The following is a 990,424-nucleotide window of genomic DNA, read 5'->3' on the forward strand; positions in this document are numbered from 1 at the left end:
TTTACCATACCAAAAAAATGAGGGGTTTTTCCCTTTTGATCTGATTTTTTTGTGTGTACAGTATGATAAATGTGGAAATACATGTAAAAGAATTGCATGTGTTTAAGTTATATTGGATTACTTACTGTCTGGTGGGGAAGGGAGGGGAAATTTTTGGAACACAAGGTTTTGCAAGGCTGAGTGTTGAAAATTATTTTTGCATGTATTTGGGGGGAAAAGCTATTATTATGAAAAGTAAATATAAAAATGAAATTAACAGGTGGAAAAAATGAGGCTAGATCCCTTCCTTTCCTCCCTCCCTTTTTTCCTCCCCTGCTTCCTTCCTCCCTCCCTCTCTTCCTCTTTCTTCCTTTGCTTTCCCCCTCCCTCCCTCCCTCCTTCCATTCCTTCCTTCCTTTTTCTCCAGGCTGGAAGTGCCTCCATTTCCCTGATGACTTAGTACATTCAATTAGCTTTAGCCCTACTGCAACCCAGAACTTCTTGATCAGAATTAAGCCTTCATCTTTCACACCACACCTTAAAGGGCTTCCTCACTCTTTTTCAAGCTCCCCTTTAAGTGTTATTTTCGCCTATTAAATGTTAACCTGCTTGAGGGCAAGGACAGTCCTAATTTGTCCTTATATCTCCAATGTTTAGCGTAATGCTTGTCATCGTTTCTCTTTCCCTAGAAATTCTCTCTTTCCTTGTTTCTGTCTCTCTGACTGAGTCTGTCTACCTCTGCTCTCTGTGTCTGTGTGTCTGTCTATCTGTCTCTGCCTATCTTTGACTATCTCTATCTGTCTCTATGTCTGTCTCTCTCTCTCTGTGTGTCTCTGTCTCTATTTCTATATCTCTGTCTCTCTCCTCTGTCTCTATCTCTATCTGTTTTTCTCTGTCTCTATTTCTGAATCTCTGTCTCTATCTCTGTCTGTCTCTGTGTCCCTATCTCTCTATGTCTCTGTCTCTCTCTCTCTGTTGCTTCCCCCCCCCCCCCATCTGTCCCCATCCTCCCTCCTCTTCGCCTCACCCCAATCTCTTCCCCTCTCCTCCTCTTTCCTGTTGTCTTCCTGCCACTGAAGCCAGTGTGATCTTGGAGCTTTGGGCAGCCCTTGGGGGCACTTTTGAGCAGGGCTCATCTGCGGGAACCAAACTGCTAATGAAAGGAAGTATTCTGGAAATGATCCCATCTCTCCTTTTCTCAGTTACTCTGCTTCCTTCAGGACTCAGTTCAAATCTCATCTTGTTAAGGAAGTTTTTCCTGCCCTCCCATGAAGCTGCCTGCCTGTCCATCCGTGTGTCCATCTGTCTGTCCACCCATCCATCCACTCATCCACCATCTATCCATCCACCCATTTACCCACCCATCTATCCACCCATCCACCATTTATCCATCCATCCATCTACCCATCCATCCATCCACCCATCCATCTACCCATCCACCCATCTACCCATCCATCCATCCCATTTACCCATCCATCTATACATCCACCCACTCATCTATCCAAGTATCCCTTCATGTCTGTCTTATCTTTTCATGTCTTACCTGACCGCCTTGTTCATCCACCTATTTTATCTATCTCTGTCTCTGCCTGTCACCTCCCTGAGTGAAGGACTTTTTGGTTTTTTAAACCTTTCTCTGCAGCCTCAGCTTTTAGCCTAGTGTCTGACACAGAAAAATTCTAATCAATGTTTTTTGATTAAAAATAAAATTGATCACACCACATTCGTCCACTAGATGGCGGCCGGAAACCACAGGTAGCTTGGAAACCCCAGGCCAGTTTAGAAAATCGGGGCCCAAAGACGATGAAGAACAATGGACTCACATCCTGCCTTCAGTTTTGCAAACCGCTCTCTCTAAAATCAAGTCCTGATTTGTGGCATTTTGCTGATTTCTGTTTGTATGAGCTTATATGAGTCAGCTCCAGCTTATTACTGCATTTATTAAGCACCTTTGGTGTGCACCGTGCCTGATACTGGAAGTATCATAGGAGCTATTATATTATATTAAATTACATATTCTATAAAAAAAGAAGGATGCGAAGAAGCTGGCCTAGTCCAGGTCAGGATCTGTATCTCCATCAGCGCCTCAGAGCACAGGGGCCGGCCCCGCCGGTCACTACTTGCTCCTTTCTAGGTCCTCACTGACCAGACGGAGCTGAGGGGGTGAGTCGGGTGCCACTGGGCTCCCTTTCTCAGCCCTTCCCTCCCACCTGCCCCTGGAGTCTGACCAGCTGTGTCTGGGTAGCACCGAGCTCACTCTGTTACAGCTTAGGGACGTGGGATGGCCCTTCTGACCCGACTATCTCAGGGAACCGAGGACAGGAACCATTGGTGGTACGCATAGGCTAAACTTCCGAGTTCTAACCTCCCAGCAATCCCCGTTTAGGAAAGGGCCTCGCACTCGGAGATTTGGTCCAGGGCCTTACGGGATGGCCGAGCCCAGGTCTCTACAGCTTGGAGGTCAGTTCTGTCAAGTGCAGAGAGTAAGGGCCTGGCTGTCGGATGGGCCTGCGGAGGGAGCTTGGGGGAGAGCAGACCCTCCTTGGAACTTTCCCCAAGCCTTAGAGAGGGAAGGAGAGCACCTGTAGCCTCACTCCAAAGTACCTGCAGAGGCCGGAGACCTGCCTCTTCGCCTTCCCTTTGCTGCCATTTCCTCCGGGGGCTTCTTAAATCCTAGGTGGGGCTGGGAATGGGCCCCCCTTCTCCTTCTCAGTCTGTTCTGTGTGTGAGTGAGGTCCCGGGGTGATCTGTGGCTCAGCCCCTGCTCAGGACTGAGGGGCAGTGCTTAAACCTCACTAATCCCAGAGGAAGGGTCTCTTTTTAGCCCTCCTGCTCCCCCCATTACTCACAAAGACATCACCTGAGGAGGGAGAATCCACTAATAATTCGTGGGGAAAAGAAAGGCTTCCCACAGGAGGCGGCGCATGAGCTGAGCCGTGGAGGAAACTGGGGATTGTCAGAACCCCGAACAAGGAGGGCCCGACGCTGGGAGGGTGACACGCTATACAAAGGCAAGGTGATGGGAAATAGACGGGAGTTGAGGGGACTTGTTTTCCCTGGCCACCTCTGGGCCCCTGTTTAGGGACAGTTCTGGGGGACAACCCCATCACCCCACCCCCGGCCTTTTCTCCCATTCTCCCTCCCAGGTGCCAACGAGCTGAGCCTCCTGGGAGGTTGCATTGAGTTAATGCGGGGCCCCCACCAGGTAACAGGCTTTCATTTGAATAGAATTTTTTCAAAGATAACGATTAATCCAAAGAAGCAACAAACGAGGGAGATTTCAGAGCGGCTGTTGGAAGGAGGGAGCCTTCAATCAACACAAATCGCCATGTCTAGGAAAGAGCCTTGATTAATACCCTTTGCAGGGGTATACTGAGACATGTTTAACAACTGGCTCCCCAGAGGGAAAACATATAGGGACAAACTTTTATATTGAATCTCTATCGCTGACATTTCTCCTTCACTTAAGCCTAAAAATCAACAAAACCATAAATCCAGCCCTGATCAGCCAATTCCCCAGGTGCAAACGCTCACAATGAAAAGTTGGCTGTGATTACACTGGCTCCGGCCCACCCCTGCCCTGGGTGGTTCGGACCTTGACCTAGAAGGATATTGCAGCAAGGGAAAGAACCCAGAACTTGGAGTCTGTCCGCTTACTCCTGAGGGGACCTTAGCTACTTTATCCCCCAGCCCCATTTTCCCAACTGAAATCCATGATCCTTGCGTTATCCTTCAGGATTATAGGGAAGAGATTGTGCATGCTCTGGTGTTCTGTAAGTGTGTGGGATTATTAGTTCTTAGGCTCAGCCCAGCCCAGATAAGGGCTCACCCCTAGTGGGGTTCCTGGCCCCGGCATCGGGGGCTCACCAGCCCAGGGCAACCAGGAGGTTTCATGGAACGCTCAGCAGAGGGACCGGCTGCTTCTCCAACAGGTGTGGACCCCAGCCATGTGCTTTCCCTTTTCTATCCCATCCCCTAGAACTGTGTGCATGTGTGTGCATGTGTGCACAGGCTAAAAATTCCCGCTCCTGACGCAGCCCAGCTTCTGCTTTAGACTCGCTTGGTTCCTGAGTTGAACCCTGCTCCTCTTCTTTCCCCATGGGGAGATTTCCTCTGACCCCATGGATTTCCTCATTACAGCATTCAGTGCCCCTTTGGCCAACAGGGCAGTCCGGTATGTACCCTTCAGTCCTGCAAAGGAGGATTTCCCAAGAGAGGCCGTCCATTGTTTACTCTGTTTGCCAGAACTTGTTTGGGAGAAGTGGACGTCTTGTCTTCACTAGAAACACTCGCTTCCTCCAACCTAAGGAATGGCCTTGTCACGGGCAGGACTACAGTGTACTATTGCACTGGACTGCTAAAATAATAATAATAATAATAATAATAAACCACTGTCTTGGGTGGGGAGGTAAGGAAGAAAAAAATTGGAACACAAAATCTTAAAGAAATGAATGTTGAAAACTGTTTTTGGAAAAATAAAATACTACTGAGAAAAACATAACAGGCTACATAAATAAGCTAAATTTTACAAAGTCCTCACTTCATAACAACCACAGCAAGGAGGTTCTAAATTTGGGGAGAATAAAATACTGCTGAAAAAAATGTAACAGGTTATATAAATAAGCTCAATTTTACAAAGTTCTTAACTCACAACAACTTACAGCAAGAAGGTTCTAGTTCGGGGGAGTAAAATACTACTGAGAAAAAAATGTAACAGGTTATATAAATAAGCTAAATTTTATAAAATTCCTACCTCACAACAACCACAGTGGGAGGTTCTAGAGTGTGTATTCTAATGCACTCTAGATTGAGATTGTGTGTTCTAATGCACTCCAGACTGAGGCCTCCCAACTCTGAAGCAGGCTCTCTGGCTCCCACATCACCTGCCCCATTCCATGTAGCTGGGGAGGCAAGGAGTCTGGGAGAGAAGGGTGGAGGGAGATAGAATGGCACCCAGGTTCTCAAGGACTTTGCTATGGACCACTAGGCTGTGCAGGGTCGCTCCCTCATCCCTTCAGGGCCTCAGTTCCTTCATCTGTAAAGTAAAGGGATTAGACTAGATGTTCACTCAAGTCTGTTCGGTTGTGAAATTCTGTGATTTTTGTATAACGGATGGGGAAAGAGAAAGAGCTCACGAATGATAACGGCCAGAGCCAAAGAGTTGCTCATTCTAAGTCTGGACAGGGCTGATTTATTTTTGTATGAGGATCTACCTTCCTATAGCATTTATCTGTTGGGATTAGTTCACCCTCTGAGACTATTCAGTCTAGTTCCCCTACAACCGACATCTCAAGAGATAGTTAAAGACAGCCACAACTCCCTCCCCAAGGCTGCCCAGGGTAAACACACCCAATTTTTTTCAAAGCTCCTCAGAGAGACGAGTTTTCCTGACTACTTGGCCCTGCTTCCTTAACACACACTCCAACAACCACTGGGCCCTGTATCCTAGGGGAAGACTCTCTGGGGTAAGTATTTAGCAAAAAATATAAAGAACATTTCTAATCCCTTATGATAATAAATCAGTTACTGCAATAAAGAACATGGATTTGAATTATTTGAAGTTGAAATTAAACATAAATTGAAAACATTGGTGCTTAAAAAGAATAAAATAAGAGGGCCTGCCCACCATTCTCCAAGCAAGTCCCACAAGGGAGGGAAAGGGAAGGTGTAAAGTGCTTTTGTCAGACTTCACTGGACATTGCAGTTGAAAAAGGACATTGCTAAGCTGGCAAGTGTCCAAAGGGAAGCGACCAAATTAGTGGATGTCCTTGAGCCTGGGTCATGAGGGATGCTTAGCCTGAAGAAGAGATATTCTACTGGTGGGGGGGGAAAGGAATGGGAATATAAATATGCTTGGCACACAGTAGGTGCTTAATAAATGCTTATTGTCTTCAAGTATTTGAAGGGCTGTCATGTGGGAGAGGGGTTGGTCTGGTTCAGCTTAGTCCAAGGTGCCAGGATTGGGAGCAACAACAGGAAGGTGAGGACATACAAAAGAAGTTTGTTTCATGGAAAAAATTTCCTAACATTTAGCGTCAGCCCCAGGGGGAATACGTGGCCATTGAGGCTGGATGTCCCCAGATGCCATCTGGGATTCCCCAAGTCATGAGCTTTTGGCCAACTTCCTGTAACCTTGGTTTTCTTGCTTTAAAAAAAAAGGAGACTGAACAAAGCCTGGGATGGGCACCTGTGGCTCGGGGGGAGGCTGGAGGGTCTCATGGCGGGGGTGTCTCTGCACTGACTCCTCTCGTTTACAAGCAGAGGGGCCTCCAGAGTGAAAGTGGTCAAGGAGAGGGATGAGTGACGCTCAGAAGGACCTCACAACACCAACAGCCTCCTTAGAATTAAAATCAAGACAATCCTCAGGTGTCTCCTCAGACTGGGAAACTGTCAAATATGAGAAAAGACTGGAACAGAAGTGGGAGCAAAAACCACAAACAAAACTAAATATGGCATCATCATAACACGCAGCCTTAGACCTGGAGAAACAGTTCAGGAAACTCACCTCCTGCCTTCTCTGAGAGGTGGGGACCGCAGCTTTGGAGCGGGGGCTATGCCAATGAACAGACAATGTGCTCTTTGGTTTTGTTGGACTTTTTCCTTCTTTTTTCTGTTACAAGGAGGGCCTAGTGGGATGGTGGATAAAAAATATATGTTTGGAAATCAATATGATATAAAAACAAAAGATTTCAATAACATGTTTTAAAATAACAATTGTCACCTTTAATTAAAAAAAAAAAAAAAGCATTGTGGGGAAAGCCTGAGTGGGCTTCAGAGAGCTTCTAGGTCAGTCTCTTTCTTTTAAAGGAGAGGGACTGATAATCCAGGAAGGCTTCTGGACCTGCTCATGATTACCCAGGTGACAAGAGACCCACCTACTATGTGCTCCCTGGCCCTCAGATTGGAGGTTTGGGGCTTTGGTCCATACCTTGCTCTTCTGAGGAAATGAATAATTAAAGGATGAAAAAAAAATCCTCATGTGGTCCAGTAAGTCAGCTCTCAGCATCATTCTACAATCAGTGGGGAAGAATAAGCAAAAATAACACCCCCCAGGGGGCAGCTGGGCTGCACAGTGGATGGAGCATCAGCCATGAAGTCAGAAAGCCTGAGTTCAAATCTGGCCTCAGACACTTAACACTTTCTGGCTGTGTGACCAGGGGCAAGTCACTTAGCCCCAATTGCCTCAGCAAAAACAAACAAATGAATGAATGAATGGATGGATGGATGGATGGATGAATCAATTAATTAATGGAAATATGATATAAAAACAAAAAAAAAACAACACTCTCCCCTTACCCTGTTCTCTTTGTGCTAGGTCCTGCTGTTACAAATAGAATAAATGAATTAAGCACTTACTGTGTGCCAGGCACTGTGTTAGGAGCCAGGGGGATATACAAAGACACGAATGAAACAGTCACAACCCTAAAGGAGCTCTCACCGTCATTCTATGATACCGGGTTCAGTGCAGATTCACGTTGTGGTCAAAAGTTATCCAAGGGGGAAGGCGGTTCTGGAATTGCTACAACTATCAGGAAGAACTGGACTCTCCTTTCTTAGCTGAACCTTGATGGAGGGTGAAGAAAAATTTGTGTGTGAGAGAGAGACAGAGACACAGAGAGAGAGAAACAGAGAGACACAGAGAGACAGAGAGAGACAGAGAGACAGAGACAGAGAGAGAGAGAGAGACAGAGCTAGAGACACACAGAAAGAAACAGAGACAGAGAGAGACAAGGAAGAGAGAGAGACAGAGAGAGACAGAGAGAGACAGAGACAGAGAGAGAGACAGAGAGACAGAGCTAGAGACACACAGAAAGAAACAGAGACAGAGAGAGACAAGGAAGAGAGAGAGACAGAGAGAGACAGAGAGAGAGACAGAGAGACAGAGAGAGAGACAGAGAGACAGAGAGAGACAGAGAGAGAGAGAGGAGAAAGAGAGAGACAGACAGAGAGACGGACAGAGACAGAAAGAGAGACAGAAACTGAGAGAGACAGAGACACAGAGAGAGGGAGGGAGGGAGCGGGAGAGAGAGAGGATGTAAGGACATGCTTAAGCCTGGAGGAAGGAAGCTGTTGGCAAAACAAAGGGTGACTTTGGCGTCTAAACAAACCGAGAAGAAACGTATTCCAGGCACGTCCCGGCTTGCTCAGAGACCAGCCCTCAGCCTCTCTGACTCTATCGGGGGCCACAGGCACGGAGCATCTCTGTCTCTGTCTGTCTGTCTGTCTCTCTCTCTCACACACACACACACACACACACACACACACACACACACGGCCCTCTATATCACCTCGCCCACAAGTGGGTAGTGACCTGCCTGAGGCCCAGGGTCTCTGATCCCCAACCACTGGGTCACCCAGCCTCTTCAGAATGATCTTGGCTGATCCTCAAGGCATTTTCCAAGTGCAGTGGAAAGAGCCTTGGGTTCAAATCCTGGCTCTGGGACCCAGAGGTCAAGTCACTCCCCATTCGCCCCAGGTCCTTTCTAGCCCTCGCCCCAACCTGTTCTGCGACAGCCCAGACTTGGGAGCCAGGGACGCAGCTGGAGCCCAGTCCGGGGCCTTTTGCCTCCTGGCTCTGTGGCTTTGGGAAGCCAACACAGCCTCTCTGAGCCTGATTACCTCCTCTCTAACCGTGGCCGGGAGTATTTGTGATGCGGCCCTCGCGGTGATTGGCCAATGGTGGGGCTAACACAAACCACCGACGATGTTCACACGGAAAGTGGGGGGAGGCAAAGGGGGGAACTTTCCAGGTGGCCAAGATCAACGGGACAGGCTCCCCGACTACTACACACAAGACCCTGGAGCACGTCTGGGCTGAGGAGGGGGAGTCTGAAGTCCGGCTCTGGTTCCATTACTGACGTGAGCACGGGGAAGCTGCTTGCCCTTTCTGAGCCTCAGTTTCCTTATCTGTAAAAGGAGACCACTTCTTGTTCCGGCATCCCACTTAATGGCACCGTTACTTCCCCAAGAGAAGACAGGAAAGAAGAACCAAGAAGGGGCAGAGTGTCCAGGCCCAAAGCCTGAAACGCCCCTTCGGAGATCCACGGAGACGCTCTCCCTGAGGACCACGTGCAGTGGCCCAGTGGACACAGCTGAGAGCGCTGGAGCTTTGGGACCCGCTAGGCCGTGCGTTATATCCCTGTGCACCGGAGCCGCACCGGGACTGTTAATACTGTTTTCTGATTTCCAACAAACCCTGCGCTAGGAGTAAAATGTGGCGATTAATGGTAGGTTCTGAATTTAATGAAAAGTGTCCTTAAAAGTCCAGAAAGCCCCTCAAAAAGCTCCAAAGAGACCTGCCTTTTTCTCAACCCCAGCTATGATCATGTCCTGATTCACTGGGATTTCCTGAGACCGAAATATTCTTTGCACAATAGTAAACAAGTATAATACTAACACCGAAGAGCTGGTTTCTGGGAAAATAACAACATTAATTCTTTCACTTTTTACAACCGGTTTTAAAGTTGCCAGAAAATTAAGAACGAGCATCTTACACGACCGATAGTATAGTTATCAAAATTTTCTTCCCCACTGAAAGGATTATTGCTGGGCAAAAATACAATTTTTATTCATTAGTGCTTGTGATAAACTTGCAGTTATATTATATGATTTTTTTTTTGCCAGATGCGCAATGAAAGGCTTATAGAAAGAGCAGAAATACCACATAAATGCACGTCAAATTTTGTTAAATTTCTTGGTACAAAATGTCTAAACCAACTGAAAAATGGGTACTTTGTATAGGATTTTCTAGGTACACTAATGCTGCCTTCCATAGAAACAGATGCTCAACAAACACGCCATTTGCGGACAACCCAAGGGGAAGGGATGCTGTATAAAAGAGGCTATTTAGTTTGTTCCAAACCAACAGTACCTAAGAAAGTATCATATTTCTAGATCTGTATTTCAACTTAATTTTATTTGATTGAAACAATAAAAAATTTGACATTTAAAAAAAAAAATAAGACAGTCACACTGGCTGACCTCTAAAAATCTTTCCACATCTGTTTCTATGACCTAAATCCTGGGTCTGCCAGGATTAGGAGAATCAGCCATATGGAACTGGACTCCCTGATGGCTCCAGGTCTTTTTCCTTTCAACTCAATCAGTTCTACATTTATTAAGGAACATGTCAGATTCTGGGGAAACAATGGCAGAGGGGGATCCAGCAGCTGTCCTCAAGGGGTTTATGTTCTGCCTCAGAGACAGAATATGCATATGTATATTTAATAAAATATAATAATATATTATATATAATAAAATAAAGAGTATATATACGTATATATAATAAAAGATATACATGAAAACCCTTAAAGCCAGGCTATTTGGGAAGAGAGTCTAAAATATATGTATATATATTCTACATATGTATATAGAATAAAATATAATAATATATGTATATATAATAAAATAAAGAGTATATATATGTATATATTATAAGAGATATACATGAAAACCTTTAAGAGCCAGGATATTTGGGAAGAGAGTCTAAAATATATGTATATATATATTCTACATACAGATATAGAATAAAATATAATAATATATGTATATATAATAAAATAAAGAGTATATATATATTATATATAATAAAAGATATACATGAAAACCTTTAAGAGCCAGGGTATTTGGGAAGAGAGTCTAAAATATATGTATATATATTCTACATATGTATATAGAATAAAATATAATAAAATAAAGAATATGTATATATAATAAAATATATACGCGAGAACCCTTAAGAGCCAGGGTATTTGGGAATAGAGTCTAAAATATATGTATAAATATTCTACATATGTATATAGAATAAAATATAATAAAATAAAGTATCTATATGTACATGTATATATAATAAGAGAACCCTTAAGAGCTGGGGTATTTGGGGAAGAGAGTCTAGAAGCTCTGCAGGGAGCGTTGAGGAATACACAGGAGCATAGTTACCCTAGATCAGAGCGCCTTGGTGTGCAATTCTGCATTTGTGTAGCACTGTGTTCTGCTTGTTTCACAGCTGGTTTTCCCAGATTAATACATTCATTCTTACCCTGAGCAGATATTTATCACTCCCTTATTTGCACAAGGTACTAAAGCTTCACCATGTTCCTAATTACCCAGCACTGCGCTAGCTTCCTAGCAGATGGCCAATGAGTGCTTACTAGTCAAAGAATGCATCCACATGGTCATTAAAAAAAAAAAAAAAAACTCATTTGACAAATGTGCTTTGAGTTCTGGATTCCAATCCTGACCTCCCCAAAAAGCTTGATTCAGAAATGATAACTGCTAACTTTTACATGGTACTTGAGGATCTCGAACATTTTACACATATTGTCTTTTGATCGACCCTTATAACACTGTGAAGTGGGGGCTAAATTAGTTCTCTTTGTCAGGTGAGGAAACAGAAGCAGAGAGTGGTTAAGTCAGAGAGCCTTGTGTTCAAATTCAGACTTAAATATTTACTCTGTTTTAATTTCCTCATCTGTAAAATGGGGACAATAATAGCATCTATTATTGTGGTATTTATTTATTTATTATTGGGAGATAATTATTATTACCTCCCAATATTGTGGTGGAGATTGAATGAAATCATATTTGTAAAATGTTTTGAAAACCTTCAAGTGAATATAAGCATTAAATCTATGAAGGATTATGATTATTGCCATTGCTATTTTTCTGCCTCCATTTCCAGCTCTCTACCTCCAAGGAAAGGATGTTTCCATTATCTTTGCTCTCTCTTTGCCTGTTGAAACCCTACCCAGGGCTCAGAGACAAATCAGATGTGCCTTTTGGAAGGATCCCAGATGCCCAGTGGGTGACAAGGCCCCAACCTACCCCAAGCCTTTTATAGACCCCTTTTTGTTCCTCTTAAGGTATTGTCCTGTTATTATCTGTGTGGCCACAAGACCCTCCATAGAGCGTAAGCTGAAAGAGGGGCAGGAATCCTGGCTTGGCTCAGCTTTGTATCTCCCCCACAGGGCTGACTAGTGGGGGGCTCTGGATCAGAACACGCTGAGGAAATGTTCCTGGCTGCTATTGGAGGGTCCTTGATCTCAGGTGGAGAAGGCAGCGACTCTCCGGAGGCACTCCTTGTCCTCCTCATGCGTGCTTGGGTAATAATCACAAGGGCACCTCCTGGGCTTTCGTAAAATCTGCTTGGAGTGCAGCTGGGTGGGGAGGTGCCCAGGCTCACAGCGGACAAAGAGAGGTCAAAGAGGAAAATCGGGGTGGTGGGGCCAGCAGTCCTAGTTCAAGGTCTCTGCTGGTAGACCCGACAATGGGAGCCCTCCGAGCCCAGGGAGGAGCCAACTCCCCCACGAGACCCAAAGGGGCTGACTTACCAGCCCAGAACTCAGTCCAGTTTAAGACATACTTGCTAGTTCATTGATAGGCATCTTATATCTGGGTGGCCCAGTGTACAGAGTGCCAGAGACAGGGAACACTCAACTTCTTGAGTCCAAATCTGATCTCAGATACTTACCAGCTTGGGCCAGTCACTTCACTCAGTTTGCCTTAGTTTCCCTATCTGTAAAATGAGCTAGAGAAGGAAATGGCAAACCATCCCAGCATCTTTGCCAAGAAAAACCCCAATGGATCAGGAAAAGTCAAACACAAAAAACAACATCTTATATCAATTTAGTTTAGTTTAGATTTTTTTTTTGTTGAGGCAATCAGGGTTAAGTGATCTACCCAGCTAGGAAATATTAAGTGTCTGAAGCCAGTTTTGAACTCAGGCCCTGTGCTCTATCCACTGTGCCATTTAGCTGCCCCTTCATTATTCACATGTTGTCTTCCCCAATAGAATGTAAGCTTCTTTTGGGCAGGGTCCATTTCTAATAGCTGGCATAGTAGGTCCTTAATAATGCTTGTTCATTCATTCATTGATATTTTTTCAATTTCTCATTATAATGAACATAAACTTTTTTTCAATTTCTGATTATAATGAGAAACTTGAAGAATGAAAAGTTGGGAAACTCAAACAGTGGGAGGGAGGCGGTTCATTCCCACAGGCGTGGACAACTGTGGGGTCTGCACTGAAACATGGCCACAGCCTGGCCCTGGCAAATCAACAACTGCAGCAAAAACCGCTGATGTTGTGGGGGATGTCAGAAGTCTGGCTCTGCATTTGTTGATGCTGAAAGGGAAAGGACCTCAGAGCCCATGATCAACAATTCAACAAAGTTTATCATACCTTAATAACATCTAGTCATCATGGTATGGGATTAGATTATATCCCTTCTATCAAAAGGTCTCTTAGGTCCCTTCTAGTTCTTGACCTTTGATCCCATGATGCTCAATAATTACTCATCCTAGACATTGAGATCTAAAAGGAAAAATCAAAATGTCCCTGTTCTTGAGGAACTTACATGCTAATGGAACTCTTCTAGAATTCTGCTCACAACCTGAAAGCTTCAATATTTCCTACAGCATCCACGATGGAGAAGTTATCTACCTTCTTCTGCTGAATACTTCCAATGATGGAACCTTGAGACCAAGATTCCGTTCTGTGTTGGCTGCCATTTTGCTCTTTCGGCTTAAAATGAGCAGAAAGATCTTTTTCAAATGAATGACCATCTAGCCATTTAAGCAGGATTTATAAAGTTGATTTAAAAAACAAACAAAACACTCAAAGGTAGGATTTTAAGCAGGCTATTAGGGAACTTGATCCAACATTGTTTCCCCTTGATCTTTTTTTGGATATTAACTCTATTATCTATGTTTTAACTATTCCTCTCAATTTCCTATTTGCTATAAGTTTGGGAAGTGTGCCTTGCCATCTGTGGTTTTATGCCAGTCATGATTACGAATAGGGACTGAAACTATGATTTTAATGGGTTAGGAACCTCCCTCTACCAATGTCTGTTGGTACCTTCTCTGCAATTTATAGACACAGTTACTCAAAAAAAGGAAGTGACTTGCCTGGGGTCACACAGCGGTACATAAGCCATCACTCCCTACTTCTCAAAGCAACTCATTCTATTGTGGGAAAGCTTAAAATTTGGAAGAACACAGCAGATCTTTCATTTTTGTTGCATTTGAATCAATTTGTTGAATGGAATCGATTTATTCAGCAACTCACCAAAGTTATTTCTTAATTTTCAATCCCAAGGACCAGAAAAACCAGTCCGGAAGCCTGGCGGACCAGTTTACCTTTGCCTGTCCCCAGATTGCCTGGAGAGGAATACCTTTTCAAGTGAAGTCATGATCATTGTGTCGCTGCCAGGCTCGCCAATGGGATCACCACGTGTGTCCCACGTCAGGCTATCGGGGTCTCACCCTCGCCCCAGACAGCAGACATACCCACGCAGACACATGCACGCATCTGAATCTCTTAAAATCTTAAATTTCTTAAAATCTGAGTTTTTAAATCTGAGTCTCTTAAAAATCTTAAGTTTCTTAAAATCTGAGTTTCCAAGAACAGAGAGACTTTCTTTGACCCCGAATGCTTGTCTTGGTTATGAGCTGATGGTGTTTTAGCTTTTAGAACTGACCGAGGCGCCTTTTAGCCACCAGCTGGGAAGTCAAGCCAGCAAGCATTTATTAAGTGTTTACTATGTACCAAATGTTACACTAAGTCCTGGGGAAAGCAGCAGGGATGAAGCTTGTTAGCCCCCAACTCTGAACGTAATAAATGGGAAGGAGAGGAGATGTTGGTGTCCAAAACCCAAAAAAGAATAAAAAAAACATCCTGTTAGAAAGGACCGTAGATTGTACACAGTGACAGCAAGATTATGGGATGATTAATTCTGACAAAATAGAGAGGTGATTCAGACCAGTCTCAATGATCTTATGATGAAGAGAGCCATCTGCACCCAGAGAGGACTATGGGAACTGAGTGTGGATCACAACATAGTATTTTCACCTTTTTGTTGTTTGCTTGCTTTTTTATTCTTTCTCATTTTTTTCCTTTTTGATCTGATTTTTTTTTGTGCAGCAAGAGAATTGTATAAATATATATAGAAGAATTAATATATGTAACCTATATTGAATTACTTTCCATCTACAGCAAGTAGGGGAAAGAGAGGGAGAAAAACATTTGGAACACAAGGTTTTGCAAGGGTAAAGGCTGAAAATTGTCTATGTATGTATTTTGAAAATAAAAAAAAAACTTTAATTAAAAAAGGGACCTTACAGATCATTTTATTTTTTTTTAATTTTTAAAGTAGCCATTTTTAAATGTCTACTTTATTAATTAAAATTTAATTTAAAAATTAACTATTTTTTTCTCTCCCACATTCCCCCCATACACACACACACACACACACACACACACACACACACACACACACACACACACTGGGGAAAAAAAAAAGGAGAAAAAGCCAATACTTATAACAGCCATCCATGACCAATCAGAACAAACCGCCAGGCTGGCCAGTTGGCCCTGGGGGTCTCCTTCTGCCTCTTCCATCCGTCATCACCTCTCCGGATGGAGAGAGCACCCTTTAGCCCTGGTTCACTCCATTAATGTTAGGACAGCAGCATGATTCATGCCAGAGCCTTCATTTCACAGTGAAAGCAGCAGAACAGAGAAGAGATGGGAATGAGTCTCTGGGAAGTCACAGAACATAAATTTGAATCCAAGTTGGCAATGGGCATTTATTAAATGCCTACTGTGGGCCTGGCATTGGTCTAAACACTGAGGATAAAGAAAACTTCTTTTAAGCACTTATTATGCTCCAGGCAGTGGGATCAGAAAGCAGAAATGAGACATTCTCTGACCTCGGAGAGTTTACATTCTCCTGGAGAGCTGAAAAGATCCAGATTGAAAACTACGACCTATATTATTTTTAAAGCATACAATTAAGTAATTATAATGGAAAACTTGGCTTGCTGAGTGCATTAGATGGGCACCTAAGTGGTGCAATGGACAGAGCACTGGGCCTGGAGGAAACACAGACCCTAGCTGTGTGATCCAGCAAACACTTCATTTCTGCCCACCCCAATATTCTCATCTGTAAAATGGGCTTAATAACCTTCCAGGGGGTCAAATGATATTATATTTGTATGACACTTAGCCCCCTTGTTGGGCTTATAGTCAGTGCTTAATAAATGTTTTTTCTACAGAAGGGGAAAGACTGTTAGCTGTTGGAGCATTTAGGGCAGGCTCCCAGGAAGCTTTTGGCTTTGGTTTTAAAGGCTGGGTGGAAAATTAATAGTTCTAGAAAGGGGAAAAGGAGGAAAACGGAGGTGGGCAACCATAGGTGCATTCAGGGTCAGAAAGAAGTCCAGTGGGACTGAGCACGGAGGGTGCGGATGGAGGGGAAGGCTTTGGATCATAAACAAGCTTGAATATGGGGATCCAAATAAGAAAGCCCCGATGATGTGCCAGGCACTGAGGGGACACAAAGACCTTCCCCCCAGAAGACCGCTGTTCTATTGGATGTCAGATCAAAGACTTATCTTCAGCTGAGAAACCACCAGGACTCATCCTTTGCCCCCAGATCCTCCCTTCTTCTTCCCTCGGCCATTTCCACCATCCTCCCAGGCGCCCGAGTCCTGAACGTGAGTCATCCTTGTCTCCCCACATTCAACCCCCACAGTCAACCTTTGCCAGATCCTGTCATTTCTCATTTCACAACCGTCTACGTCCTCTCCTTGGCTCTCGGAACATCCCCAGCACAGCCCCCAGGACCTTCTACTCATCTTCTTGGCTTGGATCCTCCCGCCCCAGCCTATCTCTACTCCGCTTCCTCAAAGGGTCCCACACAGGCAGCCCCGGGAGATTCTAGAGTATTTACAGGATCAGATACAAAATCCCCTGTTTGGGATGTAAAGCCCTCCACAGCCTGGGTGGTCCTCCAGGCTTCCCCTTTCCTCCACACCCACTTTGGATGCAACAGCTCTTCTCCCAAGCTGCAGCATCTCCCGTCTCCAGGCATTGGCTATTCTGTCTACTGAGAATGCTCTGACTCCAACTGAGTCCCTTGAGTGCAGTGACAGTATTTTGCCTCTTTTTTGAGTCCCCGGGACTTAGTTCGGAGCCTGCAAAGACTAAATATTTGTTAGTCGATCAAATGATTGACTCTTAGAATATCTAGCTTCACTGTTGGTGCAGTTCACTCCGATTCAACCATCCTGTAGAATAATTTGGAATTATGGCCAAAGGACTATAAAGACATTCAAACTTAGATCTGGCAACATCCTTACTAGGTCTGTATCCCAAAAGAGATTAAAAAAAACATAGGAAAAGGACCTATATGTAAAAATATATATTTATGGCAATACTTTTCTGGAGGCAGGGAGTCGAAAATTGGGAGGATGCTCATCAACTGGGGAATAGCTGAACAAATTGTGCTAAACTATTGTGCTGGAAGAAATGATGAGCAGGATGCCCTTGGAAAAGCCTGAAAAGACTTCCATGTAAAGAGAAATGTAGTGTGGACAAAATAATAGTAATATTGTAAGATCGGTGGTGAACGACTTGGCTCTTCTCAGCAATACAATAATCCAAGACAACTCTGAAAACCTTATGATAAAAAAGCTCTCCATTCTGGAGAAAGAAGTAATTGTGTTTGAATATGGATTGAATCATACTTTTACTTCATTTTTTCTTGAGGATTTTTTTTTTGGTCTAAAGAACTACTGGTATTGTATATGGACTGAAGCGTACTTTTTATTTCCTTCATTTTTCTTGAGGGTTTTTTTTTTGGTCTATGTTTTCTTTCACAACATGACTGTTATGGAAATGTTTTGCACGACTCCACTTGTGTAATCTATATCAAATTGCTTGCCTTCTCAATGAGAGGTGTGGAGAGAGAGGAAAGGAAAAAACCTGGAACTTGGAGTTTTAAAAACAAACACTTAAAATTGTTTTTACGTGTAACTGAGGAAAAATAAAATAGTAAATATAAAAAAGAATACCTAGCTTTCTTAAGACTCAGCTCAAGATTCACCCTCTGTGGGATGCTTTTTATGGAGCCTGGTACTGATCTTTCCCTGGCGAAAGTATGTGCTTTATTTTAAATGCATGGATTTGTGCTTATGTTGAATCCCTCATAAGAAGGTAAATTCTTAGGAGGCAGGGTTTTTTTTTTCCCTCCTTTTTCTTTGATCCTTGGCCTTTAACATATTGCCTCACACACTGGATGAAAATAATAGAACTGTGACTTGTGCTGTGTACATTGAGGTGAACTTCAGTAATTATCACCAGAAAAAAAAAAGCAGTAAAAAGTAGCTTCAAATAAATATTTACAAAGGAATTCATTCAGAGCTGGGGGAAAGACAGAACCGATGGAATATAGTGGCCCAAGAACTCATGTAGGCTGTTGTCCTTCCTTCTCAAAGAGACCCATGATAATAAGGAGGTGACGCCATGACCTGCAAGTGAATTGGACTTAAGTGAGGGAGGGCTGGGCAAGGTCACGGGCCTCACTCCTCCAGAGATATCTGGGTCAGTGGCCAAATCTGGATCAGGATGACTGGAGATGGCCTGGATGCAATGGGAGAACTTGCCCTTTTTAAGCTAAGGTCTCCAACAGGTCTCAGTTTGACTGAAACGATGCCCATTCACTAATTAGGACTAGGTAAGAAATGAGGCAAAAAATGGACTCTTTTACATATTAAAAAAAAAGCAATAAAACAAAACGAAAAATAATAATAATAAAAAAATAAATCAGTCTATAAGGGGAAGACCCTCTGTGTTTCTACCATTTATATTCACTCTGAATCCAAACCATGATCAACTAACTAGGGTTTGGTCTGGGATCTATTGTCGGCCAATCAGCAGAGCTGGAGTGATTTGGGTTTAAGGCCTGGTCCTTAAGAAAGAAATCTAACCTATGAACTCTACAACATCTTGGGAAATTTCAGAGATAAAAATTTGCATTTCTTTGGGCATTGCACCCACAGGTGCAATAGATAGGATACAGTAAGTGAGATACCCTGTGGGGGCTGAGAGAAAGGAAAGGAATGGAGAGGAGGGGGAGGATCACAGAGATAAAGAGGAGGTCAAATTATCTCTACAGCCAGAGACAGGTTTTCCATTTAGATAGAGAAAGCTCAGTATGTCAGTTTAACTTTACTTCCATATAAATAGGATTATCATTGTTTTTATTTCTTCTCTTAAAAACAACGGGGTAGAGTAGATTGAACAACAAAATTGGAGGTAGTTAATATTAATTATTATTGTTATTAATTTATTAATTCCTTGAATCATTGTAGGTAGGGGGTTGTATAAAAACCAGATAGCAAAGCCTTGGAATTGTATGTAAAGTGCTTTGTAAGTTGTAAATATTAATGAATGCTAGTTATTATTATCTTGAGACTGCTTATTATTTTATCATTATATTGATAATATCATAATATCAATATAATATATCTATATAATATGTAACATATTATATTATCATTATTTTGTTATTTTATTTTAATAAAATTATTTTTATTTTTATTATCTCTGCTTATTAACTATTGGGAAGGAACAGATTGGGAGCTAGAGAAAATCAGTCACTTGTGGATGATATGATCAAAGGATCTTAGATTTAGGGTGGGAAAGGATATTATTCTGCCCTATGGAGAGGCCCAGAGGGGAGGTCGGCACCAGAGGTGCTCTCCCTCCAAGATCCATGCTCATCCCCGGAGCCTCCAGCCCTGTGATGGGATCATGGCTCTGGATCGGGAAGGGCTTCGGGTCATCTGATCCAATCTCCTCACTCCTGGGACAGAGGAAAAGGAGGCTCAGAGTGTTCATTGGTCATTGATTGTAGACCCAATCCTGAGGGACCTCAGAGAGCATCAAGTCGGGTTAGGGTCGGACTCTATCAAGTCCTGGTGCTGGGCCCGGCCCGTAGGTACCTAGACCCACATGCCAGGCCGAAGCCTTTTACCTTTAACTGAGACCCAGACAGAATTCGCTCTTCCCCCCCGCCAACTTCTCCATTCTGCCATTTCTACTTTCCTCCCCGTGACACCCAAGTCCTGAAGGTGATTCATCCGTGTCTCCTCCCCCACACTCAACCCACACAGTTGATCCTTTGCCAGATCTGCTCTTTTCTAACTCCAAAGCCTGGAGTTAGAATGCTGGTTATTATTATTAACCTTCCCTTCACTTTACAAAGGAGAAAACAAGGGCCAGGAAGGCAAGTGAATGGCCTCAAGACATTCAGCATGAATGAATCGAGCCCAAACACTTGCCAAGCACTGTGCTCTGGCAGGTACTTCCTCTGTGTTTATTAAGCACCTACTATGTGCCCAGAACTATATACTCAAAGGTGACCTGGTCATAAAACAACCAAACAAAAATGAACCAATGTTCTTTTCTGCCAAAGGGGCAATAATTAGATCTCCTAGCGTTTGTTAACTTTTTTTGATTCTCACCAAAATCCATTTTGCATCTATCTCCTTACCCCCCCAGTGTAAGCTCCTTGAAAGAAAGGAATAATTCTTATTTATAGACTCCCTCGGAGTCTAGCACAAATTCTCGCACATAGTAGGCAGTTTATTGTGTTTATTGCCTGAATATATGAATGAAAAAAGAATAAAGCATCCCCTGTTCTTATGGCGTATTGGGATGGAGGCTTCAGGCTGTGAGTTTAAGGTGTTGCTTTCCCACTTAATCAGAAGGGAAGGACCTTCCTGATCCCGATCCAGTGGCTCCCCTTATTTGAGGGTTCACTCCCCAGTAAAGTGCCTCACTGACATTACAGTCCCATGTGGCTTTAGGATCCTGTGTAACGCCCGCAGAGCCCTTCCTGAGACACGAACACAACCCTCACACTCACAGCTGGCTGCCTTCCAAGCCAAGGGGCAGGAATCCGGACCCCGGCACTCCATGAAACCCTCCATTATCCCAAGAACGAGGCGTGCTGCAGCCCGAGACGTGACAGCTCAAGGGAGAGCCCCACCTCATCTCCTGCTGCAGGTACAGCCCGCTCGGTACAGGAAGTCTCGGGGGAGGTGGCTGCCTTTGCCCGGGGGCAGCCCCCCTCGGCAGGCCAGAGCTGACAGACAGGCCCTAGGAGTGGTTTATTGAACATACCAAGAGACAGGGCTGGAAGCCTGAGAGAGCAGGAAGGACCCAGGAACAGGGCACACAGTTCCCCTCAGTCCGAGTTAAAGCATGAATCTTCCCACAAGCCCAGTGAGGAGAGAGGGGGGTTGTAGGAAAAATCTTACAAATGCTGCTCTAGCAGAAGGCACCATTTTTTGGTTCTAAGTGGCTACGGGGTGACTCTGTTACATGGAGCGGGGCACTCTGGGAGAAGTTAACCTGCCTTTTTGTCATTCCCCAAACCAGGGTCAGAAGACAAAACTTGAGAATTTTAAAGGGTCTCCTACGTGAATGAGCATAACTCCCCACCCTGACACGCCAGACAAATGGTTGTCCAGTCTGCTTGATTTGGGCACCAGGGAAAGAATCAATGAGGGCAGACTGGCTTCTGCCAAGTCTCCGGGGAAATGAGCTAATTAACGTGGGCAGGACAGCAGCACGACTTCTGCCAACTCCATTTAGCAGCAAAATAGCAAAATAGTCTGGAGTTGGGGAGAGGATAAGGGGATTCTGGACTAGAACAGTCACAGACTATCCTCTGGTCCCATGGTCTCCCTCTCTGCTTGCCTGGTTTCTCCCAAACTTCCATGTAGGCTCAGGTAGTGTCTCCATCACTTTTTATTTATAGGACAATTCTTACTTATAGACTCCCTTGGGGTCTAGCATAAATTCTTACACATAGTAGGCAGTTTATCATGTTTATTGCCTGAATATATGAATGAAAAATGAATAAAGCATCCCTGTTCTTCTGGCATATTAGAATAAAAAATGAAGATGGATTCCCCTCTCAGCTCTCTTGAGAATATAAGTAAGCTCCTTAGGGGAAGAAGCTGTCTTCATGTCTGCTTGTATCTCTATTCCTAGCGCCTGGCACACAGTAAGCACTTAATAAATGCTTACTGATCCGATTTGACTTGATAGAATCACAAAATTGCATTTGGAAGGGACCTCAAGGTCCATGCAAAAATGGAATTCCTCCTCTGAGGAATGAAAATGGACTTGGCCAGGGTCATGGAGCTGACATCAAGCTCTGTCTGGAAAGACACCTACCTACCTGCCTGTGGAATAAGAATAAAAAACAAATACAAGGTAGCCTTGGAAGGTCAAACAGAACAATTCTAATGCTGCTTTGTTTGAAGCTCATTAATCTAGACTGGGATGGACTTCAGAAGCCATCTAGCTTTACGTGCTCATTTTACAGAGAGAGAAACTGAGACTCAGAGGCTTAAGTGACATGCCCTTGGCCACAGCTAGGGAGTCCTGGAGATGGAATTCTACTCAGGTTTATAGCAACAGCAAGTCCCTTTCACTTATTTATTATCCTCTCACAAACAGCTGATGCTCCCTTTCTAGATCTGTGCTCCAGTCAGCAGGCTGCTTGAAAATGAGGGATGAGTTTGTTTGGGTCTTTGTGCCAGGGGCAAGGGACAGGCTGGATTGTTCTCTCATGTGTCCTGACCCTTTCCCCAGCCTCCCCCGGAGAGGCTGAAGAGTCAGCTTCTGCTGTCACAAGTCGAGAAGAACAAGGTGTATTTGACAGAAAGATTTCCTTTCTCATTGCACTTCAGAACATCCTGACCTCCCAGAAGAACCAGTCAGTGATGTGAAGCTAAAACAAGCCTTATTTGGTCCCGGTGATTCCAGCCCACGCTCCAATCCCACGATATTTTCTGACCGGTACAGAAGGAAACACAGCATTTAGAACATCGATAATGACTGAATCATAGAATCTCAGAATTGGAATCAATCAATCCCCAAACATTTATGAAGTGGTTATTATATACCAAGGATTTAACGCTGGGGAGACAGAGACAGAAGGAAATAATCTCTCCTTCAAATAGCTCCATTCTGAAGGGGGAAACAACAAGAGAGAAAGAGACAGAGATGGAGGGGACAAAGGAGGGAGGGAAAGAGGGAGAAAGGGAAGGAGAGAGAGAGAAAGAAAGAGAGAAAGTGAGAGAGAGAAAGAGAGAGGGGGGGAATGGATAGATGATGGATGGATGAATGGATGGATAGACAGTCAGATGGAGATATGCATATAGATAGATGGATGAATTATTGATAAGTGACAGATAATAGAAAGATGATAGATGATCATTTGATGGATAAATGGCATGATAAAGTAGAGATATAGATGTATGATTGATAGAGTGATGATAGATGATAGAACATTTATTGTGTATTTACCATGTGTCAGGCACTGGACTATAATTACACTCAATATAATTTTTGTATAATATATAATACAGATACACATATGTATCTGTGGGAGGGATATATGTAATATATATATATACACAATATAAAAATAAATTGATTATATACAAAGACATACAAAGCAATTAAGTACAAGGTGGCTGGGAGAGGAGGACGCTAGCATTCTTAAGAAAGGCTTCAAGAGAAAGATGCTGCTTGAGCTGCATCTCGGAGGCAGACAAGACTATGGGGCAGAAGGAAGAAGTTACTTCAGGAGTGGTGGGGAGGGGATGGCCAAAGACAAGGCCCAGAGATGGAATAAAGACTGTGTGCAGCAGAGAGAGGCTGGTTTGATTGTATTGGAGCATGTGTGTGGGGGGGTGAATATTCCTAGAGGCTTGAAAGGTAGACAGAGGCTGGCTTGTGAAGGATTTAAAAGCTAGACAGAAAAGCTTATTTGTGGTTTTAGAAGCATTCGGGAACTCCCAGAATTCACTGAATAGGGGAGTCTTATGATCAGATCTACTCTCAAGGAAAATCACTTTGCAATATTGTGTAGGCTGGACTAGAGTAAGGAGAAAAATGGAAGCAGTGAGACTAATTAAAAATCTGTTGCAATAATTTCCATGAGTGCTGATGGGAGCCTGATTTAAGGTGGCAGCTGTGGATGCACATAAGGGATCATATGTAAGAAATGTGGTAAAGGGAGAAATGGTAAGATTTGGCACCCAAAGGGATATGTGGGGTGAAAGATCATGGGAGTACAGGATAATGCCTAGAAAGACTGGAGGAATGGTGGGGTCTCTCATGGTAGGAGGGAAGTATGAAGGGGAAGAATGATGAGTTTGTTTTGGGATATATTCACTTTAAGAATCTCTGGAACATCCATTCTGACATATCCAACAGACAATTGGTGAGAGGAGACTAAAACCAAAGGGGAGAGATTGGCTGGATCTCTGTATCTGGGAGTGTCTGCATGCATCACAGGAGCTAATGAGGTTATTGAGAGTATAGAGAAAAAAAGGAAAGAGGAGGTCAGAACTGGGGGGGAACACCTGCAGCTATGGGGATCGATATGAATAATGAGTTAACAGAAGAATCCAGGAAGGATGAATCAGACAGGAAGAAGATCCAGGAGGGAGAAGTCTCAAAAAACCCCAGAGAGGAGCTCATCCAAGAAGAAATTCTGAGCAATGATGTCAAATACAGCAGGGAGGTCTTGAAGGATTAAGTCGAAGATCGAAGGAAAGACCATTAGATTTGGAAATGAAAACTCTTTGGTCACTTTCAAGGGTGTTTCTGTTGAAGGATGAGGTCAGAAGCCAGATGGAGTGGGCACAAGGGCTCAAAGTGGAGGCAATGAAGGGAGCTTTCTTTTTCGGGGCGTTTGGCTGAGGAGACGTAACAAACAATGGCTTGAGAGGATGGTAGGCTATAGCAAAAGTTATATATTATATAGGTAGGAAAAGATTCTAAGTGTGGGAGGAGGATTGATTGTGGTTACAATCTACAGGAGAGTATGGGATTAAGTGTGCTAAGGAGATCTAAGATTTCATTGTCAGATATTGGAGAAGAGAATGGAAAAAGTTGTCAAGATCTGAGATTTGAGATAAGAAGAAGAAAGACTCCTGGTGAATGATCTCAGTTCTCAGGAAAGTAAAATCCTCAGCTAAGAGTGAGGTGGAGGAATAATCTTGGGGCCTTGAGGAGGGAAGAAAGGTTTGGAATCGTTCTTGTGGTGAGAAAGCAAATCATTTAGGGAGGAATAAAAGGATTGTTTTAGCCAATCAGGCCAGCCCCTACCTGAACAACAATCTCCCTTCCAATGTATCCAATGGGCAGCCATCCAGACTTGTCTTAAAGATCACTAGGGAACCATTTGAGGACTGCCAGAAAACCACAGTGCAGTCAACACAGAATTTCATAGTTAAGAAATTTCTCTTCACATCCCAGATAAATCTGCCTCTTTTCATTTTGCACAATTTTAGTTGCAGAAGCAACATGGCAGAGTGAATAGCTGAGCTTGGAGTCAGGAAAACTTGAGTTTAAAAACTATCTTAGGCACTTTCCCTCTCACAGCCTCAGTTTCCTCCTCTGTAAAATCTCCCTTACAATAATAGCACCTACCTCCCTGGATCAAATGATTGATTAATATATTATTTCATTTGTTTTATAATACTTAAAATCTGCATAACAGTTAATCATTAATGTTGTTGTTATTGTTCTTGCTATGGCACCGCCCTCTGGGGGCAAACAGAACAGATCCAATCCCTCTTCCATATGATAATCCCTAGAATCCTTGATAAATTTTCACCTTTTCTGGAGACTAAACTTGCCCAGTTCTTTAGAACAGCCTCCAATTCTACTTTTTTCTGAGTACTCTCTCAGTAGTCTTCCTAAAATGAGGAAGCTGGGAATGAACACCAGCTGCATCCATCATGGCACCCAGCAGACCCACCCCTTTCCTAGGCCCAGACACTCTGCCTCTGTGAAAGTAGAGTGATAACAGTTTAAGATTTAAGACTTCTAATTAACGTGGCCATCAGAGGAACTGATGGTGGAACAGAGCCAAAGGCAATTGAAAACGATACAATACAACAGTATCTGATAAACCTGAAGATCTCTGCTCCTGAGATAAGGTCTCATTATTCAGCAGAAATGCTAGGATAATTGTAAATTAGTCAACAGAAATTACATCACAGGCTATGGATTTTGAGCTGGACAAGATGGTAGCCGCCATACTCCATGATTTTACAGATGTGGACAAAGATTTAGATTGATATCTCATACAATAAGCTCCAAATGGTTGCATGACCTTCATTTTAAAGGTCACATCATAAACAAAGGAGTTAGGAAGGTGATATCTTTCACAACTATGGATGGAGAGGGGAAGGGAATGAACGGTTATATAGCACCTATTGTGTGGCAGTCACCATGCTAAGCACGTTACAAATATCTTATTGATCCTCCCAACAACCCTGCAAGAGTTTATTACCAGACAAAAGATAAGAGAGCATCATGGGAAATAAAATGTTTGAATGACCAAAAATTAAAATCTTTTAAAAACAAAAACAATGCAGTTAAAATTAGATGGAGAAAACTGTTAATGGAGAAGAAAATCTTTGCCACGAATTTTTCTAAGAAAAGTGTGATATCCAAGATATGGGGTATCCCAAAAGTGTTAGTGCCATTTAAAACAATTTGAGTTTCCACTAAGAGCTTCCCTGTATTAGGAAACTGACCCAAATATAAGAGAACAAAAACCATTCTCCACCTGATATATGGTCAAAGAATATCAATTAGCAGTTATTATCAGGAAATCGAAATCATGTACCACATAAAAGAAACGTGCCTCGTTCCTTTTATGTCTATATTTGTTCATTTGTTTCTAAGTTCGCTCAAGTGCCTCCTTCTACATGAGACCCTCCAATCACTGCTTTCTTGCTTCTGTCCTAATTAATTACCTTGTGTGTCTGTGTGTGAGTATGTACACACAAACATATGTGTATGTCTATACACACTTATAAATATAGATCTGGATAGAGAGAGATACCTCTGCCAGTAGATAAAGAGATCTAGATCTAGACTCTATGTATCCTTCTATATTCGTCTCTTCTGTTGGAAGACTTGTATCCTCAACCCTCAGGACATTGGCTGGCAAGGAGTGATAAATTGGTTGGGAAAGCCCAACCCCTGAATCTTTCACCTGGCCCCTCATCTAAGAGAGAGACACACAGGGAGAACCAGTTAGAGCTTCAGGAGGACACCTGTTACTTATAGGCAACGAGACAGCTCAGCTTCTTTCATCTTCTGGAGGTTGAGAAGGGAAGGAAAATAATAACATTTCCTCAGGGAACTCAGCTGAGATCAGCAGCTGCTTCTGGGAGGGAGTCTTCACCCCATTTGGGTTTACTCTCTTGCCTCAGCTAGAAAGAAGAAGGGGAAGGAGGTCCCCACTGTCCCTTACATCACACCGCTGTTCCACTTTGCTGATACTCCTGATGAAGCAGCTGTCGGACAGAAATGGGTCACTTGGGGGGTGGGGGGGAGCTGAGCCAAGAACCAGATCCCAGGGACTGAAAGGGAATCACCAACACCAGCGGGTTTCTGGGGAAACTAGGGGGAGGATTGGGGTGGAAGCAGAACTGAAGTTGATGCTTCATGAGGAAATTGGAGGTGGATTTAGACAGGGAGATGACCTGAATTCAAAAGCTGACATCTCAGCATTAGTCTACTAAAAACACAAGTGACTGAAAATATTAATAATAATGATAAGGGATAGGGACAACTAACTGACATTTGTATGGTCATATACAATGACCAATATCATATATATTCATATAACTATATACTTTATAGCAAATCTTTAGATAGAGCTTACTCATGCCAGGTGTTATGCTAAGTAAGCCATAATTATTAATTATTCTGATTCTCACAGCGACCTTGGTAGGTATAGGCTATTTTAATCCACATTTTATAGTCAAGGAAACTGAGGCAGATAGAAAAGACACACAGCTATGAAATGTATGAGGCCAGAGTTGAATAGCTACTCAGCTGTATACACACAGAGCTTTAGAAACTCTGTAGTGTTTTATACATATAAATGTGGGCAATTAGGGGAGTCCCCCAATGGACTGGCCTGGAGCCATACACCTCCTCATTTGATTCTCACAATATCCACTAGGTAAGTGCTGCATATATTATTGTTCCCATTTTACAGATGAGAAAGTGAGATTGAGAGAGCTTCCGTGGCTTGTCAGTGGTCAGCCAATGTGCAAAGGTTTATTTTTTTTATTTAATAGTATTCTATTTTTCTAAATACATGAAAAGAAATAAATACAAGATAATTTTCTAAGAAAAAATGCTAATACCTAGAATGAGAAAGGGAGGACAGGGAAGAGAGACACATGGAGATAGACATAGAAAGAGACAGAGATGAAGACAGAGACAAATAGAGACAGAAAAACAGAGAGTGACACACACAGAGGAAGATATACAGAGACAGAGACTCACAGAGACAAAAAGAGAAAGTCTGAGAGACATATGGAGGCAGACATAGAAACAGAGATGAAGACAAATAGAGAAAGAGAAAGAAAAACAGGAAGCCACACATACAGAGGGAGACACACACAGAGACAGAGATAGAGAGAGATAGACTCTCAGACAAAGAGAAAGTCAGGGAGACACAGAGAAAACAAGAGACGATAGAGACACACACATGGAGAAAGACACCCACACAGACACACATAGTCCCCCCCTCCAACACAGAGAGCCAGAAAATGAATGCGTATTCTTCAGTCTTTTGACAAGCAACCACTGGCAGCCTTGCCCTTCCAAGGACCCCTGGAAATGGCCTGGTTTTATGTCAAATCAGAGTAAATGTGGAATTGAATTGAATCTCTGCCTTCACATGCTCTCGCTGAAGTCAAACTGGACTCCTAACTACTCCCTTGACACGCTTTCTCATATTTGTACAGGTAGGCTCCACATGGTCTGTGTTCCTTTACATTCACTTTTCTCTTCCATCAAGACTCTGTTCAGGGACCTCCTCCTTCATGCAGCCTTTCCTGGACCCCTAGATCAAAGTGTTCTCTTCCTCTTAAAATTGCCCCAGAGCATTTTATCTGGATCTCTCATTTTTCCCCACTGAGCCCTATCTTTATTATACTGACTCATCTATTTCATTTTCCATCTCTCTACACCCTCAGCAGAATATGGGCTGCTGGAGAGCAGGGAGTGCCCCCAGGAAATTGTTTGACAGATCTAGAAAAAATAATAACAAAGTTCATCTGGGAGAACAAAATGTCAAGAATTTTAAGGGAATATTGAAAAAAAAATACCATTGAAGGTGGCCTAGCTGTGCCAGACCGAACACTGTATTATAAAGCTGTGGTCATCAAAACCATTTGGTGCTGGCTAAGAAATGGCTGGTCCATCAGAGGAATAGGTTAAGTTCACAAGAAAAAAAAGTCATTGGCTACAGTAATCTAGCTTTGACAAACCCAAAGACCCCAGTTTTGGGGATAAGAGTTCACTATTTTACAAATCCCCTGCAGCCCCTCCTGGGGATTTCACCCCTGCAGCCCCTCCTGGGGATTTCACCCCTGCAGCCCCTCCTGGGGATTTCACTCCTGCATCCACTCTTGTGGATTTCACCCCTGCAGACTCTCTAAAAATGCCCCTTTCTCTTTTGACATTGCCATCCTTCTGATGAAAATGCTCACGGCTGGACTACAGTAATAGCCCGATGGTGGGTCGGCCTGCCTCTAGACTCTCCCTGCTCCAGTCCATCCTCCATTCCACCAAAGTGATTTTCTTAAAGCCTGAGGCTAATCAGCTCTTTATTTAACCAACTCTAAGGGTTCCCCATTGTGTCTAGGATCAAATATAAAATCCTCTATTTGGCATTCAAAGCTTTTGGCCCCTTCCTAACTTTTCAGCCTTATTATACCTTAGACTCCTCTACCTTCTCTTCAATCCAACAATACTGGCTTCTTTGCTGTTCTTCACACAGAAGACACCTGACTTTCTGGAACCAGCATTTTCATTGGCTGTCCCCATGTTGGGAATGTTCTCCCTTCTCATCTCTTCTATCTCTTGACTTTCCTTTCTTCACATTTCAATTAAATCCTACCCCCCCCCAAAAGCTTCCCTCATTCTTCTTACTGCTAATGTCTTTCTTTTGTTAATGATCTCTAATTTACATGTATCTGGACACACACAGAGTTTGTCTATAACTATAGCTATTTGAATGTTGTCTCTTATTTAGACTGTGAGCTCTTTGAGAGTGGGGACTGGCACGTAGTAGGTGCTTGATAAATATTTGAGGGCTGACTGACAGTCTCTATACCTTGGCATGGATCATCCATAATTCCCAGAATGCTGTGGTTTATTTCAGGACTCATTTCCATAGTGGGCTAATATAAGAGTATGGTTGAAATAATAAAACATAGCCTTTAAAAACCTTTACTTGGTACAACTGTCCTCAAGCTATCATCCATAACCTCTCCTCCCTTCTCTCAGCCAAACTCTACTTTTTGCCTCAACAATTAACAGCCTCCTTAATTTCTCTGTCTCTCATCTGTTCATTCTGCAACCTGTCCTCTACAGAAATGCCAAATAAGTGTTTTGAAAACACATACTAGGCTCTCATTCCTTTAGAAAGAAGCTTCCTCAGTGCCCAAAGGGCCATGAAACAAACTGTGCATCCCCTTTATCCCAGCAGTGTCTCTACTGGGCCTGTGTCCCAGAGAGATCATAAAAGAAGAGAAAGGGCCCCATGCGCAAAAATGTTTGTGGCAATTCTTTTTGTAGTGGCTGGAAACTGAGTGGAAGCCCATCAGCTGGGGAATGGCTGAATAAATTGTGGTATATGAGTGTTATGGAATAGTATTGTTTGGAAGAAACGACCAGCAGGATGAATACAGAGAGGCCTGGAGAGACTTACAGGAACTGATGCTGAGGGAAATGAGCAGAACCAGAAGATCATTGTACACGGTAACAACAAGATTATACAATAATCAATTCTGATGGACGTGGCTCTTTTCAACAATGAGGTGATTCAAGTCAATTCCAATGGTCTTGTGATGAAGAGAGTCATTTGCACCCAGAGAGAAGGCTGTGGGAACTGACTGTGGATCACATCATAGTATTTTCACTATTTTGTTGTTGTTTGCTTGCTTTTTGTTTTCTCTCATTTTTTCCCTTTTCATCTGATTTTTCTTGTGCAGCATGACATTTGTAGAAATATGTATAGAAGTACTTCATGTATTTAACATATATTGGATTACTTACCACGTAGGGGAGGAAGTGGGAGGGAGGGAAAAAATTCGGAACACAATGTTTAGCAGAGGTGAATGTAATGTTGAAAATTATCCATGCATATATTTTGAAAATAAAAAAGCTTTAATTAAAAATAAAAAATAAAGCAAATTTGTGTCTTAAAAAAGGAAAGAAGCTACTTCAGCTGTTTATTATCTGTAAGAAATATCTACATTCCTCTTTTTGAATTTTAAGTCCTTCTGAATCTGACTCTAAACGCTTTCCAGACAGATTTTTCATCACTCCCCTCATACACTCTAAATTTTAATCAAACTAATCTGTTTACTGTTTCTTATAACTATTCTCTCATCTTCCACATCTGTAGCTTGGCAAGGACTGTTCCCCTCATTCCTGGAATGTACTCCCTGTTTCCTAAGTGCTACCTCTTAGAATTCCTACTTTTCTTTATCATTCAGCTCATCAGGAGCTTTCTACATGAATACAGCCAGTTGCTTACTCCTCCCTTCTGCTATAATTTTGATGTTCAGTCATTTCAATTGTGTCCCATTCTTTGTGACCCTATTTGGGACTTTCTTGGCAAAGATAGTGAAAGGGTTTTGCCACTTGCTTCTCCAGATCATTTTATATAGGAAACTGAGGCAAGCAGAATTAAGTGACTTGCCCAGGATAACACAGCTAATATGTTTCTGAGGCCAGATTTCAACTCAGCTCTTTCTTTCCTCCCTCCACTGCATCACCTAGCGGCCTCATAATTATGCTTTATTTATTTTCTTTCTTTTTTTAAAGGAAACTTTATATATCCATGTTGTGACTCTCTTTTAAAATCATTAATTATTTTTAATATCTTTTTTTTAATTGAGTTCCAATTTCTCTTTTCTCTATTTGTCTCTCTCTCTCTCTCTCCCTGTCCCCTTTCTCTGATTATTGAAAAGGCAAGCAATAGGATACCCGTCATTATGCATGTGAAGTCATTCAAATTTCCGTATTAATCATGTTGGGAAAAATATAAAAAAGTAATCTGAGGTCTACAGACCACTAAGAAGTCCACTAAGACCTTGAATAGGGAGAGGGGAAAAATCCATTTTGTATGATATTTGCCAATATCTGAGGTGTAAATGCTCACACTGAAAATTTAACAATTGCCGGCTATAGGGGTTGGTTCCAGTACATGCCCAAATGGGCAGACTGGCCCAGGATTTCCAGGTGAAGCTCGTACTGTCTTCCAACAAGCCTGAGGAATCCCTTTGCATTGGAATTGGTTCAAGCCATAGGCCTCTTAACAGGAGGTTACATTGGGTTAATCACGGGGGCTGATCTTGTTCCTTCTTCCTTGGAAGTCAGTGAGACATGTTTTCTACTTGAACAATGTGATAGGACACATTCAGCCCTAGGCCATGAATAGCACTTGCCTCCATTTTCCTGGGAATTCTGGCTGCCCTCAGAGCCAACTGGCTCACTGGAAGCCTTTATTATAGATGGGCCATCATAATCATTGCTTCCTACACTCTCCCCCAGAGGAGGGCTGTTGGTTTGACCTAATGTCATCTTGTCCTCTGGACTCTCCTTCCTGGAAGAGAAGGCTCTGAATTCTTTCCATACATTTGCCTTTAGAAGAATCTCAGGTTCAGGGTTCCATTCCTTGACCCTGAATCTATTCCCTACATCCAAGTTTATTTCCTTTTTTGATTTTTTTTTAAAATTTTACTATTATAGCTTTTTATTTACAAAACCTATGCATTATTTTTCAACAATTACCCCATCAAAGCCTTCTGTTCCAACTTTTCCCCTCCTTATCCCCATCCCCTTCCCACATGTCAGGTAGTCCAATACATGTTAAATATGTTAAAGTATATATTAAATCCAAGATATACACACACACACACTTACACAGTTATTTTACTGCACAAGAAAAATCGGATGTAGAAAGAAAGAAAAAACCTGAGAAGGGAAACAAAAATGCAAGCAAACAATAACAGAAAGAGTAGAAATGCTATGTTGAGGTCCACACTCTGTACCATGGTTCTCTCTCCAGGTGTAGCCGATTCTCTTCTTTACTGGACAATTGGAACTGGTTTGGATCCTCTCATTGTTGAGGAGAGCCACATCCATCAGGATTGATCATGCTTGCTGTTGCCGTGTACAATGATCTTCTGGTTCTGCTCATTTCACTCAGCATCAGTTCATGTAAATGTCTCCAGGTCTTTCTGAAATCATCCTGCTGGTCGTTTCTTACAGAACAATGATATTCCATACCCAACTTTATTTCCAAAGGACAAAGTGAACCCGACTTCTGCTAAATTGAGGTTACAAAAGGTGGGTAGCCAGATGGTTCTGGACTTGAGGGTCAGGAGGACCTGATTTCAAATCCTGCCTCAAACACTTACCAGTCATCTTTAAACAAGTCGGATGTGTCATCCCCCTTTTCCTCCCATTCCCATTCAATAAATGTCAATGGCTCCATATTACCTTCAGAATCAATATAAAATCTACTGGTTGTCATTAAAAACCCTTATTAACTCGGTCCCTTCCTGACCTTTCCAGGCCTTTCACACTTTCCCTGCCCTTCCTCCTCTGCACACAAACACTATACCACAATACCAGCCTCCTTCCTGTTCATCACACAAGCCCCATCTGTAGATGCTGGCCACTTTCCCTGCTCTTTCCCATTTCCTGGAAGATTCTCATCTCCTGTTCCCGACTTCCCTGGCTTCCTTCAAGATACACACAGACACATACTCACACACTCACACACACACACTTCTCCTGCACAAATATTTATGCAGTACTCATTTACACCCAATGAATCCTGGGATCCCTTCCTGCTGGGAGCCTGGGAAGCCGACCTTGAAACTCATTCAATGGTAAAGGAACCTAATGAACATTGGCTTGGAACCTGAAGCTGGTGTAACTGTGCTCCCTTGCAGAGAGAAATTAACCCTTTTCCTCCCGAGCCTGGTGAAGGAGTGGGGTGCTTCCAGACCAATTGGCTTGCTGGCTGTAAGAGCAGACTATCTTTAAGACAGCATGCATTGTGACCCGGAATCTGGTGTTGAAGGTCAGAGAATCCCCAAAGCTCGGAGTGGGAAGGAGCCTGAGAGACCTCATCTTGTCCAATTCAGATGTGGGCAGAAATCTCCCTCCCACATCCTACCCAGATGATCATCCAAGCTTTGTCTGATGCCTTCCATTGATGAGGAGCTCATTACTTTTCATGGCAACCTATTCTAGTTGTGGATAAAGGCAGATAGAATGCAATGAGTCTTTAAGATGGGGGTTAGTCCTGTCTCTCAGCATCACTCTGGGTAAGGAGGAAAGGAGACAAACCATAGCATTTAGCTCAATCCCCACAATGTAAGTATAAGGATGAAGGATAACTTTTATTTTGGACGAATGTTCTCTGGCCCACTCCCTAATGAAGAGGATTCTGGAGCTTCCATTTAGGGCTCAACAGAAGACTCATGACCTCTAGGTGAAGCTCTTAATGTAGAAGGGGTCAAAGGAGACCCAAAGCATATGTGCCTATTATCATATACCCATTATCTATTGTGATTATTTAAGAAGAGTGAGCTGGAGTTCAGAGAGGTTCTGGGATTTACCTGAGATCACAGCATCAGGAAGCGGGAGAGAGCAGGAGCAGATGAGGAGCTCTTCCCGATGGATCCCAACTCGAACCCTCTTCCTACAGAAAGAATACAAATTTAAAAAGAAAACTCTTGAAATGTGGGAGGGAGCCGGCAGTGAGCATGTCCCTTCTCAGGTGCGAGCAATGATGGTTATAACTATCAGGTGGTGTTTTAGTAACCACTGGGTTTCTGGGTCTTGAACATTATTCTGCCTTTTTCTCTGCAATGGCAGAGAGTTTGGCTTGTTAGCCATAATAAGATTCATCTTCCTGAGTTTAAATTATCAGATACTTATCAGCTGGGTGACCCTGAAAGTCACTTAACCCTCATTGCCTCAGTTTCCTCATTTGTAAAATGGGAATAAAAAGAAAGAAATACCAATTCAATCTAGGATTGCCAAAAAAACTTCCAAGTGGGTCATGAGCAACAGAGCTGTCAGCTGGAGCTTTCTCTTCTCCCCTCCTCACTTCTCATCTCCCAACCCCTTGACATTTTCCTTTACCAACTCCTACTTTAACTCTATGCACTATGCACCCTGATCCTGTCCTTTCTTCTCCATAAGACTGGCCCATTAACACCCCCTTCTCTCACTTATAGTCAGTCTCTTCCTATTCTCTAGTTCATTTTCTGTCGCCTACAGACACACTCAAGTGCCCCTTATCCAAAAGTAAACAAACAGCAGCAGCAGCAGCAACAACAACCACCAAAAAACAAAACAAAACAAAAAACCCTTTCAAGATCCTGTCGTCTTCCTTATCACCTGCTATATCCCCTTCCTTTCTCAGCCAAATTTCTTTTAGAAAGTCATGTATCTATTGTCCTTTCCCCTGGTTTTGTTTGAGAACTTGAAATCTGGTTCCTGATTTTGTTCTTAATCAAAACTTCCTTCTCCAAAGTGACCAATAAAGTGACCAATCACCATATCCAACGGATGGCTTCTTCCCATGCTTCTCCTTCATCTCTGCTGCATATGGCACTACAGGACTCTGCTCTCTCCTGCTTCTCCTTCTACTTGTCTGTTTTTTTTTCTCAATTTCTTTTCTGGATCCATCCCCCATGTCACACAGATAAACAGTAGATATGGCCCAAGGCTCTGTCCTCAATTCTCTTCTCTTTTCCCTCTCTATTTCCTCCCTCCCTCCTACCTTTCTTCTCCTCCTCTTCCTTCTGCTCCTCCTCCTCTTTCTTCTGTCTGTCTCTGTCTCTGTGTGTGTCTCTGTCTCTCTCTGTCTCTGTATGTGTCTATGTCTCTATTTCTGTTTCTGTCTGTCTGTCGGTCTGTCTCTGTGTGTCACTCTCTGTGTCTCTTTCTCTTTCCCCACTCTCTCTGTGACTCTGCCTTTCTCTGTCCCTCTCTCACTGTCGCTCTCTAGTCTATCTCTGTTTCTCTCTATCTCTTTCTCTTGCTCCCTCTGTGTTTTTCTCTGTCTCTGTCTCTTTGTTCGTCTATCTGTCTCTCTGTCTCTCTCCCCTTCCTCTTTCCTCCTCCTATGCCTCACCACCCCCCCCTTCATCTATTCTCATGGATTCACACAGAAGTTCTCAGAGAGATCTATCTAGTCCAAGACTGTAATGCCAAAGGTCACTTTTAATGGGGTGACCAGTTCCTCCATTGGTCCTCTTTCTTATTCTGCCTTAAGGTTATGACCGTCCCCTCTTAATGGTTGAGATAAAGGTGTTATAGACATTCCTTAATGTCATTAGAATATCAGTAACCTCCATCTATGAGGCTCTCCCCACCTAGGTCTCTGCATTATGTCAATGTTCTTGTTATTCCATAAAAGGCTTGCTGTCCCCATACTCAGGGCTAGACTCTTTGAGATGATAGTCTCGTCTAGCCCTGGGATCAACATGGATGCATTGGTCCCAATATTTCTCTCCATTTAATAAACTATTGAATTGGTCTCTAATCTCTGTCCTGCTCAGTTTCTTTTGGCATTATAAGACTTTCCTCCATCCTCTATTATTTGTTGAACATTTCAAGCTTTATATCCCAATAGCCATCTCGAACGCCACATATCTATAAAAAAACTCATTATCTCCCACACTCCCCTCCCTTATCTCTTTTGAGGAAGCCATCATTCTTTGGTCACTCAGATTCATAGCCTTGATGCCATCCTTAAGTCCTCCCAGCCACCCATTCTCCTAGTGAATCAATCGCCACCTCTTGTCATTTCTGGCCCACAGCCTTTGCCTCCTCTCAGTTCAGGCTCTCCTTGCCCGTGGCTTCCCCTCCATCCGTGACCTCCTTATTTGGTTCCCATCCTAAGCCTCTCTACTTCCATTTGTCCACAGAGCAGCCCGAGTGATCTTCCTAAAGTCTAGGCCTGATCTTCTACTCTTCGAATGCAGCAGCAAACTCCAGCACCTCCTTATTACTTCCAATAAATAATTATTTCTTATTTATTACTTATGTTTCAAAAGTAACAAATCTCTCTGGCATTTACATATTTCCATAGCTTGTTCTTTCCTTCTGTGGTGGGCTTGAGGGTCTGGGGTTCATACAGTCAGTTACTCTGCCCCATTGGCTCTAGATCTCTTTCGCAGAATACATCTTGATTTAGTCACTCAGTCAGAAGGATAAAGAAGGCTGGGGCATCTCTGTTGAGTTACTAAGCCAGAGGCATGGGGGCTAGGTGCTTTGATTGGAGTTTGAGCAACTTGGAGCTTGACCTACATAAATCTGGTCTTAGTGGTGAAGCCCCCAGCTAAGCCCCTGAAGATTAATGTGGGGAGAAGAACACATCTCAGCCCCTTCACTCCTTCTCATTGACCAGAGGAGATTCTGGACATTGGAGGGTCAAGAGTTGAACTTAGTCATCCAGCATCTGTACCGGGAACCAAAACTAGACCCACTGAGGCAAGGCAGCTCCAAGACTCAGGAAGGAGACCAATGGGAAAGATCCCACAATCCTAAGGAGAACATCGTCAGCTCCCCACAAAGGGCTCAAAGAAGCTGGATTCTGTATGTCCTTGTGTGACATTGTATCATCAGCTTTTGGGAGATTGAGGGAATAATAAAAAGTTATACAATCACTCCCCCAAAGTTGGTGATACATAGTCACACAAAGATATATATAAAGTACCCCTCTCTTAAAGGTAGATAAATGGGACTGACTCATTGATCTCGGCTATTAGGCATTGGGAGAAGTGCACTGATGGGGGCTCGTGAGTTCTAAAGTACCAAAAAGGCATCTACTACCCCCAGCCCTTGGGGCTTAGCCACTAGGACACTGAGGGTCAAGTCCCCGGTGGGGCACCTGAGAGCAGCTTCCCAGCCTTCGTAATCTGTTTATTTCTCTCCTTTATTCCCCAGGCCAGCCACACAGGTCCTTCCAGGACCCTGCCATGACTCAGTGCACTGGACACAAGGTCCTTGAGGTCAGGGACCCTCTTTGATGTTTCTTTGAACCTCCAGTACTTAACGCAGGACCTGGAAGTTAATGGACTTTGATCAGTTGATTGGCTGATTGGCCTTTCTCTCGTGGTGTGTGACTTAATTTCCAACCAGAATAGGGCCCAGGCCTGCCAAGCTGCTCGGGAGCCAGTTGACTTTGGCAGCTTCTGCCGGTGAGCTCAGGAAGATGGTTCTGGCTGAGTTCTTGCTCCCAGAGGTCAGGGTGGGGGGGAGGGAGACTTGAACCACCAAACAGCAACAACAACCACCAACAATCAACAACCAGAAAAAGGCTTAGCCTTAAGTTTACCTTTTAGTAACTTCTGGAAAGTAAGAGAACAGCTGCCAGACCGGAGCTTTGGTGTGAGGTAACTTGTTGATGGAAAGCCTCTGGAAGACTTGAAACTCCAGGAAATTCCACCCACCTGAGAGTCCACCTGGGTCTTCTAGGGTTCAACACTCCAGCTGGGATCCGGACTCAAAGCTCAAGTCCAGAACCCCAGGGGGAGGAGGGAAGGGGAGCTGGGATCTGGACTCAAAGCTGGAGGTTACCAAGAAGTCCAGAACCCCAGGGGAAGGAGCAAGGTGTGGGGGTACTCTGAGTGATGGGGGAGAGAAAGAGGGAAAGAGCTTGAAGAGGAAGGGAGAGACCTCAAGGAAGAGGAGGGAGGGAAGGAAGAGAGCAGACAGACAGATAGATACAGAGAGGAAGAGACAGAGAGGGAAAGAGTAAGGCAAGACCAAGAGACGCAGAGAGAGATCAGGAAGGTCAGAGACAGACGGAGGCTGCTAGCTTCTCTGAGTGGGAAAGACAAAGTACACAAGTCCTTTTATTAGTCCATCCTAGTGAAACACCCCTTTCTAAAAAGCTCTAAAAAGTAGCTACATTTGACTGACTAGTTGATACCAATTAGTAAACATTGGGAGAAGCACCTGGGGGGGGGCTCATGAATTCTAAAGTACCCAAAAGACAGCCACTGGCTCTTCATGGTGCTTGGCTGGGACAATGGACTTGGGATTCAAATCCTACCTTAGATACTTACTAAGGGTGTCACCTCAGAGAACTCACTTAAGCCTCCACTTTCCCTCCTGTAAAATGGACATGATCATATGTACCTCTCAGAATTGAAGACAAAATGAGGCGATGTGTGTGAAATGCTTTGCAAACCATCAAGTCCTACATAGATGAGAATCAGGGTGGTTGTTACCAGAAGCAGAGAAGTGACATAATGGGCGGGATGCTGGGTCTGGAGTGGGAAAGACCTGAATTCTGGTCCTGCCATGTGGCTGGCTCCATTTGTGGAACATTGGCTTAATAAGCAGGATCTAAGATCCAGGTTATGATTGGATTCTGCTGGCCCCAGGGAGATCCCCTTTATCACCTCTTTACCTTTACCTCTCAGGGAAAGTGGGAGGCTCACAGCTGCTCTCCCCAGTGTCAGGGCCCCAAAGTCCACCAGGATCTTTCTAGCATCAGCTAGGATGATGACCTCTGCTTTGACCTGTTACAACAGTCCTGAGTTCCAGTCTTGGTTCTAGCACTAGCTCCCCATGAGACTCCAGGCAAATCTCCTCCTCCCACCTTTTCTTTTGTATTTTTAGGATTTTTTTTTCCAATTCCATGTAAAGATAGTTTTTTTTGCACATTTATAAAAATTTTCCCCAACACATGCAAAGATAGTTTTCAATATTCACCTCTGCAAAACTTTCTGTTCCAAATTTTCCCTCCTCTCCCCCATCCCTAGATAGCAAGCAATCCGATATAGATTAAAGATGCAATTCTTGTAAACATATTTCCAGATTTGTTAAGCTGCACAAGAAAAACCAGATCAAAAGGGAAAAAACACAGGAAAGAAAAAACTAACGAGCAAACAACAAAAATGGTGGAAATGCTAGGCTCTGACTCACATTCAGTCTCCAAATGAAGGCTCTCTCCAAAGCTACAGAAGTGCCTTAAATCACCTCATCGTTGAAAGGAGCCATGCCTATCAGAATTGATCATCGTGTAATGTTTCTGGTACAATGTTCTGTTCATCCTGCTCATTTCACTCAGTATCAGTTCACGAAAGTCTTTTCTGAAGATCAGTCCTGACACATCCTTTAATTTTTCTGTCTCTGTATACAAGAATGAAATGGGCCCAAACCGAGCATTTCTAACTACTTTTCTAGGGCATCCAGTGGTGCATTAACTGGAGTACTGGGCCATGGAGTCCGGAAGATCTTCCCCCAAATATTTACTAGTATGATGTTGGGCAAATCACTCAATCTATTCGCCTCATCTGAAAATGAGCTGGAGGAGGAAGTGGCAAAGCATCTCTGCCAAGAAAACCCCAAATGGGGCCACAAAGAGTGGCCCCATCTAGATCTGTCTGCCATGAGTAAGACAAAGGGAGGCTAAAATCGAAACTACAGATGTACTGCCCATTATTTGACCCTAAATACAGCCCATTAGAATGGGGGTTTCTCCAGGGAAGGGGCTGTTTTTATCTTTAGCATTTAACACAGGGTCTGGCACAAAGTTGTCACTTCATATATACTTGTAGCCTTGACTTAATTTGAACTCTAGTTTCCAGGCTGAACTCCTGATGCTTCACAAGAGTGAAGGTGGGCTCACTCCATCCCTAGTCCGCCTCTCACATTGGAAGTACCCTCCACCCTCCATGACTGGCTGGCTTCTCTCAGAACTTCCATTTCAGGAGACAGGGCTGGCCATGGTTCCATTCCTCACCTGGCTGCCTCACCATTACCTTTTTGGTTCCCTTTTATGTGTTGTCCTCACCCACTAGAATATAAGCTCCTTAGGGACGGGATTTATTTTTGGTTTTGCTTCTAACTGGCACATAGAAAATGTTTAATAAATAGTTGCTTGTTTACTTGTAAGTACTTCTCAAGTATTTAGGCTTTGGGAAACACACTAAATTTAAAGAATCCATAGTCCTGCCCTCATGGAGTTGATAATTCAGGAAGACCTGGAAATCATCAGATCTGGATTCATTAAAGAGCTACAAAAGGAAATATGATATAGGATTTGGAGGAGGCCATGACTAATGTGAGGAATCATAAAAGGCTTCTGGGAATAGATGAGATTTTAACTGGAATAGATAGTGTTTGACTTGAAAGGATGGGTGGGATCTCTTACGCTCCAGAACCAATACATTGCCTCACCCCTTCTTTTTGTGGAATGGGAAAATATTGGAAGGAGGAATTCATTCATTCATCTATTCATCCATTCTTTGAACAACCACTTATAAATCTCCCTTATATGTATCATGGACTGGGCAAGGCCTTAAGGGCCATCATTGGGAATCCAGTTTTATTTCTTCTTCTGATATTTTTATTGGTCATTTCCCAAATCCCGAGACCTTGCAAAGGTTGACTTTCCCAGGCTTTCTGAAAAGCCACATCCCTGATAGCCAGGTTTGCTTAATGTTTCTTGGCAGTTCTGGGATTCTTCTTCTGAGGCTTCCCGGATCAGAAAACCTTAAACCTGGCATCCATTTTAATTTCATTTCCCTCAGGTGTCTTGGCAATGAATAAAATAAATAAAATTACTTTTGCAAAGCCACAGCCCAGCTCCTGATGGTCTATTTCTGAGCAAGACTTTCCAAGAGCAGGTTTCCGGGCAAGAGATGTAAGGAGAGGTCAGAAGGATGTAGGTGGACTGGTTTGTATCAGCCCAGTTATCTTTTGCTCACTTATTCAGAGAGCTCTTAGTAAGCACTCACTGGTTGCCCAAATTGTATTAATTGGTTGAGTGTGGGTGGAGCACAGGTAGAACAATAAATAGCAAGTATTAATTTATCCTTTATTAAGTTCTTCCTATATGCTAGGAACTAGGAATATAGAAACAAAACAGCTTCTGCCCTCGAGGAGCTTAAAAATCTATTGGAGGGCTGGGAAATAATGTTCACTGTATCCAGAAAACTTTATATTCAAAGTAATTTTCAGTCCACTAGCCAATGGGGAGAGGACCAAAATGTTAGAACTGAACAGCATCTTTGAGATAATCTAACTCAAACGCATTTTGCAGTTAAGGAAATGGAAATCTAAAGGAATATGGCTTGCCCATATTGGGTCATATAGCTTTTAAGTAACAGACCTGGAATTTGAACACAGATCTTTGGGCTCCAATTCCAGAACTCATTCCATGTCGCCCCACTGCAGGGCACAAATACATAAGGAGAGAGCAAACTTGCTCACCTTTGAGAACATGACCGAATTTCCTTTTTCTGGTTTTTCTTGGAAGTAAAAGTCCATCTTCCTAAAATCAACATTCTACTCATGATGTTTTGTGTCTAGGGCAACTTGCTACAGCTGAAAATAATAATAATGATCATAATTATTAATCATGTGTCAGGCACTGTGCTAAGCACTTTTGACTAGCAGGAATAAGAAATGTCGTCAGTAAGAGGGATGTTGGGAAGAGAGGACATCTGTGGTGAGGGGGAAGGGATGGACCAGGGGATAAGGGGCTAGCCCATGGACAGTGCCCACATCCTTGACAACATTAGGAGGAAGTCAGGAAGGCCACCAGAACATAAGCTGAGCCCCGTGTTGTTGAATTCTTGGGATGAGGCACGTCCACTTGAGGATTTCACACGTGCTCTATTTATCTCACAGTGCTGTGTAAGAGAACTTAAAGTCACTATAAACAGACACCAACTATTATTATGTGTATGAGAGTATCTTAATTGAATCTAAAAATACTCAACTAGAATCTGGGGCAATTATTTTAGGCCATTCTTCCCAGAAACTAAGCTGCATTCTCTCATCCTTGGTTTTCTACAGGGACCCTGGGAAAAGCTGGAAGAGACTTTGGGAAGGATGAAATGAGGCTCTTTCTGTTTTTAAGAAAACTGAATGTGATGAGGAGGCACATGGGTGACTGTAGAGAACTTTGGCTTCTAGCTAACAGATAGAGACCTGACTCTGGTACTTTTGAAAAAAGAGATGAGAGACAAGGAGAGGAAAAGAGAGAGAGACAGAGAGACAAAGAGACAGATACAGAGAAATAGCAGCAACTCAGAAGAATAAAATTTAAGCAAACCAGTAAGTCATGCAAGGGGATACGAAAAAAGATTGTCATTTGGCCCAATGCCAGACAAGGAAGGATTTGGTCTAACTAATACCTTAATAGTTGTCCTCCAGCACATACCTAACAAATGGTGATCTGGTCTTTCTTAAAGACCTCCAGTGAGGGGATACCATCTCTCAAAGCAGTCTGGCCCATTTTACTTAGATTTACTCTAATTTGTAGGAAGTGTTTCTTTTATTGACAAATCTAACTCTGCCTCTTTGTAAAAGCACTCTTAGTTCCTACTTTATAGGAGTCTCGAAATAAATATGCATATTTTAATTCAGTTTTATTTTCAGCTTTAAATTCTCTCCTCCCAATCCATTGAGGAAGCAAGAAAAACAAAGCCTGTTACAGACAGGTCCCTCAGTCTGCATTACTTCTCTATGTGGCCAGTTTTACTATAAATTTTCTGGAATTATGATTGTTCATTCTGTTGATCAGAGTTTCCAAATCTTTCCAATATTGTTGCCACTGTAAAAAGTGTCTCTTGGTCTTTGGTCTTTGTGCCACTTGAAACAAGATGTTTTTTTCTGAAATCATTTCCTTGATCATTTCTACAGCAAAATAGCATTGCATCCTATCCATATATCATGGCTTCTTCAGCCATTCTCCAACTAACAGGCATCCTTTTTGGTTTCAAGGGGTAACTAGAAGGCACAGTGGATAGAGCACTGGAGGGGAATCAGGAAGATTCATCTGAGTTCAAAGCCAACTTCAGACTCTTATCAGCTGTATGAGCCTGGGCAAGTCATTGGGACCTGTATGTTTCAGTTCCTCATCTGTAAAATGATCTGGAGTAACAAAGAAACATGGCAAACCACTTCTGTATCTTTGCCAAGAAAATCCCAAATGGGGTCACAAAGAGTCGGCTATGACTGACGATGACCAAACAACAATTTCAGTTTCAAATTTATTGTCACCATAAAAAAAAAAAAACCTTCTATAAATGTTTTTGTATTGAGTGTTCTTTTTCTCCTTAATTTTTTTTTTGACAATACTACGTAGTAGCAGTTTAGGAATTGATGGGTGAAAGTGTATGCTCAGTTTAAAAACTTTTGGGGCATAGCTCCAAATCAATCTCCAGAATGACTAGACCACTTCACAGTTCCACTAAAAGTATAGTCCGTTCCCACAGATCTTCCAGTATTTGCCAACTTTGCACATGTGATAGGGGCAGGATCATTCCTTAAAACTGTTTTCATTTCTTTTTCTCTTGAGAGTTAGAGTATTTTTTCATATGGCTATTGATAGTTGTGACTTCTTCCTCTGAAACTGTCTTTTTGTAGTCATTGACTATTTATAAGTTTGACAAAGAAATTGAATTAGTTCTCCCTATGTTTTAGAAATGAAGTTTTTCTCAAAGAAATTTGTTGCAAATATTTCCCTGTCTAATTTCGTGCTTCTCATCTAATATTCTTTCCATTGGTTTTGTTTGTGCAGAAACTTTTTTAATTTTATGTAATCAAAATTGTTCATTTTATCTCCTGTGAATCTATCTTGTCAATGAAAATTCTCTATCTATAGATATGACAGATAATTTGCCTTGTGCTCCTCTACTTTATTTATGATGTCAATCTTTATGTCTAGATCACATACACATTTGGAGCTTGTCTTAATATCTGGTATAGACATTAACCAATACAGTTTTTGCCATATTGTTTTCTAGTTTTCTCAAAAGTTTTTGTTGAAAAATGAGTTATTGCCTCAATATGAGGATCTTTGGGTTTATCAAATACTAGTCTCATATATTTCTATACGCTACATACCTGATCTGTTTTCTGATTAACGTCTCTACTTTTAGCCCAACACCAAATTATTTTGAAGATTATGGCTTTATAGTATAGTTTGAAATTTGGTATCATTTCTTCCTTTGCACTTTTCCCCATTAATTCCTTTGCTGTTCTTTACCTTTTGTTCCTATAGATGACTTGATATTCATTTAATGATTAAGACTAGCATTTGAGGCAAAGAATCTCCTTTTTCACCTAGTCAACTCCTCCTTCCTCCCAGAAATCTAAATAAATAAATAATTAAATCTGAGAGAAGAAGACCCTCAGGGTTTCTGATGAAAGCAGAAAGAATTGCTATTTACATTCAGCCTCAATCAGACCCCAGACAATGACCAAATGGAGCTTGGCCTAGGACCTATTGGCGGCCAATTAGAATCAGACTGGTTTTGGTTTCAGGCTCGATCGTTAAGAAAGAAATATCACCAGTAAATCCCAAGATATTTTGGAGGGTTTAGATCTGCAAAAGAGAAAAAAAAATGCTTTTAAGAGCATCTATGGATAAGGGTGTGACACCTTATGTGGACAGAGGGAGGAAAGAAAGGAAGGAGGATAAGAGGGAAAGAAGGAAAGAGGGGAAGAGGATTTAATAGGAATGAATGTTGTATTTTGTCAATGTTCTTTTTTTTTGTCCTGCATCAATTGTTATAATTATGTGATTTTTGTTTTTAAAATGGTTGATCATGTTTATAATTTTCTTAATGCTGAAATGAGCCTACATTCCTAGTATAAATCCTGTCTGGTGATGATGTTATAGCTTTGCAACATGTAGTCTCCTTTCTAACATTTTATTTAAAATGTTTGCATCAACATTCATTAAGAATTGGTCTCTAGCTTTTGTTTTTTGTTTTGATTCTTATTAGTTTAAGTATGAAGACCATGTAAAAGGGATTTAGTAGGCTTCTTTTTCCAATGGGGGAACAAAAACAATTTAGTATTAGAAGTAATTCTTTAAATGTTTGGTAGGATTCACTTGTAAATCTATCTGGTCCTGTGTTTTTTTGTTTTTTGGGGAGTTCATTTATGGTCTGTGTATTTTGTTTTTCTGAAAGAGAGTTATTTAAACATGATATTTTCATTTAATCTGAGAAATTTATATTTTTGTAAATATTTATCCGTTTTATTTAGATTGCCAGTACTATTGCATATAGTTACATGAAAAAGCTCCTAATAAACTTTTTATTTCTTCATTTATGAATTTGCCTTTTTCCCTTTTGATACTGGAAATCTGGTTTTCTTCTTTCTTTTAAAAATCAGATTAACTAATAGTTTATCAACTTCATATATTTAAAACATAGCTCTTTGTTTTATTTTTTTCCATTTTGATTTCCAGAATTTAAAATTTGATAATTATTATTATTCTACTTTTTAAAAGCTGTATTCTCAATTTTTTGATTTGTGCTTCCTCCCTTTTATTGATGAAAATGTTTAGAGGTACATATTTTCTCTTTCATTCCCCAAATTTTATACGCTGCTTCATTGTTAACAGTATTTTTAGTGTAACTGCTGATTATCTTTGGCCCACCTTTTCTGAGAGATTGACTCACTTGGTTTCCATTAATTTTTAATCTTTGTTTTGAAGATCATTTACTGAATGTAATTTGTTTTGCATTATGATCGATGAGAGATACATTTGATATTTCTGCTTTTCTGAATTTTTGTATGGTTTTCATGCCCTAAAACATTGTCAATTTTTGTTACTGTGTCATACAGCTGAGAACTGGGTGTATTCCTTTCTATTCCCACTCAATATTCTCCAGAGATATCTAAGTGGTACAGTGGCTTGAATGCTAGACCTGGAGCCAGGAAGATCTGAATTCAATATGACTTTAGATACTTCCTATGTAAAACTCTGGGTAAGTCAAGTAACCTCTGTTTGCCTGGGGTTCTTCAACTGCAAATGGAGACAATAGCAGCACCTACCTCACAGGATTATTGTGAGGATCAGATGAGATAATATTTGTATAATGTTTAGCATAATGTCAGGCATAAAGTAGGTGCTATATAAATATCTCTTCCTCTCTTCTTCTCTCCTCTCAGAAGTCTATTATATCTAACTTTTATAAAGTTCTATTCAGATCCTTCATTTATTATTTTTTTCTTTTGTGGTTAAATTTATCTAGGGTAAATTGAACACCCCACAATTAGTTTTACTGTCTATGATTCCCGACCATTCATTTACCTTTTCCCCTGAAAGTATAGATGCCGTGCCATTTGGCACATAAATGTTTATTTTTTATATTAATTGATTATCTAGGGTACTTTTCCACAAAATATAGCTTCCCAGTTTCTCTTTTAATTAGGTATATTTTTGCTCTTACTTTGTCTGAGATCATGATTTCCACTCTTGGCTTTTTTACTTCAGCTAAAGCATAGTTGTTTCTGCATTAGTGCCTTTAAATCCACATGTCATTCTGTTTCAAATGTGTTTTCTGTAAATAGTATATTATTAGATTCAGGTTTCTAATCAAATTTGCTATTCTCATTCATTTAAAAGGTGAGTTCATACCATTCACATTCACACTTATAATAGTTCATTGTGCATTTCTTTCTATCATATTTTCTAATATTTCTCCTTCTCTTTGCTTCCCATCTCCTCTTTGACCTGGGAATTAGCAACACAGTATGTAGCCCAGTTGAGAATTCCTCCAAGTTGTATTAGTTTGTATCAGTATCAGTTAATGAGAATGCCAAAAAAGTGTCTTTGGAGAAAGTCCAAGGATGGGAAATGAGGGAACCTTTCAGTGAGAGGAAAAGATCAACAAATCCTGCCCATCTCCTCACAGCATCAGAGTGCTAGAGATACAGTGGGTCTTTCAAAATATCTGTGGCCAATGTCCTTCTTTTTCAGATGAGCTGGCAACGATTCCTTGTGTTTCTTCTTAAGTGATTGAGGCCTTATTGGCCTTCGGATTCTATTTCTGGCATATTGTTCATCTGGCAACAAACAAACATTTATTAAGTGCCTTTGGTGTGCCAGGCACTATGCTAAATGTTTATAAATATCATCTTATTTGATCCTCACAACAACCCTGGAAGGGAGATGCTACTATTTCCCCTATTAATTGATTATAACTCATGACTTATGGTGCCTTTCCACAAAATGTAGCTTCCCAGGTTCTCTTAATTAGGTCTGTTTTTGCTCTTGCTTTGAGATCCTGATTTCCCCCCATCTCATGGTAAGACAAACCAAGGCATGCAGATGTGATGCAGGGTCACACAGGGACTACTAAATATCTGAATTAGGATTGGAATAGCACTAGCTAGCTACCTAAATGTGAAAATATACTCATCATTAGCATAGTACCTCATCCATCCCTCAAACCTGGGTCCTTGATGGTCATGGGACTGGATTTCTCTCACAATATGTTCTGCTTACTTAGATAACAAGCTCTCTTTGTCTCTCTGCATCTGTCTCTGCCTTTTTCTGTCTGTCTCTCTGTCTGTTTCTCTGTCTTTCTGTCTCTGTCTCTCTGTCTGTCTCTCTATCTCTTTTTTCTCTGTCTGTCTCTCTATCTCTTTTTTCTCTGTCTGTCTTTCTGTTTCTCTTTCTGTCTCTCTCTGTCTCTATCTGCCTGCCTGTCTCTGTCTATTTCTCTCTTTCTATCCCTGTCTGTCTTTCTTTCCCTGTCTCTCTTTCTATCCCTGTCTCTCTGTTTCTCTTTCTGTATTTCTCTGTCTCTGTCTGTCTCTCTGTTTCTCTTTCTGTCTTTCTCTGTCTCTGTCTGTCACATTGTTTCTGTTTGTCTCTCTCTGTCTGTCTGTCTCTCTGCTTTTTCTAGGAACCTTTCAAGAACTAGGGAAAGAAGCAATACAGTATGGGGCCTGTAAGGAGCCGCTGCCCAATGTTCTCTGGATTGTTTGGGAATTTTAAGGATTCAATTGAAACACAAATGGCCCGAAATCAAGAAGGTGTGTGATGTTTGGGCAATGGTTTGGAAGAAGGAAATATGTTAGAAGAGAGAGAACAGAATCCAATGATCTGGTTTGACCAGACAGTCTTAGAATGTAGCTTATTGACTGAGTGATCTTGAGTCAGTCCACTTGCCTCTGAACCTGATTCTTCTTATCTGTAAAATGAGGGGGTCAGACTGGATGGATGTCCCAGCTCCCCTTCCAGCCCTGAGATAAGGAGATTCTGAGACAAGAAAAGGCATGGGCACACGTTGCTCCCGACACATCCTTCTTCCCACTGGGCTTAGTTGCTTTCCATCCTTGGGTTTCCTCCAGGGTTTTTACATTCTCAGCCTCTTACTATTCCCACTTGCTCCTTCCCTTGTGGGATGGAGTGGGAGTATAGGGGGAATTTACTAATGCAAGCTGACAGAGTTGGAAAACTTTCAACGTGATCACATCGAATGTGGCTGGCTTCTAGTATCAATGGTGGTTAAAGTTCTGATTAGAACCACGTACACTCTTTCATGAGATTCAATTAGTCAGAGCTGTAACTAGGGCTGGGTAACCAGAGCTTTGTCTTTGGGAGCTACCAATCAGGGGTACGCTTCCTCTCCCTGCCAGGTTTCTGACCTGCAATCCCTATCTCCCCCCCACCCCCTCCCCGGTCTCTTGCTGGTTGCACATGACCGCACCCAACCAGGAGACACCGTGTTCTGGGTCTGATTTGCTGCAGACGCCAGAACTCCAAGTCATGGCTCAGGCTCTCCTTTCCAAAGAGCCCTTTCCTGTCCACTTCTCCTAGGCCCGAGCCATGAAAGTAAAGCATATAAACAGCAGCTGCTCCCAAGCTCCTGCTATGACCTCATGTTTGTTCAGCCTAGAGAGTGTTGGCGGGAGGCTGCAGAGCAGCTGACAACATGTTTCCAAACGTTTCCTATGGATCTCTCTCTCTCTCTGCATAGCTCCACACTGTGAGGTTCCATGGGAAGAAGCCTGGTCCGGGGCAGACCAGGACTCTTGGCCAGTCCATTACGAACTAGTTTGCAGTATTTTGGACAAGTAATCTCACCCCTCAGTCTCCTTACCAGAAAAGCTCAGATCCTCCAAGGATCATGGAGATCTAGATCATGAAGTCAAGGCAATGTACTAAACCCACCATGTGCTGGGTTCTGGTAAGTGCTGGAGGTAGATAGGAAGGCAAAAAGAAGCTCTCAGACACCAATGTGTGAACAAAGCACAGGGAAGATAAACCAGAGAGGGAAGCAGCGAGATTAAAGAGGGGTGGAAAGGAAGGTCTGCTCCACAGTGGTGGAAGAGGCTGAGGGGAGAAAGTGAGGGATGGAATTAAGGGACTGGACATCGAGTGGAAAAAGGAAGTGAGAAGGTAGCTGTCAGCCTGGCAAGACAGTGCTGGGAAAGGGAAAGCTCGGTCAGGACCGAGGTCAGGACCGAATAACCTTAATTCTGAGACTCATCTTTCTGGAGGTAATCATGGATCCATCCAGCTGAGGGGATCACCAGGTGAAAGAGCACTGAGGGAGAAGAGAAGCCCTAGAAAGGCCTGTGAAATCATGGATTTCAATGCCTCATTTTATAAAAAGGGAAACCGATTCCCTGAGAAGAAAAGCTAGTGAGTGTCTAAGGCCCAATTCAAACCCAGTTCTTCCTAACTCTTGATTTTAGTCTCCAAATTACTACCCCACCTTGTCTCTCTCAAAACAATCTGGGAGGACATTTCCATGAGTCTGCCAAGCAAGATGATAGTGTCATAGATTTAATGGTAGGAGGGACCTATTAGTAGCCATCAAATAATCCGACCTCTTCATTTTACAGATCAGTAAACTGAGGCAGAAAAAGATGAAATATATCACTTGTGGTCACATGACTGTTAAGTCTTCCTGACCCAAGCCCATTACTCCATCCCCTGCACCACTCTACCTGTCAGGGTATTATGAATCAGCCATATCTCGTGTTCATCCATCTATGGCTAGTGAGAAGCTCCTCCACATGGAATTCTCAGCTTTGGAGATTCCTGGACCCAAGAAGTCTGGCCCAGACTATTCTGAGCGGCTCCATGTCACTCCCACACAAAACGAATATCCAGGTTTATTCTGAGGCTCTGTTGGTCTCATTTCGTTTACCCCTATAGTCTCTAGTGTTTTTATAGGGATGGGTGTTGGATTTTATCAAATGCTTTTTCTGCATCTATTGAGATGATCATATGATGTTTGTTAATTTGGTTATTGATCTAGTCAATTATGCTAATAGTTTTTCTAATATAGAACCAGCCCTGCCTCCCTGGTATAAATCCTACTTGATCATAGTGTATTATTCTGGGTGGATTTTCTGTAATCTCTTTGCTAATATCTTATTTAAGATTTTTGCATCAATATTCATTAGGGAAATTGGTCTGTAATTTTCTTTCTCTGTTTTCACCCTACCTGGTTTAGGTATCAGCACCATATCTGTGTCATAATGCTGGTCCCATTCCACTGTTGTATATGTATCCATGACCTTCCTCATTAGAATGGAACTTCCCTGAGGGCAGAAACTTTCAACAGCTGAGCTTAATGGTTTTGTCCCAAGTGAATGAGGGTGGGCAACATTTCATTTCTGCCTTGATATCCCCAGAGTCTGACATGGGACCTGGCTCACAGCAGACACTTAATAAACTTGTGTTAAATCGCATTGACCTATTCCAGGTCACATGGGTGGTAAATGGGAGACTGGGGAACTGAACCTAGAGTCTCTGACTCTATCCATCACTGCTGGTGCTACAGCCGGCTCTGCCTTGTTTTGCCCCTTCCTTTCAGAATCTCTTTCCTGCCCACCCAGAAACAGGACATCCTGGAACCTGTTTTCTTTCCCTTAAGAAGTCTTGATTTTTGTCATTCCTCTGAGGTCGTGGTGACCTGAAGCCACCATATGGGAGTGTGGAGGAGGCTTCTCACTCCCTCTCTGTCTTTCTCTGTGTTTCTCTCAGTCTCTGTGTCTCTTTCCCTTTTCTTTCTCTCCTTTTCTCTATTCCTCTCCTTTTCTTTCCTCTATCTCCTTCTCTATTTCTTTCCATCTCCCTCTTTCTCTCCTTTTCTTTCTTCCTCTTTCTCCTTATCCATTTCACTTCATCTCCTTCTTTCTATCTTTCCTTTTCTTTGTCTCTCCTTTTCTCCATTGCTCTCTTTTTCCTCTATCTCCTCCATTTCTTTCCATCTCACTCTTTCTCTCCTTTTTCTTCCTCTTTCTTCTTATCCATTTCATCTCCCTCTGTCTTTCCTTTTCTTTCTCTCTCTCTTCTCCGTCTCTTTTCACCTATTTCTTTCTCTCTTCTTCCTGTTTTTCTGCTCTTCTCCTGTCTCTTATTCTTCCTCTCTCTTCCCTCTTTCTCATCCATCTCTCCTCCCCAATTCATTCCATCTTTATCCTTTCCAAAGGGCTTGCTGATCCTTTGTTCCCTACTCTGGACTTCGGCCCCTACCCATTGCCTCCCAGAGCTCCTCACTGATAGAGAGCTTGCCTCTGGCTTCACGTTATCAGTAGGACAGTGGCAGGTGACCCTGACCTTGGGGATTTATTGGAATGTCTCAGCCTCCCAGCTGAGCCTTCCTTACTGCAGTGCTGAGAGTGTGGGGGGGAAGAGAAACTGCAGGATGCTCTCGCTGTATCCCAGAGCTACCGAAGGCATCCCCACTGACTGGGGGCTTTCCTTGGTCCCTCCTGCCATGCTTCTGATCTTGTCACAAAGTTACTTTGGGTCTGATCTGTGCCCCTTGTTTTTGTATACCTGATCTTCCTCATTAGAATGGAACTTCCTTAAGGGTAGAAACTTTTTCACTTCTTTCTCATGCAGCTCCTGGCACATAGTAGGCACTTAATAAATGGGTAATGAATGAATGAATCCTTAGCACTTAGCACAGTCATGGGCAGTAGCTGACACTTAACCCTTGCCGATCCATTAATTGATAATGGATTAGGAAACTGTCCAGCCTCACATAGCCAAATAAGTGTTTGAGGTGGGATTCTAACTCCCATCAGACACACTCTAGGTCTATAGCTCTCCCCTCTCCCATTTTCCTTCCCTCTCTCCTATTTTTCCTTCCTTCTCTCCTATTTTTCCTTCCTTTGTCTTGTTCTGATGATTTCGTTTTGCATCAGTTCTTATAAGTCAGGAAATTTTTGAGTTCAAACCACGGACTGGATGGCCCTGAACAAATCATTTAGGCTCTCTGGGACTCAATTTCTTCCCCTGTAATATGGGGGGCAGGAAACTTGATGACCACAATGGTCCCTTTCAGCTCCAAATCTATAATCCTTTTATGCAACAGATTGTTTTTTCTTCAGATAAAGGTTGAACCACATGGTTCTTCCTGCTCTGAGAATCTGTATCCTAAGATCCCATATCAGATTTTGCATTCCACCTTTCTTGCCATTTTTCTTGCCATCCACCCTCTTCCTCCCTTAGACTTGAGGGTCTTAACACATATCAGGTTTGGAACCACAGTCCTGGGGCTCTTCTATCCTGACAGATAAGTCCACCAGCACCAACCCACGGCCCACTACCTCTAGTGGACTCTTGAATCCAAGTGATATTTCTTAACCCAGCCACACCCGCCATTAATCCAGCCAACATGTAAGTACTCCCCTCCCATAATCCCTTTCCTCTCTCTGGTTCTGGGAACAGGAGCCCAATCAACAGGACAACAGTTCTAAGGGGGGAAATACTCCTTGTTGTAGCCAAGTCCTTCATTTTCAGAGGATGGATGACATCACCAGGGAAGGTCTGGACTCACCTGCCTGTGATTTGAATGAAGCAGGACAGACCTGTGCAGTCGTCAGCATTACTTTCTCCTCCAGTCATCAGAGTCTGGTGGCAGGACAAAGCCAAGGTGACTGGCAATGGCCCAGAATGCCGTGGGTGACCTTGACCTTTCTAGTCTTAATTTGTCTGAGGCAACACCCATTCAAATGACTAAGGGTTAGGTAAGAATTGAGACCAGACAAGGAACTGGGAACTGGGCGGATTCCCATCAGCTGGGGACTGACTGAATAAGTGAGGATATAGGAATGCTATGGGATGTTATTGTTCTATGAGAAATGACCTGCAGCATGATTTAATAAAGGCCTTGAGATCCTGCAAAAACTGATGCTAAGTGGAGTGAATAGAACCAGGAGATCATCATACACAGCGACAACAAGATTATACGATGATCAGTTCTGATGGACGTGGCTCTTGTCAACAGTGAGATGATTCAGGCCAGTTCCAGTGGTTTTGTGATGAAGAGAGCCATCTGCACCCAGAGGGAGGACCGTGGGAACTGAGGGTGGATCACAACATCGCATTTGTACCTTTTTTGTTGTTGTTGTTTGCTTGCTTTATGTTTTAATTCACATTTTTCCCTTTTTGATCTGATTTTTCTTGTGCAGCATGATCATTGTGGAAATATGTATAGAAGAATTGTACATGTTTAACATATATTGGATTACTTGCTGTCTAGGGGAGGGGGTGGGGGGAAGGATGGGAGAACAATTTGGAGCACAAAGTTTTGCAAGAAGGAATATTGAAAACTATCTTTGCATGGATTTTGAAAATAAAAACTACTATCAAAAAAAAAAAGAAAGAAAGAAAGAAAGAAAGGATTGAGGCCAGAAATGGCCAAGTTCAATAAAAAAAAAAATATCATCAGTCTGGGAGGGGAAGATGATGCTCAGAGTTTCTGCTTCCCTACTTTTACCACTACTATCTTATTTTTCTCACCTTTAGAGTGTAAACCTTTGAGGCTAGAGATTGCCACTTGCTTTTGTGTTTGTATCCCATTAGAATGTGAGAGGCGGGGACCTTTTTTTGCCTTTATACACCCAGGACTTAGCATAATTGATGCATGCACATAGTAGGTACTTTAATAAATGCTTTTTGATTAGAAGGTACTTTCTTGGAGGCACCAATATACTAAACAATTTGCTTAATAAAAATTTTTTCTTGTCAGCCATGAAAGTCTAGAAATTTTCATGGTGTAGTGGAGAGCACTTTCTGTCAAAAGACCTTCTGTAAGTCCTTGTTTTCAGAGAAGGAAACTAAGGCCCATAAAGGTTGAATCACTTGCCCTTGGCTTTAATTCCTGTTTCCATTGCACAGCCTCCTCCATGACCTAGCTATATGACCTTTGGCTCATTATTTCAATCATTTATGATTGTATGACCTGACTTGGAGTTGTTATGAAGATTTTAAAAATTAGCTTTATCTATAATTATATATGTGTACTATCTACGTATATACATATATATATGGTTTTAAAGTAATTTCGTGTTATATTTCATCTATCATACAATGCACTCTATATTCACTTTAAGTGTATAGCAATGTATTATATATTGTAACAATCCGCTATACATTACATGTTAATATATTCTACTATATTATATGTGTGTATGTGTATGTGTGCATATTAATATAAATATATAAACATATAATTCATATGCATTTAATATATATTATATATATTCCATATAAATATCTTCATATACACACACACACACACACACACACACACACACACACCACATACACTTCTAAGTCCTTACTGCAGCTTTAAAGCATTAAAGCTTAAAACAGCACTAGGACTTTTGGGATATCTTGGATTCTATTTTCTACATACTATCTAATGCTGTATCTACATAACAAGGCAAGTCTTTACAAATCTTATCTCATCGAACATGGCGGCCATCAACCTTTGTTTAAAGACCTCCAAAGGGGAGGGAACCAACTCTTTCCAAAGGGGAACAGTTTAACTTGGGGAATGCTCGAATTATTAGTCACATTCTCCAGTTGACTTCCACCCATCATCCCTAGCTCTGTGCTCTGGGCCAAGGAGCAGCAGTTTGGTCCCTTTTCTAAGGGCTGGATTGCCTCATCTGTCGGCTCGCTCTGAGAATGAAAATTTGGAGGCTTTTGTGTCCTGGGTGGTCCGGTGAAAGCTAAAGATCCCTTCTTAGAATAATGGCTTTCTGCCCACTAAATTTCAGCGAGAGGCTAGTTATAGTGAAAATTCACATTTTGCCCTCAAATTCATAAATTCCCCAGAAATTTATCTTCATCTCCAGCGGAGGAAGCTCGGTCTTAAGAGGGAGGTGAGCGTAAGAATCTCTTTGTCTTCGTGCTCCGCTGCCAAGAGCGGCACCCGGTACGCGACAGTTGCTGAGTAAGGGCATGTTAGAGATGGACTGGATTTTCCCTCTTCCCCCTCCATAACTGTCCCCCCAAAAAATCAGTGTTCCAGGCCTATTGGGTCATGCTTTCATTTATTTACTTCATATAAAAATCTCTCGAGAATGCATCTGAACACAATATATAATAATAATTATAATAATACCATAACATACATTGTGAGAAACTTTGGAAAACAATAAAACGTCCACCTGGAACAACGCAGTGCGGGACAGACACACAGACCCCCGGACCGTGCACGGGTGGGCAGGTACGTCCAGCCATCGGGTCCCGGGACTGGCCGCGGGCTCGCGGGCAGAGACAGGCCCGGGCGGGATGGACGCGCCTCCCGCGGCTCATCCGGAGAAGCTTCACATTAGCCCAATCAGGGCATCCGTTCACATTCTGCTATCGAAATTCACATTGCAGCGAAGCAGCTGGTTTGGGCGTCTCCTCCCGCGGGCCCCGACGCGGCTTCCTCGAGCATCTCAGTAGTTTGGATGGTGTCGGGGGACCAGCCTGTGTGGACGTACGTAGTGTTGCTTTGGGGACGGAAGCCGCGGTGTAGGTTAGTGGGTGACACGAATCGGCACGGGGTGACGCACCCCGTGCCCCCGATCTCAAGCTCCGACGCGAGGGCCGGAGCTCCATTCTGGCACCAGTGTTTGAAAGGGGTTTGGCCGTCAGCTGGGACTGACCCCACATGGAGGAAATCTCTCTTGAAGAAGTCAGCGGGGGCGGGAGGGAGGGGGCCGGGGGTCCGTAGGTCTCTCTTGAGCTATGTTCAGGTTCTCCAGAATGCCATAGAAAAGGTGACAAAGGTGCAGCTCTTAGGTAGAGCTTTCTACACAAATTTCATGAACCCCGCCATTGGCGGGCAATGTTAAGTTATATAAATTAATAACTTACAAAACATTACACTATATACATTAAGTAATAAATACACTGTTATAAACAGTAATGAGGGTGTTAGAGCCCAGGACAGTGCGAGAGAAAGATGGCGAGGCGAACTAACCATGGACGAGAAGGAGCAGGGGGGAGAATGGAAGGGAGAGCGTGCAGCTTTTGCGGGCAAGGGGCCACGGCCAACGGGGCCTTCTCACGCCAAATGGAGCCCGGACCTCCGCGGTCCTGCAGGAGAACAAGGAGCCCTTCCCCACCCACCCGACTCCCAGCTTGTGAAGTTTATTCTGTGGGCAAGCTCAGTGGAAGGCAAGCAGGCAAGCAGAAAGCAGGGGTGCCCGGGGACGGGGACGGGGCAGGGGCAAGAGGAGGTGGGGAAGAACAATATCCTTCCTCTCTCGTTTGTCAAAGAAACGACAAGAAGGTGAAAGATATTGCCTGTGCAAGAAGGAAGCTGGGTTTTCCTTTTCAGAAAGACTCGAAAAAGTGTACAGAAATCCTCAAAACACTTGGTTCTGCACAGAAGTTGCTACTAAACTCTAGGTATTCAACAGGCATTTCAAAGACGTGAAAACGTTGTACAAAAAAGGCACACGGGTCTGCAGACAGGACAGGGGCAGGGTCACAAAGCGCTCTTGGTCAGTCAGGCCTGGCCCGCTAACGGGACAGGTTTCCGAAGTCGAGTGCAGGAAAAACAAAAAGTTCTCTGAGCGTCGTCGCGGGTGTCCCGGACCGCCGGCGGCAGTCCCGGCCCCTTCCCGAGAGGACCAGAGTTTCCGCTTCCCGAGACGCCAACCCAAGCCATCTCACGAGGTTCCCGAGCAGCCAGCCATTCCCTCACGCTCTTCCCTCTGGCTCCAATCTCAAGGAACTCGCCGCAAAGGTCATTTGGCCTTCGTCGGAAGAAGGCCTCGGACCCGGAGCCCAGGCTGGCCCTCCCGGACCGCCGGCATGCTCATGAAGGACTGAACGTTCGTCTCGCCCCAGCGAGAGCGCCGGCTGCGGGCATTATGTGTCCACGGGGGACGCGTCCCCCGCCTCCGTCTCCGCGTCCGCCTCCTCCGGAGACGCCCGGTGCTCGGGGTCGATCACACACAGAGTCTTTGTGCTCCCGAAGTAGCCGCCGCTCTCCCCTTCCTTGTCGGGAGCCTCCGAGTCCTCCTCTTCCAAGGTCAGTTCGAACTGGAACTTCTCCATCAGCCCCTGGCAGTCTCTGTTCTGCTCCTCGAGGGGCGGCGAGGGGCTCTGTGGGATCATGCTCTGGTACCAGTTCCGGTTGTCTTCCAAGGTGTCCAGGATGTCCTGGGCGTCGGGCTGCACCAGGTCGGCCCAGGTCTCCCACAGCGGGTGGACGATGTAGTCGATGAAGCCCACCTGGGGGGAGAAAAGGTTGCACGTTTGTTCTGGTGGGGAAGCAACCTTATTCCTTCTCTAACGCTATAAGGGGACTCCCAGCTGATGCGCATGTATTGAGTACCACTGTGGTCCAATCACTGGGCCAGCCTCGGGAGCCACAAAGACAAGGATGAAATGGCCCTTTCAAGGAAAGGTCAGTAATTCCAAGGAGGGCAGGGGGAGTCTGAAAATCAGAAAGGACCCCATGGAGGAGGAGACACTGGGGCTGAGCCTGAAGGCAGCTAGGAGAGGGCATCCCGGGAAGGGGGTGCAGCCCACAAGCTGGCCAGATCTGGGTTTTAGGAATCATCAACCTGGGCTCTCCTCTCTGGCTGAGAAAACTCCACATTGGATCATGGTGGGTCAGACAGGACTGAGGACAGCCTAAGTCCTTCTTCAGGAAGCCCCCAGCACTATCACTTTTGGGGATGGTAGTATGAGGGATAATGAGCCTGAGGGAGGGAAGCTTGAGGGGGGAGTCAGGTCTGGGGAACAGAGCCGGAGCACAAGGATAGGCAGCCTGGAACAAGGCAGTTCATCCCTAACTTGACAGAATTAGTAAGTGGATTCCAATCCACGCTCTCTGATTCTATCTCCTTCCATCATGCTGTGTTCCGCAAGTCTACATGAATCCATCCCCAAGCCAGGCCATCCTGGCACTACCTACCAGGGATTTTCTGACCCACTGGGGAGGTCCCAGAATCCTCCCGACTTTCTCGGATTCTGTGGCCTTTGCCTCGGGCTTGGCAAGAACACATCCAGCCACAACGCAAACAAATCTTGCCCCTGTGGACACGTGTGTCATTGTTTTGGCTTTATGAGCACACACGCATTTCCACCGGGGGAAAGAAGGGAAGACGCCAAACAATGCGGCGGTTCCTTTTGTGGGGCTCCCGCGGAGAAACGCGCGGCTGCAGCCCGGGCGCTCGCATCCTCCCTGGGCCAGCCGCGGCCCGGACCTGACCCTGGTGCTGTCTGACAAACAGGAAGCTCGGGGAGAGAGAAAGAATAGGCCGGGGAAAGGAGGGAGGGAATGGAATTCCCCTGTAACGGGGCTGGGGAGAGGAGGGGCCGGGGACGTTCTCCTGTGAGACAACATTTCCACCGGGGCTGTGGGGGAGGCCCGGCTCTCAGGCACTTCTGGCCAACTGTCGACACATTCGGGTCAGTCTGACTCAAGGTTTTCCAGGGAATAAGAGCAGGGCCGTAGGGGACCCCCTGGCACGAGAAGTGACCGGCTGGCCCCTGGAGAGCCCGCCCACGGTGCCGGCTGCCTGGGCTGTCCCATTTTCAGTGGTTAAGGAAGGCTGATGGTAGATAAGTCACCCAGGCCCAGCCCGCTTCCTTCTCCCTTTCTCCTCTCCCACACACTTGCCTCTGACATTACTTTTGGGGGATACGCTTAAAGAACTTTAAAAATGACATCTGTGGGGGGTTTTCCAGGATCCCAAATGATTTCAAGAAAAGCTAGAGAACTCTCCAGAGTCACTCCTCTTTATTTTTCTGCCTGGGTCCTGTTTAACTTGGGGGCAGCCAGATAGAACTCTGGCCTTGGAATCAGAAAGCGTTCCCTTCATGAGTCCAGATCTGACCCCAGACACTTACTAGCTGTGTGACCGTGGGGAAATCACCCTGTCTGCCTCAGTTTCCTCATCTGTAAAATTAGCTGGAGAAGGAAATGGCCAACTACTCTAGTAACTGCTGAGAAAACTTCAAATTGGATCAGGGAGGGACGGACGGGACTGAAAACAGCTTAAGACCTTCTTCAGGAAGGCCCCAGAACTATCACTTTCGGGGATGGAGATATAAGGGATAATGAGCCTGAGGAAGGGGAGCTTGTGTGGGGGGAGTCGGGTTTTGGGAATAGCGCTGGATCTGCAGTCCCTGCTAACAAATACAAGTGTCTGCCCAAGAGACCCAGCCACAGATCCAGCCCTGACTAGAGGAATGACTCTGGGAAGCCAATTTAACCATGTTGCCTTCTTGATCCATCAAATAGGGATTAACAGTCCTTGCTAATTAATAATCCTTACATAGGACTGTTTTGAGAATGTGTAAAACATCCTAAAACACAAACCCATTATCCCGACACATGATACTATTTTTCATAATGGGATTTCAATTCTTCATTACTTATATCTTCCTTTTTTTGAGGGAAGGGTCTAAATCTATGATTTTTTTCATCCTTGTTAAGTTTCAGTGTGGAAATTTTGTTCACCAATACAGATCAGCAACATCCTCTGTCATTGAGGGTGACACCTAGTTCTCTGGTTGGGTGGGGGAAGCTGGAGGATGGGAAGAGTTCTAATAACTGGCCCCTGGACACTGAGCCACATGTGTCAGGGACGGGATATGAAGGATGACCTTCCTCATTTCAATATCCTCCTTCCATATCCTGTGCCTTCTGCCCGTCCACAGTCCAGTATTTTAAAGATCTTTTCTTTCACTGGAGTAGACCCTCTTCTAGCCAGTGGAGATCGTAATTCTTCCATCACTGAGGAGATGAGAGGGTTTTTGAGCATCAAGGGAGTTATAAACAGCCTTGCTCATCACCTATGCATGTATATGGGCACATATGTGTCATATATGTGAAATATACACATATACATGTATCACCATAAATATAAAGGTATAACTATAGATCACTTATAATTTCCATACGTTAATTGACTTAAAAATGCCATGAGGTCATAGTTGCTTATGTTAGATACAGTTATAGTATATAGCATAGTAGTCCGAAATCTTAGAGCAGATTTTAATTTGGGGCTAGCCAAATGTTTCCCAAAGTGGACAGAAATCAACACCAGAGAAATCCAGTCACTTTTTCCAATGCAGATGTTCACTAACTCTTGGACGTATTCCCCCAAAGGGCCAGCTGGCTCTGACCATTTGTCATCTTGCAAAAATTCTGCTGTGTTCTCAGCTGGCCCAAGGGCTTCTGACTGGCTTCGTGGCTGCCCCTGGCATAGGAATGTTTGACCCGTGGCAAGTGGTCATCAGCATGTGTCTAGATGCTGAGGCTGCTGGGAAATGTTGGTCTGCTCACAAAAGGCAGAAAGTGAGATTGGTTCTGCAGAGGACCAAGCATCTGAGCCTGGAATGAGAATTCCAGAGCTATTCTGGGCAGGGAGAGGATTGGATTCTGTGGGTGAGGGAGGCATAAAAAATAAACTGAAGGAAAAGAAGCTCAAGGTGAGGAGACAGACAGTTAGGTGAGGTAGTTGAGAGAGTGCTGAACTTTGAGGCAGGAAGTCTGGATAATCATGAATTTAGCCCTACAGTGCCTCAGTTTCCTCATCTGTAAAAGGAAGGTATTGTGCTGATAACCTATATGGTCCCTTTTAGTTCTAAATCTATAATTCTATGAGTAAAGAAAATGGCAAAAGACACAGCCAGGAGAAGCTTAAAACTACAATCGGTTGAACCAAATGGAATTTTAAGATGACAAACAGCAAGGGGATTCATGGAACCTGACTTGGATGATTTCCTTTGGCCCGTTAAAAGAATAAGGGAAATGGAGACGTCCAGTGAGTCATCATCATGATGGAAAAGAGAAGGTAAGTGACTTCTATAGGAATTATTGTTTAGAAAAGGGAAAGGGAAGGAACGATCAAAAGGTCTCAAGCTCCAAGGAAAACTATTAAAACTCACAAAAAAAATCTTATCGAGCCCCTGTCAGTACCTGGGATTTTTCCACCGAGGCCGTGTGTTTGTCACACATGGGGCTGATCTCCATCCCCCTCTCTCGCTCCTTGTCTCCCTGTTGGAAGAATTCCTCCATGATGCGATCTGTCCATTGCCGGTATAATTCCAAAGACTTGGTGGGGTTGCTCAGGTCGGCACAATGTACCATGTTGCGGAGGACCTAAAGCGATCAAATTCAGAAAAAACCTTCAATATAAAAGAACTATCTCGTTCTGCTCTCCCCGGGCTCCCGCTGGAGCACTCGTTCTGCTTACAGACCCCAAGAATATTTGGGCTGTGGGATGACTGAGGGATGTTTCCACCAGACATGGCTCAGGCTCTCCGGCTGCTGGTTAAGGCCAAAGCTTGGTTTGGGGTCCCAGAGAAATAGGTGCTGGAATCTTAGAGGATGTGAGCCCCTTCTTTCTTAGGAACAGGTACACTCTTAAGGGCAGATGTCGATCCTTCCCCCCACCCTCTACAGAATGAAAAAGCCGCTCACCTTTGGGGTGACCCAAACAGACTCAACAAATGTCAAAGGATTTATATTTACCAGAGCTTTCTGTGACTGGCAGACACTCATGGGCTATGGGTACAAGGTTTTACTATATGTTTTAATATATATATAAATATATTATATACATATAACATAAATAAGCATATTATATATATATATATATAATATATTTATATAAAGGAGGAGGCTCTTTGAAATAGAAGAAATAGAGCTAATACCAATTATAGGTTTACTTGGATGTTACTAAAACAGGGATCTCAAGATGAATCCTTCTACTGATAAAAGGTGATTTCTTAGCTGCCTAAAAGTTGAAGTTTTAGGTCCAGAGTCACCAAGTTATGATGTTTCAGAAGCAGGACTTGAATCCAGCTCTTTCTGGTGAAAAGGTCAACTTTCTATCCCTCTTGTATATATAAAAGTGCAACCTGTGTGTCCTGTTAGTACTTCTTATTCCAATCTCTCCTCTTCTTCCTTCTATCCCTTCTCTGATTCTTCCTGCCTGTGTGACCACTGGAAAGGGTCCGTGGGTTTCCTCAGTGAAAGGAGGGGTACAGGTGCTTCCACTTCCGAAATCCCATGTCCCTCCCCAAGTGGGTTTTTCGGTGCCATATCATCCAGAAGCATTTAGCCCAGATCGTACCTGGATCCGATCCGTGTAGTTGTCCAGAAGGAGGACGCCAGAGCTGGTCACTTTTTTAGTTTCCACCATCGTTTTCAGGTCTGCCAAAAGGCCCATGTGCTTGGACATATCCGTTGCCAAAACCTGCGGCCCAAAAGGGAGAAGTAAACGTCTAGGTGGACCCAACTGGCGCTCCCCCAGCCCCCAGACCTTCCTGCTCCCAAGGGCAGCAGAGCAGGTGGCCAAGGCGAGGAGTCCTCACCATGTCGATCACCATCTTCCTGAGGGTCTGGCGCTGCTTCTTGGTCAGGTTCTGGAAAATGTCACAGTGCTCTTCCTGGAGCAGCTTGAAACCCACAGCCAGGTGGTGGTTTTCCAAAACAGACTCATCGTTATACATCAGAGCGAGCTCGGAATCTAGGAGGAATGAAGGGAAAAAGTGATTTCCCATTAAAAAAAAGTACAAAAGCAATAATCTACAATAAAAGTGTAAAGTCTTCTCCTTCGTAAGTAATAATCCCAGAATCCCAGAATTTGAGAAGGAGACGGGACCTTAGCAATAGTCCAGTTTAACCCATGATCACCAATGAGAGGCCATTCCTTCAGGCCACAAAAAATATCAATATTTCCTCCAGCTTGTCCACCATTATTTGGGCACTAGGGACACTTGGATCTTTCAGCTCTAAATCCAAGATACAATGAGCCATGAAAAGATATAATGGAGTGTTTGAAAGTCTGACCTGCAAAGCACTTCATATGCGTTATTTCATTTGCCCTTTCGAACTACTTTGGGAGGTAGGACATGTTGTCCTTCTTTCTTATGGAAATGGAAACAGGCTGAGAAATAGTATAAATAATTTATCCAGGGTCAAATGGTAGTAAATGTCTGAGGTAGAATCTGAACTCAGATCTTTCTATCTCACTCATTTGATTCATTAATTCAATTAGCATCTAGAAAAGTCTTCTCCCTTCTGATTATCTTCAAATGCTATAATCCTACCATCTACTTACATTCGACTATTAATTTCTTAAGAAACTCTTTGTATAGTAGTGCTTAGAACACAGTAGGTGATTAATATGTGCTTGTTGACTGAATGAATGATTGTCCCTGAGAGTTTACAAAGCAATTTAGCCACAACAGCATTATTAGCTTCATGGTCAAAGAGGTCAAGCGATTTCTCCAACACTACAGAATTCCTAAAATAAACTCCCTGGAAGTCAGGGGCTGTTTCTTTTATATCCACCATGCTTAGCGCACAGTAGGTGCTGAACTGAATAGCGTGTCACGTGGCTGGCTGAGCAGACGCCCAATGTGGGAAAAAAACTGTTTTCTCTGGTAAATTAGCCACAGGGCCCATTGGAGGATTGCAGCTTGTTCTAACCAGCCCCAACAGGTAGCGTCCAAAGGTAGGTTCCCACGCAGAGGTAGGGCCTTACAAGAACCAAAGACCTGAACTCTCTCTTGATTGCAACTAGGGATATGAAACATGGAAGGGATGAAATAATGTCTCCATTAAACTATAATCAGCACGATGCTAATCGTCTCCACTGTCAGATAATTACTTTTTTTCTTCTTTTCTTTTTTTCCTTATTTGTTTGTTTGTTTATTTGTTTTCAGATAATTGCTTTTCTTGAGAAACCCAATCTAAAGTTGAGTCTCTAACAAAAGACACACGAAAGTCACAGAGTGGACATAGTGAAGACTGGAGCCTTATTGCCATATTAAAGATGAGAAACTATTGCCCATAGGAGTCAGAACTAAGGACCCGCAGTGGGGAAGCCCTGGGAGACATTTATCACCTGTATAGTCCTGGGCAATCTCTCATCTGAACTTCAATTGTTTAAAGGTTTTTTCCTAGCTCTAAATCTACCATTTAACACAGACAGAAAAACAAGGGAAAAGACAACCAGAATGTTGGGCTGGGCTACAGAATCAGCAACTGGAAGGGCATACCAAGGTCACTGCAGTCATTTCCCTTGCTTCAGACCTTCCCACATCATTGATACAGAATCTCTGTGATTCTTAGTAATGACTTTTATCAGCAACTGATTCTTTTGCTTTACTGGAAGTTCAGGAATTTTTTTCAGCTCTCAAACACTGTCTAGTCCCCGGGAGAGATAAACAAGCCTGAGTCAGAAAATCTCTTTGTAAGAGCTCGGCACACTCCTGCAGACTATTATCAAATTAATCCTCAGTCTTCCCTTCTCCCATCCTGAATCATCATGTTTCCTTTCTTTTTTCCTCCTTAGTCTTATTTTCCACCTGAACCTGCTCCAAGCTCACCCTTCAGCTTGTAAAACTATAGAGTCAGAGCTGCACGCAACATCCAGGGAAGAGCTTGACCGGTGCCCAGTTCAATGGAAGAATTACCTCATTATTTATACTTGTCTCTATCTCAAATGAAAACAATAGACTGGGGAAAATGCTATTAGTCATGGAGTCGCCTCGAATCACAGTCCAAGAAGTGAACTCACTTGTGTTGATGAGGAACTGATTGGAGACCCCCGGATGGTCAACATCATGGATCGCGGCGGCAAAGATGGCAGCCAGGATTTCCAAATCCGTGAAGACAGCCTAGGGAGCAAAAGAAAGAAGGTTTCATCCCAGAACTCTTTGGCCCAATAAGGGAAAAAAACATAGAAAGCTTGTTTTAATTAGAGAGGCAGCGTGATCCAATGGAAAAGTCTCGGACCTAACATCAGGACAAAGCTGGATTTTAAACCCCAATGCTGAAATCGACTCTGGGTCATCACAAACAAAGCACAGAATTCCAGAAATTCGAGGCGGGAAAATTTCCTCATCCATCCAGTTCAGCTTGTACTCATACAGGGATTCCCTTTGGCAGCTGGACAAGAGGTCCTCCCTAATCTGCTTGGGATTATAGATCTGGGGCTGGAAGAGATCTTATCCATTCTACTCCCATTTTACAGATGAGGCAATTATGGGCTAAGTGGCAGGAAAACGGATCTGGAAGTTCAGTTCTACAGATGAAAAAACAAGAGAGCTAGGGTTCTTTGTCCAAGCGGTGCACAGTAAATGGTAGAAAAATGGTGGGAAAAAGCTTTGAGCTCAGACTCTCTGCCTGTTCTAGAGAGATATCTAGAACCTCTTAGGGGCAGCCTGTTTACTTAACTGAGCCTCAGTTATTCTTCTCCCTTGTTGTTCTGTCCATTTTAAATCACAGATTTAGAGTTAGGAAAAAAACCTCCAAACAATTGAAGTTCAGCTGAATGATTGCCCAGGACCAGACAGGGGATAAATGTCTCCCAGGGCTTCCCTACTGTGATCTGACTCACACCCCAAAGTGCCTCAGTTTCTCCATTTGGAAAATGAAGAGAATAGATAATTCTGCCTCACGGAATTATCATGGGGAGATTGTATACATGTCAGGATAATTTATTCATCCTTAGAGAGGGAATGGCTTTTTTTAAACAAGAAGCCTGAACAAAAACCATCCCTCTCAACCCAAAGTACCTCAAGTGTCCATTAGCAGAAGGCGCTTTCAATCCCTGACCCAAGAGGGCCTGAAGCCAAAGTGTTTCCCCACTCCGGCCTACAGGCTGGGGCTTGGCAGCTATTGCCACACTGCCGGGATGATTTATGTATATATGGCGTGTGGCTGGTGCGGTACGTGCTCCGACAGGCCCACAAGCAAAGCAGGACACTGCAAGGGGCGCACCGGGCCCTCTGAGAGTTTCTGGTGGGGAAGGGGGGCCAGATTCTAGTCCCAATGGAGAGGAAACCTTTTTTTCTGTGTTAAAGCTCAGAGCGTGTCCCACAGAGGCGCTCATTCCTTCACTCGCTCATTCCATATTAATTGGATACTGAGGGTAAAACCTAAGGTTCCTAAGAAGGCAGCCCTGGGAGTCCTTCCAGGATTCTGAGGCTTCTCAGAGCAACTGAGTCACTGAGAAGAGATAGGGAAATGGAGATTTCTTTCAAGACGCTGAAACTCCACGATTGTTAGATCTCAGAATCTGGGGGCTTCTAAGGGGGCATTGCACCTCTTCCTATGAAGCTCCACTGCTCTCCCCTTTCTCCAACTTCTTCCTTCTCTCATTATTAGCCCTTTATTGTTCTTTAATGGTTTTGCAGACACCGGATCTCTCTTTTCAGCTAGAATGTCAGTGCCTTACCATCAGGAACACAGATAGACAGGTGCTGTCTCACCCACCAAGCTAATTTATTTAACCTCATGGTGGGCAGGCTGAATAATAGAGTCCACCAGGGTGAGAACATGAAGAGACTTCAGGGACCATTTGATCTGATTTCATCCTTCTAGAGATTGGGAAACTGAGGTTTGGAGGGAGATTTTTGTTCTAAATACAGGTAGAATTGGGGCTAGAGTCCAGGTCTTTGAATGCACCTTTAAGGGGACAGAAGTTTCCTGAGCTTTGTGGAGTGATAGATCTGAGAATCAGCACAGAAAGTCAAGAACATGTTTTCAAATCCTGACTCTGTAGTTCTTTGGAATATCCTTGTAACTGCTCTGAGCCTTAGTTTTCTCATTGGCAAAATGGCCATTACAGTTCTTTCCACACTAAATTGTGTCAGTTTCCAATCAAAATCTCTCTATATCTCACGTGTGATTCATTAAATAACATTTATTTTGCGAGAAGAGAAACTGAAGTATGACCTATGACCATTGTACAGGGCTCCATTATTTTAAAAATAACCTAGTTAAAGGTGATACCTTAGGAACTGATTAAAGGTATGATTGCTAATAAGCTTCTAGCATTGCCAGATTGAGGAACCCATGGGCAACCTACTTAAATTCTGCAGAGCCTCTTTCTAAGGGAGAGGGAAAAGCACAAGGAACTCACATCTAAGGCCGGGGTGGAAAGAAGAACATGGGTTGACTGGGCCACGTCGGCAGCATGGAGGCTGTTATGATAAGCCACATCGGAATGGTAATGATCTTCTAGAGTCATCATGTAGGTTACAAAGGTGTCAGAAGAGATCTTGAACGTCTTTAGAAGGTCTCTTTCCTGTTCAAGAAAATGATAAAAACACAAGTAAGGGGATGATGGTGAATGCTCACCTACAAATAGAGTAGGCGACTGGAAAAGTTACTGGGATGGGGGGAAAATAAAAAAGCCATGCAATGGAGTCTCCTCCAGCCCCCTGTTTATTCACCTGGAATATGGCATACATGATACACGTCAAGGGCCTGTTGTGAGAATATCCAGCTACCTTGAAGATGTTGAGACCCCATTTATTCAGGTCTTCCAGCTCCTAAAATCAATGATAAAGCCATTAATGAGATTTTTTTTTTCATTAAACAACAACAGCAACAAAAAACTGTTCCTTGAAAAGTAACCGTGAAATGTCAGTGTCAGCAATGAAATTTCCTTACTTCAAATCTTATTTTCACACGGTTTTGTGAGTCCTTCCCTCTAAGGAAATCAGTGTCTATTCAGTTTTATTTACTTGACCTCCCATGACTTTAGCTTTCCTCTATTTCTGTTTTCCCCACTCCAACTCTCCATCAGTTTCTTTGACCCTATTCATTTTAGTTGGTTGCACGAGTAGGGATTATGAAAGGTGGATTTGAACCCATGTCCTTTGACTTAAGAGCCTGTTACTATAGGACTGTAGCAGCAGTGTTAGAAATAGCTTGGGGAGGTTCCCCTGACATTTGAGGAGAGCAGCTAAAAGCAGCAAAGATGGATCCACCGGCCGTCAGGATATGAAGTCAACCTCGATCCCTCATCTTCAGAGGGTGACATACACATTGTGACATACAATGACTATGTCTTGCAAATTAGAGTCACTGGGTCTGATGGGAAGAACTGGGAGAAATATTCGGTTCTGAGGTCTGAGCTTCAGAATGTTACCCAGGACACGCCTGATTCAGTAAGGTTTCATTTTGGAGACTAGAATGTTAGCATCAGAAAGCATGATGGGAGACAACCAGTTCAACAGATAATTCTGACCAGCAATCAGAAGTCCTGGGTTCAAATCCTAGTTTTGTTCTTAACTATTATGGGACTTTGAGAAGGTTATTATCATCCCCACCCTTTCCCCTTACCTTTCAGGAAGAGGACTGAATTAAAGGACTAAAGTTCCTTACAGGTCTAAATGCTATGAATCCTTCCATTTGGAATATGAGCAAATGGAGGCCCAGAAGAATGAATTAGGTCATGTAGTTTTTAAGTAGGAGAAAATGAGCTCACTTTTCTTAGTTTGGGGGAAGACGGTGTTGGTTTCACCCCTACTCCAGGTCATTAGACAAAGTTTAGCTAACTACAGGTGATTATGCTAGATTAATTTAAGTTAAGGTTCAATTAATAAAACATATTTTTCTCCTTTTCAATCCCACCCCTCCAAGGAAAAAAATAGACACTTTATAACAAATATTCATAGTCAAGCAAATAAAATTCCCACATTGGCTCTGATTTGTAAAAAGTCTCTCCCTTTACTCCAGATGGCTCCCTAAGATGAACTTCCATTCATATCTAGAACTTACATTCATATATAGAGTATTCACTCATATCTAGAGCTTCCATTTACACCTAGAGCTTGTATTCATATCTAGAGCTTGCATGAACATCTAGAAGTTTCATTCATATCTAGAACTTGCATTCACAGCTAGAGCTTCCATTCACATTTAGAGCTTCCATTCACATCTAGAGCTTGCATTAATATCTAGAAGTTCCATTCACATCTAGATCCTGCTTGCCTTCATATCTAGAGCTTGCATTCATATCTGCATTCATATCTAGAGTTTGCATTCACAGCTAGACTTTCCATCCATAGCTAGAGATTCCATTCACATCTAGAGCTTACATTCACAGCTGGAGCTTACATTCATATCTAGAGCTTTCATTCATATCATCTCAAGCTTCCATTCACATCTAGAGCTTATCTAGACTCTGCAAAGCACAGACAGCCCGACGCCCCGGCTCGCACGTACTTTTGCCAGGTGATCTTCCTTCTCCGTCTTGACCCCGAAGCGCGAGATGCTGGTATTGTTCAGACTGGAGCTGTGCATCAGCTTTTTCACCCCACTGATCTGGGTCATGACCTGCTGCTCTTTCTTCTTCTTCTCCCGGTCTTTCTGAGTGGGAGATGGGATCTCCACCTCATTCTGCTTGTCTGCAAAGGAGAGAAGGGGAGGCACATTCTCAGCCCACCATTGGTGCAGGGCAGGGCAGAAGAAAGCCTAGTCCTGTGCTATTTCCACGCTGGGCAAAGCGAGGAGAGAACACTCCTCGCACAGTGGGAACAAGTGGAGACTTTGGAAAAGTAAAAAATGGCCTTTGGGCCATAAGGAAGGGCTTGCTCACTATGTACAGCAGGTGTTTCTAAAGAGATTCCACTGCATGGAACTGGGTTTTAAGTGGAGAATTGTTTTTAATGTCCATTAAAAATGGACAACTTGCATATTAGGAGAATGAGGAAAGGTATAAAATCCACCGCAAGTCCTCCATGGATGAAATTAAGATAAAGGAAAATAGGAGAAGGCAAATCTTTCCAAAAGAACCCAACAAGCATGGATTAAAGAAATAGATGAATAACATGGACCATCTGTGTGACTTCGTACCAGTCACTTAACCAATCTGGAGTTCACTTTCCTCACCTGTCAGATAGGCTGAATGGACTGGATGAGCTCTAAGAACCTCATAGAATTGCTTACTATCTCTCATGACCTTGGACAAGTAATTTTACTTTTCTTAGCGTTGGCTTCCTCATCATAAAATGAGCCATCTAGAAGAAGTGATATAGTCTCATCTACCCCTTTCAACTTTGGCATTCATTGACTTTACAAGTTTTTTTGGTCTTTATTTTTTGTGGCTTGGTAATGGTAGGTTAGGAAACACAACTGGTTAATTATAGGATTCCATCACTTCAATAATATATATATCTTTACATATAATAATTATATATTACACATAAAACAGTATTACATATAAGAATATACATATATTGAATGTAACAATATATACAACACAATAGTATATGACATCTAGTAATGCATTACATGTAATATAAATAACCAATGTTGTAAGACACATTTGTGTATGCATGTTATACACACACATATACATCCAAGGTTGTATTCTATAGAACACCATCCTCGGTATGATTCAAAATCATTAAAATATACAATGTGCATATTGTTTATCTGATAAAATAAAAGCCATATGAGAGCAGGTATGATTTGGTTTGTTCTCAGAAGCCCTAATACCTAGCACAGTATCTGAGGCATGACAGGTACTTAATACATGCTCACTCTCTAATTCAATTAATATGGGGGTCCCTAAATCCAATCCAAGTATACATTTTGAAGTCAGATCTAAAGCTCCTCAGAACCTTAGAAATGATCAACTTTAATCCCCTTAGGAAGGACAAAAGAACTGTGACTAAGTGAAGTTTTCCAGATCTTATATATGAATGTGTCCCCTCAGCAAGAGCCCAGAACTTAGGTCCCATCTTTCAAATCCAGTCCTTTCTCCATTTTAGCAATTGGTTTTTTGTTTTCCCTTTTCCCTTTACTGCATAAAAAAAATGATGGCTGCACTAATCTGGGGGTGGGTGGGTAGTGGTAGGGGGGACTATCGCTTCTGTGTTTCACGAGCATCATTTTTCATGAGCTGGTTAGAGCATCTTAGGCCATCCTGTGCTTGTGTAGATATGTGTGTCTCCAGGGGAACCTCGGCACCGGCAGCTTCTTCCTGGGCTTAATTAAAGATTCCTACAATTGCGGGTAATTGAGCTGCTCTACCGCTGTGCCTGGAACATCACAATAAAGGAGAGAGCCATTCTTCAGTGGCCAGGGCGCCAATTTGACACTAATGGGTGTTTCTCTTGTGTGGTCAATGGGACAACTGATGGGTTTCCCTATTCTGAATTTCCTCCCATCAGCGGGGGACGTGTGTGTGTGTGTGTGTGTGTGTGCGTGTGTGTGTGTGTGTGCAAAGCTCAAATCAAATAAAATAGAAAAGCCTGACTCAGGGGGATGAACGAGGGCTGGACTGACAATACCCCTTCTGACCCTGGCTTTGGGACCCTCGGTGAGTCCATGGCTTTGTCTGAGCTCAGGACTAGATCAAAAGTTCTGAGTCTGGATGGCCGACAGCCCGGCAAAGCCAACGGAGCCCTTGTCAAAATCATGCTTTTAAATTCACAAAACAAAATCTATAGCATCACAGAGGAAACTGATTCCACTGAAATGCGATTATCACAATGTCCTGTCTCGACTCCCAGCTATGAACCCCCAGACTATGGGCTCTGTACCCTGTTATCTCATTTGAAGAGTGAACCCAGCAGTAGAATCTTCATTGCTGGGGTGGGAATGAGCAGAAAGGCTCCCTTTCGCAAGCAGCTCTGAGTCAGATTAAAAACTAACCAACCAAGAGAAAACTGGCTCCCAATGAAGCCCTGAAGGCCTCTCACTACGAAGCCCACTCGTTCAGCCCAGTCTCTGGGGTTATTTTCCCACCGACAGCCTTTGGAATCTTTGGCTGAACTGAAGTGATCCCCTAACACTGATCACACCAAGCGATGGGCCATGACCCGGGTCCTGCCCTCGGGGACCCAGCTATCTACCGGGAGAAGGACAAGGTGCGCTGGAACACCTGGTTATTCCCAGAACGAGCCTCTCTCTAACAGGGCAGACCTGGAGGAACACGTTAGCCACAGCGGTTCCATGGGAGCCTCACCACCACCCACGGGAGAGCTAACGTGATTACAGCAACAATAGCTGCATTACATAGCACTTCTTGCTTGGGAGATGTTTTCTCATTTGCACTTGGGTCGCTAGTGGAGTGGCAGCTGGTGTCATAACAGCTCTATTTACACAGCCCTAGGAGGTTTGCACAACACACATTCACACACTCACACACACACTCACTCACTCACTCACTCATACACCTACTCACACATTCATACATACTTACATATACTCACACACACACTCACATATACTCATACACACACACACTTACATACACTCATGCACACACTTTCACACACACATGCACACACACATATACACACTCACACTTACATACACTCACGCACACTCACACACATGCATACACACACATTCTCTCTCTCTCTCTCTCTCTCACACACACACACACACACACACACACACACACACATACACGTGCTCCCATGGGCGTGTGTCGGGCAGGGATGGGGAGCATCTGTGTGTGTGTCACAGGCCAGGCTTGGGGCCAGCCCTCAGCCTTGGCAAGATGGGGACACACTGCCCGGGCACCTGTTATCCTCTGAGATCTCTCCTGAGCAAGCTAAAGAGGGTTAGGGACTGGACATGGTGACCACATTGTCACTGGCCCCCTGACTAAGAGGGTTCTGGGAGGGAGAGAGAAGGCTAATGGAATTCATGAAAAGGATGGAGGGCTGAAAGTTGTGGAAAGGAAAGGGTGCTTAGGTGGAGGACGCCTTCCTTCAAAGGTCAGAGCAGGGGTGGGGGAGAGGATCTGGGGACAGAAGGACAAGGCCCCCTTCCTTTTCCTTTGTTCTCAGACAAAGCCCTCTGGGATTTCTGACCGAGAGCCTGAGAAGCAACCAAGCTGCATCTTCCAAAATCCTCTGGAAAAAGCATTTGTCAATCTGCCCCGTCCCCCTCTGCTGCAGGGCAATGCCCGCCTGGACCCGAGCAGCAGGAGTGGTTGCAGATGGATTCTCTGGGAGCTGAGGAAGCGTGACCTTTCCTATTGATGGAGAAACTGGGATCTTCCTCCCTCTCTCCTGTCACTCTCCTTTTCCTTCCCTCCCTCCTTCCCTCCCTCCCTCCCTCTCTCTTTCTCCCTCTGTCTCTCTCTCTCTCTGTCTGTCTCTGTGTCTCTCTCTTTCTCTCCTTCTCTCTCCCTCTCCCTCCCCCTTTTTTCCTCCCCCATTCTCTCTTCTCCCCATAGTTCCCTGAGGTATAGAGGAAAATGCCCATTGCCTTAACACAGGGCTGCTGTGCCAAGCCCAGGGAGGCGCTGATGCAGGTCTGCGAGCGTGAGGGCCCACTGGCACGTGGAGTGGCTGAGGGAGACACGAGCCAGCAGAAATCTGCCTGTGAGAGCCCAGCCAAGCCCTTTGGGGGACACACCCGAGGATGTAACTGAAGGCCTAAGAAACTTGGCCCCAAAGTGGCCTCTTGACAGATTCACGCTCTCCACAACTTGTGTGCCTCATGGGCACCCAAATCATGGCCCAGGGACCGGTGGGGGTCACATGGAAGATCTTGGGTGGGGGTCGCAGGAAAGACCTTGGGTGGGAGTCACCCGGAAGATCTTGGGTGAGGGTCACAGGGAAGGCCTTGGATGGGGGTCACAGGGAAGCCTTTGGGTCCAGCTCCTGCTCCTGGGCAATCCCACCCGGGGGGGGGGGGAGGGTTAGCTCCTGACACATGCTCTCAGCAGCGAGAGGAGCCAGCTGAGAGGCAGCAGCGGCCGGGCAGTGATGCTGACTGGCCCCATTGATTGATGCTGTTCCTATCTCCTCTCCCTCCCACTCGCCCCCAACTGCAAGTTCTTTTGTTGGAATATTTCTCTGCATTGGAGGTGGAGGAAACTCAGAAAACTTGGAATTTAGGGGGAAATCCAGCTGGCCACGGAGTCACTGGAGTCCCCGGCTACTTCCCATGCCAGCCTTCTAAAAAGGAAAGTCCTTTCCAAAACCGAGTTCCTGAGAGCATCTTAGGGCGGATGAATGAGCCCAGGAGATCCCTAGGATGTGGTTAATTGGGCTTTTTTGCTTTGGGGGAGAGCAGAGAGGGGCCGGACTCCTTCAGCACCAAGGACGAGGAAAGGGGAACCACAAGAAGCAGGGAAGGAGGCCAGCTGCAATTGCAAATGACTCCCCAACAAATGGACTTGCCTGGTCCTTAGGACAAAGCTGATAGAACTGCCCCCTCCCTTCTTCCTTGAACATTCAGGATACTAACGTGACATCATCCCTCCAGCTTTTCCCTTTCAGACTGATTTCACCTGGTGGGCGGGGGCATACAAAGGAGAGTACCAGCCCTGACCCCTCCCTCCCAGGCATGGCCCCAGGGACCAATGTCTTATTGTTAAGGGGGGAAAAAAGTGATTTTTTTTTATTTTAAAGACTTGAAAGTTCACAGCAAATAGCTTACCTAGGAAAGTGTTTGAAATATATTCGGACACCTGGTTCCCAGACCGGCTCATCTCCGAGAGGTGGGTCAGCTCCCGATTCAACATTCTCTTGAACTGTTCAGAAAAGAAAGAAAAAGCAATGAGAAACGATCTCCAGGGCAATTGTGGCTAACTTTCCCACTGGAGAGACAGCTTGGGGAACTTGGAACAGAGCACAGATTTCACCCGGCTTCATTTCCCTACAATACAAAATACCCTTTAATCAGCTGCTATCCCAATGCCATTTTCCTAGAAGCTCGGGTTCCTTTTATTCTCATTAATATCTCAATCCGTTTTACACAATGAAAAAAAAAAAAAGATTTTCTTTTTCCACGTTGGGGAGAGTTTGGCTAAGAACACACAGGATATTGCTTTCTCTTGGTAGGTTTTTGTTTTAAACAATTAGCTGCAATGCATATTTGAGGTCAATGAGCCACCTAGCCAAAGGAAATGTGCACCAAGTTGGAGAAAAGAAATAAGCCGCCGCTTTTCAAAAGCCAGAAACCCGGAGCCCAGCCAGGAAAGTAAGAGGTCAGCGGCAGTCTCAGAGTCCGCCGGTGCTCGGTCCCAGTTCTCGGCTAACAGTCCCTGAGCTTTCTTCCCCTAAAACGCGCGGCTAGAAATCGGCCCCCTCGCCCTCTCCCAGCGCTTCCAAAGGATCTTTAAGGGGAAGGACCCACCTTGATGTAACCCCAAGACACGGACAATAAATAGTTTGCCTCGGGCATTTTGGAAAGCTCCGCGCAGCGCGACCGGCGACAATTCCTGGCACAGAACACCCGGTGCCCGGAGATGGCAACTCGGCAGGACGCGGGGAACCCCGGCGGAACCGGAGCACGGCGGGTCTCCTAGAGCCGGGAGATCCCCCGATCGGAGGCAGCCTCGGCTCCCGAACAAAGCCCCGCGCCGCGGTCCATCTCTGGCGAGGAGCGGGATCGCCCCGCGCTTCTCCGGCAGCGAGGATAATGGGATCGGGGCTCGCCGGAGAGAGCCTGCCCCAGTGGATCTGGCCGCCTGCCCGCAGCGCCTGGGATTAGAGATGGTCCGGTGCCGCTGGGCTCCCGAGGCTTTCCAGTCCGCCTTCGTGCTGCTCAGCAGAGAGAGGCAGGGGAGGAGGGAGGCTGCTTTTCCGCGGGGGTTGCCAACCTGGGAAACACGGCCATCTTTCTAAAAAGCCGTGAGAAAGATGGAGGGAGCCCTCGAGATACTTAAGGAATCCTGAAGTGGGCACCCTCCCCCAACTTCACTAGGTGTGCGTTAACCCTTTCCCCGACGGCGCAAAGAAGCCGGCGGGAGCGCCCCGCAGACAAAGGCGCAGCTTCTTCCAGGCCCCCCGCCGGCCCGATCGCTCCCTTTGGGGAGGATTTTCTGGCTCCCTCTCTGGGAGGATTTTCTGGCTCCTTTGGGGGCTGATTTTCTGGCTCCCTCCGGGGCGGATTTGCTCGCTTTCCAATGGTCACGGCCGTAAATCTTTCCTGGGGGAGTGCTCCCAAGATCAGCGTTATTTCAAACAAACCGGCCCGAGCACCGGGGCAAAATCCCCCGCCTGCGTTTCCTGTCTGCCCAAACTGGCAGCTCTGACCCAGAGACAAAAAGAAAGAAAGGGAGCGGCTGGGGGAGGGGGGCTCTCCGGCCCGATTCCCTTTTTGCAAGCCCCGCATGTGCAGATGTCATTAACTCAGCCGTGGTTAATGGGCAGCGCAGGGAGGCTACGGATGGATTAGCCCCTTTCAAGGTCCCCAGGCCTGGGGGCGGGAGGAAGCCCTCGGTGGCCATGGACTGCCGGCTGTCAATCAGAGTGAGGAGCCACCTGTGATGGGGAACCATGCTAGGTTGGGAGCATTTTAGCTTTGTGTCTTAAGGACCCAGGGAAGAACTGAAGAGAATCGGGGCCACATTCTGTCTCCCACGCACCCCTTCCTTCTTGCCCCCCTTATTCTGGACAATTCACCTCCCTACTTTTAATCTAATCTCCTCTCTCCCTCTATGTAGCCAAGCGTAGCTAAACCCGGCCTCCTGGTTAGGGAGGGAAAGGCTCTGGCAGCAGAGTCAGTGGCCACTGACCATCTCCAAGGCTGACCCATTTCTTCTCCTCTGCATCCTGGGCCAGCAGTGACCCTAACTACAGATACCAGGCCGGGCCCCATCACCGGCTCCGGTCCTTTTAGGTGAAGGCAGGAAACAGGTCTCTCTGTCAGCTGGACCCCGGCCCCAAAGGGCCCCAGGCCCCTAAAGTCTCACTTCTCTTTTGCTTAACAGCTAGACATTAGGCAAATATGGAGTTTCACAAGACATGCAAGATAAGACATAAGCTCTCTTCCAAATAAATGAAATATGAGTTAATGGAGCCACATTTGTGCCCCTCTTCCTGGGAGCTCCCATAGCGGTTTTTAAGACCGGACACCTAGCAATGATGGAAGTACAATAGGGGTGGGGGTCATTTGGTTATCTCTCCATTTGGGGGGCTTGGAGTTCTGGGGACATCTTGATTAATGTTGAGGTTTAAAACTAAAAGGGACCGTCAGCTAGCCTGGCGCTCTCCTGTTACAGATGAAAGACCACAGAAGTTCACTCCAACTCCAGCTCCGAGGCCTTCTCTGCCAGGCCAGCTTCTCTGGGAGGTCATAGGAAGGCCTCGAGAACAGACAAACTTTCTTTTGAAGTGACTCCAGCTCTGGGGAAGATGGGTGATGTAAGTAGTCCACATGACCGAGGCATAGCCAGAGGTGTCGGGGGTCATGGGGGAGGCCCCCGTCGGAAAACTCCAGAATTAAGGGCCGGGAAAGGTTGTGGCCACCTCTCCCCCATCTGGAGTCATGTGTTTCTCAGCTGATACAGGATAAGCTTGGGCATTTAAAAGGCCTTGTCAGAACAGATCAAGTGAGAGAGCGGGAGAACTGGGAGGCTTGGGGGTGGTGGAGGAGGCTGCCGCCATGCTGTCTGCCTCCCACCACCACCTGAAGAATGGTCCTTGAACATCAGTCATGATCCAGTCAGACCTGGAAGATCAACCTTTCATTTCTAGAAAAGGAAACATTGGCAGAGACAGGAGGATCTGAGCCCCATTATCAAACAGCATCCCAAGAAGGCTCTTGCCATTAATTATATATCCTTTTTAGAGTCTGTGATCCAATTGGGGAGGCTGTTCTAGACTTGTGGCTGCTTTGGAGGGAAGACGATAAGCACAGGTGAAGAACCCTTGTCCTCTCTCATTCTCTGGTGAAATGAAACTGTGTCTCTCGCTGCCTCTTTTCTCGCCAGGAAAACCAAAGAAGGATGGGCCCCTCCAGAGATCTCTGCTAGGTTTGCAGGCTTCTGAGATTTAGCATCCACCTCAACCAGACCTCACAATAAGCCCCTACCAATGTTTTTTCCTTCACTAGGCCAACCAGAGGACCTATTAGTTCAAAGCAAAAAAGCTTTTAATCTGGCATCGGAGCCAAATAGCTACTTTCTCACCAACCTCCACCCCGATTGTGGGGAAGGCACTGGTAGGAAACAAGAATGGACACACAAAGGGAGAGAAACAGACAAAAAAAGAGCCTTCTCTTTCTCCTCTCCCAGATTCCCCCACAAGCTCATCATCCAGGCCAGAGGGGCATCACCAGGAAATATAATCTGGCTAAAGCATCTTAGAAGCAACTGGTCCTTCAGTGAAGTTGGGAGCAGCTGTTGCCCCTCCACCTAGTGTGAGAAAGAGACCCAGGCCTCTAAATGTTGCTTAGCAACAAATGTCTGCTTCCTTTTCAAAAACCCATGTTGCATTTGTGGGGACGGCATCGCTGAACTGGGTGAGACCATCATTATTCTCCTCAGAAAGCATTTATGAGATCCCCACTTGCTCGGGAACCGGGGCAAGGTTCCAAGGTGCCCTCGAGGAGCAGCCCAGGGTGTCATGAGTCTAATTACTTCAATTAGCTGCAGTGTATATGATAAGACACTGTCGGGGAGCTTAAGGCTAGGGAGATGGCTTGGTGGATGTGGCCTAGTTAGGATTTCAACCTCGAGCTGCTCGATGGAATTCGAGCTAATGAAATTATTATTTTCCCTCCAATGGAACTCAGGAGCCCCATTCACCAGTCCCGGCTCAGCTGCTGGTCAGCCACAAATGAGGGGCCTGAAATAAATCAGTATCTAAAGATATAAATATTCATAGCACTTTACAACACCATGAGATCTGTCAAAGTCACAAAACTACTAAGTTTCTTTGTGTCTTTCTGCCTCAACCTGACACTTTTATTCGCCGCCCCACTTTGTTGCCTAAATCCCCCTGGATTTTAAGATAAAGCTACTGAGCGCTCCATTTTTTAAAAACTAGAGTCCCAAGTAGAAAAGGTCCTGAACTCAGAATCAAGAGAGACCAAGATTCAAATTCTGGCTCTGACACTTGGCTGCTTACCCCTTGTCTCTAGGTACATTTAAAAAGCACCTACTATGTGCTAGGTGTTGTGCTAAGTGCTTATTGCAGTTATCTCACTTGATCCTCCCAAGAGCCCTGAGAAGCAAGTTCTATTATTATCCCCACTTTATGGTTGAAGAAACTGAGACAAAGAGAGGAACAAGGGACTTCCCTAGAAGTTATTACTAAGAGAAAAAAAATTTAAAGTCCCCCCATTACTGAGAAATAACTACAATGACTGAAACTGGGAATGTTGGCAGAGGATGGCTCAGTGAAGAAACATATATTTCAGAGAGCCTCGTACCTGTCTTTGCTCCTTCCCATCCACCTTGGATAGCCTGGGCAATACCAAGAAATTCCCCCCACTTTAAATTGCAAGGATGATTTCTCCTTTTCCCCTGCCCCATTGGGAGAACTGCTTTCACCATCATATTATATTTATGCAATTGGAGGTTTCTTTTATGTTTTCTGCTTTTCCTTTCCTTTGGGAGAAATCTAGTAGAATGCTGCTCTGAACCAAAAGGTCCCCATCGGGGGCCACTCTCAACACAAGCAAACACACGTTTCTAATAACGTTCGGGAAAAGGATGTCTGGCTAAGATGCTGCAGGTGGAGGTTTGAGCGGTCGCCATTGGTCCCAACTGTCCTACCCTTGGGTCCTCCTCCAAGACCTCTCTGGCATGAAGGTGACCTTGATTCCCAAGGGAGAGACCAGCAGTGCGCCAAATCTGGAAGGTTCTGCCATGCTGCAAAGGTTTCAAATATGGTACCCGGGATCACAGTCTGTCTCACATCAGACGATCAGTTAGACATGTTGCCAGCTGGGCCATTGAAGCACAATCATTTTCAGCCACAGAAACTCCCAAGGGCCATATATTAAGATGTATCAGGCCACATTCACATCGACAACATCATGGGTCCTCCCTTTGATGTATGGAAATATTGACCTGAATTGAGCTTTTCTTTTAAAATACAAAAAGAACTGCAAATTTAAAAAGATTCACAACTAATCTTTGCCCAAGGAGATTTTCTGAAATCCATCTCCATGAGGGCAACTACAATTCATGTTTGTTCCTTGACTTTCTTTAGTAGCTGCTTTAAAAAAAATACTACCAACAGCCGCAATGTAATCTTGAAACCAACATTCCCCAGAGGAAATGTGTTTTATGACTCCAATTTTTCTTGATTTCAGAGGCTGCTACAGAGAGATACTGTTTCTGTCTCTGCTATTTTACCAGTTGTCTGCATTTCCTGTGGGCTACGTGCACAGATCGATGGACGTTGGTACATAGTAATCCCTGTAATGAATTCTTAGCCAAATGAAGCAGACAGGAGGGAGCAGCTGGATTATTGCCGAGGTTCCTTCCAGCTTGACGTTCTGTGTTCTAACATTTTCTGTCAAGGGCCTGCTTTCTAAGTTGCCTTCTAGCACCAACATTTGGGGTTCCAAGGAGCCTTTTTACTCTAGGGTTTGAGGCCATTTTCCTGGTCTAATGTTTCATACTGTCAGGTCTCTCCCAGTTCTAAAATGTGTTCTAAGGCCCTTTCCAATTCCAGCATTTTGAATTCTAAAATTCCATGTTTGAAGGCCCTTTCCAGCTCTGGCATTCTGTATTCTAACTTTCTATGTTCTAAGGCTCCTTCTGATTCTAGAGTTCTATAGTCTGACATTTCATGTTCTAAGACCCTTTCCAATTTCAGCATTCTGAATTCTAACATTCTGTGTTCTAAGGCCCTTTTAGCTCTGATGTTCTGAAGTGGTGAAGAGCACTTGGGTTCATTAGGGAAAGATGAAAGGCTCCATTAGGGCACCAGATTAACTTCCCCCTTCAATTTAAAGCAATTAAAGAAAAATCCCAACCCTTCAAGCAGGGGTCCTCAAACTTTTAAAATAGGGAGCCAGTTCACTGTCCCTCAGACCGTTGGAGGGCCAGACTATAGTAAAAACAAAACCTTGGTTTTGTGGGCCTTTAAATAAAGAAATTTCATAGCCCTGAGTGAGGGGGATAAAATCCTCAGCTGCTGCATCTGGCCCATGGGCCGTAGTTTGAGTAAATTTAAAGAGTAAATTTCACAAAGAGAGACAGAGCATCACTAAAGTGAGCTGGTGGAGTCTGCAGATCAGCCTGCTTGCCACTTTATAGCCTTCTGCCTGGAGGGGGGGGAACCTCAGTTTCCACACCTGTTAAATGGGGGGATTGGTCCAGAGGACCCTGAAGCCGCCTTGCAACACCCATTTTCCATGAATGGAATGTGCCTCGGCCTCCCCAACATCCTGCCCTTCTGAATGGCGTTTTTACTAACAAAGTACAAAATAAGATTCGGGTTCATGTCCTCCGTCAGGGCCCAGTGACACTGGCAGAGGCTCTCGCCCCAGGTGGCCAAGCAGGAAGAACCTGCACAATGGGCCGCCTGCCTCCAAGCGGGACCAATCCCTCGATCCTTCCTGCTCCACACAGGCTGGGCTAACTAACTGCAGCTCTGGGGTCCTGGTGGAGTCAGACTGGGCTCCAGAGGCCTGGGTCCAAGCTCCATGGCGGCACCTTCTCATTCTGTGACTATGGGGGAGGAAGTTCTTCACTTTGGGTCTCTAGTTTTCAAGTGAGCAGTTTATACTGGTTAACTTGAAGGTTCGTTCCAGCTCTAAAACTAGGACCCTGAGAGAAGCTAAATATTACTAAGATGAAACAAATGTCATTAACCCCCACTGCTGCTCTGGGGACAAGTATACAGCTGACACATAATGTGTGCTTAATAAAGCACTAACCTTTATAAATCACTTAAGGTTTGCAAAGAGCTTTATAAATCTTATCTCAAATGATAACCTTGTAAGGTGGAGACCATTATTTTTCCCCATTTTGCAGATGAGAAAACAGTAAACAAGATGTGAGAAAAGCCTAAGTGCAGCTGCTGATCCCCCCGAGACTGCATTTGCTCATCCCTTAAACTGCTCCCTCGATGCTTTGCAGAGACAAGAAGCTCTTCGGTGGGAGGGAAAGAAAACCAAGCCATCGGCAAATTCCCTGATGTTGCATCCATTATATAATGGAAGAGCCGGGGCTCTGAGGGCCTTGACATCCTCTGACAAACCATTTCAATGTATGGATTGAACTGAATTAGGCCGGGAGGACAATGACGTTAAACGCTGGTTGTCTGAGTGATGGGAAACTTAGCCAAACGGTTTTCTCCCATTAAAATGCGGTTCCACCTTCAAAGGAAAGGCATGTGGAGGAGAATTACAAGCAGACTTAGTCCCTCCTGGTTCCTCCAGGCTTCCAGTCCTGGATAAGTCAGGTGAAACCCAGAGAGAGAAGGTCACACATAAGTGGCCACAGATGTCGGCTCCAGTCAAGAAGACTTGACCCCAGGTCTCCAGGCTTCAAGTCAGTGCCTTTTCCACTTCATGGCATTTCGCCTTCATCACTACTCCTCCATGTAAGTGTGTTTTACAGGAAGGAGAGTCACAGAGAGTAAACGGTGAGCTGATCCACCAACCAGGCCTTCGGGTCACACTTTCTGCTTTGCTACCATGTACACATGGGGCCTGTTTTTGGTGGTTTTGAATATAGTCTGAGACACACCTGCCCCTTGGCACATGACTCCTCCCCAGGAGAGCTAATAAAGAGGCAGAATTTGAATTCAGATCATTCTGATTCCAAGACCAGTATTCAATATCAGCGGTTTTAATCTCAGAACCCCTTTCCACTCTTCAAATTCCCTCTCAGACACCCACCCAACACACACACTCTCTCTCTCTCTCTCTCTCTCTCTCTCTCTCTCTCTCTCTCTCTCTTTCTCTGTTTCTCTCTCTCTGACTCTGTATATCTAGCATTTGATACAGTCTGTCACAAAGAACAAGTGCATAATAAATATATAAGAGCTTTTATTTATGTGCTTTAGATCTATCAATATTATTGCTCTATTAGAAAACATCTTATTAAGAAGAAAACAGTTTTAACCTCACAATTGCCCTAAAAGCATCTCAAAGGCCCCAGGGAGCCTCAGCCCACACCTGGAGAACCCTTCCCTACAGCAAGCCTCCTGTATTCAAGTTTGATCACAACAAGGTCCCTGCTTAGGAGAATCACACAACCTAGAGTCCGTTCCCTTTGAGTCTGCATTTGTGTTGAGGTGGAGGACAGAGTGGTCTTTCCCACACCGCCTTACTCCGTAGAGCCAGCCTAATGACTCCCCCAGTTCCTGCAGCCTCTCCTTGCACCGATGACACATGGCCTGTGAAGTACATGACACATGAAGGACTCACAAGAAGCTTGGACGAGCTGGTTTGACGTTTCCTGACGAAGGAACAGAAACCTGAATTGCCAGGATCCGGGCCAATTGGATGCGAGTCAAAGGCAATTCTAATCCTCGATTTCAAAAGAGGAATGTAGAAAGCTGAAGAGGAATCTTGTGGCTACTCACTGTCCTTCCCCAAAGCTTTCCCCTCCTTGAGTTCCTTTATTTCCCCCACAATTCCCCTCTTCCTATGTGCACACACATCCCAGCTCCCCTAGCTTCAAGGTTCAATTAAAATCCCACCTCCTATGGGAAGCCTATGGTTTACCTTGTATATGGTTTTCTTTGATTATATTTATTTGCATGTTGTTGCCACCAGTTTCCTCCCCCCCAAGTTGCCTGTTATAAAACTAGAATGTGACACAATTCTGCTTTTAGTGAACAAGGAAATGGTTGACAAAGGGAAGGAGAAAGAATATCAGCCATGTGTTTAGAGGATCCCATGCCTTTGACACTCATTCCCTGTGTGATCTTGGGAAGCTTATTTAACCTCTCTTGACCTCAGTTTTTTCATTTGTCAAAACAAAAGTTGATGATTCCATGAACTACAATATGAGGGAGAGTTGGGCAAGTTCAGAAAACTCTGGCCAAAGTATTATAAGAATCAGAAAGCAGAGAGATCACTTTTGTCAGTCACAGTTCAAGGAAATTACCTGGAGAAGATGAATGGGTCAAGCTTGACTTAGATCTTTGATGGGAAGACAAGGGATTCAAGAAATTGATGTGAGTTGAAAGAGCTGATGACTCCAACTCAAATATGGGGGGGCTGCGGGGGGAAGAGGGATAGAGATTAGACAGGAGAAATGGAGAATGGAAATCTGGAAAGAGAGGGAGAAGATTCTAATTTTAAAGTGATGTCATAATGGAGGGTGGAACCAGATTTTACAGAACCTTAAATGCCAGGAAGAAAAGTTTAAGTGGGGAGCAATCTAAGGTTTTTCAATGGACAACTGGTGGGTAGAACATAGTATTAGAAAGAATACTAGCCAAGTGGTGGGAGAGAAGGGATGTCGGAGAAGAGAGGGGATAAACTGTGGGATGGATGACCAGGAGGAGGCTGTTATAATAATCTGGGCATAAATAGATGAGAATTGGTGTTAGACTGGACACAGTGGGGAAATAAAGAATGGGATAGATGGGTAAGGTATTGTTTAGAGAGAATTACCAAGATTTGTCTTTCCTTTCTGTCTCTTCTCTCTCTCTTTCTCTATTTCTTTCTCTGTTTCTCTCTCTCTCTCTGACTCTATATATCTAGCTTTTGGCACAATCTGTCACAAAGAACAAGTGCATAATAAATGCTTGTCATTTGGTTGGTTAATCTGGGTAGAAAAATCTGTCGGGCAATTTGAGATGTGGGACCGAAGTTCTAGGGAGAGATTGCAGCTACTTATAATCAAGTAGAATCATTTACCTAGAAGTGATCACGGAAGCTGTGGGAGAATATAAGACATACAAGGGAGAGATTTGGGAAAGAGAAGGTTAAGAGGACTTAGGATGCAGCCACAATTAGGGGCAGATGGAGAAAAATAAGCCAATTAAGAAATTCAAGGCAGAAAGGTTACAGTGGTGAGAGAACCATGAGATCCAATGGCTTGGATGCCAAAGGAAGGGAGTCTTCCAAGAAGGAGGCAATGGCCATCAGTATCCAACTCTGTAGACAAATCAGGAGGGATAAGGAATCAGTGTTGGTGGAGAAGGTTCCATGGTGGGAGTTCCCCAGTCTGACAAAATCACAGACTCTGTGTCCTTGCAAATGACTCACTAGCCCAACTCAATCAAGTCTTCCTTTTTTTTTTTTTTTTCCAAGAACTGGAGCAATAATGACAAGTCCCTCTTCCCCATCCCATTCCTAGAGTATAGTTTTACATGGAAGTTAATCTGTTTGCCTCTCTAAATTAGCTGGGAGTCAATGGAGCTCTAGGGGGAAAATCGGAGCATTAGCCAGAAATGAAAAATAGACAGAACAATGGTAAAACAATTAGGCAGCTCTGCCACAGACACAACTGCAGTGGAAAGTGACCACAGTGCAGACACAACATGAGCAGATCGAATAAACTCCCAGCACAGCTCCCAGCAATCCCAGCCAATCCCCAAAGGGCTCGGTTCCGGTCTCCTTAGGAAACAGAGTTTTCCAGAGAAAGGTAAACCACACACCCAAGCGCCAAACTAAATAAAAGCCCCTGTTTCCCAACAGCAACGTACAGAGCCAGCGATGGAGAGAAGAGCATTTGCTCTTCTGAGCACTCTCCATTCTTTGCCCTGGACTGGTTCAGGAACCATGTTTCAGTCCCAGAAAGGTCTCTGGAGTGATGAAGGGAGAGGGAATCATGGGAAGAGGCAAGTTTTACTCTAAAACCCAATAAAGTGAGGCAAAGGCCCCCCCAAAAGGAACCCTGGCAATGGGCCATAACCATGGTGGAGAGTTCTGTGGGAGAACCAACATGGAGGTACATGGCCCTTCCCTACCTTGGGTACTAAGACAAACCGTGGAGACTGTATAGCTTATGTGTGATCAGATGACCCACTTTGGGGACTGTTGACTCTATGGATCCAAGTGCAAGTTACTTTGGTGATGCTGAATTTGAAAAGAAAACTGGTCTATGCTGGGGAAAAAAGTGGGGGGGAGATAGAAAGGAAGATAGGAAAGAAGACAAGGAGAAAGAAAGAGAAAAAAAGAAAAGGAGGGGGGAAAAGAGGGAAGGTCAACAGCCTTTCATCATCATGCTCAGTCATTCTCTCACCCTTGCTGCCAACTACTACATGTAGCCTCAGTTTTCCTATATATGAGATGGGGATAATATTTATACTACATTTCTAAAGATTGTGCTGGAATCCAGTGTAATTATTTTTATAAAGTATTTCATGTATATAAGTTATTATTAACTCAATGGTTACTTTTGTAAAGTATTATATGTATGTGAATTATCTCAATGGTTACTTTTGTAAAGTATTCCATGTATATGAGTTATTATTATCTCAATGGTTACTTTGTAAAGTATTATATGTAGGTGAGTTATTATTATCTCTATGGATACTTTCACCTCCAAAATGCTAAGAATCAATGACCATTTAGCAGAAATCTCTTAAAAAAATAAACAGAATCAAATCCCTGCTGTCCTCTTTGTCTTTACACATCAGGGAAGACATCCTAGCCGCTCTCGGGAAGCGCCTCTGTGCATCACTAAGTTTCTTGGGAAGCAGGTATCGGGGAAAGCTCTGATGGGTCTTCCTTAGGAAAGTGCCCAAGTCTGCAAAGAGCAAGCCTAGACGGATGCATGGGACGCATGACACAGGGTCCAGCAGGGGTGCGAAATGCGGCACGGTCCAAATGCGTTCCAGCTTTCCCAGCTGAAGGAAAAGCAGCGAGCTGGGTCAGCCAACCAAAACACCGGCCTGCCCCGGAAAACCTAGCTGGGAGCAGATCGTCCTGATGTAGTGGCCAGGGAGAGCCAACCAGCCGGTGGTGGGAGCTGCGGGCCGACTGAGCACCCCCTGAAATGGGTCAAAAGATCGGGGAGGGGGTTGTACCATGGGGCATCAGACCCACCCCGAGGATTAGAATTCATGCCTTAAGTGAGATGGGAGAGGCCCCTGGGCTTTCAAGTCACAAGCTGGTCTCTCAGCCTGGCACGTACTGGCCGTGGAACACTGACTGTCCCTTTGGGAGCTGTGGATTCCAATCTGGTGACAGGATGATGGGGACAATGCTGGTCCCCCTTTGTGTCACTGGATTCCCTTAGGCTGTCATGGGGGGCTCGTAGTAGGCATCTCATGAATTCTTGGTAAAGGACTGATTAATGTACATGACATCAGGAGACTTAAAGAAAGAAGAATGATGGTTCTGGCCCATCACTGATTACTCTATATCAGGATCACATGACATGAAATCCTTGAAAACACCTGAAATCCCATTTTTAAGCCTTATGTTGAGCTAAAAAAAAAAAAAAAAAAAAAGACCAAGAAAACCACTGAGGTCGGCAATGCAAGTCTTGATCAAGATTGGGGGAAATCTGTTGGAAATCACCATGAGAAAAGAAGGTAATTAACCATCAAAGCAACTGAAAACAACTGGATCCTTCCTAAAATCTAACATATTTCTCTCTCTCTCTCTCTCTCTCTCTCTCTCTCTCTCTCTCTCTCTCGGTGTGTCTCTGTCTGTCTTTCTTTCTGTCTCTGTCTCTCTCTCAAAAGTTCCTTCCCTAAAGTCTCACTTCTCTTTTGCTTAACAGGTAGGTGTTAGGCAAATGTGGAGTTTGTGGAGTTATGTGGAGACATCCAAGACTAGCCTTCTGTCCTTGAGAATGCTTAATCTTAGACAGACATAAACACTCTTCCAAATAAATGGAGTCACTGAGAAGACAGAGGGGAGAGGAGGATACCCAGATGGCCAACAGCATAGCCGTATGAGGCTGATGGGAATTTAAGAGGGAAAGAGGGAGACCTGGGTACACCAGCAAGTGATCTATCAAAGCTAAGGATGGACCAATGGGAGATCCAACAGAACCAAGGGTGGAACAGTGGGAGATCCATCAGAGCCAAGGGTGGACCAATGGGAGATCCAACAGAGCCGAGGGTGGAACAGTGGGGGATCCATCAGAGCTGGAGCATTGCCACCAACTCAGAGTCATGCAGATAGGCAACTGAATGGAGGGAAAGTGGGGGAGGGACAGTCTTTGCCCATTCTCAGAAGACAATAAAACACTTGCTGACTTTCTCAAGCCAATCTGTTCTTCCTCAATCCCAGCCTGGAAGGAGTTTTGACAAATGGGAAAACTAAATGAACAGAATGATCATGGAGTCAGAGCTCCCGATCTGGACAAATAACTGGACGCGCTTCCAGAGGCATCCAGTCTAGCCTCCTCACTTTAGAGCTGAAATCACTTTGGCCCAGGAGAGCCCATTGCATGGATGTGCAATCTAATCCAGTCCTGCTGTGCAACTCAGACATTTTACAGATGAGGAAACTGAGACCCAGGAGTGATCCATCAGTCCAGGCCACTGGTGCAAATCTCTAGAGCCCCCTGGGCCCCCTTGCCACCAGCTCTATTTGTTTAGCCACAGCATGTCTCCTCTTCAGGGACGTTGCAAGTCTGGGCAAAGAGAAGGCGAGGTGTTCCCTGAAGGGAGGAAGGGCATTTCCCACTCAATCTTAAGCCTTCCAGAAGCTGAGCAGGGTGGGAGTCAGGGAGGGGCTCACTGGCCTTGGAGAAGCCCCTCCATCTAAGTCTGGGTCCTTCTCTGGGAAAATAACAGGGGTGCTCCGGCCGATCTCCCGGTGGCCGCTGTGGGAAAAGGACTTGGATTTGCTGGCAGGGGCCTGCATTCACACCATGGATTTCCCACTTGTTCCTTGTTTGCCATAGGACGAGATGGACCTGGCGAGGTCCCAGATTCCTCATTTCTACCAGGACAGAGGGAAGCCCAGCTGAGCTCTGGACTCCGTACCCCAGACCTGTCGCAGTCCTGGGCACTCTCGGGGCTGGCCCCGGTGCTGAATAAAGCAATCCCCTCGAATTTCCATTTGACAGATGAGAGCAACAAGGCAGAAAGACAGAACGGGTCCCACCATCGGGAAGTGACCCAGCCAGATCATGCCCAGGGTCCTCTGCTTTCAGATTCTGTTTACTTCAAGGTGAAAAAGCTACACACGGTGACAGTCTCTCTCCCTCCCCCACCTTGTCTCTCTCTGTGTGTCTCTGTCTCTACCTCTCTTTGTTTCTGTCTCTCCCTCCCTCCCTCCCTTCCTGTCTCTCTGTGTGTCTCTGATTCTGTGTATGTCTCTCTGTCTCTCTGTGTCTCTGTCTCTCTCATCTCCTCCCCCCCTGAAATACCAGACAGCATCCCCTCTGGAGAATCAGACTGAATCCCAGCAGACTCCAAGGCTCAGAACAGCTCCAGCCACAGGCAGCTACAGCATCCTTGGCCTCCCCTTCCCAGCTCTGTGCAGGGCGGAGGGTGGGGGGTGGCCGTCACCTGCAGCCAGAGGAGCCCTAATGCCTGAGGTTCTGAATGAGTGTCACCCCCCTTCTGAATAACTGGCAGAGAAGGCCTGAGAGGGCGGCCCCGGGCAGGGAGGGCCTCCTCTCCTCAGCTTCTCCCCAGCCCTATGTTCCAAAGCTCTCTGACTTGTCTCAGGGCTAGTCTTAAAGTTACAAATGACGTCCTGGCAGAAGCGAGCTCTCCGGTCATGCTCTTTCAAAGCAAAACACACCGAAGCTTCGCCAGGAACAAACATCATTGCGCTGGACGGCCCCTTTGCAGGAAGGCCCCTTCCTCACACAGTGGCTGTTTGAGAGCCAGTCAAACACAGGAAGTGGCAGGAAGATGACCTGGAGACAACGAGCCCGGCGTCGGCCAGGGGAAGCATCGCTTACAGGGGGGCACGATGGGGGGTGGCCCGGGAGGGCTGCGTGCCGGGAGGCACAGGGGCGGCTGGCCGGCTGCCCGCCCTCCTGCGTGCTGGATGCCCAGGAGTCCTCGGCCTTGCTCCAGAGTGGGGAGCCTTCTCGCCACGGAAAGATGCCCTTTCCCATGGCGACGAGACCTGCCTTCCCTGTCCGCTTCCCAGTGACAAAACATAACACCCAGTCACGCAAGGGCAGCTTTGCCACCGCCCCCAGGGGTCCGACTTCCTGAGTGTTTCCCCCCAGACAAGCAGCCAGACCCATCTCACCCATCGAAGGACAATCGTCCGGTGGATTTTTCCAGGCCAAAGGCAGAGCTGCCCTTCAAAGGGCATATTTCTCAGATGTGGAGGATGTAAAAGCAGAGATTTGCAACTATTGGGGTAACCGCAGCGTGGTCACCCCCGCCAAGCTGTGCACATGGATATCGGGGATGGAGCGCCCAACAGCTCGCAATTACAAGAAGCTTTAAGACCGGCAAAACACCTGCTAGACACATGTGTATATATGCATTTATGTGTGTGTGTGTGTGTGTATATATATATACACATTTATGTATACACACATGTATACACATATACACGCACAGTTGTATATATGCACATTGCATGTTTATGTACACACATGTACACATTTATGTACATACACACGTACATATTTAGGTATATATAATAGCTCACAATTACAAGAAGCTTTAAGAATAGCAAAACACTTGCTAGACACATGTATATATATATATATGCATTTATATGTGTGTATGCACATACACATTTATGTATATACACATATACACACATACATATATACATTTGTGTATATGCACATGTTCATGTTTATGTACACATTTATGTATATATAACAGCTCACAATTGCAAGAAGCTTTAAGAATGGCAAAACACCTGCTAGACACACGTGTATATATACATTTATGTACATACACATATACACATTTATGCATATACACATTAATGGATATACTCATATATCTAAATAAGTAGGCAGGCAGGAACATTTGCATGTATATAGATACACACAGACATATATTTACACACATATCTGCCTAGATGCATCTACGTACAACATGCATATACATGCATAAATATATAATGCATATATGTCCATAAATGTCCTTTGGCCTCTGCACACCCAGCTTCTCATCAGTTCCTCGCAACAGGAGGCTTTTATTGATGCAGGAAACTCCCTCCACCAAAGCCGATGGCTGATTCATTCATTTGTAGCCGGGAGTCCCAGAGAATAATTGGTAATGGAATGATCTGTTCAGGGTCACACAGACAGGATGGGGAACTCTGGTCTTCTGGACTCATTACTCCATGAGTCTTTCTGCGTTCACAGATGGACAAAAGATGTATTAAAGGAAAATGACTTGCCTAGAATCCCAGACCTGCTAAGTGTCCTGGGTAGATTTGCCCCGACTTTTCTGCCCCAAGCCCGGCCCTCCCATCATCTGCCTCTTGGACTTTTTCCAAAGCAAATTGGGAAGAAGCCTCGCAGCAAAGGGCGACTGACTCCCTCACTGTTCAGTTAGTTCAATTTGGCCAGGACCGACGGCCCATTTGTGTCGCCCACTTCCCAGGAAGCTCGGTTTTGGTATAATTAGGGTGACGGATTAAAACCTTTGTTTTTGATTAGGGATAACTCGCTAAATCTTGACCGACAGAACTGTTGGACGAGATGGCCGAAGCAGACCAGATCACAAGCCATGTGCTAGTCATTATTCGCATTAAGTTATCAAGGCAAGCCTTCTCTGGTTAATGTGCCCGTTAAACCAGAATGACTCAGGGAAATTACCGCCAACTTTCCTCGTAGAATGAGCCCTGACTTTGTATCACAGAGCAGGGTGCAGATCTTGCCTCTGTCACTTAGTATTTCTGTGATCGTAGGAAAGTCTCCTGCCTGGGCTGCAATTTTCTCATCTGCCAAATGAAGGGGACAGACCAGCTCCCCCCCAAGCTCCCCTGCATTCCTAAGATCACTCCCAGGCTCCTTCTGTATTAAGTCTATGATTCCCAGTAAACTAGGAACCGGGGAAAGAGGGACTTTAATTCTTCCCATTTTACAGATAAAGAGGCACAGGATCACAGAGTTTGGGTCTTCCACTGGACAACTGCTCAAAGGTTCCAATGTAATACATAGAATTATATCATAAACTTCCCTAAAAGCCGAGCAATCTGAGATGTGGACACTGTTGTAGATGGAACCCTTTTTGTGTGCATACATGGAAATGCTCTTTTGAGGGCTTAAGTTCAGAATAATTGTTTTGGAAAGATCTGTCTTGAGGGAGTGAGGAAGTTGCAGGGGGGGCTGAATTTGGGGGAACGGTCCGTCCCCACACCTGCTACCTACTCAATGCCTTTGAAAATGCTCAGGGAGGGATGTCTCCTTGGACCCAGCTTCTTCAACGTGGGTCTTGATTCCCTGTGGATCTTGTAACTGAAGGAGAGGTTAGGAAATTTTGATTTCTTCTCAGTCAGTGTTTGATTGATGTGGCTCTTTTATAAACCCATATACCTGGGTTTATAATGTCTTGGTTGAAAAGGGATCATGAGTGGGAAAAGCCTGAGAAACTCTGGCCTAGGAGACCCTCAAGGTACCCAGCCTCCAATGTTTTCACCAGGAAAATCCAGGGAGGCGACCTGGGCTTCTCCAAAAAGGCCAGGAAAGGGGAAACCCACTTTCCTGGGGGAGTGTATCTGTGGAGCTTCTCCCTGAGCCCATTGCTGTCGCAACCTCGTACTTTCCTGACTCAGTCGGTCAGGAAGGAGACAGGAAACCATGGCTCCCCTCCCGGCCGTGGGGCCATTCCCCCGATCGGCCACCTCTGACGTGGGGGAGCTCTGTGACACAAGGCCGGGCACTGGGCCCTGGCGAGGCTCAGGAAGACGGGCCCCTGCTGGGAGGCTGCTGACAGGGATTCATGCCAGCGGGGCGGCTTGCCTTCTTCCTTTTCCTAGGGCTCTCTTTCCGTTCCCCTTTTCTAGTGGGGAGCTTAGACATCCTGTTTTGAAAACAGCGATGCTGTGGCCCACGAGGCTCCAATGGGCTGACTTGGCTTGGAGGCCTAGCCGGTTCCTCTGCTCAGAAGGAGACAGGCCATTGAAAGCTAGAAATCAGTAAGCACCATGACGCCTCCACGGCCCTTGAGCAGTTGGCTCGGGCTCTCCCGACATCCTTTTGCACCTTGAAAGACAATGCCATCGCGTCAGAAAAGGAGCAGAATATATTCCGGCTATTTAATGTCTTCATCTCTATAATTCGGGGAGGGGCGGCCACCTCAGCTGCAAAAGCCATCAGCGGCCCTTCCTCTGAGATCATGCTCAGAGCCGTTTGGTCGGTGGCCAGATCCCGGTCTCGGCGACGGCCACGGGGAGAGAGGTGCCACAAAACCCAGGATTTTGGCAGCTCTGCCCCTGGGCAGTCACTGAAGGGCACTTCCCATTGAAGGGAAGAGGAGGGTGGAGATGACATCTCCTCTTCCTTCTACAAGAGCCTGGATATGGAGTCAACCATCTCGGACTCTAACTTTCATTAGCTGTGTGGCCCTGGGATAGTCACTTACATTGAGCCTCAGTTTCCTCATCTGTAATGTGGACACAGTGGTACTTGCTTGGAGTTGTTGTGAGCAAATGGAAACATTATTATCGCCATCAGGTTGGTGATGTGTATTATATCACCATATAAACCATATACACCATATAAACACCATATGCAAACTATATACTATATATGATAAACACCATAACCGCCACCTCCACTATGGGAACGCCACATAGGTCATGGACAACCATGGGGAGAATTCCCAGCAGCCCCTCGGGGGGGAATTTGCCAGTGTATAAAACACTGTCTGGGCTATAGACCTGGAGGGCGGCGCCAATGGCAGCTGCTAGTGACTGACTGTGAACTCCATGAAATGATCATAATTATAACTTTAGTCACCGGTCGGGCATTTTTTTTCAGTTGTGTCCAACTCCTCATTACCTGTTTCTTGGCACAAATACTGGAGGGCTTTGCCGTTCCCTTCTCCGGTTCATTTTAAGGTTGAGGAAACTGAGGCAAGCGGGATCCCATAGCTAGTAAGGGTCAGAAGCCAGATTTGAACTGAGGAAGAGGAGTCTTTCTGACGCCAGGGCTGACCCTGGGCACCTTGACGCCACCTCGCTGCCTCATCATCCTCATCATCATCCCTGACGTCACCATCACAAGGACAATAATAATTAGCATTCAGATAGCATCTTAAGGTCTGCAAATATCCCATAGCTCCACCGCTCTGGCGTTCTTATTCCCAGAGTAACTAAGCATGGCTGATGACAGGAAACAAATATAATCAATTCCCAGGACAGTCAGTGGGCACATGTACACCTGCCACGGAGAAGGGACTAAATCTAGCAGCAAGCATTTATATAACACTACAGTAAGGTCTGAGAAGAACTTTTCGTGTCATTTCCCATAATTCTTACAACCACCTTATAAGGTAGGTAGGTACTAGGAGCCCCATTTTACTGATGAGAAAATTGAAGCAGAAAGAGGTTCAGGTACTTTCCTGGACACACACACACACACACACACACACACACACACGGCTAAAAAGTTTCAGAGGCAAGATCTGAACTCAGCTCTTCCTGACTCTGAGCGTGACACTTTACTCCCATTGCTTGACCCAATTGTCCCAAGTTCTCTCCTTTCCCCACTTCCAGAAAAACAAAACAAAACAAACCTAATCCTTTGATACTTACTACCTAAGTGACTCTAGGCTATTCACTTGACCTCCCTGGGCCTCAGTTTCCCTTTCTGTAACAAGAGAGAATTGTACTAGATGGCCTCTCGGGTTCCTTCTAACTCTAGACCTATAATATAACATTCAGTGTATAATACAAAGAAAGGCCACTGTGTCATCCGTGCGGTTACTGCCAGACTTGGAGGGGATCCCGGTGTCCTCCTCGTCTGGCTGGTGAGTGGATGAGGGGCCCCTCTCCAGAATCCTCGACCCACTGACTTTTCTTGTCCCCTTCTCGCCCATTCTCTCCCAGGCCACTCCATTCACTTTGGAGTCATCATATGTGTGAGGGAAGTGTTTTTGCCCGATTCGTTCATGGTTTTTTATGACACCAAATCATTCTTTATTCAGCCATTTGGGATTCTTCTTCTAAACTTTGAAGCTTTTCTAGAAATTTTAACAATCCTTTGGCTAATTTAGACTTTGAAAAAAAAATCCAGTGGCGGAAATCACTGGGTCGTTCCTGCCCTCCACCTGGAGATTAGAATTGAAATTCCAGGTTTGGAAGCAGAAGGAACATTAGCGGTTCTCTCTCTAGTCTAAACCCCTCATTTCACAGAAGGGAACTGAAGTGACTGGCCCAGGATCACACTACCAGACCACATCTGAGACAGCATTAGAACTCAGATTTTCCTGCCCGGAGTCCAGCGCTCTAACCCTCTGCCAAGCTGCTGGGCCATTTCAGTGGACTGTGGCTTCCATGGACCCTTCTTGGCTGGGCCCAGGAGAGTCTCCTGCCCTAAGATCTGTCGGCCAGCCTGAAGCATTAAGCTTTTCTTGAGCGCTGGAGCGCTAGTTAACTTTCATTGTTTCCTGCACAGCTGTTATTGCAGAAGATCGGAAACTGGACACAATGCAGGAGCCAGGATCAGGGACTCCCTGTGGCAGCAGCAGCATGAGTCGTGAGGCAGGAGAGTAATCCATCTTCTATCTACTTATCCACCCACCCACCCATCCATCCATCCACCTACCCACCCACCCATCCATCCATCCACCTACCCACCCACCCATCCATCCATCCATCCATCCACTCACCCATCCATTCACCCACCTATCACCACACATATCCATCCATCCACCCATTCATCCATCCATCCAAAAAACAAAACAAAACAACCAGTGGAAATCCTAGTTAGTGTCCGGATATCTGTGTAGGGTTTGCAGTAAGAGGACCTGGAAATGAGCTTTGCATGCAAGGCAGCAAGACCCAAAGAACGTCCATGGCTTTGAGAGTCAAGCTGAGTGTTTAGGAAAGTCCCTGCCCCTCTCTGAGGTTCCACTTTCTCAAAGTCAGCTCCAGTTGGTCACCAAGGTCCCTTTCGATTCTAACAGCAGTCTGCAAAATGCTAGAAGGTCCAAACTACTTGCTGCACCAATAGGGAAACTGAGGCCCAAAGCAGAGTGAATGCAGTTCCCGTTGTGCAAGACTCCTCCCCTTTCCCACACACACACGGCAGGAGCGTTCTCCTTCTGGCTTTCAGCCCCCAAGCACCATGACTTGCCCAGAGGAAGCTCTGCCTCCAGCACTGGGACCCCACAGGCGTGTGAGCGGATGACTGTCTGTGAAAGTCCCTCATTTACAAAGAAGTCTCATTTCAGGCCTGAGGGAGCCCTGACTTTTATCTTTAAATACAAGACTGACAGACGAAACCGAAGGGCTGAAGTACAAAGCAGGGTTAGGAGTCTGGGGACCTGGTTACTCCTTAGTCACTGCACCTCCTTGGGGGGCTCTCAACCCGTTTTTTGGTCTATAAAATGGGGGCCGTTGTGGGGGTCAGGGACGGCGAAAATCCAACGTGCTCAAGTACAACTCAAATGCGAACTTCTACATTATCACAAGCTTCCCTTCCACCAGAAAAGCCAGAGTCAGAATCACTTACAGGAACTTGCTAATGCAAAGCCTTCTCCCCCGACCAGTTCTTAGAAACCCTCCTACCGCAACATCCCCACAAACTACTCCCACTTGAATACCTCCGGGCATGGGAAACTCACCACCTTTAGAGACAGCTCATCCCGGTCGAGTAAACAAACCGGCTTCCAAAGACCACGCACGGCTCCCTCCCCTCGCGGCAGCGGACCCCCAACAACGCCCAGACCACCTGCGTGGTATCTGCCCCCCGAGGAGCCCGGGATCTCCCGGAAGGTGCGCTAGGGAGGGGAGCCGCACACGGAGCAAGCCGGGAGAATCCGTTGCAGGTGCGGATAGAACCCATCTGGTGCCCCCGGGAGATGCCCCGGAGAGTAAACTTCCGGGCCGGGGGGCCTGGGCGTGGAAAGATCGCACCGTGGGGGGCAAGGAGGACCTCCAAACGCCCCCCCTTCCGCCCGCCCAGGTATGGAAGTTAGCCTTCCCCAGAGCAGAGACAACTAAAGTTGGAAATCCTGGCTACATAAATTAGCAGGGCAAGCCTGGGTGTTAATTAAACAAATGATATAATGACCCCCCTAATTAAAGCCCTACCAGGGAGAAGTTTTCTTTGGGGATTTACAACCCACAAGTCCTTTGTTGGCAGGAAACTTTCGTCTCAAAGCCTCCCCCCGCGGCGCTGTCCCCCTTTATTCCCCCTTTATTCCCGGCAGGCGCAGCTGGACTTTTAAAAACAAGCCCCACAAATTTGGGGAAACTCTGGCCAGGGAAGCGCCCGCTTCCCCTTCTCCCGGCTCGCACCCCTCCCGTTCCGGGAGTCAGGCAACGTTAATCCCTCCCTAACTGCCTGCTCCCCAGGCGGGGGCTTCCGAGGCTCGGCTGCAGAGCAGAATCCGCGCCCTTCTAAAGTGACAGAGGAGGAGACTGAGGCGGACGGGAGCAGGGAGGCGGACGGGAGCAGGGAGGCGGGGAGGCCGCTGCCGGAGTGCCCAGGAAAAGCCCGGCGGGCGTGAGCTGTCACCGCGTCCCTTGCCCTCGGCCAGCCGGACCGGGGTTTCTCTAAGGGTCCCCGGGCCCCAGGGGGAGAGAGCGCAAAGCGCGCTGCCTCCTGGGCCGCTCCGGGGGAGCGGCGGCGGCCGCGGCGCCGAGGCTGGGGGGCAGCTCCGGGAGGCGCGGAGGGGCGCGCTGCGCGGGGCGCCCGGCCGCTTACCTTGTTGGAGGCCATCTCGCTGACCGAGCGGTACGTCTGGATGGTCTCCAGCTGGTCCAAGCACCAGTCGAGCTCCTCCAGGGTCTCCATGGCCAACTTCTGGCAGGACTCGTCTGCGAACAAGCACACGGACATGTAGTTAGGCGTCTGCAGGCTGGCCATGGCCGCGGGGCTGAGGCTCGGGCTGCTGGAGGGCCCGCAGCGCTCCTTCATCATGAGGCCGGCCTCCGTCTGGCGCTCCGCGCGCGGGGGAAGGACTAAAGGCCCCGGGGGCTGCGCCCCGGACGCTCCTCGGCCAATGCGGGCGCGGCGCCCGCCCCCTGGCCGGCCCGGGGATGCCGCCGAGCCGGCGGCCAGGCGCTCCCGGGGAGGAGGGGGCGGGCAGGAGGCGGGCACCGCCGCCTCATCTGCATAGCCTTGCGGAGGCCCGGGGAGCACTGGCGAGGCCCCGCTGCCTCCCCGCCCCTTCCTCCCCCGACCTTTCTCCGAGCCCTCCTGAGTCAGCAGCCCGGGGCGCGCTGATGTCACTTGGGAGAGGGCCGGGGGCTGACAAGTGAGAAGTGAGCCGCCGCGAGCCGCCACGCGCTCCAAAGGGAGCCCAGCGGCCGAGGGCTGTGGAGGCCCGGCCTCCCCGGCCCCCTCCCTGCCTCCAAGCCCTGACTCCTTCTGACAAGGAGGGCCGAGTCTCGGGTCCTCCCTCCCCGCTTCCCTGAGAACGCCGGCTAACTGAGGGGCCCCGCGCCGAGCCTTCGGCGGGGGGCCGCCGGGAAGCAGCGGGGCCCGGGGCTGGCCCGTGGAGCGTGGGGGGTCCCGGGGCGCTCATCCTCCCGAACAAAGAGGGAGCCGGAGTCTCCCCTTCCGAGGGGGCCCGGGGCCGGGGAAAGCGCGAACTGGATTCTCACCCGGGGATCTGGGAAGGCCCCGGCCCCGACTTGGCTCCGGGCGCTCTCCCGGCCCCGGGCCTTGCACAGCTGCCTTTAAAGGGCATCTCCGGGGACGTTTCCCAACCGGCTGCCGCACAACAAGGGGGCTTTTGTGCGGGACCGGGCCCTCGGGGTGCAATGAAAGAAAGCAACAACAGCTTGCAACTGTCCATATTTACGACCCCCCTCCCTTGCCGGGGAAATCACTTGGAGGGATGCTTCCTGGTTTTCCAGAGTAATCCTGATCAGTTCTGCCAGATCCCGGGCCTGGTGGAAACGGAATTCTCCATTCAATCCACTGTGCAACAAACACTTATTAAGTACCTACTGTGTGCGGGCTAGTATGCTAGGACGGAAGGGGACAGAGACAAAATTCTAAGTTCCTGCTCTCCTCTGCGGGAGAAAGCAGCCATAGGCTCTGCGTGCTGGTCAACAAACATTTATAAAGTACCTACTGTGTGCGGGCTAGTGTGCTAGGACGGAAGGGGACAGGGACAAAATTCTAAGTTCCTGCTCTCCTCTGCGGGAGAAAGCAGCCATAGGCTCTGCGTGCTGGTCAACAAACATTTATAAAGTACCTCCTGGGTGCAGGCTAGTGTGCTAGGACGGAAGGGGACAGGGACAAAATTCTAAGTTCCTGCTCTTCTCTCCAGGAGAAAGCAACGCATAGGCTGCGCTAGCTGATCAACAAACATTTATAAAGTACCTCCTGTGTGCAGGCTAGTGTGCTAGGACGGAAGGGGACAGGGACAAAATTCTAAGTTCTGCTCTCCTCTGCAGGAGAAAGCAGCCATAGGCTCTGCGTGCTGGTCAACAAACATTTATAAAGTACCTCCTGTGTGCAGGCTAGTGTGCTAGGACGGAAGGGGACAGGGACAAAATTCTAAGTTTCTGCTCTCCTCTGCAGGAGAAAGCAGCCATAGGCTCTGCGTGCTGGTCAACAAACATTTATAAAGTACCTCCTGTGTGCGGGCTAGTGTGCTAGGACGGAAGGGGACAGGGACAAAATTCTAAGTTCCTGCTCTCCTCTGCAGGAGAAAGCAACAGGGACAAAATTCTAAGTTCCTGCTCTCCTCTGCAGGAGAAAGCAGCATAGGCTCTGCGTGCTGGTCAACAAACATTTATAAAGTACCTCCTGTGTGCGGGCTAGTGTGCTAGGACGGAAGGGGACAGGGACAAAATTCTAAGTTCCTGCTCTTCTCTCCAGGAGAAAGCAACGCCTAGGCTGCGCTAGCTGATCAACAAACATTTATAAAGTACCTACTGTGTGCAGGCTAATGTGCTAGAGCAGAAGGGGACAGAGACAAAATTCTAAGTTCCTGCTCTCTTCTCCAGGAGAAAGCAAAGCATAGGCTCCACGTGCAAGTGTAAAAAGCACACAGGCAGACCAAAAGAGGCCGGAACATCTGGTTAGGTAACATTCTCTCTTTGCATTGCTCCGGCGTGTACCCAGATCCCCCCGTCAGAAAACGTGGCCGACTGAGCCAGGTTCTTGTAAAATTCCAATTATTAATCCAGAAGGAGTGGTTCAACTCATAATCCCCTTCCCCCACGACAGAACATTAATCTTTCTTCTCAGGATCCCAATAGATCTTCTGGCAATAAGCCTGATGGGCTAAGCAGGAGAAAGGTAAAAGCCAGTCCCTGCTCTCCAAAAGCTCACAAGCCAGTGGGGGCAGACAGCCTCCATGCACTGATGGGAGAGAGACAGGATGAATGGGGACCACTGGCTCTTGCCATTTGGGGGCATCTTGGCTGATGTGCAGAGCAGGAAGTCTGCTTAAGGTGAATTTCTGGGAGCCTCCATGACCCTGAATAGATTTTCTAGCTCCAGTTCTTTGTCCTACTATGTTCTATAAGCATTTGCTTTCAAATTCTAAAATTTATGAGTGTGTTCATTCAGTCATTCAACAAACGTTTATAAAGCACTGCAGAGTGTCATGCTAGATGATAAGAGGAAATTCAGCTTAGAGAAGACATGGAGCATTTATAATTGAACTGTCCCTTTCAGGGGGGTATGGGAGAGTGGCTGGGGAGCCAGACTTTGAGCCAGGAAGGCTTGAGTTCCAATTAGCTTCACACACTCAGTGTGTAACTGAGGCTCAGTTTCCTCATCTCTAAAGTAGAATAAGAACACTCCTGGTTCCCCTCCAGGGTAGCTGAGAGGATCAAGTGAGATGAAGAATGTAAAATGCTTTAAAAACCTCAAAGTCCTCTCTAAATGACAGCTTTTATTAGTAAATCAACAAGTGTGGGAGGCAACATAATACAGGGGAAAGAAATGCTCTGAAACTAGAGGACCTGGGTTCAAATCCCAGTTCTTACTCCCCATATTGTTTGATCAAGTGACGTCTCTCTGGGCCTCGGTTTCCCAATCTGTAAAGTGAGATGGTTGGACTAAATGAGAAGCCCCCAGGAAGCGATGACATAGAGACTTTGACGTGCTCATGGGAGCAGAGGGTCTTTCTAGAAGTGAAACATCCAGGAAATCTTCCTGAAGGGGAGGACTGAGATAAGGCAGCCAACGTTCCCACGAGTGGGTGAGACAGCGCGGGTTTGCCAATGAGTCTGCATCTCTTCGATGACATTTACCACATGTGGAACCTTGAGCAAGTCTCCTATCCTTCGTGGGCCACAATTTCCTCATTTATAAAAAGCTGAAGGAATGGGAGGAAGGGGAGGGCAGAAGGGGAAGGGAAGGAGAGGTTGGGCAAGCTGTTCTCTGCTATCTGCCCCAGCTCTGATGCCATATCCAGGTAGAGGCCAGAGACACTTCTTTCTAGGAAGTACCGAGGCATGGGGAGGCCAGACAGAGAAAGGCAGAAGCAGCTATGACCGTCTGTCTGGAGAGTGGGCTGCGTGAAGGCGAAATGCTCTTCGGGAAATGGCCAAAATTAGTCTGATGAAAAGAAGGGCAATTACCTGCATAGACCAGAGTAGAGATGCTCCGAGGTCCCTTCCAGCTCTAAAGCTTAGGAATTGCTGCGTTATTAAAACAAGAGGGACAGGGCAGCCTATTGGAGAAATGGGTTCAAGCCCTGCCTCTGATTTATATGAGCTCGTGACTCAGTTTGCAGTGGGATCCGAGATTTAAAGCTGTGAGAGACCTTAAGCACAGTAGAGTCTGTTCTTTTCATTCTACAGAAGAGGAAACTCAGGCCAGAAAGAAAATTTGGCCAAGATGACTTGGCCAACATCACACATTATAAGTCACAGACCTGAGTTTTGAATAGCAGCCATAGAATCATAGATTTAACACTGGGAGACATCCCAGAGACCATTTAGTTAGTACAGTTTAGGAGTCTGAGGCCCTGAGAACCTTAATATTTTCCCTCAACTCCCAGAGACACCACATGGGGCGCATGGGAGAAAATGTCCTTTCCCCCCCCCCCCCTTCTCCCCAGGGCTGTCCATCTCAAGGCTGGCTCGGTACTCCCTTCTATCTGTCCTCTCCCCAAAAAAGGTAAAATGAGGGTTCCTTACCCACAATCCTGCCTGAAGGAGGCCTGGGGGAAATAAACTTGACAACCATAAAGCAGATCTGAATGAAATTGTAAAACGTCCAGAAAGGGGTGGGGGCACAAACTAAGAGCAAACTTGAGGAAAAAGACTATGTTCTGGATGGGTCATTTGGGGCGCTCCCAACAGGAAGAGACTGGAGAGATCAGAGAGATCATCCATCCAGCCCTCTAATTGTACACTAGGAGGTAAATGGAACCCAGAGACCTTAGGGATTTATCTCGGCTCCCACAGCAAGCCGGCACCGGAGTCCAGGTTGTTCATGCTCCTGTTAGTTATCCTCTAACAGTTTCAAGTCGAGAAGCATTTATTAAGCACCTACTGTGTGCAGGCACTGCGCTAAAGGCTGAAGTGTAGAGCTGGAAATCATGTTAATAACCTGATGAGTATGGCATTCAAAGCCCCCAGGAAGAAAAAAAAAAGTCCCCCCCTCCTCAATTTTTGGTTGAATTGACAGTAATCCCTTGGCCGCCGCCACCAGTTTCAGAGAATAGGTAGTTTTGTTTACCCCGAACAAGAGCAAACTTCAGTATAAACAGGAGTTCAAATTCGGTTTCCTGTATGTCATACTTCGCAAACCACCCAAACCGCAGGAGGTGACTTCCTCTGCCTGACTCGCAGGGCCGGGGGAGGCCGGGCGATGCTCCCGGAGGCGGCCCAGCGGGACTGGCACATACCTTCCTCCCTCCTTCCTCCTGGCTTCTCCCGGGCCGCCTCAGCCGGATCTCTCCTGACTCTAGTCTGCCAGAAACCTCCCCGGCTTGTGTCCGGGCCCCCCGCTGCCTCCCCCCGGGAGTGAGGGAGGCTGAGGGAAAGGGGTGAGCAGCCTCCCTCGGTGTGGGCGCCTCCCGGCTCTCAGCGCAGCGCCCGCCGCCCGCTCTCAGCGCAGCCCGAGCCCCCGGCGGGCCCCCGCCCCAGCCTTTTAAAGAAGTGATATGCAAAGCGAGTGAAAGGTGATCTGTCAGATTTCTCCTCCTGGAGACTCGGGTTTCCTCCTGAGCCCAAGGAAGAAGCGCCGCAATTACGCGGCAGAGGCGCTTTGGCAGAAGCTGCCACCCGCCCGGACCCCCCAGCCCGGCTCCGACCCAGAATAGCCGGCGGCGGGCCCTCCAGCTGCCCAAAGGCGCCGCCCGCCTCCCGGCATCCTCCCGGCCTGCGCCCGCTCTGCGCCCGGCCGGTGAAGTTGGCAAGGGCAGAGCACGACTCCGGCGGCTGTAGAGGCCCCGGCGCCGGTCTGGGCAGGGAAGGAGGCTGGGTTTGGCCCTGGGGGCCCTGGGGTCCTCCCAGCGAGAAGCTGGAACTGAGGCTCGAGAGAGCTCGGGAATTAGGAGGGACTCTAGAGGTTCTCGGGTCAGAGGCTCAGAGAAGAAGGGGCCCAGCGGACCGGCCTCCATGAGAAGCCTTGAAGAGACAGACTTTAGGGGTTACAGCTGCTGGACGCTGTGCTAAAAGTGGGGACACGGATAGAAGCAAATACTACAGGCCCTGCCTCAAGAGCCCACAGTGTGATGAGGGACCCTGCAGAGAAAGGGCAGCTGGGAAATGGGACTGTGCTAGATTAGGGAGGCAGGGAGACAAGGAAACCTAAGGGAGAGTAGAGAAAAGCTCCAGGGAGAAATGGAGTGAGATCCTGGGGAGGAGTCACCAGTCTGGAGAGAAGGTGCTCCAGGGGAGAAATGCAGGGAGTGGGAAGGAGGGAGAGAGCGAGGGGAGGAGAGAGGGAAAGAGAGAAAGGCAGAGAAAGAGACAAAGAGAGAACAGGAGAGAGACAGAGACAAAGAAAGAGAGAGAACAGGAGAGACAGACAGATGCAGAGAGACAGAGACAGAGACAAAGAGAGAGAACAGGAGAGATAGACAGATGCAGAGAGACAGAGACAAAGAGAGAAAGAGAACACAAGAGACAGACATGCAGAGAGAAAGAGACAAAGAAAGAGAGAACAAGAGAGAGAGACAGATGTAGAGAGAGAGACAAAGGAGAACAGAAGAGACAGACAGATGCAGAGAAACAGAGACAGCGAGACAGATACATACACATAGACATACAGAGAAAGAGACAGAGGCCACTGTGTGTTGCTCCTCCTCCTTCTCTCCTTCTCCCTCTCCTGGGCCGGGCCTCTGGGCACTAACACGGGGAAATCCTGACTGCAGAATGCAGAAAAGAGTACAAGACCTTGGCTGAGAGCAGGCATGGGGACTCCAAGGGCATCTAGTCCATCCTTCTCATTTGGCAGAGAGGGAAACTGAGTCCCAGAGGGTGGGGGAGTCATCCCAAGCTCACACACCAGTAGTGAGTGGCCGAGTCAGGATTCGAACCCAGGTCCTCTGTCTAGCTATCCGTGGCCCCAGAAGGAGCACTGACTTGCCTGGAGGCACAGACACAGTGGCCTGGAGCCCCGTGTGCAGCCTAGGTCAGTGGCCTTGCTGTAGCCCAACCTTTGGGCTCCATAACCTGGGCCTTCTCCCTTCTTTCCCTTCATGGTCTCCCAGAACTTAAACACTGGAATAGAGCTTAGAGATCATCACAGGACAATGTTCTCATCGCCAATGAGGAAACGCCGGGCTCAGAGGAGAAATGAGCAGTCCAAAGTCACCGAGCTGGTGAATCTAGACCAAGAATCTAGACTAAGAAGCTTCCTTAGGAGAGGCAGTGGAGTACAGTGGTGGGAGCTCATAGCCTGCTTTTGCCATCTGCTAACAGGGATCTTGGATTAATCCTTCACCCCCTGGGCCTCAGTGCCCCGATCTGAAGAGAGAATTGTGGTCTTTCCTGAGCCTCAGTATCCTCTGTAGAATTAGAGGCTTAGTTAGACTGCATGATCTCTGAGGTTCCCCTCACTCCAGGCTTCAAACTACAAACACACAAACTGCTGACTGCTCTGACCACTGGACCACAACTCCCTCCAGATCCCCTTTTCTCATCCTTGAACGTCCTGCCTCACCCTCGGCAAATCTGACAAACTCATTTATATTAAAGGACTAATAGAGGATGAGCAGTCCAGGCAATCAATAAACATTTATGAAGTACCTACTATGTGCAGAGCACATTGCTAAATACCGCAATAAGAGCACACGGGCTCTTAGGCAGGATCTGCTATTTATTATCACCTCTTTCATCTTGTCAAATCACTTTACTTTTCTGGGTCTCAGTTTCCTTCTCTGTAAACTGAGGGGATTGGATTAGATGAACTCCAGGGTCTGCTTCAGGTCGTAAACTAGGATATTAAAAGTGGGAGGGTCCAAAGGATAGAGTTGAGCCCAAAGGAACAAAAGAGGGAAGAGGATGAGAGTGGGTGGCTAAGACCCTGAGGGTTAAGAGCCTTTAGAAGGGGAAGGAAGAGGAGGAGAGCAGCAGATGTTCCACAGAATCAGTTATTTCCTCCCGGTGGGCAGCCCCGGATGGAGTTCCCCACTATCCCCCAGGGTACTTCTCCCACAGCTGCTCCCACATCCTATACCTTGCTGTGTGTCTCTCAGACTCCTCTGAGTCGAGTCATTCTATTCCCATCACCTTCGATCATTCTTTTAAATGGGGAGAAAGACATATGAAGGATAAATGAGATAAGATGAAACCAGCAGGCATATATTAAGCACCTACTATGTGCCGAGCACTGTGCACTGGGAATACAAAGAAAGACAAAGACAGCAGTCTACCTCCTAGTAGGCCAAGTGAGACAATATGCAAACAATTGTTTCCAAACAAGATCAGCACTGGCTAAATAGGGAATGATTTCTTGAAGGAAGACTCCAGCATCCAAGAGATGGTTTATTGGAAAAGATGGGAAAAGTCAAGGCTGAGACTTGAGGAAAGCCCAGGGAAGTTAGAAACCAGATAAGATAATGTGGCTGCACTTGGAGCCAGGAAGATCCGAATTCAGACCCTGTCCCTGTCCCTGACTAGCTGTGTGACTCTGGAGAAGTCATCTGGTTCTCTGACCTGTAAAGCAGGAATAACAAGCCTACCTACTTCGCCACAGGGTGGTTGAGAAGATCTAGTAGATAACCACTGCAAAGAGCCTGGCAAACTTTAAAATGGGAAAATGTCGTTGTTGTTCTCCTTAACCTCCGGGGAGGGGGAATCCCCCACCTCCTAAGGTAGCTCCTGCACCTTTGGACAGCTCCCCAAGGACCGAGGACAGCCCCTTTTGGCCTCAATCCTTACCCCAAGAGGAACAGAGGAGAGATTGCTTCTCCCTTCTCGAACTTCTGGAGACTGGTTTGCTCTACTCTTCAAAGCAGGAAGAGAGGAGGGCTAAATAATTATAATTAATCCAATAATAATACCTGGTGTGCAGAGGACTTTTTTTTTTCCTCCAAAAAGCTCAATGCACTAGTCATTATGGCTTACAACACAGGCAGGGCATAGCTATAATTATCTCCATTTGACTTGGGGCACCAGTTAAACAATCAGAGGCTGAGATTTGATTCAAAGTCGTCTCTAGACTTTACCCTGGTGGGTGAAAACCACTGTGCAACTTTTCCATTTTCTTTGCACAGATCCTAGCTTTGCCGAAGTGGGCTTTGCATTATATTCTTGGGAAATTTTGAAATCCAAATTGTGTAAGTTATAGCTGTTGTTTCCTGATTTCCCTCTTCTCTGATCCATCCAGCCTGGCCTGAGTAATGACTCAGGCCCTCCCCCACCATAACAACAACAATTTAAAAAAACAGGGAAGGAGAGGATGTAGATCACAGATTCTGAGCTAAAAGGGAGCTTAGATCAAATCCAGCTACTTCACCTTGCAGAAGAGGAAACCAAGACAGAGAGATGTGAAAAGGATGACTCAAATAAGTGAGAGAGCCAGCATTTGAACTCGGGTCTTCCATATCCTGTGCTGTAGGACAGAAAGAATTATAAAAAAGAGGGACGAGAGCAATTGGAAACATCCAGGACAATGAGTCAGTGATCCCCGGGTAAAATTGTGTCCCATTTAATCTGTAAAATAATCACTGAAACTATGTCCCCTTTGATTTTAAAAGAAGAAAGATTTGGGATCTCCCAGACTCCAGAGACTCTGGGAGAAGGTATATTTTCCAGACAAACTTTTTTCCTAAGACAAGCTGCATCGCTCAGTAGGAAATCTTTGGTAAATCACCCCCTATTGATCTTTTGGATAGCCGGATCCCCATTCAGGAAACTTTAAATTCTGAAAAAGCCTTCAAAGTGATGTTCATTCAATTGGGAGATCCTGGTCTGATAATCAGCTCAAACTGCCCAAGATCTGCTCATAAAATTGGTTTCTGTTAACTCATTCTTTGCAAATTTCTTTATTAAGAGATTTGCCCCCTAAGAGAGAGCTTCTTAGAGAAAAAATTAAACTTCCTTTTTGCCACAGACTTTGGGGTTCACAAATTCTTTAGCAGAGAGGATCTCTTCTCCTTCCCACATGGCATCAATCCATGGTTACAAAAACACAGGCAGAGGTTCACAAGCAGAGTTCTAGTCAGCCCTGGACAGGACTTCAAAGATGGTGTGGTAGTGAAAATGATGGACTAAGACATGATCAGTTTTTGTAAAGGTGCAGTGTACAGGTGAGAAATATGAGTTACATCCTGTCAATGGACAGGACTCTATTGTGCTGCAAGAAATGAGGAAATAGATGATTTCAAAAGGACTGCTATGAACTGATTCGGAGGGAAGAGAGCAGAACTAGAAGAACAATTTATGCAATGACAGCAATACTGGAAAGGCAGCACCCTGGAAAGATTTTAAGGAACTTTGATAAATACAATGACCACACCTGATTCCTGAGGACCAATGAAATGATCTCTACTTCAGAGAGGTGATCTATCTATCTATCTATCTTTCCATCTATTTATCTATCCATCCAATCATCTGGCTATCTCTCTTTTCATCTATCCATCAGTATTTCTATCCATCCATCCATCTTTTACAAGAGACATTTCATAGAGTGGAATAATCTGTAAATGGTAATATAAAAATAAAATGCATCGATTAAACTTTTTTCAAAAGTTACTCAATAATTAGGTTTTGCATATCTACTATGTGCCAGGCAGGGTTCTAAGCAATGGAGTTACAAGGAGAAGCACAAATTCACCCTTCTCTGGAGGAACTCACAATTTAATGTACACAATTCTGTACAAACTAGTTACAGAGTAAATTGGAAATAAAGAGGTTTTGAAATAGTAGGTTCTAAATTCAAGTCAATATTTGTCATGTTGTGCAGGAAAAATCAGACCAAAAAGGGAAAAAAAAAAACACGAGAAAGGACAGGTAAACAAACAAACAAAGGATAAAAATACTATGCTCAGATTCACATGCAGTTTTCATAATTCTCTCTCTGGATGCAGATGCTATTTTCCATGCTGAATTACTGGAATTGTCATGGATCACTGTATTGCTGAGAAGAGCTAAGTTTCTCAGAGCTGATTATCACATAATCTTGCTGTTACTGTGGACAATGTTCTCATGATTCTTCTCACTTCATTCAACGTTAGCTCATGTTAGTCTTTCCAGGCTTTTCTGAACTCAGCCTGCTCATCCTGTCTTATAGAACAATAATATTCTATTATATTCATGTACCATTTCTCATTCAGTCATCCCCCTACTGATGAGTATCCCCTCAATTTCCAACAATTGCCACTACAAAAAGAGCTGCTACAATTCTGATGGATGTGGCTCTTCTCAACAATGAGATGATTCAGGCCAGTTCCAATGGTCTTGAGACTAAGAGAACGATCTGCATCCAGAGAGAGCACAGTGGGAAGTGAATGTGGACCACAACATAGTATTTTCACTCTTTCTGTTGTTGTTTGCTTGCATTTTGTTTTGTTTCTCATTATTTTCCCCTTTTTGATCTGATTTTTCTTGTGCGGCATATTTGTGGAAATATGTATAGAAGAATTGCACATGAATAATATATATTAAATCACTTGCCATCTAGGGAGGAGGGGAAGGGAGGGAAAATTAGAACACAAGATTGTATAAGGGTGAATGTTAAAAATTATCCATATATAGATATTGAAAATAATAATTAAAAAAAGAAATATTTTGTCAAAAGAAAAAGAAAGAGCTGCTATAGACATTTTTGCACATGCGGGTTCTTTTTACTTTTTTATGATCTCTTTGGGATACAGACCCAGTAGTAACACTGTTGGGTCAAAGGGCATGCAGTTTTATAGGCCTTTGGGCATAGTTCCAAATTGCTCTCCAGAATGGTTGCTTCATTTCACAACTCCCCCAACAATGTATTAGTGTCCCACTTTTTCCTACACCCCCTTCAACATTTATCATTATCTATTCCTGTCTTCTTAGCCAATCTGAGGGGTGTGAAGGCCTACCTCAGAATTGTCTTAATTTGCATCAGAAAGGATTTTAAAAAGCAAAAGAGAGAAAAGAAAAACTGGAAAAAAGAGCAAACAAATGAGAATTATGCAAGAGATTATTTTAAAAGAGTAACTACTTGGTAAATAAAACAGAAATTTAGTAAAGAGATATACACAAATTTATCAGACAATTCCTTAAAAATAGAAAAATCAAAATAGACAGATGCATTGTACAGGTGAGAAATATGAGTGGACAGCACACTATTGTGCTGTAAGAAATGAGGAAATAGATGATTTCAAAAGAACTGCTATGAACTGATGCACCTTTACTTCACTGAGGAAAATAATTCCTTAAAAATGAGAATTGGGTAATTGGAGGCTAACAACTCCACGAGACATCAAGAAACAATAAAATAAAAGCAAAAGAAGAAAATGTGAAATTTTTCACCAGACAATCTACTGAAAACAGATGGTAATAATGTAAGAATTATTGGACTATTTGAAAGCCATGATGAAAAAGAAAAAGAATTTGTCCCTTCTCTTTAATAAATTATCAAGGAAAACTGCCCTATTTTAGAACCAGAGGGCAAAATAGAAACTCAAAGAATCCACCAATATTACCACCTGAAAGAGATATCAAAATGAAAACTCACAGGAATATTATAGACAAGTTCTGGAACTTTAAGGCCAAAGAGAGAATACTGTAAGCAGCCAGAAAGGAAAAATTCAAACAGTATGAAGTCACAGGATTACACAGGATTTATCAGTTTCTACATTAAAAGATCAGAGGGTTTGGGATATGATATTAAGGAAGGTGAAGGAGCTAGAATTACAACCAAGAATTGGTTGCCCATCAAAACTGAATATAATCCTTCGGGGAGAGAATGGATATTTAATAAAACAAAGTGGATTAATTAAATTAAAAATTAAAATTAAAGTGGATTTCAAAATGGATATATGACCTAGATATAAAGAGAAACAATACAAGCAAATTAGAAGAACTTGGAACATATTACTTGTCAGACACATGGATAAGCAAACAATTTATGAATAGACCAAAGAAAGCAAAGTTAGATATAAAATGGATAATTTCAATTACATGAAGTTAAAATGTTTTTGTGCAAATAAAACAAATATAGCCAAGATTAGAAGGAAAGCAGATAATTGGGCTCAAATTATAAAAAACAGTTTATCAGATAAAGGTCCCATTTAAATAGATATAAAGAACTTTGTTGAATCTATAAGAATATAAATCATTCCCTATTGGAGAAATAGTTAAAGGAAATGAACAGGCAACGAAGAAATCAAACAATTTATATTTACATAAAGTTTTCTAAATCATTATTGGTTAGAAATTGCAAATTAAAACAATCTGAGATTTTATTTTACATTCATCAGATTGGCTAAAATGAAAGAAAGGGAAAATGATGAATGCTGGAGAGGATGTGGAAAAAATGGGATACTAATTCATTGTTGGGAGAATGGTGAACTGCTCCAACCATTCTGGAGAACATTCTGAATTATGCTCAAAGAGTTACAAAACTGCAGACACCCTTTGGCCCAGCAGTACTAGATCTATCTCAAAGATAATTAGGGGAAAAAAAAAAGAACCTACATGTTCTAACTTATTTAGAGTAGCTCTCAAAGCAAAGAAGTGGAAAGATGGCCATCAATTGGAGAATGACTGAACAAGTCAGGGTATTTGATTGTGATGGAATGCTACTGGGATAAGAGAAATGATGAGCTCAATGGTTTTAGAAAAACACAGAAGGACTTAGTCAAAATAGCAAAGAGCCAGAGGAACAGAACCAAGAGAACGTTGTATGCAGTAATAATGATGTAGTTTTAAGATCAACTTTGAGCAAATGGGTTATTTTATTATAAATGGCCACATAAGGCATATTAAGAGAGATGGTAACTGAGAAAAGGCTGAAAAATAGAAGTGTGTATAGGCTAAGTATATATATAATATATATGTATATATATAATATATATATATGTGTGTGTGTGTATGTATATATATATATATATATATATATATATATATATATATATATATGGGTTGATGGACAAGAGGCTTGCCGAGATGATGTCAGAGCTGGGACTCAATCAGACCTGCTGATTCCAAGACTTTCCGTGACACAATGCTGCTGCTCCTTGCATTATTATTCCCATTTTATAGATGAGCCACAGAGATAATAAGTCTCAAAGGCAGACCTTGAGTCTCTTCCCACTGGGTCTCAGGGACTCCAGCACTCAGGCAATACCCTGAGCCAGATGAGAAAGATGAGGTACAGACACTGACGAGAACTTCCCAGATAATGTTGCTTCAGGGGAGTCGGACGGGGATGTGCAGTTAGTTAGCCGGGGATTCAGTCACTGATGGCCAGCCCCAGAGACCAGAGCTCCGCATTGACTAGACCAGGCCTCTGTTCTCCGCCAGGAGGATACGTTTTTATCCTTGATTTGGATCCCCAGAAGTGAGGGACAAAATGAGGGACAAAGAGCAACATGGATTTCGTGTCAGGCCTCAGGGTTCCAATCCTGCTTCTCCCACTTCCTACTCGCCAGACATCGGGGAAGTCACTGAGATCCCTGGTCTCACTTTGGCCCAAATGAGTGGTTTAGGTTCAATGACTCAAGGGGCTCCTGCTCCTCTAAGTCTAGGATTGTCTCGTCTCTGGGGCAGGGGCGCACCCATAATCCCTTGTGCCATTTTCAATGAGCACCTTATTTCCTTTCTCATAACCTGTACAATAAACCTACCTAGAATAAATCCCATGAAACTTGGGGAGCTTTTATTTCAGATTCTCAGATTTTCCATGAGCAAACCCGTTTTAAATCCTCTGGCCTTTGGGGCAGGATGATATAATCTTCTCACTCCTCAACTGCAAATGGCAAGAATCACCACTGGGTTGGTTCACAGAGGAAAAATGTTAATGCCTTCGAGGGAAATCAGAGCAGAAAGTAGGCCACTTGGTACCTCTCATTGCATATAAGTTCTCTCAGTGACTGCAGATAATGAGGATCCACTGGATCCTCTCTCGCTTTCCCCATGGCCATCAGACAGCCTGTGACCTGCTCCCCTGTACCCCCATCCCCAAGCTTTCTCCTGGTTTGAGGTCCCCCCTCCCAGGGGCCTCCCAGCGCACAACCTGCGAACCCGGGCATTCTTCTGGAGGAAAGGCTGCTCTCAAGTGGGAGGCCCTGAATTCTGGCGACTGTGTGTGAGCTTGAGCAAGTCGGTGCCTCATAGAATGAGGGGGTTACACCGATGGCCCACTCTGAAGTCAGGGGCTGTGTTGGAGGGAACCAATGGAGTCTTCTCACAAGCGATGAAAGCTTCAGAGTGTAGGGAGATCCCAAAGGCATCCCCAAAGGTCTGGGGGTCCCAGACTGGTAGCCAGAGTCCGGCCCTCTCATTTTACAGATGGAGAAACTGAAACCTGGAGTTTTGGCCAAGATCACAAAGGACGCTTGCATCCAGTCCTCAATGCCGGGCTCAGCTCCATGGATCCCTGGGCAGAACATATTCGATTCAATTGAACATTTCTTACTTCCTGGAGGTCAAGATGGGGAAACCCCCAGCTGTGAGCTCCCCATCTCCAGCACTAGGGTAAAGCTCTCTGGGAGAAAAAGAGAGGGGGACATAGACCAAGTCACACAGAATGACCAGATGTGGAAAGGATGGACACGTAGCTATGGCAAGAGGAGATGCAACAACAAAATCCTAGGGCAATCCCTGTCTGTAAAGGTAATGGAAATGGAAATGCAAATTTTATTTACATGCTACTGGATTGGAGCAATTTTGTCACATGTAGAAGGATAAATTGAACACACTGTTATATGAGGGGGAGGACTCAGAGAATTATGGTGATAGGAAAAATGTTTAACCCTCAGTGCCTCGGTTTCCCCATCTGTAAAATGGAAATAAGAACCTCCTATCTGTCAGGCCTCTTGAAGCCACGGAAACACTGCAGAAGTGGGAGCTTTGTCTGGGGAAGAACCCAGCCTCTCTCCCCCTCCTTTCTCCTCTTTACCCTTGGAGCCTCGCTGCAAGCACTCACTTCCACTCTCTCCCTCTATTCCAGCCCACTTCTTCTAGCGGAATAATGCGGTGCCTGTTCCAATGTGATTAAGGATTTCAGTGTTCAGTTTAAACTAATATTTACCAGGGGAGCCCTGCCAACATAAATGTGCAGAGAAGCAAAAAAATATGGGCTTGGAGCAGCCTCCCCGCCTCCCCCTCCCACCACCCCCAGCACAACTGCCCAGGAGCACACTGAGGATGTTGTGTGCGCATCCCTGCCAGCTCCAGGACATCCCCCAGTCGTTGCACTGGGAGCTGCAGCGGGGCCTTCACAGCAGCAAACACAGAGTCTGTGCTTTAATAGGGTCACTGTTGCTTGGGATTCCTCCATCCCCCTCTCAGTGCCCATGGGGGGTGAAATGCAGCTTGGGATGAGTCTCAGACTCTTTACCAGCATCATCTCCATCGTTATCATCTTCATCTTCCTCATCAAATGTTTTACAACATCTGGGTAGACATCTCTCTGGTTTGGGACGTTAGAATTAGAGTCCTGGAGTTTAAATATGGCTTCTGTCGGAGAGTCCACCTGTGACGTGGCTGAAATCTCTGGGCGTCAATTCTTCCACGAAGAAGAGGGGAAGTGGCTGGGAGGTTCCTCCCAGCTGGTGATCCTACACCTCAGTGTCCCCTAAAGTGGGACAGCCCAGCCAAGCGGGCTCCAGGGAGAGGTCTCAAATGGTTGTACTCAGGATCAGAAGAGATTTCCTCCCACAAATCCAGCATGAAAAACAGAGAGGGCCCTGAAAGGGGTGTGGCAGGGATGGTGAGGTCTGAGCTGAGCATAGGGGGCTGCTGGGAAGAATGACCCAGAATGCTGGGGCTGAGGCGTCCACTGGAACATCCAGGGGCTCAGCTCCCTTATCTCCCACTTGTCCTTGAATGGGGCCATTCATGGACTGGACCAAGGCGAGATTAGGTGAGTCAAGATAGTAAGAGAGAAAAAGATCAGCTAAGAGTCCTAAGAGCTCTAGGTTTCAGATATGAGCCCAATGTTGCTGATCCCAGCCAAGAGCAAAGCCTATGGCCAGAGAGATCCAGCAAACAAACAAAAGAAAGCAAGCCCCTCCTTTTCTGTCCTGTGGCTTTTAAATTCCAGGAACCTGCTGGGAAGGTTGGGGCCAAGAACTGCAAAGCAGTGGAAAAGATGAGTACAGGGGAGTACTGCTGGGGAGCAGGGCGGGTCATATGGAGCATGGGGAGCAAGGCCATGCTAGGACGGCCTAAGCCCCCAACTAGGTTTGAATTTGCTTTTTTTTTTTGGAGAGGACAGAGGGACGTGGACACACTCCATTATCCACGTGAGGTTTCCACAGCTGTGGGCTCAGTGCTGAATGGATTCTCAGAAACCACGGTCTAAAGCCCAGGTGACAGGCAGACCAGAAAATCTAATTAGAGAGAGAGAGAGAGATGAAATAGGAGCCAGAAACACTTACCCTCAAGGGATAATCTGGATAAGGGAGGGAGGAATAAAGAAAAGATGAATGAGGAAAAGAAGGAAAGAAGGAAGGAAGGAAGGAAGGAAATATAAAGAAAGAAAAAAGAAAGAAGGAAAGAGAGAGAAAGAAAGAAAGAGAAAGAAAAAAGAGGGAGGGAGAAAAAAAGGAAGAAAAAAGGAAAGATGGAAGGAAGGAAAGAAGAAAGGAAGGAAAGAGAAAGAAGGCAAGAAATAAAGAAAGAAAAAGAAAGAAAGGAAGGAATAAAGAAGGAAGGAAGAAAAAAAGACAAAAGAAGGAAGAAAGAAAAAAGTTACAATTTTGTAGGGAGAGTAACCTTATGGGCTTAAAAGATTTGTAAAACATCTTCAAATATGGTAAAAGGAAAATCCCAATGATTTTAGAATCTGAGAGTTTGTGTTCAAAGAGTATCCCTATATTTGGTGACCGTGGTCACATCCTTGGTGCATCCCTGCTCTGGACTTAGTATCCTCCCCTTTCGGAGCTGCCACCTGTGAGTAGGTGGGCTAATTGCTTCACCTTTCTGACAAAGCCCTCCTTTAGAAAATTATGAAATTCAACTAGGCAATTACTAAAATCCCTCTTGCCTTGGAATTCTAAGATCCTATGAATGCAGGAGGTCAGCAGAAAGAGGGATCACTTGGCAGGGAGAGCTGCCCAGAAGAAATAGGACCTTGGCAGATCTTTGAACGAGAAGTAGGATTTGGGAAGGGGAGAGATGAGAAGGAAGAGCAGAGCAGGTTGGGGGAACTGCCTGGGCCAGCACATGGAGTCAGAGGACCTGAATGTGAATCCTGTCTCAGCCCAGTAACTCCCTTTCCAGTCTTGGGCAGGACATTGCTCAGTGTGCCATAGTGGGGGTTTCTCCTGGGCTTGGGTTGGACTCCCTTGCCCCCGAAGTTCCTTCCAGTTCTCAGATTCTAGAATTCTGCTCTGTTCTCCCCAGGGCTGAACCAGCAACAATGACAGGGTCTATTAGATGCAAATTTAGGTTGGAAGGCTGGGAAAGTTTCCTAACAATGAAGTGGAAGAGGATGCTTTGACAGGGGCTCGCCTTCCCTTCATTGGGAGTTTGCTTGGGGTTTTACAGAAGGAATTCTGTTTTAGGTGTAGACCTCCACTGATCCTTTGATCAAAGACTTTGGGGATAGAAGGCTCCTTAGAGGCCGGTCGGCCTTCACGTCCAAGTGTCTCTTTTTACAGAGAAGACCCAGAGAGGTTATGATTTTCCTAAGGTCACACGACTGAGTGTGACTCCAAAGCCTGTGCCCTCTACACAGGCTAAGCTGCCTCTTTGATATAAGGTCCCTTTTTCAAATCCGATAAGAGAGCTCCCGGCCTGAAGTCAGGAAGACTTGAGTTCAAGTGCAGCCTTAGAAGCTGCGTGACTCTGGGAGTGGGCCAGTGACTTAACCTCTGACTTCCTCAGTTTTTCCATTTGTAAAATGGGAATCACCATCTGTCTGGCTTTTCAGGGTTATTGTGAAGATCAAATGAGATCATCTTTGTACAGGGCTTAACAAAGTCTCCACCCCTCTCCCCATTTTCAAATTCTGACTTGAAAAACATACCTTCCATTGAGCCACAAAACCTAAAACAAATGGAGTTCAGTGAGGAGACAAAGCTGACTGAAACAGAGTGTAATGAAGGGGCGTGGGGGAGCAACATTATAGAGGCCCTCAAAAGACAGACCAAAGGAGCCCTTGTGGGCCCCCAAGTCCGGCACTTCTTGGGGGAGACACATCTGGCTGGAGAGCAAGGGATGGGTTTAAGAGAAAGACCGAGCAGCTGGAAGATTTTGGCAGCAATCCCGCCATGAGGTGCTGAGGGCTCCCATTAGGGTGGAGGCCATGGGAACGGCCTGAGAAACCTATTGAAAGAGGGAATGTTAGAACTTGGTGACAGATTGGATCCAGGAGATTTGGGAGAAGGAAGAGTCTCAGATCCCTCTATATTTCAAGCCTGGGAAACTGGAGGAATGGACAATGCTGTTGACAGGAATGGGTTAAATGGTGGGGGATATATTTGGTGGATAAAATAATTAATGGTGACATCCTCCTGCTTGAGAAGCTTCCTTAGCTCCTCATGGTTTCTGAGACAGAAGAGGATCTTTTTTGCTTGGTTGTCAAACCCTCCCATAATCTGATTCCATCCTAAAATGGTTCCACGCAACGTCCTTTCAAACTTCACTCCAGCCCAAGTGGACTCTGTAGTCCCCATCAGGGCAGGCCATCTCTGCTGGCTATCCTTGTATAGTTCCTCTTAGAAGGCTTTCCTTTTTCCTTTCTGTTCTCAGAACCCCAGGATTCTTATCAAAGCTTATCTCAAGCATCATCTTGTGCACTTTGGCCATCTTCCCCTTGTCTGTTCAGGACTGGTCCCTGCCCAGGCTCCCAAACTGACTTTGAATTCACATCTTAGCTTTTTTTTTTTTTTTTTTTTTAAATTTATTTCTCTGTATACATGATTTTCCTCAGTGGTAGAATGCAAGCTCTTGGAAAGTAGTTTCTTTTTCATGCTTGTCTTCATATGGTTCTGGTTAAAGAAATCAAAACCATTTCTAGTCCAGAAAAAATGCTCTAAGTCACTATTGATTAGAGAAATGCAAATTAAGACAATTCTGAGGTACCACCTCACATCTCTCAGATTGGCTAAGATGACAAGAAAAGATCCAATGTTGGAGGGGTTGTGGGAAGACCAGAATGCTAATACATTGTTGATGGAGTTGTGAACTAATCCAACTATTCTGGAGAGCCCAAAGGGCTATCAAACTGTACACTTTTTGATCCAGCAGTGTCTCTATTGGGCTTATATCGCAAAGAAATCTTAAAGGAGGGAAAGGGACCCACATGTGCAGAAATGTTCGTGGTGGTCCTTTTTGTGGGCGTTAAGGAAATGGAAACTGAGGGGATGCTCATCAGTTGGGGAATGGCTGGGTAAGTTATGGTACATAAATGTTATAGAATATTATTGCTCTGTAAGAAACGATGAGCAGGACGACTTCAGAGAGGCCTGGAGAGACTGACATGAACTAATGCTGAGGGAAGTGAGCAGAACCAGGAGATCATGGTACACGGCAACAGCAAGATTATGCGATGATCAATTCTGATGGATGTGGCTCTTTTCAACAATGAAGTGATTTGAGCCAATTCCAATAGACTTGTGATGGAGAGAAACATCTGCATGGAAACGGGACTGTGGGGGCTGACTGCACATCACAACATAGCATTTTCACCTATTTTTGTTTGTTGTTTCTTTGTTTTTTCTTTCTCATTTTTTCCTTTTGACCTGATTTTTCTTGTGCAGCACGATAAATGTGGAAATACGTTTAGAATTGCCTATGTTTAATATGTGTTGGATTATATTTGGAACACAAGGTTATGCAAGGGTGAATGTTGAAAACTATTTTTTAATATATGTTTTCAAAAATAAAAAGCTATTATAAAAATTAAAAAGAAAAAAACTATAGATCTGATCTATGATTAATAAAATGAAAAAAATAAATTAACAAAACAAAATTGTTTTGGAACAAACAAATGAATTTAATTCTTGATTTGGAAGAAGAAAAGAAGCAAGGCTGAACGAAGGCTTCCTGGCTCCAAGGCTGTCCCTCTCTTACACTGCTCATAAAAGGCCCCGGTCTCTCACTGCATCCAGGGCCATCTCATTCTGATCATATCTGGTCATTGAGCCCCAGAAGGCTCTGGAGGGGAAAGTGAGGTTGGTGACTTGGCCCAGCCCTCCCTCACTTAAATGCTAGCTATCACTATTAGTAGGGCAGCTAGTTGGTGAAGTGCACAGAGTCCTGAGCCTGGTGTCAGGAAGATTCATCTCCCGAGTTCAAGTCTGGCTGCAGACATTTACTGTGTGATCCTAGGCAAGTCACATCACCCTGTTTGTCTCTGTTTTCTCATTTGTAAAATGAGCTGGGAAGGGAAATGGCAAACCACTCCAGTATCTCTGCCAAGAAAACCCACAGAGAGTTGGATATGACGGAACAACCATCATCATTATCATCATTCATATGTAGGCATGAGTATAAATATATATGTGAGTATATGGATGAATCCTTTCCCTCTATCTTTCATTATCTTTCCATTTATCACCTATCTATGTATCCATCCAATCATCCATCCATCTATCTACCTAGCTGTCTGTCTATCCATCTATCTAAATATCCATCCATCCATCTCTAGCTATCCATTCATCCAATCATCCATCATCTATCTATCTGTCTGTCTGTCTGTCTACCTAATCTATTCATTATCCACCTATCCTTATCCATCCATCCATCTATCTACCTATCAATTCACCCATCTATCTATCATCTGTCTATCCATTCATCAGCCATGAATCTTTCCAGCTATCTAATCATTCAGCCTTCTATTTATCATCTATCTAAATATCCATCCATCTATCTATCTGTCTGTCTGTCTGTCTGTCTATATCATCTATCTATCCACCAGTCTGTCTGTCTATCTATCTATGTATATATCCATCCATCCATCCATCCATCTATCTATCTGCTTGAGAGATGACCCCGGGGAAGGCACCAGTACTGGCAAAGACCTCCTCTCAAAGGTGCGATTTGAGCTGCGTTCCCAAGAAGACTGGGAGGCTGCAGGACAAGGAGAGAGAGCTTCTGACAGACTTTATGGAGCAAAACTGCTCCAGTTTCACTTGGGATTCCTTATCCATTTCAAACTGCTTCAGGCCTGGAATCTGGCCCAACAGCTGACACCCCGGAGAGGTAACATGGCACAACAGGGAAGCTCTGGGCTTGGGTTCGTATTCTGGCCCTGGTCCTTATTAGCTGTAGTGACTGTGAGGACAGTGATGGTAACTTGCTCTCCAGAGAACCTTCCTCGGGACCCCACAAAGCTTCCTGTGGGACTCCAGAGTCACAAATGAGCCTCAGTTTCCCTATCTGTAAAGAGAGGGGTACGGTTAGGATTCCTTGGGCTCTCCGTGGCGGAGCCTTTTCCAGCTCTCTGAAGGATCCTCCAACACTCCCCCCCCAATGCGGAGCTGGCTGCCGAGGGAGGCAGTGGGCTCCTTCTCTCTGGTGGTCTTTTCCCTGATGGTCTCTGCGCAGACCCAGGCACTTGTTTCATGATGTAAGGAGATTCTCGACCAGGGAGAGGTTGGGAGAGATGGTCTCCGAGTGTTAACCTTTGTGCTTCCTTAACAAACTAACACACACCCTTTGTTTGCTCCATTGCTCCAAGCATGGGTCTCTGCATACAGGAGGCGGTCCATAATTGCTGACTGCATGGTGGATTTCACAAAGGATGCTGAGAGAACAGGTGCTCGTGTCCCTTTTCCCACAGCTCCTGCCTTGTGCGCTTCTGAGTCAATGTGCAGGATGTGGCGGTAGGAGCCTGGGAAAGGCTGGACTCGCTGCAAGCCGAGCTGCCGCACCCCCGCCCGACTGGCCCAGCTGGCTTTGCACCGGGCGCCTCCCAGACGAACACCCTTTATCTCAGTGCCCGGTGGTCACGGTGACTGGCAGGGCATCCGCCCTTGGCAATCGGCAAGACAATGTGCAGACAGGTCTGGAGGAGAAAAGCCCCTGCCATCGCCAGGAAGCTTCCACCCCACCCTGGGGGTCACGGCATCCCTAAGTCTGAGGGGCAGCAGAGAGAAGCCGGGTTCAAATCCTATCTCAACTGCTCTGTCTGCACCCTTGCCCAAGACTCTCCTTGCTGGACATCCGTTCCCTCATTGGCAAAGATGAGGGGGCACAAGCACATGTCCTCTCCTGACAGCTCTTGGGGGCTTCCTCTGGAAGCTCACGTTACCCTTGGACTGCACATGCTGAAAGTCTCCTCCCCAGGCTCTTCCTCTGATGGGCCGACTCCTCCCAGATCTGCCATTTTCCAAGATGGCAGCCAAGCATGTCAGCAAGACCCTCCAAGCTGTCCCTTGACCCTCTGGACTCTCTCTTCAGAGTCTCCATCTCCTCCCTCCTTCCCCCACCTTTCTCCCTCCTTCTAGATATTGTTTTCCTCACAGTAAGTGTTTAATAAATGCTTGTTGACTTGAATTCTTATATGTAAAATGAGATGGACCCAACAACCTTGTGAGGTTCCGTCCAGCTCAAAATCCAGGAACCTTAAACCCTGGACTCAGCAAGTGAAGGTGTAGGTCATTAATTCTCCAGAAATCCTCAGCCCCTCACCAAGGTGCTCATTGTGTGGCGTTGTGCATCCCGGTCCTCAGCATTGTAGGCTTAAGTCTCCTCTAGACTTAAAGTTCCCAGAGGACAGGAATAGAAAATCATTTGCTGTTCCTCACCAGCCCCTCTCCAGGGCCTGGCTCAAAGCCCAGCCCACAGTAGGTGCCTTAATGTTTACTGCCCTGTACTATTCTGCATACAAATGGTGCAAGGGTTGGATCCTGCTTCTGAGAGGGGATGGACCGAAAGCTTCTGGGGCAAGGGGGCCATCTGCTATAGCTTGTTACTGGGTAGAATTATTCATTATATTTTATAGGCCGACAAAGCAGCTGCTTTTGCAATCCAATCACAGTGATGGGTTTTAAGCTCACGGGGACGGCTCCTGGAGCAGATGGGACGATATATAATACTTTCTCCTGCTGCCATCGGGCTCTGATTTCTCCCACTTGTTTTGTTCTCCATAGTTTGGAAGTTCTAAGTATTCAGCATGATGATGACATTTGTGTCAAGTGTCATTTTTATGGATCGTCGTCATGTTGAGGTGATTACGGCCCGTAGTCTTATCTTCGGCCACTCTCAAGCAGTCAGTCGGTCAGTCAATGAGCATTTGTTGAATGCTTACTTTATGTCAGGCACTCTCCTAAGCCTGGGGATTCATGGGAAAAGCAAACACAGATTCTACCCTCCAAGAGCTTACCTTCTAATAGTGGAGGCCATTATAAATAAATAGATAAAATAGATAAAAATATATAAATTTTAAAATATTTATATACATAAATAAATATAAATATATAAATAAATAGATATGGGCAATATACATATATATATATATATATATATATATATATATATATATATATAGAGAGAGAGAGAGAGAGAGAGAGAGAGAGAGAGAGAGTAGCTAGGTAGTACAAAATATAGAGAGCTGGACCTGGAGTCAGGAGGACCTTTTTTTAATTTTTAATTTTAATTTAAGTAATTTAAATTAAGTAATTTAATTTCAAATTACTTACTAGCTTCATGACCCTAGGCAAGTCATTTAATTCTGTCTCATCTTTAAAATGAGCTGGAGAAGGAAATGGCCAATCCCTTTAGTATCTTTGCCAAGAAAGCCCCAAATGGAGTCTTGGAGAGTTGGACCCAACTGAAATGACTGGACAACAGCCATATCCATACAGGGTCGATGCAAGGTAATCTCAAAGGAGAAGGCACTAGCAGCCAGGGAAAGGCTCCTGGCAGAAGGCAGCACTTGGGCTGAGATCCGTCCAAACTCGGGGATTTAACGAGGTTTGGGTTGAACGAGGACGTTCCGGGCCTTAGTCTTAGGTTTGAGGAACAGCGTGTAGGCCGGTGTGGCCGGTCACAGGACGCATGGGGGGGGGGGGGGGGGGGGGGGGGGGGCGGGGGGGGGGGGGGGGGCGGGAGGAGGAGGAGCCAAGTGGAAGTGAGTTGCATTCATAATAATACCGGTTCCAATGTCATTATTATCGTTGTTAGTGCACCAAGAAAAATCTGTGAATAGCAAAGAGCACCTACAAGGGAACCAGCAGCAGAGAGCTCTCAAAAGAAACTTTCTTCTCATCTGGGAGGTTTCCAAATCTCACCGTAAGCCGGCACTTGGATCCCTAAATAGCTAAGTACCGAGAAGGACCGACAGACAGGAATTGGAGTCTCTGGGGCAGCATCTGGGAAAACGGGTTGCTCCATTTTAGAAAGCCCCTGTCCCGACCATCCTGTCCACACTCTCAGACACTTAGGGACATGTCATCCTGTGTCCTAAGCTGCATCGGGTCAAATTATTTATATTTGGATGATCATATGGCCCTCTCAGGACCTTCCCAGAGAGATATTACCGGATACCAGCTGGCGTTCCTTTAAACCTTTTTCCAGACCTCTCCCCAAATGCTAAGAATAGCCCATTAACACCACAAGGCCCAAACGATTTTGGATAATACTCTTTTCCTTGAAAAGAAACATGCGTAGTTCATAGATGAAATTTTATTTCATTAAAAAACAAGAAATAACAATATCCTCAGTTAATAAAATAAGTAATTTTAAAATATTATTGCTTCTTAAATACTAGAGTCACAAACACATAGGTTTATTTAAGGTTTGTAAGGCAGATTACTTGTATTATTTCATTCACAACCACCCTGTGAAGTAGATCGCACAGGTAGTTGTCCACTGTTCCCATTTTAGAAATGAGAATAATGAGGGGCCTGTGTTCCTATAGCCTCAGTTCAAACCACAACTTTAATATTTACCACTTGTGTAAATTGGGACATAACATTCAATCTCTGTCTGACTCGGTTTTCTCATCTGTAAAATAAAGTAATTTGATTTTAGAGAGCCCTTGAAGTTCTTTCTAGCTCTAAATCTATAATCCAACACAATTTACAGAGTAAATTCAAGTAAACTCAAGTAAAATCAAGTCAGCAAGCATTTATTCAGCTCCTATGTGTGCTGGGCATAGGACTAAGCATTGGCTGTAAAATGAAAGTATTTCCAGCATTGTCTATCTCAGAGCCTTTCTAAATGTCCAAGATGACGTCTGCAAAGAACTTGGTAAATTCCCAGGTATTTATGTCGCTTTTGTTTTATCGGACGCATCGGGTTATGACAGGACCAGGTCTCAGAAGACTTGAGAAGGCTAAAGAAGGAGGAGTATTATGATGATCTTTATGGAGAGATCAATCTGACAATGGTGTCCAGGATGGATTTTGGAGCAGGATGCTTAAAAGGGACAGAAGGACCTGGAGGCTAGCAAGGCTGCTGTAAAGAACTCTGAGTTTACTTAATAAGGGCTTGACCTAGAGTGGGGGGGGGAGAAATAGAAAGAAATGGGCATGAGACCCTTTCAAGAATTGGGGCAGGAACTAGACAGCTCTGGGTTTCCATACCGGGTGACCGGGATGATAATGGGGCCCCTGGGAGAAATCAGGAAGGCAGAGAAAGGGGGGGGGGGGGGGGGGGGGGGGGGGGGGGGGGGGGGGGGGGGGGTCTGGCTGGGGAGCAGGTTTAAGTCAGCTTGACGGACAGGGACCTTGACCTTGAGGGGGAAGCCTTCTGTTCCAGGGAACATTTTAGCAGCAGCTTAGATGGAAGACTAAGGTGAAGAAACCTGGGGAGAGACCAATCAATCGATAAAGTGCCTATTGTGTGTCAGGTGTCCCCCCAAAGATGCTCCTTGGGTAACTGGGTGAGAAGTTCCCCGGGTGAGCCCATTCTGCTAGCTGGGTCTCTGGCCCACTCTCTACAGTGACTATTCCAGATATTCTCTTCTCACTTCCAGTCTCTCTTGCCTCATAATCTGCCATACTTTATAGAGAAATCACATTTTGCTGAGGGCTTTCTGATAATCCCCTCCTTTAGTCTTCCACTCTGCCCCTTCTCACCGAGATCTGGCCATATCTCTTCCCAAAGGCAGGCTGTGGCCATTTCATCACTTCCTCTCACTCCCTTATAAACTCTTAACCATCTGGCTTCCAGTTTTCTCCTTCAGCTGACCTTGCTCTCCCTCAGGGAGCTCTGAAGGCCCAATGGATCCCTCATCTCCAACCTGCAATCTTCCTGCACTCTTTTGTCAATGATCCTTTCCTTCCAGGTAACCTTTTCTTTCTGTTCTCCCCTGGCTCTCCTTCTACCTTCCTGATCACTCCTTCATCTCTTTCTCTGGGTCAGAATTCACATCTTTGTCTGTGATGCTAGAAGTACCCCAGGCTCTGACCCAGACCCAGCTTATTTCTCTCTATATTCTTTCAGTCCTGGCCATTTAGCTCACTCCATTGGGTTTAATTGATATCTTTATGCAGATAATATTGATTTTTTCATATTTATTTTATCTCTAATTTATGGAATAGAACAAGCATTTCCAAAACATAGTCTAATAACAAAATATGATGCACACAAAACTGCAAGGTACAATTTGCTATTCCTTCTAAATAAAAATAAGGTTTTCATGTTCGTTTCCTTTTTCATTTTTTCTTTCCTCATCCCCTGCCTTAGAGATGGCTACCACTAGAAAAAATAGAGATATGTCCACAAAATTATTCTATACAAATTTCTATTTATCAGTTTTTTCTCTGAATACAGACAATATCTTTCTTCATATGTGATCCATGGGTAGAGTTTGGCTGTCCATGAATTTGGATGGAAAACAATGACTTCCCCCTACCCCCTAATATCCAACTGAAATTTAGCCTTTCCTGCAATTATGAATACAGGCAGCAGCCATTTTCCTGAGAAGAGGTCCCCAGACTCCAGCAGATGGCCCGAGGGAATTTATGAGAGAAAAGAGATGAAGAACTCTGGATCTTCCTATTCTATTGGGCCGACTCACATAAAGGAGGGGGTCTGGAGTGCTTCAATTATCGCCCACTCCAGTCAGGGCTCCTCTGGAGTGTCTGGATTCTGAGTCTGAAGGCCACATTGCCTTCCAGAAGCACAAGAAATGGCAAGGCTGCATCCAGCTGAAGCTGTCCAGAGTTGTGAGATGATTGGTGAATGTGTCCTAAGAGGGTCAATTAAAAAGAACTGGGAAGATTTGCCAGGAGAACACCTGATTGAGGAGGAACATAAGATGGTCCCCGAGTATCTGAGGGCCTGTCATGTAGCTTGATTCCGGGGCAGGAAACAGAATCAAAGAGAAGCAGATTTGGGCCTTTTATGGAATTATAAAGCAGAAGCAGTCTGCCCAGTGGGTTTCTAGTTGGTGTCTTTAAGCAGAGGTTGAAAGAGTCTTTTTGGGGACCCTGAGGACATTCTCTTTCAGGTGTGGGGTAAATGAGCACCCCAAAGTCCTTTGTGTGTCTTGGATTCCATGATCCATCTGGTACTTCCAAGAATGTATCTCCTGAGTTTCAAAGGGCCTTTTAATATATTAAATTGAGGGAAGGTGTTAAAAATAACCTGATGTAACCAAGTCCGGGGTCCTTCCCAGCAGAGGCTATTTGGAAGCTGGAGGTTTGGGAGGGAGAATAGTAGCAGATAGAGAAACTCAATGAAATGCTTTCCTGCATCTCTAAAAATAGCCTTCCCCTTCTGCCCCATGTCCACCATGGACTGACACGGCTGCAGACAGGGTGACCTCTGTCTCACAGGGACAGTCCACCCTACAAACCCAGGCTTCATCCTGGGGAGGCCCCTGACTGGGGCAAAATATCGTGATGCTCTCTCTGGGCTGGGAGTCTGGAACATGGGAGGGTGTGGCCATTGGCAAGCTAGAGGAAAAACTGGCTCCATGGGAGTGGGAGCAGATGGATACCGCAGTGATTGTCCATGTCCACGTGGAAGAGTGGAGAGGGGATCCTCGGTGGGGCAGAAGGATCGGGGTGCTAGGGACTGGCCCCCCTTATTTGTAGAGGGCTAGCGGCCGCCATAGCTCCGGGGATGTGTTCTGATTATTGTAGCATCTGCTGGAGAGTTGAAGGTGTTGCTGAATACCTGCTGGTGCACCCGGATCAGCTTGGGCTGGGCAGCTGGGGACTGGAGCATGGAGGTCTGCTGGGGGAGCCTGGTTAGGCTCCCTGGCTGTGCTTTTTAAATCAAATTGCATTGATAGGTTTTGTTTCTGGGTCACCTACATCTCTCCCTACAAAATCCTCCCTTCTAATAACAAAGCAAGAAGAGAAAGAAAAAACCCTCAAGCAAACTAAACCGACAAGCCTAAAGTTGTATGCAGTGGATCACATCCATGGGCCCCCACCTTGGCAAGAGGACGCGACTGTGTCCTGAGAGAGACTGGGTCTGGAAGAACACACATGTTAATGCTCCATTTTGAAGATCAGGAAAGTGGGAGTCGAATTAGCTGGGAGGCTCTTTCCAAAGGCACAGGCAGAACGTGCCGGGGCCAGGACTTACACCCTCTGACATCAAGTGATGGCTGAGACTTAAACATCATTTATTGTGTCCGAATTAAAGTGTGGGTGGATGCCCGGGTGCTTGAGGAGGGACATCTTCCTGAGTCACAGAGTCTTAAATTTGTATCCAGAGAGGATGCTGGAGACCTTCCACAGAGGGGTTCTCAACCTGGAGTCTACACACTTTTCAAAAATATTTTCATAATTGTACTTCAGTGCGATCGGCTTCCTCTGTAATCCAAGGCATTTTGTTCCATTCATCTCCAAACATTATTCTGAGAAGGGTCTCTTAGGCTTTTATTAAACATCCAAAGGACTCCATGACCTCAAGTGGCTAAGAAAGCCCAGACACTAGCAACCCTCCTTCCGGGATGAAGGGGATGGGGTTAGACCAGTCTCCAGGGTCAGGAAGGACTCTCTCCAGCTGCCTCTAAATAAGGGCTGGGGCTTGGGATTGGAATCCAGTTTCTTGGTCTCAAAACCTAATACTCTCCACCACAACATGTCACTTTTTATCCTTTCATCTCTTTTTGCTTTGTGGATTATACAGGGCCAGATATTAATTAATCATCCATTGGCTTCCTTCCACTACCCAACCTTGGTTACCTCCCTTCGTTGCCGGATGTTGATGGGTAAAAAGACTGATGAATATCAGCCTAATCAAATTGGTTACAGAATTAGGACAGATAATCTGCTATACCAAATTATTTAATGTACAATCATTATTATTACATATGATCGTATTTAGTGTATTATTGTCGACAAAGCAGGTTTTAGATTTCCTAGGTCTTTGATTTTTCCTTGGCTGATGGTCGGTTCCATTAGCCGATAACTGGGAACCGAATTATCAGTTAAAAATATCAGTGTGGTCATTTGCAATCCAATTCTTGTCTTATTCAACTCTGAGATCCTGGAGATCCGAGCCCTTGCTATCTCTATCTTTATACACTGAATATTTAATGCAACGTCTTGCATAAAGTAGGTGCTTAATCAGTATTTATTATTACTGTACAATTCTCATGATGCAATTTATTGATGATTATTGAAGATAAGATGGGATGTAGTGGGGGAGGGGGGAGTATTGTATCTGGATCCAGAACATTTGGATTGGAATCCACCTGGAACCATCAGTTACAATGTCTTGGGTGGGTTCCATTATCATTTTTCCCCCTTTATTAAAACTTTTTTTTTTTAACATATGCATGGACAATTATTCAACATTAGCCCTCACAAAACCTTGTGTTCCAATTTCCCCCTTCCCCCACCTCCTCCCCTAGATGGCAGGTAATCCAAATCATGTTACACATGGTAGAAATATGTTAAATCCAATAGACGCAAACATATTTATACACCATTTTCTTTCTGATAGGAACTTTCTCCTGCAAAATGAGCGATCTGGGCTCCTACCAAAATGCATTCTGAGAAGGCTTTTTTTTTTTTTTTTTTTTTTTTTTTTTGCCAGGTGCCTGCCTGCTCCAGTTCCTCTCCGTTTCTAGGCTGACAATAAATGGGTCACCCAATTCTTGGTGATCCGGGGGGCTGATGTGGGTCTCAGGGTTCACGGATTTGCGTAGATGATGACATTGGCGGGGTGCACGATAAATCCAGCTTTATACAGAACATCTTGCAGAGCTCTGCAAAGCCAGTCAACATTTTGCTGCAGTGTTGCACTCGTTTGGGTGCAGCCCTGCTGCAGTGTTCACAAGGGAGGAAAAAAAAACTGTCCTTATAATTCATCTGGGCGTGACATCAAATCTGTCACTTATGAAAGTGGATCAATTATGTTCACACGGTTCAGAGGTTATGGGATGCGTTCTCGACCTAGTTCTAGGCATATTTGAAATGAACTTGAAAAGTCGAATCTCAGGGCTATTATTCACATTCTAAGGGTAGAAGGACTTTGGAACTTATTTTATTTCTCCTAGAGGTTTCATCCTCCACTGAAGCCATCCTTGAAAGCCTCCTCGTGGCCCTGTGGAGTTGAAGGCAGCTTCTCAAAGACGGGAACAGCCTCAGAGCTGAAAAGCTCTGGCCAGTTTTACTAAGCTGGAAAGATTTTAAACATAAGCTTTAAGATGGGTGGGGTGTTGGCCACCAAGAGACTAGGGAAATTCAGAGAAGCTCATCACCAGTCAGTTCATGCATGATGAATTTTTTCTCAGCCATAATGACTAGAAGTCATTCTACCGGGTCATGAGCTGGGAGCACCCGTGTCAGAGAAATCTCAGCTCGCTGAGACCTCAGACCTTTAATGGGAAAGCAGAATGGTGTTTTAGTAGCTTTTTCAGGATGCATTTCTATAGTGCTTTACAATTCTCAAAGAGCTTTCGTCATTCAATAAAAAATAAATATGAGGATGATGATTGTGATAATCATGATGTCAGAGGCTTGCTGTCACCTCCAGGTACCTGTACTAGCTGGGACCCATAACTAGGAGACACTCCCTGCTCTCCTCTGCCTCACAGAATTCTTCTTATCCTTCTGGACAACTCGAGCTTTACATTCTACAGTAAACCTCCTTTGACCTCAGTTTCTAGTGCCCTTCCTCACTAATGACCTTGCATCTATGCATTTATTCCATACAGACTCGTGTCAATGTCTACATCTATATTTCTATTTACATCCATGTCCACTCCTACATTTATTTATACCCAGACCTATCCCGATCCCTTCATCTCTCTCTCTCTCTACCATCTCTGGGTCTATCTCTACATCTAGTTTTTATCTTAATTGATCTTTTCTCAATCTCCTCCTGGACCATTGTTTTGTCATGGCAGAGGCTCAATGAGACCATGAGCTACGTCGTTCAGAATAACCCAAGAAGGACAGGTTTTGACAAAAGTCTGAGAGTCTCTGACAAAAAGGGATCCACTGGAGGAGGAAATGGCAAACAACTCCTGTGCGTTTGCAAGAAAACCCCCTGGACAGAATGAAGAGATGACGGCAGAAGATGAGCCCCTTGGGTCGGACAGCTCCAACATGTTGTGAGGGAAGAACAGAGAACAACTCCAAGGGGCTCCAGGACTAATGAAGCAGCTGGACTAAAGCCTAAAGGAAATTCTGCTGCAGATGCCTCTGGGGATGAAAGGAAAGTCTGATGCTGTAAAGATCAATATTGCAAAGGAACCTGGGATATCAGATTAAGAACCAAGGTAAACTAAGTGCGGTCAAACAGGAGAGAGATTTCACATTGACGTCTTGGCTGTCAGTGAATACACATGGATGGGAACGGGTGAATTTAATTTGGGAGATCATGACATATGCCCTTAGAAGAAATGGAACAGCCATCAGAGTCAATAAAAAGGTGTAAAAGTAAATATTGGGTATGATCTCAAAAATGATAGAATGATTTCTATTCAAACTTAAGGCAAACTATTCAAGTTACCAAACATGAGCTCATTTCACATGGCAGCAAGCTTATGTGTATGTATAAGATTCTGCAAGCCAGTTTTCAACAACTCTGTGCACTGGGAATTATCACAAGAGCAGGCTGGTACAAAGAAGAGCAGAAGCTACAGACTATTTGCCAACATTTGGGGTATTATGGAGAAAGCAAGTGAAATCCAGAAAAAGAAACAAACAACAACCTACTTCTGCTTCATTGACGCCATTGACTGTGTGGATCACAGCAAAATGTGGCGAATCCTCAGAGATGGGAGTACCAGATCATCTTCCTTGCCTCCTGAGGAACCTGTTCCTCCTTAATGACCGTGCTTTACAGCCAAAATCACTCAGCTCTCATTGACTGGCCAATGGGAGGTCCCAGGCCAAGCTCCAATTGTCCATTGCTTGAGCCTTGATTCTTTCAGAGTGAATATAAATAGTCATGGTCTTCTTCAAAAACAAAGGACAAACAGCAACAACAATAATTTAGGTCAAGAAGCAACAATTAGAATTTAAATAGGAAAAAAACAAATTGGTTTAAGATCGGGAGAGGGGCACGGTGAGGGTATCTATCATTACATTTTTATTTAATCTGTATGCAGAATACACCATGTGACATTCCAGGCTACATGAATCAAAGCCCAGATTAAGTGGCCAGAAGAAACAGCAGCGATCTCAGCTATGCAGACAATATCACATTGATGGCAAAGAGTGAAGGAGTATTAAGAAGTCTCTTGATGAGGGTGAGAGAGGAGAGTGTAAAGCTGGATTGAAGCTTAACATCAAAAAATTAAGATCATGGCAATTGGTCCCGTCACTTCCTGGCAAGGAGAGAGAGAAGAAATGCAAGTAGCATCAGATGTTGTGTTCCTGGGCTCAAAGATCACCGCAGATGATGATGGCAGCCATGAAATTAAAAGACTTTTGCTCCTTAGAAGAAAAGTTCTTGCAGATCTGAGCAGCATACTAAAAATCAGAGACATCACCTTGCTGACAAAGGTTCATAGTGGTAAAGTTGTGGTTTTTCCCTTAGTGTTGCATGGCTATGACAGTAAAGCTGGACACTGCTGAACTGAGGCTTTCGAATTGTCTTGCTGAAAGAAGACTTTTAAGAATCCCTTGGACAGCAAGGAGACCAAATCAGTAAATACTTAAAGAAATTAATCCAGCCCATTCATTGGAAGGTCAAATACTGAAGCTGAAGCGACTTTGGCCATAATGAGAAGATGAGACTCATTGGAAAGACTGATTTTGGGAGAAATTGAAGGCAAAAGGAAAAGGGGATGGCAGAGGATGAGATGGAGAGAGAATGTCATGGAAGCAACAAACATGAGCTTGGACAGATGTCTGGAGATAGTTGAGAATAAAAGGGCTTGGTGTGATATGGAGCATGGGATCACATAGTAGATATTACTGAATGATTCCTCTTAAAATGACTGAACAGCATCAAAATGCTCCTTGAGAATAGGAATTGTTTATTTTTTGCATTTGGGTTGCTAGTACTTAGCACAATATTTGGCACAGAATAAATGCATGGTAATTGATTGATATTTATAATAAACTAGCATACAACAGTCACCATGCTACAAATAAGAGAGCAAAAATTGTGCTTGAGAATTCACCGACTGCATTGGGGTTGGGGGCATGATAGCAGAAAGAATTGCTACCCAACAATTATCTGGACAATATTAATCCATAAAAATTTATGAAAAAAATTTTAAATAGATACTGTGAGAATCAAACTTGGTCTCCAACTAGATGGAATGAGAAGTTCTCAAAACATAGAGTGTCAATAGAAAAAGCCAAAACTACGTAAGAACAGGGAACTACATGATATTGAGCAAGTTTCTTTATGATTATGAGTCTGAGTTTCCTCATAGGTACAGTGGATGGAGCATACAACTCTGTATCTGTATGTCCTCAGTCAAATTTCTGCTCAGATACTTACTATTTTAGTAGCCCTAAGCCAGTCACTTAATCTCTTTATTCCTCAGTTTCCTCATTTGTAAAATATGAATAATAGTAGCAAATTACCTCATAGGATTGTTGTAAGGCTCAAATAAATTAAAATATATGAAGTACTTTGCAAACATTAGAGTGTTATGTAAATGCCGTCATCATCTTACCATCATCATCATCATCATCATCATCATCACTATCACTATGCTCATCAGTAACTTGGAGGGAATTATGAAGTAGTAGAGCATAGTGAGAACACATCATCCTTGTCATCCTTTCTACGCCGGGATGGTACCAAGAAGCTTTAAGCTCATCTGCCAGAGATAAATGATTTGTTCCAGAGTGTTTTTATCTGAATCCCATCAAACAAAAAAATAAGAAAAAATGGAATCAAAATAATATTTAAAATTTTATCGTATTTCCCATTATTCCCTTTTTCTTGCTCTGTGATCTGGCCAAACTGGCTTCCCTCCCCGAGACTGTTTTGTCTGTAGCTGTATATATATGCCTTTATTTAGATTCTATCCCATCTATAAAAGGTAAGCTTCTAGTTTTACTTTTTTTGCATCTCATAGAGTGCTGCCACATTTTAAGTTTTTACAAAATGAGTGTTGAATTGTGCGTTCAAAAAATTGTTAATAGACAACATCTTTGAGCCTCACAACAACCCTAAAAGGTACCATTATATCTAGCAATATTTATGGCTTTTAGATGAGGAAATTAAGGTTCAGACAGGGAAGATGACTTGACTAAGGTTGAATAGCTAGTAAGTGTCTGTGGAGGATTCAAAGTCAGGTCTTCCTGACTTCAAACCAGCATTTTGACAACCAAGCAACATTGTATTGTACTTTCAGTTAACAAATGAAGAAAGTCAAATATTCTAGATCAGGAAATCCAGCATTTTATGTTTTATAATCAGTCCCTGGATCCTTCCTCTCAATGCTTTTCCATGTGAAACACAAGATTTTGCAAGAGTAAATATTGAAATACTATATGATGATCAATTCTGATAGACGTGGCTCTCTTCAACAATGAGATGAACCAAATCAATTCCAATAGAACAGTAATGAACTGAACCAGCTACACCCAGCGAAAGAACTCCAAGAGACGACTGTGAACCACTACGTAGAATTCCCAATCCCTCTATTTTTGTCCGCCTGCATTTTTGATTTCCTTCACAGGCTAATTGTACACTATTTCAAAGTCTGATTCTTTTTGTACAGCAAAATAACTGTATGGATATGTGTACATATATTGGATTTAAGTTATACTTTAACATATTTTACATGTATTGGTCAATCTGCCATCTGGGGGAGGGAGTGGGGGAAAGGAGGGGAAAAATTGAAAAAAAAGGTTTGGCAATTGTTAATGCTGAAAAATTACCCATGCATATATCTTGTAAATAAAAAGCTATAATAATAAAAAAAAGACTGAATATACTTGATTACTAAGTCAGCGAATGTTAAAAAAAAAACAAAAAAGAGTAAATGTTGAAAATTATCTATGTATGTGTTTTGAAAATGAAAAGTTTTTTTAAAAGGAAAAAAGAGACTAAACTTTAAAATGTGTGTTGCTTTTCTTCAGAGCCAATTTAGAATCCATCTATATGTTTAGGCACATCAATATGCTGTCCATTCCTTCTCCATCTTGAACTTAAAGATTTTTTAATCTAAAAATGACTTATTTCTATTCTATTCAGTCTCAGATTTGATCCAATGTTCAATTAGTCAACCAATATGTGTTTATTAAATACCTATTATGTAGAACATAAAGACAAAGAATGAAATGAACACTGCTCCCATTGAACTCATGTTATAATGGAGGAATTAAGTTTTCAAAGAGATGTACAGCATAAATAAGGAGGTTTTATATACAGCTGTTAAACACAAGATCATTTGGAAGGGCAGGTACTAGCAGTTGGGGGACCAGGAAAGACTTCATGTAGAAAATTAAGCCTGGGATGCATCTTAAAGGAAGAAGAAAGCTCTCAAGCGCAGGGTAGGAGGGAAGCATTCCAGGCAGTGGAGGTGGCCAGTGCAAAGAGCTTCTTTTAGATCGTAACTGTCAGAAAGGCTCTTAGCTCTTCCTCCACTGATTCACCAGATTATGCAATGTTGAATGGTCTGGTGGTTATGATTCCTGAAGTAGTGGGATGGGGAGGGGGTTGTCTTGTCAGAGATTTTCAGGCTTTAAGGAAATGGAAAGATCACAGATTTGGACCCAGAGGACCTGGTTCTAATACTGTCTCTGCAAGTCATTGAACCCTCTCTTTTCCTCATCTATTAGAATGAAGACTTCAGAGGTTCCTTCTTATTCTACATCTGGGATTCTATCACAGGTGGCCACTTTAGGGAAATGGCACATATATATACATACACACATTATATACTATAACATACATACACACATTATATGCTATAGCATATATATATGCTATATACACAAACATTATATACTATAACATATACATATACATGTTATATACTATAGCATATATATACACTATATACACAAGCATTATATACTATAACATATATACACACATTATATAGTATAGCATATATATATGCTATATACACAAACATTATATACTATAACATATATATACATGTTATATACTATAGCATATATATACACTATATACACAAACATTATATACTATAACATATACATATACATGTTATATACTATAGCATATATATATACACTATATACACAAGCATTATATACTATAACATACATACACATGTTATATACTGTAGCATATATAGATATATATATCTATATATATATATATATCTATATATGCTACAGTATATACTATAGCATACACACACACACTATATACTATAGCCTCCAAGGTTGGTTTTATAGCTGAGGCTTGTGATACTTTGTATAACTAGGTGATTTTTAAAAAACCACCTGTCAGACCAAATGATATGTGAGGGAATATTTTAGCAAGGTAACATTTCTAGTGCTCTTCACATTCCCTAGACTTGACTTGAAGTTTAGCCTTGAATGGGGGAATTCTGCAGGAGTAAGTCTACTATAAATCTGACTCTTGACAAGTTAAATGGGAAGATTCTATATTTGGATCACATTGGAAGGTTTAATTAAAAATTTTTCCTTCCAGGAGTCATTTAATAATATTAAGCTTATCTTGTAATTTCTGATTCAGGGTTTTTTTAAAATATGGATTCTTCAAATGTGTTCCAGATGAATAGGATACATTCTGGTCAAGAATAGCATAATATCTAATATCTAGATGGTACCAAGGGTGATGGCTTTCATAGGATCATAGAATTAGAAGAGGAAGGAATTGTATATACATATATATATATATATATATATACACATATATATATATATATATATATGTATATATCCTCTCTCTCTCTCTATATATATATATATCCTCTAGACATCTTCTTACAGCTGAGGAAACTGAAGCCATGTGAAGCTAAGTAACTTGGCCAAAGTTACACAGGCAGACCTAGGATTAGATGCTAGACCCTCTATTTCCTCTACACTATGGTGTCAATCTAGCACATATTATTTTTAATCTTTAAAAGTTTTAATAATATTTTTAAAATTTTAATTTTAATAATAGTTTTTTATTTTCAAAATGCATGCAAAAATTGTTTTGACATTCACCCTTAGACAGCAAGTAATCCAATATACGTGAAATATGTAGCATATAATTTTAAAAGCCAACACAGTCTGAAGAAAAATTGGGCCACACAGAAGACCCCAGGTGACTGCAATGGAACTCTAAGCATTATTTAAGCCAATCTGGTAGATGAGGGCTGTTGGAGGCCACACTGGACCACTGCCACCATTGCAGCAGGGATGATTATAGTGTTTCAGTTTCCCCCTTGACATCATGTAGATTACCATCTCTACCACTGGGTGCATCCCTGAAGGCATTCATCATGCTGTAGAATTCATGCAAAGGATAGATAACTTGGGGAAAAATAGGGTTGATTACACAGAAAGAGGAAGGAAAACAGAAGTATAGAGGGGGCAGCAAGAAAACTCAAGAAAAGAGACCCCTTGCAGCACTCCTTTATGGGAGGGAGTGGACAAGATGCCCACAGGATGCGGTTGTAGGTGGACTGCAATCTACGCTACTGAAGAGAATATCCCCACAGACCCATTTTGCTATATTGGTTGAATTTCTGCCAACTGCTTGGTACCGTGTAGTACGTCAAAGAAATTTGGCACAGTCCTTCCTTCAGGGAGCTTATCATCTCATTGGAAAACAGTGATAGTATTAAGTACTTAATTGTCCCTTTATAGAGGGACTGGAGTGATTTCTCTGCTTTCAATTCTAGTTGGCTCTTTTTCCTCATTTCTTGCACTTCCTTTCTTTGCTTAGCTCCAGAAGGCAGTTGTATGTAATAGGTCTAAAATTGTGGGATTCAGTATGAAAAAACCCCACAAAACTTCCTAACAATTAGAGCTGGTACAGTGGTTCTGAAGAGCGGACTACCCCACTAGACTAGAAAAATTCTGAAATCCCTCAAAATCCTGAGATTCTACGGTTCTGAAACCTCAATTGGCAAAATGCTAAAACCAATGGATTTGATTCTAAATGGAGGTCAGATAACTCTCTGTGGCAAGGGAGACTCAGAGGAATAGCCTCAATGGAATAGCATCAGTCAGAGTATTCTGGGTGTCTGCCCTAATTCAGGAAGCCACAGATAAGCCCGAATGTGGTGAGTTAGATGGAGAGGGTGAGGTGAGGAGCCATCCACACAGAGATTCACTAGGAGTATTTCACTTAAAAAAGAGAAGCCTCGATGGATAAATGAATGGCTGTCTTCCATTATTTGAAGCTTTGTCCAGGAGAAGTATGATTATTGCCCTGCAAGATCCCAGAGGAAGAATTAAGGGCAGTGGGTGGAAATTTCAGAGAGACAGAGTCCAGCTTGATGCTAAGAAGTTGAGTCATCAAAAATTTTGGGGAAAGGGATGACAAGTCTGGGGACAAGTTTGGGGAAAGTCTCCTAGCACTGGAGACTTACCAGTAAAGGGTGGATGACCTCGTCTTTAAATTTGTTGGGATTGTTGGGTAGTGTGCGTTTAGTTTTTGTTTTTTAAAGCTTTTTATTTTCAAAACATATACATGGATAGTTTTTCCACTATTGACCTTTGCATAGACTTGTGTTCCAAATTTTCCCCTTCTTTCCCCACCCCCTCTCCTACATGGCAAACAATTCAATATATGTTATACATGTTAAAATATATGCTAAATCCAATATGTGTAAATATACAATTCTCTTGTAGCACAAGAAAAATCAGATCAAAAAGAAAAGAAAATGAGTAAGAAAACAAAATACAAGCGAACAACAACAACAAAAAGCATGTTATGTTGTGATCCACATTCAGCTGGTAGGGTGAGTTTAGACAGAAATATGCTACATTTCTTCCAAATCTGGAACCCAAATTAGTTTCTATGTTATTTACACATTCTAAGAGAGTAATATGAGACCCATGGTGGATCATACAGAGAGCAGACCTTGGGCCAGAAAGAACTGGGTTCAAGTGCCATCTCTGCCATAAACCACACGGGCAAGGGCTATAACTTCTTGCTGCCCCAAGCCATTTGAGAATATCGTAAGCTTTAGCAAAGTTGCTGGTTTATGTGGAGACTTTTCCAAATGGACAAAATCACAATTTCCACCCTTATCCCTAATGAAGTAGTGTAATGAATGATTATACTGAAGAAATAGACAAGAAAAGAAGCATCTCCCCTTCCTCATCTCTACCTGTTAAAACAGGGGTGGGGAAACTTTTTTTCTGCCAAGGCCATCTGGATATTCATAACACCATTTGTGGGCCATACAAAATTATCAACTTAAAATCCAGCCTGTTACATTTAGTCAAGCATTTAATCAACTCACCTTTAATGGGATGTGAACTGCAGTTACCTAAGCGGGGCCAGACTCAATGATTTTGTGGATCTTATATGACCCACTGGCTGGACATTCCCCACCCCTCTGTTAAAAACTGGACCAGCCTAAACAGTATTCTTCCATGCAGCCTTCTTGGATTATACAAAGACAGAACAACTCATGGTTTTGAAGACTCATTTTAGCTTGTTGGTAATACCTTTAAATAATACATTATTGTCCAACATTTATTCCAATTCAATTAGTATTGATCAAGAATTTGCTATATATGACCTAAGATGACATGAAAGGATAATGATAAATTTTGACGGAGATGTGGGGAAGCTGGGACACTAATACATTATTGATGGAGTTGTGAAATGATCCGACCATTCTGGAGAGCACTTTGGAACTATGCTCAAAGGGCTGTCAAACTCTGCATCCCTTTGATCCAAAAGTGTCATTACTGGATCACTATGACTTCCCAAAAAGGTCATAAAAGAGGAAAAAATCATAAAAGTGCAAAAATGTTTGTAGTAGCTCTTTTGGTGCTGGCAAGGAACTGGAAACTGAGTGGATGCCCATCAATCAGGAAATGACTGAATAAGTGATGGTGTGTGAACGTAATGGAATATGATCTGTAAGAAATGATGAGCGGGCTGATTTCAGAAAAGCCTGGAAAGACTTATGTGAACTGATGCTGAGTGAAACAGGATAAGGAGAACATTGTACACAGCAACAATGAGATTATGTCATGATCAGCTGTGATGGACTTGGCTCTTCTTCACAATGCAATGATTCAAGGCAATTCACATAGATTTGGGATGGAAAATGCCATCCATATCCAGAGAGAGAATTATGGAGACTGAGTGTGGATTAAAGTACAGTATTTTCATCTCTTTGTTTGGTTTTTTCTTTCTCACTTTTTTTCCCCTTTTGGTCTGATTTTTACCGACATGACAAATGTGGAAATAGGTTTAAAAGAATTGCACTTATTTAACCTATATCAGATTACTTGCTATTTTGGGGAGTGGGGAGATAAAAGAGGGAGGGAGCAAAATTTAGAACACCAAGTCTTACAAAAATGAATGTTGAAAACTATCTTTAAATGTATTTGGAAAATAAAATACTATTGAAAATTAAGGAAAAAAACCAACAACTTGTTACATGCTTGGAATTGTGCTGGGGACCCAGAGACAAAAATGATACGTTCTTGCTTACTCTCAAGGAGCTTCCATTCTATAGAGCTACTGTACATTTTGTCCTTTCCTATTAAACTATGAGCTTCTTGAGGGCAGGTGATAGGTTCATCTTATCTTTGTATCTCTCTTGTCTGGCTAGCACAGCACTTTGCACACAGTATATGATTCCCCCTCCTTCCGGGGGACAAAGCACTCTCATTTTTGTCTTTGTATTTCCTATACTTAACACAATATTTAACATTCAGAAGGTGTTTAATAAATGCTTGTTGCTGGCAGACTCATAAAAGATAGCACAATTGAGGGAAAACACCATTTGGTGAAAAGAGCTCTTTTTATATAATCAGATGGGGTCCAGACATCAGCTTGGCTTCCACTTGGGAGATGGAGCTGTTTTATTCTCTATGGCCCCAGTTTCCTCATCTATAAAACAAAGGTTTTATATGGCAGCTGTGGTCCCTGCCAGCCATGTGATCCCCAGCAAAGTTAGAAAGTTAAGATAAGAATATTCTCCTAGATCATTGGAGATGGCAAGAATAAGATTATACAATGATCAATTCTGATGGACATGGCTCTCTCAACAATGAGATGATTCAGAGCAGTTCCCATGATCTTTTGATGAAGAGAGCCATCTGCACCCAGAGAGAGGACTGTGGGAACTGAGTGGGGATGACAACATAGCATTCTCACGCTTTTTGTTGTTGTTTGCTCGCATTTTATTTTCTTTCTCATTTTCTTTCCTTTTTGATTAGACTTTTCTTATGCAGCAAGAGAACTGTATAAATATGTATGCATATATTGGATCTAACACATATTTTACCATGTTTAACATATATTGGATTACTTGCCATCTAGGTGAGGGAGTGGAAGGAAAAGGGTGGACCTGGAATACAAGGTTTTGCAAGAGTTGATGTTGAAAAATTATTCATGAATATGTTTTGGAAATAAAAAGCTTTAACAAAAAATTTCAGTTCAAAAAAGGAATATTCTCCTAAGGATACTCTTTGGACTCGGGCACTGGGTCTGCTGGAGATGAGTGACTACCGTCTGCTTACTCAGTGTAGCTGGGGGAAAATGTGCCTCCTTTGTTCTTGGACACAAATGCCATACGTGGCAATGTCCGCAAGCAGTGACTTCTTGCAAGATGACGGGGTACTTTTAAGCTCATAACCATTCCTTTGTTACAGGGCAAAACAACATGTCATTTATAAGTACTGAAAACGAGAAAGGCTGAAGATGAAAACACTCATACAAATAACTATTCATGAAATGGGAAAGAGGGGAGGGGATTAAGTAAGAAATCATTTCTTACACAAGTCTTTCAGTGAGGGAGAGGCTGAATCAATCCTAGGAACACAAAGAGATTTAGCAACTAGTCTGCAGTCTCTACATCAGCATCCTGTCTACTCTTCTGCCAGTCATTCTGGGGAACTCCACTCTAATCTAAATCAAATAACCTCATTGCATTTCGATGCACTAAACAACACAAATCTTTTTCCTGAGGAAACCAACTCCACTTTACTTTTCTCACTCTGAAGTTCAGACAGACAGGATATTTATTATTTCCCACTGACTGCTTCTGGATCATCCTCCTAAAATCATTTCCCAACAATATTCCTGACTTCAACTTTTTTTTCCAAGTCAACAAACATTATTAATCATGGACTATGTGCTTTACACTGAGCCACAAAAAAAGGCCAAAACAGCCCCAGCTTTTAAAGAGTTCAGGGACAAATGGGGACATGAAGACCATGAGGAATATATAAAAAGAATAAATTGATGACAGTTTTGGAGAAAAGATATTATCATGAGGGAAGTTTGTGAAAAGCTTCTTTAGAAGGTAGGATTTTCAAGGAAGCAGGGAAGCTAGGAGGTGGGGAGAAGGTGGGAGAAGATTCTAGGATGGGGAATATGGATAAACAACAGATACAGCAACTTGTTAGGCAATAGCAAAGAAGTCCATGGTCACAATGTCACTGGTTCACATTGAGGAGAATAAAATAAGAAAATTGGAAGTGGAGGAAGGTACAGGTTTTGAAGAGCTTTGAACATTAAACAGTACGTTGTATTTGAACCTAGAGGTAATAGGGAGTGAGTGGATTTTATTGAGTAGATATAATTAGATCTATATTTTAGGAAGCTCTTGACAATAGAGTGGGGAATTGGTAGGAGAGGATGAGGGCTTGCTCCATAGTGGGATCAGTGTCAGGGCGAAAATCTAATGCAATCAAAAGATCAATAGACTAGCCAATGATTGCACCTACGTGGATGAGAAAGTGAGGAGTGAAGGATGACACCGACTTTTGAGTTTGGGTGACTGACAAGATGGATGGAGTGAAGTTTCAGGGTTCAGAATCTTGAGAGAAACAGAATGGCTGGTGAGTTCATGTTCGAAGTGGGGCCATGTTGGTGAGCCTCCAAAGTGGAGGCAGAGGTCAGGCAGTCCAGTCATGAGGGATGAGGTCCAGTGAGATCAGACTGTTTAGTCATCAATGTGGATATTGATGTGAGGATGATGGAAGGAGAGGAGAGAAAAGGGAGACCAAGCCAAGCACTAAAGTCATATCTGGGTGGAGAACAGTGGAAGAGTGCCCTAAAAGATGGCAGAGGCAGGGAGAATCAAGGAGGATGGAATCAAGACTGGAAGGATCTATAGAAAACATCAATGACAGCCCCTCATTTTACAGGTGAGGAAATTGAGGTCCACAGAATGGAAGCCATTGGTTTGGGACATAAACCCCATAAGTGACTGGATTGGAATTTGAACTTGTCTTCTGGACACCAAATCTAGCACTCTGGAGACTCAGCAGATTTTTGTAGGATTATGTCTTTAAGAAATACGACTGATTGAGAATCACAGGGATGACAAGATCCTATGTGCCTATGAATTTTTTGTTTCCAGATATTTACTTGGCAAGTCAAAATGAAGCCTTATAGTGTCTCTACAGAGAAAAAATATTCCATACATATAGGCTAAAAGTATACAAAATTCTGTGCTAGAAGATTCGTTGCTGATTAAATAGCCTTGATATCCTATTCTCCAATTGTGGGAATACTATGTTCTATGGAATCTCATCCCACTTCTCTAACCATTATACTTCTGTTTTTTGAACTGGTTATTCTTCCTTAACTCATTTTTCTGGTAAGGATTTATCATTGTTAGACTGAGTCAATTAAAAAGCAGTCATATACACAGTACGATCTTGTATTGTCCACAAAACTCTGTCAATTAAATAATCTTTAGGCTCTTGTCTGTTGTAAAAGAATCCCATTTCTTTACCACCAGGATTTTCCCAGTGATGTTTCACGGATTGAGGATAGACGTGAGAAAAATAGAGGGCAGATGTTGTTTCAATTTTCAAAAAAGGGAAGGGGTGGGGCAGTCCAGAGACTATAGATTAATGAGTTTGAGATCATTTCCCAGCAAAATGCTGGAATATATTATTAAAGGGTTTGAACATTTCAAAGGGAAAATAGTGATTGCTGAAAGCTAGCATGGCTTAGTCAGGGTAGACTAACCCCATTTCCTTTTCTGATGGAACAAGGAGGTCAGAAGGATTCTGCCAATGAAGTTTGGCAGATTTGGGGAAGAGGATCTGACAAATCAATCATCCTGTCCTTTTCTATAAGATGGAAGCAAATGACCAGAAGACAGTAAGACTGGCTGACTGAGTAATTGGACCCAGAGAGCATTCATTAACAGGTCCGGGTTAACCAGGACTGAGGTCTCTATTGAAGGGCCCTGGAGATCTGGGCCACGTGAATAATGACAGGAATCAAGTCTTGATGGCAAGTTTAGTGCAGCTGCGGATGAAATGAAGCTGTGAAGAAACATGTTGAATGATGGTGTCAGCGTTAAAAAAGATCTTGACAGGTTGGAAAAGGGAGCCACATATAAATAGACACAGATTAATAAGGAAAAATACAAAGTTCACCACCTGGCATCAAGTAATTGAGCCCAAAATAATAGACTGGAAAACACAACAATTTGGGTGAAAAAAGATCTGGGGGTTTCAGTGTGCTGCAAGCTCAACGTGTCCACAACATAACGTGGTGATCAACAAAATCTAATGTACTCTCGGGCAACATCCTGAATGAGGGAGATCATAGTTGCCAGGTTGCCTTGGTCAGATCATAACCAGCAGATGGTATTGAGTTGTGGGTTCCACGGTCAGTTGGAGGGTCGTTGCTAAGGTGGAGGGATTCAGAGGGAGCAGTGAAAGGGACTGAGACTCCTTGAGTCCATGTTCCCAGGAAGCACAGCTGAATAACTGAGGATTATTAGCTAACAGTATGGAAGACTAGGAGGGAGCAGGATTCAGATGTTTGAAAGCTCTCATGTGGCTGAGAGTTAGACTCTTTCTACTTGACTAGAGATGGCAGAGCTGGCAACAACCCAAGTGGAGTGTAGAGGTATTGATTTCCTTGAGGTTTGTGTTCCCATTGTAGTGTAGGTAGAATTCTGGTCTGGATACTTAATTTTGTGGAATTGAATGGAATGAGTAAAAAAGAGTCCATTTTAGATCATAGAACTCAAAGAGAACTGGCTGGCAATCAAAGCTATCCTCAAGTGAACCAGATTGCTTCAGAAGCCATTGGGTTGTCCCTCACCGGCGCTCTCCAGTAGAGACCACTAAGGTAGAGTCACAGGGAGATACTTGTCCAGGCACAGGACAGATGAGATGACCCAGAGCTCGCTTGCTGTCTGGTTTTGTGTATTGGTTATTAGAAAAAGTGATCAGAAATGCTTCCTAACCCTTCCTGGGCTGGCTTGGGAGGTTGGAGCATCTCCACTGGATGTCCTTAGATCAAGGCTGCAGGACCAAATTTGGGCATTCGGTGGAAGAAAATAACAATAATAAAATGGGACAAATATATATTGTCAAGAAAAATCAGTCCCTTATGGGCCGCAGCTAAAAATGAGTGTCTCATTCTTCATATTTAACAACAGCACTTTCTTAATTTGGGTCTAGCCCAAACGTCTGCAATATGGCAGTCTACCAGGAAGGAGAAGGGAATGAACATTTATGGAGTGCCTACTGTGTACCAGGCTCTTTTGCAATCATTAAGTCATCTGCTCCTGACAGCAAGCATACAAGATAGGTATTATTATTATCCCCATTTTTCTCTGTGAAGACCGTGTATTTTTAAAATCAGCAGGAGTCCAGAGTTCAGGTTAGGGGAAAATCGTCAGTCTTTATTCTCAGTGAAGAAGGATCGGAGGTGGAAGAGAATCAGCGATAGCAATGTGTGCAGCTGAGTCAGGAAGCTAGCTCGACCAGCAGCCACACAACCAGCAGCCAGGAGAATGGACCCAAGCCCAATCTCTCCCAGCTTCTCTTCCTGTTCCTCTCTCTGCCTCCACCCATCAAAATCGTCATTTCCTGTACAACACATCAGGACTTGCACAGAGAGTGGGCAGGGACCATTCTTTATCCAATCATGTATATTAATAGAGTATAGTCCAATTACTATTTAGCCTCATGTACTTGCAAGGGACCTCAGTGCATCAACTCAAGCCTCAGCCCATTACATTTCTCTTGCATAAACTGAGACAAATAGATATGAAGTAACTCCCACAGTTGATGTATGAGGCTGGATTGGACCTCAGGGCCAGTGCTTTGTGACATCAGCTGCCTCAGGAAACTATCTCATCCAAATTGCACATATTCCTCCAATATCTAGCTTTCCTAGCCTTTAGGGAAGATGAGAAAAACTGAGCTTCTCATTTTGGCAAATGCTATTTCCATTTTAAGGCAGGGAATCGAAAATTATCTATGAAAAAATAAAACCAAACCAAGAGTTCCAGATGGCTCCAAAGGAAGTTTGCAAGGTGGTTAAAACGAGTTCCCTGACGGGGCTGTGTTTTCCACCCAATGAATCACTCAGGTACCCACCAAGACATGTGAGTCACCAAGGAGCCCGGTGCAGCCCGCTCCCTTCCCACCCTCCACCTCCTTTTAGACAGAAAGGGCTTTTCCTTAAAAATTCCTTCTCACATTTCTCCCTCACTTTCTCCTCCTCCTGCCAAACTCTCTGAAACAGTTTCTTTCACCTTTCTAGGCCACACCCCTTTTCTTTCACCCTTCCACTTGCCAGCCCGGATTTGTGGGAAAAGGAAAAGTGTGGAAATCCCCTCAAGGAGGCAAATATGCAAAGCGTGACTTTTCTGAGCTAGCTTAAGGTCCAATGAGTCCACTGGGCTTTCTCTCCCGCCTTGGCTGGCAGAGCAGCTTAAGGGTGCAGAGACAAGAATGGGTGCCAGGCAGAAGGCTGTGGTGGATGAGCAGCCTGAAGGAAACAGGGTGAATGTAAATCCATTTCAAGCAGAAGTAGTTCAGAGGAGCTGGGTCCCACTGGTCAGATAAGGCTGCAGAGAGAGACCACTTGACCCAGGAGAGAGAGAGAATCTTAAGGGATGGAGCAAATCTGGTTCCATGTGCTAAAGACTTAATGAGTCTAAGTTTTCTCCCAAACTGCAGTCTTAGAATGTTATCTTGTTTATGACTTTCACTGGAATAACAAGTGGCTGCATGGAAAGGAAACTGAGGACCGGTTTGATGGTCAAGAAGCCCGTGGTTAAATCCTCCCTCTGACTCTGGTTTGTGATTCTGGGAGAGCTACTTACTCTCCAAGGTGAATCTCTAAGGGTGTAAGTTGTAGAGAAGGTGCCAACTTGCACCAGCAGGGAGAATTTCTTTCCTTGGGAGCTCCCAATATGAGCGAAATTACAGATCCCACTTCCTATCTCTATGTCAGCTTTTTTCTTCTGGTGGGACATGAACTTCTTCAAGACATGCTTTTAGAAACATTTTTTTAAAAATCATTTTTATTTTTTAGTTCCCAATGTCTACCACAGGGCCTGATACATACTGGGTGATTGATAAATTCTTAATCAATTGATGGAAAGGATAGGTCTCATCCTAAGCGTGCAAAATATGCAGACTGTGCTTAAGAGTTTAGGACTAGCAGTGCAACTAATGGCTGATCCCAGCTTCCTTTTAATCCATTTGCCTCTAACCCATTGGGGAACGGTGAACCAGAATAATGGCCTTACCAAGATAGGAAGTCTCATTGGTCCATTCATACAGACAAAACCATTGGTTAAGTCCATTATACAAATTATGGAGGCCAATAAGGGAGACAACAGCCGCCATGTAGACATAACCATTGGTTGGGTCTATGCTTACAGACATACATAAATCATGGAGGCCATAGATGGACAGATAGCTAGCTATAGCTATAGATATAAATATAGATAGCCAGATAGATGAATTTTGATGACCAATAAGACCATGAAGAGAGACAACAACCATGTAGATATAACATAAATCATAGAGGTCATAGATAGATAGATAGATAGATGTAAATATAGATAGCTAGATAGATGAATTATGATGACCAATAAGACCATTAAGGGAGACAGCAGTCATGTAGACATAACAACTGGTTAAGTCTATGCTTATACACATACATAAACATGAAGGTCACATACACAGATAAATTATAAGGACCAATAAGACCAAGGGAGATAGAAGTCATCTGGTCCAACTCATCCATGAAGCATCCTAAGCCATGACATGTAGTCCTTCAAATCCTAGCTCTTCCACTTACAACCTATAAATGACAATGAGATCATCTCTCACGGCTCTAGTTTCATAATGTGTGAGATGAATTGATCATACTGGATGACCATTAAATTCTCATTTAGCTCTAAGTTTATCACCCCCAAATGTGTTTTTTAAATCTTCCAACAAAATGACCTGCCCGGGAAGAAGCAGATTTCCCTACATTGGAGATCTTGAAGCAAAAACTAGAGAAGACATTTTTTAAAAAAACATACATGATGACAGTTCTATTACCCTTCCAGGTTGGTAAAGTAATGCATGTTTATTACCTCATCTGATTCCCCCCAACACCCAAGGTAGGTATACTGATTCCTAATTTATAGTTAAGTAACGGGTTAAATAATGATGATGATGATGATAGTTAATATATATATATATGTATATGGAAGGGGGTAAGAAAGAGAGAGAGTTATTCTTATTTTTCAGAGGAGCAAACTGAGGCAGAGGTTAAGCGACTTGCTCAGATAGTAAATTATCTAAGGTGGGATTTGGACTTGTTTTTCTAAGTTCCACAAGGTTTCCTAAGTTCTGACTCCAAGCCCTGTGCTCTACCCATTAGGTCACCTAGCTGCCTTCAGCTATATAGGATTGGAAGGGGATATTTCTTCAGGCTAATGGCTTCTGAGCCTTCTCTGAACTTGGACTAGCACAACTCTAGTATCCTGCACAGAGAAAGGAAAACAGATTTCAGTTTTGTTTCTTAGACAAATGAGTTTTAAGGTAAGAAAGATTCCCAGAAGCTTTTGATGTACGTGTTGACAAGGGCTCAATGGGTCCCTCTATAAAGCATTATTATTTCAGTGACCCAAGCAGAACAAATCTACTCTATAATAAACCCAATTCAGGATGACACAAGATCAGGCCAGTGGCTTTTGGCTTTGGGGCCCTGATTGTGACACAAGATGATTCAAGTTTGCTCATGTGTACCAGAAAGCTTGGCAAAATGACCTTTGAAAAATCTTTGAGCTGGGTCAGCCCTGGAGGGAGGAGCCCCAAGGAACTGGGAACAAAGCAGCTTTGTTTTCTTGCCACCCGAAAAAACAGGGTTTGGGCAAGTGACAGGCCCTCACGTGTAGCATCCCTCTGCTGCCGGCCTTGCTGCTCTTGGCACTTGGATGCTAGACTGTGGAGATGGCCCAGCTCCAGTGCTCAGAATTGACTGGGAAATGATAATTCCTGAAAGCCTCAAAGCAGAAGCCTCCCTCATCGCCTGCTCTCCCCAGAGGCCTTCACCGGGGGTTCCACAATCCCAGGTGACCCCTCATCTATTCTCTCGGGGGTATTCTCTGTAAGCTCTTATTCCCTAGAATTATTTTGAAAGAGGGTTGAATGCATGGGTGATATGGACATATCAGAGGGTCCAAACTGAAGTTAATCCAGCCTGTAAGTTAACTAGGGGTCCACAGACCCTAAAAGGGTTCAGATTTCAGGGGACTGAACTTGGGAAGGGGAAAATTAACTACTTTTTGCTAGTTTAATGGGATTTTTTTTGGAATCCTGTATTTAAGTTTCTGTATTTTGAAACATGATTCTGAGAATAGGCCTTTCAGCTTCCACACACTGACTACCAAAAAGGTAAACAATCCCTGATTTAGTCTATAATGGTCAGCTTGCATAGGAAAGTGAGGGCCAGTGAGCCCCCGGTCACCCAGGTGGAACACGGCACTGGGTGGTAGCTGCTGGGAGAGAGAGAAGAGCAGCCTCTGGGTTCTTGTTCACAAGGGGCTGACAGTGACACCTCCAACATGGGCAGGAAGCTCTCTGCGGGCAGGGACCGTGTTTTACTCATGTCTCTACCTCCCCTTAGGACAAAGTCCCAAATTTAGATAATGCTCAGTAAAGACAGGATGAATAGGAGAGGAGGAAAGGGGGAAAGGTTTCGAATTTGCATTCTGTGACTGATTATCCATGAGATCGGGGCAGGGTATTTCCCTTTCTGGACATCAGTTTTCACCTGTAAAATGAGCATAGGCCAGAAGATCTATAAAATCCCAATGCAACTCTAAAACCCATGGTCTTATGAGGGAAGGAAGAGAATGGGGAAGAAAGGAGAAAAGGAGAAAAAGAGAGGAAGAAAAGAAGGGAGAAGGGGAAGGGAGGAGGAAAGAAGAATAAGGTGGAAGGAAAGAAGAAGGGAGAGGAGGAAGAAAGGAAGAGAGAGAGGGAAGAAGGAAGGAGATAGAAAAGTGACTGACATTTACATAATGTTTTGAAATTTTCAAAATGCTTTGCATACATGTTCTTTGTGCTTCACAACAACCCTGACTTATGCTTGACATGATTATTCCCATTTTACAAAGGAGAAAGCTGAGTTTCAAAATGGGAAATTACTTGTCTAATGTTCATAGAGCTAAATGTCTGTGATAGCATTTAACCCCCAGTCTTTCTGAGGCCAGATCCAAGGCTCCATCCACTATACTGCCACTGAAGGGGGTCAGAATTCTATGGAATAAAGATTAAACTCCAGTGCTGTTGCCTGATCTCGGAGGTGGGATGGGGCCAGTGCAGATCGTGTCACTTGGAGAGGCAAACTTCCAGAAAGGGGAGATCCTGCTGGGGAGTCCCTCTGTCCTCCCTCCCTGTCCTGTCAGAGGAGCAATCTCCTTCAGTTCTGGCTGCTATGGAGGATACTGAGAAGGGGAGGACCACTCACAGAGCGAAGGGCTTTGCAGTCCCCGTTATTCAAGGACGTGAGGACCTTTGGCCCAGAAAAGACCCAGGGAAGATGCAATAACCGGGTTCAGCATTTGAAGGATTGTCATGGAAAAAGGGAACGACTGTCTGATCCCTGTTATGAGCCAGAACTTGAAACAAGGTGATAGATGACTCAATGGAATTGATACAAACAATGCTTAAGTTAACACCTTTGAGAGTTCACACATTAGCTCACACGTTTGGGAGATTTCAGGGTTCAGGATGAGATATCCAAATTCACACCTCCCATAATCCCACTCTCCGAGGAGGAGTCAATCTTTGAGTTTACACCTCTAAAAGAGCATAAAAAGAGCTTCCGTCAGTCAGTCAGTCCAGAAGATTGCCAGGAGTCGGAGTTGAGCTAGAGGCAGAAGCTGGAAAAGCAAAAAGACAAGCTGCAAGAGCTCTTGGAACCAAGGAGGGAGAGAGGCCTCTAAGAAAACTAACCGGGCTATTTTGAAAGAGACAATAAAAGGCGGTACTTTAATCCCTGGCTGCATTTGGGGTGATTATTAATTTGAACTGAAACTAAGGCTGCCTCCAGAAACCTCCCCAAGAAACCTGCTCCTGGAGAACCATTATATATTACACAAAAGAAGAACACCACAGATCCCAGAACCAAAACCCAGATCAGATGGTGGAAGCTTCAAAGAGGGAAGTTTGGACTTGATTTCCAGAAGCCAAGCTGACCAAGCCTTGTTAGAGGGAATGGGGTGTCTAAGAGAGCCAGGTCCTCCCTTCTCCGATGTCTTGAGGGAGGTCGATGACCACTTATTATGGGGTGACATGTGAGAGTGGGGATTCCTCTGAGATGGCTTGATCCAAAGAGCCGCCCAGAACCCTTCTGCTTTCGGGATTCTCGACCTCCGCATGAACCGAGAGGTCCCAAAGGAGGACAGAAAGGGACTCTTCTCCAAGAGTACCTTTCCCATGGAGCTTTCCGAAGTGTTTCACAGCGAGGCTTAGTCAGCCCCTTGCCAAACCTACCCCCCCCCCCCCCCCCCCCCCCCCCGAGCCGGCCTGTGCCTCCCTGAGGGGAGCCGAGCTAACCCCGCCCTTTGCCTCGCTCACCCAGACTAATCGGTGAGTCACTGCCAAAGCCGGGCCGACGGCAGCCCCGGCCTAACCTGATCGGCGACAGTCCCAGGCCGGTTTAGCCAACTGCAGGACCCGGCGGGACAGTAGGACCCAATAGATGGCAGTCCTGGCGGAACCCGATCGACGGCAGCCCCCGGTGGACTGCAGCACCTGCAGGAAGGATGCTCTGGTGGAGAGCCTCCGGCCCTTCCTAGCGGGCAGCCCTGGCGCTCTGGAGGGATGGGGCGCCAGTGCCCACTTCGCTGGCTGGTGACACGTCGGCCCTGGAGGGCCAGGCAGAGATCCGCTGTCGGGGGGTGTGAGAGAGGATTTTATGGGCGTTCCCCTCGGCTTCCGCCGCTTGAAGGCCGAAGGCTCACTAGCTACGTCACGGAGCCGGCGGGTGGCCCCAAGCTTTGGGGGGAGTCTGGGGGAGAAGAGGCAGCGAAGGAGAATCCTAAGGACTTTGCCAAGCGGGGTCGTTGCTCCGTCTCTCCTCTCTGACTTCCCACGCTGGAAGTGCCGGCAAACAGGAGCGGGGGCAGCTGACGTCGCAGCTAGCTTTGCGACTGATCTTGCACGCGGCAAGGGAGCGGGTCCCTCCGTGGCCGTCCGGGGCAACGCCACCAGTGACTTTTTTGCGAGACCCGAGGGCCTCCTTTCTCTAAGGTTTCTGGCCTGGCTTCCAGAGCCTCTCAGGTTCTGGGGCACGCAGGGACGTGCCGAGAGGGCGGTTGACTGTACCTGGCCTAGCCCCGCGTGGGAGAAAGCAGGAACACCCCTGGGATCCATGTGGACCCCACATCATCGGAGCATCGTTCCGCAGGAGGGCCCAAGTCGGCCCGGAAATCCGAGGTTGCTCCCGAAACCATGTTCCAAGCGGCCCCCACCCCTCGGGGGCGGGAGGACCAGGACTCAGACCCGTTCCTCTTTCCTTTTAGCCCTAGGACACCAAGCAGGTCCTTTCACTTTTCTGTGAACTGCTTTCCTCCTCAAGCAATACAAACAAATACTTCTAAGCACCTACTATGAGCTGGGCACCATCCCAGTAATAATCATCATAATAATTTCATCATTCTCATGTCATTTATGTAGTAGCTTACATAAGGTAGCTCTTTAATCACAATAACTCTATGCTTTTGTTATTATCATCCCCATTTTACAGATGAGGAAAGTGAAGGCCAGGGAAGTTATGGGACTTTTTGTAGAGCTACATCAGCAGGATGTGTCTGAGATAAGATTTGAGTCTGGAACACTCCAGCACTGTCTCCCCAAGATACCTCTGGGGGTTACCCAGGCTCTTCTGGGCTTCAGAGCTGGTATACTAGGTCCTACGCACTAGCTGGAAGAACATGGGCCAAGCATTTCAGCTCTCTGGATGTCGGCGGATGGCCAATCAGGCCCCGGCCTGGCTTGGGAAGGGGCCCTTTGTACCACGGACCCCAGAGATGCCAAGCGCCATCCTGTCCTTCACATCGGTGGTGAGCTGGAGGCTCCGAATTCAATCCCATTCCACAGACACTTAGGAGAGAGTGATAGGGAGAAGAGCACTGAATATGGGGAAAAGAAGATCCGGGTCTGAATCCTGCCTCTCATAATAGTCATCTGGCTTTAATTCCTGCCTCGGGGCTTAAGGGCTGAATGATCCTGGGAGAAACCACAAATTCTCAGGGATCTAATCTCCTCATGTCCCAAAGGAGGGGGGAGGAACCCAAGGCTTCCATGGCCCTGTCTAGCTCCGAATCTGTGCTCCCATCCAATAACCTCAGTCTCCATATTTGTAAGATGTGGGAAATGACTCAGAGGAGCTCTGAGGTTCCTTCTCGTATTATTTGCTATTTATCTCTCTGCTGGAGAGCTCCTTTCTAAAGCACACGGTGAAGGATGCCATGGCTCCTAACCCCAGCAACGATAGGATTTTCTCTTCTTGAACAACAGAAATACCCCATCATCATCTTGCTTTTCCTTGCCTGTGGCTTTCTCATAAAGATGAAGCGAAAGACATGGAGCTATCTGACCTCCAGGGCAGGGTAATATGGCTCCATTTCTGCAAAAGTAATTAGAGAATCATGGGAAGGAAGTGACCTTCTCCCAAGCGACTTTCTTAATCCTCGTCTTTATTGCTGCTCTCGGTGTTCTTTATCTCATTAGCAGTGACCAAATGACTTCATCATTTATGAACTCTGTATCACTAGAAGCAGTTCAGGGTGGAAGGAGGTGGGATGGATTGGGAAGCCTACATTTAAAGCTTCTCTGCCACTTATTAGCCAGGTGACCTTGACAGCAATCTCAGAGTCTCCGTTTCCTCAATGGCCAAATGAGGGCACTGAGCTAGGTGGTCTGCGGACCTTTTGCTGGGGATTGTGGGAACACAACAGCCTGTGGGTGACTTCTGCTCATCTGCACTCATTTATCTTATGTGTTCATATGAGATATGAAGGTAAAGCCCAGATGACGAGTGAGCTGGTTTCCTGACTCATCCCTTCCACTCTGAATGCGAGTTCTCAAATTAATATAGTGAGCAAAGATGACATGATTGAGAAGCGTGTGTCATGGACCCCTTCGTGAAACCCAGGGACTCCTACTCAGAAGCAGGCACAAAATAATTGTCAAAGGCTCCAGTCCTGGGGAAATGCCAGTATCAGAATATGAAAAACAACCAGCTCCCAAGTCCCTGGTGAAGATCCCCGTTGGTAATTAACGAGCCCGACTTCATCATTTTACTCGGAAGAAATAGGAACAGAAAATTAGATTAGACTATAAGCTTCTTAGCTGGCTTTTGCCTCTTTTTGCATGTCTAAAACCCAGCACTCTGCCTGGCACCCGGCAGAGGGGTAAGAAATGCTAAGTGACTGACGGACAGAAGGGCAGGGCTGAAAGTCGGGGCCCTTCCCGGGAGGATAACAGACTCTAGCTCACTGGCCGGATGTCGGGCTGAAATGAAACACCCATGCCCTTACGGGCTTTCCAGCGTTCTGTTTTATAATTTGGCTCTTATGATGTAGATGATGATGAAGAAGATGAAGATGGCTATGATGATGATGATGATGGTAATGAAGATAATGATAGTGATGATAATGATGAAGAAGATGCCATGATGATATCATGATGACGATGACAGTGACGAAGATGATGAAAGTGATGATGATGACAAAGACAGGGATGAGGATGATCTCTGATTTTACACACCAGCCTATTTTCACACAAAATCGTGGTTCAATTAAGTAGGCATTTAAGATCATAAGATCATAAGTATAATGTAGAAAGGGACCTTAGATATCTTCCAATCCAAATCCTTTATTTAGGAGACAATGATGAGAAGTGAGGAAGAAAACTGGCCAAGTTGGCACAGGGCAGTAAGCCGCTGGCCTGGGACTGGAACAGTTTCCTGCTCCCAGAAGGAGTAGCCTTTCCCCATGTCTGCCCTGCCTCTTAAGGAATTATTTAACCACTTCTCTGGGCCAGGCTCTGAGCTGGGTGCAGGGGAGACAAAAGCAGCAGCTCTTGAGGTAAAGTAGCTTCAGTTCTATCAGTCACTGTAGGGCGGGTACTGAGGGGTGTTAAGATATAGGCTGTGTATGTTGTGGCTCTGAAGCATCCCTTCACTGAAGGGAGAGAGAAGAGATGGATCTCGTTACCATGAGTGTGCCAGTGCCCTGCTTTTTCCCCTCTTCTATTCTCAGAACTTTGCAGAGAATTTGACAGAGAGAAAGCACGTTATAAATAAAAAGGGAAAAGGTGACTCCTTCAGTCTCTGCTGGGGTCTGAGCAGATGCTGCTTGCTAATTCCCCTTATTACTCACAGAAGCCTTGTGGCCTGTGCACCTGAGGCTTGGTCAATCATCCTCTCCCCATTCCCCAAGAGGATCCCAGGAAAAGGACAGAATATTTTGCCCTTATGCCATGAGTTAAAATAAAAGGTGCCAAGTGGAAATCCCCAAGAGGCAAATTTGGGTTGGATGCCAGAAGATCACAATTGCTTCCAAGTGCAATGGATTTCCTTGGCAGGGAATGGCTCCCTTCCCTGTTAGTCTTTCAGTGCAGCTGTGCGACCCCTAGTCAGGGCTATTGGAGAAAGGATTATTGATTAGGTCCAGGTCTGGTCACTCTCCTATTCATTCAGACATTGATTCTATGCTGCCTAATAGTAATGACGACACCTTGTATTGATGATTGCCAAGCTCTTTACAGAGATCGTCTCATGTGATCCTCACAACAACCCTGGGAGGTAACTGATATTTTCATTAGGCAGCTGGGTGACCAGTGGATAGCATGCTTGATTTGGAGTCTTGAAGACCTAAATTCAAGCTAGTAGTTATATGACTTTGGGCAAGTCAATTCACTTCAGTTTGCCTTAATTTCCTCAACTTTAAAATGGGGATATTAACAGCACTTACCTTGTGGGATTTTTGTGAAGACCAAAATGATGTAATATTTGTAAAAAGTACTTAGTACAGCCTGGCACATAGTAGGCACTATATAAATGTTTATTCTCTTCCCTTTTTTTTCCTTTTTGCAGATGAAATAATGGAAGCAGACAGAGGTGAAATAATTTGCTCAGAGGAGAAGGCTACCGAGTGTCCAAGGCAGCCTGTTTTATTTATGGATAATTTTAATTGCTGGGAAGCTTTTCTTGATATCTAAGTAAATTGGTCATTTTACCCTTTCCCCTATTACTCTTGATCTGCCCTTTGAAACCAACAGAAAAATCTGTCCCCTCTTCCATGTAGCTGCCCTTCAAAGACTAGAAGATATTGGTCACATCTTTTCTCCCCCAAATGAAATCTCCCCAATCCCTTCCATTGGTCTTCAAATGTCATACACTTAGGGCCTTTCCTTCTCCATCCTATTGGCCAGTTGAGCAGAGCCCAGTTGGACCCTCCTAGAGCTAGACACGATCACCCTTAATGCATCCCATGTTGTGTTGACTGTCTTAGTCATTACTGTTTGCTTTAACTCCCTTTTTTTAGAATAGGATAGTCATTACTCCAACATCTCAAGGTTATTGTGAAGATCACATGAAACAGTTGTAAGGTGCTTAGTCCAGTGCCTGGCACAGAATAAGCTGTATAAATGTTATTCTTACCAAGTCATACTGTTGATTCACATTGGACTTTTAATCCTCCACAATTCACTCAAATATTTTTTTTCAAATGAATTTCTTTGTCCATATCTGCTATATATAGAAAATATCACAGGAGTCATAAAGCTAGAACATTACATACTATCCAATCTAATTTTTCACTCTATGGCTGAGAAAAAAGAGGCACAAATGAGGAAAGATGAGAAAATAGCAGATTCACTTCTAATAGCTCAGGTAGCTTCTGGACAGCATCCAGAAAATGATCAGCGTGTTCAACACTGCAGAATGGTTCCCTGGATAAACTGAGATCAGAAGTAAGCTAAGTGAAAAAGCTATGAAAAAGTCTTCAGTGGTATCATGACCAGCCACGTCAATTCTCCTGATGACAACTCTCAACTCGAAATGCTAAAGTTAGCTTTCTGAAAACAAAAACAAAACCAACTAAATAACAAATACTCAAACCAAAAACCAACCAGCATCAGTTGTCTTTAAAAAAGCAAACTTTGCTCTCCCTCTCTTCCTCCCTCCTTCCCCATTCCTCCCTTCCTCCCTTCCTATTACATCCTCCCCTCTTTTTCCTTCTCTTCCTTCTCTTCCTTCCTTCCTTCTTTCCTTCTTTCCTTCTTTCCTTCTTTCCTTCTTTCCTTCTTTCCTTCTTTCCTTCTTTCCTTCCTTCCTTCCTTCCTTCCTTCCTTCCTTCCTTCCTTCCTTCCTTCCTTCCTTCCTTCCTTCCTTCCTTCTTCTTTTTGCTTTCCCTTTCCCATTTACCTTGAACCTAGATAAAGCACATTTTATTCAGTGAGAATTACTCAAATAAGACATAGGCCAGGTCTCACAGTTTAGGAGATTGCATTCGGTGGCACCAATTCCCAGTTGTTGATAGCTTTGGAGCAATAAATGATCTGAACAGCTGTTCTGCCTAAATCCGGAGATTACCTGTGGTAGAGAAACAATAGGGCTCTGATCCAGCAAACACTCTCCCATTCACCCATTTCATGTTGTACAGTGTCCAACTTGCTTAGTAAACCTATCTGGATATTTAATCTTTGCTTTTCCTTAAAGGAATGACCATTTTAGGGCAGCTTTTAAGATGTTCCCACTCCGATTTGTTGGCGATCTCTACCATGGACTTGCAGGATTTCCTTTGAGCAATACTAATGATATAACTGACATCTACACGGTGCTTTTCAGATTTGCAAAATATTTTACTTTGAGAAGGGTGTAGATACATAAATGCTTGTTTGTTATTTATCTCCTGTGGTCCTTAAAAGAATCTATGGAGGTAAGAAATGCAGGAACTTTTATTTCCATTTGACACAAAAAGAAACAAGTCTCAGAAAGTGATGTGGCTGCTTAAGGCCAGACAGCTATTAAGTATCTGAGGCAGGATTTAAAGTCGGGTCTTTTTAACGCTAAGCCCAGGACCCACTGCCTCCCAAAATTGTACAGATTCTGTAGAACAGCTGTATCTTGCTTTTTCACTTCGGGGATGATAGAGTTATATTAAAAAGGTCTCCTCTCCCTAGACTGATGGAGCTGACTTTTTGATAACTTTGTGGTGGGTCAAGCTACTAGGAAATAGTCTACTTGATGGATCTGAGACTTGTCCAAGGTTATGATCATGAAGCTTATATCACTTTTTCATATTAAATGAGGAGGTTTCCAGTGGAGGGTCCCAGGAACATATGCTTGGTTTGGTGCTATTTACCCTTTTAATTATTTCCTTAGGGAATAAGACAGATATCATGCTTATCAGATTTGAAGATGACAATACTCTGAGGGGGATACCTAATGCAGGCGAGAGAATCAGGATAACAAAGAGATCTGATCAGGCTAGAATGTTGGGTTGACCACATTAAAATGGAATTTAATCGATTCAAATGTAAATTTTTAGTTTGGGAATCAAAACATCAACTTACCAAGTGCAAGATGAGGGAAGCATGGCAAGCCAGAGGTCAGTCTGAAAAAGATCTGGGAGTTTGCATGAGCTTCAAATTCAGTGGGGAAAATGGAAAGTGCATCATAATAGTCTCAAAAGTGAACGGAATCTCTGGCAGTATTTAGAAAGGTAAATCCAGAAATAGAGAACATCCCATCAGCCCAAGTGAGAGCATCCCTAGAATAATGTTGTTCTGATGACCCCTTTTTAGGAAGAACCATAAGGTGGAGAGAATCTAAAGATAATCAGAATAGGGATACCACATCAAGATCAGTTGAAGGTCCTGGGTCTCAAGAACAAAAAATTTAGTGGTGGAGGGATTAAAGGGTATTATAGCTGTTTTTTTAATATTCAGAGGGCTGCCATTTGGAACATGGATTGGATTTGTTCTATATGACTCCAGAGGACAGCACCAAGAACAATGTCTGCTGACCCATGACAGCTCTCCCAAAATGGATGGTCCTTCTTGGGTCTTCAAGTAGAGATTGGGTGATGTCTGTTTAGGGAAGGAATAGAGATTGGCACTTAGTAGGAATGCAGGTAAGTGCTGCTCCTCCCTCTCCCAAGAAAACGCCATAGGGAGACTCATCAAATGTTTCCTATGTTCAGAGCCCTGCACCGGGTTCTAGGATACACACAATTTTGGAAGATGTGATCTACATCCTCATAAAGCTCCTCATCTAGTGGGGGGATAAGACACCAATACAGATGTCCACAATGCCCAATACTAAGTGATAAATGATTGTATTAGGGAATGACTACAACACTGTTGTTTGAGACCGGAGGGGGGAGGTCCTAGAAACCAGAGGGATCAAGTGAGAACCTGAGGGATGTACTCCTCCTCCTCTTCTTCCCTTTCCCCTTCCCTCCTCTCCTCCTCCCCCTTTCTTTTACTTAGTCTCCCCCTCCTCCTTCTCTTCCTCCAGGGGAAAAAAAACAACTATGGAATCTTTTCCTGTCATCGGCTCTGACCCTCTGCTATTTGTCCCCCTGCTTCTGTTTCTAAGTGTTCTCTTTTCCTTTTCTACTTGAGCTTGAAAGCTTGAGCTTGAAAGAGACCTCTTTCCTCTTTTACACTGTAGAGTTTTTTGTTTGTTGATGAATCCTTAGTAAATACTCCATCAAAGCTTTTTTTCCCCTTCTTTCCTCCCTACCTCCCTCCATTTCTTCCTTCTTTTCTTCCTTCCTTCCTTCATCCCTCTGTCCCTCCCTCTCTCTTTTTATTCCTTTCTTCCTTCCTCCATTCCTTCCTTCCTTCCTCCCTCCCTTCCTTCATCCTTCCCCCTCCCTTTCTCCTTCCTTTCTTCTTTCCTTCCATTATTGTTTCCTTCTTCCCTTCTTTTTTCTCCACTGCCTCTCTCCCTTGTTCTCTCTTTCTCATTTTATCTGTTTTTTCTTTCTTTCCCTTTCTCATTTTCTCTTTTCCTCTGTGCCTTACTCCTCATTTCCTTGCTGTTTCTGTTTTTTCCTTCATTTTGTCTCTCCCTCTCTTTTTTGTCATTCTCTCTTTCCCAAATCTATTCCTGTCTACTTTGGGGGGCTAGGTTCTAGATAATTTATTTCACCAAAATTTTTTCAGTTTTGTGGATGAGGAAACTAAATCCTAAAGAGGCAGAATCACGTATCTAAAACTATGGAGCTGGAAATGAGCACCTTCAGAACTAGAGCCCTACCATCCTGACTCCTTGTTCTGAGACCTCTTCATTGGATGAGAAGATTTTATTTTAGCCACTGTTACCAGGCAAGTAGTTTGGCGATACAGCATCAGAACTCAGGAGAGAGATCAGAGGTGAAGGTCTGCCCAGAAATACTATTTGACTATATTGACTATATCACCAGGTACAAAGTCTGGAGAGAGAAAAGAGGATCCAGCACAGAGCTGTTGAGGAAACTTCCAAGGAGGCAAGAGAGGGAGGCTGATCAGGTGAAGGCTACTGAGAAAGGATGGTCAGCCAAGGCAGGAAGCAGCCCCACAGAATTAAAGGGACATTTGGGGATAGTGTGACCAGCAGGATCTCAGAGAGGTTCCAGAGGAGGTGGAAGCCAGCAAAGTTTTCTGAGGCTTCATTGAAGTATGGGGTGATCTTTAATCCTTCAAAGTTAGATTAGATTGAAGTTCTAACTAATGTGTAAAGGGCATACATATGTGTCTATTGTTTGGAACCAGTTCAGCTGTGGAACTCTTGAAGACCCTGCACTAAAGCACAGCGGGATCCTGAGCTGCCCAGGGGGCCAGAAACTTTACACATACGAAATATCAGATTATTGAAGTGTAAGTAAATTGGTCATAACCCAAGCAGAGCAAACTTATTCAAGCTCGGGCTTTCCAAGGGCAGCCTGGGGCTTGGCTGGCTTCCTATTTTTATGACACACCCCAGTTTCATGACGGGCCCTTGTCTAGTTCCTTCTGATACCGAAGGCAGGACGAGTATCATTGAAGGCAGCCAGAAATGTTCCAAAGATAAACCCTTGTTCATCCCCTCCCTTCTCCTCTTTCTGCCTCTCCCTTCTCAAGCCTGTCCTTGTCCCATTGAGGATAGGAGCTTTGACTCAGAGTTAGAAAGGACCCTAAAGGTCATCAAGGACAATTTTCCCTCCCTCTCAGTACTTTTTTTTTAATGAATGAGAAACATGTGCCATAGGAAGTCACCATGACATCTGGGATCATATTTATAAAAAGTAATAGGGTTGGAACCTTTGACTCTGGATATTGGGAAATAATAACAGTAGGAGGAGGAAGAAGAAGAAGAAAGAAGAAGAAGAAGAAGAAGAGTGAAAATGAAAAAAAAGAAGAAAAGGAAAGGAGAAAAAAGAGAAGAAAAAGAAAAGAAGAAAAGAAAAAGAAGAAATAGAAAAAAAAGAAATAATAGGAAGAAGAAGAAGCATTTATATAGCACCTATATAGGATGTGCAGGTACCATCCTAAGCATTTTGCAAATACTATCACATTTTGATCCTGACAACTATCCTAGAAGATAGATATTATCACCCTCATTTTACAGTCGAGGACTCTGAGGCAGACAAGGATTAAGTGACTGCTCAGGGTCACACAGCTAGCATCTGAGGATTTGAATTCAGGTGTCCTAGAGTAGACTCTAGTGGAGATAGTGCTAACAGTTACAGGTGGATGGAGTACCTCTATACGGAAGGTGGTTAGATCAGTGAAATTCCAAGTCTCTATCCTCAGGGCAACAGACTGTACTAGCTGCTGAGGATATAAAGATAAAGCATAAAAGCTTCTCTCTACCACCCCCTAATCTCTCTTTCTCCCAGCCCCCTGGATCACAGTCCCCTTGTCTTTTTTTTTTTTTCTATTTCGAGTTTTGGAGAAGAGGTTGTCCTAGGGTACATTTCAAGTACCTTTCTGGCTCTTGATTTTATGAACAGGGGTCAGAATCAGTTCAAGATCAGGATTTTGGCAGCAAAAAAGAACAGGGTAGAGCAGTGATAGGAGAGGCTCAGGTATCACAGTGCAGCCCACCAAATAAATGTCTGTTCTAACTTTTGAAGGTGGAATCTGGATTCAACCACTTACTCCTCAGATACTCATGACTAAGACACTCAAAATCAATAAATACATATTAATTAAGTACATTCTAAAAGACAGTCTTTTCTATTTTTTAAAAAAAACAAATTTTTAATTATTAAGCCTTTGCTAAGTTCCTAAAGTAACTTCTTCAGGTCCTTCTCCTGATCCACCTATGGCTGGATTCCCAGACCTTCTACTATCTTGCTTTCTATCTTCTAGATATATTTCAGATTCTTTCTAAAATGTGGGGTCTAGAATGGCTTAACCAGGCAGAGGGGGATGGGACTGTCACGTCCTCTATTTAAGCTACTACATTTCTCTTGTTGTTTGTCCTTTGTTTTCAAAGAGGTCCATGACATCAGGGAGTGACACCATGACATGCAAGTGACTTGGATTTAAGTGAGGGAGGCCTGGGCAAGGTCACCTGGCTCACTTTCCTCTCCAGAATCATCTGGGTCCAGTGGCCAGATATGGATCAGAATGGCTGGAGACGGCCCTGGATGCACATTCCTATGAACACATTCATAAAACACCCTTTTCACCTAAATGAGATCCTCATGGGAGTTTTCTGAGAAGTCTTGGAGAAGCAGGACTCCTGCTTCTAGAAGCATCAAATATTTAACGTACATCTATCATGTACAGAATACTATGTTCTACAGTTGGGCAAAGTATGTCTTGCAGACAGTAAGTGGTTGATTAATGATTGTTGAATAAATTAAAAAACACACGTGGCATTTGTTTAGTATTTCATATTTTCCCATGTGCTTTATCTCCTTTGATCTTTGAAACAAACCAGAGAACCAGTTAGAACAGATATCATCCCTTCATTTATGGAGCAGGAAGCTTCACAAAGGGAGTTCACTGATTTGCTTAAAGGAGGAGAATTATACTAGAGCCTAGGTCTGGTGATTCCTAGAGACGGGCCCCAGTTTGGCCCAACTCTGTTCAACATTTCTCTCTATTTACATCAATGATTTGGACAAAGGCAAAGATGGCAAAGTTTCAAATAACTCAAGACTCAGAGGGTCACTGAACACGGTGGGGGATCTCTCCAGCATCCAAAAGTCTCAGCACACTGGAGTGACATTATGAAAAGAATAAGACAGAAATTAACAGAGGTAACTATAAGTGGAAAGTCTTTCTTTTGGGTTCAAAAAAGAAAAAAAGAAATTATACAAGTATAAGATGAGGAAGGGTTATGTAAAAACACACATATAAATGCATACATAAACACATATGTAGACATTCTATAATATAGCCATTACATGTGTGCACATATATGTATGTATGTGTGTGTGTGAAGGTTTTAAAGGACCGCACTTTTAGTAAGGGACAGCAGGGTGGATCGTGGCCAAAAATTGAAGATGGTCTCGGTTGTGTGGAGAGGCAGAGCATCCAGCAAGGGAGATAATAACCCTGTTGTGTTGGTCTCTGTGCTGGTCGCTGCATCTTGAGCATCTTGTCCTGAATCTTAGGAAGGATGCTGACCCTCTGTGACCCAGTAACACTGGTCCCTTGCTCAGGACCCCCCATCTTTTGACTTCAGACATTTTTTCCTGCTGTCCTTCATATCTGAAGTGCTCCCTCTCCCCACTTCTGCCTCCTGATTTCTCCGACTTCCTTCAAGACTCAGAGAATGTTATGCTTTTTACAAGACTCCTTCTCCATTCCTTCATTTTGGTGTCTTCTCTCTGAGATGGCTCTTAATTGTTCCTTTCTCCATCTTTTTTGTCTTTCTCATGAAAATAAGGTGTTTTTGTTTTTGTTTGTTTGCTTGTTTCAATAGCTGGCACATAATTGGATTGAATCTAGAGAGAGGAACAGGATGGCAGCAGGAACTGAAATAATCTGTTGGAAAACTAACCCTATTGGGCAGAAAGGTCGATGTGGGAGGGCGATGACAGGTTGAGGAGTTGAGGGTGGTGGAGGTTTGGAAAGGTCATTATATAGAAGGAAGACTACATTTGCTTCTGCTTGATCCCAAGGGGCCACATTTGGAGCAAAGTGGGGAGGCAAATCTCAGCTTTTTTTTTCAGGATGATGAAACTGGGCTGAGAGAATGACAAGATTTCTCTGCAGCCTCACATCTAGAAAGGGGCAGGGCTGAGATCTAATAGCAATCACATGTTTTCCGAAGTTTTTCCTCCCAGAAGAAATGGACTTTTTTTCAGTGAGGAATTTCCCAAAGGATCCGGGGGAATGTGATGGGGGAATTCCCCATCTGGTTAAACTTTGCACAGATCTCAAAAGGGCTTAGATTCAGCAATGAAAGAGAATTTGAGATCATCTAGAACTGCCTCCTCCACACACTCGTGCCATTTTACGTACAAGAAACTGAGGTCCCAAGAGGCTGAGCAGTTTCCCTAAATGAAGGCCTGGAGATTTGCCCAGTATGGCCTTAGAGTGTCAGAAGCCTGATTTGAACCCAGTGGGGTTGGAATCCAAACTGGGACCTGTGACCAAGGCCAAGTTCAACTGATCCAAGCTCTCTGTTTTTATAGAATAACCACTAGATAAAGAATTTATTAGCATAAACTCTATGCTCAGGAGTTCACGTCCTTATCCCAAAAGATAACCACCCAACGGTCAAGTGTCAGAGCTGGGATTTGAACTCGGGTCCTGTGACTTTACATCATGATTCTTTCCACCCAACTATTCTACTCCTGAAGTTTCTTTTCACTGAGATATTAGGAGAATTTATAGTCAGTTGGGAAGACAAAATCTAAATTCATATCCCAGTGACCAAAAATGACTTTTTCCCCCTTGGAGGCAATTAGGATTAAAATGCCTTTTTAAGGGTATTTTTGCAAAGCGATCAAAAGCTTTAATCTAAGATTGGAGATTGTCCCAAACAACGGAGTCCACCAGACCAAGTTTGGTCCTCTGTGGAAAAATCCCTGAAGGATGTGGTTTTTTGAGTCATGTTGCGAAGGACGTGAGGGACGTGATTGGCTTTGGTCACTGAGATGAGAATAGAGGCACCAGGGCATGGGGGTGGGAGCAGGACACAGAAAATAAGGGACTAAAACAGTTTACCTTGGCTTGAAGAAATAATGGGAAGGCAAGTTAGTGAGAAGAGAGAATCTTTGTGTTCATAGAGAAGGAGAAAGAAACCCACACTTGGGGGGAGAAAAGTGGCTATTCAGAGAGTCAAAAGAGCTCATTGTCTGGGGAGGGCAGGTACACATACATCTGCGAGGAAAAAATAAATCCCTATTACAAAGAAATCTCCAAAGACCGCTAAACCATAGAAATAGTGCATGAGCCCGCTCCTGGGGCTTTGTGCAGGGAGGGCTTGGGATGTGAGCCAGGCTGTACAGGCCACCTAGACCCCTGCTCCCAGGGGCTCCAGAGACTGCCTAAGAAAGTGGTCATAGTGTAAAATGACCTGTTAGAAGGCTATTGAAATCCTTAGCTCTCTGAGCTTCTGCCTAGAGGGAAGGTAGGGGAGCCCAGTGAGAAGAACCTTAGTTCTGTTTCTAAGAGCATCCTAGTTTTTGGAGCTGCCATAGTAGCTGATCTTGAGCTGACACTTTCCAGATTACAAAATATTTGCTAAATAATCGTGACTTCTCAAATAAGCTCGAGCCCGGTTCTTTGGGAATCCTTCTCTCTGTTTTAGAGATGAGGAGAATGTGGGACTCTAAGGGATATTTCTAGAGATGCTCCTGCTTCACGCTGGAGGGAGGATTCAACTCCAAGGCTCTCCAGACCCCAAGTCCGAGTAGCTCCATTAAATCGCTTGGTCTTGCTAGATGGGAAGGCTACAGACTCCAAAGTGGACGCCAGCATGTTAGCACTGAGCCCACGGAATGATTCCACTTTCTCAAGCCCAGCTCCCTATGGGGAGGTGGAGGCCAGAGTTTACAGCACAATCTTTCTACCCTAAAATGCTGTGATTCTGAGAGGGCCTTCTCCCTGTCCTTACCCCTATTTATAAATGTATGGGCAGCAGGGTGGTGAGGTGGACAGAACACCTGGCCTGGAGTCAAGAAGACTCATCTCTGACTTCAAACCCAACTTCAGACCCATACCAGCTGTGAGATCCTGGCCAAGTCACCTCATTCCGTTTGCCTCAGTTTCCTCATCTGTACAATGAGCCCTAGAAGAAAATGGTCAACCCCTCCCCTATCTCTGCCAAAAAAACAAAACAAAACCCAAATGGGTCATGGAGTCAGATACAACTGAAAACAATTGAACAACAATAATCTGCCCCCATGACATCTTCCTCCAGTAGAATGTAAGCTTCTTGAGGGAAGGAGCTCTTTGACTTATTGTAGTGATAATAACAATAGTTCACATTGATATAGCACTTTCACATTTACAAGGTCGGGTTGCTAAAGTAATGTCTCTGTGAAGGAAGTACCATCTCTCCCTCCCCATTTTACTGGGGATATCGAGGCTCACAGAGTCCCACTGACTTTCTATGATTCTTAAGAGCCGTATATAGCCAAAGTGGGATCTGAATCAAAGTTTTATTAATACTCCAAGTCCACAGATTGATTTATTATGTGCCTGGGAATAAGGACTGTCCTGTGCATTTGATTTTATTGGTGTAGAGAATTCTTAGGTGAAGAAATTCCCTCTATCAATGCAGAACAATAGTGACTTTTTCTTTTCCTTCCTCTGTTCCTTCCTCCTTCCCTCCTTCCCTCTCTCCCTTCCTTCCTTCCTTCCTTCCTTCCTTCCTTCCTTCCTTCCTTCCTTCCTTCCTTCCTTCTTTCCTTCCTTCCTTCCTTCCCTCTCTCCCTTCCTTCCTTCCTTCCTTCCTTCCTTCCTTCCTTTCCTCTTTTCTTCCTTCCTCTTCATTGTATAATATTTAATATACAGAAAATTTTTTTTTCTCTCTTGCTAGGAAAAAGAGGAAAAAATGTTTCAGATATATTGGATTACTTGCTGTCTAAGGGACAGAGTGAGGGAAAGGGAGAAAAAAATTTGGAACAAAAGGTTTTGCATTGGTGACTATTGAAAACTATATATTTTGAAAAACAAAACAAAACAAAACAAACAAACAAACAAACAAACAAAAAAAAAAAAAACAAGGGAAAAGAAGCAAAGACAAACATAACACAGTGAAAAGGGGTCAGACTCCTGGGTTCAGTTCTTGGCTTTCCATTGCTATCTGTATGACTTTGGATAATCTACTTTAAAAGCTCTTTGTGCCTTAGTTTCTTTATCAGGAAAATGAAGAGGGTGAACTAGATAGTTTCAAAGTCTCTTTAAAAATTCTACTGTAATTTTATGATCTAAGTGTATAAATAAAACATGTGTATATATACAATGTACGTATCTCTATATAATGTACATACAGATATTTGCACATACAGGTAGATAGATAGGTAATTAAAAACTGTTTAGTTAATGTTCTTGGGTTATTATCTCTTCTTGGGCGCCATCTTGAAGAAAGCAGCTGTGGTGAAGATGTGATGGATGGATCATCCAGGGCCTTGGGCTCCCCTTGGCTCTGCCACTAAATACCTGTATAACTTTGAGAAAGGCACTGCCTTTTGTGCACTCTCAGTTTTCCTCCTCTCTAAAATGTAGGGGTAGCCCTCTTGGGATTCAAGCCCTAAGTTCTCCCAGAATTCTTCCTCTGTGGGGCTGTGATGTTAGAATTTGTGTTCACAGTCCTCCCCAAGGATCCCTCCTTGATCACCAAAGGAGCCTTTGATTGGGTTTTTAGAGATTGTTTGACCATCAGGCCAACAGGATTGTGGACTGAAGGTCAGCACAGTTGGTGAATATTAAGCAGCTTGCTCTCCTGGGCTAAACACAAGAAACCTCAGTGTCCATACGCAGGGTGTAGAGAACAATTATTTTCAGTCTTTCTTTTCTAATTCCTTCTATTCCACTTGTGGAAATATAAATTTTGAAAGAATTTCATTTGTTAGATCAGTTGAATACAGTTTAAATAATTTCCTATGGAAATAATGAATAATAATAATTATTATTATTATTATCATCAACAGGCAAACTAGTATAAGGGCTAGAGAATAAAGCTTAGAATTGGAAAGACTTGGGTTCCAGCTGCCCCAGACACATACTATCCTGTTTGAGTGATCTTGAGCAACTCCATTCATGTCTCAGTGCCTCCAGATGACTTGTAAAGCAGGAGATGTAAACTAGGGGAGAATATTTTTTCACTGGAAGTTCCTGTCCAAAACAGCAACAGGAAAACCCTTGCATTAATAGAGGACTTTGCATTTTGTAAAGGGTTTCATGCAAATTATCTCCATTTCTCTGTAAGTAATTTTATGAAGTATGTCATTATGATGCTTATTTTACAAGATGAGGAAACTGAGGCAGCACAGAGGAAGTGACTTGCTCACAGTCATTTCTAAGTGTCTGAGGCTGGATATGAACCCATATTCAAGAGTCCAGATTCAGTGTTCTAACTATTGTATACAAAGGAAAACACTGGATATGTTATTTTGTAAAGTGTTGGATGACTATAAATGGGTGCTTGTGGGGAAAATCATTCCCAAGTTTTCTAATAAGAATTGTTCCAGAGTTGCTTTGGGAGGTAGTGAGCTTTCCCTTAATAAAGGTACTCAAACGAATTCTGGAGGAGCCCTTGCCCTGCCTTTTGTGGAAGGACTTCCTGTTTAGATAATGGTTGGTCATGATGGCTGCTGGGATGGCTCCTTGGCCACTGAACCCCAGAGATGGGATTTGGGAATCGGGGAATCAGGACGCTCTGGACTCCAGAACCAGGACTGTCTGTGAGTGGGGAGAACCAGGGTCACAGAGGCTAGGCCGGTGCTTGGGAAGACAAAGGGCCTGGATTGAGGAAAAGGGGAATGGGGGAGCCTACGGGTTAAATAAACACTGCAAGTCTCCTCAAGAAGTGTCTTACATAATCCGGGGATGGGAAGTCCCGGGAGCTCAGGTGCGCTGTGCAGCCTCCCTCCGGCTCTGGGGCTGCTCCCGCTCTCAGGTGGATTACCCAGAAGCAGCTGCTGCTGCACCCGGCTGGCATCCCCCTGAGAGCTGCAGGACCGGGCTTGTGCCCGGCAGGTGCTGGCGGAGGGAGCCCAGGACCGGAGGGGGGGAAGTGTGTTTGAGGGAGTGGGGGGACATGGCCAAGGCGGGACAGGTGGTCCAGGGTTGAGGGCGTGGACCCTTTTTCCTCCCTCCTGCCAAGAGGAGAAAGAAGGTCTCAGCTAGAGGCTGGGCTGGGCAGAAAGGGCAATCAAGGGATTCTGAATGCTTAGGAGGAGCCCCAGAAGCCATTTATGTTACCCCTGAAACCCCAGACCGAGGGTGAAAGGAGCACAGATTCAGAAGCCGAAAGACGCTTGCTCGTGAATGGTTTCATGTTACCGAGGAGGCCGAGGGGGGCTACGCGGGATGCTAAGATATGGGGCTCAGTGACAGGATCTGAACCCTGGCCTCTGCCTCCAAGCGAGGGCTTTCTTTCCCTGGTAGTACCCTGGCTGTCTCCTGGCCTCTGCTCAAAGCACCTCTGAGGATGTTCCTTTCCAGGGATACACCTGGGGACCCCAGTTTGGGGTGTCAAAGCCGGGGGCTGCCCTTTGGCTCCCTAATCAGAGATGTTTATGCATGGTCACTTAGGCCATATGGTGCTGGTGATGAATCAGTCTGTCAGCAGTATTAAGAAAGAGGGAGGTAAGACCGGAGGAAGGAAAGAAGGGAGGGGAGGAGGAAAGAAGAGAGGGAGAAAGAAAAGAGGAAAGAGAAGGAGGAAGAAAGGAAAGGAAAGAAGAGAGGGAGGAAAAATAGAAGAAAGAAGGACAGAAAGAAGAGAGGAAGAAAAGAGGAAAGAGAAGGAAGCAAGGAAGGAAGGGAAGGAGGAAAAGAGGGAAGAGGGGAGGAAGGACAAAAGGAAGGAAGACCAGAGAGAGAAATAAAAGAAGGAAGGGAACGAGGAAGGAAAGAAGAAAGGGAGGAAGAATAGAAGAAAGAAGGAAGGAAGGAAAGAAGGACAGAAGGAAGAGAGGGAGGAAGAAAAGAGGAAAGGAAAGAAGGAAGAAAGGGAGGGGGGGAAAGAGAAAGAAAAGAGGGAAAGTAAGAAAAAAGGAAGAAGAGAGGGAAGGAGGGAGGAAGAAAAGAGGGAAGGAAGGCAAGGAGGAAGGAAGAAATGAAGAAAAGAAGGAAGAAAGGGAAGAAAGGGAGGCGGGATGGGTTGGCCGGATGGTTTTTCTGGTTTCCCCCCTCAGGGCTGCAACGAGATCTGAAGGCTGGCTTTACATTATGAAAAAAAAAAAAGCGAAAGGGAGGAGGAGCCCTGGAGTCTGGGGGCAGGGGCCGGGGGCCTGGCCGACAGCGAATTTAAAGGGATTTCCTTGGTTGGATATTGAAATTTGGAGCGGGTTTGGCTGTTTCTGGCGGGTTGCGGAGTTTGGAAACCAGATGGATTGGGGGATGGATTTGGGCCGTTTTGCTGTGGGAGAAGGGGAGGGGAGGGGGGGGGGCGGGGGATGGGGGATGGGGATGGGGGATGGGGGGATGGGGAGGGGGATGGGGAGGGGAATGGAGGATGGGGATGGGGTGGGGGGTGGGGGATGGGAGGGGGGATGGGGATGGGGATGGGAGGATGGAGGATGGGGATGGGGGGGATGGGGGGAGGGAGGGATGGAGGAGGGGGTGGGGGGGTGGGAGGATGGAGGATGGGGTGGGGGGGGAGGATGGAAGATGGGGTGGGGGTGGGAGGATGGGGTGGGGGGTGGGAGGATGGAAGATGGGGTGGGGTGGGAGGATGGGATGGGGGGGGGTTCTCTCCCGAGGGACCGGGGGCCCCGAGTTTAGTGATTTCGGGCCCCAGGCTTCCTTTTGGCAGCGGCCGAGGGGGCATTTAGTGGGGGCGCTCTGGGAGCCGAAGCCTCAGTTCTAAGGCGACCCTGCGCTGAGGTTGGACCCGCAGGAAATAACTGCGGAGAACCCGAGGGCGCCCGGGCCGGAGAGCCGGGGGATCCGCGCCCGAAACCCGGGGGGTCACCATCTGGTCCGGCCTCTCATTCACGGGCGGGAAGCTGAGTCCCCGCGGGGACCCCGGCCCTCCCGGGGCCCCGCCCCTCGTCTCCTGTGGCCCCCATTCAGAATCCCGCAGCCCCTCAAGTCCCGGCCCAGCCTCTCATTCACAGACCTTGGCCCAGGCGGCCAGAAGCGCAATAGAAGGAGAAAAAAAACAAAAACAAAACCCCCAACTGGGCTTGAGTAGCAGCCCGAGGTCTCGCATCTTGTCACCAAGGGAGGGCCTGGTGCCCCAAGCCCAGCGCTCCGGCCACGGGTGGCCACGGGCGTCAGGGGAAGGCCATTGTCTCAGGGGCCGCCGGGCGCTTCTGCCAAGATCTCCTGGCAAGCAGACATCAGTGCTGACGTTAACGGGCCCTTATAGGTTTGCAAAAAGGAACAACGTGCGTTTCTTTTCACTAGCAATAGAACCACTTTTCCAGCGATGAGTTCTTACCGCCCCTACTTACAAATGGGGAAACTGAGGTTCAGAGGAAAGAAGTGACTTTCCTGAAGTCTCATCATGGGGCTGTCGGAAGAAGGGAAGGGAATGAGCAGTTATAAGGCACCTACTATGTGCTGGGCACTGTGCTATATGCTTTCATAATCTCATTTGAGCCCTAAAACCATCCTTTGAGTTTTATTTTACAATTCAAGAAATTGAGGCAAACAGGTAAAAGGCCTTGCCCAGGGTCGCCGGGCCAGTGAGTGTCTGAACTCAGCTCTGCCTGACATGAGGCCCAGACTGATCCAAACCCAGGCCCGTCCGCCGCCCCTGATGACCCTGCCCAGAAGGCTGAGGAAAGAGGCTTTCCATCTCTGACTATGGCTGTGGCGCAGCCGGGCCTTTCTCAGTAACAGAAAATTTCATTTCTGTTTGTCCACGTGTGTTGAAATCTGGCTTCAAAACTCTTGCTCAATTGGAGAAAGAAGAGAGGGTTCCTTTTTTCCTTCTGTTTGTTTGTCAGGCCGCACTTCCAGTCACATGAGGTGGCCCAGCTGGGGGCCCCCAAGGAGGTTCCCACAGTCCATGAGCAAGAGGTCTCATCCCCTTCCCCAGGGACCGGCCCCACGTCAAAGGCTTTTTGTTCATCCCCTGCTCCTCCGCTCGACAGAACTCAGTTACTCAATCTGCCGATTTACTCGATGTTTTAAACAGATCTAGCTCCCTTGGCACACCCATGTAAAAAAAAAATCCCAAACGTGGGGCATTTATTTAACTGTCATGTAAAGGCTTGTGAGAAATCCATTCCAAATGAGCAGAGACATGGAGACAGGCTGAGAACACAGCCCCGGCCAAGGGAAATTCTGTTCTTTCTCAGCCGATAAAGAAATCGGGCTTTTCTCAGAATGCCCTGTGAGACAATGGAATCCCTCAGGAGTTCAGAGAATCCCTCTGCTCTGCCCCTTCTGTGCCAAGGTGTCGTCATCGCTAACGGAAAACCCACCGTGGAGCTGTCATCAACAACCACGCGTTTCTGGGTACCAACGGGCCCCGCCGGGCAACTGGAAACGGAGACTTCCGGGAAGCAGCAGAACAGGGACTCCGAGGGCTGCCAAGGCCCGCACCTGCTTCGGGCCTATATTTGTCTCTTGGGGGGATAATGGGAACCAAAGGAGAGCCGTGAGCTTCTATATTTGTCTCTCAGAAGTGCTGCAGCTACCTGAATGACTCATCCCTCTGGGTGACCTCTCTGCCTATCCCAGAACGGATCTCACCTGCGCTTGTGACAAAAAGACAAGGTCAGCATGGAGCAGGAGAGAGTGTCTGGGGTGCCAAGGGGGGGGGTGGCAGGTGGGCTTCCTACCTGCTCCCCGACACCCAGCACCGGCTCATTAGCCACAAAGTTCTCCCAGGCAGCTGAGCCACCGAATCACCTCCAGGGATGGGGAGGGACAACTCCTCCAAACCCAAATTACAAGTGACCCAAAGAACGAGAGAAATATACGGGGAGGAAATTAAGCAGGCCGGGACATTTTATTGACATTAAAATATTTTTGTGCCTTTTTTTAGTCTTTTCCCCAAATTGGACCCACTCAAATCTCTACATCCCTTGCAACAAAGAAAAGTATCCGACAAAGTGACTGATTCTTGTGACATTCTGTCCACACTGGTCCCTAGCTCTTTACCGATGGGGACAACATATGTTCTATCGTCTGTTTTCTGGATCTAAAACTTGATATCACCATGACTTTTCCCTCTTTTGTCTTTTACTCTTGTTTTCTCTTACACTAGTGTCTAGGACAGATTGTACTAGGGACAGAGGCAGAAAGGTGGTTGTTAGTTCACATCAGTTCAAATCCTGTCCCGGAGATTCACTAGCTATAAGTCACTTAGCTAGTGTCTTCTTTGGTTTCCTTATCCGCAAAATGGGATAGCAATGGGATAGTCTTATCTTCCAGGGTTGTTATTGGATAATATTTCTAAGGCTCACTGCAAATCTTAATAGAAATGCTTCTGGCTGTTAGTAGCTCATGCATATATTCACATGTCAACGGAAGAGACCTCAGGTCATTTTATCCAAATTTTTTATGCTACAAGGGAGGAACCTTAAGATCTGAGCCACAGAATGACTTGCCTTTTCAAGTCTAGAGCTCTGCTCACTATATTATACCTCTCTCTGTGCTTTCTGCACTCTACCATCTCTCACACATTTTCCCATTTTCCCCTGATCTTTGAATCCCTCATATTTCTTTCTTTCCTTCTCCCTTTTTTCTTTCTCCTCTCTTTCTTTCTTTCTTTCTCTTTCCTTCTCCCTTCTTTTTCTTTCCTTCCTTTCTTCCTTCCTTCCTTCCTTTCTTTCTCCCTTCCTTCCTTTCTTTTTCTTTCTTTTTCTCCCTTCCTCCCTCCCTTCCTTTCTTCTTTCCTTCCTTCCTTTTTTCCTTTCTCTCTCTTTTTTCTCTTTCATCCATCCTTTTGTTTTTTCTTTCTTTTTTCCTTTCTCCCTTCCCTGGAATAAAACAAACGTTTTCTTAATATAATGTAATAAAAAGATGATTATGCATGAAACCGCAAATCTAGTGTGTACAACTTGATATACCTTTTAAATATATGCTAGAATTATCATGTAAATTCTGTTTTTTTTCCTTTTTTTCTCCCCTCCTCCCATCCTTTTTTTTTCTTCAAGTAACATTAATTGGCCACAGTGGATTTAACCGTTCCCTGCAGAAGCATTTCCACAGAATGACTTGCACATAAGAAATTCCATCATTATTCTACAGGAAATGGTGAACACATTACTCTACCTCTTGCAAACTGATAAAACCAAATGCTCATTCCCTTAGTCCTTCATGCCTACTGCTTCCTCCCCCTCTTTCTCCTTCCTTTCCTCCAGCTCAAGACTCGGGTCCGTTACCTCCTCAGTCAATTTGTCTTTCCAAACCAAGAGCAGGGGGGGTCTGTGGGATCTTGTGTCAGAGCAGGCCCTCTTGGGGCCCAGAGAACAACACAGATGCATCTGGATGACTTCAGCGGGGTTCAATATCATATCACCAGCCTCTCATTACCTGTACTCTGTAGCTTAGAGTCTAGAGACCAAATTTCAGCCACCAGAAGCAGCTAAGAGGCCAGTGGAATTACTTTAATTTCGGGCCAATTTCTGTAAGATTCTGTTAAAGAGATGGTTTGGACAGACTGTCGGGAAAGGGGTTTCACATTTAGCTCAAAAGACGAGAGCCTTAAGCTTCAGGTAAATCGGTACTTTTCTAAACACATTCTTGGGGACCCTTGGGTAAAAGTACCCTACATGCCACAAACAGAAAGCCAGAAAACCCAGCGGGGTCCCCAAAGCATCCTGCTGACTATGTGGAGCTTCCCTTGTATACTCTTTTGCCCAAAAGACCCACAAGAAGGTTTCAGGTCAATCCACTTTCATGTTCATTGGTTGGTTGGTTGTTGTCCTTTGTGCTCAAAAAAACAAAACAAAACAAAACAAAAACAAACAAAAATGAACATTGCTATAGGACTTCTGAGTAAAGTACATTTAAATTACTCAACATCTATATCATGCACTGTCTTGGCTCATAATAGCCGGGCGTGGGGAAAAGAGTGATCTCAAGCTGCCCCAGGATACTATCCTTGCCTCCATCAATCATTAGTGATCACAAAGAGCCAGTATGGGTTCACCAAGCACAGGCCATGTCTCGCGATGCTCATCTGCTTCTTTTGAGGGAGAAAACTAGACTAGTATCAATGGAATATCGCCAAGATGGTCTACCCAGATTTTGGCAAAGCTCTTGGTCAAAGTGACTTTGCTTATTCTTACTGTCAAGCCTTGCCAAGGAACCTTGCTAAGGTTCCTTCTCACTTTCAGTTTCTGTGAGAGCTGCACTTGTCAGGTGGTTGAGAGGTTTTAGTTGTAACTGGAATTAGACAAAAGGCTGAATGGGCTTTGATAGATTGATAGAAATTCAGAGACAGGGTCCTAGGAGGTACACCTAACATCATCAATGATGTAGACAAGGGCAAAGATGGCAGGCTTCTCAGATATATGGATGGCACAATGTTGGGAGGAATATCTAAAACATTGGACATTAGAATCAGGATCTGAAAAAAAATCTCAAAAGATTACATACAATAAGGAGACAAATCTGTAAATGTGAAATATAATGAAAATAAATGCAAAAATCATAAACCTGGGGTAAAAATTCAAAGTCACAAGTAAAAGATAGGAAGAAAATAGCCAACTAACCATCCCCATGGAAGAGATCTCAGGGATTTTAGAGGATGGACGTTTAAGGTGAATCACTAGTAAGATACGGAAGTCAAAGAAACCAATTTGACTATAGAGGACACTAACTGAGACGAAATGCCCAGAAGGAGGTAGGATTCTTATCTGCACTGGTCAGACTATAATTTGGGACCATGTTTCCTCATTTATATACTTCTAAATTCACCCAACAAATCAAGTTAAAAAGTCCAGCCGGTGACCAGTATGATAAAAGGAGTGGAAACCAGGCCCCTCAAAGGAAGGGGATATATTATCTTGAAGATGAGAAGATGGAGGGAGGACATCACAGCTTTCTTCATGTCTCTGAAAGGCTGTCATGGAAAACAGGGATTAACTTTCTTCTGCTTGCCTTCCTCTCCCACCAGGGAAAAACTGGGAACAATGCCTGATAGTTGTACAGGGGTAGATTGAAGTTCAATGACAGGAAATCCTTCCCAATGATAAAAGCTAGGCTATTGTAGGGTCTTAAATGAAGACTCAATTAAGAATCATGGAGGCAGCTTCTGATTAAAGACAGATTGAGGAACACCTTCCTGAAACTGAGATTCCAAAGTTTTGTGAATGATCATTTTGGTGAATGATCATTCACCAGTGACGAGAAAGATAACACAATTCTTCCTGCACTGACATGAGGTATCACTTTGTCATCAGGTGTTTTCCTTGCAATCTCCACAAGATCCCCAGAATCCAACGCTTGCTCTCCATCCAGTACCAGCACTAGTTCCGAGCCTTCTCTAGATCAGTGCCATAGTCTCCATGTGGAGTTCCTGCCCAAGTCTCTCCCCACTCAGCTACCTTTCACCCTGCTGCCAATGGATCTTTGTAAACTGTAGGTCAGAGCGAGTCACCCCTACTCAGGAAACTTCCTGTTATTTCTAGGATCAGACATAAAATCCTCTGGTTGGCATTTGAAACTCTCTATAACCATCTCCTCCTTACATTTTCAGTCTTTTCTCCAAACTCTACAGTCCAGCCACAGAGACCTCCTTAATACTCCCCCTATATCCCTTCTCATTGCCAAGGCAAGCCCTTCTATTTGTACAAGTGACCCTGTCCCTCCCTGGCTTCTCCAGTACGTTGTGCTCTCTGTCATCACTCCCCTCTCACTCACCCTACCTCTCTCTGTCTCTGGCTGCTTCCCTGCTGCCCGTGTCTCCCCATCTTCAAAAACCCTTCCACCTTCTGCCCAATGAGGCTGCACTCCTGCCATCTCCCATGTTCTCTTCTTAATCGTACAGTCTAGCTTCTGAACTAGTGTTCCACCAAAACCATTCTTTCTAACATTACCAGGGAGCTCTTAGCCACCAAATCCACTGCCCTGTCCTTCTTTCCTTAGGTTTTCTGGCTTCTAGCCCTCTCTGGGCCACGTGTCTCCCTCTGCTTTTTGATACTTCCTTTTCTCCCCAGGTTTCGGAACATTGTTCTCTCCTTGATTTCCTCGTCTTCATTGGACTGCTCTTTGTCTGTCTCCTTGCTGCATCTTCATTCAAGGTAGGCTGGTGGGCCAGTGAAAGTCCACTACAGCTCTGTCCTGGACCCTCTTTTTTCCCTCTTTGTACTGCCTCCCCTCCCATGCCTTCCATTATTACCTCCATGCTGATGATTCTCAGACCCCCCTCATCTAGCCCTAAGCTTTCTGCTGATCTCCAGCTTCACATCTGTAGGATCTTTGAATCTGGATGCTTTGCAGACATTTTAAACTCAACGTGCTGAAGACAGAATTCATTATCTTTCACCCCCAATTCCCCATATTCTTACTAAATTCCCTATTGGCATTTGGAGCTCCCAGTGTCCCAGTCCATCAGACTCACCACCAAGGCGTCATCCTTGACTCCTCCCTCTCTCTTTCTGCCCTGGTAACCTGCCGATATCTATAGATTTTACCTTTGTAACGTCTGTTGTATATACCCCCTTCTCTCTTCTGGCACTGCCATCCCCCTAGGCAGGATCCTCATCACCTCACACCTGCCCAATTGAAAAAAAAATTGCTAGTTGTACTCCTTTCATGTATCTTCCCACTCCAGATAAGCCTCCAGAGTGATTCTCTTAAAGCATAAGTCCAACTGTATCCCTCTTCTACTCAATAAACTCCAGTAGCTCCCTATTGCTTTTAGGATCAAACACAAAATCTTCAATTTCATTTTCAAAGTCCTTCATCCCTTCCCAGCTGTCTTAAACCTAGATCCCCACTATTTTCTCTTCAATCACTTAATTACTTTGATCTCCTGGCAGTTTCTCAAACCAATCTCAAGGGATTTTCCCTGACTGTCCCTGGAAGTCTCTCCTTCCTCATCTCTGTCTCCTGACTTCCTTCAAGTCCCAGCCAGAATCTCACCCTTCAGAAGTCTTCACCCTTAAAGCTAGTGCCCTCAGTGTGTTGATTGTTTCAAAGTTATCCTGTATATTATTCCCCCTCCAAGCCATTCTGACCTTGAGTTTAACAGGTTCTCTAATTTTTTTTTTTTTGGGGGGGGGGTACAAAGTCATTTGCATGTTTCCTCCCTAACAGACTGTTAGCTACTTGGGAGCAGTGACTGGATTTGCTTTTAGCTATATGCTAGACACTTATTCCGGGCATTCAGTAAAAGCTTAATAAATGTTTATTGGCTGGGAGTCCCCGATCTACATGTCTCCTAATCACATCTTCCTTTTTTTTCTTTCTCAGCCCCATCAATCCCTGCAGTTTTGGGCAAGGTTAGTCTGATTTTCTTCCTGTAACTCATCCATGTTTCAGAATCATTCCCCTCTCCTGCTTCTACTCCCAGCTCTCTAACTGTCCATTCTTTGTTCCCTCCCAGACTCCTCATTCTCTTCCCAACCTCTTCATGTGGGTTTTTCCTGAGGTTATGTCATCGTCCTCCCTCCCCCTTTTCCTCTCTCTCTTCTCTCTTTCCTTTGATGATCTCATTCACTCCCATGACTTCAACTACCACCTACAGGCGGATGATTCCCCAGCTCCCTATCTCTCCATCTCTAGTCCTAATCTCTTTTCTGAATTCAGGATGTGAATCGCCAGGTCTTATAGGATCTCTCTAGTCAGTTATTTCACAGCAGCATTGTATTTAGAATTATACAGAAACTTAGAGCTCATTTAGTTCAAAATTGAGCTTCCAAGATGGAAATTACTTGGACAAAGTCCTATGATAGAGAGAAATGGGTAGCACCTGATTTGGAACATATGGTTTTAGACTTTGGGGAGGTCAGTTCATCTTTGCTTCCTCTGGAAGCTGAGGGGTTTGGAGCAGGTCACCCCCAAGCTCCCTTCCCACCTCAATCTCTGCCTGCCAGCGGAGCCACTTCTTCCCGATTTCCCAAACCAAGTTCAGTATGACTTCAATGAGAATCAGAGCCAGGTCCTGTGACTCTAAATAAACCCAGTGCCCTCTCCTCTGCTCCATGTTAATGATCAATGGAAAGGGCAAACATATTGATGGAGCCCTCATTGCTGACAATTAACTTTTCAAATAAATCATGGATAAAGGATCCAGAAGAAAGAGTTGGAGGCTCTAAGTTAGAGTTCATGGATTCAAATCCCATCTACATCTCATTTACTAACTGTGTGAAAACGTAGCCTCACTTAGTCTCTCTGTGGCTCAGTTTCCTAAATTGTAAAGTGAGAGATTTAAACTAAAAGGTCTCCAAGATCTCTTCCAGGCTTATATCTATGATCTTTGCTTCATTGATGGATTAAATACTTCTTTCAGGAGGCTTTTCCTCCTCTTGGTTTGTATTTTATATATTGATCAATTGATTGTGTCCTTCAGTTGTATCTTCATGATCAAATTAATGAATCAACTGTCCTGATTTCTGCATTTCTTCCTGTCATGTTTCCTGTATGAAGGAAGTATTTCAGAATCCCAAGGAACTCATTTCAGGGACAGGGAATGAACTTCAAAAAGAAATTAAGGTCTTTCAGGAGGGATACTTAATGCACCAAAAATCCCTTCAAGAAAAGCCTAATCTGTGATTTAAACCACAACCTAATTCACAATCCCTAAAAGGATGCTCCGAAGCCATCCGAAACACTCTTGCATCCTCCTTCAAAGTTTGTATTTCCATGCTTCTTTGTCATAGGCCGATAGATATTAAAAAGACAGGAAAAATCTGCCTGGTGCATATAAGCTGATAATAAGAACAAAACACAGGATGTATTTCTCCTCCTTCCTCTTCTGCCTGTGGTTAAACGTGAAGGAGATTCTGAAACCTATAATTACGTAATAATTGGTATAGCCACAAAAAGGCCAGTTCCTTTTAAAAAATTTTCTTTCTAAACCACCTAATTGGTATTATAGCTGCTTTACCACCCTGCCTTCCAGACACCACCACTAGGCTCGCCAGCTGCCAAGTTGCGTTCACTGTGCCAAGAATCGTAGAAACTTTTTTTTTTCCAAAGGGAGCGTTGGCTCCGAGATGGGTTGTTTATAGCCATACATTTCATATTTCTCCCGCCTGCGTGTCAGGATTAATGACAAAACCATGAAAAAATAGTTGAGATCGTCTAATTGACGTCAGAAACACCTTGATGAATCCAATGGACCAAAATCAGAGCACCGTCTCCTTGCCCCGCCAACATCATACCTTGCCAGTGGTTTCCATATGCTTTTCTTTGATCTTTCAGGCTATAGCATTGCTTATTTAAAAAAAAAAACACTCTATAGAGATTCTCTGGATGGAGCCTCTGAAGAAAATAATACTTCAAACACCCCCAGGCTTTTGAAGTGTTTAGATAAAGAACTTTTCAGTTCCTTTGATTTCAGATGGCTCTAGAGGTAATCACTTTTCTTTCCTCTCTTTCTCCCCTTCCCTTCCCCCTTCCTTTATCCCCCCTTTTTCTGATTCTTCTTTTTCTCCCCTTTCTTTCTTTCTTTTCCCCATCAATCTCTCTTTTTCTCCTCTCTCCTTTCCCTCCCTTTGTCTTATTCCCTCTTTTTCTCTCTTCCCTTTGTCTTCCCATCTTCTCATATTTCACACACACACACACACACACACACACACACACACACATTTTTTGAGCTATTACAAGTGGGGCAACACTTTGCCTTCACTAACAGTCCCTTGAGGGCAGGATCTGTTTCTTCCCATCCCCATTTTGTACGCTTCTTCAACTACAAATTCATCTCTGATCTCTCTGATGTAGCCATTCCCTCCAGTGTAGGCAACTCAACCTATCCATTGGGTCCCTTCCTTGCTCATGTGGTCTTCTCCTAAGTTCTCCAGAGGGGCTTTGCTGAAAGCACACGGGGCCTTCCTCAAAGATTTCTGGATGCTCAGAGGTTCTTAATAAAAGAAGGTTATTTCTTGATTGCTTTGAAAAGCCCCCAAACTCTTGACTAAAGTAGTGACCAGCCATGATTCTTGGGGACGGATGGTGAAGCCCATTGCTTACCTCTTGACATAGAGGATTCAAGACAGATTTACAATAAAGAATGGGACAAATAATTTTGGACTATGTCAGTGTGGGAATCTTTGCATGAACATTCATATTTGTTGCAAGGTTTTTTTTTTTCCTTTTTTCTTTTCAATGATAAGAGAAGGTTGGTAAAATACTGCTAATTAAAACAAATTAAATGTGATTTTAAAAACACGGTCTGTTTATCCATTGCCTTTGCTCTTGCCACATATCTTGGCCACTTTCCTTTTTGAGCAGTTATTTTTTGATGGCCTTCTTTATGGGTAATGGGGTATAGCCTCCTCATGCCCACATAAGCTTCTCTATTGTTCCTCTCATTACCCTTCCTGCCTTTTCCAGCATATTTTCTCACCGTTACGACTAACACTCTCTCCTGGGGGACATAGTCAAGCTTGTGGTTTAGGAATTTTTAAAATTAATTTTGTTATTTATTAATTTTTAACATTTTGCCTCCCTGGGTTCCAAGTGCTTTGCAGATCTTAAAACAAGCACTATATAAATGATATTATTATTGTTGTTGTTGTTAAGCTTTCTTGAGTGTTGCTTTCCAAATCTATATGATGAACAGGGTAGACTTCATGGACCCTAGGTCCCTCCTTGCTCCTAATCTATGAGCCTGTAATCTCTCCTCTTTCCTCTCAAATTAATGAGTGACAGTTTTGGAATTTGGGCCCCAAACCTGCCATTCAACAAAAGACACCAAAGAATCCAACAAATCAATTCCCAGTGACTGGCATAGTAAGCTGCAGTTCTGTTTTAATGCTTTAATAGCTCTCTAGTCTTCCAATAGTATCACTCACTATCCATTCATCATTTAGCACCTTCTATAAGCTGAGTACTGTGTTAGGTATTGGACATGCAATGATAAAAGGGAAAGTGACCCCTGTTCCCCAAGAGCTCATATTCAACTGGTTCCCTTTTACTCTAAGAAAACACTTGATGCTGGATCTTGAGCAACTGACAAAGAAGAAGAGGGCAGGTGTTTGCAAGACACTTTTGCAGAACAAATTGGACCCTCTCCAGGAGAAATGCTCTATTATCCAGAGAGAGAGACTTTGGCTTCACACCTGGAGAAGAGGGAGAATTGGGTGGTAGCTGAGAGCTCCTGGGTTGGATCCAGGCAGAAGAGAATTAACAGGAATGGTAACGCCTCAGGTGACCCCACAGGGCAGGTGAAGAGCAGTGGAACCAGGCTTTTGATGTGAGCTCTATGAGAGTTCACTTGGGCCCAGTGAGCTGAGGTCAGGATCCAGGTTGAATACAGCTGGGGCTCACCCCCTTGTTCTTGGAATTCGAATCATTGCAAATCCATCAGTTTTTGACAGGTCAGCACATGTGGGTTGGCAAAGTCTCCCGCAACAACTTGGACTTGATTTTACAAAGGGAAAAAATAAAGAGCAAATACCTCCTACCTTTGGAACCAAACCACAGGAAGCAACTCTCTGGGTGACAAATTCAGGTTTCAGACAAAAATGTTGCACTTACACAGATTCTGAACAAAGGGAACACATTATAAAACTGTCCACCAAGTCTGGGCAGTACATCCTACCTTGGAGATTAACTCTGGAGACAGGAGGCTGGGTAGCAGCTGGAGACCTCCTGTGGGAGGTGAGACAGACAGAGAGAGAGAGAGAGAGAGAGAGAGAGAGAGAGGATGGAGAGACAGAGAAAGAGAGAGAGAAAGAGTGAGAGAGATGGAAAGAGGGAGGGAGAGAGAGAGAGAGAGAGAGAGAGAGAGAGAGAGAGAGAGAGAGAGAGAAGAGAAAAATTAATTAATTTGCAGTCATACAGGTAACATAGCTTAAAAGGGGGCCAAGGGGCTTCTGAGAAGGCTTATTTAGCTGACTCTCTTGTAATCATTAATGTGATTTTATGTGCACAAATGGACACAATGGGAGTATTGGGAGCCAAACTCTTGTAATAGGCAAAGGACTTCTGCAATTTTCTCACTATTTCTTTGCCCTGGAATTTCCCTATATACTACTTGAGGAACCTCAGACTTTCCAGGAAGGAAGTCATTTACTCTGGCTCCCCAGCCAGCCTTGTTCCTGGCTTCTCCCTCACCCCTTGTTTTTTTGTTCTTTTGCTGCTCCAAGGAGGGGCCTCAGGAGATTTCCAAGCTTACTCAGGAATTGTTATGTTGGATTAAATCTCTACTGTTATATCTTCTGGTAAGATCTTAGACTGTCAGGTTTGCACTTTGGTATAACTTATCTAAATCACAAAGCAATGGCATGGCCCAAATACAGGATTTAGAGTCAGGGGGTCCTGGATTTATATGCTACTTCCACCTGATCTTGAGCATGTTGCTTAATGAGTCTCAGTTTCTTTTTCTGTAAAGGATTTTTTAAAAATTAAGAATCTGGTTTCTGAGGTCCCCAGATCTAAATCTTTCAGATAACTTGATTTCTTTGGGCTCCAGCTTCCTCATCTATAAAAACGATGGGTTTAGATAAGATGACCTTTGAGATCTCTTCCAATTCTGAGTGTAAATAATTTGCTTGATTGTCTGGGCCTCAGTTGCCTCCTTTGGGAGATGGTTGTATTACCAGGTCTCTTCGAATCCCTTTTCGTGCTACATTTGTGTCCCTTTGACCCGTTTCGAGGTTTGCAAAGCACTTCCTTCAAAACAAATTTGTGGGTGGAAGACAAATGCAAGGATTCTCCTGTTTGAGACCCATTTTTCAAATGAGCAAATAGTCCTAGGTCCCAGGAAGGGGCAGGGACTGACCAGAATCACTCCTGAATCTCCTTCCAGACTGAAATTCAAACCTTAGACAAACAGCTTCAAACTTTCAAATTCCATGTGGAATAAGTCATTTAGCCCTATCACATAGCCTAGGAAAATTATTCTTGAAGTAAAGGAGACTTTTATTGGGTCATATAGCTAATTAGTGTCAGATCTGGGACCCCTAGCTTTCACTCCTTCCCACAGTGATATTAATCATCATTATTGCATTTGTCAAATAATCAAAGCATATTTGAATTAAAAGTTAGAAAGCTGCAAATAGCCTGGGTTTGCATCACCGAGTCCTGAGAAAGGCTACTTAAAAGGCAGGCCATTCAGTCTGAACCCTCAGTATGTTTCATACTGTGATGGTCAGATTTTCTGACTCCTAGTCTTAGTTTTAATCATCATCAGTGTTAGCAGTCCTAAGAGTAACATTTTTTAATATGTGATTTTATTAGCACAGGGGGCTTCCATTTAGGAAATTTCACTGATATAAATCAGCTTCTATGCTGCAACTTACAGTGTTAGAGAATTATCAAGGAATTGGGGGAAGGAAGTGACTTGCCCAGGATCACACAGTTGGGATGGGTCTGAATTAGGATTTAAATGTAGAGCCTCGAGAATAGGCTATAATAGCGTTTCTTTAAGCGAGATTAGCTTAAAGAAAAAGTAGAAATCACTGAAAAGAAGCCTCAATAAAAATTAAAAACTCATGAATTTGAATCTTGGTTCTACCTTTTATTAGTCCTGTGGAATGGTGGGAAAGTGTTATATGGTATCCTTGTTGCTCAGTTTCCTCAGCTGTAAAATGGTGCTAAATACTCTCTCAACCTGGCTTCCAAGGCTGTTGAACACAGGTAATAAATTGTTCTGCAAACATGAGCTATTTTTACTATCTGAAGCATTATGAAATGGATTTTGTTAGTGTTTTGGGGGGACTGGAAGTATCTCCTTTCATTATGATTATAAGGATAGTTTGACTTTTGCTATTCCAATTTTACAAATGAAGAAACTATAGCCTGGAAGTATTCAGCCAATATCACGAAGCATAATAAATGACTCAGAGCTGGGTCAAAATAATGCAAAAAGCATTGCAAATAATCCCAAGTCATTGAGTGCAGAGATCAAGCCCTGAATGCCAAGACTTGGAGATGTTCCATGTTTGCAAAAAGGATATTCCTTATGGGGTTCTCAATAAACGTACATCTCCTTAAAAACAAGCTCGATTCTTGTAGGAGCTGCATTGTCTCTTGTGGACCCCAAGGAACTGGCTTTTTACTTTATGAATTGGGAATGAGTGGACAATGGGACTCTTGTGGCCCGCCCCGGTCAGTGTAGTTTGTTTGCCCAAGGTGTTCAACTTCTGGACAGGAAGTCATTTACATATGGCCATTGGGGGGAAGTGACAGATGTTAGTGAGATGATGAAGCTGAGGAGGATGACGTCAATGACAGCAGGATCAGGAAAAAATAATTTTTCCCAATCCACAAGGGACTACTGGAAAGAGGGCTAGACTTGGAGTCAGAAAATAAAGACTTAGACTCTAGTAATTGCAATGGCTTTAGCATTGGAGGACTTCCTCTACTTGTTATTCCTTTTGGACAAATGGAATTATCTGACTTTGGGGAAGTCCCTGAACCTACCTGCATCAGTTTACCCATCTGTAAAATGAGAATGTTGGGTTCTAAGATCCCTTCCAGCTTTTAAATCTCCAAGACCAGCTTTGTTAATCATTAGGCTCATGAAAAAATGAGTAAGGTGGGAAAAGGTGTTGGCTCTGACATCAGAAGAGTGGGGTCCAAATCCTGCCTCATGTGTACAACTGTGGATGAGTAATTCATTGTCTTAGGCTCAATTTCCTCAATTATAAAATGGGGATTATTTTTCATTTTTGTTGTGAGAATTTTGTCAACTTTAAAAGCATTCCAGAGATGGAGCTGTGATTTCAGCAGTATGGGAGCTGGCTTTTAGTGTGGGAAGTCTTCCCAGTCACAGAACATCCCCATTCTGCAGCTTTTCATCTTGGGTTAGTGATCTGGAGGCCCAGAAGGTCCAATGATTTGTTAGTACCCAGCTGTTATGTGTCAGAAATGAGACTTGAATCCATGTCCTCCTTACCCAGAGGGCAACCTTATATCCTTCCCCTCATGTTAATGATAGTGATAGTGAATACGAATATCAATATAATCAGGAAAGAATATAGACTTGGTTTCAAGGTTATTTAGAGCCACTTTCAAATCAGGCTCCCATATCTACTAATTTTATGACCATTTGCTAAGGTTTTGAGGGACTGTATTTATCTTTTCTAGATTTACTTTCCCCATCCACAAAATGGGAATTGCAATATTTGTAGAATCTCATGGAGATAATGTGGGGCTCAAGTAAGGTAAACTAAGTATAGAAAGAACTTTCAGTGTCATAGAAATACAGGTTATTATTTTATCATCGATAACAATAATCATCATTGTAACTTACTTATTGATGTTGCTTTAAGGTTTATAGACATTTTTTCTTCAAATTACAAATGCTTGGTCATGGCCTGATTTATGTTATTTATTTACCATAAGACCAAAGTTGGAAGGGGCCTGGGGAACTGCCTTGTCTAATCTCATTTTGCAGATAAGTAGTGAAATAAGGAGTGGCAGTTAGCCAATCACAGGTAGACTATAGAAGAATGCACTTTTATTTAAATCCTAGCTTTGCCACTTATTTGTTGTGTGACTTTGGGTAAGTTGTTCGATTTCCTTGGGTCTCAATTTCGGTCTTAATTTTTTTTTCTGGGGGGTGGAGTGGTTTAATTGACCTCCATGATTTTTTCCAGCTTTGAATCTATGATCCATCAACTTAAGAGCATTCTTCCCCCCAGAAGGGTTAAGTCCCTTTAGATTAAAAGCATCTGAACACAAATGTATTAAATTATTTTGCACCATTCTGCCCCCCTTTTCCATGCCATAAATGATGGTGAGGCAGAGGTCAGAGCACATGATGTTCCCTTTCCAGCCCTTTCTTCCATTTTTTAGGCATCTTCTCAATTACAATGAGGCAATCACCCTCCTGGGCTCCAGGGTGGAATGAAGCTGGGGGAGGGGCAATAATTGACCTGGAAAGGCAGCCAGGGATGCCCACCATATTTTAGAGCCTCCTCTCCTTCCTTCTCTTCCACTGTTCTCAGGATCTTTAAAAAATGTATTTGAACTTGAAACCCAAAAGAAAAAAAAAGGCTGCTCAAGACTTGCATCTGGACATATTTTACTGGAAAGGAACCAAAAACGAACATGGGGATTTTCACTGTCTGGGTGGTAAAATTCAGGATAACACAGAGCTGATTTCCTACAATGTGAACCATTGGTACAATGGGAGGAAAGGGAGGTTAATTTGTGCTTTTCTTAAGAAGCCTGTGGTTCCCTGGGATTTGTTCTTTTTTCCAATAAAATCTCCATTTGACCCATTTCATGGAATTCGATTCAATCCGACTAAGAAAGCATTTATTATGCACCTAGCTGCCTGTGAGATGAAAGGTCAGTTAGAAAGGGGCAGCTAGGATATGTCCCAGGGTATAAAGCACGGGGCCTGGAGTCTGGGAGACTCATATTTCTTTTTATTTTTTTTAACTCTTTATATAATTTCTTCTTCTTTTTTTTTACACTATTATTTAATAATGGTGGCTGTTTCCAATGGTAAGCCCTACGGATATTTCTTATTCTGATAGACTGTAGGAATCCTGGGGGTTGTGACCATTCTCCTGCTGTCTGTGTATCTGTAGCAGCCATCACAGAGTTTAATAAATGCTTGAGACGACAGTGGGAAGGGCATTGACTTGGAGGAACTGGATTCAAATCCCCCTGTTGATGTTCAACTTTCTGGGATCCCACTTGGGATTTTCTTGGCAAAAATGCTGGACTGATGGGCCCTTTCCTTCTCCAACTTATTTTACAGAGGAGCAAACAAGGGTAAGCGACTCTCTCAGGTCTCACCACCAGTGAGTGTCTGAGGCTGCATCTGACCAGCGTTGCTTCTGCCTTCGACACCTCCACCAGCCTCAGTTCCCTCCCTTGGAAAATTGGCTTTGGTGCCATGGGTTCCAATCTGAACTAGGATAAAGGTTGCCATCTTGTGGCTCAGCTGTGAAAGACACGTCCACTTGTACCAGCAAATCTTCAGAAATCCTCTGAAAACTGTGGGTTTGGACGTGGAAGAATCACAGATGCTCCTTAGTCAAATTCTTTATTTTCCAATGGGGGAAACTGAGGCCCAGAGAAATGATGTGAGTTACTGCAGACTACACAGAAAATAAATAAGAAAGTTCAAACTCAGCTAAAGGGCTTCCATTAAGCCCTTCCTGGTAAACACTTTACAAATATTATCTCAGCTGATAATAGAACCACAGCTTAAGAAGTGACCTTAAATGCATTTAATCCACTTTAAAGATGAGGAAGCTGAGACCCAGACAGGTGAAGGACCCTAGGATGGAGGAGCCATGAAGGACCCAGTCAGGATTCACACCCATGTCCTTTGCCTCCAAGGCTTATTTTTTTTTCATGGAAGACCCTGTCTAAATCCCCAAAATCGATGAGACTCACTTGTTGGCTGCTCCATGCAGATTGGTCAGGAGGGTGAAGTTATTCCTCACACTTCGCAAGCTGGCGAGGACCTGGAAAGGACATTAGTGTAAAGGGTCAGGAATTTTAAAATGGCAACACGGCAGTGGGAGGGATCCGGGGCATGCAGGAAAAGAGGAAGGATCAAGTCTCAAACTCACCTGTGCAAAAGGTGTTACGATCAGGTCGTCACCATGTCTAGTGGGAAAGAAGAGAGAAAAGATGGTGTTAAAACTGATGGGGAACTCTAACATTCATGGTAATGAACACACCATCCTCTGTGTGGTACAGGGGAACAGCTGGGTTGTAACTAAGACTGGGCAACTAGGGTTGTATCTCAGGGTAAAAAAAATTGGAGGCTACCCCATGGTCTGCCTCCTTTCTTCCCTAGCTTTGCAGCAGTGTCCAATCCTTCAGCTGAGCAGAAACTTTGTGGATTATTTGGAGGAGCATCAGGACCTTGCCAGATAAACTCCTCATCTTCTGTCCTGGGTACCAAAATGTTTAATTTTTGCTCTGGAGAATATAAATGATACCAATATTCCAGGCTCTTAAAAATGGTGGACCTATAAAAACCATGGATCTCAGCCTCTGAGAAATAGAAATCGCCTTGGACTGGCAATGGTTAGTTGAGTTCTCTCTCAAGAAACCCACCAGACTCACATGAAGTAACTGACTTGTCCTATTATTCAATACAACTGATGGATTTTGATGGCAGGAGTCTCCTCTTTCTCTTGGCTGCTCTCTCTTTCTCTTTCCTTCCCCTTTTCTCTCTCCTCTCCCTCTCTGTCTCTCTCTGTCTTTTACTTATTCTCTCTACTTTTCCTTCTTTCCCTCTTCTGTCGCTGTCTGTTTGTCTCTGACATTCGGGACACGGCCCTGGAAAAAAAGGCCTCACTGTCCGGAGAAAACTGGGAGTTTCCTGGCTTTTGTTGAATGGCAGCCTTAAGGCTGCTGAAACACCACTGGCTGTCTGGGAATCCCATTACTTTTGTTTTTAATGTGACTTTTTACAAAGTGTTCGGTGGAAGTCTGCCCGCTGCCTCAAGCCTTTTAGACAAAAACTCAGAATGGGTTTCTGCAAATATGGCGTTAGGAAGAGCCAAATATAGACTCCTATGCTTTTTGAAGTGTTTTTCTTAATTGGTGTACATTTGGCTAAGCCGCCTCGAGTCCCTATTCAGCAAAACTTTCTCTTGGGTGTTTAGAAATCATGGCTGAATGAGCATTAGGAACAGGCTCCTATTTGTACCCCAGATGCCTCTCTGGAAATCCTGAAGGTAAACTCTGAGGGCATCCCCCTTTACTCCTTCTTTCCCTTTGCATTTCCAACAATTTATTCTCCCAGTCTCCTTCTGAAGTAAGCTTTTCTTTCATTTTTTTTTTTGTCTAGGATTTTTCTTTTTTTCTATTGTATAGGACGGGACTCTCTTCTGATGGCCTTCACACTAAGGGGAGGATGGAGTCATTCAATCCTCTGGCATTTACTAAGCATCCTTAGGAGCTACAACCTAAATGAAACAGACCCTGCCCTCAAGAAGTTTACAACCAGTTGCAGGGACATATGGAAAGTGACACAAAATAAAAACAAGGTGACCCTAAGGAGGTTGATATAGTTGTTGTTGTTATCCCATTTGGGTTTTTTCTCTTCTTTTGTTTTCTTTTTTTTCTTTCTTTCTTTTTTGTGGCAAATTTGGCTCATTTTCCAAATGAAGAAACTGAGGCTGAATTAAGTGACTTGCCCAGAGTCACACAGCTAGTATGTCTAGTGTTGGAGACATGGCTTCGAGTCCATGAAGTTGAGTCTCTCTGTCTCCAGGTCTGATGCTCTATCTATTGTGACACTCCCTAGCTTCCCGCCATGAAGAGGAGGTACTAGCAAATGGGGAGGAGGAAGCAGGGAGGGCTTCATGTAGAAGAGCATGTTTAAGGAGCATTCACAGAGATGAAGCTGAATCAAAAGCACTGGTGCAAAGACATGGCGGCAGCAAGAAGGAATCCTTGGAAAATAAGTGTGTGAAGGAAGTCCAGAGTCATGCAGAATATTTCCAACATGGAAGGACTGGTGGCGTTGGAACTGGGTTCCATTTCTGGCGATGATTCTCATGTCTTTGGGGGCAAGTTGGTTCAAATTAATTCTCAGTTTATTCATCTGAGAGGGAAAAGTTGATTGTTATAGGATTTGAGTTCAAATCCCAACAATAACACTTCCTACCTTTGTGATCTTGGGTAAATTATTATTATTATTTTTATAATAATAGTTTTTATTTTTCAAAATATATTGAGCAAATTATTTTTTTTATAATAATAGTTTTTATTTTTCAAAATATATTGAGCAAATTATTATTATTTTTTATAATAATAGTTTTTTACTTTTCAAAATACATTGAGCAAGTCATTATTAAGCTTCTTGGGTCTCAATAGATTTCATCAGAAAAAGATGGAAGTGAATAGAGCTAAATATAAAGCTCGAGTTCAGAAAATCAACTTAAGTACAAGAGAGAGGAGGCAGGCCTGGGTGGTAGTTAACTTGTAAAAGATCTGGGGATTTTAGTGGACTTCTGTCCTTCAGGAGTCAACAACATGAAATGGGGGCTTCAAAAGCTCAAGGGTCTTAATAGGCTTCCAGACAAGCATTTTGCCCAGGACTGAGGAGCTGATGGTCCACATGTACTGGAGGCTTTACCTTTAGTCCCATGTTTTGGGAAATCCTGTGTATGAAGCCAGAGAATGGGCAGAGGAAGGCAACCAGGGCAGTCTGGACATCTCCCTGAATGGGAGAAATTGGGGCTATTTATCTTGGAGAAGAGAAAACCCCCCAAAGAAAGGTCTTCATCTTTAAGGATTCGAACACCTATGATTTCTACATGGGCTTAGAGTTGTTCTGCTTGATAGGGAGGGCGGAAGGAGGAGAAATGAGGGCAGCTGCAAAAAGAGAGATTTTCAGTTAATGGAAGGGAAAGTTCCCCCTCAATCAGCTTTGTCTGCAGCAATGCAAGGTCTGGCACCGGCTGCCTCCAAGGAGCCTTCGGAGAAGGCTTCAGGGAGAGGCTCAACGGTCATTTGCCCCAGTACCTTATAGAGGATATTTCTGTTCAGCTGCAGGTTGGGTCTATCTTTGAAACTTGCCTTTCATCTTTGTATCTAGTTCTGTTAAAATGATATCAATTATTCTTGATTTCCATCAATCAACCAATAAACATTTATTAAGCACCTACCCTATACATTTCTGGCACATATCATTTGGTGAAGTCCGTATGGTTGCTGTTACTATGCGTCTCTCAAGGCCAATTGGGGCTTGGACACAAGCTCAGAAATGGGGACACGGTCCCCTTGAACAGCTTGAGCACTGATCACTATTTACAGATCAATTCTCAGGAGATCTGAGAACATTACAGAGAGCTAGCTCCCTATTCTCTCTCTGCTAAGGGGTTGTTCTTTGTGATCCCATTTGGGGTTCTATTGGCAAAGATAATGGAGGGTGCCCCATTTCCTTCTCTAGCCCATGTTACAGATAAAGCAACCGAGGCAAACAGGATTAGGTCACTTGCCCAGAGTCACACAGTGAGGAAGAGTCTGAGGCCGGATTTGAACTCGGGAGATGGATCTTGCTGACTCCATGGCCAATACTCTAGGCACTATGGCTTCCTCTGGCTGTCTCTGCTAAAGGGAGCTTAGTCTACTTTGATGAACACATCCGGATTTTTTAGGGTGAGCTCCAAGCAGTCGTTGCGAGATGCAGTGAATAAAGTTGCAGATCCGAAATCGGGAAGCTCTGTGTTCAAATCCCACCTCAGACATTCACTACCTGTGTAGACCCTGGACAGGAAAGCTATTCAACCTCTCCCTGCCTCAGTTTCCTCCTGCACCTCTCTCTCAGATTTGTTGTGAGGACCCATTGGGTATTCGTAAAGCACTCTGAAAACCTTAAAGCCCAGTATAAATACTATCATTACTGCTCCTTTCCAGTCACTGAGAATTTATTTTGTATATTCTATATTTATTATCTGTGAATATGTTACCTCCCCCACTAGAATGGAAGCTCCCTGAAGGTGGAATCGCTTCATTTTTATATTCCTAATCCTTACGTCCAGTACAACCTCCGACACATAGTAGGCAGCTAATAATTGCTTGTTCGTAACGGATCCCCTCAAGTAATGGATCTCAAAGCCATTTAAAAACCGAAAAGTGCTTTATTAAAGAATTATCTTTATAAGTTTCACTCTGAAGGCAAATATAACTATTTCTTACCCATTAAATATAAAATTAAATGTAAAATGTATTATGCATTAACTATAAAAATATCAAGTTTAATCAGTTTGTTTTAAAATGACCCATGTTGGGTCAATTCTCTTGCACTTCTGAAGCGGCTGGAACATGGCTGGACACCTGCCAGCACGGCGCACAAGTGCCATCTGGTGCCCCAACCAACGCGGACTACTCCTCCCTCCTCTGGGTCTTCGAAAAGGCTGTTTGCTTCCCATGGACGAAATTCACTTCTTTGCTTATTCCGTCTCCTGGATGACTTAGTTTTTTTTTTTTTAAAGATTACTCAGATGCTGCTTCCTACAGTTCCTGATCTCTCTGGTCGCTAGTGTTCTCCTTTCTCAAATGACTATTTTTATTTCTCTGTATGTCTTCCATCCTATACTAGAATACAGATTCCTCAAGGGCCAGAATCTTCTTCTTGTCTTTACATCTATACATTCTTGTATACAGTGGGTACTTAATAAATGCTCACGGAGTCATTTAATTGAATTGGACTATGAGTCCTATCTCTTGGCTGTCATATCTCTTGGCTAAAAGATGGGTCAAAATGAAATCTTTGTTAAGCTTTCATTTCTCACTTATCCTTTTTTCTCTTCTCCTCTTCTCAGATGCTCAGAAAACTGTCTGGCTCCAAGATAGCCAAGAACTGTTCATAGGAACATCGATTTTAGCACAGAGATCAATGAGACCGATCCTGTCATTTTAGGTGGGAGGCACAAAGAGGCCCCCGGAGGGTAAGGGGAGGAGCTCTCTGGCTCCTCTGTAAGGTGGTCCCTTCAGCCCTGGAGCTGCTGCAATCAATCCAAGTCTCTGCTTCCAGGGATGGGAGAAGAAGAATAGATCCTTCCTCTTGAGTGTTTTTCAGATGGACAGAGGGTTAGCAGAAACAGGACCCAGAAGATTCCTGGGATGGGCTACACGAATGAGGCAACATGGAAAAGCAGCTAGCCAAGTGGGAGAAAGCAAGCAGGAAGAGCCGGGTTCAAGTCTCACCTTTGACACTTAACTAGCTCTGTGTTCTTTGGGCAAGTTACTTCTTTGGGGATTCCAGTTTTTTCATCTGTAAAATGGGACTCCCTTCTCCATAGGATCATCATGGCACTCAAATGAGTTGATGCTGATCATGTGCTTTGATCATTTTCAAGAGGTCCGGACAAATGCCAGTTTCTGACTCAATTGGATTCAACTGGAAATGTGGACTTTGGTCTTTGAAAGGCCATTCGTGTCCAAGGGACACAGAGGTTGACAACTTTTTCCAGCTGTATTTAAATCCAATTCATGCATAAATGAAAACATCCCTCTGTGATATCACTGGTCCTTTTTGAAAATGAAGGATGAACAACAACAAAAACATGGAACAGCTCTTGCCTTCGAGGAACTTATATTCCATTGGAAGGAAGCCACATGTTATGATGTGGTGGGATAAATGTTGGATTTGGAGTCAGGAAAAACTGGGATCAAAGCTTGCTTCGGCTATTCAGCTGTGTACGAAGCTGGAATGGAAATCACCATGTGCCTCAGTTTCCTCATCTGGAAGGCAGGTATACTGCATAGAATGGTGAATTCCATAGAATGGCAAATTAAAGTTCACATTCAGCCTTGGACACTAGGGAAAGTCCTTTAGTCACTTTTAAAATTGGTTCTTGGATGTTTAACAGGGGGATGGGAATAGCCCTTATCTCGCAGGGTTTTTGTGAAAGAAAAGGCTTTACAGACTTGGGAGTGCTGAACAAATTCTATCTGTGATTATTGTCATGATCTGTAAATGAGGTCAGACGTTAGTATTTAATGTCCATTCCAGCTCTAAGCCTATGCACAGAACTATGTGCAAAAAAGATTCAAAATAGGTACAAAGTAAAAATAAAAAAAAGATAGCAGGGTTTATAGAAGGCTTTCCTCATCCTGCATCTCAATGGAGTGGCAGTGGGACAGATCACAATCCCTGGAGTTCAAATCTGGCCTCAGACACTTTACAGTCCTAGCTGTGTGATCCTAGGCAAGTCACTTAACCCCAAGTGCTTTGCCAAAAAAGGCAGTGGAGGCAAAGTTTATTATCCCCATCACTCAGAGGAGGAAAAGAAGTCTTTCCTCTCTGGTCATACAGATACCATTGGACACAGAAGGGATTCGAACCCAGATCTTCTGACTATTAAACATTATTTCTTGCATTTGTCTCTGAGATCCATTAAGATATGTGGGATCTACAGCAGGCACAAAGGATTTCTTCACTGAACAAATAAATGAAGGAATCAATAAATGCACTTGGGTCTGGGGTCTAGACTAGCGATACAGGCAGCTGATTCATTCTATTGTCTGTCCTTGTCAAGGTGCGAAGAACTGGCAAGGAATGGGAGAGGAAGGAAGGGATGTGCAGCAGGAGATGATGCTGGAAGTGGAGGAGGCTGCCAGCACGGACTCCTTGGGACTGCTGGGAAAGCCTCCTTTCTTTCTCTTGGGCAATAAGTGGAGTTAACCAGGTAAGAAATCAAATGTGCTTTCAGATGTGGCCAGAGCCTTTTTTGTTTATATCTATCTATATATCTATCTATATTTATTTATTTCCAGAAAGGATTCTCCTGGAGCTGGAAGCCCCTACAAATAGTAATTCAAGCTTATAAACACAGGACATGGGTTGAGGTAGTCAGGGAAATAGTGAGATTGGATGGAGAAGCAGGTGTGTGTGTGTGTGTGTGTGTGTGTGTGTGTGTAGTATTTCAGGATGTCATATGCTGAGGTGATAAATTGTTCACAGGGAGAGATGTCCCATAAATAGCCAGGAATCTGGGATTGTAACCCAGGATGGGAAAACCACATGGAGGAGTTGTTGGCAAAGGAGAAGCCATGTGAGTCAATGATATTGTCAAGGGAGACAGAACAGACTTGGACAGTCGTTCATAATAATTCGGGGAAACTAAGGTATCCCTGTTGAGGACTCCTACGGAAACCTTTGGTGACATCTCTCCAAACAGGAAGAGATCTTTGAGGTCATCCAAAGTCCAACCACTGGGGATAGGATTGTAGATTTAGTCAGAAAAAAAGACCACGAAACCCAGTCCCTTTATTTTACAGATGAGGCACAGAACGGTTAAGTCACACAACTAGCAAATGTTTGGATCAGTATTTGAACCCAGGTCCTCGTGGGTTCCAGCTTCAGTGCCCTTTGTTTAGAGACCCACAAGCCAACGGGAACAAAGAAGATATGTCTTGACCAAGGTCATGTCTGAAATGGCAGAACTAGGCTTTGGAACCAATGTTCTTTACCCGATAACTCTTTGCCTTTTCCTTTGGCTTTCCTATCCATTTTGTGAATCCTTTCTAGGAACCAAAGAAGATCCAGTAGAATTTTTTCCTCCTTGGGATTATAGTTGCCACTGATGTTTTAAAACCAAGCAGCCAAGAACCTTATGTGCCCAGAAAGCTTTTAACTTATGGACAACAGTATTCAACATTATTTGGATTCTGAAATTTGATAAACAAGAAACACGACCCAGTGTTCTTTAAATGAAAATCAGAGACCCCTGATTCAGAAAAGGCAAATGGGAACCCTTGACTCTGGCTAATTAATAGAACTCTTCATGTGGAGTTTCATCAAGTGAGTCTCTTAACAAATGGCCATGATTGGGTGATTCAAAAGAAAGAGCCAGTTCTGTTTCCCTTGGCCTGCTCTCCCTGCTCCAGATCCGCAATGATGGTTTGCCAGAAGGAAAACCCAGGTCCTTGACTAGCTAGCTGCTCTCCCCTCTTGCCAGGGCTCCCAATAAAGCAGAAAACCCAAATGGGATTTAAGAGAAATTAGAAGTATCTTAAGACCCCTGTTGTCTAAACAGTTCTGGGAATAAACCAGAAAGTACTCAGTAGTCTAATTCCTAATAGACTTGAGCTACCCACACTCTGAGTTCGCCATATTGTTAATGCCTTTGACAACACCTGGCTAGTGTTTCTAATGCTCAGCGATGTTCCTGAGGGCTTGACAATATTCACAGCCTTTCCCTCTATTCATTTTCATGCTCTGTGGGTCCCAGGTGAAAAGGGAAAGATGAGTTGTTCAGGGTTTTGTCTGTATCTGTTTTGTTTTAAACAGTGTCAATAAATGGGGTAGGTGTGAGACTGGAAACCAGACGGCTTCTACTTACTGTTCGCTTGGAAGGGAAGAATTTCTAGACATAGCCTTTGGTGAGAGATCATAGTCGCTGTCTGACCGGTAGAGGAAGGACTCCCGACGCTGGCTGTGCCCCGGGAAGGTGGTGTGCAGCACAAGCCCCGAGGAAGAGCCGGCCTGGGGGTCCAGGGGGCTCCGGCCGGGGGACGGGCCATTTTCCACATCGAAGCTGGAAGAGAAAACAGAGAGGTTTGGGTTGGGGTTGGGGAGATGTCGCTGTCATCAATGAGACATCTGCAGGCTGGTACCATGTCCTGAGCTCCCCTGATCACCAGGCTTGCAGACCATCCTCACAGCCTTAGAGTGGGAAGTGGGTGGCTGGGTCCGACAGACGTGGTTCTCAGTTATTAAACCAGTTAACAGACTGACAAGCCAACATTAAGTAGTGGCTGTTTGTGGAGCGCTGGCTGGACAAAGAAAGACAAAAATGCTGGCCTGCCCTCAGGGGGCTTACATTCTAATGGGCAATAAAGTATGACTCTAGAAGAGATTTCCAACGTCGGGGAAACTGAGAGAGACTCCTGCAGCTGAGTCTGGAAGAAGGGAGAGGGGAAAAGGGGGGAACATCCCAGATATACGAAAGCACAGCACCCCGAGATGCAGTGTCATGAGTGAGGAATAGTACATTGGTCAGTTACGAAACAATTACAAAGCACCTACTAAGTGCTAAGGGTCACAAGGAAGTCCCTGCCCTCAAGAAGTTCCCAATCAAATATGAGAGAAAACAAGAAATCAAATATGGATCAATAAACTACCTAGACTTAAGAGAAGCTGGGAAAGGCTTCCAACAAAGGAAGGATGAGAGCTTGATGAGTCCTTACCTCTCTCAGTTCTAATGCTTTCCCCTTTTGAATTTTTCCTACTTTGATAACTTGCTTGGTATATATTTCTTTGCATTCTGTCTCTTCCATTAGATTATAAACTCCCTAAGGACAGGGACTGCCTTTTGCCTCTGTGGTAACCCTAGCACTTAGCACAACGTTTGGCACATAATTGGTGCTTAATAAATGTTTATTAGATTTCATTGAATTGATCCTGAGGCCAGGAGGGTTATTGCAAATAATCCAGACAAGTAGTACTGAAGAATGAATCTCAGGTAGTGGCTGGGTGAGGGGAGAGTGAGGGGCTTATAACAGGGAGAATAGTGAGGGGTGGTAAGTAGGAGAAGTAGGATTTGAACCTAGTTCCTCTGACTCAAGTACAGTGCTCTTCCTATTGTTCTCTCATGGACTGGCCTAAGATAAACTATATTTTTGTCTCAACCTGAGATCCTCCTTTTAACTGAGACAGAATCAGAGCAAAACGTATGAGGAAGGCAAAGAAAAATTATCCTAGGCTATGACACTGAACTTAGAACAAGACCAAACGCCCTCTTTACCAAATGGGTTGATCACAGTACAGCATTTCTTGAGAGAAGAGTAGCTGGGAGCTAAGCATTTGATTACCCAGAAGCACCTAAGAGTTTCCAGCTGATGAATCTCACAGTCTAATTAACCACAGACTAGGAATATTTTCAGATGTTTATGGACCAACTCCTGCTACCCAGAAAACACTCACTGACTGAAAAGATGAGGAGCCAGCCAGAGGTAGAGTGGTATAATGTATGCAAATGTATCCACAAAGAGATCTCATTAAACTCACATAGACCCACTTAACTCCGGAGTGGAGGCTCAATTTACCAGAGTTCACTGAAGGGAGAGAAGATCGGGTGGGAATGGGGAAGGACAGACCCCTTTTAGATTAGATGGGAGATGTTTCTAGAGAACAGACATGGAGAAGTTCCAAAGTGACCTTTATCCCAGGACCCTTCTGAGAATTCTGATCCAACTGGTCCCTGGCCGTTCCCCTTCTGATTTCCCTGTATTGTTGTAGTGACGATTCTCACTTAGCAGCATCCTCAGGTTATTGCTAACCTGATGCTCCAGAATTCACCTAAGCCCACTTGCTCCCCGTGCCCCAAGGTGGATGGAAGTAGCTGTGAAGGTCTGAAGAAGGGGGTACTTAGAGAGTAGGATGGGGATGCTTGTTCAAGAACCACTCTGCAAATCATTGAAAATAACCTGGTGAGTGAAAGGAAGATTCAGCCAATTTTGCTTGACCCCAGAGGACCGACCTAAGAACAATCCGTGGTTTGTAGAAAGAGATGGGTTTTGAGCCAGATACAGAAGAACCTCAGAACTATTTGAGTTTCTCCTGAGTGAATGGGCTTCCTTATGGGAGAGTCAGTTTCTTTCTTTGTTTACTGTATTTCTCAAAGTTTTATGAATGGGGAAATAGATCCTGAAAGAGCAGCAAGGAGTCAGAATGGGGTGTGGGAAGAGGTGGAAAGAAAGACAAAATATTCATAGAACAGGAAAGTCGGGCAATCGTCATTGTTTGCTCTCAATATTACCTTGGGGAAACCCCAAGTCTCAGGTAATGTAAACCTGAAGCATGAACGGCTCAGCTGCTTCCTGAAAAAATTTTCCCATTCTGGCTCCTTGCAGCTCTTTCAGGATCTATTTCCCCATTCTATGGGAGCTATCTGGTCACAGAACTTCTTTTGTTTCATAAAACTTTGAGAAATACAGTAAACAAAGAATGAAATCTCCTTGAAAGTACATGCTTAAATAGCAATGCATATTTTAATCATTGTTAATATAGTTTCACATGAATATATCTAATTTCTCAGCTGTACCTTGCCCAGGAAGATGTTTTTTTCCCACAATGTCCTAGTAGACTCCAATGAAATCCTTCCTTCTGCCTTTGCGATCCTTCAGTTACCCGATTTTTCTGGGAAGCCCCCTTTTCTTTTCTTTTCTTTTTTAATTTTTGTATTTTAAAAAATTTCACATTTTTCAAATTTCAAATAATCAAATTTGTATTTTTTAAAATTTTGAATTTCAAATTTCAAATCATCAAAACACTTTTATATAAAGTTTTGAGTTCCAAATTCTATTTCTTCCTCCCCTTCCTCCTTCCTGAGATGAAAGCAATCAAAACATAGTGTAACAATATATATGTTCAATTATGTAACACATTTACGTATTATTTATTTTGTACAGAAGACCCAAAAGAAAAAATGAAAGAAAGTGAACAATAACATGGTTCAATCTGTATTCAAATAATACAGTTCTTTCTCTGGAGGCAGATATCATTGTACTATTAAGTCATTATAGTTCTTCACTGAACAATATTGCTATTACTGTGTCCGATGTTCTCTTGGTTCTATTCGTTTTACCATGCATCAGTTCATATAAGTCTTACTAAGTATTTCTGAAATCATCCTGCTTGTTCTTTCTTACAGTACGATAATATTCCATGACAATCATATACCACAGACATCCCCCTTTCAAAGACATGTCCAGGATAACTATGTTTATGCTCATTCCTCTCCAGGCTCCATTCCTGAGCCTTTCTTTACCAATATCCAACATGGAAACCTTCTCCTCCTGCTACCCCCACCCACCTTTCACCTTCTTTAATGTGTTCCTTTCCATTACTATGTAAGATCCTATAGTTAGAATGGAAGCACCTCTTTTTTGCTTCTACTTGTATCTCTGGGATTAGCAGAGTGAGAACCCCCAGTAAGCTTGACTTGACTCCACTAGTTGAAACTTTCACCGTGGAGCGGCAGAACTCAGGGTTATTATGCCTTTCTCGACAGACTGTGGTGAGAAACCACTGGGAGCTAGTCCATCAACTAGGTGAAAGTCTAAGAAAGATGATTCCCCCATTCCATAAAGCCTCTTAGATCCTAGGAAAGGACAGATAGACTCTGGTGGGTGGACCAGAGTAGAAGAGTAAAGATGATGATGAATGAGATACAGTTGCTTGGCTGAAGAATTGCAAGCTGAGCCTAAAAAGGTAGACAAAGGACTGATACACAAAGTAGATTGTGAGGAGAGAGCAGGGGAAGATCAAAATGTCTTGAGAAATTTGAGAGAAAAGTGACTAACTCTAGACATTTGAGGTTTGAGGTTGGAAAGGACTAGTTCTAAGATCCCTTTCAGCTCTAACATTCTATGTTCTAGATGCCTCAAGGTTCCCCCTCACCGAGGGTCTTCAGATCCAATCAAGTTGGTTACTTGTTGGGATTATGGAGGGGGATTTTCATTCAAAGTCTCATGTTTTCTTACAACTCTGAGATTCTGAATTTTCTTTTTGGAAAGCAGGGATTGGTGAAGTCTTGGTATTTGTGTTCTCAGTCTCTAACAGAATGTCTGATATACCACAGGCAATTAATAAGTGCTTCTTGATTGACTCTGTAAATAACAACAATAGCTAACATGTATACATAGTACTTAGAAATTGGCAGAAATTTTATATATATTATAAAGCGAGCAGGATTGGGACTTAGGGGCTCTAGGCTAGAAACAGATTCTGCCTTCTATTCTCCTGGACAAGCCAGCTAATCGTTTTAGGACTCAGTTTCCTTGCCTGTAAAATGAAGGAGTCAAGTTAGATCACCTCTGAGATTTTTTTCCTAGTTCTAAAGTGATAGTGAGATGGAGGGTAGTAGGGAGTGAAGGAAGGAAGGAAAGAAAGAAAAAAGAAAAAGAGGGAGGGGGAAGGAGAAAGAGGGAGGGAAAGAAAGAGGGAGGGAGGGGAAGTGAGGGAGGAGGGAGAGAGGAAGGAAGGAAGGAAGGAAGGAAAGAAGAAAGGAAAGAAGGAGGGATAGATGGATGGAAGGAGGGAGGAGAAAGAAAGGGGAAGATTTCAGATACTTTCTGGGCTGCCATGGACCTCTGGAGCCACTTGCCCTGGCACATGCCTCTACAATCTGACAGGTTGTCATCTTCCTTTTACTTGAAGGCCACCAGGGAGGGGATACTCATTCCCAAGCATACTGTAATCTAGGAGGTCTCTGTCACTTCCTCACCTCAATAAACTCCAGTGGGTCTCTATCATCTTTAGTATCAGAGACAAACTTCTATGATCTGGAGATCAGGTGACCTTGGCTGAGTCAGTGAAGATCTCTGAAATGCAGTTTCCTTTTTTGTAGAAAGGACTAAATGACCTAGAGGTCATAAATCCCTTCTACATATAAGTGGATGATCCTGTGTATATGAGCTTAGGTGATTATTTGTTTGTTTTTATCTATTTTTGGTTGGGGTGGGGAGATAGAGTGGTGTTTTTTAAAGCAGCAGGCAGTGTTTTACCCAGCATGATCCAGTTAGCAAGGATCAAGGACATATTAAAGGACATATGCCATGCTATAATGCTTCCTCTGTCCTTTGGTCCCCAGCCACTGTCACCTTACACTACTCCTAGCTGCTACCTAAATTTTGATAACTAGTGAAAGAGGTTCGTCACAGAAGAGCAATGGTGGGAGTTAGGGTTAAGTTCAGTTCAGTTCAACCACAGTTTATAAAATGTAATAAAGCCACTTCAGTGACTTAGATCAACTTAGACAAGACAATGATGAAATCTTAGAGAATCCTTTCCTTTCCTTTCCTCCCTCCCTTCCTCCCCTTTTCCTCCTCTCTTCCTCCCTTCCTCCCCTTTTCCTCCTCTCTTCCTTCCTTCCTTCTCTCTTTCTTTCTTTCTTTCTTTCTTTCTTTCTTTCTTTCTTTCTTTCTTTCTTTCTTTCTTTCTTTCTTTCTTTCTTTCTTTCTTTCTTTCTTTTTCTCTTCCTTCCTTCCTTCCTTCCTTCCTTCCTTCCTTCCTTCCTTCCTTCCTTCCTTCCTTCCTTCCTTTTCCTCTCCCTCTCTCTCTCTCTCTCTCTCTCTCTCTCTTTCTATTGAAGGCAGCAAACCAGCAGATGGCAGAAGACAGCTACATCTTACTCAACACTGGAAGGAAAAATGCTAAGAGAGAATCCATAGAGCAGGAACAGGACTCAGACAAAAACAGGATTTAAAAAATCATATTAAAAAGCTTGAGGGAAGTCAAAGCAGAAAGAGAGTAAAAGAAAAAGCCCGAGGTGTTGATGAGACCTTTAATTAAGGTGAGAGAACAATGATAGAGCTGATCACGAAGTCTCTCGGCTTCTGGTCTTTCATCATTATTCCTTCCAAATCCCCATACTGTGCCCGGGCTGTATAAACTGCACTTCTTACCACAAAGACAGAGCCCCAAAGTCACCAGAACCAATTCATTCTATGATTTGAAGAGGCTCCTTTTCACTAGGGACATTCTCCAGGGGAGCTGGTTGCTGATAACATTCAGGTAGATTCCAGCAAATTTTCTGTTCCAGACAGAGCTGGGGAAGATGGAAAGTTAAGATTCATCTCACGATGGTCTCATTGTTCCCAATGGATTTTCTATCGCCCAGAATTGGGGCTTTTTGCAGATGATTATGCAAGTCCACCCAAAAAACAAGCAGCTTGAGAAGAAATATGACCAGCTTGGAAAGACAAAGGCATTGAAATGAGCGGACAGGTGCCGAATTACGTCAATGAATAAGACTAGGATTGCTGTTAACATGTGGCAGAATGGGGAGAGAACTGTACTCTAAATCAGCAAATTCTGGGTTCTAATCCTGTACTTGCTCCCTGTGGTGATCCTGTGTAAGTCATGTAATCTTTCTCAAGCTGACCTTCCTCATCATTAATGTGACTACTAGTACCCAGCTCAGGTGCTATTGTGAGAACCAAATTAAATATTATCTGTAAGGGACAAACTTTAAAAGTGCCATATATAAGTGAGCTGTCATTAGTCCTTGTCTCTAGACCCCCAGTACCCATTCAATTTGCAAATTGAAAATTCCACTCCCCTTGAGCTCTAGTGTCTGAGAACACAAGTGCCCTCGAATAAGGGATGTTGTCTTCTTGAGGAAGATACTTCATGGGAGTCTCAGTCTTGGACCTCAAGGGCTAAATCTCTTAATTAACAATCATTAAGCCTTAATGATTGTTGAATATTCCTTCAGCTAAGGAATTGGGTTGGTTGAACCACTTGGCCTGGATTGTGAGGGCAAAATTTTGACAAGAGGTTTTATGTGCTATTTGGAATCCATTTTCAGGCTGTATTCTCTGGAGAGAGGAAACGGTTTGAAGACAAAACAGCCCAACAAAGCAACCTCTAACCATCCCCCCACCAAAAGCACCAGATTGTGAAAATGAGATTGAGAGGCTGGGGGCCAATTTTCTGGAAATTCAGTTTCAGCTGCCTGAGACTATATTTTAGAGTGAGCCTTTAATAGCTTCAAATTGTGTTTGTGTTTTAAGACTTTAATGAGATAGGAAAATGGTCCCACATTTAAACATTACTGTTTCCTCATAATAAGGGCATTATTTCCAACAAGGTGAAAAAATGTTCAACCCATGAGTTTCCTGTAGGGGAGAGGGGGATGTTTTCAGAAACTAGACCACCATTTGAGGCAAGCTTATAGCCTTGGGCCAACTGAAACTTCATAAAATAAGTCGGCAGGAACTGGGGGAAGTCATTTCCTCTATAAAGTACTCCTACCTACTCTTCCAAGGCCTCCGAGTCCTGTAAGGATCCAAGTTAGGATTTTAAGAATAACAAGACGAGAGACAGCTTATGCCCACTTGTTGGTTAGAGAGCCAGTCTTGGGGATCAGGAAGACTTGGTTCAAGTCTTGTGAGGATGGAGGATCTTCACTTCTCATCGATCCAATCAGCAAAGCCCATAAGCCATAATTGAGCCACTGAGTTGTACCAGTGGAAGTACTTTTCACACTGGGAACTCCCCATACCATAAAAATCATCAGTAGTGATATGTATATGTACATTATGTATATATGTATATGTACATTATGTATATATGTATATGTACATTATGTATATATACAGATAAATAGAGAGACAGATAGATAGACAAATGGATGGAAGGTTACATAGATGGATGGATGGATATAGATTAGACAGACAGACAGATGGATAGACTTCTTTCATTGATAGTCATTTGTATTAATGATCCATCAGTCCAACCTCTCCTTGAATTTTTCCCACAGTTCTACCAAAGTAGACTCCAGTGACTTTGTTTCGCCTGCCTTAGTACATTGATATCTGCTTCCCACTTCCACCTCCATACCTGGAATACAATATTTCTTGTTACACAAATAAGTCCACTAGCCCTCCCATATGGAAAGTTTCTGTAATTTGGAATGGATTGATTGTACCCTTCCTTACATCCCAAATGCTAACAATTCTTCCCATTTGTTGAGAGAATAATCCAGAACAAAGGAGATGCAATCAGCCTAGGAGGAAGAGAACTGGAAGTGATTTTTTAAAAGAGAGAATCTCTGGCAGAATTTACTTCCTGCCTCTGACACTACATATGTGACTTTGGAGAAGTCATATAAACTCTCTGGGTCTCAATTTCCTTATTTGTCAAATGAGCTGAAGCCTTCTGAGGTTCTTTCCAGCTCTGGTTCTATGATCCTAAATTAAAGTCCTGTTTGTACTGGGATTGGAGGAAATCAGCACTGGAAGGTAACCTGGTTTTCCCTGTGGTTCACTGGAAATCCTTCATGTTGGCTGCTGGACCAAGTGTATTTCGAGCTATAGGGGTGGAGGTAGAGAAAGGAGGCAGAAGATGAAATAATTCCATGTGGCTCATTGCACAAAGCTTGTTCTTAGAGCAGGATGGGTTGGGTTGAACCTTTCCAGAATCCATTGCAAGTGTTTCTACTGGGTTTATATCCCAATGAGATCTTAAAGGAGGGAAAGGGACCCACATGTGCAAAAATGTTTGTGGCAAGAAACTGGAAACTGAGTGGATGCCCATAAGCTGGAGAATGGTTGAATAAGTGATGGGATATGAATGCGATGGAATATTATTGTTCTAAAAGAAACGACCAGCAGGATGATTTCAGAGAGGCCTGGGGAGACCTACATGAACTGATGCTGAGTGAAATGAGCAGAACCCGCAAATCATTGCACAAGGCAACAAGAATATACAATGATCAGCTCTGTTGGACGTGGCTTTTTTCAACAGTGAGATGATTCAGGCCAGTTCCAATTGTTCAATGATGAAGAGAGCCATCCACACCCAGAGAGAGGACTGTGGGAACTGAGTGAGGATCATAACATAGCAATGTCACTATTTTTGTGGTTGTTTGCTTGCATTTTACTTTTTTCTCATTTTTCTTCCAGTTTGATCTGATTTTTCTTGTGCAGCAAGGTAATTGTATAAATATGTATGCATATATTAGATTTAACATATTTTACCATGTTTAACATATATTGGGCTATCTGCCATGTAGGGGAGAGGTGGGGTAAGGGGAGAAAATTAGAACATGAGGTTTTGCAAGGGTTAATGTTAAAGAATTATCCATGCATGTTTTTTCCATGCATATGATTTGAAAATAAAAAATCTTTTTTAAAAAAAGACTCTATTGCAAAGAACAATTTTTTTTTACAAGGGAGTTCCCAATGGTTCCAATGAATGAGAAAACAAATTCATGGGGAACACTTTTTTTTTTTTTTTTTTTGATTTAACTTTACTTCATTTTATTTTTTATTTTTTATTTTTTTATTTAATAGCCTTTTATTTACAGGATATATACATGGGTTACTTTACAGCATTAACAATTGCCAAACCTCTTGTTCCAATTTTTCACCTCTTACCCCCCCCACCCCCTCCCCTAGATGGCAGGATGACCAGTAGATGTTAAATATATTAAAATATAAATTAGATACACAATAAGTATACCTGACCAAAACGTTATTTTGCTGTACAAAAAGAATCAGACTCTGAAATATTGTACAATTAGCTTGTGAAGGAAATCAAAAATGCAGGTGGGCATAAATATAGGGATTGGGAATTCAATGTAATGGTTTTTAGTCATCTCCCAGAGTTCTTTTTCTGGGTATAGCTAGTTCAGTTCATTACTGCTCCATTAGAAATGATTTGGTTGATCTCGTTGCTGAGGATGGCCTGGTCCATCAGAACTGGTCATCATATAGTATTGTTGTTGAAGTATATAATGATCTCCTGGTCCTGCTCATTTCACTCAGCATCAGTTCGTGTAAGTCTCTCCAGGCCTTTCTGAAATCATCCTGTTGGTCATTTCTTACAGAACAGTAATATTCCATAATTTTCATATACCACAATTTATTCAGCCATTCTCCAACTGATGGACATCCATTCAGTTTCCAGTTTCTAGCCACTACAAAAAGGGCTGCCACAAACATTCGTGCACATACAGGTCCCTTTCCCTTCTTTATAATCTCTTTGGGATATAATCCCAGTAGTAACACTGCTGGATCAAAGGGTATGCCCAGTTTGATAACTTTTTGAGCATAGCTCCAAACTACTCTCCAAAATGGTTGGATTCGTTCACAACTCCACCAACAATGCATCAATGTTCATGGGGAACACTTAAAGAGAAGGGGGCCCTCAAAAATAAAGCACAAAGCACTCCTGGGGCAAAAATCTTAATGATCAAAGGATTTCTTCTAGAGAAAGTCTATCCCTCAGGGATTCATAGTCGATTTCTTAGTCCCTTTCATTGATACTTCATTAACTTGAATTTAATGTTAAAAGAGGAAGAAAAATCTTAGAGATGAAAGGATGCTCAGAGATTTTCTAATTCCCCACCATTTTATACAAAAAAAAATTCCCTTGTCAGTACAGGGGATAAGGGTCAGATTTGAGATTTCATGGATAAGGAACCTACCAAGGGTGGAAACTCCCTCTGCTGTTACAGGCCAACATCTTCTTTTTGATCTTTTATTCTTAGGGCACTGTACAGAAGTGCCTTGCTCAGGTTCACACAGCCAGCACATGCCAGAAGTGAGACTTGAACTCAGGTCTCTTGGCTTCAAGGCCAGGTCTCTGTTATATCACCCTGGAAATAGAATCCCTAACCAAAAGCTCGCTGCATTTATGATACTGAACACTTAGAAATGCATGGCTATCAGAGCCTGTGGATGGTTCCCTCTGGGTGTCCTCCCCCTTGGACCTCATCACCATGGTCTGCCATTCTAAGCATGCTGGGATGTGAGTTCGGATAACTGTGTCCACGGGTCCCTTCTGTCACTGATGCTGTGACACACTCTCCTCAGTGTTTGCTCCAGATCTCTTCCTCCTTCCTTAAGCACGCAAACTCCTTTAACCCTAGAGGCCTTTGCCTCTATTGGGAAAATCAAGGAGGTCCATGGTGATGGAAGAATAGAGCAGCAGAAGGGAACTGAGGCCCAAGACTTGGATGCAAACCTGGGCTCTGACGTCTGCTACCTGTATCACCTTGGACAGAGGAGTGAAGTTTACGGGGTCTCTATCCCCCCAAGTCTGGAATGCTCTTCCTCACCTCTGTCTGTTTTTCTGATTTCTTTTAATTTTATTAAATTGAAATAATAAAATTAAAAAAAACTATTCATTTTATTCTGCAGGTGAAAAATAAAATAATCATTTCCATAATGTAGTCGAATAGAAGGGAAAAAAGATGCTTCCTTCAAGGTACAGAGCAAATGCCCTCTCTTTCAGGCTCCCCCCAGGTGCTAACACCTCCCTGCCTTTCCTGCTCCTTTCCTTGGGATAGACCTTGGGGGTAGCTAGCTCTTTGTTGTTGTGTTCTCTGTTAGGGTGGGATGCTCCTCGGGGACAGGAATTGGTTCTGTTTTGTTTTTGTGTCTCCGGCATTTAGCACAGTGCCAGGCACATAGCAAATGCTTAACATAGGCTTGTTGACCGACTGACTGATTGTAAGTGAGGAGGGCCTTTCGAACGCTAGATTTAGGGTCACACAATCTCATTTAGGCTCCACCATCCCCTTTGCAACAGATACTTTGGTTATTTTTAACTGCATCTTACAGAAGGAGCTAGAGGAGTTTAAACCATTTGCCAGGGTCACAGAGCTTATGATATATATATATATATATATATATATATATTCAGTCACTCAATAAGCACCAAGACCTTAGTTCAAATTTGGCCTCAGACACTTCCTAACTGTGATCCTGGGCAAGTCACTTAACCCATTTGCCTCAGTTTTCTCATCTGTCAAATGAGCTGGAGAAGGGGGTAGCAAATCAGTCCAGAGTCTCTGCCAAGAAAATCCCAAATGGGGTCATGAAGAGTTGGACATGACTGAGCAACAAACACACATTAGTATTGCAATCCAGCTCTATCCGCCTGTCTTGTCTAGTCCATATGCTTCCTACTCCATCCAGGAGTTTGAATGGCTGCTGGCTATCTTTCAGCACCATGTTCTAAATGGAGAGCACCAATGAGCATTGATGAAATAATGATGGACCTCCTGTATCCCTCCTTACCTCCTTCTTGCCCTCCCTTCTTTTCCTTCCTTCCTTCCTTCCTTCCTTCCTTCCTTCCTTCCTTCCTTCCTTCCTTCCTTCCTTCCTCTCTCCCTTCCTTCCTTCTTCTCTCCCTCCCTCTCTCCCCTCCCTTCCGTCCCTCCCTCTTTCCCTCCCAGCCTTCCTCCCTCCCTTCCTCCCTCTCTCCCTCTCTTCCTTCCTTCCTTCCTTCCTTCCTTCCTCTCTCCCTCCCTCCTTCCTCTCTCCCTTTTCCCCTCTTTCTCTGACTTTGAATCTCTTTTTGTCTCCGTCTGTCTCTCCGTCTTTCTCAGTCTCTCTATCTCTCTTTTCTTCTCTTTTATTCCTCCTTCTCTTTCTCTCCTCCTCCTTTCCTTCTCTCCTTCTCTTCTCTCTCTCTCTCTCTCTCTCTCTCTCTCCACTGAGGGATGGGATATGCTAATTTGAGGTCTGTCTCCTTAGCCTTCTCTGCGGCCCGCATCCAGGCCGAAGGCCCCCCCCCCCCCTCCCCCCGCCCCATGGGCTTGAGTGCATCTCTCTCGAAATAGACGAGTGTGCAATTCTATTAGGAATCCACCAGCGCCTGGCGGCTCTGCCGCGCTCATGCTTATTTTTAGCAGCCCAAGTACGCAATCAAAGCCCCAAGGATGCCTTCCGAGCCACATCTTGGCCTCCTCGACAAAAGCAGTTCTGCTTTCCATCATCATGTCTTGGGCCGGGGGAGTAAGTGGGAGCCGGGGCTGGCGGGGAAGGGGAGAGGCCACGGCTTCACCCACTAAAGGAGGGCTGCTCGAAAGGCTTCCCTTCACCTGGAGACTCCTTTAAAAAGGGGCAAATGGTACCCCCCCAGCCAGTCAGTGAACATTAATAGAGCACCTGCTGTATGTTGGGCACTGTGCTAAGAGCCGGAGAAAGAAAAGGAGGCAGAGATGTTCCCTGCCCTCAGAGAACTTATGGCCCAATAGGAGAGACAACAAGCAGAGAAATGTGTTCTAATGAGCTACCTATGGGATACAGTGAAATAATCACCAGAAGGGAGGAAGGCACTGGAGGGAAGAGGGATGGGGGAGGCTTCCTGGAGAAGATGGAGCTTTAGTTGGGACTGAAGGGAAGCTGAGGAGCTCAGTGATCGGAGCAGAGGAAGGAGGATCTTTCAGACATGAGGGGCCTTGAGAAAATTTGGGCCGGCTGGAGGATCAAAGCCGAGGCTTCAGCATTTGGCGGGAAAGGTATGGGGAGGATGGGGCAGCTGATCAGGGGCTTTGAATATCAAACTGACAATTTGGTATTTGGTCCTGGAAGGGGCTAAAGGTGGGAGTGAATGATCCGAGCCTGGGGATCCTTTGGGAAAATGGAAGATGACCTGAAGGGGAGAGAGACTGAGAGGCAGCAGGTGGGTGGGCAGGTCAGGTGGAGTGAGAGGCCTTACCAGCGGTTATTGTAAATGGGGGCAAGTGGTGCAGTGGATAGAGAGCCAGCCCTGAAGTCAGGAGGACCTGAGTTCAAATCACTTAACCCCAGGCAAGTCACTTAACCCAATTGCCTAAAAAAAAAAAAAAAAAAAAGAAAGAAGAAGAAGAAGAAGAAGAAGAAGAAGAGAATAAGAAGAAGAAGAAGAAGAAGAAGAAGAAGAAGAAGAAGAAGAAGAAGAAAAGAAGAAGAAGAAGAAGAAGAAGAAGAAGAAGAAGAAGAAGAAGAGTGTTGGAGAGATGTTGTAAAGGTGAAAAGGAGGTCTTGACCATACATTGGATGGGGTCCATGATGACCCCTGAATTGTCAGCCTGAGGGACTGGAATGATAAATAGAGGAGAGAGGAAGGTGGAGGCTTAGGGAAAAGATACTAAGTTCCATTTTGGACCGTTTCACGTGTCTGAAAGGCAGAGGGAAATCTGAAATTGAAGATTGGTAGAGACATCTCAGTGGGATTGGAAGATTAGAGAATTATGGACATAGAGATGTCAACTAAATACATAGGAGCTGAGACGATTACCGAGTGCAGTAGGATGGAGAGAGAAAAGAAGCAGACCCGGGAGAGCGAAGAGAAAAACAGAATCTTGAGAGGCACCTGTGCTTACAAGGCACGATCTGGAGGAGGGTCCAGCCAGTCAGAGAGATAGAAGAAACAGCAGAGAGAGAGAGGGCCATCCCAAACCCCTCAAGGAGAAGCAAGTAGCAAGGCTGGGAAAGTGACCCACAGTGACAAAGGCTGCAGAATGACCAAAGAGGATGAGGATGGAGAGAAGGTCCTTCATCATCTTTTCTTCAAGAATGGGTCAGAAAGACACAACTTCAGAGTTCCCAGAGACTAATGAGGTCTCACTTTTTAGCCAGAAAACTTAAAATCTGCCTTTGCCTCATACATTTAGATGACAAGGTTTCTCCACCATGTTCGTGTTCTGGATCTCTTTGGGAAGTCTAGTGAAGACCAGGAGTCTCTTTTCAAAATCAAGTTCCTAATCACATAAAATAAATGTTGTAGGATTACAAAAAAAAGAGTTCTATTGAAATGTAGCTATAGAGTTTTTAAAGATCAATGGTTCCAGATTAAGAATTTAGAGGAACCTCAGAAGCATCCCATTCAATTCGACTCACTTTACAGATGAGAAAACCAAGGACCCACAAATTGAAATGACTTGGTTTAAGATCACATTGCTAGGGTTCAAATCCAGAACTCTGAACCTGGAGTCAGGAAGCTGAGTTCAAACTTTGCCTCTCACTTTACTAGCTGTGTGATCTGGACAGGACACATGACCTTGTTTTCCTCATTTGTAAAACAGGAATAATGATGGCACTTATCACCTAGGATTGTTGTGACGACTGAATGAGAGACTATTTATAAAGTGCTCAGCACAGTGTCTGGCACATAGTAAGTACTTCATAAATGCTTGTTCCCTTCTTATTCTATGGCTTTCTCCTTCAAACTCATTTCAGATAGGATGAAATCAAGAAACAAAAAGTGGTTATTAAAGTTAGCAAATAGTTGTATCTAGTGCTTGGATCAAGGGATGCAGCCAGTAAACACAGGTGCTGAACACCCACATAGACTAGAGAGAAAACCGGTGGTCCTTGCTTGCAAGAAGCTCCCAGCACACTCTCTTTCCACCACACACACAACCACGGCTATTGACTATGTTCCAATTTTGAGTATAATGTTGGGGCCAGATTTCTGGAGGACCTCAAGATCAGCCCCAATCCTTGGTCTTAGTGGAGAAGAGACGAAGGCAGGGAGAGGCACCATGAGGCTGGGCAAAGATGGAATGTCTCTCTTCCAGTCCTTTTCAGCCCTTATATACCTTAATGCAATTACATCATTACAGCATACTGAGCATGTGTGAACTAGAGAACCATGACATCACCACGCTAAGCACTAAGTATATATGGGAACTGGAGAACCATGATATCATCATGCTAAGTACTGAGTATATATGGGAACTGGAGAACCATTGTCTCATCATTTCCACTGAGTTAACACCTTGTTGCAAGTAGACTTCTCCAGAGTTCTGGCCCTCTACATTTGAGAGCTAAAGAATGCAAATATCCACTGTACCCATTATACAGATGGGCGGCTACGTGGCGGCACAGTTGGCCTTGGAACTGGAAACCTTCAGCTTTCTGAGCTCAAATCTGGCCTCAGACACTTATGAGCTGTGTGATCCTGGACAAGTCACTTGTTTTTTTCAATGTCTTCATTTGTAAAAATGAGCCAGAGAAGGAAATAACAAACTGTTCTAGTATCTTTGCCAAGAAAATCCCAAATGGGATCACACAGCATCAGACACAAGTTAGAATGACCAGCAACAACAAAAGATGATACAGATAAAGAAATAAATGTTCAGAATCTAACCATTTTGTAGAGTAGTTTGGAACTATGCTCAAAAAGTTATCAAACTGTGCATACCCTTTGATCCAGCAGTGTTACTATTGGGCTAATATCCCAAAGAGATTATAAAGAAGGGAAAGGGACCTGTATGTGCACGAATGTTTGTGGCAGCCCTTTTTGTAGTGGCTAAAAACTGGAAACTGAATGGATGTCCATCAGTTGGAGAATGGCTGAATAAATTGTGATATATGACTATTATGGAATATTACTGTTCTGTAAGAAATGACCAACAGGATGATTTCAGAAAGGCCTGGAGAGACTTACACGAACTGATGCTGAGTGAAATGAGCAGAACCAAGAGATCCTTATATACTTCAACAACAATACTAGATGATGACCAGTTCTGATGGACCTGGCCATCCTCAGCAACGAGATCAACCAAATCATTTCCAATGGAGCAGTAATGAACTGAACCAGCTACACCCAGAGAAAGAACTCTGGGAGATGACTAAAAACCATTACATTGAATTCCCAATCCCTATATTTATGCACACCTGCATTTTGGATTTCCTTCACAAGCTAATTGTACAATATTTCAAAGTCCAATTCTTTTTGTACAGCAAAATAACGTTTTGGTCAGGTATACTTATTGTGTATCTAATTTATATTTTAATGTATTTAACATCTACTGGTCATCCTGCCATCTAGGGGAGGGGGTGGGGGGGGTAAGAGGTGAAAAATTGGAACAAGAGGTTTGGCAATTGTTAATGCTGTAAAGTTACCCATGTATATATCCTGTAAATAAAAAGCTATTAAATAAAAAAAAAAAAAGAAATAAATGTTCAGAGGAACAAGGTGGCCTTCCCGAGGTGATCCAAGTGAAACAGAAAAGCATTTAAGAGCACTTATCATGCTTTCATTTCATTTATTTATTTATTTATTTTTACAATTCTAACTACTAAAGATACAAATGCAGCAACATAATTCCTGCCCTCAGAAGGCTTCTAGTCTACTTGGGAGAACAGGAGACAACATTTGCCAACATGCCAGCAGACCCTTTAAGCTCTTCTTTGTAACAAAGAAGAACCAAGTCAAGGTAATACCCCACAATGTACGGGACGTTCTGTTCTGCTTCTTTACTCACAGGACAGAGGGGCACTTTATATTCTGTTCTGCTGGTTCATGACCCCAATATTTATTGAATCTCTCTTTATATTCTGAATTCTTCATGCTACTAAAAATTCAGAGGTATCTACTTTGAGCTCTCCTCTCTAAGCACTTTCTGCCTCTGCATTGCTGCCCCTGACCCTGTTACCCTTTGTCTCAATCCCAGAACAAAGCCAAATCTTGCAGGTGTCAAAGGACCTCCCCAACACATCTCTAATTATGTACCCTACGGCCGAGCCACGTTTTCTCCCTCATTACCCTTTTCTCTTCATTAGCTCCGAAATCTCCTCTCTGGATTCATGCCCTTCTACTCTCCCAGGTGCCAGTTCACCCCAAGAGTCCTTTCCTTCCCTTTTCAAGGTATGAAAAAGGGAGCATCAAGTCCCCAGAACACATCCAGTCCATGGTTTCCATCCTTCTTCATAAACTCTCTCTTCACCCATAGAAGTATTCATCAGTGAAACTCCTTTCCAACTCAAAGCAAGGCCTACTTCTTTCCTTCCCTTTTCCATCCTTCCCCTCATCCATTTCCCTGGAGGCTCTTTATATTCTGTTCCAATGAACCAAGAATACACAAGATATATTCAGCCTTCAAGAGATTATGTGGCCCTTTCCTTCCTTTGCCTGAATCATTCCCTGATTCCCTCTCCAAATATGAGCATATTTATGGAGAAATTATGCGACTGTTCCTTAGAATTTCTTTTTCAATGACTCCCCCCCAACTTTCATCATGTTAATATTCCCTGCATAAACATGAATTTCCTCTTTAATACTCAATGATTCTAACTCCCAAGTCAATTACCCAGTTGGACCAAAAATATCTGTACCAATAATCAAGATGGCTCAGGGCTCCTCATTAAGTGTTTCTGACTCAGAACAGTCTCTGAGCTTCTCCTGGACAGGGTGCCTGACATCTTCTGCTTCAAAATGCTCTTCCCTTGTAAATCACCCTCAGAGTATCTCATAATTCTCCTTGAGGTGCCCACACCTGCTCACTGGATTTTATGAATTTCATCAGTCATGGCCTTCAACGCTTTCTGGTGGTCTGCTCATAGACAGAAGAGGATGTCTGTGACCCAGGAATATAGGCCCCACTGAGCTGACCCCACGTCCTCTGCTCCCCCCCACCCAGGTCTTGGGAGCTATTACCACTCCCAGATGAAATCCAGGCAGTGGAGCATCCTACTGAGCTTGTGTATTAAGAATTTCACTTCCTGTGTAGGAGGTTGGGTTTGGCGTCGCTCCATGTGGTTCAAGCACCAAAAGCTTCTTGTGACCCATGAATAAGAAACTCAAATTGTTACCTCTTGTATCGGGCCCAGATTTTGATACGTAGCTCCATGAAGAGCCCACTGAGCTGGTCCATGGGCACATGTGGAGACTATACTAGACAATGAGCTGGCTCCAGAACTGAACAAGAGGAAGGAAGACTGGGCAGCCTTTAGAAAGGGGGCCAATAACTTCAATCTTCTCTCTGAAACCAAAGTCCCTAATATTCTTCTTGTGGTGGTGGATGGGTACAAACTACAAAATGATACAAAATCCAGGGAATCAGAAATCCACGTGACTCAAAGGTTGGCAACAAAGGACCTGTAGCTTCCCGGTGATGAATTATGAAGAAATTGTACAAAACTCTCCATGAGATGTAGAAAATGAGGTGGGCTGGTCTTGTGGCAAGAGATCCGACCGTGTCAGAAGAAGAGGAGAGATGCTGCTTAGTGCTGCTGCTGTAACTGAGACCACTGTCTCAAGGTGATGAATGGGATGGGATGGGTTCATGTTCAGAGAGCTTCCAGGTATGAAAATTCCCTCTACTGATATAAGCTGCCATTTTTCTTCAACTTATAGGCTTGGAGAACTTAGATTTCTGAGAGGTAAGGGACTTGTCCAGGGTCACCCAACCTGCAGAAGTCTTTTGTTTCTACACCAGCTCTCTATCTACCTTCATCACTAACGATGATAGAGATGACAATCACATAATTGCCAAGTATTGAGCTAAATAAGTACTTTATAAATATAATCTGATTTAATTTTAATAACATCTACTGGGAGGGAAGTACTATCGTTATTATCATCCCCATTTTACAGATAAGAAAACTGAGGCAGACAGAGGTGAAGGGACCTGTCCAGCAAGACCCTGTCTTTTACCCATTGCATCATTTAGCTGCCAGAGGAGGGAACCAAGTCTCAAAGTCTCACCCAGCCAGGAAGTGTCTCTAATTAACAAGGTCCCGACCTGTCCTGTCCACCCAATATTTTGACTAGAAAAGGCCAAGAGTCACTGGCCGGACCAAACGGGGGGGATTGCTCTGTGTGCCTTATGGCACCCCTCCCCCAAGCTCTGCTCTGCAAGCCTCATCAATTCTAATGCAGAGAAGCTGCCCACCTCCACAGAGCTTTCAGTTCCAATTTAAAGATACCTTTCTCTAATTCTCAATTTCCCATCAGCCCCCAGCAAATACAGATCTATGCCATTAGGAAAGCGCATCCAGCTGAGTGCAGCCGTCCGAAGCAGACTTAATAGAAGGCTGGATTAGCAACAAGGGGGGCCGTGGCTGCAGTCGGCCCCCCCTCCTCGTTTCCCATGCTCACTCATCGCCTCCGCTCCTATGATCAAGGGCTTCCTTGCAGGGCAAAAACGAGCTCGGAGAATCGATAGGAACATTGGGTGTCCCTCAGTGGAAAGTTCTGTTCTGGAGACGATGGACTTCAAGGAACTGGGGGAGCTGAGCTGGACGTCATTTAGTCCAAGCCTGCCAGGCTCCAGAGGAGCAAACAGGCCAGCCCGGCCTTGCCCATGGGGACACCGGCTGTAAATAAAAGAGCTCCTGGGGCCTCTCAGTCCAAAAGTTCTCCTGTTCTTCTGGTGCCTCGAAAACGAACCTAATCCCGCCCAGAGCAACGGCCCGTCAGCTACACGAGGTGCTGGGCAAACCTCCCAGATGCCACGGGGCAGTGGGAGAGGGCCAGGAGTCAGGGATGAACGGGTGAATGAGTGAAAAAGCAGTTCCTGAGTGCCCGCCCCGTGCCCGGCACTGTGCTGGCCAACCCAGACCCAGACACAAAAAGGAAACAGCAGGATGGAGCTACTCTGTGGACTAGAATTTAGGAAATATAGCATTTGGCTAAACATAAAGGCAACAGACAATCCCTGCTTGCTGAGAGCGAACCTTGTGATTCTAAGAGCCTATAGTTGGATAGGACCCCGGGAAGCATCCACCTACACTCTCTTTCCCCCCGTCCCATACACCATTTTACATGTGAGGAAATGGAGAATTTAGGAAGTAGAGTGACTCAGCCAGGACCACTCAGTGGGTAAGAAGTAGAATTTGTATCTGAACACAGGTCCTCTGCTCAAAGATCAGGGTTCTCTGGATTGGTCACAAGCATTTGGCTTCCAGCAGAAACTTGAGAAGAGACCAAGTGGAAGGCCAAGATTGCGTCTTCCCTTAGCCCCACATTGGGGTAGAATGAAAGCCCAGTAGATGGAGCTCCCACAGACCCAAAGCGGGAACCCACCTCACAGGTGACCTAGTCCTACCAGCTCATTTCACAGAGGAGGAAACTGAGGCACAAGGTGTGTGACTTGTCTCAGGTCACAGGGTGGCAGAAATGAGATGTGAATCCAGGTCTTTCGACTCCAGATCTCATGGTCTTTCCACCGTATTGCTAAGCCTAGAACCTCATTTTCTGCCATTCCGCCCTCCCCCCAAGACCTTTATTTTTTATTCTACTTTGGAAACTTCCTTGTCGTGTTATTTTTAGATTTCAAGCCCAGTTACAGATGAGACCCTGCAGGAAGGAGATTTTTCTGGGAGCTGATTTGGCCAAAACCACTTTAGACCAAAGGCAACTTCTCAAGGACAAGCACTTAATGTTCTTTTTTTTGTTTTCTCTTAGTTGAGCACAATGTCTGGTGCATAGTACGGGCTCGCTAAACAAACCCGTTAGAAACCCTCCATTTGCCATCAAGGTGATCCCGCATGTAGCAAAGCAATGTGAGATTCTCAAACTTGATTCTGGCAGATGGCAAGCTATAGCACGGCCTAGAGAGCGAAAAGGCTTCTGACTGCAAACTTGCAGACAGACTAGAGGCTACTGTGGAAGGACCAGCTTGCAAGGGTGTGGAGGCTGAGCTGAGGAGCCTCCATCCCAGACTGAGTTAGGGGTGGAAGAAACCTTGGAGAACATCCAGCCCAGCCTCCTTATTTTATAGGAGGGATAAAGGAAGGAAGGAAGGAAGGAAGGAAGGAAGGAAGGAAGGAAGGAAAGAAGAAAATAAGCATTTATTAGGTGCTAATTATGTGCCAAATACCATGGTAAATGCTGGGGATACAAATATGAAAAAGAAGTAAGAAACTTGGGATAAAAAGGAAGAGAAAAAGAGAGAGGGAAGAAGAGAGGGAGGAAAGAAGGAAGGAAGAAAAGAAGGAAGGTAGGGATGGAGGGAGGAAGGAAGGAAGAAAAGAAGGGAAGGAGAAAGGAGAGAGGGGGAATGAAGGAAAGAAAAGAAGGACAGAGGGAGAGGGGAAGAAGGGAGGGAGGAAGAAAGGAAAAAAGGGAGGGAGGGAGGGAGGAAGGAAGGAAAGAAAAAAGAAAGAAAGAAAGAAAAAGAAAAGGAAAGAGAGAGAATGAAAAGAGGAGAGAAGAAAGATACTTGCTCTCAAGGTTAATACACATAAGGGAAAGGTGTAGGTATCAGGGATGGGGCTGGGAGGGAAATGAAGGCAAGAGATCCTGGATCCTCCTACAAAATAGGTTTGTTTAGGCTGCTAGAAGAATCCACAAATAGAAGAAGTGGAGGGTCACTGGTGGGAAGAAATACTCTAGGTGAGAAGCCCTCAAGACTTCTAAGCTGTTACAGGGCCAGGAGACCGGGGCTATCAAGGGAAACTCTAGGAGAAGCCACCAGTGGAGAAGGCATTTGAAGGAAGGAAAATCAGCTCCAGGTCCTGGAGGAGAGGGGAGTAACAACCTTCATGGCCTCGGTCTCCCCACTACCCTGTCTGTGCCACAATGGCTCATGCCGTTGCATACTCCATCCCTATCTCCTGGGACTTGTGAGAGGATGCATTTTTGCAAACACAAATCTGACCCATTATTACCATGGTCCCTGAATAGATGGGGGGGAGCGAGTGAGCCGGGCACACAGACACCCTGGCTCCTGCCCAGCTCACCATAGCATTCTGACCCTCTTGAGATCTGAGCATACCCAGATCGTGCCAGAAGAAGAAAGCTTTTCCATCTATGGGCATTCAAAAGTAAATACAAAAATAGACAACCACTCGGAGCAGCTTTTAAATCACTCATGGTTATTCACTCCCAACACTCCCAAACCTCTCTCCAAATTAATTACGGACCAACTTCTCCTTGCTCTAATTCGATCTGGAACTTCGGCTGGCTCCACTTACTGGATGCCAGTGGATGGAACGAGGCGCCCGTTTAAATATAAAAGTGCATAGAGACAAGCACGCCTATAGAAATATTTATAACTCTCACAAAGATCATGCATGTCCCAGTTATATTAGCAAGGGCCAATGAATCAATCCACAAGCCTTTAGTAAGCACCTACTAAGTGCCAAACACTGAACTAGGCAATCGATTCAATAAGCATTTATCCAATGCTTATTAGGTGCTAAGTGCTGTGCTAAGTGTTATGGATACAAAGACAAAAAAGCAGGGGGGGCACCATCTTGCTCTCTGTGTTTGTGATTGTATCTTTCTGTTTGGGACAAGGCTGGGATCCCATTTACAAAGGATGCTCCCACAAGGAAACCCTTTCTCCAGTGCAAATAATGTAATGTAAAGCCTTGGTTTCTTGGAGCACTGAAAAGATCAGAGACTTCCAGAGTCAGAGAAGGACTTAAATGTGGGTCTTCTGGGCTTGGCGTCCACCTCCCTATCCACTGTGCTATCTTGCCTCTCACAGAGTACAAAAGGGTATTCTGGCATTGTTATTCACCCTTCGCTTTCACAGAAGACCCATGACTTCACAGGTAAATGTTGTTACTTATGTGTGAATTGGATTTAAATGAGGCAGACTTGTGCAAAGATGTTTGCCTTCTTCCATCCAGAGTCACCCCAATTCAGGGGCAAGACAAAGATTAGCCTGACTGGTGATGGCTCAGGATGCCACAGCTGACCCTGGCCCCCTGGATAGCTGACCAAGCTCTAAGCATGCCATGGTGCCAGTTTTATCCCCTTCATGGCCATTGGAACAAGCTATTGTCTTCTGCCCATTCTACCATGGGGAAGTCTTCACGTGCTTGTTACAGCTGGGAGCCCCCTTCACAACTCGCTGATTTAAATCTGGTTTTGCTTGTATGCTGAAATGGGGACTAGCCCCTAGTCTGAGGGGTCCCAAATCCTTTGAAGGGTCGCTCATCCACTGTTGGATTCTACTTGACCATCAATCTTCACTTGTAGTTCCAAGAAGCTGCACCATGTGTTGTAGCATGTGTGGTGGGTATACAGGTAGGTTGGCAGATGGAGACCTACCTAAGTAGTTGATGTAATACAAGCAATCTTGGTGGATAACCCTGACAAGTTGGATTGGGTGGGGGGAGTCCAAGAAAGGTCTTGCAGAGTCAGACACTGAAAAGAACCTAGGAATTCTAAGAGGGCCTTCCACGTAGGGTGGCAAGTCCGGGCAAAAACTTAGGGCTGGGAAATTTAGTCACATAGGAGGAAGAGTGAGCAGGTCAGTTTGGCTGGACTTGAAGTGTATGAAGGGGAAGAGTATATGGTCAGCCTGAAAAGACAGGCTGGAGCTTCAGTCAGCAAAGTTTAAAATGCCCAACAGTGGACATTGTCTTTGATAGTAGAGGGAGTTCACTGAGCAGGGAACTGACCACCATGTTTGTGCATTAGGACCTCAATGGAGAATAGATTGGAGAAGCAGATCAGGAAGCAAGACATTATGGAAGAAGGAATGAAAATAGTCCAAAGGGAAAATCCTTGGAAATCTGAACTAGATGGAGAAAGAGAAGCGTTGGGATAAGATTCCATGGAGGAGGAAGTGCTGATGGGACTTTATGGCTTGAGGGGGGAAGTGAGCAGGATGGTTAAGGTCCATATCACGGTTACTTGGATGAATATGATTGGGAGTACAGTAGTTAGATGGAACACTTTCTAATAAATGTAGTGTGGCTTCATAACAAAGATCTGGGTTCAAGACTTGCCTCTATCACATACTGGATAAGTATGTGAGTCTGGATAAACTTCTTGAACCCATTGGCTTTCTAAGTAGTTCTCAAAGATTCTAAGTTGCAGAGAAGGTGGCAAACTGCAGTCATAGGAAAAGATTCCTCACCTGGGAGTTCCTATAAAGATAAATCACAGGACAACAATAGGGAAGACAGGTTTTAGGGAAAACCAATGAATTTTTTTTGGATGTGTTGTGTTTGAGATACCCAGGGAACAGCCACGTTGAAATTTCCTGTAGGTAGTTGGTGATGATGGAAATTGAGAGAGAAAGGTTAGTTATGAAGATCTGGAAGTCATTTGTATAGAAGTAATGGTTAAAGTCATGGAAACTGATAAAATTGTTGGGTTGGAAGAAAGAGAAGGGGGAGGGAAAGAAAGGAGGAAGAGAGGGAGCGAGAAAAGGAGAGAGAAGGAAAGGAAGAGAGAAAGAGAGAGAGAAGGAGGAGGGAGGGAGAGAACGAGGGGAGGAGGAGAGAGTGGAGAGAGGGGGAAACAGACAGACCAATTAGAAGACAAAGAGGTAGACAGAAAAACACACAGGGAGATAGAAGAAGAAAGCAATGATAATTAAAAAAAAGGAAGTAGTTGGAGGAGGAGAAAGAAGAAGAAGAAGAGAAGGAAGAGGAAGAAAAAGGAAAAGAAGAGGAAGATGAAAAAGAAGGAAGAGAAGAAAGAGAAGGAGGAAAAAAAGGAGTAGGATATGGTGATGGCTCAGGTTAGAGCTGTGAGATATCTGAAAAGGGCATTTCTTGGATGAAGATCTAACAAAAGACACTGATGAGTGGTGGTCAGACAAGTAGGAGGAGAGCCAGGAGTGAACAGTGTCATTAAAACTCCAGAGAAGAGAGAAGATCCTGTAGAAAAGGAAGGACAACAGCATCAAATAAATGCTGTACAGAAGGAGGTCAACGTGTTTTGGCCATTAAAAGAGCAGTAGTAACTTCAGAGAGAGCAGTTGCCAAAATGATCCGAATTGTCCAATTTGATTCCCGGCTCTGCCCTTCGGCGGCTGAATCTCTGTTTTAAGTACTGGGATGAGATGACTCAGAAAGGCAGGCTTGTTGCCAAACTGGCTTTCATTATCTAATGACAGCATAGTTTCATTAAATTAAATATATGACAGTTTTTTTTAATGCCGACCCATTTCTAGGAGCTGGCTTGAAGATACTGTATATCTAGAGAAACAGTATGAATTCAGAATTTTAACAGGTCTTTCAAAATGGGAGAGAAGTGAAGACTTTCATAATAAGCATTTATTAATGTAGAATACCGTGCATATGTTCAATCTAGAATCAGTGAGGTAATGACGAGGATGAGGATGATGATTAGGGAGGTAGGGTAGCACATTGGATAGCGAGCTGACTTCACAGCAGAGACCTGGGTTCAGGTAATGGTTCTGCCATTACTTGATGATGGAAGTCTCTATCTAAGATGTAGACGAGGTGCACCCTGTTTTAGTAGAAGGGATTTACTTACATGGGAGTTACTATACAAATGAAATCTCAGCTCCAGTGCTTCTCCCCATCCTGTGAAATGTCAACTACTTTGCTAAGCACTGGGGGTATAAAGACAAATGTTAAATGCCATTTGGACTTTCCTTTCTATTTTATTTGTGTAAGCATACATTCAATATAACAAATACACACATATGTCATGGGGCCTGTGGCCATGTCTAGGTTTCATGTCAAGGGCTTTTGGAACCGAGCTGGATTGCCTAGCAGTGAAGAGTCTGCATCCCCTAGTATCTGGGTGGGAGTAGTCTCCTTTGATTGGCTACCTAACAGAGTAGCCCATGTCCTTAAAACTAGGGAGATAGTCCCTTTCCTGGCTCACATTCTCAGCAGGTACAGATCCCGCTGCATCCACAGCATAATAGAAAGGAATAAGCATTTGATGATTTCTTCGGTATGGATGCTTAAACTGGAAACTTCACAATCAGCTGTCTCAGGAGACAGTCAGAGCCGGCTCTCGCACACCACGGCTTATGAGGGCCTAACTTGCTCATTAGGAAGTGCTTCCCACCAATCAACCTTTAGAAAGAGGCTTTTTCCTAAGGTAGTTTAGTTGACATAATAGGCACAAACATTCTCCCTGAAAAAGTCTATGCTATAGTCTCACACAAATAAATAAAGATTTTTGGGAAAGGAGACTTCAGCTTAATGTAATTCAATTAATCTTTTCCTCAGTTTCCTTATATTTAAATAATGGTGATTTAGAGGCAAGGGCTCTCTAAAAAGGGGGAAGAATGAATCATGATTATTATTTAAAAAATACTTCATGCTATTCTGCAACTTTAGCCTCCTTTCTTGTGTCCTTCTAAACATCATCTCAATAATTCTAGGGCTTGGGTTCTCTGTTAAAATGGAGGTGACTTATGAGGAAGCAGAGAATAATAGCTGACAAACCACTGGATTTGCAGTCAAGGTTCAGGTCTTGACTCAAATATGTGCTAGCTGAGTGATTCTGGACAAGTCATTTAACCCCTTTGTCCCTCGGTTTGCTTTCCTCTGAAATGAGGGGCTTGGGCTGGATGGCCTCAAAGGTTCCTTCCAGTTCTTGTTCTGTAATGTCATAATTACACAATGTCAGATAACCTTTGCTGTCCATCCTAGCTGTAATTCCTGTTTGATTGCACATACAGTTATCTGTACAGGATGAAATGTCTCTGATTAGTTTATACATATCTTGGTCAGTCTATAAGCAGCCTATTAAGTGCTTCATATTTCTTTATTATTATTTATTAAGTGCTGTGCTAAATGCCGGGGACAGGGAAAGGCAGCTGAAGTAAGGAGGAAGATCTATTCTATGCCAGGAATTGTGCAAATGCTTTACAGGTTTTACCTCATTTCGTCTTGGGGAATTGGTGCTATAATTACCCCCAATTTACAGCTGAGGCAGGTAGAGGGTAAAAGGGATTGCTAAGGGTTAAACAGCTAGAATCAGAGGCTGGATTGTAATTCTGTCTTCCTGACTCCAGACTCAGCAACCTGTCCACTGCATCACGTAACTGAAGCAAAAAAGGATGATCCACAGAAATTGTTTGATTTCAACAATAATTTGGTGCCCTGTGCACTATCATGGAAGGTAATGGGAGAAAGATGTGAAAAGACTGAATAAGAGAAAGTCAAAGAATTGCAAAGTCAGTGTGAGCATCTTGAGCATCCCTGGTTGCGTCTTTCCCTAGGGATAATCCATGCCCTAACCATTTCACAGCCCTGCTGGGAAAATCCACTGAAGTAACGGATGGAAATTAGCTTGGCTTTAAGACCTGATTCCAGTGTCCATTAATTCTTAAACATAAATAGATGTCAGAATTTTGAAATTAGGGACTCAAAATCTCAAAGTGGCAAAGGTTCTGTCAGCCTCCATTTGCTCCGAGCCATACGTCTACATGGACCACTTCTTCCCGATGTCTCCCTAGCCTCTACCTGAAGACCCCCAGTGAGTGCTGCCCCTTTACCTCAAGACAGCCAATTCCACTTTAGATCCACTCCTGGTTCTTTTCTCTGGGACCAAGCAGAGACCAGGTGATACTTAGACCATGTGGCAATTCTTCCTTCAAATACCTGCAGATTCTACGGTGTACTTTTTTAAGGCTAAATATCCCTAAGTGCTTCAATCAATCTATAAGGTATAAGCAGTATCTTTGTGGCTGCTTTCTGCTCAATACTCCACAGTTTATCAGTATTGTCCTAAAACATAACATCTACTCCATCCAGAATGAAGCATAGTGTTCAGATCAAGAAAGAGTCCTATGAAGCTATTGCTCTCCTCTCTATGGACACCAAAGCTCTCTTAATGCAGCCTCTGAGTATGGGAATTTCATTTACAGCTCTAATATATTGTTTCTCTATAAAGTCTAAAATGTATTTAGCTCAATGAAAATTTCTAGATCTTTTTTCAGATATATCATTGTCTTGCCTGACTTCTACCTGTGAATCATTGCTTTACTTAACCATTTTATTTATTTTTATTTAAATTTCCTGTCTTCAATGCTTAGTTCACTGTAAATTCAATGCCTTGTTCCATATGTACCTGTCCTGTTTTCAGAGGCAGCCTCAAACTTCCTGAGGTTGGGGACCAATTTTTCACTCCTATAGTACTTAGTATGGTACTGGTCATTTAGTAGATGTTTGATATATTAAGATAGACACATAATTTATGAATTTATTAAATGTTCCCTTGGATGAAATTATCAGACAGCAGCCCCACTACTCATTCTCTCTCTCTTTCTCTGTCCCTCTGTATTTGTTGCTATCTCTCTTTCTCCCTTTTTCATTCTCTTCTCTCTGTCTCACCCTCTGTTTGTGCTTCTCTCTCTCTCTGTTTCTCTGTCTCTCTCTCTGTTTCTCTCTCTCTCTCTGTCTCTCTCTTTCTCTCTCTCTGTCTTTGTCTTTATGTCTCCCTCTTCTTAACTACCCAACTATTACCTATTTATCCAACAACAACATCAAGAACAGCATGACAATAGCTAGCATCTATATAGTGCTTTAAGGTTTAGAAATCACTTTATAAGTATCATCTCATTTTATTCTAACAAGAGCAATGTAGTATTAATAACCCTGTTTTACAAAAGAGGAAATGGAGGCTGAGAGAAATTAAGAGCCCAAGGTTACAGAACTAGCAAATGCCTGAAAGAAGATTTGAACACTGTCCAATCCATCATGTCATCTCTCAATCATGGTACACAGAGATCTCAAAATAGATTAATGATAGCAGAGATCAGATGAAATGAAACCTGACTGACACACTAATTTGAGGAAAGACCTGTTATTTTTAGTATGAAGCCTTGGATGTAGGTTTTTTTTCCTCAAAAGAAATGCAATTTTTATTACTTTCAAGCTGGAAAGAGTACCACCCAGCAGTTCAAGATCCAACACCATCATTTATTATCTGTGACTAGAGACAAATCACATAACCCCTCAGGACATCAGTTTCCTCATCTGTGAAATGAAAATGATAATATTTGCCCTACGTACCACACAGAGTGATTTTCTTATTACTTCTGCCATTAAGTATAGAGAATGAGCTTGGTTCACATATTTGCTAAGGAGATGTCCTAATTGACCTGCCTTAATGAATAAATTGATGAGACTCCCTCTTCAAGATCACTCAGAAGGGAATCACTTGGAATCGATAAACTGCTTATCTCTTATGGGATATAGTTAAAATAGATTTAAAAGTCTTTCAAAATAGGTTTCTCCCCCTATAGCTACCTCCTTCCACTCTTGTTTAAACTTGTAATTTCCTTTCCTATCTCTATTAATTGATAGATAACAAAGATATTCTAGTCTAAGTTTGAATTTGTGGAATATGAGGTCTGAATAGCTCTGCTTGACTTACTGCATTCAGTCCTCCCTTGATCAAGGGGAAGTTGGCTTGTAGGTGGGCAAGAGGAAGAGAAAGGGCTATAGGTACAAGTGGGTTTATCTACTCATTTGTTTCATTTTGACAAGGAGAAAGAACAAAAAATGGAGTTCAAAAACGAGTTCAGATCTATCTTCTGGGAGTTATTGCTTCTGTGGTCTTGAACTAGCAACCCAATGTCCCTCGGCTTTAGTTTCGCCTTCTGAAAAATGAAGGGGTTAGATTAGTTGGCCCTTGAGGTGCTCCCAGCTTTTCCAGGTGATCATCCATCATGGGCAAGTCCTAAACTTCCAGGGCTCTGGGAGATGCTCTAAGATTCTTACATTGAAGAGAAGATCCCAATATATATAGGAAGAAGGAGTTTATGGTTCAAGAGTTATCTTTAAGGTGCATTCACTGTGTGAACACAGTCAACTCCTTGTTTCCCTCTGAGTCTTAGAGTAAAATCTGAATAAGTATATTTTTATCACCTGTCACATAACGGTGGAGTGGGAGATAATGGTTTGTGAATTCTGAAGTATCATAAATCTGAGCTATGAATGTTCCTAATGCAAATAAAATATGTAAAGTACTTTATCAACCTTAACATGTGGTGTTGTGGTGGTTGTTGAGGCTGCTGCTGCTTCTGCTGCTGTTATATTTCAAGAGAGAATGTGCTATCTCAGGAGCTGGTTGTTTTCCCTTATTGTTGATCGTAAAGAAAAGGTCTCGATTGTCATGGAGATCCCTTTGAAATAGAAAATTCTGATTCTCCTTAGTGCCCTTCTGTGCTAAAATGGAAGGAGCATATCAGGCACAAGAGCATCCCAGGCCACTTAATGGCCTCTTTCCACATCTATTCCCCTTAATTACCTCTCATTTCAAAGATTTTTATGCTATAAAACATCACCAGATGGAATTTTAAGAAATAACACAACATCTGAGCATTTCTTTGATTTTTTTTTTCTTCCTAAATAGGGCCATCTAAGAAAATGCCTGGCATTTTGTAGAATTATGGGTTTTTGGAGAAAAAGATCAACTTTTTTTTCCCCTAAAAATACTGGAAGCTCAATAGACGTACTGATAGATATTTTCACTTAGAAAAATACAAAGTTTCCCAGGCCATCTCCCTGACACATTGGCCGTTCAACAGGGAATCATAGGATTTGAGGAAGAAGGAACCTAGAAGCCATCTCTGAATCTGAAAAGAATCTCCCACTGCTTCGTGTTTCACAAGGATCATCCGGCCTTTGTTTGGAGACTTCTGGCGAGAGGCAGAGCACTACCTCCTGAGATAACTTGTTTCACTTGAACTGGCTGCAATTATTAGGACCACCTGGGAGCTCCCTTCCAGCTCTATGAGCCTATGAAGTTTTTCCTTGACATGAAACTTGAATCTGTCATTTCTCAACTTCTGTGATTCTTTGAGCAGTGGGCAGAAAATGTAAAGAGATAAATTTGGATTTTGAGGAAAAAAGCTAAACAAAGAAAACTTCTTAATGGTGAGGACCATGAGTCTAGAAGTGAAGGAGACATCCGAGTCAATATGATCCATTTTAGAGGTGAGGAACAGACCCACAGAGGATTTGTGGCTTGCCTAAGGTCACATATGTAAGTACTACAGACATGATTTGAATTCAGGTCTTCTAGAGTAATTTACAAAACACATATCCATGTTATGTGGTATAATGAAGATAGTTCTGGACTTTTTGATCCTGGCCAAGTCACTTTACCACTGCCTGCCTCAGTTTCCTCATTTATAAAATGGTGATTAGAATAGCACTTACCTCACCAGAATTGTTGTGAGAATCAAATGAGAAAATGCTTATATGGAGCTCTGCAAACCATAAAGTGCTACAGAAATTTTTATTACTATTATACTACTACCATTTCTTCTCCTCCTCCTCATCTTCATCCTTTCCCTTCTCTTATTCCTTATCTACCTCTTTCTCCTCATCCTCATTTTCATTCTCTTCTTCCTCCTCCTCTTCCTCTTCCAGATCCTCCTGATTCTCCTCCTCCTCCTCTTATCACCAGACTAACAGCTCATACACAAAGGTTTGATTGTTCTTCTCTTCTCAGAATTTTCCCTGGCTCCCAATTGGTAATTGAAAACAAATCAAAGTTCTCTGTCTTCCAGACACGTTCCTCCATTGCCAGGGTTTTGAGTCTTTAGCCAGATTGGAGGATGCTCTGGGGCCTGAACACATCCTACATTTTCTCCTCATCCTTGCTTTTGCCCAAGCTGTGGACCCAGCAGCAAATGGCCCCAAATCCAAGGAAAGACAAGCTGATGAACCTAACAAGATGAGCAACCCAGAGAACGGGGCTGGGACGGTGTAACCAAAGGCATGGATGCGAGAACATATGCCCAAGTCACTCTGTAGCTCCTTTCCAGTTAGACTGAGCAGCCCTTATGGAGCACATCACTAAGCTGTACTCTAACATCTGGAAAGCTCCCCTATCCACTGGAAAAACTGAGCACGGTGAGCATGAACACACTGACTCGGACCTTTCTGCTTGTTGCTCCTCCACAGGCCAAAGGATTCCAGGAACATTTGGTAATTACAAACCAATCAGGAAATCCATCCAGGAGGAATAATTATATAATTTCTGGCCAGATGCACTAGCTCCAGGAGGAGGTGCTTGAGAAGAGTGGATGGGGAGGGGCTGGCTGCCGGGAGATTCACCGCTGTGCCGGGGACCACAACCCAGAGCAGGACTGGTGCTCCCAAGAACAAATGAAGCAGTTTGGGCTTCTGAGTGCCTGGAAGGAGGGCTCCGTTTCTGAGTCCCACTGGGAGTGTGATTGACAATAAAGAGATTAAATCGAGGTTTAAAACGTCGTGAATGGCAGTTTCTCCCCATTTTGCCACAAATTGTTAAATCTCCCTGGTGGAGAAATCACCCTGCGGTGACCTGTGCCTTTATAAATATTAATGGCAGCAAAATGTCACCTGTGTTGAATATTCAGGTTTTGGATTGAAATTCTGGAGAATGGGAGGGCGAATGACACAGGGTACCAATTAAATTTTCTTAATCAAGCTACTAAGTTATTATAATCAACCTCAAGGTTGTAACAACCTCATTACACATCTTGAAATCCCTTTTCTCCACCTTTGCTCACAGACCTTTGCTGTGGCTGAAATCCCTGCTTTCCTCACCTCTAGCGAGAGCAGTGGAAAGAAATGGGCTCTTGAGTCAGAGAATCATAACTTACAGCTGGAAGGGGTGGTAGAGGTCACCAATCCAGTGTCCCATTTAGGGTATCCCAATGGCCTCCTTCCTGAGGCAGGAGGTCATGGCCTTCAGCACATAGTCATTATATATCAGAAACAGCATTTGAACCCGTGTTCCTGATCCCAAGTCCAGGACTTTTATCATCACACCGTGATGCCCTACTACTCTTAAGATCTCGATTAAGCTGCTTAATCTCACTTTGTCTCAGTTTTCTCCTTCGTAAAATGAAATTGGACTAGATGGACTCTGAGACCCGTTCTCCTCCCCAATATGACCTTCTCCCCATCCGTGAAAATCAGAAAGCACCTTCTCCATAAACTTGTTCTTGATCCATCCCCATCCTCCAGGCAAGAATCATCTTATTCCTTAGCTTCATATATTGTTTTGCATTTCCTTCACCTGGCTCATACCATCTTCCTTTGCTAGAGGGTAAGTTCTACGGTGGCAGGATCTGTGCCTTATTTAATTTCAGATCTCTCTCAGAGCCGACCATCATGCTTTGAATATAGTACAACCTTGATAAAAATTGATAAATTGAATTTAGATGAATGCTTGGATGGAAGAGGCTGGTGCCATGACCCAACACAGAAGCTTCCTTCTGACATTACAATTGTGAGTTAGAGGTTCTAATCTATTGGTTCTGCTTCCATCTTGTGGCTGACAAATACTTAACTTGCACAGCCTTTTTGGAATGAGGATATGGGCTTTTGTCTCAGGATCTGGATCCTACCTCCAGTGGGATGCTCTTCCATTCTGCCTTGTTCTTGCCCAAACTGAATTTGTCCTAAGTACACATAGGCTAGCTATAATTTTGTTTCTTTCTCCTTCACTAAAGTCTTTTGATTCAGTTACCACTTGGGGAGGCAAGACCTCCCCAAACCTGAACCAGCTCAGGACTACTCTTCTAAATTATAACCCAAATTTCTGTACTTTCCTCTGTAACTCTAAAATCATTCACCAAATTCCCTTTAACCCTAAAAATGTTTGTCATACTGTTTCCATCTTGTGGAAATTATCCTTTCATTCCTTCTGCATCAAAGAACCCCTGACTCACAGGAAGCTTCTTTCCTCATCCTTCTCAACACACCGGTATGGGAGAATGAGAATTTTAGATGATTGGACCATGGAGGTGGCAGTTGGGACTGGATGATTTCCAATCATTGGAAAATTTCCTCTTTGATCATATTCTCTCTTTCCATCTTTTCCACTGACTCCTTGTTCCTAAAACTTAACACTCATGTCAGCTTCCAGTTGCTCTATCATGCTTGTTTTTCCAGGGCCCCTTTCTTAGTCTATTCCCACCACCCTTCTTTTATGATCTTGACCCTAAAGGTTGACTCTTTAATAAATAATATCTCACACCCCAAGTCTCTTGCTCCTCTGATTCTAATATTGCTTAACTTGATGTCTTTATCCTCATGATGGACCTTCTTTATTCCTAGTTATAAAGCCACTGAACAATCCTGGAAGCAGTAATGCTATTCTGCCAACTGGTTCAGCTATAGTTCACGTTACCTAATTTCAACAATTTTTTTTAACATTTATATTTTATTTTTTAATCAAATCAAGTTTCTCTGCCTCTAACTCCTAACCCTTATCGAGAAAGCAAAGGAAACAACATTTGTGGCACAAATCTTTCTAGTCAAATGAAACAAATTCCTGCCTTGCCCATGTTCTCAAACCATCAAAGGTTTCTTCTAGTTTCTGAGTCTCTCACCTCTCTATCAAGTGCTGGATAGCACATGTCATCACAAGTACTTTGGAATTATGGGAAGTCATTGATTTCATTGATCAGAATTCCTAAGATCTTTAAAATAGTTTATCTTTACAAGATGGCTGTCAAAGTACAACATTCTCCTGGTTCTGCTCATTCATCCTGCATCATTTCATGTCAGTCTTCCTAAGTTTCTCTGCATCCATCTTCCTTATCTTTTTAAAACAGAGCAACACAACTCCATCACATTTACACAATAATATGTTCAGCCATTTTCAGATCGATGGGTATCCTTAATACTCTCATTCTTTGCCACCACAAAAGAGTTGCCCCTGTTTGCTCATTTGGTAATACTTCTCTAAAATATTTTTTTATGAGAAAAGTACCTTTACTCTTTAATTCAATATAAATGAGTAATAAATAATATCTTAACTTTTCCTAATATGCTTAAAGAATAGAACTTTCCCAACATCATATTTGCAAGTAGTGGCTACTATACACACTCCTGCAGGTTCTAATATACTATAGAATACTGCTTTGGAAAATTAAAGTCTTCTAACTCAAGAATTTACAAGATTAAAAAAAAATCCACATTGGCAAGAGCTCTTTAGTCTGAATACCATTGTTAATGCACATGAATTTCTTACATCCTTTGCCAAGAATTGCTATCTAAAACCAGATCTATGCCAAAAGATCTCAACAATGGAAAGCTTACAATAGATTGGAGCAGGGAGAGCAAAACCCACAGATAAGAGCAGTAAACCTCCATGGAAATAGAATAGGGGTTATGGGATTCCAGGTGTCAGAAGACTGAATGATGTAGTGCAGAAAACCTTGCACTTGGAAAGAGAAATCCTGGACTCAAGTCTTCACCATGACAACTAGTACTTGCATGAATTTGAGCAAGTCATAACTTCTCTCAGTTTCATTTTCTTTGACTATAAAGGGGAATTATGTCCCCAAATTCCACTCTGGTTAATCTAACTTAAAAATGTTATATGGCTTTTTTCCTTTTCCAGATGAAAACGACCCTTCCATTAAGTTAAAGAATTGATCAGTACAATATATAAACTAGATGTGAACGGTTCTCAGACACCCAAAGATATTTAACTATGACTAAGAAGCAAATTGTAATAAGACATTATATAAAATAAGTGACAAAATATATTGAAGTTCATTAAAGAATTAGATATACCTCTGGGTTTGTGTATATCAGAAGAGGAGATAGCTTAACAAATGCTTTCAAAGTAAAGTTCTAGCAGTCTTTGAGAAGGCAGACCCTTTTGAGTCTCTCAAAGAAGTAAGCACAGAGGACGTGTCATACTCATTTTCCCAACCCCTCATGCCTGAATCATTAGAAAGACTGGGTCAGTAACAAATAATGTGACTATCCAGGAGTTGTGAAAGAATGGGGTAACAGTGGTAAAAAGGCAGCTCCAAGATTCTATAAGATTCTCAATTCTTAGAACAGAGAAGAGACATTTACATTTATGGGAAGCTCTCTGGCCTTTAGAAACAGAGAAAAGTAGTTCCATAAAAATCAATTGCTATGAATTGTTCATTTACCATATGTGCTCTTCAAGTTTAAGTTTCTTTCCCCCACATCCTCTTTGTATTTGTAGGAGAATGTGTACCAGGATTTGGGGGAATGTTTTGTAACCATCTGAAATTATATTGCCTTAAGAAACAGTCCTAAATAAAGCTAAATCCATCTGGCTGGATAACTGATAGTCAATAAGAAACACACTGATGGGGGCTTATGCGTCAGCATATAGTACTAAAAAATAAACAAGTAACAAAGGTTATCACTAAAATCTCGAAGGGAAGAGTAATCTTTTGCACTCTGGGGAACTCCCTGCTTGTACAAATGGGGGTAAGAAGTGCTACCCCTAAGAAGGAAAAGGCTGAGTATTTATGGACTTTAGCACTAATCCTATGTGTAGACATTGTGCTAGATGCTTCAGAGATTTACCAGAAAAATGGAAGCAGTCCCTGCCTAAAAGAGTTTCTGTTTCAATGGGGGATTTGGCAAGGTATATATGAAAGGAACCTCGTGAACGATCAGGTGTAAACCTTCCTTTTACACTTAAGGAAACTGAGATGCAGAGTTATGAAATGACAGAAGTCAGGAAGTGTCCAAGGTTCCCAAATAGTAAACTGTAGACCCTGGAAACAAAGTCAGGTCCTCTGAGCACATACACGATGTATTTTTTAATGCCTCACTATGTTCTCCTAAACATCAGGATCTTATTTCCTATTCTCTTTTCTTAATTGTAATCGATCCTCTGTAGGGATCAGGCAAGGAAAATTTCCTACATTTGTAAATGGAGGAGATTAGGCTAAAATAGCATTTCTGGTTGCTTCCAGCTCTTTGTCTGAAATCCGATGATGTCTTTGTTGCAGAAAGTGGAAAAGTTGGGTTTTGACTGTTATTCACTTGGGAAAGGTGAGTTATAGATGGCCAGGTTCTAGATTTTCATGGAATCTAAAGACAGCTTCATAAATATCAGAGGCCATCACTCTCTAGGAGGCAGAGGATGCAGGAGGGAGGTTCGACCCAAAGGGGAAAGGCTGCAGGGAGAATGAGAATGCTGAGACCTCGCCTTCTGACTCTTCATTCTCAGAGAAAACCAGAGAATCTTTGGCAATGAAATTTCCCTGCTCTCTGCAGAGCTGTCTTAGAGGGATCTCAGAGGGCTGAGGGACAGGCCATTCAAAGGAATGATTGAGGGGATAAACAGCTCAACAAACATAAGTTTCCAGAGCCAAATGAGGAAGGGAAAAAAAAAAAGATCAGTTTTTTCCATTCTGGCCCTGAGCTAATAGGAAAAGACCTCTCCCATCTATCTTTCTTGACATTCCCTCAGCCACCAGCTAGCTCAGCCCTCATTACTGGCAGCCTGGATTACGTCAATGGCCTCTTAATGAGCTCCCCCCATCTCCGGGGGCCTCCCCGCTGCAATTCATTCTAGGATCCTGCTGTCAGGTCCTCTCCTCCAGTGGATGCCCTTCACCCTCTCAGCCTTGCCAAACCCACCTATCCTTCAGTGTCAAAGTCAAATTCTGCCCCCATCAGAGCCTAAACTACAAAAATCTCAGGGTTTGAGAATCGGAAGGAACTTCTGGATTTATCTGATCCAACCCAACGTGATGCTCATTTGTGTGTATCTGGCAGGTTATGTTCTGACCTAGTTTGAGGACTTGCTTCCGGGGAGAGGGAAACCACTCCACCTTTGGTAGAGCCTTTGGGGGCAGCCTTTGTTCAGAAGTGTTTTCTCACAACCAGCCTAAAGTGATTTCTTTGCAACTTTCACACTTTGTTTCTATCTCTGCCCTCTGGGGCCAACCAGAAAAACACTCTCTTCTAACTAGAGGCAGTTTTGTGATGCAATAGATAGAGCACTGGAAGGCCTGAACTCAAATATGACACTAGATACTTCCTAACTGTGTGATCTTAGGCAAGTCACTTCACAAATGTTTGCCTCAGTTTCCCCTTCTGTAAAATGGAAATGATAACAGGATTATTACAAAGATCAAATGAGACAATATTTGTAAAGTGCTTAGTGTAGCAGTCACTCGATGCTTATTTCCTTTCCCACGCGAAAGTTCCTTCTATTTGAAGATAGCTATTATGCTCCCCCCATTCCTTTTCTTCTTAAGGGTACACATGTCCAGTTCCTTCTCTTGGTCCTCATATATCATGGCCTTATGGTCCCGCGACATTTGGATTACATCCTCTGGAGACAGTCTCCAGCTTAGCAACACCCTTGGGGGCTTAGTCTTGATTATAAGAGTGCCGGTCACTCTAACAAGGGCACCTCCCCAATCCTGGCAGCCATGGCCCCACAAAAGCAGTCGACGATTGCGTCAACCATATTTAACATGTATAGGACTGCTTGCCATCTGGGGGAGGGGGTGGACGGAGGGAGGGGAAAAGTAGGAACAGAAGGGAGTGCAAGGGATAATGTAAAAAATTACCCAGGCATGGGCTCTGTCAATAAAAAATTGTTACTATTTTTAAAAAAGAAGATTGCATCAACGATGATATCTGGGCACATATCTCCCTCCCCAACATGCATGTCAGCTGCTGGACAGCAGAAATGCTGGACTCCATTGAGTACTATAGAAATCTATGACACAACTTCTGGGGAAACTATAGGATTGAGTGCTTTAGAGCTAGAAAGAAGGTCATGTGACTGAGTTCCTCATTTTATTGCTGGGGAAACTGAGGACCAGTGTGTTTAAAAGACTGACAGTTACAAAGTTAGTGATGAACAAGGTTAAGGTTTGAATCTTGGTCCTCTGACTCTAGATGGAATGTTCTTGCCATGATAAGATGGTGAGAATCTCAATTTTGAATTCTTCAGACATACATGAGATGGTCACATAAAGTGAGAGGAAGTGAGAGAGAGAGAAGAGAAGAGAAGAGAAAAGAAAAGAGGAGAGAAGAGAAGAAAGAAGAAGAGAGAAGAAAAGAAAGGAGAGGAGAGGAGGGAAGGAGGGGGGAGAAGAAAGGGGGAAGAAGGAAGAAAAAGAGGAATGGGAGAAAGAAAGGAAGGAAAGAAGAAAAGAATATGGGTGAGAGGAAGGAAAAATGAGAAGGAAATAAAGAAAAAAAGGAAGAAAAAAGGTAGACTTACTTAACAATGATTAAGCAGAGGTAAATTGTCTTATTATTTTTTTTATAATATGAATACTTCATTCCATTCCCTTTTTATTAAAGTACATATGCATCCCATTCAGGTTGCATTTGTTAGATTTGAGGGGATCACTTTGTACTGTGTTAAAAGAATAACACTCCTTTGAACCTATTGAAGTTTGTGGGACTTTGAGTAGTTCGTTTGCATATAAAAAAGTTGCTGGAAAGTTGCCAAGACAATGAATTTAGGCCCAGGGTAGAAATTGCTTCTGTATATTTTTCCTACTGGTCATTTGTTAATACAAATACCAATAGGAAAGACTTTAAACTTTAAACTCTGAGAAGCCCTAAACTCCAGAATAGTTTGATTATTGGGTAATATTCATTGTCTGGTTATAGCCTGCACAGAAAAAGATTTAGGAAAAATTCTAGAAAGTCATCACAAGTCATGGGGTCCAGAATTGTACCAGAAGGACCTGTAAAAAGAAGGAAATATAAAGAATTAGTTCCCTCCCCAACCTCCTGCCCAGGAGATAGGTCTCAGAATTGAATCCCAAGGGAGCAGATTTGGGAGGCTTTTTTCCAGTTACAGGATGAGATTCTGTGTTCTTGCTTTTTGAAAGAATCCTTGCTGAAATTTGAAGCTGAGCTTAAGCTAAAGCTGGAGGTGGGGCAGGCTGGAGAGCCTAATGAGGAGGATTTGAATGCAGGCACGAGTCAAATCACAGCAGAAGCCCAGCTTGTCAGAAGGCTCTCCCAGACGTGAGAAACTGCAAGTGAAAGGGGCAGCCAAAGCAGAGGCAGACAAAGGGGTAACAAGGAACGAGATCAGACTCTAAGAGCAGGGCTCTGGGCTCAGGAGGAGGCTGCTCTGCTGAAACCACCCTCCCAGTCTGTAGGTACAAGGTCTTATTCCTGAATCTGCTTTCTCCCTTTGGGCTCCCTCTTAGAACTCTGAAGCCTTTCCCTGAAAAGTCTGTTAAGTTTTCTTTGCTTTACATTTTATGGCATTTGCTAATTAGAGTGAAAGGGGGGCATCTTTTATTCTGAAGTTTTTTGCCAATATGCCGTCTTCTGTCTGGGGGCTTAGAGCTAAAAATAGAGATAATTGGAGATTCCTCTTTTATAGCTTCTTATAATAAAGAAAGTGTCTATACAAAGAAGCCCACCTAAGCAATGAATTAGCAGAAGCAGCTGTAGAGATAGTATTAGAAATGGTAGTAGTAGTAATAGTCATAGTAGTAATATTAGTAGTAGTAGTAGTAGTAGTAGTAGTAGAAATAAAGGTAGTAGTAATAGTATTAGAAATGGTAGTAATAGTAATAATAGTAGTAGTAGCAGCAGTAATAGAAATAGTATTACAAATGGTAGCAGTAGTAGTAGCAGCAGCAGTAGTAAAAGTAATAGTAGGATTAACAGCAGCAGAAACAGTAGTAGAAATAGTAGTAGTAGTAGTAGTAGTAGCAGCAGCAGCAGCAGCAGCAATAGCAGTAGTAGAAATAGTATTATAAATAGTAGTTGTAGTAGTAGTGGTAGTAGTAGCAGCAGCAGCTAACATTTATTTAGTGTCTATTTTATTCCAGGCACTGGACTAAATACTTAACAGATATCTCACTTGATAGTAACAACAGCTCCGGGAGATAGGTGCTATTATAATTCCCATTTTACAGATAAGGAAACTGAGGCAGAGGGAGATTAAATAACTTGCCTAATGTCACAAAGCTTAATAAGTGTCTGAGGTCAAATTTGAACTCAGGTCTTTCTGCCTCTATGCCCACTGTTCCACCTATTGTATCTACTATAGCACAGGGTAAATACAAATGGCTAAATAATCTTGCTCCTCCCATCCCACTGCATCCCATCACTGCTACATAATATCTTGCTTGTATTGATCTGTGGTTACCAGGGATAGTTTGTAAAGCACTTTACAATTTCTCCTTGAGCCATAGAGCAGACCTTTATAGGGTCATGGTAGGATAATCTCCGCTCTATTGCCTTTGTTACTCCCCTTCTTCCCTCTGAGGAGCAGGGAAATGTACTTGCTTTCAAACTCAGGACCTCTCACTCTCCATCTATATGATCTTGGGTAAGTCACTTTACTTCATTTGTAAAAATAAAGGTATTGGATAGATGATCTCCAGTGACCTGACAAGTTGATGGTCTCAAGTCAAATCCCACATCAGTTTAGGTGCGTGTAAATCACACAACAAAATACTACAGAAACCTTTGAACCAATGACCACCTTTGTGCCTGGGATTCTGGGCTTTGGTTTGTTGTTGTTTGTCCTTTATGGGAAGAGGACCCTGACATCCGGGGAGTTTGGATTCAAAGGAAGAGACATTTCTGCTCTCAAATCCCTGATCCAAAGGGATCCTATGATTTGCAGGCTCCTGTTAGGAGGCACCAAGCTTTGCCTTCCTCTCATGGCTTCTTCCAAGATTTATCACAAATTTCATCTTCTGCAAGAAGTTTTTTTCCCCAGACTCCTCTCTGCCTATGCCTCTGCTTCTGAGACCTTGTGTATCATTATTTGCAGACTGTCTCCTCCATCAGAATCTGAGCTCCTGAAAGGAAGGGACCACATTTTGTTTTATTTCGGTTTTGCTTGTTTGTTTTTGTTTTGATTTTCTTTGTAGCTCCAGGCTTAATACAGTGCCTGGCAAATAGCAGGCACTTAATAAATGCTTTTTGACTGACTGGGCTTTGAATACCAGGCAGAGGAATTTCTTTGATCCAGAACTTAGCTAGGAGCCACTAAATAACAGCAAAGATTAACATGAAATTATACCATGTTGATGCTCTACTGATACAAACTTATTTGCTGCATGGGAAGAGTTGAATGATTTCTTACCTCTGAGAAGTTGAAGCAGCCAAGCAAGAAGTGGATCCAAAAAAGCTTTTTGCAAAGAAAGCACTTAAAGTTGGGGCAGTAAAGCTGACTGACCTGACTCACCAAGCCCTTTCCTGTGGCTAATGTGAGAGCTCAGCAGGACTCACTTTGTCATAAATTCATAGAAATAACAGTAAAAGTCCAAAAGAAATTGAAAGCAGAGCTCCAGATTTTGAGAGCTGGGAAGAGAATGGGAAGAGAAAGGAAGGGGAGGAAGAGAGGAGAAGGGAGAAAGGCAAAGAGGCTGTGAACTTGGGCATTTAGTCGGTCAATAAACATTTATCAAGCAGCTACTTTATGTCAGGCACTGCGGTAAATGGTGTGGATACAAAAAGAAGCAAAAGATAGTTCCTTCTCTCACTTAAATTAGTTTAAGTGGGGAGGGGTGGGGGAAGGAAGGAGACAACATCTAAACAATTGTGTACAAATAAACGGTATGCAAGACAAAATGGAGTAATCCACAGGGAAGGTGCTGGAATTAAAAGACTTTCTGAAGACTGTGTAATTTTAGTTGGGATTTGGAGGAATCCAGGGAAGCCAGGAGGCTGAGATGAGTAAGGAGGGACTTCCAGGCATGGGGGACAATCAGAGAAAATACCCAGAGCCCAGGGAAGGAGGGTCTTATTTGTGAAACAGTGAGAAGGCCAGTGTCATTTTTTAGAAGAATATGTGTCAGCAAGCAAGGTGTAAGAAGATTGGAAAGGGAGGAGGGCACTAAATTATAATGGGCTTTGAACACCAATTAAAGCCTTTTGTACTTGCTCCTGAAGGTGATAAGGAGTTGAGTAGGGGATGACATGATCATACTCCCTCTTCAACAAAATCACCTTTTGAGATTTATAACAGGAATGTAGGGCTGGTTCAATATCAAGAAAATTATTACCATAACCAGCCATATCGATAAGAAAACCAACAGAAATCATATGATAATCTCAACAGATGCAGAAAAAGTTTGTGACAAAATATAGCACCCATTCCTAGTAGAAAACACTAGAGAGCATAAGGATAAAAGGAGCTTTCCTTAAAATAATAAGCAGTATCTATCTAAAACCCACAGCAAGCATTATTTGTAATGGAGAAAAGCTGGTCGTATTCCCAATAAAATCAGAATGGCCATTATCACCATTAATCATGCAACATTGTGCTAGAAATATTGGCTTTAGCAATAAGAAAAGAAAAAGAAATGAAAAGAATTAGAATCAGCATTGAGGAAATAAAACTATCACTCTTTGCAGATGATATGATAATATATTTAGAGAATCCCAGAAAATCATCCAAAAACCTACTGGAAACAATTCACAGCTTTAGCAAAGTTGTAGGATATAAAATAAACCCACAGAAATCATCAGCATGTCTATATATTACTGACAAAGAGCATCAGCAAGAAATAAAAAGAAAAATTCCACTTAAAATTAGTGTCGACAAAATAAAATACTTGGGGATCTATCTGCAAAACAAACCGAAGAACTATATGAACACAATTACAAAACACTTCTCAAACAAATAAAGTTAGATCTAAACAACTGAGAAAATATCAATTGTTAATGGCTAAACTGAGCTAATATAATAAAAATGACAATTCTGCCTAAATTGGTCTACTTGTTCTGTGCCGTACCAATCAAGCTGCCAAAACATGATTTTGTAGAACTAGAAAAAAAAAATAAAATTCATCTGGAAGAACAAATAATCAAAAATATCAAGAGAATCATGGAAAAACCCCACAAAGGATGGTGGCTTAGCAGTACCAAATCTAAAACTATATTATAAAGTAGCAGTTATCAAAACCATTTGGAAATAGACTGGTGGATTAATGGATTAGATTAGATACACATGATACAATAATCAATGTCTACAGCAATCTAGTATTTGATAAACTCCCAAACTCCAGCTGCTGTAATGAGAACTCTCTCTTTGACAAAATTTCTCAGGAAAACTAGAAAATAATATGTCAGAAACTCCTTATAGACTCACATCTCATATCCCATACAAAAATAAGGTCACAATGGATACACACTTGGGCATAAAGGCTGATACCATAAACAAATTAGGAGAACAAGGGATCATTTCCCTATCAGATTTTTGGAGAAAGAGGGAATTTATGACCAAAGAAAAACTAGAGAATATTATGAAAGATAAAACGGACAACTTTGATTACATTGAATTAAAATGTTTTTGCACAAACAAAACCCAACAGAAACAAAATTCAAAGGAAGTACGCAGCTGGGAAAAAAAATCTTCATAGCCAGTATTTCTGACAACTGAATTGAACTGAACAATATTTGAGATACAGGCTAACATGAATATTTTAAGTGACTTGACCAATGTGATATGATTAGTGATTGGCAAAGGCAAGATTTGAACTTGGCTTATATCTTTAAAACCCGGTATCCCTTTCCCTAAGCTACTAATTAGCACCTCTGGAGTTTGGGAGCCCTCATTCTAACACATGGGGCTTAATTTTCATTGAAAAAATTGTCTGTGTCCTTTGCTGCCTCCCTCCTCCCACACTGTGTGTGTGTGTGTGTGTGTGTGTGTGTGTGCATTGATCAGGTTAGAGAGTGGACCTATTATGTCACTGTACAGGGATCTCCCAGGTGAGGAAATTCCCTCTCCCAAAGCAGGGAGCTTCTCTTTACCTTATAGTCTTAGAGAATTGTTGGCTCCACATCATCCCTGTGTGTGGTGCTAGTTAGATTAAAATGAAATTGGGATATATCTAACAAAATAAATTTTAAAATATAGTAATATAAATAATCTATTTTAAAAACTAAGTCAGTAAGGAGATCAAGGACAGTTACCTGCTATAGAGTGCCCAGCCTGAAGGCAGGCAGTTCAAATCTAGCCGAGTCCAAATCTAGCTGTATGATCCTAAGCAACCACTTCACTTTATTTGCCTCAGTTTCCTCATCTGTAAAATGATCTGGAGAAGGAAACCATTCCAGTATCTTTGCCAAGACCCAGATGGGATCAAGAAGTTGAGAATGACTGAAATGACTGACCACAAGAAGCCTAATGTATGATTTAGTGACCCCTCTTTCAAGTTAAGTTTCATACTATTCTTCTAGACCACTAGGATCCAAGTGACTTATGCAGATCACACAGCCTTTATCAGGGGAAAAAGTCTTAAACCTGCTCTTTTGGCTCCAAGGCTAGCTCTTTCCCCCTTCTGCTGTGCTCTTTCGTATGCATTTCATGAAGAATAATGGTAATGGGTCCCCTGTGGGGTTCTAGCTCTATTTTATGGCTGCCTACCTGGCTTCTCCTGAGCCCTGGCTCTGCTTAAAAATGTGGCCCTGGGGAGTCTAGCTGTACACCTCCCACTCCCCAGTGGTGTTTTCATGGTAAATGGCCAGCTTCCAGTCACTGGGCTTTAGACTGCATTTCTCCCCCTCTTCCTCCTGCTTTTCTTCCTGCTTCTAATGAGACACACGGCTTCTCCAAATGCCAATTTCCCAGTAGAGATGTGGAGTAGATGTGGCCAAGGATTATTGGCAGCTCCCGGGGAGTTCCTGTATCTTACAGCGGAGCATTGAAAACAATGTGTTTATTAAGTGTCTTTATTGCCAAGATTGTAATGGACTCTCTGCTGAACAGTAAATATGGTCCCTTTTAAATTGAGAAATCTGGTAGAAAAAAGCGGAGACATCTATCTTTTAAAAGAATAAACAAGAAATTGAAGAAGTAGAATCCCAAATTTCTCAAGCACTGGCAGGGAAATAATGAGGGATAAAGGTAAGAGGCAAACCCATATCCCACAATTCACTTGTGCAGACCATTTTTCACACACATATAATACTCACTCATACCATGTACACACATAAACACACATTCATTTACACATACATATACTTACACACTTATACACTAATAGTCACGCACAATATATATATACACTCATGCACACACTCTACCTCTTTTGCCTTGGTACTGACTATCTATCCACAACTAGCATATTCTCCATCATCTCGTCACCTTTGGGGGTTCCCTGGATTCCTCCAAAATTTTATTTCAATTTCACTATTCTCTCTTTCCTCAGTTACTCATACCTTCCTCTCTAAGGCTAACCCTTCTCTAGTCCATATCTTATTTATGCATATTGTCTCTGCCATTAAAATATGATCTCCTGGAGGAAAGCACTAAATTTCCTTTGTTTAAAAAACTGAATTTGTTGTTTGTTTGTTTGTTTGTTTTTGACATTTCTGGCTCTTAGTTCAATGCCTAGAATATATTACCATTTAATGAATAGTAATGGTTCCATGGATTGAGAATTGGATCTAGAGTTGGAAAAAACTGCCTTTGAATCTTGCCTCATGCTACTTACTAATTATGGGACTCTGAGCAAGTTGTTTAAAGTTTTGTCTTCCCCGGTTTCCTCATCTATAAAAAAAATAAAAATGGGGAAAATAAGAGCACCTCCCTTCCAAGGTCATTATGAGGATAAAATGAGATCATATTTGTAAATTACATTAGAAATTGTTTAAAAATTATATGAAGGTTAGTTATTATTATTAAATGTTCATTAAAAGATGAGATCTCCTGGTAGGAAGGACTACCGAGTTGGTAGAAGTTGAGGGAGAGCTCCTGTAGGTTGTGGCTCCCAGGGGAGAAAGGTTTCTCTGTAGAGCTTCCAGTTGTTGGTATTATTCTTGTTACCTTTGCTAACAGCTAATCTCAGTTGTTTCTAGGATGTAAGAGTGGGAGAAATTGAGATCAATGTTCCAGAATTTAGCCCAGATTCTCTGGATCGTAACTAAATTCCTTTCCACTTTGCAGAAACAAAGTATGATCTTGAAAAAGTCATTTCAATTCTCTGATAGTGTTTTCTCATCTCTAAAATGAGGGAAGTGGAAGCTGTGGTCTCTGAGGTTCCTCCCACGTTTAAATATTGATCTTTTTTCTCTCTCTAGTCCCATGCAAAGCACAAAGACTTGTACATAATAAGTGCTCAATATATGCTGGTTGAATGAATTCCAAAGGACAGTGGTTTCCTAGTCCCCATTAGGGCCCATTAGGCTGTTTGCTTTCTCATAGCCCCACATCTCAGATCTATCTTGGTACTGACCTAAGCAGTCCTATTGTCCTTGATGACATCTGTGGAAAGATGCAGGAGAGAAGGGAGAGAAACCCTTTTGGAAAGAATTAAGGTCAACAAGCATTTATTAAGCACCGTGCCAACTTCTGAGGATGTTGAGAAAAGAAAAAAGCCCTGACCATGCTGTCAAGGGGTTCAGATTTCAGCCGGGGGGGCTACATGCAAGAAACTCTGGACATAGCTCTGAGATAGATCAAGATTAAATAGGGGGTAAACTTGGAGCAAAGGGGTGGGCAACCTACGGGAGAGGGACCTGGGATTCTTCAGGCAAGGGGACCATTTGCAGGACTGTTGAGGAAGGAAGCTCTGATGAGACGAGGGTTTGACTAGATGGACACAGTGCTTGATAAATGCTCATTATTCATACCATAATAAGGTGTTTATTTAGTGCTCATTTGTTCATATCTTAATAAGGTGTTTATTAAAATAGTGCTGATTTGCTCATTCACATCTTAATATAGTGTTTATTAAGTGCTCATTCATTTATTCACATTTTAATAAGGTGTTTATTAAATGCTCATTCATTCATACCATAATAAGGTGTTTATTTAGTGCTCATTTGTTCATATTTTAATAAGATATTTTTTAAGTGCTCATTGATTCATTCATATTTTAAGGTATTTATTAAGTAATTATTCATTCATATCTTAATAAAGTATTTATTAAATGCACATTCATTCATTCACATCTTAATAAGGTATTTATTAAGTGCTTAGTCATTCTTTCATATCTCAATGTGTTTAGTGATTATTTGTTCATACCTTAATAAAGTGTTTATTGAATTCTCATTCATTCATACCTTAATAAAGTGTTTATTAAATGTTCATTCATTCATTCCATAATAAGGTGTTTATTTAGTGCTTATTTGTTCATATTTTAATAAGATATTTTTAAGTGCTCATTTATTCATTCATATCTTAAGGTATTTATTAAGTGCTCATTCATTCATAACATAATAAGATATTTAATGCGTATTCATTCACCTCTTAATAAGGTGTTTATTAAGTCCTTATTCATTCATTCATATCTTAAGGTATTTATTAAGTGCTCATTCATTCATATTTTAATAAAGTATATATTAAATGCTGACTCATTCATTTATATCTTAATATGGTGTTTATTAAGTGCTCATTCATTCATTCCCAAAGTGAAATCCTGTATGTTTCTAGTCTACTTTGGAATGACTATATGTTAGACATTTTTCCTGGCATCCAGGTTTATCTACAAATGAAGAACTGCATTCAATCAAGTCAGCAAGCATTTATTAAGCACCTACTATATGTCAGGCAGTTAGGTGTCAGGAAGATTCCCCTCCCTGAAATGACTTGCCCAGGTCACACAGCTAGTGTCTAAGCCTGAATCTCTTAGGCTTAACACAAGCTGTGTGACCTTGGACAAATTACTTCACTCTGTTTACCTCAGTTTCCTCATCTGTAAAAAATCTGTTGGAGAAGGAACTTCTTTAGTACCTTTGCTAAGAAAACCCCCAGTGGGGTCATGAAGAATTGGACATGACTGAACAACAATTGAACAACTGCAATCGATGTCATCCTGACTATGGAGTCAGCTGGGTGGTGCAGTGGGTAGAATGCTGCATCTGGGAGTCAGGAGGCCCTAATTTCAAACTCTGTCTTAGACATTCACTAGCTATGTGGTTCTGGGTGAGTCAAAGGATTAAAATCCTCCAGTCTCAGTACAATGGGGGTGATAACTATAACATGCTTTCTTTATGATGTAAGGCTCCTCCTCTCATTTTCTACCAAGTCTTTCTTTAGTCCCCATGAAGGCAACTTGCCTTTCTATTAAGATTAGCTCCAAATGACCCTGAATAAATTTTATTTGTTCCTCACTGTGTACATTGTTTCCTCATCAGTCCCTTGAGGGCAGGAAAGAGGTTTTTGCCCTTTGGTTCATTTTCAGGACTTAGGGCAGTAGCTGGCTCAAAGTCATTGCTTCATCAATGATTGTTGACCAAATGCTCACTTGACTTGAGCATTACTGTGCTTGATCAAATAATATTTTTATATCTATTTATCTATCTATCTATTTATCTGTCATCTATCTGCCTATCTCAATCTATCATCTATCTGCCTCTATCTGCCTCTATCTATCTATCTTCTATCCATCTCTTTGAAGACCTTATAAAGCTATATAAATGCTTAGTAATATCAATATCTATATTATGATTCTCTTATGATATTGGACCTTTCAAACCTAGGGAACACAACTTGAGGCAGAGATGGGTAAATTGGAGACAGTTTAGCAAGACAAAGGAAAATGACTAAAAGATTAGAAAGGAAGGTTTATGATTAAAGGAGAAAGGAATTTATTCTTGAGGAAAGAACCCTGGGAGGCAACTTGATGACAGCCTTCATGTGCACTAGGATATAAGGGTTGTTTTGCAGAGGACATGGCCCAGCTGTTTTCCATCTTAACTGAGTAGCTGACGTTGGGCTATGTGGTCTCCCTGCAGCTAGAGTCGTAAAGGTGAGATATGAGGAAACATTTCCTGAAAGAAATTACTGGAGCTAAAATATGCCGTAGAGAGTTTGATGATGTTTCCTCACCGGCAAATTCAGAATGTGCATCTAGATCATGTCTAAAGAGTTCAAACTTTTATGATCCAAGATCCTGACTTCTTACTGAAAAATAGACACGATTTATAATTTCCCACTTTATGGTTCAGTGGGGCTCCAGAGAGGCAGTGTTGTAGAGTGGATATAGTCAGGGAGAACTGGGTTCAAGTTTGACCCGGGTACATACTAGCTCTATGACCACAGGCAAGTAATTGAACCTTTCTCTCTCTCTCTAAGTCATAATCAACAATCCAAGATTTAGCTGCTAAATTACAGACAGCTTAAGATCTGGCCGAGGGAGTCCCCGCAGTGATGAGATCAGAGATCCTTGAAGTAAATGTTTTAGGATAGGGATTAAGGGATGTGGTCAAGTTGAATAAGGGAACAAACTGTGTAGAGGAAGTGGTGGCTGTTCCCTCAAGTTGATGCACAGGGAGAAACCTAAGATGTCATGGGGGAGGGGGAATTCCACAAGTGGGGCAAACACTCAGAGCAGCAAGGTCAGCCTATCCCAGGCAAGGCGTCTGGGAGGAATCCAAGGCAGTCTATACACATCAGGTCTAGGCAAGTAGTTTATTCTTTATACTCATGATTTAAAGTAATTCCAATAGACTTGGGATGGAAAATACCATTCACATTCAGAAAGAGAAGGATGGAGATTAAATGTGGATCAAAGCAGACTCTTTTTTTGATTTGTTTGTTTGTTTCCTTTCTCATTATTTTTCCCCCTTTGATCTGATTTTTCTTGCACAACATAACAAATGTGGAAATAAGTTTAAAAGGATTGCACATATTTAACCTAAAAAGTCTTCTAACCTCAGCTTCCTATGTATAAAATGGCAGAGAGAAGGTATAATACATAATCTCTAAAATTCATTTGAACTCTAAATTAGGGATTTAGATTGAATCTGTTCTTGGTCCAGCAAGCTATAGGTCATTAGCTAAATCTTTTCATAGTCTCTGGTACCATCATTTCATGGACAGGTTGTCCATCCTCCCTTGCTTTTGCTCTACCCCAGACTATGATAGAAGCAGTATCACCTGGGGCTTTGCCATAGAAGCTGAGCTAGTTTCACCTAGCACTCTCTCCTACTGAAGCTAGGTTGTTTTTTCCTTAAAAGGTATTTATTAAAACTAACCTTGAGATTCAGTTGGCCCAAGAGGCTCTATCCATGACTTAGTTTCCTGGTTGTCCAATAATAAAAGACACCAGTCCATGAGGAATCAGTCCCCCAAGTTTGGTGAGTACCCCACTGCGGTGCTAATTACTTTACTTGGCTGACCACTCTCCTTTTTGTGTGAATACATCTAAATCTAAATAATTTATAACATCTATATGCATATCCATATCTACATCCATATTTATATTTATACCAATATAATTTATAGTATCTATATCACATCCATATCTATGTCTATATCTATATAATTTATATCTATATCCACATTGTTATTTGGTTGTTTGGTCATTTCAATTGTGTCTGAGCCCCAAATAGGGGCACAGATACTGGAGTGGTTTTCCATTTCCTTCTCCAGCTCACTTTACAGATGAGGAAACCAAGGCAAATGGTGTGAAGTGATTTGCTCCAGATCACATGGCTACTAAGTGTCTGAGGCTAGATTTGAACTCAGGCTTTCCTGACTCCAGTTTTGGCACTCTACACATTACACATCTACCTGCCCTCCTCTATCCATATCTATGTCTATATCTGTTTTCATACCATGTATCTATCACTTTGTCTATCTTGTCAGGGATTCATTGATGCTGCTGACTAGTCGATCCAATCCAATCAGACAAATGAAAATTCATTAAATTTCTACATGATCCAGAACACTGTTATGTACCAACTCTGTTACCAGCACATACAATAATAACAGTCATGTTTATTTGGCATTTTAGGGTTTCTAAAGCACCCCCTTTTTTTTTTACGTTTTCTCATTCGATTCTACAACTTGATTCCAGTCATGTAGTTATTACCATTATCCCATTTTACAGAAGAAAAAGTTGAAATTTGTATTGTTCAATTTTCAACATGAACATGTATATCTAAGAAACTGGCTTATACGGCAGAACTTGACTTTTTGTTTGGTGATTGCCTAGCCTTAAGAAAGTGTAATGGTACAGATTAAACTTAAACTGTGTGTGCATTTTCTTTTTTCTGGAGAGCTCAGTTGTTGAAGAGTTACCAATACTCATTGTATTATTCCTAAAGGTGGCTTAGGTCAGCAGGAGGGCAACAGAGGGCTCTAGGGCTGAAGGCATCCCCAGGCTGCAGACTGATAAGAATAATTGGCTTCCCAGAACTTAAAGTCCCCAGAACTTTGGTGAAACTACTTTATTCAAGGGTATCAGTCACTTTCTAATTCACTCATTCATTGGAGTGAATTTATATAGAGTATTTCAAGCTTTTCAAAGTGCTTTACACTCATTATCTCATTTGAGTCTTATCCTTGCCCTGGCCTAGATAGATAATTGGACTAGATCTGGTGACCTTGAACACCAAATTAAAGACTCTGACGTTTCCAGTAGGCAATAGAGATTCACAAGAGGGAAGAATGACACAATCAGAACTATGGATAAAGCTAAATGGGGCAAAGTTGCTGGTTATAAAATAAACCCACATAAGTCATCAGCATTCTTATATATCACTAACAAAATCCAACAGTCAGAGTTACAAAGAGAAATTCCATTTAAAGTAAATACTAATAGTATAAAATATTTAGGAATCTATCTGCCAAGGGAAAATCAGAAACTTTATGAGCAAAATTACAGACCACTTTTCACACAAATTAAGTCTGATCTAACCAATTGGAAAAATATTAAATGCTCTTGGATAGAGATGACAAATATAATAAAGATGACAATATTACCTAAACTAATCTATTTATTTAGCCTATACCAATCAGACTCCCAAAAACTATTTTAATGACCTAGAAAAAATAACAACAAAGTTCATATGGAAAAACAAAAGGTCAAAATTTCAAGGAATTAATGAAAAAAATCAAATGATGGTGGCTTAGCTGTACCAGATCTAAAATTATATTATAGAGCAGCAGTTACCAAAACTATTTGGTATTGGCTAAGGAATAGATTAGTTGATCAGTGGAATAGATTAGGTTCAAGGGATAAAACAGTCAACAAACATAGCAACCTAGTCTTTGATAAACCCAAAGATCCCAGCTTTTGGGATAAGAACTTACTGTTTGATAAAATTGCTGGGAAAATTGGAAACTAATATGGCAGAAACTAGGCATTGATCCATACTTACGCATACACCAAGATAAGGTCAAAATGGGTTCATGACCTAGGCATAAAGAATGAAATTATTAATAAATTAGAGGAACACAGGATAGTTTACCTCTCAGACCTGTGGAAGGGAAGGTCTTTATGACCAAAGCAGAACTAGAGATCATTACTGATCACAAAATAGAAAATTTCGATTATACCAAACTGAAAAGTTTTGTACAAACAAAACTAATGCAAACAAGATTAGAAGGAAGCAATAAACTGGGAAAATATTTTTACAGCAAAGGTTCTGATAAAGGCCTCATTTCCAAAATATATAGAAATTAACTCTAATTTATAAAAAATCAAGCCATTCTCAATTGAAAAATGGTCAAAGGATATGAACAGACAATTCTCAGATGAAGAAATTGAAACTATTTCTAGTCATATGAAAAGATGCTCCAAGTCATTATTAATCAGAGAAATGCAAATTAAGACAACTCTAAGATACCACTACACACCTGTCAGATTGGCTAAGATGACAGGAAAAAATAATGATGATTGTTGGAGGGATGCGGAAAACTGGGACATTGATGCATTGTTGGTGGAGTTGTGAACAGATCCAACCATTTTGGAGAAGTAGTTTGGAACTATGCTCAAAAGTTATCAAAAGTTATACCCTTTGATCCAGCAGTGTTACTACTGGGATTATATCCCAAAGAGATTATAAAGAAGGAAAGGGACCTGTATGTGCACGAATGTTTGTGGCAGCCCTTTTGTAGTGGATAAAACTGGAAACTGAATGGGTGTCCATCAGTTGGAGAATGGTTTAATAAATTGTGGTATATGAAAATTATGGAATATTACTGTTCTGTAAGAAATGACCAACAGGATGATTTCAGAAAGGCCTGGAGAGACTTACAGAACTGATGCTGAGTGAAATAGAGCAGGACCAGGAGATCATTATAACTTCAACAACAATACTAGATGATGACCAGTTCTGATGGATCAGGCCATCCTCACAACAGAGATCAACCAAATCATTTCTAATGGAGCAGTAATGAACTGAACTAGCTATGCCCAGAAAAAGAACTCTGGGAGATGACTAAAACCATTACATTGAATTCCCAATCCTATATTTATGCACACCTGCATTTTGATTTCCTTCACAAGCTAATTGTACAATATTTCAGAGTCTGATTCTTTTCTACAGCAAAATAACGTTTTGGTCGGGTATACTTATTGTGTATCTAATTTATATTTTAATATATTTAACATCTACTGGTCATCCTGCCATCTAGGGGAGGGGGTGGGGGGGGTAAGAGGTGAAAAATTGGAACAAGAGGTTTGGCAGTTGTTAATGCTGTAAAATTACCCATGTATATATCATGTAAATAAAAGGCTATTAAAAAAAAAGAAATGTAAATTAGCCTGATCTTGGCAGTGTGCATTTTAGAAAAATGGAGAAAATTTTACTTTTTTACACAAATTCTTAAGTACGGGTGAATAAAATATGTCGTGTTGCCAAAAAAAAAAAAAAAAAGCTAAATGGGGCTGGGGTGGAAGAATGAGTTAAAATGGGGGAGAAGGAACAAATAGGGAATCCAACTAGAAACTGCTTCAATTATCAAGAAATAAGGATCTGTGCTAAAAAGGCGACCTCTTTGAGAACAAAGGACAAACAACAACATTCTTCCAAGATGGCAGCAAGAACAGAGAAGAAGGGCCATTTCTGAGAGCTATTTAAGTCTCACTGAGTCATGCTACAAAGTGATGTCCTCATGAGAGCTATTGGGAAGAGATGGCCTATGCATTAAGACCATCAGTTTGTAGGGGAGAAAACTGGGGCTCAGGGAATGATCAAAGACTCAACTGAACTCCTTCTGCCCATGCTGGGTGGTCTCTCCCAGTCTCCCCACCTTCAATTGACTTTACTCACACCATATGTATCTGGTACCCACAATTGTCTGTATATTGTCTCATCCTTCATAATATGAGTTACTTGAGGTCAGGGCTGTGTTTTTGGCTTTCCCTGTACCCCTAGCTTTTAGCTTAACATAAATGTCTGGCACATTGTACCCTCTTAATAAATGTTTGCTGAATCATTGATCAGACTGTTAGCTCCTTGAGGGGAGAACTAGTTTTGCTTTATTTGCCTTTTTGCTTTCCCTTTCTCTTCCTTCCTTCCTTTCTTCCTTCCTTCCTTCCTTCCTTTCCCCCTTTCTTCCTCCCTCCTTCTCTCCCTCCCTCCCTTCCTCCTTCTTTCTCCTTCCTTCCTTCCTTCCTTCCTCCCTCCCTCCCTCTCTTCCTTCCTTCCTTCCTTCCTTCCTTCCTTCCTTCCTTCCTTCCTTCCTTCCTTCCTTCCTTTCTCCCTTCTTTTCCCTTCCTCCTACAAACTTGCATACCTGAAGAAACACCCTCAAGGGTTGAGAAATCTTTGGAGGTCCCTTCTCACTCTAAATTTAGTGGATTCTATACCTGTACTTCATGTACAAGTTTTTTTGGAAGACCCTCAATTAGGGGAAGCCTTCGCTTCCCAGGTCAGCACATTTTAGCTTTGGTTCCCTCAGCTTCCTCTCACTGATTTCAGTCCTGCTCTCTGAGGTCAAACAGAACAGTTCTCCTCTCTTTCATACAACAGCTCTTTAAATTTGCAATAAAATGAGGAGCTCAACATCGCTTTTTCTCCAGTCTAACTATTCATACTCCCTAATCTATCATCTCAAGGTCTTTGGCCAGCCTTTTGCACATGCTTTCCAGCTTATTGATCCCCCCATCCCACCCCAACATGGTCTGTAGAACTGAACAGGACATGCCAGACATCCTGTGCCCAGCATTGAGTCCACTGGGATTATTATGTCCTGGACATTCTGTCTTTCTTAACACAGTTGAAGATTGAATTAGCTTTTGCAACTGTCATATCATACTTGCCTCAGATTGAGCTCATAGTACACTGATACCCTCAGGCAATTTTGTTGAGCAAACTGTCATCTAGCCATATGTCCCTCTTATATGTGAATTTGGGGAGGGACAGAAAGAAGCCCAGCTGGGCTAGACCCCAAGTGTGTTATGTGGATGACTAAAGCCTGGAATAAGGGCTTTGGATCTCTCAGAAGGCAACACAAGCCTGGGGCCAGCCCAGGAAAGAACCAGAGGTTGTCTCTCATCTGGCTGAATGGCCCAAGGCAGCTGTTCATTTTGCAGAGGAGGAAACTGAGGGTTGGAGATTGAGGCAGACTCCTGGCCTAATAAAAGATGAGAAGCAATGTTCAAAGGAGATCCTTCTGGTTCTAAGCTCCCAGTCCAGCACTAAGCCAGGTTGCTCTCACTTACAGTCTGGCAAAGCTCAGTAAGGTCAGATTAGATACTCAGCTGTCTTCTTGAGTAAGAAACCTGCCTTCTGGCTCCCTGAGCCTCTGGAGGAGTGGTCCATTGCTGAGCTGGGGCCAGCTGCTCTCCTCTTTCGTGTTCCTCATTTTGTAGGTGACCAAAGTCCACTCTTGCCGATGGGTTCTCTCTTGCCTGAGAGAATCTGAATCCCTCGGTCCCCAGATCCACAAACTAAACCCAAGCCCTTCTGGCCACGGTCTCCTTCACAGGCAGGCAGATAATTATTCTCCGGTATATTAATATGAGTCATTCGTAAAAGTGACCCCTTAGAAGAGAGAAGAATCTTTAAATCATTCACGGCTGGTGATTATGCAGACGTCAAGGGAAGGAGCCAATAAAGCCATCCCTTTGTTGGGAAGTTCCTTAATTATACCTCACATGGACCCTCAGTATTGTTTTCATTAACTTTCAATCCTGCATCTTACCCAACTTTCATAGAGGAGATTAATCTCCATGACACTGCAAATGGAGATCATACTGGGCAACAAAATGGAAATCTCTGACATGGTGAGAAGACTCCCAGAATTCCAGGCTGTCAAAATCTAAGAGATGGAAGGGAGCCCACGGGTGCCAGAGTCCCAGCCAGACCTGAAAGGCTCTTGTGCTCCGCCAGCCCCTGGATGGGATAGGATAGGATCACTATATCCTACATGGAGTGAAGACTGCCAAGGGCAGGGAACTGCCCCCCTCTCCAGAGAGCCCCCTCCACCTCGGGAGTTTCTGTGATAATGGCTTTCTCAAAACCAAGTCAAAAATGACTTCTTTGCACTTTCCCCTCATGGTCCTTGTCCCTTTCCTCTGGAGTTAACCAGAACAAGACTATCCATCTCCCAAGCAATGGACCTTGAGATACTGGAAGACAGCTTTTCTTACAACTGAACACGCCCGGTTCTTTTCAGGGACCCTTCAGAGTCTTCCCTTTGGTCCTTCTTCTCTGAATGCTCTCCAGGTCATCAGCGTCCAGTGTGGAGGGCTGAATCATTGCCTCTTTCTCCCCCCACCCGTATTTTATTCTAGCCAGCCAGGGCTATGCTCAGCTATCTCATAATGATGACAATGACCAATCATATAATACTTTAGAGATTAAAAAAAACCCTTTTGGCTATATTACCTCACTGATCCACATGACAATCCTGAGAGATAAGTACCATAATTTTTTTCATTTTACACATGAGGCTAACATAAGTTAAGTGACCTGACCAGGATCACATGACTAGTGAGGATCTGAGGTTGGATTTGAACTCAGGTCTTCTTCACTCCAAGTATAGGACTGTTTCTCATCCATCATTTTTCTGTCTCTCTTCTCCTGCTTCTTTTTTTCACCCATAGTCCTCTCTATACCCAGAATGCCCTTTTTTCAAGCTTTAACAGCCAACTAAACGATTCAGTGGAGAGTGCTTGGAAATGTTCAGGAAGACAAGCTCAAATTCAGTCTCAGACACTTATTAACTAGATGATCGTGGATAAGTCATTTACCCTCTATTTGCTTTAGTTCCTTCTTCTGCAAAATGGGGGCAATGATAGCATGCCCCTCTCAGGTAGTTGTGGGTATCAAATGGGAAAATATTTGGGAAGTACTTAGTACAGAGCCTGGATGTGCATGTTAGCTATAATTACTTATCATTATGATTCTTCTTGTTAAATTGTTGAGTTCCTATACATCCTTCTCCAAGCCCATCTCAAAAGCAAACTCTTCCAGGAATTCTTCCCTCATCCTCCTTTTCCTACCCTTCCCCATTGGGAATTGGGAAAACAATTGGCTTTGCGTCTTTCTAATGTATTTAAAATTAAGCAGTATTGTTCATCACAGTTATCTCTTCATCTGGGATCCTATGATTTCAAGTCATATAAACCTCCAGAAAAAGCATCCAATCAAGTACCTTTAAGGCTGTGCGTGATATTTAATGTATGAGCCTGATAAAGTGTCTCATTTCTGCCAATGACTTTGGAACTTGTCTTCCCACTTCTGCACGGTCCTCACCTGAAATCATTAAAGATAAGCCACCCGGAAAGCCTGCCACAGTCCATGGGAAAGGCTCGTTTGTGGGGAGGGGTGGGTGCCTCTGGGTAGTATAAATGGATCCAGCTCAGTAAGATCCCAACAGAAAAGGCGCTGCCAGAGAAGAGGGAGGATCCCAGGGGACCTGGTGTTGGGAGCCGGCTGGCTCAGATGCCCTTCTCTCCCTCCGACAGACCTTCCTGTTTGACAAACGCAATGGATGCAGGTTATTGTACCTGAGGAAGCCCTCCCATGGGGGCTGAGCATGTCACCATCCATCTGCCTTTCCCAGTGGCTCTCCCAGCAGTCCCCAGGCTTTGTCTGCCTTTTGTTTGGTTTTTCCCATGCCTCTTGGCATTTAGATACAATTATTTAAAATGAGAAGATGAGAAAACATCTGTCCATTATTCGACAGAGGAAATAACCAGCTCCTCTCGCAGTGAATTGAGGAGGGGGAGGGCGGAGGGAACGAGAGATTTTTGTGCTTCTCTGTTTCATTTGTGGGCAAGTTTACTAGACACACTGGACTGGTTTGAAAGCTCCCAATGACGTCAATTGGGCCTCAGAATGAGAGCTCAGTGAGACATCTGCATTGCACCGGGTCCACTGAGGTTTTATTCCTTTCTCTTGGGGTGACATCCGAGACAGATATTATCAATCAAGCTCTCTCCTGGCTCGGCACCAAATCAAAGGCACTTTATCATTCCCAGTGGCAAGAACAGCAAGGAGAGAGGGGCTGCTCAGCCCTTTTACTCCAGCATTGTCTTGGCAACAATGGATAAAGCTATTAAAGTGTGGATCAAATGGTGGATTGTTTTAGCAACGCTTTGTTGGATTATGTAGCTGAGCATTTTCATTTTTAAAGTATTAAGGATTATGCTTAATTGGAAACTACCCAATAAATTTACAAATGTACCTTTGTTAAAAAGCTTATCGAAGCAAAATACGTTAATTTTAAAAATAATATCCTTTGTCTTTTCCTCACCTCTCATGCAGTTCTTCTGGCCCTATAATATTAGTTTAAGGAAATCCTAGTATGGGGACTCCTTTCATCAGACATGCTTGCAGGATGATAGATTTAGAGCCAGATTTAGTCCAAACTATTCATTTTAAATAATAACAATAATTTTGTAGGTGTTGTTTAGTTGTTTTTCAACTCTCACACAGTTGTTCCTATAATATTGCTTTAAGAAAATCCTAGGAGGGAGACTCTTTTCATCAGACCTGCTTGTAGGATGGCAGATTGAGAGCCAGATTTAGTCCAAACTGTTCATTTTAAATAATAATAATAATTTGTAGGTATTGTTTAATTGTTTTTCAATCATGTCTGATTCTTCATGATCTCTTTTGAGGTTTTCTTAGAAAAGATAATTTGCACTTTCCTTCTCCATTGTGTCCCCATTTTACAAACAAGGAACTGAGGCAAATAGGGATTAAGTGACTTACCCAGGGTCAAACACCTAGTAAGTGTCTGAATCTGGACTTGAACTCAGATCTTCCTGACTCCAGACCCCATACTGCCTAACTGCCCACTAACGTGACCCAAGACAGGTCATTAAATGTCTCAGTGTTCTGGCGATTCTCTTAAGACTCAAGTTGCATTAGTAGGAGGAGTTTCCTCTACTGGGAGCACCATGTAGGAGTGAAACCACAGATTCTTTCCAGCAGAGAAGGAAGCCCCTCCCCGTGCTATTTTATTTCTGTAGGTGAACAGGTAAATAGAGAACCTGCCAATGAAAAGCTGGGGAAGGGGAGGCAGTGGAGAAGAACCGAGGAATAAAGGTAGCAGAATATAAACTCCGGGGGGGGGGGGGCAGGATTTAGTTCATAACCCCCTAACCTTCTCATTAAACAGAAGCCTAATTGATGCTTGCGGTGGATGGATACATTGATTGATGAGGAGCATCTGACATTCTCCAAATCATGGAAACAGAGCCCTACCCAAAGGGATGATCTGGTCTAAGAGGGCTGAAGCACTGGTCTCTTTAATCTGTACAACAGACAACTTGGCCAGAAGCAGGGAACATGGGAAACAATTAAGTTCAGACAGTAGGTCCCTACTGAGTGTTCCGTGTTACCAACAAAAGCTCTAGTTAAGTTCCTCACGTCAGGTTTTCCATAATATATATTCTGCTGTTTATTAACTGTCTCTGAGAACGTAGAAGCTTTTTATCCAGAAGATGACGTCCAGCTGTTCCTTGTTTCCAAGAAGAGAAAAAGAAAGGAGGATGCTTAATGCTTAAATGACAGCAGAAAGGACTACGGTTAGATACAACGAGGAACTTCCTGCCAACCAATTATGTTTACTAGGAGTATGGAGCCTACAGAGTGTAATATACTAAGTTGTATATATACATTTACTATGTATATTAATATATATAAATATTTTTAATGTACTTAGTTGCTCCTAAATGACTTTCTATCCATTTTTCCATTTTCATGATCTATAGAAAACAAAATAAAATAGAAATTCCCTCCACTCTGCCCTGTCCGTTCCTATCATCGACCGAGGCACACATAATAAAATGCAGCTCTGTAGAGGGAACATTTTGCAGAACAGTTAGTGAGAGACAATGCCGAGCGGGTCACTGGTGCATGGGAAATACACTGTGCAAGGGCTGACCTTCTCGGAGGTTAATATTCATGATGTGAATGAGTCCAAGTGTCCAAAGACACTTCATCTCCCTTGTGTTCAACAGGATGTGGCCCATGTTGGCTGAGTCTTAGGGCCCTGTCTCTGTTCTCTTGCCTCTAGGTCAGAGAAGGAGGGAGAGAGAAGCAGGTTCTGGAGGGTAACAAAGCAGGGACTGGCTGCTAGAATCACAGAATCACGAAAGAATTACAGTTCCCTCGTCAGACCCGGGCCTTCCCCTTTTGCTCCACTTGAAAGAGTCATCCAGCGGCTGCTTGAAGATGAGGGGCAACCATTTACCTCGTGAGGCAAATCGTTCCATTGGGAAACAGCTCTGATTGTTAGTGAGCTGTTCCAAATGTAGACTGACCGTGTATACGACTGACAGCCTGCTTGCCAATCACATAAAATTTACACTAAACCACTTGTCTTAAACCAACCCCCTGCCTTCGCGTTTCATTTTCTGGTTCACAACACTGCACAAAACAAATAGCACACAGACTCTTTCCATCTCAGAGGACATCGGAAATGGAAGCTTCACCTAAAACATTGAAAATGGGAGCTTTACTTTCCCTCCAAGTCCTGAAGTAGCCTTCCAGCTGGCGTCCCCACACCCAACTTTGCCTTGTTCCAATCTAGACCTGCCGACTTCTGAGATGGGTGTTTTTATGGAGGAGGTGACCAGTCAGGTCCTCTCAAACCAAATTTGCACTTAGATCATACTGCTAAACAATGCCTTTTCATCAAGCTTGTGTTATACGAATTATTTTTAATATGCATCTTTATAAAAATGGGAAAATAAATGTCTTTATTGGCCACCGAAAGGAAAACCATTCTCTCTAGTCATTAAATCATCTACAATTACACAAATTGACCACTGGTCTCCCTTAGAATTCAATAACTTCACTTAATTTTAACTTTCTTGGCCAGATTGTTTTACAATTGATGCAATCTGAGAAAAGAAATGAAAAATGGAGATTCTGCCAAACTGCTCACAATGAGCTTTTCAAGAAACAGAGAAAAGGAAACATCTATCCATTTTCTCTTTCTTTTCTTAAGAAATGCCTGGAATCAAAGAAAATCATTCAAAGTGAAATAATTTCAGGCAATTACACAGGTCCAGAGTTGGGAGCAACCTCAGCGCCCGTTAGTGCTCACTTTCTCCTCAGTTCCTAAACAAAGACCTGTCTACAATGTCTGTAATGTCCTCCCTTTCTCCTCCACTTTACAGAATCCCTGGCTGCCATCAAGGGTCAATACATGCTCCAACTTCTTTGTCAGCCGATATATATATATATATATATATATATATATATATATATATACATATATATATATTTAGTAAGCACAATGTATGTGCCATACACTGTGCCAAGCCCTCAAGATGCAAAGAATGGTAAAAGATGGTCCCTGCTCTCAAGAAGCTTACAGTCTAATGGGACCTGCCAACCTGCAAATAACTAGGAACAAACAAAATTCAGATGGGATCAAATGGGGTCATGTCCAGAAGGAAGGCTCTGGGAGTAAGGTTCTGTCCAAGGTGATCCCCTAGAGTGAAGGCTCTCCTCTGCCTCAATTTACCACGAGTAAATGTTGATCTCTGTGGACTCTATGGTCAGAGGATGCGGTTTCAAATTCCATCTCTGAAGCATATGCAACCTGTGGGGCCATGGGGAAGTGTCTTAACCTTGGTTCCCTCCTCTATAAAACCAGGAGACTGGACTGGATAGCCCCTGAGCTCCTTTTCAATTCTAGATCCTCACTATCATCATGTTTTGTTATGCCCCTGCACTGCTCTCTCCCTCAGTGCTCTGCCCCCAGAGCTCTCCCCTACCTCTCCCTTTAGTGTTCTCCCCCATCTCTCTGCCCCCCCTGCACTCTGTCTCTCAACACTGTACCCCAGCATTCTCTCCTTGCTTCTGGTACAGAGTAAGTGCTTAATAAATGCTTGCTATTATTGATGATGTTTAAGGTGTGCATTTTTTTCATCTTGTCTTTGTAGCCTCAGGACCTAGCACTTTGTATTGAAAGAAAGAGAAAGAGAGAGAGAGAGAGAGAGAGAGAGAGAGAGAGAGAGAGAGAGAGAGAGGAAGGAGGAAGGAAGGAAGGAAGGAAGGAAGGAAGGGAAAAAGGAAGGAAGGAAGGAAGGAAGGAAGGAAGGAAGGAAGGAAGGAAAGGAAAGCATTTAATAAATATGGATTGCATTGGGATTTCCCAAATGTCAGCCCAACTTTACTTGAAGACCTAAAGTGATGGGGAACCTACTACTTTCCAGAGCAGAATATTGTATTTTGGAGAAGTTGTAATGGTTAGGAGATCCTCACTGAATCATAGGATCATACATTTCATATTAAAGGCATCCCAGAGGCCACCTAACTCAACCCTTCTATTGTAGAGATGCAAAAATGAAGGTGAAAGGAAACTGATGATTTGCTGATGAAGATTTTACAAAGAGAAAGTGATAGAACCAGCATTTGATGCCAGGTCTCATCATTCCAGCCAGGTCCAGCATCGGTCTGGACCAGAGGGGTTCTTCTGGGTCATGTTGATGATTTCTATGGCTAGAATAGAAGAGGGTGGGTTGCTCTAGGAGACACCAGTTCAGCTCGTCTCCCAGGCAGCTCTGACACCAGAACCAGGAAGACCCGACTTTCAGCCCCATGGGTTTCCCTTGTCTCCTATTCCTCAGACAGATAGGTAACATTTCCATTCATTTTTTTATATCCCTTAACATCATCGCTGTATTCACTGGGGAGGGAGCCTAAAGACAAGGAAATCTTAGTTCTTCTGTGGGAAAGTTAAGAGACTAATCCATACAATGGATCCTTTGTTTTGTTAGGAAGCCATTTTTAATCATAGGAAAATATTTGATTTTCCATTGCAAAATACTTCCTCTGAACTCTCCCCTGACTCTTCCCTGCTGCTTGTCTACAGGGGAATCATGAGATCCCATTTAGAAGGCATCCTACGTGTCTGTGAAGTGTCTTGATGGGGAAGTAACCCTGGGAGAAGCCCAATGGAAGGAACCTTTGATAGGGTCCCGCCCTCATGCCACGGGAGCCTGGGAATGTACTCTTCTGGCCCATCTGTGGCTCTGTGCTGCCTCCTACATCACTGCCAGTGTCAGGGTTGAAGGATGGCCCCAGGCTGGCAGGGATCCATCCATCAAGAAGCATATCTTGGGTACCTTCTCCATGCCAGACACTGCCGGGCAAGACAAGATGAATCCATCCTTGTTCCCAAGAAGCTACCGAGAGACAGGTGGTCTAGCCTCCTTAGAACCATGTGACAAAGACACAGGGCAAGTGTCCAGCCAAGGACACGTTGCAGCCCATCAGCCCACTCATTTGTTTCCAACAGAGCTGACACTAGTTAATTTGGTGCCCGGGGCAAGGAGTACAAGAGGTATCTGGGAAGGCAGGACCCCATGGATACTCACATTGGGATCACATGGGAACGTGGACATCAAGTTCAGGGCTTCTTAGCCTGGCCTTGGGGAACTTGGTTTGAACAAGAGTTTGATAACAGTTATTTCCATAAAGGGGCTTCCCTCTGAATCCTGGGTATTTTATGTTTTGCATTTAAAAACAAGATTCTGAACCAGAGCTTCACCAGGCTTACTGCCAATAGGGTCCAAACTCCAAAGAGCTGGTCCCACTCTTCCAACTCACACTTGAGGAAACTGAGCCCGAGAGAGAGAAAGTCACTGGGCTGAGGTCATGTAGCTGGGAAAGGAAAGATGGCATCTGAACAACTGGTCTAGGATACCAAGTTCAGGGCTCTTTCTAAGGTAATTCCAGGTGAGATGAGAAGGACTCTGGGACATGAGAACCCTGAGGAGGGAAGAGACTCCAGGCTACTGCCCAGGAGTGGGGTAGAGCCCTCAAGAGATCCCATGGGGATCTCGCATCCAAGTGGGGCCAGGCCAGAGGGAGACCCACAGCCGCGAGGTGTGCAGGGTAGGGAGGGAGCAAGTCTGGGAGCTTCCCCTGGGGAATAATTCTTCTTGCCAGCTAGGTGCTGAGCCCTGTGATCTTGGCGCTGCTGAAGTCCTCAGGGCTGACCCGCCTCTCTCAGGCTGAATGTCCTGGTGCAAAATCCCAGCTTCCCTGTCCTAATTCGGGCTAGGCGCTCCCGAGTTTTCCATGGACCTTGGGCTGAATCTAAACAGGAAAGAAAACTTTCCCCAGATCATACTGGAGCTTGTATAACTGCTTGGATGGCCCCTGACTGGGAAAATTCCTGTCCAGTGAACCTATCTAAGACTTTTGGGGATGGGGGGGATGCTGGTGGGGAGGGTGGGGGGAGAGCTCTGGGGGACAGAGCACTGAGGCAGAGAGCAGTGCGGGGAAAGTGCTGGGGTACAGAGTGCTGGGAGGCAGAATGTTGGGGGGGCAGAGAGATGGGGGAGAATGCTGGGGGGAGAGATAGAGGGAGAGCTCTGGAGCTCAGAGCACTGGGGGTCAGAATGCTGGGGTACAGTGTTGGGAGACAGAGTGCAGGGGGGCAGAGAGATGGGGGAGAACACTGAAGGGAGAGGTAGGGGAGAGCTCTGGGGGCAGAGCACTGAGGGAGAGAGCAGTGTGGGGAAAGTGCTGGGGTACAGAGTACTGGGAAGCAGAATGTTGGGGGGCAGAGACATGGGGGAGAACACTGGGGGGAGAGACAGAGGGAGAGCTCTGGGGCACAGAGCACTGAGGGAGAGAGCAGGAAGAAGCAGAGCATGGTGGGCAGAGATGGGGGAGATGCTGGTAGGGAGGGTGGGGGAGAGCTCTGGGGGACAGAGCACTGAGGGAGAGAGCAGCGGGGGCCAGGGGGGGGGGAACAGAGTGCTGGACCCAAGTTAGAAAGCTCTGACTTCCAATCTAGCTCCAAATACTTACTAGCAGCATGACCCAGGGCAATTCCTTTGAATGTACCTCAATTTCTCAACTGTAAAATGGGGATAATAATAGCCACTACCTACCCAGAGTATTAGAAGATTCAAATGAGATGATAATTGCAAAGTGCTTACTTAGCTCAGTGCCAGCACATAGGAGGTGCTTAATAACTATTTATTCCTTCCCCTTTCCCCTCCACCCAGCTTCTTTTCTGCATTGAAGAGATTCACTTCGGATGACGGCATTGTTGCTTAGGGGCTGCTTTTATTTGCTTTGAGACAATGCCAGAAATCTTTGATGTCTCCCTAGTGTCTCTGGGATCAAATACAAATCCTCGGAGCAGCTTTGGAGCCCTCTGCACTCAGGCTCCAGGCTGCTTTCCCAGACATATGTCAAATCCCTCTCCTCCGGACACTCCATTTCCATTCTATTGCACTGCTCCTGCACAAGGTCCAGCTTGTCTCCTCTGCCTCAGAGGATTCCAGCTTTCCTGAGAGTCCTCCTACCTCTTAGGTGGGGCCTTTCCTGATCCGCCCACCCCAGCTGTTAGTTCTTTCCCTCTTAATTTAACAATAAAAATATTAATTTCTATTTGCCTGGCATGGGATCATGTAGTTTTTTGTTTTTTGTTTGTTTGTTTTTAAGCAACAAAGTTGACCATAAACACCATCATTGACACACACAAAAGCCCTGTATTCAGGTTGGAATGTACTTATAAATATTATCAATTTATCCTCTTAACAACTTTGGGGTATAGTACTGCCTTTATCCCCATTTTACAGATGAACAATTAAGGCTGATAAGTCACTTGCTCAAACTCCTACAATTAGTAAGTGCCTGAAGCAGGATTGGAATTCAGGTCCTTACTCAGGTCAGCACTCTTGGCAGTCCACCTCTGGGTTCAGAAGCTCTAGCCTCCATTGCTCAGTGACCTTGACAGGCTGTGGTAACCAGAACTTTTCCAGACACATGTCAAATGATGATCAAGGAGGAGATAGGACCCAAAGACATAGACCAGATCTCTGTTCCCTACGTGACCTAACTGAGGGCTGCACCTGTGTCTACACGGGCTCTTTAACTATGTCAGCTCTTGACCTTTGGCCAATAATTTAAAAAATATTATTAAAAAAGGAATATATTTTTACTCTAGACTGTCTCAAAGACGGATGTTCTCTGGGAAGGTTCTGCCATATAAGGATGGAAAAAGAAGCTCTGGGCTAGAGCATTTGATTTCTCAGCTTTCCTAGTTCTTTTCATGAATATCTACTAGATTCTGAGATTGGAAGCTAAAAGGGATCTTGAAGGCTGCCTGGCTTAACTCTCTGATTTTACAAATAAAGGAATTGAGATCCAGTGATATGACATGAATTACTCACTATCACACTGAGTTGGAATTCAAAGGCAGGAAACATGCTTCCAATTTTTGCTCTGATAAGATGAGCTAATTGTAGACTCTTATATTTAGTGCTGGAAGGGACCTCTGAGGTGATTGAGTCCAATCCCCTTGTTTTACAGAGGAGGAATCTGAATGTTATGGTGAGTAAAGTCCTTAGCACAGAGCCTGGAACACAGTGTGTGCTCTCGAAATGGTAATTATCATTATCATCTTCTTCTTCATCATCGTTATCATCAGTATCATCATCATCATCTTCCTCATCAGTATTAATACTATTTTCATCATCATCATTTTCTTCCTCCTCATCTTCATCATCATCATCATCATTTTCCTCATCTTTTTCTTCATCAGCATCATCATCTTCTTCATCATCAGCATCATCATTTTCATCATCTTCTTCTTCATCATCAGCATCATCATTTTCATCATCATCTTCTTCTTCATTAGCATCAGTACCATTTCCATCATCATTTTCCTCCTCCTCCTCATCTTCATCAACATCAGTATCATCTTCATCGTTACCATCATCATCTTCCTGATCTTCATCAACAGAATCATTATTTTGATCATCATCTTCATCAGCATCATCATCATTTTCATCTTCTTCATCAGCATCATCACAGGCATTATGTGACAGAACCGAGAAGAGAAATTCTGTCCATTAATTACAAATCATTTGCTTTATTTTTTTTAACTGTCTCCCACTGCCTCGACTGCTAGAATGAAATACAGTCATCAGATTAAGATAACTATGATCCCAGCGACTCTGTGAGAAAAATAAAAAGGAACAAGAAAGGTCCCTCTGAATAAATAGTCTAAAAGGAGTAAACATTTTAACCAGATCAAGAACTTACTCAGAAGAGACAATGTTTTCTTTGGCTGTCTCAGTCCCAACAGTAGGATAAAAGTGTTTATCCACATCAAGGTTACTAATTGACTTTCTGAGTCTAAATAACAAGACTCCCTTCTCCCCCACCTTCTCCAATGTGCTTCTGGGTGGGTATCATCTGCTTTTGGAAAATGAAGCCCCACTGAATGACCCTGAAAACATACCATGAAGTAGAACAGGCTGGAAAGCCACTAATACTCGGGTTCTTCTCCAGATCAAAAGAGAGGCCAAAATGATTGGGAAAGCGCAGTCCGCATGACTGACATTATGGCTTACCCTAAGACGACATTCACCAAATGTTGACATCCTTGAGTTAGAGGAGCATTTTTTTTAAGCCTTGAAACCAAACAGGCAGCTTAACCACCAGTAGGAAGCTTTAATTCCATACTTCTAAAGGAACAAGCCCCAAGGACAAATTATGATTACTGCATTTCCTTTGTACATTGACGTCTGACTTAATGTGTAAATTAAGGGCTGAACTGGCTGAAATGGTACCACTTTGTGCAAAGTGCTATTCACATTGTTTGCAGGAAAACCAATTCAGTAAGCGCATAGCTCAGAAGCAAACTTTTAATTAGTTGACACAAACCAACTCTAGAGATCCGCTAATTTCATGGCCAGATTATCTTTAAAAATGTTGAATTCGATCTGATAAAACCATTTGGCTAAGTTTAGGGAACAAGATGGAGTTTTACTTAAGACATTTCTTTTCTGCAATTTCTCAATTATCAGGAGAAAATTAAATTATTGTGTTTCTCTAAGTACAAAGTATTATCAGCTGAGTAAACTTGTACGGTGGCTTTGGAAGCATCACGGCTATTTAATATTGCCCAGGTGACTAAGAGGATGGACAGACCCCACTCCCTAATTGGCTAACCAGCTTTCTTGAGACACGACATCCATGATGATATTGAGAGAAATGGTTAGAATTTCTAGCTCAGCATCCCCGAAGTACTCTGAACTTTGCTCCAAAGCAGCGTGCAGCTGGAGGACCTCTGGCTTTTGGTGACTCAGCCTGACAATGAGACAGCAGTGAATCTCTGATTCACAGGGTCATCTCTGGGATAAAGGGACACCTCCTCAGCTATCAGTTCTGAGGGGGATTGGCGGTCTTCTGCGGAGCTGAGAGGGTGCTAGAAACACCATCTCTCTGTCATTGGATGTGAAGAAGGACCAAGAATCATGACTTCTTCTTGGTCTCTTCTGGACTTTCAAGGACATTGCCTTTAATCTTCTCACACAGAAGCATCTTTTCTTGAAGACTTCCCTTCATTCTGCTGCCTTCAGAATCTTGTGATTTCATCAGCATGGAGAATTCTTGGTGTGAAATCTCCTATCCATGCCCAGCAACCATTCAGCTGGAATTTATAGCATTAGCAAGTTCCCCAGGGGGCCATGTACACCCAAGTAGTAAATGTCAAAGGCTTCTCTGGGATTTAGGAAGTCTGATTTCAAGGCAGGCTCTCTCTCCATGACATTATGTTTTCTGCCTTTGTTGTCATATTGATGTAAATACACTTAGTAGCTGTGTGATCCTGGGCAAGTCATTTAAACTCCTTCCATCTCAGTTTTCTCCTCTCTAAAATGGATATAATGACTATAACTACCTTATAGAGTTCTTGTGAGTGTGAAAGTTTATACATCATGTAAAAGCATAAGTAAAGGTTAACTATTATTATCATACAGTTACCTTGCAATCCTTTAGAAGCCCAAGAAAACTGTTAATGAACTGATTATTTGATCAAATAAATGAAGCTCTGATTCTCTTTTCTTAAAATGCAAAATTGTGAAGACCGTGTATTTTAAAATCAGCCGGAGTCAGGAATTCAGGTTAGGGGAAAATCGTCAGTCTTTATTCTCAGTGAAGAAAGATCGGAGGTGGAAGAGAATCGGAGATAGCAATGTGTGTAGCTGAGTCAAGAAGCTAGCTAGACCAGCAGCCACACGACCAGCAGCTAGGAGTATGGAACCCAGGCCAATTCTCTCCCAGCTTCTCTTCCTGTCTCTCTGTGCCTCCACCCACCAAAATCGTCATTTCCTATACAACACATCAGGACTTGCACAGAGAGTGGGCAGGGACCATTCTTTATCCAATCATGTATATTAATAGAGTATAGTCCAATTACTATTTAGACTCACGTACTTGGGACCTCAGTGCATCAACTCAAACCTCAGCCCATTACACAAAATATATGGTCTTTTAACTGAGGGAGCCAGCAGGCATTTAATATACATGATCTGCTCCATGGTTAAAGATGGGACATGGGTTAATATGTAAAACAAAGAATAACAACAACAATAATAATGGCAAGCATTTCTATAGTGTTTACTATGTGCCAGGTACTATGCTAAGGACTTTACAATTATTGTCTTATTTAATCTTCAAAACAACCCTGGGAAGGAGGGCCTATTTTTATCCCCATTTTATCCCCATTTTTATCCCCCATTCCCCATAGGAATTATACCCATTCCTTGGTAAGGAAACCGAGGCAGACTTGTTCAGGGACACACAGTTAGTTACTCAGTGTCCGAGGCCAAATTTAAATTCAGGCCTTTTTGCCTCTAGGATCAGTATTCTATCCATCTCATTAGTACTTTTATTCTTCTGTCATCTATAAACTTTTTTTTTTTTAAACTAGGGTCTCCAATCTTCAATAATTATTAGTGCTTATAAGTAGATGATTTAATATTCGCTTCTTCACAAGTCTGACATAATGCATTTCAGAAACCTTCCCATGAAGAAGCAAGGCTCAGGCAAAACATCCCCGTCTTAACACTGCTACTCAAATTTGAGGGATTTACCGAAGCTAGAGAAAGTCGATCCTTTCTGCGGGAAATTCAGACGACTCATTAATGAATGGCCCGATTGTTCTTTGCCCATTTGAACAGTAACCCTGCCCAGTCTGGATGGCTGACATCTCAATCCCGTGGGCTTCCCCTGGTTTTCTGAATGTCCACTTCAAAGACCATACCAATTTCCACTTACAATTACAGATAATTGGCATAGGGACTGGGGCAGCAAATGATATGGATAATAATGATAACAGTCTTAGGGCTTGCAAAGCTCTTTGCATATATTATCTCTAGGCTTCTTTGTAGTAACCAGGAGGGGCAATAATAAAGAACTTTAGAATGGTAATAGGGAATAGAGGATCATAGGGTCACAAATTTAGAGCTTGAAAGGACCTACGGGATCATTCTCCTTGTGCAGATGTGGATCAGGGATGGGAAATCAGTTGCCAAAAGTCATCATGTAGAAATAGCCCATCATCTGATATTCAAAGGCAGATATTCCAGCCCCAAACCCAGGCCTTTCTACTGAATGAAAGTGCTTGACCAGTACTTTTCCCAAAATATAGATTCCCCACAGAATTTCAGGCACACTCCTTTTGCGTAAGGAAGGTCCATCTCCATGGGGTAGGAATTACAGATCTGGAGCCAGAAGAAAGCCTAGGACAACCCTGTCATTTAATAATTTAGAAAACTGAGGCTAAGTGTGGGGAAGCAACTTAGCCAATTTCCCACAAGTTGTGCCTGAGCAGCAGCATGTTCACCATGAGTTTCCTCCTGATGGGATTCCCTGGTATCTACAGCTTAAGTTAATCAATGGCAAAATCCCACTCTTTGCAATTATGCACCGTATTTTGATGTCTGGAGTTGGCCATGTAAGAGCAGCAATGGTCCCGTGGGCCATCTTGCAAAAGACAGATAAATGCAAATGATTTCTTGGGGATTCTTTATTCTAAAGCTCATTTTTGTCTAAGAGAGAATATAAACACATTTCCTAAAATCTATGGTATCTTTTTGCCCCGAGGAGGATTCTAACTAGCTTTCAGAGAGGGGACAAGATGGCGAATTCTGAAGGTCAGTTACCTGGGTCCCAAAGCCCCTTGTTGCTTTCAGCTCCAGACTACACATTATATTCTCCTCTTCCGAAACATCCTTTTCACAACACATTTTCTCTTAGGAATGAACTTGCTTCTTTATTTGAAAATATCACTAACGTGGCTCAAAGGAAAATATAATGGATTTGGCGCTGACATTTACTACTTATATGACCAATTTTGCTCTCTGAGCCTCAGTTTACCCTTGAAGATCCCATTCGGTCTTTCATCTATCATTTTATATGTCCTAGACCACTCTTGATACTCCTCTGAGAGAAATCTAGAATCAGCAAAAATCCTTCGGTAGCAGCTAAGAAGAGAAAGGTCAATACTAGCCTCTGGCCCACAACTATTGTAGAAAGAAAGGGTTATAAAGTGGTGGGAAGTTTGATAGCTTCCCTGACTTCTAAAATCAACTTAATAAGAAAAGAAACGAGGAACGTTGCTCTTTCTTTCACATAGGAAAGATTTCCTTCCCCCTCATAAGATTGTTGTGATTTGAAACTAAAAAGCCATGTTAAAAGAAAAACCCCAAAGGCTTTTTCAGGCAAAAGCTTTAAAAAGCCCTTCATGAATTTTAGCTTTGGTTAAAATGTGACAAATAGCCAGGGTCCTCTTAAGGCCCATGTCTTAGAAGGCAGGAGCAGCTTTGGCTCAGGTGAGCCCATTCTTCTCTACATAAAGAACACCTGTCTTTCCCCAGCCTTAGCCAAAAATCAGGAAGATGCTTTCTTTATGTTTCCAAATATAAGTAATATTATCGTTTTGATTAGTAGGAGAGGTAAAGTAGGGGATGGAAAACTCATCATAGAGATAAAACCCCTGACTCTCAGTCCCATCTCTGAGAAGTACTAAGTAAATCAGATCTAGAAGCAAACATGTCATCTAGAAGGCTCTCCAAGGTTGTTGTTGAAGAGAAAATGCTAACCTACATTGGTGGAGCAATTTCTTCCACTTGGGAGTTGCCTACCCTAACTAAACTCCAGTCCCTGTTCTATTACTGTCCCCATTCTAGAGGTAGTACAGACAGGAAGCACTCCTGGAAACAAGAAATGTGGATTTAAGTGACAGCTGCTACCTGGAATCACATAAATTTAAGACAAGTCCAATTTTTTCATCTGCAAAATGGGCCAATAATACCTGTCCTGTCTATCTTGTAACATTTTGGACATCAGATTCATTCATTCATCCAACAGATGCTTATTAAATGTTTACAGTTTGCTAAACATATGGAATACACTGACAACAAGGAAACAACCCCTGCCCTCTGGGAGTTCACATTTTACTTGCCAGCAACATCTAACTTGCATTTAAGGTCCCTTCTGACTCAAAATCTATGATCCTACTTGGGTCCATAAGCAAATTCTCTGTCTCTCTAGTATGTGGGTCCATACATATATACACACATACATATATATATATATATATATATATGTATATATATGCACACACATATATTTTATGTATATTCAAAATAAACATATATGGAAATATTTTAAGTAAACAAACTTTCCTGGCACCAGAAACTGGAGAGAGAACAAGAAAACTCCCTTTAGAAGGTTATAATTAAACCAAACTCAGAGGAAAGCTAGGGATTAAACCAAATACTTTGGAAATTATAAAGTACCATAGACATTTCATGTACTGTTATCAGTCTTCCCCAGAAGCTGTTCTTGAGGATCTCCCTGTGTGTGATTATTTGCCTTCTGCTTCATAAAAGCCACCTGGCTCCCTCCTCTTTGAAGGCTTCCCTAGCACTGATTGTCCTCCCAGCCACAAACATGGAACCCTTTTTTTCTGAAGATTGCCGAAGCACATGGAAGCCCCACTAATGGGAGGCCCATGCTAAAAGCCCTCTTTTGGGTAGGATTCTGTGTTTAGATAGGTGTATGATTTCGGATCTGGCAGGTTGCAGGACTTGGGGGTCAGAAGAATTCAGGGACCATTGCAATCAATGTAAACAGGTGCCATGATTTGGGGAATCATTCTAAAAATCCATCTACTATCACTGCTTGAATTTGCATTATTTTAGAATTCAGGGACCATTGCAATCAAAATGTTAACAGGTGCCATGATTTGGGGAATCATTCCAAAAAAATCCATCTTCTATCACTGCTTAAATTTGCCGTTATCTTACCCCTGATGTTCAGCAGCCCCATTCATCAGAAGTGGGGACCCTTCAGAATAAGCAGAAATTATATTGATGATACAACACGTTTTCCCAGGTACTTGAGAAGCCCCAGGACAAAGATTCTCTTTGGAGAGAGCCCTCAAGAAATGGAGCAGACAGGGTATATATTTGGCAGCGGTGTGAGGTCACCAGAAGCATTGGCCCCTAACTTCATATGGAGACTCTTGAATCTTGACAATTGTTCACTGAATTCGCCTCTCCGGGGTTGGACTAAATGGCCCCCAAGGATCTTCCCTACTCCTAAATCTCTGATTCTGGGTCCCTACATTTTTCAAATGTAGAAATCCTCTGGAAAAACCTTCCTCTGGGAAACTTTATTGGAAACAGGAGAGAAAGAGAAAAGTATCTATTGACCACTTAGATTGCTAGACAAACAGCAGCAGAGGAACTGTTCTTCCCTAGATTGTAAACCTCAAAGGAAAAGTGAGATCCCTCTTGATACAAAGTTTGAAACTAAGTTGCTATAGGTTCTGGGACAGAAAGGAAATGAGCAGAGATGACTTGAAAGCAAAGCTCGATTACAATTGTTTCCTTTCCCATCACTCCCTTTTATTCCTTACTTAAAAAAAACAAAACAAAATTAAAACCCAAACCAAACGTTCTTCTGGAGGCATTGGGCTCTGACTAATTTACTTGCCAGTAGGCCTCCCAGAAAAGGAAAGCCCTGAAAGCCACTGAAGCAAAGTGTTCCCGGGGAAATAGCCTGGAATTTGAAGACTGAAGTTGAAGTCCCGTCTCTGATCTTTCTACCTGGATGACTGAAAGGCCTTTGCCTTTCCTCAGATTCAGCTCCGCATCATTCACTCAAAATGATGGGATTGCTCTAGATCTCCCAGGCTCCCACTGTGCTCATCCGGGACTCATCCCCCAAAGGAGAATTGGCCGAAGTTCCCGGGCCCATCCCCGGACACCTACCAGATCCAAGAGTGCCGCCGAGGAGGGAAACCGTGGACGTGTAACATCTCCAGGCTGGGAGCCACAGGACCAGAGGCTCTCTCCCCCCAGCTCCCGGCCGGCCCTCGCGCCCTTTCCGGCTGGTGGGCGGTCATTGCCTGGCACCTCGCTTAAATGTGTCTTTCTGATCAGACGCTGCTCCCCGTTGCCGGCTGGATGTCATCTCCCAGGGGACTTTGGGGGCCATTGCAGTCAGGATGGAAAGAGGCGCCAGCAACCGGCCAGAGTTCTTCCAATGGCAAAGCAGAAGTGCTCCGGCCGGTGGGGAAGGCTTGCTACCTTGCTATCCTTGGGGAGGATTTCTTTTACTTTCACTTCAGAGCATCCCCAGGCCCAGACAGCCCTCTGCTAAAGGCAGGACTCTGTTCTCCACACACATGGATTTCAACAAATCAGCCTAGTGATTTTCCCCGCCGATCCCCCCAAAGTCCACACCGTTCATCTTAAAGCGATTAAGCCCTCTCCTTCTCCCACTCCCTTTTTTGTGGCATTCGGAGCCCCGGAGTCTCCTGTTTGACTGGCTCTGCATTGTTCGGTTCATTCAGGGGCCGATGAAAGAGCACCTAACCCAAGGGATTAGATTTCCTGAATGACATATGTTAGACCACAACAAAGAGGGAAGAAACCCTGGATGGATTAGAAGGGCCTTTTCATCACAGGAGATTACAGAGCAAAGAAAACGGCTCGGTTTCCAAAGGGAACAGCAGTTGGGCTAGAGGCTGAATTATCCCCTCCCAAGCTCCCATGCCCAGGACCCTCGTGCCTCTCGGCAGCTGGCGCTGGGAGCTGGGCGTGCAGCTCTTGCTTTCCTGGGCCAAAGGCTACAAGCTGAAGGAAAGGGGAAATCCTTCCCTCTACTTTTAGGATGAGTTTTAGCTATCTTAAGCCATCAAGGAACCTTGGAAAAGTGCTCTCTCTCTCTATTTCTCTCTCTCTCTCTCTCTCTCTCTCTCTCAATTTGGGTTAAGGGACTTGCCCAGAGTCCCACAACTAGGAAGTGTTAAGTGTCTGAAACCAGATTTGAACTCATGTCCTCCTGACTTCAGGGTAAATGCTCTATCCACTGCACCACCCCAAGAACTGTCCTCATTGCTTTTAACAAAATTAATGAGACTCAGATTTGTAAGAAGAAAAACAAGTGATCCCACAGTTCAGGCCTTTCCTACTTCTCTCTGGTCAGTTTTAAGTCCACAGACTGGGGCACTCCCTTGTCTTCCTTCTGATTTCAGGACATCCCATTTCGGGCTGGAAAGAACTGTGGGAATCCTCATCTGAGGGCTTTTAAAAACATGTCCTTGGCCCAGCTGGCCAGCAGTCTGGGGAAGCCTGTGGATGCCTTCTCTGAATCATGTTTTTAAATGCAGAAAATAAAATATTCAGAATTATGAAGAAAACAAATACTATTGAAATAAAATTACATATATACATAATTGCATTATATATCTGGGTATATATTATATATGTACATACATATAATATACAGATAATTTATAGTATATATATACATAAACACATACAGAATATATATTATTTATATAATATATACATATATACACACATGCATGTACATATATACACATGTATACACATACACATATGTATAGTTCATGGACTTCTGGCTAAGAACTCCCTAAGTCTAGTCTTCCTTCGCCCAGTTAACAGATGAAAAACCTGAAGACTGAAGAGCTTGACTTGGCCCCAGTTATACAAATGAATCACTGCCCAAGTTCAGACCCAGCGTCAGCCTTTTTGTTCCTTGCAGCACGGTCTCATGGATGGAGAATGTGCTTAGCGTGAGGGAGACCTGGATTTCATTTCTGATCCCGAGTCTTTCTTACTACTGTGTAATTCTAGGCAAGCCAGTTAATCTCTCGAAGACTTAGTTTCCTTATGTGCAAAATGGGGATAATGATAGCCTATTTCACAGAGTGCAGGGAGAGCGAGGTGAGATTATGTAAAAGCACTTTGTTGAGTGGAAAACATGATATCAGTGGGAGCTAATATGATGACGTCACCATGAAAACGATGCTCAAAAGTAGCCCCAGGCCCCAGGAGAGTCATGAGAGAGCAGGAACCCTGGACATGTGTGCCTTGGATGAGTCTGGGTTTACTTTTTTTTATATTCTGTGGCTACTTAACCATGGGCATGCTGTTTCTCCTAATATTATATAAATTCTTTGCCGTCTCTGCCGTGTTCAGATTTAATACCCAGCAGTAAAAACTGTCCAAAACATAGAAAGTGATAAGCCTTGAGCTGCTAAATAAGCTCTGACCTTTCTTTGACAGAGGTTTTCATGAGAATGTAGATCTATACAAAGAGAGTGATATGTTGTAGATGGAAAGATAGCCTCTGAATTAGGAAGGCCTGGGTTCCAGATCTGCTTCTGAGACATACTGCTTGTGGGGCCCTGAGCAAATCACTTAATTTCTGAATGCCCTTGGCAAAGTTCTAAAATATAATTGCAAACAGCTGGGCATTTGCTTTGCTACACTGAATTTCCTTCTAGGGAATTCCCCAAACCAATGAAACTGCTCCTCTTCAAGCTTGAAAAAAATAAAATAAAATGGATAACTCGTATAAATGGCCTTAGGTGGGGAGAACCTGATGAATAGTCCTTGCTGGAAAATTCTTAGGTCATCTTTCTTTAGTGCTGACAGACAATAAACTGAGATGGGTGACTGAGAGTGAGAGATAGTTATCAGTAAATGGTAGAATTAATCCAACTTTACCATATAATTAATGTTTTTTTAATGGCTCATTTGAGTACTAATGTGTATTAGTGGGAGGAGGGAGGAAAAGATATTCACTATCTTTGCCATCTATGTCCAAAATTTGGCAACAAATGGTCAGATGAGATGGTCACTCAGAATTACAACTCAAGTTTTTATTCAGAAGATGAGAAAGTGACATGATCTATATTTTTATTCTTTCTGAAAACATCTGGTCTTAAAAAGAGTAATAACAGGTAGCATTTATGTAGTTCCTGTCATGTGTTGGACACTGCGCTAGGCACTTTACAAATATTTGATTTTTTCTTAGAGAATCAACTAACAAATTAGTTGAAATAATTAAGAATTTTAACAAAGTTGCAGATAAAAAACAAATCCATAAAATTCATCAGTACTTCTATGTATAACCAGTAAAGCCCAGGAGTAAGAGATAAAAAGAGAAATTTCATTTAAAATAACTATCGATAATATAAAGTATTTGGGGGATTACCTGCCAAGGAAAAGTCAGGAACTATATGAACACAACTGGAAAACACTTTCTACATGAAAAAAGTCAGATTTAATCAATTGGAAAAAATATCAAATGCTTCTACGTAGGCTGAGCAAATATAATAAAAATGACAATACTACTTAAATTAATCTACTTATTCAGTGCCATACTATCAAACTCCCAAGAAATTATTTGACAGATCTAGAAAAAATAATAACAACGTTCATCTGGAAGAACAAAGGTTAAGAATTTCAAGTGAATTAATGGAAAAAAATGCCAATGGAAGTGGCCTAGCTGTACCAGACCTAAAATTATATTACAAAGCAATGCTCATCAAAACCATTTGATACTGGCTAAGAAATAGAGCAGTTAATCAATGGAATAGATTAGGTTCACAGGACAAAAGAGTCAATGACTATAGTAATCTAATGTTTGAAAAATCTCGAAACCCCACCTTGTGGTATAAAAACTCACTATTTGACAAAAACTGCTGGGAAAATTGGAAAATAGTATGGCAGAAACTAGGCAGAAATCACATGTAACACTGGGTTCATGATTTAGACATAAAGAGTGATATTATAAGCAAATTAGAAGAACAAAGGATAGTATACATCTCAGATCTGTGGAGAAGGAATTTGTGGTCAAAGAAGAGCTGGAATTCATTATTGAATAAAAAATAAATAATTTTGATTATATTAAGTTAGAAAGTTTTTGTACAAACAGAACAAATGCAGACAAGATTAGAAGGGAAGCAATAAACTGGGAAAATGTTTTTACATCCAAAGGTCCTGATAAAGGCCTCATTTCTAAAATATATAGAGAATTGACTGAAATTTAGAAGGATTCAAGCCATTCTCCAAATTGATAAATGGTCAAAGGATATGAACAATATTCAGATTAAGAAATTAAAACCATTTCTACTCACATGAAAAGATGTTCTAAATCACTATTGATCAGAGAAATGCAAATTAAGACACTCTGAGATACCACTTCACATCTCTCAGATTGGCTAACATGACAGGAAAAGATAATGACAAATGTTGGAAGGGATTTGGGAAAAGTGGGACACTGATACATTGTTGGTGGAGGTGTGAAACCATTCTGGAGAGCAGTTTGAAACTACGCTCAAAAAGTTATCAAACTGTGCATACCCTTTGACCCAACAATGTTTCGACTGAGCCTATATCCCCAAGAAATCTTAAAGGAGGGAAAGGGATCTGTATGTGCAAAAATGTTCATGGCAGCCCTCTTTGTAGTGGCAAGAAACTGGAAACTGAGTGGATGCCCATCAGTTGGGGAATGGCTGAATAAGTGATGCTATATGAATGTAATTATTATTGTAAGATATTATTGTTCTGTAAGAAAGGATCAACAGGATGATTTCAGAGAGGCTTGGAGAGATCTACATGAACTGATGCTAAATGAAATGAGCAGAACCAGGAGATCATTGTGCATGGCAACAGAAAGATTATATGATGATCAATTCTGATGCACGTGGCTCTTTTCAAAAAGAGGATCCAGACCAGTTCCAATGATCTTATGATGAAGAAAGCTATCTGCCTCGAGAGAAAGGACTATGGGCACTGAGTATGGATCACAACAGAGAACTCTCACTCTTTTTGTTGTTGTTTCCTTGTATTTTCTTTTCTTTTTCATTTTCTTTTCTTTTTGATTGGACTTTTCTTGTGCAGCAAGATAATTGTATAAATATGTATGCATATATTGAATTGAACATATATTTTTACCATGTTTAACATATATTGGATTACTTGCCATCTAGGGGAGGGTATGTTTGAAGGGTGGGAAAATTGGAACAGAAGGTTTTGCAAGGGTTCATGGTGAAAAACTATCCATGCATATGATTTGACATGCATATAATTTAACAAGCTTTTATATATTAAAAAAACAAACAAAACAAAACATAAAATAATGACTCAGATGAGTGCTAACATGTGTATTAGTGGGTGGAAGGGAAAAAAAAAGATATTGACTATTTTTGCCATCTATGTCCAGGATTTGGCAACAAATCTTCAGAAGAGATGGTCACTCATAATTACAACTCACAAGTTTTTATTCAGAAAATGAGAAAGTGACACAATCTATATTTTCATTCTTTCAGAAAACATCTGGTCTTAATAATAATAGAAATAGCTAGCATTTATATAGTTCCTGTCATGTGCTGGATACTGTGCTAGGCATTTTACAAATATTTTATTCTTTCCTAGAGAATCAACTGAAAAACTAATTTAAAACTTTAGCAAGATTGCAGATATAAAACAAACCCATAAATTTCATCACTATTTCTATGTATAATGAATAAAGGCTAGGAGTAAGAGATAAAAAGAGAAATTTCATTTAAAATAACTGTAGACAATATAAAAATACTCGGGAATCTTCCTGCCAAGATAAACCCTGGAACTATATGAACACAATTAAAAAACACTCCACACAAATAAAATCAGATCTAAACAACTGAAAAAATTAACTCCTTATGGATAGATTGAACTAATATACTAAAAATTTTATAAGACTTTGTGTTTTAATTTTTTCTCTCTTCCTCTCTTCCACCTTCTCCAAAACAGAAAGCAAAATAATATAGGTTAAACATGTACAATCATACTAAACACATTTCCATATTTGTCATGTTTTGCAAGAAAAATCTATGCTTTGATCCCTATTTAATGTCCATAGTTCTCTCTCTTAATACAAATGGAATGTTCCTTGTCAAGTCTATTGAAATTGTCTTGATTCATTGCATTGCTGAGATCCAAGTTCATCACAGTTGATTATTACATAATCTTGCTACTACTGTGTACGATGTTTTCCTGGTTCTGCTCACTTCAGTCAACATCAGTTCATTCCAGGCCTTTTTGAAACCATCCTGCCAATCGTTTTTTGTAGAACATTAATATTCCATTACATTCAGGTATCATAACTTATTGAGCCATTCCCCAACTGATGGGCAGCCATTCGATTTCCATTTCCTTGCCACAACAAAAAGAACTGCTGTAAACACTCTTGCACATTCTTTCTTTTATGATATTTTTGGGATACAGACCCAATAGTGACTCTGCTAGATCAAAAGGTATATACAGTAGTCTTATAGTCCTTTGAGCATAGCTCCAAAGTGCTCTCTAGAATGGGTAAATGGGTTCACAACTCCACCAACAATGCATCGGTGTCCCAGGTTTCCCAGTCTTCTTCAATATTTAAAAAATGATAATTTTAACTAAATTTATTTCCTTTTTCCAGTGCTAAACCAATAAAAGTTCCAAAAAGTTATTTTATAGAGCTACATAAAGGTAATAACAATAATAACAAATATCCATTTGTAATAAGAAAATTCATCTGGAAGAGCAAAAGATCAAGAATATCAAGAGAATCAATGAAAAAATATGAAGAAAGGCAGACTAGATGTACCAGTTTTCAAACTATATTATAAAATAGTAAACATCAAAATTTTTATTGATTAAGCACTCAAGTCTTCCCGATTCTTAGCCACTGCACCACCCAGATGCCTCCTCTTATTGACTGATATTCAGGTTAGTCCATCAATAATGACAAACCCCTTCATAATTAGTTCTCACTATGGGCAAAACACAGAACTAACCTAGATATAGGGATGATAAAGCTAGCCTTAAACTGATAGTTGGAGAGATGAGCTCCTTTTACAAGTGACTCATTATTAAAATATAACATCCTAAGCATGGAAGGCCTTCAGTTCTCAAAATGTCTTGGGATGAGAAAGCTTTGCTGATGGGAAGAGATTCTTGGGACTATTTTTTTCCGAGGTCTCAGCATCAGCCTATGCTGTGGGCCTATTACCAGGTGGGGACTATGATGGAAAATTTGCTTAAAACCAGTGGAGATGAGAGGGCATACAGATGGTGGCAAGCACATGGCGGGGGGGGAGGGAAGAAAACTTTAGGGCCAGCATGGTCACAGCATTCCAGAATCCTGTCAGATTATGTCAGACTCATCAGATGATCTAATATCTTCATCCAAAATCAATGGCCATTTTCTAGTCTGCTGCCCTGCTTGGAAAGACTCCTTGACACGGAGGAAATCATATTGTCAAAAGTTTCCACTGGGATTTTGAATGGCAAAGTGACTAATACTCTCCCACTATGCTGGGGTGGCAGAAGGACTAAAATTTCACTTAGTTATAGTCCAGCTGGAGGCTTAGGAGATGGTATCCCTTTGTCTAGAGGTGCAGAGAAGGTTTTATTAAATGGAAACATATTTTTATAGTGCTTTACAAACTTTAATGTGCTAAATAAAGGCTATTATTCACTGCTACCATTCTTCTTTGATATTTCTATTTTTCATGTCTTAACTATTTGATTTGTGTTTCTTATATGGTTTTCTATTAACATTAAGAGAGAGAAATAGAGTCGTATACATAGGAAGGTTTGAATTGGTGGCTACAATCATTAGTAAGATGCATTTAAATATCAGGGTGGGGTTTAGCAGTAAGTAAAGTGACAGCTGGGATGGGGGCTCAAAATGTGACTACTGCAGGACACACTGAGCCTGGGAGTTGCAATGGATCCAAAACCACACCAGTGAAACCGGAGCACTATAAAGATATGAGGAGAGAAATTATTTCTAGGCCTGTAGATGAGAAAAATGTTAAGGAAAGGTTTTGAAGGGAGTGAAAAAAACTAATGGAAGAAATAAAACAGCTTTTAAAAGCAAATTTAGAACCCAAACTAGTAACAGAGAAAGGAGAGAAAAGTCCAGATAATGGGCTTAAGAAAGCTCTTTTAAAATGTTCCAACATCTGGTGATAAGAAAATCATTCAGAAAGAAAATTAATATTATTTGCCTGGGCTTTTTCTTCATTGAAAGGTACCTGCACCTAGAGGCTGTTTTTCCAAGTGGCCATGTGACACTGAATCTTCAATAGATCAAAAACTCCTGTCCCAAGAAAGTGGCGCTATTGTGAGATGTGAAAACATCCAGGCACTTCCAAGTTCCCCAGATGACAGAAAAGGAAAGCAAAAAGAGGTAATTAAAGAACAGGGGGAAATAAAATGAAGTGAAGTTTGAGGAGAAAGGTTAAGCCATCAAGTTCTGACCTATGGAAGGGCTCTATCTTCAGGTAGAAATGTTTGAAAAAAGAAATCTGATTTATCATCATCCATGAAAATATTTAATCTGGTTTAGTTTCAGATATGGAAGAACTAAGCTGGGAAATTTGGGAGAACTTTAGGAACTTTGTAACTTTTATTCTTTCTTTCTTCCTTCCTCCCCCTCTCCTCTTCCCCTTCTTCTTCTTCTTTCTTCTATCTCTCTCTCTCATATCAATCTTTTATTCTCTCTTTCCCATCTCTCTCCCCCCATTTCTCTCTCTGTGCATCCCTCTCTCTGTCTCTCTGCCTCTCTGTCTCTCTGTCTCCATCTCTCTCTCCGCCTCCCTCTCCCTCCCCCAGTGTTATTTTTAAAAAGTTTAATTGATAAGTTTTGTTTTTAGATTATTCCCACCTTGATAGATATCTTTCATAACAAAACAAAGTTGGAAAAGTAATAATACAATGACCTTATTAGAAAGTCTGCAATATTCCACATTTCTAGCATCTTTCTCAACCTTTCTATTCAAAATCTTAGAAATCCATTGTCTTTCCTATTCCACCTCACTGGGAAAACAGAAAGAAGAGGAAAAAAACTTATATTAAAGATACATAGAATTTCCCCCTTGTGTTTTTATTCTTTCCCTGGCTGAGATTATGTTGGGACAATTATGAGGATGAGAAGGGAAGCTCAAATTCCCCCCTACTTGACCCGATGGTGACTGTTTAAAGCCAATTCTCTACATGGGCAAACCTGAATCTTGATCTCAGAACCCTTGCTGCTTTTTCTGCCTTCTATTCCTTTGCCTGATATTCATTTGCTTGAATGGTGATCCTGAGATTATTACAGCCTTGCAGGGGATCTTGTGGGTGTGAGAAGCCTAGGGGTCTTGGGCCCTTGGCTGGAGCTGAATGGCCCAACAATGAGTCCTGTATCCGTCTGGATTACACTGCCAGGGTGAGAATATGGACTCCTGGCTTGGCTTGCCATAGAAACAGATAACTTGAGAGGAATTTTTAATAATATATTGCCAAAATGTTCATTATTGGTTTTAAGTCTTCCCATCTCAGTGCCAGAGCAAATGATATTAGTCATAAGTTATTGTAATCTATTTCCAATTACTCTTAATGCATACTCAAGAGCTTTTTTGTATAGCATCAATTTTAAATGGGGAAAATAAATAGCTTTAATATGTGATTCATTCTACACATTAAAACCTTTCTACCTGCTCCTTTTGGGGGAGACCATAGGTATGAGCCCACATCTCCCTTATCAATATTTTTTTCCTGGCTCTCCAGAGGATAAAAGTCTACTTCCATATATGTACTCACGTTCCTTAATGATGGGAGTTCTTTGATTTCTACCTTGGTATTATTCCCAGTATTTAGCAGAGGATAGAACACTCAGGGGGCAAGGCATAAATGTTTATTGATTGACCAATACCCTTCCTGCCATCAATAGCACTCTTCTGCCTCTTAAAATCCTCTCGAATTAGATCCAGAGCTGAAAAGGGACCTTAGATGCTGTTTAATTCAACTACTTCATTTTGCAAATGGGGGAACTGAGGCTCAGTAGAGTGAAGCAATTTGTCAAAGATCATGAAGGTAGTAAAAAGCGAAGCTAGGATTCAAAACCAGATCCTTGAACTCCAAAGACAGTTTGTCTGGCACTGATACAGAGAGGCAGGGTGCCATGGTAGATAGAGTCCCAGGCCTGCATAATGGTAAGAATAATAACCACACCTAGCTTGAAGATTTACTGTGAGGAACAAAGGAAATAATATTTGTAAAAAACTTAGCACAGTATGAGCACATAGTAGGTACTAAACAAATGTTCCCCCCCATCTGCCATACTATCCTACCTTTTAGGAAAACACACAGACATAGATACATCCATATGAACACATGTATATGTATACATATATATATATATAATATATATAAACTTTATATTAATTTATATATGACCAAAAAAGAGGCATGGGAGAGGAGAAATAGAAATAAGTAAAATCATTTTAAAAAATCCATCACTTGTCCAGAAATCTGACAGCCCAAAGCACTCTGAAAATAGCAGACTTTGGGCTGAATGTAGAATAAAACAAATCCCTGGAATCTCCAAAGTTTTCCCAAAATGACCAAGGGGAAGTTATTCTCTTCTCATGCCATCTGGCCACATCAAAATGCAAACTGGACATTTGGGAGTATAGGATATAGCACTGACCAGGATTAAATTAGCCATCAACAAGCATGGAAAAAGCTAAAGAATGATTCAGGTTCCCTTTAGAAATAAAGTCTTCAAAGTAGTGATAATAAAATTAAAAAATGAAATAAAAATGATGAAATAATGATAAAAATGATTAAAATAATTCACCAACCTAAACAGCTGCCAAGTCTGGAGAAAGAAAGTTCAGGACACTGCTTCAATCTCCATGTTTCTATCTCTAAGAAGATAATTGCTTAGCATTCAGTTCTATCACGGATTGAAGGCATTATAGAGAGCAACAATAACATAGGCAATTGATGGAATAGTGGATAGACCCATTGGACATGGAGTCTGAGATGGATGAGCTGTGCAACTTTCATTTACTTACCTGCCCCGTGTCTCAGTTTCCTCATTGGTAAAATGGGGCATAGTACTTGCCTCCCAAGTTGTGAGGGTCGAATGAGAGAGCACACATACAAAGCACTCTGCGAAACATGAAGATCTATATTTATGCCTCTCTAAGATTTACAAAATGCTTTTGACTCATTTGAACCCCATGAGCCCCCAGCATTATTATTCCCACTTTATTGATGAGATGAAGGCAGAGGTCATGCAAAAATTATGTGCTGGAGAAGGGATTTGGAGTCAGGTGTTTCTGGTTCTAAGCCCAGAGCTCCAAACCCTGATTCATGAAGCCTCTAATTGTTTTGTGCTTGGGGGTAGTTGGGGGTAGTTGTTCAGATTTCCACATCTCTGTGTTCTTGAGGGTGATAACCTTACTGCATCTTCTTTGCCTTTTAAAAAAGAAAATTGTGCAAACCCAGATGTGGGACCCAATTTACATCACCAACAAAATCACTTGTAGCAATAACTGTGGCTAAAATAATTGGTTTCCATGATTTGGCAGGTGTGGATGTGAAGGGGGGCAGAATGAGACAAGGGAGAGTGTCCCATTTATTTATTTATTTATTTTACTTAGCTACTCTTTTATTTATTCGCTCACCCATCCATTCGTTCATTCAGTTATTTATTTTTGAACATTTCTTGTGTTGATTTACATTCAGTTTCCATAGTTCTTTTTCTGGATGGCATTTTCTGTCTAAAGTCTGTTGGAATTGCTTTGGATCACTGAACCGCTGAGTTTTTTTTTTTAATAATTTGGCTGGGAAACAAAGAATCATACCTTTAGTTTCCAAAAGCAGATTGTTTCTCTGCATTATTTAATTCCTTCCTGGTAGAATAAATGAGTATTCTCATTTATTCCCTCTTTCTGGGTACAAATCTGAAAAGAGCTATATTTCTTAGATGCATGCCAGGGGAGGCAGCTGGGACAGTGGATCTGAGTTAGAAAGACCTAGAATAAAGCTTTGCTTTGGACAGTTCTCATACTGTGATCATAGGCAATTTCCTTAATTTCTGTGAACCTCAGTTTCCTCATCAGTCATTCACTAAATAGTTATTTAGTACCTACTATGCGCCTGACACTGTGTTAAGCTCTGGGAATACAGAAAGAAGCAAAGGACAGTCCCTACTTTCAAAGAAAACAAACAAACTGATATGTATTAACAAGCTATATAGAAGATAAATAGGAAATAATTAAAAGAAGGAAGGCAAACACTGAAGTTAAGAGAGGCTGGGGAAGACTTCCTGTAGAAGGTGGGATTTGAGTTGAGGCTTAAAGGATGTCAGGGAGGTCAGCTGGAAGAGCTGAGAAGTCCTTAATTTACTTGATTCTGTCTGTAACTTAAAAAAAAACGATATAATTACCCTTTTTTGCAAAAATTTACAAAGCTGACAGAAGGCAAGCCTTAGCTGGATGGATGTGTCCTGAATAAGCACTAACTACGAATTAATAAATTTGTACCCCAAAGATGCTCTTGATATGCCATAGATGCACTCAATGGTCTTGGCACTCCAAGGACTCTGCGCTCCCTTCCAGCTTGGAGCTCTTATGATTCTGTGATAGTTATTGGCTCAGGCTTCATTTTGAGCCTTTTGAATGACATCATCAAAATCTTATCTTGATTCCATCAAGTATTTACCCTCATCCTTTATAAAGGAGCCTTTGTTAAGTTAAATATAGCTGTTGATTTTGGAAGGGGATCAATTTTTTATGGACCAATGAACTTACCCTTATAAAGTTCTTTCACATTCTTTCCCTGTTGGATACGTGATTAAATAGTACACAAATGGTACTTTTCAATTTAATTTGATTGAATATATATTTATTCACAGAATCTCAAAATTATAAGAGGCTTTGGAGGTCATTTATTTAATATCCTGCTCCTTTAAAAATATTTTTAGTAATACTCTCCCATATAAGACATGCACAATATTTATTTATCCCCTCAATAACAATGCTGATAGAACTATTATTATTCAATAGAATGCATAATTATTGAGGTTATGGATTATTTCAATTTTTTGTATCCCTGCTCCTTGGGACAAAGAAAATGCCTAATGGAAAAGCTTATTGAATTGTTATCTATATTTTGTGAATGAATACACTCTTTATTAGGGATGTTAAATGATTTTCCCATGGTAGCTTGTGAGGTGGGATTCGAATTCATGTTTCTCCTGATCCTGAATCTTGCCCGATCATCTCATTTCCACAAGACCCTTCTTCATCCTCCAAATTGATAGTGTCCTAACCCACAACTGCTTTATATTTATGTCCATCTAAATGAATGTTGCATGGCTGGTGTGAACAGGTGGTAACTCATCACCTACAAAGAACTCCAAACATTATTGGAACAAAGCCCACCATCCAAGAATTGCAGGAAAAGAGAAAAGGGGCTGGTCACACACCGAGAGGGAGGATTTGCAGAGGGATAGCTAAAGTGCTCCACTGGAGTGCTCTTGAAATTGAGAGAAAGTGAGGAAGGCCTCCAACAAGGTGGCTAAAGTCCCTATGATGAGCTTATTGGCAAAAGTAGCAGGATGGGCAGGAGTGTGAATGTTATGATTTTTGTCATTTGAGGGACTCTGAAATCAATGAGAGCCCAGATCCATTTGAGTATTATACACACATACATACACGTACATAATATATATATATACACATATACAATGTGTATAATATATACACACATATGTGTGTTCATATATGTATACATATATATATATATATATATATATATATACATACACGTATTTATCTCCCTCAGAACCTAAGCTCCTTATGAGCATCAATAATTTCTTTCTTTGTGTTTGTATCAATAATACTAATAACAACAATATTTACATTATACTTAAATGTTTTCAAAATGTTTTATAAATTTGATCTGTTTGTCTTACCACCAATCCTGGGAAGCAAGTATTATGATTTTCTTCATTTTATGGATGAGGAAAGTGAGGCAGATAAATTTTAAGTGATCTTCCCAAGGTTACAAAACTAATTTCATATCTGAGAATGGATTTGATTTTAGGTCTTCTTGCTTATGCACAGCACATAGTAGGTACTTACTAAATGATTGAAATTTGTTGATCGATTACTTGTTAACATGGAATTTAATTGATTGCATTAAGGAGATATTAACTGCTTTAATATTACAGAGAAGAGACCAACATTCTCATAATGATAATAATAAGAAAAAAAAATGACTGTACAACAGGTCTAGCCCTTACAAGGTGGCCAGAAAAAGCAATATAAGGACAATCTCAAGGTCTTTCTAAGGGACTTTAGAATTGACTGTATGACTTGGGAAGATACTGGCACAGGACTGCCCAGCATGGCATGCCCTCATCAGAGAAGCTGCTGTGCTCTATGAGCAATTAGTCCAAAAGAAATGTGAGATGTGCACAATTAGAGAGTCTACCCCAGATGTTCATGGGGACTATTTGTGTCTGATCTGTGGCAGAGCCTTCCAAGCTCAGCCTGACCAGCCACTGTCGCTCACGCTGTATCTCCATTCTAACATAGTGATGTCATTTTGGTTTTCTTGGAATACAAAGGACAACAACCAGCCAACCAATCAGCCAAGTAGTAAGAAATGAGTTATTTGTAGCCTGGCATTAGGCAATATGACAATAAGCTCCATGGCTGTCTTTCTGGGATGAGTCAAGGTCCAGCCAGAGGCAAGAGGAGAGCTAGACTGACCTGTTCTCCCATAATCCCACTAAATATTTTTTTAAAAAGGGGAAATAAAATTGGAAGGGTGGGCGAGGGAAAAACCTGACTATCTTTACTCACAAAGACATGACGCAGAAAATGAATGAATACAAGATTAAGACGGGAAAGACTAATTCACTGGAAAAATTCCAAATAAGAGTAATGTAATTAAACATATGGCCTCTGCTGTCCATACAAGAATGCACAACATTTGGGTAATGAACAAGCGAATTGGAGATCAGAAGGCAGAGATCACATCGGTACACCACACTTGGTGGGATGACTGGTGCCTGGAATATGGTGGCAGAAAGGCCTAACAAATTCACAAGAATGGATTAGGTAAAAGGGGTGGTGGATTTGTGATATAAGAAAGTAGTCTCTTGTAGAGATATTCCTGAACTGAAATGTCTATAGATGAGAATCAATAAAGGGAGAAATAACAAAGATATTGGAGTGGGATTAGGTTAGCTACCTCCCAGCTAAATGGAAGCAGTAGATCATGAGGAATCATGGGAAACAGATCAAAAATTTCACAGGATTCCATGATATGATTGTGATGGGGGATTTCAACTCTCTAAAGATAAGACTATTGACTTAGAATTAGACGATCACTCAGAGGCCATCAAGTCCCATGCCTTCATTTTATAGATGAGGAAAATGAAAGCTGGAAAGATTTCATGACTTGCCAAAATATAAACAAATCAGCAGCAGATCAGCAGCCAATGTAGGATTTGAACTAAGGTCTTATGATTCCAAAGGCAGGGGTCTTTCCATTACACTGCACTAATCCAAGAAAATAGCAAATGTGTTCTTGTCTGGTCTTGATAATGATATTTCTCTTTTAATAGAAGAAGGGACATGATATTTTGGGGCTAGCCAAAAAGGTTGAAGCAGCCATGAAAGGAGGACCACCATAATATTTATCTTTGGACAGGAATTGATTTTGCTTTTCTTTATATTTCCAAGGATTAGTATAGTGTTTGGTATAAAATGAACATTTAAATACTCTTTGATTGTTTGTGGCAGCCCTCTTTGTAGTGGCTAGAAACTGGAAACTGAATGGATGTCCATCAGTTGGAGAATGGCTGAATAAATTGTGGTATATGAAAATTATGGAATATTACTGTTCTGTAAGAAATGACCAACAGGATGATTTCAGAAAGGCCTGGAGAGACTTACACGAACTGATGCTGAGTGAAATGAGCAGGACCAGGAGATCATTATATACTTCAACAACAATACTAGATGATGACCAGTTCTGATGGATCAGGCCATCCTCAGCAACGAGATCAACCAAATCATTTCTAATGGAGCAGTAATGAACTGAACTAGCTATGCCCAGAAAAAGAACTCTGGGAGATGACTAAAAACCATTACATTGAATTCCCAATCCCTATATTTATGCACACCTGCATTTTTGATTTCCTTCACAAGCTAATTGTACAATAATTCAGAGTCTGATTCTTTTTGTACAGCAAAATAATGTTTTGGTCATGTATACTTATTGTGTATCTAAGTTATATTTTAATATATTTAACATCTACTGGTCATCCTGCCATCTAGGGGAGGGGGGGGGGGGGGTAAGAGGTGAAAAATTGGGAACAAGAGGTTTGGCAATTGTTAATGCTGTAAAGTTACCCATGTATATATCCTGTAAATAAAAGGCTATTAAATTAAAAAAAAAGGAAAAAAAATAAATACTCTTTGATTGACTGAACACTTAATTTTAGAGGCCATGAAATTTAAAGTGGAGAAAATTTGTTCTGAATTTGGAGAGTGGATTTCAGGGCATTCAAGGATGGGCAGAAAGATCATTTCCATGCTGTAGCTCAAGATTAGGAAGGGAAATTGGCTCCAGAGATGAGATACCAAGTACACTTAAATTACTTGTCCAAGGTCAAGTAGACGGTAAGTGGTTGTACAAAAATTTAGATACAAGTCCTAGATCTTAAAAAACCCATCCATTCTCTTCTGTACTCCAATGATTCTCCTCTGTTAAAGTAAGTGGGGATTTTTAACTTGAAGAAGAGAAAACTAGGGATGGGGCAGAAAATGAGACATCTCAAGCATATGAAGAGTCATTAGATGGATAAAAAGTTCAATGGTCTTGCTGGGCCCTTGAAAAGAGAACCAGGAAAATGGATCAAAGGGGAAAATAGGGAAAGTTAGATTTTATATCAAGAAAAATCTCCCAGTGTTTAGAACTTCTTGACAGGGAAATGCGATCCCTTATAGAGGTCTTCAAGTGGAGACTGGCTGACCTAGTAGAAGAATATCTGTTTTGAATAAAAGTAGGAATGGTTGGCTACTAAGACCCTTTCAACTCCAAGATTCCTGACCTTAGATGATGATATTGATCATAATGAGCAGGAGGAAGAAGAGGAGAAGGGGGATGAAGATGAGGGCTAGCATTTATATAGTATCTGGTATGTTCCAGGTACTGTGCTAAGTACTTTATAAATATTATCTCTATTCGATCCTCACAACAAACAGGACAAGTAAGTACATTATTACCCCAACTTTACTGAAAAGGAAACTGAGGCAAACCGAGTATAAATGGCTTGACCACGGTCACACAACCAAGAGATTTCTGAGTCTTATTTGAATGTACACTTGAACCTGTGATTCCCTGGTAAGTAATTCTTGGTGTGGAATATTTCCCCAACGACACAGATCATTATCTTATCTGTAACTTGGGAAAATAGGATGCTAAATGAAGAGCTATGAGACACCTTGAAGGTCACTGATGCTTCAATATATTCTCAGAGCAGGATTTTTAACCTGGAGTCCATGAATTTAAACAAACAAAATGCAATTCTGACTATTGTCATTATAATTGGTTTCCTTCATAATCCTATGATTTTATTTTATTGATTTAAGATATTCCTTTGACAGCAGGACCAAGAGACTTCCTTAAGGGCACATGATACAAAGAAGGCTAAGACTCATTGCCTTAGAGGTTTCTCCAGAAAACAAGGGATAACTCAGGCTCACAATCCAATATATAAAAACCCAGGACTTTCTAACTTTATGGCTGACACTCTCTCAGATGCTAGGTCATTGTACACAAATTGAACACATTTATTAATAATAAATCAATAAACCAATAAAATAATTGGCCCAAATGGCAGCAATCACAGAACTTCAAGAACAGTAACACTTAATAATAGCAACGATCCCTCTTCCACATGAAATATAGCCCCATTATGGCTTCAAGGACTAAGGGAGGTTCCAAGAAAAGGTCTGCATTTCCCCTAAATACCCCTCTCAGGGCTTGTCTATCAAAAGGCATAGTAATATACCCTGCTGCTCCTTTATCTAAACATTTCCTGTAACCAGAAGTTTGCCTCAACCAGGAAGAAGGCAGGAGTTAACAAGAAACAGACAGAAATGTAAATGAAGGCAGGGAGCCAAATCTCTGCCTAATTATAAGGAATTTTCTTAACTGAGCAATTGTGGTGATATTCCTCATTTTTGGTTTACTAGGGCTCCCTAAGCAGTAGATAAGGGGATTATGGGCATCTCAGAGACCATTATATGTGTCTACTAAGTATCTAATAAAATGAGTTAATTATGTAGCAGGTTGTGCAACAAAGAAGATCCCTGAATCTGGATTCAGAAGACTAGGAATTGACTAAGTTCTGTTTGCAGGTCATTAAATTTTCTGAACCTCAGTTTCCTCACTTTGTAAATTTGAGATGTGAATATTTTCCCTCTCTATACTATAAAGCTGCTGTAGTGATTTGAACGCCCTAAAATGACCCCTAGATATGAGTTGTTAAATACTGTGATCTGCAAATGACAGGAAATTTTGCTATTTTTTTTTGTTGGAAATTTTGCTATTTTTAATCCCCTTCCAGAAAGGATTGGTTATTGTCCATTGTTCTTAAAGAGACAAAATGACATCACTATCTTGGGGTCTGGGTCCGACTGCGGCTGATCAGACCAATATGAGCTCAGAGTGCCCTGCCCAAGTCGGGTACTAATAGACTGGGTGGTTCTTTGGAGTAGAAATGGTTCTAAATCTGCACACCTCGAGTGTGTTTCAAGCTCATGCAGTCCTGCTTTGTTCAGAGAGCAGAATACAATCTTTGATGAGGGTCCCGTGCTGGCCAGTCCTGTGCCAGTGTCTCCCAAGTCTCATAACTGATTTCCAAAGCTCTTCAGAGGGACCTCGAGAGTATCCCTGTATCGCTTCTTTGGCTAGACAGAGGAGGAGACTGAAATAGAGTTTGGATATTATTTTATTACATCGGCAATATATTTAGAGCTAGGTAAAGGATTAGATGTTCACTCGGTCCAACATTAATCAATATATGTCATATAGATAAGGAGATAATAATAACTCATAGGGATAAAGTGCTTTAAGATCGTGTAAATCATTTTATTTTCATTTTTTCATATCTCAGACCCATGACTTAAAGCCAGTCAGTGCCAGTGCCAAAAGGGTCTTGCCAGGATGGCCTCTCACCCTGGTGATTTTTCCAACCCATGGCCACTTTTTTCTATTACTTAATTCATCACTTCTGTCCAAGAAAGTGTCCAGGCCAGTCACATTCACTTCTTCATTCCTCTGAACATAATCTGAACTCTCCAAAATTCCCAACTTCCCCAACTGCTTTTTTTGGCTTCCTTTGATGTGTTATTTTACCTATTAGAATGGAAACTGTTTGAGGACAAGAACTATCTTTCTTCTTTGCTTGTACTACTCAATCCAAGTTTAGTAGAGTATCTGGCACATAGTTGGTACTTAATAAATGCTCTCTTAATTTGGCTTGAGTCTTGATGAGTCTAGTTCAAGGGGTCAAATTCAAATAGAAACAGGACAGGAAACCATAATAAGTAAGATCCTCCATATTGACTAAGAAAGTCACATATATGTATTTGGTTCTTTTAATTAATATTAATATATCAACACATAAAAATGTTAATCTGACATGGACTGTATTTGAGAATGTTTTCAAGCCATGTATTTGATACCTTCTAGTCTAGCAATTCTTCTCACTTTCATTACACTCAAGAATCTCACACTGCCATTCTTTCAGGAAACTGGGTAAACTGAGGCACAAGTCATCTGCCCATTCATAATGAAGAGATGATTAGATCTCACGCTCATTTATAGATATTTTCATGACTAGTTCTTTATCCAGAAATCAGTTTCTGTGAACAGCAGAGTTATTTTGAAAACAGGTGTTCTTGTAAATGAGTTCTATTGTGTTCGCTCCTAATGCTGCTTCCTGCCTTTAAAAATCCCTTTGCAGGGGGTTGGCAATCTCGCAATAAACTCCAATTTCTCGTATGGTTTTCTTTATCAGAAAATATTTGCATACCGAATCCTTGGCAAAAGATGGAAAGACAGCTAATCTTGGAAGGTGCCAATCAAAGTTGGCAAGTGGGACTCAAGACATTATAGCAGTGTGATTTGATGAGTAAGAGGCCCACGAGGAATGGGAGGGTACTGAACTAGGAGAAGGAAAACCTGGGAACTGATCCAAACACTGTGGAAAGCAATCTTGAATTATGCCCAGAGTTATTAAAATGTCCATGTCCAAATGACTCATCAATATTACCACAAGGTCTATTTTCAAAGAAAATCTGGGGGAAAAAAAGAGAAAAGAACCTATATGTTCTATAATATATATATATATATATATATATTTTTTTTTTTTTTTTTTTGCTGAAGCAATTGGGATTAAGTGACTTGCCCAGGGTCACACATCTAGGAAGTGTTAGGATCTGAGGTCACATTTGAACTCAGATCCTCCTGACTTCAGGGCTGGTGCTCTACCCATTGTGCCACCTAGCTGCCCTGTTCTGAAATTTTTCTAGCAACTTTCTCTATGGTAGCAAAGAACTGGAAATTGAAGGGATGCCCATTATTTGGGAAACAGCTGAACAAAGTGTGAGATATGATTGTGATAGATACTACTATGTCGTAAGAAATAATGAATTCAATGATCTTAGAAAAACAAGGAAAGACTTGCAGGAAACAATGAAGAATGAAATGAGTGGAACCAAGAGAATGTTTTTATATAGTAACCACAATAGTGTTTGAAGAACGATTTTGAACAAATAAGTCATTTTGACTACTATAAATAAACAAATTAACTATAAAGGATGTAGGAAGGAAGATGCTATCTCCATCCAGAGGGAAAAAAAACTGATAAATAGAAATATGTATAGAATAATTTTACATATATGTATGTATATACATGTGTGTATATGTACAGACACATATACATGTATATCTACACATATATGTATATGTATATATAATGTGTATATACATATATCTGTATAATGTTATACATATTGGTTCATAATGGCAACTATCTCTAGAGAAGGGGGAGAGAAGAAAAAATATGCATAACTTTATTATATATTTAAAAGGAAGAGCAAATTGTATACAATAAATTTGTTGTGTTGTGCACAATCTTTTAAAAATTATGTTGTAAAAATGCTTTTTTGGTTCCATAAATTAAAAATAAAATACATTAACAAAACTAAAAAAAGACAGAATAGTTTTTGTGGAGTCTAAGAGATATTATTTAACTTTGCTAGGCTTTTAATCTCTCACAAGGAAGATGAGGGATATGGGCTATATGACCTCCTAGGTTCATTCTAGTTTCAAATGCCCAACAGAAAAACCATGTATGTTTTCCTAGAAGCAATAGGGAGCTATTGTAACTTCTTGAGTGGAAGGAATGCTTAGTTGGATAAATGCCTTTGATTTGACAACAAGAATGGAAGAGAGGAAAGAGCACTAGTTCTGGATTCCGAGGACCTGGATTCATTTCCATCTGTAATGCTTACTGCTGCGACAATGAGCAAACTATCTTCATTATCTGGTAGGAGTTTATTCATTTATACAACTTATAATTGAACTCTACGGTGTTTGCAGACTAATGCCATTTCTTGCCTTTAAAATTCCCCTTCCAAGGAATTTATGACTAAAGAAGAACTAGAGATCATTACTGATCACAAAATAGAAAATTTCGACTATACCAAACTGAAAAGTTTTTGTACAAACAAAACTAATGCAGACAAGATTAGAAGGGAAGCAATAAACTGGGAAAATATTTTTACAGTCAAAGGTTCTGATAAAGGCCTCATTTCCAAAATATATAGAGAATTAACTCTAATTTATAAAAAAATCAAGCCATTCTCCAATTGAAAAATGGTCAAAGGATATGAACAGATGAAGAATTCTCAGATGAAGAAATTGAAACTATTTCTAGTCATATGAAAAGATGCTCCAAGTCATTATTAATCAGAGAAATGCAAATTAAGAAAACTCTAAGATACCACTACACACCTGTCAGATTGGCTAAGATGACAGGAAAAAATAATGATGATTGTTGGAGGGGATGCGGGAAAACTGGGACATTGATGCATTGTTGGTGGAGTTGTGAACGAATCCAACCATTTTGGAGAGTAGTTTGGAACTATGCTCAAAAAGTTATCAAACTGTGCATACCCTTTGATCCAGCAGTGTTACTACTGGGATTATATCCCAAAGAGATTATAAAGAAGGGAAAGGGACCTGTATGTGCACGAATGTTTGTGGCAGCCCTTTTTGTAGTGGCTAGAAACTGGAAACTGAATGGATGTCCATCAGTTGGAGAATGGCTGAATAAATTGTGGTATATGAATATTATGGAATATTATTGTTCTGTAAGAAATGACCAACAGGATGATTTCAGAAAGGCCTGGAGAGACTTACACGAACTGATGCTGAGTGAAATGAGCAGGACCAGGAGATCATTATATACTTCAACAACAATACTATATGATGACCAGTTCTGATGGATCTGGCCATCCTCAGCAATGAGATCAACCAAATCAGTTCCAATAGAGCAGTAATGAACTGAACCAGCTACGCCCAGAGAAAGAACTCTGGGAGATGACTAAGAACCATTTACACTGAATTCCCAATCCCTATATTTTTGCCCGCCTGCATTTTTTATTTCCTTCACAAGCTAATTGTACACTATTTCAGAGTCTAATTCTTTTTGTACAGCAAAATAGCGGTTTGGTCATGTAAAAATAAAATAAAGTAAAATAAAATTCCCCTTCTAGGGGGTTGTAATCTTTCAAAGAACAGGTTAAACAATATGATTTTTGTCCTTCCCAGCTTAGGACATCAAATCTTTTTGCTTCTTGAACTACAAGGGGCATGTGATAAAGACAAGGTCTCTAAAAGACCTTTAGAACATGGGCAATATACTTATTAATGTGAAGATAAAAATAATCTTATTATATACAGAAAGGAGGTATATTTGATTTATTAATTAATTATATTTTCTTATATTAATTAATATCTCATGTGGGGGTAGCTGAGGGGTGCCACAGTGAGCGCTGAGCCTGGAGACAGGAAAACTCATCTGCCTGAATTCCAGTCTGACCTCAGACACTTACTAGTGATGTGATCCTGGGCAAGTCACCTAATCCTCTTTGCCTCAATTTCCTAATCTGTAAAATAAGTTGGAGAAGGAAATGGCAAACTACTCCAGTATCTTTGCCAAGAAAACCCTAAATGGGGTGATAAACAGATACAATTGAAAAAAATGATTGAACATCAACATCTCATGTTAGAAGATATTTTTATTTGTTTTCCTTTTGTATTTTTTTATTATATTCATTGTCCCAATGGGAATTTTTTGCTCATTTTTTCTTCAGTTCTTGATGGAACATTACTTTCCTACATTTCAATTGTATTTTATGTTGTCTGCTACAAGGACACTTCATTCTTCACATTAGATTCCTCAGGATTTGCTGCTTTCTGTGATAATTGTTTCTTTTTGTTTAAGGGATGGGGGTGATCATATTTTAAGATCTTATTCAAAGCCAGGATGATGGAGTAGAGAGCATACTGGGTAAAGTCAGGAGAGAGCTGGTTTTGAATCTTGCCTGCCACTTTCTAACTGTGTGACTTTGAATAAGTCATTAACTGAATTTCCACCTTAGAAAACTAGGATGCTAATTCTTATAGGTCTCAGGTACCAAAGATGTCGGTCTACAAGGCACTTCAGAAGCCATCTTGTCCACCCTGTTTATTTTACAGAATCAAACAAACTTAAGTCCAGTAGAGATGTGAAGAGTCCCCCAAGATCACTCAGTTGGTATGAGAAACAGATTTGAAATCAGATCATCTGACTGTAGAGGGAGTTTTGTTCCCTCCTTGCACTATAGAGCAAATGAAAGATAGGATATATAGGAAGAGATTTTTAAACCTTAAAATATTATACCGGGTCTCTCATAAGTTTCAATTCAAATTTAAGATTTAATAATTTAGTTTACTAGCTTAAACATGCACTAAGACTTCTGGGACACCCTTTATATCACCTTTTATTACAGCAGATCTTTTCCAAAGTAGATGCAAGAAATGGAGCTGATCCTGGCTCTTTAATGTCAGTACTTTCCTTCTGTGATTATCTCCCATTGATCCTTTATGTATTATTTATGCACAGTTGTCTCCACCACTAGACCATACGTTCTCTAATGGCTGGGATAACCTTTTTTTTCCCCCTGTACACAGTGAGTGTTTCATACTGTTTCTGTCACATAATAAATGCTTGTTGCTTTGACTTGACTTGGCTGTCCCTTGGAGACATAAAGTATGTGATATTGTGTCTCCTTTTCTCTCTCTACTTATTTTTTTGCTCAGAAGAAAATTGTTTAAAACGATCATGAAAGAATAATTGTGGAAATATGTACAGAAGAATTGCATATGTTTAATATATATTGGATTACTTGTCATCTAGGTGAAGGGTGGAAGAAAAAACATTTGGAACACAAGGTTTTGCCTGGGTGAATGTCAAAAACGATCTATGCACACATTTTGAAAATAAAAAGCTTTAAAAAAATCTTATAGGACTCTTCCCAGTGTTCTCTGTTCCTAGTCCCACTCCTCCAATACCTAAAATTTACTCTGTACATTGAATATTTTAATTTTAAATTAAATTTTAGAATTTAAATTTAAAAAATGATGATGAAGGGCAGATTGTAAGGGAAAAAGTGGTTTCTGGAGGGGAAAATAGTAACAGCAGTAGTAATACTGATATGAGTAATAGAAATATAGTAATACTACTCATGAGCAGTGAGGTGGTACCATAGAGTTTAGAATGCTGAGACTGGAGTTCAAATCCAGCTTCAGACATTTACTAGCTGTGTGAACCTGGACAAGTCACTTAACCCTGCTTGCCTCAGTTTCCTCATCCGTCAGATGACCTGAAAAATAAAATGGCAATTTTACAGGACTTTTGCCCCCAAATGGAGTTCCAAAGAGGCTGAAATATCTGAAAAATGACTGAACAAAATCTGCCTCTTATGCTGGGAGCCGAAAGCTACATATAATTGATTCTTCCTTCAGTTGGTTAGACTTTGGGAGCATAAGAGAAACCTGAATGTGTGATGAAAAGGCTCTATAGAAGGAGCCTAAGAGATGTTGGGCTGCCCCAGGAACCATTGGGAAAAAACCCCTCCTTTTTCAGATGAGGAACCTGAGACCAAGAGAGTTGAGATCACCACGCTCAGGGATCACACGGGTAGTGAGAATCAGAGGTTGGATTTGAACACAGTCTCTCTGACTCCTGATTCAATACTCTTTTTATTGCCCTACCTGCTCTCCTTCCAAATCCTTTCCTTAAAGATGAGAAAATAGAAGCAGTAAGGAAGGGAGGTTCAAGGAAGCTTACATGGATAAGAAGGAAGACACATGTAGCTATTCCTTGAACAACTTTTTTAAAAGCTTATTAAACAGTCGAAGTTAAAAAATAAATTTACCCCGTGACTCATGCCTACTCTCTTCCATCCAAAACTCCTCCGTAGTGCCGACTACGTCGGTCGCTTAGTAAGGCACAGCTATGTGTCAGAGTTCTAGAATTATGCTCCATTTCCATGGGAGCTGCATGATTCTGGCAAGGAGAGAAACTGCTCCTTTAGTGCTAGATTGTTCATTTAGACGGCTTCCTGGAGTCCGAGTGCACCATTTTGGTTGGTCCTGTGTCACCATAGAGTTGTCGTTTCTAGTCATGAACGTCCGTGACTGAATATAGAAAATGCAAAGAAAAAGCGACAAAACCATGAGGAAACTTTTGGCAAATCACCAGGAAAATTCCCTCCTTTCTCTGGATATTCATTTTGGGGTTGCTGAGTCCTTTCAGTCCTGTCCAACTCTCTGTGACCCCATTTGGAGTTTTCTTGGCAAAGATACTGGAGCGATTTACCATTTTCTTCTCCAGATTATTTGACAGATGAGGAAACTGAGACAAGCAGGGTCAGGTGATTTACCCAGGATCACACAACTCGTAAATGGTGGAGGCCAGATTTGATATTTGGTTATCCTTATTCCACTGCAGCTCCACCTAGCTGTCCTGGACATTCATTTTGTCAATAGTTATTATGTAGTGTTGGGTGTTCCATGAAAGATTGACCTTGGAAGCAGGAAGAGTTGAGTTTAAGTTCCTCATCTGCCACATAATAGCTGTGGATCCTCAATGCTCCATTCAGATTTCTAAGGCTGCTCAACATTGATAGAGGGAATTTTCCCACCTGAAGTTCCCTATGTAATACAACAATGAGTCTGAAACTTTCCCCGCCTCCCCTTTCCCCACCAACACACTCCAGATCAAGTATGTCAGACAAGATGACAATATAAAGAATAATTAATTAGCATTTATTAAGTGCCTCCTATGTACTAGATACTAAAGAAATTAGATACACAAGTCCTAGTCTCTGCCTTCAAGAAGCTCACAATCTCGATCTTCCAAAGTGATTCCACAAACGTTGTCTTATTTAACATGCCTTTTAATTAATTAATTGCATCAGAAGCTCTTAGGGAGCAGGTTTGTTTTCGTTTTCATTTTTCCTTCTAACCCCAAGGTTGGTTGAGTGTCTGGCACGTGGTAAATGCTGAATGTGTATCTGCTGATTGATTATCTCTATTTATAAAATGAGAAAGCTGGGGCTCAGAAGGACCCTGCAGGAGACTGGAGGGGAGATCTGGGTTTTCATCTCAGTTGTTGCCAAGCCTAGTGGGGGGTGATCCTAATGGCTGGCCTCAGAGCCGTGTGGAGGGTCCAACATGGAGGGCTGACTAAATTGGGCCCTGAGCTCTGAAAGGTCTCCTACTGTGGAATGACTCAAGAGGAGGAGGAAAAGAGAAGGAGACAGGTTTATTACAATAGAATATAATTAGAATATATAATTCACATCAGCATGTAACATCCTACCTCCCCTTCCTACACACACACACACACACACACACACACACACTCACACACACCTCCTTCTAGATTTCCAAGGCAACATAGGCAGTCCTTTCCTGCCATCCACATCTTCATCATCTCCCACTGTCTTGAATCCTCTCCATAACCAGTCAGCTAATAAGCATTTATTAAGCACCTAGATAACACGTGTCAATATAGAGTTTGAAGGAAGAGTGGGTCCCTCAGCTAGCGTCTTCCACCCCAAAATGCTCCCCAGAGACAGCATCGCCTTCACCATCCCCTTTATCGAGCTGTCCCATCCCTGGAGATTCTCAGCACAGGATTTCCTATGAATTAGCTGTGCTATTGCTGACTGTTTCCGCATCTACTGTTCCTTGTCTCCAATAAAGCCGGTTAAACTAGTTGGGTGATCTTAGGTTTTCCTTGGTTCTGTTTTTGAATTATTTCTCTGAGAAAGTCTTAGGTGTGAGGTAGAAAGATGGGGGGTAGCATTCAGCTCAAATGCAGCCCAGTGAATTCTATCTGATCATGGAGGTCATTACTGGGAGACTGGTTTGATAAAAATATCCTGGCTGTCTCGAAGCGCTGGATTTCAAAGGAAATTTCTAAGGGAATTGGGAAAAAAGCAAGAGAGACGACTTCAAATCATCACCTTCAGGCCTTCCACTGCCTTTACATCTCCCTCGAAATTCATTTCCATGATCCCCAGAATACACAGGCCTGTGGGCCACGTGGGAGCAAAAACTAATAAAAACAACTGATGGTCTCTTAAGAAAAGAGAAGCAATGGGTGAGTCATCTCACGACCCTGTTCCTCTCCTTAAACAGGATGATAAGCAAAGCTAGAGAAAAATCACCCTTGCCTGCTCAGCCCCTGGCGGATAGAACAAGAGTCAGAGAACCTGTTTCCATGTCTCTCCTCTGTTGGTCACCCCTGCTTGTGTTACCTTGGGCCTTGAATTCTTCTGGGCTTCATCCAAAAGCAGCTGGATGAGGTCTGAGGTCCCTTCTAACTCTAGGTCTACAAAATAACTTAGCCCTCCTTGAACCTCAGTTTTCTCATCTGTAAAATGAGAGGGCTGGACTAGCTGGCTTCTGGAGGTTCCTTCCAAGTCAAACTAACCATATCTACTCCTAAATATCCAATTTCTCTTATGATTTCAGGACAACTTTCCTTGTAACAACCCAGTAAGATATTTCTTATGTTCATTTTACAAACCAAGGAAACTGAGGCTCGTTTTAGGTGAAATACCTAAAGTAATACAATTAATCAATCCCAGAGCTGGGGATAACCCAAGTCTTTTCCCCCAGGTAGGTAGCTTTCCAAAGTGTGTCCTGTTTTGGTCAGACTCCATATTAGTTTTTTTTTTTTTTTTAACGGGCTGTCTTTTAGGAAGGACTTTGGTAAACTGAGAGCAGCAAAGTAGCACAGAGTGGATGGGGAGCCAAGGCTGAAGTCACAAAGACTCACTTTCGTGAGTTAAATCTGACCTCAGACACTTTCTAGTTGTCTGACTGTGAGTAAGTCACTTCATCCAGTTTCCTCAACTGTAAAATGAGCTAGAGAAAGAGATGGCAAAGCAGTCTAGCTTCTCTGCCAAGAAAACCCCAAGTCACAAAGGGTTGGACATGGGTAAACTCAAGGATGTCAGAAAGAAGCAAGTAGAATGATGAAAGCCTTCAGTCTGGAGTAAGGAGGCCAGAGGAGGTAGTAGGAGTTAGCCTGTCTAGAACATAGAGGCTTTAGGGGAGGGAACCATGATTGCCGTGTGCAGATATTGAAAAGGCCCAGAGAGGAGAAGTGGGAGGATGGGGGAAAATTGCAAAAAAAGCAAATTCAGGCTCCAAGTTAGAAGGCGTTTCTTAGCAATGAGAGATGACCAGGAGGACAATGGGCTGCCTCCCGAGTGAGCAGCTCCCCGGCTGCAGATCTCTGACGGGACAACCTGGATTCCTGATCAGATGGAGACCCAATCTGGGGTCTCACCCAACTCAAAGCTTTTATAAATAAACAAACAAACAAATAAATAAAGATTTTATAAAAGGCTATAAAGCTTTTATAATCATGACATCAGGGAGGTGATTCCATGACGCGAGTGAATTGGATTCAAGGGAGGGAGGTTGGGCAGGGTCACCTGGCTCACTCTCCCCTCCAGAGCCATGTGGTCCAGTAACCAGCTACAGATCAGGACGACTGGAAATGGCCCTGGATGCAATGGGAGTCCTTGGTCTCTTTTAAGCTAAGGCCTTTAGCAGGTCTCAGTCTGACTGAGGTAAATGCCCATTCAGTGATTAAGGGAAGAATAAGAACGAGAGCAGCAAACATTCACGTTGGGCCCTGAGGTTCACATAAATGTTTTGCGACTCTCCTCTCATTTGCTCTTCATAATAACCCCCAGAGGTTTTATATTTTATATATTTTACAAAAGGGAAGATTGTCTATTCCCAGATTTGAACAAACTAGAACTATGGTCAGAAACGCCAGGATGAAGAAACTCTGCTCTCCACCCCCCAGTCCTGAAGTCCCCACCATTGCCCGAGGACGCCTGAGATTTATAGTCTCACTTGGAGAGTGACCTTGGGCCCTGAAATGTTAAGGGAGTCGTCCAGTTCGGGTGGCTCAGCCAAAATATGTTGGGACTTGAACAGGATCCTCCCTGTCTCCGAGTTTAGCTCTCTACCCACTAAGTCACTATCTCTTAGTTTTATTGGCAGAAAAAAAAATTAGTTTCAGATCAAAACAAACATTACTAGCTGTCTTCTTCTGTGGGCAGCTATTCTTATCTGGCTCTATTTCTCTCACACTAATTAGATAATCTTATTAAGGACAAAAATGTCCCCAAATAGTTTCTCTAATGGCCCAGACACAAAGAATGACAGAAATTGGAGGGCTTCAGGGGTCAGAAATTCCCTTATCTGGGAACTTGGGAAAAATAAAAAGAACTTTTCTCAACAGGAAGTAATGAGATGTGGGGGAAAGTTCAAGCACATGCACAATTTCCATTCCCCAGCAGTCAATACAAAAAACATTTATTAAACACCTACTGTATACAGGGCATAAATCAATGACAATTCTACTGGCCTTTGATTCAGAATCCTTGGGAACTAGAAAAGTCCCTGGGTTTGGAGTCAGTGGCCCTGGGTTTTAAACAGCATCCTTCCTGAGTAACATCGAGCAAGGTCCTCTTTGTATATCAGTCTATTAATCTGCAAAAAAATTAGGCTCAAGGCCTACAAGTTTCTTTCTGGCTTGAAATCTGTGATCCCATGATCAGCTCACAATTAGACTACTCAGCATTTATATAGCACCTTAAACTGTACAAAGCTCTTTGCAAATATTGTCCCATTTGATTCTCACAGCAACGCTGGGAGACAGGCAATATGATTATCCCCATTTTATAGATGAGGAAAATAAGGCTGGATGGGATTATGTGACTTGCCCAGGATCAAACAGCAAGTAAATATCTGAGACTCATTTGAACTCAGGTCTTCCTGACTCCAGACTTAAAGATCTCTCCATTGCAGTGCCATCTAGCTGCCTTATGATCCAATAACTAAACAATTCAGAAGAAATTCTGTACTGAATATTTTTAATTGATGTACTAAGAAACAAAACTAAATGTTCCTTTTAGCTCTAATATTTAAAAATTCTATGATAAGCCATAATGTAGCTAGAGACCTGGGATTAAATACAGTCTGACATCTACCAGCTGTATAACTACTAGCAAGTCACTCTTTGCTCCTCAACTTCCTCATCTTTACAATGGGTATAATAATAATTGTCCTAGGTACTTCACAAGATTGAGGTGATAAAGGAGTAATAGAAATGAGTTGCTTTTATTTTCTATATGTTATTATGAGGCCTTTTTATCAGCACATCAAAGAAACATTTGTTTTCTGGGAACATTTAGTGAGTCCCTGGAATATCTGACCGAGCCTCTGGTTCTTCTTTCTTACATAGGAAGAACTAGTTTTCCATGTGCTTTAATGGACTATAAACTTAAATCATTCTGGTCCTGCCTTCTTAGAAACCAGATCTACCTAAAGGTATTAATTTAATTTTTTTTCAGAGTTAAGTTGGGAGTGACCACAAACCCTCTACATACTGAGGAAAAAAGAGAGGTGACTCATTTTTCTGTGTCAGATTGCACAGGCCATGTTCCATTCCCATAGTCCTCCACCTTTCTACAGAGATGAAGTTTGTCTAATCAACTATTTTTTGTATCGTTCCAATTTTAGTCTCTGTGTTGCTGAAGAGCTCGTAATCGACTGTTTTCTAGGACTCTCAAGAACTGTCATATTTTTACCTCAACTTTGCTGGAAAAAAGAGGAAAAGACTTAAGTGGTATACCCTGTGAATCATGGGAAAAGCTATCCCCAGTGGAAGTTCCTTCCTGGGTCCATCTCCTTTCTTGTAATTGCTTTTCCAATATGGATATTCATGTCCCTGTGATCTGAGTCATAGGTGCACATTTCCAAAAGGCTCATTGCTAATCTCACCGAATATTGAGTCAGTTTGGATCTTGCCTGTCTTGGTAGCAAGATGAGACTGCAAATAAACTTCTTCCTCTTCTGCCCCATCCCTGCCCACCCACAGGATTTGCTGAGTTTTGTCCCCATAACACTTTCCATCCCTCACAGAGTCACCAGCTTATTTTGGACCCCACCTCCTCTTATCCCAAGCACTTTACTAACCTCCTCACTGCTTCTCCTGCCCCCCAGGAGGCATCTGAGCCAGATTTGAACAAACGAGAACTATCCAGTATTAAATCCATCCTTCCTGCAGGTATCAAAGTCATATTTATGAAGAACAGACTCGATCTTATTATGGGCTTTGTGATGCACACTGGAAGGAGGGGACCTCAGATCCCACCCAGGCCAGCCCCTCTCCCTTTGCAGGTGAGGAATCTGAGTGTCAGAAACCTCAAATGACAGCTAATGAGTACATAAGGCAGGATTTGAACTCAAGGCTGTCTGACCCTTAATCCAGCACTTTGTCCACTGCATCAGGCTGCCTGGAGCCCAAATATTGTTTAGACAAAACCGAGTTATTTACCTGCTGGGCAAGAAGAAATCAGATCCTCTTCTCCTGGAGCAGTGAATTTAACGACGAATAAGGAAATAACATGATTCCTTTGTTGGGTTTATGTGTGTGCATGTCTCTCGCTGTGTTTTAAATTTCAGCAAAGATTACATTATACATGGAGTAGGGGGAAGGGGGCTTGGGAAAAACCAGGCATGGAAAGCCAATACATTTTCTTGTAGAAAAGACTCCAAGGAGAGCATCCGATGACACTGTATCTCTCTAGAGCTTGCTTCTGGAATTTTTTAAAACAGAAAACATTTTCTGCAATGGAAATTGAGCACATTTGTTTCCCTGGAAACAGACCCTTTCACTTCCATTGCAGAGATTTTTAAGCAAAGAAAATTTGGTAATTAGGCCCAAGGTCTACCTATTTTAAGCAGGCAAAATGTTCCAAATCAGCCATTTTATTAGAAGTAAAATCCAATAAAATCCTACTTATCTCAACCACCACCAGTCAAACAAATAAACCTTTGTGTGAATTTATATTAGAGATGCCGGCATTCCCCATGTGCTGACACAATTGCCTGAGCCCTTCCACTGAGCATCCTCGAAAATCCCCATTAACCACAGCCAGCTAACTACCTGGGGGGGGGGGGGGGGGGGGAGGGACCTCCCTTCTCAGTTAATATGGAAAAAGTGGAAGGTGATAAACCTTTGGCTAGGTGACATTCACCATCCTGTCCTAATGAAGTGGCCGGGCCCCTGATGGCAGCATTCTCCATGCTAATAATACCCTGGGCTGCTGAAAATGAGAAAGGACATACAAATATTAGTGGTACGGGTGTGTGTGTGTGTGTGTGTGTGTGTGTGTGTGTTTGTGTGTGTGTGTGTGTGTGTGTGTGTGGTATGTAAGAGAGACAGAGACAGAGAAAAAGGAAAAAAAAGCAGAGGGAGAGAGAAAGTTAGGGAAGAGAAAGGAAGGGGGTAGAGACAGAGACAGACAGAAACAGATTAATAGAGAGAGAGAAATAAGGAGAAAAGAAGGAGGAATGGTGGGATGAAGGGAGGAAAGGAGAGAAACATAGAGAGAGAGCAATAGAGAAAGACAGAGAGAGACACATACAGAGACAAAGATAAAGATAGACAGAATGAAGACAGAGAGGAAAAAAGGAAAAAAGGGAGAGAGAGAGAGAAACAGAGAGAAAGTTAGGGAGGAGAGGAAGGGGGAGAGGCAGCCAGAGACAGACAGAAAAACAGATTGATACAGAGAGAAAAATAAGGAGAAAAGGAGGGATGGTGGGATGAAGGGAGTGAAGGAGAGATAGAGACAGAGAAAGAGGGAGACAGAGACAGAGACATACATACGGAGATAGAGATAAAGCTAGAGAGAGATGGAGATAGGGAGAGGAAAAAGGAAAAAAAAGGAAGAGAAAGAGAGAAACACAGAGATAGTCAGGGAGGAGAGAGGAAGGGGGGAAGACAGACAGAGACAGAGAGAAATAAGGAGAACAGAAGGAGGGATAATGGGATGAAGGGAGGGAAGAAGAGATACACACACATACATACAGAAAGAGAGAGACAAAGAAAGACAGAGAGAAAGAGAGACAGAGACAGACAGAGGCAGAGACAAAGATAAAGACAGAGACAGAGTGAGAGAGAGACAGAGACAGAGAGAAAGAGAGCTAGTTTTGGAGTGAGACAATATGGGTTTGATTTTATGTATGTGCTAACTAACTTTCTGACTAGGATGTAAGATGCTTATGAGCAGGGACTGTGTTTGTTTTTTCTTTATATTTTCATCATTTAATCTAGCCTTAACTATAGAGTAAATGGTCAGTAAATAGTAGTTGGCTGACGGATGATTGTTAGTTATGTCTATTATAATTTTTATGTGATTGAGGGCAAATCCTTCACTTGTTTTGGAGCTCAGTTTTTGTTTTGTTTTTTTTTATCTGTAAATAGAAGGGATTGGATTCACTGATTTTAGAAGTCCATCCTAGCTCTAAATGTGTGGTTTTGCATTCCTATGGCTTTAGACAAACCTGCTGACCTCTCTGGCTCTCAGAGAGGTTAGGGCTGCCTGAGAGGGGCTCCAAGAACAGCGTCTCTAACTGTGTCCAGTGTCTTGGTTCAGCCCCTCTGTCTATGTCCAAGTTAATGAGTCACGAGACTGTAATCTCTAGATGATCTTCCCCATATGTATGAGACTTGAGGAAAAGAGCAAAGTAGCCCATAGGTGAAATGACAATGCTTAGTACAGGACCTGGCCATAGTAGGTGCTTAATAAATGTTTATTTGATTGATGGATTGAAGGAGATAGAATACCCTTGGCTGAAACTTTGAAGAGTGCCCATTGAAGCGAGAGGGCTCTGTGTTTCCATCCATCACTCAATGGTGATGAACTGCCCGCCTGAAGTCAGTCAACAAAGCCTAGTTGATGAGCAGCTAAGATGGAGAGCAGCAGGAGGGCAAAATAGAGCAAGGACTGGAAAAGCAGTGAAAAGCCTTCCTGAATCAGGGAAATTCTCTCTTCTGCTATTTAAAGATCCCTCCCCAGTGGCCAGCACACAGACTCTGCAATCAGGGTCTGGGATGAAGTTTTTCACCTCTGATCTTTACGATGTGACGCTGATTGACCTCTCGAGGTCTCAATTTCCTCACTTGGGGAAAAAAGGGGATGTACCAGATAACTGTCGAGGGATGTTCCAGCTCTAGATGCACAGTTCTAAGTTAGGGAATTCCAATCAGTTATAACCATTGGCTGCCAATTCTCACTTTGCACCCTATATTATTCAACAAAAATTTATTAAACACAGTATGTGCAAAGGTACTATACTGGGAGCTGGGGTATACGAAGATAAAAAGATATATACATATATATATATATATATATATATATATATATACATATACACACATATACACACATATATACATATATATAAAGATAAAAATATATCTAGTTCTACCCCCCAAAAAAAAGGCTTACATTTCATTGGAGTAGCCATTGGTGTTTATATAATATTTCAAGGTTTGCAAATGTTTTTATAAATATAGTTTCATTTGGGCCAGATAATTGCCCTTCCAGAGAAATACTATCGGTATTATTGTCCCTATTTCATGAGTGAGGGAACTGAGGCTCCTTGAGATTCAGTATTTTGCCCAATCTATTATTAAGTACCTAAGGAGAGATCTGAACTCTGGTCTTCCTGTCTTCATGTCATGATGTAAAATACAGTGATCTGCCTGCAGGGTGCTGAACTTAATTTATCCACTGTCGCAGGCTGAGTAATATGTCTCCAGATTCTGGTATCTTTGCATCTCAGTGGAGAAGAGATCTCAGCAAAGTCAGTGCTCTTGGGGGAAGAGGCTTTAACAAGGAGGAATCTGCCCTAATTGGGTAGGACATGATGTCTCAATACGAGCCAAGAGGGAATGGCAGAGCCTGAAAACACTCACTTTTCCCCATTTTTGCTTTGACTTTCTGAGCTGGAGACAAACTTTAGAAGTCCAGAGCTGCCCTCTTAATCCTATCTGAGTCCCACATGAGTTTCCATCAGGAAACACAAAGGAAGTAGAGGCTTTCTGTTCCTTAGAAGGGGCAGGCAAAGGGATGATAAGGGCTTAAGGGAAATGATGCAGCAGGACAATCTCTCCCAGAAGCATTTCATCATTACTTTTATCTGTCCTGGCTTCATTTTCACTGTGAGCTGATTGGAGAATAGTTAAATGGCCTATGCCCTTCTGTCTGAAGTAAGGCTTAGGTGGGGAGAGTAGGATGGAAATGTCACCAGGCTGGCTGTTTGATCAATAGGTCAGTCTTGGGCTTCGAAAAGGGCTAGTCTTTCTCTGTGAAGTTCTGCTTTGGAGATAGGGAAACCATAAAATGAATGAGATCCAAATCTGCAGGAAGAGAGGTGTAGGGTATAGGAAAAGATGGTTATTATCCTGCTGTGGTCTTCTCTGGCCAGACCCATATGGAGTATCGAATCCTCCAATTCAGGTATCAATTTGAAGTGTAAGTTGGACAACATTCAAAAAAGGTGATCAAGATATATTGTAGAGGATTTTTTCTCTATATCACAGGAAATTAGTCGAAGGGACTGGGAATGTTAATTCTTGAGAAGAAAAGACTCAGGGAAACATGGTCATTGTGGAAGACAGATATTCTAACAAGTAAAGCTATTTATAATTGAAATAGTATTCTAGAAAGCAAATTGGAATCATGCTAAGAAAGTGACTAGAATTTCATGTCTTTTGACCCAGATATGACATTATTGGGCACACCCTGAGAATGTCAGTGATTAAAACATAAAGGTCACATATATACCAAAATATACCAGGCATTCATCCAAATTATGTAGGAAGAATGTCAGGAAAGGCTCATCCACTGACTTCTGAAGCAGTCCAATATATTTCTGAACAATTTCAGTTGTTAAGATTTTTTTTCCCCAGAAATCAGCCTAAATTTTCCTGTTTGTAACTTCTTTCCATTTCTCCCAGTGCCATCATGTGGAATTGATATGGATAAATAAAAAGAAGAAATGAATGAAAAGAATAAATTTAAGCCATTTCCCGCATAACAGCATTTCACATATGGAAAGATGGCTAGCAGTCCCATTCATGTCACCCCCCCCATCTTCTCTTCTCTAATGATTCTTACTTCCTTCAATGGATTTTTAAATGGCAAGAAACCCAAGTTTCCTCACCATCTTGGGTTGCTTTCTTCTGGGGTGTTTCTAAATCACTCATGTCTTTTTCTAAACTAAAACCCAGGTGGGCTATATCCACAGCATTCCCCAGACCTACTAGCTTACTAGTGAGCTAAAATCCTTATTCCAAGTACGAATGATCCCTATTAAATGCCTCTCTAGAGCAAAACTATACAAATACTTGTGGGGAGAAAGCTTTGAAACTGCATGAAAATGAAATCTAAAATGATCCCATTAGTCTTGGTACCCCATATGGTTTAGGGGTACAGTAGACTCAACAGCTGACAGAATATGAGTTTCTTCTTTCTTCCAGAAGACTGCTTAAAAGGCTTAACCAAGATAATCAATTCATCTATCAAAAAGCATCTTCCTGTGTGCTGGGCGTTGGGGATACAACATATATGAGACAGTTCCTGTTCGCTTTGTAATCTTATAAAAAAAGAAAGCAAAACAAAACAAATCCAAACAAATTAAAAATCGAACAAAAAAAAAGCCTCTGTAAAAGTCCTTATCTTGTTTTGTTTCCATCCCCCAATGACTAGCATAATGTTCTATATACAGAAAGCATTTAATGAAAATAAATACTATTGCATTTTAAGGTGTCTGAGGTCAAGGATATTGGTCAATCAGCCTGTTTCCTTCACTTAATTGTAAGAATCAACTCCTACGTAGTTCTCTTCAACAAAAAGATGATTCAGACTAGTTTCAAATGTTTACTGATGAATAGAGCCATCTACACCCAGAGAGAGGACTGTGGGAACTGAATTTAGTTCACAACATAGAATTTTCACTCTTTTTGTTGTTGTTTGCTTGCATTTTGTTTTCTTACTCATTTTGCCCTGCTTTGATTTGCTTTTTCTTGTGTGGCAAGATAATTGTGGAAAGATGTATGCATATATTGGATTTAACATATATTTCTGCCATGTTTAACATTTATTGCCATCTAGGGAAGGGGTAGTAGGAGAAGGCGAGGAATTGGAACACAATGTTTTGTAAGGGCTAATGTTATATAATTGTCCATGCATATGTTTTTAAAAAATAAAAAGCTTTAATAAAGGAAAAATACTCCTAATAGGATAGTGCTTACTAACAACATGTTCGTTAAATAAATAGATAAGAAATGACCTAATTATGTGGAAAGGAGACTTTTGTAAATTTAGCTTGAAGCAATTCGACTTGATAAATATCTAATTGGCTACTCTATATAGGGAGGTATAGAAGGCGCTGGGGAAACAAAGACAAAAAAAAATTAGTCTTTGTCCTTAAAATACCTAGATTGGGAATTCTTAGTCAATGGATTTGTTTGTTTGTTTGTTTGTTTGTTTAATAAATAATTGGCTTCCTTTGTAAGCCAATGTATTTTATGTGTTTTAAAAAACATTCTTCAGAGGAGTCCATTGGCTTTGCTAGCCTACTGAAGGACACAAAAAGATGAAGAATACCTGGCTTAGACTATTCTGGTGGACAACAGAGAGAAATGGTCATATAAGATACACATCCATACATATATATATATATATATATATATATATATATATGTATTACATATTATATATGTATATATATATATATATATGATATATGTGAATATATAAACTAAGCAAAATGCATTTTGGAGATGGTGGGGAGCAATAATTAAAAAAAAAATCAGGAAGAATATTTTGTAGGAGTTACTTGAACTGAGCCGTGGAGGAACTTTGAAGTTCCAATCTCAACAATTTCAGAACTCAGTTTCCTCAACTGTAAAGTGAGCTGGAGAAGGAAATGGAAATGAAAAACCACTGCAATATCTTTGTCAAGAAAACTCCAAATGGGGTCACAGAGAGTCAGATATGACCAAAAATGACTGAATAACAACAACTAATGTGAGACAGTTCTCTGAACAAGGGGACTGTGCAACAAGAGGACTGAAGTGGATCCAAGTAACATTGAGGTGGGCTTGCTTGTGACTGTTATTACAAGATTCATGCTATTGATTTATCCATGCTCAGTTCTCTTGCCCCTCAATTCTTAGATTATGGCACAGAACAGGTGAGAAGTTTCAAGTTGGATGGAGGTAAGAGGGTGAGAGCTAGAAGTAAATCAGATAAAAGCAGGAAGTGATGGCGAACCCAGCAAGAAAAAACTACACAAAGCCTAACTAGAAAACAAAAGAAACCAAATCTCATGACAAACATATGTCAAGCTCTTGAGTGCAAGGGGGAAACAGAAAATAGTTCTAGAGATTTCTAATACTTTCAATCAATAAATAAAGATTTATTAAGTGCCTACTATGTGCTAGACACTGCGCTTAGTGCTAGGAACACAAAAAGAAGTGAAAGATAGCCCCTGCCCTCAAGGAGCATGAGATCTAAGAGGTGAAAACAACATGAAAACAGGTACATACAAAACAATCCATAGAAAATAATTAACGGAGAAAAGGCACTGGAATTAAAATAATATCTGACATAATACTGTCATATATGATGCTCATATCAAAGATCAAGAAATGTTAATTAGCAACCTAAATAAAGATGTATTAAGTCAAGGACATATGAAGTAAGGTTCAGGACCAAGAAATGAAAACTGTCTCAGAGGTGGAGGCTACTCAGAAGTGCACTGTTTACAAGACTAAGTTGTGCCATGTTGAGGAAGAGAACCCCAAAGCAATAGATGGAATGGCTACCAAATACAGTTCTCAAAAATGAAGCTGACCTTTTAAATTTTCCTAGCTTTTATGGACATATTTTGCTTTGACCTCCCTTCACATCTGAACATATTTCATCCCTTCCCCATCCAGAGAGCCATCTCTTGTAACAATGGGAGAAGGAGAAGGAGAAGGAGGAGGAGGAGGAGAAGGAAAAGGAGGGAGAGGAGGAGGAGGAAGAAGAGAAGAAGAAGAAGAAGAAGAGAAGAAGAGATGAAGAAGGAAGAGGAAGAGGAGGAAGAAGAGAAGGAGGAAGAGGAGAAGAAACCAAACCAACACAACAATATATGAAAAGAACTGAAATGTTCCACATTCATGGTCTCCTACCTGAAAAAAAGAAAAAAGCACATTTTCTCCTCTTTACTTTGGGTCAATCTTGGGGAATCAATTCTGTTTTAAAAGCAAAGGAATGAGAGATTCCCTCTTGCTGTGGAAGGAAGTTTGTTTTTTGACTTTGTATCCCCAGGACTCGGCAAAGCACTGTTGTCCGATAAGTATTTGAGCTTGTTGAATTTTATTGAAGTCAGATTCATTTCAGATTCAGCTGTTTAAATGTAGTCAGAGCATCGATTGGTTACAACAAAGGTCAATATTGATTTGAGGGAAAAGAATACAGATGAGGAGACAAGGCAGGTGATTACCAGGGATCCTTGCCTTCATCCATTCTATCCAGGAGCCGGGAGGATGGCACAGTGGGCACAGCATGGCAGCCAGAATCAGAAAGACTTGAATTCAGGTATGACCTCAGACATTTACTAGCTGGAATCACCTGGACAAGTCACTTAACCTCTGTTTCCTCGACTGTAACATGGGGATACTAACAGCACTTACTTAGCAGGTTTGTTGTATGGATCAATTTTGATAGTGCTTGTAAAATACTTTGCACAGTGCTTGGTACAGAGTAGGTGCTATATAAATGCTCACCTCCCCTTCTAATCTCTTCTCTTTGCTCTAAAGATCACCAGCCCAGGTCAGATCCGATGACTTGTCTGTGGCGTCTTATGCCTGCCCTCTCGGAACATCCTTGCCAAATTTGTATTACTAAAGCAAAGGACTGAGCATGTTACTTCTCCTAGTTGGGAAGCTACAGTGGTTCCCTGGGAAAAAACAAAACCATCATCTCTTTTGGTTGTTTAAGCTCTTCCCAATCTCTCTCTAGCCCATGGACCTTTCCAGGCCCACGACCCATTATTCTCCCTCTTGCACCGTCTAGTCCAGCCTCCATATGCAGGATAATCACTCCCCTGCATCAGTGCCTACTGCCTGAAATGTGCTCACCACCACCTTATAAAATCCTAAACCTCCTTCCAAACTCAATTCAAGTCCTTCCTGTAAGAAACCTGATCTATCTAAGCATCACTTCTCACCTAACTTCTCACCTGGAAGGAACTTCCTCTTCACATATTCAGCATTTTATGCAGCTGTTGTCCCCTGTATGGTACCATCTCTCCAGAACATAAATGTCTCGATGATGGGGGCCCATCTTTACTTGTATCACTCTATCTTCCTGTGCCACGTGGGACCCAGCACATAATAGGGGCTTAAACTGCTTGTTGCAAGACTAAATGAATGAACTAGAAAAAAAGTTGTTAACGCAGAAAAGGGGGGAAATAGACAAAGGAAAAGTAATGACTGGTGCTTTTTCTCTGTTTCTTAAAGAAACAGCTGAACCCCAAAAGACTTCATGTCAATTCACAGACAATTATCAAGAAAGCATCAGCAGAGAATCAATAATTCAATCAATCAATATTTATTAACCAGTTATTATGTGCCAGACATTGCATTAAATGCTCAGGATGGAAAGAGACAAAGGATGATCCCTTTCTTCAAGGAGCTTACACTGGCACATATTATTTTACAAGGACTTTTGATAGGAGTGAAGATGGTTAAATCTTTTAAAATTAAAAATTGCCTTCCTTAAAGAAAGAAGCCTCCTATTTCTTTAATCCTCACTTAGCTATCACAGCTCATTCCCTGACCATGCTGAATACATGATGTAGTATTAAACTATTTCTTCATTTAGCCCAGTGATAGGCAAACAGAAAGCCCTCAGCGAATGCTTCAAAAATTTGCCATCTCTCAATCATCATTTATTAAGTGCTTACTGTGTGCAAGCATAGGCTACAGACGCCAAAAACAAAAACAATAGGTACTGCTCTCAAGGAGCTTCCATGTCTCAGAGAAATAGTATCAGGAATAATTGGGTTCCCATTTTGCCTCTCATCATACTCCCCTCACAGGGTTGTGGTGAGAGGGGCTGCCAGTCACTCCACCACTATGGAGACTGAAAATCATTTGTCCTGGGGAGCAAAACTTCTCTCCAGCTCCTTTCTCATTTTCTCAACACCTCAGGAAGTGGTTTATCTTTGAAAGTGAGCCAGGAGAAACAAGGAAAATGAGAGGATTCCGCTTCAATGCCAGCCAAACGAGCAGGGTCACTCCCAGCCAACGACGATTTACTCAAATGCTTTAGTTTAGGGAATCGTTCTGGTCTGGAAAGTTGTAAGAACTTAAACAACAGCACTGAGCCTCTGCCAGTCAGAGGACTCTGACAAAAGGATGCAGTTTTAAATGAGCCCCTCTCTGCTCCCTAACCCAGAGCCCCTTCTGCACAACATTTGCACACTGACCCACTTAGAGTAGTAATGCAAATGATTTACAGGGTTTAGCCCACTGGCTTGCTTGAGAGACAAAGTAAATATTTCCACAAAGTAAAGTTTTAAGAAACAGATCAGTCACACACAGTATGGGGAGGAAGGGAAGGAAAAGGGACAAAGGAAGTGAAGATTCCTCACTTTAGTAGTCTTCCAGATGGTTTTCTCAAAGCAGGGTCTGCCACTCACCTCTCTGGCCTCCAGGGTCCAGTCCTGGACCCCACTTGTACGTCAATGGGAATTGCCCCCTGCAACCTCCTTTCACAAAGCTTCTCACAGAGGTTGAAGGTGGGTTGCTGGCAAGGTTTCCCTTCCCTGTTGTTCTTTCACATCTTTCTTACAGATATAAAGGTGGGGAGGGACCAGGCTGTCAAAATCAAGCTCCCTATTACTTAAGATTAAAGCAAAACTGGCCAAGACATGCCCAAGATAGAAATCAATGGGTTTTCCTCTCCAGGGAATTTTTCATGGAAAAAGCCAAAAAATCACTTTACTTACTAGCTGTTTGACTCTAGGCAAGTGACTTAACCTCCATGAGCCTTGATTTCCCCATTTGTAAAGTTACATTACTAAGAGCTGCAAACTGTATCTTCAAAGTTCAATTGAAAGGAGAATTTTCTCCCACTTAGAATCAACCAGTCAACCAAGAAGCATTTATTAAATACCCACTGTGAGCCAGATACTGTGCTAGGTGAGAAGATAACAAATACAATGAATGTAGCAGTTCCTGAGCTCTATTATAATAAATGCATTTAGAACAAATACAAAATATTGCAAGACAGTTTAGTAGGTCGGAGCAGGAAAAAGCTTCCTATGTAGCATCATCCTAGAATTGTGTCTTGATGGAAGGGAAGCTTTTCACGAAGCAATTATGTGACGTGGAAGATTATTGGATTTGGAACCAAGACTCCAGTTTGAAGATTGCTTTAGATATCTATTAGCTGTGTGACCTTTACCTCTGTCTGCCTCAACTTCCTTATACAAATGGGAAGATAATAGTATCTTCTTCATTGTACACGGCAGCAATAAGCTATACGATGATCAGTTCTATGGATGTGGCTCTCTTCAACAATGAGATGATTCAGACCAGTTCCAATTGTTCAGTGATAAAGAGAATCAGCTACACCCAGAAAGAGAACTATGGGAAATGAGTGTGAACTATGACATAGCATTCTCATGCTTTCTATTATTGTTTGTTTACATTTTTTCTTTTGCAGGTTTTTTTTCCCCTCTTGATCCAATTTTTCTTGTGCAGCTAGATAACTGTATAAATATGTTGAAAAATTACCCATGCATATGTTTTGTAAATAAAAAGCTTTAATAAAATTAAAAAAAAATAATAATAGTATCTACTTCTCTGGGTTGTAAAGATCAAGTGAGATCATAATTGCACAGTTCTTTGAACAGTTACTGACACCTAGAAAGTTCTCTATGAATATTAAGTAGTATTATTGTAAAGGAGATGCAGTGGGTAGAGCACAGGGTCTAGAATCAGCAATTCATCTTCCTATGTTCAAATCTGGCCTCAGGCCCTCACTAGCTATGCAACCCTGGGCAAATCCCTTCACCCTGTTTGCCTTAGTTCCTCATTTGTAAAATGAGTTGCAGAAGAAAATGTCAAAACACATTTTTTTGGTAAAGATACTGATCTTTACCAAAAACTGGGATCATGACAAGTTGGACATGATAGAAAAACAACTGAACAACATTCTTATTATTTAACTTCTCTCAGCCTCAGTTTCCTTATCTGTAAAATGAGGATAATAATAGAGTTGTTATAATGATCAAATGAGATAATATATGTAAAGCTCTAAAGTAAACCTTAAAGTGATATAGAAATGCTAGAAATCATGTTTTTTTTCTTCTTATTATTATTATTATTAGGTAGAGATAAGGAAGGAGGAGATTCTAGGAATTCATAGAGGACATAAAGAAAATGAAACAGGTCCAGAGCACATGCTAGAATCCCCATGTAAGCCTTATATCAAGAGAACAGGACTGATCCCCACAGAAAGCTGCAGGGGGGGACGGACTCAGGCTGGAATCCCTTCTGAAGGACACCCCGTCCTCTGGATGTCCCATGCATGGTGACAGCTGTCAATGACGTGAGCACATTGGACTGCTGTGGAGCAGATTATGGTGGGAGGGGAGAGCTTCCCCTCAGAACGTGGGCAAGGACAAGTTCATTCTGGATCAGCGCCACACAGATCCTCCTTGTCCTGTGTCCATACTTGCCGAAGTTATTGGCACGGGAACGAATCTGTCACGCCCCTTTCTCATCTGGTTAGAATCACTGTCAAGCTCCAACATCCAAGGCTTCCTCTGTTCCAAGTGAATGTGCTCGACAGTGTGTGGAAAAACACTGACCTTTCCAAACCCAAAGCTTGATGGGTCAGGGTTCCCCCAAAATGGATGCAAATGTAAAGTAACAACAGTCTAACCCTGAACAGGTACCTTCAAGGTCAACTTTGGCCCAAATCATGCCATCTCATGCCCTCATTTCTCAGTCCCAGCTATGCAATGGCAATATACAGAAAATATATGACTGTGCCATCTTTCCTCTAACTAAATCCTTTCCCTACCAATCTGGAGGAGAAGGTTTAGGTATAAGGATGGTAGGAAGAAGAAATATCATTGGGTTTAGGGTCCGAGGGTCTGGATTTGAATCTCCACTCTACCTCCTACAATTAATATGAAATTGGGTGGGTCATGCCACCACACTGGGCCTCCATTCTAAAGCTGTAAGATGAAAGAACAGGTTTAGATCATCTTTCCATGCTTACGCAGTTAACACTATCAACAAGAAGTATTAATGAGCAATTAATGGTCAGATATAGATGTTAGTCCCAAGGATACAAAGCCGTGTCCCTGCATCCATGGTGCTTAATAATGATACACCTGATAATGGCTCTCCTTTACATATGGCTTAAAGGGTTATGGCGCCCTTGTAAAGGTTAGCCCATTTGCTCCACCCAACAGCCTTAAGAGGTAGGTGCTATTATGATCCCCATTTTACAGATAAAGAAAGGGAGACCGAAAATGTACAAACAACTTGTCTCAGTCACAGATCTCAGAGAGTATCTGAGGCCAGATTCAAATTCAGAACTTCCTGCTTCTGACCCCAGCACTCCAGTTATTTTCCCACCCAGCCAAGGGGTGATAATAGTTGGATTAGCTAAGAGCTGACATTGAGATGCTGCTTTGAGGATTAAGAGGGCTTTACCACATTTAATCCTCCCAACAACCTGATGCTCCCCATCCAACTGATGGTTAAGTTTTATTTTTACCTTCATAATGCCTTTCCTCTGGATCCCCTCTTCCCCACACTCAGAGCAACTTCCTTATGCCAGACTCTTACCAGTTCTCCCTTGGGTGTTTCCAACAGGCTTCTAATTGGTCTTCTCACTTTTAGTTTCCCCGGCCCATCAATCTTCCACTTAAATGCCCATCTTCCCCTAAGATACAAGTGATCACATCCTTTTTTTTGCACAATCAACTCCAGGGTTTCCTGGTGACTTTGTGCAGAGTCTCTGTTTAGCATTTAAAGCTTTTAATAGCCTGGCTCCTTTTCATCTTCTGAGTATTCTTATCTCTCTTGTTTTTCACACACACACACACACACACACACACACACACACACACTGTCACATACATATTCTCTCTCTCTCTCTCTCTCTCCCTCTCTTCTTCCCTCCCTCCCTCCCTCTTTGTCTCTGTCTCTCTCTCTCTCACACACACACATACATATACACACCCACTCTCACATACATTCTCTCTCTCCTTCCTTCCCTCTCTCTCTCTCTCTCTCTCTGTCTTTCTCTGTGTCTCTCTCTCTTTCTCTCTCTCTCTCTCTCTCTCTCTCTCTCTCTCTCTCTCACACACACACACACACACACACACACACACACAGGCCTGCTGGCCAGTTCTTACATATAACACACTGTTCTCACTCATTATTGCCTTCAAGCCTCCCCTCAACCTGACTTTCTGTGGGAGGCCTTTCCTGAGGATGCTCCCCACAGTCCCTGCCTTTTGACATTATCTTCCATCTGAATGTACCTCTGGCACTAGGGGAGGCCTTTGGACTCTCTCAGACTAACATCTTTAAATGCATAAAATAAAAACACATACAACTACAAAGGAAACTAAAAATCAAAATATTTTAAGTCAAATTCCTGAATCTCAAGTTAAGAATTTGCTGTTCTTATGAGGAAACTTGAACTGAGTGTGTGTGTGTGTGTGTGTGTGTGTGTGTGTGTGTGTGTGTGGATGCACACAATCGGTGCAGAGAACTTTCAGAAAATGGATCACCTCTACATGTGCAGATTCAGGACTCCTCTGGAGAGGTGCCACGGGGGAATTGGGAGCTTAAGTACCTTACCATGCTTCTATAGCCCCAATGTGTCAAAAATGATTTCAGTCCCAGCCTTAAGGACTCCCAAGTCAGCTCTCTATCCACAGTGCTCTGTTGCTTCTGAGATAGGAATGGTTTACAAAGTTAAAGAGGACCTTTATGACTTTTGTTTAGTCTTTTTTTTAGTCATGTCTCACTCTCTGACTCCTCTTTGCAGTTTTCTTGGCAGAGATCCTAGAGTGGTTTGCCATTTTCTTCTCTAGCTCATTTTACAGATGAGAAAACTGAGGCAACAGGATGAAGTGTCTTGCCTATGGTCACACAGCTAGTAAGTGTCTGAGGCTGGATTTGAATTGATGAAGACGAATCCTTCTCATTTTCTCTATTCACTGTGCCACCTAGTTGTCCTGTAGTTCTATGATGTTCTGTCTAGGTCAAATGACAGCTGCAACGGGCATTACGGTTCAGGGCAGGACTTGGATAAAGAGCTGGAGATATCCAGAGGCGGGCAATCAGGGTGATGAAGAGCCTTGGTTGCATCCCTCCTGAGGATATCTCGGCTAAATTAAGAGTGTTTTAACCTGGAGCAGAGGAAAAATTAGCTGATGATATCCGAGATTTCTTCGGATATTTGAAAGGTTGTCATTTGCAAGAAATATTGGACTTGACAAATTAGAGTCTGATATAAGGAAAAATAAAACTTTCTGACAAGGAATCACAGCCTATTAGGTTTAGACAGGATCTCTGCTCCCAAAGGAAATTGTGCCGCAATACACCTACCATGGCCATCTAGCCATCGTCTGAAGACCTTTAATGAGCATCCCTTCCACAAAGATGGCTGCCTAACTTTAGGCAAACAGCCCAGCTCCCACATAGTTATTCTTGCAAATCCAAACTAAGCCAAACATTCTACAAATCACAGCAGACAGAATAATGACCAGGATATTCAATGTTACCTTACAAGGTATTTCTTCTTTTGCAAAACTGTCCCACAAAGTCATCACAAAAGCCTACATGCATGCCAGTAAGAGGGAGGCTGCCCAAAGGGGTCAGACATTGGGACCTCCAAGGCTCCATATGCTGAGCAGAGGCTCCATGAAAAATGCCCCATCATTGTTGTAAAGACATAAAAGTGACATGGAACAGCTGTGATGAGTCCACATGCAGTAGCACTCAAGCTGAGCCATTCCAAGCTACGAAGCTCCAAGGTTCTCTGGGATGCCCTCGCTCAGAACTTCAAAGATGAGATAAAAGTCAGAACTGAAACATAGGCAATCCATGTAAGATCCAGGACTAGGCACTCCATCCCAAAACGTAACAAGTAGTTAAGTCTCACAGTGGTTAGGACATTAGACATGAGATCCAAAAGTTCAAATTCAGAATTGGACACTTTCTAGCTTTGTGACTTTGGGAGAAGTACTTAATCTTTGACTCCCTCAGTTTCCCCATCTGTAAAATGAGGATGATAATAATAGTGCCTACCTCCCAGGGTAGTTATGAAGATCATATGAATATTTGTGAAGCACTACATAAATAGAAAGTGGAAGCAAGCTCTAGCAAAAACCCTAATTCAGGAACTAAGGCTGGAGAGAAAACTAAATAGAAAAACAAACAAGGCACTTTAAAGAATTATCAGTGATTCCAAACACTCTAAGACCCAGCTTAGAAATAAAAAGCAAATCAGTAAAAAGAAAACCTGCAAGCAGAAAGTTTTTAAAAATTCATTTTTCAGCAAGAACTAGAAAAATACCTAGCGTAAATGAAATGAGAGGTGAAAATGAACAGCTCTGGAAGAAATAAGTAGAAGGAAAATAAATAAGAGAATAGAAAATAGTAAGCCTTACTTTTGTCCTTATTATGATGGATTAAAAGAAGGCAATTAACATAACGAGACACTAAGAAATATTAGAAGGAAATTTTAAAATTGAAGAATTAAAATAAATCTAAGCAAATTATTGTAAGAATGATTGATCTGGAAACCAGATCAAAGAGAAACAATGATAAGATAGATAATACTTAATTGAAACCATAAGGTACACTATATTTCAAGAAATAATCAATGAAAACTTCCCAGATCAGAACTAGAAGAAAAGATGACAATAGAAACATACTGATCATGTCCTGAAAGAAATTTCCAAGGAAAAAGTCACAAGAATGATATAGCAAAACTCTAGCATTTCTACAATGAAGAAAAATCAGCAAGCAGCTAGAAAGAAGTAGTTTGGTTACCAAGACTTGGCAGATTCTATTCTAAATGAGAAGAAATCTTGGAATACAATATTCCAACAGGCAAAAAGAGATACTTTTGCAATTAAGAATAACTTACTCTGCAAAGTTTTAATACAAGGAAAACAACAAAAAAAAGTATTCAGTGAAATAGAGACCTCTCCAATATTAGTGATAAAAACAGAATTGGGTAAGAGGTCTGAAATACAAACAAAACCCTCAAAAACAAATTGGAGACATATTTATTTGAGCAACCAGAGGGGCTATGTGATAACAAAAGGCTGACATTCTAATCAGGAAAGAAGAAGCAAGTTTTGTCAGAAGCTTAATGATTTCAAAGGGATACGAATATTAAATAAGAAAAAAAGAGGACCTGACAATTGTTTGGTTCTGTTCTAAGGGTTTGAAGAGAGGACAGAAAAAGGAGAGTTAAAGGAATATCCTGATGTAGAAAAGAAGAAAAACGACATGAACTTGCCATTTCTCATACTTGGAGTGCGTGAGAAAAGGAATAATATGGAAGAAGGAATTGGGGGAGCAGGAATCAGATGACCTTTACTTTTATTTGAAACAAAGAAAGATTAAAAACACATATAATTTTATTTAGAAAAATGTAAAAGTCATCAGGGAAACAAATGGGTATAGGAAAGGAAGGTGGTTAAAAGGGAGGATGACATCAAGGAGGGAATAAAAGCAAAACAAACCTTTTGATCTTGAAGGAAGGATTAAAAGGAAAAAGGAAAAAAAAACCTAAAGAGATGCCCATCAATCGGGTAATGGTGAAGAAATTGCAGTGGGTAAAATGTAAAGGAATATAATTAAACCATAAGAAATGATAAACAAGACATTTTAGAGAATCATGGGAAATGGGAACTGAAACAGAGTGAAGTCAGCACAAGTAGGACACTCAATTCATTACAATACTATAAAGAAAAATATCTTCAAAAGATTTGAGAATTCTGATTACAGTAATGAACAATCACATATCCGGATGACATAAAATGAAAGATATCACTCACTTCTTTCAGAGATATGAGATGTTTAAAATGCAGTAAATTAATACATATATACACATACATATACATATGTATATATACATGTACACACAATACATAGATATATACACAATAAATATATGTGTATGTGCATATGTGTGTGCACATACAGACATACAGACATGGACACTGTTTGGATTTTTCTATTTAAGAATGTTAATTTGTACATTTTTTAAAAAAAATTAGAAGTTAGAAATAAAGTATAGGGAGGTGCTAGCATTGAACCTTTTCTTTTCTTTCTTTCTTTCTTTTTTTTTTTTCCTGAGGCAATTGGGATTAAGTGATTTGCCCAGGGTCACACAGCTAGGAAGTGTTAAGTGTCTGAGACCAAATTTGAACTCGGGTCCTCCTGACTTCAGGCTAGTGTTCTATCCACTGCACCAACTAGCTGCTCCTTGCATTGAATGATTATTAAAAAGTATAGAATTGGGGAAGAGAAGTAGCACAATGCATAGAGCACTGACGCCGGGGTCAGAAGGACCCAAGTTCAAATCTGGCCTTATACCTTTGACACTTAATAGCCATGTAACCCTGGGTAAGTCACTTTATCCTGACTGCCTTGCCAAAAATAATAATTTGTAAATGCACACAATCTAGAAGGAAATTCAGAAAGAATAGTTAAATAGAAGCTTTGAAAGTAAAAAAAAAAAACTGAATGTATTACATACACACACACACACACATACACACATATTTAACAAATCAGTCAGGTATAGAATTAAGATAAATTGTTTCATATACAATCTTCTTTTTATGTTCTTTGAATTTGGAAATTCTCCTTTTTGTTTATTAAGTTCAGAATTTGTAAATGCCCTCAAATTAAGGGAGATCCACTAACCCTTCAAAGAATCCCATTCTCCTTGGGGATGGCACTAACTGCTAGGGAGGTTTTCCTCACATTAAATCCCACTTTGTTTCTTTGCAACTTCTATGCCTTGCTTCTGTATCTTGCCTCTGGAACCAAAAAAAAAGTCAAATCTTCAAATGGCACAACTTCAGATCCCTTCTTCATCTAGTTGGCTTTCTCGTCTGGATGCATTTAATTTTAATATGATCCTTCTTCAAATGTGCTGCCCTGAAAATCGTCTGGCCAATGAGAGGAACAACTTATTGTTTCTGGTAGTTATGCCTTTGTCCTTTAAAACTTTTTTTAATGCTTTTAAACTAGATTTATGATGCCATAAGCATAGTTTCAAAGGGTCACACTAACAAGGAGACTTTATGCTTGATATGAATAAAAATAGTTCAGTACAGTAAAGGCAATTAAACTGGGAATCCCATTGGTTCAAATCTTGCTATTTGCTACCTATACAACTTCTGACAAGTCCATATCTGGACCCAATTTTCTTTATAAAATCAGAGAAAATGATTAGATAATTTTAAGTTCTCTTGTAGATATAAATCTAAGATGATGAAATATGGAGTCACTCAATTACTTTAACTCAGACCCAATGTTAATGACACAATTATTACTCCAGAATTATACTTTTCTTTCTAAAATAAGCCACACTCTATTTAAAAAATGGTCATTTTTTCAAGAATTTTTTTTCTTATTTTCTTTCCCATGAGATATACTTATGGCAGCCCAGTGTTGCTAGAAGCTTTCTCACTTAGCTTCGGTCTATGGGGAAATGACACCATGTAATGGCGAGAGCATCAGACTCTGAGGTAGAACACCTGGCCTTTGAAACTTCTGGCTGTAGGACTTTGGGCAGGTCCTTCCCTCTCATGTAGCTCTATTTCCTCCTCTGTAAAATGAGAGGGTTAGATTATCTCGTCTCTGAAATGTTTTCTCCCTCTAACAGTTTTTTTCCCCTTAATTTCCCTTTTTGCTCTTTGGAAAGATACTGTTTCCCCACCTGTATGCTGAACTATCTAGGTGTGAACTCCATGCTGGGAGCTATGTCTAATTGCTATTAGCTTTTCAAAAGAAGCAGGTGTTTGTTTTGTCCTAGTACCCTGGAGAGCTCCTTGGTAGAGCATTGCTCTGACAGTCTGAGGGCTTTTAGTCTCTGAATTCTTGACCTCTTCACTTGCCTCTGTCCTCTCAGTGGGACTTCTTGGTTACTAAAAAAGGATCTTAGCTATATTTATTTGAAGGTTCAGTCCGGATGAGACCAAAAGCCAGTCATGCCCCTAAGAGCCATGCTGGAATATCAATGTAAAATCACCAGATTAGTATTGGTGCTGCTATTAATAACTTCCATTTACAGGCCACTTTATAGCTAAAAAGTACTTTCCTCATAATAGCCCTCAAAGTTAGTATCTGTAATATTGTGTCCATTTTAGAGATGACACCCTTCCCTGCCCAGGTTCAGAAGAGTTAACTGAGGCTGTGTTCACACAGCTGTATTAGTTAGAGCCCAAGTATTTTATTGAATCCACATAATATCTTCTAGTTTTACCTGGGGATTGTGGGATGTCTCTCAGAAGCCACTGAACCAGCTGGTTATTCTTGTGAGGTCCTTATTTCTCTCTGTCCAGAGCCAGAGATTTGGCTCAGGAATTGCCTCCCATCCTTCTCACCAGCTTAATTGAAAATATTCATCAATATTTTATATCCTGAAGAAGTCTTTTGGCAATATCCCACCCTCCCAGTTCCATCGTCCAATTAAATCCAAATGTCTCAGCCTCACTTTTAAGCCTTCTATACTTGCCTCCACACAAGTTATCTAACAATCTCTAGGCATCCCAACTGGAGCCAAGTGGCCTGGAAACTAGATTGTTAAAGAGATGGGCTAGAATCAGACTTCTACCCTTTACTAGCTTTGTAATCCTGGGCATTTCAGACAACTTCTGAGGACCAGGTGTCTCATTTGTAAAAGAGAGACTAACAGTATCCTCTGGCCACCATTACAGGGCTGTGGAGAGGCTCAGATAAGGTAATGTGCTTGAAAACTTGAATGCATGATGTGAATTACTATGAATAGATTGTTTTTGCCTGCCTTCAAGGCTCCATTAAGTCTAATAACTTGAAACGTTCCTCTACCTGGAAGACCCACCTTCCGCCTGCTGCCTCTAAATCCTTCCATCCTCAAATCTTGCATCCTCCAGAAAAGATCCTCTGTATAACACAGAGCAAAACGATTTCTTTCTCCCTTCTCTGGGTCCTTATCATGCTTCCCATCAAGACCACAAAAATTGTTCTCTAATTATTTCATAATAATAGCTGACATTTACATAAGCTTTATACGAGGCAGTGTAGTACAGCAGTTAGAGTACCAGACTTGCTTGTTGACTGAATGACTGTTCATATCACCTGAATGTCCCCACAATGCCAGGCTCCCAGCAGGTGCTCGATAACGCTGACTAGAATTCCCAAAGCGAGATGCTCTGTTTGCCAGAAGTGCTTTGTGGGCTGACACACAGAACCCATCAGTACACAGCTGAACAGCAGTGTCATAATAACAAGTGCTGCTATTTATAGCTCATTGCACAACACTTTACATATATTAGCCAAGAATCTCTGAGCAAGAGGAGACAATCAGGGGCCACTGAGTCCAGCCAATATCTGTAGAAGGATACCCTTGGCAACAAACGAAAATCTAGCCTTTGCTCAAACAGTTCATTGTGTGTGGGGAAGTAATGAGAGGTTGGAAAGCTTCATGGTATAGAGCACTGACTTTGAAATTAGAGGATCGAGTTCGAATCCTACCCCCGACAAGTATTACTACCTTGTGACCTTGAGCAAAACCAGCTACACTCACTAGTGTTTTCATTTTTCATATGGGGATATTGGATTAGATCAAATCTGAAGTCCCTTAGATCTCTAAGGCTTAATCTTAGATAGTAAAGGGACCTCATTGCTCCCTGAGAAGCAGCCTAAACCCTGTCCTAAGGGTCCTAAGGGCTTGGACTTGGAGGAAGGAAGGCTTCAAGTCTTAGAGAAATAAAGGATTACCTTTCAGGGACTTTAAAGTAACAGTTATTTATTTGTGTTCTATAGAACGCCTCTCTCTTCCCTGATGAGTCAGTGGAGAGTATTCAGGGGATCCATGAATTTGGATGGGAAAGAATACATATTTATGATCACATAATTTGGTTTTTTTTCAATCCTATGTATTTCATTTTATGTATTTAAAAAACATTATTCTGGAAAGGGGTTTATACATTTCAATAAACCACCAAAGGGATCCAGGACACAAAAAAGCATTTAAAAATTGCTATCTTAGTAATATCCTGTTCTCCCCATGGTGTTTCATTTTTCAAAATGTCAGAATTTTCCTTATCAGCCTTTGGCATGAATCCCTTTATTTTCTCCCCCAACTTCAGGATCTTCAACCCCTGGTGGGCAGTAGGGCTCTGAAAGGTTGCCCTGCTTCATCTCATAAGGATTCTAGAGAGAAGTCACTGGACCATCAATGGACATTGTCCCCCAACCAATTATGGAGAACTTGGAGAATCCAAAGTCATAGTCCAAGGACCTTTGTCCTCAGGATGGATGTCAGCTACTTGGGGGGAGAATGTTTATAAGCAATGAATGAAAACATCTATTTAACTCCATGTCATGAAAGAGATTTTTGCTTTGGAATAAGAAGACCTCCATGACCTCCAAAGGTACCGTCCAGTTTTAAAATGCACAATGACAGTAAGCATCTGTATGGCATCTACTACGATCATCTCATTTGTTCTCACAATAATTATGAGAGGTAGGTGCTATGATTATCCCCATTCTATAGCCAAGTAAATTGAGATTAAGTGACTTGCTCAGGCTCACATGTCACGTATGAATTCAGGTCTTCCTGATTCCAGGTTCAGTGCCCTGTCCACTGGACCCATCTGTCCTGGGTGATGGATGATGAATGAAATCCTTGCAATACTCCTACCGATTAAGGAGGGCACATGCCATTATTCCCCTTCATTTCATATAAGGCAACTGAAGCTCACCTGGTTAAGTAAGACAGTCCACAAGCATTTATTAAGCTCTTAAGTATGTGCTTGGCCCAAGATTTTAATTGTATGCTTAACTACTGTGCTAAGTGCTGAGGATACAAAGATAGGCAGCACAAAAAAAGAGAAACAAAACTAGTCCCTTTCCTCAAGGAGCAAGCATACATGTCTGTGTTTAGGTCAAGTGAACTACCCAAAGTTACTCAGTAGCAGAGGTAGAATCAGAATGCATTCTTTTAAACCAATCAATAAATAAGCATTTATTAAGTGCCTACTATATGCTAAGCACTATGTTAATCACTGGGAATCCAAAGACAAAAAAAAAAAAGCATTCCCTGCCCTCAAGGAGCTTGCATTCTATCTAGGTGCATATAGAGGGGTAGACAGAATACATATTTGTGTATACACACACACACACATACACAAACATTTATATATGTATATATACACATACATCTATATATACACATAAATATTTATATCACACACACACACACACACACACACATACACGTAAAATTTTCTCAAAGGAAAACACATGGAGGAAATCAGGAGAGACTTTCTATAAGGGATAAGACTTGTTGTGAACATAGAGACAACTAGGGGTGCTACCAGCAGGGGGAGGAGAAAGTTGCATTCTTGGCCCATGGAAGAGCCAACACCAAGAATCAGAGATTGGGGCATCATGGTTCCTTTCCCCCAAAACTACTTTCCCCTAGAGTTGAACACCATGCCAGAGTCTCCCTGTCCTATCTACTCTATTAGTGAACCAAGGACTGGAGGAGCCAAGACAAACGTCTTCCCTCCCATGGGGCTGCCAGAACCTTGGTGATTGAACCACACCTTTTGATGGTAAGGAGTGGTGCTCCTCAGTCTGACCTCTCCCATCCCCAGGGTCTTGTGCTTCAATAGCAAAAGCAGGGCTGGGACTCAGAAGCCTCAGGAATCAAATTTTCTTATTACAGCTCACATTTCCGATTAAAGTATTGTAATGTACATTGAACTGCTGCCCTCCTTAAATGGGTTATTTCACTACCTAATGCACTTTGGAAGTTGCCCTCAGTCATCTGTAGCAGATGGTGGGGGGTGAATATCAATTGAAAATGCATTACAAAAGTAGGAAATAAAATTGGTGCTCAGAACATCTGCTCAGGCAGGCAAGTAGTCTGGGAACATGGTTGCCCTTAGCTGGCTTCAGTGGGAATTCAGCAACCAGCTTGGTATATTCAGATCAATTTTTTTAAAGGTGCAGGTGAAGAGAATATCAGGGAAGGGATAAGGGAGAAAGAGAGGCAAGAGGAGAAAAGTTTTGACAAAAGGGATCAGTTCAATTCAAGAAGTTATTGAATACTTGTGTGTTGAGTGACTAAATGGAACTTAGATCCTAGTGTGTGGCCTCTTACAAATGGAGGGGAGATGTAGCTTAAGTCAAAGGCACTGTGCTAGACACTGGGATTGTTAGCCAAAAATTAAGTGAAGATTACAGGATCTCAGAGTTGTCAGTGACCTAAGAGAGCATCTGGTTTCACTCCTGTGTGAGCAGGATTTATCACTTTACAACACAAATAATAGGTCATCCATCACCTGGTCCATGGAGAGTGGTGGTTGCTTGACAAAGATCCAATGATGGCAAATGTGGAGACACTCAAATGATAAATCCAGTCCACTTCGAAGTCACTCTAGCTGGTAAGCATGTTTTTTTCCATAAACTTACTTTTTTCAAATATACAACCAGGGCTCCCTGTCATCTGGGACCAAGTAGAACAAATCTAATCTTGTTTTTCCATGACAAACCTTCAAATACTTTCAAACAGTTATTATACTCTTTCTAAAGCTTTTCTTCTCTGTCCTCAATCAGCTTATACCCCAGCAGCTTGGGGGAAGGGGCCATAATTTGGACACTGACTTTTTCCTCCCTTGATTTATTTATTTACTGGGGGGTAGAAGGAGCAGAACTTGGAATTTCACTGGTAAAGACACTGAAGGGACTCTACTAGCCAGTCAACAGTCAACGTGCATTTACTAAGATCTTCTGTGCTAGGCACTGTGCTAAATGCTGGGAATACAACTATAATCGCTTGTCAGAACCTGCTCTGAAATTTATGGTCACAGAGAAGAGCTTGGAATAAGTAGATATTTGAGGGATGTGATCAGAATCACACAAACGAGACTTGAAAACTAGGTCTTCTTGGCTCTAAGGCCAGCTTTTAACCCTCGACCCTATCCTACCCTCTCCCACAGACAGAGAAAGAGAATGCATATGTTAAGTGAACAAGAGACACAATGACTCCAATGATATAAATGAAGCCATTGCTAGAGAGAAGTCAAATTGTGAGTAATTTAAAAAAAACAGTGAAGATAAAAATGCATAGAGAAAAAAAATCAGTGATAATAAGTCTCCTTCCCTCATGACAATGAGGTAAGGCACCAGCTGCTTCACCAGAATTTTGGATTTGTTGTCAGATATTGACTGGACTGGGAGCTGCTGCTTGTTTCCTTTGTCATAAGGGAGGGTTCAATCTGAGATCTAACTAAGATGATGGTGAGATAAAGGCCAGTGGTATTTGATGTATCACATATATAAATGCACAATTATTTCAAGAAGGTGAGGGTCTTAACAAATGGGAGGAAGGACAAGGAAAGGAGTTATGGAGGAAGGACAAGAAAAGGAATTATGGAGGAAGTGTTACCTATGCTGAGGCTTGAAGGCTCCTGGTGATTCCACATGTGGAAGTAAAGAGAAAGGTGATTTTAGGCATGGGAGATAGACTGCAAACAAGTGGGAGATGGAATGTTCTGAATAGGGAATAGCAAACTAGCCCATTTGACTGGAAGAAATTTCGTGCTGATAGGGAGTCACTGAAGTAATTCAGGGGAGGAAGGGAGAGAGGGCAAAAGGAAGGAAAGAAGGTAGGAAAGAAGGAAGGAAAAGAGCAACAAAAGGAGATAGCAAAAGAGAGGCAGGAGGATTCCTTGTAATTTAAGAATATATTTGATGGCTAGAATCATGAGTCTTCACAAATGCGATGTGAATAAAGGAAAATTAGTATTTATTAAGCATCTATTATGTTCCAATCACTGTGTTAGAAACTTCATAAATATTATCTTATATAATCCTCACAACAATCCTGGGAGCTAGGCACTATTATTATCCCAATTTTAAAGTTGAAGAAATTGAGACAAACACAGAAGAAATATCTTACCAAGGGTTACATCTCTAGTAAGTATCTAAGATCAGATTTGAACTCAGATCTCCCTGATTCCAGAGCTAATGCTTTAACCATTATGCTACCTGGTTGCCTCTAGGAGTCTAAGGAGGGACTTCTTGTAATTTAAGAATTTCTCTGATCGTCAGAAACTACATGTCTCTAGATAAAAAAAGACCAGGAAGAATTGGAGTTGGAAAGGAGTTAGAGGAATTGGAAAACATATGATGACTGCTCTCAATCTGGAAGAAGTCTAAAAGTCCATAAAACTGAAGCCCCTTTTATTTATCAGGTAAGAAAAGTGAGAACCAGGGAGTTGAAGTGACTTGCCAAGGTCAGAGAAGGCATCTGTGATGGGTGACTATCTGCAACAGAAGGCTATGGGAAGGTGATACCATCACAGTGAAATAAAGTCTGTTCTAGGGCTTTCAAGTCCATGAAAATCCTTACTGCCAATGCCAAAAGAATAATGAAGAAAGAATGCTTCCCAAATGGGGAAAGCAAACAAATCAATCCCAGTTAACTTTGGCAAGCCAGACTCATCTGAAGATGGTGATGAATCAAATCCAGGGCAGCAAACCAGGGACTTGCTGAAAGAAGACTGGGTACCAGGTGTGAGTCTGCCCTCCTGCCACCCACCCCCAGTCATTGTCAGGCACATGCTTCATCTTGCTCAAAGAATCATTATCACTTCAGTAAACAGTTGGCCAAAACCACACTGAGATTTTTCTACTAGGCACTGAAACAAAATATGTGAAACGTGAAAAATTAAATTTAACTGCTTTATTTATATCACACCAACCTCACTATGACTATTTCTCACTTTCTTCTTTCTAGTCATCAGCTTTTCTTCACCAGCTTTCTTGACACCAGGACCAGAGACCAAACCACTGAGAATTTAATCATTTCTTCTCTGGAAACTCCCTCCCCCCCCAATATCACCAGCATATTAAAACTTCCATTGTTCCTCTTCATCTAGGCACAACTCCCATGTTTCATTTCAACACTAGTCCTCTTCCTACAGATGTCAGACCTTAGTACAAGTAAGTCTCCCTATTTCCCTTTCTGCTACTGAAACCATAATCAAACCAACTATCATCACTCCTGGGAATCCCTATGAGCCCCTTTGGAGCTATACAACTTTTAAAGTAATTTTCTAAATCAAAATATATCTCCTTGATTGCTACTCCTTTATATGCAGTATTTCTTCCAATTAGAATATAATCTCTGAGGGAAGGGAGTATCTTAACTTTTGTGTTTGGAACATATCACAATGCTTGGCACATGGCAAGTGCTTATACGTAGCACTTATTATATATTATTATTTATTTTCTATTACATATTAATAATACTATTATATATAATAATATGTATTATTTTATATTATATATATATTTTGTTCATTCATTTATTTATTCATTCATTCTTCATTCTATTTTCCCATTCCCTCCATGCCTCTGGAAAACTTTTGATGTCTTAAAAAACATAGTTAACCATTCACTGAATCATAGAATCTTAAAGTTAAAAGGGATTGCAGATACCATTGAATCCAAGCCATACATGAATAATGATATTCTATATTACCCAGGAACTATATAAACATAATTATAAAACATGTTTTTCATACAAATTCTTAAAAATACAAAAGTATGAATTCCCTTATGGGCGTGCTAAACTAATATAATAAAAATGACACTTCGACTAAAATTTATTTTTTTTTATTCAGTGCCATACCAAGTAGAGCTAAAACAAAATAATAACAAACTTCATTTGAAAGAACAAGAGATTAAGAATATCAAAGGAATTAATGGGGGAAAAAAGTGAAGGAAGGTGGGCCAGCAGTTCCAGACTTCAAATTGTATCATAAAATGATAATCATTAAAACTATCTGGTACTTCTGATAGAGTGGTGGATCATTGTAACAGATTATACACAGAATACATAGTAGGTAATGATCATTGTATTCTAGTGTGATCAGAAATCCCATTTGTTGGGACAACATTATTGTCAGTATTTGACAAAAACTGCCAGAAAAACTGGAAAACAGAAACTCGGTATAGATGAATATCTCACACCATATACCAAGATAAGGTCGAAATTGATACATCATTTAGACATAAAGAGTGATGTGAGGCATGCAATATTTTACCTGTCATATTGATGTGTAAGGGAAGAATTTATAACCAAATAAGAGATAAGAGAGCATTATAGGAAGTAAAATGAACATCTACTGGTCATCCTGGCATCTGCGGGACGGGGTGGGGAAAAGGAGGGGAAAAATTGGAACAAGAGGTCTGGCAACTGTCAATGCTGTAAAGTTATCCATACATAGAACCTGTAAATAAAAGGCTATTAAAATAAAAAAGGAAGTAAAATTAATAATTCTGATTACATTAAATTTTGTTTACAGAAACAAAACCCATCAAGATTAGAATGAAAGGAGGATTCTAAGAAGATGGTAGAGGAGGGTGGTAAATTTTAAGCTTTCCAGATTTCTCCCACAAGTGGCCCTGGGCAAGAAGGAACCAACACCCAATGAGTGCAGAAACAATGGGGCAGAGATGCTGCTGCCTGGGGGAGCACTTGTTGTGCTCTTGGTTTGGGGTTCCAGGTCAGAGGGAAGAGTTGAAATGAAGTTAGAGGCACCATCTTCATAATGAGAGGTGTTTACACTAATATCTTTTATTTTTTTTAAATGATCCAGCAAAAAAGAAAGAGCCCTACCATAGAAACTTACTACCGGAACAGGGAACACTATGGTTCATCTTTAAAGGAAGACACTGAAGTAAAAAAGAGCTTCTACATGAAAGAGTAACATGAAATGTCTCCATGCCCAGAGAGAATTTATAGAACTTAAAAAAGAATTAAAAAATCAAATGAGAAACATTAAGGGAAAAAATGAAAAAATTAAAAACCATTCAAGAAAAACAAATTTTTTTTTTAAGTTAGCCAACTGGAAAAAGAAATAATAGTCTCAAAGATGAAAATTACTCTTTGAAAATTAGAAAGAACGAAAAATAGAACAAAATGTGAAACATCTCATAAGAAAAACAACAGATCTGGAGAATAGATCAAGAAGAGAAAATAAAAGAATAATTGGATTGTCTGAAAGTTGTGACCAAAAAAAGGACCTTGACACAATAATGCAAGAAATAATCCAAGAAAATTGTTCTGGAGTAATAAAACATAAGGGAAAGTAGAAGTAGAAAAAATCCACTAATCACCGCCTCAACTAGACCCTTTGTGGAAAACACATAAGAATATTACTGTCAAATTTAGAAATCCCCAGATCAAGGAGAAAAGTGTGCGAGAAACCAGAAAAAACAATTCAAATACACTGGAGCTATAATCAGAATATGAGATAATATCAAAGATCTATTTCAAGGAACTCAACATGGACAAATTGTTTATGTTTTTTTTTTTTTTTTTTTAACATGGGGAATATATACCATATGTTAAAGACTGACATCACCATTGGGTTGCTCAAAAGAAAGATTGGGGCACAGTTAAGATAACAATAGCAATTAACATTATACATTATGTAAAAGATATATGTGTATATATCTACATATCTATACATAAATATATTCTTTCTTAACTATAGTCTGCTTGTGGGGATGGGCATGAAAGGGGGAAGAATATGGTAAAAAGGATACACAGCAGAGAACAAAAGAACAGTTTCAAAGGAAGTAAAGAAAAGGATACTCATAAATATAATTTCTTTTATTACTATAAATACTTTCTAGAACTGCTAATATTTTGTTATGTATTTTGAATCCTCCCTGATGTTTTGCTGGGCACATGACAAGGTTCTCTTCTGTTTTGTTTTATTTTTTTTCTGTTTTCTGTTTTTCTTTTCTTTTTCTTTTTCTGTTTAATAAAAATAAATCTTAAAAAAGATTAAAAAGTAGAAAACAGAAAAAATATAGTAAGTTGCTCTTATAAATATATAAATATAAAGAGAACTATATACAGAGATATATAAATAGAAATATATAAATTATAGATAACTATGTCAATGTTATAGGAAAATGGGCCATTTTCCAATTGAAAAATGATTAAAGATATAACTAGGCAGTTTTCAAAAGAAGAAAATAAAAGCTATAGATAGCTTTTCCTAGGGAAAAAAATGTTCTAAATCACTATTGATTAGAGATATGCGAATTAAAACAATTCTGACCGATCAGATTGGCTAATGAGACAGAAAAGGAAAATGACAAATACTGAAGAAGTTTCTTTCCCCCAGATCAGGAGTTCTTAATTTGTGTCAATGGATCTTTTTTTTTTTTTTAAGATCGTTAGCTGTATTTCAATACAATTGATTTCATTTATTTCTCTGTGTTTTATTTTATGTAGTTAAAAATCATTATTATGAGAAAGTATCTAGAAATTCACTGGACAGCTTAAGAGATTCAGGATATATAGAGGACAAGAACTCCTGCTCTAGCTTATTAATGTCCTTTCCAAAATATCATGTGCAGAATTGAACACTCCAGTCCACGTATGACTTGATGAGGATAGAATAAAACTAATCTAATATATTTTAAGCTGCAGTAGACTGCATTTGTTTTTATTTTTAATGCCATATCCTATCACATTGGTGATTTTCCTCTTTAAGAATGAAGAACAACTGAAAAATTAACTACTTAGAACTTTATTGATTGGATTCCATGCTTCCTCTATATTATTCTTTTGAAAAAAAATATTAACCATGTAGAAGACTACATAAATTCTCATTAACTTACATGGCTTCATGTTCAAGACATTATTAATTCAGATAGTTTTAATATCAGGGAGGCCAAATCCCAAATAATGATCATGATAATGATGATGATAAGATAATTACTCATATTTCTATTGTTTTTTAAGATTATAAAATTAATGTTTATCAAAGAAACATGTGAAAAAAACCCAAGAAGGCCCTTTCTTGTAGTTTTTCACAGAAAAAGAAATACAGCGAAGGGTTAAGATAGATGATATAATTAAAGAAATGACAGAGAAGAATTATTCTACTCCTACTTGGTTTCCATTTTCTTTATTAGAATAGAGTTTTTTCATATAGAAAGAATTGAACAAACATGCTGAAGGGAGAATTGTAGCCAAAAATAGGTGAGGAGATACTAAATGAACACCTGTTCAAATTTTCTAGCCTAAACAAATTACTTCTCAGAGACAAAGGGAATTTGCAGGTGAAATTTCTGAACCACTGTTGATAATCTTGAGAAATTCAATTAAAAAGATGTCAGGGGACTGGAAATGGCTAAACATTTTGATATTCGAAGGGATGGTGAATATGGATTCCAACAACTAGAGGTTCATTTTTTTTAATATATACATCTGTGGTGTTAATAAATAATCAGTAGAGGTAGGAGGTGAGGGTGGAATCAAGATGGCAAATCAGAGGCTAAACTTTTTCAACATTCCCCTCCAAACAATTTTAAAATGATGCCTAAATTAAAATTTTGGAGTATAAAGTCAGCAAAAGGTGAGAGTGAGTACATTTTCAGCCTAAGATACTTAGGAAATAAGTAGATTACATATAGTTGAAAGCTTGTCCAGAGCACAAACATGTGCAGACCAGCATCAGCAGTGCAGACGAAGCAGCCACAGCTTTGGGAATTCTCAGGTTAGGTATAGTAAAAAGGTTGGAGATGATAGGGGATTCTTTGCTATCGCTGGGTAAAGCTGTTAGTAATAGTGAATCTATTGCTCTTACATAGCTCTAGGTCACAGCTTCAGAGGAGAAGGAAATGCTTGGTCACAAGAGAGCAGAAGCTCCAATGCAAAAAGGAGCACTGGTGCTTGTGGGTTGAAGGAGAAAAAGAGACCCTCTTTGGTAAAAACTATAGGGCAGAGTAGGAGAATAATGATCATCCCTCTCACAGGATCACACTATCTTTGAAGAACTAAAAACTTATAGACCTCCAAAACTGGCTTTGAAAACAGAAGCATGAAAAAGCTTAAAGATTTGGACATTGCCTCCTCACTAACAGATGAGTGGAACTCAATTTCAACATAAAGTTCAAAGACAGAAAACAGGCAGAAAATGAGCAAATAGCAACTACAAAGAACTAGGCTATAAAAAGCTACTACAGTAGCAGGGTACACCAAGACACTAACTCAGAAGAAAACATTATGAAAAGAGTTACAAGAAAAGCCTCAGAGAAAAGTGCTAATTCAATACAAGCCTAAGTGTTATAGATTAGAGTGGTAGAGAAAAAAACTTGGAACAGAAATGGGAATGAGGCAAGAAAATTATAAAAAGAGTATTTACAGCTTAAATTAAGCTAAATTAAAAAAAGTTAAGTAAAAAAAATGGTTTAAAAAAGGCACAAATATTGAAGAAACTAACATCCTAAAAGCAGATTTGGTCAGATAAAGTCATTCATGATTTAGATATAAAGAATGATACTATAAGCAAAGTAGAAAAACAAAGGATAGTTTACCTCCAAGATCTGTGGAGAAGGAAGGAATTTATGACCAAAGAAGAACTAGAGTACATTATGGAATGCAAAATGGATAATTTTGATTATATTAAGTTAAAAATTTGCATATAAACAAAACTAATGCAGACAAGATTAGAAGGTAAGCAATAAACTGGGAAAAAATAATACATCCAAGAGTTCTGATAAAGGCCTCATTTCTAAAATATATAGAGAATTTACTGAAATTGATAAGAATTCAAGCTATTTTTCAATTGACAAATGATTAAAGGATATGAAGACAATTTTCAGATGAAGAAATTAAAACCATTTATAATCTTATGAAAATTGCTCTAAATTATTATTGATCCAAGAAATGCAAATTAAGACAACTCTGAGGAAACACTATACACCTCTCAGATTGGCTAAGATGACAGGAAAAGGTAATGATGAAGGCTAGAAGGGATGTGGGTAAGGGAAACATACATTGTTGGCGGAGTTGTGAACTGATCCAACCATTCTGGAGCGCAATCTGGAGCTATGCCAAACTCTGCATACTCTTTGACCCAGTAGTGCCATTACTGGGTTTATATCCCCAAAAGATCATAAAAAAGGAAAAGGACTTTGGTGTGCAAAAATTTTTGTAGTGGCAAGAAACTGCAAACTGAGTGAATGTCCATTAGGTGGAGAATGGCTGAATAAGTTATGGTATATGACGGTTATGGAATATTATTTTTCTATAAGAAACAGTCAGCAGGATGATCTCAGATGGGCCTGGAAAGACTTACATGAATTGATGCTGAGTGAAGTGAGTAGAATCAAGAGAATATTGTACACAGAAATAGCAAGATTATATGATGATCAGTTCTGACAGACATGACTCTTTTCAACAGCAAGGTGATTCAGACAAGTTCCAATGATCCTGTGATGAAGAGAGTCATCTGCACCCAGAGAGAGGACTATGGGAAGTAAATGTGGATCACAACACAGTATTTTTCCTTTGTTTGTATTTTGTTTTCTCTCTTTTTTCCTTTTTGATCTGATTATATCTAGATTCATTTTTTATTATGGCTTTGATATAATTCCTAATAACTAATAACTTAATAATGATAACATTTATTAGGTCAGCTAAAAGGAGTTTACATAGACCAGTAGTATGGGTATAAGTCAATTATGAACTCCAAAAAACAAATAAATGAAAGGGAATACACTGGCAGAAGATAGAAAGGACAAATGGAATGGAAAATGTTTTTCTTATAAAAGGTGCAAGGAAGAGGCTTTTACAATGGAGAGGAAAATGTGTGGTGGTAGTGGCAGGCAATGCCTGAACTTCACTATCATCAGAATTGGTTCAAAGAAGAAAAACTATATAAAGACATTCAGTTTTGTATTTAAAAAATCTGTCTTACACAGTCAAGTAATGGTAGGGAAAGAGGATAAGAAAAAAGGAGAATAATAAAAGGGAGGGAAGATTAGGGAAGCAGGGGTTAGAACCAACACAGACTTTTGAGGAGGGACAGGATACTAAAAGGGAGAAAAAAAACAGAAGAAAATATAATGAAGTGAAATACAGATTGAGGAATTATAACTAAATGTGAATGGGATGAATTCCCCCATAAAATGAAAGCAAAGATCAGAGATGAAATATCATAATCTAACAGTAGTTGTTTACAAGAGACACACTTGAAATAGAGGCAAAAAACTGAAGCAGATGAGTGAAGTCAGTAGAACCATTGCACATGGCTGATTCTACATTAAGAAAACTATAAAAATGCTTGACTATATTAGCAATGAAAACATCAAAAACTGTGATTCCATAAAGAGATGAAAATAAAACATGATAATATATAACACCTATTCCTGTTTTTTTTTAATTAGAACATATACAAATAGATGATGTTTTTAAACAATGATAATATAGCTTTCTAAAAGCAAGCTATATGAGGATAAGCTAGATGCCTTCCCAATAAATTCAGTAACAAAACAAGATGTTTATTATCAACATTATTATTCAATAGAATTGCCGAAAATGTTAATTTTAGCAATCAGAAAAGAAAATATAAATTGAGGAATAAACATAAGTAAATCTGTCTCTTTTGTATCTTATATGATAGCTTACTTAGAGAACTTTAGAGATTCAACTAAAGAACTAACTAATTAATTAATTAATTCCAGAAAATTGCAGGATATAAAATAAAATCAGATAAATTGTTAACATTTCTCTATTTTGTCAATAAAATCTAGTAGGGAGACACAGAAAGACAAACAATATTTAAATAGTACAGACAGTATAAGACATTTTGGATCAGCTAGGTGGTACAATGGATAAAGTGCTGGATCTAGAGAGAAGACCCATGGTTCAAATCAGACATTCACTACATGTTCTACCCTGGACAAATCACTTAATACTGTTTGTCTCAGTTTTCTTGTCTATAAAATGGCCAAAAAAGAAAATGGCATTCCAGTATCTTTCCCAAGAAAACCCCAAATGGAGTTCACAAAGAGCTGGACATGACTAAAAAGATTAAACAAAATAACATTTGTAAATCTACCTGCCAAAACAGTATGGATAAAATTGTCAGTGCTGGAACAAACCAAAAATTTAAGCTCCAATTGTGATTTACTGAGTTTTCCAACAAGGGACCTTTACCTGCAGTAATGGAGACTCTCCAAAGAAACAAAAGGACAAAGTCAATATCAGTTTAGATTTAGGCAGGAGGTGCATCGAGTTTGTAGAATCTCTAAGACTGGACAGAAATTGGTGCTGAGAGTAATAATAGGAAGAGTTCTTTATAAAATTTGCTAACTCCTGTAAGCCCCACTTTCCTTGCTGTTTTAGTAGTTAGGAAAGTCACAGACACCTTAAGTGTTGAAATATGAACAGGGTCAAGGGCATGATGGAGGTACAGAGGATGCAATGGAGTTGCTTTAGTTTTATGGGTTACTTACAATCTCCCCCTTTGAGACGAATGATAGTCTCACAATAGTTTTTTTTTAAGAATTCCCAAATCAGTATTAGTCCAAGAGACATGATAAGAAGCTTATAGAAGTGATAACAGCCCCATGTTACATACAGAATTAATAAAACAAGTGAAACAAGAATAGAATGGATAACAAAATCTAATATAATTGTAGCTTTAAGGATTCCAAGTCTTTTGGAAGTATCTATAATATTCAGGGGCCTGGCAAGCACCTTCTGTGCATCTTTCAAGCAACTCTGGATGAGCCAGGGCATATTTGTGGAGATATTTCCTTGACCATCTCCAAGTTTCTGGCAACTTGTAAAAATTCTCTACATAATGCTGCTAAAGCTTGCTAGTGCTAGTGATACGACTTTGTATAATTTAGTAAAACTGAACAAAACATAATCAGACTTCCTGTCCTGTAATTATTTCATGTGGACTATCCACATGAAATAATTACAGGACAGGAAGTCCTGATCAGTTCAGATCTCATGAAGATGATTTTATAACTAACAGAACTCTAGGAAGAACATCAAAACAGATTATAGAATAAGGAACCTTATAATTACATCTTATTATAGTAGTTCAGAGGTGCTGGGGTATTGTAACAACAAGATTCAGTATATGTGTGTGTGTATATATGTAAACACATGCATATTCTTTACACAGTTCTATACTGCCTCAAGAGTCCAGGGTTCCAAACCTGGGTAAGTGAAAGGATCATGCATATAAAAACTCAGTGTTTGAAGGCTCCATGAAAACAGGAGGAGATCCAACCTTTCCATGGACAATGTGAGTTGAACTCTACTCAATAAGAAGAAAAATCCATGCTTCATCTGAAGTTGATTGCAGGATATGGAAGAGTACCACACACCATTAGGGAACTTGTTTTGAATCCTGACTCCATCTAAATGTAAAGAATTTCCATTTTATTCTATGAGTAATGGAGAGTCACCAAAATTTCTGACCATGGGAGTAACAGTGTCAAATTGTCCACCCAGAAGAATATTTTGGCATTTCTATTGAGGGCAACTTAGAAAAGGCAGAGACTAGAGCAGGATAACCAATTTGAATAATTTAGGAAACAGATGATGAAGACCTGGAATAAAGGATGCCCATGTGAATGCAGAGAAGGGGGTGGAGTTAAAGGATAGCAAAAATAAAATAAAACAAAATAAAATATTTGGGAATAAAAATTTTGTTTTGCAGGAATATGTGCTGGTAAGGCAGAGATTTCTAAGACTCAAGAATAACTCTAAGGTTGTGAACATTGATCGGAAAGATCCTATCAATAAAAGTGGAGAAGATTGAAGGAAAGGGCAAGTTCAGAATGGGAAGCTAAAGAACGTCAGTTCAGTTTTAGACACATTGTACTTGTGAGGCCCGGGGGACATCCAGTAGGAAATATTGAGCAAGCAGCTTGATTAGGCAAGGCTAAAGGTCTAGGAGAGATATTAAGGCTAAATATAGGGAGAGATTTGAGAGCCATCTGCATAGAGATGATAATGATGTTCAAGTGGCAGCTGGATGGCTGTGTGTCAAGGGCACCATAAGAGATTTTCCCATTATATGAGAGGTTCAGCTAGATGGCTTTTATGCTCTTTTCTAGCTTTAAGTGTTTATCATCCTATAATTTTTTCATCAACTACTTTGCTCTGAAAAAAAAAGTAATATAGGCACTTACCCTTGTGTTTACTCAGACCCTTCTGCTAACCAATGTCTAAGTACACCATTTACCACCCCCTCTATTGCTCCTCAAGATAACATACACTACCCATATTGAAGAGCTCTTCATTTCTAGCTCTTCTTCTGACTTCAATCCTCAGAAAAGCTAGAAATATTCCTAGAACTAATGGACAGGAATGGCATATGTCACAAATACATTTTCCTTTTCGAAATGAGACATGGAAATGTAAAGAAAGCCAAAAGTAAAGATTCAATGCTGTTACAAGTGTCATTATAATTGACATTATAAAGGGCCTTTTTACAATTTAACATTTCATTTTCTTACTTAGATTTGTGCTTCTAATTTTTAGATTGCCATTGTGTAATTCAATAATAACATTTATCTTATTATGGAATGCCACAATGAATGTGAAACGCACACATTAAAATAATGGAATCCTGTATTCAGGAGTGATTACAACCCCAGAGCAGTAATAGTGATTTCACTCTTGCCTTAATGAAAACCAATTTTTCATAATCCATTAAATGTTTTCCAACTCAGCAAAATAATGCAAATTGGGCTTTTCCCTTGCAACATGCTAGTTAGAGTCAACTCTGGATAACAATTATAATTGTAAATTGATTGCTAGCTGGGAAATATCTAATGCAAATGAAGAAGTTTACAATCCAGGGACATGTGGGATTCAATGAGACAATTTCTAGCTTTCTCAGCTTTGCAGAACAGTCAACTTGGATCAATATGTTAACCTTCAATTCAGCTCCACATGGAGAAAATTTAATGGGTCATCATGGATTCTTAATCCTAGGAGCCAATGCAAAGGAAAAAAAAAAAAAGTAAGTTCCTTGAGGGTCTGATTTAGTCTTGTGTCATCAGTACCTAGCACAATTCCTGATATATAAGTAAGTGCTTCATAAGTATTTATTGAATTTTTGTCCATTAAATAGACCTTTGAGAGCATCTAGCCCAACCCTCTCCTTAGATGTATGAAGGCCTGAGAGAAATGATTTCCTCAGGGTCACACATGGAATCATAGATTTGAACCTGGAGGGACCTTCCATACTACTTAGTCTCACCACCTCATTTTACAGATTAGAGAGGTGATGGGATGCAGAAAATGGCAGATAATTTGATCATCAATCATCTCACTTCAAAACCAGTACCACTTTGGCAAAAACAAAGATGGATGGCAAGGTGCTTTCCAATATCTTCCATATTTGATAGAGTGCTCTATTCAGAACCAAAAGACCTTTGTTCAAGGTCTATAGTCCTTCTAGTGTTACAGTCAAGTATTCTTTGAGCTATGAATCTTCACCCAATACCTGATGGGAAAGAGTAGACCTAACTAAAAATCAAGAAACAGGGAAAACTCAATTCTCTCTTTTTCTTTCTTTTTTCCTTCTTTCTTCTTCTTTCCTCTCAGGCTCATGCCTTTCTCTCCTGGATTTCCTCATCATAGCCTCAGAAATCCTTTCACCTTGGAAGTTTCCTACAGCCCTGGCTTTCTCACATTAGAAATATTTTCTGTTCTAGTGGCCTCTTCCTGCACTTGACTTGTTTTTCCCCAGAGAATTCCTGGGCCAGCTAGATCATCATTCCTCTCTAGGCTGCTCTATCTATTCTGGCCTTTCTCTGCAAAGACCCTGTGCTGAGTACCTTCCTTCCTTTCCCTCTGCCAATCTAATGTATGATCGTCTATTAGAATGTAAGCTCTGCTTATTTGAATTCTCAGCACTTAGCACAGTGCTTGCCCAGAGTAGGTGCTTAATGAACACATGCTGATTTGGCTCTCATCCTATGAACAATTTTTCCTGGGAATCAATCAGGAATTCTTGGGTCCTCAAGTGGCTATTGTGCATGAGCTCAGCTTCATGGGAAGGGTCCTTTTCTGAACAAGTTCCATGAGGGCACTGAGGAAGGTGCATCAGGATGAACAGAGAATTACTTTCTTGGTTAAGTCCCTACTATATTAACCACCTTGTATATGTCAGGGCTTGTGCTGGATGACAGAGACACAAAACCAGTGCCTGAACTCAAAGAGCGTACCTTCTGTTGGTAGGTTGGGGGATTAGAATATTCTAAGATAAAGACATGGAGAGGGAGTAGGCCTTTGAATTTATTATTATAGGGAACACTCAATTAAGGAAACTCCTACTGATATGGGGCAGGAAGGGAGACTTGGTATACTTGTATACTTTCTCTGAAACCTACAGACTTTGAGAGTCACCTGCAAAATATGGAGGTTAAGTGACTTGTTCCTGGTTGGGAGATGATGCTTGTCCACTAATTGATAGTATCTACCAGAGGTGGACCTTGAATGCAGGTCTTCCTAACTGAGGTCAGCTCTCTATCTATTAAACCATACTGTTCCTTGCAACATGCAAATACATACCCACACGTGTGTGTGTAATCATATGAGAAGGAAGGGGAAGGAGGAAACAAGAGTATCAGAAATGGTTTTTCCATTGAAAAGCTTAAGAGCTTACCACTGGAAGGGGGGAGCTAGTGGGAAATATAGGCTAAATGGATAGATGAGTGGATGGATGGAAAGATAGACAGATAGAACATTTAATAAGTCATTATTATGTGCCAAAAACTGGGCCAATATGAGGAATAGTAAGAAAAGAAGATAATCTTTATTGTAAATGAGTTTCCATTCAAATGGAAGCTAAAATGTAAAGAGGAATGAGGAAAAACTAGGGGAAGCAGAATAAGAGTGAAGGAAGAAGGATGAGTAGCATGCCGGGGTGTTCTCATGAGGCAGCAGGTACAGGCAAGAATTCACCAGTCACTGAGTTGTGACTCCATTTATGAGGGAATCACTTGTACTGACTCTATATCCTTGAGCCAATCCTGGAACCTCATTGACCCTTAGTCAATTCTCTAAGACACCAGGTGAGGAAGAGTTGCTAATTTGCATGGGAAGAGGGAGATTTCTTATCAGGAACTCTTTATACAAATTACAAGTTCCAAATAAAAGGACAAAATTCTCTTTTTAGAGGTTTAATTTACGGCTTACTCCAATGCTGGATTGTGTTGTGGTGAAGAGCCTACCTTCCTAAAGGTTCACAGTGAAACATCATTAAACTCATGCAGGTTTCATCATTCTAGGAAGCATTTGGGTATTGGTCCTACCACAGACGACCTCTATAGTCCCATGTTTAGAGTTCCTAGGTTCAGATTTATGACCAGAAAGACACCTGGCCAGGAGGTGCTTCACTTTTCGGGGTCATAAGACTTCATGCAATGTTGATTAAAGCATTAAGTGAAGGTGTTTCTTCCATGATGGAGATCATGACCTATCCCTACCTGCACAGTAGTAAAGTTGGGACCCCTCCTGAATTGCAGTTTCTTCAAATGAGAATTTGGGATTTGACATCCTTCCATTCCTCTGTGCTAGGGTTTCTCATCTGAATACTAAGAGGTTTGGGCTCTATGAGTTCTGAATCCTATAACTTTAAACTACAGTCCTATGTCTCTGGACCACATTAGACTAGATGAGCTCTGAGATCTCTTTTCATGCTAACTATGTGATTATAGGAGCCTATGAAATTCTAAAGCATCAAAATATTATGATTTGACTCTCCAGATTTTAGTGTTTTGTCATCTAGTATGGAATACGCATCCTTGAGAAAAAAGGGGTTCTCTTAAATCAGAGGTGTTAAACACCACCTGGGGTGTATGCCTCTTATAACACTCCCAACTGGGGCCAAAATCAGATTAAAATGTAATTGGGAAGCATTTCACAAAATAAATAAGAATATAATAAAACAGAGATAACATTGCATTTTAAAATGAAGTCAACATATACACACAGGATCCTTATAGACAGATCAGCCATTTCTTTCTGCTTGACTTTGACACTGCTGTCTTCAATCACCCCCACAATGTCTCATATGAAAGGATATGGAAAGGATGGAAGGTCATTCAATTCTGCCTCTGACACATGCATGACTATGGACAAGTCCATTAATCTCCCAATAGCTCAGCCAATTCATTATAATGATAATTTATCGGGGTAGCTTGAGGATCTGAGTTAATTACTTCAACTTTTTCAATTGCAGTCTCTCAACATGGAAAATCTGAATTTCAAAAAAGAAGTGGAAAGGGAACTGATTCTCCACAAAGCAAGGCCCGTGATTTCACCTGTGTCCTGAGTTAGCTTGCTTCCTTTCTTCTTTCTCTCCTTGCTTCCTTCCTCTTTCTCTCTCCTTCCTTTCCCTTCCTTTTTCTTTTTTTTCTTTCCTTCCTTCTTTTTTTTTTAATGCAGGGGAAATTTGTAGCTAGATTACATAGGAGTGTTGTAGAAGTCTACACTGCTTTTTAGGAGTCCCTTAAAATCCTTCTGAATTAAAAAGAAGCATTGAAAATGAAGGTGATGATGACAGCTAATACCAAAATATGCTTGAATATTTGCATTTGGTCAACAAGGGGACACAGTAGAAAGAAGGACCTGAGTTCCAATCCTGTCTCAGGCCCTTAACTTGTATGTGATTCTGAACATGCACATGTAACAATCTCTCTCAGGCTCAGGTTTTTTATCTGTAAAATTAGAATTATGATAGCTTTTAATTCACAGGGGTTTTGTGAGAATCAAATGAGATAACATATGCAAAGAGCTTGGCAAACTATAAAATGCTATACAGATGCTAAATCACATTTTTTTATGTTAATAATAATAATCCTATGATTCTCATTTAACATATGAAAAATCTGATGGTGGGAGAGAGATTAAGTGACTTGCCCAAGGTCACACAGCTATTCAGTCTAGTTTAAGACAGATTCTGAGTCCAGCTCTTCTTGAGTCCAGGTCCAGCTACTCTCCATTATGCCATGTGTCTACTGGGAAGCAGAGCCAAGGAAACTCCACATAAGAATTCCACATCAAGAAGTAATGTTGAGAGGTTTGGCCCTTTTAGATAATAGCCTATCATATCTGCTTCTTTGTGACATTAGCCCAGGTCTAATGCTGGCCTGGTGTGACTAAACAACATCTGTTACATCCATAAATTATAATTACTGGGAACTGAGCAGAGAATGTATGATGACTCAAATAAAAAAATAAGACTATGGTTTTATACACACACACACACACACATATGTATGTATATGTCATACATATATAACATATATGTATATGCACACAGATTATATGTATGCACACATATAATGTATATATGTATATATACACATGTTACATATGCATACACACATATATATGTTTATATATATACAAACACACACACACATTAAAAAGGCCACTAGGAAATGTCTTTTGCCAGAGGATGACTCAGAAGAAAATGCATCTTCCTGATGTTAACTGGCTGAAAGGGCAACCTTAAATATTGCCAGTCCTCTTGGAACCCCTGTGCTGGGTTTATGGATCCCCGGAAAGCTAATGCAATCTGCCCTTATGAAGAGAAAGCCTGATGAAGATAATTCCTTTGGAAAGGCCAATCCAGAGTATTGAGTTCAATTCAGAACACCAAGGCTGAGGATGGGCCCCCAAATCTAGAGAGAATTAGTGGTGAGCAACCAGAATGATCAAAAGCCTTGAGTTCATGCCATGCAAAGCTTAAAGAAAGTGGGGGGTGGGAGAAGAAAAAAAAGAAAGTGGAGCTATTTAACTGAGGAGACTCCCAGGGAATATGACAGCCATCCTCATTTATTTCCAGAGTTATCAAAAAATCAGAGGGATCGGTCTTGTCCTACCTAGTTGGCCTCACATAGCGGAACTAGGAGAAGGAGATAGAAGTTACAGAAAAGCCAATTTCTCCTTGATGTTATGGGGTGACTTCCTAACAATGAGAGTTGCCTGACAATGCTATGGGCTTCCCTGATTGGAAGTCTTCAAAGACCGCTGAAGGGCCAATAAAAAGACTGCTGGATGGAGTCAGAGGCCTTGGATTTGAATCCTACTCATACTTACAAGCTGAGCAACTTTGGGTGAGCTGTTTAGTTGCTCGGTGCCTCAGTTTTCTCATATGTAAAATGAGATTTATACACACACATTCACAAATATATGTGCATATATATGTATATCTGACTATGTACACACCCAAGCACACAGGGGAAAGGGATGAAGACTGGCCCTTTCATTTCACTGGTTTGAAGAACACTCAGGTGAGGAATGGCTCTCTACTAATGGGGATCATTGCCTCCTCAATAACTTTCATCTCAGAGCATTGCCTAAGCAGGGATCCTTAACTTTTTTCACTTGTGACCCCTTTTGGCTCGAGAAATTTTTGTGATCCCATGTATATAAAATAGACATACAAACCAAATATTTACTTATAAATGATAATTTCATGATTCCCATTTTCAGTTATGAGACCTATATAGGGTCACAATACACAGTTTAAGAAGCTGGGGTCTAAAGCACTGGAAGGATAAATATTTGCCCGAGGTCAAACAGCCAAGATATCAATGATTACATTTATAAGGAAGGAAAGAAGGGAGGGAAGAAATAATGGAAGAAAGATGGATGGATGGAAGGAAGGAAAAGAGGAAAGATGGGTGGAAGGAAGGAAGGAAGGGAAAGAGAGAGGAAGGGAGGAAGGGAAGGGAGGAAGAAAAAGAAGGAAGGAAAGAAAGGAAGGAAGGAAGGAAGAAAAAGGAAGGAAGAAAAGAAGGAAAGGAAGGACCTACTATGTGTCAAGTCCTGGAACACAATAAAATATAATAAAACACAATCTTTATTTGCAATAAGCTGACATTTGTGGTACATGAGGATAGGTGGCAAAAACTGGGAATGTTTAAAATGGAAGAGAACAGAGCTAAGGAGAAGACAATAGAATTAACTGAGTTTTTGGAGCTTTATCACTTGAAGAGTGATGAGCTTTGTTCTTTTTGACACCAGAGCCTAGAACTGAGAACAATGAAGAGATGTTTAAAAAAAAACCCCTGACAGAAAATACTCTCTCACAGTTAGAGCTCATTCTCCAGCGGATTGCACCCCTCCAAAAATTGGACACTTGGAAGCTATCCAGTTTTCATAGAATCTGTAGAAAGAAATTTCAGGTACAGATTCGACTCAATTGACCCCAAGGTCTCAAAATTACAGCAGCCCATTTTCTGAAATGACCACAATTTATAGCAATTCATCGCAACCTTACATTAATGTTTCATTTTCACTGTTTGTGGCTTTTAACATTATCTTAGATGATAAGGGAATATACAGTTATAAAACACTCCATTAGAGAAAGGCAGTGGAGGTCAGTCTATAGCAGGAGTGTCAAACTCAAATAAAAGCAGGGGCTGTAAATACCAGGATCTGCCCTAAGATCTCACATTGAGAAAACCACAAATGGACACTAGCTATTTTTCTTTGCATTGCTATTTATTTTGCTAAATAAAAACCAATAATAATAAAATAACAAAAATATAATAATAAAAAAATAATAAAATAAAAACAAATTTTAATTTGGTTCCCCTAGACATGGAATGTTGGCTGCAATGACAAGTTCTTGACACATGAAAACAGCCAAGTTCAAATCCCAGCTGTGAGCTTCACAAAGTCTGGGCAACTCAATGAACCATTCGATCTCTTCATTCAAGCTTGGAAAAAGGGTCACTAATGAAGTTCCCTTGCCAGTAAAATCACAGATCCTGGATGAATTGACCTACTACAATCTATTACTGTACCAGTATATTACCAGTATATTCTGCCATCGTGAGCACTTAGAAATTTTGGCCAGGATTATTTGTTTGGTTTAATATCTGTGTCCCAGTATAAGACCAGTAGAAGACAACGATAAAAAACAATGTGGGTGTTGAATGTGACTATTTTATGGATCAATTTTGAACATCCTTACCATGGTGTCCTGAACACAAATAACTGGGCCCTTGAGTTATGAGGGGAAAAAATGTTTAGATGAGTCATAAGCTTTACCTTTATTATCTTCCCAAGAAATAACCACTTAAACTACATGCTTAGAAACAAGCCCGATTATATATGGCTCTTCAATGGAGAGACTTAAGCTTCCTGGGCATTGGGGTAAAGGAGGTGGTCAACCCAGCTCAGACAGTGTCTGTTCCCAATGAGACAGTCTTAAACATAGCAGATCAATAACTGAGACCCTTGGTCCTGGCTCGGTAGCAGAGCAAACCAGTGGGGCAACTTTCAGTCCCAGCTCAAGGCAAATTGCCAATTATGGTAATCAGGCTATTAACTGCAAAGAGTAGGTAAAGCTATCCCTCTGCTGTGAGCAAAACATCAAACACAAACCCTATACTCAAAGTCAAGTCTAAGAACTGTACAGGAAGATTGGGACAGTGAGCTCTGCACCCCAGAAGCAGAGCTCAACCATAAAAGGTGTAAAAGAGGGGAAAAGAGAAGGAAAAATGATCAAGAAACAGAAAAGAACCTTGACTATAGAAAGCTACTATGGTGACAGGGAAAACCAATTCAAATGAGGACAAAATGTCCACAGAGGAAATCTCAAGGATATGAATTGGTCTATTAAGAAAGATAAAGCACTCTGTAAATCTTAAAAGTGCTGTAGAAATTTATTATTATTACCTTGTATCTCACTTTAACAACTGAAGTCCTCCTGCTTCATGTGATCAGCCCTTACCCTTGTTCCTTAGCCAAATATTGGGCTTCTCATATGCCCTGGTGCTGACACATGTGCCACCCATGGCATAGAAGCCTGGTGAAGAGATCAGGTGGGCATCCTGGTTTAAAAGCCCACTTGTGTGCTGCTAGTTCACTAAGCATAAAATTACTGGTAGGAGCAGCTTTCTCTCTTGGATTGCCTCCTTGGCCAGTGTGAGAAGCCATTGCTAGAATCCTGAGATTCTAGAATCATGAAATTTTAGAGTTGGAAGAGACCATGGGGTCCGAAGCATAACTGAACAATTCCCACTCTAGCCTCCTTGATGGAGTCATCCGACCTTATTTAGGGACATCTAATTAGGAAGGGGCAGACAGCTCCTTCCAAAATGGAAGCACTCCGATTGCTAGGCGGTTTTTGGTTTGCCTTTTATGGAACCCAAATTGGTTTCTACCCATTATTAATGATTCTTCCCTCTGGGGTTAAGACTAATGCGTCTTCCACATACACGTCTCCCAATAAGTGAAGCCCCAAGAGGGATATTCTTCTCTAGGCTAAAAATGCCAAGTTCTTTCAAAGGATTATTGTATGACAGAGCCTGTCAGTACCTTTGCTAGTCAACTGTCCTTCTTTTCTTGGACAACATCCTTCCTCAAATGTGGTGACCAGAGAAGACATTTTTACATCTGTGTATTTATTGTTTGGGGCGGTTAGGTGACCCAGTGTGTAAAGCAATCAGGTTGGCAATCAGGAAAACTTATTTTCTCCAAGTTCAAATCCAGCCTCAGACATTGACTGATTGTCCCTGGGCAAGTCACTTAACCCTGTTTGCCATGGTTTCCTCATCTATAAAATGGGCAGGAAAAGGAAATGGCAAACCACTCTAATGTCTTTGCCAAGAAAACCTAAATGGGGTCACAGAGTAGGACATCAAGGAAATGACTGAACAATGTAATTTTTTTTGCTACTTTTCTAGCAACAAAAGGAAGGGGATTTGGAGACAAAGAGGAAGTTAATCCAAACTACCGTTAGAATATAAGCTTATTGTGAGTAGGAAATGTTTCATTTATGCACTTCTCACCATGTGTGACACATAGTAGGTGCTTAATACTTTCTGATGGATTCTGTCACTCATAGTCCTTCACCTCTGCAAAGAAGTGAGCTAGAACAACATATACATTATATAAAATATATTTTATTATATATGTTTATGTATAGCTATATGTAAATTTATGTAAAATGTATTCATATATGTATAAATATATACACATAAGCTTGTATGGTATTTGAATATTTACAAATAGCTTGATTCAAAGCTCCTGCTGTGACCCAGTTCTTTGGCTACGTCAGAAAAGGGCAAGTCTCTCATCTTTCTGATTCTGGGCTACTGCCATCACCCTCAGATCCTGCTGACTCCCAGTTTTGCTGTGGTGTACTGGCACTCCCCTTTGTTTCTGGTCAGGTGTGATTTCTTTTATATAGAACCACCCTCTGCCTCTGGCTCTTGAGGGACTTGGAAGCTGCTTTCCCTCTGATAAGTTCCAAAATCTCCCATCCATCAATGCAGAGAACAGAGACTCTCGGAGAAGGAAACAACCCCTGAGACCATACAGTTTCATCCACCCATGGATAAAAATGATCTCTCCAATATCCACAAAAAGAGGACATTCAGTCTTTGATTGCAGACCTCCAATGAGAAGAAGTGTCATGTTACTGGAGTGGCTTGTCTCAGAACACTCTGTTTTATCCACTTCCATCCCACTTCTGATTTAATTGCCTTCCTATTATGCTTAGGTCCCTATTCCCCAGGTATAAAGGCTGATTTTCCACTTAAATACCTGTCCCTACATCTAGAACAGGGGTCCTCAAACTTTTTGAATAGGGGGCCAGTTCACTGTCCTTCAGACTGTTGGAGGGCCAGACTATAGTAAAAACAAAAACTTTGTTTCGTGGGCTTTTAAATAAAGAAACTTCATAGCCCTGGGGGAGGGGGATAATTGTCCTCAGCTGCCGCATCTGGCACGCAAGTTGTAGTTTGAGGACCCCTGATCTAGATGCTTGATGGCTATTGATCCGTTATCTCTCCTCCATCCCCAAACAGCCCTTCAAGATGCTCTTATTTCTGCAAGGCTCAGCTCAGGGACCAGCTGCTCCCTTCACTTCTCCCTCATCCCCACATTTAAAGTTGCCAATTGCTCTCAAATTTGGCTATGGTGCTCTGTCCATATCTTTCTTCATCATCTTAGAGTTTTCCAAACTGTGGGATTTTTCTCTTGGGGCAATGACAGGGGAAGGAGAAAAGAGAAAAAGAACCTGATGATAAAGCTGTTGGGATTGGGATCTGGAGTAATAGAACTAGGAATTCAACCATTGATTTCACTGCTCTATAGTGTACTCCAAAGTGAGGAAATCCAATAATTTAGGGGATGTACAATTTATAATCTTAGGTTTAATTTCCTAAATTTTGAAATATTCTATCATCTGCCCATGATAACAAAGGCTTTGTGTGTGTACATGACTTGGAGGTCTTCTATCTACTAAACACCTTGCCTCTGCTGCCAGAATAATTGGCTAGATTCACATAAATATATCCACTTTTTTCCCAATGAAAATAATTCAAATTAAAGTCAACAAGAGAGAAACAAAAGCAGGGATTTCACGCAAACGCTGAGAGAGTGAAACATGGTAATTATTTAATAGAGAATGCGTCAATGAGGTTGTTTGAGTCAGCGCGGGTGTGATCTGCTGCCACTGTCATCATCAACCGGTACAAGTTCATGACACCGATGAGCCATGTCCTTATGTGGCCTGAGCCATTGAATGGGAGGCTTGCAAACTTCAAAATTTGGCAAAATTGAAAGTCAAGGACAGGAGTGAGATGGCGAGGAAGATTCCGAGTGTGGACACCTGAGCGGCTGAGAGGTTGGCGCTCCCTCACATGACCTTTATGGAAATGAACATACCATGATATCGGTTATATTTTTAACATCGTTAATTCAGGTGGGCACGGCATAACAAGCTGGCAGACTCTTGTAGGGGGGAAGCCAATTTAATATGTACTTTGGAAACTCCCGGAGCTCATTCTCTTTAGGTGTGCACATGCCTAACCCTCACATCACAGGACAATGCAGCTTTTTGCAGGCAAGGATTTGGCTCTTTTGAATCTTTGCATTTCCAGAACCTTGCAGAAAGTAGATGTTTCATAGGAGCTTATTGAGACAATGATGAGGACTGCCCTTCTGTTTAAACCTCTATCTTATGACTGATAAATAATAATTAAATTAATAAAAGGTCAAATTTCTGGTTGAGATTCGCAGGAATATCTTTTTCTGGTGATTCTACGGCTGTCTTTTCTCAAAGTTAATCTCCTGTGATCTACTAGATGGATCTTGTATGCACAGAGTTGGTTGCATGTTTGTCTCCCCCATTAGAACATGAGCTTGTGGAGGGCAGGGATTGAGTTTTTGCCTTCGTTCCATCACTTAACACAGTTGCTGGTACATAGTGAGAGTTAAGAAATTGTTCTTGACTGACTAACTTTATATATGTCATTTCATTGGTCCTCATAAAAACTGTGTGATGTAGGTGCTATTATTATCCCCATTTTGTAGATGAGGGAACTGAGGCTTGTGAAAATTAATTGCTTTCCTTGGGTCACTATTATGAAGTGGGTAATGTAGAATTTGAATTTCCAAATCCAATGGCCTCTGCACACCACCAAATCTCCTGATATGATTCATGGGTCTTAAGTAATGTTCTTACTTACTACTTCCCATCCCCAATCAACAAGCATTTATTAGGCACTTAGTGTTCTGAACATTGTGTTAAGTACTGAGAATACAAAGAAAAAGACATTCTCCGTTCTCAAAAGCTCACACTGGATATGGGGATGCATGCAATATGCAACGTGCTTTCACTGATGGATACAGATACAAATTATACTTAATTTTAGAAAGAAGGCACTGGCACTAAGGGAAACTGGAAAGGAGTCTTGAAAAAAGAAGTGGAATTTGAGCTAAAATTTGAAGGATGCTGGGAATTCAGAAGGTGAACACATTGCATTTCAGGAAATGAGGACACAGAAAAGGGGTATAGAGTTCAGAGATGGAGTGTACTTGTTCAAATAACAGAAAGTGTGCCAATTGCCTGGATTGTACAGTATATCTATAAGGCTGGCAAAGTAGGAGGGTGCCAGATTATGAAAGATTTTAAACACCTCACAGAGAATTTTATATGTGATATTGGAATAAGGAACCACTGGAGTTGACTAGTGTGAGTGTGTGTGTGTGTGTGTGTGTGTGAGACATGGACGGAACTGAAATTTAGAATAATCCAGGGTGATTGAGAGGATGGTGATACCCTCAACAGTCATGGGAAGTTTGAAAGAAAGGAGAGTTTGGGGAATGATCATGAGTTCAATTTTTGATATGTTTAGTTTAATATGGCTGTAGGATATTCAGGCCCCCATGTCTTGTAGATAGTTGTAGATATAAGTCTAGAGGAGAGAGGGTAGGGCTGGACAATGGATTTGAAAAAAAAATCATAAAGATGATAATTGAAGTCATAGAAGCTGATGAGCCCACCACATGAGATAGTGGAGTAAAAGGAAGGGGCCAAGGAGAGAACCTTAGGGAATATCCATAGTTAGTGGCAAAACTTGGGTGAAAAAGTAGGAAAGGAGATTTAGAGGACAGCCAGGAAAAGAACTAGGAGACAAAAATCCTACAAAGAAGAGAATGTCAAGGGGAAAAGGGAGACTAACAGTGTTAAAGATAGGATAGAGTCAAGAAGAACGAGGATTGAGAAAAGGCCATTGGATTTGGCAATTAAGAGATCACTGGTAACTTTGGAGAGAGCAATATTGGTGGAATGATGAGGTCAGAAGATGAATTATAAAGAGTTAAGAAGAGAAAAGGAAGGAAGTAGAGACATTGATTATAGATGTCTTGAGGGATGAAAGGAAGGAGAGATATGGGACAATAGCTAAACTGGATACATGGATTAAGTGAGAGGTTTTTAATGATGAAGAAAAGATGGAGATGTTTTTCAGCCACAGAAAACATCCCAGAAACAGAGACTGACAATTAGTGAGAGAGTGAAGATGATAGAAGAGGCAATCTTCTGGAGAAGATGAAATGGAATATTATCATCCATGTATGGATGGCAAGAAAAAAGGCTGTCTGTCTTTTCCTGAGAGTTGAGGTGAAGGAGATAGTGGAGAAGTGAATTGATATGAGATAAGGAAGAGGAGAAAAGAAAGAGTCCTTGGTGAACAGTCTCAATTTTTCCCCACTGAAGTATGAGGTAAAGTTCTCATATAACAAGAGAGAACCTTGAGGGATATCTATAGAATCCATAAAAGCTTTGAGAAGTAAAAAGGTTTCGAACACCTGTAATAGTATATAATGAATCAATTAGGAGATATAAAAAGGATTGCCTTGCTGCAGTGAGGATCCAGTTAAGATTGTACAACAGAACTATCTTCACTTTTACTTACTGCTACATTCTAAACCCAGACTTCTGTCTAATCTTCCCCTGCTTAATCATAGCCAACAGTTAATAAACTATTAAGCTTCAACTGTGTGTCAGGAACTATGCTAAACATTAGGAATATGAATAAGAAAAAGAAAAACATGTCGCTGTCATCAAGTGGTAGAGAATAAAAGGAAGCTGAAAAGATAGGGATACTGAAGGGTAGACAGGCATGGGGGGAATTATGTTAGTGGAGTTTAAACCAAGCACAACAGTTTATGGGAAATTGAATGAGATAGAAAATTCTGAGCCATCTCTAAAGGGAAATTTGTGGAGGAGTTTATTATTTTAGTCTTTATCCCTTAAATTTCAGAGGGAAGAAGAGCAAATATGGGAGCTGAGAAAGTTTTGAGTATCAAAACTGAATAAAATCAGTTAAGAGATGGCAAACATGGGGGAGCTTTCCTTGTAGAAGTTTGCCTGAACAATCTAAAATTCAACTGGGAAATATCTAACAAAATAAATAAGAATATAATATAACAGATCGTGTTTACCTGTGGCATCGCATCTATTTCTATTTCAGTTTGTTGCCACTGCCCTACACTGCCTTGCTCTCATGACTGAAAGAGAAAATATGGAACAATGGAAAGAGAACTGGATTTGGAATTAGAGAAGTAACCAGTTATTAGTTAGGAAATCTCAGGTTCCTCCATCTCACAGCTTAAATTCCTTCTTTGGGAAAATGAGGAGTTTGGATTGGATGATCTCTGGGATCTCCTCTGGCCCTAGGTCTAGGAATCCTTTTCCATCCCTACCATATTAAATTAAAAACAGAAGGAAGAAGAAGAATGAGGACCTGAGGGCTAATCTAATGATTAATATAACTCTCTGTACAACCCTATACTATTGCCAGGAAGGTCCCCGGCATGGCTTCTCTAAAAGCTAGCTGAACCCAGAGCACTGGAACTTTTGTTGTTTTTCACTCATTTTCCCACTGGGTCCAATGACCCCTTTTGGGATTTTCTTGGCAAAGACACAGGAGTGGTTTGTCTTTTCCTTTTCCAGTTCATTTTACAAAAGAGAAAACTGAGGTAAACAGGGTGAAGAGACTTGCCCAGAGACACACACAGTAAGTGTTTAAGGCTGGATTTGAACTCAGGAGAATGAGGAGTCCTAACTCCAGGCCAGACAGTCTACCCACTATGACACCTAATACTAAATACCCATGAGCAAAAGTCACCTTCTTACATGTATCAAATTGGAAGAACGAACTGACCCCTTAATGCAGATGGTTTGACTGATTTTTTTAAAGATTAAATTGAATTTATTTCCCTGAGATGACTAGTTTCCATTTGAACTTCATGTCCAAATAATATCTATAACTAGGGTGAGATGATCAGAGCTTCTTCCTAAGATGCTGAAATCCTGAGGGGACTTAACAGCATCCCTAAGCTCTTTAGCAGTATAGACCTGACTGAATATAACACTAGAAGACTAAGCTGCCAAAACAAATTAGTTAAAATCAGATGGTGTCTGCTTCCTCCTCTCAGTATTCTCCAAATTGCATTTGAGTGACATGTTTTATTGCCCTAGTCCTTGACATTTTGTGCTACTTGGTCTACATGTAAAAATTGGTTGTTATAGTGCTTCTATTACTTTAATCAAATCATTGGTGAGATAAACTCAGACTCTGATCTCTTCAAACTTAGATTCTAAAGCCGTATTTAGTATGGACAAGAAACACTTTGACTTCCTTCTTGTACCTTTTAATTTTCCTTCACTGCTGCCGGGATAGACACGATCTCCCCAAACAAGGAATGTGTCTTGAGTATCACCGGGATCACTGATGGAGAAATAATTTTGGAATTAACCCAGATGACCAATAGACCAACAGAGTAAAAGCCATTACTAGTCATTGTATGTGAACATCTATGGATAAAGTAATTTCACCATTGCAATTAGACTTGCTCAAGCAGGATTCCAATTGAGAACACAATGGGGAAGTGACATCTAAATTAGAGCAGGAGATAGCTTGGGGAATTTCTTCAAATACTTTTTTTGATTCCTGGAGCTTATTTGCCAGATTTTATATATGAACACAATGTTATAAGAAAATCCAAAGCACTTAATACTTCCTAGCTGTGTGACCCTAGGCAAGTCACTTAACCCCAATTGCCTCAACATAATAATAATAATAATAAAATCCATGGAAACTGAGGTAACATAGGAATTATTTAGAAGAGCATAAAATGCTTCAGCAAGATGGCTCAGTGGATGGAGTACCAGATTAAAGTAAGAAAGACCTGAGCTCAAATTTGATCTCAGACATTACTAGCTGTGACCCTGGGCAAGTCACTCACCCTCACTTTCCTTATTTGTAAATTGAGCTGGAGAAGGAAATGGCAAACCACTCGGGTGTCTTTGCCAAGAAAACCCCAAATGGGGTCATGAACAATCAGCCAAGACTGAACAACAAAAACAATATTTGTATCGCTATAATAGCACTGATAATTAAAACCATCAATACTAATGTTGAACCTAATGAGGTTTAACTAGAGGTTTAACTCATAATCTGGTAGCTTAATTTAAAAACAGTATGTTTATTTCACAGATAAAAGCAGAGAAGCTGCTTCTGCAACCTCAGTAATAGCCTATTCTCCAAGAAAGAAAAGAAATGGAACATGGGATTCCACTGGCTATGGTGAAGACTCTCTGACTCTTTTAAAAACCCTTGACCTCTCAGAGATTCATGAGACTTCAGAGGATCATCTAGTACAAATCAGTTCTGAGACAGGATCTTCTCTCTAAAATATTCCCCCAACTAGCTCTCCAATCTTTGAAGGCCTCTAGTGGTAAGGAACCCATTACTTCCCAGGGCAACTCTTCCTACTTTGACAGAGCTTGCATTTAGGAGGTAGTTCTTAATATCAGGCCTAAATTTCTTTCTGGGCAAGGTAGACCCCAGAGCTCCTAACCTCAGGGCCTTCTAATTCCAAGAAAAATAAAACTAATCATTTTTCTAGTTGACAGCCCTAAAAATACTTGAAGTCTTCTCTTAGGTTACCAATCCAATTTGATTCAATTCAATCCAATCCAATTCAATTTAACCCATTTGTTAAGTAGCTCCTATACATAAGACCCTTGGTTGGTGGAGATCATTGTAAGGACTGTCCTTTAGTTTCCTTTACATCCTGCTAGAAATTAAGAAGTTTTTTTCAACAATCTTATTTTCCTTCTTTAAGACTAGCTTCAAAAGAGATTTAGAGCTGGAGACATTGTACCCAACCTCTTCAAATTACAGATTTAGAATTTGCTGAACCCAGAAGTTCTAACTTGCTCAAAGCCATAGCAAATGTGACCTACTTTAAGATAATTAAAAAACAAAACTTTACAACAACAACTTTACATAAAAATCTCAATAGCAGCTACAGAATACCAACTTTTTCTCAGTGAAAAAGAAGACTTTTAAGTTAAGGCAAGTTTCTGTCTGGAAAAAAATGATTGATATTTCAAGATATTGTATCGCACAGTTTCTTGTAGTTTTCGACCATGAGGAAGCTTACAAGTAACAGCTGATTTTTCAGGAGTCATGTTGGATTTATCTATGGAAATCTCTTGGGGGAAAGATAGGCTTTTTTTCTTTTTTCTGTGAAAAAAATTAATTAAATTACAAACCACAGATTCTTAGAGCTTAGAGTCAATGTAATTAGGGGCAGGTATAGCACATATCATTAGGGTATGCACCCAAGGGATTTTAATTTTGAAAGTAAACATTTATTTCATATTCAACAATTTTTTTTACTCATTGAACTAAAACAAAACAAAACAAAACAAAGGCAACTATTCTTCTAAAACTAAGAACCAAAATTACATTAAGATACAAACAAAAATGAGACTCAAAGTACCATATTTTTGACATTAAATTTTGCCAAACATAGAGCCCCCTTTCCAGTTCTAGAACCTCAGCAAAATCAATCCAGCCATTGGGGAAAGCTTATTCCAGTTTCCTTTGTTATAATTCCACTTTCTATCCATCTAACTTTTTAAACTTAAATCCCTTTCATCACTTGCTTATATGTGATGATTCTCTTTATGAGAATATAAGTTCTTTGAAGACGGAGCCTTTTTTGGTTTTGTAGTTGTATTCTCCATGATTAGAGTTTAATTAGTGCTTTTTAAGGTTCATTCATTCATTCACTCCCTCACAGCTAATAGCCAGATTTGTATATTTGAGTCTTAAACACATTTATCAAAGAATCCTGTTATGTAACCTCTTCCTGAGTACCTTCAGTGAAAGAAAACCAAACTGGACAAGAGGGGGATCAAACTCTTTTAAACTCAAAGCTAAAAGAAGCCTGCTTATTATATAATTTTAATCAGTAATACCGTATGGCTCTAAGTTATGGAAAACCCCAGTCTCTGAAGAATTAAGTTTTAAGATCATCTACAGACCAGTGGAGAGATCCTTAGAAAGCAATAGCAGGCTATAATATCCTTTCAAAAATAATAACACAGGAGACTTAGGGATATAACTGAAAAACAAGGTGGGTAAATCATGTGGAGAGAAGACAGATTAACTGCAGGGCACCAAGCATGCTTCCAGTGGTGCCATGGAAACCTGAGAATATGGGCAACATGGTAGGCAGACAGACACCTTGGAGAATATCTCCAGGAGGATATGGATAGTTGCCTCCCAAAATGAGAAGACATTGATGGATTCTCATTTTCAACATGAAGGAAATACCCATGACGGTGAGGTTACCCGTACATGCAAGTACCAAATTCCACGCTCTTAATTGCTATATTTTGAGTGGATGTTTTGCTCATTTCTGTGAGAACGCTTCTTGTGACAATCAAACTTGGCTTCTCTTGCATTTAACCTGTCTCTGTGTTGAGATACTTACGACATTAAGATAGCTTACTATTTCCTAGAAAGGAATGGAACATATGCTTTGGTGCAAATAAGAGACTTTACAAGAAAGTGAATATAGGTCTGAGACCATATGGAGCACTTACATGTATTTTTAAACTCTATTAACAGCTCTGTGTTTAAAATACATTGACCCCTCCTCTCTAGCCGTCCTGATCTCCTCAGGAAAGAAGGAGAATGAGTCCCCTCTCAAATGGTAAATTCTGGAGAACAGGGTCTCTTTTTTGCTTATTTTTCTCTATCTATATTTTTCTATCTTTGGCTCTTTTTTATTGGACTAATATTATCTGTAAAGGATTGTACTGTGTAGGGATATACATATAGACAGAGAAACGATAGCTCAATAGAACATTTATTAAGCATTTTCTGTGGACCAAGCAGTGTGGAAAACTTTAGGGCTACAAATACAAACCAGTAAGCAAATCCTTGTCCTCAATGGGCTCACATTTTAATGGGGAAAGACAACTATAGAAAGGGGAGCCAGAAGAAGTGGAAGAAAGGTGGGACAGTGTGCAGGCAGTTAGGACATAGACTCAAAGTCTATCTGTTCTTGAAAAAGATAAGGCAAAATGACATCTTTCAGAATCCATGATCCTAGGGATGGATCCCACTGGGGAGAAGGCAGAGATGTTCTGGCTTTGTTCTACTGTAAGCCCGAAAGGAGAAAACTCTCGAAAGGAATACTGGATTCCCATAATATAAACACGCTGGGAGGTTCATTTCTTAGACTTAGAAGGACGACTAAGAGGGTAGCCAAGGGAGACAGAGCAGGATCAAGAAGAGTTCCCAGGGGCTTCCACTGGCAAGAGATTTGGTGACTGTGATCTTGGTCCCCATGTCTCTGGATACTTAGCCTGTTCTTTCAGCCTCCCTTCCTTCTAATTTCTTCTACTCCTTATTCTAGGGCTTAAACCTACTAGTTCTTCACTTTGCTAAAAAGTCAGATCCGAAATTAAGTGAGGAATATTTCCCACATCCCAGATGTCTATGCTGGAATTCTGAATACATTCTCCCCTAGAAACACTACTGTAAATCATAGTAACTCAGTTAGTAAAATCCCATTCCATTATTGATACAGAATGATGTGACAGATGCGTTAGAGCAGTTGGGAACCTGCCTGGGACTTGTGTATAATACTGTTTCTGTGAGGAGAGGAAAGGCGTTCAAAATTTTCCAGTTCATAGTGTGATGTTCTATGTTAAGGAAGGAAATGGGGAAGAGGGAAGCAAGAGAGGGAAGGATTGTTTTGGGGTGCTACAAAACCATGCCCATAAAAGATGGCACTCGATCAATAAATGGTGCTGTGCATTCTGACTGCTTTACTGTGACCTGCCATTACCCATCTTTCTCCCTCTCCTCGGGCCTCCCTATTTCTTGAGACACAACAATTTTGAAATTAGACCTTCTAATATCCCTCCAACGGCTTCTAAGTGTTCAAATGAAAAGGAGAGTCAATTCATGTAACAAACTTCCTTGTCTTCTTTTTTTTTAAATTGCCACAGCCACCTCAAACTTCACCACCCACCACCCTGATCGGTCAGCAGCCATTGACACTGAGGCAATACCTTCCACCAGTAAAAAGATTATGACTCGTTGAAGGCTCAGATGACAGCTAGCATTTTATTTTTTAGTAATAAAGTATTTTAATTAAGGTATGTTTATGTTAGACATTATTCCATAATATTACATACTTAATAGACGACACTATAGTATAGACTCGATTATAGTAGAAAATAATCTTTATAGGCACCAGGAAACAAAAAGTCCAAGTGGCTTATTTTATTGTGACATTTACTTTATTGCAGTAGTCTGGAACCGAATCCACAACAACTCCAAGGTGCCTATATTAACAAATCCATTGATACAGCAATATGTTGAAGTAAATAAGTCTTTTTTTTTCTTAAATGAAAACTCCACATAGGAGGTAAAATGATCCTTTGGGGCTGCTGATAATAAGTGCTGGTTCCTCAATCTATAAAAAAAAATCACACCCATAAAAGTACCCGAGTACTGCCTTTTCTTCAATTCTATCCCTTCCTCCTCCAGCAGGAAACTGAAGTGATCTAATCTCTGTATGATCTCTCATGGCTAACTTTATTCTTCTAAATAATATTCTAAGCCTTAAGAACCTGGAGCCACTTAGTAACAACAGGGACTGCTGGGAGGAAGAGTGGGCAGAGAACATTAGGATATCAGGGTTCTAATCCTGGCCTTGGCACTAAGTAGGCTTATTTTCCCAGAGCTGGAGGAGGGCTTAGAGTTTCCAGAACCCAGACTGCTCCTGAAACAGAATTCCCCACCTACACCATATGTTCTGGCAAAATAATCACCCAACCTTTAGTGGAAGACCTCCAGTGGGGAATGGGAAATCCCTTCCTCTCGAAGTTCCTTCCAGTAATGGATAGCTCAACTTTCCATCTGCCTAGTACAGTGGATGCCACCTTTCTAGTCAACAGGACAACTTTGGGCACATACGGGGGATATTTGTGTGCCTATGGGTGCAAGATTCTTAAAGCATGAGCTGTAGGGCAGATACTGAGACACATTAGTAGAGGGAGTGCCTTCCCTACCCTAATAATCACCATCCAGTCCACACACAGCAATCGAATGGATCCATCAGGTACCTCACACAGAGGGCTGTTTAATAGAGGCACTGGGAGGTGTTGAACTCAGAGTTGGGGAGATCAATGTTCAAATCCTACCTCAGATACTAGTTCAATTGATCCCTGGAAAGCACTTAAACCACGGTGGTTTTTATGCTGTTTCCTCCATTTAGTACGTGAGCTCTTTGTGAGCAGGGAATTTATTTATTTATTTATTTACCTTTGAGGGGAGTGGGAGGATCTCTAGAGCTTGGTTAACACCGTTTCTGGCACAGAATAAGTGCTTAATAAACAAATGCTTGTTGGCTCGTTAACTAAGCCTCCATTTTTTTTTCATCTGTATGAGAATGATAATTCACTTCATAGGGTTTTTGCAAAGATTGGATGAAACAATGTATGTAAAATATTTCACAATATTTAAAATAGTACAGAAATGGGAGCTATTATTAACTAACGAACATGTCTTAATGAAAATGAAGGGATTGGATTAGATGATCTCTAAGGACTTTCCCAAATCTAATAATCTATGATTCCAATAATTAAAACACTTATTGCAAGCAGAATCAAAGGTCTCGATGTGAGCCTGCACAGAATTCTTTAAAATGAACTTCTGTTTTATAGAATTTAGAAAACTCAGCAGAAATTTCCCTTCAAGAGCCTGAAATTTCCCAAGGGTTTTCTTATCTGGTGAAAATTGAAGGCAAAAAGAATATTCTGGGATCTTCAAAAGAATAAGAAAATAAGGGCAGTTAGTGATGTCTCTTCTGAGCAATGTCTCTCAAAAAAGCTTCTCACTTTTGTGGCTGAACTGACAGCAAAATTGCCCTCCAATGGGTCGGTCCCATGGGCAGTGAATGCAATCAGAGTGGCTGATGTCATTGAGGCAGTCTAGACAATCACAGCAGACAGCATCATTTCCACAACTTGCTTAGGTGGACCTCTGCTCCTCTGGGAAATCAAAGGACGCTGGCCCCAAAGTCACGAGCCGATAAGCCACGTTTCTTTGCCCCTGTTCTTCCAGAATGCCAATTCAATTTGGCAAGCATTATTTAGTGCCCATTAGGTGTCAGTCACTGTATTAGGCTATGAGGATATAAAGACAAATGTGTATTACTCTCTGCCCTCAAGATGATCAGGTAGAATGGTGACCAGAGGGGGGCTGACAAATGTTCCCCTCCCTCTGACTATAATTGTTCAGAGAATAGATCTCTCAAATGAGGAAAGGAAACAGCTCTGGGCTCTTGCCGTTCTGAGGATACCCCTGCTTCTCTAATATATCTTTTGGTATTCAAATTTTCCTGAAGTAAAGGATCACAGCATCAGGATTCAAAAAACTTTAGAGATAAATATGGTCTAATTCAAGAAACTTGGAGACGAGAAAAATGAGACTTACAGAGGTTAGTGATTTGTCTATGATCACCCAGGAAGTGCCAAGGAGAGGATTCGAACTTAGGTCTTCCTAGCTAAAAGTATATGTAATCATTGGTTTGGGTAACTCAGGGTCCACGGATATATATTGAGGACTAGGATGGAAACATGAAAATAAAAAGGGAAACATAATTATTCCAGGAAAAGAAAAGTCAACCATCCCAGGATAGCAGGTTCCTCAATTCAATGAAACAAAAAGAATAGTCATTAACTGCTGTCTCCAAAGGAAACATGTCAAGAGATAAAGACAGCAGGGCAGACTGGAAAAATCAATAGTTTTGTTGTCAAAAAATCTGAGTTAATACATGTTTATTGGCTGATTGACTGGATTCAAAATCCCAACTGGATCATTTTCTGCTGGTGTGTCTTTAAATAATATTTTCCCCTTCTCTGGGTCTCATTTTCTTAGTTTCTTCAGTTTTCTTAAAGGGAGGAAGACCACTGCTGAGAGAAGGGATGGCCACACTTTTCTGGAAGCTCCTCTGCTTCCCCATATCTCCAGAATATTTCTTTTTCTCAAAATTGTTTCCTTGTGTTGTATAAGGATTCATAAAAGTGAAAGTCAGGGGTAAAATTAGAGCCAGATACCCCTGGAAGAACCAGGAGTGTTCTCTCCTGCTTTAATATGTCATGAAGTCAGCCCCATTATTGCAGAGAGAAGTCACATTTCAACAATGTGGTTAAAGGATCCATAAGTTCTAGTCCCAGGTTGGGCTTGAAATGTCTCCTTTCCTCCTCTGTGGAATGGGCTAGTTGGACAAGATAGGGTTTGAAGAGAAAGTCCTTTTTAGACAAAGTCCCAGGGGAAAGGCTTACGCTGGGCAAGTTAAAGTAATATAGCCCATGGATGTCTGAACTGAGGAAGAGAGAAGGGAAAGCAACTTGTGGAGCCCAACAGCCCACAATGTATGGTTCAAGATTAGAATTACGTTCTCAAGTTTAGAGAACTTGATTCTGGTAGACTGTCAACTCTCTATGACACATAGAACGATTCAGAGTAAAGGAGCTGGAACGAAGTTGATATCAAAGTCCAGACCATGTGGGAAGAAGCAGAGGTCTCCCCAGCAGCTGGCCACTCGATACCTCCACGTTGAGCCTCACTCTTTTGATTAGGGAGACCTAGCCCAGGGCACCATCCAACTTACTAACTGGGTGATAATCATCTCCCTCCCTTTCAGAGTTTCTTTACCTCCCTGTCAGAGACTTGTGCTTCCTCTACCCCTTCCTCAGCTTTCTAACTTTCATTTACTCATACTTTCCTTCATTTAGAAAGTAAGTTCTGTGAGATAAGGTACCCATTTTTAGACATTCATTCCTAGAAAAGGTAGCATAGCTCACCAAAGAACAGTGTGCTTGCAGAAATCACCATGGCTGCTACTGGTGATGGGGGAAGTGACAGTGGTGCCGGTCCTACATGCACTGAGTTTGAATACCTTCTCTGTCACTCTCTGTGATCTTAGTCAAACTTCTTTACTTCTCTGTACCTCAGTTTCCTTATCCTTAAAATTAGATGGTTGGACTAGTTGATCTCTCTGCTCCTAAACTATCATCTTTTTGATTTCAGAGAGGCCTGGAGGGACTTACATGAACTGATGCTAAATGAAATGAGTAGAACCAGGAGATCATTGTACATGGCAACAAGAAGACTACACAATGATCAATTCTGATAACATGGCTCTTTCCAACAATGAGATGACTGAGACTAGTTCCAAAGATCTTGTGATGATCTGCACCCAGAGAGAGGATTGTGGGGACTGCATGTGTTTCACAATATAACATTCTCACTCTTTGTTGTTGTTATTTGCTTGCATTTTGTTTTCTTTCTCATTTTTTCATTTTTGATCTATTTTTTTGTTTTGCAGCAAGATTACTGTATAAATATATATATACATATGTTGGATTTAACAAATATTTTATTATGTTTAACACATATTGGATTACTTGCCATCTAGGAGAGGGGGTGGGAGGAAGGAGGGGAAAATCTGGAACACAAGGTTTTGTAAGGGTCAATGTTGAACAATTATCCATGCATATGTTTTGAAAAAAAAAAGCTTTAATAAAAAAAAACTATGATCTTTTTATCCCACAGATACTTAGTTAACTGGAACACTGAAGGATGCTTTGCCAGTGATAACGGGGAATTTTCAGCACAGAACAAACCATGCTTTTAAGGCATCTCATCAAACAAAGCATGTCAAAGAGACATGTGGGATGAGACTTACTCTCATGCAAGGTAAAAATCAATGGGTTCAATGATGCTGGGAGTCTTTAGAAAGCTCTGACTAGTTGTACTTTGGAAATGATGTATAATGCATAAAGACCTTCCATCAACTCCTTATAAACTCATTTATCATGAATATTATAATAAACATAGATGCTTCAAGAACACAGATATTTATACCTCATTGTTTTCCTCCATAGCAATTTTTTAAAAATTAACAAAGCCGACATCAAAATAATGTATTTTTTTAATATGGCAAAATTCCTACTGTCCTGTACCTTTATGTTGGTCTGAGCAATTCAAAAGAAAAAGACCAATTGGAATTTACATGTGTAAATCATAAGCATAAGCATGAGACAAAAGAAAAGTATTTTTTTTCTTTATTTGTCTCTTCTCTATTCTTTGATGCTAAATCATATAGGTTTGGAGATCCCAACCTATCTGAAAGTCTCAGAATTAAGATGACTGGGTTCAAGCCCTTTCTCAAATCCTTAGAAGTTTCAGGACCCTGGACAAGGCACTTAACTTTAAAGTGGTGATGGTGGTGGTGATGTATGTGGGGAAGCACTGAGAGACCATGAGCTCCAAGGTTCTTTCAAACTCTAATCTAGGATCCAATGAATATTTAGTTAACATTAAAAGGGAGAGACAGTAAGAAGAAAAGAAATCTAAGGATTTTCCCTTTTAAAAATTACCAACTTTAGGTAATAATTATAACACTTTCAAAAGTCAAATTCTGGCAATTTTTGCCTATTTTTATGTAAATGTTTGACTTGGGAAAAGGGCACAAGTAATTAATTGTTAGTTAAACAAGAATTTGGCAATGTTCAAAAAACAGAGCAGCCAAGGATCACATATTCCTACTGCATCCTTTAATTAAATTGTCTCTTCCTATCATTGTGTGGAATGGCTGAGAGGGCTCAGGAAGTCAGGAAGACAAAGATTCAAATTCTGCCTCAAATACCTCCTTGTTCCGTTCGTTCAGAACCTTTTAATCGCTTTATTCCTCAGTTTCTTTGGCCTTCAAAGCTCTAAATCTATGATCTCATGAATAAAAGAAATCAATAATGCCATGCTATTTTTAAACCTTCATGTTTATGGATGAATAATGGCACTGCAGGTAAAAGAAATTTAATGATTTTTTTAGTGTGAGGTGTTTTTTTTTTCATTTGTTTGCTTATTTTTCTAGTTGGTTCCCCATGATTATAAAAATGCAGTTGGACACAAAATTCTCACAAGATTAAAATTCTTAGCTTGGTTAATGTACCAGTTCCTATCTCTCTCTCTATTTTTTGCATTTTTGGCGAGTCAATCTTATTGGTGATACTCAAAGTTAATGGGGCTGATAATCACAGATATTATAGAGATAGTTTTGGTAATTGGGGGCTAAAATGAATCATCTCTCCTGAATTATCTAGGATGGCCCCAAATGCAAAGAATCCCCCTTCATAACCACAATAACAAAACTTTAAGCTACGAAGGACAGCTGAAGCCAGAGATTCTCAACCACGGTTGTGTCCTTGATCCCTTTCCCAGGTTGATGAAGCTCTCTGAACCCTTCTCAGAATCAGTCTTTTTATCTAAGTTCAAGATTGAAGGAAATGAAGTTTTAGGAAGAGATGAGTGAAAATAAAAGTTATAATTTTCTTTCTTTTCCAAATTCAGGTATCCACTGAAATCTAGGGGTCTATGAACCCTAGTTTGTAACCTCCTGATTTAATTTTTGTAAAACAAAAAAATCTTTGTTTTACAAATGAAAAATAAATCACAGATAAGTTAAATGAGGTCCTTTTTATCACAAAGCTATGTGAAAGAGTTGTGACTTAAACCTATTGTATGGCCTTAACAGCTTCCCTTCCCACTACAAGAAGCCACCCAGAAAACTTCAAATGCCTTGCATTTCCCTATCAAAAGAAGGCCTGCAGTTTTGTCTAAAAGCTTCCTTCCTGCCATTTTGGGGAGATGTCCAATATAAATAAGTACTAGCCCCCAGTCCAGGGAGCTCCGTCTCTCCTCCGCAGGGGAGGTCCTGCCTGATTCAACTAAGAACCCTATAAAAACCCACCATATTTTACCTGTTCAAGAATGCCTGATTCTACCTGGGTCCCCAGATGACCTGTTTCCCCCATCTTTGACTGCCCTTCTCAGTGGAAACATTTCCCTCCATAAAATTGGCTTGCTTTATCTTTTCTCTGCTATTCTGTATTCTTTGCTTCTCATCCTGTACCTTGAGTTTCCCAACCTCATTCCCACTTCATTGATGCTCATTTCTCCCTGTTTCAAACCCAGGCCCATCCCAGTGCAAGTATTAATCAACTCTCCTTCCCCCTTTTAACACAGCATGATGTTTTAGCTTGCCACCAAAGCAGTCCTAACCCACCACATTTTTGCCATTAACTGAAGAAATAATGGGCTAAATGAGCATGGGAAAGTTGACAACACACAAGGTCGAACAAAAAACTCACAGCAGGATTGTCTTGGAGCTTCTCACTTGTTAAAATATTGGAAATTTTATCAAAGACACTTGGCCCAGGCGGCAGGGCTGTAACAGTGACTACAATGAGACTCCATGAGCATGGGGACCCAAGACACCTCTGAGAGCAGAACAGATGAAGAATTCTGCAGCAGAATGCATTGGCTATTGCTCTGTGGAGTCACATGTGTATCCAAAATGAGCCTTTATTACAGCAGGAAGGCAATTTTCAAGAATTCTATCTTTGAACAATGACAACTCTTTGATAATTCATAAAGACTCCAAACAATTAGGAAAAAAAGGACTTAATTCAATATGTCTTGGTTGAACAAGTAAAAACTTGCTTCTTTCTCCTTTACAGTAAATCTGAACTCATTTAAAGATTGAAAATGATAATGTTAGTTTCAATAACTGGTACAGTCAAAAGAAGACAATGATCAACAAGAGATGGTCTTGTACCTAGTCAATACTTAATAAATGCCTGCTAAAATAAATTGAAATCATGTAGGAAGGATGCCTTTTCTCTCAAATTCAGGTAATTTAGTACAAGCAAAAAAGAGGGAGATAAAGATGAAGATGCTGGATTTTGAGGCGAACTTTGTGGTCTTCTCTCTGTATTAAGCACCTTTGGGTGGGCTGTGAATGTTTACGGCAAATTTATCATGATCACATAGTTACACAGCTAACAGTCACCTAAGGGTTTTTTGCACCTTTTTCTTTGGGAGGAGAAAGGGTCCTGTCTTGTAAGTTTGTTCAATTTCCCACAGGGGCTATGCCATTACACATCGTCCAGAGAGCCATGGGAATGTTGGTTGCTAAGAAACCACTGAATTTCCCTGATGAAGAGCACCCCAGTAAGCTTAAGTTGAATAGAACAGATGCTGCAAAAAAGAAACATAAGTTTATGGAATTACAGTTACAATTTTTTTTAAACTCAGGCTTTCTCTGAATGTCCAGAGATATCTATAAGGACAGCAAGTCAAATATTTCTATAGTATCATCCAATTCTTTGAAGTGGACAGGTTCCTTGAAGAAGAAATGATTATGGGGTGAGAGGGATATATAAAGGTAAACTGAACCTATGAAATCAGTTTGTGTAGAAGGTGGGAACAGATATGAAATTAGAGTGGGAGGAAATAAATTGGGAACATGATTATTCATCAAATAAGCAGAAAATTGATAATGATGATAGCTAGCATTTATACTGCACTTAACTATGTGCCAGGCATTTAAAATTATGATTTCATTTGATCCTCACAAAAATACTAAAAAGTTTAAGAGTTGTTAACTCTAGTTTATAGTAGGGGAAATCGAGGCAAATAAAAATTAACTGACTTGTCCAGCCTAGTGTCTGAGGCTGGATTTGAATTCAGGTCTTCCTGACTCCAGACCCTGCACCAGGTGAAAGCCACCATGTAAGTGCCTCATCATCATGAGACCATGTTGGGTAGGAAGACAATGTACCCTTAGAAATTAGAGCTGTAAATGAGAACAGAACTGGAAAGTCAGAGAGATAACCTGCTCTTCCCTTGTGGATCACAGATATTGTATAACACAAAAAGTCTGTGAAAGACAATTTTCCCCTTTCCATCCCTATCTCTTCTGACCAAAGAACCATCTATACTGCTCTTAAACCAGTCAGATGGAGGTCTCCTTGTCAGTCCATGAACTCCTCCCCTTCCTCCACCTTATCCCCACTTTACTTGACTCAGTCCCAATGGGGAGAAGCCACATGAGGAATATTTGGGGAGTTGTGGGTGCAGCACAAGCCCCAGAACCACAACTACTTATCAAGATCTTTCGAATTAAACAATCATCAGAATATATTTGAGGACCTAGAACTCTCCCTATTTTGTTCAATTCGTAGTGCGCGAGATGACCTTATCCTATTTAAAAAATGAATTGGATTAGATAGTCCTTAGGGTCTTTTGCAGAACCTAGACTTAGTTATCACATGACATTATACAGTCTGGAATTACATCAGTTTCATGGGCACAGAATACACAAAGAATTTTCATAGAAACTAATCTTTTTGCCTTCTGGGTATATTTGAGGATGAGAATTTTTCATTAATTGGGTTTTTCCTCTATTTGCATTTAGCATAGTTCAAAATGAACTAAAACAATGGGAATGGCATAAAACCACAAGTCTTTTCTCACAGTGTCTGATTCTGGACCAAGCTCCCTAAACACTGCAATAGAGACTTTGATTTGGCAAAAAAAAAAAAAAAAAGCCATTCCAGAAATGTCTTTATGTTGTTAGGATGGGGGAGGGAGGGAGCGTTTTTCATGTTCTGTTAAATAATTCTATTTTTTTCTCCCACTTGGGTAGGAGGTAGGCATTAAAGCCTGCTGAGCTGATGTAAAAAGAAAAATCCTTGAGAAATCCCCCTGGCTGTGGTAGCATGAGAAGGATGATTACAATTAGAATGCATGAATTTTCCTGATTCAGGGAACGGTTCCATATTTAAGCTGCCCGATGACTTTGGTCCCAACCTACTCTCTGACTTCTTGGGCCTTTTTCTTTTGTTTTTAATTTTCTTATTATTTCACAATGACAACAAACAAATAGGGGTAAAAGCTCATGGACCCCCGCATAGGAGCCGAGCTCATCATGGTTAACGATGGCTGTAGACATTCAGTCACATCACCTTATTTTTCTGTGACTAATGGAGAACATCTTCCTCATTCTTCCCATAACCCATGGAGCCCAAGGGAAATTTACACGTTTCTCCTCAGATCCCTGTTTAATGCTGGTAAAGTCTACCCAGGAGATGGAGAGAGATTCCGGATGTCACAGTGCACAGTAACTTCCTTTATTATGGCAGCTTATCGTCCACCCACTGTCATGATTTTATTTCCCTCGCTGCCCATAAAGCCAACCTAGATTCTTCCTCTCCTAAAACATCACTAAACTTCTTAGCTGCTGCGAGATTCTCCATCATCCCTCCGGAGGGAAAAAGATACAGACTAAGACAACTGAGGAGAATGGTGAGCTTGGAGCCAGGAGCCATAGACAGAAAGGTGGCTTGATTTAGGGGATAAAATCTTGGTGTTAGCGTCAGCACGGCCTGGTTTTAAAAGCTGACCCAGATGCTTACCAGTTGTGTGACTCTTGGCAAGTCACTTGAGCACTCTCTGTTTTCCTCTCAGTATAGTGAACATAACCTCAGAACTACGTCACAGATTCATGACAGCAATAATTGCTTTAAGGCTTGAAAGAATTGTATGGGTGATTATTTTATAGATGTGGAAACTAAACCCAGCTGGAAACATGTAGCTAGTAGGTAAGGCAATATTTGAACCCAGGTCCTTTTTTATGTCTAATCTAGCACTCCTTTTATTATGTTATATAGACATTTTCTTGGGGAGAAAAAGCAAGATACTATACGTAAAATACTTTGCAAACCACAAAGCCAGATATAAATGTGGATTATTATAACCAATATTATTGCTGTCATCTGCTAACATCTACAAAGGGATTGGTTGGTATAAGGGATACAAACGGATACTTTTGCTCAGATTTTCACAAGTATCTTCCTGGTGGTTCTCTTACCTCACATTTCCCCTCATTCCCATACATTCTCTATTCTGCTGCCAAAGCAATCTTTCCAGCTCTCACTTCCCTATTCAATAAACTCCAAGACTTCCTAGTTTCTTCAGGATTTGATAGATAATCCTCTCTTTAGGGTCTACCTCAGCCTGTTTCCTAACTTTCCCATCTTCTTAGATTACTTGTCTCCATTTGCAATTCAGTGATCCTGAAGTGTTTGTGACTGCTCACACATGGCGTCCACCTTCTGGCTTTCTGCATTTGTGGTAACTGTCTTCCATGTCTAGGATCCTGCCCTCCTCACCTTTGACTGCCAGCTTTCCTAGCTTAAATACCTCTTTTTGCAGGAGGACTTTCTCAGTCCTCCCTTTTACTCATATCTTTCCCCTGAGATTATCTTCTACAGAACTTGTACACATCTTTTATGTATAGTTATTTGCATGATCTCCCCCTCATTAGAACATGAGCCCTTTGTGAATTGCCTTTCAGAGGTAGAATTAAAATCAATAAACTGTTATCAAGCTCTACTATGTTCCAAGATCCTTGATAAACTCTGTGGATTTAAAAAAGGAGATCATATTACCACTTACCTCACAGGGTTCTTTGAGGCTCAAATTAAATAATATATGAAAAGTATTTTGTAAATCTAAAAGCAATCTGTCTCTTTCTACATATACATATATGTGCATATATATGGTGTGTGGATGTATATTTATATTTATATCTATTCATAGTTATTTATATCCCTACCTATACTTATAGCTGTCTCTAAATTTGATTCTCATTTACATCTAGATCCATATTTATCTATTTCTAAATTTTTGTAGTTTAACATTACACTAGGGTTCTAGGAAAATTCTCCGTATGTCTATCTGCATTTTCAATGCTAGGGATATCAAAGAAAGGGGAAAAGCGTGTATGGCAATTCCATTCCCTTGGATCAGCCCACATGTACATATCCAAGCATATGCAGAAGAAACACGAATGGGGACGGGGCAATTAGGGAGAGAAGTTGGAGAGACATCAGTTATTTCTGTTATTACCGGATATGTCACAGATTCTTTCATCTGGCTTTCAGAGAGATCTCAATTTGTCACCATCCTTTGAGTAAAGTCGGCACACATCTTTTGTTATGGTGTGATAAAGGGCAGCATCAGCTAGGGAGTGGAGCACAGAAGCTACCATCCAACACCAAAGAGAAAGCCTGCTTCAGAATGTTTTCTGAACATTCACCTGTTGGTCGGGAGAACACTTGAGAAGGGAAAAAACATCTGACAATTACCACAAAGAATTCCTCCCTCATTTGTGTCATGAATGTTGAATTGGTCTGAGCCAAAGAACTGGTGGGTTCTTTCATTGGCATATTGGGTCCAAGCCCTACTGGGTAGTTTATCAGGAAAGACTCCTGTACACGGAAGGATGGACCCCCCCCTCCATTTATTATCTTTTAGCAAAGTTTGCATGACTAATTGTGAAGGAGGGTGTTGGGAAGGTTCACGTTCAGATATGGATTAGACAAAATAAATGTAGCTCTAGTCCATTACTTTTGCCCCAATGAGGCCAGAAAGAGAAGTCGGGAGCAGGTGGTAAGGTCTCTAAAATCAAATAAAAGAATTGATATTAATTCCTAAGGGTCATAGGGGGACTCCTGAAGTTTATGGAGTGGAAATCCCTTCTGGTTTCAACTCAGAACTTTCAAAGAATGTAAACTTTTGAGAACAAAGACTTTTCCAGCTTTGTGGCATATAATAGGCATCTAATAAATGCTTACCGATTAGTTAGGAGACTGGCAACAAAATAGATTCCATTCCTCATCTTTTAAAATGGTTTAGAAGAGATATAAAAGCTCTAATGAAGCTTAAAAATTAGCCCAAAAGCAGGTTGCATGCACATGCTTCCCTGAGAACAAATGAGAGCGGAGCTATATGATGTTATGTTAGCTCTGATTGGTCATCTCAGACTGGGATGATTTGTAACAGTGATGGATGAGAGATCAGTCATCTAAGGACCAGCTCACATATTTTTTTTTAACTGTCAGGTGATACAATTTTTCATTTATGGCAACGTTTAAACATAAAGAACTATAGGAAATCAGCAGAGGCAAGATCCCTGCTGACAAGTTACATCTGCCCAAAGTGGGCAAGAAATTGGAGCTCTGAATACCCTGGCTAAAGTACCTACATGACCCTTTGTCAGAGACGCTGGTCAGGAGGGGGTTGGATTTGGTGGCCTCTGAAGTACATTTCAGCTTGGAGATGGGAAGTGAGAAATTAAATGACCTAAAATGCAGTATCAAGAAATAAGGAAATCTGGAGGTAAAGAGCCATTCTGACAGATAAACCTGAAGAACAAAAGGAAGTTTAATTCTTTATTCAATCATTTTCAGTCTTTTGGGAAGGGAGAGTGAAAAATTAGAGAGAGAGAGAGAGAGAGAGAGAGAGAGGAGGAAGAGAAGGAAGAAGAGGAGAAGGTGGCAGCAGGGCCAGAAAGACCTGGATTCATATCCTATTGCTAACATTATATACATACATACACACATCAACAGATATATATATATATATATATATATATATATATGTCAACAGATATATATATATGCAAGTCAACAGATATATACACATACATATATGTGTATATATCTGTTGACTTAGAAACTTACCTATCCTTTTGAAAACTCCAAAAAACATTAAGCCTGTAAATTTCAGGGCAATCCCTAATTCAATAATCCAATACTTCCAGTATAAAATAAAAACTCTTCTGACTTTAAAATCTCATCACAATCTGGCCTAAATCTATCTTTAGAGCTTCCTTATATTTCTTCACACTCTACAATTCAGCCAAACTCCTCTCCCATTGTTTTTCTGCAGCTCATGCATGGTACTCTATCTCCTACCTCTGGGGCATCACATTACTAGTCTCCCATGTCTGGATATATTACGTTTTCACTTCTGTCTTGAAGAATCCCACACTTGCTTCAATAAGCAGATAGCACCTTCTTGCTCTATGAAATCTTTTGTGATTTCCTAACTTCCAGACCTTCCTTGTTTTTAATTGTGTGTTTATTCTCTGTTGCTCTGTCTCTGAATCTTTCTGTCTCTCTCTAACATACATATATATGTATATGTATATGTATATATATATATATTATACACACAATAATATATATTTTCTGTACACATACAAATGACCTATATTTTATTTGCACAGTAAGAAATTACTTTTGATTATTCTAAAATTTTATGGTACAAAAAAAAAACTACAGAGCCTTTTGGAACAGAATGATTTGGAGACAAATAATAGAATCATATAAATTGGAGGTTGAAACTATTTTTAAATGAGGGAATTTACTTAGTCTATCAAAAGATGGAAATGATTGCTATGATAGGATTTCTAGTGTGTTTTCCAGTTTCATTTTAATTATCCCAGGAATAGAATCTCCACCCACAGTTTTGGATAGCTCTTTGACAATTTCATAAATGTCATTGTCCAGAGAACTCCCATTTATTTTTCCCATTTTTGACTCTTCTCATTCCTCTCAATAGCACCTCCTTGGGGATGTGGAAAAAGTGGTATACCACTGCACTGCCAGTGGAGTTGAGAACAAGTCCAACCAATCTGGGGAGCAATTTCTAATTACATTCAAAGGGCTATAAACTTCTCCATACCCTTTGATACAGCAACAATGCTATTAGGATGTATCCCAGAAAGATTAAAGGAAAAGGAAAAGGGCCAATATGTACAAAAATATTTATAGCAGCTCTTGTTGTGGCAGCCAGGAATTGGAAATTGGGGATGCCCATTGAAAATGACTGAAGAGCTTAAATGGCCATGACTGTGATGCAATATTATTGTGCTATAAAAAATTATGAGTAGAATTATTTCCGAAAAACCTGGAAAGATTTACATGAATTGGTGCAAAGTGAAATGAATAGAAGACAACACTGGGCAAAGTAGGAACAATATTGTATAATATCAATTATGAATGACTTTGCTATTCTCAACTATATAATGATCTAAGGCAATTTCAAAGGACTTATGATGATTATCCACCTCCAGAGAAAGAATTGGAATCTGAATGCAAATTTAAACATTATTTTTCTTGTGTTTTTTTTTCCTTTTTTTGTCTGTTTTCTTTTTGCAACATGGCTAATATGGAAATACATTTTGCATGTCTGCATATATATTATCTATATCTAATTGCTTGCTATCTTAAGAAGGGAAGAGGAATGGGAGAGAGGCAGAGAATTTGGAACTCATCATTTTAAAAGATATCACATGTCATTTGAAATAAAATATGAAAAAAAGTTTACACATAAAAATAAATAGCAACTCTTTGGGAAAAAAATAGTTTTGTTTCTTTCCTCAAACTCAAGAGGACAGTGAAAGAGTTGATAGAAATAGTACTGGATTTGGAGGCTCAAAGAGGAAAATCCTTCATGGAATTTTTCTTGATTCATCCTGCTACCTCTACCAGATCAAATTCTTCCCTCTTCTATGTTGCCCTAGACAACTCTTGTGTTTAAGGACAAAAAGTCCTCAATTATTTTGGTTTTAGGACCCTTTTACACTCATAAAAATTATGGTTCCACATCCTCCCTCCCAAGAATTTTGTTAATATGGTTTGTAACTGCTATATTTACTCTACTGGACATTAAAACACACTAAATTATTTTGAAAATACTTTTAACCCAGTGAAGCTAGTGAAAGAATCCCCAGAAGTCCCTGGACCACACTTTAAGAATTGTTGCTCCAGGTCAAAGGGTACTTAGTGGATCCTAAGGCTGTTTGGTGAATCCCGTGAATCCTTTCTCAGGCTAAATAACACTAAATACATGGATTATAAAAGAAAAGAATTTATATTGAAATGCAGCTTTATATAGATACATTTCAAAATATAAGTATATATACATATATGGAAACGTGTGCATATTTACATATGATATAAATTCGTGGCTCTCTATTCATGGCAGCCCAGGTCTTTGATCTTTGCTATTGGGGAAATTGTGAATCAATCACTTGAGCCTTATTATTTGCATATAAAAATTAAGTAAGTATAAAATTAAAGTCTACTGGATGTCAACACTCAGTTCTGAAGCAATATGATGGGCTCAGAGGAAGGGGTTGAACTCAGTACACTCTCAGTGCCCTTTTAATTCCTCATCTATGATTTTAGGAAACTCATCAAGTGAACATGATAACAAAACCAGATTCCTTTCCCCTGAGCTACTGGCAAGCCATGAGTCTCCAAGCTGTTTTTATGTAATTGATTTTTTTCCCCTAGTGGGGATGGCAAAGCAACCCTTCCTGGTTTGCCTTGAGGAAGGTGAAGCTGGTGACAGACTGGGTGGATGTCAGTGAACCCCAAAGCTTTTAATTTGTCACTCAGCTCATGGAGGCAATTTCCCTTCCACACTCCTTCTTCCAAGACCTCGCAGGAGCTGGACTACTGACTTCACATAATAGTCACATATGCCATTTCTATAGAGAGATTCTATAGAGAGAGAAGGTTTCAGCACATTTTTAACTTGAAAAACCCAGTGGATGTTTATGCTGTTGTTTGATTTTTTCAGGTATTATTATCCCTCTTGGAAAGATGCAGGCCCTGAGAATTAGCAAGATTTAGTGACTTGCATTTAGGCTCTTCCATCTTCCTGACCAAACTCCTTTGCACTTCCAGGCAGCTAGCTGGGTAATGGTTAGAGCTCTGGGCTTGGAGAAAGGAACACCTGAGTTTGAATATGCTTCAGATACTTACCAGCGGCATTCATTAAGTGGCTGATCTTTTCTCAGGCTCCGTTTTCTCATCTGTAAAGTGAGGATCATACTCCCTCCCAGGTCGCTAAGAGGATCAAATCTGGATAGTACAGTTTCTGGCATGCAGTGATGCTGTATTAATGATTTTTCTCTCTTTCCCTTAAGATTTAATACCTTTAGGGTGCAATATAAACTCCTCCTTTAGGTAATTAAAGCCATTCCTAATCTGACTCCAGTCCCACTTTATGGGCTCTTTATTTCAGCTGAACTGACAACATAAACTAGAGAAGGGATGGACTTGAGATCGTATGTAGTCACAGTGCCTACATAATCAGTGGCAAATCATTTTATCTATTGAGTCAATCTCATTTAACTTATTTTCTCACTTGCAAAATGAGGGGTCACACTGGATACTCATTAAGGTCCCTTCCAGCTCTAAGTCTGTGGTCCTACTTGCTGAACACAACACTCCACTTCTCACTTATACCTTAGCTCTCCCCCCTCTGCTCAGAATACACTCCTTCTTTTTTCCCCTCCCTGTTGTATGTGACTCTTTGTGACCTCCTTTGGAGTTTCCTTGGTAAAGATACTGAAGCAGTTTGCCATTTCCTTCTTCAGGTCATTTTCTAGATAAGGAAACTGAGGTAAACAGGTTTAAGTGATATGCTTAGGGTCACATAGCTAGTAAATGTCTGAGGATGAATTTGAACTCAGGAAGATGAGTCTCCCTGGCTCCAGGTCCAGCACTCTATGCTTGATGGCACCACCTAGCGGCTCCCTCTCAGAATCCCTAGCTCATAGCAAAGCTCAACTTTATGATACCCCATTTATTTGCAACCTGTTTCCTTAAAGTTACTCTGATTTCATTCTGCATATATGCTGCATTGATTTCATTTCTGTACAATTTGCTTCAACTCAGTAGAAAGTAAGCTCGTTGTAGGGAAAGCTTGTTCCATTTTTGCTTTCTTTTATTCAGAGATTAACAAAATATCCGGAAGATAGAAGATGCTCCCAAGTTTTACAGCCTATGATTGAGGGTAAGTCATTTAACTCAATTTAGCCTCAGTTTCCTCATCTGTAAAATGGAAGCAAGAATATAGAATTGGACCACAAAGCATCGGTGAGAAGCTGAAATCAAATAATGTGAGCAGAGTGAATTTAAAATATACAGATATTATTTTTATTGTTAATTATTGTCACATCACATACAAGAAGAAATGTCTTGAGTTCTACGATTCCAACTATTGAAAGCTTAATTCAGAGAACAAATAGGTGTCTATGTGGGGGAAGGGGAAGTTACAAGAGTGTTCTGGGATGTGATCTGGCTATTGGTCATTGTATGTGTGTGTATGTTTTGGGTGGGTAGGTTTAATTGTATGTATGTGTGTATCTGTGTGTGAGTGCTTGCACACATTGGGGGAGGGGTTTATATCCCAAGTATAAAACACTCAGATTGAACTTGAATTCTGAATCACAATTTTATGCAAAGAAAATGAGAAAGCATTAATTTAGCTAAAAAGCAGTAATCATCCAAGTGACCCATCGTCAAAGGCTTTTGTAAAGGGTGTACAGTTAAAAAAAGAGGACCCCACGATATTTTAATTTCACTTGCTTTCATAAGAAAGTATGCCTTCCTTTGGAGAGAAACACAGGCTTTTATTATTTTTAAGAATGGAGTTTGCAAAAGCAGACGGAACGGCATCTTTTCAATGGAGAAGCAGATTGAAAATAGAAACACGCAACACACTTTCTCTCACACTCTTTTCAATAAACAGAACTCCCAAAGAGAACAGAACTGTTCGGAGGCAAATCTATTGTTTGTTGTGGTGTTTGTCATCGGGAAAGCTAAAGATTCCAAGCTGAGAACAGAACAATTGGGCCTAAAACTTAGGTGAAAGAGATAATAAGGAAACCATTCCAATGAATTTCTGCCACCCCCCCCCCCAATGTCCATGTTTCCATAGAGACAATCTCTTTCCTTTTCTGCTTCCAAATCTATCTTTGTCGATCAATATTTTATGGTAATTGTTTCCATGGAAATTTCTGCTCATCTACTTTTTGGGGGGAAGGGAAGGAGGAGTTGAAATTTCACCCACCTAAAAGGCAATGACACAGAGACAGTGAAAAGATCAAAGGTTATGAAGTTAAGAAGACCAAGGTTCAAATTCTCATTCTACTATATTACTTGTATGTCCTTGAGCCAATACTAAAAATTTCTGAGGTTTAGTTTCCTCATCTTTAAAATGCAGAATAGGACTACAAGACTCCTTGTAGCCTGTTCTTTCTCTCAAATTTGTGGCCTTATAATCTTGGGTAATTAATTTTAATCTCCCCATGCCTTGGTTTCCAAATCAGTACAGTCGAGTTTGCTTCAGAAGACTTTTCAAGTTCTAAATCTATGATGATAAAGAAAATGGGTCCTCAAATACAAAATCGCATTAGCTAACATTTGGAATAAGTCATTTTAAGATGGTTTAATCATTTTGGTACCATCTCATTACCTTTCAACTACTATTCCTTTTCCCAGAATATTTTGCCACACCCCCTTACAATAGAAAACGTGCTCCCTGTCAGTCCAATTCCTGCTCCCACACAAGCCAAAGGCTTCTTTGACTTTACATTCTAAGTGGAACACTTGTAATGCTAGAGAAACTGAGGCAGAGAGATTGATTTTTAATCTTTTAATTTGGAGAGGTAAAGGCTAGAAGCTTGAATAGAACTCATGCTCAAAAATCATTCAATGCTGAGGGATTGAAGCAGGAACCTTTTATGGGTTTTGTTTATTTGTTTGAGAAAACACTGGGTGGGAGGACAAACCATACCAGGAGAGGACCATAACTTAATCCTGATAGGATAAGGGTCAAGATAAGAAGGTCAAGGGCAGGAGACAGTGAGATGAGGGACAATACTCAAAAAGGGAGGGAATTATTGAGCAATTATTGAGATAAGGTACCTGGAGTATTGAGTCAATGGTATTTCAAGGTTTCTTTTCTGACTCAATTCTCCCAGTCCTAAGGGTGAGGCAAAAAAGGGGGACTATAACAATTTTATTCAGTACATAACACACTCATGCTTCTTTGTTCCCTGAAAATCTAGAAGATGAAATGTAATAGGGAAAAATGTAAAATCCAGCTTGGATTCAAAGGAATTACTTTCTTTCTTTCTTTTTTTTTTTTTTTTTTTTTTTTTTTTTTTTTTTTTTTTTTTTTTTTTTTTTTTTTTTTTTTTTTTTTTTTTTGGTTTTGTTTTATCCTTTTTTTGTGAAGCAATTGGAGTTAAGTGATTTGGGAATTTTAAGCATGTGAGGCCAATTTTGAGCTCAGGTCCTCCTGACTCCAGGGCTGGTGCTCTATTCACTGTACTATCTAGCCGCCCCCAAAAGAATCACTTTCACAAATGCAAGTTTAGGAAAGTAGGAGCAGACCACAGTTCATGAGAAAAGAATCTCAGACTCTGAGTGGAAACCCAGGCTTCATTATGAATTAATGATATGATATGATGGCCATAAAAACTAATTGGTTTATAGGCTGATTTCAATGGACTGTAGGCCCCAAGATTGAGATAAATTATTTCTGCCCTGGCCAGGCTACATATAGAATATTGTGTTCAATGTGGGGCACCATATTTTAGGAAAGACATGCTGACAAGCATTCAGAAGAGAGAATCCAGAATGAATAAAGGACTAGAAGGTAATTCAGATGTAAGTGGGGAGAAAGATTGCAGAGCTATAATAAGAGGAAGAAAAGATTTAGAAAGCGCCTGAGATCTGGCTTCATATGTTGGAAGAACTGTCATGGTAAAATTTTTGTTTTGCTTGGTCCCAGAAACAAGTCCCAGAAAGAGTAAGAAGAAGAGACAGAGGTAGATTTAGGTTCAATAGAAAGAGAAACTTGCCAAGCAGAGAAACTGGTAAGATTGGAAAGGGATGCCTTGGGATGATAGTGAATTCTCCTTTTATTAGGGGAATGTTGCCTTATAAAACATATAAACTTTAACAGCTTAGCACAGTATCAAGATTTTTATAATATCCTGTATGTATGTCTACATATATGTGCACACGTGCATACATGTGAATATTTAATGAATGAAATCAAGAGTTATATAAAAACTTGCAGTTAGATAATACTTTTATGCTTGAAAATTATGTTTCATGTATCTTATCTCATTTGGTCCTCAGAACAATCCAGTGAGGTGCTATTATGATGCTCCATTTTATAGATGAGGAAATTGAATATGAGGGAGACTTAGGTTACACAGTAAATATTGCTGTTCAGTCGTTTCAGGCATGTCTGACTCTTTGAACCAATCTTCTTGGCAAAAATACTGGAGTGATTTGTCATTTTCTTCTCTGTTTCACTTTACAGATGAGGAAACTGAGGCAAAAAGGTTTAAATGACTGGGCTAGGGTCATCCAGCTAGTCTAACTCATGAAGATGAGTTTTGCTGACTGTACTCTAGCTGCCCCAGCTACCAGTGAGTATAAGCAGTACCGTTTGAATTCACATCTTTTGGACTCCAAGTCCAGCCCTCTAAGAGGCTCTGCTCACAGGCTACACTACAGCAGGAAGCCCAAAGAAGTCCGGACCATGGATGGTCATTCAACCACCAAGGTTGCCTCTCCTACTTCTTGGAAAAGGTTCAGTGATGAGAGACCAAGTCAACATGAAGCTTAAATATATTCCTGATGAAGAGCCATCAAATGATCTCATTGTCTTGCCAGGAGTCAAAACAAAAGTATCATGAAGACTTTCCCATTTGATATTCACGCCACAAAATCTCATTTTGGTTTGGTCCCTGAAAATAGCTTCCAGAGAGCCACGCCAGTGTAAGGACAGAGGGATGCGCAGCTTCCCCCATTCCCTGGAAAGGAAAAAAAAAATGATGGATTGCCTTGACAAAAAATGAAACAGATGCTCATCTGAAATCACATCATTTGAGCCCAGAAAACAAACCTATCTTGGGGCAGCAGGATTACTCCGAGCATCTCATAAGCAGTGCAAGCAACCATCCAGAATTTTGCTTCTACTCTGACCTATTTCTGAAAAAAGGCTCCTGCACAAGGCATTTTTGCAAAGCCTGGTTTTAGGCCAGTGTGGGTAAATTCAGAAGTGAAATCAGTTTTGTTTAGTCAATAGAAATATTGCTAATTATTTTTGCTCTGCTGGAAATTACCTTTTTTTTCCCCCAGCACACTTAGAAAAACACCCTATTTCCATCAATAGAAGAGGCTTATGGGTAGGGTTTCTTTTTTCAACACAATCACTGACAGAAAAGCAAATTTCAATGATTTTATAAGCATACAATAAGAGCAAATTAAATTAAAAAGAAAATTATGAAAGAATAGTGTTAGTACTATTGATACAAATGGCTTATAATGAGGCTTCTAACATAATCTGTACTTGTGGAACCCCTAAAGAATTAGGCAATTTGATTAAATTCAGTTTCACAGATTTATTAAATATCCACTATGGCAGACACTGTTGGAAGCATTAGGAATCACAGGACCAAAAAACAAAGGAAAAATCCTTTGCCTCGAGGTCTGTAACTGATTTTTAAAAAATAAGTTTTTCACTTGTTAGAGTCCAGATGAGAAGAATAACACCTTTTAGTATGATCCCCTGGATGACTGATAGTTGACTGACTGCTTCCGTGGCATCTCCTACCCCATAGCCAGTCCTTAGGAGACCCAGAGGGATATGACCATGCAAGGACACAGCATATTACCTGGGTCATAGTAACTGGTTAGTTAATATATTCTGATTGAAAAATTCTAATGAGTTGCTTGAGGTATTGGTCAAGTGACTTGGCCAGGGTCATACAACTATTAAGTGTTATTAAGGTCTTGATTCCCCGTTCACAATCCTATTGCCTCCTAGTAGGAGCCTTGACACACTTACCGTTGGGTCTATCTTGTTTTTTCAAATGGGAAAACTGAGACCGAGATAGAAAAATGATTTATCCAGTGTCAGAGAGATAAACTGAGGCAAAATTTAAACTTAAGTCTTCCTGATTCCAAATCCTATTGTTCTTTATCCATTGTCACCTAGATGAGAAACTTTCCTTTGTCTAAGATGTGACTATTAATATTTCTTATTTTGGAAGGGAATAACAATAATAGTAATTAGCATTTACACAGCACCTTAATAATTGCAAAGCACTTCACACATGTGATTTAATTTAAGCCTCACAACCACCCATTGAGACAGTTGTGATTATTGTTATTCTAATTTTACAATGGGGGAAACTGAGACCGAGAGCTGTTAAGTCATTTGCCCAGAGTCACACATCTTGTCAGTGTCTGGAGCAGCGTTTGAACTCAGATCTTCCTGACTCCAACTTCAGTGTTTAACCACCGTACTACCTAGCCGTTCAAAGACCACATCAAGTCCTGTCTTTACATAGGGACTTTCTGGTCTGGCACAATCCACCAGATTGATTTGGATTGATCTGCAAGATCATGTGTTGCCTTGATCTGGATTCAATAGAATCAGATTCAGAGCCTGAAGCACCATAGCAGCATTTGATCCAATCTATAGTTTAGTAATAATTTCCCACAATCCAATGCCAGACCGGGGGCATCTAGCTGAAAATCACTGCAGGGAAGGACCTCAGGACCTTCCACTTTTAGACAACTTGAATCACTAGGAGCTTTTGCCCTAAAGTAAGCTGAAGTCTATCTTAGTAAACTCTGCTCCCCTTTCCTCGAGTTCTGCAAACTCTGCCTGAATGACCTTATGTCAGGTACCTTGGAGAGGGCCTGGTCCTTCAGGTTAGAAATTGCCCTCTGGAGTCTGAGACCCCTCCCCATTTGGATATCTGGGATGTAGGTCGGCCTCATCCCTTTTCCAGGAATGGACACTTCTGGGGTCACCGTTTCATGGAAAACTGGGATAATTAGAAAATCCTAGGGAGCAGAAAATCTTTTGCTTTCATGGTGCACTAAAATTGCCTCCAAATCTCAGGGGAAAAATACTGGCAGGCTTAATAGCTGATTCAATTTTGGTGACTCGGTGGCCTTTTCCAACCTCATTACAATGTTCCGTATGCAGCGTACGAGCTAAATAAGGAAGATCCCCCTAATCATTTCGGAAGGTCCAACAGTGTACAGACTGTCTGTCCCAAGGCGGATGACTTTCTGAGAGAGTTCCTTCAACAAACCAGGTCTGCGTCAGACAGACACTTCAGACTTGGGCTATTGATACCAATGATTCGCACCAAGAGGAGTGAGAATTCAGCTCTTGTGAGATTCCACAGAGGAGTCGTTCTTTTACAAAAGCTTGTTCCTTTGGTTTGCATCTGGGGGTGCTTTACTGGGAAAAGGACAGGCTCGGGGGGAGCATGTTAGATGGCCTTGAATAATTATATGGATGCCATGTCGAAATAGAAATTTGAGATCTTCCTGGCTTTGTGCAAAGAACTGTTAGTCAATAAACATTATTAAACTCCTACTGTGTACCAGGCACTAGGTTAGTACTGAGGATACCAAAAAAAAAATTAAATGGCAATCTCTACTCCTGAGGGTTCATTCTAATGGGGGAGACAACATGCAAACAACCAAGATATAAAGAGGATAAACTGGAGATAGACAACAGAGGGAAGGCACCCACACCAAGGGGGAGCAGGGAAGGTGTCTTGCAGAAGGTGGCGATTTAGCTGGAACTTGAAGTGATCCAGGGAAGCCAGAGGGGACGATGAAGAGGAAGAGCATTCCCCACATGACGAAGAGCCAGTAGGGATGGCAGCAGCAAAAAGATAGAGGGGGTATCTTGTTTGAAGAATAGGAAGGAGGCCACTGTCCATGAATCCCAGAATGGTAGTTGGGTGGGACAAGGTACAAGAAGCCTGGGGAAAAAGGGAGAAACCAGCAGGAATAAGGAGCTGATCTCCCCTCTGTATCCATGTCCTGCTAAGAAACGAGGTATATTCAGTTCTGGTTGCCACATTTAAGGAAGGGGCATTAAGACAATGTTCAGAAAAAGGAAACCAAAAATGGTGGAAAGTATTCATGGAAATGGAGAAAGAATAATACATTTTGAGTTAGATTTCTTGGGTTCAAATCTCTCCTCTGTTACTTATTCCTTGTGTGACCTTTGGCAACTCAGTTAAATTCTGTGGACCTCTGTTTCCTCATTTGTAAAATACAGGGGCTGGATTAAATGACCTGCAAGGTGCCTTGTGGTGCTAAATCTCTGATCCTCTGACCCAGTGACCATAAGTCCATGCTATAAAAATACTACTGAAAGAACTTGGGCTGTTAGCTTAAAGAAGAAGGGAAGAGAGAGAACAAGCATTTATAATGTGCCTACTATGTACCAGGCTCAGGGCTAAGAGCTTCTATAAATATTATCTCTTTTGATCTTCACAACAAGTCTGTGAGATTTCATCCTCATTTTGTACTTGAAGAAACCGAGGCAGATCGAAGTTAAATGACAGATACACACAGAATGGTATCTGAGGCTAGATTTAAATATAGGCCTTCACTCTGGGCCCAACAACACTATCCGCTGAGAGGAGTAACTGTGGGGTGGAGGGACAGGAGAAGTGGGTTCATGGTAGTTGTCTTCATGAACTTGAAGGAGATGATATAAAAGAAGTGCTTGACCAGATTTCTTTCTTGGTGTCTTATTTGGATGCAGAAGGCAGTTCCCTATCACAGGAGGGTGCCAGACAAAGCTGGGCATCTCTTCCAGGTACTGGTGAGATTGATGAGCTGTGAGGCTACTCTCAAGTCTGAGATTCTGAAAATTTTCAATGAGAGATTAAACCAATATTTTATCTTCTTTTACATAAAAACACAGTTTTTGAAAAAAAAATGCTAGGAAAATCAAATAGTGAGGGTGAAAGAAGACAGATGAACAGGGTGCTCCATAAGTATTCTTGGGCTGTCAGCAGAAAATAAAGGTGGTTGCCACCATATTGGGTATATTCCCTATAATGAACTTATGGGAGGGCAAGAACAAGAGTTGTGCTGGATAGGTAGACAAAGATGGTCGCAATACCATCTTTGATGGGATCATAGACCCATTTAAGTATTTGACTCCTAGTCTTATAAATTGGGGATATGGGCCCAACATCTCTGCTTTTAAGCTAAAGATTCAACAAACTCATTCATGAGAGAGACGTTGGCAGAAAACCATGGAGCAATGGAGGTTGAAGAACCTGTAGCTGGTCGAATCATAACCAAGAAAAGTTGATTAATACATCTCTAGGTAAAGAGAGGGAATAAGTGTGCCCCAATGTGCCAAGTTCTGTGCTTAGCACTTCACAGATATTATCAATTTGATCCTCACAACAACACTGAGAGGGAGCTGCTATTTTGATTCCAGTTTTACAGATGAGGAACTGAAGCAGACAGTGGTTATATGATTTACTCAGAGCCACATAACTAGTGTCTGAGGTAAGATTTGGACTCATGTCTTTGTGACTAGAGATTTCATAATCTATCCACTACATCTTCTTGCTGTCCTTATGGAGGGTTTCAATAATTTAGAATTTCAGAATTGGAATGGATCATAAGAATCATGGATGATCTAGTGTAGGGATGAGGAAATATATTTTTTCTTCCAAATGACATTTGAATATTTATAACATCATTTATGGGCCATTCGAAATTATCAACTGAAAAACTCAAGCAGTGGGAGAGTGTTGTACCTAGCTTTCAGCTCATCATCACCGGCAGTTGCCTTGGCAGACACCGACCAAATGATCTCATGGGCCTTATACTCCCTGTGGGCTGAATGTTCCCCATCCCGATCTCGTGGGATTCTGGTATTTGCCCAGTTCTTGGTCAGAGGTTAACAGAAATTAGGGATTTTTAAAAAACAAATCGTCATAGATGTAGTTTTTTTCCTCAGCTACATTTTTTTTTCTTAAACTCATACCAGAAATCTCTTTGTATAATCAAAACAAAACAAAACATTTTTTCAAAGAGTGAGATGAAAAAGAAATAAATCAGCACATTGAAAAAAGTGATATAGTACAAAATGTTCTTAATCCACAGATCCCCACCTTGGCAAAGGAGCAGGTGGTCTCATCTCATGTCATTCCCTTGAGGGCAAAATGATTGTTTGTAATTTTGAAACCTCCTATTCCTATTGGTTTGTGAAATTGTTGTTTTTCAGTTTATGTTGCTGTAGTCGTTATGTTTTTGGTTTTTCTGGTTTTGCCTACTTCACTCCATATCTGATCATACCGACCTTTTCATTCAAAATACACACATACATATGCATATCCATATACTAAAATACAAACATATATATGTTTGTGTGTATACATGTATATATGCCTACATATATATTTGTATATAAACACACACACAACAGAAATAGATGACTAAAAGTCCTATCCCAATACACAAGAGGTCAGAAGATATGAACAAACAATTCTCAAAAGATGAATTATAAATTATTTTGAAAACCACATGAAAGAATACACAAATCAGTTTTAATGCAAAGTGAAAATCAAAATAGCCCTGCCGTTTTACCTCACACCCAGCAAATTGCCAAAGATGACAAAAACAAGAACCAGCCAATATTACTGTGGTTATAGAAAGACACAATAATGCATTTTGGGGGCATCACCATTTCCCCTTTTCCTCAGGGTCAAAATTTAGGAATCATTCTGTATTCCTTTCTTTCCTCTTTCTCTTCCTCCTCCTCCTCCTGTTCCCCTTTAAACTCCAGTTTCTGTCTCTGTTTCTGTCTGTCTTTTTTGTGAGTCTCTTTCTATCTGTCTTTGTATCTCTCTGTGTGTCTGTCTGTCTGTTTCTCTCTCTCTCTCTCTCTTCTCTCTCTCTCTCTCTTTCTCCCTCTCTTTCTCTCTCTCTCTCTCCTTCCCCAATCCAACTTATGGCCAAGGCTTGTTGATTTCACCTCTATAAAAATGTATAGACTTCTCCTCTGCAATATCTCTTGATAGTTTTCCTTCTTTCCTCAACACTTACATCCTCACTGGTACAGATGCTCATCAACTCACATCTGGATTATTGCAACAGATACTAGGGGTTCTTCCTACCTCAAATCTCCTCCTAAACCAGTCTATCTTCCCCGAAGCCACCTAAATGATTTTTCTGAATTGCCGGTCACCATATCATTGCTCCTGACTACTCTATAAACTTCAGGAGCTCTGGCACTTCCAAGATGAAATAAAAATCTTCTGTTTGATATTTAAAGTCCTTGAAAACTCGACCCCTTCCTATCTTTCCAGTCTTCTTACACCTTACTCCCTTCCACATATTCTAAGATCCAATGGGACAGGCCTCTAATTCTCAGTTTCAAGCATTTTCTCTATGGTTCTCATCCTACAATCCTTTCCCTCTACCTTCTAGCTGCAGCCTCAATTAAAATTCCCTGTTCTACAAGAAGCTTTTTCTAATACCTCTTAAAACTGGTGCTTTCCCCTTCTCAATTATTTCCCAATTTATTCTGTCTATAGCTTGTTTCTACATATTTGTTTGCTAGTTGCTAAATCCCTGAGTCAATCCCTCCCTTGAGGGCAGGGAGCATTTGAGCCATGTTTTTATATCCTTAGCACTTAGCATCAGTCCTTGGTACTTAATAACACTTTAATAAATGCTTATTGAGTAACTTACCACTATGGAAAACAATTTGGAATTCTGTAAAGAAAGTGATTTCAGGGGCAGCTGGGTGGTGCAGTGGATAGAGCACCAGTCCTGAAGTCAGGAGGACTTAAGTTCGAATGTGGCCTCAGACACTTAACACTTCCTAGCTGTGTGACCCTGGGCAAGTCCCTTAACCCCAATTGCCTCAGGGGAAAAAAGAAATGTGATTACAAAGTCTAAATCTTCTGGATAAGAGTGATTTTGCATATATCATGAAAAGATTACTAATAAAAAAGAAAAATCTCATATATGCCATCATATTTATGGCAACATCTTATATGTATGTGTGGTAAATGAAAAATGGAAACAAAAGTGATAAATATCGATTGGAAAACAGCTAAATAAATGAGGGTATGTGAAAATAATGGAATATTACTGCTATAAGAAAAGGCTTTTCTTTAGTTTTGTTTTGCAGAATAAGATCATCTTTTGAGAGGCAGAAAGGAGATTAGAAATCATGTTGTCTCATCCCCTCATCTTAGAGATGAGAAAACTGAGGTCCACAAAGGGGAAGGAAACCACACTGTGGTGTCAGAAGCAGGATTGGGAGGTGAGACCCCTAACTCCACATTCAGAATGTTTTCTAAGGAATGATATCAAGAAAGGAGAAATTACTTCTCCCAAAACATCTGAATAAGTATGAATATGAATGAATGAATAAGAATAGATATGAATGAGTAAGCACTATCGCAAAAAGTGATGCAAAAAACCAGTTGGTTTCAATGGGACATTAATGGGATCTGGGTCTATGGGATCTATGTAAAACAGGAGAATCTCTGGGAAGGAAAGGATATTTTAATGATTTTAGTGAATAGTTGCAAGCTCAAAGTAATGTCTCTAGCGTTATCTATTTCAACATTTTTACCAGTGAAAGATCCAAATTTTATCAGTCTCAGGTGAAACCAAACAGAGAGGAAACACTATCATGTATGAGAGATGCAGGATCCTGAAAGACTTGACAGGATGGAACACTGGCTGTCACAGAAAAAGAGGAAATATAAAAGGACTAAATGTAAAGTCTTGCGCTCTGGTTCAGAAAATCAATAGTAACTCTTTAGAATGGAAGATATGCAGTTTAACAGCAAATCCACAGAGGCTCTGAGAAATGCAGAATGAATCAATTGTCTATTTCAGCTACCAGAAAAATAAATGGAACAGGAGACTACATTCACATGGGCTAGAGTATAGACAAAAAATGATCAGAGCTCCATACTATGCTGCTTGGGTAGATGAAAGACGGATGAAATGATCTCCAGTGAGCAGAGATTTATGGCGGTTACAGGAAGGTTAATTTCAGGTACCCACAAGCAAGAACTTCTTAATAAGTCCAGTTGTTCAAAACTGGAAAGGATGGTCAAGTAGAGTAGTGAGGTGTCTGTTAGTAGATTCTGAACAAAAACCAAATCACTATCTTCCAACAATGTTGTAAGAAGATTCATTCACCAGATTTTACAAGACAATGCCTAAGATTCCTTCCAACCTTAAGGTTCTGTCACTTAACTGATAAATCATCTATGAAAGAAATTATATTGGCCATACAGGAAACAAAATTAATACTTTCACACTGAGAAATACTTTTATTCCACATTTTTAGGAATTGTATACTCCTACTTGAGTTTCCATGACAATGGACACTACTGATCCTCTTCAATTTATATTCTACTCAACCTATCTGATTGCTCCTTCTCAGTCTCCCTTACTGAATCATCTCTGAGTTCTTTCCATTCTATAAACTATTCAAATCAGATAAATGTTCAAGCCTCTACCAGACCTAAAGAGTCTGTGGATTTATGGGGGAAAGGCACGTGATTGATGGGTGGTTTAAAGATACCCAACAGCAAGAGAACATGATGTAGTCAAGAGAAATGGCTTTGGAGTTAAGGATCTAATACATACTAGTTACATGATCTTAGATGAGTCAATTAAATTCTCAGGGTACCAGGAAAATCTCTAAGATTACATGTTGCAAAGGAGGTGCCGATCTATGTTGGCAGAGGGATTTTCCCACTGGGAAATCCCTATGTCAAGGAAATCACAGGTTCAATACAAAAAAAAAAAAAAAAAAAAATTAGCCAAATCACAAACCGACTTGCTCAGAAATATTCTCATCCTGTGTGGCAAAGACGGGGGGATAAAGTGGGCACAGGGATGGCCTCCCACCATGTTGGATGGTGACAAAGAAAAGAAAATCAAATTTAGCACACATGTGGTACTACCACAGCTACTTGAATTTAGTTTATGGGGAAACTAGCAGACCTCGGCAACATTTCCCCTAGTTCCTCATTTGGCATTAATCAAAGTCTGACTCTCTCTTTGGTCCAAAAGTATTTGAGCAATTTATGAGAGACCAGAACTGTACTCAAGGCTACTTTTATGTATTATATTTGATAGGATCTAAAGCTGGAAAGAACCTTCAAAGACATCAGACCCACATTTTACAAAGAAGAAAACAGACCCAGAGAGATTTAGTGACTTGTTCAGATCACATAGACAGTAAATGCTTGAAATACGATTTATACCCTGACTCCAAATCTGATTCTTCTTGGATGCTACAGTGCCTCTCCGTGCACATATAAGGAGTCTGGCAATATTCCATCGAACTTTAAATGCCCCAAACCCTTTCAGTTCCTACTACCAATTTACCAAGTAATATTTTTGCTTCATTTCCCTCAGGTGTAAAATGGCCAAATGATCTCAAATTCTCTTTGCCCATCTAAAACTGTAAGATGTTACATATGAAAAGCAATCCCAGAAGCAAGGGATACATTGCTGCTGGCTAAGAACCATAAGGGCAGGGATCATTTTTCCTTTCCCAGTGGCCCCCTAATATACTCTGGATAAAATGATAACTCTTCTATGATCTGATACATCCTACCTTTCTAAACTTGCTTCAGATGGTTTCTCTTCATGGATTCATAGTTCAATTTGTTTAATGAACATTGATTAAGAGTTTAAAAATCCTAAGAGAAAGTATGGAATAATAGGAAGTATGTGGATTTTAAAGTAAGATCTGGGTTAAATAGGATTTCTGGAACTCACTGCTTTTAGACCTTGGACAAGTCACAATTTCTGGCTTATCATTATCCTTAGTAAATCCTGATACTTATTTTAAAAAAAGGGGTTAGGCTATTTGGAATCTTAGATCCTATCCAAATCTAAATCTATAAGTCTGTTCTCCGGCAAGTTCAAGGTACTAGGGATAAAAAGACAAGGTCCAAATCTTCATTGCCCTCAAGAAGAGCTCATCCTGCTGGAATCCAACAGAAATGGATTGAAACAACATATCTATAGATAAGGAAACGCAACATAGATACAATATCATTTTGGAGAAGAAGCACTAAGACCTGAGGGAAACAAGAAAGCCCTCTCAGAGAAGATGGCATTGGATCAAAGTCTAATAAAAGTTGCCAAAATTAAAAAAAAAATTGAATGGAATTTTCAGGTCTGAGTAGCAATATTGTGATTTAGATAATTAATATACTACTAATAATTAATAAAAAGATAATAAAAATAAAATTAGATAATTAATTGGTATTGAAATAGCCGAGAGAAAAAATGAATTAATTTGCTTATTTTCTTTGGCTAAAATTCCCTTGGTCTAATCTCTATCAATTAACTAATCAATAAATAAACATTTATTAAGTGACTATGATGTAACAGGCCCTGTGCTAAATGCTGGGAATACTACAAGGCAAAAGACAGTTGCTGTTAAGGAGCTTTACAATCTAATTGAGTATTTATGAAATGTGGATTCACCCACTTTCATTTTTTTATGTCTTCAAGATTGCTTTTGTTAGTTCCAATGTAAGCCAATCCAGCGAGCATCTATCAGGTGTCTATTGCTGCTCAACAAATTAAAGACCTTAACTTAAAAAGCCCATCTCCCACTCCATCCAATGTCATCTCCAGTTGTCCATATCTATGTCTTGCCATTGGTTTCAGATGGCTCTGGAGGAGAAAGTAAGGCTATTGACTTTGTGTCACCCTCACTCATTCAAATCCAATTTATTTGTAAGTTTTTCCATCATCCCTGATGATCTCAGTCCTTTTCAAGGACTGACAGCAGCAGGAGCAGTAGCAGCAGCAACCACAATTACAGGAGCAGCAATAACACTGTTGCCCAAATATAGTGTATTAGTCTGCTGGTAGATAGAATACAAAAAGGGAAAACATCCCCCATCTTCATGGTCCTTACAGGACTCAGTGTTTGATAATTTCACAGGCAGGAAATGAAGCCACTGATAAATCCAAGAGCTGGGGAACTGGCCACTGGTGAAGCAATAACTAACAGTTGTTTTAATCATAAAGTCCATGGCTGTGCCTACAGCTCTATTTGGCAACCACTCTACTGTGAAGGTGGCTAAGCACAAAATCACTTTCTATTTCCCTTCCCATCAGGAGGTTCCACCCCAATTCTCACATTAATGACTATACCTGAAGAGGGGCAAAAAAGAGGATATCCTGACTTCTGACTCTGGTGGTCAAAGCTTTGAAATATGGTGATTAATTCCATTGTTAGCAGGACTGATTGAATACTATAGCAGATGTGAGATTTTGTGCAGTGACAGGACAAAATAGTATCTTTATTACAACCTTGGGGGAAAAAATTAAGACTAAGGAGGGAGCTTAATGATTATAGACTCCAACGTCTTACTTGGTGCAGAAATCTAGGGGTAGCAGAGAGCTCAGTGGATAGAGTACTGGGCCTGAAATCAAGAAGAGCCAAATTCGAATCAAAATCAAATTCCTACTAGTTTTGAAATCATGGAGAAGTCACTTTACTGCTGTTTGCTTCAGTTTTCTTAACTGTAGAATGGGGATAATAGTTTCCCAAGGTTGTTTTGAAGATCAAATGAGATAATATTTGCAAAAACCATTGTATCTGTTATATAGTAGGCAATATGTAAATGCTTCTTCTCTTTCCCCACTTTCCTTGGGATGTAGTGGCAAAAATGATAGATTTGGAGGCACATTGACTTCAAATTCTGCCTTTGCTTTATAACCTAAAGCAAACTAATACTCTCTAGGCCTTCATAGCATGATCTATAAAGCCAGAAGGTGTATCCAATGACATCTCAAGTTCCTTCTTACTTTATACCTGTGATCCTGGTCTGTAAAAAGAAGGGGCTAATGTTAAAAGGCATGCAAAATCAGTTGTCAAAAATAATTTCAGACTCTTAACAACCATCTGAAAAAATCCAAATTTCTAACAAGAGAGATGGAAATTAGAACAACTCTGAGTTTTCACCTTTCCTCTAACACACTGGCAAAGACCCAAGACAGGAGTAGTCAATGTTGGAAGGGTTGTGGAAAGGCAGGGTCATTAAAACACTGTTGGAGGAGCTGTGAATTGGTCAGACTATTCTAGAAAATAATTTGGAATTATGCAAAGAAAATAGCCAACCTTTCCATCTCCACTGATATCCAGAGAACCCATTGCTAGGTGAATATCTCAAGGAATTCAATGGCAAAAATAAAGGTCCCACAGTATTAGACTTTGTAGCAGCAAATAACTCTAAATAAAGTTATCCCCATTAACTGGGGATAGCTAAAGAAGTTGTGGAATGTCAGTGTAATGGAATATTACTATGCTATAAGAAATGCTGAATATACCAAATATAGAGAATAGTGGGAAGACTTGTATGAACTTAGTGAGATTGGAAAAATGATATACACAATGACTAAAATGCAGTAAATGAAAAGCAACAAGAGTAAAACAATAGAGACTAAAGACCACAAAATTATGGTAATCAAAGCTGACCCTCAAAATGGCATATGATGAAGTACTTTCTCCCTCAACATAGAATGGAAGGATCATGAATATGAAACATTGAAAATAATGATAGGATTTTTTTGTTGGGGGCTTGGGGAAATTACTTCTTCCTGAACTGCTCTTTTTTTCTCTTTATTGTTTGTTGTAAGACAGAGGTGTCAGACATGGATCACATGTGGCCCGTAAGAGTCCCAAGTGGAACCCAAACCAGATCAAAATATAATTGGCAAATTTCAACAAAATAAATAAAAAATACAATAAAAAACTCACCTTATATATTAAAACTAAGTCAATATGAGGCCCATAGAGATCTTATTAGGGATTAGTGGCCCCCATTTCTATTCACATTTAATACCACTATTATAAGGGATAGCTCTCTGGGGGAAGATATATTGGAAAATGAAAGGAATGTAAAAAACAAAACACAGCAATAAAATATATTTTTAAATGGAAAGATTTAGATGAGATAATTGCAAAGGTCTCTTCAATTCTAAAATTTTCTGTACTCTTTCCAGACTGTCACAGATCTATTAATCAACACATTTTAGTGATGATTCTACAAGTTCTGAATTCATCTCAGGATAAGCAGCCTTTGTTTGGAGTTCTTTCCACAAAGGTTCTGATCATGAGAGATGGTGTCAAATCCCTTGGGTAAGTGCAGATGTTCTGAGCCTGCAGCAATTCTCTGATTTATTGGACTAGTAACCTTATCAAAACTTCTCTCATCACAAAATCTCAGACTTGGAAGGAACCTCAGAGGCAATTTAATGTACTTTCAACTAAACAGGAGCCCTTTCTGCAGTGAATCTGACAAGTACTCACCTAACCTTTGCTTGAAGAATTCCAGTGATGGGGAGCCCATCTACCTGTCAGGGCAGCCCCTTTCACTTTGGCAGGATTTTGAGCATCTGGAACTATATATATATATATTTGTTAATCCTAAATCTACCTCTTCAATTTCCATCCATTATTTTATTTTCTGTTCTCTGGGATTGAACCAGAGAAATCAAATCTTAAATTTAGAGCTGGAAAGAGCATGCTCTCTTTCTCTGTTTTTGTCTCTTTCTCTGTCTCTTTCTTTCTATTACCCTCCCTTCTCCTCCTCCTGTCTGCCCCCCCTGTCCCCACATTGAGGGATCTAAACCCAGGATTACCTAAATAAATACAAGTTCAGTATTCTCTCTTTTCTCCATGATAGGCCTTTCAATGTTTGTAAACAACTATAATGCCCTTTGACTTTTCTTCTTCAGCCTAAATAGTTTGTTACAAATTGTGAATTTATTTTCTAATCATAAAGTGATCCCTGAGGGATGATCACCCTTCGTCTGCTTGGCTGTCTCCAAATCACCATTAATTCACATGGATGCTTGTTCCATTATGACACATCCCATTTGGTTCGAAGGTTCATCCCTCTACTGAGCTAAATTTGTTTCCTGATAACTTCCACTTGTTTATTTAAATTCTTTGCTAAGAACATGTAGAACAAGTCAACAATCACTTGCATAGGGGAGTGAAAATATGTCAAGTAAATAAGCATTTATTAAGTCCTCACCACCTGCCAGACCCTGTGCTGAACAAACACATGAAGACAATCTTTGTATCTCTTCCAAGGTAAACATCCTTCAGTCATTCCTCATACATCATGGTGAGTAGATTCCTCAGTTTCTTGATTTAGCTCCTTTATTTTGTCAAAGTCCTTATCAAAATATGATTCCATGCCATAAATACAATCTATAGAATCTTGTCTTATTAGCCTAGGATCATGACTTCCTGTGATGTCATCTCCCTGCCCAATAGAATGGAAACCTCTCAAGGGCAAGGATTATTATATTTTTGTCTCTATCTCCAGTACCTAGAATGATACCTGGTCTATAAAAGGCATTAAATATTTGATATTTGATGATTGAATTTGTCAGGTGCAGCCAATAATGATGTTTTTTCCTCCTTTGATATTTATCATCATGGTATGAAGGTAACCTTAAGTTCTTAAAAGCTGTGGCAATAGATTACATACCAATTAGGAGAGGGTTAAGCTGCAGGTTAGGGACAGACTCTATGTCTGCCTTCAAAGATCAGTGTAGCTAAATTTAGAAAGAAATCATAACAAGCTGAGAAAGATGTTACATTTTTTCATTGGTAACAATGTTCAAAAAATATCTTGTAAGTCACAGAGGGGAACAGATGTCCAAAATTAAAAACAAAATATAGCCAAAAATGAGAGAAAGCAGTTTCTAGAGCAGGGGAGAGTTGTATCCTCTATATCTAATCTAGTGATTGCCTCATAGTATACATATTCTCCTGACCTATATATGCTTATTAGTATCTATATTCTCCAGATCTATATATGATTGATTTGGTGATTAAATGAATGACTGAATGTTATTTGGCTCTCAATAGTTTGCTTACTAAATTATAAATTAAACAAAAGAATGAATGCTATCTGCAATTCTATATGCCAGTTGGTGGATTAACTAAATGATCATTTTCTATGTCAATAGTAGGAGAACACCCACCCACAAAACTGCAGCTCCTCAAGTTCTTAAAGCAAGATGGTGCTAACAGTTTTTAGCCAATAGCATTCATGAAATTAGAAAACATGAAGATGATGGTCACCTAAAACCCCCAGATCTTTTTCACATAAGCCATCACTGAATTGCCGTCTTCTCCATTTACTGAAGGTCAAGCGGACTCAGTGATGCTTTCCCACTTATTGATCTGTTAAAAAAAAAAAAAAAAGTAACTTTGCGGGCAAGTTTAGTCAAGGACATTGAAGAGTCATCTGCTGTCAATAGCCCTCCGTGGCCCCATTGGAACGCCATCCTTGGCTAAGAGCGAGGCCCTTAGTGGGAGCAGCTTCCATGAATAGCACTGCAAAGTCTATCTGGATGGGAGGAAATTGGATTTTGTCAGGAAAACCAAAGTCTTAGCTGCTTTTTTGTTTTAGCCAAGATTTTTCTGTGCTTGGGGTTATTTGCTTGGCAAACCAATTAGCTGTTTTTCCTGACCTCCTCCTGTGCGGTTTCCATCGTGCAAGGCTGGAGACTCTCTCCGATGAAAATAGGCTGAAATGTTCCAATCTCTGCATACCAAATGAATGCGTAGACCGGGGCACTGAGCACAGATACCATTTAGGGAAGCATGTTCTTCCCCCCAAATATGTGCAAACTTCAAAATTAGCTCAGTGTGAACTTTACTAATGTGCTCCTCACCCCCTGGAGAAAATGAAGAACTTTGGTAACAGATGTTTCCAGGCAGGGCACGGTCTCTGGCAAATCTCTCATCCTGTTAACATGGAGCTAATGACTTTCTCCAATGGGCCATCCAATGTGGAATGATGGCAGATGAACAGGTAGAACCTCTGCCAAGGCAGATTGTGTCTGGGCCACGGGTGACTCATCTGGACCCGAAAATGTTAAAACTAGATGACTTCTGAAATCATTTCTAGTACTCGGGTTCTTTGAAGTAACTTCAGGAGGGCAGAATTTGGAGCTAGCAGTCCTGAGGTCATATCTAGACTCTGCCACTGAGTGTATCGCCTTGAGCAAACCTTTCTGCAAAAAGAGGATGCTGAGACTCCAAGATTCCCTCCAGTACAACCAGTAATCCTATGGTCTTATGCTCTGAGCCTAAGGAAGAAGTTTTCCCTGATTAGGGCAGAGACACCTTGGCGGGTAGGGTCAAGTATTAGACTTGGAGAGGGAAACAATTAGATCCAAATCCCGATCCTCACATTTGCTAGCTGTGTCTCCAGGAAAATCCTTTAAATGTTTCAGGCAACTCCCTAGAACTTGGCTAAAAGGACCTCCTGACCACCCACTACCACATCTTTATAAATATGCAAACTTATATGTAGTTTCTCATTTTCTGCCTTTCTATGTCTGTCTTTATCTCTCTCTCTTTCTGTGTCCCTCTCCCTAATCTTCTCTTCCTTTCTTCTTCCTGTCCTTCCTTTCCTCCAATTGTTTCATCTTCCTCTAGTAGTTCCTGAAAATGTCACATGCATTCCCATAGGTAGTTGCCCTCCATGCCAGGCACACATGCCCTCCTGTTCTGTGTAGTTTAGAACCCCCACCTTCCTCTTCTCCTGGAGCTGCCCTTTCCTCCCTCGCTGAAAGCTTTCTATGTCTTCCTAAATAGTTCTTAGCTCCTCTGTCTGGATCTCTTCCTTGACAAGTCACTCAATTTCTAATCTGTATCACTTTTATTTTATTTTATGCCCACACACAATATACCTGCAGGCTCCATGGAGGCAGGGACTTTTATTTTATGATCTTTTTTAAGTCTTCCAGTGATTTGTATGCAGTAGCTGTACACTAAATGCTTGCTCATTTTAATCGAATTGAATCAGTCCCTTTATGGGAAGTAAGTTCTTGGTTCTGTACCCTTTCTGGCCTATGTATAGATATAGCTGGTCTCTTATTTGTTCCAATTGAGTTCAAAGAGCACTGGATTAGAAAAATGACCTGAGTTTGAATTGTAATTCTGCTGCTTACTATTAGTATGACTGCCTAAAGTATCTTTTCCCTCTTAGACTCAGGTTTTTTTTTTTTTTTTTATTTGTAAAAATGAAGGGGTCCAATGAAGCTTTAAGTGCTATGGAAGATGCTATGAGCTCTCTCTGTTTCAGTTTGCAGTCAGAGAGGACTGTATTAGATATTGAAGGTCTCTTCTGGCTCTGAACTTTATGACCCTGTGAACTTAGCTTGATGGAGAACTTCCTAATGTCTGGTGAAAGCATCATTCAGTCCTGATACATTCCAGTCCAGTGAGGGATAGAGACAGACTGATAGCCATGACCAAAGCGAATTCACTGGCTGGGGGCCTGTCTCATCAAAAATATGGGGCTTCAGCACAGAGAGCCCAAGAGATTTAGGAGCTCGGGAATGGCTCTTGGCAGTTTGGCCATTCGTGAGCTAACTTTCCTATCGCATCCTGATGAACGATTGCTCATGAGCTCAGGGTTAGGCTCACATCATTCATTTTGAGAAGAGATTCTTAGTCATTCTTCTTGTGCTTCTCAATTTTAATTTTGTGCTGGACTAATTTCTTTTAGCTTGCACCAAATCAGTCTGGGGAGACTGCAAAAGCCTTCATAATATAGACTCATTCTCTGTCTGTCTGTCTGTCTGTCTCTCTCTCTTTTTGTCTTTGTTTCTCTCTGTGTCTCTGTCTCTCTATATCTTTTTGTCTCTGTCTCTTTATCTTTTCCTTTCTTCTTTCCTTCCTTCTACTCTTCCCCTTTCCTTTCTTTCCTCTTTCTCTCTCTTCTTCCTTCCTTTCCTCCAGTGATTCAAAATCTTTGGACTACAATGAATAAAATGCTGGCTTATTTCAAACAGCTTAAACTGGTATACTTCTGATAGAACAGTGAGCATTGGCAATAACTCAGATTTCTAAAGCATAATGCAAAGATGGAAACGTCATTGTTTATAAAAGTAGCAGCAGCAGCAACAGCAGCGTAGAGGCAGCTAGATGCTGCCGAGTTTGGTACCAGGAAATCCTAAATTCAAATCCAGGCTCATGGCAAGTCATTTGATCTCTCTTAGCCTCAGTTTCCTCTAATGTAAATGAAGTGATATTTGTAAAAGTTCTTTACATGGTACCATGGAAATGCTTGCTCTTTTCATTTTTCCCCCAAATCATAATTATATTGTGCTTTCCAGTTTGCAAAGCACTTGCACATAGGGTCACATGTTTATCCTCATAAAAAACTTGGAAATTGGCTGTTATTATCCCATCTATGCATGAGGGAACTGAGTCTGACGGAAGTTAAGTGTTTTTCTTTTCCCAGCAGATAATACAATGCCTGGCACATAGTAGGTGCTTAACAACTTCTTACTGATTGACTCTAAGTACAGAACTCAATCAAACACATACACACAAATATCTAACATGATTTTGGAGGTGGGGTGTCTGCAACTAAGCTGGGTAGATCAAGAAATGCCCAGGAAGTAGTTTTTGAGCAGGTCCCAGAAGAATGACTATAGAAAGTGGGTTTCAAAGGGGGGGGGGTGAAATGGGAGAGTAGAATGTGTACAAAGGCATTGTGTTAGATCACTGTGTATGGGGAAACAGCAAATATGCAGCATCAGTATAACAAGTAGGGGGGTTAGATTACTCACATACATATAATGTTTATTCCTATATATGTCAATTCCCTTCATTAGCACAGGAGATCCCTGAAGGTAAGAATTTTTTTTTCCCCCGTGGATCTCTAGCATCTAGCACAATGAATAGGCTTATTGGATTGAAATAAAGAGGGAATTGCAATTGTTAAGGGAACAAATACTTGACACACATTTTTGATTTGACTGAAAATAGCTAGGAAGAATCAGAGAATCAATGGCCCAGCAAAAACTTGGGGAGGCCCAATAAAGTTTCTGTTGAGCAAGATTCTTCTAATGTAGCAATTTGGGGGGTACATATTTTCAGGACTCCAGTTGGAGTCCTTCCTTCCCCAAACTGTATCCCCAAAGATTGTAGATTCCCAGTGATTACAAGGTATTGCGTCAGATCATATCACTAGATATATCTCTGTCTCTCTCTCTCTTTTCCTTTCTTCTTTCCTTCCTTCTACTCTTCCCCTTTCCTTTCTTTCCTCCTTCTCTTTCTTCTTCCTTCCTTTTCTCCAGTGATTCAAAATCTTTGGACTATAATGAATGAATCACTAGAATGAAAAAATCATTAGATATGCCTTGGTATCCAGAACTGGGTCAATGAGGAGGCAGTGGGAAAGATGAAGTGGAAGATGATGTGGCAGAGGAAGAGAAAGAAGCAAGATGGAAGATATTCTTCCTGCAAACACAAAGCTATACACATGGATCTTTAAACACACAGATTGATATTCTGGACAAAAGCCATGTTGGACTGACAAATTATCTTAGTTGTATCATCCAAAGCTATGTGAAATTGAGCAAGTTCACTTCGGTTTTCTGTGTGCTACCCATGTCTAGACTTAAGATGGGGTGGACTCAGCCTTGGGCATTTCTCAGGGATCATTCCTTGACCCAACTGAGAAGCTCATCTCTGTATTTATTTGCATTTATTCTCTTTATATTGATTCTGCTTATACTTAGGTAACTCTGTTATTTATGATACCAGTCAAAAAGCATTTGTTTAGGGACTACTATGTTTAGACACTGGGCTAAGTGCAGGGAATACAAAGAAACGCAAAAATAGTTTCTGTTCTCAAAGAGATTCTTCCCATGGGGGGGACAATATGTAAATTATAACATGCAAACAGAAATGGACGGTATATACTAGAGATAATCTCAGAGGGAAAGCATTAGCACGAAGGGGGATTAGGAAAGGCTTTTAGTTGGAAATGAAAGGGAGCTAGGGAGGACAGGAAGGGGAGGGAGAAAATTTCAGGCTTGGGATGGAAACTCCTCCTGAGTAGGATTGTTTTATTCTTTGTATTTGTAGCACCTAGAACAGTACCTAGCACCCAGTAGGTGTTCAATAAAGATGTGTTGATATGCATAGAGAAACATCCTCAAGTCACTTCTGACTATATGTGCCTAAAGAAAGGGATCAATTAGATTATTTTATAAACTTGTTAAAATAGTCTCCCAAAACTTAGCAAAAGCCTTGCAACTGATAAAGGGAGAGAACTATGTGTGTTCAAATCCAGTTTAAAATACATTTCTATGTGATTTCTTAAAATCATTACTATAATGTTTGGGCTAGCTTCCTGGAGGACCTTGGGATCAGCCTTGATCTTAGTGGAGGAGTGAAGGAGGAAGGAGAAGCCACCAGGAGGATGGTCAAAGATGGATTGTCTCATTTCCAGTCCTTTTTCAGCCCTTAAATACCTTCTACATCATTAAGCATATTAAATATGTGTGAACTAGAGACCATTACATCGCCATGCTAAGTACTAAGTATATGTCAACGAGAAAACCATCATCTCATCAGCTCCATTGAGTTAACACCTTGTTTCAAGTAGACTTCTCCAGAGTTCAGCCCTCTACAATTATCCTGGGAAATGTGATGGCATACTAGTCATTTAAACCTGATTTTTCAAGTACTGATCACTTTAAAGGAACTTGTTCAAATGTAGTAGCTGAAATTTTTTTTTGAAAATAGAAATAGGCCTATGGATAATAATTCATCCATAAATCTAAATTTCTATAGAACATTTTATGGGGCATGGAAGTAATACCCATCTTTCATATCTAATCACAAATATAAAAAGATGACATGTCAATTTCACTGTCTGACAATTTATCTCAAGAAGTAAACAGATTCATGAATACTATTCATCTATCAGCTCCCTTTTTGAAGTAAGATCAAAGACAACTATTTTAAGTCATTTCATTCATTTCCGTTGCAAATTTCTACCCAATGCTGGATTTTCCTGAAGAAAATATTCTGTTAAGTCTTCCCCTTTCTGCACTGATACCTTTTTCTTTACCTTCAAACATGACCTGGTTTTCTCTACCTGGAAAAAAAAAAGAAAAGAAAAAAAAAAAAACTTGATCCTGTCATCCCTTCTTCCTGTTCTATTATTTCTTTTCTTTCTCTATCAAACTCGACAAAATAGTTGAAGGATCCCATTTCCTCTTCACTTCCTTTCATCTTAAACCTTTCCAAATCTGGCTTTTGTTTCCAACACTCAATTGAAATTGCATCTTTGAATCATCCCTGCCTTTCATAAGCCTACAGCTCTAGAGCTGGAAGGGACCTCAGAGAGCATTTACTCTAACCCCACCATACTCTCATCCCCCTCATCTCCTCACAGCCTCACAATTTTGCACTTGGGATCAGGGCGGTTCAGAGAGAGGAAGAAACCCAGAGAACTGGGTGAAAAAGCAAGGCTTTGATTGCATAAAGAGCCCTCTTTATGCAGGGAACTGTGCCTTCTTCATCCCTTGCATCCTTTCATTTACAAGCCCTCTCTACTATTCCATTAACCTGCTTTCCTATACATCCCCAAATCCCCTTCCTCATCCACAACACTGTATTCCAGTCTCTTGCCACCTTCTCTTTGTATTCTAAGTCTTCAGTTATTCTGCCAGATATTCTTCATTCCTTGCTACTGACAGATACTTAGAGATTCTCTTCATTTTTCTACTTTTCTGCTCAAGAATATTTGATGGCTCTCAGCTACTTCCCAAATAGCTTTAGTCCTTGCACTCATTTCAGTAAAGACATTGACGAATTGCTTACTATGTGCAGGTACTGTGCTAAGTGCTAAAAATATAAAGAAAGGCAAAATTGCCATCCTTGCCTCCAGTTCTAATAAGGGAGAAAATACGCAAACAGTTCTTTCTGCCAAGGTACATTAGGTTAAATAGGAAGAAAGCTCAGAAAGGAAGTACTAATAGTGAGGATGAGGGGTAGGGCTCTGGCCTTTTGCAGAAGGGAGAACGTCAGCAAGTGGAGCTGAATCTCTAGCTGGGTAAACCTGGCTATGAGTTTCTCCCCTGGTGGGTCTTCATAAAATGAATTGGTTGGATTTCACGTTCTCTAAGGTCCCTCCCAAATCTAAATTTATAATCCTAAATTATATTACAAAGGAGTCACTGCTCTGCACTGATAAAGGTATTTTTCATGCTAGAAATTGCCCATTCTAAAGAAATTAATGTCCTTCGTCACCACCCCATCTTTAGTCACCAGGGCTGGATACAATGAGTACAAAGAGAAAACAATCTCCTTCTCCCCCCCCCCCCCCCCCCACAAAATGGTTAAGTCCTAAAGAAATTTCTATTTGATTAGTCAGAATACAAAAGAAGTACATACTAATTTGAGGAGAAATGAGAGACTTAGCAATAGGCATTTAATGATAAAAAGGAGAATATATTGCCGAGTTCAATCAATTAAACAAGCATTTATTAAGTGTTTACTGTGCCAAGTGATGAGGACACAAAGAAAAACCAGAAAAATCCTCTGCCTTCAAAAAGCTTTCATTCTAAAGGGAGTGACAGCGGGATATAGAAATAGATACATAAATGAAAGAATAAATATATGACTCAACCTCCATCCCCCCATAATGCTCAGTGGGCATTCCAGTCAAATGCATATAAATTTGGAATTAACTTGTTGCCCAAAATGGATAAAGGAAGGTAGCCCATAGGTGTAAAACTCATAAGATTATAGGATAGAGCAGACACAAGATTGTAGAGAATACATGAAAGATAGCAGGACTGTAAAAGTATAATGAGAGGAGTAAAGTGTCTTATACCTTTGTATGTTTGTTTTTAAAGACTGAAAAGATGAAAGATCCCAGATAAGGAAGGACTTTTATAGTCAAACAATGGATTTTCTTCCTTTTTTTTTTTTTTTTTTTTGAGGAACCCAGAATTTTCTCCAAATCTGACATTATCCTGGCCTTTAACCTTTCTATTTTTTTTTTATTAAAGCTGTTTTATTTTCAAAACATATGCATGAGTAACTTTCAACATTCGCCCTTACAAAACCTTGTGTTCCAATTTTTTTTTCTCCTTCTCTTCCTCCTACCTCCTCCCCTACAGGGCAAATAATCCAATATAGGTAAAACATGTGCAATATCTCTATACATATTTCCACAATTATCATGCTGAACAAGAAAAATCAGATCAAAATGGAAAAATTGAGAAATAAAGCAATGCAAGCAAACAACAAAAAAGTGAAAGTCCTAGCTTGTGATTCACATTTAGTCCCCATAGTCTTCTATCGGTACAGATGGCTCTCTCCATCACAAGACCATTGGAACTGGCCAAAGAGTGGATTTTCTATTGAGCCACCTTACTTCCGCCCCCGAGGCAATTGGGATTAAGTGACTTGCCCAGGGTCACACAGCTAGAAAGTGTTAAGTATCTGAGGCCAGAAATAAACTCAGGTCCTCCTGACTTCAGGGCTGGTGCTCTATTCACTGCACCACCTAGTTGCTCCCACCTTACATTTTCATGAAGAACAAGGGAACATGGTCAGATCTGTGCTTTAGTAAAACCACCAGACAAGTGAATGAAAGATGGGCGGGAAAGGAGAGAGAAAAGAGGCAGGAGGCAGGGTGTGCGTGCGTGTGTGTGTGTGTGTGTGTGTGTGTGTGTGAGAGAGAGAGAGAGAGAGAGAGAGAGAGAGAGAGAGAGAGAGAGTCACACAGTCACACAGAGAGAAACAGAGAAAAACATATAGATAGACACACAGGAAGAGAAAGAAAGAGATACAGAAGAGACAGAGCCATAGAGACAGAGAAGGAAGACAAAAAAAGGAGGAGGGAGAAGAGGGGTTGGAAAAGGGAAAGAAGAAAGAGGGTCCATATTTATTCAAAAACCCTTTTCTGTGCTTTCCAAATCTCACCTCATCAGCTCCTCCCATCACCTGGAGGGTAGGTATTGAGTTAGGAATTGAGGATGAATTTGAGCCTGAGGCACTGAGAAGCCGATAAAGCCCTAGACAGTAATAGGGTAGTTGGAAAGAGAAGAGGATTGAAAGGAAAAAGATAATGAATTCAATTGTGGACATGGTGATTTTGAGATGACCCTGAGACTTCTGGGTCAAAATGAGCAATAGGCAATTGGTGATGCGGGAGTGGGAATGTGGGAGGGGTGGAGAGCATGGAAGACATCAAAAGAGCGAGCACAATTGCCCATACTAATGAGGGAGGCTAAAGCGGATTCGGTAATCTTTCTGGATCCTTTTAACGAAGCATCCCTTTGTTGTCAGATACATTCAAAGCGAATTGGATAAATGGAAAATGTCCAAGAGTGGGCTGTCATATAGGAAAAGGACCCAGAAGACAGGAAAAGATTCCCACGGAGGATGGCACGAGGGTCAATTTGAAAGACGCTGGGGATTCTAGGAATTAGAAGTGCTTTTTTAAATAGTGAAATTTAAAAGAGAGAATTCATCCAGATTCAGGGGGAAGAAGCCCTGATCTGGAGCCAAGCCCTGGGTCTTGGAGGCACGTGCTTTGCCCCGCCTGTGCCTTTGTTTTCCCCTCTGTAAAATGAGAACATCGGACTGATTCCTCAGGACCCTTTAAAATCTCTGAATCCGGGCAGGGCTCCTCCTGGCTCTGCAGGCTAAGTGGCACTCTGCTTTGTGAAGCTTCCCACAACAGGCAGGTCCCTTCCTTTTATCCCTAAAGCAGATGGACCCACTGGCAGGGCTCTTAGGAGGCTGTCAGCTCTCAGGCTGGCTCTCCTGAAGCGGAGCTGCCTGGGCTTTGTTTCCCAAATGTTCCAATTCTATTTCCACCCTATGATGTCACCGGTGTCATGGTTACAACAATGGCTCACACAGCCGCATCTCTGCCGCTGGCCACTGAGACAATGGAGCCTTCAGAACAGCTGGGCTCTCGGGACCCGACGATGTGATTCTCCCTGGGCTTGGAGAAATCAGATGGAGCCTCCCGGGGGCTCGGGCACCTGCGAAGCAGAGCCAGAGCGGGTTCAGTGCTACCTGCCGGGCTCCAAGGAGGGCTCAGCATAATCGTACACAGTGGTTCCACTGGCTTTGACAGGCTGATGGATGAATAGCAGAACCTTGGAGACAGAACAAAACTTACCTGATCACCCAGACTGAGCCTGTGCCCAAATTCACTATTTTCAGTAAACATAAGATTTTATACTGGCTTCATTTTATTTTTGGTGCCCTGAAATGCCTGGCATGCAGTAGGTACTTAATAAATGCTTAGTGATTTTTTAACTGGCTGATTTTTCTGCATTCTGCATTCAAAAGGGATTTATTAAGCAGGTCTCGGTGTATAATGTGTATGTGTACGTAGATACACAGACAACAATCCCCCCCACATATATTGGTGCGTGTAAGTGCTAGTGAAGAAACCCCCTTAACAATGGCGATCAGCTGTTCAACGTGGAGTTTCTGAGCTTTCCTTGGAATACTAAGAAGGGATGAGACTTACTCACACCCAGCTGGTGTCAGAGGCTGGAATGAGAGCCAAGTCTCCGAAGACAATATTAACTATTCAATAGCAACTAATGAGATGCCTTTGACATGCAAGTTGCTGTGCTGCATATAAGACAGCGGGGTCCAAGGGGAAAACTGCTCCATTTGCAGTCAGAGCCCTGGATTCAAATCTCAGTTCTGGAACTGTGTGACTTTTGGCAAGTTCCATCACCTTGCAGGGTCTTAGTGTCTACAGGAGAAAGATTGGAGGCCATTAGTGGACTATAAGTGGCATGTGACTCAATGGTGTGATAGAGCAGTCCAACAAGCTAATGTAATCTTAGGCTGCCTAAAGAAAGATGTGATTTCCAGGAAGAAAGGGGTGATGATCATATACCCTTTTTCAAAATCTTGGGGGAGGTATTCATAAAATAAAACAGGTCACAAAGAAAACCAAAATCATAATAGTTATCAGAAACGATCAGGAAGCATCTTTGTCAAAAACATTTAATAAACTAATTTAGATTTTTTTTAAAATCTGTTTGTGAACCTCCAGTCAAGAATTCCTCTCTAAAGAACATAAGCTCCCTAAAGGTAGAGGTCACTTTACTCTTGGATTTTCACTCTCAGCCTCAAGTTGTATGTGTGCCGTGGAGTCTTGCGTGCAGAACTGGGTCTGAGGATTTAAAGACATTTCTAAGCTGGTGGACGTCCAGTGAACACAAGCAAAATGATGAAGGAGCTTTGAATGCATGGCTTTCTGGGACCGCTGGAAAGAACTGGACTTGTTTACTCAAAAGAAGAAAAGAGTCGGGGAGCCATGATAGCTGGTTCAAGTTCATCAGAACTAGCATTGGAGAGAGATTTCCATTTATTGTATTTGGCCCCTGAGGACAGAGCCCAGGAGCTGGTGGGCAGCAGCCCAGAGCTCCATTTAGGATTAAAGCCAGGAAAAAAAAACTGACTGAGAAGTGTCCCATTGAATGGTGTTAGAACATTGATGGTGCTAGAGGTCCTGGACTGGTTTCTGGAGGTCGGGTTAGCTGGCCACCAAGCAGTCCTTCCAATTCTCCAATTTTTTTTTCCTAACCAAGCAAGTATTACAAGAAATGTACCCAAGATGCAGCTGCTGGTTTACTGGAGAGAATCACAAAGTCCTGAGTTCCAATATGACTTGAGAAATTTACTGCCTTTGTGACAAGGCAGGCAAGTCATTTTACTTCCCTCTTTCTCAGCTTCCTCATCAATAAAATGAGAACAACAGCACCTGCTTCCCAGGACTGTTCTGAGGATTAAATGAGATAGCATTGGTAAAGCATTTAAATAAATGGTAATTATTAATGTCATTACTGTTGTTGTTTTTGTTGCTATTATTATCATTCAGACTGAATCATGTTGAATCCAAGAGGCAGCAAGCACAGAGTCCTGCAGTCCAAGAGCTGGATACAGCCCTGGTGACTTTGGGAAGTCCCTACATCTCACTTTCCTCATTTACAAAATGAGACTATTGGACTCTCCGACTTCAGCTCTTGAGCTGTGATGTCCCTGAGCCTCTGGTCAACAACATTTGATCATTTGATCAGTTCCAGTCGTCCTCTCATCCTGACCATGGGATCAGGGGGAGCCTCCCTCTGAACTAAGCAGGAAACTGAAGATCGAGGCTGGCTTGAACGGGCATCCATGGCATGAAAGGAAGGGAGGCTTATTTCACCTCGATGGGGTGATGTAATTTAAAACGAGAGGACTGTCCTAAGTGTTTTCTCAGGTTCTTTCCACTGTGAAGTTAAGATGATCCTATGAAAGCCAATACAGGTTATGTCCATGGCCTCTGGCTTCTTCATAACAGATACACCGTATGGTCTCAGGTTCCCAATGACATTAAGCAATGGTAGGAAATATATAGGCAAGAGCAGCCAAAGAACAGGAATCTCACATTGTCTGTTTAATAAAAATTTTAAAAACTTCAGCCGTGGGTCCAGTCAGGATTGCCTCCCAAATGAAATAACTGGACTTCCAGCAGCAGCTCCAAGAGAGCCTCCGAAAGGATCTCCTATGACCATGTGGTCATAGGTTTAGAAGTAGAAACCCCCACTGGGTGCCACGGAGTACGGCTACTTCGTTTTCTAGATCAGGCAGTTGAGGCACAGAGAGATTAAGTGATTCCCAAACGAGGCAGAATTTGAACACAGGTTTTTCCTGACTCTCTACCCACAATGCCACATGGCTGAGATCTCAGTCCAAAGTTCCTGTTTTGATAACTTGTAGAACTCGGATCAGAACTTATACTCCCACAGTCCCTAACTCACACATTCTGTGTCATTGTAATAGTAGCTCATATCTGCACAGGGCTCTTTAAAAGTGTCTCCCTCCAGTTTCATATCCTCAGACTAAGCTTATGTGAGAGAGAGGATGGCCAGCTCTATTTTACAAATCAGCAAACTGAGGCCCAGAAAGAGGAGGTTATTTGAATCAAGAAAATGAGGAGAGCTCTCAAGACAGATGACATAAAAGAAATTAAAAGTAAGTCCTCACTCTGGATGGGTCAAGGGTTCAGGCAAAGATTAGAACACATAAGAATGGTGCTAGATAAAAGTCTGTGGCAAGAGTTCTTAATCTCCTTTGTGTCATAGCCTCCTTTGGCAGTCTGGGAAAGCTCATGTACCTTTTTTTTTTTTTTTTTTTTTTTTTTTTTTAGCATCATGGGGGGTTTTATTCATAAAATAAAACAGGTAACAAAGAAAACCAAAATCATAATAGTTATCACAAGCGATCAGGAAGCCTATTTGTCAAAAACATTTAATAACCTAATTTAGATTCTTTAAAATCTATTTGTGAACCTCACGTCAAGAACTCCTCTCTAAAGAATAGAAGCTTCCTGAGGTAGAGGTCACTTCACTCTGGGATTTTCACTTTCAACCTCAAACACAATGTCTAGTAAAAAGCAGAAGCTTTAAAAATCATTGATGATTGATTGACTCATTGTGATATGGTGAACTACACAAGTTCATTTAGTCTGATTATAGATTGAGGGAACCGAGAAGGTTTAGCCTGAAGAAGAGAAAATTCACAGGGGAAAGGATGGCTGTTCTTTAGGTATCTGAAGAGCTGACATGGGGAAGAGGGATCACATTTACTCTGCTTGGCCCTAGAGGACAGAATCAGTCACAATGGTCCCAACTGAAGTTGCAGTAAAGGATGTGGAAGTCTTTACAGCTGATAGGAACTGAAGTAAAGATTGTTCAGACCTTTAGAAAGTTGGCAGACTTATCTTCTCAGCTGTCAGGGAATGGTTCACCCAGAAGGTGCAGGTTTTAAGGATGACCTAAGACAAATAATATTTTGATTCGTACTTAGAGACAATGTCCAAGTGATGGGAGTCCAAATTAACAAGCCCATCACTTATGTGGGGGATGGGAGTATAAAGTCAATAATGGACCTGTCCCTGCCCTCAGAATTGATGTTTGGTCAGGAAGACCCAAGTTCAAATCCTCCCTCATACAGTTACATATACTGCCAAATATATACAAAGTAATTTCAGGCATTGGCGAAAAACCAACAATCGGGACAATTAGCATTGGACTCTCTTATCTGGCTTCGTGAGGGCAGCAGGCAGCATGGTACAGTGGCTAGAGAGAGATCCTTAGGATCTCTGGAGCCTGGAGGGCAAGTCCAACTTTTGACACACATTTCCTGAGTCAAACTCTAATACTTCCCGCTTCCTTAGAATCCTGGCTTCTTTCCACACTCAGATCAACTCTACAGGAGAACTTCCCTGATCTACCCAGAGGCTAGTATCTTCCTCTTTAAGATTATTTTTCATCTAGCATGTCTGTCCTCCCCACATATCCCTGTCTTTATCATTTATATCTACATTTGTGTACACATACATACATATATTATACATATACTATTACATATATATATGTATATGAATGTATTTCTTTGCACATTGTCTCTGCTTTTAGAATGGGGTGGGGATCCATAAAAGCAGACATGATTTTTGCCTCTCTCTGTATCATCAGTGCCTTAGCACAGTCCTTGGGACACAGTGAGCACTTAATAAATGCTTGATGACCGGCTGGTTCTAAAATACTGGAAACAGAAGATGAGCAGGAACTCTCCAGTGGGAGAATTAAGGCAATTCTCTCATGAGCAATCTCTCTAAACCAAGGAAATGGAAGGTTGGGGGCCAAGGAGTCTTGGGACCTGGGAAAAGCTGAAGAGGAAGAAGAAAGGCACTTTCCTATGGGAAGGCTCAGGAAAAGCTTCATGGCAGAAGCTTAGAAGGAAATTGAGGACTCGGACAGATAACTGTGTGGAAAGAGAGCACTCTAGTCCTCGGGGATGTTGTGCCCATCGAGACCAAGGCAGAAAGGCATTTATTAAGTGCTCACTGTATATCGGGCACTGTGCTAAGCCCTAAGGATACAAAGGATACAAAGAGAGGCAAAAGCAGGCCCTGCATTCCAGCTTGGGAGGAAGACTGAATACAAGACAAGGAGGAAAATGAAATGTCTGGGAAGCTCTGTGGAATCAGTATTGTCAGTTAAGAAGCATATATTAAGTGCTTACTATCTCCCAAGTCCTGGGTTGACTGTCAGGAATACAGAGAAAGGAAAAGAAAAAACATGGAACTCGCCCTTAAAAAGCTCACACTTGAATAAGGTCTAAAACACTAACGTAACTAGAAAGATATAAGCTCTATACAGAGTAAATAGAAGAGACCTCAAAAGAAAGCCATCTTTGTTTTATTAAAGATTTTTTTTTATTTTCAAAATGTATGTGCGGATAATTTTCAGCATTCACCCTTGCAAAACTGTGTTCCAATTTTTCTCCCTTCCTTCTCTTACCTTCTTCCCCAGATGGCAAGTAATCCAATATATGTGTAATTCTATACATATTTCTAGTTCTCATGTTGTACAAGAAAAATCAGATCGAAAAGGGGAAAAAATACAAGCAAACAACAAAAGTGAGAATGTTATGTTGTGATCCATATTCAGTTCCCACAATCTTCTCTCTGGGTACAGATGGCTCTCTTCATCACAAGATCATTGGAACTGGCCTGGATCATCTCATTGTTGAAGAGAGCCACATCCATCAGAATTGATCATTGTATACCATGTCCAATGATCTCCTGGTCCTGCTCATTTCACTCAGCATCAGTTCCTGTAAGTCTCTCCAGTTCTTTCTCAAATCCTCCTGTTGGTCATTTCTTACAGAACAATAATAATCCATAACATTCATATAACATAACTTATTCAGCCATTTTCCAACTGATGGGCATCCACTCAGTGTCCAGTTCCTTGTACAAAAAGGGCTGCTATAAATATTTGTGCACATGAGGGTCCCTGAGGAAGGGCATCTTGCAAAAGGGAGACATTGAGCTCAGTCTGGAAAGATGCCAGAGAAACCAGGAGGGAGAGGGAGAGCATTCCAGGCATGGAGGGTATTTCTCTGCAAATGCAGAGTCTGGAAATGGAGTGAGGCATGAAAGTAGCAGCCAGGATCCCAGTATTATGGAATAATAGAACCTATAGGAAGGAACTGAGTTAGCCAGAAGGGCCAAACGGTGCCTCATTGTCAAGAGTCTTACATGACAGCTTGAGAAGTTCTTATTTTAATTCTAGAAGCAAAAGACACATATTTCTCTTTCTCTCTCTCTCTCTCTCTCTCTCTCTCTCTCTCTCTCTCTCTCTCTCTCTTTCCCTTCCTCCCTCCCTCCCTTTTTCTTCATCCATTGGAGCTCTCTATGTCCTGGTTAGATTTGTGACCCAGCCAATTTCAGAAAAACCTGAAAAGACTTACATGAACTGATGCTGAGTAAATTGAGCAGCACCAAAGTGATGATCAACTCCGACAGACTTAGCTATTCTCAGAAATGCAATGATCCAAGATAATTCTAAGGGACTCATGATGTAAAATGCTGACCACATTCAGAGAAAGAACTGATGGAGTCTGAATGCACATCAAAGCAGACTACTTTCACTTTTTGGTTTGCTTTCCTTTCTCGGGGCTTTTTCTTTGTTTTCTTTTCTTTCACAGCATGACTAATATGGAAATATTTTTAAAATGATTGTACATGTATTATCTATATTAGACTGCTTGCCATCTTGCAAGGGAGAAAAAAGTTGGAACTTAAAATTTTATAAAAGTGAATATTGAAAATTATGTTTACATGGAATTGGAAAAAATAACATACTATTAAGTAATAATGTAAAAGAAGAGATTTGTGACTCAGGAAGTCACAAAGTACCAGTACAGGCTTTGGGAGGAGATTGGCTTTAAATATAGGGAGTGTGGCTAAAGTGGGGATTGTGGTGGTGGAATACAGAAGGAGGGAAAGAGAAAAGAGTCAGAGCATTCTAAGTTAGAGAAATGTGAATGCAGGAACAGAGGTTAAGAAGGAGCACAGAAAACAGGGGAATCAATGTGCATTGCTACTGAGGTTTAGAGAAGAAAGCTGTGTTTCCAATCTTCCTCCCCTTAAACTCCATCCCCAGCCTCTCCTTCCTCCTTCATCTAGCACAGAAGCTTAGCTTATTTTACTAAGAATGATGAGTTTCCCAATGGGGAAGTCCTTCATCTTTTCTTCTACAATTCACAACTTTGTCCTAATACTCCTCCTTTCCCCAAACACCACATGTATTCTCATCCAGTCCCCTTCCCTCAATAAAGGAAATCAATATAGTTTTCTGAGAAGAAAACTGGTTCTGAAATCAAAGGACCTGAGGGTTGAAGTTACAGCTCAGATATTTACTGTCATTGCAATCATGCTCAAATCAATTGTGACTTCCCAGGGTAGCATTAGGAAGAGGGCTGACTCTAAAATTAGAAGTCTCAGGTTCAAGTCTTTCTTCTGATACTTAGAACCTGTGTGACCTTTGGCTTGGGGTTAATTTTTCCCTCCCTGTATAATGAGGACTTTGAGTGAATGGTTTCAGCAATTTATTTTACTACTAAAATTTGTACCCAATTTTGAATCAAATAATCCTATATTTTAAAATAAAGATGGGATATCAATGAGACTGGAAAGGGAAGGCATATTTAAGAGAGAATTCCATTAAAATGAAAAGAACTTGGTGATTAGATATCAAAGATGACTCAAAGGTAATTCTGATATCTCAAGACTGGATGATTAGGAAAATAGTGATGTCACTGACAGAGAGAGAAGTTGGGTTGCAGGGGAATGATCTGGGAAGAAAAAAATGTTCAGTTTGGGCTTTTGAGGTGACCAGCAGGTATTAAAGTGGAACTGTCCAATAAATCTAAAGGGAAAATGAAAGGTTAAAGTTTCATATAAGATTGGAATTCATTGGATTACTCTAGTATCTGTTATGCAAGAAATGGGAACATCCCAGAGTTAAGAGGGACCAGAACAGCCACTTCATTTAACCACCATAGCTGCAAACCAAAGAGCAGTGTTTCTATGAACATTCTCTGAAAGGGACGTATGGAACCCTTAGCAATTATTTTTCTCAGATAAGCTCACAGTCACTGGTCACCCATAGTAGCAGCAGGTAAGATGTTCTAGGGAATAAGAGAATGACCACTATTTGGTACAACAAATGGCCAACTAGACTTTGCTCAAAGGTTTCCTTTGAAAGGAATACTCTAACTCCTAATGTATCCCAAGACACTGTGGGACAGCTCCGTCTGAACGTTAGGAAATTTTCCATTACATCAAATCTAAATTGGCTCCCTTGCAACTTCCTCCCATTATGCCCAGTTCTGTTCTCTGGGCCCAAAAAAAGCCAAGGATAATTAATTCATTTTGCTATGATAGCCCTTAAAATACCCAAAGACAGCCATCACATCTATAGCTTCCTATCAACTTCTTTCTTTTCTAGGATACACAGTATGAGTAACTTCAACCAATTCTCACGTGATATGACCTTATGGGATTATATATCTGAAGATGGAAAGAACCTCAGAAGTCATCTATCCTAATCATCTTATTGAACCAACCCCAGGCCTTTATCCTATGCCATAATGTCTCTCCAAACGAGTCCTTTGACCATCCTTCCCTCTGCTCCCTCACCTCTTTGTCTGCTTCTTAGCTCACCAATGTTCTAAAAGCACATTAAATAATAATGTTAAATTTATAGATACAACCCACAGTCTTGGGAAAAACCACAGGAGCCAGAATCAAAGGTTATGCAGCAATCAGTGATTAATAACACTGGGGTTGGAGGGCTGGGGAAGGATCTTTTCCCATCATGATGTTGGGGAGACTAGAAAAAGAGGAGGAATTACTAAAACCATCATGTTTTGTAAGCAAAGGTCATAGTTGCAAAGCAAAGAGCAGTGTTTCTATGAAAATTCTCTGAAAGGGATATATGGAGAGCCTTAGCAATTATTTTTCTCAGATAAGCTCATACCCACTGGGCACCCATAATAGCAGTAGGTAAGGTATTCTAGTGAATAAGAGAATGACCATTATTTGGACAATATTTTTTAAAAAGAGGACTCCTTCCTCCCTATCTCCCTCACTCTTACAAAGGGATTTTAGGTGATGATTGCTTTAAATACACAGAAACACAAAAGCATCAAGCTCCAAATAATAATTTTAAAGATGGGCTCTCGGCAATCTATATTCAGACTCATATTGACTCTGGTGGGCACAACCAAGGACACAGAAGCAGATTTAGGCTTCATCAAAGGAAATCTCCCTACCCATTGAATCTGTTCAAAAGAGTATCGGGCTGTCTTGAGATCAGTCAATCAAAAAAAAACAACATTTATTAAGTTCTGACTATGTGCTAAGTCCAAAAAAAAAACCAAAAGATGGTCCCTTTCCTCAATGAGCTTACAATCTAATGGGGGAGACAACATGCAAGCTGTATATGTAAAGCATGTTAAGTGAAGTGACCAGGACTAGGAAAATATTGTACACACAGAGTAAAAGCAACACGATCAACTTAAATAGATTTAGCTCTTCTTGGCAATGTAATAATCTAGGATGATTCCAAAAGACTCATGATGGGAAATGTTATCCATATCCAGAGAAAGAACTATGCATGGAGTCTGAATGTAGATCAGGGCAGACTATTTTAATTTTGTTTTTGTTTTGTTTTGTTTTTCTTTCTTGGATTTTTCCCTTCTTGTCCTGATTCTATTTTCACAATGGGACCAATGTGAAAATATATTTAATATGATTGTTACATGTATTACTTGTATCAGATTGTTTGCTATCTTGGGCAGTATTGTAGGGATTTAATAAATGTAGGATTGGTGGAATCCTAAGGAGTTCTAGGATAAGCTAGAAAACATAGAAAGGACAGAAGCCAAGGAGAGAGAGAGAGAATAAAGGAAGGAAGGAGAGAAGGAAGGAAAGAAATGAAGAAGAGAAAGAGAGAGAAGAGAGGAGAGAGAAAGAAGAGAGAGAGAAAAAGAGAAAAGCAAGAGAAAGAGAGAGAGCAGGAGAAGAGAGAAAGGAAAGAGAAATGGGGAAGGAAGGGAGGAAGGAAGAAAAGAAGAAAGAAAGAAAGAAAAAGAAAGGTTTGCTTTGCTGTTTTTGGATCTGGAACTTCAGTTAAACATGGAAAAGAACGTCTATGATCAAAACCATTTATCCACGAGGACTCATCATAAAATGTTTCCATTTTCTAGGTTTTAAGGATGACAATGGAGCAGCTGTGTTTGAATGTCATGCAATGAAAACTTTGGGGTATTTTGTCTAGTAAGTTTAAAAATAAAAAAGAAGAAAAAAAACCAAACCCATCCGAAATGCTGGGGAAGAGGGGGATAAAATTCTTTCCTAAAGAGTCTCTCTAGAATTATTTGTGGATGAGCTACCAACTTTCTCTCTTGCCTACTCTTTATTCATCATTCTGAATTGAAATAAAAAAGCTAGTACTTCCTGAGAAGATAGAACCATTTTTTTTTTTGTAAAAACTTCAAGTTGGTCTATGTAAAAAGGGGGAAAATATAGTTACATATGTACTTGGCTCAGTTTCCTCATTTGTAAATTAGAGATAATAATAGCATCTACCCTTCCAGAGTTGTTGTGGAGATCAAAGGAGGTAATATTTAGAAAATACATAATGCAGTATCTGGCACATAGTAGGCACTTTATAAATGCTAGTAATTATTATTACATATTATTTGTAAAATATTTTGTGTTAAAGCATTATCTATTAGCAGATACCATTATAATTATAATATCGTAAAAAGTCTTATTAGGAAAGGGTCCCCAGAGGCTATTTCAACCACTCCTTATTTTTTAGATTAAAAAAAAAATGGAGGAGTAGAAAGTATGCATGACTTGTCCAAAGACATACAAGTCATAATAAAATTGGGACCTAGATTTTCTGATTGAACAACCATTGTAATTCCCCTGTTCTAATAGGGCTCCAGGAAGCTTCCCTGTGCCATCCTGGACATGTGATTATCCAAATTCTCAAAAATCTCCAATAAGGGAGCTTCAAGTATTAGTGCATTCCAGTTTGGAGAATTCTAGTGATCAGGAAGTTTCCTTCATATCAAGCTTTAATCCATCCTACTTCATCCTCTCTGTCCAATCAGAATCTATTGAATCACTTTTTCTATAATATACATTTGTTCATGTCACATGTTACCCCCTTCACACAACTCAATTATTCCAGTGATCCCCCATTATTTCCAATACCAAGTACAAAGTTCCTTTCATCTAAAGCTATTCACAATCTGTTCTTTGTTCCACATCTGTACAGAAGAGAGGAAGTAGCATTTTCTCAACTCTTCTCCAAGGTAAACTTCCTGGGGATTATGATTATATAAGGCCCACTTTTGTTTTTGTTTTTGTTGTTGTTTTGCACAACAAGACTATTATGATCACTGTATACATTATTTTCCTGGTTAGAATTATTATACCCGGCATCAGTTCATATAAATCTCCTGCTGCATCTCTGAATCTTCTATTTCTATCTCTTATATTTTAATAATATTCCATTATGTTTATGTTTCATATTTGCTTAGCCATTCCACAAGTGAAAGGCATTATCTTTGTTTCTAATTCTTTGCTAACATGCAAATTAATGCTATGAATATTTTGGTGATCAAGGACAAATTATCTTTCATCATTTGTTCTTTTATTTTTTAATAATAGCTTTTTATTTTCAAAATACATGCAAAAATAGTTTTCAACAATCACGCCTGTAAAACCCTTTCTTCCAATTTTTCTTCTCCCTCCTTCCCCCCCCCCATTCCCTCCCCTAGATAGTAAATAATCCAATATATGTTAAACATGTGCATTTCTTGTCTACATATTTCCACAATTATCATGATGGACAAGAGAAATCAGATCAAAAAGGGAAAAAATGAGAAAGAAAAAAAAAGCAAAAAACAAAAAGGTGAAAATCCTATGTTGTGTTCCACATTAAGTCTCTGTAATTCTCTTTCTGGATGCAGATGGCTCTCTCCATCACAAGTCTATTGGAATTGGTCTGAATCACCTCATTGTTGAAAGGAGCCACGTCCATCAGAATTGACCATCTTATAATCTCGTTGTTGTCCTGGTTCTACTTATTTCACTCAGCATGAGCTCATGTAAGTCTCTCCAGGCCTCTCTGTATTCATCCTGCTGATCATTTCTTACAGAACAATAATATTCCATCACATTCACGTAACATTCTCCAACTGATGGGCAACCAATCGGTCTCCAGTTTCTTGCCACTACAAAAAGGGCTGCCACAACAGTTTTTGCACATAGGGTCCTTTTCCCTTTCTATGATCTCTTTGGGATACATTCTGCCTTTTCTCTTGAAGGTATATATTCATACATGTGAAATCACTTAGTCAAAAGGTACTGATATTTTTTCACTTCAGCCAATTTCAAAGTTCTTTAAGAAAAGTTTGACCTACACCAACCCACTAATAATGTCCTTGTGCATCTTATTTCCTAGAATGTCTCTCATAATGACAACTTCTCCATTCTGTCAACCTCCCCAATTGGCGGGTGCGAGACCAAATGTCAGAGCTATTGCATTTGACATTTTTCAAAGGACAACGTGACAAAATGGAAGATTCCTCTGAGCTCTCTGTCCTATAATTTCATGAATCCATATTCCAAGGGATGAATCTTGCCTCTGAAGCATTTGTGATTAATAAATCAATCAATACTTATTAAGTGTCTATTATGTGCCAAGTACTGTACTAAGTCCAAAAGCAAGACTATATAGATCAGCTTCTCAAATTGTGGTCAGTGAATCACTGAGAGGTTCCTCACATCCTTTCAGGGGATTTACAATGTCTAAACAATTTTTATAATAAGATATATATTAATTTCTAATACTGATAGATGTAACCTTATAAATAAAAAAAAAAGTTTTGGGGGGATATTTTCAGTAATTTCTTTAAGAGTATAAAGGGATCCTGAGATCAAAAAGTATGAGAAGCACTGGTCTGGACTGAGTCATCTGGGCTAATATAACCTTAGCAAAGTATGTGACTGAGAAAAAAAGATGGCATTTAAAGCCAAAGGACCTGGTTCAGATCCTGGATCTGTTGTATACTACTTGCCCATTTGGGCCTCGGTTGCAGATCTATAAGAAGAGGTTAAACAAAAAGGCCTCAGCGGTTTCTTGTAGCACCAAATCTATGCATTTAAATGTCAGAAATGGCCTTTTAAAATATATGTACATTCATCTTTTCTCGCAGACATTTGACTGTGGAGAAGCGTGCTCAGGATACTAATTAGAGTTTTGAAGCACATCAAGGTGACCAGGCAGGAAATGAGATTTACTCTGTCCACAGTGGGCTGGGCCACTAAGGGGAGATTGCACAGAGAGTCACTCACATTTGATCTGTGCTGGTTTGGATTGCAAAATGTCAGGTGTGATTTGTGGGCTCTGGAACATGGAGAAAGCCTGACAGAGACCGGGAAATGAATCTAGGTCAACTGCTCATGCACTGCAGGGAACTGGGAAGACCATATAGCTTGGACAAAGCCCTGCTACAAGGACTGATGAGCTGAAAATAAAGACAAAAGCCATGGAAAGAGTGAGAGGCAACATGGTAGAGTGGATGGGGCTTGGGACTGGGAGACCAGAAGATCTGTGCTCAAATCCCACCTCTGATATTTATTATTCATGTGACCTCCATCAAATCACTCAATTTCTCTATTTTCTAACCCAGAGAATGAGGAGGGGTTGAACTTAATAACCTCTAGGTTCATTCTGGGTGACTTCTTTCCTTCCTCCTTCCTTCCTTCTCTCCCTCTCCCTTTTCCTCTCCTCCTTCTTCTACTTCTTCTTCCTTTATTTATATAATACTGTGTACCAGGGACTGTGCTAAACACTTTACAATTATTCTCTCATTTATCACCACAACAACCATTTATCTTATCTTCATTTTCTAGATGAGGAAACTGAGGCAACCAAAAATTAAGTAACTTGTCAGAGATCGCACAGTTAGCAAGTGTCTGAGGGCAGATTTGAACTCGGTTCTTTGCGACTCCAGCCCCAGCATTCAATCCCCTGCACCAGCAGTTGCCTATGATAGACTCAAGATACCTGTATCTCACCCTGCTTTAAACAAGTCACATTTGAGAACATTTAGATTCACACACACACACACACACACACACACACACACGCACACGCACACGCAGACAAGCAAGGTTCAATTATTCGCTTTTTCACATGGAAATGCCATTGGGTTTCTATAAACAGCAACTTTCTTGAGGGTGTTTCCTAACTCTTTGAAATATGATTTGTAAATTACTTTTAAGAAGAAAAGATGTTTAATGTTATTATTCAAGGGATTCCCAGTTAGGTGCAAATTGGACTGAGTTTGTATCTTGGGCAACTTCCAGCTCTGAGATCAATTAATCAATCAACCAAACAACATTTATTATTAAGTGTTTACTATGTGGGAGAAACTATATTAGGTGTTGGAAATACAAAGGAAGACAAAAATAGTCACTGTTCTAAATAGCTCACATTGATATTTTTCTAGATAGAGACAAGATGTACAGAGAAGGATGGAAAGTCACCTTCTTGGAGAAGGCACTAGCAACAGTGAGTCTGTGGAAGTCCTCCTGCTTGATGTAGCATTTGCTACAACAGGCAAAGCAGTGGGGAGCACAGAGGGGGTTCCTGGAGTCTTGAAGACCCCCAAAGGATTCAAATTCTTCCTCAAAACTTGCTTCTTCTGTGAGGAATCACTTCAGAGGATGAAGCATATGAAGGCAAAAAGGACTCAGATACTATCCAGCCTTCATTTGACCACTGAGAAGACTAGGAGCCTCACAGGTGTGATAACTTGCTCAAGGTCACACATGTTATAAGTGAATTTTGAACTCACTTATAATCCAGAACTCTTTTTACCTTTTCTTAATATCTATGAAGTTTAGTTTCCTCTTCTGTAAAATTAAGGAAATAATGCCTGAATTACTACCCATCTCACAAGATTCAATCGATAAATAAGCATTTATCAACTCCTAGTATATCCTAGGCTGAAGACACAAAAAAGTCAAAGATCATCCCTGTCCTCAAGGAGTTTATCATGTAATGGGTCGTGGAAAAGTCCGAGTAAGATAATTTATCTATAATACTTTGTACTCTATTAAGCACTCTCTAAATTTTCATTAAGATTATTATTCTGTAGGAGGGGGGCATGTGAATGGTGTTTGGAAATTTTGAGAGAGAGGAACGGTTATTTTGGGGGCATTTTCAGATTGTATCCTTCGTTTTACATGCTCTGTCTTAGCTACATATTTTGCAATATCCTATTCAATTTTTTGAGTCTCTGGAATATTTGCAAACAAAAATAATATTTGTATTGTCTCTGTGTTTCATAGCAGAATATAAAGCTGCTGTCAGTGTGCCTGGTTTGACTCAGATTTCTGGGTTCAAACTATTCCTGGTTTATCTTCCACCTGAGCCAATTTTAACCAAGTAACTTTCTCAAACAGGAGGTTAAAACAGATTTCTCTCTTTTGGATTCTGGATTTTAATTAAATAGATTTCTTTCTTTCTTTCTTTCTTTTTTTTTTTTTGATCTGGGAAAGCTAACTTCTGTTGGCTACTAATAATTTTCTTCAGGCTCACTGGAAGATCAAACCTTGACTCCTGAAATGCTCCTGAACTAAGGCCAAAAAATAATTGGTTTTTGTGGTGTTCCCCCTTTCAGTTTCCACTCAAAAACTACATAAATGGAAATAATAATGCTATCCATTATTGCTCACTTTTGAATGTTGCACTTCTTTAAAAGGAGAAGTCTTTCCAATAGTCAGGAGACTAGAAAAACTTTTATGGGCATGGGTCCTTCTTTTTATAGACGAGTCATGATCTCTGGCTGTAGACTTGAAAGACCTGGCTTCCAATCCTATTTCTGAAGTGTGTGACCTTAGGCAAATTATTTATTTCCCTTAGGTCTTGGGTTTCTTATCTGTAAAATGAGATAGCCAGACCAGCTGGTCTCTGATCCAAGTCTATGATTCATGCAATTTGCTGCTCAAGTTTGGGTTAAAGGGTTAATGACATACATCTTTGGGAGCTGAATACATATGATGAATTTTCTGGGTATGTCATTCTACTTTGTAATTGCATTATTTGAGCAAGAAATAAAATGCATTTCCTTCATTTCCTTTGTTCCTTCTGAAATTATCAGGTCCTCTCACCAGAGAAATTCATCAGCTTTGCTCGTTTCATTCACAGACTTCCTCCTTAATGTTCTATTCATGTTCCTGCACACACAAATCCCATCAGATGCTTGATCATCCTGGAGCAAGTCAGAGCACACATGCCCACTGAAAAGTCAGAAAATAAGCAGTATAAAAGATGAGCTCACACAGGCATCCACCGTTCCGGAGCCAAAAATAGAATCACAGGGTTTTAGGGTTGGAAGCATCTTCATCAGCTGCGTCCTCCAACCTGCACCTGATTGAGAATCTCCTTCATAAGAGACCTGACAGGTATCATTAGTCATCAGCCTTATTTAAGGATCTCCAGGGGTCAGAATCCACTATTTCTCAAGGAATGCCCATTTCACTTTTAAATAACACTGATGGCATCCAACTAAATCGTCCTTGCAGTAACTTCCACTCAACTTCCCTACCTCTTTTCTCTGGGGCAAAGCTGAAGCATTGAATACATTCTTTTTTATTGTCAAACTATATATGGGTAATTTTGGACATTCACCCCTACAAAACCCTACGTTCTAATTTTTTCCCTCTCTTCCTCCCCACCCCCTCCCTGTTGACAAGTGATCCAATATATGTTAAACATGTGCACTCCCTCTATATGTATTTCTACAATTGTCATGCTGCACAAGAAAAATCAGATCCAAAAGAAAAAAAATGAGAAAGAAAACAAAATGCAAGCAAATGACAACAAAAAAGTGAAATTGCTATGTTGTGATCCATATTCACTTCCCACAATCCTCTCTCTGGGAGCTGGTGGCTCTCTTCATCAAAACTGGAATTGTCCTGAATCACCTCTCTGTTGAAAAGGGCCACGTCTTGATGATCAATTCTGATAGACCTGGCCTTCTTCAGCAATGAGATGAATCAAATCATTTCCAATGGAGCAGGAATGAACTGAACCAGCTACACCCAGTGAAAGAACTCTGGGAGATGACTAAGAACCATTACATTGAATTCCCAATCCCTCTATTTTTGCCCACCTGCATGTTTTATTTCCTTCACAGGCTAATTGTACATTATTTCAGAGTCTGATTCTTTTTGTACAGCAAAATAACGGTTTGGTCATGTATACTTATTTTGTACTTAATTTATACTTTAACATAGTTAACATGTGTTGGTCATCCTGCTATCTAGGGAGGGGGTGGGGGGAAGGAGGGGAAAAATTGGAACAAAAGGTTTGGCAATTGTCAATGCTGTAAAATTATCTATGCATATGACTTGTAAATAAAAAGTTATTAAAATTTTAAAAAAGTATATCATTCATCTCAAAAAAAAAAAAAGAAAAGAAAAGAAAAAGAAAAGGGTCACATCCATCAGAATTGATCATCAGAGTTTTGTTACTGGGTACAATGATCTCCTGGTTCTGTTCATTTCACTTAGCATTAGTTCATGTCCTCTCTAAAATCATCCTGTTGATCATTTTTATAGAAAAATAATATTCCATAAATTTCATATACCATCACTTGTTCAGCCATTGAATACATTTTCTAATGCATTGCAGCGATCTGTCCAAAACTCCTTGTCCCTCCTTAGGTCTTCCACACCATAGTCTAAAGAGGACTTTACGTACTTTATCCAAGAAGGGCAGGCCATCGGCCATGATCTTTCTCTTCTCTACAAAAAATGTCAAAACCCTTTGGAATCATTTCTCATTATTTTGTTCATTATTCCCATCTTTGCTGAAGACCTAGTCTTCCTCCCCACCGTAGCCAAGCACTCTATTTATACCCGATCCCCTCTCCAAAACCTTTCACTAAATCACCCCATAATTGTCTTTTTTCCTCTTTTCCCCCACCTTTCTATCTGCCTCTGTCTTTGTCTTTGCCTGTCTCATTCTCTCTTCCTTCCTTTTTCCAATTTTCAATTTCTCTATATCAACCTCTTTCTCCCTGGTTACCTACAAACATGCCAAGGTTCCTATTATTATTTGACCCCATCATTCCCTCAAGCTATAAATCTTGATTTCTTCTTGCTTTCACAGCAAAACTTCAAGGGAACAATACAATAAAACAAAAGATTTATACCACCATTCTCTCCATTTCTTCTTTCTCCCAATTCACAGTTCTCTTCTAATATTCCAATGTCATCATTTGCTTGAAATCACTCCTTTCTATGAAGGCTTATGTTCTTAAGTTATGTTCTTAAAGGACATGTCTGATTATATCATCCCCCTCCTCTAAAAGCTCTAATAACCTTTTGTTAGGGGCAGCTGGGCAGCATAGTGGATAGAACATCAGGCTCTTAATCAGTAGGACCAAAAATCAAATTCAGTCTCCTATACTTCCTGGACAAGTCACTTATCTCTGCCTCAGTTCCTCATTTATAAAATGAACTGGAGAGGTCAATGACAAAACCACATCTTCCAGAAAACCCAAATGGGTCATTTAGAATTGGACACAATTCAACAAATCAACAAAAAACAACAACCTCTTGTTTCCTCAAGGATGAAATTCAGCTCCCATCTCCCTAGCGTATTTAAGACCCTTTACAATCTGGTTCTAAACTCTTTTTCCAGCCTTATGACACATTTCTGGCCACATGTATAATACCCATATCATTTCTGCCTTTGAATCCTTAGTCTTCTTACACTTTACACCTTTCTACCAGCTGCTCACCCAATTCACCGTCATTCATGACATGGGTCATTTTCATTTACTCATGTGTACATGGGGTCTTCTCCCTGATAGATTCTAAGCTCCTTGAGGGTAAGAACTATTTCTTTGGTCTTCGTATCTCTCACCCCTAGCATGAACAATGGTACACTATAAATGCTTATTGTCTGCTAATTGAATTTATTCCATTTGACCCTTAAAATAGATGGAGACTGTTGCACAAGCTGCTCTCTTTCGGTAGGCTGGACACACTCTGAGGGCATGGCCAGTTTTATTTTTGCCTTTTTTTATCCCCAGTACCCAGTGATATGTCTGACACATAGTATACCCTGAGTAGGTTTGTGTGATGGGCAGTGTGGTGCCATGGAAGAGGTCCTGGAGTCAAAAGACCTGCCTGGGAAACCTTCCTCTGATGCTTGCCATTTGGACTTCATTTCCTGAAATTCATCATCTGGATTTCTGACTCTAGGAAAATCATGGCTTTATGAAGTGAATCAACAGTGATCTCAGCCAAATGAGGAAGCCCCCAGCCTGATGAAGCAACATCAACAATCTAGCTTGAAAAGATAATCACTTTCTTAAATCAAGATGTTCTTTCTTTGCAATTTAAAGTCACAACTCCCAGTGACAATGCCAAAAATACCAACCAAGGCTGTTCTCTGAAGGTGTTTAAATATCATTAAATTGAATTTTTAAAGGAAGCACTAATAGGCATTGATTTTAAATTTCTAAAAAATGCCATGGTCAATTTCTTCCTGTAAGCGAGCCATTTAAAAGCCTGGCCTTTCCAGAATAATTGTATTTTGCTGGATTTTGTAGCATTAAAAATATGTGATTGTGGATGTTGTTTAGCAATATTGCTAAATATTTCTCATGGCTCTCCACATAGAGCAATTCTGGTTCTCCACAATATCCTTATTCCAGGATCCAGGATTCTCATATCTGACTTAGATGAGCCCCAAAGTCCCTTCTAGCTTGGCCATTCTTTAACTCTACCACAAACAAGGCCCTGTCACTTGAAATACTCAGCGATTTCCACAGAATTCTGACTCAAACACGAGAATGGGTATTAAGGGGGAATCGGAACAATTGCCTCTATGAACAAAAAGGAATGATGCTAAACAACAAATGGCAAAATGTCAGGCTCAGCTAAATCATTGATTTTCATTTGGAAATTGTGAGGAAATAGTATTTATTGGACTCAATATTTTCCAAGTGTAAAATAAATACAGAATTTCTGATAATGTATCAGAATCATAGAACATCTGTGTTGAAAAGGCCACTGAAACCTTGTTTTTCAGCCTGTCCATTTACACATGGTCATCTAGAATCCTTCAAAGACCTTTAACATGAGAACATGTTACTTTGTACTTCCTGTGCCATGTAGGCCTAATTCAAATTATGAGAAAGATTTTATTTCAATGAAGAAAATCCTTTACTCCCTGACCACCAGACCAGTTGCCCAGGAGGACTTGATTTTTTTGTTCTGGGACTCCTGATGTGAGGTTTTATTATTCTCACCCAGCCCGCTCTAACTCAGGCCCAATCTTCCTGCCCATCTTTTCACTAGTTTCCTTGCGATAAACAGAGTACTCCTTCTCCAAACATCCAATTGAGGCTTTATATTTTCTCTCTCTCTCTCTCTCTCTCTCTCTCTCTCTCTCTTTCTCTTTTTTTCTTCAATATCAATTTCCATAGATTGTGCTATCATCGGTATATAGATATCCACATCGAACCTTTGTCTCTCTTCTAAGCTCCAGTATCCAAAAGATAAAGCTTTCCTCCTAAGCCCACATTTCTTCTTAACTTCACTATTTGTGCCAAAGATTCCAGTACCCTTTATTAATCAAGTCCGTAACTGAGGAGGCACCATCCTCCATCCTTCCCTTTTATTCACTCCCTAAGTCCAACAGATTGCCAACTCTTGTGAACTCTTCTTCCTCAATATATTGATTAGCTATCTTCTCGTCCCTACTCACATCAAAATTGCCATAGACAAGGACCATGTGACCTGTTACCCAGATTATTTCAAGATCCCTATAATTGATGACTCTAACTTGTTTCTCTTTCCCCCCCCCCCCAAAAAAAAAAACCAAAAAACAAAAATAAAAACAAAAATAAAACAGCTACAACTACAAAGCTAATGCTTTTATCTTAAAGGTCTGATGGCATTCTTTTGTGTGAGGAGCTTTAGTGTTTACACATGATCATTAGGATAAAATGCAAGCTCCTTTCTTTGGTGTTGAAAGCCCTCCACAATCTGGCTTCAGTCTTATTTTCTAAATATATGGTGGCTTCCTTTAAGACATTCTTTTCAGTAGTCAAATTGGCCAGCCAATGGATGTTCCCACCCACCACATTGCACTTCCCATATCCATTCCTTTGTCTTCTTTATTTCATGTGCCTTGAATGCATTCCCTCCTTACCTTGTTTCATGTGCTTTAAATGCAATCCCTCTTATCTATCTGCCTCTCTCAAACCCTACCTGCCTTCATGATTAAGATCAAATGCTGTTTATTTTAAGAAGTCTCTCTGATTTCCTCAGCCATTCAGGCTACTCTCCCAATTGCTGTATGTTTTGCAAATGTTGGTTATTTGTTTACTTGTGAACACTGTATTTCCCTAATAGAATGTAAGTGCCTAAAAGGCAGGGATATCTTCCTTTTTTCTTTATGTTAGCGATATCTTTGGCATATGGTAAATGTGACTGAAAGAAAGGGTGGTATGCAAAAACGCTCATTAGCAAGAGAGAGAGAAATCCCATTTAAATAACTGCAAACAATATAAAATATTTGGAAGTCTACCAAGAGAAATGCAAGAACTTCACTTCACGTAAATAAAGTCAGATCTAAACAATTGGGAAAATATCAGTTGTTCATGGGTAGGTCAAAGTAATATAACAAAAATGACAATTCTGCTTAAATTTATTTATTCCATGCCATATCAAATCATCAAAAATATTTTATAGAGGTAGAAAAAATAATAACAAAATTCATCTGGAAGAACAAAAGATCAAGAATATTAAGGGAAATAATAAAAAAAAAAAATGCAAAGGATGGTGGCTTAGCTGTACCAGACTAAAATTATATTACAAATCAAATAAAATATGTCAAAAAAACTCATCAGAATCATATGCTACTGGCTAAGAAATGGAATTGTGGATCAGTGGAGCAGATTAGGTGTACAATATACAGCAGTTCAAAGATTATAGTAATCTACTCTTTGATAAAACCAAAGATTCCTGCTTCTGGGATAAGAACTCACTATTTGATGAAAACTGTTGGGGAAACTGGAAAATAGCATGGCAGAAAATAGGCATATATCAACATCTCACACCCTATACTAAGATAAAGTCAAAATGAGTTCATGATTTAGGCAAAAAGTGATACTATAAACAAATTTGGAGAGCAAGGGATAGTTTGTAGTAACTTTTTGTGGAGGCAAGGAAATGGAAATTGAGAAGATGCCTATCAACTGGAGGATGGTTGAGTAAGTTTATGGTACGTGAATATAGGCAAAAAGTGATACTATAAACAAATTTGGAGAGCAAGGGATAGTTTGTAGTAACTTTTTGTGGTGGCAAGGAAATGGAAATTGAGAAGATGCCTATCAACTGGAGGATGGTTGAGTAAGTTTATGGTACGTGAATATAGTGTAATACTATTGTTCTATAACTTCTTTCTATAAAAATGATGAACAGGATGATTTCAGAAAAAGCCTGAAAAGACTTACATGAACTGATGCTCAGTGAAGTGAGTAGAACCAGAGAAACACTGTGTGGAAAACAACTACATGTAGACTTAGTTCTTCTCAGAAATCTAGTGATCCAAGACAATTCCAACAGACTTTGGATGGAAAATGCCATGAGCATCCACAGAAAAAAACCATGGAGATGGAATGTGGATCAAAGCATAGTATTTTCACCTTTTGTTGTTTGCTGCTGTTGTTTTTTATTGTTGTTTTTTTTTCCTTGTGGCCCTTTCCTTTTGTTCTGATTTTTCTTTCCCAACATGGCTTCTATGGAAATGTTAAAAAAAAAAAAAAAACTATATAATAAAATGTACATGATACTGGAAGGAAGGAAGGAAGGAAGGGAGGAAGGGAGGGAGGGAAGTATGTGCTTAAAATATATTTCAGTAATTCCTTTGGTGGGCATATTACCTTATGATATTACCTTACTATGATCAATACCACTAAACTTTTAAAAATGGCCTGTGATGATTCTGCATTATTGAACAATTTTGAAAACTAAAACCATATGGAGTTTACTGGGAATAAATACAGCTAGGAAAACACACACACACACACACACACACACACACACACACACACATCCCAGCAACAATTCCACTTCCAATTTAATGGAAAATAAACTTTACAGATGGCAAATCAATATTTAATAATGAAAAACAAGCATTCTCTAATTTGTTTGCAGGTAATGGAGATCTATGACTCTAACTAGACACGTGTCAATGGAAAAAATCACATTAAAATATGAGTTATACTAAACTGGAAATGAATTCAGAGAGAAGATACTAAGATGACTAAGGACTGGGAAAGGCTTTTTGATAGAAAATGGGACTCTATATTTTGTTGTGAGGGCACTTTGGGAGTGTATGACATTGTATCAGTACCTAAAGCAGCACTCTGAGAACTGTGGATGAAAGACCATGCTATAAACTTATAGTTCATTAGAATTTATGCTGGACAAAGTCTTAGAGATTTTTTTAAGGATAAGAAACTCAGGCCCAAATAATAGAATGATTTGATTCCTTCCGTCTCCCCCAAACCTCACATTGAATAAGCTGCCAAGTCTTACCAAATCTACTCACCATAATATCTGATGAATCCAGGGGCTAACTTTTTTATGTCCTTGATCCCTTTATAATGTACCTCATGCCTTGTAAAACACAATTTAAATAAAATCAGTACCAGACACTTTGTTAAATGAGAGGAGCCTAATGGCATTCAAAAATCTCTTCTGTTGGCTATCTGGTATAAACTTACCTCAGAATCATGTTTCTTAATGAATAAAATAAAATCTCTAGGATTACAAAGGAAGCCAAATAGTGAACTATAATATATATGCATACACACACACACACACACACACACACGTACATCTATGTATTTAAAGTTCACAAAATCGAGACTAAGAACACCTGAAGAAGATTCCAAGATCAGGAGCTGAAAGAGATCTAAGAGATCCCTCAGTCCAACATTCCCATTTTACAGATGAGGATCTAAGCTATGGTTCCTTATGGCTTACCCAAAGTTATAAATGGAGTAAATGGTATACCTGGGATTCAAATTCAAGTCTTCTAACTCTCCATCTTCTCCCTTTTGCCCCATGATATCAGGAGAATGATGTTTGAAATTGGACTTATGTGACTCTGAGCAACTCATTTCAGTTCTCTAGATCTGTTTCTTCATCTATAAAACATGTGGCTTAGATTAAATCAGCTCTCAAAGTTCCCTCCCAGTTCTAAATCCAATAAAAATTCCACTATTTTCCTAAACAATTTTTTATCTCATCCACTACCTGCATTGACAATGACAATAACAACAAATAATCATATTTATATAACGTTTTTGATCCTCCAGTGATGGACAGAAACAGCAACACCCAGAGAAGGAACACTGGGAAATGAGTGTAAACTGTTTACATTTTTGTTTTTCTTCCCAGGTTATTTTTATCTTCTGAATCTGATTCTCCCTGAGCAACAAGAGAACTGTTCGGTTCTGCACACATAGATTGTATCTAGGATATACTGTGATATATTTAACATGTATAGGACTGCTTGCCATCTGGGGGAAGGAGTGGAGGAAGGGAGCGGAAAAGTCAGAACAGAAGTGAGTGCAAGGGATAATGTTGTAAAAAATTACTCATGCATATATACTGTCAATAAAAAGTTATAATTATTAAAAATAATTAATATAGAAAAAATGTTTTTGATTCTCACAACTACCCAGTGAGGTTATTATTATTCCCATTTTCCACATAAAAAATCTATCTGAGAATGAGAGAAGCTGTGACTTTCCCAATGTCTCAACTCCTAGTCCAGCTCTTCATCTACTATATACCCTCATTGTCACTGCCTGATGACTCTTAGGCATGTATTTCAAGCACTTTAAACTCCATTCGGTGACGGAGTAATTCCTTTCATTTATCTTCAATACTTGTAGCAAATGACCTCTGTTGCCACACCAGCTGCCAGTTTTCAAAGAGCCTGTTCTAATTTCCCATGTAATAAAAATTTAGGCCATTGTGAGCCATAGAGTACTCAAAGAACACTAGAGCTGAATTACAGAGTCTTCAACCTGACATTAAAAGTTGTCCACAGTCTAATGCTCCATCTTTCCCTGATTTATTTCACATCTTTCTCCTTTATTCATTCCTTCTTTTGTTCCTCCCTCTCTTCTCCCTTCTCTGTCTTTTTGTCTCTCTGTGTGTGTCTCCCTTCCTCCCTCCTCTCTGTCTCTCTCTTTCTCCTTCTTTCTCCTCCTTTACTCCACAAAGAGATTCTTTGGGGGCCCATTCATTTACTGCTGACCTGGATAACTTTTCAAGTGGTCACAAATGAGATTTCCATTGGTGCTAAATGAGAATCCTGTTGATATATAAAGGGACAGTTGAATGTAAACTTCAGGACAGAGCGACTTTTGCTTCTGTCCTGTCTACTCTGTTTAATACGGTTCCGGTTGCACAGTCCATGCTACATAGAAGTTTAGTGGAGTAGATGGAATATTGCCATATAAAGGAGAAGCTGGTTCTCTTCCAATCTCTCACCAGATGCATCTCTTGATTTCTTACACTCCATCGGACCGTTGGACTGTTGGATCACAAAGGGGATGATTTTCCTGGGTAAAAGTTAGACGAAATGGCTTCTGGGAACTCTTCTAATTCCTTTGATTCGTACCCTCTCTCGGATACTTCTCCTACTATTTCTCCAAGCCTAGTGCGATCCATTTTCCTGATATTCATTGTTTCTCTCCTTAATTTCACTCATTTGGGCTCATTCCTTCTTTAGAATCCCAAAGACTACCATTTTAGGATCACTTCCACCCAATTAGTTGGGGGAAAAGAAGGTAATGGGCAACCCCAGGACACTAAATACAGTTATCAGAAGTCATGCACAACTCTTTTCAGAGCTGTAATTCTTCAGGATGCAGGGTATCATTTAAGCTATTAATATCATCCCCCCCAACCTCCCGACAATTCACACCACAATGAGTGTCCAGAGCCAAGAACAGGAACCTAAAATCTTGAAGCATGAAGCATGTTTCTAGGCAGATTCACCATTCTGGGTGCTGAAATCACCCAGATCCAGGCTTACCTTTCTTGATTCTATTTATCCAACATAAAGGCCATCTCCAGCTGTCCTGACTTATGGCTTGCCCCTTGACTTACATGATTGAAGGAAAGAGAGGTGGTGATGGCTTTGCACAGCCCTGACTCATTTAAATCAATTCATTTGAAAGTCAAGACATCACAGTCTTGATATCAGTAGCTATTTTCTTGCATCAAGTGAGAGTGTTCAGTTTTTATTTTATCTTATTATGTGTTTGTGGTGTTGGGAAGATAATTAAAACATATATATTATTACTGCAAAATTGGCAATCCATGGTAGACTGATTCTAGTTAGACCCAAAGGGGCCAAATAAGGAGAAATGCTTGGATGTAGAAGAGAAAAAATTTAGACTTAATATAAGGGAAAACTTCCTCATCCTTGGAGATGTCTGAAAACAGAATGGGCTGCTTTTGGCAGTAATGAATTTTCCTAGCATTAAAAATTTTAAATTGATCAATCAATTAATATTTATCAAACATCCCTTATGCCCCAGGCATTAAGCACATGGGGGATATAACTATAGAAAGAAGAAACATATGATTCATATAATTCCGGAGTGTATATTGTGTATATATTGTGGAGACAAATTGTGGATACCCACTGTGTATGCAAAGACCAAAATCAACAGAATCGGCCTGGTTCAGAAGTCTCACTCAGTGAAGGAAACCCTGGGTACCCACATAATGATGTTCAAAATATATAGAAATTAAGTCCAAGATTTGTGGGAGAAGACTCTTGGAGGCTTTGGTAGAAAAAGATACTTAAACAAAGCTCTGGAAACAAAGGATTTTTACTAGGCTGAAAGTGTAGTAGGAGTATACTTGCTCAGAGATAAGAGATGGAACAAACCAAGAGTGACGGATTATTAGAAGGTTCAGTTTGGCTTTCAGTATTGAAAAGGGGGGCAAAAAATAATAAGACTGAAAAAAGGATGGTTGGAGTCAGATAATGAAGGCTTTCAAAAGGCAACAGATATTTATATTTGATTTTGGAGACAATAAGGAACCACTAGAGATAACTGAGCTGGGGACTATTGTGTGCAGACATGAACTTTAGGAAAATCATGTAGGCAACTGTATGGGGGATGGGTTAGAGCAGAAATGAGTGCTGGGATTAATCAAGATGAAAAATATATTTGGGAAATAGCAATCAACAAATTAACAAATAAATAAATAATGATAAATGAACAAAGTAAACAAAGATGTAATGAAAATCTCTGTTTTCTAATGTTAATTTGGGTCTTTCTGATTTGTTGCCCCCAGAGATCCCTTTAAAAGTTGGATCCCACTATTTAGATAGACTCTATGGAAGCAAAAGGCTGGATGATCTTGTTCAGGAATCGCATTCGTATGTGGAGTAGAGCGGGGTCACCAAGGTTCCTACTGAACTCCCAAATCCTTTGGTTCTTGGAAGTTTCTTTCATTCTACAGTGAGACACTAGAAATACTCTAGAAACAAACAGCTGACAAGTTAAGAGGTTTATTCCCTTGATAAGCAAATTATTCACTTTACCAAAGTATTCCTGGAAGGATTCTTTGACTGAGTAGACTCTTCTGTTACCAATGCATTGATAAAAATTATGTACCAGGAACTGGATTAAGGCCAGGAACAGTAGTTAGACTCTTGCAATAAGTCTGAATGGCTATTGATAGGTGTATGCAAAAGAATCCCAGTGATAACCAAGAGCATCAAGGTTTGAATTCAATGTCCATTACTTACTTTTTATGAGTCTCTGGGAAAATGTTTTTATGGGCTTTAGATAACTTTATCTAAGGAGGATTGGACTAGGTGTCCTATAAGATCCCTAAAACTGTACTCTAATGATTTCTCTTTGGGCCTCAGTTTTCCCATTTGTAAACTGAGGGAATTAGACTAAATGGACCCTATGGTTTCTTCCAACCCTAAATATATGTTCCTATAATGACTGTTTCACTCTCTTACCATCAATGAAAGACTTGGTGTCCACCCAAACACATATCCACATATTAGCCCTTTCCTGTTCTCAGAATTACTAAATACATGCAAATTTCTATGTGATACCTCTTCAGATGGGAGGCACTAGAACCTTTTCCCTCTCCAAATCCTTTCTACTGATGCTATTACAAGAAGCCTTTCCCAAAGTTTCTGCTAGTGCCTTTGTTGTGAGAAATCTTACTATCAATCATATATAGATATAGATAGATAGATCTATATATATCATATGTCAGAGCTCACATCCATCTGTAGCACATAGTAGGCCCTCAAGAGATGTTCACTGAATTGAACTGAATCTGGTGAAAACTGTTCCTGTTACCAGTGAGGAATCTGGAGACATTGAACTGAAACTGCCAAAGGGAGGTGCTCCCAAATGGACCTTAGTAGGGTAAGGCAAGTCCGCTTCAGTTATGATGATGCTAGGGATGGACTGATGGAAAGTGGGGTGAAAGGTAAGCTGAATCTCTCAAGATAAAGAGGGAAATTCACCCCCAATCCAATCATATCTCATCAGCCAGAGAGTCCAACAAAACAATGGCTTTGAGCTTCTCGGGCTGTTGTTCTGTCACATCTGACTCTTCTTGACCCCATTTTCTTGGCAAAGATACTGGAGTGGTTTGCCATTTCCTTCTCCATTGTGATTCTTTAAGCAGTTTATGAAGAATTATTATTTTTTATCAAATCAGGAGAAGGGGGAAAATGTGATGTCCTTGTTTTCCAACCTCAGGATTTAGCTAATAGCATTAGTGGGCACCTAGAAGCAGAAACATTTCTGAGAAGCACCTCTAAAATGGGTCACATAAGAGCATGTTCTGCAGGAAAATGAGAAGTTGCTTAAATAAGAGCATTTACTCAATAATATTATTGGATCAGATATCTGCAGCCTGAAGGAACCTCAGAGGCCACCTAGGTCAAACTCTTCATTTCACAAATAAGGAAACTGAGGCAGGGACAGGTAATTAAGCAGCTTTCCCAAGGTCACACAGATAGCAGAAGTGGGATCTGAACTCAGTTCTTCTAACCCCAGAAACAGTATTCTTTTATAAATACTTCATTCTCCCCAATTACATGGGAAAACAATTTCTAACATTTTATTAAAATTGAGTTCTGAACTATCTCCCTCCTTCCCCTCCCCTCTTGCTGATATAGCAAACAGTCTAGTACAGGTTATATATATGCAATCTGTAAGACATATTTCCACATTAGTTATTTTGTGGAAGACAACTCAAGAAGGAAGGAAGGAAGGAAGGAAGGAAGGAAGAAGAAAACACGAGGGATTAGTTTATATTCAGATATTATCCATTCTTTTTCTGGTGGTGGATAACACTTTTTATTGAGTTCTTTGGGATTTTCTTGAATCACTGTATTACTGAGAATAGCTAAGACATTTACAAGTGTCCATTGTATGATACTGCTGTTCAACAATGAAATGATTCAGGCCTGTTCCAATGATCTTATGATGATGAAAGCCATATACACCCAGAGAGAGGACTGTAGGAACTAAGGGTGGGCTACAACACAACATTTTTCACTCTTTTTGTTGTATTTTGTTTGAATGTTATTTTCTTTCTCATTTTTTTTTATTTTTTTGATCTGATTTTTCTTGTGCAGCAAGATAATTGTATAAATGTGTATATCTATTTTGGATTTAAAATATATTTTTACCATGTTTAATATATATTGGATTATATGCCATTTAGGGGAGAGGGTGGAGGAAGGGAGGAAATTGGAAAACAAAGTTATTCAAGGGTCAATATTAAACAAATCATCCTTGCAAATATTTTGAAAATAGAAAACTTTAGTAAAAACCAATAATATTGCTGTTACTGTTATAGTGTTCTCCTGGTTCTGTTCATATAATTCTGCATCAGTAAATCTTTCCAGGCTTTTCAGAAATCTGTCTATTTATCTTTGCTTATAGTACAATAATATGCCATTACAACCATGTATCACAATTTATTTTGCCATTCCCTAGTTAATGGGCATCCCTTCAATTTCCAATTCTTGGCCATCACAAAAAGGAGCTGCTATACATACTTCCGCACAAGTAAGTCCTTTCCCCCTTCTATTTTCATCTCTTTGCAATAAGGACCTAATAGTTGTATTTCTGGATCAAAAGGTTTATATTGATTTATAGCCTTTGGGGCATAGCAGAACCAGTGATTTTTCTCCTATATCACATTGCCTCACAGACTAATCTCTTTGAACCTTTTTAAAAAAATCCTTTTGTATTCAGTGTTTCCCTGAATTTTGAAAGAGTGCGAGCATGTTATTAATCTTCAAATTATTCAGAATTGAAAGAACAGATACTGTACAATTAAAAGCCCACTGGAACAAGTGACACTGAAGCTAAAAGCTACTCCCAACTTTTCCACTATCCAACTGGGTTACTTTAGGGAATTTACTTCACCTCTGAGATTCCACTTTTTCCCTCAATGAATGACAAAGAAGACTGATTAGATTAATGATTCTTAATTTATGGAGGTGGGTCACAGGTCCCTTTGACTGTCTAGGGATCTGTTTCTCAGAACCATGTCTCTAAATGTATCAAATAAAATATGGAGGATTGCAAATGAAACGATTATATTCAAATCCAATCATCAAAATAGTTTTTTAAAAGTTCAGACCTTGATTTAAGAATCCTAGATAATCCTAAGAATAAAGTGAAAAGCATACAACAGAGAACAAAAGAAATCTATATGAAAGCAAAGCTGAACTGCTCTGAACACAATGGGTAGTATTTATTATATAGGCTTTCCTGAAATGGAAATTTATTGCTTTGTATTTGAATGCTTTATTATGTTTTGTTGTACAAATGAATATTTTTTTCTTCTTTTCCTATTTTATATCCATCTAAAAGTAAACAATTATATAAGAGCCCTTGAGCAGATAATCAAAAGAGTCTATTACACATATTAAATTTAATGAGTATAAATAAACTTCTGATGAGATTCACTAGACCATCATGCTTGGTGCAAATAAAATCTGATTACTAATAAAATTTTCACTCCAGAATTTGCCCTTTTTGAAGAAAAAATATTGTTAAAAAGATAGTGAGGGAACTCATGCAGTAAAATCCCCAGTTAGCTAAGTCAATCAATCAATCGTCATTTATTAAGAGCTGACCATGGACCCAAGCACAAGGGGAGGTGTTGGTAATGCAAAGAAAAGAACAAATCCTTCCTTGACACAAGGGAGCTTAAATTCTGAGAGCTATATGTTTAAGTGTAAGCAACTGAGAGGTGCAGAGGCAGACTTTTTAAGTTCTGAGATCATTTACAGAGGATTTGTAGAATTTTATGACTGTGATATGCATAAATGGGTTGCATGTGAATCAGATGAACATGTGGCCCCATTGACATGACCATAGATCCACAGAAATATTACAAAGTTCTACTCTATGTTACAGTATTGAAAATTGACTCAAAACAGGGAAATCTCCAGCAAAATGATACAATTATGAATGTCTAATTCCCAATATCTTTCCAATTTCATGAAATTTTTGTGGAGCTAAATCCAACAAATAGTAGGCATCTGCTTAACGTTAATGAAAACAAATCTCAGATAATTTTCAATAATTTTCATTTTAGATGCTAAAAATAATACCTCAAGGTCCTTATATAAAATTATTAGAACACTTTTCATCGTGAATCTCAGTTTCACCATCAACAAAATGAAGGAGTTGGATTTGTCCAGAGCCCCTTCTATGATCCTTTGACATTACTGTGTATAAAAGGGTGTGTTCAACACTATCATGGGTGCCTAGAGAGGTGTTAGGAGTTCTCTTCCAGAAAGCTTTTTAATCAAAAACTAGATGACCATTTGGGGAGTGTGCTAGAGTAAAGTATTGTTGAAATCTTCTTGGACATAACCCTGATCCTTTTCTACTTTGTCTCTCCATTTTATAAATACAACTATAAATACAACAAATGAGTGCAAGAGATAGTGGTAGTCTAAATAATCCATAAATCATGTACAGATATATAATGTTATTTTATATATGCATATATATGTTTATATATAGTGTGAGAAAGAAAAGGAAGGAGGGACGGAAAGAAAAAGAAGAAAAAGAGGGAGAGAGATTGAGAGAGGAAGAGAGAAAGAGAAGGAGAGGGGGAGGTGTAATATTGGAGCAAAGGAGGAAGAAAGGGGGAGAGAGAATTTACTGGCATAATTTTCTTTCCTTGGCATAATATTAAAATTAGTTTCTATTGCTTCTGCACACACCAGTAGAGCAGAGTGGAGCAGCATCCAGGAGGATGCCAGATAGTGGGAGGTATCTGGCACAAGAATTAAAAAGGGAATGGGGTGATAGGATGAAAGGAGGAAGCAGACTGGGCTAGAGAAGACAGAGGTGGGGAGAAGAGAAAGATTTCAATAGAGAATTCACAAAGAATAGAGTATAAATATTTCTGACCAAGATACATGGCTTGGTCTGAGATTTTCTGTTGGACAAGACTTATGCTCCTATCGCAGATATTTCATTTGCCAATTTTTCATGTATGTTTTAGCAGTATGTAAGCAAAATGCATTTGCAAGTGCCCAAGCAGAGGCCAGATCATTGACGACTTTCAGGAACATTGGAGATGGGTTTATATTTCATCTGCCTTTGAAGTTCTCCTCACACTTAAACCTTCTGAGTCCAAATCCCACCTCAAACATTTCCCAGCCATTTAGCTCCAGGGTGGTCATCCAAACATTCTAAGTTTACATTTCTCCCTCTATAAATGTTAGACTGAAGGGCCCTTCCAGCCCCAAATCTCTGATTCCATGATTCTGATTCTATTTATTTTTCATGAAAAAGGAAAGTAATCCCAAAGTAATTTGGGATGTCTTGGGAAAGGGTAGAGTTGAAAGGTCTTTGAGCAAAGGCTCAAAGGAAGAGCACTTAGGGAACTTGGCAGAGTAGCCGATAAGTCAGCCAATATTCAAGTCACGATTGGATTACATGGACTCTGAGATCTTTCCCAAGAACTCCCAGGCTGCTTTGCACCTCACCAGCACCCACTCTAGTCTTCCTGATAGAAGATTTAAATGAGTAGGCATCCTAAGCCTAGGAGATGAAAGATGCCCTGTTGGAATCTTTATAAAGGGTTAAGCCGTTGGAGTCGATTTAATCTTAGAAAGAGTTATTTTGGGCCAGAACTTGAACTAGGTACTAAGTACAACTGATGGAAACAATGCTTGTGTTCACACCTTTAGAGAGCTCATAAGTATCTAAGTACTCAATGGAGTTCACACGTGTAGGGCTTAGTCCGAATTCACAACTCCCTTGAAATTCTTAGGGCCAGAGAGCACTCTGGGAGATAATCCAGAATCCCTCTCCCTCCAGAAGGTGGAGTTAACCTTTGGGAGATCACATAAATATAGGGAGCTTTTGAAGCTTGAACTTACTTCTTCTGGTGGAACTGACTGGAGGAACAGAGAGATTCATTGCATCTTCCAACTTGGTGCTGGCTGGAGGCTGAAGAAAGCAGAGGCAGAAGCCAAGGACAAAGCTGCAAGAGCTCTTGGAGCCAGGCAGAGAGATAGACCTCAACTAACCGGGCTAATTTAGAAGGAGAAATAAACGTTTGCACTTTTACCAGCTGTGATTTTGGAGTAATTATTTATTTCAACTGAGACTAAGGCTGCCTCCAGGAAAACCTCCACAATGCCCTACACTCAGAATAAGCATTTAGTTCCAACAGAACTGCAATCAACTTTGGGATACAAATCAGTCATTTTGCTAATTCCCCCAGAACAAATAACACTTTTTGTTCCACTGCACAGCTTGGGTTTCAGGTCATCCTCATCACACCAAGGGCTGAAAATAATTTGAAGGGAGTTCAGGATGAGCACAGTATTTATTGTCTGTGTGAGTACATGTGTCTGAGTTAAGAGTATATATATCTATGGATGAATGGATGGATGGATGTGTGTTTCTAGGGTCATAGGTTGTAGGACTAGAAGAGACTTGTGTGCTAATTGAGTTTAGGGATTCTTAATTAATTTTGCTTGTTTCACAGACACTTTGGGCTATGGATTATGGACTACTCAGAATCATGTTTTTAAATACCACAAATAAAAAAGACAAAGAATTCCAACACAAAAGAATTCAATTATAGTGAAAATAAAAATGAATTTCCTTCATCCAACTTCACAGATACCCTGAAACTGATGACATACTCTCCCCTTGGAGTTTATGGCCTACATGTTAAAAATTTCAGATCTAAGTAGCTAAGTGGCACAGTGGATAGAGCACCAGCCCTGAAGTCAAGAGGACCGAGTTCAAATCTGACTTCGGACATTTAACACTTCCTAGCTGTGAGATCCTGGGCAAGTCGCTTAACCCAAATTGCCTCACCCTCCCAAAAAAAAGAATTGGATCTAGTTCAACCCCCTTATTATATATAGGAGGAAACAGACCTATAAAATTAAAGTGACTTACTCAAAGTCAATCTACTAATAACACTGATAGTGTGTGTTTATCTGACCAATGATTAGTCTTCCAAGGAAAAATGCCTCTAGTCTCCTGGAAAAATATTGTTTACCAACTTCTTTGGCACTTTCTTGAAAAGCCCTGTGAAAAATTGTAAAATTTAAATAAGAGACCATCCGAAATAAACTAGGACTTAGTTCCTTAGTTAATACTCCATAACCCAGGGAGATCCTAATACATTTCTGCTTGTTAGTATAATAAAATCAAAATTAAATCGTCAACATAATGCTGGCCTCCGGCAAAGCCATTCCAACTTTCCATGAGGATTAGCCAAAGCTCTCAAAGTGACTGTTATTACCAAAGGATGCATTTAAAGCTGAAAATGGAGATTGGTAACTTCTGCCATTCTTTTGCAAACATAATTACTCCTCCATCCAATATACAGGAAAAAAAGAAATAGCATTTTCAGTTTTGCAGGCAGAGTGTTCTTTGTGAAGCACCTGACGTGTTAACTACTTCAAGCAATTTTCCTTTACAACATAATCTGCATTGTCCATGTCTTTAACCATGAAAATGTATTCTTGGGCTCTGTTTTTAAGGCAATAAAAATCAGAGAAGTGTGAGCTCTTATGAAACAACCTGTTCACTTAAGATTATATTCAGTTGAGACTCTGTGATCCATAACATCAAGACATTTAATTGAGTCTTAAAATTGTGGAATGAAGCTAACTGAGGTCAACAACAAGTTCCATAAACAAAAAAGATATTTGTAGCGGCGCATTTTATAAAAGCAAAGAATGGGAAACAAAATAGATGGCCAGCAACTGCTAAAGAAATTGTTATAATGAAATGTAAAGCAACAACCCCACGGCCAAAAGAATGAAGTTGACTAATAAAAACTCATAGGAGGTCAGTAGGTAGAAGAGTGGATAGTTCTGGCTTGGAATCAAAAGACCTGTGTTTGAATTCAGCCTTAGACACCACATATGAGAAATTGGGCAAGTCACTTAACCCAGAGTTGCCCATTTTTTCATCCAAAAATTGGGAATGATAGTAGCAGGATCACTGTAAGAATCAAATGGAATAAAAATATTTATAAAATTCCTGACATATAGTAGGTGCTATGTAAGTGTCAGTCATGATAATGATGATGAAAATGATTTGCAGCAAAGTAAAGGTAACAGAATTAGGAAAACCATACATGCGACTATGGTGACATAATAGAAAATGATGTATAAAACAATAAAAATAAATGCTGTGAAATTTGAACTGAATTTTATTCCAAATATAAGCAACTACCCCTTTTTCCATCTCATTCTTTCTTTTTTGTGGTGTTGGGGGAGGGATATTAGGACTATGGAATGTTATTGTCAGACTTAAAGCCATTTAGCTAAATTGTTTCCCTCTTTTTATTCTTTATTATAATGGATGACTGGGGGCAGGGTAATTACATTCAATGTGGATTTTATAAAAATAAAAATTACAGGCAGTCTTTTGATGTAAGATTTTAAACTCCTTAAGAGCAGTGATTACCTTATTTTTGTCCTTTTATCCTCAATCCTTAGTACAATGTCTGGCACAGAGAAAGCATTTGAGAGAATTTCTTTGGCTTGAATTGAGTCTCATCAAGTATACTTCCTTCAACAATGCATATTGCCATCCTTCCAATGCATTTCCATTCTTAGGGACCACAGGCCATACAGAGTCTGACAAGTCCTCCACAGGGATCCATCCAATATGTTGGGAGCCTTTTTGTAAATCTTGGGACATGGACTGTCCATGTCATTCCCAGCTCTAGCTAGGGAACTTGCAAATTGACGAATGACAGAATGAAAAAATGATAAGAAAAATGAATTCAAAGGATTTTTTTCTTGTTTGCTCTTTTAGTTCACCCTAAAATTCAAGCAATTGGAGGTCTTTCTTGGTCTTGAACAATCGGTGAACACAATCTAAGGTGTTTCTAAATGCCTGCCAGGGAACTTTTTAAAAATTCAATAAAAACATTTTGTTACTTGTATACAGGAAACATGAAGCAAATAACTGAATCAATTGCCCCAATATTCAAGCCAAACAAATATACAGCGAGGATCTGTCCATGAGATTACTTTTTGCCCACTAGATGCATATTCCCACAATCAAAGGGAGGAAGTATCATTATTATTTTTACTCTGAGAACAAACTGGCCTTTGTGTAAGAGGAAAAACTAATGAGAAAAAACATTCATTTTTATGAATTTTTATACTCTATAACATTCATTTATAATTGTTAAAGAACATTATCATAATTAGGAGGTTAAATCAGGAAAGCTTAGTCTCAGTCTTTCACAATAGTCAGCTATTTCTATTTCCCTTTAGGAAATCCTCTATTTTTTTTAATGGCACTGTATTCCTACGTGCATTCTGTCTGGCATTCTTTCCATCATCCATTCGGTGTAGATAGCCTTCCATTTATTTCCACAATTTTCTATTTTGTGGACTGTCTCCTTTAAGCTATCTTGAGAACGGATCCTTTAATGCCCTTAAAATTCTGTCAGCTACAACATATACTTGATTTCTTCTCTGAGACAATTCCCATTATGTCCACAGTCAGGATGGTACACCTACGGTGGGAGAAGTACAGTCTCTCATAGTTATCACTAGAATCCTGAGAGTAACAGTAGCTGCCATCTGGGAGGTCAACTGCCAGTATGAGCAGAAGTTGGGAAATATTAATATTTCTTCTTCTTTTTCTCCTCCTCCTCCCTCTTCCTCTTCTTTCTTCTTCTTCCCTCTCTTCCTCCTCCTCCTCTTTTTTTCTCTCCTCCTTCTTCCCCCCACATGTGTTCCCTCGCTCTCTTTAGAGTGTTGTAGCCTTATGTGTAGATGCCCCATTCATAGGAATATAATTTTTGTTGCTTGTATTTTGTAAGATATCTGGGGATGGGCTTTTGAAAATATTATTTTAATTAATTTATTTTTGTAATTTTTTCAAGAAGCTGGGACAATTCATTTTTTTTGTTTTGTGCAGTTTTCACATAGGACTTTTTGAAATATAGCTCTGAAAAAAAGACTTTAAAATCTATTGTCTTCCAAATAGAATTATTTAATCCTATCTTAAAACCAAATCACTCTGTCTTCCACTGAATGATCAAAAATAGTTCCCAGTCCAAGCCTGGATGGCTCATTATTTGATGGCTTAGAATGCATATAAATGCATGTAAACAGCAATTATTTACTGTCCTGACCAGAAACCCTGAGTATTTCCCCTTCTCCCTGTAGGTTGATATTTTTATGGCAGTAAATTAGGTCATCTTTTATGTCAATTTTAACCTAATACTTAGTTGCTGAATGGTCACTATCCACACCAAGGATACCCACTGCATCCTGGACAATTGGTCTAGCTTTTGTCTTGCCACTGGACTTTGATGACTCTGGGAGAGAAAGAAAGGCTGGAGACTTTGCTCAACTCAGCTTCGATTAAATAAATTTCAGGTACAAGTCAACACACCACCCACAATGTCATTGGAATCCTTTGAGAATGAAGAGTAAAGAGCAGGATGGCGGCACGCCATTTTGTGGGTTTCTGTCGGAACTGAGCTGTCATGTGTCAGTTTGGAGTAGCCCTGCATTTACCACCCTTGGTTAACGTGCCAACCATGAGGACGTTCCAAGGAAGTATGGGGAGGAGGCACGCTCTTTGCAATGTTCTTCAAGGCTCAGGGTAAAGTAGCTTCCACACTTATGAAAGTGGCCTTCATTATGGGGATGGACTTCCATTGTACATGGTGGGAAACTTGATCAATACCCCAAAAAGGTTCTACACACAAACCCCATATCGACCAGTGAAACCCGAGACCACTTGGTTATAAAGGGTATAAGTTAAGACTAGACTCGTGATTTCATTGGTGTGAGGAATTCCTAGGGGAGGATGCTCCCTCTACAAGGGCAGATTGCCCCTCTGGAACTTAGTTTCAGAAATATGGCAATTGGGTAGTGCTAAAGGTAATAGAGTTCTGGACTTAAACCCAGGAAGACTCATTTTGCTGAGTTCAAATCTGCCTTCAGACACTTTCTAGCAATGTGACTCTGCATAAATCACTTCATCCTGTTTGCCTCAGTTTCTTTATCTGCAAAATGAGCTTTAAAAGGAAAGAGCTGGACATGACTGATCCCACGGAATAATAAAATTATTATTTTCAGTATATGATATTAGCAAGGTCTGTATAGGTAACAAAGTGCCTGAAGAAGACCTAGGGATTGAGTGGACCACAAACTCAACATGACTAGACTTCAGAATCTTACCTCAGCTACTATCCCACTCTAGAACTTCCCTTAATACCCTGAAATAAATATCCAACAATAATAAATGACTAATACTTATATAGCACCTGTATTAAATGCTTTCCTATTATCACTTCATTTGTCCTCACAACAACTTGAGAGGGGGATGTAACTATTTTCTTCACAGTCAGAGGTTAAATGACTAGCCCAGGAACCCATAGCTAATAAGTGTCAGAGGCTAGATTTAAACTCATATATTTATTCCTGACTCCAGAATTAGTGTTCTAGATCACCTAATCATCAACTAATTGTAGCTTGTTTTCTCATCCCTCTTCCAGGAGAGTCGCCCTTGTCCGTAAGATGAGCCTCTCTTGGAAGCCAGCTAAGTTTAATTCTGGACTTCTGCCTCAGACCCAATCTTATGCTGGACAGCTCCTCAGCACCTGGGGCCTCTACAACTGGAGCATCCACCAACCTCTAACACTTTCTTAGCCTGGAGTAACCCTCAGCCAGGTTAGCTTCCCCCTGTTGACCCTTTCCTGGAGCTTCCATTTTGGGGAGGGGCCCAGGCTGGCTAGTTTTGATTCTTAATGCCAATCATATTTCCAGATGACTAATCACAAAACATGTTACCTATTTCCAGAGAGAGGTAATGGACTCACAACATGGATCGATATATATATATATATATATATATATATATATATATATATATACACACACATACATACATACATATATATGGAGGACATGACTGATGTGGGGATTTGTTTTGCTTGCTCTCCGTTGGTCCATAATTGAGGTTTGTTTTTCTACTTCTCTTGGAAGGAGGGAGAAAATAAAATTTAATTTTGAAAAATCACTCCCAATAGCAATTCTTCAAGTCAAATCATATCAGCAAGCATGTGTCAGGCGCTAGACTAGAATAATAAATAATGGTAAAACAGAACAACAAAAAAAAACTGTTGTTTCTCTCTGAGAGCTCCCAGCTGAATGGAAAGCTAATAGGTGAACAATGATGTACTTACAAAATATAGATGGAATGACCTGGAGATAATCCTAGAAGGAATCACGCAATTCCCTTACTTTACAGTTACATCTGACTTTTTTGTAACCCCATTTTGGGGTTTTCTTGGCAGAAATACTGGAGTAGCTTACCATTTCTCCTGCTTATTTTACAGATGAGGAAACTAAAATAAACAAGTCAAACAAGTGACTTGCTCAGAGTCACCCAGGTATTAAGTTTCTGAGGCAGATGTGAACCGAGGAAGATGGGCTGTTCTAACCCCAGGTGCAGTGCTCTATCAATTCTGGGAACTACCTAGCGGCCCAGAAGGAATCATCAACAAAAGGGGAATAGCTATTTTGTGATGGAGCAGTTTCTCTAACGTGAGAGATCTTCAAGCTAAGGCTGGATGACCACAGTCAGAGATAGTCCTACTTCACATATGCATATGATTCAATTGGCCCCTGAAGTTCTGGGATCCTGCCACACTTTATGTTTTCACAGGTAGTAAGTCTATCTTCAGATTGTTACACATGACCTCCTCTTTAGCCCTTTGTAGCAATATTACATTGAGAAATCAAATTTTGTCCCCCATCTTTTAAAATTTCAGTCAATGAAATTTATTTATGGGGAACCTTAATGAGCTCGCTTCTGAAGCTATAGTCATAAACTCCATTGTTTCCTGCAAAGTCCTCTTCCATCACGTAAATCCAATTAACTTTTGTAACATGGCATGACCTCCCAGATGTCATAGGCCTCTACAAGAAGGAAGGATAAACAACAATCTGAAGCATAAATTTGCTTTTCTGCAATTTCCTCCGTTATTTCTGGTTCTGCCGCTAGGACCAAACGAAACTCAGTTTCTTTATCTGTAAAATAGGAATAATAATAGTACCTACCTTACAGAATTATTGCCATGATCAAATGAGATGACACAAAAAATAATCTATAAACTTTAAAGCATTATGGAAATGCTCCTATTGTTGTAGCTATAATCATTAAGCCTTCCATAATATGTGCTTTTAAGTCCTTAAAGATTATATGACTTCTCCCCTGAGTCTTCTCTTCTCTAAGTTACATATCCCTATTTCCTCCAATTAATCCTTCTATGGGATGATGTACTTTATCAAAGGCAATTCTCGAGTCCTGGGGAGTTTTTTGGGACACCTAGAGATTAAATAATTTATTTGGGATTAAGTGACGAGGCTCAAAGACAGATGTTCACAGATTTAGAGCCAGATGGGATCATGAAAGCCATTTGGTCCAACCCTTCATTTTACAAATGAGGACATTGTCTTGCCTTTCATTGAGCTGCTCTAGTAAATGTTAGAGGCAGAATGTGAGCCCATATGTACCAGGCCATAATACCTCTCTGACCTTTTCTCTATTAATCAAATAGAGACTTACTATGGACAAGGCATTGTGTTAGATGCTGGGCACATTTGCCGCATCTTGGACTTCATTCACTCCCAGGGATTCCAGGTGTCTCACTAGTCTGAGACTTTCTGAGATTTTCTGAAAGAAATGCTTATTAATAAACAATGAGCTGGGGAGATCCAGATCCCCCACCGCCTTTTTCTAATGTCCCGATTTGAAAAGTTCAGTCTCTAGAAGGACATTGCTGATGATGAAATTGGACTTTCTTGTTCAGAACTCACCCGGGAGGGGTAGCTATTGTGTTCTACTCAGGCTTGGATGGGGCACAAATTCTTTGATTAGATTGCCCAAGACTGGGGTTAACTTAAGCAATAAATGACTTAATCAAAGTTCAGGTCTAGTCCCACACGGTAACATTTATTTCTCTTATTAATTGTTAACCAATCAGGATTGATTACCACCCTGGGAAACACCAATTCTTGAAGGGTAGAGAAATTGTGAGTCCCCCCACCATGATTGTCTTTAAGAAAGAGATGGCCAAATGACCAGCCATTTATTAAAATGCTAGTATCATCAAAATGATTAAATTACCCAAAATTCTCCATCTCAACCCTTCTAAAATGCCATAATTCTCAATCACGGAAGATTGCAGAATACTGCCACAGAAAGGTTGCCTCCATCTGCAGTGCCTGAGAGCAGATTGCTTGGACCCAGGAGGATGACTTCTCGCAAAGGCTGGGTTCGCTTGCTGACAGTTCACCATTAGGTTATTACTGTTGCCCTAACAGTCTCTTGCTGTACAGAAGGAAATTCAGCAATAGAGCATGATGGTCTTAGTCTTTCTATGGGTCAGGGAGTAAAATCGCCTCATTTCTGAGCTAAAAAAACAAAACCTTACAGGTAGACATATTGGTAAACACGATGAATTGTACAACCAAATTAGACTCCTGAGCAGAATGATAATGGTGTTCTTCAAAGAGCATCCAATTCATATAGAGAATCTGGAATCTTTTCTGAAGACCAGATGGGAACATGAAATGGCAAGAGAATATATTAAAACTTAAATCCCAATCTAAACAGGGTGATTGTGTCTGATGTGGACTTCTCTAAAACCTGAACATAATTAGATGCTAAACTCCCTGAAGCATTGTTTCTCACTGAAAATAACCATCTCTAATGACACTTAAATTGATGGAAATTGGACCCAAATAAACTGAATAAAGCTTGGGGGGAAATGGCATTGGAAGGACACAAATGTAGCCATAATAACACTCTTGGCACTTAGCAAAGTTAGGAAGAAAGCTGAAATTGAAATGCAGATATAAAAAACATGGTTCAATTAACAGCAAAATGAGGAATTGAAAACAAATTAGTAAGTGACTATAGCTATTGTCTCCTGCTTTGTTTTGTTATGAGGAGTCTCCTGGTATTTATATTAAAGGTTAATTATTGAGAAAGGCAATTTTTTTTTCAATTTCTCTCTCACTTTCATTCTTTTCATGTAATAATCCTGATTTTTTTCAGAATAAATGGTTTCCTCCGTATAGGGGCTGATTTTGAATATATATGTTTGACTCTAATATAGTCAAGGAAACAGTAAGCGACAGGACACACATGGGATACTTGCTAAACCATCTCACAGAACTGTGTCCAGTCAGACAGTCCCTCAAATATAAGTTGGTATACAGCAAGTCTGCTCTTTGATATGGCTCAAAAATCAGTCTTGGGGAAGTTTCCCCCACTCAAATCATTCTTCTCATAGTGCTCTTACTTCTGGGAAATCCTAGAGTATAGTGTGAATGAAGCTCATGACTATGTCCCCACCTGTAGAAAAATCAAAACAATGTCAAAAATTCTTCATAGCTCCAAAACAATCCATCCTGTATTACATATTCTAGCCAAACTGGTCTACTAGCCCATATAGGGTATTCTATGTCCTATTTTTTACAAGGTTGCTCCCCTTGACTGTAAGGATCTCTCTTCTCCAAAACACTTCCTGGAATACCTATCTACCTTCAGGCTCAGATCAAATATCACCTTCTACATAAGGCCTTTCTTAATTCCCCCAATGAGTCCTATCTACCTCCACATGTCTTGATATTTATTTATCAGTTTATCATTCTCCAGGGGGATATGAGTACCATGAGATTATATTATCCTTATGACTCCAACATCTAACACACTGTCTTGCAAATTGTTTGAACTTAATAAATGAAGTAGATCATTGAACTCGTCAATGCCTTCTCTTCTTCTTTGTCTTCCCCCTTCCATAGAGAATATGGCTAAGATACTGTCTTCTGTGTTTTTAAAATATATACAAATGTCTATTAAATATATCCATGCTGCATAGATAATACAGACCTATTATAAATAATTTTATTAAATGACAGACAGATCATATACATATGTGTGCTGAAGGGTATGTATATGTGTGTATACATGAGTGTGTGTGTGTGTGTGTGTGTGTAATTTAGTTTACCACATCAGAGATGGAGACTCATCTAATTTATCTGCATGGAGATGTCCACTACAGAATCCAAAAAGAAGTGGGATACCTGTGCATTTTGAAGTTTTCCAAAGATTATTATTCATAGATGACACTAAACTGGAACACCACAAAATTTCTTCAGCAGGATCCTCAGGCACTTACAAGAAGGAGAGCTCACTATGCACACCCAAGGAACGAAATAGCTGAAGAATATATTTCTGAGAATCCAACCTGCAGTTGGATGGGAAGCCCACTGAGTTACTTCACTAGTCTTGTACAGAACAGGCCCCTCAGGCAGACAACGAGCTGGGTTTGGAGTTGAAGAGCAAAAGGAGATCGTGCCGAATGACATTTGGAAACTGCAGAAACCTTTCAGTGACGTCATGCCGTTTGCTGCCCCCAAAGCCCTTTTTGGAAACACTTATCTTCTTTCAGCAAAGCTAGATGGCTATGAGTCATGTGACCCCTTGATCTCAGGAGAATCAAAATGGAAGTGGCTCCAAGAACAACAGAAAGAGCTATTACCAGTGATGACTTAAGCGTGGAAAAGGGCACAAAGGCATTATCAGGGATGGGTACATGCAGACAAGATGGAAATGGGCTAGTGACGAAGCAGGTTGAAGAAGGATGTGGACAGCCTGAAATCTCTAGTGCTGCCCAGAGAGGCTCTTATATTCTCCAGATGATTTTTATCGACCTCTCTGAAGTCATACATACCGACTTTACACCTAGATAATTCATGAGCCATATGTTGTGTAATGTATGGTTTTGAACCACATCCAAAATATACATTTATTAAGCGCCTACTACATGCTTGACATCGTGTCTGGAATTAAGAATATAAAACCAAAAATGAAAGGAATAGACATTCTAGTGGGGAAGATTCATACAAAAGAAATATATAATAAGGTTATTCATCAAAGGAAGGTCACTAATAGGTATGGGAATCAGGAAAGACTTCATGTAGAACAAGGGCTCTTAATATTTCCTGGTAACAAGGAGATTGTTATGGACTCTTTCACAGAGCAATAACTCAGTCGACAAGCATGAATTGAATATAGAATATTTTTTTTTAAAAGTCCTAGCTGAAGGAAATAGCAAATTTCAATGTGAGGTTAGTGAAAAGGTGTATTTTTTCTCTCAAATTTATGGAGTCTTTGAACTTTCTCCATGTACCCCTTTTTAGGCAAATCAAATTAAAGACCTTGATAAAGAAAAAAGTATTAAAGAAAGAAAAGAAATAAGCATTTATTAAATGCCTACTATGTGGCTGGCCCTGTCCACAACAACTCTGGGAGCTAAGTGCTCTTGTTATCCCCATTTCACAGCTAAGGAAACTGAGGAAGACAAAGTACAAGTGATTTGTCCACTGTCATATAACTAGAAAGTGTATGAGACTAGATTTGAATTCAGGAAGACTCATCTTGTTGACAATAGATCCACTACTCTATCTACTACACTACCTAGCTGCCTCTAGTTGTTGTTCATCCTTCGTTTCCAAGGATCCTCAAGTAGGAGGGTTTTGAAGGAAAGTTGAAGAGAGAGTTCTTTATAGTAGTGGGAGGTATTTCTACTAGTAGAAATTAATTCCTTTGCTAGGTGACTGAATTTAATGGATTAATGGAAATACCCACTATAAGTGTGTGCATTTGTATATCTAATATATGTGTGTGTATCTTTATGTATGGGAGAACTACATGGTGCAGTAGATACAGTGCTGAGCTGGTTATCAGGAAAACTCATCTTCCTGAGTTCAAATCTCGCCTAAGACACTGCCCCTGGCAAGTCACTTCCTCCTGTCTGCCTCAGTTTCCTCATCTGTAAAATGAGCTTGAGAAGGAAATAGCAAATTACTCCAGTAACTCTGCTAAGAAAACCCTAAATAGGGTCATGAAGAGTTAGATATGACTGAGACTATTAAACAATAACATGCATGTCTATGTAATATCCATATATACATGTGTGTAAATATACTGTAAGCATTGCACATTGCATATGTGTTTATAATGAAACAAATAAATTAAATATATTATGCACATATAATACATACATTAATATATATTACATAATACATGCATTATGCATATATAATAATATTATATATATGATGCATGTTAAATATCATATATATAGTGTATCATTTCTATTTTCAATCTATACACACATATATGGACAAACAATGAGAGATAATGAAGAACAGAAGGACCTAATGTGCCATGGTCTGTGAGTCACCGAATGAGTGAACAATTGTAGATGTGTAGATGTGTATATATGCCATGCATATGTGTATATATATATGTATATATAATATGTGTGTGTATATATATATATATACACACATACACATATATAAGTGAAGGTGTATATATACATGTATACAGGTATTCACAGATGTGTACATTATTATTTACTTTTGTGACCTTATAGCATCATGAATTTAGAGCTAAAAGGGACATAAGAGTTTCATATCCAAACCCCTCACTTTGAAGAAGAGGAAACTGAGACTCAGAGAGATTAAGTGGCCTGCCTAATGTCATATGGTTACTAAGCACCCAAGTAGGGTTGAGAACCCCCCGACTCCTGACACCCAGCCCAGCCACCTTGCCACTGAACAAGTGACCTGGGGCAAGTTGATTCCCTTCTCTGTGTCTTAATGTTTTCACCTTTAAAAGGAAGGAAAAATGGGATGTTGAGTGAGCAGGGACTAATAAGACAGAGAGAGAAGAGCTTTTATTAAAATCGGTGCTATTAAATTCAAAATGCAGAAAGCAGCACTCTAGGCAAAGCTGGAAAGGGCAAGGTGCTTTTTAAGTGTGTTCATTTTGACGTGGGCGTGGTGCAGCTCAAGCAGCAAGTGCCATCTGAATAAACATGGCAGGGACTCCAAACTGCAATCTCTACAAGTGGGACCTAAAGGGTTTCAAGTGAAACACGCACAAAAAAACCTTCCTAATATATTAGTTGAGTGGTATATTAGTTAATGGTATATTAGCACATTGAAATTAGAGGAAGAACTGAGTTCAAATCTTATCTCAGATACTTTATTAAGCAAGTCATATAAACTCTCTCTGATTTAGTTTTCTCAATGAAGAGGGAAATAAAAATGGCATCTACCTCCCAGGATTGTTCTGAAGATATAATTTATATACACACATACATATTTTGTCTATATATAAGTACTTACACTTGTACAATGTAAATATACATATCTAAGGTTCTCTATGTTATTATTATAATCAATATTAATGATAATGTATAATATAATAGATAATTAATAATCATAACGATAATTAGAGCTAAAAGTTATAGATTCAATTTCCATGAAGGAAAGTCTTCACAAAGAAGCTAGATTACCCCTTGTTGGCTATATTATAGAAGGGATTCCTTTGGTTTGAAAGTCACTGAGATGTCTTCCTAGTCTCAAATTTTGGATTCTACTGTGTCCGTATCACAGATGAACAACTGAGGTTTCAAAAGAGTTATAGAACCAGCAAGTGTCTCAGCCAGACCTTGAATACAAAGCTTCTGACTCCAAAAGACCATCTCCAGAGAGCCAGCACCAAAAGTCCGGCCCCAGAACCATATTGCTTTTGGATGAGTTTTCATCTTAAAAACTGACCTTATAAGTTTTTATTAAAATGAAATTTTTATTGAACAGTAACTAATATAATTATTCATTCAAATGAAATTATTAAAGCCAAAGTTAAACAAACTAAATTATCAGGAAGCCTAATACATATTACAAATTTCAGGGGATTCTGAAGCCCGATATGTTGACGTGCTAATTAGAGCTTCTTCAAGTTTTTTATTAAGTTTGTCAATGCTGGCTATCCATATGTGTGTTCAAATAATTATTTTCACCGAAATGTCAGTGCGTTAGAACAGAACACCTTGTCCTAAAAGATAAGACCTTTGATTGCCAGAAAGCAGCCGAGAGACAACGCGAGCCGGAACAAAGATAATGGGAGAAGGGAAGTCTTTGACAGAAGACTAGCAATAACCTTTCATTTTGTTTTCATTTCTAAACATCCAAAGAAGGAACTAAGGAAGAAAGTGAAACTTGATTTAAATGTCGTAAAAGACATTTGGGAAAAGGTTGCAGAGATCTTTGAATGAAACAGGTCTTGATATAACATCTTCCCATTTCATATTCATTGGCAGAAAGACCTCCAAACAGGCCGTCTGAGGAATGGCTTAAGAAATCATAAGGAAAGAGGAGAGTCTGAGATGTCATCTTGTTGGGTCTCCACCTAGACCACAACAGGGCTAGAAACCTGCAGGCTTGTCGGGATGAGCCAATTTGTTTAGCCAAGGAGAGAGGAAGTGACCTTTGTAAATTAGCATCGGCAAGTCGGGCAGACGGCATCTCCAGTTGGCTGGAACGCACTTGAGAAACAGTTGTTTAATTGCCTGACGCTAAATGTCCAGATGCTGTTCAGTCTCACCTCCCATTATAAAAGTTCTGGAACTTGTAGCGGTATTGCTTGAGCTGTTGATACAATGAAACACAGGCAGGAGTTGCCTGAATCACTTATTTCAGAGATCATAGAAACAGTAACCCATACCGTGGCGATTGCCCAACTCCTGATGGGCCAACAATCTGAGCACATATCTGACTCTCATCTGAGTGATCCCGGAACGGAAAGTGCAGAGCTTTTGGGGAGATGATGGGGAGCCACATGATCTCTTCAATTCAACAACTGTTTATTAAGTAGGTCCTAAGGACAAAGCACTAAGCTAGGTACTCTTTATTAAAGACCTTTATGTCACATACTCTGCTGGGTGCCGGGGCAACAAAGACCTCTCCCTTCAAAAAAAAGACTTTTCCCTAAGAAAACTGTATTCTGCTCAGGAAGTGACATGTACATACATAAGTATATGTATGTATATGAATATTGTATATGAGTGTCTCTCTCTACATACATGTGTGTATGTAAATATGTATGTGTGGATTCATTATGTATGTTTATATAATGTTATGTATGTTTATATAAACAGACAATTATACACAAACACCCACAAAACAGTTCCTGATGTCTGGAGGAGACTGGTGTCTCCAGAAAAGTATGTTCAAAGGCTAGAAAATCTGTCCATCCATCAGTCAATAAACATTGTTGATCACCTGACAGGAGATAAAGCCTGTCACTTAGGCAGTGCTTGTGTGTGTGCACGAGTGTGTGCACTTGTCCTCATGGAGCTTACTATTATTATTATTACACTATTATTATTCCTACTTTGCCAATGAGGAAACTGAGGTAGACAGTGGTTAAATAATTATGCTAAGTCCTGATGATGATGATGATGATGATGATGATGATGATGATGATAATGGTTAATTGATAATGATGAACAATAATAATACCTAACATTTACATAGCTATCAGTAGGGGCCAGACACTGTGTTAAGTGCTTTATAATTAGGAGAACTGATTCTCACAATAATTTTAGGAGGTCAGTGCTATAATTACCCCTCATTTTAAAGAGGAGGAAACTGAGGCAGACAGATTAAATGACTTGCCCACGGTAAATATCTAAGATTCCTAGGGGCACCAGGTTTTTAAGTGACTTGTCCATGGTGATCCAGCCTCCTCCTCTCCCTGCCCTGAAGTAGGATACATCATAATCCCCAAGAATGTGAATGTTATAGCATGAAATACGGTAGCTTAGAAGAATCAGAATTTATAGTTTAGTGCTGATGAATGAATCATACTATGAATATTATGAACTAATCTCTGTACAAACTCATGTTCTCCTTAACTTTTTAAAGCAACACATTTTATACCTTGTCATGTCTCTGAAATTATAGGACAAAACCATTCAATGCTGGTATAATAAGCAAATGAGGAAGGATGATATCTTTCATTAGAGTGTTTGATGGGTCCTACAGATTTTAAAAAATCAAATTAACCTCAGAGGAAAGAGAGACCTGAATTTTCAATACTAACTGTGTGACCCTATCTAAATCATTTCCATTTTCTGACATCGAGTTTTCTCTTCTATTAATTGGTAAAAATAAAAACTATATTACACATCTTGGCATTTAGTTTACCTGGTAGTTGAAATGGGCAAGTGATATAAAGTATGTAAATGTTTTTCAAATAATAACTAACATAATAATAATAATATAAATATATATAATATATAACTAACATAATATAAATAATATAACATATACTAATATAAATGATAATAATATTATAATAATATAAAAATAAATAAATAATGACAAAGATAAATAATATAATGGAATATGATATGAAGCAACATAGCATACTAGGCTTTTGTCCTTTATTAGCACTGGTAGCATTGGGTCGCACAGTGCCTAGCGCATAATAGGTGCTTAATAAATGCTTATTGAATGACTGAGTATAACTTATATAACACTTCATTTGAATCTCAAAATCATCTTATAATTCATAAGATGTATTATTATCATTTTATAGACAAAGAAACTGAAACTCACTGAAGATTTGGGATCACACAGTTAGCTATGGTAAGAGTTGAATCAATTAACCAAGTCTTAAAAGCATTATTAACCACCTACTATGTGCCAGACATGCACTAGGAAATGAAAGCCCCAAATCTCTATTCACAAAAGTGGACACAATAAGGATATAGATGAATAAACACATAATAAGAATTAATAAGATGAATTGCAATTAAGAGAAATACAAAGAAAATAAATGCCAGTTGATTTGGGAGGGAAGGGCAGAAATAAGGAAAGACTTGCAGGAGGTGTTTGTGCTGAGTCTTGCTGTTGTTTGTGTTTCATTCTTGAAGAGGGAGGTGATGCTATGACATGCAAATGAATTAAGTGAAGGAGCGTTGGGCAAGGTCACTTGCCTCACGTTCCTCTCCAGAGCCATCTGGGTCCAATGGTCAGGTGTGATCAGGGTGACTGGAGACAGCCCTGGATGTTGAGTCTTAAACAAAGAGTAAGATTCTATGTGGCAAAAGTGAGAGGGAATGGAATAAGAAGAGTCAAGGCAGAAAGATGGAAGATGGAGGATAGTATGAAAAAAAAAAAAACAGAAAAATAAATTGGGGGCAAGTTAGCAAGTGCATCCAAAACTAAACAGAAGAGGTTATAGGGGATCCTCAAGGCAATTGGGAGCCTCTGTAGTGCTTGAGTAGGGGAGTTGTGTATTAAGATTTACACTTAAGGAAATTCACTTTACAAAGTAGGGTAACCAGAAGTGGAGAGAGACTTGAGGCAGAGACCAGTAGGGAGCGGTTTATAATCATCTCAGAAAAGTTAATAAAGTCCTGAACTATGAGCCTGGCTGTATCAATAGAGAAGAGGTTTTATATGAGAGATGATGCAGAAGTACAAATAACGAGATCTGACAGATGAACCAAATACATTTGGTGAAGGATAATGATAGGCAAAGGATAACGCCAATGTTATAAATCTGGGATGTTGGAAGGATGAGGATGCCTTTGACAGACATACAAAAGTCTGGATGAAGAGTGAGGTTAGGATGGGGCGGAGGGGATAGGATCCAAAACAGAGGCTACTCGAATGGATATACAGATCTCTCTAGAGATGCTAATTAAACACACTGGGGGTGGCCAGTTTTCTTAGAGTGAGAGTAGAGAAAGAAAAGGAAAGAACCTTGGGAACATGGACAGATATGGGGTATGATACAATGATGAAGCAGCAAAAGAGTGAGAAGGCGTGACTAGAAGCAAAGGAGGATAAAAGCAGACAGAGCAACTCCGACAGGAGACAGTATGTAGGAGAGAGTAGACAACAGTGTCAAATGCAGAAAAGAAACCAAAAAGGATGAGAACTGCAAAAAGACCATCAGATCACTGGCATCTTTGGAGAGAACCATTTAAGTTGAGTAATCACGCTGGAAACTATACTATAAAAGGTGAAAAATGAGAAGAGAGGAAGCAAAGACAGAGGGGATAAATAGCTTTTTCTAGTTTTTTTTTTTTTTTTTTTTTCTCAGAAGGGGAATCTTTCAACTCCAAAGCAGAACTTATCTCCCTTCCTGGGATGTCAGCACTAAATTTTATTCCTTTCATTTCACAGATGAGGAAACTGAGGCTCAGAGAGTTAAATAGCTGATCTAAGATTCTGGCAACTCAGTAATCAATTCAGAAAGAGAACCCAACACTTGACTTCAATCTCAACCTTAAAATACAAATAAAAGTTGCATAACATAATTCAAGCTACCACCCAAACTCCAAAACAAACCTTAAAAAAGCCTATGGAAAACATTCTGAAACTACAGAATATTTCATATGTATCTTCTATTTTGGACAATTTTGGCAAAAGAAATAGCATTTCTATTTGTAGTAGGAGAACTTGAATACCATAGCAATCACACAGTATACTGACAGACACTGAAACACTATTTTATGGGACCTACCCACCACTAATAACTTCTTACCAGGAAAATCTCCTAGAATATGATTAAAATTTTTTCAGCCCCCCCCTCCAACTTTTAAATTTGTATGATTCTATTTTAAAAAGAGCCTGTAAGTTTTTCATTAGTCATTTGATAAAAACACCAACATATTAGGGCTTAAAATAAGAAATAAAACGAGAAACTAGACAGATAAATAGGTAATTGTGACTTTCTCTTCTTATTTCTTACTTCTCCACCCATTCATTCACCTTCTTCATTTACTTAATCCATTAGATTCAATCTAATGGATTGAGGTTTACAGGAACAAGCAGACCTCTCCCCTGAAAATAGCTCCCTGCCACTTATTTAACTTGATTCTACCTCAAGCCACTGAAAAGATTTGTTTTCAAATGGTTTCATTTCCTGGATATTTCTGTCACATATATCTATTTATTTATAGAAAAAGAGAAGCTTTTTTCTTGGTTTTTGAATGACCTTACCAGATCTCAACCTTGGCTTAATCTCATAATCTGCCTCCTTTGCTCCTTTTCAAATGATGCTGAATATAGCCAGAGGAAGTTACAAAATCACAGTGATTGGTTCTACTACAAAATGATCTTATCGAATCTCAATTGGGTTCTCACTACTGCAAGGCAATTGCTCTCCTCTCTGTAATATATTTGATCCCACTAGAGCAGGTATTCCAACAGACTTCCTCATCTTTCCTAAAATACCCCATAGACATACACCTCCCCAACTTCTCAGCTGAGGAAACTATACCAAGAACATTGAGAGTCTCCACTATGAGCTCTCTCGTCTTCCCTTCTTCACAGCTCATAGTTCTCGGTAATTATCTTGCTACCTCTAGAATTAAGTCCAGAGTCTGATGTTTGGCATTAAGGCTCTTCACTGGCTCCTTCTACTTTCCAGCCTTCTCAGACCTTACTCCATTTTACCGTCCAGCAGTACTGGTCTCAGTTTCTTTCCTGAAACACAACGTTCCACCCTAGACTCTGCCTTAGTCTTGGCCATCCCCCATGTCTCGAATACTCTTCTTCCTCATCTCTGCCCATAACAGTACAAAGTTTTAGCTTAAATTCTACCTCTTTCACATGAGCTTTCTCCACTTTAGTTACCCCAAATGCCTCTTTATTGATTAATTATCTTGTTTCTGTGTTCTCTTCTTTATCATCTAACAAATTTCTTTCTAACTTTGTGCCCTTTGTGGGCAGCTCAATGAGGCAGTGGTTAGCTCTGAGGTCAAAAGCACCTGGGTTCCAAGCTATTTTCAGGCACTTACCAGCTGTGGGACCTTAGGCAAGTCATTTAACCCTCAATTTGCCTCAGTTTCCTCATCTGCAAAAGGAACTAGAGAAAGAAATGGCAAACTACTCCAGTATCTTTGCCAAGAAAACCCCAAATAGAGTCATGAAGAGAAAGACAAGACTGAACAACTAACACAGAACTTTTCATATGTATCATATCCTAATGTCTGAATAGACCTTTTGGAGGATGCTGGGGTTTTGCCTGGATAAAATAGAATGCCTTTCAAGGAACCCCTAGTGATTTTCCCAGGAGCAGCAAGACTCATCAACCACATTTGGAAAGATCACTATTCGGAAAGGTCAAGTGAAGTAAGAATCTATTACGGAAATGGGGGCAGGAGAAGCCCACTAAATCCATCAAGTGGATGAGCTCTCATTTGCCTGCTGTTCTCTTTTACTGACTCATCTAAGGCATAGCAGAAAGTCTTTCCTCTCACGGGAAGATCATGCAGCAGGGAGCTACCTGAGAATGTCAACAAATGATGTCCCCACCCCCCTTTTTTATTTTGCACACAGCAGGACCCAAACATCTCTTTGCCAAGCAAATTGCTGTGTCTGCCAGCGACTGCCCACAGACCTGCTCTGGGAATGGTTAGAAAGAACTAGAATTACAGAAGCTCAGAACTGGAAAGACTCTGAGGGCATCTGGGTAAGGCTACCTGGAAAAGGATTTTCTCTACAAAACAACCTACAGAGGGGCTAGCCTGCCCTGCCCCTCTGAGGAGCGGGGATCCATTTTCCTCCTGAGGCAGGTCAATCCACACTTGGATAGCCCTAATTGGTAAGAAATTTCTCCACAGCAAACCTAAATCTGGCTCTTTGCTTCTTCCCCCAAGACTGTGATTTCTGACCCGGAGCCAAATAGGTCAAGGCTAATTTCTCTTTCTTTCCAGGGCTAACTCTTCTCCAGCGTAAACATTACTGGTCTTTCAATCAACCTTCTATAGCAGAAACTTGAGGTGTTTCATTAAGTTGAGTTCCTTTTTTTTTTTAATGTTACAACTGTTATTCTGTTACCTAGAACTCGCCAGCTGCTCTAGATTTTGTCTGACCTGGATGGAATACACCGGTAGTAAGTGGTACTCTCGGCTCCCTAGGCATGGGCACGTCCCACCCTTCTCAACTGTAATATTTATGCCAAGAAAGATAGGCAGAAGGGATGGAAGATTTGAATTCAATTTATTGTTATTCTTGCTTTTTGTGGCAGCTACACGGGGAAGCGATGGGAGTGTGGGAAATGGGTTCAGCAAAATCCTGGGGGGTTCAAATTCTGCTGTGTAAATGTTCAAGAATTTCATCTCTCTGGGTTCACTTTCTCCCTCTGTAAAATGGAGATAATAACAGCATCTTCCTAACGTGATTGTTAGGATAAAATCAGATAATAGTTGGAAAGGGCTTTCATGAAGATTTGTAGTGTCTGAAAAAATAGAATTACCACTGAGCCAAGCCAAGATTACCACTGAGGCAATCTAGGGGGCTCCTTAGACAGCAGACAGATCATACAGCCCATCACTCAGCCCATAGAATTTGTTTGAAATTTAGAACAATCTGCCATAACTTACATAGGTACAGACTTTGAGAACCTTTGATGAGGCATCAGAGTGGAACTTTTTGAAGACCTGAGGATCATGAACCAAGATGGCCTCACACCAAGGATTACAAAATTCACTATCTGAAGGCATCTGATTAAAAGCTTAAGTTGATATGACTACAGTTCTTTAGCAAGTCCTCTTGAAGGGAAGACATGCCATTGAGTGGGGATCATTTCCTTTCAAGTGCCAGCTCCTCCATTAGAAGGCAAACTGAAGGCAGGGACAACCTTGGCTTTTGTATTTGACTTAGCACAGTGCTGGGCACATGGCAAATAAGCACTTAAACACATATGCTTTCAGACGAGTGTCAAGGTGTTCTTCTGTAGATTCTGCCACTGGCGAGATGGAGGTTGCTGGCTCTCTTGACCTCAGGACTTCTGAATTTTCTGAGATGGCAAATGCCCATGAATGGAGGCAGGGGTCTGTGCTGGGAACAAAAAGCCACCAGGCTGCCTAAGGAAACCAGCCCAGGCTTCGAGGCAATTGATGAAGCAATGGATATCATGCCAGTGCTGGACTCAGGACAACCTGAGTTCAAATCTAACCTCAGATACATGCCCCTGTCCAAGCAATTTAACCTGCTTGCCCCTCTAAAATGGAACTAACAATAGCACCTATTTAATTTTTTTTTGGAGGATCAAATAAGAGAATGTCTGTAAAAAAGTGCTTAGCACAATGACTAGCATGCAGAAGGTATTATATAAATATTTTCCTCCCCTTCCCAGGTCAAAAATGGAGCAGGTCCAAATTCCCAAGCCCATGAAAAATCCCTGTACTCCCCATTTAATTGGAAAAGGGAGACCTGGTTCTTTAAAAAAAAAATGAATATAATTAACTAATCAATACATTTGCATTTAGTCCCCCTCCAATGTAAAACATTAATAATTGCTCATTGGAGCAATCATCTTTCATTCTTTTGTTCACTAAAATTCAATATTGATTATATGGTCATAGCTCTGGAGTTGGGAGGAACCTTACACGCCATGTGGTTCAATCTCATTTTACAGATGAGGAAACTGAGCCCGAGGTAGTTAAGTGATTTGCTCACAGTCGTATGGATAGTAATTTATTGTTGGGGGAGGTGGAAGAGATAAGGGAAGACAGACTGAGCAAGGAGTGTGCAGTCACAGGGAAGACAAGATGCCCATAGCGACAGATATGACATGGAAAGGCATTTTACGTGCCTTTGAGTTACGAGACTGAGCATTGTGGGAGATCTAAGAGGAAGGTTGTGACCGCTGCTGTCCCAAATACAGGTAAACATAGGTCCTTGGAAATTAAAGAGGAACCATCCAAAGTAATTCGTTTTGCAACAGAGAAGTCCTGATGTTCAAGCCAGAGGCTGGAGATGGCCAAATTCCATTAGATCCCGGTAGTAATGAACCATAATGGCTCAGAAACCATTTCAGGTCATCTTTGGCCCTGGGGTTTATTTGGACTGGTCACCTTGTCCCAAGAAAGACATGGCCCTCTTGAACATTGCCTCAGAGCTGGCAAAGTGGGACTGGATCATGGCCTCAGATTGGTCACCTAGGTGGGACAATGGGTAAAGTTGCCAGGTCAAAAAGACCTGAGCTCAATTTTAACCTTGAGACACTTCCTAACCTTGTGGCCCTGGGCAAGTCATTTTACCCTATTTGCTTCAGTTTCCTCATGTGCAAAATGAGGTAGAAAAGGATATGGTGTATCTTTGTCAAGAAAATCCCAAGTGGGATCATGAAGAATCAGTCATGACTGAAGCAACTGAAAAACAATAACATGAACTCAGAAGAACTTCTACAATACTACTGGCTTCTTATTCGTATTCCTTCTTGCCTCGTGCTTGCTTGATTTATCTATGCTTCCCAACCACTTAATTATTCAATATTTAATACCTGTAGAGATGTCCAAGGCCCTCAGGATACCATGAAGAGGAAGGGAAAGAGCCCTGCTTTGAAGGATAAGCTTGTCTGGGCTTATTTAGGGATTCAAGAACTCTGTGATGATTCCATTTGTCTTGTCTGGGGGTGGGTTATGGGGATGAGCTTGGAACATGGAATGAGTCATTGAAGAGTGCTGGGCTGTTGGTCCCTGGGCCCAAAGTTGTGATTATTGGTCACCTGAGAAATGGCATTTCAGAGACATCTCCAACCCTGTTATTTAGAGCACTTTAGCAGGGAAGAGCAAGCAAGGGAGAGGGAAGGGGGTGAAGGATTCTGAAATGGGAGTGTGGGTGGGGAAGGTGTGTGTGTGTGTGTGTGTGTGTGTGTGTGTGTATGTGTTTGCAGGGTCGGGGTGGGCATCATGGCCCATTCCAGACAAATACGTCGCCCAAAGTCTCCAGCACAATGGTCATACCACCTAAGGAGGGTCCGAAATAATGGGATATTTTGATCATTCAGATAAACACTAGGAAATGAGGTGAGTGGTGGGGAGTGGAGAGAAGGAGAAGGTGAAAGATGTCTTTTCAGCAGGGAAAGGGCAAATGACAGCCAAGATCACAATAGCTTGCCTATCCATTGTCTTCTTTCTGGGACCAAGCATAATGCATCAAATGCCTGTTTTGTATAGTGGGCCTTCAACTATGACATCACCGGTTTTCTTTTTTCTGGATCAAATAGTCCCAATGCTTTCAGCCCCAGTCTCGCTCACTCTTTCCCCACACTCCCTCTGCCCTGTGAATATATCCCACATTGTCAAGGTCCTTGATACAATGTAGTCCCCAGAATTTAGCCAAAGCTGGTCAACTCTCCAAATGATGGCTGGCCAGTTCTATTTTTCTATTTGGTGTTGGTCATTTTTGGAGGGAGGGAGGAAGCTGTATTATACTGTAGTGTTTACATTATAGAACTGTGCCTGGTCTAAGGGAGAAGTGAAAGGTGACTGAGGAATACCTGCAGACTTAGCAATTCAAGTGATTAAGTCTTGTCTAAGCATCTCCCATCTTTGGAGACTAGAAGAAATCAACTAAGACTTAATCACTCCCCTCAAGACACTGCCAATCTTAAGCAAAAGGAAATGTTATGGTTAATTATGCAAACGCAAAATTTCAGAATCAGAAAGACAATTGGTGACCATATATTTCAATCCACAATCCATAACTCAATGCTATCCTTCCTGGATTATTTCCCTAATTAACCCAGTCTGGGTTAAAAATCTTTGAATCAATCACTTCTGAGGTCCCAGTTGCTCTTAGGGTGAATTCTCATTATTATGGAGTTGTTCCTGTGAAATTATACTTAAGTGTGGTTCTTAATAAATTCCAACCAATTCTTATTTTGTCTTCTGGAGCCAAGCAGAAGCCATCTAACCCCTTCTCTATGGCAATCCTTCAAATCTTTCATCTTATTACAACTACTGCACTCAGATTTTTCTTCTACTGGATGAGAATCTCAACCTCTTTCAACCGATTGTCATTCAGTCTGACATCGAGGCCCTTCATGATATTAGTTGTCATTCTCCAGAAGCTCTTGAGTTTATCATAATCCTTCATAAACTAAGGTACCAGTACTGAAACACAGTTCTCCATTCAGTGAGCACATAATGAAATCTCCTTGACTTGACTTGGAATGACCAGGACAGAGTATTTCAAGGCTATCAATTTTTGTTCCTGAATACAGACCTTTTTTTTTTCCCCCTCCCAAACACAGTCCAAGATTTTCAGCCATCAGATCAAATTATTATTTGTATCAGTCTTGGAGGCTGTCTCAGATCTATTTAAAGTGCTATCTTCCCATGCTTTCCCCATCTTATATTTATGAAAGTAATAATGAATACTAATTAAGTTTAATATGGTAATGGAAGCAATACACTTGGAAGTAAGACATTATTGGGTTCAAATCCCTTTAGTGATATGTACTAGCTACGGGACAATGAGTAATCCTTAACCTTTTCCGGTCTCTGGCTCGTCATCTGGAAAATGGGAAACGATTAAATAAATGCTTAATTTTGCAGTTCAGTAGGCGTTACTGAGGTTGAAGTTTCTTCAATGTGTATTTTATCCCTAACTAGATAGAAAACTCTTAAAAGGAGGGTCTTTGTCTTATATACTGGGATGACCATCCATGGTCCCTGGTATAATACTTAGCATACTGCATTCAATAAATTCCTATTGATTAAATCATTCACAATTACAAGCTGGAGGAAAGAAGTTCAGGAAAGAGCAAGAAAAAATAGATCCTAAGACATAGATCTAAAACTATAAGGGAAGGAGAAGTAGAAAGGGAATTACACTTTATTAAGCACCTACTATGTGCAAGGTGAATCTGGAATGTAAACTCTATAAACCAAGATAAGCTGAGATAGGACAGAGAAAGATTAAACATCAACATCTTGGATGTCAGTGAACTTACATGGACAGGAATGGGTGAATTTAGTTCAGGTGATCATTACATATACTACTGTGAGCAAGAGTCCCATAGAAGAAATAGAGAAGCCCTCAAAGACGGTAAAAGCAGTGTTGGGATATAATCTCACAAATAAGTGAATGACATCTGTTTGTATCCAAGACAAACCATTCAACATCACAATAGCACAAGTCCTTGTTCCAGCCACTGATGCCAAAGAGGCCAAAGTTGATCAGTTCTATGATGACCTGCAAGATCTTCTAGAAATAATACCCTCCTCCAAAACAGAAAGATATCATCATAGGGGATTGGACTACTAATTTCAAAAATCAAAAGAGAGTGGCAATATAGACAATCATTATAAATGAAGCAAGTCAGAGAACAATAGGATTCTGTCAAGATAACTCACTGCTCATAGAAAATATTGTGTTTTTTTCCCCACAACCCAAAAGATAGGTCCACACATAGATATCACCAGGTGATCAATATAGAAATCAGACTGAATATAAAACAAGAACAAGAGTTGACTGTGGTTCAGATCATGAGCTTCTTCTAATAAAATTCAGACTTGAACTGAAGTAGGGAACAACTATTTGACTACACAGGAATGATCTAAATAATATCCCTTATGAATATGAAGTAGAAGTGATGAAAAGATATAAGAAATACAATCTGGTAGATTGAGTTCTAAAGAACTGTGGACAGAAGTTCTCAGTATTGCACAGGACATAGCATCAGAAACTAGGGCAAAAATTCCAAAGAAAAGGAAGAGCAAGAAAACAAAATGACTGTCTGATGAGCCTTTACAAATAAATGAAGAAAGAAGGAAATCCAAAGGAAAAGAAAAAAGGGAACGATACACTCGACTGAATTCAGAATTCTAAAGAACAGGAAAGATAAAAAAGGTTTTCTTAAATTAGTAATGCAAAGAAATAGAAGAAAACAATAGAATGGGAAAGACTAAAGATCTCTTCCAGAAAATTAGAGATAGCAAGGAACAACATTCGTGCAAAAATGAGTATGATAAAAGATAAAAATGGTAGAGACTTAACAGAAGTAGAAGAAATTAAGAAGACATAGCAAGAATACACATCAGAACTATACAAAAAAGATCTCAAAGAAATGGGAGGACCAGATCATCTTGCTTGCCTCCTGAGGAATTTATTTTCGGGCCAAGAAGTAACAGTTAGAGCTGAACGTGGAACAGCTGATTGGTTTAAGATTGGGAAAGGAGTGTGATTAGGCTGGATATTGTCACCTTATTTATTTAATTTATATGCAGAATACACCGTGCAAAATGCCAGGTTGGATGAATCAAAAGCTAGAATTAAGGTTGCTGGGAGAAATATCAACAATCTCAGATTTGCAGATGATACTGCTTTCATATCAGACAGTGAGGAATTAAGAAGCCTCTTCATGACAGTGAAAGAAAAGAATATAAAAGCTTACTTGAAGCTTAAGATTAAAAAAAAAAAAACAACTAAAATCTTGGCGACTAGTCCTATCATTTCCTGGCAAAGAGAGGGAAAAGAAGTGGGATCTGTGTCAGATCTTGTATTCTTGGGCTTAAAGATCACTACAGATGGTGACTGCAATCATGGAATTAAAAGATATTTATGCCTTGGAAAGAAAGCTATGGCAAATCCGACACCAAAAAGCTGTGCTATCACCTTGCTGACAAAGGTCCCTATAGTCAAAGCTATGGCTTTTTTTCAGTAGAGATGTATGGCTATGAGAGTTGGACTGTAAGAAAAGCTGAACTCTGCAGAATCGATGCTTTCAGATTGTGTTGTTGGAGAAGACTTTGGAGAATCCCTTGGACAGCAAGGAGATCAAATCAATCAGCAGACCATTCACTGAAATGTCGAATACTGAAGCTGAAGCTTAAATAGGTTGATCACATAATGAGAAGATGGGACTCATTGAAAAAGACTCATTGATGTTAGGAAAGATTCAAGATCAAAGAAGAAAGGCACAGAGGATAAGATGGATAGAGAGGGTCACGGAAACAGTGAACATGAACTTGGACAGCCTTTGAGAGATCATGGACGATAGAAAAGTCTGGCATGCTACGGTCCATGAAGTTCTGGACATGACTAAACAGCAGCAATAACAACCGCAAATGTGCTAAGCGCTTTTCAAATATCATCTCATTAGATGCTCAAATCTCCTGTCGAAGTAAGTGCTATTATGAACCCTATTTTGCAGATAAGAAAACTGAGGTAGAAATAAGTGACTTGCCCATGGTCACACAATTAGTAAGGGTCTGAGGCCAAATTTGAATGCAGGTTTTCCTGATTCCAGGTTTAATGTTTTCTAGCCAGTGAGCCATTTACCTTGAACTCCAGTGGTTCACCTCCCTCCCAGGATTAGGAGAAATAGAAAAGCATTAAGATTCTTAATACTTAAATTAAATAAGACTTTCTCTATAGAAATAGGGGAAAATCACATCTAGGACAAGGTACTTTGAAATGTTTCTCACTAGCTTGTAAAACCAAAAGGAAAGTGCATGAACAAGGTGAAAAATAATGGGCCCTGGTTCCCATCCAGGGAACCAACAATGATTGTTTTCCTCTAACAATTCATTCTAATACACCCTTCGTGATTGAAAAAAGGGTTAGGTAAGGGAGAGGCTGGGAGATGTAATTATCAGAATGAATGCAACAAAGGTTGGAAAGGCAAGAACACAATGGTGGTAGCTTAGAGTAAGCTGAAAATTGTGATGATGGGAGATAATACTGGGTGGCCAGGGCTGACCCCTCCCAGATTGAGAGTGGCTAACTGGCTCTCAGTCAGCTCACATCGAATTGTAGCAGAAATCTCCCTTCTCAGACCCGAGAGCCGGGTGTTTAATTCTAAACTCTAGAATTTAAAGGCAATTAGGAAACTTGGAGAAGGTTCAGAGAAGAATCACAGCGATGACTAAGAGAGTGGCAAATCAGTAGATGAAAGCTAAAAACAACAAAGATTATTCAGCCTCGAGAAGAGAAGGCTGAGAGGCAACTTTGAATGTCACTGAAATTCACTCAAGTACAATTTCAGATCCATGAAAGTGACTGAATTTGGAGTCAGAGGATTCGAGATCAGCTTCCCAACAGAAGGCATACTTAGGATTCAAACTTGGACAATTTCATTTGATAGGTAGTATTGATTGGTAGAGCACTTACAGAAGACTTACAGAAAACTGTACAAATATTATGTTGCTTGATTCTCATGACAATCCTGGGAAGCATGTGCTATCATTTCCCCAATTTTACAGATGAGGAAATTAAGTCAGACAGAGGTTAAATAATAAGCAACATTCACACAGCTAGCAAATTTCTGAGGCTACATTTGAACTCAGGTTTTTTTTACTTTCAAGCCCTGTGGTCCATCCACTGTACCAGCAGCTGCCCCAAGTCACATCATTTTCTTAGGTTTCATTTTTCTCATATGTAAATGAGAAGAATTAATGAGATGGAATCAAAGGTTCCTCCTACTTCTTGATTTCTGATCCTATGATCATGGACTTTTATAGAAAATTCCCATTATGGGAATTATGGAAAATGATGGAAATTTTCCATATCCAGATTAGGATCCAGCTTAAGTCTCAGCATGAAAGACTGGGCTAAATGGAGGTTTCTCTAGGCTCTGGTTATTTTCTCTGGATGTTCCCCATCCCTAGAATGCTCTCCCTCTTCTTCTTTGCCTCCAGAATTCCCTGGCTTCCTTTAAGTCCCAGCCAAAATCGTACCTTTGAGAAGAAGTCATGCCCAATCTTCCTTAGCACCATTTATTTACTATTTATTCTGTCTAAAGATTGTTGGAATATAGTTGTTTGCTTGTTGTCTTCCTCTTGGATGGTGTGGTCCTTTAAGACAGGGGCTACCGTTGCCTTCTTTTTTATCCCCTGCACTTAGCAAAGTACCTGGTACATAGTAAGTGCTTAATAAATGTTTATTGACTGTCTGAGGTAAGATTGTCATAATAATACCAGTCTTGAAATGATTAAATTTTGCACAAAGAACTATTACAAAGCTTCCAAAGAGGGCAGTTTTGAAAACGATGTGACAAGATACAATCCAGACAAAAGATGATAATTATCCTAATTAAAGACAAGACTTTAACTATATTCCCAGTCAGGATCCTGATTTCACAAGCGAGTTTCAGGATGACATTTGCTCTCCCCTCAACTCGACCATATCTCCCTACTGATTTCTATTTAAAAAATACAAACAAACCTCTAAATTTATCAAAATAAACCCAACCCTGTAGTTAACAAAAGACACAAAAACCTATTTGGAAGGTTTGGATCCAAAAGCTCTCATGTCATTCAGAATTACCTTAATTTTAGCTCAAATATCAAACCATTCCTGACAAGAATCCTCCCATCTAATAATGAAAAATAACGACCTGCTTCTCATTTCTAAGAGTACATTTGGTATTTCCAATTTAAATGCAAGGTTTTGAAAATATTGGTCACCAGGGAGAGGAAGCTGCTAGGCTTTTGTCATGTCAGACTGACCAAAGCAAACTACATTATATCTTCATAAGAAGAGATGAAACACTTTTTGTTGTTTTTAAAACATAAGGAACAACTTACATTGTTCCTTCTCTTCAGTTGTATGAGACTATGATTCTATTTGGGATCTTTGGTAAAGATACTGAAGAGGTTTGCCATTTTCTTCTCCAAATCATTTTGCATTTAAGGAAATAGAAGCAAACATGGTTGAGTGACTTATCCAGGATCACACAGCTGGCAAGTGTCAGAGGTGAGATTTGAACTCATAAAGATGAATTCTCCTAATTTCAGGTCCAGAGTTCTATCCACCATAGGTGCCACCTAGCTGCTCCAGAAGCAAAATGTAGAAACTTACTATATTATAGTATCTACAGTGCTAAGCTTAGAATCAGGAATCAGGTTTCAAATGCTACCTTGGACAATTACTAGCTGGGGAAGTGAGTGAAGTGGAAGTCACTTCCCCTGTATGTATCTTAGGCAAAAGGAGACAGTGGGATATAGTGCAACATCCTAGGACCAACTTCAAATCCTGAACCTTTCACTATGTGACTTTGAACAGCTTTCCTAATATTTCCCCTTTTCCTATTTTTTTCTCATGTATAAAATGAGGGGGTTAGTTTAGAATAGATATGTTCCAGCTCTAGATCTATGCTTCTACAAATAACCAGGCAAGGTAGACATGATGGATATTATTATTCTCCTTTTACAGATGAAGAAACTGAGGTTTGGAGAAATTAAATGTCTTGTCCTTTTGGCAAATTAATACAATAGGCAGGATGTGAAGCCAGGTCTTTCTATTCTCAAGCTCAGTCACTAGACCTCTTTGCCTTTATGGTGTTTTTCTCATGAGTGATTTAACCCTTTTCCCTTGACGAAGGAAGCTGGTCATTTACTATGATCTCGAGCTCATGTCATAGAATTTCCCTTCTTCAACTTACCGGTGCCTCAAGGGGACAACATGTAAGCAAAATTAAAAGCCCAAAGTAGTTATTCCAAAATATTGTTTGGCCAGTTAGAGAATAATCCAATTCATATTTATAGCACTGCGTCAAATCTGTCCCAAGGAGAAAAGTCATGTTGGCATATTTGTGTAGCTAAAATCATTATCATATGGGAGGCATATCTGAGCTTTAATTGGATTTATCATTATCTGAAAATGAGCTTACTAAAAACTCTAATTAGATTTTCTTCTGCTAAAAAATCACAGCTTGCCTTGACTAGAGATAAGAATACATGTGCATCCATGTGTGCATGTATGTACCTGTGTGAATGAGTGTGATCTGTATGCATATGTATATATCCACACAAACATATATGTATAAGGACACAAAAATAAGGAATAGTCTATGAATTCACATGAGGAAACTCCCTACTAAAACAGATCAGGATATTTTTAAATATAGCTCTATGTATGCATTTATATGCAAATCATAACATCTTATTGTGCTTTCATTTTTAGCATAATTAATATTTCATTCAGCTATTTCCTATAGTAACACAATTTAGTGAAACATTTGCATAAACACATTCACATGCTATAAAAAAAAAAAAAAGAGGGAAGAAGCCAGCAGACCATGAGGTTCTTCTGGGAAACCTTCTGCTAAAAATGTCAGCATCTTAAGAGGCTAAAAAGTCAGAAGGGTCTGTAAGCAAATAAATAATGTGGAGAGCTCCAAGGTTCCATCGCAATGTAATTTTGCCTAGAATAAATTAAAAGGCAGCCTGCTTACTTGGCCACACTTTGTATGACTTGAATAGCAACAGTGCACTTGGAGCTGCTGCCGGCTGAAACTCTGTATGGGGTTTTTGTAGGGTCGACCAGGAAGCAATGAGAAAATAGAATTTGACCAGGAATCCATTGGAGTCATTGGGTATATTTCAGAGGGTCCATGAAACAAGATGAAAATAGTACATCCTTATTTTCACTAACTTAACTGAATTCTTTCATCATCATCTTTCATCATAAAAACAAAACATCACTCAAAAAAAAAAAAAAAAGCCATACGTTTTCCCAAGCTGCCAAAAGGATCCATGCTCCCACAAAGGTTGAAATACCATGAATTAGAGTGGATATTCACTCCTATAGCCCCAAACGTCACTGTCCAGATGCCAATGTATGGGGATCTTTTTTGCAGAAATATAGTCTTTCCAGACTAGGATGCTGGAACAGCTCTCAGGAAATGCTGCAACTCCCCGTATCTCCCCCTATTAAATAACAAAAAAAACTATTCCAATGGCAGAAGAACTTGATTTTGAATGGTGTCATCATTCAAAAGAAAAAAAAAATAGACTAAAAAAAGCAAATGAACTGTGGCTCTTGCATTTTCATTTGCACTGATTAAAGGGTTGCTGAGCTACTTCTCATTTCTCATGCCTGAGCTGGAGAAAGAACTGCACCATACCTGAGAGCCTTGGTATATCAACTAAGAAGATGGTTCCAATTCTCCCTCTTACAGGATCATAAATTTCAAGCCAGATGGGACTTTAGGGGTCTGATGTCCTCATTCTACCATGAAGTCCACAAGCATTTAAAGAATTGAGACTCAGATGACTTGCTTAAGGTATAGACAAGTTCAAACCCTGATTGACTCCAACCCCAAACTCCTGTCCACTGCACTACGTGTAATCAGATTGCATTTCTGGGTTTTTTTAAATAATGTTTTTAAAACATTTTAGAATTTTAAGTTTCTATTGAAAAACAAAAAAGATATTCCCCTGTCAGTCTAGATGTCAGAACAGCTGGATTCAAATTTCGACTCCAATGGAAGGACAAGTCACCTAACGTGTCAGTAATATCCCAGGCCTCACTAGGACTCTGAATTAGAGAAGAGTTGCTATTCTACCCCCGTGGTGGGCAACTTCACACTTTCACCACCCTATTTAAGTCACAGAGCCAGATGCGAAACTAAAAAATGACAACCACCCAAAGAAACAACGTTCTTCCCTCAGATAACCACAGTGGGGCATCTTCACCTGGAACTGCATCTCTCAGAGACTTCTGGGTTCTTCAGGAAAAGTCTCCTCTGCCAGTTGCCCCCCCCCTTTCTTAGAAAGTTGGGGACCCAATCAGTACAATTTGTGAGAGAAATGGAATTGCAGCCCTAGTCAAGCTTTATGGAGTTTTCAAGCATAAAAATGGAACTGTCTTAATTCTTTTTCCCTCAGAATACAGAGAAAGCGTCCACCAATTTGGCAAGGACAAATCGTGTTTGCCCTTTGTGACTTGTTTTACCCAGCACGGAAATGTGTTTCCATAGATATGACAAAGAGGGATAGGGACAAAGAGACTCCCCCCCCCAAAAAAAAAAGTCCAAGCCCGCTTTCCAAAGCTGATCTATAACGAGTCTGTACATTTGAGGTGGCCCAGCAAAGCCATAGCACGGCCTAGAAAGAAAGGGGAAACACTCCAGCATCCACTCAGCCTTCAACTCCCAAACAATCCATTGACACAGCTGCGCCTGGTACCAGTGGGCACCCATCCCTGCCAGACGTTTTCTTAAAGCAGTCCCGGCCCCTTCCCTTCCCTCACGGCAATCCCAGCCCACCCCCACCCCCACCCCGGCCCCTTCCTCCGCCTCGGAGATCCAGGTGAGCCTCCCTCCCCGTTCCAAGGTTTCTGGATTTCGGCCAGAACAGCAGAAGCCAGGACCGACTTCCCCGGCGCCGCTTTGCCCCCGTCCCCCTCTCCCCTTAGCTCCCCCCGGCCGCACGGACGGTGAACGAAAGCCGGGTTTGTTGAGGTTCCCCCGCTCTCCCTGCCCCGGGGGGAAGAAGGAGAGGGAGAGAGCCGGGCTTACCACGTATGCGCCACCGTGAACCGCCGGCGCTGCCGGATGCTCTTGTTCACCAGCAACTTTCGGAAGAAGCACGGGGAGTTTCGGGGAGAGCTGCGAGGGGAGATCTTGGGGGAAGTGGGTCTGGTGCCGGACCTGGGCAGCTCCAGCTCCAAGTGCATTTGCTCCTTGAAAGTCCGGATGCGCACCTCGCTCTCCAGAGCGCCCAGCTCCTTCGCAGGCTCCCTGGCCGTCATGACTGGGCTGGCGGGGCGCGAGCCGGCACAGACACCCGGGGGGAAGCGGGAGCCGAGCGGAGGAGACACTCGGGGCGCCGCCGGGCTCGCTCCGGCCAGGTCCCGGAGCCCGAGGGGAGCTGGGGCCGCGAGCGGGAGCGGGAGGGCGCGTCGCGGGCTCCGCGCAGCCGGGCTCTGGGCGGGCAGCTCGCTCAGCCCCGGCTCTCCCTCTGCAAACGGCACCTCGGTGTTTGCTCTGTCTGTAGCCTCCTGGTGGAGGCGGCTCGTCTGCGAGCTACACGCTGCCACTCGCTGAATTCATTCAGCCGGAGAGCCCCACTCATGCCAAATCCCGAAGGGCTCCTCGCCGGCCCTCGCGTGCACCCGGCTGGAGAGCCTCGGCCCGCCAAGTGCGCGGGCGCCGCCGGTGCCCTCCCGGGCGGGCCACTCGCGCCGAGGACCGAGACCGCGGACCCCGAGGCAGCCGCGGAGCAAATGGCACCTCGGATTGGGGAAAATCTTCATTCAGAATTATCATCTGGCCACGTAACGCACTCACTGGAGCTCCGCCCACTCCAGGCTCATTGGCTCCGGCTGCTTGAGACAACTGGACTCAATTCACCCTTTTGTAAAAAGCGATTCTCTCCTCCAGGACTCGGGCTGACACGGGATTGTGCGAGCGCCTCAGCGCCCTGACACTGAACCTTTGCGTCTCCTAACAGCCCTAGCTCGGGCTCAGCCTCCTCGGCCGAGTGCCTCTCGGAACAAAACCCCGGGGATTCGAATGGCCTGCCTCGACCTCCCGAGAGGCCGACGGGAACGGTCTCCAAAACGCATCAGTGAGGAGGCGAGAAATTGGCTGCCTGCTCCCGGGGAAAGAAAAGCCTCCGATCTGGGTGCAAGAAGCTCCTTCACTTTCTTCTGTATCCAAACTGCCCATAGGTCACCCAGAAGGGCCACCACTGAGCGCGCGAAGGTCACCGGCTGATGTTTCCAAAGCTCCCCAAATTTGGAACAACGTAGGATACCGAGATGGGGTCCAAACCAAGCCTTTCCAATGGGCTTGTAAACACACAGATTGGGGGGGAGGATGAGACGAGGACACGAGGGGGTGAAGGGAAGGAGAGTCCAGAGTCCCAATCCCACACCATCCAGGAGTCCTTGATCGGGACCTGAAATGGATGCGGTTCCTTTTCCTCCCCCCTTTCCTTTCTTTCTTTTGAATGTGCCGGAATGTGTCTGTAGAAAAAGACAGTTGGAAGCAAGCAGTGCTGTGGCAAGCTGTGCTCGAAGCTATTGTGATGAGCTAGTGCCAGCAACCATTAGGGCCCGGAGCCCGAGCCAGCCTGAGCTCACACAAACTTCAAACAGCAGAGCAAGAGCTCAGCAGCAACAGCCATGGAACACGGGGGATTCACGCCAGCGCTTGCCAGGAGGGGGACAAGAAGGTCCTTTCCCCTCCTGAAAGTCCTTTCTTTCTGCCCTTTTCTTAGGGAACGTAGTCATCCTAGATCTCAACCCTAAGCAAATCTCTACCTCTCTAAACAGTTCTCTACAGGTACTTCTCCCAGAGAAAGGAACTCAGGAGAATTGTTCACGAGAAGTCAATGAAATCTCTGAAAAAGCCTTATGTAGACCTGAAGCTGGAAGGGACCTTAGAAAGTGAGTCACTCCTTCCTCTTTTAGTGCTTATCTGACATTTAAGTGTGTTTAATCTGAATGTGGTCAGAGAGTCCATTTACACAGTGCATTAGATGTGGAGTAGGAAAGGGCTGAGTTCAAATCCTGCCCCAAACAGGGGCAGTTCTGTAGTCAACAACAAGCTATTTCACTTTTCACAATCTCAATTTTCTAGACCGTAAAAGGCCAACAATAAAAGCACCTACTTCAAAGGTTTTTTGTTAAGTTCAAATGAAGGAATATATGTAAAGTGCTGTGCCGACCTTTAAAGTTTCATCATCATCATCATTATATGATGATAAATTCATCATAATAATAGTCTTATAAATGATAATTTATAATTATTGTTAATAATGTAAATGTTTTTATTGATAACATTTGTCGGGGGAATAAGATGTACCATCTACATGTGTTACTGGATAAAAGAACACAGTCTTATGGCCTTATCAGAGAAGGTGCTGTGCTCTATGAGCAAAGCAGAATTGAATTGCCTCAGAAGAAATGTGTGATGCACAAAATTAGAGAACCCCCCCCCCCAATGTTCACGAGGACTATTTGTGTCCAACCTGTGGCAGAGTATTCTGAGCTTATTGTTCTGATCAGCCAGAGTCAGACACTCTGTAACTCAACCCTAACGTAAAGATGTCATTTTGGTCCCCGTTGAGAATGAAGGACAACAACCAGTCAGAGATTTTAATATGATATTAACCATTTTTTGGCCAGAATTTTAAGAGATTTTTCAGCAGCAGCAGTTACAGAATCATCAGAGGAAGATATAAATATTCCAGGAAATGGCAATATTCTAGCTCGGTAAAAGAATATTTGTGGATTTGGAAGTGATAACTTTGTATCATAAGCCACTGTGAATAAACACTTGGCACCATCATAAGTTAAAAAATACTCAGGAACTAGGGAGGAAGGTGGGAACTTCCCTTTTCCCAAAGTGTTTCTTTTCTGGTTTTGTGTTTGTTTAAAAAAATTTTTTTAATGTAAAAATAAGATTGTAATTATCAGTGAAGTAAAATCTTTAGAAAGGTCCATAATAGAGGATATGGTTAATTCCAACATCAGCAGCATGTCTTGGGGCTGTTATTCTAGTCTGTGAATAAAGTTATGGTCTTTTCATCCAACAATAACATGCATCAATGGACCCCAGGTGATTTTGAATCCTCTTCACTATGACAAATCCTTGTCAGAAAGAAACCTTGAAAAGAAATAGGGATTTCAAGAGGCCAAAGTTAAGAGGGAGAGCATTCCAAGCATGAGGGATGATCTATTCAAAGTCATAGAGGCAGATGGATGGTGAATAAAATCGAGAGAAAAGATGTGAGATTCTGCCAGTGAATCCAATCTTTTCTTTTTCTAAAGTAAAAACTTGAAGTATTAAGGCCCTTTCAATGCTCAAGTTTGTGGATGATATTGTGTTGACTGCATCATGCCCAGAAACATTGGGAAACCTGCTAAAAAAGATATAAACACTCAAAAAAGTTTGCATATGGGGAAAAGCAATTAGATGAAGGATAGCTCTGTTGTCTGGACTACAATGTAGAGTTGGGCAGAAAACTCTTGGAGCTGGTTTTTACTACATTTATTACATTTATCTGCATTGGGCATGACCAAGGACAAAAAACTAGGCTCAGAATGGGCAAAAAAGATAAGGAGAGAAGAATAGCTTGTCTTCCTGACAGTGTTATTTTTTTTTTTGAATGATCTCAAGCTTTGCCCTGAAGCAAAGGTCTGTCTTTTTAACACTGGTATTGTTTTTCATGGCATTTCTGGGATCAGAGAACACAGCAAAAAAGATGACCCTGAAGATCATGGGGAGATGCACATGAGAATGATCTTGCTATAACTCATTATTAAGGAGAAGTTCGACGGGAGAAAAAACCTCGAGAATTTCAGCAGATAAATACAGAGAAAAGCATAAGCTGGTGTTCCAGTGAGAGAGAGATAAATTGGTCTGTTGCTCCTCTGGTAACCATATAATGTGAAAAGGCTCAAGGAAATCCGTCAACAAGCGGGGTAGACCCTCTGCTGGGAATTTGGATAAAATCTGGACAAGAATTGCCTAGGATGGGCTAAGAGCTATATGACTGGAAACAATGTTTATATTGAAGAAATGATAAATCTAGGAAAGTTGTAAAATGAATTATCTTTTCCCCCAAACTCCTCATTAAAGTTATTTTTAAAAAACACCATTTTGAGAAACTTTTCTTCCTCTTCTAAATAATTTTTGTGCCAAATTTACCAGCAGCATTAAAATGTCATAACATTTGACCTAGCGAATTATTTATTGCATCATTTCCTGTAAGAGTAAAGTACCGATATCCATAGGAGCAGAAATAGTGTGGTCATGGATAGGACTCAAGTTCGTAAGTCACAAAGACCTAGTTTCAAATCCTGCCTCAAGCATTAATGTCTCTGTGTCTAAGGAGATTGGACTTGCTGGATTCTGAGAAATCTTCTGGTTCTTGGTTTCTGACCCTAAGATTTTCTGGGTGATCATCAATAAAAGAATTTCTGAAATTATGTTTTTTTCTGTTACAAAGGAGTGATCTATTGCAGGGCTCGGGGGCCATCAGGAAGTGATGGTGATATAGAAAAACACCAACAAAAATCTTATTAAAAAGGGGGGGTGTAGGAGGAAGGCTGTAGAGTTATTAAATTCCTTTGGATAGATAAAGCCAGAGCTCTGATAAGAAAGCGTTGACAAAATCTTCCAAAGGCTCCATTAATCGTGCAGTTATAATTACCCACTGACTCCACTGTCAAGTCGGTGTCAGGCTGGGCCATTTGACGTCATTCTTCACACTGCCTACGATGAGAAGCAACGGAAGCAAATTAATAGGATTCTGCTAGTGACTCTGCCTGAGGAATATGTTTGCCAAAAGGCTTATAGGAAGTTGACTCTCAAAATCATGAAATGTCAGGGCAAGAAGGCTTCATGGAGGTCACTGAGCCCAACTTACTTGTTTAACTAATGATGGAAGCTCCAGCAGAGAGAGGGTTAGGAATATGTGAAAGACCCAAAGCTAGGCAGCTCAGGAAGAGAGCAGGGACTTGACCAGAAAGGTCTATTGACTTCTAGCTTGGAGCTATTTCAACTATTTGCACCCCTATTTCTTTTTTAAAATTTCTTTATTTGATACCATTTTATTTTTCCAAATACATGCAAAGATAGTTTTCAACATTTATCTTTGCAAAACTTTGTTTCCAAATCTCTCTCTCCTTTTCTTCCTTACCTCTCCTCAAGATAGTAAGCAACCTGATAGAGGTTCAACATGTTTGCAGTCTATTTCTTGTTACAGAAGGGTGACTGGATTCTCAATGTTTGTTGGCAATATTTTTATCAGTCATTGGATTTCTTCTCTCACTAACCACAATGACTCTCCCAACCTTTTCTTTTTTCTTCCCTCAGTCTCCAAAGCATCTCCAAACTCCACACACTGAGCAGCAACTGCTTTTCAGTTTCCCTTCCTGGGTCATCATACAAATATTACCCCTTTGATTGAATCTTCCTTAGTGGAGAGAGATGCAGGTAATTCTTTCTGCCTTGAAAACTTACTCTCTTGGGGATCTCATCAGCTTCTACAAGTTCAATGATCATTTTTAATTACATGATTTTGTGATCTATCCCTGCAGCCCTCATTTCTTCCCTGAGATTTAATTCCATGCTAGCTGCCCAATATTGTCATTTGGATAGCCCATCAAGATCTTAAACTCATCACGTCCCAAATAGAACTTTCTCTCTCTCCTTCCTCAAGAACACCACCATCTTTCCAGTTAGCCATGTTTGCAAGAAATTATCTTTAGCTCTTTCCCTCTCATTCACTCATTGGGGAAGGAAAGAGACCATCCCCAAATATACAGTGAATTTGCCAAATCTTTTCAATTTTCTTTCTACATCAACAAGACCACATAGTGAAGAAAATGTTGATCACTTGAGTTTGAATCTTGCCTCTAGATATTTTGTGATTGTAGAAATCTCTTAACTTCTCATTGTTAAAAATTTCTCATCTATTAAATGGGATGGCTCCCAACGTCCTTTTGTTAGCTCTTAATCTAAGATCTAATACCACGAATCTACCCACTACTCTCCCCTTAAGTAACCACTACCCTGGTTCAGCTCTTCACTTCCTACTAGGACTATTGCAATAACCTCTTAACCATTCTCCCTGAGTCACGTCTCAGCTCTTTAATCCATTCTTCAGATAGCTGAAAAATGGATATTTATAAAACTCAGATTCTGTCCATGCTTTCTCCTTGACACAAGAAGCTTCAATGGTTTTTTATTGTATTCTGGAAAAAATACAATCTCCTGCTTGGTATTTAAAGCAGTTGGTGTTCTGGTTTGAATCTGTTTTCCTGAGTGATTTAACACAGCTCTCTCTCACACACACACACACACACATCCCTGCCTTCTAGCCAAACTGGAAGACTTGTATTCCCTGGTCTTGGCCTTCCATCTTCCTCAGTTCTGCTTTTTGGAATCCCTTCCTTGGGAATCAGACTGGAACTCTGATACTGCCTCTGATGGTGAAAAACTATTCCCCAAGTGGTCGGTGCCCCCCAGTCCTCCAAATAAAGTACTTTGCATTTCTTTTGAGAATTGTTTCATATGTCTGATTCTTTTTGTACAGCAAAATAACGTTTTGGTCATGTATACTTATTGTGTATCTAATTTATATTTTAATATATTTAACATCTACTGGTCATCCTGCCATCTAGGGGAGGGGGTAGGGGGGTAAGAGGTGAAAAATTGGTACAAGAGGTTTGGCAATTGTTAATGCTGTAAAGTTACCCATGTATATATCCTGTAAATAAAAGGCTATTAAATAAAAAAAAAAAAGAGAATTGTTTCATATTTTCCTGCTGATGAACATGAACTCTGCTTATTCACCCCTACTCCGTTACAGGATATAAGTTTCCAGAGGGAATGACTGCTTCTTTTCTGTCTTTATCCATCCAGCCTCCAGCACAGGGTCTGGCTCAGGCTGCTTAGCAGCAGGAGGCAGCTAGAGGGTATCACACAGTCCACAGAGAACTGGATCTAAATCAGGAGGAGCTGGTTATAAATCCAGCTGCAAACACTAGCTGGGTAAAGCTGGACAAGTTAACCCACCTCTTTGAGTCCTTCATCTGTAAAATTGGGCTAAGAATAGTACTTTCCTCTCAGAGTTGTTATGAGGATCGAATGAAGTGCTTAGTATAATGACCATAGACCAGACTAAGCACTATATAAATCTTGGCTATAATTATTATTATTGCTACTACTACTAATAATATTTGTAAAAATTTAGGGCTATAACATACTTTATGAATATTATTTCTGTCGATCTTCATAGTAATCCTGGGAGGCAGGTGTTACTATTCCCATTTTACAAATGAGGAAACCGAGGCAGTCAGCAATTAAGTGACTTGTTTAGGGTCATACACCTAATAAGTATTTGAGAGTGGATGTGAACTCAGGTGTTCCTGATTATACATTTAGAACTCTGCTGCCTCTGATACTTGTTATTAGTCTCAGTGGATACGGAATGCTGATTTATGGAATTTGATTTTCTCTCAAGAGCCCTAGGCACGAACCAAAATTTGCAGATCCCACAGAAAGTCCTGGGTGGGGGGAGTGAGTCAAAGTATGACTGGTGAGGAATTTTCCAAGACTGAAAGTAGAAATCTAAAATATGGGATTATGAGGAGGCACAAAGCTAGAGACAGAGACGGGGACAAGGAGAGAGAGGAGAGAGACTCGTTGCAAAGTAGAGACAGAAATTCATACTGTGTCAAATATGGGGGGATGTGAATGTTATATTAGAAAAGTAGGCCCGAATGGTGGCAACATAGTGAAATTAAAGGAAGTTTGCCAGGATCCAAGTAAAGGATCCCACATCATTTCCTTGCAGTTGTGCCAGGGAATCCTACAGTCATTCAAAGGTGATCTATGGCAGAAGGTTCCCGGTAGCCGAGTATTATGGAAATGAGTTCAACTCCCCATCTCACAGAGTAACTGGCAGACTGCTATTTAAAGACTTCCTAAGACAATGAAAGCTCCTTCTGGACACCAAGATGAGTGACAAGGTTAATACTGGGACACTAACTCAGGTTTCAGGTAGTGCGCCCTGGGCAATCCCATCACCAGGCCCGGGTTCAATTTTCAATAACAGAACTCCCTACGCAGTATCCTGTTATTTAATGTAAATAATTAATAATAATTAATAAAACATCACTGTGTGACTTGAATAAGTAAGCATGGAAATTTGCAACCAATTATCCATTAATAGCTAGAATTTATACGGCACTTTAAGGTTTGCAAAGTACTTGAGACCACCTTAGAAGGTAGGCATAATTACTCTCACCATTTTACAAATGAGTTAACTGAGGCTTAAAAGTGAAGTGATTTGCCTAAGACACACAGCTGGTAAGTAATGGTCAGGATTTGATCTTGCATTTCCCTGATTGCAAGTCCCTGATGCCATCTAGCTGTCATTAAAATGGATACAGGAAGGACATATGTAAGGAAGTGAATTATTGGGGAGAGCTAAGTTGTTCATTTAGCAGCAGCCATGGACCAGGAAAGGCTGGCCTGAGTGGGCAGTGCTGAGCTTGTAGTCAGAAAGAAGTGGATCCAAATGATGACATTTTGTTGTTTTTGTTGAGTGATAGCTGACTCTTTGTGATCTCATTTGACGTTTTCTTGACAAAGATACTAAAATGGTTTGCCATTTTCTTTTCCAGCTCATTTTACAGATGAGGAAACTGAGGCAAAAGTGATTAAGTGATTTGTCCAGAATCATCCACTTAGTAAGTTCAGGAAGATGAATCTTTCTGATTCTAAGCCCTGCGCTCTATCCACTATGGCGTCACCTGGCTGGCTACAGGTTAATCACTACTTTCTGTGATTCAATTTTCTCTTCTTTTATATGAAATAGAGGCAGAAGGGTCATGTCTCCTCCTCTGACACCTACTTGTTGCATGACCTTAGGCAAGAGCCAGCTCAAAAGTTATAGATCCATTATCAGTCAGTCTGGGTAAAGGATGTTTTCCCCAGGGGGCCAATTCATACTAACAAAATCATAGATTTAGTGAAAAGAAAGGAAGAGTAATATGAGCAGCTGCCTCGCAGGACTATCCTCAGGAATACATAATAACGTATATACAACATTATAAATGCCAGCTAGTTTTATTATTGTCCTTTTTTCATTGTTCTTATCTTTAATATTACTATGTTTAGATTCCAGAAATCTAAAAATGTTGGAAGAATAGAAGCAAACTTCTAACATTCTGGATAAAAGCTTTTTAGAAGATTTATTGGAAAAAATGGAAAAGAAATACTGAGGATGCGAATGCACGAAGGGATGGGGAATCTGTTTGAGTGATGTGAGTGCCCACAACAGTGAGCTCCCAAATCAATCTGCTATCTCAGCAGGATGGACAAGTGAAAACATTGATGAGTCTCATTAGACTAATATGAAAGACAAGCTACTTATTGCCCAAAGAAAAGAAATTAAACTGGTGGTATTTTGAATAAAAATGATCAAACAAAAGAGCTTTCTTTTTTCTTAAAAAAGCAAATGGTATTCTTTTAAAAAGATGAAAATTAGAATAATTATATTCTTTCCATTTTATATCCCAGCACGGCTAAAGATGGAAGGAAGATCTCTGCTCTGATTGGTTGCTGTTTGCCTCATATCCCAAGTGATTTATTCAAAGAATGTTATGTAGAAATATGCCTCTCCAGCGACACCTGTGCCTATGCTGTATACAGCAGGTGCTCAATGAAACCAGAAAAAGTCATAACTGAATTAAAACATTGAAAACTGGAAGAGACAGTTGAGATAATTTTAAATGAAGTGGAAGATGATTTTAGAAATACAAAAACAGATTCACAGAAATCAAACTCTTCCTCAAATATTGGAGCTGGAATTCAAGGCCATGGGATCTTGGCCTTGATCCTTCTAAGAGAATATATTTTGCAGATACTTTTATTTATAAATGTTATCTCCCTTACCCAATGGTGCTATTTCAGATTAAAAAGAGGGATCCAGAAAGGTGATTCTGAGGGTTCTGAGAAGAATACTGTACTCTAGATGAAACCCAAGTCTGAGAGTCTCATCTCTAGTTAGTTGTGTGACCAAGAAACCGTAGACCTGACATTTAACCTGAGATTTAATTTTATCATGAATAAAGATTGTTTCATTGGTTGGTTGTTCTTTGTTCTTAGAGAGAACCAAAAGAACATCACCTATGTTAGAGTCATGTTAGCTTGTTCCAATTGTGGCTGATCAGACCAAAATGAGAACTAGATGCTGTAGAGGCCTGAAACTCCAAAAAAGGTATGCTTGAATCAGACATAAGGCTAATTACTTATTCAATGTGAGATAATGACTCTATTAGCATATGTTTGGATAAATGGCTCTTCTCACCCTTAGTGCTTGCTGAATGTTTGGTGTTAAGATAATCATAGGCAAGGACTGGAGGGCAGAGTGAGAGAGGCCAGAGGCACTTGGCAGTAGGAGGAGGAGGAAAGAGGTTAGTGACTCAGAACTCCAGAATCCAGGATACATCTTTGGTGAGCCTCATGGCAGTCTGCCTGCCTCCTTCACTTCTCCCCCTAAAGACCAAGGACTTTAATATATCCTGACTCTGGCTGACCCCAAGGCCCTCCAGGGAGCTGGTCCATACTCTAGTCTGCAGGATGCTTTGCCCCAGGTTGAACACAAATAGTTCCCATAAACATTTGAGGTAGATTCTCTAGTTTTATACATCTTGTGTTTCTTTTAGGCTAATTCAATTCTGCTTTCCTCATAGAGCATAGCACCTTCTCTGATGAGGGCATACTATGCTGGGTGGTCCTATGCCAGTGCCTTTAATGTCATACAACTAATTTTAAAATTCTGAAGAGAGACCTTGCTTTGTTTTTCTAACCACTTTGTAAACTCTTACCCTGTGTGAGTTCTCCATATTTTTTTTTTTGACAAGTGAATTCAAATAATGTGGCCAGCCCAATGGAGTTTGTGCTTTCTATAGGAGAATGGGACTCTTGGCAGTTTAGTTCAAGAAAGAACCTTGGTTTCTGGTATTTTGTCCTGCCAGGTGATCTTCAGAATCTTCCTAAGACAACTCAAATGGAAGCGATCCAGTTTCCCAGTATGGTGCTGGTACACTGTCCAGGTTTCACAGGCACACAACAATGAGATCAACACAACGGCTCTGTATACCTTCAGTCTGTTAGTCAGTCTAATACTTCTCTTCTTCCACACATTCCTTTGGAGCCTCCCCAACACTGAGCTAGTTCTGGCAACATGTACGTCAATCACATTCTCAGTGTGGACATCCCTGGAAAGTATGCTGCCAAGGTAAGAGAACTTATCCACCGCATCCAAAATTTAACCATTTACTGTAACTGATGATTCCACATATGGATGGTGACTGAACTAATGAAATAAAAAAAATTACTAAGTTCTTACAAAGTTTACATCAATGGCAAGCCCCGGAGCTTACTCCCTACAGAAGGGAGACTGTCCCTGGTCTCATGGAGTATATATTTTCATAGGGAGAGATAACACATACAGGGAAGTGATGATCAGAGAAAGATGCTTTGTTTTAGGATGTCACAGAAGTGGTTAGTGGACCCCAGGGGAGAAGACACATTCTTTCCAGAAGAAATGGCAATATTTGTTTATGGCTCCATATGTGGAAGGAGAAAGGATAAGGCTTGGAAGCAGCATGGCTGGCAAAAAGTTGGCCAAGATGTAAAGTGAAGTTTTACTAGGCTGGCTACATATTGTAGCTGTCTACAACTTGGAACAGTTTGGCACAAAATGGACCTTGCAAATATTCCTTAACTGACTGACATTGTAGATTGTGAGAAATTCCCAAATCAGAAGAGCAAGGGCCCCAAAAGGGACAAGTCCTCCTAGTCCTGGCCTTTGGTCCAGAAGAGACAAAGGCAAGAAAATGACAGGAGTGGGTCGAATGTGGGTGATAATACCTGTCATACTGACTTCCAGAGGCAGAGCGGATATGGGGCCAAGCTGAGATTTAGAAAGGTCTGGTGTATCCTGTCTGTGTGACACTGGATGGGTCACTTTACCCTTAAGTACTCCCAGGCAACTCTCCAAAACTGAGATACAAAGGAGTTGCTAACTAGCATCCAGGGCTAGAGTTTCTACACTTGGGAATTCCCCACACCCATGAAATCTTAGTTACAATAGCCTCCTTGATAAAGGGTTAGCATCACAGTAGGATAAGGCCCTCATGAGATAAGAGATGTTTTTTATAGACATTAAAGTGTATTAGAAAGGTTAGCTATTAAGCCCTCCATCTCTAATTTATACAGTTATAGAGCTTTGATTAAATCACTGAATGTTACTGTGCCTGAATTTCCTCAAGTGTAAGAGGGGCATAAAAAACAGGATATCAAATTAGAAGGACATAGGATAGTGTACCTCTCAGATCGGTGGAGAAGGAAGGAATTTGGGTCCAAAAAAGAACTGGAATAAGTTATGATCTGATTTTTCTAGTGCAGCAAAAGTATGGTATAAATACGTTTATACACATTAGATTTAACATATATTTTTAACACCAGCTAGATAATTTGATTATATTAAGTTAAAAAGTTTTTTGGGGGGGAGCTAGGTGGCATATTGGATAGAGTACCAGCCCTAAAGTCAGGGGGGCCTGAGTTCAAATCTGGTCTCAGACACTTAACACTTCCTAGCTGTGTGACCCTAGGAAATTTACTTTACCCCAATTGCCTCAAGAAAAAAACATTGTTTTTGTACAAACAAAACCAATGCAGACAAGATAGAAGGGAAGCAATAAATTGGGAAATCATTTTTACATTTAAGGTTTCTGATAAAGACCTCATTTCTAAAATATATAGAAAATTGACTCAAATTTATAAGCCATTCTCCAATTGATAAATGGTCAAAGGATATGAACAATTTTCAAATGAAAAATTAAAACTATTTCTAATCATATGAGAAGGTCCTCTAAATCACTATTGATCAGAGAAATGCAAACTAAGACAACTCTGAGATATCACTACATACCTCTCAGTTTGGCTAAGATGACAGGAAAAAGACAAGGATGAAGATTGGGAGGAATGTGGGAAAACTGGGACACTAATACATTGTTGGTGGAACTGTGAGCAGATCCAACCATTCTGGAGAGCAATTTGGAACTAAGTTCAAAAAGTTAACAAATTGTGCACACCATTTGACCCAGCAGTGTTTCTATTGGGCTTATATCCCAAAGAGAACTTAAAGGAGGGAAAAGGACCCACATGTGCAAAAATGTTTGTGGCAGCCCTTTTTGAAGTGGCAAGGAAATGGAAACTGAGTTGCTGCCCATCATCTGGAGAATGGCTGAATAAGTTATGATATATAAATGTTATGGAATATTCTTGTTTTATAAGAAAAGATCAGCAGGATGATTTGAGAGAGGCCTGGGGAGACTTACATAAAGTGATGCCACCATGAAATGAACCAGATCACTGTACATGGCAACATCAATATTATACCATAATCAATTCTGATGAACGTGACTCTTTCCAACAATGAGATGATTGATGTAAGTTCCAAAGATCTTGCAATGAAGAGAGCCATCTGCATCCAGAGAGAAAACTGTGGGAAGTGAATGTGGATCACAACATAATATTCTCACTCTTTTTGTTGTTGTTCACTTGCATTTTGGTTTCTTACTCATTTACTTTCCTTTTTTGATCTGATTTTTTCTTGTGCAGCAAAAGAATTGTATATGTTTACACATATTAGATTTAACATAGATTTTTTAACATATTTAACATGTATTGGATTGCTTGCCATCTAGGGGAAGGGGTGGCAAGAAGGAGCAGAAAATCTGAAACACAAGGCTATCCAAGGGTCAGTGTTGCCAAATTATCTGTGCAAATGTTTTGAAAATAAAAATCTTTATTAAAAAAAAAGAAAACATGCTATCTAAATTGAAGTTGCTAAATTACCTGATTATTTATTTGTTTGTTTGTTTTTGGTGAGGCAATTGGATTTAAGTGATTTACCTATGGTCACACAGATAGTAAGTATTAAGTGTATGAGGCTGGATTTGAACTCAGGTTCTCGATTTCAGGACCAGTGGTCTATCCACTGTATCAGGTAGCTCTCCCTACATCATCTAGTTGTCCCAGAAGTTGCTGTTTTTAAGAATAATTCTTCCAGATTAACAGAAGAGCAAATAAATTACTCAAATAGTCCCATTTTAGGAAAAGAAATAGAACAAGATAATCAACTCCTCTAAGAAAAAAAATTTCTAGGGCCAGATGGATTTACATGTGAGTTCTACCAAACATTTAAAGAGCAATTAACTCCAATACTATACAAACTATTTGAAAAAATAGGGAATGAAGAAATCCTACCAAACTCCTTTTATAACACAGACATGGTACTGATACCTAAACTAGGTAGGATGAAAACAGAGAAAGAAATTTATAGACCAATTTCCCTAATGAATATTGATGCAAAAATCTTAAATAAAATATTAGCAAAGAGATTACAGAAAGTAATCATATATCATGGCCAAGTAGGATTTATACCAGGAATGCAGAACTGGTTGAATATTAGGAAAACTATTAGCATAATTGATTATACCAGTAACCAAACTAAGAAAAATCATATGATTATTTCAATAGCATTAAAGAGCATAGGAATAAATGGAGTGTTCCTTAAAATGATCAGTAGCATTTATTTAAATATCATCTGCAAGCATTATATGTAATGGGGACAAACTAGAACCATTCCCAATAAGATCAGTGGCGAAACAAGGTTGCCCACTATCACCATTACTACTCAAAATTGCATTAGACATGCTAGCTTTGACAATAAAAGAAGAAAAAGAGATGAAAGGATACTAGATAACATCTACACACACAGAGAGAACTGTGGGAACTGAGTGTCATTCACAACATAGCATTTTCACTTTTTTGTTGTTGTTGTTTATTTGCATGTTATTTTGTTTCTCATTTTTTCCAGTTTGATTTGATTTCTCTTGTGCAGCAAGATAAGTGTATAAATATGTATGCATCTATTGGATTTAATATATTTCTACCATGTTTAACATATATTGGACTACTTGCATCTAGGGGAGGGGTGGGCAAAGGGGGGGAAATTGGAACACAAGGTTTTGCAAGAATTAATGTCGAAGAATTATCCATGCATATGTTTTGAAAAATAAAAAGCTTTAATAAAATAAATAAATAAAACTGGACTATTTAAACAAAAACAACAAAAAAGGAATAATTCTAATGCTTTTCAAGGAAAGGGAAGAATTGCAAACTTGTAGTTAGAAACCCCAAGCTTCCAATCCCACTTCTGCTGATAATATGATGTGGGACTCAAAGGTAATTAACCTTTCTTGGCTTGAGCCTCCTCTTCTATGAAATAAGGAGATTGGACTCACTCAGCTCCAAGATCTCTTTGGGAATCTAAATTTATGATCTTTGCAAAGGAAGCATTGAACTGAGTGAATGTGGGAGCAGATTTGTTGGACTGAACTGGGAGAGAGCACAGACAGGTAAGAAGCTGAGGAGAAAGGGAGCTTAAGCAAATTCCTATAACATATTGCTGTAATCTCCTTGCTAAGGTTTAATTACAACTTTTATATCTATGCTCATTAGAGAAATGGATCGATAGTTTTCTGTCTCTTGTTTTCATTCTTCCAGCTTTAGTTATCTGCACCATATTTGTGTCCTATAAAAGGAATTTGACAAGAATTCTTTGCCTATTTTTCCAAAGTTTGAATACAATCAGTCCTGGCTTTTTTTTTTTTTTTTTGTTAAAGAAATTCCATTGATTGTTTATTTTCTTTTGCTAAGATGAGTTAATTATTCTATTTTTCTTCTGTTAATCTGGGAAGTTTATATATATATATATATATATATATATATATATATATATAATGTATATGTATATATAAAATATTCATCAATTTCAGTTGATTGTCAGATCTATTGGTTTATATAATTGAGCAAAATGACTCCTAATAATTGCTTTAATTTCTCTTCATTTGTGTTGAATTCACATTTTCTCCCTTTATAAAACTAGTTCCTATATTTATTGATCAGTTCAGTGTATTGTTTGACATTTTTTTAAACTTTCAATTTTATTAGTATCTCTTGATTTTCAGAATTTCCAATATAGTGTTTAATTGAAAAATTTAATTTGTTGTTTTCTATTTTTAAAATTTCATATCCAATTCATTGATCTGTTCTTTCTCTATTTTATTGAATTAATCATTTGAAATATAAATTTTCCCCAAAGTACTGCTTTGGTTGCATCCCATAAATTTTCTATGTTGTCTCTTCTTCTTTAATGAAATTAGTGATTGTTTCTAAATTTGTTTTTTGATTCATCCTTTTAGGATTAGGTTATTATGTTTCCATCTAATTTTAATTGAGGTTTCCATAGCCTTTTATTGAATGTAATTTTTTCATCATGATCTGAAAAATTACATTTAATATTTCCGCTTATTGAATTTGATTATGGGGTTTTATGCCCTAATATGTGGTAAATTTTTGTGTAGGTGTCATGTACCACTGAGCGGAAAAAGTTATATTCCCTTAGATGTCTCCAGAAATCTATTGTAGCTAACTTTTCTAAAATTCTACTCACTTAACTTCTTTCTAGTTTCTTTGCCTTCTGGAGCATCATATCACAAGCCACTCAATGTTTTAACGTAGAAGCTATTAAATCCTATGTAACCTTTCGGGGACTCCAAGATTTTTCACTTGTTTCTTTCTAGTTGCTTATAGTATTTTCTCTTTGCTCTAAGAGCTCTGGAATTTGACTATAATATTCCTAAGAGTTGTTATTTTGTGATCTCTTTCAATTGTGATAATGACAGTGATTAGTAGATTCAATCTTTATTACTTTTTTTCTCTGATTCTAGGATTTCAGGGCAGTTTTTCTGGTAATTTTGTTTCTTTTCTTTTCTTTTCTTTTTTTTTTTTTTTTTTGCTGAGGAAATTGGGGTTAAATGACTTGCCCAGGGTCATACAACTAGTAAGTATTAAGTATCTGAGGCCAGATTTGAACTCAGGTTGAACAGTTGGAACTGCTTTGAATCATCTCATTATTGAAGAGATTCATGCCTGTCAGAATTGATCATCATGTAATCTTGTTGCCATGTATAATGATTTCCTGTTTTTGCTCACTTTACTCAGTTCATGTAAGTCTCTCCAGGCCTTTCTGGAATCATCCTGCTGATCATTTCTTATAGAACAATAATATTCCATAACATTCATAGACCATAACTTACTCAGCCATTCTCCAGCCCATAAGCATCCATCCAATTTCCAGTTTCTTGCCACTACATAAAGGACTGCCACAAACATTTTTTCTTTGCATGTATTTAGAAAAATAAAAATCTATTAAAGTTTTTTTTTAAAATAAAAGAACTGCATTAATAGGAAAAGGAATTTTCTTCTGCAAGATTTTAAAATTTTATTTCTATTTGGCCAATTCTACTTTTTAAGTAGTTATTTTCTTCAGTGAATTTTTAAACTTTTTTTCATTTTTTTTTTGTTTCCTTTACCAAGCTCTTGACTCTTCTTTCATTATTTTCATTCATTCTTTTCCCATTTTTTTTCCTGCTACTTCTCTTATATGATTTTTTAAAAAATTCTTTTTGAGCTCTTCTAGGATTTCTTTTTGGGTCTGATAGCAATTCACAATTTCCTTTGAGGCTTCACATGTAGTTGTGTTGACATTGTTATCCCCTTCTAGGTTTGTGTTTTGATTTTCTTCGTCATCATAGTAACCTTTTATGGCCAAGTTTACTTTTAGTTTTTTGCTCATTTTTTTTTTGGATTTTTTTTTTTTTTTGCTCATTTTTAAAGCCTATAGCTTGACTTGTAATTTTATGTTAAAATTGGATGCATCTCCTGGAGGAGAAGGGGCATTGTTCCAAGTTTCCGAGTTTTTGTGTTTTCAATGCTAATTTTAGAAATTTATAAGTTTTCAATTTTTCCAAGGGAGTGGGATGTAAGGAATGATGTGGTTCACTTTTCTCCTGGCTTGTGCTCTGGTCTGTAAGTGACCATAAGTACCCCTTTCTGATATGGATATATGAATAGAATCCTGCTTACTGAGGCTACATGCTTGGTTCTGGACATCTTGGTCTTTTTTACTAAAAACAAATGTTCAGTGGAGGAGAATGGTAGTGGGAAGGAGAGATCATAAATACTTATAAAATAAAATTTAAAAAACAAATTCTGTTCAGGAGCTACCTTCTTTTTTTTTTTTAATAGCTTTTTATTTTCAAGTTATATGCATGGGTAATTTCACAACATTGACAATTGCCAAACCTTTTGTTCCAATTTTTCCCCTCCTTCCCCCCACCCCCTTCCCTAGATGGCAGGATGACCAATACATGTTAAATATGTTAAAGTATAAATTAAATACACAATAAGTATACATGACCAAACAGTTATTTTGCTGTACAAAAAGAATCGGACTCTGAAATAGTATACAATTAGCCTGTGAAGGAAATCAAAAATGCAGGCGGGCAAAAATAGAGGGATTGGGAATTCTATGTCATGGTTCTTAGTCATCTCCCGGAGATCTTTCGCTGGGTATAGCTGGTTCAGTTCATTACTGCTCCATTGGAACTTATTTGGTTCATCTCATTGTGGAAGATGGCCAGGTCCATCAGAATTGATCATCATATAGTATTGTTGTTTAATTATATTATGATCCAGGAGCTAACTTGTAAATAAAATCTTTCCCAATCCACAAAACTACAAGTGTATGCCCTCTTCTTCAGAAACTACCTTGTATTTAACTACTTGGTATATATTTGTATTTATTTGCTCTTTAATAGTTATTATAACTTAAAAATGCACTATGATTTTTGACAATACTATTAGAACATAAAATTGTCTGGATATCTTTGAGACATTTTGTTGTATTCGCACTATTTAGGACATAGCTTTGCATTTATGCTACATAAAATTATGTATGTGACTATTTTCTCTCCACTTGACTATATTGGCTTTGTAAATAGGAATCATTTCATGATTTGAACTTGTATCCTCACAGTGCTTGTTCACTGGCTCTGGAGTCAGGAAGACCTGTGTTCAAATCCAGCTTCAGATGCTTACCACTTACTATCTGTGCAACCATGAGCAAGTCATATAATCCCAATTGCCTCAGAAAAAATTAAAACAAATAAATGTTTATTAATAAGCTGACATATCAGGACAGAAAAACTAATAATAAGAACTGAAATTTATGCTTTCTTTAAAGGTTTACAAAACCCTTCTAAGAAGCCAGAATTAGAGGGAGTTTCATACGCAAGGCACCTGGATTTTAGATATTGGCTTAAGTTCAGTGCAATGTATCATCTTATAACCTTCACCATAATTTGCAAAACACCACTGAGCTGAGCTTTCTATATCATGGGAATTTGCTCATAGTTACCTTTATCTTTGCTTCTTATGGGGAGGTTGGGGCAACTAGGTGGTGCAGGGGATAGCCCATCCATCTTAGAAGTAGTAGATCCTGAGTTCAAATTCGACTTCAACATTTTTTACCTGTGTGACCTTGGGCAAGTCATGTAACTTAAAAAACAAAAACAAAAAGAATTACTTTGATTAGAATACTAGAGATGAAATCAAGAAGACCTGCGTACCAAAGTCATCAAAAAAAAAAGGAAGGAGGAAGAAAAAGGAGGAAGAAGAAGAAGGAAGAAGAAGAAGGAGAAGAAGGAGAAGGAGAAGAAGGAGAAGGAGAAGAAGGAGAAGGAGAAGAAGGAGAAGGAGAAGAAGGAGAAGGAGAAGAAGGAGAAGGAGAAGGAGAAGCAGGAGAAGGAGAAGAAGGAGAAGGAGAAGGAGAAGAAGGAGAAGGAGAAGGAGAAGAAGAAGGAGAAGAAGAAGAAGGAAAAGGAGCCAAATGTGCAAAAACATGTATGGCAGTAGAAAGAGGGGGGTGATCTGAACTCTGCTCACTGAGAAATACCAGGTCAAAACATCAACACTGTAAGGGTTCCGGAAGCTGTATAAGCCAACCCTTCTAAAGGCAGTTTTGGGGATTGTGTACTTTGGAGGCTGTCTCCTCACAATGATGTCTGACTCTGGCAAGGTAATTAGATGCTTCTTCCGCAAGGCACACTCTGTGAAAGCCCATTATTTAGATAAAAATCGTGAGAAAGCTCCACTCTTTGTCTCCTGGGTCATTGTTAACATTGAGAAATAGTAGCAAGAATGAGTCAGTTCGCATCTTCCCTCCCCCCCCATAAAAGGAAAACTGCTTATAGCAGAGGACTGACAAATCTGTGTTCAAAGAGGATATTCTAGTCCCTTGGCACGATGTTCACTTGCTGACAAAACACGGGACAAGGGGTTTCCAAGTGAATGGGCTATTATGGATATGTATGATTTTAAAAATAGAGGCAATAAATCTACTTCTCTAAAATGATACATAGGTTTAGAGCTGGGAGACACTTGAGACAATTTAATCCAACACTCTTCTTAAATGGGAGGAAAGTGACAGTCAGAGAAGTTCAGTGTTTTCTCTAGGGTCGCACAAATAGCAAGCGAGGGAGCAGGACTCGGCCCCTAGAACCTCTGAACGCTCAGGCAATGGGATGTAAGTCCAAAGAATGATGATCCTAACTTGAAAGGAGTTTCCAAAATAAATATAAAGAGAATACAGAGGAAGGGATGAAAGAAGGAAGGGAGTAGCTCCCAGGATGATGAAAAAAGGCTCGTTCATATAGGTGATGTCTGAGCTGCATCTTGAAGGAAAAACAGATTTTGCAAAGTTAATTTGAAGAAAGAATACAGTCTAGGCATGGAGGAAAACCAGTGCAAATGTACGGACGTGGAAGACGGTGCCCCAACATAAATATAGACAGATGTATGTGTACATCTGAGTGCACATGTGTATATACAGATATATCCAAAATGTATCCAAATATGTTTTGATGACATTTATTTAAGCCCCATGGTTTAAGATTAAATAAAATGAAGCAAATACACATGGTTAATATTTAAGTACAATAAAATAGGATATCACAGTGATCCTAGAGAGAGTATAGAGTACCCTAAAATTAAATCATATCCACTCGGCTGACTCTCCAAAGAAAGTGAATACAACTGCTGGATAAAATCATATATTTAAAATATAATTTTTGAGTTACTTCAAATAAATAGGAATTCTTTCCTAAATTATCAGGGCTGAAAGGGGCAGAAAACACATTCTTAGCTTGCACAGTAGAGAGAGAACTGACCTAATTATAAGGAAGGCCTGAGTTTGAATCCTTTCTTAGGTACTAGCTTGTGATTCCAGACAAATAGTTTAATCCCTTTCTCCCTCTGTTTCCCTACTATTAATGGGAGATGCTGCTAAGAACACCTCACTTTTAGTATTTTTATGGGGTCCAAATGAAACAGCAAATGTAAATCATCCTGCAAACTTATATAGATGCTACTTATCAGTATCCTACCTATAGAACAAATGCCTCTTAACTACCAGGTAAGGGCACAATGGCCCATTTCATCTATATAATGTTTGTTCAGCTGACACTTCTCATGTTGATTTTTATCTCAAAAACTTTTAGAAACCAAGATGTCTTTGGATCAGAGATATTTCACCAAACTGTAATGGTCGAAAAAAAGAAGCTTCTCCTCCAAAACTAAGAAGGCAGAGGCTTCAGAACGATCACAGTGTCTGGCTTTGCTTCACACAGGGATTTCACATTGCTAAAAACCATTTCAACAATGATATATGCGAAGATGAGAGAATTAAAATACCTTGCCTGTCACTATCCTGAGCTCAGGCAGAGACAGAGGCTGACAAAAGCAAGCTATCAATTATCACCATCCCAGTACCAAACATGGAAACTTTCCAATGAGATGAAATAATGTTGAAATCTCTCAGTCCACAGAATTTTCTCTTTCTTCCTTTCTTCCTTTCTTCCTTTCTTCCTTTCTTCCTTCCTTCCTTCCTTCCTTTCTTTCTTTCTTCCTTTCTTCCTTCCTTCCTTTCTTTTTTTGCCATTCCAGTATCATTCCTGACAAGTTTTGCTTGAGCATGATGTGCTCTTTCTTGGCTAATAACTTCCAAAGCTTTTGCCTAAGGCCATTTTCTCCTACAATTCTCAACCCTGTTCTTTTTTCTACCTGTAATTAGTCTTCTCTGTCAGTAGGAGCGCTATCACTCAGTAGTAGACAATAGAAAAAGGCATCCTTATATAAAAATAGGGAAGATGCTACCATGAATAGATAATGGTTGAGTGGAGGACATCCAAATATGATCTCCATTTGTTAAGGGACAGGTCAATTCTCTGAGAGCCTGCACAACTGTGGGTCATAACATCTGAACGAGTTGTAAGGCAGTCTTGGCTGACACAGGGGTTGAGGACTGGGAATGAGATAAATTGGAGGCAGAGGGAAGAGGAGAGAGGTCAGACAATGCGATGGCCTCTCAGTCTCCTTGTATCATCCTCTCACAAGAGGAGATCCATTCTAGGTTGGATCTCCAGCAGCCACTGGCAAGTGGCTCCCTTGTGCTTCAGCAGCTCTGCCATGTATTCCAACATTCAGTCCAAGTGTAGTAGAAAGAACACTAGAATTGGGGGTCAGGACGCTCTGAGTCTAAATCTGAATCACTATGTGTGTGTCTTAGTGAAGTTTCAACCTCAGGGGCAAAGAATTTGGAAGCTAGAAATATCAATGGAATTGTTTCAGTCTCACAGTCACTCCTTACACAAAGTGACTGAGGCTCGGAGATGTAAAGGATTTTGCCTAAGCTTACAAGACAGGAGGTCCAAAATCAGAACTTAGAGTAATCATACAATATTAACCATAATAATTAACACTTCTATAGTACTCACACTGTGCCAGACACTAGGCTAAGCATTTTATAATTATTCTCTCATTCAATCTGCACAAGAACCTTGAGAGATAGGGACTATGATTATCCCCATTTTACAGATGGAAAAAAAAAAACTGAGGCAAACAGAAACTATTCGATTTGGCCAGGGTCACACAGTGAGTAAATGTGGTTGATGTTGTATTGAACTCCTGCCTAGAATTTTATCCATTATGGCATTGAGATGCCTAGCAACTAGAAGGTGGTCTAGTAGTTACCAGCCCAATTTGTTCTTGATATAAATTCATCTAACTGATCTCAGTTTCCTCAATATGAAACTTCAAGAGTGAATTGTGTTGGGGCGGCTAGGTAGCTCAGTGGGTGGAGCATCAGCTATGGAATCAAGAGAACCTGACTTCAAATCTGGCTTCAGACTCTTAATACTTACTAGTTGTGGGACCCTGAACAAGTCAATTAACCCTGATTGTCTCACAAAAGAAAAGAAAGAAAGAAAAAGAGCCAGATTATGTTATGGAAAGAATTATGAACTTGGAATCATGAAAGACTTGATTCCATAACAACACAGTTCCTCCTGACCATCGAATGTTTTCTACCAGGGAGTTATCTGTGATCTCAGAGTGACCTTATGAAGCAGGGAATAGAATACATATCAAACCACCCAAAATATATAATTACAGATAATATTTATAATACATAAATATATCATATTTATAGCATGAGTGTGTATACAGAGAGAGAGAGAGAGACAGAGACTGAAAGACAGAGAGAACTTATGTAGATCTCCTGTAGAAAGAAAATATACCACCTCCATAGGTTTCCCATTCTATTTTTTGGTTCCATATTATTAGGAAGGGCATTTTTTTTCTCTTTTAGGGAATAGAAATCTCTCTCTGCACTTTCTACCATTGTTCCATGTTTCATGTTCTGTAACAAGAGATAGTACATCTAATCTCTTCCACATGACAAGCCCTTTAACCCTGGAATACAGGTATCTTCTTTTCTCCAAGCTGTTTCCAGTCCCTTCCATTCCTCTTCCCAAAGTGCGTTCTCTAGACCGGTCACGATCTTGATCATTCTCCTCTTAATGTGCTCTAACTTGTTCATATATTATTAAAAAATTTGACACTTAGAACTGAATGATTCAGAAGGGTATGACCAGGGCCACACCTTATAATTCTAGACACGATGAGTTTCAATGCAATCTAAGACCGTCTCCTTTTCACTTTCCTGCCACCCTATTGGCTCAGATTAGGTCTGCAGAAAGTCTTGCCTCCTGAAATTCTCACAGACACAGTTTTCTGTCCATGCTATTTAGATATTAAATATTTTTAAACCTAAACAATGTTGTCTTATGGACCTTATTGGCAAGGGGGCTGATGGAAAAATAGTTTTTTTCAGATGGACGAAGAACTGAATTATCACAGCAGATAGAAGGCACTGGCCTGGGGAATTGTGAACTCCACACAGGAAAGAGTCTACTGTGTCTGCAGACATGCTTCAGCACTGGCAGTCGCCCAGATCTAAGGGAGGGGCACTGTTATTGCGACCTCCAATAGAGTTTAAAGTAAAATCATGAGCACTTGGAGCATTGTCCAGCTCACTGATCCACTTAAGAAGTGACCTATCTGGCCATAGACAGAATTTACTGCCACACTGAGACCAGGTGAATCCATCTCCCTTTCCCCTCCTCCCCTCCTCTTCTTCCTTCCTTCTCTGCCCCCCTGCTGCCTAGTGAATTAGTAGCATTTACCCTTACATCTGGCTTATTTGCTGTCTGTGCTCCTATAATGGGTTTTGTCTCCAAATAAAGATAAGCTGATTTTTATTGCATTCCGAGTGTTTGCTAAAAATGAATGGCTCACACGATGTAGAAAGACAAAGGGAAATCACAAGATAAGTCTGGTGCATTTCTCTTCCCTCTTTTTCCCTCATCTTTTCTTTCTTTCTCTCTGTCTCTCTCTGTGTCTCTCTCTCTCTCTCTCTCTCTCTCTCTCTCTCTCTCTCTCTCTCTCTGTGTGTGTGTGTGTGTGTGTGTATCTCCCTCTCCCTTTCTCCTTTCCCTTCCACAAGGAGGGGCTTGAATCATATTACATTCAATAAATTCTATCATATTCTTTTTTTAAATTCTGAATTTAAGAGATAAAAACAAGCATTTTCATAACATAGTTGAATAGAAAAATATAATTGTATATGAAACTTCAAGTCTATTGGACAAATACAATTTGCTATTCTTTTAAAATATATAATTTATCTTGTAATTTTTTTTTGCCTTTCCTCCATTTCATGCCCTAGAGATGGTTACCATTATGTACAAATATGTATCTGAGCATGTATATGTGTATATACATACAAATACACATATATACATACATATATATTTAAACCATTCTATACATATTTCTATTTATCACTTCTTTCTCTGGATATAGATAGCATCTTCTTTCATATGTTCTTTGTAGTTAATTCAGGTATCTATAACAGTCAAAATGACTTACTCAAAGTTGTTCTTAAAACAATATTGTTGTTACTGTATACAGAATTCTGTTGGTTCTGCTCATTTCACTCTTCATTATGTGACTTCATGAAAGTCACTCCATGTTTCTCTAAGATCATCAACCTCATCACTTCTGAAAGCACAGTAGGATTGTTCACAATGATATACCACAACTTGTTCAGCAATTCCCAAATTGACCGGCATCCCAACAGTTTCTAGTCTTTGCCACCACAAAGAGAACTACTAAATATTTTAGAACATACAGGTTCTTTTCCTTTTGTCTAATCATCTTAGGAAACAGACCTAGTAGTAGAAGTGTTGTTGGATCAAAGAATATAGGTAGTTTAATAACCTTGGGCAAAATTCCCAATATCTCTCCAAAAAGTTGGATCTGTTCACAGTTGCATCAATACTGCATTAGTGTCCCAATTTTCCACATTCTCTCCAACATCTGTTACTTTCCCCTTCAATCATTTTAGCTAATCTGATTAGTGTAAAATGATATCTCAAGGTTGTTCTAATTTGCATTTTTCATTATGCATTACAGTATGCACTGCATAAACCAATATGATTTAAAGCATTTTTTTCTTATGACTATAAATTGTTTTAATTTCTTTATCTAAAAACTGCCTGATCATTATATTCTTTGGCCATGTATTTCTTGGGGAATGACACATTCTTCTTTATGTCTTTGATTTATAAAACCTTTATCTGATAAACTATCTATACCTCCTTCCCAATTTTCTGCTCTTCTGATCATGGCTATATTTGTTTAGTTTATATTAAAAAACCCTTTTATTTGTAAGTTATCCATTTTCTACCTCACACTATACTCTGTCTCTTATTTATTCATAAGCTGTTCACCTGTTCACACGTCTGCTAGATAATAGATTCCATGTTCTCCAAATTTTCTTGTAATATCTCTTTATATTGAGGTCATATATCCATTGTTATCTAATCTCGGTAAATGGTGTAAGATGTTGGTCTAGGCCCAATTTTTACCAAATTGTTTTAATCCCAATACCACCATCCAATCTACTAGTTCTTCCTCTGCATTTTGTGTCCTTTTCAAATTCGATAAGCATACCATTTATGTTCTTGCTTAAATCGTTTATAATGTTTAATGAAATTAACAGAAAGATCTGTGAGGCACTCCATCAAGGCTGCTTTGAGTTCAACAAATAAAACCCTTTCTATTCTACTTGATTGTACTATCTTACAGCCATTTTTTTTCCCTACAAAGATATGAGATTCAATGGAAAATGCCTTCCTGAAATATGAAAAACATATTACTATATTTCCAACAGTTCTGTCAGCCCTGTGCACTGTGTATAGAGGGGAAAACTATTAATTGCCTTGACAGTAACTCATCCAAAAAAAAAGAAAAAAGGAAAAGGAAAAACAATAGCCTACCATGACCAGTTCTTTTTTCTTTTCTTTTTAAATTGAAGCTTTTTATTTTCAAAACAGCTAGGTGGAACAGTGAATAAAATCAGCCTGAAGTCAGGAAGACCTGAGTTCAAATCTGACCTCAGACACTTATAAGATACTTCCTAGCTGGTCCTAGGTAAGTCACTTAACCTCAATTGCCTCAGCAAAAACAAACAAACAAACAAACAAAAAACAGGATAATTTTTCAACATGGACCCTTGCAAAACCTTGTGTTCCAAATTTTCCCCTCCTTCCCCCATGCCCTCCCTTAGATGGCAATATATGTTAAACATGTTAAAATATATGTTAAATCCAATATATATACATATTTATACAATTATCTTGCTCCATAAGAAAAATCAGACAGGCCCTACTCTTGATAAACCAACACAAGCTCTCAGTGATCACTGTTTCTCTTTCTAATGCTCACAAAGTATCCCTTTAATAACAATATAGAATTTTACCATGACTCAAAATCAAGTTCGTTAGCCTATTCTTAGAAACTTTAGTGTATTCTCTTTATTAAAAAAAAAATTCACATACTACCAGGCTCCAATCCTGTGACACTTTCCATGAATATATGTATCAATATTTGTAGATTTCATCCGTCAAAGATATACACGTGTAACAATAAAGTGACACCGGCAGAGAAAGGCATTTTGGATAAATGTTGGAAATGATACATAATATTGAAAGAGAACTCACTTAAATCATCATGTGTGCCTAACAGATTGCTCGGCAGACATTATGCAGGTAAATTCTCTGTTCATCTCATTTTCACTCAGGTCCAAACTGTAAATGATAGAAATTGCTGTTGTGCCTTCTAGTCCCAGCATGAATTTATTTAGCCATTAAGAAGCGCTCTCTGTGACGAATGCCTTGGGTTCACAAGCAATGTTCTTGGTTACTGTTACTAGAAACAAATGTTCTGGGATGAAATCTGGCCTGATTCATCAGGTTCCAGGTGGGGTTTTGACAAAGGGTGCTTTCATTCCGTCAAACTTTCTGTGTAATAAATATTCACCTTTTTTTCCCTATTTTGGAGATGAGGATGGCAGTGGGTGAAAGTGAAATATAATGGCTTTTTAAACGATCTTTGGCATTTTGTTCCCTATTATCGGTCCTAATATTTCTCTTCCCTTCACTTCTGGAAGCTGTTTCAAAAAGAAAGCTATGGGTCATTCAGCAAATCTTCTTTCTTTGGTGTCCTTGTCATGACCTCTGTAAAATGTCCTGCGTTTTCAGCTCTCTAATTCGATTTGGTTCCATTCAACTCTATTAAATTCTACACAACAAACTTTATTAGATACATACTCTGTCCCAGGTACTGTTCTAGGTGCTGAGGAGACAAAACAAAGCAAAAACAGGCCCTGTTTTCATGATTCTACTTGGGGATTGGGAATGGGATGAGTATATATCCATGTACACATATAAAAAAATGCTCAAAATAAATTGAAAGTAATTTATTTCATTGGTAGTCAATGAAGAATTCAATTTATTTTATCCATGAAATCTGAAGTTCACTCCATTAAAATAAACACATTTTGGGAGGTGAATCTAGTAACTTTGGGGCATTGGGAAAGGCATTGGGAAAAAAAGAGGTACTCAAAGAAAGCCTTGAAAGCAAGTAGGGATTCCAAGAAGGAGAAGATCGATGGAAGGTATTGTTGTCAAGCACGGTTCTTCAGTTGGGCTGGAGCCAAGAGTGTGGGAGGGAAGACATAGTGACATGAGTCTGTGAAGATGAGCCACAGGTAGCTAGTGAAAGATTTTACTTGACAAACCAATAAGCTGCCATTTTCCTCTAACTTGAAAGTGAAGAAATGTGTCATGATTTGATTTAAAAAAATAATATTCCCAAGCTCAAAATCATGTAGTCTGAGAATGCAATATACAGGGAACTGCAGACAAGGTAGGAAGTACCCACTTCTGGAAAGATGAGGTATACCTGAAAGGGTAACATCTGGAGGATTGGCCCTGGGGCCCATCTTACCACTAATTAGCTTTGCATTTTGGGCCAAATTACTATGTTCATCAATAAAGTCAGAGGTGAAGCTGAATGAAGATTAAAGCTCTTCTTTACTCTAGCAGTCTACAATGCAAGAGCCTCCTTCTGATTCTGACACTTTGAATTCAATGTCCTGTAACTCCATGTCCCAAGATCCCTGCCAATTCTGTCGTTCTGTCTGCTTCAGAGGATTTAAATTCTAAACACACACACACACACACACACACACACACACACACACACAAAAAAAAACACCCTTGTGATTATTGTTGTAGATTCAATGGATTTAAAGGAAAGGGAATGTTCCTCTTAAGGCAGGATTCCAAAATTCTGAATCGTGACAGCAACAGCTGAAAGCTAAAGATAGACAGCCAAAACACTGCTATCTGTACATTTTCAGTTGTTGAAAAAGCAGCTATGGCATAAGTACCATGAACTATATCTGTGTATCTGTATGTGTGTGTGTGTGTATAATATATATATATATATATATATATATATATAATTCACTCCATGATAATTTCTTTGGGAACCATAGATGCATGATAAAAAATATTATTTTCTACATCAATAATAGACACAGGAGTTTCATAAGTGGTGATGATTCTTCCATCTTACTGTGCTGCGTCAAATGGAAATATATATATATATATATATATATCTAAATATTTATATATGAATACATGCATATATATACATGCATATTTTATTTTAATATGTATAGCAATCTGTTGTCTTCCATCTCCCATACCCTACTGCCCTGCTTCCCACCTTGGAGGAAGCCCTGAATTGTCCCTGATCAACAGAGATTATAGGGCAAAACCAAGCCATTAGGTTGAGCAGAACTAACATCAGCAGGCAATGCATCCAACTGACTCTCAACAGAATCTGAGTCCATCAATACCTCCAACTTGGCACTGACTTTCTTAGGTTAACAGCAAATGAAAACGATGTTATGGATTTGAGAGAGGAATGGGATAAAAGCTAACAAAGAGACAGGAATAAATGAGAGACAGAAACACATAATCAAAAAAAGTGCAAACCTTCTACCCACCAGGGAGTTGTTCAGAGCAATTTCCATCACTGCACACAAAACTTCATTAGTTATAAAGAAATTTTAATCGATGTATTGTCCAGAAAGACAAAATATGATTGCAATCAAAATCAAACTGCTCTTTAGACCCTAGAACATTATCGTCTGAGAAGAAATAATGAATTAGTGACAAAATTTAATCAATATTTTCTGAAACTTTAATAATAGAAGACATGCCTTTTTATGTTTTCCAACAACTCAAAAGAATATTGGCTATAGAGTCTGAGAACCTGGATTCAAATCACATCTTTGATCTTTCTATTGTGAGCCATTGGGCAAATCAATTGAGATCAAGTGTGGTCAAGGATTAGACTAGACTTCAGTTCCCTTCATTGCATAGTAAGGAGGCTGAATTGGGTGTTCTCTCAGGTATCTCTTAGCTTTTCATTTATGATTCTATATGACCTTCATCTGCAAAATGAAAGGGCATAAGGCAATATGACATCATGGAAAGAACCCTAGACTTGGTGTCAAATGATCTCGATTCCATTGCTAGTTCTGCCGCTTTCTGCCTGTATGACCTTGCTGTGATCATTTCCCCTAAATCTGGAATCCTAAGTTCTTCATCTGTAAAATGAACATGCTGTCTAAGATGACCTTGAAGGTCCCTTACAATTCTGAATCCTATAATGTGATGGTATTGCACGATATTGCATATACCAATACGACGGTATTGGGTGTGTGTGTGGTACAATATCTATGGTATTGTAATAAAATAACTGTTCTTAGTCTGCCCAGGTGATTGAGGACGTTTTCACCTCTAAATCAGTTACTCCATGACAGCTGCCTTCAGATCCATGATGAATTGCTTAACAGATGGGGAGACTTTAGCGTTGTAAAGGCTGGCTGGTTCTCCGAAATTAATCGTATTTCCCAAGTCACCTGATGTTAGAGAATTTGTGTTTCCTACAGACACTTTAACTCATTCACTTCATCTGAAATAATATCCTAACCGATTCTTAGCTGTACTGAGGAGCAAGGAAGATCAATTCCAGAACTACTTTGGTTTTCCCCAATCTGTCACAGGGAAATGTCCATACGAAAGGTCTGTGGATATTCCCACTTACAGTATACCTTGCCTTTCCCCAGAGCCATCAGTCACCACGCCTTGCTCAGCTACCCACCACGTGCCAAACATTTGAATGCCCTCTCTCCTAAACACTTTTCTTAGAATTCCTCGGTTTCTTCAAAGCTTACCTCGGGCACTACCTTGTACATGAGACCTTTCCTGCTCTCTCCAGTTGTGGAATAAAACAGTAACATTTTTAATAACTAACATTTCTATATGGAGTACTAGGTGTCAGGTATGATTCAAAGTGCTTTACAAATATCTGATTTTGATCCTCACAACAGCCCTGAGGTCAGTGTTATTAGAATTCCCATTTTATAGATGAGGAAACTAAGACTTGGAGATGAAGTGACTTGCCTAGGGTCATACAGTTAGTAAGTGTCTGAGGCCATACTTGGGTCTTTTAAACATATGTAAATCTTTTATCTCAATCAAGCAATCAATTAAAATTTTAAATGCTATGAATAGGTCCCTAATCACTTTAGAGGACACAGGTTTGTGATAATTGCATAAAAACAGATGGCTTCACCCAGGAATATTTTTTGTTTGGTTGATAGAAATCAATTACATTTTAGCTGCTGAGAAGGCCCTGGGCCTGGAGTCTATCAATTCCTGACTCATTCGCTAACTAGGTGCATAATGCTAGGCACATCTCTTTACCACTATTTATTTGTTTCCTCAACCTACTTCCAAAGGTTGTGGTGAGTTTCAAATGAAATAATATTTGGAAAAATACCTTGATCACAGTGCCTAGCAAATACTGTCGCTATATAAATGCTAATTGTTGTCATTATTACCACCCTGTGGTTTGGAATCATTCATTCAGGCGGTAGACTAGTTGAGTGATGGAAGAACTCCATCCAAATCCCTGAAAGGGAATTACCTGAAGAGAACAGAGAATACCCCTCTCTTCTCTGCACCTTCTGGCTATTTGAGTTTGGGAGATCAATCAGAACCACAAGCAGTCCAACTAGGAACTGGAGACAATACTAGCGGTTGCCAGACTAGACATGGCCAACAGGAGTATCTGCAGATTGATGTGAAAGGACAGTTACCTGAGTATAGTAACAGTGTCAGGTAGTGAGATTCCCAGTGACCAAGAAAGACCTAAACTATGGACTCTGACACATCCCAGATTCTCTGTCCACAGAGAACCATCTACCTAAGGAGAACTTCTTTGAGGGTTCGGTGAAGAAGAAACTGCCTTGCGGTAACCAGGACTGACAAAGTGTCTTTTTGGCTACATTTCTTCTTTACAAGTCTATGTCACTAGTGTTTTTATGTAGAAGCTTGAGCCCACTCTCTCAGGGACTTTGAACATTGCTGTGCTAGGGGAGAGTACAATGCCAATTTGGAGGCATTTTTTTCTATAACTGTCCTTATTATTCATTACATATATATTCATTTTTACATTATTAATAAATATACTTTCTAAAAGTGAATTGTCAAGCTGCCGATTCATGGGAAACACAGGAAAGGCTGCTAGTTGAGCAGAAGGGCTATGAACTTCCCAGTGCTCAGGATGACTTCTAAAACCCCAAGCAGATAGTATTTAGACAATTTCTGGGGATCCTGACCTGACCACAGAAGCAAATCCCAGCTGCAGGAATGGAGGGAAAGGGCATCCTACAGATACAATTATATGAAATGCAGAGAAAAAGTTAACCTCAGAGGCAGGAAAGATTTGGGATCCTTCTATCTCTTTGTGCCCCCAACAATTTTCTCAGACTCTGAGTTGCCGAACCAGCCACGTTCTGCATCAGTAGAAGGCAATTTCTCATCTAAAGTCACTTGTTTTAGAATCATGAACTCGAAGGTCCAACTTAAAAGTATATGCATGTGTATGTACTAACATATATTTTTGATGGTGGTACTTTCTACAAAGACAACAAATATTATATATATATATATATACATACATATGTTTGTTGTCTTTATATAATCATATGTATTTAATTAGGTAAACAATTAACTCAAATCTAATTTATATGTACATCTATATAGGGTGTCTAAAATTTACATTTTAAATTAATTAAAATTAATTTGATTCTGAGTGAGGGAGGAAGTCTATTGATGGATAATGGTGTGAAAAAGAATGTAATAATGTCAACACCATTCTTTTGTGTGTTCTAAAATAAATATACAATATTGGATCCATGCCAGATCTATGGATCTAAAATTAAACCAAGACTTTTTGGACCATTTGTTGTATATATTGTATATACTAATATTCAAATTTGTTTTTGTAGCCCTGGTTCCTGGCACATAGCAGGGAATTATTAACCCAGTGAATAGAGACCCAGAAATCAAAACTAAAGAGTCTCTGCCCTCAAAGAGCTTAAATTCTCTTGGATAAAGCAACACATGAGCATAAAAGGAAACACTACATATATACAAGGAAATGCATATATGAAGGCTGACATGTGCCTTCTGTATGCTCCTTAACACAGACAGATGGAACATCAGACATGATCTAGTGACCTGTGGGCTAGAAGAGGAAAGTAGTACCATGATTAGGAAGGATGCACTGTTTCAGAAAACACAAAGGTACGTATAGAGCAATGATTCACAGGAGAAACAGGAATTTGGCCAAAGGCAGGGGGAAATCGGCAGAGTACAGGCTTTAACAAGCTTTCATTCACCATCTTCCACTTCTGCTCCCCAGCCTCCCACCCCCCAAGGAAGGGGAGATTTAGGAAGATGTTAAGTGAATAATGAAAAGGCAACACAAATTCATTTTTTTAAACTAATTCTTCTAGTGGGAACACCCAGCAGCTGTGAAGAGCTTCAGTTCTAATATCCCAAGCTGAGTTACTGGGTACTGAGAATGGGGATATCTCTTTTAATAGAAAGTAAACAAAATGTTCTTTTACCTGGTTCTCTACAATCTACTCTACAAGTTGCTCATGGGCCAATTCCCTGTACACAGGTGGGACCAAGCACATATTGGGTAATATTAATGACTATGGAGGATGGGCAGGAAAAGGAACACAGGCAATGTCAGTGGATTTAAGGGACTCCTTAAGAAAAAAGAAAAAACAAATGATATTTTAAGTATTTGAATTTAAGACCCAGAAAAGAATATAGTACCACTGAGAAGCCCCCAAATCTGTATTGAGCTCTAAAAGATTCAATATTCACAACACGGTTCTGGTTGTCAAGGAGACTCATGGTAATCATAGTAATTCTTCTTTCAATACTAAGCTATCATTTCTACTGTCCAAAAACACTGCATTATAATTAAGAATGATTTTCCCATATACTATATTATAGTTCCTAAAGAGTATTCTTGACCCGATTTGTTTTTTTTTTATTATTATTATTATTATTAAGATTACCACACGCCCAAATGCAGCATCCTCTTCCAAACAGGAGATGTGTATTTAACAAGAACAATTAAGTGTCTGTATTCGAGAAGCTTATCTGAAAACAAATTAAAATCTCACTCAGTTGAATGGCAATCAAATCAGAGGCTGTTCTAAAAGGATATGCGTTCTAAACCCAGAGCCAACTGTCTCAACTCAAATTGGGTTCTCTCTCTCTTCTAGAGATATTGTACAAAGGTGACATAGAAATAAACAAAGTTCAAGTTACAGCAATGTGCTCTGGAAGGGTGCCCACTCATGACCTCAATGTGCAGGATCATTTGTTCCATAGATCCGGCATGGATCCAATATTGTATATTTATTTTAGAACACACAAAAGAATGGTATTGACATTATTACATTCTTTTTCACACCATTATGCATCAATAGACTTCCTCCCTCACTCAGACTTAAAAAAACATTTAGTTGGGAAGTACCCAACTCTTCCTTTAGAGGTTAGATCTGAACCCAACTCTGATTTAGTAGGCCTTCAAGAAAATCTCTGAGAAATAGGCTTGCTTTTCTAGAAGACTTCCAGGGAGGGGGACTCACTACTTCTTGAAGTAACATATTTCACTTTAGGAGAGCACTGGCTATTAGGGCAATTAATTAGTGAAATAAGTAAAGCAGTAGATTTTTAGAGTTCTGAGTTCAAATACCTGCATCAATAGCTTACTAGTCAGAGGACTTTGGGCAAGACACTCAGTTCCTTCAGTGATAAAATGGAAATAATAATATAGTTTCCCTCACAGAGTTTTCATGAGGATCAAATGAAAGAACACAAAAACTGGTGAACCTTAAACACTATTATTATTGTATTTATTTCTGTATGTTTTACTAAAAGTTCTCTTTCTTGCAATCCTACCTCCCACCTCCCGCTTAGAGTTCTATCCCTTGTGGAAAGAAGAGTAAATTTAATTCTTTTTTCCCAATAGAGTCCTTCAAATTCATGAAGATAGCGACCATGTGTCTCCCTGGTTTTGTCTTACAAGTGTTAAACATTCCTGGCTCCTTAAACGAATCCCCAGATGGTTCTATCTATATACATATTTGTGTATACACACAGAGACACACACACTCTCACACATACACACCTCACGGGATTAATTTTATTTTAAAAAAATTCCTTCTGAAATTTATCATTTGTTTTAATATTTTTTTCCTTTTTAAGTTGAAATCCAAAACTTCTTGTCTGTAAAGACAAACAAGATTATATCCATTATAAATGTGAAATCATGTGTATTTAACAAGAATAATTAAATGTCTGTATTTGAGAAGCTTATTTGAAAACCAATTAAAACCTCACTAAATCGAATGGCAATCAAATCAGAAGCTGTTTTAAAAGGATATGAGTTCTAAACCCAGAGCCAACTGTCTCACCTCAAACTGGGTTTAGTATGGGTCTTTAGATTTTCTTGGATCATTATATTTATCAGAGAATTTATCACATGCCCTTGTACTTTCTCAGTCACCAATAGAGTGAAACAAGACTGTGTGCTTCCTCCCAAGTGTTCACATTTGATCATCATTAAAACATTGCTGTTGCTCAACATTATGATCTCCTGGTTCTTGTCATTTCCCATTGCATCACTTTATATAGTTAGTGTCATGCTTTTCTTGAAACCACTTCCCTCATAATTTCTCATAGCACAATAATACTCTGTTACCCAAAATGGGGTAATGTTCACCTCATTTCACTGAAAAAAAAATAACACCAAAGTCATTCTCTAAGAACTCTCCCTCCTCCCTTGTCCTTTTTTCCCATGATTCAGATGCCTTCAGTCACTATCTTCACATTTACCTTCATAAAAAGAGGTAGTCCTTCTTTGTCCTTGTTTATAAGTAGATACACTCAGAAGTGTTCCTATTACATATTGCATTCATCAGATTGCTCCCTCTATCATTCCTACTCTCTTGCTTATTTTCCAAATCTTCCTGTCTCCCAACTGGTGTACTACCATATACAATTATCCTCATGTCACATCCATCTTCAAAAACCCTCACTTAATTCATCTACCCTCCACTGGCCATCATCCCCTATCTTTCTTGCCTTTTGTAACTAAACTTTCTGAAATCATTGTTACAAATGTACCTTCACTTTCTCTCTTCTTAGCTCTTTAGAGTCATCACCAACAGTTTTCTGCTTACCCAAATGCAATAAAACTTCATGGAGGCACCCTCGCAACAAACATTAACATTTAATAGACTATGTGATCATAGGGAGATGAGATAGACGAAAGCAAGGGTAACAAAGGCAATGCGTGACACAGAGTGCTGGACTGATCACAGACTTATCCTTTCCAAGTCAAATATTCAATCAACAAAAGTGACAACCCCAAAGCAAAATGACTATGAGAAGACTTAATGCTCACAGATTAGAGTGCTTCTCTGACCAAGAACAGTTTGTTGCTAATTTGGAAGGAAAGTTGAGCCAATATATGATTGGCATCAGTAGAACAGAAAAGGAAAGGACAGCTTTTCAGAGATTTGATGTGCCAGCAGTGCATTGCCTATCTGGGTCAGAACATTTGTAAACTTCTAGACTGTTTTGATGAAAATGCTAGCGAAATGCAAAAGCTACTAAAAGAAGAATGAGAATTCCATAAGATTTACCAGCAGGATAGTTCATCCATCTTTAAGAATGCAACATTTAACTCCAACAAAAGTAAGTACAAATAAAACTCTTGGCTCAGTAAGGTAGATGGAATTCCATTTTATTGATGGTAACTACCCATAGCGCTTTTATGATGCCTTGAAAGATATTTATGGACCAAAGACATATGATGCATTTCAAATGTTCAGTGGTATTGGAGCCACATTGATTAGTGATAAAGAACCTGGAGAGATGGGTGAAAACTTCTATAGTTCTCTCACCAGATCATCATCAATCAATGCTAAAGTCACCTAACATTTACCTCAGATTGTAGTCATTCCCTCTTTACAAAAAGTTCCAACTGAAGATGTTTTGAATGACTTCTCTCCTGTATCAAAGTACCTGGTGCTGTTTCTATTCCAGTTGAGATATACAAGGGGGAAATTCCATTGCTCACACAAAAGCTAATTGACATTTTCAGCTTATATGGCTTCCCCTGGCTTTCAAAGATACCTCTACTGTCCATCTCTATAAAAGTAAAAGAAATGTACCGTCCTGTAACAATCATAGGGTAGGGGTCTGCGGGGTGTTTCTGTCTTAGTCACCGCTAGGTAGATTCTTGCCAGAATCCTCCTTAACTTGGAAGATAGCCATCTACTTGAAAGTCAGTATGGCTTCAGAAAGGGCCAAAGAACTGTCAATATGATGTTTGCTACTCAACAATTCCAGGAGAAATGCCAAGAGTAGAACAGAGGTCTGTATACAACATTCATAGATCTGACCAAGGCCTTTGATATTTTGAGTCATGAGGGTTGGTAGAAAATTATGTCAAAATTGGTTTGCCCAGAGAAGTTCAGCAGTATTGTACATCAATTTCACAACAGTGTGCTTGTCTGGGTTCATAATGGATGATGCCCTTGTACTTTCTCAGTCACCAATGGAGTGAAACAAGGCTGTGTGCTTCCTCCCATGCTTTGTAGCATGATGCTTTCAGCCATGTTGAATGTGTCTTCAATAAGGATGAATACAGCATCAAGGTCAAGTATGCACTGATGGTGAATTCTTCAACTTGAAAAGGTTACAAACCAAGACCAAAGTGGAGGGAGATGATGGTGACCTGGTGGCAGATTCTAAAGCTACAATGCAATAAGGTATGGATCAATTTTCTGCTGCTTGTGTTAATTTTGGCCTGATAATTAACACCAAGAGAACACGCAGGTGCCCCATAAGCCAGCACCACACCATCCATAAGTGGAATGGAACAACTGATCACATTAAATGGAGAAGTTTTGAATGCTGTGGATAACCAGTATATTACCTTGGCAGGATACTTTCCAGGGATGTCCACAGTGATAATGAGGTTGACAAATGCATTACCAGAGTTAGCTCAGTGTTTGGGAGGCTCTGAAGGAACATGTAGGAGATGAAAGGTATTAGACTGACTACCAAATTGAAGGTCTACAGAGCCATTGTGCTGATCTCATTTTTGTGTGCCTGTGACACACCTGGACAGTGTACCTGCACTATGGTACAACTAGGAGGCTGGATCATTTCCATTTGCATTGTCTTAGGAACATTCTGAAGATCCCCTGGTAGCATAAGCTACCAGACTCTTCTCAAACTAAACTGCCAAGCTTCCAACTCTACTGCAAAGAGCCCACCAGCATTGGGCTGGCCACATTTCTCTAACGCTATTATTCAAAGATTATTTTATGGAAAACTCACACAGAGTAAATGCTTACATGGCCCATGGTCAGAAAGGATACTCTCAAAGTGTCTCTTTAGAACTTTGGAATTGATTGTGGGACATGGAGATGCTGACACAGGACTCCCAAGCATAGCCATGCCTTCATCAGAGATGTACTGTATAAGCAAAACATAACTGAAGTAGCTCAAAAGAACTAGGAGATGTGCAAAGTTAGGGAATGCTCACTCCCATTATTCCAGCTTATATGGCAAGAAGAGGTCATCCCCCAGGATTTCAAAGATACCTCTACTGTACATCTTCATAAAAGTAAAGGAAATATATTATCCTGTAACAATCACAGGGTAGGGGTCTGGGGGATGTCTCTGTCTATTTGTGCCCAACTTGTGGTGGTGTTCAGAGCTCATATTGGCCGAGCAGCCACAGTCAGACCCACTATAACTTGACTCTAACATAGTGATGTCATTCTGGTCCTCTTTGAGAACAAAGGATGATCAGCAATAAATGAACCACTTTAATGCTTCATTTCATCTACCCCGAGTGTCTAAAATAACTTCATCTCTGATATTTGAAGAAGTAAGCATCATCGTCAAGGTACAAACATGTCTGATCTTTCACTCAATAAAAATCTCTTATGTTCCAGTCACTAATTTAGGTGTCAGCAATACAGCAAGCAGAACAAAGTAATCTCTACTTTCAAGGTTCTTCCCATCTATTGAAGGACAACGCAAATATGCATAGAAACAACATCAAAGCCGTACAATGTTATTTCAGAGGGGAAGAGTATGGGCAGGTGATGTGGGCAGGAATGGGCTCCTTCCTTGGGAGCTGATTCTTGAACACAGTGAGTGAAGGGGAATAATGAAAGATAAGCCCAGAAATGGAGGCTGGGGCTAGGCAATGGACTTTAAAGGTCACCCATGAGATTGTTATTTTATACTAGATCTAATAAAGGACCTCTCCCAAAATGGTTCCTCCGTCAATGCTAGCTAGGATTATTTCAAGAAAATTCATGAAGGCAGCTATGTAAGATAGGACTACAAGATGAGCTGAAATATGGCCCAGCCCAAGAATCTCCACAAATAAACCTTAATGGGGCTAGAGAAAATTAAGAAAGTCTGCCTTTGATTGCAGCAATGGATCTGGTCTGGAAGAGAATTACCAGAAGGATTTGTCTGTGCTTTGGAAAGGTAAGATTGATTAGGTAATCAATCAGTGTCAGCATGAGATACTACCAAAGATCAAAGACACACTGCTCTTTTTTTCTTACCCAGTCACTTATAAATTGCCTTCAAGAATATTCCTTTTGTGGTGGTTGCTCCAACACCTGCTATGTCAAGATAAAATGTATCCCGAGCCATATTCTTATCAGTTATTTTGCCGGCTGGCCTTTTACCTTAAAAATCCCCCATTGCCCTAGTCAATAGGAACTCCATGTGGTCCACTATATCAATCTATCAAGAAGTAGTTATTAAGTGAGTGTGCGGGGCACTGCTGGCTTCCCCTGGTCATGCTCCACTTTATTCCCAGACTTCCTCTCCAATCACCTTGCTATATCTCTCCTTTCCACCTTAATCGTGCTTTCTAGTTCCATAACCCAAATAAAAGCAATGCTACCATTGCTGCTGAAAATATACTGCCCAATAACTCCATTTGGCATCCTTGTAACTTTCCAAAACCCAAATGCCTCTTCCTAACCAGCACTTTCTTTTAAGTCCTGTCTCATTCTCTTAAAAAATAAACTCCTTAAACACTCCCCTCTCAAATCTTTTATAGGTAAGGATGAGAATATTCCAACATGCATGAAAACTTCTTGTGTGTGTGTGTTTGCATATACACATATACTTATGTACACACATAATATAGACACATTCATAAATATGAATTCATTAATACATTTTTTCTTAATTTCTTAATTTTTTTTTCTTCTTTTAACAAAAGTCCTTTGTTAAATGAGATCATTTTCTAGGATGGGGAAGATTGAGGGGCAAATTTAGGTGTTATAAAAAGATATTAATGAAAATTATTTTTTAAAATAGAAATTAAGATACTTGAGGGAAAGTAAGACACTTTTTTCTCTTAAATGCTGGGTTACTAGCACATAGTCTTGTAAATAATATATGCTTAATAAATGCTTAATGATTGTTTGATTGAATGAGATCTTAAAGATCACCCCTCTCAGGCTCTTCTATAGGAGGCAATTGTGGTCCAAGGAAGGGAAGGGATTTGCTTGAGGGGCACAGGTTATAAGTGGGAGAGTTAGGACTTGAACTCAAGCCCTCTATCTCAAAATCTATATATCCATCCACAAAAATCAAACTATGTGAACTTAAATGAAATCTAATCACACTAAAATTCAAGACTTCAAGGTTCTGCAGTTTCTTTAGTATCCTCTGTTGACAAATCACAACATGCTATGATCTGATAGAGTTTTAAAAGTTACCATGAAGAAAATAAAATATATAACCATGATTATATAGCATCTTTGAACTCAGATAATCATATCTTCAGAGACTTCAGATTGGATAGGTAGATAGAAGAAGGAAGGAAGGGAGGGAGGAAGGAAGGAAGGAAGAAAGGAAGGAAAAAAGGAGGGAAAAAAGGAAGGAGGGAAGGAAGGAAGGAAGGAGGGAAAGAAGGAAGGAAGGAAGGGGGAGAGGGAGGAAGAGAAGAAAAAGAAAGAGACAGGGAGAAAGAAAGAAAGAGAGAGAAATTAAAGAAAGGAAGAGAGAAAGGAAGAGAGAGAGAAGGAGAGAGAGAGAGAGAGAGAGAGAGAGAGAGAGAGAGAGAGAGAGAGAGAGAGAGAGAGATTCCATGGCAGAAAATTCTAGAATTCTTTTCTCTCTGGTACAGCCTACTAGATCTTGTATTCCTATTGTTATGCCTTTGAAGAACACAGAGCTAACAATGAAGATGAAGTTTTGAAGGACTTGAGCAGGCAACTTTCCTATGATGTTTGTTTAAAAAAATACCCTGAATAACCACTCTTTACTGACTTTTTGGTGGAATATGCAGTTATAGAGATGGAAGTTTATTGTGAAATGACCTGTAAGCCCCCAGAAATAACTTTTTTTAAAAAAGTATAATCAATCTATATCTATGTGGAGCCTTAGAAGTCATATCATTCAATCCTATTATTCTACTCGGGAGAAAATTGGGGCATGATATCCCAGATTTAGATCTGAAAGGACCCCATCATGTTAGAAATAAGTAGAGAAGCCTAGAGAGCATAGATGACTTGTTGTTAATGATTCAGCTAGTAAACAGTTACAGTTCCAGTTGAACCTAATTCTAATTCTAAGTCTAGTGCCCTATTTATGATGTCATTCTTTGAAGTGATGTGACTTGTTCAAGGTAAGAAATTTCATAAATGGCGAGGGCAGAATTGGAACTCAGACACTATGACTCCAACATCCTATTCACTGCTCCCTAATTAACATTGTATGCAGTAGGCATCAATCCTATGTTTAAAGTTCTACTACTTAGCATGGCACATTTTAATAGCAAGTGATCTGAAGAAATCTTTTTATTCCTCATACTTTGCTGTTATGGCACTCAAAATCATGATCTCTCCTGAGAGAATCATTCCTCTCTTATATTTCTAAAATTTGGCATGGAAACCCAGGATTCATTCCAGGTTCTCAGAAGCCCTGGGTGAAGAACACAATGTCTTATAGGTTGGTTTCAAAGCCAGAAAGGTTGCAGGTATGGGCTCAGCAACAGAAGGCAGAGCTATTATTATTCATCACCAACAACACATCATTACCATATTTTAGGGGTAGAGGTAACTTCAGAGGTTATTGAACCCATCTTCTCCTCATTGTACTGATGTGAAAGCAGGCCTGGAAAAATACAATGGTTTGCCCAAAGTCAGAAAACCCATGGCAGAGATAACACTAAAACCAGACTTAATTGTTAAATCATTATAATTGATGCATCAAGCCTCAGAGAAAACATAAGGCACAGCCTTGCTTTGTGAGTGTTTTAGACAGAGATCCACAAGGTGGTTGCCGTTTGTGAAACATTTTAATATGGTACCTATAATGTTAGTAACTGTGCTCTTTGTTATTTTGATAGGGATGTTGTAGGAAAGTCATGAAATAAATTTCTGAGTCAATGAGTTGCTCTTGTAGATAGATATTTGAAATTAAAATCAGAAAGACCTAAATTCAGATCAGAACTCAGATACTTAATAGCTGTGTGACTTCATTTCTGTTTGCCTCATTTTTTCTGAAGGGTAAAATGGAAATAATAATATCATCTATTTCCCATGTTGTGAGAGTCAAATGAGATGACATTTGGAAAATACTCAGCACCATGCCAGGCACATAACTATCACTACTACTGCTATTAGTATTATTACTCTTATTATTACTATATTAAGATAAATTAAATCCTCTGTTAGTCAATCAATCAATTATTTATATGCCATCAACATTTTATTTTTCAAAGCCATTGTTTTGTTTTCTGAATAATCCATATTTAGTAATTCTTCCTTCATATTTGATGATTAACTGAGTTTGGACATAGGGATATCATTATTCATTTCCACAGTGTCTTTGGAGAGAAGAGATTCTCTTCTCTTATTCAAAATCTTCAAAAAATGGTTATTATGTGCACAAAGAAAGAAAATAATAAGCTAGGAAGAGGAGGAACTATTTCTCTCCATGGGGCCAACTTTGGTCCTCTTGGCCATGAGGTAAATGGAGTTTAAGACTAAATTTGTCATGTCATTTAATTAGCTGACAATGAGAAGCTAAAAACAACAGGATCACAAGATCCTGGATTTAGAGTTAATGGGGACTTCAGAGACCATCGAGCACAACCACCCCTGCATTTCTGCAGACAGAGGTAAAAGAATTACCCTAACCCAAACATCTATTAAGTGTCCAAGGGAGCCCATCACCCTATCTCCAAGTCCAGTACTCTATTCACTGGCAGGCATCTTCTTAGGAAATTTTTATTTCTGTCTTTACCCAGACAAAGGTCTCAAATTACAAGGCACTTTGCTATAGGGAGGTCAAATAAACCCAAGTTACGCCATACTTTGGCAATGTCCTCAGAGTAGTCTGTGTTAAATCATCTGGATCTCACTAAATATGGTCCTGGAATGGTTTCAATGCCATACAAGAAAGGGTGCATGTCCTTTCTCATTTGTATTAATTTGTTTTGTAATGACAAGGTTTCCAAAATACCATTGAGATGATCCCAGGATCAGAATGATGGAACCTCCCTCCTTCCCTCGCTCCCTCTTCTTGGCAGAAAGAGGGATCCTGGTTTTTTGCCAGCTGTCCCCCATACCTGGGATGTTCTGTCTCTTCTTCTCTGCCTTTTTTTAAGCTTAAGCTTAAACCCCATCTTCTGCAGGGAGACTTTCAGCTGCTAGTGTCTTCTCTCTTCAATTTCCTCTTATTTTCCCAGTTGGACATGCAGAGGTGCTCACGTGTTGCTTCCTCATTAAAATGGAAGCTCCTTGGGTACAGAGTCTGCTTTGGTCTTTCTTTGTATCCAAAATACTCACCACAGTGCCTTGCACATAATAAATGCCTCCTAATGCTTATTGACTGACTGATTGCAAGGATAGAATGTCCTTTATATAGACTAAGACAAGCACCATTTCAGCTGTTTTGACCCAACTTTTTGTTGTGGTGGTGGTCATGAGAACATTTTCAGGTCCAGATGTCAGGTAAGAAGGATAGCCCTTGTATAGTCCTGAAAGTCAAAATAGCAAAATGTGTCCATGCTTGAGCCATTTCACATGCTGGTGTTCTGATTATCTCATAGGTAAAATAAAAGGATAATAATTATGGCTCCTCTAATTGTAGATCTTTTTTTTTCAATTTTATTGAAGCTTTTTTTATTTTCAAAACATATGAAAGGATATGTTTTCATCATTGATCCTTGAAAAACCTTGCGTTCCAATTTCCCTTCCCCTTCCCTCTGCTCCCTCTCCTAGATAGCATGTAATCCAATATATGTTAAACATAGTAAAAATATATGTAAATCCAATATAAGCCTGCATAATTATACTATTATCTTGCTGCACAAGAAAAATCAGATCAAAAAGAAAAAAAAATGAGAAAGAAAATAAAATGCGAGGAAACAACAACAAAAGAAGTGAAAATGCTAGGTTGTGTCCACACTCAGTTCCCACACTCCTCTCTCTGGGTGTAGATGGCTCTCTTCATCAATGAACAATTGGAACTGGTTTGAATCATCTCATTGTTGGGGAGAGCCATGTCCATCAGAATTTATCATCGTTTAGTCTTTTTGTTGCTGTGTATAATGATCTCCTGGTTCTGCTCATTTCACTCAGCATCAGTTCATGTAAGTCTCTCCAGGCCTCTCTGAAATCATCCTGCTGGTCATTTCTTACATAACAGTAATATTCCATAACATTCATATCCCATAACTTATTCAGCCATTCTTCAACTGATGGGCATCCCTTCATTTTCCAGGTTCTTGGCCCTACAAAAAGGGCTACCACAAACATTTTTGCACAGGTGGGTCCCTTTCCCTCCTTTAAGATCTTTTTGGGTTATATAGCTTTAGATCTTTAAAAAAGTATTTTTGGAATAATGGATTTTTAAAGTAGTATCTATCACATATATAAATATATGTATGCATTTGAATATATATTGAATATATATCCAATATATATGTGTGTATATATAGTATATTAATATGGTGGAATTCTACTGTGCTAGAAGAAATGATGAGATCAATGATACATAGAAAGACACAAAATAACGAAGCGAAATAAAGAGAACATTGTATATAGTAACAGCAATATTGTTTTCAAAACAATTTTGAGCAAAAATGTCATTTTGACTATTACAAATACCCAAAATAACTATAAAAGGCATATGAAGAAAAATAATATTTGGATCCAAAGGGGAAAAACCTGCAAAATAGAAATATGTATAGAATAATCTTACATTTCTCTCTATATACATACATGCATCCTTATTTGTGTTTAATGGTGGCCATCTCTAGGGTGGTAGTGGGAAAGAAAAAGAAAAAAAAAAAACAAGACAATTTTGTTGTATGTTTGAAAGGGATAGCGAGTTTTGCACAGTAGATTTGTAGTTCCACATCCAATTTTTTTTATTGTTTGATGTTATGAAAATCCTTGTTTTATTCCATAAATTTAAAAAAAATCCAAAAACATCAACTATAAAAAGGACAACTCTCTCAGTACTAATATGAACAAATTATAACAACAATCCAGAAGGAGGTAAAGGGAAAGACTTGCTGACAGGACCCTACATGGTCTAACTCTGTCTAGATTCCCAAGTGGTCCATGTTCTGAGATAGAGAAGAGTTGCCAGTCGGTGGAGATGTCAAATACTCAGGAGGATGATCCCAGACAACGAAAGCCTAGGCTTCCACACATGACATGAGCTTAGCCCTTTGGAATTCCTGCCCCATCTGACTCTTGCCTCTTTGCCTTCAATTTCCTCAGCTCCCATGTAAGAAAACACTGCCCATGGTGCTGATTTCTTCTCCTGTTACTTCATCTTACAATGAAATGGCCAGTGTGACAGACACCTCCCTCATGGATCCTTTCGGACCCTGACAGTCAGACCAAGGTACAATAATATCTAACATTCCATTCAACATACTGATCAGTAGAGAGACCTTCAGGCAGATGTTCAACCATCTGCCCACAATTAACCCTCAAAATTGCTTTATAAACAATAAACTGAGAAACTCTGAAGTCAAGAGCTTTGCCAGGATTGTACATTTCAGTGAAAGAACATGGGTTCCAGTGCTCATGAAAATCCAGTTACTTCTACAAGAATCAACCAATCAGCAGTTATAAAGTAGTACCTACTATGCACCAGACACTATGGTAGTTGCTAGAGACACAATGACAGGAAGGAAATAATCCCTGGCTTCAAGGAATTTCCATTCTAGTGGGGAAGACAACATCTAAATAAGTGGGAAAATATAAAATACAAAATTAGTAATATTGTACTTTAAGGTTTATAAAAAGCTTTGCTGATATAAGCTCATTTTTATCTCCACAATAACCTTGGGAGATAGGTGCTATAATTATCCTCATTTTAGAAATGCAGAAACTGAGAGAGACAGATAAAATGACTTGCCCAGGTTGTGAGTGGAGAATCTACATCTGGGAGACAGGTTATAAAGAAGCTGTGGTTTGTCCACATAAATTTGCCCAAATTCAGGGGAATTTGAATCTGGGTTTTCTGTCTCTAAATTCAGCCCTCCTTCAAATAGACTACATTTTTTAAAATTAAAAATCTAACTTGTTAATAAAAATGCCTTGTCTGAGATTACAATGGAGAAGAATACATTTTTTTTTCCTCAAGAACTTTTTCCCCTGCATGCATTGATATAATTGTGACTTTTCTTGTATCTGTCATCAGCATATTCTATCATGTTTAGAGAATTTCTCATTTTGAACCAAGCCTAAATGCCTGGCTTTGTATCTGACACTTTGAATGTCCCATTGTAGCCTCTTTAAATATCTGATGATAAATATTTTAGATTAAGTGCATCATCTTGATCTACAGATATCTTCATTTATTTGGGGATTCTAATTAAGTACATAGGCATAGATGAGCAAGATTGCATCTTCTGGATAAGGAATGACCATGGATATCATCTAGGTAATCTGAAAACTTTAATTGATAGCACATTTAGTATTTTTATATTCAAACTATAATATAAAATAGAGCAAAATAACAAAGATACAGTATTTTAAACTTTGCAAAGCCATTCAAATGCTTCATCTCATTGAATGCTCACAATTACTCTTTAAGTAGGGTCTAATCATTTCTGTTTTATAGATGATGACACTAAGAATCAAGGGGTTAAATGATATACCCAGAGTTACATAGCTAGTAATCAGCTGAGGCAGAATTTGACTATAGCATCTACATAAAAGGATGGGAAGATGAGAAAAGGACAGACAGGTAAAATTGGTGCCAGACTGGGAAGAGACTGGACCAGAATTAGGAGCTCCTACTTTATTCTCCATGTCATCGATTCCTTAAAAGGTTTTGGATAATGGGGAGACTTGGTCAGGGTTTCACAGATTTCAAAGAGTACTGTGATTTTGTTGCAGAGGGAAGAATGAAAGGCAAAAAGTCAGTTGGAAGGCTATTGGAAGGGACTAAGCAGAAAGAATAGGGTTCTAAAGTAGGATAGTTGTAATCAGATTGGAGAGGAGGGGAGAAGAGTGGAAGGGAGATAATGGGGAGCTGGAGATGACCAGGGCTAAATTAAATAGAATGAAAAAAAAAAACAATCCTGTCATTAAATCACCATAGAATTGTAAATAATTTCTATACAATGGAGTCTCCAAATCTTTGTGCCCACTTCATTGCCTGCCTCCTAAGAATATAGGGAAAAATATGTTTATTTACATATCTATACATCTATATATATGTATGTATGTATATATGTATAAACATAGTCATGACCTTTTTTCTGCCTCCTTGGGAGGGTAATCTGGCTAATCTACTGGCTTTTTCAAGTCTTGCATTATCAGCTCAGCCCCAGAAATGGGACAGAAGGCTGCTAGGATCTTCTGGAGGATGAAAGACAGGAGGAGATCCAGAATGTGCCATTATTTCTTCATTGTTCCCCTGTTGTCACTTTTCATTCTTTTTGCTATTGTCAAGGATATCTGATGTGCTGACAATGGCATCCTACCCAAGCACTGTCAGAAATTATCATACTCTGCCTTTCATCAGTTCAGCACGTCCCACACTCGACACACTCATTCCAGATGCGCAGGGAAGTTTTCTTCAAACTGAGCTCATCGGAGATATGGGTTTCAGCCACAGTGGTGAATTCTCACAGTTTCTTGTACCCAGATTTCTTCTCAAGCAGCATGTTATAATGGAAATAGCAATTGACTCAGATCTAGGAGATCTGGATTCAGATGTTGCCTCTTGTTCTCCATTTTGGTCATTTTAGGCAAGTTTCTTTCTTTGAGACTCATCTGTAAAACGGGGGAAACAAAGCTTGCCCTACCCATCTCCCAGAGCATAAAACATATGTTGTTCTAGAAATGTGAATTGTTCTTATCTATAAACTAAAATTGCTTTTAAAAAATGCTTATCTCCACCTAGTGGGGAAAACAATGCTCTGTGCAGAAAACCCCAGTTTTTAACTAGCTACTACCTTTCTAAGAAATATACTTAAAATAAAATACAGCAGCATCACTTGGAAAATAAAATAACAAGCTGATTAAGAAAGACTAATTGTCATTCTCCTCCTGCCATCAAACACCAAAGAATGACTTCTCATAGTTAATCCAATTTTTGCAAAGGACATCAAGGAAGAGTTTTGGAAGATGAAAATCAAAGAGTCAACAGGCATTATTATTATCTTTTCCAGATACTGAATTGAGTTCTGAGGACAGAAACTAAATGATAAAATCAGTCCCTGCCCCCAAGGCACTCCTAATCTAAGGGACGAGACAGCACATGCATAACTAGGTCTGTCCAAGGCACAAAAGAGTGCCTTAAAAAGAAAGGCCAATGATGGTGAAACATTCCCCTTTGGAGGAACAGTAATCTCACAGAATCATGGAATTTATGAATTTCAGGATCTTAGTGATCCTCTGGCTCAATCTACCTGGATCAGAATCCCTCCAAATCAATGAGACCTAACAAATGGTCCTCTGGCCTCTGCTTAAAGATCTCCAGGGATGGAGGACTCATTACCTGTGTAGAGTCTCCTTCTATTTTGAAATAAAGGTTCTTGATGAGAGATTGTTGGATTGAATTGGATTATATTTCTCCGAAAATGTTGACTTCAAGACACTTATTATATCAACTTTGAGAACTTCTACTTTACCTACATGTGGGTAATTGGCCCTGGGACTGATAATCTAACAAGGATTTAGCTATTTTAGATGATCTCCCAACAGCCAGTTCTTCACTATGATCTAAAGGAAGCATTAGCACCAAATTATGATTGAATATTATTACAGAACCCTCTAGGAATAGCATAATTTATTAGTAATAATAATAGTTTTCATTTTACATCAAATTTTAAGACTGACCAGGGGCTTTCCTCATATCAGTCCTTTGACTTGGGCAGCAAAATCATTATCGATCTCATTTTACCAATAAGGTCCCCAAGACACAGAGTTGAGTGGTTTGCCCTGAGTCATGCCATAGGATCAATGATCCCTTTGTTTTGTTCTCCCTCTAACAATGAGAGCTCTTTAGGATCAGGGATTGACTTGCTTTTCTATTTGGGTCTCCATCACTGATTAGCCTATTTCAAATATAATAAGGGATTTAGATATATTTATATAATATTACATATGTATTGTTATTATATATATGAAATATAGTAAGTGCTTAATAAGTATTTTGCATATAGCAAATGCTTAATAAATGCTTTACAGATAGTAAGTGCTTAATAACTGTTACATGTAGTAAATGCTTAATGAATGTTTTATTCAGTCAGCCAGTTATTGATTCAGAAGTAGAAAGAACCTAACAGCCCATCAGATCCAATACAATTCTCTAATGTTACAGATTAGGAAACTGAGGTCCAGAGAGGCTAGAGAATTTGCCAAAAGATTCACAGGAAGGAAGTAACAAAGGCAGGATCTGTGCCAAAATCCAGTGTTCTTCCTCCTGCATGACCCCGCCTCTCCCAAGAGCTAGAACCTGAAACCAGATATTTTAACTCCAAATGTAGGGTCCTCTTGATCACAGACTCACCTCAATGTTTGTACAGATCCAGACACACAGAAGTGCTAGTTGAGTTGACTGATAATCATATAAACAAAAACTCTAGAAAAACTAATGCCATCATTAGAACAGGAGTTCTGGATCTTTTTTTGGTCATGAACCCCCTTAACAGGCAGTCTAGGGAAACTCATGGATCCCAACTCTGAATGATGCTCTTAAATGTGGGATGAGAAGTATACCAGATTGCAAGGGAAATCAATTTTTTTTTTAGTTGTTGTTGAATCATTGGCAGAGGTGTGGTTTACCATTTCCTGCTCCAGCTCATTTTACAGATGAGGAAACTGAAGCAAGTAAGGTTAATTGACTTGTCCAGAGTCACATAGCTGCTAAGTATCTGAGGCCAGTTTGGATATCAGGTTCTCCTGCCTCCAGGCCCAGTGCCCTATTCACTGAGTCCCCTAGCTGCCTTCAACTCTTGGTGGCCACATTTGAGGTTGTCTTGACAAAGATCCTGAAATGGATGGTTATTTCTTTCATCAGATAATTTTACAGATAAGAAAACTGAGGGGAAAAGATTAAATTACTGGTATAAGATTACACAATATTAAGAATCTGAGGCCAGATTTGAATTCAGAAAGATGGCCTTTTATTTTCAAAACATATGCATGGATAATTTTTCAATACTGACCCTTGCATAGCCTTGTGTTTCGGATTTTCTGCCCCTTCCCCCGCCCCCTCCCCAGATGGCAAGTAATCTAATATATGTTAAACATGTTAAAATGTCTGTTAAATCCAATATGTATAAATATATTTATACAATTTTCTTGCTGCACAAGAGAAATCAGAACAAAAAAAGAAAGTAAATGAGAAAGAAAACAAAATGCAAGCGAACATCAACAGAAAAAGTGAAAATGCTCTGTTGTGATCCACACTCAGTTCTCACAGTTCTCTCTGGGTATAGATGGCTCTCTTTGTCACAAGATCATTGGAATTGGCCTGAATCATCTCATTGTTGGAAAAAAGTCACATCAAGATGGTTTTTCCTGACCCCAGGGCTGGTACATTATGGCACCACCTAGTGGTCCCAATTAAATGTTTAGCTCCATCTTACTAAGAATTTATTGACTGAAAGGAGTTGCTCTTAACGAAGAGAACAGAAGGCAAAAGTGATGAGAAGATGCATGTTGACTTATACATTTGAAATTGGGAAAAATGTGTCAACATTTTTTTTTCTTTTCTCCAGGTGTTCTCCCCATCCCTCTTTGGTACCATCATTCCTTCTGAGGTCATCACTGATTCCTCACCCTCAGAACCAAGATAATCTTGTTATTTCTTGCAACCAATACCTTTTCTCTATCCCCACAGCCCACATTAGCTGAAGGCCTTTTGCCTGGGCTGTTGCAATGACAGCTTCTAAGATACTTTCTCTGTCTCTTCCTTCAATCTATCCTCCATATATTTGTCAAAAAGATTTTCCTTAAGAACCCTGTGGATCAAATCATTCTGCCCTCAGCAAACTTCTGTAGCTTTCTCTTACTTCTAGCATCTGACATAAACTCTCCTGTTTGGGCTTGTCTCATCCTATTCTTTTAGCCTCCTCATACATTACTTCCCTTCCCACGTTCTAAATCCAGTGAGTTTGGTCTTTCTTTCTCTCCTCTATGATACTATGTCCCACCTCTATAGCAAGCCCCATGCCTGGAATGAGCTTTCTTTTTACCTCTGCCTTCTTTTTCTCTTCTGTCAAACTGCAGTTTAAATATCTCCAATCACTCGAGACATGAAGCCTTTTTTTTTTTTATCATTCATCACTCATAGTAATATCAAAACTGTCCATCTTCCATTCAGCCATTTTATTCTTCATATATGATGCATATTCTTGTGGTCTCTCCCATTAGAACATGGGCTCCTTGATTTCATAATTTCATACATAAGGTTAGAATAGGATAATAGAATAAATAAATAAATAGAATACATAAGGTTAGAATAGGATAGTCACAAGATCTGGGTTCAATTTCTGATTTATATGTATAGCAGTCATATGTTTACTAGTTTCTAGGACTTAATTTTCTTTTTTGAAAACTGAAGGTGATAATAGTTATATTGCATTGTATATGTTAAAATTTCCTTTCTTTATATTTAACTTCAAAATAAAGGATAAACATAATATTAAAAAAGAATAGTATTTATTTAAAAGTAGGAATTGTTTTTTTTTATACTTATGACACCAGCATAGTATGTGACAGAGTAGGTACTCAACAAAAATTTACTGATTGGTTTTTCCAAGTTGGAGAGGTATTTCTGTGGGCACCAAAAATCTTCATGGTAATTGCCATTTGGATGACATTTATGGTTTGCAAAGTACCTTTGGTCTTTTCCTTTCCCCAGAGTGTTTCCCATTTCTCCTTCTTCTCAAGATCTGCCACTATCCCCCCACTCCTGACTCCTAAAAGAATAATCCCCCTCACGATCTTCAGATGGAGAACAAATCCCCAGCTTAGTTGCTCTAATTTGTGCAAAGGAATCTTCTGGGCAGCAAAGGGGACAATTTCATCAACAATCCTACCTTTACTAGGCTTCTCCCCATAGGGCTTTGCATCTCTTGCCTCCCACCATAGAATGAATGTAACCTTCTCGAGATCATGGACTGTTTTATTTTTATCTTTATATCTTCAGCACCCAGGACAGGTCCTGGAATATAATAAATAACCAATAACCAACTATTTGATCAATTGAGAGATAAAAGGACCTATTTGCATTTTTGTTCTACCTACCATGAAATGGCCAATTCTTTGGAACTAAGACCGGTATCTTCTCTAATTTTATAATCCAACATAAAAATAGCTAGAATACTGGACTGACAGTCACAAGACTTGGGTTCAATCCTTGCTTTATATGTATAGCAGTCACATGTCTATTAGTTTCTTGGACTTAGTTTTCTTTTTTGAAAACTGAAGGAGATAATAGTTCCTGCCTCACTAAGTTGGTGTGGAACCTACTAGGTTAGTTATAGGGACTAAACTTAAACTTTTATTGGTACAGGGAATTCAGAAATAAGAAACAAGGGAATAAATGAAAATAAAACATGTATTAAGTATTATAGCATAAGCATTAAGCATAAGAAAACTATGTGAGCTAATGTAATAATAAATATTAAATAATGTGTTAAATAATACAGTGTTATGTAATCATTAGCTATATTACCATTTTTATTCTATTGTAAAATAAAATTTTCTTTTTATTTATTATGCATCTACCATGTGCTGGGTATCATGCTAAGTGCTGAAATGATCAAGAGCCAACTGAATCTCTCTTCTAGATGGTAAAATGATCATTGTAGCTCACTGGATCAAAAGATTATAGATTTTTAAATTGAGAGGAACACGATAGAGCATTGAGTCTAACCCTAGTATTTTACAGAGGAGAAAATGGAAGCAGAGTGTAAATAACATGCCCAAGTTCATGTGGCAAGTATCAGAGATGGGCCTGAAGCCCAGGTCTTCTGTGAGTAAGATTATTACTCCATAAAATGTTTGTTACTGCACTAATTTTAACAGGCAGTTTTCTTGCTCCATTTAAAATTATAATGACTGACACTCACACCGCACTGTAAAATTTGCAGAACACTTTCCACACATCTTATTTGAGCTTCATGACAACTGTATAAGGGGAAATCTGCAGCTATTCTTGAGCCATCTTACAGATAATTATGACTCAGCCGGGTGAAATGACTTGCCTTCAAGTCACAGGGATAATAAGTGACCAGCGTCTCTTCTGACAGCGAGTCGAGCATTCTACCCTACTTCCGAATCCTAGGAATCTACTCCCAAAAGTTCATGTTGAAAAGAATAGCATAGGATGTGGAAGGACCAGGTGGCTATCTGCATAGAGAGAATGATTATTTCTGAGATAATAGATCTATTGACATGTCCTAGTAGATAGCATCACAAATGCTAGAAAGCTCTTTCCTCACTGCTACGCTATAAGTCATCCAAGTATACTAAAAATCCACTTTACAAATAAGGAAACTGAGGCTCAGAGAAATTAAGTGAGCACCTTCTACAAGTCCCAGAGTAAATAAGCATCAGAACTGGGAGTCAAACCTTGTGATCCCGGAGCCACATATACATTGTTTAAAGTTAAGTATGCCTGGGATGGGATGCCCACCAATTGGAGAATGGCTGAATAAATTGTGGTATATGAATGTTATGGAATATTATTGTTCAAAAATTCTAAATTTCTAAAAATTCTAAAGAAATTCTAAAAGAAATGACTGACAGGGTGATTTCAAAGAGGCCTGGAGAGACTTATATGAACATGCTAAGTGAAATGAGCAGAACCAGAAGATCATTATACACAGTAACAACAATAGTATATGAGGGTCATTTCTGATGGAAGTGGCTATCTCTAGCAATGAGAGGATCCAAATCAATTCCAATTGATCAATGACGAACAGAACCAGCTACACCCAGTGAAAGAGCACTGGGAAATGAATGTGGACCACAACATAGCATTTGCACTCTTTCTGTTGTTTGCTTATGTTTTTTTTTTTCCCCCCCTCGGGTTATTTTTACCTTTTTTTTTCTAAATCCAATCTTTCTTGTGCAACAAGATAACTGTATAAATATGTATACATATATTGTATTTAAGATAGTCTCATATATGTTAAACATATAAAAGTATATCTGCCATCTAGGGAAGGGGGTGAAGGGAAGGAAGGGAAAAGTTGGAACAGAAGTTTTTTTGCAAGGGTCAATGTTGAAAAATTACCCATGCATATGTTTTGTATATAAAAAGCTTTAATAACAAAATAAATAAAAACATGCAAAAAAAAAATAAAGTTAAATATGCCTAATATTGGTGCCGTTGGACCAGCCCAAGTTAATCACCAACAGGGGAATCAAAAATAGTGTCTCAATGCTCTCTTTTCACCCACAAGTCTTGAAATCACAGTCTTTGTCATTGCTATTCTCTGGTTGTAGCACAAGGGGGAAACCGAACAGTCTGATGTTCAAGATAAGCAAAAGTCTCTGGAAATGGTCGGGATTGAGGAAGTGTCTCGTTCACAGATGGCTTACTGGCACCCTCCTCAGGTTCCAGGCTGCCATCACTTCTTCTTCAGCGGGCCACATGTAGAAAAGGAGAATTTTCTTTTTCCTTTTTCTTATGGGATCATAGAGAGAGAGCTGGAAAAAATCTTAGAGCTCAACAAATTCACTTTCATTTTACAAACATGGAAACTGAGGTCCAAAGAGTAGATAGGACTGACACAGGATCAGAATCAAGAGTTGCAAAGACTTTCTAATTTAACATTGTATGGATAAATGTCACTGGAACTCAGTGATTTGTCCAAGGGTTTCCACACTGGCAGAAAGTGACATAGGTGGAATTTTTGACTTAGGTTCCTAAACCTAGCATTGTAGGGTAAGGGAGGGAAGGAAGTAGCGTGTGTGGGAGGGAGGGTTGGGTCAATCCTCCTGGGTCCCATAGTTTCTCCTAGGCAGATCTGCATTCAGGTCTCTTGTTCCCAAGACTTTTCTACAGCAACTGATCTAGTCAAATGCCCCAGGCAGAAATCCAGGTGAATGGACTTCCAAGCTCTTTTATAAATCCCATTAGTTTCTCTGCATAGAAAAGGATAATGGAGAGAAAAGATAATATAGATAACAGAATACTAGATTTTGAATTAGGAAAGAACTTTGTTTGAATCTTTCCTCTGATATTAATCAGTGGATATTGATCAGTTGATCATTTAGTCTCTCTGAAGCTCAGTCTTGTCATCTGTAAAATAGACCCTTGTAATACTCACCTCACAGAGTTATTAAGCACATAAACTGACAAATCTTACAAAGACATTTGCACACCTTAAAGCACCCAATAAATACCACACATTTATCTACTTTGTTTTCGTGTCCAAAAAGGGGAAAGCGATATAGTGAGCAATATTTATAGTCCAGAGGGTTATATTTCCCATCAGATGGGCTTTAAAAAGGTACCCTTTGGATTCTGGGAAATCAGTGCATTAACCTAAGGTAGAGAAGTTCACAAGATTCCTGGAAACATTTGCAACTGTTTAATATTTGAAGCATCTGAATGTATCTGACCTGCTGTGCTCCATGTGCAAATGGGCAGGATATTCCTGCCAAGGAAATCATCTTCCTCCAGTGCCCTCCCTCTCCTAAATGGCTCGAATGTCACAATTGTTTGTCGTTAAGTAATTGCACTCATTTCAGAATGGCACCATGTTCCTACTTTATGTAGCTATATTCAATATAGGTGCATTCAAATTTCACCTTCAGCAGTCCCTAAGATTAAAAAGTCAGAGCCAAAAGGGTCAGTCCCCTCATTTTACACATGGGGAAACTGAGGCCCAAGCAAGTTAAATGACTTGCTCAAAGTATCATTAGTCATAAGCATCAAAGGTAGAAAGCTAAACTTGATCTCTTGATTCTAAAACAAATGCCCTTCCCACATATTCCATTGTTTTGTTAGCTTTGTGACATTGGATGCCACCTCCATTGGTCTCAGTTTCATTATCTGTAAAATAATAAAATTTATTCCTTTAGTTCTTAGTTCTTATTCTTTAGTTCTCACACTTCTGCTTGTGAGGCTTAAGTGGGCCAATGTCTGTGGAGTGTTTCCAAACCTCAAAGCACTTTATAAATGACATTGATGATTATTAATATTCTTAAGCAAAGGCAAATTTGGCAAAAATAAGAATTCATTAATGTAATAATACATGCTTTGCTATCCATATTTCTTGAGAAATGTAGTCACTGTGGATGAATCAATTAGGTGGGAATTAAAATTGTTTCCCTAGTTGTGCTATATTTCTCCCAGGAAAGGCCCAACACTAGACAGAGAACACTCCTCCACCACACATACGCTCAGGGTGAAAAAGAAACAGGGTACAAACAGCCTCAGAGGATTTAGGGCATGAAGGAACTTGGGTGAGCATCTGTCCCAACCTGATCCTTTTGCAGCTGAGGGAACCAAAGTCCAGAATTTGCCAGTGATATCTGCCAGTGATAGCTCAGTAAACATGGAAAATGGGGAAAGTACCACATTATAGGAGAAGGGCAAATGTCCAGATTTTCCAAAAAAGAAGCAAAAAAGCAGTGATTAAGCACAAACTTGACTTGGATTTTTAGGGAAATACTTGGAAAGATCATTAAAGAAAGAGGGGACAAATCCTAAGAAGGGGCCACCATGGTTGTGAGGAGCAAACATGGCTTCATCAAGAATGGGCCATGCCAGAATAATGTTCCCTTTTATTTTGAAAGTGAGAAAGAGGAAGAGTATAATTTTTTCTAGAGTTTAGCAACACTCTGGATAAAGTACCTCACTGTTCTAGAAGAGAGATGGCTTAGACAATAATATGATCCAAGCGGTAAAGGCTGGTTGGACGTATGGGCTCAAAGAGAGGTTGTTAATGGGTCAGTGGCAATAAGGAAAGAGATCTCCTAGGGCTCACCACTGTTGTGCTAGTTAACATTTTATCAATGACTAGATTGAAATAATCAGTGTTTATGCTCCTCAGACTTGCAGACACAAAGCTGAGAGGAAGAGCAAATATATTTAGTGACAAAGTTAGGATCTAAAAAGATTTCAGTAGCCTTGAGGATGGGAGTTGGCAAACTATGGTCCGTGCTCCAAATCTGGCCAAATGTGGGGAAAGTTCTTAGCTTATGAGCAGTATAAAAGCAGGTAACAGGCCATATTTGGCTCAAGGATAGTATTTGTTGACCCCTAGCTTAGAACATTGGATTGAACCTAATCAAAAGGAATCCAATAGGGATAATTATAAAGTTGTGCATTTTGTTGCAAACATTCAAACTCACAAGTGGGGAAGTCATTCAGAAATGATGTTTTCTGAAAAGGATCTGGGGGTTTCTGTGAAATGTATGCTCACGTCGAATCAGCAGTGTGATGGGGCAACACCAAATGCCAACGTAGATTTGGTCTGCAGTGGGAGGGTGTGACTTCCTGGATAAGGGGAGAGGCAGTTCTATCTGCCCTCAGAGGGAACACTGGGTTCGGGTCTGGCCACTATGGCTGAGAAGTCCATGGATTATTCAAGCATGACCAATGGGAAGCCAACCACGATAGTGAAGGGCCTTGAGATCAGGGCATAAAAGGCTCCGGTGAAGAAACTGGGCACAGTGGCCTGGCCCATGCAAGACGCATATGCATCATCATGGCTGTTAAAGTCTTGAGAGGGCTGATGTGAAGAGTAGGGATTTCTTGTATTCAGTTCGGCTCCAGAAGGCAGAATTAGACTCCATGATGGAACGTGCAAAGAGGGGACGTGGAGGATGATGTCAGGAGAAATGAGCTTAAGTTGTCCCAGTGTGTAAGGGGTTGCTCTGAGTGGTGCTTTAGCCTTGGACGTGCATTTGGGAGAATCCTTCATGAAGAGGATGGACTATGACAGCAAAGTTTCCTTCCAACTTTTTAATTTGATGATTCCATGATGTCCTAAGTCACATATGGAGTAAAGAATAGGAGCAAGATTTGAACTTGAAACCTCTTTCTCCAAAGCTTTTCCTCACTATCACCAAGAAAGACTAAAATCAAGGCTAAGTCTGAGCAGGAATCAGTCTCTGCTAGGGTGCCGTATGTCTCAGGAGTTCTCAAATTTAAAGCTACATTGGGCCTTAGAAAGTGTCTGGTCCAGCTCCCTTCTTCTGCAGATGAGGAAACTGAGCCTTAGAGATATCTTGAGCTTCTTCCAGGGTCCAAGAGATGATAACTGGGATCTGAACTCAGATCCTCTAAGCCCAAATCATAGGCTGAGTTTGAGACAAAAAGAGGAAATCTTGGGGCCACTGTAGGACTTTCATAGTGGCAGAGAAACCTGCTCAGGCTCAGAATGACCAACTTTTGGGGAGACTCCATCTGTCTTCACAAAGCCCTTTAAGGGCAGGGAATGGTATGCCTAGCTCTGGGCCAGCCAGCCTCAGGAAGCTATGGTTGCCAGCACTGGGTTTTCCCATTCCTCTTGTAGTCTAGCTCCTAAGTAAGCCAAGGTAAAGAGTCAGAAGTTTTGGATTCAAATTCTGTTTTTTTTACACTTATTACCTGGGTGAACATGGAAAGGGCATTTAACTAGGACTCAGTTTCCCTCATCTCTAAATAGAGACTAGATAGTCCCTAAGGTTCCTTAAGCCTGAGATCTTTGGTCCTCTGAACTGGATGTGAATTGAAGAACACTGGTTAACATACATTGGTCACCACTGTTTGCAGAAATCCTTCTGTAGCTTATTCCCACAAGAAACTTTGTTCAAAAATCATTAGGGCAGTTCACCCCGAATCGCTGATATTTGTGTACTCTCCATGTTCCTGAGCACTTTTCTCTCCATAACTCTGGGACACCACTCACCCTGTTTGGTCCCAGAAATACAGAATGAAGACCACGGAGCTTGAGATTTGAAGGACTTAAAGGCTACCTCCTCCTTTTACAGATGAGTAAACTGAGGCCCAGAATAGATAAGTGCTTTGTCCAAATTAGCAAGTGGTAGATGAGACATTTGAACTCAACTGATTCTAGATCCAAAAGTTACAAAGAAGGAAGGAGAAAACTTTCTAACAATGAGAGCTCTGCAAAATGGAATGAGTTGCCTCACTCTCCATGAGAGAATTATAGAAAACAAAGACTATCAGAATGGGAAGAGACTTCAGAGATCACTGAGTAAGGTCGGTGGTGCAGTGGGTAGGGTTCTGGGCATGGAGCCAGGAAAACCTCAATTCAAATTCTCCTTCAGATACTCATTAGCTGAGTGGGCCTGAGCAAGTAACTTAACCTGTGTTTGTCTCAGTTTTTTCATGTTTGATGGGCTTGTTGGGACGACCAAATGAGATAACTGGAAGGTGTTTAGCACAGTACCTGGCACATAGAAAATACTATATAAATGTTAACAATTATACCCGAAAAATAATCTTTACTACCATATACCTGACAAGTGGCCATCCAACTTTTGCTGAAAGACTTCAGTGAGGGAGAATCTCCCTTGCCATTCATTTCTCAGTGGAGTTATTTTCTTGTTGTGGATATTTTTACCTAGGGACACCCAGTGAGGAAACTTCCTCTACCAATGTGGATGAGAAATTGCTTCATAGTCTCTAAACTTAATAACTAAGATGCATTTATTAGGCACCTACTGTCTACCCTGTGCTGTCCTGGGTCCTGAGGATACAAAGACATGAAACAATTCATTTTCTTATGTAGCTTATATTCTAACCTATAAGCTTGGCTAAGTATTAAGGAACCTGAAAAGTTGAGATGTGTCAGTGGCACGTAGTCAGGACTTGACTTTCCTACCATGTGGATAACTTTCTTTCCATTATCTTTTTCAGTCTTTCCCTATCTCTAATTATTCATAAGTTTGTACCTAGATCAATCTTGAATCTGTCTCTGTCCAATGTTCACCAGTCACTTGTACTTCTGCCCTCTGGGAATCAACATGTCTATATTTAGCAACGGTTCTTATGGGCATCCAGCAGGCTTCTCTTCTCCAGAACATCCCCACTGATCATAGACGATGCATCCAAGATCCTGTGACCAGGTGAGTCAGTCAAAAAACAATTATTAAGTGCCTACTGTATGCCGAGGTTTTGTGCTAAACACCAGGAATACAAAAAAAGACAGAGGGTATTAATACTCCCGCTCTCTGGTCCTGGGCTCTCTGCTTCTCTTCACGTGCTATAAAATTAAATTGGCTGCCAAGGTGAAATATTTCAGGGCGTCAGAGCTGTCCCTTTCACAAATCACCCATGGCATGGCTGGCGTGGCTCAGTGTTTTGTGGAGAATGGGAGAAGATACATCGCTTCCTCTGGGGCGATTCTTTCGAAAATCTTGGAGACTTGTCTCCACTGCCATTTCTGATGCCACCGTAAACCCAGAGCCCCTAAGCAGAAAACGGAATTTATGGAGGAAAACGCTGAAGGGATTGGAGACAAGCCAGGCCAGGACACTGCGGATGAAATGATTAAAAGTCAAGGGTTTTGTTGTTATCGTTGAGGTTTTTTGGTTGTTTTTTTTTTTTTTTTTTTTTTTTTTTTTTTTTTTTTTTTTTTTTTAACAGGAAAACAGAGAGCCCAGATAAAAGCATTTCCATTTGTATCACTTTGCAGATGATTCGTTGATTATTAAGGGGACCACTGCCACCTGAGTCCTCTGCCCTTAACCAAAAATGTATACATTTGAAAAGCTTTTCTGGTGTCTAGCAAAGGGTGATCAAACCTTTGACCAGCAGAGAGGAGATTTGTGAACAACAGAAAATAAAGGAAAAGCTATTCTTTACAAAGGGGGCAGTTTTTTCAAATCCAGGCTCCAATAGTAGTTTGTCTCCCAAACAGAATTATCTACTTTCTATCAAAATTTACAAAGAATATTTTTTCCCCTGGGACAATTGGGGTTAAGTGACTTGCCCAGAGTCACACAGTTAGGAAATGCTGAGTGTCTGAGACCAGATTTGAATTCAGGTGGTCCTGACTTCAGGGCTGGTGCTCTATCTACCGTGCCACTTAGCTGCTCCAACAAAGAATCTTTATGCTTTTTTGAGATGAAGCGGAATAATGGTTAGAGCACTGGACCCAGAGTCAGGAGAATGATAGCCATTAACCCTCTGTCTGCCTCAGTTTCCTCACCTGCCAGATGAGAATAATAATAGCATCTTCCCATTTCCCTTGCCCTCTGGTAAGGAAATAAAGTGCATGGGCAGGTCCAGGTGCCCAGAGATGCTGCAGCTTGGGGCATCTCAGAGCATCCTGGCCACAGGCAGTTTGCTTTCTTTCCCTTCTGAAATATCACTTTTTTTTTTTAAATAAACCTAAACAAATAATAACAAGCAAAGCTCTAATTTCCTCAAACACACAGAAGAAAGCACTGTTTTCTGTACTTTCAGAGGAATCAGATGCAAATGATAATTAACTTCACCTGGCTTTTCATCCTAAAAGGCTGAGCTCCCTCAGTTGTGCTCCCATATTCTTTGCCTGGAACTGTCAAATACTGGCCATCTAAGAGTTGAAAGGAGCAGGTGCGCCCTCTTGTGTCCAAATGGGAAGTGATGGATTAGCTTAAGTCCTTAACAAGTATTATTAGGTCATTCTAGGGGCAGAGATTTGATTCAATCCTATTGTACTTCCCTGAAAAAAAAAAAAAAAAAATTAGTTAAAATATGAGTCACAGCGGTCTATGACTCAGACCTTATCAGTGTCTCAGAAAAGCACAGTAGGATTAATTCAAAGATGTGCCCTTTCTCCAACCCTGGAAAATATTAAGTTATTAGACAGGCAAGAGTTAGGACTTCTGTTTCTTGACTCCAGAACCAAAATAAGTACATCTAGTCAAGCCCCCTCTCTAGCTGTTTCACGTGGACGTTATCCCATCTCCTGCCTCCATGGATTTACCCAAGATCCCGGAAGTCCGGAAATCCCCCAGCAGAAGTTCTTTGGGATTGCACAGCTCAAAGACCGCATCCCACAAGAGGCTTTTCCTAATTCCCACGCATTGGCCCGCTTTCCTGTATGAAAGTATTTTGCAGAAGGCTGATACGGGCAGAGACACGGGCAGAGACACGGCCCCGACACAAGTCAGAAACTCTCTCTGGCCCGGGAGATTGTCGGCACTTTTCTGTGGAAGAGCAGGGGCTGTTTGGCCTCTGTACTTATATGAATGTTCACTCATTTTAGCCATAACTGACTCTTCGGGCCCACTTGGGGTGTGTTTTGGGCAAAGCTACTGGAGGGATTTGCCATTTCTTTGTCCAGTGTCAAATACCTAGTAAGTGTCAGGGGCCAGATTGGAACTCAGACCTTCCTGATTCCAGAGCCAGTGCTCTATCCACTGGGCTACCCCTCAGCTTCCCTGTATGCATGTGGGTTTCAGATATGTATAGATTGCATACATGTATGAATGTTTGCAATCTATACATATCTGAAACCCACATGCATTTCCATGTATGTACACACGCATATTAGATGATGCTTGCTTATTAATTATTATACTGTTATATGTTATACATGCCCAATAGACAATAACCTATATGGTATTCTATATTACATATAGATGTTATTATATATTGAGTAGATGTTTCTCTTTTTAACTTTCAATCTTTCCTAGTTCTGCCTTCTGGGACAGAAATAGTGGGAGGGCTCTGCACAGGAATATTTTCAACTTAGGCTATTTCTGAAAAGGTCATAGTCTGGTTTTAGACCCTCTTGAAAAGAAAAGACCCCCCTCATGCTACCCACTTACAAACATAACCTCAAGTTTGATCTGAAGGTCGTCAGTTCCTTTAGAAAAATTATAAAAAAGTATCTTTCTGACAGGAAACTCAAAGTTCTGTTCTGAACATTCCCTGAATTCAACTCTCCCATCATCTGTGTCTGTCTTGGTAGCAAAGGGACCAGATGGTACCTAAGCACTAAAGCCGAGCTGTGAGCTCAGAGCTCTAGATCCATGTGAAATGTGGAGCAGGACATAGATCCTTCCCCCCACCCCTGGAATCAGCAGAATGCAGTAGATCTTGGCTCCACACTGAGGACGTCCCTCTGAGCAGTGTTCTGGCTGAGCCAGCTGAAGTCTTCCTGAGTTCAGGCACTTACTGGCTCTATGCTCCTGGGTAGGTCATTTAACCTGTGTCTTCCTGTTTTCTCAGCTGAGGGTGGAAATGTCACAGGGGGATAACATGGGGATAACTATCACAGGATTGCTGTAGGGAGCAAATGAGTTAATGTGTGCAGACTTCATAGACAGCACCATATGAATGCTAGCTGGTAGCATCATTATTAGCATCATCATTATCAAGACAAACATCAGGTTCCTTGGGATGGCCCACCAGAGACTTCCTTCCCCCCCTTTCAAAGCCTCCCATTCAGCTAACCTCATTTTCCATCAGCTTTTTGGATTGGTTTTGACTAAAGAAATATCATGCTCCTGAACAGTGCATCCATCTCTCTTCTCTTCTCTTCTCCTCTCTCTCTCTCTCTTTCTCTCTCTCTCTCTCTTTCTCTCTCTCTCTCTCTCACACACACACACACTCTCTCTCTCTCTCCCTTCCCTCTCCCCTCTCATAAACACACACAGCAACTTTTACTTTTCTTTTGTGCATCATTTACCCCATTTAATTGTAAGCTCCTTGAGGATATTTTCTTTTGCTTTTTTTGTATCTCCAGTACTTAACACAGTACCTGGCACATAGAAGGCACTTAATATTTGTTGACTATGGAGCTGATATAGAGCTGTCATCGATTACTCTTTATGTTTAACTATTCAATCAGACCTCTTTTTACAATTCCCCCCCTCTCTGTCAAGAGCAGGCTTTTGTGTTCTATTGTCTGTTCCCTGGGACCAAGATCAGTCATTATAATAGTTTGTGGTTTAGCTACCTTTTCATGTTAATCTCATTCATATTATTTTAGTCATCTTCTATACTATTATCCTAATTTTTACTTATTTTGTTCCATATCAATTCATATAAAATATTCCATATTTTTCTAAATGCTTCATAATTGTGCTTTCTAATTCTGTTTTAATATATTCTCTAATATTCAAATACCATAATTTATTGAATCATCCCCCATTCAGAGGTCCCTACCTAGTTTCCATTTATTTACTACAAGGAAGAAAGAAAGAAAGAAAGAAGGAAAGGAGGAAGAAAGAGAGGGAGGAAGGAAGGAAGGAAAGAAGGAAGGAAGGAAAGAAGGAAGGAAGGAAAGAAAGAAGGAAAGAAAGAAGGAAAGAAGGAAAGAAAGAAGGAAAGAAAGAAAGAAAGAAAGAAAGAAAGAAAGAAAGAAAGAAAGAAAGAAAGAAAGAAAGAAAGAAAGAAAGAAAGAAAGGAAGAAAGGAAGGAAGGAAGGAAGGAAGGAAGGAAGGAAGGAAGGAAGGAAGGAAGGAAGGAAGGAAGGAAGGAAGAAGAAGGAAGGAAGAGAAGGAAGGAAGGATGAAGAAGGAAGGAAGAAGAAAGAAGGAAGGAAGGAAGAAGGGAAGGAAGGAAGAAGAAGAAGAAGGAAAGAAGAGGAAAGAAGGAAGGAAGGAAAGAAGGAAGGAAGGAAAGAAGGAAGGAAGGAAGAAGGAAGGAAGGAAAGAAGGAAGAAGGAGAAGAAGGAAGGAAGAAAGAAGGAAGGAAGGAAAGAAGAAGGAAGTGAAAGAAGGAAGGAAGGAAAGAAGGAAGGAAGGAACAGAAGGAAGGAAGGAAAGCAGGAGTAAGCATTTTAAGGAAAGAAGCAAGGAAGGAAAGAAGATCAGTTTCAGGCAAAGGAAGGAAGGAATGGAGAAGGAAGGAAGACAAGAAATGAAGGAAAGAAGATGAAGATGAAGAAAGTAATGAAGAGAAGGAAGAAGGAAAGAAGAATGGAAGAAAGAAGGGAAGGAAGAAAGACAAGGAAGGAAGAAAGAGAGAAGGAAGGAAAGAAGGAAGAAGGAAGAGAAGGAAGGAAGAGAAGAGAGGAAGTGTTATGATTATCTGAAGCATTACTCTGACTCTGCATCTGAAGTATGTGTTCATACAGAAGAATACTAGCAATAGGAGGAACAGTTTCATGGTTGAAAGATCATTTTTTAGATTTGAAACCATTGTACCCAACCTTGTAAGATATGCAGATTCAGTCAAAGTACAAAAAGATATAATGCACCGGTCTAGAATGGAAGACTCATTTTCCGCCAATCCTTTGAAGGATCAACTAGTATTAGTCCTTTTAAATCCAGGATGTTGTGGCTTCCATTTTGTGATCTCAGAAGCTACACAGTGAGCTAGGAAGGTACATCTCCAGTTTCAGGCAAGGGAATGAACTACTGGCCTTATACTGAACTCATCCAAAGAATCTGGGGTTCTTAGTTATTCCTTACTGTCTTGGATCTTTAATGTCTCCATTGAGTCATTTTGAGGATATCCTTTCTAATGACTACGCAGTTCATTTTTCTGCATGAGACAACTATTTAGGTGAGACATGTTCCATTGATTTACCCATTTTCTAGATGATACTCTATGCCAACAGTTATCAAAGTACACCTTACTTTCACTGGACTCTAAAAGAATCCAAGAGCACCTGAAGGTAGTTATTGCTCCGTGCCAAAGTCCTTTTGAACTAGACCTCCACTGACTCTTATGTCCTATTCTTAACTCTACAGGCATCTGTCTTCCATTTCTCAAAGCAATAGTGAGGATCAATCATTTCCAGCTGGGATCTGGAAACCATTCTATTCCTTTTGTTTCTTAGAAACCATTTAGCCCAATCCTTGCATTTTAAAGATAAAGTGAGATCATGTGCCTTGTCAAAAGTCACAAAACTCATAAAAACCAAAGACTAAATAGAACTGAGTAATGTCACCTTTTCTCTTTGGTCCATATTCCCCTATCCACCCCAAGTAGCGCCCTACCCCATCTTCCAACCTTCTCTTTTCCCCACTTTAAAAAAATCCTTTCCTTCCACCTTTTGAAAGGAAAGAAATAAAAAGAAAACTTTCCTTCCCATTCTATTCCCAATACTATTCTTCAAAGTCCAAATCACACATATGCTTATAAATTCATCTCCCACTCCTTGTTTTTGCTTAAATCCCTGCATGTCTTTGATTTTTATTTATAATCTTTTGTTTTCAACGTCCCTTTCACTCTCAAACTATCCTTCCTTCTCCCAGAAAGCCAGCCCTTATAACAAAGAATGAAAAAGAGCAGAAAAAACTACAGTATGACCAAATCCATTATCATGTACAGTGTCCCCTGCAACCTCTGCAAAGAAAGAACAGGGTTTTCTCCTCTTTTCTTTTGCAGCCCAGCTGATTCATGGTGACTTTGCAGAATCCAGTTTCATTTTTTGTGTTAATATTATACTTCCCATTTAAGTGCTGAAGTCATTGTATGTATTATTTTCTCGGTTCTGCTTCCTTTCTCATGAATTGGTTAATATAAGCCCTCCTCTGCATTGCTATTCTGCACACGCGATGTTTCTTAAAGGCCGTTTTATTACATTATTTTCATGTCTCTTCCAGGACATGTAACCCATAAAAACAAAAACAAACAAACAAACAAAAAAAGAAAGAAAAAAAAAAACGAAGGGCTAAACATCTTCTCCAGTCCCAGCCAACTGTCAAAAATAAATAAAATTACCCCACCCCCACCCCAAAGAAGAATCATGAACCAGGATGAGAACAATTACAGCTTTTTCTTGGGCAGCTAGATGGGGCAGTGGATAGACTTCAGGTCTGAAATCAGGAAGATTTGAACTAAAGTTCAAATCAGTTCAAATCAGGCCTCAGAAACATACTAGTGGTATGCCCTAGGCAAGTCATTCAACCCTTTCTGCCTTGGGATAAGAGGAATAATCCTTGTGAGAATCATATGAGATAATATTGGGAAAATGCTTAGTCTGGCAGATAGTAGACACTTAGCCAATGATCATTTCCTTTCTAAAGGGCAAAAATGTCTCAAAGATAAATAGCCTCAGGGGCAGCTAGGAGGTGCAACGGATAGAGCACCAGCCCTGAAGTCAGGAGGACCTGAGTTCAAATCTGGCCTCATACACTTAACACTTCCTAGCTGTGTGACCCTGGGTAAGTCACTTAACCCCAATTGCCTCAGCAAGATAGATAGATGATAGATAAGTAGTTAGATAAATAAAATAACTTCATGTATTAGCAGTAGAGAATGCCAATCCTCAGCCTCCCTCTTCCCTCCCTTATTTATTTATTTATTTATAAGAGCCAACAAACCAGAAGCTTGGGCTTCAGGACCCACTTTGCAATTTCCCGGGTGTTCTAGTCTCTGCCAGAGTATCCTCCCTTCCTTCACTCTGAATAGAGAGACCACGTTTCCAATCTGCCTGGAGCTGCCTGGAGGTTGGATCAGTTTTCTCTAAGGCTCTTACCAGCTCTAAGCAATCAACCTAACCTTGATCCTAAGAGATTATGATAATAATACCCCGCTAGCCTTGCCTGACCTCCCTTTCCTTGAAGCCCTCAACCCCCGGCCCATCTCCTCACCCCTTATGCAGAAGCCCCCCTAGTTTCTGTGCCAAAATGCCCAGGATTGTCTGAGAGTCATTTTCTACTGAAAAGTAAATATAGAAAGATAAAGATTCACACAAAGGAGATGATATAATGCCATAAAATAAGCATTGCTCTGGAGTCAGAGGATATGAGATCAGAACCTTCTCTGCCACTCAACACCCCCTGGCTTCTTTTGTCAACATCCAAATGAAGGCTTTGGATTAGATGGCCTCCGAGTCCCTGTCAGAGTCTAAATCTATGATTCTACACTCTTATTATTTCCTGGAGAAAGCCTGAGGACACCCGAAGCTACGGGACTGGTGCCTGATGTAATTGTGTCAATCGGATGCTGGGCTTGAAGAAAAAGAACCATGGGAAGTATCGATGCCCAGTACAGGAAGGTGGGAGCAATCCTCCAAGGAGTCTGTTTGCCAGCAGCCAAGAATCAATTTAGGGCGTTGAGGGAGATGAACTCTTGTTAATACAGAAAAGCCAGTCCTTGGCCAAAGCCAGAAATAGCCAGAGGAGACAAAAGGAAGATGGGGCACAAATGAGTCCGCAATGGTGCCCTCAAACCCCAAGTGCCAGCAGAATTCTCCCAGCCCTGGAGGCCCCAAGGGGAACCACAACACCTGAAAAACATCAACAAAACTCCAGGATAGTTGCAAAGACCAAAGTTCCTGCCACTGGGGAACAGCTGCACGCTCCCTCCCGCTGTCCATCTTTGCAAAGAAATAATATTCCCTCCTCCTCCCCCATAATATGTTACTTAAAATTATCACTTCTCTATTAGTCTCTGTAAAAGATTATACTCATTTGATGTATTGAATGAGGCTGGGTAGGAGGTAATGAAGAATGACTTCATTGTCCCTTTAATTGTCTCATAGCTGCCAGTGAATTTTAAATCTAGGATAGAAGACTGAAATCAAGAAGATCTGCCATACTGTCCAGCTGTAGTCCAGTGTGAGCTTTTTGAAAGCAGATAGGAACCAGATAGGATTCTGTGTATCCTAAAGTGGGGATCAGGGGGAGGCAAGGCCAGCCCCTAGTGTGGGCTTCCTCAACCAGGAATCTGTGAAATTGAAATACACACATATACATACATATACTTAATATAGCCACATACATATAAACTCACATCTAGATAATTTCACTTCAATATAATCAGTTTCCTTTATAATCCTAAGAATTTTCTTTTAAATATAAATTTCTCCAGTGAATCATATTCCAAATTCTGAAATTCAGTTCACCTCTAATTAGGAGTCAACTGTGTATAAGGCGTTTACAAACCATGGGAACGTTATAGATTTTGCCTGATGACTTGATAGAAGTATATAGGATATATATAATAAAACTATACAGAAGAAGGATAAGTGAGTGGTCCAGACAATGGCTGCTTCTGGAGGACTAATGATGCTCTGGGGTAATGAAGGAGTACTTCCCCTAAAAGATGGTATTTCAATTCTGACTTCAAATGAAGTGACTGTTATTTTGACAAATTGGATGGCTACTCCCCACTTCTGGTGATTCATTTGGATGCAAATCATATTAAAAGGCTGAATCTAGGAAAGGAGTCAGGACCGAAGTTCTTAAATCTTGGGCAAGAAGCTATAGGATTCAAGGACACATGGGATTGTCTCCGGTGCTGACAAGTGAAGGCCTGAGTGGCAAGAGAAAGGCAGAATGGAGAAATGGAAAACTGACAAGAAGATCATGGTATAAACACAAAATATACTTTAAATGGGTTGAAAATAAATAAAATAAAATATGGGAATACAATGCTCCTGGCCAGGGATGGGAAATACCTAACAATGCTTGTGGAGAATTGTAGGAGTATCAGAGGATTGGAAAAAGTAAAATAATAATAATAATAAGCAAACAAACAGGTAAATAGGTAGGTAGATAGATAGATGGAAGGATGATCAAATGAATGGATGAATAGGCAGGTAGGTAGGTAGAAAGATAGATAAATAGATGGAAGGAAGGATGGAAGGGTGGATGGATGAATGGATAGATGGATAGGTAGGCAAGTAGCTAAGTAGGTAGGTAGATAGATAGATAGAAGGAAGGATGGAAAGATGGATAAATGGATGAATAGGTAGGTAGATAGACAGATAGATGGAAGGATGGATGAATGGATGGATGGATAGATAGGTAAGTAGGTAGGTAGGTAGGTAGATAAATAGATAGATAGATCCTGATTTGCAAAAAAGAAGAAAAAAGTTAAGGGAGTAGAGTCTGCAAACCTTAAGCCAGGGAGCTTGATTCCTCCCATAATGTAGACTGGATAATCAAAAGGCTATATTTAGAAAAGCCTGTGGTGACCACAAAGAGCTAAAATGGCTTCATTAAGAAATGATTGCTTTAAAAGGGTTCCTAGACTAAAGAGATTAGGAGGAGGCTGCAGATAAAATTTTATCTCGATTTCCTCAAAACATTTCACTAAATCCCCTGTGCAATTCTTGTGGGTGAGATGGAGACATGGGCTAGAAGAGAAGAGGAAGATATCTCAGTGGCTTTAGAAATGGCTGAATGGAGAGACCTAAAGAATACTATTCATGGTTTGATTTCAACTTCCTAAGGAAGTCTCTGTGGACCTGTGCTTCCGTTCTCTGGGTGCTGGGTATGATCTGGATAAAGCCACAGAGAACGTGCTTATCACTTCCATAATGAAGTTGAATAACACGTATTTAAATTAGGAGTCAAGATCAGGGCAAAGCTGAAAAGATAAAACACAATAGAGACTGCCAACTGGACCAGAACTGGTCTCTAAGCTGTCAGTGACTGGACCTGAACAGAGCAGGCTAGAGACAGGAGAGTCAGGAGTCAAACCGAAGTTTAATTTCAAAGTGAGGAAAACAGCTTGCAAGCAAACACATGTGCCAGAGTCCCATTGCTAGTGGTGGAGGGGACAAGGCAGTGTGGGAAGATCGCTGAAGTTATACCTTTGGCTACAAGGTGAGCTGCAGCCTTGACAGTGAGGGACAACAGTAACAATATGCCAAGTCTGATTCACAGCCAGGCTTGATGACCAGAAGCAATTCTGGGATTTTTACTAGTACATTGTATCTGTTATATAAGTAGAAGCTATTATTAAAAATATGTTTCTTTTAAAAACTATAAAATTAAATGAAAGGAATTCTTAAATATGAATCTTAGCTTTTTTAAGTTCCTTGAACTATATATGTGTGTGTGTATATGTATATATGATACATATTATATAAGTGTGTATATGTATATTCATGTGTATATATACATATACATACCCTTAATTTCTCCCTTTCTTCTCCTAGTTAATAAAATGCTTGATTCACATTTATTGCTGATATCATGGAACTGAAATAAAGGCTTGAAATGTTTTTTTCCCACTTTAAACCATGCGAAGCACTGATCAGGAGATAGACATTTCATGATCCCTTCCAAAGCCCACATGACATTTTAAAAGGAAAACATGGGGAGGGAAAACAAGACCGTGAGAAAGTCTGGCCCATTGAACACAGCTTACTGCTGCCTCACCCCCTGGCCCTAACAAAAAGGTTTGCCCCTGCTCTTGGTGCTCTCTTTTTCTTTCAAATAGATATCAATGACTTACCAGAGCCAAGGAGACACCTAAGTAAAATTCTAACCTGATAAAGAGGGAGTGTGGAGCATTAGAAAGAGAAATGAATTGGACATCAGCATCCAAGCCAAGCTCTTTCACTTCCTTTGTGAAGAAATCATTTATCTCTGTGAGACTCAGTTTCCTCATCTTTCAGACATGTTCCCTTCCATTTTCTACTATCAACTAGCAGGACACAAATTCTCTAGCAGGGCACACTATCTCTCATGTTCTATATGATTCATCAATGGATTTCAAGATCTCTCTCCTGTTTCTAAATAGCACTGAGAGAAGAGCACTGATTTGGGGAATAGGATCATGGGCTTATTGAGTTTCCTTCCAGCTTTAAATCAGTGGTTCTTTTGAACAATGAATGGGAGGAAACAAGATAGAATGAAAGGGATTCTGAGGATGGATGCTTATGAATTCAAATGGGTTCAAACTTAGGGGTCCAAATGTTTCCCAGCCCTATCCTGGCCCTTCCATTACTAAGTTTGTTGTCCTCAGAACTAAGCCGGTACGCCCTTCCATTACTAAGTTTGTTGTCCTCAGAACTAAGCCGGTACAATAGATACCTCCATGAGGGCAGGGACTCTGATCTCTGCATTCCTACCTTGGTGCCTGATACTGAGCAGATGCTCAATAAATGTCAATTGCTTAATCGATTCTAACTGTTGAGAACATTAAGATTGCTCCCGTCTGTCTGTCTTTCTTTTTTTCTCTCTTTCTTTCTCTGTATTTATTTATTTTATTTTATTTATTATTATTGGCTGAGACAAATGGAGTTATAAGTGACTTGCCCAGGAAGTGTTAAGTGTCTGAGACCAGATTTGAACTCAGGTCCACCTGACTTCAGGCCTGGTGTTCTATCCACTGCACCACCTAGCTGCTCCCTCCAGTATTATTTTCTTATCAATCCTATTTACAAGCAATTGATCTTGTCCTGTAAGTGCATAAGTCATTCTTTGTTTTTGAACTTAGTTCCGAGTTCAGTTGACCTGGGATGGGTTAAGTTTAAAAAATCCATCTCTCCTTGTCTCAAGGAATTTTGCTAACTTTGAGAAATGAGTGTGAAAGCAAAGATGGGGCTGGCATTTTTACTCCATCAAGCTTTTCATTTCAGGGATGTCTGGTCTGCTGCCCAAAAGTCTGGGCTGCTATCTCACACTTGGAATCAAACAATGAACATTTCTTCATATCATGAGATAAGAAGAAGGGGTCCTTGCTAGTCCCCATTAGCAAACTTTTAACCAATCACATTGTTCCCCAAGCCTCAGCTTTGTAACCAATTATTTCATACTAATTTCTTTGATGTCTTCAACCCTATTCTATTTTTTTTTCAATATTCCCCAAACACTATGGCATAAATGCAGGCAAATCACTGACCAATTTATTGACAGGTACCATACCCCTGTGCCATGCCTGTGAAGATCTGCTTCAATTACCTTTTTGTCAAATTTCACTCCAGACATCATGTGAAAGAAGACAAATGACACACCTTTCCAGGTCTCAATTTCCTAATCTGCAAAATGTGGGGGCTGGACTGAAAGCACTCTTAGATCCCTTCCAGATCTAAACAATGAGATCTGGATCCATCCCATCCTAACACCCTCGTTGATATCAATGCTCTTTTTTCAGAAGAGAAGTCATCACAAAATACTCAGAAATGGGAGAGAAGTCTTGAAAACCATTGATGAATCACATGGAACATGAGCAATAGAGTGCATGGAAAACCTCCTCAAGCTTGACTGGGACAAGTAATCTTCAAAGGGAATTCGTGCCCTGCTAGCTGACAGCGGAGGATGGAGGGGAACACGTCTGAAAAGGATTTGCCAAGCCAGGAGATGTCAAGATGGCAGAGCTTAGTGAACAGTAAGCAGATGTGTATCCTGTCGGCATCCCCTTCCGGAAAAAACTCTGATTGAATCTGTGGCATTTGCACACGGCATCTGTGGTTATTTTGATCCCGGAAACAGAGCTTTGAGATCAACGGATGAAAGGCAATATGGAAGGAGACAATCTTTAATTGAAATCCTCAGCAGGCTGTCAACTTGTGACAGACTGTGGGCGCAATAAAAACCTGCTAGTATCCGATAACCCCTCCTTCTTTGGACCATAATCTACCACCATGACTCGGGAATAAAAGAAGTAGACAATGGACAAGAGAAAGTTGTATTCAGGCTAAGGTGAGGGCAAGATGCTGTTTGAGATCTTGGACGAAGAGACATTGAGGCAAAGTAGCATCTCAATGGACATATTCAAACGTCCTAGATTGGGAAATTCCAACCAGCTTGGCTAAGGAACTCTTAGCATACACTCCATCTGAAAGGATGCAGTCCTTGATTTCTGAAGTGGTGCAAATTTACTCAGCTTCCCGGCTCATGAGGTACATTTAATCCCACAGAAGGACAGATGGTGGAGCTTAAATATAATTCTGGTGGAAGTCTTTAAGAATCTAAATCTGAGATTATGATTGTGTCCAGACAGAAAATGAATTGGCTTTGGATTAGTCAATGTCTCTCTTCTTCTGAAATCTTTTAAATATCCACTGGGGCTGCAACAAAATGATTCATCTCCAATCATACAATAATATCAATAATGATAATAAATCTATATTTCCATCAATACAAGGTCATCCTGGTGTGGAATGCACTCTACAAGGAAGGGCAGCAAGGCGATGCATTGGATACAATGCTGGACATGGAATCAGGAGAAGTTGATTTCAAATCTGTGCTTAGCTACTTCCTTGCTATGAGAGCTAAATCATCTGACTGCTTCAGTGTCCTTTTTGGTAAGACAGGGATAATAATAGCCCCTAACCTCCAAGTGTTGTTGCAAGGGTAATGTGAGATAATATTTGTAAAGTACTTGACCAATCTTAAACAACTACTACATAAATGCTAGCCATTGTTGTTGTTGTTGATCACTTAGCATCTGATCTTCAAGTTATACTTTTAGTGAGTAGCCTGGGATAAGTTTCAGTGACTTTTCCAGGATCATTCAACTAGCATGTATCAAATGAAAGACCTGAACTCATGTTTTCCAGATTTCAAGGCTGGCTTTCTATCCACTTTGTCTGACTACTACTCAATAATACTGATAATGATTATTACATCTAATTAAAAGAATATGATATGACCAATACAAATGACAATCCATGTTTATATGGAACTTCCAAATTTGCCAAATGTTTTATATTGAAATATCAATTGAGATAGCAAATCTGTGACATGGCTGTTGCTTTTATCCCAATTTTGCACATGAGAAAATTGAGACTAAGGTATACTTAGACACAGTTTTTGGGTATCTGAAGTGGGATTCAAACTCAGATCATGAAAATAATCAGTATGAATCAAGTATGGCCATAATGAGTTTCTGTTGTGTCATTCTTAGACAAGTTGTAAAATACTTCTTTCAGAATGTTTTCTCAAGGAACTTTGTCTTAAACATTTGCCTCTTACAAAAAAGGAGCTATAAGTAAAAAAAACAAAACAAAACAAAACAAACAAAAAAAACCCCAAATAGTCATCAATGTTGGGAAGCTTGATATGTTATTATTCATTAGACAAATTCACTATATGAATTATGGTATTTAATTTTTCTACTTTAAAAAGGTATGAAATCTAAGACTGAGGAAAACTTTGATTTTCACTCAAATGATACTCCCTTTGAAAGTTAAGCTTCTAAGACTCTTCTCCCTGAAACAGTGATATTAAGAAATATTTTGAAACTATAACATTAATTTTATAGAAGTTTGGATGAGATAATCATGTCTTCCAAACCCTAATAAAAATTACCTGAAAGTTTAAGAAGTTGTGTTTTCAACAGGAGAACTTAAGATGCAGCATTCTCTAGTGGAAAGAGAATTGGATCTGGCAGGAGAAGACCTGAATTCAGCCCTGCTTCTGCCACCTAAATGTACAAGACCTTGGACATTTTCTGGTCCTGAATTTTTTTTCTGCGAAATGAGGGAGGTGAATTAGATTACCTGCCATATTGTTTTTGTGTCTGAATCTGATTTTTTTCATCCTTGAAGCATATAACCCTGGGTGCAGAGAAATTCAGTAAGAAACTCTCTACAGTTAAATGAGGAAAGAATTGAGCACATAATCTGATATATTTCTGCATTCCCACATATCCCAACATCAACAGAGGGCTGCATACCATTTGTCATCAAGGGATTTAAATAGATTTTCCCGACATGATTTAGTAAAGGCAATCTCTCGATTGCCAATCCAGACATTCCAAAATATTCCTCTGATGAGCCCATTTATAATCCTCAAAGCATTTCCTGTATGAGTCAATGTAGAGCAGGGTGGGGAACCCCCAGCCTGCGGGACAAAGGAGAGCTGCAAAACCATTTGCTTGCAGGCAATGATGAGCTGAAAGCTAGGTAGAACACAGCCACCCACTGCCTGAGTTCTCTAAGTTGTTAATTTTGTACAGCCCCAAAACGATGCTATAAATATCCAAATGGCTTCTTAGAAGAAGAAAAAAGGTTCCTCAGTCCCGAATAGACAACATAGACCACACAATATTCCCTTGCTATGACAAGCTGGGATTGCCAAAACACTTCCCCTACCTTCCCTACACGCCCATGGCATTAATCAGTCTGGATATTCCAAAATACTCTTTGATGGGCCAACCTAAAATCGCCAAAAATATCCTATTACCCAGACCCAGATTGAGAACCCTTTTGGACAACACGATAAGACTTTCAAGGCAACATCACAAATATTGAATAAGGATGATAGCAGAGAAAAGATGATTAAGAAAATGGACCTTCAATTTCACTAGTAGAAGAAATCCTTAAATAAGGCAGCGCCTTCTACCACTTCACCCAGCCCATTTCTATAGTTTTCAGGCACTAAGAAGTTAAGTCATTTGCACAGGGTCACTTTGCCAGAGTGTGTCAAAGGCAGGACCAAACCAAAGTTTTCTTGATGTCAAGGCACTTTCCCACCACCTACCGTGCTGCCTCATCAACCAATAGAATAGCAATGAGCAAATGCATTCATGGCTTCACTGGCAAGAAATGTCTTTATTCAAATTGACAGTTTAAACAAGATTTGGTTTTATTGGATTATCTGTGTTTGTTTATATATGAACCATCAAAGCAGTCTTGAAAGAAGTGGGGCGGGACACACTTTCTCTGCCTTTTGCCATTAATAAAAGCATCTCTTGGTTCCTGTTTATACACATCCCAATTCAAACCCAAACTCTTTCATGTTATGTTCCAGAAAACAGTTTCACTGCTAAGAAGCCACAGTGTGAAGTGACAAGAGACACAGACGTTCCCCAAAGCCCAGTAACTATTTCACGAAGACGCGATGATTTAAATAAGGAGAGTAAAGCCCTTGGCATCCCTGCAGCAGGGCTAGAAAACAGCACTTGGCAAATTAAATTTAATCTGGAAATTGGATTTGGAAACCACTTACCTCTCTTGGCTTACGGTAGTGATGGCGATGCTTGGAAGTGTCAGCAAAGGAAGAGTGGTGGGTCTTGAAATGCTATCTCCATCAGGCGTTCGGGCTCTTTCCGACTGTCTCTGGGACAGCGGGGGCAACTGGAGATTCCCAGAGCAGCATCTTCTCCCTCTCCAGAGGTCGATCCCTAGGGTGTTACTGGAGGAGCTGTAAGATTTACTCAGGCCGCACTCCAAGTAATCCTTAACATTCTGGAATGAAAAGAAGGAAAAAAGAAAAAAAAGAAAAAGTGAATTCTGAATGCAATGAATATTTCACTCAGGGAAATTAACAGGACTTAAAGATCAATCTCCACCATGGCTATGATGTATGTATAAATGGAAAAGATACAAAAACGAAATTCAACCCTGAGTAATGGAAACACCAATGAAGGTTTCATAAAAGATATAATTGAAGATACTCCCTTCTTCATGGTCGAGATTATATATGTGCATTTATATACAAATATAATAGATAAATATATTAATACATAATATAAATTCTTATAATTATATATTATATATTTAGATATAATTAATATAATAATATAATATAAATTAATAATATAAATATTCCACATGCACAGTCATGAGAGAGGAAATATTTCTAACTATGTCTTCTCTGGGAACGTCACTGGTTTTTCCATTGCTCAATGTTGGACTTCCTTTTTGTGATCTTCCCATCTATATGTCACAGCCACTGTGAACATTGATCTTTGGTTTCTGTTTATTTCATTCTGTGGAATAACATATTCATATTCATTCTGGTCCTATGAGTTCAAAGTCTCCCAAATTCAGAACCCTTTCTACTGAACCATTATCTGATCTTCTGATTTTTAAATATGTCAGCAAAACACGGGCATGTGTCTCTAATGTTTCTAATATAAAAACATGATCAATTTAATGCTCAGAAGAATTACAATCTTGGGTCTAAATCAAATATAGTTAATTATCAATTATCTCCAGAAAATCTGCAAGATTTCTCTCTGCATCCCAGTTTGCCTGAAGGAAAATTTTCACCATCATCAGTTGGTATATCTTCAGGGAATGAACATTAATTTTAATATTAGCCTTGGGAAAGTATAAGTCAAAAAATAGATTTTCCGTCGCTGATAATAATGATGATAATAATAAATATCCATCAGTTAAAGTGTTCCAAGTGGGAACTATTTGGGGATATTTTGGAATGATCTACCTTGTCCACGCCCAATTCCACCATGTTTTATTCTTTAAGAACCAATAATTATAAGTATTATCAGCAAAGAAAAATCTAGAAGTAAATGCCTTACCAAAATAGAAGAGAATAAAGGGAAAACTTAGAGAAGAACAGGAAAAGTCTCTGCTTATTGAGCATATATGAGCATCCAAGGTACCCCAAGCTAAGGGAAATTAGCATAGTTATACACTAGATAATATGTTTAAGGTACCTCCATTTTTTTTTTCTTTCTCATACACTTGCTATTTTGTGGGCATAATGATCTGCTCCTGAGGGAACTCTCTTCACCAATCCAAATCAGCAACTCTTATAAAACTTAGAGTCTTAGAGAGTCACTTGGGAGCACTGAAAGAAATGAAACTTGTCCAGAGTCACGTATCCAGGATGTAGCAGAAGCAGGACTTGAATCCAGATTTTCCCAACTCCAAGAGCAGCTCGACAGTTTCCGTCTTTATTTTTTCAATCCCTTTTATTTAATTTAGAATATGCTGGGGTCTGGAATCCTTCCATTTCCTCTAGCTTAGAGAGAAAGGGATCAGTTGCTCCAGTCATTGCCACTCCAGCATGACGGGCACTCCCACTTGACCAGAGGCCAATCGATTTTCCAACCCCATGGAAGTGACTGTGATGAGAATGATAAAGGGCAGAAGACGAGGCTTGGGCCCCTTCCCAAGGATGAAGCTGTGCTAATTCACTCGAGTGAATGAATCTTAACTTTCCACACTGTGACATACAGTCAGATAGAGAACTGATGCAGCATATGTACATATGCTATAATATTGCACAATACACATATATACAAGTACACAGCATATACATACATGTATATACATTCTCGCCCAGTATATTATATGATGCTTATAGTGCACTTGAGCATGTGTGTACAATACATGTGTGCGCTCATATATATGTGCACATTATTCATATGTATATATGTATTGTGCTATTTAGGTTCTCTATCTTACTGCATATGGCAAACAAACCATTTAGGCTTTCTTCATTCTCTTGTTATCTCCTGTGTTAGACACTCCAAAAGGACAGTAATTTGGACTCACAAGTGAACAAGATGGGTAGAGCAGCGCAGATGGCTTTCAGGAAATTACAAAGTTCTTTTAAGGTTTCCAACTTTTAAGAAAGAGAATTATTTTCTCTTATCTCGGTAACCATTTGTTAAGGGGAAGATCCAGAATTTTTTTCTCTTCCTGTTTTCACATTCTCTGCTCTGTCAGATCAGTCTTGAGAGGTGGAACTAATAATGAGATAGGATTTAACTTTATCCTCAGTCTTACTCAGATCCCATCCAAGTGGGAAAGCCTATAGTGCTCTGCTCAGGCTTGGGTAGATCCTTTGTTTAGATTGCCTTGACTGGGCATGGTCTAGAAGTAAAAGTGACATAATCAAAGTCACATCCCTCAGGGTCTTATTAGAAAAGGTCCAACTTTCATTATAATTTTCATTCTTCTTATTCATTGTTAACCAATCAGAATTGATTGTCACTTGTAGGGATACTGACTCTTCCAAGAACACATAAGCATCAAGAAATCACTACACTCTGTCTTTGGTTTAAAGGTGATGGCCAAATATCCCTTTAAAAATTACATAAAATAGTTAATTATTCAGAAATTGTTTTTCAGACTTTTTATACATCACATTTTCTCCTGAAACAAAAGCCTGATATATTTTTGATATATCAAGTCTCCTGGCGTTTGCTATTTATGTCTGTGAGATGTGAAACATTAGAATCGCTATAGAAGGAAAATTAAGGATCACCCAAAGGGCAATAGAAATGGTTTGGGGAAGACAGCAATGCATTACAAAAAGGAATTACAAATGAAAAGTTGTACAAAAAACAGAATCAAAAAGATGTAAGTAAAAAAAGCCAATATGTGTGTTGTAATGGGTACATAGAAGAAAGAAGGATCACCAAAGGAGAGTCCATCAGTTTCTGGTCATTTTATATGAAGGGAACACAAGGTAGACCTTCCCTCTATCATGATGCACTGAGTGAATGTAATGGAAAAGAGTCAATAAGATGAGAAGGCAGGATGAGTTTGAACCTGTATCACTGGAGGGAGTGTTCAAAGGCCCTTTGGTAGATTGTATATAATTGGGTACATAAAATACCAACAAAAATCCAGTTTGATTCTGTCCTTATTAATGGCTAAGAAGGAAAGAAGAATTTATTATTTTTAAAGTAATAGCTTTTTTATTTTCAAAATATATACAAAGAATTTTTAACATTCAATTCTGCAAAACCTTGTGTTCCAATTTTTTTCCGTTCCTTCCCTCAACCCCCTCGCCTAGACAGCAAGTAATCCAATATATGTTAAAAGTGAAATTCTTCTCTCTATATTTCCACATTTATTACGCTGCACAAAGAAACAAGCATTTATATATATATATATATATATATATATATATATATATTTATTTATTTACATATATATGTTTATATATTTGCCAGGCACTATGCTAAGCCCTTTACAAATATCTTATTTGATCCTCAAAATAACCTTGGTCCATAGATACAATTATTATCCCCGTTGTATAGTTAAGGAAAGGCAGGTAGACAAGTGGTGAAATAACTTACCCAGGGTTACACAGTTAGTAAATATCTAAGACTGGTTTTTAATTCAATTCTTCCTAATACTAGGCCCATCACTTTATCCAGTATGGCCGTCTAGCCATTCAGAAGCTAAATGCTGTGTGTGCTCTCTATGGGTGAATACTATATATTTCTATAATTTCCAATTTCATTGGGATTATGAACTAACTTCTACCCCAAGAATTATAAAATCCCAATCAATAAACTAGGAACAGAGGTATGGTATCTAGGGCCATTTCACATGGGCAATATGCTTGTCTCTGATAATCTGAACAGAGTGACTTGAAGCCAGAGCCAAACAGAGACCTCCAATTCTCTCTCTCTCTCTCTCTCTCTCTCTCTCTCTCTCTCTCTGTGTGTGTGTGTGTGTGTATTAATTGCCTTCCAGGCTAAAAAGGATTGATCAGGATGCTGCTAATTAATGGATAGGACTTGGCTGGGAAAGTAGCCCCCAGGGCTTTGAATTATTTGAAGAGCAAAATGTGAGCACAGAGTGAGAGCTTGTGGTTGGAGTCCTGAGTCATGTCAGTCAGAAAGGCTGGTGCAACTACCCACAATGGGAGGCTGATGGAGTTTGGACAATGTGTGTGTGCACGTTCAGGTGGGTATCTTACTGGTTATTTGCCAACTTAAAAGGTTGAAGGTATCCCTAGATCAAATACGGATCAGGGGCCATGGGGAGAATGGAGGGACAATATGGAGGACAGAGACGGGAGCCTCTAGCATGGAAATTCAGTCAGAGAGACTGAATAAAGTCAGGTTCTTGACGCCCTTCCCATAGATCAATGTCAGCTTTTTGAGTTAGTGAAAAAATAGCCCTGACATATATGAATAATATTGTTTTGAGCTCCCAGTTGGCTTTACACAAGAAAAAAACAGCACTTAGGACTCCCCAAGAGAGTCAGATTATAAATGGTTTCATGAAAGTACCTAAAGTGGCAGGCGTCAAGTGAAGAGGGATGCCTTTTGGGGTAGAGCAGGTCAGTATCTTTTCTTTGTCAAAGACAAATAAATGAGGGCATTAGAGATATTTATCACATGATCAATTCTTTTGTAAATGTTCAACTAAGTATAATTATTAATGTAGAAAATCAACTATAAATTTTCAATTTCTCTATTCCAGTCAGAAATCATTTAATTATTTGAGTTAGGGGGAAAATTAAAAATAATAATAATAAATAAACTTCAAAATAAAATTATATCTTTGCTCAATACTTAACTACTAAAGTGTTATACATTAACTTGTTTATTCATCCCCTTATATTTCATGTATGAGCTGGTCTCCATCCTTACTATAGCTTCTTAATCAGAGTTCATCTTACTCTGGGATGCCCTTCAGGGTAAGTAAGTGGCTTGGTTCCTTAGTCCTTCTTAAGTAAAGCCTTATTTTTCCTGTCCTTCTTGCTCAAGAAACCACTTAATTCCTGCCAGACATGCTAGCCTTCACCTGCTGCAAAGAAATCCCTACTCCTTATTAGAGCTTATTTGCTTCACAGCAATGATTTTCTCTTGTACAAAATGGAATGTGGTATATGATATGTGGTAGGTGGGTATGAGTGAGGGGAGAGGGAAGAAAGGGGGTGAAGGGGAAAAAGAGAGACGAAGGAGGAGGAAGGAGGGAGAGAGGAAGAGAGAGATACAGATAGAGACAGGGAGGGGGGAGACATAGAAATCGGCAGAAACACAGAAAGACACAAACACACAGAGAAAAATAGAGACAGCAAAAGAGAAAGAAAAACAAAGAAGAGAGAGAGCCAGTCACAGAGAGAAAGACAGAAACAAAGACAGAGGCACAAAGAGACAGAGACAGAGAGAAAGAAAAAGACAGAGACAGAGAAAGACAGAAACAGAGAGAGACAGGAAGGGAAGGTACTGGGGGGGGATGCAGAGAGAGATTTGTAATCTATATAATTTCCATAGTCCCTGATCCCTCTTGATGTTTGTCCTGTATTCTAGTTCCCAGTCTTGCTCAGCATGCGGCAAATGTATTTTTCCTCACCACGTGGTACATGGAAGAGGACGTATTATGTGAAGCAAAGGGCACAAAATCAGAAGCTGGAAAAAACCTTATTGGAACCCCACACTGACTGTGTGGTTTCAGGAAAGTAACTAGCTGCTAATATCTCCCTCTACTTACTTTTTTTAAACAAAACTACTCTGCCAAAATCTGGAGGTACTTTGTAAAGCCACCCAGTACTAAATGAGGAGTTCATCTCTTCAGTTAGTTATTTTATCAGTGAACAAAGGTAATCACAGTTTCCCTTTAATACTACATGAAACCAAGCCTCTGAACAGAGTCTGATGGAAGGAAATCATTGTCCAGCTCAAGATAGACTGAAAAAAAAAACTTCAAGAAAAGTCATTCTCACTGGGATGAAAAGGGTGTTAAACCCAGGTCAAATAGACTCTAGAAAAGCAAATCAGCAACTAAGATCTTGGCTCAGTAGAGATCCTCCTCTACTGGAATCGGGGGGTTCCAGCTCAGAAAGCAAAGTCTGGAAAACCAGACTGTTTCCTGAAAAGATCAGACAAAGCCACCCCTTACAAACACAAGACACCTCTATGCTCAAAGCCAAGGCTCAGAGCTGCATGAGAAGCTTGGGACAGTGCTCCCTTTACTTCAGGAGCAGAACTCAACCACAAAATGTCAAAATTAGAGAAAATATCAAAAGAAAAAAAATGAGCAAAAACCATAAAAAAGCTACTATGGTAACAGGGCAGACCAAAACACAAACTCAGAGGACAGAATGTCCACAGAAGAAATCTCAAAGAGTGAGATAAATTGGTCTCAAGCCCAAAGATGCTTCTTGGAAATGCTCATAAAATACTTCAAAAGGCAAATAAGAGAAGAAGAAAAAATGAGAGGTATGCATGAGAGTCCAAAATTTGGATAAAGAAAGAAAAATTGTCTGAAGAAAAAAAATCCTTAAACAGTAGAATAAACTACATAGAGATACAAAAGATTTCTGAAGAAAATCACACATTAAAAACTAGAACAGGAAAAATGGAAGCTAATGACTTTGACAGCAAACAAAAAAGAATGAAAAAATGAAAGAAAACATGAAATATTTCATTGACAAAACAGGTGACCCAGAAGAGACAATTTAAAAATTACATATCTGAAGGCCATGACCAAAAAAAAAAAAAAAAAAAAAGGAGTCTGGAGAGCATTCTACAAGAGGTGGTAAAGGAAAACTACCCAATATTCTAGAAATGGGGGAAATACTCATTGAAAGAATCCATCTATTATCTCTGGAAAGAGATCCCACAAAGAAAACCCCGAGGAACATTGTTGTGAAACTTTAAAACTTTCAAGAAAAAAATACTGCAAGCTGCCAGACAAAAAACAATTCAAATATCAAGGGGTTATATATATAAAGAGAGAGAGAGAGAGAGAGAGAGAGAGTGAGTGTGTCGGGAGGCATTTAGGGTTAGATATGTATGTATGTGTGTGTGTGTGTGTATATATATATATATATATATACACTGTTATATATATATAAACTGTTATATATATATATATATATATATGTAAATATGTTAAACTGTTTATATCCAAAAATAATATCTATATATCTTGAGAATTGTATCTGTCATTGGGGCAGACAGAAGCAGGCATCACATGGACTGAAGGTTTGGTTGTGAATGGATTCTGATGTGATGACATCAATGAAAAAGACATTAAGGGGTGGGAAAAGATCTGCACTTGAAAAAGAGGAAAGGGAAGGGATAATGGGGCAATTAGTTCACACCAGGAGGTTCAAAAGACCTATTACAATCCAGAAAAAAGGGAGAGGGAATGAATATTGTCCGAAGCTTGATCTCAGCCAAGGTAATCATCTGAAGCCTAGTTGTCTCCTCTTTTCTCTCTTTCTAAAAGCAAGCTCAGTATTCAACAGCAAAGGATCTAGAAAACCAAAATCATTTTTTCAGCTCTTTTCTGTTTGCTATTGATAGAAAGGAGCTCATTAGCAACATCAGAAAAAAGTCCAATGCACCCCCTCATTTCTACAAATGAGAGAATTGGGGAAATGGTCTGAAAACAAAGGTACATGTGTACATAGAGACTTGGGACAGAATTGGGAATTCTTCTAGTTACACATAAGGAAACTAAAGCTTAGAGAAATGACATGACATACTCATTGAGGTAAGAAGGAGCAGAGGGAAGACTTGAAGCCAAATCCTCTGACCTCAAATTCTTTCCTCCTCAGAGCATCATTCTGGTGGTAGAGTGCTGGATCTTGTGTCAGGTGGCTTGGGAAAGAGGAAAGAAGTGAAGAAAGGGGCAAGAAAGGAAAGGAAGGAAGGAAAAGAAGGAAGGCAGAAAGGCAGGCAGGCAGGCAGGCAGGCAGGCAGGAAGGAAGGAAATAAATAAGTATTTATTAAGCACCTACAAGAGCAAAGGACTGCCCAGCATGGTGTATCAACAGCAAAGAAGGTGCAAAACAGAAATGTAGTAGTTCCAAAGAAATTTGAGATGTGTGAATTTAGGGCTGTCTGCACTCCAAACGTTCACAGGGATGATTAGTGCCTGACTTAAGGCAGAGTCTTCTGAGCTTGCCTTGGTCTGATCAGCCATACTCAGACCTACTGAACATAGACTACAACATAGGAATGTCATTTTGGTCCTCTTGGGAAATGAAGGACTTGAAGGAGCATCTCTGTGCCAGGCACTGTGCTAAGCGCCTTACACACATCACATTTATGGAGCTGAGCCCTCGATAAGCACTCAGAGAACCTCCGCTTAAGCCCATCTCTGCTGCTTATTCACCCAGGACCTCAGTTTACCCATATGTAAGAAATGACAGGTTGGAGCAGAGGGCCTCTACATTGCCTTGGGGTCCTGGATCTAGAACCTCGGAGAAATGTTGCCCTTTTTCTGCTCAGCCTTCTCCCTCAGCTTCTGTACTACATGATCCCAAGGCAGAAATGGGAAAACCTCTGAACCCAAGGCCTTACCTCATCAGCGGTCACTGTCATAACACTCCGGCTTTTCTTCATTATCACTGGAAAGGGAGGCCCTTCTTGCGATGCTTGTTCTTCAGTCCAGCTCTTGGGGGGACTCTCACCACCTACGGGGAGCAAGAGAAGACTAAGGTGATGGCTCAGTCAAGTAGGGAAGCCCAAGCTTGCTCTCCTCCAGCTCACTTGGAGAATCTGCCGGACTATCAGCAGAGGATGAGAGCAAAAGTTTAAGACCTACTCTGTCATTTCAGAACTCCCCTCTGCCATCTCAAACACCCTCAGCCTCTAGTTGTAAGTAAGCTCCGAGGTCCTGGTGACTCGGTCAGAACAGCTTAGCCGGTGAACACCATTACATTGAATTAGATTGGACTCAGCTGTGTATAAATGAAAAAAAGTGAAACAAGGAGGCAACTAATTAAGGAAAGGAAACAATTGGCTTCACTCAATTTTCACTAAATTCACAGCTCAGAGCGATTCCCTGCATTAGCGTGTGCCCTGTTCCTACTTTCTCGGAGGTCACCTTCTGGCTCGCAGAGTGGATGGAAAGTTGAATTTTCAAAAAGATCTGCATTTGCATCCTGCCTCCCTGTGTGATGCTGAGCCTTCACAGCCTCAAATTCCTCAACTGTAAAATGGGAATAAAAATAACATCTAGCTCTCAGGACAACTGTGAGGATTAAAAGTGACATGATTTACAAACTTCCACGTGCTATAAAAGTACTTGCTTTATTATAGTTACTATAACCTTCACAAGTATCCATAAAAAATCAGGAGGAATAGAAAAAGTATCCCCCCCCCCAGCATTTATGAGAGAACATGGAAGTCAAAAGTATTAGATGTGAAATAAGGAGGGGTTGGACTTTCAGGTCCTTACCTATCCAATGGAAGCTCCTTGAGGGCAGGGACTGTATAAGGCTTGTCTTTATGTTATTAGTGCTTAGAATGGCCCAAGTGTTGTACTTTCATGTAGGACCACCTGATGTTTCATGACCCCATTTGGAGTCTTGGCAAAATCCTGGAGTGGTTGCCATTTCCTTCTCCAGCTTATTTTACAGATGTGGAAACTGAGGCAGAGTTAAGCATCACATAGCTAGTATCTAAGGCAGATTTGGACTCTATACCTGACTCCAGGTCCATCAGTGGATGCAACTCTAGCTGTCCTGATATATAGAAAGTTTTTTATCAAACGCTTGTTGATTGATCGATTCCCGCTCTTATCCTATGATTCAATGAGTAGCTACCGGCTGGTGGGGGGGGGGGGTGCTCAATCAGTGAGATGGCAGAGCCAGCAGATGATCAAAGTATGACAAGCTGGGTCTTGAGAAAACAAAACCACAATGCAATGAAAGAGTCACTGAATATCAGAATCTGACTCCACGTGGGAGTTCCCCGAGGTCTGGGGATCACAAGGCTGACGGATTCCTTCTGAACAGCAGGTCAATAGTCTGGGCTTTCTGGATTCTGTACATCCCAGTGCTTGAAACACACACCTCTCTCAACGTCTGCCTTTGTGACACAAAGAGATCAAGAGCCTGATGGCGGCTCAGTCCTGAGCTTAACTGCAGAATGCTAAGTAAGGAGTGGCCACTCCTGGTATCGGCCAGGAAAGCGGAGCTCTGGCTTCACAGCTTCTCTTTACAAATGATGTGGACACCAGACTCAAAACCCATAAAGTTAAAGGGATTATGCACAGGAGAGAAGGGAGGGAACACTGGTCCACTGGGGGATTTCTAGGATTACAAAAAGATGTTCCACCCAGTGTGAATTCTTCCCTTCCTGGAGGGAGGCAGCGAGGTAGCACAGGGATAGAGAGCTGGACTGGTACTTAAAACAGACCTGAGTAGAAATTCAACTCTGGTAAAGTCAATGAACTCTCTCTACCTCAGTTTCTCTAACTATAAAAAGGAGATTATAATAGTGCCTACCTCTCAGGGTTTTAGTGAGACCAGATGAGATTATATTTGTAAAGTGCTTAGCACGGTGCCCCACGCATAGTAGGTGCTATATAAATATTTATTCCCTTCTCTTGTCTGATCTGTTTTTTTCTCTCCTGCATCTTTCTTCTCCTTCTTCCTGTCACCGTTTAAGGTAAACATGCTATAGAACAGAAGGATGGTGTCCCTTTGCCTTTCTCTTTGCATCTATTGAGTAGAATATCATATTGCCTTCTTTTAATTTCTAAGAATAAAATATAATCAGAACACTGTCTATTTCTAAGAATAAATTGAAATTAAACTAAGTCACCTTTTACTTATATACTAATTTAGCTGCATTACCTCTTCCTAAACTTTGAATCTAGGTTCCTTTATAGATAAAATATCCGGTTCCAAACAAAAGTCACCTGATGTTGAAGGTTCCCATATATATCATTAACTGTGAAATTATTAACATATACATATAGAAACATATAGTACATATAGAAATATACACATGTGCCTCTTTGAAATCAGAAAAGTTTTCTATTTTATAGCTAGTATCTCTCATAAAGGATTCATTTCTTATGTACAAACACACACACACAAACACACATACATCTGAGTGAAATTTATAAGAATACAAGTCATCCCTTGATTTATAAATGGTCAAAGGTTAGGAACTGGCCGTTTTCAGACAAAGAAATCAAAGCTATGAATAATCGTGTAAAATCGTGTAAAAATAGTGTAAATCTCTATTAATTAGAGAAATGAAAATTAAAACAAATTGTGAGGTATCATGTCACACCTATTAGATTGGCTAAAATGACAGAAAAGGAAAATGACAGAAGGGAAACTGGACATCAATGCATTTCTGGTAGAGCTGTGAACTGATCCGGATGTTCCAGAGAGCAATTTGGAACTATGCCCAAAGGGCTATAAAACTGCAAATCTTTTGATCCTGCTATATCATCACTAGGTCTACATCTTAAAGAGGTAAAAAAGGGGAAGGGGAGGGTCTATTTGTATAAAAAATATTTATAGTGGATAAAATTGGAAATTGAGGGGATGTCTATCAGTTGGGAAATGACTGAACAAGTTGTGGCATAAGATTGTAATGTAATGGAATATTATTGTGCAATAAGAAATGACAAGTAGAATTGTTTCAGAAAAGCCTCAAAAGGCTTATATAAACCAATGCAAAGTGAAGTGAAGAGAACCAGGAGAATGTTGAACACAATGTCATCATTATTGTAAGTATGATCAACTCTGAAAGATAACTATTCTCAGGCAATACAATGTCCAAGGCAATGTTACTTGTGATGAAAAATGCTATCCCCTAGAGAAAGAACTAATGGCATCACAATACAGATTTTGAAGCATGCTATTTTCCACTTCTTTCTTTCCTTCTTTTCCTCTTCTTCCTCCTCCTCCTGTTTTTTTTCTCCTTCTCCTCTTGGTTTCAATTTTCTTCCACCAAATATCTAATATGGAAATGTTTTATATGATTCCACATGGATAATTTAAATTAGATTTCTTAGTATCTTAGGGAGGGAAAGGGAAGGAAAAAAGGATAACATTTAGACCTCAAAACTTAAAAATAAGCACATGTTTAAAATTGTTTTTACATGTAATTGGGGAAAATAAAATATTATTTAGAAAAGAAATGCATTTAATCAATGTTGAGATCACATATCATTCAAAATAGAAAAAAAGAGAACTCTACTTTTTCCTTGAAACACTTCTCTTATCTAACTCAGTTTCAATTGATCAAGGATGGACAGAAGCAGCTACACCCAAAGAAAGAACACTGGGAAATGAATGTAAACTGTTTGCATTTTTTCTTCCCAGGTTATTTTTACCTTCTGAATCCAATTCTCCCTGTGCAACAAGAGAACTGTTCAGTTCTACACACATATATTGTATCTAAGATATACTGTAATCTATTTAACATGTATAGAACTGCTTGCCATCTGGGGGAGGGGGTGGAGGGAGGGAGGGGAAAAATGGGAACAGAAGTGAGTGCAAGGGATAATGTAAAAAATTACCCAGGCATGGGTTCTGGCAATAAAAAGTTATTAAAAAAAAAAAAAAGAAACACTTCTCTCTCCTTAACTTTCCTATTGTTATAAAGCAAAGTATGTCATGCAGTCAATAGAATTAGGGACTTGGAATCAAGAAAACTTGAATCATGATTCAGACACTTGCCAACTGTGTTACTGTGGACAACTCACTCAACATTTCCTGTCTAGTTTTCCTTAGCTATAAAATGGACATAACAGCACCTGCCTCACAGGATTGTTGTGACACTCAAATGAGTAAATCTATCTGTCTGTCTGTCTATCTATCTATCTATCTTTCTATCTAAAGCACCTGACTGACCTTCAAGGCTGTCTAAGAGCTAGATCTTATTCATAAGGATCCCTGTCACCCTAATCTTAAAACTTGCTGCCATCCTTGACTCCGCACACTTAGATTTCCAGTTTGGGGCTGAATCTTGTCATTTACCTCTTCATGACATTACCTGTATATGTTGCCTTCTCTACACTCATACAGCCCCCCATCCAGGAGTAGGCTTACATAACCTCTCATTGGGACTCCTCAGTAGCCATCTGGTCAGTCTCCTGGTCTTAAGTCTCTTCCCACCCCATTCAGTTTTCATACATACACACATATTGATGTATATCTATGTATGTGCACATATGCATGTGTGTAAACCTACATATGTATGTGTAGCATCATGATACATGGTCTCTGATGGGTCCCTGGGTTCAAGGACTGCCCTTTGGGGGGTATTATTAAAAATCAGTCCATACATGTATACATATATTGTATTTAACTTATACTTTAACATATTTAACATGTATTGGTCAACCTGCCATCTGGGGGAAGGGGTGGGGGGAAGGAGGGAAAAAGTTAGAACAAAAGGATTTGCAACTGTCAATGCTGAAAAATTATCCATGCACATATCTTGTAAATAAAAAGCTATAAAATAAATAAATAAATGAATGAATCAAAGCTGTACAAAAAAAATTAGTCCATACCTCAGTTCCTGATACATGGCAAATGATTAATAAATGATTGTTGATTGACTGACCCAATAGTGAGATCATAAACACTTTATAGTTAGATGTCTAAATATCTAAGACTGGCCACTGTGGAAAATGTCCTCACCACTGAAAATGTCAATAAGCATAATTATGCAAAGTTTCTCTAACCAAAATATGGCATTTGCCTTCATTACCCATTCTCATCACGACAAAAAGACAAGAAAACAGAATATGATATTTACCTTTGTGCAAATGAGCTCTTAGAGATCACTTTGCAGACAGGAAAATGACCTTATTAGCAGTAGCTGGCATTTTTATAACAGAAAGCACATTACATTTGTTATCTCATTTGATCCTTACAACAGCCCTGTGAAATAGGCACTATTATTATCCCCACTTTACAAATGAGGAAACTGAGACAGATAGTGCTCAGTGACTTGTCATACTTTTAGTATATAATGGAAGTAGGATCAGAATCTGGGTTTTCCCCACTCCCAGTCCATCTCTCTAGTCACTGTCACCTAGATGCATTAGTAATGGAGAGGCTGTCAGGTGCAAGGAGACATCCCACTTAGCCCCAGAGAGAAGGGCAAGAATCAATAGAAAGTTTCAAAGAGACAGGTTTTGACTCCAATGTCAGGGATAACGTCCTGCCCATTTGAGCTGCCCCAAGTGCACTGGCTGCCTGAGGTAGCAGCCGTCTCTCTCTAGAGGGCATCTAGTGGAGGCTGGGGGACCAGAGGTCAGCCATGATGCGCGCAAGATGTTTGATCAGGTACAGGCTAAACTGCAGGGCATCCAGAGGAGCAGGGGCATCCAGACCCCTTGGAGTCTCTGTGCCCCTGTAAGTCTGCCCTCCCTTCCCACACAACCCCTGCATTTCTTGAACATACAGCCTTGCTACCCAGGCAGCAGAGAGTTGACATGTCCTTGTTTTTGTTCACCCGTATCTGACTCTCTGGGGAGTTTTCTTGGCAGAGACACTGGAGTGGTTTGCCATTTCCTTTTCCATCTTATTTTACATATGAGGAAATTGAGGCAAGCAGTGTTAAGTGACTTGCCCAGGATCACACTAATAAATGTCTAAGGCTGTATTTGAAATCACCACAACAATCCTTCCTGACTTCAGAACTGTACTCTAACCACTGCACCACCTAGCTAATGCCCTGCAATACATTTTTCCTTATAAAATATCCCCACAGTCACAAGCAACTATCAGGTCCGTGAGGGCAGCAATTACTTTTTGTTGCCACTTCACCTAAACTCTCCAGCCCTGCCTAAAAACAATGTAAAGCACATAGTAGGCACCTGACAAATACTAGTTGAAGTGAATTAAAATAGTCCTTTGGTGCAACAGTCTGCTCTTGAAAGCTTGCACTTTTTTGCCGAAAGGAGGGAATTCAAGGTTTGTCCTTTGGACCAAAGTTGGTCCACTGCCATGAGTTATGTTTTTATTCTTTTCTTCTTTCTTTCTTTTCTTCTTGCCTTCATTTCTCTTTTCTTTCTATTCTCATTCCTTTTTTCCTGTAATCCCGTTCCTCCTTCTTTCTCTTTTTCTCTTTTCTTTTCCTTTCCCCTTCCTTCTATCTCTTCTTCTGTTTCTTCATTTTTCTTTTCTTACATTGCTATATTCCTTCTTTTCCTTCTTCCCTTCCCTTCTTCTTTCAGTAATCCAAATTTCCCATGTATTTTGAAGACACAATTGTTCACTAGTTCAAATTCTAACAACACTCACACGAATAAAACTAATTATTTCAATATGTTAGAATTTAGAGTGGGCATGGAGATGAATTCTTTTTCTGACATGAGAACATAATTTATGAACAAATTACCACAAAACGTGGAGGACTGCTAATTTGGTCCCACTGAGCTCTCCCTCCACTGCTGCCGAGCCCAACCTGTCTGTGCCTTATCAGTGTATTCTCCAGAGTCATTATGAAAGCAAATGCTTCTCTTCCAATAATCAATCCTCCAGTGACTTGTCTTTGAATCCAGCCTATCTGGAAAGAGGTGCCCTTTATCCCCAGCCCATTCTCAAAGTTTCCAGATCACTGAGCTTGGATTCTGCGGGCAAAGCTCAGAATCCACTTTTCTGTCTTTGTCTCAAAGGAGCACGACAGAAAGGCTTCAATAGGCTTCCTTGAGTCAGCACTTAGCACAGTGCCAGGCACATAGTAGGCACTCAGTAAAAGTGTATTGACTGAACTGGGTCACTGTCTGAATTTGGGCCACTTCTCTTTCTAAGATTTGCTTCCATGGACTCTAAATGCATCTTGTATGAATCCATTTATATTTGTGTCCTCTCCTTCACTAGAATACAAGAGTTTGGAAGGCAGGAACCATTTTTTCTTGATATATCAGTGCTTGGCACATTGGCTAGAACACAGGCATTTAACAAATAAGGCTTGTTAATTGATGATCTAAAATTAATAATGCTGGCTATTCTTTCTTGCACATAAATTCCAATTAGTGCAGGATTGAGACTGAAACAATGGCCAGCACAGTGATCTCAGAGTCAGGAGTTTGGGTTCCAATCCTTCCCAGGATGCTCTGTGACCCTGGGCCATTAATGCTTCTATAGCTAACTCCTCTATAAAAGCACTGAAATATCCTTCATAATCAATTCATTTTTTATAATTAGTCCAAAAAGCTTGTTAAGTGCTTCTCATAGTCCACAGAGTGCACTAAGTTCTAGAGACACCAAGACAGACAAACAAAAGCAGTTCCTGCCCTTGAGAATCTGAGTCCAATGTGGGGAACAAGATGCAAAGCACTATGAACATACATGACACATTGGGTATATCCTGGGAGGCAAACTCTGAGGGCAAAGACCATCGGGGAGATCTGAGTTTTAAAGGGAGCCCAGGGAGTGGAGGCAAGGAGACTGAGCATACTAGATAGGAGAGATGCTCAGTAAGAGGAGATAAACCACCAGGAAGTCCATGTCACTAGACTGTAGGGTGCACAAGGGTGTAAGGCATTAGAGATAGGAAAGGCAGTCTGAAAAGCCAAAAGAGAATCTTCACATCTGATACTAGAGGCAAGAGGAAGTTGGTGAAGTTGACTGAGTGGGAGGATGGGGCCAAAGAGAAATGGCCAGATTTGGGCTTTTGGAAGATTCCTTTGGCAGCTGACTGAACTAAGAGAATCTTTTTACCATTCTTCTCCTCCTCCACCACATGTTTTGTGCTATATATTTGTTCCTCAATGAATTGTTTTACATTTATTACTCAATGAATCAATTGCCTTTTTTGCTCATTTGTGCTTATTTGTTTATTCATCTTCTTGTTTAGTTAAATTTTTGTGGCTTCCCCCATTCCAGGCAGTGGGGTTCTGTAGATTGAGTTGTGTCAGGGAAGGCCAGTGTCCCACCCAGTCCTTTGAATTTTCTTGTGCTCATGCAGGAGAGCCCAGACAATGCACAAGACATCTCTGGGGGCAGAACCACAAGGCAGTTACATAACTACATTCTCCCGAGCAGAATTACTATGAACGTGCTGTTCTACCTGTCTCCTCCAAGCTTGCACTTAAGATGACATCCCAGAGAGGTACAACCTGGCATGTAATGGATCCACTTCCAGGGGAAGTTGCCTGTCGAGTGTGTGTGGACATTGCCAATCTCCAAGCTCATGCCTCTGCCCCTGGGCAGCCTAAGCCCTTGTCACATGTATGTGTGTTTTCCTGACTCTGTGCCCGGTTGCCCCTTTGCACCCTAACTACTAAAGGTTTAGAGCTGGAAGGCTCCTCAAAGACCATCTGGTCTAATTGAAATCCAGAGGAGAAAATTGCTTGTCCAAGATCCCACCATAGTAAGTATCAGAGCCAAGAATCAAACCTGATCACCCTTCTTTAGGGCCCATCTCAAAAGCTCCCTCCATCATGGCATTTTCCCTGGTCTGCCAGCCCCCTTCTGGGGTTCTCTGTACTGGCCCTTTCCTAGAGCATAACAATCACGCATTATATTCAATCAAGCAGGCAAACTTTTGTTAAGCACTCACTGTATACCTTACAATATGCTAAGATCTGGGCCATCCAAGAGACAAAAACAATTGGGGTGTCCAAGGTTTCACATTCTAATGGAGGACAGATGAGGTCATGGCAATGGGGGAACTGGTGTGGCAATTCTATACTAACACAAGCTGGGACCCTCTCTGTGATACCTTGTACCCCCTCCCCATCTGTCACAGGAAGGACACCAAGGAAAGAAATCAGGGAATAAACAGACGACCTTAAGATTAGAACATTGGAAAGATGGCAACTCTGCAGGACATGAAGCTGGGATAGGGGATATAGTGGAGGTCAAGAAAAGTCCTCCAATGGCAAGAGGGTAGCACCTGAAATGAGTTCTAAATGAAACCAGAGCTCGAGGCTACCCCAGTAAGGAAGGTGAGTGCTCAGATTGGGGAGCAGCCCACACCTGCTCATGTTACCATTGACGGGCAGATGTCCAGATTTGAGAAATGTGATTTGGAAATCCTAAAACTCTTTATAATAATAGTTATTTGGCCAATTCCCCTGGACAGGAGTTCTTCAAGGCCAGAAACAGTTCTCATTTGTTTTGGTAACTCATGGTTCCTAGCAACGTGACGTGTATGGAAAGTGCTGATAAAAATATTTATACAAGTTAACTTACTGATTTTGTATCCTTATTTCTGAAGAACATATTGAGGATATGTGAGAATCAGCTTAGAAACAACTTACCCATGAAAGCCTTAACATTCTATTCTCCTCACCAAAACACACAGACATGTACAACCAGACAGACCCAAAGGCATATATGCAGTGCAGAGCGGTATTCATATATGTGTATATTTACACATATCATCACACTATGCATATGTATATAAAAGATGGCCATTATATATGCATGTATATACCTATATATGTATACCTATTATGTAATATGTATATATGTATGTGTGTGAGTGTATGAGTGTGTGTGTGTGTATGTGTGTTGTGCTATGTGAACACTAAATGAAAAATGAGCAATCAGTAAACATGGGAGCTAAAGATCCTCGTGGTCACATACACGGTTTGAAGAACACGTTCTGCCAAAGACCACAATCCCCCACGCCTTATATCGGGAATGGAGTTTAGATGACATTACATAAAACGCTATCATTTTACAGATGAGGCACAGAAAGCGTAAGGGACATGCCCAGGGGTACACGGCTAGAACGAGTCTGAGGAAGGAACATGGATCTCCCGACTCCAGATCTGCCCCTTCTCCTCTCAACCAAGTGTCAGGGAACTAGAGCCCATGCCTCCAAATCTGCTTTTATATGGCCCGGGAGCTACAGATGGTCTTTCCATTTTAAAATCCAGTTTTATTTTAAAATGTAAAATCTCACAGCAGGCTTTGGCCAGTGGGCTCTATAGTCCGCCAGCTTCCGCTGCCTTCTCAAGCCTTCCTGGTCCTCCTACCCCCAACCCCTTCAATTTGTCACTAGTTTTGAACACTCTGGAGATGGAGCCTTTGCTCTCTGCACATAGCCGGGCTGCTCCTTGGACAGAAGCCATGACAAAGTTGAGCCTGTCTGGCATGGAACCCATTAGAACAGACTTTAGGGACCCAGGGTTGCCTCTGGGATAATAAGAGGTAATAAAGGAACACCCACTTGTAGCTTCAGCCGGGCAGACTACATTTGAGGGTACACAGAGGAGAATATGGGTGTATGTGCATATGTGTGTAAAGTGTACATGTCTGTGTGTTTGCCATTGTATTCTGGGGACACCTAGTATATACATGTGGGTATAGTATATAGAATATATATATATGTACACACTATACATACATATGAATCATAATGCACATAGATTGCCCACATGACTACCTGCACATTAAATACAACTCAGCAAACTACTAAGGACCTACTGTGTACTAGATGTTGTGCTGAGGATAGAAAAAGAGGCAAGAAACCAGTTCCTGCCCTCAAGGAGCTTATAATCTAATAGAATATATATCTGTATTATATGCAATATGCTGTGTTATAATATAGAGTAAAATCCATTATATATAATATTCTATATAATACATATAGATGAGAGTATATAGAGAGATTTCACATATATGTATATTTATAGCTAACAGCAATAGTAGCCAACATCTATTTAATGCATTAAGGATTGCAAAGCACTCTGTATATGTTCTCTTATTTCATCCTCACCACAGGTCAAGCCTGGGAGATAAATATTATTATTATCCCAGTTTTACAGATAAAGAAACTGAGGTCAAGAGACATCAAATGACTTGCCATGGCTCACACGGCTCTTAGGTATCTGGGGCAGGATGTGGTCCCAGGTGTCCCCAATTTTAGCCACTCTACCACTCAATGGGCTCAGTGATGTCCTCAGCAGAAGGAGGAATGAAGCTCAGGCTGTGGCTGTACCCCATTCTCACTACAGGTCCCAAAGTCTTCACCTCTCACTGCCCCGGGAAAGCCTTTCAGGTTCTAGGAGACAAATGTGGGGACTCACTAGAAGTTCTTTATGGAAATAATAATGATGGTAACTACTGTGGACTTCACACACAGCTTTAACGTTTGTAAACATGATCTCATTTGATGTTTACAATAAGCTTGGGAATGAGACATTGTTAACCCCATTTATAAATGAAGAAACAGAGGCAGACAGAGATTAGGTAACTTTCCAGGGTCATACAGCTAGTAGATGTCAGAGGCTGAATTTGAACTCGGGTTTTCTTGCCTCCAAGTACAACACTTTCTCCTTCCCATTCATTGCTTTGTATTACCTCGCTGCCTGATGAACTCAAAGGTCATGGACATAAATAAGAAATACAGATGCACACACACACATCCACATTTGAGAAGACTCTATACATAGATATGTATACATATCCAGATACATATATATATATATATATATATATATACTCATTACATATAATCTGATCAGAAACACATTTATCATTACCATTGTTATTATTATTCCACATCTCTGTTATCAGAGGACCAGTATTTCTGCATTCAAAGAGGTCCCTTGCTAGCTTAACCTTTGGCTTTGACCCACAGTGACCATGGATGTCATTGTGGAGACCTGGGGATCCACAAGAAGGCAGGGAGGCGGTTTGGGGGGTACGAAGTATGGAGAAGCTGAAGGCTTGGATTCCAATACCAGTCATGCTCCTTGCTACCTGTGCAACCAGGGGCAAGACATAGGATTTCTCTGGACCCTCTTCCTCTTCTGTAAAATACCTGGATGGAACTAAGTAATTTCTACAGCCTCTTCAAGTTCAATGGTAAAATGATAAAGTGTTAGACTGGGAGTCAGGAAGAGCTGAGGTTAACTCCAGTTTCAAATACACACCAGCTACATGACCCTAGGTAAGTTACTTAATTTCTGTCTGCCTCATTTTCCTAAACTGTAAAATAGGGAGAAGGGAATAGTCTTTTGCCTCCCAGATCTGTTGTGAAGATCAGCAAATGAGATTATATCTGTTCATTGGTTTACAAGCTTTAAAGTGATATAATAATGGAGAAAAAGAGGAAGGGAGAGAGGGAGAGTGGAAGGGAGAAAAAGGAAGGAACGAAGAAAGGAAGAAAGGAAAGGAGAGGAAAGGAAGGAAGGAAGGAAGAAAGGAAGGAAAGAAGGAGGGAACAAGGGAAGGAGGGAAGGAGAGAGAGAGAGAAAGAGGGAAATCACTGCCAATGACCTGCTTCACCTGACACAGACAGCAGAGAAAATCAATGAAGCAAAAATATTCTACTCAGGAAACCTCGTTCCCCAGCTGCCAGTTTAAGAGTGTGGCTGGCGGATACAACATGTGTAAGCTGAGATGGGCTGTGGGGGTGATAGATGCTGCAGCAGGGCTCCTGGGCAGGCAGAAATGATGAGCCGGGTTCCTGAGCAACAGAAACCACTATGGGGAAAGATACTGAATTCACCTAACTATGGATTTCCAGTGAGCTCCTCATTTATTCCACCCCAGGCTAACGATCCTCTTGCAGTGTAGAATACAAAAAGGCAGGGCAGATGTTGTTTCTGCCCATAGAGACCTTATAACCTAGAGGGAGAAAAGTGATTGACGTGAATGAAAAAATGAGAGGCGCTCACAGGTAAGTGCTGAGGAGAGCAGGTTGGGGAAGAAGTTTTGAGTAGTTTTATCTTATTGGAGGAGAGGTAAGATTTAGGTTTATGGGATCATAGATTTCAATCAGAAAGAGGATTTCCAAGGTCATAAAATCATAACTTCGTTGGATTCCAGACAACAATAGATTGAAGTTACAGTGGATTAGATTTTAATTTGCAATATAGTTTTAAAAATTCTAATTTATTTTTTTTTAAATTCTAATAATTATAGCTTTGCAAAAGTGGTATGGATATGCTGCTCCATGTGATGGTGAGAGCTCCATCACTTGTTTGTTTTTCAGTTTTTTTCAGTCATGTCTAACTCTTCATGAGCCTATTTGGGGTTTTCTTGGCAAAAATACTGAAGTCATTGTCATGGCTTTTCCCTGCTCATTTTACAGATGAGGAAATTTAGGCAAACAGGGTGAAGTGATTTTCCCAGGGTCACACAGCTAGTAAGGGTCTGAGGTCCGATTTGAACTCAGGAAGTGCTGAGATCCCTCTTCCTGACTCCAGACAGAGCACTTTATCCACAGTGCCCCCTGGCTGCCCCTACCTCCATCACTAGGTATCTTCAAATGGAGATTGGATAGTCATTTCTCATTTGGGGGCATATTGCAAACGGGACTCCTGTCCGAGGGTGTATTCGTCCAATTTGTCTCTGAGGTTCCATCCAAATATGAAAATCTGTGTTTCTGGTTCTGGGAAATGACTGACTGTATGGAAGACATGAGAATCCTCAGCTGGTAAATCATCAGAAGACATTTTGTGTGATGATGGCCAACATGTGAATAAATCAGTCCATTGTGATCAATTCATCAGAAACTATACTGTATGTCAGACTAGAGACTAGGGCTAAAAGCCCCCAAAATTAAACAATTCCTACTTTCACTTGGTTTACAAAAAAAGAGCAACATAAAGTATATAATATAGATGTAATATCAGAAATATATATAGAATAATCATAAAGTAATATATACATCATAATCCGATGTAGTAGACTAGCATTTGAAGAGAGAGATGCAATGTGAAGATGGAGAGGTAAGGAAGAATCAGTCTCAAGTGGTTGGTAACCTATGATATTGAAATCTGGAGGGACTTTCAGGTGTGGGCAGCACATGTCTTAATTTATTTTCAGTTAACGAGGTGACATTGACCTCAGTGGTTTTCCATCAATATTTCAAACTTTATTAGGAGGAATAGAAGATCATGTAAAGAATGATAGACAGAGTCCAAGAGTATTAGAACCTGGATTCAAAGCCCTACTCTCCCAGGGCAAGTCACACCTGTCTTGGTCTCAGTCTCCCCAGTTGTAAAATAATGGGTTTGAACTACATGGCTTTTCAGGCCCCTTTCACTAAGAACTAGGAAATTATTGACAGAATTGCTGAATGAAAAATGACCTAAGAGTCAACTTTGACAGGAATCCTACAAAATTCCAATGAATGGTTAAGTCCTGCTGAAAGATCTTATCTTATAAGGCACTTTCTCTGTCCAAAGTGGCTCATATTCCTTGAGGACAGTTCTAACCTAGGAAAAAATAATTTTGTTAGAATAAACAGAATCTGCCTCTCTGCCCTTTCCCTTATTGCTTCTGGCCCCACAGAACAAGCCTAAGCCTTCACCTCTTTCACATGACAGCCCTCCAAGCACATGAACACAGTCAACATGGCCTCCCTGAACCTTTTTTCTCCAATATAAACATTCCCATTCCCTTCATATGAGCCTCTTACTCACATTGTCTCTACTCCTCCACCATCCTGTCTACACTTCTCTTGACTCATCCTTAAATAAAGGGGAAAATATTCTTTAAAAAGGTCCAGCGCTAAACAGTGAAATTTTTTTAAGTTAAAAAGTAAGGATTATATTGCCAATCACTGAAATTATTGAATCAAAACTCTGCTCCTTGAGAAATGTCAGCTTAAGGTTCCTTCCTCTGAATGGTTGCCTCTGTTTCCATCGTTTCAGAGAGAACCACAGTCCTGCCTTATTTAATTCTCTCTACAACTCTTTCTCTGGACTTCTCTTCCTCATTGGCTTGCCTCAACATAGAACACATTCATCCACTTTTCAACTCCCCTTTGACTATTATCTTCTCCCATTAGAACTAAGTTCTTAGGGACTGTCATGCTGATATTTGTATCTCTAACACAGCACATGTTATTCAGCCATGCCTGACTCTGTTACCCCATTTGGGATTTTCTTGGCAAAGATATCACAGCAATTTGCCATTTCCTTTTATAGCTAATTTTACAGATGAAGAAACTGAGGCAAATAGTTATGTGACTTGCTCAGGGTGCCACAGTTAAGAAATGTCTGAGGCAAGATTTGAACTCAGGAAGAAGAGTCTTGATTCCAAGTCTAGTGTTCTATCTACTGTACCACCTATCTAGCTGTCCAGCATGGCACATAGTAAGTTCTCAATAAAGACTCTATTCTCATCGATCTACCTCTCTATTATCTGTCATTTGTCTTTTTATCTATGAAATGTTAGAGGTTGGAAAAAAATAATTTTAATTAAGAAACACAGCTATTCCAATTATCCAGCCTCATCATTTTGTCTCTTCACTAATTCTCATTCATCTCAAGAAAAAGCCTTTTTGGTAAACTTCAGATTTATGTTTCATAGAAATGTTTTGGCTAAAGATTACCATGTTTACTTGTGTAATTCCCTCTTCCACTCCACTTTTTTTTTAAAACAATTGTTGTAAATGGAGATGAGGGTAGGCTTGAGTTACTTGCAGAGATTCTGTACTAATAATAAGAGGCAATTCTAAAGTATTTCTGCCCTGATAGATGGGTGATGCATATGTTAACAATCCCACTTCATAGATGAAGAAATGGAGACTTACTGGTGAAGTGACTTAACACAATATCTACCAGCTACTGATTAGGAGAGCTTGGATTTGAACTGAAAGCCTGTGATTCCATTTCCATTTCCAAGTTTCTTCCCATCATGCTATGATGCAATTATAAAAAGTGGAACAATGTCCAACATCTAACCACCTGTGTCCCAATGGATAATGTTCTGAGGGGGCCTCCTACTTCTGAATCATGTATAGCCTGCAAAGAAAATCTTCCAAGGCAAGATTTGAGAGATGGAAGAAACCTTGATGGCCATCTTCTTTACCCCATATATAAAAGGAATCCCCAGGGTACCATACATGTCACGTGGTAGTCTAGCCTTTGCTTGAAGCTTTCTGAAGAAAGGACCTTGCTCCTTTCCAAGACAGCTCACCACATTTTTAGACAGTTCTCAGTGGGTTTTAGTATTATCTCTAAGCTGCCTTTTTGGAACATCCATGCTTTACTCCTGTATGGCTAAGAATAAGGTCCATTTTTGTCATGTATTGGTATTAGGAGCTCCCATAACAATGCAGATCAGCTCCTGGTCTCTGACTCACAGTCTTAGAAAACAGTTTAGACCACTAAGAGGCTAAGTGGTTTATGCAGGTTCTCACTACCTGCCTATATCTATGCAGATAGATCTCAGATTCACAACCCTGACCTAGCTCTCTCCTAACTACTGCCATAGATTGACAACTGCCTTTCAGAACCTTGAACCGGACGTTTCCAAAATATCTCAAATTCAACATGTTCAAAGCAGTTGAATTTCATTCAAAACTCTCCTCTCTCTTTGACTTCCCTGTTGCTATCAAACACATCAACACCCTTCTCCTCCCTCAAGCTCACAATCTGGGTCTCATCCCCAATGCCCATCTACCTCATATATTTAATCAGTTTTCAAAAATCAAAATTGAGATTGCCCTCGCAATAAAAATATCTATCGACCGCTTTCCCAAAAACAACTATGGAGACTGAATATAAATCAGCACATGCTATGGTCACTTCTTTTTTTCTATTTTTTTCTTCTCTTCCATAGTTTTTCCCTTTTGTTTTTCTTCCCAACGTGATTCATAAAGCAATGTTTATTAAAATAAATACATAAATTAAAACTTAACCTTCCAAGGTCCCTGCCAGCTCTAAAGCTCTGCTCAAAAGATATAAAAGATGCAAATTACTTTTCAAACCTTAAAGTGGAACAATAATATTAGTTGTTATCATTATCATTGTTATTTTAGAGGGGAAAAACATAAGCAACCAAGTATTTATTTGGCATAATGCTAAGTACTTTACACATTATCTCAGTTGATTCTTAAAATAGCCCTGAGGAGAAGGTGCTTTTCTTCTCCTTGTTTTACATTTGGGGAAACTGAGGCAAGAAGAGGTTAAAGTGACTCACCCAGGCTCATATAGCTATAAGTGTTTAAGGGCAAATTTGAACTCGGGTCTTTTTGAATCTATAATCTATCCACTGCACCATCACCTTTATTCACATTATTTTTATTATTAGTTATGAGTTATTATTATTACTTATGTCTCATTATTATTATCATTTTATTATTTTTCTCATTATTATTAGTTATGAATCATTTATCCTAAACCTCAAATTATATTTTATTAAGTGGATGGTACTGAAAATCGATCATTTCCTCTAATGTTACTCCAAAATCTCCCCGCTACCTTCTTGCCACAAGAGTGTTTCTGACACAGGGTCCCCCAGACAAACATGTATAAATATAACTGTATAAAGATAGTGAAAAAGGCCTGGCTTGGGGGCAGAGGACTTGGGCTGGAGTCCCAGCTCTTCTATTCATGGCCTGTATGAGACCCATCCTTTTCCCAACTCTCACTTTCCTCTCTAAAATAAATTAGATTAGGTGACTGAACTTGGGATCCATGAAATTGATTTTTAAACATTTTTGATAACTCTCTTCAAAATCACTGGCTTCCTTTGGACGCTTGTATTTTGTCTTTTTTAAAAACATGATCCTGAGAAGGGGGTCACAGCTTCCTTAGTCTGCCACAGGTGTCCATGAAAGAGAAAAGGTTAAGAGTCTCAGGACTAAGCGACATTTTCGATATCCCTCTGAGCTTGCGAGTTATGAGACAATCCATGTTTCAGAATGTTCCGTGGCCAAATCAGTTTTGAAAACATTGCTCTAGATGCACATAAGAGTAAAGAGGCAGAATGTGTTTCCATAAAGTGTTACAACAGCTACCATGAGATTGTCACTGCTAATCTGATCACACCTGCCCAGGCTCAGGACTGCTGGAGCTGTCAACAGCAGCCTGCCAGGGGGGAAATTAGAAAGAGGGAAAATCACATTTCCTTCTCAGAACTCTCTGTTGTGGCAGGAATGGACAAAGAAGCCTTTCTCAATGCCCCAGGATTAGTATTTTCTCCCTCTTCAAATTATTTTGTATTGTTTTGCATAAAATGTGTATGATTACTTGGGAACATGTTGTATCCCCGGTATAATGTTAATCTGTTAAGAGTGAGAACTGTTTTAGTTTTACTTTTGTATGCACAGCTCTAGAATGCGGTAGTGGGACTGATACCCTGTGTGAATAGATGTGTATATTAATTATATATATATATATGTATGTATACATAAAAATACAAATAATATATTCCATTGACAATATGTATTCTATAAATAAAAGATAAAAATATATTATATATGTAGATACGTATATTTATTAAGAAGGCAGAGTGGTACAAGGAAAAGAGGATCACTCACGAGTCCAGAAACCTAGGATCAAATTTTATCAAATGGCCATTTATCACTAGTGGACTTTGAACCATTCACTTAACTCCTCACATGTTTATTTTCCCCTTCTGTAAAACAAGAGGGCTGATCCATCCCATAAGATATCCTCCATTTCCAACCCTATGATTCCTATAACAATGAATTTCTGGACTTTTTTCTAATGTATTTATCTGTACATAAGATGGATCCAAATGGATCTTAGCAGGTGAATGCATTGGGTTGCATCTAGCAGGAAGAAATTCAATCATGATAAATGTAAAGTTTTATGTTTGGGTACAAACAATCACCTCCACCAATTAAAGTGGGGAATGTATGGATAGACATCTTGTTCTGAAAAGGGTCTGGGGGCTTTAGTGGACTGTAAGCTCAATATGCATCAGCAGTGGGAAATTCCTGCTTTGATGCACAAGGCAAGGCAGAGCTACCATGAATGAGAACATGATAGTCCTCCCATGCTCTTTCTTTGTATTTCTGGAGTATTATCAGTTCAACAATACCACCTAAGATGGACAACCAAGATAATGAAGATCACTGAGTGCATGGCATAGGAAGTTCAATTGAAGGAATGAGCCATGTTTAGCCTGGAGAAAGAAGAATCCAGGGATGTAGAGGGAGAGATAATAGAGGCACCTGAAGGGATGTCAAAAATGAGAGAAGAGATTGGTCTGTTGGACCCCAGAAGGTTGAAGTTACAGAGAGATCAATAAAGGCTGAAGTCAGGAAAAGCTTCCTAAGCATCTGAGCTGTCCACAAGTAGAAGGCTTGGCCCCAAGAAATTACAGTGGATTCTCCCTTTTCAGAGATCTACAAGGAGATATAAGTTTATGCTTGTCAAATAGGTTATAGCAGTTGAGTTGAACAAGACAGGTGCTTGCTGAAATTCCCTCCATCATATAAATTCTGTGATACTGTAATGCTGTATTTGGTCAGTCGAGAAGAAACTTTTTGAAGGCAGGGATTGTTTCATTTTTGTCTAAATTCCTAATCACCATACTTGAGTAGACTTTTAATGAATTTTTGACAAACTATTCAATTGAAATCTTAGTGTTCTCTACCCTATAGAATTCATATTGATCTATCTATTCTTATTTTTCTTTCTTCTGAAAGAAAACAAGCTCCACGGGGCAGGGATTTTCATTTCTACCACCATTTCTTCAATATTTTTTCCAGAGAGCTAAATAAGTGTTTGTTACATGGCAATGGAAGTAAAAATACCAGCACCATCTACAACATATTAGTTAATATCAATGAGTTCATGAATAGTCATTGATATAAGGAATTATTTTTCTTTTTTTAATTTTTTGGAGAAAAAGCATGAGATTCATTGACAGCATTTTAATCTCTTTTTTTTTTTTGGAAAAGACTCAGGGTGACTTAATTACATAATGTGTATCAAAATTTGACAAAGAGATGAATAAGCGCAAGGAATTAAAATCAACTTGAACCAATAGCCAGCTTGAGCAAAAATATCTATAGCTCAACAAAACAGTAAATAATATAATATCATTCTTTAATCATGTGCCTAAAGGCAAGAAAGCTGAAATAAAGAGCTGCTCCAAGGAAAAACTGTCTTCAGGATGACCATTTTTGCCCAGTTTCTCCTAAAAAACCACAACAACAATATCAACACACACACACACACACACACACACACACACACACCAAACAAAATACAACACCTTTTCTTTTCTAAATATTAATCATTGGGCGCATACTCAAAATCAATACACTCATTGGTGAGAAGGCTAGAAATGTTTCTCCACTGAAAGCTAGGGATACACATTGTCTGTAACCACAATCCAACAGGGAGGATACTGGTAATTATTCAGATAAAGTTCCTTCTATAAATAATGCCCTAATGGGTAAATTAATGAGTTCATTGCCAGCAAATGCTTCCTGAACCTAGTGGAACATTTTTAAAGGCCTGAATATGTTTTATACAATTAAGAGTTCTCAGGCTCCACAAATTAATCTTTAAAATGTCAAATAGAGACATGTAGGCTTTTGTATTTCTCAACCCTTTTCACAACTACCATATATGGATTTTTTCTCAACAGAAATTCACAGAAGCCCTACCTTTTAATCTTCTTCTCTTGATGAACTTTTTGACATTGTAAAAAATGTCAACTTTCCCTCCTCCCAGTCTTAATGCCATTTCCCAGTTTTACTATTAAGACAAAGAGTGAGCTTCATGGTTGTACAAGATTCAGAGCTAGAAAGGATCTCAGGGACAGAGTCTTCTTGTCATTTTATATTTGATACAATTGAGGCACAGAGGTGTGAAGTTATTTCTTAAAGATCACACAGATAGTAAGTTTCTAAGGAAGATTTCAATTCAGGTCTTCTTCTTCCATGTCCAACATGGTCCTCAGTGCATCTCCTGAGAAAATGATACCTAGTGGAATCATTTTTCAGTTGTGTCTGATTCTGAGGCTCCATTTGGGGTTTTCTTGACAGGGACACTGGAATATCTCTCCATTGCCTTCTCCAGATTTATAGGTGAGGAAACTGAGGAAAACATGAATAAGTGACTTGTCCAGGTTCATACAGCTAGTCAGTGTTTGAGGGCAGATTTGAACTAGGACAATGAGTCTTCCTGATTCCAGGTCCAACACACTATGCAATATGGAGCCACCTAGTTGACTTTAATCTTAATCAAGGATGTACAATAAATCTTTGCCAGATCTGCCAAAGAAATTAGAGGTAGGAATAGGGCAGCCATTGGGGAACTTTATCTTCTGAGTCTGCTCAACTTTTTTGGAGGTATCGGAATAATTCAAGAGAATGGCTAAAAGAAATCCACAGATTACCCCAAGGTGGCACATCAATCAACATTCTCAAGCACTTCTCCCATACAGTCTCATTAAGAGCATCATTCATTCAAAAAAGCATTTATTAACTACCTGCTGTATATCAGATACAGTATTAGGTCTAGTATCTAATGCAGGTTTCACTACTTCATGCCTAAATTATTTCAGAGCCTGATGATTGGTCCCCCTGCCTTGAGTTGCTCCCCACTCCAATCCATTTTCTACTCATTTGTCACATGGATCTTCCTAAAATGCAGGTCGGATTATGTCATCCCTCAATTCAACAAATTCCAGTGGCTCCTAATGAGGTTCCTGCCTTCAGTCTCTTCCTCAATCCATCCTCCATACAGTTACCAAAGTGATTTTACTAAATTAAAGAACAGGCTCTAGGACACATTGTTCCCCTGCTCAAGAAGCTCCAGTGAGTCCCTGTGGCCTCTAGGATAAAACAGAAACTCCCCTATCTGGAATTTAAAGCCCTTTTTCAGTCTAGCTCATGCTCAACATTGGAGGATTCTTAACTTTACTGTCCATTGAGGCTGTTCTTACTCTCCAAATTACTAATACCTTCTCATGAATTATAGATCTGAGAATGATGTGCAAAGAGAGGATCATTGAATCCATGAGAAATGGGACAAAAGAAAAGTAAGCAGAATCAGGAGAGCAATATGTATAATACCTAAAATAATAAATGAAACCAACACTGAAAACATCTGAATTCTGATTAAATGTAACGAACAACCTTGACTATGCAAGACAGATAGGGAAACATGTCAGTTTTATAAGTGAAATCATTGCCTTTTTCATTTTACCTTAATATCATGTCCAAGCTTCCATAAAAGTAGTCTACATTTCTATAACATTTTTCCTCTAAAAATTCAAGTGAATTTAATTGGAAAAGCATATATTAAATACCCATTGTATACATGACACTGCACTAAGTGATGGAGATACTAAGGCAAAAAAAAAAGTCATTGGCTTCTGGGAGTTTTGATTAACCTGGGGGAAAATTTCCATTTAAAAAAAGTAGAATCTGGCTATACTTTTCAAATGTAACTGTCCCTTACAAAACTCACCTCTGAACTAGAGTGTTACTTTGAAAAGTAGAAAGTAAACCACTTTGAATGCACAATTATCTAATGCCATATGAAATGATATCTTGGCAATGGAGTCCACCAAAGGCAAGAGACCTGGATTGTACAATAGAATGAATACTGGACTTGTAGGCAGAAAGACCTGAGTTCAAATCTATCCTCAGTCATATACTAGCTGTGTGACTCTGAACAAGTCACTTAATTTCTGTCTGCCTCAGTTTCCTCATATCAATTTTCCTCATCCAGATGAAGACAATAATAGCTCCTATCTTCTAGGGTTGTTGTGAGTATAAAATGAGATATTTGAAAGGGGGTTGCTATAATAATATGTCTTATTAATGTTATTCTGTGAGTAAATAACCATAATGGCTGATATGTATATATGTTAAAATTTGCAAGGCATTTTACATATACTTCTGTATGAAGTAGGGGTGATAAGTATCTTCATTTTAAAGATGAGGACATTGAGATATAAAAATGCTGTGTAATTTGATCAAGGTTAGGAATTTGTAAGTGTCTGGAGCAGAATTTGAATTCAAATCTTCCTGACTCCAAGTTGATCCCTTGATACAATATGGCATCCAGAACAAACAAAACAAACAAAAAACAGCTAGCATTTCTATTCTGCCTTAAACTTTATGAAACACTTCATAAATAAGCTTTTTATTCCTAACCATGCCACTTGCTCTTAAAGACAGAACAGAAAAGAACCAAAAGGAAGCAGCTACAAAGCTCATTATCAGATGTGGTTCTCAGCAGACAGTGGGAATTCATTAAGCATTTACTATGGGCTGGGCACTGTGCTAAGAGCAAGAGTTCCTAAGGGCAAAAGTAGACGCTGCCCTCGATGATCTGAAATTATTCATTTTTTATTAAAGCTTTTTATTTACAAAACATGCATGGGTAATTTTTCAACATCGACTGATGCAAAGTTTTCTGTTCCAAATTATCCCCTTCTTCCCCCCCATCTCCTCCCTAGATGGCAAGTAGTCCAATACATGCTAAATATGTTAAAATATATGTTAAATCCAATATATGTATACATATTTATATAGTTATCTTGCTGCACAAGAAAAATCAGATCAAGAAGGAAAAAAAACTGAGAAAGAAAACTAAATGCAAGCAAATAATAACAGAGAGAGTGAGAATGCTAATGTGGCCCACACTCAGTTCCCACAGTCCTCTGTCTGGGTGTAGATGGCTCTCTTCATCACTGAACAAGTGGAACTGGTTTGAATCATCTCATTGTTGAAGAGAGCCACGGCCATCAGAATTGAATGATCTTAAATTTAAATGGAAGTGACAACATCCAAATAAGTACGTAGTTTCTTCAGTTTTCCCATCTCAAAAGGGTCCACTGGACTCGTAAGGTTCCTCAAGCTGTCTTGCAATTATTTTTTGATATATATATAAAATCTACATAGAGAGAAAGTAGGTGGAAGGTGCCTGTGAATGCATATAGCATTAAATGGAAACTTGGCCAAATATATTTCGGCCTTAGCTCTTCATTCTCTATCATTGATTGAACATAAGCTCCTTAAAGGCAAGAACTATCCCACTTTTATATTTGTCTACATAGGGTTATACATATAGTTTTTACAAATGTTTCATAAAATATGCTTCATAGATGTTTTTCTTTAAAAAAGTTCAGTTTCTCTAATAATTAGAGAAATGCAAAGTAGAGCAGTTTTGAGATAACACCTTATATCGACTATATTGGCAAAGATGACCCCCCAAAAAGGAAAATAACAAATGTTGGCAAGGCTGTGGAAAAACAGGCGTGTTGATATACTGCTAATGAACCTGTTCTGAAAAGCCAAATGCAATTATCCATTCATTTAGTTCTCCCATTCTCCTGTCCCAGATCTAATTTTGAACTTCAGAAGTACTCTGAAGACTACTTCTTATTTGATTTTTCATTATTTCCTATAAAATCAACTTGATTCATTTAGGAAAAGTAAAACAGTGATTCAACAGGATGTTTGGGAATTATGATGTTCTGGCTACTGAAGTTTTCAGATAACTAAGAGCTTTTAAAAAAATAGATTCTTAACCAATGATGAGAACCTTGTAAAACACAACATCCCATTCTTCTGATATTTGAATGCATATTAAAAACATTTTTTTATGATTTAATATATTTTCATTACTAGGAATCATTATTGGCTAATTTTAATCAATTAACTTACTGGCAAAATCAATCTGGAGCTATAGATTTGAGTTGGAATGAATTGGATTAGATTAGAAAGAGAGGGAAGTCTGGAACAAAGTAGGATAAGATCACTTTGGAACCACTTTGAGAAATATCTACCAGGAATCGGGACTTGTAATTTCTAGCTAAGGACCCAAGGCCCTTCCTACAGATTCCTAGCCTCTACCTGAAAGAAGATATTTAACACTTCCTAGCAGTGTGACTCTGGGAAAGTCATTTAAGCCTAATTGCCTCAGGAAAAGAAAAAAAGAAAGAAATGAGTTGCTTACAGTTTTTGCTACCTAATGGACCCAATGAATAATGAGCTATGTAAATAGAATTGAAATGCCCACAGTTCATAAGAGCCAGATTTAGTATAAATTTGGCTCTTATTTATGGGGAGTTGAACATTGCTCCTTTTAAATATATTCAATAGAATTCTACTTACATATTTCACTTGGACAAAATCTATTTCCATTAGCCCCCAAAAGCCTACTTTGTGATCTTTTCTTTTCTCTGCTTTCACTTTCAGCCAGCTCAACACTCCATCTTTTTAATTCATCTGTAGACCCCAGCTATCCCAATTTTTTTTTACATCAAAAATCATTAGATGGGGCAAATCCCCAAGCTGGAATTTTCCCCAAGCTGGGGAAGATATAGGGCTGAAAATGGAAGGGTAGATATTAATAGCACATTTTCTATATAGTTTCCCACTTTTATATTTGTCTACATAGGGTTATACATAAAGCTTTTACAAATGCTTCATAAAATATGCTTCATAGACATTTTTATTTTAAAATGTTTAATATCTCTAATGATTAGAGAAATACAAAATAAAGCAGTTCCGAGATAACACCTTATACTGACTATATTGGCAAAGATGACCCCCCAAAAAAGGAAAATAACAAATGTTGGCAGGGCTGTGGAAAAATGGCCCTTTTACAGATGAAAAAAACTGAAACCCCTAAGAAGTAAAGTGACTCAACCGTGGCCATGTAATGAGTAAATATAAGAGATGAGACTCAAACTAATCAATCAATTAATAAACATTAATTAGGCACTTACTGTGTGTCAGGAACTGTGCTAAGCACTGGCTATTCAAAAGAGACAAGAGACACTGTGGACCTTCAAGGACTTACAAACTGATATGAACTACAAATGCAGTGGAGTGTTTTTTGTTTTTTTTTTAACAACTCCTTCCTGACTATGACCACTACAAAAGATTAAAACAGATCTTGGAAAGGGTTAACAAAGACCCTAGTCCCATATATTTCAGATATATGGATTTAACAATTAAGTCATTTTTCTAATCCTCTATCATGTTTTACATCAGATCTAATTATTTGTCTACTCTTTCTTTCAGAATTTTTTTTCACCTTCCAGGAAATCAGTTCCCAAAGGGCACCAATGATTTATTATGTTTCACTGTCATTAGAGGATCATAGATTTAGAACCAGAAGGGATCTTAGAAGCCAAAAAAAAAAATCCAGCATTCTTATCTTATAGATGGGGAAACTGAAGTGAAAAAGCTAAAAGATTTGCCAGGGATCACATGGCCAGTAAGTGTTTACAGCAGGATTTAAATTAAAATCTTTCCGACTCCAAGTTCAGTACTCTTTAATCCATGTCACCTCGCTGCCATAAGCTTATCCCTTCCCATTTTTGTTACACTGTCTCTCTGTCCCTTCCTTTCTCTCCCCTCTTCCCCCTGTCCCCTTCCCTCATATTTTTCTTACTCTTAACCCTAAATAAATAGGATCATCATCTAAGAGCTGCCAAGGACCTGAGAAGTCACACCTAGATGCCCCCATCATGGATGCAGGACTTTGGAATCAGAGAGGTAAGGTCACTTCTATGAGGTCACACAGGTGCTAAGTGGCAGGGTCAGAATTTAAAGGCATGTCTTTGAGCTCTCAACCAAGAGTTCCTTCCACTGATGCCCCACAACAAATAAGTATTTTCATTCAAGATTATTATCATAGTCATAGATATTGAGAACTAGAAGCAGTGGGTGATTGTTTTGACTTGGTGTAAAGGGAAACTTTCTAATGATTATGACTATACCAGAGTAGAAAGGTCTGTCTAGGGAGGGGTGTCTTGTCATGAGATGTCTTCAAACAAAGATTGGGGAACACCTGTTGGATGGGTTATAAAAAGACAGAAAGAAGTCAGGAAGACCTTGGGTTAAACCCTGCCTTAGAATCTTACCAGTTTTATGTCTCTGGGCACATCATTCGATTAATTCCTCTAGGCCATCTGGAAAAGAAGGGATCCAGACTGAATGGTCTCTAAAGTTCTTTACAACTCTCAATCTATGAGCCTATGAGGTGGTATTTTTTCTTAGACATAAGTTAGACTAAATGGCTCTGGATGGACCCTTCCATTTCCAAGATTCTATGTTATCAATCACACATAAGAACAATAAGTCTGAGCTATATGCCTGAGGATAGAGATCACAGAGGTGGTGCAATTCATTTTTTGTCCAATGACAAGGGTTACCACCAATCTGATGCATGTCAGTGGCTAAATATCTTCTGGGGGCTAGATGACTGGTAGAAGTACAGGGTACAAAAAGCATTTTGGGTCCAGTGGAGTTTGATAAAATGATAGTGGAGTTTGATAAAATGATAGAGAAGATGGGTTAAGACCAGAAGGAGAATGGTGTCAGAATACATTAGCTAGATGAGCTAATTTCCAGAGCTGCTTACAGAAATTACATGGGGCCCATCAATTCTTTAAGCATGTCCAGTATTCCCTCCTTACACTAAACTCAGTGCACCTAGAGTTCAAGTATAGATAGCTATCTGGCACATGGCATAGGGAATAGGTTAATAGAATTGGAGGCAAGAGATCCAAGCTAAAAACCTGTTTTAGATATTTATTAGTTTGATGTCTCTCAGCAAGTTAGGGATTCACTCTCAGGCTCAGTGGTTTCCTTATTTATAAATGGTAAATAATAGGACTTATACATGATAAATAATAGCATTTGTCTTGTAAGGATTCATTTATATAACATGAAAAGTGCTTTAAAACCTGTAAGTCCCATATTAGTGCTTGACATTATTATCAATATAGTGATAGAGTGAGAGGCCACACTAGTAAGGGGTCCTGGAATTAACAAAAGAGATAAGCCAATGTCCAATGACCACCAAGTTGTTACCTGAGTACACCATACACTCCCTTCTCTTTATAAGAGAAAGGGAAAATAAAAATGAAATAATATTGCATATTAGAGTTAATAGTCTGTAGAGTTTATCAACTGATCAACTGATCAGTATTTGTGGAAAACAGTAAATAAAAACTTAAACTAAAAACCCTAAATTTCAGAATTACTACTTGTCAGGGCAAATTTGTCTAACAGAATAAATAGTTGTCTTTCTATTAAAATAACAGGGTTCCAGCTGGTCCAAAAGTGACAGCATTTCAATGACTTTTAATTATTGGCACCTTCTTCCTGGTGTCAATTACTCCATAGAGCAAAGGCCAGTGATCAGTCATTGGAGGTGAAACCTGGTCGGGAGGAAGGAAGGCACATGAATTTGGGAGTTAGAATGCAGGCTCTGATGCAAATTAGTTATGTTACCTCAGAAAGACCTTTCCCTCCATAAGCCTTTAGAGTATTTCTGTCAAATAAAGAGTTGAACCAGTTCACCTGAGGTCTTTCCTCCCTCCAAATCTGTGATCTGTTGCACTATTTTGATTTTTTTAAAAAATATATCTAGGAGTGAAAGAGTCAAACACTAAAGAGAAAAACCGCAGGCATCATACTTAGAGTTAATTCTTTATCGTTGTAGGCAATTTCATTCTTTTTTAGATTGCTTTTCTAACTCTTCTCTTAGACTTACTCTACATTGCCCTAGCAAACTGTTCCTCCTTAGAAACTTCTTCTAATCCTGACTTTTATTCATTGGAAATATTGGAGATAGTCTCCATCCTTCCAGCTTTTCTTGCTCACTGTCTGGTTCTTCTCAGACTTAAGAACGATGTCTAGCCCATTTAAGTCTTTATTCTTCTCCAAGTTGCCCTCCTGAATTTCCTCCCAGACTTTCTTTATCATGCCCCATTCAATAGATATTTCTTGTTCTTCTCATGTCTAGTTTCCTTTTATATATTACTTTCTCCTACTGGAATATTAAGGTCCTTGAGAGGGGAGGTTATCTTTCTGCTTGTATTTATTTTCCCATAATTTAACACAGTGACTGGCCCAAAACAAATAATAAATTGTAGTTGATTTGACTTGATAATCTATAGTTCTTTCTCTAGTTCATCTCTTTCTCATCCTTTGCCTCTTAATACTGCTGTCCTAGTCACCCTGTTGAATGTTTTCATTTAAGTCTCTCCCAAATGATCCACTCTTTTACCTAATGAAGACAGGATGGTATTGACCTTGACAAGTTTTGATTTCTTGCTAGATCAAGTCTATCTATGGTATTCTTCAATTAATGTAATCTTTTTGATCACATAATTTTATCAAACAAATAATTAACAGCCTCAATATATGTTTACTAATTTTTGTTATTCTACTTGTTTATAAATTACCATTCTGATGATTATATAATTAAAAACTTCCACAAATGAGATTATCTATGAAAAGTGCTTTGCAAACTGAATGTGCTATACAAATTGTACCTAGTATTACTCCACAAAACACAGACTTTTAAAAGAAAATAAAAATGAAATAATATTGAATATTAGAGTTAATAGTCTGTAGAGTTTATCAACTGATCAAGCCTGCACTTTAGGGAAACCTCTTTGATAGCTTCATGGAAGATGGCCCAAAAAGGGGATGAGATTAGGAGCAGGGATACCATTAATAACCTATTATAATAGTTTAATCAAGAGGTCATGGATTCTTGAACATGAATGGTAGCTACATGAATGTAGAGAATCAAGCAGATATAAGAGATGTGGAAGCAGAAATAAGAAGATGTAGCACTGATTGGACATATTGGGGTGAGACTGAGGAAATGAAAATGATACTAAGGTTATGGACTTGGGGACTAGAAGGACAATGGTGTCCTTGAGAATAAGGTGATTTTAGAAGATTACTGTTTGTCCTTCATTCTGAAGAAGGACTATGATATCAGGACTGTTATGTCATGACTTGCAAGTAAATTGGATTTAAGTGAGAGAAGGCTGTGCAAAGTCAACAGACTCACTCTCTCCTCTGGAGCCATCTGGGTCCTGTGGCATGATACAGATCAGAATGATTAGAGATGTAGTGAGAGACCTTGGCCTTTTTAAACGGAGATCTTTCCCAGGTCTTGATTTTACTGATACAGTGCTTATTCAGTGATTAAGGCTAGATAAATATAGTTCACTAATCATTGATCTGTATAGCACAGAACTCATCCTTCATGAGGCACCTGCTATAACCACTCAATAACCTGGGACAGAATGTGAGTATATTGATAAAAATGTAGTAGAGAAAGACTTGTCATCATGGTACCTGGGACAGCTCCTACTGTGCATGTCTGTTGTTGAGCTGAGGTTCAGACTTCCTAGAAAGACCAAGGTTGCACAGATTTAGGCAAGTTGGGCTTTTGCACAGAAGAGTGAAAGAGAGGAGTAGGAGGAAAAAGGGGGGTAGAGAGGTAGGTGTGATTTCTTTGGAGATAAAGCTTCAAGACTGGCTATAGCAAGAAAGAGGGAATGTCAGTCCCACATCCATTAGGGAGATAATTAGTCTACTGGAATGGGGTGAAGGAGTCTTGGGTTTGAATCAAATCTCTGACATTTGCAGTCTATATGATTTTTCTTTGATGATCTTACTTTGATGCCCTGAAAAAATGTTTCTCAGGGACCCCAAAGTCATGATTGATGATTGCTTTGCTTGGATCACTACTTCAGGAGAATCCCAGACATGCTTGACTTCACTCTCTATTCTCTCACCATTTCATCCTCACCAATTCCCTCCCCTATCCTCCCCAATTCCCACCCCACTACTAGAGCCATGAACCCTGATCAAATCAGTTCCATTACTGTTTCTTTTCAAATCATCCCACTTAGATTTCCAGATCAAAGTGACTCTCCTTGGCCACCATTCTTTTCAGAGAGCTCACTCTCCCATAGAATACAAGCTCTTTGAGGACAAAAATTGTCTTTTTTAAAAAAATATTCATATAATGTATCACAGTGTTTGAGATACAGTAAGCTCTTAATAAATGTTTTGTCATTTGAGCTTTATGCACTTATGGACATGTTCCTTTACCTCTCTAAGAATCAGTTTTTCCATCTGTAAATAACAATACTTATAGTTCCTATATCACAAAGTAATTGTGAGGATTAAAGGCATCAAAGAGTTAAGGTTAAAGGCAGACATTTACAGGCTGGATTAACTAAGCAGCTCTACTTCAGAAGGGGAGACAGATAAAACAGATGATCAGATCTCTGGATAGAATGACAGTTTAAAGCAGTTGAGATCACACTTAGAGTATACAATTCTGTCCAGGAGAAGCAGCTACCCCTACATACATATATAATTTTCTACAGTGGTGAAAATGAAAATTATACACCCATCATAACATTCACAGTATAATCTGTCAACATAATTTATTTAGATGTCAACTGCTTTTAGTACATTGCACCTTGGGAAATTGCCAGGCCTATTTCTTAGTCTGTTTCCTGAACTAAGCTTAAACAATACATTCAAACATATATGTGTGCCTTTACACAAATGTATACATAATTATATATTGCATATACATATATGGGGGAATATATTCATTAATAGTTATATTTTAATAAACTGTGTTACATTAGAACTCAAAGGTCTTAGGTTCAAACTCTAGCTGTAATCTATCGTACCTGTATGATTTTAGGCAAATGACTTTAGAAGGCCTCAGTTTATTTTATTTTATTCTGTAAAATGATGGTATTGAGTATGGACATCAGCAAATTAGAGGTTGTTATCTGTTTGTATATCACTTCAAGAAACAACTGGTGGTTACATTTTAAAATATGGCAAAGTTTTATTTTAAAAAAATTCAAAAGTCATTCTTAGCTCCAGGCTGTACAAAAAAAAAAAGTCAGCCCAAGATCCAGGTTTTCTGACCCCTGAACTATATAATGCCTAAATCCATGTCCAGCTTTAAATTTAGGATCTGAATGAGTTAAAATCAGGCTCCCACAAATCAGTTGCTATTATTAAATAAACTTCAAATTATGCTGGATTTGCTATTCAAAGACACATTTTACAGTAGGGCAGAATGTGCCTGGATCATTTTCAAATAGCTTCATTTCTTTCCCCTATTCATATAAACTATTCTATTTATATAACGGCTTTAATGGAATTGGAAAATGATACCATTCATCTGTGAAATGAGGAAATTACAAGAGATGAGCAAAGATAAACTAATCAATTGAACATTTCTTCATCTCTGTGCCAAGCACTGGAAATACATAGATAAAAGGAAATAGTCCATTCCCTCAAGTAACTTACAGTCTAGCAAGAAGAAATAACATGTATAGAAGCCTTTAGATAATGATACAACTGCTTCAATTCCAAGATTACACTGAGATTACAAGGACAAAGATGAAACACCTTTTGCTCTCGTGGAGTTTATATTCTACTGGAGGAAGGGAACAAAAGTTTACTGAGAAGTAAATGTTTTGATATTGAAGCAAATCCAAGGCGATTCTGGAAGGGAAAACCATAAAAAACTTTTAAATCAAAAAAGATTTCTTTTATGTGGTGGCTGGAGCCTTAACCTGGAGCTTTGAAGGGAGTTTAGAGATTCAAAGAGATAGAAGTAAGAAAGGAGAGCATGCCAGATTAGTGGAGAGCCTATGCAAGGGCCCAGGATTGGGTGATGTGTGTTGTGGGTGGGAAAAAACAGTTCGTTCAGTTTGGTCAAACCCCATCATACATGATACAGAATTTAGGTTAGTCTAGGAGCAGTATAGAAGGATAGGGAAGAACCTGAGTATAAAGGGACCTAAAGGTCAAGCAGTGTCTCTACTGGGTCTATATTCCAAAGACATCATAAAAAAGGGGATATACTCATATGTGCAAAATGTTTGTAGCAGCCCTTTGTGTAGTAGCAAGAAACTGGAAACTGAGTGGATGTCCATCAGTTGGGGAATAGCTGAATAAGTTATGGTATATAAATGTTATGGAATAGTGTTGTTCTGTAAGAAATGATCAGCAGAATGATTTCAGAAAGGTCTGGAGAGACCTACAAGAACTGATGCTAAGTAAAGTGAGGAGAACCAGAAGAAGATTGTACCCAGCAACAACAAGATTATATAATGATTAACTCTGATGGATATGGATCTTTTCAACAGTGGGGTGATTCAAGCCAATTCCAATAGAGTTGTGCTAGAAAGAGGCATCTGCATCTAGGGAACAGTCTATGGGGACTGAATGGGGATCACTACAAAATATTTTCACTTTTTGTTGTTGTTGTTGTTCGCTTGCTTGTGTTTTTCTTTCTCATTTTCCCCTTTTAATATGATTATTTCAAACTGTTGTTTACTAGTCCTCAGATCCACTCTTCATTTAGAGAGCCAAGTACAATAAAATCAGGAAAAGATTCAGATTAATTATACCTAAATCTGGTTGTGGCCAAAAACAAGTAATTTTGATTCCCTGTACTATAGTTTGTTCATTTGTAAAATGAGATAATTTGGAGCAAATGTCCTCTAGAGAGGCAGTGTGGAATAGTGGCTGGAACATTCAAATTGGCAGGTATTTATTAAGCACCTACTATTTGCAAGGCACTGTGCCATGTACTGAGATTACAAGGACAAAGATGAAACACCTTTTACCCCCGTGGAGTTTATATTCTACTGGAGGAAGGGAACAAAAGTTTACTGAGAAGTAAATGTACAATATGATAAATGTGGAAATATGTTTAGAATAATTGCAGATGTTTAATCTATATTGGATTTCCTGCTGTTTAGGGGAGGAGAGAGGGAGAAAATTAGGGAATACAAGATTTTGCAAGGGTGAATGTTGAAAATTATCTTTGCATGTATTTGGAAAAATAAAAAGCTATTACTATTTAAAATAAATAAATTCATGTCTGACTATGGGAAAAAAAGAAAATCGCCAAGCTCTCCATTCAAACAATGGTCTCCATTCAAAGAGAAGTATGGATTCTATATGTAATGAAACACTGATGAAACTTGTTCATCATGTTCTACACAGACATTAATATGAAGCAGCATAAATTAATGGCAAGAGCACAAGATTGAGTCAGAGTTCCTCAGTTTTAATTTCAAACCTGTCAATAACTAGCTGTATGACCCTAAGAAAGTGCTCCTACCTAGACTTCAGTTTTCCTATATAAAAAATGAGTTGAGAACAGCAGATCTCTCCCAGCCCTGCTTTCATTCAACTACAAACTGGAGCAAGTGAAATAAAAATAACCTTTAAACTCAGCTTTGATTCAAATTGAAGGATTCACCTGAATCTGAAAAATAAACAAAGCTGATGGAAGAGTTTTAAAATTTGATTTGATTCGACAAGGGAACACAAATTCTTCATGTTTTAAATTACAGAAATCCCAAAGTCACTATGAGATTTGCAGGATTAGAGATTTTAAATGTCTTATCTGCTGAATAGGCCAAATGGGGATTTATTTGCATAGTTGTTGAAGTTTAATAGAATGGTGAACTTCAGTGCTATTAGGCTTGCCAAATTCATAATTATATGTCCTCTCTGCATCCAAGTTTCAGTGTGAGTTTTCAGTTCTTTTTTTGTTGTTATTACATTTCTTGGGAGCAATATAGAGGAGAAGGATTTATCAGTAGAAGATACATCTAAAAGGTCAGTATCATACATCAAACTGAGTTTTGGAAATGGAGACCAACGCTCAAGGCTCACCTCTGACATTAATTACTGATTTGGAGTCATCCAACACCAGTCTGGAGAACTCATGAAAAATACCACCACTAGGTCTGTATCACAAAGAAATCATAAAAAGGGAGAAAAGACCCCCATGTACAAAAATATTTATGACAGTTCTTTTTATGGTGGCAAAGAATCGGAAATTGAGGGGATGCCCATCAGTTGTGGAATGGCTGAATAAGTTGTGGTATATGAATGTAATGGAATATTCTGGTGCTATAAGAAATGATGTGCAGGAAGATTTTAGTAAAACCTGGAAAGAATTACATGAACTAATACAAAGTGAAGTGACCAGAACCAGGAAAATTTGAAAAAAAAAAAATAGTAACAGCCATTTTGTACAATGATCAATCATAAAGGACTTCACTCTTCTCAGCAATACAATGATCCAAGACAATTTCAAAGGACTCATGATGGAAAATGCTATCCGTATCTAGAGAAAGATCTGATGAAGTGTGAATGCAGATCAAAAATACTATTTTCACTTCAGTCATTGTTTTCTGTTGGTCTGCTTCTTTCACAACATAATTGATATGAAAATGTTTTACATGATTGCATATATAGAACTTCCATGAAATACCATCTTAGGGAAGGGGTGTTAAGGGAGAAAATTTGGAACTCAATTTTTTAAAAAATGAATGTTAAAAATTGTCTTCATAGGTAATTGGAAAAATACTACATTAAAAAGTTTAGCTTCTTGGCTTGTTATACCCTCACACAGACTTTTGAATCAGAAATCTCCAAATATGGTCATTTCTATGTTTCCACAAATATATGTAACAGGATTTTCAGTGCTATATGAGAACTCAAGATAACAAATAGATAATGAGTGGATGATAGTCTTTTATTTTATACCAAAGAAAACAAAGGAATCATAGGAGCCCATAAAGAGATTAGAATCCACATATGGTATTTGACTGTTATTTATTTTTTACTGAGGCAATTATGGGTAAGTGACTTGCCCAGGGTCACACAACTAGGAAATATTAAGTGGCTCAGGCACGTCCTCCTGACTTCAGGGCCAGTGCTTTATCCATTGCACCATCCAGCTGTACCCCACATAAAATATTTGAAATAGCTCACGAGCCTCCTTCACGAGGGACCTGAACTTGAGGTTACCAGCAAAACATAATTCTGGGTAAATTTCTGATTCTCTGTCTCTTTTTCTGTCACTCTTTCTCCTTTCTACTTCTCCTTCCTCTCTCCCCCTCCTTCTCTCTCTCATGGATTCTTGTGGTGGATTTTCCTGGAGGCAGCCTTAGACTCAGTTGAAATAAATAACTACTCCAAAATTGCAGCCAGCTGGTAAAAATGCAAGCGTTTATTTCTCCTTACAAATTAACCCAATTAGTTGAGGCCTATCTCTCTGCTTGAGCTCTAAGTTGTCCTTGGCTTCTGCCTCTGCTTTCTTCAGCCTCCAGCCAGCTCCGACTCGTGGCTTCTCAATCTCCAGTTTGTCTCAAGCTCCAAGAGCTCCCTCTATTTATGTGATCTCCGCCTTCTGGAGGGAGAGGGATTCTGGGTTATCTCCCAGAGTGCTCTCTGGTTCTAAGGGAGGTGTGAATTCAGATCTCATACTAGCCCTGAACTCTCCCAAAGGTGTGAACTCCATTGAGTACTTAGATACTTATGAGCTCTCTAAAGGTGTGAACACAAGCATTGTTCAATCAGTTCCACTTAGTACCTCGTTCAAATTCTGGCCCAAAACTCTTTCTAAGATTAAATTAACTCCAATGTCTTAACACTTTGTAAAGATTCCAACAGATTCTATATAGTTTATTTCAAATTATGAGTTTCAATGTGTATTTTGGACTACCTTTTAAAATGAAACACACAAGATATCCATAACAGTTTTTTCACAATAGCTTACAGAAGAAAAATAAAATAGAAACTAAGGACCTGTTCCACTATTGTCATTGTTCAGTCATTTTAACCATGTCAGACTTTTCATGACCCACTGGGATTTTCTTAGCAAAGATTTAAGTGCTTTGCCATTTCCTTCTCCAGGTCAGAGATTTAAGGAAGTGGGAAAGGAAAGGGGAAAGGAAAGGGGGAGGCTAATAGAAGGGAAAATAAAAATAGTAGGGGAAAGGTATATGAAAGGGGGAGGAGTTATAAAGGCAGAGGGATGTTTGAGGGAGGTAGTAGTCAAAAGCAAAATAGGGAGGAGAGAAAGGGAGAAAGGAAAGATACAAGTATAACTTGGGGTAAATAAGATGGTGGGAAATACAGAATTAGTCCTTTTAACTGTGAATGTGAATGGGATGAATTCTCACATAAAATGGAAACAGAGAGCAGACTGGATTAGAAGCCAAAATCCTACAATATGTTGTTTACAAGAAACACATTTAAATCAGAGTGATACATTTAGAGTAAAGGTAAAGGCTGGAACAAAATCTATTATGCTTCAGCTGAAGTAAAAAAAAAAAAAGCAGGGGTAGCAATTTCGATCTCAAAAGCAAAAATAGTTCTAATTAAAAGAGATAAGGAAGGAAACTGTATCTTGCTAAAGAGTATATAGATAATGAAGTAATATCAATACAAATATATATGCACCAAGTGATATAACATCCAGATTATTAGAGGAGAAGTTAAGAGAGCTTCAAGAAGAAATAGACAGCAAAACTATATTGTGGGGTATTTCACCCTTGCTTTCTCAGAACTAGATAAATCAAACCACAAAATAAATAAGAAAGAAGTTAAGGAGGCAAGTGGAATTTTATAAAAGTGAGATATGATATATCTTTAGAGAAAACTGAATGGAGACAGAAAGGAGTAAACTTTTTTCTCATCGGTTCATGGAACCTATTAAAAAATTGACTATGTATTAGGTCATAAAAACCTCAAAATCAAATGCAGAAAGGCAGAAATAGTAAATGTATTTTTTCAGATCATGATGCAATTAAAGACCAGTGGAAAATAGGAACTAAATAATCCACTCCTATAGAATAAATGGGTGTAAAAAGAATTCATAGACACAATCAATTTTATCCAAGAGAATGACAATAATGAGACAGCATGCCAAAATTTCTGGGATGCAGCCAAAGTAATTATTAGGGGAAATTTTATATCTCTAGATACTTGCATAAAATTGAGAAAGAAAAGAACAATGAATTGGGATTCCTATTTAAAAAGCTAGAAAAAAAACAAATCGAAAACACCCAATAAATACCAAATTTGAAATTCTGAAAAAAGGGGGAGATTAATAAAAATGAAAATAAGAAAACTATTGAATTAATAAAGAAAAGTAAGACTTAGTTTTATGGAAAAAGCAACAAAATAGATATACTTTTAGTTAATTTGATTAGAAAAAGGAAAGAAGAAAGTCAAATTGTTGGTCTCAAAAATGAAAAGGAAGAACTTTCCACTAATGAAGAAGAAATTAGAACAATAATTAAGAGTTATCTTGCCCAACTATCTGTTAATAAATTTGATAATCTAAGTGAAATGGAGGAATACTTACAACAATATAGATTGCCCAGATTAACAGAAGAGCAAATAAATTATTTAAATAGTCCCATTTTAGGAAAAAGAAATTGAACAAGCTATTAATCAACTTTCTAAGAAAATATCTCCAAGACCAGATGGATTTATATGTGAATTCTACCAAACATTTAAAGAACAATTAATTCCAATACTATGCAAAGTATTTGAAGAAATAGGGAAAGAAAAAATTATCTGTTCCTATCCTTTATCCATTTACCAATTGGAGAATGGCTTGGAATCTTATAAATTTGAGTCAATTAGCTATATATTGTAGAAATGAGGCCTTTATCAGAACTCTTGAATGCAAAAATGTTTTCCCACTTAATTGATCTCATTCTAATTTTGTCTACATCATTTTTGTTTGTACAAAACCTTTTTTTAACTTAATATAATCCTTGCAAATTCCTTTTATGACCCACAGATGATGCTGAAACATAAACCCAGTAGGGTGAAAACAGAGAAAGAAAATTATAGACCCATTTTCCTAATTAATATTGATGCAAAAATCTTAAATAAAATATTAGCAATGAGATTAGAGAAAGTCATCCCCAGGATAATACAACATGACCAAATAGGATTTATACCAGGAATGTAGGGCTGGTTCAAAATTAGGAAAACTATTAGCATAATTGACTAGATCAATAACGAAGCTAACAAAAATCACATGATTATCTCAATAGATGCAGAAAAAGCATTATATGAAATCCAATACCCATTCCTATTAAAGCACTAGAGTATAGGAATAAGTGGACTTTTCCTTAAAATATTTATTTAAATATCATCAGCAAGGGTCATATGTAATGGGGACAAACTAGAGCCATTGCCAATAAAATCAGGGGTGAAACAAGTTTGCTCACTATCATCATTGCTATTCAATATTGTATTGGAAATGTTAGCTTTGGCAGTGACAAGAAGTAGAGATGAAAGGAATTAGAATAGGTAGTGAGGAAACCAAATTGTCACTCTTTATAGATGATATGATGGTATACTTAGAGAGCCCTAGAGAATCAACTAAAAAATTACTAGAAAATTCACAACTTTAGAAAAGTGGCAAGATATATAATAAATCCACATAAATCATCAGCATTTTTATATATTGCCAACAAAGTCCAGCAATAAGAGACAGAAAGAGAAATTCCATTTCAAGTAAGTATCAATAATATAAAATATTTGGGAGTCTAACTGCTAAGGCACAATCAGGAATTATATGAAAACTACAAAACACTTTCCACACAAATAAAGTCAGATCTAATCAATTGGAAAAAAATATCAAGTGCTCAGTGGGTAGGCTGAGTGAATATAATAAAAATGACAATACTACCTAAATTAATCTACTTATTTAGTACCAATACCAATCAAATGCCCGAGAAATTATTTTACACATCTAGAAAAAAATTACAAAGTTTATCTGGAAGAACAAAATGTCAAGAATTTCAAGAGAATTAATGGAAAAAATGCCAATGTAGATAGCCTACCTGTGCCAGATCTATATTATAACTATATTATAAAGAAAAAAAAATAGGATAATTTATCTCTCAGATCTGTGGATAAGGAAGGAATGTGTGGCCAAAGAAGAACTAGAGCTCATTATTAAACACAAAATAAATAATTTTGATTATATTAAGTTAAAAAAGGTTTTGTACAAACAAAAATAATGTAGACAAAATTAGAATGAGATCCATTAAGTGGGAAAACATTTTTGCATGCAAGAATTCTGATAAAGGCCTCATTTCTGCAATATATAACAAACTGACTCAAATTTATAAGATTCCAAGCCATTCTCCAATTGATAAATGGATAAAGGATAGGAACAGACAATTTTCAGATGAAAAAGTTGAAAATATTTCTAGGCATATGAAAAGGTGCTCTAAATCACTATTGATCAGAGAAATATAAATTAAGATGACTCTGAGGTACCACTACACACCTCTCAGGTAGGCTAAAATGATAGGAAAAGATAATGATGGATATTGGAGGGGATGTGGGAAAACTGGGAACCAGTTACACCCAGCAAAAGAACTCTGGGAGATGACTATGAACCTCTTCATAGAATCCCCAATCCCTCTACCTTTGCCTGCCTGCATTTTTGATTTCCTTCACAGGCTAATGGTACACTATTTCAAAGTCTTATTCTTTTTGAACAGCAAAATAACTGTTTGCACGTGTATACTAATATTGTATTTAATTTATACTTTAACATATTTAACATGTAAGCCTAGTAGTAACACTGCTGGATCAAATGGTAAGCACAGTTTGATAACTTTTTGAGCATAGTTCCAAATTGCTCTCCAGAATGGCTGGATGTATTCACAATTCCACCAACAATGTAGCAGTGTCCCTGTTTTCCCACATCCCCTCCAATATTGCACATTATCTTTCCCTGTCATTCTAGCCAATCTGATGGGTGTGTAGTGGTATCTCAGAGTTGTTTTAATTTGCATTTCTCTGATTAATAATGACTTGGAGCATCTTTTCATATGGCTAGAAATAGTTTCAATTTCTTTGGCTGAGAATTGTCTGTTCATATCCTTTGACCATTTATGAATGGGAGAATGGCTTGATTTCTTATAAATTAGAGTCAATTCTCTATATTTTGGAAATGAGGTCTTTATCAGAACCTTTGATTGTAAAAAAATATTTTCCCAGTTTATTGCTTCCCTTCTAATCTTGTCTGCATTAGTTTTGTTTGTACAAAAACTTTTCAATTTGATATAATCAAAATGTTCTATTTTGTGATCAATAATAATCTCTAGTTCTTCTTTGGTCATAAATTCCTTCCTCTTCCAAAGGTCTGAGAGGTAAACTATCCTATGTTCTTCTAATTTGTTTATAATCTCATTCTTTATGCCTAGGTCATGAACCCATTTTGACCTTATCTTGGTGTATGGTGTTAAGTGTGGGTCAATGCCCAGTTTCTGTCATACTAATTTCCAATTTTCCCAGCAATTTTTGTCACACAGTGAGTTCTTATCCCAAAAGCTGGGGTCTTTGGGTTTGTCAAACATTAGATTATTAAAGTTATTGGCTGTTTTGTCCTTTGAACTTAACCTATTACACTGATCAACTAGTCTATTTCTTAGCCAATGCCAAATGATTTTGGTAACTGCTGCTTTATAATATAATTTTAGATCTGGTATAGCTAGGCTGCCTTCATTTGATTTTTTTTCATTAATTCCTTTGAAATTCTTGATTTTTTGTTTTTCTATGTGAACTTTGTTGTTATTTTTTCTAGGTCATTAAAATAGTTTTTTGGGAGTCTGATTGGTATAGCGCTAAATAAATAGATTAGTTTAGGTAGTATTATTATCTTTATTATATTTGCTTACCCTATCCAAGAGCATTTAATATTTTTCCAATTGGTTAGATCAAACTTAATTTGTGTGGAAAGTGTCTGTAATTTTGCTCATAAAGTTTCTGATTTTCCCTTGGCAGATAGATTCCTAAATATTTTATACTATTAGTATTTACTTTAAATGGAATTTCTCTTGGTAACTCTAACTGTTGGATTTTGTTAGTGTTATAAGAATGCTGATGACTTATGTGGGTTTATTTTGTATCCTGCAACTTTGCTAAAGGTGTGGATTATTTCTAATAGATTTTTAGTAGAATCTCTGGGATTCTCTAAGTATACCATCATATCATCAGCAAAGAGTGATAATTTAGTTTCCTCATTGCCTATTCTTATTCCTTTAATCTCTTTCTCAGCTCTTATTGCCAAAGCTAGCATTTCTAATACAATAATGAATAGTAATGGTGATAGTGGGCAACCTTGTTTCACTCCTGATCTTATTGGGAATGGTTGCAGTTTATCCCCATTATATATGATCTTGAATATGTTTTGAAAATAAAAACCTTCAGTTAAAAAAAGAATGACAAAATGAACATCTTTAGAAGTGTGAGACCTTATAATTTGATGCATATCAAAGTAAGCAGAATTAGGAAAGAGAATTTATACAAATATAACGACATTATAGAAGTAAAAAAAAAAAACTATGAAAGACTAGAGTCTAGAACTCTCGCAAATGGAATGATCAGGCACAAGTTCAATGAAATATACCATTCACATCGTGATAGAATGGTGGTAAACTGAAAATGGTGAAAGATACATACATTTTCAAGCATGACCAATGAAAAAATTTGTTTGGCTGAATTATGAATATTTAGGAAAAGATGGATTTTTTTGACTTGTCATCCAACAGAAAAGGGAAGAGAAATGACAGATTGAAAAATTAATGTAAAAATTAAAAATGTACATAGTGTTTTAAAAGATAAACTCAAATGGAGAGAATTAATAAGGGATCCTTAGCTATGCAACCTTTTCTGTCTGAATCACTTAGGATAGCAACAGAAAGCAGAGAACAGATCTTCTCCAACATGAAATTGTCTTCACTTCCATACACTTTTTTTTCCTCTATGAAATGAAAGGATCCTAAATTCTCTAATGTTGAGTTATTTATTAGGCCACCCCTAGAGTTAGTGCTGCCTAAGAACTTTCCTATCTCTGACTAGAAGGGTAGACTGGAATCCTGAAAACGGTGGATTAGAGATATTACTCATAAACTCCCTTTTGGAGCCATGTGGATAGGTCCATTTTTCTCTTTTTCCAAGTATTTCCTTTTTAAAAAAATAATTAATTAATTTAAATCATATACAGAATGTTAAAAGGAAATGAAAAAAGACATTAGCATAAGCACAGCAGAACCTAAGAGAGAATTTAAAATATAAAATAATACATTTCCATTATAATAAAGTCTACATAATAAATAGTACATGTTGTGTTCAAACTGTCCATCTTTTCTTCACTTCCTTGGAGATTTTCTTTTGTTCTTTCTTATGCAACTTTTGCTTTATTCTTTTTTTCCCCTCTTTCCTTCCCTCCATCTCCCCTACGCAGGCTACCATAAAGTGCATATAACACACACACATACATACACACATAGATACATATATAGAGATAATTATAATCATATATATGTATGCACATATATATTCATGTACATTTTTGTTAGGCCATACTATGTTTTTCTTTTGTTCTCTGAAAATGAATAATATCAGCTTTCATAAAGCCAAATCTTTCCACATTTTTCTAAATTCACCAACTTATATTTTCTGATACCATAGCAATATTCCAACCTTATATTGTTAAATCATTTTAAACAGTCTAAAACAATATTCCTTAATATGGCTGATATATAGTTTCCCTATTTTTCCTTTTGATTAAATCTATTTTAGCTTTAACTTTGAGATCAATAGCTAGCCCAGCTTTTTTCTAATGAATTTTACTCCTGATCATTATTATTGTTTGTGTATCTTTTATTTCCTATCTATGCAGACTCATTTACTTTATTTCTATCTATCTTGTCTTGCTATTACTTAATCTACCTCTCTCCAAAAATCCCTCCATTTTCTTCTCCCTTGACCCTTTCCCTCCCTCTTTATACCATTCCCATTAATCAACACACTTTATCCCATTCCTGTTAATGTACACATTTTTCTATATCCCCTTTTACCTATTCCTTCTCCCTCTTATTTCTCTAAAAATTTTGAAGACACATATATGTACGTGTATATGTATGTGTGTGTGTGTGTGTGTGTGTGTGTGTGTATATATATATATATATATATATATATATATATAGATACATAGATAGATAGATATTCACCCACATATTTCCCCTCTATTCCCAATGTGAGTAGAATTACAAAACTAACAGCCCTCCTGAGCAATCTAATTCATCTATTACTTTTTTCTCTTTTACCTCATTCATATAATATACTCATTCTACCTTTTCCTACTTAGTATTGCCTTTTAGAATCACATCATACTCAGCTCTACCTCAATCTTTCTTTCAAATTAACCCATTGTAAATGACAATCTTGGACATATGGTTCACATTTCCATGTATAAAAACATAAACTCTTGTTATTGAGTCTTTTGAAATTAGTTTTTGAAATTTACCTTGCATTTCTCTTGAATCTTATATGTCAAATTTTCTATTAAATTCAGGTCTTTTGCAACAAGATCCTGAAACTCTGTTTTCATTCGTGATTATGCTTAACTTTGCTGAGTATAGTTTAAGCTCCAACCCTACTTCTTTTGCTCTGAAATATATAGTGTTTCAGGACCTGTGGTCTTTTAATGTAGCCAAAGCTAGGCCTTATGTGATTCGAACTGAGCTCTGCTGTATTTGAGTTGTTTTTTATTGTTGCTTGTAATATTTTTGTTTTGTCCTGAGGATTTTGAAATTTAGTAATAATGTTCTTGGAGGATTTACTTGTAGCATCTCTTTCTGGTGATGGTGGGTGGATTTTTTCTATTTCTATTTTCCCCTTTTGTTCTAACACATCAGGACAATTTTCAAAAAATATTTTTGCATCATTGCGTCAAGATTCTTTTTTAATCATAGCATTCAGGTAGTCTAATTATTCTTATGTTTTCTCTTCTCAACCTCTTCTCTATATCAATTGCTTTTCTTATGAGATCTCACATTCTCTTCTATTTTTTTTTTTCATTCCTTATATTTTGTTTGACTATTTCTTTATCTCATAACTTTTTGGCTTCTCTTTGCCCAACTCAAGTTTTCAAGGAGTCATTTTCTTCCTTAAGATTCTGGATCTCTTTTCTCAGTTGTTGACTTTTTTCATAAACTTGTTTTTCTTCTATATTATTTAGTTTTTCTTTAGTTTCTCTCATTTGATTTTTTTGGTCTTTTTAAAGATCTTTTGTAATTTCTTTTTGGGCATTTAACCATTTAATTTTACTCTTTGGAAAAGGAGAGGCTTTTTTGCTTCAGCATCTTCCTCTGAAGATGAACCCCTATTTTTCCTATCCCTAAAGTAACTTCCTTTGATTGGGTTCTTTCTCCTTTGCTTGCTCTTTTTTTTGAAGTAGAAAACTGTTGGTATAATCACCTCTAATCCTGGAATAGGAAAGATGTTGCTTCTGGCCTCAGATCTCCCTTCAATTCTCCCCTTTGACCTAGAACCCTAAAGCAAGAACTCCAGCCTCCCCTAAGTGCTCACAGACAGCACCTTCCCTGCACTACTGCTTCTGTACTCACCAGGTATATGCTGGTTTCTTCTTGCCCAGGGCCACAACTCAGGAGCACATCTGGTTCTGGCATTCCTTATTAGCAGGAGTTCCCTCAATCTTTCCCAACTAAGATACCTGAGTTCCACATTGACTGGAAGGTAAAAGTTCCAGTGGCTGGAACCAATTAGCTCCAGGGTTTACTTCTTGCTGTTTTAGTAATCTAACCTAGAGATGTCTACACTTCATACTGGAGAAACTACCATCCTGATATCTTTCTTCAGATCTTCTCCAATTGCTCTTGGAGTACCACTGTTCTGTTCCAACTATTGCTTTTTTATTGCTCTATGTTTTGTCTTGATGTTATTTCATATTTGTGAGGAAAATATGGAAAACTTGACATTTTCTGACCCACTCCATTATGTTTTCTGAATCCTCTCTTTTTAAAGTATTTCAATAGGAATTCATGATTCTTTGTCACTGATATTCTGTTGAGAAAGGAAAATGATCTCTCATGTCTCAATTAGTTGACTTGTGTTCTGAAAGTTATAAGCAAGTATATATCAACTTCCATATCTTTCAGCCCTAAGAAAACCAGGAAGGATACTCTCCCATCACCCCCCCCAAAAAAAAATCCCCACACATATATACAGAACTTCATTCCTGTCTATTGCACTGAGATCTGTCTTAGGCATATGAAAAATATAGGAAAGGGAAACAGAGTTTTTTGACTTTTATAAGTGGTCAGCTAGAGGGGTGGCTATGGGCACCTATGTGGTACAGAGTTCCTAGCTGCAGAGTCAGGAAGACCTGAGTTTAAATCTGGTCTCAGACATTATTTATATGATACTTAACCATGCTTTCCCTGGAATTAAAAAAATGATTCTAGTATCTGTGCCAAGAAAATCTCAAATGAGGTCACGTATGATTGATGCCTTCAGAAGTCCCAAACAAAGGTTCATCACCATGGAAGCTGATCTCATTGCATTGGAGAGTGCACTGATTAATCCTCATTATTCTTTGCCTCATATCTTAGACTTAATGCCTTCGAAGTCCCCTTCCAACTCCAAATCGATGAGCCCAAATAATGATTATCTTTAAGAATACATTGAAGTAGATGACGGTTTAGATCCATTTTGATGCTTCAATTCTGTTGCTATCTCTCACACACAAGGACAAGAGGATGAATATATTTGTCTGAGCATAGAGAGCACTGTCTCAGTTTATTTTTGTCCCACTACAAGGGCAGTCACTAAGCTAATGCATGGCCATGGCTGCATAATGAGAATTAATAACAATAATGGAAAGTCTTCTGGGACTTTGGGAATTGTGGCATCTGGAGGAGACAAGAGGTGGGTGAATCCCTCTGTGACCTGAGGAGGATGATAAGATAATACTGTACTGGGTTATGATATCAGTCTACATTAGTTGGATAAGCTGATCCTATTGCTATTTATTGGAGCTACATGACTCCTTTTCCTCTTGTTGTTGAGACCCTGAGAAAACAGCAGAATTAAGAATGCCCTTGGATCTTGGGGAAGAGAATTTCTGTGCATGACTGAGTACACATAGATCCAACATCCATGCCTAGACTTTGCCCTAAAAACCCATCTCCTGTCCACAGTTGATGCCATTTATTGGTTTGTGAATATCCACTCTCAAAATTCTTCTCTCATCATGCCAGCTCTCATGTACTTCTTGATTAAGACAATTACTGATGGCTCCCAGGCAGAGACGGAAAGGGGAAGATCAAGTGAGATAGTGCATAGAAAGTGTTTTTGTGCACTTCAACTACTGTATGAACAGCAAATTTTAGTTCTACATATGACCTCAAGCTCCTAGTAGTACAGCAAATGATTTAGCTCAGATTTGAATTTAGGTCTGCAACTTACCTGATTGTGGACTTTCATTCTGGAATCTCACCACTTTTCTCATCTCTCCCATTTTTCAACTTCTCAGTAACTTATGATATTCTGCTGTTGTTTGGATATTTTTGTCTCTTCATGACCCTTTCTGAGGTTTCCTTGGCAGACATACAAGAGTAATTTGTCATTTACTTTTCCAGCTCATTTTGTAGATGAGGCGTCTGAAGCAAAACGGGTTAAGTGACTTTTCTGGAGTCACAAAGCTAGTGTCTGAGGCCAGATAATATAGCATCTGTGACCAATCTTCCCAAACCAATTTTAGCTTTCATGTATGTATGTATGTACATATATATATATATATATATACATGTGTATATGTGTGCATATGTATGAATTGCTTTTACTATTTATTATTTGTTAATTATTATTACTTTTCCACACAGTTTTATCTTCTTCTCAATTATATTTAAAGCTGCTTGACAACAGGTACTATGTGCAGAGCTTTCATACTTCCTATCATACAATACATTGATTTCTGGCCTCTTTAAAAGCTATCCATACTCACTAGAATAATCCTTAAGTGTAAAAAAGTGACTAGAGCACAGTTCCAACATTCTTAGTCATGCAAGTGGTAAATATCTGACACAGAATTTAAATCTGGATTTTCCTTACTCCAGAGCATTTTAAAAGCATTTCCTCTACAATAATCCATGAGAAAGGGAAGGAATTATGTTCCCCATTTTACGTGAGGAAATGGAGAGCGACAGATGAAGTGATTTAATATCTGCAAGATATCAGAAGAAGGATCCAAACTCAAGTCTCCTTATTCCAAACTCTGTGCTCTTTCCACCATACCCCACTGGCTCTCTAATGAAAAATGATCCAAGCCTTGACTTTATCTACTAATCACTGAAACCAGTAGGGTATTTCATTACTCATGCAAGTGCCTGTTTCATAAAAGCTTTCAGGTAAAATCCTAAATAATACACTAGGTAGGTGGGAATACAATCTAGCCTTAATGTTTTTTGAAATATAGTTAAATTTGGCGTTGGTTAAACTTACTAACCCAATCATTGGAAAAGCAAGATTACATTTTGACAGGAACAAAGACTACAATTGACTAATGAGTTGTAAGCCACTGATGTCAGCTTTCCAAATCATGCAAGCACCTAATAAAGAAGTCATTTGGGCTTTTCACTTACTTGGAAAATAATTACTTTTGCCTCCCACACCACTGACAGTGTACGAATCAGACAAGAAACTTTAGCACAAATTTGCATAGCCATAGCTCTGTACTATAGCTATAGAAATGGCCAATTCAAAACTGGAGGGGGAAAAAGAAGGAAGCACAAAATGGACATCGGGACTCTTTCGTTTGTTGGCTGAAATTTTCATTAGGCTTTTATTGATTGGGGCTCATCAAGAGACCACTATACAGTTGAACAGCTAATGGACCCAATGTAAGACACTGATAAGTTGAAGAGACACAGCCCCTAAAATGCTGAAAGGTCTGACTTGCAGGGCATCTGTTAAGATTTCTATTTCACATTCAAGGCAATTTCAATAGCCTGCCACTGGAAAGAGCTTTCTGCATCCAGAGAGAGGAATAGAATAGCATGGTATTTCCATGGAGTTGTTTTGCTTGCTTGCTTGTTTTTCTTTTTTCTTTCTCATTTTCCCACCTTTGATCTTATTTTTTTCGTGCAACATGATAAATGTGGAAATATGTTTAGAAATGCATACTTTTAACCTATAGTGGATTGCTTGCTATCTAGGTCAGGGAGGAGGTGGAGAGGAAGGGAGAAAAACTTGGAACACGGGGTTTTGCAGGAGTGAATGTTGAAAACTATCTTAGCGTGTATTTCGAAAAATTAAAAGCTATTAGTATAAAAATACATAAGATAAAAAGAAAAAAAAAGATTTTTCTATTCACAGTCATCCTAGAATCACTCAAGCCTAGTGCAAAACTTTTTTTTTCAAAAATGAGCTTAGCAATACCTGAATTAGAGATGTTTTAGAAGCTTAAGTTTAAATAAAACTGATGTAAAGCAGTGGAATGCAAGATCCTGGAGTTCAGGGTCATGTTTGGCTTCTTGATTTTTATCTCTTGCACCTTGGGAAACAGGAGATTGTATTTACTCTGCCTGTTGTCCTTGACATAATAAATCAAAAGGACCTTCAGAAACCAGAAACAGGATAATTCAGTGTAAACAGAAATCAGCAATGAAGACACAGCTCCAGCAAATAACGATTAAAGAAAGCGGAGTAATTGTCGTTACATGGCAAGACATCATTTTTTGATCATGGGTCTGCCTTTTCAACCACCTGGAAATAATAGTAGCAAGTGATATTTGTTGCAAAGCATACAGAGCATCTCAAAAATCACAGTGTAGTTTCAAGCCATTAAAATTTAACACTATTGAAATTATTAGTTTTTCTAATTGCACTAAGAATTTTAGGACAATATATGTATTCTATAATTTGAACCTCAATTTAAGCCAAGTGCTTAATATAACCATTTTACAGATGAAGAATCTAAAGCCCAGAGAAGTGATGACATCCATGTTCACACAGCTAGTAAGAACTGGAGGTGAGATTTGAACTTCACCTGACTTCAAGTCTGATACTCTAGCTACTCTAAAATGCTGCCTCTCCGAATCATTTGAATAAATAATTAATGTTACAGGAGTTCAAAGGAGGAAGAGCTTAGTGTGGGCGGTCACAGAAGATTTCACAGAAGTGGGATTGGATCCAGACCTTAGAAAACTGACAACATTGGGATAATTGGAAAAGATTAATGTTTATTCCCAGGGGGGAGAATAGCAGAGATAAAGTTGGGGAGCCAGTGATGAATGCTCAGTGGAAGGTCCACTTGGGGAGAGCAATAAGAAGCACATTTAGAAAGATCAGCTTGAGAGGCAGCAGAGTGTAACATAGAGATTCTAAATGTGTGTGTGACAAACCACTTTCATAGGCTTATGAAGACTTTGAACCCATTCTCTGAAAAATGCTTGGAAATGCATTTTTAAGACTGAATTTAAATAGCATTTTATTTTTCCAAATACATGAAAAGATAGTTTTCAACATTCACCTTCACAAAACTTTGTATTCCAAAAATTTCTCCCTCTCCTCTCCTCTCTCCCCTCCTCAAGAAAGCAAGCAATCTGATATAGGTTAAATATGACCTATTCTTCCAAATGTATTTCCATATTTGTAATTTTTAAATTTTACTAATGAATTTTAAAATGGCAGGTGGCACAATGGAGAAAGTACTGGGTCTAGAGTCAGGAATATGCATCTTCCTGAGTTTAACTCTGGTTTTAAATACCTACTAGCTGTGTGACTCTGGACAGATCACTAAACCCTATTTGCCTCAGTTTCTTCACCTGTAAAATGAGAAGGAGAAGGAAATGGCAAACCATTCCAGTATATTTGTCAAAACAACAACAACAAATAAATCAACAGAGTCATAAAAAATCACAACTGAAAAATGACTGAACAACAACAATAAAAACCATATAGAATTACAACAGAGAACAAAGGTGTATGAAGACGAAGATGTAATTGTTTTCCCATTTAAATTTGCAGGTCTCCTGAAATTGTCCCATGGACCCCTGGCTCTGAATCTCTTGTCTAGTGAGAAAAGTCCTTCAGTTTGAATTCAGAATTCTGAGTTTACTTCTCATGGACAAGTTAATTCACCTCTATGATGTTCAGTTTCTTCATCAGTAAATTGAGGACAATAATATCTGTAGAAATAACATCTCAAATGAAGCTTTAGTATACAGAGAATCTTCTGTAAAACCTAATGCCCGATGCAAAATGTCAACTATTGTTTCTTTGAGTGTTCTCATGGATAGCAACACAATAAAAAAAGCTGTCTGAATACAAGGAGGATGATCCATTCTCTGTATTACTATATCCCTGACCTTTTTCACATGATGTCAATCTTTGACAGTCTTTGACAGTCAGTCTTTGAAACTTTTTTCTAAAAAGAACTTGGAGAGTGACAGGGTATTGATGAGATTCAACCATTATTGAAGGCAACTAATATTTAAGAAAGACTTGGGCTCTCACATAGCTCTGTTGTTCCATTCTAACTCTAGAAGTCTTGTTTTCTAAACCTGTAGCCCCAGTGAAATAAAAGTATCACCACAAAACATCATATATTAGGAATTTGGAATACCACCCTAACTCCAACTGACTAGTTCAAAGCTTAGCTAATTCATTTCCCAAGGATTATCTACAGACCTCATTGGTACTGAAATACTGTTTTCCATACAAGTCTACTTCCACTAAAATCCTCAGACTCAAAATACAGACCCAAGTAGCCCAAGTAGCCACTTGGTGAAGAGCCAAATGGTTCGTCTGAGAGTTCATGATTCAAGTGTTTATAATCACCATAGGGAACATGAAGAAAAAAGACCTTGGTTTCCTCTCATTATAGACTTTCTTCTTTATTCTTAATCTCACTGCTATTTCTTGATTAACATTTTTTTCCTTTTTGAATATATACCTTCTCCCTTCTCTGTTCAGCTAGCTTTTCTTAACAATGAAAAATTAAAGATAAAAAAACAGTTTAACAAAACCAACAGGTCTATTACATTAGACAATGTAGATATTATTCCAAACCAATAGTCCTATCCAACCTCCGAGTTATCACAATCTTTACTTATCTTAGCACAGTATGGTTCTGTAGCATAGTATCTTTCACATAATAAAACCTTAACAAGTGTTCTATGTATCTTTATGTTCTTGGTTAGCTGATCAGAATGAATTATTTCTGCTATGTCTAAATCTCACTTGGCACTCACGAACTTTATTTTTCTTGCTTTAAATAGAAAACAGAGATCCCTCTATCTGTGACTGCATAGCCATTGTGTCCATTGTTATTTTTTTTAAATTATGTCTGGTTAATGAATAGCTGGATGCCTAACAAAACTCATCCCATATAGACCATCATCTAATGTGCTTTGTGAGAAGGATAATATTCCATTGTCTAATTCTGATCAATTGCAAGAGATGATCTTGTTCTCTCTTCTTCCAAATGGAATTAGAGTAAAAGTATTTCTGGAGATATCAAAAAGACAAAAAGACTTTGACACATTTGCTGGTCTGGTCCTCAGAAGCTCTGATATAGTCATGGGGCTGGGATGCTGGATGTTACAGATGATGTATAAGAATGTAATCCAAGTGGTAATCCCTTTTTCCTGGAATGAATCTTCCATGGTAAGATTTTTCTCACTCTAGTCACTAGTTCTTGAAATTATAAATTTGAGTATGATGCTATTTTTAAAATGGAGAGTGAATGTGTTGAATAGGGAAAAAAAAGATATCTAGTCTAAAATTAATCTGATGACATATGTGAGCTCTCTTAGCTTTCAAATCCTTCCCACAATCATGCTCAGATGTTCATCACCTCTAATGAAAGTAGCTAATGCTATGGAGACATGAGAAGTTTTAATTGCCTGATACAGAAGACTCTCACTGAGTTGATGAAAGGAACTACTTTTTAAGAGTTAAGAGTGACAAAATAGGATCCCATCTTTTAAATTTAAGATGTGTGAGATTTTTTTAAAGATTGTACTGGAAGGCAATTTAGAGTTACTAAAAGAAAATGGCTAAAATGTTCATACCCTTTAACCCAAAAGAATCCATTGCTAGCGATTTCCCAAAGGAAATCATTGAACAAAAGCAAATAAAAAGGGACCCCCATAGACCCATCATATTCATTGAGACTTACAAAATGGATAGCTATAGCTATGCTTTCTAATTTCATATGTCTTTCAGTGTACAAGTTCCTTTAGGTGATTACACAGCTAACACAGAGACAACAAATTAACTCAAAGGTCACAACTCTGCTTTGATTCCCAAGGGAACATATGCTTATTTAAAGATTGGCTCTCCCATGGATCATTCATTATATTTGTGGTAGTGAGAAGCAGGTAAGTACCTCCCAATTGAGGAATGAACACAAATGTTCATAAATGATGAATATAATTAATACAGAGAAGCATGGAAAGAGTTATATGAACTAATGGCAAATGAAGCAAACAGAAAGCAATATAAACAATGGAGAAAATGGTAATTAAAAAAAAACAATCCTAACTAAATGCCCCAAAATCCTAATGACCAAGTTTGGTCCCAAAGAAGAAGGTTCTTCTTGTTTCTTTGCAGAGATGAGTGTAAAGGTATCATGCAACAGAATATTGCATAATGTTTTTGTTTGTTTGGTTGTTTTTTTGCTGAGGCAATTGGGGTTGTGACTTGCCCAGGGTCACACAGCTAGGAAATGTTAAGTGTCTGAGGCCAGATTTGAACTCGGGTCCTCTTGACTTCAGGGCTGGTCCTTTATCCACTGCACCACCTACCTGCCCCATATAATGCCATTTAAAAATATATATATTGGTTTGTTTTGGACTGTTTTTCTCCTTTGTTTTTATTCTTCCAAGTACTGCTTTTTGAGATAGGAAACAGAATTCCCGGGGAAAGGTAAGCCATATAAATACGCAATACATCAATAAATTTAAAAGGTTAGAAGTGTTATTCTAGTTCAGCTACAGATTGATTGCCTGGCATTAAATGCAGCTAACTTCATCCTGACACAAATATTCTTATGCATCAAGAATACATTTGCTTATACGAGACAAGCTTCTCTGTCTGGCATGTGGATTCACATAGTTTGAGTTTGAATATAGAACATTTACTACCTGTGTGTCATTGAACAAATTATTTCATTTCTCTAGGCCTCTGTTTTCCCTTCTGTAAAAGGGAGGGTTAAGACCCCAAAGTTCCTTCCATTTAAGTCTATGATGCTATGATTTTTAGTTAGTTTCTTTTTGCTGTAAATTAGAAACTACTGAAAACTCAAGGCAATAAGAGGTAGAAGGAAAAAAATCACATTGCAATCAAGAAACCTGGCTTCAAATATCTGGTCTGCCACTGGTATTATAATCTTTGATGGCAACAACAATATATGTTTCTTTTGCTCCTTGAAGCTGGATAAGCATTTTCTTCACTATAACCATTTGAGGATAGATAGCCCCCTCAGTTTCATCAAAGACCCATAATTCTACCATCCTAAGAATGTTTCTGTCAACAACAAAAAAACTTAATCAGAAACTTCATGTCTTTGAAAATTGTCCAGAGTTAAATAACATGTGGTCATAAAGTAAATGATCATATGTTATAATAGAAAGAACCCTCACTCTAGCATCAGAGGACCTGGTTCAAACCCCATCCACTAAGGTTTGCAACATATATGACCTTAAGCAAACCAATTAACTTCAATGGGCCTCAGTTTCCATATCTGTAAAATGAAAAGCTAAGAATAAATGCCCTCTAAGATTTTTTTTAATATAAAGATTTTTATTTTCAAATTACATGCATAGATGATTTTCAACATTCACCCTTGCAAAACCTTGTTCCATTTTTTCCTCCTTCCCTCACCTAGACAGCAAGTAATCCAATGTATGTTAAACATGTGCAGTTTTTCTATATGTATTTCTACATTTATCATGCTATACAAGAAAAATCGGATCAAAAAGAGAAAAAAAGAGAAATAAAACAAAATGCAAGCAAACAACAACAAAGAGAGTGAAAATACTATGTCGTGTTCCATACGCAGTAACCATAGTCCCCTCTCTGGGGCTCTCTTCATCACAAGACCATTGGAACTGGCCTGAATCATCTCATTGTTTAAAAAAAAGCCAAATCCATCACAGTTAATCATCACATAATCTTGTTGCTGTGTATAATGTTCTCCTGATTCTACTCACTTCACTTAGCATCAGTTCATGTCTCCCCAGGCCTTTTTGAAATCATCCTGCTGATAGTTTCTTATAGAACAATAATACTCCATAACTTTCATATATCATAACTTATTCAATCATTCTCCAATTGATGGACATCTGCTCAGCTTCCAGGTCCTTGACACTACAAAAAAGGGCTTTTCCTGTCATTTTAGCCAATGTGAAAGGTGTGCAGTGGTTTCTTAAACTGCATTTCTATAAACCCTCTGAGATTCTTTCTAATTTTTGAAGTATGTCTCTGTGACTCCTAAAAAAGATAAGATATAAACCCACCTCCCACATTCCACCAAGACAATTATTTTTATTGCTCCCCTTCCTAACTTTGAGGGCTCATTTTCTTTTATCTTTTAAATCAGTGGTGGAGTGCACAAGGTGATTTTTAAGGTCCTTTGTGAGTCTAACTTAGTATATGTCTCTAATGTAAGAACTACAGGAATTCTAGTGTTCAGAATGCTGCCTAGAAGATATTTTTCCTACACAATAAACAAACCCCACTGAAATGCCATTCAGCCAATTCCCTTGGGCCAGCACTTCCCGGCTCTGTACAGTTCAGCAAAACCTTATCTCTTGAATCTCCTTTTATAGTCTCATTCTCAGGATGGAACTAATTTAAGCTTCCTTGCCTCAGATACGGTCCACCCAGCGATATTTCTCCCATTTATAAATATGGTCTTGGGGACTAAATTCTGCTCATTAACATTGCTCCTTCCAATCCCAACTTCTCAATACTACCTGTGCAACTCTAGGTAAATCACTTTCTAGGCTTATAGACTTAGAGTAGAAAGGGATTGTAAATACCATTAAGTCCAACTTCCTCATTTTACAGATGAAGAAAGAAGGGCATAGAGAGGTTAAGTGATTTCCAGGGTCACCTAGCTAATAAATGTCAGAAATAGGATTTGAATTCAGTTCTTTCTGTCTCAGGAAGCTAGGAAGTACAGCCTGGCAGGTGTGTGGAGAATGAATTAGAAAGGAGAAAGTTGGAGTCAGAAAAATCAACTGAGAAATACAAGCATCTCTTAAAATTTAAGAAACCATTTCAATTTGCCTTACCTGGACAGTTCCCACAGTGGTAAAGAAGAAAGCTATGGTTTCCAGTGCTACGTATCATACAATGAGCAAGCTCTTTTATATTACTCCATGGTTAACTAATACTCAGGCTATTACTTAACCCAGAGGTCACGGGTCCTTTTTGGTATTTTGATCCAGGATTCACCTACCACATATGATCACATAAAGTCCTGTTTGATATCAAAAAATGTCTCTCCCTTACAGACACTAAGTGGTGCTTGGGTACTCTCCAGCAAGCCTTCACCAACCCCAAGAATACCATTCTAGGTCATTACAATTGTGCTTTCATACAAGTATTATCATCCATACTGGCTTTCTAATGAAAGTTTCTAGGTCTCCTTTGTTTAGTTTATGGTTTCATCTACTTCCACCAAACTCTTAATTATTAGCATTCTCCCAATATGTAAACTTCATCCCTCTCATCTTTTGATTCTCTCTTCCTCAGAAAATGCAGTAACCACTCTCATCACTATGCAGTTTCTTTCTAATAGATACTCCTGAGCATCCATTTCTCATCCCAGACCTTTCTTCTGAGCATCCATCTCCATCTCCTCCTTTGCTTTCCACTTTTTGTCCTGGGAACATAATTAGGTCACAGAGAAATGCATAATTCCCATGCCTTAAGCCTTTCTTGATCATCACTCCTCCATATGGCTTGTCTATCCCTATTGCAGTATAAAGTTTTTGAAGGCAAGAGCCATCTCCATTTTTATTTGTAGTTCCAGAACTTAATATAATGCCTAGACTATGGCAAATACTTGATAAACAATTGTTCATCCATTCATTCTTTCATTCTGTGCTTGCAAATGTCTTTTACCTCAAATACAACTTGATTAAAAATAAATTGTTGTTGATCATTTTTCCAGTCATGTCCAATTCTTCATGATCTCATATGAGTTCTCAACAAAGATGCTAGTGTTATGTTCTATTTTCTTTTACAGTTCATTTTACAGTTCCTCATTAGATGAGGAAATTGAGGCAAACAGAATTAAGTGATATGCTGAGACTCATATAAGTAAGAGTCTGAGACTAGAACTGAACTCAGGTCTTCCTGACTTCAGGCATGGTGCTTTACTTACTGTGCCACCTTGCTGCCCTTGGGGGAAAATAATTCCCTGGGGGAAAAATGGTTCCCTATCCCTCCTGAGTTTCTAGATTCTGTGATAAAAATATGTCTTCTGCGGCTCCTATCTCTTCTTCAGCTACAAAACTAGCGACCAAATCATATTGAGCTTTTTCTTAATATCTGCTTTGCATCTATTCCCCTTTCTATTCACACTGCAACCACACTGATAAGCATGATCTTTTTCAAGTATTTCTTTATATAATGAGAGATGACAGTTTCCCTCCTCAACAGCAGTATATGGAAAATCCTATTTTTAAGATAGCATTTTATTGTTTCCAATTACATGTAAAAACAATTTTTAGCATTTATTTTATAAGGTTTTTAGTTCCAATTTTTTCTCCTTCTCTCAACCCTTAATTCCAATCAAATAAATATAGCCTTAATGTGTTTTATTTTCCATTGAATATGCTTACAAACTGCCTTCATTTCAGAGAAGTCTCTTGTAATTGCAAGACTGAAACTAATAAATAAAACTAATGAGTAAGAGACAAGCCTCATCTGAAAATACAGGCAATCTTCCACACCTGCAAAATTTTAAATAATAAAAATATCTCACATTTACATAGCACCATTAAAGGTTTCCAAAGCAATATTTCTAGCTATCTATACGTGTATAGAGATAATACATCTAGACATGCCTCTGTCTATCTATACATAAAGGGTGTTCCAAATCTCATAGATAGATATGAGTGTACATGCATTTACACACATATAGATATTAAATATGTAGCTATCTGTCAGTCTGATCGTCTCTGTCTTTGTCTTTGTAGTTCCTCAATTTTTTTCTAATATTAGCCCTGTGCAATAGATGCTATTTTATAGATGAGGAAAATCAAACTTAAAGGGTTAAGTGATTTACCTAAGGTCATGTCATTAGGAAATATCAGAAGCAGGATTCAAATGGAAAAGGTTGTTTAATTTTTGACTCATTTTCAATCTGATCATTGAGAAGTGTGCTTAGTTTGAAGTTGAAATGATAACTAGACTATCAAGCAAATGGTGTCAAATGGAAGCCCAGTAATGTAGTCCAAAGGTGAATGCCAGTGGGAGGGAATTCGTCTGTCTTTCTGCATCATGGTGATGACGTTTTTAAAATAATCTAGAGCTGACTTTGCAGCTCTGAATAATTTGACAGATGTTCATAAAGGAGGCCTCCAAGCCAGTCTGGGTCTCTTCCCTTCATTTCCCACAGTCACAAAACATTCACCCTCTCATCAAGCTTCAGACACTCAGTTTCTGACCCAACATTTGACTTCTCAGTCCGAGGAAAAACAGAGCAAAGGGAATGAATGAAGCAGAAGCACCTGAGTCCTAAAGGGATAAAAAATGAACAGAACAGAAGAAAGACAAATTCCAGGCACAGGAAACCTAGAAAAGATGAGCAGGCAGTTCTGGGGGTGATCCATTGACTTCCTGACAAGGCAGTTCATTCTCTTAACATAGGTGCAGGTTTGGATGCAGAGAAATATGGGGCCATCTTTCTCAGGATCTTCTTGTTAGCCCTCTCTCCATCCTCAAGCTATGATAAATCAAATCATATATTTATATGCTGTACTTAATAGATCATTAGGCTTATACTCAGGAAGAGCTGAGTCCAGATTTAACCTCAGAAACTGGTGAAATTGGTCATCTGTTTTCTTATATATAAAACAGAGATCATAATAGTGAGCCCCCTATGTATACAAAGCATGGTGCAAAAATTTAGGGTTAGCTATCATTTTGTATTATGGAGGTAGGGACTGGCTTTGTTATCTGAATTTCTAGAGCCTCCCACAATGTCCTGGATGCAAATTCAACTGGTGGAAATCTTCCCTCCCCCAGTATAGATTGCGACCCCACCACACTTCTGCCTGTGTGATTCTCATCTGAGTTTTCAAAGTAGAAATGGGGGAGCTCACAAATGGTCTTTCTCTGTTCTTTTTTTAATTAAGAGAGTTCTTCAATAGAGGCAAGCAAGAAATACAGATGCACAAAATCAACCTCTCTGTCAATAACACATTTCTGAGCACCTACTATAAGTCAGGCACTGTGCTAAGTTCTGAGGTTACAAAAAGAAAAAAGAAAAAGAAAAAGAAAAGAAAAGGTAAAGGTGGTAACTCCCCTCAAGGATCATGAATGAAAAGGAAAGCAAGAGAACACTAAGCTGCCTCAAGGAATACAGAGAAGGTCAGAAAGGGATGCAGACAGGGCAATTCTGTCGCTACCCTTTTCAGTTTAATGCACTTTAAAAATATGTTCTTGACTATGCCTAAAGGGCTATTAAACTGTGCGTCCCCTTTGATCCAGCAGTGTCTCTACTGGGCTTCTATCCCAAAGAGATCTGAAAGAAGGGAAAGGGACCCACATGTGCAAAAATGTTTTTTGCAGCCTTTTTGTAGTGGCCAGAAACTGGAGACTGAGGGGATGCCCATGAGTTTGAGAATAGCTGAATAAATAATAGTATCTGAAGGTAACAGATTATTATTGTTCTATAAGAAACGACCAGCAGGATAATCTCAGAGAAGCCTGGAGAGACACATATGAAATGATGCTAAAGTGAGTGAGTAGAATCAAGAGAACAAGGTTATGCAATGGTCAATTCTAAGAAATGTGGCTCTTTTCAACAGCCAGATGATTCAGGCTAGTTCCAATGGTCTTGTGATGGAGAGAGTCATCTGCCCCTTGAGAAAGAATTGTAGTGACTGAGTGTGGATCACAATATAGGATTTTCACTTTTTGTTGTTGTCCACTTGTATTCTGTTTTCATTTTTTTTTCCTATTTTGATCTGATTTTTCTTGTGCAGCATAACTGGGGAAATATGTATAGAAGAATTACACATGTTTAACATATGTTGGAATACTTGTCTAGTGGAGGAGTGGGGGGAGCAAAGGGAGAAAAAATTAGAACACAAGGTTTTGTATGGGTGAATGTTGAAATCCTTCTTTGCATATATTTGAAAATGAAAAGCAATTATTAAAAATAAATAAATAAAATAGCATCAACTTCAAAAAAAAAGTTAATGGTTTTTACCTAAAAGCCTCTTTTTGTGTTCTTCCTTCTAGATCGAAACAGTTTGTGTTTGGTAACTGTAAAATTCAAAACAGGACAGATAATTCTAAATGAAAAAAAAAACTAGTTTCTCAAATAAGAGGATATCTGGTGTAGTTGCAAGGAGATTCATTCTGGAGTAAGTGGACCGGGGTTCAAATTCTGATTCTCTGAAACTTGCTAGCTTTGTAATGTCATAGAAGTAATGTGACTTCTCATGGCTTTAGTCAGTCTAATTGTAAAAAGTGAAAGTGGAGGGTTATATTGGGCAAAATAATCTCTGGATCTCTGTAAGTTCTAACCTCCTAAAATTAAGTGCATTTATGTGATGCTGTGAATATAAGCAGTATCCTCAAAATCTTAACCTTAAACAGCTAAAGATACTGTGTTCTCCCTGATGTCTTTAGAATAAAATAGCATCCCTCCCTTTGGTCTTTCAATCATTCATGATCTGGCTCTGATGTGCCTTTCCAACATCACTATGTATCATTTCCCCTCTTGTGATTCAGTCAGACTGACCTCTGTGCTCCTCACATGGGATTGTTCATCTCCCTTTGAATCAAAAAATATAACAGAGAGAGAATGTACAGAAGGGAGCTTGCTATCAAGAACATATGAGTTTCTGTATAGGAAAACTTTCTCTCTCTCTCTCTCTCTCTTTCTCTCTCTCTCTCTGTGTGTGTGTGTGTATGTGTGTGTGTGTCTCTGTCTATCTCTCTCTCTGTCTCTCTTTCTCTCTCTCTCTCTCTCTCTCTCTCTCTCTGTCTCTCTCTGTCTCTTTGTCTCTCTTTGTCTCTCTTTGTCTCTTTGTCTCTCTGTCTCTCTCTGTCTCTCTCTCTGTCTCTCTCTCTCTCCTCTATCTTCCCTCCCTCCCTTCCTCCCTTTCTACCTCTCTATCCTCTTCCCTCCCTCTGGAATTGGAGGCAGGAAGACATGGATTTGTACCCTGCATGGGATACTTCCTGACATTTCATCACTTTGAGCCTCAGTCCCTCATCTAGGGATGTTAATGGGGACATTGATAGGAACTATTGTTATGAGGTTCTAAAAATGATGCTTATAAAATACAACCTTAAAACAATAAGGAAATTCGGAATCACAATCTGGTTTTGTAGCTTTCCAGCATGTGCTGTGACTCCCATAGGCAAGCAAAGGCCCCCAAGTTTGGAGGAATTGATGAGAAGTATGCCAAGCATCCCACCAAGGAAATATCCATTCTATTTACTTGTAAATATGTATTAGGGACAAGGGTAAATATTCATTAGGGACAGGGATTGGACCCGAGATTTCATGGCCCTAAAGTATTCTCAAGGAGATGTGAAATGACTTGTCCATTGTCACACAGCAAGTATGTGTCAGGGGTGGGACTTGAACCCTGCACTTCTTGGCTGTGAGTTCAAGGCCAGCTCTCTCAAAACCACCCCGTTATACAAGCTCCACTAAAGGCCATCAGCAGCACTGAGGAATCATGGCTTCAGCTGGAACTCATTCACTGGGGAGCAGAAGGAACCAATTTGAATGGCAGAACCCAAGAGGGTTGGAAATTGAAATGATATATTTTTCTTTTTTTTTTTGAAATGATATTTTTTCAAAGAATATTAGAAGTGGTATTTAGGTGCTTTCAGTTCTTTGGATATTTTGAAAGGTTCATGAATGCATCTGCCTAAACATGTTTGCTACTGAAATTTTTTCTCTATGACTCTCTTCCCCCGTTCCCTTTCTTTTTGTGTGTCTATTTCTAATTATCTCTCTTCATCTCTCTGTCTCCTTTTGTCTCTCCCTCTCTGTCTGTCTGTCTCTCTTTTCCCCTCACCCTTTGCCTCCTCTTCTTCCCTCCTCCCTCTTTTTTTCTATGTCTGTCTTTCTCTTCCTCTGCCTCTTACAGACAGACACACAACACCTCCACATACTCTGCACAACCAATGTATTGTTTTCTTTACAGTATCTCAGAGTATAAATGTAAACATAGGTTGTCTATTTATTGCCACTAGCACTAGTTAGCTAGTAGCACTGTTTATATGAAATTTAAGTTCCATTATGGATGAAGCATCCTTCTATGATCTGATCTAGAAACATGGCTAGCTAATGACATAGTTATGAACAATGTGCTTCAAATTCATAGACTTTTAACCACCTAAATCTAGGGACTTTGGGGGTATTCTAATCCTTTGCCTTGTCAGATGTAGAAATTAATGCCTAGATAGCAAAGTAGTCCTAGGCACACAGATAGAAGGAGTCATTAATTAAATGAATATCCCCTTCAAATGAGATCTACATTATTGACATTTTCATAAGCCTAACCTCCTAAGGGATGGCTCAGAAGTCAATTTTGGCAAAGTTCTCGCCACATTAAGAACAATTCAAATGATTGAACATGTGTAAAGCATCTTCCAAATGTCCAAGTGTGCTGAAGCCCGTTCTCCAGATCCTCACTCTGGGCCAAGCAGTGTGCTGGGAACTGGGGAGAAAAAGACTGTCATGAAATAGTTTCTGTTCTCAAGGAGCTGAGAATATAAAGACAAACCAAACAAGAACCAGTGCCTGCTCTCAAGGACCTTCCATTTTATTAGGGAAGACAACATAAAGAAATGTAAAATACATGCAAATATTTCAAAGTCTTTTTTTCATTTTTAGAAGGAAGGAACAATAATAACTGGGAGTCTTGAGAAAAGTTTACTATTTGATAAGGAGTGTACCAGGAACCTTAATTCCTTAGTCCTCTAAAAAGTTAAGAATCCAGTAAACAAAAATAAGAACATTTCAGCTTTGGAACACACCTTAGGCAAAAGCCCAGAGGAAGGAGATGGGATATCAAGTGAGAGGAAGAACAAGTTCCCCAGTTTGGTGAGAATTTAGAGTATGTGTCCGTGAGTAATATTAAATGGGTCTGATAAGTTAGGTTAATGCCACAGAATGAAGAACTTCAAATGCCAACCATAAGAGTGTATATTTCAGCCAAGACATAATAAGGAGTCAGAAAAGTTCCTTGAAGGGAAAAGTGATATGGTCATGCTCTAATAACGATTTATGGGAAAGCATCAACAAGAATCACACAAGGTATGGAGAGAGATCGCAATCTGCAGTGGAGAAGGAGCTAATGAGTGAGACAATAAATTCATTGAAGAATGTTCCTAAATGACCCTCTCTCAGAGCTGTTAGAATTGGCAAACAACAACCTGGGGAGGTAGGTCATTCAAACCATTGTCTTTCAATTTACAGATATGGAAAATGACATTGAAAAAAAACTGAGCTCCAACTTGGTTGAGATCCCATGATCAATGAGCCACACAGGCAAGAATTGAACCCTAAATCTTTGGGTCTCAGACTCTTCCTGCTCCATCACCCTCCCCCAAACAGGGGGAAATTACTCAAAATAAATGCCTCACCAAGAGTTAGGAACATTGATTCTGCACAAAATGAACACATCATTCATTAACTCATTGGTCTAATCTGATCCCACACACACACACTCCCGATGCACAGATTCTTCCTCAAATGATTCTAAAATGTCATCGGGGAGTTGATGTGTTCTCCTGAGTAATTGTGGTGGTCTTTTCCCTTTTCTGAGATCAAGGCCATTCCTGTTGAGAGGACAGGCAGTGATGAGAAATACTTATCCTTGAGAACACTTCCTCCCAAACACTCCCCCATCTCAAAGCTGCCCTAGGCAGCATCTGTTGATCAATCAACATGCATTTATGCAAAAAGAGGCAACATTTTTGGACATGACTGATATGCGAATTTATATTGCTTGACTGTACATATTTTTTAACAAGACTTTCTTTGTTTTTTTTTCTCCAATGAGAGGTAGAAAAAGAAATTTATCATAGTAACAATAACTCATAACTATCAACAATGACACCTATTATATTCATATATAATAATAGCCATTGAAGATTCTTAGGTTTACAAATGCTTTGAAGATATCATGTTCTTTTACTCTCATAACATTGGGAGGTAGGTGCTACTATTATCCCTATCTTACAGTTAAGAAAATTAAGGCAAAAATTGTACCTAAAAGCAATCTTGAACTCAGGTCTTCCTGAACTCAAAGCCCAAATCTTTATCTACTGCGCCACTCAGTTACCTAATGGTTTATTAATTGGAGGAAGAAGAAGTAATTAAAAAAACAATTAGGTAACTAATTAGGCACCTTAAAATTAGGTAAACAATTAGGTACCTTAAAAAAACCAATAAATATTTTATGAATACCTGCTAGGTACTGGAGTTAAGAAAATTTAAAAGGAACTGCCCTCAAGAAGCTTAAATTCTTGGAAACTGAGTAGATGCCCATCAGTTGGAGAATGAATGGCTGAATAAGTTGTGGTATATGAAGGTAATGAAAATTATTGTTCTTTAAGAAACAACCAGCAAGGTGATTTTAGAGTTCTGGAGAGACCTACATGAACTGATGCTTAACGAAGTGAGAAGAACCACAATTTCATTGTACAAGGTGACAACAAGATTATATGATGATCAATTCTGATGGATGTGGCTCTTCTCAACAATGATATGATTCAGACCATCTCCAATAGTCTTGTGATGGAGACAGCCATCTGCACTCACAGAGAGGACTATGGGAACTGAGTGTGGATCACAACATAGCATTTTCACTTCTTTTGTTGTTTCTTGCTTGCATTTTATTCTATTTATTTCCTTTTTGATCTGATTTTCCTTGTGCACTAAGATAATTGTATAAATGTGTATACCTATAGTGAATTTACATATGTTTTACTATGTTTAACATATATTGGATTACTTGCTATCTAGGAGAGGGTGTGGGGGGAAGAGGGGAAATTGGAACAAAAGATTTTGCAAGGGTCAGTGGTAAAAATTATCCATGTATATGTTTCGAAAATAAAAAGCTTCAATAAAAATAAAAGAAGAATCAATAAAAATAAAAGAAGCAGCAGCTTAAATTCTGTCAAGGGAAACAACAGGAATCCCTTATGAGTATCTAGAGATATGCATTAGACTTATGATCTCTTTGGTGTAAGAAGCTCTCATAGATGCCACCCTTTATTAGGGCAGGTTGATTCCTTCTCTACAATTCCCAGAGTTGCCTAGAACATGGGACTTCAGTGACCCACTTCTGCTCAGTACATTCAGAGGAAATCCTTGAGTCTGGGTTTTGAGAAAAGCCCTGAATGGGAGGTTGGGAATAGGGACAGAAGGGATGAGCAATGGGGGAATTCTAAGAGCAGAAGGGGAAATAGGGGTGTATATTCCAGTCCTAGAGTCCTAGCCCATCAAGGACCAATGATCCCTGGTACCTTGTTGGTGATCACCTTTCCTTTCCCAGACTTCCTTGATCTGAATGCCTCCCTCTATTAGTTGTCTCCAATTTATCATGCTAGAGCTCATTTGTACATGGTTGTTGTCTGTTCTCTCCAATAGACCAGGAGCTCCTTGAGGGCTTGCCTTTCTTTGTATCTCTCTAACTCTTAACACAGGGTCTGACACATGGTAGGTGTTTAATAAATGCTTGGGTTTTTCATTGTTCTTTTTCATATCCAAGGGCGGTTATACTGGAACTGTCTGCATGGAAGTGTGGCTGGCTATGGTTTTATTTATTTTTATTTATTTTTAATGGAGTAGAATTAGGCGTTGGAGGTTTAACTTGGCAGATCTTTCAGTAGTCATAAAATGAGGTTTTGCATTCAAATGCCTGTGTTTTCCTTGTGCACTGAGAGATTCCATGAACTACCTTCTAGGTAGAGTACATACCCTTAAAAGGCAGGTATCAGGCAGCCATCTTCCAGTGAATCACTCCAAGTGGGATGACTGGCCTCTTAGTCACATGCTTTGAAATTGAATTGAGTCTTGACAAGCTGTCAAGTGCCCCAGCTAATATCCTGCTCTCGAAAATAGTTCTGATTGCTGGATTTCCATCACAAGCTCACAAGTAAAAATACAATGCATTAGAACAGGAACAAGGACCTGTTTTATAATCTCATTGCTGTCTCACTTTCACAAATAAAAACCATTGTACCCAAATGTCCTGATTTTTCTCCACCTAAATCAATCAATCAGTAAACATTTATTAAGTGCTGACTATATACTCGACAATATGTTTAATTACTAGGGATACACAAAGAGGCAAAATATACTCCTTGCCCTCAATGACATTATAATTTTAATAAGGGAAAGGGCATGCAAATAAATATACACCAGCAAATTACAAGCAGGATAAATAAAAAATTATAATGAAATACATTTTTAAATTTTCTTTTGAAAAAAACAACAGAATTATTCCAGAAGTGATTATTATGTCTCTATCATATGTCTGATAGATGAAATATAATATAACTTTTCTCTTCCCAGAATGAGACACAGTGGAAATCTGGCTCAACAACAATTCTGGTAATAAAAACACAGGCAGCATGGGCTAGCATCAGGAAAAAAAAACCTGGAGTGATAAAAATTGAAACTCAAGTTTCAGCATTACTGTTGAAGAGCTGTTACATCTAAGGTTAACCTCTTATTCCTTGATCCTCTTTAAGGTTCAATTTCCTTCTCTGTATAATGGCGATAGTGAGGCAATAGTCATAGGAGACAGAGATCTCAACTCAAACCATGGAAGCTGTGGGTTCAAGTTACCTGTTGCAAATATGTGATCCTGGGCAAATCACTTAACTCATATTATTATTTATAAATAATTGCCTTATTATTTTTTGTTTATTTTGTTAAATAGTCCCTAAATATATGGTAATCTGGTTCAGGCTGTTCTAGACAGCAAGGCTGATTCTTTTGATCTAAGACTACAAAGGGCAGAGAAGCTGTGACCTGCATCAGTGGGAGACATTTCCTTACTTAGAAGTTCTCTATATCACTAAAACCACAAATCCAGTTCCTATTCCTTTGATGGTGATACTGATACACATAATGAACACATTACTTACTACACTGAGCATCAAATTAGTGAAAGTGGTTTTTTAACAATAATGTCACAAAACATAAAGGACCGTGATTATTAATAATACTTGACAAATAAAATATTATCTGATATCCCATGTATGACATGTAATATAATAAATAATGAGCCAATAGAGGGGAGGAGACAGAGAATTGATCGGTGTTACCCTTGGCAAGTCATTTGAGGAATCAATGCTCTGGGGTCCTCTGAGACCAGAAATTGCAGAGAAACTTCTGCCTACAACTAGGAGAAGAGTGTCCTAAAATAATGAAAGCATAAGCTCAGTCCCTCTTCCTATTAATATGTCACAGGATCAAACAAGAATGAGATTTAACAATGATTGCTGAGATATATCACTTTAATGTGTGGCAAGGCACTTTACTTAAGTTATCACATTTGATCCTCACAATGACCTGGGAAGTAGGTGTTAGAATGATCCCCAATATAGAGAGAGGGGATGAGGAAGATAGGGGTTAAGTGACTTGCCCACTGTTCCAACCAAATAAGTATCTGATTTGGTTTTGGACTCCATCCACCCAGGTGCCACATGCAGGAGAGGGAGGCTTCTATATTCCTGGACCATAAAGAAGGCAAGCTTGAGCTTTCTGTAATTAATCTTTCTTTTCCACTTGTTGTTAATATATAATATAATATAGTAATGTTAATATATTGTTATAGTATATTATAATGCAATAAATATAAGATAACATAATACAATACAATATAACAAAACAATGCAATACAATAGTATATGGCATAATGTAATATAATAATAATGTAATATATAATCCTATGCTTTGCCTACCTGAAGCACCAGATATCAACATTTCCCAATCTGTTTTGCCAAAGCCAGGTTAAATCTCATCTGAAAGATCATTGCCATCAGAACTGCATCCCATGCACCTACTAGGCATTCAACAAGGTAAAAGGTATAAAGTAGATTTGAAAGCTCGAAGACAAGGACCCCTGGTTCAGGGAACTTGTCGTTCAGGGAGAGAAATCAAAGCACTCTTTTTGAAGGGACCTAACGTGTCCACCCGGAGATGGCTGGTACCATCTTGACCTAGAATCTAACCTGCCCACGGATGATCCAAACTTGGAATTTTCAAATGCCATCAAGTTCCATCATACCAATGGAACCTGTTAGTCATCGCCCTATTTTCTGGAGAAATTCTAGCCAAAGAGACATGACTCATGCTCAGTGAATATACTGAACTATAATTTGTTGGTATCAAAATGGAGGTCACAAAGAGGATACACGGGCCCCAAATAATCATGCATCAGAGCCCATCTTCTTTTGGGACATGGGGTGCCATAGGTCCCACCAGGAATTGGTCGGCCCTTCCCAAGCCTGTGACTGACCAAGGGTGTCACTGTTCCCAAAGATGCATAGTCCTTTATACTAGAATGGCAGCAGCTAAGTCAGACAGGCTTAAGCAATGTCCCACTTTTAGGTAAGAACAGAAAATCTTGCTCAGCTATGAATATTCCAGTTGTAAAAAGTTCAAGCGTCCTGATTTGAAGTCCACCAGAGCACAGTTCCCTTGTTATTTATAAATAAAGGAACACCTCATTGTTATTGAGGGCAATTCTTAAGTTCATAAACTGTCATAAGGACAGTTTCCCCTTCCTGGGCTGAAGCAAATATCCTTTAAACCCCTTTAAATTAACCTTGTTTTACAATATTGGGTGATGCATTTTGATTAAGGAAACCAGACTAGGGGTAGGTTCCTTGAGGGGGAAATCTTGACAACAGGGGTCTCTGGAGTATGAGGACCTGAATTCAGATCTCACCTCTAATATTTACTGCCCAGAGTATGAGGGAACACTCTGTATCCCCAGAGCTCAGTTTCCTTATCTGTACATTGTGAAGAATGGAATCAGTGCACTCTTAAGGTCCGTTTCTGCCCAGGGTCTATTCTGTAGCACTGTTATAGGCCAAATTGGGACTTTGCTCACTGGCAATGCTGACTCAGTCAGGGCAAGAGTTCCTGACTATCATCCACCTTTGTATAACTTGAGACCTTCTCTGCAGCAGCTTACCTCTTTCATTTGTTTTCAGAAATCCATGAAGACATGTCTGGGGACCCTTCTCCACAGTATGTGATTCTGGGGAACCATTACCCTACATGAATATTTCCTTTTTATATCTTCCTATCCTTGAAAAAGGTCAAGAAAACCTCGTCTGGCTCCCAGATCTAAAGTGCATTTGTTAAAGCCTGAACTTGACGCTGGACCTCTTAGCTTCCTTTCCATTTTGAAGAGAGTAGGATTCCATGATAATTGCAGAGTGTTTATTTCAGCGGGGACTTTCAAACGCGTCTTTAGGTGACAGTGTTCTTATCGGAGTTGCAGGTAAGGCAGCTCAGAATGGCCTTATCATCACACACTCAGCCATTTGTGGAAAACTGATTCCCCCACCTGCACTTGGCTAAGGGAGGTACCAAGTGCTGCCTCAAGAAAGGGACCAAGGGGGGACCTAGATCTGGAGGCTTCCTTGCTACAAATGTACCAGATTTGTTTGACAAACTTCCTTTATTGGGACTAGGAATACACAGTGCAGGTCTCTTTCTCCTTGAGGAAGAATGAACGATTTGGAGCTCTTTGATCTCTTAGAGAACACCTGAATTTTGTTATATGGAGATTAATGAAGAGAATCCCCTAGGTTGAAATTAACTTCATAGTTTAGAAAAATCCCAAATTGGTTTTTTGTTGTTTTGTGTTTGTTTTCTGACTTTGCCTCGTTTTTTACCTAATCTTAATCATTAAATGTGCATTGCCTCAGTTAAACTGAGATCTAGAAATGACGTGAGTTTAAAAAAGCCAAAGTCTCCCACTGCATGCGGGGCCATCATCCACCATCCTGATTCTTTTCTGGCCACTGGATCCAAATGTCTCTGGAGGAGTGAGGGCAGTGACCTCGCCCGGATCTCCCTCACTTAAATCCAATTTACTGGGCAAGATCACTGTTCTCCTGGAGAGTAAAGATCAAACAACAGCAGTCCAGATGAGCTCTGCCCTCTGTCTACTGCATTCTATTGATTTTCTCAAAATTGAAGGACAATTAACTATAAAATCCAAAGGAGCAAAATATGGCTACCTGTCTATGGGTAGCAAGTAGCAACCCTTCCTCCTACTTATAGATCCTAGTTAATGCCTCCTTTTATGCAGCAGCACCTTACCCATCTGGTCAGGTAGCCTTGTGTAAAGGGCACTGAACATGGTATCACGAAGACTAGGGGTAAAATCCTTCTTGAGAGGGGCAGCTAGGTGGTGCAGTGGATAGAGCACCAGCCCTGAATTTAGGAGGACCCGAATTCAAATCTAGCCTCAGATACTTAATACTTCCTAACTATGTGACCCTGGGCAAGTCACTTAACTCCAACTACCTCAAGAAAAACAAAACAAAACAAAAAAATCCCTCTTGAGAGAGTGGCATAAGTCAGCTACCCACTCTGGTCTTCAGGTTTCTCCTCTATAAAATAAGGCATTGGATGTATCACAGCCTCTGAGGATTCTTTGAACTCTCAATCTACAGTCTTGTGATACAAATTAATGGAAGCATAACCAGGAAAACAAAGTATATAATAACCACAACAATACGAATGAGGGTAGGGGAAGACAAGAAAATAATAGAAACTAAAAGGGAGGAAATTTTTATAACCATGATTGACCCCAAATAAAAATATTTATTGACAAATAATAAATAAATAAAAATAAGTATAGAAAAACATCCCCTTTCCACTTTGCTGAAGAAGGGGACTATTGGATGGGAAACACCATCAAAAACCTCAGACTTTTTTTTAATGCTTTAATTTGTTTTCCTCTTTGTAATTTTTTATTCTAAGGCATTTTCTTCTCTTATTTTTCTCCATGGTCCTCCATATTTGCCCTATACAATATATCTCTTTCTCTGTCCTCAGATTTTCTCCTGGTACCCACATAAATCTAGTTTTCACTGTTGAAGGAACAACCGAATGTGAATAATTAGCATCACCCCAAAACCCTGAGACCAGGGGCAGGGAAAATCACAGTATGACAGTGAGCAAAGCTTTCAAAGCACTTAATATATATACCAGAATTTCTGTTCAAATTTACTCTATAAGTTAAGTTTCTCCAGGGTTATCATCTCTAGCTAACAGATGAGGAAACTGGGGAGAAGAAAATTAAATAGCTTGTCCATGTTCATACAGTTCATTACAATCAGAGGAGGGATTTAAACTCCTGATATCAGCATTTTCCTGAGTTCATATTCAACATTCTGGCCTCTTCTCCAATTGCCTTCATTGATTTAGAACAAAAGACCAATAAAAATAAAGCTCCCACTTTGGAGAACTACCAATTTCCAGAGTTTGGAGGAGTCTCAGGAATGATCTAATCCAACATTCTATGACTCAATTTCATCAATAACACAAGAATACGTTAAGTGTCTTTTGTGTGTAAGGTTATGTGCTGCTTTTTTCCTTCAATTAAGGGGGGGGGCCCACTACCTCTCATGGAGGCCCATTTTACTTTTGACTAGTCTAGTTTTTTTTTTGAATATTATTTATGTTTAACATTCTTTCTTTCTTTTTTGGTGAAGCAATTGGGATTAAATTCCTTGCCTGGTGTCACATAGTAAGTATTATGTATCTGAGGCTATATTTGAATGTAGGTCTTCCTGACTTCAGAACCAATGCTCTATTAACTTTTTTTTTTAATAAAATAAGTTCCAAATTCTCTCCTCCTTCCTACTCTTCCCATACCTATTGAGAAGGCAAGCAAGATGATATCAATCATATATGTGATATCAGGCAAAACATGTTTGCATGTTATCCATATCACATACCAAAAAAAACAAGAAAAAGAAAGAAAGAAAACTGTACTCCTGTTTGTACTCAGAGTTTATCAGTCCTTTCTCAAAGTATTCTTTGAATACTTTGGAATTTTCTTGGATCACTGTATGGAGAGGGTAATGGATTTCTTTCATAGTTGATCATCATTAAAATACTACTATTACTGTGTCCAATGGTCTCCTGATTCTGCTCATTTTACTTTGTATAAGTTCATATATGTTTTTGGAAGTCAGCCCCCTCATCTTTTCTTATAGAATAATAATATTCCATGACAATCATATGCCACAATTTGTTCAGTCATTCCCCAGTTGTTGGGAACCATCTCAATTTCAATTCTTTGATACCACAGAAAATGTTGCTATAAATATTTTTATACATATTAGTATTTTTTCCCTTTTCTTTGATCTCTAAAGGTATAGGTTTAGTGGTGATATTTTGGGATCAAAGGATGAAGTACAGTTTGCTACTCCTTTGGCCATAGTTCCAGCTCAATCTCCAGTTGAATTGGACCAGTTCACTACTCCAGCAAAAATTCATTGATATTCCTATTTTCTCTCATTCCTTTCAATATACACCATTTCTAATGGGTATGAGATGGTACCTCAGAATTGTTAAATTGCATTTCTCCAATCAATAGTTATTAGGCGTACTTTTTCATATGACTATCATAGATAGCTATGATTTCTTCCTCTGAAAACTGTCCATTCATATCATTTGATAATTTATCAATTAAGAAAGACTTTTTAAAAATAAATTTGACTCGATTCACTATTATTTCAGAAAAGAAGTCTTTATCAGAGAAATTTGTTGTAAAGATTTTTGATATTTTTTCATTGTCTATAATACTTTAGAGCAAAATGTTCAGTGGATAGAGCACTGGGCCTGAAAACAAAGAGATCTGAGTTCCAATATGAGTTCACACATTTGAACCCAAACAAATCATTTAACCTCTGTTTGCCTTAATCCAAAAAAAAAAAATGGCAAACCATTCCGCTATCTTTGCCAAGAAAACTCATCGATGGCATGGTCCACAGGCTCATGAATAGTTGCACACTATTGAACAACAAAGTTCTTCTTATTATCTTTTTTACTGAGTTTTCTTTTAACTTTTGTTTTGATCCCAAAGAGATTATAAAGAAGGGAAAGGGACCTGTATGTGCACGAATGTTTGTGGCAGCCCTTTTTGTAGTGGCTAGAAACTGGAAACTGAATGGATGTCCATCAGTTGGAGAATGGCTGAATAAATTGTGGTATATGAAAATTATGGAATATTACTGTTCTGTAAGAAATGACCAACAGGATGATTTCAGAAAGGCCTGGAGAGACTTACACGAACTGATGCTAAGTGAAATGAGCAGGACCAGGAGATCATTATATACTTCAACAACAATACTAGATGATGACCAGTTCTGATGGACCAGGCCATCCTCAGCAACGAGATCAACCAAATCATTTCTAATGGAGCAGTAATGAACTGAACTAGCTATACCCAGAAAAAGAACTCTGGGAGATGACTAAAAACCATTACATTGAATTCCCAGTCCCTATATTTATGCACACCTGCATCTTTGATTTCCTTCACAAGCTAATTGTACAATAATTCAGAGTCTGATTCTTTTTGTACAGCAAAATAATGTTTTGGTCATGTATACTTATTGTGTATCTAAGTTATATTTTAATATATTTAACATCTACTGGTCATCCTGCCATTTAGGGGAGGGGGTGGGGGGGGGTAAGAGGTGAAAAATTGGAACAAGAGGTTTGGCAATTGTTAATGCTGTAAAGTTACCCATGTATATATCCTGTAAATTAAAGGCTATTAAATAAAAAAAAAAAAAAAAAAAACTTTTGTTTTGTCTGAGATCATGATTGCCACCCCTGCATTTTTATTTCAGCTGAAGCAGAATAGATTCTGTTCTATCTCCTTATTTTAACTCTATGTGTGTCTTTCTGGTTCAAGTGTGTCTCTTGTAAACAACATATTGTTGGACTCTGGTTTCTAATCCATTCTGCCATCTGCTTCCGTTTTATAGAACTCATCCCATTTACATTCACAGTTATGATTACTGTCTATTTCCCTTTATTCTATTTCCTTCTGTTTATCGTTCTCTCTCTCTTCTCTCTCCAGAGTCTGTTTTGCTTCTTGTCACTGCCTCTATAAACCGGTCTCCCTTTCATTACCCTTCCTCTTTCTCTTATCCCATTCTCCTCCTATTTCTCTCTTGGGTAAAATAGAATTATTTCCCCAACTGAATAAAGACATGTCATATATCAGTCTATCTACTCACACATATGTAACTCATACGTGTATATATTTGAAACATATACACTAATACATACATACCCACATTTCACTCTTTGAATTGATTCCAATGAGAGTGAAGTTTAAGCATTTCTTGCCACCATCACCCCATGTTCCTTCCCCCTGTAAAACCTCTTCTTTGCACCCCTTTTATGATAGCTCTAATTTTAAGTTTTTCTTTCTATGAAAACTAAATTTGCTTCTTGGCAAATTCTAACCAGTTTTCTTCCTTCTATTCCCCTGAATGTAAAAAAAAATGAGTGGATTGGATTCAATTGTCTCTAAAATCCCTTCAAGCTTTGAATCTATGATCTTCCGATCTCAAGCCCTCACCCACAACAGTAAGAAGCATTTTTTGAGATGGTTTTATGATGTTTCTAGGGCTCGAAGCTACATCACATTTTTAAAAGTCAAGAACTTGAAGTTCAGAGACATTGACTAGATCAAAGTTTCCTAAACTGTGAGTCACAATCCCATAGGGGGTCATGTAATTGAATATGGGGGTCACAAAATGACGATTTATTAGCAGTAACTGTTTGATTTGAATAGCTATTTTAGCTACTCATATGCTCAGCATCACATAAAAATTTCTCAGACAAAAAGAGTCACAAGTGGAAAAAGTTTAAGAAGCTCTGGACTAGATCACACAGTTAGTCAATACCACAAGCGGGATTCTCCAGCAAGCATTCAGACTCCAGCCTGGCACTTTCTCTGCCACACCAAGCTGCCTCCCGCTATATGGGAACCATGTTTTAGGTACATTGGTAGCTGTCATAATATATTCCCACTGAAATTTCCAATTGCCCTATGTTCTGTCTTTTTTCATATTCTACCTTTTACTAGATTTCCCCTTTTGTCTTTGACTTAAAAACAATGCAGCCAAAGGTACCGATAGGCAGAAATGTCCACGACTGCTCTCAGAATAAGCTCTTTTCAAGCTTTACTGAGAATGGTTGGCCCAGATTGCTGAAGCCATGCCCAAATTCTTATGTAAGAACAACAACAACAATTCCTCTCTCCTAATCTCTCATCTCACACTGCTACTACCTGCTGATGATCAGGGACTTCCAGAAATATATTTTTTTTCCCTGCTCAGTCTCTCAAGTTCACAGTCCAACACAGAGAAATTAATTTGCTCCAGAGTCCTGACTGGTTCCATATAAATACCCCACACCCTCATTCTTGTCATGTTTAAGCAAAACCTCTCTTTGCCCCTACCACACAACAATTAACTTTGGATTGCCATTCCCAACTTGCAAGGCAAGCAGGATTCTTTCTGCTTTTCTGTGGGGAGAAAGAGAGAACCTTAAAGAATGCAATTAGAGCAGCTTTCTATTACCAAGGCCTCTCTCAGGGCTGGATCAATAAATAGCTTAGCACTCTCTGCCTCTCACTATAGAAATCGAAAGGAGATTCCAGCTAGAGGGGAAAGGTCTAGGTCTAAATAGGGAGAAAGAAAGCAAAGACCAACTAAAGAGAACAGAATTTAATTGTTACTGTGCAAACTAGTTTAAAAATATAGACATTGCTGAAGTTTTATACCAGAACTAAATGATCTTTATAGGATAACTGAATGGGTCAACATGCTAAAAGAAATAGACCTTTTTTGGGGGGTCCTTTTTAAGGGAAGAGCAATGGCTCAATTGGATACACACAGGGAAGTACAAAGTAGAAAGTGGGGGTATTGAGAGAAGGGTGGCAGACAGCCCATCCAACTCCACATTGGGGCCAGGAATGACAACTCTAAACCAGAGGAGCTCCCCCTCTCATATGGGTTCTTAAGTTAGAGCTGCCCAGAAGCATTTTCCAAATCCCCCCATAAAAATAAAACAAAACAAACAACGTAGGCTTGAGATTGACATCTGGGAGGCAGTGTGGTCTACTAGATAAAGTAATGGCCTTAAAATCAGATTGGTTCGTATCCAACTTCTGATGCTCATACATTGTATGACACTCAGCAAGTCACTGCTCATCATGTCTTTGTTTCTTCATCTATAAAATAAGGGGCTTGGGTTAGTGGTGCATGAAGGTCTCTTTAAATCTGTTTTCAAATCCTACCTCTAGTGTGTGTTCTTGGGTAAGCCAGGAAATGTCCCTGGATCTCAGTTTCCTCATCTAAAACAATGGAGTTGATCAAGATGACTTCTAAAGTCCTTTCTAAGGGCATTGAGCCCACCCTATCAGAATTCTTTCCAGGCCATGATAAGAGGAAGATTTTGCCTTTCCATGTATCTCCAGTGCTTAGCCCACTGCCTGGCACATCAGAAATGTTGTTAATTAACAGAGCCCAAGATAGTCTCATGAGACCCTGGGGACCAGGTGAATTTTGCCACCAAACTTTTCCTAGGACCCCTGGATTTCCCTTCTCTTCAGATCACTCAGGGATCAGGGCATCTCAGATGTTTCATAGGGATGTAGGGAACCTAGCTGAGATGAGTCTGGTTGGTTTCCGATTCCTGAGGTCCCAAGCAAGGAGTTCCTAATCAGTGAGAATCTAGAAAATTATCGCCACAATATTTCTAAACCTAGGAGATCCAGATCTTGGATGGAGTGATTACCAAAAAAGAAAAAAGGACCCAGAGAATTGGATTCAGACAAGAAGGAGTATGTCAAAGAAATAGACAGCTTATGGAATGGGGGAAAGCCCAGGCCAATAGATACCCTCTCAGATTCTTGAAATTTTGACTCTCCCATGGAAAGCATTTGAATCTGCCTTCATTTCCATGTAATTGCTCATCATACCTTCCAACCCCAAAAGAAGGTGCTGCTCACTCTCTGTTTTGACAATGAGTTCCTACAGATGATCTACAGCATAAATTACTTTGTATAAGCAGAAAATCCTGTACCATTTTCATAAAACAGCATCAACTTTTGAGTGCTCTAAATATAGGGGCACTGGGTACAGAGATGTCACAGAGTGGTTTAAAGAGAGACATCCTAACTCACCCCAAAGACAGCAAGAACACAATCATTGCCTCTGTACATCTGTACATCACAAGACTGCTAACCTTCATCCAAACGGAAGCAAAATAGAATTTCCCATCATCCTTTATGACAAAGGTGATCAGGCCATCCCTTTATCTACAGCCTAGGGCTAGAAGGAGAGGCAGGATAGGGGAAATAGCTGAATACAAGCCAAGTCACAAAAACTTTGTCGATATTAACCAAACACAGGACACATTGCCTGAAGGCCGCCATAAAAAAAATGAAGATCTGGTCCAAAAAGTAGGATGAGGATTGTGAGGTGGCCACGTGTGGCAAGAGAAAGTATATAAAAAAATTACAAGAACTCTTCTGAATGAAATAGATCCTATTTCATAGGGCAAGAATTAAAGGCTGGAAAAGAGATAACATGACATCACCTAATCTAGTCAATAAAGAATATTGTGCATTTATCTATATCAAGTTATGTACACGTCTTCCCATTTAAACATATAAAACCTTCCAGGGCTAAGCACATTGTTTGAGACATAGTAGGTATATAGTAAGTGCACATAGCAAGCACATTGACGCTTACTAGGCATATAGTAAGTGCACATAGCAAGCACATTGTTTGACAGTAGGCATATAGTAGGTGCACATAGCAAGCACATTGTTTGACACTTAGTAGGCATATAGTAGGAGCACATAGCAAGCAAATTGTTTGACACTTAGTAGGCATATAGTAGGCACACATAGTAAGCACATTGTTTGATAGATAGTAGGCACTTTGACTTTAAGGAAAAATAAAATTCATTTTTGTCTTTGTGTCCCCAGTATCTAGCACAGCTCTTGATAAACTTTTTGACTAACAAAGCTAAAACCAATAGGTTCTCCCCAGTGATTGAACATCACCTAAACAATCAACATCTAGCACCAAAGCATCAGGCACAGATTATTTATAGAAACAGAGGGATTCCTTAGGGCATGGTAATCAGGATTGCATGAAATTAATTTATGGTGGGAAATGGACAAAATAAATTTAAAAGTTTTTGATTTTTGCCACCCTATGGAATATTCAGAATCTCCAGTCTGTGGGAAATGGATGAATCAAGCAGATTTGTTTACAGGCACAGAAAGTTTAAGCTGGCAACTCAGGACTGGCACATCACCATCAGAAATTAAAGGTGGGTTTTCCCTCAGAAACTCAGATTCAAGTAATCAATGACAATCATGCAAAGAAACGGTGAAAACTTAGCAACATTTTTCAGGTGGAAAGATGTCACACCTACCTAAAACAGTTACCCATTACCTGGTAACTAGAATGATTCATGACAGGTTCATTGTCTTTCACAATCCCCTCACTGTAAAACCTCTGAATGTCCTAGAGAATTCAACAAATACATGTCCTGGAACCAGTCCATTCACACAGCTCACACTGCTGTCCTAAAAGCTCAGCCATCAAACTGCTGCAGAAACATTGGGGAAAAACATTTTTGATAGAGATCTCCATACTGAATATTTATAATGTCCAGGTTGAATGAAAAGCTTTCAAAGTACAGAAACATCATAGGAGATCAAAAGTCTGCTGAAACACCATGAACTGTGGATCATCCTCATCCACCTGCTTACTGTTGAACTGAGGATGCTTTCAGTGAGCCTACATTAAATTAACTTAGGTCCTAATATTTTGCATTCAACTACAAAAAGCAGTTATTTTATTCACCAGTGCAATTGTCAACAGAACATTAAATGTAAAAAAATAGAGGCATCTAGATGGCTCAGTGGATAGAGCATCAGCTCTGAAGTCAGGAGGATCTACGTTCAAATCTGGTCTCAGAAACTTAACATTTAGCAGGTATGTAACACTAGGCAAGTCACATAAACCCATTTGTCTCACAAAAAACCCACAAACAAACAAAAAGAATATATCAGTCCTAGGAACATTTCTGTTTGAACTCCATTTAACAAGATGGGAATGAGAAAATGAATAATAAATCTCCATAATATAAATACAGACATAAAAGCATCCTTGACAACTCAACAAATAAACTGGGAGCATCAACACAGACAAAATCACTGTCTTTAAATACCTAGACATAATGTTGATCCATAAAACTTACGAACAACATTTCAAAATACAGAGAACTAATAAGGACTTTCCACCTGGATTATAGTTTTTAGAACATTGAATAGAAAAGAAAATAGCAAGAAAGCTTGTGACAAGACTATATCTATCTGAACTCCATCAAAAATAGATTAAGAGGTAAAACAAAAAGAATAATTTGAGGGTAAGACCAGAACTACTGTGGAAAAATGCCTTTTAGAAATGTAGATCAGCAACTCCCTTGCAACTTCCAGTCAGAGAGAGTTGCCCAGGGCACTGGCAGATTTGATCATTTGCCCAGTAACCCCCAGCCTGTAGCATCATCGATCTCTAACAAAGGGACCTTAGAAGTTATCTAGCACAACTCCCTCATTCTTAGAAGCAGCATCTAAAAGGTACAGGAGTCTTCTTGAAGGTCACAAATAGACATCAGCAAGAGGCTTTGAACCCTCCAGAAATCCCATCTCCCAATGCTATATCTAGCAAACCAGAGCCAGGACACAGCCAGCCCCCTTCCCGTTTTTTCTAATCTGGGTCTGCCTTGATCTCATAATAATATCTATTAATATAGTGGCCAGTGGCTTGAATTGTACAAAGCATTCACCCAATCATCTCTATCAACTATCAAAATGAGCCACAGACCAGCCAACAATACACAAAGCCCTGTGAAAATGCCCTTAATGAGAAGGTTGCCCATCCATTTTTACCTTACCCGGTCATGCCCAAGGCTCCCGCAGCAAACTGTGTATTACAGGAAGCAACATTAGAAAGACTCCAAAGCATATGGTTCCTCCTCAACCAATCCACTTTGAGAAATCTCATTTTAGAGGCTAACCATTTATGTTTGATGAGCACTTAGTCCTGGGTATAAATGGGAATCTCTTACAGTATATAAAGAAAAATGCAAATTATGCTATCTATGCATGCATTTCTATGCTTCCCATCACCATGGCACCTAAATGATGAGAAATCGGGGGCTGGCAAGGATAGTCAACTTTGAAAAGTCGACAATGAGGAGCTGCAGCAGCTGTACCTAGCCTTCCCGACATCCAGAACATCGAAAGCATCGCTAGGGAGGGGAATTATTTCCCTGAATTTTGTGGATCTTTCAAGGGGGAAGGGGTGCCTCTTATTCTATTATAACAAAGGAAGAATAGTAGAGGAGGATTTCATTATTGTATCATGAAAATCTACTGTGAGATTTATAAAATTGTTCTGATAACCTATTCTCTCCTGGAACAAGGTCCACATTGATAATTATCCATTCACTTCTTAACACCCCTCCTCCACAAATCAGCATGTCTCATAGAATCCTAAACCTGTTCTCTCCGAGGTCACAATGGCTCCCAGTTGCCAGCCTTTCTCAATGTTGATCTTTCTGAAAAATCTGATAATGTTGAGCTCCCCCCTTATTAATATTGACCCTTTATTGATACTCCTCTCTCAGCGTCTGTAAAATGGTTTCTCTAGGATTGTGTCCTACCCCCTTGATCTTTTTGTGGGTCCTTCCCCCTCCAAAAGAAAAGTGCTTAAGAAATGTTCTTGCACTGAGTTCTTTATCATTAAATGGACGAAATTCAGCCTCAGTGAAGAGTTGAGAAAATGAATCTCCCTGCTTCCCTGCTTTGCAGAAGAGTAAGAACATGTGTGTAGAAAACTGCCTGGGTTGTCAAATACAGTTGATTTTCTGCTTGGATTTAATGAACTTAAATTTTCCCCTTAAAAATGTATTCAAAGAAGTGATTCTTTGTGTGAGGGAAGGCAAAGGCAGAGTAAGAAATAAAGGTAAAGAAACAAAAGATATCAATAAAAATATAATTTTAAATGTTTCTTAAATTGAATTGGATAAGAGATGTTTAGCCTAGAAAAGAGCAGAAATAAGGGCCATGATCACCATTATTGGTCCATTGGTAAATATTTAACAATGAGATTTGTGTGGGAAATAAAACACAGGACATTTGGGCACACATTAAAGTTTAACCTGCATTATTGACATTACCCCCATGTTTTCTTAAATCTGGACCATCAACCAAACTGTAGCTAATGCTCTGATTTCGTTGCCTATTTCCAAGGCATAAAAGCTCACATTGAAAATTTAACAAAAGTATTTAGTGCTGGCTCCAACATGGCCCCAAATCATCAGTTATATAATAGGATATCATAACGAAGGGGGAATCCCACACACTCTTTTTGGGAAAAGAGCAATGATAGAAGATGCAGAGTTAGAAACAATATAAAGAAAAACTTCCTAAGAGAGCTCTAAAATTCTAAAATAAGTTGTCTTGAGAGGTAGCAATAGATTTCTCATGACTGAAAGTTCTAAATCTAAATTTAAAGCTAAGGGATCCTAAAAGCGGTAAGATCCCAATATTTTAGATTTGGGATCTGTAAGAGGTCTGGATATCATCAAACTAAAGCAAAATGAAGAAGCCAAAGCCTGTAGAGATTAAGTGGCTTGCAGAGGATCATAAGAAATAGAAAAGCTAAAATTTCCTTTTTGTAGTCCCTCTTCTAGCTCTGAATTTTTTTCCCCTCTTGTTCTTTATCTGAAAGTGATTTGATTTTCTTCCTCTTTTTTCCTCTAGTTCTCTCCCTTGGAATCAATTGTTCACACTTGGGCTTGAATCACAGCCTAAGGAGATCTTACACTTTTTGACAGGCTCATGGAACTTAAGGATCTAAGAAAAAAAATGTTCTTAATGCACAAAATAAAATGCATAGGAGTAGAAAGGAAGCCATTATAATGAAATTCAATTATGAATAACATATATACATATATAAATATACAGACATACATACACATTTTAAAAGACAAGTGCAAGGATTTCAGGCTAAATAAATATGTCAGCAGAGAAATAACCCAAAGTTCTCAAAGTTATGCAAATATAGTTCAGATTTAGCAAATCTCACCAAGTTCTCCGGAGTGGAGGGGGGTGTAATCCTGACGGCAGGCTGTGCCTGCTGTCCAAAGACCAATCTAACTAAGTGTATACATTGAGAACAGTCAAAAAATGACCACTTTGATACTTTGATAAAGATCCAGTGGCAAAGTCTCAGTGGGCTTTGAAAGGACTTTGGCTCTTTGTACCACAACTAGTTGCATCAACTAGCACAGCTATGAGCCCAGCAGGGGTTTTCTGGAGTCAGTAAATAGATCACAGTGTGAAAAACAGGAAATTAAATTGCATGTAGCTGTTGAATGTCATCTCCCCAACTAGAATGGAAACCCCTTGGAGACAGGAACAATGTTTTTGCCTCTGTGTATCTCTAGCATTCAGCACAGTGCCTGCTACATAAGAAGTCTTTAGTAAAAGTTTGTTGACAGATTTGAGGAGGCAGAGAATAATTTCAGCCCATCAGATCCGAGAAGTCTGGGGAGCGGGGCAGGGAGGAAGAAGGGGGAGAGCTTTACACATGAGCTAAGATTAACAGGAAGGAGAAGCACATGAGAGTTAAAGCACACACTACCTTTGGCAGAGCCTTCCCAGCTTGGTTTAACTACCTGAGCCTTCTACCTCTGATATTGCCTTCCACCTACTCTGTACATCTCTTACATGTCCATACTTATTTGCCTCTTCTCTCCAACATTAGAATGTGAGCTCTTTGAGAGCAAAGACTGTTTTCTTCTTCCTCTATTCATTCTTTTTTTTCTCTTTTTATTTCTTTCTCCTTTCTTTCTCTTTCTTTCTTCTGTTCCTTCCTTCCTTCCTCCTCTCTTCTCCTCTCCTTATTCTCTCTGTCTCTGTGTGTCATTCTCTCTCCATCTCTCTATCTCTCTCTTTTCTTCCTCTCTCTTCCTCTCCCTGTCTCCATCTCCCTCTCCCTCCTCCTTTCCTTCTCTCCTCTCTCTCCTCTCCCCCCTCATCCCCTCCCCCCTCCTGTTCCTCGTGCTTATAGCCTAGTATAGTATCTGACCCATGGTGCCTAAGAGATGTTCCTTACCAAACACTCATCCTCTCTAACACCAGAAAACAAAAAGAAATGATGATGATGATGACCATGACCATGACCATGATGAGAGAGAACTTTCAGGTTTACAAAAAAAACTTTCCATAGTTTTTCTTTTAATTCTCCCCAGGAGAAAGTGCCTTGTAGTTATTTCACTGTTTCTTGGTAGCTGTGGAAAGCAGCCAGGCCAGGAAAGAGCTTGAGCCCTCACCACAATCTGCTTTGTGGATTAAGAGTGGATTCCATTCTCCACAGGAGCCCGTCTCACCTCAGTCTGAGGCCGCTGTATTTGCAGGAATGTTCTCTCTGCCCAACCGGCATGAGATCAGCCGGAAAAAGGCCTGGAAATCCTCTTGCCTCTCCTGCTTGGGTCTAATCCTGTTTTTTACACTGTGATCCAGTTACTGACTCCAGAAAAGCCCTGCTGGGCTCGTAGCTGTGGATCCAACTAGTCCATGGTACACAGAGCCAAAATCCTTTCAAAGCCCACTGAGGCTTTGTCACTGGACCCTTATGATACCCTCTTGGTCCCAGGGCAATGAGTGGGCTGCAGGATTCCTCAAACTATGGCCCGTGGGCCAGATGTGGCAGCTGAACATGATTATCCTCCTCCCCCAGGGCTATGAAGTTTCTTTATTTAAAGGCCCACAAAACAAAGTTTTTGTTTTTCCTATAGTCCGGCCCTCCAACAGTCTGAGGGATAGTGAACTGGCCCCCTATTTAAAAAGTTTGAGGACCCCTGGGAGTGGAGCCTAGGGGCTCATACAGCAGAGAACTGAAAGCACCCAGAAAATAGACTGTCCAGCTTACAAATGGACACGTCACCTTAGAAGATGACAAGAAAGTAATACATTTGTGCGTATTTACTATAATATTACCTAGGCTCTTTTTATAGAAGATGTAGCTATTCTTGTAATAGGAAACGTATGTTCCTGATCACACAGGCTTATTATGGTACAGGGCAGATTCTTCAGATTTCCCTATTTATGGTCAAACTCTGAGAAGAACTGAGTCACTCAATCATCATATACTTATCTCACACCTACCGTGTACCACAAACAGCGCCGAATATTGGAAAACCAATGAAATCAAATTCACTGGCCTCAAAGGCCTTCATACTATGAATGGTGAGGCTCTCCTGGAGAATTTCCATTCTCTGATGAGTCTACCATAGGATAAAGGGATAGACAGTGGGTGGCTGTTGAAAAAGAGTGGGCCCATGAAGAGTCCAATGAAGACAGACTCCACAGGTGAAGTAGTTCAGTCCCTTCCCTTTACAAACCAGGAAACTGATGCTCAGAGAGATGAACTAATTGATCCAGAATCACACAGGTAATAAACAGAGGCAGGTCTAACTCGACTAACTCAGGTCTTTTGATTCTGAAAAATCTCAAAATGATCAGAATATACTATTTGCTTTTGAAGTCTTCACTTGTTTATTTTCAATGGAGTGTGAATACCAGCCCTTCAGGAACTGACAGATCCCAGCATGAGAGCCAAGATCACTGCTACAAACTCCATTTTTTGCCTTCTATTTTGAATCTGCTTCCTCCATGAATTTCACTGTGACCTGGCATGGCACCTTGTGTACTCCCTTAGGTCGCCATGGACTGCAAACACCTTCCTTTGACAGAGGGCATCTTAAGCTTTAATTGGCTCCTAATCACCAGCATATGGTGGCCCCACCCACTCCCTAGGGAGACAGTACTTGACATGACAAGTCCATAGGGCCAGAGTGACTCCAGACTCACAGATGGCTGTAACCCACCCTTCCTCCTTCCTTATTTTGGATCGGCTCAGAATAAAATGATTTGGTCACTTGGCCAAGACAAAGGTCTCTTGCTGCTCTCGTCAGTAAAGCAGCATTCTACTGCACCACCCTACTGGACTGTGGGCTCTGTTCAGTGTTTAGGAAGGCTTAGGCCTGCAAAGAAAAATAACAAACTGCCCATGCTCTCAAAGAGTTCTCTAACTATCTACAAAGGAGATCTCTACAGAATAAATTGGGGGTATTTTTGGGGGGGAGGTGCTAAGATTAAGGAGGCCCCAGGAAGGCTTGATTCCCAAGGTAAGACTTTAGTGGAAACTTGCAAGATGCCAGGGAAGCCAGAAGGTGGAAAGGAGGAGGAGGAAAGTACTGAGCATGAGGAACAGCCAGTGAAAACCCTTGGAATCAGGAGATGGAGATGCAAGGAATAGAAAGGAAGCCTGGATCCTGGAATAGGTGGAGGAGTGTAAAAAAGGGAAGAAGGGGCAAGCTTCTGCAAGGCTTTCAGAACCCTTGGGACTCTGAAGAGAAGTGAGAAGTCTGGAAAGGATCCTGGTGATCATCCTTCCCCTGGTGTTGGCCCAATTCTCACAGAGAGGCTGAGAGCATTGGGATTCACAGTGTGGTGCTCAGACACTAAATCCATCATCTAGATAGAGACATTGCTGCCTCAGGATAGACACCTACCACAACTGAAAAGACACTGGAGTAGGGCCTAAGAGAGCTATGATTTACAATTATTATCTCATTTGATCCTCATAAGAACTGTGGGAGTAAGTGCTATCATTATTCCCATTTTACAGATGAGGAAACTGAGGCAGACAAACGTAAGTACTTATACAGGATCACCCAGCTAATAAATGTCTGAGGCTGGAATTAAATTCATTTTCCTGAGTCCAGCCCCCCTATCTATCCACTGTGTCACCACATCTGAATTTTCACACAGATGCACAATAAATAAAATGGAAAGGGTTTACTTTCTTACAGATAGGGAAACAGATTATCTCTTAAGGGCAGTGATAAAAAGGATTAGATTCCTTCCGCTAAAGCTCAGAGGCAGAATCAGGATTACAAAGACATAGATTAAGATTCTTATCAGGAAACGCTAATTATGAATAATTGAGCCATTTATGGTGAAGTAGGTTGCCTTAGGAGATAGCTAGTTTCCCATCCCTGAAAGTTGCCAAGAAAAGACTGGGTATAATAGCCCTGTGTCAAGGCTATTGTCAAAGGAACGGATATGGATTCGGATATGGCTTGAGCTTGATGCCCTCTTGCACTGTATGCACCAGTAATTCTGTAATATGGAGATTCTCTCTAGCTTTCAGGACTCTGATGAATGGCTCATAGCTGTCATATTTCTAAGGGTCACAGATTTAAAGATGGAAGGGTCAGTGCAATCTCTGTATTTTACAGATAAGGAAACTGGGACCCATGACAAAGAAAGTCACTTGCCCGAAGTCACACAAATGTCCAAGGCTGAGCTGAGATTCAAACCGACTCCAAACCCAATGCTTTTTTCACTATATGCCCTAAATTGTCTCCGACAAAAAAAAAAAAAAAAATAGGCAAGAAAGAGAATTTAATACTTTGTTTTAAAACTGCTGGGTGCTTCAGCCATGTGCAATTATGCAAAATATACCTTTGTTTAAATACTGATAAGTAACACCAGTACTACACCCATATACCCCCAAAGAGATCAAAGTAAGAGGAACCAGACACAAATGTACAAAAATATTTACAGCAGCTCTTTAAGGGGAATAACAAAAAATCAGAAACTTATGGTATGCCCATTAAATGGGGAATGACTGAACAAATTATGATACGTGAATGTCCCGGAACACTAATAATGAGCTCTGCAAAAGGATAAATGGGATAGTTCCAAAGAAACTTACAATGACTTGAATGAATGCAGAGTGAAGTGAGCAGGATCAGGAGAATAATTTATACTGTAATAATAACATTGTGTAACTGAACAAATTTGAAAGACTTATCTGCTGTAGGTATAGTGACCTACAATAATTTGAAAGGATTGATGATTCTACCCAGAGAGAGGTAATAGACTCAAGATACAGGATAAGAAACATGTTTGGATGTGGTCAATATGGGAATTTGTACTTGACTATATAAATATTTTTACAAGTTCCACTCCCTAGGGGCAGCTAGGTGGTGCAGTGGATAGAGCACCAGCCCTGAAGTCAGGAGGATCTGAGTTCAAATTTGATCTCAGACACTTAACACTTCCTAGTGGATAAGTCACTTAATCCCAATTTCCTCAGCAAAAAAAAAAAAAAAAAGTCCCCCCCCCCCCAACCCCTTGCCCTTTTGGTAAGGTTAATACTTGGGTGGAGAGGAAATATATATATGTTCAATAAAACTAAAGGGTATCTAGATTAATGTCTTTCAGGAGCACAACTTTTCAAACTACTCATAATTCTACAATTCTACAAAGATGAACCCAAGTACTCATGCTCATGTTCTAGTGCCAATATTAAACCACAATAAAAAGTTCTTTATTTGAAATGATCATCAAACTTCGGGCCAGCACAAATTGCTTTCCTTTGTCCAGTGCTGAAAAAGGAACCATTGCAAATCAGGTACGCTGCCTCCTGGGCACCTTGCCCCAAGCTTCCTCCTTTCTCTCTTCTCCATCTTCAATGTCTCCAAGTCTGCTGGATGTTATCCACTTAAGGCAGTGATGATGCCTTAGTCCACTGCTGGGATGCCTGGAAGTCTTCCCAAACTCATAGGGCCTTGCAGGGAGTATGGATGTGGAGACTACTACATTTCCAAGTTTGAAAACCTCATACGATCCATACGGAACTCTTTTTCTGCCCACTGGAAGGTCTGTATACTTCTAAGAAAATACACTCAAGGTTTATGAAAAGCATCTTCAGTTATTATTTTAATTACTTTGTTATACCAAATGCCTTTGTTTTGAATTAATGATCTTCTCTTGCTGATCAGTAAAACCCTTTGGTGGAGACCTGTCAACTGTAGTTTACAGAAGATTTCTGACCCACAAAGTACCTTTAACCTCGAGTGGAGCCCCTGAGTGAAAGAGTACACAAGGAACTAAAGAGGAGGAAATTTCACGTCTCTGAACTCACCTTAACAAGCTCTGGGTTGTGCATGTCTTATTTTCTTGATCTCAGTTTCCCTTATTCCTTCGTGGAACTAGAACTAAATAGTATGAGGAAGGAAGCTTCTCTTCCCTGTCAAGATGATAGAGAGGCATTAGAGTTGAAATTTAGACAGTTGAGTTTGCTCTCTGGCTCTGATGTTTTATTAATAAGGCAGATAAGCAGTGAATAGAAGCACATTGACATCCTGGCTCAGACATTAAGCTACCTATATGATCCTGGGCAAGTCATTTAATTTCTGTCTGACTCAGTTTACTTATCTGTAAAATAAGGATGATAATAATAGTACCCACCTCATTATTTGTTGTGAAGATAAATGAAATATCTGTAAAACACTTTGAAAATCTTAAAGCCCTATGTGAATTCTAGATGATGATGATGATGATGATGATGATGATGATGATGTGACCTTGAAAAATAATTTAATTTTTCCAAATCTCAGTTTTCTCATCTAAAAAATGGAAGCAAGTGCAGTGCAACAGAATGCATTTCAGAGGAGCTGTGCTCAAATACAAGCTCAGTCTCTTTAGCTTTGGACAGGGCAATGCACTGCTTTTTCGATTTGAGCTTTCTAATCATGAGACCATAATAGTGGACTAAGCAATCTCAAAGGTCTCATTATGGAAGGCCTAGTTCCTCTGATTTACCTTGTCTATATCACAGCACCATTAAGAGAATCTCAGAAGATCATTAAAGTCAATGAAAATACTTGGGAGTTTTCAAAAGAATCTAAGATTTTGACCCAGAGAAGCCAAATTTAAATCCCAGCTCAGCTCTTCATTGAATATGTAACCTTCTGGAACTTCAGAGTCTTCATCAGTAGAAAGCAAGATTAGAGTTCTTGATCACTAAGATCCCTGTCAGTTCTCTATCCTCTGACTCTGTGGGCTGCTAAGCACTACAGCAAAGATTATGTAGCTTTGAGAGCAGTTTCCATTTCCCTCATGATTCTTCTTCTTCTATGGTTCTTTGCCCTTGAACATAGCCTTCCAACCACTGACTACCACAGTCTTCCAACCACTGATTACCTGTGCTGAGGAAAGAACATCTGCCTGGGATTTACAGCTGTGCTTTTTGTGTTTACAAAATGGAAGTGTGATCTTTCCCATTCCATCAGGCTGCTTTCAACAGCTGAGCTTGAAGCTCATATTACTTTCTATTGATTAATTCTTGAGATTGAAAATTCCTCTATAGATGATTCAAACCAATCATTTTTAAAAGGCTGCATTTCATGGTAATCTCACTGAAGGTATCATTTGGCCTTGTGGTCTCAATGACTTTGCTACCCAAGCTGGGGTTGAATTCAGCCTCTGAATTAAACTTTTGGCCCCTTGTTCAGACCTCCACCATTCTATCCATTTGACGGGGACTTTCCTAGATGGTGGGCACCCATCCTTTCCTTGAATATCTCTAGTTAGAGAAACACTCCTTTGCCATCTCCTCAAAAGTAGCACTTTGAGCCATCAAAATGTGCCCCAGAGGTTTCCATCTTAATGAAGCTCTGAATGTGTGTAAGCTTTTCCCGATCTCGGATTTAATCTGCCTCCCAGACTCCTGCTTCTTCTCTCTGTAGTTAAGCTGAATAAAGAGAGACATTATGATATAGTGGATAAAGCACAGAACTTGAAATCAAGATGTGAGTTCAAATCCCACCTTAGAAACTTTCTAGCTGTGTGATTCTCGACATGCAGGGCATGCACTGCCCTCTTCCATAGAAGGAACAGGTTGGATTCAATGGTCCAACCAAGATACTATGATCTTATAAATCCAATCCCACATCCAGGTGACAGTAATACCAGAGTAAGATTAGCATAACGTTGCCATGAAAGGATGCTATCTTGAGCTGGGATTTTGCATGAGACCAACTGTTAGGGATGGATACTTTATGTTTCTCCTCTATGCTGTTTTCCTCCTGACTTTCCTAACCTGAAATATCCTTCCCTCCTTCCTCCCATTTTCCTTCTTCCCTCCTTTATCTCTCCTTTCTTCCCCCTCTCCTCCCTCACTCCCTCCATTCTTCCTCATTCCGTCTTCCCTTTTTTTCTTCCACTTCCCTTCCCATCCTCCCTTCCTTCTTCCCTACTCCCTTAGAGACCCTAGTTTCCTTCAAAGCTCAGCTGAAGAACAACCTCCTACGTAAAAGTGTTTTCTGCTCTCCCAAGTTGCTAGGGCCACCAACACAAATTAGTCTTGTATTTATTTTCTATACTTTTTTCTTCTGGTGTGTGTATACGCTTTCTCTCCCAAAAGAATACAAATTTCTTGAGAACTGAGAATGTTTCATTTTTGTATTTGTATCCCTAGTGACTGCTACATATGCTAGATGCTTTATAAAAGTTTATTAAATGATTGGTTAATTCTTCCCAGGCACCCTCCTGCCAGTTTTGAGTAGGAGGGTCTGATTTTCTGGGATCATTTGATTCCCTGCATAGGTCTTTGCATCAGTTGCCACTATAAACTCCTGGCCTTGACTCTGACACAGCTGTGTCTATGATTGCTGACTTCAACTTAGACTACATGTGTGTCTCCTTCTCAATTGTGTGGCTCCCTGTTAACCAGCCCCTCAAAACATAGAAGCAAGGACTATGTTTTCTTGTCTCACATCAAAAACAAAAATTAGCCTTCGGCTCAGATCATCTGAGAACTACTGACTCTTCCAAAGGTCAACTAGCAGGAGGTTATGAGATCAAAAAATTGACAACACGGGCTCTCCAAAGAAGTGGATGATTGATACCATGTCCAAGAGGCATTTCAGGCAGAAACAGAGAGTCCTGTATGAAGAACAACAAATAGGCCAGTCTGGCTGTGCTGCAGAGTGGGGAATGGGCTAAAATAAGTAGAATGGAGCCCATTCTGAAGTCTTGCAAATACCCAACTGAACTCAACTGAAGTTTTCTATCAGATGTCAAGAGACCACATGTCAGATGTGTGGCAGTGAGGTGGATGTGCTCAAGTGAACGTTCAAAGGGTAGGGCTCAGTGGTCGCTTTCAACTCAGAGCTCCTCTGCTTGTGGGCAAATTATTTTCCTTTTCCAGACTCCAGTTAACTCCTCTGGGAAATGAGGAAGCTAAGTCTGATGGTCCTAAGGCTTTTTCCAGCTCTGATATTCTATGCCATGGTGACCTTTGCAAATCCACAAAGAGAACCCCATTTTTGGCAGATTCTCCAGCATTTCTGAGAATTGCGCAGATCTGCTTCACATTCAGCAATATGAAGGGTCTCCTTGTGGCAGCTGAAATGCTAATTTCCTGGCTTTCCCTTTGGGGCCAGGAAGAAGACCCAAGACATCGAGGCCCCGCAGGGAAAAAAAGCAAACTTTTGCCTTAGTTCTGCTTCTTCTCCTTTCTTCAATCATCCTATGAGATGCCTTTGAAAAATACAATTATACCATGTCACTCAATAAAATTCACATGTTCCCTATATTGCTGGAAATACTTCCTCAGGCAGACATATGGCAAAGTCCAAGCTAGCACTCCCTCCCTTGCTCCTGGATTTTATGGTAGGATCCAACAAGCTTAAGGCAAAGACCTTAGCATCTTACTGTCGGGTTACCATTTGGTTCAGAGGCACAGAGGTGGACACAGATACTACAACAGTATACTCAGAGTAAAGAAGACCTAAGTTCAAATCCTGTCACAAAGGCTTATTAGCTGTGACCACTGGCAAGTTACTTAACTTCTCTTAGACTCAAGTTTCCTTGACCTATTCCACATGGAACACCTGATGCATGGAGTCATTATAAAGATCGAATGAGATAAAATATGTAAAATTCTGTCCCACCTTAAATTAGTAGCTATGACAGTCCTAGTAGCACTCATTTTGGTCAGTTACATCTAGTTATTGACCAGACCTAAAGCCAAGATCATGCTGCAATTTCCCCAGGACAATCAACAGATAGAAGGTGACCCCACAATTCTAGGGTTCCCATTTCTGTGTTGGCCTTTGACAGTCAGCCAGAAAACACAATTAACTACAAAGAAAGGCATTTCCTGAAACGGTGGACTAAAAATAATTGCTATAAAACATCTTCCTCCAATAAACCTAAGCCATTGTTTTCCACAGATACACTCTTTAGTGAAACACAAGTAGTGGTTTTGTGATTTTTGCACTAGATTATCACTATGCAGCTCCTGGTTTCCTGAACTATCAGAGTCTCAGGATTGGTGGTTAAATTTTTTTTAACTTTTTTTTGAGGAATAGGGGAATAAGGAGAAGAAAAACCTTGTAATTGTGATCTAATAAAATATGAGGAACTTCTATTGAAATTCAGTAAAGATTTGCAATCTTGCTACCACTTTGACACTTTCCTAGAAACACTGAGAGTTTAAGGGATATTTGCCCACCCACACAACCAATGTCCTTCATCTTTGGAACTTGAACCCAGACCTTACAGAATCTGAAGCCAGCAACTCTCACAGATCTGCTAATACAACCCAATTCACTCCATTTGTCACCACTTTTAGAGAAAACTTTCATTGAGCTCAAGCATTATTTGACTCAGACTCTCAAAAATAATTCTTCCTGTTCCTCATAGAGAATAATATAGTACCTCCCACCTCCAAGCTTTATATTGACTCTTCCCTGAAATGAATCACTTCATCACATTTGCTTTTTAGAATCCCTAGCTTCCTTCAAACCCCGGCTCAAGCACCACCAGCTCCATATTTACACATATCTGAATTCACAATGTTTTCATCTAGGAAAATGCAATCTCATTGACAAGAAGGACTGTCTTGTTCTTGTTTAACCCCAGCACCCAGCACATTAGCTGGAAGAGGAAGTACTTTGTGAATGTTTTGATTTAAAAAATAGTTATTAAGCACCTACCATTGTTGCATTGTGCTAAGCAAGGGGGATACAGATACAAAGCTCAAATATCCCTGGCCACAGGTAGTTTACCTTATACTTGTATGAAACAACATGAGAACAAACAAGCAGGCAAGGAAATGAACAACATATATGCAATAGCTTTCTGAGGTTTCACCAAAATTTGTGGCTCCAGTTCTCCAAGTTATGATATTCCAAATTCAGGATATTCTGTGTGTCTACACTCCTCAAATTATAGCTTACAAGTTCCCACTACTGTATTTAGCCTTTATAGTCCATTAGTTGACACAATTTATTAAAAAAGACATTTACTTGAAATATATTAGAAGATATAAAACATTTTCCCCAAAAACTCAAAGTATTGTCTCCTCAAATATGCATAATGTCAGTAGGAAGAGCAGGCACATATATAGAACACATTATGTATGTACATAAGGTCTATTCACAAGAGAAACAATCTACACCAGGGGTGATAGAAGAGAGGGGAGATTGAGGGAGATGATGGTCAGAAAATAAAACATAGGTAATGGGGGAACAGGGTGAAAATAAGAGAAAACGTATAGAGGGAAGAAAAAAGAATTGAGAGAAATAAACAGCTGGTAAAATCATAACTTGAATATGAATGGAATGAACTCTCCCATAAAATGGAAGCAGGTAGCAGAGCAGATTAAAACCAGAATCTTATATGTTGTTTACAAGAAGCACTCTTAAAGCAGAGAGAGATATACAGAGTAAAGGTAGAAGACTAGAGCAGAATATATCATGTTTCAGCTGAAGTAAAAAGAGCAGGGGTAACAATCTTGATCTCAAACAAAGCAAAAGCAAAAACTGATCTAACTAAAAGAGATAAGGAAGGAAACTCATTTTGCTAAAATGTTAGAATCCTAGTGATAACTCAATGGAATTGACAAAAACAATGCTTATTGGTCACATATTAGAGTGAATCGATACCAAGTGTTAAGTCATTAGAGTTGATAGAAACAATGCTTGTGTTCGCACCTTTGAGAGTTCACACATTGGCTCACACATTGGAGTTCACAAGTATGGGAGATACACAAAGTTAACTTTGCAACTTTGTGAATTCACACCTCCCATAATCCCACTCTTGGAGGAGGAGTCAACCTTTTACAGAGCATAAAAAGGCTTCAGTGAGTCAGTCAGAGGCAGTTCAGAAGAAGCCACTAGTCGGAGCTGAGCTAGAGCCAGAAGTCATTTCAGAAGATTGACAGAGTGAGAGTTCAGTTCAAGAGATTGAGAAGCTAATCTGCAGTCGGGCAGAACCAAGATTCAGAGAGAGGCTGAAGCTAGCAACAAGAGCTCTCAGAACCAAAGAAAGCTAACTGGGCTATTTTGGAAGAGAGAATAAAAAACTACTTTAACACCTGCCTGCATTTGGAGTGATTATTACTCTGAACCAAAACTAAGGCCGCCTCCAGAAAACCTCCCCAAGAAACCTGTTCCCACAGAGAACCATCATATATTTTAAAAAAGAAGAGAACACCACACCAAAAGGTAACAGAGACAATGAAGTGATATCAACATTATACGTATGTACCAAGTGGTATAGCATTCAAATTCTCTGAGGAGAAGCTAATTGAGTTACAGGAAGAAATAGAAGGGACACAATGCACACATTCACCATGATGTTTTTCCTCTTCTCCTGGTGTCCTTATATCACTTGCCTGCTTCTTTGGTTCTTCAAGTCATGTCTAACATCCTATGTTTTGTCCAAAACCTTCTTAGTCCTCCTTAATTGTGTGACTTCCCTCTGAGACTATGCCCCAATTTAGCCTGAAGAGCTGGACACACATTGCAAGCAACTATGGAGAAACAAGATCTATGCTTGCAATGTGTGTCCAACTCCTCATGATCCCACTTGGGGTTTTCTTAGCAAAGATACTAACTAAAGTGGTTGGCCATTTCCTTATTCAGAACTTTTTATAGATGAGGAAACTAAGACAAACAGAGTGAAATGACTTGCTCAGGGTCACTCAGCTAGTAAGTTTCTGGAGCCAAATCTGAATTGTCTTTCAGACTTCAGTCTTGGAGATTTATCCACTATGTTTCCTAGCTGCTGCCTGCCACATAATAGGCACATGATAAATGTTTATTGACCAACTTCTTGACTTGCTTTGCTAAAGGATACCATTATTGTGGAAGGGTAGAGAAAAGAAAGAAAAATCCCTTCCCGTAACCATTGTATTCTGGAAGACCTGGAAAGGAAAAGTGAAACATTACTCTTCTGTCAAGAACTGGGTCCTCCATAATTAGGTCTGTTCTTGACTTGTATAGATAATCCATTTCTCAGATCTTATTTGTGTTTTTTTAAAACACTCTTAGGGTAGGGCAGATCCTTTGGCCAGCCAATAGCTAGTCTCCCCACACACTCACCCAGGTAAGTAATTTGTTCCTACATTTTTATACTCCCTTTTCACTGATCAAATACAAAAATCATGGGAATAGGACACTCCCAGTTCTGGATCCTTTATAAAAAAAAAAGTAGATGCAACCACTCAAAGTCTGCAAGAGGCAAAAGCTCAATTCTTCATTTCCTCTGAAACTTCTTCTTTACGTTCTGTAATGTATCAAAATATAGGGGGCATCAACATGCTACCTGACATATACAAAATATACATACATATACACAGATTTATGGGGTGATTTGGGGCAGGGGGAAGCATTAGCAGCTAGAAGATCAGCAAAGGCTGTAGGTAGGAGGTTTCACTTGAGCTGAGTTTTGACAGAAACTCTGGCTTCCAGTGGTGGAGATGACCATTCCAGGCATAGGGTGAGCAGAGAGGAAAGACAAAGGGACAGCCTGTGCAAAAGCACAGAAGTGGGGCATGGAACATCCCACAAAAATTAGCAAAGAGGCCAATTTGACAAGAATGGAGAGTGTCTGGGAGAGTAATTGTGGAGAGCCTGGGTTGGAGCACAGCTCTTAAGGGCTCTGACATCTCAGCATTAAAGTTTGTCTTTTAACCTAGAGACAACAGGGAGCCACCCAAGCTTGCTGAGCAAGAATGTGATATGATGAGATACAATCTCCAGGAGAAGCGTTTAGATGGCTGTGGGGGATGGACTACAGAACAGAGAGGTTAGAGGTATATACTTAGGCTATTTCAGAGGCTGTGACAATAGTTCAAGCAAGAGGGGCAGAGCATCTGATCTACAATGGGGGCTGTGTAAGTGGAGAGGAGGGGATGCTTGGGAAAGATGCTGCGGAGGCAGAATGCGCAAGAGTGTGGAACTACTTTGTTCTATGTATCATGGAGAATTAATTGTGGTTCTGAACCTGAGTGACGAGTAGGTCTATAAGATGCTCTCATCTTGACAGAGATAAGGAAATTAGGAAGGGGCTTGGCTTTGGGAAGAAAGATAATGATTTTGGACATTTTATAAGAAGTCTTTGCGATATCACTGGAAAGATCTTGTAAGTAACTGATGACAGGAAGAGAGAGAGGAAAAAAGGGAGGAATGGGGGGAGGAAGGAAAGGAGGGAGAAAGAGAGAGAGAAGAGGAGATTTATATACATACTGTTATTTATAAATATTTATATATACACATGTGCATATATAGACATAAATATACACATTTATATATGAATATATGCATATATCTGGACAGATATACATATAATATTTATACAATTTATATATACACATGCATATATACATAAATATTCATTTATATATATACTCAAATATACATTCATATGTGTGAGAGAGAGAAAGACAGAGAGAGGGATCTAAGAATTTTCAGCATAAGGATCCCAAGCAATGCCAGAGGATGTGGAGGGAAGGGAATAGACCCACGACAAAGGCCCGTATTACACTCAGACTAAGAGGATGAGACAGAAGGATCAACAAAAGGAAAATGAGGAATACCCAGACAAGGAAGGGGAGAATTCAAAATGAATAAGCAGAGGCATAAAAACACAGAGGAGAGAGTATCCCGAAAGACAGAACAGGCAAAAGTGTCAAATGCTGCGGAGGTCAAGAAGATTGAGTTAGGTTAAATCAAGTGAAGAAGTATTCATTAAGTGCCAACTAAGTGCCAGGCACTGGGCATTGGAATGGAGCCTGAGGAAAAATGATAGGACTTAGAAATTGAGAGGTAACTAGAGAGAGAAGATTCAGCTGAGTTCAAATTATTTCCTCCAATATGATGTAAGTTCCTTGGGAATATTTTTAAAAAAAATTTTTTTTGTCTCTGTATAATAAATGTCTATGACTGTGCCTTCCACAGGGTAGACAATTAATAGGTATTTATCGATGAGTGGAGCGATGAAGTCAGAAGTCAGATTTCAAGGGATTGAAAAGTGACAGAATGAAAGGGAAGACATCTCCATCTATGCCATATCCCTTCAGACCATTACCTCTACTTCCTCCTCACTCAAGAAAATTGTCCTCTGCCCCGAATGCACACTAGCTTTTATTAGAACAGCTCTGACCTTATCTTCCTGGAAGCTAGATCTCCTGAGAACTGCCTGAACACCTTTGGACACACCACTGAGAAGATTCCCTCTCACCTCTCCAGTTTTCCAGTTCCCTTTTCTGTCCCATCTTCTCTCATTACAATGTCATCTCCTTGCAATTCTTTCCTTGTATCCTTAGCATTTAAAACAATATCTGGTCCAAAAGAAGTACTTCAGAAATTCTCTATTTTTCATCTTCCCATCTATCATCTATTCATCTATTTATCCATCTTTGCAATTGAAATACATTTTTCTAAAAGTTTGTCTGAGAAAGAGAGATGAGATGATAGTTTAGGGAATGAAAGAACAGCATTTTCTACATCCAAGAGTGTCCAGGAAGCCACCCCTTTCCAATGACTCAAACTTCAGCAGAGAAAACTTAGATTCTTTGAGAGAAAGAGCTTCTTCCAATATTGGCTGCCTTCAAGGTGTGGAAACACCATCTTGAGAAAGCTCAGCACCCCATCATCTTCTACACCAGCCATAAAAACCTAAAGCACCTTCACACAGCCCTCAGCTCAACCAACACCCCATCATCTGCCTGTAACTTTTTTTTTTCTTTTTAGCAAGTTTAACTTTATCACCTCAGGCATTCTAGGACACCCCAACCAGCTGGTGAACACAGTGCAGAGGAAACTGGAATTTGGACACCCGATGGATCAGATGCCTTGACAATCTTGGAAGAGGGAAGGAAAATCTCCTTTCTCCTATCCAATACATCCCACCTAGCAGCCACCAGAAAAGCCTGACCTGCCTAGCTAACATGCTCTGCTCTGTCACTGTCCCAATTTTTTTTTCCACTTGGAAAACCACCATCTAGCACAGACTTCTAGAGAACATGTTTCCCCAAGCCTGGAGGAATCCATCTGCTCTTTGAGAGAAAGCCACCTTGGTGCTGAGCTGTCCAAACTGGTAAGTAACTGATCCCATACCATCACTTTCCAGCAAGCCATCCACTAGGACACCAGTCTTACCAGCATGGGCACCTGGCCATCTATCTTGCTGTACCCCAACGTTCTATCATTTCTACCATTTGTTCTTGTTCTGAGAATTATAATCAGATCAGTACTACCATTGGTCTAGAAGATGACAACTGATTGTTTCATGAATTGACTCCCAATCTCAATGGATTCACCAGATCCAAAATGCTTTTCCTGATAAATCCATATGTTTATCCCTCTATTAGAAAATAAGCTTCTTAGAGCCATCTGCACGCAGAGAAGGGACTGAGTGTAGATCACATCATAATATTTCCCCTTTTTTTTTTAGTTTGCTTGCATTTTGTTTTCTTTCTCATTTTTCCTTTTTGATCGGATTTTTCTTATAAGCATGGTAACTGTGGAAATATGTATAGAAGAATTGCACATGTTTAACACATGTTGCATTACTTGTCATCTCGGGAAGAGGGGAGGAGAAAAAGAGAAAAAAAATGTAACAAAGTTTTGCAAGGGTGAATGCTGAAAATTATCTAGAAATATGTTTTGAAAATAAAAAGCTTTAATATTTTTTTAAGAAAGTGAGCTTCTCATGGGGAGGCACTGCTTTATTAACAAAATTTTTATACCAGCATCTAGCAAAGTATCTGGTGCACAGCAGGTACTTAATAAATGTTTTCTAGTTCATTCTCCTTTTATTGAAAAGGTGAGGGGCTATGTATATGCTATGTGAAATTTTGTGTACAGTGTAAGATATGGTTGATATGCCAGTTAATTTTATTTAGCTATCTTCCCCTCATAATGAAGGCAGGATCACTGAAGGTGGGAATGAGGGGAGGATGCTATCATAGCCAGAAATCACTCTGATATAAAAACAAAGACAATCAACACAACTTTTAAAAGAAAGACAAGAAAGTCAATGCACAAGACAAAACCAAACCACACAGACCACAAACTTTTTAGCCACTTCATCTTGGCCAGACATTTCAAAAGTGATCTTGGAGTAACAGCCAATGGAGATTTGTTCCCAGGACCTCTTGCCTTTGTCTCTTATTCTGAGAATCATAATCAAATCAGTCCCATCGGTACTAAACTGACTGCCACGTGAATTTTTTCCCATTCTCAACAGTGGATGTAGAATCCATAACCAAAGAAATGGGTGACTCCAATCGTTTTTTGTCTTTCTCTTCATACAGATTTCTAATCTTGGAAAAATCTGTACATTCTCCTATAAAGACAACAGAAATTGTCCTGTCTTTGCCTTTGAATGCTGCTGGTTGTCCATGTGGACTTTGGCTAAACTTTGCCTTTCACGTAGGAACTGGATTGGTCAAATAAGCAACCCAAAAATCTGATGGTATACCTATTCATCCAATTAATGCCCCTTCAAACCCCGTGAAGTAGCCAGCAGGCTTAAGATCACCATCAACTTTCATGTGACCCCCTAGCTGGTGGTGATAAAGAATTTGGTTGTAGACCTGCTCATATTTTGTGCTCAGGATGCCATCTTGATAGTGGTGGAGACCCAGATGAAGTTAGCTCATTTTTTTCCTTTGTCCTAGACATCCATATCCTGCAAAGCGGTCTACCTCTTCTTGAAATAAATGTTCACTGTCTCAGGAATCTCAGAGGTGATACATTCCAACCTGTATAATTTTATAGATTAAAAAATTGAGAGTCAAGAAGCTAAATGACTTGACTAGCATCTTATAAGTATCGAGCTTGAGATTTGAACCCACGTTCTTGACTCTCCATCGAGGATTTCTTTCCCCTGGACTGGTCTCCCTTTCCATATTATCTCTAAAGGAGTCCTCATCTTATACTTTAGACTTCACTAATATTGGAGAAGAAGGGGTGAGGGGGAAATGGAGAAGAAAGAAGGGAAAGATGAAAGGAAATGGAGAGAGTAAAGGAGACAGGGAGAGGAAGAGATTGATCTAAATTAAAGATATTACCTTAGATATTACCTTAACTAGTTTCTTAGATTCACATCCTTTTCCTCTTCCATCTCTAGGTTTGATCCTTTGTCTGCTTTCTGGGACCACACCCTTCCTGCTTGCAGTGTTTCTCTCTCAGAGCAACCTGTTAATTGCAGTAAATCTCCAATGTGCTTGACTCAATTACTCACCACCTTGCCCTAGGGATAGTGACCAAAGCCATCAGTCAAGAGAGCTGCTGTCTGGAGAAGCAGAACCAATAAGATAATAGCTCTGAATGACAGGGAGATGGAGAGAGAATGTTCAAACTTTTTTTTTTTTTTTACTTGTAGAGTTTTTCCAAGGATAGTGTTTCTAAATTAGGGACTACCAATCTTCTTCAAACAAGTCTCTCTGTGTCCCAACTAAGTCAGTGTCCTTACAAGATCTTTTGGTTTGTTTTAAACATCTGCTTTATTCCTACCTTTATACCAGCACTATTCTTCTGTCCTCTTGGGTGGAGTATCTTTTGTTCTTTCCATCAATCCAAATCATACACTTCTACCAAGCATCAGATCATGACACTTTGCCACTAATACTTTCTTGATCAATTACATTGCCCATTGGTCTATAGGGATTCCCCTTTACAGAACAACCATTTTTACTTATTTACACAGATATCACTGCTTCATGGTGTATATTATTCTTCTCATGCTATAAAATCTATATTTATCTTCCCAATTAGATTTTAAACTCCAAGGCCACAAAGTCCCAAGTTCAAGCCTGTTCAATAAGTTTTCAGTCCTACTAACTCTTCATAATCTCAGTTGGGGCTTTCTTGGAAAAGATATTATATATTATGTGCATATTGCTATGCAAGTAAGTAACTCCAAAGTAAATTCAAAAATGAGAAGACACTATACTGACTGACAGGACAGGAAAAGAACTCAGATAGGGAGTTCTTTCCACATGTAAAGATCTGAATCTCAAGGAATTACCAGCAGAAGGGAAGAGGAAGGAAACTGTAGACTTCTGAGGCCACTTAAACAAAGATATAAGGACAGGATGATGGGATATTTCCTTTTGAGGAAGAGCTAGAAGATCAATTGATTGACTTGGAGAAGAGAAAAAAGATCAAGTCCAGAATGATTAGTGGAAGACAAATTGTGAAAAAAGCTTACAGTCTTAGATTGTATTTTCTCCTAGTGACAACAAAGTAGTCACTGAAGATTTTTGAGTATGGCAAAGTGGAGTATTAAGAAGCAATCCATCTCTAACTTGTACTGTGTGGGTACAGAATGTTGAGAGCCCTGATGAGTCTCCTTATCAATATGAAGAGATTATTTAGGGTGGGAAGGGGGAATGTCTCAGGAAGGTAGGTACACACCCAAGATGAGTGATTAGACAAATCATTTATTAATGGGAACTATGCTGAGCAGTAGTAAGACAAATACAGGCCAAAAAAGAAAAGAGCCTTTGATCTCCAGCTTAAGTTCAACGGGAGTGGGGAAGAGAAGACAAGTAAAAGGAGGCTGAAAGGGGAAAAAGGGAAGCTACTTGCTTGGAGAGAAAACACAGACCTAAGCAGCCCAACATTATAAACCAAAGACACTGGGTTCCATTCTGTTCCTCCATCAAGATTCTCCATTCCCTTATTCCTGGCCTCCTTCAAATCCTAGATAAAATCCCACTTTCTCCAGAAAGTCTTTCCCAATCCCACTTAATTCTACTACCTTTTCTCTGTGGATTATTTCCCATTTATCTTGTGTATATGTATACAGTTGTTTGCATGTTGTTTCTCCATTAGTCTGTAAGCTTTAATGTATGCTCAGCTTAATAGAGTACTTAGCACATAGTAGGTGTTTAATAGTTTATTGATTGATTGTCTGAAGGAAGATTTACAATCTTAGAGAATTTTCTGAGGTTCAGAGAAATTTAGTGATTTGTTCTTGTCTACAAATCAGTGAGTTTCAGAGGCAAAATCTAAAACCAGGAACTCTTGATTTCAAGACTGACCTGCCCTGAATATGCCAAACTATACCTTTTTACAAATAAATAAAACTCCAGCTTAAGTTATTAAAAAAAAGCAGAGTTTCCTTAGTCTAATCACGTACAACTTTAAAATTATATAGCTGCCTTTGCCCTAAATCATAATGAGCCTTTTGCTGATCACAAGTAACAGCAGAGAAAGAAAAAGCCACAAAGGAGAAGCACACGATGACATATTGAGTAATTATTGCGTCTGTTTCTTGGCGACATATTCGACATGTCACTGTCTAGAAGGCATCCTGCTTTTGGTCTCAGAGTGTCAGTCTGACTTCTTCAGGGTGGAAAAGAGCAGTTTAAGGCAGGCTTTTCTACAGTAAAGGCTTAATTTTCTTCAGTCAGTTGTCTTTGCTGAACCCTGAAAAGGGCACAGAGCAAACATGGTTTTGCCTATTGGGCCCAGTGCATCCCTTCTGTGTTCATTGTCTCGGGTAACATTTTTCTGATGCTTATTGACCTCCCTGTGGGAAAAGCTCTGTGTGTGTGTGTGGGGGGGGGTGTCAAACAGAGACAGAAAGAAACAGAGAGAGGGAGAGGAGAGAGAGAGACAAAGAAAGACAAGAGGGAGATAGATGGACAAAGAAAGTGTGTGTGTCCAGAAATGATATTACAGATTCTATAAATCACTGGTTGCCTCGCTTTTGGAGATTTTAGCAGACATCAGTGTCACCCCAAAAATCACTGAGCTGAAATAAACACACTCAAGAGGAAAGAGTTTCTAGAAGAAATCAGTGACACCCCAAAAAGTCACTCAGGTAACTGAAATAAACACATTAAATAAGCAAGAGATTCTAGCAGAAATTCAGTGTCACCCCAAAAAGTCACTGAGCTCATGGAAATAAACACACTCAAGAAGCAAGAGCTTTTGCAGAGTTCCAGCTATTCATAAAATAGTCTTTAAAAAATAGTCCTTTTAAATTCCTCACACCCAACACAGCGTGACCAAAGATTGTGCTATGGAGCTGGGTCAGGTGGCCCTAGTTTGAATTCCTCCTTGGAAAGCTACCAGGCATGTGCCTCTGAGGTTGTCACTTCAGTTTTTCTTTTTTTTAGCCTCATTTTCCCCATCTGTAAAATGAGGAGAATTATAGCACCTACTATACAGTTGTCTTGGGGACCAGTTTAAGTCAACTCAGCAAGCATTCATTCAGTACCTATTGTAGACTTAGCACAGTGCTAGACAAAGATGGAGAAGGAAGAGCAACATAAATGGATCAAATAAGATAAATGCCAAGTCTTCAGAGGTATAGCAGACATTACCTGACTTATTTAGGAGGATGGGCTCATAGGGGCCATTAAATCAATAAATAAGCATTTATTTAACTATACGCCAGATACTGAGCTACTTGGGATACAAATAGAGGCAAAAGACAGCCCCTGTGCTTGAGGAGATTACAATCTCATGGAGCATGTGCAAAGTTGACCCACTGGCTTCTGTCAGATCAAATAAGGTGGTGTTTCCCCGAAGGACTTGGACACTTTGGAATGGCAAAGGGTCTTCTCTTCTCAAAAAAGGGACCTACTTGGTCCCTTGGTTGCATTTGGGTGAGGAAATGTTAAAAATGAAGAGAAGGCTTCAGATTTATTTTCTCTTTGTCTCTGGAACATGTAGTTAGCTTTCTGTGGAAAGCTTGGGAAGGAGCAGCTCACCCTTTCCTTTCCTTCCCCAGAAATAGCAAATTATGTGCCATAAAAGCTAAATCACATATATACCCTCAGAGGAACATGAACCTGAGTGCTGGATCCCTAACAGCCTTTTTTTTTTGAGGGGGGGGGGAGGAAGGAAAATTAAAATCCTTTTTTTATTTTTTCAAAATATTTAAACATAATGAAAATTGACAATTCTATTATTTTTAAATATTTATTTTCAGAATATATGGATAGATTTCATCATTCACCCTTGCAAAATCACCCTTGTGTTCCAAATTTTTTCTCCCTTCCTTAGCAAGTAATCCAATATATGTTAAATATGTGCAATCCTTCTATATATAATTTCACAGTTATCATGCCCTAGCAGCCTTTTCTGTCTCATGTGGAAGTAACAACAATCTGAGGTGGACATTTTCAGCTTTCGAAACTGGCTTATGAGTTCAAGTGGGTCTCTCAGGCAGGTCTGGCTCAAAGTAAAGAGACTTTCTGAAAATCAACAAGCGGAGACACCCAGTTCCTGGCCCGGAGGTGGGAGGCTATTCACCTGGAGTTACTTAGACAGTGCAGAACTGAGGTGACATATGGAATAATGATTCAGCAGTCTGGCAGATGATCTCCTGTTCTAGTATTTGGGATTCACTCTCCTAGGTGAGTATGAGAAGTTATAAATTATTCCATTTTAAGTTTTGCCAATGAATATAAACTTTTTGGGTTCTGCTTTTCTTATATGTACAGGAAAAATGCCAGACCTACCTGAGGTAACATGTATACTCCTCTAACTCCCCTTTTGGTGGAACTCCAGATAGGAGTCAAGCTTAAGCTTTAATTCATTTCATCTAGGGTTTTGTGATGAGTCAAAAGATCTCCCTTTCAAGGTGAAGTTTCCTTAGTACTAAACTTGATGTCATTCATTTGTGGTTATATTTTGGAGGGATCCCTTAACTGAGGCAGAAGGCAGGAGTCCTAACCAATGGACTGCAATTCTCCAATGCAACCAATGCAACAGCAATTGTTGTCATAACATCTCAACAATTAATAGTGAATAAACATTTATTAAGTGCCTAATAAATTCCAGGCACTGTGCTAAGCTCTGGGTGAGATTAGTATTATTAATAATAATAATTATTTAACAACAATAATATTAGCTAACATTTATATTATATTTAAATTTTGCCAAGCACTTTACATATGCTATCTCATTTGATATTATAATTGTTATTATTAGTAGTATTATTACCACTATCTTGTCTATTTCCTCTGCTACTACAATTCTGGCACACAGCAAGTGTTTACTAAATGCTTGTTGAATGACCACTACATTCATCGCTGTGATCTTCCAATCATTTTCCAGTCAGATTGACATTATTTCAATTCTGATCCATTCAGCAAACATTTATTAATCTCCTCCTCCTCTGCCAGATATCATGTTAGGTCCTCACAATACAAAACAAAATAAATAAGTAAAGAAAGAGTTCCTGTCCTCAGGCAACTTCCATTTTAGCAAAAGGATTCAACACTGTTGTTCTCTGTTTGTACACAGAGAAGTAAATACAAGTGTTCATCAAGTGATTTCCAGAGGGAGAAGTTGAATGGTGCACCAGTGGGGAGGAAGATCTAGGGACAATCAATTGCCAATGGTGTAACCCTGGTCAGGCCATAGAATCTCTGCCTCAGTTTGCCTTATAGAATAAGCATAATCCCAGCATCTGCTTCCTGGGTTTGCTGTGTGTAACAAATGAGAAAGTACTTCCCAGACCTTAAGGCTTTATATAACGATTAGCCATTATTATTAAATGTGGAGAGGGAGGCTTCACACAGGAGGGAGCTGGTCAAGCTGGATTTTGAAGAAAACCTGGTTTTTATGAAACAGAAGGGCAGAGAGCTGAGCTCCTGCTACAGCATCACATACACTCTGTTTCTTAGAGCACAAAGGTCAAGTAATTATAGAGGGGATAGACACAACTTCTCCTTCAAAAGTTAATGAGCACATTTTATGCTGAAATTACAAATTAGTTGCCACACAGGGGGCTGAAGGGCATTTCCCCTGTATCTGAATCTGCTTTATAGTCTCTATGTGCCAAATATCTTCCCACACAAAACACGACATGCTGAACAAAACTGGAGTTCCTGTTGCAATCAATGTATATTCCGGAGGCCTGAGTTGCCTCAGATCTAATCACTAAGTCCTCTCTTAGATGGCAAACCATGTTCTGGGAAGCTTCAACACAAGCTGTCCCCCTCTAAGCAAGTTGGTGATATATGATATGTAAATTGGCTCAGAGAGAAGGAAATAAATAAGGCAGTTGTACATCACTTAGATCTGCCTCTTTGGAGTTTTTTGATATAAATACCAAGAACAGTACACTCAGAAAAGCTGGGGAGTCCACGTGTGCTCAACAACTCTGCTAGCTGACCAATTACAACTATCCATCCAAGTCCTTTAGAAACAAAGCAACCCAACTGGATTGTCCGGGAAGTCCTAGCCCAAGAAGAGCACTTCTTTATCCTCAGAAGGGTAAAAAAATCAAGGTGATTAAAAGCTGTCCAGTGACCCAATACCAAAGGTATTCCCTACTATAACACCCCTGACAAGTGGTCGCTTAGAGTCTACTTGAAGAACTGCCAAGTCAGATCCTTTTTCAAACCTAGAAATAGCCATCAGATGCCTTTTGATTCCACCAATCAGGAGTGTTCTTGAGTAAGAGATGAGGGCAGAATGTCCTCATTTGCCTTTTCATGAGAAGCTCAAACCTCACCCTGGGGGAAGATATGACCTCTCCCTGCCTTGAAGAAGTATAAGAAAAAAATGAAACCAATTCATTCAGGATTTGGTCCTTGGGAGTTCTATTCCAGGCCAATTATTACATTCCCAAGACCAAATTCATGAGTGTTCATTGGAGTATTCCAGGCATCCTTACAGCTGAATGGGTCTCATGGGCATCCTTTTGGTACATCTTGGACTATAGTCCACTAAATCAGGGTACCATGGTTTCCTGAGGACCCATGCCTCCTTTTCTCTATGAGAATGGAAACTCAGTACTTTAACTCAACCAGTCTACAATCATTTTTAAGAGCCTACTGTGTGCCAAGCACTGTGCTAGACCCTAGATCAAAAACTATCCCTGTCCACAAGTCTTACATTTTAGAGAATATGTACACACACACACACACATATATATAGAATATATATAGTCACACACATATACATACTATTATATATTACATATTACACATTATATGTTATATTTCTAATATAATACTGCATATTATGTTATATATTATAAATAGTATATTATTATATATAAAATATGAAATTAATCAACAAACTTACATCTTGTGCCAAGTACAATGTGAGGTATGAGGAATATAAATACAAAACAGTCTTCCTGTCAAGAAGTTTACATTCTACAGAGATAGAGATTGGCCATGTTATTTCATTGGTATAAGGAACTCTCAGATGAGAAATGTTCCCTTACCGATGTACCTTCTCTTCGATTCAGACTGTTTGAGAATTACTGCCCGGTTAAATGATTTTCTCAGCATCATGCAGTCAGAATAGCAAAGATCTTCCTGACTTTGGAGACACTCTGATTTCCTCTATGCTACTATCTGTTCTGGTCAAAAAACAACGCAAATGCGGAGAAAGAAGGAGAAATAGAAGAAAGGCCCCGTGTGGACAGCACCTGACTTCAGTCTTGAAGGGATTCTAAGAGATCAGAGTAAAGAGGGAATTCATTCCAGACACAGGGGACAGATGGTGCAAAGAGAGAGCACAAGAAAGCATCCAACTTCTCCCAAACTGTTGAAGGTTATGACTCAAAGATCCCAACTCAGTGCCAAGAGATGAGCTTCAGAAAGGCTAACCCATCACCCAACTTGGGTGTTGATTACAACCTGGGGTGAATGCTCTTGGCGCCTTCCTCCAGAGCAGTTTGCTGGATTTCACCTGAATTCTACAATACAGAGAAAATAGACTCCTCACCTCATTTGGCAGACAAACATTTTCAATAGGATCCATTATCTCCCTTGATATGGTTAAATAGCCCCTGGAAAGTGTGTCTTTTTCAAGGGGAGAATAAATCCACAATGTAGGGCATGTCTGTAAATACCATGAATGTGAATGAAGAAGGGAAAATAGTGGAACTCAGCCAGAGTTTTGGGGGTTTTTTTGTAAATAATGACTAATAGCTCTTGGATATTTTTTCTCCCAATATGTCATTAAATATTTGGGAAAATGCTACTTGTAATAGCTTGAAATTTTGCCTCTGAGAAATCAAGAAATAGAGCAATGAGCTGAGTGAATGACTAATTTATGATTCTCTCACTAATTTTAAAATTTCTGAGCCACCAGTGATTTGTGACTGAACAAAGCAAGAACTTAGTTTCTTGGCATTTCATCATTATCTGCTACATAACATTTACATTTATACATTTGAGGGTAGTATCCTATTTAGAATACTTTGGCTGGATACCAAGGAGTACCTTGAGTCAGTCCTCCATCTTGAAATTAAATGTCAGTCAAGCAATAACCCCATCAATTTGCAAATGATCTCATCTTAAATTTGTCAGTTTTCTATTGGAAGGGACTATAGAGGCCAGATAACCCAAAGTTCTCATTTGGTAGATGAGAAAACTGAAACTTCTAGAACTGAGATGATTTGACCAAGTTTTCTTGGATGTGGAATGACAGAACTAAGACCCAAACTCAGGTTTGCTGACCTCAAATCCAGCATTCATCCCACTGACCCATGCTGCTCTCTATTCTGGAGTTTCACTTTCTTAATGCATAGTTCATGGAACATTGTTTAATAGTAATAATAATAAAAAAAAACCCACTTCATTGATTTAATGCAGAGGTATCAAACACACAATTCATGAGCCACATTGTGACCCCTCCATTCTAACACTTCTAAGTGCAGCCCAAACCAGATTAAAATATAATTGGGAAATATTTAACAAAATAAATAAAAAATATAATAAAACATAGGTTAAGTTAATGACTTTCTAAGTCAGCATGAATCTACAAGAGATGATCCTTATGTATTACTAAGGAAATCCCATTTCTGAGTCTGTCACCCCTGGTGTACTGGATTTATGACTTCAATAATGTGGAAACCAGTTCCATTATTACAAATAACAACCTGTCTAGTGACTTCCCATCTCAGGCAATACTTGGCTTTCAAAAAACCCAGTGGATCAACTCCTTGAAATAAATACCTTGCTCTGTTTTCTTTGGGGGGGGATTTTTTGCCCAACATTTTTTTTAATCCTTTGTAACACAAAAGTTGTGCATCTATTATCACTCATTCTTGGTTCATTGCTAATTCACCTCTTCTTCCAGTCCCATATTCTTGAAGAAATCCTCTCTTCTACTTCCTAAGCAAAAGTCATGGTGAAATGGATGAAAATGCAAAGTGACTCTTCATCATATGCAGTCTCCTTCTACTTCTATTTTGTAAGTGTAAGAATAAAGCAAGTAGAAGGTAATAAGAATCATAGGCTCACTGACTTGTTTTGAATGACCCTTAGAGACAGTCAAGTTAAGTGACTTGTCCAGAATCAAGCTGTTAATAAGTGTCTAAGAAAGGATTTGAATCCAGGTCTTCCTACCTTCAGGTTCCTATCTAGTGCTATTATTGTTGCTTCTTACATGATTCTTAAACTGTCTGCAAACATGAATAAAAATATACCTTTTTGAAGCCAATGACAAATTTTTATTAACCACCTACTATATGAAAGAAATTGTTAGAGATGGATATTACAAAGCCAAAAATTAAACAACTCGTCTTCAAAAAGCTTATATTCCTTAGGAATTGCCTTGAAAATACCAACCATACTTCCAAAAATGTTTCCATTATTATTTCTAAGAGGAGAAGCCCAAGAACCCTATAGGAAGATATGTCCCAGATTGTAGTCTTATCTCCATATATAGATAGCACATGACAAGAAACTTCCTACCTTAAATATATGTGAGTTATCTGATTTTTTCCCTTTATTATTATGAATAATAATAACAATACCTAACATAATAATAACACACATATAGATAGATATGACTTCACATTTTAAAAAAAAAATTTAGATATTATTTGATTCTCACAACTACTTTGTAGATGTTAATAATATCCCCATTTTACAAATGAAAAAACTGAAGGCCCAAAAGGTTTTAAGTAATCAACTGGGCTCATCTGGATGATATCTGAGGCAGGGTTTTAATTTAGATCTATCTGACTCCAAGTATAAGGTTCTATCCACTATACCACAGGCTTAAAAACTCTAACATAGATTATGAATTTCATTTTAATATAAATCATCTCATTTTATTAAGGAAATTAAAAATAAGTTGTACTTTAAAACTTAGCAATTCTGACTGGGTTATATAATGCTATAGAAAAACATTTCTTTTCTATCCTAAATCTCCATCATGATTTTTTTTTCTTCATATTTTTTGTTAAAGTACTTCTTAGCCTGAGAAAGTATGAAGTAAGGAAAAGAAATCAACAGGAAACATAATTACGCCAAGCAGCTGAGAGGTCAACCTACATTGCTACACATTATTGCCCATCCTCCAAATGAAATTCTTTTCTGAACTTCATTGGTATTCTCCAGATGAGCCCCTTTCTTGCCCAGGATAACCAAGTAGGAGGTGTGATTCACAGAAATAGCAATTCCTTCTCATAAAATGCACCCATTGAATAAATTCTGAAATCTCCAGAAGATCTAAATGTATAGAAATTAGAATATTTAAAGCGACTGAAAGTGAGTTGCTTTCAATTTTTTCAGGTGAAAATTCTCAAAATGATTCCAAGGAATCAGACTCAGACTCCAGTAAAGAAAGGTGCCCTATTTACATATCAGTCAAAAGTCAATAGTCCACAACCAGTAACAACAAGGTTTCATTGTTCTCCAACTTCACATCAAGTCAAGCCAATAAAAATGTATTTAAGACTTATTCTGTGCCAGGTATTGTACTAAGAGCTTCATCCTTTAAAACAAGACAGTAATTATATGAAAAAAGTAAAGTACCCATGAGCATCCATGTCAATTAAATTAAGTATATCAAAATATTATTCCCATGACTAGGATATGCAAATATTTAATTGTACATTGCACTGGCTAGGCACAGGGACCATCTGTTTGCCTTTATTTGTATTCCCAGCCCTTGGTATAGGGTCTAGCATACAGTAGGTGTATAATAAATGTTGATTGAGTGATTGATATGGATTAATATCTTACTTTGTAAATGTTCTCAACCAACATCAGTTCCCAACAATACTACTAATGTCAACTCCACAGCAAATAAATTGAAGAGCTCTCTTGAAAAATAATAATATCTATTACACAGAGATATCAACAGAAGCTTCTGACTCTATTTCATGTAACACCCTCTAATCTAAAGTGATTTAGAAATTCTAGAAATGAGAGCTATTGAGCCGAAAAGGACATAGGGAAAATATTTAGTCCAATGTTCACATTTAAAAATGAGGAAATGGAGTCCAGGAGAATTACTGTGCATTATTTAAGTTAGTTAATTATATATTATTTTATAGTGTGTGTGTGTATGTATAGTTATATTTGTTGTTATATTTTTATCAGAAGGGGTCTCAGCGGCCATGAAACCCAACCTATACACAAAGAAAAATTCCCAATATGATAAAATGCCATCCCCAGCTTCTTCCCCATCTGTACTCCACACTGGGCAAATAGCTTTTACTGAAGACTTCAAGTGAGAGGAAAGTTACTCTCTCCTGAGGCAGCCCATCCTGTTTGGGGATAACTCCTTGTGATTAGGAAGCTTCTCCTGACATCAGTCTTTAATCCCTCTTCCTCAGCCTATCTACCCCCAAAGCTCCTATGTCTGTTCTCTGAAGGCAAGGAACACAAGGCTATTCCCCCTGCCCCATCACAATCCTTCAGATACTTGAAAATAACTCTGGTTTCCCATCTACATGACTCCCCTCCCAACACACACACACACATACACACACACACACACACACACACACACAGAGAGCACCATGTCTTGGCTACAACTTAAGTTTCCTGACTCCCAGCTTCTTACTTTTTCTCTTTATTTAATAAATTTTCGGGAAGCCCTAAAAAACATAAAATCGTTGTTTTAAGAAGGAAAATAGTAAAGCAATATGGAATCTATTGTGTATCATATTTTATAATTCTAATAATAGTAATAGTAGTAATCATTTATATAATATTTTCCATGTGTCAGGCACTATGCTAAGTAATTTATAATTACTATGTTATTTGATCTTCATAACAACTTTGGGAAATAGGAGCTATTATTAACCCTATTGTACAGATGAGGAAACTGAGGCAAACACAGGTTAAATGATCTGCCTGGGGTCACACAGTGAATCTTCACATCAAATCTGGTCTAAGGAAACATTTGAATTCAGGTCTTCTGACTTCAGATTTGCTTATCTAGTCATCTCATCTCATCTCATATCTAATATATCATAGTATCAATCATATATCACATCATATTATATAATATATTGCATCATATCTCTATATCTACAGATAGAGATATATGACTCTATATCCATTTTATCTGTTCCTTTGTGATACATTATTGTGAGGAGACTTTCTCAGACTGCCCAAGGGATCATTCAGGGGCAATGAAAGTATCAAGAGCACTTGCAGTAGAGAAACCTGCCTTGTTCTTGAGCCACATGCCTCCTCTGCAGCTGGACATCTTCTAGCCTGATCAATCACACCACGACAGAACAACTCCAAGATCTTATTTCCCCCACAAATCCCCAAAAAGAAAATGATAGAAAAGGATGACAGCTTTTGGAAGATTGCAACAAAGACCACACTCACCTTCTTCCTTCTGAATTCTGCCAAGTGTTTATCATCTTCTTTTCTCTGTCAAATCATTTTGAACCAAGATATAAGGAAAATAGCAACACTCTCATTTTAAAAATAAATTGCTAGTGATGGTCACCAAGTCTGCTATACTTTCATCCCTTCCTCCTACTCCTGTGTCCCTAACACCCCTCTTGCAATAATAGTTTATAGAAGTGAAATCATGTTTAAAAAAGAATATTGAAAGAAGTTTTAAATGGAAGAAAGAAGTGTATCTAGAAAGGATAACCAGAGCCTGCCACATATCAACCAAAGAGAGAAATCAGAAAGGCCAGCCAGCCGACTCACCTCCTTGCGGTGAAGAGTGAGATGGACTCATCAGGCTTTTGATACCTCTGAGACTACATCTGATTCTTTTGGAACATCTACTGCTGGTGGGTGCTCTCATCAAAGCACAGTAGAAAGGGCATGAGTCTGCAGACCTTAGCTCACCTCCCACTCCTGTCTTTTGGGACAGATTGTTATGACTTCGGGCAAGTTATTTTATCTATCTGAGTTTTACTTCTCTCAACTCTAAAATGAATGGATTGAACTACATGACCTTCGATGTCCCTTTCAGCTTTAAATTTATGATTCCATAACCTCCTTTCATCCCAGATGTATCCAGCCCTACAGTAACATGAGACCCTTCAACCTCCAACACAATGGGACCAAGGGCAACCCTCCTATTAGTGCTTAACTGATTGTGGAGGAGATCCATCACAGCATCAACACTAAAGACGGACTGCTTATGAATGGCAAAGTCTTCCAGAGGCTCGTGTTTGCAAATAACCTTATATCTGTAACCTCAAAGCCCCGAAAATCATGATGAACATCCTGGGGGGAATCTTCCCTTGCCACCAGCTGCTGTCCTGTTTAGTTTTAATCTGTCATCTTCTTCATCATGTCCAAATAGTACAAACTCATCACACAAAACACATCATCATAAAGATTGCTTCAGCTTTGGTATGCACATCGCATCGGCATCCTCAGTTGCCTCCAAAACTCTGATTTGATGGTTTAAAAGAAAAGCAAAAACCTTTTCCCGTAGACTCCCTTACAGAAGTTCAGACCCCCGACTATTTCATCATTTAGCACCAGTTTCTCGGGTTGGATTCAACTCTGCCATTTTTTATCATATCTGACCTATGCCAACTTTAACACTCCCTGACTTGTACCTCCCTTTTCAGCTTCCTTTTGGGTACTATCTTCCTCTATATGATTATAAGTTTTCAAAGCAGAGACCGTCTCTCTTTTTCTCATTGATATCCCCAGTACTTAGCACATAGTAGCTGTTTAACAAATGTTTATCATATCATATTGTATCATATCCTGAGTAAGATCCATGACTACTCAGAAGAGTTTGGTCTAACCATCCATAAAGTGGATGAAAAATTATTATGGTCCAAATTATAACATGTGGTCAGATGAGCAACTTATAGATCTATATGTGTATTGTGATGAAAGCGTTCTATAGGTTGTTCATCTATGCAAAAACACACTATATATCTATGATATATATGGTTTGATAAATATGCTTATGATTGAGCTCTAGAAAATACTTCTCTATAATCAGGTAAATACACACTGAAAAATGAAGTCTATTAATTGTCTCTAGGTTGCTAAATACATATATAGAAACTCAGATAGTTCTATAGGTTGTTCGTTTATAGAGAAATAAATACCTTAGAGAGATGGATAGATGGATCCTTGACAGACATGCCAAATTGTTACGGGCTAGAACTCTGAACTTGAAACAAAGGATTCTTACAAGGTACTAACTAAGTGGAATTGATGAGACGATGGTTATCTATTAGTTTAATAGTTCTCTGAGTTCAGTATGATTGATTTAATCTTACAACAAATAATGGTTTCCTAGTGATATAATGATTGGTTTATACTCAGTGTAGACTATATAAGTTAGGAGCCTCAGCTAGATTCATTCAGATTCAGAGGCAGAGAAGACGAGAGAACTAGAGACAGGAGCTTAAGCTCTCAGAGCCAAAGAGAGAGATTATTTCCATCTTCATCAGCACTGTGGTGGCAGGCCTTTCCTCCTTAGTTTCTTCACTGAAACCAAGACTCCAGAAGGCATTTAAGAAAGCTAACCAGGCCCCAGGAAAGGAGACAAGACTTAGAAAGAGACAATAAAGGAGTTGGACTTTAACACCTGGCTGTTCTTGTGGTGATTACTGAACTGAAACGAGGCTGCTCCCAGACCTCCAGAAAACCAAACAAAGAACATTACAATAAATATTAAGCTCAAAATTGAACAAAAAGAGGAGGGCTATTTTCTGGAAATTAGTTCTCTTAAAGACCTAAAATATCTTCTAGTAACAAAGTCATTTTTTTTTCAATACTAAAATTCTACCAGTACAGCATGGAACATTACAAATGCAGAGACTTAGACATTTTCATTCAGAGGCAACAGAAAGGGTCACAAGAAAACTACAAAACATAACAAATAACCAAAATGAAGGATATAATCAAAGAAATGTACGATCATCATAGAAGAGGTCTATTTATATAGCTTTAGTTATTTGTAACAGGTTGATGGCCCATGAGTTTCATGTTAACTCCAAAGAAAGCAGAAAAGAAATAAATCCTGGCATATTAGGTGGACTCCTTTTGGAAATAAATATGGACAGAAGTGAGACAGGGATGGACAGAAATGGACGGGTTGCAATGAGAATCATGAGAAGGACCATCTACATCAATGTGACCCCAGACCATTAGAGATTAATATTTTTTAAAGTGGGGAATGACTGACTATGGCATAGACAAATCAATACTACCTGTTTGTGAGAGGCTCCTTTCCTGAATCTCTGCCAGAGTCAGAGAACCAATTAGCCAAAGCTCACTGTTTCTCTCCGGTTAAATCCTTCCATCTGAACAATGAAGAGGGATTAACCTATTTCCTAGGAATGCCAGCAGCAAAACATACCCTTATTTGTCAAATGCTTTCAAGGCAATTATAAGGAAAATATCCATGTGCAGATTTGATTTCAATCAATAGTCTCAAATAAAATTTCATGTTTGTTTTCAGTTAATAGCTTTCCTCAATTTGCATCACTTTTCTCATCTATACTTCACAACCTTGTATTGGTTCTTAAATAGATACCAATTGCTCGGGCTGTCATAGTCAGGTAAGCACCATTCCTGAATAAAAGGAAATCTATGTAAATCTGTGTTTCAATTATGGAAGATTTGTTCATCTGATTATGTATTCATCTGAAGAAAGAGACAAAGGACTACACAATATGCCTTAGGGAGGCTATTTGGTTCCTGATTTAAATGTTCTTGGCAGTAGGAAAACTGCCTCTCAATGATATTTACAATCTTCCTTTTAAAATATTATTCATAGAAAATTTTGAAGCTCCCTTCTGTTTTCAGGCAGGTGAATGGTTGGACATCGTGACCCATCTGATCAGATGCGATTCAGAAGCAAGCAAAGAGATTGAAAACAGAACTTTGTTTGCCATATGTAAAGATAACTAGAAATGATGATCTCTGCTTTGGATTTGGATTTTTTTTTTTTGATGAGGGAATCGGAGTTAAGTGACTTACCCAGGATCATATAGCTAGAAAGTGTTAGTTGTCTAAGGTCATATTTGAACTCGGGTCCTCCTGACTTCAGGGCTGCTGCTCTATCCACTGCACCACCTAGCTGCCCCTGGATCTGGATTCTTACAAAAAATCTCAGAGATTAATTTGCCATTGTCAAATCCTGGCCATCTTAATCAGCATACATCTCTGAAAACTCCAATAATTAGTTAATTTACCTTTTGAAACCTCTTTCATATCTAAAATGGACATAAATGGTGTTGATTTTCACCTTCAGGTGAACATAATTATAAAATCACCCAGAAACCACAGAGAAGACACTGAATATAGGGTCAAAGTAAAGTTTCTAGGCTTTGTAAACTTCTGAATTTTGTTTTCAACAAACTGACAGCATCCGTGACAAAGGGATATCTCAGGAAAGAAGGACGATTCTAAATCATTAATCATCAGTCCCTTAAAATTAATCATCTGTTCTTCTCAGTGAAAATCCCAAGTTTTTGCTACTTATTCCCTGGTAATTCTAGGCAAAAGACCACAGGATTCATAAATGTAGAGCTACAAGAGACACGGGATGCTTCTTTTCTAGAGAAATTTGAGGGCAGGAAGAGTTCATTGAATTAATGATACAGGGAAGATGTGTCAGGGGCTGGATTTGAATCTATAAAGCCATTGACAACTAATTCAGGACTCTGTTGCACAGCTTCCCAACTACCTTCCACTCTCTGGACTTAAATTTCCTCATCTATAAAATAGGAAAAGCAAACTTAGGCTGCACTGTTGCAGCTATGGTACCCAGATATGAGACGATATTTCTATTTTACCAGTGGCACGCGTATGAGCAATGGATTTTTTTAAGTCTATAATTTATTGCAGGAATATTTATGTACTGAAATCTATTCCTCAAGAAATGGGAAAACCAGGGTAGCCTTCTAAGCAGAGATTACATCTGTCTAAAAGCGAGGAAAGTAAATGAAAACATATCTGTTAAAGAGTTTGTCGAACAGTTGGAAGTGACTTCTAACCCTAATTAATTCTACTCAGCAGACTTTAGCGATAGGGCCTATAAATGAGACAGAAGTTATCTCTCCTGTGGCTCAGCAAAAGAGATTGTCAAGATTAATCTCTTCCTTACACTATCATTTCCATGTAGAAGAGGGGCCACCTCTGGCAGTGAACAAAGCTGTTCATCCTGACTATCACCATCACGTGAGAGTCAATGTTGAATGGCTTAGTACTTTGAGATGATGAGGCAGTCAGACCCCTCATTGGCCATTGAGCAGGAGGAGCTGACTCATTTGTCATTTAGAAGTTATTTAGAACCCAAGCTCAATCCTCCCTTCCCTTCCAGCTGTGGATTGTTTCAGATTTAGTTTGAGCCACTTTCCCTGAGTTCAGGGAGAGAGGGGGTAGGGAGAGACAGGATGTTCTCTCCTCAGTCCAGCTGCCAAGGAGCCATGAGCACACAGCAGATTAAGCCCATGCTGAGCTGGATTAAGGCTTTCTTTTTTATTTATTCTTTCCTGATATTAAGGGATTACATACTTTTCCTGTGGTTTCAAGAAGTCCTGAATGCTTTTGGTGAGGGATGACTAGCAGCCTGGAGAGGAGTCCCGGGCTATTAGACCAGAACTCTGAAAGCTTTTTTTTTAGCCACAAAGAAGATGGGGCTACGCCTGATTTATTTTGCCAAAATACATGGGACAGAAGTTATATGGACAGTCAAGAATGGAGGTAGAATATTACAGTTCCTGCTTGACAATTCGAAAAACTGGTTTATGTTCTAGCGTGGTTCAAGAATCAGTCTCCCAGAAGAAATAGCTGTAATTAGAAATTAAATTGTAGAATCTTGCTTTGAGTAGTAACCAGATATGCAGTACACCTTACTCTTAGTTCACTTTTATGCGTATTAAAGCCATGATAGGGCAGCACAGTGGCTAACACTTGGGGCTTGGAATTGAGAAGATTCATTCTCCTGAGTTCAAATCTGGTCTCAGACATTTATTGTGTGTTCCTGGGCTAGTCACTTACCCTGTTCGCCTCAGTTTCCTCATCTGTAAGATGATCTGAAAAAGGAAATGGCAAACCACTCCAGTATCTTTGCCAAGAAAATTCTAAATGAGGTCATGAAGAGTCAGAAATGATTGAAATTAGTGAACAAGAACAAAGCTATGTAATTATGAGTCTTTTGCGACCTTTAGAATTTCTCTTTTGCATAGAAAATAAATACCTACACTTACATGTGATTCACATTTTACATTTAGTGTCTTTCCATCCCTGCCTTTGGAGAGACTCCAGACATGATCTACATTCTAAGATGTAGGTTGTATATAAGATATAAGGTTGTAAACCACTCCTACAATGCCAGACTTGTGATATGACAGTTAAAGAGTGTGGAAAACAGTGACTTTAACCCTTTTCATTATACCACAGACTAACACAGGACTTCTTGCAGGCCAGAAGCCTGGATCCGAAGCAGATCAGTGCTCTAACCTGCTGGGATCAGCAGGTAATTCTTTATTACTGGATATTTATTTACTAATAAGGGTCAAAAGAAAGAAAATAGAAGACAATAATTAACTTCAATCCCTTTTGAGGGTTGTTAACTTTTCCTATTTTAATATGTTTCATGGACCCCTTTGGCAATATAATGAAGCCTATGCTAAAAATCTTTTTAAATGCCCCAAATAAGATGCATACACTAATAAAGTAAACCAATTACATTGAAATGTAGATATCTGCCTGCCTACCCGTCTGTCTGTCTATCTATCTATATCTATCCACTTTAATTCATATTACAAAAAATAAGGAATGTGACTAAATGCCCTCTAAGGTCCCTTCCAGCCCTAACTCTATAACCCTGAAAATAAATAAATGAATAATAAAATAAATAGATAAGTTGTTGATAAAGAAGTAAGAATAAGGTCTCAATGGTATTCTCTGATGGAAGATCATATAAGCACCATGATTCCCCAGGAATGGAGAAAAAGATAAATACAAAAGTAGAATGGCTCAAACCTTTTAAGGAACTCCTCAGGATAACTCAGCAGGGGAATGCTTTCTCTTTCCAGCCATCAGCTTTAAGAAGGGAGCAAGAATAATAATGCAAGGATATACTACCAACCACTTTTTTTTTCCAAATCAGAAAAGACAGCTTTATGAGCAGTAGAACAGAATGTGTGTGTGTGTGTGTATGTGTGTGTGTGTGTACGTGTGTGTGTGTGTTAAATGGAGCCACACAGCACAATAACCCAATGGTGATCGCAAATTGTGCCTCTCCATACAGCACAATGGACATGTTTTCAAGTTGTCAATGCCTTCACCCAGCAGGAATAATTGGTGAGAAATAGTGGTACAGTCAGAGTGACACAGATTCCCAACCAGAGGCAACAAAAAAGTCCACCAGCTTCCTCTTGGGAAAGTGCCGGTCACATTTTGGGTCTGGATGTAGAGAAAGATTCTAACAAGAAATCAAAGTGGATTTATGGAAGAGTGAAGGGAAAGCAAGAAAAGGGAGAAATTTTTCTGAATGCTTCCGTGAAATAGAAGGGGAATGTAATAAAGATCCTACAATTCACCATGAGCATTTCAGAGTTGTGTGGAACTCGGCTCTATGTAAATACAACATCCAAACACAACTACATAAAAAGCCATAAACAAGAAGTACACACGAGCTTCAGTCTGCTCGGACAAATGATCAAGACAATATGGCAGAAACAGGTAACTAGCCATGAGTATGGAAATGTCCTTAATCAGGGCCTATCCATCATAGACACATGGAAAGAGTTCTAAAATCATAGGAAGGTCCCACTCACTTATAGCAAGCATAATACCTCACATATAATAGCTTAGCACAGAGCCTGACACATAATAAATGTTCAGTAGATCCTCAACAAAAGGTTTTACTGACAGCAGTAGACACTTAATTTTTTTTTTAATTTTTGCCTAGAACCAACATTATCCATCCCACTGCAAAAGTGATACAAAGGTTTTGTCCAAAGTCAAGACAGTCCAATGGAAATTCTGTGTTTTCCTAGCTCATGGTCATGGTTATGGAAGAGAATGCTTGCTCCTATGACCATAACAGCAGTCTGTATGGGCCAGAAATAAAAATGAAATTCTAAAGAAAATCCAAGTAAACATGTATACAGAGCATCTCCCTGATTAATCAGTCAGTGAGCAATTATTAAGTACTTACTGTGTATCAGGCATTTCCTAGATCCTGCTAATACAAAGATGATAAGGAAACAAAGACTCTGCTCTGAAGGAATTTATATTCTACTGGACTGGGGGTTGATCATATATAAATATGTGTGTACATACGTATAGATATAGATGTATATGCCCATATATATATATATATATAGTTACATATATATATATATATATATATATATATATATATATATATATATATATACACACACACACATACACATGGAAATTTTTGCAAAACATTTTTTAGAGCAGAGCTATAATTTCATTAGTTTAGATAGCCTGAGGAGGGTGGCTCCCAAGATCACAATAATTTTAATCTGGAAAAGATTTTAACAAGCCACTGATTCATTCCCTGATTTTCTAGATGAGGGAACTAAAGCTAAGGGAAGTTAGATAAGTAACCCAGACTTACCCTGCTAGCAAGTATAAGGTAGTATTCAAATTTGAGGAGTCTTACAGTCTTTTTTTCTTCTCCTCTAGCTCGTATGCAAGTTCTATTTCAGAACAATTATTCTATTATTCCTATAATATCTTATTATTCTGAAATCTCACTCTTTCCTCCCTCCTTCCTCCCTGCTTCTCTCTCTCTCTCTCTCTGTTTCTCTCTCTCTTTCTTCCTTTCTTTGTATCTCTCTCTCTCTATATATATGTATATGTATATATATATATTCACACACATATACAATATGTATTAATAAAATGTATAAATATAAATATGTAAACATCTATATATACATAGAAGCAAATATATAGTTGCATATGTACACATGGCCGCTAGATGGCTCAGTGGATAGTGTGGGACATAGAGTTAAGAAGCCCTCAGTTCAAATCCAGCCTTGGATACTTACCAGCTGTGTGACCCTGGAAAAGCCACAGTCTTCTCAGCTGTAAAATGAACTGGAGAAGGGAATGGGGAATATTTTGAGTATACATATGTACAAATATTATCTATATGTGTACATATACTGTGTATATATGTGTGTGTGTATTGTGTATATGTGTATACATATATGTATGTGTATATGTATATGTGTATGTGTGTGGAGAGAGAGAGAGAAAGAAAGAGACAGACAGCCAGACAGACAGAGAGAGACAGAGAGAGAGAGAGAGCAGGAACAAGCATTAACAGGCTCGGAGAAAAGCTTCTTAAAGAAGGTGGGAAGGAAGCCAGGAAACCCAGAAGGGAGAGATAAGGAGAGAAAGCCTCCCACATATTGAGGACAGCCAGTGGAAATGCTCCACATTGGGAGTATCTTGTTTAGGAGCAGCCAGGAGGCCATTGTCACCAGATCGTAAAGTACATATGGAAGTGAGGCAGGGACAAGGTCGTAAAAGCCTGGAGAGGAGAATAGGTTATGAAGCCCTTTAAAAACCAAACATGGGCTTTTATATTGATCCCTACTATAATCGCCATTTTACAGATGTGGAAAATGAGGCTGAAGAAGCCTACAATAGCTTTTGCTCAGTCATACAGTTGAGACTTGCCAGATGTGATCTTGGAGCCCAGAACCTCTTTACTCTAGCCCCACACTCAATTACAATAGACTGCCTCTCAAACAGGTTAATAGTTATCTTGGATATTACTTTCTCACATTAAAGTTTGCAAAGTTCTTTTCATACATAGACTCACTTGATCTTCTCAATAAGTACCTTGTGAGACAGGTACTATTATCATTCCCATTTTATGGATAGGGAAATAGAGACTTTTAGTAATGAATGATTCACTCAGGATCACACAGATAGTGTCAGAGACATACTGAAGGTTAGGGAAGAGTCACTTTTTCTCCTGGTCACTATTTCTCCTCAGCCCTGAATCAGGCAAGTTTTGTGCATAGGAGGTGCTTAATTAATGCCTCCTGAATGAGTGAAGTAGTTCCCTAGGCATTCCTTTTCCTTATTCAAACCAGCAGCACCCACTCTTCCCCATCTCCACTTGGCTGTGGTGCTGCAGGGAGGAGGAGGCTGTAATGTTTCCATTGCTCCCTATGGCTGATTCAGGCAGCTCTTCCAAGTGAGCACACTGTTCAGAAACTTCAGAGGTCAGATTTTCTCTGGCTTCATCTCTTGTCCCCAAACCCAAAGTGAAGCAAGTACAAGCTGGCGAATAGTGCTTTCTCCCATAGCATTGGAATCTCTTTCTTTGTCCGATCAAATGAGGATCATGCTTCCTGCTTTAGACTCTCCTTATTCTATGGAAATTTTTTGGAGTTAATTTGTGAGCAAAATTGTGCCTGTGTTTCTGAGCTCACTCTCCCAGGATCTCTGTGCCCAGTTTTTACTCCCGTTGGAGTCACTCATTACCCAAATCAAACTTCATCAGCCCCCAATACCAAAAGGTCATGAGCATATAGAAATGACTCAGATCTCTTTCCTGTCACAGCAAAAATAACACCCCCAATAAGAACTCACTATTTCACAAAAATTGCTGGGAAAACTGGAAAATAATGTCAGAAACTCAGCATAGACCTACATCTCACATCCATACCAAAATAAGGTCAAAATAGCTACATGGTTTGGGCATAGAGGGTGACACCATAAACAAAACAGGAGAGTAAGGGATAGTTTACTTCTCAGATTCTTTGGAGAAAAAAGGAATTATGACCAAAGAAGAATTAGAAAAAATTATGAAATGCAAAATGGACAACTTTGATTACATTAAATTAAAAAGGGTTTGCACAAACAAAACCAACACAAACAAGATTAAAAGAAAAGTCCAAAGCTGGGGTGGAGGGGGGGGGTGGTTTACAGACAGTATTTCTGATAAAAGCCCCATTCCTAAAATATATAAAGAATTGTCTTAAATCGATAAGAATACAAGTTGTTCCCAGTTGGTAAATGGTCAAAGGATATGAACAGCTTTGATAGATGACCAAAGGATATGAACAGAACAGGTCAAAGGATAAGAATTGATTAAAACCTTATTTCTAAAATATATAAAGAACTGTTTCAAATTTATAAGAATACAAGTCATTTCCCAATTGATAAATGGTCAAAGGATATGAACAGGTAAGAGAAAAAAAATTTTCAGATGCTGATATTAAAACCATCTATAATCATATGAAAAATACTCTAAATCACTATTGATTAGAGAAATACAAAAAAAACCCCAACTCTGAGGTAACACTTTACATCTCTCAGATTGGCTAAGATATCAGGAAAAGATAATGATAAATGCTGAAGGGGACGTGGGAAAACTGGGTCTCTAATGCATTGTTAGTAGAGTTGTGAAATGATTCAACCATTCTGGAGAGCAATTTGGAACTATGTCCAAAGGGCTATAAAACTGTGCATTGCCTTTGATTCAGTGGAGCTACTACTAGATCTGTATCCCAAGGAAATCATAAAAGAGGAAAAAGGACCCACATGTGCAAAAATGTAGCAGCTCTTTTTGTAGTGGCAAAGAATTGGAAAATGAATAGATATTGGGGAATGGCTGAATAAGTTGTGGTATATGGAGGTAATGGAATATTATTGTTCTATAAAAAAAAATGATCAACGAGCTGATTATAGAAAGGCCTGGAAAGATTTATATAAACTGATGATGAGTGAAATAAGTAGAATCAGGAACAAATTGTACATAATAACAGTATGATTATATAATGATCAATTATGAAAGACTTGGTTCTTCTCCGCAATTCAAAGATCAAAGGTAATTCCAATAAACTTTGGATAGAAAGCATCATCTGCATCCAGAAAAAGAACTATGGAGACTGAATAGAAATCAACACATGCTATGTCCACTTTTCTTTTTTCTTTTTTTCCCATTTTGTTCTGATTTTTCTCTCCCAACTTGATTTATAAAGAAATATGTATTTAAAAGATTAATGTACATGTATAACCAGGAACAAAAAGAAAACAATCTGAAAAGGGAAAAGAAAAGAAAGGAATGATACTCCCAGAGGGACAAGAGTTTGGGAAGGAAGAGACAATGGGGGAAAGAGAAGGAGAAAAGCACAGTTATGAGATAATGAAGAGGAATAAGGATTAGATTTTGAGTCAGAGAGCTTGGCTTAGATTTCTACCACTACTACTTTACTTTTTAGAAGACTTTGGACAAATGTCTTCCCCTCTTCTGAACTATTCTTTGTCATTCAGTCATTTCTGACTCTTCATGATTCCACGGATCCTATTGTCCATGGACTTTTCTTGGCAAAGGTGCTGGGAGTGGTTTCCATTTCCTTCTTTGTGGAACCAGGTTTCCTCATCTTTAAAATGAAAGCATTGGATTGGTCCTTTTCAACTTAAAATCGATGCTTCTATGAAAGCAACTTTGACCAAATGTGTCCATACATGGCAATAACATGGAGAGAGAAATCTGAGTTGGTGTTTATCCAGGCGCTGGCAGTTCCCATATTTGGGTAGGATCCTCCCCGTACCTGCCACCTCACTGTCAGCTTTGTGAAAGACAGAGTTCACCAGGAAGGCAGCGCAAAATAATCTGGCAAATTCTGCCCTCTCCCTATCTGCCAATTCACACTGAGAAGGTTGAACTTTTCTGCTTCAGTCTCTGCCTGGAGAGGAAAAGCCTCTAATAGGAAAAGTTAGTACCACGTTTGGCACATGCTGTCATTGACTTCTTCCAGTCAGATCCAATTCTCTATGATCTCATTTATGGTTTTGTTAACAAAGATACTGAAATAGTTTATCATTTCCCTCTTCAGATCATTTTATGGATTAGAAAACTGGGGCAAACAAGGTGAAGTGACTTGTCCAGGATGACACAGATAATAAGTGTCTGAGGCAGGATTTGATCTCGTCTTCCTAAGGCCCTCTAGGGTCAGGCTTCTATCCAATTCAGTACCTAACAACAGTAGTCATTCAGTAAATGTTTCTCATTTGTCCTTTTGAATTCACTGGATCTTTTCTAAGTACAAGAAGTCTTTTCTCAGCATCTATTAGGTTCTACTAATGAAAATCAGCATTATAACAATTAGCCTCCAAAAGAAAGATGAAGAAAAAGGAGGAGAGAGAGAGAGAGAGAGAGAGAGAGCCAGAAGAGGGGAGGGAGGGAGGAAAAGAGGAAGAAAGGAAGGGAAGGAGAGAGAGAAGAAGGAAGGAAGGAAGGAAGGAAAGAGAGAGAGAGAGAGAGAGAGAGAGAGAGAGAGAGAGAGAAGAAAGAAAGAAAGAAAGAAAGAAAGAAAGAAAGAAAGAAAGAAAGAAAGAAAGAAAGAAAGAAAGAAAGAAAGAAAGAAGAAAGAGAAAGAAAGAGAGAAAGGAGGGAAGGAGAAAGGGAAGGAAAGAGGGTATGAAGGAAGGATAGATGAGAGGAAAGAAAAAAGAAAACCATATGGGGGTACAGGCTTGGTTAATGTAAAGAAAAGCATATGGGCCTTTTTTTTCGGTGCCTAAATTGTCCAGTTTTATTTTCAAGAGAAGTTTTCAAGAAATTACTGACACTGACACAAGACCAATGTTGAACAGCCAGGGCTTGGCACTCAGTAGGTCAAACTGGAAAGAAGCGTGCTTCATGCTGGCAGGATGGCTTCATCTTTTCAAAACCCATTTTAAAAAATCTCCCTGCCTGTTACAAAGTCTGCCCTCCTTTCCCAAGGGTTGTCGTTAAGACCCCCAGTCCTTTCTATATGCCCCCCCCCCGTGTCCAGGCTCGGGGCTCAGCCTCGGTTCCAGGAAGACCGCGCTACCACAAACATTGATTATCAGCCATATGTCTTTCTACGGTCTAATGCCATAACTACTGATCCTGCAATCACGGCTCGCTCTGGAATCGTCAGCGTCTCTTGACTTACCCTTCCTCATCTGCTCCTGAGCAGCTCCAGGGTTTGGGGAGCCGGGGCGCGGGGGAGCCGGAAGGCGGGTCCGAGGGGGTCCCGAGCTTGGCTCCTGGAAAAGCAACGGGAAGAGTAGAAGCAGCCCTGTGAGGAGGCAGCGGGCGCTGGCGGCCCCGGGCGCTGGGGCAGCCCCCTAGCGGCCCCGGGGCGCCCCTCCCCAGGCAAGCCGCGGACGCTTCTTGGCACGAGGCAGCAGGCGCGGGACCGTGAGGGCTGGGGGAGAATCCCACCTGAGGAGTCCCAAAGACAGGACCTTTCCTGCTGCAAACTCCGCGGGACTTTCTGTTCCTTTCGGGGGCGCACAGGGCTCGCTGCCCCGAAGCTTCTGGGTAACCTGGGCCCCCGGCTCGATCCTGGGTGGCCAAAGTCCCCTATGCCTCCCGCCCCAACGAATCCTATTCCCCGTGGGGGGTGGGGATGGGGGTTCTTCCTGCGCCCCCTCCTTTGGGGATTTGCGAAAGCAAAAATGCTCGGGGGGCTAGGACGGGGGTGGGGGCAAGGGAAAGGAGAGGATGGACAAGGAGGAGGAGTCTGGGGAAAAGCTAACAGTGAAGGGCCACCGGCGCTGCCCGGGTGCCAGCGTCCCTTCGGCTGCTGCGGATTGCCTACGTACCCAGCCCCGAGCCCAGAGCCCTCCCCCCTTGCCCCGGGATCCTCCACTTGCCCTTTGGGGACTGCCCACAAGGTGTGGGCACTGGGAGCCGCGGAGGGGGCAGACTGGCGCGGGCAGCCCGGCAGCCCTTACCTGCAGCCCCCGCGGGCTGGCGGCGGCGGAGCTCCCTCCGTCCGATGCTGGCTGGCGGCCGCTCGCTCGCTCGCTCTCTCTCTGCTGCCGGGGCCGCCGCCAGCTCCCAGCGCTCCCCGCCAGCTCCCAGCGCTCCCCGCCCAGCTGCCGCTGCTGCAGCTCCTCCCGGCCCGGGGCCAGCACGGCGGCCGCCGCTTCTGTTCTCCTGGGGCGGGGGAAGAGCAGAGCCCGGGCGGGCGGCGCAGAGCGCGGGCGCCGTTCGCTTGCGGAGCCCGGCCCCGGGGGGCTGGGGGCGGGAGAAGGAGGCAGAGAAACGAGAAGGGGCGGAGGCGAGGGGAGCCCGAGCCGGCTTCCCGGGATGGAGCGGCCGCTGCCCGCGGGAGGGGCGCGGAGCGCAGGCAGGCCGACGGGCGGCGGGGAGAGCGCGGCGGAGCTGGGCGGCCGCTGCGCCGCTTCCCCCCGGCTCCCTGCTGCGCCGAGCCCCGCGCCTCTCCCTTCGGCGCCGGGGCTGCAAGGGGGCTGGGGGCCTGAGGTCGGCCTCCCACGGGCCCCCGGCTTCTCCTCCCGGCCCTGCTCGCGGCACCGCCGCGCCCGCCCGGTGCGGGGAACAACAATGTGGCCGATGGCCCGGCGGAGGCTTGTGACGGGACTGGCCACCACCTGTCAATTCCGGCCGCCTCCCGGGGCGCGCGGGCCGGCCTGCCTCCGCCCCCTGGGGACCTGGGCGAGCGGGGCCAGGTAACTGGGAGGGGCCCCGCTCCTTTCAGCCCGGAGCGAGCCCGGGGGAGCGCCCGCACCCCACCCTCTCTACCCCGGGGCTCTCCGGGTGTGAACACACCTTCCCTGGCTGCTTCAAAGCCTAAGTAGCAAATCCTGGGTGGCTCCCCTCCCCCTTACAATCGTCTCCCCGCCCCCCATTCATAATTCCCGGCGGGGGGGGGGGTGTTCCACGCACCCTCCACTGGCCCCCTCTCTCTTCCCTGCGAGGCCCCTCTCCCCAGCGTGTCAGCCCCTCGCTAGCATCGGCCGGGAACGGGGTTCACTCTCCCGCAGCCTCCCTCGCCCCTCATCCTTTCCCTCCGGGGCGGCTGCACAAAGCCTGCAGGCAAAGCGCTCCGGCGAGTGGGGGGCAGGCCTGGGGAAGCAGCGGGGGCGGGGGGGGAGAGGGGAGAGAGGAAAGGCTTCGAGCCCCGCAACCGCACCCGCGCGGTACAGGAAGAGGCTTTAGCACAAAGGAGTCCGCCAGGCTGGGAAGGCGATGATTTGTGGGACTCTGTGCCATGCTGCGTAGGGGAGCGTCTTGGGACAACGAGAAACTCCGCGAAAATCCGCAGCCAACACACCCTGGGACAGGCAGATGCTCGTCACCCGGAGCTCGGGACCGGATGTGGGCGACTGGCAGGCGACAGACTCCGGCTGCTGCTCTGTCTGGTCTTCCCTGGGAAGCTTGGGGTGCAGGCTTGCTGGTGGACCAAACTTGGAGAAACTTACTTCCCTTCTCCCAAGTCCTAATCCTGGAGGAGCTGTGTGATCCTGGCCCAGTCACCTAACCTCTTTCAGCCTCAATTACCTCAGCTGTAAAACAAAGGAGGGCATTGATCTCCTCCACGATCCCTTCCAGCTCCTAATCTGTGATCTCATATGCCTTTCCTTCCAGAAAGGCAGGAATCTTACAGCTGAAAGGGCTACCCAGCCCAATTGGCTTGAGCAGAAATCCTTTCTACAATCTAAGAAGTCCAGCGTCTGCTTGAAGACTTCCCATTATGGGGAGCTCATCACCTCATCCATTCTACTTGTAGGCTGTTCTAATTTGTTACATCCGACATCAGTCTGTCTCCTAACTTCTATCCAAGTCAGTGTAGTTCTGGGACCAGCATAACAAGCCTCATCTCTCTTCCTCCAGCAAGCCCCTCAAACAGCTGAAGACAGCTACCATGTCCTCCTCTTCTCTTCTCCAAACTAGACGGCTTCAGCTCCTTCCTCTAACTGAAGAGAGAGGCTACTGTTATTAAGTAACTTTATACCAAGACCCACAATTCAATTTGCCTTGTGGCAAGTAGGACTTCGATGGTCAACATTTTTTTGGTAGAGATCGAGAAGCAAGAAGGGACCTCAGACATCATTCTCCTCACAGAGAAGAGAATTGAAGTCATGGAGGTTAAGTGATTTAGCCAAAATCATCCAAGAAATAAGACTCTGAATCTGAATTTGAACTCAGATCCTCGGAATGCTAGAGAAGAAAATATATCAGGCTATCTGCCGAGAAAATCCCAAATGGGGTCATGATGACCAGAACAGGTCAGAACAACAAACACCAGCCACTGAATCTAGAGCCTCCCGCCTCTGTCCACTGGACCAAGATCCTACAGATAAGACTCCTGCCATTAATACTAGCTATGGAGTTTTGGGCATTTTAATTCATTTCTGTGCCTCAGTTCTTTATCTGTAAATGGAAAGGGCTGGTCACCGAGGTCCCTTCTAGCTTGAAATGTATATTCCTTTGAGCCTGCCACTTTAACCTGGATTGCCTCCATCTCCTGGTGGTAGGGGAACTGGCAGTCACTAGCTAATGAGTCCAAATGTGACACCGATGCCTTGTCCCCGTAGCCATTGTTACTCTCTACCCCATCTCGTGTCCATTAGCCGCACTCCAGAAGCCTGTGCCAGGAACTCGGAATGCCAAAGCACAGAGGGCAGGGCCGAAAGCCAACCACCCTGCTATGAAATCCCATTGCTGACACATTCTCCATCTGTAAAAAGGGATGCTTGTCCAATTTCTCTTTTCTAGAGGACAGTGGCTAGGTATCCATTAATCAGCACTCGAGAGGATTAGGGGAGTCTTGTGAATGTAAAGTGGAGTGTGTTATTGGGCTGGATTTGTGAGTCATTTGAAAGAAAGGGACTTGCTTGATTCCTCACCATTTTCCTTCTCTTGCAACAAGAGTGGTGATTTAGGCCACCCCCTCCCATTTCCTCCAAAGCTCTTCTATCCCTATTCAAAAAGTCTGTTGCCAGGGGTCTCTGTTGTATCAAGGCATTGACTATTATGCAGCATTAGGTGTTTTTGTAAGTCCCATACACTCTTTAATCTTTTGATGTGCTTCAGAACAACAAGGTAGCCCGAGAACTTTCTTTCCCCTAGAAAAGGTCAAACCTATTTCTACATGCTGAGTGTAATCTTGTTAATGGGCATGAATCACATGGGGTTTTCAGGTACATAATCATTTTTGTCATTAGTTTGTCTTCTCCTCGGGTTGTCTGGGAGGACAAGGACAGGCTCCTTCTAAAGAAGTAAAGGACTGAATTCTCTTGCCTTCAAGTACTTCAGATGGAGACTTGGAGAACAAACCGACAGCAACAAAGAAGTTAAACTCACCAGTGTTTTAAGATCTACTTTCTGAAGTTCCTCTTATTAAATGCTGATATCTGGCCCCCCAGAAGTATAGGCCAGAACACACATTAGTGTGATTTTTGAATTCATATTTACATTTCTCTATCACTAATGACTATAGCATTACCCCACTCTGGGAATCTGGTTTTAATTCTTTAATGAATGGCTTGCAGAGGTTAGTAACTAGAGGCATTATGGGCCCCAGACTTGTACTTCAGAAGATGTGAATCTGAATCATAGCTTAGACATTTACTTGCTGTGGGATTCTGGGCAAATCATTTAGCTTTTTTTAGCCTCGGTTTCTCTTTTGTAAAACAGATTATAATAATAATATCTACCTCCAGTATTGTTCTGCAAGTCAAATATAGAAATATATATGCATATATACATATTTATGTACATATTTATAATATACATGTCAATATATATATATATAGTGGTTTACCAGTCTTAATGCGCTATAGAAATGTTACTTCTTTATTTTATTTATCATACTTTATTTCCCTGCCTCCCAATGCCAAACTAACTTCCTTCAAAGCATAGGTCAGTTCCCACCACCTATAAAAATCCTTTATTCATTCTTTCCGGTTTGATCACTTTCTCCATCTTGAAATGACTTTTATATACCATATGTTTACTATCTTTCAGAAATCTTGCATTTTTCCAGTAAGCTACAAATTTTCTGAAGAGTGTTTCAGGTGTTTTTTTTTGTTTTTGTTTTTGTTTTTACTTTATATTCCTGGAGTTTAGCACAGTCTCTTGAACATGTTAGGTTTTATTAAATGTTTGTTGAAATCAAGTCAATTGGATTATCAAAAAATAAACTCAAAATTAATGCAAAAACAGAAATGTTGAAAAGCAGAGAAGACAAAGTGGAAAACAAAAAAAAATGCTAAATCTAAAAAGCTAGTTCTTTAAAAAAAAAAAACTAATAGAATCATCAGTCTTGAACAGAATCAATTGTGCTAACCCCATCAAAATGAAATGATACAAATTAAATTCCAATGATGAAACAAAAAATAATTGTCAGAATGTACTATAGTGCTACGCTAGCAGAAATAAAATTTAAAGAAAACGTGATATTACCCACAAAAATACAAAATAGAGTTCTTGAAAAACTTGAGTTCAAAAAATGAAACTGAACTCATTACAGGAGCATAGTGCTTTAGTGGATAGAGAACTATCTGAAGCTTTTGATGCATCTCTTCTCTGGGACAGTACTGTCAAACTCAAATAGAAATGATTCTTATTTCCTGCATCTTAACATAGAAAACTACTTGTTAACATTTTCTGTATTGTATTTTATTTTTATTCATCTTGTTCAACATTTCCCAATTAAATTGTCATCTGATTTGACCACGTTGGAGAGTTTTGTGGGCACTAGAATTTGGCTCCCCTGTTCTAAACAACTGTCCCCAAGACCATAACATATAAAGAAATCACAGACCTCCATGCTTTTCCTCAATTTTGAGAATTCTGTATACGAAATATATAACCAGTCCAATCTTTTTCACTAGATAAAAACTAACCACGGGGGGAAATGGATTAAGTTGGTTTATACATAAATTCTACAAAACATTTACAGAGAAATTGATGGCTTTGCTACACAAATTATTCTCAAAAACATAAGAAAGAAAATACTCTACCAAATGCCATTGCTGAGAAAAACATTGTCCTAATATCAGACCCAATGAATAATAATGCAAAGGAAGGAAACTCTAGACCAGTATCAATAATACATATTGATGTATAAAATTTGAATAAAATTCTAGCAAAACACTTGAACCACATATGAAAAAAAAAAAGAGCACAAGGTGGATTTAGATGAAGCATGTAAAGAGAGTTTAATATTGGGGGATGGGGGAGAATCAAGATGATCATACCTTTAAAAAACCCAACCACAGGATTAGCAATGGATTCAGTAAAAGCTTTTGACAAAATACAATGATTTCTATTATTTTGAATTGAATTAAAAGGTATGAGGTAAAAAAAATATTGAGTGAGTAATATGGTGAATGCCCCAACATACTGATCTATACCTTAATACTTACCAGTTGTATCTTTTGTAACTGAAGAATAAAAAGCAAAGATGCCGTTTTCTATTTTTGATTCCTTTTTTAAGTAGAATTTTCATCTCACCCATCCACTGAGAAAAAAAGAACTTGCAATAAACATTCACTGGAAGTGCAAAGTTTGGGGCTGGAGTGGAAGGCAGGGTGTGGAATAACAGCAAAGCTTACTAAAGCTCCAAGTCCCTTTCCTTTACTACTCTTTAGGACCTTAAAATATGAATATAAAGGATGAAGCACAGATAACCATACTCAGATTCTCAAATGGATCTATTATCTCATCAGTCAGGGTATGTGCCCTTCCATCCTGTTATTCCCATTCATGTCCCTCACCACAAAAAGGAAACCCAATATGTTGAAGCTCTTCCTCCATTTCTCATGACATTGGGAAGATCCCCAAATCCTTCTGGTCTTCTACCCTCATTAATTTGTCCTTTTTCTATTCACTCATTGTTTTTTTTTTTGATGTTACCCTGTTAAGGGGCGGGTCAATTTGGCGAGAGTCTCCATACCTGGGAATCATAATATCTGAAGGAGCTGCTGGGCAGCCTTTGCTGACACAGTTGTTGTGGACTGGGGATGAGATAAATTGGAGGCAGAGGGAAGAGGAGAGAGAGCAGACAATGCAACGGCCTCTCAATAGGGAGGTCAGAGAATAGCAACTGCCTCTCAGTCTCCTTGTATCATCCTCTCACAAGAGGAGATAGATTCTGGGTTGGATCTCCAGCAGCCACTATCAGGTGGCTCCCGTGTATTCCAACAGCACCCTGTATTCCAACAGTATCCTTTATTCTGGTTCTTCAATGATCATTTTTGTTAAAGATTGTGACTTTCTTATGCCTACCATGCACTTCTCTATTACTTACCACCTTATATTCATTTTTAGTTTCCCAGAGTGTAGAGTTCCATGATTCAGAATCATATGACAACATGGATAGAATATTAATAATAAAAATAGAGGCAGTTATTTGCAGGAAAAGTTTGGAGTTATTAAAGAAGATTTGTAATTTCTTGAGGGAAATCTACTCTACTTCTTTTACTCTTATCTAATTCTGGGCCTTTTATACTGTCAGATGTATGTCTGTGTGTGTCTGTGTGTGTGTGTGTGTGTGTGTGAAAGAGAGAGAGAAAGAGAGAAAGACAGAGAGACAGAGAGAGATGGAGACAGACACAGACAGAAAGAGGGAGAGAGAAAGAGAGAGATAGTTAACTTCCCCCCATGTGTATGTGTGTATATATATGTATATCCTCTGACTGCTTTCTGATGGCTATGGAGAGTTTTTTCATTGACTGCTTCAAACAGAGCTCTAGATATGCTCAAAAAAACAATCTTTGCTCTTCAGATCATTTCTTCCTTCCAGGCTCGATATAAGGATAATTCTCCGAGTTCAGGGGGATGGGTCTTTTTCTTTGATAGGATGACTTAGGAGACATCAAAAAGCAACTGGCATCTTTTAGCTTCATGGACACCTGAGTATTTGAGTACCATGTTCCAGAGGAAACAGTAGATCAGTTGAAAGAGGAAAAGTTGCCCATAGAAGAAATAAGGGATAAAATAACACTCATAAACATGTTTATCGTGATGCCTAGGACATATAAGCATTTAAAACATGTGTTTTCTTCTCTTCCTTTGCCTGAATAATCTGAGATGGGGGTGGAATTGAAACAGAGGGACTATAATTTCACTATTGAAGTCAACATCAAACTCAGATCAACGGACTCAGGACAAACTGTATGAATAAAAAAAGGACAGGGACTGGTGAAAGTCACCAGCCCTGTGACTTCAGCCTGACAGCATTCAGGGAGACTCTAAAATCAGATATGTGTGAGTAGAAAAATATGTATATAGACCTACATCTACATGTATGTCTCTGTGTATGTATATGTAAATGCATGCATATATGAATAACAAAAACTTGTATATAAGTACAAATACTTATAATTGTAGTTCCTTATTGGAAAGGGGACTGAGAGGAAGTACGTTCTTTTGAGCTACAAAGAAGGATTAAAGGCTCATGACACTGGGACATGCCTGGGGTTCCACAAAGTAGATGATCTTTGGAGCCTCACTCAAAAGAAAAAAGCCAAAAAAATGGGGGAAGAAGTTAAGTGACCTGGGACTGGCTGATCAGAGATGAAGGACACAGCAATCTCAAACTGAAGAGAATTATAGGCTCTTGGAGCTTTGTGTAATTTATTGACTTGCTTCAAAAGGGATCCACCTGAATAACTTTTGTGGTTTCCCTAGCTGTGGCTGCTCCTGAGACCAGGAGAACTCCACTTTCTCCCTCCCCAGCCCTTGGTCTGTCTGGCAAATTCTTACTGCTTACCCTCAGGAGTTTCCTGATCTATGAAACTTTGTTTGCATATTGTATGTACTTTTAAATGGGCTTTGTTTCCAGATAAAAATTGATTTTTTATTAAATTTATTAAATGTTATTAAATTCTATGCCTTTTCTATGAAGGAGTGAACCACAAAAAGGGAATAATAAAAGGACAACAAAGGAGAAGGGATTGACTGGTAGCTCTACTCAATAGTAAGCAATACTCCCTCTTCTTCCTTTAGTATTAGCCCCCGCCCCTTGCTCTTGCTCTTCCTTTCCCTTACCCCTCTCTCTTTTTCTCCAAGGCCTAGAATTCAGTAAATCAATCAACCATAATTTTAGGTTAAGTGAAAAAAAAGATAAATTTAGAATTTGAAAGCCATTGGATAAAATGAAATGATAACATGCAGAAGGGTTTGGATTGGTTGCTAAGACTTGCCATCTTATGGATTTTTCATGAAATCCTATTTGGAACCCTGGGACACAATGTCTGGCAGCTTAATGATAGGAATTATTTGAACCAAGCTTTGGAGATTGAATCAAGCTCTGATGGTCTCCCTCCACTTCTTTGACAAGAAAAGAGCATTGTGAGGATTAGACATTTAGAGGATTCTTTTACTTCATATTGATCTCTATTTCTAAAAATGTCTCCAGAAAAAAGTGGTTGTAGAACATGCATCAATTCGATGGACAAATGAAATACAGTGGGGAAAAAGGTAGCTTTAAAACTGTCTTGAGAACTCAGCTGAGAAACTCCACCAAACCTAAGGAGAACTTCAGGAAGATCCCATGAAGGAGGTAAAGGCTCCTAACAATCAATAGCCCTGACTCACCCTTTTGTCACATGTGTCTACTATGGAATTTTTAAAATTCTTAAAAATTTTAATTTAGTTTTAATTTTTTGTGCATGTTATTTTTTTCTAACTATAACTCAGCATCCATTCATCTTAATATTTCCATGCTTTTCTAAATCCTTGAGATGGAATGTCAAATACAAAACAAAACAAAATAAAACTAATCATTCAGTTTGGCTGGAACATAGAGTATTTTGTGGGAGGAGAAAATATATCTTAATAATATTACACACAGGTACCATATGATTGGACCATTTCCCAAATTTTTTGTTTTTATAGTTCAATACTAACACAATAACCTTTATTTTTTAATAAGGAGCAAAAATGTATAGACATTTTAGTTACTTAAAAAAAACATAATCATACATTTATTCCCGGAATAGTTGGGCCAATTCACAGCTCCCCCATTCCCCTCAAGAGTATTTGTGTATCTGTCTTTCTACCATATCTCCAAGATGGACCATTTCAATATTTATTTTTGTCATTTTGATAATTGTGTGAGGTAAAACGTCAGGAATGTTTATTTATATATATATATATGTGTGTGTATATATATATATATATATATACACACACATATATATATACTCTTCTTATTATTTGATTTAGTGCAATATTTTATGGCCATACTTTCCAGTTCTTCTTTTGACCACTACTAATGCCCATTGATCATGCATCCACTAAAATAGTTCTTGATTTTATATATTCACTTTTATTTTATATCTATGCTGAATCAGAGATAATTGGTGCAATAATTTTCCAATCAATGCATTTCCCTCTTATTTTAGCTATTTTGATTTTGTTCATGCAAAAAGCTTTAAAATGCTATGATTAAAATGATCTGTGCGACACAGCTCTGATGTAGAGTTATAAGATGGAGAATTAGAAAATAGCTTCAGAATTATCTTGTTTAAACTCCCCATTTCACAGAGGAGGAAACTGAAGTCCAGAGCGAGTAAGGTATTTTCCTAAAGTGATTTAAACAGTAAATAACAGCTCTGTGGTTTAAATGTAGGCCCCCTGATCATAGGTCAATAACATTATGCTGAGAAAGACATGTGATAGGAATGCAAGAATAGGTAAAGACTGTAAAGGGCATTGAATGGCTAGGTATAGTAGTGAGATTTGGAATCAAGAAAACAAGTTAAATTTTGACTAAGTCATTCATTAGATGCTTGACTATTGTAATGTCAATTTTTGCCAGTGTGTCTCAGTTTCCTCATCCAAGAGTGTTGGATTCAAAGGCTCTCCAATTTTTTTTTCCAAATTAAATTCATGAGCCTATGATCTTACAACCAGGGTATGCCTTGATTGAGTAGATGAATATAGTCATAACATTTTAAAACTTGCCTTTTGTTTGAAGGACATCTCTTATGTAGAGATAGAAAGGCTTCATAGCATCTTAGAAGACATAGGGAACTTCTCTAATTGGATCCCAGTGGCTAAGGACCCAAGATCATTGGTGACTGAGACTCTTTGAAAGAACTACTCTTTACTAAAAGTCAATAACTGTGAGCTGTGAAATAACTAAGCTCCTTTTTTTGTGATTTCTCTCCCTTAAACGTCCATACTGGAGTTCTACAGAAACAGAAAGTGATGATTTACAGAAGACTCAATCAATAAGTAAACATTTATTACATTCCTACTATGTGCCAAATACTGTGCAAAGCAAAGCTAAAGATAGCACCCACTATGCCTCTAAGAGAGAGATCCTGGACCTCTGATTTCTGGTTATCTTCTTATTTTCCTTTTTCCCTTTTTAAGCACAAGTGAGGTACCAGAGTGTCTGACAATAGACTTGCCATTTTTGATGGTTGCCTTGAATAGTATTAGTGCAAGACCTTTTTAGTTCAAGATTTCTTGAGTTCAATTATTTGGATGCTCCAGAAGGTGATACCTTCAGAAGATGATCTTTGGAGAAGGAACTAGACCATCTTTGAAAGCCTTATGTTACTTAATGGCAGACCAGAATATCAAGATACTTCCAATCTCTTCTCTGCTCTTACTGTGAAATGTTCAGACTTTCTACTACTCAAGTTGATGGGCAATATCTGTTCAGCCTTTCTTTCAAATATTTTTACATCTAACAAAGATTCAGAGTGTTTTATTTATCATTACTTTTCAGTTATTTCAATCATGTCTGACTCTTTGTGATCCCTGGTGTTTTCTTGGCAGACATACTAGTTTGTCATTTCCTTCTCCAGTTCATTTTACAGATGAGGAAATGGAATCAAATAGGGTTAAGTGACTTGCCCAGCATCACACAGCTAGTGTCTAAGGCTACATTTGAACTCAGGAAAATGAGTCTTCCTGACTGCAGGCAGGGCACTCTAATCCTTGCATCCCACTTAGCTGTGCCCTCTCCTAACCCACTCCACTCCACTCCAACACCTTGAGTGCTTTAGACTTCTCTATTTGTTCATAAGCTCCTTGAGTCCTTTGCATGTTAAGAGATTTTTGTGATAGTTTTAATAAAGGATACCCCTTACCATACCATAAAATATACTGTCTACCAATTCAGGAGTTGGAGACCCTGTTATCCACATTTGTGGAAATCTAGATAAGGGCTACACTTGAACTTTACTTTGGAGATTTTTCTAAAGAAATTCCAGGTGGAAGTAATAAGCCAAAGAGAGAAAATGAGTTTTGGTGATCAGCCCCCCATGATAACACCTTGCTTAGATGATCTCATAGTCTTGTGGAACCAGGGATTAGTAGTCACATCAATGTTCAGAATAAGTAGCAGAATAATAGAGCCGCACATAAACTGAATATTTGCAAAAGGTGTTCTGTCTTCACATTTAGGACCGTACATTTATATGTAAACAGACAGTGACCTATTTTGAAGCAAAAACATAGCTTCCAGGCAATTTCAATATTTATTTTCCCATCTAGCTCCCTACCTTACCAAAGTAAAAATGTCGATTCCCTCTGGCTTTGTAAAGCACAGAATACAAGATCCTGTTGTGCATATTTCTTGTTAACTACAAAAAACGACATGGTTGGATAGGGCCAAAGGCTACCTTAAAGGTTCTCCTCCATAAAGGTATCTTTCCTGTATGTGGGAAAATCATACAAGATTCTTTGAAACACATAAGAAATGCCTTTTTTATGATGATGATAAATTATAAGGGAATCAACAAAATAAGGAACGATATGCTTGTCAAAAGCGTGTACCACCATAATCCTAGAAAATATTCAGTTGGAAAAAAAGTTCCTCATAGATGTTGATGACTGCCAGTTGTCTCTGTTCCCAGTTAACTTTAAAGAGATTTCCTTAATTCTTGGACTACTGCAGAGACTTCAGATATACTACCAAGCAGATGAGTTCATGCTAACTATCCACACAGGAAAAACAAAGTGGATGAAGAATGATTATGGGACTGAATGATATAGAGTGTGATGGAGAATAAACAATGAGATATGGCCACATTGAACACAAGTTGGAGAGCAGCCTACATTGCCTTTGGAAAATCACACGGTGCTTTTAATATTCCCCAAGTTTCTCTATAAATAATTACTAAAAAGGGAAAGAACAGAGTGACTGAAAGACCACTTGTTGAATATGTTGTTTAGGGGATTTATTTCAGGAATGGACTGAACTAGATAGTTACACTGGTATTTTTTTTAATTCCCAAACTTGTGTGATTCTTTAATTATGAGGGGAATCAATAAAGATTTCCTGTGGGGATTGGCATAAGAATTTATCTTTGATGTGAGCTAGAGTTCCAACAAAGAGAAGTTGACTTGAAGGTCAACAAGAAACTATTTCAATAATTCAGGAAAGAGATGATGAGGTTCATTGTTTTCTGAGTGGAAGGAAGGGTTTAGACGAACCAGTTATTGTGAAGGTAAAACTGATGAAACAGTAGAAATGCATTTAGAAGAAAACTGCATCAATAAAATATTTTACATACACAGAAAATAAATGAAAAGTGAAGAAGGGGATATCAAGAGAGAACTTTTGCTAATACCCAATACAATTTTAACTGGATAGACAATAACCTTATTGATATATATATTTCTTTTAAAATAGGTTAAAGTTTCTTATGAAAGCCTTTTCCTAAGTGATCAAATTGCTAGTATTTATATTCCAAATTAAGGATTACAGAGCATTTTGGACATGTTATCTTATTTAAGTCTCGCTTAATTGTACTATAGTGCTAGATGGCATAGTGGATAGAGTACCATTCCTTGAGTCAAGAAGATTCATCTTCGTGAGTTCAAATCCAGACTCAAACACTTAACTACCTTATGACCATGGACAGGTCATTTAATTCTGTTTGCCTCAATTTTCTGATCTGTAAAATGAGCTTGAGAGGGAAATGACATGCACATTACTGATTACTTCAGTATCTTTGACAAGAGAACCCCAAATGGATTATAAAGAGTCAGACATGACTAAATAATAACAGTAGTAGTAAAGTAATCATAGCACCTTAATAGTAGCTGCTATTATTATTCCCACTTTACAGATGAGGAAACCAAAGCCAAGAGATGTTCATTAAATTTTCCAGGTTCACATGTCAGTAATTGTCTGAGGCAGAATTTAAACTCCGCTCTTCTTGATTCTAATTCCAATGTTTCATCTACTTTGCCACCTTACTGATTTTCTTCATGAAGATTTCATAGAGGATGCCCCTCAGTTGGGGAATGGCTGAATAAGTTGGGATATCAATGTTATGGAATATTATTGCTCTGTAAGAAACAACCAGCAGCATGATTTCAGAGAGCCCTGGAGAGACTCATATGTACTCATGCTAAGTGAAATGAACAGAACCAGGAGATCATTGTACACGGCAACAACGAGACTATATGATGATCAATCCTGATGGACGTGGCTCTCTCCAACAATGAGATGATTCAAACCAGTTCCAGTTATTGAATGATGAAAAGAGCCATCTACACCCAGAGGGAGGATCATGGGAACTGAGTATGGATCACAACATAATATTTTTATTTTTTGTTGTTGTTGTTTGCTTGCATTTTGTTTTCTTTCTCCTTTTTTCCCTTTTGGACTTGATTTTCCTTGTGCGGCATGACAATTGTGGAAATATGTGTGGAAGAATTGCAAATGTTTAGCATATTTTAGATTGCTATCTGGGGAAGAAGGGGGAGGGAGGGAGAAAAAATACTTGGGACACAGGGTTTTGCAGGGATGAATGTTGTAAGCTACGCATAAGTTTTGAAAATAAAAAGCTTTATTAAAAAAGAAAAAAGTGAAAATCAAATAAATAATAAATACCTGGGCAGTACTTGTTCATTTCTTCTTTGCTGCCTTTTTGATTAAAAAAAAGCATTGACTATGACCTTTTCTATTATTTTTTGAATTATCATTCACCTCTTTGAGATATCTTGAAAATTCATTTCTGTGCACCTTTAAAATTGTGTGATCTCCAGCATGGATTTTTTTGGGGGGATGTGTTTGTTTACAGGTGTGCCATGGGTTGCCATGGCTAGAAAATCCATCATCTGGTGACCAGCCTACTGCTAATGAGCCTCTAGATTCTTTTCAGACACAATCGACTGCTGGGATAAGTCCAACCACTCCCTTCATACTAAATCATCAGAAATGTACTTACCATATTCTCAAAGAGTACACAGAGTGCTGGTGAAGTCTAAAGGCTCCATTCTCTTCATCTGTGAAAAATAGATCAGTGCCAGTTCCATTGTGTGATTAGTTACTATGTTCCTTATTTCATCTATAAATTATCTCATGAAAATGATCGATGGATCTACAATAACTGACATTTATCTAGAGCGTACAATGTATAGGCACTGTGCTAAATACTTCACAACAACCCTTAGGAGATAAGTGCTATTATTATTTTAATTTTGCAGATGAGGAAACTGAGGCAGACAGATTCAATGAATTGCCCAAGTTCACACAGCTAATTAATGTCTGTGGGTAAATTTGAATCTAAGTCTTCCTGAATCCAAGTTCCATATTATCATGGAACTGTGATGGGAAAGAAGAGAGGGAAGAGGGATGGTTGACTGGAAATTAATAGCTAAGGAAATTTGTAAACATCAGGACAGGCATAGTCTTATATAATCTTACTTTTGGGGAGATCCAGTTACAAAGGGATCAGAGAAAAGATGAAAAGGTAAGATGAAGAATGATTGGACCTTCTGGTCTGATCTGGTACATGGATTTAATGATTGTTGAGTTGAGTTGGATTTGAGTTGAATTTTACTCTAAATCAGTGTCTTCCACAGCTACCTTATCTTTTCACTTAGCAAATGTCTTCTTGCTGAGAAACCTATGTTGACCTTTTATGTGGCAGCTGCAATATAGTCATTAAGCTTTTCTAATTAATACTGATGAGGGAGGCAGTCTAGCATAAGAGAAAACAAAATGTAATAATAGCTAACGTTTATCTAGTGCCTTACTTTGTAAAGTACTTTATATGTGTTATCTCTTTTGGTGCACAGAAAAACTCAGGCAAGGTAAGTGCTATCATTATCCACATTTTCTAGATAAGGAAATGAAGGCTGAGAATAAGGGTTCTGGCCAGAATTTTCTCTTAAATTAAAATAGAAATGGATAGTGATAGAAAACTGCTCTTACAGTATAAGCCACAGTAACAGGGGGAGCCAAAAGGAACAGAGAATGCTGCTGCTACTGATGATAGTGATAATAAAGACGATGATGAAGATGGTAATGATGATAGGGATGAAGAGGATGGGGATGATAATGAATATAATAATAATGCTGATGGTGATAATAATGACAGTGATAATACTGATGGATCTCATATATCAGGAGACCTGGATTGAAGTCCAAATTCTGACACATATTGCCTGTGTGATCCTGGGCAAGTCATTTAATCTGTCGCTGATCTAGATAAGTTTCTAAGACTTTGGGTTTCAGAGAGGGCACTGACTTGAATTGATGAAAAGACATCTCCTTATCCAATAGTGCCCTGTGTCAGGGAAATTACAAATCCAGAGAAAATTTTTATTTAGACAGGACATTTAAGAAGGAAATATAAATGAAGTAATCCCAGAATTACTCATCATCTTTTATCCTTGCTTCTATTTTATTGCATATATTGTCCTTTGCTTTAAACAGTCAGGTATAAGCAGATACCTGATTCTGAAATGTCTGCTACATTGGCGATGACCTTCAGTTTCATTTACTATGATATCAACAGGTCCTTCATTGATGTCTCTGATACCTCATTGTGGGTGCAGATGATCCTGGGTTCTTAGTGACTTTGTCACTTTTCAAAAATGAATATATTTCAACTCTCATCTCCTTGATGAACTGCAAATCAATTATTCAAGGATAAGCTTAGCTAAATCTGGGGCCACTTCTCATCAGATTGGCAACAAAGGGGTATAATGTTTGGCTGCACCAACCTGCAGAGACCATCTCCAAAGTTACAAATCACAATCCATATCAGTGAAGGGAGAACTCACAATATGGAGATCATATCAACTCACAAGATTACGTTGATTCAGTTTGCTTAATTTATTCATTGTTTTTTCCACAGAATTTACCAATTTTAACTTTACAATAAGCATTGGATTATGTGTTACAATGATCTTTGAGTCCTCTCTTTGCTTAAATTGGTTTAAATCAATTGAACTCAACAAACTTTTAATAAGCATGCAAGAAATCAACAATGAAACCAGTTGAGTAACTTCGCGACTTTGTTCCCCAATATGAGAAGAACTTGGGACCTATCCTTCTATTTCACAGATTTGGGCACTGAACTTCACAAGATCAGCTGATTTAACCTTTTGTTTTCTCATTATTATCATGGGGCAATTGGACTAAATGACACTGAAGGTACCTTCTACTACCTGAATTAAATGGTTCTGATTGACCTCTTTGATCTGGTGAAAATGAATAAGAAAAACAAACTTTAAGAAACTTGCTGCTTATAGACCTTGAACACTATTTCTGGTGACAAATAGCTGCCCTTCTTCCTAGTGATCAGGATCTCTCAGGATCTGGAATGAGAAGATCTGAATTTGAACTCTGGCTCTAACATTAACTGGCTGTGTGATGAGAGGCAACTCACTTCTTTATTTTGGTCCTCAGTTTCCTCATCTGTAAAATGACTAGAGTTGGATTAAATTACATCTGAACTCTCTTCCTTCATATGTTACATATTGTGTAACTTTCCACTATGCAGAGAAGTTTGAGGTTTTTAAAAGTTTCATTGAATTTCTGAAATGTCATCTATACTTATCTGTCCATTATTCTCAGAATATCCCAAGGAAGGGAAGAACCACAAGAATGGGAAAGATCAAAGAGGGTGTTTTTAAAAGGGGCAAGGAATGACCAAACAGATATCACCAACTGCCAGTCCATGAGCCTTCTTGGAAACATCTCTACATAAAGTCTTTCCCAAACTTATTGGCTTACTGGAACTCTAAAGCCAGGTCATCAGGAATGAAGGAATACCATTTATTAATAATGACATACAAAATGTGAAGACAAAGAAACTTGGAAAGTGATCCCATGGGTTTGGGAGGGAAGAAAGCTTGCTGTTTTTTATTTAGCCATACTTTCCCTATCTACTTCACAAATTTGTGTGAGAAATACTTGGTCAATCTTTGAGCACTATGATGTGACAATTCTGATTACTCTCAAATATGTAATTGATGCTCCTTCCAGACGTCCAGAGTACAACCCATCCATATTTGCTCAGCTTGTATGAGTTTTGCCCATGATCATGGTCTCCCACAGATTTCCCAAATTACCATTTATTAAAATTTGTATTATGTTGATCATTTACATTTAAAAAATTTTATTTGGGGACTGATAAAATACTTTGTTTAAATATTTCTATTTGCTGAATATTGTTTATAATATGTGTGTGCATTATTATGTAAGTATAAAAGTTAATGTGTAGACATGGGACTTCCTTAATGAAAATTTGAGAATAGGCCAAAGAGGCTTTCAAAGGCAATTTTCATAGCAAATCATATCTTTATGGACTAACAACTCAATGAGGAGGAGTGTCATTATTATCCTCATTTTAAACTTAAGGAAACTGAGGCAGACGGCAAGTGGTTAAGTGACTTGCCCAGGGCCACACAATAAGCATCTGAGGATAGAATTAAATTCAGGCCTTCTTGACTTCAGGCTGAACTTTCCAGGTACTGGATCACCTGGAAACCTCGAGAATATAAAGAAAGACTCAGAGAATAAAGTTTTTACCAGTCTGGAGGCCTGGTATTAAAAGCTAACAATTACTTAGTAATTGTTGTTGATGTTGATGATGATGATGGTGATGATAAAAATAATAAACCATGAGATGAGCAGGAAGGGATAAAAAGGAGTTCTTGGTAAATGGCCTCCTCTTTTTTTCATACTTTTAAAATTATGAAGTGAGGCCTTCAATTGAACTGAATTTTAAGACATATCTTTTCTTCTCTATTGGATTGTAAGTTTCTTGGAGAAAATGACTCTCAACATATTTTCCCCTTCTTCAATAACTCATAAAGTACTTTACACACTTATTAAATACTTAAAGGATTATTGAATGAACTTTTCTTGGAGTCAGTGGTTCTTCCAAGATAAAGGTTTCCCATACTTACTTTTTAGAGATGTTTGTTACTTTACTTTTTTGTTGTTTCTTAATTTATGTAAAGTTGACTGTGCTTGCCACTCTTTAATTTTGTTATAATGGTGAAACTTCTTAATTTCATTCTCCATAATTAAAAAAACTTTAATAAACTCAAGAAAAGCAATAAAATTAATGACAGCCTTAAAATACTTATGAGCAACCATTAGAACAAAGCAGTGATGAGTGCCTAATGAGTAAAAAGCATAATTACAAAATTAATTTCAATTTTAAGTTTTTGAGGAGTTAAAATGAAGTCAATATTAAAAATGGTCCTCTTTTTAGAAATAAAGTTAATCTTTTAACTGCAGAAACAAAACAAACAATAATAGCTAAAATTGACAAACACATTGTAATAACCAGGCCCCTAAATCATTTAAGATAGAGGTGTATTTGTTTTTTAACCTAGCCCACCCCCTGAGATCTGTGGATGTACAAGATAAGGATGGGAGTCTGTAAGCTTAGATGGAGAAAAATACATCTTTATTTTCACTATCCTTGAACTAAATTTTACAATTTCCTTCAAATATTTTAAAATATTTTATCTTCGAAGGGGATCCAAACTTCATTAAATGGCCTGCTAAATGAATTCCTGACCCACAAAAGGTTAAGAACTCCTTCTCTACAAACTCTGGTTGGGCATCTTACTATTTTTTTTCTAGGTTCAATATGACTGCTTTAAGTAATCAATCATAACAATAACAGTCTGAGCCCCATTTTAAATAATACTATCAATACCAGACATGCAAGGATCATGAACCCAATAGATAAAAAAGTATTTAATTAACAGATAAAGCAGAAGAAATCAAGTAGATATCCTTTGTTCTATATACAAATGGGTGAAGGGAAAAAAATCTCATGGAGAAAATAATAACAAGAAGAGAAGGAGACAGCCATTTGCGTCCCTCCTTCCAGCCTGCTCTCAGCTGCAGGAGAGTGCTCTGTCAGCTCTTCAGGGAAATCTAGAACTGATACCATTTTTCATATTGGCTCTGGAGTCATCAGGATTCCAGCAGAATGCTTGAATTCAATAATGAGAAGGTAAGAAACTTCCCTCCCTTGTCTCTCTACTCTGACTTCCACTCACATCTAAACCATTTCCTGGTAGCTCAAGAGCTCTGAGCTCTGAAGCACTTCTCCAGGCTATTCCACATTTTCTCTTATCCATCTTTCCTTTGACTCAAGCCTCCTCTTCTCTTTTCTTCTCTCTTGTGAGCAGAATCCCCAACTTTGCTAACTCTAAGATGGATTAAAATCAAGCTTAGTGCTTGTTGTCATTTAATTTTTTTAAATTTTTAAAATTTTAAAATAAAATTAATTTTAAAATTTTAAAATAAATTTTATTAGTGTCCTTTCAACATTTTTCTCATTTTCAGATTCTATCTCCCTCTCCTTTCTGCTTCACAAACACATCAAATCCTCCCTTGACACAGTTAAAAGAAATCAATGACACGAGGACACCATCTGACAAAGGATTCAGCATTCTGCACCTTTCCGGATCATCCCCCTTGTCTTGACAAAGCTGCAGAGAGGAGCGGGAGGGGATGTCATCATTTGTTCTCTGAAGTGTTATTGTTGAGGGGGAAATAACATTAGACAAAAAAAAAGATCAAGGTTGTCAATTCTGATTTCTTATTTTTCTATATGTAGAATCAGGCAAGATTCTAGTGAGAGAACTAACTACTGGGAATAATCAAAGATTGTAAGGTCTTTGAAGAAAGCATCTTTTAAGCACCTACTGTGTGCTCGGCACTGTATTCTTCTGGAAGATAAAGGTTAATGATGAAACAGTCCCTGATTTCTTTTTTAAAATAGTATTTTATTTTTTTCTGAATACATGTCAAGATAATTTTCAGCTTTTATTTTTGTAAAACTTTTCATTCCAAATTGTTCTCCCTCTATCTCTTACCTCCTCCTTTCCCAAGACAACAAGCAATCTGATATAGGTTAAATATGGACAATTATTTTAAACATATTTCCATATTTTTCATGTTGTGTGAGAAAAATCAGATCCAAAGGGGGAAAAAACATGAGAAAAAAAAGTCAACAAACAACAACAATAAAAAAAAAGGTGAAAATATGATGCTCTCGTAAACCTTCAGTCTTCATAGTTCCCACTCTGGATGCAGATGGCACTTTACATCCTAAATCTATTGAAATTGCTTTGAATCATCACCACATTGTTGAAAAGAACCAAGTCCATCATAGTTGATGATCATCACATAATCTTGTAATTGTATGTAATGTTTTCTTGGTTCTGCTTACTTGATTCTGCATCAGTTTATGTAAGTCTTTTCAGGCTTTTCTGAAATCAGCCTGTTCATCATTTCTTATAGAACAATAATATTTCATTACATTCATACACCATAACTTACCACTACAAAAAGGGAATAGTCCCTGATTTAAATATATATATATATATATATATATATATATATATATAGTAATAGAGAACCCTATGTACATATTAATATATACAGAAGAAGCAGAAAAAGTGCAAAATAATTAAATATGTCAGTCAGGAGAAAGACACTAGTGTTTCAGGAGGTCAATAGATATTCCATATAGAAAGACAATCAATAAGCATTTGTTAAGTACCTAATACATGCTAGGTTTTAGGGGTACAAAGAAAAATTAAAAACAGTCTTGACTGGGAACTCATAGTATTCATATATAATGTCGACAGTGGAAGCAGAGGGTAATACCAGATGGAAGATAATATTCTAGCTGAATCTTAAAGGAGGAGAGATCCTAAAAAGGAAAGGAGAGGAAGATAGGATGTGTATGGTCCATGCAAAGGCAACTGATCTAGATATGGGCTTGGGGATGGTGGTGGTAAGGGCCAGTGAGGAATCAAGGTTAAGACCAAAGTATGAACCTAGAAGCCTTGAAGGATTGTGGTGCCTTTGACCCTAGATGAGAGTGGGAGAATGGCCATAGTGGATATTAGAAATTCTATTGTGAATAATAACAAAATTTATCTGGAAGAACAAAAAATCAAGAATTTCAAAAAATTAATTTTAAAAATGAAAAGAAAGGTGGCATAACTGTGCCAAATCTGATTCCATATCATAAAGCAGCAGTCATCAAAACCATTTGGTACTGTCTAAGAAGTAAGAGTTGTGGATCAGTGGAATAGGTTGGGTTCACAAGACACAAGAGTCAATGACTACAGTGACCTAGTGTTTGATTAACCCAAAGACCCCAACTTGTGGGATAAGAACTCACCATTTGACAAAAATTGCTGGGAAACCTGGAAAATAGTATGGCAGAAACTAGGCATTGACCAATATCTAATACCCTATACTAAAATAAGGTCGGAATGGGTTTATGATTTAAACATAAAGGGTGATACTGTAAGTAAATTAGGAGAACAAAGGATAGTCTACTCAGAACCATGGAGAAGGAAAGAATATATGGACATAGAAGAACTAGAGAACATTGTGAAATGCAAAATGGATAATTTTGATTACAATAAATTAAAAGGTTTTGTACAAACAAAACCAATGCAGTCAAGTATAGAAGGGAAGCAGAAAGCTGGGGTGTTGAGGGACAGATCAATTCTCTGAGAGCCTCCACAGCTGTGGATTATAGCATCTGAAGGAGTTGTAGGACAGCATTTGCTGACACAGATGTTGTGGATTGAGAATGAGATAAAGTGGAGGCAGAGGGAAGAGGAGAGAGGTCAAACAATACAACTGACCTCAATAGGGAGGTCAGAGAATAGCTACTGCCCCTCAGTCTTCTTGTATCATCCTCTCACAAAAGGAGAGAGATTCTGGGTTGGACCTTCAGTAGTCACTGTCAGGTGGCTCCAGTGTATTCCAACAGCTCTCTCGTGTATTCCAACACTAGGGGGGAAATTTTTACAGCCAGCATTTCTGATAAATCCTCATGTATAAAATATAGAGAGAACTGAGTCAACTTTGTAAGAATGCAAGCCATTCCCCAATTGATAAGTGATCAAAGGATATGAACAGACAATTTTCAGATGATGAAATTAAATCTATTTCTAGTCATATGAAAAATGTTCTAAAATTGATTAGAGAAATGCACATTAAGATAGCTTTGAGGTTTCACTTCACATCTCTAAGAATGACTAAGATAACAAGAAAAGATAATAACAAATATTGCATTGTTGGCAGATTTTTGAACTGACCTAACCATTCTGGTAAACAATTTAAAACTATGCCCAAAGGGCTATCAAACTGTAAATACTGCTTGATCTAGCAGTGTCTTTAATAGGTCTTTATCCCAAAGAGATTATAAAAAGGAAAAACACCTACATGTACAAAAATGTTTGTAGCAACCCTTTTTGTGGTGGCAAGAAACTGAAAATTAAATGCATGCTCATCAGTGATTCAAGGCAATTCCATTAGCTTTGTGATATAAAGAGTCATCTGCATCCAGAGAGAGAACTCTGGACTCTGAATTTGGATCAAAGCATAGTATTTTCACCTTTTTTGTTGTTTGTTTGTTTTTTTCTTATTTTAATCACCTTTTAATCTGATTTTCCTTGTGCAGCATGACAAATATGGAAATATGTTTAGAAGAACTGCACATGTTTAATTGATATTGGATTGCTTGCTGTCTAAGCATTCTTCCTTAGTTTTGGTGGGAGGGAAGGAGAAAAATTTAAGGTTTTGCAAAAGTAAAGGTTAAAACTATTTTTCCCTATATCTGGAAAAATAAAAAAAACTATTAAAATAAAAAAATAAATTGTATTAAGATTATATTTTAAAAAGATGTTCTGTTTTGAACATATTGAGTTTGAAATGTCTCTTGGGGAAGAGGAGCTCAGGCAGAACCATGGAGGATGCTTTAGTTACTGGGGATAATAGGGAGAAAGAGCCCTCAAAGACTGAAGTGGAACAGATAATTCCGAAGAGAACTAGAAAAGTGCACAAAAACCCAGTGATGCAGTCACAAAAACTCAGTGAGTGAGAAACACAAAAGCCCAGATTGGAGAGAGAATCCAGAAGGTGTCCAACACTGTCAGATGCTTATGTGAGTTTAAAAGATAAGGACTGGGGAAAGAGGACCAAATTTGCTGGTTTAGAGACCAATGGTAATTCAGAGAGAGCAATTTCCAGTTGAACAATAAAGAAGGAAGCCAGATTATAAACATTTGAGCCACAAATGAGAGGAGCAGAAGGGGAGACAAAAGGTTCAGATTGCTTTTATCTAGGTATTTATCTGACAAAGTGAGAAGAGCAACAGGAGAATGATTTGACATGCAGATAGAATCTAGTGAATATTTTTAATAGTGGGGAAGATTTGAGTATGTTTGAAGGCAGCGTGGAAGGGGATCAATGGATAGGATGAGATAGAGGATACGAGGGGAAATCCTTGAGAAGGTAATCTGCCACAGAAGAAGAGAAGGATTGGATCGAGGACACATAGAGAGGTTGGCCCAGACATGACATGAAAAAGGTCACTTCTTTGTCAGAACGTGTGTGGGGGGGGTGATAACAAAGGATTTTAAAATAATAAGAAAGGAAATGAGCAAGCTGAGAGGGATCTCAGTTTTTTTTTTCAGAAAATTTCTTAATAAGAAATTTTCTTATAATAAGAACTGCATGACTATTTAAATCTGTGCCCCTTGCATCCAGTGGAACAAAAGATTCAGAGTTTGAAGTGACCTTAAGAATCCAAACCTTTCATTTAACACATAAAGGAATGGAAGCCAGGAGTGAGCCAGTGACGTATTCCTACAATGTCACAAATGAGAAACAAATGTCCTCCAAAGCAAGGGCTCATCACTATCCTTGGCTGCTCTTCCTTATTTCTACCTCCCCTCACTAAGGTTTTCCAGCAACCAATAGAATAAGATTAATGCTTTATTTTTAAGTTTATGTTAAATTTCAGAACAAGAGTGAGCTACACAGGAGACAAGATCCTAACTTCCTACACTAATATGTTTGACATCCATTTTTAAAATTATTCACAAAATAGTAACATCTAGAATTCTGCTCCAGATAATAATTCTCAAATCAAATAGAACAGTAGATTTAAAGGGATTTCAGAGGTCATGTGATCAAACTTCTCTATTTAATAGATGAAGAGCCTGAGATTCAGTGAAGTTGCTTTTTCAAAGTCAAACATAGTTATACATATACACACATGCACATTCATGTATATGTGCATGTCCACACAAGCATGTCTATATGGGCATTTTTGTATGTGTACACGTATACATTTGTATATGCTCGTTTACCTAGACCTTCATGTATATGTGCAAATGTACATTTATATGTGTGTGTTATGTGTGTATCACAAATCAATTTGATGGGACCATAATCAAAGCTAATTTAATGGATAGAAATGACTGTACAACCAGGAAGAAGGTCAAACCCTGCCTGTGGCATATGCTGGCTGGGTAATTCTGGGAGAGTTACTTAACCTCTCTCTGTCACTAACCTGCTTTAGGGAGTTTCCATTCCTGAAATCACAAATTAACAGTAAAATGAGCAAATCCTCCAGCTCTGAGAGGGGGTAGTTCAAGTTTTATTGTCACCATTTTATAGATGAGAGAACAAAGAACTAGACAGAAAAGTCCAAAATCCTTTCTCAAAATCCCCACATGATTCATGGGAAATATCACAAGTCATCTCATTATGTCAGTGACCTTTCTACCACTAACAAAGATCTGGAATGGAAAGAACCTTGAACTGAAGGCAGTCCTGGGGTCCAACACAATGAGATCCTCATTCTAAGGTGCCCAAATCAAAAGACTTGGGGTCAATTCTTAGCTGGATGGATGATGGATATTTTCTAACTCTGGAATCCTGACCTTAACAGAGTCAATGTAGGGGACAGAGATCTGGACTTGGAAGCGGATGATGTGGGTTCAAGTCCTGTGTCTGATGTTTACTAGTGTCCTGCTCCTGGAAAACCACTTAAAATCTCTGGGTCTCAGTTTTCTCAGTGGTAAAATGAAAAGGTTGAACTTAATGGCCTCCAAGATGCTTTCCAACTGTTAATCTATGACCTCCAATTCTATGAAATTATGTAAATCTCATGGATCCTCTAATTATAATGAATATATATTAATATTTTATATATATATATAATATGAAGGGAAAAAAATAAGCTATCTGGATCAGAAGACTAGCATGTGGATAACACTTTGAAAATGTAAAGAGCTAAAATAAAATATGAGCTCTTTCTTTGTTACAAGTAGGGAACATTTCCTGGTCTACTAAAAAGCATCAGGTCTCCTGGATTCATGGATTCAGATCCCGACTTTGCAGTTTGTTAACTCAATAATCTTAGCTAATCACCTCTCTGAGCTCCATTTTCCTCATCTGTAAAGATCTTCAAGGTAGTATACAACTCTGAAGTCTGTGGTCTAGTGACTGTTGGACTCAGGGAAACCTAGAGCCAGTGTAAACAGGCTGAAGAAAAATGTTTATTAAATGTTCAGCATTAAGTATTTATACCTTAGAAACTGGCAAATACTATAAATCAGGGCACAATTTATTTTTTTTAATATCTAGGTTTGAGAAAATGATGGATAAAATGGTAGTAACTGATTAATTTTTTTTTCAGAGAGTCTGTTGTTAAGCATTTATCAACATTCCCCTACTCAGGCCATACTGCCTCTTCAGAACTGAGAGTTCCTTTCTCATTAGTTCAAATCTAACACATTTTCAATACTGAGGTTCCCTCCCTTGTGCCCCCTATAAAAAAGCTAGCTTCACAATCCCATCCCATCTTCCTTAGGTACAGATCTCATGAGTAATGAATGAATATCCCCAACTAGATGGAGGCTGGCTGTACGCCTATCTTTTTGTCATTCAACAAGAGAAACAAAGTAATGATCATTTGGTAAAATGAATGGAGAGCTTCTGAAAGATTAAAAACTGATTACCAAAAAAAATCCTCTGGGAATGTAGATGTACAAAGATAATACATTTTAAAAATCCTCACCACTATTACTAGCAGCAGTTTAGAGATTATTAACATGGAGAGAATATTAAAAAATATAATTTGTTCTCTGATTTATTTTCCCCTCTCAGATGCCACATTTCACTAAGCTTTGATGATTTTCCTCTTGTTTCTATTCAGCTCCACCCTTCACCCCATCATTGTTCATGCTGCTAAAGAGGAAAATGCAGAGCTTTTGGAGGTGGGATGACCTAGTTAGGAGAGTACAACTGGAGCATCATTGGACTTGGAATGAGGAGATAGCAGACGAAATTCTCAAATGGAAAATTTATTATCTATATTGCATTTGGAATCATAGATCTTGTGTGTGTGTGTGTGTGTGTGTGTGTGTGTGTGTGTTCAGTCAGAAAGTCTGACTCTTCATGACCCCCCTCTGAGGATTTTTTTTGGAAAAGATACTCGAGTAGTGGACTGTTCCTTCTCCAGCTCATTTTTACAGATGAGGATAAGGTGATTTGCCCAGAGTCTCACAGCTAGTAAGTGTCTGATGCCAAATTTGAATTCAGAAAGATGAATCTACCTGATTCCATACTCTTGCTCAGAGATTTGGAGGCCATCTATTCGATCCTCATTTAAAATGAGGACACTAAGGCCCTGAGAACATAAATTATTTCTGGCTGGTCACATAAGGAATATATGACAGACAGAGATTTGAATTCAGCTCTTCCATCTACAGAGCTTGGCTATACTTTGCCTTTGTGAGATATTTTGTATCGCTTAATTGATTTCTTTGTGCATAAAAAAGAGAGAGGGTAGGACAAATGGAGAGGCAAGATAACATTGTAAGGGTACTGAGCTAGGAAAGAAATATACAGAGTAGCCAAAAAGATGTTAATGTTACTTAGCTGGGAAATGGGAAGGTGCCATTGAAACAGAGATTGTTTCTTTTATTGTAATGGTATCCCCAATGACTAGTGCATTACATGGTATGCAGTAGACACTAAACAAATACTTGTAAATTTTGGAAGCATCAGAGTCAGGATTTGAATACAGAACATCCTGACACTGAGCCATGCTAACACCTGGCTACCCCCAATATATCACTGCCATTGACCTCCCCCAGGACTTCATCTCCTCCTACCTGGATCAGAACAGCCATCACTTGGTACTCATACTTTAAGAACTATCTCCAGACAGCTCTGCTTAGGGACAGCATAGGTCAGGGATTAGGGGAAACTAACGTTTGGGGTAGTGGAGGCAGTGACAACGAGAACAGGAAGGATCAATGGAATATTCAGAATGAGCTGGTTCCTTGGTTTCTACTGGAAAGACCATCTAGATTCCTGGCAGAGAGTTAAAAATCCTGATCTGGTCAGTAGAGGCACAAGTCAGCAGCTGGCACTAAGAAAAATCCCTGTTGTTCTGGACTTATTTCCTGTGGAAAAGAAACATGGTTCCTTTCTTGGTCCATATAGAGGCTACTATCAAATAAAATCTACCACTCCCAAGATGCAATTTCTGGAAATGAAAAAAATATAACTGAAACAATTATACAAAATAGCTATTTATATATGCAAACATACTCTAGTTATTGACTGACCTTTTCAGCTGAGACACAGCAGCCTATGAAAAGCAAGCCTGTATTACTGTGATCTGCTTTTCCCCTCTGCAGACATGATGCTGCCTATAGTTTTAGAACTGTGAGCTGGCTGTGTGTGATTTTTACCATAACTACCTGCTTCAAAGGGTTGTCATGAGAAAAGAACTTTATAAATCTTAAAGTCTTTTATAAACATGAAATAGTATTATTATTATTAATAGCCTGTCTCCCAGGGATATGTGAAGATTCAATGTGTTAATAGATGTCAAGCACTTTTTACAAAGGTAAAAAGTAAAATTGGCATTTATTATTGCATAGAATTTAGCTCTATACCTCCCTGGTGAGCTTATCCTGTAATATTATGCATCAGTATTATTATCTCTATTGGTGCTTTCCCTCCTACCCCTACTAAATGACAAACTCCATAAAAGCAAAGACTAAATGTGCCTTAAACTCTGTGTAGTCCTAAGATCTAACTCAGCCCTCATTGGGTATGTTTAATAAATATTTGTCGAATAAAAATTGAATTGGTATGGCTGAGGAGCCAGACATGGCTAGGTAGTGGCAGAGGTAGTTCAGTAGGTAGAATATTGGATATGAAATCAGGAAGTCTTGCTTTAAATATTTGCTCAGCTGTGTTATTCTGAGGAAATTATTTAACCTGTGTTTGCCTTAGTTTCCTCAACTATAAAATGTGAATAATAATAGCATCTACTTCCCAGGTAACTGTGAAGATCAAATGAGATAATATTTGTCAAATACTTAATGCAGTGTCTGACACATATGAAAACACTCCATAAGTGTTAGCTAGTAGCATCATCATTTTTCATCATCACTGCCATCTTCGCTGTTGTTGTTAACATTTTCTGCTATGGAAGAGGTTCCCTCTGTCTTCAAGGAGGAACACTCCAAGCCACTGACTCTCACATCTTGAAATGGACAAGACAGGAAAAGGATAGTAGTAAAAACTCAAAGGGAAGCCTAACAATTTACCTGATTGAAGTAACATTGTTTGCTAAAATTAGAATGACATAAATGGACACAAAATCCCAAGTTTTAGAGCTGGAGGGGAATGCAGAGGTCATCTTAGCCAACCCTTTCATCTTTGAAGCTGAGGTGCAGAAAAGTCAATTATTTGCTTAAAAGTCCCACAGAGAGTACATTGCACAGGACAAAGTCAATTATTTGCTTAAAAGTCCCACAGAGAGTACATTGCACAGGACTAATTAGCATGTAGTTTTGTGAGGTGTAGCTGATACATATAGGAAGTCAGCCATCTGATTTTGCCTAACTCTTTTCGCCAAATAGGTGCTAAATAAATCCTATGGCTTAAAGACTGAAATGATATTAGCGCCTTCTAAATTTGGCATCTGGACCAAAGTTTCCATTCACCTTGCCCTAGTTATGTCTCTGCTATCTGAGTTGGCATTAGGATCCAACTTTTACCTTAAACATGAAAGTCGATCCACTGCAGCCCAGCTCTTTCTAGATTTGAGATAAAGAATTATGGGCAAAAGCAACTATTCCCTCCATCACATCTTCTCTACAACTTGAGATATCATAGAATCTGAAAAAATAAATCCCTCTCTGACAGTTTGATCTTGGCAGGGCTGGTTGAAGGCCTAGACAAAGAATGATATTTCTTATTATGATAAGGCTTGAGGAACACTGAGAGTGTCTGTGGCTAAAACTTAGGGGCCCAGAAGAAGCTTTTTCAAAGCACTGCTCATTTATATGAACACAGATTAAAATATTAAAGGGACTTCTGAATCTATCAGATCCAATCCCTATATTGATGTACTGTATTTGCTGAATGAATGAATAAATGGATAGACCATTATCTTATCCTTTCCTTCCTTCCTCCCTCCCTTCCTTAAGCCTTCCTCCCTTCCATAAGCCTTCCTTCCTTCCTTAAGCCTTCCTTCCTTAAGCCTTCCTTCCTTCCTTTTTGTAATTCATTTCCACTACACTGAGCTCCAAGTCTAAATTTACTCTTTGCTATATTAGCATCATCATCTAATCTAGGCTGTCTAGGCAGTTTCCAGAAAGAAGAAGAGGATAAAGTCCAGAACCTATTTTGCAACAGAGTTTGGGTTTTAATTAAGTTTTGAGAAATCAGATTATTTTTGTCATGTTTTTATTTAATAAATCTTCCATTAGTTTCTCATTCCAGGAAGCCACCTTCTGCATCTGTTTTTCCACTCTCTACATGGATACATGTCAGAGTTCCACTTTTCTGTACACACCTCGGTAGGCTGCCTAAGCTATTCAAAATGGAAGCCATACAATGTCTCCCTGAGATTACCAAGGGTCTGAGGATATTTGAGGGTAGGAGTGGAGAAATGGGAAGAGCAATCAATCTCCTCATCCTTGATAATTCCATTTAATTCAACTAGCTTTTACTGTATGGTACTACAGGCAAGACACTGTACCAGGCTCTGAGGAATTAAAAAGAAAAGACAAAGATGATATAATTTCTGCCTCCAAGGAGCTGTGTTTTACTGGGATCCTTCTCCCAGGCAGCTCTAACTGGTTCCCCAAGGAAGAGATCAAGGTTTTGTATCTTTCACGGGATTGGGAAGTCATCACTGAGAAAATTTTGGAAAATAAAGTCTAGGTACAACTCCTCTCTCTCTAGTCTCCCCTCCCTAAAAGCAAACATCCCTTCCATTCTACAGTGGATATCATGTATAATACAGATTTTTGTGGGTATAAATTAAAAAAATTTCAAGTTTATAACCAGAAAAACATAAAATTTAAAACATAATCATCTTCCTTTTTTTACCTAAAGGTAAAGACAACCTTGTAGGATTAGTAAACAGATATTCATGACACCTCATATTTATTTCTGATGTGCAGTGCCTGCTGAACAACTCATAAGGTTCAGATCTCCTGGAAAAGTTTTGGCTTTAGTCCTTCAGTTACAGAATCTTTCTGGTCATGTTGATCTCTTCCAAGAAGCTATTATGTTAATTGCTTCCTGCTGGATAATCATGAGAAACTTTGAGAGTTGGAAGTTGAGAGCTCAGTCCATCTAAAAGCCAGGAATCCTGCCTATAGTCTACCTAACAAAGGAAAGGGAAATCCACCTCCTTTAGAAGTAAAAAAGGGGAATTCACCTTCCTGAGAATTAGGAAAGGGAAAAGCTACCTCCCTGAGAAGTCTAGCTTTCATAGGTTAAGATCCAAACTGGAAAAGTCCATTTTTTAGGATGACTGGTTGTTTTTTGCAAACCTGTTCCCAAGGAAGAAACACAAAAGTACAAGAAGGTTTTCTATTGTTTGGGTTCATCCAAGAAAGCCATGTTCTTGCCCCCATGTACTTGTTGTCATCATTGCCCTGAGGAATGAGAAGGGATAGAAATCTCTTTTTCACCTTGCTGAAGTCCAAGACAGAGCAAGCATCAACAGCTCCCAAGTCAAAGCCCTTGAGAGAGAGGAATGAAATGGATTTCACCTCTCCAATATATCGCCGACGGAGACTGCAGCCAGTTTTGTCTCGGAGGCAAGGTTCTGGTCATGAGAAGCACTATGGAGTTTCCATGAAATTTCAGTAATAGTGTGTCTCCCAGCAAGAATCCAGAGCAGATATCCATCTCTAAGGGTCATCGCTACGGCTTTTAAAAAAGGCAGGTGAGTGACAGATTGTGATGGGGCCCAAGTGTTCCGTATTTTATCCCAGGATCTCCAGAGAAGCTTAAAGAGGAGAGTAGGGATATAGGTTAAAAGATATCTTATAGGGATTTCTTTGTGTTTGGGAATTCAAGGCACAGACTTCCACAGTGACTCTATGGCTCACTTCTGTCCCAGGTCCACTTGTGACTCCACATAGATTTCCATCTCTGCTCTAGTTACCTCTTTTGTCTAGAGCTATCTCTATGTCTGCTGCCAGCTTTCCATTGGGGAGCTCCTGCCTGGAATCAGCATTTGCAAAAGGTGTATATCAGCTCCCTTCTCTGTTAGTTCAGCTCCTGGCTCCCTGTTGTCTTGGTTTCTTTCCCTTTCCCTTTCCAACACCTTTCATGTGTTGTTTTGCTCCATTAGAATATAAGTTCCTTGTGGTCAAGCCCAACCAATATGCTGGGGAATGTTTAACACACTCTCTATAAAGGTGAGGGATGGGGGGGAATGTTTCAGTGAATACTTTTAAGTTTAATCCACATTATTAACATTTTCTCCTTGGCTTTCTTATGTCTATATTATCAACAAAACAATATAAAATTTTCAAGGTGCATCTGATCTTATTAAAAATTCAACAATCAGTTCTATGAGCCAGTTCAAACTGGCTCCAGCAAGCCACTGCTAGAGGTCATCTTTTTGCTTGTATTTATGTTCCCAGCACTTAGCACTGTGACCAGTACATAGTAGCCACTTAAAGGTTTATTGATTGGTTGACAGAAACATAGTAAGCACTCAATAAATGTTTTGTCTGTCTATCTATCTCCCTATCTTTCTGTCCTCTATGCACACAACCAACCATGTATTCATTTTCTGTTGTCTCTCTATTCATCTATGTAATCTATCCATCCTTTGGTGTTCCATTTACCTGTTTGTATCTATATCTACCTATTCATTCATCCTCTTGTCTGTATACCAAACTGTCTATCCATATATAAATTAATCTATCTATTTCTGTTCTCTATTTATTTATCTACCCAACCACCTATCTACCTATCCATTCGTCTGTTTATCCATCTATTCACTATCTATCCATCCTTTGGTCTATCCATTTATCTATTGGTATCAATATTTACCTATCCATCTATCTGCCTGTTTATCAATCTATCCACATATAAATCCATCTATCCATTTATCTGTTTCTATTCATTTATCTATCCATCCATGTATGGGACAGTGACCCTTCCCCAAATTAAAATCATAGATTCTCAAGGTAAAAAGCAAAAATGGATTTATTACAATCTCCCAAGAAAGGGCAACTCCCAACAGACAAGGTGGCAACAGAGGAGTGTAAACTGCAAACTGCAAAACCCAAGATTATATAGACCCTAACCAGAAGCCACTCCCCCCTTCTGCTATTTTCTTCTATTGGCAGGGGAGTTCTAATTTACCCAAAGCCCAGAAATAAAGAATACTAGTCAATAGCATTTATCTGTTTGTATCAATATCTACCTAGCCATTCATCTATCTAACCACATATAAATCCATCTATTTATTTGTCCATTTCTATCCATCTGTCCATCCATCCATCCTATCTGTCCATTTCTCATGGCTCTGGTGCTTACTACTGAGTCATCTTAAGAAAATTGTTACCTGAGTCAAAGTCTCCTTATTTATAAGACAATGTGGTTGGACTAGAAGCTCTCTCAGATTTCTTTCAGTTCTGGTTCTATTAACTAATACAAATTCACCTTTTATTTATAGGGTTTTAGAGTAGAGCTAGAAAGAAACTTGTGATTGAGCAACCCAACTCTATCACTTTTACAAGTGAGGAAAATTTGGCCTGGGGAAATTATAGATCATCTCCGTAGTAATTGTCATAGTTTGGATTTGAATTCATCTCCTCTGACTTAAGATATTTCAGATGATATCGTCTCCTTATATCCAATTGATCCTTCTTGTTAATTGAAAAAAAAAGAACTGGGAAAAAAAGAAAGAAAAAAATGGGCAGTGGGTCATCTAGATTATTCTGTAGCTAGGGAATGTAGAGGACTTAACAAAAATGCTCTTTGGGCATAAAACAATAATAAATATAGAAAAAAATATCCCCTTGGCTTTTAAAATGAGATTCCCGTCAACCTGTACTGTAGAAATGTTCTTCTATCTTATCTGCCACTGTTATCTGCTAATTACTACAGTTAATGAAATAATCTTTTAAGGATGCATGGGGGGATGGGGGGGTATTGTTACCTTGAAATAACCTATGAGGACCCAAACAACAGACAACTAAAATAACCTTTCCAAAATCTCACAGCAAGTCAGGATTTGTAACAGGTAGAACTCAAGGCTCACAGGTGCACTTTCCATCCTCTATCCCTGCATGAAGCCACACTGTAAACTACTTCCATCAGTTACAGTTGAAAAAATCTATCAAAAACAATTCAGGGAAGCTTCCACTTGGTGATGACATAGCCAATGCCCTTGCCTCCCACTCACCTTCCCTTGCCCCAGCTCGGGTCAGAATAGGAACAATCAGGCAGTAGAGATGGGAGATGAACAAGGCCCCAGGAATCTTTGTCACTCAAAGGCTTCCTCCCACCTTCCTCTGCTTTCTGAATTGAGTCACCTTTTGAATTCAGATTGCTGTTGGTTCTTTCAGCCCAGGCTTTCTGGCATCTCCTGCTGCCTTTCTTCCCAAGATACTGCTGTGTTTTTTCTCCTTTATAGACCATTGTGACCCCTTGTCTCCCAAATCCTCAAAAAGTTACACACAAAAAAAACCATCTTGCAGTTCCAATTACATAACAGCAAAATGAAATAAACATCCATTTACAAGTCTTTGCTCTGAAAATGAATGCTTATCCCTTTCTCTGCCTTCTTTGTAGAAGATATATATATATATATATATATATATATATATATATATATATATATATATATGGTATAGAATATGACATGTACTCTAAGACACCATTAGTGAATAGGTTGATTTATGATTTATTTATTTTTCTCTGTCTCTTTCACTTTAAAAGTCATTTGGAAATAAAATCATGTAAAAAGAAAAAAAGTTAATAAAAATAAAATTAAGGATGAATTTTTACACACAATATATGCCAAAGCAACTCATATTCATAGTGCATTTAGGTAAGATTCATATATTTAGAAATGAAAGAGATGTTTGAGATAGCATCCAGTCCAATTTCCTCATTCTACAGTTGAAGAAACTGAGGTCGAATGAAGTTCAATATCATACATACAGAATCAGAATTTGAAGACAGACTTTATAACTTTAAATTGGGTATTCTTTGTATTGTATTATAATATCTCTCAAAGCTCTTTTTCTCAAGGCACCTTTGGGAAGTTTGGAGAAAGAAAATGAAGTCCAAGTAGGGACAACAAGTAGGAGAAACTGGATTCAAATTCTGATCCAGGAACTAATTTAGATATGTAACTATATATAGGCTTTGTGAAATCTATTTCTTTGTAAAATAAGAGTAATTAATCCTACCTCAGAAGGCTAGTGGGATGATTATATGAAATAATATATGTGAACCATTTCACAAATTTTAAAGTATTATTTGATGGTAGTATATTTATTTTTATTACTTAAATCTTAGTCATTTTGTCTTTATATTTATTGTTTTTTTAGGAGGTCTGACTTTATGACCTCATTTGAGGTTTTCACTGGAGTGGTTTCCTTTTCCAGCTCATTATATAGGTGAGGAAACTGAGGCAAACAGTTAAGTGACTTGCCCAGAGTCAACAAAGCTAGTAAGTGTCTGAGGTTGAATTTGAACTCAGAAAGAGAAGTTCCTTCCTGATTCCATATCTAGTGTTCTATTCACTGTACCACCTAACAATATATAGTAGATACTTAATAAATGCTTATTTAACTTCCTTCTTTTCTCCCTTTTCTTCCTTCCTCAATTCTTTCTTCTTTCTAATAATTTGCTCTCTTTGTTTCCTCTTCTTTTATTGCTTAATTTATTATCTCTTCATTTTTGAATAGTCCTTGAATTAACTTCCCATTTGACATAAAATATCTGGGTACAGGTGAAATATTTCTCTCCTCTCTGATTGGTTGCCCTATCTAAATAATAGGGTACCCAACACTGAAATTTGCAAGGATGCTCCTTACAAGCACACAGATTCACAAAGTTCAAAGGATAAAGTATTTAAATGAATATAACTCACAGAAAATAACATTGTGCCAGTGAGTAGCTCTCTCCTGGAAGTCTATTTAGTCTTTACAATTTTTAAATATTGCCTCAGGTAGAATTAATCTCTTTCTCATAGAGAATTAATGCTCTCTCATAGAGCATTCCTCTATGTAAGTGTTCATTCAAAGGCAATTCTTTCCAATGTCTTATTTATCTAGGCTAGCAATTCTTTCTCTAGATCTCCTCAGCTCCCAACAGATGTTGGATAGTCTTCTTCCGAGGGGACCAGAAATCCATCCTCACTGTCCCTGGCTGTCTCTGTCATAGCTCAGAAATAGAGACTCTATAAATAGAATTCAAGGTGCTGCTATATTTGAAGGCTTCTTTTGTGATATAGTTCTTATGACCATAAGTCTCAAACACAAGAGATCTCCCGGGGTCCACAAACACATCTTCATCAACACCCCTCACCAGTTCTATATTCTGTTTGGTTCTGGGCAACTTTTTTCTAGTATGATGCACCAGTCCTTCCATATTACCAATGAAGTGAACATCCCTCCTATAGCAACAGCTCCTACATCCTCAGTCATATTTCAGAGAATTATAACTTTAGAACTCATTTAGTCCAACATTTCCATTTTACAAATAAAAAGATGGAAATCTAAGGCTAAATGTCCATCATAACATAGAGTGGTAAAAAGCAGATTCAAATTCAAGTCCTATCACTCCAAAATTAGTACTATTTCTAGTAGAACATAAGCTTCTTAAAGGCAATACTATTTATTTTTATTCTTTTTTTTGCCTTTTCAATGATAGCATCTAGAATTCTGACTGAAATCACTAAGTGAATGAATAAATTAAAATTAATTTGAAAAGAATTTACAAAATATTTCTATGTTCCAGGCATTGTGCTAAGCACTAGAGCTTCAAATACAACATAGAGAGTTTCTACCCTTAAGAAGTTTACATTTAATAAGGGAAGTTAATAAATATGGAGCAAAGTTGGCTATGGAAAATTGTTTTCATAATGAAATCACAGATTTCATGAGTGGAGTCATTGATCAGTTGTTTAATATATTCTTTCTTATGTTTTGTTTTATTGCTGAGCTTTGTTTCAAGTGTGTCCAATCTCCTCATTTCAATTTCCCCTATCGGGAGAAGTTTCTTGTAACAGAGTAAAACAATTATATATAATTAATAGTACCATCTGAAATATTCCACACCTTTTTTTAATTTTAAGTGCTTTTTTAATTAGCAGGATTTATTTTCTTTCCCTCTTAACTTATCTCTATTATAAAAAAAATTACTTATAATAGAAATGCATAATCAAGAATATAAATTCCCTCATTTACTATGTTCAAACATGCCTCATTCTGCACATTAAATTCATAACCTTTCTATCAAGAGATGACTAGCATGATTTGTTATCATTCCTCTGGAATCATGGATTGTTATTCTTTGCTCTTCCTTCTCAAAGAACACTATGAGATTAGGGAGATGATGTCATGATATACAACTAATTTGGATTGAAGTGAGGAAGAGCTGGGAAAGGTTACCTGCCTCACTTTCTCCTCCAGAGACATTTGGGTCCAGGGGGTAGATCAAGATAAAGATGACTGGAGAGGGCTCTGGATACAATGGGAGACCTTGGCCTTTTTAAGCTCAGGTCTCATTGTGAGTGAGGCAACACCCATTCAGTGATTAAAACTAGGTAGCAATTGATGCAAAACAATGTCCTCTTTTACCTAGTCCACCCTTACCCCTGCAAAAAAAAAAAATCTAGATAAACAATAGATATAGATAAATTTGAGAGGGGAAGAGCACCAGGATTTCTGGCCAAAGCAAAAAAAAAAATGCTATTTACATTCAATCCAATCGGGACCCATTGACCAATGGACAATTACCAAACAGGGTTTGACCTAAGATCTGTTGGTAGCTAATGAGAATCAAATTGGTTTTGGTTTAAGACATAGTCCTTAAGAAAGAAATCTACCCAGTAAACCCCAAGATATCTTGGGAGAGTTCAGAGCTGCAAAAGAAAAAATATTTTAAGAGTATCTGTAGATATGAATTAACATATCCTTTCTAGGAATGGTGCTGTTGGTTGGGTATTGATCCCAGAGCTGAAGATAGAAATGGGAGCATTGAAAAGGAGGCCACACCCTTGACAACATGGTGGGATGATATATAAGGAAAACATCAGTGGAAGGTTCAAAGTTGTGCTAGAAATGATGACATTTCACCCATCATAAGCCCAGAGCTCTATGAATATTCAATGGACTGCTGAGAGTTGAGTCTGAAGCATGGCATCAAAGTGTCTGAAAGGAACATTAGAATGGGGGGACTAGGTTGGGATTTTGTTAGCTTTTGCTGTCACCACACAAAAAGGAATGACTAAACATGTTTCTTGAGATGGTCGATTTCTGTTGGCTAAGTCAGATTGATACGAGTTCCAAACTTGGCTCTTTAGGTACTAATGACCTGTATGTCATTGAGCCCATCACTTCTCTCTGGGACTGTTTCCCTATCTATAAAATAAACATATGGAACTCCATGACCTCTAACATTCTTCTAAGTCTGTTGTCCTAGTCCCTCCTCCAGAATTACAGAACTTCTGAAATGGAAATATTCTAACCCACACTGGAATGGGATTCTCCACTATAATGGGCCTGACAAGTTGATATCGATTCTTTGTCCAAAGGCTCCAAATTAAGGAGGTTCTCCCAGATGAAATTGTCCACCTATCCAATTCCCCCACCAAGGTATCATTTTCAATTGACATGGGCTATTTAATGGATATCCAGTAAAATGGTCTGGGGACAGTGGAGATGGAGAAAGCCATTCATTACTCCAGCTCCCAAGCTCACTAGGAAGAAAAACATTTGGAATCCCTTGCTCCAAACTTGCTTCTATTTCCTGTTCAGTTGTTATGCCTGGAAAGCTGATGGCTCCAGTCTGGTCTTTTCATTTCAAAGTATTTCCAGACTTGCTTATATGGAGGCAGCAAAATGCCAATTTGGCACAAGGATTTTTCCAAGTGAAGACAATGTAGGTAAGATTTAACAAGCTCAGTTCCTTGAATTGTGGTAAAAAGAGATACATTTGGACCACAGAGCTTCTGGGACTGGCCTCAAAGTCCAGAAAGACTCTTGGCTTCATTCCATTGACTGAGCTGTGGTGAGTGTATACTTGGTGATCTACTCTATCTTCCAGCATTTTACCCTAAATCAATGGAGAGGGATGGTAGGATATAAAAAAGTATATTTATAATAGATTGGTCTTCTTGGAGTCATCCAAATTATGTGGCATTCTATTTCAACTTAATTCAATGAGAATTTTATTAATTAAATAGCTACCAGGTGCAAGGCTCTTTGCTAAATATGAGGATAAAAAATAAAAATCTAAAAAATCATGGCTTGAAAAAAGAGAGCTTGCCACCTCTGACACATGCTTACTGTGTAACCATGGGGGAATCATGCAAACTCACTGGTACTCAGTTTTCTTGTATGTAAAACTGGGCTAAAAATACCAATAATATCTGTAATGGGCTGAGGTTTGAGTTGATGCACTGAGGTCCCAAGTACGTGAGGCTAAATAGTAATTGGGCTATACTCTATTAATATACATGATTGGATAAAGAATGGTCCCTGCCCACTCTCCATGCAAGTCCTGATGTGTTGTATAGGAAATGACGATTTTGGTGGGTGGAGGCAGAGAGGGAGACAGGAAGAGAAGCTGGGAGAGATTGGGCCTGGGTTCGAGACTCCGAGCTGCTGGTCGAGCTAGCTTCTTGACTCAGCTGCACACATTGCTATCGCCGATTCTCTTCCACCTCCTATCCTTCTTCACTGAGAATAAAGACTGACGATTTTCCCCTAACCTGAATTCCTGTCTCCTGCTGATTTAAAAATACACGATCTTCACAAATATCTACCTTGCAAGTTTTTTTTTCTTTTTTCTAATTTTTTAAATAAATCTTTTTATTTTCAAAACATATGTGTAGATAGCTCTCAACATTCACCCTTGTAAAATCTTGTATTCTAAATATTTTTCTCCTTCCCTTCCCTCACTCTCTCCTCTAGACAGCAAGAAATTCAATGTGTATTAAACATGTTCAATTTTTCTATACATATTTCCACAATTATTTTGCTGCACAAGAAAAATCAGATCAAAAAAGGAAAAAAAAATGACAATGAAAAGAAAATGCAAGCAAACAACAAAAAAGTGAAAATATGTTGTGATACACACTCAATCACCATAGTCCTCTCTCTGGGTACAGATGACATTCTTCCTCACAAGACCATTTGAACTGGCCTAACTCGATTGGTTAAGATGACAGGAAAAAATAATGACCCATGTTAGAAGGGAAATGGGAAAACTGGGACACTAATACATTGTTGGTGAACTTGCGAAGGGATCCAGACATTCTAGAGAACAATTTGGAACTATGCTCAAAAAAGTCATCAAATTGTATATACCCTTTGATCCAGCAGTGTTTCTACTGGGCTTATAGCCCGAAGAGATCTTAAAGGAGGGAAATGGACCCACATGTGCACAAATGTTTGTGGCAGCCTTTTATGTAGTGGCAAGAAACTGGAAACTGAGTGGATACCCATCAATTGGAAAATGGCTGAATAAATTATGGTATAAGAATGTTATGGAATATTATTGTTCCAAAAGAAATGAACAGCAGGATGATTTCAGAGAAGCCTGGACATACTTACATGAACTAATGCTACGTGAAATTAACAAAACCAGGAGATCATTGTACACAGCAACATCAATATTATATGACAATCAATTCTGACAGACGTGACTCTTTTCAATAATGAGATGACTGAGGCTAGTTCCAATGATCTTTTGATGAAGAGAGACATTTATATTCAAAGAGAAGTTGTTGGCAACTGAGTGAGGATCACAACATAACATTTTCACTCTTTTTGTTGTTGTTTGCTTCTTAGGAAGTTGTTGTTTTAGTTTCTTAGGAAGTTAATTGTATAAATATGTTTACATATATTGGATTTAACATGTATTTTACCTTTCCTCTTCCCCTTCATTCCTCCCCAGTATTTTGCTTCCTATCACCACCTCTTTCAAACAGCTCTCCCCCTTCATAGCCCTTCCACCTTTCCCCTACTACTTATGTTTTCCCTTCTATTAGCCTTCCCCTTTTTTTTCCCTTTTCCCCTCCTACTTTCCTATGAGAAAAGTTTTGCTGGGAAACCAAATATGTCTGATGTTCTCTCTTTGAGCCAAATCTGTTGAGAGTAAGATTCACTCAATGCACATGCCCCTCCTTTCTTCATTCCCTCAATTATAATAGGTCTTCTTTGCCTCTTCATGAAATGTAATTTCTTTTATTTTACCTCTTTTTTCTCCTTTTTTCATCTTTTTTCTCTTTTCCCAGTACAATCCCCTTTCCACCTCTAGTTTCTTTTTCATATTATCATAATAAAATTAAATTATATTCACTCTCTCTAAATGTACCCATAAGAGAAATATGGTTCTCAAGAGATCTATCCTTTTTACCTTTTTATGCTTCTCTTGAATTCTGTGTTGAAATCTAATTTTTTTTGTTTATTTCTTGTCTTTTCATCAGAAATAGATAAAATTCATCTATATCCTTGAATGCTGTTTGCTTGAATTTTATTTTCTTTCTCATTTTTCCCCTTTTTGCTCTGATTCTTCTTATGTAGCATGATAATTGTATAAATATATATTTATTTGCATTTATATTGCATATATTTATTTATCATGTTTTAACATATATTGGATTACTTGTCATCTAGAAGAGGGGGTAGAAAGAAGGAAGAAAATTGCAATACAAGGTTTTGCAAGAGTCAATGGTGAAAATTACCTTTGCATATGTTTTGAAAATAAAATGCTTTAATTAAAAAAAAAAGGAGCCATTTCCATCAGGATTGATCATCCTATAATCTTCTTGTTGCTGTGTTCTTAGCATCAGTTCATATAAGTCTCTCCAGGTCTCTCTGAAATAATTTTGTTGATCATTTCATATAGAACAATAATATTCTATAACATTCACATACATAACTTATTCAGCCATTTCCCACTGATGAGCAACCACTCAGTTTCCAGTTTCTTGCCACTATAAAAAAAGGTATTACAAACATTTTTGCACATGTGGGTCCTTTTCCATTTTTTATGATCTCTTCAAGATACAAGCTGAATAGAAACACTGCTGGATCAAAGGGTATACATAGTTTGATAGCCCTTTGGGCATAGTTCTATTTGTGTTTCCAAAATGGTTTGATTACTTCACAATTCCACCAGAAATGTATTTGTGTCCTAGTTTTCCCACATCCTTTCAACATTTATCCTATCTTTTCCTGTCATCTTAGACAATCTGAAAGGTGTGTAGTAGTACCTCAGATTTGTCTTAATTTGCATTTTTCTGATCAATTGTGATTTAAAGCATTTTTTCATATTACTATAAATGGTTTTAAGTTCTTCATCTGAAAATTATTTATTTATATTATTTGACCATTTATCAATTGGATTATGATTTGAATTTTCAAAACTTGAGTCAATTCTCTATTTTAGAAATGAGGCCTTTATCAGAACCTTTGGATATAAAATATTCAGTTTTCTGCTTCTCTTCTAAACTTGTCTGCATTGGTTTTGCTTGTACAAAACCTTTTTCACTTAATATAATCAAAATTATCCATTTTGCATTCCATAATGTACTCTAGTTTTTTGGGGGGCCATGAATTCCTTCCTTCTCCACAGATCTAAGAGGTAGAAGACTATCCTTTTTTTCCTTCTAATTTTCTTATACCATCTCTCTTTATGTCTAAATCATGAACCCATTTCAACCTCATCTTGTTATAGGACATCAGATATGGGTCAATGCCAAGTTTCCACCATACTAATTTCCAATTTTCCCAGGAATTTTTGTCAAATAATGAGTTCTTATCCTAGAAGCTGGGGTCTTTGGGCGTGTCAAAAGCAAGATTACTATAATCAGGGACTATTGTATCTTATGAACCTAAACGATTCCACTGATTGGCTACTCTGTTTCTTTTCTATTACTAAATGGTTTTGATGAACACTGCTTTACAATATAGTTTTAGGTGTGTTAGAGTTAGGCCACCTTCATTTGCATTTTCCCATTAATTCTCTTTGAAATACTTGAGCCTTTGTTTTTCCAGATGAAATTTGTTATTATATTTTCTAGATCTGTAAAATAAATTCTTGGGAGTTTGATTGGTATGGCACTGAATAAGAAGACTGCTTTAGGCAGAATTGTCATTTTTGTTATTTTAGCTCAGCCTACCCATCAGCACTTGATATTTTCTCAGTTGATTAGATCTGAATTTATTTTCATGGAAAGCACTTTGTAATTTTATTTATATAGTTTCTACTTTGTCTTGCATATAGATTCCCAAATATTTTATATTATCTACAGCTATTTTAAATGGGATTTCTTTTTGTATCTCTTGCTGCTTGACTTTGTTGGTAGAATATAGAAACACTGATGATTTATATAGATTTTTTTGTATCATGAAACTACTAAAGTTATGAATTGTTTCTAGGAGTTTTTTAGTTGATTCTCTGGGACTCTCTAAGTATACGATAATATCATCTACAAAGAGTCATAATTTGGTTTCCTCATTACCTACTCTAATTCTTTTAATTACTTTTCTTTCTCTTACTACTAAACCTAACATTTCTAATACAATATTGAATAGTAATGGTGATAAGGAGTAACCTTGTTTCACCCCTCATCTTACTGGGAATGGTTCTAGTTTATCCCCATTTCATCTGATTTTTACTAATAGTTTTAAATAGATTCTACTGGTCATTTTAAGGAAAACTCCATTTATTCATTTACTTTCTAGTGTTTTTAATAGGAATGGGTGTTAGATTTTGTCAAATACTTTATATCTATTGAGATAATCAGATGATTTCTGTTAGTTTGGATACTGATCTAGTCAATTATGCTAATAGTATTTCTAATATTGAACTACCCTTGCTTTCCCGGTATAAATTCTACTTGGTCATGATGTATTATCCTGGTGATAACTTGCTGTAATCTATTTGCTAATATTTTATTTAAGATTTTTGCATCAATATTCATTAGAGAAATTGGTCTATAATTTTTTTTCTCTTTTTTGACCCTACCTGATTTAGCCTTCAGCATCATCTCTGTGTCATAAAAGGAATTTGGAAGGATTGATTCCTTTTTCCCTGTTTTTCCAAATAGTTTTAATAGTGTTAGAATTAATTGTTCTTTATATGTTTGGCAGAAATCACATATAAATCCAGCTAGCCCTGGAGTTATTTTCGTAGGGAGTTAATTAATATCTTGTTCAATTGCTTTTTCTAAAATGGGACTACTTAAGTAACTTATTTCTTCTTCTGTTAATCTGGACAATCTAATTTTGTAAGTATTTATCCATTTCCCTTAGATTATTAGATTTATTAGCATATAGTTAGGCAAAATAGCTCCTAATTATTGCTCTAATAACCTCTTCATTTGTGGAAAGTTCTCCCTTTTCATTTTTGACATTAACCATTTGATTTTTTTTTCCTTTTTCTATTCAAATTAACTAAAGGTTTATCTATTTTGTTGGATTTTTTTATAAAACCAACTTTTAGTTTGTTTACTAGTTCAATAGTTTTCTTATTTTGAGTTTTATTAATTTCCTCTTTTATTTTCAGAATTTCAAATTTGGAATTTAATTAGAGCTTTTTAATTACTTTTTCTAGTTTTTTAAATTGCATGCTCAATTCATTGATCTTCTCTTTCTGTAGTTTATGCAAGTAAGTATCTAGAGATATAAAACTTCCCCTAAGAACTGCTTTGACTGCATGCCATAAATTTTGGTATGTTGTCTCATTATTGTCTCTTGGATGAAATTATTGATTATGTATATGATTTGTTGTTTCACTCACTCAGTCTTTATAATTAAATTATTTAGTTTCCAGTTAATTTGTGGTCTATTTTCCCCTGCTTCTTTATCACATGCACTTTTTATTGAATCTATTTCTGCCTTTCTACATTTGATTTTGAGGTTTTAGTGCCCTAATACATAATCAATTTTTGTATAGATTTCATGTGCTGTCAAGAAAAAGTATATTCCTTTCTGTCTCCATTCACTTTTCTTCAAAGATATATTATACCTAACTTTTCTGAAATTCTATTTACCTCCTTAACATCTTTTTTAATTTATTTTTTATTTATTTAGTTAGTTCTGAGAGAGCAAGGTTGAGATCCCTCACTAGTATAGTTTTGATGTCTAATTCTTCTTGTAGTTCTCTTAACTTCTTTAGGAATTTGGATGCTATACTACTTGATGTATATTTGTTTATTATTGGCTTTACTTTATTGTCTATGGTACTTTTTTTTTTTTTTACCAAAATGTAGTTTCCTTCCTTATCTCTTTATTAGATCTATTTTTGCTTTTACTTGATCTGAAATCAGGATCACTATCCTTGCTTTTATTACTTCAGCTGAAGCATAACGGATTCTGCTCCAGCCTTTAATCTTTACTCTATATTTATCACTCTGCTTTAAATGTTTTTCTTGTAAACAACATATTGTAGGATGCTGGCTTTTAATCCAGTTTGCTATCTTCTTCTACTTTATGGGAGAAGTCATCTCATTCACCTTCACTGTTATAATTATAAACTCTGTATTTTTCCCCATCTTATTTTCCCCTGTTTTATTTTTCTCTTTCCTTTCCCCCTTGCCCTCCTTCCATTATAATTCCTCCCCCTTCTTATCCCTTTCCCTTTCAAGTTCTCCTATTAGCCACTCTCTTTTTCCCCCCTTTCCCCTCTCTCTTCCCCATAGTGTGGGAAAAGATTCTCTATGAAAATAAATATGTCTGATATTCTTTCTTTGGCAAAATCTGATGAGATTAAGGTTCACAGAATGCTCATTCCCCTTCCAGTCTATCCCTCATTTGAAATGTCTTTTTTTTGCCTTTTCCTGTGATGTAATTTACCCCATTGTATCTCCTCTTTCCTCTTCTCCTAGAAGAATCTCCTTTCCATCTCTGGTTTCTTTTTTATATCATCACAATAAGGTCAAATTATATCTATATCCTCTAAATACACCTATACCAGAGATACAATTCTCAAGAGTTAAGCATCATCTTTCCATATAAGGATGTAAACTTTTTTTAACTTTTAAGAGAAACATTTTTCCCTTTCCTTTTTACTTTTTTAATGTTTCTCTCGAGTTCTGTTTTTGAAGATCAAATTTTCTATTCAGCTCTGATCTTTTTATCAAAAAGTAATGAAATTCACCTATTTCATTGAATGTTCATTTTCTTAGTTTTGCTGGACATTTGATTCTTGGCTACAATCCAAACTCCTTTGCCTCTTGGGATATTATAGTCCAAGACCTTTGATCCTTTAAAGTAGAAGCTCCATAGTTCCTGGGTAATCCTGATTGTGGCTCCTTGATATTTTAATTGTTTCTTTCTAGCTGCTTGCAATATTTTTTTCCTTAACCTGACAATTCTGAAATTTAACTATGATATTCCCTGGAGTTTTCCTTTGGAGATCTCTTTCAGGAAGTGATCAAGGAATTCTTTAAATGGCTATTTTAATCTCTGATTTTAGGATATCAGTACAGGCTGATGTTGTCTAGGCTCCTTTTTTCATCATAGATTTCACATGATCCAATAATTCTTAGATTGTCTCTCTTGAATATGTTTTCCAGATCAGTTGTTTTTCCGGTGATGCATTTTCTTTTTTTTTCCATTTTTTTTGGTTTTGTTTGACTGATTCTTGATGTCTCATTGAGTCATTTACTTCCATTTGTTCAATTCTAATTTTCAATGTATTTTCTTCAGTTAGTTTTTTTTTTTAATTTCCTTTTGCACTTCACCAATTGAACTTTTAAATGAGTTGTTTTGTTCATCGGATTTGTTTCCTATTTCAAAATTCTGTTTTTCAAGGGGTTGTTTTCTTTTTTCCATTTCATCAAATCTAATTTGCAAGGAGTTATATGCTTTTTTCCCCATTTTTCCAAATCTACTAGTAAGCACTTTTCTTCAGATAATGTTTCCTTTTATAAACTCTCCTGCAAAGTTCTCATTTTCTTTCCCAATTTTCTCCTTTATTTTAAGATCTTTTTTGAATTCTTTTAAGAGAGTCTTATAAGCTAGAGACCAACTCATATTATCCTTTAGGAATTTAGGAGACATTTTCCCTTTAGTATCCTCATGGTTTGAGGTCTGTTCTTGTCTCCATAAAAACTATCCATGGTCAGAGCCTTTTTTTGATTTTTGGCTCCTTTTTAAAGGTTGAGATCTGTTCTTAGGACAAAGGGGAGATTATCCCAAGCTTCCTGTACAAGCAACAGTGACCCCGTGCTGCCCTGTGGCTGATGCTGCTGGTTTCCTTCCCATATTAGTGGGTGTGGCCATTTCCTGCATTCTAGGTTTCAAGGGTTCATTATTTGCCTTTTGTAGTTGGATTAGATGTATCACAGCTAATTTGCTGACTTCCTGACCCTTAGCCAGGACAGAATAGCCAATACTGCTGCATTTTGGCTGAGAGCCCCCCAATCCCCAGTGTACCGAGGCACTCTGCTCTGGGTCCCTATGCTGTCACTGCACTAGGCCACCTCCACATCCCATCTGCCCAAATGAGACAGATCTTTCCTAAAGTTCTTGCAAAATATCTTCTGCTGGAAATTTGTTACTTTCCAAATATTTATTACTTCTGTAACTCCAAAACCAATTCAGAGAAGCCACAAAGAGCTCAGATAAAAACCTGTCCACTCTCTTCCATCTTTGCAAGGTTGTTTTAATGCTCAAATGAGACAATTTATGTGAAATGATTTGCTGAATTTCAAGCTTAAATTCTGGATTTGAGATTGCATCAACATACTAAGAAAATTCCCTGTACTAATGTAGGCCAGCATCCCCTACGTAACCTAATCTTGCAGCACTGCCTCAGCCACAATTTGCCTATGATCACACAGACAAAAGTTATTAGAGATGGGATATAAGCATGGCCATCCTGATCCTAGAACCTCTCTCTATCCCTATTCTGGTTATTTCAAGGACAAATAGGACCCCTACAGCCACATGTTGACTTGAGAAATTAGAAATTAACAACTATATTGTATTGAATTTTTATTTAATTTATTGACTCTTTCCCAATACCATTTTAATCTACTTTCTGCAGCATTTTAGAGTTATGGCACTTGGAAACTTCACCATCCTAGTTTTCAAAACTTAAAATGTTATATAAAATATGACTTTTATGATTATTATTATTCTAAAGGTCTATTAATCTTCTCCAGTGTGGTTTTTGTCCCTTCAATAAGAAGCACTGAAAAGGAAATGAGTCAGAGGATTTTAAATGGATGGGTGCTGCTTGGGGGCTTCTATTTAGTGAACAAGTGATGATTTTCAACTTGTTATGGTCCCTAGGTCTTTAGCATCTGGGGAATTTATGGTGACCTTTAGGATGAGAATAAGGAGAGAAAGGTAGCCTGGGGCTCCAGAATGAGCTCTCCCCTAAGTCCCTGTCTGTCCCAGTATGTTTGGCCCAAAGATGACAGAATGATTATATCATTTCCTGTTTGGTCAAAGGCGGCTTGTGTGTGACTGATAGAATCTTTGATTCTGCCTGAGCCTCTCTGGGGATGATGTCAGATAAGCTAGTATTTACTTGGTTTACAGCTACACATCTGGGGCCTGACATGCATCTACGTTAGATAATGGGAGGGACTTTCTGAACCATGGAGAAGCCAAAGCTTGTGATGTTTGGAACCATGAGCAAAGTGCTGGTGAAGGAGGAAGCCATAGGTCATCCTTATCTTTTAGCATTTCTCTTATCTTGGCCTGGGGAGCAGGGTTTCCCAGTGAGGAAGTTCCTTCTACCAGTGCAGCTCAGCACTGTTTTTTTTTTTCAATGTACAATGTACAGATAGACAAACATAACAAAAGAGAGAAATAGAGACAGAGAAAGGGGAGGAAAGGAAAAGAGAGGAGGAAAGAGTGAGGAGGAGGGAGGAAAGGAAATAATGGGAGGGAAAGAGAGAGGAAAGGAAGGGAAGGTGAGGGAGGGAAAAAGGTAAAGAGAGAAGGAGAAGGAGAGAGAAAGGGAAGAAGAAAAAGGGAAGGAGATGAAGAGAGAGAGATGGAGACAGAGACAGAGAAGAAAGTGAAAGAAAGAAAGAGAGAAAAAAGAAAGGAGGAAGGAGGAGGAAAGGGGAAAAAATGTGGAGAAGAATTGAACTGGACTGATAGGACTGTGATTTCCTTGGGCTCCCATGGAGATTATTCCCTCTGCCCATGTACATTGCCACCCACTGTTTGAGTGACTGAGAAGTTAAATGACTCTCCCAGAGTTACACAGACAGGACTCATCAGACACAGGATACAAGTCTTCCTGTCTATAGCTGCTTCTATATAAAAATACCAGTCAGCAGCAGGAACAGCAGCATATAGCCAGATCTCCCAGGGATCCTTGGCTTTGGGGTCAGGAAGATAGAGTGAAGCAGGGAGAAACACGGTAGGAAGGCCAATGGGCTATTTCAATAGTGCAGGCAGGTGGTGATAATGGTCTGCACCAGGCTGGTGGCAGTGGTGTTCAATTGACATAGACTCTAGGCAGGTCTAGCTGGCAGCTTGGGTAATTTGTTAAACTTTGGAGTCAAGTCAACAAACATTTATTATGTACTTACTATGGACCAGGGTCAAGTGCTATAGATACAATATAACACAAGCAAATAAAAGGGAAAAGAGAGCGCCTGTGTTTAAGGAAGGCACAGAAAATGGAGCTGAAAGGAGGGTTAGGAAGTAGTCAGCAATCATTCATCAAGAATCTATTATGAGCCACAAAGTGCTAAGGACTGGAGATACAGGGAAAAAAAAAAACTAGGAGCTGTTCTCCAGGAGTTAATAGTCGAAGGGCAGACAATAAAACAAAGAATCTTGCTAGAGGAGAAATCAGAGGTGGTCTCACAGGGAAGGCACTCAGACTAATATTAAAGTCTTGCAGAAGGTGGGACTTCAACTGAAGCCAGGAAAGACAGGAAGTACCCTGGAGGAGAGGATTCCCCACATTGGGAATAGTTAGTGGAGATGCACCAAGTCAGGAGATGGAGTGTTGTGTGGGAGAAGTGGTAAGGAAAGCCTGTATCTCCAGTGTAGGATGTGGTGGCAAGAGAGGTGTGAAAAGGAAGGAAGAGGCAAGTGATTAAGGTCTTTAAAAAGAGAATTTTCTATTTGATCCTGAAAAGAATAGGGAAGAAGTTACAGAATTTAATGGAGGAGGATGGGATATATTAATCAGAGCTGTACCTTAGGAAGATCAATTTTCCAACTGAGTGTAAGTTAGTCTGGAGTAGGAAGAGTCCCAAACTAAAGATAGTGACTAGCTGGGAATTGTACTTGTCTGGGTTATTGCAATCCTGAGCTGCAGAGCTTCCAAAAAAAGATGATGATACCCACTGCATTCTGACCCAACCAAATTATCTGGAATAAACAATGACAAGAGAAGAGTGCCCAGGATGGAGAAGGGAACTGACCCCAAGCATCAGGAAATGTCCTGGAGAAGAAAAAAAAAAACTTTAGGATAGAAGAAGATATGGGGAGAATAGAAATGACATGAGGTCCATGCTCAAAAATATGAAAGGCTGTCATATGAAAAAGGAGAAGAGAGAGAGAAGGGAATGAACATTTGTTAAGTGCCTACTGTATGCCAGGCCTTGTGCTAAAAACTTTTTATAATCATTATCTCATTTGACTCTTTTTATTCCCATTTTCAGCTGAAGGTGAGGGTTAGGAAACAAGATTTAACTTGCTTTCTTTGCCCGTGAAGGACATATCTAGGAACAATGACCAAAAATCACAGAAGGGCAACGCGACACTTGAGATCATGATAAAAAAAATAATTAAAAAGAGTTTATATTGTTAATATAAACTCTTCTAAGTGGGTTGGGCTAATTAAGGAGGTAATGGTTTTCCGTTCATTAGCTGGCTCCAAGCAGGGAATGGATAACCCTTTGCCAGATATGTTATAGTAGGAATTCCTTTTTTGTCATGGGTAGGACTATATGGTTGCTGGGGCTGCTAGATAATTCAAAGGGTCAGTTGGAGTCAGTTCAAGTCCAGCCTCAGACACTTCTTAGCTGAATAAAAGTGAGTAAGTTTCTCACTGAAGAAACTATGTGGTATGGAAACTCCAATTAAAAAAAACACTCAGAGATGTCTTAAGTGAAGAATAGTAGTGTTTATTTAGGATCTCATGAGAAAGGGACATCCACTAACAGGAGTTCCCCAGTAAAGAGGAGGTCACCAGCAGGATGATTTCAGAAAGGCCAGGAGAGACTTACATGAACTGAAGCTGACTGAAATGAGCAGGATCAAGAGATCATTATATACTTCAACAACAAGATTATGTGATGATCAATTCTAATGGACGTGGCCATCTTCAACAATGAGATGAACCAAATCAATAGAACCAATAGAGCAGTAAGGAACTGAATCAGCTACACCCAGTGAAAGAACTCTGGGAGATGACTATGAACCACTACATAGAATTCCCAATCCCTCTATTTTTGTCTGCCTGCATTTTTGATTTCCTTCACAGGCTAATTGTACGCTATTTCAAAGTCTGATTCTTTTTGTGCAGCAAAATAACTATTAGGACATGTATACTTATATTTAATTTATACTTTAACATATTTAACATGTATTGGTCAACCTGTCATCTGGGGGAGGGGATGGGGGAAAGGAGGTAAAAAATTGGAACAAAAGGTTTGGCAATTGTCAATGCTGTAAAATTACCTATGCATATAACTTATAAATAAAAAGCTATTTAAAAAAGAAGAGGTCACCCCCTCGGAAGTCAGAGGGAATTATATACAAACCACAAGCATCCACGATACCCTCCTCATGGATTAATTCTCACTCCCCACTTAGTGACACAAATTTGCCAAGTTCCAGTCATTCCCATATGGTCAGTTTTACTGTTTGCAGGTGTGTTTTCCTAAGCTTTTGGATTTATGGTGGTCAGTTTCACAAGGTTTATAACTGTTTCCTTGAGCCAGTATGAGCATCCTATTTCATTTTCCCAAGCCCCTCAGATAAACTGAATTCAAGTTATAGGTTCAATCTACCTTAGTTAATAATTTTATAAGAAACCATATAATCCCCCACAATAAGGAGATTTGTTTAGAGGTAAGTAATCCATTAAACTAGAATAACCAAGGAGACTTAGTTTACCTCAATCAAGTTCCCTCAAATCAACAAATAGAGATTAACCAGTTTATAGACATCTCAGAATATCTCCAGGCTGTTAAATAGTTGGATTCTTCTCTAAGTAGTTAAGTAAAGGTCCAGGAGATCACCTCAGATTTTTCTACTAGAAGAGTAAGTCTTTTGTTCTCCTTCTCAGGGTCTTGATGATTAACAGACCTTTGAAACTGGTCTGGAATTATTAAGTGACTATTCTGAGAAGTCCTCAGTTTCCCTACACTCAAAAGAATTGGCAAACCATTCCAGTACCTTTGCCAAGAAAACCCCATGGACAAGATCAGAGAGTAAGCAGCTGAGGTCCCTCCTTGCTCTCAAATTCTGTGATTGTTACTCACAAATTAAATATATATTCAAATTAATTTTAAGTTTATCCTCATACATTTATGCTTCCATTGATTTATTATTTCCTCCAATGATTCAAGTCATAGCTTATACATGTGGGGCCCATCTTGGGCAACTGTGGTTTCTTGCTTCCCACAAACTCACCAAAAAAAAAAGGACCACCCAATGTGCTGGCAGTGTCCTCACTTCCTTGGGGGAAAGAGTTTTTTTTTTTAATAATAAAACTGACAGTGTTAAACAAATTCAAACGTCTTAATATACAAAGAACAAAAACTAAATATCATATATGAACCTGAAAACTTCTGTTACAATGTATAAAGTATCCATATATTAAATTTAATGAGGTTGAAACAAATTTACCATTTGTCACTTTTTCCTGTCTTCTTCTATGTATTTTTACTATGTTATTGAAGAGTTTTTTCGTCACTTTTTCCTGTCTTCTTCTATGTATTTTTACTATGTTATTGAAGAGTTTTTCCTTTTCCTTTTTCCCTTCTATTCTCCCTTCCTATATTTTCTATTTATTTTTCTTCTCTCTTTTTTGCTTCTTTCTTTCCCTCCCTCATTCTTTTACATCTTTTTCACTACTCACTAAGTCGTCCCTGCCATTTTTCTTATAACAACACAGGAATACCTATGGAGCACACAGGCTCGTGCTCTCACCATGCATCCAGCTCATTTTTTGTTGCTACATTTCTTTGTTTTTATCTTTTATTCCACTGTTCCTTCATAAATCCTCATTTGTAATTTGCTGCAGCCTGCTGGGGTCATCTTGATTTTCCTTACAGTGATTCCTCTCTAATTTTTTTTTCAAAAACTATGGTGTTTGGGGGAATTAAGAAAGCCTTCATGCAAAAGGTAGCACTGGAGTTTTATCTGAAAGGCAGACAGGGTCTCTGTGACACAGAATATGTTTTAGGTATGGGCTATCACTAAAGGCACAGAGACCAGAGGTGGGTTCTGTGAAAAGAGAGCTCAGTCCAGTTTGGCTGGACTACAGAATAGGAGAGGGAGGCATGTATAAAAGAGACTGCAAAGAAAAATTGAGTTAAACCATAAAGAACTTTAACAGAGGAGTTTATATGTTACCCTGCATGCAATAGGGAACCACTAAAGTTTATTGAACAAAAGTGAAAAGGTCATTTCTGCAATTAAGGAAAATCATTTTGTCCCTTCAATGAAGGAGGTTGGAGAGGGAAAACGCTGGCAGTACAGAGATCAGCTAGAAGGTGAGAGATGATGAGAGCCTCAGTGAATGGGATAAGATGCAAAAGGTGTTGTGGAAATAGAAACCATAGGATCTGGCAACTGCTAGGAGATGCAGGATGAGGGAGAGTGGAGAGTCAGTGAGATGATTATCTCATAAACCTGAGTGACCTTGAAAGAAATAGGCAAAGTCAGAAGATGGGAGGATTTGGGGGCTGGAGGAGGGAAGCAGAATGTCTGCTTCTCATTATAAAGCCTCACTGAAATAATGACTCATTTTCATGAATGAGGGGACAGAGGACTTTCTATCATGATTTGGCTGGGGGTTACAGGTTTAAATCCTTGGCATAAAGCACTAGATAAATTTAAGCTATTACCATTATTAATATTGCTCTAATTATTATTCATTACTTGGATATTTCCAGGGTCATTGATTTCATCAGTGGAGCCATGCTCTCTGTTGACACAAATGACAGTCAATGAATCAGCAGCTATTCTATCAGTGTTGCCCTGATCAGGAAATTATGTTCCCCTACAGGTAACATGGGGATGAGCTTCTCTGAGCTGAGCCAGGCTGATTCTCAGCCAACAGCTGCATCCATCCATTCTCAAACCTGAGACTTTCAGGGCTTCACAGGACCTACCAGGGGATTTGGTTCATTGGAATAGATTTTCCATCCCAGAATCCATCATGTGCTTTGATAGCAGTACTGATTATAACAAACAACAGACAACATCCAGCATTTACATAGTACTTTAAGGGTTACAGAGTGCTTTAATTAGGTTCTCTCTTTTGATCCTCACAGGTGCTATTATCATCCCTAGTATACAGATGAGGAAACTGAGGCAGAGAAAGGGGAAGGACTTCTCCATGATCACATGGCTTATAATCTTCCCATTTTCCAGTCTAACGCTCTAATCACTGTGCCATCCAGAGGCATCAGAGGAGAACTTTACTGCCAGGATCATTATTAGTCATTATTCTCTTAATGATTATTAATCAAAGGGTCACAGATTTAAAACTTAAAGGTCATTGAGTCCAAGCCTGACAGGAAGATTCAGAAGTGAACTGTTCAGGGTTATAGAGCTAATCCAAAGCAAGCTGGGATTGGAAGCAGGGTTTTCCTGACTCCACTGAATTATCCTGTCTGGTAGAGTCCCTGATTACATGTGCATGCTCTTTGTAGAATTCTGGCCCAAAAAGAACTTGGGATGTTGAGATGACCCTGGAAACTTGGAAACTCTGCTAGCAGAGCAGCAGTTCTGGCAGGTTTTTACCATGCTGGAAGAAGACAGGATCAGAAATAGACTAGGGCTTCTACTTGAGGACTGCCCTACATAGAGCGGATCTTGTCACCAGCTGGCTGGACTTAGTCACAAACTCTTTGGCCATAGAGACCCATGAAGAAAAATACAAAATGTCCTTTAGTTCCAGGCAGCCTCCTATTGCTTCTGCAGTGACCTTGGCATAGAGATGGAAAAGGGTTCCCACTTTTTATACCATCTATAAACAGCAAGACAGGACTCAGTGCCTTGAACATTATAGCCATTATATGCATGCTGGGTAAGGAGGGGAAAGGATATCTGGACTTGAAGCCAAGAAGTCCAAAGCTTGCTTCAGACACAAACTAGCTGGTGACTCTGGGTAAGCCAGTTCAGTTCTGAGCCTCAGTTTCATTGAATGTAAAATGGGGATAACATTTTAAAAACCTGCCTTATAGAATCATTGTGAGAATTAAATGGGATGAAAACATGTAAAATACCTTGCAAACATTAAAGCACTCTATAAATGTTAATTATCACAATTTTTACTTTTATTGTTGACTGTTTGATAACTTAGCTGTTGGGTGTATATATTTGAGATGTTTGTTCAATGACCAACAATGGCAGATATTGTAGGACTATGAAAAGACAGATAAAGTGAGAGTTACGGGGACTAATGACTCTCCCACTTTGCACATCTATGATTTTGAAAAGTCTTTTATCTTTGCTGATCCTCAGTTTCTTCATCTGTAAATTTTAAGAGATTGAACTAGGTAGCTTCAAAAGCACCTCCTCCCCCCAGCTCTGGATTCAGGATTTTACCAGCCTAAGTAGATGTACTCTTGGAAAAACTCAATCACCATCATCGTGACTTTCTTTCCACGTATGAAATCACAATACAAAAGGATGCTTCAGCCAAATGAAAAGATGAATCACAACTTCTTCTTGGAAAGGCAAAATAAAGGCTTTGTTAAATTGCTTTTTATCATATGTTCAAAGACAGCATGAAACAATTTCACGGGAGACTTGGTCAAATCACAGAGCCGTCCACTTGTCAGCACTTATGTGCTTACCTTTGTGACAAAGTTGGGAAAGATAGAAATTCTATGAAGAACTAGGGAAGGTGCTCCAGGGAAATTAGGTGGTCCCAGTTAATTAGTTAGAAGATTCATCTTCCTGGGTTCAAATCTGGCTTCAGACACATAGTAACTGTTGTCCTGAGCAAGTAATTTAGCCATTTTTCTCCAATTCCTCATCTGTAAGATGAGTTTTAGAAGGAAATAGCAAATCATTTCAGTATCTTTGCCAAGAAAGCCCCAAAAATGGTCCCAAAGAGTTGGATACAACTGAAAAAATGACTGAAAAACAAAGACACTCCAACTTCAACCACCATTTAGCTGAATATTTTGTGATCTTTGGCAGTCAGACCAAACCAGTTTCTAACCTGTGGATGGCTGGAGCCAAAGAGAGCAATCTAAAGACAGGAGAGTCAGGAATAAAACAGCAGTTCAATTTCAAAGTGGGGGGAATAGCTTGAAAGCAAGGATTCATGTGTTGGGATTCTACCCCCAATGGAGGAACATGAGGCAATTTGGGGAGATTCCCAATGTTTATACCAATGGCTGTGCCGTGAACTGTAGCCCTGACAATGAGAGTAACAATGTGATCAGTTTGATTCATAGCAGGGCTTCATGACCAGAACATGGGTACTTGTCCAAGCCTTCCTGGTACTTGTTTGAGCTCAGATAGTACTTGGGGCTGGTCAAAGCAATACAATAATTACATGATTTTGCCAGAGGGTCAGATCATCCAGAGAGTGAGCACAGAGAATTGCCGTAATACCAAACTCAGGGCACAACCAGCTTGCTGGATCTTAAGTCTGGGGAAACAGAGTGTCTTCTAATAGCTTGGCATTATGATGCAAAACTGGGCATAGGAGACAATGGCACATTTATGGACATATGTATACATTGGAAAACATCTTCAGAATATTAGAAAGTCTAAATGCTTCTAAACTCTCAAGTCCCAAACTTTCATTTCATGAATACTTTCTTCAAGATGAGATGTGAGATAATCCATATGACAAACATAAAATAATGTTAAAAATGAAACTGATATATTTGAGAAGGGGACCAGCTGCCTAGCAATGTCAGAATTATTTCTGAAGCAGCTGTGAATTTAGAGCCACCCCATTCGTTTCAAGAACAAAGGTTAGAATTAAGGACAGATTAGAATAAAAAAAATTAAATTTGAAGATATGATACAATTGAGGCAGCTCTAACTTGACCTATTTAAAATTTAGTGAATTTAGAAACTCATCATGGACAATCACTGTTACATAAGGATCATTAACCAAAGTAAAATTTCTCTCATCAAACAGATGAGTAAAAGAACTCAAAGCTGGCAAATATTTGATCTTCTTGCAAAAGGAATGAGATCTCTTTAGAGATGGACAAAGACTATTTCACCATAATCAACTAAGGGGCACCACATCAAAATCTAGACAATATCTAGATCCAGGCTAAGATAAAGCACTTTCCTTTAACTCCCTGTGTTAATTTAGATTTAAAAATCTGGAAATTAGTTTCCATTTTGTCATGAAAATTAATTTGAATCAGAACAAAAACAAATCCAAAGAGGTGATATCTTTTTCCATCCTCTTGGTGCATTATTATGTAAATTAGCAGGAGTAAAAACCTCTGGAAGATCCCTTTTCACAAGCAAAAATTGTCAGTGTCCCTACCTGTAAAATCTTTTTTTTTAACTTTTTTTTAATTTTTAAAAGCTTTTTATTTTCAAAATATATGTATAGATAGTTTTCAACATTCACCCTTGCAAAACCTTGTGTTCCATTTTTTTCCCTCCAACTCCAACCCCTTCTCTAGATGTCAGGTAATCCAATATATATTAAACATTCTACCTGTCAAAATCTTAGAAAGACTGATGAAGATTCTGAACAAGATCACCTCACAAAATAACAGAAAGCAGTGAAAGGTGAAAGTTTATAAAAACTTGACAATAAAGTCAATTAAGACAAATCTTCCTAACAGCCTTTAAAAATGAACCTAAAAGAAGGAAAATCAATAGAAAAAATAGAAAATACCTGCAAAATTATCCTTAAAAACACTTCTTTTCTCCATCAGTGACAGATGGAGCCACCATGTTTGGACTATTGGATCACAGTTCCCCATGTGATATGTGAGAAAGTAGGAATGTTCCTAGAGAAAAGAAAGATGGGAAGAATGTTTCTCTAGGAGTTCCATTCTGGAAGTGACACAGTTTTGACAACACTAGGAATTGAGTTTTGAGAAATTTGAAAGGAGAGTACATGGAAAGTTGGGAGTAGGTGGAAAGAATCTTAAATCTCACTATTTTAAGCAATTGAGAAAATGTCATTTACTATAAGCTCATTTTGCTCTCACATTTATAAAAATATTTATGATAAAATATAAAACATGCACAAGTATCAATTGAATTCAAAAATGCAATTGAAAGTATGAGGAGAAAATAGGCAAGATTTTAGGATATGATCCTATAATAGATGTAATCTTTATAATCAATGAGTATTTATTAGGTTCTTCTTAGGTTCTTACCACTATGCAAGTGGTAGGGTTATAAGGAAAGATTCTTGCCCTCAAGGAACACACAATTTAATGGAAGAGACGATATAGAAATAATTATGTTCAAACAATATATAGACAGAAGAAATCAAAGAATTTTAAATGGGAGTTACTAGAATTAAAAGAAAATCGAGACACATTTTTTGAAGAAGGTGGGACTGTACGTGAGATTTTTATGGTAGCCAGGAGGTACATACAAGAAAGGAGAGAATTTTTAGGTATTGGGATGTAACCATAAAAAATGAGAGGTACAGAGAACTTGGGCTTACTGTTTTTTGACTTTAAAAATGATGTGATTTGGTAGGTTAAAAATTATCATCTGTATTTCTCAAACAAGGTGTCTTCCATGTATGTGTGTGTGTGTGTGTGTATGTAGTATGTGTTACAAATGTAGTATCACACACACACACATATATATATACACATAATTTTTAAAAAGATGCCAGAAATATTTTTTATTATGAATATAATTTGCAATGGAGGCACAATAGACAGAGAACCAGGCCTGGAGTCAACCAGACTCATCTTCCTGAGTTCAAATCTGGCCTCTAACACTGGCTGTGTGATCCTGGGACTCTCAAAAAATAATAAAGAACTGGAAACAAAGGAAGTGACCATTAATTGGGGAATAGTTGAATATATTATAGTACACAAATGTAGTAGAATGTCATTATGCTATAAGAAATGATAAAAGCAACAGTTTTCAAGAAACATGGGGAGACTCGTATAAACTGATGAATGAAGGGAAAGCTACTTATAGAAAGACAAAGCATGAATGACTTAAGAACTCTGACCGACAGGAAAGGGGAGCCAAGATGGCCAAGAGTAGACAAATGTCTGTGTGACATCCTTCAAGCTTCTCTCAAATTAACAGGAAACTGAGCCTTTAAATTGATTTTAAAAAGACAGTACCCACAAATATTTGGAGTACAACAAATTTCCACAAGATTAATGAATTGGGCTTGCAAGTAAAAAAGCTAGAAAAAACAAAAATTAAAAATCCCAATTATATACCAAATGTGAAATTCTGAAAATAAAAGGGGAGATTAATAAAACTGAAAATAAGAAAACTATTGAATTAATAAATAAAATTAAGAGTTGGTTTTATGAAAATAAATATATACATATAATCATTTAGTTAATTTGATTAGGAAAAGGAAAGAAGAAAATCAAATTATTAGTTTCAAAAATGAAGAAGGAGAACTTTCCACCAATAAAGAGAAAATTAGAGAAATAATTTAGAGTTATTTTGCCCAAGTGTATATCCATAAATATGAAAATCCAAGTGAAATAGAGGAATATCTACAAAAATATAGATTGCTTAGATTAACAGAAGAGAAAATAAATTATTTAAACAATTGCACCTAACAAAAAGAAATAGAACAAGTTATTAATCAACTCCCTAAGAAAAAAAATCTCCAGGCCCAGATGGATTTACATGTGAATTCTATCAAACATTAAAAGAACAATTAATTCTAATAGTATACAAACTATTTGAAAAAATAGGGAAAGAAGGAGTCCTACAAAATTTCTTTTGTGACACAGACATGGTACTAATATCTAAATCAGGTGGGGTGAAAACAGAGAAAGAAAATTACAGACCAATTTCCTTAACGAATATTGATGCAAAAATCTTAAATAAAATATTAGCAAAGAGATTACAGAACGTCATCCCCAGGACAATATATCACAACCACGTAGAATTTATACCAGGAATGCAGGGATGGTTTGATATTAGAAAAAATGTTAGCATAATTGACTAGATTAATAACCAAATTAACAAAAATCATATGATTATCTCAATAGAAGCAGAAAAAGCATATGATAAAATCCAATATCCATTACTATTAAAAACACTAGAGAGTATAAGAAAAAAATGGAGTTTTCCTGAAAATGATCAGTAGCATTTATTTAAAACCATCAGTAAACATCATATGTAATGGGAACAAACTAGAAACATTCTCAGTAAGGATCAGGGGTGAAGCAAGGTTGCCCACTATCACCATTACTCTTCGATATTGTATGAGAAATATTAGCTTTGGAAATAAGAGAAGAAAAAGAGATAAAAGGAATTAGAGTAAGTAATGAGGAAACCAAATTATCACTCTTTGCAGATATGATGTGTTGTGATACAGGAGCCATCTGCCAGTGGCTGCTGGAGGTCTAACTCAGATCTGTGCCCCACATTGGGCACCAAAATGTAATGTCTGGACTAGCTCTCTAGAGGATCACTGAATGAGCCTTGGTCTTAGGTAGAGAAGTGATGAAGGCAGACAAGGCACCACAAGGCTCTCTGTTTCTGTCTTTGTCTTCTGTGTCTTCCCTGTGTCTGAGTCTGAGTGCATGTCTGAGATCAAGCTCAAGCTCTCATCTGCAGTCCTCTCAGCCCTTAAACACCTCAGTCTCATTACATCATCATATCACACTAAGTATATGTGAACTAGAGAATCATAATCTCATCAATCACACTGAATAAATACCCTGCTGTAAATATCCTTGCTTCAAGTATAACTTTCCCAGAGTTCTCCCACTATCTGGGTCCTCTACAATGATGGTATACTTAGAGAACCCTAGAAAATCAACTAAAAATCTACTAGAAATAATTCACAACTTTAGCAAAGTTACAGGATACAAAATAAATCCACACAAATCATCAGCATTTTTATATATTACCAACAAAGTCCAGGAACAAGACAAATTCCATTTAAAATAATTGTAGATAATATAAAATATTTGGGAGTCTACCTGCCAAGGGAAAATCAGGAACTATATGAACACAACTACAAAACACTTTCCACACAAATAAAATGAGATCTAATCAATTGGAAAAATATTAACTGCTCATGGATAGGTCAAGTGAATATAATAAAAATGAAAATACTACCTAAATTAATCTACTTATTCAGTATCATAGCATCAAACTCCCAAGAAATTATTTTACAGATCTAGAAAAAAATAATAAAGTTCATCTGGAAGAACAAAATGTCAAGAATTTCATGGGAATTAATGAAAAAGTGCCAACGAAAGTGGTCTAGCTGTAGCAGATCTAAAACTATGTTATAAAGCAGTGGTCATCAAAACCATTTGGTATTGGCTAAAAAATAGATCAGTTGATCAGTGGAATAGGTTAGGTTCACAGGACAAAATAGTCAATAACTATAGCAATCTAGTGTTTGACAAATCCAAAGATCCCACCTTTTGGGATAATTATTTATTATTTGACAAAAACTGCTGGGAAAACTGGAAATTAGTATGGCTGAAACTCAACATTGACCCACACCTAATAGCATATACCAAGATAAAGTTGAAATGGGTCCATGATTTTCGAGACAAAGAATATTATAAGCAAATTAGAAGAACATAGGATCATTTAGCTTTAAGATCTGTGGAGAAGGAAGGAATTTGTGACCAAAGAAGAACTGGAATTAATTATTGAACACCAAATAGATAATTTTGATTATATTAAGTTGAAAAGTTTTTGTACCAACAAAACTAATGCAGACAAGATTAGAAGGGAAGCAATAAATTGGAAAAAATATTTTTACATTTAAGGGTTATAATAAAGACCTCATTTCTAAAATATATAAAGAATTTACTCAAATTTATAAGAATTCAAGCCATTCTCCAATTGATAAATGGTCAAAACATATGAACAGAAAATTTTCAGATGAAAAAATTAAAACAATTTCTAGTCATATGAAAAGGCTCTCCACTACACACCTCTCAGATTTGCTAAGATGATAGGAAAAGATAATGACAAACCTTAGAGGCAATGTGGGAAAACTGGGATATTGATACATTGTTAGTGGCATTGTGAATGAATCCAGCTATTCTGAAGAGTAATTTGGAACTATGCTCAAAAAGTTATCAAATTGTGCATATCCTCTGATCTAGCAATGTTTCTATTGGGCTTATATCCCAAAGAGATCTTAAAGGAGGGAAAAGGATCCACATGTGCAAAAAAAAAGTTTGTGGCAGCCCTTTTTGTAATGGCAAGGAACTGGAAACTGAGTGGATGCCCATCAGCTGGAGAATGGCTGAATGAATTGTGGTATATGAATGTGATGGAAAAATTATTGTTCTGTAAGAAATGATCAGCAGGATAATTTCAGAGAGGTCTGGGTAGAGTTACATGAACTGATGCTAAGTGTTACGAGTAGAACCAGGAGATCTTTGCTCATGGCAACAAGTTTATATGATGATCAATTCTGATGGATGTGGCTTTTTTCAACAAATGATTCAGGCTAGTTCCAATGATCTTGTGAAGAAGCGAGCCATCTACACCCAGAGAGAGGACTGTGGGAACCAAGTGTGGATCACAACATAGCATTTTCACTCTTTTTTGTTATTATTTCCTTGTGTTTTATTTTCTTTCTTATTTTTTTCTTTTTTGATTTGATTTTTCTTGTACAGCAAGATAATTATATAAATATGTATGCATATATTGGATTTAATATATATTTTTTACCATGTTTAACATATATTGGATTACTCACTCTCTAGAGAAAGGGGCAGGGAAGGGGGAATTGGAACACAGAGTTTTACAAGAGTTAATGTTGAAAAATTATCCATGCATATCTTTTGAAAAATAAAAAGTGTAGATTGTAAAAGATGTATAAAGGAACATAAACTTGAGCTATGTGGGGTGTGAAGATAAGAAGAAGTCACGGTGTGTGATGTATATGGAGCTCATTTAGATAACTACAAAAATCTATCAGAATCTCAAATTTTTATCCATACTAATTGTTTTACTTTGTTTTGGAGTAGGCTGATGACTTTATTAGTGGAAGAGACTCTTTATCAATGGCTGTCAGCCCCTACTCTACAAATTAGACTTAGAGAGCTGCCAAGTATCTCTCCCTAGAACCTTGAAAATCATTGGTTTTTATCTTATTACTCATTCTTGAGCTGATATATCACCTATCATATGTATACAAGTATATTGTTAACTAATTATGAATCTATAGTTTTCAAAAAGATATGAATTCAATTCCAGTTAATTTAATAAAGGTTTATTAAATATGTACTTTAGATAGGCCCTATAGAAGATGATGGGGGTGGGGCATGGAGACAAATACCAAACAGCTTCCATTCCATTGGAAATGTATATGTAAATCAGTAAATACTACTTACAAACACATAAAACAAAGTAATTGGGATGGAGGAGAAGAGAAGAAGGAAAAGCTCTTTGTAGGAGATGACATTTGAGCTGGACTTTGAAAAGAAATTAGAATCTCATGAAAGGCGGGGGGAGAGAAGAATATTGCTCTCTAGTTCCAGAGAAAGCTATTGAGGTGCTATAGCAGGTAGACTGAGGGACTCAAGTATAAGTAACTGAATTCAAATCTTTTCTTGAAAACTTTACTATGTGTTGCTTAGCAAGTCACTTAATTTCTGTCTGCCTCAGTTTCTCATCTATAAAATAAAATAAAATAATAATTGCACCTATCTCCCAGTTGTTATAAGGATCAAATGAGATCACATTTGTAAAGTGCTCGGCAAACTTCAAAGTTCTATACAAAGCCTGTTATTATTATCATCATCATTATCATTACTTGGAACCAGAATTTGGCCAATTGAGTACTAGTATTAGAAGTACTAATAGTAGTAATAGTGATCATGATGATGATATCTAATATTTCTATAGCACCAACTATGTGCCAGGAACTAAACTAAGTACTTTATAATTATATCCTTATTTCCAGACCCTTTCACCAGCAGGGTACTCAGAGTAGCTATCTCAGAATTTCCTATTTGGATTTTAGATACACTCTAATGTCTCATCATCTAAGAAGAATCACCTCAATTCTGATACTCATGCCTCCTGCCCCTTCCTTGCTTCCCCATTAAATCGTAAGCCTGCTGAGGGCAAGGGCCATCTTTTGTTGTTCTTTGTGCCTCCAACATTTAGCACAGTGACCGACACATAGTAGGTTCTTAATAAATGTTTATTGAATGCCTGAAAAGAACTTGGGCTCTCCAATCTGAAGAACTGGGTTCAAATTCAACCTATAACACTTTTTTATGAGCATTGGGCAAATGAATTAAACTATCTGGGCCATAGCTGCTCATCTGTAAAAAAAAGAAGATAGTTACACTTTTTCTACTTGCCACCCTTTTCACCTGAGAAATTTTTATATGACTCTACTTATATGGGAGTATAAAATAAGTATGTAAGTCAAACATTTACTGATAATAAATCACAATTTCACAAGTTCTCCATTCAGTTACATGATCCCATATGGGGATTAAGATTAAGATTAAGAAACTGGGGATTAAACAACCCCTGCCATCTTTTCTATATGAGCATCTGCAACTTTTTCTTTTCAGTTATGTTAATTCTTGGGGTAGACATTATCTAGAAAAAAAAAGAGAATCAGTTTAAGTTATGAAGGTATATTTTTATGTCCAGTGCTTAAAAGATTAACTGGCATATATTAGGTATTTAATAAATATTTGTTGAATTGATATGTCTTTTTGGAATAAGTGAGCAATTAATGATTTTTAAAGTATTCACTTCTCCCAAGCTCAAATGCTGCAACTGACTCATCATCAATAGGAAGACTCCATTATTTAATATTCTATTTTGAATTATCTGGATCCCATTATCCTTACTTCCACCCTGAGCTTTTTTTTCTTAGATCATGGCATTACTGGAAAGTCAGGCAGATGCCATATTTTTGGAACCAGAAGGGAACTTGGAGGTTCTCAAACCCAACATTTCCATTTTATAGATGAGGAAATTGAGACATGAAATGATTGGGGGAAACTTGTAGTTTATTAGCAAATGGAAAGAAGTTGGTTAAAAACTTGCATTTTGCAAAATCCAATTATAACTTGTGAAAAACGCCAGCTATGATTTTTGACCCCAAGCTTGTTAGTTTCAATCCTTTCAGGCTTTCAGGCTATTTCTTGGTTCTGTTAATATTTCTATAAAAGTGAAGACAGATTCTTTAATTGGTGGTGGAGAGACAACAGACTCAGCAGGCTTATTGAAGAAAACCCCTTTGATGAGCTTACTTTACAATGGGGTTCTTTGGGGGCAGAAAATGTCTGTTTTACTTGCTAATTAATTGGCAGCAAGAGTATTTGGTTAAGAGCTATAAAGCCCTGAATACGGGTTTTAATGCCTCAAATCCCCTATTAAACACTGAATATTTTATGTGATAAATGCTTATTGCCATGGAGATGGCTACGAATATCATGAGCTGTGGAAATGGATTACACGGACTGGGAATCATTGTGTATTGATTCACAAGTTCTTGAGATGGAATCGCCCCTTCCAGCAGGATGGAATTAAGCATCATGGATGTGGAAGGGTGCTACAAATCAATGCCCTCATATTACAGATGAGAAAACTGAGATCTTAAAAGGGGGAAGTGAGTTGAGGGTCCCACAGGTAGCAAATGTTCCATGACTCCAGATTTAACAATTTATACTCTATGACATATTGACATTAATAGACCATTCCTAGGTGATTTAAAAAATCAGACTGAATATTTGGAAGGTATTTTGGCCAAGATTCATAAGAAAATTAAATTTAAAATGTAGAAAAGGTGAATAATATAACCTCCAGCAATTCAATGGAGCAGGTAGGCAACACCTGCCAGGGAACTCTTTCTGAAATGTATAAATGATCAAAGATTGAAAAAAAAAGTCTTCTCTCAGGCTTTTAACTCAGGCAATGTCTGTTAAAAGAGTACTTTACCCCTGTTCATTACACCCCTACCCCAAGACTGGCAGCTTTGGCACAGGCTGCAGCAGACTTAAGCTGGACATACTTATTACTGAATTGCAGAATCCAGCTGAAGGCCAGGTCATAACTTGTATGAATAATAATCAGTTATACATCCATCACAAGTAAGAGATGCTAAGCACTTGCCCTAGAAGGTAAGTGGTGTCTATATTCTTTGGTTAGGAGGGGTTCAGAGGAGTGGGGGTAAGGAAGATGGCAGGGAGCTAGTTCTCTGAATTTATCAGACCTGGGGACTTCCAATAAGGAAACTCCCCTACAGCTACTCTTTAACTCAGGACTCCAAAGGACTAACAGTATCACTGTACTCATATTACAGGTGAGGAAAGAGTATAGGTAAAAGGCAGTGAAAGGGAATGGATCAGAGGATTTGGAGTGAAGGGATCCTGGTTCTAATCCTACCTATGCTATTTACAATTTCTACTCCTTCATTTGCTCCTGCATAACTATAATTACAAGTTTCAAAATATATTCTAACGTACATTGGTAGAAGAAATTCTCACTGGGAGTACCAATAAAATTGCAGGTCTAGCATTGTAGGGCCGTCTCCCCTTATTGCTCCTTAAAATTCACAAGAAAATTATATACAGATTCATTCAAAACAGGAATAAAGTTGGGGAGATGATCTCTAAGGCTCCTTTTAGATCTTAATACTATGGTCCCAACTTCTCATGGAATCCATTAAGTGCTTGCTATGTACCTTTCATTCATTGGACTACAAATTGTACTTGCAAAGGCAAAGTGGAAAAAAATAGCTACCCCATGCTTCAAAAGTCTTTATCTCTTCTAACTCTCTGAATTTCTTTTTGCCTCCATAGTTCAGCTCAATTCCACTGCATGAAAGTTTTTTCTGATCTCTCCAGATGCTAATGTTTCCCCTTCCCTACTACCTTTATGGGGTATCTTAAAAGTCAGAGAGCCATTAAAATTTAAACTCACACTAAATTTTTGGGGATATTATTTATTTTTAATTTGATTCTATGTACACATTTTGTTTCCTCTGATAGAATTTAATATTCTTGAGGTCCGACACTGTTTTGTTATTAAATCCTCAGCTTATAATACTGTCCTGGCAATCAGTAATTTTTAACTACAGTTACAACCAGTTAGAAGTTGTCATAAACATCACAACATGAGGTAGTTTATTGAAATACACCTTCCCTATGTCCACAACTTCAAGTCATTGTTTTCTGACAGTTGTATTTTTTGCAGTGAAGAAACAACTTGATGTCAATCACTTCCATCAATGGACCAGATGAACCTCTGAATGTCTCGCACTCACAAGTTCACCTACCAATCTGACAACATCCATTGTTAGACTGGTGTTCAATCACCTCTTAGGGAAAGGAAATCACAAAGCAACAAAGGCAGCTAAAGTCCCAAATACAAACTTACCTAGTGATTGAGTTAATGGTCCTTGTGGAAATATCTATGGAAGGGGAAGAAAAAGACTAATGCATCTAGAGAAGTTTAGTAAGTAAAAACAAAGAAAGTTATTAGGGTATAGTCATCCCCTTAAAAAGGTAACTGAATCATTCATTAGTTCTTATTGCTCTGTTCCCAGTGAAGAGGGAAGGAATATAGCTTTATTCCAAAACTCACAGAAGTGCTCATTCCCATGTGACTGACAGGAATTAGCCAAAGAGTTCTTGATATCATGTAAACAGAAATCTAATCCAGGACTGCTTAAACTTTGCTCCCTTGCGACTCCTTTTTTCCTTCCAGTAAATTTTTATGTAAATCCTAGGTGTATAGACATACAGATCAACTATTCAATGAAAATAAATCATATTTTCATGATCCCCACATTCAGTATACATGACCCACAGTTTAGCTTTGAGATAGTTCACCTTGTCAATTGGGGTTAGGAAAGATAACTATATGATTGCTTTGTTCAAATCTCAGTTTCACTATTTTTTTTGGAAAGGGTCAATACAAATATTAAGTTATACCTCTGAAGGTAATCTAAACTTATAATAATCTGAATAAAAATTGAAGATGTGTCTACCTTCCAAAAAAGTTTCAAATACTAGGAATAATTCAGCCAATTGACAGGTATGATTGTCACTTCTTAGTATTTTGTCACTTCTTAGTATTTTGTCACTGAAGAGTTACCAAGAAAGTCTTGATTCCTTTATGATCTAGAGAAATGTCTGAGTATAAGGTATGAGAAATTGTGGAGTTAAATATCCCTAGTTCCTATAGAAGGTGTCTCTGGTCCATCAAGAATGGGTTGGAGGAGGCAGGATGCATCAACTGGTGAATAAATAATGGACATTAACAGTGTTATTCAGAATTAGTCCATGTGAACTTCTGTCAACTGCTATCTCTTCCAGATATTTAATGACTTACATGAATTTTAAAAGAAACAGAAGAGATCATTAGGAGGGAAGGTGTAAGGAAAGGTGGGCAAGATCTTTGACAGCTTTATTCCCAGATGTCAATTTGGCCTTGATGCATTAGTTCTCCCCTGACCCTTCAGCAAAAGTACTCTAATGATTTCCCATTTATTCTCAAAACCAGTTTTCTTTATTCATTATGGTATATGGCATAAAGATAATGGGAATGCATTTCTATTTTTGGCAAGCATAACAGATCTGGACCATCTCTCTGATTATTAACCTCCAACCTGAATAGAGCCAAACCTTCTATCATCTGGGACTGAGATGGCATCCTTATTAACGGACAGATAATGATCTCCTTTGGATGTGAAATATACTGTGTTGGGAGAAGTGGGTTCTTTTTTCCTTTTTCTGAAACATCTTCTAAAACTGGGTGTCTCTTCATGAACTGAAACAGTACATTTGCATCCTAGATAAAGAGATTGAAATGTGGGTCATTTAAAAAAATGTAATTGAACCCAAATTAATTGGTGCTACTGAAAAGCTTATCTTAATTTGATGGTGCTTTGTCCTTCCTTCTAGTCTGGGAAATGCATGATTATGTCCAGTAGGAAAAAAAAGATACACTCCCAGAGAGAACCAGTGCTCTCCAACTAACAAAAGAATAAAGACAAGCTTTGATGTTTAATGGGAATGAGCAGATGTGGGAAGAAGGGAACAACTCGGCTCCCATCTGTGAAAGCTTCAACTAGGCTACTGATGAAATAAACACATCTTTTACTGGTCCAACCAAAATCTTCCTTAGGGATTAATTTCCCTTCAGGTCCTCAAAGGTTAACTCAACAAGAAGAAATGAAGAACTAGATGAACAAATGAATGGATTGTGTTTTGTTATGTTAATTTGATCCATTACAACAAACTATTTCAATTCAACACAACAATCATTTTAAAACACAATAAAAAGGCACTCTACTGAATAGATAAATATGTCTTATTTCATGTGTTTTTCTAACAATGAAAATTACAATCCATCTACATTTCCTCATTATGTTAATCTTTGATAATGATATCACATAAGTATCTGCAAATTGTCCATGCAACTTGTGCCCTTTAACTCACAAAGATATTATTGGTGTTATTGAGTCATTTTTAGTTATTTTCAAGTCTTCATGACTTTATTTGGTGTTTTCTTGATAAAAAATACTGGGGCGATTGTCAATATCCTTCTCCAGCTCATTTTACAGATGAGGAGATTGAGATAGACATGTTGAAGTGACTTGATCAGGTCACACAGCTAGTGAGCTTCTTCGGAAGATTTTCAGTTCAGATCAGAATATAAAGGGGGTGGGTATAGGATACATCCTCTTCCTTTTAGAAGCATACATTCTACTGAAGCACATGAGCTATCTCCAGAGAATGAGAGTGCTCCCTCTTTGGAAGTTTTCAAGTAAAGGTTAGAGGCATTTATTGGGTGTTAAAAAGGGGCTCTTCCTTTGGAAAGGCTTGAGTAATGTGGCCTCCGAGAGCCTTGTCAAATCTGAGATTTTACGTCAAATCTTCCTCCAAATTCTCAACTAATGCCTCAGTTCCACTCCCATTGGTGGGCCAGATCCTCAGAGGACAGCTAACCACTTACCTTAGGGATCTAGAGATAATAATAAGGCTCTAGAGTTTTCTGGTACCTTTATAAAGCCTTCAGTTATAAGCTTTCCACTGATAATTAGTCTTCATTAACTTTTAGAAATGGTATTTTACTCACTACATAGGTACAGAAGGGACAGATACAAAAACAATGCCCCCCAAAATTTGGGGCACATCCTATTTACAAATGCATGCTATTGTATGGCTGATGAACACAGAGTACAATTTTACACAGGCAAAAAAATGTGTACCTAAAAGGTAAACTCCTAATTTCTGGTCATGTAAAGATAGATGTCTACCCCATTCCAATTAATTATGGAAGTTCCATGTGACTGGCTCAAATCTATCCATCCATCATCAAACAAGAGTGTAAACTAGGTATAAATAAGGCCTTAATTAATGGCTGAGAAGGGATGTGCTTCAAACATTGGATGAAGATGAATGACATCATTCAGGAAATGATTTATTAGTGGCTAAAAAATAAATCAGACACAGCACTGAGTCTACACAGCAAGTCAGTTCAGCTTATTGATGTCTACCTGTTTAGTTTCAAGAATTTCCAGGATCTGGAGTATCTTGAGAAAGGCAGAAAAGGGTGTGGCCAGTCAGGTTAGAGAAATTTTCATATTCTTCCATCCCTCAGTGGCTCCTACCCCTGTATGAAATGTTCTCCAAAAATGTAATGAAAAAAGAGAAAATGATGGGATTAAGCAAAAAATCCGAACAAAATGCTTCAGAGAATTCAAGAAAGAATGGCTAGACATGAAGCTCAAACATAGACGAGAAAAAGAGAGATGAAGACAAAGGAATGAAGGAGTAAGGTAGAAACTGAAACAAATGCAGGGATGTAGGCTATGACATGTTAAGTTTGGGGAACATCAGGTAACCTCATTTGTCTAATAGATGGAGAACACAGAGAAGAAAAACTGAACAAAGAAGTTTGAATGTTTGGTAGAGACCAAAAGTTATATTTCTTCATTTTGAACTCTTTTACATGCTGTATGTATGCGAGTCCTGGAACATGGTGGTGTTTGAAGATCTACAAGTGAATTATTCCCAGAAGGAAACAGAGAGATGTGTAGTGGCTAAGAAAGGGTGCAATTTATAATCAAGGAAAAACTCTAAAGAATAGGAGGAAAAACATGTCCAGAATGAAGGATAGGAAAAAAAAAAAGAGAGGCTGGATCATAGGTTATCCTCTTAATGTCTGGAAAACTAAAGGAAAGTCTCCAACCTCTATTATGTTGAGATGATGTTTTGTGTGAACTGAAGGGAACTCACAGGCAAAAATCACACAAGATGGACAGGATGTGATCTCATTCACTGAAGGGAAATCCAAAAGGAATAAATCACCGATATGTTAGAGTATGAGTTCTTTTACAGTAAAAACCACCGAAAAATGTATGTAGACAGAGGACCATAGACATAGAACTGGTTAGAGGTTACTAAGTTCAATCACCTCTTTTTACAGATGAGGAAACTGAGATCCAGAGAGTTTAAGTGGTTTGTTCTAGGTCTCAGCACTGGTAAATATCTGAATTTATGGGCTTTAAACTGAAATCTTTCCTTATTTCAATTATGTTACATAATACATATGTACCATATGAATTATGTACCACCATCAATTCGGAAAAAGTACTGAATGATTCTTGTGCCAGCTTTGACACAAAGGAACTGTGACCTCCTCACAAGTCACTTGTCTGGGTCAAAAAGTGAGAACATTTGATAAGATGAACTTTGAAGTCTCTTCTAACTCGAGAATATTTTTTATTATAGACAAAGCTCTTTTCATCAATACAGTGATCCAAGACAATTCCAAAAGACAGAAGATGAAAACAAAAGACTTGAGATGGAAAATTGTCATCTCCATCCAGAGAAAGAACTTTGGAGTCTAAATGCAGATCTCAAAGCATACTATTTTTCCCCTTTTTAAATTTCTTTTTGAATTTTTTTACCTCATTTTTTTTCCCTTTTTGTTCTGATTTTTCTTTCATAACTAGACTAACATCAAAATATGGTTAATGTGATTATACATGTATGGTCTATATCCCTTGGGAAAGAAGAGAGGGGGGAAAAGTCCAGAACTTAAACTTTACAGAAATGAAGGTAGAAAACTATCTTTACATGTAACTGGAAAAAGTACTATTAGATGAAAAAATATATTCTTGTTCTATATAATTTAGCTGACCTAATTCAGCATGGAAAAATCTTCAGATTCAGGGTCCTTCCCCTCTCTGGCTGCCTCCCTCTGGACACTCTAGCTGATAAAGATCCTTCTTAAATGATATACTCCAGATGATTCCTGAAAAGATGTCAACAAAGGGGGAGAGGGATCCAATATCCGAATGTTATGGATGAGGAAACTGAGGCTCAAGAGGTAAAATAATTTATGAAAGATTACCCAGGATTCCAATTCAAAGTCAGATTCTCTGACTAAGTATGATGCTCTTTCCAATCTTTTCTAATTTGTCTCATGGAGACTTGAAGCCTAGGGTAAGTAAAGTGAGCAATTTGCTTCCATCATAATAGCCCCCATTCTATTTTCTGGATTTCCTCCCACCTTTTAACTTCATCACCATCTTGAAAGTCTTTTTTAGTATCCATACTTTAAGTTTCCAAATTCCCCACCCTCCCTGGAAGTTATAATAGAAATCACCCGCAATGCCAGGTTGATTGCAATCAAAAATACTGCCCTTTTGTGGCTAGGGATTGTTGATATAACTTATTACTTTTCTCAATCCCTTGCTAAACAGCATTTTTCCTCTCTCCTCTTCTCTAGGGAGATGCCTAAAATTATCATCCTGGTGTTGATGAGTTGAGTTTGAATAGAAATTTCCACCTGAAACAGAATTCTTTCTCCCCTTAGATGATAACTACATATTGAATCTCTTGTTTTCTTTGGGCAATGTACCAAAAGGTCTTAGGAAATGAGCATGTTCTGTCCCTGAAGATAAAAGCTTTGTTTTTCTATAGTTTCTTTCATAGTCTGTCTTATTTGGAGGTAAATCACAGTTCTGTTCATGTGCATTGTGAAATGGGGAAAAGGAAGAGGAGGAGTAGGAGTCATTTTTTTTTCCTAGCCAAAGCTGCCCTATCTTTCCTTGTCTTCTTATGATTATAATTAGATTATCTCCATTATTTTTTTCTACTGTAGCAAAATATTCTAGAGTCTAAATAAAATAAGAAAAAAGCTTTATTTAAAAATATTTTCAAAATATCATTCTTAGCTCCCAGGACATATAAAACTAGGTAACAAGCTGGATTTGATCCAAGATCTTTAGTTTGTTAGCTCCTACTCTAGACTGAATCTCCCAACCCCCACATGCACCCATACAATGAGGTTAGGGGCTCATGGGACAGCAGGTTGGTTATCCTCTCAGGGATTCTAGGATTTTCACCTTGACAAGCAAAAGAATTATTTAAATGCTATTGATTGAGACCCTCCCAAATATTACTGTCCATGCCAATAATATCTCCCTAGTATCAATCAACAATTTATGTCAATTACTTTGACAAAGGGCAGCTAGGTAGTTATCTATGTAATTCTAAGCAAGTCATTTCACCCTGTTTGTCTCAGTTTCCTTCTCTGTAAAAATGAGTTAGAAAAGAAAATAGAAAGCTACTCAAGTATCTTTAACAAGAAAACCCCAAATGGGGTCATGAAGAGTTGGACATGACTGAAAAACACCTGAAGAAAGCTTTGAGAAAGGCATATTTACTGAAAAGTTATAGCAAACCAAAGAACCAAAATGCAAAAGTGTGATTCTAAGCTATGGTACACCCTTCCACTCCCATGTCTGTCCCTAAGAAGAACAGGTTCAAACCAAAAACACATCTCAATGTCTACTCCATCCGTTTCATTTCCAGGGTATCTTAGTTGCCAGACAAGTCACTCCCTTGTTAAAGGGCAAGAAATCTTGGTCATCAATTTGTTACTGGAGAACTGGATTTGGTATTCCTCATTGGCCTCAATGGTCATCAAACTCTCCTATGCACTCTCGTTACACACACACACACACACACACACACGTGCGCGCCTTAGAAGATATCTTCTCTCTTTGTCATCAGGAAAGAAAGAGCTTGATCTGCTGATTGGTGACATTTGCATATACTAGCTCAGCAGCCAATCAAAAGTCTTTCATTTCATCCAGGAAACAGACAAGTTAACAATCCCATAATCCTCCTGTAGGAATTTAGGCATGCAGCTCTTGAAGCACACATTCTCATGTATTTCCAGAGGAGGCTGGGGAAACCTTCCAGAAGTTGGTGTACCCTCCCTATGGGTTGGCAACAGCTTGCACATGCTCCAAGGACTGAGTCCTCAGTAGCCAGTCCCTCATTTCATTAGCAACAGCAAGCTTGGAAAGAGAATTTTCTTACTGCAAAGAAATATTCCCCAGTCAGAAGGGATGGTTTGTAGAAATTGTACAACATTGTTAGAATAATTTCCAAATTTTCTTCCTAATTCGATTTCTACTAGTTTTTCCTTCCCTCCACTCCAGCTATTGAAGTAATAAGCCCTTATGACTGTTCATTTTAACATGCTGTATGAAATAGGAAGAAAGATAAATTATAACATAACTATACTTTTATACATAATCTCTTAATTTTGTAGATCAGATATTAATTGCTTTATATTTATTAAGTTTCCAATAAAATGGATGCATAAAACAAAAAAGACTTACTAGGGGATGGCGATGACTTTAAGCATTTGAAAGTCCAACATGTACATGAGGGAATAGGCTTTTTCTCTTTGACCCCAGATGTCATGATAGGGAGACACCTGCCAATGGCTGCTGTGGATCTAACTCAGACCTGTAGAATGGATTTCTTCATGTGAGAAGATGATCGTGATACATGGAGACTGAGAGACCATTGTGTTGTCTGACCTCTCTCCTCTTCCCTCTGCCTCCAATTTATTTCATTCCCAATCCACAAGGAACATCTGCGTCAGCAAAGGCTGCCTTGCAATTCCTTCAAGTGTTATGATTCACAGCTGTGGAGGCTCTCAGAGAACTGACCCGCCCCTTCACCTATGCAAGATCCTTAACACCCAGAGCTAGAAATACTTACAATAAGTGGAATTTTAGAGATTTAGGTTATGGATTGATGGAAGAGAAAAAATTTCCTCCCAATAAATCCTTTCCAACAGTAAAGTGGGTTGACTTGGGATATAGTGGTTTCTCTCTCACTGAACATCATCAAGTTCAGATTGGATGATCATTTGTAGAAGAAATGCCTGATCAGCAATGAGTTTGACTAGATGGCATCCAATTCAACAAATACGTAAACAACCTGTGTCCAAGGCATTGTTCTTCGGATTGAAGAAAAAACAAAAGAAAAAAATTATCCTGTCCTTAAATAATTTACCTCCCACCCAAGAACATACTATGTATATCAAGCAGGGTACAATGAAGAGATCCTTAGATATAGAGTCAGAGGGAGAGGCTGGGTTCAAATACTTTCTATTACTCAGTAATTGTGATTAAGAGTCAGTCATTTAATCTTTCTTAGCCTCCTTTTCCCATCAGTAAAATGAGAAAATTGAACTAGTGGGCCTTCAAGCCTTTTTTAGCTTTAGAACTGTGACCAGAATTATATAATCCCACATATAAATCTATGTTAAGATGAACCTAATCATCCAGGATGAGTAATGAAAGATCAATGGGTCAAGGGACATACAGAAAGTTGACCTTACCAACCCAGCCTTCCTCAGGATCAGGGAAACAAATCTCCCAAAGGTTTTTTACCACATTCCAGTACCAACCACATATCCCAGGATAATCAGGACACTCTGTGTCATTCTGGCCAAGTTTTCTTACCTCTCAGTTTTTGAGACATCAGTAAGTTGATAAATATATTAGATCTACCATGTGCTAAATGCTGTGTACTATGGCAAGTATTTGTGGAAGAGAAGATACTTATCTGCACTAAGAGAGGGGATTTGCAAATATGGAAGTTCCCTATATCAATGAAATCAAAGGGGAGTCAAAAAGAAAAGAATGACAAATGACTTCAACCAACAGTTAGTTAAGAATCATTTGATCTTAGAACACTCATAGAGTGTTGAGAGAAACCCATAGGCATATAAACACCCACAAACTTTATATTATTTTTGAACCACCCATAAAACTAATTGAAAGAGACGCTTCTCCTTCCAGGCCTTAATGAGCTCTTCATCCCTACCAAGACCACTTTCAGAGGTAATGTCAAAATGGTTTTCACGGTGCCAGGAAAAAACTGCCACACAGCTGGCATTTGGTTTTCTAAGATGAAATGCAGCTGGCATTAGGGTTTGGGGAGATGAAACAGAGTCAAAAGGCTTTGACTCTACCCCTGATGGGCAACCTTCTCCAGAAACAGTTGAAGCCATCAGTATGTCAGCTTGCTTTGCCTTCCCTTTGCTGTTGAAGTGAAACAGATGGCTTTAATGAGAAAGAAGAGGAAGAGGAAGCCAGTTGCTCATCCTTTCCGAGGCAGCCACTTACCACTGCTTCGTGTGCTGTGTTCTTTCTACATCTGTCTCTTTGGATTTTTGTCTGAGACGTTCCAGGATTAGAACCTTGCCATGATAAGCCTTGGTCGGCCCTGAGAGATCTTTCAATTCTACCCATATGTGACAAGGGACAACGAGGGGAAGGGAGAACACAGAAAGACATACAGAGAAAAAAACAGAAATGGGGAGGGAGAGAGAAAACAGACAAAGAGAGGGGGCTAGGGGGGAGAGAAAGACATTGAGAGAGGGAGGAAATGAGGGAGGAAGAGTTAGACACACACACACACACGGACAGAGAGACAGAGTGAGAGAAGCAGAGTGAGAGAAACAGAGAAAGAGCCAGAGAAGAGGGAAGGAAAGAGAGAGACAGATAGACAGTAAAAAAGGAAGAGAGATGGCAAGAAAAGGAAAGAGAAATAAAGGCAGACAGAGACAAAGTGATAGAGGGACAGAAATGCAGAGAGACAGAGATACAAACAAGATAGAGACAGAGAGACAAAATTAGAGGAATAAGATAGAAAGGTACAGAGAGAATTGGTTTCATTGATTCAGGAAGGACTGAGGTTTAAGCTCAACTCCTCTACTTCCCAGTTGTGAGACCATAAACCGAGTACTTATCCTCCCTGATCCTCAGTTTCCTCATCCATATAATGTGGGTGTTTATACTGTTTCCCACTCAGGTCTACTTAGAGGATGAGATGAGACAACATATGCAAACCCTTGGCTATCTATAAAGCACTCTACAAAGACAGACTGTGGTTTATAATCATCCATTTTGGAATTGAAAAACCCCTTAGAAATCATGTGGTTCAATCCCACAATTTCAGTTGATAAAATTAAGAGTCATTAAAATTTGCCTAAAGTTTTTAGTCTCAATTTCCTTAGGGTCATTACCAACAACTTTAAGAACATGTGTGATGCACTGAACACTGTTCCCTATACTCACTATTTCTATGAGCATTTCATAGACTTTTACCCTCAAAGGGCTTACAATGAGTTTGAGATATGGAACATTTTACATAAAAGCATCAGAACCATAGAAATATTTGAGCTGGAAAGACCTCAGAGACCATCTAGTTTAAGCTAAAGTTGGTGGCAGTTTTTTGCTAGGTTCATTGTTCCTGCTGTTGTGTCATTTTTCAATTGTGTCTGATTCTTCATGACCACATAGGGCATTTTCTTGACAGAAATACTGGAATGGTTGGCCATTTTCTTCTCCTTGTCATTTTACAGATGAATAAACAGGGTCACTTGGCTAGTATGTATCTGAGGCCAGATTTTAACTTGGCTTGCTCTATACCCAGTCACCTATATGTCTTAAATCACTAATTTTTTAATATTCATACTGATATCTTAATAAATAATTTCATTTCATAAAAATAGTTACTTTATTATATGCTAACATACCCATACTGAATTATGATAGGAGAAAATCAAATCAGTTGACCCATTACAGTTTCTCAAGGTACTACTTTCTGTCTATCTGGGGCCAGCTATCTAATGCTTATGTAGCTCTTACAGTCAATTAACCAGTCTCTAGGGGAGAGAAGCTAGTTTTCTTTCAAATCTGCAAATTAAAAAATACTGTGTGAGAACACACATCACATCATTAGATTGTACTGTTAGGATATTGTGTTTGTTTAGTTGCCCAGGTTGAAAGGAAATGTCCAGAGGCAAAAACACATTAACATATCCCAGAGATGATTCTTTTTTTTTCCAAACTCAGATCACAGGTGGTGAGGAGGATTCTGTCTTTGCTGTTGGGCTATCTCTAGATCCATCCTTCTGACTCCTCTTTGGCCACATCCAAACTATAGAAGACTATTACCATGGAGAAAGTTTCATCAGTCTCCACTATTGTCCATTATAATGCAGCATGTAAGCTCCCTCAGGGCAATAATTAAAGTTCATAATTATCTTTTATTTCCTGCCAAAAGCAGAGAAATAAGACTAAGCCATAGTTTCCTTTATTGGCAGGATATAGCTCAAAAGATCTCCCCTTTTAAGATGGCCATCTTCCCTTCCTAACTTCATGATCCTTTAGTAGCTGCGGAAAACAAATAGAGGAAACTTGTCAGAGATTTTGATGATAGTATGATGATGCACTTGGAAAATCCCAAAGACTCAACCAAAAAATTAGTTGAAACAAGTAATGATTTTAGCAAACTTGCAAGATGTGACGTATATCATCAGCATACCCATATAACACAAAGACTATAGAAAAATAATGAGAGATATCCCTTGTAAAATAATTCTAGATAATATAAAATACCTGAGAGTATATATATCTAGGTCAAAACAAATCCAGTAAACCAAATTATTTTTTTAAAAAATATACAAATAAAATCATATTCAAATAATTGGAGAAATATTAATTTTTCATAGTAGTCAGGATCAATATGATAAAGATGGTGATTTTACAAAAACTAATTCATATATTCAATGATATCCCAATTAATTTGCCAAAAGAATTTTTTGAATTAGAAAAAAATAACAAAATTCACTTGAAAGAACAAAAAGTCAAGAATATAAAATACTACTAATATTAAGTTTAAAATCCAGAGGAAATAAAGTAAGCATTCCCATATTTTAAATTATATTATGAGGCTGTAATTACTAGTACTGGCTAAGAAATAGAAAGGTAGATATTCAGTGGAACAGTGTATACATACAATTTATGGCAGCCAATAAATAAAGAAATCTTGTATTTGACAAGTGTAAAGACTTAAGACTTTGGGATACAGATTCATTAATTTGATAAAAATAATGGTTGGAAAAACTGGAAAACAGTCTGGCAAAAACTGGGCATAAAAGTAATATCTTACACCATGTATCCAGGATTTTTAGAGTTTCTTGGATAAGCTTAAGTTGCTCAGGTTGAAAGAAAATATCCAGAGGCAAAAACACTCATAATATATTCCAGAGAAGTTTCAGTATTTGCATATGATTACAACTCACTACCTGAAAAGTCTGTATGCTAGATTTCCTTTGACACACTAGCATAAGTAGTTCTAATCTCTAAGGTGTACATTCTTGTACATGTCTAACTGATTCAGCCTCATTATAAAGTAAGAGAACCTCTGTAAAGTCACTATTCTTAACATTATGCTCATTTTAAAATAAATTTTAATAAAAATTACTCTAACAAAGGAATCTATATTTTGTTAAAAAAAAATATAAACTTCACTATATGTTAATGTCATCAATTTCAGTTAGCCATAGATAGGGAAAGCCTAGTCACTTGTCCTGTGCTTCCATAACTGAAATATTTTCTCTGACCTTTTGTCTGAGGGAGAGGGAGGAAGAGCAGGGAGAAAAAAAGAAAGGGAGGAAAGAAGAGGAGGGAAGGAAGGAAGAAAAGGAGGAGAATCTGCATCCTATTGTCTCCTGAAATATCTTCTCATTCAATCCAGTAAACATTTGTGTGAGTTTGGTTGTTTCAATTATGTTTGACTCTTTGTTGTCCCCATTTAGGGCTTTCTTGACAGAGATGCTAAAGTGGTTTGCCATCTCCTTTCCCCAGTTTATTTTACAGAGGAGGAAACTAAGGCAAATAGAGTTAAGTGAATTGACCAGGCCCAATCTGCCCTCTGAATAAACACTTATTAAGCACTTAATATATGCCAGGTCCAGTGCTAAGGATTTAATTAATAAAAAAAAAGACAATCTCTCCCTCAAAGTTCTTACGTCTTGTCGTTACGGGCAAAAGAAAAGAACACATCAAAGGTGGTAGGAAAGCAGGTTGGGAGGAGACCAAACTGGTACCTGGTACAGAGCAACTTATTTCATGAATCTGAAATCAGGTAGAGCAGCAGCTACAGAGTGGAATGACCTGAAATTACAGTTTCTGCCCTCTATAAATAAAGGCATTGGAAGAACTCTAGAACTCTGCCCTCTAACTCTCCAATCAGAATGGAGAAGAGGCTGATGGAGGAGGTATCAATTAAAGTATGAGTTAGCAGTTTGGTGGTGAGATTAGGAGAGATGAGCTTAATCTGGGAGGGGTATTATCTTCTATTGAGTTGAAACAGGCACATGGAGACACTTAAAAACATTCCCTGTTTTGTGAGTGAAGAAATCATGGTGAAAAGAACAATATAACAATGATTACAACAACAAAAATAAAACAACATCAAAATTCAATGAAGATCTGGACAGCAAGGCACAACATTGATACCAAATGATTAAAGTTAAAAGCCACTTCCCTCTTTCTTTCTTACCACCATATAAATACAAAAATAGAAAATGACCATGAACTACATCAGCTGCAATCTCAGATAGATGATTTTATTTATCTATTTTTAGAGAGTACCTTTGTGAGTAGAGATGGTGCTTATTGGGAAATGGCTATTGTGTCTAAATAATAAGTATCTTTGAAAATATATTTTTGAATGTTTGTTGAATTTTATTGAGGCATAAATGAAAAATAAGGTATTAAAATCCTTTCTACCTCCAAGGTTTTGCTGTTGTTCTTGTTGTTTGTTGTTGTTTTTAAAAATGTGGCAGAGAAAAACTGAATAGTCAGTTTACTAATTAGAATTATGTGTTTATTTTTATCAAGACTTAACATTGATTATTTTTTAAATAATTTGTCTCTTAGTGAACTATGTCCGTACATATTAGTGGAAGTTTGGGAGTTAGTTTGGTATAGTGGAAAGAGTTGGATTCGGATTCAGAATTCTAAGGTTTTGAAACCTGCTTCTAACATACACTAACTGAGTGATCTTGGGCAAGCAACTTGATTTCTCTCAATTTCCTCATATGAGACTGAAGGTAATAATTCAATGATGGTTGTGAGGAAAACATAGTGTCAACCATAAAACTATATTAATTAGAAATTAATTCATATGTTTAGAGCTCAGAGGGTTCTCTGAAGCCATCTATTCCAATGCTATTATTTGATGTGTGAAGAAACTGAGATCCACAGAAGTTTTTGCTCTCTATAGGTTAAGTGACTTGCCTAAAAACATAAAGGTATTAAGAATGGAAATTCAAACCCAAATTCTGATTCCAAATTTAGTATTCACCCGAGTACATCTCCCTTAAATATGAGCTATTTTTTTTGTTGTTGTTGTTGATAATATATTCCAAACTTCCCCCCCACCTTATTCATACTTGGAAATGATTAAAAAGTTTCTCCTTTGACTATGAATGTGTGAATTGGGTAATTGTTCTTCCCACTCAGTTGACTCAGATATGGCCAAGAGAAGTAAGCACTGCAGTGGGATTGAACAAGGTTTATTCATATTCCTATTGCTTCAGATAAAGGGAAGAAATATATATCAAGAAAGATAGACAGTGAAGGAAGTTTGATTTGTCTGTGGGAATCATTGACCCTGGGGATATGCCTCTGTGGTCTATTCCTATGTGTGAGCTGTGCCTCCTGCCTCTTTCCTCCCTCACCAAATGATTCATGACTAGGGACAATGAAGAGGAAGCTCCTTCATGACAGAACTTCTCTTTGGGGCTCACTGACTATGGTGTTTGACCCTTCCTCTACTTTCTAGTTTCTTCTGCTGACATTTCACCTCATCTCCAATCACACCCTCTGGACTAATGAGACATGAAGGATGACAGGGCACAGTTTTTCCCCTATTAACAAACTGGCAGACATTTTAGGTTTCTTTGGTTCAAGGAAAGAATCACACTTATAAATGACCATATGTTTGAATTTCTTTCTGTCTTGTATTTCATTGCAGGTACTTGAAATCAGTCAATATCTATGATCTGAGTAGAGCCTAAATTCAACAATTATTTATCCAACATTTGTCTTGTGCTAACTTATGCATGTTGAGAATGAAAAAAAAATGATATGGCAAAATATTAAGTTATAGTAATCTACTTTAAGGTAGATAATGAAGGGAACCTGTGATGAAAACATTGTGGTATATCAGATAAAGGGCTGGTTTAGGAATCCAAGGATTTAGAAGAAATCTCTTCTTTTGTACTAAAGAATAAACAGAATCTAAGCTCTGCTTGTTATTTTGCCTTTGCAATTCCAGCAATTACCACAATATCTTAAATTTACAAAAAAAAATTAGTCATGTGTTGAATAAATAAATCATTTAATGTTTTTTATCTTTGAAATGTGAGGTTTGAAGCAGCCAGATGGTGCATTGGATAGAGAGCCATCTGAATTCAGATGCAGATGTAGACACTTACTAGTTGTGTGATTATGGGCAAGTCACTTAACCTATGTTTGTTTCAGTTTCCTCATCTGTGTAAGGAAGATAATAATATCATCTGCCTTTCAGGGTTTTTGTGAAAAATCAAATGAAATAACATTTGTAAAGCATTTAGCACAGTGCCTGAAACAAAGTAAGCATTACATAATATTAGATATTATTAGAGATGACCCTTCAGAGCCCTCTCATCTTTCAAGCTATCATCCCATGATGTCTGAACAAGATCCCCAAAAGGGGATTTCCTAACTTGTCCTAATGCCAGAACCTTGGCCAGAATAGATGTAACATAAGACCCAGAGGCTTTCAGGGGGAAGAATCTGGATATTAAGAAGAAAATAGTAATTCTAAGGCCAGAAGAGGCAAATGAAAGATAAACCATTGACTCCTTTGTGATCTAGCCAAGAACCTACAACTCCCCTCACGAGACATTATTCCTGTTAGACAATAAATTAATTTATGTCTCACACCAGTTAGTGCCTGCTGGTGCTTTGTGAGGCATTTGCTAACTCTAGTTCATTTCCTTCTCCCTGGTTGGTAACACAACCACCGTGGGTATGTGTGTCAGGGTAACTTGTCACCTTCACCACTGGACACAATTTGGCATGAAATGAGTCTGGCTTATTCTGCCATCTTTCTGACAGAGCACTAATACATTAGAGACCAACTGAGGGGGAAATGGAATGAGATATCTGAGTTCATGGATTCTGGTATCTAGCAGTGAGAAACAGCTATGGGAGAAGTGCCTTTATTATTCTGTTTTGTTATACCTGTTTCTGAAACTACCCAAGTTCACATCAATAACCCATTGCTTACTCAAATTATCCCAGTGAAATTGTACGAACACCAAAATTAACTCCTCTAGGAAATATAGTTCCCTTTCCCATTGAAATAATAGGAATAACAATAACCAACTAACAATTCTGAAAGCTCCTCTCTCCTATTTGTATGATTTTTCAAAATCTATTTTCTAGTTCTGTAGCTATTTTTGTCATATTCAGTTTAATGCAAAGAAGGTCATATACCAGTCTAAAAAAGCATGAATTCCCCAAGAATAAATCATGCCTAACAAGGCTCATTTCCCCTTTTTTGATAAGTTAATAAACTGGTTACTGATGAAAGAAACAGAAAGAAATGTGTTTAAAAAAAAGGAATTGACTAAATGTCTTAACAGACAGTTAATCAATGACTAGTTATTAATATTCCAAATCAGCTGTCTGTATGTAGTCAGATTATTGACTTTTCTTGCAAAGATCAAAATTAACTCCAAATTATAAGGAAGATCAATGATAGGAAGATATGGTGATGAGGTTTAGATTTTGGGGTTGTCTTCCCTTGATTCCCAGTCAGGGAACTAAATGATGACGTTTAGATTTTGGGGTTCCCGTTTGGTCAGGGAACCAGAATGATGAGATTAGATTCAGGGAACCAAATGATGAGATTACGGTTCCTGGTAGTCAGGTTGTTAAACGATGAAGTTAGTGGAAGGTTCGGGGTTCAGGGAACCAAAGGAGGTTTGGCTCCCCTAAATCACCTTGGGATTTAGCACAGGGTAAGGAGTTATGGGAACCTCACTTCTGGTGGCGCAGAGGTCCTTCATAAAGGAATTTATGAACCTGAAGAGCTAGACTGATAAAAAGAGGTTTATCATAGACATTGGGAAGTCAGCCTTTACTATGCATAAATAGAAAGGCTGAATTCCTTAGGGACAAGGCCCCAACAGAGAAGTGAAGTTTCTAGTAGAGAAATTCAGACAGAGAGCTATAAAGTCTCATTAGGGAAACAGGTGAGGGAGATAAAGAGAGGGTAGCACTGAAAGAGAATATTATTTCAGTGGGCAGAGGTTTCCTTGGCATAGCATAGCATGGTCTGGCAAGTTAGGACCTCTATAAAGAAATGAGTTCAAAGTTGCTGTTTTTATAATAGAAGCCTATGGCTACAAGCAGAGTCCTGTTCCCCCTTCCGAGGAGGCTGGTGGGTGGAGTTTGAGCTGGAATTGAATAGAAAATCTTCAATTGAATAAGGTTGGAATTCTCCAGTTTAGTACTCAACCAGCCCCGTCTAGATAAGGGTGCAGTCTTTACAGTGACAGGATTCAAGGAGAATTTGTCCTTCAAGAAGTTTTAGTATTTTGGGGCTCAGGGCTCCACTTCTCATTGGTATACAGTTATAATAGCTCAAAGCTGACCTATTCAGGCAAGCCACTCACTCTTAAAAATGTGAAGGGACAAAGGAAACAACATCAACAATGCAAATCAGCAGTTTATACAGAACCTAACCTGGCAAAAATGTATCACATCGAGGACGTCAAAAGAGCCCAGAAACTACCTCAACCCGAAAATATTTAATCTACAAAGTGTAGAATCACCCAGCCAAGGAAACCCATTCAAGGAAGCTAAATTCAACTGCAAAACTTTACAGAGGAGATTAGTGAACTATAACAATAGTTTTGCGTCATAGATCAGTAGAAAGAAGCAAAAGGAAATATGAATTACCAAAAAAGTTTTTTTATAGAAATAACACTAAATGATTCTCAAACCACTTTGGTTCTCAAACCAATTAAGCTATATCTCAAACACCAAATTGGTTCTCAAACCAATTAAGCTATATCTCAAAAAGTCAACAAAAATAGGAAATATTACTATTTTATTGCAAAGCAATTTCTTTTTTTTGTGTATTTTTAAATATTAATAGCTTTTTATTTTTCAAAAAAAATGTAAAGATAGTTTTCAAAATTCACCCTTTCAAAACCATGTATTCCAAATTTTTTCTTCTTCCCTTCCTACCTTCTGCCTTCCCTAGATAGCAAGCAATCCAATATAGGTTACTCTTGTGCAATTGTTCTAAACATATCTCCACATTTATAATTCTGCACATGAGAAATCAAATCAAAAAAGAAAAAAAATGAGAAAGACAAAAAACCAAGCAAGCAAACAACAACAAAAGTTAAAAATATTGTGTTGTGTGCCACATTCAATTCCCCACAATCATCTTTCTGGATGTAGATGGCTCTCTCTATCGTAATTCTACTGGAATTGCCCTGATTCACCTCCTCGTTGAAAAGAGCCAAATTCATAACAATTGATCATCACATAACTTTGTTGTTGCTGCATACACTGTACTCCTGGTTCTGTTCATTTCACTTAGCATCAGCTCATGTCTTCTCAGGCCTTTCTGAAAACAGTACACTGATCATTTCTTATTTGCAACAATAATATTCCATTACATTCAGCCATTCCCCAACTGATGGGCGTCTACTCATTTCTTTGCCACTACAAAAAGAGCTGCTAAACACATTTTTGCACATGGGGGTTCTCTTCCTTCTTTTATGATCTCTTTGGGATATAGACCCAGTAGAGACATTGCTGAATCAAAGGATATGCACACTTTTAAAGTCCTTTGGACATAGTTCCAAATTGCTCTCCAGATGGTCAAATCAGTTCACAACTCCACCAATAACATATTAGTGTCCCAGTTTTTCCACATCCCCTCCAATATTTATCATTGTCTTTTCCTGTCATCTTAGACAATCTGAGAACTATGAAGTGGTTCCTCAGAATGGTCTTAATTTGCATTTTTCTCATCAATAATGATTTAGACCATTTTTTCCAAATAACTAGAAATGACTTTAATTTCTTCACCTGAAAATTGTCTGTTTATAGCCTTTGACCATTTATCAGTTTTCCCCCAGGCTTCTGCTTTCATTCTAATCTTGGCTGCATTGGTTTTGTTTGTACAAAAACTTTTTTTTAATTTAATATAATCAAAATTATCCATTTTGCATTTCATAATATTCTCTAGTTCTTCTTTGGCCATAAATTTCTTCCTTCTCCACAGATCTGAGAGGTAGATTGTGCCTTGTTCTCCTATTTTTGTAAACTATTTTCTACATTGATGATAGTGAAATCACCACATTTGGATTTCAACAGCTCAATCCCCAATGTAATTTATGCTAGAGTACCTAAAAGATCTCCACCTAGTTTTTGTTTGAACATTGAGAGACAACCTACCACCCCTTATGACAATTCACTTTTAAATAGCTCTAATTGTTGTAAAAGTTTCTCTTTTTTTAACATCATGCCTAAATTTGCATCTTTGAGACTTGTTCCTGACTAGAGTGAACTCTGTATGACCTGAGTTAGCCCTGTAAAATTGTGTAAAATCACCAAAAATGTCTCCTTTGATCTATAAACCCAAATGGTCTTGCATCCTCTCAGAGCAAAATAAACTTTCTTGGGGGAAGTCACAACCCTGACAAGATTTCACATTTACTTGAAACTTCCCTTAGAATCATACAGAAAATGGGTCTTCAAAAATGATTTTTTGCAGATCACTTCTTCCTTGAGATTGATATGCCCACTAAGAGAATTCCTCTTGGTGTCTCTTTAACAATAAAGCTTTTTACCATAGCCTCTGGGTTTAGCAAATTCCTTCCCTCAGAACTAGAGCTTTGGAGAGAAGGAACCCCATCCATTCTTGCCTAACCTCTTCATTGGTACCCTCAACCCTCATCATTCCCTTTGCCATTAGTCCTGCCTCCTGAAAGCAGGTAGATCAATAATATTTGCCCTGCGTATTTTATGGGCTTGTCATGAAGATCACATTAGTGAATCCAAAGAGCAATAAAGTCCTTTATGCACAGATACTGGATGCACTATGTTTGTTATAATCCTAAAGGGTTCCCTTATGTCAGTCAACCTTAAAACTGTTATTAGAATTTTCAGTCAATTCTTGATTTCACAATTCTTTTTAAAAGCATTGAGAAAGTCATCAAATGAATTAAAAGAAAGGATTGAGGAAGCTGAGAACTGAAGCCAAGAGACAAGTCAAAACTTGAAACACAAGAAAGGTTATTTCACAGATTTCTGACCAGCTGACTCCCACTCTACTAAGTAACAAACAAACAAAAATATGCATCAGCCTGAGGGAATAGAATACTGAGATATTTTAATTTTATCATCATAGTCATGATGGTCATGCTTAATATAACTAATAATATATTCATTATTTCTCTAATAAATATTAAAATTTGCTTTAATACTTGAAGAATTTATTATGTCATTAATAGGGACAATCTTTCCATTAAAACAAACTATAAATACTCCATGACTGAATTTAAAAAAACCACAGACTTAGAGCTGAAAGGAGACCAAAGGCCATTTATTCCTGCTCCATTGTTTTACAAGGAAAGAAACTGATGCTAAGTTTTAGGGAAATATGTCACCCAAGATCACATATCAGGGAAGTGTCAGAAATGGGATTTGAATATAGGTCTCCTTAATCATGAGGTCAGCACTCTCTCTCCTCTATCTCACATTGCCTCTCTACTTTAGCCCACTGGAATAAAGATTTACTACAGCAAATCTAAACTGTCTTCTCTATGACAAACCTTCACATTCTTGAAGACAACTTCCATGTCTTCTTTCAGACTTCTCTTCTATAGGTAAATAAACATCCTTCATCCAGTCCACATTAGCTATTTTTAATCACCCTGCTTCAGGTCTTCAATATGTCTTGACTAAACTATTGCAATAGCATCCTAGTTGGTTTTCATCGTTATGGTCTCTCCCTCTGCAGGCCACAGTCCATAACCTGTCAAATTGATATTCCTAAAGCACAGAACCAGCCATATTACTCCCTTGATCAGTATATTCTGGTGACCTCCTTTTTACTTCTAGGATCAAATATAAACTCTTTTTTTATATTTAAAAATCTTCACAATCTGGTTCTAAATTATCTTTTCATTCACTTGCCTTAGGAGATATCTATATTTTAGGATATATACTACATTCTAAACTGGCTTACTTGCTATTATCCTTATATGATATGTCAATTCTAGTTCCCATCCTTTGTACAGGTTGTCCTTCATTAATAGAATGCACTCTAGCTCATGTTTAGTACTTTAAATTCTCCACTTTCTTCAATTAATTTTAAATTTCACTGCTTACCAGATACCTACTCTCATTTTCCTATGTGCTCTTATTTTCACCTCCCCCAAATTATTTTTATTTACTTTTTTACATAATTTGTATATATGTCCTTCTTGTACGTGTGGTTTTCTACTAGAGATATATAAGCTCCTTAAGGTTTGCTTTTTGTCTTTGTATAGAATCTATTCTTCATTCTTCTCCTAACTTGTACACATACCTGTGAGTTAAATCTCAGAGGAATGAAGGTGATGGTCACTAAGGGTAACTGCGGTTCTGCACTTACAACAACAGGTGCAGTCATCCTTAACCATAAGTACAAAACATTTAGCTCTCAGGAAAAACATTTGCTAATATAGCATAGTAAAAACAGTAGTTATAAAATATGCCCCCCCCAAACCTGAGTCATCCTTTCACAAATGCACATTTATCATGAAGAGTGGGCTTAAATTTAGAACACAATACTAATAAGGCCCACATATTGGATATGATTGTGACAAAAGTGACTCACAGCTTCTGCTACTGCCAAGCCTAGAAATCCTTCATCTCTGTAGGATCCAACTGCTGCTCCCTTTGGGAGTAATGTCTGTACTGGGTGGGATTATTTAGCTAGGCTACCATATCTGCTTCTTTGCATAGTCCAGCTCTCTTCTCTTCTGCCAGGGTTTCCTTTCTCAGATACTAACTATCTCTATCCACGAGTCTCTGTTTCTTTCTATATGCAGTGTTTCCTGTAGATCTATATGAATCACTAGAAAATAGTTCCTTTCTGAATCAAAGTGATTCAGAAATCAATCAAAGTGAAATGGATGAACATGTATTGTCTAGATTAACAGAAGAGGAAATAAAATACTTAAATATTCCCATTTTAGGAAAAAGAAAGTGAATAAGCCATCAATGGCTAAGAAAAAAATTCCAGGGCCACATGGTTTTGCAAGTGAATTCTACCAAATATTTAAAGAACAATTAATTTAAAGAACAATTAATAGTATGTACACTATTTGAAAAATAGAAAAAAGGAGGAGCCCTACCAAACTCTTTTTATGATACAAATATGGTGATGATATTTAAACCAGGAAGGGCCAAAACATGGCATATTTAGAGAATCCTAAACAATCAACAAAAAAACTACTAGAAACAATTAATAACATTAATAACTTTAGCAAAGATGCAGGATATGAAATAAACCCACATAAATAATAGGCATTCCTTTATATTACCAACAAAGTCCACCAGAAATAGATATAAAGAGGAATACCATTTAAAATAACTGTAAACAATATAAAATATTTGGCAGTCTACCTGCCAAGGCAAAGCCAGGAACTATATAAACACAATTATAAAACACTTTTCACACAAACAAAATTAGATCTAAACAGTTGGAAGAATATCAATTGCTCATGAGTAGGTTTAACTAATATAATAAAAATAACAATTCTAACTAAATTAATATGTTTATTCAGTGCTGTATCAAACTGCTAAGAATTACTTTGTAGAGTTTAGAAAAAAATAATAATAACATTCATCTGGAAGAAGAAAAAGTCAAGAATATCAAGGAAATTCATGAAAATTTTCAAAGGAAGATGCTCTAGATGTACCAGACCTAAAACTACATAATAAAGTGGTTGTCATCAAAATCATTTGGTACCAGCTAAGAAATAAAGTAGTGAATCAGCGGAATAGTTTGGACACACAAGACACACTAGTCAATAACTATAGTAATCTGCTGTTTGATAAACAAACAAAAATCCAGATTCTGAATTAGTTGCTCACTCTGTATCAAAAATTCCTGGGAACACTGGAAAACAGTATGACAGAAAATAGGTATCAACCAGAATCTCATACCTCATACCTTATATCAAGATAAAGTCAAAATGGATTCATGATTTAGACATCAAAGATGACATTATACGCAAATTAGCAGGACAGGGTCTATCTATCACATTTGTGGGTATCTATCACATATCTCCATGAAACATTGTACATATGTTCAAGAAAAGACTAGAGAACATTATGAATTACAAAATGGATTATCTGATTACATTAAATTAAGAAGGTTTTGCATAAACAAAAACTATGCAGACAAGATTAGAAAGGAAGCAGAAAGCTGGGAAACAATTTTAATAGGTATTCCTGATAAAGGCCTCCTTTTGAAAATATATAGAGGTGACTCAAATTTATAAAAATACAAGTCATTCTCCAATTGATAAATGGTCAAAGCACCAAGTGGTATGGCACTCAACTTCCTAAAGGAGAAGTTAAGAGAGTTGCAAGAAGAAATAGACACCAAAACTGTAATAGTAGGAGATCTCAACCTTGCACTCTCAGAATTAGACAAATCAAACCACAAAACAAATAAGAAAGAAATTAAAGAAGTAAATAGAATATTAGAAAAATTAGGTATGTTGGATCTTTGGAGAAAATTGAATGGAGATAGAATGGAATATACTTTCTTCTCAGCAGTTCATGGAACCTATTCAAAAATTGACCATATATTAGGACATAAAGACCTCAAAATTAAATGCAAGAAAGCAGAAATAGTAAATGCTTTCTTTTCAGATCATGATGCAATAAAAACTACATTCAACAAAAAGTTAGGGGGAAATAGACCAAAAAGTAATTGGAAACTAAACAATCTCATCTTAAAGAATGATTGGGTGAAGCAGCAAATTATAGATACAATTAATAATTTCACTCAAGATAATGACAATGATGAGACATCATACCAAAATTTGTGGGATGCAGCCAAAGCGGTAATAAGAGGGAATTTTATATCCTTAGAGGCTTACTTGAATAAAACAGAGAAAGAAAAGATTAATGAATTGGGCTTGCAACTAAAAAACTAAAAAGACCAAATTAAAACCCCCAATCAAATACTAAATTGGAAATTCTAAAATTAAAGGAGAAATTAAAAATATTGAAAGTAAAAAAACTATTGAATTAATTAATAAAACTAAGAGTTGGTTCTATGAAAAAGCCAATAAAATAGATAAGCCTTTGGTAAATCTGATTAGAAAAAGGAGGGAGGAAAATGAAATAAGTAGTCTTAAAAATGAAAAGGGAGAACTTTTCACCAATGAAGAGGAAATTAGAGAAATAATAAGGAGTTATTTTGCTCAACTTTATGCCAATAAATTTGATAACCTAAGTGAAATGGATGACTACCTCCAAAAATACAGACTTCCCAGACTAACAGAGGAGGAAGTAAATTGCTTGAATAGTCCCATTTCAGAAAAAGAAATAGAACAGGCAATTAAACAACTCCCTAAGAAAAAATCCCCAGGACCAGATGGATTTACATGTGAATTTTACCAAACATTTAAAGAACAATTGGCCCCAATGCTATATAATTTGATAAAATAGGGAATGAAGGAGTCCTACCAAATTCCTTCTATGACACAGACATGGTACTGATACCTAAACCAGGTAGGCTGAAAACAGAGAAAGAAAATTATAGACCAATCTCCCTAATGAATATTGATGCTAAAATCTTAAATAAGATATTAGCAAAAAGACTACAGAAAATCATCTCCAAGATAATACACTATGATCAAGTAGGATTTATACCAGGAATGCAGGGCTGGTTCAATATTAGGAAAACTATCAATATAATTGGCCATGTTAATAACCAAATTAACAAAAAACATATGATCATCTCAATAGATGCAGAAAAAGCATTTGATAAAATCCAACATCCATTCCTATTAAAAACACTTGAGAGTATAGGAATAAATGGACTTTTCCTTAAAATAATCAGCAGCCTCTATTTAAAACCATCAGTAAGCATCATATGTAATGGAGACAAACTGCAACCATTCCCAATAAGATCTGGAGTGAAACAAGGTTGCCCACTATCACCGTTACTATTTAATATTGTATTAGAAACGCTAGCTATAGCAATAAGAGCTGAGAAAGAGATTAAAGGAATAAGAATAGGCAATGAGGAAGCCAAATTATCGCTCTTTGACGATGACATGATGGTATACTTAGAGAACCCCAGAGATTCTGCGAAAAAGTTATTAGAAATAATCCACAACTTTAGCAAAGTTGCTGGTTATAAAATAAACCCACATAAGTCATCAGCATTCTTATATATCACTAACAAAATCCAACAGTCAGAGTTACAAAGAGAAATTCCATTTAAAGTAACTACTGATAATATAAAATATTTAGGAATCTACCTGCCAAGGGAAAATCAGAAACTTTATGAGCAAAATTACAGACCACTTTTTACACAAATTAAGTCTGATCTAACCAATTGGAAAAATATTAAATGCTCTTGGATAGGACGAGCAAATATAATAAAGATGACAATATTACCTAAACTAATCTATTTATTTAGCGCTATACCAATCAGACTCCAAAAAACTATTTTAATGACCTAGAAAAATAACAACAAAGTTCATATGGAAAAACAAAGGTCAAGAATTTCAAGGAATTAATGAAAAAAAATCAAATGATGGTGGCTTAGCTGTACCAGATCTAAAATTATATTATAGAGCAGCAGTTACCAAAACTATTTGGTATTGGCTAAGGAATAGATTAGTTGATCAGTGGAATAGATTAGGTTCAAGGGATAAAACAGTCAACAAATATAGCAACCTAGTCTTTGACAAACCCAAAGATCCCAGCTTTTGGGATAAGAACTTACTGTTTGATAAAAATTGCTGGGAAAATTGGAAACTAATATGGCAGAAACTAGGCATTGATCCATACTTAACGCCGTACACCAAGATAAGGTCAAAATAGGTTCATGACCTAGGCATAAAGAATGAAATTATTAATAAATTAGAGGAACATAGGATAGTTTACCTCTCAGACCTGTGGAAGGGGAAGGTCTTCATGACCAAAGCAGAACTAGAGATCATTACTGATCACAAAATAGAAAATTTCGATTATACCAAACTGAAAAGTTTTTGTACAAACAAAACTGATGCAGACAAGATTAGAAGGGAAGCAATAAACTGGGAAAATATTTTTACAGTCAAAGGTTCTGATAAAGGCTTCATTTCCAAAATATATAGAGAATTAACTTTAATTTATAAAAAATCAAGCCATTCTCCAATTGAAAAATGGTCAAAGGATATGAACAGACAATTCTCAGATGAAGAAATTGAAACTATTTCTAGTCATATGAAAAGATGCTCCAAGTCATTATTAATCAGAGAAATGCAAATTAAGACAACTCTAAGATACCACTACACACCTGTCAGATTGGCTAAGATGACAGGAAAAATAATGATGATTGTTGGAGGGATGCGGGAAAACTGGGACATTGATGCATTGTTGGTGGAGTTGTGAACGAATCCAACCATTTTGGAGAGTAGTTTGGAACTATGCTCAAAAAGTTATCAAACTGTGCATACCCTTTGATCCAGCAGTGTTACTACTGGGATTATATCCCAAAGAGATTATAAAGAAGGGAAAGGGACCTGTATGTGCACGAATGTTTGTTTTTTTTTTTTTTTAATTTAATAGCCTTTTATTTACAGGATATATACATGGGTAACTTTACAGCATTAACAATTGCCAAACCTCTTGTTCCAATTTTCACCTCTTACCCCCACCCCCCTAAATGGCAGGATGACCAGTAGATGTTAAATATATTAAAATATAACTTAGATACATAATAAGTATACATGACCAAAACATTATTTTGCTGTACAAAAAGAATCAGACTCTGAATTATTGTACAATTAGCTTGTGAAGGAAATCAAAAATGCAGGTGTGCATAAATATAGGGATTGGGAATTCAATGTAATGGTTTTAGTCATCTCCCAGAGTTCTTTTTCTGGGTATAGCTGGTTCAGTTCATTACTGCTCCATTAGAAATGATTTGGTTGATCTTGTTGCTGAGGATGGCCTGATCCATCAGAACTGGTCATCATCTAGTATTGTTGTTGAAGTATATAATGATCTCCTGGTCCTGCTCATTTGTGGCAGCCCTTTTTGTAGTGGCTAAAAACTGGAAACTGAATGGATGTCCATCAGTTGGAGAATGGTTGAATAAATTGTGGTATATGAAAATTATGGAATATTACTGTTCTGTAAGAAATGACCAACAGGATAATTTCAGAAAGGCCTGGAGAGACTTACATGAACTGATGCTGAGTGAAATGAGCAGGACCAGGAGATCATTATATACTTCAACAACAATACTATATGATGACCAGTTCTGATGGATCAGGCCATCCTCAGCAACAAGATCAACCAAATCATTTCTAATGGAGCAGTAATGAACTGAACTAGCTATGCCCAGAAAAGAACTCTGGAAGATGACTAAAACCATTACATTGAATTCCAATCCCTATATTTATGCACACCTGCATTTTGATTTCCTTCACAAGCTAATTGTACAATATTTCAGAGTCTGATTCTTTTTCTACAGCAAAATAACGTTTTGGTCAGGTATACTTATTGTGTATCTAATTTATATTTTAATATATTTAACATCTAATGGTCATCCTGCCATCTAGGGGAGGGGGTGGGGGGAGGTAAGAGGTGAAAAATTGGAACAAGAGGTTTGGCAATTGTTAATGCTGTAAAGTTACCCATGTATATATCCTGTAAATAAAAGGCTATTAAATAAAAAAAATGGTAAAAAAAAAAATTAAAATAAAAAAAAAAAGATAAATGGTCAAAGGATATGAACAGATAATTTTCAGATGAAGAAATTAAAACCATTTCTAGTCATTTGAAAAAATGTTCTAAACCATTACTGATTAAAGAAATATAAATTAAGGCAACTGTGAGATACACCTTCACAATTCTCAGATTGGCTAATGACAGGAAAAGATAATGATGAATTTTGGAGATGTAGAGACACTAATTAGGGACACTAATACATTGTTGGTAGAGTTGTGAATTGATCCAACCATTCTGGAAAGGAATTTGGAACTCTAACCAAAGAATTATCAAATTGTGCATATTCTTTGATCCAACAGTGTCTCTACTGAGCCTATATCCCAAAGAGATTATAAAAAAGGGAAAAGGAACCACAAAAATGTTTGTAGCAGTCCTTTTTTTTAGTGGCAAGGAAGTGGAAACTGAGTGGATTCCAGTGGGTGGAGAATAGCTGAATAAGTCATGGTAAATGAAAGGAATGGAATATTAATTTTGTATAAGAAATGATCAGCATGCCGATTTCAGAAAGGCCTGGAACGACTTTAATGAACTGAAGGTGAGTAAAGTGCACAGAACTAAGAGAACATTGTACATAAAACAAGATTATGTGATGATTAATTATGATGGGTATGGCTCTTCTCAACAGTGCAGTGATATGAGGCAATTCCAATAGACTTGGGACAAAAAAAAATCCATATCCAGATAGAGAACTGTGGAGACTGAATATGGATCAAAGCATGGTACTTTGACCTTTTTGTTTGTTTGTTTTCTTAGTTTTTTTTTTTTTCCCTCGTTTGGTCTTATTTTTCTTGCACAACAATGAAAAATATGGAAATATGTTTAAAATGAATTACTTAAATATGTAATTTATATCAGATTGGTGAGAGGAAGAAAAATTTGGAACACAAAGTCTTATGAAAAATGGATGTCAAAAACTATCTTTATATTCATTTGGAAAAATAAAATACTGTTGAAAATTAAAAAAAAAAGAAAAAGAAAATATTTTCTCTTTTTTTTTTCTTGTGAGATTTGCTTTTTAACTCTTCTTCAGAATTCTATACCCAAAAGAGTTTTATATATTAGCCAAAATTCCTCTCCATAATTATAGGCTATGGATCTCATCTATCCTTTCTCCAAATCTTTTGAAATTTACTCTCCCAATTTAAGGCTGCATATGGGATTTTGTCTGGTTGTCCTCTCCTTCACTATATCAAATTCTAAGATGGAGTTGTCATTTGCTTCACAGTTCTGAACATATCTGGTTCTAACAACCATTTCCTTTTTATTTATGAGAATCAGATCTAAAATAAGCCTTCCTCTTATTGGTCCTTCTTCCTTTTCATTGAAACAAATTCAATTGAAACAGATTTAGAATTTATTCTCTGCTTTGCTTGAATCTAAATAAAACTCTGGTAAAATCATTCAATGATAAACCAATATGCTTCTGTATAAGACTTTTAGTTCTTCCTTATCAATTTCCTCTTTCTGCCCAGGTGGTATGTAGTATATTTAGTCAGTCAGCAAACATTTATTACAATTCTGCAGTGTCCCAGGAATAGTGCTAAACACTGGTGATACAAATACAAGCAAAAAGACAGTTTTTGCCCCTAAGGAGCTCACAGTAGAATGGGGAAACATGAAAACAACTGTGTAAGAGGAGAATATGTACCAAAGATAACGTTAGTTTTGTTTTTGCCTCCACTGACCTTTACCCAGATGCATTCTACAATGCTTCTCTCTTTGGTTCTTGGATTTCCTAATATCTTATTAACCATATAGAGCTACTCTTCCTCACCTACATTTACTTCTTCTCCCCCCCCCACTTTGAAAAATACTATGTCAATCTAATCAGTTTTCTTCTACCAAATTTTAATGATACTATCCATATCATTTGTTTTTTTAGTGTTAAAACAAATCTTCATAGTTCAGTGAGCCTCCAGACAGGAAGATTTGAGTTTAAATTCCACCTCAGACTGTACTACCTTGAGCACTAAAATTCCTATTTGCTTCAGTTTCTTTAATTATCAAAGAAGGAAAATAATAGAGCCAGATCTGTTGTCTTTTACCACACAACTTTCCCAGTGTTACTGTGAAGATCAAATAAAACATTTATAAAACTCTTAACATGGTGACATACTGATACATACTGATACTACATAAATGCTAATTATGATGATGATGATGATGATGATGATGATGTCTACTATGCCTTGCTTGTGATCTAGATTTCACAGAAAATTGTATAAATCTTTTTGAAGTGTCAATAGGACATCCAGGTGTATATATGACCAGCAGGAAGTTGGATACAAGGAGTGTAGTTCAGGGAGAGATTTGGGTTGGCTATATTGATTATGGAACAGTTAGGTAGTACCATAGTGCATGAAGTGCAAGGTTTGGAATGAGGAAGACTCATCTTCCAGATTTACAATCTGTCCTCAGACACTCATTGGCTATGTGATCCTGAGAATATAATTTAACTCTTTTTTGCCTCAGTTTCCTGTAAAATGAGCTGAAGAAAACAAACTACTCTAGAATCCTTGCCATTTCTAACTCAAAACAGGATCATGACAAATCAACTAAACAACCACAATATAGATATAGAATTTCTCAATAATTGGACTTAGGCCAACAATTGATATTGCTAAATAAGTTACTGTATGGAAAGGGAAAAAAATAAATTCCATGATGACACCTTCTAAAACAATCAAGCTTATGGGGCAGGGGATAAATGAAGACACAATAATGGAGCATGAGAAGGACGTATCAGGCATATAAGAGGAAAACCAAATGAGAATAGAAACATGGAAGGAAGGAGAGAAGAATGTGGTCAGAAGTAAAGAAAAGTTAATATTACCAATAACTGTAGAAAAGTTTAGGAAGATAAAGACTGAGAAAAGACTGGTTAGTTTAAAAGTTTGATCATTTTCAATTCTGATAGACTTGGTTCTCTTCAACAATGAGATGATTCAAACCAATTCCAATTGTTCAATGATGAAGAGAGTCATATACAACCAGAGAGAAGTCCGTGAGAATTGAGTATAAACCACATCATAGCATTTTCACTCTTTCTGTTGATGTTTGCTTGCATTTTGTTTTCCTTCTCAGTTTTTTTTCTTCTTGATCCGATTTTTCTTGTGCAGCAAGATAACAGTATAGTTATGTATACATATGTTGGATTTAACATATATTTTAACATATTTAACATGTATTGGACTACCTGCCATATAGGGGAGAGGGTAAGGAGAAAGAGGGTCAATGTTGAAAAATTACCCATGTATATGTTTTGTTAATAAAAAGTTTAATAATTATTTTTTAAAAAGGAAAAAAAATAAATAAAAGTTTGATCTTTGTAGAGAGAATATTTGGGGAGATAAAGGTGATATAAAAACAAAATATATCCATAAAATAGAAGTTTAAAATATCTCAAGTTTTGAAAAAGCAATTGAAATTGAGTTTTAGATCAGAGTCAAATTTCTTTTTTGTTCTTATTTATTTTTAACATCCTTTTTTATATCAAGCCCCCAGTGAGAAGACAAACAATATTATATCAGTTATACTTGTGAAGACATGCAAAACATTTCTATACGGACCATCTTTTTTAAAAATTCAAGGAATTGTTTTTAAATGGGGGAAAGTATAATGCATTCCAAGTTTATCAGTTCTCTGAAGTTTTTCATCATTAGTTCTTTGGAATTATCTTGGGTCTCTATTGATTAAAATAGCTATGTCTTTCAGAATTTACTATTATCACAACATTGCTGTTACTATGTACAATATTTTCCTGCTTTTACTCCATTTTGCATCAGTTCACATGAGCCTTCTCATTTCTTTCTTAAACTAAAGCTTGCTGTTTCTTACAGTCCAACAGTATTTTATCACAATCATATGCCACAATTTGTTCAATTGGTTCCCAATTGATGGGCATCCTCTCAATTTCCAGTTCTCCAAGGTTCCAGTTACCACCTGAGGAAAGAGCCACCAAAATCTTTTTGTACATTTAGATACTATTCTGTTTTCTTTGATCTCCTTTGAATGTGTACATAGTAGTAGTGTTATTGGGTCGAAAGGTATGTATAGTTTTAGAGTCCTTTGGGCATAGTTCCAACTTGTTCTCCAGAATTATTGAACTACTTTACTTAACCAATAGTTATTTAGTATGGCTATTATTTTCCCACAACCCTTACAGTATTTGTCATTTTCCTTTTCTAACATGTTAGCCCATCTGATAGGTGAGGTGATACCTCAGAGTTGCTTTGATTTGCTTTTCTCTAATCAATACTGAGAGAGTCAAATTTAAAGGGTCTGAAGAGTGAGTAAGTTTTGAAAATAGTAGAGATAGTATGCATCGACTATTTTTTCTAGGATCTTAAAAGTGAATGGGAAGTGAGGTATCAGTTGGTGGCTGTAGTGAATGGAAAGCAGATCAAGGGATTTTTATAAATACAGAAGAAACAAATACAGATAAAAGGAAAGGACATTGAAACCAGAGCAAAAATCATCAATGGCATAATGTTCTTAAGATGGGAGAGGATTTACTCAAATCTATAAGTATAAGGGTTAACCTTCACACAAAGGATAATTTCATCTGTGTTATATTTGGCAAGTCTGAAGAAAAAGCGAATTTGTATTCAGAAAGGCCAGGTTCAAATGATACCTCTGCTGTTTACAACTAAAGACATGGACAAATAGCAGTTGTTATAAAAAGGTTCTAGGAAATTTAATGGATAGATGGCAAGCTTCATATTGATCAGCAGTATGGTACGGCGGTCAAAAAATCTCATATAATGTTGGGTTATTTGGAAGAATATAGCTTCCAGGAATGAAGAACTGAGAGTACTATTGCATTCTGTCCTTGTCTGACCTCCTCTGGAGAATTGTATTCATTTATGGGCACTATACTTTTAAAAAGGATATTTATAAGCTGGTAATGGTAAAGGACCTTGAGTTTGTAGCATATGAAGATTCGGCAAGTTTAATTTGGAAAAATAAGCCTGAGGAGGAGGACAGATGATAATTTAAGTATTTGAAGGGTTATCATGTGAGAGATAGTACTTGTTCTGTTTGACCTTAGAGGTCAAAACCGGGAACAATTAATGGCCGTTACCAAAAGGATAATTTAGGCTTGACAGCAAGAAAAACATCTGAACAATTAAAATTGATGAAAGACAGAGTGGCTTGCCTTGAGAATGATGAATTCCCCTTGTTTGTTTGTTGTTGTTGTTCAGTTCCCATTTGGCGTTTTCTCAGGTAGGATATTGGAATACTTTGCCATCTCCTTCTCTAGCTCATTTTAAGGGAGGTAAGCAGTACAGTGGATAGAGCACCAAGACTGGAATAAGGAAGCCCTGCATTCAAATTTGGTCTCTGACACTTACTAGCTGTTACTTTGGACAGGTCACTGAATTGTGTTTGCCTCAGTTTCCTTATTTGTAAGATGAACTAGACAAGGAAATGGTGAGCCATTCTAGTATCTTTGTCAAAAAAAACCCAAATAAGATCATTAATGCTCAAAAACAACTAAAAATGAGCTGAATGATCTCCAATTCACTTGATAGGGGAAGAAACTGAGACAAACAGTTTTCAGTGACTTGCCCACAATCACATAACTAGTAAGTGTCTGAGACCAGATTTGAACTCAGGTCTTCCTATGTAAGTTCAGGGCTCATTCATTGAGCCACCTAGTCAATTTGTCACTTACATAATATTCTTTCAAATATGGGTTTCCAAGCTGGCCATAGAAGTCCCTTCTGATTCAATCATGATCAGGATTAAACAATAAATTCTATAGGAGTGAAGCAGGGAAAAAAGATATAAGGATATAGGGCATTGCTATTCGAGAATGGAACATCAAAATTAAGATCTTTGACCTTATTAATAGCAGACTGAGAGAAGGCACAGAGAAATGGAGACTATCTATGTTCAATGGTGATTAGAATATTGGAAGAAGTAGTAAAAGAGAAAGTTTATCCCCTGAATTAAAATGCAAATCAGAATCACTGGGATTAAGAAAAGAGAAGTTCAAAATATGCTAAATGTCAAAAAGAGAAATAACATATCCAGAGAAAGTTATTAACTAAATAAACCCCAGAATTCTGAATCATCTGATGAGATGATTTCTCATTTAATGGTGCCTCATAATTGGAAGTTACTAGCAATCAGTTGTGACCACCACTGCTTCCAGAAGGAATCATTGTGTTGTATACGCTAGTAACCTATTTGCCATGACTAAAAACATTAGGGATTCTTTGGGGACACTGCATATTTAATCTCAAAACAATTAGCTATTTGCATGTTATATCCCTTCAGTGAAACATAAGCTTCTTGAGGGCAAGAACAATGTCATTGCTTAACCTCCGAATAGATTGTATCCTAGTGCTATTTAATAATAGTTTGCTGAATTAAAAGCAATGGACATGTGTAAGAACATGAAGAAATCTGATCCAGAAGATCACTCTAAGGTCATGAGGGTCCTCTCAGCTCCATATAACCCTAAGTTGTCTTTCTAAAGTAAAAAAAGGTTGGAGAGACTTACATGAACTGATGCTAAGTGAAATGAGAAGAACCAGGAGATCATTGCACACGGCAACAACAAGATTATACAATGATCAATTCTAATGGACATGGCTCTTTTCAACAATGAGATGGTTTAAGCCAGTTCCAATAGACTTGTGATGGAGAGAACCATCTACACCTAGAGAGAGACTGTTGGAACTGGATGTGAATTACAACATAGCATTTTCACTCTTTTTGTTGTGGTTTGCTTGCATTTTCTTTTCTTGTTCTTTTTTGTTCTTTTTGATCTGATTTTTCTTGTTCAACAAGATAATTGTACAAATACGTATGCCTATATTGGATTTAACATATATTTTTACCATGTTTACCATATATTAGATTACTGTCATCTAGGGGAGGGTATGGGGAGAAAAGAGAAATTGCAACACAAGGTTTTTGAAGGGTCAAAGTTGAAAAATTATCCTTGCATATGTTTTGAAAATAAAAAAAGCCTTCAATAAAAATAAAAGAAATATTAAAAAATAAATTTAAAACAAAAGTAAATCTTGAAAACTATATTTAAATATAACTGGAAAAATAAAATAGCATTAAGTAGAGGGGGAAGGTTTAGCCTGGAGAAGAGAAAATGAAGTGGTGGGGGAGGGAGGCAGACATGATAGCTGGCTTTGAAAGATTGTTACATAGAAAAGAGATTAGAATTTTCCTGTGGCAATGGAGGAGGGGAGGGTTGAAGAAGAGTGAGAGAATGATTTGTTAAGTACTTACTATGTATCTGGTACTATGGAACAATATTAATACATTGTACTATACAATGTATAATAATCTGTACATGGTAAAGAGGCAGCTTATGGCTTGCTATCTGGAAAGACTGACTAATGATTTGAATTCTCCAAAACCAAATGGGCTGAGCAGAAAGTGACAAGTCTTTCCCTAGAATCTTCAGACAGTGGTTGATTGCCAAATTCCAGGTAACATGGTAGTGAGGAAGCCCCCAAAGTGGCAATTCTGAGACCATGATTCTGGGAAATGCCCCTCCCTCTTTTTGTCTCTATTTTTTTGAGTGCAACTGGAAAACCAGAGTGTGATACTAGGATAAAGAGATGTCCTGGGGTGAAAAACTGGAGTCAGGAATTCTAGGGAAGGATTGCCTAGCAGCTTCCCTGGTGGCTCATTTTGTTTTTTTTTTTTTTTTTTTTTTTTTCATCCCACAAAACAAGCTTTTACTTATTTACACAAGTTTTTACAACTTATTTACAAATAAGTAACAAATTTACTTATATATTATATATACTTATATATATTATATTATATTATTATATTATATTATATTATTATATATTATATATACTTATTTACAAATAAGGTGGTAGTTTCACATTTAAAATGTATTTGAAACCCATTCCTTTCCCCTCTGCTCCCAGCAAACCTCCCAGGGAACATAAGAATTCTCCATAGATTACTGGCTTGCTTCTAGAGTCGGGGAAATTTTACTTTCTTTGGAAGAGGATTCATCTGCACCAAGGCTAGAGCTTGGGAATATTTGCTGGTCTTTTGGGCTTGAATAAAGGGTCTGGATCCCTTTTATATCATCATCACCAAGTGTGAAATGTTCTGTGTCCCGGTATTTATAGGGGGGGAACATGATGGCGTTTGGATCCTGAGAGTGGTTTAGACCCAGAGCATGGCCTATCTCATGAACAGCTACCTGGTGGCTCATTTTGGAAGAGCTTCAATGGTTTGGAAATTCTTCTTTCCCTCAAGAACTGGGTTCTAGTTGTACCTCTGTTTCATATTAGATAGGAACCATGAGGGAGTCGTGTATCCTCACAGCTCCCAGAAATGATAGAAGGCTAGAAGCTGCAGAACGGCCATACAAGGAGGAAACTTTCACAACAGGGGTTACCGACACTGATGAAATCATAGATCATTAATCTCTGTCTAATCTACTTTGCCTACATGCCTGTGTTATGATAGATGGTTTATGAATGGGAAAGATGTGAGAGGAGAGAATCGCTTCATGCTTTAGGGAAAACAAATTAAGCAGCAAATCTGTGTCTGAGGGATTTTCAGATGGAAGCTTTCTGTTTTCTCCATAACGCCCCCAGCTGGCCATTTAACGGGATGAATAATAAAGTATAAATATTGCTTTCTCTACTTGGTCTCATTTTCTGATTTCAAGACCTCAGACAAAAAAATGGAACTGAAGTTGAGTCTCTGTCAGAGAAAATCAAATTTAGAAAGCCCCCCCCCATTACCCCCAGCTAACTATAGCCAGAAAGAATGCAAGCCCCAGTGGAGAGACTAGAGTTATGAGACCTCTGACAGAAAGGGAACATGGCCAGAAGGGTCCCCCCAGAGGCAGACATTATATAGTAAGGAGAGTGCCAGAAGCTGAAAACTTTATAATCCTCTACTCCCTCACACAGGACATGGAGGTGACCCCGGGGTGGCAGAAGTGAGATGGTCAAGTCAAAACTCTGATTGCTCCAATAAACCAGAAAGACTTTGATCACCTGCCCAGAAAGCCACCCAACCAGGTGCAGAAAGTCTCAATCACTGGAAAGTGGACCAATCAGTCAACAAATGTTGATAATTAGCAACCACATTCTAGGCTAAGTCTGGGTTTCCTCAAACCGAGCCAGTGCCTGAAAGCGAACAAAAGATTCCCACCATTTCTCAGTAGTTACCATTAGCTATGACTTGAGCCCTGGACAAGACAGTCGAGATCATTTCTTCCAATCCTCTTAATTGAAAGATGAGTAACTTGTAGGCCAGAATGGTAGAATCATTGGGCTAAGGTCACACAACTAGTCAGTTCCCCAGACACCAAATCAATAAACTAATGGGAATCTATTGATTGTTCACTTCATCCCAGGTACTCTGCTACCTGAGAATATAAAGAAAGGCAAAAATGGAGTCCCCCAAAATCATCTGACATTCTAGTGAAGAGACAATATGCAAAAAATTTGTACACACAGGATAGATGGGAATATTTTTATTTGGCATTTACATATCTATGTATACATATATATATAAATTATTGTAATACTATATTTTATATATGTATATATTATCTTATTTGCATATTTGGATGGGAGCATATATGCTTATAGATGTATATATAGGCTCACATATATATGTGCATACAGCTTATGTGGCCATTTGTTTGCATATCGTGATGTGTGTATTTCAATATGTTCTATGTTGTACACATATATGTACATGCCCGTGTACATTCATGCCTTATTCAGAGGCATGTATGTGGCCTGTGTTGGCGTGTGCAGAGATGTGTGAGCGGATACAGATGTGTATTGTGATACAGATGTATTTTGTATTATATACATACACATATGTTTATATATTTGTACATACTCATATAAATATATACATATTTATAGATATGGTTATATACACACATAGTGAAGGCAAGATAGTTAAGGAAGGTAATCCAAGAGAGAGGAAGGTAATCCCTCATGGTTCCTATCTAATATGAAACAGAGGTACAACTTCGCCATGGCCCCGAAAATCGTGAACCAACCTCAGCCCACACTTCCATGGAAGGACTTCTGGGGGAGAGAAAAACCAGCTTCATACTTGAACTTGAGCTCTGGGACTCTAGAAGGAGTTGGGCTATGAGTCAGGAGAGGCTCCTCCCAGAAGTGTGGAAGCCAGTGTGAAAGGGGGAGGACATTGAGCTACGAGCAGGGCTTTAACTTAACAGACCCCCAAGGTGGAGAGAACTAATTATCTTTGCCTCTCGACAAAATATGGGTTTTGCTGCAAAAAGACTGCCCCTGCAGCCTGGAAGCAAAGCGCCACAAGGTGGCAGCAGAGGACAGACCAATACTGAGGGTCACTGCAGAAACTCCTGGCTGACCCATCAAACTTTCCTTTCCTTACCCCTCCTTCTCTAGGATGCTTTCACATCCTTAAAGGTCACCTAGAGGAGGCATCAGACTGGTTCTGCTGGGCTCCAGAAAGCAGAATCAAGAACAACGGGTGGAAGTTATAGAAAAGCACATTTAGCTAGATTTTAATGATTATATCTAACAAGGAGTATACTTGTAAATATTTAACACTCAGCTTTCCAAAGCAAAAAAAGCCTGCATTTCCTCACTTTCTGTTTTAATCTCTTTGCATTAAAATGTTCTCTATCCCTTTCTTATGTCTAGGCAATCAATAAAACAATAAATATTGATTTTTAGCATTTGTAGATTTCCCAGAAATAAATGAGCACAAGAAAATTTAACAATAGACTCTCCCAATCTGGTTTGATAGGGAGGTAAAGGGAGGTTAAATGAACAGTAGTAAGTTACTCAGCACTGGCAGAATTACAAAAGATGGATGACTACTTTTCAGATACAAAATCACAGACACGTTTTTGTTCAGTTATGGATCTCTTATTATACTAGCATTGAGATTCTGTGAGATTCTGAGATTTTAGCCAGGGAACTTGGTGTAAGGGCGTGTCCCTTTCAGACTTTGACACATTTGTGGGTTGTAAGGAACAGGTAGCAGAGACAATGAGATATAATCCCGATTCCATTTGCTCCTTGTAAAGGATGAGAATAAAGGATAAGATCATTTTCATATTGGAATGAATTGTTGCATTGTTCTCCTTAAGAACCCATAGAGAATCTCACCTACCATCAGGTTCCCAAGTTGTGGTTCGGTTAGTTCATTCTTGTCTGACTCTTCATGACTCCATTTTGGGGGGTTTCTAGGCAAAGATGCTGAAGCAGTTTGTCATTTAGTTTACTAGCTCATTTTACAGATGAGGAAACTGAGGCAAACAAGGTGAAGTGGCTAGTCCAGGGTTACACAGAGAGTAAATATCTGAGGCCAGAAGTCCAATATTTCATCCATTGTGCCATTTACCTGTCCTTCAGGTCCCCAAGACTGGAGATCAAATAAAATAAGTAACCAAAATGAAAGGAAAAAAAAAACATTGGTACACTAAAGAATACTGCCTTAGCTAGTAAAAGCTTTAACTTCTGAGATACTAAATTAAATAAGGCTCATTTAAGAATCCAGAGCCAATGAGCAGCAATGAGCAGGTGGAAAGAAAATCTATGAAACTGTGAAAGCCTCAGAGTCACAACAGTTGATAAATACAAGGTTTATTTCTTTTTTTATTTCTAGATAATTTATTCTTTTATTATAGCTTTTAATTTAAAAAAACATAAACATGGGTAATTTTTCAACATTGACCCTTGCAAAACCTTCTGTTCCAACTTGTCCTCTCCTTCCCCCCACCCCCTCTCCTAGATGGCAGGTAGTCCCATACATGTTAAATATGTTAACTTATATTTATATAGTTATCTTGCTGCACAAAAAAGATCGGATTTAGAAAGAAGGTAAAAATAACCTGGGAAGAAAAACAAAAATTCAAGCCAACAATAACAGAAAGAGTAGAAATGCTATGTTGTGGTTCACACTCATTTCCCATAATTCTCTCTCTGAGTGTAGCAGATTCTCTTCATCACTGAACAACTGGAACTGGTTTGGATCATCTCATTGTTGAAGAGAGCCACGTCCATCAGAACTGATTGTTTTATAGTCTTGTTGTTGAAGTGTATAGTGATCTCCTGGTTTTGCTCATTTCACTCAGCATCAGTTCCTGTAAGTCTCTCCAGGCCTCTCTGAAATCATCTACAAGATTTATTTCAATGTGGAAAGTGCATTTCTCTGTGAAAACCTTGAAGATGGATTTTTCCTTAAAGTTGGAATCAGTCTTGTTCATCATCACATTGTTCCCAGTAAGAAGAGAAATAAAGTATAGCCTGAGGATCTCTACTGACACGAACTTGCAGCTCTAATCCTTCGGCTTTGGAGTGTCTGAATTTAGGGAGAAAATGTTTCTCCCAAATTCAAGATTTCTCACATTTGTGATCTTCTCCACAAGGTCATTGTGTACCTTGTAAAAAGTATCAACCCAAGCAGGCCTGTTTAACAATGTACTTCCTAGAGCTTAGGACCTTGGAGCAGTCTTCTTGCACAGGAAATAGACCAGTAAAGAATTAAGAATCCAATAAACCTGCCCCCAAGCATCCATTGACTCTATCCTTTGCATGGACCAACAAGAGAGATTTAAGGTTGTTAAAAACTTGGAATCTTGAATGCCTGGAGCCTTTCATGATTATTGAATGAGAAGTCCTTTTAAGCCTAGCTTACAAAGGAAATTTTGGTTATTAGTTGCAGCAGGTAAGTGATGCTACACTGGTTAGGCCATTGGACCTGGAGTCAGGAAAACACATCTTCTCAAGTTCAAATCAGACCTCAGACATGTGTGACCTCAGTCAAGTCATTTAAACCTGATGCCTCAAGTTCCTCATCTGTAAAAAAAAAAATGCTGCAGAAGGAAATGGCAAACCATGTCAGTATCTTTGCCAAGAAAATTCAAAATAGAGTCATGAAGAACTGGACACAATTGAAAAACAAGTACCAAAGGGGAGGGATACCTTGGAATTCTTAAATAGTAGAATTCTTGGATTCTAGGATTCTTTCCCTTTATAGGAGAATGGAATTAATCACATCTTTACTATCCTGCTTACTTAAAGAAATTTACTTCTTGTATTCACAGCCACTAGTCATTCCATGATAACTTTCAGTCTCTCTCTCTCTCTCTCTCTCTCTCTCTCTCTCTGTGTGTGTGTGTGTGTTTTCTCTCTCCATTTTCTGTACCAAAATTTGTCGTTGCTGTTTCTCATTCCCTATAGGTGATTATTCTCTGATATTTATCTCATGAGAAGAGAACTGATTGGCTAATTCAAACTAAAACATTATTGACTAAGGGCCCTTTAAAATTTTTACCCTTTGAGATCTATTTGCTTCTTAACAAATGCCTTCAACCAAAGAAGTGAATCAATCAATAAGTAAACATTTATTATAGCTTTTTATTGACAAATCTTATGCATGGGTAATATTCAGCATTGACCCTTGCAAAATCTTCTGTTCCAACTTTTCCCTTCCTTCCCTCCACCCCTTCCCCTAGATGGCAGATATTCCAATACACGTTAAATATGTTAAAGTAGTAAACATTTATTAAGCATTTACTATGTTCTAGCCCTGTACTGAGTGTTGAATATAATGCTAATATTATTTATGTCTCATGAAATCAAAATTTTACAACTGGAAGGAACCCTCAAAGCCAGGGATTGTCTGAAAATAAATAGAAGAGGGATAATAGAGAAGATTATCTGCTGTGGAAGATGGGAAGACAGGCAATTAAGGGTGTCCATAGAAGTTTGCCTTGGCAAGAAATGCATCCTTTCCTGCTAGACAACACCAAAGAAGGAAAGAGTGGGGAGATGGCTTCATGTGGTAAAAAATGCTGCCAACGGGCATTTTTGTTTCACACCTGGTCTTACTGGGAAGCCCTAGAGTCTATCCCCATTACAAATAATGCTTGGTGATGGTTTTACCATATTGTTTTAAGAACTTTGAGTGAATAAGTTATTTTGTTTATTATAGATACCTAAAATAACTATAAAGGACATAAGAAGAAAGATGCTATCTGTGTCCAGAGAAAGAATTTGATAAATAAAAGTGTGGATAAAATAAATTTACGTGTGTGTGTGTGTGTGTGTGTGTGTGTGTGTGTGTGTAATGGTGGCCATCTCCAAGGCAGGGATAGAAGGAAGGAGAGAAGAAAAAAAGAAAATTTGCATAAGTTTATTATATTTGAAATGAATAGCACGTTGTGACTAGTAGATTTGTGTGTGTTAAATTGTCTTTTTGTTGTATTCTGTTATAGGAATGCTTATTTTATTGATAAATTTTGCAAAAAAAAAAAAAAGTGTTACCTAGAATACAATTAAGGGAAGAGGCTTGTATAGGATCTCCCAGAAAGTCTGTGTCAGGGACAACATTTGAACCCAGGCTTTTGTGGTTCTTAGACTCACTATCTACTATGTAACATCTATTATGTGTTTGCTAAATGAATATATGGATTTCTTTCCTACCCTTAAAACACTACATGGGCACCCACCTCTCCCACCCCAGTGTGGGCCAGCCCTGATTCCAATAACAAAAAAAATGTTTCTTGCCACACAACTGAATGGATGAGGAGGTGGGGGCTCCATTCATTCTTACAAAGAATGGTTCCAAAATTACTAAGTGAGTATCAGGTAGGAGTCCAGAATGAATGAGTACTCACTCTCCCAAAGCACACCACCCACTGGCCCTCACACACAAGGCTGCACTTTACAATTTCTAATGTAATGAGTTACAAGGCTGCCCTTCAAATCAAACAAGCTCTTCGTGTCCCCAATGCCAGTTGTAGTCATTGTGGACTGAACTTCAAGATTCTTACCTTGCCTTTTGTGGTTCATGGTCAGAAAACCACAATGAAAGAAACAAGGATTTGTGAAGTAAATAAAGAGTATTTGCCAGCACTGAGGGCACTATCCAGTACTAGGATACTGAAGTTTGAAATCCAGTCATCAACCAACATTTATTAAGCATCTTCTGTGTGTCCCACTGAGCACTATGCTAAGTGCTAGGAATACAAAGACAAAAGTGAAATAATCTTTCATATTTGTGTGTGTGCATGTGTGTGTGTGTGAGAGAGAGAGAGAGAGAGAAAGAAAGAAAGAAAGAGAGAGACAGAGACAGAGAGACAGAGACAGACAGAGAGACAGAGAGAGGGTGGAAAGAGAGAGCGAGAGAGACACAGAGAGACACACACACATAAAGGGGAAGAAAGAGAGAGACAGACAGACAGAAAGAGAGACAGAGACAGAGAGAGAGATAGAGAGAGAGAGAGAGAGAGAGAGAGAGAGAGAGAGAGACAGAGGAGAAAGAGAGAGAGACAGAAAGAGACAAAGAGACACACAGAGAAAGAGATGCCTTAGTAATAATAAGGGTGATTGAGGAATTGACTCAATTAACACTTATCTTACCTTTATTTAGAATATGAACGTTCCTTTTCTGGCTCTGCTTGCTGAGCTGGGCCATCCATGCCCGAGATGCCCTTTGCTCCTGAATCAGCCTTCTGCCCCTCCAGCTCACCTTATCTCACAGGAGCCTCCATTTTGGGCCCTGTTTTATATGTTGCTTTCACTGAAAGCAGACTGTCTTTTTGTTTGCTTGGATTTCTATTTCCAGGGCTTAGCACAGTGTCTAACATATAGTAAACATTTAATCAATGGGTGTGTGTGTGGTCCTTGACTATCAAAGGATCACTTGTATGGAAGTCTCTTCCCATTGGTAGAGACTGATTACTTAACACCCTGAACCTGTGTGAGGTGCAATTAGGGGCTAGAGAAAAGAGATCTGAGTGCTTTTGATTTGCAGTTTTAAGAGGGAAGATGGGCCATTCCAACTTCTCTTTAAATCCCTGAAGGGAAAGAAAGACTCTGGGAAGGACATACACAAACACACTGGGAACATAAATATAAAAGTATCTGCCCACAAGGAATTTACCCTTTAATAAGGCCATTCTAGACAGCTTAGGAAACGTTGTCCAGAAGAAGAATATTTGGTGTAAGCAGTCATGGGGATTGGGTGGAGAGCCAAAGGATGGTAAGATGGTTATACTCTGTCCAATAATAATGGCAGGATTGAATGGAGTATTATTCCCAGAACAAGATACTAAAAGCAAAGACTAGAGGGAGGGAAGCACAACACATGGCAGCAGGGCAGAAGGCAACTGTTGGTAATTGCTAGGTTCTGGTGCCCTAGTGGATGCTTGGATGGGAAGAAGTGTGTGTGTGTGTGTGTGTGTGTGTGTGTCTATATATGTATATGCTGGCAGTCCCTTTCATGCTCCTATTCCCAGCTTGTTATACAAGAGATTTGGGGGAATTTCTTCTTGGGTGAGACCTGAGATTCTCTTGATTGAGTCAACTCATCTCATTTACAATGGGAGAACTCATTTATTCTGTAGTCTGATTTGTATTCTTCTGGATATACTTTCTTTTATTTCTCTTTTACAGTCAACTTGGATAAATGGATTTACTTGCTATTTACGCTGTATATTCCTTGTGGAGCAAGCATTTGGTGGGAAAAGTCAAGCCTTGGAGAGAGACCTTGGGGTCCTTATTTCCCACCAGTGGATAGTGGTCAGGAACTTCACTTGAACCTAATTGTTATAGATCTGATGTTACCCAATGTCTCTTCTCTCTGAGGGGAGGAGAGTAGCTGGACTCTGACTATAACCTCCTATCTCCCCTTCTGGTAGGAATCAATCTCCCTTGAAAAAGGGTTGGAGGAGGAGACTAGATAATTATTTTTGCCTCCCGTGAGCTATATCTAGACAGAGCCTCATGGGTGCGCATAACCTATGTAAGCAAACCAAACAGGACAACCATACAAATCCCTTATGTAGGCGAAATCATGGTCCTCCTCTCTTAAAGCTAGAGGGGCCTTTAGTGGGTATCTCAACTGTCTCCCTTGTTTTGCAGATTAGAAATGGATAGGACTTTCACCTCAGAGTCAAGAAGCCCTAGATTGGAGACCTGCCTCTGAAAGTTGCTTACTTTGTGCTTGACCAAGTCATTTAAACTCTCTTGGCCCTAGTTTCCTCATCAACCAACAGAGGATTGAATTGGGAAGCCTCTGATTTCCCTTCCATCTAGTAATCTCTGAGACAATGAGACCTTGAAGGTTACTTTCAATGACTTCTGGGTCAGTTCTTCTTCCTCTCCATAATCCTACCCTATCACTGCTCACCTCCCCTCACCCAGGAAGGATTTTTTTTTTTTTTTAGATCTTTCTTGATTTTTGTTGTTGTCGAATTGACTTTCAGTTGTGTCAAATTCTTCATGATCTCTTTTGGGGTTTTCTTGGCAAAGATACTAAAGTGATTTATCATTTCTTTCTCCAGCTCATTTTATAGACAAGGGAACTGAGGAAAACAAGGATGCTTAGGATCATACATTAGTGTCTGAGCCAGATTTGAAGTTAGGACATTGAGTATTCTGGACTCCAGACCTGTCACTCTATCCACTTCACTGCCTTAGGATCTTCACCTTCTTGGATCTTAGGATAGTTAATCCACTCACTTTGGAGATCAAAAGGAAGAATTGCCTGGGATTGAAGAATGAAGGCATTAAATCTCGTCTTCACTATCTCACCAATCACAGACCCTCAAGTAACGTTCCTTCCCATCCAGCCATCCACCAGGGCACCAGAACCTTGCAAGTGACAGCATGTTGCCTTCTGGCAATAGATAGTATTGTCCTTTCCTCCCTCCATCTCCTTCCCTCTACCCTCTGCTTTTTGTCTCTTGTTCTGGGAATAATACTCCATTCAATCCTGCCATTATTATTGGGGAGATTGTAACTATCTTACCATCCTTTGGCTCTCCACCCAATCCCCGTGACTGCTTAGACCAAATATTCTTGTTCTGGACACCATTTCCTAAGCTGTCTAGAATGCCCTTATTAAAGGGTAAATTCCTTGTGGGCAAATACTGTTGTGCTTTTATAATTATGTCCCCAGTGTTGGTGCACAGTAAAGACTTACTCAATGCTTGTTGGTTCTAACACTGAGGTCGAATCTAGAAACCTGAACTAGCATAGAGTGGTGGTCAGTCAGGAGGGTCAGTGAGCAAGGTCATGAAAGACATTGCCCCTCAGTTTCCTTAATAGTAAAAGTAAAAATTTGAAAAAAAAATCTGACCTCTAAGTTTTTGGTCCAAATATCTATTAGCTTACATAATGTCCTGAGTAGGGTTGACAAACGATTCTTGAAAGTGCAAATCATAGACTCTCAAGGATGGAAGGAATCTTGGACTAGATGTAGCCTCCCATTGCTGACACTGAATGTATGCCATATCTAAAAATACTTCTCCCAAATTTACCAAAAGACTCTGATAAGTCAGAAAGAAGCTTAAAAATTATTTTGTCCAACTTTCCTCATTTATAGATAGGGCTCCAAATGCCTCAGCACTAAACTGAGGCCCAAAGGGATCGGATTAAAATATCCTAGATCACACATGGAACTAGAACTGGGATATGAACCAAATTCCACCAAGTTGATTCCAATTCTGCATTAAGTTAGCACAGTCTCTGGCACATAGTAGACACAATAAATATTTATTAACTAATTGAGTTGTCTACTAGTCACTTCCTCATCTTGTTTATCTTTTTTTTTTGTCTCGATACCATCAGCACCCCCTTCCTATGAATGTAGTGCTTTCCTTCCTCACCTCTTCCCCCCATTCCTGACCTTCCTTTAAGCTTCATCTCAAGTATCCTTCCATACCCAGAACCTGTCCTGAGTCTCCAGTGATTATTGATTTCTCTTTTCAAATTACCCTTCAATTGATCTGTCACATCAAAGTGAATGTAAAGAAAGCCCATGAAGACTTTTTTTTTTCCTTTTTATGTTCCATGCTTAGTACTGTGTTTAAGAAATATTTATGAATATTGGCAATATGGAAATGGGACTTTGGGGCTGATGTGTCCTTATTGGCCTTTCTATTGCATCTCTCTGTCCAATCCATCCATGATTTATCTGTCAACTTATCTTAGGTTTGACTTGATCATCTCCTTAGTAGCTCCCCATTACCTTGAAGATCTAATATAAAACCCTCTCTTTGGCCTTTAAAGCCTTTTACAATCTGGTCCTTTGCTACCTTTTTATTCTTCTTAGATCTGATTTTCTTCCATGCACTCTTTGAAGCGATGCCATTGACCTTCTTGTCATTAATGGAACAAGACACTTCATCCCCTGATGGGCATCTTCTCTGATCAACCCCAATTCTGAGAACTGCTTCCCTCATCAATTCTACCTCCTGCATTGTGACTTGCTTCAAGCTTTAAAAAACTCCTGTCTGTTAAAGAAATAAAGAACCTACCCTGGTCTCCTTTCATGTGCACAATGGCCATCTCTCTCTTGTTTATCCCCAATTTTTCCTTTCTGTATTTTAATTATATGTAGTCATTTGCATGTTGGCTCAATTACTTGATTGTGAGTTCCTTGAGAACAAGGATTGTTTTTCCCTTATTTTATATCTTTGGCACTTAGTACAGAACCTATCACATGGTAGACATTTAACAAATTATTGTTGAAGAGATAACATATCACCTGTTGAACAATGCACTATTCCCCCAGAAATTCCCTCTGGAATTCCCTTACCCCTGAAGAGCCCTCTACTCCCATCCTCAAGGCTGGCCATCCAATGGTGCCCCCTAGACTCTCAGAAGAGCCTCCCATTCAGCCTGGCAGAGATGGTACCAGGGATATTCTGGCGATATCACAAAAAGGCCGTCTAGTGCTGGCCCAGGTGAAAAAAGTCCAACTACGACAGTCAGGTAAAGTCAAGGACTCTGCCTTCAGAAGCATCTACCAGCAATTTAATCTTATTCCTCTGACTTCCAAACTGCAGGAGAAAGTTGCCATGGTTTTATTTGTCCTTAATTATACTTTCTTATGTGTAATGTGTGTGTGTGTGTGTGTGTGTGTGTGTGTGTGTGTGTATTTCAGCATTACAGTATTTGGAAGATAGTGGAGGCCCCAGGGGGCATTTAAGCCCTTCCCCTTTGCAATATATCCAATGAGTACTCCTCTAGACCAGGCTCACAGTAAGGGTGAGCCTACTACAGCAGACCCAGACATATAATACTGGACTTGCAAATCCTGACTTCCAATAGCAGATCAGGTGTCCCAGAGAGCACAGAGACCAAACAGTCTTTGGTAATCCTTTTTGTTGAATTCATCCTTTCACCCATTTGTTGAGATAATTTCTATTAGATCAGTGGCAGAGTTTTCCTTTGCTTTCAGCATCAAGGTAAACACAGTAAATCTCATTCAAATATAAATTCCCAAGGCTTTCAGGCCAAAGAAGGACTATTCATAAATTTTTTGCTGTTAGTCCATTGAGAGTTTGTAAATTTAGACACTCATTAAGGGGATTTTGTTTACAGATTCTGACCATCTATTTGAGAAAATCAAACACAGTTGAGTGTTCCATCATTAAAAGATTTTGGGAGAAACCCCCAATGGTCTATGTTCCTTTCATATTCTTGACTATATATCACTATTCTGAACATATATTTTGATTAGATATTAATCAATTAATGGAAACTCTCATACAAGGAACCATGATTTCTGCTTGTCACAGAAAGGAGATAAATGGTAGCACAAAATCTTCTTTGATGTCTCTCCCTGTAGCCAGTGCCTTAAAACCACTTCACCATGAGCATCAGAGGCATTTTGTGTTGCTAATGGATTAATGCGGGCATGTTTAGAACCAGCCCTTGGAGACAGTGACAATAATAGATCAATTCTGGGAAATCCTCATCCATGTTCCCAATAATTGTTATTAAGAAACAGTCCCAGGGGTAGTAGAGAGCACAGTGGATAGAACTCTGGCCCTGAAGTTGAAGATCAGACACTTAGCACTTACCAGCTGTATGACTTTGGGCAAGTCACGTAAGCTCAATTGCCACATACACACACACATATACACTGAATAAATAAATAAATAAATGAGGAAGAAAGGAAGAAAAGAAGGAAGGAAGGAAGGAAGGAAGGAAGGAAGGAAGGAAGGAAGGAAGGAAGGAAGGAAGGAAGGAAGAAAGAAAGGAAGGAAGGAAAAGAAAAGAATCAGATCCAATAGATCAGTTTTAAGGCTAAAAAGGAGCTTGAGATATCATCTTGTGGATGACACTTTATAAATGTGGAAACTAAGGACCATGGAGAGAAAATAACTAACCTAAGATGATAAAGCAATTAAAAGCATAGCAAAATTTCAAGGCAAGGTCCTCTAATTCTGGACCCAGAAGTTTTGTTTTTGTTTTTGTTTTTCCTGTAACTGTCAAATAGATGAGCTTCAAGTGCCTGGCACATAGTACACACTCAATAAATGTTTATTGTTTGACTGATTGAATATCATGATTGTGTAATTGTATAGGTAGTTGTTGAGCTCCAGGAGCCTTACCATAACGTCTAGCTAAGCATTTATAGAAAATGGTGTCCCATTTAGACTGCTCTACCTTGTACAAGACCCTGCCTTGGTTGCTCATGATACAAGATTATCTATCACTAGAATTCTCTTCCTCTTAGAAACAAGGAAAAATTATGGCAGGGTTTAGAAACAAGTAAAAAGGTTTCAGAGGAGACCAAAGGCTTTGGAGAGTCTTAGTTATAAATCAGTGTTTTTTCCCAAGTGAGCTATTTTATGTCCAGCCCAGCTGGACATGTTTGTTTCTTAACTCCAAATTCTATGTCACAGTTTCCAGGTTTTTTCTTTATATCAACCAACATTACCAAATAATCATGCCCATGAAATAATTTTTCCTTCCAAACGTACTTCCACTTACTGTACAAGAACAGTTAGATCAAAAGGGAAAAGATGAGAAAGAAAAAAACCAAGCAAGCAAAAAACAACAGCAAAGATGAAAATACTGTTGTTATCCAAATCCACTCCCCACAGCCCCCTTACAAGTCGATGGAATTGACCTGAATCACCTCCTTGTTAAAAAGAGACAAATTTATATGAAATGATTTTTCATGCAGGCTCTGATTCTATACCACATTTAAACTGGCAATCAAGAAACATTTTCTGATGATGGAAAATAAGGCTGAGATATTTATTGACTATGTGGCATCAGAGAAATCACCTCATCTCTCTGGGCCTCCGTTTCCTCTTCTGTAAAATATTGGAGCTAGCTTTAGATCATCTCTCAAGTGTCCACATCCCACAGCTTGAAATCCTCTGACATGAATAATTTTTTTATTAGAATACAAAGGACAATTCTGAGAGCTAGAAAAATCCTTAGAGGTCATTCACTTCAATTCCCACATTTTGCAGACTTGACCAGAGACACATAGGGCCTGAGAAAATTCCAAAGCACAGAATCCTGACTCACATCCATTCTCTCTCCACTACACAATATTCATACTGAAGATGAAAAAAAAAATTATAAGTGACGTGTTCAAGTTTTTGTGATGAATAGGCAATGGGCAACTCAGCCTGAGTCTTCTCTGCTCAGTACTCAAGCAATGGCCACAACTCTACAAAACAGTCCACAGTTCAAAACAACAAGCTGAAAACAATGTTGTATTGATTCTTTTGCCATTGCATTCTGTCGGTAGGTTCATAAGATCATAGATCAAGAATGAGAAGGGCTTTCAGAGGTCTAGGTTCAATTCTCACATTCTACACTGAAAGAAGCTCAGGTCCAGAGAAGTCAAATATCTTGTCGGTGGTTGCACAGGTAACAGGCGTTATAAGTAAGATTTGGGCAGCTACATTCTCCGACTCCAAAGCCAGTGCTTGCTTCCTCAGGTAGGATAAGGATCATCCAAAATAAGAGGAGGGGGGATTTGTGGTACTATCAACAAGTATTTTCAGGTACTGTCATTCTACTAAGTGACATCATTTTATTATATTAGAGCCTAGATTTGGTTCCCAATGTAACACAATCCTTGTTAATGCAACATGTTAATGCAACTCACAAAAAAAGAGTTGCTAGGACTGAACTTGATAGATATTTATGGGAAAGAAAAAAATTAGGTTCATCTCACATGTGTATGCTCATGCAATATCTTCTTTCAGAAATATGAGATAGAAATGGAGCTGGTGGTGAACACTTCCCATCAAAACAAAACAACAAAAACTCTTGGAATTGTTTCTAGGAGGAATAAGGCTTATGGGGTTGCTGACATTTTGATTTGTGAATTGCATCATGACAACACTTGGAATACACTAAAACTTTATACATTTTCTCTTTTCCCTCATCATGGTAAGAAGTATTTACATTATCATGGATTTAAAGATGTAAGGGAATTCAGAAGCCATCTGGTCCAACCCCATTTCCAGATGAGTAAACTGAAGACCAAAGATACTAAATGATTTACCTAAGACTGTTAGGATCGTAAATAGGACTTGATTCCAGATTTCTTATTCAACTCTCCTGTACTATACTATTTTTTTTAAATTTAGTACCTTCCAGTTCAGACCTTTGATTTTGTGGAGAAATATTTTCAAGTGTAGAAAACATTGTTCTTCCTTCCTCTTCACAAAAGATCTTGGAATTTATGACATTTTAATCTTTAAATCTGTCAAAGTTGTAGGTGACCCAAAAAATAACGATGGGTATGGGTATGGGTATGCTTCAGAATTTATCTGCATGCAAGGCACATAACAGAATTAATGCAGGAAAAGCATATTTAGAAAATGAGATGGAGCGATCATGTAGTAAGCGCAAGGGAGGAGGACTTCACTGGTGGCCATGAAATGGAAATCGATCAAGAGGACGACTTTAGGATGTTGAGGAGATCTTGAGGGAGGAGGCATAGGAGGACATTGACAACAACCCCACAGAATGACAAAGAGAGGCGTGGGTTGAGCTCCACACAGTTCACACAAATGTCAACTCCACAATGTGAGGTCACTGATCCATTGAAGCCAATGTTTTCAGAAAAACCATTATAGCAGCAAGCAATGTGGGGACACAGATAATGGTGTTATACAGTGAAGTCACATATCACGTTTTCCGTTATTTTCTGTGTTTTGGCAGAACAGGTCTGAAATTGAGGCATGTAAGAAACAAACGTCTTACTAACTGACGCCCCCAAGTGAAGGTTTGTTTCTACAAAGGGATGTAAGCCTGAACAACTGTCCTGAAGTACTCCTACATCTGTGAATAAACTGTGGGCAGGGAGAGGACACATCACTCCTGAGGTCTCAGTCAAAAAAATGTCATTTTCCTTCTTGGTTGTTGAAGTGATCCCTAAATAGTAAACAGGCCTCTGGGCACTGTTCTCTTCATGGAAGTTTTTGTCTTGATCTGACAGTTCAGAAGAATTATCTGAGAATGGAAAATGGGAAGGTTTTGTGTTTGGCTGTTGATCTGATAATATCAAAATGGCCTGAGTCTCTATCTCCCATGAACTACCAGAGAAAGACCCTTTTAACAGGGAATTTTTTATCGATAAACATTTGCTGAAGGAGCTGTTTAGATTCTTTTGCTTATTATCTAGCGTACTTGACTTAGAGTTATTCAAAAGTACAGCGTATTTCACGGATTGTTTGCTCTGCTCACTGACTGTCCTACAACCACCACTCTGGGCGAGATGGGTATTAGTGATGTGGTCATCAGGACAAACAGAATCCTCCTCGGGCTCTGGGTCACAAAAGGAGAGTCCAAGAGCTGGTACCATGTTCTTCTCCTCTCCACTTTTCCATGTTCTTTCCACAGTTAGATCTTCTGAAACTGGTTCAGGCTCCAGAAGAAAAGGACCAAATGCGACAGCTCTTGTGCACTTGATAAAAAGGTGCTCAAAAGTTTCAGGCTAAAAAAAAAAGACACATTTTTTATGGTCATCAATGATTTTGGAATTTTTTTTTTGCATACTAAATCCTTCTTTAAGATGGATAGATATAAGGACCAATGAGGACGAAAAGATAGGAATTTCAAATTGACCATGATAGTTGTGAAGTGAGATATGTCAGAAACATATTACATGAAAATGTTATTTGTTATGTAGAATTTGCCAGGATTTATTAGAGTGTATTATATTATACCCAAAACTAATTGTGTGAAGCATAAAAACTACAATTTTCTAACATAACCTAGGGCAAAGACAGATTAAAAATGGAAAATAACAATTTTATAAGAAGAGAGGAAAAACAAATGGTAAAGGAAAAAATTATATATATATATATCTATCACCTAATCTGTCCCCACTATCTTAGTCTTTGTAAACCCAAGACCTAACATAGTATCTCACATATAAAAGAAATTTAAGAATGCCTACTGGATTAGATTGGATTAGGTTGGGTTTGGTTGTATCAGTATTTGTTTTGGTGGAGTAGATTGGGTTGGGTTGGGTTGGGTTTTACTAAAATGACTTTTATTGTGTTGTGGTAGATTAGATTGGATTGAGTTGATCTGGGTTGGATTAGCTTGAGCTGGATAGCCCAGAATAACGTCTGAATAAGAAATTAATAAGATTTTCATTGATGATGATATTGGTAAGACAGGAAAGCACAAATGTATAAATAAGCAATTACTGATTTCCTTATGAAAAACTTAGCTTACAAACTTACATGCAAGGCGTCATGAGGAATGAAGACAAAAAAAAACCACAAGACATCAAGCACAACAAATGGATTTTGTTTATCACAACAAATCAAATGGATGTTACATCATAACAAAAATCCTGCCAAGAGAGGTGAAAATCAGTGATCTATATAAAAAGCTAATTTTGATAGCCAATGGGAATTGATATATGATTTAAAAGTAAATGAAAACTAGAAAGCATTGTGGATATATCACATTAAAAAATAACAGGTTGTTGACATGGCCTAGAAAATACATACAATGTCACTATGACACACTCTAGCAATGGAAATGTCAATTGTCCAATTTACTTTTCCCTGTGAATTTACATTCAACTGTCTGATTGAATGACCAACAAATGACCTACTAAAAGTACATCAAATATATCATATATATTTTAAAATCCATTTTACTATTAAATTAGAGAAATCACTGCTTTAAAAATAGATGATATATAAATAAACTGAGCACACTGGATATGAATTCTGATTATAGAGATATGATTAAAGTAAGCTAAAAACAACCCTTTTCTATCATTTTATACATACACAGAAAAATCATCATCAAGCTTCTCATCTTCCTGGCAGACACTTGCTGTGATGTTGCGTGAAATATTCAGATCTTCATTTGCTCACTGAGTTTTTGGCTAGCTTCTTCCTAATATTTCTGCTTTCATGCAGAAAATTGTCTTAAGATTAACATGCAGATAGGAATTATGGCCCTAAAATGATTGGAATGTATGCCCTATTAGCATCAGGTGGTATTTATATTCCAGTTTTGCAAAGAAATTATTCAAGAAGGAAGCCTTTATATTGCTTATTGATGCCTATCACTATATAAAATATTGAGAAGTTCATCTACATTGTATCACTAGATTATTCTTCGACTTTTCATAGTTTTTAACTAAGAATATTTTTTTAGATCCAGTGATTTCTTGCAGTTTTTCAATATATCAACATTATTCACTTAATTTTTTTTTATGATCTTTTGTTTTTTCCCATAAAAACAATAGAATGTAAGCCTCTTGAGGACAGGGTCTATTTTGCTTTTGGATTTCTATCCTTGATGACAATATCAATCCCTGGAACATAGTAGGTACTTAATAATTGATTCCCAGGTCTTATAATTCCAAATTCAGTATCTGGCACAGAATAAGGGTTTAATAACTGCTTGTGGGTTGATTTATTTACTCAGAAGAAGGGGTTATGACGATTTAAGATATAATAGTACAAATTTGTAAAATGTAATTATACAAAACAAAAATACAAAAGCAGGAATAAAAGTTATAATTTGGATGCATGAAGCCAGCCTATGTTTAAATGATTTTGCTGTTGACTGGAATTTTAATTAGCATTTATTAAGCTTCTACTAAGTACTGAGTACCAAATATCATTCCAGGAATTCAGAGAGAAAAAAAAAAATAGTGCCTGCCCTCAAGGGACTTACATTCTATTGGTTTTCACTGGAGTCAATTCTAATTTCTACTTTCACTCTGAATTCAAAATTATATATTCAGTAAGGATGCTACACACAAACTTAAAAACCATTGTGTCTTTGTCTAAAAGAATCCATTTTAAAATGGATCAATTTTCTTTGTGAGACTAAGATAAAAGTTCTCTGGGAACAGATACAAACACCTTTTCTTACTATATTTGAGCCTCATGCAAAACTGCTTTGGGAGCAACTGAAATTTCTATTTTCATTTGGTATTTAGCAGTATGCAGATATTTCATCTTGAATGTTTAACAGATATCTCACAATAACATTGACATGTGTTGCCTTTCTAATTGGAACAGTCCATTCAGCTAGAAAACTCATGCAGTTAAACCTAAGTTTGAGTTAGCAGATAATACATTTGCGTCCTTCATGCAAAGAAAATACAACAAAACTCTGATCTGATTTTATACTCCTATCCTAATTTGTAACCCCCATATGCTCCCATGATATGCAACGCATGTATGATTTTGTAAAAATAGAATTGCTTTTCTCCTTCTTATGTAAATAATAAACATTTTCTAACAGCTTTTTAAAGAAAGGATGGGGAACTGGCCCAATGGGTTCAGCTGGTAGTGATCAAGATTAGACTTCAAAGAACGTCCACTCTCTGATAAAATAAAATAAAAAAAAATGAAAAGAAAAAAATCATTCATATTAGAAATGAAATGCTGAAATTTTCAAATATTTCTCCTGTTTATCAGTTATGACTTCTGGGGTGTATAGAAGGATTATAGTGGGGTCCAAGGTCCCTCCTTTATAGGAATGAAAAAGTGTGTTGAAATGCAAGCAAAAAGTCCCACTTGTTTACATGGGTCCCTCAGCTCATCTAAGGGCAGAAATGGCCTAAACACCATATGCCGTAATGAAGTCTAACAACCCAAATGAATATACTAAGGAAAAATAATAGCAAAGGATATTCAGTAATAAATAGAAAAAAGAGAAAATAGTCAATAAGAAGTAGCAAAAGTTCTTTTTTTTTTTAAAGGGGTAACAAAGAATATATGAGTTAAAAAATAAAAACATTTGGTTAGCATTTAATATACACCTGGCACTAAAATACAAATATAAAATTAAAATACTTTCTCAAGTAGCTTAATTTTAATAGCAAAATAAAACATTAGAGAAAAAATTGAAATGACTTAAAGGTATAGTGAAGTGAGAATGCAGGAAATTAATAAATTCATGTGGGGCTTAGGAGTCTTTAAATTTTCCTAAATGATTTTTTTTCACATTGAATTCTCTTAAAGGATAAAAAGAACCATTATTAAGACCACTGCCCATGACCGTTCAGGATAAGCACTCTCAATTTTGTCCACTCTACTCTTCTTTCTTGAATTATCCCTCTTAATTTTCAATTAATAGCTTTAAATAGGAAAAGGCATGTTACTGGAAAGCAGGGAGTGGCGCTTTTTTAGTCTTTGGTAGTGGCTGACATGGTGACTGATACATTAGCTCACTGAACTGAATTGGTCACACAGTCCAGCCCAATTAAACTTCTAGCCTGTCCTCAAAAGTGAGACTCAGAGAATTTGAAGGGAAGTCTAGTCCAACCCTCTTATTTTATAGATAGAAAACTGGGGCTTAGAGAGATGTTTATCCAGTATCACACTACTAATAAGTAGCCAAAGTGGGATTTGAATTCAGATCTTTCTGGCTTTATGTCCAGAGCTCTAAAGCAAAATTTCTTAAACTGTGGGTCACAATCCCATGTGGGTGCCATTAAATTATTATTTACTATCAGTACATGCTTGATTTGTATATCTTTTATATACCTACATAACCGGGGTCATGTAAAAAGTTCTCCAGTGAAAAGAGATCTCTAGTGGAAAATGTTCAAGCCCTACTCTAGACACTCAGCTAGACTACTGAATCTCCTGCCCCACTGCATTTTTGCCTAAGCCTTATCTGCAATAATGTGCTTTCTCATCCCATCCCTAGCTCTCCAAATCATTGTCTTCCTTTCATGCCCTACTCAGGAGATGCTCCATCCTCTGTGAGCCCTTCCTGGGCTCCCCCTGGCTGGTGGTTTTCCGTCTAAACATATTTGCGTACAGGTGGGGTGACCACCTCAAGGGAGAGAACTGGTTTGTTTTTAAGTTTTTAAATTTCTTGCACATTGCACTTGAATAAGAATTTATTGATAGGAATAAAATAAGACATTTGGTGATGAATGATTGCTGTTCACTGAGCTCATCTCCCTATGACAGGAATTCACAAATGCCTGCAGAAAGGAGTGCCCTAAACAGCAAATGCCCTGAGCTAGCTCCTTGGCAATTAAGCTTTTCAGATACATAAAGTGAGGTGGAAACTGATATGTATTTTCCCTAAAGTGATTAAAATATACTGTGTTTGGTAGATCACAAGAGCATGATGAGAATGTAATAAGATCTGACTTTTTAAATAAACAGGTGGAAAAGTTCAAGTTTCATTAGACTTTGAACCTAGCTTCTCTCATTTCTGTCAGTGTCTTTGTCTCTCTGTCTCATCTCTGTCTGTCTCTTTTTCTTTCTCTTGGTTTCTGTTTCTTTCTCTGTTTCTCTGTCTCTGTTTCTCTTTTTCTCTCTCTCTCCCTCTTTCTATCTGCCTGTCTCTGGCTCTCTCTGTCTATGCCTCTGTCTTTCTGTCTCTGTGTCTCTCTCTATCTGTCTTTCTGTCTTTGTCTCTCTTTCTCTGTCTTTCTCTATCTCTCTGTCTTTCTCTGTGTCTATCTTTCTGTCTCTGTCTCTCTAACCCCCCCGTCTCTGTTTCTCTCTCTTTTTTTTTCTTTGTCTCTATCTCTGTCTCTCTGTCTCTCTGTCTGTCTGCCTGTCTCTCTAACCCCCCCCTTCTCTGTTTCTCTCTCTCTTTTTTTCTTTATGTCTCTATCTCTGTCTCTGTCTCTCTGTATCTCTGTCTGTCTGCCTGTCTCTCTCTATTTCTCTCTGTCTATGTCTCCATCTCTCTCTCTCTCTTTCTCTCATTTCTACAGCAGGAATTCTGTGGAATTCTCTATGAACAAATGCCTGATCTTCTCACCATCATTATGCCATGGAATTGAGATAAATCTTGTCAGATATCACCAGCTAAAAATCTCTAGAGAATTTGGTGTCTTGCCTTCCTGGAATGTTTTAATCTGAAGACCTTCTGTAGAATCATCTTAGATCAGGGGAATTTCAAACAAAGAGGACTAATAAAGAATGAAACTGAGTAAGAACAGCTTTTGGTTTATAATTAAGACAGAAAAAGAGACCTTGTGAAAGTTTACTCCTTGTGCCCAGGAACAATTCTTGGGGTTTGGAACATCTTCCCAAAATAGCTTCTTCATTCTGAAAAAAGAAATTTAAAAATACATTGATTTGGTCTAACTACAGAAGCACGTGGAAAATGTGAACAACCAAAGTATGAATTCAAATATTGTGCCCCCTACCCTCATCATGGGGTTGAAAAATATCACCACTCTGACATAGCTATTCACTTTTAGGGTAATCATAGCAACATGTCCTTTTACTCCCCCAAAGCCAGTGGATCCAAATTATTGTAAATAAAGAACATACAGATCTCACAAACACCTAAGAAGTGAGTTTTCGAAATTATTTCACTTGAAACATCATTCTGGTAGGTTCTGTCTGTTCTAGTAGTTCCATGGCATGGACAGATGCTTTCAAATGTTAAACTCCATTTATTTTCCTGGAGAGTATGGAGTCAGTGCAGGTTTGAAATGTGTAGGATGCTCTCCAGGGTCCTAAAAACCCAGGACAAATAAAGGGAATTTAGCAGAAAAATCAGAGCTTCTTGGCTGCCAAACCAGCTCTTGTGGTTTGGAGTGAGCAGTGTTGGCCTTTGATTGTTAATATAGTCATTTGATAGAAAAACAGCACTGACCTCTCAGGGTTTTTAATGAGATTCAAATGAAACGATGTCTGTAAAGCCCTGTGTCATTATGAAGCTATTCCCTAAAACATGGATGCACAAAATGCCCCATGGGCAATACCATACCTTTGATGTGATATTAACAAGGTTCCAAGCAATAAGATGGAAGAGAAAATAATTATGGGAATGATTACATAGAGACCTGGATCATTCTCCTGTTTCATGATGTCTTCTGAAAAAAAAAAAAAAACAAACAATTCACAGTTCAGAACCTTGAAAGAATGGCCATTATTTTCTATACCAAAAACATCACAGCTAGTATTTGTCATATTTTAGTCTAAGGTCATTACAGCTTTGGCTCTATGAATGCCAAATATATGAAAAACAAAATATTTAATACTTAGAATTATAGTAATAAGCAAGAATTATCGAGTTTAAGAACTTCATTTTCATTTTACTTGCATTTTCAACAAAATGAATGCAAGTCTTTTGAGGGCAGGAAGGTTTTTTTTTTCCTCACTTTTTGTTGATATTCTCAGTAGCTAGCAAGCACTATGCCTATCACAGTATCATAGTAGGTACCTAATTACTGCTTGCTGATTTATACATTAGTTGATGATAATCTGCTGGGTTTTTTCTTTATATGTCTGAGGTTTAGGATAGTACCTGGCACACAGTAAGCATTTAATAAATGCTCAATGACTAACTGATTTACAATTACAAAGGGACTGAATTAGCAGATATAGAGAAGTATTGATACCAGTTGAAATTATCAATCCTAGAAGTACTGCTGGGCTAAAGATTCTTCTTTATTTTTCTTACCATTCAATCTGAGCTAGAATTCAAAGTCACATTCAATGATGTACCAGGATGATGGGACTCAGGGGAAAAAAGCTACATATGAAAGCTATCATCATGATCCTTCTCCTCATCACTTTCATCATCATTATTATTTTCATCATCACTATCACCATCACCACTGCCATCATCATCATCATCATCTCATTGTTTTTATTTTTTTATTTATTTATTTTGCTGAGGCAATGGGGTTTAAGTGGCTAGCCCAGGGTCACACAGGTAGGAAGTATTGAATGTCTTTGAACTCAGGTCCTCCTGACTTCAGGGCTGGTGTTCTATCCACTGTGCCACCTAGCAGCCCCCATCTCATTCTTTTAAAAAATAGGCAACAATAAAAGGTAATTTACCTCTAGTGAATGTATTTGTCATCGTAGGCTTCCCTACTCCTTCTAGAAACACTGGGTAAAGGCTGAAGTGGTATTTCTCAATAGGAATAAAGTGATCTGGAAAGAAAACAGAGCTCAGAAAGTCTTTTGTATTGAACTAATCAAGAAATTCATATAACTGGACATTTTTTATAAAACCTCATATTCCTTCATTGTTTGAAGGGCTCCCTCTCCCGCTCTTGCTTTCAGTTTAATCTCTGATATCGATAGCAACAACAGCATAAAGGTTCTCTCAGACAATAAGGCTATAGTCAGTCCAAACTGAGAGAAAAACAAAAATCACTGATGTCTGAATTTGGAATATGTTTTTCTATTTAGACATATATGAGTGAGCCCAATGTTGTAAGAATTCATGTCAAACCAAACAAACCATTTCCCAGTCTTTCCTCCATGCAAGCTATGTCATGTTATGATCAGATTATTATTTCTTGGATAAATGAACTAGGGATGTTTAACACAAAAAAGACTCATGAGAGAGATGTGATTACTTTCTTCAAATATTTGAGAGGATATCACACTGAAAATGGAGCAGAGTTGTTCTGCTTGTCCTTAGAAGGAGAAAAGTAGGGTGGATTACAATCATTAATTATATGAAAGCCCACTGGGGCTTTAAGGGAGAATGTCCTAACAATTAGAGTCATTCCAAAACAGGAAAAGTTGTTTGCAGAGTAGTAAGATAGAGTGTGTTCAGCATCTTGAGGTCTTAGAGTCCATACTCCAGATGTTGGTTCACTAAAAGAATTCAAATTCTTAACCATTGAATTGGATCTTTCCAAAGATATAGATCATGGCTGCCTATGCATCTTTTAGCAAAAGGTAGCTCTCTTGGCTATCAGAGAGGTCAACATAATGCCTGGTGCCTCAAAATACAAATCCATTTTATGGACATTTATATAAGCTAAGGAGAAGTAATCAACTGATAAGTACTACTCTTCTTTGAAAAACAACTAACTAATTGGAAAATTTGATAATTTTTGTTTTAAATGTGTTTGAAACAGTTTTATTCTTATAATAGGCTAGGTCTGCAGCATCTAGAATCAGGAAGGCTGGAGTTCCAGTCTAGCTTAGGTTTTCAGGAACCATGTGACTCTGGGCAAATCATCTAACCTCTGACTGCCTCGGTTCCCCCATCTCTCCCAGAGTTGTTATAAAGATCAAATGCTATTACAATTGTAAAGTGCTTTGCAATTTTAAAGCAAGTTATAGATTATAATTATATATGTGTATATGTATATACTTTGATTCTTCAGTAAATGTAGTCTTACAGATTCCATATTCTCTCCATCAATTGCCTATCCATGAATATCCCATGATATATTCAAATCATTTGAAAATTCACTATGTTGCAGTTAGGATCACATTAGTACCTGCTTCCTAGTGTAGTTGGGAGGACCAAATGAGATAATAATGGTGCCTGGCACATAGTGAGTACTATATACATGTTACCTATTATCATTAAAATCCTAATTATTTATCATAGTCATTATTATCTTGCTATCATTTCTTAGGTCAGCTTATTCAATTTGCTGGTTGGGCAGTTTCAACATGAGACAGTGGTATAGGAAGTAAAGGGAGAAGAGGAATGAATTTATCAATAGAAAACTTGGCTTCGAATCCCAGGTGTATCAATAACTATCCCTGTGAACTTGGTCAAATTACTTAATAATAGTAGTAATTGATAACATTATACTGCTATCTATACTGCTTTATAGTTTACAAAGCACTTTACATATATTATCCCATCTGACAATATCCTCATGAGGTAGGTGTTATTATTTCCCCTTTTACAAATGTGGAAACTGAGGTAGATCTCACTGAATTTCCCCACGGTCATACAGCTAATAAATTTTTGAGGATGGATCTAAATTCAGGTCTTTCTAATTTTAATCCAGCACTCTATCCACTAACCAACTGGCTGCCTCAGGGCATTAGTTTCCTATATGTTGATTTTCTAGATCACTAATAAGCACCTCCTAGCTCTGAGTTGTGATCTCATAATCTGTGTGATGTCACATTGTTATGGGCCAGAACTTGAAACAAGGTCCTAAATGGAATTGAGGAGACAATGGTTAAATCTAGTTTAGCATTGATTTAATCCTACAACAAATAATGGTTTCCCAGTGATATAATGATTGGTGTATGCTCAGTGTGGGGCATATAAGCTAGAAGTTCTCAGGGCCAGAAAGGATAAGTGCCCTAGAAGCTCTCGGAGGGTGAGACAGATTCATTCCATCGTCCACCTTTGTTGTGGCTGGAGACTGAAGCACAAACCCATGGAAGTCGGGGAGATTCAGAAGCCAGAGAAGGCAGATGGGAGCTCAGGCTCTCAGAACCAAGACTACAGAAGGCCTCCAAGAAAGCTCACCAAAGCCCCAGGAAAAGAGACAAGACTTTGAAAGAGATAATAAAGGATTTGGACTTTAACCCCTGGCTACTCATGTGGTGATTACTGAACTGAAACAAAGGCTGCCTCCAGAGACCCCAAGAAAACCTCAACAGAGAACATTATATTTTAGAGAAAATATTACATCATATCAATTGCATACTTGATATTAAAAAAACCATATAAATTTAATCTCTGAATGAAAATATTCTAATTAAGATTCATAATTGTATGACTATATGAACTCATGATAAAAACAGTTATGGCAGGCTATGTGTGTAGCTAATATATAAAATATAATGTGTATAATATATATTATATATATATATATATACATACACACATATATGGTTGTATGTAAGAAGCATACAGTATTCCCCAAAAAATCATAATGTAGTTTTAAGCTAAAGCTTTAGGAGAAATCCTTGTATGTTATATGATTTCAAAGAATCATTATTTTTTAAGATAAAAAGGATCTCGGGGTCCTTCTACTCCAATCTATACCCAAAAGGAATACCTGCTATGTTAAATCCACCAAGTGACTCTCTGAAGCTCTCCAATGGAAAAGAACTTATACCTTCCTTAGATAGCTTGTTATTTTTTTCCTGAGCTTAAATATGTCTTCTTGGAGCTTCCATCTATGGATCCTGAATCTGCCCTCTGCACCCCTCAAAGATTTAAATATAATCAGTCCATTCTGTGTCTTGTCCATTATTTAGTCATGACAATGACCCTGGGAGATAGGTAACATGGTTTTTATTTTTCTCATCTTTCCCATGAGAAAACATGAAACTCAGATAAATCAAGAGATCTGTGCGAGCATTACAACAAGCATTCTAGTTTTGTGGTAGATCTTGGAATAGTCTCCAATGTCTCCCAACTTTTATCCAATGCTGATTACATACACTAGCCTTCCCATTCCAGCAGAGGAATAGCACACACTTCTCAATAATTACTGCTATTAATAGCATTCACATTCCTATAGTACTTTAAACACAATCCAAACTCACCATGGATATAATATTTCTTAACATTTGAAGGAACTCGAATCCATTTAATTCCATTCTCTTCATCAAGATTATTCCATTCAATAACAAAATACATCAGAGTATATTCTGTAGGTATCACCATCCAGGAAAGAACCACACAGCTGCTATTTACTACATGAGCACTGAGGGATTGTACACTATTTACTGCAGGTGGGAAAAAAATGAAAAACATTATATTTGTAATATTATATATTAACTTCAAGAGGAAGCAAAGCTAAGCTAAAAAGTAAATATTGTACATACTTTAAACAGTTGGTCACCTATAAAATTTGGAACAAAAAGAGCTATAAATCTGGGCAGAATAGAATCATTTTGGGGGATTCTTAGCTGAAGGTTTTTTACTTATTAGAGAGCCAAATATAGATTTCTTGGCACCCAGAGAATGTGGTACCAAGGCTGAATCTCTGCTTTAAAGGAGACATGGTTGGGTATCATTGGCCACAATGATGCAAAGATTGAAAAACTTAGGAATTATAATCAGTGCCATGAATAATTGTGACTTCAGAGGACTGATGGCCAAATGTCCCTCCTGAATCTCATCAGGGAAGTGATGGATTTTAGATGTGGGATGAGAAATACCTTTTTTTTTAAACATGTGTTTGGTTATAATAATTGTGTGTGTGTGTGTGTGTGTGTGTGTGTGTATGTGTGTGTGTATGAGGATTTTTTTTTTTCAAGCTAGATGTTTTGGAGACATAGTAGAATTCATGGAGCTATTTTGGAGACAGAACAAAGTTCCCAAGTTGTCTGAAAGACACTTTTTTGATCTAAGACTAAAAACAAGAATCCCTCAAAGGAGCAAAATGAAATATACATACACACATACATGTACAAATACACATATATTTGTATATTTATATGTGTGTATGTATATATATATATATTAATGTAACTTAAAACTATCGTAGCTCAAAATCACAACTAAGATTTTGGGGATACACTATATCCAAATATGGGGACTAGTCCTTTGATTTAGTTCCAGGAGTTTGTTATTAGAAATTGTGGATGATGTGAAAAAAATAGAGCATCAATATAACATTTTAAAAAGAAAAGAAAGTATATATTGCACCAAGCTAGTGCTCTTACCTGTGCTCATCTTCCATGAGAAAGTTAGATTAAAATTCATCACAGAAGGGCCAATTGAGTTTACGGCCACAACAGTAACTGTATGTGTTAGTTCAGTCCATGGAAAAGTGACTTTAGTATCATTCCCTATGTCTTCTGACCAAGTCATGTTGTTAACAGTGTAATGGTTCACCGTATATCTTCTCACACTGCACAGTGACTGGTTTTTTCCCAAAGGCTGTTGGAAACATCAATTTTTATAAAAAACCACATTTCACTAAGTAATAGAGGCCAAAATACCAAGAGAAAAGCACAATTTTCTTACAGTGCTAGAGCTAGTTTAAGTCTTAGACATTTTTCTTTTTTTCTCAAGGTTGAGGGGCAATGAAGAAAAATTCCCAGACAAACTAGTCTGTATTATTCTTTCAGCTTGGCATCCTACATCATATCCTGTATGTTTGTACCATTATCCACCCCCAAAACCAAAGAGAGAGAGAGAGAGAGAGAGAGAGAGAGAGAGAGAGAGAGAGAGAGAGAGAGAGAGACACTGGTGAGTCCAACCCTATTATTTTATAGATGAGAAAACTGAGACCTAGATCACATATTTGGCAAGTGTATAAAGCAAAATTTGAACCCTGCTCCAGAACTCTCTTTCCTATGCCATGCTGCTCCCCTTCACTTTCATCATCACAAAAACCAATATTTGGGGTAGATGATGCTGGCTCTTTTTTTCCACTGGAATATTTCCATAATGGAGATTAGATAATTGATGAAATGTTCAGGTACCCCAAGATTTGTATCTTCAATAGGAAGAAAGCATCCTATAGGGGAGCGCGCTTGCCTTTGAACCAGAAATATTGGGGTTCAAAATTGCCACTGACACCAGCTTGTGATGCTGGGAGAATCATTTAACCATTATAAGCCTCTGTTTCCTCATCTGTAAAATGAGAAAGTTGGATTTTGTGACTTCTAAGATTCCTTCCAGCTCTGAATATATAATCTTTGCCTTAAAATAAGTCATATTAATTTTCCTTTCCATTATTTTGATAATGCAATGTTGATATCCCCATAAACTTTAGATTTTCTAGAGATAATTAAACATAGAACTGGAGTTGATTTTTTTAATTAAGCAAGGCAATTAAAAAATTGAAAATCACACATTCAGATCAAAGCAACCAGGTTCTATCACTGAAGGGTATTTATAAATGTATACCATGAGATACTAAAGAGAGAAAATACCAGCTACTGTTCCTTCCAAGTGGAGCTCAATTCTGCCACCCTTATGTAGACCCTCAGAGGGTTTGGCATTAGAGGTTCATCCCAGCCCATTTTTCTTCAGATAGCACAAGGAATCAAGCTGGAAACAGACTATCCTAGGTTCAGGCAATAATTCTCATGGTGATGGGTTCCCCTCAGAGGTCTTCCCAAAGAGCTTGGATGATTATGTAAGTCATTGTAGGGATTCTTTCACGTATCAATGAAAAGTCAGAAGGCTTCTGAGTTCCTTTCTAACATTATTCTCGGTCCCTCTACTGGCACATAGTAGGTACTTAATAAATTGATTTTGTGAGAAATTAGATGACTACCTTTTGGAACGTATTAATTGTAATTCATATTTCAAGCCCTCTGAGGTTCATATTTTAAGGACTAGAGCTCTAAGATTCAGTGTTTCCAGAATTGTTTTCTAAATAAGGCAACTATACTTGGACCACACCAGTTTTTTAGTAGGTGGCCACTCATCATATCTCTTGGGGAGTCCAACATTCTCATGTTATAAGTATATAAAGCATACTTCTTCCAAGGAAATCAATTATCAAAATCATCAGAAATTGGTATTTTTTAAAATTACACCTAAATCTGACAAGGATAAATATCAAATCTTAAAAATCGGCCCAGAAAAAATAAATTCACAAATATAAGATAGGAGAAATGTATCTCAAAAGTAATCTCTCAAAAAAAATCTAGATTTTTTTAAAATTTCAAGTTAAAGGAAAAGCCCAAGGGTGACATGACAGCAAATGCAAAGCTGATGCGATCTTAGACTACAATGACAGATTGATAGGCTTTGGGATTAGGGAATTGAGAGGCCCAGACCAACCACATCTGAACTGCTATCATTTGTGTCCTAAGCATGGATGACTTGAAAGCCCCTGTCCTATTATCTCTTCCATTCTCTCACAGATTCAATTATATATCATTTCTACATAGATAAGTCCAAAATCTAGGAGGCAACTAGGTAGCTCAGTAGGCCTGAAGTGAAGAAGCTCTGATTTCAAATATGCCTTCAGACACTTACTAGATGTGGATATCTGGGCAAGTCACTTAACCCTGTTTGCCTTAAAGCACTAGAGAAGGAAATGGCAAACCATTCAGTATCTTTGCCAAGAAAACCCATGGACAGAACTGGTATGCTACGGTCCATGGAGTCATGAAAAGTCAGATATATTTCAGTGTCTGAACAACACACATTCATTGTCATTTTTTTCCTAAGATGATGTTCCAAAATGTCCATCAGTTTCTAAGCATTACCACCTAAGTGTCCCACAGGCATCTCAGACTCAACAAGTCCAAAATAGAATTCATCTTTCTCTCTTAAACCCATCTTTCTTCTTAACTTGTCTACTTTTGTTTTCATTATCACAGTCTTTCTAGATATCCAGCTTCCTAGTCATAGAATTATCCTTCAATTCTTCCATCTCCCATCCCTCTCCCATGTCTAAATTAATTGTCAAGTCTTATCAATTCTACTCCACAAATCCTTCATAACTATGGTTTTCTCTCCATTCATATGGCCACTACCTGTTATGGGCCAGATCACTTTTTGTAGGGACCATTACAATAGCCCCAATTTGTCTCTCTGCTTCTAGGCTCTCTCTTCTCTAATAAACCCTCCCACACCTTCTATAATAAGTCTTCCTAAAATCCATGTTTTACCCTATCACTCCTCTGCTCCAAAATCTTCAGTAATTTCTATTGCCTCTTGGGTGAAGAAAAAAAAAGACACCTCTTTCTGGAACTTAAATCCTTTTCACAAAATAAATTTAGCCTAATTTTGTAGATTTTCTCTTTTTTCCATATCATTCTATATCAAGAGTGCTCCATTTTAGCCAAAATTGTATAGTGACTATACTCTGCAGATGATCTTTTTTTTTTCTCAGCTCTGTACCTTTCTGGAGGCTGCTCCCCCACCCATGCTAAGAATTCCTTTCTGCTTCTTAAAATCTCTAGTTTGCTTCAAAACTCACCCATATGAGACTTGTTCTGATCCTTTCAATAGTGCTTTTAATCCAAATTATGTTGTAATATTCTATGAATATTTACTCATCTGTGTAACATGGTATAATTTCCTTGAAAGGAGATGTAATTTCATTGTTCACTTCCTTTTCCCAGCACCAACTAGAATTCCTTACTCACAGTATCTGCTTTATTAATCTTATAAACTAAACTAAAGGTTACCTAGTGGAGGGCAGCAAGGGATGCAGAAGGGTCTCAAGATTACTCCATGTGAAAAAAAGAGTTGAAGGAAATGGGAATATTCATCCCAGAGAAGATTCATGGAGGGACATGGGAGTTATGTTTAAGAACTTGAAGGAACAACATTTTGAAGAGGAATCAGACTTGCTCTACTTGGTCCTAGAAGAGAGAACTAGAAGCAATAAATAAAAGTTTCAGAGACATTTTAAGCTAAATATGATGAAAACTTTCCTAGTGATTTGAATTTTCCAAAAGTGAAATGTGTTTCCCCTGCAAAATGGTTTTCCAGCAAAGATTGGGTGTTCACTTTCATGTTGGTTACCAAGAACTTGTTTTTTTTTTCCTTTTGCTGTTATACTGTAGAGGAGACATTTATTCAGGTACTAGCAAAACAAAGTCTCTAAGATCACCAACATCCTTGAACCATTGTGGTTTTCCTTTTCTCGAGCTTCATGTTCATAGTTCATCTATCACTTTTGGGTGCATTAATTACTCTATAAATTAGTTAGCCTTAGTTATTGTAACTCTTACAAAAGACACAAGTCAATTCCGGCAGATCACAGATTGACTCCATGATTCAAAAGCACTAAAAAACCTTGGCCAAATGCTGGCAGTGGGAGCAAGAACAATGCTTCAAGTGATGGTAAGAGAACATGGATTGGCCCTCACCATTTAGGATTATATACTAATACAATGAACCTTTATAAAATAGAGTTATTTTATTATGAATTCTGGAACAGTAAAAGGGAGCTAAGAGAAAAGCAGCCTGTGCATCAGCCTAGGGACCTCTGGCTTTTCCATCATCACTGACAAAAATAATCTTTTTATTTTTTTGGAAATTTAAAAATAAAAATAGATACATTTTAAATGTGGCTTCTTCAGTTAATTAAGAAACACTGAGTTTTTTTGTTTTTCTTTCCTTGCCACATGCAGTGAGGCTGAACTTCAACCCATTGAATTATGCAAGGATTCTACTTTTATATGGAAATGCATAATGAAGTTGAAAGGAGGAAAAAAGGAAAATAAAAGGTACAAACTATCCTTCAGGTTTCTTAGCTTTTTCCAAAGGGACTTTTAGCCTTCATTTGTACCCACTTCTACTTCCACCAGTTGTTGAGGGAGAGAAATTCAGAGCACTAGATAGTGGGAGATATTAGAGTTATTCTTATAGCCACTACTTGAACAATTTAATCCTAACTTTCAAATCATCTACTACAAAACCAGAATTTTTAGGCTATTTCAAAAACTAGCCAGCCAGAACTTCTGTGTCTAGATATTTCCTGATTCTGTCAACATCCCCAGAACCTCCTGTCCTGTATGCTAATCCCCAAATACCAGGCACAGATTTTTTAGCCATTATCCACCATCTGTAGGAAAAATAAATAATGTTAGTTCATATCTACTAGCCTGGCAAAAATCAATGTGCCTTAAAATTATTCAAACAAAGAGTTTGGGATTGAGGACTCTTGAAATGATTTTTAAAAGTTTCATTGATATTTTCTGGGTTTTTTTTTAACACCTTAGTCATTTTCCAGTATCCATCACACTACTACTAATGCTCTTCCACTTCATAGAAGCCTCCCTTGATATAAAGAAGGAAGATAAGAGAAAGAGAAAGGGAAGGGAAAAGGGAAGAGAAGGGAGGGGAAGGCAAGGGAACACAACAAAAATATTATTAAAATAAAACAAACCAACATGCAAAGTACATGAGGTAGCCTAGATTCTATGGCATAATTGCAGCTCCTCTCTCACTACAAAGAGAATAGCAGATTTGTCAGCATCCATTTTTTAATCAACCAATCAGTAAGCATTCATTATGTGCACTGCGGCATTAGCTCTAGGAATATAGAAAAAGGAAAAACAATCCTTGCCGTCAGTGTAAACAAATAAATACATACTAAATCCATACACTGCAAATGGAAGATAACCTTGGAACAATTCTCAACTAGGAGTCTATAAAGTTTTGTTTTTTTTAATCAATAATGGTTATTTCAATTGAATCGGTTTCCTTTATATTTCTATGTATTTTATTTTATGTAACTGAAGAAGAAGATTGTTGTGAGAAAGGGATCCATGAGGGTTCCATGACAGAAAAAAAGGTTAAGAAGACCTGACCTTAAGTTCTAAGATTGTTTGTCATATTCGATCCAAGTTCAGGATAAGCATCAGTTCTTGCTTTAAAAAGTCAAATGTTTAAATGGAGAACAAAGCAGAAAAATACAAAAAATGGATTAGCAGATAGTCCTTCACTCAACACCCTCTTCTCAAATGCCTCATAGAGTCATGGAGGTGAGCCTGGGTTCTAACTGGCTTTATTAATGGTTTGTAAGTTCCAGTCAGGCCCATCATCCAGGAGAAATTTTGAGTGGCTAAGTTCAGAGAGATTCATCCCAAAGTTTACTGGTTCACACAAAGCGATCTGGAAGGGACATTGGTAGCCATTATACAGATGAGGGCAGGGAGTTAAAGAGAGGTAGACTTAGTTTTTCTGTGGTCACACGTTGGACCATAAATCTAAAACAAAAGGGACCACAAGAGGTTTGAATTTGGATGAGGAAAAGCTAAGACACAAAGCATTAAAATGATTCTTCCAAGGGAGTAAGTGACAGAGCCAGGATCTGAATCCAGTGCTCATGACTTTAAGATCAGCACCAGTGATAGTTGACTTTAGGTTGATTTATTTGAGGGATCCGGAAACTTTTCAGGACTATGTCCTAAGTTCAAGATGGGCTACAATCTATGGCATAGAAATACTATCTATGTAGCCATGAAATTAACCAAAGACACATCACATAAGACTAGAAATACTTTTTCATTCATTCATTCATTCATTCATAATTAGAATGGTAACAATTGAGTTCTTAAAATTCCTGGTTTATATACTCAACCTCATCATTGCTAGGGCAAAAATGCTCATCCAGACTACACAGGCTGTAGAATCATTCTTTTTTCCTCAATCATGCTCTCAGCCATGTCTACACTGATCAAATGGACCTGTGCCATTGAGAAACAAAATATTTTTTTTTAATTTATTAAAGCTTTTTTATTAACAAAACATATGCATGGGTAATTTTTTTCAACATTGACCCTTGTCAATGTTCTGTTCTAAATTTTCCCCTGCCCTCCTCTCTTAGATGGCAGGTAGTCCAATACATGTTAAATATATTAAAATATATAAAACAAAATATCATTTTGAAATCTCTTCCAATTGATTTCCTCTTCCAACTCATCAGGGGTGGGATTTGAAAGGTCTCAGTCCTGATCTTCAGCCTCACCCCTACTTTCAATAGCTCAGGAAAAAATGCTCTACTTGAGAAATCAAGCTGAAAGCAAGTAAAGGTCCATAATAAATAGAATCATTGAAAAATTTGTATAACACAAACAGGTGGGGCTATGCCTGCAACCCATAAAGTCATATGACCATGTTCATATATAAAGTGTTCCAAAAGTCTTTGGCACAATTTTAAGCATTAATAGTCTAAGTACTTGTAAAAGTGAAATATATATATATATATATATATATATATATATATATATATATATACATACACACACATACACACATACTTTACAAGTACTTAGACTCTCTCTCATATATATAAATATATAATATATATGTAATGTTTATTACACATATATAATAAATATACTTCATATTATACCTATATTATATATAATGTAAATTATATATAATATATATAATGTGTATATATGGCATTTGTATCAGGGAGAATGCTAACCAGTGTCAAGAAGAAAATGAAAGTTCAAGTCTCAGTTCTGGCACATACTGTTTGTGTGACTGAATAAGGCTCTTATCCTGTCAATGCACTGGGCAGAAGCTTTAAAATGGAGAATAGCTACAGTTCTACACTAGTAAAGGGAATTTCTTCACCAAAATCTCTCTTCCAGTCTTCTCATCACCACAAAAGGCATATAAGTGACAAATTTCGGAAACATACCTTCCAAAATAAGGTAATATTTCTCTCTTTCTGCATCACATCTTCATTAATGACTCCCCAAAATTCAGGCCCTCTGATGGGAGCTGCAAGATGACAAATAAGAGAGGCTAATGGTAGAAGCATCTATTAGGGAAGGACATTTTCCAACTATACACAGCAAAGTGTTCAGGATACACTGACAACATCTGTGCCAACCTTTTATATCCATGACAACCGTGTAGGCTGGATTGCTCCAATTACTCCAATATCCCAGGTTATCGAGCCTCTTACAGCGGACCTGAGTGACATAAACTGTGCAGAGATCCAACACTTGGAAGCTGGCAGATTGGGATTCAGACCCATAAACTTGATGTACCTATAAAGTAAGTCAGAAAATATGATGTGATCATTATTACCTTGAATCTGAAACTATGGCTAAAACAATTCTGCCAAGTGCCACAGGACAGATCAGCCCTTGGAAATGAAGTGTATTTCTGGCTCTTAGAATGTCTGCTTCCCTTTCAGATTCACTTCAGATGCCTCTTTCTTACATGAGGTCTTTCTTGCTGCCCCCTTTGGCACAGGAGATAGAGTTCCAGATTCAAGGTTAGGATGATCTGGATTCAAATGTTACATGTACAAGCTGTGCAATCCTGAGAATCTCAACTAACATCTGTAGGTCTCCAGAAATCCAGAAATAATCACAGATCAATTGGAATCTGTTGTGGTGGTCCAATTCAAAGAATAGGAGTTTCCTAAGCTAATTTCTTCATATATATATTTTTTGAAAATTGTATTTTTTCCAATTACATGTACATATAGTTGTCAACATTAATTTAATAACATTTTGAGTTCCAAGTTTTTCTCCCTTCCCAAAATGGCAAGCAATCTGATAAAAGTTATACAGGGATAAGCATGTTAAACATATTTTCACATTAGTGTAAAAGAAGAAACAGAACAAAAAGGAAACCCACCAAAAAACAAATAAAAAAGTAAAGGTACTATGCTTTGATCTGCATTGAGACTCCAGAGTTATATCTCTAAATACAGAGATAAAGGGCAATTAATTAGCATGCCATTTCTTATATCAAATAGCATTTATCAGATTCCAGTTTTCTGAGCATCATTTGGAAAGGGAAGTGGAAAATGGACCAGCAAAATGGCAGGCGTATGGTTGGGTGATCAGTGTAGATATGGTAAGCTAGCACTTATCAGGCCAGTGAGGTCCTAGGGCTAGAAATGCAAGTCTGTTTGGGAAAGTGCAAAGGCTACAATGACTAGAAAATGCAATTCCATTTAAGTGTTCCATTCCCACAGATGAATTCTGAATCCTCTTTCACAGTATTACGTTTTGTTCTTCTGTCTCTCCTTCTGCCTTACCCTCCATCTCTCTTTCTCCTATTCTTTGTTCCTCCTACAAACTCCACTTGCTTTCCTAAGCCATCAAAGACCTATTTTGAGGCTCAAGTAAGATAACGTACACAAAGAATTATATCGTTATGGAATCAATCACTCTGATTACAGAATATTTCCTGATAAAATGGTAAATTAGAGTGTAGCTAAGTACTGATATAATTGGAAGAGACCCCGAGATATTTTGGAATTATGTTCAAACTACATGAGAGATCGATTGAAATTAAGCTATCCAATAGTAAAATTATTTGCCAGTTGCAGCCATTCAGTAACTTAAGATAGCCGAAGCATGTAGCATAGAATGGTGAACAGGAATGAGACCTTTGACTTTCCTGTTACAAGGAACTCCTTAAAGAAGGAAATTCCCTCTTCCAATATAGATCAGTAACTTTTCTCCAACTTCAAGCCTCAGAGAGTTGCCTAGAGGACTGAATGGTCACAGCCACTCAGCCTCTGTCAAGACTTGAATCCAAATTTTCCTGATCCTGATTCTGAAGCTACCTCTTCTTGCATTCTTCTTCCATCATTAGAAGATGCCTCTTGGTAAATAGTAGGTGCTTAATAAATGCTTTTAAATTAATTTTGCATTGACTCCTCACTATTTCCATTGTATATCACTGCTTCATTATCATGAAGCAAGTTGAGAAATGTGACCTTGGATTATCTCTAATACTTATATTTCTAAGTTTTTAGTTATTAGTTTAGATTAAGATGTTTACTCTCACAGAAATCCCCTAAAAATACATAGAGTATTTTCTTTATTTTTTCTGGAATAAATTATTTGGTAATAGTAAATATTTCAATTACAAATAAACTTAATATGATTTAAAGAATAAATTGCTATCAAGATTGTGGTTATTAAAGTTCAATAATGTTTCTTAATTTAATAAATCAAAACAAAACAAAATTTGGTTAGTAAGTGATTATACCTTCCATTGTTCTCCATGTCCATTCACAGCATAACGAATTTGAAATTGAAGTTTATTCTCTGGTAAGACTGGCTTTCTCCAGCTCACATTCAACAAACCAGTTTTGACCATAATTTCTGCATTCACTCTGGAGGGAGGCAGTGGCTTTACTAGAAATTTGAAGATAGTTCCCATTATTGACATTAATAAGAATTCTAGAGTCCATTTATACAAAAACAAAAAAAAAACAGGCAATGCATTGAGTCACAGTGCTTGGGAGGTCAATTTAAATGGACTAGTTGCAGTCATAATTTATGAGAAGAGATATCCATAGAAATTCTAGTGTCAGACTCTGTTCTTTTTCATATATATTTATTGACCTCCTCCACATGCATATATACATATATGAGGGCTTTGAAAGCCCAGGAGCTAATCACAGAAAAACATCAGACAATGAAATGTTGAATTAATGATAAATGGTATGTCCAGACCAAAAGATATCTTTATGAGGTGGAAATTAGTCCCTTGAATGAGTCAGAAAAGAGACAACATATGAGCTTGTAAAATAAAACATGTTAAAAAACATATTTCAGAATAATGTCTAAAAGTCAATTTTCGAAGTCTTAAAAAATAGAGTCAATGAGGAACTTACCTCCTGATGGAAAGAAAAGAAACTTGGAACTAAAGAAAGACAAATTGGAAGAAACTATGAAGGACCAAGAGGGGAAACAGAGGCAGGGACACCTGACTCAAAAGAAAGACTACCTGATTCAGGAAACCTACTTGCTTGGGTCTTGAGAGGGAGGCATGTTGGGACAGAAGTCAAATTGTTCATTTCCACTACTGTCTAAAGTTATTTTCTTCATTCTTCTTTCTTCCCTAGAGCATCATAATGAGAGACAGGAGTCTTTTTCTCCTGGTTTAAGGAAAAGGAAAGGGAGAGGAATTGTTTCCTTTTCTTTATTTTAAGAGTTTGCTTTATCTTAAACTATGATAACCAGAAGCATTAACTTAATGGTGGTATACTTAGTAAAGATGAAGTAGAGAGAAAGCAACTGACATGGGCAATATCCCCAGAAAAGAGATAAACATAGTTCAAACAGTGAGATGTTTTGCCAGATTTGGGGTCTGTGGCTGACAACTACAAAGAGAATAGAGGACAGATGATGAAAATATTCCAAGCAGATTTGTTTGAGGAATAGCTGATATAACTGGATGAAAAATTATGTGTGTGGCAAAAGTATAAGGAGACTGGAAATACTGCATAGTGAGTTGGTTATGAAGGGCTTCAAATGTGAAACATCATTCTGCATTTTATCCTGGAGGTGATAGGGACTCATTGAAATTTAGTGACTAGGAGGGAAGGATGGCATAGTTGGACTTGAATGTAGAAACATGGACAAAGCAATTCTTTATTGTTTGCATTTATTTCCCTTCTTTCCTTCTTTTTATTTATTTCTTCCTTTTTTTGGCTAGGGCTCTGTTGCTCTCTTCATATTGGTAATACTTTTTGTGATTCGAGCTTATTAAGAGAAGGCATTAGCGTCAATTTTCAGATCCAATTGCTGGTTTAGATATGACAGATTGAAAGACGAAATTGTGATAATTGGTTGTAAGAGCTAATGCTCATCTTCAAGATGTCTTCTAATTTCATGCTAGTCTTGATGAGGTTTTTTTTTTTTTAATTCTGGAGCTTTTCTCTTTTTTGGATCATGAACTTCATTGGCAGTCTAGAGAAGCTCATTGATCTTTTTTTCAAAGAATGTTTTTAATGAATAAAATAAATATACAGGATTACAAAGAAAATAATTTCCATTGAAATGTAGTTATCAAAGTACATATTTGTTGTTGTTGGAGTAAATAGTGCTGTGGATAGAGAGTTGGAGTCAAAAAGACATCTTCAGGAGAACAAAGCTGGTCTCAGACACTTATGAACTGTGTAACCCTGGGGAAGCCATTGAACCCTGTTTGCCTCATTTGTCAAAATGAACTGGATTAGGAAATGGCAAGCTACTCTAGTATCTTTGCCAAGAAAATTCCTAAAAAGGACCACAAAGAGTTAGATGGGACGAAAATGTGGCTAAACAAGAACAACAAAATATGTATATTACTTTACATATGTACAATATAGTTGAAATACGGTTATTAAATCGTACATGCACATACATATATATAAACATATGTAGCATTATATAATAATACAAATACTATGTAATACAACAAAATTTACATATACATATTTCTATACATATACATACACATGTATGCATGCATATATAGGGTTCATGAACCCTAGATCACAAATTCCTGATCCTATCAATTGATGGTGAGCAGACACTTGTGACCGGGATGATTTATGTATATAAATGTAGCTAGAGAGCATAAACAACAAAATCCTGGAGCTCGGGTTGGGAACCATCTTCAAATTCTAACTCAGCAATTATGACTTGTGTGACACTGAGCAAGTCACTTAACTTCTTTCCCCCTCAGTTTTTTCATCTATAAAATGAGGATAATAATAGCACCTGCTTTACAGGGTTACTGTTCAGATAAAATGAAATAACATGTAAAAAGTGGCTTACAAATCAGTGGACACTATAAAAATGCTAGCTAATGAGAGATATTATTATTGCTATTATTATCTTTTCCTCAAGAATAGAATGATACTACATTAAATGCCTTGCTAAGATTTACGGCATTTTCATGATCTACCAGTTTGGCAATGATGTCCATAAAAGGAATAATAAATCAATAAAACTTTTATTAAGCAACCTAGTATGTGCCAAGCACTGAGCTAAGTGCTGGAAATGGAGTTACATTGTCATGACCTTTCTCAAGGAGTCTAAGCTGATTCTTTATGAGCAATGCTTTCTTTCTCATTAAACATCTCTTTAATGATACATTCTACAATTTGCAGAAATCAAAGTCAAGCTCACTGATTTATGGTTCATAAAAGTCTGTTCTCTTTTCTTTTTTTTGGTTGAAAAATTGAGACATTTGCCCTTCTCTGTTTCTGTAGAGATGATTACGTTTCTGACAATCCTTCAAATATAATGGATAATAGGTCAGCAATCACTTCTTCCTGGTCATTCAGTAAGCCTCAATGTAGTTGATCTGGACAAATGAATCAAATTCATCAAAGGAAACCAGTTATTTGTTTGCTATCTCTTTGATTCTTCCTTTTATCTTGGGTATTGACTTGTTATTTGTGATTTCCTCTCCTTTCTAATTCCATCTCCTTGGCAGAGAAAAAGAACTTTAAAAAAATACTTAAACCCTGAATGACTTTAAATTCTGTCATCAGTTGCCATAATAGAACAATGTCTTTATATTAATTTCCTTTTCATGCTCATCTTTGACATATTGAACATTTTTCATACTGTACCTTGTAACATTTTTGAATTCATCTTTTGTTACCTGCTCTTGTTTCTATTGTGTGTGTGTGTGTACGTGTATGTATAAACAGTGATCTTCCTATTCATCCACTTGCTGTCTTCATAGGACTTCTCTTTTTAAACCTCATGAAAGATGTTCCTTTATGTCTTTCGAATCTCTTTCTGGAGAGTTTCCTATCATCAGATACCTAGTAGCCAACCTGCTGGTTACAAGTCCTTGAACCAACAACAGTCTGTCATGAAAATCCAGTCCAATTTGGAAGGACGTTCCACTGGTCTTGCCTTCAAGAATCCATAGTCTGTGCTGTGGCACAAAGAATGGGCCGGCACAGGAGATATACAAAGATGTACAAAATTTTTAATAATATGAAAATTTCAGCTGAAAGGAATATGTGTATGTCTATACATACATACATACATACATATATATATGTATATATACATTCACATATACAAATATACACAGAGAGAGCAGATTGTGTATATATATATATACATGCACATACTTATCATTTAATACATGTGCATATGCCTATATACTATATATATACATATGAACTAACATACTTGGGATATGTACTTATGTTCAGTCCAATTTTGTTGGGTAAAAATGTTTTATAACATGAATTGGAAGCAATATGGTAAATTGCAAAGAGAGATACATTTAGAGTAATGTGATGAGTTCAAATCTCCTTCCCATTTTCTATTCAGATATCCTTGAGCAGATCACTTAATTTTTCTGGACCTCAGTTTCCTGATGTGAAAAATGAGGAGTTTGGATTAGAAGCCCTCTAAAGTATCTTTCCCAGCTCTAAATATATAATAGTGTTAGTCATATACATTTTTCAGCTATATAACAAAATAGTCCTCTCTAAGAAAGGTTGTGGTGATTTACAGCAAAATAAGAATGTAAAATTTTACCTAAACTGATGCCCTCTCATTCTGAATACTCATAAATCTTTCTAGGGCATTGTGTGAATAAAAAAAAAAATAGAAAATCACCCATTATCCACTATTATTCACCCTGGCACTCTACATTATAGCCATCTTAATGGAATATTCCAAAAGAAGATAAACACAAACAACAACATGACATACCTACAGAATCTGGAACAACACATGTTGGGGGAGATTCAAGTGACCCCAATGAGTGGATGATCTGTATCCACATGGTATACCCAGACAGAAGAAAGATGGGCTGGAAAGTGCATTCATAAAAGCCATCCTTCTGTAAATGACAATCTTTGGGATCTGAGGCATGATGAGTAGTTGGAAAGTCAGAACAATACAGGCTGCTCCTTTAAAGGCATAAAAGCAATCAATTAGGATCCTTCTAGATTACATCTTCAATAAAAATAACAATATTTTTTGAAAAACATAAAGGCTACTTTAGAGAAGGGAAGGCAGCAACCTGTTTTCATTTATTAAATTGATCTTCCAAGTGGAAGAACATTTTTAAAAATCCCAGCACCAATATAATCTAATATTTTCTAATGGAAACAGAAACTTTTACTGGGTGTTTCACAGAAGTGAGTAGGATCAGGCACACAAGACAGAGAACACAGCACCCATACCTTACAAAAATTTGCAAATAAGATAAAGTCAGAACATATAAACATGAAAGAAACAAACATTAAGGAATCAGTGTCATGTACAAAACATGATTTTATAAAACATTTATTGGGTACCTGCTAGACACTAGGAACTGTCCTAGGTGCTTGGATACAAAGTCAAAGGTGAAGCACCCTCTGCCTTATGTTTGACAATAGAGATAACAAAAAGAAATGTAAACAGAGAAGGAAAGATGAGGTCAGTTGATGAAGGAGAGAGGCCTATCCATCAGAGCATTCAGAGAAGGCTTTTTATGGGAGCTAACAAGTGAAGGAAGCAAAAAATAATAATAATAATAACATGAAAGAAACATAAAATGGATTCTAACAAATAAAAGTGAGGAGGTAGCTCAGTAATACAGTGGCATTAGATGCTGGATCTGAAGTTAGTAAAAGATGAGTTCAAATCCTGACTTGGATATTTCTTAACTGTAAGACTGACCAAGGCACTTGAGCTTTGTCTCTTAGTTTTCTTAGCTATAAAAATGGAGATAATAATAATAATAATAGCATTACCTTCTAGGATTGCAACAAAAATCAAATGAGATAATGTTTGTTCAATGTTTTGAAAATTCCAGATCATTAGATAAATACTTGCTACTATTATTGGAGGAAGTCACAAGAACTGGATAGTAGAAATGTTTAGTTTAATAGTGGGAGAGTTGGTAAGATTTCTGGGAACTACTGCTCAGACTCTATATTCTTAGCAAATATGCTAATGATTTGCTAATGCTGTTCTCTGTATATGCATCTAATGTTCTTTCTGTCCCTGCTTCTTGTTAGTATGCACCTGTTAGTATGTTAGTTAGTCATCACAGATTGATATCTTCCCTTTCAACACCTCAGTCATTCAGTTCTTTTAAAGAGATTTCCAGGATTAGATTAAAGAAATATAACCCAGGGAACTGACAGGAATTTGTAAAATTCATGGATTTTTAGAGAAATTTAGAGAGATTTAGAAAAAGAAAGAAAGAAAGGAAGGAAGGAAGGAAGGAAGGAAGGAAGGAAGGAAGGAAGGAAGGAAGGAAGGAAGGAAGGAAAGAAGGAAGGAAGAAAGAAAGAAAGAATATCCATGCATATGTTTTGAAAATAAAAGTTTTTTTTTTAATTGAAACAAAATTAAAAAAAATGGTTGTGCAATATATATCGAGAGAGAGAGAGAGAGAGAGAGAGAGAGAGAGATTGAGGCTGGTTCTGTGACCCTGGGAAAGTCACATAACATCTCAGTGCCTCTAGACTACTTCAAAAACCAAAGAATTAAAAAAAAATGCATATAGATCCTGATGGAGGAAATTTTCTTCTTGGGAGATCTCTGAGCCATAAAACTGGGTAAAAGGAAAATAGAGTGACAGATGACATCTACATGGACTGAGGGGGAGAGAAATGATGGTGAATATATCAGTTAGAGGCCTCTCAGCATGTTTGCATAATAATAAACATTTACATAGCACTTTAAATTTAAATTAAAGAATTCCCCACACATTATCTATTTGAGCCTTTCAATAATCCTAAGAGCAACAGACATTACAAGTATATTTGTGATTTTGTGATGATGCATTATTATTCCCATTTGTAGACATGAAGAAACAGGAAGTCAGAGAAATTAAATGACTTGCTTATGTGACTTACACAACTGGTAAATGTCAGAAGTAGGATATGGATGAGCATAACAGAACTTTGGAGATGAAAGGAAATCTCAGCAGCCTCTAGTCCAATCTATACCAGAAAAGGAAAACTGCACAATGTGCCCAAAATGGAGCCTCCTTAGCTACCTCACAAATACTTCCATAATACAAGGAAACTCACAGACTCTTTAAGCAGGCCCTCCCATTTTGTGAAGTTTTGATCACTAACTTATCCTGACATCAAGTCTATTTACCTCTTGATGTCTTCAAAGATGGATTCTAGTTCTGCCCTCAGGGTCCAAACTTTGTCTTTACTCAAGACAGCCTTTCAAATCCAGGTATTATGCCCTGTCCTGACCTGCAGTTGGCTCTTCTTCAGACTAAACATGAAATTCAAACAAGTGATCTCTCTGTAAAACAAATTCAAGGTTCTTTTCCATCTCGGTCTTGCTCTCCAGCTTGGCAATGGCCTTTTTAAATTCTGGCACCAAAACCTACCCACAATAATCTAGTTATGTTCTTATCAGGGCAACCTTAGATCTCATTACCTTCTCTGTCATATCACTCTGCTGACTAATGTCTAATGTAAGCTTGTGATCCACTAAGCAGATCTTTTCCAGATAAACACAATCTAACTAAACTTTGCTCATCTAGTAAATTTGTTGTGTTTTTTTAAACCCAAGTATAAGACTTCTTATTAATCGATGTTGAATTTCATGTTACTAGACAGCTCTATTGAAAAGTTTGTTAGCTCTTCTTCCCAGGTTAATGCCATCTGAGAGATTTTATCGGGAGAGAATGATAGTGTGGACCTGAAATTGGAGCTGAGAAAGGACTAGAAGAAAGATCTACATGGGGAAATTAGAGACAGACAGAGAAAGAGGCACAAAAAGAGAAAGACAAAGAGAAGAGATACCAAAACAAAGAGATAGAAAGAGAAAGTGAGAGAGATAAAAAGACAGAAAGAGAGAGAGACAGAAAGAATAAGTTAGGAAATAGAAATAGGAATCAAGAAGCAAACATTCTCATTTCTAGAACTTTGCCACTAATAACACAGGCAGAAAGCCATCATTCAGGCAACTCCGGAAATAGTAAAAGATCAGGTAAGAGAAAGGGTTAGACTAAAAAAGTATTAGGAAAGTACAAGTCAAGGCCAGCAAGAAATTAGATAAAATCTGGGAATTCATGTATAACAGAGATAAAGAAAAGAATGGGATTTGGGACCGGAACAGGAGAATAGAAAGCACTCACATACTAACTAAGGGATGTACTTGTTTATTTTTACAGGAATTGACTAACCTGGGGCTTAACAGTAGGTGCAGGTAGGACATTCAAAAGATAATACATAGTTAAATGGTAAAGGATAAGGGTTTTGAGGAAATTGATATTCACATTGACATACAAGTATTGAAATACCCCAACACAGTGTCTTTTATCTAATCCTTGCTCCTCTGTACCTGCCAGATAGCTTATCCACATCCACTATAAGGCCCAGGGTCACCACCATTCCTCCCTCTCTCACACTATTTTTGTCTCTATAAATCTCTCTCTATATCTCTCTCTTTCTGCTTCTTATCTCTGTATTTATCTTTGCTTCCATCTCTGCCTCTTTCTTTATTGGTCTGTCTCTGTCTCTCTCTGTCTCTGTCTCTGTCTCTTTTATGGAGCTGAGGTTCTTCAGTGAAGTGTGAATCTGGATTTGAGGAGTCAATTTCTCCTTTTGCAAAATAGAGCTTTGACAATTGTGTTACCTACTTTATGTATGAGTTGTGAGAATCGAATGAAATAATGTAGCTGAAGTAGGTTAGCTATTATTTTTGTTACTGTCATTATAGAGGTGTGGCTGCTAGAGTTCATCTAAAGAAATTTGTGGATTTTAGGGCACTTAAAAAGTCTAGGGTCAAAGTGCTTAGGACAGGGCCTGCATAGCCCTGTTAGGGAAATGTATGAGAGAGACAAAGAGAGATTAACGCAGAAAAAGACAATGTCTTTTCAACAGGCTGAGAATCCCTCACAGGTAGCTATGCCAAGGGAGGTCCCTTGGCCTGGCATGATTCCTGCTTTTACATCCTCTGCAAGGAATTGAGCTGAAGGAAGCCTGTTATATGGGTAACTCGGTGGGGGCTGGGAGCAGTTTGAGTTGAAATCAGAATAGAGAATCTTCCAGTTGAATGAGTGCCCCTGGACTAATCTCCAACTTAATAGAGGTTGATAATTAGATCTCCAGCTTGGGCTAAGTAGGAGTGGTCCTGTACTCAACTAGTCCCAGCCAGATAACAGAATGAAACTTTATCTTGATTCCCTGGGGCGGGTCAATCAGGGGAGAGTTTCTCTGAGGGAATTTCTCAAGTGTTCCCCCCAAAGTCTGAGAGAGAGAGTGAGAGTTTCAGGGCTCCCCTTGTTAGATTTAAAGCTGGAAGGGGGGTGGGAGCCAACAAAACTACTCCTTCCTTTTAAAGATGAAGAAACTAAGTTGGAAGGATGTGAAGGGTTCACTTGTCCACAGTTCCACAAGAAGTGAGCTCTGACTCTCAAGATCTTTCCCTAGTACCCAAGGGAATCCTTTTCTCCTCAAAGCTAATAGCTCAGGCTGTTCTGATGCCTTTGAAATGTCTGTTTTGGCTTCTTCTTTCTACTTACCAAAGCTTTGAGAATTTACTTCCTTTATGCAACATTTATTACAAAGTAGAGAACATAATAGTAAATGAATAATTATTCACTTGCTGAATATTTATTGGTCATGCCCTGAGTACTTAATGGGTATTGAGTCAGTTGCTGATTATTAGAAACCTTTGAGGAGGAGGGGTGTATAAGGACTTGAATTGTCAGCCCACTGCTAGATTACCTAGGGGTCTGAAAACAGTCCTCTGAAATTCTCATTCTTTGAGACCCAATAAAAATGGCACCTTTGCCAAGACAACTTCCCTGATCTCCCCTGCCAGAAATGATCTCTTTCCTATGAATTCCCATCAGTTATCCCCCTCTTACAGTTTTTAGTACTCACAACTTCTTACTATAATCTTGGGTATATGTTTTCTTCTATTTACTTCAAGGTAAGTTTCTTATAGATATTATATATCTTTGTGACTCCCACGGTACGTAGTAAAGTTTCTTGGATATAGCAAGAACATGGTAAATTGTTTCTGAATCAATGAAAAATTGAAATCCCCTCAGTTTCCCTCAAAAGGTAATTTATATTTCTATATTTTCATATATATAATATATACACACACATTGTTGTGTATATATGTATGTGTATATGTGTACATGTGGGGGAGGTATAAAATTTCTGAATATATATAGGAGGACCTAAACACTATAATGGATAGAGTTCTGAGCATGGAGTCAGAAAGACCTGAGTTCAAATCCAGCTTCAGACACATACTAGCTATAGAAACCTATGGGCCTCAGTTTCCCCATCTGTAAAATGAGCTGGAAAAGGCAGTAGCAAACTGCTCCAGTATCTCTGCTAAGAAAACCCCAAATGGGGTCAAGAAGAATCAGACATGACTGAAAGAAGTGAACAACAACAAAAACAGATTCTGCATTTTTCTGAAAGCATGAATTTGTGAGCTACTATACAGATCACAGAAGACAAAGAATTTCAAAGGTTGCTTCAATATTTCAGTGATCCATGATAGAGTATCAACATGGGGACCAGGTAAAGCAGCCTAGCTTGCTACCTTTTGATGGCTTGATGTAGTATGGCCAAAGAAATTTCTAAAGATTGTAGGATCATAGACTCAGAGGTCTTTGAGCCCAAACTCATTATTTTACATATTTAAAAAAAAACTAATGCACAATATAGTTAAGTGAGGTGCCCAAGGTCATGATGTAATATAGTTTCTAGAGGAGACAGCAATAATTTTAAGGTCCTCTGACCTTAGGGGGCTTCTCTTCTAACAATAAATCAGTGATTCTAAGTCCTCTGCTTTTGGAATCTGACCAAGGACCTCCACACCCAACCTGAGAATTCTATAGTCTTCTGGCTTCAGGATAATCCCACAGATCAAACTCCTGAGACAACAGTGAAGTTCATTGATGACTGTGAGATGGATAATCTGTTGGTCAGTGATAGCCCAATTCCAGAGATCACTCCTCTGCCATAAAATTAGCATATCATACCATGAAGAACTAGATAAATGTGTGTCCTTGCTTCTGGTTCTTTGTTAAATTCTCTTGGAATTTAGATTGCTTAAATTGGCATTACAATTACAATAAACTTTGCCCCTTGACTTGGAGATGGGTTCAAGCCTGCATATTCTTTTGAGATACCTGGAGACACCAGTCTGTGACCCCCAACCTTTTGGGATTCCTTCCCGAGTTCAGCAGTCATAACTATCTTTGGTAAGATCAAACACAGTTCTTCTTAACTCCAGGTACATGATCCTCTCTTCCATCCTACTTTTTCTTTTAAGCTCATCCCTTGGCAACCAACCTTTAATGGACCTGTCTGAACTTGAACCATAATTTGGTTCAAACTATAGATATCCATCATTGACTATTTCAATATATTAAGAAACACCCAAACTTTTATTCTATTGATATAAATTCATGTAGAAGAATGGGCAATCACTATAAAAATATTCTTATGTTTTTACTGTGAGCAAGGAACTAATTTATTTGTTAATTTTTGCCATAATGATTGTCCTGAGCCAAAAGTAGAATTCCCAATGCCCAGCAAACTTCCCCCAACCCCCACCCCATGAAAATCATCCATACCTGAAATATCTTAACTGCAACATACTTCCCATGAGTGATGAAACTGTGTTGGCTGGCCATCTGCAAGTCATTTTAGTTAAGTACCCATCAGTTTCACATGAGATATTGATATTGACATCTATTTAAAACACATTAAAATATTAATATAAAGAGAAAACAGAACACAGAAATTGAATGCAAAATAAAACTACTTTTTAGTTCTCAACTGAGTCTCTACAAAAGGGCCCATGTTGAACAATCAGCAGGTAGAATGGAATAAGTTGGAAAGAGCCTTCTTACCGATTACATATAATTCTGCATAGCGGTGATGGCACTCGTTCTCCTGGCAGCAGTACACAGCATCATAAGTATATTTTCCTCTGGGTTTAGTTGCATTCATATTGAGAAGAGTGACCCTGCTCACATGGGCATTCATAACGTCATAGTGACTGGAGGGGATTTTTTCTGCTAAATTCAACCACCAGAAGACATTCTTGGAAGGGATGATCTTGTTTTGATGCTTGTAGATGCAGTAAAATGATGCATTAGATCCAACACTTGTCAGAATTTTGGGTGGAAAATATATGACCTCTATAGGGCAGGGGAAAAGAGAGAATATATGATATTAATAATCTCTAGAAAAAATTGATTTCAAAGATTTGTCCAATGTCTATTCCAAGGCAAATGATAAGACTAAACTAACATAAAATGGGGCATTTAAACATTGAAAGAAGTCTACTCAATCCTTCTTAAATTGTAGTTAAAGGATAATTTTTGAAATGCTGTCATAAAAGAAATTAGGGGGTAGCTAATTGAGCTGAGTAGCTTTGACAAAAAAGGGATCCCCCTCTTCCTCTAGCATAAGGAGAAAAGGATGATTGAAGAAGTTCTCTGAAGACTAGGAAGTGGATGGAAAGGTTAAGGGAACGGTTCACTAGAAATGGCGCCAATGTTTTCAGTAAACTAGGAGAAAACTTTTTGTCAAGGATGGGGAATGAGCTTTGAAAAAATTTGACTTTGGATCTTGCTTTTACAAAAAAGTTAGAAACAGCTATTATCTACTAGACGCTCCTTCCCACATCCACAACAACCACTAGTTAGTGTTCTTTCTTCAAATTACCTTGCTTTTTCTTATCTGTGCATACACTGAATACTCTCAGTAGATGTTAGTTTCTTGAATATATTTCTGTCTTTTCTTAGCATAGTAGGCTATGCTATGAATACAGTAGGCAACCAATAAATGTTGGATTTAAATTTAAACAAGAAGATTAAATACACTGAAATGAAACACCAATTATTGAAAGTTTGTCTACTTGGAATTCACAGAAATGGAAGTGTTTCTTCCTTAAGTGCCCTTAAGTCAGCAGGACTTGAATTCAAATGTGGCTTTTGATTCTTAACACTTACCATCTGTGTAGTTAAGTCACTTACTCCCAATTACTATATATATATATATATATATATATATATATATATATATAATTGATGCTCAAAGGGCTATAAAACTGTGCATATCTTTTGATTCAACAGTGCTGCTACTGGGTCTGTATCATAAAGAATTCAAAAAAGAAGGAAAAGGACTCACATGTGCAAAAATTGTTTGTAGCAGCTCATTTTGTGGTACCAAGAATTGGAAACTGAGAAGATGCTCATCAATTGGGGCTTGGCTAAATAAGTTATGATATATGAGAGTAATGGAATATTGTTATTACACAAAAATGATGAATTAGTTGGCCCCAAAAGATTTCCATGAATTAATGCTGGACAAAACAAGCAGAACCAGGAAAATATTGTCTACAGAAACAACAAGATTGTGTAATGAGCAATTATGACAGACTTGTTTCTTCTCTGCAGTTCAGTGATCCAAGGCAATACCAATAAACTTTAAATGGAAAATGCCAACCAAATACAGAGAGAGAACTATGGAGACCAAATGTAAATCAACACATGCTGTGTTTATTATTTTTCTTTTTCTTGTTTTTTTTTCCTCCCCATGTTTTTTTTTCCTTTTTCTCTATTTTTCTCTCCAAACATGATTCATAAGGAAATGTGTAAAAAAAAAATGAATGCATATGTATAACAAAAAATTGTTTCTACATGTAATGGGGGAAAATAAAAGTTTTTTAAAAAGTTGTGTTCCACTATAATGTCTCTCCCAGACAACTATCTCTCAAATAAATCTCTTCACTCCCTTGAGAATGATGAGACCTCTCAATCACAATCCTCCATTTACTCACAGAGCTTTAAAATCACAGAGCCTGAGTCTAAGATAATCCTACGTCACATATTTCAATGGGTATATGTGGGAAATAGCCTTAGAAGAGGTGACTTGGTCACAGCACTTAAGAAAGCTTAAAGTATTCCATACATTGTGTCAAGATTATGTTTCTGCCATAATAAAAATTAAACTTAAATTGGACAATTTTTCCATTTTCTATCCATATCTCTAGTTATAACTGAGGAAATATTTTTTTCTTAAATAAGCTATGTACATTGACCATTATGTTGTCAAAAAAATCTATTTTGGAGAACCCAAAACAACTCATTACCTTTTCTAAAAGACAACTTTTTATTGGAATGATTTGACTCATTGGTTCTCACACATCTTTCTATTTCATTATTATCCCTATTTCTTCTTTTCCTAAATTTCTTCAATGCATTCCCCACATGTGAAATGCATTGCTTCTAGGTAAAAGAAAATAAGGCACAGCTATTTTTCCAATTTTACATATTAAGAAATGTGATATTTGTCAACCAGACATCTTGATTTATTTTATGTAGAATTATAAAATATTTCTATTTGATTTTTATGGGCACATCATTTCCAATTCAACCTGTCAGCTTTTTTTTTATTCTAATCATTCATTTACTGATAAATAATTTACACAGCATTGGGCACATAGAAAGAGCTTGATTTGTTTTTATTCGTTTATCAAGGGGTTACCAAATTTTTCTGAGGGAAATACAACAGAGGTCACCTAACTTTTATAAGAAAGATGGGCTAGTAATAGTTATAAAACAAGCAAAAATAAAAACAAAAATCCTCTAGTCCAAATTGGAGAGAAACAAATTTATAAAAGGAGATCGTTCTGTGAATTTGGATGAGAGAAAGATTACTATCAACTAGAAAATTTAGGGAAGATTTTTTGAGATTAATATTGAAGAATAAGATTTCAAGGTTAAACAAACCCAGAATATGAAAGCTGAGACTAATTCTTCATGACTCCATTTTGGGGTTTTCTGGTATCAAAGATAATGGAATGGTTTGTCATTTTCTTCTTCAGCTAATTTTACAAATGAGGAAACTGAGGCAAACAGAGTTAAGTGACTTGTTCAGGGTCATACAGCTAGTGAGTGTCTGAGGCCAAATTTGAACTCAGGTTTCCCTGACTCCAGGCTTAGCATTACCTACCCCAGATATGAGAAAAGGGTTCCCAAGCTGGAGCTGCAACTGTAGCTTTCCTGACCCTATAACTTAGCTGCATTACCTACTTGTGCTGCAAACCCAGCAGTAGGACAGTATGCAGTTTGTCTTGGGTATAGAAAGTCATCAATTTTGGCTATTATAATGGACTATAAATATTGGATGAACTAGGAGAGTTCTAATGGACAGTGGGAATAGTAATAAAGAGAAGGATGCAAGAGAGATAACAGGATATATTGCCCCAACAAATAAACAGCAAAAAATTATGACAAATTGTCCTGGATGTCTTCGATTTCGACATGAAGAAGTCTGGGGTATTGGCTTCAGTTTCTGAACTTTTAAAAGTAAAGTTTTGACTGGAATTGATATGAAAGCTCATTTGTACATTTTGAAAGGCCGTCCTTTTGAGACTTTTAGAGGCTGCTCTGTAGGTACTATGGGATAATGAAGAGTGTTCGAGGTAGGTCAACAATCTCTCATATCTATGATAGGTGCTTCTTTGCTGAAAATAATGTACAAATGTGATTAGAGTACCCCCTATTTTAGAGTTAATGGACTGGCTTTTCCTCCCTTTCATTTTGTTCTATTACGAGTTGGCTCCCACTTCCATTTGGTTATAAAATTAAAGTATTCAAATATTCCTGTATTTCCTGCCAGAATAGAATGAAAATATCTAAAGTTAGTAAAGTCATTAGTTAATGAACAGATAACGCTGAAACTCATCACCCATCAATCAAGCAAAAACATTTATTGAGTGCTTACTAGTACCAGGCACTGTGCTAAGCATTGGAAAACAGAGTAATTCTGCACGTGGTGAAAGATTTATAGACAAGACTTTTTTTTTTTGTATTCTTTAGCAGAGTGTCAGGCACACAAAAGGTACTAGTAAATAAGGTTACTGATTAGCTGATAGACAAGTTGGATTGTCTCCTTTTTCTGATAGCAAAAGAATCTCATGCTGCAATGGAGCAAGGATATTGCTCAATGGTGCAAGTCCACAAAACAAGTGCATTTCTGCTGATTCTTTATTGTTATTATTTCATGCTGAAAATAAAGGGAGTTTCATTCACATGGAAAACCTGGAAGTGCACCAGATTTAAAGGTCGAGGGGTCAATCCAGTTTACAAATTCCCAGTAGTGAAAGTGAAGAATCTAGATGGCACAGTGGATAGAGCACCAACCCTGAAGTCAGCAGGACCTGAGTTCAAACCTGGCCTCAGACTCAGACACAACCCTTCCTAACTGTGTGGCCCTGGGCAAGTCACTTAATCCCAAATCCCTCGGCCAAAAAATTTATGTTAAGTTCAGAATAAAAATTATTTTTTTTTCAAAAAGTATATAAAATATTTGAAAACCACACCAATTGAATGTACTCATTTGAAAACAGGAATTAAAAATTCACTCAGTATGCCAATAGATTCTAAAATTAAGTTTTTTAATCTTCTGTTGAACTCTTTTTTCCCCATGAAATTATTTTAATGTAAAAATTTTGAAAATTATGAAAAATTCAAAGTACAAAAAAGTGAGGTGACTATGGCAACATTCTTCTTCCTGAATCTTCAGGCTTTATTTCCAAAACATACTCTTAATTTCAATAATACATGTGCTTTCATTTAAGTGTATTTTACCCTGAGTTTTAAAATGTTATAATGAAATGATTTCCACCCTTCAATTCGGTACCCATTTTGTGGGGAGCAGGTAAAGAGGCTGGGGTTAAGGATCATGCCTAGGTATGAAGGGGCTGGTTGGTTCTCCAAAAGCCCCCACAGCTGGGAATCATAATGCCCCTAAAGGAATTGTAAAGCAGCCTTTCCTCACCAGATTTTCTTGTGGATTAGGAATGAAATAAATGGGAGGGAAGAGGGAAGAGAAGGGAGGTCAGAGAATGAATGCCCTACCTCTCAGTCTCCTTGTACCATTATCATCCTCTCACATGAAGGGATCTGTTCTGCTGGTCAGAGTTAAATCCCCAGAACCAACTGTCAAGTGGCTTCCAGAACCCCCCGCAGCCATGAGCAGGGGGCACCCAGAACAGGGTGGACTTGTGATTTTCTCAGCTTAGAGATTTCCTGATGAAAAAATCTCCACTAACACAAATGGGCAAGACTTGTATAAGCTTCGGTCTTAGAGTTACCTGGACCATGGAGAGCTGAAATATTTTGTCCAAAGTCACATAGCCAGTATGTGTCACTGTAGGCTTAATGTAAAGAAAAATGTCCTAATAATCTGCCCTGTTCCAGAAGGGAATGGGTTTCCTTAAGGATTAGGGGGTTTACCTTCCTTGGAGTTTTCCAGGCCAGAATTGTATGACCCCTTGATGATGAGGATTCTTTTTGGGTGTGGTTAGAAAATATGGTCACTGAGTTCCCTCCAGTTCCAAAATTCTGTTATTCCATGTCAGAAGGTAAGACCTGAACCCAGCTTTTCCCAACTCCAAAGCCCTGTCCCCTAGGCCATCTAATCTCATGAGCCTATCTTTTCTGCCACAAAATATCAAGTATTTGGAATATATAATGCTGGGGGAAGGAGGGAGAGAGGAAGAAGAAGGGAAGAGAGAGAGACAAAGACAGAGACAGAGACAGAGAGAGAGACAGACAGACATGGGGGAAAAAGAGACAGAAGTCTAAAATCTCCTCTCCAACAATCAGAAAAAGATGTACTCTCTCTGCCAGCAGCGTACCTGGAGCAATGAACTTGGAAGGAGTGGTCCAATCACTCCAGAATCCTGGGCCATCCAGCCTCTTGCCCCGGACCTGAACTGTATATGAAGAACCAGGAAGCACATTGTCCACAAGCAGGGAGGTATCTAGTACAATCGCAGCAATCTGCTAAATTTCATTTAAGAAAGTCAAAACACCACACAAATGGGGATTGCTGATGAGTACCTGGGTTTGTGAGAGCCTCCAAAGGGGTGACATTTTGCTCATTCTCCTCTTCTGCCTTACACTTTCCCTTGTGTTCTTTCTGACTGGTTGCCTTGAGCAACTGGTGCTGTGACCAAACTCTAATGCCTCCCCCCACCCCGATTCCCTGATAGTTCTAATGAGATTCCAATATCCATGGTCCAAATTGGTCTCCAACTCACAATTTAAGGCCTATTGTTTGAGAAGTTTTAAGACAGATTGCCTGGTACAGCCCTCCAATAAGTTACACAAACTGATAAGTGCTTAGGCATCTGTCTTAATATGTGCTACTCTGAGCTATGGGGAGAAAAAGTCAGAATGCCCTGAGAATGTCAGATTTGGGGTCAGAGGAACCGTATTGTAATTCTGATTTTCTCATGTACTGCTGGTTGTTTACCCTCTCTGGCACTCAGTTTCCTTATCTGTAAGATGAATGAGCTGGATGACCTCTGAAGTTCCTTCCAGCTCTAAAGCCATAAGGCTAGTAACAAATGACCTTCTCATCTATAAGTCTGCAAAAGTCATCTTTAAAAGTCATCATGGTTAACTATGGACATACTAGAAAGTCTATAAGCTTTTCTTTGGGGTCACTCTGACAAGGGATCAGGGAATAAAGTAAACTTCATCGTTCAACAAAGATGAAGATATACTTGGATATATGCCATGGTCCACAGTGAGCTCCAGGCTTCTGAAAACTCTCACTACATGAGTATCAGATCATGAAAAAAGTGAGGGATTGAAGGGATCTTTCTCTTGAGGAAACATTTTCATCTTATCCTAAAGGTAATATACTGTTGGGATCTAAGGAGTGCTCAGCTGTTTTTGAAATCCCCAGGATTTAATTTTCATTATTTGCACAGTAAAAGAAAATACATACCTGTCCCATGGTCTCAGTTGACTTTACAGAGTATTTCACTTCATACTGAAGTTGATATGGTACCAACAGTGGGCTGGACCAAGAGATCTTTAATTTCCCTTCATCTGTTATTTCCATTAGCAAATGTAAAGGTGGATCTGGCTTCACTTTAAAAAAAAAAAAAAGCAAGTCAGTATCAGTTCTTCAGTAGAAAGAATATTGGATTTCATATCAGTGGAATATTGTTTAAACCTTTCCTCTACCAGCAAGGTGACTTTAGGTAAGTCATTCATTCCCTAGGTCTCCATTTTCTCCTCAATTGAATTACAAAATTGGATTAAGTGACTTCTCAGGGCTCTTAAGCTCTAATCCTATGAGAACATGAACTAAATCTGATTTTAATAATTGCAGAGGCAATATGGGGTAGCTAAAGTGGTACAATCCTCAGAGTCAAGAGAAACAAAGATAGATGGAGAGAAAGAGAGATAAATGATAGATTAGCTACTAGATAGACAGATCATAGACATAAGTAGATAATAATGATTAGTAGGTACAGATAGATGACTAATAGATGAAAAGACAGATGGATAGAAAGGTAGTTTAATTCATCTCAACTCAACAAGCTTTTTATGTGCTAGACATTGCATCATAGTGTTAATTTCTGGAGATACTAGAACAAAGCAAAAATCATTCTCTTCCCGAAAGAGCCATTGAGAGGACATGACCCAAAACTGGTTAAGCCCATAGAATAGAAATCCCATTATTGAGAACCTACACATTTCACAGATATATGATATCACCAGCGTGGGCAAATAGTACTGATTACAATCCCTCCAAGTATAGTCTCTCCTTAAGCCTGCTTAGTCCTTCAGACACAGATGTTAGATTAAAAAGGGGGCATATCCTAGTGAGTTTTTCCTTTTAAAACAATGAGTAAAGGCATAAGGCATCTACTACAGGATGGGCACAGTGCTAGGAGATGACGTTACATGGGCAAAGTCTGAAACAATCCTTGCTTTCCTGGAACTTACTCTTCCATGCTATTGAGTTTCCTTCCCCAGTTTTGCATACAGGGGTTCACAAACTTGGGGCCAAGGAACTTCTTGTTTTTTTTCTTTTCTAACATTTTGATAATCGCATTTCAATGTTATTGTATTTCTTTGTAATCCTCTATGTTTTCTTTTATTCATTTGTAAACATGATATGAGAAGAGGCCCATAGGCTTCACCAGGAGTCTGTGATACCAAAAATGGCCAAGTACCCTGACTTAGTAAGTGACATGAGGATAATAATAATAATAATAAGAGATCATATTTTTAGTAGAGCTTCAAAGTTTGTGAAGTGGCAAGTAGGAGGCTGTGGAAAAAGCCTCCAGAAAGGGAAGACTGAAATAAGGACTGGGCTTGCCTGAATATTTCCTGCCTCATGGATCAGAAACCCAGTGCTTATGTGGGCAGCCAACTTGGAGATGGGCTTCTCCTCATGTAGGCCGGCTAGGTCTTGAGCACTGGCCATCAGGAGTCTGTGCTCAAAACCTTTTCTGCATGGTTGGAACTAGCAGAGTGTGATACTTCAGGGTAGTCTTCAAAGACTCAGGGCCATCTCCTTGCCAAGGTGGACTTCAATGGAGATACCACCAAAAATGGAGTATTATAAATCTAGAACTAGAAGGACCCTCAGAGACCAACTTGTTCAACTCTATCACTTTACACATGAGGAAACTGAGGCTCAAGGAGGTGACAATAAAGAGTAATAAGCAAAGAGAAGAGTTGTACTCATATTGTCTATTTTCTACTCCAGGACAATTGTCACCACATAGCACTTAGGTGAAGAATTTGGACCCATGTCGGACATAGAGAGGGGTTACTGATTGCATTGATGGTGGGAGTATCCACACTGAGGAAATCATGTATCCTTGAAGTTTCAGCAAAGAAAAGCTCTAATATCTGGTGACTTTATACTTACCAATATTTATACGCTTCACAGACATAATGGGTGACTGGAGAAATATGGCGCCATTTGTGATTTCCAGAAATATCCAGGAGGTAGAGCTGAGGTTAGCTGTGCTTATGGGTACATGACATTCACAGTCTTTGGATCTATTGCAATCACACCGAACAACCTGAAAATTACTCTTCTGGGAAACAATAGGTGAGTCTTCCTGGGAAGCTTCTAACCTGTTATAGAATAAAAACATATGGATTGTTGTAGGCAGTATGCATTGCAGCATCATATTAGACCCAAGCATGAAGGTGGGGTTTCTCAGTTTGGTCTGTGCCTCAGGCATGAGCATTATGTGTAAAGGGTGGGCAGAGGTAGGAGAAACAGTGAAGAATTCTGAGAATCCTATAAAATGATGCAGAGTGCAGGGAGATGAAATATAATTGTACATCTGTGTACAAAGAAAGAACAATAACAAAGAAATTGAATGTGGTGGTATAATAACATGTTTGCCCCAAAAGAAAAGATGGAAAAATACAACATCCATGGAGAGACCATGGATGTGAAACAGAGTAGATACTTAATTGTTGTGTTGGTTACTATTGCTGGACTGGGTTTATTTCTTTATCTTTTTTATTTTTTTCTTGATGCAAAAGAAGATTTTCTGAGAGAGAGAGACAGACAGACAGACAGACAGAGACAGAGAGACAGAGAAAGACAGAGACAGAAAGACAGAGAGAAAAGTAGATTGGGGGAGAGAGGAAGAGAGAAAGGGAGAATAAGATGGAGGAAGGAAGGGAAAGAGATAAGAGAAATAGAGACAGGGGTAGAGACAGATTTGAAAAAGAAATTGCTGTAAAACAAAAATGTCAATAGCATATGTATTTTTTTTAAAGACCTCAATTATCTCTTTATTCCTTTAAGATGAAGTTTAAGCATAATCTTCTATATGAAGTCTTTCCTGATTGACAATTTCCATTCTCAAACTGCCTTGTATTTAACTATTTTGCACAGATTTTTATCATAGATTTATTTGGTATATATAGATAGAAATATTTAGATAGAAAAACACATACACACACACACTCCCATATGTGCACACACACACACACACACACACACACACACCATGTATCTCCATTTTGAGCTTATCATGGTCCATGGTGTGAAATGTTAGTTTCATGCCTAATTTCTGCCAGATTGGTTTCCAGTTTTCCCAGTAGTTTTTGTCAAATGGTTAACTCTTGATCCCAAAACTTGGATCTCTGGGTTTATCAAATAGAAGGCTACTGTCCTTTTTTATTTCTGTAGATTGTATGCCTAATCTATTCCATTACTCTACCAGTCTAATTCTTAACAAGTTCTAAATTGTTTTAGTGATTACAACTTTGTAGCACAGTTTGAGATCTGGTATTGCTAGTCTACCTTCCTTCACTTTTTCTTTCTGTCGATTTTCTTAATGTTCTTGACCTTTTGTTCCTTCAGATGAAGTTCGTTTTTTTTCCTGGCTCTGTAAAATGATTCGTTGGTATTTTGATTAATGTGACACTGAATAATTAAATTAATTTAGGTAGTATTGTCATTTTTATTATAATGGCTCACCCTATCCATGAGCAATTAATATTTCTCCATTTGCTTAAATCAGTCTCTGTGTGAAGAGTGTGTTGTAATTATGTTTCTAGTTTCTATATTTGTCTTGGCAGGTAGACTCATAAGAATTTTATACTGTCTACAACTTTCTAGCCCTTTCTACTGGGTTTTTTTTTTTGATAACATAAAAAATTCTGATGTTTTGTGTGAATTTATTTTATATCCTACAAGTTCATTGTTTCAACTAGTTATGTTAGTTAATTCTCTAGGATTCTCTAAACAGATCATCATATTATCTATAAAAAGTAATAGTTTAGTTTCCTTCTTGCCTGTTTTTAGTCTTCCAGTTTGCTTTTCTTAATGCTATAGTCATGATCAAATCTCTCGGCCAGACTTTCCTCATCTATAAAATGATTGTTTAGATGAGCTGTTCCCTAAGGGTGCTTTCAATTCTAAAACAGAAAGCTTTCTATTATTCTTCTATGGAAGACTAGCATATCTTCAAGAAATCAGGTTGTATTTTTGTTTCTTTGGAAGTCCTAGATAGGAAACAATTAGATATTATGTAGCTTAGGATCCAAACCACAGAAGATATTCAAAAGGTCTTCTGAATGGCAATGATATGTCCTGCAGATTTGATCTCAGAGCCACATAGCTGATTTTATATGGTTCAGTTCAGTTCAGTTCCCCATCACTGAGAAGAAGTACTCAAGGATGCAAAATGTATCAGCAATGTATCATTGTAGAAAGAAGTCTGGAGGAGAAAGAAGGATAATACAAATTCAAATTCAGCCCATGATATTTAGGATCTGCTTGACCCTACACAAAATGCTTAATCCCTTGGTTATTTGCATTGTCTTAATAAATTTAAAGTCTGTTTTTTTCCTTTATGAAATATCTTAGTTTTCAGAAAAGGCAAGAAAATACATTCTACATGCTCCAGTCCAGTGGGCCTGACATGGATTTCTGGGATAATACAATGGATCATTAGAGATAGTTGCCTAACATCTACAAAGTGAGCCCTGTGATTATAATGCATGACTTCATCAAGAATTGGTTATTATGCAAAGAAGTCAAAGCTATCTATAGTTATATGACAATACTCTACATCAGTATTGATTAGAGAAATACAAATTAAAACAAGTAGGAAGCACCACTTCACATCTATGAAATTAGCTAATATGACAAAAGGGGAAATATTAGATATTGGAAGGGATGTGGGGAAACTGGGATACTATTTCACCATTGGTGAACTGATCCAACTATTCTAGAGAGCATCTGAATTGTCCTCAAAAGACTATAAAAATGTGCATAGCCTTTGATCCAGAAATAATCCTGCTAGCTCTATATCCCAAAGACCTGCAAAAAAAGAGGGAAAAGACTTATTTGTACAAAAGTATTTCTAGCTGCTCTTTTTGTGATGACTAAGAATTGGAAATCAAAGAGATGTCCATCAATTAGGGAATGGCTAAACAGGCTGTGGTATATGATTGCAGTGAAATATTATTGCGTGATAAGAAATGATGAACAGGATGTTCAGAAAAACCTGGAAAGGCTTACATAAAGAGATTTATAATGACGTAAACAGAACCAGGAGAACACTGTACACTGCAACAGCAATATTGTTCGTAAAGAACTGTGAATGACTTACCTCTTCTCAGAAATACAATGATCCAAGACAATCCCAAAAGACTAATGAAGAAGCATGCTATCCATCCCCAGAGAAAGAACTAATATTGTTTGAATAAAAACTGAAGCATGCTATTTTTTTTTACTTTCTTCTTTTCATTTTTATTTGAGTTTGGAAAAGTTTTTGAGTATGGAAATGTTTTCTATTACTGTACACATATAACCTAAATCTGATTACTTACTGTCTCTGGCAGGGGGAAAAGAGGAAGGAAGAGAAGGAAAGATAGAATTTGGAACTCAAAATATATAGTAAAAATGTTTACAAATATAATTATTCATTACAGATAAGTGTGATTTCTTTTTTTTTTTTTGACAGGATTACTAAACTAAGATGAAGGAAATGAGGTGATATTGTTTACCAAGATTTCATCAGAGCTTTTGATTAAGTATCTTATGTTACTCTCATAAGGATGGTAATGAGACGGTAGGCTTTAAACAATAATACAGTCAGATGAATTAACAAACCCCAGGACAGTCTGAATTGAAGAGTAACTGTTCCTGAGGATCTCAGGATTGAAAGAGATGGCCAGTAAGGTCCCTTCCAACTCTAAATACATGCTTCTGTTATAATTAGAAAGTAACATGATAGGATTTAAAAAAGATAAAATGGGGATGGAAAACTATTCAGGGTCCTTAAATATCAGTTTCCTCATCTGTAAACTGGGTGTGATGCCTGCCCTGTTGGATGCCCACAGGAAACACAAGCTTAACTCTAAAACATCTTGAAAACAGGTAAGCACTTCCCAGCATAAGGCATGGTGATGAATTCTGCTATTGCTTTTACCTGGAAACTGAAAGATTTTCACATATTCAGAAATTTTACATTTTACATTTTTTTTTTCAGTTACAACTGGAACATATCCTTCACCAAGGTCAAAGTTGTATTTGACTTAATAACTCAGTGTAACTCCAAGAAATTTTCCCCCAAAACTTTTAAGAATAAAACTTTCTTTACAACTGAATTTTTGTTCTTTAAATTAAAAATAATATTATATTTTGTGTCAGAAATTTGAAAGATGTTAAATCTTTATTAAAGAGCTCCATATTTTTTAAATTAAAAAAGTAGGGGCTGCTAGGTGGCGTAGTGGATAGAGCACCAGCCCTGAAGTCAGGAGGACCTGAGTTCAAATCTGACCTTAGAAACAACACTCCCTGGCTGTGTGATGCTTGGGCAAGTCACTTAACCTCAATTGTCTCAGGGGGGAAAACAAGAAAAGAAAAGGAATTGCTGTCAGAAGGGACAGTAGAGACCATTCAGATCAACCCTTCTCTGACCTAGTATTCTTTATGATGTTTCCAACAAATGCCCAGTCTTTCTTTGAAGATGACCTTCCCTCTGAGATTAATGGCAATTTATCCTCTGTATGTCTTGTTTGTACTTGCTGTGAGCCCCTTGAGCTAAGGAGCTAGTTTTGCTTCTTTTTAGTATTCCCAGGAATTAACACAATGATTGACACCAGGCTGGCACTCATAAATGCTTGTTGACTAACTGACTGACTGAAGATCTCTTATCTAATTCAGCCCATTCCACCTTCCTATAACTCTATTGGTAAAGAGACTCTATCAACTTTGGGGTTTGTCCTTTTGGGCCAATTTTATGTCTTCTTCCACATGAAAAATTTCTGAATGTGTGAAGTTATCATGTACCATCCATTGAGCCTTCTCTTTTCTAGGATAAACATCCTCCCTTCTTTCATCTGAGCCTTACCTGGAACAATCCCAAAGATTTTTGCTATATAGCTGACCTTCCTTGTATAATCTCCAGTTTTTCAACATTCTTCTCAACATGTTCCCCCAAAAACCAAAGTCTGAGTAGGGTAAAGCACAGCTGGACTACTGCCTCCCTCCCTCTGGACACAAAAGCATAGAACTAGAGAGAAGGCAGAGCTAAGAGATGTAGTTGCCCTAAAATTGGTTGGACTCTCCATTTAAATGAAACGTAAATCTTCAATGTCATTCCCTTCAAGTTTTTCTTGTTCCCAGCACAATCACGATGACTATTTTCATTAAAGCAATCCTCTTACAAATTACTGACTGACTCAGGCACAAAACGCTAAATAGCTTCAACATGGGACCCAAAACCAGGCCCTTTTGCAACCAGATCCACTCCACAAAGAATACCTCAAATCAGCTACTTACAAAACATATGAAAGATGAGTCTGAAATTCTGATATCTTGGAAGAATTCTTCGACAATGATTCCAAATTACAGATGAGTATCTTCAAGTCCCCTCTGACCCAGCATTCAATGCTCCAGCTCACACCTGAATTCAAAAGAAAACATCACAGAGGATGATTAAAAAAAAAAATCTGAACAATGCAAGAGAGAGAACCAAATGTGTGTTAACTTGTGTTTGCATATCACCAGGCAAAGGCAAATTTGAGAGACATATTCTGACTCCCTAGAGAGCCAAAAGCAAATCTAACTTGTTTTAATTGATCACAGTAGCCTCAAAATGCTCATTGTGAATTAATCCTCCATCTAGTGCTGTGTACTTAATAGCTCAAGAGTCAATAATCCCAACTTCCCAAACTATGTCTGTCCACACACATAGTGTAATGTAATAGTGTAATGTTCTGGCTGATCTTGGGACCAGCCTTTGTTTCAGTTGAATAATCACCATGAGAATAGCCAGGGATTAAGTCTAAATTCTTTATTATCCCCTTCACAGTCATGTCTCCTTGCTTGGGGCCTGGGCTAGCTTTCTGGAGGTCCTCCAGAATGTGTCTTGGTTTCTGTGAAGGAAGCAGGAGGACCACCACCACGGTCTCTGTCTTGTAGTCCATCTCAATCCAAGAGCTTGTGCTCCAACCCCCAGCCACTGTCTTCCCCAGTCTATTCCAGTCCCCTTCTGAATCTGGCTCCAAACCCTCTCCCAGTCTGTTCTAGTCCCTCAGGAGAGCCACCAGGAGCCTGAATAAAGATGGAATGTCTCTCTCTGTGTCCTTGTTAGCTTCTAATATACTCTATTATAATTACATCATTGTAGGCATGAATCTTGTAGAATAAGTGTCCATCTTGTAGAACTATATTAAGTACTAAATTCATGTATCAAACTAGAGAACTATTAATCACCATGCTAAACTAGATATCCATTGTCTTATCAATTCCACTGATTTAACAGATTGTAAGAATCCTTGCTTCAAGTAGAGTTCTGGCCCATAACATAATAGTAGATTAATAAGTAAGTACATAATAAGTAACAGTATCTGTAAGGTACTGTTTATTACTTTAGATATAAGTTCTACTTGCATCATATTTTCAGAGATTTTCATTAAATTTAAAAGTTACTTAGCTATTCAGACTTTTAATATGATTTATAATACTAATTAGAGATTAAAGGTTTACAACATATTTTATATACACTCTCTCATTAGATCCCCACAGTAACCCAGGAATCTTTTACCATAACTATCATATTATATTATACATGACTGAGTACAGAAATGTTAAGCACTTATTCTGCCCCAGGGACAGTGATCTCTTCACTGTCACACAGTTTTGTCATCATCATTTATTAATATGCATGAGTAACAATATGATTTTTTGTTCTCTCATTTTTTTTAATTTGAGAAGCTGAAGAAGTATTCAGAGATCCCCATGAGAAATTCCCTCTACCAATGTGAGTCTTCTTTGAAACTTATTCTCAAGAATTGCTAGATGGTACAGTGAATATAGGACAGATCTGGAAAACCTGTATTCAAATCCAGCATTAGACATTTACTAGTCTGGAACAAGTCACTTAATTCCAATTGCTTCAAAAAGAAATTACTGACACTAGAAAGTCCCCTTATGCTCACTCCCATCATAGTATGCATCCTGTTATTGCTTTAGGCTGTGGAAAACATATTTTTTCTTGTATAACAGCTGCCTGATGATAAGTAAGGAAATTACTAGCTGCATTCTTTTTGCTTCTGTTATCACCTGCTTGATTTGCTAGTTACAATCCTATATAAGCTATGTGCCCCAGCTACTCTGCAATAAATGCTTTGGATGCTAGTCCCATCAGTCAGCTGGCTTATTAAACTCTCCACTTTAAAACTAAATCAGTCTCTCCTCAGTTTCCCTGATATTGCATCTTTACATGTATTTGGAAAAATAAAATACTATTGAGAAAAAAAATGAAAACACATAAAGTCAATTAAATTTATTATCAAAGCAGATAGTAATCTTAAGTGGATAAAGTTTTAGCTGTCCTAAAAATATCTGTTTACATGATTCTTATGTATTAATTCTTACCTGGCACAAAGTAGTTGCTTAATAAATAATTCTCGATTAATTCTGTTACCTCTTGCTTCCATCACCATTACTAAATTGTTTAGGAAACACCCTGTGTATCAACATCAGTCTTTTTAGATGGCACTTTTCCTCCTTGACCAAAACTCAATTTTCTCTGTGTCTTCAGAAATTTATTTTTGAGTTTTCCCTGTCTGTCCTAAACTGATTATCTATATAATCCTACTTATTCCTTAGAATGAAATCTGTTCTCCCAAAATCTGAGGTACATAGAAGCCTGTATCCAGTTTTCTACTCCCCTAGCATGAACTTTAATCTTCTCCTAACATTCTGACCATTTCCATGCTCCAGAAGCCAGTTTCTTTTTGTTGAGGAAAGTGAAATTTAGGATAAATTTTGCCCTTTTGGTTCACATATCTTATCAAGGATGAAACTATCATTAAAGCAACCCAGAAAATTACCAGCTTTTCTACTTTAGGAAGAGAGAGCCCTCAAGTGGATATCCACATGAAAAACCCATCTGGGCTGGAATTACCAAGGCTGGGAATGTTTTTTGAACTTCTCAACTATGACTTCTTTTTGTCCAATTGGTCTATAAATGACTCTGTTGATGATATCACTTCCATTCCTGCCTCAGTTGGTCTTCACCCAAATATAACATGTCCTCATGTCAAATATCTGAATATTCTCACAAATATATCATTTTAACAGATAATGCCATACCATGCCCATTTTCATTTATCTTATTCCATGAGGATAGCTAGGTCAATCATTGGATAGGGTGCTTGACTTGAAATTCAGGGAGACCCAAGTTCAAATCCTGCCTTGACTCTGGTAAAGTCATTTAGACTCTCTCAGCCTCAGTTTCCTTATCTGTAAATGGGGATAAGAGCACCAACCTCACAGGTGATGGGGATCAAATGAGATAAACTATGTAAAGCACTTATAAACTTTAAGTGCTACATAAATGCTAGTTCTTATAATTTTTATTTTTATAGAGATATAGTTGAGTCATTCAGTTCATCCTGTCAAATCTCAGCAATACTTATAGGGGTCAAATTTGTCTTTCAGGATTCATCTTGGTTTTAGGGAAGAGAAAAAAAAACAGACTCAAAAAGACATACAGAGAAAGATAGAGGCACAGAGAGACTGAAACAGACTGGGGGGGGGGGGTGGCAGAAAAGAGAAGAGGAGAATGAAATTCCTAACAATTAGAACTATGTAAAAATGGATTGGGATAGAATGTGCAATGGCTTCCCTCTCCTTGAATTCATTTCAATAAAGCTTCCTTACTAGATATATCTATAGGCTTTATTCTTTTTCAGGTATAAATTGGAGGAGAAGGTCACTGAAGTCTTTTCTAATTCTAAAATTCTACTATTCTGTGTTGGAATCTTTACAAAGTATTAAGCCATTAGAGTTGATAGAGACAATAATTATCTAATTTAGCATGGTTCAATATGATTGATTTGATCTTAGAAGGAGATATTTTGGACCAGAACTTGAAACAAGGTAATAAGTACAACTGATAGAAACGATGCTTGTGTTCACACCTTTAGAGAACTCATAGAAGCAAGAAATATCTAAATACTCATTGGAGTTCACATGTTTGGGAGATTTCAGGGTTTAGAGAGAGATATCTGAATTCACACCTCCCTTGAAGCTTTTAGGGCCAGAGGGCACACTGGGAGATATCCCACAATCCCACTCTCGGAGAAGCAGCATAAATACAGCTCCAGTGAGTCACTTGAGAGTTATTACTTGGGAACATTCCCGGGGTCAGAGAGGAGCACTCTGGGAGGAAGCCCACAAGCCCTCTCTCAAAGGCAAGAGAGAGTTATTGCATCTTCCACCTTGGTACTGGCTGGAGGCTGAAGAAAGCAGAGGCAGAAGCCAAGGACAAAGCTGCAAGAGCTCTTGGAACCAAGAAAAGAGATAGGCCTCTGAGCTAACTGGGCTATATTAAAGGACACAACAAAAGATCTGAACTTTTATCAGCTGAGCTGGCTGCGATTTTGGGTGATTATTACTTGTAACTGAAACTTAGGCTGCCTCCGGAATACCTCCCTGCGAAGCCTCTCTCCCAGAAAGGACCATTATATTTTAAAGAAGAAGATCACCACAATTCTGCGAGCCCCAGAGTTGCAGTTGGAAGGAGTGGATCCAATGCTAACAAAGACATTTACTACTTATAATATCATAGGCAAGTCATTTCTGTATCTTTGAGCTTCAATTGCCTCAGCCACCAAAAATATTTGCACAACTTACTTCACAGAGTTGCACTAAATAAATGTTTTTGTAAACATTATATATAATATATATGTGAGCTGTAAATATTGTTATTATCTGTTGTTTCATTAAATAAATTAAAAAAAATAACTTTCTATTCTAAGAATCTACCCAGGCCTTAATTAAATTAAATAGCTCATTTCATAAAGAAACAGAACTAAAGGGGGGAAATAGCCCCTCATTTTTTTTCTTCTACTTAATACAATTGAAACTATTAATGTAAATGTAATGTTCTTTTATTCTTACAAAAATGTTGATTGAGAGAACATATTTTTATCTATCCCATTCAGATTTGTTGAATTGTAAATTATCAAATAAAAACAGCTGTTAATATGTTCAAAAAACTGTCAAATTTTTTTAAAAAATTAAAAAAGGGGTTATCTAGAACTTTAAAAATCTACCTCTTTGCTGAAGAGCTTGGGAGAATGCTGGTGAAGAAACAGATGTCTTCCTTTCTGTACTGTTTGCACACCTGGATGAACTTTTATCATGTTGACTCCAAAGGCAACAGTAGAAACTTTCTGTTGATGCAAATTCTGAAGGGTGTGAATCAAGTGAACGAAAGTTGTTGTCAGCCCTTTGATCATTTCTGCTGAAGACAGAGCTGTTCTTGAAGACTCCTGAAGGCCAATGGAAGTCAGCAGTTTTGTTTGATGGCAAACAGGAGAGTATGAAATTCCATGGAGGAATTTGATATGCCATGTCATATGCAATTATCATTCGTAAAAAATCTGTGAAGAAAAAAAAAAGCAAATTAGAAAGCAGTAGAGCATTTGGCTATGTTACATGTAGAAATCTGATGATAGTAGAAAGTTCAAAAATGATTCTTAAAGCTTTCCAAAGTTTCAGTCAAGTGACTATACCTCTATGAATGGATATTCCTTATTCCTGAGTAAGTTCACTCTGTCCTTTAGTTGATTTCTCAAGGAATGTATCATGTATGCATTGGCTGATTATCTGTGTTGCAGGAACTAGCCCCTCCTGAAACTCAAGGACCGTACTTGGGAGAAATAGCTAATCTCCCATGTATGTTATTTATTAATTACAACCCCTCGTGGTTATCTCCTTGATGAGCTAACACATCTGTATTCCCATGGCCAATAGCCAAGAAGATGGGCTGAAGCCCAAAACCTCTGGCCCATCCATACCCCAAATCACTGGCCCAAAGCCTTCTTTGTCTGCAACCCCATAAAAGCCCCTGCTCTGAAATGGCTCATTGGAGTCTCATCCATGGAGAGGACACTCTGCCTTGGAACCTTGACCAGTTTGGGATTCATAGGCTGAACATGGGACCCCCCAGCCACAGTGAATCAGAGTCGGTGCTCCCCTGAATTGGTGATGTTTTCTCTCTCTTTTTCTTCTATTCTGATTATTATATTAATAATTGTACTGTGTTTAGTTATTATCCTTATATGCTGCTTTTGTTATTGCAAAAGGTCTATTTTTTGCTGTTCTTAGTTATTATTATTAAAGTTCTTTTATATTTGGCTTCTGAAACACATGAGTCATTTGTGATAGCTAATTTGAACTTTAAAATCTACTCAGATTCACCAGTAGATCCATGATCTCATCAATGCCTGCTCATCTCATGTAACTTTTGTCTGCTATCGTCCCATAAATTCAACACAGGAGATCTTTCCAACATACTCCATGAAGCCCAATCATGGTATGGAATTCTCAAAATATATGCCAAAAAGAGAGAAAATCCTGAGAGGTTTCTACCATGCTAGAAAAATCTCAAATATGATTCCATCAAAAAATCATTGACAATTAAGATGGATATCTTTAGTAATTTGGAGAAAGAAGTTTTAGCTTTATCTACTGGTTTCCTCTCCATTGTCTCCAAATATATATGGATCTTTCCCATCCTTAAAAGACAGCACCATTTCCATACTCTTTCATACTATATTTGTTCTCCATTTCTCAGCCAAACTCCTAAAAAGTGTCTCTACCCTCCTTATCTCCATTTTGTTTTCCCTCACTCATTTCTTGATCCTTTATAATCTGGCTCCAATTGAAACTACTCTCCCCTAAATTACCAATGATCTCTTAAGCAGTGGTTCTCAAACTTTTGTTCTTAGTATCTTCATGTTGTTAAAAAATTATCGAGGGTCTGTTCAAATAATTTTTTTATTCATATGAGTTATATTTATAGCTACTTACTATATTAGAAATAAAAAATAATTTTGAATTTGTAGACCCTTTAAAAGGATTTCAGAGACCCCAACAATTCTTTGGACTACACTTTGAGGACCACTGTCTTAGGGTGTATTGATTAAGATTAGGAGAATGGGGTAAATAGATAAGGGAGGGACTTTTAGAAGGGAGGGCAAAATAAGCTATAAGAGGATAAAGGCAGAAGATAAGGTAAGAATGATGGGTAAAAAGAAAGGCTGAGGAGGAATATAGTAAAAATAAGATGAAAGAAAATTCACAAATAGCAATCATAACTTTGAATGTGAATGGAATTGACTTGCCTCCAAAATGGAAACAGCATAATGAATTAAAAATCAAAATCCAACAATATGTTCTTTACAAGAAACACGTTTTAAAATGAGAGATACACACATTTAAAATTTAGGGTCAGAGTAGAATTTATCATGCTTTAGCTTATGTGGGAGAAAAAAGAGATAGAAGGCAAAATTAGGTATGAAGCCAATAATTTCAATTACATTAAATAAAAAATGGGTTTTGTAAAACAAATGAAAATGAATAAAACCAAGAGTAGAAGGAAGCAGAAAATTGATGGGGGGGGGGGGAGGAAGGGTTACCTTTTGTTAGATAAAGGTCTCACATTTAAATATATATAAAGAACATTGTCAAATATATAATAATATGAGTCATTCCCCAAATGATAAATGGTCCAAGGACATGAACAGTAATTTTCCAATGAAGAAATCAAAATAACTTATAATCATATAAAATGCAATAAATCATTGATTTAAAAAAATGCAGATTAAAAAAAAACTTGAGATATCATTTTACATTTACTAACTAAATTGACTAAAATGATAGAAGGGGGAAGTGATGAATGTTGGAGAAGATGTGGGAAAATTGGGACATTAATTCATTCTTGATGAAATTGTAAAATGATCCAACCTTATTGGAGAGCAATCTGGAATTATGTCTAAAGAATTATTAAACTATCTATACCCTTTAATCTAGCAATACCACTGCTTCATCTATTTCCAAAGATTATTAGGGGGGGAAAAAAAGAACTTATATGCTATATGTGTGTGTGTATTTATTTATATACACATACATATAGACATATGTCTGTGGTGTGTGTGTGTGTGTGTGTGTGTGTGTGTGTATGTGTATCCATTTGAGTCTAATAATAGCCTTCTCTAGAGCAGGCAGTAGGAGAAGGAAAAAGAAAAAGAAGTTTACATGAAAATTTTTGTTGTATTTTCAAAAGAAATAGCAAGTTGTGCATAGATTTCCAGCTTCATATAAAATCATCTTTTTTATTTTATTGATATAGAAATTCTTAATTACATAAATTGAAAAGAAAATAAAAAGAAACTACTCTTCCCTAAATACCACTGATCTCTTAACTGCCAAATTTGATTGTCTTTTCTCAGTGTTCATCATCCCTGACCTCTTTCTTATGGCCCTCTCCTTTTCTTGGTTTTTTATAACATTATTATCTCCTGGTTCTATTCTTACCTATCTGTCCATTCCTATTATCAATTTTATGATGTCTATTAATTATGGGCATGCCCCTACCATTCTTTCCTAAACCCAATTCACTTTTCCCTCTATGTTTATCTCCTTCGTTAGCTCCAGAAATTTAGTTATTATCTCTCTACAAATGACTTCCAGATCCTATAGTCATCCCCATTCTCTTCCTGGAAATTTAGTATTGTATCACCAGTGTCCTAATGAGTTTGTCAAACTAGATGTTTCATAGGCATCTCAAACTCAACATATCCAAAATAGAAATCATTGACTAACCCAAAACTCACACCTCTTCAGCACTTTGCTTTTAATATTGAATTCAATATTATCCTTTTAGCTACAGTGGTATTATTGACCCCTTACTCTTCACCTACATGTTCAATATTTTGTCAAGTCTTGTCATTTCTTCCTTGACAACATCCCTCATCTATGTGGGTTTCCTTCCACTCAGACTTTCATCACCCAAGGTCAGACATGACTTCCTTTTGATTAGACTATTGTACTGGCCTCTTAACTAGTCTCTGCTTTAAGTCTCTTCCCATGCTAACCACCTTCTGCATATATGCTAATGGGATTTTTGAAAATGCAGTTATGCTCATGTTTTACACATGCTCACATATTAAAAAAGCTATTACATAGAGTAAAAACTCCTCTCCTTGGCATTTGAAGCTCTTCTAATTCCATTTTAGCCTTTTTTTCTTTCTTTCTCACTCATTACTCCCTTCCCTGTCCACTAGAATTCAGTCATACTGATTTGTTTGCTCTTCCACAAATATGATAGTCTTGCTTCTATCTCTATCTCTTCACTGGCTGTGCTTGATGTGAGGGATGGACTCCTTCCTTATTTCAGCCTCTTAGAAGCTCTACTTTCCTTTAAAACTCAGTCCAAACATCTTCTTCTACCTGAGACCTTTCTTGGTCATCTCCTTCCCCTTTTCTCCATCAGCTGCTACTGACTTCTCCATTAATTCTTTTACATCTGCTTTAGACACACTTCACAGATTTCTATTTATATCTTTTGATTGTAAGAGAGATGATACCCCATGGACATATATACTACAGACTCTTGATTAATCTCATGCTAAAAAACTTGGCATTTTGCGATGACCAAGTAATCCCCTCATTAGTCCCTTAGACCTGTGATTGTGGTAGGAGAGGAATAGAATATGTTTTAAAAAGTTCTCCCTCTTCTTTTGAATGTCCTGTGTGGCCAACAGGTTTTCCTAGATGTACTTTTTTTTAAATTTTTTACAACATATACATATTTATACCACTATCATGCTACACAAGAAAAATGAGATCAAAAAGGAAAAAAAATGAGAAAGAAAACAAAATGCAAGCAAACAACAAAAAGAGTGAAACTGCTATGTTTTGATCCACACTCATACCCACAGCCCTCTCTCTGGGTACAGATGGCTCTCTTCATCACAAGATCATTGGAACTGCTCTGAATCATTTCTTTGTTGAAAAGAGTCACATCCATCAGAATTGATCATCTTATAATCTTATTGTTGCTGTGTACAATGTTCTCTTGGTTCTATTCACTTCACTCAGCATCAGTTCAAGCCTCTATGAAATCGTTCTATTGGTCGTTTCTTACAGAACAATAATATTCCATAACATTCATATGCCATAATTTTTTTCAGTCATTCTCCAGCTGATGGGCATCCACTCACTTTTCAGTTTCTTGCTACTACAAAGAGGGCTGCCACAAACATTTTTGCACATGTGGATCCCTTTCCATATCTCTTTGGGATCCAGGCCTAGAAGAGACACTGCTGGATCAAATGGTATGAACAACTTGACAGCTTTTTCGCATAATTCCAAATTGCTCTCCAGAATGGTTGGATTAGTTCACAACTCCAACATTTTGTTAGACTTTTAATGAAAGACATGGAGATACCTAAGTAGGTACAATAGTAGGTATTCAACCCACTTAGAACTTGGGCCTTGAAGTTCCCACTTGCCTTTTTTATTTTGCATTTCCTTCCCTAGTAAAGTAAATTTAATACAACAAACACTTGTTAACTACCTACTAAGTGCCTGACTTTGTGCTGAGTGCTGAAAATATAAATAAGAAAAAGATTATTCTTGCCTTCAGGGAGCTTACAATCTAAAAGGTGAAGACAATACACAAAAGTAAGAAGAAAAGGGAGCAAAAGTATCAGAGAATACTTGATTTCAGGGCATGATGGTTACCATAGTGTCAAAACCCAGAAGAACAGTTGATGACAAATGAAGAGCTCTCTGGGATTCTATAAAGGGAGGCTTCTTGGAGGAGTGGTAATTGAGACTACTGATGAAGTGAAAGTATCAGAGCTGAAGCAATCTATAGGAGTTTCTGGATAATGAGCTTCTTGGGGGTGGAAGAGAAGCTGATGTTAAGGTGGAATCAAAACCAAACAAAGCAGCTAATGGCAAATGGAAACCCAACAGTAATCTCAGAATGGAAATAATTAGGCTTGTAATCAGCCTTGTAGACTCAAGGAATCAGCCTGTGTCCCTTAATTGAAGCTGCCTAATGGCTTAGAGAGCTTGTGAATCAAAGGGGACATCCCCCAAAATGAAATGATGATCTTCTTCCCAGGTCTGCAAGGAGGCGTGGACCTGAAGGGAATGGTTTAGACTGTAGAACTGGACCAAAATGGAAAATGGCTAGTCAGCAGCCTCCCCAACTGCATCATGTCTTAATGTGTTAAGTCTCAGCTTCTTGAGAGAATAGAAGAGTAGTGAAAAGTAACTTTGTCCTCTTTTGTCTTCAATGAATGCCATTTGTAGACCATGTGTTGTGTGTCTATGTGTGTGTATTAAACATTTCTTTTGTGTAGAAAAAATAAACAGCCGACCTAGATCTAAGCTGCTCTGGATACTGAGTACCTTTCTGCTTCTGCCCAAACTTCTGATTTAATCAAGAGTAGGAGAAGAGGAACCATAATCTGAACACTCCATGAGTGGCTCCAGAGAGGGAAAATATGGATGTATACTTCAAAGTCTTTAAAAAATCATTTTAAAAATCACTTTTAAAAAAACCTTTGATTGGATAATTAATTCTGGATCATCCTGTTTTATCTCTACATAGGAAGAAAACAGAATTAAAAAGAGCTCAGTGAATATGAGATATTAGAGACTAGAAAAAATTCACTAATATAAAAAAACCTTAACAACATAACTCATTAAAAGCACATTAGCAAATTAATGGCCTATGGCAAATTCAGCATATAAATCTGAATGGACAAACAGTTATTTTAGGCCTTTTATTAAAAGTAAAATCCTATTATGATTCTCTTTCTGAAATGTTCATTTTTTCCCCAACAACTGTTTTTTTTTAAATCAGTCGCTGTCTCAAGGGTAATCATGTAGTTTTGTTAGTTTTTTTTTTCTTGTTTAACAAAACAAAGAATATATAACATGACTCATTTTCTGTATTAAATTTTTCAACCCTAATAGAAAGAGACAGTCAGTTATAAAGAGGTTGACTCTACAATGGACAGTGACTTCTTCATCAACTTCATCAGAAAGAAAAGAAGATCCAACATTGTCATTTTATTTTCTTTAGTAAATGCTGTTTAATTCTTCAGATGGAATTAGTTTTGCTCCATCCAACAAGACATAATATTCTCCTTTTAAATATTCAATGTATATTTTTACTTTGTTGTTGTTGTTTTTTGCTTGCATTTTGTTTTTGTTCTCATTTTTTTTCCTTTTGTGATCTGAGTTTTCTTGTGCAGCAAGAGAATTGTGGAAATAGGTATAGAAGAATTGCATAGGGGCAGCTAGGTGGCACAGTGGATAGAAGTCAGGAGAAACTGAGTTCAAATCAGACCTCAGACACTTAACACATTTTAGCTGTCAAGTCACTTACTCCCAATTGCCTCATAAAGAAAAAAAAAGAATTGCACATGTTTAACATGTATTAGATTATTTGCTGTCTAGGGGAGGGAGTACAGGGAAGGGAGAGAAAAAACTGGAACATAAGGTTTTGCAAGGGTTAGTGTTGAAAACTATCTTTATGGAACAAGAGGTTTGGCAATTGTTAATGCTGTAAAGTTACCCATGTATATATCCTGTAAATAAAAGGCTATTAAATAAAAAAAAAAAAGAAAACTATCTTTACATGTATTTTGAAAAATAAAAAGCCTCATAAAAATAAACAAACAAATGAATGAATGAATAAATATTCCATCTGATCAAGGATTTGATATCAGGCCTAGATATTTCATCCAAGAATACTCCAATATGGAGACAAAAAAGATAACTAAAACATCTTCTTACAGGTGGCCCTTCATGATATCTTGATCTTCCAGTGACTCCCTCTACCAATTTCTTTGGGGAGACAGGGAGAGAAAATAGAGAGAAAGGAAGAGAGAGGACAGAGAGGAGAGAAGAGGAGAGACAGTTAGATAGAGACAGAGGTGTAGAGAGAGACAGATTCAGAGTCAGAGAAAGACAGAGAAAGAGAAGAGGGAAGAGAGAGATTCCAACAGAAACAGAGAGAAAAAGAGACAGAGACAGACAGAGACAGAGACAGAGGCAGAGAGAGAGGATAGATGAATATTTGTTTGTGTTTTTGAGTTTTTGTATGTGTATGTATGTTTGTGTATGTGTAGACAACTAGGGTTGTCTTATCATATATGTTATTATAACATTATTATCTCCTGGTTCTGCTCTTACCTATCTGTTCATTCCTATTATCAATTTTATGATGTCTATTAATTATGGGCATGCCCCTACCATTCTTTCCTAAACCCAATTCACTTTTCCCTCTATGTTTATCTCCTTCATTAGCTCCAGAAATTCAATTATTATCTCTCTATAAATGACTTCTAGATCCTATAGCCAGCCCCATTCTCTTCCTGGAAATTTGGTATTGTATCACCAGCTGCTTAATGAGTTTGTCAAACTAGATGTTTCATAGGCATCTCAGACTCAACATATCCAAAATAGAAATCATTGGCTAAACCAAAACTCACACCTCTTCAGCACTTTGCTTTTAATATTGAATTCAATATTATCCTTTTAGCTACAGTGGTATTATTGACCCCTTACTCTTCACCCACATGTTCAATATTTTGTCAAGTCTTGTCATTTCTTGCTTGACAACATCCTCATCTATGTTGGTTTCCTTCCACTCAGACTTCCATCACCCTAGGTCAGACATGACTTTCTTTTGATTAGACTATTGCACTGGCCTCTTAACTAGTCTCTGCTTTAAGTCTCTTCCCATGCTAACCACCTTCTGCATGTATGGTAATGGGATTTTTGAAAGTGCAGTTATGTTCATGTTTTACACATCCTCACATATTTAAAAAGCTATTACTTATAGTAAAAACTCATCTTGGCATTTGAAGTGCTTCTGTTTCCATTTTAGCCTTTTTTTCTTTCTTTCTCACTCATTACTCCCTTCCATGCCTACTAAAATTCAGTCATACTGATTTGGTTGCTCTTCCTCAAATATGATAGTCTCACTTCTATCTCTTTGCCACTTCACTGGCTGTTCTTCATGTGAGGGATGGACTCCTTCCTTATTTCAGCCTCTTAGAAGCTCTACTTTCCTTTAAAACTCAGGGGTCCTCATCCCCTTTCTTCTTCTACTCCTTTTCTTCCTCCTCTCCCTCCTTCTTTTCCTCTTCTTCCTCCTCCTCCTCTCCCTTCTCCTTTTCTTCCTCCTCCTTTTTTCTTCTTCTTCCTTTTCTTTCTTTTCCTCTTCTCATTCTCCTTTTCTTCTTTCTTGTTCTTTATTTTTTCTTATTCTTAAGATTTTCTTTTTCAAGAAACTGGGAAAATTCACTTTTGTTCTGCAGTTTTCATTTTGATTTCTTGAAATATAGCTCTGAAAAGACAGGCTTTGAAAAGCTTATTGTGTTTTAAGTGAAACCACTTGACTGCCTTAAAACCCAACTCACTCTGGCTTTATTGAATAGCCAATAGTAGCTACCCAAACCTCAGCGGCTTATTGTTTAGGTTTATTTTTAATTAATTGTTTAGATTTTTAATGACTCAGAATGGGCACAAATAGCATTTTTTTCTATTCTGCCCAGAAATTCTTAGAGTCTCTTCTTCCCAGATCGATATCATTGTGATGGTAAATTGAACCATCTTTTGCCTCAACTCTTACCCAGCCCTCAGATGTAGAATGGGCATGGCCTCCAATAAACTGAAACCCGGGAAAGACCTTAATTTAGAAAGGACCAGGTCACTCACTGCATCCTGGGCCATTGCTGGACACCTTGAATTTTGTCTTTCACTGGACTTCAGTGACTACAGAACTGAGAGTGAACCTAAGATCTTTTAGCAGCTCTGCCCAGCTTATATCCAATTAACACATAAGTTAAGACATCATTAAACTACTACTCCTCGGAGATTTTTTTTCTTAATGTGGATAGATTCATATATAGAGACTTCAATAACTTTCTAACCAGAGTGAGAAGAAATAAAAGAACGTAATTGTTAATTAGATGTCCTCCAGTTTCATATGAAAACTTACATTATATTGACACAATGAAGAACAGGATGGAAGGGGGAAGGATGAAATAAATACTGTCCCACACATATAAATTATCTAAAAGTATAAAGTCATTATTTTAAATACATTCTATAATTGATCTATCCCCTAAACTAAAATCTCTAGATTCAAAAGAATAACATGATATTATTAGTTTTTTTAAAAGACATGATCCTTAGCAAGTCATAACTTGGAATGTTCTCTTTTCTTCAAACATATGTCTTCCCTCTCTTTTGGACTTGATATACTTGATATGCATGAAACTTGAGGAGAGATGTTATTCATAACTGTTGAATTGACGTAAAAAGATTTACAGTTAGATTTCTTGAGACAAAATCTCTCATAAAATAAGGAGTTTCATAATGATTTAAGAACAAAAAAGCAAACTTACCCCACTGGAGCAATGCCACAAAGAATTTTTGAAAAAACATCTTGTTCTAAGATGTGGGACTGGAAAATTAATCTGAAATGGAAAAAAAAGCTTTAAAGAGAGAATTATACTCAGAAAATTATATATAAAAAGTAAAGAGCAGAGTTTATTAGTGTAGTTTTATCTTCCACGGAGAAGGCCCCTATATAACATGCAATTACCACCAATCTATTCCACTGCTCATCCTACCTTTTACAATTTTAAACAATCATATAATCAACAGTGTTCTGAGTTCTTTTATACCAAAACAAACCAAAGTGGATTTCATAGAAGAGTGACTATTTTTAACTAAGTGGAAATACTCACAGTGTTAATTAACTATCGAACAGTCAATCTCACACTGTGAATGTTATTGGGAGATCTCCAGCCCTCACATACAATTGGTCACCTCCCCAGCTCATTTCCTGTCTCTGATTTTCATTATAGCAGCTATAAATCCACAAGGTCACCATGCTGGCAAGATGGCAATGCACACATTCATTTCTAAAATAATTTAAATTATGATTTTAGGAACTAATAGCCTAATGGGAGAAAATAAGTCAAATATCTCCCATGAGGAAAGATACAGAGAAACTTAAATGACTTAAAGGCAAATTATTTTTAAAGTTCCCATTAAGACTGATCTATCTGTCTGTCTATCTATCTGTCTGTCTAATTATCTATCTATTTATCTGTATGTGTGTATGCACACAAACACACATTTATGTTTATAGATGAAAGGGATTCTCTGAAGAATAAACACATTGGAGCTAAGGAGCATATAAATAAAACTTATAGAGTAATGATGAGCATGCATTGATCAATCAAACGATATACATTTAAGCTACTACCATGTGTCAAGGACAAAGCTGAATCTGGTAGGGTTGGGGAAAATTTGGCAGTCTTTGTACTCCACAAGCTTAACCTCCATATTTATTGTGAACAACCTCTCAAGGCAACTTTCATTAAAATAAAAGCTCTTTGAAGACAAAACAATTAAATATTTCTCATAAACCCTGAGGCACCAGAGTTCAGAAAACATTAAAGCTAGTTTGGGGCCTGCTGACCCATACTGACTCTATTCAATGAAAAACACCTTATTGACAAAGGGATCCATGAAAACATTGATCATCAGTACAAATGTGGAAGATCTTTTGTTCAAAAGAGTTTGTGCAAATGTGCCATACTAAACAAAAATAAATTACTATTTATAAGATTTTGGCTATGACCAATGTCACCATCAAAGTCTCCTCAAAGCTTCAAGAGTTAGTAGTTGACTCTGTTCCTCTTCTCAGAAAACATGGTCCCAAATCATTCATTTCATTCTAAGTATTGATTAATCTTTTTAATATCTTGTTAATATTCTTCCTCAAGTTTAGACTTTTCTTTCTTAACCTTCTTTCAGTAATGACAGGAAATGTTCTTCAAGCTTTAAGATAGAGCAGAATTTGCTCATTAAAAAAAACACAAGATAGTTCTATAAAATAAATCCATCCTTCCTTGATGTAGTCCTACTCCATTTTACAGAAGAGGAAACTGAGGTCCAGAGAATATTAGCACATGGTTAAGATGGAAATGGAACTAAAACTGAGGTCTCCAGGTTCTTGGTCCAAAGCTTTTCCCACTGCACTGCACATATGCATCTTTAGAAGGAAATCCAGGTACACTCCATAATCTCTTACTCATTTCTAACTCCATTTCTTCACTTCTTCTTAACTTTCTTTTTGGGGGAGGCATAAATACTAATTTATGCTGGAAACTCCAGGAGGTTATCAATCCTTAGTATTGCTTTTGGAATATGAATTTCTCCTCTGAGGTCATCTCTCCCTAAAGGATCAGTGGTAAATAACTAAGCTTCCCTGAGACATTAAAATTTCATTTCTGTATCGAACAAACATTTGTCTACCTACAGCTAAAGCCTGAAAAGGAGCTTAAAAGCAAACAGTATCAGAAAACCAGGTCCGGACAGGATATAGAATAACATGTACAAAGATCACAGAATCCCAACAGCTGAGAACTGAGCCTTTGAAAGGACATTTTAGTAGAACCTCAACCCTACCAAAGGCTCGAAATGCACAACAGTGCAACAGACTGGACTCCTGGGAAAAAATAGTTTGAGGCTAAATCAAATCATAAATAAAAATCATTAAAAATAAAAATAATGGATGAATAAGGATCTTTCAAGAAAAACAGAAATCGTTGATGCCCTCTGCACCAACGTCCTAACTTGTCCCTGGGAAGGATAGGGAAAATCTGATAAATGCCACCTTGTAAGACAATACTCACTAGCTACTAACTCTTCTGTAGATAAGGTTGATTAGAACAGCAATTGTCAACTTTTTTGATGTCAGGATGCATTTATGTTTTGTAAAATGATTGAGGATTAAAAATGATTAAGGCATCAAAGTAGAGAAGCAGAGAAAATACTGGCTATGTAGTCAGGAAGACCTGAGTTCAAGTTCAGTCTCAACCAATTACCAGTTGTGCAACCTTCCTCAGTTTCCTTATCTGTAAAATAGTAATAATAATAATAGCACTTATTTACCAAGATTATTGTGAAAATCAAATGAGATAATTTTTATGAAATACTTAGCTCCATGCCTGGTACACAGTAGGCTCTATATAATTGTGACTAATGTTATTGTCCTTATATTCAGGATTTTACTGGCACCAATTGATAGAAACTTGCAAAAGCTAATTGTGAAATTTTGCAGTGTAAGAATTTACGCTTCAGAAAACAAATTGAGTTTTGTTGATTGTCTGAACTAAAGAACATGATGAAGAAAATGTTAGTCTAGACTAAAGTAAAAAATGTGGTGAGTGTTTTTTTTTGAAGAGCTGATTGTTAAATATTTATCATCATATAATAAGTTCTCCTTATCAATATTTATTGGAGTAGAAATTAAAAAACTTAATTTTATTATAAAAAATATTTTTGGCATTGTAGACCTCCAAAAGGATCCCAAAGACCCACATACATATTTGGGGTATACAGACCATAGAGAAGACAGATTGGTTCTGCTTTGTCTTAGAACATGTGCTGCTGGAACACAAGGAAGCAGTATCTAATCTATTTCTGGATGTGCAGATGATGCATAAATGAGCTCCAACTTCATCTACTTTTTGTCCTACACTGGATTTGCTCTATTAGGTGTAAACACCTTTGACAAATACACTCCTTTCTGCTTTGTGCCTTCCCTAATATTGTGAGTGAAAAAATGAGGGAATTGAGAACACTTCAGCTTGAAAACAGGAAGACCTGAGGTTCAAATCCAGCCTCAAACACTTTTTAGTTGTTTGAATCTAGAGAAATCACTTAATCTCTCTTTGATTTGATTTCTTTATCTGTAAAGTGGCCATAATAATAATACCTGCTATCCAAAGTTATCATGAACATAAAATATCATGTTCTTTGTGAACTTTGTAAAGTTCTTTGTGAACTTCAAAGCATTAAATGAATACTAGATATCATAAGCCCAAAGTTGTCTCTGCTATTATATATTTCAAGGAATTTATTTGATTTTGATATATGTGTGGGGGAAGACACCTTTTTGTAGGAGAGACTTATTTGGTTCTACCAAATCTGTTTTTTTTTAATAGTTTATAGACAATAACAGTGCACTCTTCTTTCTCAATATCTTTCAGACAATTTTGTGATGGCAAAGATGTGGTCCACAGTGGAATATTGCTTTCCAAAGCCTTCTGTTCCCTGATAATATTCTTAAGAATACCTTAAATAAATGCAGAAATCCTTCTAGAAAATCTTACATAGAGGCAGAGCCAAGATGTAGGAGAAACGTCCGGGACTTGTCTGAACTCTCTGAAATCCTCCTTCAAACAACTTTTAAAAATGCCTCAAAATAAATTCTGGAGCCACAGAACCCACAAAAAGACAGTGGGAAATAGTTTTCCAGCCCAAGACAACTTAGAAGATCAGAGAGAAAGGGTGAGAATGGACCACAGGCTGCTCTAGCACAGGCAGCAGTGCTCCTGCTAGCTAGCTAGCACTCCATCAAACCAGGAGGAAGTCTTAAACGGGACTGAATTAGTAGTAACAGGGCCTACTTCCCGATCTTTTAGCCCACAGATGGTGAGGGGGTCAGACAACTTGTCAGAAGATTACAAGGGTTCTTTTGGTGTCACTGTGGGCGGGATTCTAATGTATTATCCATAGTCAGATCCAGGTCATAGTCCTAAGTCACAGTTGCAGGATGAGGAGGAACACTAGCACACCAGAGTTTGAAGCCCCAAGGGAGCAGCAGGGATACTGGTCACAAATCCAAAGCAGAAGAGAGTGCTTGTGCTTAATTCACAGACCAGAGCAAAGGACAGGAAAGTAGTAAACACATTTCTCCTTAGATCATACCTCCCTGAAAGAACTGAAAGCTTACAGATAGTATTAGGACACTTAGGAGTATAATTAGACAGAGGGCATGGGTATGACTTGAATATTATGAGATGATTAGTACAAAAATGAAATTAAGGGATGAGAAAGAGGAATCCACTAGGAGAAGGAAAAGGTGAGAGGTAGAATGGGTAAATTACCAAAAGAGGCATCAAAGACTTTTTACAGAAGAGGGGAAGATGAGGGAGATGATGGGGAGTGAGAGAAGCCCATGAACCTTTTTCTCATTAGAGTTGACTCAGTGAGGGAATAACATATACACTCAGTTAAATATAAAATTTTATCTTACCCTACAGGAAAGTAGGAGAAGAGGATAAAGAGAGAAAGGGGATGAGGATCCTGATAGAAGGCAGGGCATATTGGAGGAGGTAGTAATCAGAAACAAAATACTTTGGAGGATAGACAGGGTGAAAGGGAAGGGTGGGAGAGAGAGACAGAGATAGAGACAGAGACAGAGTCAAATAAACAGAGGGGGAAAGGGGATACAGTTATAAAATAAAAAAAAAATACAGCAAGTTTCTCTGCTAAAGGTCTTATTTATCATCAGAGAACTGAGTTAACATTTTTACAAACAAGAGCCATTCCCCACTTAATAACTGGTCAAAGGATATGAACAGGCAGTTTTGAAATAAAGTAATCAAAACTATTCAGTCTTATGAGAAAATGCTTTAAATCACTATTAATTAGAAAAATGCAAATTTAAAAAAGACTGTGACCACTCCATACATATCAGATTGACTAATTAGACAGAAAAGGAAAATAAAAAATATTGGATGGGGTGTGGAAAATTTGAGATATTTATGCACAATTGGTAGAGTTGTGAACTGATCCAATCATTTTGGAGAGCAATTTGGAATTATCCATAGGACTCACAAACAATTCATACTCTTTAACCCAGCAATACCATTACTAGGTATTACTAGGTATATTTCCCAAGAAGAGCAAAAACAAAAAAAGAAAAGGACTTATACATATGAAAATATTTATAGAAGCTCTTTTTTGGGTAACAGAGAACTAGATATTGAGAAAAGAGATCCATCAAGTGAGGAATAACTGGGCAAATCGTTGCATGTGATTGTGAGGGAGTACTATTGTACTATAAGAAATGAAATTTATGATGATAAACTGTGAATGACTTGGCTGTTCTCAGCAATACAGTGATTCAAGACAATGCAGAATTTATGTTGAAAACAATGCTTTCTGTCTCATGAGAATGGACTGATAGAATCTGAATGCAGGTCCAAGCATACTTTTTTAAATTTTCTCTGGTTTTTTGTTTCTGTTTTTTGTTTGATTTTCTTTCACGACATGACTAATATGGTAATATGTTTTGCATGAATGCACATGTATTATCAATGTGAAATTTCACACTTTGTCAATGGGAAAGTGAAGAGGAGGAAAGGATGAAGGGAGAGAATTTAGAACTCAAAAAAAAACACGTTAAAAATGTTTTTACATGTAATTGAGAAAAATGCAATATTTAAAATTTTAAGGTCTTACATAAATGGAAATGTACTTAGACAAATCAGTAATTTACTTTCATTCTCTTAGTCACCTTTTGCTTTGGTGTCGCTAAGGTCTGAGATTTATCTACACCTTTGGTATCTGCCCCTTCTTTAGATACCCTGAGAATTTCCTCAATGGGTCTTCTGTGTACAATTTCTCTAGTTCAGCTGCTTCTCCTAGCTGCTTTGTTCCTTTCAGGGAATTCCTGCCTCTTCTCTTGGGACTATGGCGGGTCTCTCTATGTTGATTTCATTGTCTTTAATAGTTTTGAAAGTTTGATATGAAATTTTTTTCAGATATTTTCTATTTTTCATGTCTGTTGTCTTTCCAGATGCATTCTTAAATGCTATTGGTATAATTTAATTTTGTGTAGTTGGGTCTCCTGTAAAGTTTTCTTTATTTTTATTTTATCCTCAATGTCTTCTTGCTATTGATAAGATTGTCCCATCAAAATCTTCTATGATTCTTCTCCACAAGAATGTACAAATGAGCTTCTATTTAAAATGGTGTTGCCCTGGACTGTTCAATACTGTCACTGAGGAGAAAATGGTAAGGTCTTCCACATTTCTTGTTTGTAGATAACATTATAGTATCTGTATTAAGCCCTAGAACATGGCAAAGCCTTCCTTCAGAATAAGCTCCATAACATCTCATAAAAGTCTGTCCTTGCCATTCACACAAGAAAAACCAAGTGGATGACATATGGCTATAGTCCAGATACATGTGTAACATGTGCAACATATTGACCTTCTCTAACAATGAATATATCTTAGAAAGATGTAATAGTATGAGAAGTTCAATCTAATTGAATAGGCAGTGAAAGTTAGGTTCTATTGCCTTTGAATTAATAAGCTTTTTTAAATGACCCCAAATTTCTTCCTTAAGGAGAAATAGAATGGCACCAATATTTTTTTTCCAATGTACAAGCCACAGTCTCTAAAGAATAAAGTTGATACAACAATACTATACGATGACCAGTTCTGATGGCCCTGGCCATCCTCAGCAATGAGATGAACCAAATCAGCTCCAATGGAGCAGCAATGAACTGAACCAGCTACGCCCAGTGAAAGAACTCTGGGAGATGACTAAGAACCATTACATTGAATTCCCAATCCCTATATTTTTGCCCACCTGCATTTTTGATTTTTTAACAGGCTAATTGTACAATATTTCAGAGTCCGATTCTTTTTGTACAGCAAAATAACGGTTTGGTCATATATACTTATTGTGTATCTAATTTATACTTTAATATATGTAACATCTACTGGTCATCCTGTCATCTAGGGGCAGGGGAGGGGGAAAGGAGGGGGAAAATTGGAACAAGAGTTTGGCAATTGTCAATGCTGTAAAATTACCCATGCATATAACTTATAAATAAAAGACTATTAAAAAAAAGAATAAAGTTAATAAAGTATAAAGTATCAGCAAAGGGGAATGCAGAGATGTATGATGAATGAGAAGGAGCTGCAACATATTGGGATGTAAAGTAGTGGTGTCAAAATCAATTAGAAACAGGGGCTGGGATGGGGGGGTTATATTACATAATACATGAGAATCCCTATAGGTACAAATTGACTTAGAAAACATATTAACATTATCTATGTTTTATTATATTTTTATGTATTTTGTTAAATCGTTCCCAGTTACATTTTAATATGGTTCAGGCCACATTCAAGGGGTCCACAAGAAGCCACCAGGAAACGAGTTTAATACTTTTGATGTAAAGGATAAAATAGACAATCAGAAAAAAATGGGGCTGCCACATAGCAGGTAGATAGCCAATGGACAACCAATGTGCATCACTAGCACACAAACACACACACACACACACACACACAGAGACAAATATGCATATGTGTGTATGTATACATGTATGCATGTGTGGATATAAATATATACACACATGCAAAAAAACTGGGGGGAAACCCCCACCATGTTGGGTGAAATCCATGTGGCAAATTACAGGCAGACATGGGCTATTATTGCATTGAATGGGAAGACAAGAATAATTGGTGATCTGCAATGAAGTTCCATATTGATTAGATGACAGATCCATCAATAAATCAATAGGTGTTTAATAAGTGTCTAAGATGTTTTAAATAGTGGGCAAAGTATTGGAGGTACAGGACAAAAATATAAGAGCTCCAGCCTTCCAGAATCTTATAGGAAGGTCAGAATAGACCTTCCCTAGGAGTCAACAGTTGACTTGAACATTAAATGGAGACAGAAAAGCCAAGAAGTGGGGGAATATTCTAGGCCTTGGGGAAAATGTACACAAAGACAGAAGTACCAGAGATGGAAGGGGGTGTAGAAGGGGCAGAAAGCAGTCACTTTGGTTGGAATGTAGAGGGAGTAAGGGGATGTAATGTAACCTTGGGTCTCAGCAGATGATCCCTAAGAGGAGTTGTGTGTGTGGGGGGGGGGGGGGGGGGGGGAATCCATCACCATACAACCAACCTGGCACTGGGGCTCTCCAAATTGATCTAAATTAGTGGTCAAACAAGTGAAGGCCGCAGGCCACTGTTATGTGTCTTCAAAGCCTTTGTAGCTTAGGTCTACCTACCCATGCCTTAGCTCTATTGGCATAACTATCTAAGTGCAAGATCTGCTCCATACTTTGAGGAATCAGCAGAGGGAAAGAAAGAAAAGGAACTAGGCATTCACTGATCACCTACTATGTGTTGGGCACTGCACAAGGAGCTTTTTACAATTATTATTGTATTTATTTTGACAGCAATCCTGGGAAGTAGGTACTATTACTATCCCCCTTTTACAGATGAGGAAATTGAGATACACAGAGGTTGAATTACTTGTTTTGGGTCACATAGTATTTATTTGAAGACAGATTTTAACTTGGTTCTTCCTGATGCCAAGCCCAGCACTCTATTCATTGCCCTACAGTAGGATTTCAGTGAAACATGTGTACCACACACCATCTGGAAATAAATAATGTCATTTTGCTACTTATGGACAAGCAGATAGTACAAAGCAAGACTACTTGCATTGGAGTCAGAAGACCTGGCCAAGTTTCCTGATCTGTATAAGTTAGATCCCTTCCAGGTCCCTTCAAACTCTAAATCTATGAGTGTCTGGAAAAAGTGATGGAAGAACTAACTGGTTGAGACAGTCAGGAGCAAGTGGTTCCACTAATTCCAAGCATTCCCATGTCATGGGAAAACTGATTGACAAAGGAATCCGTGTACAACAGTCTGATGATTCCGTGACTGTAAAGAGGGGTCCCCATGGGGCCCTGTCTGTCTTTGAGCTTTGTTTTTCATCCCACTAAACCAAAATCTTTTTCTCTTCCATCAACAAGAAACAGAACAAATATTTTGTCTGGCCACCTTTCATTCTAAATGCTAATTTTATGTACTTGGCCTTTTTCACTGTATGATTTCAAAGGCTAGGAGTTCAGCAGGATACATCTTTGGAGGGTCTGTCCTTTCTAGTATAATTCACCTTCTCTTCTTCACCTGGGTGAGTATGTAAACCAAAAGGCCTCATCTCTCTTGAGTAATGGAAGGCAGGAAATGAGTCTTTGTTCAACACTTACTAATTGGCAGCCACTGTGCTAAACACTTTACAAATATTATCACAGTTGATCCTCACAATAATCCTTTAAGGGAAGTGTAATTTTATCACTACTCAGCCCTGGGGTTTAAGGCACCCATTTCAGAATTCAGATGACTTTATCTGAATGAGAAGGTGTTTGAGAAGGGGTGGAGGTTGAGGGGAAATGCAAAGATCATGGATTTAGAGCCAGTTTATTTGAATCCCAACTTTGACACATATTTTCTGTGTAATCTTCAATTCTCTTGGATTGAGTCTCCTAATCTGTAAAATGGAAACAACAATTGCCATGGTTATAGAGCTCTTATGGAGAATGAAATGGAATAGAATTGTATGGTTAAGTGAAGAGTTCTGCCTTAGGCATCAGGTCTTGAGGTCAGTTTGTTCTCTGTAGCTTGCTACTTGTGTGACCTCAGGCCCTTGCCCTCCTCAGATTTCACTTCTCTAGTCCATATAAAAAGGGCTGGAGAGGGTGATTTCTGCTACTTCTCATTCATTTTAAGTCTATGAATTATTTCCTGGGCTGAACTAATTCAGTTAGCATGCTAACATCTGAAGGGAGATGATTCCTTCTTTTATGGTCCATTTCATTTGCTAAAAACTGGCCAATACAGTCCAGAAATTCCTCCTATTGCTCATAGAATCTAATTGCTCAATTAGTGCATTTTAAAGATTCTTGGTTTCCTTGGGCTTAGTCACCCAAGTAGCAGCTGCTAACTGATATGAAATGAGAATATAATTCTGGGAACAACTATTGCCATCCTGACTCCACCAAAAAAAAAAAAAAAGATATTTGGTAACAGCTGTTCCTAAACATGAGTTCACATTTTTAAAACCTATTATAATAGCATTAATACAGACTGATAAATATGGCAACAAGAAAAATTCAAAAATTTTCTTTCACTGGATACTTGGGAATTTTCCAGCTCTAAATCTAAAGGAAAAGATGACATGGTAAAAAGCAGGATAAAACCCTACAAAATAAGAAGAAAGGATGAAGATTGGAAGCCCGGTGCCCAAAGATCAGGGAATCAGAATCTCAGCTTTGGAAGGAAGCTAAGTGGCTGAGTCTTACCTCTGCCTGAAAAATTCCCAGCTGTACAAAAGACCTCCACCCATAGACTCTGAGGATAGGATCTCACCACTTTTCAAGGCAACTCGCTAGTACTTAGGAAGTTTTTCCTAACAGCAAACCTCAATTTGCTTTTTTATAACTTCTATCCTTTGTCCCAGGTTTGGCTTTCTGTGACCAAACAGATCATGTCTAATACTTCTTCCAAGTGACAGTCCTTCAAATAAATAAAGACAGCTCTGGGTCCTTCTTCTAATGAAATATTCCTAGTCATCCCCAACCAATATCCTTTGGGGATGTACTGAAGACCATTCACCATCTTGGTTACCCTTGATCAAACTGGCACTGAACACTGAATACAACATTCTCGAGGTAGTCATCGAATACTGATTACTTAATACAAAACACTAAATATAGTCTGACCAGGCAGAGCAGGGAGAGAGAATTCACGCCCTAATTTCTGGCAACTCTTCTCTTAATGTAGTCCAAGATCATATTAACTTTTCTGGCTCCCATAGCACAAAGCTATCACACAACTCAGTTGATCTTGCAGCCTCCTAAATCCCCAGATCTCTTGGAGACAAAGTGCTATGTAACCATGTCTCCCCCATCTTGTACTTGTGAAATTATATTATTCTGAAGAAGGAGGCTTTACAAGTATCCTCACTGAATTTTATATACATCATAAATAGAATCCAAGTTCCCTATTATTTCTGAGAATCTGATTCAGTGACAAATCAGAAATACTCATTTTCAAAAGAGATAGTTGGGTGCAGGAGAATGAATGGTCGTCTGGAAAGGAGACCAGTGTCTAGATACAAGTTTTAGAACCTCTTCATCACTATTCAATTCTTAGCAAGTCCCTTAGCTACTGTGACTCTTGGTTTTCTGTAAAATAAATAAATAAATAAATTAAATCAGATCCATTAACCTCTAAGACCTGTCTCCTGTTTCAAATCTATAATCCTATTAACTCCTCTCCCTGCCCCCACTAATTCACTTCTCTAGAATATTTTTTGGTTACTCTTCTTGAGTTTTTCCCATTAATATTGTTTTAATGACTGTCAGGATGCAATGTTTCAGATAGCCTTGTCTTTTCCTTTATCTAGCTAAAATATAATTGTAGTTCAGAAACCCCCTTTATTTTCTTTATCAATTAACCTTTGTGAATAACCTTTGTCTGTGGCACCCCATTCCAAGACATATTCCTCCTAATTCTTTCCCTTGGATGGGGTACTCTTATTGGATCATCCTTCATGGGCTTCATCTATAAAAATTTTTAACTTTGTCATCTCAATGATACATATAAAGTAACATGTCCAAAATACATTGACCCACTTTTCTCTTTATGGTACTTAATAAATCTACTTTGTCTTTTTATTCCATGCAAATTTGATTTCCTATTTTAGGTTTATTTTCATTTTTAAATATCAATAACTCCCTTCCTTTCAATAGTCTAAATTGAGCAAGACTGCCCATCTAATATAAGAAATGAAAGAGGAAACTGGAGTAGGACCCTATGAAAAGTAAGGGAAATCAGTTTGCCCCTATCTTGCCAAACTAAGATTAGCATCAATTTTAAAAGATAAATTTTCATCCTTGAGAAAGGCAAAACAGTTATTTTGCTCAAAGAAACTCTACAAGTTTCGGCATTTCAATTCTACACTGCAGGTCCACTTATATTTATAAAAAAGAAAAAGATGGAGCTGAGATTCTGTCACGACTACATGTCAACAAGTATTTATTAAATGCCAACTATATGCCCTTTCCCTGGACTAAATATTGGGGATACAAAGAAAAACAAATATAGTTGCTGCCCTCAAGGAGCTTACAGTCTAATGGGGAAGCCGACACGCAAGCATCCACAAACAAGTTTGCCACAGAACAAATTAAGGGTTGTCTCACAGGGAAAGCAGCAATAATAGCTAATATTTATCTAACACTTTAAAATGTGTGGCTTTAAGCAAGACTGGGAAAGACTTTTTTTTCAGAAGATAAAATTTTAAGAGAATCACAGAAAGTCAAAAGAAGATGGGAGAGAGGAGGAATTCCAGACATGAGGAAACAATTCTTTAAGCCATCATATTGTGGAATGAATATCCTCAGATTATTATCCCTGCCTCTTGAGAGGATGGTGTATAGAAAATAAACTAGCAAAGAAGCTATTTTTATCTACACCCTATTCAAGTCCTGATTCTGACACTTACTGGAAGTGTTCCCCTAGGGGAATTAACATGGCCCAGGAAAAAGAGTTCAGAAGTCAAAGAACCTGGAGTCATAAAATAAATGCTTTTAAAATTTATTTTGAAATTATGAAATGGGGGCAGTTAGGTGGCACAGTGGATAGAACATCCTGAAGTTAAGAGGACCTGGGTTCAAATCTGGCCTCAGATACTTAAAACACCCTAGCTGTGTGATCCTGGGCAAGTCACTTAATCCCAATTGCCTCAGCAAAAAAAAAAAGAAAAGAAAAGAAAAGAAAAGAAAGAAAGAAAGAAAGAAAGAAGAAAAGAAAGAAAGAAAAAAGAAAGGAAGGAAGGAAGAAAGAAAGAAAGAAAGAAAGAAAGAAAAAAGAAAGAAAGGAAGGAAGGAAGAAAGAAAGAAAGAAAAAAGAAAGAAAGAAAACATATCACAGAAAATTAGGTGCAGAAAGAATGGAAGCTCCTCTAATGGAATATAAGCTTCCTGAGAGCAAGACATATTCTTTTCCCTTCTTTTTGTGTGCTCAACATCTTGAAAATAATTCAAAAAAACCATTTAGTACATCCACCATATGACTAGCATTGTGCTAAATGCTGGGGACACACAAAGAAGCTAAACACAAAAACAAGGAGGTTATAATTTAACATAAAGCCACAAATACTCAAGTGCTATCTACCTGCTAGCAATTATTACTGCCTTCTCTCTGAGGCTACCGTTATGATAAATGCTTATTTTTTAAATTTAAGTGAAAGATATAAGGATTTTTCTCCTCTCTCTTCGAGATTATCCCACTTTCTCAAAGCTAGCCCCCAAAAATCTATTCAGAAGCAAAGGCTGTCTCTAAGGAGACTGCCCTTGCTATACTTTCATTCTTCAGCAAGCCCACAAGGTGGGGCACAGTACAGAATAGGGCGCTGGGGTACAGTGACCATTTCCTCTCCAGAGACTGAAGCTGACTATCCAATGACCTTCTCAGTTCCAAACCCACAGGCACATATGATGGTTTCATTTTAAATAACTTTGAAACTACTATTGGGGGGGGGGCACAAATATTACTAGCAACCAGAAAAGTGAGTTAATCAGATTCTTACATTCTCTTGATAGACAGCAAAATCATTTTTAGATTAAAAGACAAATAAAAAGACAAGAGTTAATGAACACAAGTTCAATCCTTTGCACAACTGCCTAGTTGGTTGGTTGTTTGGGAGAGGTTTGGGGGGCAAAGGGACGTAGTTTGTGGTTTGGACATGTTATATTTCGGGAAGGAGGGAGAATCTGGACATCTTCCAAATTTCTGGTTTATCTATTTAGTTAACCTCTGTTGTTTTCTGGGATTATTTCCAAGACAACTAAATATGCAGTTGTCTGCCAGTAGACTTAATTTCAGACAGCTCTGACGAGATCTGAAACTGCTTCCTTAGCATTCGACACACAACTTTATATTAAAAAGTAACAAAGATTATTCAAGTACAACTGTGACTTGGAAATGTTTACTTTCTTTTCCTCTAAAGCAAGCTTTTTTTTTTTTTGCTACAGTAAATAAGAAAAGATACTGTGTTCCAGATGCATTATTCTAATTGCAAAATCACAATATATCTGTTCACATGGTTACATTTTTTGACTTGAGCAATTAAAAGGTGTTAGTCCTTAAAGTTTAGAGGGGAAAAGCAACTTTAAAAATCAAATTGTATCAGGGTTCAGGGACTCTAACAGATAGATAACAGATAGATAAGGTACTATGAGTTATGACCCCTTGCTCACCAACTAAAGTGGTAAATTAGACCTTAAACCATAGCCTCTAACTTTGAAAAAAACTTAATTGGCAAGAGCAATAATAACATGGTGTATTGTTTGAATTGCTCAGTCTCAAAAAACAAAACAAAAAACAACAAAGCAAAACAAAACAAAACAAACAAAAAACCCTTTAAAGTACTGGCTCCCCATACCCTAAAGAAAAGCTTAAGGCATATTGGAAGGAGAGCACGGACACTATCAGAATTCTCAGAGACAGCAGGGTGTATTGGAAAGGCTCTTGGATTTGGAATGAGGAGACATACTCTTAGCCCAACTTTTTCTTCCTATCTTGTTTGCATCATGGTAACCTCTGTAGAGAATCACAGAATCTCAGAGTTGGAACCAGTGGTCCAAACAGTCTTCTGTAAACCTACTATGGTTTAGTAGAACAGAGAAATAAGTGTTCACCTATTTTTTTTTTTCCTGAGGCAATTGTGGTCACACAGCTAGGAAGTGTTAAGTGTCTGAGGTCACATTTGAACTCAGGTCCTCTTGACTTCAGGGCTGGTGCTCCATCCACTGCCCCACCTAGCTGTCCTTCATGTAATCATTTGATCAAAGTGCTCTACCAATATCTTCCTTTGGGACAGCTCTTGGTGCTAGAAAATGTTTACCTACCTCTCTCTTAACTCTCTTAACTTTGCTCCTTTGCAACTCTTACTCATCCTTCCTAGGTCTACCTTTTGGGCCAAGTAGACCCCATTTAATCCCTTTTTCCATGAGAGCTAGGAAGACTCAAGTTCAAATCCAATGTCAGTGCTAATTTATTAGCAGTATGACTCTGGGAAAGTCACTTCACCCTATTTGTCTCTATTTTCTCATCCGTAAAATGAACTGGAGAAAGAAATGGAAAGCCCCTCCAAGAAAACCCCACAAGGAGTCATAAAGAATTGGAAACAACTGAAAACTAACTTGACAATAACAATGGATCCCCAATGTCCCCACCCAAATTTCTTCTCTAGGTTAAACATACTTAGTTCCTTCCATCTATCTTCTCTGGACTGTGGTTTCCTCATCTGTAAAAATAAAGTTGGTTTCCAAAGTCCTTTCCAACTTGCCATGCTCTTTCATATCAATTTGTAAATAATTTCCTTTCCTGTCATTATTTGGAAAATCCAGAGACAATATGCTAAAGTAGAATTCTGAACATAGATTCAAATTCCCTCTCGGCCACTGATTGGCTGTGTGACCTGTGTGACCTGGGCGAGCTGCTTACTCTCTGTGCTTTTCTTCATCTCCCTAATGATGGAATGATCTCTTCCTGCTCATTATTGACAATCACATGGACAGAGGCTAAAGCCACCATTGAGAGGGTTTAGTGTTGCGGGGTCTCCCATCACCTGCATTCAATAAATGTACAGACTCTCTGAGTTTCAGAGTTGAAAGAGATCTTGGCCACCATCTAATCCAACAAGTACGTTAGCAGCAAGAGGGAAATTAGAAAGAAAATCCCAGCCAGACAATTTTCAAACCATTCAAACATCATCCCTTGCAAGCTCCCAATAACCATGCTTTCCCCAAACATTTCTAAATTAAAAGAAATCAGGAAGCAGGTACTCAGACAGTAAAGCAAACAACAGTCAAAAAAATTGTATCATCATCTCTCGGCTAAAAAAATAATTGTCTAGTTTTTCCATGCTTTTCTCAAAATGCACCTTGTTTTGTTTTTTTATTTGGGGAGAGGGAGGAAAAATGGAGAGGAGGAGGAGGAGCATTTTGAGTTTTGTTTTGCTTGAAGGAATTAATGAAGCTCTTAGCAAGCCAAACAATGTTTTCTTAGACAATTCAATGATTTTCTTTCCCCCCCCCATTTTGTCTTTGCACCCCTTTGGATTTATCCCTATTGCCTTACACATCTTAAAAGTTTGGTGAACTGATTAGAGTTCCCAAGTCCAGGTTGGACCTTGCTAATAGATACATACAAACGTGTGTACATATATGTATACACACATAAATACATATATACATATGTAAAGATATAGATATAGATATAGATACATATGTAGAAAACAATCTGGGAAATAGGTTAGGGACAAGGGAAGCCCTTCCCTAAAATCCTGATACACTTTGCTCTGTGATTTCCAGGCTTGGGTCCTTCCCAAACAAGAAAAACTTCTTAGGACCCATTATTTAAAGCTGTTTCCTTGCAAGTCTGTAGGAAGGAGACCAGCCTGTCCCACCCTCTACTTCAATAGCAGTGAAAGTTTGGGGACTCCAAAACACTGCAGCTGGAGCCCCGGTCCAGGAGAAGACTTCCAGATGTTCCCAGGACATACAACCTCTAAAAGCTCCCACCCCACCCCACCCCACCCCCCACACACCCATTTTTTCCAACTCCTAATAAAGATCAGAAAGGAACAAAGCTGAGAATTCAGGTGGCTGCCCAGGACCCACACTGAGGTACGCACATGCACACACACAATACACGTAGACACATATACACAATATACATACGTACCACACACTTAGTATCACAAAGTCTGCACATTCACACCGTACCCGTGCTAGACACCAAACATAAACACCTACACACACAAGCACAACACACATGAGCAAGTGCGTGTGAGCGCGCACACACACACACACACACACACACACACACCTGGGGCACACTTGCCCTCCTGAGTCAAACTCCAACGTGACCCTAGTCCCCTACCCCCGGAAACTGAGTCGCACAAGAGAGGAGGAGAAATGGGGCGCGATGTTACCTGGATCCGCGGCCCCGCAGAGTGGCCGGCAAAGCCAAGGGCAGCCTCGGCGGCAGCGGCGTCCCCGAGGGAGTGCGGCCCCTGCGACTCTTGGCGGCTCAGGCTCCGAGCATCCCTGGCTGAGTGAGCGCGCTCCGGCCAAACTCCCTGGCAAGGTGCAGCGAGAACTCTCCCGAGAGGAGGGGAGGGGACTGCGAGGGAGGCCCGGAGAGAGGGGGGAGCGCCAGCCCCGGGGACAGGAAGAGCCTGCCGGAGGGGAGGGAGGGGCAGCGAGGGGAGAAGGGCTGGAAAAGCCAGCCGCTCCTCGGACACGCGTGCCAGCCCCTGCGCTGCCCCTCCTCGCGGGGCAGCGGAGGAACTGGGATCGGGGATGCCTCGATTCCAGCTGTGGCAGCTGGAGACCTGGGGAGTCAGAGCAGTGACGACCCCGCCGGCTCCCCAAACCGCGGCTGGGCAAGGGGGCGGGAGACTCGGGAGGTGAGGGGCCCCGCCGGGCTGTCACTTGGACGGGTGTCTCAGTGGTGGGCGCACATAGCTGGAGCCAGGAGAGGGGCGAGAAAGAGACAAAGGGGGAGGGGATTGCGGAAAGTAACTGTGCCCACTTCTGCTGCGTGGCGGGGGGAGAGTGTGCCTCGGGAGATGCAGAGGGGACCTACGGAGACCTTTCTTCCAGCTGCATCTGGCTCTCCCTTAGCCCCATGGGCCCAAAGCAACACGAGAAAAATCTGGAATAAAATGGTACCAATTACGCTAATACAAATAACATGAAGACTAACAATAGGAAGAAGGAAGGAAGGAAGGAAGGAAGGAAGGAAGGAAGGAAGGAAGGAAGGAAGGAAGGAAGGAAGGAAGGAAGGAAGGAAGGAAGGAAGGAAGGAAGGAAGGAAGAAGAAGGAAGGAAGGAAGAGAGAGGGAGGAGGAGGAAGGAGGAAGAAGGAGGGAGGAAGAGAAGAAAAGAGAGGGAGGGAGGAAGAGAAGAGAAGGAAGGAAGGAAGGAAGGAAGAGAAGGAAAAAGAAGGAAGGAAGGAAGGAAGGAAAGGAAAGGAAGGAAGGAAGGAAGGAAGGAAGGAAGGAAGGAAGGAAGGAAGGAAGGAAGGAAAGAAGGAAGGAAGGAAGGAAGGGAAAGGGAGGGAGGGAGAGAGGAAGGGAGGAAAGAAGGGAGGGAGGAAGAGAAGAAAAGAAGGGAGGGGGAAGGAAGAGAAGGAAGGAAGGAAAAGAAGGAAGGAAGAGAAGGAAGGAAGGAAAAGAAGGAAGGAAGGAAAGGAAGGAAGGAAGAGAAGGAAAAGAAGGAAGGAAGGAAGAGAAGGAAGGAAGAATGTGTGTGGTGTGTGTGTGTGTGTGTGTGTGTGTGTGTAAAGGAGGTCTTTGTGTGTCTGTGTTCATGTTTCTTTCTCTGTGTCTCTGCCTCTCTCATTCTCCCTCTCTCATTCTTGTTTGCTCTCTCTCTCTTGCTGTCTCTTACTGTCTGTCTCTCTTCCTCTTTCATTCTCATTGTCTGTCTTTTTCTTTCCATAACACTTCTCTGTCCAGGTGCTCCTTCTACCCATTTGACTGGAACTTTTCAGCCTCCTTTTCTGGATAACAATCCATATCATACTCCTTATTTTGGATATTCTCCGGGTGTCCTGGACCCTCTCTCATCTTGCTCTGTACTCTCTCCCTTGATGACTTCAGCAGCTCCAATGAGAATAACTATTCTCTCTATGCAGATAATACCCTTAACTCCAATGTTTCTTTGAGTTTTACTCCTGTATCACAAGCCACTACTTGGATATGTCAAACTTGTTATCTCCTAGAATCCTCAAATTAAGGATCTTCAAAAAAGAACTCAGTATCTTCCTTCCCCAAACCCATCTCAGTTCTAGATTTCCCTGTTTCTATGAAATGCACCACCATCTTTCTAGTCTCCCAGGTTCTCAATCTTTGAGTTATTCTCAGCCTCTCTCTATACCTCATCTCAAACATCCAGTCAGCTGGCTAATCGTCATTTCAAGTTCCACAACATCATCCATAACTCTCTCTCCCTTATTGTAGACTTTCATCACCTCTTACCTGGCCTATTGAAATAGCTTGCCTATTGGTCTTCCCATCTGAAGTCCATCCCACTCTAGTTTTTCCTCCTCAAGGCTTCCACTCTAATTTACTTTTAGTGGAAGACTGATCACATCACTTTTCTTCTCAATAAACACTAGAGGCTCTATCTTGTCTCTAGGATAGTAATTCAAGCTGTATCTTTGTAAGCCTTTTACAGTCTTTCTTTACAGCCTTCTTGTATGCATTCTATGGTCTAATTAAACTGGCTTTTTTACTGTTTCTTTCACAAAAAAATCCATATATTATCTCTATGCGTTGCCCAATGGACCATTGTCCATTCCTAGAATGCCCTCCCTTCTCAACTCTGTCTCAGAATTCTTAGCTTCCTTCAATGCACAATCATTTCATAAGGAAGTTTTCCAGATCTTCCCCTCTCAGCTTGCCTTCCCTCTCTAACCCACCTTCTATTTATTTTTTAATATAGTCAATATATGCAAGGCAGTATGGCTTAATGAATAGAGACATGATTTTGGAGCCAGGAAGATCTGAGTTGAAGTTTTATTTCTTACACATACTAGTTGGGTGAGCCAGAATAAGTCACCAAATATCTTAAGAATCTAGGGCAATTGAGTTTAATTCAAATAGAAAGGGAGCCCCTAAAATATACATAAATATCCCTATGGATCACAGTTTGGATTAAAAGGTCACCTATTCATATTCTCTATGTTTTATCGTTTTGATTGATTTTGTTAAATATTTCCCAATTAAATTTTAATCTCTGTGTTTAACACCTCTGCTCTGGGCAACTCTCAGAAACTGTAAATTGCAGAGAAAAAGTTCCCTCATCCAGAAACTGTTTATGCTAATAAAATCCCAGGTCCAGTCCTTGTCCTACTTCCCATATACCTACTTAGGTATATATTATTTCTTGGTATAGAATGTAAATTCTTTGTGGACATATGTGGGTGTGTTTTCTGCTTCTGTTTTCTCAGCATCTCAGGAAGTGTCTGACACAAAACAAGGGCAGTGTCTAAAGACCATCTAGTACAGGGATTCTTAACCTAGCATCAGTGAACTTTTTTGCAAAAAATATTCTTTGTGATCCTGGGCAAGTCACTTACCCACAAATGCCTCAGCTACCTATCTATCTATCTATCTACACACACATTCACACAAACACATATATGGACTATATAGATAGATACATATGGAATATATATGTACACATATATATGTGGAATATATATATATATATATATAGTATGGCAGAAATTAATTGGCCAGCATCTAACACCATATACCAAAATAAGGTCAAAATGGGTTCATGATTTAGACATAAAGGGTGATACTATAAGCAAATTAGGAGAATAAGGAATAGTCCACCTCTCAGATATGTGGAGACGGAAGGAATATATGGCCAAAGAAGGACTAGAGAATATTATTGAATACAAAAATGGATAATTTTGATTATATTAAATTAAAAAGGTTTTGTACAAGCAAAACCAATGCAGCAAAAATTAGAAGGAAAGCAGAAAACTGGGGGGAGGGGAATTTAATATGTAAGGGTTCTGATAAAGGCCTCATTTCTAAACTATATAGGGAATTGACTCAAATTTGTAAGACTGTATCACTCTAATGATAAATGGTCAAAGGATATGAAAAGACTAGTTTCAGATTAAGAAACTAAAATAATTTCTAGTCATATGAAAAAATGCTCTAAAGCACTATTGATTAGAGAAATACAAATTAAGACAACTCAGAGGTACCACTGCACATCTCTCAGACTGGCTAATATGACAGGAAAAAAATAATGATGAATGTAGGGAGAGACAGGGGACATTAATACATTACTGGTGGAATTGTGAACTGAGCTAACCATTCTGGAGAGCAATTTGGAACTAGGTCCAAAGGGTTATCAAACTGTGCTCACCCTTTGATCCAGCAGTGTCTCTACTTGTCTGTCTACCAAAGAGATCATAAAAAGGGAAAAGGACCCACATATGGCAAAAAATGCTTATAGCATCCTTTTTTTGTAATGATAAGGAAGTAGAGACTGAGTATATATCCATCAGTTGGAAAATGGCTGAATAATGGCATATGGATGTTATGGAATATTTTTGTTCTATAAGAAATGATGAGCAGGCTGATTTCAGATAAGCCTGGAAAGACTTTTATGAACTCATGCAGAGTGAAGCACTCAGAATCAAGAGAATGTTGTACATAGTAACAACAAAAATATGTGATGACCAACTGCGATGTACGTGGCTCCTTTCAACAATGAGATGATTCAGGCCAGTTTCAATAGACTTGGGCTGGAGAGAGACATCTATATCCAAAAAGAGCTCTATGGGGACTGAATGTAGAGCACAAAATAGTATTTTCACTTTTTTGTTGTTGTTTGCTTTTTTTCTTTGTCTTTTTGATCTGATTTTTCTTGTTCAGCATGATAAATATGGAAATATATGTAGAAGAATCAAACATCTTTAATATATTGAATTGCTTGCTGTCTAGGGAAGGGGATGAGGAGAAGAGAGGGAGAAAAACTTGGAACACGGTTTTGCAAAGGTGAATATTGAAAACTATCTTTGCATGTATTTTAAAAATAAAAAGCTATTATTTTAAAATTTTCTTTATGGCTCTATTTAAGTATTATTACTTTCTTTTCTCTCTTTACTTTGTTTTATGCACTTAAAACCTCTGAAGAAGAGATACACATATTTCACTGGACTTTACTAGTCCAATTCCCTCGTTTTACAAAAGAAAAAAAAAATCAAGTACAATCAATCAGTTTGAACTCCATTCCCAGAGAAGGGAAGGAAAGAATTTGTCCAGAGTCACTTAGATAATAATTAGTGAGCAGAAGGAACTGGGTTCCAATCCAGTTCCAATCCAGTTTCAACCCCATTGTTCTTTCCTGAGTGCTGTCCTGCTTGCACCCTTAGTCACGAAGGTCCATCTCAGAGTGGTCCTGATTAAGGATGAGCCATTCAAACCTGGAGAGACTTCAGGTGCTTTTAAAATGTTCAGCTCTGAGCTTCTGAAGATTGGGGACTTAGTGTTAAATGTTTTTAGCATATCATTAAGAACTCCTGTTATCTTCTCATTAAAAATCACTTTTCACTGGCTTTCTGACATAGATCTCTTTCTCATTCTTTTCATAGGGATAGTGTTAGTTTACATCTTGATCCTACAAGAATCTTTCACTTTATAAACCCTTAATAAATGTGGATTTCTAAGGTGATATAGAAGAAATTTAGGTTGGATCAAGGTGAAATGTTGTGTGATTAGACAGTTTCTGAGGATTCAATATAGAATTCATTATACAGAGAATGTATTTTAATGATTATAGTGAATAAGGATGGGATAGCTATTGAATTTTATGGAAAGAGTTCAAAGTGTTAACTTGCACTTTAAGAAAAAACAGAAGGAACTCAAAAAAGTGAGAAATAGATGAATGAAGAAGGTAGGACCAAGAATACTTAATACATAATGACTAAAAGTAAATAAGAAACAGCATTAAAGGCAATCAAGTTCAGATGACACACAAAGTTTGGTTCTAATTGTCTACTGATGAATCAACTCCTGATCATCTCACTTCCTATCAGCTAAAAAGCCATGATTCAAAAGCCTCTCCAAGCATAAAGTCACAGTGTTTTTTATAACTGAAGCACAATATAATTTTATCCTCTCCATAGAGATTTGGTAGATGTTATACAGATTTACATAAATATATATTATATTTATATTGTTATATATCCTGTAAGTGGTTATTGCTATAATTATTTCTTAACTACTTTTCTTTGTTCAAGCAAAGGGATGAGAATATGAAAAAAGTTATAATGGCACAGATTGGTATCAAAAATATTAAAAGAATATTAGGCAGAAGAGCTGAGAAAAAACAAATAAATGCTCTTTTGGTAAGTAAAAGAAAGTTCTAATGAAATTAGAATGTTCTAAATCAGTTTGTGTGAATTAACAAAGAAATATCAATTAAACAGTATCCTCTTCAGCTAATATACTCAGTATAAAGGACCTTATTAAGACAATGACTAAGTAGAACATCAGGCAGCCAATAAATATTTAAGTACCAACTATGTCTTAGCACTGTGCTAAGCAATGGTGATACAGTCCTCTTCTCAAGGAGCTCACTATATACTGGGGAAAATAGTATGCAAACAATTATATAGGGGGAAAATATGTGTGCATGTGTGTGTGTGTGTGTGAGAGAGAGAGAGAGAGAGAGAGAGAGAGAGAGAGAGAGAGAGAGAGAGAGACAAAGAGAGACAGAGAGAGAGAGAGAGAGAGAGAGTCAATCAATGTGTGTAAAACATAAGTTCAACCCAGGGGAGGTAATAGAATTAAGAGGAACTGTGGGATTTTATCTGGGAAGCTAGGAGACTTTTTGAGTATGTGTTGACATGATTGGATCTGCACTTTAGGAAAATCATTTTGGTAAATGTATGGATTGGAGTAAAGAAAAGTTTGAAGCAGGCAGACTCATAAGCAGCTAGAGCAATAGCCCACATGTGTGGTAATGATAGCTGTACCAGCATGGTGGAAGTGTAATGAGAAAGGAAAATGGGATATATGAGAGCTTTTACCAAATTAAAATAAATAAGCCTTGACTACAAGTCAAATATGGAGATGAGAGAGTATAAGGAGTTGAGGATGATCTTATCTTGCAAGCCTGGGTGACTGGAAGAATGGTGGTACCTTCAGAAATAATAGAAGGAAGAAGATTGGAGAGAAAGATGAGTTCAGCGTTAGATATATTCAGTTTATGATGTCTACAGGACATCCAGTTTGAGATGCCCTAGGGGACACCCATGTTTAGCAGGTATAATTTGGAAGAATCCTTAGCAGAGAAGACTGAGGTCACGTAAGTAGAAAAAGAACAAGTAGAGAATAATTTCATGAAAACCTGGAGAGAAGAGAATATCCAGAAGAGTAGATGACAGTATCAGAGACTAGAAAGGTCAAAAAAGATTAGGATTGAGAAAAAGTCAATGGACTCTCCAAGAAAGAGATTATTTGTATATTTAGAGAGAAGAGTTCTGATTGCACGATGAGGATGAAAGTAGACCATACAGGGTAAAGGATTGAGGGGAAAGGAAATAGAAAAACCTACTGTTGAGGTACTTCTCAAGGATTTTAGACAAAAAGTAAGAAGAGATACAGGACAAAAGTTTGCAGAGATGGATGAAGGAAGTGAGGGGGTGTTGAGGGTGGGAAGACATAGGCATGTTGTATGAAGTAAGGAAGGAGTCAGTAGGAAAATGTGAGAGTCAAGATGATCGAGAGGCAATTTGCTGGAGAAAATCCAATGGAATGGAATTACTTATGTAGATAGAGGTCTTTGCCTTGACAAGGAGAAAGGCCATCTTTTCATGTGAACCAGGGATGAAGAAGATAATGGTATTTGCATTTTTAATAGAAAAAAAGTTTTATTAAAATAAAGAAGTAAACAAAACAGATCCCTGAAAGGAGGGCCAACAGTGTCTATAGGAGCATGTCAAGCAATACAGAGAGTAATTTACAATCCAAAGTGGGAGGTCTGTTCTGACACGCTGCCCTTCCTCTTTTCACAAGTCCTGTTCAGGCAAATACCAAGAGTCCCAAAAGTCCCACAGAACAGCTGCCCAGGTTAACAGTTTCTCAAGCTTAGCCAAGGTGAGTTTCTAAGTCTTCTGGGTAATGAATGACATTTCCCCAGAGTAAAACCAAGAGGCAAAAAGACACTGAGCATCCATCTCCCCTCTAGAATGACTATTGTTATGCACAGCCCCTTCCACTTCTCTTCCCTCTTCAACCTGACCCAGAGTCATGCAACTAATATATGTCAAAAATGGCATTTGAACCCAATTGATAAAACCAACTGTCCATCCAGTACACCATATTACCTTCTAATTTTACTGGTGAAAAATTAAGGTCTAGAGGGCTAATATCAAATGGCCAAGACTCATAGCACTACTTAGCAGAGACAGATAAGTGGCACTTTGGATAGAGTATTGGACCTGGTGTCAAGAACACCCGAGTTCAAATCTATTCTCACATTTACTTTGGGTAGCACTAAACAAGTCACTTATTCTCTATCTCATTTTCCTTAACTGTAAAATGTACTATAATAACATTTATCTCTCAGGATTGTTTACACTCTATTTCTAATTGAAAATCAGTTTAACTGAGAAACATAATAATCATTTTGAAAACACACATTTAACTTTGCAATTGAAAAGTAGTGGTTTTAAAAGCCCAAGTATTTTTTGAACGTAATTGCCCAAATTAAGCATATATATTTACATGTTTCACTTTCAGAAACATACAATTAGTCAGAACTTAGGTAGAGAACTAACAAGTGCTAAAGAGGAAGTGCAAGAAAAGGTGAGAGTAAGGGACAAAATGAGTCATCAATTGGATAATCAATATCTGGATAATGGCATCATGGCTGTGGAAAGGGAAGGCAAATTTTACTGTAGAATCCCAGAGTGTTAAAGCTGGGAAGACTCTGAGGGATCTTGTAGTCAGTTTCATCACTTTTCATATGAGGGAACGGAGACCAAGAGAGGCTTTGTGATTTGGTCAGCATTATAATAGAGGCAGTCTAATACTAGATTTGGAATAAGTAGGACTGGGTGGAAACCATGTCTTATTAGCTGAGATCATGTGCAAGTCACTGAAACTCACTGAGCCTCCACTTCCTCATCAGCAAAATGGGAATAATAACATTTGCACTGGGTACTTCTAGGAGTTGTGAGAATCTCATGGGAGAATGTAGGTAAGGTGTTGAAAACATAACATAAATGTTGAATTTTTATAATTATAAATGTTGAATTTTTATAATTAATTTTTATAGTTAACTAGTAGAACTCATGTTTTCTAGACTTTTAATCCAATGGTATCTTCCACATTAGATCAGTGCCTAGCACATAGCAAATGCTAAACCTACTTATCAATAAATCCACTTGAAAATTCATTAAGGAAAATCATTATTATTGAAGTACTGTCAGCCCATAACACAAAACTTTCTTATTATTTTAAAATATATTGTTTGATCTTTAAAAAAACAGTAATTTTATCAGTTTTGAAACTGAGACCTAAATAATTTTAATTAGATCATAAAAATCAATTTTATAAAATCCCAGTTAATATATCCCATAACTGATTTGTTTTTCAAAAATTTAAATGAACAAGAGAAGTGATTTCCAGATTTTCTGAGCACAAGGCTCCATTTTAACTTTTTAAAAAATCATCTGTCCCTCACTAGGGGGGTGGCTGAATACGTTAGGGTATATGAATATAATAAATATATAATATTTATATGATAAATATAATAAATGAATATAATAAAATATTATTGTCCTATAAGAAATGATTAGCAGGCTAATTTCAGCAAAACCTGCAAAAATTTACATAAACTGACACTGAGTGAAGTGAGCAGAACCAAGAGAACATTGCACACCATAATGGCAAGATCATGGGATGGCCAACTGTGATGGACTTAGCTCTTTTCAATAATGAGGAGATTCAAGGCAATTCTAAAAGACTTTTGATGGAGAAAGCCATCCACATCCAGAGACAGGACTATGGAGACTGAATGTGGATCAACACATAGTATTTCACCTATTTTGTTGTTGTTTATTTGCTTGGAGTTTTTTTCTTGTGTTTTTTCCCCTTTTGATCTATTTTTTTTTCTCATAGCATGATGAATATGGAAATATATTTAGAAGAATTGCACATGTTTAACCTATATTGCTATTAAAGTCTTGGGGAGAGGAAAGGGAAGGGAGAAATTTTTGGAACACAAGATTTTGCAAAAAATAAATGTTGAAAATTATCCTTGCATATATTTAGAAAAATAAAATACTATAAAAAGAAAAAATCATGAACTACTACATAAAAATACTTGGACATTTAGTCTCTAAATACAAACTCCAAAAACCTTCTGTACAATAAACAACACTGTGAGATGAATATGTATTTTATTATCAACATTTAACCTTCATACATTTGCAAATTGGCAGGCCATGTAGATATCAGACTTACATTTTAATTTGGGCATGTTTCTTGTTTAATGGACTTGAGCAGCCCTTGCAATGACTCCCCACGGGGATGTAGCCCTCAGATTGGGTACCACTCCCTAGAGCACAATTAGTCTCAGAGCTCTGAATGCTTTGGATGCCAATTGGCAATTGGTCCTTAGGCCCTGGAGATACGCCCCAGCCTCATGTTACACGTAGGGGACCTCGTCTTCGGCAATTCCCTTTTTTCCCTTCCCTTGGAATGCAACTGGTATGAACTTGTGGTATCTGGACAATCAACACTAGCAAAACAGAGACTGGGCAGCAGCAATGCTGCTTGCAACACTTTTTAAGTGGTAATACGCTTTCCCAAGGCAAAAACAAGTCATGTTATTTCCTTTTTGCTTTTTGACCTACAGTTTGCTACTTATGAAAGTTATATCCCTCTGTTTCAAGTGCACTTTAATAGCAAACTTTGGGCAGATTCTGTCCCTATCCCTTTTTCTTACTCAACATTAAGACCATCCTGCTATATATCCTCACTGTTTTATACCTATACTGTTGCCATAGCTTTTAGGTCTCCCTGAATCAAGTCTTTTTTTTTCTTTTCTTTTCTTTCAGGTCTCCCTGAATCAAGTCTTTCTTTTTTCTTTTCTTTTCTTTCAGGTCTCCCTGAATCAAGTCTTTCTTTTTTCTTTTCTTTTCTTTTCTTTCAGGTCTCCCTGAATCAAGTCTTTTTTTTTTCTTTTCTTTTCTTTCAGGTCTCCCTGAATCAAGTCTTTCTTTTTTCTTTTCTTTTCTTTCAGGTCTCCCTGAATCAAGTCTTTCTTTTTTCTTTTCTTTTCCTTTCTTTTCTCCCCTCAGTTGTCAAATTGAGCTTCTTATAATGCAGTTCTGAACAAGTCACCTCCTCTACTCAGTAAATTCCAGTCACTTCATGTCACCTCCCCAACTTAGGAAACTCTAATCACTCCATGTCACCTCTAGGGTTAAATATAAAGTACTTTATTTGGAGATCAAAGCCCTTCATTATCCTGGCCCCTTTCTTTTACATCACCCTTCCCATCCAATGTATTCCATGGTTCTCCATGCTGATCCTCCATCTCCCTAGTCTGAGGGTTCTCACCTCATAGCTTCAACTCTCTCCCCCCTTATTTCTTGCTCCTGGTTCTCTGTATTCTCAGCTGAAAACTCACCTTCCATATCGAGACTTTTTCTATTCCTTTTATTAATAAGTATCTATCCTCTCTTGACTATCTTCAATTTATTTTGTATGTAGCTGATCTGTATATAGTTGTTCTCCTATGTTTCACTTACTAGGAATTGTGAGTTCCCTGAGAGTGGAGACTCTTCCCTTCTGCCTATATTTGTAACCGCAGCAGTCTGTATAGTGGCCCACCTGCACAAAATAAGTGAATACCAAAGCTTATTGACTCACACACTGAATTTAAGTTCCCAAAATTCATTTGTACTTGCAGATTGGGTCCCCAGAGCAAGTCTATACCATGTCCTCTTCAAGACTTATCTGTAAAATTATGAAGAAGAATCAGTTTTCCTTTCTAACTGCCAGGGAGAGAGTAAACTCTTGTTTCTGCAAGATTTTTGGATGTTCAACAGTCAACTAAAAGGCTTTTTGCCACCTATCAATAAATTGACAAGGAAAACTGATAAATAATAGATGCTGACACACGCTCTGAATCAGAGCAAGGCTCTCCATGACATCTCCATGACATTATGTGTCTCTTGAAGTAAATCTCAGGGGGGAGGGCTGCTTTCAGGCAGAGGATGTTGCCTCTGCTCCAAGGTCTGTATCCTTGTTTGCCAGGACCCAGGCACACAAATAAAGGCTTGAGATTAACAATGAGCTAACCACCCACATTGATTTAGTAGACAAATTTCAAAGAAATTTCTTCTGCGAAATGAGAAGCCAATTAAAAAAGAATGATCATGGGGCAACTAGATGGTATAGCGGATAGAGCACCAGCCCTGAAGTCTGCAGGACCTGAGTTTAAATCTGGTCTCAGATACTTAACACATCCTGACTGTGTGACCCTGGGCAAGTCACTTAACCCCAACTGCCTCAACAAAAAAAAAAATCATAATCATAATTTTATAGATTGGTAAAACTGGAGTTCAGATAGGATAAATAATTTAGCCAATCATTTTCTATTACATTACTCTAAAGTGACTAACTGCTCAAGTTATATTCAATTTAGAAAAGAAGTTAGAGGGGGCAGCTAAGTGGCTCAGTGGATAAAGCTCCAGCCCTGAAGTCAGAAGGACCTGAGTTCAAATCTGGGCTCAGACACTTAACACTTCTTAGCTGGGTCACCCTGGGCAAGTCACTTAACCCCAATTGCCTCAGAAAAAAAAAAAAGTTAGAGACAAATCCAATTTCTCTTACAAATAAACAAACAGAGAAATGAAGTGATTTGTCAGCTTCACAATCCTACTGCAAAATACTTGATTCCAAGGCCAATCCCCTAGCCACTATGACCTGCTACCAGTCTTCCTAATTGCCACATTCATTTATTTAGTAAACATGTCTTCAGCACCTACTATATGCCATATGAAAATGTCCTGAAGTAGAATGCATCATGGGATTCTTCAGGATTTTCCTTCCAGCTTTCTAAAATGTTTATCAGTCACATTAGTGTAGACGAATCATTTTTTTTTTTCTTTTCAAATCTTTACAAGAGGCATTTATGGCATTCTACCATGCTGGGCAGAGCACCATTTACAGATGTTTGGCAACAAGACAATATGACTTCTGGGACTGCTGACAGCTTAGTCGCAGGGGTCCTCAAACTATGGCCCACGGCCAGATGCAGCAGCTGAGGACGTTTATCCCCCTCCCCCAGGACTAGGAAGTTTCTTTATTTAAAGGCCCACAAAAAAAAGTTTTTGTTTTTACTATAGTCCAGCCCTCCAACAGTCTGAGGGACAGTGAATTCCCCCCCTATTTAAAAAGTTTGAGGACCCCCGGTAGTGCATTTATCTACAAGGAGGAAATGGGTCAAGTAGAGTTCTACATTTAAAAACAAGCCTTGAATGCAAAAATAAAGTCATTTCAGTAATATAATGCTGCTTTGAACAGGAGCTATAATTCTGTCTTTTTTTTTCTCATATTATTTTTATCTCAATTATATGAAAAAAAGATTTTCAAAATTCTTTTTTTGAAATATTGAGTTCCAAATCCTCTCCTGCCTTGAGAAGGAAAACAATTTGATATCAATTATACACGTGCAATCATGCAAAACATATTTCCATATTGGTCATATTGTGAAGGAAAAACCAACCAAAAACCTCCAGAAAAATGAAGAAAATTTCAAAAGTCTGCTTCCATCTGCATTGAGACTCTGGGTTTTTTCTCTGAAGGGGGATAGCATTTTTCATTATAAGTTCTTTGGATATGTTTGTGTTCCAGTGGTAAGAACAGCTAACAACCACACTGAGTACACTCTCAGAAACAGAAAAAGGAAAGAAAGATCATTTTTCTTTTGACAATTTTTAAATGAATACACAGAATAATAAAGAGGGAAAAAAAGACCACCTGGTGTGGTTAAATAGGTGTTTTAACATCTGCGAAAACCAAGAGAAAACATTTCTCTTTCAAGGCCTCAGTAATCTGATTTTAATGTAATCAGAAGGTGGCAGGATGTTATATGCTTAACAAGGAGAAATCTGAAAATCAAGGAGATTGAAACCATCACAACAGAGCTATATTGACCGTGTGGATTTTATTTTTTGGCAAATATAGATGAGCTATATTCAATTTTTGCAAACATAATTTTAAAGGACTAATAAGTCCAAGTGCTTTTCTACATGTTGTAACTCAATAAATATCTGTTGCTTGAAGGTGAAATTTTCAATCTGATCTTTTGTGTATTGGGCAGGAAAAAAATGGCATAATAAAATCATGGGGGTTTTATGATTTGGAATTAGGAGACACAATAAATGTTTCACCGGAGATCCAAAATTCCATGAATAGGCCAATTTCTTGGCCTTGGACAATGGTCATATTTACTCTTCCATGACTAATGATATTAATTGATGATTATAAAGCCTTTTCAGGCCTATATTCTTGCATATGTTCTTTGCCACTGCTCCTGAAGATCTCATGTTTCTCTCAAAATCTTATCACTGTCCATCTTCTTGCCCAGTGACTTGCTCCAGAATCCAGAGTCAAAGCTGTAGTATTTTTAACTTTTTCATCTGGAGAATCTCTGCCCTGGGGCCCTGCTATCTCAATTGGTAAATACCTCACCTCACCCAGGACACTTTACTTTGTTTCTCATCCCTAACAATTGCCTTGTCTACTATCTGCCCACTCTCACTGATATTTTTTAGATAAATAATAATAGATTTATTTTCAAAATACAGGCAAAGATAGTTTTCATCATTCACTCTTGCAAAACCTTGTGTTCTAAATATTTCTCCTTCCCTACCTTGTCCCCTAGACAGCAAGTAATCCAATATATGTAAAACGTATGCAATTCTTCTATACATATATATGTGTATATGTGTGTATGTGTGTGTTTCAACATTTATCATGCTGCACAAGAAAAATCAGCTCAAAAAGGAAAACAAATTAGAAAGGAAAAAAAGTAAGCAAACATCAACAAAAACGGTGAAAATGCTATGTTGTGATCCACACTCAGTCCCCACAGTCTTCTCTCTGGGTGCAGATGGCTCTCTCTATCACAAGACTATTGGAACTGCCTGAATGACCTCACTGTTAGAAAGAGCCATGTCCATCAGAATTGATCATTGTATAATCTTGCTGTTGCCATGTATGATGTTCTCCTGGTTCTACTCACTTCACTTAGCATCAGTTCATGTAAGTCTCTCCAGGTCTCTCTAAAATCATCCTGCTGATGGTTTCTTATAGAACAATAGTAATCATAACATTAATATAACATACCATAACTTGATTCAGCCACTCTCCAATGATGGACATCCACTCAGTTTCAATACAAGTATTGATTGGTTTGTATTCTTAAAACTTTGAATCAATTCTCTATATATTTAATAAGTAAGGCCTTTATCAGAACCTTTGGATGTGAAAACAATTTCCCAGATTTCTGCTTCCTCTCTAATCTTGGCTGCATTGGTTTTGTTTGTACAAACACTTTTTAATTTAATATAATCCAAATAATCCATTTTGTATTTTATAATGTTCTCTAGTTCTTCTTTGGCCACAAATTCTTTCCTTCTCCACAGATCTGAGAGGTAGACTATACTTCGTTCTTCTAATTTGCTTATAGTATCACCCTTTATACCTAAACCATGAATCAATTTTGACTTTATTTTACTATAGGGTGTTAGATGTTGGTCAATGCCTAGTTTCTGCCATATTATTTTCCAATTTTCCCAGCAATTTTTGTCAAATATTGACAGAAGTTGGAGTCTTTGGTACCTCCATCCATTTATAGAAATGTGATCTTATCAACCCTGCCATTATTACTAGAAAAAGTGGACCCTTCTGCTCCCAAATGGCTTATAACTCCTCTATTGTAATATCATGACCTATAGAATGTAATTAAGGACAAGAACCATCTTACTTTTTGTACTTATATTTCCATTACATAACATAGTGCTTGGGAAATAAAAGCCCTTAGTAAATCAGTGTGTTTTCATTCATTCATTTTATAGATGAGACTTATAGAGAAGTCACACAAATCTGTGCCAGAGTTGAGAGTCAAACCCAGTTCTCTCCTGGTCCCAAGTCCAGAGCTCCTATCCCATTAGCATCATCATGTATGTTATTATAGTTACCATGTATACTCCTATACACTCCCCCTAATCCAGGGCCCCTTCCACTGTGATCTTTTTTCCCTCAGATTTCTCATAGTATTTTGCCTAGTTCTCTTTAATCACACTTATTTGCATCTGTTCGGTGTTCCTCTCAGCTGATCTCTAAGTTCCTGCCAGGTAATAATAACAAATTGTGAGCTCTTCTATCAGATCATGATCATCATTTTGGGGGCCTCTCTTTGTATCCTCAGCATTAACCCGGTGCCTGGTACATACTGGGCTTTTTACAAATGTTTGTTGTTATACTAAGGAAAATAGTAACGAGAGCTAACAGAGCTTTGAAGTATGTCAAATGTTTTAGAAATATCTCATTTTTTTCTCTACAACAGCCCTAGAAGATAGTCTAGTCTTAGTCCTGTCTTATAAAATGAAGAAAACTAAAGCTGAGAGACATTATGAGACAATGTCTCTGAGACTACATTTGAACTCGGGTCTTCCTGGCTCCAGATATAATGCTCTTTCAACACTTAGGTAGAAGAACTCTCTGTCTCTCTCTTTGTCTCTGTCTCTGTGTATCTGTCTCTGTCTCTCTCTTTCTCTTTGTCTCTTTCTGTTTGTGTGTCTCTCTGTCTCTTTCTCTCTGGGTGTTTCTCTCTTCCTCTCTCTCCTCCTGTCCCTCCCCACTCTCTCTGTCTCTGTCTCTTTTTCATCTCTCCCTGTCTCGGTCTTTCTCTTCCTATGTCTGCCTCTGTCTCTCTGTCTCCCTTTTCTCTCTGCCTCTGTCTCTCTGTCTGTCTCTGTCTCTGTCTCTCTCTTTCCCCATCCTTTGTCCCACCTCTCTTTTCAGTACTCACCATAATATCTGAAAAAATATATATTTGGTCTAACTTCTGACTTCCTGGGAACTCCCAGTGATGACCACTCCTGGACAAGATCAGCATCTGCTCTGAAACTTTCTGTAACAATGAGAAGCTACCCTGACCCTATCACACTTAAGAGTCAAACAACATACCCAGGGTTACCCAGTTGATATATGACTGAGGCAGACACTAATCCTAGGACTTCCTGCCTCCTCTCTGGGTTTCTCCTCTCCCCTACTGGCTCCCAGCTTGCAAATAGCATTGCTTAATAATTATTTGGTGCATAAAATCAAATTAAAATTCCAAGCCTCCAATTTGGTCAGCCAGCAGGACTCTTGGTTTCCAGAGACCTTGCCATCTTGCCACTTCTCTTTTGCTTTTAATGTCTGTCTCTTTTAATGGTCCACTTGATTCCACAGCCTTTCTTTCCCCAGAGTCCCCAAGGACATCAGGAACATGATGACACGGGCAGCAAAATGACATTTTGGAGAACTCTGTGACACAAAGAGGGTTCTTGTGTTGAACAAAGTTTTCCTTTTCACCTTAAGGCACTTAGCTTCTCAATCTAACTCAGCAAATGTTCTCCCCTTTGTGACACATGAGTGAATCAGTCTTTGCTAACTATCCTGAATTGAGGAGGAAACTATACTTTTGCCCATGCAGTTTTGTTCATCATCTCAAAACTAGAGAGAAACTTTTAGCAGAAGTACTCCTCCATGTTGTGCAGAAAAGATTTTTTTCATCTCTCAATGAGCTTTTAATCTTTTTAAAATTTTTGATCTCAAAAAGCTTTAAAAAAAAACAATCAACTTTAATGTTGTTGATGTTTTCAGTGGCAAGAGTAATCAGTGGAGAGCTAAGAGCAGTAGAAAGAGACAGAATAATAGTCTTGATTCAAGCACTAAATTCTCCGTGTGACCTTGGACAACTCACATGATTTGGGCCTTATTTGCAAAATTAGGACTTCTGATGCCCCTTCTAGCTCATAACTCTGTGATATATGACACAAGAAAAAGCTAGGTAATACAATGGAGGGAGAGCTAGAGCTCAAATCAGGAAGATGAGATCCAATCCATTTGATAACTCTGCAACCCTAAGCAAATCATTTATTATCTGTGCCTCAGTTTCCCTAAGTATGAAATGGGGACTCTAGTTCAAGTCCTCATGATTTATTTCCTTAACAATTTAAATAGTCTTCTGATTGGTCCCCCTGCCTCAGGGAAACCTGCTCCAATCATCCTCTCCACAGTAGCCATAGGGATTTTACTAAAGCAGAGATCTGACCATGTTATTTCCCAATTCAATGAGCTCCACTGACTCCCTGTGGTATCTAGGACCAAGTATTTTTATTTCATCTTTCATAATTTTCATTATTATCAATATAATAGAAAATGTATATAATTTGGACCTAAGTTAATACACAAATATCGGGAGTACACACTTAGGATTTTTTGTTGTTGTTGTTTTATTTTTTACTGGTAGGGTAGAATTTTTGAGGCTCTAAGACTTGAAGTCTTAAATGTGACTAAAATAATGTCAACTTCACAAATGCAAGATGAAGGTAGCATAGGAAACCAGCCATTGATCTGAAAACGATCTAGAGAGGTTAGTAGCCTCCAACCTGAATAGGAGTCAGTAGGTCAACATGGAAGACCTAAAGTTCATTTTTGCTTCATTTAGAAAAACAGAGGTACAGAAAGAAGGAAGAGAGAGTTCCACTGTGTGTACTCATCTGGAGTGCTGTTTGGTTCTGGTCTTCACACTTTAAAAATAAGCTTGAGATCATCCAGACCAGGGTGACTGGGATAGGGAAGGGTCTCAAGTCCATGTCATAGAGGGACAATTGAATAACTGGGAATGTTTAGCCCAGAGAAGAGGAAAGTAATGGAGGACATAGCTATCTTCAAGTATCTGAAGTGATGTCCTGGAGAAGAGGTCAAGTATGTTTTTTTTTAAGCCTAGCAATGGGCAGCACTTACAAGAAGGCCAATTTAGGTTTGACATCAGAAAAGAATTGTTAAGAATTGGAAATGGAATGGTCTGGGAGTAGTTTTTCCCCCACATCCCCATTGAAGTTTTCAGGCTGAAGCTTGACGATGACTTGTTTATGTAATCATTAAGAAAGTTAATTGGGTGATAATTCTATGTAGGGGTAGCTGTTCTGAAACTTATGGTCTTAAATCTATTTCTCATCTCCCAAATTGTGAGGAAGTGTGTAATCAACCTTACCTGAAACTACAGAAAGAGGAAGGCGCACTAATCGAATTGACCACTGTGGTCTGTTGATTACTATTTTGGAGAACTGATAAAGCATCTGAATCAACCTTCCCCTCCCTGGCTTACTTTATAAAAGCTTTTCTTGTTGCCATGGCAAAAGACATCATCTGTTTTCTCTCATTCCAATATCTCTGCCACTTATTACAACCAAACATGGGAAAACCATGGGGACGGCCAAAGAAAAGGTCACAGATTGCATGAAATGCTCTTGGGATTTTGGGCTGTGTCATTTGGGTGATTGCATGAAATGCTCTTGGGATGTTGGGCTGTGTCATTTGGGCGATAACCCAATAGATACATGTCTGGGCTTTTTTCTCAGGACAGCTTTTGGAAAGGTCAGGATTTAAGTTAAAAGAATAGAATTTGGATCTGAGGAAGGGAAAACAATGAGATTCATGAAAGAATAAAGAAAGCTGGATTTTACACAAGACAGGGAACATTCTTTCAGATTTAAGTTCTGTCACCTACTGCCTGGGTGACTTTATACAAGTCATTTTCTATTCTTGGGTCTCAACATTCTCATGTGTAAATGAGGAGGTTTTACTAGATATGGCTCATTTAGCTCCTTTCATGTCTGAGAGTGATATTGGGTGTGGGAAGCATCAGTCAGTCAGCATTGGTTGATTAAGTGTGCCGGGCACTGTGCTAAGTGCTGACGATACAAAGAAAGGCAAAGGACAGTCTGAGTTCATAATCTCATGGGAGGAACAACATGCAAACAACAATCTACAGACAAGATGTAGATGGGATGAATCAGAGAGAAAGAAAAAGAAGGAAAAGTTTAACCTTAAAGAGGATTTGCAAAGGTTTCCTATGGAAAGGGGGATTTAGCTTGGACTAGAGTCAGGAAAGTCAGAGGCAGAGGTGAGGAGGGACAATGGGGGAATAGCTGGCAAACATGCATGGAATCAGGAGGTCAGATGATTAGGAGTCTCGTTCAGGGAACAAAAACAACCCATTGTCACTGCATTGAAGAGTCCATGGGGGAAAAGACAGGATAAGTAAGGAGTTAGAGCAGGTTATTAAGGATCTTTAGTAACAAACAGAGGATTCTGTATTTCATATTTTGAAGTTATTAGGGAACTTACTGGGGTTAATCAAATAGGAGAATAACATGGTCAGATTTTCATTCTAGCACCATCAGTTCAAGAGCTGAGTGGAGGATGGACTTTGTTGGATTTGTGGCAGGGAGACCTCCAAACAGCCTATTATTCAGGTGTGAGGAAATGAGGCCTTGCCCCAGAGGCTGTAGGTCTTACTTTGAGAGCAGATGGAGTGCCAGAGTACCACTGCCTATACCTGAAATATGAATTTCCCTTCTTTCTAACTGAGATGGTTAGATGGCACTAGGGCGATCTTTTTGAGAATCAGTGTTTCATCTGGAGATATCAGATGAGTGCCAAATATGGTAAGACAGCTTGAAATCAATAAATGTACCCATTAAACTTATCAATTCATTCTTAGGTGACAAGTGACAATTATTTAACCCTCCAGTGGACCCATTAGATTTGGAGCTTTCTCAAGGGCAGAGACTATTTTCTGCCTTTGTATCTGCAGTGCTTATCACAGTGCCTCCTTCATAGTGGGCTATTAATAAATGTTTATTGACTTACCGACTGACAGCTGAGCCTCTAATAAAGCCTTACCCCGTTACAGGTCCTCCAAATGAATCCTGAGTTTTCTCTTATACAGACTTGACTCCTTCTTGGATGGCTCTCGTATGAGAATCTCGTTAAATAAGATGATGAAACTCAAGAAAAAATTATGGTGGGTTCAGCTAATAAATTGGGCAATGGCACCAGAGCCATTTGCTGCGGCCATTTCAGAACTTGTTTTACTGAGCAATGTCCCTGTAGCCACAAGAAATATACAGCTTACTTAGCTGATCCAAGAAACATCATGATGTGGCCAAGCTTGCAATCACCCCAACTGCTGCCCACTACACACAGTCTGAATGCCCTCTCTGGAGAGCTCCCTGGGAGCTGATCTTTACTCTATCCTCTGGGACAGTGGGCCTGCTGGGATGCTACTAGGACCACCCAAGCCACAGGTAGCAAATTGAGCACTAGAGGGAAATCTGACAAGAATTTATTCAACACAAAGGTAAGCAGCAGCTTAGCATAGTGGGAAGAATTCTGATCTCTGGGGAAGACAGATGGTCTTCAAGCTGTGTCTAATCCACACTGGCTTTGTGACCCTGAGCCAAACTTAATATCTGAGTGCCTCAGCCAACCCTTGCATAAAACACACCTACTATTGTTGGTTGAGGGCACTTCATGGGGAGTTCTTGTTACCAATAATATTGCAGGTACTGTACCACACCATCTCATGTGTGAGGCACTGGGCTAGCAAGGTAGGATAACCTAGTGAATAGTGCATTGGACTGAAAAGTTGGGAGGGATTTGGATCCCACCTCAGTCATTTCCTAGCTGCACTCCACCTTCATTTGTAAAATGGGGAGAGAGATGCAATATGGGACAATGACTAGAGAGATAACCTGGAAGTCAGAAAGACTTTGTTTGAACCCTGCCTTAACACACAAAGTCTGGCACAAGTCACTTAAGTTCTCAGTGACCCAGGCAACTTGGCAAGGCTCCGAGCTGCAGAGCAGCTGTCCATCTGACCTTGTTCAGGGACTTTCTTTCCTCTACCAGGGAAATCTCAGGCCAGAAAAATAAAAAGCACAATTGTATAGTAAGTCTTCTCTGATTTAAAAAAAAGCCTTACTTCTAAACTATATAAAGAACTGATTCAAATTTAGAAGAATAAGACTGTTTTGTAATGATAAACAGGGAAAGGGTACGAAGAGGCAATTTTCAGCTGAAGATATTCAAGTTATCAATGGTCAAATAGGAAAAATGCTCTAAAGTCCTAATGATTAGAGAAATTAAAACTCAAACATTTCTAAGGTTTCACCTCACATCTTCCAGACTAGCAAAGTTGACCTCACAAATGACAAAAGCTGGAGGGGCTGGGGAAAACCAGAGACACTGAGGCACTCTTGTTGGGACTGTGATGTGGCCCGGGCATTCTGGAAAGCCATTTGGAACTAGGCCCCAAAAGTTATTGAATTCTGCATAAACTGACCCAATGATACCACTGGCAGGGCTATATTCCAAAGAGATCAAAGAGAAAAGGAAAGAGCACGTAAATACAGAAATATCTGGAGCAGCTCTTTTTGTAGTGGCAAAGAATCAGAAACTAATAGGATGAACTAACAGGATGCTGGAGTGAGCTCAAAGCAGCTCATCAGAGACACGTGTTAAATTTTTCAGTGTGGACATTTATACTGTGGAAATCAGCAGACTAGAAATCATGAGATTTGTTTGGTTTTTCTTTTGTGGATCATCTAAACTTAATAAAGTGATGGAGAAAGTGTACAAATACAGAATAAACTTAAAAATTCTGTGTATACTATGGATCTTTTGGTGAGCTGCTGCTGATAATTGAATGTTTCTGGGCACCCCACTACAGAGACCCATCAATTGGGAAATAGCTGAACATGGACTATGAGGGAGTACTAGTGTGCTGCAAGAAGTGATGAAGGAAATGGTTTCAGAGAAGCCTGGGCAGGCTTTTAGGAACTGATGTAGAAGGTAAGAACAATTTAGACAATGACAATAATGTGATAAAAAGAAATAACTTGGAAAGACTGGAACTCTGATCAATACAATGACCACTTATTACAGAATGATTGAATGATTCCAGAGAACTCTTGATGAAATCTGCTACCAACCTCCTGTGGATTCAAAAATAGACTTTTAACATCAAAGCAGAAATTCTTGTGTGATTATATGTGGTTGTAATAGCGTTTGTATTTTTCTTTCTCAATGGGCTGAGGATGTGGTGAGATAAAGAAAAGGATGATTTTCATTGACGGAAAAATTCACTTTACTTTTCTTAAAAAGAAACTGAGATGAATGGAAGTTAGCTCATTTGTCCATTTTCACAATGATGGTGAATCCCAGAGCCAGGCAAAATAGAAACTCAGGCTCCTTTGTACTATTCTAAATATAACCCCTTGGTAACCCTGATTAAATTATATAAAAAGTAAATATATTTGTTTCTTGCAACTTTTATAGGTGAAGTATTTTGAAACCCAACCCACATAACAACTTCACACCCAACTAAATTTCAGCATCCCGTACCCCAGGATGTAAACCGCCTTCAGTCATGTGTCTTGGCCAGCTGCCTTCCCAAAACAAATAAAGAAGCATTGCCTTCTTGAACAACCCAAAAAACAACCCCTGCAACAGGCAAACTGAAGAATCAGTGGAATGATCCAAGTACCTAGAACGGGTCCCTCCAGCCAGCTCTTCCATCACTTGGCTGCCTTTCCCTCAGTTATATAAGTGGAAATGTTTTCAAGATGTGAACTATTTCATTGAGAACCTGATTCCACTTTTAGAATCAGAATTGCAGCATCACAAGGTCTCTGAGTTGGAAGGGCCCTCAAAGAGCATGGGGTCCAAGCCATACTGGAGTAAAAATTCCCTCTTTAGTTCACCCAACAATTGGTCATCCAGCCCTTCCCAGAAGACTTCCACTGAGGAGCAAGGAACTAACTTTCAATTTTCCATTCATTGATTCAACAAATGTTTAATAGACACCAACTTGGTGCCAGGCACTTGTGGGAGGGGCTAGGAATTAGAGGAGGCAAGCCCCTGATCTCTAGGAGTTTACAATCTATTTGAGTAAACACCATCCCATTGTTGTAACAAGCTTAAATTTGTGCCTCTGCAACTTCTACTCATCATTAAAGCTGGAAAAGATTGAGGAGATTCGTGCTCTCCGTTCTTTTCACAAATGGGAAAACTGGAATTTGGAAAAACTAGAGGTTTCTCCATAAATGTAATTCCATAGAACAACTGCCAGATGACTGAAGTCAGAAAATTAGTCTAGATTCCATCTAATCCAGAGGTTCTTGACAGGAGTATACAGACAATAAGTCTCTATAATGCATAGATAGATTTCAAGGTCTTTGAACTTGGATGGGAAAAATATATATATAACTTTCTTTGACAGATTACAGAGTTGTAGCATTTCCTTCCACTATGATTGTTTCAAATCCAAGGCTCTAAGCAGGAGCCCATAACAAAGGTGTCTATAAGACATAAAATGGTAAGAATCCCTGGTTTAGTCCAACCTTTTCATTATATAGATGAGGAAACTGAAGGAGGAGAGGCGAGTTGCTCAGTCACGCAGTTTTCAGTGCCTCGGTCTTCTGAGTCCTGGTTCAGACTTATTTCAACAACCACTGGGCAGCACCCCTAGGATTTCCAGTACATTACAATGAGTGTTGCCTGGGTCCTCCCACCAAATCCACCTGCACAGAATTTCATTATTTTTGCCTCTTTTCTATTGAAAGAGCACAGCATGTAAAGCCACAGAATCTTGATTCAGAAGTGAAAGGACCTGCTGAAATCTAGCTCACTACATGAGTTACTTTGTCAAGTCAAAACTTCCCCAGGTTCCCCAATGGTAAAATTGTGTCCTGAGTCTCTTGTAGCCCTGACAGATGCTTTTCTAAATTCTCCCCCAATTCTTACTTTCTATCTTCCTTGTTCCAACATTTTATGTTCTCCAACACCATCGACATAGAGTGTCCCTGGTTCTGCCATTCTGTGCTGTAAAGTCCCTTTCATCTCTAATACTCTGTTGTAAGTTTCCTTCCACTTCTCATATTTTGTGTTCTAAGTTCCCTTACAATTCTGCAATTCTGTGCTGCCCAGGATCAAGCTAGAACCATGGCATTCGAACCTGTTTAGGAATGGTTTGTGTGGAGCCTTCTGAATGGGCTATTTTCAGCTCCAAGTAGAAAGGGAAAAAAAAAAAAAAAAAAAAAAAAAAAACATTGTCTGGCCCAAAATGGCCAGAAAGCAATTTAGATCCATACAGCAAAGACTGGATGGTACAAAGCACAAAGCAATGTAGGGCTGGCTCCACTCAGGATACAGAAAAGGAGGGAGGTGGGAGCTAATAAAATAAAAATGCTGTCCTATATCTCAAACCACCATTTTAGCAGTATTCCATTTGGCTTCAAGTGTCTCTAATAGATGACTTCTAAAAAGGCTTATAAATGTGAATAGGAAGGAAACTCAATGTTCCCAGCTCCCTGGGTCTCCATCCTTCTACTCTGATGATCGCATAACCGAGATAATCTACATATTCCCTACCAGGAAATCAGCTCTTTTGCTAAAGGACTGATTCTGACTTGGAGATAGCCTGAGGTCTTCCCAGGCAGAATATTAAGGGAAGAACGAACAGTCTCGGCAGGGAAAATGTGACACAGCCAATCACATTCCCATTCAAGATGTCACTTAACTCAAAACTCTTAGAACACCTTAAGATCGAGCCCAAAGAAAATATGGGAGCCTATTATTGTAATAGCTAGTTACTCAGCCGAGCAAGCTGGGTAGCACTTTTGAGCTATGACATAAAAAGAGCAATTCCTTCAAATGTAACATTTCCAGTGCCACATTATGTCGGAATTTTTCCTGGCGCTGTCTAGACGAGAAACGCTGTGGCAGAGGGGAGAGAATACTGGACCGCAACTCGGATCTGAGTTCAAATCCAAATACTAACACTTGCCAGCTGGGTATACTGGGGCTAATCATTTTATCTCAACATGTCTCAGACAGTTCCTTGTAATGTTTCATTATCTATATTTGTGTCACTGTGCCTTGTATGTAGTAGGTACTTAATTAATATTGATCAATCAACTGACTGAACAAAGTGACGCTCTGCATGCTGATGAAAATACAGATGTTTGCTATTCCTTCTTGTCTAAGCTCTGACTGGTTTCCTTCGCTGTAAAATGCAATTACTATGGGCTTTGAGCCTTTGGAAGGGATTCTCTATTTCCTAGGATGGGTGGAAATCTCATTCACTCAAAAGTATCCTGGGATTCCTATGATTGTTTTTATATTACAAATCAACAAACTCTGCTCAGAGACAGCATGATTTCACTAGTACATGGAGCACCGGACTCAAGAAAATCTTGTTTTCAATCCTACTTCAGACAGACCCAAGAAAATCTTGTTTTCAATCCTATTCAGACAGAAAGTCTCAATTCCTTTATTTGCAAAATAGGAGGTTGGACTTTTTTTATTATCTCTGAGGTCTCTACCAGTTCTAAAACCTAGGATCACATTTAAAAATATATTTTTTCTGAATAGTAAATTCTCAGTCCTTCAAATATCAAGTGTTTGTGGCAAGTTCTTAATTCCAGGCTAGTTCCTCTACCATCCCACTTTCTCCTCACTCTTCAGCCCTCTATCATCAGTTAAAGCCAAATCAAGCCAACAAGTATTTATTAGGCACCTAGTGTGGGCCACAAAGTCTCCTAAGTTCTAAAGAAGGCAAGTGTGCTATGAGTATAAAATCAATCATGAAATCATGTCTCTCTACATATCTTACCTGCTACTTCATCTCTGATTTTCATGTTTTCACATTAGTGATCCCCCATAACTGGAATATTCCTCTTCCTCTTCCTCCTCCTCCTGTTCCTCTTCTTCCTCCTCTTTCCCTTTACCTCTAGATATCGCTGACTTTCTGTAGGATCTTCAGCAAAGAAATTTTCTCAGTCCCTCAGCTGCTCGTGCCCATCCTTCCAACAGTCCTTTGTGTCTGCTTATGGACACATATGTGTTTGTTTCCCTTGGTAAAATGTAAGCTCTTTGAGGGCAAGGGTTTTTCCCTTTTACTCTTGGTTCTCTGGCACAGTGCTACCACAATTTTTTGGTTGATTGATAGAACTAAAGGCATGTCATCATCCTGTTTGGCAACTTCTGGATTTGTGCTGTCTCTGTGATATTATTTGTGATCTTTCCCACACCTGAGGTCAATCCCACTGGCCTCCATTTGTTAATCTCCTTCCCTTCCTTAAAGATGCAGCTGGAGTTCCCTCTATTCTGTGTTTTCTCTGAGACATCTACCCAGATAGAAATATTGTCTCCTCATTTTTCCTCAAAGTATTTTATTTGTATCTCTGCTAATCTCTTAGCACATTGTAATTCATATTATAAGCATAACCACCCTTGGGTCAGAGATCTTCACATGGTACAAAAATCCTGAATATGCTTTGAGGGATTTCTCACATTTTTTTCTCATTGCTTTCAGTTACAAAATCTAGAAACCATAACAAGATTCACCTCCTTATCACCAATTCTCCTTACAAGCACAAAGGTTCACAAAGCTCAAAAAAAGAACGAATTTCATTTATACATAGAAATAATACAACAAATTCATGGAAAATACGCACAATCCTTCCCCAGAGACCCACAGATACTCACAATCATACTTGAGATAGGGCTTCTGGCTGGAACTCACTTTTCTGGTTCCCCAGCATGTGGTACCTACCTAGCTCTCTATAGTTCCTAGTAGGTAAGTTCTTTCCAGCTTTATTTCTACTTCTACATCTCCCTGATTGCAGTATTCCATATCTCCCAAAGGGAAACAAACCTCTCTTAGAGTTACCAACCCAGTATGACAGAGGGAGATATTTCAGAGTTTCCTTGTTATAAAAGTATTCTAGATAAAAGGCCAAACCAGGTCAGGGTATCACAATTTTGAAACATCTCCTCAGAGTTATAGAGACCATCAACTTCTAGCATCATACACAAAGGTAAGTGTCCAGTAGTCACAGACACAGAATCATATAGACAGAATCAGAAGAGGCCAGAGAGTTCATCTCACTCAAACAGGTCACTTTAGTGATGATGAATTAGAGGTCCAGAGTTAATTAACTTGCCAAGAATTTAAATGGCAAAGCCCAAGACTCTGAGTCAGGTATTATTCTGCTGGGTGATTCTGTTCTCCAATATTTCATCCTTGAATAAGCCTTTTCATTGGCACTGGGTAGTTTAGGGGCAAAGTTAATAGCCTAATGTTTCCCATCTCCTTGTTTCATAATTTTATCTATGTGTTCTGACTGGCACTAGCACTTCCAATGGAGCTAGAAGCTTGACAAAGCACCTCAATATTCTCCAAATGTCCCTTCATCATTAGGGCCAACTAAATAATTACAGTTAAACAAGTTGTTTTATCTACATATAGGGAGGGAGGTAAGTGAACAGAAGGGCACCGTTCCCCTGGTGTTAGAGCAAACTAATAATATGTGTACTCTGCCTACTAAATGTAGATTATACTCTCCTTAAGGAGAGGAACCATATGGTCAATATATTATCAGAGCCTAGAACACAGTAAATGTTGAATGACTCTGTTGAATTGAATTGCATTAAAAATGAATTATATGATGAACTAAAAGTGTCAAATTCAAGTACAAATGGGGGCCATGAAATTGAACATAAAGGACATTATGGGACAAATATCAAGTTTAAAAATGTCATGTCTCTCTTTTGTTGTATTAAATATTTCCCAATTATATTTTTAATATGTTCCAGTCTTGATAGTCTTGTAAGCTAAGCAATGCTTCTACAACAGACATCCAAAAAAGAAAAAAAAAGGAAAAAGGACCTGACTGTTTGAAAATAGTTATAGCAGCTCTTTTTGTGGTGGCTAAGAATTGAAAATCAAAGGTAGGATGGACATACCCAACTGGGGTATATATGTGATATATGATTGTAACAGATGATTGTTGTGCTGTAAGAAAGGATAAGAAGGATGATTTCAGAAAAACCTAGAAAGACTGACATGAACTGATGCATAGTGAAGTGAGCAGAACCAGGAGAACATAGTAACAAGCAATATTGTTTGATGAAGAACTGTAACGACTTAGCGATTCTCAGGGATACAATGATCCAAAACAATCCCAAAGATTTAATAATGAAGCTTCCTGTCTCCAGAGAAAGAATTGATATTAACTAAATACAGATTGAAGCATGTGATTTTTCACTTTGTTTCTTTTTCATTTCTTTCTTTTATTTGAGTCTTTTACAAAATAAATAATATGGAAATGTTTTACATAATTGCATTGTATAACCTATATCTGTTTGCTTACCATCTTGGGGGAGGGAGAGAGGAGGAAAGGAGAGAGAAAATTTGGAACTCAAAACTAAATAAAATGTTTTTGGAAATAAAAATAAACAAGTTAGCCATCATGCATTTTTTTTAACTTTTAAATTACCTCTTGTGTATAGAAGAATTATATGTTTAACATATATTGAATTGCTTGCTGTCTAGGAAGAGGGTGAGGGAAAGGGAGGGAGAAAAATATTTGGAACACAGAGTTTTTGCAAGGATGAATGCCGAAAACAATCCTTACATATATTTTGAAAATAAAAAGCTAAAAAAGCTTATATAAAAAACAAAATTTTTAAAAAGTTACCTCTGTCACAAAAAGAAAACATTTTCAGCCCAAATCCTAACCTAGTCCTCCTTGAGGTTCTGGATCAGGCCAAGGATAGAGGGGAAATCTCTGTGGTGTTCCTGATGGGCCCTCAAGTCTCTAAATTTTGTTATATATATATATATTATGGATGATCCCCATTTCTTTTTTTAAAATAAATTTTACTGATATATTTTTATGTCACCTAGACTTCCCTTTCATCTCTCAGTGGACCATTTCATATAACAAAGAAAAATTTTAAGAAAGAGGGAGAGAGAAAGAGAGAGAAAGAGGAGAGAGAGAGAGAAAGAGAGAGAGAGAGAGAGAGAGAGAGAGAGAGAGAGAGAGAGAGAGAGAGAAATTGGGACTCCACAAACCCTGATAATAATGCAGTGTTTCCTACCTGTGGCCCTACAACCTTTTCAGAGGAATAGGGAGATAAGTCTTCTCATATTGTTCCACAAGAGTAGGGAGGGCACTATGAGGATCCTCATTTCTAATTGTCTGCTCTCCCTTCTCCATATTCCACATCTCCTTGTGCCAATATTGCCAAACCCCCAAGCTTGCAGATTTCTAAAATAAACAGCTTAGAAACCCTCAACTCATGGGAGAAAAGTGGGAACACAATCATAGAAGCAGAAATTGCAAAAGCAAATAGAGAGGAGAATCCATTCCCAGAGGGCAGAAAAACCAACACACCCGAGACCACGTAGGCTGGCTCACAGGCAGAATCCAGACACTGCAGGCCCAGGGAACAACTTCAACCACAATTCTAATACAATAAGAGGAATTTTCCATGTTTCCCCATCTCTGACACGTCTTCCTCCTTCCTGTGCTTGAAGACTTCCTGTGCTGAGAAACTCAGCACTTCCCAAAGTGCCCCATGGCCATTTTGCCCTTGGACAGCTCCAACCATTTGTTTTTAAATCCCTTCATCTGAAATTGCCATCCTTCAACCTCCTATCATCTGAGGTCAAAGAGAATAAATCCTCTTCCATATTCCAGCCTTGCAAAAGCTTGAAGGCAGCTCCTCTGTCTGTCTCTTCCCCCCACTGTGCAAATTTTATCTGCTTTAGGGTAAATATGCCCAGCACGAGATGGGGAAGGGTAGAGTAAGGATTATGGGACGAAGGTTCAGACACTAGGTGTGCCACTTATTATCTGAATGACTTTGGACAAATAATAATAGCCAGCATTTATGTAGTACTTTGAAGATTTACAGAGTACTTTACAAATGTCATCTCATTAAATCCTCACAAGTACTCTGGGAGGCAAGTCTCATTAATATCTTCATTTACAGATGAGAAATTGAAGACCCAAAGTTGGGACTTATCCAGAGCCATACATCTCAGGCGTATCTAAGGATTTGGATTCAGGTCTCCCCAACTCCATGTCCAGTACTCTCTCTGTGCCTCAGTTCCCCCATATATAAATGAGGGTTGCATTAAATGGTATTTCAGACCCCTTCCAGCTCTTGCTCTGCAATCCTATATGGAACCTAAGAGTAATTAGGAAGATACCTCAAATATGAGCAATCCCTGACAACAGGAACACAAAAATGAGATCTCTTTGAGAAGGAAAACAATCAAAAACTAAATATGTGCTAAAATAATGGGGACTAAATCTAGGTTTGGAAGTTAGAACCTAACTTCAGGGAGGAGGAGGAGTTGGGCATTAAAGAACTTGGCTCAGTCAGAAAGTCTGCTCCTGACAGACAGATGTATTTTCTATAATTGGTTTTATACTAGGAGCTAGGGTTTTAAGACCACTGTGGGTTAGTATCCATTAATAAAATAAAATGATAACAATAATATAGTTAGAGCTTTAGGGTTTGTGAAGTAATTTTTATACATTATTTCATTTAAATCACACAAAATCCTTTGAGGTAGATGATTTTATTAGGACAGCTATAGGGTACAGCAGGGAGAGTCCTGGACCTGGAGTCCAAAAGACCCATCTTCTTGACTTCAAATCCAGCCTCAGACACTTACTAGCTGTGTGGCTATGGATAAATCACTTCACCCAGTTTGCCTCAGTTTCCTCATCTATAAAATGGGCTGGTGAAGACAGAAGTCCAGTGTCTTTGTCAATAGAAGCCCAAATGGGCTCATGAAGAATAGGATGTGACTGAAATGTTTGAACCACAACTTATTATCTTATTTTCTTCTTATTATCTTATTATCTTCATTTTACAAAAAAAGCAAACCGAAGCCTTTAAATGTGATGACTTCCTCAAGATTACTTAGTTTAAAAGTGACTGACTGATATAGGACTTGAATCCAGGACCTCTGACTTGAGAATTCATTCCTATGTATTCCATAGCATATTCTTTACCTGCTTATTAACTGACTAGTCATTAAAGTGGTCCAACAACATAGCAGATCATGTTGTGATGTAATATGCTTCTCGTCACTTGGTGAATTTAAGAAGAGGCTACAAGGCCTCTGCTGAGGAGGAAGCATGAAGTGGCCAGGAGCTTAGATTACACAACTTCTCCCATCCTTTTTGATGGGAAGAGAGCGGCCAGTGGGGAGGACCTTGGGTAATATGTGCAGATCATTCTAGAGGTACATTAGCAGCGCCCAAAGCTTCAGTGACATCAGCCCAAGGATTTCCCAACAGGCGACATTGACAGTTGCCTCCATTCTCATTGTGATATTCAGTCAAGAGACACGATGCTCCCAAAAGAACATTTCTGCTCAGCAAAGGTAACATTCAAGTGATGATGTTGGCGAGTCATATAAATTGTTAGTAAAAGCATTGCAGGATTTACTGTTTAGAAACCACTTTGAGAACAACCCTGAAAAAGCAGGCAATTTGTAATGAGAAAGGATAATAATAAACTGATGTGACGTGAACACGTGTGAGTGCCCGTGTTCCTGAGGGAAGCAGCTGGGTTTTCAGACAACTTTAAAGAAACTAGATTTGGTTCCTGGCATGGTGGCCCGCTCATTATCTGAAGAGCAATTATGATGCTAGGCACATATTGCAATTGTGTTTGAGTCAGAAGATCATAGATTTTGAGCCCAAAATGACCTAACCCAATTTTATTTAATTATCATATGGAAATAGTCTCAGAGAAGGGAAATGATCTGACCACTAGTACTGAGACGAGTAGAAAAAGTGGGCTACCAGCCCAGGTAACCCCAAATTTAACAGCCTCCCACACTAATTCCCCTAGTTATCAGTTACCCTCTTCAAATTAACTTGTGCTTATTTTCAAGATAATAAAACAGGTCTTTCTGTTGGCCAAAATACAATATGAGAGCAATCAGACTTTGCTGCTGGCAAGCACACATTATAATGGCAGGAATCAAGGCTAAATGGGGAGAGAATATTGACCTTGCCTCCTTAGCTTGCCTTTTGTTCTGGTCAAATTCATTTGCTTTTAAGCCAGAGGAGATTTAGGAAATATCCGAGTATTGAACTTAACGATAATTATCTGTACTAGAAGACATGGTTTGCTTGATCAGCTCCTCAGACCTGGGAGTCAAAGAGGAAAGCCTAAGAGCCTGGATTTGTATTCACCGGGCGTGATGGCCACAATAAAGGAGCTGTCAACCTTATTAGGAAAAAGGTTCTAATCACCATATCCTAGTAAACTGAAGCTGGTCCTGAAAGAAATGAGCCCAAAGCATGGCAGGAAGGAGAATGTCCAGCAAAGGTCACAAGACCAAAAGAAAGAAGCCCCCCAACACAGATCTTCACCACCTGGCAAGACCAGCAGAGTAACCTACTCATTGAGGAGCAAGACCAGTGAGCCCAAGGGGGCCCAGAGAAGACATCTCCCTGGAAAGGAACAAGCCAAATGAAAAGACGTGAGAGTTTCCCAGAAGACACTGGAAGTCCTAAAGAATCCAAGGTTTAAGTTGTTCTTCTCCACATGGTCTCCATCTGCGGGACCTCCGTGTGTGATCCTGTACTCAATAGTGGGGTGTGTATTTGTGGGAGAATAGGCCAGAGGTCAGAGGAGAGAAGATTGACTGAAAAGTCTTCTCACTCACTTGTTTCATGAGATGTCTTTATCTAGAACATCAATAGATAGGCAAATGACAGGTATATATATATATATATATATATATATATGCATACTTATGTATAGATAGCTATACATGAATATATACATATGTATAGACTATATATTGATAGAAAGATGGATAGATAGATATACCTATCTATACATCCATATATGATAGGCACACATATATGCATATCCATGTATAGATTATAGATCTCAATAGATATTTAGACACACCCACACATATATAGGCAATATATATGTATCGATCACATACATTTGCATACTTATGTATAGACTCTTCCACCCATTAGACCATGAATTTTGGGGGCGTGGGAGGGGATCTGCTTTGTATCTTCATCACTTAGCACTGTGCCTGGCACATAGTAGGTGCTTAAAAAATACTTGCTCATTTGACTCACTAGAATCCTCCAATTGAGGATGAAACACCACTTGTCAAGTTTATTCTTCTTCCTTCCTCTCCCAGATTAAATGGCTACTGAGGTCCTTTCCAGTTCTAAAAGTCTTTGACACTAAGACCATTTTCTCCTGAATAATTCAGCAAGTCCTCCTGGTTTTTATTATATTTAGGAGGAAATGGCATTCTACCATAACCCACTGTCTTTAAGTTTCTATTGAGGGAATAAATTTCAACAACCGCTTCAAATAAGTCTCCTTCTTTGCCAACCATTGAAAACAATTTTCTCTTTGTTTATCTAGGGGTCACATCTGAGCTCCATTCTACCCTCTGTGGACCCTTCTTAGATCCTTATATAACCCCTATTGGTTATGGTGGATTCTTTGGTTTAAAAATATGTGTTTAATTTGCATGATGTGCCTCAGTGCCTCCGGGAAGTGAACTGAGGAGCAATTACAGTGGTCTGGCAGCCCCAAGAGATCCAAGGCTTAGTCTTTTGGAGCAGGAGACCGGAGTTCAAGAAAATTTAGGACAGCTGGGGAGTGGGAAGGAGTCAGTAAAAACTGTTTCATTGAGAGATGAGAAAAGTGATCATTTTGGAGGTAAAAGTCCTGGGTTCCAAGCAAGAATCTGGGTGAGCCTTTAACTTCTCATCCCTCCTCTGTAAAATAAAAGTGACCTCAGAATTTTTCCATCATCTTCAATCTAAATGTTTTGATGTCAATCATTTATCTTAATGTCAAAAAGCACATAGTCCTGTCCCCACCCATCCCATTAATCCAAGCAAGACTAGAATATAGAAATGAGCGTGTCATTATTTGAGGAAATATCACAGATCTGGTCTCTATAATAATAATAATTTACATTTACTTAACATTCTAAGATTTAAAAAGCCATCTTCTTTTCCATGACATCAATAACTCACCCATGATCCCTGTTTATAAGTAAACGGAGATTCAAAAGAAGTTTAATGATAGGCTCAGGATCACAAATTAGAAAATACCAGAGCTAGGTGTGTGCCCTGGATGTAGTGAGCCTAATTACCAAAGTGAGCTAGAACAAGTAATTGGTGGAGTCATTAGAGTGTCACTGTTGGGATGGAGATCCTCGAGGGAGAAGGAAAGCAAAATTTGTTGAAAGCTTATTTTAATAACTATAATTATACATAAAGTATATTATAATTTTATAATTTAATTTTTTAGATGAAATCATGCTGCTTGCCTTCTCGATGTGTGGGAGAGAGGCTGTAGGAAAGGTGAGAATTTAGAACTCAAAAAATTTTAATGAATGTTAAAATAAATGAACTATAAATATGATTTTAAAAATAATAAATAAATACAGAACTCCAACCCCCAGGAGAATCATGGTTCATGCATGCACCTAGACACAGCTGCTAAGTGAGATACTGGTACAATAACCATCAGTCAATGTGGGAATTACATATGGCAACCTAGAGGGCACCCCAGCTGCATTCCATGTCCAGTAACAAGATTCCCCAGTCTCCTTTGCAATGAAATCAAAGGAAGCCTCCATGAGAACTGAGACCCTCTGCCAGCACACCCATTAAGAATGCCAGAGACTCTGATCTAACACTCTTATTTCTGTCAGAAAAGAGCCTCTAGGAACCCATCATGGCTGATCTCATTTATATTAGGTTTTTAAGTTTGCAAAATGCTTTATTTACATTTATATATTTGAACCTTGCAATTACCCTAACAAATAGATATCATGGCCATTAGTAGTCCCTTAAACAGATTGGCAGACCAAGGGTTTTGTCCATAGTCATGCAGCCATTATCAGAGGCAGGAACCCTAGTGTTTGATTCCATGTCCAACATATTCACCATATCAAAATAATCTCTTTAATAAGCCTTCCTAAAAGGTCTCACCAAGAAACAGGCTTGTGATTTTGATCTGGCTCATTTGGGCTTTTCAGGTTCAGGGTGTGTGAGGAGTCCCCAACCTAGGAGATTGAGCCATGATGGAGTCTGGGATTGCAGGCTAATGGTTACCACCAGTCCAGCAGGGAAGCCTGTAAGAAGTCAGCCCAGAGGGACCATCCAGAAGTCTCATGCTTCTTCCTTGCCCAGAACTTACTGGGATGTTTGCTTTTTTTTCTTGTTCTATCCTTTGAAGCAAGTGTTCTTTTGTAAAATTAATCTGCCTAATAAGTTGCTTAAAGGAACTGGTGTGCTCAGACCCAACAAAACTGGGAGAACAAAACTAGTGGAGGCTTGAACTGGTGGTAGAGATGAAACCCTTTTCAACCCCTACAGGGAGAGGAGAATGGCATCTGCCATTGTAGTCAGAGTCTCTTCTACACTCACGTCATGGATTGTAAGAGTGGCAAAAGGCCTGAGAGGTCAACTATTAATCGATCAATAAATTGATAAACATTAATTAAGTATGTATATGTGCCAGTCACTGGGGATCCAAAGACAAAAAAAGTTTAAACTACCTTTATGCTTATTTGACAGCAAAGGAAACTGAGGTCCACTAAGTTAAGCAGCTTCTCCAAGGTCACAGGTTGGCTTTGCTGCAGATTCCAATCTGTACATTGGTCTCTACTTGTTCTATACTACACTTCCTCCAAGGACACAGACCTGCTGCTCCCCAGTACAGTAGCCTTGCCTTTGGTCCCCAATTCCTAGCTGGAGCTGGGTCCCAGATTCCCCCCCCCCCGCCATGATGACTTCCTATCTTCATGGACTTTCCCCCATTTACTATTAATGAGACCTCCATGTTCACTCAGCTTGCCCCTTGCCCCTTGTTACCTAGTCCCTGAAACCAGGCCTGATCTACTGTCAACTGGGCTCTTCTTAGGACACATGACTTACCAAAAAGTATTTCCCATCCCACTATTTTCCAGCAACCAGACCCTGTTTGAAACCTCCAATCTTTGTCAAGGTGGCTAGCTTCGGGGGTGATAGTAACCTAGTTTCCTAAGGAGCCCTTTGAACCAACTGACAAAGTAAATTGGGAAGGTAACAGGCCAAAAGGCCGTCCTGCTCTGTCCCTATTTTTTGACTCACAACCATTTTCAAACCATTCAGACTCAAAACCATATTTTCAAAACCCTTTTCTTCTGTTGGAAGCAAAATCTATCATTTTGAGATTGATTTCAAAGAAATTGCCGGTCGACTATGGGAGGGGAAGTTGCATATTTTGGGCATTATTAATACCGAGAAGCCTCCAATTTATTTTGCTCGCATGTGTTATTGACTGAACAAAAATAGATATCCAATGGCCTTGCCAAGAAATGACCTAAGTGGCTTTGAAAGCTCCAATACAGTGATGCAGAGCTGTGGGAAAGGAGCTAAATGGCTCTGAAAGCATCGATTTGCTAGGGAAAGAGACCCCGGGATATATGACTTTGACCAGAGAAAGATGTGGACTCCAGAGTTGTCATGGTCACTCACAGCTATAGACCAAACTATTCAATCCTTAATGATGTATGTGCTGAATATGGTCACATGATTAAACCATGGAGACAATCAATAAAGCAATTATCAATTAACATTTATTAAGCACCTACTATGTGCCAGGCACATGGAGTTCCAGGTCTAGAGTCAGGAAGACTCTTCTTACTAAGTTCAAATCCAGCCTCAGACACTTCCTAGCTCTGTGATCCTGGGCAAGGTATTTAACCCTATTGGCTCAGTTTTCTCATTTGTAAAATGAGCCAGAGAAGGGAATGGAAAACTGCTCCAGTATCTTTGCCAAGAAAAGTCCAGATGGGGTCACGAAGAGTTGGACATGGCCACAAGGCCTGAACAACACGTGCCAGGTACTATATTAACTGTGGGTCAAAGTAACACCTCGTGGGGGCTGGCTGAATGACTATGTTTTTACCACCTTGCCAATATTTTATCTCAGAGGAGGAGGAGCCCTCTAAAGTCACCTAGGACAACTCATCCCTGGCAAAGAATCCCTTCTTTCCTCAGACTTGGAGACCTCCCATGAAAGGCAGGTCACTATGTTTTGAGACTGACCGTGTCATTTTGGGGTCACTCTAATCCTTGGAAATCTTCCCCTTATATCAAGCCTAAAGGACTCTTTCTGCAGAGCTTAATTCTAAAATGTTCCAAAGTGTAGCCAAGCAAAGGGATTCTAATCTCTCTTCTGCCTAATAGAAGCAATCTCTATTCAGATGTTTTAATTCAGTGACGGTGATGGCCCTACCTCTTTTCTCCATCAGTCTAACAGAGCATCCTAGAGCATGTGACCAAATAATAGGTCTTCACCATCCTGGCTGCTTTCCTCTAAATGTTTTTCAATATATATGTCTTTCATAAAATGAGAAAACTGTAAATATGTTAGAACATTAAAGGAAACTGAGGGAATATTTTCTTTGGCTTACCCTCTGAAAGCTGCAAAGAGTTGTACCTATTTGTGTATAAGAGCAAAGAATGATTCTGTTTATTTCTCTTTTCACTTGCACATCTTTTTTTTCTTATTTAATATATTTGCTATTTAATCTGTGTCTTGTATAATTTACAAATCGAGAGATTTGCATTCTGGGACCTTGACCCTAGTTGTAGGTCCAAAGCATCCCAGAGTGAACCTGTAACATGTACCAATGGGATCCAGATTCCAAATTCAAAGAAACATCAGAGACTCTGTTGTTAAACCAGCATATGAAAATCTGAAGCAAAGAAAGACAAGGGATTCTGCTGTAATTGAAGGCTCCATGACAAACAGAATGCTTTTCTAAGGCATTCCAAAGTGGTTCAATTTTTAAAGTGCATTATTTGTGGATAAAATAGAGATGGACTAGACAAAGGTCCCCTTAGATGGAGTTTGAACAGATTAACTAAACAGACCAAAAGAGGAGTAATTAATGGTTTGATATCAACTTGGACAAAGGTGTCTAGATCAAATGAGATTATATTTGTAAAGTACTCAGCACAGTGCCTTCATAACTGCTTTTTCCTTTTCTCTTTTTAGGGGAATGACTCGGGAATCCAGGCTGTTTAACATATTTATCAACGACTTGGATAAAGGTAGAGGTAATATGTTTACGTTTCCTAAACTTGCAGATGGCACAAAGCTGGTTGGGATACTAGATGACAGATTCTGAATCCAAAAACATTGTACAGGCCAAAACACTCACTACGTCTACGTAAATATAATGAAATTTAATAGGGATAAATGCAAAATCTTATACTTGGGTTCCAAAACATCAACTTCAAAAGTATAAAATGGGGACGACATGGGTAGAGAGAAGTCTGACAGAGATCAATTGGAATCTTTATTCTAACTTTTAATATGTTACTTATCCCTCCCAATTTTGTACCACCTGCTGATTTTGTAAGGATGGCTCATGATAAAATGTGGCTTAGGAAGGGTCAAAGACAAAGCCTTCTCTCTATGTACACTTTTCCCATTTCCTTGTGAGTGAGCTGAAAGCTTCTCTCTCACATATACTGTTCTCCCCTAGACAGTGTGATTTCTCCTCACTTTTCTTTGCTGATCATCATCTATCTGAAGGCTGTGAACTGGGACTTCGTCTTCTTTTTCTACATTTTCTCTTTTGACGATCACATTTGCTTCCATAGGTTTAACCACCACTTCTACATAGGTGGTTCCCATATCTATATCCATAGATATCATCTATGATTCTATATAATAGATAGACAATTATTATTCCAAATGGTACCATCAACTGCTTAGTGGACACCTCTACCTGGATCTCCCATTAGCATCTCCGATTCAATGTATCCAAAATGAAACTCAATATCATCTCAAATCTGTTTCCATCCAGAAACAACGATAGAGATAACAATGATTTTTCATTGTTCTAGAATGGGAAAGGAAGGGGAAAATGGGGACAAAGCTAAAACATGGTTGGCAACAGACTAGGCAATGAAGGGAAGCAGAGGTTGAACTTTCCTGCAATGGTGGTCCCAGAGAGTGGCTACCGTACAGAACAGCAGGAAAACTAGAAGGGACCTTGGGATTATGTAGTTCCTCATCACATTCATTTTACAGGTGTGTAAACCAAGACTGCCATATATCAATTGACTTAAGCATGTCACACAGCTAGTAAATGATAGAGATGGAATTTGTACCCAGAACTTCTGCTGACTCCAAATCAGTATTTAAGCCACTGAGTGGTCTCTGAGTCAAAAAAGTAAGAAATCCACCCATCAATCCATCTGTTCTTTATGTTGAGTCCCAATACTGGGGATACACGTGATCTGGATCCAGTTGTTTATGATGAATACAACTGTCTCCCATTACAAAGATCTCAGTTTGTTTTCTAGCCAGTGCATCAAAGTTTAAAAGGAGTAGGAAGGGAAAAGAAGGGAGAAATATTGGGAGAACTACTAGGGATAAAAGGAAGGGAGATGAGCTAAGCCCAAGAGAAATCAAAGGAAGTAGTGATAAGGAGACCAGATGGGATTCAAGGTCAGGATGACCTAAAAAGACTTTGAGACAAAAATGTGAAGAAGATAAAGTGATCATCTGCTCCCCAGATGAACAAAGAGGGATGGTCTAAGAGAATCCAAGGGTCAAGCTAACCATTATAATGACTAGCAACTGTCTTGTTATACATGTAAGTTGGCATGGAAACTTATTATCAGAGACCTTAGTAGCATCAGAGACTTCAAGCTGCAGGTGAGGACTCAGGAGCACATAAGATTGGGCACAAAAAGGTCACACAGTTGGCAAATCTATGAGGCAGGATTCCAAGGTAGGACTTCTTGACTTCCAGTTTAGCTCTCATGCCATCCATCTAACTGCCTCAATATTAGTAATTAGCAAAGACACTGTGTCCAAGGGATCCTGTGGCAATTAGAAGCTAAAGATAAAATGGAATCTCACACATTTGTTTCTAATTACCAAAGTGAACATAGTTGAAGACAAAACAACTAAAAGGATCCTTTCTCTCTGGAAGATTTGCAAAGAACCCTCCTCTCTACAATCCAGTAATAAAGACAATGGTGTCCATTTTTATTATTTCCCTATTAGAGATGAAAAATTTAAGGCTTGGATAGATTATTTAAGTTTCTAGGGACACCCATCCAATGGGCAATGAGTCCAGGATTTGAACAATAAATATAATGCAAGGTAAGAAGTAAATAGAGACCAAGGAAAGATTAGGTAAAATATTGAGAAAGGTGAGAATATATTTTCCATTGGAGAATTAGAGTCCCATCTGAAGAAATACCCCCCCTTCACACATGCGCACACACACACACACACACACACACACACACGGACAAACACAAACACACTTCTAACAGAAGGTCATTTGGCCTTTTTCTGGAAGATCTCCAGGGAAGATGAATTAGACCTAAGGGAAGATGAATTAGACCTTAAACACCTAAGATGGGTATCTACATTTTCATTCGCCTACCCAGGATGGATTATCAAAGTTTTACTAATGGTCTAGTCCATCTTGAGCTAGTTTTCTTTTAAGTGTCAGTATGATCACACATACCATTGTCCTGAACTTTCTAAAATCAGGTCTCTGAGAGTTTGGATAATGTTATTATTCCTACTACACTTCTCCCTGAATACAGTTATAATTACCTCTCAATTTCCTGAATGTGAAGCAATGAAAAATTTTAAACTGGAGTTAGGGGATCTTGTCAAATCCCAAATCTATCTGTTCATGAGCCAGGGATTTAGCCTTCTTTGACTTTAGTGTCTTTATCTGTGAAATGGGGACAATCATACTGCACTACCATCTGTCTTAAAAGACTTCTGTGAGAAAAATGAATTGTAAATTTTAAAACACTATAGAAATATTGTATTCCAATAGCTATATTTTGCTGATCACATGGTCAGAATAATAACCACTCTAGTAATTCTCTTTTTTGTTTTCTCTACTAAATAAGACCATAATTTAATAGTTAAAATCAATGGGGAAACCGAGGCCCAGGAAATTTAGACAACTTAATAGTAACAAGACACCAGTAGTAATATAACTAAGATTTGAAAGTAGGTCTTCTAATTCCAAATGCAGTACTCTTTCCAATGTATGAGTCATAAAGGTAAGTCAAAAAAAGTCTTGTCAGATTCTGAAGTGAAACTTACAATCAATCAGTCAACAAACTTAGGTGCTTATTATATGCCAGGTATCCAATTAAGCAGTGGAGATACAAAAAAAAAAAAAAGCAAACAAAATCCAGTCCCTTCCCTCAAGGAACTCATTTGCAGATGTTCCAATAGTTGGCATCCTTAGCCACCCCTAAGTCTAGTACATGTGCCAGTTTGTAGATTTTTTTTTATTAGGATGACATCATCCATCTTTTTCATACGACTGGGTCACCTTCATTCAGAATCTGTCCCCTGTGATGTCATTTCTTGTTTGTTCCTTTCTTCTTGCACCTTCACTAAAGACCATACTTTCACCCTCAGCATCATTGACTTAATTCTTGACATTAAATAACATAAACATGTTACTCCTCCCCATCCATATCTATTTCTTTTGAGCAAGATAGACCCTTTCATCAGGCATGAGTACCCCATTAAATCCCATAAGAGCTTCTTTTAGGAAGGGACTATCTTTTGCCTTTCTTGGTATCCCCAGAACTTATCACAGTTCCTAGTACATGGTTGGTACATAATAAATGTTTATGACTGACTGGGTGCTCTTGCACCAAGCTGTACCTATAAATATGTACTTACCTCTTGGAAGCACAATTGCAGTTTTACTTTATTACCCATCCTCTGTGCATTGGTGTAAGTAATTCTTTGAGTGTTTACCCCTTCCCTACTAAGAGAGTGAATGCTATTAAAGAAAATCCTCTTCTTTGGCTTCATTTGGCACTAAGTCGATCCATTAGCTTTTAAACTATCAGCCCACTGGCAAATCAATTATTTGTTAACTAGTGCCCCAACCCACCTATTAAAAAAAACTACTAATTGGCTCATAATCTTTTGCTTTATTTTTTGGATCAGACTCCAAAGTGGAATATTTATTCACAGAGTAAAAAAAGTTTTACTATGTTATTAAATTTCATAACAAAATCTGGGATGGCTGTGCAGGCAGAATTTCAAACAGATGCTAAGACCAAATCTGACATCAAGAGTTTGGAAAGCTTTTTGATATTTTACTGAGAATTTTGGGAGATGAAATATTCTTATTTGTATCTCTCCCTTGAAAGCCTTTTTGGACTTCCTATAATTGATGACATTTTCTCATTTTTCTAAGCTCATTGACTATTAAAGGATTATTTCCACATCAAAACTGAAAAGTATCCCAATACAATTTGACAGTCCAATTCAGCACACATGTCCTATGTATCATTTCTGTGTCAGGGATTGTGCTAGATGTTGGAGTTATGGAGACAAAAATAAAATAATCTTTGATCTCAAGGAGTATCTGGTCTGTAGAAAGGCTGGCAAATAGTAAGTGTTTAATAAATGTTTGGTACTTGTGTAGAGGACAGATTAAAAGGGAGTAAAGCACTAGTCCAGAAAAGAGGTTATGAGGGCTTGATCTTGGGTGGTGACAATGTGACTGGTGAGAAGGGATTGTATATAACAAAGGTTGTAGAGGTAGGAATGATAAGATTGGTGTCTAGTTGGGGTGAGTATTGCACAAGGCAGAGTATATTAAAGAGATACAGATGAAATGTTCTGGGGAAAATTCATATTCAAGTCATACTGATACTCAAATTATATCAGATATTATTGTTCCTATGATTTAAAGCTGAGAAAAGTATTAAATTCTGAACACTGTGATATTCCTTCCCAAAACTCTACTTTCCCACTACATTTAATTTTGGTTTTATGTTGGCATTTTGTTTGTGCACTGATCTTTTAAAAACATGATTCTGTTTATCTATCAATGACTTGACCAAAGGTCTTTCCTAAAGCTTATCAAACACAGATCCTCTTTAGGAGATCAGGAGGCAAAGGTATTCATTCACAAAGTTCACTCCAGAGGGACAAAGGTTATATAGGTTCTATTTTGGCCTCATCCAAACAAGGGGAAGTTTCCAACCTGTGCATGAGTTATTTCTAAATACCCTATCCATATATACCCTAATAATTGGGGAACCCCAATGTTTTTGCAAGTAAGCAAAGTTTTATATATATGTATATATATATATATATATATATATATATTTGTGTATGGCTCTATATGCAAATTATTGAGATACACAAATAAATATTCCAGTATCACAGTAACAAAAAGATTATGTGATGATCAACTATGATGGACTTGGTGATACTGTGATTCAGGACAAGTCTGATAGATTTGGGATGAAAAATGCCATCTGCATCTAGAGAAGGAACTATAAACTAAATGCAGAATGAAAGATAATATTTTCACCTTTTTTGTTTGTTTGTTTTCTTTCTTATGTTATTTTTTTCTCTTTTGGTCTTATTTTTTTTTACATGACAAACATGAAAATAGATTTAAAAGGATTGTGCATATTGAAACTATATCAGATTACTTCCCATCTTGGAGAGGGTGGAGATAGGGGAGAAAAACCATTGGAACATAAAGTTTTACAAAAAATGAATGTTGACAGCTATATTTACTATATTTACATGTATTTGGGAAAATAGAATACTATTGAGAAAAACTAATAATATTTTAAATAATATTTCCATACTTCAAGGAGCTATGATCTCTGTTCAATTTGATAGGATAAACATCTGTGATATATCTATCAGTTCTGGCTACTGTATGTTTGGAAGTACGTTGACAAAGATTCAGCAAAGCGTTGCTCTTATGATGAAGGAGCAAAAAACCAAATATATGAAGATCCGTATCCCCAACACCTGGCACGATCCCTGACAAAGAAATGATGTGAATTGGAAAGAGCATTTATGCTAAAAGCAGACAATCTGAGGTTAAATGCCAGGTCTAATGTTACATTAGGTTGAGAACTTTGGACAAATCATTATTTTTCTACACCTGAGATTCCTAATCTACAAATTGAGGAGACTGAACTAGATGACCTCTGGGATTTCTTTTACCTCTAATTTATGATGTTTAAACTTACTCTTTCTCCCCTTTCCCTTAAGCAGAGCTACCTTAGAAGCTCACTCCCATCTAGAAATGAGGCATTTTCACTTTCTGAGAGACATATTCCCTCTTCTCCTTTGGAGGAGTTGCTTTCTTTGCAAAGGCTGATAGAGCAAATTGCTGTCACCAAGAAGATAACAAGGAAAGAAAAGAGCTTTGTTTTGTTCTTTTTATGGCATATTATACTTACCTGCTTCCAATTTGATTTCAAGATTTTTATGGATATTGATCACTGCCAGGCTTGAAACAGTTCAATACTGATCGTCCACTTTGCCAAACTATCCTGAATAAGTTCCATTTTCTGACAGCAATGGTTATGTGTGTACACTTTTACTGATACCAGGATGATTTAGAATATCTGACCTTGACCGATTAAAATCTAATTAACTGGATTTTGCAATTTTTACCAGTTGTCTTTCCAACGAGTCCTGGATAGCCATCATACACAGTGTTTCATTGCTCTCCTTTGTTTTGCTTTTAACTTCGTGGTTTTAAAAAAATGGATTTTACAAAAAAGTGGGGGGAAAGTACAGTTCTTAAAGGGTGCACTTTAGTGTTTTTTAGTGATAACTGCAGTAACATTTCCTTGGTGCAAGGAAATCAAAGGTTCCAAAAATCTTTTAAGTTCCCAGTTTTTTTTAAAAAATGATAAATTAAACCAAAACAAAGAGAAATGATTCTAAAAATTAAAAAAAAAAAGACTATGCCAATAACTGGCAAACTAGTGCTGCAGAATAATCTAATTAATCCACAGAAAATGATCATTTCCACCAAGGACATAAGAGCCAGTGGGGCTGTTATTGATTCTTCTACAATGCAGCATAGGGTCCTTGAACTTAGAGTAATGGCAAAGACAAGGGGAAAAAAGCTGCTAACCATTTCTATGAACAAAAGTATACTTGCTATTGACAATGCAATTAAAAGACTGGAGTACTGAATTTTGGGAAGAAAAGTTCATTCATATTGATGAAACTCACTTTTTCAAGATAACACTATTGTTATAAAAGGACCAGGTGAGCTTGTAAAATATGGATATCTTTCTCAAACTGTAAAACTTCAACCTTTCAACCTTCAAAAATGCTTAACATTTTACTTCTAATGCACCTAAGGCCTTGTTTCCATTAAGGGAACAAACTAATAAATGTACTGAAAAACTGAGAAGCAGAGTTATTAAAGAGTTTCAGATATTTTCCACACAGAAATAGAATAAACTTTTCTTATACCCTGGTAAGATGACATGAAAGATTCAGAAACTTATCCAAGAGACAGAAATAAATATGCTTTAGTGAACTCATCAGATATAAACCATAGTGAAAACTTATTGGCCATAATCACAACTAGATTTGAAAAGATGAATTGCTCATCAAAGGCACATTTAATATTCAGTGTGATTTGTGATTTCATGATATTTTAAGATATGTATCAAAATCTTATGAGCTCAATACCAAATCTTATAAAACAAGTGATTGAAATAAAAGGACATAATGAATTTTTAATTCCGTAAATGTGAGTGTGTGGAATAATTTTATGCATATATGTGTGTATATACATATACATATGGTTGATTGTTGTCCTTTGTTCTCAAAGAGGATTAAAATGTCATTGTTATGTTAGATTTGAGTTTCAGTGTGTCTAAATATGATCAGAACAATTTGAACTTGAATGCTCTGCCCCAGGTCAGACACAAATAGTCCCTGTGAATGTTTCGGGAGGACTCTAATTTTGCACATCTCATGTTTCTTCTGCTTTGCTCATCATAGAGCCCAGCACTTTCTCTGATGAGGGCCCGCCATGCTGGGTGGTCCTGGGCCTGGGTCGCCTATTTCATACCATCGATTCTAAAGTTCTTAAGAGAGACTGTGGAGTGTCCTTGTATCACTGTTCCTGACCACTCTGTGAGGGCTTGTCCTGGGTGAGTTCTCCATAAAAGAGTCTTTTTGGCAATCATACATTTGCTACTCCAACAATGTGGCCAGCCCAATGGAGTTAAGCTCTTTGCAGTAGAGTTGGAATGCTTGGAAATTTAGTTCAAGAAAGGACCTCAGTGTCTGATGGCAATCTTCAGGATCTTCCTAGGACAATTCAAATGGAAGAGATTCAGTTTCCTGGCATGGCACTGGTGCAGTGTCTGGGGTTCACAGGTATATGATGATGAGGTCAGCTCCATGGCTCTGTCTACCTTCAGTTTGGTAGTCGGTCTAATACCTCTCTTCTCCCATGCTTTCCTCCGGAGCCTCCCAAACACTGAACCAGCTCTGGAAACGTGTGTGTGTGTGTGTGTGTGTGTGTGTGTGTGTGTGTGAACTTCATCATCAATGTGGATGTCCCTGGAAAGTACACTGCCAAGGTAAATGAACTCATCTACAGCTGGCTGATGGAGGACCTGGGTTTTCTTGGTATTTATTGTTCACATAAGCAGCAGAGAACCGATCCCACTTTGTGGCATCTCACCCGCAGAAGCTACACTGAATGTATGATGATCTGCAAACCAACAATCACCCACCAAAGCTCCTTCCACTTTTACTTTGGTTCATAGCATTTTCAAGGTAGAGAATTTACTATCAGTCAGTAGCTAACTTTGAGTCCATGTTTTTTTTCACTGAAGGCTTTGATATGATGGTTATATATGATAGACACATGCATACTTACTCACACCCATTTGTGTCCAATGGTAGCCATCTCTAGAGAAGGAGAAAGAAGGAAGAACAAACAAAGAACTTTCCATGATAATTTTGTTGTATATTTGACATGAATCATCAGTTGTCCATAGTAGACTTGAACTTCCCTATAATTTTATCCTTTTTATTGTGCTATAATATGAAAATGCTGTTTTATTCCATAAATTACAATAAATTAAAAAGAATGAAAAAACAAAAACAAAAAAAGAAGCTGACCAGTTTATTGTGTGAATCATTTTATTTGATACTTTTACCCTGTCCTCAAATAATTTGGACATCTTTATACAGGCAGGAACAAAAGAATGGAGGGGAGGAAGATGGGAAGAAAAACATAGATGATAATTAGCTGGATAGGCAGATTGACAGAGAGAGAAAGAGATTTATGTACATACTTTTTGTTGGTGGTGTTATTGTTCAGTTATGTTCAATTCCTTGTGACCCTTTTTGGGTTTTCTTGGCCAAGATAATGGAATGGTTCACCATTTTCTTCTCCAACTCATGTTACAGATTAGGAAACTGAACCAAAAGGGTAAGATGATCTTACCTTTACACATCTAGCATCACACAGCTAGTAAATGTCTGAGGCTAGATTTGAACTCAGGTCTTCCTGATTCCCAACCTGGTGCTCTATCCACTGTGACACCTGCCTACACCATGTATGTAATATATTATCTGTCAAAGTCGTCAGTTACCTTATCCATGGTAGGGATATGATCCTGGACTTTTGATGGCTATACCAGAGAAGTATAAGCCCTGGCAGATCATATAGACATTTACATGGGTCATCAGAGAATTTTTTATTGCCATCTAAAGAAAGAAAAAATCAGGGGCTGACCACTAACTAAGTGATCATTTATTTAGCCATAGAAATTCTAGAAGTCAGTCTCCTAAAACCTAAAGGGATTATATTTGCCTTGGTGGAATAAATATCCATATTGGAGAAAAAAATCAGATTCTTAATATTACAATAAGGAATGAGATGTTCAGTATGATAATGCAATGAGTTGGTAATGGTTTCATGTTTGATAAGCCATGTGTGGGCCAGGAGAATCTCTGACCAGAATTTCTCTTGCTAACTATAGTCTAGCCAATGGCAAAGCAGTGTGGCCCTGTGGAAGCAGTCCTGGACCTAGTATGAGAAGGTGTGAGTCTCAAGACTTTGCTGAACTTTTCTATGTGATCCTGGAATTCTTTGGGCTTTAGGTCCCTTATCCATAAAATAAGGGGCTTGAAGGAATGATCTATAACGTCTTTTCAGCCCTAAATTCTATAAGCTTTTCTTTTTTTATGTTTTGCTGATATCTTTTATTTTGCTAATCAACATTTTCACTTAAAGTTTGAAGTTCCATTCTATTCCCTCCTTTCCTTCCCTTCTCTGTGAAATGATAAGCAATTAGATATAAATTGTATTGTGTAAATATGTAAAAATTTCCATATTAATCATTTTATACAAAAAGATTCAAAATAAAAATGAAAAAATAGCATGTTTTAATCTGTATTCAATCAATATTAGTTCTTTCTCTGGAGGCAGATAGTATGCCTCATCATTAACCTTTTGGGATTATCCTGCATCATTATATTGATGGCTAAGTTATTCATAGTTCTTAATTGCTGTTACTGTGTACAATATTCTCCTGGTTCTGTCCACTTCACTTTGAATCAGTTCATCCAAGTCTTTCCAGGTTTTTCTGAAATCATCTTGTTTGTCATTTCTTTTTTTTTTTTCATGTGCAATCAAACAATAAGCTTTTATTAAGTATCTGCTATGTACTACATAAGCCACTGGAGCTATAAGTGTAAAAAAAGGAAAACATCTCTCCTTACAAACCATTCCATCTTTTCCAACAGTTTGCCCTATCATTTCTATTCTCTATTTTATCTTCAATTTTTCTCTGTCAACTGATTCACTAATGTTTACAAAATGCCCAAGAATCACTCACCCTCCAAATACTCTCACTTGATCTATCCATCCCTGCTACCTAGCTATCATTCCATATCTCTTCTTCCTTTTGTGGACAAACACCTTGAAAAGGTCCTACAATAGATGACTTTTTTTTCTTTCAATTTTTTTTTAAATTTAATAGCCTTTTATTTACAGGATATATACATGGGTAACTTTATAGGATTAACAATTGCCAAACCTCTTGTTCCAATTTTTCACCTCTTACCCCCCCACCCCCTCCCCTAGATGGCAGGATGACCAGTATGTTAAATATATTAAAATATAACTTAGATACACAATAAGTATACATGACCAAAACGTTATTTTGCTGTACAAAAAGAATCAGACTCTGAATTATTGTACAATTAGCTTGTGAAGGAAATCAAAAATGCAGGTGTGCATAAATATAGGGATTGGGAATTCAATGTAATGGTTTTTAGTCATCTCCCAGAGTTCTTTTTCTGGGCATAGCTAGTTCAGTTCATTACTGCTCCATTAGAAATGATTTGGTTGATCTCGTTGCTGAGGATGGCCTGATCCATCAGAACTGGTCATCATCTAGTATTGTTGTTGAAGTATATAATGATCTCCTGGTCCTGCTCATTTCACTCAGCATCAGTTCGTGTAAGTCTCTCAATGCCTTTCTGAAATCATCCTGTTGGTCATTTCTTACAGAACAGTAATATTGTTTGTCATTTCTTATAGCACAATAATATTTTGTTATAATAACAAATCACAGCTTGTTTAGCCATTCCCCAATTGATGGGCAACCCTTTGATTTCCCATGATATCTTTTATTTTTATATCACAAATATTTCCTAATGGATCTTCTCCTTACTTCTCATGGCACACACACACACACACACACACACACACACACTCTTTCCATTTTTGCAAGTAAAATGAGCATATTGATAGTGTCTGATGGTGTTTGTCCTATTCCACACCCAAAGTCCCCAGGGCCTTTCCAGGACCAATATCTCTATCTGTTCCAGGTTTTGTGTTGTTCATGGTTGAGTCATAAAGGGATTCCCACAAAGCCTATAAACTGTATCCTCGAGCCTTGCCAAGTCTCTCGTTTGTCACCTCCCTGCACAGCTGCTCCAACTTTTCTTGGCCTGCAAAACCTCCGAACACAAGTCTCAAGAACCTAAAGTATGCAGCATTTGTTTAGGGGAGGAGACTCAATGAGACCAGAAATAATGAAATTTCTGGGTGGGCTAAAGTAAATTGCTGACTGTCACCCAAAGCAAAAAGCCAGCTGAGGAGAGGGGGATCACGACCCTCCCAAGTGGAGCCTAAAATGTGGGGTTACTCCATAAGTATATGGGTGTGTGTATGTGAAGGAGCCATCCCCCCTATAGGGATGTGCTTCCTTTTGTCCTGTACTGAGGGCAGAAGAATTCTCTGGTTTGTCTAAGCTACTTTCCCAGAACAGGCACAGTTCAGTTTCTCAATCTATATACTCTGGGATCTTTGAAATAAACCCTTGGGGGTAAGTAGTCTCTAGAAAAGAGTTTATAAGATAATCACAGACACGTTTTATGGAATTGGTGAGCTTGAATGGGAAGGAAAAAAATCTTTATTTTCACTAAAAACATTTTTCACTAGTTTTACTAACTGAAATTTGAGAATTCCTTCCCTTTTAAAAAATATTATTCTAAGAAGGGACCCATAAACTTCCTCAAGCTGCCAAGGGCATCCAAGATACACACAGACCCAAAAAAGATTAACAATCCTTGCTCTAAGACATAAATGAGAAGAAAGAATACCAGGTTCGCTTGGGTTTGGAAAGTTGCGGAATATTTGCTGAAGGCCCATATGGCCTCTGTTGGCAATAATCCAGAAAAACAAAGCATAGCCTATGATTTAGGCCATAGAATCACAGATTTTTAGCTCATATCATATTGCTTGTTTTTTCAATGTGCACGGCAAAGGGCTAGAGGAAGGGAGAGAACTTGGAACTAAAAAATGAATGTTTAACAAAATAAATTATATATTTGGAAAGAAAAAAAGATAAGGAGAAACAGAGAGAGTAAAAGAGAGCCAGACAGACACAGACAGAGAGACAGAAACAGATCCTTAGCCCATTCACTCAAACATATGTACCCAGGCTGCTCTCTTCCCCTGCCCAAATGGTGAGATAGAAAGAGCATTGGACTGGGAGTAAGGACCTGAATTCTAAACTTCCCTCTTCTTATTTACTAATTAAATTACCTTGAGCCAAGAGGTGATAAATGACTTGAGGCACTCAGTGATCCCAGGCAATTCTCTAAGACTAGAAATTGTGTGTGGATCCGTTTTGATGGAGGGTATTTCCTCACGGCCAATTGTCAATCATAGGCCTAGTGCCTTAAGGAAATAAAAATAAAATAAAACTATGGGCCAATCACCTCAACTCTTTAGGCTTAAGTTTTCTTATGTGTAAAGATCACTTTGAGCTTCAAAGCCTAAACTACTTCAGTTTAAATAATAGCCTGAAACATGATGCAAAATGTCTTATAACAGAGGAGACACTATCTTGTCAAATGAATGGGGATGGAAACTCAAAATCTGTTGGGTTCCAGAGCTGTCTGTGCCCTTTACAATAAAACACCAACTCTCTTACACTAGGAATACATATATATATACGTGAATAAATGAAACAATGAATGAAATATTAAGTGCTTACTATGTGCAATAGTAAAATGAGTTGGAGAAGAAAATTGCAAGGCATGTCAATATCTTTGCCAAGAAAACCCCATTAGGATCACAAAGAATCAGACATCGCTGAAATGACTAAACAACAAAACTGTGGGCTTCTCACTGTGCTAAGTGCTAGGAATCCAAAGGAAGAAGTTAGACAGTCCCTGCTCATATTCTAGTGAGGGAAAGAACACATATGGAAGATTTCATCTGCAAGTCGGAGAAAAAAGCCCCATAATCCTCCGGGCACAATAGCAAAGGAGACTTTTAATGTCATTCCCTATGATAAAGTCATATCGACTCCTGATTTTGAAGTATTTGACATTGCCAAAGACTTTGATGGCAAAAATTTTCCTTTCTGTGTCTTCAGAACAAAGGAAGGTATAGTCCAAGTAACTTCTCCCTGGTCAAACCAAATCTGGAACATATTTTAAGAATAAAATTAACCACCTTTTAAAGGAGAGACCCCAGGAAAGTCAGAGAGTTTAGAAACCAAGCTATTTGAATATCCATTGGGGGGAAAAAAACCAGTGTCTCTTTAGCCTGAAGAAAAGGAGATTTAATTACTTCAAAGGTTATAACACTGAAAAGCAATCATAGATGTATATAGATCTAGAAGAGACCTTAAAAACCACTCATTCAATTTATAGGTAAATCAACTGAGGTATAAGGAACTTAAATATCCAAGGTTGCACAGATAGTCAAAGTTACTATCAAGATTCAAATCTAGTTCCACTAACTTCAAATCCAGAGCTCTTTCTAATATGTTATACTTCCTTTGATTCTGGGCACCATGGTTTAGGAAGAATATTAATAACCTTTCAGAAGAAAGGTCCCAGAGTCAATCTAGAAACGAATTACTTGAACTAGGATTCTTTCATCTGAAGAAAAGGAGATTGAATTGAGACCTAAAATTTTAGTTCCTTAATATTTATAAGCCCTCATTAGTGTGTTTCCAATATCATTTAACCAGCTATCATCTCTCCACTATATTCCAAGACCAAAATAGAACAATGTTCCCCCAAATAGGGAGTGTATTCTCCTTTCTATATATTTACCAAGTCTGTAGAGAAAGTGCCCTCAAATTTAAAGTGGTTGCTACCAAGTCACTCCCCTACTGGCCAACCTGAGAAGTTCCTGGTTCTTTGACTTTTTCTGCTTTTTGGAGCTCCTATCAAATTTACTTCTGAGAGTAAGATAGCTAGTGGATGACTTGGTCCTTTGTTTAGCTGAGCTGGTTCTTTGTTAGGCTAAGTCAAGAAGGATCCTGCTCGATCTCCTCACTGGACTCGGCTACATTTGCACTAGCTCCAGAGATCTGGCTATTAATTGGATCTTAGATAGGATTGGTGGACCATGAAATCATTCTGGTCACTTATGTCCTCTTCCTGATGGATCCCCTGAATTCACTGGTGGCCTGACCCCTATTATCCTAGAATTTTCATTAGCCTAAGATCAGTCAAGAAAAATATGCCAAGAAAAGATATACCATGGTTCATGGGCACATGGCAGCCGAGTAGGGAGACAAGACAGTCAAGTTTTCTCCCTCTTCTGCCCAGTAGTGCAACAATTTCTTTCTCTCAAAAGCCATAAGGGAAGAATTAAGCTGACAACCAATTGAGGAAAGAACATCTCAGTTCTTTTAATAAGAACCCAGTTCCAGCTCAGCAAGCAATTAAAAAACTTTCAGGGATCATATAGAAAACTGGCAAGAAACAGAGGATGGCTGAGTGTGCTCGGAACTTGGGGGAAAGCCCCCTTTACTTGTGAGAAGCTTCTCTAAGCCTCCAGATGGATTAGAGGAAGTAGAGTAATATTGCACCTGTTCCAAGGATGGGGCCCTCACTCACAAATTCAAGAAGTAAGAATCATGAATGAAAGATGCTCTCCCAGCTCATACTCACTTCAGGGGCCCTTTTATATCACAGGTGGTAAAAAGAGTAGAACTAAATATAGCATGTCGAGTCAGAACACACCGCTGACCCTGGAGTCCCTGTCGCATCAAGCAAACCCACAGGAGAAAACCCTGACAATGGAAGGAAATTGCATTCACTCCTACACCGGATGGAGGAGGAAGCTTAAGACTACCCTAGAACCTAAGCTCCCCTACAGACCTTGTTCCCAGCTTTCTGAAAAGATAAACCCACTGCCAGCATCCAATACAATCAGTCTAAGAAGAAGCTTGATTGAAAAAATAGGGCTGTGGCAATTCTAATAGTCTTGTGATGGAGAAAGTCCCACACCCAGACAGAGGATTATGGAGACGAAATGTGAAAAACAACATAGTCTTTTCACCTTTTTGTTGTTATTATTATTTGTTTGCTTGTTTTTTTCTTTCTCATTTCCCCCTTTCCATTTGATTTTTCTTGAGCAGTATAATAAATGTGAAAATGTTTAGAAGAATGGCACATGTTTAACCTATATTGAATTACTTGCTGTCTAGGGCTGAGGGGAGGTGGGGAGGGAGGGATAAAAACTTGGAACCAAGGTTTTCCAAGAGTCCATGTTGAAAACTATCTTTGCATGTATTTTGAAAAATAAAAATGCTATTATTATTTAGAAGGAAGGAAGGAAGGAAGGAAGGAAGGAAGGAAGGAAGGAAGGAAGGAAGGAAGGAAGGAAGGAAGGAAGGAAGGAAGAAGAAACAAAGCAAGAGAGATAGGAGGGGGAGACAGGAACAAGGAGAGGGAGAGGGAAAAAAGAAGAGACAGGGAGAGGCAAAAAGAAAGAAAGAATGAGTGAATTTCACCCTAGATTAGCATTCAGAAAGACTAGAGTGCAAATCTTACTTCAGATACTTACTAGTCTGGGACCCTAGTCAAGTCATCTAATATCTCTGAGCCTCAGTTTCCTCATTTGTAAAATGGGGCTTAATAATGGCCCTTACCTCACATGAGTGTTGCAAGCATTAAATAAGAAGTTAGATACAAACTCTAAAGGACTACATTAGTGTTCATTATTTTTGTCATGCTTCAGAAGTATTTGAGTCAGTTTAATAATCATTAGCATTAGACCTGGATCTGTAATTGCCTTACATAACTCAGGCCTTAGTGTTAATGATAGGGAGTAATTAACAATAACTGCCAGCACTTGAACACCCATTCCAGGACACTAGCCTTTCAATGGTTCTTTGTACACCAGGGTTTCCAGTTGGCCAAGTGAATTACTCTCTATTGGGTAGTGTTATGTTCTCATGAATAACAAGCAGGCGACTACTGTGTGCACTTTACATTACCCCCAATCCCCTTTGCAGTGGTCCTGTCTATTATCTCCAAGGGACGGCCTCCCTTTCATCACTCCCACCATTCCTCCTTTCCTTCCTCCCTTGGTAAGGTTCCTCACCGAGCCTCTGAACAACTATCTATTAATGTGTCTTTTGGTCACTGGTAATAGGAATAAAATAAGCCCAAAGCCCCTTTTTCATCTTTTCTCCCTTTAGTATAACTTCAGTACAAATACATTCTGTCCTAATAAATCAGAAACTTTGCCCAAAATCTGAGAAAAAAACACTCTCCAGATAATGTGATTACAGAAGGTGCTACAAGAAAACAGGCATTGATTGGTCTTGATAATGAGTTTACCCTGAGACTTCCTCATTACCTCCACATTATAAGAGACCTTAAAAAGGAGGATAAAATAAGAGTCAATAAAGTCTAATGCCTTCTCCCACACTTAGTGTGGCCATGAGCAACAAAATACATTAGGGACCAGGAGAGCAAATGGAAGAAAGACAGTAGCCCATGGGGTCATGTTGAACCCACTAAGATCTCAGAGGAAAATAAAAATTTATCGGTGGGGGAGGGACAATCTAACCTTGGACAGCAAGGAGAAAATTTAGCTGAGAATTAGTATGTAACCTATGGATTAGTTCAAAACTGTGCATCATTTTTTTTTTCATTTTCTTTGCATCTCTAGCACCTATCAGTGTATCTCACACACAGCAAATGTTGAATTGGTGTTTCTTGAATTGAAAAAAGCAAAAGCAATAAAGCTTCAGTTATCTCTGTAATATTCTGTTTTCAAATTGTTTTGTACAGAATGTATGGAATATAGGCTCCTGAGGGAAGAGGTTGCTTAGCTTTAGTTTTTTTGTCTCAGTACCTAGATTGGTTCCATCCACAAATGTTAATAGATTTGTGAAGGCATCAGAATGAGCAGATATTTCTTTCAATAATGTTGTTAACAACCAATCCAACTCACTACCCCAAATGAAGCTCTTCCATAACAGATGGGTCAGATTTTGGCCTGAATCAAGCCAGTCCTTGGTGTTTTGAAGCGGGTTGTGGTCCCTTTAAGAAACCAATCCTCTCAGATTGATTTATTCCTTTCTGATTCCCAACCCCTCCTAACTGGTGCATTATCAATTCAAGAAGCTAGGACCTTTGATTCATAAATCCTAGTCAAAAGCATCCCTTTCAAATTCCAATAGGAAATCTGGGCCTGTCCCAACTCCCACCAGATCTGAGCCAACTTGGGACTCCACCCATAGGCCTCTTTAGCTAAATCTCTCATTATAAAAGAGCCAAGCTGGAGTTCTTTCTTGGCAGAGGGTCAAAACATGCCAGCACCATGCCTGGCACCAAGGACTCTCTGCCCACTGGAATCCTGTTTCCGGTGTCCTCTTCTCTTTACTTAACACCTTTTACTAACTAGACTTGAACCTTATTTCCAATCCCCATAATAAACCTTTCGTATCAATCTAGATTTTGGGGTCTGTAAATTCCTTTAGAGGGGACTCTCGCGCCGCTATTAACCTCATTTAACTCCTTATCCTTGCTCCAAATCCAAAGGGGTTGCAGGGGAGCTCTATTTGCCTCCCTGTACCCCGAACCTGCCACTAGACCTCATTTTCATTTGAGTACCCCAAATCTAGACCTCAGCAGTTTCAGTCTAAAAATGGAATCAGATGAGGCTGTCATAAGCCATCTAATAAGAGGATCCTCAGGGTTTTGGGTGTAATGGGCCCCTGTGGCAGTATGGCTACAGACCCTTTCTCAGAATCATGTTTTTCTTTTAAATTTATAATTGAAAGAAATATTCAATTTGCGGTGAGTGAAAATAATGATGGAATTTTTTTCTCCCCCCAAATTCACAAATCCCCTTGAAATCAGTAAATGGAGTCTGTAGAGACCTATTGATTCCAAACCAAGAAACCCTGCTCTCACTGATAACAAAAGGAGGTTTACTTAAGTGCAGGAAGTAAAGGATGTTCAAAGTTGAGAAAGGAACTGACACAGAATAAGGCATTGATTCAGTGGGGCACAGCTTCCCAACCTTGTTTGTACCAGGGTTTTATGGTCCACAGCTTCAGGGTAGGCTCTGCCCTTCCTGATCTGGGTCTTTTTTACTCTAGTATTCAGGAAATTACACTAATGGCCAGAGCTTTAGCTGAATAGAACCAATCAAATGTCAAGAGCAAAATCAATTCTTTTTAAGGAAACAACAATTTACTTACTGGGAGGAAGGAGATTAGAATATAATTCTTAAACTGACTCAGCATACAATACCCCTTAGGGTTACCCCAAAACCTCATATGACCATATGCACCCAGACAGCTGAATGGGAATCCCAGACATTATATGTACTATACTTACATCTAAGTAGGTTAATTTAATGACTTGCCCAGAATCACACAGATATCAAGCATTAGAGGTAAAATTTGAAACTCATCTCTTCTATCTCTAGAGGAAGCTCTAATTCCACTATATTATTCATTTGGTCATTGTGAAGAGAATGCTGGAGTAATGAGGACCTGAGTTTGAATTCTCCCTCAGATACTTATTTGAAGTATAATCCTGGACAAGACATTTCATCTCTGATTGCCATAATTCCTTTGTCTACAAAATGGGATTAATAATAGTACCTGCCTCCAGGGTTGTTGTGCAGATCAAATGGAATAATATACCAAATGCTTTGCAAACCTTAAAGCCTTATTTCAATGTTCATTACTCTTATAATGAAGCTAGTGATGAATCTTTTTGCACTTAGAGAGACTGGTTCTTGGACAAAGACTCAAGCTTCCTCCAACTTGGTAGAATATGCCAAGCTTTCATTATGTTTTATTGTAGAAAGTTTCTATAGTGAGAGAGAAGATCAATTATAAATTTAGGACAACAGTGTCAAATGGCTATATGTGAAGGCTGAAAGAAAAATATAATTCAGTCTTAGACTAAAAATAATTCTTTGAAGAGTTCTTTTATTAAAAATAATTTTAAAAAGCAAATTAGAGAAGTAGAAGAAAAATTGTGAAAAGAAATGAGAGTAGAGCAAGAGAATCATGAAAAAGAGTCAATGGCATAGGAAAACTACACAGATCTAAGGAAAATAATACCTTAAAAAATAGAATTGACCCAAAAGAAAATGCAAAAATATACCAAAGAAAATAATTCCTTAAAAATTAGAATCAAACAAGTGGAAATTATTGACTCTATGAAACATCAACATACATAAAAAATTAAAAAGTAAAAAAAAAAAGAAGAAGAAAATGTGAAACTTCATAGGTAAAAACATTTGACTTAGAAAATAGATGCAGGAGGGATAATATAAGAATTACTGGACTACCATGATCAAAAATAAATAAATAAAAGCCTGGACAACATCTTTCAAGAAATTATCAAAGAAAACTGCCTGAATATAGTAAAGCAAAGGGAAAAATAGATATTGAAATAATCCATTGATCACTATCTGAAAGTAATTTTCACCAAAGTGAAAATTCCCAGAACAACTTCACAGATCAAGGAGAAAGTTTTATATGCAAGCAAAAAAAAAAAAGAAAGAAAGAAAGAAACAATTCAAATATTACAGAACTTTACTTAGGATTTCACAGGTTTTAGCTGCTTCCACATTAAAGAAACACAGGGCTTAGAATATGACATACCAGAAGGCAAAATAGTTAGGATTACAACCCCAGAACAACTATCCAGTAAAACTGAATATAATCTTTCAGGGGAAAATGGAGATTTAATGAAATAAATGACTTTCTAATTTCTAATAAATGGCATTTCTAATTAAAAGATCAGAGATGAATAAAAAAATTTGACTTTCAATTACAAGACTCAAAAGAAACATTAAAAAGGCCAAAAAGAAATAAGAAAGAGAAAAAAATAAGAAATTTAATAAGGCGAAACTATATTTCTAAATGGCAAGAGAATATTTGTGACTCTTAACATCTTTATTAATTTAAGAACAATTAGGAGTACATATAGATAAAGGATATAGGTGTGGCATGAATATGATGGAATAATATCCAAATAAATAAATAAAGGATGAGAAAGAAAATTGCACTGGAAGAATAGTGATGGGAGGGGATTGAATGGAATAAATTTTCCCACATAAAAGTAGCATGAAATAATTATTATAAAGAAGGAAAATTTAGGTTGGGGGAATGAAGGGAAAAACTTAAACCTTAGTCTGATCAAAACTGTTTCAAAGAGTGAATAACATACACATTCATTGAATATAAAAATCTATCTTAGAAGTAAACAAGTGAAAAAATAGCATGGAGAGAAATACATAAGTAGTTATCACAAGTATAAATATGAATGGGATGAATTCACCCATAAAATAGAAGTGGATAGCAAGATGGATTAAAAATCAGAATCTTACAACATGTTGTTTATAATAAGTTTATAAGAAACACATTTGAAGCAAAAAGATATATACAAGGTAAAGATGAGGGATTGGAACAGGATCATTTATGCTTCAGTTGAAGCAAAGAAAGCATGGTTAGCAATCATGATCTCAGACAAAGCAAAAACAAAAATTAGATGCAATTAAAAGAGGTAAAAAAAGGGGAAACTAGATGGTATAGTGGATAGAACACCAGCCCTGAAGTCAGGAGGACCCGAGTTTAAATCTGCTCTCAGATTCTTAACACTTCCTAGTTGTGTGACCCTGGGCAAGTCACTTAATCCCAATTGCCTCAGGAAAAAAAAATTATAAAAGAGGCAAAGAAGGTATCATAGACAATGAAGTTTTATCAATATAAAATGGGGCATCTCAGAACTAGATGGCTCTAATCAAAAAATAAATAGCAAAAAGTGAAGAAGTTGAATAAAATTCTGGAAAAGTTAGCTTAGATATCTGGAGAAATTGAATGAGAACAGAAAGAAATCCTTTTTTTCAGCAGTACATGATACCTAAACAAAAAGTGAATATGTATTAGGACATAAAATCTCACAACCAAATGCAGAAGAGCAGAGATTGTAATCACATTCATTTCAGATCATAATTAATAATCAATTGAAAACTAAATAATCTAATCCAAATAACAAATGGGTCAAAAAAAATCATAGAAATAATAATTTCATTAAAAAAATGACAACAATGAGAAAACATACCAAAATTTATAAGTTTTAACCAAAACAGTACTTAGAGGAAAATGTGTTTCTCTAATTGCTTGCTTAAATAAAATAGAGAAAAAAGCAAATCAATGAATTACAATGCAACTAAAAAAGCTAGAAAAAGAACAAATTAAAAATCCACAATTAAACACCCAAATTCTGAAAAAAATCAAAGTAGAGATTAATAAAATTAAAAGAAAGAAACCATTGAGCTAATAATAAAAGTAGAAGCTGATTTTATGAAAAAAACAAAATATATAAACCATTCATTAGTTTGATTTTTCAAAAGGAAAGAAGAAAATAAAATTACTAAGATCAAAAATAAAAGGGATGAATTCACCAACAATGAAAAGGAAATTAAAATAATTGTTAGTTCCTAATATACTAATAAATTTAACAATCTAAGTGAAATGGATTAATATCTACAAAAAAATAAATTACCTAGATTAACAGAAGAAATAAAATGCTAACAAAACTCAGTCTTAGAAAAAGAAATCAAACAAGCTATCAATAAATTTCCTAAGAAAAAATCCTCAGGACCAGATTGATTCACAAGCAAATTCTACACAAATATTTAAAGAACAGTTAATCCTAATACAATATAAACTATTCCAGAAAATAGGCAGAGAAAGTATCCTACGAAATTCCTTTTATGACATAAATATAGTGCTGATAGCCAAATCAGAAAGATCCAAAACAGAGAAAGAAATTCCCTAATGAATATTGATATAAAAAATTTAAATAAAATATCATCAAAGAGATTACAGTTAATATATCACTATGACCAAATGGGATTTATACAGGGAATGCAGGACAGGTTCAGAATTATGAAAATTATCATACAAATAACAAAACCAACAGAAATCATATGATTATCTCCAGAGATGAACAAAAAGCCTTTAACAAAATACTATACTCATTCCTGTTTAAAACAAAACAAAACAAAACTAGGGAGCATAGGAATAGATGGTTAAAATAATAAGTAAGAAATATGTATCTAAAAACTATCAGCAATCGTCCTATGTAATGGGGATAAGCTATAGCTTTCCCAATATAATTGGCAAGAATTCCCATTATCACCTCTATTGTTTAATATTGTATTAGAAATATTAGTTATAACAGCAAGGGAAAAAATTAAAGAATTAGAATAGGTAATAAGAAACAAAATTATCATTCTTGACAGATAAGATGTTATATTTAAAATCCTAGAGAATCAATATAAATCTATTTGAAATTAGCAATTTTAGCAAAATCACAAGATACAAAATAAATCCACATAAATCTTGAATATTTCTAGATAATACCAACAAAGCTCAGCAAGTAGAAATAGAAAGAAAAAATCAATTTAAAATAACTGTAGAAAATTTTAAAAAATAAATAAAAATGCTTGGGAGTTAACATACCTATATGGCTATAAAACATTTTTTACACAAATGAGATCAGATCTAAACAATTGGAAAATATTAATTGATCAGGGGTACTTCAGGTAAATATAATTTAAAAATGACAATTCTACCTAAATCAGTCTATTTATTCAATGCCATACCAAATGATTAAAAATATCTTATACAGTTGGAAAAAATGATAACAAAATTCATCTAGAAGAACAAAAGCTCAAGGATATCAAAGGAATCAATGAGCAAAAAAATGCTAAAGATGTGTTCTAGCTATGCCAGATCTCAAATTGTATTATAAGGAAATAATTATCAAAAACAACCTGGAACTGGCCAAGAAATGGAATGGTGGATCAGTGGAATAAATTAGGTCCAAATTAAATTATAGAAACTGATCATAGTAATCCAGTATATGGTAAATGCAAAGATCCAAGTTTTTGGAACAAAAACTCATTATTTAACAAAAACTGAAAAAAAACTGAAAACAGTATGGTAGAAACTAGATATAGACCAACATCTCATGCTATACATCGAGATAAAGTTAAATGCATATGTGATTTATATATAAAGAGTACACCATAAGCAAATTAAAAGAGCATGGAATGGTTTATCTGTTGGATCAATGAATAAAGGAAGAATTTAGAACCAAAGAAGGTACAGAGAGCATTATGAAACTTAAAATAGATAATTTTATTATCTAATATTAAAAAGGTTTTGCACAAATGAAATCAAGCAAAATTATAAAGAAATCAGAAAAATGGGTGGGGAAATTTTGCAACAAATATTTCTGATATAGGCATCATTTCTTAAATTTATAAAGAACAGATTTCAATTTGTGAAAAAAACAAGTCATTCCCCAATTGATAGTCAAAGCATATGAACAGGCAGTTTTCAGACAATGAAATCAAAGCTATCTATAATGATTTTTTTTAATGCCTGAAATCACTATCTACTAGAGAAATGTAAATTAAATAATTCTGAGGCACCACCTCATACCTCAGAGTGACTAATATGAAAAAAAAAGAAAAATGTGTATGTTGGAGGGGATCTGGGAAAACTTGGACACTAACGTACGTTGGTGGATTTGTGAACTAATTTGGAACTATGTTGAAAGGACTACAATATTGTGCATAGAATTTGATATTGTAATATCACTCTTAGATATATATAGATATAGATATACACATATACATATATACATAGATGTATACCTAAGAGTATATATATATATATATATATACATATAAGAGTATATATGTGTGTATGTGTGTATATATATATATATGTATATATATATATATACACACACACCAAAGACATCCCCTCCAAATGTAAAAAAAAATATTTATATAAAAATATTTACAGCTGCTCTTTTTTATGTTAGCTAAGAATTGGAAATCAATTAGATGCTCTTCAATTAGAGATTGGCTAAAGAAGCTGTGGTATATGATTGTAATGGAATATTATTGTGTTATAAGAAATAACAATGTGATTTTGTGTGTGTGTGTGTGTGTGTGTGTGTGTGTGTGTGTGTGTGTTGCAAAGAAAAAAAAAAGGACTCAGGAGTGTATGAAGTAAGCTGGTTTATTTACGATTCTTACAAAAATAATATATCAACCTGGAGCAGTCCCTGGGCAGGTAGGTAATTTTAGACTGGGAAATGAGTCTTATTTCCTATCTGAAGTGTAAGTTGTTTCAATCATCCATTCCCCTTAGCCCCAATTGACTGGGAATGATGAAATTAACAGATTTCTCGATTGTCCCATTGCATGTTCCTCCTTGACATGTACCCTTTCCCTCATTTTATAAACCATGTTCAAAAATGACAAAACTCCTCTTCCGAGGAAAAGTTGATATTAATTAACTCATTAAGTATGCATACTCACTACTTGTAGCTATCTTTAACCAATTTTTTTTGTTTTGTTTTGTTTTGTTTTTTTAGTTTATAAGTTTAGCAGCTCAACATTTTGTTTTTACAACTAACTTAGCTGAATGACCTTTCTCTAAGTCCTTTTCTCTATATGGAAATACAATTCTATGGGCTGCTCATTGTTATGGGCCAGAACTCTGAACTTGAAACAAAGGATGCTTACAAGGTACTAAGTGGAATTGATAGAGACAATAGTTATCTAATTTAGCATAGTTCAGTATGATTGATTTAATCCTACAACAAATAATGGTTTCCTAGTAATATAATAATTAGTGTATACTCAGTGAAGAGCATATAAACTAGGAGCCTCAGCTAGGTAGATTCAGAGACATTTGGAGAGAAGGCAAAGTACTGGTGGCAGGAGCTTAAGCTCTCGGAACCAAGGGGAGAAATTCAATTCCATCTTCGATCTTCCTGGTGGCTGGCCTGGACTCATGCACTTCCCCCACTAAGACCAAGGCCAGACTGAAAGGCTCTCCAGAAAGCTTCCCAGCCCCTTTAGTAATAAAGGATCTGGACTATAGGAAAGCTAACCAAACCACAGGAAAGGAGACAAGACTTGGAAAGAGACAATAAAGGATTTGGACTTTAACCCTTAGCTGCACTTGTGGTGATTATCGAACTGAAATGAAGGCTGCCTCCAGAGACCCCAAGAAAACCTCGACAGAGAACATTACATTTTAAAGAGAACATTACAGCTCACAATAAGCCAGATGACTTCAAAAAATCCTGGAAAGACTTACATAAATTGATGCCTCAGGATGTGAACAGAACCAGAAGAATGTTGTATATGGGAACAGCATCACTATTCAATGAAGAATTGTGAACGATTTAGCTATTCTCAGCAATACGATGATCCAAAACAATGCCAATGGATTCCAACTCCAAAAAAAGAATTGCTATTGATTGATTATAGATTGAAGCATGCTATTTTTCACTTTATTTCTTTATTTTCTTTTATTCAAGTCTTCTTATACAAAATTTCTTAATATGGAATTTTTTTACATAATTGCATATATATTACCTATATTTGATAGTTTATCTCAAGGATGGGGGACTGGAAGAAAGAAAGGATAAAATTTGAAACTAAAAAAAAAATTAAATACAAATGTTTTTAAAAAGAGAAAAAATAGATGCTTTGTTGACTTGCCATTAAAATTTTCTCCCACTACCATCATTGAATAAATTTCATTGGCTCACTATTACATTTAGAGCAAATATAAACACTTTTAACATTTAAAGCTTGTCCCTTTCCATCTTTCCAGTCTTTTAATATATTATTCCCTCCCCTCACTCTGGTCCAGTCAAACTGGCCTACTTGTTTTCTTCACATAGGTGTCTCGAATGAACTGTCCACTAGAACTGACATGCCTTCCCCCTCATCTCTGACTTTTGGAATCCTTTGTTCCCCTCCACGGCTCAGTTCATGTACCATTACATACATCCAAATTGCCTTCTCCTTTTGAACATGAGCTCCTTGAGGATAAGGTCTATTTAATCTTTGTCTCTGTATCCCTAGAATCAAGCCCAGTGCCCAGCATAGCACTTAATAGGTTTGTTGAGTAATTGATTCCAATAGTTGATTAATTTCATGGTTTCCTGTGAGAGGTATGCTGGAGAGAATAGTGGGCTCAGACTCAAGGTTCAATTCTTTCTGTGGTACATTTTCAATATTTGATCTTAGGTAGGTCACTTGGCTGCTCCATGATCCCAGGCAATTCTCCAAGGGGTCAGTTTGCTGATGAATCACTGATCTACACTGGCAAAGTCCCAGCACCAATGAAATCACATATTCAGATCTCCTTCCGTTACACATACACACACACACACACACACACACACACACACACACACACACACAAAGAGAGAGAGAGAGAGAGAACTACAAAAAAGCACACATAAGTTCTATTTCTAAAGAGTTTTACTATTGAGAGTAGTAATTTTCACACAATGTCCTTTATGTAAATAAGTCCTATCTAGAATGACAATTTCTGAAATCAGAGCCACCCTCCCTCCCTTTTTTCCCTCCCCCCTTTCCTCCCTTCCACTCTACCACCTTTCTTCCCTCCCTCCCTTTTTTCCTTCTTTCCTCCCTCCTTCCCTTCCTTTCCTCCTTCCTTCTCTCCCTCCCTCCCATCTTCCCTTCCTTTCTTCCTTCTTTACTTCTTCCCTCCGTCTCCCCATCTTTCTTTTTCTTTCTTTCTTTTTCCCTTTCTTCCTCCCTCCCGCCCTTCCTCCCTCCTTTTCTTCCTTTTTCTTTTTTTTAATAACTCATTCTTTTTTTTTCTTTCATTCCAAGGAAGGAACAACTAATCAGCTCACAAGAGAGTCATCGACTACAGTATTCTTTTTCTATAGAGACCTGGGGTAACCTTGAAAACAATTTGCAGAATGATTTGATAATAAGCAAACACTTCTTGGAGCAAAACATAGTAATCGGCAAGACAAGTTTAATTAAAGGCAACTCTCCCCAGTCTGTTCACAACCTCTAGTCGAAGCCTACAGTCCCCATTAAATGCAACTCAGGTTCTTTAGAGCAGCTCACAGGTGTAGCTCGCCTGCATGTGCTCGCCTACTATAGCCTGTCAAATCCAAATCCCTCTCATCTGTGGCTCCCATGAAGCATCTACTTTATCCAGCTTCATTGTTTAATTAGCTGGAAAGAAACAGGTAGCTTAAAGTCCTGATGGAGTTACCTTCTCAAATTTAAGAATTATTTTCTTCTTATTAATAAATCTAATTCCTAGTTTCCTCCAAGTCTCAACTCAGGTGTAACCTTTGGAAAATCCATCTTGATTCCCTTGATTATTGGAGTTTTCTCCCTCCTCAAATTATCTGGTCATTGTGGAAGGCACTTATAACATCTTTTTAATTCACTTTTCAAATCCGAATGATAATGCTTTGCAGTGCTCAGACTTTAAAAATTGCTTGCTGAAATTAATAAAAAAGGTTGTGGGCTTAGAATCTGTAGCAAAGAATTCATACTAACACCTTGAACCCAAATCTACTTCTCTGAAACTTCTGCCCCTTTATCCTTGTTTTACTTACTTGGGCTGAATAGAATCCACTTAAACCAATTTCCACATGATAGTCCTTAAATACTTGAGTCAGTCAACACACCCAACAACACTACCTTTCTTCAGTTCAAACATTCTCATCTTCTTCCTTTGCTCTTCAAGGAATTCTAGGTGGACATTTAGAAACTGCAGCCAATTGCTGAGGTAAAGGCTCCCTGCCAGGAGATCAGATCTGGCCAAAAAGGACACTTTCCATCTTTTGTGGTAATCCATGAAACCATCAGCTTGGTATTTTTAAAGTATAATTCTGACCACGTCCCAATGTCAGTGGCTCCCTCTTGTCTCTAAGGTAAATGATAAACTATTTTGTTTAGCTCTTTCTTACAATCTGACTCCTTACCATGTTTATTTCATTTTATGTTCTAGTCAAGCTAGCTCATGTGCTGTTTTTCTCAAACTCTCCATCTTAATCCCCTTGCCCAGCCTGAGTCTCATCACTCCATGAAGACTCTTCCTCCTGATTTTCATGTCACTGAATCCCAGCTTCCCTCCAAGTAAAATCCAGATGCCATCTTTTACATAAAGAGTTTCCTGCCCTCCCAAAATTATTTTATATTTTACTCAGTATATCCATTTCTAAAGGCAACAAAATGCAATGGCCAGACAGCTGGACTCAGAATTAAGATTATGTGGTCAAGCCTGTTCCTAACATGCTGGAAGCTGATGCTTGAATAGACATTTAACGTTCTTTTTTTTATTTTTTCCAATTACATGTAAAGATAGTTTTCCAAATAAATTTTTATAAAATTTTGAGTTTTGTTTTCCCTTCCTCTTATTTCCTTTCTCCAAGACAGCAAGCAATCTGATATCATTTTATACATGTGCAATCATATAAACTTATTTCCACATTAATCATGTTCTGAAAGGAAAAAAAACAGAACAAAAGTGAAAAACCACAAAGAAACTTGAAAATAGTCTACTTCAACCCACATTCAGACTCCATAGTTCTTTCTCTGAGTGTGGATAGCACTGTCCACCATGAGTCTTTTAGATTTGTCTTAATCATTGCATTGCTGAGAAAAGCCAAGTCCATTATAACTGATCATCACATAGTTTTATTGTTATTGTGTACAATGTTCTCCTGGTTCTGCTCACTTCACTTAGCATCAGTTCATCTAAGTCTTTCCAGGCTTTTCTGAAATCTGCCTGCTCATCATTTCTTGCAGCACAATCATATTCCATTACATTCAAATAGCACAGGTTTTCAGGTATTCCCCAATTGATGAGCATCTCTTAATTTCCAATTTTTTACCACTACAAAAAGAACTGCTATAAGTATTTTTATTATATATAATATATATTTTATGTGTATATTATATAATATATAATAATATAGATCCTTTCCCCTTTTTTATGATTTCTTTAAGATATAAACCTAGATCAAAAGCTATATACAGTTTGATTGCCTTTTGGGTATAGTCCAAATTTCTCTCCAGAATGTTTGATTCAGTCTACAACTCCACCAACAATGCATTAGTGTTCCAATTTCCCCATCTTCTCCAACATTTATCACTTTCCTTTTCTGTCATATTAGCCAATCTGAGAGGTGGGAAGTGGTACCTCAGATTTGTTTTAATTTGCATTTCTCTAATCAAAAGTGATTTAGAGCATTTTTTCATATGGCTATAGATAGCTTAAATTTCTTTATCTGAAATCTGCTTTCATATCCTTTAACAATTTATCAGTTAGGGAATGAGTTGTATTCTTATAAATTTAACTCAGTTCTCAATATATTTGAGAAATGATGCCTTTATCAGAAATAGTTGCTATAAAGATTATTTTCCATCTTCCTTTTTTCTTTCTAAATTCATTTTGTTTGTGCAAAAAGATTTAATTTAACATAATCAAAATTATCCATTTTGCATTTCATAAGTTTCTTATTTGGTTATAAATTCTTCCCTTCTCCATAGATCTGACAGGAAAACTATTCCTTACTCCTCTGATTTGGTTATGGTATTACTCTGTGTGTCTAAATCACATACCCATTTTGAACTAATCTTGGTATATGATGTGAGATGCTGAAGACATTTGACTTTTCAATAACTCAGGTAGCACAAATAAAAGAAAAAGTTTCAGGAAACATACTAGTCTATACTGGTAGGTGTCTCTCCCTGGAATTACTTGTGGTTATAAAATCAGAGGATCAGTTTAAAAAACAACAATTACAATCACCTCCCATCCTCCATTCATAGCTATCTTTGTTGGTTGTCCTTCATTCTAAAAAAAGATCAAAATAATATCACGATGTTAGACTAGAGTACAGTGTGTCCAGATGTGGCTGATCAGACCAATAGGAGCTCAGAATGCTCTGCTCGAGTTGGGCACAAAAAGTTCCTAAGAAAATTTGGAGTGGTCTCTAACTTTGTGCATCTTGTAATTCTTCTGAGCTAATTCAATTCTGCTGTGCTCATAGCACACAGCACCTACTTTGATAAGGACATGTCATGCTGGATGATCCTGTGCCAGTGTCTCACCATATCTATCTATCTATCATCTACCCATCCATTCATTTCCCTATCTATTGTTTTATTCATTCACCTGGCTATTATCCATCCATCCATCCATCCATCCATTCATTTATCTAGCTAGTTAGCACTTAGTTATACTTACCTGTGTGGAGGCTACTCAGCCCTAAGAGAATATAAACTCCCTGAGGGTAGAGGTTATATTTATTAACTTGTAAATCCAGTGACTAGCACAATAATTTGTGCATAGTAGATGCTCAGTAAATATTTCAAATCATTTATTTTGAATTGCATTGCATTGAATTTTTCCTTCTCAATGCTCCCATTCAAGTGGAATTACCAGCCAAGGACATGGGTTCCCAAAGATGCCCATTATTGAAAATTACTTTGGCTTTTTCACATCACACTTTTCACAGGTTGCTGAAAACATGTTGTTATGAAGGTTCATCTCATTCCACTGAGCATGAGCTAAATTTATCTGTGGGGAGTTTAAAAACATAGACTAATTAATTAGGGATCTGGTCATTTCCTGAGTCCTTCTGTTCAGCAACGACTCTACAGCTTGATGAGTCAGCCCCATTAGCATCAGTCACCCAGGCCGAATATTGTTCTAAAGCCCAGCCCTGTACTAGCACCATTTGTTTCTCCTTTTCCTGGGTTCGACTTCTGTTTTCTTCATTCATGTTATGTAAACATTAAGCGTTTGTCTATTTTTGGTCCCAACCTCTGATTTCATCATTCTGGATAACTCTAAATGTGGAAACTTTCTCTACCAAGGCATGAAGGAAGTTGTTCTATAACTTACAACCTTCAAGAGCTACCTGGAGAAACTCAGATATGAAGTTCCCATAGTCATACAGTTAGTATATATCAAAGGAAAAATTTGAACTCAGGTCTTCCTAAGTTCAAAGATAGCTCTATATCCATTTTGTCAAACTGTATTTTAATTTAATATTATATCATAACATAGAGATAGAGACTAGGTAGGAATAGGACTTGTGTTTAGATTGGTGTAGAGAACTCTCAAGCGACATACCAATGCAATTTTGGTACCTTCTTTGTAACTTGTTTGTTTTTTTTACGTTTTGTATTTCCAGATTTCTCCCTCTCTCCTAATCCCACATTAGAAAAGACCAACATTTGACATAGAAATATATGTGAAACCACACAATACATATTTCCATATACCAATCAGTTCTTTCCCTGGAGATGGATAGCATCTTTTTTCTTAAGTCCTTTGTAGTTAATTTGAATGTTCACATGACTCAGAATAGCTTAGTCATTTTACAATTACTCTTCGAACAATATTGCTGTTATATAAAACATTCTCTTGGTTTTGCTTATTTCATTCTATATAATTTTATGCAAGTCTTTCCATGTATGTTTGTTTTTCTAAAAATCAAACTGCTCATCATTTCTTACACTGAACTAGTATACCATCACAATCATGTGATACAACTCATTCAGTCAATTCCTAATTGATAAGTATTCTATACTTTCTAGTTTTTAACCATCCAAAAGAGAGCTTTTATAAGTATTTTATAATTTATAGGGTTTTTTTTTACATTTTTCCCTGATCAACTTGGGAAACAGACCTAATAGTGATATTTCTAGATCAGAGGTTATACATAATTTTATTACTTTGCAGATAATTCAGAATGTTCTCCAGAATGGTTTGATCCATTCACAATAACACCAAGTGTCCCAGTTTTTCTATATTCTCTTCAACATTTGTTTCCCTTTTTATAATTTTAGCCAAACTGATAGATAAAGCTATATACAATAATGAAAAAATGTTCTAAATGATTGTTGATTAAAGAAAAGCAAATTAAAACAACTCTGAAAGTACTAGCTCTTGATTTATTTTTTAAAAGATACCCCGTTCGTATCCTTCAACCATTTATCAATTAGGGAATAACTCATATTTTTTATAACTTTGACTTGGTTCTCCATATATTTGAGATATGAGGCCTTTATCTGAGAAACTGGAGCTTGCAGTTTTTTCCCCTCTTTCTAATATTGGCGACTGGTTTTATTTGTACAAATTTTTTTTAAAAATTTGATGTTATTGAAACTATCCATTATATATATCCTATAATACTCACTCTTACTTATTCATAAATTCTTACTTTATCCACAAATCTGGCAGATAATTTGTTTATTGTATCTCTCATTACATCTAGGTTATGTATCCCCTTTGATCTTATCTTGGCAAATGGTATAACATATTGGCCTATATCTAGTTTCTACCAGATTGCTTTTCAGTTTTCTCAGCAATTTTTATGAAAGAGTGAATTCTTATCCCAAAAGTTGAGGTTTTTGTCTTTATTAAATACAAGGTAATTATAGTAATTTACTATAGTAGTCTTGAAATGTGCATTCTCTGTCTACTTTACTCCACCAATCCACCATTCTATTTCTTAACTAATACCAGATAGTTTTGATAATTACCATCCTATAGTAATGTTTAAGATCTGGAACTTCTAGACCTCTCTCCTTTATATTTTTGTTAATTAGTTCTTTTGATATGTTTGATCTTTTGTTCTGCCCAAATAATTTTGTTATTACTTTTTCTATATCAATAAAATAAAAATTTGATAGATTATTTGGGATGTCGCTGAATTAGTAAATTAGTTTAGGTAAAATTTTCATTTTTTATTATATTGGCTTGGCCCACCCATAGGCAATTAATATTTCTCCAATTATTTAAATCTGACTTTATTTGTAGGAAAACATATTTTGTAATTATATTCACATAATTCTTAGGATTGTCTTGGCACGTATATTCCCAGATATTTTACACTGTCTACAATTGTTTTAAAAGAAAATATCTCTTACTATCTCTTTTTGCAGGCCTTTGTTGGTGACATGAAGAAACCCTAATGATTTATTTGGGTTTATTTTATATCCTGCTACTTTGCTAAAATTACTAATTGTTTCAACTAATTTTTCAGTTGAATTGCTAGGATTTTCCAAGTATACCATCATATCATGTGTAAATAGCATTAGGCTTTTTTTCTTCATTGTCCATTCTCATTCCTTCAATTTATTTTTCTTCTCTTTTTGCTATTACTAGTATTTTTAGTATTACATCAAATAATATTGGTGATAATAGGCATGCTTGCTTCACTCAGTATTATTGTGAATACTTTTAGCTTATGCTCACTATGGATAATGCTCACTGATAATGTTTTCAAAATGCTTTTCATCCATTCTAAAGAAAAATCCATTTTACTTCTGTTTTCATAGGTTTTTAATAGAAATAAGTGCTCTGTTTTGTCAAAAGCTTTTTTCTGCACTTATTAATTAATCATGTATTTTTTTTATTTTTGTTATTGATAAAATCAATGAATAGTTTTCCTTATACTGAATCAGTCCTGAATTTCCTGCCTCATCTCATTTGATCATAATGTATCATCTTTGTCTTATATTGCTATGACCTCTGGGCTAGTGTTTTATTTAAGATTTTCACATCAATATTCATTAATGAAATTGCCTATAATTTTCTTTTTCTGCTCTTCCTGGTTTAGGTATCTGTGCCATATTCATTTCATAAAAAGAATTTTGTAGGACTCCACCTATTATTCCAAATAATATATTTAATATAGAATTAGTTGATCTTTAAATGTTTGGCAGAATTCACTTGTAAATCCATCTGATTCTGATGCTTTTTCCTTAGAAAGCTCATTTATAGCCTGTTCAATTTTATTTTTTCTAAAATAGATTTGTCTAGATATCTTACTTCCTCTTCTGTTACTCTGGGTAAGTCTGGGGTTTTTGTAAATATCTTTTCATTTCACTTAAATTGTTCTAATTTTGTTATGAATTTCCACCTGCAATTCATTTAGAATTTATTGTAATGTATTTAGTATTTATTTTGTATCATTATCTATGGATCTTTTGATAAAGTATAATTTTCCTGTATATCTTTTAATTAGTGTATTTTAATTTTAAACTTTGTTTGAGATCATGAATGCTACCCTTGCCTTTTTATATCAGATGAAGCATAATAAATTTTATTTCAACACTCTTGTTTTTATTCTGTTTCTCATTTTAAATGTTTTTTTTAAAGCTACATTGTCAGGTTTGGGGTTTTGATTAATTCTGCTATTTCCACTATATGGATGAGATCATCCCATTGATTCTTAGAGTTATAATTACTAGTTCTATATTTCCCTTCATACTATATTTCCTTACTATTTATCCTTCTCTCTCACTTCTTATCTTATCTCTCACAAGTCCAAAGTACTTCTGATTACTGCCTAATTCAGAAATCCTTCTAAAAGTTTTTTTCTTATTCTATCCCTTTGCCCTCTTATTTCTCTGTAAGTTTAGAAAACTTTTATACCCAACTAAATATATGTGCTATTCCCTCTTTAATCCATTTCCAATAAAATAAGGTTCTTACCCTACCCATGCCCACCCCATTCTTTCCTCCATTGTAAAAGACATTCTATTCAACCATCAAGAGATGAGTTCATACATCAAGAGATGTATAAGAATTTCCTACATTTTACCTCTCCCTACCCAATTTTAATTTTTAGGATCATTGTATCATCATCAACTCAATCCCAAACTCTCTGTATATTTTTTCGAACTACCTCATAATGATAACATCCTTATGAGGTACAAATATAAATTTCTTTTATAAATACTAAACAGTTCAACCTATATAAATCCTTTATGATTAGTCTTTCATGTTCACTTTCTTATGTTTCTCCTGAGTCTTGTATTGAACATGAAATTTTCTGCTCAATGCTTGTCTTTTCCTCAAGAGTGTCTGTAAGTCTGAGAGATACAGAGCAAAGTCTGGAGCAGAATATATTATATTTCAGCTGAAGTTATTAAAAAACAAGAGTAGCAAACACAATCTCAGACAAAACAAAAATAGATCTAATTAGAAGAGTTAAGTAAGGAAATGGCATCTTGCTGAAAGGTACCACATACAATGAAGTAATATAAATACCAAATATATATGCACCAAATGGTATAGCATCCAATCTCTAAGGAAGTTAAATGATTTATAGGAAGACACAGACAACAAAATATACCAGTGGGGCCCTTAACTTTCTCCTCTCAGATCTAGATAAATTTAACCACAAAATAAACAGAAAAGAGATTAAGAAGGTGAATAGAATTTTAGAAAAGATAGATATAATATACCTCTGGAGAAAAATGAATGAGGATAATGTTTAATTGAAATTGAGCACTTCTTTCCATTATGAATCTAGGCAACAAATCACAGTAGTTTTTTAAGTACCTATGATTTATGTGACCAGAAATCATGAATCATTTCACTTCACATTAGTCATGATAGATACCTTGATATTGCATTTATAATAATCAGGACTGCAAAATTACAATCATTATTAGACTTGTCTTTAATCACATTTAAAAAGTCTTCCTCTCTACACTCCATATTTTAATATATTTATTTCTTTTGTAATCTTATGCATGTAAAAACATCATTCTGAAGAGTCCACGGGCCTTACCATATTGGCAAAAGGATCTGTAATACAAGAAAGGTCTCAGGCAAACAGGCAAAAAAGTAGACAAGACTAGATAATCTTGAAAGTCCTTTCAGCCTTAGAGCTTTAATTTCATGATTTCATTATTTTCTAGTCTATCCATATATTATATTTACTTCTTCTAACCTCTCCAGATCTCTTTCCAATTGAGTAATTTCTAAATTGTCTGCAGGTGGGTTATTCATAGCCAGTCATTAGTCAATGGAAACAGCAAAATGTTAGACCCACAACCCAGAAGGCTTCAGTTCAAATCTAGTCTCAGATATTGACAACCAAGTTCTCTGTTGCCTCAGTTTTCTTCTCCATAAAATGAAGATAATAATAGCACATACCTCTCAGGGTTGTTGGGAGACAAAGAACTCAGCAAGCCTTAAAGTACTTAAAGTACTACATAAATAGAATAATAATTATTAGCTCATGTTATGTTCATCACAAACTGTGTGATTAATGCTACCTTAGACTACTCATATCCCATCTTCTGCAGTTCCCTGGTTGTGTCTTTAGGCTGAGTGAACTTTAGTATTTAGTATCAAGAAGAAGGCATATATCTAGCCTATCCAGATGTCATATACTTTAAAATGTTAAAGACCATTCCTAAGTCAAATATAAGAGATTTGCAGATCATCTTGCTACCTTCTTCACCATAGCATGGATGGTGGAAAGTTGCCCATAAGAAGGCAACTTGTTATGGGCCAGAACTTGAAACAAGTAAGTTGGTAGAATTGATAGAGACAATGGTTATTTAGCCGGGTGCAGAACAGTTCTCTAGTTCAGTACATGTACTTAGTACTTACTATGGTTCTACAAGATACACACCTTTGATAAGAGATCATATAAATTTGGACAAACTCAGCCAGAATCAGAACTAAGGAAGACAGATAAGTGATGGCAGGCTGTCCTTCGCTTCTCCATTCAAACCAAGACTCTGGAAGGTCTCCAGAAAAACTAGCCAAGCCCCAGGAAAAGAGACAAGACTTTGAAGGAGACAATAAAGGATTTGGACTTTAACCCCTGGCTACTCGTGTGGTGATTAATGAACTGAAACGAAGGCTGTTCCCAGAGACCCTAAGAAAACCTCAACAGAGAACATTACATTTTAGAGAGAATATTACATGTACTCCAGAGATTTTGCAAATGACAAATCATCCAAGGCAGAACATTGATAGAATCTTGGAACGATCAATGCTGGGATCCACATCACACAATGGTGAGCAATCACAGGGACAACATTCCCTAGCCATGACCTGATAAGCCCGCTTGGAAACCAGTGAATAGTTAGAATTATTTCTTGGCAAAGTAATAGGAGGTGTGTGACTCTCAGGAATGCGTAACTGGCAGATCTTCCAACAAAATTATATGGTAACAGTAATGTCATATCCCCAGACAAATTCAAGTTAATTGCTTTTTTCTAAGAATTGTTGGCTGGATGAGACCTAAAAGTTCATCTTGTCCAGCTCCAACATCTGTCAGAGGACTCAGCAAAGGAGGCTTGATCAAATTCACACAAGTCAGTAGGTCAGAGGATTCAAAGTGAGAGACAATGGTGTTTTATTACATATTGGACAATGTTCAATGGACCTTGAGAAGGATTGAATGATAGCAGTCTTCATATAGATGGATGTAGATATAGCCATGAATAATAATTTAGAGATATATGATAGAATGATTGAGATCAATACAATATATACATATGTTACATTGACACTGTAGAGTTGTTTGGGATGCATGTAAATATATATATATATGTATATATACATATATATATATATATATATATATATATATATATATATCTGTGTGTGTGTATGTTATTCCAAAAGCAAAGAATATATATGGTAGAGTGATTGGGACTTTCATACATGTTCACAAACACACATGTTTGTGAAGACATACACATATGTATCTATACATGCCTGTAAAATGTATGTGTATGTTCAGACAGGTAGACTTTCAGGTACTATGTATATTGTGCATATGTATATAGAAACGTATATGTATGTATAGATGAGGTTTATGTAGCTATACAGGAGAATGGGGGCTTTCTATGCATCTTTATATGTGTGAAGAATATGTAGATGTTATATAATACAATGATTGGGGACTTCCTATGTGTGTCTATGAAGATGCTAAGTTAATTTATGTGTGTGAATATTGTATATTTGAATTCATGCACATGTGTATGTATATTCATATATATATTTACCTTTCATATATGGGGTATGCTTATTAATAATGTAAGCTCCTTAAAGACAGGAATTATTTGAGTCGTCTTTTTATCCTAGTGTCCTGCACATAGTAGGTGCTTAACAAATGCATGTTGGACTGGATTCCATCCCAAGAAATCAATGAGTGGCAAGGGTCCAGAAGACCAAATTGAATGTTCAACTTACAAGCAGTTTTCACTTTACAAAGAGCACACATTTATGTAGTTCCTTGAGTTCTCTCTCCAAATCTCCACTTCTACTGGTAGCTCAGGACTCTGGTGGGAAGCTTACTATTCTCCTTATGATTCCAAGGGTAACCAAGAGGGGTTGAGATTCCCATTATTATTGTACATAGATCTCCATCTGCTGTGATCTTCCCAATATTGGTCAATTATGTTTGATATTGATATTGATATTTGACATTGATATCAGTTGATATCAATTAGCTTTCCCAAAAGGACATTTACCAAGAATGCATAGCAAGGACAGGGTTTGTTTTGTGGCTGTTGCTGTTAATTCTCCAACTTTCCTCTTGGGAGAGCAGGCTCAAACTCAAAGCCCAAAAAGCTTTGAGAGGCACATGATGTCTTCTGGGACCAAATACCCTTTTTACATATGAGTCCCATCAAATTCACTTTGGGACATAGTGTCTCACCTCATGGCTCAATACACTCCTGGACCAAGGAAGAGAGGGAGATGACCAAGCTTTTGCATGCACACTGAGGGCCAGCTCTTCAGAGAAAAGATTTTTATGTCTACAGTACCAGTCTTTAGTTATTCGTGGCCAGAAATAGGCTCCATCCATTGAACTGAAACCAGTCAGGAAATCTAGTGCTTACTGTGTGTGACCCACAAGGAAAGACAAATCTATATGTATTCTAAGGGCCACGGCCAATGGCCATACCAAGAGTTGTCCCTCACCCTACTTTCACTATTCCCCAGTTCTCATCCCTAATCTACCTTGAGATCTCACTATTACATGTACACTATAATTCTTTGGGGGAAAGCAAAATGTCATGCTTTGTGAGCATTTCTGTGTTCAAATGTCTTTTTCCTACCCTATTTGAAGGGTTGTTTTTGGAGGGGTCACATTTTTATGTGGCCTAATGAATAAAAACCTTTCCATAAAATTGCAAGTTGTGCAAATACCTTGTATTAATGATTTCCTAATTGTCAAACCTGATGGCCTTTCTCAATCCTCATTCTTTTTTGAGTTTTCTGCAACTTTTGGAAGTGTGATTCCTCTTTCCTCCCTGAAACTCTCCTCTCTCTGTTTTCAGGACACTGATTTCTCCTGATTCTCCCTTCCTACCTCTCTGATTATTCCTTCTCAAACTCTTTAGTTGGACCACTGATAAGTAGCTACTTGGAAATTTTACCTGGAGTCGGTCCTATGATGAGAAGGGGAGAGAAATGCTGTTCCTCTTCTTCTGTTCACCAGAATTTGGATCAGTGCTATTTATACTGTGATCGGATTATCCATGAACAACATTCCATGGGCTAGCCTGGGAATCTACCCTTTATCTGTAACAGGGTTCCTTCCCTCATTCCCTTATTTCTATATCATTGATTTCCTCAAATCCTGTCCCTGATTATTACCACCACCTGTCTCCTCTGCTCCTCCTCATGTTTTGAATGAGGCTGTACTGACTAGGGCCAACACTCTCCTCAATCAGTCTACCCGTTAATTCACTGTGCTTGATTTCTTATCGTGTTCTAACCAACTAACCTTTCTCTCTTTCAGCCTCTTACCCCTTTCCTTTCCCTCCACTCTCTCAACTGAAACCTAGCCTTTTTTTAACTGACAAAATTGGAGCCATTCACTGTGAACTTTCACTTTTCATCTCAGAATCCCCTGCCATCATTCCTCTCTCCTTTCCTCCAGGCTCCATAGTATGGCCCCTTTCCCAAACAAGGCCAGCCCTCCACACATACTTGGATCCTTGAGCCCATGGCCTGTCCATCTTTTTCAGCAAATTGCTTAAGTTTCCCCTAATTATCAAACTGCCTCCATCTATTGGTCTCCAAATCTTCTCTAGACCCTATCATCCCTTAAGCTATCATCCTCCATCCATTCTCTCCTCAGCCTCCTGCACTCATCATTTCCACTTTCTCTCTGCTCCCTCTATTCTTAAGTCTCTTCCTTCAGTCTGCCTTCCAATTACATTTATAAGCGAAACCTGTTTTCTCCAAAGTGCCAATAACCTCTTAAAGGCCAAATCTTATGGTCTTTTCTCAAACCCTATTTCCTTGAACTCTACACTTTTGACAACCATCTCTTCCTACTTACTCATTTCCCCTCATTTATAAATTGAAGTTATATTAATAGCTTTGATTTTTATATCCCTTATATTTCTGACTTTATCCTTATCCTACCATTTCCATTGCTTATGATGAAGACAGAAAAAAGAATTACAAAAGATTCAGCAAAACTAACCAACAAATTGAAAAAATCTGTGGTCTGCAGGTTGCCACACCCATTGTTCTTAACTCTGTCAAGACTTGAAGTTGATTTTTTATGCTCATATGGATCTAACCTTTGTAATCATAATGTTGAAGTTCAGTTTTGATTATGTTCTTCCTGTTCACTGTTAGTTTTTATGTGTATTATTTTCCTCCTTCAGCTTAACTTACTTTGCATTAATTCATGTCTTCCCATGCTTCTCTGAATTTATCATTTTAATAACTGTTTATGACACAATAACATTTCATTAAATCATGCACAACTTTCTTAGCCATTTCTAAATTAATGGGCATATAATTTGTTTCCAGTTCTTTGATTGCATAAAAAAAATCCTGCTATAAGTATTTTTGTATTTAGGGGACCTTCTCTTTGTCATTGATCTTCTTGGGCTATGATGTGAAAACAATATAAATATTCACATGTGTGACAAATGAAAACATTTAGATCAAACTCTCCTTAGTGGGACAGCTACGTGGTGCAGCGGATAGAGCACCACCCCTGAAGTCAGGAGGACCTGAGCTGAAATGTGACCTTGGACATTTAACACTTCCTAGCTGTGATCCTGGGCAAGTCATTTAATCCCAATTGGCTCAGCAAAAAAAAAAAAGAAAAGAAAAGAAAAAAGAAAGGGACAGAAGGAAGGAAGGAAGGAAGGAAGGAAGGAAGGAAGGAAGGAAGGAAGGAAGGAAGGAAGGAAGGAAGGAAGGAAGGAAGGGAGGGAGGGAGGGAGGGAGGGAAAGAGGGAGGGAGGGAGGGAGGGAGGAAGGAAGGAAATATTTCAAACTCTTTAATTCTTGACTCTATGGAATGATTGTTAGTATGTGTAGCATAAGGAGCTCTAAAAATCAAAAGCAACTATTTCACTGTTCATTCAAATATAGTTGAGGGAATAAGAGAAAGCGGCTTATAGCTTTCCTCATAATTTTGGGTGGAGTAGAACAGATCAACTCCTTGGGAGTTTCCTCTTAGGCAAAAATAACCTAAGAAAGAGGCACAATCACCGGTCTCAGAAATGTTAGTCCTGTGTGTTTAGAACCCCAAACACATGGTTTTCAAGCATGTCTTTTGCCAAGCAGAGAAACTACAGCTTACAGACCTGAACATCTCTGAGTCTTAAGCCAATGCAATCATTCAGAGCTCTTGGAGGGCTTCCTACCCAGCCAGAGGCACCCATGATGCCATCCTTCATTTAGAATTCTGTGCTCATTTAAAACATATAGCTATAGCAGGGATGTGTTTGGCTTCCTTAAAAAGGTGAGGCCTTTAAGGCTTGACAGCAAACTGTTACAAATTATTTACCCGTCCACATCAAAGCATCGGGCTGCATTACCCCAGGGACATCAGAGCTCCCCCTGCCAGAGTGCCACATCTGGATGCATATCTCAAAGGCTGCAGCTGTAATATCACTGGAGAATATCCTAGTGCCGAAAGTCTGCTCTTTTCAGAGACAGGTGGCTGACATTGTGACACAGTCAGCCTCCAAATAAACCCTTCCCAATAGCGAGTTTTATGAGCACGTTTTCTTGGGAAAACATCATGAAATGTGTATGCTGTGATTAAAAGGCAAATATTTAAATATTAAACACAACAATGTGCTTGTACATACCGTGTTCTAAAAATTGGAAGCTATTTCACTGTTGATTTAAATACACTGAAAACAAAGTAGAAAATGACACAGAGAGCCCCCTACCTTCAAAGTTAGCCATTAAAAAAGGTACAACTTTTTTGTCCAAGTTTGGGCATCTTGTTGGAATCTAAAATTATGTGTTGCTTTTTAGAATTATGAATCATAATATGGAGATTTTAATGTATAAGGAAAAGTCATTTAACACATGTCAATAAGGTTTTTTTTTAAAATGCTTATATTTCATTCAGAATGATATACATACAAAGAAAAATAAGTCAGTTGATTATATCAAAAATACTGTGTTTTACAGGAATTGATAAAGGTGTCATTTCCACAGACAGATTTTACAAAGCACAGGCACTTTGGTGAAATGAAGAAGCAGTTTGTCTGGCTGGACTCAGACTTCCCTTTCCTCACTGTTCCACTGGAGAAGGGGACAAGGTGTGGAGGAATAACTAGAAAGAGGAAGATGATCACAAAAAGAAAAGCAATAGGAAAGAAAGAATCCCTGCTTAACTCCGCCCAATAACCCTGCTCACAAGGGAGAATCAAGACAAGTAGTCAGAAAAAAATGGAAGAATTGCAGTTGATCAGAATCCCTGCTCAATTCTGCCCAATGACCCTGCTAATAATAAGGGAGGACAAGAGACAAAAGGGGAATGAGAAGAAGGAAAGAAGAGTCGTTCTCCAGCACTGGGACTCACTCCAGTCTGCTTCTCATGGCTCCATGATGACCCCGGTGGGTTCTAACCTGTGTCCTCACAGCCTCTACCATGGCTAGAGAATGATCGATGTTCCTAAGTTATAGATTAGAGACTTAGAGCCAGAAGAGGTCTTAGAGGTCATGTAGTCTGACACCTTCATCTTTACAGATAAGAAAACTGAGGCATAAGGGAGAGGGAATGATCTGCATGAGGTCATGCAAGGAGGATAACAGAGCTCATGTTAGACGCAAGGTATAATTACTGAGGGAAGGAGGGGAGACTGGCATCTCCTACTGGGAACTTCCTTTACCAAGAGTAACATGGAAAGCAAAAATCATCACAAATCATAGACCTGGAAGGGATCCCCTGAGAAGCACATGGCTTGGCTGTCTGCCTTCAAGCTGCTACGGAAACATTAGCCCCACTTTACAGGGAAGCCAATCGAGGACCCAAGTCACCTGCTTCCCAGCACCATCCTTTAAACAATTTTGGGGGGAGGATCCCACAATCTCTAGAAAAGTACCCAGTGAAATTTCCTTCTACTGATGCAAATGCAATTTACCTCCAAATTGTTTTCAAGAGAATTGCCAGGGTGGAGGCTGAGAAATGAAGAGATCTACTCAGGGTCCCCCAGCTAGATTGTATCCAGAAAGACCAGAGCCTAGGTTCCCCAACACAAAGCCTGCCCCATGATCTACTTCACTCCACTGTCTCTCTAAAGCAGGGCTCTCAACCCCAATATCATGGACCCCACTCTGCCATCTGGCAAAGCCTTGGGATCCTTTCTCAGAATCAAATAAAATACATCAAATCAAAGAAGGTTAGTGGGAATGAAGACCCAATTTTTTTTCCATCTACATTCCCAGATCCCCCAAAATCTATCTTCAGACCTTTGTGGACATGGTTAAAATATCCCTGTTCCAAAGAATTTGCCACCTCCATATTTCATGCCCAGACAGGACAAATGACTTTGGTAATTTAATTGATAGTGATAAAGCACCTATTATGCGGCAAGGATTTTACGCTGGAAGCGCCAATTCCCATCATCCCACTCCACCAATATGGTGCTCCCAAGCAGCTTCTGTCTTCGACTCAAGGGTCAACTGCAATATCCCTAGATGTACATGCTCAGTTTTGTGGCTGCAAAGTTGTCTTAAGTAATCACACACACACACACACACACACACACACACACACACAACCAAGCTTGGAAAATAGTGGAAATAAAAGGAAGCTAAACAGTATAACTCATAAATATGAATATGGGGACAGAACTATCTGCTGGTAATAGAATCATTACTCTAAGTGCTAGTACTTTCCCTTAATAAATTGTATAACACAGGAACAATGCAGGAGGGTGACACAACATCACCTCACACGCTTCCACCAAGAGGAACTCGTGGAGTCTGAGTGATCAGGACAAAGTCCAAAGTGGCGGCCCGCTGACGTCCTGCCCCCGCTACCAGCTGAAGTCGTCCCCTCTGCCAAATACAAAGAAGGCGGCTTGAAAGGTGATGAAAATGACCACGTTGCCCGCTAACATCAGGCCACAGGCTCCCCACTTGATCTGAAATACAAGAGAAGAAAGACCATTACATCAGGCTTGATTATATTCACAGGCCATTATTTACAAAATCTTTATGATTTTTACTCATTAAGAATGCCAAACAAAATACCACACGCAGATGCTAAAAGGCTTAATAAGGCAATCGGCTGAAGTCGGGAGCCGTTAGACTAATTACTGCGGGAATGGCTGCTAATTAAGCCCAATACCAGCCTCGATGTTTTCCCCATTAGGCACATTACTCCAATCTTTTCTCCCGCACTAGAGAGGATTGGACTGACTTAACAAAATGCAACAAAAAAACAATAAATGAGGCTGTCGCTGTGCTCTGTACTCAAAGCTCTGAAGCAGGGCCGGGGATTGGTTTTGTGAGAAACGATGTCATCAAGACTCATTCGTTACAGGCAAATGGCTTTCTGGAGTTGGGGAGTCTTAGACCTTAGATGGATTCAGATTGTCTCATCCTAAGGCACACAGAGAGATGAGAGAGCCCTCTAGTGGACAGCGGTGCTTTAGCCAGTAGAGTGGTGAAGGCTATGGCTTCAGGATGCTCTTCATCACCCCATCTCTCTCCAATCCCCCTTTTCCTACTTCCATTATTATGTTGCCTTTCCCCTTCCCCATTAGATTATAAACTCCTAAGAGTAGTGCTCCTTCCTTTTATTAATTATATCCCTCTTCTTAGAATCGTATTCCTAAATGCATAAAAAATAAAATAAAATACAGAAGTTTGCAAAGAAAGCCAATTATGATGAAATATAGATAACAAAAAAAAACTCAGTTCTTGCACACCACGTTAAAGATTCCTTCCTTAGAGACATGGATAATTTGTCTCCGATGCAATCAACGCAGTTTAAAGATAGAGGAAAGCTCTGAGGCTTTGAGGCTCCAGTCAGTTCATTCAACAAACATATATTAAGCACCTGCTGCATGCCAGGCACAATTATAAGCACTGCGTATGCAAGGGGAAAAAACACAGATTATTTTCTGTCCTCAAGGGATTTATATTTTTATATGTCCCATTTTGTTGTGATTTTTAGTCAGGTCTCGCTCTTCGTGACTCCATTTAGAGTCTTCTTGGCAAAGGTACTCGAGTACTTTGACACTTCCTTCTCCAACTCATTTTACAGATGAGGAAACTGAGAAAAATAGGGTGAAGTGATTTGCCTGCGGTTACACGGCCGGTAAGTGTCTGAGGTCAGATTTGAACTTAGGAAGATGAGTTTTCCTGACCTCAGGCCCAGCACTATAGCCACTGCCACAGATGAGAACACATGATACTCAGAGACACCTCCACCTGATTTTCTCAAAGTCACACACACAGTAAATCATAGAAATGGGACTCTTGACTCCAAATCTAAAAGTCTTTCCCCCATACCATACTAAAGATCACAAGACATAATACAGTGCTCACTGTAAGAAGAGGGAAAAGGGAAATTTAAGAAAAGATGATAATGGCTTCCTCTTCACTAAAGCTCCTTAAGAACACTGACCAGCTATTATTTATTAGCTCTGCTGATTTCAACTCCAAGAACCAAGACGTCCCTCCCAGATTAAGCTCATCAACTCCAATCTCAGCACCTAGATCTTCTGTTGTTTTCATTTTTTTGTTGTTATTACTTAGGGGGGATGTCTGGACTCATATGTGGACTGGATTAAAGTGAGGGAGAGTGATACAGAGTCAGTCTCACTCTCTTCCAAGGTCATCCAAGACCAGTAACAAGCCAAAAATCAAGACAACCAATGATGGACTGGGATGCAGGGCATGACCATGGCATCTTCCTTGTCTGATCAAGCTCCGAAGACTCCACAGAAGCTACTTCGGTTCATTCTGCCAGGGGGAAGTCTCTGCATGCTTAGGGCAGACTCCCAACTCACTTATGAGTGTGAGCTCCATCAGTTACCCTCAACATAGTTTACTCCAGGCTGTTGAGATGGTTTCCTGCTCATGCTACAGCTTCTTGGAGCCACGGGTGAGAGCTGCCTGCCAGGCAGATGCTGCCAGATGGACTGGCAGCTTGGAAGAAGGCTTGGCAAGCCCTTACACAAGAGGTTCCAGTGCTTCCATACTCAATACACAACATAACTCAGCCCTCTCTTTCTTCTTACTGAAGAGCTAGAGTTGTAACTCCTCCCAATGCCTTCCTTTATAGAGGGCAGGAGCTGGACTCTCAGATCACTCCAGTCTGCATCTATTGCTTAACCTGGCTTTAGTATGCCTCTTCATCAGGTACTCCCAGTCTCCCTCCAAATCCCCCCTTTCCTACTTCCTTTACTATGTTGTTTTTCTCCCTACCCATCAGATTATAAACTCCTTGAGGACAGGGTTGGGCTTTCTTTTTATTGTCTCCTAGAATTTAGCATAGTAACTGACACATAAAAAGGTGCTTAATAAATGTCTCTTGGATTGGCTTGGTGCCTATGCACCAAGGAAAGGAATGGATTGATTCTATGATTATCTCTTTTCTAAGATAAAGAGAATCCTTTTTGTACTAGATCCCTCAACAGTTTGTGATCAATTTTACAAAAAATTATTTATTAAGATAGATTGTTTGACTCAGGATCCCAGAGTTCCAGAACTAGGAGGGTTCTTAGCACATATCAAGTCCAATCCATAGCAAGAAGGAATGCCTACTGTATTATACAGTGAAGGGGAAGAGAAAAAAGAAACAAGGAGAAATAAAGAAGTGGAGCAAATGGGTAATGACTTGTCAAATTTAAAATGTGCTGGGGGTGGGGAGGAGGAAAAACCTGCGATGCTGCTCCCTGAATCAGAAATTCAGAGTCAGAAGGAACCTAAAAGCCCTGAAGGCCAACTCCTTCATTTACAGATGAGGAAACTGAGACCCAAGTGGTGAAGTAATAGTTTAGACCCTTTTGAAAATTTCTTTTTTTGTTGTTCTTTGTATTTTAAAATGTTTTTGTTTATTGCTGACTAAGTTAATAATTAAAAAGAAAATTTAAAAATATATATTTTATAAGAAAGCCACTTAACCTCTTGGTCTGCCTCAAAGGTTTTACCTCTAAAATGGGGCTTACTATAGTGAGTTGGGAGAATAAATGGGAGAAGGTTTATAAAGCAGTATGTAATCTCAAAAGATGTGATCTAAGATTTCCATAATGCGGTACAGTGGAAACGGGGCTGGATCTGAAATCAGAGGACCTGAGTTCAAATCTTAGTTCTTGATGCTTAATTTCCTCTGTGATCTTGGGGAGGTTACCCTTGGCTTCAGTTTCCTTATCTATAAATGCGGGGTTGACCTAGATGACCTCTGAGATCTCTTCCTCTTCTAAATTGATGATGCTATGATCGGTCTATTATTTTTTTTTAATTCAAATAAGAAATAATGTGGAATAACTAAAAACTCCAAGAGAAGCAAGGCTAAAGTCAAGTAGCATTCTGGGAGTGCCTTGGATAGGCTGACTTACAAAGAATAAGGAATAAAATATGGATAAATGGGAAGATAGACTCAACAGATATGGAGAGAAAGACTGATGGAGGGATATAGATTAATGGATGGATGGATTGATGGAGAAATGCATATCAATAGATGAAAGCATGCAAATAGACTGGATGGATATGGAAAGAGAAAGACAGAGACACAGATAGTTTTGGATATGGATAGATTAATGGATGGATGGATAGATAGAGGGATGGATAAATGCATATCAACAGAGAGAAAGAGGTACACAGATTGGATAGATATGAAGAGAAAAAGAGAGAGAGACAGACAGAGACTAATGGATGGTTTTGGATATGGATGGATGGATGGATGCATAGATGGATGTATGGAAGGATAAAGGGATGGACAAATATGTATATCAATAGATAAGACAGTGGTACACAGATAGGTTGGATGGATATGAAGAGAAAGGTAGAGACAGAAACTGGTGGATGATTTTGGATATGGATAGACTCATGGATAGATAGATGAATAGATGAATGGAGGGAGAGATGGATAAATGGATGAATGGAGGGATGTATGGATAGATAAATGCACATTAAGAGATGAAGGTACACAGATAAACTAGATGGACATGGAGAGAGAGACAGAGAAAGTGAAACTGATGGAAGGATATGGATATGGACAAACTGATGGAGAGATTCATGGAGGGAAGGAAAGAGAGAGTGATGGATGGATAGATGGATAACAAGGATAGATACACAGACAGACAGACAGATACATCTGGCCCTAAGAATTAAAGCAAAGACCCAAATGGAAGGACTGTAAATGAAGTTTGTGGATGACAAAATCACAGACCTACGGTTGGGCATCCCCGAGGCCTTTTGATCCAACTTTCTCATGCTACAGATAAGAACCTGGGCGAGGTCTTTTTATTTTATACACAAATTTAAGTGGCAGGATTGCACCCTGGATCCCCTTACACCAATCTCCCAGTCCCAGGCTGGGCACGACCTCCCACACAAGCCGATAAACACAGCCAAGCTATCTCTTACCAGAGAAACTCGTGCAAGGACGATGGGAAGGGCGAAGGCGGACACGACGATCCCTGTGGTGAAAAAGTACGCCAGCTCCTGACAGGCACTGGTCGAGGCATCCAGGTCATCCAAGAGTCTTTTGACAATGAAGAAAGGGATAGGGCAGAGCACGTAGAATATCAGCACCAACAGAGACCAGTAGGTTCTGTCAGGGGAGGCAGAAGGAGAATAACAGTCACGACTGGCGCTGAGGAAACCAGCAGTGTCCCAGATCCTCAGCATGTCTCAACGGGAAAGGATCTTGCCAGATAAAATGGTGAAGACGAGGCCCAAGTTAGCGGAAGGAAGCCCAGACTCGACCTTAGCTCTCAAGTTAGTTCTTTAAGAAGCTCCCTTCTCTGAGGGAGCACAGGACATGGAGTCAGGAAGCCTCCACTTCCTTCTGGCCTCTTTCTACTCCTGCCAGCCCGAGGAAGTTATTTAACCTTTGTCTGCCTCAGTTTCCTCTTCTGGAATAACACCATCCTCATGGGGTGTTGTGAATGCAAATGAAATAACGCATGCAGATCATGTACAAATGGTTGCGGGCTCCACAGATATGAGACCTTTCTTAACCGATCACCCAAGACGAGTGACCATGTTACTCCCAACTCAATAAACTCAAGGGCTGCCAATTTCCTTTAGGATCCAATGCAGCCTCCTCTGTCTAACCCTGTGTTTCAGCCTTCATTTTTATATTGTCTTCCCCTATTAGAGTATAAGCTCCTTGAGGGCAGAACTGCCATTTTTATACCCCAGGGCTTAGCACAGCACATAGTAGGTCCTTAATGAAGGTTTATTGAATTGAGTAACATCACATAAGACTGGAAAGGAAAGCTGAAGGCTGATTATACAGGAGCTCTTCATGAGCAAGCCCTAGCCGCCTCCACTCATTTAACAATGAGTTATCTCATACATGATAGGTCATCTCCCACCTCCATGGTTGTCAATAGCTGGGAGACTCTCCCGGCCTTTGCTTCAAAAAACCCCAACTTCCCATCAAAGCTTTTCCCAGGCTCAGGGATCTCTGGGCATCCTTCCCGATCCCCTCACGTTCCTGCAAAAACGACCTCACAGATTCTGTGGGAACTTAGCCCGGCAGCCGAGGTCTCCTTTGTCGACATGTTAACTGTTTCCCTTTTGTGTCTGTGTCCTCGGGAACTGGGACAGCCTCTGCCGTGTTCTTAAAAGGCAACAAGGTTCCATTCCCCATGTTGTTACTTCAGTAACAATGACTCTTCAATCTATCGTTTGTTAAGCAACTTTGTAGAAAGCCCCAAGTTCTAGGGAGCAAAACATGAAATAAGTCCTGCCTTTGGAACAGAGATTCTCCTGGAGGCTAAAACCCAATCGGGACTAATAAAGACAAAGAAATCCACAAAGGGAGCGGGCATTAACCCTGAAAGAATACGGGAAGACTTCAAGCTTTGAGCAGCTGAAATTTCACCATTGAGCACAATGACTCGTTCTGGATGCTCCCAGTGGTTCTCCAGGTATGATCTAGAGAATCCTGGGGATCCCTGAAACCCCTTTAGAAGATCTACAAATTCAAAAATAGTTTTTATTTCCAATATGGTAAATGCCTCTAAATATAATCCAGATAAACAAAAACACTTTGGAGATATCCTCAATAATTTTTAATAGGATAAAGTTATTGAAAACAAAAGTTTGAGAACCATTGCGAGTCTACAGCCTTCTCAGCTGCCTCTGATTGAAGGGGTGAGAGACCACAAGAGACTCTACCTGAAACCTTTCTTTATGCAATGAGGCCACATTTGAACTCAGGTCCTCCCAACTTCAGGGCACCAGTCTAGATACTGTCTTGAATGTAAATTGCCTGAGGGCAGAGGACTGTATTTCTTTGATATTTGTATCTCCAGCACACAGCACAGCAAACCAAATCCGCAATAAATCTGTCATTCATTCATTTTCACTCACTCATTCATTAATTCCTGCCCGCAAAGCCTGCTCTCTAATCCTGACAGCATGCTACCTTATAACAATCATTAATTAATTGTAATAATTATAATAATAATTAAATCTGTTATTATAATATAATTATAAGGCATAATAGAATACACTACAAACCACTCCCCAAACCTCGGGCATTCTTCCTAAGTGAGGATTGCACTCTGAATCACATACACACACACAAACACAGACAGACACACACACACACACTCACAGACACACACACTCTCACATACACACTCACACAGACACACACACACTCACACTCTCTCACACAGACACACACTCTCACACATTCACACAAAGTCAAACTCCCTCTCACACACACCCATGCGTGGTGAGCAGGATCAATAACGTAAGTTAGAGCCAGAGGACCAGAAGCAGTTCCAAGTCTGACCCTCACCACCGGCCTGACATACATGGAGCCTCGCACATAAAAGCCCGTCTCAGGCCCGGCCTTTGCACTGCCTGCCGCCCAGGGCTGGAAGCCTTCTCTCCTGACCTCAAAGCATCGCTTTTCTTCCGACCCCACCTCTTGCAGGCAGCCTTTCCTGGGCCCCGGCTTGACGCGTCCCTTTTGGATGACTTTCCATCTAGTGTGGGTGTATTTTCTTTACACTGAGTTATTCACATGTTACTTTCCCCACAGAACGTGAGCTCCTTGAGGAAAGAGCCTGGTATATAGTCAGCACTTATTAAATGCTTGTTTGATAACTAACTTACACCTCTAACCTCCAATGCCTTCCATTACCAGTGGGCAGAGGGAGGGAGAACAGGCTGAATCCTGGGGTCCCCTTGACTCTAAAGTCCAAGATCTCGGACAAAACGGGAGTCATAACCTTGGTCAATTGGGCAACTGACAGTGGCCTGGAGAACAGATGAGAAAACTTTCTGATGGACAGAGAAAACTTACCCATCAGCCTGCAGGGCACATCCCGACACAAGCAAAATCAGTCCGATGACTGCACTGAAGGACAAAACAAGAATAGCTGTGGGGAGAGCAAGGGTTCAGAGGTAAGTTTGCAAGGCCTTGAGTGATTCTGTGTTTCATTATTTTAGGATTTTCCATTCAAAACTATCCTATTTGCTGTTAATTGTAAATGGCATAGGTTTCTAACACTGATCTAGAACTGGGCAGAAACTCAACGGCCATTTAGTCCAATCCTTTCTCTTGACAGATGGGGAAAATGAGTACGCAGGTTCAGCCAATTGCCAGAAAACTCTCCTTCCTCACAAACACTCAGAGCTATCTAAAAATGAAACAGTGTCCTCTGGGATCAGTTCCCCATCCCTGAAGGTCTTCCCCAGCTAGGAAGGTGGCAGTAGGATGCACCAACACCACCTATGCTTCTGAGCTCTGTATTTCTTAATAGATTTTCTAAGCTATCACCTCTCGGTCTTTCTATCTGTAAAATGGGAATAATATTTCTACTACCTGACAGGGTGGGCATGAGGATCGCATATAGAGACAGAATGAGTCCACTTCTCGTTGAGGTCTTGGTCAGACCGAAGAATGACCTTTAAAAGCCACGTCTTGGTTTCCCTGACTGTAAAATGAGGGGCTAACTGATGTAATGGAGAGATGCTGAATTTGGAATGAGGATCTGAGTATGAATCCTGGTTTAGTCAGTCACTCACTAGCTGTGATCCTGGGCAAACACTTCTCCTTTTACAAATCTGCTTCCTCATCTGTAAAATGGGAATAGCTACTTCCTCCCAGGATTATCAAGAGGATCAAAAAAAGCTAGTTCCTGCAAAGAGCCCTGCCAACTCTAAAGAGCTAGCTAATCCTAACTCTTCTTATTAGATCTTTTTTAGCTCTAGATCAATGATCCCAAGGTATACTGATTACAGCAAGTGAATTGGATGGATGCAGCATCTCCAAGACTTCTCCTCTTTGTCTCCCGCCCCAAAGTGACCCTGACTAGTCTTACTCCACCTCCTAGTCCTTCCTACAATTCTCTGTATACACCAATTATCGAGCCAGCACAGAATAGTGGGAAAGGCCATTTTCCAAGCTTATGCTTATAGAGTATTGTCCAAAGGGTAATTAGCCTTAAGTGCTCGGCTGTCCAGCCTCAGTGCATCAACTCGAGCAATTTAGCCCTTTACAGACAATGATTTGAGAATGATTAATTTATCAGTTAGGTTAACAGTAACCAATACATTGAATCAATTGTTGTCATTTCAATCATGGCCAACTCTCTGTGATTCCATCTGAGGTTTTCTTGGTAAAGATAGTAGACTGACTGATTCTTTTTGTACAGCAAAATAACGTTTTGGTCAGGTATACTTATTGTGTATCTAATTTATATTTTAATATATTTAACATCTACTGGTCATCCTGCCATCCAGGGGAGGGGGGGGGGGGGGAAGAGGTGAAAAATTGGAACAAGAGGTTTGGCAATTTTTAATGCTGTAAAGTTACCCATGTATATATCCTGTAAATAAAAGGCTATTGAATAAAAAAAAAAAAATAAAGATTTCAGTTTTACTAAAAAAAAAAAAAAAAAAAAAAATAGACTGATTTGCCATTTTCTTCTCCAAAAACTGACAACAGTCTCTCTCAATGACTAAAGACCATAAGGTAGAATTCACCAGAATTCACAGTTTTAGAAGTCCAAGAGAATCAAGAACAGGAGGTTATATGAACGTGAATAGTTACAAAGTCCAAAGGATCACAGATAATGGAAAACAATATGATTGGATGGAAGTCAAGAACACAGAACTAGCAACAATCCCTCCTTCTATCTCTTTGCTAGGCAAAGCTCATTCACGGGTTCACCTACATGGATAACATCCCCAACTTTTTGAATACGGACAGTCTTGCAGAGAAAGTCCTGGTATCCACCTGCATCTAGCAAGGCTTGCTGGTGAGATAACAGGTCACTCTTCAATGTGCATGGATAATAAGAGGTACAGGAATAAAATATTACCTTGAATTGGGATGATTTATGAGACAACTTAACTCAGAGAGGAAAGCTGAACTTCTGAACTTAACTCATAGGCTATGAAACATGGCTTGGGCAAATTTTCATAATATAGAAGGTGAGCCAGAATAGAATCAATTCCAAAATGGAATCAGAATCAATAGGATTTTCTCACTAGCATCAGATAAGTAGTGTGGGGACAAAGAGAATGGCAATCTTGTCTCCAAGAACAGCCTTCTTTTACCACATCATGTCTATCGCTATGTTTTCATATTCTGAGGCTCTCTGACTCCCTCTATTTGGGAGCCACCTGTAGGCCTCTGAAGGTTCAGAACCCCCCATGCTCTAACAGTTCTGATGACTAAAACTCAAACCAAACAAAATTCCCCTATGGCCAATGTTTGCCAAGATCCTTAATTTAACTCGGCTAGTCTTTCAGTGGCCACCATTAGCATGGTCCAATAGAAATCATGCTGGATTCAGAGTCAGACTTGGGTTTAAACCCAGTTCAAAATCAATGATCTAATCTGTACATATGAGAAGGCATCTTGGCTTTAACTTCACAGAAAAATGGAGGGCTCCATTTCTGCCTGTCCTAATCCTAAGAATTAGAAATGGGAAGAGCCCAAAGAGATCCCTCGTTCAGCCCTCTCATTTCATAGATGAGAACATCAAGGCTAAAAACTCTGTGCTGTGAGTAACCTTAGAGTTACTATTTCTGGTTATTATTTGGTCTGGTTATTAGGAATTTTGGATTATTATTTCTGGTCAAAGAAGTTGGGCAGACAAAGACAGGCTCGGTGCAGATTCTTTTCTCCATCTTATAGGGAAGCCTCCACTAGCTCAAACTTCAGCTCCTACCAAGGCATTGATTGTGATAAGGTGAGATTAACAGATCTCTCCAGCTCTACCAAGATCAGATCAAATTAACTCCAGGGAAACATCTCCCCGGGACACATCAATGTTAAGACATCCTCTTCCTGTTCCCCTCAACAAATTATTGGGCCTCCTGTTCCTTTTTATTATTCAGTCTCCTAAATCTGGAAAGTAGTCAAGAAGCCTCACCCAACCAGCTCGTTGCTTCTTGCCCCAAAGTGGTGAAAATCCTAATAATATAATTCTTCCTTTTGTTCTAGAGTGTCCCAACCATCAGCTAACTCACATCTGTCAATACTAATTAAACTTCTTAACTTTTAGATTTGTCTTTTTCCAAACCCTTTAATTCCAGTGCTTTTCTTTTTTAATGATTTCCTATTTATCCTGTATATAATTTATTTTGCATATATTTGCTAGCATGTCATTGTCTCCCCTGTTAGTAGCCTCCTGGAGGCTACTCCTAGAGGGCAGGAACTGTCCTTTCCTTCTTCTGGATTCCCAGCACTTAGCATGGAGCTAGGAACATACTAAGTGTCTAACAAATGCTCACTGACCCCCAAGCAAAGTGTCTTCAGGAGGAGTTACTCTCCAAGAGGATCTTGGCTCCTCTGGGTTGAGAAATTTCCCCCAAAATTCAACCCTCTCATTTCTTAGATGAGTCTAAACCCAGCAGGTCTGATTCTAAGCCATCGGCTTCTCCCACTACTCCATGTTGCTGCTCACGTGTTCTCCCTGATGTCATTTCAGACTGAAAGTGCCCATTAAATGGTTTTAAAAGTTGACAATAACGTGTAAAGTCACAATATAACAAAGTGTGTTGTGTGTGTTTCAAAACAAAAACCAAGGAAAAGACTCTCAAAGGACTATCTAGAAAGTCACTGAAGACTATTATCATTCAACAAGTATTTGCCTACTATGTGCCAGACACCGTGTGCCAGCTTATGAAAACCCAGATCTAGGTTCCCCCAGAGATAAGATGGAGCTTGAGTTCTAAATCAATGTCACACGCGCTACTTTCCACTGATAAGCAATATGGTACAGCAGGAAGTACACAAGTTCAGGAGTTCAAGGGCTAGGATTCAAATGCTACTCGATTATTACTTTTGAGTGTGGGACCTTGGACAAGTCACCCCTGGTTCAAATCTATGATCCCTACCATCTATTCCCTCTAGGACCTCTTTGGGGATTCAAATTTCTAATCTGTAAAATGAGAGACTTAGACTAGATGGTCCCCTCAGCTCTAGTTGTAAAGCCAATGACAGGAAGGCACAATTTACACAGAAGAACAAGTCCCCCTTCTCATCGCTCATCTTTTTGTGGCTCTCCCACTTCAGGAAACCTTTCCCAGTCAAACCACTCCCAAGATTTGTCAAGCCTCCTTCTCCTTTCTTCCCACTGCCCACTAGGATTTATGGCACTTCCTGTTCCGGAGTTCCCTGGACATCCATGATTAAGAGCTACACAGCTAGAAGGGAAGGAGCTGTAACAAGATTCTAATTTCTGTGGCAGTTAATTCTGGCTCACATTTGACATTGGAAGCAGTCCAAGAACACAATGCTGATAAACTGATATTAAAAATGAAAAACAAGCCAGAAGATAATGTGGGGGCTGTTTTCTAGTGGAACCCAACCCAAAAGCTGCTGCCTAAGGACAAGCAGGCTTCTTGGGTATGCAAAACCTTCATTTTCTATCTCCTTTCAGTTCAAACAGTCCCTCCACCAGCACAGATAGCAGGTCTCACCTTCTGTCAGAGCTATAGTGCCAAAGCTCATTGCGCTACAGTAAGCTTGGTGATAAACTTCCCGGAACTTAGCTCCGGGGGTCTGTGGACGGCGGCCCACGGCCCATTAACAGTCCCATATTGATGATGTGTGTAAATTTTATATAAATCTAAAAGTGCCATATAAAAAGGGCTGTCAATATTATCAAATTGTGTGATTTTGTGGTTAGAGAGTTGGATGCGGCCTCAAGTTCCATCAAAAACCAGTGGTTGAGTCTTCAATTGGGTCCAACTCTTCATGATCCCATAGGGAGTTTTCTTGGCAAAGATACAGGAGTAGTAGTTTGCTATTTCTTCTCCAACTCATTCTACAGATGAGGAAACTGAGGCAAGGCAACTTGCCCAGGCCCACTGCCTATAATAGGCTGGATCTGACCTCAGGAAGAGGGGTCCTTCTGGCATCAGGTCTGGCTTTCTATCCACTGAGCCCCCCCCTCCCACAAAGCCCTGAGTTCATACCCAGTCCCAGATTCTATGTGACCAAACAGGTCATTTAATACTGTTTGCCTCAGTTTCCTCTACAGTAAAATGAGCTGGAGAAGTAAATGGCAAATCACTCCAGTAATCTTTGCCAAGAAATCCCCAAAGGGGGTCAATTAGAGTGGCCCGGGACAAGACTGAACCAAAGTTTGTGGCCACCTACCCGGCACCTCTAAGCGCTCCCTAAAACTGCAAATAGGTAAGAGAGTGAGTTTCTGCATTAGTGAAGGGGCTTTGCTCAGCAAGAGCTCCTTCTATCAGGGAAATCCCAGGTCGGGGCCCTAACCCATAGGACCACAGGCAGCCAACCAATTGGAAGTGACCTTAGAAGCTATACCGTTTAATCTCTTTTTTACAGACAAGGGAACTGAGGCCGAGGGAAGTGGACTGCACGCTCGAGTCCCAAGGGCTCTAGCAAGCGGAGCCGGGGACGGAACCCAGGTGCTCCAGCTCCCAATCTAGCTGGCGTTCCTGACACCACCCCCAGGAGGGTGAGGCTAGGGGCACGGAGCGCCTTGTCCGGCGTCACGGACCCCCCAGCTCCTCTGGTCCCCCTCCTTCCCGCGTCCTCTCCCCCGCACCCCTCCAGGGCTCTCGGGGAAGGAGCTGCCCGGCTAGCGGAACGAGTCCTCGGAAAAAGAAAGGATGGGGAGGGGGGCGGAGAGGAGGGGGAAAGGAAGGACCGCCCGCGGGGGCGAGAAGCAGCAGTGTCTGGTCCCGCGGCTCAGGGAAGGCTCCCCCGGCCAGACGCCCCCTCGCCTGGCCCGATGCCCCGCGCCGCTGAGTCCGGCCCCAGCAGGGATGGTCCCGGGGAGGGGGGAGTACCTTTAATCCCGGCCATATCTGGGAGCGGGAGCCGAGCTTCCGGCTTCCTGCTGCAGTCCAGGGCCGTCCCGCCTCGTCTGAACTAGTGCCTGGCCCGGCCAGCCCGGCCCACCCTGCTCGGGCTCCCCCGCTCAGCCCCGAGGGAGCCAGATCCCGCCCCCAAGGCGAATCCCGCGCTCTGCGATCCCCTTCTCCCCCAGGTCCTAGGAGGGCCCGCCCTCCGCCCCGCTGACTGCCCGGCCACGCCACGCAGCAGCCCCACGCAAGCCCTTCCCGCCCCCCCCCCTCACGTCTGTGGAGGAGGACCCCGGCCCAGGAATGAACTGCCCTCATTCCGAACCCCCCCCCCCAATCTGGCCACGCCCGGCAGCATCCCGAACAAAACTTCGCCAGCTTCCCCCTCTCCCCTCCCAGCCAGAAACTGCCCCCCTCCCCCGGAGACCCGCCTGGCCCCACCCCTCCCCCCATTTCATTTGGGGCGAAGCTCCCCCCAGCTCCAGAGCCCGCCCCTCCCGTCCTCGGGGGGGCCGCCTTCAGCCTGACCACACCCCGCAGCATCCCTCTAAGGACAACGTCCACGCCACAGCCCACCTAGCACCGCGGCCGGGAGTCCCCTCCACACTCCCAGCGCCAGCTCCCCCGACTCCTCCACCTCGAGCCCCGCGCCGCCCGGGGGGCAGCGGCCGCCCACCCGGGCCTCCGGCCTGACCCGCCTTGCTTCCAGCGCGGAACCCTCCTCTTCCGCCCACCCCTCCCCCTCCTCGGCCAGGGAGCCCAAGCAATCGCCAAGCCCGGGTCTCCACCACCCCCGCCTTCTGGCCCCTCCGAACTTGCTAATACCTGCTCAGCCCCGCCCCGAGCCCTCCGCTGGGCCCCGCTGTCAGCGCCCGGGCCTTCATCCTCCTTCCTCATGCTGCAGCTCGCCCATCCTCGCCTCATCCGAGCCCCCTAGAGAGCCAGGAGCCAGGAGCGGGCCCCAGCTTCTGCCGGCCGCCCGGAACCGAGCCACCCCCCTCCCCAAAGCCATCCCACTGTGGGCTCCCATCCCTAGGCGGCCCAATCAGAGCCCAGCCCTGCCTGGAAGCCTCCTCCCCACCCCAGCCCACCCCGACCCGGTCCGCGAAGGGAAGATTGGGAGCGGGCCCGGACCCTGCTGTGGAGAGCGGAGATACTTAAAGATGGACACACACACACACACACACACACACACACACACACACACACACACAGAGGAAAAAAAATAACGGATTTGTGGCTGAGAAAGGAAAGGAGAGCAGCGAACTGTGGGCTGCCCCTTAGCCACGCCCCCACGCATCTTTCTTGACCACTGAGTCCGGCCCGTGTAATGAAGAGCGGGGCCGAGAGATCGGGGCTTGCGTTCCCCCTCCCGCACTCCCCGGGCGAGACGTTTAAACTCCCCGGGATCTTGGCCCCAGCTCGGGAGGGGGGCGGATCTGCGTTGGGGGGCGGGGGGAGCATTCCAGCACTGGGAGCTCTCTACGGTTACAATCACATCACAGCTCAGGGAAGCCCGACGCCAAACTCAGTGAATGGGATCGCGGATCTAGAAGGAACCTTCCAGGTCCCCATTCTACAGATGAAGAAACGGGCTCACAAAGAACTGGACAGATTTGCCCCGGATCATGGAAGGTAGAAGCAGCATTCGAACTCAGAACCCAGTACTCAAGGGTCAGCGGCAGCTTTTCCTCAGACCCCCTTTCTATGCCCATCCCTGAACACTCCGCAGTTTGTCACTGGGGTCGATGAAAAGACCTCAGGGGGAAACCAATTCTTTTGAGCTTTGGGGGGGCAGACGCTTTTTTCTCAGCTCTACTCAGCCCTTCAGCACCAGAACACAAGTTTTCTTCAGAAGGAAAGACTGGCTGGTCTTTACTTTCTTCTTATTTCCTCTCTCTCTCCCACCCCTTTTCCTTCTCTCTTCCCTTCCCTCCTCTCTGTGTCTGTCTGTCTGTCTGTCTCTCTCTGTCTCTGTCTGTCTGTCTGTCTCTCTGTCTGTCTCTGTCTCTCTCTCTCTGTCTCTCTCTCTGTCTCTGTCTGTCTGTCTGTCTCTCTCTGTCTCTCTGTCTCTCTCTCCTTCTTCTTCTCTCTCTCTCTGTCTCCCTCTCTCCATTTGCAAGTACCCCCAGTCATGCTGTGTACTTTCATTGAAGACCCTTGGAATCTTCCCAACACTTGTTGAGTCGAGTCGTGCCCTACTCTTTCAGCTCCCATTTGGCAAATTTTTTTCTTGGCAAAAATACTGGAGTGGACTGCAATTTTCTTTTCCAGTTCGCTTTACACATGAGGAAACTGAGGCAGAATTAAATGATTTGCCCAAGGTCAAACTGTTTAGTGTTTTGGACTAGGTCTTCCCAACTCCGGGCCTAGAAAACTCTACCCACTGAGCCCCTTAGATGCCCCAAGGCATTTTGTGACTTGGGGCAAAGCATTTCAACTGTTGTGGCCCCATTTGTTTGTTCTCCTAGAGATGAGGGATGAGGGTACTGATGTGCAGGTTAGGCAGGAATGGGTGGGGTTCCCTCAGGAGCCAAGAAATTCCCTAAACCCAAAGCTTTATTGTTAAAGAAACACCAAGAGGGATTCTCTTGGCTCGCATGTCATTCTCATGAAAGAAGAGATCTGCAAAGAGTCATTTTCTGAAGACCCATTTTATGCTTGGGTCTAAAGGAAATCTCAGGTGAAAGTGAAATCTTGCCTGGAGTTGGGACTTCCCTCAAGAAAGCATATCTTGCTCAAGAGGATGCAAGACCATTTGGGTTTGCAGATCAAAGGAGACATTTTGTTGGTGATTTTACATAATTTTGCAGGGCTCACTCAGGTCATGCAGAGTTTTACTCTCATCGCCAGCATATGGGAATTTGTCCTATACCGCTTTTCAGGCTTAAACTTGGGTGGATTTGTGCCCTCGTGAATGAAGGGGCCCTCTCCCCATCTCTGCCAATGGAAGTCCAACCGGTGTCTTCCCATTCTCCTCGATTCAAATCCATGTTCTCTTGAAGATTTCTCGCTCCTCGTGGGTGCCCCACAAAGGAGCTACCCAAAATACTTCCTCTGTGATTTTACATTTCCTAGGCACCAGTGAAGCATTCTGGGTTTTCCTCCCTTTGTCCTTTGCTCTGGCTATACCTCCTTTACCACTTGAACTTATACTTAATGATAACCGATAGTAAGACAACTTATTGGGGAGAGGCCATGGAAAAAAAGCAAATGGGGATGTCTCTGCATAGATATGAGAGTTGAGCCCAGGAGACCAAAAGAGATCACTAAGAGAAAAAGTAAGGAGAAAAAAGGGGGGTTCAGGGCTATAAAATTCCTGAGGCTGTTGGTCTAGCAAAGAACATTAACCAGGTAGCAACAAAACAAGCAAAGATAGTCAGGAAAATCCGAGGATGAGGAAATATCCCGGATGTAAGGGCGAACAACTGTTGCATGCTAAATACTCACTGACAAAGGGTGGACCGAGGACATGTGGGTCGGTTTGGTCATTATGGGTGATTTTTATCAAATGATATTTGATATTTGATAACAAATGATATTTGGTCATTATGAGTGACAAGATCGGCAATTAGTCACATTGCAAGATAATGAAAAGGGAAAGGAGAGCGTGGGAGGTAGTTTCTAGTTTCTAGTCTGTGAGGGGATGGGAGAAATAGGAGGATAGCCTGAGGACCTGGAAGGAGGTTTAAGATGTATTTTGAGATATCTTTGTATCCCTAGCACTTTGCACTTAGGTACACATAGTAAGAGCTTAATAAATGCTTGTTGATTGGAGCACAGAGGAGACTCCCCAGTTGGACAGTAGGGTCAAGACTGAAAAAGGAGAAAGGTAAAGCCAAAGGAGGGGAAATGGTGAGAACTATCAAGGGAACAAGGGGAAACCCAGATTGAGGAAGAATGAAGCACAAGGAGAGGCGAATCTCATTGATTGTCAGTGTCTGGCCCAGAAATGTTCAGTTATATTTATTGACTCTTCTCATCCAGGGACAATAGGCGCTCTGATGGCCCATTTTTCCTTGCAGCATTAGTCACAATTTCCAGAGAGTTTCTTCTAAAACAAGAGCTTTATCTCTTTGATTGACTCAAGAAAAAAAAAAAAAAAAAAAAGCTGCTCCTACTGTTCTGAAATTTATAATCTTATAGTAGTGCCCCATTGCCTCAAGCACTGGGTAGTTGAGACATCTGTCCATGGTGATAGAGCCAGCAGATGGCAGAGAATGGGGTCTGCACCCAAGTCTTCATGACTCCGAAGCTGGCTAGCTACCCACTGAGCAAGACTGCCTTTCTGATCTATCTGCTTCATGGTCCCATATGCTCAGTGGTCCTTCTTTTCTTCCTTGTCCATGTGGCATTCTCCCAGTCCCCTCCTTGTTTACTTCCTGCATCTCCACACAGGCGGACACCCTACTCCCATCTAGGAAGCACTCCTACCATTCTCCTTTGGAAAATGCCCAATTTCTCCAGAACATCCCTCTAGGTCCACCTCCTCCCAGAGATCTCTGCGGATCTCAGCTATTATTACTTCTTTCCTGTATGTTAATTTGCACTACTTTATATATTCTATAAACATTTAACAAGTATTCTTTCTGAATCCTTACTCTGCCAGCTTTTTAGAAGACAAGATTTACTTTTGCCTTCAGTGCCTTCTATATGCCTACCAAATAAGAGTTCAGTGGCTAATCCTGGCCTTCACCATCTGGTGGTAACTAACTTCCCCAACTCCCCTGCATTCTTGCCAGATGAGACTTCTCCCCAGACGAGACTTCTCCCCATTCCATTTTCAACCTATTTTAGACCAATCTCGTGCGTTGGGGAAAGGGAAGACAAGGGACAAACCATTAATACGAGCCCTTAAATATAAAGCACTTTACAAATATTACCTCCTTTGGCTTTCACAACTATCTTGAGACGTAAGCAAGTGTTCTTAGTATCCCATTTTGCAGCCGAGGAAACAGGGGAAGGATATGACAAATTTTATCTTGAGTCTATCTATGTATCTACCTGTCCCTATGTCTTCAAAATCATTGTCATTAAGTGAGGGACTCTCATGAGAAAAAGGTGACTTCCATTTTCCCTTCAATGACACTGCTGTCTCCCCGGGCTTTGCCTAGGCTGTCCCCTCCACAGGGCGTGTTCTCCCCCTCACCTTGGTCCGCTAGAATTCCACCTCCCTCTCTGTTCTCTCTCCCTCCAGAAATCATCTTGTGTTTATTTACATGCTCAGAATTTCAGTCAGAATGGAATTCAGAGGCCATCAAGTCCAACTCATTTTACAAATGAGGGAAACTAAAGCTTGTGGTGTACATGTTGTTCCACCCAGTCAGCATTTTCAGGGTAAAGACTCTGGCTTTTCTTTCAGAATCCCCAGTAGTTAATACAGGACCTGTCACATAGTAATAAATGTTTGTTATATGAATAGTTGACAGCATTAGTTTGGCACCCAACATTTGATGAGGTCACCGATAATGTCTTTAAAAGAAACGACCGCAGGAGATCCCACCATTCATTGGTGCCATGCCAAGTCATGGGCTCACAGGACTGGTGACCACAAAGGGCCCCAGAAATCATCTTCGTCCAATCTGTCATCTCACAAGGGAACAGACTGAGGTCTGAAGAGGAAAAATGTCCCGACGTTATTACTTCAAAGGCTCACTCCATCACATCATTAACTATCCAGTAAATCTCCTACTTGCTAGAATGAAGGGGATGCAGTTTCACAACTTGCCCAGAGCATCACATGACCCCAAAGGCCCAAAGGTGCCAGCTAATGGTCCCAATGCTCCAATGTATGGAATGTTATTTTTAAATCTCTGAGACAAGGATTCTTGACCTTTTTTTGGTGATCAGTTTGCTGAAGCCCATAGACTCCTTTTGTTAAGTGTATAAATTAAATGCATAGTATGACAAGCAACACTAATTAAACTGAAATGTAAATGTAATTTTTCCTTATCCAGATTTATGGGGTTTCTGAAATCCATCCAACTAAACTCCTTAGAGGTCTGTGGACCCCAATGTAAGACCTCCTTCCTTAATTCTATCTGCTAACTACTCTGTACATGTAGCTAGAAGATAGATATTACTATCTTCTAGAGGGCATTGCCTTTGCTTTTTTTTAGTATACTCAATGCTTAGCACAGTGTCTGATATAATTGCTCAATCATTTTTCATTATGTGATCTCCTTTGGGGTTTTCTTGGCAAGGATACTGGAGTATTTTGTCACTTCCTTTTC

General features: G+C 39.4%; 3 protein-coding genes and 1 long non-coding RNA gene across 9 annotated transcripts; all 4 read right to left on the reverse strand.

The window, feature by feature from the left end:
* Window positions 1–6,590: 6,590 nt before the first annotated feature.
* Window positions 6,591–34,672, reverse strand: LOC116423532. Its single transcript, XR_004234142.1, has 3 exons — window positions 34,534–34,672; window positions 7,418–7,542; window positions 6,591–6,605 (listed from the first exon to the last, which is right to left on the reverse strand). It is a non-coding gene; the product is annotated as an uncharacterized LOC116423532 (long non-coding RNA).
* Window positions 34,673–55,994: 21,322 nt separating this feature from the next.
* PDE4B (phosphodiesterase 4B) lies at window positions 55,995–688,034 on the reverse strand. 3 transcript variants are annotated; one of them, XM_031968952.1, is made up of 18 exons: window positions 687,965–688,034; window positions 687,178–687,271; window positions 560,960–561,072; window positions 552,154–552,392; window positions 196,661–196,855; window positions 188,420–188,456; window positions 188,241–188,311; window positions 182,479–182,528; window positions 98,123–98,235; window positions 75,136–75,229; window positions 69,952–70,133; window positions 68,172–68,270; window positions 67,859–68,023; window positions 65,510–65,609; window positions 63,297–63,451; window positions 63,056–63,178; window positions 61,897–62,079; window positions 55,995–58,193 (listed from the first exon to the last, which is right to left on the reverse strand). In XM_031968952.1, the coding sequence occupies exons 2-18, from the start codon at window positions 687,185–687,187 to the stop codon at window positions 57,828–57,830; spliced, it is 2,295 nt and encodes a 764-aa protein (XP_031824812.1). In that variant the 5' UTR covers window positions 687,188–687,271; window positions 687,965–688,034; the 3' UTR covers window positions 55,995–57,827. The 3 variants fall into 3 exon arrangements, with proteins under 3 accessions (XP_031824812.1, XP_031824813.1, XP_031824814.1); XM_031968953.1 differs by lacking the exons at window positions 552,154–552,392; window positions 560,960–561,072; window positions 687,178–687,271; window positions 687,965–688,034 and adding an exon at window positions 474,924–476,159; XM_031968954.1 differs by lacking the exons at window positions 98,123–98,235; window positions 182,479–182,528; window positions 188,241–188,311; ... (4 more) ...; window positions 687,178–687,271; window positions 687,965–688,034 and adding an exon at window positions 75,835–79,625.
* A 116,970-nt stretch (window positions 688,035–805,004) lies between these two features.
* Window positions 805,005–887,803, reverse strand: LEPR (leptin receptor). 3 transcript variants are annotated; one of them, XM_003767270.3, is made up of 19 exons: window positions 887,566–887,803; window positions 870,291–870,362; window positions 860,118–860,447; window positions 855,331–855,454; window positions 849,937–850,148; window positions 847,993–848,138; window positions 846,893–847,037; window positions 841,089–841,379; window positions 840,810–840,927; window positions 833,951–834,150; window positions 829,479–829,627; window positions 827,353–827,512; window positions 827,158–827,240; window positions 819,746–819,962; window positions 818,621–818,803; window positions 815,189–815,284; window positions 814,110–814,215; window positions 813,364–813,439; window positions 805,005–807,867 (listed from the first exon to the last, which is right to left on the reverse strand). In XM_003767270.3, the coding sequence occupies exons 2-19, from the start codon at window positions 870,328–870,330 to the stop codon at window positions 807,040–807,042; spliced, it is 3,504 nt and encodes a 1,167-aa protein (XP_003767318.1). In that variant the 5' UTR covers window positions 870,331–870,362; window positions 887,566–887,803; the 3' UTR covers window positions 805,005–807,039. The 3 variants fall into 3 exon arrangements, with proteins under 3 accessions (XP_003767318.1, XP_031824815.1, XP_031824817.1); XM_031968955.1 differs by having other exon boundaries at window positions 846,893–847,040; XM_031968957.1 differs by lacking the exon at window positions 805,005–807,867 and adding an exon at window positions 808,671–810,741 and having other exon boundaries at window positions 846,893–847,040; window positions 887,566–887,791.
* Window positions 887,804–969,833: 82,030 nt separating this feature from the next.
* Window positions 969,834–985,189, reverse strand: LEPROT. Of its 2 annotated transcripts, XM_003767277.3 has the most exons (4): window positions 984,177–984,358; window positions 978,199–978,274; window positions 975,294–975,480; window positions 969,834–970,837 (listed from the first exon to the last, which is right to left on the reverse strand). In XM_003767277.3, exons 1-4 carry the CDS (start codon window positions 984,190–984,192, stop codon window positions 970,730–970,732), a joined length of 387 nt encoding a protein of 128 aa, XP_003767325.1. In that variant the 5' UTR covers window positions 984,193–984,358; the 3' UTR covers window positions 969,834–970,729. The 2 variants fall into 2 exon arrangements, with proteins under 2 accessions (XP_003767325.1, XP_031824818.1); XM_031968958.1 differs by lacking the exons at window positions 978,199–978,274; window positions 984,177–984,358 and adding an exon at window positions 985,017–985,189.
* Window positions 985,190–990,424: the final 5,235 nt, after the last annotated feature.

The sequence above is a fragment of the Sarcophilus harrisii genome, chromosome 4 (genome assembly GCF_902635505.1).
Source record: "Sarcophilus harrisii chromosome 4, mSarHar1.11, whole genome shotgun sequence".
Taxonomy (NCBI): Eukaryota; Metazoa; Chordata; class Mammalia; order Dasyuromorphia; family Dasyuridae; genus Sarcophilus; species Sarcophilus harrisii.

Coding starts and splice junctions, on each gene's coding strand:
- PDE4B (XM_031968952.1), bottom strand. Junction 75,230..98,122: donor GCGAGATGGCCTCCAACAAG/GTAAGCGGCCGG, acceptor TTTTCTGAACAG/TTCAAGAGAATGTTGAATCG. Junction 63,179..63,296: donor GGAAGATGGTGATCGACATG/GTGAGGACTCCT, acceptor TTTGGGCCGCAG/GTTTTGGCAACGGATATGTC.
- LEPR (XM_031968955.1), bottom strand. CDS start 870,330: ATGTTTTTTCAAAAATTCTTTGTGGCATTGCTCCAGTGGG. Junction 827,513..829,478: donor GACATGGAGAACAATGGAAG/GTATAATCACTT, acceptor CTTACTTTATAG/GTACATCAAGTTTATGGGTC. Junction 814,216..815,188: donor GACAAATACATTCACTAGAG/GTAAATTACCTT, acceptor TTTTTTTTTCAG/AAGACATCATGAAACAGGAG.
- LEPROT (XM_003767277.3), bottom strand. Junction 975,481..978,198: donor TGTGCCCTGCAGGCTGATGG/GTAAGTTTTCTC, acceptor CTCCCCTGACAG/AACCTACTGGTCTCTGTTGG. Junction 970,838..975,293: donor TCCTTGCACGAGTTTCTCTG/GTAAGAGATAGC, acceptor CTTGTATTTCAG/ATCAAGTGGGGAGCCTGTGG.